The 1,153,433-nt window shown below is 36.8% G+C and overlaps 4 protein-coding genes and 1 long non-coding RNA gene across 8 annotated transcripts; 4 read left to right on the forward strand and 1 right to left on the reverse strand.

The window, feature by feature from the left end:
* Window positions 1-13,501: 13,501 nt before the first annotated feature.
* ERICH3 (glutamate rich 3) lies at window positions 13,502-112,507 on the forward strand. The gene is made up of 14 exons (XM_004431580.3): window positions 13,502-13,559; window positions 40,922-41,015; window positions 43,470-43,595; window positions 47,387-47,458; window positions 49,072-49,200; window positions 53,833-53,991; window positions 58,312-58,530; window positions 68,170-68,350; window positions 75,566-75,752; window positions 81,412-81,713; window positions 86,556-86,792; window positions 96,261-96,710; window positions 106,649-106,774; window positions 110,142-112,507. The coding sequence occupies exons 1-14, from the start codon at window positions 13,537-13,539 to the stop codon at window positions 112,493-112,495; spliced, it is 4,659 nt and encodes a 1,552-aa protein (XP_004431637.2). The 5' UTR covers window positions 13,502-13,536; the 3' UTR covers window positions 112,496-112,507.
* Window positions 112,508-132,914: 20,407 nt separating this feature from the next.
* LOC101397933 (serine/threonine-protein kinase TNNI3K) lies at window positions 132,915-432,984 on the reverse strand. Of its 4 annotated transcripts, XM_087448972.1 has the most exons (27): window positions 432,872-432,984; window positions 431,395-431,562; window positions 429,821-429,913; window positions 403,662-403,770; window positions 393,179-393,264; window positions 392,033-392,130; window positions 374,572-374,682; window positions 326,521-326,619; window positions 322,291-322,429; window positions 316,112-316,256; window positions 315,921-316,025; window positions 312,126-312,220; window positions 311,169-311,318; window positions 298,758-298,844; window positions 298,120-298,176; window positions 297,069-297,161; window positions 296,930-296,987; window positions 296,609-296,803; window positions 295,770-295,874; window positions 230,374-230,426; window positions 229,986-230,038; window positions 226,052-226,184; window positions 211,862-211,971; window positions 185,596-185,655; window positions 181,744-181,913; window positions 136,456-136,535; window positions 132,933-133,158 (listed from the first exon to the last, which is right to left on the reverse strand). In XM_087448972.1, the coding sequence occupies exons 1-27, from the start codon at window positions 432,951-432,953 to the stop codon at window positions 133,082-133,084; spliced, it is 2,811 nt and encodes a 936-aa protein (XP_087305098.1). In that variant the 5' UTR covers window positions 432,954-432,984; the 3' UTR covers window positions 132,933-133,081. The 4 variants fall into 4 exon arrangements, with proteins under 4 accessions (XP_087305105.1, XP_004431561.2, XP_087305098.1 ...); XM_087448979.1 differs by lacking the exons at window positions 429,821-429,913; window positions 431,395-431,562; window positions 432,872-432,984 and adding exons at window positions 142,779-142,847; window positions 404,365-404,404 and having other exon boundaries at window positions 132,915-133,158; XM_004431504.3 differs by lacking the exons at window positions 429,821-429,913; window positions 431,395-431,562; window positions 432,872-432,984 and adding an exon at window positions 404,365-404,404 and having other exon boundaries at window positions 132,915-133,158.
* On the forward strand, window positions 192,406-206,438 carry LRRC53 (leucine rich repeat containing 53). Its single transcript, XM_087420519.1, is given in 4 exon segments — window positions 192,406-192,493; window positions 194,769-195,584; window positions 200,851-201,366; window positions 204,037-206,438. Coding segments are annotated over 4 exon segments (3,822 nt in total).
* Window positions 432,985-433,143: 159 nt separating the features above from the next.
* Window positions 433,144-616,022, forward strand: LRRIQ3 (leucine rich repeats and IQ motif containing 3). Its single transcript, XM_014788273.2, has 8 exons — window positions 433,144-433,271; window positions 454,059-454,307; window positions 460,599-460,922; window positions 483,405-483,538; window positions 529,106-529,256; window positions 558,721-558,850; window positions 604,240-604,969; window positions 613,733-616,022. The coding sequence occupies exons 2-8, from the start codon at window positions 454,059-454,061 to the stop codon at window positions 613,887-613,889; spliced, it is 1,875 nt and encodes a 624-aa protein (XP_014643759.2). The 5' UTR covers window positions 433,144-433,271; the 3' UTR covers window positions 613,890-616,022.
* A 205,204-nt stretch (window positions 616,023-821,226) lies between these two features.
* LOC147918090 (uncharacterized) lies at window positions 821,227-830,887 on the forward strand. Its single transcript, XR_015549166.1, has 3 exons — window positions 821,227-821,356; window positions 825,975-826,052; window positions 830,474-830,887. It is a non-coding gene; the product is annotated as an uncharacterized LOC147918090 (long non-coding RNA).
* Window positions 830,888-1,153,433: the final 322,546 nt, after the last annotated feature.

The raw sequence follows: 1,153,433 nt of genomic DNA on the forward strand, positions 1-1,153,433 counted from the left end.
ATGTTTTTGCACAGAGTAGAATTAATGTTATTCCAGGAGGTAATGATAATGAACTAAATTTCACATCCACGAAGGAGACTGGACAGCAGGGCAGTCTTGCACTTTGGTCTTTATATGTAATCAGATGCTTTATCACCACAAATCCTGTCTGTCAAGCTCCCCCAAATAAGCTGGATTTATTAATACGGGTTGTTACTCCTTGTTCCAATAATGAGCTGCACTACTCGTGGTTGCTCAAAGAACCACGGAAAAGTAAAGTAGACGACGTGTCATTAGAGAGCAGACTGCATAGGCAGTGGGAATTGGATATGGCTTTTAACTCCATGTCATTGATGGTAATTTTTGGTTGCTTGCCTGATTTGCCTGGGGCAACTAAAAACATCACCTTAGTTTTATTCAGGCTAATTGTCAGCCTGTGCAGTGGTGCCAAATTTGAGAAATGATTGACAACTGGATATATATCCTCAGGTGTACAACCCTCCAGTTCATTGTCATTAGCATTCAGTCACTCAGGGCTGGCCTGCCCCAAAGACATTAGTGGAGGCCACCCATCTGACGAGACAAAAGAGCTCTGGGGAGGAGCACAGCACATTCTCACCCAGGTGTTCACGATTCGTGTTGCATCATTGACCATCCCTGCACGGGAAAAGCTGGATGGCTTAGGGCCTATTGACAACCTTGTCTGACACCCATTTGTGTGCAGGGGCGGTTCAGGCTGGACACCATCTGGCCCGACTTGGCCAGCCACTTCATCATGTGGCTGCCTCTCTGTGTTGATGGATTTCTCTGCATAGCTGAGTGTGTCGAGCATTAGCTAAGTAAAAAACAATGTATAAACCCTGATGTTGCTCATCACATTTCTTCTCCATCTAGAAAATCATAAAGACTGCCTCTCTGTGGTTTGTCTATAATATTGGGGAACACACATGATTATAAAATAGATTATTATAATATCTGAGTATTATATCCATCACCTTTACAATCTAACCATATCTCAAGCTCTTTCTCTATTTATTCTTTTTTTAACACATTCCCCTACACAGTGAAACTGAATTATTCTGTGCCCATCACTTTTTTTTGGTGCTTCTAGCATTCTGTTGTTTTACCAAACTTGTATCCAAACTAAAATCCATATGAACAAGCTCTCGGAGCTTACATCTGAAAACAGGACTGCCGTCGGATGTGCTAGTGCTGAAAGGTTATACCTTAGTTGGAGAAAGGCACAAAATTGTACAGTAAATGTGACTTTTCCCCCTGTCTGAGGAAAAAACATCCAAGGAATGAGAGCATTCACAGGGGTCTTCTGGTGGTCATTCTCAGTTTCTATCTTTGCTGAACTTCCTTAGATATCTGCTCCTTCCTAAGAATGTCTTTCTCTTCAGACTTGGCCCTGAGAATTTTCATCTACTGTTTGGGGAAAATCTACTCCCTACCCACTGGGGCTGGCATTGCCTGAGGAGCCAGCGACCTTCCCAAGTCTATTATTCAGTTGAGAAAGGAACACCCAGACGCTCCAGCAGGACGATGCAGGGCAGCCTCTAGCCCTTCAAATCCTGCAGAGCAATCTCAGGTGGGGGGTCATCTTAATCAAGCCTTCTTTAGATTTTCCCACAAGTAGAGTTGTTCATACTTCTCTTTGTCTTCAGTTGCCCAGTAGATACCTGCTGGCTCACATGGAGACATAGATGTGTGCCTGGGCTCCCACTCTCCCTCCTCTGAAGGACAAGCTTTCCTTTCCAGAGACAGTAGAGTTCTAAAGCCGGTAGGCAAAATTCTAACCACAAATAATTTTTGTTTGGCTTACAGAGTGTTCTAAAAATTAGAAAATTTCACCAAAAACATCTGGCTTTTTAGCTTCTTTGGAAAAATAAGATGTGGCAATTCTAGAAGGCATTTCTAGAAGGCAATAAACAGCTGAGCCCGGGAGGAGCTGCCTTTTAGACAGGCCGTGTGGTCTCATCTGCTCCGGGCCTGTCACTCCCTAGTGTCTTCTGTTTTCTTCCTCCTTTGGGTTTATTGATTCCTGGTTTAAGACCATAAGGAGGAAGAAAAACATTCTAGATCAGACTCCTCTCTCACAGTAGAGTTGGCAGAACTCAATATACAAAGCAGTGTTACGTTCTTTATTTCTATTCTCACTCCCTTTTCAAATTGTGAATCTTGGGTTTTCAAGGAATAAAAAATAAAACAGATCCTTACTAAACCACATACTCTCTGTGGTAGTTTTCTTAGCTACATAAGATCCGAAAGATACTTTGCAATTGCCACTTAGAAGAGTTGGATCAAGCACTTTATCTAAGGCCTCAGCTTCCAGGAGAGAGGTGAAGGATTTCCTTCTTCCAGGGCTGGTGGAGGTTCATAGGGGATTGTCACAGTCTCTATACCACCCTATAGTCACAGAGTTTGCTTTTCCTAGAAGAAGCCTTATAATCCATTTAGTTCACTATAACTCCACGTGAGGATCTCCTCTAGAAAATTTGTGATTCCACTTCTTGATCATTTCTGGAGATAATGAGCTCTCTACCATCAAATATTGCCCATTCCATGTTTGGACCTGTACTCTATAACATAGGTGTAAAGTGTGCCCTTACTCATAGGGTTGTTGCAATAGAGTTTCTACTTGTTTGGTTCTGGAAAGTTTTTTCTTTTACTGAGCTACAAATCATCTTATAACTTCTTCTGCTAATTATCTCCCATGAAACTTCTCACTTCTGCATAAAATCCTTTCAAATATTTGATGATGCTGATACTTTCCATAGTCTTATCATGTTTAATTTAGATATCACCAGGTATTTCAATGGTTTCCCCTATGAAATGGTTTCCAGAATATTCACTATTTTAAGAAACTTATACTTTATATTGCATTTGTAAATGCAACTGTTTTATTTTGGAATACTGAATGTAATACCCAGAAGTAAGTGAAACAGGCTTTTTCTAGCTTATTTTCAGCAGAGGTCCCACAGGCAGAGAATAAAACAATAGCTGTCAACAGGGCCGCCAAGTTGCATAACTGGAGGGGGCACCGCTTGCATCACGGTCTATGTGAACCGTATACCATGGAGTTGTGAGTGCCGTGCATAGCCTGTGTGACACGTCATGGGAGTCCCAGACACACCCTAGAGAGAAGTGCTGGACACACATGTGGGATATGTGTTAGCCCTTCACTCACTTCCAGGGCAGCAGAAAGGAGACAATTCATTGTAAGAAGGCAGAAGCTGGTGGTGAGGATTTCACTGGAGAGACCTATAAATGTGTTGCTTTATAGCTCTACCTACCACGGGAGAGAATGCTTTTCTTCTTACCTAAACCAAACGCGGAGGGCTTTCAGAGCACAGCTCAGAGAGCTTTGGCCTAGCCTCTGAATTCGTAGACTGCGGTGACTGATGTGTACCTTCACATGTAACTCTGTCATGTAAGCACAGTGTTCCAGATGCAATCAGATCAATGCAAAATACAGAAGAACTTGTACATCTGAGAATGTAAACCAGTGTCACATTGATCTTTTTAGTTTTAAGATCACACTGATCTCAAATTGCCTTATATTGAGTTTCCAAGCAACCATCCAGGTATTTCTCAGACAAACTGCAATTCGGTCAGATATCTTGATATTTTACATGGGCAAATCATTTTTTTGAGGCTATATCAGAATCAACTTGCTACAGAGGCAGCACCATTAGATGTGGATTTGGAACGCCTTGGTCCGTGTCTCACTTTGCCTGTGTAGTTGGCCAACCCCTTAATCTCTCTCAGCCTCGACTTCCTCGATCTGTGCCATGAGAATAACGACAACTCCCCACCCCACCCCTAGAATTGTGAGCATTTATTGAGGTTGTGTGTGTGTATGGTTAGCACTTTGGAAACACGGGTTCCGCTCTGCTTCTTGATGACACCCTCAGTTTGTGGTTTTGCTCATCCCCAGCCACCCTGCAGGGGACAGTATAACACAGTGGCTGAGAGCCACTGCTAAGGCGGTCTCACTGCTCACAAGCGTGTGACTCCAGGCAAATTGCTTCAATTCCCTACCTCTCAGAACCTTTCTCTATAAAAAGGGGGAAATAATAGCATTTGAGTAGAAGAGGAGACATGACATTTAAAGCATTTAGCACAGAGCCTGGCACACAGCATGTATTCAGTCATTTTTTTTTAATTGTCATTACTGCTGCGACTATAGTAGAGTTTCTTATTTGCTTTGATGACAAGCTTATAACTGTCCTCTAGAAATCTGAACAAAAGGTCTCTTGGAAACATTCTTAACCACTGTGCTTTTTCTGGGGACGACTGAAGAGCCCTTAATTGAGTCAGTCTAAAAATGAGTAGCCAGTTTCCAGCAGGGGAAGGTAGAGGGAGGAATGGTCACAGAATGCCATTTGGACTGTCTCTCATTCCTTGTTTTTTTTTTTTTTTGTGAGGAAGATCAGCCCTGAGCTAACATCCATGCCAATCCTCCTCTTTTTTTTTTTGTTGAGGAAGAGTGGCCCTGAGCTAACATCCGTACTGATCTTCCTCCACTTTACGTGGGATGCCGCCACAGCTTGGCCTGACAGGCTGTGCGACAGCGTGTCCCCAGGATCCGAACCTGGGCCGCCAGCAGCGGAGCGCGCGCACTTAACCACTATGCCACGGGGCCGGCCCCCATCTCATTCATTTTGACCCAGATTTCCTACAAAAGTCTCTTGCCAATTCCTCTGAGATGTATCCTCCCCAAAATTCTAGGTGTCCTGTCTGTGTCCTCCAAAATGACAAGGTTACTTTGATCCTGTCACTCTCATTTCATCCATCAGCACTTCCTTTTATGGAATTAACTAAAGAGGAGTTGCTTCCCTTGTGGGTTCCTCTGAATTCCCTCCCCTGCTGGTCCCTCTGCTAATACCACATTGTTTGCCATCTCTGCTTCCCCCTGTGCTGCTTCCCAGTACCTCTCTGGACTGTAGGGGACAACGAGGGTTATTAGAAGCTAAGTTGCAAAGAGAGAGAAAAAAGTAAATTTAGGCTTGTCCTGGTCAAAATTTGAGATTTGGGATATCATAGTGTTTAACAACATTTTATAACTAAGAGCTCCTTGTACACTTTAAAAAAAAAATCATCCTAAATATACCAAAGTACAGTGTGCATTTTACTGATGTACAAATGTGCCATAATGAGATAACCCATTATAAATTCTGATAAAAAAAGAAAACTGTTATTTTTATTTAGCTTGGGCCATCTTGCCCTCTGTAAATACATTGTTTCTTCTAGACTTGTGGAAATCCTGAGAAGAGCTTGCAAACTCATCTTATTAACTTAATAAACCCTTAGGAATTAGCAACCATAGATTAGGAATTGCTGGGTGTGGCTTTAATCATTAAAACCAAATCACTTACTAAGAAGGATACTATGTATATTGAAGAAAATGATGCTTTAAAATTCTAAATAATTTATTCTATTTTTATTTGTTTCTTTAATAAGATGTTTATCTTGATTACTAATATATTGAAACTTATAAGTTCTCACTTATTTGGAGGTGAATTAGCTACCTTTAGGGGAGGAGGCATGGTGGAAAAAGCAAGAGTTCTGGGGCAGAAAGATCTGGTTCTACTTACAAGCTGATTGACCTTCATTAAGCTAGTCAATCTCTTTGAGGCTTGGTTTCATCATCTATGAAGAGATCAACACCACCTAACATAAGATTGGTGTGAGGATGAGAGACGACGTCTGTAAAGGGAAGATGGTGATTGGCACAGTGTTGGTAATTAGTAAAGTGTAGTTATTATTATGAAGATGAGCAAGTTACCATTTTCTTAAATGCTTACTGTATACCTGGTCCTCTTCATTTAAAACTTGGAGTTTTAATTTGGAAAAGCTGGAGACTGTCATTAGCTATTCCATAGTCCTATAGCTATTATACGGTTGTGTTAATCACTGTAGGCCCGCTTGGCTGTGGTAGCCAATTACCCCCAGATTCAGTGGTTTTAAGCAGCAAAGGTTTGCTCCTCGTTTGTGTTCCTGTCCATCAGTGGTTTGCGGGGGGTGGGGGGTGGGTGCTCTGCTCCATGTTGTCCTCACATGTGAGGATAGGCTGAGGCCAGCACCACCATCTGGAATGTTGTTGATTGCTGGGGCCAGGAAAGAAGATGGAGAATCCTGCAGAAGCTCATAAAAGATTTTACCCAGAAGTGACACATATCCTTTCTCACTCATATTTCATCGGCTAGAACAAGTCCCGCGGCCATGCCTAACTTCAAGGTGATGGAGAGGTGCAAGTCTCTCCTATAACCTGAAGTGGAGAAGAACCAGACCTTGGCGAATGGAACACCTTTCACAGTGACAGAACTCCAGTTCAAACCCAGGTCTCTGACTTACATGTGAACAAAATAGGGGAGCCAGAACCTCTCACCACTTCTTAAACCGGTTCTTTATAACATGGCCTCACTGGTACATCTGAGGAAAATTCTCACAATTTACTGTATCACACATGAGTAACTACTCAAGTCTAAGTGTGAAGGCATGATGCCAAGCAACGTGAAGGGGTTTATGGGTTTCCTGCTTTTTGTGATTATGGATAATTGAGATTAAGTATCTTCCATTTAAGACTTTGTCTCTTTCTTTGTCATTTATTTGCCTTTGAAGTCAGTAAAGCCATATTTTCTCCTCTTGACTTCTTTTCCCTGCTCACTAAATGCTTCTCCACACCACAGCACACCCCAGTGTTAACAACTCTGCTTTTCCCCACTTTGGCTCACAGCTGAGTTGAAATTTTGTGCTTCCGTTTCCAATGTTGCGGAACTTCGGCTCATTGGATTGCTTCCCCCTCGTCCCCCCCTGACTGGCCATTAAGTTCAGGGATGAAAGCTCCCTATGGTGACAGCCTGCACAGGTGCAGACAATAAACCCTATAGCCATGATTCTTCCTCCTCAACCAAAATGTGGAATGTTAAATGTGGCCTTTGTTAAATGAGAGAAAAACTTATTTAAAAAAGAAACTTAGAGGAAGGGAGAAATCCCACAATTCTGATCTTGGGTCAGCTGTGGTGGCCATGTTACAAGACTGTCTGTATCTCAAGGAAACACCAGAATTTCTTTTCAAATGCATTTGTACAGCTCAGGAGCTCATGGTTTTGCTGTTTTAATCTGCCTACCTATTGATTTATTTCTACTGCTTGGGTTTTCCTACAGTTGGCCGGTGGGTAATATCTCTCTCTCCAGCTCCCACTCCAGAATGGTGTTTCCCCTTTGTGTGTTCTTTGACGCTTGGTCCACACTTCCATTTCTTTTATCACAACAGGAAAATCTCATTAATTCAGAGTTTGTGATCACTCCAACAATGATGAAGATTTTTTTAACCTTTGTCTCTTAGAGAGAAAGTGTCAGCTTGAGCAATTATTCGTGAAAGCATACTCAAACTCCTTCAGTCGTGCTTATTTACATGAAACTAATATGTTAATCACCAAAAAAAATCTTTAGTCAATATCTATTTCTCAAGGACCCTATCAGGTAGCACTTCCTTAATCTAGTTTGAGTTACAATATGAATTTGTAAGTAATAAAGCTATAATTTTTATTTAAAAATATATTCTATAGTTCAGATGGTTTATTTTATGAGCTTGACTTTCATCTACTTCCCATGTGAATAATCCCAGTCTTCTGCTTGAAGCCATGAATCTACTTCTTACCTGAGTTTAAGAAATGCAATGTTTTGTCTATACAATCAGATCAAGGGGCTCACGGTTTCCCCTTTCCCCCTAGCTGTAGAGAGGAGGAGAACGAGATAATTCATTGGGCACTTTGTGATGCCCGAATGCTTGAAGACCAGTGCTGTTGTGCCGCTGTGGAAGAGCCAAGTCCAATGTCATTTAAACCAAATGAAGCTGTAAAACTTTTTAGAGATGGTTGCTCTTAAAGGTCAGAGGGTGTGGAATATTCTATTTACTCTATCAGAAAACAGATGCGTGGTAATCAATGAAATTCCCGCTCTTCAGTTTCTTTTTACCAGCCACATTATTGAGCCACGGTGCGTGGGGCAAGTTGGGAGAAGAACGGTTGGTACAACTGAGAACAGCTTTCCTTTGAGATCAGTGACCTTACAGTTCTTACCCTCCACATGTGTGGTTATGCGTCCTTACAGCTGGGAGGTAGGAAGGAATAAAGTATTTAGGAGTGTGGGTTCTGGAATCGTGAAGAATGGCATCTGATCCCAGCTATGCCACTCACCAGCTGGTATTTAACTTATCTGAACCTCAGCTCCCTCATTTGTAAAACAGAGATAAAAATAACACCCACCTTACAGTTGTAAGGATTCAGTGAGTGAAGCACTAAGCACAGTGCCTGATAAATAGTAAAGTTGATGGATATTCTCTGATATTGGGCTAAGTGGAGCCTAAGTGGAGTTCTGTGGGCTCTAAGTGTGCTCTCTAGGTCTCACGGCAACCAGCAGTGGCAGCCATCTGCAGCTGCTTAGGAAGCAGCGGATCAAGTAAGCAAACCTAGTCTCCCACTGCATCAGGCCATTGCGATGGCTCTGCTCAGTTCCTTCCCCAGATTCAATGCCTATGGTTTAGAATGCATTTTTGGCTAATGGTGGACGATCACAGACATGGTGAGCTCCTTAACATCTAACAAACTCACTCATACGTGGGTGGGGCCAGAGCCAGAGAAATAATTATTTATGACTCTTACTATGTCACCTTCTTCATGTCCTTTCCTCCAACTGGAATGTCCAGGAAAATATGGATTATACTTCTTATATCATTTATGCAATAAATACTTATTAAATACTTCCTAAATTCATGGTGATTCGATTGGCACTGAAGGAGAGAGCAGGAACTTAGTCTGGGTTTGGAGGAGTAAGACATGCATGCAAACAACACAGTATATGAATATGTGGCATAAGCCCCACAGACAATACACATCAGAAGAGGAGGTGACCCTGTAGCAGTGTCTTGACACACCCAAGTCCTGTTCAAATCCCATTTTCTTGAAGAAACATCATCTTCCTACCTCTTCTCTTTTTTCTCCTCTTCCTTTTTTCTGTTCCAAATCACAACCCCCATTAATGTTTGGGCTTCAGAAACCAAGACAGGGTCCACAGACACTGGCTGAGTCCACTGTTGGCTTGAGAGGCCTAGACAGGGAAGTCTTGGCTTGGGAAAGACATGCTTCTTCCCCTCAGGCCCCATCTACCTGGCCAACTCCTGCACGTCTTTTGTGGCTCATCTTAAGCACTGCCTCCTCTGTGAGTCCTTCCCTGACTTCTTAGACAAGACAAACTTTTTTAGACCTAGACAAACTTTTTTGGGGTAGGGGTGGAGAATGTATTTATCAGCAATATAATTATTAAAAAACAAAAACAAATATCCTTTATTATCCTGCAGATTTCTTAGTGGTTATGCCTCCCCAACAGCCTCTGTTTCTCTTTTCTCCCGCTCTTCTCCATCATAGCCTATCTCTTCTCTCTCCTGCTATAGAATCCCTCGGAGAGGATGATGAGGGATGATCAGAGCGTCAGGGTAGAGAAAAGAATAATGTGCTTAGTGAAAGTGATTTTCAGCCTCACAAACAGTGGGTACATGGCTGGAAATGGTGGGGGATGGGAACAGGACAGGCACATCACTCAGAAGAGACCTAGGTGTCGCACGTTATACATACTTCCATCACAGCACTTAGCACTTTACTACATGAGTTTATTGACTGCCCCGTTCCAACTGAGTGGTCTTCACATTCAATCCAACTCATAAATAGACGTAGAAAGATCTGGAGACACCTTGCCTATCCAGGTACTCAGAACTCTAAATCAGGGACGTCCCTTTGAGTTGGTCACTTTGTCCAATGTTTTGAAGTTAAATCCTTGTACATTTGCTCTCCATTCTCCAGCTTCTCAATGCTACAGTTTTGAGCAACCCAAGCTACTATTGGGGGGATGTGAGGTATTAGGAAGCTCTCTTGTAAACTTAACCATCTGCACAATCGAGTGGGTCCTGATGAAATGCTTACATTACCCACCTCCCCCTGGGGTTTGATATGTTGTTGACAAAAGAAGATAGCCCCAGGCTTACATCAAATCATCATGCATGTCTGTTATATCTGGGGAGAAAGTCTTGATGACTTGACCTTTATCTGTGGGAGAAAGACAAACACGCGGGAAAACTTATTCCTCCTGTCTGTTCATTTATACCATCAGCTGTTTATTTATTGAGCACTCACGCTGTGAGAAGCACTGTGACAGGTGCTGGGAATAAAAGAGTGAAAGATGTGGTACCTGTTCTCAAAGTCTGTGAGACTAAATTGCCTCTCTGATTGTGGTGACCGTCTAGGCCAGGGGTCAGTAAACTTTTTCTGTAAAGGTCCAGATAGTAAATATTTTAGATTTTGTGGGCCATAAGGTCACTATTGCAACTACCCAACTCTGCGTTGTAGCACGAAAGCAACCACAGGTAATTCATAAACAAATGAGTGTGGCTGTGTTCCAATAAAACTCTATTTATGGATACTGAAATGTGAATTCATGTAATTTCCATGTATCATATAATGTTATTCTTCTTTTGATTTTTTTCCAACCATTCTTAGCCACCATTGTAGCAACCATTCTTAGCTTGCGGACTGTATAAAAACAGGCCGTGGGCTGGATTTGGCTCACAAACCATAGATTGTCCACCCCTGACCTAGGAGGTGCTCACTGACAGTTTAGATCTGTGATCCCTAAGTCTGGCTCCTGTTCAACCAAAGCAGAGATCCCATCAGCATCGCAGGAGGGATTCTTGTCTTTGCTCCCCTCCTACTGCTATCAATCTCCTGCCGCCAAACCCCAACTCCACAGGTCTTTCTACAAAACAGAAATCCTTTTGTGAATTTATGGTACTACTGGGGACATCTGGGGACTTGTTTTCCTGTGAGAAAATGAAAATGACTCTAGTGACTATTTGGTCTCTGAAATAGTTTTAGTTTTTTTCTTTTTTCATTTTCCCTATCTCCATACTAAAAATTAACATAAAAATTCCTTCTGGCTAAATTCCCAATACATTTTCACAGTGAGCATTTTCTGAAGCGAAAATTAGTAGCTTCCTTGCAGTTTTCATCAGGCATGTGAAATTGTGCAGCTCACAGGGGTGGAGAACTCAAACCCCATTTATGAATTAATACATGCTACTGAGGGTGCCTCGCTGTCTGCTGAGTGCCAGGGATTCTTTTCTACAGAATCCTGAGTATCTAAGTAGTGTATTTTAATTTCCTTTCTCATTTCATGAGTGAGAGAATACCATTCTCTATTTGCACAAATGAATTAATATGTAACAACTACAACCTATATTAGATTATATTATTTACACCATTCTTAGGGGTTGGCAGCACTTGGGCAAATTATAATGTCTCTCTCTGGTGCCTCCTCCCTCCCTCCCTCCCAATTTTTATCCAGGTGAAATCTAGTTACAATGAGCATTAGGGACACCCTCAATGGGAACAAGTCAGTGGGGGTAGACAGAAAGGGGGCAGAAATGGCAGGTCCCATTTATGGCTGCACAATGATTAGCTATCTATAGGGCTTCCTCGTTTATGCATAAGATGCCACCTTCACACATCACGTCTTCCTTCTTTGACAACCTCTGCCTCTTTCGGGCTCTAGCCATCTGGTCCCCAAAGCAGCCTTGAGCTCAGTCTCAGGATCTAAGCTATTGAGCTAAAACCCTATTTTTTCCCCCTACTGGGATGGCTCTGGTCTTTCAGGTCAGAAAATTCCGATAGTATATATAATATGACTTCTGCAGCAATTCACAAGAGTTACGGGAAAAGAAACGTTGTAATTGTTAAAAACACTTGTGGGCTTTGGAATCAGACAGACTTGGATTTGAATCCTGGTTTTTCCGCTTAGGAGTTATTATAGACCTCAAGCAAAATAATTACTTCTCTGCGTGTTTGTTTAGATAGCTATGAAATGGAGGAGAAAACTTACCTCATAGAGGAGAGATGAGGATTAAATGAGATAATAAACCATCAGTAAGTGCTCAATAAAAGGCTGAGGAGAGGATTTAGTAAGAACTCAATAAAATGCTACCACTTTTAAAGAAGTTTTTTTTCTTTTTTCCTTCATTTATACTCAAACATTTGTTGAACTGCTGTTTGCTTCTGAGAATAGAGAAAAATTAAATAGATGTACAACATGAAATAGAGGAGTTCACGTTCAAGTAGAAAAGGCAGCCATAGACCAGTAAGTGCAGCACAGGTGGACAGTGTAATACCGAAGTATGTCCAGAGTGGGGGCCCCAGACATGGGAATCATCAACACACCTGGGGCATCAAAGAAGGTAGTATTCAACCTAAATATTGAAGGATGAATAGAAGTTTGTCAGGTAGACAAGGGTGGAAGTATGTTCCCATTAGAGGGACAGAATTCAGTGTAACAGAAGTGGAGAAAGTGGTCACAGGTACCACTGATGAAGGATGCTGGGGACAGATGACGAAGGGCCTTGAATGTCACTCGAAGGAGACTGGCCTCTGACATGGGCCTTCATGGTGTATGGGAAAGCAGAATGCCATAAATGAGGTGAGGCCCTTCCCCCTGTAAGTGTGGCTGAGCTCGAATAGAGATCCATGTAGAGCTCAGTCACCTCGGATGTGTCCAACTCGTCACTTATACGTGAAGAACTTGAGGCCAGAGATCAAGTCACCTGGCAGAAACCCTGACAAAGCAAGAATAGGACTAGGAATAGGTCCTCTGAATCCAGTGCCCTAAACGTCGTCCCCACCAAGGCTTTCTCATTTAAACCTAGGCTTCTTCATCTAAGCCCTGCATTCTACCCACTGGATTCAAACACAAGCACAATTTCAGCATGCTTTACTGGTAGCTCCGTCTTTCCCACCTTCTGAAGGTCAGAACCGTCAGCCCTGCCTGCTGGGGGTCGAGATGTCAGCTAGGAACAAGGTTGGGGTTTTCCAAGGGGCACATGAACCAAGTGCAATGCCTTGAAGATGCAGAAACAAAATCAAAATCCAAAGCAGATTGAAAAAGACATCTTTCTTTCCCTTGAACTGGCAATCTAAGGGCTGTTGTACAACTGGGAACCCATGCGTCACACTGTAGCTGCTCCCTGCTCCTGTTAGCTTACGCTGAGCCGCCATCCAGCCCTTCTTCCCCAGGGCCTAGCAGGAAGCACACAGCTTCAACAGGTGTGTGTGTACGCGTGTTTGTCTGTTTTCATTTTACAGGTGCCTGGGGAACCCGCGCCCCAAGCAACAGAGCAGGGGCCCAGAAAAAAGGCTGGAAGCTTCGCTTCGCTTTCAGCTTCCCCAGGCTCCGTTCCAGCAGCGCCTGGACTTTTCCAGAACCCCTGCGCTTGATTCCCTCCTCTCTTAGCAACCGGGAGGCTGTGGATACCGCCAGCGGGTGGGGGCCCGGAGGCTGCGGGAGCCCGGGAGCTCAGGGGCGGCGGCGGCCCAGCCCAGGTGCCTGGCGCACAGGCGAGCGCAGTGCGGAGCCACCCCGCGAGCGCGACGGTCGTGGCGCCGGCGTGCACGGGGCCCCACGCGCCCACCCTCCGCACCTGCCGCGGGGTCCAAAAGGGATCCTGCAAAAATGAGCTATTCTCACCCCACTGGGTAAGTGACCACTGGGGCCGTTCCACGCCGCGGCAGGTGGCGGCTCCAGCCAGCCCCTCCTCCTCCCTCCTGCTGCGGAGGGAAGGGGCGAGAGGGGGAGCGAGGGGCGGGGTGGGGGTCTGGTGAGAGGAAAGAAATAATACGGATTCTGCGTTGCAGCGAGGATGGCAGAAATCCCAGGCTTCATATCTCCTCCCTCCCCTTCCTCGCTTCTTTCACCGACGTTCGCCACTTGTGAAATTTTCACTCTGGAAGGATTAAAAAACGGATGTGAAAAACGCATACATTAAGCAGGACGTTAGCTGGGATCAAGAGCATCCTGTGGTGTGGAACAAATGTGTTTAAATGCAAAAGCAGAGGTCACGAAAATATGTGTTGGTTTGGAGATTTGGGACTGAAATAAATTCTCATTGTGGCGACTTGCATACAAAGAAGGTGTGAGTTGATTTCAAGTTGAGGGAGGTTTCCTTGTGAGGGGGGTCCCTTATTTCAGGATTGTTAATCTGCCTAATCTCAAAAGGATCATGGGGTCCTTTAAAAATATTTTGACCAGGGAAGGTGGCGTGACACAGCAAAGGAAAGAGAGATGGAAGGAGTTGTGTGCCTGTGTGTTTACACCTGATCTCCCCGTTGCTTTGGGCGGGGTGACACCTCAGAAGACATATTTTGGCAATTATTCAATCTACTGTAGAAAGTTAACATGATCATTATTGGCTCTTGCAAAAAAAAAAGAAAGGTCTTAGTCCTTTCATTGGAAGGGAGAATATCTAATGTCCTTCTGAATTAAACAATGTAATGCATATTAGATGATTTTTTATTATGATACATCTAGTAAGTAGATAATATCCTAGTTGATCTCCCAACTACTTTGAAGATGCTTTCCTTTCAAATTGAATTTATTGCACATTTTCAAGAGCAGCAAATTAGCAGAGGACAACATATTTAAGATCGTTTGGAGTTTGTGATGTCTGAAATACCACATAAGTCGTTGTGCTTCAGATTTATAGTAAAACTTAAAGATTTTATTTTTTAATGAATTCTCTGAGCATAATGACATAAAGGAAAATGTTTGAAAAAACTAAAGGCATATAAGGTATCATGTTGAAAGTGAGTTTCAGAACTTTTTGGAAATTGATGTAGCTATGACTAAACAAGCTTCTTATTTTATCTCAAATTGAATTTAGTTTAGGTACTTCAAGGCTTTGATGCTGAACTCCTGTGCAATTTTAGTTAGCTGGGGGCTGTGTGGGATGTAAATGGCACTATTTTTCTACAGCTGCTGTTTGTAGACTGTCCCCATTCGGGAAAATGAATGTGTCAGTCATGGTTGTCTTCCTATGTTTTTCAAGTTTTTGGCTAAGTTAGAATATGGTTAGACCATTTAATCATCTATTTTAAAATGTGGAAAAACCTCTAGCTGCTTATTAAATTAAGATGTCAGAAACTGAAGTGCAATTGTTCTGAAGCTCCATTAGTTCCAAGCTCATGGAAAAAAGGAAAATTTGTGATCTAGTGCAAGAGGATGCTTCATGGTACTCTTCAAGAAAGATATTAAGATGGCAACAGTAATTTTGCACTAAAATTGTAAGCTCCTGGAGGGTAGGTACCTTATCTCATTCATCTTTGTGCCCCCTGTACCTAGCACAGTGTCCCGCATAAAGTAAAGCTCAACAGATGTTTCTTGAATGAATAGTGATCCAGTCTAGAGGTGGGTGTAGAATTCACATATGAACACCATATTAGAGCTAAACATTTATCTGGTGCTTCCCATGTCTCAGGTTCTAGTCTAATGTTTTACATGGAATACCTCATTTAATCTTCCACCCATTCCATGAGGCAGGTTCTAGTCACCCTTGTTTTCATAGATAAGGAAACTGAGGACTGAGAAGTTTCTAAAGGTCTCACATGTAGGAGGGGTCAGGGCTGGAATGCAAAGAGCCTGTGGGCTTAGCCGCTACACTATATTGCCTCTCGTGCTCAACAGCTGAGATGTGTGGGAGCCCTAAATATATAGAAATTCTTACCCAGATCAGACCAACATCTGACAGGTGATGGCTGTACATAACGATATATATTTTGATATATAATTAGAAAATAATTTTGTAGTAGTGTATATATGTATATATTTTTGTTTTAGTTCATCAAAAATAAATGAAAACAATAAACATAAGTATAACAACTCTAAATGCCTTAAAATTCACTCAAGAACCAAATTATTCAAATTGCTAAAGTTTTCCCTTAATATAAGGAGTGATTATTTTTCTTGCCTACGCTACCATTTGGAAATAATAAAAGTTTCAGTAGCAAATAAAAGGTTTCATTGAAGCTGAGAAAGCTTTTCCATCATTACCGAAGCAGTTTGTACTTATTACATTTTAAGGATAAAGTGGTAATAAAGCGCAGTTGTACAATCAAACAAATTTTAAATCCCTGAAACTCCGCTGATCATAAGGGATGCCCTGATGCTTTCTCTTGCTGCTTGCTTTGGAGTTTGCTGCTTACTTAATTACAGCATGCAACACTTCACGTAAAAATTGCAAAGGGCCTGTGCTGACTTTGTTCGGCTAGAGTTTGGAGTAAATAAAAATGCTCTTAGAAATGTCTGCCAAAGATTATAATAGAGACTTTGAATCGGAGCTGCATTGTAATTTAGGGGAAGTCAACTATACAATACCATTTCTGGCCCCGCCGTCTCGAATGAAATTGTTTTAGAGTGGAAAATTTCAGTTGATAGTCCCTGTGGTTTGCTCCATCTTACCCTGAGTTGCTGTTCATTTGTGTGTGTGTGTGTTTGTGGGTTGTGCACTACTCCTAGAGGAGGATTGGGGATTTTATACCCTCGGTCATGCATGAGGATAAAATGATCGTCTCTTCTGACTCCTTCAAAAGATCACCACTGGATCCGTGTGAAGTCGGCTCCCTGTGTGACATGTGCTGGGCTCTAAGTAGAGATAGTCACACTCGTCTGTAGATTTGCTTTGAGGGCTTGGAGAAATGGGAAGCGTTATAGCTTATGACAAGATAAAAATGCAGAAGATGTTGTATGTTTGGAAACGTTGTTCCAAGGTTTAAAAGCATTTTTTGTTGTTTAGACTTAGCAATTTACACCTTTTAAATGTAAACAAGTATTTCTGTGGTGACAGAGTATACTGCAGTGTGGTATAGAGAGAATTAATGCATCCTTAGTACTCCCGGAAAACTCAGTCCTCCTTCGTCAAAGGCAGAATGGAAGCGGCTGTCAGTAAAATTGTCAATTTTTAGATAGTGGATATGTGTATCCAAAAGTGACAAAAAATTATAAACCCATCATGTCATTTATAATTGGAGTGCCCATTGCGCTTTGTCTCTGCCTCCTTTTTTTGTGATCCAATATGGTGTTTTTAATTTTTTCGAATTGAGATATTATTAACATATAACATTAAATTAGTTTCAGGCGTACAACATAGTGATTTGATATTGTACGTATTGTGAAATGATCACCATAAATATGATCTCACTTATATGTGGAATCTAAACAAACAAACAAGCAAACAAAACTCATTGACGCAGAGAAGAGATTGGTGGTTGCCAGAGTGGGGGGTGGTGAGGGGGTGAGAAAAATGGGGGAAGGTGGTCAAAAGGTACAAACTTCCAGTTAGAAAACAAGCAATTTGTAACTATGGTGGTGTTAGATGTTAACTAGACTTGCTGTGGTGTCTCTGCCTTCTTAGTTAGCAAATAAGTGCAGTACTTTGTATGGCTGTAGTAGCATTCTAGTCTGTTGCTCACCACTTACTTCTACCTTCAAAATTATCTCTGTCACACAGAATTTCAGACTTGAAGTCATTAAATATTTGAATTCAAATTGGGTAGCTTCTATTCACCGTCCTGTTAAATATTAACAACTTAACTTCAAGGAGTAAATTGTTTCTGGTTAAAAGAGGTGAATTGAATGCGCTCATTTGTCTTGACTTCCTCTCTGATAATTTTGTTACCGATTCTGCTCTTTTTTTAGTAGATATGATGTCTTCTCTTATCTTTTTAAAATAAATATGATGTCTTCTCTTATCCCTTCGATTAACAGACCTATTCACATAAGTAGATGAAAATGGAAAGAGATTTGTTATATAACAACACTCATTTCTTTGAATTCCTTCAGAATAATGTGCCAAAAAATCACATAGTGATCTATCACCAAAAAATGTTTTCGATGATCTTTCAAAGGACAGCTCAATTAGGTCCTCCTTCAATCGTGTTGAAAGCAAAGGATTGGAAACTACTTGCAGTCACATTTGTTGCAATCACATGTGTTGTATCAACAACTATACGATTATCCCTTTGTTTCTCAGATGTTTTTATAAGTCCAATGCATCCTAATAAGACACCAGATGGTGAGAGGTGTGCCTTTCTTTTGTAAAAATAGAAAGATGATTATAAAAGGGAGAGTGGGGGGATCAGCATGACTGGAAGTGCATTTCCAGGCAGATGGGTTTTAGAAGAGTACAGAGGACACTTGGTTGTCTAGAAATTGATTCCCCTAAAACTATCCTTGCCTAGGTTCCCCTAGCAGAGTCTTTGGGTATCCCCAGGGTGTGCATATCCCAGTTTATAAACTTCTGGTTTAGAGAACAGGGTGCAGTCAGATGCAGTCTACTGTAGCGTTCCACTTCCTTGCTCCAAGTCTCTGCTGAAGAAAGGCATCTTTAACTGGGAGGAAAAGTGGAGACTTCCCCAACTTATGTTGATTATTAATAAATAAGTAAAAATTTTTCAGGGAGATGAGAAAATAAAACTTCTCTGACCCAATTTCAATTCTAAAATCAGCCTCAAATAAACTGGACCTGGAGTGTTAATGTATTTTTGAGACTTTGAATTTGCAAAGATATCATTTTCAATGAAAACTTCATTTTCTGGAAGATAGTGTTAAAATAATCTTTTAAACTTCAGTTACTAATTTTGGTACAGACCAAGAGAGGCAGTATGCAGATTGAGTTATTGGATCTTTCCCTCCAATGGCTTACTTACTTCCCCACACAAATAGTTGAAAATAGTACATGCTTTGGAATGATTCCATAGATGTCTATCAGTTTAAAATAAACTGTCAAATTAGGTCGGGGTAAAATTTGTAAAAAAGAAAAAAAAAAACTGTAATTCAATGTTCTTAGTGGTTTGCAAGTCTCTGTGTCACTTTTTCCTAAACTTGAAATCCAGAAAGATATGTTATGAGTATGATTTATATTAAAAGAAAAAAGGATAAGGAGGGCCCAGCCCCATGCAAAGGGGTTAAGTCCGGTGCACTCTGCTCTGGCAGCCCAGGTTCACATCCCAGGCGCGGACCTACACCACTCATCAGGCCATGCTGTGGCGGTGACCCATATGCAAAATAGAGGAAGACTGGCAACGCATGTTAGCTCAGAGCAAATCTTCCTCACCAAAAAAAAAAAAACACAAGGAAAGAGGACAATCAATTGAGTCACATTCAAAGTAAGACCCTTGGCACTACAAAAAAAAAAAAAAGTGAACAGGCATATATTTTTATGCTTTCAATTAAAATCAACTATTTAAGGTAAATGTATTTGTATATAGTTACCTCATTAACTTAATTTTTTGTTTAAATGATCAACTACTGGTCCTGATTGCATTGAATAAGACTTGGGCAGTGCCCTCAAAGGAGAATTATTTGAATGTGTAGACACTGCATTTCGATTATTCTTTAGCTTTTTGCTTTGGCCTAGCTCTATGGTTCTCCAACTTCAGCATACAAAGAATTACTGAATAGTTTGGTTTACACAAAACCATCTGTATTGTACTTTATGGATTTGATTAATGATTTTTAAAGATATTTTTGACCATATAGTATATTTGCATCTTGTGCTGACTAAAAAAGTCAACCCAAATATAAGATAGGACTCCATTGTACCTCTGGTTTCCAGTGGAGCAGAAGCCTTTTGGTTCCTTCACTAGCCAGCTAAATCACCCTTTTCCTGCAAGAGGCCCAGTTAGGGAACACATCTTTCATTGACAACCTCATTGCTGCAAATTGTTGTATCAGAAAATATATTTGGAGTAAAGTAATTCACCAAAGAGCTTGCCTTTCTGGATTAATGCTTTTCTGGAGGAAAGAGAAAAAGATGTGACAAATTCAGTAGATGCAGCTTGAAAAACCATGCCTTACTGAGATTCTGTCGGTATTAGGATTAAAAGTTCTTTGAGAATTGTCAGATCCTTGCTTTCAAGGTGAGCCACAAGAAACGTACTTTACATGTGAAGAACATTTCTAAGTGCTGATGTGTGGATCTGGATTCCTTAACAATTCCTTGTTCTCTTGCGCGTCTCCTCTCACGCTCCCTCTTGTTCCTGTCTCCCTATCTCTCTTGTATCGTTAACTCTTTTTTGGTCTGTTGGCAAATTACTGTGAGGTGCAATTTCTTCTTCTGCTCTGGGGACTCTCATTGGAGAGCTTCATTTTCCTCTCGTCATCCATCCCAACTATCTATATGAATGTGGTGGGATCCTGAAGGTATCTGTTCCCTTTTTTGATGAATCAGCAATGATCCCCTTCTGTTTGCCAGCACAGAAAATTCAGAATCAAAGTGTAGCAGTTTGGATTTCTGTGGGCCCAGGAAAAGGTTTCTGTGCAGTCCTTTGTTTCTTCTGTCTGAATCCATGTTACATGCCCAAATTGGTCACCTTTCTGCTTATACCTGTGTTGTGGACTGAATTGGGTTCCCCCACCCCCTAATTCATATGTTGAAGTCCTAACTCCCAGGACCTCAGATGTGATTGTATTTGGAGATAGAGTCTTTAAAGAGGTAAGTAAGGTTGAACGAGGTTGGTGGAGTGGGCCCTAAACCAATGTGACTGGTGTTCACATAAGAAGTGGAGATTAGGACACAGACACGCACACACAGAGAGAAGACCATGTGAAGATACGGGGAGAAGGTAGCCATCTAGAAGCCGAAGAGAGAAGCCTGGAACAGTTCCTTCCCTCATGACCCTCAGAAGAAACCAACCCTGCTGACACCTTGATGTTGGACTTCTAGCCTCCAGAACTGTGAGACTATAAATTTGTATTGTTTAAGCCACCTGGTCTATCATACTTGGTTATGGCAGCTCTAGCAGTGAATACGACCTGTCTGCCCCTGCTGATGCTCTTCATTACTTGCTCCTGCAAAAGCTGAAGATGATCTTTGTGAGAAAGGCAGGGTCACTGAAAATAAGTGATTTAACAATATGAGTGTCATGGGAAGTGGAGATTGGAAGCCGAAAGTTCAAAAGGGAGATAAAAATCAAAGCAAACAGAAAATATGATTCAAGGACTAGTGAAGAGAGTTAGTTAAGATAATAAGTCAATGATCTCCACTGGTAAGTATTAAACTTTTCTTTTGTTAAGTCTGGTTAGTAATCAAATTACTCCCTACGTCTCAATGTCTGACACTAGTTGGGATAGAAAATTGAACATTTTAAGCTGGTGATCCATTTTTCTGTGACTGCTATTATTTTCTTATAATAGTAATAATCATTTATAAATTAATGAAAATTCTTCAGGCAAAATATTGAAGCAAGGGAACAAACAGCAGGGAACTAAACAGACAATATAAATTGCACATAGTAGTTATGAAACAGCATTAAAAACTAAGGATTTTAAATTGAATTGAATCATAGTGTTTTATAGTAGCAGTTAATTTGGCATTCTCTATATGCCATGGATTATAATATTTCATATTTGTGAATATAATGTGGCTCTCATATTAAGAAGTTGTTGCTCTTCATAGCTTGCTCCAAGATATTTACAGTAATATTGTTTCTGTTGTTTAGATTCAAATAAAAATAATCTCCTGTAAATTAAAATAATAGACTTAGAAGGGATCACAAATCTCTTGGTACTAAAGATACAAGTGGTTTTTTAGTTTCTTCTTTGTACTTATCTTGTATTTTGAAAATTTCTACTTTGAGCAAAAAAATACAAAGAGGAAAATAAAACTTTCTTGAAATCCTGCCATCCATAAATAATCAGAGTTAGCATTTTTGTCATTTTCTTTCTTCTCTATTTTCCTGTGGATTATTCCTATTTTTAAGCTATAGTGTTTGAAAAGCCGTTTCTAAGACTACTGTTTTCTTTTTTTTTAATGTTTTTTTTTAGGTGGGACAAGCAGTCAAGGAAGAGGTTTTTTTTTTTTTTTTGAGGAAGATTGGCCCTGCGCTACCGTCTGTCGCCAATCTTCCTCTGTTGTACATAACAACTATGTACTTCCTAGCCCCAGTACATAGTTGTATATCATAGTTGCAGAGTTGTAGCTCTTCTTTATGGGACGCCACCTCACCACAGCCTGATGAGTAGTGAGTAGGTCCGCCCCCAGGATCTGAACAGGCGAACTCTGGGCCGCCGAAGCGGAGCATGCGAACTTAACCACTACACCACCAGGCCAGCCCCTAAGACTACTGTTTTTAAAATCACACCAGCCAGCACCATGCTTCCCTCATGGCATTCCAGTTGTCTTCATATTTCCCTTATAAACTGCAAACTCTTTGAGGGTACAAGCCACACCTCTCTACATATTTTGCTTCTCCATGTACCCCCCGGACTGTGCCCTGACCTTAGCCTAATAATTGCGGACATGTGTCTCCCATCTTAGTGAACGCTTATGATAAGTCCCAAGAGTACATTCGCTCATTCATTCAATTAATATTTGCTGAGTGCCTGCTATGTGCTAGTCGCTAAGCTACCATGTTAAGCACTTACTTTGTTCCAGAAATTCGTTTGAGTTCTTGAAAAAGTCTGAATAGTGAGTTTTTAAAAAAGGTTTCAAAAGTCACTGACCTTCATTGAGCTTTGCTGTCTTTGGGCAGCAGGGTGATTGTATTAGTTGGGAATGTGTTCAACTGCAAGTGATGGAAAACCAAACAAATAGTGGCTTAAGCCATGACAATATTTATTATTTATTTCACAAGTAATCTGGAGGTAGGTGATTCTATTTTTTTGTAATATCAGGACTTGGGTCCTTATCTCTACAATTTGCTTGGTCTTTTCCTTATGGTAGCAAGATGACTACCCTAGATTCAGGCATTCTATCTTTATAAAAGCATCCCAAACAGAAAGGAAAAAGACAGATGAAAAAAGGACTTTTTTGTCAGGGAGAAAAACATTTCCAGAACTTTCCAGCAGACTTTCCTTTATATCTCCTTGACCGGAACTGCATCAGTGGACATACCTAGCTACAAGGGAGAGAGGGAAAGAGTGTATTTGAATTTTTCAACTTCTGTGGGAGATAGGTGAGGGAGAAGGGTTTGGGAATGGCTTCTGGTAGCCAGTCAACAGTGTCCAGCGTAGTGCTCTCTGGTGATTAGCTGTCTGGCTCTGGACTTAGATAGTTTGAGTTCAGATTTGCTGCATAGCTGCTGGGTGACCCTAAGCAAATTCTGTATAATCTCTCTGATTCTTGTGTTTTTCATCTTTGTGGAAGTATGTCTGCTTTGTAGGTTGTTCAGAGGATTAAATGAGATACTTAAAGACATTGAGCACAGGGCATGGCCTGTAATGAGTGTTAATATGCTAACTTGGTGCCTAGTAGCCTAGGTACTAATGGTACATGTGTAAGCCCAGATTTCTGTATGAGAACTTCCATACCTAAGTCCTGAGCTGGATGCAGATTTGGATAAATTGGATGAAGCATCCTGGAGAAATTGATTTTGGGGAAGAGTTTTGAAGGAGAGGAGAAACATAAAATAATGTATCTGAAAACATTTAAAGTAAAATGTACGCTCTCAAAACATAGGATTATAATTACAAACATCATTTCCAGAGCAATAGTGGCCCATTGTGACTTTGAATAAGTGAGAGAAGACAACATTAATTTGTTTACTATTTTGTTTATTATTTGTTTAAACAAATAAACATTGCTTATTTAGTTGGCATGTTCTGAGGAGCAGACAAGGATGCTATAAAACCAAGAGAAAGCTGGCCTGGCCTGAGAAGTCAGTACCTCAAATTCGGTTTTGTCTTTAAGTGGAACTTAAATGTCTTTAAGTGGTACTTAAACAGAAATGTCCCTTGCTCATGTTTTGGAACCTCAGATGCAGAACTAAGTGTACACACTAGGGCTTTTCTTTTTTAACTGAAAGATCTTTGCCTTCAATTCTAAGTCATAAATTAATTTCAGATTTATTTCTGTTCATCTCCTGAACCTTTATAAAAGTGAGTTTGAATATTTCTTCCCCTTGAAATCAGTAGTTTGGAATCTCTCTCTCGAACTGCCAGCAAATGATTATTTCACCACATAGGGATGATGTGGGGTTTATAAATGGTTATAGGGATTTATAAATGGTTATCACTGTTAAATTCTGCTTTCCTACAAATTTTTCTTTTCTCTCAGTCAAACATGAGGTTAGAGCTTTGACCCAGGCTGGAATCTTCTAGAAAAGGAAGTGGGTTTAGGGAGTGGGCAAGGCTGACCTCAGGCTGAAGTCTTTGAAGGGGGTTATTGAGATTCCACTCCTCGGTGAGGAGATTGGCTCAGGGAAGAAAAAAAAGGAAAGTCTGAAGTTTGAGGGCCAAATGCAAGAGTGTGGAGCAGGAACCAGATCCCAAAGTCCCATGACAAGGAGCAAAGAAGCTGGGAGACGGGGCCCGAGGCAATCTAGGAACCGTAGTGGGGAGTGTGCACACAGGGTAGAGCATTTCAGAGGAGGCACAAACACGGGTTTGAAGTGTCTGAAGGATTGAAACTGTCTGAAAATCGTCTTTCTTATTTTGTTGTGTTCTTCTAAATGAAAAAGAATGACATTCCAAAAGGAAAATCGATGTTTCATAAAAAAATTATGAGCTAAGTGTGCTGTAACTAATTTCTCTGTGCCTCACTTTCCTCTTTTGAAAAATGGAGCCAATAAATACCTTTTTTTGCAAGAATATTGGCACGTATTAGGGTCTCAATGAATGGCAGCTGCTGTGTAGTTATTTTGATCTTTGTGCAAAGCATATGTTGCTTGTCTTTTTAAATTTTTTCCCTCATTTTATTTTTCCAGTTTTATTGAGATATAATTGACAAATAACACTAAGTTTAAAGTGTACAATGTGATGATTTTATATGTGTGCATATTATGAAATGATTACTACAATAAGGTTAGTTAACATATCCTAAGTCCTTAGGATTTAATTCTTAAAGTATATCAACCAAAAATACATAAAACATACAACTCAAAATAAGCAGAGATACGCAAAACCAATTGGGAGGGAAGACAAGGAACGTATTTCCAGTCCATAAATCACTTCATTGTTTAGTCAAGCTAATTTATTTTAAATGGTAACCTGTTCTTAAATTCATGAATTTTTACAAAGAAAATTAGCACTCACCCATCTATTCATAATCCAAAAAATAAGGTTGCCCCTTTAAAGAAACCATGATCTGGAGAACTGGGAAGTCTAATAAGAATGGAAACTCTGACCAGAGCATTTGTACTTCTCCAGCATACTTATTCTTCTCTAATTTGAGAATTCAGGACAAACTCAGGAAGCTGCATCATTACTTTGACATTGACAAATGGTAAAAGGATTGGTGAAAATATTATGGGTATTTTTTTTAATGATCGATCATTTAAAATTTAGTCGACCTCTTTAACCTTAGACCAGATGTCCTGACTAGTTTAAATCTCACTCCTGCACATCAGAATTACATTTTACGAGAATGAGAAGATTTTCAAAGAGGTTGATTATGTTACCCTTCCCCACCTAACACACACAGGCAATTTTATTGGTGTTGATCTCTTTGGTGGCTGTGTTTTGTTTAAATTTTAAGTGGGCTCTTTGTATCTATAAGAGATTGTATTCTAAGATCAAGTGTAAATAAGGAGTGATCAGATTTCCAAACCAACACAGCCCTCTAAGCCTATTTGACATATAATGGGTAACTGACTTCATTGACAGTGTAATAACACTATTAGAACTTGACTCCCTTTTGTTGTACTAATTCTGTGGTAAATAACTAACAAGTTTCAACTTGAGTACCAGGAATTTGTGATCTCTCTCTCCAGGACATTTTGTGTATGTTGTTCCGTCCTCTTAGCAGCAGTCTGGACAGAACCTCTGCTCCCATCATCACCCATCCATGTTTTACTCTCTCCCTCAACACTTGACTTGTCATTCGGGACCCAGTTCAGATTTCAGTTCTTCTGGGATACCCTTTCTGTGTGGGCATAGTTCATTTATTTGTGAAATGGGATGAAAACCTGACATATAGGATGTTTTGAAGATTAAATGAGATCATGTGTGCTGGGCACAATAAACGGCAGCTGTTATGATTGTAGCACACCAGACTGTCCTGCCCTTGTTTCCTTGTTGGATGGTAAGTACATTGAGGGCAGGGGCTGTGCTTATACAGCTTTGTAAACTTACAACAGCAGAGGGCCTGTTACCTGGCAAGTACTCTGTATTTTGTTTCACAAAATAATTGTATCAATCTCCTTCATGTCTGGCAGCAGGTGTGCTGACCACCCCCTTCTCAGTTTTATCCTCTGGCCTTTGAAACACAGTGGGTTCCTCCATGCTTCCCATGGGAGCTCTGGAAGTGTGTATGTGTGTGCATGTGTGTGCATGCAATGAGGGTGAAAACAAGAGCTCCACCTATAGCAGAAGGAGAGTCTGGCAGGAGGACAGAGTAAAGATAGAGACCATGGTGCTCTCTCATCCCTGGGCCTTTGTATGTGATAACCCCTCTTCCTAGAACAATCCTGATGTAAGTTCCCTCACCTCCCCCTCACATGGCTTGACACTTACTAGGTTTCCTTCTACTGGCTCAGATTTCACTTCATTCCTGATTTTTTTATTTGTCCCCCTACTCTCAAGTCTCCTTGTTGTACCTCCTCTGTGATCCCAAAGCATGGTGTGTTTACCCTTTTCAGAGCATGAGTAAATGTATATGTGACTGATTTAAGATGAAGCATTGCTAAACACTACAGCAACTAATGGTGCTGCACGCTGTACGAAGTGCTTGATTGCATCTTATTTGATCCTTAACAGAAGCTCTATGGGTGAGGCAATGTTATTTCCCCCCTTTTACAGATGAGGAAACTGACGATAACAGTGATTAAACAACTTGTTGAAACTCATAGAGTAAAAGTGGCAATAAAAGACTTAAATTAGATCTTTCTGATTCCAGAGGGTGGAGGTAAGTGGACAACTCAGTGGTTTACACGGTCTCGAAAAGGATTAGAAACAGCATGACTTTTTTGAAAGAACCAACTGTTGTGCAACTATCTTAAACTTTGGTGAACATAAATGACAGGCATTTAACAGAAATTATTTAGTATAATTTTAATTTTTTTCTCATATGATGTACTCAATGACACATTTGGAAAACACAACACCATTTTTTGCCAAGTGCACAGCTGCTGGTAGGACCTACCCATTAGGAATTTGTTGATTGTTCATTGATAGGTCAGCCTCATGCCTAGAGTTGTCTACATGGTTATCACTGGCCCAGCAGAAGGGCTGAATATTAAACGTGAAGATAAAACTGGTTTTGGGAAATAGGAGCATCTGGAAGCACATAGTATCAAAGGTCAAACTTCTTGTAGTAAATTTGAATTTTGTTCAGAAGTAGTTTGAATGAGAGTTGCCACGGAAATTTTCAGATTGGATTATGAGAAGGGAAAAAAGGGGGCTTCTCAAATGTAAATTGGCTATGACATCAAGGAGTGGCAATACTTGTACTACTTGGTGACATTTTGTATCCTAACTTTAATTATTGTGGTAAAGCAAATAGAATCTTTATGAAATAGAGAAGATAAGTACCTCCATCTTGGATTTCAGAAAGCATTCTCTGCTCCCCAAGTCACCTCTTTGACTTGAGTTTCTGATTCCTGATTCATAATCAGAGCTTATGCCCTAGAATTAAGCGTTTGATTCTGTCAGAATATAAATATCCCTGCAAGAGAGAATGCTTTGCTCTGATTGACACAGAGATGCACCACCCAGATCCCCCTTCTAGGAAGGACTTGCCACCCATGTGTGGAGATGTGGTCTGTAGATCTTCCAGCTGTCAGCACCTTCAAGGTCTGCCTTAGCTCCCGAGTACCACCTTGTCCAAGGTCACGCCCTTCCTGGACAGCCCTCATTGGTGACTGAGCATGGAGGGTTATAAAGGCTCGGCCATTTCAGATGTGCTGGACAACTCTGAGGAGCAATACGTGCTGTCGAGTTCGCTGCCAGGTTGGTCAAGGCTGTGCTTGGTCTGTGTGCAGTTTGACTTCTCCCCTGCTCAATCCTGCTTCCACTTTCTTCCTTTCACAGATGTTGGTCCCTAATGAACATCTTGCACCTAAACTGCATTTCAGCATGTGTACTGAACAATTCTGACAATTGCTTTCTCGAGAGTAGCTGAATATGGAAAAAGAGGCCGAGGAGGCAGGGGCAAGAGGAAGAAGAATCTGATGATGCCAGCTGGTACTATGTGCAGAAGGATTGTCGTTTAGGAGTGAGAAAGGACACAGGAAAGGAAGGTTGGGTGTGTGCAGAGCAATCTTTACGTACTTATTAATTTTGCATAAGCCATCTCTGGATATCAGAATACATAAGTGGAATAACATGGAGGTTTTTCAGATCCTCTCCAAAAGACTGCAATTTTCTGACTTGTTTACTCAAAATGCATCTTGACAACTAGATAAGAATTTGAGTATCTACAAAGGGAACAATATTTGTTTATTTGTACATTCAAAAAATATGTTCTAGGCATTGTTTTGTGTAACTGGAATACTAGGCCCTAGTGAACAGGACAAAGCTAATATTCTCATGGAGTTTATAATATAGAGAAACGATAATTAAGGAACCAGGCTTTCTAACTTCAAAAAGATAGTGCTCACACTTATATGAGCCTCTCCCTAAGAGGATAATGATTAACGAATTTTTGAGGAACAAATAAGGAGTAATAGATTTTAAGCATAACCTCCACAAGGAAGGTTTTTCTGCCGATGGGGGAGATTAAATATGGGAAGAAATGACTCATGCTGAAAATCTTTAAGAAGTAGTTGGTTTTACCAGCATAGTATTATTTCAGTTCAGGTTTAATTGATGATGGGGGCGGGAGGCATACACTCAATGATAACTTCCTACATTCATTGAGCATTGACTATGTGCTAGGTAAATTGCTAAGTGCTTTATACATATTGACTCATTTTTTTCTTTTTGCTGAGAAAGATTAGCCCTGAGCTAACATCTGTGCCAATCTTCCTCCACTTTGTATATGGGATGCCGCCATAGCATGGCTTGATGAGCGGTGTGTAGGTCTGGGCCCAGGATCTGAACCTGCAAACCCCGGGTCGCTGAAGCAGAGCACGCAAACTTAACCACTATGCCACTGGGCCAACCCCCATATGGACTCGTTTAATGCCCTAAATGACTTTCTGAAATAGCACTGTTACTATTCCTGTTTTCAGAGGAAGATATAGGGTGCAGGGACATTAAGTACCTTGCCCCTGGTTGCTAATCTAGTTAAGATTCAAACTCAAAGAATTGGACTTGAGGGATCAAACTCTCAACTGCCATACTCTGCCTCCTCAAGACACAGCCAGCAGATTTTGGTGTTAAAAGGAGTGTTAGAATGATCTAGTCATGCCATTTTCCTCCTTAAAACCATCCACTGCTGTCACAAAACCATCCAGTCCCAGGAGCATTGGGCAGACCATCTTACAGGCCACTCCTTTGATTTTTAAACAATTTTCCTTTTACTGAGCCCAAATCTCCTCCCTGTAATTTCACTCCTCGTTTGTGATGATCCTGCCTTCTTAGCGTCTTTCTTGGGTCACCCATTCACTTATCTGACCCCTACATGTCTTTCCTTTTCCAGGCTGAGCTCTATGGGACCACTGACTGTACCTCATAGAACACAGTCCAGTTTAGTGGTTAAAGCAGAACAGTACCTGATTTGAATCCTGGATCTGCCTTTAACTAGTTGTGAGCTAGTTATCTAACCGCTCTACACGTCAGTTCACTCATCTGTGAAGAGAGAGGATAATAGTACTTTGTAGGGTTGTTTTTTTTTTTTTTTTTGTAAGGAAGATCAGCCCTGAGCTAACATCCATGCTAATCCTCCTCTTTTTGCTGAGGAAGACTGGCCCTGAGCTAACATCTATTGCCAGTCCTCCTCCTCTTTTTCTCCCCAAAGCCCCAGTAGATAGTTGTATGTCATAGTTGCACATCCTTCTAGTTGCTGTGTGTGGAACGCCGCCTCAGCATGGCCGGACAAGTGGTGCGTCAGTGCGCACCCGGGATCCGAACCCGGGCCGCCAGTAGCGGAGAGTGCGCACTTAACCACTAAGCCATGGGGCCGGCCCCTGTAGGGTTGTTTTGAGAATTAAAATATATAGTGCATGTTATATACAGTGTTTACTGTGTGCACTATGAAAAAATTGTGATCAATAAATACTAGTGGTGAAAATTATTGGTTTCTAGAACTTTCTCTCCTGTCACCTTTCCTCCAAACAACCTCATTATCTCCCCTAGTTTGGATACTATTTTTCTAATGATGCACATGTTTTTAAGTGGCCATAATTTTTTTTTTCTGTTCAAAGACGTAAAATTCTTAAGTCTCTAGAGAAGAGCTTAGGAGGCTCAAACTGCATCTGATAGGGAACTGGTCAACCTTAGTGGGTCCCAGGCCTGCTGACACCCCAGGCACTGTTTTCCTATTGCCTCATCTGTGAACACTGCAAAACTCGCTTGCCAGCAGTCAACACAGTTGGAGACTAGTTTTGTTTTTACTAGTCACTTCAAACGATCACATTAGGGCTATAAATAAAATAATATTATGGTTTTCATCTGGCTGCGTCATTAGAATAAGCTGAGAGAAATTGTAAATCAATATTTAGCATAATTGCTGAGATCTGGCGGGTTTGGATGCAAATAGAAAAGAATGAAGAATGTAATATAAAATCATTTGTATAATATCAGTTCAATCACCCTCTATAAAGTGGCAGGCAGCAGAGCCTCATGGTCTGATTTTAGTTGGCAAACAGTTCTCTTATCAAGAGTTGGAAAATAATTGACCTTTATGTCAATTGCTCTTCAGTATTGGTCTTCAAGTTTTCTCAAAAGGTTTTTTTTTTCTTCTTCCCTGGGAACTTTTTCTTCTAAAGCAATGTTGTAGCACCCTGCAAAGGCACTTATTTGACAAAAACAAGACAACAAACTAACATTGTCAGCCACGATCATCCACACTGAGCACTCTGCGTTTTTAAAAAAGCCGGAATAGGTATAGCACGCTTTTGAACCTATTTTGTTATAGACTCTTTTCAGTTATCCTGAAGCAGAAGAAAGTTTATGATCCTTACCCATGGATTTTTTGAAAGAATATGTGTTGAGGAATTTGACCAATATGCTTTGTTTCCATTAACTGATTTATTCATCCATTCAACAAATATTGGCTGGGGGTTTACTGTGGGCATAGTGCCATACTACGGCTTGTAAGAGGGAGACGGAGGAATCTTATATGAATCTAAAGCGAGGGATTAAACATGCTTGAAAGAAATTCTGGTGGAAGGTAGTGAGACAGGGACCCTAGAAAAGGGATAGGTACAATTCTGTGGGAATTCCTGTGACATTCTGGCATCTTCTTTTTAAGCCCTTTGATCTGAGTTTACGATGAACCATGCCTACTTTTAGAGCCTCAGTTTCCTGAATATAAAATGAGGGAGTTGGCTAGACCTCATGTGGTCATTTCCACATATGAATTTCTATAATCCAATGATATAGCAGCTCCAGGTAAAGACATTTCCAGAGCAGTCAACTTAGATCATCCACTTCAGGAAGGAGTCACAGCATTTTGCCTCATGGTGATCATTATAAACGGAAGAAGATTGAAGTCTCCAGGGTCATGCATCTTGTAAGGGGTAGAATTAGAATTTGACCTCAAGCCTTCTGGCTCCAAATCCCATCCTTTTTTTATCTCATCAAATTTATTTTGGGCAGGAAGTGTTTGATATAGATTTATTTGCCTTAAGTAATTACAGGAAAATCATTGCACCTCTCAAGAGTTAAGGTGTCTGGTCACATATTTCCTAAATTTCTCACTCCTAAATAACAGACATACAATTTTTAGTGATGGAAGGCTAAATATTTTAATTTTTAAAAATTTTTCTGGTTATTTTGCTGCTTTCAGATATTTTGAGGGGGAAGTTGTTTCAATTTAGATTTTATTAATTTCTTTGCTAAGAGTCTTGCTGAGATTCAAAGTTTTAGACTTGGTTGGGTGGCTTGAGTGTGATGACTTTCTTCATAGAACTGGAACTCAGTGGATTCTTGCAAATCTTTTCTGATGGACAGTGAGAGAAGCACGTGGTCAGGAGACAGAGCTCCGTTGCTTGTGAGTTATAACGTAATGGCAATCACGCCACAATATCCTATGATTTGTTTAACTTGTCTTCCCAATGCAAGGACTTGATATGTGCGTTGCAGAAACATTTTATCTGTCTGTCATTGCTAGAAGCCTGCCTTTGCAGTGGAGGTTTGATGTAGGCCCTCCTTGAACACTATCAAACTCTCTACAAATTGCAGATTTAGTGACCTCTGAAATGCAAAGCACCTCTCCATTAGGCTTTTCAACGTTAGTAATAAAACTGTGCTCATTCACCTAAGTCTCACTTGATTCTGTTGAGCATGAAATGGTGTAACCAGTTTTTCCAGATTGGTAGGTGAGTTGAACTTTTCCGTTTGTGACAATGTAAAGAGATATCGTGCATAAAATTTTTTGATTGAAATGCTGCTGAAAAATGTCAATGTATTTGCTAGAGTCCTTATGTTCTTTTTGTTAGGGATAGGAAGTAGTTGAACAGGTATATGAGCCCCTTTGGTCAAATATTGCATACAAAAGATGAATTTCTGCATTAAAAGTATGCAAAGCATACTTCTGTATGTTGAATCATAAAATGAATCATTTTATTAATGCCCTATGATATACCTTTCTACTTAACTTTTTAAATTTAGTCAGTGGTGTGCTGGAAAACTGGCTTTTTAAAAAGAAAAAAGAGCCCTGATTTGTAGTGTTTGCCATTTCTATGGTGTAAACACTCCCACGATTGCCAATTTCAAGCTAACAATGGCTGGTATGAGCCAGCTCCAACACACCACTGTTATTGCTTTTTAAATATACTTTTTATATGCTTTCTAATTGTTTTGGGCATAAAATCCTTCTCTCGAATCCCGTTTTGAGGTTCTTAATGGTAGGGACCCTGCCATATTCTTGTGTATGCCTTCTTTTTCCTCTTCCCGGGTGTAGTAGTAAGCACGTGCAGTAGTAAGCATGGATGGTAACCTATTTCATCAATACTAAGATGATTGTTTCACATTTTAACATTACTGATATCATTTGCTGCTTATAATCAATGGCATGTCATAGTGTAATTGGCAAAATTTTCTTCTTTCTTAGTGTTTCATATAATATTTATTTGAATTTAATGAAATATATTAAGTGCTGAATAAATGGTGTTTGACATGAGTACAATTACATCCTGTGGGCTAATCTGTCTTTTCACCTATTAGATTCACCTAAAGCTAGTTACCTCTATACTGCTATCCTTATGGGAAAAAAATGTAAATTGTTTGAAAGTGCTCATATTTGGCACATCAAAATTAGGCCAGCAAGGTAGGCTCCAGCTTGTTGTGTACATCCTGGTGTGGTACCAAGAACTGCCTTTCTCCATCTGGGAAGTATCTTTTCTGAAAGTGAGGATCACTGGCATGATTGATCATTGGACGATATATGTTATAGCCCAATCCTCATGACCTTCAGTGTCCAATGTTTCTGCTCCCTGGCATCTGGCATATAGGAAAAACCTTATGATAGGCAGAATAATGGTCTCTCAAAGATGCCCATGTCTCAGTCCTCAGAACATGTGAATATGTTACTTTACATGGCAAGGGGAAATTAAGGTTGCAGATGGGATTAAGGTTGCTAATCAGCTGACCTTAAAGTTAGAAGATTATTCTGGATTGATCTGGGTGGACCCAATGTAAGTAATCACCGGGGTCCCTATATGAACAAGAGGGATGCAGAAGAGCCAGAACCAGAGAGAAGGCATCATGAGAAAGACTTGATCGGCCATTGCTGACTTGGGCAGTGGAAGGGGGCCAGGAGCCGGGGAATGTGGGCAGCCTCTAGACTGTGGAAAAGAAAAGAAAAAGGATTCTTCCTGAGGGCCTCCACAAGGAATGCAGCCCTGCTGACACTTTGATTTTAGCCCAGTGAGACCCATTTTGAACTTCTGACCTCCAGAACTATAAGATAATGAATTTGTGTTGTTTAAAGTACTAGTGTGTGGTACTTTGGTACAGCAGCAATAGTAAACTAATACAAACTTCATTAATTCAGATGGGCTAAGTCACAATTTGAGCTAAATAAAACTGATTGTGTCAAAATTATTCTTTATATTCTCTCTGAACAAGTTTGCTAAGAAAATTTGTAGTGTAAAGTGGATTGCAGAAATATATATATTTAACAAAATAAGATGATTTAAAGATTTCAGTACATTGTTTTTATGCTAATGATATGGCTAATTATAAATGAAAGTTATGTATTTGTTAATTTTTCTCTATAAGAATGTTCATTTAAAATTTTCCTATCTCTATACTGGGAAATTGTTGAAACTACATTTCCCTGTGAATATTTCGTGATTCATATTCTTCCATCAATATACTTAGCATCCCAGTCCCCACCTTAGCAAGCCCTTGTGAGGAGTGTTTCACTGTGATTTGGTGAATGTTACCAGGAACAAGCTTTAGGTTATACGGTCTTTGGCAATTGACTTAAACTAAGGCTTGTTTTCGTTGTCCACAAAATGGGGACAATTATGCCTTCTGTTATGGACTACAGGTTTGTGTCTCCCTCAAATTCGTGTGTTGAAACCACAGTCCCCAATGAGATAGTATTTGGAGATGGGGCTTTGGGGAAGTAGGTCATGAGAGTGGAGCCCATGATGGGATTAGTGCCCTTATAAGAAGAGACACAAGAGAGAGCTTGCCTCTCTGTCAACACAATGAGAAGATGGCTGTCTGTACACCAGGAAGAGGGCCTTCACCAAGAACCTGGCCATGCTGGCACCCTGATCTTAGACTTCCAGCCTCCAGAACTGTGAGAACTAAATGTTTGTTTTTTATGCCACCCAGTCTATTCTGTTACAGAGCCTGAACTGACTAAGAAATTGGTACCAAGAAGTGGAATGCTGCTATAACAAATACCTACAAATGGGGAAGCAGCTTTGAAACTGGTAATGGGCAAAGACTGGAAAAGTTTTGAGGTGCAATAACTTTTTTTTCCAGCTTTATTGAGATATAATTGACATATAACACTGTATAAGTTTAAGGTGGGCAACATGATGATTTGATACACATATATATATTATGAAATGATTACCACAATAAAGTTAGTTAACACATCCATCGCCTCATGTAATTACCTTTTTTTTTTTTTGCTATGGTGAGAACATTAAAATCTACTCTTTTAGCAGCTTTCAAGTGTATAATATAATATTGTTAACTATAGTTACCATGCTGTACATTAGACCCCCAGAACTTATTCATCTTATAACTGGAAATTTGTACCCTTTCACCAACATCTCTCCATTTCCCCCATTCCCTAGCCCCTGGCAACCACCATTCTACTCTCTATTTCTGTGAGTTTGGCTTTTTTAGATTCCACATATAAGTGAGATCATACAGTATTTTTCTTTATCTGACTTATTTCACTTAGAATAATGCCCTCAAGATCCATCCATGTTATCACCAATGGCAGGATTTCCTTCTTTTATGGCTGAATAATATTCCTGTGTGTGTGTGTGTGTGTGTGTGTGTATCTCTCATCATATCATATATCATATCATCATCATATCATATCACACATATCATATATATATCACATTTTTTTTAATCCATTCATCCATTGATGGACACTTAGGTTGTTTTCACATCTTGGCTATTGTGAATAATTCTACAATGAACATGGGGTGCAGATATCTCTTTGAGATCATGATTACATTTCTTTTGGATATATACCCAGAAGTGGGATTGCTGAATCATATGGGAGTTCTATTTTAATTGTTTGAGAAACTTTCATACTGTTTTCCATAGTAGTTGTACCAGTTTACATTCCCACCAATAGTGCACAAGCGTTCGCTTTTCTCCACATCCTCACCAACACTTATGTCTTGTCTTTTTGATAATAGCCATCCTAACAGGTGTGAGGTGATATCTCATTGTGGTTTTGATTTGCATTTCCCTTATGATTAGTGATGTTGAGCATCTTTTCATGTACCTGTTGGCCATTTGTATGTCTTCTTTGAAAAAATGTCTATTCAGATCCTCTCCCTATTTTTAAATCAGATTATTTGGGGGTTTCTTTTTTTGCTATTGAGTTTATCAGTTGCTTATATATTTTAGATATTATCCCCTTATCAGATATATGGTTCGCAAATATTTTCTTGTGAAAGGACTTTTAAAGGTGATTCTGGTAAGTGTTTGGAAAGAAAAGAGCTAGAGAGAAAGCTTCCTTCTTCTTAGAGAACACATGAATAATCATGCACAAAATGTTGGTAGAAATGTGGATGGTAAAGGCCATTTTGATGAGGTCTCAGACAGAAATTAGGAACATGTTATTGGAAACTGGAGGAAAAGTGATCCTGTTAGAAAATGGCAAAGAACTTGGCTGAATGACATTCATGTTCTAGTGTTTTGTGGAAGTTAGAACAATTGAGGCATAGAAAGGTTAAGTCACTTGCTCCCAGTTATGGAGCCAATAATGCTGGAGCCAGGATTGAACTGGAGCAGGAATCTTAACCACTACCTCCATCTCCCTCCGCACGGGTAGACAGTGTGGGGACCGGCAGGGCTGGGAGAAGAGGTTGGGGTTTGGGAGGGCTGCAGGACAGAAGAAATTCCTCTATCAGTGTGATGCATGAAGAAGTGTTACCTTAGACAGGTTTTCCTAGGACTGACTCACATTAAGCAATAATCTTGTTTTGGAACTTTTCCATTTTAGGAAGACAGAAGAGCTGTAATAGTTAGCTCACATTCCAGGGGCCTAAAAGAAATCGGTGAGATTGTGTGTGTGGAAGTGCTTCGTAATCTGCAGAATGGAGTAGGGATATGATACTCCTTCCCCGGAGTAGGGCACAGTGTCCCACATGAGGACACTCAGACACTCAGGAACTATGCATGAGTGAATTAGCCTACGACACAGGAAGAAGTGAAGTACACACACGCACACACACACCCTGTATGTACGTGTATACCTCCCCACTAGATTGGGAGCTCTGTGATGCAGTGTCTGTGCCATCTCTGTGTCCCCAGTGTCCTACAGAATTCCCTGAAAATAGTCAGTACTCATAAATGTCTGTGATTAGTAATATTATAGTGCCTCTCATTTTAGTGGGGGGTTTTTATGGAATAGACTTTCCCTCTTTGGGGGCAGATGGAGGGATTGATAGGAATCACTGACTTGATTACTTCAGAGCCCCGTTTATATATTCCACACGGTGGGAGGCAGGGGTTCGAGGGTTAGTATTGAAAGGCCACAGCTGGGAGGGCAGCACTCCCAGTGACTCAGCAGCCTCTGTCTAATCCTTAGCACTGCAGGGACAGGGGCGTGTATTGAAGTGGGGGAAACAGGACCCATCATAGAGACAGGGTTGCTTTGATTCCTGGGGGACTGTTTTCCATGGTGCATTGAGCCAGAAAGTGGGATGTTCTCCACCCAGCGACCAGGGGGTGGTAAGTAGTCTTGTCCGTCATATAAAGGGGCCAGCGAGTCAGGCCGGTCTGGGCAGGCAATTGTGGGACTTGGTGTGAACAGCATGGCCTGTGAGCGATATGGTCACAGTGGCCTGGTGGTTGCTGTGACCAATGCAGTTGTTGATCCTGTGCACGGGAGCAGGGGAGGGTCACAGGACTGAGGTGTGTGACCAGGAAGTCTAGCTCTGCCAACAGAGGCAGAGAGTGACTTGCAAATGGAGTGGTGTGCTCCAGATGCAACACAATCACCAACACAGTCACCAGGCCCAGGGGAGGTGACCTCATTTAGCCCAGGGCTGTGCTGAGTGCAAGAAAGAAAAGAAAAGCATGTCTGGGGGAAACAGCGGCAGTGAATGGAATGGAGAAGACAGAGGCAGAAGCATCACAAAAGCTCTGCTAATCTAAGTTTGTGGCTGGTTGGGAAAGCTCTTGCAATTGAGTAAATGCAAAGGGAGGCTACAAGCCCATACCAAGCACCCATGAAGAGGAGCAGAGCAGAAAGGATCAGACAGACCATACGTGTTACTACCATCCCCTTGAGGAGGAGGCTTGATGATCAGAACGAAGTGACATTTTTTTTTTTTAATATTTATTTATTTATTTTTTTAATTTTTTGTTTATTGCAGTAACATTGGTTTATAACATTGTAAAAATTTCAGGTGTACATCAAAAGTGACATTTATATGTATGTTGTAGAAATGTTTACATTGACCCATCTTAGTCTGTGTGGGCTGCTATAACAGAATACCATAGACTGAGTGGCTTACACAACAGAAATTAATTTCTCACAATTCTGGAGGCCAGGAGGTCCAAGATCAAGGTGCCAGCAGATTCAGTGTCTGGTGAGAGCTGCTTCCTGGTTCACAGATGGCCATTTTCTTGCTGTGTCCTCCCATGGTGGAAGGGACGAGGGAGCTCTGTGGGATCTTTTTTTAAGGGCAGTAGTCTCATTTATGAGGGCTCCACCCTCATGGCCTAATCACCTCCTAAACACCCCACCTCCTAACACCATCACATTGGGGGTTAGGATTTCAACATATGAATTTTGGGGGGGGGATAAACATTCAGTCCATAATATCTGTTTTGCTAACTCTATATATCATTTACTCTAGTACAATTTCTTGTTATCGAACTATTCATTAATCTAAAATTTTACTTAAAATAATTCAGGCATTATCTGAAAAAGAAATAACTGAGCCTGGGTGGACTCAGCTAGTTATCGTTCAGCTGTCTTGCCAAGGCCAGTTGTATGATAACAGTCATGGAAGGAGTTGTTTTACAAATGGCATCCCAACCAGGGACTCAATCTTTCCTAGACAGGGAAAGGTGAGAAAGCTGATGTGTGCAAAGGTTTCGGCTCAGCTGGATCCCCTCGACCTTTCAGTCAGACTGGCGGGGCATCAGGCGCACATGCTCGTTTAGTAGGAACCTGAGAGAGTGGAATTAAAATGATGTGGTGCCAAAGCTGGCTAAGCCTTATTATTAGGACCTAAATATCAAGAAAGTCACAAATTCTTAATGAAAAGAGGGGATCTTTCATCAGTCAATAGGGAAGTTGAGGCCCGTGTTATCCTAATTTTTTTGACCCTACTTTCCTTCATTTAATCATGGTTTTAGCACACACAGCTATCCCAGAACTATTGATATTTTAAAAAACTTGAGCCTGAAAAACAGACAAAAGACTATATATGGTATCAGTCTAATGACTTATCTTAAGAATCTGTGAACTGTGGAATCGTGATTGTTAGGACGGAGAGACACCTGCTCGCCTTTCTGAAATGAGTTGCTGAAGAGAGATTCTGAGATTCAGAAAGGGTAAGGGATACAATATTGACCTTTTGGAGACAGGAAACCTTTGATGAACTATAGGACACCAAGACAGTTCATTTAAAAGATGGTTTCAAAGCATTGTCTGGGGCTGGTTTTGTATGAGCATCACTGAAGCCCTTGGCTTGTCTTTTTACATAAACCCAGTGAAATAATGGTTTCCGCAGTTGTTCATATATCTGCAACCTTCATGTGGTACCTTGGCTTCTGGGCTTTGTAACTGCTTTTGAGTCTCTTTTGTGGACAGAATTAAACTTTACTTACCATTTGACAGCATGAAACTTTCCTGAGATGGGAGTTAAGAAGAAAAGAGACAGGAAAAGGTCACCGATACCATCTCTATGTAATTAAGGCAGAGCAAACAGCTAAATAAAATTGTTGCTAATGACATTTACTCAATTCTATAATATGAGTCCCTGCTCTGGTCTTGGAATAAGTTAAGGATCAGCTGCTCATGAAAGGTACACACTGTAAATCTTTGTTTCAGGTAATAGGGTGTGCATTTTGTTTTTTAAGACAGCTTCATGTTAGGGCTGTGTTTAGGCTTGTATGTTTTCTTTCTCTGTCTCTGTGTCTCTGTCTTGCTCTCTCTCCCTCTCTATATATACACTCATATTTATGTATATGTATATATATGGATGCACATATATGCATACATGTAGACATACATGTATATGTACGTGTATGTGCTTTTGTCAAGTAATAATAATCAATAAAGGATAGGTTAAAACTTAGAAAAATAGGTTCAAACTTTGATTTATAGACAGATTGACCATCCACCCAGGTAGAGCATGTAATCAAGGAACTAATTTGTCCTCTTTTAACTCTTAAAATGAAAGACTCTAAAAATCAAAAGTAATCTATGAATTTTTTTTTTGGCTCTGGATGTGGAGTTAATGAAATTGTCTGAATATATATGAGGAATTTAAGGCTTCTAAACTGCTGAGCTTAAATTTAGTTAGAAATTTATACCAGTAAGAATGAGTTCCAAACAAAATTGTGCCTTCATTTATTGAACATATCATTATTTAGGAACATAATAAATTACATCAATAGGGATACCAAGACTAATGCACCATCCTGGCCTTCCAACCTAGCAGAGGAGACTAAGAAATAAATGATAACATATTGTGGACGTGTAATGTGACTCAAGGTCTTAGGGGAGTGGAGTGGAAGGTGACACAGAACACCCAGTTTGTATCAGGGAATGTTTCCTGGGAGAAGAGATGCTTGTGCAGCATCTCTTGACACCAGCTTGCGGTGTCATCCGCTAGCTAACAGGTGAGGGAAAGGCCTTCACAGTAGAGGGACTGTGCATTGTGTCCTGCAGACATGAAAGAATATGTGGAGGGAGTGCAGGTAAGTTTGAGGAACTAGAACTTAGGGTGTGTAATGGGAGGCTGAAGAGTCCTCTGAAGGAGCCCCCACTATTCCATCAGGTTTCCTCTGTGAAGACTTTCGTGACAGTTGGAGCTAGTGGTCTCCTTCTCTGTGCCCCCCTGACTTTTTGCATATTTCTATTATTGGATTTTTTACACCCAATTTAATTGTTCTTGTCTGATTTCCATATTTGTCTGGGGGATAAACAATGTCAGGACTGTCTCCCAGTTCCTATAAAACCTAGAAAACAGGAGATGTTCAATACCTGTTTATTAAGCACACACATGAATGTCTGGCTGGCTGGATGAGTGGATGTTTATGCACAGTTTGGGGATGAGAAGGTCAAGAATTGCCTTGGTTATCAAGCAACACTTCATAAAACCTTAATGGTTTCATCTTTCTGTTTCAGATTACTTGCAGCATATAATAGCCTTACTGATAAACACCTGGCTGGATATTTTAACAACACCAGGATAAGGCGGCATCTCTTAAGATCAGGGCTGGTAAGATTTGGTTCACTTTCTTCTACCTGCCCTCTGGTTTCCTGAAGTCCAATAATTCCCTCCCTTTTCTGGTTTCCTCTTTGAGCTAATCAGTGACATCCTTTCCCTCCCTCTCATTGTAGAAAAATTACTTTCTTTCCAAAGCTCTGATTTATCTTTTTGAGGCTGTGTTTCAAAAATAGGAAGAGAGGTCACAATAACTGCTAACATAAATTATTGAGGGAAAACCCTATGAGTTTCCAACAGCATATTGCACTTGTTTGTTTATTCATTCATTTATTCAATACATATTTATTGAACACCTTGTATGAGCCAGGAACTGTGAGGGATTAAGAATAGAGAAGACTTTACTGTCTTCAGGAAAAAAATATTGTTTTTAATAATCACAGAATATGATGTGGAAGACATGAGCAGTTCAGAATTTCTTGAATTTTTTAAAGCTGTTTCATTTCTTGGGATGGTTTATTGATACATTAGTGTCTTTCGTTAGCTCCAAAATTATCATTTCCACAAAATTTCCATTCCTCTAAATGTATTTAATGTGAAAATCTTGTAAAAATACTATAGTTTTCCATTGAAAGAAATGGGCGTGCTTATAGAAAGTGTGGCTAATGATTTCAGCTGTTTACCTTCCTGAACCACAGTGGGTTTCCTTAACTATTGTTGCCATGGTGTTGAAAGGATATGCATTGCGTTTCTAATTGTTGTTTATGTGCTTGGCGTCTGGCTGGGTAGATCTGAGAGAGCTTGCTTTTTGTCTCCTGGGGCTTTGTTATCAGACAGACCTGGCTGAAACCTGGCTTTGCCATTTACAAGACAGAATCTTGAGCAAATCACTCACTTAACTTTCTCAGCTTCAACTTCCTCAATTGTAAAATGAAGATAATGATACCCGGCCCTCAGGATTGTTGTGGCAATTAGAGATGTGTAATAAATGGGTGTTGTAATTATTGTGGTTACTATTAACATGACTTCTTTGGATAACAATCTGTGAGCTTCACACGTAAATGGAAAGGACTTTGTATTTACTTCTCAACGTCATTAACAAGCACTTACTTAACACTGGTTATGCGCATGGCAACTCAAATAAGGAAGATAACAGCCTTTTCTCTAGAGCAGTCATTCACATATAGTCCCTGAATCAGCAGTGTTCAGCATCACCTGGGAAGTTGCTAGAAAATGCAAATTTTAGAGCCCCACCCCAGACCTATTGAGTCAGAGACTGTGGGGTGAGGCCCATCAATCTGTTTTTCAGCTTGCCTTCCCGGTGATTCTGATGCAGTTTCAAGTTTAAGAACTTCTGCCCTATGGCAGCTTCCAGTCCTGTTGGGGAGATCAGACAACTTCTGGAGGAGAGAGAACAATGACACAAAGTAACTGCAGAGGGAGCGGCAGTGCAGGACATTCTCAACACTTTATCTCAGTTGGACACACGTGACATGATAGCCCATGGACAAGACATGTCAAAGACTGAGTTATTTGTAATTCTAAGCACACTTTCTATAACCACAGGCCTCTCTTCTACTGGAAAATGTATTCATAAAAAAAGATTATCAATAACCAATCACTGGTAGCACAAGTCTAATTGATCTCAACACTCCAATATGTTGCAACAACAGTGTTAAAAAACTACAGTTATCAAAATTAAGAAATATGTGGCCTTGGATTAGACCTGAAAAGAAGAGCAGGATTTAATTAAGTGGAAAGGAGGAAGATGAACAGTCCAGGAATAACACGCTCTGTTTACAGAAGATGCAGAAAAATACAACAGATATGCTCATAGGAAAGATTAAAAGAAAATAAAAACAAGTAAATAAAAACCAGAAACTACCGCTCCTGAGACTTGCAATAATGCCAGTTGAAACCAATCTGGAACACCTTCTATCTGTGGTACTGCAGAATCTGAAAAAAACCTGAATCACAACAAATTAAATTACATTCTGGGCTGGGGAGTGAAAGAAGAAACAGCAGTATGAAAACAAAGTAATGAAGCCAATTATTTTTAAAACAAACTGATGAGAGCCTCTGTAGCTTACATGTTTTGCCCTTCAAAGTATTTCCTGTGAGATCATCCGACCTGTGATCACTGCTCCTATTCATTGTCTCAAGGTAGCACCCCACCCCTTCTTCCCAAGTGTGTTCAAAAAAAAAGAAGTGAAAAGAACACCTGGGTTCCATCAAGGGAAAATTGTTACTCTAATGAAAACCTTGTTTTCAATGTCAAGTGCACCACCTGTGTGTGTTTCACAGTGATGGGTATATGAGACTGCCTTTCTCTTTTTTTTGCCTTATGAAATATTCATTAAAAGTGAAAGTTTATCAACCATAGTGGAATACTCCTTTAGGCTTAGAAGACACTGCCATTCTCTCTGTCTGTCTCTCTCTCCCTTTTTGGTAACTAACAATACATTTTCTGCTTTGTATGTCTATGTATGTGTTATTTATTCATGACAGATCACAAGAAGTGGAAGAATTCTTTCTGAAAAAGAATACAAACTAAATATCATGAAGAGGGATCACCAAAAATATATCCGGGAATGCTTAGCCCAGGCTATTTTCCACAAGGTTCTTGATATGGAGGTACAAGTATTTATTATTTTCTTTATAACTGATATTTTCTAATATGATAGTTAACAATACTTCTCTACCCAGAAGTAGGGGAATTCTTCCTGTATTTCATAAAAAGGAAGAGAACAAGGTGACTGAGAAATACTCTGTATCTCTCTAGGTAGCGAGGAGCCGAGAGACTAAAGTCAGCTTTTCTCCGTTTCAGTTAGGGACAAATATGGACATCATTATATATTTTGTGATATTTAATTTAACAAATGCAGAGTTTTAATCCATAATGGCTACTCTAAAACATACCATCCCTCACCATCTGTACCTCAATTTCCATTTGCTAAAAAAAAAAAGTGACATCTGTTTAAATATCAGTAATTCCACTGCCATGAATTATTTCAGATTTGTTCTACTTTTAAGGCTCTGAAGCTTAGCCGTATGCTAAATTTCAAGGAATAGGCATTGAAACATCTGCTGTCCCTCCTACTTTAGGCCACATTGGTCAGCACAGATTCACAACCCAAGCACCAACACTTTTTTTAAACCTGACATGGCATTTTTAGTTGGCTATCTAGCTAACTTGATAAATTATTTTAGCCTTGCTCCATGGAACTTGTAGTTTCAGGCATCAACGCTGTTTTAGTATGTGTGCAAGAGCATGTCACTTCTTGGCTTGACCCTACAGCGGTAAATCAGGAAACTTGGCTCATAAAACCATTGACTTGTGGGTACAGTAAACATCTATGAACAACTGCGGAATCATTAATAAACCAATACTAAATGTAGGGCCACTGAAAATATTTATTATTATGTTACCATTATATTCAGCAAGTGTTGTGTTCACTTAAGATGTATATGATCTGTTAATTTAGGAATTCATTTTGTGCTTTATATCATATGCATGAATTACATAGAACCATTGTTCACGACCCCCAAATTCACTTGCTTATAAAAGTATTAGTTGGAATTCTACAACTAATGTTAATAAAAAAAGTACAGTGCTGTGGCTGGCCTGGTGGCATAGTGGTTAAGTTCGTATGCTCCGCTTTGGTGGTCCAGGGTTTGCTGGTTCAGATCTTGGTCATGGACCTACGCACTGCTCATCAAGCCATGCTGTGGCAGCGTCCCATATACAAAATAGAGGAAGATGGGCACAGATGTTAGCTCAGGGCCAATCTTCCTCAGCAGAAAGATGAAGATTGGCAATGGATGTTAGCTCATGGCCAATCATCCTCACCAAAAAAAAAAAAGCACAGTATAAAATTAATCTGTATCTAGTTTCAAACGTAATCACTAGGCACCAAGTTCTATATTAGCCCTGATCCTTGAACTTTGGTTTTCCAAAATTTCATATAACCAACACATCATAACTGTTAAATATGCTATTGTTTGAGTCTTTGTGTATTTTTAAAGTTTGGAATAAATATCTTAGATAAATGTTAGTTTGTATGCTATAATATAATTTTATGTAATATATAATTATAACATATATTATATATTAATATAATTAACAAATAGGATATTTCCGTCTAAATTGTCACATTTGTCTAACATTTAATTTATGCTGATGCTGTTTACTAATGTTGTTGTATTAATATTCATGTATTCATTCATGCAACAAACATTAATTGCAGGCTTACCACGTATCAGTATGAGGCTATGTGTTGTAACTGCAAGATACAATCAAAAAAATTCTGTAGAAAGTGATCAAATGCTAGAAGAGAGGAGCAAACAGACTGAGCTCAAAAAAGAAGGGAATGATGACTTGCCTCTGTGAGAGTCAGAGGAAGCTGAACAGAGGTCCTGCTATTTGAACTGGACCTTGAGGACAGAGCAAGACTTTACATGAAAATATGAGAAAGGCATTCCAGAGAGTGAAGGCAGCAGGTGTGAAGTTACAGAGGCGTAAAAGGGCATTGTGGATGGAAAGGAAAGCTCACTGAAGCCAGACTGCCCAGTGGGTTGGTTGAAAGAGTGGCAGGGAGTGACTCTCCAGTAAGTTGGGGCCCAATTTCTCAGGGCCTTCAATTTCCAACTAGGTTTGGAGTGTAGGGGATGAGGTGATGAAACGTGTTTCAGCAGGGGAGTGAAATAAATGAGCAGAGCTACTTTAGAAAGACGATGTTGCTAAAAATGTGGAAGATGGATTAATGAGCTGGAAAAGATTGGAGGTGGGAGGTCAATTAGGAAGCTGTTGCCAAAGGGTGTGGGCTCACAGCAGTAGTGGGAATGCTGGGGAGATGCAGCTGTCCACAGAGACATGGAAGAGAGAGAAAGACCAAAATTGACTGAATGAAGAGGGGTGAAGGGGATGGAGCCCAGAGCAACTCCCAGGTTTCTAGCTTAGTGGGTGGTGCTTGCACTGCAGGAGATCAGGAACAACACGGGCTAGAAAAGAACCTTTAAGTGGTGAAAAACGTGCTGATAGAGTGGTGTCGTGGAAGCCGGGAGGCTCTCATAAGCTGCAGAATTGTTAAATAAGATGAGCACCGAGCAAAAAAAGAAATTAGGTCTGACCCAGAGGACAAAGACGTTGGTGGCCTTGGTGAAAGTAGTTTCAGCGACGGTGAAGAGGAGGGGTGGTGGGAGTGGGTGACTGAGGCGAGTTGGAAGTACATGGAAGATGGACAATGGCTGATAGTGTATTTGATAACGAATGGTTGCGAGAACAGGAAAGAGGGAGAGAAGAAAGGGAAGTGTCAAGAAGAGGATTGATGATACTTAGATAGGGAATGAGTGAGTCTGCAGGGTCCCAAAGGCAGCGGGAGAGGATCAAGAACAGAGACAAAACACTTTTTAAAAGGGCCAAGAAGTAAAACACTTTCAAATGTGTCTAAATGATTTCAGATCGAATTGTAAGCAAATTATTTTCACATGGGGTTTATTTTTACGTTATATAACTAATATATTACAGAAAACACAAGAAAGCATAAAAAAGGAAAATAACCACATATGATCCCTCCTCTCAGAGATAACTGCTGTTAACATGCTCACATTTCCTTTTAGTCTCTATTCATATTTATACATTAATAAAAGCATTCTATGCTGTAAGAGGGACATGGTTTTGCGGGAAAACAAAACAAAACAAAACACCGAACAAACAAAAAGTTAGTGTCAGACCAAGGTTCAAATTACAGTTCCACCACTGACTAGATGTGTGACCTGGGGCAAGCTCATGATCCTCTGCCTCAGTTTCTTCATTTGTAATGTGAGACTGCTTAGCAATTAGAGTTGTTCAAGAAGAGGCAATGTACCTTCCTAGCACAGGGACAGGTACACCATATGAGCTTGATCGATTGAATTGTATTTCTGGGAAATTCTGTGTCCTCCTTTCTTCCTGCATTACATGTATTTTCCATTTTTTTTTAAACAAAATCTTTATGAATCCTGTTTTAATGATTATATTCTATTCCATTATATGAATGTGCCAAAAATTTAAGCATTCACTTTAAGGTTTATATTGCTTCTGAATTTTTGCTTTGAAGAAAACACAGAAAAAGCTTTCAGCTGGCATCTTTGTGCATAACACATTTTTGAAAAAGGTACTCAGATTTTCCCCTAGGTTTGGAAGTGAAATTTATTGGTTAAAGGGTAGGGACACTTTTAACTGCCTCATATATGTTAGGAATTGGCTTTCCAAGAGTTGTACCAATTTATATTCCCACTTGCACACTCATGCAGATGATTTTTCTCCATCTCAATGACGAGAGGGGTAACTGAGAATACAGTTAGCAGGTGGGATTATTTTCCTCTAAAAAATTCCTTGCTGTAATTGATATGATTCTCTTCTCTGTTCTTTCCTGTATGCTTAGCGTTACCATCAGCTTGAAATAAAAAAGAAACTGGAGACCTTAGCTAGGAAGGAGCGAATTCAGAGATTTAAGGTGAGGAGCGACATAACAGTCTTTTATTTCACAAAATTATTGTGTGATTTTTGAAAGCCAATGATGCTATTATTGAACTTCCTTGGGGCGCTTTACTTTTGGGTAACTCACAGTTGAGGTCAAATGATGGTTCCACCAAGCCTAAATCTTGGCCACCATTATTGCAGAAGATCATAACACAGTAGGAGCTGCCTGTGCGAAATAAGTTTTATAAGGCACAAACCTTTCAAAGGAAAACTTGAAGACATTCAAGTTTTAAATTTTGCTCTTGTATTTTCTTGAATGATATGTGATAGAGGCCAAAGGATTTTTGCCTTTTTGTCATAAGAAGATAAAAATAGGTGGTGATGTTCCCAATGTGAGGGAAAACAGGGCATTCTAAGAATTATCCAATGGCACATTTTCATGTGAACGTGACCCTCGAAAATATATGGTAGGAAAGATCTATTTTAGCAAACAAAAGCTAAGATTGAGACATTTTGTACAAGGCATTTAAAAATTCCTTGCTTGTTTTCTATTTTTGTATTTGATATCCCTTCTTCGAAGTGAGCTTATGAAGTATATAAATTTGAGTCAAGAGATGAGAGATTCAATTAGGTGTGTTTGAAAGGTTTTACTTTAGGTTGGCAGTTTTACTCAATTTCTCAAGCCATTCAAACTCACACACTGCTCTTCATTTTCTGTGTCATATTACAAATGTGGGGCTCAAGACACATTTCACAAACTGATGATTATTTGTAAAGCTTCTGTAGAATAACTTGCCATATAAGACAGTAATTTTTCCCTCTTGCCCGATAGACTCAAATCTGTCTATTTTATCACAGTCAAAAGATAATCTTGTTACAAAATGTTGCTAAATACCAGAAGATAGGTCAGTTTTTCAAGATCGGAAAAGTTGGTGCATAGAGATTTGTGGTTAATTCAACTTTGGCAATATTGTCCTACATCAAGGACTGAGTTATAGATTCTAGAATTTACTGCTGAAATTTTGATGGGGAAAAACGGTTACTGGAAATAAAGAGTGACTAGCACTGCCTGAAGCAGATTGTCAGACACACTGTGTACGTGTTACAGCTCAGGCGAAAATTCATGATGGACACTCCAGTTCCTCCTGCATGATTTTTATCTGTAACAGTTTTCACTTGATAGCTGCACTTGGTGAAAGACCTGTGTTTTATGTCTCTTTTATATAATATGCAACCCTTTTGCTGGAGGGCATTATTTAATTATTTTTCAAGGTAGAAAAGTAATGCTTCCTGGTAGTCCCTACTGATCAGGGTGATGAGGAGCGCTGTGCTTCTTGCAGCGATCTGCTTAAAGCAGATTAATAAATATTATTGCAAAATTGAGGATACACTGCTTCCACAGCTATTTCTTTGAGTACAGCTATTTCTTTGAGTAAAGCAGACTCAATTTCCCGCCTTTCACTACCACACCCAACCCCCCAGTATAGCTATGAAAACTTCTTCGGTCATGATAGGTCTCACAAGGAACATTTTTCACAGTAATGAGAAAGGACTTTTTAGGCATATAGTATCTCTTACCTGGCAGGTACTAACCTAACCTAGATTACTAATTATGCATCAATTTGTTAAATCACTTTCTTATTCTAGGGAGAGCCCACAAGATGGTCTATAGAAAGCAACATGCCAATCCTGTCTCCCCGCCCGCCACTTGGCCCAAAGACCAGCCGTGGCCATAGTGTTCTGGTTGATGAAGGACATTGCAGTCCAATAGCACTGGTGAGTTGTATTAAACACTCTGTCCTGCACTATCCCGACTAATTGATTTATAATTTCTTATCACTCTTAGAAAGAATGCTCTCTGGGTACATGTCTGTATAACCCTGCGAATACTACTGAATGAAAACATAGTCTTGCATCTGTTCACCTCTGTCTTTACTGAACATCCCACCTCTAATCAATGTCACCTCTGTCAAATCCATTTTGCTTGTTACTGCGAGGTTTGTTTTCTTGAAGTGCAGATTGCTTATGACACTTACATGCCCAAATACCTTCACAGGCTCTGTCACCTATAGAAAAGCCCAGACTCTCACCTGACATTTAAGACCCTAAACCATATGACCTCAGTTTAGCTATCCCCACGATTACCCTTTTGCACCCTACAATGCAGCAAAAATGAACCACTGGTTGTTCCATACATGTTCTATATTTTCTGATCTCTAGATTTCGTTCTTGCTGTTCCTTCTACTCTCGCCTCATTTGTAAAGCTTTTTTATGCACACAAATTCAGTGGTACTGTGTAGCATTTTGGCCAGATCTTTTATCAAAAGTATGTGTACATACTCTAAGATAAAAATAATTAAATGTACCAAAATTCCATTTAAAGAAATTGCACACCAATGTTTCATTCCAGTTTGCTTCATTTATAACCTAGAGGTGGTATTTGCTTGAAGGTAAGGTAGCTTCAAACAATACAGATACAGGAAAAGATCTGCAAAATATTTGCTGGAGGTTGATGGTTTAAGTTGTAAATGAATTGCTTGATTACGTCTTTATTCTTGCTTTGTGTAGCCTAATATATTTCCTTGTTAGCGTGAACATTTTTTTGGATTGCACAATATTTATAGAAAAATTGCAGTGCTTTCACAGATTGATGAAGTAGGTTTGTCACATATATGTAGTGTTAAGCTTTGACATTTTTCAAAAGGTAAATATGTTTTGACATTTCCCAATGAACAGCACAAGTTAGGAAGAGCAACTCTCTTCCCTTTGTTGTTACCATATTTCCGGGCTTCATTTAAATGGATATGTACACACATAATTCTTTTATTTGCTGGCAAATTCACTAGACTCTGAAAAGCTTAGCCTGGTGAAACAAGAGAAACAATCAGGTGTTATTTTCTATCTTCCCACCTGTTTCAGGGAGGAAAACCCTTGAAAGGCTTTCTTTTCAATTTTCTAGTTGAACACCCTCAATAAGTAGTTTATGATACATCCAGGAGATCTTAATGTGGCAGGAGTGAGAAGGTAATTTAAAAATTACGGGAAACACTGACACCAGCACTTCAGAAGCCTTTCGCTCTGGTAAGCTACGATTCTTCACTTGGTCCCCCTATGGTGCTTCTGCACCGTAAGGGATGCCTATTGTGATTCTGGAATCGTAGTTCCCATTTTACAGAAATTCACGTTCTCCTTTGTGTTTTCCCAACCTGGATACACATCCTTTAAATTTAACTCCTGTCCTCCAAGTGCCATTGAGATGAAGATAATAATCCTTTTGGGATGTTGTGGCCATTTTTCTCTTTTAACTTTCTTAAATGAATAAGGAAAGCATCCCATGAATAGTTATTGTGCTTGGTCACTAATTGCACCTAAACTTTGAAAATAGCATATAGGCTTTTAGCTGCACTGTTCCCATTAAAACTGTGGAAAATCATTCAACTAATTCTGCAGATGCTTGGCAAATTCACCCCCAGAGATCTTCTACTAAGAATTAGAAATGCTCAGCTAAGCTCGGTAATCACCAGGTAGTCAATTTCAATTCACAGCCTTGTACAGTTTTGAAAATGTTAAACTACAATGTCATATTTATTCCAAGAAAATATATTACGAATGATTTAAAATACAGCAAATTTAAGGTGGCCTCTGATGTGAACTACAACAGTTTGTAGCTCATAGCTGTTAGTTGAATGGTCCAGATTTGTTTTGGACCATTTGAATGGTCCAGATAAAGTAATCAGTTAAACATTTGACTGCCATATTCATCTAACTGAATAATATCTGTATGCAAATGTGGCGAAGGGAAATTTCGAGCCCAGCAGACAATAGATCATGTTCTAGTTTGTGGTAACGTGCTTTCTTGAATTCCTACATTAGATTTTCAATGTTTTTGTGTTCAGTTGGATTATTTGACAGGAGAGAGTCTTAGACATATTTGTTTTACAGAGTTCAAAAGAATTCTTTTGGTTGCTCTAATTCCCTTGTTCAGAAACCTCTCGTTTGATTTCTCTTTGTGGGTTTAAAGACATTTCACCTTTTGGCTCCTGTAGTCTTATGTCCTGTTTCTTTAAATCCAGTGCTGCTCTAGTGAATCCACATGGCTTTCTGTATTGGTCATAACATAGGTTTGTGTGCAGAGACCCAAAATAACAATGACTTAAACATAAGGATGCCCTCCCCACCCCAACATGCATATGTGTCTCAGCTTGTGTGGCATCTCTATTATATGAAGTCACGAAAGTTCAGACTCCTATTGTGTGATTGATCTGCCAAACTTAGTGTGTTGCCATCATCTACATAAGCCAAGATGGTGTATCACTATGTGGATATTTCAGCCAGAGGGAAGGGGGTAAAGCGAAAGTGATAGCACAGTTTTTCTAAGGGCATGATCTGGAAGTCTCACGTATCATTTCTGCTCACATCTTATTGGCCGAAACTGAGGCATACATATATACAGATTTGCAAGAGATGCTGGGAAATATAGTCTTTATTTGTGAATTTGTGCCATATTACCTGATAAAAATTCTGTTACTAGGAAGAAAGGAAAACAGACATTGGGGAATATTGTCTTTGCTACTCTTCTCATGTCTGGCTCACAACTGCTCTCTTCTTACTCGGATATTCAAATTTCCCATTCTTCTTCTCTGCTCATCCATTTTCTTCTCTTGCTCATCCATTTGGATAAAATATAACTGCTTCTTTGAAACTTTAATTTTTACTAGTCTCACTGGCTTATTTCAAATAACTTTTAGTTCTAAGTTCTTTTAGTTCTCAGGTATCTTGTTATCGTCTCTTTGGCAGTATTAGCGTAGTTCATTAGGCATTAATTGTCTTATGTCACTATTACATGTTAAAAATTACTTTTTCATCTCCTCATCGTTGGAATCCAACAAATGTTGACTTAACAAAATCAGAGATTTAGCAACATATGACGTGCTTGTCAACATGGCACTAAGACTGATTTTTGGTGGTAGGAGATGCCCCATCATCATTATTTCTGTATTTACACAACACTTTTCCAGAGTTGAATATTTGTCGTTCACCATTCTTTAGAGTCAATGTATTACACCTTATTCACAAATCATTTATATACCATTCTTCTCACATCCTCTTGCCCAAATACTCATGTAATATTAACAGGTTTTCTACTATTTTATTGTAATTGAACAACTGGGCCAAAAGCCTTGTTTTTTTCCACTTTTGAAACATTGCTGATCTTTATACTACAGTTACAGTGTTCTGTCAGTGCCCCAAAAGGCACTTCTAATTCTCCATACTGGCACTTTTGGTATTCTCTGCAGTACAGTCTTGATTAGAAAATGCATCAGTCAGGGTCTCAGCAGGAAACAGATGGCTCACACAAATAGGGTAATTAGGAAGAGTTTAATAAAGAAACTATTTGCAAAGACGCAGGCTGGGTTAAGGAAGACCAACTAGGGATGTTAAGCATGCTGGGGTCAGCAAAATGGGAAAGAACACCATGTCGGCCTAAGAGGGAAAAGGAGGGATTGATACTAGAACCAGCAGGCAGGACTTGTAAGCTGGGAGAGGACTTCCTGGTAGGAGCTTTGGACTTTGGTAGAGGGACCTGGCTGGCCCATCATGACCTTGGTGGGAAGGGTCAGGAGAATTAAGACCCCAGTCTCATTCCCTTCTGTCTTTTGATCTGCCAGTGCCTTTCATTGGCCAAATCCAACTGGAATCCTGAGGTTAGCTGGTGTAGTCCATAAAGAAATGACTCCCAGTGGCCAGAGCAGGGCAGAGAAGGCAGAGAAGAGGGGCAAATGGAAAATATCCAGCCTGGAAAACATCTCCATTTTTACACAGTGTTTCCCAATGTTGCCAGTTACTAGTTTTCGTTTTTGTTCTCCTAATATTTCAAGGAAGAGGTTGAATAAATGGTACTACATTACAGGTAAGCATCCGCCTTTCATCTTTTTGAATCACATTGTCTGCTTTTATTTTTGCACCAATCTTAAGACTTAAAGGACTCACAGTAGAATTTATGTTGAAAACATTTAAACAGAAATGAGTCCATTCCAATCATATCCCTTTAGATCTCTAACATAGGAACATTTTTCAACTTAACATTTAATTGAGCAAAGCTATTCTATGCACAGCATAAATTACTTGTCAGCGAGTTTACAGTATGAATAAAACACAGAGAACATCTCCTTTGTCTAGAATACTCTATAATTGTGGCATTTAGTTATGTAGAGGACTTCCACGCCATATGTTTTAACAAATACTTTGGGTCATAAGGGTATGTATAATGGAAGGACATAATTAAAGTTTAATCTGTTCAGTAAAAAGGCACCATTAATTACTCTAGGCAATTTGTTGGTTATTAATTGGTTCTGGAAACATGTCAAGATACTAATTTAAATGGAATTTTTTTCCCTAATTGTCTAGACAGTCCCTCGACCATACACTGCCCCAGGAAATATGCAGCCTCCAATTCGATTACAGCCTCTTCCCAGTAATCCTGCAGTAGGAACTGTTCCAAAGATAACTTCAGGATCGAGATCAAAAGCCTCATTGCTGGAAAATGAAGCTCCATTTCCCATTGGGGTAAATGTTATTTCTTTAAGAAATATCTTTTTATTCTTGATTACAGTATTAGATTATCACAGTTTTAAGATGCCAGATTCAATTAATCTACTCAGTGAAATTTATATTGTGCATTTATTGAGTACTTACTGTGTATTTCTGTTTAATCATATCTTAGTCTAACTGGAAGGTCTATAATTTCTGTATTATTGGGCAAGAAGAGTAAGGAATAGGTTTGTAAGATATAAGCTGATCTCTCCTGAATTTGAAGGTTTATATGAAAGACAGAGGAACTTTTTAGAGTCAGATATGACTTCTATCAGAAAAGACCCAGTGTTGACTACTTCCAAATTTTAAATGCATGAAACCTAGAAAATGAAACTTTCCAAGAATAGGTTTGCATTTGCATGCCGACTGACTTTACCATCAGTGTATGAAATTGCTGCAAGTCTGACTCTGGAGAAGGTTGGATATGGAAGGAAAAGAATGTCCATCTCTAAAAAATGCTGAATTAATCATACACAGGAGCGTGACTCTGCTTCCTTGTCAAGGTTATGTCTCAGGTAATTTTTACTTATTTTAATAGAGCACAGGAAGAAGGTATGGTAACGATCAAATATGAGTTATTTAAGCAGCGAGGAATAATTAGGACATTCAGTAATTAGGGAGGGTATTGTTTGTATCTCTAACACGAAGACGAAACATTTGCCAGCTTAAGAAAGAACCTGTGTCATGACTGTAATTGTCATTATGTTCAAATGAGTGAATTTAATTCTATTCCTTATTAGGAAACATAAGACATATGAAATTAAGATATTTTTATCTAAGACTGACAGATAACCTTGACACTAAGAAATTAATTCAGACAAATAAATGATTGTGTTTCACAGTAAAAGTATAAATATAACTCTAAAAATGATAACTAATATTTTAGTCCATTTAATATGCTTTTCAGCTTGTGAAGCAATTTTTGCAAACCTTATTTTAGTTAATTTAATAGTAGTTTCTCAGAAAGCAGGAGAAATTAAGCCAAAAGTGTGGCACTTTGTCTAGGGAAGACTACTTAGAGCTGGGCAGGAACTTGTTGGGTCAAAAGTCAATTAGGTTGACACTTTCTAGGATCTGGTCTCTACTTTGAAGGCCCAGAGATTCTAGCTAGTGTCCAGGAATGGTCAGGTCCTGAGAGACTGTCTCAGACTCACTAAAATAACTCACAACAAGCTCATTTTCCCCCTATAGTAAGCCAAAATTTGGAACCAAATCATAATCAGGAGCCATTAATTCACCAGATATTAAGTAATCAAAGCTGGTAGAAGCCGTGCATTTTCCCCTGGAGACAGACCTACATGGGAAGCCAGATCACAATGAGAAGGTTGCCTGGTGAGCATGGAATCAGAATGAGGGGATATGGTGGAATGGAATGTTAATGCATCAGGCTAAGATGGCTTGATGCATCTATCTCATCCTAGGAATGGGCTTGCCAAAGGTACCAGAAAACTCAAAGATCTTTGGCTAAAACCCTGTGTATCCTCTAGGGATAACTTTGCCATTAGGACTAGAAATATTCCAAGTCCAATGGTTAGGATCTCCTGTCTCCTAGATAGTACTCAGATGGGCACTTTCCACACTTGCCAAGGTGATTACATTCTTTTCTAAGATCCTATAAGTATTAACTCCACTTTGATAGACACATTTTCCTGTTAGATATGTGAATACTATCAATCAGGTAATATTCAAATTCTGCTGGCTAGAGAGGGATTTTTTTTTTTCTTCAGGTGATTTTCCAAATCTGCTCTGAGCCACTGGGTGGATTTGTTAATTAAATCTGCACAGGGCCTTTTATTTTCCTGTTTTCAAGTTTTGGCATGTGAGTGACTGAGGGATAAGCACTTAATGGTGGCTTATGTGAGCTGACAGGACTGGGATCAATTCCATGTTTATTTAAACTAGCTAAACTTATGCATTCCATTCAGTAAATATTTATTGGGCACTCACTATGGATTAGGTACTGCTCTAGGCATTGGTGATATATCAATTATCGAGGCAGACAAATGTCTCTAACTTATTGGAGCTTATCCTGCAAGGTACATAGGCAAAATATACTGCCAGAAAAGATATGTAATTTTTTCAATGTCATTGATGACGAAAATGATTTAAAATAAAATCAGACAAGAAATTCCTGAAGAATAGTCATCTGCATGATCACTGAGTATGTAGTGGGCACCCACTAAATTCTTATCGTTTTCTTAAAAAGTAAAGGCTATGCATGTGGGAATTGTTTGAATGTGCAACAGATATAACCAGGTTGACCTTTCTAAGTATCAGGAGTGAGGATCTTTGACTTAGGCAAAAGCAATTTGGTCAAAAAACAGGCTGGTTGAGATGCAGTTGAGTAAAAATAATGACCTGATTGAAAATGATATCCTTAGAATGAGGGTTTCTTGTACACTGTTGATAGGAGTAGAAATTGGCACAACTATTTGTGAGGGCAATATTGGAATGTCCATCAACATTTTAAATGAACATGCTCAAGCATTTTAGCATATAGGAATTTATCCTCGGAATACACACGTATGTGGAAAGAAATAGATTCAAGAGTATTTAGCATTATAATATTTGCAATAGTGAACAACTGAAAGACATCTAAGAATTTAATAGAATATTGTTTAAAAATGTTATAGTATATTAAAGTATGTTAAAAATATAAGGTAGAATTATTTACACTGGGATGGAAAGATGTCCAAGATACTTTGGGCTAAAAAAGCAAGGTAAGGAAGAGCATGTTTTTAAAAAATTTACTAAACCATTCCCAAATAAGGCATGCAATTGACTGATAACTACTTAGAAATTAAAAAAAAAAAAAAACAAAAAAAACTCCAAGTCCCAAAAGTTCTAGATTCATTGATTTTATTGTTCTTATTATTTTCACTTCTTTAATTTATATTTGTTATTACAATATCAATGTATACCATCACGGAAAAATTGGAAAATGTAACAAAAGAAAAACAACATAAATAACACCTGCAATATCAACCATTCTAACAATTCTAAACTCCTTGGTGAATATCTATTTAAATCCCTTTCTGTTCACATAAATGTTGTTTTCAATCCAAGTATGGACTACACATGCCTTTATTTAACTTGTTTTTACTTATTTAGCAATGAGAAATGTTTGGAGAATGACTTCCTTTTCTTAAAAATAACTTTTCGCTTTTTAAGCATCTCAAAATAAAGAATAAGTTGGTTGAAAATTAATTTAAAATCATACCAAATAAATTTGTATAAAATGGATAAAAATGATTAAACATGCCTTAAGGTTTGAAAAACTATCTCAGATACGTAAAAATTACCAATTTGTGAAAATTCAGACTCAAATATACCTGAAAAATGTAATATAATTATTGATTATACCTTTGGTGATTTTTAATCATTAAGGTAACACATGTTGATTAAACTTTCAATTAATACAGAGATATATAAAATGGAAAATGATATACCCCCAATAATCCAAATGTCCAAAGGCAACCCCCTCTTCAAAGTCTTCCAGTCATCCTTGATTTTCCCAAAATCCACATATCAATTATTTAAAAGAAATGTATGATCACACCACATGGACCTTTTTATGTCAGGATGAATAGATTCACATCATTCTTTTTAAAGCCTGGTGAGAATCTATTATAAGAATAAGGCAAAATTTAGTTAAATATTCTCCTATTGGTGGACTTGATGGTTCAACTAAATTTATTATACGTGTGTGTGTGTGTCTGTATCCTTGTACACATTTGCATCAGTATACTTGTGTAATTATCTGGGTAAGATTTATTTCTACAAGTTGAATTGCTAGGAGAAAATAAGCTATGTAGAATCTTTGGGTCAGCATCTAGGTTTGGTTCCTTGATATTATATTATCAAGGAATATTATAATACCTGGATGGGTGAAATCAATGTGAAAAAAGTAGTAACACCCCATTGTTAAGTGGACTATCCAACTCTACGTCAAAGTACAACACTTCAAACTTCTTGATTTTAAATTGTTTAATCATACTGAGTCCCCATAGATTTAATGGGTTGTTGAGAAAAAATGTCAAAAGTATATAAAAATGCCATCACTGTATGTTTGGTTTAAAAATATACTTAAGTAAAGTTGGAAAGTCATGAAAATTTAATTTGCTATGGATACTACAAAATGCCATTTTTCAACAGACTGGAATGTTTTGAGTTTCCCTATTGATATCAGTTGTGTTTTGCAATGTCAATCATACAATCTTGTCTTTAAATTTGGGTTATGTTGGGTCACCACTTCTGTTTCACTGGTTCTTATGTCATAAAATGTGATTACAGGGCAAGAAGGCAGTGATGAAGTTCAGGAACTCCATGGACAATTCACAGGGAATGAATCGATATCAATTTCCGAACATTAACAACTACATGATGCCTATTCCTCCTTCACCTCCTCCCACCAAAGGAAAAATCACAAGGGAAAATAGACCTGAAACATGGAGAAGGAGAAGATTTCGTCCAGTCACTGCTCCAAATGGCTTAGAACCTCTCTTTACCAAGGTGATTATGGAATCAGGTTTCCTTTTGTTGATTTGGCACAGATTACATTGCACTATTAGATTTCTGGACATGCAGTCAAAGGATCTAGGGAAATCAAATGCAAAATGTTCTGCATAAAGAAATATATTAATTTTATAAATGTAATTGTAAGCTTGAATGAATCTGAAACCTAATATTTGAGTAGTTCAGTTGAATAACTAATTTAGCACAATTGATTAAAAATCCAGCAAATCTTATGGTCAAATTGAGTTTGTACTCTACCCATTTCCAAATTATTTATTTCCTTTAATTTGCCCATTCAATCACATGTTGTCAGAAGTATTTTAACATTGAATTTGTGAAAATTCAGGGACTTACATATACCAAAAAAAGAAAATAATATACCATATAAAATACCTTATTAAAGGTTACTTTTAGTGATTTTTGGCAAATTACTGTATAATATTAAGAAAAATTCTTCTTTCAGTGTTCTTCAAAAATATTGTAGTTCGTTGTACTCATTTCCTCAAAATACTGATAAAGAAAAGAGTCCTAAGGGCAGTTAGACTTTATACAGATACAGGCTAGTACAAAGGCAAAAGATCTCTGAATTTTTATTGCATAAATATACAACAAATAGTAGTTAAATGTAACTTTTGTGATTATTAGCAGATAGCTGGGTCAACATTTCATTGATGGAGAATCAGGGAGTGAGGTACCAACATGCACATAGGCTGCATGCTGCCTCTTCAAAACCAACCTCACTCTTAAGTGCTTTATTTACCCCTTGTCCACATCTCACTCCCAGCGTCTATCCTCGCCAATAACCTCAAAAAATGGGGACTATCTTTCTCACGCGTGCTCAGATTTCCTCCTTTCAGTTCTATTTGCACCAATTCTCTTCCTTTATTACAGTCTTTGGCAGAGGACTGTATCCCTCATCTCTGAGGCCCATCCTCTGCCCTGTGTCCTTGATCTTATTCTTTTCCACTGCCTATGGGATACCAACACCATAATTCTTCTCTCTAATTTGGATTTTCAGCCCCCCTCTCATATTCATCTCTGTCTTTCAACACACCCAGGTCTTATATAGAGTAACCAAATCCTTTCCTCACATTCTGTAGCCTTAGACTTCTGTTTTCTTCTTTCCCACTGCAGAGTTCCTGAAGCGTAGTTTACTGTAACTTAGTCTAACACACAACCCCAAGCACCTCAGCTGACAATAACAACGGTTTCTTTCTTGTTCTCATTATTGTCTGTTGTCGGTCAGCTGCAGTTCTGGGACCAGACTGGAAGAGTGGTCCCTGTCTGGGGTATGTTGGCCTCATGGACAGCAGAACCATGGAATGCATTTAAGATTCCACTCAGGAGTGACACATGTCACTTAGACTTGAACTCCATTACCAAAGCCTGCCAGTAATGGAGTAGAAAGTATCATCCTCTCACAGACAGGGACAGTAATATTTGGGGCAATGACAGAATCCACCACATCCACTAACTTACTTTTGAACTCCTTGCCTGCTGGCATTGGTCTTCACCAGGCCAACAAACATGCTCTCCTGAAGGATGTGGCCCCCACTTAGCAAAAGCAGTGATTTCTTCGTCATCCTCACTTGGTGGCAGCATTTGATTTCCTGATGTTAAAATTTATTACTGAGATAAACTCTACCTGGTCATACTTTTTAAAAAAAGTTTAAATATCTCATAAACACTAAGAAATATAAAATCTATATATACAAGTTAAACAACAATAATCAAAAAAACCCCAAACTTCAGAAATAAGCTCAAACCTAGTATTGTAATGAAGGGACAATATTTCCAGAAGAAAATAAGCTGAACAGAGTTTTTGGGTCATAGTCTGGGTTTGGTTTCTTGAGAGTTTTAAAAGCCCCTTCTGGGGAAGTCAGAGACACCAGGTCGTGAGTGTGTCCTAGGAAAATGGGGCTCACCAGAGTCAGGGCATCTAGTGAGGTCCCAGTGTGGGCCAGCCACTGGACATCCGGCAGGAATATGGTCAGGGAAGTGGGCTTCTGTAGATGGGCACAGAGGAACGAGCAGCAACTTCTCCATTCTGTGGTCATGACAAGTGAGGCACAGATAAGCATCTGAGGCAGCTTCCCCTGGGCATTCTGCCTTCCTGGTGTCAGCAGGCATCCTGGCTTTAACAGACCTTAGCAGTCTGTCTCTTGAGTCACAAGGCTTTGGTCTAACTTGGTCGATTTTTTGTTTTTTAAACTTCTGTTCTCTCTTTTTGAAATCTCTTTTTTGGGAATGTTGGAACTACTAGACTGATGCTCTAATATTCTTAGCTTTTCTCTCCTATTTTCTACCTCTGACTTTTTGTTCTATTTGCTGGGAGATTTCTACAATTTTATCTTCCACACATTCTACTGAGTTTTTTCTTCTGCTGCCTTATTTTAATTCTAAGAACTCCTTCTGTGGTCACTGAGTGTTACTTTTAAAAACCATCTTATTCTTGTTCTGTATGATTTTGATTCTTTGGTATTTGTGGAGACTTGCTTTGTGGGCTAATATATGTTCAGTTTTTGTAAAGAATGTGATTCTCTAAATGTTGGGAGAAGAGTTCTATAAATGTCCATTAGATAAGAAATGTAAATTATGTCATTCATATTTTTACACCCTTAGCATTCTTTTTTTTCTGCTTGATCTCTCAGCTCTTGAGCTCTAATGATTATTCACTCTCTGTCATTGTAGATTTGTCAATTTCTTCCTATAATTATGTCAAGTTCTGTTTTGTAAATGTTGAGAATACCTTGTTATATGCCCTTGGATTTAAGATTACTCTATCTTATTGGTGAAGGGATTCTTTATCATTAAAAAATGATCCTCTTTGTCACATTACTTTTTGGCCTTAAAATCTATTCTGTCTAATAGTACTTATTTTCTTTAGATTAGTATTTAACTGGTATATATAGATATTCCTTTTACTTTCAGCCTTTTGATGTCTTTACATTTAAGCTTTAGGTTTTAATTGTTTTTGTATAGCATATGGGTGTTCTGTGTTTAAGCTGACAGTCTCTGTTCCTTTAATAAACAAGTTTAGTCCAATTACATTTATTTTATTTAGTAGTATATTTAGACTTACTTGTGCTATTTTACTGTGTATTTTCTGCCTACCATGATTTTTTTTGATAGTAGCATTTTATGCTATTATTGCCTCTTCCTTGAAACTTTCCTCTCTTGCCTTCCATGGCACACTACTTTCATGGTTCTTTGCTATCTCCTTTTGCCTCTTATCTTGCTCCTTTGTGACTCTTCTTTGTCTTGACTAGCTATCATCATAGGCTTAGACCTTGACATTTGTTTTTCTGTTCAAGATGTAGTCATCTTTGCACATGGCTTCAATAGCTTTCTAGATGTCTCTTGGATTTGTCACTAGCTCCTGGGTCCTGGGGTATAAAATACAATTGGCACAGTGTGGCAAGTTATGCACTTTACTTTAGTACTTGGATTTATTTCATTGTGATCTAGAAAAGATTCATTTAAGGAGAGGTGGCTCTCATGACTAATTTACAGATTAAATTCAGTCTTTCATTTTATGACTACCACCTCCACAGCATCCTTAAAATGCTCTTAAAAGAAAGAGGTAAAAGGCAAAGAAATATGGCTTGCTGGAGGAACCACCTGTTCCTCCATGAATGTGTAGAACATGGTCCCTGGCTTCTGTGATCTCTGTTTCCAAGGGATGATTGGTGGAGCCAAATGACAAAGTGTGGTAGATCTCACAGCCCAGCATGTTGCTTCTGAGCCTGTTGCTTTGTTTCATTTTGTTCCAAGTCCTGAAGAGCTTTATACAGCTTTTACGGAATCTATGAGACTCGTTAGATTTTGCTCTGAGGTTTGCCTCACCCATCTGCAGATTTTTGTGTTCTTACTCAGGATTGCTGGTCACCTACCCTACATAGCAGCCTACTGAAAATGTGGATGGTCCCATAAATAGTGTTTATAAATGTGAAAATACAGGCTTTCAAATAAGAACCTACTTATTAACCATCACACCATACCATGCAAGGCCACATTATGTCTATCAATTAAAAAAACAAAACAAGTTTGTTTTAATTTTGTATATGTTTTGTAAAAGAGAGGACAAAGAGCTTCTCCAGGCGGGAATTAGTCTGGGGCTTTCTCCGTATCTGGTTGAGGCCCCCTACCCACTTCCTAGACTCCAAATGAGCCCTGTGCAATTACAGATGCCTGATTGGTAGGTCCTATTGCCCCTCAAATTTGACATGGTTACAATTTAAGCCAGCTTTCCCATTCAATTGCTTTATTTCTTATAAAGCATGACCTTTTCTCCAGTAATTTGGGCTCAAAATCTAGGATTCCTTCCTTCCTCTTCATAACACATTCAGGTAGTTGCTAAGTCCTCCAGATCAGAGATGTCCAATAGAAAAAAATGCAATTCACATATGCAATTTTAATTTTCTAATAGCTACATTAAAAAAGGTAAAAAGAAACACGTGAAATTAATTTTAATATATTCTATTTAATCAAGTATATCCAAAATATTATCATTTCAAGAGGTAATCAATATGAAAAATTTTAATAAGGTATTGCACATTTTTTTAATACCATGTCTTTAAATTCAGTATTTTATACTTAATGTATTTTATACAACACATCTCATTTGAATGAGCCACCTTTCAAGTGCCCAACGAACAAATGTGGCAAGTAGCTGCTGTCTCAGATGGCACAGCTCTAGCACCTTAACAATGGCTCGTGAATCTGAGGATCCTTTTCCATTCTCACTGCTACATCTCCACTTGAGGGGCTTGCTACCTAACTCTTAACTGGGCTACTGAAATCATCTACGTACTTATGTCCTGCCTCTAAATCCACAAGTAGCTCAATTCAGCTTTTATTAATAATGGTAAGCACTATGCTCGGTGCTGAGGTTACCAAGATGAATAAGACCAAATTCTTGTTCTCAGTAAGATTGCAGTTTAGCAAGGAAGACAGAAATGTCTACAATTATCCATGATGCATTGTGATGAGTACTATCGTACTGGTATAAATAAAGCACAATGAGAACACAGAGGAAGGAAATATTAGTTCTGACTGAGGAGATTGGAGAATGCTTCAGAAAAAAAGTAGCATTTGAAATTGCCTTTGAAAGATGAGTAGCAAGTTAGCAGGTAGAATCAGGGAGCAGAGGGTAAAAGGCAGTAAAGGGAAAAAAGAGTAAGGAAAGTCCATCTCAGTATTGGTAGATTCTACATAATGATGTTAAATTAAACGTTGTAGAATAGCTCCCAACCTGCTCCTCCCCTGCTTAGAACTTTCACTAGCTCCCTCTTTCCTAATGAAAGCAGGTATATTCTTCTGCCTGGCTGTTTTAAAATGTAGGTTTTATTATTATTCAGCTACTTTGAGACCTATAGATCAGGAGACGACTGCCATTGAAAAGGCAATTTGTAACTTACAGTTCCCAAGAGGAGGGGGCACGCCATGTATATTAGTCAGGGTTCCATCCAGAATAACGTATGACCACATATCTAGGCACCATGGCCCAGCTAAGTTGATAGATAAAATTACCCATCACACCACACCACTCAGGGCCACACAGGGAAGCACCAGCGTTGGTCAGGAGGCTGAGGGAGTGGGAGGAAAACATGGGCAAGAACCTTTGTTGTGGTTTCTGAGGGAAGGGATGGGCAAGGCAAGGTAAACAGGTTTAGGATTGGATAGCATGAATAATTTTGGCAGGCTCTGGAGTGTAGGGGCTGTCTTGAGTTGTCTGGTACCTGGTTCAGGGGTGAGTAGGGCAGAGGAACATTGGCCCAGAGTGTAAGATCCCAATAGCAAAATCCAGCTGGAAAATTTCTAGTTCTTAACAGACTTACTGAATTCATTCTGTGGAGGGAGATGAGAAAGGGAAGGCTCATGTGTCAACTCAGCATCCTCAAAATGTAGAGCTCTGATACCTCCAGGACTGACGTGTTTGGGGGCATGTCCGGAATAAGCATGAGATATGGGTTACACAGTAGTAAGAAAAATGGGCAAGAGGAAAGTGAAAAGAGGAAGCATAGTAAAAGCAAAGGAGGAAGGAGGAGAGAACAAGGAAAAGCCAGTGAGAAAGAGAAGAACCAAATGAGTATAGTGAGGAGAGGTTTCCATTACAACCAGCTCCTCCTGGACCTTTAGGATGTGAACATTGAGCACTCGTCCTCTGGCTCCTGTCAGAATTTTCTCTTCCTAACACCTGAATCAGAGTCAACACGGGAACTGCCTGCCACTCTCTATGGTCGGATTTTCATTAATCTTTATCAAGGCTCATTCAGCAAGGGTGCTGTTTGTTGAACAGGACACTGTGAATCAGTTTCATGTTCTGGTGCTTATTGAGTTCCTGTAAATGTAGAAAGCTTCTGATTTAGGGCAGGGTCAACCCTACTCTAGCTTTTGTCTCAGCAAAGGGTGGAATGTGGAATACCTAGTTATTCCATGCCTGTGTCCAGTCAGATCAATGTTTGTGAGGCCCTTACTAGGTGTCAGCATAGGCAAGACGCTGAAGGCTTAAAGATCAGAGAGACACTGTCTTTATCTACTGAGAGAGAGAAAAGGAAGGAAATAGTTTCAATACCATGTGACTCATACAGTTACATAGGCCTGGAGATTTAAAACATGTTGATAGTGTTTGGTCCACTACAATTAGTTCTGTCGCTGGATCTTTAAATGTAACACAAGGAATGGCAATAGTTGAGAGACAGTAGCTTAAAGAATGTAAGACATTTTATGTTGTCTGAGGAATGTTGGGCCTCATCCCATGGATATTGGGAATCATTGGAGGATGTTAAGCAGGAGAGTCATATGATCTATTTAGTGACAACAGATCACTCTGATATCCAGGAGGAGAGAGATTTTGAGGGACATCAGGCTAAGAGTGGGGAGACCAATTAGTAGGGTGACCATACATCCCAGCTTTCCTGGAACAGTCCAGATTTATGCTCTTTTTTCCTAGCATAAGCATAATTATTAGTAACACCTCTTTTACTGTGTGTCCCATTTTGGATGATAAATTCTATGGTCACCGTACTAACTAGAAGTTTATTGCAGCAGTCCAAGTAAGACTTTATGATGTCTGGAGTTCATCAGAGCTTGGACAAGTGGATAGAGAGGAGTTGCTGTCAACAAGAACAGGCACTTTGACACCTAAACAGTCTCTTACATCCACTCATCACACAGTCCTGGGCAAGGATAAAAGAGACCCCAGTGAAAACTTAGTATATCAGTTGAATGCTGAATATTACAAATATATCGTGGCTGACTGGTTAATCACTCAATGGGCTTGCTGTTGATTTGTCAGCTCAGGTTGTACTTGCCTGAGAAATCTGAAAAGAAATGGGAAGGAAAGTCATAAGCAACTGGTGAAGGAAGTAAGAAAGACAACCTTTAGTTGTATAGGGGCATGAGGCCTTGTTCTTGTTCTTGAAATGGAACTGAATTGTCATGGAAGGTTTTCATACTTGCTTGAGGACAGCAGAAAGGGCCGTGAAACTTTGTTAAATTTCCTCAGTCTGGGGTCATTATAACTTGGAAGATGGCACGTATAGAGGCAATTTAGTCAACTGAAAGAAACAATTGTTCCTTTCCTAGTGCACATATTTAATCACGAGCTGTCACTTAGGCCTCCCTTAGAACCCAGAAAACGTTACTTGGTGGCAATAATTGGGGAATATTTTAAAAAGAATGAAGTAACTAGACCCAGGAGAAAAGAGACGTTGCTATCAGGAATACACTTCAGCGGAAAAAAACTATGAATGAGTAAATGAAAACGGTGAAAGCTGTCATTTCCTTTATTTTAAACACTCTTCCTTCCAGTTTCTCATTTTGTACATACGAGGCAGGCCGTTCCTCCACTCTAATCCCACCATTACCTTGTATTTATATAGTGCCTGTCTCCCAGAAGCTCACAGGGCTACCTCTGAATCCATGCCACTTTAGAAAGTATTGCTTAACAAAAGGGGGATGCTCTTATTTAATCCATCCTATCATTAAATGTTCTGGTGGGAGCCCTGAGCTGGGTTTGTCTGGGCCGCTGACTGTGCGTTGGGCGGCACACATTCGTGTCACAGCTCCAAGTGGCCTAGGCAAGAGGAAACATGGGATGATTTTGCAACTAGTAGCTGGGCCTGCCATCATCCCTTTGCTTCAACTGTGACTCAGGGGGATGTTTTTAATCTGCAAAAGATTATCCAGTTTGCTGATTTCCCTTCATGGCTCTTGACGTCCCTGAAATATTTCTGCTAATTATCTCCCTATTTGGGAGCTGTTTGTCCACAGGCAAGACAATTTGCTTAAATTTTAAATCTCAGACTTCCCCTCCATTTACAGTTTTCAGACTGTCATTTGCGGAATTTCATTTATTTCCTCTGGTTTTTGCTTCAGAGAGATAGAATTGAATGAGGAAAAAAATTCTCTGCAGTGGAAGGGAGTGGGTTTGGAGATGGAAATATTTTAGTAGGTCCTTCAGAAATTTTTGTTGGAGGTTTGTTATTCTTAAAAAGAACACATGGTTCCAAGGCATCCATAATTCAATGAAATCAAACTCAAATAATTGCCTTGGATTCACTGAAAGTTATTCTCTGCACATTTTTCATTTAGCTAAAAATTGATGGTTAGAAAAATGAAGTGGGTTAAAAGTCATGCCTGGCCTCTGTGTAATTCTAGAAGCCAACAATGTTCTTACTAGGCCCTCTTAAAGTCTCTCAACATGCCGTTCCTCTTTCTCTGCCTCTTCCTCCTCTTCCTTTTCCTATTTCTTTTCCCTCATCTTCCTCTGGGAGGTTAGGCAGACTCTATGCTCATTCACTATTGTGAAAGGACTTCAGAATATGAACTAGGAGGCAAGGCATAGGACAGTTCTTTTCATTTCTGGCATTTAAGTTTATTGTTTATTTTATAAATAATTTAAATTCGTCAACACCATAGAGTATCAGATAGGTTTATGAGGTGATTTTTTTCTTGTTGGGTATATTGTTTGATATCAACGATAATATTAATAATGTTGGTTTTACATTGAAATGAATGCCTCCTGTGAAACTGGATAATCGCAGCCGTGTAGCGTACGTTGTCCCTAGTCCTCAGAGTGACCACAGAAGGAATCAAACGTGTGCAGTCTCCCTCTCACATAGAATAAGCCCAGGGAAGGATATATTGTCAGCGCTCAAGTGTGAAGATAAAACACTCAATTACAAACACAATTGCTAAATCACAATCAATATGAGTTCAAATTAGAACAAAATTATGTCACCAATATTTAATTAATTAAGTTGATTTGAATTTTTATTTGATAACCAGCTAAAAGAGCGAGGAGCAGTTTCCTCTTAGGGTCATTGATATTTTCATTGTATGTAAAACATACACGTAAAATAAAAAGTGACAAACTTTGCCCAAATCGCCAGCAGTTCCATTAAAAGTACAAAGCCAAACCGTATATGTTATAATCGTTGGAGAGATTTGTTTTGTAGTGAGCTTGACTTTCTGTGCACTGAGTAGATTGACATTTTATAAAGGTTTTGTTGCTAGGTACATAAAAATAGCCTTTTCTATTCTTCATATTACAATGTCATTACACTCTGATTAGAAGGTAATTAGAAGGTAAAAGGAAATAGTTTAAGCTCCCTTTTTTGTTTATTCTAGGATTCAAGAAGGATTCACAAAACACCTCTGCATAGTAATGCAGCCATTACAATGATCTATTTGGGGAAAAATGTGCACTTATCCTATGATCACCCAGACTTCCGGGATGAAATAAAGGTTTATCAACAACACTGTGGTGGGGAAAACCTTTGTGTCTACAAAGGCAAACTACGTGAAAAAGGTACACATAAAACGTGAATTTTTTTAGTTGCCAGTAGTTCACGCTATAGATAAGCTGTTAATGATATCATATCAAAATGACTTCAGTCACTCTGTGATATTATGCATATCCAGGGACTTGTAAACCAGCTGCCTAAAAATAAATCTAGATTTACGGCTCCATGATTGAAACTGAAGCAGCAATGACCCTTGCAGATTGTGGAAGGAAGAATTTGGAGTGATTTAACCCAGTAACAGATTAATTTGGGGGTAGAGATATATGATCATTAAAATGCTGCACGAATGAACTGTCCCCCAAATTACAAGGTAACTATTTGGCTTGCCATAGTGAATTATATCATACATTATTCTAAGAGAAAAATGCCAGATTGGCAATTTGTTCTTTCGAAGTACGTTGAGATAAAATCACAAATCCAATAAACTTAAGGCTGAATCACACCTAAATAACATGGTGCAGAATTTGGCTAAATGGCCTTTAGTACATTCCTGCTTTCATTTGATCGTAAATCCGTGTTTGTTAGCGTAAGAGAATTTTTATATCCAATATAGGGTTTCACGTATTGTATTGAAGTGGTTTTCATCAATATTTAGTTTTGCGGAACAGCAATTAAAAGGAAGAGTTGTTACAGGATTATATTTGTTATTTCCTTGCTTAAGAAACTCGGTTTAGAAAGTAATAGTGTTTTTACTAATTAAAAGAAATATTTATATTTGGGTAATCTTGATATAGACCTAGGGGTTAAGGGAGGAGTTGGGGGCAAACATGGACTTGTTACTTTTGGTTTTCTGATTTATCAATCAAAAACAGTGACTATTAATTTAAAAAAATTCAAGTACTTAAAGAGAAACTATACCTATTTAAGGATTAAATATTTAAAACTTTCCAACATAAAAAAGAGTAAACACTTGAATATTAGTTTTAACTTAAAATAAAATATGTAATATTTTACTTTATAAAAATGTATAAAATTTATTTATTAGAAATAATGCTCAATAATGCTAGAAACTATTTTTCCCCATTTTATATACTTGGCTGAAATGTAATTTACTTTTATCCCATCTTGTTATAGCATTTGCGAGTTCAGGTCTTCCGTTTTGTAGATGAGAAAAATGAGAGGAGTCCAGAGGTGCAGTGGCTTCTCAAGGTCACACGTCCAGCCCTGGGCAGGGGTCAAGAGTGGATCCCGGCCCCTGACTAGTTGCAGGACCCTTGCCCAGCACTATTGAGCCCCAGTCAGTTATTCTCAGCAGCAAAGGGTTTCCCATACTTTCATAATATGAGGGATATGAAACCCCTAATGATAGTGGCATAGATACATACACTCATTTTTTAAAAGTATAACTTTCAACTATTAATTTAGGGAATTGCTGAAATTAACTAGTCTAAAATTGGAATTAACACAATGAAACTTTTCCTGTGTCTTAGATCATACTTTATTCAAAAAAATGCATATATAATGTCTATTTGACTGATGGAAAATGTGATACATACAAGTGAAAAAAAAAAGAACAAGACTTAAAGACTTAGCTGGACGATTTTCTGGGATACCATATGTACTCTGTGATCAGAGTGCAAAACCAAAGGTTATGGGAGAGTGTTACTTGGCTGGGTGCTATTTTGCATACATAGTAATCCTGGGAGTGACTTTTATGTCATTTGGCAGTCTTGAATAATAGGATGGAATGGGGACCTAAATAATTGAATCCTGTCCACAAGATAATTTTGTCTCAGCTTGCCCTTGATTGCCAGGGAAGTAATTGCTCAAAATTGAAAAGTTGGGTGGCTCAGAGTTGACTTGTGGTTCAGCAATCTTAGCAATTTAGCTGGACTGAAAAGAATCTGCCCTTTTTACAAATCAAAGCTGTGCATGATTCAGTGAGATGTGAATAGGTTTTTAGAAGCTTTCTGTTAAAAAAATGGGCATTTCACATTAAGCTTGGAGCAATAAACTCATTAAAAACGTGGCAGTCGTTAATTTGTCTTGCTTTTGGATGAGAAATAACAATAAAATTAATTATTTAGGAATGAGTTAAGTGCATCTTTTATTCCCATGGTAATTCATGGTGTCCTGCAGTTTGACTTTAGACATCAAGCCACATGTTGATTGTTTATTAAGTACACCTATGAAGTCACTGAATATTTCTGCTACTCGTAAAGAGTACAGTTTTTCACAGGCATTTTTATTTATCATGTTCATCCTTTCAAACAAGGCAGACCTTGGCCTCCTGGGTTCATGTGGATACAAAGAACAAAGTAACTTTTTTCTGGTCCTCTTGTAATCCCTTCCTTTTCTGCCTCATTTTCTTGTATTTCTATAACTGATCCTGTTGCCCCTATCTGTACACTCCCCACTACTCCCTCACAAAAAACGGCTGCTTCACTGGCCCAGATCCCCCAATGCTGTTATCTTGTCTTTTCTGTGCTATTTCCTTTGTCTGCAATAGGACAAAGGATTTTAAATTCAAAATAGGATTTTAAATTCAAGTCTTACCCATCTTTTAAGATTCAGGTTAAGGCTGTGAAGCTTTCTCAGCTAACTTCTAGTCTCTTTTATCCCTCTCTCGATGGCAATGGCTCTTAGTCTACATTTAAAACTGAAGCATTTCATTGTACCGTAACTTATATTAATTGTTTTTTATTTTTCTTTTAGTCGTTATCATATATTTGTGTGTGTTTGAAAACAGCTTTATTGTGGTGTAACTTACATTCCATAAAATGGATTCATTGTAAGTGTACAATTCACTGATTTTTAGGAATGGTATAGGATTGTGCAGCCATTATCACAAACCAGTTTTAGAACATCTCCATCACTGCATCAAGTTCCCTTGTGCCCATTGGCAGTTAATCCTCTCTCATAGTCAGTCCCAGGCATCCACTGATCTGCTTTCAGTCTCTACAGATTTGCCTGTTCTGGACATTTCATATAAATGGAAATCATATAATAGGTAGTATTTTGTGTCTTGCTTCTTCCACTTAACATAATGCTTTTGAGAGTCATCCATTTGTAGCATCTATCAATAGTTGCTCTCTTCTTATATCACTGAATATATTCCATTACATAGATATACCATATTTTATTTAACCATCCCAAGTTGATGGACATTTGTATTGTTTCCAGTTTGGGACTATTATAAATCATGCTGTTATGAATTTACAAATACAAATTTTTGTGTAGACATCTGTTGTCATTTCTCTTGAGTAGATTCCTAGGAGTGGGTCTGATGGCTTTTTCTTCCTGAGTGTTGGTCACACTTTCCTGTTTCTTTACATGTCTTTTAATTTTATGTTGAAAACTGGGCATTTTAGATCATGCATTAGAGCAACTATGGATTCTGGATTCTGACTTTTCTCTCTTGAAGGTTATTGTTCTTGCTGTTTTAATTGTTGTTTTTCTGTATACAAACAACAACAAATCTGTGAAATTCCTGCCCCCTCTCCTTGGTATATAGCCAGTAATGTCTCTACTCAGATTTTTTCTTCTAATTCTATTTTTATTTTTTAAGCTAGTCTCTTAGGGTTGTTTCTCTGTTTGCATAGTTTAGTGACGATCCAATGATTTATCAGAGGTTGTAGCCAAACACTTTGAGCCAGTGAAGCCTCCATCTTCTGCCAGTGGATCTGTTTGTGAGTGTATTAGTTTCCTGGGGCTGACGTAACAAAGGTCCCCAAAACTGGTGGCTTAAAACAACAGAAATTTATTCTCTCACAGTTCTGGAAGCCAGAAGTTTAAAATCAAGGTGTTAGCAGGGCTGTGCTCCCTCTAGAAACTCTAGGGGAGACTCTTTCCTTGCCTCTTCCAACTTCTGGTGATTCCCAGAGATCCTTGGCGTCCTTGGCATGTAGCTCCCTCACTCCAATCTATGCTTCTGTCTTCATGTGTCATTCTTCTCTGTGTGTCTCTGTATGTGTTATTTCCTTTTCTTATAAGGACAAAACAAGTCTGGGATGATCTCATCATGATCCGTCACTAATTATATCTACAAAGACCCTATTTCCAAATAAGGTCACATTTGGAGGTTCTGGGTGGTCATGAATTTTTAGAGGGCAATATTCAACCCACTGTAGGGGGTTCGGGAAATGCATTCAAAGTTCACATAGTGTTCAAATCTGTTCCAACTTTTATTTCCCACCAGACTCTCTTACGTTTCCTTTGTGCATAGGTACAAGCTCCCAATAGGCCAGGGATGTATATGAGTAGGTTGGGCCTGCTCCAATCCATGCCTCTTCCAGTTAGCTGGGGATGTGTATAGAGTTTATTGAATGCATGTATGCCTGCCTTGTTGCCTGTATCTTCCTGTTAAATTTCTGGCTAGTCCACTGGCCTGTTTCTGGCCCTAATTAGAACTATAGTCTCAGGCTAGCAGAACCTCTGAACTTCCTTGTGAGCTTGCCTCCGAGACTGCTACTTAGTACTGGTAATGCCACTGGCCAGGGTTTTTATGTGTTCTGCTCCAAATCAGGTGAGCCCCCACTGACAGTGAAGCTGCTGGTTATCTACGGCCCGCCCTACCCTGTTAGAACCACAGTGATGAAATAGTGGCAGGTGAGGGGGATGGGAGCAGCCCCAGGCAAGGATGCCACAGATTCCCACTCTTCTTACCAAAAGTTCAGTAAGTTTTCATGAATAACTGCTGCTTAGTTTGTTTTTGTCTTTGATCCATTTTCAGAGACAAAATTTTAAGGGGAGAGGATTTGGTGACCTCACTCTGAAAGTCTGGTAAATGAATTTTATCTCTCCTGCTAAATTATAACTTCTTGAGGGAGGAGACCATATTTGATGTTTTTTCAGTATTTTTGTTTTTCTGTAGTGCCTAAAACAGTGCTACCCACTGTCAGTCAACAATGAATAACAACATTTTACAAATATTACACAATGCTTTCTAATACTGTACATTATGTAGTCTTTAAGACTGCTCTGTGAAGTGAGTAGACTGGGTTGCCCCCGCCACCCCACTCCCTCACCCACTCCCCCTGCTATCCTCATTTTATAGATGAGAATTTTGAAATGAAGCAAAGTTAAGTGACTGACCAAGAGACACTGAACTAGTAAGTGACGAACTGGGACATGGATCAAAATCTTCTGATTTCTGTTCTGTATTCTTTCCACTACTCCATACAGAAACCATCAAGTCAGGGTTGGGAAGTGTCACTAAATTTTAAAATATAAAATTACAAAATAAATAACAAGGGAACAAAGACAGGGGGTGTCAATTCTTGTTCAATAAGTTTGAAAAAAACAAAAGAAATGGAATAATAGGTGGATGTGCCCTCCAGCCATGTGGGTACCAAATGGAAGGGCACTCACATCTAGAAGTTGGTCTCCTGTGCCCGTTCTCAGCACTTCCTTGGCTGTACTCCCTTCCAGGGCTGGGTTCTTAGGGAGTCATGGGGTGTGATGCTGCAGCAGAATGGATGGTATTACATGAATGTCCCATTCAAATTTCTGTTATGAAAGCAGTGAAACTAGCTTTCTAGTCACCACCTATGGAGTCCATATACCATTAAGACAAGTAGATTTTTTAAAAAAATTTTATTGAGGTCATAATAGTTTATAACATTGTGAAATTTCAGTTGTACATTATTATTTGTCAGTCACCATATAAATGTGCCTCTTTACCCCTTATGCCCACCCCCCAACCTCCTTCCCCTCTGGTAAGCACTAATCTGTTCTCTTTGTCCATGTGTTAGTTTATCTTCATATGAGTGAAATCATATGGTGTTTGTCTTTCTCTGTCTGGCTTATTTCACTTAACAAAATACCCTCAAGGTCCACCCGTGTTGTTGTGAATGGGACAATTTTGTCTTTTTTTATGGCTGAGTAGTATTTCATTGTATATATATACCACATCTTCTTTATCCAATCATCCATTGATGGGCACTTGGGTTGCTTCTACTTCTTGACTATTGTGAATAATGCTGCAATGAATATAGGGGTGCATACGTTTCTTTGAATTGTTGATTTCAAGTTCTTTGGATATACCCAGTAGTGGGATAGCTGGGTTGTATGTTATTTCTATTTTTAATTTTTTGAGAAATCTCCATACTGTTTTCCATAGTGGCTGCACTAGTTTGCATTCTCACCAGCAGTGTATGAGGGTTCCATTTTCTCCACATCCTCTCCAATAAGGCAAGTGGATTTTTAAATCCACTATTGCATCTTAGTTTCTACAGACACTAATTTTTCTGTTTTCTCTTTCCTAGTTTAATTTCACATCATAAATACTAAGGTATAAATGACGGAATTACCTTCTCAATAAGTTTATTCTTTAGTACAAATTGCATCTGATTTAGATTTTTTTTTAAGGGCATAATGTGGTACAAACATAGTATTTCTAGATGACTATAGAAGAAATAGGTTAAAATGATAATTCACTAATTACTTATTGGGGCCTTCCTATGCCATTGTCCTGGGATCTGGGGAAACAAAGATGAGTAAGACCAGTTTCAGCTCTCATGGATTTCATAAACATGCAGGGCAGCAAACATCTAGATCAGGGTTCTCAAAGTGTTATCCCTGGACCAACAGCATAAGTATCACCTGGCAACTTGATAGAAATGCAAATTCTTGGGCTCTACCTAATTAGAAACTCTGGGGTGAGGCCCAGCAATCTGTGTTTTAATAAGCCTTCTAGGTGACTCTGATGCACACTAAAGTGTGAGAACCACTGGTGTAGCCATATTTTAATATGTTGTAATAAGTGCAGCAATAGGAAATATGCACATAGCAGAGAGGCGAAAATTATCAACTCTATTATTGGTAAAAGTAGAAGAGTTCAGGGAGGCTTCTTTTTTAGGAAGTGACATTAGATATGTCATGAGGAGCTGGCTTCTAAGTTTCTGTAGACCCTGTAGAATAGGGTTTCTCAGACTTGGGGTTTGGGACCTCTAGGGTGAGACCTTTTCAAAGAGCATTGTAAAGACTTGGAATGATTAAAAACTATTAATTGCAAGCAGTGACTGTTAATTTATTGGTTGCACTTTTGGGTAGGTGGGGGAACAAGAAGGGGTCTCAAATTCAGGTAGAATTGAGAATGGAGTGGAGATAGAATAATTCTGCCTCATCCATGTATGTATGAGGTTATTTCAAGTTACAACTAAAAATACAAATTTATTTAAAAGCAGTTATTTAAAAGCCTTTAAAAGGAAAATGTGATTTTGTACATGTTAGTCCAAAGTCAGTTGCTTTCACTAATGTATTTCCTTTTTTAATTGCAGAGACCTTTCAGTTTATTTCCAAAAGGCACCACGGTTTTCCCTTCAGTCTCACCTTTTTCCTGAACGGGATGCAGGTGAACAGGTTAAGCTCCTGCTGTGAATATAAGCATCGAAAAGGTTCCAGACTTGGAGGCAAACGAGGCTACTTTGGGTTTGTGCGTGTCGAGAGATCATCTCCTTGCTACAAGTATGGAAACACATGTCCTTTGGTAGAGGGCAAGTGTTGCTGTATTTTTCTTCATATGCTTTTACTGACATATTTCTCAGCACAATTTGTTAAGAAAGATATTGGTGTGGAAGAGCCTAAAATATCCAAGTTAAAGGTTGTTTATTAGAACCCTGTGTGTTGTATTTGAAATTATAAGCTATAAATTAGATTTCCAGATGTATTATGTAATGGGGATAAAAGCTGGTGGTGTTTCACATTCCTCTTTCTATTTCTCCCTTTTCTCACAAAGGGAGTTTTGTTCTGTTTTAGTTCTAAGTTCTGTTTTTTTTAAGTTCTGTTTCTGAAGTTAAGGAGAGAGGGTTTTTCCCCCCCTTATTCCTCTTAATAACCGGTTTTGGGCTGAGCCCCAAAGCACATGCCGAGCATCTGGCTTATATGGTTGGATATTATAGATTATGCATATTATACGTGTGCTTGTGTTATGATGCGGCCCAATTATCATCTCATGCTCCTAGTTTTAATCTCAGGCATAACTAAATGCGTGGTAAAAGGTCAGTTTGGACTATTGGTTATTGGCTTCCATACTGGACATTCTGTTTGAAATCAGGAGACACACTTGCAGGCTTTCTTTAATTGTTTTCTGAAAATACTCATGGAGAATTAACTATATGCCAAGCTAGAACACAGGACTGAACCAACCAAAGTACCTGCCCCATGGAGCCCATTCTAATGGGGAAGGGCAAATAACATAGCAATAAACCAATTAATATATACGTCAGGTGGCAATAAACCTGATGAACACAGCACAAAGTGAGAGAGATATAGGGAGTGAGGGGGGACAAGTGTCAGAGGGCAATGTTATTTTATCTAGGATGGTCAGGAAGGGCCTTTCTGATAAGACATCTTTTGAGTGGAAACCTGAAAAAAAGTCTCCTCCTTCACATAGTTTTTCAGGTAGAGGGAAAGCATATACAAAGAGTGTGATGCAGGAGCATGCTTGGTGTTCCTAAGCTAGTGTGGTCAGAGCAAAAGTACGGAATAGGACGATAGAGGATGAGGTCAGAGAGACAGTGGAGCCAAGTCATGTAGAGTCTTAAAGTCATTGCAAGGACTTTGACTTTTATTCTAAGAGAGATGCAAAGCCTCTAAGGTAGGTTTTGAGCAATGACCTATCACAATCTGACAGTAGCTCCTATGGGAAAAATAAACTAGGAGGGAGAGGGGAAGAGCACAAACTACTTTAATCCAGAGGAGAGAGGATGGTAGAAGGAGCTAGCAGTGATTGGGGTCTAAACGTATTTTGAAAGCAGAATTTACAGGATTTATTGATGGATTGGATGCAGGGCATGAGATAAAGAGCAGAGTCAAAGATAATTGAAAAGTTTTTGGCTTGAACAACTGGAAAAATGTCTAGTTAATGTGTACTAAGATAGAGAAGACTGTGGAAGAAGCAGGGTAGGGAGCAGAATGAAGGGGTTTTGGTTTTGGACACATTAAGTTTGAGACATCTATGAGATATGCAAGTAGAAATGTTGAGTAGGCAGGTGGCATCTGGGGTCTGGTGAGATGTCCAGGCTGGAAATATAAATTTGAGAGTGGTTTGCATATAGATGGCATTTGAAGTCATAGAGGGGATGAGACTCCTTAAGAATTGAATGCAGAAAGAGAAGATATCTGGGTAATGATCTCCAGGTCACTCCAGTTCAAAAATAAGGAAGATAAAGAGGAACCAGCAGGAGGCCTAAGAAGGAAAGCCAGTGATTAGAAAGAGAACCCAGAGAGAGTGATGCCCTGGAAACGAACGAAATGTTTGAAGAAGAGGGCATGATCAACTGGGTTGAACGTGTGGAGAGGTGAAGTAAATGAAGAATGGGGATTGAGCACGATTTGGTAATGTGTTGGTTACTGTGATCTTGGACAAGTTATAGTGGACTGGTAGGAACGCAAGCTTTATTGGAGTGACTTTAAGAAATAATTGGAGAAGAGCTAAAGCCAATGAATATAGATAACTCTTTTTAAAGAGTTTTGCTATAAAGGATGGAAATTGGGTTGTAGCCAGGAGGGGAGATGTAGAGATCAAAGGGGGCTTTTTATTTTTTAAGTTGGGAGATATTATAATATGGTTATGTGCTGATAGATAAGATTGATACCCCAGAGAAGAAAAACTTTGTCAAGCATGACAAAGAGGGAGAAATTGCTGGAGCAAAGTGCTTGAGTGGACTAGAGGACGTGCGATCTGGGGCTCAAGTGGAGGCATTAACCTTAGAGGAGAAGCATTCTTCTGTAGCAGCAGGAGGAGAGATGGCATATAGGGGAGAGAGAGAGGTAAGTTGGTAGATATGTTGGGACCAACTGGAAGTTCTCTGCTGATTGTTCCTATTTTTTCAGTCAAACAAGAATTTAACAGCTGAGGTTAAGGCTGAAGGAGCAGAGTTTGTAGGCTTTAGGAGAGAATAGAGATATTAAAGAGTTATCCAGCAAGTGGGAGAGTGAATGGCCTAGAGCAATATAGTAAGAGCTCCCAGGTGTGCTTGTACCCACCCTAAGCTGCTTTTCTGTTCTGACTCAAATATGCTTTCTCCATTTTTGTGAGCAAGTCATTTAACAAATTTCTGTTTAGCTCCCAGGAAAGCTATGGAGCTTATATACAATCATCCACATACAAACACATTGCATTCTTTAGAAGTTGCTGTGTTAATCCAAGGTGTAAATGTTTGGTCCTAAACACTTTCTATGGAGGCTTAATAATCACTACCAAAATCTGATTGATGACATCTACTCTCCCATTCAACACTTACCAGCCTCTGTACAATTCTCCATATGATTTCACTCGGTCCCCACTAGCTTCTTTCTTTGACCTTTTCAAATAATAATAACAAAATGGTTGTGATATGAAAGAGTAAGGCCTATCACCTTCAACTAAAATGCACAGTTCTTACAGGACATTGGTTTTCAATTTTTTCTTAGCTTCATAACCATTTCTCCAAATGAAATCTGTGAATGTCCAAAGTAGAACAGGGTGGTGTCATTTGATGTCTGCCTGCTGCAGATCAGGTAAAAGTCGAGGCCGACTGATTTAAATGGGGTAGGGATGGGTGGGTGAGTGCTGGAGCCTTGTTTACTTGGTTCTGCCCCAGTCGAGACTACTCTCATTATTCCAGTGAAAGATGGAAGATATAGAACTCCAGTGAAAGATGAGAATTACCCCTAATGAGACTGATATCACTTATAACATTTTTTTGGTTACATCCATAATAATACTTTGAGTCATTTTAAGGGATGTACATTAATTCGTCCAATTTGTTAAAAATGAAATTAATTTTAATTTATTTAAAAAATACTGATTCCTGGAACTTTTATTATGATAAAATAAAACAATAGGGAGTTCTGTTTCTAAAGATGTTTACAAATTACCTGTTTAAAGTCTCAGAAAACAAGAAAAGTTCAGCAGTGGTCACTCCCAGAGTGTGAAGGTTCCACAATTCTACTCATCCCTCAGTCACTGGAACTGGGTGAAGAGATGCGGTAGCTATTTTCCGTTGCTAGAGTGAAACATGGGAAGAATTGCCGGAGCAAGTAGAATGCAGACTGCTTTGAGCTCTAGTAATTAGAATGAACACCTCAGGTCATACTCAGAAGTCAAATAGGCAGTCAGCGACGAGGACACACAGATGTTACTCACTTTGTCTGTCCAATTCCCTTAGGCAGATGGGCACTAAAAAGTCTGTGCCTGCAGTAGGGAGGCATCAAAGGCTCTACATGGTCACAACATAAACGAAAAGTAACAGCATATGAAAGGCTCCAAATCCACGGATTTGATGTTGTCATTGATAAGGGAAGGACCGCTTGAACAGAAGACAATGCTAGTCATCGTACTCTGGGAAGATTCATGACACTTTTATTCCAAGGGTAGCAATGTGCTATGTACATCATCATTACGGTCGAGAAATATTTATCATGCTTAATATGGGTGAGGTAAATGTATTCTTATTATTTCATTTTTTAGAGCCTGTTGGCTACTTTGAGTGCAGATCCTCTTAGCTTTATTTTATGGGGAGATACTGAAAAGATAAGTGATATAACTAAGTTCTCATATTTGCTTGTTGGGGGAATTAATTAAGATCAATCTCTATGCTATTTCTAGACTGAGGATGGCTGAAATTCAGCGAAATTTTCAGTTTAAGAAATTGCCATTGGATTTGATTCACGTTGAGGCAATTTTCAGATCTTACATATTATTTCTGTTCTTCCTGGACTGACAAGTCTTGACTGCATTCTGATCCCTTTTCACCTACTCTCTCTAATTGATCCGTTTCCTGATAGTCGTGTAACATGTAGAGAAGGTGACATGTGGTTCTAGAGGAGGAGGCGTGTGGAGACTGATAACTGCCAGGCAACTTCTTCAGGTCATGGACTGTCTCTGGGCCTTGGTGACAACTTCTCCAGGTTGTGTTAGTTTCTGGTGAGGAGGTGGTAAGCCCAGCAGTGTAACATTTGTCTGTGTAACTAGGCATCTGAGAGGCTCTACCTGCCATCTAACAAAATGGTTGTACTTCAGTGTGAAGTGATGGAATCTAACAGTCTTGGACTGGAATCCAGCTCCATCACTAACTGGGTGAACTTGGGCAAGTCATGGAACCCTTTCAGCCTCAGTTTCCTCATTTTTAAAGTGGTGATGATAGTTCTTAATTTATTGATCTGTAGGGTAATGAATCCTGTAAGATAATGTATAAAGTACCCAGCAGCTAGGCACAGAGGGAGCGCTTAATAATCTTATTATTATCATAATCATCATTTTTATTAATGTATGTGTTACTATCATTATTGGAATTCTTATTTCAATATTAACTTGAGAGATAGGAAAAAAGCTATAAAGAATTTATTCACATTACTTTTATTATAATTGATTTAAAAAATATTTTTTAATGTCTTAATACATTCAGATTATCTTCTTGATTCACCAGATTTGTCTTTGAATGACTTTATGACCTCTACAAATTATTGCTGTCTTCAAAGAACAAAAGCTTATTGCCAGCAAAAATCACCAAAAGATTGGGGTACAGGCTTCAACAGGCCATTCTAAAAGCAGTAGTGACAGTTCTATTAAAATGAGCATGCAGGATCCTGAGGTGTTTATTTAAAGGGCCCAACAACATTTGAGTGTATATGTTTCTTAAAAAATCAATCATATTTTATTTACCATCAACCTTGTATGTAAGTCTTTCGCTGTTGTGTTGTTGGAATAATAAATTGTCAAAGACTGAATGGTGTCTTTCTTCTTCTGATTATTTTTATCTCAGCTTCTCTGTGATTATAAACCTGAATGTTCTTTTATCACATAATTCTCATTTAAGGACCTGAATGATATATATGTATTAGTTTCTGTTATAAGGCCAAAAACATGCTTTAAGGCACAAATTTTATTTTGAGACTATAGTTCTTAATTTTTGTTTTCTTTCCTTGTTTATTATTGTGGGCAAAATTATTAAAAATTAGTAGGTCCATTTACAAGATTTTAGTATTAATAAAGAGAAAATAGTTTATTTTTAACTATGTGTACTATAATAAAAATATTTCTTATAAAATTTCTTACTAGAATAAGAAATAAGTGATTTAAGAAGCTTTGAGGTGCTATATATAAAGGTTAATAAACACATTATGTTAATATTTTTCACAGGTGCATTATTGCAATGGGCCTTGACAAAAAACCAGTGTCACCAAAACCTAGGAAAGAAAAGAGTATTGAGAAAAGAGAAGACCTGAAGAAGGGTGAGGGGAAACTGAGGAAGGATAGAGAGTACCTGATACCAAGAAGGAATGAGATGGAGGGGAGCAAAACTTCTGCTTCAGTCATTTCTTCAGCTCAGGAAGAAAAACCAGGGTTCAGAGAAGTGAGAACTGCTGTAGAAGAAATGGAACTAAGAGGAAAACCAGGACAAGATGTTTGGGAGGATGACCAGGAAAATATATTTAAATATGGTAATGGATAACACTGGTTCTTTTGTTGTTGCTTTTCTTAAGTCTTTAAAATGCATTTATTAAAATTGCAAAAATATCTATTAAATGTTGTTCTCAGTTCTGGTCTTTAGACAACTCTGTTGCTTGTGAGGAATCCCCGACCGCCTTCCCGCACTGTTTTGCATGGAGTCCTGTGTCACCTACCTCAGAGGAGGACAGGCCTAAGTCTAGAGGGGTTGAGGTGCTTGTGGGGGGACGAGGGGAGGGCAGTTTATGTCTGTGTGAGCCAGAGGCCCTGTTCACTTCTGCAGAGAGAGCATTTTGACCAAACAGAATTTTGCCTGTTTCTTTTTTAGTATTTGAATGTACTTGCTGTGGAGAAATCAATGCTTTGGCATCAGGTAGGCACAACCTATATGATTATATGGTGATGGAGTATTCCATAACTAAAGACAGTTGACGCAGGCTTGGGGTCCTGGAGCCTATCTGTCTGCCTTTCGTGCTTTCTTATTCTCCTTTCCCCTCCTCCCCCCTCCCGTCCCCTCCCCTCCCCTCCCCTTTCTCTTCTTCTTCTACCTCCTCTTCTTTATTTCTCTTTCCTTCCCTCTCTCCCTGTCTCTCTCTCTGTCTCTATACACATACACACACACACACATTCATATATACAGTAGTAATTAATAATAATAATAAAAGTACCAGGCACTGGGTACTGGACCAAGCCCTTTCCACACACTATTTCATTTTATCCTCATCATTCCATGTGGTAGATACTATTACCCCCTCCATTTTACAGGTCGGGAAACTGACGCTGAGACATACAAAGGGAAAGTAGCAAACTAGGATTCATACTGTAGGAGAAGAAAAACTGTTCTCCTGCTGCCCATCTGAGGTTCATTGGCTGGGTCCTTGTGAATTAGACTGACAAAAGAGATTCAAAAAGGAAAAGCAAACAGAAGTTGATTAGCATGTACATCACACATACACATGAGAGCACTCAGAGCTGAGTAACTCAAAGAGGTGGTTAGAACTTGGGCTTATTATAGCATCTTAACAAAAGAACAATACATTTTTAGAGAAGTGACAAGACAAAGGAAAAGGACTTTGAGTTTCTAGGGGCAGCAAATTGTGGGGAGGCCAATATATGGGAAGCCAACGGTAGATAAGGGCTAGTTTTGGCGAGGTTTGTAATGTTGATTCCTCTGGTGCCATCTCTGGGCTGATAAGAGTCCAGAGTTGTCTCCTATAATTAACTTCTGTCCTCCTGGGAGAGCAGTGAGGGAGAACACCTCCACAAATTTGTGTCCTGCTTTTAGGCAAATAAAGGGAGGGCAGAGAGCTTTGCTTGTATTTACTACTTCTCAATTGCCTTCAGCTCAAAATAATCCTTATGCCAAAGTGGCATATTTTGGAGTGGCATATACTCTGCTAGTCTTCAGTCTCACGCTTGTCTAATTCCAAAGCCCAGACTTTCAAATACTGTCCAACCTCCTATTCTGTGCAAGTTATCCCTGATGTTACCTGGTTGTGGGTGATATGTCCAAAGAATCAGCAAGGAGGAGCTGCCCGAGTGTCCCCCTTACACCCGAGAGACAAAGCCTGGAGTAGAGGTGCAGTAGCCATGGGCTGGGATGAACTGTGGAGGGGCTGGCACTAGGAAAGGGGCAGATCCCACGTCTCTCCCTCCTCACTGCATCTCGCTGCTGCCCAAGGGGTTCAGAAATCCAGAGAACAACTACAGGGCTGTTATAGCACGGGACTTCCTGTTTATTTATTACTGAAAGAATGTGACTATCTTAAAGATTTCACTCATAACACTTTGACCCAGTTTACCTCTCTCGTGATCCCTTATAGTTTTATTCTTATCTTAGACTGAGAATTAAAAATATCTATGGCAACAGTAGCAGCAGCGAGATTAACAAATGGATTGCATTTTTACTTTCAAGACATGTAGGTTTAGTAAAGCCACGTTCAACAGACACTTTTCATTTTCTTCATTTCTTTCTTAAACTAACATGGCCAGTGCTATGCGTAGCGTACTTTATGCCTGGAATACAGCTTTTCCCAAGATCTTTCTTCAGTGTTGGCTAGTTAATGGACTTTAAATGCCCATTTCTATTTAAAAAAAAAAAAAAAAAAAAAAGAAGAGGAAATAGCTACAGCCAGGCTTGAGCTGTCTGCAGAACAGCCGCTGATGGTCAGGGCAGAGAAGCTTGAGTGGAGGTCAGCGAGGGAGGGTTGCAGCTGGATTGATGTTGACCTCATATTGACTCACTTCCTCATTAGTGAGGACGATAAACAAGCTAATTAAATTCTCTGGAAGAAGGAAGATGAGATGGAGGAAACAGAAGAAATTATGAAAAGGAATCCAGAAAGCACGCCACCAGTTCATTCACATTGAAGACACGAGTAGATGACACAGAGGAGGGGTGCTGTGAGCTACAATGCTAATACAGTGCTCGTAGTTAATAGAAGGCTCCTATTTAGATGTGGTGATGGTGGTAGGTAGAACAAAGCCAGGGCAGCCTTGAATTTCATATTTTGAGAGAAAACACAGAAGCTCCTGCAAAATAGGATGCAGGGACTGTTCTTGTGGTTCACTACATGTTCCTTCAATTTTATGCTCTGCTTCAATAATTGCTGTAATTGTGTTCTAATTGTGGACACTTGTACGTCTCCGATTTTAATCAAGTGTCTCTATTAAAGTTTGTTGCTGTCAACAGAGCACATATTGTGTGTGATTTCTCCTGTTCTATGACTAACTCCCTCCGTGCCCGATCACAATCCACTGTTACTACTAATCCGTAATATTTATTAGGCACCTCCTATCCATGGCACTGGACTAAGCATGTTCCCAAGATTACTGCTTTTAATACTCACCACAGCTTTGTGATGCTGGTACTAACCATGTCACAGATGAAAAAACTGAAGCTTAAAGATGTTAAGCAAATTGCCTAAGGTCACACAGCTAGTTAGTATTTTAACTGGGACTTTGATACCTGACTGCCTGACTCCAAACCCCTCATGTTTCACCACTATGTGATACTATTGATGGAATTGCAGCAATTCACTCATGTTCTGTCTGGCCTCCTGCTTATCCTGTGACAGTCGCAAATATCTGTCAAGTGGTATATGTATCTCTCTGTATTCTGTGGCTCACCTAAACTCCTCCTTTTACGAAGTCTTCCATGATCTCCAAATGACATTCTGCCCTACTATGATTCCATTTCACTCATTTGACATTATTTCACATAATTAATCATGAATCCTTTATAAAAATCCATAGCAATCGAGCCCAGTAGTGTTGAAACTAACATTACTGAGGACCATGTATAAAAACTACTGAGTATAATATCTCTTGTGTACCTACATATTATTTCCTCAACAAAAGTGGAGATTCCTTGATGGCAGGGGTTGTGTTATTGTAATGTCTTTTAGCTTGCAGTTTTATCCTCTTTCACATAGAAGATTCTCAATAAAGGCTTATTGATTGACAGCTGACTGGGACAAGTCAGGAACTATCCTATTACTTGGCCTGAAATATCTGGATCAAAATACATGTTTTTCTTAGTATTTTCCGTTTGTTTCATGCAATATAAACCAAATTCTTCATCTTTTTTCTTATTTTATAATTTTGTTTTACTGATAATAATTCACATTTCTTGTTCCCCATATTAAATCTCTTTCATGAAAACATTCTTGTGATGAATTCTCTGTTTGCCTTTCTTCGTTACAGTTTCTGAGTTCACTTTTCCTCTTACATCTCCCTCATACATGCTCTGCATTTACAGAGGTTTCTTCGTATGCACAGGGCATGTATTTCTAAATTAAGTTTCTTTCATTGCAGCAGGGTGGATAGCTCTCAATTAATTACCCGAGAGGCCCCCACCAGTGGAAAAGAAACCAGAATATCTAATAACTAAAACACACATAATAGGGGAACCTTTATTTTTCCTGTAATTTTTATTTTACAGAGAATTGTTTATTTGCTTAATTGGTTCTGCATGAAATCATTTTGCTGTCTATCCCTGGCATGTTGTCACTTCAAGATTTTTTAGTTTTTGGTGGAAGCAAAAAGGGGAACAATTAAATATGAAAGGTGAAAAATTATAACCGCAAGGGACAGCTGGAGTTTATCTGATGTGACAGTTTTCTTTTTCTGCTACAGATTTGTTGCACCTCTGTAGGGAATGAAGCAAATTAGTGGCTGTGACAAGAATATTCTATTTTATAAGAATTTTTATCCTTGGAATGTAATTATTTTATTGATTGTAGGGATGAATAATGCATATGATTTCAGTTCTGAGCTAGGTATAGAATCCTTCACAATGCCTTTTCTTGATGTCCATTTGGTTCTCAAAGAATGTGCTATTCACAGTGTTACTTCTCAGGTCCTTTGGACTTGATTAATTGAATTTTTCCACTTCACTATTCATTAACTTGATATCCAAATATTTTGAACATTCTTCCTATGAAATATGACCTCACTGGGTCTCCAAATTAACTTTCATTATTATAATCCTGTTCTCTTCATTTTTAATTTATTTCTAATGTATTGTTTTCTATCAAGTTCTTCTCTTGTCCATTTTGGTTATTGTAGATGATGATGTCCATTTGTAAATGAACTTTTATTAGGTTTCAGGCTTGTCATTTGAAGCTTCATTTCTTTTGTGCTCTTGTGTATGTAACTGATTACAATCTTTGATCATCGCTGTTAGTTTTCCATGTTCTCTAATTGTGTGAAAAAGAAGTGAAGAAAGGCTGAGAGAAGAGGGGATAATGGAGTCAAAGTTCTCATTAAAGTGAAGTGGGTTAAGTATCAGGGATTCTATTTTCATTCTCACAGTGGGGATTTGCTTTTCTCAGAATATGAAGAAGATTTTGAAGCAGATGAGGAGAAACAAGATGAGAAAGCTAATGAGGAAGGACGGGCTGATGATCAAATGAATGGAATGTCAAAGTCACCCTGGGATGATGAAAAAGATAACTCAGACCCCGGAAAGGAGAGTGAAACCTTGTGGCAGGAGGCACCAGATGCTGATGACAATGTGAAAGATGAAGGTGCTGGACGCTCTGAGAGTGAATCGGAAGAAGATAAACAAGGCAAGTTGTTCAGCTTATCACGTGACACAGACTGTTTAGCGAGTGTGCTTCCTACTTTTCTTTTCCTCATATTTAATGCGCTAATCCTCTTTTAAGGGAATATTTAGAGCCTAGTTCCGTTCCCTAAACAGGGGATGCTGGTCAATCAATCCGTAGATATCCAAATTCTGGAGTCACTCTTTAATCCTTTCTTTTTCCTTAGTTTGATGGGATTTTTCAGCAGGGTGTTAGGTAAAGCTCGCAGTGACAACATTGTCTGTTTACTTAGAAAGTTACTACTTTTTTAAAAAAAAATCCCAAACTATCCCCTCTTAAACACACACACACACACACACACACACACACACACCATTTTGTGGCTTTGGAAAACTGAAAATTACGTCCTAGTCAGTTAAAGCGAAAGTCAAAGATTCCTGCTGGAGCTCCATTTTTTTTTTCTTCTTAACTTACCTTAACATAGGATGCTGCCATATTAGTTTCATGGAAGGATTCTCTCTCTTGGCAGAGGTGGGCCCCTCACAATCTTTAAGCCTAAAATGACTCTGAGAAAGATGCCCTCATCATCTGAGGCCTATTTTAAATTTTTAAGACCTTTTTGAAGACCTAATTCACTGAAATAATGTCTAGTCAAAGAAGGAACCCATTTCCTGCTTTGTCCCATAAAAGAGTTTGGCCAAGGCTCTGTGGTTCTTAGTCAATCAAAGATCTTCCCCGGTACATTTGGATCATATACCAGTAATAACAATAACCCTCTTTTATATGTAAGTATGTGTATGTCTCTGTAGTTTGCTTTAGACTGGAGGATGAGGTCATATTATAATGATTTTTTGAATTGCTGTCCATTTTCCCCATTCTTTTCACCTCTCAATTTTTTTTCTGTATAAAATCTTAAATTTTTGAATTCAAGAAATATATTAAAATAATATAAAGTAAGAGTAAATTAAGTAATCAAGTAATCACCAGAGCAAATAGTTAGTTTATAGTTACACTTTCTTCAAAAAGGAACCCAGGCAAACATATTCTAAAATTTCATGCACACATATCAACACAATAAAATAGAGAGCACAAATTGTTTAGAGTAAAAGAGAAGATAATTTTACTAGGAACTGTAGACGGGAGCATGACTATACTTGAACTAAAAATTTGACCCTGAGCTTCCTGACAGTCAAAGTAAAGAGTGAAGCACAATGTGAAAAATTAGAATGATGTTAACTTTCAGCAAATTTGAAAGCAAGATTTGCTGCCATTTTTATTATAGCTGAAAGAACTGCTCAATAGTAAGGTCAGACATTGAAATATTTTTTGTAAAGTCTTAAACTAGACCTTTTCTGTAATTTCTCTTAATACTTACATTTTGTGTTTCTAGACATGCCTAATATGTAAGCTCTTTTCTCTACAAATTTCTCTGTAAATTCTCTATAAATTTACCTTTATATTGGATTTAAGTTTGTATTCCTATATGACATAGAGAAAGTTAAAGACTCCAATGGAAAAGTGATGTCACCTGAGTGGGTAATTTTAAAGAAACTATCCAAGTGACTGGAACCTGGAAGAAGTTGAAAATGTGTTTGCATATAAATATAACTGGTTCAAAACACAAAGGACTCAATTTTTTTATTTCTTTAGTAATGGTGGGCAATTATCAAGTGTTGATTTCATGAAGATTCAGTACATTCTTTCAATATGTGGTCATCGGGGGATTATTTTTGTGCTGCATAATCACCTTGCTTTCTTGGGATCAAACGGATGTTTTCTAAAGCAGAGTAATTTTTTTTTGTTCAAACAGAGAAGGATATAGGCAGTACTTAGATCTTCCTTGGAGGGAAAGCTTTAATCATTTAGAGCTGTAATTATTGAATAACTGACAGCGACAGGTGAACACTAACATTGACTACTGCGTGCATATAAATAATTGGAATCCTGCTTTTGGAAAGGTATCTTTTAGGTATTGTTTATTAAGACTATTTTGTGCTAAGCCCTGTGCTAAATATTTTACATAAATTATCTGATTTACCTTAAACAACCTCAAAAAGCAGGTACTTTTTCTTTTTATCTCCATTTTACCAGTCAATAAACTTGGAAATGGTGAGATTAAGTAACTCACACAGCCAGAAAGTGGTGGAGCCACGATGCAGACATTAACCAACTTCAGACCCTGGATTTTGGAGAAACAATGTAACATTTCTGCAAATCAGAAAATATCCACTGATTTAAAATTAAAGCAAATCCCCCCAATACAAGAATTTTGCTTCCTTAAGAATATACATTTTAGAGGCATTTATCTTGAGCTCTTTACCTTATCCTATTCTCTAGCCACTGTTTTTTTGGTTTTGAAACAGAGGAAATAAAAATGGGTTTCTAAATTTACCCAAATTTAACCTTCTCTTCTCTGTATGGACTTCCTTTCCCATTCCCCGGCCTTTTGCTCAGTTCTGGCTCATCATCCTTCTCCTCCATGGCACTCTTCTATTTTGGCAGCCTTCATTGAGCTCTTTATTTTAGAAACTCCATCATTCAGTAGTTCATTTTTCACTTATTGTTCATGTGTGTTAACTTTTGCCCCTCAAGTTAATTACACAAGGTCATAGCACACGAATTAATTACACTATGAAAGCTAAGACAGTATGTTGTCTCTGTTATTCCTCACAGAAGTTATTTCCTAAAAGATAGTTTGTGAATATTAAACAATTAGTTGATTGTTTTAACACCAAGAATACTAAGGTGCTTTTGTTAGTGCCATGATAGCTAGTTACATTTGTGCTGTTCAATTGTCGTTGGAATTTTATTGAAAAAAATTGTATAGAGTTAGCAGCATTATATAGATATAGAACATAGAATATTTTAAATAGGTATGCAATGAAAGCTATCAGAACATATAAAATCTAGTCCACAAATGTTGGGAAATTTTGGAGCCAAAAATTAAATTGGCCAACTATTTTATCTTGTCATTTTGATAATAACGTTATTAAGCTATCCTTTTTAAGAGCTCTTTTGCCTCCTTGGTATTTACATTAAAACTTTGCCATTATTCTGAAATAAAATCTCATTGCTTATTACTGTTTCGTTTTTCCACCTCCAGGCTCTTTTATTTTCCGTCTCTTTATTTTGATAACCTGACCTTGTTTTGTTCAAAAATATGCCTTTTAGCATGTGGAGTATCAGAATTAGAAATTTCATCCAGCAAACAAGAAGCATGTATTAAAAATAATAACGACATGATAGATTCCTTGGAACTCTCTATTGAAAAACCAGACAGCATTTCATCTTCAAAAGTGTAAGAGGCATATTGTGACCACTGAATCCCAGACACCAGTACATCCCTTTTATTGACATGATTAAGAATCTTGCTGTTAGTATTTGGTTGTGTTTCATTTGAACCTGCCTGCACCTGTTCCCAGAGGGCAAACAATTGCCCGGGCTGTCACTCTTGTGACAAGTCGGCCCCATTTAAACAGCCGGCTAACAATTGCATCGGCCGCCTTGATGAATACGCTGTGCTGAGCAGCCCCGGAGAGATGGAGTGCTGTGGACTGAAAGCTGCCTAAGAGAGGACCCTGCTTGAGGAATGATGTGTGAGACTCACCATCGTTTAAAAAGAACGACGGCTTCCTTTTCTCTGCATTTGTGTTGGCAACCCCAGGCGCTAATTCACCAGTTGAAAAGATATTGTCATAGATGAATGTTATAGAGGTTGAGGGGAAAAGTGTCATGTGGCTGAGAAGATACTTTTAGACTTTTCTGGGCAATTTGGATGATAGTGCCTATGAGTGAGAGGTAAAGACCAAGTAGCTCCTCATGAGAAAGAGCTGAGAGAAAACCTGTTCCCACAATATGGAGAAAAGAAAAGAAGACTTAAAGCGAATAGTTTTTTTTCTAGTAAGAAAGATATTTCACTTGTGCTATTTTTCAGTCTATTGAAGAAGTAAATCTTATAGACTTTTAAAATCCCAGAATCACAAAACTATGGTTTACTTGACTCACGCACTTAAGCATCTCACTCATTATTTCTTGGCCTGACCGCGGGCTTGAAGAGAAGCCTGAGGGAAGCTGCTCCTTCTGTGGTGAAATGAAACGCACTGTGAGAACACGCTCTGTGGACTCAGTGTCACTTGTCTGCTCCTCGGGCCACAGACAATTAGGGGAAGATTGTCTGTGGCCTTCTAGTCAGAGTAGCATATGTGTGATTTTTGCATAATTAGTCAAACTTGAATTTTTCTTAATGGTAGGAATTCTTCAATCTATAGTCACTTTTCAATTCTTGAAGTAAAAAGTCATGGCTTTCAGATAAATACCTAAATGCAGCATCATCTTTTCATTCACATAAAATACTTTTCTATGAGGTGTTTCTCTTGAGTTTTGAATCTGCCTTGTACATAGTAAGGCACTACTGAGACACCCAAGAAAGTCTTGTGAAATGCACGGCTGATTGACTAGATTAATGGATATGTGTAAAAAAACTTGGGCAGCACATTGTGACGCCTGATTTGGTTATATTCTCAGTATTTTAGGTATGCATTTTAATGTCTAGAAAGTATAGTTAAAGGTAAATATGGAGGAACTCTTAAGCTTTTTAAATTTTTTCTTCTCCTCCTACTATATCTGCATTTACCTTTAGATATTTATCCTTACAAAGTAATGTATATATTTGTGTCATTGATTAATTGAGTGAATGAATTATCAGCAGGAGGACATATGCTCTCCCTAAGACAAATAACTAGTCACTGTTCATAGCTGGGATTTAATGATTTCTACTTCTATTTTCATTAAGCATACACTTATTCTACAATATTGATTGAGTACAAAGCACTTGTCTAATTAGGCATTATTGTACATGAAAATATTGACTGAACCACACTATCTAATACAAAATATAAACATTTTTTTATGAACTCATGAGTATAATCAAGATAGAACTATTAATACAAGTAATAGTAGGGTATATAAATTCATGTGTCATGGCTAATTTGAAGAACATAGGAGCAGCATTTGTGCAGATTTTGCTGAACCCTTGGACTAAGGAAAGGGAAAGAGAGACACAATTTGTACTATAGTTCAGAAGGGTGTTGGGTCCACTGGGTTGGGATACATGCTATGTCGTTAAAGTGATCTAAATATTTCACTGAGTTTACGTATTTAAATTTGTGCACTTTAATCAAGGTGTCTGTATGGTCTTCAAGCTAGTAAGCCAAAAACAAAGTAGTTAAAATCAGGACACTTATGGAGAAAATGACGAATTTAAACTGTAGTAAAGCCGTGCTCCATGCTAGGGGAGTGTGGAAATGATTGAAAACTGAGGACAGGACTTGTAATTGGTTCAAAAGGGACAGTATGGCTACTGATTGCAGTACGAGAATAACAACCGCTTCTAGGAGAGCTATCTGCAGTCACTTTAGGAGAATGAACAAATACCTTCATGAACATGTGCACTTGAGCTATTGTGCTCATGCCAAGGGAGGCAGTGTCTGTCTAGAGTGTGTGACCTCTGCAGAAGCAGGGACCTGGCCTGCCTTTTTTTCTGTGTCTTCAATACCTAGAACATTGCCTGACACATAGGAGGTGCTCATTTAGTGCATTCAGTGAATGAATGAATCTATGTCAGTGGGTAGGAAGGTGGAGGACAACTCAGAACCTAAGCTATGAGGAGAGAGAGCAGAGCTCATCCTGACTTTGCTGGACTGGTGTTGACTGTGGGTGTGTGTGTGGTCGGTGTCCTTTGTCAGGTGTATATCAAGTTGGCTAGGCAGGCAGTATAAACAGTGGAGATTTAATTTCATTGGTTAAAATCAGTGGAGGTAACTGACATTATATATATATAATTTCCTATATATGTATAGGTAATTTTTGTGAATGCCCACACAGTGTTCAGTAAATATTTGTTAAGTAACAAGTCACTAGATGACGTGAATATTTTCGTACACATAGTATCATGGTCAGTATTATAAATAAACCAAAGATTTTGACAGCTATCTTTTGCTTTGTTTTCATATTGTGTGCCTCAGAGTGTTTTAACTGGACTCCGTCTGGGTGCTAACGTGGTGAACAAAATGAGGAATGACCAATAGAGATATAAAAGGGAGGGCAGACCATGAATTCCATTAGTTCTGATATTTTGGAGAGAACTGTTTTCCATTTGTCATTCTGAGAAACAGAATGGAAAGTTAGCTAAGAGAAGCAATGGTGGGTCCATGACAGTGGGAGCTTTCTGTCTGAAGGCCTTTTGGCAGCTAGAGGGGTCTTGGTTTTACTACAGTGGGTCATTACAAAAGAAGTGTTTTACAAACCTTGCTACTTTATAGCTAGTGGACATTGAGCATTATGTAACTTCTTTGGGCCTGATGTTCTAGATCTAGAAAAAGAAGATAACTATTCTACGGGATTAAATGAGATGTTTGTAAAATGCTTACCTCATTATTTGGTACATAGTAAGTGCATAATCTTGATCAGGTTTTATCTTTTTTCCCTCAATAAATGGTAACTGTGGTTACTGTTCTTAATATAATGTACAGGGTGGAATCATGAGAAAGAAATTTATGAGAATATCCTCCATATATGATTTAATAGAGGGAAAATGACTTAAAATCATAGAGAAAGGATTATTTGATTTGATTGGGTGAAAATTTTTCTCATGTAATTTCTACAATCACTTATGGAAAGCAAGTAGAATTATCTCCATTTTACAGCCAAGAAAACAGAGGCTTAGAGAAGTTAAGTAGCACAGCCAAAGTCAAAGCTAAAAAGTGGCTGAGTCATGATTGGAACGCCTAGGTTTATCTTACAGAAAAACACATAATTTTCTCTTAATTTCATGTTGCATGAAATAGTAATGATGCAAAAGAAGGAATAGTTATCAATGACATGAAAGAGAAGACAGGGAAGGATTTGGGGACTGATTGAATGTGGAGAAAAGTCTGAGATCCTGCGTAGGACATGGAAACATGGCACCAAACTTGCTGGCTTTGGCGAAGGACTCAGGCAACGAGCGCAGATCATTTCTTTACCTTAAAGACCAAGAGCAGATTCTTTCACCATCAGTGCCTGTCCAGAGACAAATGGAATTGGGTAGGAGGGTAGGAGGCTGAGTTGTTTACCGACCTGCCTCCAAGGTAACTTTTTCTCTCCTTATGACAATAAAATTTACATATGTGCCCTCAAAGTTCCTTTATATTAAAACTTGCTTTATTTCTAAGAGAATAAAGTTAGTGTTGAAAATCCCATTCCATGGTCCTAAAACATTTTGAGCTTTTTTGTAGCCGAAGTCTTGCCCCAGTGTCTGTATGAAAATGAGAGTAAGAAATGAGAGTGAAACTAAATCATACAGTGAGGTTAAGAGAGATTTGAAAGCTGAAATGAGTTTATATGGGAGGTCATGTCCCCTCGCCACTTTGAGGCCATTCATTCTCCTGATCTTTCTTCTCTAAAGGACCGACTCAAAATTGAACCAGGACGTGTTTCAGCCTTTTGAAATAAAATAATACAATTAATAAAAGCTACTGAAGAAAGATAGAGGAGCACTCATTTTTTTATTCTGTGAACAACTCTTAGAGCCAAAAGTGAGAGTCAGCATGTCAATATTCAGATGGTAGAGATGACTATTTTTTGAAAGTGCAAAACAAGTATAACGTTGTGTCCTAGTTAATTGTGGAGTTAATGAAAGCCATTGATCAAACCACTAGCAAACAGGCGTTGTTTTTCTTTTTTAAAAAAACAAATGTGAGATGCTTCAGAGAGGAGGAGCTCGTAGTCCCTAAAGTTTCTGAACTGGTACAAATAAGATGGAGAACAACTTTCCTTGATCTGCTTTGTTCCCTACAGAGACAATATATCCAGATTTTATAAATTGGAGATAAAGAATGAGTGGCTAAAGTATGTGATTCCTTTGAGAAACAGCGGTCATCTGGTGCCTGTCAAGGTAGTTGGGAGACAAGGGCAAATGGAATTGTGCTTAAGGGGTTCTGTTACTTAAAGGCTTTTTAGAGTTTGTTTTTTACTGCTGTGGAGCATCTCTTGAATCTTTGTGGAAACACGGATATGTCTCTGTGACTATACTTAAAATGCTAAGCCCTGTCGTGGAGAGCTGTTGGGGCTGGAGGGACTGAGAGGAGAGGATAAAAGCAAAGACAGGTCTTTCTTTCCTTAAACCCTGCACCAGCTGCTACAGCCATCCATGTAGCTGCCACGCAGAAATAAAAGAAACAGAAAGAAGAGTGCGAAGCATACAGAGGAGAAAACAAGAAAGCTAGGCGGCATTTAAGTGTAGGATATTTAATTTGAAATATATTCTATAAAAACAATTATAAACACAGATTTCTTGGTTAAAGAGTCAAAAGCGAGTTTGTATTTCTCTGGCTTGCAATGTGAGCGGTGACTTTTAGGCCATGCATCTTCCTTATAGAGACTCAGTGTGTATGGTACTTTCTTGGAGATTTTTAGAAGTTTTTTGTGTAAACCATTTTTGGCTCTGGTTTAGTTTCTAGACTGGATATCGATAGCATCACATCTGTGTACTGCCTAGATCTCCCAGAATCTTTCAGCGATCCTGTGTGCCCGTCTCCCAGCTGCTGCACCCCCTGCCGTCTTCAGAGGACAGCCCTGGGCTATTAGAGTTGCTTCACCCTCAGGCACAAAGAGCCTGGAAGTGCCAGGGACTTATGTCCCCGTAAGGTGGCCTGTAGCCATGTCTAACTGGGGCAGAGTATGAAAGCCCAACTCTTTCCTCAAGGGAGGGAAATTCTAATGTAATATAGACTTCAGAGGGCCCCATGGGATCAGGCTGAGGTTGAGATGTTGCTTGAAATAGCTCCTTTGATTGATTTCTTCCCTTCTCTGCCCTACTTCCCCTACACTCTTAAGAGTTTCTCCTGGAGCATATCCTTAATACATCACTTCCACAAGAATCCTCATCTCAGTGTCTGCTTCAGGGAAGCCTGAAATAAGACAATATTTCCTTCTACACACACATACACACATACACAAGAGCATCACTTTAAAATATTTCTTAAATGTCTAGGTATTGTGCAAATGCATAGACCTTCTTACTGTACCCAGCTACCAGGGTATACTAGTATGGTGGGTGTTATAATCGATGAAAATTTAAATTTTATGCACAGAGAATACTGTGGCTATCCAAGGTGATAATTAAGTAAGTGCTCTTGCTGAACAAGTAAAAGCTTTTTCAATTTCTTATATAACAAAATAGGTGCTTACAAAGGTATCCCAATAAAATGGCTTTCAAAAAATAATACAGTTGGTTTTCAGTTAAATGTGATTTTCTGTTGAAAACTTCTGTGGACTCAAAGATTACATAGGTTTTTCTTTAACATGACAATTATCTAGACTATATGGGAAAGGGTATCAAATCTACTAAACAATATTAAAAATTTTAATATGATTAATTACTAACATAATTCCCACAATTAAATCAGTTGCTTTACGGAAAAACAGTGATGTCTTCATTTTTATTTTTTGTAGATGTAAAAACTGCTTCATCAGCCTCATCCAGAAGTCAGCCGTATTCTAGTTGCAGTGAAGATGAATCTGCACTGGGGGACAGGGAAGCCCACTCTGAAAACAGTCCAAACGAAAGTGCCAGCAGTTCATCTTCACAGGAGCTGAGTGAAAATGATGAGCCAGGAAAATCCCACCTTCCAATTGTGGATTCCCTAGAAATTGAAACTGAAGACCAAAAAAGGATAAAAGCAGATGTGGAGACCAAGCTTCTGCCAATAGAGGAAGGCTTAGAGAATGTTCTTGAAGAAGAAACAGAGGAAGGAACCCCAGTGATTGCAGAGGGCTTATCTGAGAAATCGAGGGAACATGTTTCCAAGGAAGAAAGGGAAAAGGATAAGAGTGAGCTTTGGGAAGGAAGCACTGTGAAGGTGAAGGACAAAAAGGCAGGTGCCCTTAGGGTGGAGCAAGGTGGTAAGTATGGCCAGTGAGTTGGCTGCCGTTGTCCCCACGCATGGAAGCTGGTTTTGGTCCCTGCATTCTGCCAAAGCTTGAGAAACAGTATTGTGATAATGCCAGAGCGATTCGATTGTTGTCCTATTTCTCTCTTTGTCACATAATCATACACGTATTTTCAGCTTGCTGTTTTCCTTCTATTGCATTTTAAAAATTACTTGAAATTCTTCTATAGCATGTTTCCTATTTTCTGTAAATCCCTTCCTATGGTAATTCTATCTCAAGAATCAAATAAAACACAATACGTGTCTGAAGGCAAGGGTATGTGTGGCTTTTTAGAGGTTATTTAATACTAGCAATGCTATTTGTTCCTAGCTCTATATGCACTTCTATAGACATAGCTAACACTGATAGTGCTTACTGTGTGCTAGTTCTAAACACTTATAGGCATTAACTCCTCTAATTCTCACAACAGCCCAATATCCCCATGAGTTAGGTTCTAATATCATTTCTCTTTTTTACAGATGACGAAATCATGGCTTGGAGAGGTTAAGTCAATTGTCAAGGATTCTACAGCTAATAAGGAGCATTCCTAGGATTTGAATGCAGGCAGAGTGATTTCAGATTTTCTAAAGAGTTCCTATTGTATCTGTGCAAGAGGAATTTATATTTATATAAAAACATAAAAATTTCATAGAAAATTCCAAACTTGACTTTGAGATGCTCTCTGAAACCACATAACTTCCTCGTCCAGGGGGTGTATAGGACAGTTCCATTTGACATGGGAGGAGTGAGAAGTGTCCCAGGATAATGAGGCCCCAGTACCTTAGACACATGGAAGGTCTGATACTTTTCTCAACTTTAGGAGGACAGTTAAAGGACTGAGTTGTGTCTTGTGGACAGTTGAATTGTGCCTGCCAGATACTTGGCGCTCACATAGCTGCCTGTGCCCTGTTAACTCATACCTCCATCCTTTCCCCGCTCTTTCGTCTGTCTCCCTTGCCAACATGGTGAGCATTCTTCTTGATTCCAAGATAAATTTGTTTTCACATTTTAATAGTACTAAAATCCAGCTGTATTTAAAACTTATGAATACTTTAATAAATGTCTGTAATATTTCTTCTAGGACATTAAAAGCTGTTATTAAACCACTGGGGCCTACGTCTAGGAAGTGAGGATGTTGAATAGTTATCTTTCAATTCAACCATTACTATTAACCTTCTACTATGTGCAGGGCACCATGGCCAATAGGAAATGTGTAAGAGAGGGTTCTGCCCATAAGATGTTAAGAGGAAGGCTTGGCACGCCGATAACTGGACAAAGGTCAGTAGTCATAAGTAAAACCAGACAAGGTACAAATGCCGTGGGGTTTCTAGGAGAAGTCTCATTTGGTTTCACCTTGAAAGTTTTCATGAAGGAGGTGTTTGAGGAAGACTTGAAAGTTTAGATAAGACTTTGAAGGCAGAATGGAGAAGGATTACTGCATTCCAGACGGTGAGGTATAGCAAGGGATATGACCTTTGAATAAGTTATCAAAAATAACTCTAGAATGAACAGTTTGACACACTTTAGCCCACGGGCAAAATCGGGCCCACCACATTTTTTTTGTATTGCTGTGAGCTAAGGATGTTTTTAAATTTTTTTTTTTTAAATGACTGGAAAATATCAAAAGAAGAATATGTGTTGACATGTGAAAATTATATTAAATTCAAATTTGTGTCAGAAAATGAAGTTAAATTGGAACAGAGCCATGCTCATTCATTTACATGTTATCAATGGCTGCTTTTGCACTACAAGGGTAGAGTTAAGTAGTTGCAACAGAGATCCTATGGTCCACAAAGCCCTAAGAATTTACTGTGGGCCCTTTACAGAAAAAGTTTGCCAACCTCTGCCCTAGAATTATACTACAAAGACCCCCTACATTTTCAAAAAGATTTTGCCATATATGAGTTAAGATTCTTGTTAAAATATGTTTGAAACTTTTATAAAATAATTCAAGTTGTTGATCTTAGATTTCATTCCTCAATTCTGGTACATGTAATGTATAACCTAGAAAATTTGTACAATTTGGCAAGCTGCTAGTCAAAAAAAGTAGAGATGTTAAAGTTCAATAGTAACATTGAAATTATTATTATTATTTCTTTTCTTTCCACTTCAGAAAACTAGATTGTTTACCTGGATTTGTGTAAGTAGATATCTTTTTGTAAAGTAAGATGCACATAATGGGCTGTCGGCTGTAATTAAGCGATGGATAGAAGCAGAGATGTTGGACTAGGATCATGTCACCTGGAACATAGTGGGATTTTTTCTAGATTTGTGAAATGAAAACTGTGTTGGTTTATTATTTTTCTCAAATATATGGGAAACCTGTATTCTTGACTTGATAACATCTATAATTGTAAAACATTTTATCATCTTTTTATTAAGGCAGGTTCAATACTAGATGGCAAGGCTTGTAACTATCTTTCTTATGCTCTAATATATGTACCAAGTCTCTTTATCAGTGTTTATTTTTCATAAGCAACTTATAAAATAACATGAAATTACATTTAGAAAATAGAGAAAAGTAGTTTTAAAAAATTACCCCATAGATTTATCACACATACAAAAATCACTTTCAATATTGGGTCAGGCTTTTTATTTATAAACTTAGAATTTAGAAAGTTATGTTGTCATAGTTTTCTAAGATGTTGTATTCTGCTTTTTATCCTTAATGTTATACTGTAAGCATTTTTTATGTTATTATGTAATCTTTATGAACATTTTTAATGTCTGTGTGTTATTCCATTCTGTGGTTTTCTCATTATTTAACCATTTCTTTATTGTTGGATATTTTTATATTTTTTCTTACTTTTGCTATTATTAATAGTACATTAGTATCTTATTACCTAAGGTAATTTCAAATTTATGACTATTTTCTTAGGCTAGGCTCCAAGAAGTATAATTTCTGGACCAAAGACTATAGACATTTTAAGGTTTTTGATGTAGTTTTTTCTTACATAAGATTGATTGAAAAGTTTAAACAACACAGAACATATGAGAATAAAATGAAAGCTAAAGTCTTCCTTGAACACTCTCTAATCTTTTTCCTCAAAAGATAGAGAGATAACTGTGGATAACAGTTTTTTGCACATGATTCCAGAAAGTTTTGTATATTATACATATATAAATATATACATACATATATATATGAATATATTATTATTATATACAGATGGAAACATATGCTACATTTGTTTTTCAACTTGTTTTTATCTCACTTGACACTGTATCTTGAACATCTTTTCATATCAGCACACATAGCTGTACTTTATTCTTATTACTGTACATGTTGTTCCATTGTATAGACTTAGTATTTTATAACTTTGCAAATTTTCTTAAAAATATGTTGATTTCTGTGCAACTCCTGTTTTGTTCTATGGCCTGTCGTCAAGAAAAGAACAAAACCTCTGGGTTATGGAGGCCCAGCGGCAAAGAGCATAATGTACACTGGAAAATAAGACATGAATAGGTAAAACAAAACAAAGACCATGTAAAATATTCAAAATGATGTAGAAGCATTAATGCTGTCAAAACCTAAGGATGAGTAGATTGCGACAGTTGGGTGCTGATGTTTTTTATTTATTTATTTTTTTAGCGATAGGTGGCAGGCTGAGCTGACCTTGAGCTTAGATTTATAGAACACTGGGGCTAGAAGAAAAATTTAAGATCATTGAATTCAACTTAAACACAGAAAAGGAAAAAAAAAATGACTGACAACTGGAAGGTGGCAGAATGAGGATTAGAATTCGCACCTGGTTTATAACTCAGTATTCTTCCCACCATACCATGCTCCTTGTGGTTCTCAACTTTTCACTGAAATGTTTATCAATATAAAGCCAAATCAAATTAGAATGAGAAAATGTTTAATTATGAATTTTATATATGCTGATTCATATCAGTTTCTGGGATTGGAGTCGATTTGAGTACAGGAAATTAAGAAATCAGATCCAACTTTTTTCTTTTTTTTACTTTTTTTTGTACTTTATAGTATATACAATTTGGCTTACTCTTCAAAACCTGTGGCCTTTTAAAAGTATACTCAAGGAAATGATGCAATAAATTTGTACGTATTTAAAATAGATTAAAAGTCATAAACAGTTTCAAAGTCTTTTATATGAATAAACAATTTCTAAGAAAATTTCAGATAAAACCAACCAGGTCTTCATTGCATAATTCATAACATTGATATTAATGCCAAGCAAAGAGGTTATGGCTATTTTCTCTTTCTTAACCAAGTCTTCAGTTAGATGGCTCAGGGAAAGAGGGATGGAACCAAAGTTATATGCTTGAAATGAAGGTCATTTAGGTGACTATGCTACAAAACCAGCTTATATAAATTAGACCAGAAGCCTGGTGAAGATTGAAATATGTATATTTTGCTTAGATCTCAGACTAGAACCTTGGGTCAGAATGAAATGTAGGCTGAGAAAATGAGTAAAAGATTTGCTCTCATATTTGTGTGGTGCTGAATTAATCATTTTTCAATTAGACTTGGAAAAAGAAGTGTGATTATGTTAATAGTCTATGGGCTAAAAAATTACATACAATTAATGATTTTTTGTAGTGTCTAAACTAGTACAACTTAATCTGAATTGTTTTCACTTAAGATCATAGCAGTTGTTAAATTAGTAAAGTACTGCATTCAGCGCCTTCGTACCTTTCAGGTTAACGTAAAATGATATTTCCCTTCTAACTATTTTATAATATGTCTCACTTAATTGGGCTTTGCCCAGTCCACCAACAAATCAGGTGAATTGATATAAAAGGTGTGTTGTCCTCAGTTAAGTGGATAAAGTAAAACAATATAATTTCTAGCTACAATGAGATAGTGTCCTTGGGAGTTAACTCAGTATTATAGGGCGTAATGTTATTTTAATGTGTTTATTTTTCTTTATTTTTAGTTTAAGCTGTCTTAATGCATTGCAACAGGATCTTTGCAATATGTTCTAATGGTGGAACAATTCAGGTGCATTGATTTGTGAAGTTAATATAATTTATACATTATGAATGTAAAGAAAATAAATGAAGAATAGAGTATTTTGATGTAAAGTATAATATAAAAAGTATATGGAAGTAGGCATTTTATGCTTTTACAGGTTTACCCTGCTATCCAAAAGTAGAGCATTTTTATAAAACTTTTCGTAAGCCAAAATTGCATAAAGCGAAGAAGCAATTACCATCAATTTATATGGGAAAAATTTGGGGGCGTTCCCAGACCCCCAAAATAACCTACCGAAATAAATCGAGATAAAGCACAGATGCTGACAAACACAGTTCAAGGCTATGATGGCTTGATGCTGAGACGCTGAGTGTAGTTCCTCAGGAAGGAGCTTAGAGCGCCACTGTCGCTCCTGGGGGTACACGGGGTGACCGCTGCCTCTGTAAGGGCTCGCTGCCAAACAAACGCTGAACAGTATTTTCACTTTTTTTGTAAAAGCGAATATCCTCTTTGGATTTCTTTTGATTGGCGAAAACAGGTACTAACGTAGGTCTTTCGTAAAAACGAAGTGACAAAGTGAACGAACTTTCAGATAGTAGGGTAAACCTGTATATGGGAATTAGGAGAAGTCATAGTGCTTGGCCAAGTAATACAAACCTAAATAATGGTATGAGTAAAGCACAATGCAATTTTGTCATCCTGCTGGCAGGATAGAATGGTCCTGATGAAAGAACAAGAAAACTCTGTATTGTGAGCTGCAGTCTAAATACAAGTTCTTAGTGAACAGTGAAAGCATGTCATTATTTGTCCCAATAGATTTCTTCTGTCAGCAAATATTTGTTGGGCACCTGCTTTATGCCACACACGGTTCCTGGTGTGAACATAACCAAGTCCTTGCCTATATGGAGTTTATATTCTAGGGGGAGACATGCCCAGCAAGTACAAGATAACCACGTAATGGTCTATCAGGGCTAAGTGCTAGAAGAAAAATAAATCAGGGTGATGGTTTGGGGAAGGGGTAGTGTTTTAGGGATGGCTTCTCTGATGAGCGGACATTTGAGCAGGGACCTGAATGAAGTGCAGGGATGAGCCACTCTGTCATCTGGAGAAAGAGCACATGAAGCAGAGGAAACAGCAAATGCAAAGACCCTAATTGGGAGCAGAGTTGCTGAATGAAGGATTTGGAAAGGAGGCCAGGGTGAGAGGAGCAGAATGGACAAGCCAGAGAGCGGCAGAGGAGAAGGCCAGAGGGAGAATTTTATTTTGAGATAGGAAGCCATTGGAAACATTTGAGCGTAGAAATGTCATGATCTGAAAGCTTTGAAGAGACTATTCTGGCCGCTGTGTGGAGGACAGACTTCAGCTTGCGGCAACTGCTATCTTCGAACAGCTGTGATCTTGAGTTTGTAATTAATCCTGGGTTTTTGTGGGCCATGTTTCAATGCCAAAGCTAACACAGGAACATCTTTACTGCGTAGGTAGATGATGTTAGTCATGAATTTTGTCTTGGGGAGTTGTTGGGAAGATAATTGATTGGCTACACAAAGAATGATCAAAGCACAGGGCTAGTTTTCAAGGTGACCGGGAACTTAGAATAAACTGAGATATACCTTTACTCTGCTCTTATAGCCTTCTTACGTTCTTAAAATTCAGATGAAAAGTTCTTGGCAAAACTTTCTTCTGATGTTGAATTGCCCAGGATTCTTAGCGTGCTTTAAGGTGGGATCAATTTGTTTTGTTTCAAAATAAGCAGAGGAGATGGAATGAATTTAGAAAGGTTGCTTACTAATATTGAAACCTGTATCCTTGCCACGACTTTTTAATTACTAAGTTATCAAAATGGAAAGAATTGGTGGAACTTGTGACACTGTTAGCTGTAGTGCAGGGACATAAGGCTTTTCATCATTACAGGTGAAATTGTTAATTGATACCTTCTTTTTTGAAGAACATGTAGAAACATATATCAAAAGCTTCTAAAAATATCATGTTCTTTGACCCAGCAGTTCTAATTTCAGGAGTTTATGCTAAGGGAATAGTCAGAAATAAGTACAAAAATGATTGTAAGTGGCACTTAAAATAGCTTTATAATCACACACACACACAAAAAAGGGAAATAACTCAATATCCAACACCAGGAAATTGGTTAACCAAATTTTAGTAAAACCTTATTGGAACATTCTAGGTAGTTATTGAAGAATCTTTTTTATTTAATGATATGTGGAAATAGTCACAATATATCGCTCAATGAATAAAATGGGATACAAAATGGTATCTATAGAAAGAGTAGAGTAAAAAATACTTAGAAATCCACCAAAATGTTAACTAGTAGTTCTCTCTGAGTGGTGAAACTAGAATAATGTTTGTTTTCTTCTTTATGCTTTTTTATCTTTTCAAGCTTAGGTAATGAATATGTGCTATTTTTATATTTAGGGAAAGTACAATATATATTATTTTAAAATATATTTGTTTTCATAATAAAACAGCTAACATTGTAATACAAAAAGATTTTGGTGTTTAAAAAATATAATGTCCTATATCATTTGAGTGGAAAAGGTGCTTTTCTAAGAAATTCTCTGTGTGGGTCTCTTTGATTTTGCTGTTAATACTCTGAGAACTGACAGTTACCTTTGCTTTCAGTGGTCACCTTTATGGAGAGGTAAAGGAGAGGAGCCTTGGGGGATGAAGGGCTAGACAGATAGAGGAAACAAAGGGATGTGTCACCTTGCTGGCATGGGGGTCCAGCATGCATAGTCCTCCCTTACGATAGTAGTTGAAAACAGTCAAGGTTAGACACTGGCCAAGTTCTTGCTTTTAAGTTTCAGTTTCAGAAGAGCATCTGAGAAAAAAATGACCGAGTGAGGCTTTCTCTGGTCTCACACCTAATGAATCCTTGATGCTCAGGCCAGGGTCCCACTCTTGCTGAATCTGAAACTGGCACCACCTAACTGTATAGGCTCTCATCTACTTCCAAAGCCTAACCTCCAAGGGCAAGCAGCAGACGTGGGCAAGTGGTGATCACAGTCCTGAGACAGAGGGACTGCAAGCTTCACTGGCAATTCTGAGTGAGTTGTAATTTTCGGATTATGCTAGTACTGTTTGGCTTCTTAAAACAGTCTTTTGGTAAATAGCTGCTAATTGCTTATTTTACTTATTGCTTATTATTATTATTGTAAACCATATTTCTTTATAGCCTGGGGACTACTTGGACAAAACCCTAGATGTCTTGTTGGCTCCAATGAAAGAAAGCTTCATGTAATTGCTGTGAAATCAGACTTCCTCCCATCCCTGTCCTATCATCCTTGGGAGTTCTGTTATTCAGTTAGCCAAACAGATTTATATGCACAGACCTAAAACACTGCTTATTTAAACTCTCTAGTTATACAGTGTTAACATTATTATAGTGGGTAATATGGTATTTAACTTACATGTACTTTGTTTATAAGGTTCCTAAAACAAAGGTTGACTTGATAACAAACCCAACTATAATGTAGTTGTCATGAGTTGATGTCATCTGTAACCTATGTTATTGTAAAAACTTTTTTATTTAGCATATTGGATGAATGAGGAAAACTGATGTTCAAATTTTTTTTAAACAGAATACATTTTAACTATATGTGTCTCTTTTAATTTTCATGTTTGTCCCCTTAAGATTAATATAATTGTCATTCCATTTTTTCCCCAAAAGCCACATGAAACAGGTATTTCACTGTTTTCAATCAGAGAGAGATCAGTAACTAACTAATTACTCCTTAGCAATTCCCCTTAAACTGAGCAAGAGACTATATTCTAGTTTTTTTCTCTAAGTACAGTCTTTGGGTCAACTGAATCAGAATATCTGAGAGGAAAGGAAGGAAGGAAGGAAAGAAGAAAGGAAAGGAGGGAAGGGGGAGAGAAAGAGGGAGAGAGATATAGAGGGAGGGAGGGAGGAAATGGCATTTTGAAGATACCATCTTCTCACGTAGGAAGGCAGGTCTAGGACCAGTGTTTTTTGAGTGAGCTTTTGTTAACCAGAAAGTGGCATAATGGTAACTGTCAGGGATTTAGGGACATGGATTATCAGATGATAGGCAAGGGGTATAGACAGGAAGGTGTCAGAAACTAAAGACAAACAAATGATGTTACAGTGTTGCCTAAAATCACACCAGATTGGATGATGATACTTATAACAGAAATGTTCATCATCATCATCATCATCATCATCATCGCTATTATTTATTAAGTGCTTAGGAGTTTGCTAATAAGTGGAAGATGAGCATGTTCTATATATATTCCTTCATTTAATCCTCCCAATAACCATTGAGTAGATATCTCTTTTTGGCAAATGAGTAAACCGAGGCTTAGGCTTAGGCCAAAGAACTTGTTAGTATAACTCAGTTAGTATGAAATATGGTTGTTGAACTTAGGTCTTTGTGATCCTGAAGCTCCATGCTAGTAATCAGCTGCAAATAACAGGAATTTCTACAACAGCTTTTACTGTCAAATTTATAGGAACCATGCAGTAGCTTTTTTGCTCTGTCCACATGAAGTATTGAGGTCAAATCACTAAAATCTACTAATGGATGAAATGCTCGTAGTATAGTCAGCTCTGGTAATTTTAGCAATTTAAAAGAGCATTGATGATTAGTGTCATAAAAGCCATGACACATGTTTCTAGAAAGGAAAAGGCAACTAGACTGCTCTTTCAATCATCTCATTGCATGAGCATTTGGCAAATCTGTCACTGCTTCCGGCCGTTGTCTTTTTTTAATGCAAGTATTTCTTTGCATGGATTTCTTTACTTCGTGATCTATTGTGTTGTCTTTTTGAAATCATAGCTTGGAAGCTGTTTAATCTTAACAGATTTTTAAAACAAGGTCACATTTTAATGTGAATGCTTTGAAATTAACCCCACTTGCCGAAATGATGTGAAATAGCTCAGCAATGTTCCTATGACCCGTTTTTATACCTTTTGATATTTTATATGATCTCCAATCAGTTGGACAGATAATAGCTGAAGCCGTGGAACCTGGCTGCCACTGCCACAAGGGCACTGAGTCAGGTGTCAGCAGTGCAGATGAGGGGGAGACGTACTCGAGGAAGCCGGAGAACGACACAGGCGCAGGTAAGGGCACGTCATTACCTAGGAAAGACCTTCCGAATGCTCTGCAAAGACAGCCCATTCCCATCCGTCATCTTCCTGTCCTTGTTTCCTCCTCTACCAACTCTCCTTTCTTTTCAACTAGTGAATGTGATGGCAGGAGATGGTTGAGAGGCCTTAAGGGGAGCTTTAAAGCTGCCATCAGAGAGGAATGTTATTATTCTTTTTTGACTAGATTGGTGCCTAGAATGAAAAAAAAAAGGACTTCAGATAATAAAAAATATTGGTAGGGATTTGCAGATCGGTCTATTTCACAGCCCACCTCCCAATTAGTTGACCAGGTAGGTGGATTTGTCTCGCTGACCTGTTAGAGACGTGGAGAGCCAAGGCAGATTCCACAATGATTTATTTGAACTCCTTATTATTTAAAATTGGGGAAGAATTCATTGCCCAATGAATTCTTGACGTGGCTCTTGGGGATGAGCATTCCAGCTGCAGGAGGGCCAATCAGAGTGACTCAACAGACCATGACTCATGCATATCGGGTCAAACGGCTGTGTCCTTGAAATCAGGTTTCCCCATATCTAGTGGGTAACTTTTTAAAAACATCCTGATTTGAATATATGTGTGTGTGTGTGGGGGGGGGTGTTTTTCATTTTACTCATCATATGGTTGTATTACTCCACCTCCAATTTTCAGTGATAGTCATCAAGCATTTTGAGGTAGTTGAGATTTTACCCTATTTTCAAGCCAAGTTAGCCAGCCACAGTTTCATGGATGCTAGTGGAAGACACAAGACTCCTGGGTCAGAGAAAAAGGACTTTATTACTGACAACAAATAGCAGTAGCCAGAATATTTGCACTTGCACTGGTTCCATGAACTCCAATTCCCCCTGGGCAAGATGGAGAGGGCCAGGTGGCACTTGAACGTGCAGTGGGCTGAGTGATAGAAAAAGGACCCTGAGCTTAGAGAATCCACATCTTTTAGAGTGGGCATTCAACCAGAGGAGTTCTAGTTCACCTCCCCAAACATTCTGCAATGCAGGCACAGTAGTTGTTATCAATTAACTCTCACTCAAGCAAGAAAATCTAATCTACTGTAAGCAGTGGCAAGAAAGTATGGAAGGAAGGTTGGTTAGGGCTTTCTGTGTGTCAGGCACTGTGCTGAGCATTTCACCGTTTACTATCACAAGGATTCTGTGAGTCAAGCATTACTGTTCCCATTTGATGGCTAAGAGAATGAAGGCTTAGAGAGGTGTTACTTCCCAAGTTCATACAGCTAGTAAGTGGCAGAGCGGACATTCTCCCCCAGGTCTGTCTGACTCCTAAGTACACACTCATTCCACTAAATCAGATTGCTCCTGTTTGTGAATATTGCTTGCTCTCATGTTCATTATTATTTTCAAAAGCCCATGAGGCTACCATCGAAAACCGTTGTCATGTTTTTATACTAATATTTCTCAGAAGGGCTCCAATTACTCTTTCTCCCTTGCTTCAAGAATGTCCTGACTCCCCTGGAGTGTGCGTGTTCATCTAATAGCTCAGCTCGATGCCATTAGCACTTTTGCTCCTAGAATTTAGGCATAGTATATTATTATATGATGGCGAGGCAATTTTATTCCCCTGTTTTCCTGAATGTTCTTTAATTAATCTGTAAATTTAGAGGCCAGCTTAGCAAAACAGAGGATTTTATTTAAATGTTTTTTATAACTGATTTTTAAATATACTTTCCTGCAGGAATTTGATTAGCAACAGATATACTATTATAGAGACTTGACACACACTGTTGTTTCTCATTGTTTCAATTTAATTTTGTTTTAAACCAAGTAATAATCTGTAATGAAATAAAATGGACCATATTCTCCCAGGTGAATTGGCTACATGTTCTCTGAGTGCACATTTGGTTCTGCATTTCCCTCTGGGAGCTTCTAGGTACAATTTAGGAAATAATGGCTGTGATATGCTGAGGACCACCGATGAAAGTCAGCACTGAACCTATTGACAGACCTGAAATTTCTATTTTACTCCTTTGAAAGAAGATATAAAAAGTTAGCTTCCAAATACATTTTTTAAGAGAAATGTAATATCAGCCATTATTGCCTTACCTCAAAATGGTTTATTGTAATAGCTGGCAAGAGACGAAGGGAATGCAACAAAGGATAGCCATGTTTTGTATTAGGAGAGGAAATGGAGGGATAAGACAGTCGTTGATGAGGTATCAGAATAGGAAAGAAGTGAGTAAGAGCAGGCCTTTAGGTTTCTGGTAGACTGTGGCTGATGGGATGGGGTGAGATGGCTCACAAGTAAAAAAGGCGAGCAGGTAAAAAAAATGAGCGAGACACTTTTGCCTACTTTATAAATTTACATAATTTGAAGGATGACTTGATATGATAACTTACTTTATAGTATCCAGTACAGTGTCTTTTATAAATGAAAAAGATTAGATTGGTAGAAATTATTAAGATGACCATTTTAGAAGCTCCTATCTCCCTAAGTATTATTTTGCAGTTGGAAAATTTAAATGCTTCGTGTATTTGGCATGCCGTACCTTTATTTGTTTTGCATGAGTCATTTCAACAGAAACACATTGCATTTGTTAAATAATAAGAAATCCATTTGAAGTCTTTGAAGAAACATGTTGACTTATATTTATAGAAGTATGATAGCTAGTATACCCAGGTTTGCCAGGGAATTATGGATGAGAACTTATGAAATACTTCAAGAAGGTTATTTATGTTGAAAATTGTCCCAGGCTACAAAGTCCTGTCTTGCTCTGTGATCCTGTTGTGCCAAAGGCAAATCAGTTTCTGAATGTAGATGGGAGGTATCCTGACCTGTAATACAAATTGGTATCTTTAGTAAAGAGTCTTACCTTGAGCTACAGTGTTATTTGATGGCTAAATCTAAATATAGTAGCTTTAATATATGAGAGTAATGTATGGGATAATGATCAGCTCACACTGTATTATGATTATGTTGCTAAATGCCCACATGAATATGAGAAACATAGGCTGAGGACAGGCATCTGATGGCGCTATAGGGAACAATGATTTTTCTAAGAAGATAAAATACTGTTTTTCTTATTGCATAATTTTTCTGCAAGTCTTAACGTTTCAAATGAATGTAGGAGGTGTGTGTGCATGTGTGTATGTGTGCGCGAGCGTGAGAGATTTTACTATTCTAAGACATGGAGTTTTTGTTTGTTTTCAACATTTCTGATGCTCAATTTTCCTTTAAAATCAATGTGTCCATTAATTTTGATAGCATTTCTTTTCATCATGGAAAACCCCTTGATATTATGTATAAATGTCTCATATAAGATTATGTATAATATCTCCTCCCTTGTGCACTTTGATTAAAGTAACGTTATTTTCTAACCTTATTTTTATAGCCCCAAATTTAATGATGGAGGAAAGTCCAGCACTCTACTCAAACAAGGAATCCAAGCAAGTTGACTCAGAAATGTATACGCTGCAGAAGAAAGAAGCAGTGGAGGAAGATGTAGTTCCCCAACGCAGGGATGCTGATGCAATAGAAGAGGAAGGGGATGCAGCTCTGTGGGAAAAAGCAGGGGTTGATGAGGTTCCCTTGGACCGGTGGAAGCCAACAGCAGAGCAGTCAGCATTGGTAGAACAGTTTACAGAGGAAAGAGAGGTCCCTCAGGGCATAGCAAGTGGGGCAGGGGCAGCAGTCGATGGGGATAGAAGGCTGAATAAAGAGGGGTTAAACTCCATGGGAAAAGAAGCAGCAACAGACTCCGGAGGTCTGCAGGAAGATGAGGCTCCCAAAGAGCAGATGAAAACAGCGCTGGAGACAGAGAAGGCAGCTCCTGAAGAGGAACAGGGTTTGGAGAAGTCACTGCTTCCAAGCAAGGCAGCAGCTCTGAACTTAGAGCATGTTCAGGAGACAGCAGTCTTGAGAGAAGCAGTGATGCCAGAGAAGAGAGAGGCTAAGAGAGGGGAGGCTATGAGTGAGGCAGGGCCCAAAAAGCCAGATGTGGAAGAAAGTGAAGAGGAAGCATTCACAGACCTAGAGGGACCCATGAAAGATGCTGTATCTGAGAGAGAGGATAGGTCAGAAGAGGCAATACTCAGGGGAGAGGAACCAGTCAGAGAGAGGAAGGCAGTTATGGGAGTGGAAACACCTTTGAGCTCCCCAACCTCTGAGAAGGCCCAGGCAACCTGGATGGGGGTTTTGGAGGACAGCCTGGAAGACCTTTCTAAGGAAGATGCAGATGGGAAGGAGGTTGAGACTGTGGCAGAATCTAATAGGGAAGATGATAGGAAAGAAATGTTCCCTGAGGAATTAGATGCAGCAACAGAGAGGAGGAAAGCTGAGAGGCCAGAAACACCTCTGGGGGAAACTGAATCTGAGAGAGAAGAGGTGACAAGGGCAAATACCCTTCAGGATGAAGACACTTTATCAGAAGAGCAAAAGTGTAAAGGGGAAGAGAGGGAAACTGTGAGGGAAGGAAGACCCGAGGAAGAGACACAAGCCCCCCAAAATGAAATGGAATGTGATGCTGAGGATGAGGCACCGGTGGGGGCATCTGAATTGACTGAACACGCAGGGCCTCAAGGAGAAGATTCACTGAGAGAGGGAGGGGTGACCATGTTTGAAGCAGCAGCTGGATTTGAAAAGTCGCTGGAAGACACGGCAGCTCTGAGGAAAGAGGGAGGAGGCGAAAGACTGAGAGAAGCTGGAGACACAGAGCGGGAAGGCAAAGCAGAGCTTCTGGGCAGGGAGAACATGGCTCCTTCAGAGCAGGATGAGGGGCCCGGCCCAGAGGGAGAGGGTGTGTTAGGAGCTCCTGAGAGTGAGCTCGCAGGACAGGCACAGGCCCTTGAGGCCAGGATCACAGGCAAGGCCGGGGAGTGTGCAGCCAAAGATCAAGGTGGCCTTGCAGGATGGGAGGGGAGGGAAAACAAAGAGCCTTTACAAGGGCCAGAGGGAGTAGGGGTCATGACAATGACCAAAGAAGATGTTCCTGAGGGAGATGCCGTGATGGCAGGAAAGTTGGGTGAAGAAGCGATGGATGAGGAGCCAGAGGAGGAGGTGCATAAAGAGTGCACCCTGGGGGTGGGAGTGACGAGGAATGGGGACACAGAGGGGGACAGGAGCTTGCTGGGAGGAGTGGTTGTGGCTGAGGAAGATCTCCACCAAGGAGGAGGAGCCGCAGAGAAGAGGGAGGTGTTGGAAGATTCAAAGACACCTGAAGGGAAAAGAGAGGCAGAGAAAGCCGCCTCTTTTTCAGATGTTGCTGATGAGGAAACTTGGCACCGAGTGGATGAGTTACAAGGAAAAATGGCAGCTGCAGAGAAGGTGGTGGCAGAGGAAACAAAGCTGAGCGGGGAGGAGGTGCCGGTGGTGGAGGAGGTGCCGGTGACTTGGAGACTAGAAGCTGGGGCGGGGACTGTAGGAGCACCCTCAGATCTGGAAGGGAAGACCCCACAGCCAGGGCAGGATCAAGAAGACGGGGCAGCTGAAACCACTCAGAGGGCAGAGTCAGCGGGGGAGGAGCCCAGGGTGGGGAGCCATGCTGGGGGGCAGGAGTGGGGTGCAGCTGAAGAGTTCAGACTAGGATTATCCCAAGACAGAGAGCCAGAGCTGAGGAGAGGGAGTCTACCGGACATGGAAACACTTCCTGTAAAGCACGATTGCACTGGAACCCAAGAGAAGCAAGAGAGGGCAGTGCAAAGAGAAAGTAAGAATGCAGACGTTTCCCCGAACAACACGAGGGCCTAAGAGACGTGGTGGCAGACGGTGAGTTTAAGCCTGATCTGTTTGCAAGATTAAACAGATACCCCACCTGGGGTCCCCTCCCCTTTGGGATGGCTCATCCCTTTATCAGTCCCTGCATACGCATACACACAGGCTTCAGTTCTGTGCTGCTTAGCCCCAAGACCATCAGGACAGGGGCAGATAAGGTGGAGGTGGGCCCAGGGCACACACAGTGAACCACAACCCACAACCCACCTCTATCCCCTTTGCAAATCTAAGTCCCATTCTGTCGTCACAAGCACAGCTCTCTGAAGTAGCGAGATCTGTCCCTCCCCTACAGGGCCCCAGAGATGAACTACAGAGAGAATGTGCCACAGGGAGGCACCACAGAGGAAAGTATCAAACTCTGTTCCAGCATTCACTTCCCTTTCAGTGTTTAAAAGGATGGCTGAGATTGTCTTTAAATGGGCTCTATGCCTTCATTTCTGCAGTTTTGTGAAGTTTGATATATACATATAGATATATAGCATAAATATATAAGGTATATCAAAATATTAAAAATATATAAAAATTATAAAAGTATATGTATATATGTAAAATATTGAAGACTGTAAGTAAAGACCAAAATTATTTTTGGCGTTTCCTTGTTTTCCTGCTATTTCCTTGATACCCTCATATCCTTTGTGCCCAGTTTCTACTATCCTGATTATATTCAGAGTTCTACTATCCTTTTTATTATTTTTCAGGATATTTTAAAGATGTCTTTTGGAAGACATAAAGAGTGGAGAAAGATTCACCCAAGCATCTCGCCGGAATTTTAGATTTTATCTTTTTTTTTTTGTTAATCACTGTGCTGCCTGAGCTGGTTCCCAGTCTGTCACTGCTAGTCAGTGGCTCAGCGAGCACCTCGAGAATGGCTGACTAGATCCGTGGGACCTCCTTAGGGGCAGTGGTTCCTAACGGAGGATTGGGAGGCTGTACGTACTCAATGTAGCTAACGTGTTCAAATCAAATTGATAGTTTTCAAACGTTTCACTTTTACCAAGATCACCTGAACGGCCCAGTCCTGATGTCTGGGGTTTGTTTAAGTTCTTCTTTATTTATAATCAAATATTAGTCCCAGTTTCATACATGAGAGTTTTATTTAAAGTCTGTGACTTGGGGCTTTAATGACTTGGTCTGTGAAAATGAGCTCTAATGGTCCCTCCATGTACATTTAATACTTCAGATGGCTCCAGACCTGTAAGCTCTTCCAGAAAAGGATTCCACGGCATGAATATTCACTTGCACTTAGAAATAGTCATTTTTTTAATTTATGCTAGAAAAGTAATTTAAAGTGGAAATCTTATTTCAAAATGCCCTTTGTTTGTTTTGTGTGTTTCTGTAGTTTTGCTTTCTGAGGTAGACTGGGAAAGTTTGTGGGCATTTCATCCCTGAAGGCCTTATTTACAGGGCCTCTCAACTGTAAATCAAAGTAGTAAATAATTTAGCTGAGTGAAATGAGTAACAATAATTGTAGCACGTAAACGTTGCACATCAGCACAGATACCAACATTCTAGACTCTTTGGTTGATGTCATTCAATGGAAAAAAAACTTGTATTAAATTAGTCTGCGGCTCACCTTCCTGAGTTCTGTTATTTCAAACCTGTGCACTAACCTTGCAGTGCATTGTAAATCAACAGTCACATCACTTTCTAAATTACTCACCGATATTACTAGAGATAGTTGTGCATCAATGTGCCTCCTGGAGATTTTGATTTCCTTGAAGACATCTTTGTTCATACCAGTACTCCAAAGGGCACATATGTTCAGCCATCTTCTCTTTATGTGAGGAGGTGAAAGAGTTTCCCAAAGCAGGGATTCTCCAGCCACACTACACATTAGACTTTCATGGGGCACTTTCATGAATGATTCAACCCCTGGCCCCACCCCAGAGATTCAGATTTAATTAGTTGTAGATGGATGTAGGCGTCAGTATTTGTTGTTGTTTTTTTTTAATTCTTCAATTGATTCTACTATGTAGCCAAAATTGAGAACTGCTGCCCTAAGTCATCATACAATCCATGCTGGCTGCCTTATGTCCCTAGGGCCCAGGCATATTCTCTTAAGAGGTGTGTTTCATTTTAATAAATAAAGGAATCATTCAGTGATCAAAGATATAATGGACCAGTGGTTCTCAAAATATGGTCCCTTGATCAGGATATCAGCATTACCTGGAACTGTTCTAAATACAAATTCCTGCCCTCATCTCATATCTATTGAATTGGAAACTCTGTGGGTGGGGCCTAGCAATTGGTGTTTTAACAAGCCCTCTGGGTAATTCTGATGTACACTGAAGTCTGGAAACCGCTGTCATGATCTATTGATTGTAGTGAGGATTAGTCTCAGTTGGAAAATAGATTGCAGAAGCATTGTGAACTTTCTTTGTTTCTCTACGTCTATCTCTTTCTCTCTTTTTCTCTCTCTCTATTTTTCTTTCTTTCTCTAGGAAATGGTACTCACTATGAAAGTGATGAATTCAACTTTAAACTCATTTTTATTGTGACTATAATGATTTGTATATGGAGTCCTTCAGCCCCACCCGCTATTGAGAATGAGCATCACTTATGTACATCATAGATCTCTACTGTCTGTCTCAGGTTTTATGAGAGGATTTCATCTACCTTGTATCCCAGATTCATTTATCACTGAGCTGCATTCCTGTGGAGCTCTGCAGTATTTTTTCACTGATCCCAATCTCAATGCTACAGAGCACTTTGAATACATAGCACCTTATGGGAAGGATTGTAAACTTGTTAATTCCATTGAAGAATGAGTTTTGTACAATGTGCTAAATGGAAATTGCATTGGATTATTTTTATATTTAACACATTCCGTCAAAACATTCTGTAACATAATTCTACAATCTGCATGTGGGTTTAACTATGAAATTCAGTGTTGTGATATTTTGATGAAGTGAATTCTTTCCCTGCAAATACTATGTCGATAAAATTGTGTGTTCAACTGAACTGATTTTTCCCCTAGTTTCATTATTAAAAGCATAAATAAACCATATGTTTACAGATAAGACATGTGAATTGTTCTTTATAAATAAGACTAGACTTTTAACATCTTCACTGTCCTTTCCTTACAAAATTGAAACTCCATAGAGTAGAGCAGAGAGAATTAGTTTCATTGGGCTGTATTTTTTAGTATATGTGTTTATATTGACTGTCTGCATTCATACATGACTTTCACATACATGGAATAATGTCAGAGAGGAAAATTATCACTACCATTTCATAGATAAGTAAATAGAAGCTCAGTCAAGTTCAGTGGCTTATCTAAAATCATGGTTGATCTCAGGACTTCTTACTCCAAACTCTTTTTTTTTCATCACATACATTTTCTTCTAGGAAGAGGTATATAAAATAGATACTAAGATACTATATGTGAAACTCTGCATATTTCTGTTTACTTGTAGAAGGGAAAAATCAAATCTCATTAATATATCCTGTATCAAGAAAGGAGATATATTTCCAGCCAGTGTCAGTCAAAGGATACAGTAGATTATTTGAATAATTCAAGAGAAAAATAGACAACTGAAGTAAAGGTAGGCAGTATTAGGCTACTTGAATTTCTTGAGTTAAGCCTTTTCTATGGCGTTATAAACTCTTGTGTTGTAAATTTAAAGTACAGTTGAGTTCCTTAACACTTCTAAGATCAATAATTTTGCCACAATGATTGCCCTTGGAAAATGATTGTTTGAGAAAAGAAAAGAAAGCCTTAAAAAAAGATTCATCTAGTGTGTGAAATATTCCAACAGCTTCAAGGACAGCTCAAGACAGGCCACTTCTGACCTTGGGTAATATTTCCTTCCCATCTTCTGTGCCACCTGATTGTGTCATTTAGAAGAAGTTCTCAGTCACCATGACCAGCAGCAAGAGGTACAAGAGAACAGGGAATAAATACAGCTGTAATTCTTTAAAAACTGCTCTCAAACTCACCCTTCTTTTTTAAATTTATTTTTTTCCTTCCCTCTAATATCATGTCCTGTGACAGCAAAACTATGCTCTTCTAAATAACGGGAAATATAAACTCTGTATGGTAAAATGATGGATATTTGAGAATGCACATTTCTTTTGAAATTTCATCCAGAAGTCTCATACTGTTTAATAATCTGTGCAACTTTTACAATATTTTGGAATGATGCAATACCCCCATGTTTTATTAGAGAAAATGAGGTATACAGAAGATTCCTGGCACAGATAATCTGGTACCAAAGTCTATTTAAGAATCAGATCTCTGCCTCCTTTGTCAAATGTTTCCTAGTCTTATTAAATATCTACTTATAGTTAAAGGTTATATTAAGAAAAAAATTATAGGAGAAATCTTGCGGTCATTCAGGAGCTTGGTACTAATGTGACACAGAGTCCTTGAAGCTGCAGTGGGTGTACCCCTGAGGGGAGATGAAGCTTTTCAAGGACTCACTGGCAAGTCTGCTTTGCAGATGTTCAACCTTCTCTGCACTTTTGTCATAAGATGGACTTGTCTGAGAGCTAGCCTGCAGTCAAAGCCTTCCCTTTTGCCAATCCCCCACTCTCTCTTCATAATAGAGGCCAGCCCTTCATTCATTACCAATTTTTCTGTGTTGTCTCTGGGATGTTACAAATGACAAGAGAACAATTTGAAATATGGTGTATGTATGGAAAAAGGGAATGACCTTGATGACTGGCTCACAAATCCTTCTGCAAGCCAAGTGGTTTCTGAGTCTTTGTTTTCAAGAAAACTAAATGAGGACCTACTTGAATTGTCAGCTTATAAGCCATTAAAATAATTTTTGGTATTTTATCAGTCTGTGATTTTTGGTAAATCACTCAGTTTAAGGAAGAGCATTGCTGCACAATACTACACCCAAAATCCTTCCATTCCCATCTACTTATTTACGTGACATGCACAAATTCTATGTTTGCACATCTATACAAATAAAACAGAAAATGGAATAGAACTGATGTTGAACACTCTCAGTCTAGCAGGAAATAATATTTGTTCACAGATACACAAATTAATTAAAAAGAGAAATCACTATCTTAGAGATGCATTTCTACTTTTATTTTTTGTATGTAACATTTATCAAAATTTATCATACCTGTGTCTTGTTTTGATCAAATGTATATTACTAATTATTGCAATGATAGCTCAGTCTAGAATAAATTTACCACATGGAACCTTATGTTCATAAGAAATTTTTTTAATTAAATTTTAATTTATGTAATAATTTAGTTGCAGAGAGTATGACAGGGTGATCAATGAAAGACTACATGTGAGATTTCCTAATGCTAAAGAAGAGCTTAGTTACACGCTTGTGAAAATGGCCATCTTAGGTCAGGTTCCCCAGGAAACACTGAAGAATACAGGTTTGTACGCAGAAGGTATACTGAGGTGGGGATGACACTGGGAATAACACTGTCTGGGAGTGAGGGAAGCAGAAATGGGTGGAGAGAAAACATGGACTGTGATATAGTAGCCCTGAAGTCTGCATCCATCCCAGGGGGAGCTCTGGAGCTCAGATGGCAGAATGAAGATGAAGGGGCCACATCTCTGAGTGCCCACTTTACACCAGTCGCTGGATGTTGGCTGCCTTGCCAGGAGGGAGCAGAACCTTTGATTAGGTAGCTCCCTCCATCAAAAGCACTTCCTGCGGAGAGACTCAGACACGAGCCAGCAGCAGACTCCACTCCGGACAGCTGGGAAGTGAATGTGTCAGCTGTAAAGGGGGTGTCAGAGTGGCACCCCACAGCATCCATTACACGGATAAAGGTGACATCAAACTTAAATGGCATTTCGATTTCTTAGGATACATTCAGGAAAGAGATGTAACCATTTTATCTTAAAACATCCCATTTTATAACACGCTAGAAATTACATCTGTAACTACTTTTTTTTTTTTTTAATAATTTTATTTATTTATTTATTTTTTCCCCCAAAGCCCCAGTAGATAGTTGTATGTCATAGCTGCACGTCCTTCTAGTTGCTGTATGTGGGACGTGGCCTCAGCATGGCCAGAGAAGCAGTGAGTTGGTACGCGCCCGGGATCCGAACCCGGGCCACCAGCAGCGGAGCGCACGCACTTAACCGCTAAGCCATGGGGCCGGCCCTGTAACTACTTTTTAAACTTATGAAAACTTGTAGATGTCAATGAAAAAATGTGAGAGAGTACTGACAGTTTTTTAAAGCTCTCTTAGTGGTATGTGAGCAAAAATATTTGAATAACGCTGGTGTAATGGACAACATGAACATGTTTCTCAAGCTACAAGGGAGGTCGGCCATCACAATTGAGTTGTAAGAACTTTGATTAATGTGTGAGGTTTGTTGCGGCTACATACTATTAAAGTGATGTCTGTCAGAAAAATAAAGGCATGGGTCCTGCAGCTTAGTGTTGCTACAGGGAAGAAGTAATAGTCCTAGCACAGTGTCTAGCTGTTTCTAGGGAAGGAAGTGTGCCCCTCGAGTGTGTCTGAGTACAGTGGGAGCAGTCAAGACTTGTCCTCAAACAGCAACTCCGTGCTGCAGAGCAGCACTTCTTCTATACAACTTTTTCTAATACATGTTTTAGGTTCTGCAGAACATACAGTCGAAACTACTCAATTCTGCCATTGGAGGGTGAAAACAGCCATAGACAATACTTGAAAGCAGCCGTAGACAATACTTAAATGAATGCATGTGCTGTGTTCCAATAAAACTTTATTTATGAAAAAAGACAGAGTGCCAGATTTGGCCTAAGAACTGTAGTTTGCCAACCTGCGCTAAAAAGCAATCAAGTAAATAGTTCTGTAACTATGTAGTCTAACTGCACCCCCCCATATGCCGCATAAATTTTAGTTTTCAAAAATACGCCTTAATCACAAAAGTTTAGAAACAACTAGTGCAGAAAACTAATCGCCCTTTAACCCCTTGTTGGAATGAATGATTTATTATAATCTTTCTCTCGTTTTAAGACTATTATTAAATTTCAGCCAGGTTTTCAATCCCTCCTTCACCATCTTCTCCGGTACATCTGTTAGAATACAAATATGAGATCTTGTGAAGAAGGAAACAGGAACTGTGCAGGAAATTACACTTCATGTAACACAGGCTGACTTGTTCTTCAATAGAATGTCAGCTCCATGAGAGAAGAGACAGGGTCTGTTCTAGTCCACATTCAGTTCCCTGTGCCAAGAACAGTGTCTGGCAGATGACACGTGCTCAATAAATATCTGGTAAATGAATGACAGAATGAACTGAAGTGCAGATTGAGGTAATATTGTTACATGTTGTTCTGAAATTTTTTAAGCCCAAATCTGATTGATGTTGATAATCCTATCTGAATTTGTTGACCGAAGAGAAAACGATAATTATTTTCATGAAATATTAAAGGTAATGGGGACACTAGAGATCAAAGATTCCCCCAGTCCCTCTTTAGCCATCAGATTGAGAATGCAGAGACCCAGGGGCCTGAGGAATGGGCCGTACATTGGAAGGGACAGGACTGCAGCTCCTCTCTTTAGTCTGGAGCTTATTTCACTTGATAGTGCTGCTTCTTATTAGTCAGATTTTCTTTTTAGAGCTACAGAATCTTTTTTTTTTTTTTTTTGTGAGGAAGATCAGCCCTGAGCTAACATCCATGCTAATCCTCCTCTTTTTGCTGAGGAAGACCGGCTCTGAGCTAACATCTATTGCCAATCCTCCTCCTTTTTTTCTTCCCCCCAAAGCCCCAGTAGATAGTTGTATGTCATAACTGCACATCCTAGTTGCTGTATGTGGGACGCGGCCTCAGCATGGCCGGAGAAGTGGTGCGTCGGTGCGCATCCAGGATCCGAACCTGGGCCGTCAGTAGTGGAGCGCGCACACTTAACTGCTAAGCCACGGGGCCGACCCGAGATATGGAATCTTAATTTCTAATCAAATTCACTTTCTAAAACTTGGTTTGTTTTTTTTTAGAACAGCTAATTTTGTTCTTGCTTTGCAAACCCTGAAATTCAAGTTTTCAAAAGCAGTGTAAGAGAAACATTTTGGTTGTCTGGATTATAGATGTCCCTGAGGTTTGTCACTGCCGGTTTGTAATCCCCACTGAGAATGCAAAGGTTTATGGTTAGAGACAGCAGAAATCCCACATAGTGGTTATTTTACGTACACACACGCGTGCATGCACACACACGCACACCTGTCGTTGATTAATTTAAAGAACAGATAATCTCTGAGAATGAACGGAAACTCTCCCCAATGAACTAATCATAACGTTAGTGCTCCCTACTTAGCACAGAACTCCCCAGTAGAATTCAACAGATTACAAACTTCTCTAAGCATATACAAATTGGCTTAACAAATCAAATCTAAATCATTGGTTCTCAACTTTGGCTGCACATTAGAATTCTCCTCAGGAGAGTTTTTAAATCTCTGGGCATGAAAGTCGGGATTAGGACACAAAGAAATCTCCCCAGATGATTACTATGAGTGGCCAAGGTTTTGCCTTACAGATATCAAGTCTGAATAAGTGCTGAGATTAAAAGGCAGACTGTAAATGTGATTCAGAAGCCTAATTTAAATCTGTATAATATAGTTTAAGACATCATGCTTTTACTATTTTACTCATTTTATTCTTTTACTCCTAAGCCTCACAATGCTATGAGGAGGGTACTATTAGCCCCACTTTACAGCTGATGAAACTGAGACACAAAAAGATGAAGTAACATATTCAAGTCACAGAGCTAGGAAGTGTCACAGCTGGGATTTAACCAAGAAAAAATGGCTCCATGTGGAGCAGGAGTTCGCAAAGTTTAGCTTGCATTGGAATCACATGGAGGGCCTATTAAATGGGAATTTGCTAGGTCCCACTCCTAGAGCTTCCGATTCATTAGGGCTGCAAGGCACCTGAGAATCTGCATTTCTAAAAAGTTCCCACATGATGCTGATGTTGCTGAGCCAGGGACCAGACTTTGAGAATCTAGAGTTCAGACTATTTTAAGAAGCCCACCAGGTGATACGGACGCACACATAAGTGTGAAAACCATCGTTCACAAAGCTTCTCAGCCTGGGCCACACTTAGAATCTACTGGAAAGTTTTAAAATTCCTGATGCCCAGGCTGTTCCTCAGACCATTAGAATCTCTGGGGAGTAGCACCAGGCACCAGTTTTTTTTAAAGCTCCTGTGCAGCTAGGGTAGAGAACCACTGCTTTAGAGTCTACTCTCTTAGCCTCAACATTATGTCCTGCCCTCCATGCCATGGAGATGAGGGCTTCCAATGCATAGTACTACAACAATTACAAGAATAATTCTAGGATCATTGTTCTGTCTCCTGAGAGGCAGTATTTCAGTCATACCCTACTAGTCTACTGTAGGGGAGCAGAATTTGCCACCCCAAAATGTGTCTCTTTGGCTCCATCATTTTTAAGAACAAAGACTCAGGAAGAAACTCTGACCTTCCCCCTAACTGGCTAAAAGGACTTAAGATAGAAGGCCTGTTCCAGGAAGGAGCTATCACCATAGACAACTCTAGTATAATATGAACCAGGTGTGGTGGGCAGGGACGAACCTAGCAAGGCCCATTTGATCAAAGTCCTCTCCATGTCCCACTGTCTCTGCAAGGCATGGCAGACATTTGTTTACCAAACATTGGCTTTTCCATCTCCACATGAATTGCCTTCCTCTCCTTGAAGTCCCAAACCACCACCCCCAACATCCTTCTTTGTCTTTTGCTGAAGATGGTGATTAAGGTGGTGGCTTCGGCCATTTTGGAGAGTTACTCAGTTTTCCTGGGTTTCTCCCATGTGTACAGGTTATTAAACTTCAATTTTCTTTTGTTATTCTGTCTCATGTCAGTTTTATTCTCAGACCATCCAGAAGAACTTAAAAGAGCAGAGGAAAATTTCTTCCTCCCCTACACTACTTATAAGATGCTCATAAATATCCTTCCCTTCACCACTGAGGCCTCTTCTAGAGGGGAAATGCTTGTCAACAATTAGATTCTGTTGTTTTCAAATTTTAATCTCCATTTGCGAACTGTGAAGCTGAGTCTTGGTAGATTTGTGGCTGATTTAGCCTCTGGACAGCCATGGAGTGTTCAGTGCTGCTTCTCAGTAGGAGAGCCTGTGCTCATGGCAACTTCCAGCCCATGCGTCTCCTAAGGCTTAGTGTAAAACGGTTGTGAACGTTGAGCCACCCAAGTCAAGGGGTCTTGTCTAACCTGAGCACCTCTAACCAGTATGATAAATAGCTCCACACCTGTCCAGTCCACACCTCAAAGCAAGTGCCTCAGTTGATCCTAAGGGGTTGGGGAAGGGCCACGTCCCCGTGCGTATTCACCTTGCCTCCCAACAGTGAAGTTCAGGGAAAATCACGTTTGAAGAAAACCAATGCAGAGAAAAATAAGTTAGACAAGGGTAGCCTGAGGGAAAGAGATGGAAAGGCACAGAGGTAGTCTCGATTATCCCTTGTTGGTATATGATATTGGTTTCCACTTACAGGTTATTATCACTCATACTTTGCATTGTTCTCATGAAGTAGAATCTAGTAGCAAACAAGAAGATAGGGCAGGAATTTTAATTCCTATTTTACAGATGAGCAAAAAAGCTCTCAGATTTTTCCACCTTTCTGTTCCTAAATGTTGCATTCTGTGTAATTTCAGAGCTATCTGCCAATTCTCTTTTTTATTTATCTGGGTCTAATCTTCTGTTTAACGCATCCACTAAACTTGTGCTTTCAACCATTTTATTTTCATTTCTTAAAGTTGTATTTAGTCTGTAGTGCAAATCTACCTGTTCATTTTTGATGGTCCCATGCTGCTTGCCAATTTTTTCCTACTTCATGTCATTTCATTTTTCAAACTTCTCTAAATCTTTTATATGTAGTTATTTTCTGCTCTGAAACCAATTTTTCTAATATCTGGTATCCGTGGTGGTCTTGATCTGTAGTTTGTTATTTTTGCTGACTTTCATTCATGGTGGTTTGTTTCTCACATGTTTGTGAGTATTGAGTTAACCTTAATTTGTGAATCATCCTCTCAGGGTCCAGTTTAATGTGGCAATCTTTACTCTCCAATTTCAGTACTCATATTCCACTGCCCTCAGGGCAACCTTGCTTTTCCCCTGTGTTTACCCAGATCACTGATGGTTTTAGCTCACTTTTTTTTTTTTTTTTTGAAAGGGTTTCCTTATTCCCTGCAAATTCAGCAATAAAATAAAAAATTAAATTTTATGCAGGATCTACTTGTATTGCAGTGGGAAGGCCCTTCAACGTATTGAGTCCCTATACTACAAAAGGCAGACTTTTGACATAACCTTCAAAATAATTACATCATTTAATTATAAAGTGAGAATATATTTTTTCAAATATTCTTAGGTACAAGTTCCCAAGAATAAAGTTTGGATCGACTATGAAGATACTAGTAATTGAGACTAAATTCTTCCACAACTGAAGCTTCTTAAATGATGGTTTAACACAATTGTCTTAAAATGGTTGTGGAGAGATTTTAAAATCGCAATGCTCTTTTTAGTGGCATTTAAAATTGTAATGCTCTTGTTAGTGGTATTTCTTCCCTTATTTCAACTCCAAGGAAGAGTTCATCCATGGGTCATGGGAACAACTAGGCTGTATGAAACTTTAGAGAAGCAAAGAAGTTAAGTGTTCTATCTTCTGAGTATCTCATTGTTCAGTTTTTTTCACTCTCGGGTAACTTGTCCACTGCAGCTGGTAAAATAAGATGGACTCAGGGCCTCTTTCTATTTAGAGGTAAGCAACAGGCCCCTTTAGAAAGGGGAGTGGACCAATGTCAATTCCTGGGTTTTGATATTGCACTGTAATTATGCAAGATGTTCCATTAGGGGAAACTGGGTGAAGAAAACACAGGACCTCTCTGTACACTATTTTGCAAATTCCTGTGAGTTGATCATTACCTAAAATAAAAAGTTTAAAAAGGGTATTCTTTAAAAAAGAATAGCCAAGTGGAAACTAGGGTAAGGCCTAGAGGCAAGGGGGTGTGAAGAAGGACGTTACGCTTGTCTCTGACCAGGCTTTAAAAGAGTGGGAAAAAGGGACTCTTTGTGGCACACACATCATTTATCGTAGTTCTCCAAAGGCATTGCGGCCCAAAGCCCTAACTAGTGGTAACAAGCATTCACTTGCTTGCTGTGTACTTGGTTCTGAGATCCCTGAGTGACCCAGCAGGGTGACAGGCCACTGTGTGAGGGTAAAGAAAACCAGTGACCTTCTCCTTGGAGACACAATGATTGCTCCCTTTAAATGCATGGTGTTTTTCTGTTAGTTATTAATGCCATGTTTACAAATAAACACCATAAATTAGCACCACAGGAAAAATGAACTCTATGGAGTCTATAAAAACAAGAGAAAACATGACTTTGAAGGCAGATCATTTAAAATTATAAGGGGATAAAAGAGGATCTGTTTTTTAACCAGGCTAAGAACTAAGATCATTTGTAAACATTGGTAAACACTCCTGTTTGTTGTGCAATATGGCTTTGATTAATTGCAATGTATGCTTCTATTAGGAATAATCACTTTCGATACAGTAGTAAGACATCTGACAGAAAAATTGCAAATAAGGAGATGTCTCTCTGTGAGTCTTGAGCTGTTTTGATATTTTAAATCAATTAACAATTTAATGGGTATGGTAGAGGAAAGGAACAAACTAATTTAGCTTCAGCAAGCAACCCGAACAGTTTCCACTACTCACTATTTTACACTTTGCAGAATTTCCATTTGTATTAATAACTTATTACTTCTATTAAACATGCATTTTCCCTAAAGCCTAATGTTTTTTCAGTGGAGACCAATTAACTGGGACAGTCTTTTCTTAGCTAGCCAATTATTTTAATTACTAGCATTTTAAAAAATGTGCTTGCTTCACATAGATTTGACCAGTTGAACCTGCCTCCAAAATGCATAGACTTTGTATTCCAGGAGATGGAAGGTTTTTGGTGGATATGTGGATGCCAAAAAAACTTTTAGCCCTTTGGGATTCTGCAGAGCCATAGGCTAACAATCCTGTGCCGTGACTCCATTGCTTTTCATCCTTTACCTGGGCTTTTCCAACCCAGTAGTCCATTGTTCGTTTTTTATTCAACTTCCCTGCTCTGTTTGTGAAGAACAACAGCTTGAAGGATGGGCCTGCAATTACTGTAACTAAGGAGGAGCTATAACGTGGTAGGCGGGGCTCTACCATAACAAAACTTGAGCGTTTCTTCCTCATTCTTTAGGGACTGGTGCTAAGAAATGGGTGAAGGCCATATATAATCAGCATTGAAGAGTTAAAAGCAAAAGCAATCAAAGAGCATTTCATTCATTAAACCTCCAAGGGAGTGAGGGATGCTTAAGCTGAAAGAACAAGAATGCATCATAGAGACAGAGTTTGTTTAGGGGTTAGTACCCTCCTGGCAATGCCACGAAGCCAGTCATTTTCATGCAAATGACAGAACTTCCTGGAGGGCATGTCAAAAGTCACTTCCAACTTGCAGAGAGACACTGGACATGCAATGAGGGAGGAAAACGAATCCAGTAATAATGAAAAGGCTAAATAGGAATATACTAATAAAGTAGGAAAATGAGTAAGCAGATTGGTAGAATGAGAGAAATAACAAGAATTAAAAAGGGAGAGAGACGGGCCGGCCCCGTGGCTTAGCAGTTAAGGCGTGCGCTCCGCTACTGGCGGCCTGGGTTCGGCTCCCGGGCGCGCACCAACGCACCGCTTCTCCTGCCATGGTGCTTCTCCTGCCATGCTGAGGCCGCGTCCCACATACAGCAACTAGAAGGATGTGCAACCATGACATACAACTGTCTACTGGGACTTTGAGGGGAAAAAAAAAAAAGGAGGAGGATTGGCAATAGATGTTAGCTCAGGGCTGATCTTCCTTACAAAAAAAAAAAAAGGGGGAGAGAAAAATATCAGCTTATAGAAATTTAGAGCAAACGTAACAAATTCCTAGTAACACAGGATGAGTTTTGCTGGTGATGGGAGTGCTTCCAAAGGGCTTGTGCTGGGAACAGCATCCCACACAGCAGACTGTGAAACAGTGAGAACAGTGCAAGTAAACAAGGAGACCCTTAGACTGAGGTGGATCTAATGCCTCAGCAGCCTACGTAATTTCAGCCTAAACATGAAATGTCTCGAAGTTAAGAAATCAAAATCTAAGGACAACCAATCACAAACAGCCAACTAGGCTTTCCCAAATAAGGCAACCCATTAAGCTATAGCCAATTAAATAATTTCCTTGCTTTGCTCTGTCTTCTCTATATAAGTCTTGCCCCTAGCTCCTGTTGGTGGAATGCTCCTACCCACTTCTGGTTTGGTGCTGCCCAATTTGAATAGATTTTTGCTCAAATAAACTCCTGCAACCTCCTGAACCCCTACATCCACTGGTTAATTCATTCTTACTCTCATTTAATTATTCAGTCACTTATTCCTTCATTTCACAAATTTCTCCTTACTAAGTAGGAACTAGAGGTCAACATTCAATTTATTTGCATGCTGTCTATTCCAGTTTGGTCTCACCAGAAAGCAGAGCAAAAGCTCATATGCTACTACGTCTTTAGGGCGTGCAATCCCCTGGAAGCAGGGATGAGAAAAGTGGGAGGAGGAAGGAAAGGAGGGAGAGCCAACCCCACAGTGTGGTATTGAGCTAGATGCTGTTTGCTGTCAAGGGGAACTCATTGTCAGTCTCCTCAGGTCCTCTTCTGCAGCTCTGAGGGTGACAGTGCCTCAGGACACCCTCAGGACAGTGCCTGGGGACATGGTTGAGAAGGGAGAATTTCTTCCCTGGCTCTGGTCTCCCAGTTAAAGGTTTACTCCACAGGTCCACAAGTGTTCGCTGCCAGGTTGAGCTGCAAAGGCCTAGGGAACCTGGGACACCTCTCCACAGGGCAACAGGGGTGCTCTGTGGGAGTGATCTGGGAGTGCAGAGCAATAGGGAGCTGGCCTAACACGACGCAAGGTGTGGTGAGGTTGTGTCCATAGCAAGTTATGGTTATGGTGATGGTGGGGGACTCAATGGCCGACGGCATAGGTGAGGCCAAGAAGATCTGAGGTGACATCTAAGAGGTGTCTAATACATATTCCTTGGAGACATTAGTAATTAACTGTTCATGTTTAACTTAACTGCACTGAAAATCTGGTAATTTTATCCATGTTGTGCTTTTTGTGTTATTCTCTTATTCTCCTTGTTATACAGCCTCGGTTGCAGGACCCTAATTTAGGGCTTGTCTTACAAATACTTAAATTTTCTCAAGCTGTAATCCTTTCATTAGCATCCAGGAAATAAATGACTAGTGCTTGGTGCTTGGTTGATTTCCCTCTCAGTCACGTTATATCCAGCATGGCCATTGTTATGGAACATATACCATGTGCCTGGCACAGTAATATGTGATTTTCATGCCTTATTTTACCTAATCCTCTCTATGAGGTAAAAATCATTTTCTCCACTTTACAGGTGGCTTATCTGAGGATCAGAGAGACGAAGTAAGTTGCCCACGGAAGGTCGCACAATGAGGGAGAGAACTAGATTTTCACCCAAGCCTGACTCTAAAGCTCACGCCCTCAGCCACTATGCCAGTGCTTCTCAAAGTGTGGTCCCAGGACCAGCAGCATCAGCATCTCCTGGGAACTTTCTAGAAATCCAAATGCTTGGGCCCCACTCCAAAGCTTCTTATTCTGAAACCCTAGGGCCGGGGCCCAGCAATCTGCATTTTAATAAACCCTCCAGTGATTCTGACATAAACTGAAGTCTGAGAACCGCTCTATGCTATTCTGCTCCCTATAGTTTCACACCTGGTATAGGATAAACATGTGTCATCTAGTGACCCATTCATTTTTATTCTGATCACCTCAAATTATCCTCAACCTTGACATTGATTCTTTTTCCTCAGACTACTTTGAGTTTTGGGAAAGGAAAAAAAAATCCTGAAAGAAGAGCCTGATATTTTTCACTGTGGATTAATTTTTGAAGTGGTGTTAAGTAGACCATGGATTATTATGAGGAAAAAACTGAAGGATAAACCAACATTCAAATTATTTTTATTGCATTTCATGGTCTTGCTGGAGTCTTACCCTTTCCTGGTTAGCCGTGATAAAAGAAGAGATGGAGGTTAGTGAAATAAGTGAGCTTCAAAGCCTTCTTTAAAGATGGCGGAGGTAGCTTTTTTTTGGCATATGAGCCCATTGCTTAAAAGACAGACACTTGAGATAATACTCTTTTTATCTCACTAATTAAACATAAAGCTGGACTGAGAGTGCTTTGGAGATGGGGCCCCATCAGCAGGGCCTGGCACCTGTGGCAGTGTTTTCATTCAGGCAGCCTAATTTAATTAGCGCCCTGCCACTGGGTCGGCTGCTGTGCTGCCTTGGATCTCTGGCCCGAGGAGGAATGTGCATCCCCTGCTCTTTTTATTTCTAGTTAGCCTCATAAAAGGTAGGATGTCCAAGGAGGGAGAGGAACTTTGCTTCTCCATCATGTTCTGCAGACGGTGCTAACTGAGCCGACAGTCTTGGACCACAGTCTGTTATTGCAGCAGCTGAGCTTTAGCTGATACCCGGGGAAGGCATCGCAAATGTCAAATGGCTCATCTTTGCCCTCGTGGCTCTTGAACTACGGAAGGGAATTGATCAGGGGGAGCTCTTCAGTCTGCATGCTTGAGTAACTGCAAGCAACACAAAACTAGGAAGGAATAAGGTATTCAAATCCTACCGGTAATGGCTACCCCATCGCTCCCTGCTTTCCTCACCCAGTGTGCTAATGAGGAGAACAAAATACGCAACTCCTTGGCTTCCCTAATTGCTGTGCTGTGCCCTCCTAACTTTTTTGTTTCTGCTTATCATGGTGAGAGTCTTGCTTCTGTCAATCATTTCTGGTTCTTTCTGCCTAGAAAATAACAATGTACGCTTTTTGAACCTTGAGATTATTCCAGCCCCTTCTTTTCCATAATTAAAACAGAGAAAATGATGATGATGATTTTGTTGGTTTTACTTTGCAATCATGAGCCATAACAATCAGAAAAGGTTTGTTTTCTGGTCCCTGAGACTTCTCATGGGGTGATTCCCCAGTTGTCCTCAGGACTGCAGAACTGCAGATTTGTTTGGTTTTACCACAATTCTAGATTGTGAACATTTGCTATTTTTACTCCTTTTCCTCCATCATCATGGAGGCAGTACTGTGTATTGAACAAATCATGGATACTAGTGCAAGACAAACCTAGTTTTGAAACCTGGCTCCCTTCTATACTAGTGTGTATTCAATATTTTACCCATTTGAAAAATAAAGAAAAAAATCCTCTCTTTCCAGATATATTTAGAGAACTAAGTGAAATAATACACTTAAAATCATCTAAAAACAGTTTCTGCCACATAGTAGGTGCTCAATAAATGTGTTTTCTTTCTATTTTTATTTAGCATCCCTCTTGTTTGGGAAATTCTTTTTGGTTCTTGTATTTGATTTCTCTTCTGATTCTATTTCACGTGTAAATAAGACATTGCTACCGAAGGTTGCTGGATCTTGGCTCAAACTGCCTCAGAAGTGCCTTGGCAGCTGGCTGTTTGCAAATGTGGGGTTTTTAGAATGTTGGTAGTTATTTCCACATGAGAAAAAATCTCCACTGCTCTCAGGCTCTCCTTTTGTAGTACGGCTGTTTGGCTTCATGGTGATGTAATAGTAACAATAAACGACGACAACAATGTTTACAACAACATCTGCTATGGTGTGCAAGGAACTATACAACGCACTTTATATTGTTTGCAATCCTTACAGTAACTCTACAAGATAAATTCTATTATCACCATCTTACAGATAATAAACTGGAGCTTAGATCCATTAAGTGACTTGCTTAAGGTCACACACTGTAGAAGGTCTGAGTGACTCCAAAGTCAATATTGTTTGAGGGAGAGAAAGAACGAACGAAGGAAGGAAGGAAAGAAATTAAAGAAAGGAAGTCAGAGAGCAAGAGAGAAAGAAAGCAATCAGGCCCTTCATTTCAGATGGATTATCTACTAGCACCCATTTTTTTCTCTTTCCTAGGGAAACGCCAGCTTTGGAAATAATTTAACTCAAATCATCACTCTGTTGGAATAACTCTCTCCTGGTGCTGCTGTAATTTGGTTTACAATTATAGCTAATTGAACATCTTCAAAGTGAGCTCAGTGCTGCATGCATGTGGAAAAAAAATTAATGTGCTAAGCATGCAAAAACATGATCAGAGAAGTTCATTTTTACTAGCAGAAAAGGAAAGCAATTAGTGAGACATTTTTCAGCAAGGAGGAAAAAAAACACAAAAAAACCCCATGGTCTTGAGACAAGCTCTAAGATGATCCCCGGGCCCCATTAAAGACGTAGTAATGAAGTGGTTTTGTGAGCTACAGGTTGGCATCTGTGAAAAGGTCCCCCTTCTCAGGAATCAAGACACATTAGTCTCATTATTTGCAGATACTTGACAAGACAAGAGCCAGAGAGAAGCAGCAACATCAGGAAATACAGTGTGGAGAGAGGAGGTGGCTAATTAAAGGAAACAAAGAAAGGGAGCTTGACAAATTTGTTCTAGAAAATCCTCCTTTAAAAGACGGGTATTTTAGAAGCAAACAGTCATTCCTCTGGATATGACCTCCATTCAGTGGGAACCTGGCAGCACACCTGTTTTACCTCAGCCCTGTCCTTTATGCACACTTCCTGTGAGTCTTTTAGTTAAAGCAGGCACTTATTTATTTATTTTTAATTTTTTAACTTTCTAAGGTACTCCTTTCAACTCATCTCATAAAAGGATTAAGCCCCAAAGTATCCCAGGGTAGGTGCCGGCTCACTCCCTAAAGCAGCCAGAGCAGAGGAATAGAGGGAGAGCCGTGGAGGCAGGTGCTCTTCATCCAGCTCCTTTTTCCCCCATTTCTGTCTTTGCCCGAGGATTTACGCCTGTATGGTCTAAAGCTCCTCGGTGCTGCTTATTCTAAAGCCCTTGACAACTTCCTTGGGGGGATAGCACACCTGTGACTCCAGAATAATTGGGTGGGGAAATGAAAAGACTGGGGGCTAAAAAAATGGATAAATCTAGTTGGAAGTATCGTGGTTTCCACTTCCACCTCTGGACTTGCATTGGGCTATCACCCAGCTATTCAGAGTATGTGGCGACATCCAACTTTGCAACCACAGGTCATAAGAAAAGGCTCAGAGGGAGTTTAGAGGTGGAGTTGCAGTTCTGATAGAAACTGCCCTCAAGAAACATAATTTCTAATTGCTAGAGGGGTTGGGGAGGACGCAGGAGTCTGCCACAGACATGGAAGGAGGCATTAGCTCTTCTCATCTGTTCCTTTTGTATATGAGTCCACATTACTCAGGAGGAGGAGAAGGCAGATTGGCCTAAAGGGAACCAGTCAGAGTCAGCTCTGAATTCCCTTCACTGTTCCTCAGGCCCCTACTTCCAAACCTCCTCCAGGATTCAGAGCAGTGGTTCTCAACCTGGGGCAATTTTGCCCCCAGGGCACATTTAGAAATGTATGGAGGCAGTTTTGATTGTCCTGACTTAGGGGAGCTGTTACTGGCATCTGGGGGGTGGAGGCCAGGAAGCTGTTACACACCCCTAGTGCATACAACAGCCCCCACAAAGGATCATCCCCCCAAAATGTCAGTAGTGCTGAGGTCTAGACCCTTGATTCAGAGGGTACCCAATCTTCGTTTCTAATTTTATTTCTCTTGCAGAGGTTAAAAGCAGTAATTATCACATTGAATTTTCATGCTTTCCTGCCTGTTTTTTCCAAGTTTGTTTTTCAATCACAAAACTATTTTGTTTGGTGGAAGTGTTCCTGTCTTCCTGGTTGGAAGGAGCATGGAGGGCAGAGTTCTCATTTTTTGAAGGCAGCAGTTTCCTCAGATTCCTCCCAGTGCACTGAGCCGGACTCTGCCATGAATGGCGGGTTTGCATTCACAGGCTGGTTTTATAACTGTACCAATAGGAAGTACGGCACCTTGGTGCTGACACCAGCAGGTTGTCCAAGCAGAACATAGAGCCCTTGGTATGATGTAGAAAGGAGGCTAAATAATTAAGTGCTATATTTTTGCAAGCTCCTTGATCTGAAGGTCATGACTTCTTTTTCTCAACACGTCTGAAGGAAGGTATTCTCAGTAGAAGTCTTGTTGGAAGGAAATACACTTCTGAATCAATTTTGTATGCCACCAAAGAACCTTTAATCACAGAGCTCAACACTAGAAGTAACATAATGAGATAAGAAAATGAACAATATCCTAAGAAATCAAACCCAAGCCTCTCAAACACAAGTCCACATAATTCAGTCTAGGAAAACATAATAATTGTTAAGTGCCCATCATGGACTTAGGCCTCATCTCCAAGTAACAATATAAATTTGTTTTTTCATTTACAATATTAAAACCAATTCTTCAAATACATTCTGTCTTGGTTCTTTTGCATTTCATTCCTTAGCCACAAATCCAAAGCCCAACTTGTGGTAGGGAATTAAGAAGGACCAGTATAAACAAGCCAATTTAAGGAGACCTTAGAGGGTAAAATATTATAATTGGAATCAAGCCTGCCATGGTCGGAATTGTTACTGTCAGTTTGGGGGAAAACTCTCCTTAGGTGTACGCGAACGCTGTCAGCTGCTGTCCTCAAAGCTGCCACTATTCCGGCAAGAATGGAAATGCAGCGGGCTCATGGGATCAGACACATAGCCTGCATTAGAAAAGAAGTTCGGCTGTTACTTACTAGCATTCAGTCCATCTCCCCGTTTTTCTTACCCAGCCTTACCCAATGCAACACACAGCTGCCCGGCAGCTTCTCCTGGCTCATGTGAAGACAGAGTCTGGACAAGAGTTGCTGGCAAGCAGTTGTAAAACGAGAGTAAAATGTACAATGAAAACAGAGAACTGAGACCAGAGGAACATGAATGATGGACGGCTGATCTGGACCCACGCTGGCCAGGTGACGTTTTGAGTTTGGAATAGAGAAGGGTACAGTACAGGAAGGTGGTGTATCCTAACAGCTAAAAGCTCGGGCTCTCATGTCAGGCAAATCGGGGTTTAAACCCTGGCTCCACTACGTACTGATTCTGTGACTTTTGTTGACTTAAGCTTTCTATGCCTTAGTGTCTTCATCTGTAAATGGGAGAAATAACAGCACTTACTCATAAGGTTGGCAATACACATAAGACAATTAGTACAGTGTCTGACACATAGTCAGTGCTAAACAAATGATGGCTGAGAAAGGAAGGTGGAGACAGCGAGAGAGAAAAAGGAAAGAGCCATTCTCTATAGCAGGTTGTTTTTTTTCTCCCCGAGAACCCAGTTTTTAAGTGTGCATCAATGCTTAAGTGTAAATGCGAGTGGCATTTGATGCTCATTGAAGCAATAGCCCTGGGTGTGTCTAGAGAACGGAGCCAGTGGCTCAGGGCCGGGCCACTGTCTCAGAGAACACAGGTCACGTGCAGAGAAGCAGTTACTTTCCACCCCAGGTAAGGCAGCCATTCACTGCTTCCGTGAAAATGGGCACATTTGTCAACAGCTATTGCTGCTTTTGCTCCCCTTTCATAGCTGGCTTTCAGAACCAACTCAGCCATCTACATCTTCATCAAGACATCTAGCAATGGGCAGTTGGATGGCATATTTATTTCCATAAGAAAAGTCTCTGTCCAAATCTCATATTTATTTTCATAAGAAAAGTCTCTGTCCAAATCTCTTAGGCAGCACATAAACTCTCCTGAGAGGAAATGCCGCTGCGGCTGCCGCCAGCGCTGCCGTCCTCTTTGGCTCACCTCTAGTGGGGCTGGCCCGGGTCAGATGTGAAGAAGGTTGTCGTGGGGGGAGTCTAAGATAAGGGGATTCCGGGTGCACATCATTGAATCCTAATACTGGGTGGACTAAAACAAAATCTACATCCTAGAGCAAAATATTTCCTTTCATCCAGCCTGGAACTGCCACTTCATTCCAGGCATAGAGAGATGCTTTAATGAGCTCGTAATCCTTTTATCACTATACTCAACCTTTCACTGTACCACATGCGATTTTACTGGCCTGTGACGCTCCATGCCTCCCTCCCCACAGGACTCCAGTGGAAATCTGATGGCGAGCGTAAGTCCCTCTAGCGTGGGCGGGCTCTGCTCCAGGATGGGTAGCAGAACCAGCAGAGCATTGATGCTGGCCTTTATTATTGATGCCATTATTGCCAGAGTTGGGGGACACACGTGTTGCACTTGTGTAGCCACATGGCTTAAGAGGACTCAAGTGAAATATGGCCACAGGCTTTAGGAAAAGTCTGAACCCTGTCTGCATGTTTTGTTACTTTAGGGTGAAAGGTCTCAAGTACAGAGAAAATAGCTATGTACTTAATCTTCATTCTCCAGCCTCGCTCTTTGGGGGAAAAAAAAAGAAACAGTTCATAAAGTTGCTGGTATATCACAAGCGGTTTATGAAATGGGAACAGAGGGCAATTAAAATGTTCCTCCTTGCATGCTGTGATGCTCCAGGTAGGAAATAGTAAATGTATCTTCTTTGTCTATAGGGGCTCTCACTCCCTTCAAACTCCCCAATGTTTTCTTCTACCCTTGGTCCGGATACTCAAAGGAAAACCCGATTTTTGTATCATTGCATCACTTTCGTCTGACTTCTCTGTCTTCAGAAATTCTGCTCAACGTGTTATCCCTTTAAGAAACAGATCGTTAAGTTAAAGAAATGCTTTATCTTGATACTCCACACTGAAAGGAAAGACTTCTGGTCAAACACACATCTCAAAGGGTGCCCTGTATTTTGTGGTTGTGCGGTCACATCTGTGAAGGTTTCACATCTGAGAAAACGATATTATATCTATAAAATAATGTGATGATGTGACACAGAGCACATTCTCCCCTGTTACTGGACTGGCCAATTAGGTCGTAGAGCTGGCGATAAAAAGCACTGGGTTGCATTCTAGACATGTATCGGGAGTCAGAAGCACTAAGTTTTCTTTCTTTAATGTTCCAAGTAGTTTGTCTGCATCTATCCGATTTTTTTTTCTTCGCTTCTTAAGGTCTTCCTAACACTTGAAGTAATGATACTCTGCAGATGAGGTGCATCGGTGAGTATCCCAAAACCGAGGGTCTCCAGGGTCTACTGCCATCTAAATCAGAGAACCGGGAACACATCATCCAATTTATTCTTCTCCAAACCCAGTTCTTGTAATAAATCTGATCGCTTCAGCTGACATACATTTTTTCAGTCCTCCACATTGTCAAAGGAAGTTGCCATGAATAAATGGGCCCATTGTACTAAAATTCCAATTAAATATAGAGCCTCTCAGGCTTAGAGGTTGGAAAAAGGACATCACAGGTCTAACATATTAATATGGCAGCTGATGATAAGGGCAATTGCCCATCCTCTGGCTTCCAGGGCCCGACATAGAAATTTGTGAATTATTTCAAAGAGCTTCATTAATTCTTTCTAAAGTAGTTCTGTGCAAAATGGATCCCATCAGCAGTATCCTCACCTCCTCTCCAGCTTTTTGAGGGAATGGCCAGGTTTACAGTTTCCTCCTGGGTACCTGCTAAAGGGGAAGCACTCCTCCAGCATATGACCTAATTGTGGAAACTCATCCCTTGTTTTTCTCCTCCCTGCCTATGTAACCGTGCTGTGCGGCTTAGAGGCAGCGGACACGATACGGTGGCAACAAGGTGTTTGGAATGTCCTGAGATTCAGGCGATTATTTTCATAAGAAGAGGTGTACTTTTTCCCTTGTGCACACACACACCCATATACTCTCACATACACTCACACACATATGCACACACACACACTCACCCACATTATTAAATTTAAAGGTAAATGTAGAGTTATACAAGACTTATAAGATCAAAGTTTGCACTTTATTATAATATAATATTTTTAAAGCATCCTTCATTGCTGGTTACTACAAAATACAATCTTTTCTCCCTCGTTGTCAAATAGGTATCACCTCTGAGGGGTAGTTTCCTTAATCAGTCTGAATAATCTGTATACTCACCGTATTTGTCAATAGGTGAGAACTGAAGACTTCTCTTCACCTCCTCCAAAGACAGGCCTTGAGAGGAACACTGTCCAGTGCTGGAAAATTCATGAGACACACAGTTTCACATTGTCGTGGCTTGCTAATAGCATTTTCATAAAACAGAATTTATGCACTCAGCAGAGTTCCCAGAGAAATGGCAGAGTGATACAAAGGTGTTTCTATCTTACGAGTGACTAGGTGGGGAAGAATTCAGTGTTGTTTGGAGAAGTCAGATCTAGCTGTGAGTCCTGGCTCTTCCAGGTAGGCTACAGTTCCCAGCTGTTTAACCACGGTCATGTCCCTCTTTCTGAGCCTCAGTCTATTTATCTGTAAAATGAGGAAAGTACGTAAATAATTTCCAGTTTGTTTTGATAGTAAATATAACAAAAAGGAGTGTTGAATCTAAAATCTGGGTTAATAAACTTGCAATCCTTACTTAAAAGGAACTATAACCAGAACATTATTATCTTAGTAATGATCAATATAAATGAAACACATCCCAAGGGGTACCATTATTATATTGCTGTTATCATAATGATGATTATGAGATAGTGATAACAATGTTTATTGCAAGATTCTTAGGTGTTAAGCATTTACATATGTCATCTCATTTAATCCTTGTCACTATCTTATCATTAGTGTATCATTTCTCTCATTTTACAGATAAGAAAACTGAGGCTGAAACAAGTAACTTGTTACATAGGTTTGGTAAATGGCTCATCTAGGATTCAAACCCAAGTCTTTTAGTTTCCAAAGTCTGTGGCCTGCGTGCTTGTTCACTATTCGAACGTGAATTTCTTCCTGATTCCTGGCCTTCGCTAGTTCTTCTCTTCCCCAAACTCCTCCTACTCTTTTACCATTTTGGTTAATGGGGTAGCTTCCTTTCTACCTCATCAGACTCAAAACCTAAGGTAATCAAAACCTTCACCCTAAAATCTAATCACATCTGTTAGTTAATTATACATCAATAATGTCTCTTGCATCCATTTCTCTCATCCATCCTTTAGCTTCCTCAAAGAGGCTAGCCTCGGTACCCCCAGAACTGCCCTTTCTATGTCCATAGCATAATTTCCCCTGTCCGCCAGCCATTTCTCTCCATCTCAACTACTGCCACCACATCATTCAGTGTCTTAAGCCAAAATTCCTGGAGTCATCCTTGATATCTTTCTTTCTCCCACATTTCTCACCCAATTCAAATCTTTTTAGCTCTGCCTCCAAAATGTAACCCTAACCCATCCATTTCTCTTCGTTCGAGGGCGAGGCCATATGATCTCTTTCTTGTCTGGACTTCTGCAATTTGCCTCCTAATTGATTTTCCTGCTTTCACTCCTGTCCCTATATAATCCATATATAATCTCCGTATAATATCCAGAGTGATCTTTTCAGAACATAAAACAGATTAAACCATTCACCTACTTAAAGCCTTCCAATGGCTTCCCAGTTCATTCAGAAAAAATGCAAATGCTTTACCCTCACCTACAAGGCCCTGGCCCTGGCTACCTCTCCAACCTCAACCCGCACCCCTCTCCCTATCTCTTGCTAAGTACTTCTTTTTAGCATTCTTTGTATTCCTTGAACCCTCCAAGCTCTTTCCCAGTCCAGAGCTTTTGCCTTTGTTAACTCTGCTCTGCAGACTCTTCTTAATGAACCAAAATCCCCTTTTGCTGACCCCCTGGCCCTGCCTTCACCCATGACTGGCTCCTCTGTCATTCAGGCCTCAGTTAGAATGTCACCTCCTCAGAGAGGCCTTGACTAACCACCATTCCAAAGTGGCCATTCCCCTGCCCATAGTCACTTTCTATCACATCACATCACCCTAATTCTTTCTTTCAGGAAACTGTCTTGCTTATTTATCCATTTACTTATACGCTGTCCCTATTCTTTCCACACGGTGAAGTTGGAGGCCTTGTCTATCTCATCTCCCTAATTCACTGCTATATCCACAAGAATCAGAACAGTGCCTGGCACAAAGGAGAAGCTCAAAAATTAGTTTTTGAATAATTAATTAATTAATAAATCCCTCAGTAATGTCCTTCCCTCAGTCACTCGATCCCCCCTCCACAAGGTCTTCCTGGGATAAAAATCTTACCTGCTCCCCACTGCAGTTCCTCAGGCTGATGTTCCAAACCTTCTGCAATCTAACCCAACTTGCATCCTGTGTTTATTTTGTATTCTATAATTCCTCAATCCCTTTTTTCCTCAAGTTCAAGCCACACTAATAGATTTGGACTTTCTAAACATTCCTGAATTTTCCCTTCTCCATGGTGGTGGCTGAGCTGCTCCCATTACTTGAATCTGCCTGGTGACATCTCATTTATCCCTGATAGGAAGCAGTATGGTGTTATGGCTAAGAATGAGCATTCTGGAGCCGGACTCCTTGAATTTGAATTCTGACTCCACCACTTACTAGCTCTGTGACTTTTGGAAAATTATTTAACTGCTCTATGCCTCAGTTTATGCAACTCTAAAATGGGAATTATAACAAAACTAAGCTTATAAGGTTCATCATGGGAATTAAAAAAATCAGTAAGTTTAAAGCACTTTGAACAGTGCTGGCATTTAGTAAGCACTCATTAATGTTAACCTACTTTTATTATTCTTCAAGGTCCAACTCAAAAATAGCGTCTTCCTCAAAGCCCTCTTAGTAGCCCCCAGTCAGAATTAACCTTTACCTCTTCAATCCCCTCTAGCACCTTGTACTCCTATCATGGTGCTTATCAGAGTTTGCCTTGGTGTAGAATTATCTGAATTCATATGCTAGTGAACCCCACTAAACAGAGTGCTCCTGGAGATCAGAGATCCTGTCAAACATCTTTGGACCTCCCACAGGGCTTAGCCAGTACTTTGTAAACAGTTAAAATAATAAAAATTGCTAAATGAAATAAATTTAAGTTATCACAAAATGTTCATTTAGAGAAATTAAATTTTTCTAAAAGCTGACATCAGTTCACAGTGATTCATTCCTTTAGCTGCCTTAAAACTGACCACATGTTTGGCCTCAATTTCTTAAGCTATAAAGTGGAAATGTTGTTTCTTAGAGAAAAGCAATGATTAAAAAGAAGAAGAAAAAGTATTGGCTTAAAGTGGGACATAGTGTGATCTCGGTTAACATTAAATGGAAAACCACACTCAGTTCTGGGCAATAGAATGTCATTCAAGATATTTTTCAAATAAAATTTACCTGTAACCTCTTTAGCACTCTAGCTCCTTTTAAGAAATGCACTATATGCAGTAGTCTTGGCAACAACAAGATAACAGGGAATAAATATTTTATCATCAAAAAGGCTATCTGGTTTCCTATGAATAAAAGCCCATCTTATTTATTCAGTTGCTGAATGCAATTCACGCCAGGGGCCTTAACCTTCCTGCCCAAGAGATATCACATAGGCTGGCTCTGGATGCTGTTCTAGGATGACAGGCAGATGGAAGCTAAGCACATCCAAGTCAAACAAAGCAGAGGAAACCAGACTCTGGTTAACGGAACTAGTTGTCCTCAACCCAAGAGTGCCCAGACTTCAGCAGCAGTTTCACAGAAGCCCAGGGTTTAAGAGACACACCAGGACCTCTATTTGCTGAAGTTGTGGTCAGTGAAAATAGGCCTTTCCAGGGATGCAGCTGCCCCACGAATTCACTGAGAGTAAATGTGAACTAATGGCAGGTAAGGAAATCACTCAATTTCGCAGTGTTTCAATATTACTGGTCAACTAGGCTAAAGGATGATATATATCATATATAGGCACATATATGAAAGATATATAATACTATGTGGGTAATTTCATGAATACTTTTATGAGAATGGAATGAAATTTTCTCTTTTAAAGACAATAAGGTAGTCTTTAGGTTAGTTTTTGCAAACTACCACATTATACTGATATATCTTATTTTAGTGCTAAAAATTTTTCAGTCTTTTTATGCTAAACAGTTCGTATTGGCTCTGTAATATATATGTAAAGATAAATATAATCATCAGCATTGTCATTTATGAAGATACACTAAGGAATGAATAATTTATCCAGAACGAAGAGCAGAACCAAAATTCAAAAAATATTTCTTGCTTCTCAATCCATGCTTTATGAGTATAGACTACCTAGTAGACTGTCTGCCAATTAGGCCAGTACACACCCATATCTCCAATAGGTAATTTATATTTTTGTGGGTGCATGCCATTGAGGACCTGGCTTGTCAGCACAAACTAGCATGTCTGCAAATAGTCACATGGTTTGAGAATGGACTCATGCACCCTGAGCAAAGACAACAAGGGTGTTCAAAACTAAAATATGAGGCTATGTTGGCTGAAATAAATGCAGAGATAAAGATGCTTATGACAAGCACATTAAACAAAAAATATTATCTAATGAGAAGTAAATCAATATGTATGTAAGATTACAGAAGAGCTATGAAGAATGGGAAAAGTGCTATAAGATAGAACATACCCAAATATAGCTTCAGTTTTTCAAAGCAGGAGTAGGGCAGACTCTACGAACTAGACTAGGGGATTAACGTACACTGTAGGCAAAGCTCCAGAAAAGAACATTGACATAAAGTTTTTCTGCACATTTTAAAAACGTACTGATTACTAGAAGCTACCATGGGTTCAGTAAGAGAAAAAAATCATTCTAGATTTGCTTTACTTCTTTTTGGTGAGGATAAATTTAAAGGAGAAATATATAGGCTAGAATACACATCTGGATTCCCACAGATACTGGACAGAGTTTCTCCTGATTGCTTTGTAAGTAAGAAGGGGAGATCTGTGGCAGATGACAAATGGTTAGATTGGATTGTCGCTGGTTGAATATCCAGAACTGATACAGATCTCAGGCAGGTGACATTCCCCACAGGGTTAGCTGAGCCTTAGACTTGGGAATAGTCAAAACAAAATACCACATTTCCTAAAGTTATAATTGTCCAAAAATAGACTGACATATTCCAGAAGGGGTCACTGTCCCCTCTCTGAAAGTGTACAATCTGTGGCTAGAGCACCTCGTGGCCCTGGGTGCTGTAGAGGGATCCAGGTGTCAATGATGTGACATCCCAAGTCCCTCCATTTCTTTAGAAGGTGTTTGTGAACCACATAGACTTTGTGAAACTAGCTTTAACATGCTGGAAAGGCAGAGTGAGATTACACAGTTCCCACTTAGGCAGAAGATTTTTATCATCTTTATCTGAAGTGTCTGACATTTGGCCAGGGCTGAATGCCTGACTCCTGCATACATGCCACAGCATATCTGACTACACACTACCACTACTACTCAGGGTGGTGTTTGTAGCTTTTTGTCTATATACACTTCATTTGAAATAGTAACTGAATTGTGCTATTTGCCTGAAGGAACCATCTCCTTTAGTGCTCTGTTTTAAAAGAAGAACCACACTGTCATCTAAGATGAAGCAAAGGAAAGTGTGGAGAAAGCACTTGCACATAAACCATCATTAAGGATTTGAATGACAGGTTGTGTAAGGCTAGTACTGGAAACTCGGGCGCTGCTTCACAAAGGTTTTTATATAAGATAAATTTGTAGAATATTCATGTTGCAGTGCCTGAGGTGGGGGTGGGAGAGATGGGGGGGGGGGGAGGGAGACTAAAGTGCTATGTCATCTCTTAATCTAGAAAGGTATGTTGTTAAGCAAGGCCCAAGAGGAAATAAGGAAAATACTGTTTTGAAGAGACTGCACGGAATTCTGGTGCCATCTCTCCAGAGTGGCGGGGACAGGCAGTGCCACAATGAGTCCAAATGGCCCCATTTAGAGCCTCAAAAGCAGCCAGTATTGTGGCTTCCAAACTATAGCCTGCCAAATGCTTTTGGTATTGGAGCAATGAATCATGGTTTTGGCCGTGGGATTTCATGAATTCTCAGAATATTTGCTAGTCCCATAATTGCTTCTAACTGAATTACATTCCAAAGACTTCAGATGGACATACAGTCCAAAAGAAACCATTTTTATCACATTCTTCCAAGGGTGGCCTTTGCAGAGCTGGAGACTTTTGATTTGGTAAATTACAGCAAACGAAGACTAGGCTTGAAAGCAAGAGTGAAATTAAAACAACCAAATAAAAATAAAGAGACCCAGAACGTTAAGTTCTTCCATAAAGATACAATAATAATTTCTTACATTTGCAGATATAGCTTATAGCTTGCACATACCTTTCTTTATATTTATAGCTTGCACATACTTTTCTATTGATTAGCTTAAAGCATTTTTACAAAACCTCCATGAGGTGTCTGGGAAGGCATTAATTTACCTCCGTTCCATGCAAGTGGAAAGTCAGGCTCAGAAAGTTTGAATAACCTGCATCAACTCACAGAGCTAGCAAGAGGCAGAACCAGAACTTGAACAAAAGGTCTTCAGAAGTCCAGCCCATGCTCTTTCTTCTAATGCACACCACATTTAATAGCAGCACATGTCAAACTCTTGGTTTGTTACCATTTGAGGAGCTCACTGAAGTAGTCACGTGTTACAGAGCTTTGGATCTTTTGCATATAAAGATGAATACTACATTCCTCGTAGAGAAATATCCCTCATCATCATAGAGAATCCAGAATCAGCTTTCTTGTGTCTTGCTCTGTATAAATTAAAAAATTATACTTTCCCCTGTGCAACAATGGCTTGCCTGTCCCCGTGTAGTGACGCCAAAACATGAGACACACACACTAAATTTTCTAAATGAGATGTTCATGATCCCCCGATGCTCTGATCTCGTGTAAGGTTTTCTAAGCTGCATGCATGGATTCATCTTCCTAAACACTGCCTTGGCTATGCTGCGAAAACCATTAGGTTACTAGTGTGATTAAAGACTTCAGGCAAAATTTTCCTCCATTCAAATCGGTCAGATTAGTTTTTATGTAGCTAAAAATGCCCTCGGGCTACCTGTAACCTGGAAGATTTAGGCATTTGGACTTTGCATAAAGCAACACCATCCAAGGCCTCACAGCTTTGCAAATATGCTTTGGGTTTGTTGGATCTTTTTGCCATCTGTCATAATGATGTTACCTATGTAAGAATATTAGCCTGAGCATCAATGCCATATGTGCCCTTATCCCTTTCCTCAAGAGGAATGTATCATTTCTTTCACTCAAAATGAAACACATATAGGTAACATCTGACCAGAATTTCAGTTCTTTGACGCTAGTCTAAGGGACTAACACAAAGCAAAGGTGGAGAAAGAGCCTGCTGAGATCTCTAATAAAAGTGTTTACACAAGGAAAACAAATGCCTTGCCATAGCACAGGCTACTAGAGTCATCTGGCTGTTCCTTTTGGCATTTAGCTGAAAACAAATAGATCTATTTAAAACATCTGTCAGAAGGGATAAATGCCTTTAGACACTTTGCAATGTCTTTCTGTGCAGCCCACCTTTTCTCTGGCCTAAAGAGAAAGACGACATTTCTATTAGAAATGAGGTCACCTTTGCCCTAACTTTGAAATAGTCCAGTCAGGCTCTTACGAATAAGTATTTGTTAATTTATCAGCTAAGTTCAACACAGTTATTTATTCATGATTTCATCCTGGCTGTTTTCAAAACATTATTTTGTCTTTGTCCATATTCCCTATTTGATTATATTGTAAATTAACACAAATTTATCGCTCCCATTACAGTGAATGGGCAATGGCCAAAGTACTTAATGGGGTCAAGAGGTCAGTGCAAAATATCTCTCTCAGGAAAATCAAACCTATCAGCTTTCTTCCAGTGGCAAATGTCCCCAGGCTCTAAAAGGACTGAAAGCCTTGGCAATGGGTCAGGGCTCTATTTGAGCCATTAGGCAAATATCCAAGGTCTCAGTTCCCTCATTTTTAAAGGAAAAAGCAATTAGGCAAAGAATTATGAATAAGGTAAAATTCAGCAAGAACATAAAGTGTGTGTTAATTCCTTGATGGCTCATAAATTATTAATGTGCTCAACAGTAACCCAACAACACTACCACTTCTCAATTTACCTACACGTTAAGCAGGTATAAATGAGTCAATTGTACAATCCAGTAAGAGGTGCCTTGCATGCCTTGATGGCTAAAATTGAGGAACATTCTTTAAATATAGCAAAATCTCTCTTCTCTCTCACCTTCTGTACTCACTATCATCCAAAAAAAGGAAAGGATTTTAAATTTTAGAACTGTGAGATCTTGGTAGCATGATGGTCCTAAAGCCCACTCCTCGCTCCTCCATTTCCCCCTCCCATTTTACCGAAAAGGCAACTGAAAACTTTGACAGTGAAATAACTTACCCACGTTCATACACCAAGGTTATAGTGAAGTCAGGAATATAATCTGGAGCTCTAAACTTCTAGTCTTCTTTGATGGTTTTTATTCTTATTTTTAAGGATTAAAGAGAAACTAAAATTTGTTCCGTACCTGCTAAGTGCCAGGGACTCTACCAGATGCTTCCTAAACCTTATTGTATTTGCTCCCCCTAACAACCCATTTTACATGTGAGGAAACCAAGGCCCAGAGGGTCTAAGTCTTGTCCAGGATCACACAGCTCTAATTCAAACCCGGGCCATGCAGTACCCCAATCCCTGGCTTTCTCAGGGATTAAGCCAACTTAACTCTGTTGGCTCTAGAAATGATTTCCAAATTTATAGCTATAAACTTGTCTCTCTCCCTCTCTCCCTGTTGTTTATTGAGCACAATGCCCAGTGCTGTGCCAAGTTCTAGGGATACAGATTTAAGTATTATGGAGGCGGACTGCACCCTCTGGGTAAATAGAAATGTAGACGTGTACAGGTAAACTTCAACCCCCTGGAAGATGGCACATGCTCTAAAGGGTACCCTCCCTACACAGAGGAAATGAAGGACAAGCAAGGGTTCCCCAGAGAGGGGACATCTTGGGACAGGGCTAGGTGGGGGCATGTGCAAAGACCCAGGAAATCAAATGGCCATAGTAAATATATAATATATAATATTAAATATTATATTGATATTGAATATATACACTTTGTTCATTTTGAAACAATCTCAAAAGTAAAGAAAAGTTGCAACAATGGTACATTTCTTTTTCTGAACCATCTGAGAGTAAGTTGCCCAATCTGATGCCCATCATCTCTCAAATACTTTGGCATATTCCTAAAATAAAGATATTCTCCCACATAACCACAATATAACCATTTGATTCTACCATTTACTCTCAGACCTTGCTCAAGTTTTGCCAATTATCTCAATAATGTTCTTGATAGCAAGAGGATCCAATTCAGAATCACACACTGCATTTCGTTATGTTTCTTTAATCTCCTTCAATCTGGAACGGTTTTGCAGTCTCTACTTGAATTTCACGACCTTGACATTTTTGAAGATGACAAGACAGTCATTTCGCAGAATATCTTTCAATTTGGTTTTTATCTGAGGTTTCCTAATGATGGGATTCAAATTATGCACCTTTGGCAGGAAGTATCACAGAAGTGATGCTGGGTGCTTTTCATCGTGCCCCATCACACTTTGATTTGTCCCGTTATTGTGTTGTTAAATTTGGTCCTTTGATTAAAGTAGTGCCTGATAGTGTTCTCCACTACAAAGTTACTCTTTTCCTCTTTGCAATTAAATATTTTGTGAGGCGGTACTTTGAGACTATCTAAAGATCCCATCTCTCAACCAAATTTCAAAATCTTCATTTATTTATATCCATATGGATTTAAAGTTACTATTTTATTCAATGGATTATAATGTTACTGTCATTACTTATTTTGATGCTCAAATTATGTCATAGTTGCAAGTGGGAGCCCCTTCAAGCTGTCCCTTTGACATATAGCCATTTTTCTTTAGTACCTCTTTACTTTCTCGCATAAGACGTTCCAGGCTTATTTTGTACGTTCCCTGTCCCAGCCTTGAAATCTGCCATTTCTCCAAAGTCCTCTGTTTCCTTTTAGTGGAGAATGGTATTTAGAAATACTAAAAACTTACACTTGGTGTGCTTCTTGCCATTGAAGTGTTGCTGCTCCCAGGCCCTGTCACTGAGCAGGCAAAGCTGGAGAATGCGCATGTATATTACATACATGTGTAAACACATTTGGGCCTCTCCCCCACCCTCAAATCATAAGTTCATCTCCAATTCCAATCTAACATCACAAGGTCCATTCCAGTTTTCTCCCTTTCCATATCTACAACACCCTTCTCTGACAGTGAGAAACCTGGTTCCCATTATCCTTAATATATTAACTTATTTGATCAATGCCTCTGAATGTACAAATCTCCTGCTGCTGTCACACTGCATGTCAACATGCACACAGACGCCCTCCTTTACCCTACTTGGGCTCCAACATCCCATAGCCACTGTTGCTTCCATAAGGATGCCCTCCTTACCCTCTTGTGTTCTGAAACCCTGCTCGGGGCTATTCCCCACATGCCTGCCCTAAGTGGGTGCTCGCCTCACTTACCCTGGGCCTCAGTGCTCAGCGCTGAGCCGTGCCCCATGCCATGCCCTCCTCACCCTGCTCGAGTTTCAATCACTTGCACTGGGCTGCCTGCCCGCATTTATACCCTCTTCCCCATCCTCGTGCTCCAACTCCTCCTGTACAGCCACCCTTCTCAATCAGCATGGAACCACAGTGGCCACCACCTCCCGGCATAACACCCAGCTCACTGTGCTTGGGCTCCAACACTCTAGGCGGGGCCACTGCTTCACCACCCCCTCTCACCGATGCCCTCCTTCCCAGGCTTGGACTCTGACTTCCCGTTCCAGGGAATGCTCTCCCACATGGCGACCTTCTTCATCATCCCTAGGCTCCAGCACCTTGGCGGGGCAGCCCCAAGCCCTCATGGAGACCCTTTCCTCCTCTCACTCTGGTTCTGACATCTCGTGCCAGGCAGCCGCCACTCACCACTCTCCCCACGCATATGGACGTTCTCTGCACCCTCCTTGGACTCAGACACCCTGCTCCACACCCCGTGGGGAAGTCGGCCTTTCTCAGCCCTGTCTAATGGCTCTGGACTAAACCATTCAGGAAAGGAAGAGAGAGAAGAGTAACAAGGATGAACTTTTAAAAATGTTAATCAGATCATATCATGTCCCTCAAAAATCCCTCAGCGACTGTGCAACATGTGTAAAACAACATCCCAATGCCCTGTCCTGGCTGGTAAAGCCTTCGTGGTCTGGCCTTTACTTACCCACCTGGGACTTCATCCTGTACCACTCTCCCCCTGCCTCCTACCCTCTGTCCACCAGGGAGGCCATCTATTTCTTGTCTTTATTCCTGCCCTATGAACTCTGCACTTGTTTTTTTAGCTCTGCTGAATGCTGTCTCCCAGGAGCTTCCTTGTTTTTGCTATTCTAACCATCCCATCTAAACTAGCCTTCCAGTCATTCTGGTTTTTTTTTTTTTTTTTTTTTTTTGGTGAGGAAGATTGGCCCTGATCTAACATCTGTGCCAATTGTCCTCTACTTTGTATGTGGGATGCCGCCATATCATGGCTTGATGAGTGGTGTAGGTCCGCACCTGGGATCCGAACCTGCGAACCCCAGGCCATGGAAACAGAGCGCACGAACTTAACCACTATGCCACCGGGCCGGCCCCGCAGTCACTGTTTATTCCATCAGCCTATTTTGTCTGTAAGGCACTTATCACCATCTCAGTTTTCTTGTATATTTACTCACTGTTCGTCACCTGTACAGGCAGTTCTATACAGTCACCTTCAGAAGTTTCCATACATACTCATAGTTTCCTGTGTCTCTCTGTCCCTAAAGGAGAGGTGGGGAGCTAATGCTCCTTCCCATCCACCCAAATGACCCTCTGTCAATGAGGAACAAGAATTGGTGGACAAATACTCTAGCTCCCTTGCTGTTCACTGGGAAAATTCTGAGGCATATCCTTTACCTCCAGAGGTTACAAGATAAGATAAAGCCTCAGTCACCCACAGCAGTGACTTACTCACTAACATACCCCTTACTTACTTTCTCTCCTTCCCCTCCCTTCATTGTGCTTCTTGAGATCACATCCCAGAAAAGCCATTTACACTTGAATCCTTGTCTCATGGTCTGTTTTTGGACAAACCCAAATTAAGATGGCCTCCCCTTACTAGAATGAAAGTTGCCCAGCAGCAGGGACTTGTCTGTCTGTGTACTACCGTATTTTGATCCCCAGTGCCTTGATCCCCAGGCACCCAATAAATATGTACTAAATGAATGATTGAATGAATGAACGATAATTCCTCCCTCGCAACTTTATTTGTGTTTATCTTTGTTTGTTTTCCTCTGATTCATTGGTCAACCTTCTTCCATTTCTTTAGCCACGGCTCAAGGATAAGCTGAACGCCCTGACCATTACATGCTTAGAGCAGCAGCCCCTGAAGGAGGCTCCCTGCTCCTACTCCCTGTCCGGCCCATTCCCCCCTCCACATCATTGCCAGAGAAAACTGAGAAAGGGTCTCCGCCGTGGCATTCCTCATCCATTCAATGGTTCTCAGCGCAGTCTTACAATGCAAAAGTGAAATGGACCACCACGGTGAGTTTCTGTTCAAACCTCATCTCTTCTGGGATGGCGGTGACGGCCATATGGGAAGGAAGAGGGAACCACAGTGGCCTCAGTGTTGCCCCAGCCATTTGCTCTCCTCACTGGCACAGAACTCATCTCATATTGCACATTTACCCGATCCACAAGTGGACTATGGATTCTTCACGGGGAGGGACCCTGCCTTATGAGTCTTTGTGTCCCATGGGTCCTCACACAGCACCTGGCATTGACTAGATGAAGTAAATGTGTCGACTTCTTGAAGGCAGCCTTTATATTTCTCCCTGGGGAGAACATGAGTTTCCAATGTATGCAGTTTCAGAATTATGTGACTTAGAAAAATTGGATTTTTGTATGTCTCTAGAGCAAGGGTCAGAAAATTTTTCCTGTGAAGGGCCAGAGAGTAAATATTTTAGGCTTTGCAGACCATATGGTCTCTGTTGCAACTATTCTATTTTGTGCTGTTGTAGCACAAAAGCAGACAAAGACAATAGATAAGCAATGGAATGTGGCTGAGTTCCACTAAAGCCTTACAAAAACAGGCAGGGAGCTACATTGTGGGCCACAGTTTATCAACCTCTCCTTCAGAGCAATAGATAAACCCTATATGTTTTGTTCCCCTAAGCTGTCTTCCACCGTTTGGCCAAACAAAGCAATCTTAATGAAAGTAGGATTTCCACTCATCTTTCATTTTGCTAGTTTCTTCTAGAAGAGGAATAATAAAGACTAAAATACATAAGCTAATGGCAAAACAGAAAAAATACATAGTTTACATTTATTCAGTGTTTACCATATATCAGAAATGTACAAATTGTGTTCTCACTTACCCCTCATTGCAATGCTACAAAGAAGGTGATATTCTTATTTTCATCCTGTAGATGAGACATTTGAGGTTTGGAGAGCTCAACTTGCCCAAGGTCACATAGCTTATAAGTGGTAGAACTTGAATTTGAACTCAGGGCCATCTGAGCCTAAGCTTTTAACCACTACTTTATAATAATGTCCACTGGGTGGGTCTATAAATAAAAATCACAAAACCAATTTTGTTGATGGAAGATAAAAGCAACAACGAGATAGGAGCCTACAGAGCAGTGCATATCGGTTCCCCTTTCAGATAGAGGAAAGTTCAAGGGCCATCTGTGTTGATTTGACATCTCTAGGCTGCATTGTGTGAATTCAGATCCCTGCAAGAAATTCCATGTTCCTTTGTTCTTTATGACAGGCCAGCCTGAATGGGAAGATTTTAAAACTCCCTAAACTCTCTGAACATTCGGAACATTGATCTTCACAAACCATTTGAAACACCCTAAGGAGGTTACAAAATTACAAGCAATGTTTTTTTTTTGTTTTGTTTTAAGTGAATGTATACCAAACCTCTGGGACCTTTTGCCTCATCATACAACACCAAAGCTTCCCTTTCCTCCTCTGAGTATTCTTTGCTGTCAGACCCTGCATAACAAAATGGTATTATGTTGCTAGGGTGCCTTGTTCTCACTGAAAAGTTCTTCTCCTGCCAGTAATGTGGGGACTCTTACCCTAGTCTGTGTGATGTGCTGTGATCCTTCTTTGAATCCTGGGGCAACCCAGGGTTGGACGCTTCCTGCTGAGCCGACCACTGCTCCTGCCTTCTGTGTTGGGAGGAACATGACTGCAGATGCTGTAGGAAGTGCTCTGTGGCCTTCGGCACAGCTAGACCTCCATGGTCATTTTTATACTGGTACTTATTAAGCCTTGATATGTGGCATGCCAGACGAGAGCCTTCAGAACAGGAACCATGTTTTGTTATCTATCTCTGTAGCCCTGGCATTTGGGGTCTGCCACAGAGTATGCTCTCGACACATATTCAAAAAATGAATTTGGTGGAACTGAACTCCTGGTCATTTCTTCAGCCTCATCTCTCAGCCCCAGTGCTCTGTGCAGGTTGGCCAAGTGGTTAGGAGCAGAAGGTCTGAGCCAGACAGAGTCGGATTTTCAGTCCTGGCACCTCCACTGCCTGGCTGTGGCCCTTGAGCAAGTTAATTAACCTTCCTGTGCCTCACCTCCCCCTCTGTACCATGCAGGATGATAACAGTACCTATCATGTACACAGGATCTTTGTGTGGCTTATATAATGACACATAAGTAGAGTACGAAGAAGAATCCTTAACACATTATTCCCATTCTGCCTATAGCATTCTTACTTCTCTTCTTCCTTGAGTAATGCTACTCATCTTGCAGGCCTTGGCTTCCTCCTCCCCAACATTTAGTTAGCTGCCGTCTTTAATATGTTTTTGTCCCATCACTCATCATTGCTTTTTTACCTGCTTTCTCTCCCAGTGCCCAGCCTACAGCCCGTGCTAAATAAATATTTATTAAATAACTGAATGAGAGGAAAGTAGGTTTAAAGAGCAAAGTAACTGACCACCACACCTCTCAGTGCCATAAAGTATGTCAGGTAGAGTGATCCTTTTAAAAAGCAGCCCAATCCTGCCACTTCTCTGCTCAGGTCCTGCATGGCATGCCTCTCAATCTCAGCAAACGTCCAAGCCCTCCCCAGGGCCCGCTCCTCCTGCATGATCTGCCCCGTCACTCCTCTACTTCGTCTCCTGTCACTCTTCCCTGTGGTCATTTTGCTCCTTCTGGCCTCCTGGCTGGTCCCTGAATTTACAGCCATGCTCTCACCTCAGGGGCTTTGCACTTACTGTTCCCACAATCTGGAATGCTCTTCCCAGGGGCCTGTGGTTTTCTCCTACACTCAGTTCACATCTTTGCTCAAAGGTTACCTTCTGGGTGAGGCCTTCCCTGACCATCCTGTTTAAAATTGCAAACCACATCTCTTTCTGCTGTCCCTACCCCCCATCCCTGCTTTAATATATTACATAATTTACTTTAAAAAAAAAAAGTCTGTCACTCTGCTCCCCCACTAGAATAAAAACTCCATGAGGGAAGGGATTATTTTGTCGGTCTTATTTGCTGCTGTATCATAGAACCTAGAAGTGTAAGCCCCGGAAAAATATTTGCTAAATGAGTGAATGAATTCAATTAAAGAATGTCCGCAGCCCCCAGAACTGAGAAAACCGGAAAATCGTTTACGAGCTTCTTTCTGGAGAGATTTATGTGGCTTTTTGCTAATGCATTTTTCTGTATAATTTTTGAATAGAAAGGGGCTTGTGGAGGCCCCGCAGTGAGTTAGTTGGCCCTACCCCAGGTCTGGCCACGGCCAGCGGGGCTAGGCCGCAGCCCCGGAGTCCATAGGGCACCAGGTGCAGAGGGCTGCACTCCCCGTGGGAAGGAGCAAACTCGCTCAACTCTGCTGCCCCCCAGAGACGTCCCCTCTGCAGGGCTCCATGAGCAGTGAACGGGGCAGAGCTCAGGCTGTTCAAATACCCAACAGCCTCTTCTGAATGCTTCCAAATACTATCTGGTACCAATTACCACCTAGCTACCGTGCGTTTTAAAGACTTTTCACATAGAAGACTTCACTGGAGCTTTTGCAGACACTGCAGCAAAAATTACTCAACTGTGTTTGTGGCGGGCCACCACTGGGCTGTTGCCAAATGCCAGTTTTGCAAAAACACTTCTCTAGTGAAAGCAGGAGCTCCACCTCCATCCGTGCCTTTGGAACTGTGGCTGGCTGGGGAGAACTGCCTTGGTCTCTTAGACGTGTGACCTAGCGCACGCAGCAAAACGCAAGTATCACACTCACAATTCTATGACACATGTCTTTTCAAAGCTGCAAGTTTCACAGAAGTATCAGTTACGATAATGTCTATAAAAGCACTTTAAGGGGCCGGCCCGGTGGTGCAAGCAGTTAAGTGAGCACCCTCTGCTTCAGTGGCCCGGGGTTCGCAGGTTCAGATCCCGGGCGCCCACTGACACACCGCTTGTCAAAGCCATGCTGTGGCGGCCTCCCATATAAACTGGAGGAAGATGGGCATGGATGTCAGCTCAGGGCCAACCCTCCTCAGCGAAAAAAGAGGAGGATTGGCATTGGATGTTAGTTCAGGGCTGATCTTCCTCACACACGCACACAAAACAACACTTTAAAATCATAAGCGTTAGAACATCTATTTCACATATATATTTAATTTCTCATTTAATTTTCCCAGCAACCACGTGGGATGGGTATTATTATTTTATGAAGAAACGGAAGGGCAGAAAGGCCAGGTAATTTGCCTGAGGTGAGTGACCTGGCCAGTAACAGGGAGGAGAGGGATGGCACACATGCTGCGGCTCATTGTTTCTCTGCTCTACCGTGTAGCTGCATTCCAGAAAGCCTCGTGATCTGCTGGAGTGAAGTGAATGCATGGGGTTCTTCTCTCTCACTAGCAATTTGGATTTTTCCATTTACAGTGGATAAGTGGGCTTGGTGTTAGAAATTCCCGGCTTTTGGTCATGAACCGATTGAAGCTTTGGATCATGCAGTGCTGGTTTTATGTGTTCACAGTCTAATCTCGAATTCTCTCTACAGGCAAAGTTTCCACTCAAGTCAGGGGCTAAAGTAAAAAGACAACAGATTTTGAACCTGAAAAAACACCAATTTTAATCCAGATTTGAATCACACAATCAATATTCCAATCAGAAGATGATTAATGTTATTCTGGGATTGCTTCCTTAGATATCTCACACACACACACACACACACACACACACACACACACTTTAAGGACTTAGAAAAACAACTGGGTACATTTTTGGAATACATAGAAGAATGATAGATTCCCTCTTTTTCATGCTACTTTTTAAATCTATACTATCCTATATACTATACTATACTACACTATCAGGAGTAAGTCTTCCATACTGTGTTGGGAGAATTAGTCATGCAGCTCCCACTACAAATATGCCCCCAGCACCGCTCTGGAAGTGTATCCCTGGGTCTACATTTTAATGTGAGACATGAAGCTGAAAGGAAACTGTGTCTTGGGAGGGAGTAATCCGAGCTGCCTCAGGTTCCCATGGGAACACCAGAAACACGCTTCCTTTATTTATGCGCATTTACAGCAGCTGCCTCCTTTGGATTCTGGCTCTTAGCAAGTGCAACCAGCAGCTCCAAGCACAGAACTGCCCTAAATGTCTCTCTTTGAAGCCCTTAAGTCCACAGTCTTCTATTTGTGTCTGGCCCTGATTCATCATGGGCGTGAATGCTTCACCTGCTATGTTAAGTTTCCAGTAGAGCCCGAGCCAGATTTTAAAAAAAGAACAATCCCCGGCCAGTGAATCTCAGCACAAGAGAGTTGGAGAATTGAGAAGGGTAGAAACTAAGGCAGATCGTCGTTACATCTTCCCATCTATCTTTGTAAGGATATTGATCATTCTCCCTCTGGGTTTTTGCTCTACCTGGATCCCAGCTCCCTGTTTAGAAGATTAACAGCAGCTGGATGCAGACCCACACTCACTCTGGGCTTTGGAGTAGTTGTGATTCACAGCAGAAATGGCATTGTGAACAGACTGGCACAGGCTTTAAAGAAATATTTACTTATTTTCGGAGATCAAAACACTTAATAGTTAAGTAGAAATAGCTAGAAACATTCATTCACCCATTTATTCATTGATGATTCACTTATTAGACCCTGTGTGTGCCCCTCTTATCATAGAATTTATCACGCTTTGCTGAAATGGCTTGTTCACCAACTCTGTGATGGCAGAGATTGGGTCCATCTTGCTGATCACTGTATCCCCTGTGCCTGGAATATAGCGAGTCCTTACCAATCATTTGCTAAACAAAGAAAGGAAAGAAATGAAAAAGGCTTTACAGAAATAGTGGCATTTAATAGAGAACATATATATGTGTGTGTGTATGTATAAGGTAGGAATTTATTGTACTAGAATATATATTTCATATAATGGCTAACATATATTGAGCAGTAACTATGTGCCAGACATTGTTTACGTGACTGACATAGATTGTTTCACTTAGTCCTCACAATAATCATGAAGTAAATGCTATTATTTTCCCCATTTTATAGATGAGGAAGCAAACAGAAAGAGGTTAATGAGATTGACCAACATCACACATGGCATTGCCAGGACGTGAACCTGGCCTGACTGCCTGGGAGGGTCTGCTCTTTATCACTGCTACACACGGCTTCCATACGTACCATCATTTCACCTGTGCTAACTCCTATGGTGATGGAGAGAGGACATTTTGCAAAAATGTCCTGAAGTTGAAGCTGGGGGTTGAGCAGTTGCCCAAAGAGGAAATACGTGTAAGAACACTGTCCACTCAGGGCACCGAGAGCACAGAGACAGTGGATCTGTGCTCTCAGAGATGGGACCCCGACACTGCCTTAGGGACCGCTAGGGACTACTCAAGCTCCTCTTTGCCTCTGCTCCCGTGTCACCACTATTCACAACTGAGCAAATTAAAGCCTCAAGCAAACACCCCGAGATGAATCAGCTCCACATGGAACTTCCAGGTCTAAGTGTAGTGAGGGGCTTACCTGCCTTCTGTCAGCCTGACTTCTAGTTTCCCCAACCCAGCTGCTTAGACATGTTACAATTCAGAGACGACTCCTTTCTTTGTCACCCCCAAGTGGACCCAGATGCACTACCTCTTAGTACGTTCCAGGGCTCCCTGCCTTCTCTCTCTTTTGCTATTAGTATATTAAAAATGGAAGTAGAACAATAGGTTGTTTTTTTAAAGTCATGAGACATGAATTTTGGTGTCAGAGGGCAGAAGGGAGAGAGAAGGTCAAAGGAGATGAGCAGGGACTGAGGGAGAAAGAGCCAGAGGCAGAGGAAGCGATGGGGACATGGGTGGATGGGCAAGGCCTGGGAGAAAGGGAGGGTTGGCCTCAGAAAGGAGAGGCACTATTTCTCTATCTGAGGGTAAACAGGAGATTCATGTTTGAAAGAGGTTTGGAGGGACTGAGGAAGAAAGACGATGGCAATCATGGGAGATGCTCTCAAATTTTTAAAAAAGTAGAAGGCAAGGTCACGTGAATTTCTGTGTGTGTATTTAAATGTCCTGTATTTACATTTTCACACTAAAGATCCTAGTTCAGTCAATTTTTTGAAAAAATGAATTGTCATTCATAATCAAGGCATAGATAACAAACATTTCATAAGAGAATGGTGAGTATTATAAACGTTATCCTCTGGTTCATCTCAGCCATAATGTATCCTCATTACAGATACCTGTCCTCACTTTAGGAAAATTCCATGTATAAAATCTAATTTTCTTTTAAAGATATGTTCTGTGGGATTGTTTTCTAAAACCATTTCCTTTATAAAGAGAGTCTCAGTTGTTTTCTTTCCTATCATTCTAGCTCCCTTACTATTTTAGTTTGGAAAAATCAATTTAAGGACTTATAAAAATTGTACTTTTAAGGTAAGGTAATTTGTTTTAAATTGAAGACTAAATACTCCCTCAAGGTTGCATATTTGTAAATCGTGTTTTAAAAATGCATCCTTTACTTACGGAAAAGAAATTACATAAAAGCAAAATGTGAGACCAAAAAACCAATACAATAATTTTGAACTTAAAAAATAGCTATTATTTTGAACATCATTTATCATGGATTATGAGGCCTCCGTCACTGACAGTATGTTCCTCAGAAGGCTTCAGGTAAAACACAGAAACCATAAACTTAGTTATGATTCGTAGAATCCACTAAAATCCTTGAGCAGAGCGTGAGCTACACTGCCACCCTAAAAAGGGGGAGTTATTGGGGAGAGTGGAGAATCAGAGGTCCTCTGGAGGCAAGAACAGCATCTCAGAAGAGAACAAGAGTCTATAGTTGCCCTTTGGATACATTTGTCCCGAGGATAGAGGAAGAAGGAAATGCTATGGAAGTCTTGTCCACAAAAACAATAAATAAAGGGAGCTAACGGTAGGACACTGTATGGAAACGGAAGATGAAATTCACAAGAAGGTAGATGTCCCTCCTGTCCTCTCAATTTCTACAAATGGCTCAACAATTCTTCTAGCTACTCCAACCAAAAAGTAGAGGGTGGCCTCCGATGATCCCTTTTTCCTCAATCAATCATCAAATCCTCTCCATCTATTACCGTCTCTCTGTTTCTACTTGCCTTAGCTGGGAACCTCCTGGTCTGCCATCTGTCCTCTAGTACCCTATACGCAGCTGCCAGATTAGTCTTTTAAAGCAGAAATCTGACCAGGTCACCACTTGCTCAAAAACTTCGAATGGCTCCTCGCTGTGTGCTGAACAAAGACAAATTGTCCAAGTCAATTGTATTAAGTCTTGCTTAAAGCAGTGGTTCCCAAAGTGTGGTGTCTGGATCATCAGCCTCAGCATGCCCTGGCAACTGGTGAGAAACGCAAATTTTTGACCCTGCATCACACCTACCCAATCAGAAACTCTGGGAGTGGGCCCAGCAATCTGGCCTTTAAGAAGACTTCTGGGTGATCCTGATGCACACTAAAATCTGAGAATCATTGGCTTAGTGATTGAGACCATGAACTCTAGCTTTACAAGGTCTAGTCTCAAGTCTGCTTTCTGCTAACTAGCTGTATTTCTTACACAAGTCCCTCTCTAATTCTCAGTTTCCTCATTTTAAAAATGGGGTCTAATTGAGGTTGCTGCTATGAATTATAAACAGCAGATCAAACAGATAATGCTCAACACGGGGCCTACACCTATGGAGCCCTCCATAAATATCACTAACTACCATTATTAAGAGCTATCCCTGCACTAATCCCAAACTACTTTCCACAGACTGGCTAGTTGACCCACTCACCATTCCTGGCAGGTCTCGTACCACCAGCACAGTCCCTTGCTCATAACTCATATGTGGGCTCAACTGTTTGACATATGAATCAGTGAAGAGCTAACGCCAGAAAATTCTTGATACTAATTAAGTGCCCTAGGGAAGGAGCTTAGTTTGAAATTGAATGGAATGAAAATTCTAATGAATGTTAAGGAGGCACTGATTTACTATCTGACCTGAGAAAATATGATAAACCAATTGCTCTTATTCCCATCTGTAAAATGGGATTAATGTTATTAACCTCCTTTAAAAGAATTACCCCTACAGATACATTGTACATAGAAAGTGCCCACAGGTGCTTAGAATGATTTCTGTGAATACATAATAATGAATCGCATCTGCCGAAATGGGGACAAGCTATGAATAATCTCTGTCAACAGAGCTGGGGACGATGATGTTTCTGTTTTGTTTCGAATTGTTATCAGTGTTTCCTCCTAATTCTGCTCAAGGGAACACACACTGTGAATATTTCTTTTAGACTTCTGTCACATTTGAAGAGAGGCTGCTAGAGAAAATAGTCTATCATGTGGTTAACAATTAATGAGATCATTTGTGTGAATTGTCAATAAGGACATATCGTCCATGTAGAATATTCTAACACAGGAAAATCCCAGAAATAAGCTGCTTTAACCTGTCATAATAAAGGTTAGGGAAAGTGTGGATGTATGAGGGCACATCCATTATTCCTACTGGAGAAACAAAATGTTTGAATTAGTGAGGGGGAATACGTAATGCGACCTTCATCTACGAAGTCGATGCCGTGTTATTTGTAATCTGAATTCCCCCCACAAGACTTGCCATTCCTCTTTTAAACCTCACAAAATTAACTAAAGCCTGATTCTGACAATATTATAACTGATTTCCTCTGCCACTAGGCAGCCCCTTCCCCTCTGCAAATCTGTGGACATGATCTCCCTCTAAAACAAGGCTGACCATGCCACCAACTGCTGAGGCCCCTTGGCCCACAGGAGTGAGGCCCCACGGCCCAGGTCCCTAGCAGCAGACCTGGGTCTACTTCTCCGACCTGATGCTCTCTGCCTCAGATAGGTAGGCCCCACCCCATCAACTCCTTTCTCTCAGTCTCCCTCACATACTAAGCCCCACAGTGGAAGGACTTGCTCTTGATTATAGGCACTTATTGTATTGCATTGTATGGATTTGATAATGTCTTCCTGACTGGACTGTTATCATCTTAAATCAGGAACCATGTCTTATTTTTGCCTTTATTGTCAGCATTTAGCAAAATATCTGGAAGTTAGGAACCCCTCCCATTCCAGCAAACAGTGCTTGAACAAACAAGCGGATGAGTGAGTAGAGAGCAGCATTCGTTGACTAGTCTCAACATTAGCTAATCTTTTTATGGCTAATGGGAACTTTCAGAACAAAAAGAAATGGCCAGATTCGTAAAAATCTTGAAATATCAAAGTTATCATCAATAAAAATTATAGATATGGATGATTTGCACTTGAGAGTCTCATTTTCAGTCCAGTTCCAGCTCAAAAAACCCCAGAGGATGACTTCCTCAGTGAGCGGATGATCTTTCCCTCCTCCCCACTGAGACTCCTACAGACATCAGTACTGTTCTCCATTCACATTCTCTGCCGAAGTCAAGTTCCTTCTTCTCAACTGAGTCAGATATCAACACCTTGGGGGAATAAGGGAGGTAAACTGGCTCACTGGGCATTAGGCTGGTGTGGGTAAGTATAGTCCTTTTAACAACTGAAGATCTCCAGTTTAAAGAAAAGGCCAGTTGAGAAAGGCTAGGTTTCTGAAGATGAAAACCTCAGACTTACCTTAGATTCCATCAAACTTATTGTTTGACCTAGCTCCAATGTCCTTGTCACATCCAGCTTTTAATTATTTCCATCAGCGTTGTCTCCAGCCCTCACCTGTTGTCTCTGCCCGCCTCAAACCTTGATCCCTTAGTTTGCCTACACCGGATGTCAATCACCTGCCCGACCTCAGTTGTGTTTGACCTCAATTACCTGCGATCTCTTCCTGACTCCTGCCCTAATTAGGCCTTCTCTTGTGCCTCTTGTAGGACTGGTTGCCATCAGCAACCATCAGAGAGACACCAGTGAAACCTCAGTTAAAGAGCACATCCTCTCCCAGTGTCCTTGTGACATCTGTGGGCATTATAAAATGTTAGAATTTAACCATAACTTTGGTTTGTCGTATATATTATTTTTCTGAGAAGGCACCAAAAAAAAAAAAAGTCTTTCAAATCTCTTATCGGGTTAGGTGTGGGTTTTCTGTGCAACCACAAATGATGAAGGAAAAATAACAAGAGATTGTTACTCCTCATGCAGAGCACAAGTCTTGGGCTTGTTTTCTTCGGCTCGATAAAGCTCTATTATCCCCTCTGTTCATTTCCTAGGGCTGCTGTAACAAAGTTCCACAAACAGTGAGGCTTAAAACAACGGAAATTTATTCTCTCACAATTCTAGCCTCTTCTGGAGGCTGGAAGTCCAGAATCAAGGTGTCAGCAGGGTGGGTTCCTTCTGAGAGCTGTGAGGGAGAATCTGTTCCATGCCTGACTCTAGCTTCTCAGGCTTAGCGGGTACTTCTTGATGTTCCTGACGTGTAGGTGCATCACCTCTGCCTCCATTGTCTTCAAATGGCATTCTCCTGTCTGTCTTTCTCCTCTTTTTATAAGAACACAAGTCATACTGGATTAAGGGCCCACTCTGTTCCAATATGACCTCATCTTAACTTTCTATATCTGCAAAAACCCTATTCCCAAGTAAGGTCACATTTTGAGGTACTGGGGGTTAAGACTTCAACATATCTTTTTGAGGAACACATTTCGCCCATGACATCCCCTCACATTTTAACTACAGCCTTGACCCTGTTTTTATCATAAGTTCCAAACAGAATTTCTTATTCTGTCCTGGAAAGAACATACATGGGCTCGGGGTTAGTCAGACTGGGGTCAACCCCAGCCTCCCTATTTACTATCTCAGGGCATATTTCCTGTTTTGACCAGTTTTACCATCCTCAAAATGGAGATAGCATTGACCTTGCAGGTGGCTAGGAATATTAAATTAGATAATATATGACAGTACATAGCAAGTCCTCAATGAATCCTATTGAGACTTTCCCTCTTTAATGAATGATTATGAAATAGCAGAGATAAAAAAAGCAATTTCTATTAAAATGAACCTTCACATCAATGTTTCTCTTGGACGTAATAATGAAGATTTCAGTACAAGAACACATATAGTCACAACAATTGCTGAAAGCATCATAAAGCCCTTTCAGTTTGTCAGCTTGTGAACTTCAAACAGAAACAGAATTGTGGGTAAATGCCTTAAAACAATCGCCCCTGACATTTCAGTAAGAATGCATTTATTAGACCGTATCTCATACTTGATTGTGAAAATAAACAAGAGCCTAAACGATCTGGCTTTAAACGCTCTATAAAATCTGCATTTCAGTAGTACTCTGTTCTGTGATTCATAAAGAAAGCTGCTATTTTGGTGTGCCTGGGTAAAGCTGGCTATGTTAACTTGGAAACGCCTTTGAATTAAAAGACATGGTTACAGTTTACCACTTGCCAATCTTTTCAAGGGAGAAGAGGCCGGCACTGCTCCACCTAGATAACTTTATTGAAACTTAATTAGTCACTGGAAGATTATTTACTCCCCTTAGTCTGTAAAAAAACAAAGGTCTGTCAACACCAGATGCATCTGATTTTTGCAGATGTGGTTGTGGCTTCTGCAATCTTTAAAGATTCGTCTTAAATATGCCTTCAGGTCTCCCTTTTGTGAAACTTTGACAGGATAATAGAATTAGATTTGCCAAATTTCAGTAAGCTGTAAAGTAAGGTGTCATCAGCTTCGCTTCTCAAAAAATATTTCTCCCTGGTAATTCTCATCAATCTAGCTTTTCAACCCCTAAACACAAAACTCTGAAACAAAAAGGATGACTCCATCAGTTTTGCAAGTGACAAGATGTTAAACATCCCACACTTCCACATTGTAGCACCAGCTGCCTCTGGATAAGACAGACTTGCTTAGGTTTGGTTTAGAGAAAACGGAGGAGGAGACGAAAGAAGGAAGGACGGAAAGGGAATGACTTTTGCAGTGAGAATGCACAATTCTGTGCAGATGTAGAGGATTCGGAAGAGGGATGTGCCGACTGAACACACCTTTTCTCCTGAGAGGACGCTGCAAGAGAGTCACCATCAGTTCTCAACCCCTGGCACTGCCCTGAGTCTCCACCTCTCCATGGACTCCGTCTGATAGGAGCACTTGTGCTTTGGATTAAAATTAGTCGTTCATTGAGAGAACGGGTGGGTCCTCGGTCAAACATGTTCCCACACCCCACTATAAGTGCTCAATAAATGTCGCCTGAGTGAATGAGCTGGAAAAGCACATGTGGTTCTCTGCGTCATGCCAACTCTCTCTCCATAACCAATTCCTCATCTCAGGCACTTCGGCTGCAATCTCAGGCCAGTCACACAGTATTGACTGAGTAACGTGTATGCTCGGTTGATCTAAACAAAATCCTCTGACGGAGCCTTTGCTAACAATCCAAAACTATCATCAGCTTGAAAGAGCCGAGAGTGTTTTCTTCTTCAAGTGTCTTGTCAAGAGCAGTGCTCGTGAGTTGGTCAAGTTATCTGTGATTTTCCACAGTGAGCCATTTTCCTGGGTGGGAGGCAGAAAAGGCTAACTTTGGGTGCTCGCACAGCCTGCCCAGTCATAAGCCTTGTTAAGAGGGAGGTTTTCCATGTGAAGTGCTGCAGTGAGGGCCCATTTTAAAGAACATACTATGAAGCTCCCGACTGGGAAGACAGAACGGTATAAATAGCACTCTGTCAGTGATAGGTGTTGCTTCTTTTACCCAACAAACTTTTGATGAGGAACTACCATGTGCCGGGTGCTATTCTAGTCACTAAAGGATGAAGGCAGATGGGAGTGGTGTGGGAATGGAGATGCATATAAAGAGGAATAAGGCATATATGGCTGAGACGCTGGGCAGTTAACTCAGTAGGTCTCAGTTTCATCATCCATCTTTCAATGTAGAGATTAGCAAACTACAAGTTGTGAAACCTTTGAGTAAGTTAATATCTTTCTTTTTTTTCAATCATGATGTCTGGATCCTTACATCTTTATTTCCCTTTCCTCACCATTTAAAGAGACAGCCTCACAAATAGATGATCATGTGCATGGTGTCATCAATACAGGATTAGCTGAGTGCCAAGAGCCACTTCTCTTGTGCTGCCTGGTTTGCACAGTTCCAGGGGCCATTCTTGGGTTCAAGATGGAGCTTACTGAGTCTATGTCACTCATGTCTCATCTGTATCACCACATTTTCTCTATCCACCTGAGTCTTTCCAATGATCCGTTCTAAACATAGCTGCAGAAATCATGCTCATTCAGAGTCACTTGAAATTTAGAGTCATGCCCCAGTGCAATTTCAACAAAGACTACTGATTGCTGTATCCAGTTCCATTCAGACCCTTACACGCTCACTGTCTGGATGAACAGTCTGAGGTCTTAGTGACTGAAAAGGAAGTTACATAAAGGAAAGCTGTTCTCTTCCTTCCAATATTCCTTGGATACTGAACTCACCTGTCTCCATGTTATTCTCTTATTTCTACTTCTGCTTTAAATCTCCACGCATCTCTTCTGCTCTAGTCACACCCAACTCTTTGCTGTTCCCAAATATACCATACAGGTTCCCATCTCTCTGCCTTTGCTCCTGCTGCATTTTTTTCTCTAGCACACCTTTCCTTCCCTTCTCTGCTTGGTTAATTCTCCCAGATTCAAATTAAATAGCATTGGCTTCAGGAAGCCTCTTCTGACCCTCCAGAGATTCCCAGGGCATCCTACACCTGGCTCAGTACTTATCTTCCTGTTTGCTTCTCTGACCACCTCACTAGACTGAATTCTCTCAGGGCTAGGGAGATATGTTATCCATCTTGTATTCTCAATATCCACTACAGGATCTGGCACATAGTAGATGCTCAATAAATATTAGGTAAATGCATCTCCAGTAAAACAACCTAAAGAAAGAGCAATAGAATCAGGTAAGCGAAGGGCAAGAGTAACAAGGGAATATGACGCACACATTCGGTTTTCCTCACCCATACGTAAAATAGTGCTAATCCTTTAAACGAAGACCAAAAGGGAAAGACAAAGAGGGAATAAAGAACGAAAGATAATGTATTCAGTTTGCCAAGAGTGTTTATACAAGACTAGCTATCAAAATACTGGGGACTCTCTGGATAGGGCCAGACACAGTTCTGTGTATTTAGTAGGAGCTCGACACGTATTTGTGAGGTAATTGATTAATTCCACGAACTTTCCAATTCTAGCCATATTCAAACTAACCTTTGTGTACTGTTCAAGTTCCTATGTATGTTTCCCTAAGATAAAGAGGAGTTTATTTAAACAAATGTAACACATAGGTCTTTGTACTTTAGGACAGATTATAGTGCAAGGTGCTGGCCTAATTCAATGGGCAGTAATTGAAAAACAAATATAAGAAACTTGATAATATTTCAATTATCTCTTTTTTCTTCTTCCATCCAGATATAAGAAAAAGAATGAGAATTTATTGCCTTTTGTGCTAAAGATCTCAGCAAGTAAAAATCTGGAGAGCAATAATGCAGCTCAACTTTTCTAAGTCTTTAAACTCAGAATTGTTCACAGTTTAAAAAAAAAAAAAGGAAAATAGCCAAAAAATACACAAGCAGTAGAAAACTTGTTTAAAAAAATGAAACTCAGCTCACTGAACAGCAGAAAGTAGTTCATAGGTAACTTTCATGGTCAAATACTCTATTCCTTAACATGTTACATGTCAAAAACAACAGCCACCATCTTAACATGGTATTTTGTTGTCACTTTTTATTTTACTTATTTTATGATTCTATAATTTTTTTCTCCATGGTGATGTAGAAAAGTATTATTGAAGAAAAGAGTATAAGCCTCATCTTGCCCTGAACAATAAAGAATTTTTTTAACAGAATTAAAAATGTTCATTCAAGTAAAAACAGTATATTTAGATTTGTTATTTCCCAAGCATTTTAAGTCTTTTCCATTTTCGTGTAGTACTCTAGCATTTAGCAGGCACATTCACAATTAACTATAGTTTTCTTTTCAGGGATTACGAAGAAAGAAAAATTGAAATCCTCAAAAGTCATTTCCCCTGATTTCTGTCATTTTCATGTAAATAGCTGCTGGATAGAAAACATCCAGAAATCCTGACTTTAATTCAAATGGCATCTTGACTGGGGAATGATCAACAATGTTGAATTGGGCAAACAAGTAGACTAGATAGGTGAGGAAAAGCAATGAGAAATTTATGGGCAAAACTGCTATTTAATGAGAAAAAGGAATGTCCTCTGATCTCAAAGAGAATAAGTGATAAAAAGGAGAAGAGAGTGCCTGAATTGGGATTCTGAATTGCAGGCAGACAGAGGTTTTTTCTTCCCAGCCTCAGAAAGGTGTTTACACATCTCTGGGTAGAACTATGAAATACTGGACAATTATTTGTAGTTTAAAACAAAGCAACACAAACTTCCCAGGGATGACACTGTTTTATATGTATTTTCTCCAATTTTTGCAAAAACCAGGCAAGGTAATATCATGATACCTATTTCAGTAAACCCAGGCCCACATTCACACTGTTCTTAGGAGAGAGAACTGGGATGTGAACACAGGTATCTCTGGCTCCAGGACGCATGCTCCGTTCCAGTGCAGCACACCAACTCCCACTTCTGTTATCAGCAAATCATCTGCTTACTCCTGAGCCTCTCTTCACCAGACCCCTGCCCTAGGCCAGGTTCTGACCATTAACTCACTGTCAGTATTCTCAGAAGGCTTTTGATTTCTGCTAAAAGGATATAGGACAGAAAAACATGCTGGTACACACTAGCCCCCATGCCTGTTTTAAATGAAGACACGATGCCTGGAGCTGTTGTAGTCATTTTGTGACCATGTAGCTACAGACATGAGAAAGACAGACCAACATGCTGAAGATGACGAAGGGGAAAAAAGGAGCCTGGGTCTTCTTTGGGCTTACAAGCAGCAGAACCATTACTCATGACTACCTCCTTCCAGATTTCTTGTGTGAAAAACAAGCTCCCATTTTATTAAACAACTATTATTGAGTTTCCCGTTACTTTCAGTTGAAAGCTTTCCTAGCTGATACATTAGCGTTAGCTGAAAGCTAACTAATTAGGTATTAGGTGACTAATGATGTATTGAGTAGGCAAGGAAGAACATGATCTCTGTCCCTTCCCACTTCCTATTGCTTATCCTGACACCATCTGGAGGAGAGACAAACCTGATATGCCCTGAAGACTTTTCTCTTTCTCCTACAGAAGCACAGGAAAGGGCTGGCTCCCGAGGTCCAAGATACTAGAGGTCAGCTCCAGAGACTGCCCCTGTCTAACGAGGCCATTTTTCAGTCTGGAGGAGAAGTTTCATCATTAAATAGTCATGCAGCTATTCCTTGTTCCATTTTCCTTTTAAATATATAGCGAGTAAAAACATAGGATCCTTCTATATAGTAGACCATTCTGAGGGATAATATGAGCTCAGGGGATTGTGTGCACTGGATACTTCTCTGTTTATAACTTCTTCCCATAAACTTGTTTAAATTTACAACCTGTGCCACTAATGAGTCTGTGCCCCACAGTTTTCCTTATCTTCCATTCTACGTTTTCAGTGTCTCTCCTCTTCAGCAGGGATTTATTGCCTGGCAGTCCATAGCTAGTGTTCTTCTTCCTTTCCAAATTGACTGTCCTTTCCAGAGATGGACAAAAGGGCAAGCTTCTGGACATACCTCAAGGCCAATGGCTCGTCTCTCCCCACTCTCAGTAATACCTCCTTCTGTGTTTACACAACTCAAGAGGCACATGCCCATTATTGCATGTATCACATTGTGTTATAAATACATTTGGGGTCTATTTTCCATCCTAGACTATTTAAAAGGAGGAAAGTCTATACTATGTACTCTTCTTGATATCTCCAATCGTTTGCAAACTCCTGGCACGATGTAGGCACTCTGTAAATGTTTGTTGAATGGATGGATGACTGACTTACTGAGAGAGGGAAAAAACAAACACTGCCTCAAGTTTTAACCTTGGGTGTCCCAAAGGTACTCAAGTACCTAAGTCGCAGGGTCATGTGCCTGGAGGACTAGCTCATGTGACACTAAATTAAAGTGCCCTGTTGGTAGAGAATGCCAACATGGTTGAAAGAAGTAATCTTAAATCTCACCACAGAGCTGTGCTTCTCCATGTTTTGGTGTCAATGAACCCTAATGTGGAGCAAAAGAGAGACTTTGGAATCAAAAGATTTGCATTGATTGAGCTATTCATTCATTCATTCGAGATACATATACCTACCACATACTATGTGCCAAACATTGTGATACACGTTAGGAATGTAAAGATGAAAGACACAATTTCTGACCTCAAGGACTGTAAAATATGTGTGTGTCTGTTTGCAGGGGGGCAGTTGATATAATGATTATCTATGGTTTCCATGCTCTGATGGGATATGCACAAGATAAGCTGGTAATAAACATGACAGGTAGTGAACCAGTTGAGGGTATCCAGGGAGACTTCCTAGAAGAGGAGATTTTGGAGTTGAGCTTAGTCTTAATTGAATCTTTCATGTATTTGTGTGCTAAAAAGGTGAAGTGAGAAAGTTTGAAAACTGCTCTTATGTGTGCTATTTGCTAGCTTCTTTGGACCCATATTCAAAGAACGCTCAGATTGTGCTTGTCTTGAAATATTCATAATAGATAATACAGGGATCTTGCAATCAGAGCACTATATGATACTGTAACTAAATTAAGATAATAATTTATTCAACATTTCTTTCAACATATTTTCTTTAGTGTAACATACTATGACAGTTGGTATTGCAGGTATAAAATTATTTCACATAGGTGGGTCTCCCCCATCAAGGAACTTATACAACATAGGCATGATCTAAGTAGAAAGTGGTAAGTGAATTAAGGTAAATGAAACTTTTCTTAGATGAGAGAAAAATCTTTCCATCAAGTATAAGGAGGGGGTTAGGAATGTGTGTTTGAGGAGGTGATGCAACCTTGGAGGAGGAGTAAGATGTAGAAATATAAGGGTGACAATATTCTAAATACACTAGAGCTAGAAGGTTTCACAGAGATTGGCAAGTCCTGCGCTTCTGAAATTTTAATGTACATTCACAAGTCACTGGTTAAAATCTTGCTAAAATGCAGATTGTGATTCAGTCAGTTCCTATGGGGCCTGGTCATCTGAATTTCTAACAAGCTCCTAGGTGAGGCTAAGCTGCTAGTCCGTGGGCCACACCTTGAGTAACAAAGGTCTGGTTCACATGCCTCGGAATAGACCAGAATCCTGAAACCCAGGGCAGGAAGGGTCTTGCCCACGCCACACAGCTGATTAGCATGAGAGTAGCTCTCTGTCTCACAGCACAGCAGCTCAGCAAGTAGTGCAGAGATCACGGGCTTTGGATTCTGGCTGATCCAGGCTCAATCTTGGCCCTGCTGCTTACTAGCTGCGGAGCCTTGGGCAGGTCATTTATCCTTCCTGTGCTCCAGTTTTCTCATTTGTAGAATAATGATAAATAACTCCCACCTTGTGGAAGACCTGTGGTAAGTCAGTGATAAGATTGGCATACCAAAAATGCACAATAGTGTCTGGAACATAGAAGTCATCAAAACCCATAATGTGCCGTCTCTTTTCCTTTTTTGGCCAGGTTAAAATTGCCATCAGAGTGCATGGTCTTATCTCAATCATATCTCCCCTAGGGCCTGGGCTGTGTTAGCATCCAGTGATGTGTAGGTGGACAGTTAACACTGGCTGGCAAATAGGTGCCTGATTAAGGCCAAAAAAGAGGGTTTCATTCTTTTTGCTGTCTCTTTGGAAGAGGATTCAGGAAGTTAAACATACGTCCACTAGTGAATTTTTTGTACTTCTTTGGAATTGAGGGCTTTAAAACATCTATTCATTAATAGAATACGCTCAGCTAATATCACAAATATTAATGGTGGATGTTTTTCATTCCACTTTGGTTGATATCGGAATTATGTTTTTTCCTGGGTCCACAATTTTTTCAGGCTGTCTTAGCTGCTTACCTAAACACCAAGAAAAACTCAACCTCATAGTTTCCAAGGAGATAATAAGAAACAATGACTTGTGAAATGTCTTCTTTAACAAGAAACTTCCTGTTTCAAATACTAGCAAGCTAAAGGAAGGATGTTGCCATTTTTTGCATTATATGAGGGTTAGATTTAGTCTCAACTGGACTAAATTGGAAGGCGCTAAAGGTGAAAAGAAGAAAAAAAATCTGTGAGGAATTAAACCTGTTAAACAGTGCAGAGCCATTATAAGAGCTGCTTCAGAAATCTATTTAGAAATCATTGCTCTTGTATCTGAATCATTACAGAGACACCAGCCTCACCCACTTCTTATTACTGCAAACATAGCAACAGTTGCCATGCTAGCAAGAGATTCGCAGCACAAACAGTGGAGTCAGGAGAGAGCAGGGCGGGGCAGAGCTGGAGTCACGGTGTTGAAGGCGCACGGCGCTGCCTGTACAGATTTAATTAGGCCAGTTGTTCTCTTTGGTCCCTGTGCTGTGTCCTCTCAGACATTTCAGCAGAGCAAAAGCAGTCTCAAAAGCAGTATTTTGGGACCAAGTCTGACTTTCAGTGGTCCACAAACGTCACTGCCAAAGGCAGCATCTGTGTGCTTTGATGTACCTAAGAGTGGGTCTGGGCCCTCGTTTTGGTTATGAATGGAGAAAGGGCCAGGGCTTCTCTTCATTTCCAGGAATGAAAAACTCATAAAACTCTCATCATTAGAAAGTCAGGCTATTCGTTGTCCCAATATGTCATTTCGTCTAATTGAAAACTGAGAAATCTGTCACCATTTATTTAGCAGTTTGCCACTGGCGAATCTTTGCAGGTTCCCTTCATGTGGCTGGGAATCAGTTAATTAGTATTACAAAACGCTTGAAGAGGGAAATGCACTCTGGCTCGCCCTTTGGGTTACGAGGGAGCCCATTTTCGGTTGCTAACAAGCATGCCGAGGGATAGAGAAGAACACGAAATTACAGCATCAGAATGGCCATGGTGAGAGCCGCATCTCATTCTCTCTCTCAAGTGCATATGCTGTAACCTAAATATGTCACTCGCTCACTCTTTTCATGCAAATCTTTTATGCTTGACAATAAATTCAGGTCCTTACAGCTTATAAAGAAGGTGCCAATTTTACACACGTAGGGCTCTTCTCATATCTCCACTTTTATTAATTTCTCATTTTTCATCACTTCCTCTTCTGAACAGAATATTTTGTTTGATGTTCTTTCTTTTACATTTTTCATGGAGAAGGCTGTTTCAAACGAAGGGTGATTTTAAAAGTCAAGGAACTGAAGGAAAAGATTGACATTTTTCACATGCTCCTAACTCGAAGGCTGACTGCCTTTGTTCTGTGTGAAATCGCTAAGTCTCTCTCCTTGGTACAGCAGTCAGAAAGGCTGGAGGCCCCACCCATGGTTTGTCAGCTGATTGCTAGGTGGCGCTAGAGAGCAAAGCAACTAGAAAAGCATCACTAACACAATTGCTAGGGGTCCACATGAGCTGAGAGAGAGTTCTTACACAGAGCCCTATCGCATTTAAGCAGACTATTTCCAATTCTGATGATTTGTAGGATATCAGTAGCATGAAATACAGAGGGGACTAGCAATCAATTCATAGTTTTCTGTTCACTTTTTGTGTATGAGTGCATATGGGAGTTCTTTGCTTATTTCACTATAGTGCTTTCTGGGTATGGCACCTAGGGCTGTGGCAAAGAGGTTTTATGTAAATATAAATAGATGACTATACCTATTATTTGGACCTTCATGGAAATAGTGTGAACTTCCTGCAAGACCTTTCTCTACTTCCTGTAATTTTCCCTCCTTATTACATGACATTCAGAGACATAATGAGGAGATATACCAAGTTCTTTAACACCCTCACATTCATGTGAATAGATATATATTTTCTCTCTCAACTCCATACTCTATGACATTAGGAAATTTTCTGCTTTTGCTAATTAGAAAAACTTATGGGCACCTCAAGAAGATTTGAGCTTAAAAAGAACGAGATAAAAGGCCACTGACAGGCATCTTGGCAATTGGTTAGATTCTAGCTGCTCTCCTTTGGCTTTTATATTTTTCCAGTGCAGAACCTTAATGAGCTTGATAACTGACCTTCAGCAAGTGTCAGAAAAATTATACATCCCAGAGGTGATACCTATCCTGAGAAAAGAAGTTGTCTTGTCACTAGATTAGGCAAGCAACGTCTTACACTCTCCTCATTATACAAACAGTGTGAGCAAGGCCCACAGAACTTAAATCAAGGAGTGAGTCAGGCCACTCTCTCTATAAGCTCAGAAGACATAGCTGAAGTGCGAGTTAGATAGAGATGCTCTGAAATGCACTGAGATCTTTTGTAAATTCTACAGATGTCATATTTTAAATCAATAGTCTTTAATAAGTAAAGAAATAGTTCAGAAATCCAAAGATGCTATCTTTTTATTGTTTCCTTAAATTTATAAATCTTACAATTATTTCTATGTAGAATCAGCTAAGAGATGCTAGGCCTTAATTGTGTTTATGAGTGAGAAAGGACAGTGTTTCTCTTCATTTCCAGGATTGAAAAACTTATGAAACCCTCGTCATTAGATCATCAGACTATTTGTTGCCCCAAAATGTCAGCAAAAAGATTCTCTCAAAAAAAAATACAGTGAATGCAATGAATACTATAGTGGAGAATATATTTAATGAGGAAATGAAAAAAAAGGCCTAGTTGTAAAACAACGTACTTGATTCAATAAAGAAATCATACTAAAGTAGAGTTATCCTCAAAACTGGTCCCCAAGTGTCTAGAAGGAAAGAGTTTATCCTTTTATATGTTCTGATTGGTTCTTGCTGCTTTAGAAATGTGGCCAGGGAGTCAGGCTGGTTTCCAGAGACATCCATTAAAGAAGATAAGGGGGCAAGGTTAGGCCATGGCATGCTGGTGAATGAGGCAGTAGATGTGGAGTTTGCTGTGTTCATGTTAGTTCTATATTAGTGCAGGCAGCTGATTATAAAGACCTGTTATGAGCAGGCATAAGCTGAGGAGGTAAAGCGGCTAGTATCAGAGGTAGTCAGAGTGAGAAGGGAAAATTTCCCTGCAATCAAAGGCTGTATTAGCCATAGACTGAGAGTGCACTACGTTCCACTGGATCTGGCAGAGCTTCAGAGGGAAGTAGTTCAGCACTATGGCTAGCTCCCTGTTGATTATCCTCAAAGCACAAACAAGAGGTTAGAAGTTTCTGCTCCTTAAAGATGGTTCAAACATGTTGGTCAATCTTAGTCTTCAGAGACAGCATGGTACAATGGAAACACTACCAGACAGACCCAGATTCAACTATTAACCACCATTTTCCCACCACAGAGTTTCATACAAGTTACTTATATCATTTGGGTTACAGTTTGTTTTACCTGAAAAATGGAAACTATGAGGCCTACTTTACAAGATTGTTATGAGGATTAAACGGCATAATGTTTCTGAGGACCTATCATGATCATTCATTCATTCCACAAATAGGTATTTAGCACCTACCATGTGCCAGACATTGTACTAAGTATTGGAGATACAGCATCAAAAAGGAGAGAAGTTCATGCCCTCATGATGTTTACAGTTTAGTGGAGATACTAATAAAAAAGTAAATGATTAGCTAAAACTATAAATCCAGGTGGATATAAGTGCTATGAAGAAGCTCTCATACGGATTCCTGTTGGTCTAAAGCTTGAACTTTATTGGACCACATGGGGGAAACACAGCATGGGCCCAAGCAAGGTGGGAGGTCAGATAAAAAACACCAGTATAAAGCCAAAATCCTCAAAGATAACCCCAGAGTGAACCAGGAAAAAGAAAATCCACTATACATAGGGAGATGCAGAGAATAAGTGCCCTATTTTATCCTTGGCTCCAGGTAAAGTGAGAAAAATAGTGTGGAAGGAACAAAAGATTTTCAAAACTGTCCGGTCAAATTGCAAAAAAAAAAAAAAAAAATATTTACCTTGAGAAGTCCATACACAAGCCCACACAGATACAAGTTTTAAAAACAAAAATATTACTACATATGTTTTATGAAAAACTCCAAGTTGAAGTTTTAAAGTGATCCTGAGGGGTTAGTGTCCCAGATGATCAGCAAGAGCAAAAACAAATCATCTATGAAGTAACCTACACTAAATAAGGGCCAAAGAATTGCCAGAGATAAAGTTCCAAGGAACATGAGCTCACAATAGAAGCAAAAGTCTCTAAATACATGATGAAACCAGGAGCAAGAATCTGCAGAAATAACAAACTACACAATTAGACCTATAAAGACTGCAGAGATTAGAAATATCAGATATTCCGATATAGAATATAAAATAAATGTGTTTGAAGAAAGAAAAGAATTAATTAAAAACATGTGGAAGGAACAAAAGATTTTCAAAACTGTCCGGTCAAATTGCCAAAAAAAAAAAAAAATACAACTTCTAGAAATGGAATAGAAATTAGAAATGAATTGAAATAGAAATGCAATGAACAGAACAACATATTGGATCCAGCTGCTGAGATGATACATGAACTGGAAGATAGGTTTGAAGAAATTACCAGAAAGCAGTATAGAGAAAGTAAAGAGTGGGAAATATTAAAAAAGAGATTGAGAAATGTGAAAAATAGAGTGAAAAGATCAAAAATACTTCTAGAGTTCCAAAAGAGAGAATACAGGAGATGGGGTAAAGAAATAGTAAAAGAGATAGTGGCTGAGAATTATCCAGAATGTATGAGAGATGCCAATGCTCTGATTCTGGACACCCAACAAATTCAAAACAAGATAAATAAATTAAACCCATAACTATACAGGACATACTTAAGTTGTAAGATACCAAAGACAAAGAGAAGCTCTAAAAGCAGTTATAAAAGGCAGATTGAAAATAAAAGAAATGATAATTAGATTCACAGGTGAAATTTTAACAGCAACAAGGAAAGTCAGAAACACGTGGCATGCATCTTGAAGGTGCAGGGGGAAAGTAATAAAGACCTCAAATCCTATATCCACTAAAATTTCTTTCAAGAAAGAGGGGAAATTAAGATGTTTTCAGATGTTTACTTCTCTAACAGAGTCATGTTAAAGGAATTTTTAAAGATGCAGTTGAGGAAAAGGAAAATGATCTAGCAGGAAAATGTGAAATCTAAGCATAATTAACAATGAAACAGTAAATATGGTAAGTCTAAATAAACCACAGCTGTATATGACAATAAAATACTATCTAAGCTGTAGAATTAAAAAAATCATTATAAAACTAAAATAATGGACATAAGTATCATATAATTCAGGAGGGAATGATTTGCAACAAAAATTCTCTAAGATCTCTCTTTTGTTTGGGAGTAGGACAAATATATTAAATATAGAATTTTTTAAGTTAAATAATATGTTAAAGTTTCTAGGATACCCACTAAAGAATAGAAAAACAGAGTGCATATTCAAATAATCCAAAGGAAAACAAAAAAGGATAGGGTGAGGGAGGAAAAAAAACCTAGAGAGAATAAAATAATATGGTAGCAATGAATTCAAATTATTTCAGCAATCACAATGAATGTACAATCAATATGACAAAAGGTGTATAAGAACCTCACAGAGAAAATTATAAAATCTAACTAAAAGATATTCAAGAACATCTAAATAAATGCAAAAATGTACTACGTTCATGAAAATGGAAACTCGATATCATAAAGATGTGACATCTTCCCATGTTGATCTATAGGTTTAAAATATCTATAATCAAAGTCTTATTTTTTGTGTGTGGAAAATGTAAGCTGATTATAAAATTTATATGGAAGAGTAAAAAGCCAAGAATAATCAAGAATAGCCAAAATGATACATGCCCTACTAGATATCGAGACTTTTAATAATGCTACTGTAATTAAAATTGTGTTCTATTGACACAAGGGTAAACAACTATCCCAATGGAACAGAACAGGAAAACTGAAAACACACCTAGCTAAATGTAGATCTTTGATATTTGAAAGAACTACTATTACAGATCAGTCAAGAAAGCGGCGCCTATTCTTTTTAGGAAGGAAGGAAAAGAAAGTTCACAATCATTATTGCATGTTTGTTCATCCTGTCTCTTTATACCTGGACTACATCTCCATCATCTGCCTCTTCAATGAAACATTTCTTAACTACCTCAACTCAAAGCAATCTCTCCTTTTTTAAACACACTGGGAATGAATGCATCAATCACTTCTCTCCTCACACTTTTCAGGTACCTACATTCTATCTTTTTGTTTGTTGAAAAGAAATAGGTGGACATTTAATGCCCTAATGGTGAGGCAATGAGGTGGAAAAAAGTTTGAATTAACATGTGTGATTCATTATTTTTGTACAACAATAGATTTGAACTTGATGGGAATGGAGGGGTCAAAAACTCTAAGTGCCAGAGTTTTACTCACTTAAAATGCAGAAATACAAAGCCTGGCATTCACAGCCCAACTAATGATTCCTCTAATTTGTTATAAATAAAAATATTTAATATTCACCACATACAGTTACATTATAAATGAGATACTGTAGGCACTTGAATAAAAACAAAAGACAGTTTCTGTCCTTAAACTACTTATGAGTTAATGGGGAATAAAAAATAAATAATTATAATATAAGACAAAATAATGCAAGTGCATACAGTAGCACAAAGTACTATGGCTTTTGGTAAGGTATGGGTGGGGATGGGGTAGCCCCAGACAAGGCTCTCTCATTAACATAGTGATTAAGCTGATTGAGATATTACTGAAGGCTGATTAACATTTTAACAAGATTGGGGGAGGGGCATCAAGGTTAAAATATAGTTAGGATATAAGGATAGGTTGACAGTAGGTTAAACATAGGGTGTGTATGGGAACGAGTAGAACTTTTAATTTGTCTATACTGTGTGTCACTGGGGATGCTATCACTGTTTTGCGCAGGATAATTCTTTATTATGTAGGATTGTCCAAAACATTGTAGGCAGTTCAACATTTTGGCCCCAGCCCACTAAACATCAGTAGCACCTCCCTAGTCATTGGGTCTACCAAAAAGCGACTCATACAGTTCCAAAAACCCTAGAATGCATTTGAGAAGAGATAGAGTGAAAATATCACTCTGTCTGGAACCACTGGAACGTGTTCAGTGGGAAGTAAAATTGGAAATGTGTATCATTGATCATTTTGGATTCCAGAATGACATAATTTCACTTATTTTTAGAAGCAGTGGAGAATTATTGGTGGTTTTAAAGTAGGCTAATGATATAATTGGAGTTCTACAGAAGGAAAATTATGCTGGCAGTAGAGGGTTAAGTGGATTAGGGCATGGGAAAGCTGAAATGGGAGAGAAGCTAAGGAATTTATAAAGGAAGCAGAGTGGTCAAGGTTGGACACATGACCTGAGGTTAACTCTGTGTGTGTGAGTGTATGTGTGTGTGTATAATGTGTGTGTGTGTGTGAGAGAGAGAGGGAGAGAGAGAGAGTTGGAGCCATGGATTGTATGAAATCACAAGAAAACTCATGAAGAAGAGAGAAGCAAGGTGGGAGGAGTTTAAGGTGCTCATGAGCACAGTGTTGAAACTGATTGTGGTGAGCTGGCAAGAGAAATAAATTGCAGATGAAGAGAGAATTGGAAGAAAAGAGAACATTTAAGGAGCCTGAGGGAAGTTTTAGTATCAAACAAGCATAGAGGAGTGGTGATAGTTTAAAAAGTATTTGACTTTCTCGGTGGCAAGGAGGAGACACTACTGCTGTTACTTGATAAACAATCCTGCTCCACAACAGCAAATGGACGTGACCCCCTCACCGCTCTCTTTTTTTCATTTCTCCTAGAAAGATCAGTTTCATGGTGCTATCATCTTACACAATTGCTTCATTGCAGAAAAACTATGTGTAAATTAAAATTTTATAACTTATACTCAACTGTTGTAGTTGGATTGCATTCTAAGTATACTAGGCAAGCTTTCTGTTTAAAGGAACCCTTTGATGGGCCCTTTTGAAATGTGAAACATTAATTCCAAACGTATCGGTTTTACAGTTCCGATCTCTGGATCTCTGGTTTTCTTCTGGACAGCTAACTAGGTCACAGCGTTCTATTCTCAGAGCCCAGCCCCACACAAACACTAATTAGTTTTCGCATCTGAAAGGTTGTGCATCACTTTGCCATTTCTAAATTTATATGATGTAATCCATGTACAAGATGGGAGATTTCAAACCCTGTGGGAGGAGCAAGCGCCACATGCTTAGTTTTCCAAATATATCTAGAGACATAAAATATTTTAAAAGAGGCAGAATTTCAAGACAGCCTTCCTCAGTCTCAGATTTCATCAATTTGTGGTTTTAGTAGAAATCAGTGAATTTCTATTACCTGTGGAGAAAATATCTGACACAAGTTCCCACCTTGACATTTATTTTGTGAAGGAAAATAATATTCATTAAAAACAAATATGCGAACAAATAACAACCAAAACTCCCATCAAATCACGCATTACAAAACTATAGGCTGTAAACTCCATAACCAAAAATGGAAAAATAAATGTACCATTTTTAAGACATTGTTGAGGGCTCTGAGGCCCAGAATTGGGAATATTCATTAGTCAGGTCTACAGGCCAGATCTTGTACCCTTTATTTAAAAGCATGATGCCAAGCTAAAAATTATACCTTGTATGATTTCAGTGAGTGAGTTAGAATGCCTCTTAGATCAGAGATTACTAGTACATTACAAGGACTTTTGGGAGAGACCATACAGGTAACCAGCCTTCAAAATGATCTCCTTTGGTCACAGCTGCTGTTTCAGAAACCTCTGTTCTCACTTTTCTGTTTATCCCATCAGTAGCATCCCCTTCCCACAGAGTGACTGGCAGGTTAGCATTGCGGCATTCTCTTCTAGCATGCTTCTTATACTTGGATGTATATTCAAATCACCTGGGAAAATTTAAAAGATTCTGATGTGTGGGTGCCACCCCTATTGATTTTGGTTTAATGGTCCTGGGCATTGGTACTTGTAAAAGCTCCCCAGCTGATTCTAATGTGCAGCCAAAGTTGAGAGCCACTGTATTCCAGGCTGTTAAACTCCTGGCCCTCCTGGAGTCAGTCCATCAGTTCCTGTATCCTCAGGCTCCTTGACTTTAAAAACCTCTTGATCTTTGGTCTCACTTGCTCTGTCTTTCGTATACACAAGCTGAAAAAGCAGGCTTGGGAGGAGTAGCTGAATTCTTTCTCTGACCAACTTCCAGAAGAAACTGGAAGAAGTCCAGCAGATACAAGTATTGGCAAAATATATCAAGCTTCTGAAAAGTGCCACCTCCCATGCCAGAGAAATTCAGAAAGCATAGAGGAGTCCTGGGCGAGAATTCCAGCTCTGCCTCCATAAACCTAGGGAAGTTACTTACCCTTTCTGAGCCTCATCCTCATATAAAAATTGGAATAGCTGCTTCCTAAGGCTCACTTAGATGACTATTCAGTGTCTAAAATAGTGCCCAGCATGCAGGAGATGCTCAATAGTGATAGCTATTTAAATGGAAAGAATAGAGAAAACAGTTGAAGCTTGTTCACTGTTTATGCTCCAAACTAATGATAATTAAGATTTATTGAGTGAATTTATCCAATCCTTTATCTACGAAACAAATAGTTATTGCATATTGACTTTATGCCAATTACACTGCTAGATACTAGGGATACTGCTATAAATAAAACAGACGTGATTCCTATCTTGGTGCATCTTACAGCTTAGCTAAATGCTTTACCTATTTCTGGAGTTGTTTTCAAGCAGTCCAAAGATTGAGCTTGCTAGAGGGATGGTACAACTCACAAACTGACCTTCAGCGCATGCTTACAGCACTCACGGTGTATTAAGTTGTTAAGAGAAATTTGAACCAAGTACACAGACAAACACTTATCAGAGTTCCATAACCCTTGTGAAGGGCCAGGAGGGTATAAAAAGCCTTAGGAGAATATCAAAGGGAGCATCTCAAAAAACTTGATGGGTTTTTCCCACTCCATTTGGGTGGTTTTATGAGTAGTGGTATACCTCTTTGGGTTCTTGAAGGCCAGAGAAGCCATGTTCCCTCCACCCTCAACTCACTCAACTGGGAGGGCTGCTGGGCCTCCCACGCTGTGTGGCTATGTATTGTAAGTTGTGTGACTTACCTACACTATAGGTTCTTGTATCTTTTGCTTGGGTCTGCTGGCATCTTTCAATCAATCACTCACACCTGTGACAATATTGTCTCTCTCAATAACAATCTTAAGAAGTGGTATTATTATCTGTGTTTTACATATAAGACTTAGGTAACTTGCCCAGGGTCATTGAGCTGGTCAATGGCCAAGCTGAGATTGAACATCCAATCTGTCTGACTCCACAACTCATCCTCTTAAACCTCTGCCTCAAGAGGACACCTGCCTCAGGTGCTTTGGAAATATCAAAATCTGACTGTTCAGGGAATTCATTTTAAAATCACAAGTAAAGAATAAGAAGAGCAGATGGAACTAAAAGATGATGCTGTGACCGAACCTAATCTAATCTTGGCCTATGAGCCCCTTATGAAATTAAGTGAGAGACTGGAAGCCAGTAAAGAATTGTGTCCAGTTGGTCTGGTTATCAATCAAACCTGCTGATACTTAATTTCATGACATTCTGTAGATTAAAGTCTTCATGATTCAGATTCCCATCTCTTCATAGCTGCAGCTGCAACTCTTTTGTCAGACCAGGAATATAATAACTATGGCTAAAAAGGCAACAGTGGCAATTTGTAGATGGTATAAGATCCTTTCTAACTCCAGATAATCTTTCTCTACCTTCAACGTAAGAAATTGTACTCAGATGATGGAGTGTGTGAGTGTGTTTACATATGCGCGTGTGTGAGTGCGCATGCGTAACGGCTCAGGTGCAAATGCTTTGGAGATCATGTGGAAGGACAGAGACATTAAGCCAGTCATTTCTGATTTTCCATGGGTTGCAGTATGCACTTTCTAGGGTATCCATCGAGCTCATATAAGTGACTGCCTTTTCTGCTCCCCAGCCAGAACAGGGGCCCCTGGAAGCCATGATCATATTAATGAAATATGACCCCACTTCCATTCCAACTATGTTTGCTTAGACCAGAGGTGTCCATTTGATCCAAAAAGGGCCAATTGTTTTCTCTCTCGTGGCAGACTGCATTTATTCCTAATTTATTATGCTTTTTGTATCTATGCCCTTTGCCACGTGTCTTTGCAGTTCCTCCCACTGGAGCTTGAGTATATTTTCTCTCCCTATTGAAGTTAGACTCGGCCACGTGACTTGCGCATGGAAAGTCACAGGATGCAACTTGAGCAAAAGCTTTAAATGTGCATGTGAAGTTGGGCTTGTCTCATTGAGTTCCTAGCCTTTGCCTGTGAGAAGAACATGCCTTAAGTAGCTGCTGGTCCAAGGAGGGGGAGAGATACATGGAGCAGATCTGGATACAGCCTGCAGCTCAGAGTCAAGCCCACCTAAAACCAGCCCACAGACACATCAGCAAGAAATAAATGCTTATGGTTATATATTCTTAAATTTGGGTGGGGGTTTATATAGAATTCTTATGGCAATAGATGACTGATGTATCTCTCCTTGAAACTTGACAATTAAACTGAGAGACAAACAGACTATCTATTGGGAACTGGGGCATGCAAACAGCAGAGCTCACTATAGAAGAATGCTGAACTTTTTTTTCTCTTTTACTAACTTGCCCCTTTGCTTAAATTTTTTTTTTTTTTTTTTGGCTTTTTTTCATTGAGGTGAAGTTCACATAACACAAAATTAACTGTTTTAAAACGAACAATTCAGTGGCATTTAGTACATTCACAATGTTTTGCAACTACCACCTCTATCTAATTCCAAAATATTTTCATCACCCCAAAATAAAACCTTGTACTCATTAAGCAGTTACTCCCAATTACCCCCTCCCCCCAGCCCCTGGCAACCACCAATCTGCTTTTTGTTTTTATGGTTTTACCTATTGCTATGGATTGAGTTGTGTCCCCCTTCCACCAAATTCATATGTTGAAGCCCTAACCCCTTATTTGACTGTATTGGAGACAGGGCCTTGAAGGAAGTGATTAAGGTTAAATGAGGACAGAAGAGTGAAGCCCTGATCTGACAGAACTTGTGACCTTATAAAAAGATGGAAAGACACCAAAGCTCTCTCTGCCATTTGAGGGCACAGTGAGAAGGTGGCCATCTGTAAGCCAGGAAGATGGCCACCTATATGTCCCACCAGAACCTGACTGTGCTGGCACCCTGATCTTGGACCTTCAGCCTCCACTGTAAGAAAATAAATTTCTGTTGTTTAAACTGTTCAGTATACAGTATTTTGTTACGGCAGCCTGAACTGTGCGATACACCTATTCTGGATATTCATATAAATAGGGTCATGCAGTATGTGACCTTTTTGCCTGGCTTCTTTCATTTAACATGTTTTCAAGGTTCATGCACCTTGTAGTATGTATCATTCCTTTTTATGGCTAAATAATATTCTATTGTATGGATACCACGTTTTGTTTATTCATCTGTTGATGGATATCTGGGTTATTTCCACCTTTTGGCTATTATGAATAGTGCTGCTATAAACATTTGAGTTCAAGTATTTGTTTGAGTCCCTGTTCTCAATTCTTTTAAGTATACACCTAGGAGTGGAATTGCTTGGTCATATGGTAATTCTCAGAATTCTGAACTTTTGGTGCTCAGATCCTCAAAGATGTTTCTTGGTTCCCACACATGGAATTCTTCCTTGAGGTCCATAGATAACCCCAGAATACTTGGAATAAATTCCTTTTGTTGCTATAGCTAGATGATTCTTGTTTTAGCTAGAGTTAATTTCTGTTACTTGAAACTTAAAGAACCTAAACTAACAGACAATAAAATATCTAATTTTTGGTCATAATATTATAAGGAAAATGGGCTCAGAACTCCTGTTTCAAAGTTTGCCACAGGGGTGGTAAATCCCCTGTCGATACTAATCAAGTCAGGTGACTATCTTGCTGAGATTCTGGAATCTGACTTGACTGTAGACTGCTGCTTAGATTACACTTACCTCTGGGACCAGGCAGCATAGGACCTCGCATTTAGAGCATATTCCAACTCAAAACGACTCCGTAAAGCTGCCACATGACTCCGGCCAGGCCCTCCCCGGCCCACCAGGCAATCAGAAGAAGAGGAAGGCGAGAGAGACCCACTGCTGTTACTGGATGCAGGAGACATCAGCTGAATGAAGGAGGGGCAGTGTCAATCCTTTAATAAATTCAAAGGCTTAAAGGCATAGAATAGAATATGCACTTATTTTAACTATCTATTTTAGGATTTCTCATATTTTAATTTCTATTCATCTCAGCTTGCTTCTGGCTTTTCCTTTGGGCCTCTGATAGCAACACCTAGCTAGCTTGATTTACTTGTTTGACCCAGTTCTATGCTGAGAGCTGGCCCATTAAACTTATGCTCATCTTTCAGAAAACACAGTAGGCTCAAATCAGATTTACAAAATAGGTATTTAGAAGGTTATTATTTAATGGTTAAAAGATTCTCTACATTTTCCACTGATTCACGGCAGAGTTCCTTTAAATTGTAGTTTAAAATTATTCCCTTTACATGAGATTATTCCCTCTACATAAAGTGGATTTTGGATTAATGCACACTTTTCCAAGAATACATCCATTTTATAAAATGAAGGATGTTTTACTGTCTGGCAAGTGTGAAGACTAAATAGAGTTGTTGTGAGAGAATTTTTAAAAATAGTTACAAATGGTTAAGTATAGCTAAAAAATGGAGTATGAGAGAAGAAAATGAGAAAGACAAGAGGAAAGATAAAAAAGTAGTTTTCTTGAATTTTTGACAACCTTGCTGTTTATGTACTCTACCTAAACCAGTCGAGAATGTTAATGTTTTCGACATTATAATTTCATTAGACATGTAGACAGTAGACTTGGTTTTAAAAAAATAATTTATGTAAATTCTACGTTCTTCATAGTAGCCAAGACATTTCTATGTAAAGCTCTGAGAATCATGTGATGTCAGTGTTAAAATGAACCTTCAAACTCGTCAACGATTGAATCTCTTCTGTGCATCCTTTTCAAGTCAGCTATGCAGGCTGATGGGGAACCTCCAGTGATGGGGATCTCATTGCCTCCAAATCCGTTCATTTATCATAGGACAGCTCTGACCATTAGAAAGTTCTTCTTCATAATAAACCACATCTATTATTGCACTTCATTCCCATCTGTTGGCCCACAGAGAACAAGGCCAATCCCTTTGCCATACGATAGTTCTTCAGATGTTTAAAAACAGCTGTTGGACTCATTCTAATTTTCCTTTCTCTGGGACAAGCATCCTTGGTTCCTCTAATTGATTCTCACATAATGACTTTACATTCATTCACCTTTCTGATCACTCTTCCCTACAATTTGTGTCCCAGTTTTAATTATCCCTTTAAAAGGACATAACTGGGTACTATTGTGTTTGGCTATCTCAGGACAGAGAGGAATGATTACATCCTTTTTTCTGTAGTAAGACAGCTACTTCATATTCTAACTCCCAAAGAGCTTATTATCCACTAACATTCATGATGCTCCTGAACTACATCGCCACCATTTGATACTTTTACTCTTGTTTCTTTGACTCTGGTGAGTGACATTATATTTATTCTTGTTAAATTTATTCTTGTTAGACATGTCATACTACTTTACGCTACAAGATATTCTAGAATCCTGCTTTCGAATATTTGCTGTTGTGGGAGATCAAAATTGGCCACACTGAAATATATCTCTTTACCTTGATTATTTTCTCTGATGGACATTTGACCTCCCCCAAACTGCCTAAAGAATTTAACATAGAAGACCTGTTCCAAGAAGGAGCCACTATTCGATGATGGCTGTATTATAATGTAAAATAGATGTTACAATAGGAAAGGCACCAAGCCCATTTTATCAAAAATTCTGTCTCTCCCTGGCCACATTCTCTAGGTGGCCCTACAAAGAGTTGCCAGACAAACATTTACATTTATAAGGGAAATCTCCATTTGTAAAGGTATCTCCCTCTCTGTACTGAGAAGAGGAGGGATGACTTCATCTCTAGAAACTTATCAATGTGGAAGGCGAGGCCTTAAATCTGCATACTCTTGTTTACTGTACTTTTCTGGTAATCTCCCATAGCTGTCTCGCCCCCACCCCCAACATCCTCCTTTGTCTACCTGAATATGCTATTTAAGGTGAAAACCTTCGACATTTGTCAAGAAACTCAGTTTCCCTGGCTTCTCCCATATATACATGTTATTAAACTTTGTTTGATTTTCTCCTGCTAACCTGCCTTTTTAATTATTTGGCCAGCCATAAGAATCTTAAGCAAAAGGGCAGAGGAGGATTCTCCCTCTTCCCCAACACTGTCTCTCTCAACTTTGTTATATCTGCAAATGTGATGAGCAGCACCCTCTTGACCTTGGTCTAAGCCAGTGACTAAAAACTTGAAGAATGGAGAGAATAGAGCCTTATGGAACTCTGCAAGTCAAGCCCCTTAAAGCTGATTCTGGTCCATAAATTAATGCAACCAAGTCCAGCAAATTCTCTTTGCACATAGCCCCATAGTTATTCATCTTCTCCTCTAGGGGAGACTGTGTTAAGAGGCTTGGTCAATATAACAAGACAAGCTACTTTAGCAGATCCTACCATTGTCCCTGTTTCTGGAATCCACTCTCTGATCTAACTGGATGTATCCCCAGACTTGGAGCAACCTTGCCCTGTCAAACACAAAGGTTCAAAGTGAGAGGATACTTGGAACTCAAGCCTTAAAGGCATCTCCCAACACCCAAGGCCTCCGGCAGATGCTCTGGTTGGTAAGGGCTGCTGAAGTCCCACCAAATAGACACCTACTTCTCTCCACTTTGTATGTTTCAGGACTGACGAGAGATGAAAGGAAATTTTACATCTAAAGACTGAAACTTCCCTCTACATAAAAGGCTTCCTCTTCAGAAGTTCCAATAAACAGTCATGAGACAGAGCCACTCACTGCAGGATGCAATTGCAGACCCGGAACTCTTTTCCAATAGACTAGGTTCTGGCAACTCTTAGTTGATATTTTTTTAAGAGAACTTGCTTTGAATGGTTCCACTTTGGGATTTAGTTATACAATCTCAGGTTGATGCTCTTTCCCCCTTTTTTGCCCCTTCCCTTCACATGCACATGTATATGAGACTGTGTGCCATGTCCATCCCCCTCTCCTAAGGCACTCATTTGCATTTGGGAATATATTACTATTTTCGAATTAGTGCTCATATTTTAGCTCCCTTGACTATCTTCAAATGCTATCTCCTGACCAGGTGTATAGAAAATTAAGGCGATTATAGAGAAAATTCAAGCAAACAGCTCCTTGATATTAAGGGAAGATGATTCCATTAGCCTGATTACCAACACATCTTACTTTATGCAACATATGTGTGGTATAAAAGCAATGCCTCCCAATTAATTTAGGCAATAATTTTAGTGAAATTTTCTTTTTCTTAAACATAAATGAACAATGCTTAATATTTTAGCTTATATTTCACCGTATGTAGGAACTTTTGTATGTATAGAAAAAACTGATTTAACTAACTACCTTCTAACATTGTTATATTTTCAAATTCTTACGTAACAATTTTTTAAGCGGGGCGTGCCTGTGTCCATTTGCCCACCTGATTATTTGTTAGAAGGGCCCAAATTCACTCTGAATTTGCCTTTGCCCCTATAGATGCAGTCAATTCTGCTCCACGCTAGGAACTGAAAGAACAGAGTAAAAATGTGAACAGAGTTACGGACACTCACGCTTACTTTCTCTCCGTAAGCACCATCTTACCTACGTTCCCCAGCAGCCGTGGACAGTCACAGCTTTTCTATGCACATATTTCAAAAGCTCAAGTTCTTACCTCAATGTTGCAAAGACACTCTTCTAACTTGGTAACAACTTCAGAAAATTCTGGTCTTCCCTGTAAATAAAGAAAAGACTTTTTTCCTAAAGAATAAAAGGGAGGCAACTCTTTGGATTTTAAAATTGGGTATTTGCATTTGTAAAGAATGAGATTAACAATAAAGTATATTTTCATTTAAAATACACTTGTATTGAAGTATTAATTGAATGTTCATTTGCTGCTCAGGGAGGAATGTTGAGTCTTCCTCTGATAAGAGTTTTAAGGCAGAATTTGCAACTACATTCAGATAATGAAAAAGTGGAAAAGCTTTAATTAGCTTTGCATGTTTTTAAATGGCAGGTTTTTCTCTTCAAAATGAAAGAATAAAAGTGAATACTAAAAACTATTAACTATCTCAGTGCCTTATAATATACTGTACAATGTATCTGTAGGAAAAGAACTGCTAAAGCTAATTATAAAATTAGCTTCACTTTGAAAATACCATCTCAGATGCAAAACTAAGATCAACAGAAACCTCATGACTATGCCCTATTTTAGGGGTTAAGATAAGCTTTTTATCTTCAAAAGCTGCCATTAAAGATATTGTTCATTATGAACCTCTGTGTCAGATGAGTTTGGTTAAAAAAACATGTATTCTATTGTATGCTGATTACATTCCAAGCTTTGTTCTAGTTGCTAAGGATATAAAAATGATTATGGATCTATGGAAAAAACTCTTGGAATTTTAGAAAATGTTGGTCTCTTCTGAAGAAATTATATGCCTCCTTTTGTCAGATCCGAAGGACTACATAAACCACCATTTCTCCCTTTATGAAACTTTCACTGCCAGGAGGTGGATAACCCAATTTAACATTCAGGTGCAGGAGCCAACTAATTTAGATTCTTAGTAGAACAATTTCTATCTTAATATCTAGGCCTCCCCTGAGGACACTGCTTTCCCCAGAGCCCTCTCAAATGGAAGCTGTTTTCTCGCCCATATTCCTGGTACCACTAGGTTGGTGGGGATGGCGGTGGTGAGTGGGGGTCTGTGTCTTCCTTACTGTCATTGCAATTTCCAAATGGTTTCTCCTCTAAAAACCACCAGCTTATCAAACTAGTCTGCTGAATCACTCTCCCACATTCTTTGAAGGTTCTAGCTTTTGGCTCACTGTCCTCATGTTCTCTAACATCTCTCAGTGCTTTTATTATCCAAGTAGATAATCATTACAAAGGTCTGACCTCTGGGTTTCTTTGTCTCATCTTCTGCAATAGTCTTACCCTTCACCCTCCCTTAGTCACTTAGCTCTCTGGTCATACCCTAGACCCCGTTATTAACAATGCCTGCAACCCCTCCATGCTCTCCAGCCTCTCAGTTTCTATCAGGGCACTTTCTGGGCTCTATCTCCTTTCTTTCTAGCTCACTTCTTTTAGAACTCTGACTCCAACAATCTTTGACCACACAAACCATCTTACCATTAAAAAAAACCCAACTTTTTATTGTGAACATTTTCAAATATACCCTAAAGTAGAAGAGAATAGTACAATAAACACTCATGTATATATCACTCAGCCTTAAAAACCATGTTTTTCTTAATATTGATCTATCTATCTATCTATCTAGCTATCTAGCTAGCTAGCTAGCTATCTATCATCTATTGTCTAATCTATCCCCCCTATTTTTTTGTTCATATTACCATCTTTTCACTGTCATTCACTCACCTCATTTCTCCCCTTACTTAGTTTAGATTTCATTGGCAATCATATCTCTCCCTTCCACACAGCCTCAACTCCCTTGCCCTACCATGCATTTTGTGCACTATTGGAAAAATCCCAATCTTGATTAAATTCATCCTGACTGGTCTTACTTCAAAATCATGACCCTCTAACCTCAAGTGGACCCTCAGTACTGCCTAGAGAAGCTATTACATATTTCTAGTTTACTTTCTCTCTCACAATCCAGATGGCTATTTTGTACCTTTTCCTCTTTCCTCAAACCTCTAGTTCCCACTACATCAACCACCCACCTATGTCTAAACCCATATAATCTGCCTTCACTCCCATTTCTATAGATGAACTCTGCCTGATTCTATCTGAGGCCAAGTCCTTCAGTGTGTACTAATCTTATCCCTGTTAATCTACTCAAGGACATTGCTCTAACAAAAACTCTCCCTTCTATTTTTTTGCATCATCAATAATCTCTTTGTAGTGTTTAATCCATCAACATACAGACATACTATATTCTCCCATTTTAAACAATAACAAAATAAAACTCTTGACTCCACTTCTTCCTCAAGTTACTACTCCATTTCTTTATTCACCAAAATTGTCTGAAAAGTTGCCTAAATTTGCAGTCTCTTATTCTCCTCCTTCCATTTGTCCTCCACCCCAATCAGGCTTTCTTCTACAACACTGCTGAAACTGCTTTCGTCAAGGATACAAAGACCTACTCCCTTATTGCTAAATTCAATGGTTAAGTCTCAATGCTCATCTTACTTGGCACAGCCTTAAATATAAATAATCATTCCTTTGTCCCTGAAACATTTTTCAATTGAATTTGAGGTCACTATATTCTTATTATTTTTCTCTTCTCTCACTTGCTATTTCTCAGTCTCCTCTTTTAGTTTCACTTCTCCTCTTTATCTTTAAATTTTGGATTGCACCAACTCAGTTTTTGAGTCTCTTCTCTTCTCTATAGAGTTAATGTGTGGAGGATTTAATTCAGTCTCATGACTTTAAAAAACAACTCCCAAATGTCTACATCTAGCCAGTACTCTCCCTTGAACTCTAAACTCATATATGCAATTTCTTGTATTTATAATCTTCCCTTCTTCAACAAATAGCAACTCCATCCTTTCACTTGCAGAGGCCAAAAACATAGGGTAATCTGTGATTTTCTCTTTGTTGTAGTCTTGCTTCTAATCCACCAGCAGATCATATTCATTCTGCCTTTAAAATGCATCCAGAATCTGAATAGGCAAGTAGCATTTATATTGGATCAACCTTCCCCCAGATAACAACTGTAAACTCTGGACTAAATGTAAAAGACAGCTTCCTGAAGGCAGGAGAGAGTGAACAAAAGCAGGCAGATTGTGGAGAGGAGTCACTCAGAAGAAAGGAGGGGCATGGGGTAAGTTTCCTATCTTTTCTTTTCTTTTCTTTCTTTTTTTTTTTTGGCAACATTTACCCTGAGGGCAGGCCCCAGCTCCATTTTAGGAAGCAATTAAAATTCTGATGGAAAGCCTGCAGGGTTGCTTGCTTGAAGAACCAGAGGACAGAATTCAGGACAAACAGAGTGATTAGCTATGGTTTTGTAATGAATTATCACAAATTCAGTGGTTTAAAACAACACCCACTTATTATCCCACAGTTTCCATAGGTCAGGAGTCCAGTACAGATTAACTGGGTCCTTTGTTCAGGGTCTCATCAGACTAAAATCAAGGTGCCAGCTAGCGCTGTCATTCTCACCTGAGGCTCAGGGGCCTCTTCCAAGCTCACTGGTTATCAGAAGAATTCATTTCCTTGTGGTTGTATGACTCGGGTCCCTGTTTTCCTGCCAACCTGCCAACCGTTGTCTAGGGATGACTCTCAGCTCCTAGAGGATGCCCACAGTTCCTGGCCACACGGCCCCTACATGCAGTTCACAACAAGGCTGTTTACTTTCTTCCTGACCAGCAAGGGCGTGCTCTCTAACTTCTTCCTCTGTGACCAACTGGAGAAAAATTCTCTGCTTTTAAAAGGCTCATCTGATTAGGTCAGGCCTACTCTTGATAATCTTCCTTTTGCCATATGAGGAAACATAATTATGGGAGTAATATCTCATCATATTCACAGCTTCTGCCCACACTCAAGGGAAGGGGGTTTTCCTGGGCATGTACACCAGGGGGCAGGAATCTTGGGGGCCATCCTAGAATCCACTTATCACACATAGACACTAGAAAATGAGAGGAGATCCTGGAAGGAGAGAGTCTGAGAGAGGGAGCCACAGAATCTGCATATAAACTCTTTCTAAATCTCTGGCTGACCTCTGAACCACATATGCATGGGGCAGACTCTAAGCAGCCCAGGTGGGCTAAGAAGAAGTGAACTGAAATTAGATCTTTCGCTCAGTGCAGGACATTGTTCTTACTATTTTGTCAGACTGGAATTACCTACCTCTTATTATCTACCTGTGGAGATCCTCTGCCCTCTTCAAGGCCCAACTCACAAGACATATCCTTGTAAAGTTTCTAAGTGATTCCACAAAGTAATTTTTCACTTTTATCCAGATTTACTTTACTCTTCCTTGTGTTTTAACTAGGTATTTACATGTCTATATCACTAGCTAGAAAGTGCTTTGAGGGTAAGCAATGGTTTATTTACTCCTGTATATCAAGCATGTTGCAACGCACAGCATAGCTTAGTTGAGCTCAAATTTGTTACATTAAATTACATCACGATAATAAAAAACTATCTAGAATCTGACTACCTCTCATCCTTGTCTAAATCATCATCATGTCTGGCTTGTATTATTATAATTGCCTTCCCACTACTCTTGCTGCTTCTGTTCTTTGTCTATTAAAAGTATGTTCCCAACAAGGTAGTGAACCCACAGCTAACATCATACTCAATGGTGAGAAGCTGAAAGCTTTTCCTCTAAGATCAAGAATAAGACAAGGATGCCCACTCTCACCACTTCTATTCAACATAGTATTGAAATTCCTAGCCTGAGCAATTAGGCAAGAAAAAGAAATAATAGGCACCCACATTACAAAGGAAGAAGAAAACTGTCACTATTTGCAGATGACATGATATAATATATAGAAACCCTAAAGATTCCACCAAAAAACTGTTAGAACTAAAAAACGAATGCAGTAAAGTTGCAAGATACAAAGTCAATATATAAAAATCTGTTGTGTTTCTATACACTAATAACAAGCTATTGGAAAGAGAAATTAAGAAAACAATCCCATCTACAATTGCATCAAAAAGAATAAAATGCTTAGGAATAAATTTGTCCAAGAAGGTGAAAGACCTGTACCCTGACAACTATAAGTCATTGATGAAAGAAGAAGGCACAAATAAATGGAAAGATATTCTGTGCTCATGGATTGGAAGAATTAATCATGTTAAAATGTTCATGCTACCCAAAGCAATCTACAAAGTCAATGCAATCCCTATTAAAATTCCAATGTCTTTTTTTACAGAAATAGTACAAACAATCCTAAAATCTGTATGGAATCACAAAAGAATAGCTAAAGCAATTTTGAACATGAAGAACAAAGCTGGAGGCATCACGCTCCCTGATTTTAAACTATATTACAAAGCTATGGTAACCAACGCAGCAGCCAAAAGAATCATTTCAAAATGTACTACAGATCAAGTAATGCCAGTTGCAAAAGCCTCCAATTACTCTCATTTTGGATAAACACCAAAGCCCTGGCATTCATCTGTAAGGCATGCACAGCCTGCCCTGCCAGTCCCTGACCTTCTGCCCCTCTGTCTACTTGGCCATGCTGACGTCCTCAGTCCGAGCACACCATGCCTCAGGGACTTTGCATTTGCCATTCTCTCCACCCGCACTGCCCAGCACCTTCATCTTCTCCAGGTCTTTGTTCAAATGTTACTTTATCTGAGTTTTTCCTTATCCATCACATTTAGAGTTCCCAAGCTAATGCTTTCTACTCCTTTCCTGTTTTATTTATTCCGTAGCTTATCATCAGATGACTTAATACATATTTTCAATTTTATCTGTTTATTGTTTACATCCTTTCATAGAATGGCCACCCCATGAGGGCAGGGACTCATGGTTGTCCACTCCCCCACCCCCAGGGCCTTGAGTAGCGCCTGGCCTACCGAAGGTGTCCAAGACATATTTGTTGAGTGCAGGATAGTATTAATGATTTTATGTTTTATTTGTATTTTATTTCATTCTCAAACTATCTTATTGTATGGGTAGAGGGTTTTTATTATAATTTGCTTCAAGTTTTTTTAAAAATTAATACATTATAAATGAATGGGCTTTTTTTTAAAACATTAAATCCAAATGGTGTTAATTTTTCATTGGAAGGCTGAAAAAATATCAAAATAATGGTAAAATTTAACATTTATTAAACAGTTAGAGCATATCATTTAACTCTTACAATATTCTGTAATGTAGGCTGTTATTATTATTTCTATTTTAAATATGAAAAGGCAAAAAAATAAGAAAAATTAAATAATCTAAGATAGTATAGCCAGAAAATGGCAGAACTGAATCAAAGCCAGGTAGATCTTGTGATGTTAGTGCTCCTGCATACTCCCTCTCTAAAAGCGGCATCTAGACCCATGAGGAATAACACAGTTGTAATTATGTAAGAGGCAGCGCCTGAGACTAGCTTCTGCACAGTAGAGAGAACCCCAGCCTGAGAGTTAAAAGACTTGAGGTTAAATACCTAATAGCTGTGTGACTTTGGATGGTTTATTAACCACTCTGGGCTTCAGTTTTCTCAGCCTCAAATTGAGTTGCAGAATTAAATAAGATAATGTATGTGCAAAAGCTCAACACCGTAAAGTGTTTTACAAAGTAACTAAATTTTTTAATAATCGATACTAATGGGTGTGCCCTGGATGGGAGATCTCTGAATTTATGGACAAATACTTTAACAGTTTCGTTTAAATTCTATACAAATTAAGGATTCTAGCCACTTATCTGGCATCTTGTGAGAACCCAAGGTGCTCGATAAAAAGCAGAAATCACCAAAATGCCTCATGAGCTGAGTATACTGAAATCGTGGATGATAAATGCCAGCATTACGACGTGCCTCACCCTCTACCTCCCTTTCAGGTGGATGGCTCATACTCTTTGCCATCATGCTGCGGTGGGTGGCAGCATGTCCTGCGTCATGTGTGGTGTGCGCCAAAGATGTGACCCTCTGTCACCAGCTAACCTATATAGTAGGTAATGAAACCAACAACTCTGAAAAGCAGTGTCTTGTGTACCTGGTAAATTTGTTGCCATGCCTTTCATTGTACTGACTCCTCTCTGGGCTCAGCCTGAAAGAGCTAAACTTTTAAAGAGCAAGCCTTTCACAGTGACTAAAGAATGATAACATTATTTTATTTTCCTGTTCCCTGTGTCTCAACCAAAGCTTGAGAGGTAATTGAGATACTTTACCATTACAAAAGAATACCACCATTTCATGCAGCTATATACTTTTTTATAGAAGAAAAAAATAGATCATTTTAATTATATTTTTGTCCACACTTTGTGCAGATTTGAACCCTACCTCTGGCTGGAAGAAATATCAATGAATCAAAAACCTGAAGTGCCATTGTTCAGCATTAGTAAGATTAAGTGATGTACCAGCAAAACAGATTATTATCAAAGTGCATCTAATTTTGAAAGTCTGGTCTTTTTTTATTGGTGGTAAATGAGCTGTAGAAATGCTGACAAGAAGCACCGCCTGTATTCATTACATATTGCTTGCTTAAGTCGACAATTTAATAAGACACCTTATTAACAAATTTGAGGAGAATGTGATTTACATCACGATATCCAAGAAGAGATAAACACGCTATAAGCTCTGCCAATGGAAAACTTTCAGAAACAAGTCTCAGTTAAGATGGAGTGAGAGAAGATGATTTCTTTTATTTCTAAGTTCCTATGACTCTCTGAGAATTCAGAGGTAGCTGTTATTGTCATCCCTGACAGGAGAGAGACAGCTTCAAGGCTAGCTGGTTGTACACTGTTTCCAATCAGTATTGAAAACAACTTAAACACTAAACTCTCATCCTCTCAAATGGATTTCCTGACTTCACTACGTATTTTTTTCTGATCAGAGATAGCTGGTGTCTGTAAGAAACAAATATTTCTCACCTACATTGCTGCACCTCTGTATCTCCCTTCTCATTTACAGAATAACACATTTGTGAGGTTAAATTTCATAAACACAGAGAATTAAAAGATTTGTGAGTGGAGCCTCTGTCTAGTGCTAGACAAGAAGTAATTGACAGAAACAATAGCCCGCTCCCTCAGAGTCAGTGAATCCCTAGAGGACGGGGGATCCATAAAAACAAAACTCCTTCAACCCATACCAAAAACAATGATGAGAAGAACAAAATGCCAAACTGGCCAGAATTAATAGAATTCAAATAATCAGTAATAAATACTACAAAAAACACCATGATTTAAGCTTGCTTGTGCCGCAGAGATGGGAGCAATTCTTCCAAAGGAAGGCACTCTGAAAATCCTTTGTCTTTTACTTTTTTTTTAAATTTCTTTGTTTCAGCGATGTTGTCTGAATTTCATAAGGGAATTGTGATTTGCTTCCCCCACGGGTGATTGTTCTAATATCACCTGTAGACCTCCCAGGGACAATGGACTCTTCCATCCTTATGACACTGTCATCTGCAGTCAAAACAATTTTAGCATGATAAAGATGTGTTACAATAACTCCTGATTATAATACATCTTTATTGAGTTAAAACGCTTCGATTTCTAATGACAGAGCAGTGATAGCTCTGAGGTGATTATGGTGAAGGGATTTAACAGTTGGAAGCCCTGAGTACCACCTGTCATCTCATGATGGACTTCATTGGAGGGAACAGATATTAGACAGGAAGCCAAGATGGCCGAGACTATAATGAGAACCCCACTGACTGATCCTCGGGTTGTCTGGAGAGAATATAGATCCTCACCAAGTTGCCAACTTTTAGCCTGGAGCTAAAAGGCAGAAACCAATGTTCCTCCTCACTCCCCCCACCCCAACCCGCACCTTTATGTTTGGGAGAAAAGATGATTGACTTCACGGCATAAATATACATTGCAAATGGAGAACTGGTTAGGAAGCCAGACACAGACTCATCTTTGTACTGGGCCAGCAGGGCTGGAGCAGGTCAGCACACAGCCCCACAGAAAGGAAGCCTAAAAAACACCACCTTCAAAAAAACATCAATGATAATAATCCCAAACAATGAATTAACCTTGACATCTAAAGGAACAGATGGATTATGTTTCTCAAATAAACATGTCATAGTAACAAAGAATATAAAAATCCATCATTCTGATAAAGAGCCGGCTTCCCCTTCAACTAAGGAATGGGAGAATCATCTTTATTTTGTTTATTGTGCTTACCCAGGTGATAAGCTTGCTTGGAGGGTATAGATTATCTTTGCTCCTCACTGTACTCACCCGTGTGTATCTTGCTTCTAGTTTGTGCTTTTCTTCCCCACAGCAGCCCCTGTGACCACGAGGGTTTTAATCGTCACTGATGGATACCTCTCCTCTATAGAGAGCACAAATCTGTCTCTCCTGTTTAATCTCGCCCTGCTCTCCTTGAGCAGAAATGGCATCGAGGATGTTCGGGAAGATGCCCTATGTGGCCTCTCCAAGTTGCGGACGTTGTTGCTGGAGCACAACCACATATCCAGCTCCTCGCTCACCGATCACACCTTCAGCGAGCTTCGCAGCCTTCGGGTGCTGGTGCTCAGCAATAATGCCCTCCACACCCTGCGGGGGTCCTGGTTCCGAAACACCAGGGGCCTGACCCGGCTCCAGCTGGATGGCAATCAGATCACGAATCTGACAGACGCTTCTTTCGCAGGCACACATCTCCACAGCCTCAGGCATCTGGATTTATCTAACAATTTTATTTCCTACATTGGGAAAGATGCCTTCCGGCCGTTGCCTCAATTGCAGGAAGTGGACCTTTCGCGAAATAGGTTGGCCCACATGCCGGATGTTTTTACTCCACTGACGCAGTTAATCCTTCTGAGCTTGGATAAGAACCAGTGGAGCTGCACTTGTGATCTCCGCCCCCTTGCCCGGTTTTTAAGAAGCTACATTAAGTCCTCTGCTCACAAGCTCAGGAATGCCAAGGACCTAAACTGTCAGCCGGCCACCACAGCTGTGGCCACTGCAAAGAGTGTGCTAAGGCTGTCTGAGACCAACTGTGACACCAAGGCTCCCAACCTCACTCTGGTTCTAAAGGACAGAAGCGCCCTCCTCCCAGGGCAGGATGTGGCCCTGCTGACTGTCTTTGGCCTTGCAGGTATGCCAGGGAGAAGCGTGTCCTCCTCTTCTCACTCCTCTTGTCCATATGCCTGACGTACACTAAATGACGCCTTGCTCAGGCACCTGGGGAAATGAGCCAGGGCTGGTGGAAGAGAGAGGTTGTCAGTAGAAGCGGGAAGATGTTAGCTGATTTGGCACAGGTTGCAAGAATTTCCTGTTGCAGAGAAGCTGACTAACATAGAGGAAAGAGCCTTGCAGAACTCAAGAGCTCTATCCTGGTACAATTAGCACTGTGATCCTGAGTAAGTTCACTTGCTATTTAGACTTCAGTTTTCCTGTCTGTAACGTGGGAATAGTATCTGTGTTTCATCAATTATCCATTCGCCAAGGAGTACCGGTACATCCATTAAGACACCAGGAGACAGGGATTAAAGAAGTTATGAGACCCAGCCCCTTTCCTCAAGGCACTCACACCTGTGTGCCTCTCCACGGTGCAGTAAGAATCAATGGGCCTTACCAAGTGCATTAGGAGATGCTATTACGCCAAGCACAGGCATCCTACACTATAGTGGTTGTACAGCAGTGATTGAGTGCATGAGCTCTGCAGTTGGACTATCCAGGTTGGAATCTTGGCTCTGCTCTTACTTGCTGTGTGACTTTGGGCAAGTCATTTGACCTCTCTGTGTCTTGGTTTCCTCCTGTTTGGGAGTTTTGAATTCTTCTAAGATTTCTGTTTGTCCAACTCGTTCAAATACTTGGCCCATATCTCCCCAGGCTGACTAAGGAGAGATTAATATTCAACCCTTTAAATTTTCTATGGTAGTTTAAAAAAATTTAAACTACGCAGCAGCTATCAGGACATCTCACTGGATGAACGATATAAAGTGATGCTTGGTGTCATTAGTTGAAGACCAGATATGCATGAGATTTCTTGAGTTATCAACCTCCATGTGTATTTTTCCCCTCCGCCTGCAGTGCATGGTGAAACTCTCTGCACCTGTGGGTCACCATGGTGATGAGAAAAGTGTGTGTGTGGGGGGGGTCCCCAAAACTGAAAAACCAGAGGCTCACAAATAGCATCCAGGAATGAACTGATGTATTTTGAACATGTGCTACAAATAATTATTCTATAGCGGCTTTCCAGAGAATTAATTGAACACCAGATTTTTAACTCCTGACAGTTAACACCTTTTTTTTGTGTGTGTGAGGAAGATTAGCCCTGAGCTAACATCGTTGCCAATCCTCCTCTTTTTGCGGAATGAGATTGGCCCTGAGCTAACATGTGTGCCCACTTTCCTTTATTTTATATGTGGGATGCTGCCACAGCGTGGCTTGATGGGCAGTGTGCAGGTGCGTGCCTGGATCCGAACCTGTGAACTCTGGGTGGCTGAAATGGAGCACGTGAACTTAACCACTACACCACCGGGCCAGCCCCCGGACGGTTACATTTTTAATCATGATAGATGGAGACCAACGTCAGGTTTAGATGATGGAACTACCACTAGCAGTAATCAAACTCACTTGGAAGTGAATTCAAATCTTCTCAGAAAGATAAATTATTTAAAAAACTGTGTAAATACGTCAGTAATTGTATGTGTTAAGAAATAACTTACCATAAAAGATAAAAGCAATAGGGCAGCAGAGAGTTTTTCCTTAAATGTGCTTCTTAGAATACTAGTTTGAGAGGACAATTAATAGACACGCCAACAAAAACACACGGAGACGCACCTATAAGCAATGAGTTGTGGCGTTCAAATAGATTTAGGCAATGCTGGATTAAACAAAGTGAAATAGGCTTCGTTACTGCGCCATTTCTCATTGTCTTTCATTTTCTAATGAGCATTATGAATATCTAAGAAAAAGATAGAAGATGGAGCATTTCTCCATCTTATTTGACCATAAACTCTTTTTTTCACAGAGGATTTCACTGAATTAAGTGTTTTGCAAGACATTATTTTGGAAATATTACAGTAGGATAATTTTCAGTATCTTCTAGGTATCTTTTAAACCTATTTTCAGAAAAGATTTTACTAACTTATCAACTCTGCATTAATGTAGAGATAGATACAAATTTTGGAAGACTCCTAATGTTTTGTCAAAATGATAGGAAGCTTAATATGCATGGATAAATTCTGATCAATTATAAATATGATTACATATATGTTAGGTTATAGGGTGTGAAATTATCATAATAATGTATCCTTCACTGAATAATTGTTAAAGATACTATTTTTAAAAGAGATTCTTTTTAAAAAAAACTCTGACTTTTGATATCAATTTATTCCATTAAGATTCTACTCCTGAAGTAAAAGTGTGGTCAATAATCTACACCTCTAGATTGTCGGAAAAAGACTTAGAACTATAATCTGGCCTCTGATTCCATTTTCTTCTTCAGCTATAGATAAATCATCACAATTCAAAGGAATATAAATAATCATATTCAGTGAATTTAAAACTAAAAAGTGGTTATTTGGCACCAAACACTGACATCTTGACACTTCCCATTCTGTGACCTGGTGGATAAAAAGAGAAAGCCTTCATGAAGCTGCATCTTGCTTTTGATACTTCAACGAGAGCTTATCATTAATTTTGTGTTTTGCTTTGTTTTGTTTCTCCAACTCAGAAAGATAGTCAGAACACTTTTTAAAAATAGCAACAATGCCCACGGCAATGAAAATTCAGCCATCTTAAGCACGTTCAGCCTGCCTACAAGCCTCATCTGCTGCTTTTGCTCTCTGCACTAATGGAAGGCGACCACACCTGAGTGGTAATGCGATCCAGACACTGCTCTAGCATCAGCAGCAGGAGATGAGTGGTTCCTTGCCCATTAGACACAATCAGAAGAGAAATTTTATCCTATAATCAGATTATGCCTACTCTCATTTCAATGGTTGATGCATGTATTTAAGGAAATTTAGGTCTTGCTTTCCTTTATTATTTGGTTTAGTAGCTGTATTAGCCATACAAAGTATTCTCTTAATGATGTGTTTTTTGGATTTTTTTTTCCTAATAGCTGAGTCTTCTAGGACGTAATAGGGTAACACAAAACCTAAACAGCAGCAGCAGCAGCAATCATAACCATAAGTCACAATGACCACTCATAGAACCTTACTATATCAAAGCACTGTATTAAACATGTTACATATATTACGTCATTCAATCTTTGAGTGGTGTTAATTATCCCCTTATTTTTCTAAGGAAAAATAAGGCTCAGAGAGGTTAGAAAACTTACCTAAGAAAAGTGTCAGAAGAGAGCTTTGGATCCTGAGTTTTCTTATTGCATGTAAGAGATAGAGTATTTCTAAAATTGTATTATTTTCATATATTTTTAACATTTTTAAACCAACACCCTTGTTTGGAATAACTCAAATTTTAAGATCTGGCAATAAAAATATCTGATCTAACTTTTGCTATTACTCTTAAAAAATGTGTGTCTTTAATAGAAATTAAATGATTTCAATATGTTGTAGCCCTCTCCAACAGTGTATTGTTGCCAAGTAAACTAAAATGGGGCTTATAAGACCTCAAGATCTGGTAAAACACACAAATGTTGGAGGATTTTACCAGAAACTGCTATTCTCTTTGGTTAATCTTCATCTTTAACAGAAACAAATGAAACAACCATGCCTGACACCTTCCCTTTTTTTTTCAAGTTTAAAAATTATCATCACTTTTCCACTCAAGTTGTCTACAATGGAGAGAATCAGGCATGATGCAGTCAATCAATGAGCCTAGAATGCTGGCATCGTCTCATTCACATCTCATTCATCTAGAAATGCCTTCACTGCCGGAGTCAGGGAACAGAGTTCTCTGGGGGAACCGACCTGCCCAAGGTCACACAGCAAGTTGTAGGCAGAGCTGGACTTAGAACACAGAGCCCCTAACTTGACTGTTATTGACACCATGTATCATCATCACCACCATTATCACTATGATGTCTTTCTGATCATCATTTTGGGGATCTGTAAGATTAGACCGCTAGGAATTTCATTACTAGAATTCATAAACAGAATTCTTTCTGTTTATTTAAGAATATTCAGCAAACATTTCTGGAGTGCTTCCTCTATGCCCGAGTAGTGGGCACTGGAGATATAATGTTGAACAAGACCGAAGAGGTCCTCTTCCTCACAGTGCTTGATTCTAGCAGGGGAGGACAGATGGTGAACAAGAAAATGAATAAGCAAACATAATAATTTTATACTGGTATAAGTGCCAAGGGAAAAAGGAAATCCTTGTGGAAGACAGGGAGATGGGGCATAACTCAGAGACTTTGGTTTGAACATCTAGGTGGTTGAGGATGCCACTGGTTGAGATGGGAAACAGCGGGGGAGAAGCAGGTTAGACTCTCTGCTTGAGCCTGAGAAACACTGCCCATTATAGTTTTATTCAGAGGAGAAGCTGTACCTACATAGAAAATGAAACAACAGGGCCAGGCCGTCTGGGATTAGATGTCAATCATTTTACTGTGGGAGTTCATAGAAGGGAGTGATCTTTGCAAAATAGGAAAAACAGCAAAGGTATAGAGAAATGTGGAGGTATTGATTTAGATTTTAAAGAATAAATAAAATTCAAATAAGCAGAGATAGGAGAAAGTATTACAAGCATCACTAAGAGCATACACAAAGGCTTAGAAGGACATTTTAAGACTAATGAATTGAAGAGTCTGAAACATAGTGTTTGAATGTGGGAAATAATGAAAGATAAGGCTAGGAAGGGAGGTTATAGCCAGATTGCACTGAGTCTTGAATGTCAAGGAGTTTGGCCTTTATGCTAATAGGAATACAATGATGTATTCTGAGCTAGGGGTGAATCTTTAGGAATGATTAAAATATAGCAATAGCTTGTAGAATCAATTTTTCTTTTTGAAGAGGTTATGGTATATGAGAATTTCAGGGTATATACTAAATGAGGTCTATTTTGTGGATTAACTATGGGATTAAGAAATTGGAAATTTGGAATTAAACTGGTTTCCCATAGGCAGAAAAAGAATTTTAATGCAGGAATTATTTTATCTTGAATGAATTTTAGTCCATGAAAAAAACCTTTTTTCTACCAAAGACATTGCAGATGGTATTGTTTCTTATAATTTTTAACAGATACAAAGAAAGATTCAAATCAGAAAACAGAACAATGTCGATTAAATAGCCTCTCTCTGGACTGATATTTTTCCACATGGTGATTGACTTCCCATGCATTCCAATGCCCTTTAAGCCATTAACCTTGATATTTGTGGATTTCACATCTGGCGATTTATATGTTTCTCCTATGATGTTATCTTTTAATGGTCTCTCTATTTGTCACAGGAGCTGTTGGTCTCATTTGCCTAGGTTTAGTTGTATTTAACTGGAAACTCCAACAAGGCAAAGCAAATGAACACACATCAGAAAACTTTTGTTGCAGAACCTTTGATGAATCCCTGTGTGCTCATGAGGCAAGAAATTACCACGCTAAGGGATACTGTCACTGCCACTTAACTCACGAAAACGAGATAAAGGTTATGTCCATTGTGGGATCCAGAAAGGAAATGCCACTTTTACAGGAAAGCAGCCATCAAGCAGCACTGGCCTCTAAGTCCACAGCCCTTGACAGATCGTTTAGAAACCTGAAAGGGAAGGACCATGGGGCAAACAGCACGTTCTTCTGCCTCGGTGGCAGATTGCTACAGTCAGGATGTTCAGAGCCTCCTGGGAATATGGCAGCTCTTAATGAAGCAGGCTTATTTACACGATATTGTCCAAGAAGAGTTGAAAAGCTAAGGAATCTTGAGCATGGGGAAGGCCAGCCTCAAACTCTGCCACAGCACGTAACAAGGACAATAGGTGAGTTGTATTGTTTTAGAAAATCCAACTCTGTTTAAATCCCTCTGAAGGAGGTGGCTTCCTTTAATTTCCTTGACAGAGGAATTCCATAAAAATCATTGTAGCACCAATCTATTCCTCTTCTAAGATACTGAGGCTGTGTGTGTGTGGGTGGGTGTGGGTGTGTGGGTGTGTTTGGGGTGAGGTGTAGATGGAGACTCCCCACCCTCAGGAGGAGAGAGTACATTTTGCACCTATTGGAAAGTAAATTTTTTGACCCAACACCTAACAATGTTAAAAAAAAAAAAAAAAAAAAAGAAGCCTCTTAAATAGCAATAGCGCTGTTAAGATTTATGGGACGCTGAGTATCGGCTTCCAATCCAACATCCTTCGAGCAATTCTGCAGTAAGCAACCTTCTTAGAGCATGACATGTTAGAGGAATGGGCCTTCTAATGCTAGTGATTCATTTCAGGAATGATGTCAAGACACACACTTTGCTTGCTGAGCTGTCAGAGATGATAACTTCCCAGTCCAGGGAAAGTCAGGACTTAATTCATGGTCCCATGTTGGGAGCCAAGTGAATCTGGCCATGACATCTACCCACTGTACATGGGCGACGTCAATATTTAGGTGGAGGCAATGAATTAAATGTCTTCCTTTTTCTTCCTAAATAGTAAGGCAATGCTTTCAGGCTCAGCAGTGAAAACTTTGACAGCTGCTCTGTAAAGAAGTTCCTGTCATTTATTTGAATTGGTTTACAACAAGCAGAGCTTTCTCTCAGAACATGAATGACAGAGGTGCTGCAATAAGAAATTCTTACCATGGGGATCCAGCCCTCAGGAGGGATTTGGGGACAATTGGAAAAGAATGAAACTGTATGTTATTTCACGTGTGGCATAAGGCAGGATGTGAATTTATCCCACTGTATCCCCAGACTCCAGTTCTTAACAGTTTCTGGGGACTGATGATTTGACTCAAGAGAGCAATGGCCAAGGAAAGAAACATCTGCCATAGAAACCAGATCAGATGGGTTTTATTTTATAAAGAAATAAGCACTTAGTCTTTCAATAGAATCGTACCTTAGGCAGACGTTTCTTTTTGGCTTTGTCCAACGCCTTAACCTCTCTATGGGAAACTCCTATACTGGAGGGAATGTGGTCTCTTAACCATTTAAAATCCAGTCCCTTGTTTCACACAGAGAACACTGGTTTGTCAAATTAATACAATTACTTTTAAGAAAGACTTGAAATTTTGCCACATGCCAGGCATTGTACTGAATCCGGATTGGACAGGTATTTGAGAAGAAAGCAACCAAGGCCACACCTGCTCCAGAACAGAAGTCAGTAAGAAGCAATCTTACTCTGATTATGCCTTCTCACTTGGGAACACAGAATCACAGTATTTCAGGGGTAGAGGAGACTTCAGAGGTGTTCTAGTCCAAAGGTCTTAATACTTATCTTTGAGTCACAGAACTCTTTTAGAATCTGATAAAGGCTACAAATTCTTTCCCCAAAATAATTTTGTACCCACATGAAGTTCCCATCTAGTCTAATCTCCTGATGCCCAGTGAGTAAGTGGCTTCTCCAAGATCACTCAAAAAGTTGAAAGCAGATCTTAGATTAGAGTTAGATGCTAGCCTGGAGCTTAGTTCACCTCTGTCTTTCTATCACTGGACAGAAATACTTCTTTCTTCTTCTGGATAAAACAAAATTTCACAAAATAAGAGAAAGTACAGCTATAAGATGTAATTTTAAACTTAATATGCATTGTGGTTAAGAGGATGGGGTTTAGTGTCAGACAGACCTGAGTCAAGTTCTGCCCGTGTCATTTAGCTGACATGTGACTAGGGGAGACCACTCAGCCTCTCTAAGCTTGTTTCTTCATCTGTACAAGTGATAGGATAACAGGGCTTGTCCACTGGATCAGGTCTCTTGTGACTACTAAATGAGATAATGAATGTATAATATTTAGCACAATGCCTGGCTCTTAGTATATACTCAATTAATGGTAAATATTACTATTATTTTGTTTGATTAATATTATTTAACATGTATAATTAATATTATATTAACATGCCCAACTTAAAAGTCCCAGAGAGAGATTTCTGCAACACAGACTAGTCCATATGCCAAAGTACTTATTCATTTAAGAGATATTTAATGAATAGTGTATTAAGTGATGAGAAATAAGACAGATGTGGTCTCTGCTTTGATGAAGCCAACAGTATCACAAATATTTCTCTTTTGTTGTTGAGGTTATTCTCTGTTTGAAACCTGAACACTACTCAATACTGAATCATGTTCTTCCTTATATTTAGTTCCAAGTGGGAAATGAATGCAGAAAAACATTACTATGGCCATTTGAAAAGAATTTAGATATTATTCATATTTAAAGCTAATCTAACTAACAACTAATCCAAAGAGGTATAACTATGAACATTTTTATTTCTAATTCCACGGCTTTTAAGTCAGCATTACAACTGATTAAAATGTGGCCATAAAGAGTGTCATTGCACACACACCAAAATGCCAAACGTCCTTTGTGGCTTTGGTTAAAAATTAGGAAATATTCAAGAATTGCCATAATCAGAAGAGCCATTTTTGCACCTTTCATAAGATTTCTAAGCATCTGTTTGGTTGGGGTAATAAAACTCTGCTCAGTGCTAAATTCCTGCATTTATTGTTCAGCAGATATCAGCAGTGACACATTTAGTAGAAGGTATGCAACATCCGCTTCAGCCTTGGCAAGAGAAAGTCTTGAAAAGCATTTAACAAATGAATCATGGCAGCCTCCAATAGAAAAAGAAGACAATGGCTTACAACCTCACAGGCAGAGACATTTTATTACAAGCTCATCATCCAAGCCTTGTGAGCCTGAGGAACACTATGTACAAAAGATCTTACAAAAACATAGATCGAAACATGATGATCCATGTGGACTGTTAAAACGGAGCAAGCCTAGGTATTTTCAGCCAAACAATTCTCTTATCTGTAAATATGTGCCCTGTGATCAATTTCAAGATTACATGAAAAAAAAGAAGCCAAATCGTCGAGAACATTCAAAGCCCAAGAAGGAGCAAATCCAAATTAACAGTGCAATAGAAAGATTTCTTATGAGTGAGAACAACATGGAATTATCGGGGTTATCAACAAAAATCAAGGAAACATATTCCCCTAAGAGTGTCAGCTTCCATGATCCTGATTTAGTAGAAAAAGATAAGTTAGTGATGTCATCCAAAACACCAACCCATTGGAAACAGCAGAAAAGTCAAAGTAACCACCTGACCACCTTGGATGTCAAAAATTGTAGCAATCTTCAGGAGAAAAACAAAGGAGGAAAATGGCTTACGGATCCACAGATTCTGAAAAAGAAGAAAACCAATCAATCTGACCTCAAAGGGAAAATTAAAGGACAAAATTTAAGGATAAAATTAAATTTACACCCTTTTAGAAAAGTCAGAGTCCATCCAGAAAAATCTTTGCCAGAACTACCAAAGAAACGCAAACAAGCATTGTTACCTCCTAATAAACTATCCAAAGCTTCTGAGAAAGAAGCGAAAACAAATCTTGTGTCCTCTGCCAATTTCTTCCAACAGCCAGAGAGTAACAACTATTTTAGACTCACTTCAAAGAGGCTGCCTCTCAAACATGTCCCAAAGCAGACCCCGTACTACAAAAAAACCACTAAAAAGGCTCCTGTGCTCAGTGATAACAACTCATCTGTAGCGAACCAGAGCTCTGTGGAAGGCAACAGTCAGCCTGATGATCACATTCCTGGTAGAAACCCATCAACATTGCTTCAGCACCCACCCACTGTAGCTGAACACTGGTGCTCACACTCTCAATCCTCAAGTGAGCAAGCGGAAGGTGCAACTCATCTTGCATTGGAAGTTCCTGGTTATTTACCAACTACTTGGGAAAATACAGGAAGTGATATTTTACCATCCAGCTATTCCAGGGAAGCAACTGATCAAAGGGCATCAGAGCCCACTGAGCCCATGGAGCAGGACAAATTGAGGACCAGTGAGCTGAACAAGTTTGCTTTGTCTCTGGGGAATCAAACACAACTTGTAGGTGTCCACAAGACTGATGCCTATAAGGAACATACTTTAGATCAAAACCAAGCTTTACAACACGTAGAGTGACACTCAAGTCATGAACAGCTTGGAAATGAAGAAAAAGTATTAATGACAAAACCCAAAATGTCACATCAAATTGTGGAAAGTTGTATTATGGATGAGGGAAATAATGAAGAAGGAAAACTTCCTAAAACAGAAACTTATGATTTCTCTCCCATTCCCCGGACACAATCCAAGGGCAAGCTAACATTTATGAAGACAAATTCTACTCCATGCGAAGATAGACTAGAGCTTCCTAAGGATACCAGTGTTTCTCTCAGAACTCAAGCCATGTGGCATCTCACCAACAGTGGCGAAAAAGGAATTGTCAGCGTAAATGCATTGCCCAGAGATGACAGCACTGAAACACTAGAGATAAAAATAGTAGGAAAAGAAAAGAAAAAAATGCTCCATGAAAGCAAGGCAAATTCCAGTATGTTAATTAGGACCACACAGATGACCTTAAGAGGCACTACAAAAGAAAAACAGCAAACCGGGGAAAATGGAGAAAGTGTAAAACATATATTATATGATTCAAGCTCTGCTGAGGCGACTATGACAGCTAAGGATTTGAGCATCACGAATGCCCGTGAAACCAAAAATAGACTACCTCGTAGTGAGACAGATCTTAAAGTTAACAGTAACATGCATACTTTGAGAGAAGCTCAAAATATTCAGCCAGATAAAGATAACAGTGCACATAAAGAAGAAGGAAGGACAGCAGAGACGCAGGAAGCACTTTCTCTCTTACCCGAGTTAAAAGACGTTAGTTTTGAGGCAGAAAATGAGGTGCCTCTAATTCCTCGAAGAACAAATGAAGCTGAAAACTCTGCTCCAAAACCTACACTGTATCCACCATCTGCTGATTATGCTAATACACCACCCTTAGAGGCAGAACAAAGTGAACAAAATAAGTCAAATAATAATCATTTTCTATTTCAGCTTTCTTCAAAAGGACACACAAACACCCCCTAGCCTTTGCATGCATTTCAAATGCATTATTTTGGAGGAAAAATCCCCAGTAACCCTTTGTTATCAATGAAATAAAAATACACAGTTGAATATAATGCAAAAATCATAGATGGAGCCAGAAGATATGTTTGACACCATTAATTGGGTTTGCTTCTCTAAGGAATGGGAAAATGGGAGAGAAAAGTTTTACCTAGTTCTGGAAAAGAAAGCAAACATTAAAAAAAAGAAGCCTTAAGCAAATGAAAGATTAAATAAGAAAAAACTACTTGAGCAGATTTACACTTGATGTTTATTTTATGGAAATTAGTATACACATCTCAATTAGTGGTATTACAATATTGCTTTCTACACAGACGATTATATATTCATATTTGTGCCTGATCTGTTTTCCTAATTATGTTATGAAAATAAAAATTGAGCTTTGTTTGTTAACTGTAGTCTAGCTGATATACATATTGGTATATTTCAACCATTTGCAACTGTTCTGTTGACAATTATCTTAGATCATAAGTAGAAGTTTTTAAAACCTATTATTTCTCTAAGAGAAAAAAATTACGGATTTCCAGGGGTAGTAGACCATTTCTGTAAAGTCTGTAAAATCCTATAAATCCACTAGGTGGAGATCTCAGCTTCAATCATTTTAGAACAAAAGGGGCTTCAAGAACAACACAATGGATCCTGAACAAAAGGAATTTTAATGAGCTTTATTGCCAATTGTTATTAACTTTAGATTTTGAAGACTAAATTCCCCATTAGCATGTAAGCTTTCAAGGTTTGATCTCTTGAGTTTAGTGTGCCACTGTTGTTTGGTGTGAGTACTCCTCCTTGTGCACAGGAATTAAACGTCCTTATGAATATTAGATTTAAAAGCAATAGTAGAATAAGCCTCTCTCATTCAAAGCTACACTTATTTGAAAGACAGAGGTATACTCAAACAATTTTATTATTGATATGCCAGTAAAATGTTGAAAACAAACCTTCATGGTATAGAATATTACAATATTTCACCTACTGGGAAAAGAAGTTGCAAAGACAACTAGCTTTCTCCGCCCCTAACTCCACATCTAAGTCTCTGCATCTTTATATCCACATTCAGCAACATTATAAAGCCTAAAAGACTCTTAGAACAACGTAAATATTACTTACATGCCCCATCTACCTTCTGTTTTCTTTCCTATTTAGAATTGCCAGCAAAAGACATAAGTTTCTCATTTTGAAAGTCCCTAACATTATTCTCTCTCTTTTTTCTCTTTTCTCCCTGGATTCAAAATTTCCTTGCTTTTAACTCCAACTCCTCTCCTCTCTATGTTTGTTCAGCCTCTCTGCTTGAGCTTCACTCCTATGCCATCTGTCTGCCTCCCCTGATCCCACCTCATTTGGTTAAGCACCTTTAAGGTGAGAAGAGCATCGATGCCGACTTCTTGCACAATAACTTTCCTGGATTCTAGTTGACAGCTCCCTCAGTTTTGTAGACCAGGTTACTTTTTTTCTCGGTAGCTATCTTTCTTTTTCCTTCCTTTTTTTTTTAAGCACCTTCACCTTACTGCAGAGCCTTTAGCCTTGTTTCCCTCTCACTGGCAACAAGCTCCCTGATATCTGAGGGTCTAACGAGTACTCTGGTCACTAGCTGATTCTCAGAAGGCAGCGACGATGGTTTTCCTGAACTCTTTCCTCTCTTCCATTTCCCAAATCCAGTCTTTCACCTCCTTATGATGTTCTGTTTCCTCTGAAGTAGTTCTCTTGCTCCTGAATCCCCATGGTAACCACTGTAGTCTTTGAGTACTGATTGACTGGATTCCTGCAATAACAGCTCAGCTGGAGGCTCTGACTTCAGTGTCTTTTGTTTCCATTTCAGCCCACCAGTTCTCTGTCTTTATTGGGCACAAATCACCTGTTGCTTGTTAAAATGCAAAGTGCCAGGCTCCATCCCAGAAACTTGGATTCAGTAGATTTAGAATAGGGCCCCAGAATCTTCATTTTAACAAACATTCCAGGGTAACCTGAAGCGTCATATGCAGCCCACACGTTAAGAAACAATGCTTAGCCATTCCAATGCCCACCAGAAGATAATTCAGGGCCTGCCTCACTACAGGAACTACACACAGTTCTTTGAGTAAGTGAATAAATCCTTTCATACCAAACTCAGACGAATTTTCCCAAAAAATTACCTTTATCATATCTCTTCACTACTTTAGGGACAAAAACATAATTGCCTAGAATTTTATGTCCAAATTCCCTACTCTGTTTTCCAAAGCTTTTTCCAAAATCTGATCCCATCTAACTATCAGGACTTTTTTCCACCTCTCACTGTTTTCCAATAAGCATTTCCCATCCCCATCGGCTGGTGTTCTCACTGTCCTCTTCCATCTCTGTGGGTCTTGCCTAAGAAGGCATACATAGGAGACAATAACGTGCTTCGGATTCAAGGAGTGAGGCAAAGACAGATATGAAAGAAAGAACGAGTAGTGAAGTTGATAACCTAGAAAGCAATGACCAGGAGAGCATGATGTTCGTGTCTAAAGATGAACTTGCTTCAAATAATGCCTATTACAGAGATTTAACCCCTCAGTGGCTACAATGTTCCAATGACTAGTAAGACTCTCCCTCACGTCATTTCTCTCAATGAATTTGCACATGTTCTCTGTGCTTGGACTGTTTTTCTTTCTCACCAACCCCTTTCATTCAGCAAACTCCTATTTATGCTTGTGATCTCAGCTTGTGTCACTTCTTCCAGGAAGACTTTCCTGACCTACACTGTCTCTTTGTCCCCCACATTCTCGTGTCCTTTACTATGCATTCTCATCCACTCTTGTTTTCCTTCATTTTGGCTTGTAACTATAAAATCATTAATGTGTTCATTCAGTTAATCTCCATATGACCACTAGGCTGCAAGCTCCATTGAGAGCACATCTCCATTGAATCCCCAGCTCCTGTTCCTGGGGCTGTATATAGTAGATACTCAATAAATAATTGTTGAAGGAAACAATGAAAACTAGCCCATTGTTTCCTTTTTCTTCACCACTCAGCCTACTGACATGGTGAAGACCTTACAGGGCAACGCTATGACGACTCAGGCATGTCACATACGGAAGCAGCTCAACCTCTCAATGCTGGGGTGGGTACCATAGCCAAGCCAGGGCCCACCTGACCGACAACCCAGATATTGACCACCACTCAGAGACTTTGCTTTCCCGCTATGCTCCTCCCCATCCTCCTCCCTGATCCTCATCCCTAGGATGTGCTGACAGGCTTCACTGCTCAGCAGTAAAACTTTTCCACTTAAGCACTTGATTTTGGGCCTCTTAGAAATTTATTTTTTAATCTTAAATATACTCTCCTTTGGCCCTATTCTGTTTCTTTTTCATTTTCCAGCCTGTTACTTGTGGCATCCATTCTACCCAAAAAATGCTTTTAGAAGCTGCCAATGACTTGCTTCTATCTCCAAATTAAAACTCCTATATGTCCCTTATCTACAATCATGAAGAGTCAGTTAATAAAAGCAAAAGGGATTCCCTTGATTGTTACTTTATGTCATTCTTTGGAACAGCTCACACCCCACCAAGAGAAGGAAATTCTAGATTAGGTGCTTGACACACATATTCCTAGAAAATATGCCTGCAGCTTATTTTAAAAGACAAGGAAAGCTTTACACAAACTATTTTTTTTTTTTTTTGTGAGGAAGATCAGCCCTGAGCTAACATCCGAAGCCAATCCTCCTCTTTTTGCCAAGGAAGACTGGCCCTGGGCTAACATCCATGCCCATCTTCCTCTACTTTATATGGGACGCCACCACAGCATGGCTTGACAAGTGGTGCATTGGTGCGCACCTGGGATCCGAACCTGCGAACCCTCTGGCCGCCGCAGCGGAGCGCGCGCACTTAACCACTGCACCACCGGGCCGGCCCCTTTTGCAAACTATTTTAAGTCACATAATTTTCAAAACAAAATTTTCTGGACATTGCAATTCAGATGAGAGATTGGAGGCATTGATAAGCAATAGTGGTATTCATTCATTTACTCAACAAATACTTTTGAGCATCTACTATGTACAGGTCTAGGTGCTGGGGTTACAGCAGCAAACAAAACAAACAAACATAAATACCTGCTTTTATGGAGCTAACATTCTGGTACTGAGAGAAGACTCTACACAAATAAATATATAGAGTGTCAGATTGAATGGTCAGGAGAAGAGGTTATTTCTTTGGAGATACTCAATCCTTTTCCCATAATCTTCACTTTTCTTCATAGGAGTTTCCGTCTACACTTGTGGGATTGGGTAATGACTTGGTCTGGGTTTTCTCTTTAGAAAAAGAATGGGAAACTTGCTTTCTCCTTCCAAACATCTGGACTGGGGCTTATTCTGTTTCCCCTTTGGTGAGAGCCTTCTTGAGATGACAAAAGCCCCACTTTATCTGCTCCCTTGTTGAAGAGAGATAAAGAGCCTGGGAAGGATCTGAAACAAGATCGAATAAGAAAAGGACAGCAACAGCTAGGATGGTCTGGCCTGGACAAATAAGGGCCATTAGGCCTTTATGTATGAGGATCTCCAGTGTGAAGAACGTGAACTAATTCCCTCCACTCAGAGCAGAAAAATCAATGTGGACTGATGTCAAAATACAAGGATTTCAATAGACAACAAAACATCCTGGCAGCGAGATTCTTCGACACTGTACTAAACTGTGTTATCAGGAGAGAGTAGCAGAATCTCCTCCTTTGTCAACCTCTGAGAACAAAGCAGATATCAATCTGTCTGGTATAGTTAAGAGGAAGCTTTCCTCAGACAGATGGTCTGGGATTTCATTCTGGGATTATATGACTGTTCCCCTCTACTCTCTTAGATCTATGATTGTATTTAAAAATATTTTTTCACTGTTTACATATCCTACTGTACTTATTCCTTCCCTAACATCAATCCCTCCACTTGGACCCTAAATCTATGTTCTTAACCACTTTGTCACACAGCCACTCAGAGAGTAGGGAAGGACCAGGACCAGGGCTCTTGCCTCCTGCTGAAGCCAGTGCTACTAAAGACCACTTGTCATGGGGCCCCTGCCTGAGGCCTGCCTCACGGTGGAAAGCCTACATAAATCCATCTTATGCCGAACTCCTTTCTCCAGAAAATGACTAAGTGTTGCTCAAGTGTAGTTAATAAAATTGCAGCTGAGATGAGACTGTGAGTCATCTGTCATACCCTGGTCTCTCTTTTACTAATCAGTGCGAGAAACGTTTCAAAATCAGAGATCAGCAGCAAAGAAATATGCGATCCTTGGACCTTGAGGCAATTAGAGACTAAAGAGCAGAAGGCAAATCAGTCTTCCTGCCCTGACAGTCTTAAAATACACACTAGAAGTAGACTTCGGAGTTACACTATTGGTGACAGATTTTGACCATAACACATTTTCTAAGAGGAAATAAAAATTACTCACTTCGGGACATGCATTCCACCCTCGCATCAGCAGAGCCGATATGGGCTTGGGAATGGAATAGCCAATGGGAGGTCTGATGTGGTGGTAAGCCATGTCTGCTGCGGCAGCAGCTGCAAAACAAATGGTCGTGTCAGTTTTGAAGTTCACGTGTTCATTTCAAGAAACATATGAACAGACAACAAAAAGTGATCAGCAATCAATCTGTGCAACACCAGTAGAGATTCCTAGAGAGCTCAATGCTGTTTTTTTAAATGCTTAAACAAAATATTGGATAATTTGATGCTATAAGTTTATCTTTATAACTGTGCATTCATTCAGTTGTTAATGCAACAAATACTGAGCAAAGGGAATTTATACAGGAGCAAAAGAACACAAAAAGGAGCTTTCAAATGGCAAGTAGTTTAGCGTGTGTGTCTGAAGTGCAGGGTGTGTACATGATGTTATAGGAGGCAGAGACTGAACGGTAGATTGGACCAGACTGTCCAGTGTCAAACCCCAGGCTAAAGAGCTTATACCTGACACAGCAAGACATGGGGTGCCACTGAACTTTGCACTTCTGAAAACAGCTCTGTCACTTGGGCAAAACAGATTATTTTTTAAGCTTAAATTCCACTGTTGTTTACAAGAATGTTGAGATTTTAATTTTTAATATTTATAAAGGAGTTATTATTTGCTAAACTTTGTTATGTACTTCAAATCCATCATTTTAGCTAATACTACTCATTAATTAAACTCCTTAGTGTTGCTTGTCTGCTTGGATTTCTGAATATTGCTCCTCTCAAACTCCCTATGACTGTATTGTGGTTCTTGGGACTTCACTGTAGAGTCTCAATTGCTGACTATTTTTCTGTTCTGCAATCAGTGATTTCTACGCTCCCTTGGAAACCAAGCTTATAGCCACTTTTATGAACGTGTTTTGTATCAGGCATCATGGTAGATACACACATAAGCTCTTTCAATCCTCCTAACAACCACACAGGGTAGGTAGTACTGTTGTGTGTGTGTGTGTGTACGTATGTAACTAGTTTTTAATTTATACAACATTTAAATATAACTGGTAGTTGGAGCAGCCTCCTATTCTAGATTCCATGCTCTCTTCAGCCACTTCACATTGAAAATACTTTGTAAACAACATATGAAGCTCTTTTTATTCCTCAGAAAAATTGCTCTGCACCAGCGAGAGCCTAAAGCTCCAAGACACTCCTGCCTCCTGTCTTCTAGATGGTGATGTCATAAGCATCTGTCTATACCTTGACGACTTTTGAGATATAACCCACAACCACTACTTCTCCTCCACCAAAGTTTACTCCAGTTAAACTCTGTTTATAGATCTACTTCCAGTAGATCTAGTGAAATTGTATGTAATATAACTTGATCAACATTTGCTTTACGAATCATTCAGAATTACCATCTAATTTTGCCAAATGTAAAATGTATACTTGTTCTTTGTAGAATTTTAGAAAATAAAAAGAATTAGCAAGAATAAAATCTTATTCAGAAAGAACAATTGTTAAAATATTTTGAGTATTTCTTATATATTCTTTATGTCACTGAGCTCATCAATCCAATATATGATTATGTAATACTTTTTTCCCATAAATTAAATATAAGCATTTTCCCATGTTATTAAAACTCCACGTTAACATATTTTTAATGACTCCGCACTTAGTGTGATTTATTTAATCATTCCTCAATTTTGGGTTGTTCAAATTTGGGTATAAACACTTTAACGAATAACTTTCTCAATATGACTTTTCTGATTTCACAGGCTATTTACTTATGATATTTTGAGGGGTGAGATTAATATGTCGAAGGGCATAACTATGTTAAAGACTTTGGATACATACTGATAAACTATTTTCCTGAACAGCTATACTACTTTAAACTCTCATTAGCAAATGTGTGAGAGGGCTTTCATTACACCTGAAACAAAATTAGGTTTTCTCATATTATAAAATATTTTGCTAATATGAGAGGTAAATACATCAGCTCATTTGTTGTTGTTTAAATTTTGTTCTTTGATAAGTAGTGATGCTTAATATTTTCCCAAATATTTATTAGCTATCAGTATTTAAAATCTTAAATTCATGTCCTTTGCCTGCCTGGCATTTTAATATTTCCTTGCAACAGCCGTTCTAATTGTCTAGTGGTTCCAGGTTGAAGACAGAGTCAGGAATTTCACTTCTGCTTTTGTCTTCAATGCCCTTTTTCGAATATTTGCCAGCCATTTCTTGCCACTATCTGGTAGAGTTATAGTTGCTGACACAATGAAAAAAATAAACAGAAGACTGGTCAAAACAAACTTAGCAAACTTAACATGTCTTATAAAATGTGTCTTCTGTGTCACAAAAAACTAGCCATGTTAGGTTCCTTCCATTGGCTACTCTTGACTATTTTTAATTCTTTTTGGAATGAGGTAAATAAATAAGGAAACAAACTGATGCTTAATGATCACTGATTTGCTGAGTCTAATTTTTCACGTTATGACCATTTGGATATTGTTGAGCTGGTGCAGCTCTAAGCACCAGTGTAGTGAACACATTTAAACCAATTATACATATCCTAATGGGTGGGGAGGGACTATTCATAAAGTGAGTTAAACTCAGATGCAGGTGCCAAACGTCTCCTTTGAAACTCTTTTAGACTGTGATATCAAGAATATAAAGTTACTTGTTAGCTTCTTGGCACTGTGTCTGGAAAATCAGTTTAAGATGAACGGTATTTAATTCTTCATTATTCAAAGTAGATTCTGCAAGGCCTTGGCATCTCCTTCTCCCTTTGCTTTATGCACTCTTGGCAGTGATACTACTCATCAGCACCTCTGCCAGAAAGCGGAAGGTGCAGGCTGAGGGGTCATGGGATTGAAATTTGTCACCTTTGAGATCGTTTTGTCAGTCTTGCCTAAGTGGCCATGCCACACTAGCAGCTGGGAAATTTTCGAGTATTCTAGATTCAAGAAAAAGACTGTCAGCTCATTAATCTAATTTTTACCTTAACTGCTACATAAAATATGTTAAATGATTTACGTAAATATTGGTTTCTGCTTTCACAACTGACATTTCGCTATTAAAAGAGAATAAGGCTAAATTAAAAAATGTCCATAACTATTTATTGAACATCTGTTATTTCTTTAGCACTACCTGTGATAACTATCAATAGTTTAGTAAAGCTTATAATCTAGATTCTAGAGTAGGACTCTCCAATAGAACTTTCTGCAATGATGAAAATGTTTTTCTGCGCTGTTCAATATGGTAGCATATGGCTATTAAGCACTTAAAATGTGGCTAGTGTACTGAGAAACTGAATTTTTAATTTTATTTAATTTCAAATAATATAAATATAAATTTAAGTAGCCATGTGTGTCTAGTAGCTTCCAATTCTAAAGCACAATTCTAAAGCATAGCTGTCTCCCACTCCCATTATCCTGAATGAGACTTGAATTAAACACAATTTTGTGAGTCAGCCTCAAGGGTGTACATAACATGGTGTCAATTTGTGGATTTAAGTCCTTCATTGTTTATCAACAGTTTATCAAGAAAAGAAAAGACATGGATGGAGATTGTCAGTGTTGTCTCTCAAAAGAGACAGGCCAGCGAACTACAGAAAAGGCATTCAATGCAACATTTGATAACCTTTATTCATTTATTCATGTGACAAAATGTATTAAACATTATACATGAGCGATAATAGGCTAAGAAAAAAATGAAGTGTTATGCTTTTCAATAAAACTTGGTAGATCAATGAATAATTAATAAAGAAATGAATTACTGGATTTTTCACTGTTTTTTTATGGTTCAATCACAAATTCTGAAATGTAATACCTTTTTCCTGGAATGCTCTTCCCTACCATCTTTTCCTGTATTACATCTATAGACATTTAGGTCTTAGCTTAGGTGAACTGTCTCCGGGTGCCCTTCCTATGTACTCCCATAGCACCCTGTACTATAATAGCATGTATTATATTACACTTAGTTGCCCATTTACTTGCTTGCCTTTGCAAATAGATCATAAGTCCCTTGAGGTCACGGACCGTGTCTTTTCACCATTATATCTCCTGTGCCTAGCACAGTGACTAGCAATTTGTAGGCATTCAATTGATACGAACTGAAAGAATCAAAAAATGAGATAGTTTAAAGTACAATTTCACTGGAAGTAATATAGATCATGGTATATAGCACTCAGTAAACATTTATTTTACAAACAAATGAAGATGATGGATCATTGTCAATATCTTGCTCATTATTATGTTTTTAGGCCAGAGCATAATGTCTAGTCATCAAGAAACATTGTAGAATGAGTATTATGTTTAGTTTAATATTAATTTACAACATGATTAGGTAAATTATTGACATCTGGTAGCATATTTAGTCCATAATACTACCTTTTTTTTTTTTTTGGTGAGGAAGATTAGCCCTGAGGTAACATTTGTTGCCAATCCTCCTCTTTTTGCTGAGGAAGATTGGCCCTGCGTTAACCTCCGTGCCCATCTTCATCTACTTTATATGTGGGACACCTGCCACAGTATGGCTTGATAAGCTGTAGGTCCATGCCCAGGATCCGAACCTGCAAACCCTGGGCCGCTGAAGCGGAGCACGGGGCCTTAACTGCTACAACACTGGGTCGGCCCCCATAATACTATCTTTTGTTCAAAACATTTGGGCAGAGGCTTCAATAAACTGAAGCAGTATGACTATTAAGAAATGCCCTTAATGAGGAAATCTGGAGGCCTAATTTCCAGTCTGGCTTTGCTTTTAACTCTCTGGGAGATCCTAATTAAGCCAATTTGCCTCTGTGAGTATTAATTTCTCTAAATGTAAGATGAAGCAGTGAGGACACAGTGTAATGGTGACAAGCATGGGCTTTAGGGACGAGGAGCCATGCACTGAAGTCTTCACTATCCCTCTTACTAGCGTGTGATGTTGAACATATATCTTATCCTAATAGAACCTAAACCGCAGGTTATTGTTAGAATTCACAGAGATAGTGTGCATAGAGCATCTGGCACATTGTTGGCTTTCAATAAGTGTTAGCTGTTGTTGCTATAAGTGTTTTCATCTACAGATCTAAGAGTCTTACTGATTCCTTTTAGTCTGAACCTAGAAAACTAGATATCAAAAAGATTGTTGTATAATTTCTGATCTGTTTAGACCAGAAATCTTAGTTCCTTTTGAGGTTTTCTTCGGGTATGAATACCAAGTAAAGTATTGCACTGAGTCACTCCAGATTACAAGGCTGCAAACCATCTCATCTGTCATCAGCCCCCACTCATAAAGGAATATGGCCATTGTGGAGAGGATGACTATGCAGCTCTCCATGATGAACTTAATGAGCTATACATTGCTTATGGATAGATTCTGAATTCCTAAAGTAACCCATCACTTACTCTCTTATGTTTTATAAAAGTAAATCTAGGCATTCATATAAAAAAAAGCAATAAAGTATAATATTTTGTTTCTAAGTTTTTACTAAGATAAAATTGCCAGAATTTTTTTTCAATTTTGATTGTGTGTATGTGTGTTCTAAAAAACAGAATTGATTCTACTTCATTGTTTTTAATGTGCAGGGCTGTGGTGAAACAAAGCAAACGTGTTCTACCATCCGAGCAAGAGCTAAGACACATTCTTTGTTAAACTGACACTTTTCGATGATGTATCACCAGAGCATATAGCATCTGAGAGAGACCATGAGATTGCAATCTTGAGATTGTACTAAGGATGGCTTAATTTTTTAAACCGCATCCCATTCCCATTATAGACTGTCAGAAGAATAGATTAACTTGCACCACTGTCTGTTTTCATTGCAATCTTTGTCAGAGTAATGAAGTATCGAAATGTTAATATCAGCTATATTCATAGAAATATCACCATCCATTGGACTGATTTGATCTTTCCAGTGATCTGTGTAGTTATTGGCTGGCTCTGCTCTTCTCAGTGATAAACTGATAAAGATTAGCACAGCAAACATAGGGTTTCAGAACTTTAGCTCACTCCTATTTTCCTGTCGCATGTCAAAGCACAGTCCACGTCATCAATGTGCTTATGCCCTTTGAGGTTATTATCTTTAGGATCTTAATCATAAATGGAGAAAAACATAATCATCAAATATTTAAGCAGAGGTAGCAAACACAAATGGCTACAAATATGAGACCTGTGACATAACTGTGTCTCTAAATATACTTTAATTCACATTTTTAAGACCATATGTAAGACAAAAAAAGTCTGCAAGCCATATTTGGCTCCTGGAATACAGTTTGCAACTATGAGTTAAAGCCTCAATATAAAGTCTTACAAAAATCTGGCTAGAATAAATGGGCAGAGGTTCTTAATTTACTGCCACATCCCAGACTTAGTTAGAGCCTGGCGTTAAGGAATCCCAGGACACAGAGTTGAGTCTCCTGGTGAACCAGCTGGCATCACACAAGCAAACGAATGTAAAACAAGAGGCTCTCTTCTTGGCCATAAACTATCATCTAAAAGTGATCTGCAAAATTTGGTAGCTGGTTATAGGGGAATGGCACTGGCTAAAACACGTATTGATGGATTCATTCATGCCAGATTTCTTCTTTAGTTTTTCATGATATATCAGAGGAGACAGACCCAGGAGAGAAATCAAATCTGGGAAGCAGGTTTGGGTTTCTTCCTCTGAAACGTATCCAGGACAGGTCTTGTTTACCAGGTCACACTAGCTCCTTTTTTCATCTTGCCTGGTTCTTCTCTCTCTGCCTGGCTTCACACTTTAGCTCCTTTTCTTCCTAATCTCATCATTTCTCTCCAAAATCTGTTCTCTTCCTGTCTCCATCATTCTCCTGCTGGCTAAGCCAGAAGGCTGGAAGTCATCCTTGATTCCTCCTTCTCCCTTATGCTCCCACCTCACTCCATCGGCAAGTCCTAGTAAAATCTCCCCAAACCCACCTCTCCTTTCTCTTTCAAAGCCACCATGCTAGTTAAAGTTTTATACATTCTCTTCTAGACTACCTGGTCTCCTTGCCTCTGGTTTTGAACCTCTCCAATCTAGCCTTTGCTTTGTAGCAAGATGGAGCATTCTGAAACAATAGTAGAGTTGTACTATTGCCCTGCTTAAAATCCTGCAGTGACTTCCATCATGGAGACACAAGGCCCTTCACCATCTGGCTCTAGTTTTACATTTACAGCACGAGTCTTGCGACTGATTCCCATGCATTCTCTGATTCATCCCAACTGAGTTATTTGTGGCTCTCTCTTGTCTCAGCACCTTGCCCATATTGCTTTCTACTGGGACACCTTCTCCATCTCCCCACAATTTACCTATTTAATTAGCACGCATCTTTTTTTTTCTCTTTTTTTTTTAATTAAAGTAACATTGGCTTATAACATTATAAGTTTCAGGTGTACAACATTATAATTCTACACGTGTATACACTACAGTGTGCTCACCACCAAAAATCTAGTTTCCATCTGCCACCATACAATTGACTCCTTTTACCCATTTTGTCCATCCCCCAATCCTCTTCCTCTCTGGTAACCACCAATCTGTTGTCTGTATCCATGAGTTTGTTTTTGTTTTGTTTGTTCATTTTTTTAATATTCTACATATGAGTGAAACCATACGGTATTTGTCTTTCTCCATCTGACTTATTTCACTTAGCATAATACCCTCAATTTCCCACCATGTTGTCGCAAATGGCAAGATTTCATCTTTTTTGCTGAGAAGTATTCTACTATACATATATATATATGCCACATCTTCTTTATCCATTCATCCATTGATGGACACTTAGCTTGTTTTCATATCTCGGCTATTATAAATAATGCTGCAGTGAACATAGGGGTGTATATATCTTTTTGAGTTAGTGTTTTCATATTCTTTGGATAAATACCAAGAAGTGGAATAGCTGGATCATAAGGTACTTCTATTCTTAATTTTTTGAGGAATCTCCATACTGTTTCCCATAGTGGCTGCACCAATTTACATTCCCACCAACAGTGCACAAGGGTTCCAGTTTCTCCACTTCCTCTCCAGTGCTTGTTATTTCTTGTCTTTTTGATAACAGCCATTCTAACAGGTGTGAGGTGATATCTCATTATGGTATTGATTTGCATTTCCCTGATGATTAGTGATGTTGAACATCTCTTTATGTGCCTGTTGGCCATGCGTATGCAGTTCAGTATCATCTGCTCTAAGAAGCCTTCTCTGATATCATTTTCCCATCAGTCTATACAGGAGACCCCTCCAGGGAGCAACCTTAGCACTCTGTGCTTCTCTCTAGTTGGGACTCCTCCCCTTATGTCCTATGAGGGCCTGAGCAATACCTTATTTCTCTTTGTTTTCCTCCTCCTCTAGCACAGCTCCTGGCCAAAGGAGCACTCAATGACAGCACAAAGATAATAATAGTAGCTAATATTTATTGAGTGCTTACTATTGCCAGTCACCATTCCAACCTTTTGAGATAGCTCCTATTATTTTCCCCATTTAAAAAAAAAAGAAGTGAACTGTGGCTAGGTTAAGTAGCTCACATAAGGTCGCAAGACTCCTGCTCTTACAAGTTATGCCAATTCTCTTTAGCCCATACACTGTTAGCTGAAAAATGTTTTCTTAAAAATTGAACTAATTGCCAACATTTAAAAATCTTTACATCTCTAAACAAACACATAGAAATTAGTTGACATGGTAACAGTGAGCAGGCATCCCTACATCCCTGCATGGCATGTTTGGCTGGAGAGGAGTAGCAGCTGTCCCCTTGAGTCAGAGTATGTGATTTTATGTCTATCACATTGTCCTGTGTCCAGCATTTGTTTGTTTCCCCTGGCTCTGTGAGTATTTGATCTGGTGACTCTTGGGATGCTGGATGCCATGGCTTTTTTGGTTCCCTCTAAACTTGAGATTATAAGGTTAATTTGAACGTGTACTATGCAGAAGAAATCCCTAACTTCAAGTTCTTCTGAATGCATATCTATCACTTGCATAGGAGTCAATACTAATATTTGCATTCTACTTTTATACTTCTCTCAGGAGATAGGATTCTGCTAAATCGAGGAGGAAGAGCCGTGTGTAATGTTGCTACTACCATAACTGATAATGCTGTCAACATTGTAGTCATGGATTTGTTCTTTATTGTAAATGGCTAATATGTAGCTCATATTGAATCTGATGCTTTACATAATTTATTGCTGAGCATATGCTAGATTGCCTAACCACTGCAATGATATTAACAGTTTGTTTCTTGATGCATGGTCACTGTCCTACTTTAAAAAATTTACCATCTATCATAAACAAAGTCTCTTTCCAATAAAGTGCTATAAATTCTAATATCTGGGATATTGGAAACAAGTTATTCTTAGGCAAGACTTTTAACTGTTTTATTACATAATATTCTTCCTCTAAAACAAGTAAATATTTCTAGAGATCTATAAGAGAGGGCATCTTTACCTCTTTGAAATGTTCATTTTATAATTAGCAAAGGATAACGGAGCAGAGAAAATTGCAAAACTGTATGAGTAAAGTATGATAAATACTATGATAAATGATGACTTGGGGCATGGAAGAGACTGCACTTAACTCAATATTGAAGAATTAAGGAAGATGTTTTTGAAAGAAGTAATATTTAAGCAAAGATCTAAAAGTAAATTGGAGTTAGTACAATGAAATGGGGAAGAATGTCTCTGATAAGGAGACGAACATGTGCAAAGACGTGGAAGAGAAAGGAAACACATCACTTTGGGGAAATGAAGTAGGTCTCTGTGGTTGGAACACAGATGAGAGGCTCCAAGTGGCAAGAGGCAGACTTGGGGAGGAAGGCAGGAACATAATTATTTTTTGTAGATTATTTTAAGCTATTTTGTTTTTATCTTAAGAGCAAAGGAAAAAGATTGGAGATTTTAAGTAAGGGAAGCCAGATGATCAAAGTTGAGTTTTTAGAAAGCTAAATCTAGCTATAGTATGCCAATTGGTGAAAATAAGATGGTAAGCAAAACTGGAGATAAGGATGCCATTTAAGATACCATGCATATTCTCTACGCGAAACAAGGAAGTAGCAGGGGAGAAGGAGATAGTGGATAGATTTGAGAGATATTTAGAAAGTAGGATTGAAAAAAAGAAAACAAGTGAAAAAAGAAAGAAAGGAAGGGAGGGAGGGAGGAAAGAAGGAAGAAAAGAAGAAAGAGGAAAGAAAAGAAGGAAAGAGAAGCGTCAAGGATGACTTTGGAGTTTTTATATGGGCTTTCTAGAGAATGAGTGTCACTCCAGGACAGAATGGTAGGAAGACTAGACCTTGTGGTAGACTTTGCCCTCATCTTTCATCTTACAGTTGCAGAGAGTTTTCAATTTACAAAGTTCAGTCACAAACATCATCTCACTTGATCCTCACAGTAATTTTTGTGGAGTCATCATTAACTGCATTTACTGAGGAAACTGAGCTTATGAAAGGGCCTGGAGGCCAGAAGAAATGCTACACATTGAAGGAAGCAAAAGAAGGTTAGAGTGGCTGGAGCACAGAAAGTGAAATGATAAGAGCAAAGTCAGAGATAGAATCATGTAGAGTCTTGCAGGACATATTAAGAATTCTGAGATTTAATCCTAAGAACATGGGAAACCATAGGATGATTTTAGGCGATGGTGACATAATCAGGTTTATGATTTTAAAATACCATTCTAGTGGATGTGTATAAATTGGAGAGCGAGGAGAGACAAGAATAAAGAGAGAACAGTCAAACAGCTATTGCAGTAGTTAAAGTGGTAAAGACGGCAGTTTGAACTAGGGTGGTGGTGGATGAAACTTTGAGAAGTAGAGATATTTGAGGTATTTATCTCACTGCTTCTATTTGGTGTTGTACTGGAGGTCCTTGGCTGTGCAAGAAGGTAAGAAAAAGATATCAGTGACATACAGATTGGAAAGAAAGAAAGAAGGTTTTCTTTATTCACAGGTGACATAATCATCTATATGGAAAATCCCAAAGAGTACAAAAAAGATACTTGAACTGATATGTTAATTTAGCAAATTTGTTGGGTACTAGGTTGTTATTTAAAAATTAATTATATCTCTATTCTAGCAAAGAACCATTGAATATTGAATTTTAAAAAGTAACATTTACAATAGCATCAGGAAACACAAAGGACATACAGATAACTCTAAAAAAACATATGTAAGGTTTGTATGCTGAAAACTACAAACACTTTGATGACAGAAATTCAAGAAGACCTAAATGAAGGGAGAGACAAACCATGCTTATCGATTGGAAGATCCAATATGATTAAGATGTCAATTCTTCCCAAACTGATCTACAGATTTAACACAATCTGAGCAAAATTCTAGCAAGCATTTTTTTTCTTTTCAGTAGAAATAGACAAGCTGATTCTAAAATTTACGTGGAAAAGCAAAAACTCTAGAACAGACAAAGCAATTGTAAAGAAGAGCAAAGTTGGAGGATTCATATTACTTGATTTCAAGACTTACTATAACCTATCAATATAGTGTGGTATTGATGTAAGGATAGACTTCTATCAATGGAACAGAATAGAGTCTAGAAATAAATACACACGTATACGTTAATTAATTTTTGACAACAATAGCAAAATAATTTAATGGAGAAAGAAGAGATTTTTCAACAAATCATACTGAAAAAAAATTGGACATCGATGTTAAAAAACAAATTAACAAAAAGACAACAAACTCAACCCATACCTTGTACTGTTTAAAAAAAACTTCAAATAGATCTTATAAACACAAAACCTAAACCTATAAGACTTCAATAAGAAAACATAGGAGGAAATCTTTGTGGCCTTGGGTGAGGCAAGAATATTTTAGATAGGATACAAAAACAATTTGATTTAGAAGTTTGATAAGGTAAACTTCATTGAAATTAAAAACTTCTGCTCCTTGAAAGACATTGCTAAGAATATGAAAAGGCAAGACACAGACTAGAGAAAAATACTTGCAAAACAAATAGCAGATGAAAGACTTCTCTCTAGAATCTAAGAACTCTTACAAGTAAATCAGAAGACAATTTGAATACACTTAAAACCAAAGAAAGGGATATGAACAGCAAATAAACACAAGACTATAAACATCATTAGTTATTACACAAGTATGAAATAATACCACAATGATATACCATTATACATCTACTCAAATGGCTAATATTTTATTTTAAATAGATAACGAAAAAGTGTTGACAAGAATATGGAGCAACTGAAATTCTCATTCACTGCTGGTGGGAATCTATAATGGTACAAACACTTTGGAAAAACTTACCATAAGAACTAGTAATCATCTCTTATGTATTTATCCAAAAGTAATGAAAACATCCACACAAAGACTTGAATGGTTTTAGCAATTTTATTCATAATAGCCCCAAAGTGAGAATGACTCAAATGATCATCAACTTGTGAATGCATAAATAAATTGAGGTACAGAGACACAATGGAATATTACACAGGAATGAAAAAGAATGAACTACTGATAAATGCAACAACATGATTCCAGTTATATGACATTCTGGAAAAGGCAGACCTATAGGAACAGAAATCAGATCAGTGGTTGCCAGGGGCTAGAGGCGGGAAAAGTGGATTGACTCCCAAGAGGCACCAGGAAACTTTTTGGAGCAACAGAAATGCTCTATCTAGTGATTGTAGCTGTGGTTATACAACTCTATATATTTGTTAACACTCACTGAACTGTTAACCTAAAATGGTAAATTTTACTGTATATAAGTTATACTTTAATAAACCTGATTTTACGAAAGACTTGCAATAGTTTAAATGATAAAGATCGTGGCTTCAGCTAGGATGGTGGTGGATGATGGTGAGTAATAGATAAATACAAGATGTACTTAGGAAGTGAAATCCACGGGAACAAGTGAATGCGTTGACACAGGAGGTGAGGGGAAGGGTGACGTATCTCTCTTACGAAAAATACCACAGTATGTCTAGAATTATAACATATTTTTTTATATACTCATCTGTCTTATCAGAATGAACATTCTAAAAGGTAGAGAGACAGCAGCACGTCAGAGCAAGATGTGACAAACAGCAATTTTGGTCCAGTTCAAAATAGAGTCCTCACAGCCACACTATAATAAGGGCTAAATCTCCTCATTCAAAACTATGAAAGTATAGGGAGAAAGATTAGGACAATTAAATAATCATTTTACTCAATAACTATGTACAGAGCATATAATTTGTGAAAAGCACTCTGTTAGACACTATGCAGAGTGTAATTAAAGACCGTATGGTATTAGGGGGAAAAATACTTTGAAAAGACAGTATGAGATGTGCCTTTTGCTCGGCACATGAGTACTAACAAATACTGTGATCCTGGTTCAGACTTTTAACTTGTGAGCACCCATGTTTGTAAGATTTGTCTTTCCCTAACGTCACTTTTGACTTTATCCTTCTGATATATTACGATAGGGTGGCCACTAGGAGCTTACAATTCACTTAAAATTTATTTATGATTTAATTTGAAAATTACTTTTCAAGCATGCTAGGATCTGGGGATGAAAAGTCCTTACGGAGCTTCTAGTCTAATGGTGGATACAAGTAAGTAAGCAGTGTGACAAGACCCGAGAGCAACCCAAATAAAATGGGGGGACAGACACAAATAAAATGTACCTTAAACCTCAAATACATGTACATTTTTCCTGTGATTAGACTCCCCACCTCTACCTTCCATGGGTACACAGAGTTTAATGTACATTATCAACAAAAATTAGACAATCACAAAGCCCCGTTTTTGGAATGTACCCATATATGTAATACAAAATTATTAGGAAAAGCAAGTCTCTTTTGTACGATGTGAGACAAGTAGAAAGCAGTCCTGATAGCTTATTTTTCTGTGTTGCTACTTTCAGTTCACCCTATATACACTCTAAAAAGGCACTTCTAAAATCTAATCTCAAAAAATAAATATCACATTGTCCACATTATTTGCACCCACATGCCACATGGCCATAAGTCATTTGCTGGTTTTATTAACAACAGATAAATCAAAGCCTGAGACTTTAATAAAATTTACCTTTACTTCTGTGTGTCTGCGTCTGAAATCACAGTGAGGTCATTAAATTTTCTGGATTGGGCACACACCTTAAAACAATCTGAGATTGTTTACTTACCTCTCACCTTACCAGTAACCATTTTGAGGAAGAAAATGTTTCTTGAAGTTGTGGAAATGCACGGAACTCTGGAAAACAGAGACACTCGACGCGTGGCACGGCTTACCTGGCTTGAGATGAGCGAACGGGATTTCGCCGGTGAGCAGCTCCCACAGACACAGCGCGTAGCTGAAGACGTCGGCCTTGATGGTGTAGCGCGTGCACTGCGTGAAGACCTCGGGAGCCATCCAGCGGAGGTTCTGCGTGTCCAGAAACATCCACGAGTCATTTACCAAGTTGTTAGTCCTTCCACCGGAGAACAGTGTTCTTCCTGGTGGGGATTTGTTAGGGATTCTCCCGAAGGTCTCAACAGATATAAACGTAAGATAACATGGATACCGCCCTCAATGTGTGCAATAAAGTGGCGTGTTTATACAAATAGCATGCTGACTGTAGCTGTTCAGTTTTTCAAAGGGCATTTTTTTAATCATTGGAAGATCATGAAATCCATAATTCTTCCAAAATATCCCAACAATATTAATCATCAAGTAACCCTGCCTCTTATAAAGTGATGATCACAGCGGCAGCACTTTTGTTTGTCTCTCAGCATTTTCCCCCCAGAAGCCCTACGAGCTTCTGAACAGCCAAGCACGGATTCAGTCAAAGAACTCTACGCCTCCCTAGGGTGAAGCACGCGCTGTGGGAGGCACCTTCCCTCTTTAAATCTTCAGGTAGTAATTTAGGAAGTCACTAAACGAGTCTCATAAATAGTACCCTCATGACCGAGGAGAGAAGGGGCCTTAGGGGAGTGCTCAGAACATTCCTGTGAAGCAGATATCTTCCTGGCATGATCAGGTCTGTCATACCTTCTTTGTTTGCCCGGTCGGGTTATTTCTAAATGCTGTCAGTGCAATACATTCCAGAAAGAAAGCCATAAGATGTTACAAGTTTCCCTGTACAAAGTTCTATCCTCATGTTTCCATTGCATTATTTACATTTTTTTCACTTGCAATTATATATTTTTCAGTTTTAAATATGTTTCCATTCTGGGATGCAAATACATAAATTTGGTTTATTAGTGGTTTAGGAAACAGAGCACTAGATTTTGAGTTAGGAGATGAAAATTCTAGTTCTGGCTCTACCCCTGACTATTTGGGCCGCTCTAAGCAAGTCTCTTATGCTTCCTGGAACTCAGATTCCTCAAGGGCATGAGAGGGGAAGCAGCCCTTCCAGCTCTAAGATCCCATGGCTCCATAATCACATCAATGAACTTTGCCAAACACCTTCCTTCTTTGTATTTCCACTGAAGGAAACCAGTATTCTTTCATTACTCTTACTGAAATTCTGTGTGTGGTGCTGGCTGCTGATAATTCTCGTGAAGTGTCTACCTTATTTTGAAATCATGCATAATTACAGCTTTCCAAGAATATCTTTATTCCGATTATGGTGCTTATGTGCAATTCTTCCACATGAGCTTTCACATTCCAAATAGCCTCCATTTGTATAGCAGATTAAGCATTGTGTCACAACATTGCATAAGTGGGAGTCGGCATACAGTATGCCCATTTTTTCACAGGGGCGTAATAGCGTAATTAGCAATCTTACATAAGGCCACATAACAAGTAAGAAACAAAATAGCCTTCAAAATAAATCTAGAGGAGCGCTGTGCTTAAAGACTATACTGCTAGGACAAGGGAATATTACTTGATGTTGGTGAAATTCAATTCAATTCTATTCAACAGAAGTTTACTTAGAGAGCCTCAACTGGCTGCATTTTAGAATCACCTGGGGGAACTTTTAAAAGATACAGGTACTAAAGATCAACCCCAGGCCAACGGAATCAGAATTTCTGGCCGTTGAATTCAGGCAGTATGTTTTTAAAAAGTTTCCAGAGTGATTTCAATGTGTAGCTCGAGTTAAGAACCACTGATTAGCTATCTCTTTGTCTCAGGACTAGATGCAATCGGTGTATCCTATCAAAAGAGGGCTCATTCTTCCCACCTCCCTTACCTCATATCCTACCATTCTCCTCCTTGCTCTCTCCACTCCAGTCACACTGCCCTCAAGCACACCAAGAACTCTCCTGCCTGAAGGCGTTTGCACTTACTGTTCCCCCTGTCTATACAGCTCTTCCCCCCACATGGATGACTCCCACATCAGGGCTCTTATCAAATGTTATCTTCCCCTCTCACCCTATCTAAATGGCACCCCTATCACTCTCCATTCATATATTCTGCTTTGTTTTTTCTTTATAACACTTATTATCACTTGATATATATTTTGTTAATTTGTTCAGTGTCTATCTCCTTCTAGTGAATATTAGCTCCACAGGAACAAGAACTTTATTTTATTCACTGCAATATGCCCGGTTCCTAGGAGTACGTCTGGCACCTAGTTGGTGTTCCATAAATACATGTTAAATGAAGAGTGAAATCTAACTGGGGAAACCAGCATACATAATCCTACCTACAATACGACATGGCCCATGATGTGGTTCCTGCTTCCTCTCTAAGTCATCTCTCACTTTTCCTCCTCACACGGTGCATGCCAACAATGCTAAGCTATCCGACCTTCCCCCAGGAAGTCTGGTGTTTCTCATCCTCCTCTGTGCCTTTGCTTAGTGTTCTTCACTCCGCCGGGCACCCCTGCCATTCTCCCTGCAGTCGGTTTATTCCTACTTATCCCCCCTGAGTTCCCATGATGCTTTGTCACATTGAACCTCCACTCTGCTTTAAATCTATCTGCTTATTCCTATGTTTTCCCCACTAGAAAATGAGCTCCTTGAGATCAAGGACTAAGCCTTTATTCACATTTTGTATTCCTGGCCCTTTACAACGTGCCTGACCCATGGTAGGCCCTCAATAAATGTTTGTTGAGTGAACAAGAGTACAAACAAACTGCTAAAAAAGCACAGAGATAAAAGTGTATGGTGGGGTGGGGGCAGGTCATGGAAGGGAAGGAACTTAAAATGGATAAAATTTCCTGGGACTTGCAAGATGAGTAGACTTCTCCAGGTGGGGTGCAGTGAGGGGCTTTCCAGGCAGAGACTACCACAGTGGCAGAGTCGCAGGGATGTTTGTGACAGTGAACGGCATGTTTGGGGAATGGCCAGGTGGCTTGTGTCTGGGGCACAGGGGACTTGAGAGAACCTGTGGTGGAAGAGGAGTTCACAAAGGGGCTCGGGAGCCAGACTGGGGACGGCGGGAGGCGGCCCGCATCGCTGATGGTTTACAGGAAGAGGTGAGTGGTCAGAACACAATACTTGGCTGACGTTTCAAAGAATGAACCGGAAGAGAGGACTATAGTTAGAAGCCTATTGCAACAGTCCGGGAAAGAGATGAGAGGGACATGAGCTGAGGCAGCGAAATACGAGAGGTTGGGAGGAACTTAAAAACAGAAATAGAAACAAACAGAAAAATTGATTGAGTAACGTGTAGGCAGAAGCAGGAAAAGGAAGGAATAAAAAATTACCCCCTGCTTGGGTAATTAAATAACACAGGTAGTCCAGAAAGAGAAGTGTACTTTCTTTTTGGGAGGGGGATTGAAGGAAAGGGCGGGTAATGAATTTAATTGCAGACGTTCTGAGTACAATTATGCTTGCTTCAGTTGTTATAATTTATATTTTACTTAAACATTAATGCTGGGCTATGCCCCTATTGCCTTATCATGCTGAAGTGGAAAAGCATGAGTTGTTAGTAGATGCGGGTAAACTGTGAATTTTGTAGTTACCTATTGGATGTTAACTCTACTACTTAATACGGAGATCTAAACAGGAAAGCCAATTATCCACGCCCGCCCTGTACTTTTCAATTATATTTGAAACGAATTCTGTATTATTTTACCCATAACATTTCCCGCATATATATCTAATCTATTTCTCTGGTAGAGCCTTGAAATAGCTCTTTTGAGGGCTTACTGAACATAAAAACATAAAACATTATCCTGCCCCTGGGACAGTGACATTGCCTCCAGTTACAGCTGCTCTCGTCTCACTTCCTCCCCCGCTGAGTTTACACATTTTAATTGTTTTGTAATTATAGGGAACACAAGCAGCGGCCAACCCCAGGTTGTTTTGTCATGTTGTCTTCATCCAGAGATTGTAGGAATCTTGATTCTGAGGGAAACAGAAAATGAGTTCACGTCAAAGGAAATGTCTTAAACCCAGGCCAAAGATCACAGCTAAAATTCTGAACCCCCCCCCTCCACCCCGAGCCTCTATCTTATTTAAATTCTCACTTCTTTTCTTTTTAGTTGAAGATATCAAAGAGGAAAAAACTGAAAATAAATGATATACTTTTAAAATTCAGGGTTACTGAAATCTGAATGACTTAGAGAAGTAAAGCTGTCAGCGTGACATCCATTTTCAGAGGCATCGTACAATATCAGGGACCAACCAGGAAAGAAGAAAGAAACTGATGTCATTTGGGGTAGTATTCATGGAAATCTCACCTCCAAAATCTGCCACCACAGCATGCCCGTCCTCATAGAGAAGAATATTGTGACTGTAAAAAAAAGTAGACCTAGTAAACTTTACTGTTTCCTAATCCGAATGGCCCCTTGAGGAAGAAGACAGTAGCCGTCATTTGTTTACCCCAGAGGCTAAGCGAGCCCCCAAAGGCTAACAGAGATCTCAGGTTAATGGCTCTGATTTTCTTAGTTTTGCAAATTCAAAAGCTATGTTTACAAAATATGATCATCTTATATCTAACTTGGAAAGTATACAAAGGACCCTACTTTAGATGACCACTCTAAACTTTTCACAAAGCCCCATTAGCCGAAGATCAGTTTTTCAGCTCATTGAGACTCATTTGCTAATACATTTGTGATTACAGACAAAGAGTAAACGTCGTCTGTAAGCATATTGGAATCAGAGCACGGGAACCAGCTTGCTGGAACCCTGGGCACAAGGACCCTTCAAGGCAGGGCCTGACATGAATATAGTGAGAGGACTCTGGAAAATGTCTTGGCCAATACATTCTAGACACAATCCCAAGACAAAGGACTGTTTTCAAGGCCTGTGAAATGAGGCCAGCTGAACCATTTTTTAAGGTCTTAGGGATGAAAAGGTATGAAGGTCACCAAAGTCTCCTTTCCAACTCAGAATTAAGCTAGAGCAAGGGTGTCCTTCTTTTTCAAGAAGTGAATCAAGGCTGGGACAGTTCAAAGAAAGGCCATTCCTCCCACATCTTGGTGAACTGAGCTGTGGGGTATCCCACGGACAAGCATATTGTCATCCGAGGTTGTCTTCCTAGTGAATGCCTTTCCCTATGCTCCTTTCACATTTGACTTGTAAATGAGTTATTCAGTATTAGGAGATCCCCCACTGGTTTTCCTTTAGTTCACATAGGCTATACTATAGTTATTTTATCTACTCTATCCTTAACTGTTTTGCTTCATGATCAAAATACAGAAAATACTATTATTCTCTAGTCTTGAATAAGTCCAGTAAGATATTGAATCATTTACGTAAATGATTTTTTGTGCTGATTTGAGCTGTATAAGAAAGTTACTTTTGAACTTCTCTTGTATCCTTAATCAATTTTATTCTTGTGGTATAGATTTAATCCTCTCTTCAACTACCAAAAATCTAGACTGTCTTCAATGTCACTTTGCTTGGAAGAACTCAATAATTGAGGATGTCAAAACAAAAACTCAAGTGTAAAGATACATGCACCCCTATGTTCATTGCAGCATTATTCACAATAGCCAAGGCTTGGAAGCAACATAGGTGCCCATCAAGGGATGAATGGATAAAGAAGATGTGGTATATATACACGGTGGAATACTACTCAGCCATAAAAAAGGATGAAATCTGGGCATTTGTGACAATATGGATGGACCTTGAGGGTATTATACTAAGTGAAATAAGTCAGAGGGAGAAAGTCAAATACTCTATGATCTCACTCATATGTAGAAGATAAAAACAACAACAAACAATTACATAGAGACAGATTGGACTGGTGGTTACCAGAGGGGAAGGGGGGAATGAGGATGGCCAAAGGGATGATTAGGCACATGTGTGTGGTGACAGATTGTAATTAGTCTTTGGGTGGTGAACATGATGTAATCTATACAGAAATTGAAATATAATGATGCACACCTGAAGTTTATATAATGTTATAAACCAATGTTACCACAAGAAAAATAAATAAATTGTAAAAAAAAAAACAAAACCAAGCTGCTCTCTTTATGAATTATCAGTTAATACATGTGATGAGAGCAACACTGTCATGATAAAGAACTCTACAGCATCAGGAGCTTTCTGGAAGTTCAAATGCAACAAGAAAAATGCATCTAATGCTGTACCACTAGATTCCTTGAAGGATTTAGGGGAGTTTCAATACCACAATCCCTTGGCCTATCAAAGGATCATAGGTGTTACATTTCATAGTTATTGTTAAAACATGTACTGAGCACAGATTCACCAATCATAATGAATTTATACCTATAGCATCCTGTCCATTATTTTATTTTTAATTCCAATTAGTTATCTAGAACAATGGTTATCAAAAAACATTTTTAGCAGAATAAATTCAATACATAAAACAAATTGGTAAATGGAGCTGTTCTAGTTAATACAGGAAAAGGCTCACAGAGCCGCTACTTAACCTTCACCTTTCCCACAACAGCAGTCATTGAGGCAATAGCTCAAAACCATGGCTCTAGAGACGCCCACAAATAAGTTACTCTTCTAGGGAACATTTGTTTGTTGAAATTTTTTCCAAAGTGAACATTTTATGTTACTAAGAATGATTATACCAGCTAGCTGAATTTGGGGTGGAGTGTTTAGAAAAATTTTACTCTTGTATCAAAGAAATTTAAGTGAATTTGGTCACTGGGCTGCCCAGTGTATTTGGTATGAGAGGCAGGATGTCTCAGGAGGCAGGGATTATGCTCATTGCTGTACCCCTAGGATTTTTAGCACACTGATCATTACATACGAGTATTCAACAAACATTTGCTGAATAAATTAATTAAAAGAAACTGAAAATAGATAGTCATGAGTTTGGAAGGGTAAAGATTATATTAGTTAATCAGCAGGTACTTATCAAATACCACTCAATCAATCTATAAACAAATATTTAGAATTCAGAGAATCCTAGAATTGGAAGAGACATTAGAAGTAACCTAATGTAACCCTCTTAGTTTCTAAAGGAGGAGTCTAAAGTTCAGAGAATTTAAGTGTATCAACAGCTAGTGGTAGTGAAGCTAAAGAATCCAGTTCATCTAGGCCACCATCTCAGATTTTAGAACAGCGACTGGCCAACAGTAGGTGATCAATGAATTTTATGAATCATCCTTGTCTCATATTTTGGACCTTTCCCCAAAGCATGATATTTACTTTCCTCACATTATCAAGACACCCTGAGAGATGCAAAGTGATGTAAGTTAAGGATTCCATCTTCAAGGACCTTATAATTGGCTGATGAAAATGAAGATTAATGTGGGTAATATAAGAATTCAAAGAAAACAATGTAGGTTAAAAAGGGGATAAGTTTTGAAGTGGGCCTTGAGGGACAGTCAATAAGCCTACAAATATTGGCTGAAAGCTGATCATGTGCCAGGAAATTTTCTACATACTGGAATATAGTGGTGCACAAGACAGGCAAAGAGCTTGTGAGCTTCTGTTGCAGTGGGACGGAAATGAGGCAGAGACAAACGGGAAAAGTCCAGGCTGGGGGAAAGCTTAGTAGAGGCCAAGAGTTGAGAGTGTGTGTAGTCTACAATAGGAATTATAAGAAGAATATACTTATTAAATTGTAGAGAACATGCTGGAGAATAATGGGGAGAAGTTGAGGGGAGGTGGTGTTGCATTATGAGGCAATTTGAAGGCCAGGAAGGGAATTCTAGACTTGATACAAGGAACTAGCAAGTTTTTATGCATAGGGTGCAATGCTCTGAAAGCAGAGAGACAAATGTTCAAGAGTAATTTTCGGCCCTAGGTACCAAATGACTAAAGTAAGAAAGCAGAGTGGAAAATAAAGAAAAAGATTGGGTGAATCCATCGAAACATCTGAAATAAGTGTCAAGATCTTGGGACAGCTTAGATATAGAGGACAAAAGGGAACAAAAAACCAAGAATCACCTTCAAGTTTTCTAGTTTGGAGTTCTTAAGCACGAAGCAGTAACATATCCAATTAGAAAGGGTTGTCTTACTAAAAATCCTATGAATTTTTATGAAAAGGATCGTGGCTGAGTTGGGAGGCTGAGAAACTTGACTGAAGTCAATGTTGTGCTTGGAAAGACTGGACTCACCAGACAAATAACTATTATTTTTATCAAATTGAAGTAACATTCAAAATGAACTCTTGTGTTCTTAACAAACAATAGCAAGCTAAACAAAACAAAGGATGCAGTGACAATCTAGGAGCACAGGACAATGTGAGTTCATAGCAGCAAACGGGCCAAATGTCAAAAAAGATGCTATGAAAATGACACTGCAGAATGAGAACACTTTGGGATGTGGTGGAATAAAATGAAATTCTCTATTCTCTTCAAGGTAGTCTTCCGGATTTTTTCGCTTCTTCTTTAACCACTCAATAATAACAAAAACTAATTTTTAGAACTACCTCTAAGATTATCCATTCATTTTTTCAGTTAGAGCTAAGTCCTACTTCCTATGAAGGGGGACAGGCAGGGCTGAAGGGGACAGAATCTGTGCTAATCAGTGACAGCATCAAGCCCTCATGGTGGGTGTCAACTCAGAGAACCATCTGAAGAGTCATGAGCATTGGGGTTGAGTGTACCTAGGGAAGGGGATGAGCTTGGAGTTTAAGCCAGATAGGACAACAGAAGTAGTACAATTATTATTAGTGATGAGTCTGAGCATTTATTACTGAGATATGTCATGAACTGCAAGTTTTGAGAAGAGTGAGAATAGCGAAAATTGTGGGACTAGTGGGGCAGGAACAGCGAGGGTGGCAGTAAAGACAGAAGGGAGTAAACATTGCCTGAGAACTTCCTGTGTGCAGGCACTAGTGTTTTCAAGATTTCTCCATTCCTCATGGAGCCACTGTGTGGTTGGTATCAGCATATCTATTCCATGGATGGATAATTGAGGCTCAGAGTGGTTACATGAGGTCGCCAGGATCACAGATGATAAGAGGTGGAGCATTCAAATTTCAGTCTCCAAAGTCTGCCCTTTTTAGGAGAAGCTGACTCCCATCACCCAGACAGGCTCTGGGGATCCAGGACTGCTCCAAATAGACGTCTAGACAGAAATTCCAGAAAGTTCACTTGGGTGAAGGGAGGCCTACCTGCTAGGGCCAAAATGCCTGTGTTCAACGTCTGAGTGTGAGGGAGTGAGACTGGAGTCAACAAGCTCCGTGGAGACAAATCTAACATACCTCCATACCACCAAGACACAGCAGGCAAAGACTAACCCCCTTCCTTCCAGAGCGCGGTTAATGTGTCATATGTGGGTGAATGAAGCACAGTCACTGCGAACAGGGAACTTGCAATTTGACCTGGGAAGTAAGGCAGGCACCGGAGAGTATCAGTGCCATTAGGATCAGAAGACAGAAACAAAAGAAAGGTGATGGGAATTCCAAAACCTGTCAGTAGTTGGTTGAGCTAGCACCTTAGTCCAAGTCTTACCACTGGGTAAGACTTGAAGAGAAGTGAGGAGCAGACGAGAAAAGATAGGTTACACTGAAGGAAAGGAGGAAAATGGTGAGCAGATGCTGTAATACGCAAACGTGCACATAAACAGTGCACACACACACATGCCCACACACTTGCCTTCTAAATTCTCCAGAAACATCTTTAAGGGTAAAATGCCACTGAGGAATGCTCTCCAGAAAACAGTGAGTTTGGTAAAACCAGTAAAGGAAGAAGATAAAGGTCAACTAGTCTTTAATTCTTACAGTAATTTTTGGCATTTCTGGATTTAACATTTTAATTTCTCCTAAAGGAGTGTGATTCTAAGAGTCTGTGCTGTTTGCTAACTTGTAATTTTGTTGTGTCATGTGAGGCTTAAGCTCAGAAGCAAGCTGCTTAGCTGATGAGTGTGCCCAGTCAGCCTCGTAGCAGCACCAGCAGCTCGGAGGGCTTTATGGCTGCCTTTGGTCATCCTGCGTCATACGAGAAATATTGTGCCAGAATGGTGTTTACCAACATGGGGGTTTGCACAGGTTTACTCTTCCTGCTGTGATGGAAACTGCAGTGGCTGCCTTCAAAGAGACTACAGTCTCATTGGGAATGAAATGCAAACTAACAGGAAGAAACATCATACATAAGCTGGAATTTAACATGGTTGTCACTGTGAGAGACATAGAAAAGAATATAGTGAATGTGAGAATTAATTCTGAAAGAGATCATTAACATAGTGGAAGAAAGGGTCTTAAGGAACAGGAGGAAGTATGTAGGACAAGGACCTAGAGTCAGAATACCAGGTTTTTGCTGTTACTAGTCCTGTGATTTTGGGCAAATTATAATACTTTAACTTTTTGAGGTTTCCTTTCTCATCTTTAAAAATTGTGAGACGAATGAAGGAAATTAAAAGAGATAATACACGGAATTTTGTAAATTCTGAACTGCTAAATAGGTGCTGTTTATTATCATTACATGGAAGACCTAACTTACAGAGTGTTTATACAATTTAAATGTAGATGTCCTTGGTAAACTATAAAGCCGTGTACATGTTAGGTATTAAGTGATGAATCTTGGAAGCAAAGTAACTACCAGAATCAAAACCCACAATAGAAACTGACTTTACTATGGAATATTTCAACTCATTTTTAACCCTAGAGAGTCTCTTCTCCTTCCATTCCCATTGTCTAATTCTGCAAAACTATTGCTGCTTTGATTGAATGACTGCACTTCACCTAAAGGAATCTTTGTCCCCCAACTGCGTTGATCGCGCGGTATTTGGACAAGGCTCCAGCTTTGTCTTTTATCATGAAGCAAATGATTTGGGTCAATTGTTTATGTAACCGTACTGAGTATTTATCTCTTTGAAGTGTCTGTCCTGTACAGATCATTCCATTATAAAGTTCTTTTAACCTTAACAATGCATGCACTTAGCAGAATACAAAATATAACTGAGGGCAAGATTTTCTTCATCCAAATAAATGATGCGAATACAATCCATGCTCTGACCTTCAGTTCCTTCTTCCACAATAACACAGTTCACTTTCAGAAAAGAATAAGCAGTTTTCAATGTGGTGTGTGCGTGAGTGTGTTTGTATATTTTAAGCGTTTTCTCCAGTTTTCTTTTAAACAAAAGTGAATGGAAGTTAAATTCTGCTGGTTCCTTGTGACAAAAAATTTTCTCCAACCTCAGAACCGAATTAATTTAATGAAGTCATTATGTAAGCATTATGAGTCTTTTCATTTTAATTGCCTGTATTGAAAATTTACCTAAAGTGCTCAAATGATTCATAATCAGTTGGTTATGCACTATAGTCCAATACTAATTGTCACTATTAATCAGACCGGCCTGCTTATGAGACCATTTTCCCATTCTGACTTTCTTCCAGAGCCAGACTGAAGTTCACCGTGGCCTTAGACGGATCAAGGTGACTTCTACTCTCACTCCACTACCATTAAGAGGTTGTTTTTTGTTACTTAAAAAAAGTGCATAAACATTAATTCATTTTTTTCTGAATTATAGAGCCATGTGATTGCCTGTGTCAGTCGCTACTAACAAACACTAGTTTAAGGGCACCATGACCAACCTCTCAGTATCCTTATTTGAAGAGATGACAGCCTCAGAAGTGTAAATCTAATAGCACAACAGCCCTGCTTCCCAGACTTCCTATAAGCCACTGTTTTCTGTTATGCGCCGGAAGGTGATTAACTTACATGATTAAAGACACATGGCTATCGGCTTGCCTGGAAGCATTCCAAGGGTTAAATCAGTGGAAGCAATTAAGCTTCATTTTCAATCTCATCACACTGTGAAAGTCATTAGTTTACAAACACATCTGCCTGACAAGCAATCATTCAGACCTGATGCTGAGGAGACCCGGATCTGCCTGCTGCTGCCTTTTGCTGTGGTGCTTGCTACGTGATGGCCCAGGATGCTCTTCCTGCTACAGACCTCTCTCTGGGGAGTACCACCTCCTTGACCTTCAGCACAGGCACCTACATTGTTCTCTCCTCTCGAGCCACCCTTGAAAACCTCTCCTGAACCTTTGCCACTGCCAAACTCAATGTGGCTTCTTTATCTCTGAGTATGTGACCGCCATACCCTGAACTGCTTCCAGTTTGTTTCAAGTATAATGTAAGGTGCTAACCAGACCCTTGAAATGCAGTACAAACTCACATCTACTCACTTTGGGGCTTTGTGCCCTTTCCTAAAATATACTTTCAGGTCATCTAGATCAGCTCCTTGGAGTCAGATATATTCTCATAGTCTCTCTTTTTTGGTATCTTTCTGCCTCTGATTTTATCTTTTTATCTCTGCTTATTACATCATTAGGTAACAAAAACTAATTAAAAGCTCATTATCTTCATGAGATTAACTGCCAGAGGTCCCGAGTTTGAGCCCCAGATAATGGAGACAGCACATTTAGATGTTGAGACCTTATTTATATCTCCTTATTTTGTATGTTATATGGTGATTGGACCCTCAGCAACCACTTGAGGGTCCTCACGATTTGGGCTGCACATAGAAACCTGGTAACAATTATACAGTAACATCAGAAATCATGTACTTTGCTTTACAGCCTAATAAAGCCTCTACCTATACTCTTGATGCCTCCTTTGTACCTCGTGGCTCAACATAAACCATTCCAGAACTCCTACCACGACCAGAAGATTTTGTTGTTGTTCTTCTTCTGCAAGAAAAGTGAAGCCTCTGGAACTCTATTTTTTAGATTTTATTTCATCAGGGCACCTCTCCTTGCCAAAGGCCAGAGAAGCCCAAGCCTAGGTTTCCCTATTAATCCCTTTGAAGGTAGTTCTTTACTAAAAATAAGAACTAATTTTATTTTTTCATCATACCATAAAGCGACCCAAGTTTGGCTTCATACAGACTGACTTGAGATGTCTTGAATCTACCCTTAATTCTTTAGAAAAGGCATGCAGGCGAAGAGCTATGTTGATGGTACAACAGCCCCCAAACTCACTCAGGGAGAGAAATATACAGATCTTGAGCGTAATCTAGGCAAGAGAGAGGAATTTACCAAAGCCCCCTATCATGAACTTCTAACCGCTGAAAGCCTAATTTCAGTGAACTCTTGGAAACCATGGAAACAGAAAACTCCAATAAATGCAAAGGATTGCAGAACCTTGACTTTTCCTAAAACAAACTCCAGTCTGTCAGGAGAAGTATATTTGAAGGCTTACCTCTAAAGCTACTGGATTTGTCCCATTGCCAGTGGGACTGCAGAGCTGGATTATAAGATTTGTACTGTGGTTAAACCCACTTATTGAGGGTAATGTGAAAAAACTCCATAGTCTTCACTTACTATTTGCTCAGCACCAAGAAATGCAAGCCGAAGAGGGATAATGACTGAATAAATCTAACCACACACACACATGCTATTGATTGTGAGGTGTCTGCGAGTTAGTGCCCTAGAATCAACAAGCAAGAGTAATTTCCCTTTCTATGTATGGCTACAGGTATTGCTTATCCTTTTTTTCTCTTTATTCTTGTTTCCTATTGTTTTTTGTTTTTGTTTTTGGTGAGGAAGATTGGCCCTGAGCTAACATCTGTTGCCAATCTTCCTCTTTTTGCTTGAGGAAGATTGTCCCTGAGCTAACATCTGTGCCAATCTTCCTCTATTTTGTACGTGGGACGCTGCCACAGCATGGCTTGGTGAGTGGTGTGTAGCTCCACGCCTGGGATCCAAATCCGTGAATCCCGGGCCGCCAAAGCAGAGCATGTGAACTTAACCACTATGCCACTGGGCCAGCCCCCGCTTATCCTTCTTAACAGGGTACAATCTTATGAGGAATCTTAGGTATGCAAACTATAAAATGGAACATTTTCGAATGCTGAAGCAACAATCAAGATAATATCACAGGAGGGGCCGGCCCCGTGGCTTAGCGGTTGGGTGCGTGCGCTCCGCTGCCGGCGGCCCGGGTTCGGATCCCGGGTGCGCACCGAAGCACCACTCCTCCAGCCATGCTGAGGCGGCGTCCCACATACAGCAACTAGAAGGATGTGCAGCTATGACAGACAACTATGTACTGGGGCTTTGGGGGAAAAATAAATAAATAAAATCTTTAAAAAAAAAAAAAAAGATAATATCACAGGAGATGACAGCTATGCATTTATTACATATCATTTGTTTTATTTTAATTTAAAATTGAGAAAGGGAGGAAGAATACTGGAAAATATCATATTGACTATATTTTCTTTACAGGGTCTAACATTTTCTAATGCAGTGGGACCGGGGTGAGCAGAGGCTTTTGACTTCAGACAGTTAGTTGTGAAACTTATATTTGGGGATCACATGATGACAGTGTGAAAAAATTTTCTCCCACAAAGCACATAGTCAAAACTTTGAGAAATGAAGAAAATGGCAAGGATATGTGACATCCAAGTGTGGAAAGGTAATAATTAACTAGTGTGATTAGTAAAACAGAGTCACAAAACCAAAAGCATCATCGAAGAAGTCTCCAACTTATGCTCTTTCACTATCACCTAAATACTGCTTCCTAGTCACTTTTCTGAACAGATTTTTAAAAATACTAAAAACTCTAAGGTTTCTATGCAAACCCCACTCTGTATGCAAGCCCTGAAATGCACTGGACATTTACATGTGATGAAAGAACATGAGTCTTCCCAAACAAAATGCAGACAGGAAAATAATATGAGAGTCTATGAAGCATAAACTTGAGGGACTTAGACAAACAGGAGATAGAGTGAGCAATATTTTAGAGTTGGAAGGGGTATTAGAGATTATTAAACAATCTCTCTATAAAGGAAGAATTTGAAGAGCTTTGTTTTTTGTCAAGGTCCTCTAATAGATCTCTCGACTAATAACTGTTCATTTTCCTGCATCACCTTCTTCCTTTTCCCTGATCTCTGAGGATCCAAGCTGTCTCCAGCCCATGTGATGTGTCGAGATACACATGCTAAGGGCATCAACTACATGGCACCCATTTGTACTGAAAAGTGTCACAGAACTCTTCTCACCCATATTTAAGAAACCGGATCCAATACTAACTCTTTGGGAATGTGCCATGGGCCTTCTGAGCATCCACTTAACACTCAGACACAAAAGGTCTGTAATAAACCCTCTACATCTGCGTGTTAAAATTAAATCCTAGACACTAATGGGGAAAAAGAAATAAGGCCGGAGAGAGGAGAGAAGAGCAGAAATACATGAAAAACAAGTAAGAGAAGAAAAATCTGTGAATTCAGCATGGCAGACACCATTGATGTTTTGTGAGCCAAGTTTCCTCTTAAAAGCCCTGAGGGAGGTGTACATGTGTCGAGCAGGGGAGGGCTGAGCTTAAAAATAACAGCTGAGAGGAGAGCTGGGCTTTATCAACAAATAAGGTTTTCTGTATTAAATAGTATGGCCTTGGACTTGGGCAACTCCATGAGAGCAGGGAGGCAGCGGCTCTATCTCTGACAAACAGAGGCTGTGCTCCTACAGAGCTTGGCCTCCAAGGAATGTCTGCCTCTAACCTCTCAGGATATGCCACAAACGAGTGTTGAAAAAAGTATGGCTTCAGGGGAATATGTTTGCAGTCCTTTGCGAAGCAGGGATTCGTAGGTGACTCAGGAAAGGCAGCTGCTTGCCTCCTGGACTAATCTGAAACTGTGGCTTTTACTACAGAATCTGTACCCCCCTTAGCGAGCACACGGAGACTAAATGCCCATGTCTCTGCAAAAGGGCAGGTAAAAAATGTACTTAGTTCCACATGCCTTCCGTCAAGGACACTTTGAAAATTCGAAAGAAATGAACAGGTCTATTTTTAAAAAACTCACTGAACCATTCAGCATCTCTTCAGTTGCTGAGAAGAGAAGCTGTTGGTTTTTTTCAAGACACTGGATAGTCTATCCCTGTGGGATAGAAGTATTAGTCACAGAAATGTAAGTTATCAACCATGACGGTTTAGGGCTATTTTTGTTCTATCCTTTGTCAATGCTGTGTGACTGTCCCCACCATACCCCCTGGCCCCTTCCTCCTTCTCGCCTTCACTTTGTTCATCTTGTCTCCTCCAAGTCTGAATTCACTTCCAACTTTTCCTCTAAATAAATATCCCCATTTTCAACACCCTGTCCAGTGATTTCTACTTATCCTGGCATTCACAGCGCTTGTCTTCAATAAGATTATAAACACCACAGGAGCAAGACCCACGAGCCAGGGAAATTATTGTTGACCAACAAACTCTTATTGAATTAAAATTTCTTCTTGATACTGGAGGAGTAAAGGGCAAGAAAGAATGGTAACGATGGGAAATTTTATGGGGTGGTTATATTCAGCAGTAACTTCTCCTAAATTCCATAGAATTGAATTCTGCAGTTACTCAGACCAAATTGTGGTTTCATAATTTCTATAAAGATCCACATTTGCGACTCAGAATAAATTCTCTGAGACTTAAGACTTTAATTTTCCCTTTTCAGTCTTACCCCAGGCAAATTCTTATCTGTCAGCTTCCTATACAATCAGCATTTACCCAACAAATATTTGGTTAACATTTATTTGGCATCCACTATACTGCTGGATTTTGTGCAGAACACAGAAAAAGCTTTAGAACAAACCCACCTTTCCAGTAAAGATAAGGAAATGAGCTGAATAAACACTTCTCCTTAGACCTCTAATCACTGACTGCCATGAATAAGCCAGGCCCCTCTGCCTGAGGCTTTGTTCACCCCATGGACCCCTCCCCACCATGCCCTTCCTGACCACCTAAGTCCTAGGCCTGCTTTAAGGACAAGCTTAAGTCTTGTGTCTTTTCTGAAACCTCACCCAAATTTTCTAGCCCACACCAATGACTCTGAGATTGAATGCCTATAACAGTATTTTCAGTTCCATACATTTGGTACTTTGTACATGCTGTCATTTCTTATTTTTTTCTTTTTCTATGTATCTCCTTTTTCCCCAGATAGATTAAAACCATTCTTAAACCACTTTTTGTCCTTTGCCACCTAGGACTTTGCAAATTAAAGCAGCTCAAGAAACATTATGGTTGTGAATAAGCAATACAGCTACTGATACAACATTCTGCTTTTTTCCAAGTAGCCCTCTGAACACCATTCTATGTCCCTCCTCCTCTTTATAGTCAATATTCTTGAAGAGTTTTCTTACACTTACTATTTTTGCTTCTTTACTAACCACCTGGTCTTCAATCCACTAATCTCACTTTTTCCCTACCTCCAATCAACCTTTCCAAGGTGAGCTTCTGTGTTGCTAAATGCCATGGACTCTTTAGTCCTTGTACCATATAATATCCTGAGCCCTCCTCCTTCTTGACCAAAGCTGGCTTCTCTTCTCTGAGTGCAAGCTATCACCATGAATTGAGTTACCCAAGTAAAAACTAGGGAGCCATCCTTGATTCCTCCCTGTCCTTCAACCCCCTAATAAAATCAGTCACCGTGTCCTATCCATTCTACTTTTCTAATATGTTCTACACCTGTCCGGTTATGCTTTCTATACATTGAGCACTTATCTCCTTTTGACAAGTCAATAATCTAAGAATATGTTTATTAATATCCCATTTGTAGAAAAAAACTACCTAAAGGAGATCTCTTTTCAATGCTAGGCATGGTGTTAGATAGTAGACAATAATAATAAGTAACACTTATATATTACTATGTGCTAGGTATAGTTCTAAGCAATATATGTTAACCAATTTAATGGTCACACAACCCAATGAGGTAGATACAATTATTATACCATTTTAAACATGAAGAAATTGAATTGCAGAAAGGTGAAGTAACTTCCCTAAGATAACACAGCTAGTTACTTCAAATTCCTCATCTCATTTAGTCTCCGCAGTAGCCTTATATGGCAGTATTAATATTTCATCTTACAGCTGAGGAATTGAGGCTGAGAAGCTTAAAATAATTTTCCTAAGGCCACTCATTTGGTAAGAGTGTCAGAATTATGATTAGAATCCACATCTAGTTGGCTTCAAAATTCATTTACTTTCCTCTACACATGCTTTGACAGAGTCATACAGAATGGTTTAAGGAAAGTTAAATTAGAAAGTACAGCTGGAATTTCTAACCTGTTGCATTAATTTGGGAACTTTTGTTTTGAATGTTGTTTTTAATGGAAGCAAAGGGGATGAGTGTTAAAATGGAGTCTATAAGTTAAAGAAAGTAAGTGCAACAAAGGACAAAACATGATGACTAAGGTGAAAAGACTGGACACAGAGGGGGAAGAACAAAGGACCAAATGAAGGAGAGGGGTGAGATGTGGGAGCGGCAGTGTGCAGGAGCGGGGGTGGGGTGGTGGTGGAGGGGACCTATGGGGCCTGGAGGAGGAGTTAAGCTGGAGCATGAAAGGATGAACTGCCTTGATAGTGTTTAGGAAATCTAATGAGAATGTGTTAATAGAAATGTGGTCTGTGACTAAATAGTTCAACAACATGCATATGTCACGATATTGGTTATATGTGACAGGGTTACTCATGAATCTACTAGCTGAAACGGAGCCAAAAGATACTCAGTGGTTTTATTCAAGTTTACCAACAGCTACCCAGACTTTGCATGCAGCATGGAAGTGAGAAATGATTAGTATTCTGAAGACGTCTACAAGCTATCCGGCATGTTATGGATACTCTGTATTCTGCACTTACCCAGCACTTAGAACATTTTGTTCCTAAAGAATTTATGTAGTGTTTTTGTGTGTTTTTGGTTTTGGTTTTGATTTGTGTATAGCTCTTCTATTTAACTCTGTGATGGAAACAACAATCATGTAAATGTTATTCCTACACCTTGTATGGTCAAGGAAACAAATGCAAACATCAATTTGAGCATCTGTCTCCAGGGGATGATAATCCGGAGTGGCCCCAAACTCAGGCCCTTGCAGTTTGGTTAGAGCGTGTTTGCGGAACATGGAACAAGGAAGGGACGAGAACCAGAGCACTTGGGTTCAAATATCAGCTCTGCCATTTAGCCAACTGAAGGACTTTTGGGGAAGAAATTAATTCACTGAACTTCAAATTTCTCTCGTTTAGCATTGTGAGTTTTTTTTTTAATAAAGATTAAATGAAATAATACTTGAGAAAAAAAATCATGTAGCATAAGCCTGACGCATAGTGTTTTCTCAATAAAGAAAGAAATAAGGGAAATGAAATGCTAGCGTCAGAAAATTAATTAGTTGGTTTCTGATAAGAAAGACCAAAGATGACAACTCAAAAAAATGATACATTCCTCACAGAATGATAAAAAATACACATACATCTTCACTTTATGACATGTCAATGGAGATGTGTGAACAACCTTAAATAGTGAGCAAAAGAACAAATAACCTTAGGTAGAAATTACTGTAAGGCACTAGATCTTCTAGAAGATGTGCTAACATTTTATGGTGCCAAAGATTACAAGTGATTACACATCTCAAAAGAGTTCATTTAGCCCCCCAATAAAAAGCCTTTTCTTAGGAGGAGTAGGTTCCTAAGAGGAAGCTATTGCACTGAATAAACTAAAAAGCAAAGTAATCCAGGGCTCTTGTTTTTTTCCCTAACTTGCACATTACTCTTGATTTTTCCCATTTTGCCCGACTGGGAAAGAAGCTTTCAGAAGGTTGCTAAACAGAGTTTGGTGATCAGGAGGACATTCCACGTAAGAGTGCTGATGGTGGTCATCTACACAGTGGGCCTGAGAAGGCCCCACAGATGCCCACCTCTAGGACACGTCAGTCCTCTTAGGCCTCTTATCCTTAGCAATTGGAACAAGTTACCTCTCCTTACGGAGTCTCCACCAATTTGCTCATTTTACAATCATCTTTCTTTCTAGTTTAAACTGTTACGGCTATATTGTAGTAGAAAGAACAGTCGATTCAGAGAAACGAGACTTAGACTCTAGACCGGCTCTGTCAATAAAAAGTCTTTTTTCAAAAATTTCTCAAATTATTTATGTTGCCTGAAATTCTCTTATCTTTAAGAGCTATCTTCTCAGGTTATTGTAAGGATTAAACAATAAGTCTGCACAACCTTACTAATTTGCAAAACACTATATAAATGTAACCATTCATCATTTCTGTGTACTTCTGCACCCCCACTCAGCTGTAAGCACCTTAAAAGCATTGCCCTCCTTTTCATGTCTTTGATTCTTCAGGGATTAGAAGTTGGTCACGTTTTTGTTTTTCTTACACACTGGATATTCAGGAGATATTATCCGTGCTGGCAGTGTTGCAGGGGTTGTCAAATAGGAAGGGCCTTTAAACTTCACAGGAACTCTTAAGAAAATCTCAGCAATTTCTCTCCCATCTAGAAGCTAGTAGGTAACTGATGATGACTATAGATGGAGGTAAAATATGTTCAAGATAAGAAAAAGAGCAACACTAATTAAAATTCCGGACAGTACAAGTAAGAACAAACCATTTTCCCCCTATTTTAAGGTGGCATGTAAAATTGAAGTCAAACAATTATTTCCAAAGATTAATAAAAGTCACATTCCCAACTTGAAAGAGCTGCCATGTGATAACGTTTCCTCTGACACTTATTACAGCTATTGCTAAAACTGGCATCTGCGGAACATTACATCTCATGACGACATTGCCTTGTTATAGCTTGAGTGGAGGCAGGGCAGTTTGACTGCAGCTGCTTTATGACATGATCAAGAATTTTGAAAGTTGCGATGCTGTTTGCAGTGTCCTTTCCTGATAAAGTAATAGTGTGGGAGATGTATGTTGGTCTTTGATAATTTTGAAAGCTTTGAGAAAGCGACGACAGCTTGGCAAAACATAGCTGGCCAAAAACCTCTTTAAAGTATTTCTCAAGCCCCGTGCCTATCCTCAAAGGCACAGTGAAAGTCAAGAAGACACTCCATGGAAGCAAATCCCTGCGCCTGCGTCTGGCGGTCTTGCCAGAATCTTTCAGTGTTCTTTCTCTCCTTTTGTTTGAGCAATTAGATCATAGCGTGGATCATGTGAAATCTAAAATGTTTAATTTCAAACAGCAGTTTTTAAATGTATAAATTTAAACATAGAAAATGTCTAGCAAATGTTTATTTGCAGTTTTACTCCTCCAAATATATTAAGATTTCTTCCACATAATGTCTGGCTTATATTTACATGGATTTCTACTCCTCAGTAGTTTCACATGTCTAAAAATGAATGCAAATCTATTTATTCAACCATTTCATACATATGTGGTAAAGGATCAAAATGCACATCTCAACACCTAATACTGATGAGGTTGTGGAGCAACAGGAACTTTCATTCATTGCTGGTGGGAATGCAAAATGGTACAGCCATTTTGGAAGACAGTTTGGCAGTTTCTTACAAAATGAAACATGTGGTCTTATCAAAAGATCCAGCCATGGCACCCCTTAGTACTTACCGAAAGGAGTTGAAAACTTATGTCCACACAAAAACCTGCACATGGATGTTTACAGAAGCTTTATTCACAATTTACAAAACCTGGGAGCAAACAAGATGCCCTTCAGTAGATACCTGGATAAATAAACTGGTACATGAAGACAATGGAATAATTTCAGTGCTACAAAAGAAATAAACTATCGAGCCATAAAAAGACACGGAGGGAAGTTAAGTGCGTATTACTAAGTGAAAGAAGCCAATCAGAAAAGACTGTATATCGTATGATTCCAACTATATGACATTCTGAAAAAGGCAAAACTATGGAGACAAGAAAAAGATCAGGGGTGGCCAGGGTTAGTGGGGAGGGAGGGATGAATAGGTAGAGCACAGAGAAGTTTTAGGGCAATGAAACTACTTTGTGTGTTACTCTGGTAATATCTTATACACGTTATCAAAATTTTCTAGCTGATAGCCAAAAACTGGGGTGAAACTTTTGCCTGAAAAACAATCAATTATATTAGATTTAATATATGTTCTGAATGTCTAAGTTGTAGACACAGGTCATTGGGTACTCCTGACTTCCTTTTAAAATATCAAAAAAAAAAAAAAAACAAAACGCACACACAGACATATGTGCACACACAGATCACAAATACATATATACACAAATTCACAATAGCATTGTGATATACACACAATATACAATAGCACAAATCAGTGATTTGCTTCTCTTTTGAAGGAAACACCCTTAATTGCAGCATGGATAGTATAATTGGTTGAATAGTGGCCTCAAAAAAGATATGTCCATCTCCTAATCTCCATACCTTGTGAATAATATCTTATTTGGATAAAGGGTCTTTGTAGATGTAATTAAGTTAAGGCCCTCAAGAAGAGATTTGGGTGGGCCCTAAATCCAATGGCAAGTGTCTTTATAAGAGACAGAAGAGGAGGAGATACAGACACATAGACGGGAAGGTGATACGAAGACAGAGGCAGAGATTAGAATGATGTGGCTGAGAACCACCAGAAGCTAGAAGACACAAGGCAGAGATGTTCCCCTAGAGCCTCTGGAGAGAATGAAACCTTTTTGGCACCTTGATTTTGGACTTCTAGCCTCCAGAACTGTGAGGGAATAAATTTCTGTTCTGTGAAGCCACCAAGTTTGTGATAATTTGTTATGGCAGCCATAGGAAACTAACATAGATGGACTGGACAGAAAAATAATTCTCTGCTAACTCAAACACAGAACTTTAAAACAGAGAAACACTAGAAACAATGGAGGAACTAGGAGAAGGCATCCAAATTCTCCTTAATGATTATCACCTACCTATTATGTGGGACCATTCAGCCACATCTAAACATATCCTGGTAAATTATAAAAAATTTCGATGATTGAAGATATTCTATAAGCATCCAAGAAAGAAACTAAGTTAAACAAAATGGATAAAAACCATGTCTACTCTAGGTTTTTCTTTGGCAATCTTGCATGCCAGAAGACAATAGAATAATGTTCTGAAGCATTTTGGGGAATAGGATTTTAACCAAACCATTCTATTTCCATTCATTTATTAAACAATTATTTATTGAGAGGCCACTATGTGCTAAGCACTGTTAGAGTCACTGAGGATGCAGCAGTAAGCAAAACAACACAAAATATTTGTTCCTCTCATGAGACTTATATTCATGGGGGAGAAGATAACAAACAAATACCTATATATCATATAGTGATAAGTATCATGTAAAGGAACAAAATAAAATACAGTCATGCACCACATAAAGACATTTCAGTCAATGATTACCCACATATACGACAGTGGTCCCATGAGATTAGTACCATACAGCCTAGGTGTGCAGTAGGCTGTACTATCCAGGTTTGTGTAGGTACACTGTATGATGTTGGCACAATGATAAAATCACCTACTGACACATTTCTCAGAACATATTCCCATAGTTAAGTGACAGCATGACTGTAAGATGAACGGGGAATATGAAGATGAGGGTTCTGGTTGGTATAGGTGGCTTGGGAGGCCCTCTCCCAAAAGGTGATTTTGAGCATAGGCTTGAAGAAAGTCAAAGAGAGAGCCAGAATAATATCTGATGCAGAGTGTTCCAGACAGAAGGAGTTGCAAGTTGCAGGGCTCTGAGACAGGAACGTGCTTGTGGGCGTTACACAACTGCCCAAATGCCAGCTGGAGGGGACGGAGCAAAGGGAAGTGTGGAAAGAGCTGAAGTTAAGAAGGGGTGGGGGGCAGAGCAAGAACCACCTTGTAGCTCACTGTAAAGACTTTGGATCTTACTTTTAGTGAAATGGGGAACATTGGAGGGTTTTGAACTAGGAGTGCCATAATCTAACCCATTTTTTTAAAAGATTACTCCAGCAAATACGTAATCAGGACAAAGGCAGAAGCATGGAGAATATTTAGTAGGCTATTGCAATAATCCAAGCTAGAAATGATGGAGGGGCTATGGTGATAGAAGTGAAGGGAATTCAAAGCGGTCAGATTGTGAATACATTTTGAAGATAGAGCTGATAGGATTTGTTGATGGACTGGATGTGGGATGTGAGAGAAAGAGAGGAGTCAAGAATGTATGGGAAGCAGAATCTCGTCCCCTGTGTTTCCACTCCTGTTACCACACCAGGTCCGTTTTTGCTCACCGCCCAGAAAGGCAATCACCGAGATGACGAGATTGCAGAGAGAGAGGGTTTAATCACAAGGCAGCCAAGTGAGGAAAATGGGAGAACAAGTCTCAAATCCACCTCCCCGAAAATAGAGACTCAGGGGTGTTTATGGGGAAGGGGCAAGGTGGTCTGAAATGATTGGAGGTGAGGAGAGATGAGGTAATTGATGATCTGCGCAAGCATAGTCAGCCTTTGCGCCTCTTTGTAGGACACATGTTCACAGAATGGCAGCATTAGCATGCCCTGAGGGTGGACTTCCAACCTCTTGCCATCAAAAGGGCCCAGTTGATGGGTTGGTGGTCTCAATCCGGCATGAAGTGGACAAGGGGTTCAGTTCCTGAAAAAAATAGCTCAAACACCCATTACCATGGTGACCCCGGCTCCAGGGGGATGTTACCTATAGGAAACTGGTGGGAGTCAGATAGCATATTACCTAAACAGCACAGTTAACAATGAGTAAGTTTATCACGCAGATTTAAGTCTTCATTTTCCATTCTGATAAGTTTCTAGGTAAGGCCATCCCCCTCCTCTTCCTGGTACAGGGAAGAAGATACCTTTACAAATGGAGATTTTCACGGACCAACTCAGACACCGGAGATGTCTATGGTGATGGCCTGTTCTAGGGGCACGCCTCTCATCCCAAACTCCTTTGGTTAGTTAGTGGGGGTGGGGGCCTATTCTGATCACTCATAGTTACTAGCTGTTTAATCATCAATGGCTAACTCTTTGCTGGTTTCACTCCCTGGTGTTACTCCCATGGTTATGTTATGATATTGACAACAGGGACTTTGCAGACGATATTAAGATTACTAATCAGTTGACTTTAAGAGAGGGAGATTATTCTGGATTATCTGAGTGGGCCCAATATAGAAACATGAATTTAAAAGCAAAAGAGGAAGATGGTGAGTGATTCAAAGCTTTAGAAGGCCTGGGCCCATCCTTGCTGGTAGGCTTCATGGAATGCATGAGAAGGAATATGCAAGCCTGTAGGAACAAAGTCCTTCCCCTGACTGATAGCCAGCAGGAAAACAGGACCTCAGTTCTATAACTGTAAGCAATTGTAATTGGCCCACAACCTGAATGAGCCTGGAAGTGGACTCTCCCCTAGAGTTTCCAGGAAGGAATTTAGCCCTGCTGATCCCTTGATTTCAGCCCTGAGATGCTCAGCAGAGGACCAGTTAAGTCACGTCTAGAGTACCCACAGAATTGTTGAGATAATCAATGGGTGTTATTTTAAGATGTTCAATTTGTGATATTTGTTATTACAACAATAGAAAACAAATACAGATTTTTGTAAGGTTCTTCTCCTAAGCATCCAGAAGAATGGACTGGGGAGAATGTTGTTTTTGGAGTGGGGATGAGAATCGAGTCTTCAGTTTTGGGTGCTATATTAGCTTAAGATTAAATTAGCTGTCTAAATAACAACAACAAATAATGATATCTTTAACTAGATAGAAGTTTGTTTCTTTCTCATGTTAAAGAATCCTGAAGGTAGAAGGTCTAGGGCTCACATACTAACTCCAGACATCAGGAATACAGACTCCTTCTTTCTTACTGCTTTACTCTCTCCGATGTGTTGTCTCATGGTCTAAGATGACTGCTTGAGCTCCAGTCATTATATCCACAGTTCAGGAAGCCCTGAAGGAGGGCGAGAAATAGGGCATACCTCACTCCTTTTAGGAAGACTACCCACAAGTCCCACATAACACATATGCTTATATTTCAATGGCTAGAACTTAAAGATTAGATGATGCTTTAATTGAAACGAAGTTTTGAGCTGGATGTATTGGGCCCCAGATAAAATCAGGGATCTTTTACTGAGGAGAATGGAGAAAGTACATATTAAAACAGGCAAACACCCGTCTCGTCAACAGACGTGCTGAATTTAAGATATCTTTTTTGGTAGTTTTTTATTTTATTTTTTACCAAATTTTTACTTAAAATTTCAAATCTTCAAAAGTATAGTACCATGAACACCCACTTAATATTCTCCTAGACTTTCCAGTCGTTAACATGCTGAGAGATTTGCTCTCCCTCTCCTTCGCCCCCTCCCTCTCTCCCTTTCTTTTTCTCTCCCTCCCTCTCTCTCTCCCCCACTCTCTCTCTTCATATATATATGACAGCTTTGAGGGATAAAAGTGGAGGGAGCAAGAAGCAAAGAAGGCAGGGGGAGACTTGAGACTCCTGTGAAGGAGAGGGAGAAGGAAGGAGGATTGGAGAGGAAGTCTCAGAAGGCAGCACCTTTCTCAGACAGTTTTGGCCAGGCCAACGGGAAGTCCTTATTGAGCCAAAGCTGCCTGTTAAAGGAGTCACCCCTTGCAGGAATGGCTTGTATTAATACCTTGACTCTGCACAGCCACTGGCTGGGAGTAGCCTACAGGAAGTATGTTCTCGGTTTGAACATGGCGGGGGTCAAGAAGAGCAGCACCTGGGACAGTCACTTATGCTCCCCCAACAGGAGATCTAAGTGACATCTTCATGGTTGCCACAACATCTAATACTTCACTATGTATCTCTTAAGAACATGAATATTCTCTTAGCCACAATCTCAATATTATGCCCCTGAAATTGCATGCTGACACAATTACATTATCTGATATATTCTGAGATATCTTTTAAACATTCAAGTGGAGATAACCAGTAGGCAGTGAGCTAAAAGCTTCTGGAGTTCAGTGGAGAGTAAAAAAGTAGAGAAAACCTAGCCAAAACTTTATTCATATCTCAAAGTAATGGGAGGAAATTGTCAGATATTCAAAGGCTCAGATTACACACACATCATGAGGTCTTACACCAAGATATACTCTAGAAGAAATGCAGAGAAAATAAAAAGACAGAAATGGAGAAATTGTAGTACAATAGAACTCCAGAAAACATTATTACCAGCAAAATAAGTAGGTTTTTTCAAATGAAAGTGATGAATACAACGAAATTAAATTGCAAGAGTGAAAATTATCCTTGAAAGACAAGATATTTAATAAGAATCAGAAAAATGCATTAATAAAAACCCATGTATCTAATTTCAGATCGTATTAGAAAATATTAAGGAGTAAGATAGCAGAAAATGTTAAGGGGTGGGAAATAAAAGCTTATTTAAGTCATTGCTTTTAATCAGAGGAGTTCAAAATTATAATATGGTTCTTCCATTTAACTATTTAAGCTATCTTTCCACAACTGCACCTACTAATGTAAAGCCTCTGTCTCCTGGAAAAGTGTACTCTAATAATTTCTAGGATGCTCAGAACTATGACACTTGTGTTCACAAATACTTCTTTTCAGTTGTTCTAGGCCAGTTCAACAATCTCTGCTTCAGCTCTGCTCATTACTCTCTGGCATTAGTGCAGCCCTTCAAGGGCACCACCCCACTGTCACTTCTGGAAGAACACACCATGACATCAAGGTGATTATCACCAGAGGTCGCTGCACATCCATGAATTGAAAAACTGACTTGGCTCTTTGAATTCCTCTGGTCTTTGAATTCCAGTGCTGTGCTATGCTTCATGCCAAAGCAAGAAAACTCCCTTTCCTCAGTTATGTGCCATATTTGGACATTTGAGGACCAGACATGCTGTTGTGAAAAGAGTACCTGTGATTCTCATGTACAGCTCCTTCCCCCAAAGATTTCAGAACTGAGACTTTGAGGAAGTGCCTGGGACCAGACTGAGCCTAGGCTATACCAGAATTTCTCCCTTTTCCACAGTGAAGGTTCTTTGTGCTCCTTCTGTCTACAGAACTCCTCATGCCAACCATCTAAAGCATTGCCTCTCCTGAAAGGAAAACCAGAAATGGCTGCACATGAGTAGTAGTCACAGCTCGGCCAAAAGCTAGGACTCTCTCCTTCCTCATTATAAACAGAGAAAAAACGTTCAATAATGGTTTACAAAAACGTAAAGATGACTACAACCTAGAACCAAGAACAGGGTGCATATTGTTCAAATCACTGGGGAAAATAAAAATAAAGAAAGCTTAGTCTATATACAAAAGGCATAAGGAAACGTAAAAAAAAAATCAGTAAAGTAGAAAAAGAATAGAAACCAGAAAGTAGTAAAACCTCATAATAATTATGACAATAAATCTAATTGTATTTAAAATCAGTATTAAAAACCAAATATTTTTACAGAAAGATTTTTTTAAAAAGTAAGGAAAGATTTACCGGATAAATATAACAAACAAAAACAATGAAAGAAAGGATGGTAGAAGTTAAAAAAAATAGACACCGTATCAAGCAATAACTAGCAGTGAACAAAACAGGTAAGTCCCTACACTCACGAATTTGCATACAGTGGGATAAGACAATTAACATTTAACAAACCATTTAAATAAATGTCAGAGAGTGAGAAGGAAGTGTAGAAAAATACGGCAGAGTGAGGACAGCAGGAAAAGCTGAGCGGCAGGAGTTGCTGTCTGATCCAGGGCGGTCAGGGAAGGCCTCCCTGATGAGACATTTGAGTGGAAGGAAGTGAGGACAATAGCCATGTAGATTGATGGGGGAAGAAGGTTCCAGGCAGATGGAACAGCAAGTGCAAAGGTCTGAAGCTGAGCATGCTTGGAGTGTTCAAGGAACAGCAAGGAGGTAATGTGACTGGAGTGGAGTAAACCAGGAGGAAAGTGGTAAGAGTTCATGTCAGAGCCCTAGCAGGGATCAGATGACACAGGGCCTGTAGGGGATTGTATTTTGACTTTATTGCAAGTGATCTGGGGATTTTGAGAATAGGAGTGATGTGATCTGGCTTTTTTAAAAAAATGACTTTTACTGCTATGTTGAAAATAGAATGAAGGATTGAGGGGAGCAAGAATGGAAAGAGGAAGATGAATTAGAGATTCATCACCTGTGACAGTCCAGGTGAGAGATAAGGGTGTTGGGATCCGGACAGCAGTGGTACACCTGGAGAGAAATGGTCCAGTTTCAGACATACATTCAAGAGAGAGCTGACAGAATCTCCTGAATGGTTAGATGCCTTTTGTAACTGTTGATTTGCTTGTTTGTCTTCCTTATAAGACTTTAAGTTCCATGACGACAGGACAAATGTATTATTCAGCTCAGATCCTTTGCACTAATATAGCATGTGCCCTATAACAAGCAACCAATTATTTTTAAACTAAATTTAATTTCTATATAAAGATATTTAAAATGGGCATTGTGGAATGGTAACAAAAGAACAATGTAAAATGCACTCAACGTCACTCAAAAATTATCAGCCCATTACTTGACCTAAGTTCATGAGCAGAATAACAATCTATAGTGCAGCTGAAGAAAGGCTGATATCAGTATGCTAGACCAAATGGGCATACACTTCTTCCATTGTTATAATTTTTCATACAAAACTCCATGCATATCTTATTCTTTAAAATGAACTGCCATTAGAGTCTTACATCATAACATCAAAATACAAATTTTAGAGAAAAGGCACAATACATTTGGTACTATATAATCAAAGTTGTTGTAAAATAGCCAGCATAGATTGTTATATATCATTAGAACATTTTCAAGTAAAAATTTCAAAGGATTTTTAATATGTGGTCGATTCAGATGCTACAAGTACAATAATAATAAACACAGCAGCTCAAGTATAAAATCATTATTTTCAATGCACTGAATGATTCATTAATTCAAAATTTTTACAGTAGGTTTTGATGAGGCTAAAACTTGCAGAATACTCCTATTCTACTATCATACAGCAAATAATCACTGAAAAGGACGTGCTCATTGTTACGAAATCCAATACAGAATATGTAACAAAGCATTCTAAGTGAAAAATAAATATACCAACCTTAAATCTCCTACCATCATGAAGCTGAAAGAACTGAATGCAACTGATTTCACTGAAATCTCTATATTGTTCTAACTTTACACATTCTTTTCTGTTCTCTTTGAAAGGCATCTTGAGCATTTTTAGGAAATAACACTAAAAAGTAAAATAACTTGGATGCACACTAAAACACTAAGTGCAATGTAGTACCCTACTTATAACACATTTTTTGGCACTTTCCTGCATTCAAATTAGGCAGAACTCTCAACGTTTTCATACAGAACTTAGACTTCAATTAACTTCCATGAAAGTTGAACTTATTTTAGTATGTAATGTAATGTAACGTACAGTTTGCATTAAAGACATTTCATCAGAGAAGATCAGTGAATTTCTTGAACAATAACAAATCAAACTTTAGAATACTCTTGAAATTTAGAAAGAATATGCGGTTCTTCTGTGACCACTCCTTTATAACTGATTACCACTCTTTTAGGAACTACAGCTTTCTTAATATAGCTCGGAATTGTTTAAGATGAGGTATGAAATATACTTTATATAGTGAAATGTATTGTGTTACTATATCAGGAAGAGGCTAGAAAGGTTAAATAAATCACTTCTTCTAGTGATTGTTTTATACTAAGATCTAGGTCTTTCCTCTGTGTCCAACACAATTATGAATGTACCCAATATATCTATCTACTTGTTATTTATACGCTTTTTAGAAGAGCCTGTCTTATTCCTTTCTCTGCTCTTACAATGCCTGACACATGGCAAATGTTTAATAAATGTTTAAATAAATGGTTACAACATGAATGAAAGAATAAACAGGTGAATCAATGAATGAGGTAACCAACCAATAGATTAATAAAGGTGGACTAGTTAATCTGACACCACTGTTACAACACTTGTATTGAATTGTTTTTCTAGCCATAACTGTCTTTTCCTGAATTACCTACATTTTCCTTATCTGGCCCATTCAGAACTCATGGCTTATATTTGAGGAACAGGGAATTAAGATTGAGCGTGACCAAGAAATAGTACAAAATTATGTGGCCTATTGTTATTGAGTCCGGGTGAGACAATATTTAGTAGGGATTTTGAATATCTCAAATATTCAACAACCTCCTACACTGCATCTACCTCCTTTTCCCTACTCCTAGCTTGGGCTTCTTCGAATAGTAATGGCAATGTTCCAGAGGGCAAGTCTTAATGAACAAGTACTTATCACACCTCTGCTTGTGTCATGTTTGTTGATTTCCCTTTGGCCAGTTACATCACTTGTCCGAGACTGGAATTGGGATAAGAGCAGATTACATAGGGATATGGATCCCCAGGAGGCATGATTCATTAGGGTGGGGTGTGATTAATATAACAATATACCAAAGAGTAACATAATTGATTATATACTCCGGAACAGTCACCCTAGATGCAAAGTAGAGAACTGATTAGATGTGAGGAAGACAAAATTTGAGGAGGCCTGTTCAGAGCCTATTTCAGCCACTAAGGGACAGATGGTAGTAGCTTGAACTAAGAAGGTGACAATGGGATAGAGAGTAGTGGGTAAATCTGAAAGCTATTTATCAGTTAAAATCAAAGAACTTGGTATGATTGGATAGGTGAATGAGAGAGAAGGAATTAGGTAGGATGACTCTAAAATTTCTGATATGTGCACCTGGGCAAATGGTGGTACCATTTATGAGAAGGGAAGCATTGGATGAGAACAATACTGTGATCACAAGTTTGGTGCTGGATATTTTGAGTTGGAGACTCCTTTTAGTTATTCAAGTGAGAATGCCAAATAGATAGTTGGATATTCAGGTCTAGAGCACAGAGGAGAGGTCTGTGCCAAAGATAAAAACTTGAGATCATAATTAAAGTCATGAGGTCACCTTAAAAAACCACTGCAATGGGATAATCAAGATAGAAATTCAGTTTGACGAGTACAGCATAGGCAATGAGAGAAGAGACAGAGATGGCTCAGTGTCTCAAACTTTTGCCAGAAGCTTGCCCCTGATGGTGGGAGACCTATTGGAATACCTGGAAGGAAAATGGAATCAATGAATTTATTTTTCTTTTGTTTGTTAATTCTCTAAAGACAGGAAAAATTTAAACATTTAAAAAATTCTCTGACAGGCAGAAACTTGAAGAGGGAAAGGTGTTGAAGACACCAGTCCTCCTTGACTCATCTACCTGTCTTATTTTGAATCTAGTAAATTAGTCTTATCACTTGCCATCAATTGATAGGACTATTCAAGAGGTATTTGAACATTAATAGGAAACAGCTCTTTAATTTACCTAATTTCCTCAGCCTGGAATGCCCTTTTTCCATGTTTCTATGTGTCCAGATCCTGTCTGCCCTGCTTCTATTAACACACACCTTTTCTATTTCTTCTGTCCCCATGCCCACTCCTCCAACAGTTGGATGTTAATAGCTCCGTACTTTATCTGTATCCCTTATGTTCTTCTCTTCTTTTTGAATGTCCTTTCTTTACCTACTCTATTATCTTCTTGAGAGCAGTGACTGTTTCTTACTCGTTTTTCTACCTTCTCAATGCAAGATTCATAATAGGTAATCAAGAAAGGTTTAGTGAATAGATGTGTTGGCAGAATTTGAGGCAGCAGTCACAGGTCTTTAAGGCCATTATTTCTGGACAAGAGGAGCGTTTGTTTGTATGGAAGATGAAGGAGGTCCTTCTTCAATGCACACCATAGAGTTTGTTACCTATTTGACCTACTCATTAGATCCCTTTTTGCTGCATTTGAACTAAAAGAATTACTAATTGAGGGTTGTCTCGGGTTGACACTTACAAGAGCCAAGAAGTTTTACCCAAAAAGATTTTATCTCAGAATATCCACACTTAGTTGCATCCCAAATGGTTTATAATGATGATAATTAGCATTTAAATAGAACCTTACCTGTTCAGGGGTCTTACAGCCATGGTTATTATTTAATGGAACGGTCACACTATTATCCTTCATTGAGAAATCTTCAAACATAAAAACCTACGATATATAGATATCGTAAAAGCCTAGGAGCTGATAGAGTTAGTGATGCTATGCATTTTGCCAGCAACTTCAATTTTATGGTATTAAATTGAAACGTGGAAGACCATTAGTACTCTTCCAGCCCTGAAACTTAGCATGCAATGTACGCTCTAAGGTACAACTGCATATAGACAAAAAAAATTCCTTCCACAATAACCCACCATTTGTCAAGGAGAGAAACCTTTTCTTTTCAACAATCTCTTAATCGCCACAGGACATGAGTGAGCACTGAAAGAAATCAGTCTGTTTGAAACTCTTGGTGAGACTGTTCAAAGCCAGTATCAGGCTGTGATCACTCATAAGACACTACTGATTTTGAGAGCACCATAAGAGCATAGTTAGGCCTTCAAAGAATAAATCTCAATTCAAAATCCCTATTGGTTTCTGACAGTTATCTCATCATCTTGGCTATTATCTTACTGTATCTGGGAAGCAATGCAAGCCTTTTTGTTTTTTTTCATTCTTGTCTTATGTGTCAAGTTTATTTCTGGTCTTTCATGGCTTAATTTTGCAGCTGGTGAGCTCTTAAGAAAAATACAGGACAAGGTCTGAAACCAGGTTGTTGAAAGAACTATAGCATAACTTGTGAAATGGTGAAAGGCAAATAAAAACAAATTTCTTATTATGTTAGAAACTAAATATAGTTTTCTATTTCTTAAGAGACCCAACATTTACTGCTTATGAAATTTGGGAGATTCAAACATTGAGGGAGCTTGGAGTACTGGAAAGAGCACTGGATTAAGAGTCAGAGAGAGGAGCGTTTTAATCTCCATTTACCATTAATTAGCTGTGTGATTTTGGGGAAATTAATATAACCTCCCTGGGAAGCGTTAAGTTCTACATTTTTAAAATAAAGATTTGGGAGTTAATAGTTACTTTAACTTCATATTTTGAGGTGAGATTCTATAAATGGAAACATACAATTAAAAAGTAGAAACAGCCTCTATTGATGTCATTAGGAGCCTGGGTCCTCTAATACATTTTATCAGAATTAATTCATCATCATGTGGCATCCCATTACTATATTCATCAATCAAGAATTATTTTAAAACAAAATTGTTCTTTCCTCTATGCTTTAAATTACTCCTACTCAATTACCTTTTTGCCTAGTCAACTGACTTTTAGCAGAAGTCAAGGCTTGAGGTCTTTCCGTAGAACCTGTTTCTTAGATATCTAGGAATAATCACTGAATTAGTTGGAATGTTGTTACAACTTCACTCACTGGCTTTCCCAGCAAAGTCACTAAACTATCCAAGTGCCAATAATAAAAGATAATAAAAAAATTATTGGGAAAATCTCTACATAAAAATTTGCCTTCAAATTTGAGATATACACAAATGCAATCAGAAATACGAAATAAAATAGTTTACATATTGCAGAATACATAGTTCAAAGCATTATGCATGGAAGCTCAAGTAAAACCAAAGCAAGAAAGAACTCTTCTTCACATTTAAAAATAATGACAAAGAAAACCGGCAACACAGATTAGAGCAAAGAGCACTGCATTCTGAGTAAGGAGATTTGGGTGGCTCCTTGCTGTAATGGTGAGGAGCTTGCCCTCTATCCTTAGCCAGACTTGGGTTTGAACACTGGTTCCTGACTTCCTAGTTACATGACCTTGGGCAAGCAACATAACCTCTCTCAGCCTCAATTCCTGCATGTGCAAATTGGTGATAAATGTGTCTTTCCTGACTATCTTACAGGCTGTTGAGAAGATCAGATGAGTAATGGATGGAAAAGTATTTATAAATTGCAAAGTGCTGTGCCAATGTAATTTTATTTGATGGAGTACCTAATTCCGGTACTAAGAAGACCCTTTGTTCTCCTGTCTATGTGGAGGCATTAGATGAGTGTCATCTTTCTTGAAGTCTTCTACATTTATATATAATGAACAGAGAGATTTTTCTAATTAAGGGGTATGTGTGATGAGTTGAAATAGGTTTTCTACAAAAAGTACAATACCACAAAATGTCTTACACAGACTTGGATTATGAAACTGTCAAGTTGAATGTCGAACTATAATCTTAGCTTGAAGGACTTCAAAAATGCAACATCATGTTGCATTTGGATTTGAAGCAGGGATTTTTGATTTGTTTACCAAGACACACTAAATAAGGAAGGATTTAACATTCTAGGCCTATGATTTGTGACTAACTTGACTTCACTTGATTAATAGGCACACAAAATTAGGGTGTCTATTTTTTCTGAACTTGATTTGTGGGAGGATAAAATGTGTCACATAGAGGTAGATTGCCTAGAGAGAATGAATAACCAGGAGAATAAGAATGCACACTCGACAAAAGCAAGAAAGAGAATTGAGGAAAGGAAAGTAGTATTTGTTACATACCTGCTGCATACCTGGCAGTAAGGAAGGTGTTTTAGAAACATACCCTCATTTATTCTTCGTAAGAATGTTGAGCAGATGGAAATATTAATTTCAGTTTTTATAGAAGAAGAAAGCAAGAGTGTATAAAATGGGATACTTGATCTAGTCCCTGAGCTACTAAGAGGCAGAGGTAAATGAATTTCAGTGTTTGTGAAGGTCTTTTCCAAAGCCAAGACTTCCTAAGAAAGGCTGGCCATACTTGAAAATTCTCATCAGCTTTGCATTCAGAACCCTACCCAGACACCTATGGAACTTTGTGGTAGGAAGCAAGGTTGACTGGTTGTTATGAGCTATGAGGCTCTCATACCTAACCATTATATATGGTGAGGTTGAGAGGAAAACCTGTTGTTCTTCAAGTGATTGAGGAGGGTTTTCTAAGAATCTGGGAATTTCTTGGAGAAAGATGGTTATTGTATTGGCCATGGGGTTGGTAGTGGTCAAGCAGTGACTGAAGCGGGGAGTAAAGCAGTTATAATTCATGAGTGAGATCTACGAGGATTAGTGTGATCATGGAACTGAGAGAGAAAAACTTGGTAATAACCATGGGCATGTACCTGAAGAGCCTGCAAAAGGAGTACATGGCTCGAGCCAGCCCTGATGGCCTAGTGATTAAAGTTCAGTGCTCACTGCTTTGGTAGCCCGGGTTTGTTTTCTGGCTGCGGAACCATACCACCCATCTGTCAGTTGCCATGCTGTGGCAGCGGCTCACACAGAAGAATGAGGACAACTTACAACTAGGATATACAACCATATACTGGGGCTTTGGGGAGGAAAAAAAAAAAGAGGAAGAATGGCAACAGATGTTAGCTCAGGGCAAATCTTTCCCTGCAAAAAAAAAAAAAAGGAGTAGGTGGCTGCTATAATACTAAGGTTCTACCTTTATTCTAATTTAGGCATCATAAATAGTGTCTCTTTACATTAACATATAGCAGATCTAGAAAAGCTAAAAGCCCCAACGTCATCTCTGGCCAGGACCTAGGAAGAGGATTTTATTTTGTACCATCCTGTGCCATTCATAATACAGAAGGGGATGGAAGTCAGAGACCAGAGAGCTGTCATGTATCAGAAGGCATCATCTCCACTTGAATTATAACATTCTCCATATTTAGAGCACAATTCTTTTTATTTGGGGCATGGCACTTTTCATCCCCATGGCATCTTAAATATTTTTTTCAGTCTCTGACACCACAGGGTTTAGGCTTACAGAAAATGGATTTCTTCTTCTTTTCCAAAAATTAAAACAAAAAGAACTAAAAAAAGGCCAATAAAGATAGAAGAAATACTCTGATAATCATTTGCCTTGCTGAATTATTCCGTCACCAAGGATTGTGGTTTCTGCTCCCATCTTCTCTATAACGCCAGAAGACAAAACCATGTGACAATCCAAGTATTTCAAAATGAAGGGCCGGCCCCGTGGCTTAGCGGTTAAGTGCACGCACTCCGCTGTTGGCGGCCCGGGTTCGGATCCCGGGCGTGCACCGACGCACCGCCTCTCCGGCCATGCTGAGGTCGCATCCCACATACAGCAACTAGAAGGATGTGCAGCTATGACATACAACTATCTACTGGGGCTTTGGGGGAAAAATAAATAAATAAATAAAATTATACAAAATGAAGAAAGTGGATAAGTCTGGAGGAGAAGACACAAGGATCCAAGCCTAAAATCTACTCCAATATGTATTTTTAGAAAAACAAAACAACAACAAAACCTGTGATTATGCCAAAGGCAAAAATGCAGATCTTTAATCATAAGACCTAAAAAAATACTTTTAGTAAAACTTAATACTAACTTAATTAATTTAATTTTCTGTTGATACCTGCCATCACATTTCCTTTTCACATTAGGTGCCAGAATCACATTTCTGTGTATCTGATATGGCAGAAATCCCAGCTGGAAGGCAAAACAGTATAATAACTGCAATAAAGAATATTATACAATTACATCTTTCAAGGAGTTCTGAGTTAAAAGCCTATTTAGAATCCCTTGGTAGACTTTCTAGTGTATATTAACCACATCATCAATAGTTGAGTTTTTTTCACGTAATATTGATTTTCAGTGGGGAGGGGATGGCAAAAATGTGAGCAAAATAATCTTCACTGATTTTCCCATTTACTTTGGCTTTCCTTGAACATCATGCCTTCAAATAAAGGTGCTAATCCTGTGTGTTCATTAGCTTAAAAAGAACTCAAATCAACAACTGATTTATTTTTGGACAGCTTTGACAGAAATGCATTTTCACTGATACTAAAGACCCTACTTTGACAAATGGAGTGATGGAGGAGGAAGACAAAGAAAGAAGCAAAGAGCAAATCATTAAGCAGTTAGCCTGATGAGGGCTATTTATGGAGGTTCTTCATGCTCCCTCAGCAGAAGCAGAGAAATTCTGCAATGGCAATGGTAAATGTCACAGGCCATTTACACTGGACTATGATTTCTGTTTATCCTAGTAAACAGAAAGCCTTAATATGGATTGTGGTAGGCAGCATGGCCACCCAAAGATGTCCACACTGCAATCCCCAGAACCTATAACTATGTTAACTATACAGGGCAAAAGGGACTTTTTAAATGTAATTAAGGTTACAGACCTTAAAATAGGGAGATTACCCTGGACTACCCAGGAGGGCTCAATTTAATCACCCGAGCCCTTAAAAGCATAGAACTCTCTCAGGCTGGTGGCAGAAGAAGTCAGAGAGATTCCAGGCATGAGAAGGATTCAGTGTACTTGCTGGCTCTGAAATGTAGTGGCCAAAATGCAAGGACTGGAGAGAGGTCTCTAGGGGCTAACGGATGACCCCAGCTGACGGCAGGCAAATAAACAGGGACTTCAGTCCTACAAGCACAGGAACTGGATCTGCCAACAACCTGAATGACTTTGGAAGTGGGATCTTCCCAGAGCCTCCCAATAACAGCCTGGCTGACTAACGTCTCACTTCTTTGGTTTCTTAGCCAAAAAACCCAGCAGAGCCAACCCAGATTTTTTTTACCAATAGAACTGTGAAACAATAAGTTTACATTGTTTCAAGCTGCTAAATTTGTGGTAATTTGATACAGTAGCAACTAATTAGCAGAAATTAATACATGAATATAACTAAATGTGAAGATGCTCATATAAGCAAAAGTTCAATATTCAGATATAAAAATTTCAGATTAGTGCTTAATGGCTTTTTGAAAATCATAAGGGAATAATACTACCTCAGTGGCTTATTCTAACATTACTCAAAAATGTTTACAGGGAATCCAGTAGTTGATCATAGGAAATCATATTTCTTTTTTTCTACTCCTACAAAATTTCTTCTTTAACTCTCATTCTTTTGTCTAACTAGTCTCTTCAATCTTTCCTTCTGGTGTGCCAATTGGTTCTGGCATAAAGATAGTGAGATAGTCCTTGATGCTTTTCTCTTCTATGACATGAAGTCATATAAGTGCTATTTCATAAACAGTTTTTAAAAATCTCTTTAGTTTTCTGCATATCAGTTTTCACTATTTTGGTTTACTTTCTCATTATCATTCATTTAGTTCATCGCTTATTTCCCTAAGACACTTTCCAATCCTAAAGATGTAAAGAGGATTAGATCATTTACCTGCTTAAAATCCTTCAATGACTCCCTGTAGCTCCATACGCATTTGCTTGGCCTAAACAACCCTGTATATTTTGGTCCTTGCTTAATTCTTCACCCTCATGTTCTTTTTAGACTTGTATCTATTACCCTTTGATCAACCAAACTGAGATTCTTAAGTTCTTCAGAGCTATTTATATATGCTTCACCCTGTCTGAGTGCCTTGTCTTGATTCATCAACTGGATAACTTCAACTGGCATCTCAGGGCTAAACTTACGACCTTGTCTTTCTAGAGCTTTCTCTGCTCCAACATAGTCAGGGTTAGATCTCTCACCTCTGTGTTTCTGTAGAACCCAATGCTTAACACTATCATAAAACTTATCGTATTGTATTGATATCATCAGCTTACTCAACGATATCTTCTTAAATGATAAGCTTCTTAATAATAAAAAATATATTTTTCTCATTTTGTATAGACAGTGACTGTCATATACTAGGCATTAAATAATATGTGATGAATGATGGAATGAATAAATGAACAAACCAATCATTCAGTCAATCAATCAAATTAGTTAACAGAGCTCTGGTTTCTCTTCAGGGTCTGGGAAAACCAGAGTCAGAACCAGGAGTTTAGTTAGCAGAGGAACTAAATATAGTGGGTTATAAATATGTACAGATAAGAATTAGAGCCCAAAACATATGAGATTCATACAGAGGATGAACCATAGGAAGTTGAACTTAGGTAGAATGAGCCCAAAGTCTAGGGGATCAGCATAGGCCAGTGATTCTCAAAGTGTGGTTCCCAAAACAGCAGCATCAGTCTCACCCAGGAGCTTGTTAAAAAGGCAAAGTTTAGGCTCTAGCCCAAATTTACTTCATTGGAAACTCTGGGAATGGAGTCCAGAAATCAGTACTTTAATAAGTACTGATGGTACTCTGAGAAGTACCTCCAGATGGTAGTCTGAGAACCACTGATACAGGCCAAGAGAATTAGATGAGGGACTTGGATTTTAGCAAATAAGTGTCAAATATCTAAAAGATCAAGTTGCTGAGAAGAAGAGGCAAAGTTAAGAAACACTGTATATGAAAAGTTAAGCTATCAATCCTGATGGAATTGAACAGGCATAAAAGAGATAGAGCAATAGTTACAGGGAAACAAAAGCAAATAAGCTGCAATATTGAGCCAATATTTCCTAAGGTGGTAGGTCTCAACAGGCTAGGGGGTAATGTGAGGTGTGGATTCTGATACATCCTTGGGGGTGATAAAAGAGAGGGGAGTAAGAATTCATATTTAATAAAATCTTTCCAGGTGATTCAGATATTCATTACCTCTTGTTCCTAGGTGAGATGCATTATCTCATTATAATCCTTATTCAAATATCCTGACTTAGCACCAGACTGAGGTTTAAGCAGAGGTAGGAAGTAGCCAATCTAGCTCAAATAGTAGGAGTTTGGGGTGGAGGCCAGGTTCTTAACTAACACACATTCCTGAGTAGATAACACATAAGGAAGACTGAAGAAGTTTCAGTTCCTTACTCCAATGATGGTAATGAGAACAGGATGTAGGCAAAATAAAGCACAAGAAGTAGAACTTTAAAAACAAATACTTAGTTTACACTTCATTATCTATGGAAATATGATTAGCATGGACCTTAGCCAAGTATTTCAACTATGTTCCTCATTAACTATGTACAAGAATTCTTAACAAGAAACACAATTTCTGTGTGGTTGTGTACATGATGCCAAGGATTCATATAAGAATGAAAACCCAGTAGATTATCTAGGAACTTCCCCAAATCTAAATATTTGGCATTGTATAAACAAAGCCACTGATTTATTTTCAGTTTTCATGTAGAAGCTTTGGTAGCTATAGCCAGTACAGTGTTCATTTTCCCTTCTGGTAAGTTGCTATTGTTTTGAATCTATTGATCAAGTATCTATTGAAGCCCACTATATGTTCAGCAATGTCTAATTAAATTAGCAACGTGATGCCCAAAGTTTGTCAGTAATACAGAAGAGGAGAGAAACAAATGTTACTTCAGGACCAAGAAAATTCAGAATGAAATATAATCCTATTTGCTATATGGAATTGAACCTGAAACTTGATGTTGACATGTTAAAGTCAGTTAAAAGATGATGGCCCTTGAGAGTTCCACTTTTGGCAATAGCAGATTGAACCTTGTTCTGAGAGGAACTATACAAAATATACTTTTTAAATCTATTTGAAGGCACAACACAGCTGAAAAACTGTGAAGAATTAAGGGGCTAAGATCAGGAGGAGAAGGAAACCTAGAGATGTAAGCCTAGAATTGGAGGTCAATTTCCCCATTTGGAAATCTTCCTCTCCACTCTTAAATAAATAACCTACAGAAGTGCATGTACATGACCACCAAAAGACATGTGAAAACTGTGCAGAGCAGCATATTCTTGCTATGGAAATAGCCCAAATATCCATCAACAGAACGGAAAAATAAGTATATTTGTAGAATGGAATACTAGAGAGTGCTTTAAATGGATTAATTCACAAAAAGAATATTGAACAAAAGAAGCCAGAGATAAAAGTATGTCTATGAGTCTACATATACAAAGCTAAAAAACAGGCAAGACTAATCCATGGTGTTAGACCTCAGGAGCAGGGAAGGGGTAATGCTTAGAGATTCGAGTTTGGATCTGACCTGCTGTGGTTCAACGCTCCAATGTATCTCTAGAATAGGGGGGGAAAATGAGTTTTCCCTATGGTCCAAACCAGAAACAAGTTTTTCAGTGGGTTTTGGGGCTAAATTCTGAGCTAATAATTCTTTACTATTCTTTTCTTTGTCATAGTTCTCTGTACCTAAATTTTCCTCAGCGACTTCTAAAGGAAGATCAAGGCAGGCTTTAGCTTCTTGGGTTGCCTACTGAAATATCATCTTAATACTATCCCATTCCATCACTCAAGAGTCACATAATTACTGTCAAGAGATGAAATAAGAAGTCAGGTCATTTGACCCAGTGCTATTGTCATTTATCTACATTAGGGTAACTCTTTATGATGGAACAAAAGTTAGCTATTAAAAAACAAAGAAATAAACTAAAAAATATGAAGAATGAGAACACTCAGATTATCTCAACTTCAGTTTATCATTCAGTGTTCAATATATACAAATCTAAACTTTGTATCATTTCTCTGAATATCATTTATGTTGGCAGTAATAAGCATAGATCTGAAATCGCATTCTTTCCTCTTAAAATAATGAGTTCCCCTCTAGAAGTAAATACTATGGGTGATCCAAAGCCCAGATGTAACGGCAGACCCTTACTTGAAGAACTTAATATTGAAAAATAAAATGAGCATAGTTTTGAAATAATTACAGAGCAATTTTACTGTTTGAATTTATATGGTAAAGACAGATCTGATCATATTTGACATCTTATTTCTTTTGTTATTTCCTTCTGTGTTAAGCTGTTATTATCTCTCTTAACCTCCTAATGGGAGAATTATATTTGAGCAATTGCCTCTCTAGCAACATTTATGAAAATGAATGTAGTACACTCAAAATACTTCCTTCTGTAGCTCATTAAATGCTCTTTTCCAACTTGTTCACATAGAGTATGGATTATTTAGCTTCCCCATAACTGAACAGTAGAATTTACCAAACAATGGCAAGCTATTTATATATTTTCCTTTTTGTTACAAAATGCAGACAGGTACATGCCTTTCCATTGATAGTGTTATTAAAGATTCAATACTGCTTGTGAATAACAAAGGGCTGAATTATATAGCTAAGTATTAAAACCGATAAATAAAAAGTTTTTAAAAAATCTTTCTTCCCACTGTGAATGCATTAAAAAATTTTTTTTCTTTACCTCATCACAAAGAAATGTACAAAGTACTAGAATTGCTATGACCTGGAAAATTAACCAGATATGGCATTCAGTGTGTCATATGTATGTATGCATATGGATTTGAATGAGTTATAGAAAGAAATGTATCTATGTCTCTATCAAAGCTATATCGATATAGAAGAAAGAAAAAACCCCATAGAGGCTATGTTCACTCAATCCCTTTGCCAGTAAAGAATAGCTACTTAAAAACTGCCTTTTAGTATAAGGCTCATTGTCAACTTTGAAAAGTAAGAAAGTGAATCTTGAATTTAAAACTAAAACTTTTCAATATTCTTGACATCCTGTTTCTAAGTGCCGATTGCTCTTAGAGGTCAGCTCTCTTTTAGATTATAAAAATCACACAAAAGTTTTCTGATATTTTCTTTTCTTCCTTCCTTACAAGCAGAGAGATTGAAATGGTTCAGTTCTCTGCTCCCAATGACATCAGGGCAATAATCTGAATTTCTTCTCATTCCTCTCTCTCTCACCAAAAGGCATGGGTGGATCCCTTTTTTTCTCCCCTTTTTAATTGGCTTCTCTGCTACTAAATAGCTCTTGAGAAAAGTTGCACTCTCAAACGGTGGTCTGCAATGCTGTATAGGATTTTTCTCTAAATCTCCATAATGCTTTAAACTGCTTCCGACCCTCCTCATCCCGTTGGTGTTTGTGTCTGTGCTATGTGTGAGCACTCAGTTTTCCCTAGTGACCCTCATGCACCTTCCTCTCTCAACTCATACAGCGGTAATAGCTTGGGTATCCCTATTAAGCCCCAATTTACTCTAGCTTATTTTAGTCACTGCTGTTTTATTTTATTTTTTGTTCTGGCTGAAAATTCCTGTTCTTCAGGTCCCAGCTCAAGTATCACTGTGCTTGTGAGCCCTTCACATTCTCTGTACCGAGCTGCTTACATTTTCCTCCGTACTTTCATAATACTTGGGTTATCACTTAGGAATTTTGTCTTCCCACTGGATTTAGAGCTCCTTGAGATCAGAAACTAAGTCTTAGTCAAATTTGAATCCCCTACCACAAAACAAAATACACAACAGACTCAATTAATTCTTGCCGAATAAATGAATAAGCCAATTAGCTGTAAGAACAAGGCAAGGATACACATCCTTCATTGTGTGTGTAGTCTTTACAGCAGTGATGTCCAACTCATGTACCAGGGTCCCTAGGGTGGCAATGGAGTTATTTCATGGGGGTAACACAGTTGGTAAACGGTTATTTTTGCTTGTTCAGCATACACTCATCCTTCTTTATTTTCCTTGGGAAGTCCCCTTCCTCACTTTTAGCTCGTGAGGTTCATGTAGATCTAGGATTCTAGGAGTGGTTTATGAATTATCTGGCCAATCAAAACATCACATTCTCCTATCTATGGTGATTGGCTCAGGAATAAGTATGAGGCCAAAGCTAGGCCAATCAGAGCCAATGATATACAATTGTAGGCCATGTGTTGATAATGAGGAACCGGAAGACCTCTTTACACGGCAACAGTGGCCACCAGGTGGAGGTGATGATATCGTTTGAAATCCTAGATCTAGCCATACTTAAAACACATCTACTCCTGGATTTTTCAAGTATGTAAGCAAAAATCATTTTCTATTTTGCTTAAGCCAGGTAAGTGGATTTTCTGCCATTTGCAACTTAAAAAGGCCTAATCCAGTCTAATAAACCCAATTTGCACTAAGCTTTGTCTAGATTAGAAATTAAATATATCTGTACTACACACACATATATATGTATATATATATACTGTTTTATATATATATGTATAGTGTTATTTTTCAAATATATGCAACACTACTGAAATAAATAATAAGCAGAAAAATTGTTTATAAGTGTTATTGACCTTATGCCAGCTTGCTTATGCATTCTCTTACACGATGGATTCTAAAAATACAATAGCATCCCTTGAGGTCTGCCTAACTTATAATACTAAAAGGGATTGTCATACTCAAAATCTTTATTACCACTGATTTGGAACATCTGGTGCAGTCCTGAATCTATAATCCATGTTCAGAAAATATATATTGATTGATTTCAGTCATAAGAGAAATTTTCTCCATTAACTTAAAGATAGTATTACCTTGAATTATATGATATTGTTTTTTTTATAAGATATTATTGATTTGCAACCATTTTGACCAAAAAAAGAACAATTTCATATGGCTCAACCTAATAGAAGCCCAGTAAATATTTATTGAATGAATGAATCAATAAATCAATATATTTTTACTGTTTTTATTCTGTAGCTATACAATACTATTCCAAAAGAAGTAGAAATAGCAATTTTGTGAGTATTTGTTACTAGACGCGCCTTGTTTTTTTTGTTCAAACTGGCTTGTGTGTTTAGATGTAGCCTAAGAGATAGAAATTGCCTGGGAAATTAATTTCCAGGTCTGAAACAGCCATTTCAGATGCCTGAACACCAGTAGCTCTTTCTCCACCAGCTAAAGTAAACTAATTTTCCTTTCCTCTTCCATCTTGATGAATGTATCATGTCCATGTCAGTTTTTTTTATACATTTATAATTACGTGGTGTGCTGATCCAGAGAAATGCTTGCAAATAATTTGCTTTTTTTTTCTTAAGGCTTCAAATCCTTTCTGTGCTTACTTTTTCCACAGAAACCTTTACCATTCTATCTGTATCCACTTCTAATTCATTATTCCTTTCTCTCCTTGCTGTTTTAATTATCTGAGATATCATCTAGAATGAAATTGAAGAAAACTGCCCTGTAATTCTGAGAATAAAAGAAATATAAGACCAGTGCCCACCCCCTTTCACCTCCACCTCTACCCATTCCCAGCGCATTGTTTTCTGCTAATTGTCACCATAACAGCCATACTGATTATTTATTTGCCACCTCTGGGAGGACTGCATGTTCTGTTTCTTCACAGTGCCTAGAGTGCTTGTGGAACAAAAGAAAACAGCTAGGAGAGGTTTGTGTTTAAGCAGAAGATATTCCCAAAATTCTAGATGCAAAATACAATTTATTTTGTATTCCTGAAGACACTTATGTACTGCCTGAACCTTAATTATGCTTCCCAACATTCGCAAAATTGAAACCTCCAACTAAACAACTCATTAATGTAGCTCCTTTGCAATTCATCCATTTGTTTCAAAAATGATAAAGGGGGAAAATTATGAATTTCAGGAGGTACTTGGTCACAACACCAACTCACATTTATTTGAATGTCTCAGAAAATAGAAACGGCAAAGCCTGCTGTGGGAAGAGTGTGGCATACAGGAAGTCAGCCAAGTGAGTAAACATGAAATGGTGGATTATCCTTGTTTGTGAAGAAGCCATTCCAGCAAGAAATTGAGTTGGGGGCTTCTGCATCTAAAACAGTGGGGCTACAGACAGCACCAGAGGGAGATTACTTTTGGGATGAGAGGTAGACTAGACTAAGGACTATGAGCCAGCACTGTCTAGTGGCCTGAGATTTGGACCAGGAGTCAGAGATTGGGGTTGAATCCCAGGGCTGTTACTTGCCAGGTTTAAGTAAATTATTGTCAGTCAGCAGACTCGTACTGAGTCCCTACCTCTGCCAGGCCCCGAGTCAAGTGCAAGGACTTTGTTCACACAATTAGATGCTTCTATCCCGCAACATCAATTTTTGCTCTTACAGATCCTTCCATCAGCACACACGCATGCTCTACTAGCTCCTGTCTTTAAAACCCTCCCCGACCCACAGACCCCTCCAGTTACAATCCAATTTCTCAGTTTCCTACTTCAAAATTCTTGAAAATTTTGTTTCTTATCGCCACGGCCCTGCCTTCCATTATCACCCTCAAGCCACTTTGATCAGGTTTTAGAGAAACAGTACAGCAAGACTCAGATGCTGAAGTCAGGCTGCCTCGGTTCAAATCCCAGCACTGTCGCTTAGTAACTATGACCCTGGTTATTTCATGTCTGTATGCCTCAGTTTCCTTAACAGTAAAATGGAATAAAAACTGCATCTCATTCACAGAGTGTTAGTATGATTAAGTGTAAAGTATGTAAAGCACTTAGATGGAGGCTGAGGCATAGTCAACACTGTGTGAGTGGTAACATTTATTATTATAGGTCCCCACCACTCAAGAAAAACTGTTCTAGTCGTGGTGTCCAGTGACTCCCATCCTGACAAATCCAGTGGTCACTCTTTTGTCCTCATCTTACTTAAATTCTCTGTTGCATTCAACACAGCTGATAACCCCTTACTAATTGAAACATGTTCTTCTCTTGGCTCCCATGACACTATGTTCTCCCAGTTTTCCTTCCACTTTTTGGCAGACCTTCTCAGGCTCCTCCGACAGCACCTACTCTTCTCTCTTAGATCCGCTTCTCTTTTCTTTGTTTTCTCTCTCCTTAGATGATCTCATCAACTCATGTGGCTTTAAAAAACCACCTATTTGCTGAGACTCTTATATGTGTGTCTCAAGTACTGATCTCTTCCTGAGCTTGAGATATGCATTCACAACTGCCTTCTTAAGGTCCTTTCTTATATAGGCACCTCAAATTTAAAATAGCCACAAAAGACCTCTTGGTCTCTGTTTTCCCAAAGCTATTACCCAACTTTGTTGTTGTTAGTGCCCCCAAGTGTTGTTAGTGCCTCCAGCTTCTGTGGGCAGCAGAGCGGAACCCTGTCCTGTCTTTTTGTGCCATTGTCTCACCTTCTGGCGCTCTATCAGACAATGCTGCTATTCATAGGGTTTTCATGGCCAATTTTATCAGATGTCGGCGGCCAGATCCTTCTTCCTAGCTCGTCTTAGTCTGGAAGCTCTGCTGAAACCTGTCCACCATGGGTGACCCTGCTGGTATTTGAAATACTGACAGTGTAGCTTTCAGCATCACACTAACACTCAGCCACCACAGTATGACAGCCAAAGTATGGTGGTGTGGTTGCCTGACCAGGAAACAAACCCAGGCCGCCATGGTGAGAGCACTGGATCTTAACCACTAGACCATGCTGGCTCTATTTCCCAACTAACATCTCAAAAAAATGGCCTCTATGGCTACCAAGTTTTTCTCTTTCTCTCTTCTCCCGTATGTATCCATCGGCGACGTAATTGCTGCAAAAAAATAACAAATCTATTGACTTCTCTCCACCTCCGCTGTTAACATTCTAGCCCAATTCACTTTCATTTCTTACCTGGAACACCACTATATAGACTCTTAACTTGCTCTCCTTGCTTCCACTCTTGCTCCATATTAATCCATTCTCTCCACAATACATTGAGAATATTCTATGTTAAAAGCATTAGTCTACGAAAATCTAACCTTCCTAAAGGCAGGATCTGTTTTGGTAACTGCAGTATTATACTCAGTAAATATTTGTTGAATGAAAAAGTCAGACCACGTTTCTCTCCTGCTTGAATATCTCAGTGGCTTACTATCACATTCAAAATAAGATTTCAACTCTGAAGTGGCCCATAAGGCCATATATGACCTGGCTCTTGCTAAACTCAGGTTTTATCTTCTATCACTCCTTCACTATATAGGATGCTTCAGTCACCCTGGTCTTCTTCCTGAAGATATGTTTTATGTCTATATCTATATCTATCTCTATATATCGCTATATAACTTTATATGTAATACATATAACATATATAACATATGCATAACTTTTTTTTTCATTCCTGCTTTGGGATTTTCACTTGCTAATTTGTTTCTCTGGAATCATATCCCATTCATATCTTCACCAGGCTGTCTCCTTTGCATTAATCAGATCTCAGCTCAATATATAATCTCACAGAGATCTTTGATGACCAACAATCAAAATTAGCCCCTCCCTCCCCAACAACTTTCTATCATATCTATACATTTTATAGCACTTATCATTATCTGAAATTATCTTGCTTATTTATTTTATTGTCTGTCTCCTCCCACCTACCCACCCCCCACCCACCTCTGATCTGTATGCTTCATGGGACAAGGAACCTTTGTCATCTTGTTTAATCCTGTATCTTCAGCACTGAGCACAGTGCCTGGTACATAGTAGGTGTACATTAAATGTTGGTTGAATAAAGGAATGTCAATGTACAATGTTATCACTACTACAAGATGCACTTCAATGGAATTCAAATAATACATCACTTTCAGAAATAGAGTCATCTGAACTAGGAAGATTTCTACCTTAAACATTGACAGTACATACTATTATACCTTTTAAAATTAGAGCATATAAACCTGTTTGCAGTCACTCAATCAAAGAAGCATATCTCAAAATGCATTCCAGGGAATATAATTTCCTCTGGAATGTTAATAGGTAAGTTATCAAAGAAGTTAGTGAAACGTTTTGTTGAAATTGAACAATTACTACAGAACTTTTTTTTGTTATTGTGGTAACATTGGTTTATAACATTATATAAATTTCAGATGTACATCATTTAATATTTCAATTTTTGTGTAGATTACATGTTCACCACTCAAAGACTAATTACCATCCATCACCATACACATGTGCCCAGTCACCCCTTTTGCCCTCCTCCCTCCCCTCTTCCCCTTTGGTAACCACTAATCCAATCTCCGTCTCTATGTGATTGTTTGCTGTTGTTTTTATCTTCTATTTATGAGTGAGATCATACAGTATTTGACTTTCTCTCTCTGACTTATTTCGCTTAGCATAATACCTCCAAGATCCATCCATGTCGTCACAAATAGCCAGATTTCATCATTTTTGTGGCTGATTAGTATTTCTTTCTGTATATACCACATCTTCTCTATACATTCATCCCTTGGTGGGCATATAGGTTGCTTCCAAGTCTTAGCTATTGTGAAGAATGCTACAATGAACATAGGGGTGCATACATCTTTACGCATTCGTGTTTTCATGTTCTTTGGATAAAAACCTGGCAGTGGAATAGCTGGATGGTATGACAGTTCTAGTCTTAATTTTTTGAGAAATTTCCATACTGTTTTCCGTAGTGGCTGCGTCAGTTTGCATTCCCACCAACAGTGTATGAGAGTTCCCTTCTCTCCACATCTGCTCCAATACTTGTTATTTTCTGTCTTGTTAATTATAGCCTTTCTGACGGGTGTGAGATGATATCTCATTGTAGTTTTGATTTGCATTTTCCTGATAGTTAATGATGTTGAACATCTTTTCATGTGCCTGTTGGCCATCTGTATATCTTCTTTGGAGAAATGTCTGTTCAGATCTTTTGCCCATTTTTTAATTGGGTTGTTAGTTTTTTTGTTGTTGAGATGTATGAGTTCTTTATATATTTTGGAGATTAACCCCTTATCAGATATATGGTTTGCAAATATCTTCTCCCAATTGTTAGGTTGTTTTTTCATTTTGTTGATGGTTTCCTTTGCTGTGCAGAAGCTTTTTAGTTTGATGATATCCCATTTGTTTATTTTTTCTATTGTTTCCCTTGCCTGGTCAGACATGGTACTTGAAAACATGCTGCTAAGACCAATGTCAAAGAGTGTACTGCCTATGTTTTCTTCTAGAAGTTTCATGGTTTCAGCTCTTACATTCAAGTCTTTAATCCATTTTGAGTTAATTTTTGTGTATGGTGTAAGATAATGGTCTACTTTCATTCTTTTGCATATGGCTGTCCAATTTTCCCAACACCATTTATTGAAGAGACTTTCCTTTCTCCATTGTATGTTCTTGGCTACCTTGTCAAAAATTAGCTGTCCACAGATGTGTAGGTTTATTTCTGGGCTCTTGATTCTGTTCCATTGATCTGTGTGTCTGTTTTTGTGCCTGTACCATGCTGTTTTGGTTACTATAGCTTTGTAGTATATTTTGAAATCAGGGAGTGTGATACCTCCAGCTTTGTTCTTGTTTGTCAGGAATTCTTTGGCTATTTGGGGTCTTTTGTTGTTCCGTATAAATTTTAGGATTCTTTGTTCTATTTCCATGAAAAATGCTACTGGAACTTTGATAGGGATTGCATTGAATCTGTAGATTGCGTTAAGAAGTATGGACATTTTAGCTATGTTAATTCTTCCAATCCAAGAGCATGGAATATCTTTCCATTTCTTTGTGTCTTCTTCAATTTCTTTCAACACTGTTTTATAGTTTTAAGTGTACAGATCTTTCACCTCTTTGGTTAAGTTTATTCCTAGGTATTTTATTCTTTTTGTTGCAATTGTAAATGGGATTGTATTCTTGATTTCTCTTTCTGCTACTTCATTGTTAGTGTATAGAAATGCAACTGATTTTTGTATGTTGATTTTGTATCCTGCAACTTTACCATATTCATTTATTACTTCTAAAAGTTTTCTGGTGGATTCTTTAGGGTTTTCTCTATATAAAATCATGTCATCTGCAAATATAGCGACAGTTTCACTTCTTCCTTTCCAATTTGGATCTCTTTTATTTCTTTTTCTTGCCTCATTCCTCTGGCTAGGACTTCCAATACTATGTTAAATAGGAGTGGTGAAAGTGGGCATTCTATTGAGATGATCATGTGATTTTTATTCTTCATTTTGTTAATGTGATGTTGAATGATTTGCAGATGTTGAACCATCTCTGCATCCCTGGAATAAATCCCACCTGATCACGGTGTATGATCTTTTTAACGTATTGTTGTATTCCATTTGCTAGTATTTTGTTGAGGATCTTTGCATCGATGTTCATCAGTGCTATTGGCCTGTAATTTTCTTTTTTTGTGTCGTCCTTGTCTGGTTTTGGTATCAGGGTAGTGTTGGCTTCGTAGAATGAGTTAGGGAGCTTCCCCCCTCCTCAATTTTTTGGAAGAGTTTGAGAAGGATAGTATTAAGTCTTCTTTGAATGTCTGGTAGAATCCACAAAGGAAGCCGTCTGGTCCTGGACTCTTATTTTTTGGGAGCTTTTTGATTACTGTTTTGATCTCCTTACTGGTGATTGGTCTACTCAAATTCTCTATTTCTTCTTGATTCAGTTTTGGAAGATTGTAAGATTGTAAGAACTTATCCATTTCTTCTAGATTATCCCATTTGTTGGCACATAGCTTTTCATAGTATTCTCTTATGTATTTTCTGCCTCTCTAAAAGTAGGAGGTAATAATTAACCTCACTCAAACTTCTTTTAACAAAGAGCCTTTTTCCATGGCATATCTCACTTGACTAGAATTCTGAAGAACATCCTTTAGGAAAACACTGAATTAAAGAATCCAGTAACTGTAGGGGTCATTACGAGGCCCTCTTCATTCTTCTTAAGCTCATTCTTTTAGTTTTGAAATAATAATGGATTTTTTTTTTAAAAAATCCTTTATTTTTGCTCTCCCAATGCTTTCCACTGTATACTACCTTTCAAAGTTCTCCAGTATCATTGTCCTATCCCCTGATATTCTGGACTTTTTGAGGTACCTGACATCTTCTTCTTTTAAAGTTCCTCCCTTTTCCCTTTATTCCTGTGATTATTTCTCTTTTCTTTCTTTAGTAGCTTCTCATCCTATATCAGCTCTTACCCCAACTGCTATTTCTACTTGGACTTTCTACATAAAGTCAGTTAATCCCACAGCCCTAGCTATAACCTCTTTGAAATGTATAATTATCCCTTTACGACTTCCAAAGATTCCAAGGCACTATTAATCATTCAACAAACAGTCTTTGAGCATTTATTATATTATATTATTATAAGTATATTATATATATATATTATAAATATATATTATATATATATTTATATATTATATATAATTATATATATATTATTTATATATATATTTTTTATTTATATATAATATATATAATTTATATATAATATATAATATATATAATTATTTATATATATATATAATTATATATAAATATAAATATATATTATAATATATATTATATTATAGTATTTATTAGGCTTTATGCTTGGTATAATGGTACTAAGGTGAACATAATGGTCATGGTCCTTGCCCTCACCAAGTCTATGTTCTAATTGAGGTGACAGAATGAAAAAGGCAATTCCAGTAAAGGGAAGTAAGTGCTAAGATAAGGAAGGAAACAAGTGCCATTGGAGCACAGAAAGGAAGCACCTAACCCAATCTAAGAGGAGAGGTAGATCAGAGAAGGCATCCAAAGGAAAGTAACATTCAGGCAATTTCCAAACGCCCTATACCATATTCCTTGCAATTTTCTATAAAATAATGATGATTACTTCACTGGCATTTCAAACACACTGTTGAAAGCAGTTTCAATTTCTTTGCATCTTATTGTGCAAATCACCAGCCACCCATGCTGAAATCTTGATCTCCTTCAATCCTTTCTTCTCCTCACTCTCACTTCAGTTCAGTTACTGGATCCAGTCAATTTCATCTCTACTATAGATCCTTATATTCCTTTTCTTTTCCATTGCTACTGTCTCAGTTCAGACCCTTATTACTGCTGGCCTGGGCTATTTTAACTTTCTCCTAACATGTGGCAAACACTCCTCCACTAAGCCACTCTCTATAACGTTGCCAGATGTCCTGATTCTGTGGGCCATCCCTTGCCTGTTGGCTAACAGTGAAGTAGGACATGCTCTCTCTACTCAACAATGTACTCACAGTAGTATGGGGGTTTAGAGGATGATTAAAGTTTTGAATTAGCTGCCTGTTGCAGGCAGCATGCAAATGTCATAGATGAGGGACAAGAATTCCTAGAATGGTAGCTCCTGTACTGTCCTGGACTTCCCAGCTGTTGTTCCATTGAAACCTGGAGGTGGGGAGACATTCCAAGAGATGATTTTTGGGGCAGTGTGGAAGTTTAGAATGGGATTCTGTGCCTGTGATTTGATGGTAGATTTTCTAAGAGTCAAAATAAAATAATAAAATACTCTGAAAATGTCCAAGTATGAGAACCATGTCCCTTGTTCTTTTTCTCCAGATAAGCCAGAAGATCTAAGCTATGATTAAAAAAAATTAACAAAAGTAGGATAGTGTCAATTCTCGATTATCCATCTATGAATTATTTATGGTGATCCAATATTACCTTCTTTACTTAACCAGATCTCAGGTGGCTGAGTTAAGGCAAGGTCTGACATTGCAGAAGAGGAGAGGACAAGGAGACTGATTATTGATGGTTTGACTGTTAGAAGGTATATTTTTAATAATGCCCTTTGGGCTATTCCCCTCTTTGCATTGCCATTGTCTCTGTCTGTTTTCTTCTTCGTTGTAGTCCTCTTCCTCCTCTTTTTCTCTCTCTCCCTGCGCTCTCTTTCTCAGGATTATTAGTGGATTAAAGTGGACATGTTATGACCATCAGGAGGAGGAATTTTTGTTGAGTGGGAGAGTGGGAAAACAGAGAAATAATTACTACATATTTTTCTTTAGAGATATTCTTTGCAACTTATTTGTAGCAAAGATATGAGTTGGAACTTTGATAAACATATACGCAAATAAATTACTTCTGGAAAAATTTTAGATGAAAGGATCAAGAACTAACATCCATTGAATATCTACCACATGCCAGACACTGCTATGAGGTAGATAACCTTCCCTATTTTATAAATGAAGAAATTGGTGTTTAGAAATAACTTATCAACCATTACAGCATCAGGAAGTAACAGAGCTTGGATTAAGCCTTGATATTTCTGACACGCAAGTACAGAGTCTCTCTGCCTAGTATGTGGGTTCTCTTTGATACCACTATTGCTCTTAAAACTGCCATCTCAATTCTTAGTCTCTGTATTGTTAGCCAAAACCTATAGGAACTTCTTTTATAAGAAATGATACTGAAAGCTAGTGTGGGCAAGCCAAGCTCAACATTCGGGAGAAGAGCTTCAGTTTGAGAAGTCTGAAAGGATCTCTTTTTGTAACAAATCCCAGTTCTGAATGTTGGCCTCCAAGGCAGAAACTTTTTGTGCATAAAGTTGTGTAGGGGCCGGCCCCGTGGCTTAGCGGTTAAGTGTGCGGGCTCTGCTACTGGCCGCCCGGGTTCAGATCTCGGGCGCACACCCGACCCACCGCTTGTCAGGCCATGCTGAGGCGGCATCCCACATACAGCAACTAGCAGGATCTGCAACTATAACATACAACTATCTACTGGGGCTTTGGTGAGAAAAAGGAAAAAAAAAAAAAGAGGAAAAAGGAGGAGGATTGGCACTAGATGTTAGCTCAGGGCTGGTCTTCCTCAGCAAAAAGAGGGGGATTGGCATGGATGTTAGCTCAGGGCTGATCTTCCTCACAAAAAAAAAAAAAAAAGTTACGTAAGCCTGCTGGTTATACAAGCATTTGACCTTGCTATGACTTTAATAGCACTTATTGACCAAATGCTCAAAATAAAATTTTTAATCTAATTAATTTATTTGCTTTTTTGAGAGTTTCTTTCGCCTAGAGTATATTCTCCTTAGTTCTCACTACTGTAGGTTTTGTTGACCAAAAAAACTATACTTTTCCTTAAAATAGTCTGAAAAATATGAAGCAAAATAGAAAAAATATATAAAATAAGGTACTGGTAATCTCCAGTTGTGGAGACATTTGAACAAAGGGGGTAAGATTTTGAAGCCAGACAATTCCAGCTTCTTTTAGTGCTTATTTGTTTTTGTAGCAAAAACTATTTTTTGTTAAATGTATTTGCTAAATTAGAGGAATATATATAGATGATATATGCTGTGTAGTTTATCTATAGATATTTTAACGTTTACAAGTAAACAAATGGCTCTCTGAAATGGCTAAACCAATGTCTTCCCCTGACAATGAGTAGAGAAGCTTAGTATCCGGCTAAGTTTAGCAAAATAAATAAACTAATGCTCCAGTGAGAACCGTCTCAGCTACATCTTTCTGAGTCATGTATAGTCATCAAGAGAAGATTCAGTCTACCACAGACACCTTCATTGTGTTTACTGTTGAAGCTTGAACATTCACATTGCTCATTTCCTTGTCCCAATTAATTTTGAATTGTCCAATCTAATTTTCTGAATTCGGGCTAAACTGACCTTAGATCAAAGGGCAAATGGGAACATTTTTCACAGACCAGTTGCTGTTTGATATGTACTTTTTCACTTGTTGGAACTTACATGGAAGTGCTCTACAATTATAATTTTGAAGAAGTCTGATTTTATATTCTTACACACGAGTTATGCTGTTTATGCAATCTCATTTCCATGATCTTGATTGTAAATTAATTAATTTATTGTATCTTTTCTCTGTCATAGCATCAATTTTCATTAGGTTCCATAGATGTCTTCTCTAGTAAGTGACATTTTGAAAATGGAAAAAGTCATTCTGGCCGCACCCCATGATCCACAGTTCCACGCTGCATGTCTAGGAGTATATGGCTTTTAATGAAATTAGTGATATTAGGGGAGTTTTTTTCTTCAGGTATTGTATCTGCCAGCTTGCAATTTCTGAGATCTAATGTCTTCAACCCACCAGGTTTTGATGATATATAAACACTCCGGGTCTTTTCTTTGTCATTCGATGTATGCACTCTCACATTTGGCTGAGGAGTAAATTCTGGTACTGAATACTGTTTGCATCAGACCAGAACTGGCAAGTGTGAGTAGAGGGTAAGTGCGTCGTCTCTCATCTCCCTTCCTGTCAGTGTCTGCGGTCCTTCGACTGAACGCTAACATTGGCAGACAGCTAACTCGACCTTCGTGCGATACAGATTTGTATTCAGTGATGGCATCTGAGTAAACTCTTTCTTTCAATTCAGTTATGTTGATTCTTCTCCTTTAGCCAGAATTGGTTTTGATATCCTCAGTGAGATTATTTGGCAAATGATTATTTGGCAAATGATTATTTCTCCTTTTTAAGGTTTTAAAAAGGACAAATATCCTTTGTTCATGATTAGAAAGGTGCCAATTCATATATATCTCTTTTTAAGGATTTGACTTTTTATATTTACTACTTATATTACACAATTTACTTGTATCCACATTAGAAATAAAAACTCATTGGGCTGGCCCTGTGGCTTAGCGGTTAAGTGCGCGCGCTCCGCAGCTGGCGGCCCGGGTTCGGATCCCGGGCGCGCACCGATGCACCGCTTGTCCGGCCATGCTGAGGCCACGTCCCACATACAGCAACTAGAAGGATGTGCAACTATGACATACAACTATCTACTGGGGCTTTGGGGGAAAATATAAATAAATAAAATTAAAAAAAAAAGAAAGAAGAACTCATCTATTTCAAGACTACAACTCAATGAATTTTAACAGACATATACTCCTGTGAAACCACTGCGTTAATCAAGATACAGAACATTTCTGTCACCTCAACAGGATTCCTCACTCTCTTTGTAGTTCATTCTTCTTAGCCCAGCCTTAGGAAACCACTAATTAGCTTTTTGACAGGAGAGATTAGTTTGCATTTTCTAAAATTGTGTATAAATGAAACCTTATGGTATGTCCTCTTTTATTGTGCCTTCTTTCACAGGGCGTAAGTTGGATGTAGACAGAGAATGCTGACCATATTTGAATCCATTTTCGATCAGTTAGGAGTGAACAATAACCGAGAATGGAAGAGGATGACTTAGGTATATGTGTTAAAGAACCAAAGGAAAAAAATTTAATATAAATAGAAAGCATAATACATTTGTGTCGTTGAAACCAAAAGGAATATTCAAAAAAGGAACACAGATCCTTGCCAGAGAATAACTTCTGGGTCAGTTAAAAATGAAAACTTCTCCAATAAGGCATCCAATCATCACTGTATTCAAGAAGCCAAGCCTCAACATAAAACAAAATTGTGAAATGATTAATTTAGACATAAAAATATAACAAGTTCAGGAAATGTCACCCCTGGTTTTTCAGGTTCACATGAATCTGATTTTAGTTCCTACATACTCTTTTCAGAGGATATTTAAATAATTTGACTGTGACAAGCCAAACTGTTATGAGACCTCATTGAAAGTCAAATGAAAACATTAATCAAATGCAAAAATATTCCAATCAGGTACAGAAATGCTGCAGGTTAGAAAATAAAAATGTTGCCTATGAGAAGGAAAATCAATCAATTCAGAAAAAGCAGGTATTGGTTCACATCTACATGGTCAGTAGTGACTAGAAATCACTAGAATTTCAGGGGATTATATTTTTCTTAAGAATCATCAGATAGTCTTGGGCTATGTCTACATTGCAAAACTAGTTTGCTTGGCTAACTTTTCACCTGAGTAAATTAGAAAATCAGAGCAGTCAAACAACTGATTATATTTTCTTTTTCACTGTCTTCACTGTTTTTTTGGACAGGCTTTAGTGACTAGCATGCAAACAATTATCTATAGCACAAAACAGCCAGATAAATGACTTGTAGAAGAGCAGTCTTAATTGAGCAAAAGAATGACTTTCATATTTTTAAATGACACTGAATTGTTCCATATTAAGTGAAGACTACCTTCTCATTTCTGCTATGAACTCTATAAACCATGCCTCCCTTGGTAGGGCACTCTGATAAATATTGCTTTGTTATTCAGCCAGAGCTGCTCCCGGTTTGTGGGACTAAATGACTATATTTCCCTATGCTTTTGACTATACGACTATATAGCATGGGTAGTAACCTTAATCTGTCCCCTACCAGCTGTATCACCTTGATAATGCTTTGTCTCTTTAAGCCATTCTGTCTTTATCTGCTTAAAAAAGCCAACACATAGTGTTATGAGTGTTTAACAAGCTAATGCCTATGAAACATTGAACTCAATGCCTGGCACAAAGAAACATTAATATATGATACTCTTACATCCTTGAAATGTTATTAATTTGTTCATGCATTTGACAAATATTAATTGAATTTTTATTAGGACCCAGTCACTGTGCTAAGCATTTGGGAATAAAATGGTGCAAAATCCACAGCACCTGTCCTGATTAAGCTTAGTGTATAGTAGGGAATATATTCAAATATATGAGCAGTTTTAACAGAGTGCTAACCTGAGATAGCAAAAGCATGATGAGCTGTGGGAACATTAGGAGGGCTTCCTGGAGGAAGGAATAGGAATCAGCTGGGAGAGAAGTGATATTGGACGAGGGGAGTGAAGGGGCACTGAGGGGAAGACAGGGAGGAGGGACCGCAGTGGTGGATATTTCCTTCAGAGCGAGAAGCATATGTTAAGGCCAATATTAAATTCACCTTTTCAGATAGAGACCATAGATGCAATTCAACTGAGAAAGCCAAAAAACAAAACAAAACAAAAGAAAAAAACCAAAACAACTCTTATTTTCTCTCTACTGCTTACAGTGCTGGGGAACAAGCTTGGCAAATAAGAGCTCTTTAGCCTCATATTTAGGAAGCAAAAAAGAAAAAACTTTGTCAAACCCAGAAGAGGTTAATAAAAGTGCAGTGCTAAAATGTCTGCCCTTAAGGCCAACCATATCTCAATAGAAGGAGACTCAGAATATCTTTCTCATTCTTTGTATGAAATGGGAAAAAAGAAATTAAAGAAAAGGAAAGAATTAGAAGAAGCATGTAATCAATCCTTTCCTTTACAAATCCTAGCAATTCAGGAGGACTGCCAGTGGCTAAAGCTTTCAGGGACCACAGACAGGAAAAAGCCTATTAAAATGTGCTCCATTCCCAAAGAAAGGGGTCACTCCAGATCCTCAGACCCTTAACTCTGAATAGATTTTAATGAAAGCCAACTTCTATTTTAAGAATTTAGACGGGGATTTCCCTCCCCAAAGAAAAGAAGCCAGACATCATCAATGCTGTAATGCTATTTCATCTATGGCACCGGGCATGCTTTTCACTAACTTTCTGTGGGTTGTTAAAGCCATTAAATGAGGGTTTAGTGACTGAGAATACAGTTCTTCACATACAAGGCTTAAAACATAATTGATATAAAGACCATCCCTCCAGGATTAAAGAGTTCTAATCATTCTGTGAGGCTTGCATGCTCTGTTCTCCATGCTGGTCGAGGTAATATTAAGCCTTTCAGAAAAGGAGTATGTTGTTCCCCACACCATTTAGTAACCACCACACCTTTCACCCTCAGTGGGAGGAAGATAATCCAGACTACTCTACAAATAGTACAGATCCAGCAGCTGGATACAAAATGAATCTTAATCAGAGACTTTCTGGCAACTCAGTTTCATGCAATTAACATAAACGATACACAGATTTCTCTTATAGAATCTTTCTCTAAAGTGCTCCGTGTACTGTTGTCCTAACACTGGTGTCCTAACACCCTATTAATTGTAAGGTTATCTCTGTGAACAGGTAAACATAGACATCATTGTCTCCATTTGCAAAGGAGGAACCTGAGGCAGAAAGAAGTCAAGTGACATAACAACAGTGACACAATAAGAGCAGGAATAGAAATGAGAAAAATGATTGTCACTTGGGAATCAAGAAGGTGTAATGGGAAGAATTCTTCCTTTTCCCTGACTATTAAAGGAAGGGCAGGGAGCAACCTTCTCAATGATAATTTTGAAAACGTCCTCACCTGCTCTTTATAGTGAGGACAATTGCTGAGTTGAGTTCCTGGTGAGCCAACTGGGCATAGGGAAGGAAAGCTGCCTAACTATGTGGATGCTCCATACATCCTCTGCGAAACTAGGGCTTCTCCTACTTGACTTTTTTGCCTGGCATGATCTCTAGGATGTACCTCTGATGATGCATCCCATTTTCTGCCATTATATTCACCAACAAATGATTGTTGAATGTTGAAATTGTATGCTTAAGTTTTGTGAATGTGCCTAGGAAGAAGAATCACCGAGAAGGATCTTGTATAATCAAGTAACCCTGTCAACTCTCAGCTGTTTTTATCCAAATTCTGTTCCAGATCTGCATCTACCTAATGAGAGTGTCAGCCTGAATCCCTGCTACAAGTTTGAACCATGAAGGGATAGAGAGGTCTCAGTGAAGGCATTAATATAGAGTTAGAATTCCTGGCCCTTTCATATATATATAGAGAGAGAGATCTACAGTCAAACAATCAAGTTATCTCCTAGATCTTTAAGATAAGAAGTTAGCCATCCGAGATATTATAAGCAAAGTTTGTGGTAATATAATCCAAGGGAGAGACAGACCATTAGAAACATTTAATTCAATAAAGAAACTTGAACATCCAAGAATATTAAATAGTGAAAATATTCTTTCAGAAAAATAAATAAGAAAAATAATAACAATAATGACAATGTATTTTCTCATTTAAACCCAATAAGGTAGGTATTATTATTACCATCTTACAAATTAGAAAACTGTTTTTTAAACAAATTGCCCAAGGACACAGGTAAGATGTGACAGAGCTGGTATTTGAACCTGTATGGGCTGGTTCCATAGCCTGTGCTCTCAGTTGGTTCATCCTCTGGCCTTCTAGTAGGGTGGCAGCCCACACCAACACAGATTCCCAGAGAAGACTAACACTTGGAAGGTTGCTTCCTCCCAAGGCTGATAGGGAGGATTTTGAAATAGAAAATACTAAACAAGGCAAGAAAGTATACGATTATCTGTAGCTCTTTTTCTAGGCCAAATTCAAGGTATAACTATTGAAAATTCAATCAATGGGAAAAGAAATATCTACCTATTAAGCTTGTTCCTCGTTTATTAGCTAGAAATTCTGGCTCTGGGTCCCTAGTCAGTTGCACGCAATTAAACTCCAGGATCTTAAGTATACAACAACATAAACGAGTCTCAGCCAGCAAGGGTGAAAATGATCAACTGAGAAATGCACAGATAACCACAAGTCTGCATTAATATCATTATTGAAAGGTTATCTGCTCAGGAAATCGACAAGGTGCCAAGAGGGGCACTCAGGGTGCCTCCCAAGAAATGAGAGGCCAGTACTTCACCACCAGTCTCTGGGAAGCATTTGAAAGGTTTTAGAGGATCAAGAGGAGCATCACTTCTACTCCTCCAAGCTTAGCTCTCGGAGGAGAGAAGGTAACACTGTTAGAGGGAAAGCACTCCTGTCGCCCAGGCTTTGGGAATGCTCAAGGTATTGGTGTGCTATATTAAGGAAAGAGGCAGCAGAGTGAACCGCTTCACCACAAAAAGCACTGGAATAAGAAATCTCGAGGCCAGGTTCCAGTGTAGAGTAGTAGCATTTTTATGTCAAATCAAAAGTGAATTTTGGTATCCCAGAATTCCTGTTTTTGGCCAAACCTCGACTTTGTATGCTCCATTATACAGAGATACATTTATTTTGCACACACACATAATCTTCTGTAGTGTTTAAAATGGCACATCGTGGCTTAGAACCCACCTCCAAAATGTGAGATTCAGGGATTTGTCTGTGTGGGATGATTGAGGCAAAGATGTTGATGGAAGTTACAGCAAGAGATGGAATGTCTGACCAGGTTTGTGTGAACAGTATGATAGTGTGGGCAGAATGAACGAATTTTCCTCTGATTTAAATATACCTTTTTTAATTTAAAGGGAGTATGTGTCTAAGGGAATTTACTTATTGGGGTGTTAAGTAAGAGCACTATTTTTAGAATTAGTGGATGCAGCCAAAATTAAATGGGACATTCTAATTGAGGCAGCTGAGAGAGGAAGAACATTTTAACTGGGCCTGGAAGGAAACTTTAGCTATTTCCATTGGAGTACAAAGAGGACAACTCTGGACTAAAGGACATTCTAGCAGTGGAGTGGGGAGTGGGATGGACCTGCTATTTGGGTTCAGGATGAGGAATCTGAACCAAAATGAAATGTGATGAGAATGTGTGGGCCAGAGCTGGCCTTCTGGAAACTGTGAGAATTAGGTGAGGAGGTAGGGATGGACCTACACACAGTCAGAGAAGATGAGGACGGGTGGAATGGTGAATTTCTATTTAAATAACAGGTAGGAACTTGAGAGTCAGAGGGAACTCTCTGTTTCATCTGGGGGTTCAGGGACTGAGGACAGACTGACTTTAAATGGAGACTGAGCATGTCAGAAATGGGAATGGAAATTGTGACTAAACATCAACACCTGAGTGAAGCTCATAAACAGGATTAAAGTAATTTGTAGAATTAAATGGTTAAGGAACTCCCTTCTGTTAGTTGTGGTACAACAAGATTTTCTGAATAGAGTGATCATAGTCTTTCTGTGTTTTAATTTTCATTCTTAAAGAAAAACGTGTGTGTGCTTTCGTTGACATAGAGCACATGGAACTGTGACTTATGTTTTTGAATTTATGTAGCCTATTTCATACTATTATATCTCATTACAATACATGTTTCTACTCTTAAACCATGTTTTGGTCCAGGGACATATGTCCCCACACTCCCAAATCTATTCTCCTGTCATTAATGTACCTAACAAAAGTGAATGAGAAGAATTATTTCAATATTAATTTATATATAATATGTTTTATTAAGTAGCTTTCACTACATTTCCCAATTAGTGGTATTAGTTTATAAACTTTGAAAATGTGTTTATAAACTAAAAATATTTAGTATGCAATTAACATTATATTTGTACAACTGATTCATGCAAATTCTAGACCAGCCTTCTCAAATTTTATGTTTGCCCAACGCTAGTACCTCTTATCACTAGTGTAAATACAGGGAATGTAGCAAGACTGCGGGCTGCCCACCGAAACTCATTTCGTCTTCTGGGCACACAGCTAGACTACATTTCCCAGGACCCTGTGAAGTTAGGCATGGTCATATGATTGAGCTCTAGCCAATGAGATGTAACTGAAAGTGATGCATGCCACTCTAATGCCTGGCTCATAAATCATTTCGTGCACATCTCACATATTCTTGTCCCATTTACGCTCACTTGAATAGAGATGATTCCCATGGAGACCCTGGAAGCCACATGTTGAAAATGGGTCCTGAGTGACTTCGTAGATAGGGAGCACCCCAAGAAACTGTTCATTCACACAATCAAGATATAAACTTCTAGGGCCGGCTCTGTGGCTTGGCGGTTAAGTGCTCGCGCTCTGATGCTGGCGACCCGGGTTCGGATCCCGGGAGCGCCCCGAGGCACCACTTCTCCCTCCAACACGAGGCCGGGTCCCACGTACAGCAACTAGAAGGATGTGAACCTATGACATACAACTGTCTACTGGGGCTTTGGGGGGAAAAAACTGAATAAATAAAACTTTAAAAAAAAAAAAAAAGATATAAACTTCTATTGTTTTGAACCATTATACATTTTAGTGTCTATCACTGCAGCAGATAACTTACCCTAACCAATACAGATTTCATCTTGGAAAATTGTACAGCTCAGGTTTTTTTTCCATTACTTGTAGTAATGAAATCGACAGAGATTGCAACTGATTGCTTTTAAAAAAATTTTTTTAATTTGGAAATCTGAAGTCACGTTACAATTTTGGACATAAACATTTCAGAACTACGGGTACCCCTTAAGCCCTGAGGCCCTATGCTCTAAGACATCCATTGTATATAATGAATTAACTTCTCTTCTATGCGTCCCAAATGATAATAGCTATGTCTCATCCTTGGGAGAATTGAGAAAATCATCCCCTCAAAACATTTTCATTAGGGCTTAATTCCCTGAGAACTCCAGTTGAGAAAGGCTGAAAGCATCATAAAAACAGAAGTGGGTAAGCTTATATGTACATTGATATATAATATACACATACACATTTATATGTCTTTCTCTCTATATATGTGTGTTGATTTATTATATATAGTTCTGTATTCTTCAAGGGTTTTACAGCCTTGAATACCCATATGAACTGCGTGCACTGCAAGTGTCCAATATTGAAACTTTTACTTTTGTTTTGGCTGCCTATGAAGATTGTACCCTCCTGGGAACTTTCTGGTATCAACCATGAATCATAAATTAGATGCTCCAGAATGCCTTAGTATACATAGCACAAATCCTACAGAAACTGCTGGATCTTGGGACCTACTCTGTGCCTGTGTACCATGGGCCTGTGGATCCCTGTCTTCTGCATTCATTACTGAATGAATGAATGATTATACTGTACAGAATGATTATACTGTAATCATTAAGGCAATGATTCTCAAAACGTGGAGTTACGTTGTATCCTGATTCCTCAGTGTTCCCACTCCACTCTGGCAGCAAGACATGAGATTGTCTGGCAAATGGTTAAGAGGAGTAATTGGCATTAGACTAGAAGGTGGTTCTCCACACTGCCTGCAGATTAGAACCTAAAAATACGACACCTGGGCCCCACCTCTGGAGATCCTGATTTAGGTAGCGTTAGGACTTTTTAAAAGTTCTCCCACAGATTGTAATGTGCAAGCAGAGTTGAGAGCCGCTGCACTAGAACAATGTTTCCTCTCCTTGCTTGATCGTAAGAATTAGCTGGCAATCTTGTTTAAAAGTTTAGATTCTCGGGGCCAATTTAGGACATTCTCAATCCATGCCTTCGAGGGAGAGGTCTTTGAATTTTTCTTTTTTTAATGTTGGCCCCCAGATGATTCTTATGATTGGGAAATTTGGGGAAATACTTTATTAGGCTCTAAGCTCTGCTAGAAAAAGTGCTATGGCCTGTCATTCTCAGTTGTATCCCCAGGCAAAGCCTAGACTCTGGCTCATATCAAACATTCAAATATTTTATATTAATTAATTAACTCACTTACTTTTAAAGTGGAAATCAATGAAAAAAAAATTTTGACAAAATTTAAAATGCCATTCGTGACTAGTGTTATACTAGAGATTTACAAGAGTAGAGTTGTGCAAGATTTCACAAGTTTCAATTGGTTCTCTTTCAAGACTTTCTATAAGTATTGTAATGTAATCAATTAATTGGTCTGCATTCAGGCTCTGCAAGATGGTGTTTGCCAATGGATGCTAAATTCTTTCAGTCTAATAGCTTATTAGAAAAGTCACAAGTGAAAGGCATATCTCAGAGTGGACTCTATAATCTAATGTGAACCAAGAAATACAATTTACCTAATAGTTAGGTAATTAGAAAAACAATTAATAACTTGTTTATTTGTACTTGATTGTTGCTTTTTTAAAAATGCAGGACTTTTATATTTTGTGTTCAATTGAAAGGCAAATGCAACCTCAACGTAAAAATAATTATTAAAATTTTTTATCAATTTTTCTGAAATCTTCACTAATTTAATTAAATGTCATCTTAAAAATTAAAATTCTTCTAGCCCTTACCAGCTTTGTCATCTTAAATTATCTGTCATCACTAAGTTGGCTGTTTTTAAATTATCACTAATTATTTTCCTTTATAATCACCCAGATAAGCTGACACTCAAAAACTAACAGTGAATCCTTCTCAGGTCTAGACTTAGACCTTCAATTAATTAGTTGTGTTTTACAAAAAGAAATACCTGTATGTACGAGAATATTGTGGAGTGTTTTTTCAGCCTCAATATCTAAGGGAACAAATGAGGAATTAATAGCAATAACAAACGGCATTTGTAGAGTGCTTCACAGTTTACAAAATGCTTTCATATGCTAATCTCACAGGAGTGCCATGGCCACTCTATGATGGAATTATCACTATTTCATTGCTTACAGTGTTGTTATACTATGCACTTATGCAAGGAAAAGACCATTCATTTGATCCATATATGTTTGCAATGATGTTTTAGTTTCAATGTCAAACAATTTGGAAAATGTACTTTTCTAAGAAAACACAGACAGCTGCTAGTATTAAGTAAAAATCTTTAAAGTCTTTAGTTGTAAACCATGCTTTGCAAACTCCAATGACACAAAATGAATGCATAAATTGAGCTAGGTGTAGGTTGGTAAGTTGGTAGGTGGTGGGGTCTATGACAAATTGGAAAGTGCATTCCTGCCTAAAGCTATATACATTTAAAAATATATTCAAACAGTGTGGGCCAACGAAAACATATCTGCGTGCCTCATACGCAAACTCTGCTCCACACTAGCAGAACATGGGGTGTAGAAGAAGAAATAAAGCAGGAACACAGAAGCATAAGGAGACGATATGAGAAATGGCTTGGGTCACAGCAGTTGAGCTTGATAGGGACTGAAGTAGAAAGAGGAAAGTTGATAAATATGGCTGATGCTCATCCAATATCATCGGTCTTCTTCTGTCTCTCTGTTCTGACTTGGTGTTGTTGTTGTTGTTGTTGTTGGGACAGTATAATATAGTGTTAAGAACATTGTAAGGATGTGCCCATGGACTTAAATCTCTTTAGTCAGTTTTCTTACTGTAAAATGGGGATAATAATAACTATATATGTATTATAGAATTGTTGTGAGATTAAATGAGAGCATACATGACAAGAGTCTAGCAGAGCTCCTTTCACATTGTAAGTGCTAAATCAATTATCATCATCATCACTGGAAAGAACCATTTCCTTACTCATTCCTTGAACTTCTCCTTAGTATATACGAAAAATTGAAATTAACTTTCAGACTTGTATGGTAAGAAGCTTGCCAGGGGAAAGGCAGAGTTTTTTCTTTCACTCAAATAAATCAACAAGCACATAACCAAAGATAGAAGTGTCCCCTCTCTCTGGGCTGATCTATAAGCTCAAACAGCCTTTTTTCCTTTAGAAGTATAAAAGTTATTGGGCAAGTTAGTCAGATTCTGTCTACAAGTAGCCATACTTGTAGCAACTAGGCCATTGCTTCCTGAAATAACATTCATAGAAATGCCTTGAGAATTTGGTTCAATTAAAATGCACTGATTGAATATCTTCTCTGTGTGAGATACTACATTCAGTTCTGGAAATCTGAGATGAAGAGACCAGGATCTCTGCCCTTGAAGCCCTGAGATGCCCAGTCTAGAAGGGGAGAGAACAATGTAAGCAGGTCATTTCAATACAAATGCAAACACGTGTCTGAGTTTCTCACTCTCTGACATGCATCTTTCCCCTTAGTGTCTCCTTCAGTGGGATTTTCTAAGCATTGTAGAAATGTGAGGATTAGTATGCTGTGAAAACACTGAGAAAAGATACTTGTCTGTTCTTCAAAGTCTAGTTTTAGCTCTACATCCTCTAGGAGGCTTTCTACTCTACTTTGATCTTTGATTTACTTGAAATCCTTTGAAAATTGCTGCTTAATCATTTTGGTCCTTAATCATTTTCTACCTTAAATGGCAATTAAATTGCTTCCTGGGCATATGTTCTATGTCCCAACCAGATCCTAGTGAGTGAGTCCTATGAGGGGAAGGACTGTACTCTTTTGGGCAATATGCAATACCATATCTGCATTAATCTGAAAAACTGTTATATTGTTGCCAGATTAGCAGAAAATAGTCCACAAATAATAAACACGATAGTTTGGGACTATATTATATTGAAGGCACCTATGAAACAGTGTTTCATAAAATTTGAAGACTTTTTCATACAATTTAAGCATTTAGATCATATTAAACACAGAAAAAATGGTAAATACAAATTTATATCTGTTATATAGTAAGTGTTCTATTTTCACTTTTAATCAACATTTACATTTTTGGTCCTGCTGTATAACTTGCACTTACTCACAGGGCAACAGAACACATATTCAATTCCCCCACAAATGAAGAGTTACAGCTAGAGAAAACTTTCAGTGATCCTTCATTTGTTTTAATACCACATGCAAATATGGTTAGGATGACAAGATAATGCTCTTAAAACTCATAAATTACAGGTTTGCATTATGCTAATTTATCACATAAATTTATTTCCTAAATATTTTCCTGAAAGTCAAAGAAAAAGTATGTTCATTAACACAAATGTTTTTAAAAGAGAGATAAAGAAAAGAACTAATAACTAACAGTAAAGAAATGACTTTTATTTGAAAACTAGTAAATATAAATAGATTGAGTCCTACATATGTTTACTTCCAATATCTAAGATTCAATCACTCTCAAATCTAATTTATTTTCTCTCCCCTGTCTTTCATACCTGTCTCTTCCTTTCATTTCCACTGCCACTAGTGAAATTCCGCTTTTCCTCACTTCTCATCTAGATGACTGTACCAACTCCTTCACCAGTTCTTGACCCCCTTCAAGTTGATCTTTCACAAAGGTGCTGGATTAATCTTTCCATAAAACAGTTCCAAATGTGCGATTCCTAGCTCAGACATCCTCAGTGCCGCCTCCTTGCTTATAGAACAACGTCTAAACTACCTTCCTCTAGCATTCACTCATTTCTGTGCTCGTTTCAACTTATTTTTTTAAATTTCTTCCCAATAGTCTGCTTCCTAAATTACATACACTACATACATTTATACACTTCTCTAAAGTTAAACTACTCCTTGTTCCTATCTATGCCTTTAACTTTCTACTCTCTATTTTCTTCATGTCTTCTCTAAGCCTAGGACACTCTCCCAAATACTGTTATTCTTCAGGGCCAAGCTCGAATGTCAACTCTTCCACGAAGTTGTTTCTAAATTCTCAGAAGGAATTAATATTCTTCTTTCTGAAATTTTTTCACTGTCTCTTTTATAGAACTTGTAATTTTATATCTAAAATCTGTTTAGGTAAGTATTTTTCTCCTCTACTAGAGTATGAAAGCTTTCACTTTGCAAGCTCTATTGTACCAAGTATAAAGACTCTAAACATAGTAGATACTCGAATAGTTGTGCAATAAATGAGTGAATGGTATAATTAATTAATATTTAATAGTTTCAAAACCATGGACTTTGTGCAAAGTACTATATATGGGATCCATAGGAACCTTATTGATAATCATGAAATGAACGTTACTGATTTTGAAATCTGACTTGTTTCATAAACTAGATCAGTGGTTCTCCAGCTATTTTCCACAGCACCTTTGGGATTCCACAGAGGTGGCCCAGGAATCTCCCCCCTTGGCAGTGGGAAATGGCAAGTGAAGAGAATTCTCTACCCTACACTCTGCCTTCAACTAAAGCTGCTCCATTTTGTATAATGTCCTTCCTGTAAGACTTTGCTTAGAGAAAGCTCTCACCGTTTAAAAAAATTTTTGAAATCCCTTGGGGTTCCACCCCTGGAACACTCTAATTCTGTATTTGTTTCAAGTTTCTATTCTACATGAAAATATCTTTACATGAAAACTAGGTAAATGAACTGCTGTGTTTTAGCTGAATTTACTACTACAAAAATACCAAAGTGGTAGCACAAAAGTAGTGTTTCAGATAATTTTATATCAAGTCCTCCTATAATACCTGGCTTTGTATGAGACATGACATTCTATAATACTCATTGATCTCAATCCTTGATCTGACTTTACTGACCTGAGAACTAGCTAGCCGGTGAATCTTACAGACACCACTATCTTTCTGGACATTTTTCACAGATCTGAAAGATCCCTGAGAGGCAGTAATACAGTTTTCAATTTCTGTAAAAGACAAAACAAAACTTTATATTGCCTAGGCTTATAGTAGCCTGTCCCCTTACCCACAGAGTAGAAAACCCTGATCTGCAATAAATCTAAAATGTAGCTTCACTGAAATCTGTTTTAGCCTCTTCATCTGTTACACAATTCTAAGTTCATTATTCAGAGGAAAAGAAATACCTGTTTAAGTCCCGGTGTATAATTGGCTGTGTCAGGTTGTGAAGGTACTCCATACCTTTGGCAACATCTACTGCAATAATTAATTTAGACTGCAAATCAAGAATCCTAGAATTTAAAAATAGATTTAATGAGGATGAAATGGTCAAAGCCAATACCATATCTTTCTAAAAGAAATCAATGGTGTGTGTCATTTGTTATTCTGTATAATTTCAGCCTTTTTTGCTTTATTGAAGGTTAAGCTAAAAATTCAACAAATCTGGAAACACAGCTTTTCTGCATCAGATAATGCTTAATTATAGATCAATTCAGATACCAACCCCTCTTATTTAAAATATTCTACTTGATTTTATAACATTTTAATATTATACTTAATTTCTTTGTAATAACATAAAAATGGAAGCTACTTTAATCACTGAGTGAAACCACATTCTAATTATTGTATGCATGGATCTAGGAGGTAAATTCAAATTAGACTTGTGCAAGACCATTCTTTTTTAAAACTTTTTAAAATAAATACTGTGACTCCTGGTAATTATTTTATCTGAGCTTATGCATATGTCTGCTTTATTGATAGGTCAAATTTAGCCTAATTATTATAAGCTTCAGTTACTAATTTAAATTCCTTGAATTTGTTATCTTCAGTTGAATTTCTGTTAAAAAGGCACAGAAATATTTCTATTCACTAAAGCACAATTATTGGGCATTAATTACTAGCCAGCTTTAAAAAATGCCACATTTCCTGGTACTTAGAGACTTCATCCAAGCAGAAAGTCTCTGAGGTGCTACAAGGATAATTTCAATGACATGTCAAATGATAAGCCAGAACAAGAGACCCATACCTCTTCTGTTCATGAAGGAGGGAGAATAGAGAACCCCCTGATATGTACTGAGTGACGATGGCAAACTGGCTGGGGTCATTCAAGCAAGCACCCACGAACTGAATTACACACGGATGATTGAGCCGGCAGAGAATGGACACCTCTCGGCAAAACATATCCACATCTGACTTGGAGCAGTAGGTGTTGGCTCGATAACTGGAAATGGCAGCAACAGGAAATCCTCAGTCAACAGATGGATCAAAACAAGTGGTTCTCCACACATATGCTTCTCAAAGTTCACAACTCTACTTAGATGCTAAATTTTCTCATTTTCTTGCTTACCGTTTTATAGCCACAATTTTATTTCTGCATCGTCCTTTATACACTTTCCCAAAAGAACCTAAAATTGTTTAAGAGAAATAAATGAACACATTATCTTGAGCTCATTAAACTAAAGCAGCCTAGTATTTTGTGAGGTTACCTGAGCCAATAATCTCATGGAACTCAATTTCTGAGAGCTGAAGATGGAAATGTGAAGGCAATCCAGCCCTTAGGAGGAGAACATCTGCCTTCTCTGCAAACAGGAATTATTTTATTTTTAAAGATAAAAAGCAAACACATAAATGTGTACTCACACATACACATATATACTTTACTTATCCAAAAATATCATTCCCTAGTAACATTTAAGTTTTCAACTGTCATTGACTACTTGGAGATACTGAAACCATATCACGAATGGTCCCTATCCCGCTGCATTAAAAGCATGGTAGTTCTCAGTCTCTATTACCTGACCTTTGTTATCAGGGCTGAGAGTTTATTCCTGATCTGATCAACAACTAGCTTGTCTGCATGACATGGCAACCCTGGAGTACAGTCCATATTACATCATGATAAAGAGTCTTCTCCTGTCAATCCCTGAAACTGATCACAATAGGCTTAGCCAAATATCCATAAATTAAACCTCAAAGGGATGCCAATTAGATGTCCGGAAATAAGCACATGAATCATCAGATGAAACATCTCAAAGCAAAAATAATTTTAAAAAGCTTCAAATTCTAAGTAGTTAAATATAAATTTACAGTTGATTCATATTTTTTGCTTTCCTGATTCAATGGTATTAATTTCTGTGTGCAGCATACATTCAAAGAAGTCCTCAAAGTATTACTTTTTTGAGATCTTTTGAAAAATAATTTTTTTCAAATGTTTTTTCCCCATGGAAAACCTATTCCCAATTCTCCTTAAAGATATTAATATTTGTAATTTACATTTTGTTAAAAATACAAATGTCTATGAGAATTTGATCCTTAACACTCACGTGAAATTTTCACTGTCATACCTTCATGAACTGAGAAGGCATATGCAAAATGGTAGAGCAGTGAGATTAATCATGGAATGAATAGTCTGCTAATAATATTGTTTATGCTTGTAAAATAGCATTTGTAATAGTCAAACAAAATAAAGAATTATCATATTTGAGGCAATAGTTATCCTCGGTAATAAAATATAACAATTGTCCTATATTAAAATACCTTTTGTCATGCTTTTAATCTTCCCCAAGGGCGATGGAACAGACACGTAGGAGCCATCTGGAAATCAAATTATATCATACAGTTAGAAGTAGAAATCATTTTTTTCCATATAAAAGTTAAACACCATAAAAAGAAGCAGGTGACAAAAAAAATTTTGCTAAGAAAACCAAGTGAAACTATAGCTTAAGCCCAGGTCTTTCTCTGGGTACTGAAACTGTACAGCCAGTGTATCTTTAGAGTGTACAAAAAAAGATTAAAAATAAAAATCTAAGGTCTGGCAGACTCCAGCAGATTTAGTTTGTGTCTGGGTAAGAGTATTCTCCATCCTGCCTTAATAGATTACTGAAATGGAAAACGACTGCTCTCAGCTTACCCAAGCCTTCCTAGTTATGCACGAGCCTCATGAACATCCTGGCCAGGGAGTGTTCAACTCAAAGGAACTGCAGATTGGTGAGTTAGAAAATAGCCTAAGTGAGATTTCTTTACTTTCAGCCTCACTCACATAAATTTTCTTAAAATAAAGGTAATCTAACATGCCCTCCTCCCTACCCCTGGAATGACAGTACTAATAGAAACACAGGTTTACTTTTAGGCACAAAATTGCATTAACAATGAAAACTGAATAAGAATGGGGGTACCTCCTCCAGGCTGAGAATATTCATTACAGAGCAATTCATCCTGCGGTCTCTTATAATGCTTCAGGAGTGTGACAATCGCATCATGTCCTTTGTGAAAAGACGAAAAGGGCAAAGAGCCTTAATTTTTGTTTGATTTTTTTCAGCTCCACCTAACCCAGAAGTGAATAGAGGTAGCTTGAAACATAGGATGTATCTTAAGAGATAATATATTGCAATAGGAATTTAGTACTTTCATTCATTCATTCATTCAAAATAATTCATTAAAACTCTACTATATGTGAGGCACTATGTTAAGTGCTATGTTGGGTACTGGGGATACAATGAACAAGGTGACTATGGTCCTACCCTTAAGAAGTTTAGTGTAGCTGAAGGAGTAATAAGAATGATGAGAATTTCTAAAAGAGGAAATACCAAGTGCTATGGGAGTCTATAATAAAGGCACCACTAAAAGGGTGATAAGCACATATGGTAACCAGGAAGGAGAGATGTGTCCGCTGTGATCGAGCATTACATTTGGTTGGCATCTGTAGTATAACATGGCACTAAGACAATTTACATAGGTTTTTGTGGCAGGAGACAGCTGGCTGTCCACCAGTGTTTGTGCTCCCCATTCAGTTTGTCAGTTTGTCACTGGGAATGTCCACCCAAGGACAATGGTTCCCTATCTCCTTTGCATCCAATTGTGGCCTTGTGACAAATTCTCACCAAGGAAACGTGAGCAAAAGTGATGTCACTTCCAAGTTTAGGCTTTAAGAAACAGGTGAGCCTTCTCTACTCTCTCCATCTGCTGGCTGGAGGCAGAGGGTTCTCAGGCCCTAGGGGATGGTAGAAGGCCATCCACTGACCAGAAATGCCCACCCTGGACTGTTACACAACTGAGAAATAAATTCCAATTATATAACACCACCAAAATTTGGGGGTTTATTAAGTGCAATAGGGACTTATTGTGAAGGATAAAAAATGCTAAATGCTCCTCTGAGTAGACTAATGATTTTCAATAGAACTAAACTTTGATACTATTTTATGTTTTAACTATAAAAATAATCTATTGAAGCTAATTTATACAAGAGGAAAACAAAGTCAACCTTAAAGACCCTGACAAGAGATTTCTGAAATAAAACAGAATTTATTGTAAAACTGGCTAACTTTAGGAATTGAAAAAGCATAAGGTCTTATACATCACGAAGGGTTCATAGTTAATATTGGTTCAGAATACACCTAGCTAAAATATAGAGTATATGCTGAGAGTTGTTCCTGCTTATCAAATCCTCCCTTCAAAAAAGTAATTAAAATTAATAGAGCATGCAAGATCATGAGATGGAATAATTAAGATATTTACTAGCACTAAAAGCTTTTCCAAATGTAACATCTCAAGACCAGCGTCTTCAAGGAAAAAAATAATTGTGATTATGATTACTAAAACTTGTAGCAAAACTTAAATCTATAGAGTTAACTACTAGTGTCCATTTTCTTATCATCCATAGATTTCTATTCGTGACTGGTGGATCTGTGATTTTCTCAACTCATAGGCACAGGTTATGATGAAATAATAGGGAGCCAGTCCTATTAGCACTCTTTCTTTGGACTCTCATGTGCTCACAAACAGGGAAACCTCAAGACCCAAATGACATTAGCCAACATGCAAATTTCTAAAGGAAAAGCCTAATAAGCAGAAGGAACAGATAGTGCAAATGTCCCAAGATGGGAGCAAATGTGCCACGTTCAGAAAATGAAAGAAGGCCAGCAGGGCTGGAGCATCACAAGCGAGGATGAGAGTGGTACCAGAGCGGGCTGGAGAAGTGGGTAAGCACACACCACGTGGAGTAGTGCTTCCCAAACTTTTTAGTGTGTAAAGAATCACCTGGAGTGCATGTTAAACCACGGATTCCTGAGCCCTACCTCCAGAGATTCTGATTGGAAAGGTCTAGCGGGACCTGAGAGTTGCTTTTCTAACTTTTCCCAGGTGATGCTGATCAGGAGTCCACACTTGGATCCTATTGATGTGGAACTTTATAGGTTAGGATAAGGAGTTTGGATTTTAATGTAGGGAAGATGGGGGACCACTGAAGGATTTTAATTAGTTGAAGGGCATGATGTTTTACTTTTTAAAAAGATCCTTATTTACAGATTAGAGCTGTTGATACATCCTCACAAGGCTGTTGTAAAGATTAAGCGAGATAATGTATGTAACATGCCTAACAATTCTAACATACAAGTATGCCTTTTGGAGCCTTTCACTGCTTTCTTGCCTTACTGTTTTGCCTCGAGAATTGTAAATGAACTTGGAAACTCCTTTATGGAACTTCAGATAAATTTTCTAAATACCAATATATTCCATTTCTATTGCTGTTGTTGTTCATTACCACAAACTTAGTGGCTTAAAGAATATAACTTTATTATCCTATAGTTCTGGAGGTCAGAAGTCCAAAATGGTTCTCACTGGGCTAAAACCAAGGTATTGGCAGGGCTGCGCTCCTTTCTAGAGGCCCTAGAGGAACATCAGTTTCCTTGCCTTTTCCAACCTCTACAGAACTGACATGCCTTGGACTGAGGCCCCCTTTATATCGCCAAAGCTCTTACTTTGTATCACCCTGAGCTCTGTTTCTGCCTCCCTCTTCCACGTTTAAGGAGCCCAGTGATTACATCGGGCCCCCTGGGATAATCCAGGACAATCTTTCTCTTCAAGTCAGCTAATTAGCAGCCTTAACTCCATCTGCAACCTTAATTCCCCTTTCCCAAGGAAGGCCGCACACTCACAAGTTGCAGGAATAGGGCTGGACGTCTTTTGCAGCGTGTTTTGTGTGTGTGTTGGTGCTGCCTCCTGTTGAGCACCGCCCTTTCTTCCCCACTGCTGCCGGCCATTTTAGCCTGAGGGGAAAAGCAGCACCACCAACAATTTCTGTGGAATTAAAATACCTCTTCATCTGTCCTGTTGCGAGATCCATAGGTTCTGAGGTTTTGTCTGCTGCTCTCCACACTGTCTCCACACTTTAATAGGACCTCTGGTGCTTTTGAAAATGTTTTTTCACTTAATTTTATCTTTAAGTGTTTGGGACCAGGAAAAAAAACAGAACAAAAAAAAATTTCTTTTTTCTTATTTCTGTTTTTCCTAGGAGAGGCTCCTTTGGGGAAAAAACCGACCCAAACCCCAAGCATTTACCCAAGCACAAACACGCTGAATTGAGAGAGCCCGCTCCCCGCCCGTCTCAGCCCCTCTGTTGGACTGTGTGTGGCTGACAGCGGAGAGGGCCTCCTGCGTTCCCTCGTGAAGCAGAAGTGGCGGCGTGAATCCTGAACGCCTGCGTGAGGCAGTGATCACACCCTCGATGTTACCTTTCATTTCAACAGCTCTCTTGGCTCCACTTGCTCTGAGCAGTTTTAATTTCCTGCCAGCGCAGTGGCACAATTTGCTGGCATTTTCTTGGGGATGCTTTTCATCAAGAGCCTAATGAGTGCCTGGGTTCTGGCTGATGATAAGCATGAGGCTGCCAGGGAAATGCCAGGAGGCCCCCTTGGCTCTGGAAGGCATCTCCGCCAGATTTCCCACCTCCGACTAACTGGGCTGAGGCACACACGTATGGGAAATTATCCACTGCTCTCACTACTCTGACAAACTACCAAAGTGTGTGCAAAAAAACCTGAAAACACTGGGGTCCAACTCCTGTCCTGATACTCGGCCACAAGGAGTTAAGCAGAAAAATGGCATGATGGAACTCACTAAATGGACTTGTGAAGCCAAACTCCTGATAACGGATACACCCAGATAACAAGGCACACTAATGGAACACATCCAGAGATAATCAAACTTCCACTAATTAAATAAAATGTTTTTCCATATCTAAGAATTTTTTGTCTACATCCAAGTATTTTCTCCAAATAGGAGGTTGCTATGTTATCAGTCCAATACAGTTAGAATAACGATTTGCACTTTTAAAGTATTATTCACTGGAGCCCCTGAAGGTTTTGGCAAATGGGACTCTCCTGTTGGCTTGACGTCTGTTTCCTGCTCCCCACTCTTCCGGTGCTGTCTGTATCCCCCAAATTCCATGCTTCCCCTGTAATTCATCTGCTTATCATGTTCCTTTACTCCTTACATTTGGAATGATTTTCCCCCCTCAAACCTCTTTGCTTTCAACTTTCTAAATAGCTCTTTATTTTAAAAGCTAAGTTATTGTTTAAGGCTACAAGTCCATCCAAAGGGCTGTTACATAGACAGTTTAGTATCTACATCATGGTCATGTACAAAACAGAGGATTCATAATTGTTCAAGAAGGAAAAGTACAAATTTTACTATTTCCCTATAAGGTTGTCTCTCCGTCCCAACCATTTCATCTTAGGAACAATGAATGCTGTTCATTGCTATAAGAAATTATTTTAAGAACATAGAAGAAACCTTGCTATGAAAATTATTTTAAGAACTAGGTCTGAAGACTAATGGCAAGTGACACCAGTACTAAGATCTTCTCCCTGACTTTGTGACTCTGAGGACCCCTGGGTCCAAGGTTAAGTAAAGAACATGGAGACTTGGTCTCCGTTACAGAAACCAAGGAATTCCTATCGACCTCATATGTCCCACATGCCCAGGTCATCAAAAGAGGAGTCTGGGCCTTTCTTTACACCTGCCTCAAAGAATAAAACCTTCACAGCAATGATATAGATGAGATTTTCCTTAATATTTTGCTATCTCCCCTTCCCATAATGTTAATAGCTCATTTTCCAGGAGCATTGAATAGTGGGATCAGAGGATCGCTCCTGATGTTTGCCCTTCTGTGGCTGATGTTCCTCCTGACAGTTCTGATCCCACACACTGTCAACTAAGTCAGAGGCAACAAAAATTGCAGACTTGCTACATCTTCTCATGACTTAAATCTGAAAGATGCTTTAATTTTATATTACAAGAAAGGGAACACACAGCCTCTTTCCCCCATCATTCTTGTCCCATAATCATCAGGCCCAAACAAGAACACCACCAGTCCTTCTTCACCTTGAGATAAGAATCCACAATCATGAGTGCTTTTGCCAAAAGAACATTATATACAAACCAAGTCATTCAGCATTCCCCTTTCCTCTTTTTCTCTCCTTCCCATTTGGTCTTTCTTCTCCTTCCCTTTCCTTCTACAAATCTTTATTGAGCACCCATTAGAGACCAGTTCAAATAACATTTTCCCAGGGAAGCCCTCCATCACTTCTCAATTTTAAATAGTGTCCTTGAACTTTTTACTCACCCATTCCTTTTTATTTTATTCATAGCACTTATTATTATCTGATAGTTTCTATTTGTTTGTTTGCTTATGACCTGTCTCTTCTGCTAGAAATGCAAACTTCCTAAGAGCAGGGGAATATTGTCTGTCTAACTCACTGTTTTACTTTAGTTCCTAGTACAGTCTCTGTCACATATTAGGTTTATAATAATTTCTTTTTCCAGGAATGAATGGTACAAGTTACGAGAGATATACTGTTAAAATAAAAATGCTCTTTACTCTTGTGATGAATGCTGTCTAGTAGAAAAGAGGAAAATAATTATATAAATGTTCACTCATATTTAATTTAGCCGGGCTCTAGGAAGGAAAGGTAGAAGATGCTGTGAACATGCATAATGGTGCTATTTTACAACAGGCTGGAGGGGTCAGGAAAGAGTTTTTTGAAAAACTATCATTCAAGCTGAACTTGAAAGATGAGTATGAGCTGATTAAGTAAAAAGGGAGGAGAAAAGCATTCCAGCCAGAGGGAAAATTTTCACAGTTCCAATGCATAGAAAGAGGAGCTTTATTTAGAGCATTCTTTAAAATTTTCTGTCTATTAATTTGAGTATTAAGACTGTGTAGTTAATACAAAACCTATGATATTTAAAGAAATACCTACAGAGACAACTGAATAGTGGTAATTAGTATTCTTGAGAACATCAACTGTATTATGACCTACCAGATGCCATTTAGTGAGACATGGAATAGAATGTTATGGCTGAAATATCTGCTCATTCTCTATTTCACTTCAACAAACATGTATTGAGCATCCATTAGGAACCAGCCATTGAATTAAGTTTTTGGAAGATGAAGATTAATAGCCCAAATGTTTGCCCTCCAGAAGTTTACAATGTGGTAGGGGAGAGAGTGTTTCAATATGAAGTGGTAAATTCAGAGATAGAGATGTTCATATGGTACAATAAAACATAAAGAAACGACACATATGCTAGGCTGAATGTCAGGGAAGACTTTCTGGAAGAGAGGATCCATAAACTGACTCTTGAAGGCCAATAAGGAATCAGAAATTTAAAGAGTGGAGTGGGGTGGGGAGGATGGGAGGGTGTAGAGACAGAGAGGACTGCATGAGAAAAGGCATGGAAACAGAATAACATGATATGTATAGGGAGGAACGAGTAGTTTTATATTATATCATGTAAATAGACACTGTCTCACACGGTTATTGTGCAGATTTGATGACTTAATGCATGTGAAGTATTTAGAATGTGCCTGGCACAGAATGAACCCCCAGTGAATGTCAGTAATCTAGTGAATGCGGTTATGATTGTGGCATGTGGGTCACTCATGTGGCAGGAGTGACTGGATATGAGGGTTGAGAGGTAGGAAGGGCTTAGGGCATGCCATGACAATAAACTGGGACTTTTTCCTATGGGGGATAGTGTGTCAGTGAAGGATTTTAAGCTGGGGAATTATATGCCCTATTTACACTGTGAATACATCTTTCAGACTACAGCTGGCAAATGGAATCACAAGATGCTGATGACAAAAAAAGAGTAGTTACGAGGCTATTAAAATGGATCAGGAGAAGGATGATAAGACCATGAACTAAAACAGTGATAGTAAAAATAAAGAAGAAAAGATGGATTCAAAATGTACCTCTGAGGTAAAATAACAAGACTTTTTGATTGAATGGATATGGGGAAAGGGAGGTTGAGGGAGAAAAAGCATTCAAGTGTCAATCTAGATTTCTAACTTAGGTGACCAAATGGATGGTAATGCCATTAAATGACAGAATTAAAAAGGGATATGGAAGAGAAACTGATTGAGGAGGACAAAAAAGATATTAAGTTCAGTTCTGGATTCTTTGAGTTTTACATCCTCCTCAGATATCCCAGTAAAGGGATCTAGCACATCAGTCGGTGTGGTGTTTTGAAAACATGGCCCAAATTCTTTGACACTTCTCTGTGACTGAGGGTGAAAACCCTGCTGTAGTAAAGAGACTTGCAAATTTGTGCTAAAGTTGTAAAATATTGTTTAATATATTTGCATGCAACTATACATATTAGAATAATGTTTTTAAATTATTTTCATAATATTTTGATTAGTGATTTTCAAAACCTCCTTGATCTTGCTTCAGTCCCAAGGTTTTAAAATGAATGGTATTACTTGAGTCATAAATAAGAAATATAAATACAACAAAAAAACACATGCTGTTATATATTCCAGATTTGTCCAGTGGTGTTTGGCAAGGATATAAACCCTTCATTAGAGGGTTTACAGAAGATGCCCATCATCCTAATATGTCAATATGTCGTGTTTCTTACTGGACACTAAAGCATGTTGTAAATTAGGAAAGACCATGAGATTTGGGAGTTATGTGGAGCTTGATTGAATCTCTGCTATGCACATAATAATAACAACAGATACCACTATTTTTATTGGGAATCTGTTATGTTCCAGACATTTACATCTTATCCCTAACCCTCAGCAGAATTCTGTAAAGTGGTTATTAATTTACTCATTTTAAATTTGAAGATTAAGGCTTAGAGAAGTTAAACAATTGTCCAAGGTCATTAAGTAATATGGATGGAATTTGGACTTGGATCCTCTGAGTCTCGAGTGAGGTGCTAAGAGCTTGAACTCTGCAATAAGACAGACCTCTGTTTGGTACCAGCTCTCCATTTGGGAGCTGTGTGGCTTGGGCAAGTGTGACTAAACAGCTCTAAGTCTCAAACTTTTTATCTGTAATAGAAAGGTAATACCAGTTTAAAGGGTTATTTTGACAATTAAATTATATATACATTTATATGCATATGTAACATGTGTTTAATGAATGTAAGTTCTCTTCTACTGTCCATTTTAATGTATGTGGCTTCTTACATAGTTACGTTATCCCCCTGCAAGAATGAGAGTTCTTCTCATTCTAATGAAAGTTGGTATTATTTTATTTTTAAAAGAGAGAATAACTAAACGTATACACAAAATCCCATATAGATTTTGAAATACTATCCAAATCTTTTGTTTATTCCTTCCTCTACCCCACCTCTAACTCACTCTAGCATACTAAACTAGGTTCACTAAACTAAGTTACTAAACTCCAAGTAGGTAAGAATTCAATACAGAAGAAGCTTGGGAATTTATAATCCATGATGAAGATTTACCAAAAAATGTAATGAATCCACCTCTTCTTTCCTGCTCCTCTTCCCCTACCCTTATCTCTTAGTTATTTTTTACTGGCTGAAAACTGTAGAAACTCACAACTGTAAGACTTCATTACTTTTAGAGAATACACTATAGTATGTTTACTATAAAGAATTCACACCATACTACACTTGTCAAAAGGAATGAACAAAGTATATATCATGGTACAGGAGCCTTGATTTTTATTGTTTTTGCTCACTTACTCACTAATTCTCCAACTGCAGCTCCCTGTCACTGTGAATTAGAGTGGTTCTGCTGTATACCAATATTGTATTCTGGGTAATTAGTTATTGGGATGGGAGCCTCTGTAAATTACTTTAACTGGTGTCAGTACTGAAGCAACTAAGAAGTTTTTAGTTCTGTTTCTAGTTTGGGTTGTTTTCTGACCCTAAACAGCCTGACATAAAGGAGTGCTTTTCTTTGTCAAAGGCAGCCTTTTTAAATCTAACTGCCAGACGCAGTATTGAGCTATGTGTTCAATTCTAATTGGCTGAGATCTTTTCAATTCGGTAGTTTCATCTTTAATGCAATGGATGTAAGATTATGTGTAAGTCTTTTCAATGAGTTTTCCATACTGGTGATTAGGGCAGAGGATTTGAACATAAGCAGGCTGCTGGCTGTTTCTTCTGGCCAATTTAAATTGATTCATACAAGTCCTTTGTACCCCAGGGAAAGGGCAGAACAAATCCAAGTGAGACAGCTATTGCTACTCTCAGATGGAAAAGTAGAAAAGAAGAGGTTGGGGGAGATTTTGGGAGGGGAAACACTCTAAATATTGTAAAATTGGACATCTGAGCAGTCTAGCAGAGAAATATTGAAACTAAACCAGTAGGCTTCTGTGTATAATCAAGGTCACCAGGAAAATTATTTCCAGGATTGATTTTGATATCTTTAGGTTAAAAGGGCTACGTAAATGGGAAGTATGCTTCATATCTGATCCCACAAGGATTCATAGTGAGCAAACTCTTTTCTGAAAGTATTCTAAAAGAGAGTAGATAGCTCTTCCAGAACTACAAAGCACCCTTGGATGTGCCATATTGGAACAGCAGAGAGGGTCAGCTAAAAAATTTGTTTGGGTGAAAAATTTATCTTAGAACCATTCAACCAGAGATGTGTGCTATTGAGAAAGACTCCCACTTTCCTGTTAAGATGGTAGAACAGAATGAGCTATTCAAATTGGGTGTGTGCCAAAGCACTCCTTTTCAAATAGACAGACCCTGGTTATGAAGCTCCCTCCTGGTTTATCTCTCCTGGGATAGGATAGGGTACAGGGTAAACCATGCTGGGGCCATTTCTACATCATCTCTATTCTACAAAGAAGGAACGCCAAGTGAAGTTTCAGTCCTTCCTCAGCTACATCTCCAAGTTGCTCAGGAAAATCCTTAGTATGCCACATCAATTAATTTGGTGACTCCCTCTCTGAGGGAGAAAGGAAAGCATTTCTTTATCCAGAGAAAACAGGGACAGTGCACTGTTGACAATATTTTAACAAGGCCATTTCAATCCCCCTGAACACATGGAAACAATGCAAAATTTCTCTAGCACAGGAAAATAGCAACAATTTCATTTTGTTGGTTTGACTTGCTTTGCCCTAGAACATATGCAAAACATCCATCTGTCTCCTGAGTACTAACATTCAATTTGTTACAATTCTTAGTAATAATGAAATGCAACACTGATGCCTGGAACATTAGTCGAACAAATAAGAGTGACAAGTATGGCATATGTTGCAGAGACCAATGGGTAAGTCCTCTAAGCTAAAGGATTTTTGTTGTTGTCATTTGGTAGGATATCTTAGGAGCTTACACAATGATTCATTGTTTTCTAAAGTGTGGAATTCCGTAAAAAACAAAAGTAAAACCAGTTTTCAACCATCACTCTCAATCAACTAAAAACAAACAAACCCAGCCCCTGTGAAGAGCTAGCTGTAGCAGCTATTTCTGAGCTGTCTCTTCCAGAAGACTAATGCCTTGTAAACAGTCTTTCTCTGAAACTCAAATTTCTTGAGAGACACTGTCTGAGAATCACTTGAATAAATGCAACGTGTTGAGTAAAAGAACTTAGTGAAGCCTCCTGAGGCTTCAGAATATGTAAGATTTTCCAACCGATACTCACATATAAAACTATCTGGAATTTCTTTTATACAAAGTAGAAGGCTGTTATACCTAACAGAAATGCATCCAGCTATCAAAAGACATGTACGTAAATGTTCATAGTAAGAGTATTCTTAACAGTCCCCTATTAAAAATTATCCAAATGCCCATAAACAGTAGAATGGATAAATAAATTGTGATATAGTTACAAAACACTACACCATACAACAAGATTGAATGATGGACAGCTACCTGCAACAATATGGACGAATCTCACAAACTGTTGGTCAAAAGAAGCCAGACACTAGACGTATATACATAACATTCCATTCATATACAAAAAGAGGCAAAGCTAATCTATGGCCCAAGAAGGCAGTGGTACGCTCTTTGGGGAGTGACTGGAAGGAAATGTAAGGGGAGCTTTTGGGTGCTGGTCATGTTCAGTTTCTTCATCTGGATGCTGAGTGAGTTCAGTTTGTGAAAATTCATTGAGTTATAATGTGCAAACATGGGTGTGTGTATGTGTATTTATGCAATACTCAGAAAGTGAAAAAAAAAAAAAAAAAGCAGGCCTTTCTTTAACTCATTCCTTACTATTCCATGTCTGTTCACTTGTCTCTATTAAAGTAACTCCTATATCATTTTTTCACTAGCAGTCTTCAGACCTATATGTTTTTCTTTCTCCTCATCTATGTGCTTACAATAGCTCCCCATTTCTATCCATCAAACTCCATCTCTCCTTTCATTAATGGACTTTCATGTCCTACTTCTGGCAGAAAACCTTTTAGATCAAATTGTAGCCCGAGAAACCTTCCAGTTTAGTAAGCGTTCTTTTTTAGTATGGTATTCTAAGATTCTAGCATTGAAAAAGATAAGAGAATTTCTTTACATATGTTAAACATCCTAACAAGACAATGCAGGCAACAAAGTCTGATATATTTTACAGTATTTAGTTGTAACTGATTTCAATGACAATGTATACTGTTCTATGTCACCTAGAAATTTAAACTCCTTAGGAGCTTATGTGTATATGTAGAGCCCGCTTAGAGGTAAATATATATCTTAAGAACAATGACAAAGATGCTATTTCACTTTCTGATTGTCTCTAGTTTCCTCTCCCTTAAAATTGAAGAATTTATTATAAATCATCCTTGTTTCTGAACTACTACTATTACCACTGTTATCATCACTGAAATACCAATTACTAGGTACTTATTTTGTGCCAGCCAGTGTTGTAAGCAATTTGCCCATATTATCTCATTTAATCTTGACAATCTTGTGAAGCAGGAGTTGTTATTATTCTCCTTTTTCAGATGAAGAAACTGAAGTTCAGCAAGAATAAAGAATTTGCCCAAGATCAAAGAATATGGCTTGATTTAAACCCAGGTGTTCTTACATCAGAGCCCAAGTTTTCACCACTTTGAGCTCAAGTAATTTTATACTTAAGCACTAATCATTGGCTCCCTTACTTTTTCTAGTGTGGGCATATTGTCATTAGGTTTAGATCTGACAAATATTCCCTTTGTTTCCTTGTATTTATTTCATTTTAGAAAATTTGCATCCACATCAAAAGTCTCCTGTATAAGAGATAAAGTCCAGCTCTATGTCGACTCCAAAAAAGTAGCTATCATTACCTATCACAATTTTGTTTCTCTAGTACCTAGGAATGTGATAGCTCATTCTCTTTTCAAAGTGCCAATACCAAGAATGCCTTCAGCTCATCTACAGCCCAGGAGTTGCCTTCCCTAGTGATGGTCTATTGGACTCTTTGATCCAAGTCCCCAAAGATCAAATGCAATCTACAGAGAAAAAAGGAGTGTACAAGTCATGCAAACAAAAGAATTATTGATGCATTGACATAATCTATGTACACAGTTCAATGTGTCACTACAGAGATGCAATGATGAAAAATATACCTTTTTCATAAGCCCACATCAAACATGTCTGCTCATCTTTTTCACCACTAGACCTGCTGGGATCACAAGCTACCAGATTCATATCAGCTCCATTATCTAGTAAGAACTGAACCAGGCGAATGTGACCATGGTAGCAAGCAGAATGCAATCCTGTAACAGAATAGAATAAAAGTGCAAAAGGAGAAAAGAGGAAAACTGAACACTGATCTTCAAAAGACAGTCATAACCATATAACAGCAATGTGGCCAGAGATATAAAGCAAGGATTGATTTCTTTGATAAAGATTGAGCAAACAACGCATACTTTAAGCAAAAGAAGTATCCTATTCTAGTCGATCTTCTGTATAGACTGCCGTTTTGCTTAGCACAATTTCTAGTCTTTCTACATCCACTGTAATTACCAAGAACAAATGTTAACATCTTTGTACAAATCAAAGAACAAAGATCTCAAACAAGTACTTTTCTTGAGTAGCAAACCAAGGGCAAGGCGGTGTAGTTGATCTGTGCCTGGTGCAGGCCATAATGGATGCATCGACTGTAGATAATATTTATTCATTTTTTTCCCCCCAAAGCCCCAGTAGACAGTTGTATGTCATAGGTTCACATCCTTCTAGTTGCTGTACGTGGGACTCGGCCTCGCGTTGGACGGAGAAGTGGTGCCTTGGGGCGTGCCCGGGATCCGAACCCGGGCCGCCAGCATCAGAGCGCACGCACTTAACCGCTAAGCCACGGAGCCGGCCCTCGACTGTAGATAATATACCACAATAATGAAAATGACCAAAAGTCAGTCTGTTTCTTATTATCACCGTGCACCATCAATTACAAATGATGTCACTGATAAAATATCTCTCCTCATTGGGGTTGACCACTCCCACTGCTCCCTTCCCTCTTGGGCACAACACTGTTCTTGAGCATTGATGTGCATCAGAAATTGGTGATGTTCTTACCACAGTCTTACCTGTGTGCCCATCCCTTCCTTGGTGGTTGATGCTTACGACATTCTGATCAAGAAGAAATTTAACCAGGTCAATGCTCTTGCCATAGGTACAAGCACTGCAAAATCCAACATAAGGAAAACAGAAGGCCCCTGTTATGGGCTGAATTGTGTGGCCCCCAAATTAATACATTTAAGCTCTAACTCCCATAACCCTAAAATGTGACTGTATTTAAAGAGGTACAATTTCAAGAGGCAATTAAGTTAAAATGGAATCAATAGTGTGGGCCCTAACCCAGTATGACTGGTGTCCTTATAAGAAAGAAAGATTAGTACACGGATGACACAGACAGAGGGACAACCATCTAAAGACACAAGCAGAAGGTGGCCATCTGCAAGCCATAGAGAGAGGCCTCAGATGAAATGAAACCTACTAACACCTTGATCTTGGACTTCCAGCCTCCAGAACTGTGAGAAAATAAATTTCCCCTGAGCCACCAAGTCTGTGATATTTTGTTATGGTAGCCCTAGAAAACTAATACAGCCCTGATTCACCCAGGCTATTCTAGTTGCTGATGTGTATATAACAGATCCAAAGAGACAGAGAAAAGGAGGGAAGAGAGAAGGGAAAGAAGTGATAAAAAACAAGCACATAGAGGGGCCGGCCCAGTGGCGTAGTGGTTAAATTTGCGCACTCTGCTTTGGCGGCCCGGGGTTTGCAGGTTCCGATCCTGGGCACAAACCTACGCACTGCTTATTAAGCCATGCTGTGGCAGGCATCCCACATATAAAATAGAGGAAGATGGGCATGGATATTAGCCCAGGGCCAGTCTTCCTGAGCAAAAGGAGGAGGATTGGCAACAGATGTTAGCTCAGGGCTAATCTTCCTCAACAACAAAAAAAAAAAACAAACACACAGAGCAATAAAATCCTGAAGATTGTCAAATCTGGGCCTTCAAGAAAGGAGTTGTATAAAATTTCTAATATTTTATTATTAAGTATTTCCTATTATATCAACTCTTTTCGTAAAAGGAGGGAAAATATTGCAAGAGTTCCATGCATTTTTAACCACAGGACCTAAGCATTCAGCAGGACAATCAAATGGGGGAGCCCAGGAGGGTCCTGAGAGATTTAGGTGATAAGCTGGACTTGTGATCGGCATCTGAAGTGTGGGGTAGTCCTGTGGGATTGGCCCCTTAACCTGTGAGATCTGACAGTAACTCCAGGTAGATAGTGTCAGAATTGAATTGAACTGAACAGTAGGACATCCACTTGGTGTCTGCAGAGAATTGGAGAATTGCTCTGTGTGGGACAAACTCACACAGAGCTGGTGTCATGTATTCTGGAAGTGAAGTGTTGAGTGTAGTAGGAGAGTAAAGAAAAGTGTTTTTTCCTTCCAGACTTTGTTTTAGAAGAGGTAGTTCACTGGGTCTTACTATTTCATCCTGGGATGGCTTTGCCCAAATCCTTTTTCTTTAATGAAATATAATTATTTTCTTTAAAGAAATACCATTATTCATCAAGTTGAACTGTTGCTTCCTCTATGAAGTCTTCTCATGAGCCAAAGGCTGAGTTCATTACTATCTCCTCTGCTTCTCTGTCCATTCAGTCTTAGGACACTTATCACATTGTGTTATGGTAATGGAGACACCTCTATTTACCTTACAATAGAATTCCTTTAAGGAGGGAAGGGATCATGTCATGTTAATGTTCCTACCAGCACCAATACAAGGCAGGTCCTTAATAAATCTTTTTTTGAATAATTGGGTAAATAAAAAGCCACCATCTAAGTTCAATAGATTATATCAACATTAATTATTTGCACTATAAATAGGACCCATATCACTACACTTTTAATGTTCCATTATCTGAGTTGCCTCATTGTTCCTTTTCAAAGCAACTATACCGGAAATGATGAGTTCTGAATATACACATATTTGTGTATACATATTTGTGTACATGTGTGAATATATATGTGTGTGTATATATATATACATATGAAAACAACAGACATGTGTTGAGTGCTTACTATGTGCAAAGCACTGTAATTTATACATAGAAAAATTCATAATCAAATGGAATTCCTCATGTAAAAGAAAAGTTTATTTTATAGATATGTGCTTAAAATGAATAGAATAAAATTATTAATGTGTTATTCCTAGTAGCCACAGGTTTGCACAAAATTAAACAACTGGATACATACTTTTAACTTACTTCACTAATCTTGTCATATAGATAATCTTCTGGAGGTGACAATCACCCTCTGATTTTAGTTGGTTCCAATTTGTATGCACAGAGTGGCAAAATGTTTTGAAAACTAGCCTGAGATGTGAGCCTTAACAAGTGTGACCTAATGGGGAAAGAGGACACCAGTAACCCGCACATATCGGTTCTGCCCGTTGTCCCCTTGAGGGACAAATTCCACAGATCCATTTTGACTGAAGGCATGATCTGAAGAGTTCTTGCATCTGTTCTGTTACAGAGTGTGTAGAAAACAGACAAAATATTTTGGTACTAGAATATGAAGATACATAAAAAGCACAGTATTTAGAATTAGTCAGGCATTTAATACGGGCTTTTCTAGGCATAAGAATCTTTGGCAAGTTACTTAGCTTCCTTGAGCCTCAATTTTCTCATCTGCAGAAGAGGGACAATAAATCCAACTTCATAAAATGGCCATGAGGATTAAATGAGAAAATGAATGCAAATCATCCAGTATATAATCAATGCTCCATAAGTGGAAATTTTCTTCACCTCCCTTTTGGCTGACCTCTTTGGTTGATAAGAAAAATCTGGAAATCCAAGTGAAATTTGACAGGTTGATGCCTGATGCAGAAGCACAAGCTTAGTTTTAGTTCAGTATGAAAAAAAGAGTCTCTTCATTTCTATTATTCAACAGTGCAATACAGATACTAAGTAAATAACATATTAGTCTCAAATACATTTTTTAGAGGTTACAAACTAGCCAAGAAATTTGTAATGTGTAGCTACATGATCTTATATTCAAGGTTTACTAAATTCAAATTACTATGTTATTTTTATAGCAAAACAGTAACTCATTGTTAAAAATGAGGGTTTTAAATTTTACAAAATATCTGCCTTTCTTTTGGACATTTTAGAGAGTTATGGTTCTGAGTTTCTAGCAACCCCTTCCCTCTCTCCTTCCTTCCTTTCCTCCCTCCCTCCCTCTCTCCTTCTGTCTCTCTTTCTTATTTGTTGCAACTTTTGCAAACCCAGTGGCTCCTTCAGTGTGCTTTTCTAGAGCACTCTGTGAAGGGCTCTCACAGATTCCTAGCAAGGAGCTAATGCCTTCTTAGGTATCTCGGTAGCCACCCTGACTAAGCTCTTACAGGCTGACAGATGGATGCCTTAGATAGGTAGATACATTTGCACATAAGGTTTAAGTGGTAAGAAAAAAAGTGTCACATTTAATGCTGATGAATTCTGGTAATGAGATTCTTGTGGGAGGAGGATTATGGGCACTACCCCTCTTGGCAGCTTTCTGCAGAGTGAAGTGGAAGAGAAGCAATATGCTTACAGATGTTGATAGGCCTGTTGCCTTGGCAACATCAGTCCCTGTCTTTGTGGCTGCTGCCGGAATGCAGCATCTGGCTCCGGCCCCATCTGTTGTACTGACTGCAGCATCTGCCTCTACCTTTTCTTCTGTACGTCTAGCTTGGGCTCCTTGTCCTCTGCCCACCCTCTGCTCTTGCTCTCTGATGGCAACATCTGCCGCTATTCGTTCTTTATGTACACAACTCCAGGTGCTGCAAGGTGTCAGCTAAGTTTAGTGGCTATTGCACTTCAATATTCTTTTACCTGTGAAAAGCTGTTTCACTGAAGATGTTTTCCTTGGTCAGACTCTCTATTCCTGATATTTGGATGATTTCTTTGGCAACTTCAAATTTGCCATTGTAACATGCCCTAGAGTTAAAGAAAATATTTTGATAACAGTAAGAAGGTACACACAGTATACCCGGAGGAACTATAGATCTATACATAATACTCACAGGTGCAAAGGGGTGTCTCCATAGATATTAACAACATGTGGCTGAGCTTCCAGATTGCTCTGGAGCAGGTACTTCACTATATCGTGGTGTCCAAAGCGAGAACAGAAATGGAGTGGGACGTGGTCTTCATTGTCCTGAGCATTCACTGTCATCAACAAGAAAGAAAAAGGATGTTATCTGGAATCCTCTGTTTCTCACCCTTCTCATGTGTGGTGTCAGGGACTTTTCTAAGTGCCTGAGAGACTCTTGGAAATTGCCAATTAATGATAATAATAAAGGAAATTAAGTGCAACCAATTAAAAAAGTTATAATTCTATTCTATTGCCTATTACCACATTAAACAGGCTTTCTTCTAGCTCCCATAAATTCTATGGAATGCATCTAATCAAATCTACCTTGCACAATAAAATAGTTCAGGAAACTAGTAAGCATCCAAAAGGTACTCATGGTCTCATTTCCACAAGAATCTCCCTTCAAATTGATTTTTTTTTCCTGTGTAAGATGTTAAAAATTACAGATCCTGGCCAGAGCACCACTCCCAGAGATTTTGGTTCAATAGGTTAGGGTGGGGCCCAGCACTCTGTACACTTGCAACACTAATTAGGAGGTTCCGATGTTCTCTTAACTGAGAATTGTCATACTACAGTATACAAGGCATGGAATAATGAAAAGACAATGAGCTCTAGAGTGGGGCAGGGCTCATTAACTGTATTTCCTTAGACAGTTATTTCACATTCAATTGTTCACTCAGTAGTGGGCATTTGTTCTTCTCTTAGGCCTGCTCAGCCTCATAACCTCCTCCGACATTTGGGGAATTCCCTGTGCTGAAAGTACTGACTGGAGGCCAAGACTAGGTTCTATCACAGAAGCTGAAAATGTGCTTTCCAAGCCTCCTTTGCAGCTAGTGCACAGGATTCATGGAGGGTGACTGTATGTCTCAGTTTAGGCTTGTCATCCTGGCATAATTTTTAATAGTGATCCTTTCACTCTCAACAGCGCCCCGGTTTGGACATTATCTATGGGCTCCTCCAATCAACACATTATATCTGACATCAGAGCTGAAGACACTAAAAAGCAGAGCCTCCTCTATCTTGGCGATGTAGCAGATGGTGGAGGAGCCCCATGTAGTTTCCAGTGGTATTGATTCCAGCCACAGGCTCAGTGCTCTGCATCTTTGGTGCCAGAAGCACAAGTGTTGGTGTGTGTGCCTAGCAGGGTGGCAGTGTGCCTTCAAAGGACTAGGTTGGGGCGTGATTTTGGACATTGTTCCTCACTGTGAGAATTCCAAACTTGGCTTTCCCCTCTGTCCTGGAGAAGATTCTATATGCTAATTGATATCCTTCAATATATTCCTTCTATACTTGAATTGGCGAGAGTTAGTTTCCAATGCTCGCCAAAAAGAATACCTGACTGATGTATACTCATTCCTCAACAAGTATTCAATGGTCACTATGCACCAGGCACTGTGCTATGTGTTGGAGATATTGATTTCTTATCAGTAACCGTGGATATAATAACACTATTGTTCCCGGGATGCTGAAAGGATTAAAGGAGAGCATGATGGGAAAGCATCTAGCACAATGTCTGTCACATATTGGACACTTAATAAGAATGTCTACTCTCCCTTTCTACGAATTTTCCTCCTAGAAATTTGCTAAGTGCTAAGACCAATAAGATTTAAAAGCATTCAAATAACTAACAATCTAGTTGACTTGTCAATAATTATAGGCCTGAAGTAGTAATAACTGAACACTAAGCTGCTAAATTCTGGATCTGCTTTAGCACAATTTTTAAAACTAAAATAACTGAACCAACTGCTCTATAGCCATTTGTTTTGTTATTTGATTACTTGGTCCATCTGTACAGAATGCTTTATTCAAAACAGAAAATAATAGCCCTTAACAAATCCCATTCCTTCTCATTCTTACATATATCTATGATAAAAATTATCCATAGAACCAAAAGAATTGAAGGAAAGAAGATTAAAAAAAAATGATGAAGGGTAGGAAGAGACTGCATGGGAAGATAATAGTTAATTTAAAAAATGTGCAAGTAGTTTATTACCACTGTTGTTATAATCATCATTTAACATTTAATAAACACTGATTTAGGCCTTGTAGCTGCTATATTTATAGACCATGATTCTCATTTTATTGTTCTGCAAGATCTTAAGCCAAAGGGAAATCTTTAACAAAGGCACTGCACTCCTCCTCCCGAGGCTGTTATTGAAAAATACGTCTTTGAATCTTTTCTATTAATGAGTGGCTCAGAAGGACACCCTTCCTTCAGAATAATGTTCCTGGTTGTTTTGATTATCTTCCTTTCATGATACTTTTCCTTTGTTCACATTCTGTTGGAAGCCAGGGAGAGTCAATACCATGAGTCGATGCTTGAGAACAGTAGGAGGTCCAGGGCTTCTGGAGGTCACATCAGAGTTCTTGAGGTTCAGAAGGGACATTGTAAGGCAGAATGCAGCACAATCTTCCATTAATTCATAATTTGCCTTTGGCCATCCCTGGCCCCATCCAACATTATTCTTTTCTAGTTGAATCAATAAACTTCAAAGTAGATTATGTATTTGGTGAATTACCTGCAGTGGCCTAGACATTCTTCCCATCAAAGAAGATAGAAATACCAACAGAAGGGACAAGCCAGGAGAAATCTGGATCAGAGGCAGAGTTTATACATATATATCTGTACTTCTGCTTCAGTCATTGTGACCTGCTTAGTTTTGGACCAGTTTACAAAAACAAAAAAAAATATGTATATTATTACATCTTATCTGAGGAAAATTGAATGTATGAACAATATTCTATTTGCTCTAACTTAACATCTTATTGAGAGACTTAAATAAAGGAGAATTTCAAGCAAAGGAACACATGTAAATCATTATTAGGAAAATATTTAGTACCTAGTCCTCTACTTTGAAGAGAGCATGTGTTCAGTAATGTCTTGTGAAAGAATGATTGGATGAATGGGTGAGTGGATGGATGCTACTTCTTGCTTATTTCTGCTTATTGATCTTAAAGATAAATTAAAAATTTCTGTATTAACCCAGTAACATCAGTGCATCCCATTAGCTCTGTAAAACAACTCCCAAGTGTGTCTTAAATAAATTTTCAATAACAAATCCAACAAATTCAATAACAAATTTTCAATAACAAATTCAATAATAGCTCCAACAAGGTATATATTTAAAAATAAAATACTTCCTCTTACTAACCATGTCCTAGAAATATTTGTGACTTTCTATCATATCCAGTTCCATGTTAAAAGAACTATAGCATTTAACATTCAAATGATAAAAAATTAATAAGTTCTGAATTTTAAATTTTCCATTGTTAACTTTATTAAAATGATAAATTGTAAGGACTGTATCACTATTTTATTCTTATGGAGTCCAGCAATATTTTGACCTTTCCAATCTCATTCAATAAGAATTACATTTCTCCTTTTTCATTGCCCTGAGAGGTACAGGGAAGACTAGAGACTTAAAACATACATGACTGAATAGGTCAGCCTCTCAAACATGCTGAACTGAAGAGATTGCTTTCAGAATTACATTTTGGCTAATTTTGTAACCTGAATTTATTTTCATTTGTGACATTCTGTTATCATGGAAACATACTGTAAATATCAGATTTCAAATGGTGTTCCTTTTTGAGTCATTCATTTACTCTTCTTCGAATGTCCATTCACCACAGGCAAGGTCCAGATCTAAGATAAATCATCTGGAGGCTTAGCTACATTTTGGAACAAGTGAACTAGCTGGTAATAAATCCTGTGCAGTGACCACCAGCACAATAGATCTTCTGGTTTATTCTTTGCAATTGGTTGAAGTGCAAAAGGGACTTAAATATCAATTGTGCATTAGAAGGAAATAAAAATACTTAAACATTTGAGTCACACTGTCTCTTGATTTTTTAAATGATTGAGGAGGAAGCACGTAGTGCTCGTGTGAGTCAGAAAGAAAATTTTAAAAATTATATCATATGATGCTGGTATGTAGGGGAATACGGGCGCAGTACACATTTCAATGTCTTTTGTTGAAGAGTCCTTTGATCCTGGAGACATGCTGATCATAAATGACACTCATTTTGACACCACCGAGCTTTGGAGTGGCACAGAGGAATAAAAAGCTAAGGTTGGCATCAGTAATAAAAGTAAAAAAATGAGCGGTTCCTGAACCCTTGGAAGAGTGAAGCAGTTTCAAAAACACAATTATGTGTTCAGTAGTTCACACAGGTGTACCTCTGCCTATTCTCAACCAACAGAATCAAAGAGACTGCTTAAACAAGGTCCAAAGAACAGTGTTCCTTGCCTCTTGACAGCACGGGTTGCTTATGATAATGCTACAGAGAAGATACCTGAGTTATTGCACTGGCTCACAGAAAATGACACACACTATGTTTCTCAAACTTTACAAAATAAAATGGCCCTGTTTCCAACATGGAAACTGGAACCTGCCCTAGCCTCTTGCTGCAGTTGTCTCTGGGAGCCTTTGTGTTTTCCTTATGAGTAGATGGAAACGTTGATTAGCTTTTTAAACTGCATATCGGTCTCAATGTTGGACCAAGGAACGGGCAGTTGTAGGGCTTTGACGACCTTGTCCCTTTGGAATCGGGCATCGTTTCTGCTGCAAAGGCCTGCAGCTCGCACATGGGCTCTTAGTTAGGTCTCTTGAGGCCAATGGAAGGATGTTGGATGTGCCTGAGAGAATTCAATGACAAGATGTAACTCTGAGTGAATCTGTGGCAAAAAGTGAAGTTTGTGAGGAAGAGAAAAAGAAAGAACTTTTTTCAATACTTGTAATCGATTTTCCAAAATTCATTTCATAATTTGAAAAATAAAAAGTTGCAGGAAATTCTACTCTGTTAACTGCGTCTAAAATCTTTCTGTGTATTCTAAAGCTTTTTTTCCATCCTGAGCATATTCTAACTCTATTCCCATTAAAAATAATAATAATATCAAATATTGGGGAGAATGTGGGGAGACACCGAAACTCTCATATATTGCCGTGGGAGTGAGAAACAGTACAAACACTTTGGGAAACTGTCTGAAATTGCCTAAAAAGTTAAACATATGCATACCCTTTAATCCAGCAATTCCACTCATATATATATATATATATATACCCAAGAGAGAGGGAATACATACATCCACCAAAAGAATTAAATAAGAATATTTCTGGAAGCTATATTCATAAAAGCCAAACACTAGAAACATTCGAATGTCCATTAGGAGGAGAATGAATAAACAAATTGTGGAATATTCATATAATCTTCAACAATAAAAAAGAGCAAGCTATCATTCATGCAATAACATGGATTACAGTCAAAATCATCTTGTTGATCAAACGAAGGCAGTCACAAAATCATATGAACTTTTAGAACAGAAAAAACTAACCTATGGCAATAGAAACCAGAATATTGCTTTCCTTTGGTGGTGAAAGCTATTTACTGAGAAGGGGACATTAGGGAACTTTCCAGAATTCAACTTTCCAGATGGAATTAGTCTGTGTCTGTATCTTGATCTGGGTGGTTTTTATGTGGGTGTATGCATAAGTAAATATTCATTTTAGGTCAATATTCGTTTAAGATTTGAGAATTTTGCTATATGTAAATTTTATCTCAATTAAAAAAAGATTAGTGAATAACAACAAATAGGAATAATTTACCTAGGAAAATCTCATTTACTGGAGCACTGGATATATTAAGAATTGAGCTAAAACATGTAAATAAAAATTAACATACAGAGGGCCGGCCCCGTGGCACAAGCGGTTAAGTGCTCGCGCTCCCCTGCGGCACCCAGGGTTTGCCGGTTCAGATCCCAGGCGCACACCGACATACCGCTTGTCAAGCCATGCTGTGGCGGAGTCCCATATAAAGTAGAGGAAGATGGGCATGGATGTTAGCCCAGGGCCAGTCTTTCTCAGCAAAAAAAAGAGGAGGATTGGCAGATGTTAGCTCAGGGCCAATCTTCCTCATGAAAAAAAAAAAATTAACATACAGGTTTAATTAATATATTAAAAACAATAAATTATGACTTGTGGAACAAATTAGTTTATGAGTACAGGATTAATCAGCTTCAAGATTATTTCCTAGAAAATAAGGAAAGTACAAATAAAAAGTATCTATAAAGTAAAAGATAGCAAAGGTCTGCTAAACATATAATCTTACCATCTGCTTTGCTGCCTTCTTCCACCAAGAGTTTTGCAATATTAAAGAATCCTTTTGCAGATGCCAGGTGGAGGGGCCTATCTCCAACTTCACCACTCACATTTACATCAGCACCAAATTTCAAAAGGAGGCGTGTTACCTAAAGGATATATTCATTTGGAATTAATATCAAAAATCAAACAGTAATGTAAAGCTTTCAGCAATATGGAAGAAGACATACCATTACAGCCTTTTAGATTATTTTTACCTGAAAATAACAGAAAATCCTAACTCAACGTGCTAAGCAATAGGGAATTTATTATTATATAACCTAACAAAAGCCCAAAACTGCAGCAATTTCAGGGTTGGGTCTTCATTGTACATCAAGAATCCTCTCTAAAGTCACCCGTGATCTTCTCTGACAATCTGTTCCAAAGTCTCCTTCTGGCCAGAGCCAACAGTGTTTATTTGATTCTTGATTTTCACAGCAGCTCCAGGCATAGGTCCCCAATGGTCATCTTGTTATTGGAGTTCTGATTTCGTTTCTGGATTTGTGAGTAAATGGGAGATAGCCACACTAGCCCTCACATCTTCCCCCGTTAGCCGAGATCCACATCCAAAGGAACAGAGAAAGATACAGTATTAAACAACTTAGGAGTCTTCCAGGGGCTGTTTCACGTAATTTATGGGATTCTTTCAAATTATTTACACATCTACTTGGGAACTTTCTAAATAATTCCTCTAAACCTGACATTGCCTCCCCTGGGAATTTCAGAAATCATCACAGTGATCCGAAGAGATAAGTTAGGATGCATGTGTCCTTAAAACAACAGTTACGGGAGGACCCCTTCAATTGTCCTGACCACTGAGGTGTCAGCATAAAAGTGAATTCAAGCTCTAAAACCATTTTGACTATCTATGTGGCAGCAAATCAAAATGTCAGAAAACCTGCCCTTGAGAGGGCAGAAACCTCTCAAGAATATGGTACATATTCGAAAGAAATTCTAGGCAAAAAATTAGCCAGGTAGGATGTGGGGAAACTTCCTATTGAGTTTAATGGGTAAAGAACAAGCACTCTAAAATCAGTCTTCTACTTATTAGCTACATCACCTTGCATAAATTATCTGACCTTTAGAAATTGCAGTTTCTTCATTGCTAAGATGGGGATGATAATAGTTCCACCTCATAGAGTTGTTGTGAGGATTAAATAAGTTATTACATGTATAGCATTTAGAAAAGTGCCTGGTACTCGATAAATGCTAGCAGAAGTGGTAGCACCAATGCAGAACACGTGTATTTTATCCCTTTGTTGGCTAATGGGTAAACAATCTTAATTCAGGGGCAATCAGAACAGTAGAAGTTTAGTCTCGAGAACCTTGCACTCCTAAGCAGATATTTCCACTTACACAGACTCCATAAATTCTGATTATGTGACTTGATAATGGACAGATTTAAACTATCTTTGAAATCAATTCTTTATTAAGCACTATTATTATATACTTAGGAAATATTGGTCTTGGTACGAAACATCTACTCTTCCACTTAAAAATAAATAAATAAACAAATAGCTAGGAACATGGCACATTAGGCACATTTATATAGCGAATGTACCATTTTCCTGTCAGCATATTTTAGCAAATGACAATGGCATCCATAAATTACTTATGTGCTCTCTTCGCACACAGAAAGTGAGTCCCTTATCATAAAAGGGCCATCCATGTTTTAGCATAATTTTATAAGACTGTGACTAGATATTCAGGGAAAGTAAACAAATTTAGCTGTCCACCTAACATGCACAGAGGCTCTTTATGTTTCTGCTGGGTGATGAGGTTAATCGCCAAAAGAATGACTCTACAAACAACACACATTGTATATATCCTGTCTGTGCCTGAAGTCGGAAAAGTATGGAATTTTTTCATCACCTGGGCTTTTGGATCCTGTACTTTCAAAAGCACTTTCAGTGCCCAGCTCTCCAGTGCACTCCAGTGCGCTCTGAGCAGCACATCAATGAAATGAGCAATCTTCCCTAGCTATAGGTCACACTTCACAGGTCTGAGTGTGTCCAAGCATATGCCAGGTAGCAAAGAAATAAAGGCACAATGACTAGAACAGCACAGAGACACAAGTAAGTTTGATTTTCAATGTGAGATCCTCAGGCAGTGCAATGGCATGACCTCTATGAAAGTAAAAAGGTATAATTCTACCCCATAGTTGAGCAAGACTAGAGATCTAGAGACATAAAATGAGGAAGAGTAAAAACAGAATGTCAAAAGAACAGTTAAGTTTTGTTATCCAATTACGTTTGTATTTCTGTTTTATTTGGTTCTGTTTAGTTCTTTGAGTATAGCTAAAGGGCAGCCGTTGAAAGTAGCATATAAAAATTTCGTCTTTCAATACGTTCAGGTTGAAAATCAACGGATTTTGGATTTAGAGCACCTGGCCTTGAATTCCAGCTCTACCACTGAAGCAAGTTGCCTGGCCTTGATCATTTGTCTCACTTATAGAAGAGGGGTAAGAAGAGGATCTTTGGTACTACAGGATGAATATGGGCTTTGGGATCAGACAGACCTGAATACACATTCCAGCTCTTCTACTTACTAGCTGCGTGACTCTGTCATGCTCCCTGACCTGAGTGAGCAACATGTGTATCATTGGCAAGAAGGGGCAAATAACAGCTAATTTTAGGGTTGTGGCAAAATTAGGAAAAAAAAAAAAATCCACATAAAGGTCTTAACACAATGCCTGTCCCATAGTATGAGCTTGCTCACATGGTAACTGTGCTTAAGTTCATAAAGTGGTTGTGAAGGTCAAATGAAATTATTTATTGAATCAAGGCACATTGTAAACTTCAACACATTCTATACATGTTATTAATTTATTACAGAATATCAAATTTTATAAATATGTACATGTTATGTAACTATATATTTAAAGCAAATTATATATTTAAAGCACATTTAGTGATTGTTCTTTAGTTATCGAGGTTATTCCACGTATTAGTTTCTCATTGCCACTGTAGCAAATTACCACAAATTTATTGGATTAGAACAGCACAGATTTATTCTCTTACAGTTCTGGAGGTCAGAAGTCTAAAATCAAGGTGCTGGCAGGTTGCATTCCCTCCAGAGGCTTTCATTTCCTGGCTTTTCCAGCTTCTACAGGCTGCCTGCATTCCTTAGCTTGTGGGCCCTTCTTGCATTACTTTAACCTCTAGCTTCCACTGTCACATCTTCTGTTACTCATTTTGATTTCCTGATCCCTATGATAAGGACCCTTGTGATTACATCAGGCCCACCTAGATAATGCAGGATAATCTCCTTATCTCAAGATCCTTAACTTGATCACATCTGCAAAGTCCCTTTTTTTTTTTTTTTTTTTTTTTTTGTGAGGAGGATCAGCCCTGAGCTAACATCTGCCAATCCTCCTCTTTTTGCTGAGGAAGACTGGCCCTGGGCTAACATCCGTGCCCATCTTCCTCCACTTTATATGGGATGCCGCCACAGCATGGCTTGCCAAGTGGTGCATCAGTGAGCGCCCGGGATCCGAACCGGCGAACCCCGGGCCGCCGCAGCGGAGTGCGCACTTAACCGCTTGTGCCACCGGGCCGGCCCCTGCAAAGTCCCTTTTAGAGTAACATTCACAGGTTCAGGAAATTAGAACATGAACCTATCTCGGGAGACATTTTTCAGCCTACCATATCCCAGGACAGTAGAAAAGAGGGAACCAAGTTTCTGAAAGACATCTTTTTTCAGAGAACTGTTGGAAAGGCCTTTATGATTTATTTTATTGTTATTGTCATTAGCATCATCACAGTGACATTTATTGACCATTTGCCAAACATTTTAAATTAATATCTCATCATAACAGCAACCCTATGAAGTAGGTAGTATTAATATTTTCTCCATTTTATAGACGAAGAAACTGAAGATCAGGGAGATTATATAACGCACACATGGTCACACAGCTAGGAATTTTTCAACTTCAAGCTAACTGATTCCCATGGCTGCACTCTTACCCAGGTACCCTACTGCCTCCCTTGTGCACTAAAGTAGTCAGCAGAAATGAATAACCCAGCAGCTGGAATGTTTCTATGGATCTACAAGCTCCTCAAGGGTGGAGCTGATAAGAATATAGCAAAAGTAATTCAAAGGATATCTTAAATATCCTTTCATTGAAGCTAGGGCAGTTTAACAAAAGCCTGGAGCACTTAAGTGGTCTTCCAGCCTTTGAAAATTCTACTGTCAGACTCACCTGCTCATGCCCATAGTATGCTGCAATGTGCAATGGAGTGAAAAACACAGCATCTTGAACGTTGACATTAGCTCCATGTTGCAGCAGCACATCAGCAGCCTGGACAAGAAAGAGAGCTCAGTTAGGAGCTTCCTTTGGGGCATTCGCCCATCAAAACTCATTTTACAACCACCAAGCCCAACTCTTCTTCAGAGGTCACCAACTTGAAACAGTTTTCTTCTACCTCCCTTCTCTGAAACCTCCAGAGGCATTCAAGGTCCTCTCAATCTGATAGCATCCTTTTTTTTTTGCTGAGGAAGATTAGCCCTGAGCTAATATCCATTGCCAATCCTCCTCTTTTTTTGCTTGAGGAAGATTAGCCCTGAGCTAACATCTGTGCTAATCTTCCTCCACTTTATATGTGGGTGGCCACCACAGCATTCCTGATGAGTGGTGTAGGTCCATGCAAGGGATCTGAACCCGCGAACCTGGGCCACCGAAGCAGAGTGCACTGGACTTAAACTACACCACAGGGCCTGCCCCTGATGATATCGTTTTTAACACATTTCCCATTACTCTCTTTCATAAACCCAATTGTATAGTCAAACTGCGTTCTATTTGAGTCTTCTTTGAGTCTTTGAGTCTTCGTTCACATTATTTCTTCAGTCAGGAATTCTCTTCTGCCCAATCTACAGATGGTTAAACCCAAGCTAAATGCCATCTTCTCCAAGATTTCTTTGATTTCCCTCCCTTCATTGCCAACTGACGTGCTGAAATTGTCTTCCTTTCTCTGAAATCTCATATAACTTTCTTTCATGCTGGTTAAAACATTTAAAAAGTTTATGTACATGCCTTACCAGCTCTAGTAAAGAGCAAATTCCTTAAGGAAAAATTCATCTTTATAATCCTACCTTAGCATGTTGCTATGCAAATAGTAATCAATCAATAAGCATTCACTGAATGAATGAATGAATGAATGAGCAAGTGAAAAACAGCACCAGGAGCTATTGACCAACTGTCTTCAGGGAAAGCCACAAATTGCCAAGAAATCTACTGACCTTTCAGATTCCTTCTCCTCCCAAAGACCCATCTCTAAGTCCTTCTTCTCTGGAAAACTGATTGAAATCATTTCCTTCAGATGTGCTCATTTTCATTGTGGATTTTTCTAATGCACTGTCTATTCTTCAGTTGGTGAAATAATATGCATTTTGGGAAATTTTCAAAAGTCTGTTAGACTTCGAAGAGAAAACAGGAAGATTTAAAGAGACTTATGCTCCAACAGCTCTTCTGTTCCTATAAACAAACTGCCTCCTGAGTCAAGGTTCCTTGCCTGTTTCAATCATAGCCCTTCAGAACTGGAGCGGGACCATGGACATTACATATCAAATCCCTATGTTTTAAAGAGGAAGAAATTAAGAATCAGAGGAATTGGGAACTTTCTCGAAGTCATGGAGCAAGTCAATGTTAGCAGGGAAGTGAATCTTCAGTCTCTTGCCTCCAGCTTTGTTTCTGAGTGCTGCATAGTTGTAAATAGTTCATTTATTCAATCATCCATTTGTTCATGCATCAACACACAATTTATTGAGCACATATGAGCTAAAACTGTGCGATTTTACATGCTTATTCTCAGAATTTTTTCAATCATTGGCATAACATTACAACTGATTGTAATTGTCATACAAAGAGATAAGGAAATCTTGTTGGAGCATTTGGAATTTCTGGCAGGGCCAAAAATATGAGCAGGTGTATAGGTTTCTACACATTCCCAGAACAATGTTTTTGCTGATATTTGGATATTGCTGACTAATGGTCAATACAATACACAATGTATACAGTGAGTTGTTTTTCTAATAAAAAATTAGAACCACAATTAACATTTGTTAAGGGCATATTATGTATCACACCCTGAACTAAGTGCGTAAACGGTAACTGAAGCGTCCTTTAATTGTTTTACTCCAAAACACAGAAAGGTAGATGCTACTGTCTCATTTTAAAGGTGAAGAAATGGAGCCTCTGGGAAGCTAGGTAACTTATTTGAGGGCATACACCTAGTAAGGAGCAGAACTAGAATTCAAATCTAGGTCTGTTTGACTTTAAAGTTTCTTCCCATCAGGCCCCTCCTGTGACCTTGATCCCATTAATACCAACCTTTAAGTAAATGAACTAACTAACTCAATCTCAGATAAAAAGCTTTCTGTCAGTTGAAGCTCTGCAGATTCAGCTTGGAAAAGAATGCCAGAGCCATTTATATCAAGCTCCTGGTATCTTAGACTTCACATGCCTGCAAGTTCAATCTTAGGAACCTTTAAAGGAGGTCACAAACGATCAAGGTAAACGAAGCTTTTTACAATTTCTCTGATTTTAAATATAGCATAAAATAAAGCAGACAGCATGAATTTTTATTGTAAAAAGGGCTCTCCAATGTTAACTCATAGAGCCAATTTCTTAGGCATGGTTCCAGAACTTACTTTCATTCTAAAATATAACGGCTTTTAGGCTTCAATAAATAGTCCAAAGCAAATTTTTTTCCTCCTAAGTTTGCATTTATTCAGTCGTTCAGAAGGTCAATCTTTTGGCTGAACTTTCATTAATTATGAAGTGTTGGCCTTCTGAGAAACTGTCAAAATGTAAGTTTTAATGAAACCACACAGAGTCATTATTCATTATTCAACTGTAGGCTTTATTTAGTTTGTTTTAAAATTCAAGGAAATATTTAACCATTGAGAGCAAAGCACATTGGAATTATCTGAATAATTTCACATTATTTATATGAGTAGAATGTATTTATTGATTTTTATGATTTTTGGAGTCATGATCGGGAGAGTATCTCCTAGCAATCTTGTGGGGGGAATATAATATATTGTAATATACAAATATGCCTGTCATATGGCTAAGACAAATACACTCGTGTTAACATTTAGGCTGGAACATATATCTATCAAATCATTTCATTCATGCTTCTCCTACTCCAGAACCTGAAAAAGTTAGTAAAACAACTTCACATTCTTTGCACTACATGAAGTCACAGACAGAATCTATTTTATTCACCACTATGCTAAGTATATAATAAGCATCCAAATAATTGTATTTCTAGTAAAAAAAAATTGGAATATTTACCTACCATGAGTCATAAGGCAATTTAAACGTTAACAATTTGGACCCAAATGCATGACAGAAATTTTAAATAATTCAATTCAACAAACCTTTAGTGATTATTTATTTCAAATTAACCTCTGGCAAACCCCAAGTGCCTGCTTCATGCCAGGAAATGTGATTGGAGTTTAACATACATTGTCTCATTAAGATTTTTGTAGGGCATAAAACTCTGTTGTTTTAAAATTTTTTGAGAAAATGCATAGTTTTGATTTTTTTCCCTCAAAAACAAAACACAACCATTAGTGAAATTGTAAGCAAGAAACAAGTCTTATCACAGAAAGGATATCTTAAAAAATCTTTAAACTCTTTAAAGAAATGAACTGTATCATACTTAGATTTGTATAACTGACATATATATCAGTATTATTATTAAAGAACCAATTCAAACACGGGCTAGTAACTTGGTACCTTTTACTGATGGAAGGATAAGCACCACAAAGTGCCTCCCATTAAGTAGTTGTTTTATGAGCACAGAAAATGGATCAGATCTCTTTATTTTGCTAGTAGGGAATTACTATATACATAACCCTTTACAGATATTTTTATTTACCAGTTGACTCCCCAAAAAATCCAAGTGGAGTCCCTTCAGTTCCCAAGTTGTAATGTAAACGTTTATTTGCACATTCTGCTCTTTCTTCCCAGAAAGCTTCCCTTCCCTTTCTCTGCCTGCCGCGCACGTGGTCTCAAGGCCAAAGCTCAGTTCCCATGTTTTCCGTGAGAACCTTCCACAAATATTTTACCGTATTGATCCTTTCCTTCTCAGAGTTCGTACACTACTTACCGTGCAACTTCATCTTTCCATTAATTATCACTGTGGGTGAACCCCTATGACATAAAATTTTAAACTTTTGTTTCATGTTCTAAACTTGTCTCAGTAAAATGTAGCAGTTCTGACTCCGGATAAAAGGATTTTTTCACCTGAGGCACTGGAATTTGATGTTTCTCATTAAAATAACTGGATCTTATCATTTAAAATCCCAGAGATTCTAAAAGTAATGCCTATAAGAGCAAAGACCCAATTGTTCTTGCTGAATGTTTCTCCTACTGTATGACTTTAACTTATTTGACTTGGTCCCATTTAGCTCCCCCTCTATGCTGCATCTCATGAAAGTGATTGACAGCAATGCAGAAGGAAGAAATGACCATATCAAGAGGAACTAAATGTCCCATAGAAGAGAAAGTAAAATAAGGTAACGTCTAGAGGGAATGAAATGGCAATCAATCTTGGTTGAAATTGCCAAAATTAAATATAGTGTCTTATACATAGTAGACCTTCAATAAATATCTACACTTTGAAATTAAATTTTTCTTTGCTTTAAGTGATACCTCATTTCCTATGGCTTCTTTGGAGTCTTCCTCAATTTATGCTTATACCAATGTTTTCCTTAGGATTTATAGTTTGTTTAAAGCCACAATTTTCTCTTCTGTATGCCTTTATCTAACCTTTAATACTGAAACTTATAGAGAGTGGAACCATGATGCTATACTGGATTAATACCCTTTTCCGTTTAGTGGAAAAATCTGTATTAGCAAAGCTTTAGAGGAAAATATTTTCTAAATCTATGCCTCATGAATTCAAAATGATTCCAAAGACATTGATATACAAGTTGATTTGGATTTCATATTTTCTGTTGCATTGATATGCAAGTTTATTTAGATTTGATATTTCCAGTTCTACATTTGATATTTCCAGATTTGATATTTTTCAACAACCAGTTCTCAGTCACGTCCTTTGAACTATTGCCCTCTCTCCTAAATTTTACAAACAATCTTCTTTTAAGACTAGTCTCCACCTTTGTCCACATTTCCTCACCTCCTGTTCACTCCTCAGCCCACTAAAATATGTCTTCAGACCTCACTACTTCAGGGAAATTTCTCTGGAAAATGACATCAAAGGCCTCCTAACCGCCCGCTCCAATGGACACTTTTTGGTCTTTTCCTTATTTTAATATTTCTCCAGCATTTGCTCCTATTTGTCTGATCCTTAAGATACTATTCTCCCCTAGATTGATCGACATTACAATCTTTGAGTTTGCTCGTATCTCTCTGACAACTTATTATTATTCCTCTACAGAGATGACTCTCGCTGTTCATCTCTTAAGTGTTTCTTTTTCCTCACTGACACTTGTGTTTCCTTTTGATCTCCTTTGTCTGCATTAATTCTCTTGTATTAATTAAGTTAACACATGCAAAGCATTTAGCACAATGCTTGGTACATGAGAGAAAGTATTCAATAAGTAATAGCTATTAGCTATCTTGCTGTACACATTCCCTGGTTGATTCCATCTATTACTACTACTATTACTATTACTACTACTGCTGCTTAAACTGCAGCTACAAATACTTCTACAACACACATACGCACACACACACACATTTCTCTCTCCAGTTGCACGTGTCTTCCTAGACTTCCTCCAACACAGGGCCTCCCTTCTTTGTCAACTGGCAGTCCTGTTAGGCATTTCCACTCTATTTTCCAACCACTTTTACCCTGGGTTGATACAGTCCCCTGCACTGATCTCATCTGTATCACTTGCTCTTTGATTCTTGTTAATGTGAATGAAGCATTAGAAGGCAAAGGGAACTAATATTTCTTGAACGTGCTTTGAGAATATCTATAAGCTAAATGAGAATATCTATCTCATTTAATGCTCACAATCTCTCAATAGCCCCATTTTAAAAGTAAGAATGATGAAGTTCAGAATTACATAGCTTGTAAAGAAAAGCACCAAAGTTTAAACTCAGGTCTACAGAAGTCCAAAGCACCATACTACTCCATGCTGTTTTTCTTTTTATGTGTGTTACTATTCGAGGCCAGGTAGCCATCCCTTGCCATCACAAATAGTCCTGTAAAGGATATAGCTCTTGGTTCATGTTATTATTCAAGGATTTTCATGGATGGCCATAAAGGCAGTATATCAGCAAGAATGATCCTGACTGTGTAACCATTTGCAGTTGACTGAAAAAAATGAAGTTAAAACTTATTCTAAGTAGGAGTTGTGTGCTGGGATCTTGAAGAGTCTTATATAGTATGACAAGAAGTTCAGGATTTTTCGTAAACTTTTTCCTTGCAGGGACTCACCAGGAGATTTTAAGTAGGAGTAAAGTATGTTTTGATTTGCATCTTTAAAAAAATCCTTCTAGTAGTATAACAAATGGATTGAAGAGGGTGCAAGACAGGAAGCAGGGTGATCAGCTAGCATGGTCCTGCAATAAGGTAAAAAAAAAGAGAGATAAGGATAAAATGAGCTGAAGTAGTAGTAGTGGCCTGGGGATGGAGAATGGATTATAGAGATACTAAGATGGTAGAATCACGTGACTCAGCATGTGAGAGGACTGGGGATGGAGAGAGATGATGAGAAGTTGTCAACAAATGATAGCAGTAAAGGAGGAAGCCTATAATGGGAGATGAGCGTGAAGATTAAACTTTGTCTACTTCACTAATTTAGGAAGTAGGAGCATCACTTACAGTTTCTGTCTCTCAGATTAATCACTTGTAATTGCTGGTTTCTTCCAATTCCCCTTGGCAGTTCATTGTGCTTTATCCGATACCACAAGCTGTTTCCATTGAGGCCAATCCTCGAATCAAGATGTGAACACAATTCTCAAGTTTTCAAACAACTACCAAAATCTATGCCAATCAAAGATACAATAATTGCTTATCCATTGGTATTGAAGACTTAGAAAGCATTTTAGATGGTAGCATTTGCTTTAGATTTAATAAGCACTTCTTTTGACTTTATGTTCTAGTTTCCGTAGAAATTTCTATTTTTAAATATATATACTCTACTTTTTGATACCCATTACGAATGTTAGGTAAGAACTCTCTATCATGTAGTTACAGAGTTTTTCACTTACAGCTTTGACTGAATATTTTTGTAATGACTTTTTTTTTTTACTTGACATAGCTCTAATTAAATATTTGAGTACAAAAACTTATTGGAAAATAGTTTCTTCAGGTTGTCACAGAAATGAGGTTCTCTTATTTGATATTTCTCTTATTATCTCGGGTTAAAATTAAATTTGGTCTGAAAATTACTCAGAAAATGATTCCACAAGATAATATTATCAAAGAAATTAAGGGGAAGCTCCATATTCTTAAGTTGCAGAAATAGAGCTTAAAGATATATTAACTTATATACAAATAATAAAAGAATTCCATTGATCATATAAATTTATCACTTCTCAGGAAATGATGAGAATGTAAGTAGAAAAGCCAATGGATGAAGAAAAGTGATGTGAAGCAGTGAGGCCAAGGCTGGAGATACAAGTGGTAACATTTTATAGAAGTAATAATTGAAGCCAGGAGATAACACCACTTCTGTAAGGTTAGAGGAAATATTTGTGGGACATTTATGGGTAAAAAGTGGGAAAGAAGGGAGCTGGCAAAGAAAAGGCAAGAGTCATCTAAGAAGGAAAAAGAGAACAAAGGAATGCCTGTTAAGGAAGCCCATGGAAGAGATATTTTTAAGAAAAGACGGGCCAAATTTTTGGAGGCTTCCAGCTAATCTTGCTGTGCTATTTTCTTCCTTATCTAGATATACTTTTTCGCAGCATTTCCTTATGTGAGGGTCTTATTTTAAAATCTCTGGCTGAGAAAACAGGTTTCAATGTTCACTATGTTATGAATACATCATGTTCTATGCATTTCCAAAGTCACAATTTTTTTCATATGAAATTTATTTATATAGCTTGCCAAAGGCCCAATATTTTTCACTATCTTGCAATTGCAGAGACTTGAAAATTGGAGTCCAAGTCAGGCTCCCTCTCACTGGTGTTCCTCCCCACACTGCATACACCCTGGACATCATAGTCACAGACGAGTGCAAGAACCACCTGACAACCAGTTTTCTCACGACTTCTGTTCTCCAGCCCAGGTCACCTGTGCCTCCATTTTTTCACAAGAAGCTCTTCTGCCAAAGCATTTTGAAAACAAGTGATTTGCCTTCACTTGAAAGACCAACTTTTTTATTTTTATTTTTTTTAATTTTTTTTTATTTTGGTCTTTGTGAGGAAGATCAGCCCTGAGCTAACAGCCATGCTAATCCTCCTCTTTTTGCTGAGGAAGACCGGCTCTGAGCTAACATCTATTGCCAATCCTCCTCCTTTTTTTCCCCAAAGCCCCAAGAGATAGTTGTATGTCATAGTTACACATCCTTCCAGTTTCTGTATGTGGGACGCGGCCTCAGCATGGTCGGAGAAGTGGTGTGTTGGACGCCCGGGTTCTGAACCGGGGCCGCCAGTAGCAGAGTGCGTGCACTTAACCGCTAAGCCATGGGGCCGGCCCTAAAGACCAACTTCTAAACTATACTTTGAAGATGAGTTGGAGTCAACTCATAGAACAGAATAAGAAACACATAAAGATTTGGCTCTAAGACAAGACTAAGTGATAAGAATCCTCCTAAAAGATTATATCAAAAATTATATCAATTAATTTCCAGTAGCTGAAATTTAAAAACAAAAGAGACAACATCAACAGTTAAGTCTCAGGCTCAAGGGTTAGCTCTGTTACAAACACACTATATGGCATGTTTAGTGCTACCCTTTTGAGCTTCCTCATTCATTAAGCCAGAAAACTCACTATTTGATGAACTGCAAGATACTACCAAAATTTATTTTAGAATGCAGATGTGGTAATCAGTTGTGTCCTACAGGCTCTTTATTTAACAATATAATTGAAAATTTTGGTCTGCAAAAACTTAAAATAAGTGACACAATGATACTGGTAAATCCACAGTTGTAAAAATGTTTTAACTGATATGAAACACTATGCATTGACAAGTATAAAAATCAATGATAGAAAATTTTGTTTCTAGAGAAGGAGTTTATTAAGATGCAGAACACACATCATTTAGTCAGAGACCTATTATCAGGACAGAAAACAGTAGGCAAAATTGTGGTAAATGTATAACTATTCCATTGGTCATGTTAAACTAAGATAAATACGGGGTGGCTAAGAATAGAAGCCTACAATGAAAATAGAAAGAGGAACAGATTCAAATCTGTCCAAGTAGTTTTGGCTTCAGAAACAGAAAGGGCCAAGAAATAACTGTGGATGGGACTCAACCCCAGACTTCTAAATCCCATCACATGGCTAGCAAATGGCAGAACGTGGATACAAAGAAACCCAGGGAGTCAGGTTTCAGAGCCCACATGCTTAACCACTGTGCCATACTATACTGCTACAGCCAAAAAACATTGCTCTAGGATCCCAGCTTTTTAAACATTTCAAGCTGGCTTTTTTTCAAACTTTTATTTAATGAACTCAGAACTCAACATAAGTACTATGATATAATTGGGCTGGGTGGTACCTGCTGGTAGGGGGCATATGCCTAGTACTCCCTCCTTTCTCCCTGAATGACCTCTGAGGTACCACTGGAACCCTAGACATCCAGAGAATGCATACTGAAATCATCGGTCCACAAAAGAGAGTTGCCAGCTTTTGGAGAATAGAATTGCCACCACATCTTCTTGCTAGGTCCTCTGTGCTCCTAGGAGAAGACTGGGCCAAAGAATATGAATATAGCATCATGCCAAGTTTCCCGAGTTAATAGAGCCAATACCTTCCAGACATAACACATAATCCCTCTATGAATCCACGTCTAAATATATTTGTTATCGTCTTTGATAAAATATGAGTGGTAATGGATACACATGAGGCTAAGCAGTTCCCTTGAGTGTGGGCTTGACATAATGACTCATTTCTCATGAATAGAATAAAGCAAAAGTTACAGACTATCACTTCCAAGATTAGGTTACAAAAAGACTGTGACTTCATCTGACTTGCCTTCTCTTGATCTCTCCATCACTTTCTCTGATGGAAGCCAGATGTCTTATTGTGAGCTTTCCTATGGACAGAATCACATGGCAAGGCATTGATGTCCTTGGATAATAGCCAGAGAGGACAAGCCTGCCAACATCTATGTGAGTGAACATGAAAGTGGATTCTCTCCCTTTAAGTCCTTGAGATGACTACAGCTCCACCTGACACTTCGTGAGAGACCCTAAGTCAGGGGACCCAGCTAAGGCACTCTGAGATTCCTGAACTACAGAAACTGCAAGATAATAAATGTTTGTTGTTTTAAGCCACAAAGTTTTGGAGTCTTTTTAATGTGGCAATAGTTAGCTAACATACTACTGTGTCCCTTGATTCATTACTGAAAACATCCAGATCAGAACTGACTTCTACATTAAAATAGTTACCTACTGCCCACTTGTAAATATTAAAAGAGGAGTAACAGTTCAGATCAGCAAATATTTTTGAGCACCTGGGTATTTGAAGCATTGTGCTAAATTCTGGGTGTCAAAGGTAAATTAATTGTTCAAAAGCAATATACAAGTTACTGGAAGGAACAAAACAAAATATGTTATAAGGTAAATATGGATTTGATGGAGATGATACATGGGCTATCATAACAAAAACATAAATTTGCTCTGGGGAAGATAGAGAAAGCTTATAGAGGGGAAATATAAACTTGGGACTTAAAGTAGGAGTTTGCTAAGAAGAAAAGAGAAGATCAATCAATTCATTCATCTCTCAAACATATTTGATCATCCAATAGTACCCAGCACAGAACATTAGCTTGCCAAATTCTACTATTTCTTAAAATCTAGTTCAAAGTCTACTCACTTCATGAAATCTCTTTAGACCTCTAGGCTTATTGAACTAATTATCAAGATAAGTCGTTAAATATCCTGATAGCTTTAGAGTCACATTGAGGCTTGTAAAAAGAATTTATTAGATACCCTCCCCAGAATTACTAAATCAGAATCTCTAGATACTACAAATCTGCATTTTAAAAAAGCTCCTTAGAGACTTCCTCTTGCATCCCACATGTAGTAACAAGGACTATTCTAGAGAAGCCAAGGTGGCTAGAGTTCATAAGAGAGTATCAGAGACAACAGAGCTACATGAAGAGAGAACTACAAAGATCTGTAGAGGGTCCCCTAGAGGATTAAGCTGAGCATTGATCATGCGTACATGTTAGGAAGCTACCGTTGACTAAGAAAAGAATCAACAAAGGAGATTAATGGTAATAATGCCCAGTGCTCACACAAGTCCAGGGATAATGCCTATTCCCATCACCCAGACTGGAAAACCTTGTGATTCATGGGCATTGGGTAAAATACTCCCAAGCAACTTCCATCAGTAGTTGGTTATTAGCCCTGCAATGAGCACTGCTCCAGTCCCACTAAACAAATCTTAAAAGCTAGACGTAAAAGGACTGAATTGTTTCCAAGTAAGTTAACTGTATCCCAGTAGGGATGGATGGATTGTCTTAAGAATATTTACAGGAATTCAAAAATATCTAGCACCTACCAACACAAAACTTGTAATGTCTGGAATCCAATCAGAAATTAACAGGAATGCAAAGAGGCAGGAAAATATGACTTATAAAGAAGAGAAAAGGTAATCAATAAAAATTGACCCCAAATTGAAACAGATGTTGAAGAAATATTAATTGTGTGTCTACTATGTGCCAGGCAGGCCCTGTGCTAGGAACTGAGAATAATGGAGAGAAAACAACAACAAAGTCTGCATCTTTGTTAAGCTTATATTTCAGCATAGGAGACAGACAGTCAAGCAAAGTAAATAAATGATAGGCTGTTATATAGTGACCAGCACTGGAGAAAAATAAAGGAAGAAAGAGACTAGAAACTACCCGAGATGTGACATTTCAATTTAAAATAGAAGACCTTATAGAAAAAATTACATTTGAACCAGGATCTTAAGAGGCAAGGGAGTAAGATATTCAGTTACTAAGAAAGAGCAGTCTAGACAAAGAGAAGAGCAGTGCAAAGGCCCTGAAGCAGAAGCATCCCTGGAATGTTTGAGGAACTTAAGGTTGAAAAAGAATGAATAAGAAAAGAGTAGAAATTATAGTTCGAGAGGAAATGAGTACTTTTGCTTTGAATGCTATATATACATGGGAAGCCTTTGGAGCAGAGGAGCAACATGATCTGATATACACTTTAAAAGGTTCAGTCAGGTTGCCTTGTCAGAATAGGCTGAGGGGGCAAGGGCGGAAGAAGGAAGAACAAATTACCCTCTTTTAGGCAGAGCACCATGATAACTTTCATAGCTGTTACCACAGTGGAATTTTATGTTTGTTTGTGTGATTATTTGAGTGCCTGTCTTTTCCACCAGACCATAAGCTCCGTAATGCTAAGCCAGGTATCTGAGGGGTACTGTAGATATTAAACCAATTTGCTGTTTTTTCGTTTTTAACTTTAGGGGTGACTCAGGGGTCTGTGAGCTTGTTTTGCAGGAGAAAGAGAATGCCTTTGGGGAGGTTGCAATCACCAGGTGGGTCACTAGAGGGCCGGCCCTCATCAGCTGTTGAAGCCCAGAAGTTGGATTGCCCAGAGGCTTATCAGTAGTGACCCCTTTGTTTCCCTGAAGCCCCTCCTGCCAAGTCCCTTAGCTTATAAAATTCCCCTGCTTTCTGTTCTAGAGGAGGTGGATTTGAGCGAACTCAGGCTCCCATCTACTCGTTTTGACCAATTGGAATAAACCTTTCTCATCTCCAGGCGCTGATGTCTCAGTGTTTGGCTTGCTGGGCATCGGGCACACGAACTTGAGATTAAGAGGTTTGGTAACAAACCTAAGAATTGTATATAATTTTACTCACCATTAAATTACCAGTGTCAAACACAGATCTTAGAACCTATTTGTTCCTCAATATATATTTGTCGAATAACTGAATGAAGGAAAAAATGAATGAATATTATTATATTCCAATTTTTGATTCCTTTAACAGATTGCAAATTCCTAGAAAACATTTAAAGCCATATTTTATACTTTCCATTTCTTGTGTATAAATGCTCAATAAACATTTACTGACTTGATTTGCTCTTCCCCAATTTTTACATCTTCTACACTATAAATATCCTCGAGGAAAAATTTGTAAAATAACAAAAGAAAACTTCTAAAAGCCAAAATAAGCTTTAAAAAGTCTAAACAGGGAACATGAACTCTTAAGGTTTACATATTCCCAGAAACTATGAAACTCACACATGGGAGAACCAATAATGGATTTTTTTTCCTTGTCTTTTGGGAAATAAGACTTGATAATAGAAGTTTATTTATAATCATAGCTGCAAAATTGCCTCCAGGAAAGCAATAATAATGGGGCAAGCTATCTTGTTTTCTTATAGATCCAATTAAAAAATAAACCCTAAAACTTGGTCATATTTGTCAAAAAATATACTGACAGAACCAAAGCTACAGTATTTACCAATCAAGTCTCAGTCCAATTTACTAATATTGTAATACACAAACATAGGCATTAATCGGTTGACTAAAATATGCAGTAACGATACATTTTTCTACTTGAGAATACTTAATAAATTTTAAATACACAATAAATATATTATTCATTGTCTAGTGGTTCTTTGTTGGGCTGAAAATAAATAATGTTTTTAAATACCAAGTTAGAAATAGTATTTAAAGTAGGCTAATAATGGAAACTTCACTGTCTCTGATTTTTTCTCTTTTTTCTCTCTAAAGACACCTATATTTGTAAAATTGCTGTTATGAGCTCTCTTTCACTATGTGACTAATTCTCATTACTAAGTTAAAACAAAACCTAATTTCTTTCCATGAACAACCTGTATGCAAATCATGGAGTATATGCAGCATTCATATAACAGAGAAGTTCCAATGAATTGTGCCTCCTTTCCAGAAATATCCTTCAATATGACCTCACAATTAGTGGAGGTTTAGTAGAAGGCATCTTATGATTCTTTCATGATGGGACAAGCAATGAGGTAGAGACCTAAAACACAAATCTCAAACTGCTTTCATATACTCTGACCTATTTCCTAAGTATAAATCCTGAATGACTCAAATAATTTCCCCAAGCTCTAACAAAATATAAATGGTTTAAGAGGCTATGGAGTATCGTTACTATTATTTAACTAAATATGCTTTTTCCACCTCTAGTATAATCAAATTAGGGAGAACAGAAACATATATATATAATTTTCCACTCTCAATCTTTCATTTAATTATGATTTTGATAATTTTCCTGCTAAGAACACTTTCAGCAATATTTATAAAATTGTACAAGAAGTAGGGTAACATCATAGTGTGCAATCTATGCAGTCACACGGGATCCCAAACTTAGAACGGCCCCACGCTAGTTTTAATGCTCTGCTGTTACTATCTTGAAATTATCCCTATTTTTTTTAACAAGGGGCTCCAAAATTTTTTTTCATTGAGACTTGAAAATTATGTAGCCAGTAAAGATATGAAGTAAATGAACTAGTCCAATCTTAAGCAGACCAATAACATAAAAGTTTCTGAACAAAGAAGAAAGCAGTAGGTGGAACCATAAATCTTTAGGTACCAAGACAGCAGCCAAAGCAAATGACATAGCAGCAAATGACATAGCAGCAAATGAGATAGAGACAATGACAAAGAAAGTGACACTTTCTTTGTTGCAAATATTTTTAACAAAATTTTCTTCATTACTGAGTTAAGAAATATTTTGAGTATTATAGAAAATGAATCCTAATCAGAATCAATCAAGAAAACATTTATCTTGAAAAGTTTTGAAAAACAAGTTTTTCTTGCTTTTCTAGTTCCTTTAGAATACACTCTTAACACTCTAGCCTTTCACCAAAGACAGATGGATAAAGATAACAGGAAGCATAATTTTCAAAAAAGACTTATCTCATTGATGAGGAATCTTGGGAATAATCTTTAAGAAAAAAAAAAGCCAAATTTAAAAGTGGAAAAACTGAAAAATATACATAAGTAATGGACTTTCTCTTGTTAGCTTTCCTGAGGAAAGCTTTCCAAATGTCTTCTCTCTTTGGTTATACACAAAATTGATTAAGAGCTCAGTCTTTGGAGACAGACAGCCTGGGTTAGAATTTAGACTCTGATAGGCAATAGCTGTGTGATTTGGTGCAAATTAATTCATCTGTTTAGGCCTCACTTTCGCATCAATAAAGTGATGTGATGATTAAATTAGATGGTGTAATGATACAATAAGCAAAAGACCTAACTAAAGGAAATACTTCACAAACGTTCATTTTCTCAGCTCTCAGGTTAGAACATGGACCCTACCGACAGGGTAGAGAGAGCAGCTTCTCACCAGGACAGAGCAGGCAGTGAGGTGGCAAGGAATCCAAGTTTTGCCTGTTGCCACGTCTAAAGGCAAGTCTAGCTGCAGTGGGGCAGCTCTGAGGCTGAGTCTGTGGAGGAAGCCCAGTAGTTGGGAGTCCTGAGTGCACTAATACAGTCCAGCAGGCAGGTGATTATCTTCTGGGCAATCTGTCAACCTCAATGAGGCTCCAGAAGCCAGGACTCCAGGCTTAGGAAGAAGACCGACAAGACGAAAATAGGAAAAGAGGACCCTAAACAGGTGGCCAGATCTGGGAATTGGTGTGAGGAAATTGTGACTCCATGGCAACTTCAGACTGAGTCAGCCAGTCATTTATTCACAAGCACCTAATGCCTACTCTGTGCCAAGCATAGGAGACGAAAAGATGCCTGGCCCTGGATATTGTGAGTTGATTGTCTAGGGTGAGAGATAGATAAACATGTGATCTCAGCATAGGGAGAGAAGTATGCTAGAGATAAACCTGGTGTTATGGGGCAAAGATGAGGCACTGGATGGAGGAGTGACTTCCCGAAAGAGATTAAGCCTGTATTAAGTCTTGCTTGGAAGGCTGCATAGGAGCTATCCAAGAGAAAGGTGAAAGAAGTTCCAAACATATAAAGACTAGGGGAATCTCAGGCTGTAGCGTCCAGGACAATGAAACATTCTTAATTTCATAGGAAGGGACTGGGTAAAGTGTGGCTGAGACTGTTTGAATACTGTCTGCTTAGGTCCAGATTGGTCCTAAAAAAAACAGTCTTCTTAGGAGAGCTCAGTTGGCTCAACAGGATGAACTAGGAAGGCAGAAGCTAAGAAATTGGGGCAAGGCAAACAGGAACAACAATAGAGAAGATAGTAGAAGGATTGGGAAATACACAAGGAACCCCTGATTCTCATTTTAATTAAGATTTCCCCCTTCTCCTACACGGAACCTTTACTCAGTGACTAGTAAAAAGGCCAGATGTCATGGTCTTTTCTTTTCCTAATGCTCCCATCAAGGTAATGATGAAGAACGAAATGGCCCAAAAGACCATTTGGTAAGGGTTTGCTCGGACACTTTGCCAATTAGAAAATAGTCCAGAATAATCAGGATTGACCTGTTGTTCTAATCCTTCCTCATTGCATAATTTAAATTCCTTGTGTTTATTTGGATTGAAAATGTACAAGACCTCATCACCATCTCTCAGTAAGCCTGCAAAGGCAAGAAGATCAGTCACAAATAACCGCAGTAGAAAATATCTTGTTTCTTTTTCCTTACATTTTGTTTGTCCTTCACTTATCTCTGCTGCAATTCCATGAACACATTCTGTGATAAGCCCTGCATCTCATACAAATGTGTCACCCTGGTCGCAAACCAGCCAATGCCACACACTGTAGGATGTGCACGTCTTGGGATGGAGGACCAAGGGAAGCCAGAAGGACCTCCAGCCGATGGCCTCTTAGGCAGGTGACTGCTTATTCCAAGTGATATTGCTGGTGACTTAGCCTACTTTTAGTAATCTATCAAGGAGAGATCCACAATTTTTCTGACTTTCTTTTTATGGCCATATGCTTCATAAATTAAAAAATAAATAAACAAATGTATAAACATATGTAAATCTCTACACAAGAAGTATAATAATCAGATATCCCCATAAAAGCTGTTCATCTTTTAAAAGAGCAAAGAAACAGGAAGGCCACAGAATCTTAGTACATACAATATAAATGGAAATCACAGAGGCTATCAAAGGCTGCTAATTTTATAAAGTTAGAGAGGTCTAATCCAAAGATTCATAGCTTATATTTTAATTACTCATGATTAAGCCAGAATGCTGTGAAGTTTGTAAATTCCTTCACAACACACACCTACACCAAATATATTGTGTTTGTCATTTAGCAAAGGCCTTTATGTAAGAAGCAGGGGATTTTCCGTGCACAAAATTCCAGTATTCAGAAGAGAAGTTAGAACAAAGAGATCAAAATTCATTTTCAGACCCATGGCAAGATTCACTCCCATTTACATAATAAAATGTCCCAGGAACAAAGAAACCTCAAATTTGGTCCAGAAAACAGAAATTTCCTAATTATACTAAAAACAATTTACTACTCTTGATACCTTCATAAAATGTGCCCTGGGAATTTATTGTGGAAAGAAGAGTTTGCATCTACTTTTGTCATGTTTCAGGTACTATATTCTACTGTGTTAATATATTTTTAGCTATTTTCTTAGAAAAAATAGGGAGTGTAACATATCCAATCCTAGCTCATTGGAACCAAGGCGACTTATAATTGGACTAATCTCTTTTTTTACTGAGGGAAACTAATTAAGTAATAATTTTAAAAAACACTCCATTGTATATGACAGATTTTTTTTTCCTGACAGCTAGAAGCCTACCAGTTCTGAATTAATTTGTCTGGTTATGGGAACTGAAAACTTATTAGTATAACTCATTTTAACTCCTAAATTGCTCCACATTTGTGAAAGAAGAATAATGATTAAAAGTTATGTTTTCAAATATCAAACAGCTCTAAATTTACTGGATAGCATAGTTCAAAGGCAACAAATCTTGTACCTCAAGATTAACTGTGAAAAACAAAATCAAAAATGAATTTATATAACAATGAGCTTGTTATATGAGCTCACAATTTGAAATTTCTGTCCTGAAAAGAAATAATATTTAACTGAGAACCAAGTGACTTAGATTTGTCTAAAGGTTAGCCCTGTTTTGTTTGTAAGTACCAAGAGGAAAGTATGGGTGGTAGAGATTACTGCACTTGGCTATCCTCTATCCTCTTGGCTAGAAGGAGGTGCCCCATCACTGAAACTAAGTGAACGTGAGGTGTCATGTGACAAAATTCAAATAGGAAGCAGGGCAGATACTTGTGGGCTAGACAGGAATGAACTGATTTCCCATGATGCTACATATAGTCAGCTATCTCCTTAGAAGCAAGTCAGAATCAGCATAGTAAAGGAGTGTCTGGGAGTGATATCAGCAAGATGGTAGAGTAGGAGATACCAGCCTTTGTTCCCTCCCACCCCAAAAAACAACAACTAGACTGAAGGAAAAGAGCCCGGGGAGGGCCCAAGAGTCCAGTTAAGAACCTGCGGCAACACAATGGAGAAAAAAACAGAAAATAACCACACACAAAGGATTGCTGGGGAGATCACCATAGCTGAGATGTCTGGAGATGGCTAGGAGAAAAAAAGGGTAAGAGCTATCAGTAACAGCCATGCAGCACATGCCACCACGGTCCCCAGTGACCTGCACTGCAGAGGACACCAGCAGCCTTTGTTCTGAGGACCGCAACAACACCTGCAACACATGGCAGCCACAGACTCCCCATAGCTTTCACAGTGGAGGACCCCATAGTGTTTGCTGGTGTGGACCCAGTGGCTTGCTTCATAGAGAAGACCAGCAGCTTCTGCTACTGAGGTAACCAACGGCCATTGTCACTGAAGACTACAGGAGAAGCAGATGTCACTATGCAGCCCCCAAGAAGGAGTTGCTGTTGCACCACGCTGGGACTGGGGCTGCCTCTCTCATTAATCTCACACATTCCCTGGACTCCAGAGCTTCAGCTGTTCTACACACACCTGCACTCTAGACCTACAGCAGCACCACACAACCCTGTGCCTCAGGCTCCAGAGCTACAGCCACGGTGGGCATATCTGCACCCTGAACCCCAGAGCCATAGTTGATAGACCAAGCTCCCTGGCCACTCCATGAGCACCCTTGCCTAGGACAGTAGAGCCACTGCCACAGTGAGAATGCCCATGCCCCAGATCCTAGAGATTCTATAGCTTCATGTGTGTCTGAGCTCTGGACTCCAGCTCCATCACCTCTCCGTGGGCTTCTGGGCTACAGACCCTGGCCCTGTAGCTGCCCTATATGTGCCTATGCATCAGGCACTGGTGCAACTGCAACCATCAGTACATTCATGAGCCAGACCCAATGCCAAGAGTGAGCCCCTTGGCCACAAATACTTCCATGGGAGAAAAATAGATCAAGAGAACCCCAGCAGCCTTTGCCATCAAAGACCTCAACAGCCCCTGCTGCCACCATGGACACCTGCAATCTTGGCTGTGGAAAATCCCTACAATCTTCATCCATGCTGACCTCAGCTGACAGAGCTGCAAGAATACACCACCAAGCCCTCCTCAGAGGTGGAACTGCCACACTACACCCAGGTGGCACCCTCACACTCACTCATGGGTGAAAGTTTTTCTCCACTAAAAGCAGTCCATAAATTCTGGAAGTGACTGCTCCATCAAATGTATACACATCAATGTAAGGATACAAGAAACATGAAAAATCAAGAAAACAGGACACTATCAAAGGAACACAATAATTTTCCTGTAGCTGACTCCAAAGAAATGGAGATCTATGAAGTGCCAGACAAAGAATTCAAAAAAATTGTTTTAAGGAAGCTCAGCAAACTACAAGGGAACACAGACAGACAACTCAACAAAATCAAGAAAACAAAACATGAACAAAATGAGAAGATTAACAAAAAGATAGAAATTATAAAAAAGAACCAAACAGAAAATTTGGAGATGAAGAACACAACAAATAAAATGAAAAATGCAATATAGAGTCTTGCATCAAGTAGAAGAAAGAATCTGTGAATATGAGAAAAGATCATTTTAAATTACCCAGTTAGAGATACAAAAAGTAAAAATAATGAAAGAGTGAAGAAAGCCTACAGGATTTATGGGACACCATCAGAAAAACAATGTACACATTATGGGGGTCCCAGAAGGAGAAGAGAGAGAGAAAGGGGCAGAAAGCTTATTTAAATAAATAATGGCTGAAAACTTCCCAAATCTGGGAAGAGATATTGACTTCTAGGTACATGAAGCTCAGAGGCCCCCAAACAGATTGAACACAAAGAGGACTTCACCAAACATATTATAATATAACTGTCAAAAATCAAACACAAAGAGAGAATTCTGAAAGCAGCAAGAGAAAAGAAACTGTCTCATATAAGGGAAACCCCATAAGACCATCAGAGGGTCTCTCAGCAGGAATCTTGCAGACTAGGAAAGAGTAGCATGATATATTCAAAGTGCTAAAAGAAAAAACACTGCCAACAAAGAATACTTTACCCAGCAAAGCTGCCCTTCAGAAATAAAAGAGATATAAAGATTTTCCGAGACAAAAAAGCTGAGAGAGTTCATCACCAAGAGACTTGCCTTAAAAGAATTGCTAAAAGGAATTCTTAAAACAGAAATGAAAGGACAATAATTAGTAACATGAAAACATACGAAAGTAAAAAACTCACTGGTAAAGGTAAGTATATAATCAAATTAAGAATACTCTATTACTCTAATGGTGGTATGTTATTTCATTTTAACTCTAGTATAAAGGTTAAAAGACAGAAGTATTAAAAATAACTAGAGCTATAAATATTTGTTAATGGATACACAATATATTAAAAAAGTACCTTATGCCATCAAAAAACATAAAATATGAGGGGAAGGGGAGTAAAAATGTAGAAGTTTAGTATGCAACCAGTTAAGTTGCTATCACCTTAAATAGAATGGTATAACTATAAGATGTTTTATGTAAGCCTCATGATAACCACCAAGCAAAAACCTATAGTGGATACATACAAGATAAAGAGAAAGGAATTAAAGCATACTACTACAGAAAATAATTAAATCACAAAGGAAGACAGTAAGAGAGGAAGAAGGGAACAAAGGAAGTATAAAATAGCCAGAAAAGGAGTGAAATAGCAATAGTAAGTCCTTACCTATCAATAATTACTTTAAATGTAAATGGATTAAATTCTCCAATCAAAAGATGTAGAATGGCTGAATGGACTAAACAAACAAGACTCTACCTTAGGAAACTAGAAAAAGAAGAGCAAATTAAATCCAAAGTAAGCAGAAGAAAATAAATAAGAATTACGGCAGAAATCAATAAAATTGAAAACAGGAAATCAATAGAGAAAATACATGAAACCAAAAGCTAGTTCTTTGAAAAGATCAATAAACTCTAGCTAGGCTAACCAAGGAAAAAAGAGAGAGGACACAAATTACTAACATCAGAAATGAAAGAGAGGACATCACTACAGGTCTCATGGACATTAAAAGAATAAAAAGGAATACTATGAACAACTCTATGCCCACAAATTTGATAACCTAGATGAAATGGATCAATTGCTTGAAAGACACAATCTTCCAAAACTCAAACAAGAAGAAATAGATGATCTGAATAGGCTTACATATATAAAATAAATTGAATCAATAATTAACAACCTTCCAAAACAGAAAGCATCAGACTCAAATGGGTTCAGTGGTGAATTCTACCAAAAATTTAGGGAAGAAATTATACCAATTCTCTATAATCACTTTCACAGATTAGAAGCAAAGGGAATACTTCCTAACTCATTCTATGAGGCCAGCATTACCCCAATAACAAAACCAAAGACATTACAAGAAAAGAAAAGTACAGACCAATATCTCTCATGACCATAGATACAAAAATCTTCAATAAAATATTAGTAAAATGAATCCAAAAAAGGCATAAAAATAATTATACACCACAAACAAGTAGGATTTATTCCAGACATGCAATGCTGGTTCAAAATTTGAAAAGCAATTATTGTATTTTATCACATGGATTACACTAAAAAAGAAGAATCACTTGATCATATCAATAGATGTAGAAAAAGCATTTGACAAAATCCAATACCCATTCATGACAAAAACTCTTAGAAAACTAGGAATAGAGGGGAACTTCCTCAACTTGATAAAGACTGTCCACAAAAAACCTACCGCTAACATATTCATGGTGAAAAAATCGAAGCTTTCCCACTGAGATCAGTTACAAGGCAACAATTTCCCCTCTCACCATTCCTTTCAACATTGTACTGGAAGTCCTTGTTAGTGCAATAAGGCAATAAAAGGAATAAAAGTGTCCAGGCTAGGAAGGAACACATAAAGCTGTCTTTGTTCTCAGATGACATGATCATCTAAATAGAAGTTCTGAAAGAATCAACCAAAAATTCCTGGGACTAATAAGCATTTATGAAAGGTTGAAGGATAGGGGTTAACATACAAAAGTCAATTGTTTCCTACATACCAACAATGAATAAGTGAAATTTGAAATTAAAAACACAATATCATTTACATCAACATCAGAAAAATGAAATACTCAAGTATAAATCTAATGAAAACATACAAGATCTATATAAGACAAACTAAAAAACTCTGATGAACAAAATAAAAGAATTAAACAAGTGGAGAGATATTCCATGTTCATGGATAGAAAGACAAATATGTCGACATCGGTTCTTCCCAACTTGACCTATAGATTCAATGCAGTCCCAGTCAAAATCCCAGCAAATTATTTTATGGATATCAATAGACTGATTTTAAAGCTTATATAGAGAGGCAAAAGACCCCAAATAGCCAAGATAATATTGAAGAAGAACAAAATTGGAGGACTGATGCTACTCAACTTCAAGCCTTTCTATAAAGCTACAGTAATCAAGACAGTGTGATATTGGCAATAGAATAGACAAATAGATCAACAGAACAGAATAGAGAGCCTGGAAATAGATAGACACAAATATAGTCAATTGATCTTTGACACAGAGCAAAGACAATACCATGGAGCAAAGATAGTTTTTTCAACAAATGGTTCTGGGTCAACCTGATATACACATGTGAAAAAAAAAAAAAAGGAGGGTCTAGACATAGACCTTATACTCTTCACAAAATTAACTCAAAATGGATTTTTGACCTAAATGTGTAAAAACTATAAAATTCTTAGAGGATAACCCAGAAACAAAACTAGATGACCTTGAATATAGTGATTCCCTTTTAAATAAAGCATCAAAGACACAATCCATGAAAGAGATAATTGATAAGCTGGACTTCATTAAAACAAAAAACTTCTGTTCTGTGAAAGGCAATATCAAGAGAATTAGAAGACAGCCTATCGACTGGGAGAAAATATTTGCAAATGACAAATCTGATAATGGTTTTTTCTCCCAAATATAGAAAGAACTCTTAAAACCCAACAATAAAAAAATGAACAACTGATTAAAAAATGGGCCAAAGACCTTAACAGGTACCTCACCAAAGAAGATATACAGGAACTCTCATACATTGTTGGTGGGGACACAGAACCGAACAGCCACTTTGGAAGACAGCTGGTTTCTTACAAAACTAAGCATATGCTTGCCGTACGATCCATCAATTGTGCTCCTTGTTATTTACCCAAAGGTAAATTGAAAACTTAGGTCCATACAAAACCTGCACACCAATGTTTGTAGTAGCTTTATTCATAATTGCCAAAACTTGGCAGCAACCAAGGTATCCTTCCGTAGGTGAATGGATAAATAAACTAGTACATCCAGACAATGGAATATCATTCAGTGCTAAAAAGAAATGATCTATCAAGCCATGAAAAGAATGAAGAACCCTTAATGCATTTTACTAAGCAAAAGAAGCCATCCTGAAAAGGCTACGTTATTCCTACTATATGACATTCTGGAAAAGGGACAACTATAGACAAAATAAAAGATCAGTGATAGTCAGGGGTGGGAAGTGGAGGAAGAAAAAATAATCAGAATTCAGTGGATTTTTAGGTCAGGGAAGATACTCTGTATGATATAAGGATGGATATATGTCATCATACATTTGTCCAAACCCATAGAATGTACATCACCATAAGTGAATTCTAAAGCAAACCATGGACTTTGGGTGATTATGACGTGTCAAGGTAGGTTCATCCTTGGTAAAAAATGTACCATACTGGTGAGTTATGTTGATAATGTGGGAGGCTATGCATCTGTGGGGGCAGGGAGTGTATGGAAAAATCTCTATACCTTTCTCTCAATTTTGTTGTAAACGTAAAACTGCTCTTTTTAGATTTTTAAATTAAATCTTTTAAAATTAAATCTTTAATTAAAAAAAAACAAACAAGACCCAACTATATGCTGCCTACAATAGACTCATCTCAGCTTTAACGACACACATAGGCTGTAAGTGAAGGGATGGAGAAATATATTCCACGCAAATGGAAACCAGAAGGGAGCAGGGGTAGCTATACTTATATCAGACAAAATAGACTTCATGTCAAACCTGTAACAAGAGACAAAGGAGGTCATTATATAATGATAAAGGTAGCAATTCATCAAGAGGATAAAACAATTGCTTTCCAAAAATCATTCATATTTCATTCCAAATATGATAATGCTTGTTTTATCCTTATTTTATGTACATAATTTGTATTAATGGAAACTAACAAAATATAAAGAGAAAAGTAGTAATAAAAATTTATCAAGATTCTATACTCAGATTACTTTGTATCTTTAAATTCTTAATTCACTCAAAAGAAACTAAAACAGTAAATTGTAGCTGATCCATTACAATTGTTGTTTAAGCAAGAAAGAGGATTCTGAACACCAACCTGGTGACTTGCATTTAAAGAAAAGGCTTTGGCCTCATATCAAAAGTGTGATGAATAAATGTGTATTTATATATTAAATTAAAACAAAATATTCAACAATGATATGTATTTTTAATATAAGTTGTCTCTTTTACCAGTGATTTTTTAATTAGCCAGTTAAATCTGGGTCCTGATCTCTGAGATAAGAGGGCTTTGTAATGTCTGAAGAATGTATTACCTAAGCTGCTGGGAATACTGCTGGGTCAATAGCTCAGCCCTCTGCTGGTGCCCTCTGGAGATTTCCCTTGGCTAAAGGGAGCTGCCTTGACACCAGAATCTAACAGCTGGTTATCTCACCAGCATAAAAGCTCAGCCCCCCAATTCCAGCTTGGAAAACTCTCAAAGGCCATCCCAGCTTCAGAGCTCTCCCTGGGATTGACTGAGTTTTTGTTGGCATGGTAGCCCTCTTCCACACAGTCATTTAGAAGTTTCAGCTATTTTCACCAAATAGTTTCCAAGGTTCCTCTGAGAGCTGGCTTCATTCCAGACAACAAAAAGGGGAAAAGCATACGGAAGACCCGCTGTGAAGGTTTTTGGAGGCCACATCTGGAAACAGTGCACCTCACTTTCACTGAGTGCTCTGTAATGAGACCACATTAAACTATGAATGAGACAGGGAAACGCAGTCTTTCTGAATGTCCAGGAAGAAGAAAATCACATAGAGTTTGGAGAGCAGTTCTGCCACACTAGGGTCATCCAAAGGCTTCACCTCTCAGGACACAGTAGGTCAATTATCTGCACTCAAGTCTTATTTTGGGACTTGTGACTAATCTATGAATTTGAATCCTTCTTCTGTTAGACCCTCTCTCTTTCTGAGCATTTAATGCGACCAATACTGTTGATCTCTTTTCTGTTCTTACCTTTTCTAGAATTATCTAGGTTACTTCCAATTTCCTATATCACTCCTTGTTACTAACCCAGATAAGAGAGAAATGTGTACATATTTTATTTTTTAAGCAGTTTTATTGAGGCATAACATATACAAAGAACTGTACATATTTAATGTATACAATTTGATGAGTTCCGACATATGCAAACACCCATGATATCATCACCACAATCAAAGTAACAGACATATTCAACACCTCCCAGAGTCCCTGAATATGACACCAAAAGCACAGGCAATGAAAGCAAAAATAGACAAGTGAGACTACATCAAACTGAAAAGCCTCTACACAGCAAAGGAAACAACAGAATGAAAACGCAACCTATGGAATGGGAGAAAATATTTGCAAACCATATATCTGATAAGGGACTAATTTCCAAAATATTTGAGGAACTCCTACAACTCAATAGCAAAAAAGAAAACTCTGATTAAAAAATGGGCAAAGGACTTGAATAGATATTTCTCCAAAGGAGATATACAAACAGCCAACATGAATATAAAGATATGCTCACTATCATTAATTATCAGGGAAATGCAAATCAAAACCACAATGAGATGTCACTTCACACCGGCTAGAGTGGCTATTATTAAAAAAAAAAAAGATAAGTCTTGATGAGGTTGTGGAAAAATAGGAATTCTTGTGTACTGTTGGCAGGAATACAAAATGATGCAACAGCTATGGAAAACAGTATGGAGAGTCCCCAAAAAACTAAAAGTTGAACTACCATATGACCCAGAATTTCTGGATACATATACAAAAGAATTGAAATCAGGATCCTGAGGAGATATTAGCACTCCCGTGTTCATTGTAGCACTATGCACAAGAACCAATATATGGAAACAATCCAAGTGTCCATCAAGAGATGAACGGATAAAGAAAATGTGGTATATACATACAGTTGAATATTATTTAGCCTTAAAACAGAAATAAATTCTACCATTTGCCACAACATGCATGAACCGGAGGATGTTATGCTAAGTGAAATAAGCCACTCACAGAAGGACAAATACTGCATGATTCCTCTTATGTGAAATATCTAAAATAGTTAAAGGCTTACAAGCAGAGAATATGATAGTGGTTGCCAGAGGCTAGTGGGTAGGGGAAATGGGGAGTTGTTGTTCAAGGGGTATAAAGTTTCAGTTATGCTGGATGAATAAATACTAGAAATCTGCTGTACAATATAGTTTCTATAGTTAACCATACGGTATTGCACACTTCAAAACTAAAGAGAGTCGGGCAGGTCCTGTGGCATAGTGGTTAAGTTTGCGTGCTCCACTTAGGTGGCCCGGGGTTTGTAGGTTCGGATCCTGGGCATGGACCTATGTACCACTTATCAAGCCATGCTATGGCAGGCATCCCACATATAAAGTAGAGGAAGATGGGCACAGATGTTAGCCCAGGGCCAATCTTCCTCAGCAAAAACAGGAGGATTGGCAACAGATGTTAGCTCAGGGCTAATCTTCCTCACCAAAAAAAAAAAAAAATTTAAGAGAGTAAATCTCACGTTAAGTATTCTTACCACAAACAAAACAAAGAGAATGTGTATGTATTTCATAGATAGTCTTATCTTTAACAGAATTCCAGTATACATCTCCATAGAAATGCACAATCACATTTTATCAGCATGTTTATGCTGAACAAAGGAAACAGAACCTACATATATCAATACCAGCCATGGCACCAGGCTCTTGAGCTACATTTATTCCTCAAAACAACATAAGAAGTAAATCTTGTTATTATGATTATGTTAGAGAGAAAGAAATTTAGGGTTCAAGATGAAGCAATCACCCCACCCCCACCCCAAAGCCAACCAGGTAGAAAATAGCAAAATTAAGATTTAAAACTAAATTTGTTCACCTCCAGAGCATACCTTTACATTTAACCAATAGGTACACCGCTTCATGACTGGTGTCGGCTAGGAACTGGGATAGGAATTAAGAAAATCATGCTCAATTCTACCCTAATGTCTTAGTAGTAGTATGGTCTCACTAAACTTGGGGCACCAAAGCTGTGGGCTTAAGATGTTAGGGCTCAATTTTCCTCCCCAAGCATTCTCCTGACTTTCACTTTGCCCTCTGACAAATCATTTATGTGCTTCAATCTTCAGCTCTAATACTGGAATGATAATTTTGTAATTCCGCTCAAGGAGTTTCTATCAGGCACAGTAACTAACATTGGCTGGAGGTCAGGTACGACTCGTGTTTGAAGAAAACCTTTAGAAACCTGAGATACTGATATAGCTATTTACATACGCTGTGAAATATATGATTGTGAATGTGCTAGGTCTTTTAAAAGTTGCTTTTTCACACAAAAATAAATCTTGTGGACCACAGGCGGGATTGAATGCATCCCTGGCCAGGTAAGTCTTTTCAGAAATGTTGTCGTTGTCTTCTTACTGTGTCTCTAGATGTTCACGAGTTGCTGAGGTTTCCGTTTCTTGGAAATTATGACAGATTCCACTTAAACCTGTCCGCAAAATTGATAAGGCAAAGAAGATAGTTCTACATGCAAAACCAGAGCAAATATATAGAATTCTAAGTTATAAAATTAGCTAGAAAGTTTGGAAAACTTTTTGAACGTGAAGAATAAGAATGAAATATTTCTTTATATCATTTGGTACTTCTTCAACTCAATATATTCATTTATATGTCAGTATCAGCAAATAATTCAATTTAATAAAATATAACGAATATTAGCTTCCCACTCCATTAGATGACATACAAGTCTAACCATAAGAGAGCTGCTGTCTGACTCTCCAGCATCATCTTTCCAAATCCCCTCATTCTAAACTGCAAAGTCAGACATAGAATTGCTTGTATTTCTCCACATACACCATGACGTTTCTTGCCTTTGTGACTTTGTTTACACTGTTGCCTTCACCTTGAATGTTCCGACATCCAATAGGATGATTTTGTTTCCTCATCTATAAAATGAAGATAATAATATCACCTATCTTGTGGAGTCATTATGAGAATATAAAGAGATAATCAGTGTAAAGTGCTTAGAAAACAATCGGCATATTGAAAACGCTCAATAAAAGTTGTTTTCATAGATAAGTGGCTTAATCTGTGTTATATTTTACTTCCCAATAGGTTAGCCAATAACCAACTGTTAGTATGGAAATCTACCGTATCAAAAAATGTTTTTCAAAATTGCAAGTCTACTTATGTGATATGTAACTTTGTAAAATATTGGGCTCACACTAGCAACATGATAAAATAGCAAGATAAACAGGATTACACAAATATACATTGATAAATTATCTAAATGAAAAATAAACTTCAGTGTTGTCACAAAGCCGGTAACCATAAGCATCCAAACACATAAAGTCATCACTAGTCAGCACATCTCAGGTTAGAGGCTGCTACGTTTATGGTGGCAGATAATTTGACATGTTTCACAAAATCAATAATTTAAGAGGTTCTTTATTTCTGTTTCTCCCCCTCTGAAGAACAGGACCTCTCTCTGTCTCTTTCCACCTCTGATATAATTCAGAAAGAATAATATCAAGTCTTAATTTAAAATGAGTGATGAAGTACAGAGTTTCAGACCATATATCTCTTCAAAGCTGTCAGTTTCCTTTCACCACTTTTCCTATATTCTAAAAACAAGTTTAAATTAAACATAGATCAACACTAAATCTGCCAGTTGCTGTCTTATTTATGGCACTGTTAGAAGAGATACTGATGTTCCCTTATAAGCCAAGATAGACACTTTCTCATTCCTTCAGAATTAAAATTAACAAAACTAAAATATTTTATGGAATAGCCATGAGCTGTCTACTATTTTGATGATCTTAGGTGTTATTCCCTCATGTGTCTCCCACATAAGGTACAGGGAAGCATGCTTTATGTAGTACACGGGAAAAGAGCCTCAGTTTTCATGGCCCAATCTTGATAAGTATAAAATTATGATACGATTTGAGGATTTAAAAGGAGAGAAAGATACAGTAAAAGATGATTTAGTGAAATATCTAGGATCTGATCTATTCCAAATTTATGAAACCTCTAAAAATTTAGATGATTTAACATTTAAAGTTGAATGATCAAAAAAATTAGCATACTGTATAACATGATAAAAATTGTAATCATCAATTTGCAGTTGTGCATTTGTATTTTAATGCAGCCTACACACATGACAATTTACTACTTTGAAATGCTTACCTTCAAAATTGTATAAATGGGGGGCCAGCCCCATGGCTTAGTGGTTAAGTGCGTGCGCTCTGCTACTGGCAGCCCGGGTTCGGATCCCGGGCAAGCACCAATGCACTGCTTCTCTGGCCGTGCTGAGGTGTCCCACATAACAGCAACTAGAAGGATGTGCAACTATGACATACAACCATCTACTGGGGCTTTGGGGAAAAAAAGGAGGAGGATTGGCAATAGATGTTAGCTCAGAGCCGGTCTTCCTCAGCAAAAAGAGGAGGATTGGCATGGATGTTAGCTCAGGGCTGATCTTCCTCACACACACACACACAAAAATTGTATAAATGACCAAGAGCCTTCACAACTCACTAACAATCATTCATTACTATTTGCACCACCTGACTATAGTGTGGTGGTTGAGTCTTTGTGACAGTAATATCAGGTTATCTGCTATGTGCCTCCATTTTCTACCTTTTGAACAGGTATGTCTATTATGATTATTTATGCCTACTTCACCACTGTATGTTGGCTGTTTGAGAGGCAGGTAACTTGCCTCCTCGGCTCACAGGAATTTGGATTGAGATAAACCATAGTAGAGGATCAAGGATCCTCATCCACACTTGGACCTGATTTATTTGATGATATCCTGGAATCTGAGCATGATGTGGTAATGGAATGTGGCTTTAGAGGGAAATTGAAGGGGGTGAGTGTATTTTGAATATGAGATTAAAGTAGATAAATAGAAAAAACCCCACATTTGTAACATCACAGAAATTGAAAATCTGATTTTAAAATTTATAATGGATGTCAAAGGCAAAAAACAGTAATGAAAATCTTAAATAAGAACAAGATAAGCACATTTATTCTCCGGAATATCAAAACTCATTATAAAGCTTCAGCAATGAAGACAGAGTGGTTTTGACATACAACAAAGAAATAGAACAGTAGGACAGAATAGAGAGTCAAGAAACAGACCATCACATATACAGACACAATTTTTGGCGTAAAACAAGACAAAACAGATGGAAGTACAAAATATGTTGGTAGATTTAACTTTAAATTTATAAGTAATAACACTCAATACAAATGGATTAATCTCTAAATTAAAAGAATGAATATCTGGGTAGGATAAAATACAATTCAATTCTATGCTATTTATAAGAGACACCTCTAAAGTATAATATTTATAAAGGCTTAAAGTAAAAGAATAGAAAAAGATATGCCAATAAATTCTAAGCAAGAAAGCTTGATATTGCTATATTGATCTAAGAAAATTAGACTTCATGGGTAAAGTAAAGCATTGCTGGAGACAAAGAAGGTCAATTCATTGTAATAAAAGGATCAATTCCCTCAGGAAACTATGATCATGTTAAATTTCTGCATACTTAATAACATATAACATCAAAATATATTAGGCAAAACCTTATAGAATTAAAACAAGAAACATATCCACAATCATACTGGGAGATTTTAACACATAGTTGATAGAATAAGCCAAAAAAAAAAAAAAAGCTTATAAAAGATATGAAGGACACAAACACTTGACCTAATTGGCACATAAAAAGCATGTAAAAAGCAACTACAGAATGTATACTGTTTTCAAGAACACAAGGAACATTCACAAAACTGACCATACACTGACCCAAACAGCAACACTCAATACATTTCAAATAATGGGAAATCTAATGATGAAGTTCTCTAACCACAGTGCAAATTAACTTAACAATCAATAACAAAATGGTAAATAAAAAATACTAAGTTTGTAAAGTTGGAAACCTACTTATAAATAACTTTTGGCTCAAAAAAGAATTCAGAGCAGAAGTAAGAAAATATTTTGAGCTGTATAATAACAAAAATATGATATATCAAAACTTAAACAATATAGGCAAGGTAGAACTTTGAAATGTATAGCCTTAAAAGCTACACATTAGGAAAAAGGCTAAAAATCAATGAGCTAAGCTATGTATCAAGCTTAAGAAATTAGAAAAAAAATAGCAAAACTAACTAAAATAAATTTGAAAGTAAGATAAGAAAAAATGGTAAGAGCAGAAATTGATGAAAAAGAAAACAAACATATAATAGAGAAAATCAAAAAAGCCAGAAGTTGATTCTTTGTAAAGACTTATAAAATTGCGAAACTTCTGATAAGAGTAACAAGTAAAAACAGAGACCAAAATAACTAGTATCAGGAATGAAAAAGAACATAACACCTTTGATGCTGTGAAAAATTAAAAATATTAAGAGGATATTGTTAACAACTTGATGTGATTAGTCTGAATATCTAGATAGAATGTCTAAAACTTTTCTATAGCTAGTAATTAATGTGATAATGTTCCATGAATAGACAAACAGACCAGCTGAACAGAATAAAGATCTAGAAACAGATTCACAATTTAATGGATACTTGATATATGACAGAGTTGGTATTGTAGATCATCAGTAAGGAAAATATAGTCTTTTCAATAAAAGTTGTTAAGACAATCGAACATGGAAAAAAATTAAGTTGGACGCATACCTCATACCATAAACTGGAATCAATTTTAGGTGGGCAAAACAATATTAAAGACAAATCATCAAACTTTAAGAAGATAATATAAGAAAATAGCTTCATGAAATTGGGTATGGGGCATTCTTAAACACCATACGAAAGCATTAACCATACATTAGGAGAAGATATTTGTAGCACATATAATCATAAAGGAGAAAGGAGAGGCAGTTTAGAACAGTGGTGAAGATCACGGACTATGAAGTTAGACAACCCAGGATAGAATATCACCTACATCACTTACTAGCTGTGTGACCTACGTTAAATTATTTAACCTTTGCGTATCTCGATTTTCTAACTTCTAAAACAAGACTAATAATGATGTCTATCCCTAGATAAAACAAGATAATTTGTGTGATATGCTTAGAACATTTCTTGGCACATAATAAGCCCTGTATAAGTCTATAATTGCTATTATTATTATTTCTCATAATACATTGAAAATAATTCCTGTGAATCAATTAAAATAGACTAACAATTCAATAGAAAAATATACAAAGGGACTTCACAAAAAGAGGAAGCTCCAACAGCCACAAACGTATGAGAAATGTTTAATCTCATAAGTAATCAGATAAATGCAAATTAAAACAAAAATGTAACACTATTTTATACCCACCAGCTTGGAGGGAAAAACAATTGTACTATACAAATGTTGGTGTGGTATGAAGCAAGAGAACAATCATACATGCAATCATACGTTCAATTATACACTGGGTGGGACTGTCAACTAGTCCAATCCCTTGAACATTCACATACTCTGTAACTTCGCAATTCTAATCTTAGATTTATATCCTAGAGGAGATCTTGTGATAATACTCCAGGAAATACATACAAAAATTATCATACAACGTTGTCTACAATAGCAAAATATTTATAGCAACTCATATGTCCATCAAAAGTAAATTCGATAAATAAATTGTGGGAAAATAAATGAATCACAGCTACACAAATTGACATGGATCTTACAAATTTAATGTCGAAAAAAATAAACGTCACAAAAAATTTATGGGTGTGATTCCATTTACATAATGTTCAAAACATAAAAAAGTTAGAAACAATATAATTCGTGATGTTATATACACACACACATACATATACATAATATCTAGGAAAACAAGAGAATAATTATAATAAGTCGAGAGAGAAAGAGAGAGTGATTACTCTAGGGGAAGGAGATGGATATGAAATCAGGTCACATGAAGCTCTTATGAGGAAGCTATTATATGTTTATATATCCGTATACGTCCTTTTGTAGGCATGATATTTTCTCAATAAAAATAGCTTAAAAAAAGAATAAAGGAATGTATTGCACAGTTGGAAAGCTGTCCAAAGTACTTTTTAAATAAGAAAAAGATGTTTGAGAAGCATTTAGCATGATTCCATTTTTGAAAAAAATATATATTTTTTATCTGGATATATATCTGGAATAATATCCATCAAAATGTTAACAGTAGTGACCTTTGGGTAGCAACGAGTGGGGAGAGGTGTATAGCCATTAATTGTGTACCCATTTCTGTAAAGTTGTATTTTTAAGAAAATGTATCCACTCTAGTAATAAGATAAATTAAAATGAAAAAAATAACCTTAAATGTAATAATTAAGATTAAACAACATTATATGTTTCACAAGTCCCTGTGAGCCTCTTTCCATGTCAATATATAATCTTGTAAAATGTTATATTTAATGACTGCACAGTATTAGACTGTATCCATCTACCATTTTGATTTAATCAATATTTATTGCTGGGCACTTAGATTGTTATACTTATTTATTTTGCATGATCACCCTTGCAATTCAATCTCTTATTATTTTCACAAAAAAAAATTTCTAGAAGTGGATTTGCTGGATCATAATGTGTACAAAATTTTAAGACCTAAAATGCAGAAGTTTTCATCATAATTTTGACAACAGTACTTCAAAGGTAAATTTATTATTCACATATCAGTACTGGGTTTTGTTCAGTTACAAATGTTATGTAAGCTCAGAGAGATTGAAAAGGCTTAGTTACTTAAATTACACACAACTTCAACAATTCCAGAAGCCCCAGAGAGGGCTCAGACTTGATCTCTTGCAAAAAGAAAGAAATGTAGAAGTGCAAAATATGTTAAGCCAAAAATGCATCCCATACATCCCTGTCACCCCATACCTAGTATATTACCCCATATGTGAGAGTGCTCAAAGAGTGCTTGTGTAGCTGGAAATTACTTAGTTTGCCTGATTCACAGGAGATTTTTACTTTCCTGTGGAATACCCAGAAAAGATAGAGGCAATTTTCTCATAGACACAATAAGACATCAAGCTAAAAAACCCAGAGGCTTTTACTATAAAATATTATAACAATTCTAGAGCTTGTTGACTGGATTTTCAAGGATTTATGTATTACACTTGCTCATAGGAGTGCCACTATCTAAACCAAGTGACTGTCCCTCATTGGAACAACAAATTTCAACCCTTAGCATCATCAGTGTGAAAGTTGTATATTCAATTTGGCAACCAATTAGGCTAAAAGATATAAAATCAAGTTGGAGAGGAACTAGACATATAGTAATTCTCTAAATACAAGGTTACTAGGGGAAAAAAGCAGATATAAATAATCCGAAGATCTTTATTTATCTTGACAGTTCATAAATGGATCACAAGCTATCAATGGTGAGGCTGTGTGATACTACAGAACTGCGAGTCAGTAACTGATTTTATGCCAGAGAGCACAATTCTCATGTTAGATTGGAGACATTATTGATTAGAATGGAGATGAGGAAAGTTCAGCCAAGACATAGAGAGAGACAAGGAGATCTAAAAGACTAATGATGCTCCCTTATGGGTATGTTGGAATTCATTTTTGTGGAGTAGAATAAATTTAAACTCTGTTACTCTCTTTTGTTAGGGTCAAACTTCATCATTAGATTAAGTCCAAATTCCTCCTTTATATTTTAAATAGGTTAAAAGATATATTGAATGGGTAGAGAAAATATTTTAAGACAAAACTTGATCGTTATTTTTGTTTGTATAGGCTATATACTAACTTCATTTTATAGGTTTTATAAGAGTAATTTATATGATGCTACTCATGAAAATTGCTTGAAATTTTGTAAGCTACTTTCCTCATGAAAGGTATCATTATAATATCTTCTGCATTTATTGAGAGGAGAAATAATTTTCCTCATTCTAATTTCTAAAACACTTGAATAATCATTAATTTAGTCATTCAACAAGCATTTATTAAAAACCTACTATATGCAAAAGCACAATACTGGAACCTGTGACGGCTATAAAGATTTTAGTATGCAGTTCCCATGCTCAAGAAAAAATATATAATAAAATAATCAAGTAAAACCATATTTATCAAACAGGCAGTGTTAAATGCTAGGAGAAAAGTATAGATACAGTGCTATGGTTGTTGAGAGCGTGGAAACACCTCAAGCTAGAGGGATCCAGTGGTTTCACGAACGTTGGCATTTCAGGTGAACTTTGAGGGTGGGTGGAAGAGGCAAACTATAAAGAGACAATAGTGTGCTAAAAAGCACAGGGCATTTAACTGGAACCCATTAAATTAATTTCAGGCGTGGGCTCGAAATGAAGAGCATGAGGACCCATGGCTGAAAAGGTAGGAGAGCTGGATCACCACCACTTAATCCCTTGCTGGGTGTATTCTGGAGTCAGCAAGGTTCTTGGTCAGAGGAATGACTTTACTAAAGTCATGCTTTATAGAACCTGGTAAATTTTCAGGAGTGTATAGGATGAAGTGGACCGTAAAAGATTGGGAGACAGGCCTTATAAGTCAGAGTACTATTGCAGGAAGTCCAGGAGGATAATGACAGTATGACTGTAGAGAAGATTGAAGCAACATATTGATGACTACTAGGAATATCTTTGATAGTTCTAGACAACAGATTTGCATCCATTGCCCGTTGTCTTATTTAATTTGGAATTTTCCCAAAGTCTCCTGGATAGCTCAATGTATACCTTTTTAGGAGGGAATTATGAGAATGATTCTTTAACTCCTGGCAGGATCTGCCCAGATGTGGAGATCTGCAGTAATTATGAGACAGTTCAGCCCACAGCTAAGGGATTTAGTTAGTAGCCTACTTCTGGGCACATAAAAAAGTAAAATGGCAGCAAGGTTAAAGATGCTTCAAGGAGTTATGCTTGAACTGCTTCTCAGAGTAACTCTAGAAGGCTTTGTAATGCTTCATAATAGCTCTATTGGCCTGTTATTCAGTTGTGCAAGAACAAGTGATAAGAGGCAGAGGTGCTGAGTGCCTTTGAGGGACACCTCAGAAGAGAGATGCTGTGAGAGAGGGTAGCAGCTAAGAGCCAGGCATGCAGGCTCTAGCCTCTCGTTCCCACTACCCCAACCTCAGCAAGTTTCTAAAGGTTCTTTGGAGATCCACCAAAGGGAACCATCAAGGAGAATAACTCACACAATGCTCAGAGGAGAAGATTAAAATACTTAAAGGGCTCTACTCCCTAAAGACCATCCCAGAATGAATCATCCCTGAGAGAAATAGGTAGCACTCGCTGTCTACTTTAATACTGTATAGCAGAAAGTCGGGTAGAAAATATTGGTCTTCCAATGTATTCCTAATTGAGAGGAAGAAGAGTAATAATATCCTGCCCTACTGAGACATGGGGAGCTTGGAGGCTCTGAAACTCTGGGGATGTGACTTGAGCAAGCTGTAGAAACCTTGATTCATAACTCAGCCTTCAAATTCCAGGTAAGGAGTATGGTATAGGAAAAGAAGGTTAAGTTCAGATGCATCAAAATATATAGCTGTTTCTTATTAACTGTCACAAATATCTAACACAGAAATTATTTCTGCCTAGCTGATACATTGCATAATATGCTTTATATATAAAGGATATCTATGTCTATCTATATATCTATCTATCTGTATCTTCTTTTTAATGTATGGAGGACCTGGGATGTTGGAATCAAATTCAGTGCATAGAAGGGTTGGCATAGAGAGGCAAATTCACACAAAACATTGAATGGTTACAAAGGGATTTCTCATTCAGGTTGATTTGATTAGCAATAATCTTTGAATCTAATTTCTCAGGTAATGTTTCTTTCATCATTTCCCAGGGTAGCAAGCTGATGAACATCTCATTTACATTTTTATTAGCTTATAAAGCTTTTCCTGTTTATGTTCTTCTGACTCACTCCAAAAGCATTACTTAATGTTTAATAATAGCTAAAAGAATCTATGGCAAAGACTTGAGTGCCAGAAACAACAAAAAAAAAAGTGACCCTCCAGCTAGTGTCCTCTTACATCACTCTTACAACTGATAGGTGCTTCAGGCATTTCTTCTGAGACCCTGTAATTACTGATTATGATGCATGGTCTATGATCTTGTCTCAATCTCTAGACCAAAAGCCTAGACAGTAGGAGATTGCCTTCTTGTCTTTAACAAACAGTATTCTGTAACACAGGGCACATTTAGTAATTGACGCATAGAGTTTCTAGTTTTCGCTTCTGAGAAAACCACTTTTGAATGCCACAGAAGATGTAGTGTTCCTAAATCAGGTCTCAGTTATTTAAGACCTATGTGTACAATAAAGGTTTAGTTTCAGACTTAACCATTTGTCATGAAGGTACATCAAACTTTGGCATCATGGAACTGCAAATGACTATTCAGACCAAATTTAAAGTTAATGTCAATAAATGGTGATTAGAATACCTATCAATCATTAATGGCATTCACTAGAGTAATACTTAAACAATAATTTATCACGATGTGCATTGACTGGTATATTTGGCCCTTGCTAGCCTTTTTGTACCTGAATTGTCGTAGCCCAAGATGTTCATATAGGATTTGTCTCACTGCCTGCAAAATTTTGGAAGACATCAAAGATAAGGTAAGAGTGCTGCGTACTGTGAAGTGACATAGAGTTACACACCAGAATCTCAGGGAGACAGAGAGAGAGAGAGAGATAGAGAGAGAGAGAGAGGTTTTTAAACTCTTTCTACAAATCTTTCTACAGCATTTATTCCAAAAGCTGGCAAAGATAATTGTTATGGACTGAATTATGTCCCGTCCCCCTGCACCCCCTGCCAAATTCATATGTTGAAGCCCTAAACCCAGTACCTCAGAATATGGCTGTATTTGGAGACGGGGCCTTTAAAGACGTGATTAAATTAGGGTGGTCCCTAATCCAATATGACTGGCGTCCTTGTAAGAAGAGGAGATGAGGACAGAGAGAGAGAGAGAGAGACACCAGATATGTGCATGCACAGAGATACAACCATGTGAACACACAGCAAGAAGGCAGCCATCTGCAAGCCAAGGAGAGAAGCTTCAGAAGAAACCAAACCTGCCTGCGCCTTGATCTACAACTTTTAGCTTCTAATCTGTGATAAAATAAATTTCTGTTGTTTAAACCACTTAGTCTGTGGTATTTTATCATGGAAACCCTAGCAAACTAATGTAATAATGCAAAGAAGGGAACCAAAGACCAACCTTATTTATGAATATTAGCAAAACAAATCCAGTAGCAAGCTGAGAGGATAAAGTGCCATAACCAACTGTGTCATTCCAGGAGTGCAAGATGATTCAACCGAAGAATGACGGCTGTCTGGGAGTATCAGCCAGTGCAATTAGGAAAGAGGAAAGCAAAATGTTTAAATGTTTGAAAGGAAGCAAAATTATTACCACATCTAGGAAATTTAATTGTAAACCAGTAATATTCAAAAGACTCGTCTAAGAACTCTATTAGAAGCAATAAGATAATCAGTAAGTTCAATGGTTATAAAATTAAAAATCATTAATCAATGTTTCTTACATACAAACTATAACAAATTAGAAAACATAATGTCATTCACATTAGCAACATAAAGAAAATATCCAGGAATAAATTTTAACAATCATATGAGGAGAATAATCTGCTGAAAGATCTAAAAATAAACTTAAATAAATGGAAAGAAAGATATTGTTCTTGAATAGGAAGACCTGATATGATGGAGATATTAATTTTTTCTAAATTGATTTATAAATTGGGATTTATTCTAGTTAGTATACCCACTGTTTTTTAGAAAAAACAAGTAATAAAATCAGAAACAAAATGGAGCAAATAAAAAAATGATAGCTATCGTTCTTAGCACTTGAGTTCTAGGCAGCGTCTAAACTTAACATATATTAAGTCATTTAATACACACATGCACACACATACAACCAATAAGGTGGGTAATAATATAATCCACTTTCTAAAATTAGAACCGAAACCCAGAAAGGATGAGTGACTTTCCCAATGGCATACAGCTAGGAGGTGATAGATATTTGCTGGGACCTAAATGCAGAGACTCTGCCTTTGAGTCCATGCTTTTTACTACTGTCTTCTAGTGCCTTTCCATGGACTAAAGTTCATGCAGAAAAATAAAAATGGAAGAATAGTCAGGAAAGTTCTCAAAAAAGAAGTGCCAGGAGAGAGTACTTGCACTTTTAGATATTAAAACATAACCTAAATCCACACTAAATAAAAGAGGTGTGTTTGGTATTAGCATAGGAATACACAAATTGACCTAAATAGAAGACAGAGGGGAAAATATGGAATATTCAATAAACACTATTTGAACACTTTTTAGGGAGGAAAATAAAACCTGGATTCCTACTTCATACCTTATAGTGAAGGACATTCCAGATACAATCTATAAATAGTAGGGAAAACAAAATTAAAAGTACTTGAAGTAAATACTCGTGATTTCTTTTTTGCACAATCTTGAAAGGAACCAAGTCTTTTTAAGCAGAGGCCACAAAGCAAAAAACTGACAAATCTGGCCATATAAATTTAAACACATTTATAAAAAATACTAAGAAAAAGAGGAAACTAATAAAATAAGCTGCAATAGCTATGACAAAGCCTAACTCCTCAATATACAAAGATCTTTTACAAGTCAGTAAGAAAAAATATTAAAACAAAAATAGGCAAAAAAAGGCAGTCTATAGGATAAAAATTATAAAAGATCAATAATATATCAAATAAAAAATCTGCCTTACATTTAACAAGATTTTATTATTTCTTTAAATTGGCAAAGATAATAGAGATTGGTAATTTAAGCAAAGTGAAGCAGGTATTCATATCATAAAGGAGTAAATATATATACTTTTTGAAAGACTTTTTGGCAATAATTATCAAAATGTAAAATTCACATATCCTTTTGCCCAGCTACACATAAAAGCCTGAACAATCATGGACATTTGCAGACAGAGAACTCTCCCGCGCCCCTGCTCCCACAGCAGCATCCACAGGTCAGCGGCATTGTCGGGGTTCATCTGTGTGGTAGCACATACCAGTACTTCCTTCCCGTTTATTGCTCAATAACATCCCATAGTATGGATATACCAAAGTTTGTTTATTCACTCATCAGCTGATGTACATTTGTTTCCACTTTTTGGTTATTATGAATATTAATACTATGAACATTCATGTACAAGTTTTTGTATGTCTTGGGTACATACCTAAGAGTAGAATTACTGGGTCCTATAGTAACTCTATGTTTCACTTCTTGGGGAAATGCCAAGCTATTTTCCAAAGCAGCTACACCATTTTGTATTCCCACCAGCAATGTATGAGGGTTCCAATTTCTCCAGATCCTCACCATCCTTTGTTATTATCTTTTTTATTATATTCATCATACTGGATGTGAAGTGGTATCTCTCTGTGGTTTTGATTTGTTTTTCCCTAATGACTAATGATGAACATCTTTTCACGTACCTATTGGTCATTTGTATATCTTCTTTGGAAAAACGTCAATTCAAATCCTTAGCCCATTTTTTAACTGGGTTATTTACATTATAAATATTGTGTTGTATCTCCATTACATTTTAAACTTTCGTCTTATATTAAATACTATGCCTATAAGATTTTATATCTCAGGAGGGACAAGAGAGGTAACGTGCATGGAGTGCCTACTGTGTGTCACAGTACTAGGCATCTATTATGCATAGTGAGTGATTATAATACTGGGCTCTAGAGTAAGCTCTGAATGCTGCTTCAAGAATTACTAAAACATTCTAATCAGAGTCAGTCAAAAGCAAAATTATAAAGCAAATGAAGAGTATGTCTTTCTATTCATTCATTCCTTGTTTCAAGCTATCTTTCTCTCAGATATCTCTTTTGAATCTAATTTCTCCTAATACTATGTAGGGCAGTGCTACTTAAATCTGAATATGTATATAAATCACCTGGGAATTTTGTTAAAATGCTGACTTTAGGTAGGTCTGAAGTAGGACCTGAGAGTCTATTTTCTAACTAGCTCCCTGATGATCCGACATTGCTGGTCAATGGATCATATTTTGATTAGCAAGGCTTTAGGGTATGAACTGATTACTAAGATTTTAACTATAAGAGCTAACCTCAAGCATTAGGGAATTATGCATTTTTACAGAGTTATAACTGCTTCAAAATCTAAAGAGTGAGCCTATGGTAGGCAGGGGGATTGATCATTTTGAGTGGGGGCCTTGTCTAGTCCCCATGTAAGAAGTGGTACGCCCATTCAGGAACAGGCCCTACTTGGCCACTTTTTTTAATGGGGATGTTCCTAACCTTATAATTTGAGCACATGCTTGTGACTACAAAATACAGTTTGAGGACCTGAAGTTTTAGTTGAAAATTTTCTTCCAGCATCCATTTATACGGAAAATAGAGGAATAGATTGAAAGAACTGCAGTTATACTGTTGGTTCATCTATACACATTTTGCTGTTTTGCTAAATACAATTACATACAATTACAACATAATTCTGATATAAACCAACCCTGTTGAAATAGATGAACCTTGAAAATACTATGCTAAGTAAAAGAAGCCTATTACAAAATATCACGTATTATATGATTCCATTTATGTGAAATGTCCAGAATAGCCAAATCGATAGAGACACACAGTGGATTAGTGGTTAGAGGTCTGGGTAGTAGAGGGTGGATGGGACTGATGGCTATTGGATATTGGATTTCCTTTCAGGGTGACAAAACTGTTCTAAAATTATGGTGATGATTACGAAACTCTGTAAATATGCTAAAAGACATTGAATTGTACATTTTAAATGGGTAAATTATGTGGTATATGAATTTTATCTCAAGAGACCTGTTTAAAAATGTAATGCAGAAATATCAGAGCTAAGTAATAGAGCTTAGAAGAACGGGGTCCATATAAAGAGGCACCAGATTATCTTGATGTACTTGGTCTTGGAGATGATTCCGATCTGAGTATAGAGCACGTTTCCCTGACACTTATGTTCAAAGCTTCTACCTACCATTTCCAAAGCTTACTTTCTGGTCGGGTGAGCTGAGGGGTTGCTGTTTGGATTAGGAGAAGGGCAGGGTAGCATGGTGACTGAGAGCTGGCTCTGGCATTAGATAGCATGTGAACACCTGCTGTACCGATTATTAGCTCTGTCACCTTGGAAAAGTTACTTAACTTCTCTGTGCCTCAGTTTTCTCATTTGGAAAATGAGGATAAAATCTCAAATGAGGATTAAGACAATTGATATGACTGGCACAACATTATCACTTCAAAGTTGTTAACTATTATTATTTTTTACTATTTGTTCTGATTACAAATGAAGTTTATAAGAGACTACTGCCTATTCATAAGATTCATAGCTATAAATTCATGAGTACATTATGTCTTAAAAAAAAAGAGAGAGAGAAATCACATTTTATAATTCCAAGCATTTGCTTGTTTGTGCCTTTGGGGAGAAAACTAAAGCTATTTTAAAAGAAATAACTTAGAAGTTTCTTGGTAAACAAAACTCTCTCCCGAAACATTCAGATGATTTAGTTAAGAATGAACTGGAACAACATCAATTGCATTTCCTTGAAATCAAAAATAAATTCCAAAATAACTGGGAAGCATTTCTGAAGCAGTGCTCAGATAAGTGTTTACAACCCGAAAATGGGATAGGGTAGGATAGAATAAACTCAGCTCTGAAAATAATACACTCACCTGCACAAAGTGCATGTGAAACCATGCCTTTCTGCGAAAAATAAAACACTCCACAACCCCCGTGCGTTATGTATCGCACCATCTCAGACATGTTTTCTGTTTGCTATTCAAACGGTTTTCTATAGCTACAGATAATCAATTTGTCTCCTGATAACTGCAGAAACTACTGCATGAAACACCAGTGTAACAGATTTTTAAAGAGTTCTTTGACTAAGCACAAAGTGTTTTACTCTTGGGGTGTGTGTGTGCATGTGTGTGGTGTGTATGTGTGTGTTGTGTGCTCACACACATGCATTATATCTCCATAGGTTCTGTTGCCCATATACTAAGTGTATAAAGTTATTCTTGAATCCATTAATGTTGCTTTAATTGTATATGTAGCAACATCTGGGCTTTAGATAGTAACATATTCAGCTTATGTTTTGTTTTCTGAATCCTTTTTTTGTGTCTTACGGGTGTAAGCCCTGTTTTAGCAGTACACACAAGAGTCAAAAAGGAGTAATTGTACTTTTATTTACAAGACTGCAGATTTGAAGTCAGATAACCAGGCTTGAGTCCTACCCATCTCATTTATTTATTGTCCGAATGGCCCTGTGGAAGTCATTTAGCTTCTCTAACCCTCAGTTTCCTCAAACTGAGTCTAATGGTGGCTTTCTCACAGGAGAACCAAATGACAAATGTATGTGAGTGATAAAGCACTACCAAATGTTAGCTAATATTTTTCATTTTCCACGCTTGAGAGAGCATATGACTCATGTGCCCCCTGGACTCAAAGGGGAGAAGAGGGTTTAATGGTTGTTCATTGATTGCTGACAGGATCCTAGGCTTTGTATAAAGCAGCATATGCACATGTATTGATAGATGGATAAATCAGTCAGGGAGAAGTAAGGATAGCCAGGACAACCAATATTTGCCTGCTTTTCAAAGCACAGTAAATCTAAACCTGAGTCTCAAATTGCAGTCAGCATTTATAGGAATCTGCAGCACAGGCTCTCTTCTATTACTGAAGGAGACAGCTGCCGAGTCAATGTAAATATTATTGTAAAATTGTTTAACAGAATTCACAGTTATGGGAGGACAAACACACGAGACACTAATGGAGGGTCTGAACTTGATATGTGTAGACAAAGAGGTCTGTCATACTTATCATCAGTTATTGTTTCACAGAGAAATGTGGGCAATAAAGGAAAGTAACTAATGAAAAGGAATGCCCACTGATCCATGGCCACCATCCCTGCTAACCAAGAGTGAAAAATAGGAGTGGAATAAGCATCTAAATTTTTGGTACAGTAAGTTAATACTACATGTATGTTCTATCCCACTGTACTCAACCTTTCTGCACCATTTGATACCTCAGATCCTTTACTATTGAAACTTTCTATACCGCTAATTATTGTGATACTATAATATCATTGTTTTCCTCATACTAGTCTGACCAATCCTTCTTTGTCTCCTCAGTGGCTCTTCAGTAATTCCTCAAGTCTCTGTGGATAGTCTCTTAGGCTCAGGCCTTGACCATCTATTAGACCCAATTTACAACTTTCAGCTATTGTTAAGGTTTCACATATCACCTCTACACATAGAATTTCCAAAAACCTGCATTAAGCCCCAACTTCTCCATAGAATGCCAATTGTACATTTCTAAATGAATGAACATTTCCACTTGAAAATTTAAATGTCATCAGCACAATCAACATACCTAGAGCTAACTGATTTTTACTCTAAATTGAATCCTCTACTCAATCCTTTACCTCTGTCTGTTTAATCATCATATCATCACTTGGATCCACACTAAATACTGCGGTCAAAGAAATCCTCTTCAACACATTATCAAATCTCCAATTATTCGCTAGCTCAAAAAGCCTCAATGGCTCCCCATTTCCTAAAAAAATCCAATTAGCTGTAAGTGTCTTTAAGGGGCCGAAACTTCTGTGTTCTATTAATCTAGTTATCTACCATACCATCTAGTCTTGTGTGTGGTACTTTGTAAACTACAACAATTGCTTATTGAATTGAATTAAACTCCTTGGACTTCTATTCTCAGTTTCCTTAGTATGGTCCATTCCTACAGGGACTCTTCACAATCTGCTTCACGCTGTCATTCTATTCACTCTCCCCTAAAGGTGCTCAGCTTATTCTTTCTCCCTATTTTTGAACATGATTCCTCTTCTTTTCTCTGTCCAGTTCTCACCACTCTTCAAAGTTCAGTTCAATTTCAACCCCCGCCTCATAAATTGTTCCCTAACTCCTCTAGTCTACATTGCTCTCTATTCGCAGTGAACTCTTAACACTTCTAATTTTGTGTTCTTTGCCATCTCTTGCTATGCAATTATCACATTTCTAATTATCAAACCCACTCTGATCTTTGACTCTTTTCTCTTCTGTACTTATGACTATACTGCTATTTTACTTTTGAATTGCTTATATAATTTTTCCTATGTATTCATTTTGTGTGTCCAGCTACACTATAAAGTTTTTAGGGGGAAAAACTATGTCATATTTTCTTGTATCATTCCCATATTCTAGCACTATGCTATGGAAAAAGGAGAGGCTCAAAAATATTTGTTAAATGAATGAATGAGTCTGGGGGAAAGAAAATATATTCAAAGTGGGTATTTATTGCAATTAGTAGCTTTGAAAGAAATAATTCAAAGAAAAAGTTTCTGCATTTTGAATATGGCAGTTTTAGGGTTTCTGGATACCATTTTCCTTTATTATCTGACTTGTAACTAGAATAAAGCCTAATGTAAATACACCTGGTTTACGTATCATCAGTGATTGACTATAAAAGTTATTAAATGTTATACAACAGCTAATGAAGGAAGTTGAAGAACCCACGAGGAGCTGCAAGACAAGAGTAGAGATCTGTTTGGAATTATTTTGGTAAAGTTTGTCCTAAGGCTGGTACAATCAATATGATATTTCCTTCCATACTATTAAGGCAAGCAAGAAAACAGCTACTCAGATAGGAGATGAAGAGACCAAGCTCTTAACCACCTTGCTTTTGATCTGTTATAATTCTATCACTTACAATGTAATCATCTCAGCACTAGACAAAAAGGATATTGTTTTGCAAAACCTATTCTGTCATTTTCCTGGCAATAAGAGGTTGTATGTGCTTCACTGGGACTTAATATCCACCTCATCAATTCTTCCACCCAGACTTCTCAATATTTATCTTCCATTTACTTTATCACTGGCTTTGGTTTCTTTTTTGGAAAAAAAAAATATTTAAGTGATTCTAATGGGATTTCCCCTCTCCTCACAAGTAACACAAATTCACTTATACTTACAATGAATCTCACCAAAAAGATTTATTTTCTGAGAAAGAAGATAATATAGTAATGGGTGGAAATGCCAACATGAAGGAAATTATTTTGCTCTCAATGAGATATGTTAATATTTATTGAAGGTAAGAGCCTTTAGAAGTGACACTGTTAAAGAGAGATGGATCACATCTATTTTATGTTTTATGTATGATTTTATATGCAGCTCTGTTTGTTCACAGTTGCTGTGTGTGTGTGTGTGTGTTAGTGAAGAAAGTACAATTGAACTGGCAACATGACTAAAAGAGAGAAATAGACAACTATTTAGTAGTGAAGATGTAAGACTTCTCATGTATTACATTGCTGAGTTTACATGTGGTTACCACAACTGACAGAGGGTGAAAACCATGGGATTTTCAGGCTTCCAGACATGGCTCTTTTACTCAATGGCGTTGTAATTTGTAAAGACAATTACTATACAACAGTACAGCAAGTACAACCAAGTACATCCTTGGTTTTATGTCTATCAAATGGAGGTGATAATAAAAACTATTTCATGAGGATTTGTAAAGCAACAAATAAATAATGCAAATGAAAGTTCTTTGCATATATGAAATTAATATTTCAACAATTAAATTTAAGACAACATCCCAAGTCCCTCCCATGGCCTTTATAACACTTTGTGATCTGGTTTGTAACCCTCCACTTGACCTCATCTCCATCACTCTACCTCTAGCTCATACCACACTAATAACTTTGGCTCACTCATGTTCCTCAAACACACCTATCTCTTTTCTTTCTCAGGGCTTTTGCATGTGCTATTATATATATTACATGTAGCTTCACTATATAGCTTATTCATAATGGTGCCTACTACTACTCCATTCTGTTTTCATTTTACCTCATTTTATTATTTTTCTAGTACTGACTACTAACTGACATTATATAATATTTTTATTTCTTTTGTCTGTCTCGATCTCTACAACTTAACTCCAAGAAAAATGGAGATTTTGCCTGTCTTTCTTGCTACTGTCGCCTCAGCAACTAGAACAGAATTTGGCGCACAACAGGTGCTTAACAAATAAAATAATGCATGAGTGAATGAATGAATGAATGAATGATCTTTTGTTGAGTCTTTACTCTGTATGAAGCAATCTGCAAAGCACTTTATATGGATTATCTAATTTAATTATTACAATAGGTCTATTACTATTCCTATTTTATAAATGAAGAAAACAGAGATGTCATGAGGTACAGTAACTTGCTTGAGGTAAACATAGCAAGTGGTGGAAACTGAGTTGCCTGACTCCAAAACCTATGCTCTTAATCACTGCTATGGAGCCTCTGTGTATCCAGCCATCCTATATTAACTGATGTTTGATTACACTGTTACAAAATAGATGGAATTGACTATCAAAAAAATTTATACAGCTTAATTTGATCCCCCAAATAAATGTATGTGTTCAGTAGCTAAAAAATAAACCAGCTTCTTGAATCTCAAAAGCCAGCATTTGAAAACAGTTGAGAACAAGAATCCAAAGAGGCAGGTTTGTTTCTACAGGTAACCAAGGCGTGACTTACCTCCAGGTGACCAGCTATGGCAGCAACATGCAGGGCAGTGAGGCCGCCGTACCCAACCTGCTGTATGTCAGCTCCACTGTGAAGCAGGGAAGTGATCAATTCTGCACTATCCTGTAAGGAAACACATTTTTAAGGTTACTTTTCTACTAATAGGAGGCTTGAAGGCTGTGCAACAGGATTTATTGATTCCCTGACTGTCAGCCAGTTTAGGTGCTCAAAGGAAACCTAAGTGTGATTTCTGGCGTAAGAGCACATGAGATAGCAGAGAGCAGCTCTCAGATGGTTGAAATGCAGGAACAGATGACAGGGCCATTCAGTTACAATCAATCCTCCACCACTTGACCATGAAAGACAGAAAGGACATTTACCTATGGTGAGGCTCTTGCAAAGTCAACTCAAACTTACATGTAGGTCATTCCAATAAATATGCTTTCTCTAGCAACTGCAGTATTGAACTGACTGCAGTGGACTATTTCACGGTACTTCAGTAATTGTTTCTTCTCTAATACATATATGTCATGGGCCCTATACATATTTAATCTTATTTAATCTTATCTGGACTCATTTTAACAGTGAAAATGTTTGAAGCTTTATTTGAGCCTTTAAATTAGAATAATTTATGCAATGACCAAAGTGACTCTTACTTTTTTCATACCATTATTTGTATTGTATTTCTGTCTTTGGAGAGACAATGGAACTTTTTAATAATGGTAACAGAAATTAACATGCAGCGAATTTTTATTATGTAATTAACCTCTATGTGTATTAATTTATTTAAACCTAGCGGATGGTAGGACTTCAAAAATGTTGTTAAAAAAATTAAAAACTTAAACACTTCTTTAAACAACCCTATGAAAAATTACTCTTATAAACCTCATTTTATAAGTCAGAACACTCAAAAGAGTAATGTGGAAGGTCACATAGTCAAAACCCCAGATCTGGTAGGGAACGCAAAGAAAAGTTTCATGTTGAATCCTCTCCCTCAAAGGAAGAATTCAAACCCAATTTCTATAATACTTGGCCCATCGACATCTCAAACACACCCAGTGGCAAGGAAATCAGATCTTCACAGGATAGGCCATGGCATTTATGCATATACATATAACTTCAAACACTGTAGGTTAAGAAAATCCTCTCATTAAAAAACAAGGCTCGATTTCTTAATGCTGTCACACATAAGTGAGGGTGTAGGAGAAGTTATAAAAAAGTGAAAAACTTTGGTAAAGAACTTCAAATAGCAAAATTAATGTTATAGTTTCCAAATCTTCCACTCTGTTTACTTGCTCTACCAAGAAAGTTAAATAAAGATTTTTTTTCTGTTCCATTGGCTCTTTCTGCTCAGTCTATATGTTTTATGTTTTCTCCATTCTAAAAAAAAGCCACCATTTTTTCCACTGAAGCTAAGCTAATTTTATCCCTATCCTGCCTTCATTTTCCAAGGTTCTGGAAAGTTATTGACACTGCTGACAGCTCTGATCTCATTTATTTAGTAATGTCTAGCTATTTACACCCAAATCTTGCATAAATCCCAATTGAGTTCATCATACTCCTTACACATTGAAGCTTGCTTATTCTCATACTATCCCTTCTCACTAAGGCAAATTTATTCTCCCTTTTTCCTTGTCTTGTATTATTAAGAGAAAACACCATGCCTGTTTCTTCCATCTGAGACATAAGGACCTCACCACTGTCCTGAAATCACCTCCTCAGTTTCAGAAGGTAACCTTCTGTTTACCAAATCCAATGCCAATCATCTTCCTCCTCTCTACAGTCAGAACATCTCTTTCTTCTTGAAATCCTTATCTCTTTTGCTTTCCTAAAACCATATTTTTCTTGTTTGTTTCTGTCTGTCTCCAAAAAGTGAGTGGTTTAGGAGTTTAGCTCTAAGCCACTTTCTCATTCTCAATGCCAACTTTGGTAATTCTTACACAATCTGATAACTTCATCTTTGGTCCTGACTTCTCTGCTAAGTACAAATCCCATATATCCTGCCTACCAATGGCACCTCAAATTAAAAATTCAAAACCGCTCTTGTAAATACCATTCATAATTTTCCCAGTGTGATCTGTAATCTCCTAGCATTCCTTATTTATATTAATGGCACTATCTTATTCCAAATGACCTTGAAACTCAACTCAATCAGTTTCAGAATTCTTCTGGTTTTAACTCACTAGTACGTCTCACATTTCTTTGACCTTGAAACTCAACTCAATCAGTTTCAGAATTCTGCTGGTTTTAACTCACTAGTACTTCTCACATTTCTTCTCCTCATTTCTAACATCACTCTCCATTCTACACAGCCTCTTAACTAGTCTCCTTGACTAAGCCTTTTCCAATTACAATTCATCCTCCACACTGCTACCAGAGAAATTCTCTTACACACAATTATTTGATCACAACATTCTCCTTTTCAATAAGCCTTTCATACACTCGACAAATATTTATTGAGCATATATTGTGTGTGAAGCATTGTTCTGAGCAGTGGGGACACTGCAGTGAGTAAGACAGTTAAATCCCTGCTTTCATGGAGCTTACATTTCTACTGTGTAAATGTGAGAGGAAAGAGAAATCACACAAATAAGAAAATATTATATAAAGTATCATAAAGTACCAATGGCTATGAGATAAAACAGGCAAATCATAAAGTGGCGACTTTAAATTGAGTGGTCAGGGAAAGCTTCACTGAGGAGGTGACCTTTGAAATAAATGGTAAATATCAGAAAGGAGAAATCCAAGCCACCATTTCAAGGATGGACATTCAAGGACAGGGAGTAGCTGGTGCAAAATTCCTGAGATGGAAATAAGCTTAGTGCATTTGAAGGTCAGTGTTGAGTAGAAGGTTAAAAAAAAAGAAGGGAAAGGTAATGTTGAAGGTGAGATCAAAGCCAGCCGATCTTGTAGGGCCTTGCAGGCCATGGTATCGGGTGTTCAGATTTTTCCCAAGTGCAACAGATAGCAGGGGAATGACATGATACTGAGATAGGGAAGAATCAGGAAGAAGTAGTATTTGAGATAGAAATAAAATGTTTTGTTTTTCACATGTTGAGTTTGAGATATTTATAATGCAGGGCTAAGATTGTGGGTACTAGAATTAGCCTCCCTAGTTAGAATCCCAGCTCTGTTATTGACTATGTGAACTGGGGCAAGGGGTTACATAACTCTTTACATTAATTTCCTTGATTATAAACAAAAGGAGACGATAACTGTACCCACCTGATGTGATAACACACATAAAGCACTTTACAAGGTACCTGGCAAAACAAGGCTCAATAAGCTCATTACCATTGGACATGGATATCTGGGGCTCAGTATAGTCCTCAGTGGAAGCTTCCAGATAAGATCGTGATTTGACTCCATCATCTAGCTCCCCTTTCTCTTTTCCCTTGACCTCCTCCCCACAACTTCACTTCCTCCGCTTTACTAGATACCCATTGAAATAATCAAAGGAGTAAAACAAAGGAAAACTCAGGAACCAGTACTGGAAATTAGGAAATTTCTACTAGCTCTGCCCCCTCCAGAGAAAACAATTCACAGGAGTTAGTGCTAACCTCACAAATAACCTTTGATTTTGAATGGTGAGGGCTGAAAACATGGGTAGCCTCTGAGATAAATGGGAAAGACATCACCTTAAAGCATTTTTCCCGGCAAACGGGCAGGCATTTAAACACAGGGAAGCAGAGAAAGTCTTTTTAAGCATAAAACCACTTTTAAAAATAGAGGGAAAATATGACACATTTGAGCAAATGAAAGTATTAAAAAACAATATTATAAGGTAAATGACAAATTGGAGAAATATTCACAACACGTAAAACTGACAAGTGGTTTCTATATTTAACATATGAAGAACTCGTACAAATCGGTAGAAAGATGAATACTCTTTAATTTGATGAATATTTATTAAAAAATGTCTACCTTATGACAAGCACTGTACTAGGCTAAATTAAAATAAATTATATGGAAATCATGAACCGTATGAAGTATTTATCTATCAGGCAGATTCTAGTAAACACACATTCATCCTTTCCTCAACTATCTTTGTATTTTCTCTTATTTAACCAAAATTTGTGTAATTTAAGAGAGAGCATGTTATGATTCCTTCAGAATAGTGAAGTCTTCAGAATGGTGAAGTTTAAAGTTAGAAGTACTGGGTTATCCTTTCATATCTTGGTTGGATTTCTCAAGTTGACCTCTGACTGATCTAAATATTTTTTAACTAAATACTATAAAAATAGAACTTTTATCTTACCAAGCTATGCTAAAGAGAATGTAATAAAACAATCATTGCTACTTATAAATTGCTTACTATGGGCTAAGTACCATGTAAAATGTTTTATCTAAATTATCTCTTTCAAGCTTCACAACTTACCTGTGAGGAAAACATTATTATCACTATTTTAGAGCTGATGACAGTCAGGCTCAAAGAATTTAAAGTACTTCTAGAACCTAAAATAGTTTGTAAGTGTTGGAGCTACTTACAAACTCAGGTCTGTTTGATTCCAAAATGCATGCTTCACTTTTGACTTTCCATAGTGCATTAACTGATCTTTTCTTGGTTCCCATCTCAAGAAAAAACTCAAGAGGATGTACTTTTGTTTTATTTAACTGACAAGTTCCGAAAGTTTCTCCCCTACTATACAGGAATATTGTGTCCTAATGGAATAATTTTAAAAGTCAGCAATATGGTACATACCTTTTGGAAAGGACATTCATAGAAAATGAAAACATGAGGCAAATTTTAAATATTATAAAGCTGATTACATTTATTGCTTGCACTGTAGTACACAACAAGTATCTAAGGGCAAATTTTTTAAAAGAAAGACTCTTAGGACTTGCATAGGGAATAGTCTTCTGAGGGAACTGACAGATTTTCCCTCATGCAGTCTTAGCCAAATTTACATCATTATTATTCAATGGACACAGAGAAGAATTCTAAAGCGTGGGGTAAATAAGCCTTTGTAAGGCATTCATGCGTACAATATTTATTATTATTATTATTGTTTTTGTGTGTGTGTGAGGAAGATTGGCCCTGAGCTAACATTTGTTGCCAATCTTCCCCTTTTGCTTGAGGAAGATTGTCCCTGAGCTAACATTTGTGCCTATCTTCCTCTATTTTGTACGTGGGACGCTGCCACAGCATGGCTTGATGAGCAGTGTGTAGGTCCGTGTCTGGGATCTGAACCCACAAACCCCGGCTCGCTGAAGTGGAGTGCATGAACTTAACCACTATGCCACTGGGCTGGCCTCAATATTTATTATTTTTAAACAAAAGAAAATCCATATTTGGAAAATCTATGTGAGGCTTGGACAAAAAATCAGTACAACTATATCTTTGAAAAAATAGGATTTGGGGTGCAATACACCTCCGTGGATTTATGTAAATGGATGGAAACTTTGGTAATGGTAGCAATTCCAACTTTGTACTATGCATAAAATTCTAACACAGCATCTAACACTGTTAGCTCTGTGATTGTTACTATGGATAAAGCCAATATAAGTAGCCATTAGTGTCAGAGAGATCAGATTCTCTCCCACCAATTACATTAACTAAAAAAAAAACCATATTAACAAGGGTTTTGCCAATTCTATTCCACAGTAAAAATTAAACTGGGACTTTTTAATGTGTAAAATTTACTTTCTTTTGATTATGGAAATGTGTCCTCTGGAAGTTTTAAAACATGGCAAGCATTCACTTACAATCTTCCCATTTATATGTGAAATCTGTGTCCCTTCCCCTTGAATCTGGGTAGGTTGTGACCCAAAGAGTGTGGCAGAAGGGAACTATGTTTTTTCCAAGGCTAGGTCATAGAAAGCCACATAGCTTCCTCCTTGTTTTCTGGAAAACTGGTTCTTGAAGCTCTGAGCTACCATCTAAGAAGTCCGACTAACTTGAGGCAGCCATGCTGTAAGGAAGCCCAGGCCACATGGAGAGCCTACATATCACATAAAGGCTCTCCAATCAAATGACCCAGCCAAGGCCAGCCTTACGGTCATCGCAGCACAGGCACCAGACGTGAAGCCTCCAGAGGATTCCAGTTCCCCAGCCGATGGAGTAACCCCCAGTCATTCATGTCTTCTCAGCTGAGGCCCTGAACATGGTGGAGAATCACACCATCCTCACTGTGTCTTGTCTGAATTTCTGAACTGATAATCCATGAGAATAATAAAACGATTGTTGTATTAGAGGACTAATTTTGTTATGTCTCAACAGATAACCAGAACATCTCGTAGTACAAAATGTAGAAAATAAAGGAATAAATAACAATTTAATAACCTTTAGTACTATCATATAATCACTGTTATCATTTCTCTGTGTGTTTACTTTCTTCCATTCTTTTTCCTAGAAATGTACCTTCATGAAAATAGATACAGCACAGACTAATATAGCAAAGCAAATCTGTGTTTGCATACTGATGGCCCCTCCCTACATTTGGGACATGTTTTTTAACCTCTTGAGCTGTGGGGTATTTTTTTTTTTTTTGTAAAGTGGAGATAATAATAGTATCAATCAATCGAGGATCAAATGGCATAATGTATGTGCAAATGTTTGTAAACTCAAGATCTTTACAAATGTTAAGTTTTATATTTATATTAAATGTATCACCCACAAGATTGGCCTAAGTCTATTAGAATATTCACCTTGCATCTCAGTCTTCTCTGTCCCCAAAGATGTTTAATCATGAAATACTTCAATTTCATCACCTGTAAGATCTCAGAGTTGGGCAAATTGTTTTCTGTGATATCTTATCCACCTCTAATATTCTAATGCTCCCTGAAGTGTCCCATCAAGAACCAAGGCAGAGCTGAACTTGGTTTGGAAAGAAGACTGAGTTTCTGGATGTGAAAATAGAGACATATAAATAAATGTTTTAACAATGTGTTTGTCTAAGTAGTTTTTTTCTTCATCAGCCCAATTTACCCAGCACAGTAATTGTTATAGCCTGATTGTGTTTGTAAGGAAAAAAAGTAATAAAAGCAGTTTTGTAGTCTTCGAAGAATATTAAAGTTTCTTCTAGGACAAGGGACGATGCAGGCGTTCAGTATAAAATGTATTTAGTTCCAGGCATTAAAATTTAATGGACTAGAGCTGCCTCATGCATCATAGACACCTTCAGTGAAAGGATCCATTAATCAATATAAAAATAAGTGCTCACGAAGGTTCACACCTACATGCCTCTTGTTGAAATAATTCTGAATTTATCTTCACAAAAGATATCAATTATTAAAGTTTTCAGTGTGATGGAGATATTTGATTTTGCTTGAAATTTTGAAAAAAAGAAAGAAAAAAGAGAAGGAACACACTTTTAGACTGATAACCTGTACTCTTGCCTGGATAATGCCTCCAAATTTGCTTTTGACCTATTTTTTCTCATCACCTCTGTTGACTCTTCTTATACTTACGGGTTTCCCACAATAACTTTCTACCTCTGAGCATTTCCAACTGGCCTTTGACTATACTTGTCCTCTTATTCAATAATATAGTGATGATTTAACAGGGAGAGGCTCATCAGAATCTCTGGGGTTTGGGGGAATGCAAATACATGCTGTTTAAAAAACAAATTGAATATTATAATTCCTTTAATGTGTTTGCACTTACATTTTATTTACTTTAAAATTAAAAAAAAAAATTTAAACAGACTGTGAATTTTTATGTTTATCCAAAGAGGCGAGACTTTAAAAAGATTGAAAAACACTGTTGTAGAAATCTTCCTGTGATCCTGCCACTCCTCAAGATACTGCCCAAGCTTTTGCCTTTTGAAGGAGCAGTCAATATTCATTTCCCCATTTTCCTAACTCTATTTATTTTCAGCCCATTTTTATATTTTCTACTCCTACATATTCACTAAAATATCCCTTAAAGAGATATCTGACAATTTACTAATTTCCAATTCTAATGGCCAAAATTGGACAATATTTTATCCCATTTCAACATGATTCTTTCTCCTTTGAAGTACTTTTCTCCTTCCTAGTCACCCTAGAATGATAACTTCATTGATTTATTTATGTAACATATATTTATTGATGAGTATACACCAGGAATTGTTCTAAGTGCTCAGAATAAGCAGTTTAGGTCTGGTCCCTTCCGTGGTGATGCTTATAATTCCTATTAGAGATTACAAAACAGCTACAAGGGAAAAATGTGTATATGGCTTGGCCAGCACAGTATTTACAATTAAAATTTTAAATTAATGGCCAACATTTAAATATCAGGAAACTTCACATAATATCTGATTCTCTGAAATTTTGGGCAATACTGGGCTTACATTCCTACATGGCAATGATTAGCTGAACAGTGACTGCTCCCTTTATGTGGGGCATAAGTTCTCTAATTTACCACAGTCCCCACCACTTCTTGTATCTCAAAAATATTGAGTCTGTGTGTGAGTTCCCATTTAATGTTGCCATATTATCTAACAGCTTATGTTATCTGCCTCATTCCTGAAGGCATGTGAGATCTGTGACCCCCAATTTAGAGGAAGGTATAGAAAAGTAACCAAGTAATGAAATATAGACTCATTCACAGCATGATAAGTTAAGTATAGGGTACCAAGAGAGTACATTGGAGGGGCACCTAATCTAGCCTTGGGAGGGGTCAGGGAAGGTTCTCCAGGGAATGTTGCGGTCTAATATAAGAATTGAGGGATAAGTTAACATCTTCAGATAGCATCCTATTAACTTTTTATTGAGAACATGGTAATTTAGAAAGAGATTATGAAATATTTAGTTACTAACAAGAAATGTGAGTATAAAAAAATCCATCTTAATGATTGCTCTAATTTGTGGGTATACATGTTCTCTAGTTCCTAAAAAGTGAGGATCAAGTATTAAACAGTGTTTAAAAGCTGCAATTAACTGAAGGATTTACTTAAGTAGGCAAACAGTGAGATTATTTTTTTGAGAATTTTTTTTCTGCAAAAAATTTATTTGAAGATAAAGATAAAATATCTTGACAAATTCTCATTTGGGGAAAATGCAATCATTAATCAGGAAACTTTAATTCTTCAGATAAAAAGGCAACTTGGATTTAAGAAAATATTTTGCTTTGCCCTCTAAATTAGTGGTTCTCAACTGGGAGTGATTTTGTCCCCCAGGGGCAACATATGGAGATATTTTTAGTGTCACAACTGGGGATGGGAGAGGTGGCTACTGGCATCTAGAGAACAGAGACCAGGAATGCTGCTAAGATCTAGCAATGCACAGGACAGCCCCCCACCACGAGGAATTATCCAACCCAAAATGCAGTAGTGACAAGCCAGAGAAATCTTGATCTAAATAGAAAGGATTCAGAAACTATGAAACACATGCTCTGGGTCCTGGATTTTAGGATAGTTGAAAAAAAATCTCAACTTTGCAATCACATACGTGTGCTAAGGAAGAAAAAAAAAATCAGGAAAAAGGATACAACACTTTCCAGGCTATAAATCACCATGAATAGAAAACACAGAGTTTCCCAATAGGAATAGTTGTGTAGCAATACGAACCTAGGTCTAGGGAGCCAGACAGACATAGGCGTGAATGAAATTTTTCCACCCTTCTATGCCCTTCCTCTGTGTAATAAATATATAAAATGATTTCTTCTGAATGATTGTAATGAGATCTTGCTAGAAATCTGTAGAATGGAATAAATAACCATTCAACATCTGCTTTTGTCAGATGAAATGCTAAGAAAAAAAAGTTGCCACATCAAAATGCTACTTTTCATTCCCTTAAGAAATTTCATCAAGTGGTTTGTCTGTGTATTGAAAGAGAGGTCTGTGTGAGGTTAGATTAGATGTTCTAATAAGCTTTATTTTTTGCTAAGGAATTTTCGCCCTGAGCTAACATCTGCTGCCAATCTTCCTCTTTTTGTATGTGAGTCGCCGCCACAGCATGGCCACTGACAGACGAGTGGTATAGGTCCACACTTAGGAACCGAACCTGGGCCACCAAAGTGGAGCATGCCAAACTTAACCACTAGGCCACCAGGGCTGGCCCAATAAGCTTCTGTTCATTAACATTTATATTTAAGACCTTGGAAACTATATATATCTCAATTTTTTCCCCAAAGTCTTGTGTTTCATTTTAGGGGTACAACTTAGAAAGCATACAAAGAAATATGCCCCAAAGTGGAATGCAAATATGAAATATGACAGGAATCTTGTAATAAAATTCATTAGGGTGCAAAAATAAAATATTAGAAATCTATTTATATTTACTTATATATAAAGATGATAAAATTTTACTAATATTTAACATAAAAATTTGCACTGGTGGTCTCAGTCCATATATCAGTTGGTCATGTGTCACATACAGTACCCAGAGTATAATAAATAAATACTTGGAATTCCAAACGGAGAGGTATTGAGAGTTGCCCCTCACTCTATTTTTAGTGTTAAGTACATGAGTTCGCATTATAGTTTATGAGTCAAATTAAGTAGATTTATCAATTTTAATATCTAATTTTAACTGAATCAACCCTTTAAAAAAATGACAGATTATCTTTAAAAGATTCCTGTGAAGAAACCACAGATCAAATATATATTACTTATGTAAGAAGAAGAAAAGAAAAATGGCAGAACTGGCATTTTTCTTTCTACTAATCTGAGCTTTTTGTAAGCCAAATTTCTAGGTAAAATTAATCTAATCATATTTGAAGTTAAATTTGTCAAAATATTTTGGTATTATCAAAAAGAATATTTGAAATACGATTTATAGCCACAAATTTTAACAGTGTTTGCCAAACAGTGTATTTTGCCTTGAGCTGGTGAGTTTTGTTCACAATTATAATTTATGAACAAATATATACATTTTGAGGTGCTAATTTTTATATGGCATATGATACAAAAATGTTTGGAGTCCATTGATCTAAGTATAGATCCCATTGCTTTGATGTTGTTAGGTTACATATTCTCTTCTCTTTAGAAAGTAATAGTCCAGAAGACATGGTCCATTTCTTTTTGTTTTTCTGTATAAAATGGTTGACACATTAAATCTCCAATAAATATTTGTTGAAATGAAAGTTGAAAAATAATACTTACTTGAGTACTTACCTATGTGCTAGGTATTTTGCTAAGTACTGCAAATATTTTGTCCTTTTTAAAACTCTAAATCACCCAATGAAATAGATAATTCTACTTGCTCTATTTTCAAGAGACAGAGGGAGAGAGTAATTTGCCAAAAGATGCACAGCTAGTAAATCTCAGAATTGAGAGACGAACACGAGTGGTCTAATTCCTAAGCTGACAGTCTTTATTAAGCTATATTATACCAATACATATCAAGTATTGTTTGTGCTAATGTTTAGATACTCTCAAGAGTATTTATCAAAGATCTTGTACCGGTCCTATACACTGAGGAATCAAATAAAAAGACTCAATGCTCAAAGTTCACAGAGCAACATGTGAAATATACAAATAAACAATCAAATGTTGTAATAAAAAAGAATGTGAATTTGTAATTGAAGCCCAAAAAAAGTACAATACTGCTTGGAAGTTCAGGAAAGCTCAAAAAGGCTAAATTTATCTTAGTTTTAAATAAGTAATGTTTAATTATTTATCTATTTATTATTTAATTTAAATAAGTAACGATTTTTTTATCAGGAAAAGAAATTAAAAAATATTTAAGCAGAGGAAATAGCAAGAATAAAAACACTGAAGTGTGAAAGTGCTTGACCTAAAGAATGGAGTAATCTAAAACAGTGCTTTTCAAATTTTAGCCTGCAAACATGTCAGCTGGGATTTAAAAAAAAAAGCACCTCCTGGTTGAGTAGGGTGGGGGTAGAGAGTGAGGTTCTGCATTCCTAAAAATCTCTTATTTGAGACAGATGCTATTGATCTTCTGACACAATTTGAGTTGTAAGACTTGAACAGTGATCTTCAACATGTAGCCTCAGATTGCTTGCTTCAAAATTGCTTGGGCTGTTTGTTAAAAATTTAGATTCCCAGACTATCCTAGATGCACCAAATTAGATTGGGGTGAGATGGAGAGAGAAATATCCATTTTAAACATGTAGGTACCACATGATTCTCATGCACATTAAATTTGAAAACCATTAGGGTTGGGAAGGCAGAGACTGCACAAAAAGAGTTTGGAACGTGATTCCAGCAAAATTCTGAATTAAGGGATCTTGAATATCTTATTTAGGAATTTGAATTTTATTACATAGGAAATGGGCGACAATAGAAAGTTTTAAACAGAACATTGACATCATATATTTGTGTCTTATGCAGACCATTTTGGAAGCAATGAAAAAATAGACGTGGGCATGACAGAATAACTTGTATGAATTTTCCCCACTGACAAGTAAAATCTATAAAATGGAACAAAATATATGACACAACTGTTCTCAGGCACTGAAGAACATGAACAAAGAAGTGTGATCTTTGGGAGAAAGGAAAGATACAAAGTGAGCCCCCACAATATTCCACGACTGCCCTGGCTTTCTGCCTGAGATACTTTTCTGCCACAGAAGAGAAGGTGGGAGGGCCATTTTACTGAGTTGAGAATGAAGACCAGATTTCTGGGATTATAAAATGGCTATAATTTGTGGAGCAGGGTAGCTGAGCCGAGAAGAAGCTGCACAGAGATAGGATTGCAAAAGTCTACATGGACATTCACTATAGGTTCTTGAGTTGGGCTACATAAGCACAGAAAAAGACTGTAGGATGCAGAAGAGATCACCTGATTTATGGCAGAAAGGTGAATGGCAATGATACCAGATGTCAAGCAATGCTAGGAGATTTTAGAGTTTACTTTAGACTTTACTGAATAGCTTGGGCATTCAGGTGAGATATCAAAAATCCATGCCTTAGGAGTAAGAAACATGTTCAGGAGTGAAGACCACATCCTAGAGTAAGAGGTATGCCATTAGGGTAAATTCAAAACTGAAATAGACCCATTCTAACAAAAATCAAATCAAGACTGATTAAATTACATGAATCCAGCAAAAATGTAAGTGCTTGCCAAAACAAAACAAAACTAACAAAAAACACAAGATCCTTTAAAGGAAAATGACATTGAAGATTTTCTATAAAAAATTATGTATAATGTATGACATGCACTAAAAACTCAATATGTGAAGAAACCAGAAATTGTGATATGTAATCAAGAGAAAAAGCATTCAATAGAAACAAACACTGAGAGAATCCAGATGTTAGAAACAATAGATAAAGCATTTAAAGGAGTCATTAATGATAGATACAAAAATTTAAAGGAAAATATGGAAAAATAAAGGAACAGATGAGTAAACATAGCAGAGAAATTGAAATTATGGTTTAATGCCAAGTGGAAATCCTAGAACTGAAAAGTACAACATCTGAAATGAATAATTCTTAGTAGATTAGCATCACATGGGAGATGGCAGAGAAAACATCTTTTGAATTTTAATTCAAATAAATAGAAATAATCAAATTTTGAGAAGAGAGAGAAAGAAGATAGAGGAAAATGAATAGAAATTTGGTAATCTGTGGGAGATTATCAAACAATCTAACATAAATACTTCAAAAACTAATGGTCAAAATTTCTGAATTTGATGAAAACATAAACTTTCAGATTTAAGCAGTTCATTGAACTACAAAAAGTATTATACAGGGAAAATCATACATAGGACTATTATAACTAACTTGCTGAAAACCAAAGATATTTTCTTTAAAAGACATGAGTGTTTAACACAAAAATTCTAACAATATATTGGAGTTTATAACATGTATAGATATAACGTATATGGCAACAATAGGAAAAAGAATGAAGATAAAACAGAACTATACTATTGGAAGGTTCTTACATTTAAAATGAAGTAGGCCAATATTAATAGGCAGTGTCTGTGATATACTGAGATCCATAGGATAATCAGTAGAGCCATCAGTCAGAAAAACAATGCATAAAAACTTTTGCTCTTTAAATGACACCATTAAGAAAATGAAAGGCATGCTACAGACTGGGGGAAATTCTTACAAAACGTATATCCAACAAAGGACCTGTATTGAGAATATATAAAGATACCTTACAATTCAAGATAACAAACCAAATTTAAAAATTGGAAAAAGATTTGAACAGATCCTAAACCAAAAAATATTTGGTGACAAATAAACAAAGCAAATCTATTCAACTTCATTATTCATTGGGGAAATGCAAATTAGTCATAATGAGATACTAATATACATTCAATAGAATGGCTAAAATAAAAAAATACTAACCATATCAAGTGTTGACAAGGATGCAGAACAACTAGAATTCTCATACATTGCTGATGGGAATGTAAAATGATATAGCCAGTTTGGCAATTTCTTATAAAATTAAACATGCACTTATGATGTGACCCAGCAATTCTACTCCTAGGTATTACCCAAGAGAAATAAGAACACATGTTCAAACAAAGATTTGTACATGAATGTTAATAGCAGCTTTATTTATAATAGTCAAAATCTGGAAACAACCAACAATCAAGAGATGAATGGTTAAACAAATTGTGGTGTCATATATAAGGGAATACAACTCTGCAATAAAAGAAATGAATTACTGAACACACAACAACATGGATGAATTTCAGTAATTCATTATGATAAGTGGCAGAAACCATATATAAAAGAAAACATACTGAATGGATTGCATTTATACAAAAGTCTAGAAAAGGGAAAACGGTAGTGATAGAAAACACATCAATGGTTTAGAGGCCAGGTAGGATGGAGGAGGGAAATGACTGCAAATGGTATGAAGGAACTTTTGTATATGACAGAAAAGTACTATATCCTGACTGTGATGATGGCACGTGACTATATACATTTTCAAAAGTCGTCAAATCGCACAACTAAAATCGTGAATTTTATTGTGTATAAATTTTACTGCAATAAATCTAACTTCGGGGAAAAAAAAAAACAAAGCAAAAAAAATGTATGATGGCTCACCAGCCGCATGGCATTAAAAACTAAACATCTGCTCCACTCTTACTAATGAAAGCAGAGATGCCCCCGCTGGTAAAAAATACCCAGCCCTGAGGCAGGCCCAGCATGCCAGGGTGTGGAATTGCAAGAGCTGCTGATGTGGCCAATAGAAAGATGGGAAAATTACAGTATTCGTTCTGTGAGTGTTAAGAACACAATAAAGTTCAATTGCAATATTTTTTTAAAAATCCAAAGCAATATATATAAATAACTCTTCTGTATGCATCAAAAATATTAAGATCAAGACAGGCAAGGGAAGGGAACTCCCTCAGATTAAAGGAGACTGCAGAAACAAGAAAACTAAAAACATATAATTCTGGATTGAATCCTAAACCAGAAAAACATAAACATCTATAAATGACACTATTGGGATAACTGACCAAATTTGAATTTGGGCTATAGATTATAGTATCATATCAGTATTAAATTTTCTGATTTTGATAATTGTATTGTGATTATGTAAGTGAATTTGCATTTCCTTAGGAAATAAAGACTGAAGTATTTAGTAGCAATGGGGCATGTTATCTTCCATTTACTTTCAAATGATTCAGAAAAAAAATAGAATGATAACGGAGATGGGACAAATGTAAACAATTAGTAAATCTAAATAAAGTGTGTATAGGAGTTTCTTGTAATATTCTGGTAAGTTTTTTTGTTTGAAATAGTATTAAAATATATGGGAGAAGGAAATTGGAGCCCAAAATGAATTAGATACTGCAGTGGTTCAGGGAAGCAATAATTAGAACTAGTTTTAATGTGACGGTAGTGTGAACGGCTACTTTATACCGTTTCCGTGTTTAAACCAGAAAGGTAAATTTAATTTGTTTTCACCTTTGTTAAAGAATAAGTAGAGTAATCATGCATTCTATTATAGCCTTTTAAGAATTTCTGCTTATCTTGTGTCCTAAGATTCTAAATTTATTTAAACTTGCTATGAAAAAGTTATAGTCCATATATCCTTCTGTAAAATATAAGAAAACAGAAGAAATAGAGCAAAGAAAACTCTAAAAGTGGAAATTTAGTTTTGATAAACAGAGGTGGAAGAAATATATTCTCTAAAGATTGCAGCACTAAATCATTCAGAACCCGTTTGTGTGGTTGTGTCATGCTAAGTCTTAGGAAAATGAACTAACATAGAAAGAATCTCCAAGACCTGTCAAAGTCAGAATTCATGGTTTCCCATTCGGCCTTGACTATCCGTCACCCGCTTCCTATTCCTTGGAGCTCTTCTACTTTCCCCTCCTGCCATCTAGCAGAAAAGCCAGCCTTAGACACTGTTTCCTACACACTGAACTCAGCCTCCACTCAAGCTTCGCAGGATGATTGGTAGGTATTAAAGATAAATTAGTGCCTAACTGATGCCTTCTCCCAGAAGGAATCAGAATTGACTAGGCATTGACTGGGCGTGAAAAAGGGTGAGCATTAGAGCATTTGCACTGTGAATCACAGGAATATGTGAATCTGAATCATGAGGATATACAGCTCTCTTCCTCTACAGTGATAAACTCTCTAAAGGTGGGGGGAGGGATGCAGGACAAAGTGATCCTGATATGAGCAAACAGCTGACCCCCACACACACATCTGCACACGCAAAACTGAAATAAAATCCTGTCATAGATTTACACAAAATTGAGAAAGAACAAAATATGCAATATGACAATGAGAATCTTGGAGTATGAGCCAACTGTATTTGATTCTAATCATTATTCTAACATTTACTAAATAACTAACTTTATTCTTCAGTTTCCTTTTCTGTAAAATAAACACTAATATGCATCTCAGTAAGTTATTTCAATGGTTAAAGAAATAATGTACATAAAACCTAGTGTGATATTTAGCTCATAATAAGTACAGAGTAAGTAGAAACATGATAATTAGAGAATGAACAATTTCAATTTAATTTATATATTATATAAATTTATATTTGTGACAATCTTAAGGATGTATCCCAAGTCTGAGTATCCCAGTTTTTCCAATACACTTTTGTATTTACTTTCTGATCAGGTACTGAGAATAGGTTGGAACCAGGGACTGACATAAGGAAACAAACAACTGAAGCAAGTGTAGGAGAAATAAAAGAAGGAAACTAACAGAAACTCTAGAGATATTTTTTTATTAAGGAAAACATGCAGAAAAAGAATGCAGCTCCAATGTGCTTCTCACATCCTCAAATGCAACCTCATCTCCTGCACAGAGGCGGCTTGGTCTCCTGGTAAGGAGCCCTGGCCAGGGAACCTGACTGGCAGGTCTCACATCCTGGCTAATCACTGGCTAACCATGTAACCTTGGGGATAATAATAGTATTCACTTGCAGGTTCTTGTGAGAATTAAATGTTAAACAGGGCAAGCATTAGAAAAGTATGTATCTGGTATATAGATGATACCTGCTCAATAAAGAGAAAGAAGTCCATCCAATAATGTAACGTTCTGGTCACCCTGAATGTTTTCCATGATTACTAATTTGCCAAAAAAAAAGAAGAAGAAGCCTAAAGACACACATCATCCTTGGGTCTAATACAGTCTCTATGGGAACAAAAATGCTGTACCTTGTAAACCGCCAAGTGCAAGGCTGTAAATCCATTTTTTGTCAGTCGAGATGGGCGGAGCCCTTTTAACATAAGGGTTCGAATATGTGACTTGTTGCCTTAAAGAGAAAAGAGAAAAACAGTTAAATTGTTGTGGGGGTGGACTAAGTGACTTTAAAATCGCTCTTTAACTTAATGATAAATGTCACACTGATGTATGAAAATGGCAGACTGCTGTTCTGCAGGCCATTCGTAAAGTTTTCTATTAATTGACAGCCTTACTTAGTGAACATTTCTATTACACTTATACAACTTTGTATCAATGTTGTGTATTTTCATGCATTTGTCTTACACGTTTTATTTAATATTCTCATCATCAGATGGTTTTAAAACATAAAAACATGAAAAAAGATCTTAATAAACCATTAGTGAAATTGTAGATAAAAATCTAATTGTACAGGATTTCCCAGGGCATCATTAGCAGTAGAGCTTATTTAGATCAGAGCAATCTGGAGGACACGACTAAGGTTGGGAAAGCATGTTTAAATTTGGGAGGAAGATGTGTTAAGTAGAGTCTGCTAGTTTGTTTGGGAGGAATGGTTAAGGGATATGGTTAGAGTTGATACTTATACTTTAGTATTCTATTTAAAAAGCTAAGTTCAGTGAATACTAGTTTGGATTAACAAAATAAATATTAACAATTCACTGGTTCAATAAATTTACTGAGTACCTATTATATGCCAGGCACCATCCTGGGTGCTTGGGACATACAAGTGAACAAAACAGAACAAAATATGAGCCCAATTAAATTCTTAATCTTCACTTTGAGATTTTATCTTTGGCTTTTATTACCTCCCACATATCTGACTACAGATTGTGAAGGAATTGCTTGATGATATTTTGGGGAAAAATGCTTTTTTGATTTCCAAGCAAACTAAGTGCCTTGGTTCAGGATAGGACACAATGAAACTTAAATTCAGAACTAAATCAATTGGAATATCTGCCTGGTAGTTACTACTTCAACTATAGGTTATCAGGGTTGTAGGAGCAAAGCAAAAGAGAAAATTGAGTATGAATAGAATTCTCTTGTAGACTATTAAGCAGCTCAAATCACTGACCATGTATACATATAACTAGTTTATAAAGTATTGAGTTTCAAGCACTCACCTCCACAAATGCAACATAAATGAAGTAGAGACAGCCCATTTTCTGTGCGGTAATTTAAATTGACTTTACTGAAGGCATCATCAGAGCTGAAAAAAATATTTTACAGATGATCACAAATTTCATCTTTTAGTTTATACTATTTTTCCTTTGAAAAATTACAAACTGGAATCTTGTTACACAAATTCAGAAATATATGTTTTCTAGGATTCTTTTGTACCTAGAAAGAAAATGTTAAATATACCTCTATTTAAAGAATAGTTAAAATAAAGAGAAAATCGTATTGAAAATTTGATATATCAAGTTTAAATTAAAGACTCATGCACAGTTCTGTGTTCTATGTATAATTTGAACTTTTCAGGGCAACTTGAGGAATTAAAATTTATGTATAAATAGAAAACAGAGACATTTGAAAGTAAACTCATTTCTCTCACACTCAAAATTTCACATCACATTTATGGAGAAATTCAAGAAATTCCCTCTCTCTCAAAGAAAAGGGGGGTATCATTTGACAAGAGATTGGAGAAAAGAATACAGTCCCAATGTATTACAAATTCTGCCTGAAGCAAAGTTTCCTTGTACTCTGACTGGGTCAGATTTCACAGATAAAGAGGGTCTAAACTCTGATAGGGTTCTATGATACCATCCCAGGTGAGGAGTGGTGTTAGTGATTCAATTAAAGAAATCCCTGCCTTTGTCTGAACAAATACCATCATCCCAGGAGGGCCCTAGAGATCCATAGGTAGCCTTTGAAAAGGAACGTAAAGCTAAAATTCGTGACCTCTTGAGGTCTTTGGTACTCCCAGGACATTTTTCAGTAGAAATGAGATCATATCCTTGGCCTCCCGGGTCAATTTCAAGCTGCCTCCTGCCTATTTAAGCCTCCAGCTGCTTTAGTGAGAGAGCATAGTCTGCTGAGTGAGCCTTCCATATCATTTGTAAAGTACTTACACTTGAAAGGTACTATAAATTCAGAACATTATCATCAAGGCACCCAGTTAAGAACTTCAAAAGCTATTGGAATTTTAAAATAGAAAAAGAAAAGGTGCTATTCTCCAGGGTGCTGCTAAAAAGACAAAACCTTTAAATCTAGTGACATTGAAAGATCTCAGTGAAATGTTTTAATTAGCAATGGCAAGCCCAGTGGTTTGTTTTCATAGACATGGGAATATTCTGGAACTTTCCCACCCTCCTAACTTTCTTGTTTTCCATGTTTAACTTCCGAGCGGCAAAGTTCACAGACATGCTTACTTACATTGAGAAATATAACTCAACTTGCTTTGGAATGCCATACACAGAAGTACAATAAACTCCAACGAGTTATTAGTACAAATGTTAATAATACAATATAGGAAGGGCCCCAGGATTTCATGAAAAATAGTTAGAAATTTAACTCACTTCTATTTGCCTTTTCCCCGATCTCAATGAAGGATACAAAAAAGAAATTATTTGTGATGAAAATACCACTGTTTTAAATGTCTGCCTAAAATGAGCCTAATTTGAAATAGTATAGCTATTTTATGGTATGTGCAGTAACTTCACAAAATAACATGGTTCCTGGAGATGTGTGGCCTTTGCCTGAGCCCGGCTTCTAAACTCTCACAGCCAATGGTAGCAGGGATGTCTTAGAGAAATCAAGGTGTACACAGCCTCCCAGACCTGGAAATGCATCCACAGAGGTCTCCCCTGTGGTTACGATATCAAATAGGACAGGTTTCCTGAAGAGCTGAACTCTGCTTTAACAGCTAGGTAGACTGGATTTTTCTCTTAAAGTTTCTAGGAAATCTGTGTCCATAAATAAAAAGGGAAAGAAAAGCGTGACTAAAAATTGAGGATGTTGACTGACAACGATTTGGAAGCTCTGAGCTGCTCTGGCTTTTCTTCTTTGGTCCTTCCATTATCCAGCATATGAAACACACAATAAGATCAGGAGACAGAAATCAAAGTGTTGGGGTGGGGAGGAGAGAGAAGCCTTCTGTTAAATGTAAAGAACTATATAACCGTTGGCCTGAGAGAAAAGCAGGGAAAGTTCTTTCTTTTGGGCTAACTATAATGAACTTGACGGCAAACACTGAAAGAAGAAAAAGCCTGGGAGGTCTCCTGTAGCAGTAAACCCTTGAGAAAATTAGTGTTTCAATGTGTATCTCTAATATTTCATAGCAATACCTGCCATGTTTTGATGTTTTAAAAGTGGAAAAAATCATTTCAGCACTGTAGATAATCCTTAAAAGCTTGGTCCTTATATTTACACCATGATTGAAATCCTATCCTGCTTCTGCCTTTTAAGTAGATTTTTTTCCCTCCAATTTGGGCAAGTTATTTAAGCTCTTCAAGCCTCAGTTTCTTCAATTATAAAATGATTAAAGTAATACATATGACATTGTGCTGTTGTGAAGAACAAATGCAGTTAAGTGCTTATTACAGTACCTGGCACATGATGATATGTTATCAGTAAATGGTTATTTTATAGTTATCACTACCAACAGTATCAAGTTCACTGGGAATGTACAACTTTCCTTTTGTAGTCTAAGTCTTGGGAGAATTTTAGCACAATTTTCAAATCAAGTTTGACCTTCTTCGACCTCTTACATTTGACAACCTGTAAAATTCCTGATTTTGACCATCATCTCTACAGATATAAGTATGCTATGCTCACAGGGACTCTCAGGCTCCTAGAAAATGTCTGACCTTGCCTGCACATGTTTTTAAAAATGGCCACCAAGTTCCCTATTGTGACACCTCGCACCCATCAGTGATTCAGAGCAACTACTAGAATCACAGTGCTGTAACACAAATCAAGCAGCATCATTACAATAAGGAAGCTATTTTCAACACTAGAGATATTAAAAGAACAGCAAATCCAGAGGGGAATAATGGTTATGCTGAAAATCATTTTATTGACAAGGTAGCCTCAAATGCTTTCTTATTCCAGGATCTAACTTTGATGAAGCATTCAGTCAGTCTGGCACAACACCTACTGAAGACCTACTGTGTGCTCCACCTCTGTTCTTAACGCTCACTTCAGGTTGTTTTCAACAGTCAGCTTGATATAAACTACTCACTAGTTCCTGGATCCTTCAAGTGCATCAGTCCCAGGAATATGCATGCTAGATAGGCTCCCGCAACTGACTGTAGCATTAGTCCTGATCTCTAAGGCCCCGATCAGCTTTGCAAAGAAAGTAAACCCTGAATAAACCAAAAATATAAGATGCTAATACCCATTGCTTTATTTAAAAAAAGAATAACACTAAATGGATGTGTATTGTTTACCTAAGTAAAATTGAAAGCATGAATTATATTAGTGACTTTTTATTCAACAATTCTTCCTTAGCTCACTGAATCTTAAACTAGATTTGACCATTCGTAAGTGATTCAGTATACAGTCTTCAAGTTCCCTTGCTCAAAACTGGGCTGCTGCCTGTTGCTTTTGTTCTCTTGAATTCTATCCTCCTAGAACTCATGCAACTTCTATTAATGCCAACAAAATGAATCAACAGAGAATAGACTCCCACAATATTTGGCAGTCAAGTGCTATTTTAATAGTACTATTTTTATCTTAACTTTAATAACTGGAATGTAATTTTTTTTAATGAGAGTTACTTTGGGGGCTTTATTTGAATCCTAATTCTGACTTCCCATTAACTTCTAGTCAAACGTTTCTGTTTTGATACATGCAATTAAAATATTCAAGATTTAAAAGCAATCATTCCTAGGAGAGATATTTCATTTTCTCTTCTTTTGCCTCTTCTAAAGGAACTGTGTATGTCAAATTCACTGCCAATTGAGCATCACTTATGTATTCTAATACCCTAAGCTCAATTTATTTTTTAATTTCCCCTTACATTTTTCATCACCTGCCATGCCATACTGTAACTTAACATACCCTAATGAGTTCATAGTGCTTGCTGGGGCATGGATGAAGTTCCTAATTAAAATGAAGTCACTATTATGAATATATTTCTAATAGTAAATTCTGTCCTTAATCATTAAAAATGGTAGTTCTGTAACCAAAGGTTTCTTTCTTTCTTGTAGCATAGTGAACTCTTTTCTTAGCCTTTACCTTTTCTTCAGAAAAGTATGCAGTTTTGTGATCCAATTAAACTTCTTTCTCATGACCTCATCCTTTCAAGAAGATATCTGACATGACTACAGTGGAAACTTATTACAATGTAACATTTGAACAGTTCACAAAAAATAACACACTACTGTCCAAAATATTCAGATAGGTAGATATATATTTTTTTAAATTAATTCATTGGCTGAAATGTATGGAAAGGCCAAGAAGGTAGAAAGAGGTAAGGATTTGTTATGGATCATCTAGTTTCCCAAATTGATAATTTAGGTTTCAAATGGCTGGTTGTAACTTCTTGTGTAGTTCTTTGTGGCTTCTGCTGATTTTCCCTCCAAACACCAGAAACACAAAAATCATCAATAAGATTGTTCCCAAGATATATCCCCAAGAAATATCCAGATGTATTTGTCTAATATCTCCCAGATCAAATCTGCAAACTAACAATATGAAGTATATTCATTCATTCATACAATAAAGAATTATTGAGATATGGTGGCAGATAGAGCAAGAATAACTAAGGATGACAAAACTGAGACAATAATTCTTATCTCATAGGGTTATTGTGAGGTTTAAATGGGTTAGACTTTATAAGACTTTGTAAATATTAGCTGCTAAAATAATTTTTACTAAAGCATCAATATTGATTATTTTCATTTTTTTTATTGTTTTCTTTGCATTTGAGAAGGGGGATAGGGAAGGAAAAAGGGAAGATGCAGGCAGTATGAGATGGGAGGGAAGAAGAGAGGGAGGCTAAAAGGGGGGAGACAGTGAGAGCGAGTGAGGTAGCAAGCTAGAGTGGGAGAGAGAGACTGAGACAGACGGACAGAGAGAAAGAGATTGAGATTAAGCTGCTTCATAAGGTTTTTACAAGATATTCATGTAAAATTATTACTCCTAAGTATTTTTACCTAGAAGAGCAAGAAAAGAAGTAGAGTGGGAGACAGCCTTGGGGCAACGTAATTCTCTGCTTTTTGGTTTGATGTCTTTTTGCTGTTGTTGCCATTCGTTTTTTGTTTTGTTGCTAATTAGCACAATGCACTAGCCAAACATGCCAAATAATACTTTCATTCTATTTTAATTTTATAACAGACCCCCCCCCCACCCCCATACTCTACTTAGCACCTTGATAGAGAATTTCACTCTTCTTTGATAAGGTCAGCCTCCAATGCTTCTGGAGCTGTTCCTTTTCAATAGTTAAATTTCATAATTTATTGTTCTGAAAAAGTTAATTTGGGGAAGATGTTTCATTTGGAGGGTAAGTGTGGTGGACTGTAGCTGGGCCCAGAGGAACTTTTCAGGGAGAAAATAATAGGAAGGTACATCTCAGAAAACCTCCTTCATTTTTTTTCCCTTTTCTTTCTTTTTTTTTTTTTTATTTCCTCTAAATATTACAACTGCTTTCCCATGGAAAAGAGCATTCTTTAGACTTATTTTTGTTCGTTTATTAAACCTAATCAATTTCAAAGTGAAGTGTTATGTAATATTGACCAAGGCATATCTACTCAATGTCAAAACAGATTAAAAATGAGAAAAAATAGGATTCTTTTGATTATGTTGAAAAGCCATGACATTGGAAAATTATAACTTCTCTGGAATCTCCTCACAGAGGTTCAAATTTCATATTAAAAATTAAGCAGATAAAAAGTAACCTTGACAATGAAATTAGCAAAACATAGTTCTAAAATTTCTAATGACTCCAAAACATATTGAAACGAAATAATTTAATTCGAGGCTTTTAAAAGTTGCATGTGGAGAGCCATAAGGTAACTGTTTTTCAAAGATCATGTATCACCGGAGGTGGGAGTAGGGGCATAAAATATACGCTTCCACTCCCATACCTAGAGGTAGTTTTAATACAACCGATATAGCAAAATTGTGGAGAGGCATGGGGAAAATGAACATTTTTCAGGGATAATTCTGATCTGTACCTCTTTCCTCTGCCCAGGTTGAGAAGCAAGATCACGAAGATCATAGATTTTGAAATTAAATACACTTGGGTGCAATCACAGCACAACCATACAAGTTGTGTAACCTAGTTCAAGACAGTTTAATTTGATTAACCTCATTTTCTTCAGGTATAAAATGGCAATTGCATTACCTACCTCAGAGGATAGTTAGCATAACCAATGATTAATTTTCAGCTAACGTTTTTGAGGGTTTACTATGTGTCGGTCACTGTGCTAAAGCACTTTGCATGTATACATTTAGGATTATCTGAGCTGACACAGATTAAAATACCTAGTAGCAAGCTGGCATATGGTAGGCATTAAGTTGTTAGTTTGTTTTTCTTTTAAGTGCTATACAAATAGGTATTACAAATAAATACAAACATAAATAAAGGCAAATAAGACAAAAAGGCTGCCTTAAGTGAACACATATACTAGTGGTTAGACAGATCTGTAAATAGACAACACCATGTAGTAAGTGCTGTTATATGGATAAACATAAAGATCAGAGACAGCACAGAGGCGGAAATAATCAGACAATGATAAGCCAGTGTACCACCTCTGTCTTTTCTTCTTCTCCCTTCTCTTCTTGTCTCCAAAGTTATGAGTGAGTGGAACTTGATTGTGGAAGATGAAGGAACATTCCATTCCACTCCCTTCTTTCCCATATCGAGCTCTCATTCCAAAGCTGCTTTGAATTGGCATAAGCAAGATAATGGTTTAGGTCTTTTTTAAGTTCAGTACTATATTGCTCTGTACTATAGTGTGGGTGAAAGCTATATCAGGAGATTGTGTATTTGAGCTGATGGAAGCCTTGGTGCGTTATGGTGTGGAAAATCTCTTTTAATGAATGGCTTTAGTATCTACCATGAATGCCATAAAGAAACTTGTCAGCAAATGAAAACAACAAAAAAACTCCAAAAGTCCCCCAAACAAACCTGTATTTACATCAGTGATCGTCCACCTGTGACTCTAGTGTTAAATGCTTCTTTTCGGGCATGTTATATAGTTTTCCCGCTATCTACATGTTTAAAGACAGCTTGATGTCAGGCAGCATAATACAGTTGTTCATCACAGAAGAACTCCTTACATTATATAAGGCATGAATAAAGATGAGAAAGGAAAAGTTTCTAACATCTATTTAACACCTAAAATGTCCTAGATACTCAATTAAATGTGTCTCATACAATATTATGTTTAATCTTCCCAACCACCCTTAAAATTTTGGTGTGAGTGCCAATGAGTAAGACAATTTATATTCGTAGCACTCCATTCTTTTCTTTCCTTGTCATCCATCATTTTATTCTAGAGAAAAGAAAATCCTCAGACCTTTGCCCTAGGCACAATTGACTTTCCCAATGATGCTATCTGCCTTGATGGACTCAGACAAAGCAGAGAGCTCTGTATTTGTTTGTTTGCTTGCTCCCTTGACTCTCTCTAGATCATACCAGTTGCCTGCTTTCTGTTCTCATGTTCCTCATTCCTTCACTGATATCACCTCAGGCAGAGTTCTCAGTGCAACTTGGATATCTTTCTAGAAGCATAGTTTTCAAAGTGTAGCAGAAGTATCATTTTCAGAATGCAAAAGTATTACCTAGGGAGGTTGTTAAAAAATCAGGTTTCTGGAAGTCATCCTCAGAGATTCTGATTCATTTGATATGGGGTAGAATCACGGAATCTAAAATTTTAGCCAGCACTGCCAGCTACTCTACCGTAGGAGTCTTTAGCCCTTGGAGAAATATAATTCTAGGCTGTGGGTAATCCTAACCTTGGCTTCCTTGTTACCACTTCTGGCTAATGGGATATCTCCGTAGCCTCCTTAATGGCTTCAGCACCAGGCTACCCGTCTTCCTCTCCACAAAATGCCCTAGTGTTATTCTTAGGGAATTTGACATCCATTTTGATGAGCCCTCTAATACTCGAGTCTGAAAATTCTTCAAATTCCTCTTGATCACAATCTTTAAAAGTTATATTTCAGGTTTTGGCACTGTCTTTAATTGTTGTAACATTTTACATTTTTACTTTTGAAAACATCCTCTTAACATAAAAACATTTTATCCTAAATTTCTCATTTCCTAACTTTTAATAAACTATTTGTTACTCCCACTTAATAATAAAGTCTGTAGTTTTTCAAATTGTCCTAATTTATCCAATCAATCATGATAATAGAAACCTTCCATTATTCTATGCCTGTGTGTTACGCCCTGTACTCAGCATTTAATGGACATCATTTTGCAAATATCCTATTATTAACCTCATGTTACAGATGCAAATGAGGTTCAAGAAGATTAAGTAATATATCCAAGGACACACAGTTTGTAAATAGAAGAAACTGGATTTAAATCTGCTTGTGTGACTACAAAACCCTTACACTGATTGGCATAGCTTTCTTACTCAAGTTTGATGAAATGGTCAAGACATTAGTTTTTCTTGCCTCCCCTGGACTTTCCTTGGTATTCATCCACTCTTGCCTATATATCTCCACTGCATCATGCCTTTTATCTGCAATGCTTTTCAAAATCGATGAATAAATCAAGACTCCAAATCCTTTTTTGTGTTTGAAAACCATCTTATTTTTCCTTCCACTTAGCACTTGTCATGGACTGTCTTCTGAGACTTATTTATATATATTTTCCCTCCACCAGAGTGTGAACTCCTGGAGCAAGAAGCAGGGTGTAGTAGGAAAGCTCTCCCTATGGAGTCAGGCAGACCTTGCTACAAATCACAGTTCCAGCACTTGCTGACCATACGATCTTGACAAAATACAATGTCTCTAGTCCTTAGTTTATTATCCACCAGAATTAATATTATCTACTACACAGGATCATGGTGAGGATTAAATAACGTCTTGTGTTTGATGTGTCTGGAATAACACCTAGAGTAGAGCTGGCACATCAACTCTGAACTATACTCTCCCTGACACTGATTCTTGCCTCTCACCCATTACTAATCAGCAAAGAGGTCACATTTATTACATATAGTGGAAATGTGGGAAAAGTCAGCTATAGAAGGAGCTGTAGAAACAGCTGCTGGTTGTTGCTGTGGAATAAGAATAAACTTACATCTCATGCCTATTGTTAAGCTTAATCCTTTAAAGGATATGTTTTGTTTGTTTAAATTAGTCTTGACATATTTGCATAATACTTCTTAAATTAAAAAAAAATAATAAATGAGGTTTCATTTTATAAAGTTGAGGAAAATCTCTTCAATTTAATCACATTTAATTCAGCATATTTATCTGAATCAATAAGAGCTAGAGGGCTTAAGATTAAGTTCTACATTCATCTCTCTTCTTGAACAAAATAAACACGTATGTATAAATCTATCATACCAAAGTGCCAGTCACATCTCTACAGGCATTTCAAATGTTTTCTCATAACTGAGCATGTGGTACCACTTGTAAAAGCCAGCTCAGGGTAGCTCATCATGAGTGTCAATGCTGAGTTAATCATTTTGGGCCAAATAACACAGAGAATCAACTACTTCCCAAATCATAAATTGAGCACTTGTGAAGATCTCATCAACCCACTAATAAATTTCGTGTAAACTATATTGTACATGGAAAATTTTAGTTGTCAGTTATGCAAGCTTTGTATGTTTACTATATTTGAAATTTCTTTTGAAAAATACAGTGTCATTTGGTCATTGCTTTACATGTTTTCAAGTAAAATAGAGGAAATCTTTTGTTATGAGTGCATTACATGAGTAACATAGCGGTAAGAGAACATGGCTAATGGACCGACATGGAAATTTTCCTCAGTCAGGTAGCTAACTTAAACTGACCCTCCAAAATGCATCTAGTTTCTCAACGCCAGATTCAATTTCTCTAGAAGGTTGCTTTTGTATATAAGGGTCCTGCCCCTCTTTTCTGAACATTTTGTGTCTTCCAAGGTTGTGACAGTGCACCAGATTATTTTTCTCTTGTTATCATGGAACAAAACCCACTGAAAGCCTGAAGCCAATATTACACCTTGTTATATGATTGTTCAGGGGCAGAATGATACTCAGTTCCATTAAGTGACAGCCTTTCAATGTCAAGAGATCAGAGGGTTTGTTCAAATTGGACTTACCCTAGTAGTCCAAAGAGAACAATGTGGCCAATATTCCACCACCATTTGGGAGGAGAAGTCTTGCTGTTTGTTGCTGGCATGGTTTACAAGAATGATCTAACTCCAGAGAACATTAGTCAGATCAGCAACAGCTTCTATTCAAAGGCTAGCCCTAAGGTTCCTCTCATTTTAAACTTTAGCGATGGAAGCATGCAAGTCATATTTTATAAAGATGAGATATTTGCCTTTTAGGAGCTACAGGAATGGTCAAGAAGGGATAATCTTACATTCTAAGGCTTAGAACATAACCGGTTACATCTGAGATTATATGGGTTGTGTTTTTAAATATAGATAGATCTAAAAACAAGATAAATAATAAAGTCACTTATACAAAGAAATAATAACTCTGACAACTTTACCCAAATATATTCCTTAGTTCTGTAAGTTCTTTTTCTTTGATCTGCAGGTCATCTTCTAATCTTTCTATTATAATAACATAAGATTCACTGACTTTCTTCTTCCATTCATCTAGTAAAGAAAAACAAATGGGATTGATTCATAGCTGAGCTTTGCAAAAGTAGACAAAGATCATAACATACAAGTAATTAAAACTCTAGTTTTTATTTTGAATTCTACAATACATAATTTAAGTTACTGATTGTGAGTTTAAAATGCAGATGTTTATATTTAAAATGCAATCATATTGAATTGTAGTAATAAAGAACCCATTTGATATTGGATAATATATTTACATAGAAGAATATATTTGACTTATTTCATTTGATTTTATTGCATTTTAATTATAGCAATCTCTAGTTTCTAGACAAGAGTTTTTGGGTTTTAAATACTAGATATTTAAGATATAATTCTAAAATTCCTATATTCAGCAGCATGCCAAAATCTTTTCCATAACATTACAGAAACTAATATACTTTTGTAAGAAATTTTCTGTTTTCTCTAAAGATCTTTCAAAGAAAAATAATTTGAGTTCAAATAATCTTCTCCTTAGTTTTGTAGAATATGTTATCCTCTGTGTAAAAATTAACAGATATTCCAATGAAATGTTAATTATCTATAACTACTATTAAACCATGTTATATATAAAGATATAAGAATAATTACCAGTGCAAGTTTGGGTTGGTCTAGATTTATAATTTCCCATTTGTTAGAAGTTTCTTCTTTTCCCCAGTGCCGTTCCTCAGTTACAAGATTCCAAGTTCAAGTGCAGTGACAGTCCAGTTGAAAAATACGTTGATAGTCTGGCTAAAAATAAGCCGACTGCCAAATGGAATGTCATGCAACAATGACAAAGGACAAAATAGTTTGTGCTTTCAAGGATGAAATCATAAAGGGAACTAATCAGTCTGTTTAAAAGAGTTGTATCGAGAATAAATAGTAAATGTTTCAATAGGATTATTTGCCTCCATCAATTGATTATATACCCATACATACCTTCAGGGGTCATTTCTTTCTTTTGTGTGAGGGAGATCAGCCCTGAGCTAACATCGGATGCTGATCCTCCTCTTTTTTGCAGAGGAAGATTGGCCCTGAGCTAACACCTGTGCCCATCTTTATATGGGACATCGCCACAGCATGGCGTGACAAGTGGTGCATCGGTGCATGCCCGGGATCCGAACCTGCCGACCTCGGGCCCCCAAAGCAGAGCGCGCGCACACTTAACCGCTTGCACCACCAGGCCAGCCCCAGGGCCACTTCTTTAATAGGTAAATCTAGAAAGTGGTTCAGTAACATCTGTGCTTCACAAAGAGCTGTTAAAACTACCTAGATCTTCTTTCAGGATCATTTTCTCCTGAGCCAAAGTAATGGCAGTTGGAAAAGAGTGACTAGTGATAGAATTTATCTCTCTCTATAAATAATGGAAACCCACATCCTATGGCATACTACTAATAGAAATGAATGTGAGTTTTGCCTGTATCAGAGCTAAAAATTAAATTTGTAAGAAGAAATTCTTAACATAGACCATGATTAATTTATACCACTTGATTATGTTGACTGTAAGAATCATATATACGAATCTAAGACAGTTCTACAGACAGCAATTCATAAAGTAACAATGACAAGAACAATAAGATTACAAATAATAAGATTGAGTGCTTTCTGTGTGACAGACACTAGTTTAAGTGCTTTATGTACATTTTGTCATTTCTACCTCATGCAGTCCTGCAAGGTATATAATAATCCCATAATATGGATGAGAAAATCCAGATTCATTAGTAGGTGGAGGAGTCTGAAGTCAATTCCAGGCTAGATAATTCTAAAGCTAGATATTATTATTGATACGTCTTCCATAATTCCTCTTTCTTCCATCTTTCATTTACTTCATGGAGGCATTTCTCTTAGTATATGCATATTTCTATTGATATAAATGAATTCAGGGTATGATGTAGAATAAATGGAAAATCCAGAAAGAAAAGCTATCTGATTTTTTTTTTTTAATTTTTTATTTATCTATTTTTTCCCCCAAAGCCCCACTAGATAGTTGTATGTCATAGCTGCACATCCTTCTAGTTGCTGTATGTGGGATGCAGCCTCAGCATGGTGGGACAAACGGTGCACTGGTGGGCTCCCGGGATCTGAACCCGGGCCGCCAACAGGGGAGCGCACGCACTTAACCGCTAAGCCACAGGGCCGGCCGAAAAGCTATCTGATTTTAACTATATATTTCTTTTGGATAATGTAACTACACCTAGAAGATATAAATTTCAATCTTGAAACTCTCCTCCAGAGGCTATAGTTTTAACATAACAGGTATGAATTTCATATTTATTATAGTTGACTGTTCAAACTGTTTCTTTTTGAAGCAAGTGCTTAGACAAATTTAGAATTCTCCACACCTTTTTCTCAGCAAAGGTAATCTAAGTTCCAGAGGGAAGGCTCCATACTGATCAGATATAGTTGGAGAAGTAGGTATTTGATCTCATAACATCTATGTCCTCCCCTGGTTGTAACTCTCCTTATCTCTCTTCATCAGTATATGCCACCATGTCTGCTGATGTTTGCTATACTGTGGGGGCCTCTGATTACTTGGCCCATGCATTCTGCATTTTCCCTTTTGAAGGCCATACATGTTCAGCTGCACCAGCTTTCTCTCGGCACTTGCGTGACCCCTATCCCCCCAGGTTGGAAAGTCTTTGATTTCCTTAGACACGCTGCCGTCAAGTAGGCACCTGACTTCCTCAGTGCTTGGCATTGAAGACCAAGCATTTAGTACAGTTCCGAAGACCATACTGGATAGTCTTCTTTAAGAGGCTTGCAATCTCCCAGGGATACACTTTGGGAAGTGATGTACAAGCTCCTCCTTCTCTCAGATTTCCCTAAAATAATCCAGGGTTTCCATACCTTGAATCCAGAGGGACAGGGATGGGAGGTAGGGCTGTAGGCCCTCTTGAGGACATCTAAATCTATTTTTCCTGATCTTCTTTCTTATTTCTCTCTCCACTATCTCAAACATTAGACCAGTGAGGGCATGTGTGTGTGTGTGTGTGTGTGTGTGTGTGTGTGTGTGTGTGTGTATTTCTTCTACCAGTGAAGGAAAAGCTAGTTTTTATATCATCTTGCATTGTCTTTCCAATTTCCCATTTGAGACATAAATTTGATACACTGATTTTTGAGATTTTTCCTTTTGATTTTCAAAAATTGTTTTATTCTCTCAAAAAGGGTGGCTTTCACAAATATGAGCTTTGGCTTTCAAAGCTACAATTTCTGCCATAAGTTTGAAAATCCGATCAGCAACTCAATTGAATTTTTCTACACTCTGAAGCAATAAATTTTGCTCAAAAAAAAAAGGGAGGATAGCAGCATAAAAATGCAGGAAATGATAGTCTCAATACCTAAAATATTAAATGTTGTTGAACTATAACAATTTCCTATTTCCAAAGGAACAATATCTACAAGCCTCTTTTATGAATGTGACTCTAGGTCATGGGTGGAGTAATCCTCTTGAGTGCCTTCAGGGAGGTGAAGACAAGGCTGGAATAAGTAAATGATCCAAGATAACACTCCTGCTTTTCTTTCCTAAAGAATGCTGGAGGAATCCACATGGAAGCAGGAAATATTTTCCCCACTACTCACTACATTTCTGTAAAAATTACCTCTTTCCACCTTGAGTTGGCCACATGCTCTAGATTGAACCCTACTCTTTTCAGTTCTGAGACTTCCAGAAGACCAGAAAGAATGTTATCTCATATGTTATCAAAAACCAAACCTAAATACGCATGTGGTCACCTTCTCAAACTTTAGTGAGACTAGATGCCACCTGTGGAGCTTTATAAAAATTTAGAAACCAGGGATCCATCCCTAGAAAGTCTGATTCAGTAGATCAGGAGTAGGGCCCAGGAATCTGAATTTTAACAGGCACACCCTAGTGATTCTAATGTAGATACTACTTGAGGCACATACCTCAAGGAGCACTTTTCCAAGGTTGCTTAAAGTGAGATGACTACTTACCTGAAGGTTTTTGAGACTGAATTCCACATAAGAGAAAAGAGAAGAAGATAACTGGAGGAAAGAGAAAAAGAAGATTGTTTCAGATTCTCAAAGAGTTCTTTCCTGTGGTAAGCACTGGGGCAGGAGATGACTTGGCTGTGCATGTATAGGCTCATATTGTAAAAATGAATCACAAAAATGAAAGCATCCAAGATGCCTTTTCATAGGTGAATGGATAAACAAACAAATTGTATGTACAGCCATACAATGGAAATTCATCCAGCAATAAATGACATGAGCTACCAATACAAGAAAAGTCATGGAAGAACCTTAAATGAATATCACCAAGTGAAAGAAGACAGTCAGATAAGGCTACATACTATGATTCTAATATATGACATTTTGGAAAAGGCAAAACTATATGGACAGTAAAAGATCAGTGATTGCCAGAGGGAGTGGGAAGAGGGGGAGGGATGAATAGGTGGAGCACAGGATATTTTTAGGGTAGTGAAACTTTTCTGTATAATACTGTAATGGTGGATACATGACATTATGCATTTGGAAAAACCCATAGAACTGTAAAACACTGATGTAAACTATGGACTTCAGTTAACAATACTATATGAATATTGGTTCATCAATGGTAACAAATATACCAGACCAATTTAAGATGCTAGTAGTAGTGGAAACTTGTTTTTCCTATTACTAACATTAAAGTGGCAGAGGGCGGGGAGGGGCGGAAGGAGTATATGGGACCCCTCTGTACTTTCTCCTCAATTTTTCTGTAAATCTAGAACTGTTTTAATGAAAGAGTCAATTAACTTGTAAAAATTAAGGAAAAAATATAAAACAATAAATAAATAAGACCAAAAAATGGTAATTTCTAATAAGACCATTTGAGCTTTCCAAGAAATATTTATAACATATAAGGAAAAAACTTCTCTGAGGAATACATAACTAATAAGTATTTTTTTTCATTCAAAATATCAGGGTAGATTTAGTAAATACTTCATGTCTTCAAATATTCCTTTTTGACCAATCTTTGTGTTCTATTGAATTGCCTAAATCTAATGTTAACACCTCCATCTTTTCAACTGATTTATCAGACTGCTTTAGCACATACATAGATATGTTCTAATACTCCTTCAATAAGGCTATTTACATTCTTTCTGAATTCCTTTATTTTGAGTTTTTATGATTTATTTATCTCAATCTACACTTGTGCATCTGCTATTTATATTTTATGCTCGTCATTTTATAAATATTTAAAAGGATGCTTTCAAGATAAAAAATACAAAAATTCACCTTGACACTTTTCTACCTTTAGGATTCCAATAAAGAAATTATAAAGAACACATATCCCATGAAATCAAACTGATGCACAAACAATTCATATCACAACACAGATCATTCTTTCATTGTATATAAGCTCTTATTAATATGTTCCCAAGCTTTAAGGAAGTTTATATTTTTGATGTATTGCATGTGGTTGACAAGCAATTAAGAGAATCATTGCTTTAAATAAGAATTACTGATTGGTATATATTTAGATTTTCTCTTTCTAATAAACATTAAATTATTTATATTGAAACAAAGTTATCTAAAAGAAAAATTTAGCATTGTCTAAGATGTCTACAATTATTCAATTAAAAAATTTCTTTGATTAATTTCTTTTTAAACAAGCATAATTTGTAATATTCTTATTTATTAAACTTTTCCTTTATTTTACACTAGAATATCTAAACTTATAGTATGTTGGATGGAAATATAAACCCATCATTATGAATCTGAACATTGTTGAGATAATATTCAGATTAATCCTCAAAAATGAATGGGACTTGAGAATATATAATAATGAAAGTAAATGTGAAAAAAATTAATATCACAGTAATTTAAAAAGGTGTTCTCAGTATCTCTGTGAGACTATATTATAGAAATAAAAAAGAAACAAACCAATATTGCTACTTTTGTTTCCAGTATACTACAACTGCAAATGCAAAGATCTTAATCTTTCCTGTGACTTCCTTTGTTGCTGGTGAACATAAAGTTTTATTAAAGAATCTAAATTAAACAGTGACGAGTCATATCTATGTCATTGGCTAAAGCTTTCTTTTCCAAATTGATAAGACTCTCAACTGTCAGTTCAGCTCTTCATTGGTTAATTGAGTCATCTATTCATTCAATAAGCATGGACTGTACCACGCACTCCAAAAAGCTCATGGGAACCAGGGATAGACAAACACAGATGCAATTGCGATAAAGCATTTGTCCTACGACAGAGAAATACATGATGGTAATGAGAAGGTGAATCTAATAAAGCCTACATTCCATCCAGAAAAAATTTCTTTGAGGCATTAAAACCATCAGAATAATCTAAAGTTTATGACTCAGGTCACTTCCATTTCTCCTTCATCATTTTTCCCCTCCCCTAAGATTCAGCTGGCTGGTAAGGAAAGAACATTGTGTTATAATTTTAGTTAAACTAATAACTAAGTATTGTCTTTGGGAAAATAACATTTCCATGCTTGAAGTTTGTCCTTGAAAAAACAAACAAACGAACAAAAGGTGGAGGAAAGAAACAAAAATAGTTCTACTTACACTGAGTTAATTTCTTTTCACTTGTCAATTATCCACTTGTGGCTTTCATCAAAGTAAAAAGAAAACTAATTTGATGTAGGTAGGAAAAATTCCTTAAAGGTTCAAAAAGTGGATCTATATAACATGTGGTTGTTAGAGAGCCTGCTAAGTGAGTCCATATGACCAGTTCTTTGTTTAGTCCCTCCAAGCAGAAGCAATCTCAGTAAGGAATCTGTCCAAGCACAGTTATCATTATTTTTGTTACATCTTCTCCTATATCTTAGTAGAAGAATGGTGACAATGGTTATCATACTATACACTTTTATGCCCCCCTCCTGCCATCTTATGTCAGTGTCAGAAATGGCATCAGCCTTTGGCATGTACTCAAAGGTTCATGATCTCCCTTTTGTTCACATTGTGCAGCTCAGCACTCCACCAATCAGAACTGACATTGACTTGATTGTTTAACATTTTCTATCCATTTTATACAATAGTTGTGGAACTAGCCTGGCTCCCTTCACAGCTGAAATTTCATATACAGATAATCTTGAATGCCCTGTATATAGATTAAAAGGAGTGCTATGGTTAAATTAGTGTAAAGTTGTTGGGGGTACAAAAAAGTCAACTTTTGCCCACAGCTCCATTAATGGGTCACTACATTTGGTTGGGTGAATCACAGAAAGTCACAGTTTGTGGGGCCACACAGCTTTCTGATTTCTTGTTGCAGGAAATCCTGCCTCTGAAGCCAATTATTAGAGAACTTGATATAGCAAGTAACGTCTGAGTGTATCCTTAATGCCAGGCAGACTTTTTATAATAAACCCAAGTTAAGTGCCTCCAATTTTATATAGTCAACATATGTTCTAATAGATTTATATCTTATTTTATTGGCATCCAAATAACATACCGTTCCCACTCAGTATTCAAGTTTAATAATCTAAGTGTATATAAAAAATTTATGTTTTCAACCAGAATTTGTGAACAAGTTACATATGTTTTCTTTACAGTTTAACTCCCCTTCCTTAATATGGATTATCAAGAGTAGACTGTAATTGTTGTGAATTTCAAGATGATTTGTTTTCATGTAAAGCCATTTTCAGAAGTTACCACTGCATTTGAATTAAGTGTGTAGTGTATTGTGCTTTCCCAGTCTGGTAATATGGAGAGAGAGAGCCTCTACTATTCTTGCCCATATCTCCCACGAAAAGTCATATTCCTACTTCAGGACGCAATTTAGGTGTCAGCACCTCTGAGGAGTCTTTACAACTCCATAAACTATTTAGACCACCTTCTTCTTGCTGTTCTCATTGTATCTAGTAATCTGCTTTGTCTCTTGAATCCATAATTGTGGTCGCTTGAGCTTTATACTAATGGGGAAATAAAGATGTGAATTAGTAGATTTAGCTCAGTCTGAAAAACTTACCTTACCATTTAAGATTAACTCTTCTTTGAATGTTTGGTAGAATTCACCAGGGAAGCCGTCTGGTCCTGGACTTTTATTTTTGGGGAGGTTTGTGATTACTGTTTCGATCTCCTTACTGGTGATTGGTCTATTCAAATTCTCTACTTCTTCTTGATCCAGTTTTGGAAGGTTGTATGATTCTAAGAATTTATCCATTTCTTCCAGATTGTCGAATTGGATGGCATATAGCCTTTCATAGTATTCTCTTTTTTTTTTTTTAACTTTTATTTTTTTTTTCCCCAAAGCCCCAGTAGATAGTTGTATGTCATAGTTGCACATCCTTCTAGTAGCTGTATTTGGGACTCGGCCTCAGCATGGCCGGAGAAGCGGTGCGTCGGTGCATGCCCGGGATCCGAACCCAGGCTGCCAGCATTGGAGCGCACACACTCAACCGCTAAGCCACGGGACTGGCCCCATAGTATTCTCTTACAATCTTTTGTATTTCTGAGGTGTCTGTTGTAATTTCCCTTTTTTCATTTCTGATTTTACTTACTTGTCCCTTCTTTCTTTTTTTCTTGGTGAGTCTAGCTAAAGGTTTGTCAATTTTGTTGATCTTTTCAAAGAACTGGCTCTTGGTTTTATTAATTTTTTCTATTTTTTTTGGTCTCTATTTCATTTATTTCTGCTCTGATTTTTATTATTTCCCTTCTTCTACCGATTTTGGGCTTGGTTTGTTCTTTTTTTTCCAGTTCCTTCAGGTGCATTGTTAGATTGTTTATTTGAGATTTTTCTTGTTTGTTGAGATAGGCTTGTATTGCTATAAACTTCCCTCTTAGAACCGCTTCTGCTGTATCTCATAAATTCTGGCATGTCATATTTTCATTTTCATTTGTCTCCAGGTATTTTTTGATTTCTTCTTTGATTTCTTCGTTGACCCAGTCGTTGTTAAGTAGCATTTTGTTTAATCTCCACATATTTGTGGCTTTTCTGATTTTCTTCCTATAGTTGATTTCTAGTTTCATACCACTGTGTTCAGAAAAGATGCTTGGTATTATTTCAATCTTCTTAAATTTATGGAGACTTGTTTTGTGGCCTAATATATGATGAATCCTAGAGAATGTTCCATGTGCATTTGAAAAGAATGTGTATTCTTCAGTTTTTGGATGGAATGCTCTGTATATATCTACTAGGCCCATCTGTTCTAGTGTATCATTTAAGGCCAATGTTTACTTATTGATCTTCTGTTTGGATGATCTATCCGTTGGTGTAAGTGGAAAGTTAAAGTCCCCTACTATTATTGTGTTACTGTTTATTTCTGTTTTTATGTCTATTAATAAATGCTTTATATATTTAGGTGCACCTACATTGGGTGTGTAGATATTTACAAGTGTTATATCCTCTTGTTGGATTGTTCCCTTGATCATTATGTAATGCCCTTTTTTGTCTCTTTTTACAGTTTTTGTTTTAAAGTCTATTTTGTCTGATATGAGGACTGCTACCCCAGATTTCTTTTCATTGCCATTTGCATGGAGTATCTTTTTCCATCCCTTCACTTTCAGTTTGTGAGTGTCTTTTAGGTCTGAAGTGTGTCTCTTGTATGCTGCATATATATGGGTCTGGTTTTGTAATCCAATCAGCCACCCTATGCCTTTTAATTGGAGTATTTAGTCCATTGACATTTAAAGTAGCTATTGATAAGTATGTACTTACTGCCATTTTTTAACTTTTTTTTTCTCAGTGTTTTAGTAGTCCTTCTCTGTTCCTTACTTCTTCTATATAGAATTGATGGTCTCTTTAGTTTGACCTCTGTCTGAAAGCTCTACTCTTTAACTACCCTCCTCCCTCCTTTTATGTTTTTGATATCATATCTAACCTCTTTTTTGTGCATTCGTATGCATTACCCTCTTATCATGGAAATAGATAATTTTTCCCATTTGTGGTCTTCTCTTTTCCCCTTAAATCAGTCCCTTTAACATTTCTTGTAGCACTGGTTTCTTGGTGACAAACTCCTTTAATTTTTGCTTGTCTGGGAAATTTTTGATCTCTCCTTCCATTTTGAATGATAACGTTGCTGGGTAGAGTATTCTTGGCTGTAAGTTTTTTCCTTTTAGCACTTTAAGTATATCGTGCCATTCTCTTCTAGCCTGTAAGGTTTCTGCTGAGAAGTCAGCTGATAGCCTTATGGGGTTTCCTTTGTATGTAACTTGACATTCTCTTGTGGCTTTTAGGATTCTCTCTTTATCTTTAATTCTGGACATTTTGATTATGATGTGTCTTGTTGTGGGCCTCTTTGAGTTTATCTTGTTTGGGGCTCTCTGTGATTCCTGTACCTGGATGTCTGTTTCCTTCCTTAGGTTAGGGACTAAGCACTGTGCACCTTTCTTTCTGGTGATTTTAGGTTGCTTTCTGAAACGGGTGAGTTTGTGCGTGGGCCCTTTAAGAGCCGGTTTTAATTTCTTTGTGAACCAGCTTTTCTGGGGGTACTCCCCAATGTTTTAGTAGCAGGCAAAGTCAGATATTATGCCACTCATCTCAATTGTGCTGGGTCCACAAAATGCCCACAGCGGGGGCGCTCCCCGGCTCAAGGCCCCGCTTCTCCGGGGAGGGCTGCACACCTGTGGGCTGCTCCTGGGCGGCTGTGAGTTGCTGCAGCTTGTGAACGTGGCGTTTTTTCTCTCCAGAAGGGAGTTTCTGCCTCTTCCACCTCAGTTAGGATTGTCCGTTGTTGCAGGAGTTCCTCTTATCCAGTTTTCAGTTCTGTCTCAGGGGTAATTTTTCCACAAGTAGTTGGAAATTGGGTGTGTCAGCGGGAGGAGGTGAGTTCAGAGTCTGCCTATGCCGCCATCTTGACTTCTCCCCTTACACAAGCCATTTTAGGAAAACTTGAACCCAGACATATAAGTGGAATATGGAATAAATTTTTGCCTTGAGGAATTTGCCAAAAATACACATTTGGTCTTAGGCTCCAAAGAATCAGAGAGCGGCCCAGGGCTGCCACAGGTTGGGGATTCTTAGAGGGAATCTTTGACACATTAAGCTGGAACTCCCTCTAAAATCTGACTTCAGATTAGGGATCAACTAGAAGGAAATCTGTCATCCTTTACTCCAGACCAAAGGAATTGTGGGGCAGGCTGCTTTGGCATTCAGTGAAGTAGGAGAAATTAAAAAGAAAGTAAAATAAGGTCCCTGAGAAATTATGGTCATAAATATGCTCACTGTGGATTTGCCCCCTGGATATGCAGAGCCTGGTAGGCTAGGGAACTTCAGTTGAACTTAGTCCAAGGTTGTTCCCAATTGGTAATGCCTCTCCAGTCTTCTGACAAAAACAAATGCAAAGCCCCTGGAGGAGGGTCCATTCATCTTAGGCCATGGGGAACCTTTATAGATACTAAGGACAATGACCAGCAAACAATCAAAGTTAATCACACTTGCAAGAAAGCATGGCAACATGAGCTGAAAAACAACCATCAGAAGCAGATCCCCTCTGACTTTAGCTAGTGGAATTATCAAACACAGTTTACACAACAGCCATACTTGCTTACCATATTTAAAAGAAAAAAGAGACTCGGTTTTCCCATCCAGAAAATAGGGATAATAATAGGGAAAACTGAGTCCCAGCATGGTTAATTGGCTTGCTTGAAATCATGCAGGTAGTGACAGCTCCCATCACACAGCATTTTCTTTTGTGGCAGATTATTAAAGAAAAAAAAAAGAGCTAGAATTCTTGAGTCACATCACCCTTTTCCCTCTATTGCATCCCTTCTTTCTCCTCTCCTTCATGCTCATTATCTTTGCAGATATTCAGGGCATCAAATATTTTCCTCATTTAAACATTTTAAAACAAATATGTAATGTCAATCCATTGTAATCTGTAGAAATAGGCATTTATATCAATCTGAATATAAAAGAGCAGTCCTAAATTATATATGTTCCTTTAAGCCGACATGGTGACTGAGGTAGGAGAAGAATGGCTGTGCAAATCAAAGGTGGATCTAGCTCCCTCAACCCCATCTTGATTTGGGAGAACTTTATCCTATTCATCAAAACTCTGAGTCTGCCTCTGCACTGGTGCAGGATTCTGATAATCAGAAAATTTATTGATAGTCATGTTTGTTGGCCTGCTTTTTACAAAGGAAAGAGTGTGGGAGACCAAATTATAGCTGAATATCTCAGATATAGGAAAAAGAAATATTTCACATCATTCAACTTGCAGAAGCAAAAGTATGGTTAAGCTTAGAACTTAAAGTAGAACTAAAGAACCAAGAGAAAACTTAAAAGGCTTTCATTAAAAAACAAAAAGCCAAAAAAAAATATGATAGTCTTAAGGCAGCATTCCAAGTTGGCTTCATCCCGTGTCTGGCACTTTGGCTGAGACGGCTGGACAAGCTGGGGACTGGCCACATGGTCTCTCTAGGAAGGTAATTGGACTTCTTGACATGGTGGCTCAAGACTCTAATAAAGCAAAGGCTGCCAATTCTTAAAATCTAGCCTAGATTAGGCTAGACTAGCATCACTTCTGCCACATTATATGGAACAAAGCAATTCACAATGCCAGCCCAGATTCAAGGGGAGGGGAAATAAACTCCATGTCTTGATGGAAAGAAAGTTAAATAAATAAATAAATAAACAGATAAATAAATAAAACAAAAACAATGAATTATATCAGGAAAAAAAGAGAGATGACAATGATTAATATATCTCCAGAGAACCGGAAACTCTAAAAAGGGAAAAGCACATTTCAATGAAAAGAAAACTCAGTGAATTAAAAAACAAGAAAAAATCAGAAATTTATCATTTCATCTTTTCTAAAATATTTTCAAGAAATAATGATTAAATTATGTTTTCCATTTTTTTTTTTTAAATTCACATCTGGAATTTCAACCTGAAAAGAAAAAAATATATACACCCTCCCAAAATATTTATCAACTTAATAAAAAATGGTTAAAAATTTTACTAAGTGTTATATATTTGAATTTTTAGAGACCTAAGCAAATTTTTAAAAAACACCTTTGCAAAATTTAACTCTCTTCTTTATCAAATGCTAGCCATTATTGCTGAAACCTCCCTATTTCAGATTCCTGATATTTCAGGCCTCTGGAAGTAACTATACTTATTTTGATCTTAGTAATTCTCAAATACACGTGGACTTAAAGCTCAAAACAAAATATTGTTAGCATTGGACACCTGTTATTCCTTGATTCCTTTCTGAAACAAAATTATTAGAAGTCCTTGCTATGATGATGGTGTATTTTGTGTACTTCTTGGAATAAATAATGTGCAGGAATCATTCAAATGCATATTCAGAGGGAAGCCATCTGGCTCCATGTGAATTTATGAATATTTTAGCTTGCTCAGCTAGTCAAAAGTAAAATCTGGCACTTGGGATTATTATGTAGATTTGTGACATATATTATAAAAAAATTTGCTTCTATAAATCAAGAATTGACACATCTAAACCATAGTTTCTTTTATCATGGATTGAATCCACTTAAACTATATACAATATTGTATGATTACTTTGGAAGTCAACATAATTCAACCCGAATTTGAACATGCAATGTTTTATTAAAGTAGTTGCATAGAGAAAGAATCTTGGCATTGGGTTGAACTTGATAGGTTAGTGTAGTAGACACTGATGTGGCACCCACATCTTCTTCAATGAAGGGCTTATTACCTCAGCTACTGGGAGTACCATCAGAAGACAGCTTTCAGCTGTCAGCCCCGTTGACGGGTTGCCTCAGCCACAGAGAGCTGTCTTCCCCAAGATACTCCTTCCCAAGGTGCCCATATCCAATGATGGTTGATGTGCAGCATAAACCATGGCCACTCAGGTCCAACTCAGGATAGCACTAAAGTGTCATTCTAGCACCAGAACTCCTACTGGGATCAGGCAATTAAGACCATCATTGGGCCTGCATCACAGCGTGACTTCATCCTTCTGCTCAATCCTGCTTCTGTCTCCTTTCTTGCATAATTATTAGTCCCAAGGGCACTCCTTAAGAAATATACTGCATTCTAAACTCCATCTGAGATCCTGTTTTCCAGAAAACTCAACCAGTAGCCATTATTTAATCCTATCTCTTACATAAAACAAGAACTTCTTGGGAAAACTTTTGGTAATTGTCTTCCAGTCACTTTGTTCAAACACTTCTCGTACTGGAAAGCTTATTATCTCATAAGGCAACCCACTCTACTACTGGACAAAGTTATTTCTAATATTGTATAAACATTTTCTTCCTTGGAACATCCAGAACAATATAAAACCAATTCCATCATCCTACTAATTTAATCATTAATGAATTAAATGACATTTTGATGCATGTTCACAATTTATAGAACTATATTTTTAACAGTTTTGAGAGTTATACTTTAATAATTAGAAATATAGCTTTGAGAGTTGATAGCACATAGATGATATGAGAATAGATGATATCCCAAAGGACTCAATGTGGATAGAGAAACCTAAACACCAAAGACTTGTGACCTTCCAGTGATCTGAGGTAAGAAGGATGATATGGAACAACTTAAGGAGACTTGAAAAGAGTCACAAGTGAGTTAGGAAAAGAACCAGCAGTGTGGGGTTCCTTGAAGCCAAATGAAGAAGGCATGTTAAAGAAGAGTGATCAACTGAGACAAACACTGCTGAAAGAGAGTGAAGATGAGAACTAGAAAGAGTACTGGATTTATCAAAATAGAGAGGACTGGGAATCCTCAGAAGAACAAGTTCAGTGGAGTGAGGGTAGAGGGTAAAGACTGATTGAACTGGGTTGAAGAGTGAATGGGAGAAAAGGGATTGGAGGATGGAAGTGCAGATAATTTATTCCAGGAATTTTAGTGTAAAGGAAGGAGAGAAATTAAGTAATAGCTGAAGGAGGTGGAGTCAGGAAAGAATTCTTTTTTTTCAATTAGAAAAATAACAGCATATTTGTCTACTGCCGAGCGTGATTCAGTAGAGAGAGAAAACTGTTGATACAAACGAGGGAAGAGAGAATTGCTGGAATGGTGTCCTTGTTCATACAAATGTAAAGTTACAAAGAAATCATCACATTTCAATGGCCTTATTGCTAAATGATGGTATTTTAGAAAACTCAAAATATATGCTCATTTGAGGGGGCAACCTCAGGAATAATACAGTGTATTCCTAGGACCCATTTCAGAAGTTGTAGCTTCTCTGGAGTCACTAGAATACTGCAGCAAAGACAGAGACAAGATTACAGAGCCTTATGGAACATTCTGATATCAGGAGAGCAGGCAATAAGATGCCTCAAGCTCAGTTGATAAAAGTAAGCTATCTTAGTTGTTATGGATGAAAACTCTTATTCATAGCACCCTTTAAGTTCAGCCTTCTCCCATAAATCACAAGAATTGTCATCCAATAATACGCAGCAGAGGCTATCCCTTAGAAAAGGGTTGTGGTAACGATATGTGGCCAGTCAGTCACTAATAACACAGACACTTTTTGGTTGTATTAGTTTCCCTTATGCCCAACTTTCAAAGAAAGCATCTGTAGAACAAAGAGAAATGTCTTTTTGTATCTGTAAAGCCTTCTAATGGAAGTGGATCTTGGTAATGAAAGGCCCTTAGGTTCTGTTAAGTAGCCTGATGTGTCTGGGTATGGGAAGATCAGCCTAGTGTTTGGAATATGGTCTGGAGGGAGCAATGATGGGCAACCTATTAGAATGAGAAGGATTCAAGTGCCTAGAGATAATCTAGAGGACTTGTGTATATATATAATGAGGGAGAAGAGATTGGTTGGGGAAGAGACAGAGAGTTGTCAAAGAGATAATTTTAAATTCAATAGAACAGCTAGTGAAGAAATTCTTGGTGATAAAGATGCCAAACCACTTCGAAGAACAAGAATAGGTATTATTCAATTTGGTGTTTTCATTGGTCTGATATACATCCTTCTCATTCCTCCTACCACCTCCCTCCATAGCTGCAATTATTCAGAGGAGTTTGCTAAACACACACAACTTGTGTGAGAACAGCTTTTTTTTCCAGAGGGCACGGGGTGAAGCGGTAAGTATGGGAAAGAGGAAAAGTCTGAGACTCACAATGAATCACATAGTGAAAAATAGGCAATCAACTCATAGAATTGTGAGAAAATCATATGCAAGCCCAAACAGAACTAAATCACCAGAAATGGAAGCTTAAAACCTAAGGCAATTGTGAAAATATATGCTCTCCAGGAATTCACAGATATTTGGGAGAAGTTCTGGACATCTATGGGGCTTAGAATGGAGGCTGGGCTAATGTTGCCTATATCTAAAGGGGAGGCAAAATTCCAGCTGACATCTGATTACATATAAATCTGGAAAAGATAGAAAACAATGTAATATTTGATGTTTACAGAAATAATGTGATATTCTGAGATTGCAGAATATCACCAAGCAAAACTTCACAGAAAAAGAAGTGTTAGAATGTTAGAAAGTAGTATGAATTGTCATCCTAAAAGGCAGTCTTCAGGGGAGCAAAATGAGATATAAACACAGATCAAATAAGTGAAGCAAGGCTGACATGGCCACAGTATTCCTTTTCCTCTCAATGCCCAATACAACTCAACGTCAATCTTATAAAATATCTTTCTTTTGCAGTCTCCCAGCAACTTTGCCTTCATGCACAACTATGAAAATCAGATGACAGTTTATTACTGCACATAAAAGGGTGTTATATTGCATTAGCCTAGTTAACAGTGGCTGGTAGCTTGAATAAGGGTTGAGAGAAGTGGATGGATTTTGGTTATGTTTCCAATGTGTAGACTGCACTTACTGACGAATTGGACGACAAGGATGAGGGAAAGTGTGTGAGGAGTCATGGATGACTTCTAGGTTTTTGCTTTGATCTATTTGGTGGATAACTGGGATATTTATCTAGACGGAAAAGATCATCAGGATTGATAGAGGGAAGATAAGAACTCTCTAAATAGAGGATGCTTACTGGATCTTTTTTTCAGTGAGGGAGAGATATGAAGCAGGAAGGTACATATACAAATCTAGAATTCAGTGTTGAGTATATTATAGAGACAAATTCAAAACCATTGTAAATAAAACATAAAGTAGACTGTATGATGATGAAATAATATGGCTAAAAGTTTTGTTTTTGTTGTTGCTTATTTCTTTATTTTTATGTTTTAGGAAATTATAGCTTGTTTGTAGTCCAGAGATATGTAGATAGATTACAGATACATGAAACATGGATAATTTTGTGACTTGCTCCTTCTCTACTGAACTCTTAGCAAACATTTCTTTTGTATCTAAACATCAGCAGTTGTAACAACTAAAACAGAATTTCTGTAAAACTCTAACCTCCTCTCTTCCTTCTCACAGGCTACCTTCCATGGACAGCTTTTGATTTGACTGGATAATGGTTAATTAGAAACTCTACTAACTTTTAACCGATTATAATGAGTGATGATCTTTCTTATTAAATTTCATTAAAAATTGATCACAGTGATATATAAGTAGTGAATTTTATAAGTTAATTTATGACCTTGTCAGTGTGCCTGTACATTTAAAATCTGCACTTGAACCACTTGTATGATCATAATTATTTGTGTAGTAAAAGTTTTCTAATTATCGATTTTATTAAAAATGTTTGAAACTTCTCTGAAGAACAGCATATTGGTGGATATAATTTACTTTCTCAAACCCCAAGGCTAAAAATAATAGGAAAGAAACCAATCATGTAAAACTTCATTGAGTAGTGCCACATTTCTCAACCTGCAAATGAAATGAACACTTACTTGATTTCCAGACTTGTGTTTTAAAAGATTTTTGCCTCAAGATGTAAATGCTTTAATTCTTTTCTGGGCAAAGCGATACTCTCCTACAATGAAGCGGTAAATGAAAACTAACTTGAACCATCTAAATGTTCTGCAGAGAGAAAAGAGTGGATACTAGTAAAGAAAAGAAATTAAAGAAATCATTCACATTACTTAACCACAAAGTGTTGGTTGCAGCAAAGATTTTAAGAGCCTTTAAGGAGGTTGGAGATTCAACAAGCAGATCGGTAACACACCATAAAACAATGCCCAAAGAATATAGACATTAGAGTTTAGATTGTTTCAGTGATGCATTGAAGTACAATTGAAGGAATATAATTCTGCACAGAGAAGTAGGAAACGACAGTGGCAGACGGATTACACCAGTCTGCAGCAATCAGAGATGAATTGCTCTGTTTCAATGTTGAATTTTATACTTTGGAAGGCTACTAGATTCCTGCAGCCAGAGGCTTCAAAAGATAGACTATTTGTCCAACCAGCCCAGAAGGAAACATTAAGTCTGTTAGTTTCAATCATTTACTTGCATGGGCAATAATGCCTTTGGGATGAACATCTTTAGACACAAAAGTCAATAATCAAGCCACTTTAAAGGCAGATGATACTAGTGACTAATTCACAGCCATCTTCTTCCTTCACCTCCTGTTCTTGCAAATGTTAATCCAGTAGGGAATTGGCGACTTTCATTATCCCTTTATTCCAATTTTTAACTTGACCCAAAATTGTGGTCTCCTAGACTACAGCCAAACTGGCAAGTTTGAATGATGTGGTAAGTTTGGTTTGTTGTGGCTCATGTAGATAGCAGAGATTGGCGTAATTTGCCCCTCATAAAAACAAAAAACAACAACAAAAGAAACTAATCAGAAATTTCTGTGAATATAGACAAAAGGGAGCATGAGAACACTAGGATGTTATATGGAGCTTAGCACACTGGTATTGGAGGGAAGGAGAATGTGCAGTAACCTCTGACGAAGTTCATACAAGGAATATTAATAGTACAATTCCACTAAGTATAAACAAAAGTTGTGTTCCTCAACCTCAATAGAAATTGGCTTTGTCTAAACAAAATTTTAGAGGCACAAAAGATTTAAGTTAAACTAAGCAGCTAATGGTTGTTTCAATTATTTCTCCTGCACTAAGTGAATTAAAGAAGGTACGTTTCAAGTAAATTTAAAAAGGTCTTGGGGCAAGTCCGGTGGCACAGCGGTTAAGTGCTTGCGTTCCATTGCAGCAGCCGCCTGGGCTTTGCAGGTTCGGATCCCGGGGGCGCACCGATGCACCGCTTGTCAAGCCATGCTGTGGCAGTGTCCCATATAAAGTAGAGGAAGATGGGCATGGACGTTAGCCCAGGGCTAGTCTTCCTCAGCAACAAGAAGAGGATTGGCACTGAATGTTAGCTCAAGGCTAGTTTTCCTCACCTAAATAAATAAATAAATAAAAAGGTCTTTTTTTCCTTTAATAATTTAGTTCTTGACATAAAGACTTGTATTTTGTTTAGCTAAACAAGAACAAAAAGAGCATCTGAAAATCCTTTGGACAGTTTTTTTTTTTTGTGAGGAAGATCAGCCCTGAGCTAACATCTGCCAATCCTCCTCTTTTTGCTGAGGAAGACTGGCCGTGGGCTAACATCCATGCCCATCTTCCTCCACTTTATATGGGATGCCGCCACAGCATGGCTTGCCAGGCAGTGCGTCAGTGCGCCCCCGGGATCCGAACAGGCGAACCCTGGGGCGTCGCAGCAGAGCGTGCACACCTAACCGCTTGCGCCACCGGGCTGGCCTCAGACTTTTTTTTTTTTGGTGAGATCAGCCTTGTGCTAACATCTGCCAATCCTCCTCTTTTTTTTTTTGCTGAGGAAGACTGGCCGTGGGCTAACATCCATGCCCATCTTCCTCCACTTTATATGGGACGCCGCCACAGCATGGCTTGCCAAGCAGTGTGTCAGTGCGTGCCCGGGATCCGAACCGGCAAACCCCGGGCCGCCGCAGCGGAGCACGCGCACTTAACCGCTTGCACAACCGGGCTGGCCCCAGACAGTTTTGAACAAATCAATAATTTTTTTTTTTTAGCTTTTTCTTTCCATCTTAATTCTGCGAGACTACATCAAGGTGCCTAAATTCTGGGCCTCTAAGTTGCTCAAGTTCAGAGGACATCATGGTGTATGTGAACGGCATCCCTGATTTTGTGTAATACACCAGTTACCAGCTGTATGTGACAGCCATATGTACATTTTGCAGCAAAGTTTTGATTTTGGCTCTATGCTGAATTTGGTAATCTTTATATAACACGGGAAGTATTGCTTAGCCTCAGAAAATTAATGGATTACCACAGGTCATAGGAATTAATTCTGGATTCATACCATCAAGTTTTTGTGACTTTCAGCAAATTACTTGAATTTTGGAAGTTCTATTTCAACTTAGTATACATTGATACACACTCCTTATTTCTGTTTTGCTTAGTATGGAGAATAAATGCCTAAAGTAGGAGATTAATACCAAATGTTGGAATTTTTCCCATGCTCTGCTTGGTCACTTAATTATTAACTCATCAATAAATTTATGGAATACACTTAATTGCAAATAATAGCAGACCTTTACAAACTTTGAGAGTATATGATTTAAGGGCTGTGATTTTATAAAATAAAAATGATATGTCAAGAGGAAATTTTCAATTTCTTACTTACACATGCATGTGATTATCACTTCGGCTGAGTTAGGTACACTGCTGGTGGGACATGTGTGGTACTACGCACCAAGCAATGCATCTCAAGGCAAGAGACACTGTCAAATTCTTTGGTACAGATAACGTTTCAAAGCAGCCAGAATCCATAATTGAGCAAGAGTATGATTAAAATGGTGGCTGCCAATTTGTCAAAAACTTCCTACCGACTTTGAATAGAAGCCACCTATCTTCTAGAGACTTGTGATTGAGCTGAGGCAAAAATGAAACCGAATTTTGTCAAAAGCAAAGCATTAGCATCAAAACTTGCAGAACAGGTATCTGGTGTCGACAGGTTGGAGGAAAATCCAGACAGTGGTGCAGTGACGGCACTCTTAGGAAATGCAGATACCAATACAACAGATAGCACATAAGATGGTACTGGATGGAAATACATGGATATCAACAACTTTTGAGTTGAAAAGTGCTTCAGAAGAGTTTGGTTCTGAATGTGAAGTTTTCATTATACATAAGGTATAGTCTTAACTATACCTCAATATTTCACTTTTTTGTTCCTTTATATGTATATGCAAGAGGGTTAAACAATAAAAATCTATATTTAACTGCATTTAAAAGAGATCTCCAATAAATAAATATAAAAACTTCAAGTAACAAAGAAAGCATTGCAGCATATTTTATTGGTAGTGTTTTCTCTTTTTCAGTGGAACATAAAATAATGGTGATTCTTAATAATTGATGGCACTTTAGATTATATGAAATACAGTATTGAACATTTAATGAACAACAAACACATATCCTCTGAAAGGTCTGCAAGTAAATCAGTAAATGCTAAACAATAGCTACCATATATCTCTATTTTCTCCTTGGGAAGAACCTTGAAAAAAAGAACACACACACACAAATATTATAATTGAGGGTTGCAGACAAGTTACTTCTGGTTTTCCAATTACTTTCATATTGATATGTTAATACATAAATAAAAGTGGCAAAGACCAGTTCTTATTTCTATTTATTCATGTTAAACCACAAAACGGATATACCTTTTCTGTTATTAGACTTCGATATGAAGACATTTCACATGCTTTTACCAAAATAGGAACATATAACTTGGGATTCCAGCCAATTTTTATTTTCTTGAAGCTGTTTATCATCTGTGTATTTTCTCAGTCCTTCTATTCTTCTGGCTCCTTCCTGCTGTGTACCTTTTGGCCATTTATTGCTTCTCAGCATCATCACCAGTGCATGGACAGAAGATAGGAAATGGAAAGTAAAATCAGTCCATCTGGTAATTTAACAGTTCTATTAATGGGATTAATAAGAGAGGATGAGAGTAATGTCCAAAGTGAACTTATATGATTATAGTGAATCCCAATTATTCCTAACATCTTCCTCACACAGATACTTGAGTTTTGTGTGTGTGTGTGTGTTTTCCTGTGGATGGAACTTTAGGGAAAAGATTTAAAATATACAAACATGTTTAAGTTTATAAGGACAAAATAACATATACACCCTTTTTGTTTCATTTTGATGAGATCAATAAATAAGATAAATTTTTATCATCAATTTCAGAGCCGTTTGTTATCTAGTTATTTATCAATTAAGATAATCACGGTATTTTAAGCATTGATTTAATCTGAATTTGTCAGCTATGGATCTGTCTCCAAAAAAGTATTTCTACAGTATTCGTACAGTGCTCTGAAGACCCTATAGTATGCCATTTTTATTAATTCATCAGACTAGGACTATGACGTTTGAGGAGAGACCTGCCAATAATTTAGAGCTTTATTGGAACCAAAGCCCAAAAGAAGATGGAAAAACTCTAAAGGTATGTTTAAAAGATTACCTTTAAAACTACTATAGTATTATGTGAAGAAAACAATGCTCCATAAATCCACCTTTATTAAAAGAAAAATTAAAAATAGTGATAAACATCCATTTCTTTTTCTGAACTTAGACTTGAAATATTAATTTTCATCAAAAAATATCTTATGTGTATTTGTGTTATTTATGTAGTGCTACAGCAATTATGTTAATATATTTTTCTTAATTCATTTCAATGAAACAAACAAATGTCTACAGAAAACTTCTATATCTGCAATCTTGCTCAATCAAGAAAGGCAAAGTAGCGGGGCCGGCCCAGCGGCGCAAGTGGTTAAGTGTGCACGCTCCACTGCGGCAGCCCGGGGTTCGCCGGTTCAGATCCCGGGCGCGCACCGATGCACGGCTTGCTAAGCCATGCTGTGGCGGCGTCCCATGTAAAGTGGAGGAAGATGGGCATGGGTGTTAGCCCAGGGCAAGTCTTCCTCAGCAAAAAAAAAAGAGGAGGATTGGCATCGGATGTTAGCTCAGGGCTAGTCTTACTCACACACACACAAAAAAAACAGAAAGGCAAAGTATACAACATTTAAGATGTCTCTAAACCAGACTGTTTTCTATTCGCAGTAATTTCTAGAAAAATTTGCTCCCTGTAAGTTATCATGTCTTCTACATCTTTGTAGACAAGCATTTCTTCAATGGACAATAGCTTATAGTTATTCAGGCTGAATGTTGACTTGTTCTGCACAGCATTTAACATCTTTAGGGATGTTGTAACCGAATCACTCAAAGAAGAACAAACTGGGAAAATACGAGCATTCCACAAACTCAAACATGTTTTGTTTCCTGAGAACAGTTCCTCTGTAACTTTCAGATTCCAAATATCTAAGCATGACAGAAAACAGACCCCAAAGAATTGAAGTAATTTTATATCTGACAATGTTTTAACATTCTTTTTCAAGTTGTCTTGCACTCCAAATGCCATAGTTGAATACTCTAAGTGTCCATTCATCTTCAAGCTTAAGGAACACACAAAAGAATATGCAGGCAGGACAGCTGTTGCTATGATATAAGAACCACTAACAATGCAGTTTTCCCCGACTGAAACATCAGGCCCCAATCTGGAATACTCCACAACTGAGCCAGGCGCCACAGAACATCTTGAATCCAGGATACTTTGAATGATACAGGATGTGTTACCAGAGCATTCTGGTACTGCTAGAAAGATGCTAAAGGCTATGGACTGTAAGCCAAGCTCTGACTTCAAACTGCTATCTGAAGCAAAATGAAACAAATATTCTTCAGTTGTTCCAATGTGATAAAATTTGGAGTTATTAAGAACAACAACATTTAGTGATGTTCCTTTAAGAAGATGAAATATTCTCTGCCTCATATCTACCAGCTCTGACTCTTCTTTAGTGACATTTGATGTGTTTCTGGTGTACTCCACAGTTGCTCCAGGTCCCAAAGCCTGCAGAAAGTCTCCATAGGCATCTATTTCACAGTTCAGCGTGCCTATTCTTTCATAAAAACCCAGTAACTTTTTCGCTGATTTATGATCCATGTAAAATAGGCTGTCTGTGTAGACATACTCAGGGTCTAATTTAAGAGAGGGAGTATCACCCCTCACAAAGTCCTGTTGAGAAAAATTTCCAGGTCTACACACAGCATCAAATTGATGCATCTTTTCTATACTGGGCTTATGAAGGAAACGATGGCAACGTCTGTATTCAAGGTCTCTATATTCTACACCATTACAAGGTTCTAAAACAAAAACTCCATGTGTAGTACCTACAGTTAAACTAGAAGGATGAGCTAAAGCAGTAAAGCCAGGTTTGTCAAACCTAATAAACTCAGATTCTCCAATACTATAAAGTTCAATATCATCTGCACAGGTAACCAGAATCCCAGGATTCATATGTGAGGGGAAATCAATGTACATGGCGAGTTTTAATTCTAACATCTGATAGACGGGGTTACCAAAAGGTAAGGCAGTGAAAATTTTCCCCAGAGCACTTGCATTTGGAAGGCGTTGACTGTAGCCACCTACGAAATTAAACAAAATAACTGTTTTAAAATGTTTGTAAGATTGTTTACAAGATTTTAAAAACCCAGGGGCATCAGTTACAACTCAAAATGTCTCTAAAGATATTTAATACATACAATGCATTACTGTAACTCAGGAAAGATTAATAAATTCCAGAGTACAAATTCACAGAGCAATTCTCCTGTAGCCATTTCACATAATGCAGTTTTAAAGATTCTAGTTGGAAAAGAATTCTAATATACTTTAGGGCCTGTGAATTGTTTTGAATCAACTACAAAACTAGTAAAAAGGACCACGGGCTAAAACATGATCTCATATCTACATATGAAACAATAAATTTCAACCGTGTTTAAACCCCTCCATTAAGAATCCACTTCACAGGGGAAAAAAAAGTCACAAATAACTAATATACCAATTCCAAAATTATCTATTAAACAGTAATTTCCAGATGTAGTATCTTTCCCTCAAATTATTACATACACTAAAAGGAAGTAAAGATGCATTTATTTAAAAGTATTTAAAAATTTATACTTGTTTAAACAGGCTTTTTCCCTCTAAGATGAGCCTTGTGTCTTCTTAATTCCTTGAAAAGTGTGTTCTCTTAAACACGTTAAACAGCTAACATCATTTTTATATTAACTAATTATAGTGAGAGGCAGCATTACATAGTAGAGCCAGACAAAAATGGGTTCAAACTCTGGTTCACCACTTCGTAGTTGTTTACCTTTGGATTTACTCCAAATCAGCAAATGTAGACTAATACTTTGCTTTATCATGTTTTATGAGATCAATTATACCTGTAAAGCATTTGGCACATAGTACATTGTCCAACAAATGAAAGCTAATGGTTACTTTCTACTTTTTCCTTTTCCAAAGACTAGCTAATAGTGAAGTTTAACATTATAAGAATTACCTATTTCTAACTATGTATCTTCTGGTGTCTAATTTAATTTTCACTAAATTGGTAATACTACTACTTGTTCTGGAATAAAACTATAAATTTGAATTTTTTTACTTTTTTAGTTAGTCTTAAAATCAGAACTTGGATGTTTTACTTGATATCATCTCTACAAGGAATCATTGTTCTGTATAAGAATCAGAAGAAATGGAAAGCGCCTTGGAAGCCACATAGATGAGTCGTTCTCAAATAACCTGTCCTGGCCTGGTACCAGTTCGTGACAAAGTTTTCATCAGCCCCCAGTATACAGAGAAAAATAGCAGAAGTTTTCATACAACCAAAATTTTCATACAATACGTTTATCCAATTTAAAAAACTATCCTTTATTCTAAGATTATTTCTTTACTTTTCTGCTTTAAAATGTTTTACACACTTGCTTGTCAACTCTATGTTTTGTCACCACCTTTTTTTTTGTTTTTAAATTCTTTTAAAGATTGTAGACTTTGATCACCAATAATCAGATAAAAATGCACGATACAAGGTTTTGGCAAAAGGCTGGTAATCAGAGCGCTAAACGAGCCTCTCCCCTTTAGAAGGGAAATAAGAATCCCTTCTAAAGCACTACCGAGAAATGTTCATATTTTGATGAGCTCTGTCTTAGGAAAATAACTTCCTATATTTATACCAAAAACAATATCCATGAAAAGATGATGATGTATGTGATCTACAATTTTAAGGATAAATTTTGTGAAAAACATTATGCTGCTTACAACCTAAAATATCAAGAGAAGCATGAAATATTTGTTTTCAAAGCAGAATAACTTCAAAGATTAAAAAAAAGAGAGAGGAAAGTATTTGCAAGGGAAAAAAAAGTCCCTAAGATATCAAAGGTAAAATACTGAAAAGAAAATGTAAATTAGTAAAGTGTAACTTTACCAGAGTGAATTAACAAGATGGTAAAAGAATTCCATTTATCTCCATATAGCTTTTCCAAACTTTGAAGGGCACAAAGTGTTGATCCTCCATTTCCTTAAAAATAAAGTTAAAAAATAAAATTTATTTCATAGAAACCTACTAAAACTTTGTAATTACGGTAAATTTAGGTCTTATAACTTTGAGGATATGGCTTTTTGCTACAATTAACTAGGCAGAGAGCAAAGGTATGGGCAAAAGAATCAAATTAAATACACATTTCATAGCAATTAAATAAATAAACAAACAACTAGTAATGAAACCTAGAGATCAGCCCTCAGTAATAAACAATGAGCTAATCTATCTGAAATAGTACTTATAAAACAGAAGAAATGATAAATTAGGCAACCTGCAACACTAGAAGACTGTAAGTAAAGACATTCACTTGAGTTACAAATTGCAAAAACCATTTAAATATTTCTCCCATTACCTAATCAAATACGCAAATTAGATTTCCTTTCTAATAAGTTTTTAAAACCTGGTTTCCTAAAAAACATCTTCAGTGTAACACTAGTTACCATGGGCAAGTTAACTTTCTGTGCCTCAGATTCTCTTCTATATATTAAAGAGGATAATTAAAATAGTGACTGCATAATTCTGAGGATTAAAACAACATTGGCTAATTAGAACAATGCCAGTGTCAGATATATACACCCTATCTCTGGTATCAAGGGGCTTCACCTTTAAGTATCACATGGAAAATGGCCCTGAGAAAAACAGCATGTATTTGTATTTGTTACGGAGGGTCAAAAGGCAAAGCTGACCTAAACAAAAATTTTAAAGTTAATATCTGTGATACTTAAGTCATTAGACTGTGCTCTTTTGCATTCTGAATTGCGGTCCCAAAAGGCCAATTATATATCTTTTTCTTGATTTGCATTCTTCATGTAAATTTCTGAAGAAACTGTGGTGTGAGGAGGGATCTTAAGAGGCCTACAGATAAGGTCCAAAGGAATATTCACCATCTGAGTAAATTTTATTAAAACTAATAAAATCCTCTTTTAAATAACAACATTTTTCATGGTAAGTCACAATGTGTAAGAACAGTTACTACGCCTTTTATCTTTTTTTTTTTGTGAGGAAGATCAGCCCTGAGCTAACATCCATGCTAATCCTCTTTTTGCTGAGGAAGACTGGCTCTGAGCTAACATCTATTGCCAATTCTCCCCCTTTTTTTCCCCCCCAAAGCCCCAGTAGATAGTTGTATGTCATAGTTGCACATCCTTCCAATTGCTGTATGTGGGACGCGGCCTCAGCACGGCCAGAGAAGCGGTGGAGAAGCGGTGCGTTGGTGCGCGCCCGGGGATCCTAACCCAGGCTGCCAGTAGCAGAGCGAGAGCACTTAACTGCTAAGCCATGGGGCCAGCCCACGCCTTTTATCTTTCTGAAAAAACAGTGAATTTACATTAAAATTCTAAAGTTTGTAAAGACTATGGGTGAAAAGATATACAGCTTATAAACTCTAAGCCATAGTAAATTTTTCTTCAGTGATTATTCTGTCCAGAACCTAGGATATAAATCTAACCATAAATGCATACCAATTTTTGCTCCAGCAGGATCAACAAAAACATGATATTGAACTCCAAGGGGTAACTCCTTTTTTTTCAGCTTTTTTGACAGTTGTTGCTTATAAGCAAGTTCCTGTTTTTCATCAGCTGCTGTTATTGCAACAATGTCCCAGAATTCTCCAGCTGCCACAGGTTTGCCTATGTGGAAAAAGCAAGGAAATGATAAATATTATAATTATCTAGCTGTTACAGGTTTACCTATTTGGAAAGAAAAGAAAAGAGGTAATATTATCATCTTCATAAATGTATCTTCTGCTTTTGAGAATTAGAGAATGAATAGTGGCCAATTAGTATGATTCAAAATAGTTCTAATGAGGATTGTTCACAAAGTCTACTTTTTTTTTCTCTTTTAGATTACTTGCTTCATTTGTGGTGTACAGTCTCATTTATTTAGATATTGTGAAAGATATAACTTTTTTTAAGAGCAGTACTTTTGACTTGCCAAAGATTATTACCTTAATTCTTAAATAAGGAGACAAAGGAACAAATAAATGAATCTTCAGCTTTGAAAATCAATTTTCATATATCAGGACCACTTAGTGTTTCTTGGCTAAAAGATTCAAACCAAGGATCCATTCCTACAATGTTGCTGTTTATAAATGTACTTTATTTTTTATTACCTTAAGATGAGCCCTGAAAGTTTACAAAGGCTATGGGAGTATGACATAAAATTCTGGACAACAGAAAAGTTCCCAACTCACTGACGAACTCATGAAAAGACAGACTGAACTTATGGCGGACAGCTGGAAGCTCTTTATTCATAAACAAGATGAATACGGGCTTTTATTGGTTAACAAACAGGACGTGTCACCTAGAATTTAATAGTCTTAAACATTTTACTGTCCTTCATGTATTATTTTCTGTCCTTTTAAAGCAGTAACTTGATCAAAAATATAACTAATTTTATTAGACAATTCTATAGGAAATGACAAGTGGCATAGACTTTTCTTAAAAAAACATTTTGAAACAAACTTCCCCCTTTTAATTTTCAATCCCTAATTCTTCCATGTTTTGTTTTTACTCAGTAAGCGTTCACATTATGGAACAAACTGGTGAAGTAGGCAAGGGGGTGGGAGAAGGCTAAAATCAGATTTGTAAGGGCCAAAACACTATGCTTTAGATCTTTCAGATTTATTTAAAATAACTTTTGTTAATGAGCTCACCAAATATATAATGTTTTATAGCTTCGCTAGTCAGCTTAATAATTTTTTTCTTCTTCCTTATTTTATTATGATATATATTCTACTAGGAACAAAGTGAAAGAAAGTAACAAGCATAATGTAAAGAAAGGTAGGGACGGAGAATAAGAAACTCAAGAGGAATTATTAGCTAGCGTCCGGGGCGGGCAGGTGAGAAGCAAACAGGAAGTGAGTCCAGCAAATTTCCCGGCCCGTAAAGCACCCGCCCTGCCCACTGCCGGAGAGAGCTGGGGTTCCTCCTCTGATACCTCTCAGCTCTGAAAACCTCTGCAACTTTCGCTGGGTGGCTTCCCGCAGGCATACGCCGGCAGCTGCACTTCCAGCAGCCATAGCGCCACCTTTCCCGAGGCTGGCTGAAGACTTCCAGGTATCCCGCCGCCCAGCGCAGCGCGCATGCGCCCTGGAACGTAGCTCGTCCCTTGGTCCGGTTTCGCCTTGTCCCGCCCCCTGCGTGCGTCACGCGCGTAGCCACGCCCCCGGAGCTCTTGGGCCTGCCCAAGGAAAGCCATGATGGGGTGAGCTCGGCGCCGTGTCCCGTTACTCTAGCAACGGTCTCCGGAGCCCATGGCTACCTAGCGACTTTTCGGACTGTGCCGAGTCTGGGCCGCTTGTCCCCAACTCATAGGGCCTTGCAGCCCGGTTGACCCGGTGAGTGGTTCAGGTTAGGCGACAAAATTGCTAGAACTGACCCGCCCAGGAGAAGACGCAACTACAAGCTAACTTCCAGCTTTCTCTCCGAAGGCGATGCGTCCTTTCCGACTCGGGGTTTGTTTCATCCAGGTCCAGTTCCCAAGGACCCCTTGACAGTTATCTCCTCCCCCGGCGTCGTCATCTGGAGCCGTCTGCCCCCACCAGATCCAGATCCGCAGTCTGAACACTTCAAAACCTGTGTTCTCTTCAGGAACTTTGTGTTTGTGGCTTCTTGGCCCTTGCAGTTCCTAGGGAGTGAGTCTCTCCACCTCTCTCAGTTGTCAGTTCCGAGTCTTTTTGGAAGTTGTATAAAATTCAGTCTGCAACCAGGCCCTTAACACTTGTGATATTTTCGTTGGTTCTCTGGCGTCCTTTTGTATATACAGATTAATCTAGAACTTTCAATAACATTCCTGGCAATAAGTCAGCCTTATTAGATGTGTTTTTGGTAGGTATCTACAGGTATTTCTCTTGTAACGCACCGAGTGTATAGTGCGTTTTACAGATTCATATGTTCATCTTTACTCATAAGAGAGCTATGAATCCGAGAGAATAGTGACTTGGTCAAGGTCTCACGATTAGTAAGTAGTAGAGAGAAGATTTAAGCAAGATATTTCAATCTCAAACCCAGAAATCATTCTACCACACCGTACAGTGTGATTTCTTTGAGAAGCCTGGCTTCCTTGAAGGCTTCATCAGGAACATAGGCATTTAAGGCCCTAACGCTCTAACCGTGAACTTAACTTAGTTTTTTTCTTCTGAAGACTTGATCTGGTTATTTTATTCTGTACTTAGAGAGAAAGCGTTTGAGTAAAAAGAGAGATTGCTCTTTCATAGTTCTGTCGTTTAAAAGTTTCCTGTTAGTAGAAACAAAACATTCTTGTTAAGAACATTTAGAAAATACGAAAGACTTGAGTGAGGTGAGGGTGAGCAAACAGGAAAGTAGCAAGAGAGAAGGTCAGAGAGGTGACAAAGGCCCAAAGAAAGAACTTTGTTTTTTACTGAGGGAAACAAAGCCATTGCAGGGTTTTGATGTGACTTGCCATACATGTAAAAGGATCACTCAGAAATGTGAAAAGAGATTGTAGTGGAGGATGGGGCAAGGGTAGAAGAAGCAGGGAGACTTGTTTGGAGGTTACTGCAGTAATACAGGTGAGGGTTGGGGAAGGCTTGGCCAGGGTTGTAACAGTGGGGATGATGAGAAGCTGATTAGATTCTGGATATATTTTTTTGAAGGCACAATCAATATGATTTGCTAATGGAATGGCTGTGGAATGTGATAGAAGGAGGAGTCGAGGATGACTGCATAAAGGTTAGAGAGGCCATCAGTTGAGATGGGAAAGGCTCTGGATGGGGAGTGTTGGTGGGGTAGTAGGGAAGAGTCCAGAATTTGGTTTTGGACATGAAGGATAAACAGATGTATATGCATGTAGTGCTGTAATGGAAGTTTGTGTATGTGTCTGTGTGCATTGTACATAGGACCCTGGAGTTCATGAGAGAGGTCTGAGCTAGAGATATAATTTGGGGAGTTGTCAGCATACAGATGGAATTAATTTTTTAAACTTTGGAACTACATGAGGTCTCAAGGGAAGAAAGGTCAATAGAGCCTGTAAGCTCAGGTCAATAGAGCCTGTACGTACTAATGAGGTAATGCAAACAATGAAAAAGTAACAAAATAATAAGCTCAGGTCAATAGAGCCTGTACGTACTAATGAGGTAATGCAAACAATGAAAAAGTAACAAAATAATAAGCTCAGGTCAATAGAGCCTGTACGTACTAATGAGGTAATGCAAACAATGAAAAAGTAACAAAATAATAAGAAAATTGTGATAGTGATAAGAACTGTGAGGGGACTAAAACAGGGTGATGTAATAGAATATTAAATATAGCATTTTTTGGACCTGGGAAGGATGGCCATGGACATGGATGTTATTTTTTCCTGATATGATTACATTACTCACATAAAGTGTACTGAAAGTAAATATACCACATTATCAGCTATGGTTTTTCTTCTTCTTCCCTCTTTTCTGTTTTTCTCAAATTTTCACTAATAATAATTTTAAGTAAAAAGTGAAAAAATATTGTATACTATGTGAGTGGGAGTAAATTTCCTTGGCGGTTGATTGTAGGGGGTAAAAAAGTATAGGGATTTTATTTATGTTTAATATAATCAAACAGTGTGATATGGTTGTTTAAACAGTCATAAGCTACAGTAACCAGAATAAAATATGCCAATACAGTTAAGTAGTAAACCCATTAATTCTGTCCAAGTAAAACACAATGGAAATGTGTGTTTAATCTTGGATTCCACATTTTAAAAGGGATGTCAGAGGAATTGAACTATAATAAGTTGAAAAATGATATTCTGTGGAGGTATATGGCCTTTTTTTTCTGTGGGAGGAGAGTAGAGAGTATCTGAAGAAGTGCCATAAAGAAGAGTGAGAGAGATTTTTTTAATAGAACTTTATTGAGGTTTACTTTATATACCATTAACTTCACCTGTTCTAAGTGAACAATTTGATGATTTTTAGTAAATTTACTAAGTTGTGCAACCATCACCACAATCCAGGTTTATAACATTTCTGTCACCCCAATAACATGCCTTATGCCCATTTACAGTTAATGCCAGTTAGGTTGTTTTGATTACTATAGGCAGAACTATGACTGTTGTGTGAAAATTATAGAGAAGCACTTTAAAAAATTTTTTTGTTCACATTCGAGTCTTTTTCCTTCTTCATAAAAAGAAGCTGAAGCCAAATGAAGAGGATCCTGGATCACGGACCGTGGAGCTCGTGGTGCGTGGGTTGGTCAGTTCATGCGAGGGCTCTGATCTTTTCCATTCCTTGTGCTTCATCTCTCTGTTTAACCGCTGTTCCTCCCCCTACTCTTCCTGACAAGCGGTGTAGAGCAAAAATCTTTTTACTGTTCCCTTTATTTCAATTTATTTACTCAGGAAGCCTGTGCTCAACTTGTTTATTCACTATTTTCTTTCCCGCTGTACCCTATTGAAGGAACTCTCACCCTCTCTCACCTTTCTGGAGGACCAAGGAAAATTTTTATCCCCTTGAACTTCCATTTTACTTTCGTCTTTAGTTTTGTTTTTTTAAAAGACTTTATTTTTTAGAGCAGTTTAAGGTTCACAGCAAAATTGAGAAGAAGGTACAGAGATTTCCAATATACCACCGTTTATATACCCACACATGCATAACCTTCCCTCTTATCAACATTGCCCCACCAGAGAGGTACATTTGTTACAATTGGTAAACCTAAATTGATGCATCGTAAGCAAAGTCCATGGTTTACCTTAGGGTTCACTCTTGGTGTTGTATACTCTATGGGTGTGGACAAAGTATAACAACATGTGTACATCATTATAGTATTATTCAGGATAGTTTCACTGCCCTAAAAATCCTCTGTGCTCTGCCTGTTTATCTCTTTGCTCTAAAGCCTGCAACTGCTGATCTTTTTACTATCTCCATAGTTTTACTTTTTCCAGAATGTCATGTAGTTGGAGTCATACAGTATGTAGCCTTTTCAGATTGATTTCTTTCACTTAGTAATATGCATTTAAGGTTACACCATGTCTTTCCATGGCTTGATAGCTAATTTTTTTTTTTTAGTGCTGAGTAATATTCCATTGTCTGGATGTGCCACAGTTTATTCATTCACCTGCTGAAGGACATCTGGGTTGCTTCCTAGCTTTGGCGATTATGAATAAAGCTGCTATAAATGTCCATGTGTAGGTGTTTTTTTGGAAATAAGTATTCAACTCCTTTGGGTAAATACCAAAGAGTGCAATTATTGGATCTTATGGTAAGAGTATGTTTAGTTTTATAAGAAATTTCAAAATTGTCTTCCAAAGTGGCTGTGCCATTTTGCATTCCTACCAGCAATAAATGAGAGTTCCTGTTGCTCCACATCCTCACCAGCAGTTGGTGTTGTCAGTGTTCAAGATTTTGGCCATTCTAATAGGTGCGTAGTGGTATCTCATTGTTTTCATTTGTATTTCCCTGATGACATATGATGAGGAGCAACTTTTATGTGCTTCTTTGCCATCTGTATATCTTCTTTGGAGAAGTGTCCATTAAAGTTTTTGGCCCATTTTTAAATCTGATCATTCATTTTCTTGTTGAATTTTAAGAGTTCTTTGTATAATAGTCCTTTATCAAATGTTTCTTTTGTGAATATTTTCTCTTAGTCTGTGACTTTTCCTCTCATTTGTTTGATGTTACCTTTTGCAGAGCGTGTGTCTTTAATTTTACTGAAGTCCAGGTTGTAAAATATTCTTTTCTTGGATTATGCTTTTGGTGTTCTATCTAAAAAAGTCATCATCATACCTAAGGTCATCTAGGTTTTCTCCTAGGTTATCTTCTAGGATTTTTATAGTTTTGTGTTTTACATTTAGGTCATAGATCCATTTTGAATTATTTTCCTGAAGGTGTAAAGTCTGTATCTAGATTGATTTTTTTTTTTGCATATGGACCTCCAGTTGTTCAGCACCATTTTTTGAAAGTCTGTCTTTGCTCCATTGTATTGCCTTTGTTCCTTTGTCAAAGATCAGTTAACTATATTCGTGTATGTTTATTTCTGTGCTCTATATTCTGTTCCACTGATCTATCTTTCCGTTCTTTTGATAATACTACACTGTCTTGACTACTGTAGCTTAATAGTAAGTATTGAAGTTGGGTAGTGTCATTCCTCCAACTTTGTTCTTCTCCTTCAATATTGAATTAGATATTGTGGATCTTTTGCCTCTGCATATAAACTTTAGAATCTGTTTGTCAATATCATTTAAATAATTTGCTGAGATTTTGATTGAGATTACATTGAATCTATAGATCCAATTGGGAAGAACTGACATCTTGACAATATTGAGTCTTCCTTTCCATGAACCTTAAGTATCTCTCCATTTATTTAGTTCTTTGATTTTGCTCATCTGTATTTTGTTGTTTTCCTCCTTTAGTTCTTGGACGTATTTATTACATTTATACCTAAATATTTCATTTTCGGAGGTGCTAATGTAAATAATATTGTGTTTTTAACTTGTTCATTGCTTGTATATAGGAAAGTGATTGATTTTTATGTATTAACCTTGTATCTGCAACCTTGCTGTAATCACTTATTAGTTCTAGCAGTTTTTTTGTCAATTCTTTTGGATTTTCTACATAGACAATCCTGTCATCTGTGAATAAAGATGGTTTTATTTCTTCTTTCCCAATCTGTACATTTTTATTTCCATTTGTTGTCTTATTGCGTTAGCTAGGACTTCTGGTATAATGTTGAAAAGCAGTGTTGAGAGGGGACATCCTTGCCGTGGACCTCATGTTAGTGGGAAACCTAGTTGTTTCTTACCATTAGGTATGATGTTAGCTGTAAATTTTTGTAGATATTCTTTATCAAGTTGAAGAAGTTGTCCTCTATTCCTAGTTTACTGAGTGTTTTTGTCATGAATGGATGTTGGATTTTGTCAGATGCTTTTTCTGCGTGTATTGATATGATCATGTGATTTTTCTTTTTTAGCTTGTTGATGTGATGGATTACATTAATTGGTTTTGGATGTTGAAACAGTCTTGTGTACCGGGGATAAACCCCACTTGGTGGTAGGTATGATTCTTTATATGCGTTGTTGGATTCAATTTACTAAAATTTTTTGAGGATTTTTGCTTCTGTTTTCATGAGAACTATTGGTCTGTAGTTTTCCTTTCTTGTGTTGTGTTTTTCTGGCCTTAGTATTATGATAATCCTGTCCTCATAGAATGAGTTAGGACGTATTCCCTTTGCTTCTATCCTCTGAGAGAGATTTTAGAGAATTGGTATAATTTCTTCCTTAAATTTCCTTCCTTGATTTCTGCTGTAATTCTTATTATATCTTTTCTTCTGCTTACTTTGGATTTAATTTACTCTTCTTTTTTTAGTTTCCTGAGGTTGAAGTTTGAGTATTGCTTTTAGATCTTTCTTCTTTTGTAATATATGCATTCAGTGCTATAAATTTCCTTCTAAGCATCACTTTTGCTGCATCCCACAAGTTTTGATAAGTTGTATTTTTATTTTCATTTAGTTTAAAATAGTTTTTAATTTCTCTTGAGATCTTCTTTGGCTCATGTGTTATTTATAAATGTGTTGTTGGGGCCGACCCAGTGGTATAGTGGTTAAGTTTGCACATTCTGCTTCCGTGGCCCAGGGTTCGCCGGTTCGGATCCTGGGAGTGGACCTACTCACCGCTCATCAAGCCATGCTTAGGCGGCATCCCACATAGAAGAGCTACAACTCCACAACTATGATATACAACTATATACCGGGCCTTAGGGGAGAAAAAAGAAAGAGAGGAAGATCGGCAACAGATGTTAGCACAGGGCCAATCTTCCTCAAAAAAAGAAAGAAAGAAAGAAAGAAAAAGCAATGTGTTGTTTAATCTCTAAATATTTTGGGGTTGTTCAGCTGTCTTTCTGTTATTAATGTCTAGTTTAATTCCATTGTGATCTGGAGAAGGCATTGTATGAGTTCTCGTCCTTTATGTTTGTTAAGGTATGTTTTATGGCCCAGAATGTAGTCTATGTTGGTGGCTTATTTCATGTGAGCTTTTGATGAATGTATCTTCTGCTGCTGTTGGATGAAGTAGTCTATAGATGTCAATTATATCCAGTTGATTGATGGTGTTGTTGAGTTCAACTACATCCTTACTGATTTTCTGTCTGCTAGATCTGTCCATTTCTGATAGAGAGATGTTGAAGCCTCCAACTCTGATAATGGATTCATCTGTTTCTACTTATAGTTCTATCAGTTTTACTTTACATAGTTTCACCCTCTGTTATTAGATGCATAAACTTTATTGATTGGTACGTCTTCTTCGAGAAATGACTCCATTATGATTATGTAATGCCATTTTTATCCCTGATAACTTTCCTTGCATTGAGGTCGGCTCTGTCTGAAGTTAATATAGCTACTCCTTTCTTTTGATTAGTGTTGGCATGGTATATCTCTCTCCATCACTTTACTTTAATTTATATTTATCTGTATTTAAAGTGGGTTTCTTTAAGAAAATATAGAGTTGGGTATTTTTTTAATCTCCTCTGACAGTATCTTTCAATTTGTGCATTTGGACCATTGACATTCATAATGATTATTCATATAGTTGCATTAATATCTGTTATATTAATTACTGTTTTCTATTTATTGCCATTATTCTTTGTTCCTCTTTTTGTCTTCTACTCTTTTTTCTGACTTTTGTGGTTTTAATTGAGCATTGTATATGATTCTGTTTTCTCTCTTTTTTTTTTTTTTTTTTTTTGTGAGGAGATCAGCCCTGTGCTAACATCCGCCAATCCTCCTCTTTTTTTGCTGAGGAAGACGGCCCTGGGCTAACATCTGTGCCCATCTTCCTCCACTTTATATGGGACGCCGCCACAGCATGGCTTGCCAAGCAGTGCGTCGGTGCGCGCCCGGGATCCGAAGCAGCGAACCCCGGGCCGCCGCAGCGGAGCGCGCGCACTTAACCGCTTGCGCCACCGGGCCGGCCCCTGTTTTCTCTCTTTCTTAACATACTGGTTATAGTTATTTTACTTTTTTAGTGATTGTCCTAAAGTATGCAATATACGTTTACAGCTAATTCAATTCTATTTTCAAATAGCACTGTACCCCTTCCCACGTAGTGTAAATAACATATAATAAGAAAATAATCCTAATTTCTTCCTTCTGTCCCTAATATAATTGCTGTGTTTAACTTTACTTATATGTAAATGTTCATATATATGGTATATACATAAGCATAGATAATTGCATACACTGTTTGCTATTAGCATCTTGAAAACTGTTATCTGTTAGATCAATTAAGAATAAGAAAAATAAAAGATTTTTATTTTACCTACACTTATTTCTTTCTCATTGGTCTTCCTTGTTTTATGTAGATCTGCACTTTGAACTATATTATATTCCTATTCTCTAAAGAACTTCTTTTAACATTTCTTACAAGGCAGACTGACTGGCAACAAATTCCCTCAGTATTTGTTTGCCCTGAGAAAGTCTTTATTTCTTCTTCACTCTGAAGGATAATTTCACAGGGTACAGAATTCTAGGTTGATGGGTTTTTTTTCTCTCAACACTTTAGATATTTTACTCCACTCGCTTCTTACTTGCATGATTTCTGAGGAGAAGTCAGATGTAATTCTTGTCTTTCTTCTTCTGTAGGAAAGGTATTTTTTTCTTTTGGCTTCTTTCAGGAATTTTTCTTTATCTTTGATTTTCTGTAACTCCCTTAGTTTTTTGTAGATTATTTTAAATGGACTGTCCAGGTAGCAAAATCATACTATACCTGTCCCAATAGTAGCATGAGTTTTTTTGGGGGTTGGGGGGGAGAGAGGTCAAGTGGTGAAGAATATAAATTGAGAGTCAATAACTAAATTTTAATCAGTAAGTCTACTTAATAGAAGTATATTGATGACCCAACTTTAGAATATTCAAAATCTGTTTGCCAAACAAGGTTGTTTAGGTTAGAATAAACAAATATTGACTATGCTAAATTTTTCTTATTAAGAAGTTGTGATTTCTGTGCAGATGTTTTTCTGGATGTTTTGATTGTTTTATATCCATCTTCCGGCTCAGCACCCTTTAATTTTTTCAAATTTATGATTTTACACTCTACAAGTGTAGAATAAAAATAAAAGTTGAAAACTGTTGTTTTCACAAAAGCTTTTTTTTTTTGCAAAAATATACAGTCTTCTAAGTTTTAGAAATCAAATACATTTAAAGGGGGAAAAAATAAGATGTCTTGATTAAACGTGAATGTTGATTCCTTGTTCCAAATGACTTATGTCATTTGAAAATGTGGAATATACCACAAAAATATAATATTTCAAAAATCAAGGTTATTTTTATTAACTTATAAACCAACTAGATTCTGTTTTCATTTGCCAGGAGATATATAATGTTCTGACTGTTCTACTAGAACATCTCTCTTTAAGTTTTAAAGTACATCTTCTCTGCGATGTAAAATCATGGCAAGTCTTCATCAAGACAGGATTGACTCAATAAATCTATTGGCCAAATAAAAAAATATTTTAAAAATATAATTGCTATATTTTTGATGGGCTTAAATATATTATAGACATTCTAAACTAAAAATAGGTTGCAACAACAGTAGATGTAATATATTACTAACAATAAATCTTGCAGTTAGATTTTTGTAAAAATAAAGCTTAATTTTTCTCCTTTTTTAATCATTTTATTTTATATGCAGAATCTTAGTAGCTTTTGTGATAATTCTGGAGTCCACTGTCCAGACTTCCATTTATTTAATAATGTTATAACTAATGCTTACAAAATAACTTACTGTAACAGAGACCATCAAACCCAATATTTTATATAACATCTTTTATTTTTTGGTGAAGATTAGCCCTGAGCTAACATCTGTTGCCAATCCTCCTCTTTTGCTGAGGAAGATTGGCCGTGGGCTAACATCTGTGCCCATCTTCCTCCACTTTACATGTGGGATGCCTGCCACAGCACAGCTTGATAAGTGGTGCACAGGTCCGCACCTGGGATGTGAACTTCGGGCCACTGAAGCAGAGCACACAAACTTAACCGCTATGCCACCAGACTGGCCCCCCAATATTATATTTTAATACACTTTTTACTTAAAATAATAATATATGTATATTCCTAATATCTAAAATTCTGGTGAATGAATATGATGTCTAGAGGTCATTGACACAGTTAGCAAAACATTTCCTTGAAAATTTCTTTTAAATATTTATTATGGGCCGGCCCTGTGGCTTGGTGGTTAAGTGCGCGCGCTGCGATGCTGGTGCCCCGGGTTCGGATCCCGGGTGCGCATCGAGGCACCACTTCTCCGTCCATCCTGAGGCCGAGTCCCACATACAGCAACTAGAAGGATGTGCAGCTATGACATACAACTATCTACTGGGGCTTTGGGGGGAAAAAATAAAAAATAAATAAAATCTAAAAAAAATAAATAAATAAATAAATAAATATTTATTATATATCCATTTGAAATAGAAGTAAACAGAATAAAAATTTTTCACTTTTCAATGTTTAATTTAGATATTTGTTAATTATAACCTCATGTGATTCCCCTTCAAGTATTTGCCACCAATTGTTTTTAAATGGAAAAAGTTGTGAACAAAGATGAGACTTCTAATTGATGTGCATTGTATTTTATAAAAACATGGTTTTTACACTGTGATTAAAAATGTATGGTAATTTTAAAATTGGTACTTCAGTAGACAGAAACTAATGAAAGGTTTACTGACAATGATACTGATTTCTTTTTACTGCAGAACTTCTTTGTAATTGAAGCGCTGATGCTTTCTCGAATGTGTTGCTGTACTTCAACTAAATTTACCTTTTGAATATTATATTATTTGAACTTGATAATATACAATTTGTATGCACTTATCACAAAGTAGTGGTAAAATTATCGAAGTCTAAAAGGAACAAGAGTGCTTGGATTCCTCTTTAATGGTCATATTTAAAATTGGTAGCATTTGGTAAGCAAGCTTTTAAGTAGGTAGAGGAGGAGATATCAGTTGCAGTGGTTTCCAGCTTCCCTTGGTGGGCATTATGATCATCTGGGCACATAGCTGCAGAGAGAAGCTCTGTATGCCGTGGGGCCTAGGAATTTGTGTTATTCTACTTATTCTGATGTGCAAGAAAGAATGAGAAACAAAATTAAATGTTGCATGAGGTAGCGTAAAACAAAATATGAAAAATCCCCACTTATCCAAAATGGTATATGTGACAGACTATTTAAATGAATAGTCTAGATAACTGAAATATACTTTATATACTGAATGTAAATACTAGTTCTTAAAGAAATGGAAAAAGAATGTACTACATTTATTCCTATACCTTACTAATCATATGTTAATCTTTCCTCTGGATAGCAATAAGTTGGTATCATATAATAATGTTCTATTCTGATTTTTTTTAATATTAAGGTCATTTATATACTAGCAAATAAACACTGTTGGTGGAAGTGAATATTAATGCAATAGACAGTATGAATACAAATTAATCTAGTATATGAGAAAGACTGATTTTAAGATTATTTTAGAATTTATATCATACCAACTAAAGTAATCAATTGAGAATGACTTAAAAATTAAAATACAGTCATGCATTGCTTAATGATAGGGATACGTTCTGAGAAGTGTGTTGTTAGGTAATTTCATTAGTGTGTAAACATCATACAGTGTGCTTACACAAACCTAGATGGTATAGCCTACTACACACCTAGGCTATCTGATACTAATCTTATGGGACTATGATCGTATATGTGGTCCATCGTTGACTGAAACATCTTTATGCAGTGCATGACTGTGTATAATATGCAGTGCATGACTGTATATACAACAAAAATCAGTTAAGAGGAACCAGAAAGTATCCTTGCAGGCACCTGGGATGAGATTCAGTATTTAAGCATTAAATTAACTCTGAATAACTTGACAGAGAGGGAAGAGATATGCTTAGGAGTAAGATTTATTATTGTATGATAAAAGGAACCACAGAGAGTATTTGAAGACACTTTTTTACCCCCCTCAATAAAGATCTGAAAGATAAGTAAAAGTTGATTGCTTTTGTTTTTTTTAATTTTTATTTATTTATTTTTCCTCCAAAGCCCCAGCAGATAGTTGTTATGTCATAGCTGCACATCCTTCTAGTTGCTGTATGTGGGACGCGGCCTCAGCATGGCCGGAGAAGCAGTGCGTCGGTGCATGCCCGGGATCTGAACCCCGGGCCGCCAGCAGCGGAGCGCGTGCACTTAACCACTAAGCCACGGGGCCGGCCCAAAAGTTGATTGCTTTTTATCATAAAAGATCCTTCATGTGATCTGGTTAAAGTGTTTAAAATTTATAGAACCTATGGATATTTATAGAGACTTCTGGGATGAGATAATGACAAAATATGTCCCAACCCCCAAATATTTGGGAATATAAGCTAAGATTATAGTATTTTGCAAATTTATTTATTAAAAATATATTTATAACTGATGTACTTTTCTTCTGCTTACTTTTGATTTAATTTGCTCTTATCTAGTTTCCTAACATGGAAATTTAGATTATTGATTTTAGATCTTCTTTCTAATATATGAATTGAATGCTATAAATTTCTTTCTAAGCACTGCTTTCACTGTATCCCATAAATTTTGATAAGGCATATTTTCATTTAGTTCAAAATATATTTTAATTTATCTTATTATTTCTTCTTTGACCCATATATTATTTAGAAGTATGTTGTTTAATCTCATGTATTTTGGGCTTTTCCAGCTGTCTTTCTATTATTGATATCTAGTTTAATTCCATTGTGGTCTGAGACAGACAGTGTATGCTTTCTATTCTTTTAAATTTGTTAAGGTATGTTTTTGGCACAGATTGTGGTCTACCTTGGTGAATATTCCATGTGAGCTTGAGAAGTATGTGTAATCTGTTGTTGGCAGTAGTAGCAGATAGATGTCAATTATCCAGTTGACTGGTGGTGCTGTGGATTTCAACTGTCTTTACTGATTTTTTGCCTGCTGGATCTATCCATTTCTGATAGAGGGTGTTGAAGACTCCAACTGTGATAGTGAATTTATCTGTTTCTTTTTTCTAGTTCTCTCAGTTTTGCCTCAAGTGTTTGATGCTGTGTTTAGGCACACGTACATTAAGGAGTGTTGTGTCTTCTTGTAGAATTGTCCCTTCATCGTTATGTAATGCTCCTCTTTATCCCTGATAATTTTCCTTGCTCTGAAGTCTACTCTGAAATATTATAGATTCTCAAGCTTTCTTTTTCTTTTTGTTTTTTCTGAGGAAGACTAGCCCTGAGCTAACATCTGTATCAATCTTCCTCCACTTTATATGTTGGTCACTGCCACAGCATGGCTGATGAGTGGTGTAGGTCTATGTCCGGGATCCAAACCCATAAACCAGGCCTCCAAAGCAGAGTGTGCAGAGCTTAACCACTACGGCATGGGGCTGGCCCTCTCCAACTTTCTTTTGATTAGTGTTCGCATGGTATGTCTTTCTCCATCAGTTTACTTTTTTGTTTTGTTACTTCTTTTTTTTAATGTGTACTACCGAATAATGAATATTTTTAATCAAAGACTAATTCACCTACCAGAAGTCATCCTTTTAAAGTATACAGTTCAGGGGCCGGCCCCGTGGCTTAGCGGTTAAGTGCGTGCGCTCCGCTGCCGGCGGCCCGGGTTCGGATCCCGGGTGCGCACCGAGGCACCACTCCTCCAGCCATGCTGAGGCCGCGTCCCACATACAGCAACTAGAAGGATGTGCAGCTATGACAAACAACTATGTACTGGGGCTTTGGGGGAAAAATAAATAAATAAAATCTTTAAAAAAAAAAAAAATAAAGTATACAGTTCAGTAAAAATATTTTTAAACAAAAACAATAACTTGGTTGTTTTTCAACACCTTTTCATGTGGCTAACTGTATTCTACAACATCAGTTTTAATGCTTTCGTAGTATTCCATTGACTGTAATGTGATACTTTATTTAATTCCACTTTTTAAGACATTTAGGATGTTTCATGTTTTTGCTAGTATACATCATACTTAAATGAATATCTGTGTAGCCTTGTTTTTTTTCATATCTATCGTTATTTTTTTTATTATGCATTCTTGTTTTTTATTGAGGTATAATTGACATATAACATTATATTAGTATCAGGGGTAAAGTGTAATGTTCAGCATTTGTATATATTGCAACATAATCACCACAATAAGCCTAATTAAAATCCATCAACACATATAGTTAACAAATTTTTTTTTCTTGTCATGTGAACTTTTAAGATCTACTCTCAGGAACTTTCAAATATGCAATACAGTATTATTAACTATAGTCACCATGCTGTACATTACCTCCCCATGACCAATTTATTTTATAAGTAGAAATTTGTACCTTTTTACCTTCTTCACCCATTTTGCCAACCCTCTACCCCCTGCCTCTGGTAACCACCAATCTGTTCTCTGTATCTATTAGTTTGTTTTTTTGTTTTGTTTGAAGATTCTACATATAAATGAGATCATACAGTATTTGTCTTTCTCTGTCTGACTTATTTCACTTAGCATAGTGCCCTCAAGCTCCATCCATGTTGTTGCAAATGGCAAGATTTCTTCTTTTTTATGGCTGTATAATATTCCATTGTATATATATACCACATCTTCATTATCCAGTCATCCGTTGATGGACACTTAGGTTGCTTCCATGTCTTGGCTGTTGTGAATAATGCTGCAGTGATCATGGGGTGCAGATATCTCTTCAAGATAACTGTTTCTTTCTTTTGGATATATACCCAGAAGTGGGATTCCTAGATCATATGGTAGTTCCACTTTTAACTTTTTGAGGAACCTCCATACTGTTTTCCATAGTGACTGCACCAGTTTATATTCCCACCAACAGTGCACAAATGTTCACTCTTGTCTATATCTTTGCCAACACTTACTTCTCTTTTTGATAAATGCCATTCTGACAGGTGTGAGGTGATATCTCGTGGTTTTGATTTGCATTTCTCTGATGGCTTAGTGATGTTGAGCACCTTTTCATATACATATTGGTCATTTGTATGTCTTTTTTGGAAAAATGTCTATTCAGGTCCTTTGCCTATTTTTTTTTTTTTTTTTTTGGTGAGGAAGATTAGTCCTGAGCTAACATCCAATGCCAATCCTCCTCTTTTTGCTGAGGAATATTGGCCCTGGGCTAGCAACCGTACCCATCTTCCTCTACTTTATATGGGACGCCGCCACAGCATGGCTTGACAAGAGGTTCATCAGTGCGCGCCCAGGATCTGAACCTGCGAACCCCAGGCCGCTGAAGTGGAGCATGCACACTTAACTGCTATGCCACCTGGGCTGGTCCCCCTTTGCCTATTTTTTAATCAGATTATTATTATTATTTTTTGCTACTGATTTGTGTTAGTTGCTTTTATATTTTGGATATTAACTCCTTAGATATATGATTTGCAAATATTTTCTTCCATTCCATAGGTTGCCTTTTCATTCTGTTGATTGTTTCTTTTGCTGTGCAGAAGTCTTTTTAGATTGATGTAGTCCCACTTGTTGATTTTTGCTATTGTTGCATGTGCTTTTGGTGTCATATCCAAAATATCATTGCCAAGACCAATGTCAAGGAGCTTTTTCCCTAAGAGTTTTCTTCTAGTTTTATTGTTTCTGGTCTTATGTTTAAGGCTTTAATCCATTTAGAGTTAATTTTTGTGAGTGGTGTAGATAGGGGTGCAATTTCATTCTTTTGCCTCTGAATATCCAGTTTTCTCAATACCATTTATTGAAGATACTATTCTTGTTGAGTATTTGTTCCCTTGTCAAATATTAGTTGACCGTATATGGATGGGTTTATATCTGGGCTGTCAGTTCTTTTGTGTTGGTCTTTGTACCTGTTTTTATGCCAGTATCATACTGTTTCAATTTGTATAGCTTGGTAATTATTTTTTATTTATTTTTTTGCTGAGGAAGATTAGCGCTGAGCTAACATCTGTTGCCACTCTTCCCCTTTTTATTGCTTGAGGAAGATTAGCCCTGAGCTAACATCTGTGCCAGTCTTCCTCTACTTTATATGTGGGTCACTGCCACAGCATGGCTGGTGAATGGTGTAGGTCCATACCCAGGATCCAAACCCGCAAACCTAGGCTGCCGAAGCACAGTGCACTGAATTTAACCACTGCGCCACAGGGCCAGCCCCTGGTAATATGTTTTGAAATCAGGAAGTGATTTCAAAACCTCCAGTTTTGTTCTTTCTCAAGATTGCTTTGTCTATTTGGATTTTTTTGTGGTTGCATATGAATTTTAAGATTGTTTTTCCTATTTCTGTGAAAAATGCCATTGGGATTTTGATAGGGATTGCGTTCAATCTGTGGATGGCTTTGGGCTTTGGGTAGTATGGACATTTTAAGAATGTTAACTATTCCAATCTATGAACACAAGATATCTTTCCATTTATTTGTCTGTTCTTCAGTTTCTTTCATTAATGGTCTTATTGTTTTCAGTGTACAGATCTTGCACCTCCTTGGTTAAATTTATTCCTAAGTAGTTTATTCTTTTTAATGCTAGTGTAATGGGATTGTTTTCTTTATTTCTTTTTCAGATAGTTCATTGTTAGTATATATAAAATGCAACTGACTTTTGTATGTTGATTTTGTATCCTGCACATTTGCTGAATTTATTACTTTTAATCGTTTTTTTGATAGAGTCTTTAGGGTTTTCTATATGTAAGATCATGTCATCTCTAAACAAAGACAATACTATTTCTTCTTTTCTTATTTGGGTGTCTTTTATATCTTTTTCTTGCCTAATTGCTCTAGCTAGGACTTCCAGTATTATGTTGAATAGGATTGGTGAGAGTGGGTACCTTTGTCTTTTTCCTGATTTTAGAGGAAAATCTTTCAACCTTTCACCATTGAGATGATGTTAGTTGTAAGCTTGTCATATATGGCCTTTGTTATGTTGAATTACATTCCTTTTATTCCCCCTTTGATTAGAGTTTTTATCATGTAAGGATATTGAATTTTGTCAGATGTCTTTTCTGCATCTATTGAGATGATCATATAATTTTTATTTTTCATTCCATTAATGTGGTGTATCACATTCATTGATCTGTGTTGTTGAACCATCCTTGCATCCCAGGGATAAATCCCACTTGATTATGGTGTATGATTCTTTTAATGTCCTGTTGAATTTGATTTGCTAGAATTTCATTGAGAAGTTTTTCATGTATATTCATCACGGATATTGACCTGTAATTTTTTTTCTTTAGTGTCCTTATCTGGCTTTGGTATCAGGGTGATGCTGGCTTTGTAAAATGAGTTTGGATGTGTTCCCTCCTTTTCAGATTTTTGGAATAGTTTGAGAAGGGTTGGTATTTCTTCTTTAAATGTTGGGTAGAATTTGCCAGTGAAGCCATCTGATCCTGGCCTTGTCTTTGTTGGGAGGTTTTTGATTACTGATTCAGTCTCCTTACTAGTAATTGGTCTGTTCAGATTTTCTATTTCTTCATGATTAAGTCTTAGTAAATTGTATGTTTCTAGGAATTTATCCATTTCTTCTAGGTTGTCCAGTTTGTTGGGGTATAATTGTTCATAGTATTCTCTATGATCCTTTGTATTTGAGTGGAATCAGTTGTAATGTCTATTCTTTCCTTTCTAATTTTATTTGAGTCCTCTCTCTTTTTTCTCTCTTTTTTCTCTCTTTTTTTTCTTAAGTCTAGCTAGAAGTTTGCCAATTCTGTTTATCCTTTCAAAAACCAACCCTTAGTTTTGTTGATCTTTTCTTCTTTTCTATTCTTTATTTCATTTGTTTCTCGTCTTGTCTTTGTTATTTACTTCCTTCTGCTAACTTTAGTTTAGTTTGTTCTTTCTCTTGTTCCTGGAGTGTAAAGTTAGTTTGTTTTTTTGAGATTTTTTTTTAATGTAGGCATTTATCTTTGTAAACTTCCCTCTTTGAACTGTTTCTACTGCATCCCATAAGTTTTGGTATGTTGTGTTTCCATTTTCATTTGTTTCAAGTTATTTTTTTGATTTCCCTTTTAATTTCTTCTTTGACCTATTAGTTATCCAAGAGTCGAAGTCTTAAACTTTTCTTCCCCAAAGTTTACTATTTTTCTGAGGAAAGGAAATGATAGCCAGCTACATGTATGAAAAAATATATTGATTGAAATCTGATTCAATTCTGGGTCTCATGCTAGCTATGAAAAATATATAGCTAACTACAAAATAAGTGTCCTGTCCTCAGGGTGCATGTAATTTAGTTGAAAAGAGAATAATTAAATTATATAACATATAAATATATAATTACTAAATTGGAGATGTAAGCATAAAACTGGAATCTAAATAATGACTAAGAGTCAGCTAGGCAATGATTTGCTGAAGAGGGTTACACCGAGAAAGAAGTATGACATCCTTAGATAGCAGAGTTCAGCATATTTCATTAACTAAGAAGCAACTGTTATTAATTGTTTGGAATGTTAATTATTGAATTAATTAAAAATTATTCCAACACTCCCATTTTTCTTTACCACATGTTAATTTAATTGTTTTCATGGAATTTGCTTTTAAACATAAAACGATTGGGCAACCTACATTTTTTAAAATTCTGAAGCCATAAAACTTTAGAGTTCTATCATCACTCGAGTATTTAATTCTTAAAGAGGATTTTTCCCCCATAATTGGCATCTTTTTGATTAAAGCTAGGAAGTAATTGTCCCAAATAAATAAAAAGGCATTCATTAAGTAGTATTTTGAAGATTATCTCAGATTTGGATTTGTGTGACCTAATAATTTTTTTCTTCCTCAGACTGTATGTCTTATTTGTAAGCAAAGTTTTCAAGTGAAGCAATAATGCCTATCACACCAACTCCCTCACTAGGAGTTATAAAGAAAAAAATTAAACATATTTAAGCATTTTGGAGAAAGGAATAGTGTTATCTTATGAAAACGCTTAAAACACTATCAGTTAACTTCACAAAGCTAGTAACAAGATTGTTCAACTAATAGCTCAAGTTAGAATGCTTCGCTAAGTGCAAAATCTTTCATTTAGTCAAATTATCTTGTATGTCTGATATCAGTAAAGGAAATAGAAAAAAATTTACTTTTGAATAATTCGAGTAGTAGATCATTGACATCAGGGTCAAATGACACATGGATAGTGTTAGTCCATAAAATTTTAAAATAAAAATCTTTCATTGCTTGTTGCTGAGTTTATACATATTAATAACTATACTTAGTTCAAAGAAGATTACATCTTCTACAGAAAATATCAAAATAAACTATTAGAGATGGAATTATCAGTGTGAGAAATGAGTGCTTGAAGTAAAAGATTTTATAAATATATCTTCTTTTGATATATATATGTATATGTAAAAAATATTGTGTGTATATATATATATATACACACTTATGTACCAATGCAGTAATGAAAGATATCAAGTCAGCTTCAGCTTTAAGTGAAGAAATAGGATCTTTGCTACGATGTTGATGTATGTTGGTCATCCAAAGATTTTGTTATCAGTTTCTGAGCTAAAAAACTTTTACTTTAGTTAATAATAATGCATTAAGATAGGCTCATCAGTTGTGACAAATATATTACAGTAATGCAAGATGTTAATGGGAAAACTATGTATGGAGGAGGGTGTGAGGGAGTTTATTGGAACTCTGTGTACTCCCTCAATTTTTATGTAAACCTAAAATAGCTCCAAAAAATAAAGTCTATTAATTAAAAAAAAATTGTTTGGCTATAAAAAAAAGAAAGGAAGAAAACCTTTGTTTGGTATATGACTCTCACCTTGCAGATTTCTTGCAGAATTGTTACTGACTTCAAAAATGGGATTCAATAGCTGAAACTTCTGAACACCCCATTGTTTGTCTTGAAACATCATGATTTATGCCTTAGATAACGTCTCTCATAAGCCCTTAGCGTTAGAGTATATTAGACCAAAATTGAAAAGTAGGTCTTTGAAAGGAGATCTTGAGGAAAGACTTCTTAAGGTCTTTTCTAAATAAGGAGTCTTAATGATGGGATGCATTCTGGACATGACCCTTCATTTCAGAACCTGGAGAGCTTATTCAGTTTGTAAGGGTTTATTCATATCTATTTGTTCCTTTTCTGGCTGTTTATGTTTTGAAGAGTGTTTTACGTGTAGTTTAGGCTTGTCTTTCTCAAGATGTCCATCAGTTACCTAGGTGCATGCTAAATTACAGATTCCTTGGCCCTCAGCCCAGAGACTGTGATAATGTAGTTATGATATGGGGCCCAGGAATCTGCCTTTTAACTAATTTCTTTGGTGATACTTAGAGTTTGAGGATTATAGTTTTAGGCCTTGGTCAAGATATAAAAAGTAACCATTATCTTGAAAGAGTACAAGGATTTATCTGGATTTTCACATTTATTCTTGTTTGGATTATGCTGATCTACCTCCACATGGTAGAAATAGAGTCTTCCAATGAGGAAAGTGGTTAATGTTTCCAAACACCCTCAGGCCACTTGAGCTCATATATTCTCATCTAAACTATGCCTGGGTGACTCCCTTTTATGAAGCTGAAATTACCCACAGTAAGGGAAATTTCATATATATGAGAAATACTATATAATTTTATGTAAAAAAGCTTTCATTCAGAAGTTTTAGATAAACTTAGTCAGATTTTGAAACTATTAGAATTCTCAATCTTAATTGCCTAATTGAATTGAACATAAAAATAAATAATGTAATTGCAAATTATCTTTTTAAGAAATAAATATTTATAATAGTTGAAGCCCTTTTTGCACCTTAATTTCATTTAGCTGCATTTTTAAGCCTCTCCCACAAATGTTATCACTTTCCTGACTTGGGAGTTCATCTTTCAGTGCATTTCTTTCTTTAACAGTATCTTTTAACCAAAATTATTGTACCAGGTATGCTAAGGTATAGTTTTGTTTGTTTTAGTTGACTTCTCTAGAGGTGATGTTTTTATCTCAATTATTTCACTGAATTCCATGTTCTATAAGTATTCTAGGAAAAAGGAAGTTTTTCTTTCTCTTACTGATATTAGTTCATTGGTGAGGGGAAGGGTACATTTTTGAGTTGTAGTTATATAAATGTTAGACATGTAAGATGTTTTGGGATGGAAGGTTTTATGGGAATTAGATTTTTTTAATTGTAACTTTTCTACCCATTTTTATTCTCACTATCTATTAGTAAATATTTTTTTGAAGTTGAAAAATCTTTTGAAAGCAATTTCCCATTTTTCCTAGATGTTTCATGGAACAGTTGTAAAAGAGCTAACCAATCATGAAGAATGGAGTCACTATAATGATAACATGATAGAAGATCAGAAAGATTTTGTTTTTGTGAGGTTCAGTGGCCTTCATTTAAGATCTATGGAAAATTTGCAATCTTGTATCTCTCTTAGAGTATGCATCATTTCAAACAACTTTATTACAGATATTTGTCCACTTAAAAGTTGTATAAAATTAGTCAAACTTGATCTCCATGGCAATCAGGTAAGCAATAGCCATTTCACATATTTGCATATAAATGAAATTGATATTTAATAAACACTTAAGTTACTATTCACAATATTTCTTTCAGATGGTCTTTTATATAAAACATACACAAAATTAAAAATAAATAAAAAATATAAAATGTATATAAACACAAAATTTAAAATATAAGCAAAAAATTTTAATTAAAAATATATAAACAGACATTGTGTGATTTGCTTTATTTTACTTCTTAAATCCATAATCTAGATTAAGAATACTTTTTGACTCCTTAATTCTCTTTTTAATGACGTATAATGGACATGCAAAATCATTTTAAATTTGGGTGTACAATATAACGATTCGATATTTGTGTATATTGCAAAATGATCACCACAAGTCCAGTTAATTTCCGTCACCACACAGTTACAAATTTTTTTTAACTTTTGAGGATAACTTATAAGATCTACTCTATTAGCAGCTTTCAAATATATAATTCATTATTATTAACTATAGTTACCATGCTGTATATTACATCCCCTGGACTTATTTATCTTATAACTGGAAATTTGTATCTTTTGACCCCCTTCACCCATTTCTCTCACCCCCTGCCTCTGGCAGCCACCAATCTGTTCCCTGTATCTATAAGTTGGGTATTTTTTTTTTTTTCCAGATTGCACAAGTTCCATCCATGTTGTCGCAAACGACAAGATTTCATTCTTTTTTATGACTGAATAGTATTCCATTATATATATGTGACACTTTTTCTTTATCCTTTTATCCACTGGTGGACTACTTAGGTTGTTTCTGTGTCTTGATGATTGTAAATAATGGTGTAGTGAACATGGGAGTACATATATTTTTTTGAGTTATTGTTTTGTTTCCTTTGGATAAATACCCGGGAGTAGAATTGCTAGATGATGTGGTAGTTCTATTTTTAATTTTTTGAGGAATCTCTGTACTGTTTTCCATAGTGGCTGCACCAATTTACTTTCCCACCAACAGTGCACAAAGGTTCCCTTTTGTCCACATCCTTTCCAACACTTGTTATTTCTTGTCTTTTTGATAACAGCCATTCTAACAGGTGTGAGGTTATATCTGATTATAGTTTTGATTTGTATTTCCCTGATGATTAGGAATTTTGAGCATCTTTTCATGTGTGTGTTGGCCTTCTGTATATCCTCTTTGGAAAAATGTCTCCTTGGATCCTCTGCCCATTTTTTAATTGCATTGTTATTTTTTTTTTTTGCTATTGAGTTGTGTAAGTTCTTTATATATTTTGGATGTTAGCCCCTTATTCAGATATATGATTTGCAAATATTTTCTCCCATTTGGTTGGTTGCCTTTTCATTTTGTTGGTGGTCTCCTTTGCTGTTGTCAGACACTGGGCAATTCCGCCTTTCTGTCTTTCTGTGGCTGGACTAATAATAAAATTGACAGGAGCAGATTAACAGGAGAAAAATCCATTTTAATATGTACATATTGGAGAACATAGAGAAATGATATTAAGAGAATGGACAAAGCAGGCTGTATATATATATATACATATATATATATATCTTTTCCACAAAGAAACCATAAATTTGTGAGGTATGACAGGACAAAGAAACTTAGATTTGGGATATGTAATAAGAGAGAAATTTAAACAGAGTTTAGGCTTGAGGTCGTAAATTATTAAGGTTTATTTATACAGGTTTCTTGGCCCTGAATTCCCTAGCTCTGGTGATAAGGAGGCAGGGAGAGGACCTTTCACATGGGAGATTTATTTCCTGGTTTCAGGATGAACAGAGAAAGGAGGGTAAAAATGCCTTTTTTCCATATGCCATTGTGGAATATTTTGGGGTGGCCTCCCCTGGGCCCCAACACTGTGCAGAAGCTTTTTATTTTTATGTAGTCTCACTTGTTTATTTTTCTTCTTGTTGCCTTTGCTTTTGGTGTGAAATCCAAAAAATCAGCACCAAACCTGATGTCAAGGAGCTTACTGCCTATGTTTTCTTCTGGGAATTTTACACTTTCAGGTCTTACATTCAAGTCTTTAATCCATTTTGAGTTAATTTTTGTGTATGGTGTAAGATAGTGGTCCGGTTTTTTCTTTTGCATGTTGTTGTCCAGTTTTCCCAACACCATTTATTGAAGAGACTGTCCTTTCCCCACTGTATATTCTGGGCTTATTGGTTGTAAATCAGTTGACCATATGTGCATGGGTTCAGTTCTGGGCTCTCTATTCTGTTGCATTGATGTATGTGTCTGTTTTTATGCCAGTATCATACTGTTTGATTACTATACCTTTGTAATATAGTTTAAAATCAGGGAGCATGATGCCTCCAGTTTTGTTCTTCTTTCTCAAGATTGCTTTGGCTATTTGGAATCTTTTATCGTTTCATATAAATTTTGAGGTTGTTTTTCTGTTTCTGTGAAAAATGCCATTGGAATTTTGATAGGGATTGCATTGAATCTGTAGATTGCTTTGGGTAATATGGACACTTTAACAATTAATTCTCCCAGTCTCTGAGCACATAATATCTTTCCATTTATTTGTGTCTTCCTCAGTTTCTTTCATCAGTGTCTCGCAGTTTTCAGTGTACATCTTTTGCCACCTTGGTTAAGTTTATTCCTAGGTATTTTATTTTTTTTTTATACACTTGTAAATGGGATTGTTTTCTTAATTTATCTTTCTGATAGTCTGTTAATAGTGTATTAAAATGCAACAGATTTTTGTATATTGATTTTGTATCCTGCAAATTTACTGAATTCGTTTATTACTTCTAGTCTTGAGGGTTTTCTGTATATAATATCATGTCATCTGGAAATGGTGACAGTTTTACTTCTTCTTTTCCAATTTGGATGCCTTTTATTTCTTTTTCTTGACTAATTGCTTTGAGTAGGACTTCTAATACTATGTTGAGTAAAAGTGGTGAGAATGGGCATCTTTGTCTTCTTCCTGACCTTAGGGGAAAAGCTTTCAGCTTTTAACTAAGTATGATGTTACCTGTGGGCTTGTTATATATGGCCTTTAGTGAGGTGCATTCCTTCTATACCCATTTTTTGAGAGTTTTTATCATAAATGGGTATTGAATCTTATAAAATGCTTTTTCTGCATCTATTGATGATCATATGGTTTTTCTCATTCATTTTGTTAAGGTGGTATATCACATTGATTGACTTGTCTCCTTAATTCTCCATGTCAGGAAAGTACTTTCGAAAAGTTTAAAGATGTATGGTTTGCAAATATCTTCTCCCAATTGTTAGGTTGTCTTTTCGTTTTGTTGATGGTTTCCTTTGCTGTGCAGAAGCTTTTTAGTTTGATGTAGTCCCATTTGTTTATTTTTTCTATTGTTTCTCTTGCCCGGTCAGATGTGGTGTTTGAAAAGATGTTGCTAAGACTGATGTCGAAGAGCGTACTGCCTATGTTTTCTTCTAGAACTTTCACAGTTTCAGGTCTTACATTCAAGTCTTTAATCCATTTGGAGTTAATTTTTGTGTATGGTGTAAGGTAAGAGTCTACTTTCATTTTTTTGCATATGGCTATCCAGTTTTCCCAACACCATTTGTTGAAGAGACTTTCTTTTCCCCATTGTATGTTCTTGGCTCCTTTGTCAAAGATTAGCTGTCCATAGATGTGTGGGTTTATTTCTGGGCTTTCGATTCTATTCCATTGATCTGTGTGTCTGTTTTTGTGCCAGTACCATGCTGTTTTGGTTACTATAGCTTTGTAGTATATTTTGAAATCAGGGAGTGTGATACCTCCAGCTTTGTTCTTTTTCTCAGGATTCCTTTAGCTATTCGGGGTCTTTTGTTGTTCCATATAAATTTTAGGATTCTTTGTTCTATTTCTGTGAAAAATGTTGTTGGAACTTTGATAGGGATTGCATTGAATCTATAGATGGCTTTAGGAAGTATGGACATCTTAACTATGTTAATTCTTCCAATCCAAGAGCACGGAATATCTTTCCATTTCTTTGTGTCTTCTTCAATTTCTTTCAGAAATGTTTTATAGTTTTCGTGTACAGATCTTTCACCTCTTTGGTTAAGTTTATTCCTAGGTATTTTATTCTTTTGTTGCAATTGTAAATGGGATGGTATTCTTAATTTCTCTTTCTGCTACTTCGTTGTTAGTGTACAGAAATGCAACTGATTTTTGTATGTTGATTTTGTATCCTGCAACTTTCCCATATTCGTTTATTACTTCTAAAAGTTTTCTGGTGGATTCTTTAGGGTTTTCTATATATAAAATCATGTCATCTGCAAATAGTGACAGTTTCACTTCTTCCTTTCCAATTTGGATCCCTTTTATTTCTTTCTCTTGCCTGATTGCTCTGGCTAGGACTTCCAATACTATGTTAAATAGGAGTGGTGAGAGTGGGCATCCTTGTCTGGTTCCTGTTCTTAGAGGGATAGCTTTCAGTTTTTCACCATTGAGGATGATATTAGCTGTGGGTTTCTCATATATGGTCTTTATTATGTTGAGGTACTTTCCTTCTATACCCATTTTATTCAGAGTTTTTATCATAAATGGATGCTGGATCTTGTCAAATGCTTTCTCTGCATCTATTGAGATGATCATGTGATTTTTGTTCTTCATTTTATTAATGTGGTGTATTACGTTGATTGATTTGCGAATATTAAACCATCCCTGCATACCTGGAATAAATCCCACTTGATCATGGTGTATAATCTTTTAACGTATTGTTGTATGTGATTTGCTAGTATTTTGTTGAGGATTTTCGCATCGATGTTCATCAGTGATATTGGCCTGTAATTTTCTTTTTTTGTGTTGTCCTTGTCTGGTTTTGGTATCAGGGTAATGTCAGCTTCGTAGAATGAGTTAGGGAGCTTCCCCCCCTCCTCAATTTTTTGGAAGAGTTTGAGAAGGATAGGTATTAAGTCTTCTTTGAATGTTTGGTAGAATTCACCAGGGAAGCCATCTGGTCCTGGACTTTTATTTTTGGGGAGGTTTTTGATTACTGTTTCGATCTCCTTACTGGTGATTGGTCTATTCAAATTCTCTACTTCTTCTTGATCCAGTTTTGGAAGATTGTATGATTCTAAGAATTTATCAAACCATACATCTGATAAGGGCTTAATCTCCAAAATATATAAAGAACTCATGCATCTCAACAACAAAAAAACTACCAACCCAATTAAAAAATGGGCAAAAGACCTGAACAGACATTTCTCCAAAGAAGATATACAGATGGCCAACAGACACATGAAAAGATGTTCAAAATCACTAACTATCAGGGAAATGCAAATCAAAACTACAATGAGATATCACCTCACGCCCGTCAGAATGGCTATAATTAACAAGACAGGAAACAACATGTGTTGGAGAGGTTGTGGAGAGAAGGGAACTCTCATACACTGCTGGTGGGAGTGCAAACTGGTGCAGCCACTATGGAAAACAGTATGGAGATTCCTCAAAAAATCAAGGATAGAACTACCATATGATCCAGCTATTCCACTGTTGGGTATTTATCCAAAGAACTTGAAAACACCAATTTGCAAAGGTACATGCACCCCTGTGTTCATTGCAGCCTTATTCACAATAGCCAAGACTTGGAAGCAACCTAAGTGCCCATCAAGGGACGAATGGATAAAAAAGCTGTGGTATATATACACAATGGAATACTACTCAGCCATAAGAAACGATGAAATCCAGCCATTTGTGACAAAATGGATGGACATTGAGGGCATGATGCAAAGTGAAATAAGTCAGAGGGAGAAGGTCAAATACCGTATGATTTCCTTCAGTAAGTAGTAGATAATAACAACAATAAACAAACACATAGGGACAGAGATTGGATTGGTGGTTACCAGAGGGGAAGGGGGAAGGGAGGAGGGTGAAAGGGATAATTGGGTACATGTGTGTGGTGATGGGTTGTAATTAGTATTTTGGTGGTGAACATGATGTAATCTATGCAGAAATAGAGGTACAATGATGTACACCTGAAATTTTTACAATGTTATAAACCAATGTTACTGCAATAAACAAAAAATTAAAAAAAAAAAAAAAAAAAAAAAAAGAAAAGTTTAAAGAGTCAGCATATTACAAAGTAATTTTTACTGAATGAAGTATGTTTGTTTATTCATTTAATTACACTAATAATCATAGCTTATTTCAGATGCCCAGTGTGTTATGTTTTTACCTCAGTCATCAATTGGATAACTAGAAATTCTGTTTTTGCTTATTATTGGGAAATTTGCCATTTGGGAAAATATTGAATTTTAGATATTTAATGTTTTTTCATTTTCCATGCAATTTATAGAAAATTAGTATTTGTACTTAAATTATTATTATTAATAATATTTCAGATAAAAAGTCTACCAGATACCAAATTTTGGAGTGAATTGAAGAACCTAAAACTCCTCTATCTTCATGACAATGGTTTTGCGAAGTTAAAGAATATATATATGTTATCTGCCTGTCCAAGCCTCATTGCCCTCACCATGTTTGATTGTCCAATAAGCCTTAAAAAAGAATATAGACATTTTCTTGTCAACAGTATATGGCCTCTCAAAGCACTGGATCATCATGTGATTTCTGATGAAGAAATAATTCAGAACTGGCATCTTCCTGAACGATTCAAAACATATAACTGTCGCCTTTTCTTTGAATTCTGCACTGCTTTGAAAAAGGTAATTGGCTTCATTAGGGTTTCATTTTAAATAAATTTATAGAAGTAATATTTTAACTTCTAAGTTCTATACCAAAATTATATAAATTAATATTTTGTATCATTTATATAAAATAAACTAGTGAATATATTAGTAATGTCTTATATCTCAAAATTTAGAAAAGCTTGTATGTCTACTGCATAAAAATTATTAAGCATAAAAGTATTAAATTGTAGAGAAACAAATATGTGGGTTTTTTTTTTTTTGGTCTTCATTGTTTTAATTGCTTCAAGGAGGTATAGCTTACCTACTATAAAATTCACCCATTTTACATGTATTATTCAATGATTTTAGTAAGTTAACTGTTCTGTATAACCATGTCCACAATCCAATGTTAGAAATTTCCACCACTTTAAAAGTTTTCCTTGTTCCCACTTGCAGTTAATTTTCACTTCCACCCCCAGTCCTAGGTACCATTGATTTGTTTTCTGTCTCTATAAATTTGCTTTCCTAAACATTTTATGTAAATGAAATCATACAATATGAAGTCTTTTGCATCTGCCTTCTTTCACTTAGTGTGATGTTATTGATGCTCTTTCCTGTTCTGGTGTGTATCAGTAGTTTGTTCCTTTCAATTGCTGAGTAATATTCCATTAAATGTATATACTACATTTTCTTTGTCCATTTACCAATTGATGGACATTTGGATTATTTCCACTTTTTGTTATTATGAATAATGCTGCTATGAACAGATACTTACATATCTTTGTGTAGACATATGTTTTCATTTTTCTTGGCTAGATTCTTAGGAATGCAATTGCTGGGATGTTGATAAGTTTATGTTTAACGTTTTAGAAAACTGAATTGCTTTCTAAAAAGTGGAAACCATTGATTCATGAGGGATCCAGTTTCTGTGTATCCTTGTAAACACTTAGTATCTTTAGTCTTTTGCACTATAGACATTCTACTAGGTGTGAAGTGGTATTTCATTGTGGTTTTAATTTTTATTTCCCTAATGAGTAATGGTGATAAGCTTCTTTTCATCTGCTTATTAACTCTGCATATATCTTCTTTGGTCAAAGGTCTATACAAATCTTTTGCCCATTTTAAAAGTGGGCTGTTTGACTTATTGAGTTGTAAGAGTAGTTATCTGGATTTAAGTCCTTTATCAGATATATGAATTGCAAATATTTTCTTCCAGCCTATAGCTTGTCTTTTCCTTTTCTTAATGTTTTCTTAAAGCAGAAAAGTTTTGAGTTTTATGAAGTCAAATTTGTGCATTATTTTCTTATATGAATCATGCTTTTGGTGTTGTATCTAAAAACTCTACCTAATTCCAGGTCACAAAATTTTTCTTCTATGTTTTCTTATAGAAGTTTAATAATTTTAGCTCTGATATTTAGATCTGTGTTTCATTTTGAATGCATTTTTATGCATGGTGTGAAGTAAGGGTCTAAGTTCATTTTTTGCATGTGGATATTCAGTTATACCAGCCCCATTTGTTGAAAAGATTATTCTTTTTCCAGTGAATTGTCTTGATATCTTTGTCAAAAGTCAATTGGCCATAAATGTAAGGGTTTATTTCTGGACTCTCAATTATGTTCCAAAGGTCTGTATATCTATCCTTATGCCAGTACTACACAGTCTTGATAACTATAGCTTTGTAGTTGAGTTTTGAAATAGGGAAATGTGAGTCCTCCAACTTTGCTCTTCTTTTTCAATATTTCTTTGGCTATTGAGAATCCCTTGCATTTACAAATGAATTTTAGGATTAGCTTGTCAGTTTCTACAGTGATTCCTTCTGGGATAGTGATAAGTATTCTATTGAACTTATAGATCAATTTGTGGAGAATTGCCATATTTACAATAGTGAGTATTCTTGTTTTTAATTGTGAACTCTCTCTCAATTTATTTAGATATTCTTTAATTCTCTCAGTAGTGTTTTGTAGTTTTCAGTGTACAAGTCTTGCACTTATTTTGTTAAAAGGTATTTCTGTGTATTATATTCATTTTGATGATATTATGAATGGAATCATTTTCTGAATTTCATTTTTGGATTGTTGTTGTTAGTATATAGAAATACATTGATGTTTTTATTTAATCTTATAGTCTGCCACCTTGCTATTCTCATTTCCTAGTTCTAGAAGTTTTTTGTTGAGTCAAAATATTTGTTTTTTTAAATTGAAAGTGGATCTCTAATTTTTTCAAGTTTTCCATATTTGAATGACTCCATTGAGAAATAGTTTGTTTTTTTCAATGCCTTAAAAGACAATTTGGATTATTAATGGAAGGGAATAAAAATATTCAATTCCTAAACAATTAATTTGGTGATATTGGCATGTTCAAATCATCATTATACGTTGATCTTTTAAAATGTTGAAAGAAGTGATTGGGACACTTGATATCTAGTTGGAGGTTACAAAACACTTAAATGGATAGATAAAAATATAAGAAAACATGCAAGAAAACATGCTTCATATCTTATGAATGTTAGAGCAAATAAATCATAAAAGAGTTCAAAAGAGGGTTTAACTTTGCAGGTGTAAGGAAAAATCACGTACAAGATATAGGAAGTAAAAAAGTATGTTGGAGAACAATGTTTATAATGTGTTCTAAGTATATATAATCTATATATATATGTTGAAAACTGATGAAGAATAGAAAATTATTTGACCAGTGATCACATCTGAAATGGTATATAAACAATGAACAGTAATTATGCATGGAAAGGCTAGAGGTTAGGAGTTTGAAAGACTTTTTACAACTATATACAGTTTTTATTCAAAATTAAAGATAAGTATATTAATCTTTTGTAATAGTAGTTTAAAAAATTTAGGGAAATAAAAAATGAGGTGGTATTTGAGTCCAGGTGCCTTGACCTGGGCCCTAAAGGAAGAATTTCATTTAAGAATTCTAGTTGTGTGGTATGGTGTAATCAAAGGTAGGAACATACATGACCCTCTTAAGGACAATCAGAATGACTAAGGTTCATTTAAGGAATTAATGGGAAGTTAGGGAGGTATTGAAAAGAACGTTGGATGACATACCAAGGAGTTGAGCCTTCTTAATGAATGTAGTGAAGATCTATTGAAGTTGTTTGAATAGGAAAATTAGAGTGGTTCTCTCATAGTTGGTGGTCTATGAATAAATGGTATGGACAAAGTTTTTAAAGGAGATTAATCGAATATTTTTCTAGCAGATTAATGGGAGTTAGGAGACAGATGTAGGCCAGAAATGATGTGATTAGGGTTAATATAGACAGACAGCAGTGGCAAAGAAGAAAGAAGTCAGTGTAAAGTAGAAGTCAGATGCTCAGTAAAAGCCGTTGTGGTAGGCACTTTATATATTTTATTCCTTCACCAAGTATGTATTAAGCACCTAGTAAGTGAGAGGGATTATTCTGGATTCTGTGGTAAATAATAATGACCGAGGTCCTGCTCTCAATGAAGTCCAGTAGAAAGGGTCAGGAAATAAAAATGTAAGCAAAAAAAAAAACCAAATTAAAACAACCATCGAATGCAGATAGTGTTAATTTCTAAATAAAAGAAAATAAAGTGGTAACATAGGACCAAAGAGGTAGCGATTTGGGCTACTTTAGCTAGGGTGGATGGGGAAGGACTTTCTGAAAATATCTTATTTAGTCTTCATCATATCCTTTGATGTGGAAAGGTATTACTCTTATTTCAAAGAAGAGAAAGAAATATAGGGAGGTTTAGAAACTTATTCAATATCAGACGTATTCAGTCATGAAGCTGGGATTTCAAGTCTCTCTTGGTTTTGCAGTCCTACAATCAGCATTGCATCACAAAGGACAGACAGTGCAAAGATTTGACAGGATTTTTTTAAAAAACTAATTGAATGTGGGAGGAGAAGAATAATAAGTGAGCAAATACTCCTCTAGTATTTTGAATTTGGGTAACTGGGACAAAAAATAACATAGTTAACAGAAATGGTGGCATTTAAAGGGTTTTGGTAGAAAGTTAAGTTTGGTCATCTTTATTTGAGGCAGGGTATTGATGTAGAGATATCAACCAGGCGTCGGAAATGAAGAACCAAAATTCATAAATAGTGTTCTGGGTCTAAGATGTAAATCCAGTAGTAATTTGCTTGAGGTCATAGTTGAAGCCAAGCTATTACAGGAAAATGTAGGGATCCATAAAGGCTGAGAGCTAAGGACAAAGCTTTAGGGCACAGTCTCATTTTGTGGGTAGAAAGCCGTGGAACTAATGAGGATAATGGAGAACTGATCCCAGGAGGAAAAACAGAGACATGGCTTATTATAATTTAGCTTACAGGAAAAGAGTGATTAAAAAATGAAGAATGTTTTTCAAGGGTCAAGGAAAATTAGCACTGATCCAAAACTATTTTGAAAGGCTTATTGATGGTGGAGAGGTTATTGCATCTTTGGAATTTCAATAACAAAGAGAAAATTTTGGACAAAGGAAAGATAATACTTTAACTGTAGGAAGTAGGATTAACGGAAAATTTTTTTCTTTAGGCAAGATGATACTAACTTCAACATATTTTTAAACTGAGGGAAATAAGTTTTTTTTTGATATTCATTTTTTTTTTTTTTGAGGAAGATTGGCCTGAGCTAACATCTGTTGCCAATCTTCCTCCTTTTTTCCTTTTTTCTCCCCAAAGTCCTAGTAGATAGTTGTGTGTCGTAGTTGTACATCCTTTGAGTTACTCTATGTGGGATGCCACCTCAGCATGGCTTGATGAGTGGCACATAGGTCTGTGCCCAGGATCCGAACTGGTGAACCCCAGGCTGCTGAAGCGGAGCGTGCAAACATAACCACTACGCCACCGGGCTAGCCCTGGGAAATAAGTGTTAATTTAAAAGAAGAGATTGAAAATGTTAGAGATAGAGAGAATAATTGAAGAAAAAGTTGTGGAGAAACCATGAATGGAAGGCATCACAAATAGAGTAAGCCTTAAAGAGATATAGGTACACCAAATTTGGGCAGAATTTTTGTGAGTTGTAGAAATTTAAAGAAATCTATTTGAATAACAGGTTTTCAGTTTGCCAATAAATTTTTATCATTATTTTTGCTATAAGCATATTCTTTTTGTTATTCTTTTATTATTGAAAGATTTAATTTATAAGAATATATAGAAATGCTTGAGATGGAATAAATGACAATCTATGGGGATATATATTTATTTAGTAATGTTTGAAATATGTATTTCAAACCATTTCATTGTACTTATTGAGTATAAGAATATTATGAAAACTAAAAATAATAACCTTATAAGAGTTGAAAACTAAAAATAATAACCTTATAAGAGTTGAAAACTAAAAATAATAACCTTATAAGAGTTCACACGATGTTTTTAATAGGTATTATTCTTTTATCAAGAGGGCATGGATGCAGAAATTAAAGAAGTCTGTATTCTAAAATAAACAAATTAGTAATGTGATTAAAACTTGTGTCCTATAATGCAATAAAACTAGAAGGATCCTGTTTATTCTTAACTGACATATAATTTATAGATCTTTGTTTTTTTGGGTCTATTTGGAAAAATACTTATATTTTGAAGAAAGGGGACAACACAGGTTCTTCACTCTTTGAAATCAAAGTAACTAGAAATTTGAAGTGCTTAGTTATCTAAAAGCATATGATGGAGGGATATATATTTATATTTTTATCGTTATATATACCTAAAAAATTTTAAGATGAGAATGATCTGGGCAAGAAGCCAGTGTTATGAATCGGCATTGTATTTTGTCTGCATGTATAGAAACCCAACTAAACAGGGATTTTATTTTTATCATGTAACAAAAGATTCAGAGGAAGGTAGGCCTTTTGTGTAGTTTCTCAAGGAAATTGTGAAGGACCAAAATTTATTCTGGCTTCCTACTCTGCTCTCTTTAGCAAATGGGACATTTTCCCTCATAAGCAATTAGCTTCTTCATATCCAGGCATGTGTTTAGGTCAGGAAGAGAATTGGTAGGAACAAAAAGCACATGCCAGCTAAGTCTGCCCCATCTTATATTAGGAAAATCATAGCTTTTCCAGGTGTCCCACCTGAAAGACTTCTACCACCAGAACTAGATTACATGGCTACCATTAGATAGAAGGGAACCTAGTGTGATGAGTATTTTTAACTGGGCACATTTACTTATTAAACAAAACGAATATTCTATTAATAAGGAAGAAAGAAAGACAGATTCTTGGAAATCAGTTAATATTTTTGTCACACAGTGAAAAATAAATTGAAAAGGCAATACAGGATTGATATTTCAAGGTAGAGATCTTTAGCTCAAACATTTAGCATCTATTTGTTCTTAATTCTAATGTAAATTGCAAAATAAAAATAAAAATGCATATATATAATTAACAAATAAATATTTAAAAATGAATTAATGCTTGACTTAATAGAGTAATATAGATTAAATAATGTTTGTAAAATTTAAAATGTTTTTACTTTCCAAAAAATAAAGAAGATAAAAAAGAAAAACATATGAAATACAAAAATTCATAAGACAAAGTGTCAAAAGTAAGATTGCATTTATAAAAATTACTATATATTTACATTTATGAATGTGATGTGATTTATAAATTAATTATAAATTTATTGTAAATAAATATAAAAACCAAAATCAAGATATTTATTAGCAAGATCAAATCTAAAAACCAAAGTGACACAGAAAAAGTAAAAGTAAAATGCTAAGCAAATATATATTAAGTAGAATAAAGCAAAGGACTTGACATTAAACAATGTAGTTTTAGCACACAAAGCAATAAATGGCATAAATAGGATCTCTTTCAACTTATGTAAAAAATAACATCTACAGTAAAGATATTTTTGTTTGAGCGTTAATGTACAAAATGGTATCATACAAAAACATATAACATAAATATTTTTAGGAATATAAGACTAAATGGTTAGAAAATACTACAGTAGAGGGGAGAATATAACATTTATTTCAATAAATTATTTGTTAAAAAATAAGCATACAGGATTCTAGTGGGAAGATGGAGTAGATGTTCCTCTTGCAAAGTACAACTCAATTCCTTGGACATTATATACATTATATAATTATTATTTATTATATAATTTTGTGTATTATTCATTATATAAATTCCTTGGACGTTATATACAAAAGAAACATAAAAAGACTGTGAATGGTGAAGAGCAGAGGCTGATTGGCTAGGACAATCAGAACTTGAGGAATGAAACAGTGGTGAAATGAGTTCCCTGTTTTGCTGTCTTTTTCTTTTTATTTATATATCCAAAAATTGAAGCTGAAAAAGCCAGTAACCCTGAAAGGCCAAAGGGCGCAAACAAACAAACAAAAACCAAAAATACTAACAGAAGCCTGCTCTCTCTGTCCAAATGATCAAGAAAGTTTCAGTCTAGTAAGCCAGTTAACTTTTAGATAATAACTACTCTACTGCAGTCAAAATCACGGGAAAAAAAGTGTGGTCCTGTCTCTCTCCATGCCAGCAAAGATTGGGTGGGGAGTCTAGACTTTCATACTTGTGAGGCTCTGTTACCCAGTGGGGTGGTGTCAGAAGAGACCTAATGGAGATCAGGTCTTTGACTACTGCCCAGCTATAACAAGGCCATACCCATAGCAATGTCAATGAAGACCGCATGGAATTTGAAACTCCCATACGTACCTAGAAGTAATGAGGAGCCCATCCCTCAATTGGGAGTTAATAAAGGCTGAATGGTGGTGAAGCTAGACTTCTACCTCCCCCTGGGGTAACAAGATAATGACCTCCATTTTCCCTGCTGGAGCAATGTCAGAGAAAGCCAGCTAAAACAGAAGGTTTAAATAAGATTAAAAGTTTTCAAACATAATACAAAAATGTCTAGGTTTCAATCAAAAGTCAAAAAACATACAAAGGAATAGGATGATCTTAAACTGAATGAAAAGAGACAATCAATAGATACTAACACTGAGATGATAGAATTGTTAAAATTATCTGATAAAGATTTTAAAGCAGCCATGATGGAAATGTTTCAATGAGCAGTTAAAAGCAGCCTTGAAACATGTACAAATAGAAAGCCTCAGCATAGTGATAGTAGATATAAAGAACCAAATCATAATTTGAGAACTCAAAAGTACACTAACCAAAATAAAAAGCTCAGTGGATGGACTTAGCAGAAAGGAGGGGAAAGATGAAAGAATGAGGGAAAAGGAAGATAGAAAAATAGAAATTACCCAAAATGAACAACAGAGAGAAAATAGACTTAAGAATAAAAAGAACAGATATTCTTAGCAAATCGAAGCCAAAAGAAAGCAGGGGTAGCTATACTTATATGAAATAAACTTTAAGAGAGAGACTGAAATAAGAGACAAGGTTGTTATATAATGATAAAGGGGTCAATCCAACAAGAAGATATAACATTTGTAAATATTTATGCACCCAACATAGGAGCACTGAAATATATAAAGCAAATATTAACAGGCTTGATGGGAGAAATAGCAATACAATAGTAGTAGGGGACTTTAATACCCCACTTTCAACAATGGATAGATTATCCAGACAGAAAATCAAAGGAAACATTGGACTTAAACTAAATGTTAGACCAGATGGACTTAACAGACGTTTACAGAACACTGCATCCAATAGCAGCAGAATACACATTCTTCTCAAGCACACACGGAACCTTCTCCAGGATAGATCATATGTTAGGCCATGAAGCAAGTCTTATTAAACTTAAAAAGATTGAAATTGTATCAAGCATCTTTTCCGACCACAATGGTATGAAAGTAGAAATCAATTACAAGAAGAAAACTGGAAAATTCACAATTAAGTGGAGATAAAACAACATGCTACTAAACAGCCAATGGGTCAAAGAAGAAATCAAAAAATATCTCAAGAAAAATGAAATGGAATTACAACATAACTTACGGGATGCAGGAAAAGCAGTTCTAAGAGGGAAGTTCATAGCAGTAAATGCCTGCATGAAGAAAAAGAAAACTGAAATGAACAATCTAACTTTATACCTCAAGGAACTGGAAAAAAGAACAAACTAAGCCCGAATTAGTAGAAGGAAGGAAATTTAAAAGATCAGAGTGGAAATAAATAGAGACTGAAAAAACAATAGAAAAATCAATGAAACTAAGAGCTGGTTTTTTGAAAAGATAAACAAATTAGACAAACCTATAGTTAGACTTACCAAGAAAAAAATAGAGGACTCAAATAAAATTAGAAATGAAAGAGGAGATATTAAAATTGATACCAAACAAATACAAAAGATCATAAGAGACTGCTATGAACAATTATACACCAACGGATTAGACAACCTAGAAGAAATGGATAAATTCTTAGAAACATACAACCTACCTAGACTGAATCAAGAAGAAATAGAAAATTTGGACAGATTAATTACTAGTAAGGAGATTGAATCTGTAATCAAAAACCTCCCAATGAAGAAAAGTTCAGGACCAGATAACTTCACTGGTGATTTCTACCAAAGATTTAAAGAATTAGTACCAATTCTTCTCAAACTCTTCCAAAAAATAGAGGAGAGGAGAACACTTCCAAACTCATTTCAGGAAGCCAGCATTACCCTGATACCAAAACCAGACAAAGACACTATAAGAAAAGAAAATTACAGGCCAATATCCGTGAGGAACATAGATACAAAAATCTGCAAGGAAATATTAGCAAACCAAATTCAACAATATGTTAAAAATCATACACCATGATGAAGTGGGATTTATTCCTGAGATAAAAGGATAGTTAACCATCTACAAATCAATACAGGTGATGTACCACATTAACAAAATGAAGACTAAAATTATATGATCTTCTCAATAGATGAAGAAAAAGCATATGACAAAATTCAACATCCATTCATGATAGAAACTTTCAACAAATTGGGTATAGAGGGAACGTGCCTCAACATAATAAAGGCCATATCTGACAAGCCCACAGCTAACATCATACTCAGTGGTGAAAAGCTAAAAAGCTTTTCCTCTAAGATCAGGAACAAGACAAGGATGCCCACTCTCACCTCTTTTATTCAACGTAGTATTGGAAATCCTAGCCAGAGCAATTAGGCAAGAAAAAGAGATAAAAAGCATCAAAATCAGAAAGGAAATAGTAAAACTGTCAGCATTTGCAGATTACATATACAGAAAACCCCAAAGACTCCACCCCTAAATTATTAGAACGAATTCAGTAAAGTTGCAGGATACAAAATCAATATACAAAAATCATTTGTATTTCTGTATAGTAACAATGAACTATCAGAAAGAGAAATTAAGAAAACAATACCATTTACAATTCCATCAAAAAGAATAAAATACCTAGAATGAATTTAACCAAGGAAGTGAAAGATCTATACACTGAAAACCATAAGCAGTGGATGGAAGAAATTGGAGAAGACAAATAAATAGAAAGATACTCTGTGCTCATGGATTGGGAAAATTAATATTATTAAAATGTCCATATTACTCAAAGCAGTCTAGAGGTTTTTACCCAAAACTAGTTTTACCAAAAACAGATTAAATGCAATCTCTATCAAAATTCCAATGGCATTTTTTCACAAAAATAGAAAAAATTGTCTTAAAATTTGTATGGGACCATACAAGAACCCAACTAGCCAAAGCAATCTTGAGAAAAGGATGTAAAGGTAGGTAAGGTATATATATATATATATATATATATATATATACACACACACGACCACTAAGAAAGCTCTACAAAAGGGATACACAAAAAACACTATAGATAAATCTAAATGGAATTCTAAAGGTCTCTAAGTAGTAGGAAATTAAGAATAAGAAAACAAAGAAGTAAATATCAGAGAAAACAGAAAACAAAAAGTAAAATAAAATGACAGATTTAAGCCCTAACCTATCAGTAATTACACTAAAATTTACCAAATTTAATTGAAGGAAAACAAGAGTGAGTGGCTATCTTATCAGATAGAACTTCAGAGCGAAGAAAATTATGAGAGGTTGGGAGGAACATTATATATATATAATGATAAAAGGTTCAAACCACCAAGAAGACATAGTAATCTTAAATAAAAATACACCAAACAACAGAGCTACAAAACATGTGAAGCAAAACTTGATAAAACTGAAATGAGAAATAAACATGATTATAGAGACATCAAAACCCTTCCCTCAGCAATTAGAACAACTAGACAGAAAATCAGGAAACGTAAAGAAAAACTCAGCAACCCCATCAACTAACAAAATCTAATTGATATTTATTGAGCACTCTACCCAACAACAGCAGAATACACATTCTTTTCAAGTGTCCATGGAACCATATATAGGCCATATCCTGTTCTTAAAACAAACTTCAACAAATTTAAAAGAATTTGAATCATACAGGGTGTGTTCTCTGACCACAGAGAGAGAAGAGGAAAATCTCCAAACACTTGAAAACTAAACAGCACTTCTAATGAATCCATAGGTTAAAGATGTAGTCTGAGGGGAAATTAAAAAAAAAAAAAAATACATTAACTGTTTTAAAATAAAAATACAAAATTCCAAAATTTGTGGGACATAGCTAAAGCAATGCTGAGAGGGAAATTAATAGCACAACATGCATATATTGGAAAAGAGAAGAAGCCTCAAATCAATGGTCTAAGATCACTTCTCAAGAACGTAGAAAAATAAGAGCAAAATAAACCCAAAGTAAGCAGAAGAAGGTAATGATAAAGATAAGAGCAGATATCAGTGAAATCAAAAACAAAAAAAAATTGAGAAAATTATTAAAACAAAGATCTGGTTCTTTGAAAAGATCAATAAAATTGACAAACTTCTAGCAAGACTGACAAAGAAGAAAGGAGAGCAGACTCAAATTACCAATATCAGGAATAAAACAAGGGATATCACTGCAGATCTTGAACACATGAAAAGGATAAGAGAATACTACGAAAATGATGCACACACAAACTTGACAGTTCAGATGAATGGACCACTTTCACAAAGAAATGCAAACTACCAAAATTCACCCAATATGAAATAGATAATTTGAATAGTCTTATAGCTATTAAGGAAATTGAGTTCATAATTTTAGAACTCGTAAAAAGAAATCTCAGGCCCAGATAGCTTCACTGGAAAATTCCTCCAAATGTTTAAAAAAGAATTAACACCAATTCTATACAGTTTCTTCTGGAAAATAAGAGGGAACACTTCCCAATTAATTTTATGAAGCTAATATTCCCTTGATACCAAAACCAAACAAAGACAGTACAAAGAAAGAAAACTACAGACTAATATCCCTCATGAATATAAGCACAAAAATCCTTAACAAAATATTAGCAAATAGAATTCAGCAATAAAATTCAGATCTTCCTTAACTTACAATGGGGTTATGTTCCAATAAATCCATCGTTAAGTAGAAAACATTGTAAGTTGAAAATGCATTTAATACACCTAACTTACCAAACATCATAGCTTAGCCTAGCCTACCTTAAACATGCTCAGAACACTTCCATTAGCCTATAGTTGGGCAAAATCATCTAACACAAAGCCTATTTTATAACATGTGTTGAATATCTCATGTAATTTATTGACTACTGTACTGAAATTGAAAAGTGGAATGGTTGGATGGGTTCAGAATGGTTGTAAGTGTATTGGTTGTTTACCCTTGTGATCGCATGGCTGACTGGGAGCTGCTGCTCACTGCCTCTGCCCAGCATCACCAGAGAGTATTGTATCATATATCACTAGCCTGGGAAAAGATCAAAATTCAAAATTAAAAGTATGGTTTCTACTAAATTCATATTGCTTTCCCACCATCATAAAGTTGAAAAATCCTAAGTTGAACAATTGTAAGTCAAGGACCGTCTGTATATAAAAAGAATTACATACCATGATCAAGTGGAGCTTATTCCAGGGATGCAAGGCTCGTTCAATATTTGAAAATTAATTAATGTAACTCACCATATCAAAAGATTAAAGAAAAAGGATATCAAATATCATATCAATTAATGGAGAAAAAGCATTTGACAAAATTCAACTTCCATTCATGATAAAAAAAAAAACCTCTCAGAAAAAATAGGTGTAAAGGGGAACTTCCTCTTTATAAAGAACATCAGCATAAAACCTACAGCTAACATTATGCTTGATGGTGAAAGACTGAATGCTTTCTCCACGATTGGGAACAAAGCAAGGATGCTTGTTATCACTTCTCTTGTCAACATAGTGCTGGTAAGTCTAGCTAGTGCAAAAAAGGCAAGAAGAGAAAATAAAAAACATACAGATGAGAAAAGAAGAAATAAAAGACTCTGTTTGCAGATGACATGATCTCCTATGTAGAAAATCCCGAAGAATCTACCAAAACAACTCTTAGAACTAAAAAGTTAGCTTAGCAAAGCCACAGGATGCCAGGTAATCATACAAAAATCAATCATGTCTCTATATACTAGCAATGAACACATGGACACCAAAATTAAAAATATAATATCATTTATAATCGCTCAAAAATATGAAATACTTAGGTGTAAATCTAACAAAACATTCATAGAACTTGTATGCTGAATATTATAAAACACTGATGAAAAACTCAAAGAAGATCTAAATAAATGGAAAGATATAGCAAATTCATGGGTTAGAAAGCTCAGCATAATAAAGACTCAATTCTCAATTCTCCTGATGTACAGGTTTAATGCAATTCCTATCAAAATCCTGCACGATTTTCTGTAGTTATAGATAAGACTATTCTAAACATTTTATGGAAAGCTAAAGGAACTAGGATGGCTAAAACAACTTTGAAAAACAAAGTGAAAGAAATCAGTTACCTGATTTTGAGACTTATATATAGCTTCAGTAGTCAAGACTGTGTGGGATTGGTGAGGCATAGACGCAGAGATCAATGGAACAGAACAGAAAATGTAAAACTAGGTTCACACAATATGTCCATCTGAATTTTGACAAAGATGTAAAAGTAATTTGATGGAGAAAATATAACCTTTTCAATAAATATTGCTGAAGCAGTTGGGCATCCATCCACACACACACACACACACACACACACACACACACACACACACACACATATGAGCTTTAAGTTTCACACTTCATACAAAAATTAACTCAAAATAGATCACGGAATTAAGTGTAAAATTTTAAACTTTAAAAAGTTTATAAAATATATTGAAGGAAATTTTTGGAATCTAGGACTAGGCAAAGAATTCTTAGATCTGACACCAAAAGCACAGTCTTTAGGACAAAAAAATGATAAAGTTGATTTTGTCAAAATTGTTTAAAAAATTTGCTCTGTAAAAGACTCTGTTAAGCAAATGAAAAGATAAGCTACAAAAAGAGTTGGCGAAGGTATTTGGAAATGAATATTTTAAAAATGATAATAGTTCTTTTGAGTGGTGGAAATTTGAGTAGGGTTTTTGTTCTTGTATTTTCTTTTCTAAAATGTCTATACTGTTATATTATTATAACTCTAAATTTTATTTTAAATTATTTAATGGTACTTGATTCAGCTGAATTATTTTTAAACTTGAGAATTGATTACAGTGTGTTCCTAAAGTGTTTACCAAGTGATTCTTAGAAATACTGACTTTATTAAATAATACAAAATCTTCCTTGCCAGTGTGGGGAGTTTCATGCAGATTTTTACCATTTCATGTGACTATTAAAGTGAATATATTATGGATATAATATGCTTTCTGATGGAATAAAAAGGTAAAAACGGTATGGATTTACTTTATCTGAAATAAATACTTATGGGAATAGTGTGATTTACATTTTTCAAATATGCTGAGAAAATGTGTGCCAAATTAGGAAATTTTTATGGAAAAAATCACAAATGGAATAGAAAAAGATAGACCTTAGGGATTAGATACATATAGAAGAAATAAAAACATGGGAATAGGAAAGGAAGACAAAAATAAGTATAAATGTTTTTAGAATATCAATTAATGGACAATCTCTGTGTAGTTGAATATAGTTTTAGAATTTGTTTTTTAAAATACTCTTCCTTTTAGAACACAAAGTACTCTCTTTGGTATAAGTCTTATTGCAAAAGTCCTTACTATTCTTTTGAAATGCCTCATTATGCTTTATACCAGGGTGAGCAATAGCCCCATTTTCATTCCAGGGTTTCAATAGCAAGTGGTAGAATATAGATATTGCATTATTCTACTACGTATTTTGTTGATTGTTGACAGTTTTTTGCCTAAGCGTATGTTGTTCTTTGCCAAGCTTTTACTATCATCCTTTAATTGCTTTTATTGTATTGAAAACATTAGCACTAATTGTCTTTTATAGTTAATTTATTGATTTCATAATTTTACATTATGTTAGTTTGGATAAATTGCTTAGTAAATTGCTTTATACTAATTTTTTTAGTATAAAATAAGGTATATAGAAGTCCTTTGTAAACTCTAAAGTGCTATATTATTTTAAGTATTACTATAAAACTGTTGACAGATAACGTTGTTTGGATACTTGAAACATTTTAGCCACTGTTCTGAGTGCTTTGCAAATATTCTGTCACAACAACCCAGTGAGGTAGTACCATTATCATCTCTATTTTACAGATGGTGAACACAGGACAGATAGGTTACTTACCCTAGATCGCATAGCTAGCAAGGGGTAGAACTGGAATTTAAACCCAGGCAGTTTTAAAACTCCTCCAGTGGAGGAGATGCATTACTTTCCCTTAGAAAGAGAATGCGTCCACTTGTCCTCAGATAGCAAATAGTTTATGGCATTTGTACAAGTTTGCAGTGATATCTTTATTGGCATTTACAAGGTAATTGTTTTAGGATATCAGAAAGCTTGAGTATTGTCTAGAGGTTATTTGTTCTCTGACGGGGACACTAACCCTGCCCACAACTGATGATGATTCTGTTTCTCTCTTTAAGAAGAAGGAATTATTCATGTCTTGGTGGGAAGCAGGACTCTCTGTTGGTGAGAACTGCAGCCTCTGACCAGGAGCACTACAGCATAGTCATCTCAGTTCCCTCCTGTGTTCTGCTCCCTCACTTCTTACTTATGCACTCAACCTCCCTGACTCCAAGCTACTGTAGGGGAGGAAAAATAACTTTCCTTCTACACTTCTAGTTCTTGGCTGAGACCCCAGTAACAAAAGACAGATTAACAAGAGAAAAAAACGAGTTTATTAACATGTATATCTCATGTACACGTGGGAGGTACCCAGGGAAAAATGAGTAACTCCTTCAGGTGGCTTAGAATTCATGCTTAAATACCATCTTGATGTGGAATGGGGAGGGAGAGTGTAGGCCTCTAAGTAGAGAGTAAATGATTTTTAGGAAAAATGAATGGGTTCTTAGAAGAATAGATGGGAGTTAGTGAGAAAGTTCATCTGGGTGTGGTGTCCTCTCCTAATCTCCTCCTCTTCTAATTTCTTTCTGATCTCCTCTCCTGTGATAAAAGTCCATCTTCCCTTGTTGATGAAACCCCTGGGGAAGGGATTTATAGTTGAATGCCTTTTGGAAGATCTGTCTTTAGGCAGATAAGAGAAGTTCAGAGAAATCCTCTCCCTGCATTTGCTGTTTTTCAAGTTGCCTCCCACTCAAAATAATCAATATACCAAAGGGGCATATTCTAGTGTGGCATGTCTTGAACTCCATCAGTCATATTTTGGGGTGGCGTATTTTGCTGCGCTCAACTCACACACACACACACACACACACACACACACACCATGAGCCCAGATGCAATGAACAAAGAAACATAAAGATTAGAGGAAATCACATCTATACTACAAACCAGTAAAAGATAACATTTAAATAAAAGATTATTTCATAGAATTTCTTCTAGATGTAGTGAAGATTTTTTTTAGATATAACGAAGATGAGGTTGAACCAAAGGTAGAAGCTAGGTCAGCCTGACTTTAAGCTATTCTTCCTAATAGATAACAAAATGACAGGAACGAGAGGAAATTCTGAAAATCCCCCTATTTGTCGAGGATAATAGTGGACCAACTGACAGATAGGACCCATTGCTACAGAATACAGGATAAATTTCATGGAGAAGCCCTAGTCCAGGCAGGATTATAATAAATAGCAAACTGGTATGTGGCAGAACTCATCTGTGATGGGGCTGTCAGGAGCTTCAGAAAGGAGCTTAGTCTCAGCCACATTACTAAACTGGAGTAGTTGACAAGCTAATAGAAAACTCAGTATGAGAAAGCTGGCCTTTGACAGAATGGCTTCACCAGATTGAGAAGAAATACTTGAAAATGATGAGGAAAAAAAAAAGACATAGAGGTGAGTTCCAGGATATTTATTATACATGAACAGGAATTATAGTAGAAAAAATAAAACAAATTAAGAAGCAATAATCAAAGAAATAATGAAAAAAAAATACCATGGATCTGAGTATGGGGCAAGATCTGTGAGAGAACTACATATATTTTCTTTAGAAATCTTTGAAGTTCAGCCCTCTCATCATGGAAAAAAGAAAAAACAAAAGTATACCTTAGATGAGTTTTTCGAATGTAAGAAATCATTAGGCAAGTACAGGTGTTGGCAAGTGTAGTGCATGTGAGGCAGAGTGAAAGCATTTGCAAAGGCACAGAGGTCATGCTAGAGCTTGGTACAATCAAGTGATAACAAGTAATTTAGTGTTCTTGGAGTTTTTGTTTTTTGTTTTTTTTGTGAGGAAGATCAGCCCTGAGCTAACATCTATGCTAATCCTCCTCTTTTTGCTGAGGAAGACCGGCCCTGAGCTAACATCTATTGCCAACCCTCCTCCTTTTTTTTTTTTTTCCCCCAAAGCCCCAGTAGATAGTTGTATGTCATAGTTGCACATCCTTCTAGTTGCTGTATGTGGGACGTGGCCTCAGCATGGCCGGAGAAGCGGTGTGTCGGTGTGCACCTGGGATCCGAACCCGGGCCGCCAGTAGCGGAGCATGCGGACTTAACTGCCAAGCCACGGGGCCGGCCCTAGTGTTCTTGGAGTTTAGAGGACATGTTTGGGCATGTCAAATGATGCTGGAGAAAAAAACAGGATTAATATAGCAAAGGGTTTAATAATACTAAGGAGATAGGACATATTTGGGGAAATATTTAAGGATTTTACATGACTTGATTTTTATTCTAGAAAAATCATCCCATATTCTGTAATTTTGGAGTGGAGGGAAATTGAATGTAGGGAAATTAGTGAGGAGTCTATTGCAATTGTTTGGGCCCTAGTTTTAAGAGCTGATTTAATAAATTGGTAGAGAATATAGATGATATGGAATAGATTGAAGAGAGATTTTTTGATAGAATTTAGTGATGTATTGGGTGGAAAGAGGAAGAGAGAAATAGGAATGTGAGTTTATTGCTTGGTTGGCAAAGTGGAGAATGGTTTTAATGACTATATGTAATGCAGTGTGAGATGCGGATTGGGGATGTTTCCTTATGGGGGAGATAATTATTTCAGGTTTTGACACATAAGTAGAGAAATGAAATTGTAAGTCACTTTATAGGTTTGTAATTTAAGAGATAATTCCTGACAGGAGATACAGCTATGTGGATAATCAGCATATGTGAGATAGTAAGATGTAGCAAGGAAAGTGATCATTCGAGGAGAGTTAGCAAAGAGAAGTGAAAAAAGAAGAAAGCCTAAATTATACAAATATTTAAGTGGTTTGCAGAAAAAGAGGAACCAGCAAACAGACTGAGAAATAAAAAGTGAAAAGGTAGAAAAATTAGGAGTATGCTATTACTGCAACCAAGTAAGAGTTGAGTAATGAAAACAAATTGACATTGCCAAATCAAGCTTGGAGACCAAATATGACATGTATAAGTGACTATTACTTAGTGATTTAATAGTCAGCTGATAATTGAATGCCAGTTGCAGATCAGATAGCTTAGTTAGTCCTAGAGATATAGGATAAAGAGAGAGTTGTTAAACTTGGTGAATTTATGTTGCAGTGGGGAAAATAGAACAATAATTGCATTATAGCATAAGCTTGTTAAATGAAAAAACAAATAAAGATTTAGTAAGGAGAAACTTTATTCAAAAGGATTTTTGCAAGAGTGGGAAAGGGGCTATTGCAATAGGCAAAGGGGGCCTATTGCAATAGGGAGAAGGCTCTGACATTAAGATCTGCAGACATATTAAAAGTTAGGCAAAAAGGGTTTTTCTTTCAGAGGGAGTAGTAAACAAGGCCAGAAAGAACTGTGGGTAAATAGGATGAAGGTGAGTGGCATGGTCTGGCAGTATATCAGAGAAGACTGTACCCTGACAGTAGCCTATTCTCAGGAGGGGCTGTTAAGGATGGGTTGTACGCTGTCTCAGGCTGAAGGTGGGCCAAAGTTCAGGGGCCTAGGGGAAGGAGAGAATCTTAACCAACTTTGGTTAACAAGCATTTTGTTCTAATTGGTCAGTGGGGACAAAGCAGTTCAACTAATTATTGACAGGCAAAGAATGGGGATTTAGAGGGTCTGTGTCAGGACCTTGTCATAGGTAAACAAGAGGGGCATTCATGGATATTATCTAAGTAATATGGGGGAAGGGTTCTTCTTTGCAGTAAGCCATTTCCTGAGACAAAAGGATGAGGAGATTTCTTAACCTTCACTGTTTTCCAGGATCACAGGGCTAGGGTAAAATTTAACATTGTCAGGTGTGACAAATGAGTTATTGCACAGGATAAATTGTAGAAGGATATTGAACTCAGATCAATATTAAGAAAGGCTTCTTGGAGGAAAGAACTGAGTCTAGGATAGTGAGAAAAGTAATTGAGAAGGACAGTCAAGAAACTGGAATGGTATCTGTAAAAAGCATTGAGGTTTATCAGGTAATTTTCAGGGGGGTAAGTATTGGATATTGTCAGAGTGGAAGGTGTTATATGTAGGGTGAAGGGAGATGAAATTGAGGAGGTAAGGAGGGACTAGATCAAGGATTTTGTGTGCCAATTCAAGAAATTTGTAATTTATCTTTCAGTGATGTGCCAGTGAAATATATTAAGCAAGGATGCCATATGATCAGATTTGCATTTAGGAAAGTTCACTTTAGCAATAGTGCATTTTATGGTTTGGAGAGAGTGGGGGAATGGGGATTATTTCAGATATTAGTTAGGACATTTTTAGTAAGTTAGGGAAGAAGTGATAAAGACATGCAATAAAGCAGTGACAGAGAATAGAAGAAAAGGGAGAGGTCAGACAGATATTTGAGATGTTGAATAAACTGGGCCTGGCAACATTTGGATACGAAGAAGCATGAGAGAAAAGAGAGCCTAGGATGGTTCCAGGATTTCTGGGTTAGGTAACTAAGGGCACTAGTGCCATTCACTAAGAGCATATGAGAAAGCAGGTTAGGGAGGAAGATTCATGTTTGGGAAAGTTGAGTTTAATTGGATATCAGTTTGACCATATGGTTCTGTAGCTCACGAGAGAGTTCAGGCTTAAAGCTAGAAATCTGTGAGTCATAAGCACATAGGTGAGTGTTGAAGCTATGAATTTGAATGCAATCATCTGCAAAGTGTGTTCGGATTGAAAAGAGACAAATGGGGAAAATCCTTTCAATATGACTTTAAGCAGAGTATGGATAGGTCTTTAAAAAGTCCATAAGTAAACAAGATTTATATAAGGAAAACTAGGAGAAGTGGTATATAGAAGCCAAGGGAAATGTTTCAAGGAGGAATGTCCATTGATAATTTTGTAAGAAAAGCATCAGATAGGATGGTAGGGATAGAAGCCAGTGGAATGAGATACAGGAAGGGAGAAGGTGGGCACAGCAAATGTGGAATTCTGTTTCAAGAATTTGGGCTTTTAATGAAAGTTAGATACAAAGGATGGAGGGTCGGAACATGTGTGATTATTTGTGTGCATTTTAAAGATGGATGAGGCTAAATCATATTTACAGGTAAAGGGATAGTGACAGTAGAGGACAAGTAATTAAAAACAGAGGGAGGGGCCAGTCTGGTGGCGTAGCAGTTAAGTTCACATGCTCCTCTTTGGCAGCCTAGGGTTGGCAGGTTTGGGTCCGGCCTGGCCACTTGTCAAGCCATGCTGTAGCAGCCTCCCATATAAAGTAGAGGAAGAAGGGGCACGGATATTAGCCCAGGGCCAAACTTCCTCATAAAAAGAGGAGGAGTGGCAACAGATGTTAGCTCAGGGCTAATCTTCCTCACACACACACACACCAAAAAAAAAAAAAAAAAAAACGAATAGAAAAACTGAGGGATATGGGACTTAGCCAATCTTGGACAGGAAGAGAGATACTTCTTGTTTTATCATTGAGTAGAAGGCACTTCTACTCAGTATATATAGGAATATAGTTAAATGGTAATATAATTAAATTTGTAGGGAAGGGAGGAGAGTTAGTTGATGGAGTTCAGACTTGATAGCCCTAATTTTTCTGTGAAAAGGAAGCAAGATGTTTAGGGAGCTCTAGGGAGAAGTCTTGAAGAGTATTGAGAATAGTACTGAAGGTTTGCAGTAGCTCCTGTTGGAAATAGAACCAAGTCAGGGCCAAGTAAAGAACTTGCTTGAGCCAGCCCTGATGGCCTAGTGGTTGAAATTCCACGCATTCTGCTTCAGCGGCCCTGGCTGGGTTCCTGGGTGCAGAACCACCCCACTTGTCTGTCTGTAGTCATGCTGCGGCGGCAGCTCACGTGGAAGAGCCGGAACTTACAACTGTACACAGCTATGTACTGGGGCTGTGCAGGGGGCGAGGCAGAGGAAGGGAAAAGGAGGAATATTGGCAATAGGTGTTAGCTTAGGGCGAAGCTTCCCATGCAAAAAAAAAAAAAGTAATTTGCTAATTAGCAATGAATGTTTGCAAGTATAAACCTGAAGTAGCCTTAAACCGCAAGGCTTTGTGATTTCTTGTTTCTAGCAGTATGTAGCTGATTGAGTGTACAGGAGGAAAAGGTGTGTGTTTTTAATGTGTTGGGGTTGGTAATTTTCAGGGTGGGTGCCTTACAAACAATATGAATTTTAGGTTTTTAATGCATAATCCTTACATTGAAAACATAAGTAAAGTGGCTTTATTTCTAACCAGTCAAATGATCAATAGGCTATAGAGAATCTATGATCTCAAATCTAAAAATTTGCAGACAACAAGATCTTAGAGATAATTTCTTTAAAGATAATATAGAATATTTTTCCCCCGGGGGAATGTGCTGTGTTCCAGTAAAAGTGTCCAACATTCTAGTTAAGCTGCAACAAAATTTTGAACTACTGTAAATTGTTTTATAAATCCAACATATGTCAGTTTTCTCTAAGGGGATCCACAGAATACCTTTAGAGTTTCGTTGGATACCTATTCATGGACTACCTTTCAGAGATCAACAAGATTGTGGTCAAAATTTTATACCTGTTATATCAGATTGAGAGAAGAAGATAGAATGGAGAAAATTATCATCATGGATCTTGCATTTTGTGTAGAGAATTGAAATTATTTGATGCTACTAATTCTTGATCTTCTGATCTTGATTTAATGAAATAGATATGAAAATGTGTTTATTTTTTAATTGTTATGCCTATAAGACACCTGTGAACATTTTAGTAGTTTATACAATTAGACTAGCAAGTTTAAAATGTCTTTTGGAAATACCTTCATGAAATATAAATATTAAATATATTTTCTTTTTATAGGGATCAACCTATGAGGATGAAATTAGTAATATTAAATATATTATTTCAAAAATTAATGAAATTCTGGCTCATAATTCACCAGTTTTGATTATTCAAAGATGGATACGTGGTTTCTTAGTTAGAAAAAATTTGAGGTATGTTTTATTTTTTTACTATTTGAATATTAGAATCAGATGAGTAAATCAGTGATAAAAAGGCAATTCTCCAATAATATACATTTTTGTATTCCCTATCAAAATGGTATTTTATAGACTGAACTAGTTTTAAGGAAAACACCACATACTCTATAGTAATATATTGTGATATTTAGCATAATCAAAATTTGATACTTTTATTTTTTCTTTTAAATTGACCATATAAATAACTAATCAATACAATTATTAATCATTGAGTAATTCTGACAGTTTTTTAATTAAACTTAAAAACATCAAAAACATATAAGAAATTTATCTCATGTAATGAGATGTAATAGAAATATAAGCCATGTACTAATATAATGGGATAAAATAGAAATATAAACCAGGAAACACATGTACAAAGATTTTATATTTCGTTTGGATGTGAAGATAATTTTGCTGAAACATCTGCTACCACATCATTCTGCATCATCCTTCAGTTTATTGTCTTTGCCTCTCTCTTTTTTCCTTGCATTCCTTCCCAGTAGCTGACATTTGCAAATAGAGGACAACTTTTCTTGCTGGAATCCCTCAACATAGGATATTCAGTCATCAATTTGTTTATACTAGTCATGCCAAACATCAAACAAATGAAAAAATATCATTCTTATATAGGATATTCTCAGATGCTAAATTAGAGTTCAGAAGATAGAAATGAAATTTGACCCTGAAATATAGGCAGCATTAAATAGATCTGGAGTTCGGCAGTGGACATTCCCTGAGAAAGCCAGATTAGGAGGTTTCACTGAAATGATATTCGTCATTCTGTGGTAAGGCAGAGAGAATGTTCTCCTGCATTAGTCTACATGTGCTAATCATAGATGGCAATAGCCCTGATAAAGAGAGAGAAGTATGCGGGACAAGTAGCGAAACTGACCATAATACAGTGCCTGCAACTTCTGAGGAGGAGGTTCCACATACTTTCCAAACGAAGGTCAAAGTGTGAGAGCAAGTGGCCTCACAAGTGGGAACAAGTAAAATGATTTGGAATAAAGGATGTGGAAAAGGATGAGGCAGTTGCTGACAGGTACGTGTTTATTTAAAATGTTATTTCTGTCTCATATGTTCCACTTAAATTTAGTATGCATTTTATATGAAATAAACATCTACTTAAAGTCATTTGTTTTTGGCTTATGCCCCTGGGATTGATTAGTGTTAGCATGGTATATATTTCTCCATCACTCTGCCTTTAATCTATATCTGTCTTTATATTTTAAATGGGTTTCTTGTAGACAAAATCTAGTTGGGTCTTGTTTTTGATCTACTCTGATAATCTCTGTCTTTTAATTGGTGCATTTAGACCATTGATATTTATAGTGCTTATTGATATAAGTTGGATTAATATCTCTCAGATTCATTACTATTTGCTTTGTTGCCATTGTTCTTTTTTCATATTTTTGTCTTCCATTCTTTTTCTGCCTTTTTTGGTCTTAATTGAACATCTTATATGATTATATTTTCTTAGCATATCAGATATATACATTTTTTTCTATTTTTTTAATGTTTTTTAATGTTTTCCATAGAGTTTGCAATATACATTTATAGCTAATCCAAGTCCACTTTCAAATAGTACTTTACCACTTCATAGGTAGTGTTAGTACCTTATAAGAACAAAACAATCCTAATTCTTCCCTCCTGTCCCTTTTATCATTGCTTTCATCATTTCACTTATATATAAGCATACCTTCATATATATATCATATATATATATATACATAATTATATATATGGTTGGCATTATTATTTTGAACAAACTGTTATCTGTTAGGTCAATTAACAATAAGAAAAATAAGTTTTATTTTACCTTCACTTATTCCTTCTTGGATACTCGTCGTTACTTTTTGTAGGTCCAAGATAATGATCTATAATATTTTCCTTCTCTCTAAAGAACTTCTTTTAACATTTTTTTGCAAGGCAGGTACTGGCAACAAATTCTCTCAGTTTTTATTTGTCTAAGAAAGTCTATCTCTCCTTCACTTTTGAAGGATAATTTCTAAAGGAACAGAATTCTAAGTTGGTAGTTTTTGTTTCTCTCAACACTTGAAACATTTCAACCTACTTTCTTCTTGGTTGCATGATCTCTGTGAAGTCATATATAATTCTTATTTTTATTCCTCTGCAGGTAGAAATTTTTTTCCCCCTCTGGCTTCTTTCAAGATTTTTTTTTATTTATCTGTGAATTTCCGTAGCTTGAAAATGATAAGCATAGTTGTAGGTTTTGGCATTTTTCCTGCTTCATGGTCTATGAGCTTCTTGGATCTGTCATTTGTTGTCTGATATTAATTTTGGGAAATTCTCCATCATTATTGTTTCAAATATTTCTTCTCTTCCTTTATCTCTTTCTTCTCCTTCTAGTATTTCCATCACATATATGTTACACCTTTGTAGTTGTCCCACAGTCCTTGGATATTATTTTCTCGTTTTTTTAATCTGTATTTTCTTTTCTTTTTCATTTTCAAGGGTTCTCTTGACAGATCCTCTAGCTCAGAAATTCTTTCCTCAGCCATGTGCAGTCTTCTAATAAGCCCATCATAAACATTCTTCATTTCTGTTACAGTGTTTTTGATCTCTGGCATTTCTTTTTGCTTGTTTCTTAGGATTTCCACGTCTCTGCTTACATTGCCCATCTGTTCTTGCATGCTGTGTACTTTATCCATTAGAGCCCTTGGCATATTATTCATAGTTGTTTTAAAGTTCTGGTCTGAAAATTCCAACATCCCTGCCATGTCTGTTTCTGATGATTGCTCTGTCTCTTCAAATTGTGTTTTTTTCCTTTTGGTATGCCTTGTAATTTTTCCTTGATAGCTGAACATGATGTACTGGGTAAAAGGAACTGCTGTAATTAGGTCTTAGTAATGTGGTACTAAGGTTGGGGGAGGGGTAGCATTCTATAGTCCTGTGAGTAAGTCTCAGTCTTTAGTGAGTTTGTGCCTCTGGACTATAAACTTTATAAGAGTGTCTCAGTTCTGCCCCCGGCCCCCCCCCCCCCCCCCCCCCCCCACTTAGATGTGACTGGATTGCTAAACTGGGCTGGAGTTTGGTATCTCCCTTCTCCCATGTGGAGGGCTCAGGCAACTCAAGCTGGAGTTGATTTTTCCCTTCCCTCAGGTCAGTTAGGCTCAGATAACACCCCAGCAGGTTAGACTATGGTTAACTAGTTTCCCCTGAAGGCAGTTCTTGTTGAGAAGAACAGAGTGCTCTGGTGCATGTTAAAATGGCTCCTTTTCCCCTCCCCCTGCTGGAAGCCTGAGGGGATTTTTCTCTGATGTTTGCTATGGGAACCTGGTTGAGCTCCTGGAGGTAAATCTCACAATATTGTGGCAGCCTCCTTATGACTAGGTCCTCCTGGAGTTTTTGCCTCTCAGTGTTGTCCACACTGAGCCTCTAGCAGTTCTTCAGTAACAGTTCAGATTTTCCTTCCCCAGCACTGGTTTTGCCAGCGTTTTTCTCTTGTGACTCTTTGCTCAGGTAAGCCATGATGACTTATATTCACTTGCTTGTCTCTCAAATCTTGGAGGCAGCAGTTTGCCCTGAGTCCTCGCCTTTCTTAGGGATCCAAAAGAGTCATTGGTTTTTCAATCTGTTCAGCTTTTTACCTTTTGTTAGGACAGGATGGCAGTTTCCAAACTCCTTATATGCAGAACTGGACTTAAGTTTATTTTGAAATAATAGGTTATAATTTTCATCTTTTTTGTAGTCTTCATTGTCTGGCTTGCTTTTATAGTCTATAGTGATGTTATTTTGCTTCTTATTCTCTTTTTGCTATACGAGATTAGACTGTGATCCATTTGTATTGCCCTTTTTATGAGAAATCAGTTTTTCTGAGATTTAAGAAGCTTTTCTTCATGTTCTAAAGTTCCTTCTCCTGTTTTTGTTTGTTTGTTTTGTGTGTGTGTGTAGTTTCTGAAAATATCATGGCTTACTTTCTGAGTTTTCTGACTCTGGTCCCCAGCACTCCCTTTTTAATGTGGACTTTTATTTCTCTTTTTCTCTGTTGTCTCTGTGCTGCTCAATTTTGTTTCTATATTCAGGAGTTTCTTCTCAGTTTGGGGCTTTGACCTTGATGGGAGCATTGGCTAGTTAGTTTTGGGGGTTCATAGGCCCAGAATACTCCAGACCCTTCAAGACGACCCCTTGTATTCACACACTATTGGAATACGCAAAACCCTTCCAGGATTTGGCTTCTGTTCTTGCTTCTGCATGCTTTCTAGGGAGTGTCTTTAACTTTTTTTATTCCTATCCATCAGATGCCTCATTGCTTTTGTGGGAGATCAAGATTTGGCCACCCTGAAATCTATCTCTTTACCTTGGTTGTTTTCTCTAGGGACATTTGACCTCCCCCACTAACTGCCTAAAGAATTTGACATGGTAGCTCCTTCCTGGAACAGATCTATCATGATGGCTGTAAAGATAACATAGGGTAAATGTTACAATAGGAAAGGCACCAACAAGCCCCTCTTATCAGAAGTTCTGTCTCTCTGGCCACATTCTCTGGATGACCCTGCGAAGAGTTGCCAGACAATCATTTACATTTATAAGGGAAATCTCCATTTGTAAAGGTATCTCCCTCTCTGTTTTGAGAAGAGAGGGGGATGAGCTCATTTCTAGTGACTTATCAATGTGGAAGGTGAGGCCTTGAGCTGCATAATAACCTTATTCTTATTTACTGTGCTTTAGTGGTAATCTCCTGTAACTGACTCCCCCCACCCCCAAAATCCTCCTTTGTCATTGGCTGAAAATGATATTTAAGACGAGAATTTCTGCTATTGTGTTGAGAAACGCAGTGTCCCTGCTTTCTCACATGTATACATGTTATTAAACTTGGTATTATTTTCTCCTGCTAACCTGTCTTGTTGATTGTTTGGCCAGCCAGAAGAACCTTAAGGGAAAGGGCAGAGAGAGATCCTCCCTCTTCCCCCGACACTTTCATGTTTTTCCTCCTGCATAATTGCTAATACCACAGTGGTCTTATGGGTTTCAGTGGTTTTTCTCCATTCACATTTTGGATTTTCTTGTCACATAGTATTGTTATAGATTATTAAAAATTTTTGTTATCTAGTTGTTATATCTGTCTTCTGGGAATGGGAATCTAGGTAGATTCAAAAACTATGTTACTGCCACTACGATTATCCCAGGGTACCCTCACAAAAGAGGAGTTTACAAGCATCATATACCAACTATTTCTAACAAACCAACTTTCTGTGACTTCCATATTTTAGGTGACATATATTAGCTGAATTTATTTCTTAAAAAATATAAGGGGGGTCCAGAAATGAAATATCCTATAATCAAATCATGAGAGAAATGGTTAGAGGAACTTAGATATTTGAGTATTGAAAGAGTTATTTAAGGGTACTTCAAATAGTTCAATAGTATATGATAATAGCATATGAAAATCATATATGTTAAGTATACATATTAGTAGAGTATACTATTAGTACATGTATACTATATACAAATAATATATGAAATAGATAAAAAGATCAAGCGTAGTGGATGGAAGTTTCAGAAAGACAGATTTCAGATTTCATATTTTTCTAAGAAAAATCTCTAACTATTATGATCATCTGAATTATATGGCTATAAATTTCTTTTGACATGTAGTATTAAAGTGGAAGCTGTCTGAATGCCAAGGTTGTAATAAAATGGGTTTTAGCAGAGATCAGAGTTTGTTATGTATCAAATCTAAGCTACCTGGACTCTATTTCCCAGTAAATATAATTAAAATATATTTATATAAATAAGAAGACAATAATAGGAAATAATATGTGATCCTGTTCAGACCAGGAACAAGATAAGAAGGCTCATAATCATCACTATTATATTACAATTTCCTGGAGCTGGTCCAGTGGCGTAGTGATTAAGTTCATGTGCTCCACTTCAGCAGCCCGGGGTCCGCGGGTTCAGATCCTGGGCATGGACCTGTGCACCACATATCAGGCCATGCTGTGGCAGGCGTCCCGCATATGAAGTAGAGGAAGATGGGCATGGATGTTAGCCCAGGACCAATCTTCCTCAGCAAAAAGAGGAGGATTGGCAATAGATGTTAGCTCAGGGCTAATCTTCCTTACACACACAAAAAAAAACCCCACGGTTTGGTGATTTATCTTCAAGAGGCAGACACAAAAACAAGAACTTTATTGGGAGAAATACCTTTGAAAAACAAAAGGGGAAGGAGTAGGAATAAATAGGAAAAGGCTTTACACTCTGAAGCAAATCTCACACCTGTGAAAGGAGAGAGAGAAGGTTAGGAAGAAACTCAGCAACATAACTGAAAAAATCTAGGCCAGTCCAGTGGGGAATCCCTGGGCTAAAGTTGAGCATTAGAAGAATCCTACATCAGGCAGAAATAGGCCAGCACTATTACAATACTCAGTCATGGACTGGGAACAGCCTTGGTGAAAATGTAGTGATGGATCCGTCTGCTGGGGCTGTCAGTCAGCTATGCTCCCCATAGTGGGTTCTGTTCGAGGAGATCTGAGCAGCGCACTCCCGTGACTGTCATATACCACATACTGATCAGAGTTTGTTATGTATCAAATCTAAGCTACCTGGACTCTATTTCCCAGTAAATATAATTAAAATATATTTATATAAATAAGAAGACAATAATAGGAAAATTATATGTGATCCTATTCAGACCAGGAACAAGATAAGAAGGCTCATAATCATCACTATTATATTACAATTACCTAAGGGAAGATACAGATTACCTCTAAAAAAAAACTACCAAACATTAGCAATACCACAACACCAAAACAAATAAAAGGATATATCATTTTTGTCATATTGGGTGAATCAATGCAGTAAAGATGTCAGTTCTTCCCAAGTTGATCTATATCTACAGGGTATTCCTAATCAAAATTCTAGGAGTTTTCTTCAATAACACATACTTCGAAAAGTAATATTATGTTGGTGCTTCAGTTTGTCTCTACTCATTCTCAAAATCCCACTAAACTGTTAGTAAGAAGATTTAGAAAGGCAGAGGACAAGAGAAGGGCAAAGAGAAAAAGAGCAACAAAATTTTGGAAATTGGAAAGCAGATGGGTGTGTACAACTGACTTTGCAGACCTTAGAAACCCATAGCCTAGAGATCAGCAAACTATGGCCTGCAGGGTAGCTACCTGTTTCTGTAAATAAATTTTATTGGAACAAAGTCGCACTCATTCTTTTATGCATTGTCTATCATTGTGATTTTAAGCTACAATGCCAGAGCTGAGTAGTTGGGACAGAGATTACTATCTGGTCTTTTAAGAAAAAGTTTGCCAACCTCTGCTGTAGCCTATCCTGATAGTATAAGAAGCCCGAGTAAGGCTGATTCATACTGCAGAACCCAGGAATGGTTATGAATTAAAGATCCTAGGAACTTCTCTAAGTGGGGGTACAAGTGCTGCTGCAAATAGGAGCATTTATTGAATCTCTGTTTAGGATCAGTTCAACTCTCCTACCCTATCCTGAACTACTGGGCAGCTGACTCCCTCTTCTCCATTCAGTCCCCCTTCTCCACTCTGTTTTCTTAGAGAAGTTAAATCAAATTCTTTCCACTCAGGAACCAGAGATAGTTTATGGTGGGACTATATTCTAATGAAAAAGGGGGAACTTGTTAAAGTTTCATGAGGTTCCTAGTTACCTTCTCTGCCAAGTGGCAATAAGGCTTTTACCTTCCAGTCCGATTAGATACTTCCTGTCTGGAGATACTGCCATCTCAAGAGGAAAGCCTGACAATTGAGAATCTCCCAGTGAAACAGCAGTCAGATCACCCTACATAAAAGCTTAGTTGATAATCGTCATTCAAATACATAGATATTTAGTGTTTTATTTTAGAGATGGAAGGACAGACCAGAATCACTAGATGCCTCTAAAGTTATGGACTAAGACAAAATAAAGGAATGCAGATTAAAGAAACAGGTTAAGGGGGCTTTCTTTTTTCCCTTTCTCATACTGGAAATATACTTTTGTTGGGCCTGTAATTTTAGGCTGATAAATATTTTCTCTTAGGTCATTGAATATATTTTTCACTGTTTTTTGGCTTCTATTGTTGCTATTGAAAAGTAAACTATTTCTTTTCCCTCTTACCACTTTTAAATCTAAGATCTTTCTGTGTGTTTTCTGAAGATGTTTACTTTGACAATTCTAAGAATCAATTTCTTTTTATTATCCAGTTTGAGATTTGCTAGGCTTAACGTGTCTAGGGATTTGTTTCTCCTTTATTAATTCTGGATGATTTCCTGTCATCATCTTATTGATAATCTTTCCAAAACATTTTCACTATATTCCCTATTTTTCTTATCGTGGGAAATTACCTCTTTGCAGTGATGGTCCCTAAGTATATTAACAGGTAGATGATAGCAGAGGTCATGCTCAAAGACCAATATATCTATATTTGGTAACACCATTGGCTTGGGGGTTCTTTCTGTTGATTCCAAGCTCTTATTGGGGAGGGTAATCAAGCCTCTCTTGACTTTTGTTCTGAATTTATTTTGCAATATCTTGCTTAGTTTCTTCTCTACCCTATATTATGGATAAGTTTTTAGTTGTTCACTGGGATTGGGGGCTCTTAAATATTGCTTGAATTTTAAAGATCATTTATGAAGCATTATCTTATTTCTCTTATAATTTACTTAGGATACCTTTTAATTGCATCCCATTCTGTCACCAGCTGTAGTGGTGGGAAATTACCTAGGTGCTGATTGGTGGGAAATTACCTATGTTAGCCTCCAAGTAAGGTACCAGGCAGGCTATTTCAGAGGTCACAGAATAGAAAGCCTCACGGATCAAATTAAGATTCTTGAATCATACTTTATTTAATCTACTTAAAACATACAGCAAGAAGCAAGGGAGAAAGATGGAGTAGATGTGGATACAAGTGGGGTGAAATGACTGCGCTATCTGAATCCTGTGTTACATAATGCTTATACGTCCTGTCTCTCACTCTGTTGTATCAGGCCTCCCTACTGATGGTTGGGTTGTGAGGACCAGAGTTGAGGATGCGCAATGGTCTTCAACAGCCAGAAAGTGACTGGAGCCAATATACTCTTGATTTATTGGAGACATGCAGGAGCAAGTGTGCCTCACCATAGCTGTAAACTAACTGATAACCTCCTAAACAGATATGAAATGTTTACTTGTATGTTTTCAGCAGAGCATGCATGGGGTCATGTTAGGTTACTAATGGTTGATTGATTTGGTGGGAGACACAGCTGTCCATCTGGAAGTTATGTGATAATGCTTTATGAATTTTTTAAGATGTCATTTGGTCCTTCCATACCTTTCTATCTATAAGGAATAGTCTTATTTTGTCCTTTATATCAGTGTTATGCACACCCTATATTTCATCTATTCTATATAATGAGTTTCTCAGGTTACTAGCTTACTTTGCTATCTATACTTAACACATCTTATGAATTTTGCCTATATCTCACACTTGCTTATTCAGTATCTATACTTGGTATCTTATGAGCTTTGTCTACTTGTTTGTTTCTCTTTTCCTTTAAAGCATATTTGAATGCCCTCAAATAAGACAGAAAATACAAATTACAATGTCTCTTAACCTTTCTTTCATAATTGTTCCTGTTCTGCATTCTATAAGGAAGATCTTTAGATTGCTCTCCCAGTTGAATAATTCTCTCCTCAGTGATATATAATCTGTTATTTAATCTAGCTATTGAATTTTGAATTTTAATTATATTTTTTAATTTATAGAAGTATTATTTGGTTCTTTTTCAAATTTTCTTATTGTTTTGTTAATAGCTTTTCTCCTTTCCTCATATTTTTAATACACTTTTATTTTTTAAGACATATTAACCATACTCTTTCATTCAGTAACTCATAATTCCAATACTTGCTATCTTTAGAGGTTTGCTTCTGCTGTCTGCTTTTACTGTAGATTTCACATACTGCATGTCATTTCCTTGTGTATTCTGTGATTTTGAATGTGAACTCCTATTCCTTGGAACTTTTGCTAAATTCTTTGACACTCTTTTATCAAGGTTGGTTTCCCCAAGAGGATGTTTTGTTTACTTTTAAGTGCCTGTTGAAACTTTCCAGGACATCTTAAAATTATCATCTCCAGTTTTTTCAGATCACTTAGGTAGTCTGAATTTGGGATGAAAACCTATATGAGAACTAGATTGCTCTTAAAAATTTTCAAGGAAGATTGTTTTTGCTTTCTTTCATTTAGGGACAAGGTAGGTCCAAGATGGTAATTTTCTTCTTCTGGCAATTTGTAGAATGAGGAGAAGAGTGATGTTGGTGGTTATTATAATTCTTCTTTACACTGGAGGTGCATTCCATTGGATCCTAGGTTTTTGTAAAGGTTTCTTATTATAATCTCCATCCTGATCAGACCTTAGGCTCTCCTCTGCTTATGTACTGAAGGTGATATATAATACCCAAGGTCAAGATTATCTGAGTGAAGTAAGTGTCCCGAGGTTGAAGGCTGGGGTCAGAGCCCCTGCTTAGCTCTTTGAACTGCTGCTTTAATTTGGATTTAGGGTCTAAAGAATATATACATATATGTTTTTTTGTCACTCATCAATGCATTATATTTTATCCATTATGTTTTATTTAATTAGGGAATTGAATTTTACCTTGAGGTTTCATGAAGTGGGAAATGATTAGAGTTGATTAAAGAAATTGATCTAGGTTTCTGTATTAAAGTATGTTTATGAGAAAGATAATTGCCACATTTTTTACCTCTGTATGTTCTGATTAAAATAAAAAGGCCCTTATCAAGCATCCGTTCTCATATATTCTATATTCTTAAATTCTAATAAAATGTTTCTTAATAATATTAAAAATAAATTCACACAAATAATAAGCAATTATTGATAATTCCAGCACTGTTAACTACCTAATGTGAAACGTTTCATAGTTGACAAAATTTGAGGAATAGAGAATTATATTCGTAAAACCAGTGGTCTTATGTATGATCAACATTTTGCTTGCCTCCTCTGCCTTTAACTGCTCCCCATTATGTGCAATGTGATTTGGGCTGGTTGACCACACACTTCACACCCAGATGAGTAATTTCTGATATAAGGCAGAGTGTTTTATTAGGATTATTTTGATCATCTTAGTAAAAGAAGTAAAAGAAATCAAAGAATATCCAAAACAAACTAGTGTGAACAATAAAAGGGATATATTGGTTTACATGACTGAAAAGTCCTAAAGAAATTGATTTGGAACCCTGAATAAACCCTGAATCCTACCCTACACCTGGACTTACCCTTTTGAATATTTAAACCAGTTTGAGCCTGTTGTTGTTAAAGAAGTGGATATTTTAAGGAATAAACTTCAAAATGTGAAATTGATTAAACTGAGGTAGAGAAGAGAGTGAGGAGGAGAAATCTTTTATCCTGGGCTGGGAAGTTTGTCATCATTTTTATAAAGTTAAGAAATAGTTGGTTAAACTGTTTTATTTATATTATACGCTGACTTTTGCCTACAGAGGGTATGAAGTTAGGGAGATTAGTAGGAAAAATGCCAGATGTTGGGGTATTTTGATTACTTCCTATAGTCTACAGTAGATTATTCTAGGAGAGACACATAATTAGCTTGAAATGGGTATAAATGAAAGCAGTGAGGGAAGAAAATATGACTTTGCTATGAAGGGTCTTTTTTCCCATGATCTAAGTCAATTTGATGAAATGTTAATTTGTGAGTCTGTCAAGTAGGAAAGATGGAAAGTTAGGGCTTGGGAAGATGGAAAGGAAAGATACTAGAAGAAATTAGTAAGCATTAAGCATTCTCTGCCTGACTTAAGGGATAGGAAACATCACTAGGAAGATATAGCTTTTAATTAAGTGATAGGACCATATAGAAATATTAATGGAATCCCAGGCAGAGCCCAGATGAAGATACAAATCATTAAACTGAGTGCCACAGGGAGGGCAGAGCATAATGACTTCATCTACATTCAAAAGTTTTGTTTGTTTTAAGGGGTGGGCAGCAAAAATACAGATTGCTTAAGTATTTAGGGGAGTTGAGTGGCCAGATAAATCTAAAGCTTCTCTAAAAACATTCATTTTTCTGAAGCCCTTTGGAACATCCAGTATTCCAAATTCTCAGGACGCAGTCTTCTGCTACAGTAACATCTCCCACACAGACATCCTTGTAATTGTTCATCTCAAGGAGAGGACAGTATACAAGGGAGTGCCTCCAAGAAAGCCCAACATAATGCTCTCAGGTTCACTGACCAGGCAACTCACTTTACTGCCTGGGCAGAAAGTCTTACCAATTCTTGTTTGGCAAGATATCATATGTGTTATGGTCCAGTGACCACTTTGTATTCCTCTGTAGTCATTCTTCTTTTTATCTACATTTATGTATTGGGTTGGTCAGTTGGGGATGGATAATTCATTATTTATTCAGATTTCTTGGACCATGAATTACCAAGAATACTGAACTTGGACATAGATTCAGTGTTAGATGTGTTTTTGGATTCTCTCCTTTGGACGGAGGGGTGCATATGCTTCATCTAGACATTGCCAATTTTGCAAGTATATGTATGAGAAGGAAAGTGATAGCGATGTTGATATCCAAAGAGGTAGATTTTAAGGGACATTCTTGTTGTATCCCTAACATCCATTTCACTCTCATCATTGTGAAGAGTAGAATAAATCAAACAGTCAGATACAGAGATGGGACCAGATAGTTCTGAGCCACTCAGAATAAATTTATGTCTCTTGCCATAGGGATTGTTAGGCTTCCATTAGCCAATCCATACTAGTTCCCTGGTCATAGGGATTAATTTGAGTTTGGCCCAAATGAGTGTGAGGTACAGGGCTTTGTTTTTTTTTTTTTCTTTTTTTGGTAATCATGTATCATCTCTTTCTCCTGGATTATTGCTATGCCCATTTTTAGAATGTAAGAGACACCTGCTTGAGGGAAGTATTGACACTTGGAAGAAGGGTAAGCCAAGAGAACTCCAGAGGAATGAGGCTGAGCCCCACTCAAACCAAGCCTGGAAACTACCTCTGGATTGTTTAGTTTTGGGAGCCAATAACTTCTCATTTGTGTTTAAGCCACCTTAACTTTGGGGTTTTCTGTTTCTTACAACCTTATGCTACTAGTTAATAAGTACGTTTATTAGAAATATGTTTGAAGTATTGAGTAATATACAAATTACCTGCAGGGACTTAATTCAATCATAACTACAGTAAAATAAACAAAATATTTCAAGTATAGCTCTCTTATAGAAAATTTCATTCTTTTTTTAACTTTATTTTTAAGGATTGTGAAATGGAATAAATTGTTGCTGCTTGTACAGTACTTTAGTGATTATAGCCATTGTCACATATTTTCAATGTTGAAATTACTGAAACACTAAAAATAAAATGAAGTTAATTGCTGTTGCCCAATTTTGAGTGAGTTTTTCTTGAGAAAGGCATTTTTGTTATTTTAATTCACTTGAAAGGAGAATACTTATTTTGTTAAAGCTGTATGACATATATTTCATTTTTGTATCAATCGTCAATGCAGTTTTGATGAAATTTTTAAGATTCCTAATACTTTTACTTTATTTTCTGGACGTTGTGTTGGATATTGGAAAGGTCTCCTGAAATGATTAGCATTTGACATAAAATCTTTGTTTCTACTATTATAGTCATGTAGCAGCTTATGTTATTATCAAATATCAAATTATCTGGGTTTAAGTAATTCCTTAAAACTCTTATTTGTCATCAGTGATTTTAGAATCTTTCATGTTCAATCAAAGAAAATGAATGTTCTCGAAGGAGAAAAAAAGTCTTATAGAGCATTTTTAAAAATTTTCTTCTTATTTATATAATGAGCAACACAGAAAGCTTTAGAGACTAATTGTACCGAATAAAATTTGGTTTTTAATTTTTATTGGTCATAGGCAATTCTTACAAAAGACTCCCTCCTATTCTCTTTTTCAGTTTAGAAAATAATATAAAACTGACTGGGTGTGACCAAATATCCTTAACTATTGTGAATTTTTTGGTGTTATCCAAAGTTGGCAGTGGATTAGAGTCAGTAGGCATGTATTCAAGTTCTGGTTTGGCCTTATGTGCCAGACATTTTATGTAATCTACCTCATTTAATCCTATAAATAATCCTATAAACAACTTGCTGAAGTTATAAAGCTACTAAGTTACAGATACAAGACTCAAGTCCACATCTTATGGATCAGAGCTAAATAAAGCATTTTTATTATTCTACTACCACTTGCTAGGATCCAGGGAAAATATATTCCTTTATGAAATTTTCATGTACAAATTAGAAAATTATACAAATGTACCTTCCCTGTCTCATAGGTGTGATATAAGTTAGAACATAAGATTATTGATTGGTTCATTCTAAAAAAATTTATTGAGTGCCTACTGTGGGCTAGGCACTTTCTAGATCCTGAAGATACAACAGGGAACAAAACATCCAAAGTCACTGCCCTTGTGGAGATTAATTTCTAATAGAATTCTTATTTTCACATAAATAATAGTATATGATGGAGTGTGTTATATAATAGTACACTAACTTTATATTACTTTACAAAAATAACTTTTAATGACTTTATTGTTTACTGAAATATACTTTTTCTATGTTTAAAGTTTTAAATCTGCTTTTATATTTATTAGCTCAATCAATTCTCACAACACAGTTATGTGAGATAGGTATAATTACTTCATAGATATAATGGAGACAAATTAAGGATTCATAAAAAAAGTAGATAAAAGAGAAAGTACTACATTTAGATATTTAATACAAATATAATAATAATAAAACTAATGTAGTATATTTTAGTAGTGGAATATCTCACAAACTCTTTTCAGATTTATAAAATAGGTCTAGTAGAGAGCGTCACTCTCAGAGGGAGTATAATGTGCTCATGGTGGTTTTCTTTGTGTTGATGAATAGCTCATTAATTGTTACTTCTTTCATAAAAATTCTTAAAGCAAGTGCTTTTCTTATCTTTCTTGCATAAAAATTTGTTCAATAATGTAGCACCTAGAGTTCTTACCTGCAAACAACAGAAGCTAACTCTAAATGACTTATAGTCATGACTTAGCCAATGATATAATTTGTTGGAAGTTTATCCAGGCAGCTCACAAAATATTCAGGAATCCACAATAACTGGGCTTGAGAAATGAGTAGCAATGAGAGGCAAGGCAGAGCCAAGACTTTACCAGAGAAACAGTTTGCTTAGGGTGCTTCCATTTTTCTGTTATTAAGAGCTACTTGTCACCTCATCATTCTCCTGCAGCTGCCATCAACTCTTTCATTGTCCTTGTGCTTTTGGGTCATTCTCTAAAAAGTAAAAATCCAGGTAGAGAGCATTAAATTGGCTGAAGCTAGGTCCTATGACTATGTCTTAGCACTTAGGAAAATGAAACAGGGAATATCTGCTTCCTTAAGCCATTCATGCAGAGGTGCACAGGCAGCTTGAATGGGAGGGTCTTCAGGTGCTGTGCAGCTTTACTAAACGTACATTCAATTCATTTTCATTTGCATAGCCATGTTACCATAATAGGCAAGACTGACATGGGATCCCTAGAACATTTCTGTAGGTAAAAAATTTCTTATTTTAAATCTAATTTACAATAAATTTGTATATGTATATATGTATCCATCTGTATCCAAATATGTATATATGCACTTGTTTTCCTTTCTCCTCCAAAAGTTTCTAAGGCAGAATGGGAGAGAAATGTGTGTGTGTGTGTGTGAGAATGAATGTATATGTATGTTTTAGAATATGATATAGATCAGGGGTTGGCAAAGCCTGTGGGCAAAATCCAATATGGCTTGTGAGCCAAGAAGAATGGTTTTTACATTTTTAAAGAATTGTAAAAAAAAAATAAAAAATAAAAATATGCGACAAACCAAATGTGTACTGCAAAGCCTGAAATGTTTACTCTCTAGATCTTTACAGAAAATATTTTTTGACACCTGCTATAGAAGGCTGTGATGAAGACAATGAGGAAATTTCTAATTTAATTGAATTTATGATGTGATGGATAATTTTGTTGCTGGTTTTTATTATGTATGTTACCGGTGTTTAAGTTGCATTTGGGGCTTGCTTGAATCTGTGTTCAAGAAAGCAAATTACTTTTTTCTTAATTTTTAAGTTGTTAGAAAAATATCAATTTCATTTTCCTGAACTATAAAGTTTATATAAAGTAAAGTAGTACATCATGTTAAACAGGACTACAGAAATTTGTTCTAGGTAGATTCTGATCTGATAACTAACTTAGAAATCTATATTGTTGATTACTTGGTGAGTATTTGATGTATGGACATCCTGGAATCATGCGAAATATGTTTGCAAATAAGACTCCCTGTGAAAGGAAGAGATGCTAATTACAATCTAGGGAATTAGACCATAGGTCAGGACTGAGTAGCCAATTAGTCCATCAAACTTAAGGGCACCTTCTTAGGGGTAAAAGAGAACAAATAAGATTTACTAACTGGAAGGCCCCAAACAGGGTAAAGAATAAATAGGTCATAGTTGATTTTGAGGCAAAAACCTTAAAATCTATTAATGCATTCCTTTTATGTACATTATTAATCCTTCATTAGTTTTTAAAGGGGTAAGAATTATCAAATAATACCATAGTAATATCACAATATATATGAATCTGGAAATGATTAGTCTTATTTCAAATTATCACATAAAAGATTTACTTTAAACATAAAGAATTTATAATATATTTAACATGATTTCATAATATAAATGCATTATAGGCAACTTTTAAATAATGCATCTGTTAGTCAGTTGGTAGTTACCTCTGCTACTTGCAGAGTACATTTTGAGACCTCATTTTGGAATTATGACCTGAAAAGTTATAATAGTCTGTTATTTTGTTCTAGTAAGTTACATAATTCTGAATCTGATTTTGTTCAACAATGACTACATTACTTATGTATAATGAAGATTAAGTTAATTCCTACCTTAAAATCTAGGTATATTGAAGATAGTACTAACACAAGTTTTTTTCAAAGTAAATCCTATTTTAAATGATAAATTTAGGTCAACATTCTTATGAAAAATTTTTGGTAAGGTGAATTTGCCCGATATAGATGATTTAAAATAATATCTAGCTTTGCATATCGTGGAGATCATTAATCATAATCTGTAAAGACAAGGTACATATTCAAGCCAACGTTATCTAAAATTTGCAGCTTTAAAATTAACTTTACTTAGTGTAATGCTATCTGGGAACACAGATGTGCTTTCTTCTACTATTTGCTAACTATAAATCATCTTTGCTAAAATATTACTACAAGATCAAGAACATTTTATGATTGGGTAAACAATTTTAATAATTTAATATCAATAAAATATTGTGTCTAATCATGTTCATTTTACTGAGTTGAATAATGGCTCTACTTAAGTTGTTAGAATTAGACTGAATCGTTTCCTCTTTTTATTTCAAGTTTATGCAGACTAATTTTAATTGTACTATTACTTTACAAGATGTTTTGATTTTGTTGAAACTCAGAATAAAAAAATAGACTTCTATATTAATCTTTTTAGAAATTAGTTTTCCATTTTCAGAAGTGGTGCTAGAAGCAGAATATTTTGTGTGTTTGTTTTCTTTCAAAATGAGTGGGCTTCTACATAGACACACAAGCAAGCTTTATTGCCATCTTCTTGTCCTCATTAGACTCAGTAGCAGACAATGCATAGGGAGGTGGATAGACTCATTCCAACACTGTGTGGGTCTTCTTGTACTTGGGCAGGAATGGCATATCCATCAGCAGGATTCAGGAGGTATAATAATAGCAGCATGGCCTCAGTGCATGCCCTGATGAGTCAATCTATCATAGCAGGATAACTTTTGTCTGCCTCCTCTTATGGATTCAGATGAGTACAGTTCTAACTCTCTTATGCAAGCATTTGTGGTCATTCCAGAAACAAGTATCCTTTAAAAATATATAATTCAAACCAAATCACATGCAACACCTGGCTCTTAAATTTAAGCTACTCTTAACAGCCAGGTTTGTATCTGTGACCTACAGGCTTTGACCATCTACTTCAGATGACAGTCTATTAAACAAAGCCAGAAAGTCTCATTAAAATAAAGCATTTTCTTGGGGCCAACTGGGTGTAAATGTGATTAACTTTGCTTGCAGAAGGTCGGAGAATACTTTCAGGAATAAATCATTCCTAAACTGAAGCCTTAATAATTCCTAAGGAATATGTGGGTCTCATTATCTCATTTAATGGGGTAACTAAGAACTTGATAAGCAGTATTTTTTAGTAGAGTAGAATGAGAATGCTTTAGAGGAAGAAATAATAATTCTGTTTACTCTCTCCAGGATTAAATGATAAAACTGCTATTGAGTTTATATGCTGCTTATCTTTGATAGCGAAAGCCAGTAGTGGACTAGGCAAATTTTTTACAAAGCAACAAAACGTGCCCAACATTTTGCCAAAATAATTTAGTTTTATTTAGGAATAGACATGACCAGGAAAGAATCTCCGCGCCTAAGGGTATCTCATTAGAAACCTCCAAAACTCAAAAGCAAATTAAGACTGAAAAAATGTACAACAGAATATACAAGAACTGTGTGATGACTACAAAAGGTGTAACGTATGTGTAGTAGGAATCCCAGAAGGAGAAGAAAGAAGGAAAAGCACAGAAGAAATATTTGAAACAAGAACTGTGGAGAATTTCTCCCCATTAATGTCAGACACCAAACCACAGACCCAGGAAGACTGGAGAACACCAAGCAGGATAGATGCCAAAAATACCTACACCTAAGCATATCATATTCAAACTACAGAAAAATTGAAAGAAAAAATCCAGAGGATAAAAACACCTTATTATAGAGAAGCAAAGATAAGAATTACATCTGACTTCTCCTAAGAAACCATGTAAGCAAGAAGAGAGTGGAATGAAATATATAAAATGTTGAGAGAAAAAACTACCAAACTAGAATTCTGTATATTGCAAAATTATCCTTCAAAAGTGAAGAAAAATAAAGACTTAGATAAACAAAAACTGAGGGAATTTGTTGCCAGTAGACTTGACTTGCAAGAAATGTTAAAATAAATTTTTTGAGAGAAGGAAAATGATATAGGTCAGAAACATACCTGCGTAAAGAAAGGAAATTATTGGGAAGGAATCAGTGAAGGTAATATAACTTTTATTTTTCTTACTTTTAATTGATCTATCAGATAATAGTTTATTCAAAATAAGAGTAGCAACAACATATTCTATTATGTGTGTGTACACACACACACTTATGTATAAGTCAAATGAATGACAGCAATGATACAAGGTACAAGAGGAAGGAATTAGGATTGTTTTGTTATTATAAAGTACTAACACTACCCATGAAGCAGGATAATATTATTTGAAACTAAGATTAATTATAAATATATATTGCAAACTCGAGGGTAACTGCTACAATAAGTAAGATTTAAAAAAAGTATAACCAATATGCTAAGAAAGGAGAGAAAATGGAATTATATGAAATGTTCAATTAAAACCAAAGAAGGAGGAAAAAGAATGAAAGACAAAAATAGGAACAAGGACAACAAATAGAATACAGTAAGAAATACAGTAAATATTAATTCAAATATATCAGTAATCACTTTGATCATCAGTGATCTAAATGTACCAGTTAAAAGACAGAGATTGTCAGAGACCCCAACTATATGTTGACTACAAAACCCCACTATAAATATGAAGTGACATATAGATTAAAAGTCAATAGATGGAGAAAGATCCGCCATGCTAACACTAATCAAAGGAAAGCTGGAGTAGCTATATTAATTTTGGACAGAGACAACTTCATAGTAAGTAAAATTATCAAAGATAAAGAGGGACATTACATAACAATAAAGAGTTCAATTCTCCCAGAAGACATAATCCTTAACGTGTATGCACCTAACAACAGAGAGTCAAAATACATGAGGCAAAAACTGATAGAACTGCAAGGAAAAATAGATGAATGCATTATTATAGTTGGAGACATCAACATCTGTCTATCAGAAATGGACAGATCCAGCAGGCAGAAAATCAGTAAGGACATAGCTGAACTTGGTCACCACCACCATCAATAAACTGGATATAATGGACATTTATAGACTACTTCATGCAACAACAGCAGAATTCACATTCATCTTAAACTCACGTGGAACATTCACCAAAATAGACCACATTCTGGTAGACCATAAAACACAACATTAACAAATTTAAAATAATAGAAATCATACCATGTCTACTCTCAGATCACAATGAACTGAAACTAGACATCAATAACAAAAATATAGCTGGAAAATCCCAAATTACTCAGAGATTAAACCACTTCTAACACTTCCAAATAATACATGAGTTGAAGAAATCTCAAGAGAAAATATTTTGAACTAAATGAAAATGAAAACTTATCAAAAATTGTGAAATGCAGTGAAACCAGTGCTGAGAGGAACATTTATAGCAATAAATGCATATATTAGAAAAAAAGAAACATGTAAAAACAATCATCTAAGCTTCCACTTTAGAAACTAAAAAACGGAGAGCAAAATAAATCCAAAGCAGAAATAATAAAAATTAGAGCAGAAATCAATGAAATTCAAAACCAACATACTTTTGCCATATGATCCAGCAATCATGCTCCTTGGTATTTACCCAAAGCAGTTGTGAACTTAGTTCTACACAAAAGCCTGTCACACGGATGTTTATCACAGCTTTATTTATAGTTGCAAAATATTAGAAGCAACCAAGATGTCCTTTAGTAGGTGTATGGATGAATAAATAATATAGTATATTCAGACAATGGAATAATTTCAGCAATAAAGAGAAATGAGCCATCAAGCCATGAAAAGACGTGGAGGAAACTTAAATGTATATTACTAAGTGAAAGAATTGAAAAGGCTACATACTGTATGATTCCAACTATATGACATTCTGGAAAAGGCAAAACTATGGAGACAGTAAAAAGATCAGTGGTTGTCAAAGTTGGGGGGAGAGATGGATGAACAGGCAGAGCACAGAGGATTTTTAGGGCAGTGAAATACTCAATATCTTACACAATGACGGATACATGTCATTGTATTTGTCCAAAACCATAGAATGTACAACACCAAGAATGAACCCTCATATAAACTGTTCCCTTGGGTGATGATGATGTGTCAATGTAGGTTCATCAGTTGTAACAGATATACCATTCTGGTGGGAGATGTTGACAATGAGGGAGGCTATACATGTGTGGGAGCAGGGAGTATATGGGAAATCTCTGTACTTTCTCTAATTTTGCTGTGAACCTAATATTGCTCTAAACTATAAAGTCTATTAAAAATAATTTAATTAATTAAAAAAAGTATCACATAGTGGGTGTCACTAAAGATTTTGGTTTAAGGGATTACATGAATAGTGGCCAAACCTTACTCATTCCCTCTCTCCTCCTTCCTTTTTCTCTCCCTCCCATCCTCCCTTGACAGGTTGAAGTCAAGTTCTGTCTTTTTACAAGCAATCACAATTCCATACTTGTTAAGATTTTACATATATATTTTTATATTTCATACAAAGTTGCTGATTATATGAAATCTACAGTAACAAATAGTATGCAAACTATTGTGTTTTGTTGGTTAATTTAAAAAAAGTGTTGCATATCAGATAAGAGTGAATAAAAAAATTTAGAGTGTTTTTGAATTTGTGATCACTTTTTCCTATAATTATGCTAGATATATGGTCTATTAAATATATGTCATTTTTATGCAGGTAATTAGAAAGGCCTCCTGGCCCTTGGCAGCTAAAAGTTGAAAACAAAAGTAATCATAAATGCAAGAAACAGACATAAATTTCACAACAATTTAAAAATACTTAAGATATTTTTAACAATGACAGGGAAACAATAAACTTAATTTAGTACTTGAAGATTAGGTAAATAAGGATCCAGAGTGAGAACTGGAAAAGAAGACTCTAAAGGTTTCCTATTCCAACTATTTATAGTTTGGGCTGCAGTATGAAAATGAACTAAAATAGTTTCCTTCTTCAGCCTGAATTTGTGCTGAATGGTAGTGAAGAGAGGATAAAGAATGAAAAAGAATACGGGAATTTTGCATTTACGATTAAGAAAAATAATGACTAAGAACAGGCTTCCCAACATGCCTTTTAGAAAATGATTAGAATAACCAAAGAAAAAGCAAAAATTGTGAATGGTAAGTGAGAAGGTAGATAGAACTCATTAGTGAGTGCTCAAAATAACGAATAGTGCCAACCATATAACCAAAAATCCTGAGGAATTTTTGCCATTTCTAATATGTATTGAATTAGATCTATTTATTTTTCCTGGATGCCTGTGGGGTTCTTTATTCTTGAAATTGCTGATAAGCTGCTCACCAGGGTGCCAGCGAGCTCCGCTGGAAAGATGCCCACTGGTGTGCTAATGAATCTCTCTACAGAGTGAGAAGCACCTTGACCCAGGAGTCTGGAGACCTGGTGCACCCATGCTCCAGCTCTTGGCCCTTGAGTGAGTTGAGTCTTCTCTGAGGCTGACCAAGTAGGGACAGTAATGTGTGTGAGGACGGACTGAGATAATATCTGTTAAGTACTCAGGAGTGACTGGCACACGGCACTTTAAGAATGTTAGTTATTTTACATATTATAATTCCTGTGATTCCACAATTTGTTACTATTTTATATCAAAATCACTATCTTTCTGATAACAGAATTAGCAAAGGAGTTAGATCCTGTAATTTTAAAAAGTAATCTTTCTTCCTGCTTCTGAAATAATCCTACTAAAGCAAATGCCTTTATAGTGGAAACCTTCATATTACAAAGATTTTCCATTCCTTTAAAAAAAGAGGAGAAGCTACCATCTGGCATGCTGGAAAAATTCCTGGAATCATAAAATGTATTGGAAAGTGTCCCTTCCTCTATTTTTTGGAAGAGTTTATGAAGGATTAGTATTATTTCTTTCCTAAATGTTTGGTAAAATTCACCAATGAAGCCATTTTGGCCTGGGCTTTACTTTATGGGAAAATTTTAAATTACTAATTCAGTTTTCTTGCTTGTTATAGGTCTATTTAGATTTTCTATTTCTTCTCAAGTTAGTTTTGGTAATTTGTATCTGTTGGGGAATTTTTCCATTTCATCTAAATTGTCTAATTTTTTGGCGTGATGCTGTTCCTAACAGTCTCTTATGATACTTTTTATTTCTGTAAGGTCAATAGTAATGTGGTCTTTTTTATTTTTGATTTTAGTAATTTATGACTTCTATTTTTTTCTTGGTCAGCCTAGCCAAGGTTTGCCTTTTTTTTCTTTTTGATATTTGCAAGGAATCAAGTATTAGTTTCATTGATTTTTCTATTGTTTTTCTGTTTTTCTATTTCACTGATTTCCTCTCTAATTTTTATTTCCTTTCATTCTGCTTGCTATGAGTTTGCGCTACTCTTTTTTTCCCCCAGTTTCTTCAAGTGGAAGCTTCCTTGCTTTAATATAGCTCCATGTTCTTCCCTCTCCTTTGTGATGTTTTAATATATGTATATGAACATCTTTAAGAAGAAAAGAGAAGAAAATGCATTCTTACTTTTTTTTTTTTATAATTACCTATGTAATTGCCGTTACTGGTGCTCTTTATTTCTTCATGTGAATTTGAGTTATTGTTTGGTATCACTTTTAGAATTTCTTATAAAGCAGATCTGCTAGCAACAAATCGCTCAGTCTTTGTTTATCTGGAGATAAAGGAGGTATCACCACAGTTACAAATAAAGTTAAAAATATATAAATGACTAATATGTGAAACTATGAAATTTTAAAATCTAGAGTAAAACTTCTCCACTGGTGTACTGTGACATTGATATTCTCAGGAGGGGTACAGGTGAGCATTCAGGGCAACAATAATCCCCTGCACCTCTTGACAGTTCCCTTCCAGACGCAAGTAGCTTTGTTTTCACCTTTAAATAAGCAATATCATTTTCTTTGTGTGCCATGACATGAAAAAGGTTAGATGGCACTTATCTACCAGAATAAAAGGATATCTAAGCAAATACAAACTCTGAAAATTGACACAAGAACAATGTAATATCTATGTAAACCAATAAACAAACAATAGAATAAAGAAATACTATTTTAAAAAGACACTATGGCCAGATGGTTTTATTGCTGAGTTCTGCCTAATTTTTAACAAAAATGATGACAGTGTTGTTTAAACTATTCTTTCCTATAGGAAAAGGTTTTAAAACACCACTTCATTTTATAAAGTTTATGTAATTTTAATTCTAACACGTGATAAAATAATGAAAATGAAAGTTATCACTCAATATCTGGAATATGTGTAGATACAAAAATTAAACATTAATTGTAAGGTCCAAAAATATATGAGAAGTTTAATAAATTATGACCAAATAGGGTTTATGTCAGGTATTGAGGGGGATAATAAGCAGGGAACTTATCACAATTAAATTATAGGAAAAAATGGAATCATATTAGTAGTGCCTAAATAGTAATTTAATAAAATTCTGCAGCAATTTCTAATAAAAATAATAATAATATAGTACTGGGATATTTATTCAATGCCATCATACTAAAGTTTGAAATGTTACTGCAATAAAAACACTAGATTTTAACATTGTTTTGGAATTTCAAGTTAATGCCGTACAATAATATCAATAGGGCCATATTGTAGAAACTAAGAAAGCAATTTTATTTTTACATGATGTATTTATATACATGGTAAACCAAAGTGACTAATCGAATTAATAAATGTATTTGACTGCTGCATACAAAATACTCATATATAAAAATGGATGTTTTTTTCCTATACTAATAAAACCCCAAGTGCATAGAAATGGAAGAACATATTCATATGTAACATACTATCAAAACTGGAACATATTTAAGAAACAACATATGAAAAGGAAAAGACCTATGTAAAGAAAATAACTTCTTGTTAAATTTTAAGAGCCAAACAAATATAAATAATTACTATGTTTTGGGGTAGGAATTCACTACACTACACATAACCTCCTTTCCAAGTTCACTTTTTTTTTTTTTTTTTTTTTGGTGAGGAAGAGTGGCCCTGAGCTAACATCTGTTGCCAGTCTTCCTCTTTTTGCTTGAGGAAGAGTGGCCTTGAGCTAACGTGCCAGTCTTCCTCCACTTTTTATATATGGGACACTACCACATCATGGCTTAAAGAGTGATGTGTAGGTCCGCGCCTGGGATCTGAACCCATGAACCCCAGGCCACTGAAGCAGAGTGTGTGAACTTAACTACTACACCATCAGGCCGGCCCCCCAAGTTCGTATTTTTAACTTAAAGTGATTTTAATTAGAATCCTAGTTTTGTAGAGACACTGAAGAATATGCTTTTAGAGTTCCTGAGGAAAAAATAAGTGCCTTAGTATAGCCAAGAAACAACTGAAAAAGAACAACTTCCCAAATATTAAAAATTACTATCAGGCCATTATAATTAATATTTGGTCATATTGGAACAGGGATAGAGAAAGCAGATAAACAGAAAAAAGGGCCTTAAAAAGATCTGTGTATACAAGAGATCTTTAAGTATTATAGAAGTAATATTTTAATTTGATGGGAAAAGGATGGTTTTTTTAATAATTGGTGATAGCAAAATTGGTGATCTTTCTGAACAAAATCATAATTGTTTCCCTATTGCATACATATTAAAAATATATTTTTTAGATGGGTTAAAACACTAAATATACAACTTTAAAAGATAATTTAGTTGAATATTTTTGTAACCTTGATGTGGGGGAAGAGTAAGCTGTAAACGCAGAGTATTTATTTACATTAAAAAGAATATGTCAGTAAAAAATCAAAGTTAACATATAAAGCACTCATATAAAGTAGTAGGGCAAAGAAAAACAACTCCAATCAAAAAAAATGGACAAAGGATGTGAATAGACAACTCATAGAAGAAATACAAATTGTCAACATACATAAGAAAAGATTGTTAAACTCATTAATAGTCAAATGTATGCAAATTAAGCTGCAATGAGATACCATTTTTTTTCCTAACAGATTGACAATGATTAAAAATTGTGATGATAGTTCTTATGAGGATTTAAGGGAAGGGGAATTATGTTACTGGTGAGAATTACTACAGCCATTTAAAAAAGTGAAATGGCAATTTTCATTACAATTAATGAAAAATGTTATACTATTTTTGATGGTTAATTTTTTTTACTAAGACTATTTTTGTAGAGGAGTTTTAGGATTACAGTAAAATTGAGGAGAAGGTACAGAAATTTCCCATATACTTCCTGTCCCCAAACATGCATAGCCTCCTCCATTATCAACATCTACCACCAGAGTGGCACATTTGTTGCAATTGATGAACCTACGTTGACACATCATAATCACCCAAAGTCCATATGGTTCACACTTGGTGTCGTACATTATATGGGTTTAGACAAATGTTTAATGACCTATCAATCATTATAGCATCTTACAAATTATTTTGACTGCCCTAAAAATTGTCTGTGTTCTGCCTATTCATCTGCCGCTCACCATGATGGTTAATTTTATTTGTCAACTTGGCTAGGCTATGGTGCCCAGTTGTTTGGTCAAACACCAATCTAGGTGTTGCTGTGAAGGTATTTTTTAGATGTGATTAGCGTTAAATTTAAAGTAGACATTGAGTAAAGAGTACCCATCATAATGTGGATGGGCCTCATCCAGTCAGTTGAATGCCTTAAGGGCAAAGGCTGAGATTTCCATATGAAGCATTTCTGCTTCAAGACTGTAGCATAGAAACCCTGCCTGAGTTTCCAGCCTGCAGATTTTGGACTCAAGACTGCAGCATCAACTCATCCCTGAATTTCCAGCCTGCCAGCCTGCTTTACATATTTTAGACTTGCCAGCTCCCACAATTGTGTGAGCCAATTCCTTAAAATAAATCTCTGTCTATATATATCTTATTCATTCTGTTTCTCTGTTGAATCCTAATACATTCTCACACCAGCAATAACATTTCTTAAAATTTCTACTAGAAAAATAAAGTGTGTGCAAGAGAAAGAGAGAGAGAGGAGTTGGCAGGAAGAAGTAGAGGAAAGACAGAGGAGAGAGAAGTGAGAGGGGAGAGATTGTGTTACTTGTAATGAAGAAAACCTGGGAAAACATGTATCCTTTGCTGAAAATTTATGATTCAGAGATAGTATAAAATACTATGCAATTGTTAAAAATGTTAGTTCTAAAATCTATTTAATGAGAGATTTCAGTGATGTGTTATGTGAGAAAAGCAAGTGACAAAAAAATGCCTTTAGCAAACTCCCATGTTTATAAATGGATAATGTCTACTCTCTGTTGACATTAACATTGTTTATCTTTTCTTCAAATTATAAAAATTTTGGGGATAAAAACCCATAAAAATATATTTGTGCATATTCATTATTAGGTTTTTAGCAACAGTTTCTGGAATTTGAATTGGCACATCAATGGGTATTTAAATTTCTATTTTTTATTATTTTATTAATAATAATAGTAATTACCAATTATATTGTATATTATTAATATTATGAATACAATATCTATTACTCTATTAATTATGCTAGTAATGGTACTATTGCTAATAAGTGTAATAAAACAAGGTATTATGAAAATCTGCTTATCTCTCCTGTATACTTTCTAGTTGCAAACTTGATCAGTAAATCTTTAATATAATGAGCCACATGGGTAAATGTGGTTGGAGGAAGAATTTAAAGGCTGTGTCAAATGCTAATATTTCTAATTGTATTAAAGTATTTATACATTTGACATTTATCTATATTTTTTCTTTCAACCACTGTCAAAGTTACCTGGAAAATTATAAACATTTATCATTGCTTCTGTATTAACTTCTACTTAAAATCTTTTGAGTTACAAGTGTTCTAAAGATGATGATTATTTTTATTTTACTGATTGTAATGATTAATTTTTAAAAATAATTTGATATGCCTTTCTTTGTTTTACAATGGAAAAGGACTGAAAGGTGGAACTACATTGTAACTAATCATTTTCTCCTGGGAGCAAATAGAGCCAAAGACTAAGTTCATGACAGGACAACTGCACTCTTTTAAATTAAAGACTATTTAAATTATGGGTCTTTATAAGATTCGCTCTTCATGCTTATGCATTTTATAATTTATTAATGGTACATTACATATTACCATAAAACCTTAATATTATACAATTGCTTAAAATTTTTCATTAATATATAGATTTAAAGCCCTTTGAAGATAATGTTTTGCAGATATTTTGAAAGCATTCTAAAAGTATGTATGTTCTTCCTCATTGAATGTTTACTGTGATCAACACTTCCGTTGAAGTTTGATGTTTACTTCCCAATATTTTTGTGTTGAATCCAGGTAATTAACAGCAAACTTTGAGAAGTCAAACTTAACTTTTAAACTGTCATCCTATAATTTGATTAATAATACTTGTGTTGAAGTATAAATTAATTAATCAAATAATTTATGTTGTCATTTAAACCCACAGAGAGAAATCTCAATTTTTTTTCTGAAATTGCTAAAGTTATTACCTGGCCCTTTGTTCAGTGGGGAGGAGCATTGGATCTGGTGAATCTATGTCTTCATTTTAGAAACTATTTATAGTCCCTTATATTAGCTTTCTAGTCTTCAAATTTCAAGTCATTATAGTATTCCTTAATGTATGATCCCACTTTTCCAAAGTTATAAAAGGACAGTGAATCATGTAAGTGGAATGATGAAGTATTTGTCTTTCTGTAACTGGCTTGTTCACTTACCATAATGTCCTCAAGTTCATCCATATTATTGTGTTTTGCAGAATTTGCTTTTTTTTTTGTGAAGAAGGTTAGCCCTGAGCTAACATCCATGCCAATCCCCCTCTTTTTGGTGAGGAAGACTGGCCCTGAGCTAACATCCGTGCCCGTCTTCCTCCACTCTATGTGGGAAGCCACCACAGCATGGCCTGACAAGCAGTGCAACGGTGCATGCCCAGGATCAGAACCCGGGCTGCTAAGAGCACGTGCACTTAACCGCTAGGCCACAGGGCCAGCCCCAGAATTTGGTTTCTTTTAAGGCTGAATAATATTCTATTGTAGGTATATACTGCATTTTATTTATCCATTCATCTGTCGATGGACATTTAAGTTTTTCTACACCTTGGCTATTCTGAATAGTGCTGCAATGAGTATAGGAGTGCTAATATCTCTTCAAAATCTTGATTTCAGTTCTTTTCGATAAATACCCAGAAGTGGGATTCCTGGATCATATAGTAGTTCTATTTCTAATTTTTTTTTAATTTTATTTATTTATTTTTTTTCCCCAAAGCCCCAGTAGATACTTGTATGTCATAGCTGCACATCCTTCCAGTTGCTGCATGTGAGACGCGGCCTCAGCATGGCCGGAGAAGCAGTGCATCGGTGCGTGCCCGGTATCCGAACCCGGGCCGCCAGCAGCGGTTCACGCACACTTAACGCCTAAGCCACAGGGCCGGCCCTATTTCTAATTTTTTGAGGAACTCTTTTACTTAGTCGCTGCGCCAGGTTGCATTCCCACCAACAGTGTGCAAGAGTTTCAATTATTCCACATTTTCGCCAATATTTGTTGTCTTCTGTTTTTTTGATAATAGCCATCCTGACAGATGTGAGGTGATATTTCATTGTGGTTTTGATTTGCATTTCCCTGATTCTTAGTGATGTTGAAAATTTTTTCATATACCTATTGGCCATTTGTATATCTTATTTGGAAAAATGTCCGTTCAGGTCCTTAGCCCATTTAAAAAATATGGTTATTTGTTTTTTTGCTATTGCATTGTGTGGGTTCCCTATATGTTTTGGATATCATCCCCTTATCAGAAATATGGTTTGCAAATATTTTTTCCCATTCTGTAGGTTGCCTTTTCACTCACTTGGTTGTTTTCTCTGTTGTGCAGAAGCTTTTTACTTTGATGTAGTCCCACCTGTCTATTTTTGCTTTAGTTCCCTGAGCTTTTGATCTCATATCTATGAAATCATTGCCAAGACCAGTGCCATAAGGTTTTACCCTTTATTTTCTTCTAGGAATTTTACAGTTTCAGGTCTTACACTTAAGTCTTTAATCCATTTTAAGTTGATATTTTGTCTGTAGTGTGATATAAGGTTCTAATTCTTTTGCAAGTAAAGATCCAGTTTTCTTAACACCCTTTGTGGAAGAGACTATCCTTTCCCTATTATGTGTTCTTGACATCCTTGTTGAAAATCAAGTCACCGTATGTGTGGATTTATTTCTAGGCTCTCTATTCTGTTCCATTGGCTTTTTGGTTTATTGTATGCCAGTACCATATTGTTTTGACTGCTGTAGCTTTGTAATATATTTTGAAATCATGAAGTATGATGCCTCCAGCTTTGTTCTTCTTTCTCAAGATTGATCTGGCTGCTTGTGGTCTTTTATGGTTCCATGTGAATCGTAGAATTATTTTTTCTATTTTTGTAAAAAATCCATTAGTATTTTGATAAAGATTGAATTGAATCTGTAGATCACTTTGGATAGTATGAACATTTTAACAATATTAATTCTTCCAGTCCATAAACATGAGATGCCTTTCCATTTGTTTGTCTTCTTAAATTTCTTGTATCAATGTTTTGTAATTTTCACTATACAAGTCTTTCACCCCCTCAGTTAAGTTTATTCCTATGTATTTTATTCCTTTTGCTGCTATTGTCAACGAAGTTGTTTCTAATTTCATTTTCAGATAGTTTGTGCTTTGTGTATAGAAACACCATTAATTTTTGTCTGTTGATTTTGCATCCTGCCACTTTACTGAATTGATTAGTTCTAACAGTTTTTTTTTTCCCCAATAGAGTCTTTAGGATATTCTCTATGTAAGATCACATCATCTGCAAACAGGGACAGTTTTACTTCTTCCTTTCCAATATGGCTTCTTGGATTTGGATATCCATTTTCTTCCTCAGATTTAGGAAGTGTTTAGGCATATGTCTTGGAATAAGCTTTCTGGTCTTTTTCTCTCTCTCCTTCTGGGACCTCTGGAATACATACATTGGTCTGCTGGTATCCTATAAGTCCTTTAAGCTTTCTTCACTCTTTTTCATTCTTTTTCTTTTTGTTCCTCTTACTGAATTATTTCTAATGATTTGTCGAGTTCACTGATCCTTTCTTCTGCTTGATTTAGTCTTATATTGAACCACTCTTATGAATTTTTTCAGTCAGGTTTTGTGTTCTTCAGCTCCATGATTTCTACTGGGTGCTTTTTAAAATATTTTCTATCTCTTTGTTGAAATTCTCACTTTGCTCAAGCTCTTTTTTTCTTGACCTCAGTGAACATTTCTATGACATTTATTTTGAATTCAGCATCAGGTAACTCATATAACTCTTTTCTTAGGGTCAGTTTCTGTAAATTTATCTTATTTCTTTGTCTGAAACATCTTTGCCTGATTCTTCCTTTTCCTTGACTCTGCATTGCTGTCTTCACATTTGACAAAGCAGCCATGTCTCCCGGTCTCCATGGACTGGCTTCATACAGGAGAATACCCCCACCAATCAGCCCGGCAGAGATTCTGGGGCCTCTCAAACATTCATGATACTCCAACTTTTTTCTTGGTATTTCCCAGGTGTCTAGGGTATGCCAAGTCCCATTAGTGCACCAGGACAAGTGCAACTGAATGCAGTTCTTCAGATGACCTCCAGAAAAGTTGGATCATTGGATATCCAACTCTTTCCCTCCCCAGGGAGAAGCTGAGAGCTAGGGAATTTGTCCATTTGCTCTGTGCTGAACTGGGAATGGGTGTGCGTGGGGTGGGGGGGGTCTGGTGACTTCCAGCCCAAATCTCTGTTTCTGTTCTCACTAGTCCCCAGGCAGCTAGGTTATGCCAAGTCTTGTCAGCACTCTGATATAGGCAAGTCAGAAGCCAGTCCTTTGGGCAACCCCAAGAAAAGTTGTGGCACTGTGGGCCACTGTGGTTTCTTTCTGCTTACTCTGTACTGAGAAGGGAGAGAAAGTCATGGCATCTACCAGCCCAAGCCACTGTCTCCATTCTCCTCCAGATGGCTAGACTGTGTTGGACCTGTCAGAGCTCCAAGACTGGCAAGACAAAAGCCAGTCCTTTGGAGAGTCCCCTCAGAAAAGTTGGGGCACTGGACATATGAACCAGCTCTTTTCCTCCCTTGGGAGAAGCTGGGAGGCTAGGAGATCTCTTCCTGATCATATCATGCTATGTCAGGGATAGGGATTCTGGAGAGGGGATGTCCTGAATCTCCCTACCAGTTTTGATGAGTCTGGTTTCTTGTTCACCCAGGATACATGAGCCTTTCAATTAGTTTGTGGATTTCTCACAATAGGAGTTTGTTTGTAAATTGTTGATGAATTGGTGTATTTGTGCGGGGCAAGGGAAGGCCCAGGGCTTCCTCGTCTGCTGTCTTGCTGACTCATTATACATTTTAACTCTTTGAGACTGTTACTTTTTCTTGTTATTTATTTTGATTTCTCTACTCTTTTAGAACATTCTTGTTTATTTTAATGTCTGTTCCAAGGTTTAAGTTTGGTGGGGCACAGATTCATTTGCAAATCTGATGAAAGTTACAGGCATTATTTACAGTGTAATCTAGACATGCATATTCAAATAAAATTTGCTTAGTTTCACTGGGTTCATGACCCCCAGGTTAAACTCTACTGTATGCCATAACGTTTTTATTTTCGTGTTTTAGCCTTTATTCTTAGAAAATTAGAGTCAATGTGAATACTTCCGTGGAATTTTCAAGACTGCCCTCCACCTGAAGTTTTTTTGATTTCTTGAGACCTAGACTGTCTCACACTGTCCAACAAGGATCTTAATGGATTAATGAATCCATATGTCAGAGGCAAACCTAATTTTTACAACCACCTCATTTTTTTTAACTCATAAGCTATTTAATATTTTCTAATGAGAGTTTTGATTTTTTAAGGAGACAGGGTAATTCAGGTCCTCTGGCCAGTAGTTCAATAAGAAGCCAATTCCTAATTAGAATATTACTTAGGGATTCTCAAGTAAAAATAAGATGAGACGAAAATATTAAGCAAATATTTTTGAAATTAAATAAGTGATCTCTTTATTCTATACATGCATATTCATATAAAATTTGCTTACAATTTCACTGGGTTCATGACCCCCAAATTAAAATCTGGTGTATGTCGTAACTTTAAAAAAAAACCAGCAACTTAATTTTTTCATTCAAGTTTTTTCACATAACTTAATTTTTTTAGTTTATTTTTCCTTATAATTCGTATTATTGAGAGAAAAGACTCTCCTTCCAAAAAGCCTCTCCAATGTAAGTTCCATAAGACCAGAAACTTTGGATTTTTACTACCTATCTCAAGTCTAGAATAATCCATTTTGAATAAATGAATGTTTGAGCAATAAATGAAAGCGTAAATAAATAAATAATTTTGATAAGAAGGAAATTAAGTTTTAATATCAACAGGTTGTGCAAATGACTTGCACCTCATCTGACTCTCTGGATTTACCTCCTATCAGTCATTATAAAAACAAATCATTAAATATCAGTTTCTTTTAAAAAAGAAAATTTGTTGAAAAATTAAAATTATGTTTAAAATAGCCATGTAAATGTAATAATATAAAATATTAAGAACATAAGATAATTAAAAATAAACCTAAATATTAACATTATTCACAGATATATCTCATATTGTTTTGTTCCTTTCCTCCTCCTTTGCTACTTTTGTTGCATTGAGTACTTTATAGTATAAAATTTACATTCCTTTAATGATGTTTAATTGTATATTTTTAGTTATTTTCCTGGTGTTCTTTTTAGGGCTTATAACATACATCTTAACTTATCACATCTACTTCAGATTTGTAGTAACAAGTCTAGTGAGATATAAAAATGTTACTTCGATGTATCTTTATCCCCTCTTTCTCTTTTTTGTGCTATTAATTTTATGCATATCACATCTATATATGTTACAAACCCAACAGTGCATTATTATAATTATCACTTTATAAAATATTATGTCCTTTAAAGGAGTTAAGAGAAGAAAGAAGAGCAAGTATATATTCATTGAGTTTGTTATATTAACAGTTCTATTTATCACATTTCTAGATCTCTTCATTTTTTTCTATGGATTCAAGTTACCATGTGGTATCATTTCATTACTCCAAAACAGCTTTGCTCTCACCTGCCATCTTTTACTGTTACTGTCAAACATATTATGTTTATATATGTTTTAGGCTCAACAATACAATTATACAGTGATGCACCACATAATGATGTTTAGTTGAAGACGAACCATATATACAATGGTGGTCCCATAAGATTAGTACCATATAGCCTAGGTGTATAGTAGGCTATACCATGTAGGTTTGTGTAAGTACACTCTATGAAATTTGCATAATGATGAAATCACCTAATGACACATTTCTCAGAACATACCCCCATCGTTAGGCAATGCATGACTGTATTCATATTGTATTATATAATTGATTTTTAAATTAGTTAAGAGAAAAAGGAGTAGAAATATGAATTAATATTTTTTTATAATTACATAATTTCCTTTACCAACACTCTTTGTTTTTTCTGTGGATTCAAAATACTGTTTGAGTCTCTTGGTTTCAACCTGAAGAATTTCCTTTAGTATTTCTTATAAGATATGTCTGTTAGCGATGAATTCCCTTAGTTTTTGTTTATTTGGGAAAATTTTTATTTCACCTTCAGTTTTTTTCCAGTTTTATTGAGATATAATCGACACACATCACTGTATAAGTTTAAGGTGTACAGCATAATGGTTTGACTTACATATGTTGTGCAGTGACTACTGCAGTAAGTTTCTTTAGCATCCATCATCTCATACAGATACAACAAAAAGAAAAAAGAAAAAAGAAAAAAAAACTTTTCCTTGTGATGAGAACTCTTAGAATTTACCCTTAACAACTTTCCTGTCATCATCTTATAACTGGAAGTTTGTACCTTTTGACCACCTTCCTATTCCCCCTCCCCACACCCCCACCTCTGGTAACCACAAATCTGGTCACTTTTTCTATGAGTTTTTTTTTTTTAGATTCTACATATAAGTGAGACCATACATTATTTGTCTTTCTCTGTCTGAATTATTTCGCTTAGCATAATGCCCTCAAGGGCCATCCATGTGGTTGCAAATGGCAGAATTTCCTCATTTTTTATGGCTGAATAATATTCTAGTGTGTGTATATATACATATACGACAACTTATTTATCCATTCATCTATTGATGAACACTTAGGTTGTTTCTATGTCTTATTTATTCTAAATAATGCTGCTGTGGACATGGAGGTGCAGATATTTTTTCAAGTTAGAGTTATCATTTCCTTTGGATATGTTTTTATAAGTGAAATTACTGGATCACATGGAGGTTCTATTTTTAATTTTTTGAGGATCCTCCATACTGTTTTCCGTAGTGGCTGTATCAGTTTACAATCCCACCAACAGTGAACAAAAGTTCTCTTTTCTCCACATCCTCACCAGCATTTGTTATCTTTTGTCTTTTAATGATAGCCATTCTAACAAGTGTGAGGTCATATCTCATTGTGGTTTTGATTTGCATTTCCCTAATGACTAGTGATGTTGAGCATCTTTCAACATACCTGTTGGCCATTCATATATCTTCTTTAGAAAAATATCTATTCAGGTCTTTTGCCCATTTTTAAATTGGATTATTTGGTTTTTTGCTATTGAGTTGCATGTGTTCTTTATATATTTTGAATGTTAACCTCTTATCAGACATATGTTTTGCAAATATTTTCTCCCATTCTGTAGGTTGTCTTTTCACTTTGTCGATTATTTCTTTTGCTATGCAGAAGCTTTTTAGTTTGATGTAGTCCCACTTGTTTGTGTTTTATATTGTTGCCTATGGTTTAGATATCATATCCAAAAAATCATTGCCAAGACCCATGTCAGGGAGCTTTTGTCCTATTTCCTTCTAGAAATTTCATGGTTTCAAGTTTTACATTTACATCTTTAACCTATTTCTAATTAATTTTTGAGAGTTGTGTAGATAGTTGTCTAGTTTATTTCTTTTAAGTGCGAATATCCAGTTTTCCAAGTACTATTTATTGAAGAGACTATCTTTTCTCCATTGAGTATTTCTGGCATCCTTGTCAAATATTAGTTGACTGTATATGCTTGGATTTATTTCTGGGCTCTCGATTCTGTTCCATTGGTCTATTCATCTGTTTTTATGCTAGGACCATACTGTTTCGATTGCTATAGCTTTATAGTACAGCTTGAAATCAGGAAGTATGATGCCTCCTGCTTTGTTATTCTTTCTCAGGATTTCTTTGGCTGTTCAGGGTCTTTGTTGCTCCATGTAAATTTTAGGAATGTTTTTTTCTACTTATGTAAAAAATTGCTGTTGAAATCTTGATAGAGATTTCATTGAACCTATAGAAGGCTTTTGATAGTCTTGACATTTTAACAATATTAATTCTTCCAATTCATGTATGTGGGCTACCTTTCCATTTATGTGTGTCGTATTTGATTTCTTTCATCGATGTCTTATAGTTTTCGGTGTATAGATCTTTTACCTCTATGGTAAAGTTTATTCCTAAGTGTTTTATTGTTTTTGATGCCATTATAAATGGGATTGTTGTCTTTATTACTTTTTCAGATAATTCATTGTTACTGTATAGAAATGCTACTGATTTTTGTGTATTAATTTTGTTAACAGGATACAACTTATTCAATCTCCTTACTAGTAAGTGGTCTATTCAGACTTTCTATTTCTTCCTTATTCAGTCTTGGTACTCTGAATGTTCCTAAGAAGTTTTCTATTTCTTCTACGTTGTCCAGTTTGTTGGCATTCATGGTGGCCTCTTATGATCCTTTTTATTTCTGTGGTATTAGTTGTAATGTCTCCTTTTTCATTTATAATTTTGTTGATTTGGGTCCTCTCTCTTTTTTCCTTGATTGGCTTAGCTAAAGATTTGTCAATTTTGTTTATCTTTTCGAAGAACCAACTCTTAGTTGGTTATCTTTTCTATTGTTTTCCTGTTCTCTATTTCATTTATTTTTGCTCTAATCTTTATTTCCTTTTTCTTCTAACTTTGTGCTCAGTTTGTTCTTCTTTTCCTAATTTCTTACGTTTTGGAGTTAGGTTATTTATTGGGATCTTTCTTGTTTCTTTTTTTTGTGTGTCTGAGGAAGATCGGCCCTGAGCTAATGTCTGCCAATCCTCCTCTTTTTGCTAAGGATGACTGGCCCTGGGCTAACATCCATGCCCATCTTCTTCCACTTTATATGGGATGCTGCCACAGCATGGCTTGCCAAGTGATGTGTCAGTGGGGACCCAGGATCCGAACCGGCAAACCCCGGGCTGCCGCAGTGGAGCATGCGTGCTTAACCGCTTGTGCCACCAGGCCAGCCCCTCTTGTTTCTTAATGTAGGCATTTATTGCTATGAATTTGCCCCTTAGAACTGCTTTTGCTGTATCCCATATGTTTTGGTATGTTGTGTTTCCATTTACATTTGTCTCGATCCTTTTTATTTCACCGTTAATTTTTTTCTTTGATCCATTGGTTGTTCAGGAGAGCCTTGTTTAATTTCCATGTATTTGTAAATTTTACAGTTTTCCTCTTGTTATTGATTTTTAGTTTTGTACCATTGTGTCAGAGAAGATACTTTGTATGATTTCAGTCTCCTTGAAAATTCTGAGACTTGTTTTGTGGCCTAACATATGATCTATCCTACACAATATTCCATGTGCACTTGAGAAGAATTTGTTTTCTGCTGTTGTTGGGTAAAATATTCTGTATATGTTTATTAGGTCCATTTGGTCTCTAGTGTTGTTTAAATCTGTTGTTTAAATACTTACTGACTCTCCGGATGAATGATCTATCCATTGTTGAGATTGGGGTATTAAAATCCTCAACTATTATGGCATTTCTGTTTATTTTTCCTTTTAGTGCTGTATTTAGGTGTTCCGATGTTGAGCACATAAATATTTATAGTTGTTATATCTTCTTGATATATTGACCCCTTTATCATTATATAATGATTTTCTTTTTCCCATTTTTAGTTTAAATTATATTTTGTCTGATATAAGTATAGCTGCCCCTCCTTTTTTTTTGGTTACCATTTGCTTGAAATATCTTTTTCCATCTTTTCACTCTCAGTCTATGTGTGCTTTAAGGCTAAAGAGAGTCCCTTTTAGGCAGCATATTGTTGGATCTTGTTTTTTACTCATTCAACCATTCTATGACTTCTGATAGGAGAATTTAATCCATTTATGTTTAAAATAATTATTGATAAGTGAGGACTTACTATTACCATTTTGTTAATTGTTTTCTGGTTGTTTTGTAGATCCATTGTTCCTTGTTTTGTTTTTTATCCTGCTGTCTGTTTTTGTGTTTTTATATCAGTATGCTTTTGTCTTTCGGTATCAATAAGCTTTGACTTCTTTATTATGTTCTTTTGTGTAGTGCCTACAGGTTTTTCCTTTGTGGTTACCATGAGGCTTACATAAAATATCTTGAGATTATACCACCCTATTTTAAACTGACAACTTAACTTCAATAGAATTGCTAATCTTTACACTTTTACTTCTCCTCTCCCTTATATTTTAGGTTATTGATGTTACAATTTACATATTTTTTATAGTGTATAACTAATAACAGATTATTGTAGTTATGGTTATTTTTAATATGTTTGTTTTTTAACTTTTAAACAAGAGTTGTGAGTTATGCACCACCATTACTATATTACAGAATTTAACTTTGACTATATATTTATCATTACTGAGTTTTATACTACCTTGTTATGTTTTTATGATGTTAATTAGTGTCCTTATAGTTCCACTCAAAGAACTCTCGTTAGCATCTCTTGTAAGGTGGGTCTAGTGGTAACAAATTCCCTCAGCTTTTGTTTGTCTGGGAACATCTTTATCCCTCCTTCACTTTTAAAGGACAGCTTCCCTGGGTATAATATTATTGGTTGACAGTTTTTTTCCCCCCCAATATTTTGAATATGTCATCCTATTCTCTCTTGGTCTGAAAAGTTTCTGTTGAGAAATTCATTGATAGTTTTATAAGGGTTCCCTTGTATGTAACTTTCCTCATTTCTCTTGCTGCTTTCAAAATTCTTTCTTTCTCTTTGAATTTTGACAATTTAGTTATATGTTTCAGTATAGCTCTATTCAGGTTCAACCCATTAGGGGTAATTTGAGCCTCTTGGATCTGAATATCTATTTCTTGCTCCAGGTTTGGGAAGTTTTCAGCCATTATTGCTTTAAATATACTGCCTGTCCCTTTCTCTTTTTCTTCTCTTTCTGGAATTTCCATAATGTGAATATTGTTTCTTTTCATTGTGTCCCATAAATCCCATAGGTTTTCTTCAATCTTTTTCTTTTTCTTTTTGTTCCTCTGACTGGACAATTTCAAATGTCCTATCTTCCAGGTTGCTGATTCTTTCTTCTGCATGGTCAAGTCTACTTTTGAATGTCTCTATTGAATTCTTCAGTTTCCTTATTGTATTTTTCAGTTCTAGGGTTTCTGTTTGTGTGTGTGTGTGTGTGTGTGTTTTTTGATGGTTTCTATTTCTTTGTTGAACTTCTCTTTTTGTTCATGCTTTGTTTTCCTAATTTCATTTTGCTGTATGTCTGTGTGTTGTTGTAATTCACTAAACTTCTTTAAGAGGATTATTCTGAATTCTTTGTCTGATAGTTCCTAGATCTCCATTTCTTTAGGGTCAGTTATTGGAGCTTTATTCGTTTCCTTTGGTGGTGTCACATTTACCTGATTTTTCATGATCTTTGATTCTTTACGTTGGTATCTGTTCATTTGAGTAAGTAGTCCCATCTTCCAGACTTTACAGATTTGTTTGCTTTGGCAGAGACAATTCTTCACCAGTCCACTAAGTTTGGGTTTCTGGACATGTCTGCTGGTAGCACCCTTGGGCAGGTGGGGCCTGCTATTAGGATTTATTTTGGGGTGAGGCAACTGTTTAAGGTCTGAGGTTGGGGGCTGTGGAGGTGTATCACTGCCTGAGAAGTGCTGGATAGGACTATTAGCTTGGTTCTCTGCCCAAGTGATGCTGTAGGATGAGCTCAGAATTGCCTGGATCAGGCTCTAGTCAGGCTTACTAGATGGTCAAGACTGGGTACTATATTCAGCAGTAGGTGGGGCTATGAATTAGCTTCTCTGCCCTTGTGGGGCAGCTGGATGGGATCCAGGGCCTGCATGGCTTTTTGGGGGGACTGGAATCAGGCAAGAGTGTAACTGAATGTCCTGGTCAAGTGAAGCTACTGGTTTTGCTTTTCAGACAGGGAAAGCCAGCGGCAGGGCTCTCTGTTCAAGTGCCACTGTAAGTAGGACTGATGGATGGGCTACACAGCTTCCTGTGTGCTCTGGTAAGGTTTCCTGGTTGACAGACTGAAAGCTGTATTCAGTGGGGCTGCAAATTAGTTTCATTTCCAGAGTTCATCAGGAGAAGCAGTTCCAAGGCCAGTGAAGCTCTTTGTGGTCTTGACTCAAACCAACTCATGCCCCAAGTTCCCCGGCCACTGACTTTGCTCAGCTCTGCCTGCCCATTTCTCAGTTCAAACTTTGCTGGGTTATACAGAGGCTTCCAAGTGTTTGTACCAGCTTTTCCTGTCATATGGGGCTAGGAGCCATGCTCCACAGTGGATGGGGCTATGACTCAGCTCTTCTGCCTAGCCAGAACTGAGAGGACCCACTTCAGACAACTCCCAAATTTTCCTGAATAGGCTTTTTGTTTGGGAGGGGCCAGGAAATACACTCAGCAGCAGGTAAGGCTGTGAATGAACTCCCCAGCTGGGGTGTGGAAGGGAAACTCTTTGTGCTGGTACTGGCTTTGCTCTGGAAGCAATCAGCTGTGTCTGCCTGCCTCTTGGCTCAAGAGTTACTGGGTTATGCAGCTTCCATGTGTTCTTGCCAGCATTTCCTGTCAGATGATGCCAGGAGCCATGCTCCAAAATGAGTGTGACTATGACTCAGCTCCTCTGCCTGGGCATGGATAGACCAGGCTCCAGGACCAGCAAAACCCCTCATGTAAGGACCCAAATCAGGTAGACCTGTGCCCTGCTGAGTTCCCTGATCATACCGTGCTACCAGCTTGGTTCTGCAGATAAGCAAAGGTGCTGGTTTGGGCCACTACTTGGGCTCTGCAGGTAGGAACTCAGTCTGCCCAAATCCAAGTGCTGGTTGTTGGGAGCCCCTCTCTTCTTTTCTGTCGCAATAAGATTCCCAGTAGTTGAGCTCTGCAGATTTCTCTGTGGTCCCCATGAGTGAGACTAGAGTAGGGGCTCCCATGAAGTGACTCACAATGCTGGGGATGTCACCCCTGTGTTTTCCTTTCCCACTAGAGAAACCATAGGCTCAGGGGGTACTTTTCAGCGTGGTGCCTCACTGGCCTGGGGGAGGAGCAATGTGGTCAATGTGTAGCCGTTCCTCACCCTTCTAACGTAGTCTGTCTTGATCTCTGTGGTGCAGGGAGGTGCTTCAGTCTCACCCCTCTGTTCTAGGATTCTCTCAGTGGTGTCTTGTCCATGTTAGTTGTTTTGGCGAGCAAAGTCAGGAACAACCTATGTTTCCATCTTGGTGATGTCACCTCTTCTCATCTTTTTTGGAAGATAGTTTTACTGAATATAAAATTCTTGGTTCAAAGTTTTTTCTTTCAGCGCTTTGACTATGTCAAAAGTCACTTCTGACCTCCACTGTTTCTTATGAGAAGTCAGTAGTTAATCTTACTGGGATTGCTTTGTACATGACTAGTCATTTTTCTCCTGCTGTTTTCAAGATTTTCCCTTTGTTTTTGGATTTCAACACTTTTACTATGATTTGTCTGGATGTGGATCTCTTTGTGTTTATTCTATTTGTTATTTGTTGAGCTCTGGGATGTATAGATTAATGTTTTCATTATAGTTTAGAATGTTTTACCATTACTTCTTCTAATATTTTTTTTGCCTCTTTTCTCTGTCCTCTGCTCTGGTACTTCCATTATTCGTATGTTGGTGGACTTAATGGTACCCTACATTTCTTTGTAGGTCTGCTCACTTGTCTTCATTATTTTTTCTTTCTGGTTGTCAGCATAATCTTTATCAGTCTCTTCAAGTTTTCTGATTCTTTCTTCTTCATATTAAAATCTACTGTTGAACTACTCTAGCAAAATTTTCATTTCAGTTATTGTACTTTTCAACTGCAGAATTTCCATTTGGTTCTTTTTTTTATAATTTATACATCTTTATTAGTAATCACTATTTGAAAAGATGTTGTCATTATACCTTTATTTACTTATTTGAGGTTTATTTCCTTTAAACATGTTTATAATAGTTGCTTTGAAGTCTTTAGCTGTATGTCTGTCATCTGTGCCCTTTCAAAGGCAGTTTCAAAGGTATGTTCTTTTTCTCTGTATAGGTTACACTTTTATGTTTCCTTGCCTGTGTCATCATTTTTTGTTGAAAATGACATTTCAGATAATATATTATGACAACCCTGGATACTGATCTCTTCTCCCAGGACTTGTTTGCTTGTTTATTCATTTAATGACTTTGCTGGACTATTTTAGTGAAGTCTATTTCCCCTACATTGGGCAGACTCTGATATTTCTCCTTAGAGGGCACACTATTGGCCAGGTGTAGTTACCCTTGAGGGAACAGTTATTTTTGCAGGGGTCTCTTTGATTGTCTCTTTTTCTGATTTCTCTGCTAAGTTGTCTGAGCTCCTTTGATATTACAACTATTATTAGCCTTCATTAATTGCCAACTGATTACTCTATTGTTTTCAACAATGCTCTGGGAAATAAATTGCTTCATAATCTGATGCTTTTAAAATTGGGTCCTTCACAAAAGTAATCTTTGAGGCCAGTTTTCAGTTTGTTCTAATCCCAGAAGTGCTCTTCTTATCTGTCTCTTCTCCTGGTTGTCTCTGGTAAACTTCAAGATGTCTAACAGTTTAGCTTTCTACTCTCATGGAGCTACCAGCCTCCTCTTGCTGGAGGCAAGGGCAATCAGGGCTCCAGTATTTTCTACTTGTTGCACCTGGGTTAGAGCTTCTGTGTTACAAGTGAGGGCTGAGGGGAAGAAGAGAGCCCAAGACCTCTCAGCCATTCTTGCCTGGAATATATTCTCTAAAACATGGACCTTGGGGCCAGCCCCGTGGCTTGGCGGTTGAGTGCGCGCACTCCGCTACTGGCGGCCTGGGTTCGGATCCTGGGCACGAACCGACGCACTGCTTCTCCGGCCATGCTGAGGCCACATCCCGCATACAGCAACTAGAAGGATGTGCAGCTATGACATACAACTATCTACTAGGGCTTTGGGGGGGAAAAAATAAATAAATAAAATCTTTAAAAAAAAAAAAACAAAAAAACATGGACCTGGGATAGGGTAAGTCTTGTGGAGTTACTGTAGCCCTCAACTGGAAAGTTCTTGGCTGGGTCTACTTAGAGTGGAACTTCTGTCAGTCTGAACTTGGGTGGGAAGAGGAAGAAAGCAAGGAGAGACCAAGTTGTTTAAATGTCATAGTTTCTCACTGTTCTTACTGAGGCTTAATAAATTTTCTTGAATAAATGTGTGTTTGTTTATTTGCTGTATGCCCCTAGGACAATTTCCAGAGATTTTAAATGGTTGTTTTAAAAATAATTTTCACCAGTTGTGGTTGTTTCACTGGGGAAAGGATCCATAGAACTCCACACAACTGTGTTGCAGAAGTTGTCTCCCCAGTGTGATCTTTTTTGAAGCCACTCATCTGCTCAAAACTCTGCAGTGACTGTTCATCCCAATGACCTTCTTCCTGTTCTTCTAACATGCCAAGTGTGTTCTTGCCTTCCTAAGCATACTTCTGCCTCACCTTTTGTATTACTGTTTGCCATGCTAGAATGTTTTTCTGAGATTTCCACTATATCTTCTTTCTTCTAAGCAATACTATCCTAGATTAGCCTATGTGAAAAGTAATTCACTTATTATATATTTAGTGTTTTATTTCTATATTATCTATCCCCACTTGTTAGAGAATGTAAACTTCATGGTATTAGGGACTTTCTTCTCTTCACAGAGCATATATTGGTCATTTTCAGAATACTAATTTTTCCTTGAAAATCTGTTATTTTCTTTTTTTTTTTGTCAGTTGGGGTACCACTAGAGATTTCATGAACTAGTTTTTCTTGCAGTTAAGTGTGTTCATCTGATTACATTTTTGTTACATTTGTAAGTGAGCAGAAGTAATGAATACAATTACTGCTTCAAGTCTTAAATGGTAATTATATCCCCTTTGTTTTCATGTCTGTCCGTTCCCGTGGGCTGTAATGTATCAGTTTCGTGGGTTGATGACAATTCCTTTGAGTATGATGAGGCAAGATTGAATGACTTGATAGAGCACAGCTGCCCTACCAGCTTAGACTGGTCAGCATGAGAGAAAAGTAAATTTCTGTCTTATTTAAGCCATTATAAATTTTATTCTTTTACAATATTTTATCCTAACTAATTTGTAGATCATCAGTGAAAATATTATGAATGAAGAAATGCATAGATGGAGACCACTTAAAAACTCTGAGAAATGGGAAGATTGCTTTTCTTGGTTAATTTTGTTTTACTTTTGCTACTTAATAGTAATGGTAACAGTAAACTTCCTATCTGGTTTATCATTTTAATTCAAATGTTTTTGCTATTTCATCATATAGAATAAATATTATTGAGTTTTTGTAAATTGTCTCCATGATATTGAAGTAGTTTACTTTGATATCCTCTCTTATAAACATTTTTAAATAAAGATTGGATACTGAATTTTATCTAATGCCTTTTCTGCATCTATTTATATAATCATACATTTTTCCTTCATTGATTTATGTAATGAGCTTTGTAATACTTTATCATAGTGTTATTATTCTTTACTTACATTGCTGGATTCTTTTCATTAATATTTAGAATTTTTGCATCTGTATTGAAAGGTGAGATTGGTCTATGGTTTTCTTCTTATTGCTTTGTTGGACTGAGTAGGACTCAGTATAATGTTGAATAGGTTGGGTGAGAGAGGACACTCTTCCCTAATTTTTGATCTTAGAGGGGAAATATTTAGTATTTCACTATTCAGTATGATTTTAGTTTGTTGATGCCATTTATCAGGTAATATTTTGGATATATTGGGTTAATAAAACATAATATTAAAACTAATCTCACCTATTTCTTTTTACCTTTTTTTAGTGTGGCTAATAGAAAATTTAAAATTATTTTGTGATATACATTATATTCTTTTGGATAGTAGTACTCCAGAGTAATTTTTCCAGATGGAAATTAAAAGTTACTTCTTCACTGAAAAGGAAAAATAACAAAGAGTTCGTACTGGTTACTTTATATTTCTATAGATAGTTTAGACATGTTCTCCTTGCCATTATATTATAAAATGCATATCCAGATGTAAGTACAGAATTGTCTGTGGATTCATATCACCAGAGATTTCTCAGCACTCATTCATTCTTTGATGAATATTGATGAGCAAACCTTAGTGCCTAAGTAGTTTTATATAGTAATGATATGAAAATAAATATTACATTAAATTTACCACCATGTTTTCTAAGATGTAAGTGAACTCATGAGTAGTTTTCTTATTTATTTTTCTTTTGGCAAAAAAACTAAATGACAATTTCCCCCCTTATATTCAGACCCTTGTTTTTGTGTAGAAAACATCACGAAGAATTTATTAGTGAAACAAAATGGATTTACATACACAAAAGATATGAAGATAAGATCTTTAAGGATCTCTTTTTTCAGCCTGAAACTAATAAAACAGGAAAGCTTGCACATTGGAAATATGTAAGTATAATTAGTTTGTTACTTTTCTTTGGAATATTTTTATTTAAGTTCCTATAGTGACAATTTATGTAGCATTGGTAAGAATTTCTTCAATATCTTAAATATCTGCCATTATATTGTTAATATTCTGCTTGAGATTTTCTTGATGTGAGAAAAGTCATATAATAACATAGTACAAATATAATTTTTGTAGTGCATTACTTTTACCATTTTATAATTTATGCTTTGTATATACATTTTTTCTCTTAAATATTGTAAGTAGTTATTAATAGTAATGTAGAATCTCTTCTTAGTTGAAAACATAAAGAAATATTTACTTTATTAAAGGCTGATAATTTTACATATAACATAATATTCTTTCAGTGGTTTATGCTAAATTGTGTACTGCTTTGAGGACACATGGAAATAGAAAGAAACATATTTATTGAGTGCCTACCATGTACCAGGCACTGTGCTAGATATTTTGCATATGGTATGTAATTTATTCTCCACAACACTGTAAGATAGATATTTTTTTATCTCATTTTTATAAATAGGGAGACTCAGAGGGGTTAATTAACCTACCAAAGGCCACATAGTAAGGGTCACTGCGAGGACTTAACTCCAGGTCTTCTGACTCCAGAGTTTGTGCTTTTTTAATCTTGAAAATTTTATTTTGGTTTGGACATTAGGTAATGGTAGAAATGAAGACTCGGTGTTGTAGTATAATTAACTAGAATGAACTTTTTATAATCTGTAAAGCACTGAGTTCGTGATAAATAAATTCCTTCATATGTGGACCTGTTCCTGAGGAGCCTGAGCTACAAATGTTCCATTACATAACATGATTAGAAGGAACTACGAAAGGTCCAGCCTGTCACTAGTCTGATTTCAATGTAATAGAGGACATGTGTTCTTGATATAGCACAAGAATGTTCTCAAGCCCTTAAACCCCACAAAAGTTATCTGTTGAATAAAAACATAGGTTTAAATGGCAAATGTATCCTACTCAAAATTTTTTGCTCAATAGCACTCAGTGCCGACTGTATTAATTTGCTCCAAATGATAGTATGTCCTATAAAAGTATAAAGTTCACGTGAAGTGTCTTTTGACCCTCTGTGTAGAATATAAACTCACTGATTTCAAACCTGTCACCTGCTTTTTTATATACATAGGAGATTTCCACTGAATGTTGGATCCTCATAACGAATTTGGATATGGATATGTTGTATACTGATAAGCAATTTGGATACACACACACACACACACACACACATTACAGATATAGGTATATATATGTATATTTGGATATATGTATATATGTTGCGTGATGGCAAGTAACTATTATATGTGCATAAATAGGAATAAAATATTCATATTACAAAGGTTATTTAATATCTGTGAAGTTACATAGCATATACCGTTGTCAGGGCTTTGGAAGTATTTTGAATGTTATGAAACTTTTGGTAAAATATATTCATTATAAGGAGTTTTCTAAAGCTCTTTAAGGTTATTGATAATTCTGCTAACCGTATCACTATTAATGTCATTTATTAAGATTATTCTTTCACATTCTATAAATATGTACATTGTGCTATGCTTTTTCATTGTTTATAGCTACCATTCATGAAACATTATAGAAATTGTCTTTAGCTCAATTTCTTAAAGTAATTGAAATGGTTTTAATTATAAGATTCATCTTTGAATCTTTACCACTTCTATATAAAATTGTTGTTCCATCTTCTGCTGGCTTCATTTGTAGTCTCCTCTTTAGCTCACTTAGGTGATATACTATTCTTTTATTATTTTTAATACTCACATCTCTAGTCTTTAGTGACTTGGAGCTTAGTTTATTAGAAACTATCAGGAGAACAATTGATACCACAGAATGCCTCAGAGAGCCTAGGATCTAAGAAATATTGAAAGAGTTAGGGAGTAGGGAAAAAGAACAGGGTGAGAAAATATCAGCATTTATTGCTGGGAGTTCATTAGAAAAAGATGCTGTGAGCAAAGTAATCTTGGAATGGATTAGTCAAGAATGGAATTTAAGTTTCAGTGATCAGATAAAGTAATCAATGTTTAAATCTGCTCCTATTTTGGGATGAAATGTGCTTGGTCTAAAGGGCTTAAAACTTCCCATATTCATTAACCTAAAATGGAAAGAGCCAGAGGAGTGAGTTCAACTTAAATTCATTTAGGAAATGCCATGCTACAAAGCCAGAAGCCCATATAAACATCCAGAGATTATGGTGCAAGAATAAACTGTAGATGAGACACAGCACCAAAAGTCTGGAGCCATGAGAAAGGAATCTGATAACAACTGGGTCAGAATAGAAGAAATTAAGGATCTGGAACAATTGCTAGGGACATCATTTATCCATGGCTTACAGATATTAGTCACAATGTGGTTGCTCCTCTTGCAGAATAGGCTGACATAAATACAGAATTATGGTGATCAATTAGACCTAGTTTTAGGGAAACTTGTAGATTGTTACAATAGATTCCAGGGAAATCTAGATACTATTATAATGGATTATGCTGGGATACCCAAGAATATTTGAAACCTGCTATGACATAGTCAACTCTTTTCCTCACAGGTTATCAAGTTAAATATATGTACAGGGAGTAATAGCAAACAAAACAGTTCCTAACTGGGGCTTTGAATAATTCCATTGCAAAATTTTTGTAACCTGGGCTAGACTGTGAGATATTCTTCATTTCCTATGTTTTGTTGGCTTGAATAGTTTTCTTTCACTTATTTCCTACACTGCAAACATGAATTTTAGAAGAGATATAGAATGAGAGAAAGTCATAGCATTGGCGCCAAAAGGAAAGAGATTCAGAGTAGGGGAAAGCAATTTGTCATAAATATTTATTTCAGAGGCAGCTTAATTGCCCTCTTTCCTCCTACCCCCACACCCCCACGTCTGAAGCTTCCTTAAGTTGGTTTAGTCATATATTGTTAGGAAGGAAAGAAATCATCTAAGACATAAGAAAGAGGAATGGCCAAGAACCTTTACTGTTTCAACCTCATGGAAAGAAAGGACAAGTCTGTATGTTGTGGATCTCTATCTTCTTTGATAGCTCACCTCCTAGAATCACGGTCTAATTTTTTTCTTTTAACTTGAACAACACCCTCCCTCCTTGAGGCGTGAAGATTAAAATTTCATACTTTTGTCTTGACTCATCTTCTGGAGAGGGTGCATATGTTCTCCTTGATTATCAATAACATGAGGAAAAGGATCGATAGGGCACTCCAATCCAATTTTTCTGTGAGGGACTCTTAATTGGAACCACTTCTAACACATTGAATGTTCACATCTTGTACTCTATGGCATTGCCCAGGTCCTGGAAACACTGGACATAGTCTAATAGGCAGTCATCTATACTAAAGGAAGATTTACTTTAGAACTGCTGATTTGGTTGACTTCTAGATTATTTTTTTATTATTTTTCCTCTTGCTCCCAAAGATTAATTTTTCTCATAACTAATACTGATAGAACTATATACATAGTTGAACGCCATTCAACTATGTTGAACGCCATTTTTGTAAAACAAAGTAGAACAAAATATTCTCAACTGCAATCTGCCTGTGAACCCCTTCCATTAATCTGGTAGTGGTAAAATGGCAGAATTTTAGGTCATTATTGCTTTCTTTCTGACAGTTTTATATATTCTTTTTTTCCTAATCAGAAATCATGTTTTATTTACATAATAAAAACAAAAAAAGTTTTTGCATTGTGGGTAAAAAGATTTTACCTGCATTTTTATAATATAAATATAGAAACATTGCTTTCAAAAACCTCTATTTCATATCATATTCCACATTTATCAGTGCCCTTTTTAGTTAATAAACAATTTTTTTAAAGCACTCTTAGGGCCGGCCCCGTGGCTTAGCGGTTAAGTGCGTGCGCTCTGATGCTGGCGGCCCGGGTTCGGATCCCGGGCGTGTACAGACCCAGCGCTTCTCCCGCCATGCTGAGGCCGAGTCCCACATACAGCAACTAGAAGGATGTGCAACTATGACATACAACTATCTACTGGGGCTTTGGGGGAAAAAAATAAATAAATAAAAATTAAAAAAAAAAAAAAAATAAAGCACTCTTAGATTCACAGCAAAATTAGTAGAAAGTGTAAAGAGTTCCCATATATTCCCTGTCCCCACACATGCACAACCTCCCCCACTATTGACATTCCATGCCACAGTTGTACATTTGTTACAACTGATGAACCTACATTGACACATCTTTATCACTCAAAGTCTATAGTTTACATTAGGGTTCACTCTCAGTGTTGTACCTTCTGTGGGTTTTGGCAAATATATAATGACATGTATCCATTATTAGAGTATTATACAGAATAGTTTCATTGCCCTAAAAGTTCTCTGTACTCTGCCTGTTTGTCCCTCTCTCCCTCTAACCCTTGGCAACCAAAGATCTTTTTACTGTCTCCATAGTTTTTCTTTCTCTGGAATGTCATATAGTTGGAATCATATAGTACGTAACCTTTGCAGATTGGCTTCTTTCACTTAGTAATATGCATTTAGGTTTTCTTCATGTCTTTTCATGGCTTAATAACTCATTTCTTTTTAGCACTAAATAATATATCATTGTCTGAATGTGCTACAGTTTATTTATCCATTTGTCTATTGAAGGACATCTTGGTTGCTTGCATGTTTTGGCATTTATAAACAAAGTTGCTTTAAACATCCATGTGCAGGTTTTTGTGTGGACCTAAATTTTCAGTTTGTTTGGGTAAATACCAGGGACCATGACTGCTGGGTCACGTGGTCAGAGTACGTTTAGTTTTGTAAAAAAACTGTCAAAATATCTTCCAAAGTGGCTATACCATTGTGCATTTCCACCGGCAATGAATGAGAATTCCTGTTGCTCCATATACATACCAGCATTTGGTGTTGTCAGTGTTCTGGATTTTGGCCCTTGTAATAGGTATGTAATAGTATCACATTGTTGCTTTAATTTGCGGTTCCCTAATGACATACGATATCGAGTGTCTTTTCATAAATTCTTTGTTGAGGTGTAGTTCTCTTTTTACCATTAGAAAAATGAGATGATTTATCACATGGCCTATGTGAGTAAGAGAGGAAAGAGAAGGATTCACCTTTCTCAGGGCTGCTGCATTGCACAACGCACAAGTGCATTTACATCACAGTCTATGTGGATGACGTTTCCTGGAGTGGTGCAGAGCACAGCTTGCACGGCAGGGTGACATTGCCCTAATTTTAGAAATTCAAGTAACTAATCATATTTGAGTTTTTGTTTTGTTACACCTACTTTTAAACTCAGGTAAATATGTTGAGCAGGGGAGAGAATAATCAGCTCCATAATATTATAAGCCAAGAAATATTGTATCTATTTTTGCCCTCTTCTTTATCTAGTTTAACAGTAAGTGATACTAAGGAAATATTGAGAAGGTTCATCTTAGATTCAGGAGATGTGGAATGGGTCGCCTCATTTATTTATGTATTTATTTATTTTTTGCTGAGGAAGATTTGCCCTGAGCTAACATCTGTTGCCAGTCTTCCTCTATTTTTTGTATGTGGGCTGCCGCCACCGCCTGGCCACTGACAAGTGGTGTAGGTATGCTGCTGGGAACTGAACTCGGGCCACCCGAGTGGAGTGCGCTGAACTCAATTACCAGGCCACTGGGGCTGGCCCTCACCTCATTTATATGTGGGGTTTAAAAAGAAACTAATGGATAGATATATTTTTTAATTTCATTGTTTTGTGAAGTAAGAGTGTTTCCTTATACTGGAAACTGACCTTTATTATCAATGAGCTTCTGGGATGTTATTCTAGCTTATATAATTCTAAGAAAGAAGCTTTATAATGACATTCTTATGTCTTCTCTAAAAATTGCCCTTTGTTATTGTCTAACACTTTTTCCTGTGCTTTGGAACAATTTAAGGAATACAGAAATTAGGTATTTTTTGAATATTTACTAATAAACCTTGCCCATATAATTGTCAAAGTCCTGTGGTTTTTTTAGTGTGTAAATCTTTGACAACAATTTTTTGGTCATTTCTCATCATTCTATGATTCAAATTAAAAAATTCTTGAGTTGATTCAAACAAACTTTGAATATAACTAAAATTGTCTCTTTCTACTAGGTTTTTTTTTAAGGTTATTTCTTGTGTCATGCTTATTTTATCTTTATTTTCCCTTTCTGGCTTTCCAGCATATTTTTAGATATACTTTAAAAATATTTTTCATACTTATTTATTTGAATTCATAGTTCTCTCAAATTTATCTGATTCTTAATGAACACATTCAACATTATACCTTTATTTACCTCTTGGTGCAGATAATATTGTGTCTAATAGTTTTGAGAGTAGTAGTCTCATTATTATTATTTTCTAAATATTCCTGTTTTTTTTCTTTCTTTTGACCCAAGAGAAATTGTGGAGAACATTTATTCTTAGAATTTACTTTATCACCTTGATATAATCTCCAAACTCTATTCCTTTACAATTTTGAGTATTTTCATATATTTTGATTGGCCTTCTTATCAACAGTCCAATTTTGTGACATTTTTCTCTGTGGCTCTTCTGTACAATAACGATTCTCAAAGTGTAATCCAGGGACCACTGTGGGTTTTTAAAATCCTTTTAGGGGATCCAGAATGCCAAAATAGTTTTAATAATAATACTAAGACATTATTTTTCTTTTTTTACTCTCATTCTCTCATATCTTGGAGCTTTTTTAGAGGCTACATGACTTGTAAAGGATTGAATGTATAAGCAAATGTGAAAACTGTCTTCTATTAAGCCAGACGTTAAAAGATTTGCAAAAGTGTAGAATAATCTCACTCTTCTCACTAAATTTTTTTGGACATATAGTTCTGTTTTATAAAATTACATAATTTCTGAACATGGAACAGGTTTATTATTATTATTTTAAAATAATTAATATATTAAACACTTTACACTTTTAATGTTCAATATGGTAAATATTGAAAGATATGAAACATATAAACAGAAGTTCTTTAGGGGCCTCATAATTTTTTAGAGTATGAAGGAGTCCTGTGACCCAAAAGTTTGAGAGCCTTTGCTAAATATCTAATTTATCAGATACAATTTTATCATTTCTTTTTAAATAAAACTATTTAATGGTAAAGTAACACTTAGGTTTATATAGAGCATTCCTAATTTATCAGTTAGTAGTAATGACCTAAGTGTATTTCTACATTTTTTATATGCTATGTCTCATGTGGCCATAGTGTAGTTATACATGGTTATAATTTTAGAGTGCAAAAGTACCCAATATTGTAAATATTGTCTACATAAAGAAGCATTCTTACCAATTACCTGGGATTTCTGTGTCTAATGTCAGTTGCTTCTTCCTAGGCTAGTTCTTTCTGGAGGCTATAGGGGAGAATTCATTTCCTTGCCTTTTCTAGTTTTTGCCAATTACCTGCATTCCGTGGCTGTGGCTTGGGACCTTTACCTCACATAACTCCAACCTCTTGCTTCCATTGTCACAGCTCCTACTTCTCTTATTTCCTGACTCCCTCTTTAAGAACCCTTGTGGTTAAACAATAAACTCTTCTCCCTCCAGATAATTAACCTCTCAAGGTCCTTAATCACATCTGCAAACTCCTTTTGCCGTATAAAGTGTTGTGGACTGAATATTTATGTTACCCCCAATAAATACATGTTAAAGCCCTAATCCCCAATGTGGCTACATTTTGGGGAGATGGGGCCCCTAAGGAAATAATTAAAGTTAAATGAGGTGATAAAGATGAGGCCCTGATCTGATAGGATTAGTGTCCTTATAAGGAGAGACACCAGAGTGCCTGTTCTCTCTACCCTCACCCATGTATGCACCAAGGAAAGGCCACGTGATGACAGAAAGAAAAAAAGCTTGTCTGCAAACCAGGAAGAGAACCCTTACCAGAAATTGAATCAGCTATAATCTTGATCTTAGGCTTCCAGCTTTCAGAACTATGAGAAAATAACTTTTTGTTGTTTAAGCCACCCAGTCTATGGTATTTTGTTATGGCAGCTTGAGAATAATAACTTATAATGTGACACTCACAGGGGTTTGGGGATTAAGGTGTAGACTTCTTGGCAGGCCATTTTTCAGTTTACCATACCCTGTCATGAGTTGAAGTATTGTGTGGCAGATTCTGGAAAATTTCCCCAAAAGACAATTGGTAATGCCTTTTTGTCTTTTTTCTGCCTTCCTCCAATCTTGTTTTTGGAACATATATATCATGAGTGGAATTCCATGTAGGCCATGAGAATGAAGCCACAATCAGGGTGGTAGAACGGAAAGCTGGAGGCAGCCTAGATTATAGAACGTTGTGTCATATCAGTACTGGACTTCCTACAATTGGGTATTCATGAAGATGAAAATAAATTTCTATCTTGAATAAGTCACTACTTGTTCTAGTTTGTGGTCCAGCTTGAAAGAAGTTTAGAAGAAGTTTGGAAGTTGCCACTCCACCCTAATAACAAGTAAAAATCTGAACCAAAAAATCAACTCTTCTAAGATCTGTGAGAGAAGTAAGGTCCCAAAGCAAAACACTGCCACCGAAAATGGAGAGACTGACAGGCAAATACAGAGAACCACGCTTACCAGAGCAGAAACCCATTAGCTGAAACCCTTGTGTGAACCAGTGCCATAGTAGGGAAAGCTGAGTTATAATTGAGGAATTGCAGGAGGCTCAGTGTGGGTAAGTCTGAGGAATAAAAACTCATGGTGACCCAGTCATTGGGGTCCCCCACACTTTTGTGAGTTTTACTTCATGGAGCTCTAACAGGTTCCCACAGAGAATATCTGAAAAAATCTCCTTTTGCTTCCAGCAGGGGAAGGGGAAAAGGAAGCATTTTGAAATAGACCAGAACATTCTGTTCTTCTTAACAAAGTCTATCCTCAGGAGAAAATAGTTAACCACAGCCTAACCTGTGGGGGTTTTATCAGAGACTAACTGACGTAGGGGAAGAGAAATATCCAACTCCAGTCCACTCTAGTCATCTAGTCCCACCTAAGGGAGGGAGGGATTGAGAGGTGTGTGTGAGATTTACAGTCTTGAGGAACAGGATCACTAAAAAACAGACCTAATCATAGAACTATACAATTCTTCCCTTTTACCCCTACCTTGTCACTACATTATTAAAGGCCTATTTACAGCAGTTTACAGCTATTTTATCCAGTACATCATACCTGCTATCAAGAAAAAATTACATGACATACTGAAAGGCAAAAAACACAGCTTGAAGAGACAGGTCAAGCATCAGAATCAGACTCAGGTATGGCAGGGATGTTGTAATTATAAGACCAGGGATTTAAAACCACTATGATTAATATGTAAGGGCTCTAATGGATAAAGGAGACAGCATGCAAGAACAGATGGCTAATGTAAGCAGAGAGGTGGAAATTCCATGAAAGAATCAAAAACAAATACTAGAGATAAAAAACACTGTGACAGAAATGAAGAATGCCTTTGATGGGCTTATTAGCGAACTGGGCACAGCTGAGGAAAGAATCTCTGAGTCTGATTATATCTAAATAGAAACCTTCAAAATTAAAAACCAAGGAAAAAAAGACTACAACAAAAAAAGAACTAGAACAGAATACCCAAGAACTGTGGGACAACTACAAAAAGTAGAACATGTGCGTGATTGGAATATCAGAAGGAGAAGAAAGAGAAGAGACAGAAGAAATACTCGAAACATGAATGACACAGAATTTCTCCAAATTTATGTCAGAAACCAAACCACAGATCCAGGAAGCTCAGAGAACACCGAGCAGTGTAAATGAGGAAAAAAGCTATACTTAGGCATATTATTTTCCAACTACAGAAAATCACAGATAAAGAATAAAACCCTGAAAGAAGTCAAAGGGGAAAAACACCTTACCTATAGAGTAGCAAAGACAAGAATTACATCAGCCTTCTCCTACGAAACCATGTAAGCAACAACATAATACAATGGAATATTTAAAGCATTGAGAGAAGAAACCCATCAACCTAGAATTCTGTTCCCTGTGCAATTATTCTTCAACAGTGAAGGAGAGATAAAGAGTTTCTCAGACAAACAAAAGCTGAGAGAATTTGTTGCCAGTAGGTCTATTTTACGAAATATTAAAAGAAGTTCTTTAGAGAGAAGGAAAATAATATAGATCAAAAACTTATATTTACATAACGAAAGGAAGAGCATTAGAGAAGGAATAAGTGGAGGTAAATTAAAAATTTTAGTTTTTCATATTTTTAATCTAATAAATAACAGTTTGTCCAAAATAATGATAGCAACAATATATTTTATTATGTAACCCTTGTACATATATATTTTCTTATGTATGCTTGTGTATAAGTCTAACTAATGACAATAATGGTACAAAGGATAAGAGAGAGGAATTAGGATTATTTTGTTATTATAAGGTGCTCACACTACTTGTGAAACTGTATAGCATTATTTAAAAGGAGATTGGATTAGTTGGAAATTTATATTGCAAAATTTAGGACAACCATTAAAAAGGTTAAAAAAGTAAAAAGTATAACCTATATGCTAAGAAAGGAGAGAAAATGGAATCATATAACATGTTCTATTAAAAACTACAATAGGCAGAAACAGTGTAGAAGACAAAAATAAGAACAAAGAACAGGAAAACAAATGGAAAACAGAAACAAATATGATATATATTAATCCAACTATATCAATAATCACTTTGAATGTCAATAATCTGTATGCCCCAAATAAAAGAGATTGTCACAGTGGATCAAAAAATAAGATCCAACTATATGTTGTATACTAGAAAGTCATTTTAAATATTAAAGACATATAGGGGCTGTCCTGGTGGCGCAAGCGGTTAAGTGCGTGCGCTCCACTGCGGCGGCCCGGCGTTTGCTAGTTCGGATCCCGGTCATGCACTGACTCACTGCTGGGCAAGCCATGCTGTTGCGGCATCCCATATAAAGTGTAGGAAGATGGACACCGATGTTAGCCCAAGGCCAGTCTTCCTCAGCAAAAAAAGAGGAGGATTGGCAGATGTTAGCACAGGGCTGATCTCTTGACAAAAAAAATAAAAAATAAAAACATATATATATATATAAATATATTAAAAGTAAGTGGTTGGAGAAGGATATATGACGCTAACACTAATCAGAAGAGAATGGGAGTAGCTATATTAATTTCAGACAGAGCAGATTTCAGAGCAAGGAAAGTCAGTTATAAAAAGGTGCATTACACAACAGTAAAGGGGTTAATTCTACAGGAAGTTATAACAATCCTTAATATGTATGCAACTAACAACAGAGTACCACAATATGTGAGGCAAAAATTAATATAACTACAAGGAGAAATAGATGAATCTACTATTATAGTTGGAGACTTCAACGACCATTTGTCAGAAATGAACAGATCCAGCAGGCAGAAAATCAGTAAGGATGTAGTCGAACTCAACACCACCATCAATCAACTGAATATAGTGGACATTTATAGACTACTTGATGTAACAGCAGCAGAATCCACATTCATCTCAAGCTCACATGGATCATTCACCAAAATAGACCACATTCTGAGCCATAAAACATACCTTAACTATATTATAAGAAGAGAAATCATACAATATCTGCTCTCAGACCGCAATGGAATGAAAGTAGACATCAATAACATAAATATAGCTGGGAAATCCCAAATTACTTAGAGATTAAACAATTTCCAACACTTCCAAATAACACTTGGGTCAAAGAGGAAATCTCAAGAGAAATGTAAAATATTTTGAACTAATTGAGAATGAAAACATGACCTACCAAAATTTGTGGGATGCAGCAAAAGCAGTGCTTTGAGGGAAATTTATAGCATTGAATGCATATATTAGAGAATAAGAAAGATCTGAAAGCAATATTCTAAGCTTCCATTTTAGAAAGCTAGAAAAAGAAGAACAAATTAAATCCAAAGCAGAAGAAAAGAAATAGTAAAAATTAGAGCAGAAATCAGTGAAATTGAATATGTCACTATTCTCAGCCAAAGTTAATTCCAATTGGCATACTGGTGGAAATCCAGTATTCTTCACTTAAACAAGATGTAACACTTAATGGTATCGTACACTATAACTTAAAATATACAGTATGCCCTCTACATGCCCAGTATAGAAGGTGACATAGAAATAGATTAACCGTAATAAAAACTTCCCATTTGGAAAAGGGGAGTGGGAAACAGTTTTCACTACACCCATAGCAATCACCAAATCTATCTGATAGAAACAGTGAACACGTCCTTCTTTCACAGTCAAGGTAGCACATTGGGAGAATCTTCTGGATCTTCCATGTGGCAAGATTTTATCTGTCCATTATCATTTATGGCCACATCTAAAGTGTACTTTAGAGTATTTGTCCTTCTTGAGTGTTGCAGTTTCATAGCCTTAATAGATTTCAGGGGTTCAAGAACCACAGGCATTTTTAGGCCAGACTTTAATTTCCTTCAAAAACTTGGTAGGCTTCTGAATTATCTGATTTCAGAAGGTTCTATGGTTAGGTAACTACAAAGATCTTGTCTAGATATCATTTATAATCCCAAAGACTCTGTTTTTTTACATACTGGCTTGTGTTCTCTACCCATTTTCCTCTCTTTCAAATTACCATGGGTGGACTCTCTGAAACAATGGGTTTTGGAGGGAAGGCAGAATCCTTTATCTTCTCTTCCCCTACAGACATTTGCACCTTAGGATATCAGTATTATTTCCACTTTGAAGTCCCCTATTGAAACTGCTTCAATTTGAGGAGGAGAGCTATTGATTATTTTTGTCCATCCAAGGCTCCAAGGACTAGATTCTCAGTAAACTTAAATTGCAGATTCCAGATAAGAGTACTTGCCTTATCAAAGTTGTATTCTATTTCCACCTCTGATTTCATGCTGGTTAACTATAGTCAGATTTATTTTTCTCATAAGACTTAAAGCAACAGGTAACATATAACACGTAAATTCAGAATTTGTTATACAATTTCCTCTAACACCATAGTCTCAGTAAGCATGTAGTCTACCTTTCAAAGTGAAAATGTTTTCAGGCCATAATAACAAGGGTCACCTGTTCTTCAGCCTGTAATATCTTGAGTCCTTGTCACCTGTCACTCAATATCCTATAATAAGGCAGTGCCATATATTATACATTCTTTTTTTATTTGGAACATCCCACTTCCAGGCATCATATTGGTGTCAGTTTAAATTAGATTCAGCTCTGAGTAATAGAGATTAAGAATGATACTAACTTAAAGAAGGTAGAAGTTTGTTCTCTCATGTAAAGTTCTGGAAGTATACAGTCTAGGACTGATATGACCCCACTATTCCATGAAGTTCTTAGTGACTCAGAATCCTTTTATCTTATGCTCCTCTGTGCATGGCCTCCATTCAAAGACCACTTCAGGAACCAAAATGGCTCCCCTTGCTCAGCCATCACATGTACTCTATAGCCATCAAGGAAGAGGAAGGAAATGATGACATGTGTAGATATCTTTAAGTAAAGTTCCTAAATGATGCCTCACAATATATCACTGGGCAGAATTCAGTCACATTGTCACATTCAGTTGCAATAAAGGCTGAAATATGTAGGTTTTATTTTGTGCAGAAATGTACCCAGACAAAAATCAAGGATTTTATTATGAAAGTGAAGGAGAACTAGTACTTGAGAACAAATAGCAGTCTTTGCTACTGAGCAGATATAGAAAGCAAATGGAAAAGAAGATAAAAAATAATTGAGAAGTGAAGACAGGAAGTATTTAATAAAGGTAGAATATTATGATACAATATTATGAAATAAAATTGATAATTACTATCAGATGACATGCAGCTTTTCATCTGAATTATAATAAATTCACCTGATACAAAGCTAAATTGCATTGATGCCAAAAATCTTGCGATAGGATATTTGTTATTTATTACTAATGAACTTGCAGTCTCTATGTTCCTTCTTCTTTCTTCTATATATTTCATTTTTTAGTTTCTCCTTGATGCTTTCTGAAATTTTTATTCAGCTACTCTTCCAGTTCACTAATTCTCTTTTCATCTGCGTCTAATCTGCCATCAGATCATCCATTTCAGTTCTTAATTGCTATTGATTTGTTCTTCAGTTTTATAAGGATTTTTTTGGTTCTTTTTCAAACTTTCCTTTTTACTTTTTAAATTTTCTTTTTTTTCCCCTCTAGATGTCAAAGTTGTCTTTTCTTTCTTCAAACACAGAAAGCAGAGTAACTCTATGGTCTTTATCAATTAATTTCAATAACTTGGATCTTGTGTACTGCTCACTGTATTTGAAATATTATTTGTGGGAATTTTGGACTCTAGAATGAAGATACTTTCCTCCAGATAGTATTTTCATTTGCTGTCACCAGGCACTAGGGATCACCACCAATATTAGGCCACCTGAAAGTTCAAAACTTGAGATTTTATGGATTATTCAGGTTCATTTTAGTGAGGGCTGTTCACTTATATCTTGTGGTGTAGCCCTTTGGGTTCCCAGTTGAATGTAGGCAGGATCCTCTCCTTGGGTGGACACAGGCTTTGATTTTTGACTTCTGACCTCCTGAGCCACCAAAGATATCGTTTGGTTTATAAGTTGTTTCTTCCTGGTCTACCAATATTCTCAGAACAAAAGCAACTTTGACTGCTGGGCTTACCTCTCTGGGATCTTGCCACCTTTTACATTTTGACCTAATATATCCTATATTTCTTGATAAATCTGTACTGTTTTTCAAATTATCTTGGTACCCTTGTCAGAACTAAGTTGACCTATGAGTAAGGTCAACTGGATTTCTGGATAAGTTCTTTTTTATTTCTGGATAAGTTCTTTTCCATTGATCTATATGTCTCCTCCACAATCATTTTGGCACTGCAGAATTTTTGTTGTTTAAATAATATGTTACTGAAGAAAAAGCCCAATATCTTAACAATCTTCAATAGTATAGTTTTATTATTAGGGTATGCTTAAAATTTAAATCTATTATCCTAAAATTTGTATTTTATACCATTATATTCAAATTTTAAAATTAATCAACATGTAAACAAACCCCTCCCATGTGTACAAATGATATATTATTTACATCCACATTTTGGAAAAGTTCATGATTTTAAGATTCATGGGTGGTTAGAAAATCTGGTATGGAGGGAAAGTTTCTGAAAGCTGACAAATGGAAAGCATATTCAAAGCCTTTAGAGATAATTGATGATTTTTCCATCCATAGAGCACTGATTTTTCCCACTGATAGATCACATGGTATAGTGCAAATTTCATGACCTTTATCACAAAATCAGCTTTGCCTGCATACTTTAAAGGCAATAGATATATATTCACATAAGTTTGTACATACAAATAAGTATCAATATAGGTATTTTTATCTGAGTATTAAAACTTGGTTTTAAATTTCAAGTTCTATGCTCTAAATTCACTGCTTTTTTTCACCTCAACCTACTATAGGAAAATCAAGAAGAGTGAAATTTTTTGTTCTTTAGGGATTTGTTGTTTAGATGACGTAATAGAATAATGACAAATATATCTGTATAATTAAGCACCAAATGTGTGGTGGAACATGTAAAATATTGAATGTCAAAAAAGTAAAAATCAAGGGTAAATTTAAGAAACAAAAAACTACATGAACAAAGCTGTAGGGGTGAGAATTAGCTTGGCAAATGTGTGAATGGACAGGAAACTATCCTAATTATACAAAGAGATTTATGAGCAGAATTGTGGAAACTGAAGTTGTATAGGGCTGTTAATGAACATTTTACTTTTCACTTGAGTGCTTAAAATGATTATTTGGCAAGAAAGTCACTCTATACATTGTAATACCATATGTACAGATATACCTATCAAATTACTTAGAATTAACAAGTTACATTTGTTATTCAAACTTTTATATAGAATAGTGGGCAACCAAATGTTCGGACAATTAGCTAGTTGTTTAATTTATTATATAAAGGAGAGAGGAAGAGTGAAATCTTATACCCATCAGCCTTAAGTTTTCTAGGTACTGAAATGTCACAGACAGATGACAAGAGATTGTAGAAAGATTTCCAGAGTTTAGATGAAAGAGCACAATAGAGGCTGTAGATTTCAGTAGTTCATGGGCCACTTATAATTTTTTTTCAGTTTACCTTTTTGATGTTTTGGCTCATTAGTCTATTATAAACAGTACACTTCAACTGGTTTAGTCTCTTCACCTTTCTCTTCAGTCTCCTTGTTCATTCTTACCCTTTCGCTTCATGTTTTCCTTATGTAAATTAAGCATTATTGACTTTTTAACATCTGCCTAACTCATGTTCCCAGTTTCTTCAAGATGCTTTCCAATGAGCTCGACCTTCTGATAATGCTTACAGTTTTTAAAATATCACTCAAATTGGAGATTTAATATACATTTTATCTTGAGATTTATAGAAAATGTTGTATTAATTAAAGCAAAATTGTTTTGGCTAAGAAAGAATTTGGACTTGGCTGCTAGAGCAGTACAGGAGACAGAACTGTTATAGTGCTAGGACTAGCAAAGGAGGGTCAGTCTGGTAAGTAGCTTCATAGCCAATGAGAACTGTAAGCTCTATTCACTGTCCACATGGCTAGCAACAACTGACCAACTGGTGTGAAAAGTTTAGTAACACTGAAATTGAGTCAGGTTGAGCTAGAAAGCTGGTACTGATGAGATCTGTCATCAGGTTTCAAAGCCTAGACCCTCTGCTAAAGGACTGCCTTAAGAAGCAAACTGGTGTTAAAGACTGGGTTGCTAGAACAGAGGCTTGGGAAATGGCCCAAGGGTGATGTCAAATTAGAACTGGGAAACATTGCAAAGGCAGAACAGAGTGATGAAGGCTCAAGAATAACATAAAAACCTAATTACCAGAATTATGTGTTAGGCTATGAGCAAAGTTAAAATTAATAGGGAACTCTGAGTATTGGCCTGGAGAGACCAATCGTCTCTCCTTAGGTCCTGGAATTAGAAGGAGAGTGGAGTCTGTATGTTGGAGATTTAGTAGCTCCAAAGGAGGGAAAGGATGATTGCAGAAATAGAGCGTTATATCTTACCAGCAGCTTTTCCTTCAGAAGAGAACCATAGCTGCATATTTGGAGAGATTCCAATTATCGAGAACTAAGCTCAGTAGATTTAACTAATTTGATCTTGGCTGCAGTGAATCGGTCAACCAATTGTTGAAAGCAAAGTCTCTTCTTTTTCATGGATAGAGCTAATATATAAAAGCATTGCTATGTGTCCACCCTCCAATTCACCTCTATTCCGGCACATTGCCTTCTTTCTACAATTCTGCCATCAAAGAGTCTTCATCACAAAGTAGGCACTAAAATGCCTTTGTTCATTCACCTTAAATTAAGTTCTCAGTGCCAAGGCCAAAACCTCCCTCCTGGAATCTCATCTTTACTTCCTTTTGTTTAAGAATGAGATTATTCTCAGAATTGTACCTCTTTGTCTGTTTCCCTCTTCACTTTAGTGTGCAGCATTAAATAAAAGGATAAAACCCTAATGCAACCCACAACAAAGATTTATTCTCTTTCAATATTAGGGGAAATTAGTCTGTCTGATTTAATTGGAATATTGTTACCAATATTTTTCTTGGTATTCTAAATATTTCTATGTAAATTTACTTATACCCTACTTCCTTCGAAGGTGACTGTTTTATGTGAATGTCTTTAGGAATATAAGCCACTTTTTGGAAGGTTGTATTTTATTTGTTTTTGCCACCCCTTACCTAGCACAGCGATATGCACATAGGAGGCACTCAATAAATATTTATTGATTTAAAATACTATTTGTTGTATTTAAAAGAAGTATAATACAAAATATACTTATATTATTTTGGGTTATAATGCATAACTCACGGAGTAATTTTAGAATATTTTCTGAAAATATTAATCCATTGTGCTACTATGAAAAGAGTAGCTAACAAAATTCTGCTGTCATTAAGATCTTTGCATATGGGCAGGAAGAATTAAGGTTATCATTGAAAGAAGACAGATTAAAATAAGATGCAAGTCAAAGATAAAGCGTACAGTGCAAAAGGATCTTGCAAAGTTATGAACTATGTAAATAAAACAGATTTTCTTGCCAGTCCTCTTATACTAGAACTTAGAACACCCTTCAAAGATGGAGAAGGTAAAGCGCTTAGTATATACTGTGATCGTTATAATAAAACTCATTATTCCAGAAATGCTGTAGGCTGATGATATAAGCAGATTAAAAATAAATTAGATAAATTAATGAATAGTAGATTCTTAAAGGGTTATTAAAGAAAATGAAAATGTTTTCCTGGATAGCTTTAATTTTTCACAGCATGTTACTTTTTGCTACTATTAGAGGTAGGATATTTGTTATAGGGGCAATTGATCTGACTCACTATGCCCAGTAATTTTTTTCCCCAAATCTCAGGAATGCTGATATAATCTTGAAAATACTAGGTCAGAGACACCATTAGAGTTTTATACAAGATACACACTTTTTGAAACTGGTGCATAGTCTTTATGTGGGAAATAGTGCATATCCTCAAGTACTAAATATTTATAGGGAATGAAAGCACTCATTTCATAAGAAACATCTTAGTGGAGAGTAGAGGTTTAAGAAAGTATATAAAAAGCATGCCTTTCCTTTTTAGTTTTAATTTTTGAGTTCATTGAAATGTGAAAAACCTATCCTTCAGGTTTTTAGGTTTCTTGCTATTATATAGAGGGCCATGATTTTAGAATTCATGAGCACCTACAAGCAAATCTGGAGCTCACTGTCCTCAAGGCAAAATGTCATGTTTGCTCACTATCGTTAACTAATGGTATACCTCAAGAGTTTAACTGTATTTTTTTCCACTTTTAAACTTTATTACTGTATTTTTCTTCAGGGAAAAAAAAAATTATGGGTCAATTTTCACTGAAGTGGGCTGGATTTATGTATTTACCTCTCATCAGTGTCAAAAGGAATTGTGCACATCATTCTCTGGACAATAGGATGAAACTCTGTCTCTGGACATTAGGGATATCAGCTGTACACATAAGATAAGTGTAAAGTTGAAAAGAGAAATACACTTGGTAATTCATCCAAGACAGCATGTTTTAACAATATAAAACTTGCACAAAAATGTTCATGAGATTATTTACTTCCTCAAAGGAGAAAGCTAATATTACCATTTTTAAATCCAGTGAAACATATCATAAAAGATTACTTTGCAAAGACTTCTAATGCAAAACTGTTCAAGCTGTCCATCTTTTTCTAATAAAAAAGATAACAAAATCAATAAAATGACCATTCTTTACCACTTACTTAGAATGAATTTTTGTTTTTTCAAGGTAAGAGAGAGTGGCTATTTCAATGTATTTCAATATTGGTCTAAGCTTTGAATGACAAATATTTATGTTTTATGACTCATCTAGAAATTGACAAGACTGAATTTTCTCAAAACAAATTTAGGCATCATGACTTGGGAAATATTAACTATTGAATCACACTGCTGCTCTCTGTTCTATGTAAGATAGCTTTAGAGATACTCCATTTAAGCATGCATTTCTGCTGACAATATTCACCTAGAAAGCCTGGAGAGACTCATAATAAGTTGTAGGCATTTCTTTACATTAAGTCTTTGTTTAATAAAATATAAGGATTTTGACAATATCTACTTTAATAGTTTAAGAACCTAAAATAAGCCCGTTTGTATCTTTGAAAGTTTTGGTAACTTCGGTTTTGAGTGATTTTATCCAGCCTCAGGAATATTGGACTTCATGTAAATAATAAGCATTTGGACCATGGCTGAAATATTTCCAGTAAGAGCAGCAGGACTGAGGTTGTTAAGAAAGCTGTGCTGAATACGCTGTGAAGTCAGAGAGGCTGAGACTGGTACTGAGACTGCGGAACTTGCAGCCCGGCTACCCAGGGTCAGTGATAGTGCTACACTGAGCATGTATATATACATATATATGTAGCAATTGGAGGAAAGGAGCATAATTATACTGCATTTGAAACAGTTATTTCAGTCCCTAATATTGTAATAAAAGCTTACATTAAGCAACATTTATAAATATTCTGAACTCCCAAAATGAGTATATCACTCTCGGTTGTAGGAGACTAAAACTTCAATTTTATAAAATATTATCCAAATACTTGTTATTGAGTCAAATTGATAGTTTATCAATATGTATTTGTAAAGCATATTTAAGTTGGTTATAATATGCTTTACTTTAGAAACATAATTATGTATGTAGATACTATGTTAATTTATTGAGATGTTTTCTTTATGGTAAATATAAACTCCTCCTCAGATTCTAAACCCCAGTTTAAAACATATAAACCCTCTAAAATGCTGAGCTTGCGTAACCTGTTTTGAGTAAAGAAGAGCAACCCAAACATCAGTAAAATGTTGGCCAGTCCCTATTCATTGTGCTTTTCTTTTCATAAATATAGGCATTGTTCAAATATACCTAGAAATATAGACTCTTGAGCTATATATTTTACTGTTCAGAAAAAAGATTTTTTTCCTCTAGAAAATTCTGTTTCATTGCCCGTCATTAGATTTTACACTACCATATGAATTTGTCTCATTTGAGGATTTCTTAAGCAGTATTAACTTATATTACTCATATATATACTATGTCTCTTTCATTCCAAAATGATTAGATTTACTAATTGAAAAATATTATTTTAACCAATTGAGTTAATACACGAGGTTTAATAAAATGCAGATTTTTATCAGGAGTGTGTTTTAGCATTCAGTCTATGCTTTTCTGCTATGTTTTCTTCACTTTCAATGTCTTTATCTTGCTTCTTATATTTTCCACATAGAGGATTTATCATTAAATTATGAAATATTTTGAGCAGGATAGCATTTACATATCACAAAGTAGGGCCGGCCCAATGGCTTAGGGGTTAAGTGCGCGTGCTCCGCCACTGGCGGCCCGGGTTCGGATCCCGGGCGCGCACCGACGTACCGCTCCTCCGGCCATGCTGAGGCTGCGTCCCACATACAGCAGCTAGAAGCATGTGCAACTATGACATACAACTATCTACTGGGGCTTTGGGGAGAAAAAGGGGGAAAAAAAAGGAGGAGGATTGGCAATAGATGTTAGCTCAGGGCCGGTCTTACAATAAATAAATAAATAAATAAATAATAAATATTCACAAAATAATAAGTTGGTACCTATGTGTAGCATGGTGCCACGGATATAGTTGGCACTCAATACGTATTTGTTGAATAATCAAATTTCTCAATCTTTTTGTGTTATTTGTGAGTTGATACTGCAACAGCAGTGAAGAATCCAATCACAGTGTGGTGCAGGGATATCAAGATAAATGAACCACAGCCCCAGTCCTCAGAGAGAATAATTTCTTCTAGGGGTGAGAAATGTACTTAACTATGGTATAAGGTAGAATGCAGTGAGTGCTTTGAAAGTTATAAACAAAATGATATTGATTATGTAGAGTTATGCTCTTTTTAAAATGTGATCTTTAGGTAAATCAGATACAGAATTATTCTCAATTATTACCATATAAGATATTGGCTGTTAGACAATATAATCAATGTATTAGGGAAAAAATAGCATTGTGAATAGAATTGCATTGTCATATAAATAATAATCAAATACATTTCTGGAGAGATTTTCAGAGAAACATAAACCTGTACATGCTGAAATTTCCTCACACATTTTACCTACTCTACCTAGTATCAGTTATTATTATTCAAACTAGCATTGTGTTCTCTCAACTTGAAATTATAACCTACTCTAAAATCTCATGGAAGTTTGCAGCATTTCTTTTTACTGGGTTCGACAACTTCTGCTACCAAGTATCCACTGTAATATAGCAGGCAAAGAGTGAGCCTCTAACCTTGATAAGGATGGACCTTACACCTCAACCATTCTTGAAATGAGGGAGCATATCTTTCTATGATGCTTTTTTCCCATGGACATTTCCCATGGGAAAAAATGTCCCACTGGACATTTGCAACAAAATACAATATTCAGCCACCTTTGTTTCCCTTGACTCCTTTCTGTATAGAAGAGAAATGTCAAATTTCTTTCTATGTCTACTATGTGTCTCCTGTATTTGTTTATCCAGGTCATCCCTTGTGAATTCTCTTCCCTCTGTATCAAGAGTATTATCACTTCTAGTCTTCTTTGTTAAGATAAAGTAAGATTGGGATCAAATACAAGGTAGTACCAATGTTTCAAATAGCGGTTAATAAGCCAGTTGCTTATAGGGGAATATCTTAAAAAGTAACTTTTTCTCATAAAACTTTATTTTAGATCATGCCCCTTTCTTCTTGGTGTTTCCTGTTAACCAGCACTTATTCTTGAAAGCAGAGTTCAGGGGGCACTTGCCATATACATGGATCACTGTACATTAGCCTCCTCTATGTTGAAGGCATTGCTTTTGAAGTTAATGAAACGCTGTGTAACCAGACACTAGAGCTAACAGTTTTCATTCAGACAAAAAAAAGGACAACTCTTTTAGTTTGGGTTTTAGCATATTCTTAAAGTCATCTCTTTGAGTATTACATGGAAAACCTAAGATCTAGATTAGCACTTTTAAAGATGATGTCTTGGCTGAGAAGAGGAAAGGGAACAAAAACACAAGAACAATAAATGGGGAAGGGTACCAAGGGACTGGTGACTGGGCTGTAATTCTAAAGAGGTTTTGGGGATCATCCTTGAAATAGAACATACTTACAATGAACAATATACAATATAGACAAAAGCAAATGCTTTTTCAGGTATAGAATAGTATAGATAACACTGAATAGGAATAGATAGATAATATAACGAGTCTCTTTTTTTTTTTTTTTGGCCATATGGTTATTTTTTTTTTTTTTAATTTTTTTGTTTATTGCAGTAACATTGGTTTATAACATTGTAAAAATTTCAGGTGTACATCATTGTACTTCTGGTTCTGCATAGATTACATCATGTTCACCACCAAAATACTAATTACAACCCATCACCACACACATGTACTGAATTATCCCTTTCACCCTCCTCCCTCCCCCCTTCCCCTCTGGTAACCACCAATCCAATCTCTGTCCCTATGTGTTTGTTTATTGTTGTTATTATCTACTACTTAATGAAGGAAATCATACGGTATTTGACCTTCTCCCTCTGACTTATTTCACTTTGCATTATACCCTCAATGTCCATCCATGTTGTCACAAATGGGTGGATTTCATCATTTCTTATGGCTGAGTAGTATTCCATTGTGTATATATACCACATCTTCTTTATCCATTCGTCCCTTGATGGGCACTTAGGTTGCTTCCAAGTCTTGGCTATTGTGAATAACGCTGCAATGAACACAGGGTGCGTGTACCTTTGCAAATTGGTGTTTTCAAGTTCTTTGGATAAATACCCAACAGTGGAATAGCTGGATCATATGGTAGTTCTATCCTTGATTTCTTGAGGAATCTCCATACTGTTTTCCATAGTGGCTGCACCAGTTTGCACTCCCACCAGCAGTGTATGAGAGTTCCCTTCTCTCCACATCCTCTCCAACATATGTTGTTTCCTGTCTTGTTAATTATAGCCATTCTGACGGGCGTGAGGTGATATCTCATTGTAGTTTTGATTTGCATTTCCCTGATAGTTAGTGATTTTGAACATCTTTTCATGTGTCTGTTGGCCATCTGTATATCTTCTTTGGAGAAATGTCTGTTCAGGTCTTTTGCCCATTTTTTAATTGGGTTGTTAGTTTTTTTGGTGTTGAGATGCATGAGTTCTTTATATATTTTGGAGATTAAGCCCTTATCAGATGTATGGTTTGCAAATATCTTCTCCCAATTGTTAGGTTGTCTTTTCGTTTTGTTGATGGTTTCCTTTGCTGAGTCTCTTTTAGCAATCTGCTTTGATCAAAGACTTATAATATCTTTAAAGTTGAAGGGCTCTGATTTGCTTAATACATAATGTGAAAACAAAACCACAGTCTTCAGAACACTACCTAGGCTAAGCTGGGAAACTCAAACCATGAAGGGGTGAAAATGAATCTTGATTTTCAGAGACAGGAGAGTTTAGTATAAAATATTTACCCTTGGTCTAGAAAGAAGATAGAGGAAATTGTTATCTCTGTCACCAATCCTCAATTTTTAAATGGTAAATTATCCTCTCTTTTGGGGGAAATGAGTATCTACTACAATCATTCATGTGATATTTTACAACCAGGTACTTATTAAGTTTTTCAGTTACAGGGAACTCCATAGCTCCTCAGCTAATCTATTCCAATTTTCAGTAACACTCTGAGAATTTTTTTCTTATTATGATTGGACGAGATGTATTAATATACAGATGTCTCTTCCCACTTCCATATGTATTATAGATTATTTTTCTTAGATTCTCCATTCAGTACCATCAAAGGAGAGCTCTTTCATTGCCCTTTTGGTTCTCTGGCTTATTGTGATATAGATTGAACAGAATAGATAGGTAGATATGCCTGAGTAAAGATATAATTATTCCTACCAGATGGTTATGTTTATGTTTTTTTTGTGTGTAGCATATTGAGGAATGGTAAAGTAGAAAAGACTAGAAAATTTAGAGTCTAAGTCGATGTACATGATAAAGAGCTTAGAAGAAGGGGATGAGTTGTAAAGAGAGTTGTAAAGAGTTGCTGAGTGAAAAGCTTTGGAATAACGATAGAGTATAGAAAATTTCAGAAATAAAAGAAGGGAATGTTGAAAAGTGTTACTTGGGATAGAGTCCTTTAAAAAATACAAGCTAGGAATTTCTTTTAAGTTATGTCTGGTTTTTGGACTCTTTCCAAAAAATGGAGTTTTATTTTATATTATATTAAACCAAAGTTCCTAAACCTCCACTTATTCCTTCTAGTACTTCTCTTTGGTGCTATTCATTCAACACTTAACAAATAATTTTTGAGTATCTGCTGAGGGCCAGGGGCAGCTCTTGGCGCTGAGTAAACAAGACAAGCAAAGTCCTTGCCCTTGTGGACTAGATTCTAGGGAAAAAAAAGTTGTAACCCAAGTAAACAAACAAATAAAATTGTGATGAATTTTATTAATGAAATAAATACGGTGCTGAGAGAGAATAAGAGGAGGAAGCCTACTTCTCATATGATTGTCACAGAATGTTTTCCTGAGGAAATAACATTTAAAGTTAAGATTTGAAGGATAAGAAGCTAGTCATGCAAAGAGCAGGAAGGAGAGTGTTCTAGCAGAGGGAAGTGCTTGCACAGGATCCTGAGGCACGCAGTAGCTTGTTTTTTTTGAGTTGGGTTTAAGGGACTGAATGAAATCCAGTGTGGCAGGAGTATAGTGAACAAAGTCAAGAGTAGCATGAAATGAGTTTGGCTATGTGGTCAAGGGTCATGTTTTTTTGGGTTTTTGTAGCTCGTAGCAAGGACTGAACACCTTGGATAGCCATTAGGATATTTAAAGCCAAAGAGAAACATGATCAGATTTACCTTTTGACAAATGAAAATGTATCTTGTAGGAGACAGGGTGAAGATGGTGACCAATAGGAGGCTATTTGTGGTTGGAAGGGATGATTATAGCTTAGACTATAGAAGTAAAGCGAAATACAGAGAAGTGAACAGATGTGAAATACATTTAGGAGGTTGAATTGCCAAGGTTTGTTGATGGCTTAGATATAGGGTTTCAGAAAAAGGATAAAATAGAGAAAAAAATTCTAATTTTTTTATGATTTAAGCAAGAGAATGGTATCATTTTACAAGATGAGGAAGATGGAAGTTGGAGGAGGTGAGAAGCCTGAATCTCCCTTTGTTGCCTCTTCTCTACTCTGGATTTAAACACAGCTTATTTTTGTAGGGTTTACTTTAAAAATAATTCAGTTGGTAGGCTGCTGTCTTTTTATGTTCCAGATTATCTATAATCATCTGAATATAACCTGACCTGACATAGTGTTTCAGCTTTGGTTCTGATCAGAAATGAATATGGTAAGACTGTCATTTCCCTCATTCTAGATGAAATGCTTAATATAGCATAAGTTCATCACACAATGGACTTTTAATTTAATTTACTCAACTAAAATATTTTATTCTTTTATCACTCGTGTTTTTAAATCACATTATGTATTGCAGTGATTACATGCATTTTGCTCAACTAGGGATATTTATTCCTATTAAACTTCATCTATTTAGTTTGACCTGTTGCTCCAGTCTATTGATAATATTTTAAATTCCTGTTTGATGTTAACTGATTTTGTTCTTTTACCACCTCATCTGAATATTTGATAAGCATTTCCTTTATATTTTATTCAAGTTATTCATATAAATATTGATCAGGATGGAGATAGATATGTGAACAGGTCCACATATCATGACATTAGAGATCTCCTTTCAGGTTGGCACCATTTTATTAATCCTTACTCTTTTTCATGTGATGACTGAGAATCTCTGATCTCCACCTAATCATATTGTCTTTCCATAAGTGCTTAAAGCATTTATCAATCATATTGCTGAAATGCAGGTTTATAATGTCAAGGATATTTGAATCTGAATTAATTTTGACCCTGTTAAAAATAAAATTATATCTGATATAATTAGTTTGTTGCCAATTTATACTGCTTCTTGGTGATTATTCCTTTACTAAATGCTACCAAATATCCTTAAGATATTTTCTGAAAGTATTGAGGACCAGTGTTAGCTTTAAGGTACTTTAGTTAATAGAATATACTTTCTGTTATTGAAAACAAGATATTCATAGGATTATCCCCAGTCTTCTGATAACTTTTCCTTCTCCGTGATTTTGAAGATCAATCAACAAGTAGGCACATCCTTTCTTTTCCTTCTTGCAGTACATGTAACAGAAAAGCTCATTTTCCTTACCTTGGCAGCTTGTGTAAGCCTCAGTTCATTTAGGGTTTTAGACTCTCTGATTATCTTCCTTTAGATTTGTTTCACTGTCACATATGCAACCTTTGTCATGGATTCTTCTTTTATAAAAGCCAAGGAAAGGAAAATTATTTTAAGTGATGACAATGACATGTGGACACAAGGATAAGTGTAAAGAAAATATTTTTCTGAAAGGATCTAACTACCTGTCTATTTAATTTTGGGGCTTTTAAATTTCATGATTCTATAAATTAACCTTATCTGTGATAGAGATTAGATACTCAGCTTTGACAGATAGATATATATCTTTTAAAAAATTTCTTTATTCTTTCATGGGAAGGTAAAAGAATAAATACTAGTAGAAACAGAATTGCCGAACATATTCTTACATTCCACTTTCATTATTTTCTCATGGGTAGAATATAAGTGTGAGATCTAGAAGAAAGAAAGGGCCCTTCTCTGATTGAAATAGAATTTGAGGTGATTTTTAACATATGATGAATTGCATTGTTAGAAGGGAGAGACAGAGAGAAGTTACCAAAATAGAGCAAAATTCATAAAAGTAAAAATATACAAGAATGATCATGTAACTTGGTCAACGAATTTGAGGTTTAAAAAGCGTTTGGAATTGATCGTTACAGATTTGATTGCAAAACAGTGGTCTACATTTTTTTGTCATACTTTGTTTAATAGAAACAATTGAGCCCAAATGAAAATAGAAGCAACATTACTTAAAATAATGTCATATTTTGATAAGTGTTGATATTGTGTGTTATTGTATTATAATTATTCTTGACAACTTTAAGAAAAATTTCTAAATATAAAGAGAATATATGAGCTTAAAAGTACCTACTTATTTGTCTTTATAGCAAAAAGTATTTTTGTCATATAAAGACTGAAAAGAATTTGTGTAAGAGTTAATTAGTGAAGGATTTTTTAGTGAAGAATAAAACAGGAGATTCATTCCAGGACCAGATAATACCTAGTACCTGTCATGAGCATTAAAAAATCCTTGCACAATGAGTCACTACATAGAGACAAATTGTTTTCAATAAATAGGTTAGAGAATATCACATATAAAATGTAAAAGATAGAAAGAAACTCAAGGATATTTTGTTAAATATATCTGTACTGTGTGGTATAGGAATTTGGGCAGAAAATTGTAAGTACAGGGGACCAGGACACATATCTAAGTGTCTCTTCTAAATTGTGGAATAAAGGATGCTTGGACAAGTGGACAGGTCAAGGTAGGGGAAATATGACCAGTTCTCTATTTCAAAATTCCATCAGCTGTTACATATTAGAGAGTTTATGTGACTTTCCTCTCATTGGATAAAGGTGGTGCCATTCACCAAAACTAGAAATGAGTATTAATAGGTTTGGAGGAAAGATATGACTTCAATTGTCTTGAGTATGAGATGTTTTTGAGATTTTCCAGAGTGAAAGAGCACAGCTCATGGTTGTTAAGAGTGTAACATAAATGAATATCTGTAAAGAGCTTAAAACAATGGCAAATAAGCACTATACAAGTATACAAAAACAAACATCTCAGAAAGGAGATCTATCTGAAGGTATATATTTGTGAGTCTTCAAAAGTTAGACCAGTGGTTCTCATCAAGAAAGCCATATATCTGGGAAGGTTTTTCAAAATACAAACGTACATCCCCTCCCAAGACTCTGATTTTTCCTTTGTAGCAGACTGTTGGGTGCCTACCAATATCTGTCCTTTTCTTCTTTCTTGGTAACAGATCCCCAGTTTTACTCCAGGCAGAAAAGTACCTAGCAAAAAGCCTGCATTTCTTACCTTCTCCTTTGTAGCTATAGGTGGCCAATGAGAAATAAACATAAGTTACTGGAAGGACTTCTGGGAAAAGTTCCTTAAGACATAGCCAGTGCCCTTTTATTGTTTTACCCTTTCCTCCATCCTGCTGACTGAAATGTAAACATGCTGTTTGAAACTCAAGCAGCAGTTTTGACTCATGAGTAAACCCAGAGGGTAGAGGCCATGTAGATGCAGGAAGATAGAGATGACAAGTTTTGAAAGAGGCTGGGTTTCTGATGAACTGGTGGAGCTTCAGTACTGGTTCTGGATTGACTGTGAAGAGAAAGGGAGATAACACCGTACTAATTATTAAAACTTCCCGACCCGTTTATAGACATTGTGTAGTTTACATCTGTCTGTGCTCCCACTCTCCGTGAAGCTCCTTTTCCGTGTTCTACTGGTTATTCTTTCCACACGTATCTGATCCATTTGTACTTTTAGGACTTGTAATAATTCTGGTCCCATTTCTCTTTCTTCTGTGTTGCTACCATTTAGTGTTCCATGAAGTAATTTTGGCCCTCCTTTCTCATTCAGAATCTTCCTTCAGGCTTTCTGGGCAACACTATCTTGCTTCTCTTTGTTTATTCCTTATTTCTCTCCCCCCCTGGTTCCTTTTGTCATGGCACCCCCTTGACAGGTCCCCTTTTCCCTCATCTCCTTTAGAGCATTGTCCAAAGTATATCATCAACTCTTAATACAAAGACAACTTATCAAAATCATACAAAGTGGAGCTCTTTTCATCTTTTCTCAACTCTGCTTATCTCATAGGTTTTCTTATTTTATAAATGAAAGTCAACATGATAATGTGTAATACATGTGAGAGTTCTTTGAGAACTCTAAAACATATATGACATATTATCATTGTTGTCATTTATTTTGTTTCCACAGAGTATATATTCTCCTATTGGTTTAAAAACTTCTAGTGAACAGAGAAAACATGTTTCTTCTATTTTATATGAATTAAAAACGAAAGATATTGGCATAAAATCAAAAAAATCAAGACATCTCATTCAAAAAGGTGAGTTATATGAATTTTTAAATTATATTTAATGAACATTTTTGATGAAGAGTAATTAAATTCATTAGAAATTGGTCATGTTAATTTTGAACTATAAATATAAGACTATATGAAATATGTTGAGATGTCTAGATAAAATATCCATATCTAATTCAATATTTTATAAATATTCAGAAAGCAGTTTCATGGATATCAAGGACCTGATTTTGAGTAGAAGTTGAAAATTAGGAGAAATAGGTATTACCAAGAAATAAATTGAATTGATAGCTTTACTATATGGCTATGTCAGCATAGTATCTCCTTCAGGAAATCTGTCAAGTATCAGAGTAATATAAATTATTTCGTTTAAATAATGATATTAAATTTCCTTCAGGATTTAAACATTATTTTTTGTTATATAAAAATATATTTTATCTTGTTATTAATAAAATTTTGCCTATCAAATATGTACTTTTGTATGTATTTTTCTTTGTTTTTACAGAAATTTTTCTGATCGGATGACATTCTTTACTTCTATCACAGAAGAATCATAAAATCATATTTGTAAAATTATTTGAAAGTCTTACCAATTTTCTCAAGAGTTTCTCTTAAATCTCTTTTTTAATTATTGTGATTAGAATACTTAACGTAAGACCTACCCTCTTAACAGATTTTTAAGTGCATAATACAGTGTTGTTAACTATAGGCACAATGTTGTACAACAGATCTTTAGAACTTTTCCATCTTGTACAACTGAAACTTTATACCCATTGAACAGCAGCTCCCCATTTCTCCCTCTTTCCAGCATTTTAATTCTTAAATATTCAAATCTTTCTCTTTTTAAAAGCTCACGGTGATATCTTTATCCTTGTTGATTTTCTCTTCTTTGTATGTGAACTGGTCTAACTCGGCCAGATCCTCCTTTGTCAGTGGCTCTATTTGCTATTTCATCAGATCTCCATTAGTTTCATGTACTTTATATATTTCATAAGGCTCTGCATCTTTTATTTAAAAGTAATTTTATTTTTATCCAATTATTTAACTTCTAAACTTATAAACCAAAATGAAATGAAGAAAAAATAGGAATCCCATGCTCCATACCTTCCTACTCACTCTTCCTGCTACGCCAAGGCAGTATGATTTAATCATTTTAACTGACTTATGTGTTATTTACTTTTGTATTTCCGAATAACATGCTTATTCTGCTAATATTTCTTTTTCAATTTTAGATATTGTCTACAAATTTTCACTGTGAAAGATGGAGATTTAATTCACTCATAAACCTTCCCTAATACACACACTTACATATCCCCTCCTCTATTCTCCCAACAGAATTATATCATCACTATTTGAAGGTTAATTAATATTTAATGTTTTAATTTATATGACTATGTAAATACTACTCACAGCGGAGCCACTCAATATATTAGGATATGTTTGCTTTCTTATACTTTTTTTTTTTTGAAAACTTATTTGCAAGTCTCATACCATTCAAACCACCCCTATCCTCAAGCACACCCATATATATAATTTTTTTTGTCCAAGATATTTCTGCTTGAGCCCTTCATTTTGCTGATTCAGTTAGGACTGCTTGCTCTCTAAACCTGCTCTTACAGCTATTATTCTTGGTACATCTCTTCAACTGTGATCTTGAGAATTCACTTGTCTCTATGCTGTATTGGGACTCTTCTTTCCAGGATTCTATATCTTGTTCTTTCTCGATTTATTTTGTTATTTTAATGCAGTGCCTTCCCCATTAGTTTACTGAGAAATTATACATAGGAGGTAAATTTTTTAAAACCTTGAAAGCCTAAACACATCTTTATGCTACACTTATATTTGGCTGATGATTTGTGTAGAACTTCTTTCAGATTTTTTTCAGAATTGTTTTACTGTCTTCTAGCTTCCAGTGTTATCTTTGAGAAGTCCATTGCCATTTAATTCTCAGTCTGATGTACATGAGCTTCTGTTTATTGTTTTTCCCTTCTGACTGGAAACTTAGCATTTTTTCTTTCTACAGTGTTCTACAGTTTAACAGTGATTTGTTTCATAGATATTTGTTTGTTTGCTTGGATGGATTTTCTTTCTACTCAATTTATTCTGGCTTTTCAGTCTGAAAATTTATATTCCTCAGTTCTGGGTATTTTGCTTGTATTATTTTTTTTGTGGTAAAATATATATAACATAAAACATAACCATATTTACTCCTTTTACTTGTGCATTAAGTACATTTACATCATTGTGCAATCATTATCATTCATCTGCAGAACATTTTCCTCTTCTTCAGCTGAGACTCTGTACTCATTAAACACTAACTCCCAATTCTCCCTTCCCCTCAGCCCCTGGAAACCAACCATTCTACCTTCTGTCTCTAGGATTTGATTACTCTAGGTATTTTAGATATATTTTATATATAGGTATTTGTCCTTTTGTGACTAGCTTATTTCACTTAGCATAATGTCTTTAAAGTTCATCCATGTTGTAGCATGTCAGAATTTTTTTCCTTTTTAAGGTTGAATAATATTCCATTCTATGTAGATACCACATTTTGCTTATCCATTTATCTGCCGATTGATGCTTGGGTTGCCTCCACATTTTAGCTATCATGAATAATGCTATGAACATGGTTGTATGGATATCTGAGACTCTGATTTCAAATGTTTTGGGTATATACCCAGAGATGGAATTGCTGGATCATATGATAATTTTATTTTTAATTTTTTGAGGGACCACCATACTTTTTTCCACAGTGGCTGTACTATTCTATATTCCCAACAACAGTGCATAAGGGTTCCAATTTCTCTACATCCTGGCTAACACTTGTTATTTTCTCTCTTTTTTTAATAGTAGCCATTTTAATGGGTGTGAGGTCATATATCATTGGGGTTTTGATTTGCATTTCTCTAATGGTTAGTGATGTTGAGCATCTTTTAATGTACTTATTGGCCATTTATACATCTTCTTTGCAGAAATGTCTATTTAAGTCCTTTACCCATTTTCTAAAATTGGATTGTTTGCTTCTTTTTATTGTTGAGTGATAGGATTTTTATGTATTCTGGATATTAATCCCTTATCAGATATATGATTTGCAAATATTTTCTCCCATTCTGTGGGTTGCATTTTTATTTTGTTCATAGAGTCCTTTGATGCACAAAAGTTTTTAACTTTGATGAATTCTAGGTTATTTTTTCTTGTGTTGCATGTGCTTCTGGTGTCATATCCAAGAAATCATTGCAAGATCCAATGTCATGAAGTTTTTGCCCTGCATTTTCTTTTAAGAGTTTTATAGTTTTAGCTTTTATGTTTAGGCCTTTGATTGATTTGGTGGTTTTTTTGTTTTGTGAGGAAGATCAGCCTTGAGCTAACATCCATGCCAATCCTCCTCTTTTTGTGCTGAAGAAGGCTGGCCCTGGGCTAACATCTGTGCCTATGTTCCTCCACTTTATATGGGATGCTGCCACAGCATGGCCTGACAAGAGGTGCTTCGGTGTGCATCAGGGATCCGAACCCATGTCACCAGCAGCAGAGAGTGCGCACTTCACCGCTACGCCATGGGGCCGGACCCTGGGGTTAATTTTTGTATATGGTATAAAGTAAGGGTCTAACTTCACTTTTTTGCATGTGGAATCCAGTTTCCAAGCACCATTTGTTGAAAAGACTGTCTTTTCCCATTGAATGGCCTTAATACCTATGTTGAAAATCATTTGACCATATATGCAAGAATTAGCTTCTGTGCTCTTGTTCTATTCTATTGTTCTATGTCTGTCTTTATATCAGAACCACACTGTTTTCATTACCATAGCTTTGTAGTAAGTTTTGAAATGAGGTGGTGTGAGAACTACAATTATCTTCTTTTTCAAGATTGTTTTGGCTCTTTGGGGTCCCTTGAAATTCTGTATGAATTTTAGGATGGATTTGGATATGGATTGCATTGAATTTGTAGATTACTTTGAGTAGTAGCTTAACAATATTAAGTCTTCTACTCTATGAACACAGAATGTCTTTCCATTTATTTGTGTCATCTTTAAATTTTTTCAGCAACATATTGGAGGTTTCAGTGTACAGGTCTTTCACCTCCTTGGTTAAGTTTATTCTATGTATTTTATTCTTCTTGATACTATTATAAATGGAATTGTTTTCTTAATTTCCTTTTTAGGTTCCTCATTGTTAATGTATAAAAACACAAATGATGTTTGTGTGTGTTGGTTTAGTATCCTATAACTTTGTTGAATTTGTCTATTAATTCTAACAGAGTTTTTTGTGTATGTGTGTTAAGGGGAAATCTTTAGGATTTTCTACATATAAGATCGTGTTCTCTATGAACAGAGATAATTTTACTTCTTCCTTTCCAATTTGCATGTCTTTTAGTGCCTTTTTTTCTTTCCCTAAGTGCTCTTGGTAGCATTTCTGGTACTATATTAAATACAAGTGGCAAAAGCAAGCATTCTTGTCTTATTCCTGACGTTAGAGGAAAAATTTTCTGTGTTTTACCATTGAATATGATATTAGCTGTGATTTTTTTCTTATATGACTTTTATTATATTGAGGTAGTTTCCTTCTATTTCTTGTTCATTGAGAGTTTTTATCATCAAAGGTGTTGAATTTTGTCAATTTTTTTCCCCTCTATTGATTGAGATGATCATGTGGCTTTTTTCTTAATTCTGTTAACGTGTATCACACTGATTGATTTTCATATGTTGCACCATCCTTGCATTGGAAGAATAAATCCCAATTTCATCCTGGTGTATAATCTTTTTCTTACGCTATTTAATTGAGTTTTCCAGTATTTTATTGAGGATTTTTGCATCAATATTTGTAAGGGATATTGGTTTTCTTTTCTTGTAGTTTTTTTTTCTGGCTTTGGTGTCAGGATAAGGTAGCCTTACTGGATTTAGGAGGTATTCCATTCTCTTCAATTTTTTGGAAGAATTTGGGAAGGATTGTTGTTAATTCTTCTTTACTAGTGAAGCCATCTGGGCTTTGACTTTCTTTGTTGAGAAGTTTTTGATTACTGATTCAATTTCCTTATGCATTATAGATCTATTCAAATTTTCTATTTCTTCATGATTCCGTGTTGGTAGGTTGTGTGTTTCTAGAAATTTGTCCATTTCATCTAAGTTATCCAATTTATTTGCATACAATTTGTATAGCACTCTTTTATAATCCTTTTTATTTTTGTAAAATCATAGTAACGTCCTCTCTTTCATTTCTGATTTTAGTTATTTGAGCCTTATCTCATTTTTAATTAGTCTTTCTAGCTAAAGATTTGTCAATTTTTTTATCTTTTCAAAGAATCAAATCGTGTTTTCATTGATTTTCTCTGTTGTTTTGATAACTCTATTTTGTTTATCTCTGCTCTAATATTTATTTTCTTCCTTCTGCTAGCTTTGACGTTAGTTTGTTGTTCTTTTTCTAGTTCCATAAAGTGTAAAGTTATATTGATTATTTGAGACTTTTCTTCTTTTATGATGTAATTATTTATAGCCATACACTTGCCTGTTGGCACTGATTTTGCTGCATCCCATACGTTTTAGTATATTGTGTTTTTGTTTTCATTTGTCTCAAGATATTTTATAATTTCCATTGTGATTCCTTCTTTGACTCATTGGCTGTTTAAGAGTGTGTTATTTAATTTTCACATATTTGTGAATTTTCTAGTTTTCCTTATGCTGTTGATTTCTACTTTTATTCCCTTATGATTGGAAAACATACTTGGTGTGATTTTAATATTTTTAAATTTATTAATTTGTTTTATGACTTAATATTGCATATCCTGGATAACGTGCACTTGAGAAAATGTATATTCTGCTGTTGTTGGTAGAGTGTTTTGTATATGTCTGTTAGGTCCAGTTGGTCTATAGTGTTGTTGAAGTCCTCTGTTTACTTACTGATCTTCTCTCTGGTTGTTCTATCCTATATTTAAAGGGAGGCATTGATGTCTCCTACTATTATTGTGGAGAGGTTTATTTCTGTTTCAATTATGTAAATATTTGCATCCTATATATATTTTGTACCTCTGATGTTTGGTGCATGTGTGTTTATAGTTATTATATCTTCTTAGTGAATTGACCTTTTTATTATATAATGTCCTTATTTGTCTTTTTACCCATGGTCTAGTGGTTTAAGTGTTAATCTCATCTAAAATATGCCTTCACAGAAACATCTAGAATAATATTTGACCAAATATCTGGGTAGCATGGCGTAACCAAGTTGCCACATGTAATTAACTATCACAGACAGTTTTACTAGATATAGAATTCTCAGTTGAAAAAAGTTAAAATAATTTCAGCACTTTAAATATATAATCCCACTGCCTTTTGGCCTGCAAAATTTCTGCTGATATATCTGCTGATTGTCTCATTGAAAAAATCCCTTATATGTGATGAGCCACTTTTCTCTTGTGGCTTTCAAGATTCTTTCTTTGTCTTTGTCTTTTGACAGTTTTTTTAAATAACATCTCACAATGTGGGTCTTATTTTGTTTATCCTACTTGGAATTCATAGAGCTTCTTTGATTTGTAAATCCATGTGTTTCCTCAAATTTGGAAAGTTCAGCCATTATTCCTTCAGAGGTTTCTCTGCTTCTTTCTCTCTTTTTCTTGTGCAATTCCCACAATGCATATATTGGTCCATTTGATAGTATTTCATAAGATCTCGAGTCTCTGTTCACTTTTCTTCATTTTCTTTTCTTTTTGTTTCTCAGACTCAATTATTTCAAATGATGTGTCTTTAATTTTGCTGATTCATTTTTTTTTGTTCAAGACTACTATTGAACCCCTCTAGTGAATTTTTCAATTCAGTTCTCTTATTTTTCTGCTGCAAAATTTGTTTGATTCTTCTCTATAATTTCTATCTCTTTGTTGATATTCCTATTTGTTCATATATTATTTTCCTTATTTCCTTTAGTTCTTTGTCCATGTTTTCCTTTGCCTCTTTGAGCATATTTAAAGCATTGTTTTAAAGTCTTTGTCTAGTAAGTCTGATATGTGTGTTTTTTTTCAGGGATGGTTTCTGGGGATTTATTTTGTTCCTTTAAACGGGCCTTATTTTCCTGGTTCTTTGTATGACTTGGAATCATTTGCTGAAAATTGGGCTTTTATAAAATAGCCACCTTTTCCAATCTTTGCAGACACACGTGGAAGAATTTCACTATTTAGCAAATCCTTGAGCCTTGAGAGTAGCTCAGAGTGAAGGCTTAAGGTCTTCTTAGGTCTTTTCTGGGCATACATCCTGTCTGGGCCAGTATATGTGTGGTTTTTCTTTTCTTTCAGTTTTCTCCAGGTGCTTATAAATGTCTTAATTTCCCAAAGAGTTTCTCCTCAGTTTCATTTTGAGGCTTTAGATTTTTCAATTGTATTTCTCTGCCCACAATCATTTTCCCCCAGGAGTCTGTGGATCTGCAATTCCCCTGTAGTTTTAATGCACCATGGTGCCCACCACTGGCTTCTATGGTTTCCAGACTGAGATCTAAACTATATTGCCATTCCTCTTCTGTGCTTTGTGTCAGGCAAGACCCAAACCAGTCACTCAGGCAGCCCAGAGATGGGCTAGAACTTTCCAAACAAGTTCTACTCTGCTCCTTCCACCCTAAGGGAGAGAAACTAAAAATGTGCTATTTCTTCCCAACTGTGCTATATCACACTGAGGAGGAAGTGGGGTGGGGCAGTAAAATGCCATGAAATATCTGTTTTGAATATGGCTTTTTTTTTATTGTGGCTTTTTTTTGATTGGGTATTTGCTTAGTTGCTGTAAACTTGGACTCATTTCCAGAGCTCCTATAAAATTATTTTAGTCATTCTGTAGTTATTTATTTGATATCTCTGTGGGAGAATGAGGTTGTACGGCTTCCTAGTCTGCCATCTTGCTGACCCATTATTCTTTTATTTATTTCATCATTTTCTCCATTCTGTTTTCTCTTTCTAGAACTCCTGTTATTCAGATGGACCTCTTGGACTGATCCTTTAAGTATTCTACTATTTATCACTTATTTCCCCATCTCTTTTTGTATTTATTCTCTTTTCTGCAATATTTAATCAATTTTATCTTCTATTTTTATTTTTTTAAACTATGTAATCAAATTTCTAAAATGTACACTCACTGCTGTTCTTGGTTCATAGATGCAGTATCTTCTGTTCATCTCTGAGGATATTAATACCATATAGATTTGTTTGGTTTTTTGTGGGTGGTTCTTCTGCATGCTGTATACTTCTATTCCCCCAGGTTACTTTACTCTTGGAGCTTTTCTGAAAAATACTGCCAGTCCTTGTTTGTTTGCTTATATTTAAGAATAAGGTTCTGAAACACTACTTGAAAACTCTTGTTCTTATATGTGGTTGAGTTTAATTGACTTGTGTGCTTTAATGTGGTATGATTAAGTGGGGTCCAGACTTTTCATGCATGGACCTGTATTATGAGGTTTCCTCAGAAGAAGACTGTTCCAGTATTTTGCCTGTGATATATGAGTAACTGCCATTGTTCTCAGCAAAACTTGATATGAGGAGTTTCATTTCATCTCCCAATTTTCTGTCAGTTACCTCATCCCCCATCCTTAGCTGTACCTGATGTCCCTGAATCCAGAATCTCTCTGGTTTAATTTTTTCAGAGGGTGAACCTTTAGTTTCCTGTCATCGCACAGGGATGGAAGAGTCACCTGGTTATGCGTGGTTGCCAAAGCATCAGTTAATCTCATTATATCCTTCAAACAAATCTTTAAACCATGTCTCCAATTCCCTGTCTTGTTGTGTTCTGCATTGTGAATTAGCTTTCTTCCTCTTTGCTTCCTCGCATCAAACCTTAAATTTCAACTTTACAGTGTCTATTGTCAGTTATCTTTCATCCATCTGCTTTCCAGCTTCTAAATGTTTTTTGGTGTCACTGCTATTTTCTGCCTTGCTCTCTCATTGTCTTTGCACATTTTTTTCCTTTAAGATCATGGTACTGGGGTGCAAGGAGGGAACAACAACAACAACAAAATATATATGTATATATATATGTTTAAACTGTTTAATCCAGTCTATTTCACCTGAAGTCTATATTGATATTTTAAGTTGAGCTAACTAGTTTCCACATTTTATATTAAATATGTAGGAGGAAGGAAAAGTAGGAGGGAGAGGGGGTAGTAGAGAGTTTTGGGATGCCTATCCTGTTCCGGGCAAGATATCTGAACCCTTGGAAAACATCACTCATAAATCATGCTGAGTCCTGATTGACTTTCCTTTCAAATGAATGCTTTGTGCAGCCACAACCAATGGATTATGAAAATTAAAATGTGTTAGCCATCCCAGTGGTGGATAATGTCACATTGTAACATTTAATTTAATTTATTATTTCTGTTTTACAGATGAGGAAGTGAGTTTAAAGAGCTAAGATAGTTTATCCAAGGTCACATAATCAAAAAGTGCCAGAGCTGGTACTATTTCCAGGCTCTGTTTCCTGATTCAGTCTAGTGCACTTTCTATTTCATGATGATGCTTCCTGAGGACTGTAAATATATCACTATGTAATAATTAAATCATATGCATGGGAATATGGTTGTATTAGATTAAGATCTCTGAATCTATGAAATCTAATAAAATCTGTTGTTCTCTCTGTCATTCCAGATATTGTGGAACTCATTTTATATAAAATTCTATTAATAATTTCCCATTTATTTTTAATATTTATGATGTTAAAAAAGCCATGGGAGTTGAATATTATCTTACTTATCTAAAATCATTATAATTAGAAGAATTAGAGTATAAATAACATTTCCCCAATATTTCTTGTATTTAAATCACAGCCAATTACCTTATACTTGTTTTAACAGAGCAACTATTTTTAAAAGCAGCCAGAAATTGTACTGATGTTGCTTGAACAGATTATTATTTTTTAGCATGAGTTTTTATCAATTCAGTATTAAAAACTAATTTTATTTTCTTTCACTCAGTAATATTTTCTGTTGCTTTCCAATTATTGAATTTTTCTATTTGGGATTGTTTTAATCCATTTTACCAATTTTTACAGAATAGCATATATTTAAAGTCATATATGTTGAGAAATATCTTTTCCTCTTAGCAGTGTCTCTCTTTCCTACAATATAAAGTTTTTCCTTTCCAAACGATTAGTGTAATTTCTTTCTCTGACCATACTCAAACATGGGCTCAACAAACCTTAGTTTGGAAGATTAGGAATTTTGGCAGTCTCCTCCTTCTATCATTTGGTTAATATTAAGTAATAGCATTGTGTTTGAGATGCAAACCCTTTCTGGACTACTTATTCCTTTTCCCTAAATTGAAAGATGAGCCATGCCGGGAGTACTGAGTGGGAAGTGTGCTGTGACAGTCCCATAAGAAGCAGCATCTTTTAATTTTCATGATTTTCATAAGGAGAATCCTTTTCAATCTTGGCTTCTATCTATTCTTCGGTAGTGTTAAAACCTAGTTATGATAAATGCATAAGTCCGGTAGATCAAACTTTTCATTGTTATTCAAATTTCTTTGCTGATTTTTCTTTTGTTCGCTTAACCAAGAAATGAGAGAGAGATATTGAAATCTTTCACTATAATTGTAGATTTGTTTGCTTCTCCCTAATTCTATCAATTTTTTTTCTACATTTTGAGTTTATTTTATTAAGGACCTGCATGATTATGATTGTTACATAATCTTGGTGAATTGAACCTTTAATCATTATGTATTTACCTTCTTTATCCCTAATAATGTTTTTTCCTCATACTCTGTTTTGTCTGATATTAGTATAGCTGCACTAACTGTATTTCAGTTAAAATTTTCCTAATATGTTTTTCCGTCCTTTTACTTTATACTTTTGCTTTATATGTGTATTATAAAAATACCAAATAGCTGGACCAGCCTATTTAGTCCATTTATATGTATTATATTTGTTGAGATAATTGGGCCTATTTCTATCTTCCTTTGTCTTTCCATTTTGTTCTACTCTTTCTGTTTTTGTTTTCTTTTTTCTTGTTTTTTTTTATAATTGATATCTATATTTTACTCTTCCCTTTGACTTTTTATTTTCAAATGACAAATTATTGCTGAATATTTTTCATCCATTCTCCAAATGTTATTGTCTTATACAATCATAGTACAACTCTTAAAACCAGGAAGTTAACATTGCTATAATACTATTAACTCATCTATGAACCATATTTATATTTTGCCAACTGTCTGACTAATGTTCTTTTTCTTGTCTGGGATCCAATCCTACTACGGTCTAGGTTTTAACTCTATCATCATGTATATACTGTTTCTGTTCTGTTTGGTTTTAGCTTTAAGAAAAATTTTCTTAAGAAACAGCAAATCTTATCAAGTTAGTTGATCAGCCTTGCTTTCCGTATCATTTGCAGCATCTCCTAGATTTATTTCTCCTCTTATTTCATCTCTCTTTCCTTCAAAAATGTTTATAATGTGAGGCCCTGGTAGAAAACCTTCTATCACCTGTTATCCCAGAGACTATTTTTTCTACCTTCACATTTGAACAATAAGTTGGCTAAATTTTAAAGTCTATGTTCAAAATTATTTTCTTTTAATATTTTAAAAATATCACTCCATTGTTTTCTTGCATTCAGTATTGCTGTTGAGAAATCTGATGTCATTTGATTCTTGTTCCTTTAGAAATTTTTAAAGTTGTCTCTATGTGTTTGGTATCCTTAAATTTCATATATATAGGTGAAGTATTTTTCCTCTTGCTTTCTTCTAATTTGCATGCCTTCCATATTTCTTCAAATTTTCTCCTCTCCACTTTTATTTTTCTCTCCTTCTGGGACCAGTTGCCTAAGTACTTTTACTTCCTCCATATCTCTCAAAACATTATTTAATTTTATATCTCTTCATCCTTCTAAGACTTCTTTTGGGAGAATTCCTCAATCTGATATTTAAACTCATGAATTATTCTTCAGCTGCATTCATTTTACTATTTACATCATCTTCCTTCCTAAGATTTTCACTTATATAGTTTTATTACTATTTTTTCTTATGCTGTTTCATGTTGCTTCTTCTTCCTTTTTCTTTTTTGATACAGTCAATATAATTATTTAAAATTTTTGTTCTGGCTCATTTTGCTTCCAATAGCATCTGTTGTTCAGCTTATTATCTTTCTCTTGATGTGGTTTTATTTTAGCCTGTGAGGTCATATTCCCACAGGTATTGGATTCTCTGTTTGATAATGTGTATTGGGAAATTGCCAATTCCTGACCCTAGTCAATGCCAATCCAGATAAGTCCAAGGAGAGGAGAAGGGATGAGCTCTCTGACAGAGACCACTCCACAAATAACACACTCACATTTGGTGTTATCTTACCAATTTTTCAGATCAGTTACTCTTCAAAACTTTAGAGAGAATCTACCTAGATTGTGGTTCACCATCCATAGGCCATATCTTTACATGAATTTTTTTGTTGCCCAAATTATTCCAATAAACTCCCAACTGATCATTTTGCTACCAATATATCATTTCAAAAACATATATTTGATTGTATGATTTCCTTGCTCTAAACTTAAAAAAAAAAAATCATTGCCTCTAGAATAAACTTTTTGGTGTGACTTTCAAGTCCTTACATAATCTGTTCTGGGGTTATTTTCTAGCCTCGTATCTCAGTATTTATCCTTCTTTACAAAAGCTATGTTCTAGTTATACACTTGTACTTATAATTCCAAGAATATAACACTGTGCCTGTGCTTGTGTCTTTTCCTCCACCTAGAAGTGCATTCATTTTTACCTGTTGAAACCCACTTATTCTGCAATACCGTAACTATTTTAGTTTTCTCCACTACGTTTTATCTCCAATAATCACAATTAATGCCTTGGTCTTATGCATCCCATAATACTCTATCTGTACCTTTTGTTATGGTTGTTTTGAAAACTTCTCCTTGCCCATATATGAATTCCTGGAAAACACCGACTGAGTTTTATTTCTCTATAACTTTCATAACATCTGGCAGTGTTTTGTGCCCACACAAAGTACTCTTAAGTGATCTTGAACCAATGCATAAATGAAGTCTATCTACCTTTATCCGAGAGAGGTAAATTGCATGGCCACAAGTAAGCAAATAGATAGTGGTAATTCCTTGTTGCCCTCTCTTAGACACAACTTTCATGCTTTGCTGCAGAGTCAACAAGGATTCAATGAAATCCCCCTGTACCCTATACATCTAATTATGTGTTTTATCCTTTTATTCATTAATTTTTTCAACAAGTTTATAGAGTAACTATGTGCACTTGAGAAACCGTAGAGAACAGCTGTTCTGCAAGCTTATAGAGCAGTATTTCTCAACCTTTCTCAAATCCTGGAACATGTTAAAAATGATAAAATTTGTATGGCACACTGAAGTAAACTGGATGGTTTGGAGGAGAATGTAATAGGGCTTGGTTAAAAATTTTATTATGTTTTCTTTATATTATATAATTATGATAAGGAAAATAAAGTATAGTGTATTAGGGAGTATATATGTATGTATATAATATATATTATATTTTGTATATATATTATATATATATGAAAATAAATTATACATATATAAAATATAATATATATTATATACATATGAAACTTCCAAATAAGATATTTCTGATATTTTTAGTAATAAACTAGAGCTTCTTCATGTAAATGTAAATTTCTATATCATTTTATGCTTAAAGTAACTATATACCATTTCTGATCAATACTTAGTATTGGTCTCTTATTTTTGTACCATTATTAATGAGAAATTTTTAAAAATTTTATCTTTTATAATGTTGCTTGACTTTTAAAAATATACACATATACTAATTTGATAAAAATAATTTAATTAAAAAGAATAGACTGTTCAACTGTATTGGCTACTACCTCAAAAGTCTTGGAACAGGAGAACAAGACTGTGTTTATTGAATTTGGAACATGGAAAGTCAATGGTGACCTTGACAAAGAGCAAGTTCAGCAAAGTGGCAGAGACAGGAACCATGATGGTGAAAGTGAAGAGTGAATGAAAGTAAAGAAGTGAAGATATTGCCTAATTTAATTCTTTTGAGGAGCCTTACAATCTATAATCTTTATGTTCATAATAACCTCAAGGCACTGAAAGAAAGAAATCAACTTTCTGAATAACAGAATTCTTAAATTATGATCCAAAGACATTTTTACTGTTATGAATATCTTATTATATTTATAATTTGGAAATTGATCATTGATGTATCAAGTATAAAAGAACGTTAGGATCTGAATATTTGAATAATCAAAATGTTATACTCAAAGTTTACCCTGGATATCAGAAAGTTTACAATATACAGGTTGTTAAGTAGATGAGGGAGAGTTTGGTAAAGGCATTTAGATAATTACTCTTCTCTTCTTTTGAGGTACAGGGAATTTGAATGAATGGCTACGGGTTAATATTTTCAAAGTGGTCCTAATTAGTACCTAACTCCTACTAGGCCAGAAACCCCTTCATTAAACAGAGCATGAATGTGAACTGTTATTGTCTCACAATATGAGTCATTGCTAAGAGGACTTATCCCCTAGATACTATTCCTCTTAAGCACTGATTCCTAATCTTTTTTTCTCTTCTTTGGTCACAAATCCAAGTCTGATGAAATTTAAGAATATGATTAAAAAAATTAACCTCTCTCGGGGCAGACCTGGTGGTGCTGGTGGTTAAGTGTGCACGCTCCACTGCAGTGGCCCGGGGTTCGCAGGTTCGGATCCCGGGCACGCACCGTCGCACCGCTTGGCAAGCCATGCTGTGCCGGCGTCCCATATAAAGTAGAGGAAGATGGGCATGGATGTTAGCCCAGGGCCCATCTTCCTCAGCAAAAAGACGAGGATTGGCAGATATTAGCTCAGGGCCGATCCTCCTCACAAAAAAGAAGAAGAAAAATTAACCTCTCTCTGTCCTGGAAAAGGACATATGAGCACACATTCGTTTTATTTATAATTTCAAGGAGTTCTTGAGTCAAATGAAGCCTTATTCATGTTCCTCTAATTAGTTGATAAAAACAGGAATCACAGAATTTAGATTACACATAAGTTTTCATGCTGCCTCTAAAATCTCCAGAAAAAGTCTACCCCAGCAGGCAATGGTTCTGATATCATAATTACATGTTTTGTGTGTTTTTATGTCTTCATACCTTGAACAACTCCTAAGCATTAGGCATTGTGTAAGATTCCCTTGAGACACATGAAATGCTCAGTGATTCTAGAAGTATAAGTTAATGAGTGCTATTCGTATCACCTGTTAGCATAATTCTAACTTTAAGATATTCTGAAATACTAGTATTTATGTGGATAAATACATGAATAAGCAAACTATCCACCAGAGATATATATGATTTTTTAATGTTTAATTAGAAATGACACATAAGTATGTCATACTATGTTTTTCTCTGATCCTTATATTGTTACTATAAGGTCAGCCAAAATAATTCCTAATTCGTATATTGCTAACTATTGCAACTCCTACGTGGGACCATATTTTCCCATTCACTTTCTCACCAGGACATTTCAAGTTGGCAAAACTTTTAAAGTTTTTATCAGATAAACAAATAAACTATTGAATGAAGGAGCCATGGCTATTTGTACCATGACTATGTTTCAGTTTTGCCCAGATAAATCTCAATTAGTGCCTGTTGTCTTGGTGGAATTATTAATAACAGTGCCTCTCAGTCTTGGACATGTCCCAATTTGAATTATATATTATATGAATACACAATTTGTGTGCCATTCTCATTTTCTCTCATTCATAGGCCAATTTAACATGAATAGATTGTCAAATTAGACTCACACAAATCAAAAATCTTACCCCAGTATCAAACTTGGCTACAGGCATACCTCGGAGAGATTGTGGCTTTGGTTCCAGACCACCACAACATAATGAATATCACAATGAAGTGAGTCACACAAATTTTTTGGTTTCCAGGGCATATAAAAGTTGTGTTTATGCTGTACTGTAGTCTATTAAGTGTACAAAGCATTATGTCTAAGAAAACAGTGAACATTCCTTAATTAAAATATATTTTATTGCTAAAAAGTGCTAACCATCATCTGAGCCTTCAGCGAGTCATAATCGTTTTGCTGGTGGAGGGTCCTGTTAAGCACAATAAAATGAGATATGCCTGTAATAATTTCAAGGATACAAGTAACCAAGAGGCTCAAATGAAGCAGGGAGAGATCTGGGACATCAAGGGTGGCTCTACAGGTTCTTTCTTCCCTTGAAGGACAGGCAGCTATGGCCCAGCAAAATAGATGAAATCTCTAGTAAGGTTTATGGGCTCACCTCATACAGAGGTAAGTGTTTATGTTATGAATATTTCTGTTTTATATTTTGGAGAGTTGCATGGTTTATACACTCCCAGAGAGTGTAACCTCATGGATTCTGGGTTTATTTCGTATAAGCAGTCCTTTCGCCAGCCACCATTCTGCTAACAGCATTCTATAGATAAGGTCTCTTCCTCCTGGAAAATATCATTTGTCCATTTTTTCTGGGGTCCAAGTTGACATGGGGGTTAGACTAGATCACCTGCCTTCTCTCCTTTCCCCATGGGCATCCAACTTATAAACAAAATGAATGACTGTCCACATGCTTTAACTCCTTCCTCCCACCGCTCTGACAGGCTTTGAAATTTAGAGAGTATTTTATTATACTTCAATTTTTTTTTTACTACATTATAGGTTATTATTACATATATAATTTTAGCAGCTCTAGGCATTCAAAATCCAACAGTAAGCAAGGCATATAAAACCCTACCCTTATGGAGCTAGCATATTAGTTGTAAGGATGATAGTACGTGTTTCAGTGGAACTTCTGTAAGATTATGAAGTTAAAAAGCCCTACCTGTAACTTGGTAGGATAGAATAAGGATAGGTATTATATTTTCTCATTTGTATTATCAAATGAATCAATTAATCAAATTATACATGACAACATAACTGCTGATTGCTTTTATGGTAAATATTATCTCAAATTCCTGTTTTACTAATTATTAGCTTGTAATAGATACTTTTAACTTCAACTTAAGTTAAACCTATTATTCTTTTGAGTTTTTATTTTATATTGCCTAACCAAATATTTTTTCTTTATGAAAATGATATATCACTGCGGGTCAAATGTTTTAAAGAGACACGATGCTTCATGAAAGCCTATTCTAGCATATATTTTAAGAGATTTTTTTCAAAATGTTAGAAATTAAACATATCAATTTCTTGATTTATACTGAAAGGATATGGCATACCAGACAGATGCTGTAACCCTAAAAGTGTGTGTTATGTTAGTGTTTTTTTAACCCTTTTTAGAATGTATAGCTGGAAGATGGGCCAATTCTCTACAGTTATTTCAGAACAGCATTTAGATTTCAGATACAGTTATGAAGAAGTAAATTCAAATCCTTTATAACAAGTGCCAGCTGTTATATAAAAGACATTTCTGAGAACAAAACTGCTATTTCCTATTCAGAATGTAAGGTCAAGGGTTAATTATTTGAGGGTCATTATATCCAAGTGCCTGTGATCAGATTTATACAATCTTGAGTTATTTTACCTCCATTACATACTTTGTCTTGCTCTAAATCCACATATGAGTCTGAAATGAAGACTCTAAAGGAGATTTTATGGTTTCCATTGAAACACATTACATTTTCTGCCTCCAAGATATTTCTTCCAAATTCGTCCAATTTATCATATCTTGCTGATTTCAATCCACTTGTGCTTTAGACAAATTTAGCAGAGCTGTTTTTTTTCTGTTCTCCTAAATTGTTTGCTGGAATTACTGAATTTTGGTCCAGGATGTAAAATAATATCAACTAAATTACTTCAGGTGAGCAATTAGAGCATACTTATGCATATAAAAATAGAAATCTTTGTTGCCAGATGTAAAATTAAAAGCAAACAAAAATACACTTTTTATATCAGCATAATAGTTCAAATTGCTTTTTAAATATTTTTAATATCGTTATGACCAAGAACAGAGAGGGAGAAAGTTAAATTCAAATAAAAGTAAGTATAACTTGATGGAAAGAAAACAGGTGTTTGAGTCAGATATATTTGGATTTATTTTCTGATTCAAAGTAACAACGCCATATATTTTATATAGTCCCTGCATTTCCCAGCTTCCCATACAGTTAGGTAGGAATTGTGTTATCATTTCTGTCTACTTGACTGTGAGCAAAAGTGAAACATCGCTTCAGAGTGAAAGCAATTAAAAGCATCATTCTTTTCCCCTGCTAAGTAGATCTTGGAGGCCATGTGTTCCGTTAGCATATCTGCAAGGTCCTACTGACACACATTGGTTCTCATATAAGAAACAGATAAATCTTTACTGTGCTAAGCTACTGAGATTTCAGGGTTTACATGTGATAGAAGTTAAGATTAACTATGCTGATAAATACAGAAATTGGTACCATAACGAATACCTTAAATATGGTCTCATCTTAGTTATCAGATGAAAAAACTGATGTCAGAGACTAGAAAAATGGCAATCCTAGTATTGTAGCAAAGCATTTTCCTGTGATAACTTGAAAGACAAACTACGTGTCTACTAACTTATGGCTCTAGGGGAAAAAGTTGAAAAACAGAGTATTGATTCTGTGCGTTGGTTGTACTGGACTGTGTTTGGCAAGTTACCCTATAGAAAAAAGAAGAACTCAGCAAAGTAGCTGGTTTTCAAGGCAAAATAAAAGAGAATGGAAAGTTCAGAAATTTAGGGCCTTTACCTTTGGAGAAGCTGTCTGCTTCTATAGTCCCAAATAATAAAACATGAAATTTCATACGTCTTTGAGACAAGGCCCAAACCTCTTAGTTGAAAATGATGACTCAGGATGGTTTAGATTAAGTGTGTGGGCTTCCACCTATTGTTCCAGATAGCTTCATAGTAACTTCCATTAAATTGTTAGAGCGAGAGAGATTGGAAGAAGTAAGAAAAAAAAGCAGAATTGTGCACTACATATGACTCCAAAAGAATTTTCAGTGTGATTACTGGCACATGGAACTGACAGAAGAAAAAGGGTAAACATCTGAAGTTTTAATGTAAGGGAATTACCAGAGAGACTTAGTCTGAGATACCATTGACCAATCAAGACTTAAATATACACTCAAGTCCCCAGTATTTAGCAAGTAGGAAGCGCACTGAGAAAGACTTTGTAGCCTCCAACGTAGGCAATTCTCCCACCTGAGATGTGGTCAAGGAGGATAATGAAAAAGGAAGAACCTCCAGAAGACAGAACTCCTCACAAAAAGCAGAATCAGGGACTAATCTAGGAACCACCCATACCTGCAGGTAGGAGAACTTCACAGAGTGAACCAGTGACTAGTATGTGCCTCCTGTTCTTCCCATTTGTAGTTGGTCTTTCCCTATTCCAACTTTATGTATTCAATATGTGTATGGATGGGTGAGGTAGGAGGCAGGTGACTTGTCTTTTTAATTCACTAGTCTTTAGACTAAAACCTTATCCAGACCTGATTAAGAGACTATTGCACACATCTGGAGATTCTGGACTTGATAGGACTTTCAGTGGTCTCCCTTCAGGAATGTGTTCAATGTGTAGGTAAAATGGATCAAAGGATCTTTGGTGACCTGTGGCAATGATTTTGTGCTTACAATATATTCCACTTGTTTCTCTGCATTTCTCAGCTTCCCTCAAAGTTTGGTTGGGGCCACATATTTTAGTTCTGGTCAATAGATTGTGACTTGAAGTAAGTGTGTCACTTCTGGGCTAAGGTAATTAAGCAAATCATTCCGTCACCTTTTTGCTTCAGAGTCCTTGGAGAGCTCATGTTTCATGTGGTCTAGCTACACACGGGAGGAGGGATGACCTGACCGCTTTAGATTTACATGAGTAAGAAATCAACCGTTGTCCTGTTAACCATTATGATGTTAAGTTTTGTCTGTTGTGACAGCTAGTGTTAGTTATACTAACCATAGTGATTACATTTTCTTTAATCAAAAGGGTATAATAAAAGAGAATACTAAAAGGGTATTCCTCAAGTGTGTTGTAAAAATTAAATGAGAAAATACATGTGTAGAACTTGGCATAAGGCTTAGCACATGGCATATACTCAGTCATGCAGTAAAAGTCTAATGCATAGTAACTGTTCAGTAAATGTTTGCTGCTGTTATTTTTGTTGTTCTTAGACCTCATATACCCGTAGGCCTAAAATTTATTTATGAAAATTTGCTCTGTGGCTTTACCAAGAAATTTTTCCATTGCATGATATTTTTAGAGAATTTACAAAGAGAAGTAGTAAGCAATAGAAGCCCATAGGGGATTACCAAGTACAAATTATGTCAAACAAATCTAATTTCCATTATTATTGGTGTTAAAAATAATTTAGATAGATAATGTCTATACAGTCTATCTTGATTTCAGGAATATCTTTTAATTTAAGAGATTCTCATAATAACTTTTTGGATAAAATGAGAAATATTTAGATATGGATATAGTTTTTTTCTAACACAACAACAGTTATAAATGAATCAATGTTAACCTGGAGTTTGGTTTTTAATGGAATATCTTGATGGAAGAAGAATAGACCTAGAAAGACCTAGAATAAAGTACAAACAATGTGATTTTATGTTTCATGAGGCTGGGAAAGTTAGCTAATATTCAGTGAAAGAATAGGATCATAAGCACAGTCATGTGCCACCTGATGACATTTTAGTCAAAGATGGCCTGCATAGACAAAGGTGGCCCCATAAGATTTGTATCATATAACCTAGGTGTGTGGTAGGCTATATCACCTAGGTTTGTGTAAGCACACTATATGATGTTCACACTATGACAAAATAGCCTAATGATGCATTTCTCAGAAGGTATCCCATTGTTAAGTGATGCATGACTGTGTTGAGACTGAAACAATGAACTCAATCCAAGAAGATAATATTTTATAAAAATAAGTGTGTCTGTCACTTAAAAAAAACTATTTAAACACAGACTAAAGGATTCATGACTTAAAGCAAATTCATGTGAAATAGACTTAGACTTTCAGTTGATCTCAAACTTATTATGAATGAACAGCATATTTTGTACTTGTTCAATAGCTGGTGGATCTTTGGTTTTAAGATTTATGGTATCTAGAATGAAATAAAAGCTTATTGTTTTACTCTAATGGTAGGCCTCTTGTTACTTGGTGTTTAGATTATGATTCACCCTTTAAAAGCGTCGTAACCAACTGAAGCTCACTCAGGGAAGTATAATTATGTTGCTAAAGGGGCTTGGACTCAAGCAAGGGGAGACTATTTCTTAATATAAAAAGTTTCTTAAAATTAGGGAAGTCAAAATCAAATGGCTACTTCAAGAATTAGTGAGATTCTTCACTGAACAGAATGCAGACAGAAGTGGGGATAAGCATTTGCTCAGATTATTATATGAAGAAGACAATAAAATTAATTGGCTAGGTTGTACCAAAAATCCTCTGTAGTACTATCTTGTAATAGTCTGTAATTCTTTGAGTATAAATACATTGTCTTTAGGTTTTTACTATTATATCAGAAACTGTAGGTCAACAGTTCTTTCAGGAGGTATGCAAAGTTTAAGTTATTTTCATGATCATAGTAAGACATTATTTGTCTTTTACTCTTCCGTTCTCTCATAGCTATAAGATAGTTTTCCAGAGGCTACATAATATATGATGATGGCATCACTGATTTTAACATGTAATGAGTTTATTATTTTCTTCTTAAATGAATAAATATTTTTAAAAATTCTCAGTTTTAATTTATAATATAGTAGAAATAAATAGATATAATTTGCCCCCCTCCAAAAAAAAAAGCTCTTTGAGGTTCTCAATAATTTTTTTTGTGTGTGGGGAAGATCGGCCCTGAGCTAACATCTGCCAATCTTCCTCGTTTTGCTGAGGAAGACTGGCCCTGGGCTAACATCCATGCCCATCTTCCTCCACTTCATATGGGATGCCGCTGCAGCCTGGTTTGCCAAGCGATGCGTTGGTGCGCGCCCGGGATCCAGGCAGGTGAACCCAGGGTGCCGCAGCGGAGTGTGCACTCAACCGCTTGCGCCCCCGGCCGGCCCCTGAGGTTCTCAATAATTTTTAAAGGTATAAAGGACTCCCTATGAACAAAAAGTTGATCTAAGTACCTTGAGTACAGCATCAAACTCCCTGATTTCGTGGGGTTTACATCCCAAAGCAGGAATATAGACAACAAACAAACGAATAAACAAAGTTATGTTAAATGGTGGTGAGTACCATGAATAAAACATATAAATGTGATAGCAAGTGTAGGGAAGAGTGATGGGGTACGTTAGGTAACACAGATTTCTTTATGTAAAGGAGTCTACTTTAGATAGGTTAGGTCATTTCTGAAGGGATAGCATTTGTTCTGTGATGAAAAGGAATGATCCATGTGTCAACCTACAAAAACAGAAACCAGTTTAAGAGGCAAAGTATTTGTTTGGGATCAAAGAATTGCAATTTGAGGAGCACAGATTCAAGCAGAAACCCAAATAGTGTCCCAAGAGGGGCTCAGGGTTTTAATGGGAAAAAGGGAGGAAGATGAGGTAAGTTGTGTTAGAGAGTTCCTTGGTGCTAGATAAGGAAAGGTTAGGTTTGTATTCCATAGATTGGCTTGAGATCCAGTAATCAGGTGAAAAGCCAGACTTATACTTCATTGATTGATTAGTGATTCGGTCATCAACATAGTCCAATTTCATCAGTTCTTACAAACAGTATATTCTTGTCCTTACTGACTTTTTGGAATGTTGGTGGTTTGGTCCAGTTTGAAAGATAAAGAAAACAAGACACGCAAGGCAATTCCTCTGAACTGGCAGCTCTGGCTCTATTTTAATATGGCTCCACTCATGTCATCTTTCACACATGTGAAGATTGTAGGTAAGAACGTGACAAGCAAAGGCAACAACAAAAGCCATAAACTAGAAACAAGCTTCACATGTTTGAGGATCAAAATTAAGTCCTCTGAACCTAATGTATAGTGAGTGAAGAATGATAAGATTGGATAAAAGGGGAAGAGGCTTGTAAGCCAAAGTAACCCGAGTATCAGAACTCAGGCCTACCCTGTGGTACTCCTCTCCATACTTACCTTTAAGTTTAACCTTTATCAGCCGTATTCGTATAAGAAAAAATTATATTCATAAAGCTCCAAATTAATATATTTTAAATTTTAATGCATATTATAAAGTGTAAGAAGCCAATCTGAAAAGGCTACATATTATATGATTCCAACTATATCACATTCTAGAAAAGGCAAAGCAATGGAGACAATAAAAAGATCAGTAGTTGCCAGGAGGTAGCGAAGGGGGAAAAGGGAGATGAGCAGGTGGAGCACAGAGGATTTTTGGGGAGAGTGAAACTATTCTGTATGATACTCTAATGATTGACACATGCCATTATGTATTTGCCCAAACACAAAGAATGTACAACACTGAGAATAAACTCAAATGTCAACTATGGACTTTGAGTGATAATATTTTGCCAGTGTGTAGGTTCATCGATTGTAACAAATGTACCTCTCTGGTGGTGATGTTGATAATGGGGGAGCCTGTGCATGTGTGGGACAGGGGATATATGGGAACTCTCTGGACTTTCCACTCAGTTTTGCTGTGAACCTAAAACTGCTCTAAAAAAATGAAGTTTATTAATTAAAAAAAAAAAAAAAGTTTGAAATTCAGTGCTTTTTATTCACTTTTAATCACAGGGCAATGCAACCACCTGGACTACCTAATTCAAGATTATTTTCATCACGGCTAAAAGAAAGCTGGTATCCACTAGAAGTCACTTGTTGCCTCCTCTTCCCAGCCCTTGATAGCCACAAACCTCTATGACTTTGCCTATTCTGAACATTTCATATAAATATAACCAAAAAATATGAGGCATTTTGTGTCTGGCTTCTTTCATTAGCATAGTGTTTGCAAGGATCTGCATGTTGTAGCATGTTTCAGTATTTCATTCCTCTTTATGGATGAATAAAAGTAATTATATGGATGTAACACATTTTGTTTATCCCTTAGTTGATGGACATTTTATTTTTTCAATTTTTGGCCTATTATAATTAATACCTTTTTCATATATAAGTTTTTATGTGGACATACATTTTCAATTCCCTTGGGTATAAGCTAGGAGTGGAATTGGGGAGTCATATGGTAACTCTATGTTTAACATTTTGATGAATTACCAAATTGTTTTCAAAAGTGGCTGTACCATTTTACTACCACCAATGTATGGGAATCCATCAGCAATGTATGAGGGTTCCAATTTCTTCTAATTCTCACCAACGCTTGGTATTGTCTGTCTTTTTGATTATAGCCATACTAATGGATGAGAAATGCAATCTCATTGAATTTTTGTTTGTATTCCTTTGATGACCCTTTGGATGAGCATTTTTTAAATATGCTTATTAGCCATTTGTATATCTTCTTTGGATTAATTTACATTCAAATACTTTGCCCATTTATAACTGAGATATATTTCCTTTTATTATTGACTTTTAAGAGATCTTTATATATTCTGGAAAGTAGTCTCAGCAGATATGTGATTTGCATGTATTTTCTCTCATTCTGTTAGTTATCTTTTCACTTTCTTGATGGTATCCTTTGAAGCACAAAGGTCGTTTTGTTTTTTTTTTAATTTTGATGTAGTGCGGTCTCTCCCTTTTCTCTCTCTCCCCCTTCCTTTTTCCTCCCCTCCGCCCCATCCCACCTGCTTATTTTTAGTATTATTGCCTTGTGCTGTTGGTGTCATATCTAAGAAATCATTGCCTAAGCCAAAGTTATGAAGAATTACTCCTATGTTTTCTACTAAGAGATTTATAGCTTTAATTCTTGTTTTTATTTGTTTGTTTGTTTGTTTTGTTTTGCAGGGAAAGATTTTCCCTGAACTAACATCAGTTGCCAATCTTCCTCTTTTATTTTTCCTCCCCAAAGCCCCAGTACATAGTTGTATATCCTAGTTGTAAGTCGTTCTACTTCTTCTCTGTGAGCTGCTGCCACAGCATAGCAACTGACAGACGAGTGGTGTGGTTCCATGACCTGGAAGCAAACCTGGGCTGCTTAAGTGGTGAGCACCAAACTTGAACCACTAGGCCATCACGGCTGGCTCTAGCTTTAATTCTTACATTTAGGTCTTTGATCCATTTGAGTTAATTAACTATTCTTTACTCATTGAATTGTCTTGGCATTCTTGTCAAAAATCAAATGACCATAAATGGGCTTATTTCTGGACTCTCAATTTTATTACATTGACGTAACTATCTATCTTTATGCCAGAATCACTGTACCTTAATTACTGTAGCTTTGTGGAAAGTTTTCAAATGAGGAAGTGGGAGTCCTCCAACTTTTCCTTTTTCAAGATTGTTTTTGCTAGTTAGAATCTCTTGCAATTGCATATGGAATTTAGGATCACCTTTTCCATTTCTTCAAAAAAGATCATTGGAATTTTAATAAGGATTATTCAAATCTCTAGACTTTTTTTAGATGGTGTTGCCATTTTAACAATTTTAAGTTTCCCAATCCGTGAACATGGAGTACTTTGCATTTATTTAGATCTTCTTTAATTTATTTCAACAATGTTGTTGTTGTTGTTTAGTTTCATTATACAAGTCTGGTTCTTCTTTTACTAAATTTATTCCTAAATATGTTATTCTTTCTGATGCTATTATAAGTTAAATTGTGTTATTTTTTTGAATTATTCATTGATAATGTATACAAATACAATTGATTTTTGAATATTGATCTTGTACCATCCAATCTTGCTGAACTTATTAGTACTAATAGTTTTTTAGTGTATTCCTTAGGTTTTCTATGGAGAACATCATCTCATCTACAAATGGAGAGAATTTTACTTCTTCCTTATCAGTTGTGATGCCTTTTCTTTTTCTTGCTGAAGTGCATTGACGAGAACCTCCAGCACAATAGAAGTGGCAAGAACAGACAGCCTTGTCTTGTTCCTAATCTTAGGGAGAAAGCATTCACTATTAAGTATGATATTAGGTGTGGGACTTTTGTAGATACTCTTTATCAAGTTGAAGCAATTTCTTCTATTCTGAATTTGTTTAATGATGAAAGCATGTAGGAATTTATCAACTACTTTTTCTCCATCTATTGAGATGATCATATAGTTTTTGTTCTTTATTCAATTGATTTGGTGTACTATATTAATTTTTGGATGTTCAATTAACCTTGCATTCCTGGGATAAATTCAAGTTGGTCGTGATGTGTAATACTTTATTTTATGGCTAGATTCAGGTCACTAGTATTTTGTTAAGAATTTTTATGTTTATATTCATAAGGGATGTTGGTCTATAGATTTCTTTTGTTATTTTTTTTGGTGGGATCAGGGTAATACTAGCCTCAAAGAATGAGTTGGAAAGTGCTTCCTCCTCTTCTATTTTTATTGTTTTTTGGAAGAGTTTGTGAAGAACTGCCGTCAGTTCTTCAAATGTTTGGTATAATTCACCAGTGAAGCCATTTGTAGTTGGTTGAATGGTGTTCCCAAAAATATCAGGATCTAATCACTGGAATTTGTAAATTTTACCTTATTTGGAAAAAGAATCTTTGCAGACGGGATTAAGTTAAGGATCTTGAGATAATTCTGGATAATCTATAGGATCCCTAAATGCCATCACAAGTGTCCTTATAAAGGAGAGGTAGAGAGAGATTCCACATACACACACAGAAGAAGGGAAGGCAATGTGAAGATGGAGGCAGACAGAAATGATGTGGCCTCAAGAAAAGGAATGCTGGCATTATCAGAAGCTACTGAAGGACATCTTGGATACTTTCAAGTTTTGACAATTATGATTAAAGGAGCTATAAATGTCTGTGTGCAGGTTTTTGTGTAGATATAAGTTTTCAATTCATTTGGTTAAATATCAAGAAGCACAATTGCTGGATCATATGGTAAGACTATGTTTAGTTTTGTAAGAAACTGTCCTCCAAAGTAGCTGTACCATTTTGTATTTCCACCATCAGTGAATGCGAGTTCCTGTTGCTCCACATCCTTGTCAGCACTTGGTGTTGTCAGTATTTTCAATTTTCACCATTCTAATAGTTATGTAGTTGTATCTCTTTGCTGCTTTATTTTGCAATTCCTTAATGACATATAATGTTGAATATCTTTTCATATGTTTACTTGCCGTTGTATATCTTCTCTGGTGAGGTCGCTGGGTTTTTTTTTTTTTGGCCCATTTTATTAATAGGATTGTTTGTTTTCTTATTGTTGAGCTTTAAGAGTCCTTTGTATATTTTGGGTAATAGCCCTTTATCTGGAATGTGTTTTGCAAATATTTTCTCCAAGTCCATGGCTTGTCTTCTTCTTCTCTTGATGTTGTCTTTCTCAGAGAAGAAGTTTTTAATTTTAATGAATCCAGTATATCAATTCTTTTTTTCATTGATCATGCCTTTGATGCTTCATCTAAAGTCATTGCTATACCCAAGGTCATCTAGGTTTTCTCCTGTTTTCTTCTAGGAGTTTTATAGTTTCGCATTTTACATTTAGGACTATGATTCATTTTGTGTTGATTTTTGTGAAGAGTTTAAAATCTGTGTCTAGATTTTTTTGCATGTGGATATCCAGTTGTTCTAGTATCTTTTGCTGAAAAGACTATCTTTGTTCCATTGTGTTACCTTTGCTCTCTTGTCAAAGATCAGTTGACTATATTTATGTGAGTCTATTTCTAGGCTATTTATTCTGTTCCATTGATCTATTTGTCCATTCTTTCAACAATCCATACTGTCTTGATTACTGTAGTTGTACACTTTTAACAAGCTATGCTCTTTGTTATGTGAATTATATCTGAAACATATCATTTTAAAAAATCAGAAATAATATTGAACAAATAAATTGCTAAACAATGACCTTTAAACCAAAAATTGATTGCAAGCCTGAATTAATATCAGATTTAAGATTTATACAATATGGAATTTTGTTTTGTTTTAGAATAGTTGGGTGTGGCAGATCTTTGAGACTAAAAAGGAGTACAGTTCAAGTTGTATTAAACACAGAGAAAAGCTCAAGAAGGGATTTGTAATTATTGTTTAATAAAAGGTTAAGCAAAGTTTATTATCTCAGATAAAAATAGTAAATGTGTATTGGTTCATAGTCTACTCTGATTAATTTCTGGCATAGTGAAATTGTTTTAAACCTAGATTGTGGTGATGGTTGCACAACTCTGAATATATTAGAATCATTGCATTGTAGACTTTAATGGTTTAATGGTTAATTTTTGTGGTATGTTAAATATATCTCAATATAGATCTTGAAAAAAATCACATGTAGACGTTTTTAAAATGTGCTGGATGTCAACAGTGAGTATGTTTATCTGAGATGTTGCTGTCACTAACAGGAACCATATCATTGCAGTTGATACAACTATTTGTAAGCAACCTCGTTAGTTGATGATCAAGTAACAATATGTTAAATATTTTACATGTTAATATGAAAGGTACTTATAAATATGTGTTTTATTGCTTTCGTGTTTGCTATTTTTTTTTTATTTTTGGAGATTATAAGGTTTTGTGGTTAACATGTAATGCATTACAATTTTTCCTATGTAGAATATAGACAAATAGGATCCTGGATAGCATTTCCACCCAGAATGTCTAATTTTCAGAAATGTATTAATGGTATTAAGTGGAAAGATGATTTTTCTGCATCTCTGTAACTTTCTATCCTATTGCAATCGGTCCCCAAAGTGGCTCTGTTACATATGAGATGTCTGATATTTTGTAAACTTTATTCTTTATTATGACAATCCTGGATCATATCTTAGGCCATTCACACCACATTATGTGTGTATATATAAGAAGGAGGGATGAGAGAAGATCTCAGATCCTTTTGTATTGTTACTAAGAAAATGAATTCCGAAAGAAGAAAATGGCGACTGTATCACCATAATTTCAATGACATTTATGTGCCTAACAAATCAGAGAAAACTCAGTGCATGGCGGAAGCTGACATCGCTACTTTTTTCTTTATATTTACTTTCTTTTCTCTTTCCTTCCTGTTCCTCTTTGCTTTGCCTGAACTCAAAGCTGCCCCAAAGCCTATTTATCACACAAGGCCATCTGCTTATGCTAAGATGTCAAGCAGTTTTGCTGAAGAGAGCAACTACTTCAGACCCATTTGTGAGCATTCAGATCATAGCTGCACTGATTTTAAATAGTCTTAGACCATTTGTTTCTTCACAGATGGCTCGTAAATCTGTAATACATTTAGAAGAACCAAACAAGCTATGTTGACCACAAGTGGTACTGGTTTCTGTGGTCCTGTGAGTTCTAAAAGTTCCATGTGACAGTTAAAACTGTCTGTGGAGACAATTGAAAATAAATTGACTAAAATATGGTCCAGTTGTTTTGCTCTTAAATAGAGAAGTTCATATAAAGTACAAATATAAGGATAATTTCTTTTTAGCAAACACTTCTTTTTTCATAGGGTAAACTATATCTGAAAAAAATAATTATCTTGCCCTCTGTTGAAGAATTCAGTTTGTGGAAATTATTACTGCACCTCAAAATTATCTGGTATTATTAATAAAAAGTATACAAAGGTGTCATTTTCCTCAATTTTTACCTATTATTAGTAATCATGTAAATGGAGACAAATAGTATTAGTTCAAAATGATTTTCTTATTTTTAGGTATTCTTATTTTCTTACTTAAAATATTTAAAAAATATTTTAAAATGACATTGTATTAATAAAAATTAAATGATTTTTTAAAGGTAAAGAATTAAAATAGGACGTATTAGTGAAATGTTAGCTTGTGTTTGAATGTGAAAACTATGAACTTCAAAATCAGTAATACATATAAAAATATTTAATCTAGTTGACAAAATCTGATTTTCCTCCAGTATTTCCTCTCTCTCCAAATGGCATCACCATCATTCTGGTTCCTCAAGACAAAATGCTAGCATTCATCCTTGATTGCTTTTCCCCTCTCCTCTGTAATCTAGTTTATCAGCAAGCCCTATTGGCTTTGCCTTCAAAACATATCCCAAATCTTTTTTCTATGCCACTTCATTGCTCTCACTCTAGCCCCACCTACCATCAAATCTTGCCTGGGCCTCTCTAGTAGCCTTTGGACAAGTTTCCCTCTTTACATTCTTGTGGTCCACATTCAAATCCATTTTCTTTATGGTAAAATCATATGTCATATCACTCCCCTGCTTAAATGGTTCTAAATCTCAGAATAAAATCCAAACTTTTTTCCTGTGGCTTACAATGCCCCATATAATCCGGCCTCTGCCTTCCCCTGACCACATCTCGCCCCACCCTCCTTTTGTTCCCTGGGTTCCAGCAGAAAGGCCTTTTTCTCTGTATCCCTAACAGGCCAAATGTGCTCCTGCCTAGTGTCCTTACAGTAGCGTCTCATTTCTCCTGGAATATTCTTTCCCCCAAATGTGCCTACTGCTTATTCTGTCTTGTCTTTCAGATTTGAGATTAAATTGAATTTTCTTTAAGAAATCTTTCTGGTCTACCCAATATAATTACTAGACTTACTGTCATTTTACTCTGATTTTCATCAGAGCACTTGTTCCTGTTTGATATTTCTTGTTTATGAATTTTTTATCTGTTTTCTCCCACTAGATTAGGAGTTGCATGCGACCTAGGATCATGTCTTTCACAGTGCCTCATCTCCCTTGTCTACAAAAGTGCCTTACACATAATAAATGATCAATGCACTTTTCACGTGTATTATATTTGTTATCTGATTGGCCTGTTTAGCAAAGAAAACATTTTCTTATTAAAGAGAGATTGATAATATCCCTAGAAACCAAATAATTCTCAAAGAATTAAAAAAAAAGAAATTTAGAGGAAAAAGTTAAGAACTGGAGGAAGTTTGAATAAGAAATTTCATAGTTGTGATTCGTGAATTTCAATTGAATTTACAAGCTACTAAAATAAAAATGGATGGATGGAGGGATGAATAGATAGATGAATTAATAGATGAATAAATCAAGATAATTTTAGGAAGCTAGAAGCTATTAAGTTCTTCCTTTAGACCATATGTAATTTTAAGTAGCCAGCACTGGGGGAAATTGGTGTCTATTACATTAATAAAACGCTGAAATTGAGATTTGAGATCTGAGACTAGTTAAATGCTCACAGAGTCTTAGACATACTAGGTACATTATCCAAAAAAAAATTAAAATAGAAGAATCATTAACATATCAGGATGAATTACAATTGAAATGAAATAGAAATTAATAATTTAGGAATGAGAAAAAGAGAAAAATGAACTCTTATATGATCACAAGTAGCAATGAAAAGTCCTAAATATCTGTTTTATAGTAGACTGTATATAGTCTCTGAAGGTTCTGTGAGGCTTCTGGCATTTCCATTTGTTGATGTCTCCTCTGAAGTTTGTAGTCCTTAAAGGTTGGGTCCTTAAAGGTTGATATTGTAAGAATTATTTCAAGGGACTTATTTAGATAAAATTTGGAGTTTAGCTATTCTGGCTACTCTAATGGCTGAACTGAAACTTGACAATGTCTTTTGGTCTCTGCATATTTCTTTTTTTTTTTCTTGAGGAAGATCAGCCCTGAGGTAACATCCAGGCTAATCCTCCTCTTTTTTTTTTTTTTTTTTTTGCTGAGGAAGACCGGCTCTGAGCTAACATCCACTGCCAATCCTCTTCCTTTTTTCCCCCAAAGCCCCAGTAGATAGTTGTATGTCACAGTTGCACATCCTTCTAGTTGCTGTATGTGGGACGCGGCCTCAGCATACCCAGAGAAGCGGTGCGTCGGCGCACTCCCAGGGTCCGAACCTGGGCTGCCAGTAGCGGAGCGCACGCATTTAACCGCTAAGCCACGTGGCTGGCCCCTGATCTCTGCATATTGCAACCGAAGAGAAAATATAAATGAACGTTTGGGTGAAAGCAGAGAGTGAGGAAATGTATTTCTCATCATTGTTTGTATTATTGGCTCTTGCTAGACTCAAGGGGCGGGGGATACATTTTGTGCGTTAGGCCTGTGTACTATTTTTTTTTCATGGTAAGAACACTTAACATGAGATCTACCTTCAACAAATTTTAAGTATAAAATACAGTATTGTTGTCTACAGGTAAAATGTTGTACAGCAGATCTCTAGAGCTCATTCACCTTGCTGAATTGAAACTTTATGCCAATTGATTAGTGTCTCCTCATTTCCACCTCCCCCAGCCCTTGGTAACAACATTCCACTCTGATTCTATGAACTTGACTATTTTAGATACCTCATATAAATTGAATCATACAGTATTTGTCTTTCTGTGACTGGCTTATTTCACTTAGCAAAATGTCCTCAAGGCTCATTTATGTTGTTCCAGATTGCAAAATTTCCCTCTTTTTTAAGGCTTCCATTGTATGTATATGCCACATTTTCTTTATCCATTCATCTGTTGATGGACATTTAGGTTGTTTCCACACCTTGGCTATTGTGAATTGTGCTGCAATGAACATAGGAGTGCTAATATCTCTTCCAGATCCTGATTTCAATTCTTTTTGATAAGTACCCAGAAGTGGGATTTCTGGATCATATGGTAGTTCTATTTTTAATTTTTTCAGGAACCTCTATACTGTTTTCCATACTAGCTGCACCATTTTGCATTCCCACCAACAGTGTGCAAGGGGTTCAGTTTCTCTACATCCTCTCCAATATTTGTTGTCTTTTGTTTTTTGATAATAGCCACCCTGACAGGTATGAGGTAATATCTCATTGTGGTTTTGATTTACATATTTCCCTGAAGATTAGTGACATTGAACATTTTTTCATATATTTGTTGGCCATTTGTAGGTCTTCTTTGGAGACACCTCTATTCAAGTCTTTGGTCCATTTCTTAAATTGGAATATTAGTTTTTTTACTATTGAACTGTAGGAGTTCCTTATACATTTTGGAGCTTAACCCCTTATCAGACATTTGGTTTGCAAATATTTTCTCCCATTCTGTAGGTTTCCTTTTTCCTCTGTTGATTGTTTGCTTTGCTGTGCAGAATTTTAGTTTGATGTAGTCCCACTTGTCTTCTTTTGATTTGGTTGCCTGTGCTTTTGGTGTCATATCCATGAAATCATTGTAAACCAATATCATGAAGCTTTTCTACAAGATTTTATTCTAGGAGTTTTACAGTTTCGGGTCTTACATTTATGTCTTTAATCCATTTTGAGTGATTTTTTTGTATAATGTAAGATAAGATTACAATTTCATTCTTTTGCATCTGGAAATCCAGTTTTCCCAGCACCATTTGAAGAGACTATCCTTTCCTCATTGTGTATTCTTGGAACCCTTGTCAAAGATCAGTTAACTGTATATGTATGGATTTATTTCTGGGTTCTCTATTCTGTTCCATTGGTCTATATGTCTGTCTTTCTACCAGTACCTTACTATTTTGACTACTGTATCTTTGTAATATATTTTGAAATCAAGGAGTGTGATGCCTGTAGCTTTGTTCTTTCTCAATATTGATTTAGCTATTTGTGGTCTTTTGTGGTTCCATATGAATTGTAGAATTATTTTTTCTATTTCTGTAAAGAATGCCATTGGGATTTTTATAGGTATTGCATTGAATTTGTAGATTGTTTTGGTTAGTATGGATATTTTAACAATATCAATTCTTCCAATTCACGAATATGAGATATCTTTCTATTTATTTGTGTCTTCATTTTCTTTTATCAATGTCTTAGTGTTTTCAGAGTACAGATCTCTCACCTGCTTGTAAAATTTAAGTATTATTTAAGTATTTCATTGTTTTGATGCTATTGTAAATGGGATTGTTTTCTTTTCCAGGTAGCTTGTTGTTAGTGTATAGAAATGCAACTGATTTTTGTTTGTTGATTTTGTATCCTACAAGTTTACCGAATTTATTATTTCTAACCATTTTTTGGGAGGAGGGCATCTTTAGAGTTTTCCAGATATAAGATCATGTCTTCTGCAAACAGGGACAATTTTACTTCTTCTTTTCTGATTTGGATGCTTTTTATATCTTTTTCTTGTATAAATACTCTGCCTGGGACTTCCAGTACTCTGTTGACCAGAAGTGGCATTCTTGTTTTGTTCCTGATATTAGAAGAAAAGTTTTCAGTTTTTCACCATTGAGTATGATATTAGCTGTGAGAGTTCATCACTACTAGACCTGCCTTACAAGAAATGCTAAAGAGAGTTCTTTAAGCTGAAAGAAAGGAAAGGTAAATAGCAACATGATAGACTATGTACTTCTAAAAAAGTACTAAGTTAGACATTTTAAGACATTGATAGAGACCTATCAAAAGGTTATTTGATAGCCCTTTATTATCTACCAAAACAGTATTAAAGAGCCTTTCATCATTTTGTGTTTTTGTACACTCCTTTCAGCTCTCTGCTTAAGAAACAGAAAAAAGAAAAAGAAACAGAGAAACTTTTGAGCGTTTTTGGACCCTGAGTTTTTAGGGAGAGGAGGGTGTGTTAGATACAAAAGAATTCCTTGCAACTGAGCTTCTGTTTCCAAATGTGGAGGTCTTTAGGCCGTTTTAAACAACATATGTTGGAATCGACATCATTGGTAGGCATGACATCCAATCATGGCTCCATTATTTCACTCAAGGATTGTTTATGGGCAGATCCCTGTCTATTTTTTGGTAACAACGTTTTTAAAAAAGCTAGCATGAATTTTGAATGGGAAGTAGTTTAGATTTTCATGTTATTTGCTTCATAGTTACAATTTGTTAAACATCTTTTTTTATAGTTAGGAGGCAGAAAGAATCACTAATTTTATGATGAGTGTTAAAGGGCTTCTGATCTATTAAGAATTCAACCAAGGGGTTTCTGAGAATACCCAGTTTTTGATCATGATTCTGATACCCTGCTCTGGCCTTTCAGACTAAATGTGCAACTAGAAGCTACTTTAATACCTTACTTTCTACAATGTTATGACTACTCTTTAAATCAATGGCCAGGTAATTGTTATTTCTAAGCCCATAATTCAAGAGGTCATTTCTAAGTTTTTTCCTGAAAATTAAAAAAAAAATGCTATGCAAAAGAAGAGTGTTAAATAGAATTATATAAATTATTTTCTTATATGACTCAGTAATTTGGATAACGGACTAATTCCATAGCAGTGTCAAGCAATGTTTGGAAAATAAGCATCCTTCTATCTCTAGGCATTTTCCTATAGTAACCTTGGGTCAGAGATACAGTACAAAAACTACCTCCTGTCTATTTTTCCTTTTCTATTTGAACTGTGATTTGACAGTTTATTTGCATTATTTTATGTCAATGCCCTTCATATCCGAAGATAATGCCCCTTATAGTATTGCTTGCCTTGTATACATAGATAGGTAACCTTCAGCCCTTTTCATTTGGATTATATTTATTGTCGATTCCCTAATTCACAGATGTGAATACCATTTTGGGGTCTATGTTACTGAAAAGTTTTTACTGGATAGCGAGCCACTCCAGATCATATAGAAGTGGCTTATATATCAGATTGCCAATCTACCTCACAGATTTGAACTTGTATATATGTGGCTTTGTGATTCTTCTTCTTGTCTTGTAATAATGTAAAAGAAGCAAGAAAAATGCCACTGATTCAAAGCTGTTATGCGTGTAGACCTTATACTTGCTTGTATAGAAAGTGCACTGTGCAACCTCCTAGCTTATTACAGTCACTGTTTTGGCCCTTGATGCTGTCAGCTGGATCTAATAAAGACTCTTGATGCCGTTGTCAGCTAAGACAAAGGAAAGGCGAAGCAAAAAGGCTATAGGAAAAATAAGCAGATGAAAAGTGTCAGAAAAAGAGAAAGGGAAAAGAAAGAATAAGCTAATGAGATGAGGAGAAAAGTACATATCAGCTATTTCAAATTGTTCATCCATCTGCTATACCTAAATCTTGTAGTGGGATTCTTGACTTTCTTGTAAAAAGACAAACTGTCTGAGAAAAGTAATATATTTAAAAGTATAACATCTATTTTTAAAATTCTAGTTTTGAGTATAAATATTCATATTCAATAAATAGTTGAATTTTTAAAATTGAGTACCAAAAATGCAGAACACTGTGCTAGCTGTAATAGAGGATACAAAGATATGACAGATTTCTTATCCTCCAAAAACTAAAATTTACCCAAGGAGTTAAGATGGGCAACCACAGCACAAGCAGACTTCTCTACAAACTATGAGTGGGTTTTATTCCACTGCTATAAGATAGTGCTTCCAAATATTTCCAGTCATGGCAAAAATCAATAATAATATTTGTAAAGTGTGCTGGGTTAAAATAGGAAAGAGTTGGTCATTAGTAGAAAATATATATATATATTTATATTCCATTTGTATTATTTAATTATAGTAATAAAAATAGAATATAAAATATTATATAAATTATCCAATATTGAATTTATATGAGGCTTCTAAATAAAGTCATTACAACTATTTCACTGATGAACTTGAGCTTGATTTCCATGAACATAAAATTTTTATATCAGGTGTAGATGTTTTAAAATATGTCCGCAAATCATTTGATACTCTTTCTTTCAAACACTGGAGGCTAATTCTCCTCCTCTTGTGGGGTGGACTTAGTGATTTACATATAATGAATAGAATATGGGAAAAGACATGGTATGGGACTCACAAGACATAAAAGATATTGTATCCTGCTCTGGGTTCTCTCTTTTAGATCACCTGACCTGGGGGAAGTCAGCTGCCATGTCAGAAGACACTTATAGCAGTTCTTTTTATATAATATATATATATATATATATTTTTTTTTTTTGCTGAAGAAGATTAGCTGTGAGCTAACATCTATTGCCCATCTTCCTCTTTTTTTGCTTAAGGAAGATTAGCCCTGAGCTAACATCTGTGCCAGTATTCCTCCACTTTATGGGTGGGTCGCCTCCACAGCATGGCTGATGAGGAGTGGTGTAGGTCCTTGCCTGGGATCTGAACCCGTGAACCTGGGCTGCTGAAGCGGAGTGTGCTCAACCACTACACCATGGGACTGGCCCCCCAAGCAGTTCTTTTAAAAAGCCCACAGGGCAAGGAACTGAGGGCTCTGCCAATAGCCAGTAAGGAACTTAGACCTCTGTCAATAGTCATGTGAATGAACCATCTTGGAATGGGATCCTCCAACTCCAGTCAAGCCTTTGGATGACTGCAACCTTGGCTGACATCTTGACTGTAACGTCATTGGGAAACTCTGAGCCACAACCACCCAGCTAATCTACTCTTGAATTTTTAACCCAAAGAAACTATGAAATAATAAATGTTTATTGTTTTAAAGCCTTTATGTTGTAGTTTGTTAAGTAGCAATAGGTAACTAATATACCAGATTTTAATGATAATCTTTTTTAAGTCTTCATAGTCTCCAAGAACAAATAACTTAGGCTGAGTAACTGATAAAAATATAAAATAGTTTTTATAGTCATTCAGACATTTTCAATAGTTGAAAGATTTTGTGCTAGAATTTTTCTCCCATTTCTTTCATTGACAAATGTAACATTTGCATGGGTGTGTGTGTGAAAATGTGAATGGACTTCAAATCTAATTGAGTTTTTATATCATCCTATATTTCAAAATAATGAGGAAACTCTAATTTACAGAAATGCAGCCACTCTGTTGCTAGGCAGAATATCATTAAAAATGTATAACAACCGAAAATGAATTGAAGTACCTGATATGCGTAGTCTGGATTTGAGAGCCCCCACCCCAGATCCGCTGCACCTTGGGGTATGTGCTGTGCCTTTTAAGCACCTACTTCATGAGTCTCTGGTCAATACTAAACAGCACCACACGCAATAACTGTTGGTTAAGTATATTTTCAAGTGATGGAATTCCTCCTGAGCCTCCCTCTGTTGCCCTGAATGTGGAATAGCGTGTAAGACCCCACTTGAACTCCAAAGGCTCTAGACGAAATTTATGGCAAAGGGGAGCCTAGAGGCTGTAGCAAGTCCACCCCTCACCAGGGTGATCAATGTCTCTGGGCACTCCCATTATTCATTAATAGCACACTAGTGTGTCACATCATACCTGTCAGAGAACTGTGCTTAGAAATTCAGAAAAGAGGGTATACCTTTTGTCTTAGTCTGCTCAGGCTTATGCAACAAAATACCAAAACTGGGTGGCTTAAAAAACAGAAATTTATTTTCTCACAGTTCTGGAGGCTGGAAGTCAAGTTCAGGGTGCCAGTATGGTCAGTTCTGGTGAGGCATCTCTCTCTGGCTTGTAGATGGCAACCATCTTGCTGTGTGCCATCATGGCCTTTTTTCAGTGTGTATGCATGGATAGATTGAGAAAGCAAGCTCTCTGGTGTCTCTTATTTTAAGGATACTAATCCTATTATCAGGATAATTTTATTATTCATTTTCTGCTCTATGTCCTCAGTTTTTTGTTTTTTTAATTGAGGGAATATTGGCTTATAACATTATATAAATTTCAGGTGTACATTATTATATTTTGACTTCTGTATAGACTGCATTGTGTCCAACACCAAAAGTCAAATTTCCATCTGTCACCATCCAAATGTTCCCCTTTACTGCTTTTGCCATCCCCCCATCCTTCCCGTCTGGTAACCAGCAATCTATTCTCCATATCTATGTGTATGTTTTCTTATCTTTTCTTATCTTCTTACGTGTGAAATCATATGGTAATTGTCTTTCTCCATCTGACTTATTTCGCTTAGCATAATACCCTCAACGTCCATCCATGTTGTTGCAAATGGCAAGATTTCATCTTTTTTATGGCTAAATAGTATTCCGTTGTGTATATATACCACATCTTCTTTATCCATTCATCTATTGATGGGCATTCAGGTTGCTTCCAAGTCTTAGCTATTGTGAATAATGCTGCAATGAACACAAGAGTGCATATATGTTTTTCAATTAGTGTTTTCTGTGTTCTTCCAATAAATACTCAGCAGTGGAATAGCTGGATCATATTGTATTTCCATTCCTAGTTTTTTGAGGAATCCTCATACTGTTTTCGACAGTGACTGCACTATCCACTTAACATTCCAACAGCAGTGTACGAGATTTCATCCTCTCCAACACTTGTTGTTTCTTGTCTTTTTAATAATATCTATTCTGACAGGGATGAGGTGATATCTTATTGTGGTTTTGATTTGCATTTCCCTAATAATTAGTGATGTTGAACATCTTTTCATATGCCTATTGGCCATCTGTATATCTTCTTTGGAAAAATGTCTGTTCATATCCTCTGCCCATTTATTGATCGAGTTTGTTTTTTGTTGTTGAGTTATATGAGTTCTTTATGTATTTTTGATATTAACACCTTATTGGATATATGATTTGCAAATATCTTCTCTCAATTGGTAGGTTGTCTTTTCATTTTGTTGATGGTTTTCTTTGCCATGCAGAAGCTTTTTAGTTTGATGTAGTCCCATTTGTTTATTTTCTCTTTTGTTTTCCTTGCCTGAAGAGACATGATATTAAAAAAGGTACTGCTAAGACTGATGTCAAAGAGCATACTGCCTAGGTTTTCTACTAGGAGTTTTATAGTTTCAGGTCTTACCTTCAAGTCTTTAATCCATTTTGAGTTAATTTTTGTGTATGGTGTAAGATAATGGTATACTTTCATAATTTGCATGTGGCTGTCCAGTTTTCCCAGTGTCATTTATTGAAGAGACTTTTTTTCCTCCACTGTATGGTCTTGGCTCCATTGTCGAAGATTAGCTGTTTGTAGATGTGTAGTTTTATTTCTGGGCTTTCAATTCTGTTCCATTGATCTGTGTGCCTGTTTTTCTGCCAGTATCAAGCTGTTCTGATTACTATACCTTTGTAGTATATTTTGAAATCAGGGAGTGTGATACCTCCAACTTCCTTCTTTTTTCTCAGTATTGCTTTGGCTATTCAGGGTATTTTGTTATTCCATATAATTTTTAGGATCATTTGTTCTAATTCTGTGAAAAACATCTTTGGAATTCTGATTGGGATTGCATTGAATCTGTAGATTGCATTAGATAAAATGAGCATTTTAGCTCTGTTAATTCTTCCAATTTATGTGCAGAGAATATCTTTCCTTTTCCTTGTTGTCTTTAATTTTTTTCAACAATGTCTTACAGTTTTCAGTGTACAGGTCTTTTAATTGTTGATTAAATTTATTCCTAGGTATTTTATTCTTTTTGCTGAGATTGTAAATGGGATTGTATCCTTGGTTTCTCTTTCTGCTATTCAGTTCATTTTTGCTATTCAGTTCAGTTCATTGTTAGTGTATAGAAACACAATTGATGTTTGTATATTGATTTTGTACTCTGCAATGTTACTGTATTTGTTAATTATTTATAAAAGTTTTTGGTGGATTCTTTAGGGTTTTCTATATATAAAATCATGTCATCTGCAAATAGTGACACTTTCACTTCTTCCCTTCCAATTTGGATCCTTTTTATTTCTTTTTCTTGTCTGATTGCTCTGGCTAGGATTTCCAATACTATGTTAAATAGGAGTGGTGAGAGTGGGCATCCTTGTCTGGTTCTCATTCTTAGAGGGATAGCTTTCAATTTTTCACCACTGAGGATGATATTAGCTGTGGGTTTGTCATATATGGCCTTTATTATGTTGAGGTACTTTCCTTCTATACCCATTTTATTCAGAGTTTTTATCATAAATGGGTGCTGTATCTTAAATGCTTTCTCTGCATGTGTTGAGATGATCATGTGATTTTTATTCTTCATTATGTTAATGTGGTATATCACATTCATTTGTGGATGTGGAACCATCCCTGTGTCCCTGGAATAAATCCCACCCGATCATGGTGTATGGACCTTTTCATGTATTGTTGTATTTGACTTGCTCTTATTTTATTGAGGATTTTTGCATCTATGTTCATCAGTGATATTGGCCTGTAAATTCCCTTTTATCAGAGTAATGTTGGCCTCATAAAATGAGTTAGGAAGCATCCCATCCTCTTCAATTTTGTGGCAGAGTTTGAGAAGGATAGGTATTAAGTCTTTGGAAGTTTGGTAGAATTCACCAGAGAAGACTGGACTTTTGGTTTGGGAGAGGTTTTTGATTATTGTTTCAATCTCTTTACTAGTAATTGGTCTATTCAGATTCTCTATTTCTTCCTGATTCAATTTTGGGAGACTATATGATTCTAAGAATTTATCCATTTCTGCTAGGTTATCCAATTTGTTGTCATATAGCTTTTCATAGTGTTCTCTTATAATCTTTTGTATTTCTGCAATATCTGTTATAATTTCTTCTCTTTCATTTCTGATTTTATTTATTTGAGCCTTCTCCCATTTTTCTTAGTGAGTCTAACTAAGGATTTGTCAATTTTGTTTATCTTTTCAAAGAACCAGCTCTTAATTTCATTGATCCTTTCTTGTCTTTTAAGTCTCTATTTCATTTATTTTTACTCTAATTTTTATTATTTCCCTCCTCCTATTGACTTTGGGCTTCATTTGTTCTTCTTTTTCTAGTTCTTTTAAGTGTAGTGTTAGATTGTTTATTTGAGATTTTTCTTGTTTCTTATTTAGGCCTGTATTGCTATAAACTTCCCTCTTAGTACTGCTTTTGCTGCATCCCATAGAGTTTAGTATGTTGTGTTTTCATTTTAATTTGTCTCCAGGTACTTTTTGATTTCTTCATTGATCCAATAGTTGTTTATTAGTGTTATTATTTAGTTTCCACATAGTTATGACTTTTCCAGGCTTCTTGTAGTTGATTTCTAGCTCCATACTATTGTAGTTGGAAAAGATGCTTGATATGACTTAAATTTCTTAAATTTATTGGGACTTGTTTTGTTTCCCAACATATGGTCTATCTTTGAGAATGTTCCATGTGCACTTCAGAAGAATATGTATTCTGCTGTTTTGGGATGCAATGTTGTATACATATCTGTTAATTCCATCTGGTCTAGTGTTTCATTTAAGGTCAATGTTTCCTTGTTGACTGTCTGGATGACCTATCCATTGATGTAAGTGGGGTGTTAAAATCCACTACTATTGTGTTGCTGTCAGTTTCTCCCCTTAGGTATGTTAATAGTTGCTTTATATACTTTGGTGCTTCTATGTTAGGTGCGTATATATAAATAAATGTTTTGTCTTCTTGGTAGATTGTCCCCTCTTGCTGTCTTTTTGGGCTTGATGTCTAATTTGTCTGAGATAAATATGGCTATGTCCACTTTCTTTTGGTTGCCATTTGCTTGGTGTATCATCTTCCAGCCTTTATTTTGAGTCTGTGTTTGGCTTTAGATCTGAGATGGGTCTCCTGGAGGCAGCATACTGTTGGATCTTGTTTTTTAATCCATCCTGCCATTCTTTGTCTTTTGATTGGTGAATTCATTCCATTTCCATTTAGGGTGATTATTGAAATATGAGGGCTTAATACTGACATTTTATCTTTTGTTTTCTGCTTGTTCTGTATTTCCATTGTTTCTTTTTCCTTGTATTTCTGTCTGCCATTTCAGTTTGGTGGTTTTCTGTGATGTGTTTCTCAGTTTCTTCTTCTTTCGTTTCTTGTGACTCTCCTCTAAATTTTTGTTTTTTGGTTACCTTTAGGTTTGTATGAACAAGGTCATAGATGAGATAGTCCTTTTTCTGCTGATAGCATCTTATCTCCATTTGCCTATGCAGGTTCTGTCTTTTTCATATTTCCCTTCTATGTTTTTGTTGTCACTAATTATCCCTTTTTGTATTGTGAGTTTGTTACCAAATTGAAATGGTTATAGTTATTTTTAATGCCTCCTTTCCCTTTAACCTTTATTTTATAATGAAGTGTTTATTATCCTATTCTGATATAGAGTTGCAGTTTTCTGATTCTATTGGTCTATTTATCACTTTGCCTAAATCTTTGTATACCTTTGCCTTTTTGTCTCAGGTAGGAGAGCTCTTTTCAAGATTTCTTGTAAGGTAGGTCTAGTGGCGATGAACTCCCTCAGCTTTTGTTTATCTGGGAAAGCCTTTATTTCTCCTTCATATCTGAAAGATACGTTTGCTGGATAGAATATTATTGGATCAAAGGTTTTATCTTTCAATATTTTGAATATATCATTCCACTCTCTCCTGGCCTGTTGAGTTTTTGCTGAGAAATCCACTGATAGCCTAAAAAGGGGGTTCCTTAGTAGGTTATTATTTTCTTCTCTCTGGCTGTTATTAATATTCCTTCTTTGTCAGTGACTTTTGACAGTTTTCATATAATATACCTTGAAGAAGATCTTTCTGCAATGAGATAATTAGGTGTCCTATTAGCTTCATGTACTTATATATTGTGTTCCTTTCCTGGATTTGGGAAGTTCTCAGCTATTATTTCTTTAAATAGGCTCTTTGCTCCCTTTTCCCCCTCTTTTCCTTCTGGGATACCCTTTATCCTTACGTTGCTTTTCCTAATTGAATCAGATATTTCTCATAGGATTTCTCCATTTTTTAAAAAATCTTAGTTCTCTATCCTTTTTCACCTGAATCATTTAGAGATTTCTGTCTCTAAATTCACTAATTCTCTCTTTCATATGGTTTAGTCTATTTTCAATGTTTTCTACTTTATTCTTTATCTCACGTATTGTGTTCTTCAGCTCCAGAATTTGTTTGGTTCTTTTTTAGAGTTTCAATGTCTTTGAGGAAGTACTCCTTCTGTTCATTAATTTTATTCCTGAGATCATTGAACTGTTTTTCTGAGTTTTCTTGTAACTTGAGTTTCTCTATAACAGCTATTTTGAATTTTCTGTCAGTTAGATGACAATCTTCCATGACTTCAAGTTTGGTTTCTGGAAAATTGTCATTTTCTTTTTGTGATACAGTGTTACTGTATTTTTTCATGGTGCTTGATGAATTGTTCCTCTGCCAGTGCATTTGCAATAGCAAACATATTTATTATTTGGGTAAAGCTTTGTTTACTTTGATTCTGAGCTGCTTTTGGTTGTGTTTGAGAGCCTGTGCTTCCCATCCTCCATTGCCTCTGTGAGAGGCATTGTCAGTGCTCTCCTTGTGCTGCTTGTGCCTCCAAGGTTGCTGGTGTCTTGCTGATTACAATATTGCTGCAGTCATGGGTGTTGCCACCATGGTCACTGGGCTGGTGAGCACCTCTGCTGCTTCTGGGGCTGCCTGGGTCACTCGTTTCCCCACTGTGAGGTGAGGAGGGGGAAAGTGGGGCAGGAGTTGGGTTCACGGGCACCTCCATCACATCTGAGTTTGTTGGGCCTGCAGTTCCTGCTGCTACAGGTGGTGGGACCAAAGTTGTGGGCACAACTGCACCTGAGGGGAGTACTGGAGTCATGGTCTCCACTGCTGCTGCTACCTGGTTCTCTGTAGGCTCTCCACAGGCTCGGGCACTGCTGCTCCTGGGTTTTCTGGGCATGCTGGCATCACCAGTATGGGAAGTACTGGCTTTGCAGATGTCATTTTCACTTCTGGATCGGCTGGAGTTGTGGGCAACACCGCCATGTGAGGAGGGGTATCTGGGTACCAGTGCTACTGGAGTTCCTGAAGCCTCTGGTCTCAGATGCTGGCACAATTCCTGGAACCTCAGGTCACGAGCACCACCACTGCTGCCAGGGGCCCAGGGTCTTATATGCTGCCCCTGCTGCTGGAAGGGTGGTGTCAGAGGTGCTGCCACTGGGGAATAAAAAGGGGAACAGGTCGTGGGCACTGCAGCAGTTCCTGAAGCCTCAGATTGCAGGCACCACCCGCCATGCTAGGGGAAAGACAGGGGCATGATCCACAAGTGCCACTTTGGTTTCTGCATTCTCCAGTCTCAGGTGCCAGCACGATTCCTAGAGCCTCAAGTCACCGGCACCACCACCACTGCCAGGGGTGTTGGGAACTTTGTTGCAGCCCTTGCTTCTAGGAGGGGCAGGGTCAAAGGCACCACTGCCACTGGAGGAGGGGGAAGAGGGTTGGTCACAGGTATCATAGTGGTTCCCAGACCCTCCGGTCGCAAGTGCATCAGCAGTTCCTGGTGCCTCCAGGAAAGTGGGCTGCCTGGGTTCTTGGAGCCTCTGTTTGTGGGCATTACCATAGTTCCTGGGGCCTCTGGTCACAGGTGTGGCCACAGTTCATGGAACCTCTGGTCTCAGAAGCTGCCACTGCTGCTCCCCTGTTTCTACTGCCTCCAAGAGGTCCAGTCCGTTCACCCTCAGATGTAGAGATGTATGGATCTCTCAGGCATTCTGGTGTGCTATGCAGAGTCCTTTGGTCTATGGATGTCCTACTGGTTGTAACTTAGAAGGGAGAGACAAAGGGAACAACTCACTCTGCCATGATGCTGACGTCACTTCTCATGTTTTGTTCCTTTTACCCCATCTTCAATTATTCAAATAATTTTTATAATCTATTTTAATTTATCTGTTGGGCATTATATATTTATTTTATCTAGGGATTATAATATAAATCCTTAACTTTGCACAATTTACTTAATATTGTACCACTTCACGTAGAATACAGAAAGGAGGCTAAGTGTCCCTCTAGGAAAAATGTTTCTTAATCAAGTAAATAAGAGGTTCTTGTCAACTTTATTAATGTAGCTTTCAAAATAATTGGGACAGAAAATAAACTGTGCTTAGCACTTGTATAATGTATTATATTTGTCTGCTCTGTGATGTAGGTCAGAAGGAGTTTAAAGATGAAACTGAGGATGAAGAATTGGATGCCAGTTTTAGGATATCAGTGTTCAATCTACCCATACATACTTCAGATTCACTGAAATATCCTTCAGTATTAAAAGAGAAGGAACAAGATACTTTTCCTATATATGCCCAGCCATTTTCTACCACTCATCCAAAACCAGTAATTAAAAAAAAAGATACACTGTTGGAAAGGAATGCAAGAAGAGAGTTTTTTACAACACACAGAGCTGGTATAAAACTCCAGACACTTTGTGATATTGATGAATATTACTCAGAAGAAAAGAAGCAGGAAAGCCATAAAAAAAACGTAACAGCTGTAACCAGGGCACAAGTTGCCCAGGAAAGAGTTAGCTTAACTGTTCAAGAAAACTTAAATAAGAAAAAATATGCTGCACAAAAACTAACTGCAAAAGATAATGAGACAATTCGGGACAGTTTACAACAACTTTTGCAGGACAGATTCAACTACCTTGAAAAAGTTAGAGAGAGGAGAGCCCTATTTCTAGAACAAAAAAAACAAAAGGCTGAAGAACGTTTATTAATTCAAAATTTAAATAATGAACTCACTCTTTTGACCAAAGGAATGATTAAAATGGACAGACTGAGAAAGAATCAGGCTGCTTTAAAAGAGAAACGTCTGATTGTTCAGCAAAAACTGGAAACGGAAAAATATCGAAAGGATTTACTGAAACAAATGAAGGAAATTAAGTAAGTACAGTTTTGATATAATACAAGCTTTTACATCAATTACCTGTGAATATTGCATACTAAATGTTGAGGTCTCATAAACAGTACTTTGTTTATAACATGATATATTCTACTTTGAAAAATAGAAATAACAACAAAAGGACAAATATGTGCTAATATATTACCAAAGATGAGACAACAAAACAACTCTATCTTCCCCACCTCCCCCATCCAACAAAACCTGCTTCTTAATTGATGTTTGTTCTTATCATGAAGGGCATCATTAGCCTCTTGACCAGTGCTAGAAACCTCAGTCTTTTACAACTCAGTCTCCCTCATTGCCAACATGTTTCCCTATTCATTTTACTTCTAAAAGGAGTCTCAGACTGATCCCTCCTTTTCAATCCCACTTCTATTCTAATTCAGACTCTCATAATCCCTCTAAAAATTTACATTATTCTTCCAATTGAGAGCTCCATCTCCATTCTCCATCTTTTCTTCAACCCATATCTGTTTTCCAGACTACAAACATCAACTGTCTATTAAAATTAAGTTCTGATCATGTCATTTTCTACTAAAGTCTGTTGATACCTTGCAATTGCCTGTAGAATAGAATCTAATCTCTTCTGAGCGGCATTCCTGACATCATGCCCTGTCCAGTCTATCTAGACCTATCTCACTAAAGTTTCTGCTATAGCCTCCTCCCTCTTTCCGTAATAGCACTCTTTGCTCCAAACAGACTAAATTATTCACCACTCCCTACCCAACTTTGGACTTATCCTTATAACATTACCGATAACTATCAAATATATACCCCACAAGGACACAACAAGCCTACAATGTTACTGTTGTCTACATATTATGCAGCACAAGCCTCTATGTTATTGTGCAAATTAGAATACTTTGGAGTATCAAATTGGTGAGCGGGTAGTGCCTGTGTGTGAAGGAAAAGGCACTCTCTTCTCCAGGGAGACACATCACTGGTGGCTGATGCTTGGCTAAGTGTGACCATATTTCACCCTTATTTGCCCCCATCCTTCAGTGCATGAACTGTAGAACCACTGACAGAATTCATCCTTTTATTATCCATCCTTTTACTAACCAACTGAAATGGAACATTCACTTTTAACCTCTCCCCAACGGCTCTGCCAGTCTAAATTAGTCTTTTTCATTTGGTGGTGCTCCCCTAGCACTTTCTTTAGATCTGAATTGTAGCAGTTATCACAAGAGGGCCCATATCAGCTTAGCTTGTGAAGTCCTGTATAAGATAATTTGGTCTATATTTCCATTTCAGTGGCTAGTACAGTACTTAGTTTCCAAAATCTATTCAATAATCATTTATTGAGGAAAATAGGTAAAAATCCCAGGTTTTAAATTAGCAATTAGTAAGCCCAATTAAGTCGTTTAATAGCCTCTGGGACGAGTGACTGTTTTTTATATATTTGTGTTCAATACTTAAGCCATTGGAATGAGAAACAATGCATTTTTTTTCTGAATGCTGTATAGTGAAGATCTATAATCAGAATTATTAAATGTATAGTAAAAATATAATTAACCAAGCTATGAAAGTAGCTTCACTAGTCATTAGAATAGGTATCTACCTTAGGACAAGTGCTTATTTCATGGCAATAAATTTGTCCTGCATATTTTTTTTTCTGTCCCTCTGTGATCATTGGCATTTCTAACTAAGGAGTATTTACTTCGATTCAAATCATTCAAATAGTAATTCACTTCAGCTCTTGAAGATGCCAGGTGATATGGGGACATAAAGATAATTTGGCTCCAAGAAACCGAAAATCTAGGTGGGAGATAAGTCATCAGGCAATAAGACTGCAAAAGTTAAATGATAATACAAGCAATAATATAAAAAACTATCAAGGGACAGAATGGAAATTTTCAGTTAAATGATACGTAATAAATAGGTGAGAGTAATATAGGAAACTTTCAAAGAGAAGGCTTAACTAAACATCAAAGTGTTAATTCATTTCAATTTTCCTCTATACTCTCGATCCTCTAAGAACTCACAGACCAGTGGCAAATATAAGCATGTGTTTGGATTATTACAAAAAGTAGAAGTAGGGAAATTGCAATTGTCAATTAGAATTTGGAAAAGCAGAGAGATGAGAGGAAAACATTATCAACAGAGGATGAGCAAAATTAGAAAGTTCAGAATAGGTAACGTGGGCATGAGGAAGGAGGTAGTGAATGTTGCCTACATATAGCAGAAGGTTTATGAAAGGGAGTAATTGAGGTGCGATTGCTCAGGAGACATTAAACAGGATTAGAAAGGTCCTCTAAATCTCAGACAGTGGCATGGTAAAGAATCCTACCAGAAAAAACAATGCATTTTAAACATACATTTTACTGCAGAATCTTCTTATCAAGAAATATCTCAGAACACTAATCCTCAAAATACACTTTGGACAAAGCTGTCTCAAACAAATCCAAAAAATTTTAAATTGTTCCATGATGAAGATTTTTTAATTTCCAATTAAATTTAGTGAGGAGGCTCTGAAGATTAGTATTGATTCAAAACAGTTTAACCTACATTTAGTAAATTTAAATTTCGTTAGTTGTCAAAGAATATTTTTTTATTGAGGTATACTTGTCATACTTGTCACTACATTAGTTTCAGGTGTACAATATAATCTTTTGATATTTGTATATATTGTGAAATGATCACTATAATAAGTCTAGTTAACATCTATCATCATATGTAGTTACAAAATATTTTTCTTGTGATGAGAACTTTTAAGATGTATTCTATCAGTAACTTGCAAATATGCAATACAGTACTATTAACTCTAGTCATCATACTTCACATCACATCCCCACGACTTATTTATTTTATAACTGGAAGTTTGTACCTTTTGACCCCCTTCACCCATTTCACCCACTCCCCACCTCTTGCCTCTGGCAACCACCTATCTGTTCTTTGTACCTATGAGCTCAGGTTTTTTGTTTGTTTGTTTTAGATTCTACATGTAAGTGAGATCATATAGTATTTGTCTTTCTCTGTCTGACTTATTTCACTTAGCGTAATGCCCTCAGGCTCCATCCATGTTTTTGCAAATGGCAAGATTTCCTTCTTTTTTATGGCTGAATAATATCCATTGTATATATACCACATATTCTTTATGAAGGATATTTTTTAAGAACATAAATCCATGACTCATACAAATATAAAATCAACATGTCGAAGATTTTATTTAACTCATTAATTAATGGAGGAATCAATAAGATATTATAACAGGTTTAAATAAGTATTCTAAGAGCATGCATATGTATAGGCAATCAGGAATGTCAAAATAAATTGCCATTATCCACTAAAATCAACTGCAACTCCATTAGACAAAATTCATTTACATTTCTACAGACAAGAATCATTTGCATTACTCACAGTTTTCCTCAATTTATAAAGTTGTAAAATAGTTCAAAGAGATTGAAAGACACAGATAACTCTGAAGGGTACACCAGACAGGACCCTCAGTCATTTTTTTTTATCCTTTCAAAGTCTTCAACACAATGTTTTCTGATATTAGATTGAAACTTATCAGCTACAGTTTTATCCTGGTGATATTTTAAGTGGCCAAACTATGTAAATATATCTAAGGCTTGTCTGAAAATACTTAGAGATCATTATAGCTGCTTATTTCATTTACATTTTTAAATGCTATCATTTAAAAAAATAGTTTGTACTGGAAAGGAGTGTAAATAAGAAGAAGAATGTATTTGCCTTTTCCCACTTATAAGCAATTTTTAAACTATTTACTGAGGTACTTTACGTAATATCTTTTTAAGTATGAAAAATATTTTATATTTATGTCCTCCAAAATTTAAAAACATTTTCCTTAATGTATACTTTATGTGTGTGTAAGAGATTTTTGGAAATAATTTTTCTAGAATTTAATAAAACAAATTTTGGAAAAGAGAATGAAAACTAGTTTGGTATATCAAAATACAAATTTAGTGCAAATCAATGTTGGAGAAATTTAATCAGCTTAGTTTTATTACAGCAAATTGAATGTCTGGCCATCATTAATTTGTAGAGGATCCAGAGTCAAGAGAGCTTCCTAATGTATCTTAACTGAATTATCTTCTCTTGAAAGCTGCTGCAAAGATATTATCCTTGAAAGCACACAGGAATGAGGCAATGTTCTAGTTATGTCGGTAATGTGTCCTAAAAGGCATTATTGAGTTTTATTATAAATGTTTTCAAATAAAGATTGAGTATCAACATGCTGAAAAGTGCTGTGACTCAAAAAAGTCAAGTCTGTCTAGAGATTTTCAATTCTTTTTCTGCTGGTTGATTCTTTATTAACGTATCAAATACTTGACCTAAAAGCATTCTGATGAATCTTAATAACTAGTGGAGTCATTACTGAGAAGGTAGCTCCCTGATAGGCCGTGGAATGAGGAAGAATGAAAGAAGAAAGGGGAACTACAAAACTCTAGGAAGTTGATAAAATACCAAGCAGGGGTATTTAAGAATGAATTAAAAACAGACTTTGAAATGAAAGAATTTATATATCAGGTAAAAGCTGGCCATGCATTTCCCAAAATATTCTTGTCCATACTCTGAAAAAGTGATGACACTGCTCAGGGCAGAACAGAAGGGTGTCCATTTTGAAGTAGAGTATCAGTTAGCTTCGAAGATCTGGCACATTAGGCGGTTATCCAATTACATCGTCTTCTACTTGTCCTTATTTTGGTCATCAATTGACCTTCTAGACTATCCTCTTCATTCACTGTGGTCTTTGTATCCTGATTTATAAAGCTTTTCTCCATCCAACTTCTGCCATAATCACAATTAACTTCTAAATTTATAAGAACAACCTTCCCAATTGCCTAACCTAAACATTTTTGGATCCCAACAACCTTTAAACTCATTTTCATAGACATATAAAAGTGCCATCTTGCAACTGCCTCACTTGGAACTGTCCCACCTCTTAAATTTTAAACTCTTGTATACTTATTTATGGCTAAAATCTCCTATCTTTTCAACTCTTTTCTTCCTTTGCTTTCCCCACATTTATTCTTCAAATATATTGTGACACTCATCTCTCAAATAACATTCCTTATAGACTTCTTTTCATTTATAGTGGGGCCTCCAATGTTCTTCAATTCAATTATTCTTTTATCCACTCCATCTAGTGTCTCTGAAGTCCTTTCTTTTCATTGCCTCCACCATAGTAACCACCCCAACCCCTACCTTGGAATAATCCAACTATCTATCTTTACTTCTTGTATTCAGGTAAAAATGGCTAGAATTGATCATTGACTTGTAGATTTATGCTGATGTTAATTGCATGGTCTCTGACTTTAGCTGTTCCCTCAGGTGCTTGCTCTTTCTCTTATTATCTACAAAAGTGATGTCAACCTTCATCAACTATAGAGCTTCCTATCCAAACATCACCTCTGACCTCTCCTTTTCAGCAAGCCAATTTATCTGTTTCCCAAAGAAATTTTAGCCCTTCAAGCTTGACTTTATTCAATTTTCTATATCCGTATTTATAAAATTCTACATATCCTATATTTATCCTCACTTCTTTTTCTACTATCTCAGGATTAGTTTCCCATTTTCCTATTAAAAGCTCATAATCCTTCTGCTTATGCTCTTAGAATGCTTGAAATTGGGTAATGCAAGGCCTCTGCACTAGGCAGAATTATGGACCCCAAGATGATATCATGCCCTGATCCCTAGGACTATAAATATGATAAGATACCACGCTCATGAATATACTATTTTACATGGCAAAATGGACTCTGCACATGTAATTCAGGGTACTAATTTGTTGACCTTAAAATAAGGAGATTATCCTGGATTATTCAGGTTGGCCCAATGTGTATAACATGAGCCTTTAAATGCAGAGGCAGAAGAGAAAGTCAGACGCAAAGTAGGAGGATTTGATGTGACATTGCTAACTTGAAGATGAAGGGGGTTATGTGGAAAGAGTGAGAAGAAAATGAATTCTAACAACAACCAACAATCTTGGAAAGAGGACCTCAAGATCTGGATGAGAACCACAGCCCTGGCTGACTCTTTGATTTCAGCCTTGTGAGAACCTAAGCAGAAAACCGGACTGAGCCATATTGTGCCTGGACTTCTTACCCATGGAAATTATGAGATAATAAATGATTATTGTTGTAAACCACTACATTTATGATAATTTGTTACATGGCAATAGGAAATACGTACTCTAACTTTGTTCTTCCGTTTCCAAGATTGCTTTGGTTATTCCAGGACCTTTGCATTTCCATATAAATTTAAGTTTTGATAAATTCAAAATACCTAAATTTAATACATTTAAAATATTAATCTAAATTTAATCTTATATGTTTAAAACAAATTTAAATGTTAATTTCTATCCAAAAGGCTCTTGGCATATTAATTTGGATTATATTGAACCTCTAGATAAATTTGGGGAGAATTGACATCTTAATAGAATTGTCTTCCAATTGTTGAACATAGTATAACTCTCCATTAATTTAGGTCTTCTTTAATTGTTTTGACAATATTTTAGCATTTTCAGGTGTGGGCCTTGTGTATCTTTTGTTAAACTTATGTCCAAGTATTTTATGTTTTTTTTGATAGTATTGTAACTGGAATTTCTTTTTTAATTTCATTCTCCAACTGTTTGATCCTGGCAAATATAAATACAATAGATTATTGTGTTTCTCAATCTTCAATTCTTTTAAACAGTTGGGTTTTGTTTTACATTTTGTTCACAGTTTATAATTGTTATCTGTAGGGGGGCTATTTCAGTACATTTGTTAGACTCTGCTACGCGTCCAGAGATGACTACTCTCCAGAGCTCAACTCAAAATAGTTTTAGCTAATTTTCATTGAGTGAGTATTAAGTGCCAGGCATTCCTCAAAAGATTTTAAATGTATTAGCTCATTTACTCCTTACTAAACCCTATGATTTGGATTGTCCCTTCTGAAAGATGAAGAAAATGTTGCATACAAAGCTTAAATAACTTGTCCAAAATCACACAATCAACAAGTTGCAGATCTGGGTTTCAAACCCTAGCACAAAGGCTTTACTCCCTGTACTCTTAACCGTAAGCCATTGCCTCTCCATATTCAACTCCCTAGGCATCACCACATGGATAGGCAGGCTCTTTAAACTCAATATTACCAAAGCAGAACTCCAATCTTTCTCCCCATCTGGATGCTCTTCCTACATTTCTTATCCTGATGAATGACACTATAATCTGTCCAGTAAAGGAAGTATTAAATGTCAGACACTCCTCTAAGGATTTTAAATGTATTGACTTAGTTAGTCATTTACTAAACCCTGTGAGTTGGATTACCCCTTTTTAAAGATGAAGAAAATGAGGTAGAGAGAACCTGAATAACTTGTCCAAAATCACATATTCAATAAGTTGCAGACTTTCTAGGCTTAGGCCTCTTTTCCACTCCCCAAGTTCCGATTTCTGAGTATACCTAAATACAAATAGAGGGCTCCATGATCAGGTCTAAGTCTGTTTCTCCAGGCTTATCCGCTCAACTGGTCCCCTTACCAGAACTGTATGACCTGGACAATTATACTGTTGACACTTCTTGGAGCATGCCAAGCTGTGCTACTTTCTCCACCTTTATTTTAGCTGTTCATGCTATATAAACAAACATGCATGAACAAAATATTCTTCCCCTCCACTTTCTGCCTGGAAAATACACATCTGTCAAGACTAAGTTCAAAGATTATTTCAACTCTGAAGCCTTTCCTGTCTTTCTTCTCTCTGTTCTCCAGGTTATATTTGCTAATTTTTTCATCATACATCACTCTGTCTTATTACACAGTGCTTTCATTATGATACTATAATATTTTATTTATGTGTTCATAAACCTTTATTTCTCTTTACTTTCTATTAGCTCTTCATAGTCATATCATGTCATATTTTTCTTTATGTTTTCAGCATCTAGGGATAGTGCCAAGCATTATAATACATAACTATTGAATGAATGAAGATGAATGAATGAATTTGCCTAAGGCCCATAACATTTCTCAGGTTTGACAGAGTAACCTGGTTCACCTTTCTCTTAGTTAGAGTCTGTCTTAGTCTGCTAGGGCTGCCATAACAAAATACCACAGACTGGGTGGCTTAAACAACAGAAATTTATTTTCTCACAGCTTTGGAGGCTGAAAGTCCACGATCAAGGTGTTGCCAGGTTTGGTTTCTCCTGAGGCCCTTTTCCTTGGCTTAAAGGTGGCTGCCTTTTAACTGTGTCCTCACATGGAGTTTGTTCTCTGTGTGCACATCCTTGGTGTCTCTTCATCTTCTTATAAGGACACTACTCACATTGGGTTAGGGCCTACCCATATGATCTCATTTAAATTTCATTATCTCTTCCAGGCTCTATTTCCAAATATAGTCACTTTCTAAGGTACTGGGGGTTAGAACTTCAACATATGAATTTGGGGGGTGTGGGAGGGGACACAGTTTAGTCCATAACAGAGTCCTAGAAAAGCTAAGATTAGTGAAGCTTAAGTATAAGTTCAGCAAATCATGGCATAGTCTGGTTTAGATGCCTCTCTAGGAGTCTAAACCAGAGTTCGGGAGAATTGTGTTACAGCCAATAGAAATCTTAGTAATATTAGCCCAACATAAATATTATTGAATGAAATAATAAAATTCTATGCAATAAGTGGAGTTCTATCTTTTTTCCATTTGTATATATCTATTTTGAAAACATCTAATTATCATTAATGATCTGATTGATATGGTTTTAGTCATTTAAAAGTATCTCATTCTATTACCTTTCTTTTTACCTCTTAGGGCTCAAGAAACATATAAAAGACACCGTGAAGAAAAATTTGTTATGGATATGATTGCCTTTCAAAAAGCTTGTGAAAGATTCCAAGATGCTAAAACACAAGTTGCAATTGTGAAAACGAATTTAGTCTTTAAAGTTCCGAAAGGAATGACAAGATGAACCAATGTCAGATCACATCCTGTGGTCATTTCGAATTATGACCACTATTTTTAGTTAAAAGACTTTGAAATAATACTATGAAAGAGGAAATACTCCATGTCACAAGATGGATTTGTATATAAATCTTATAAAAAGTGTAAAGAATAATTAAATGTTTCTCTTGTTGATCATAATTTAACTGAAATCAAATTGACTTGGCACCCCCAAAAGGTTCCTTATATATCCAGATGTCCAAGGAACAATTAAAACTGATTTTATTTATTGCAGGTAGGAAATATTGCAAAGGCATTGCTTATCCTGAGTATAGCAATTCATAACATATTTTCAGTTTTTCTGGCAACCTTAGCTTAGTAATTTCTGCCCCAGCTGCTGACTTTATTATTAAGACACTGTATACTTTGATTAGTTTCATTACCTGCTTTCAGATATTTAATTATATTTCCTGTTTATTTGTTAAAACAATTTCTCAATTTATTTTTTCAAAATAAGTGTTTCACTGTTATATCAGGGATTCATGCTCTTATAAAAATTCAGAAAGTATAAAATATAAAAGGAAAACTAAACCTTCCTATTAACTTCTTTGGAGATTGTAATATTTTTGTATATTGACATTCCATGTGTTTGCTGTTTGTATATATGTGGGGGCAGAGAGGAGAGAGAGAGAAGGTACATGTAATTATATAATTATGACCATAAAGTCATAACATAAGGTACACAGAAAGGGTATATGCTAATTTTAAGTCTATTTAATACAGATTCGTGGTGTAAAATTTATTAAAGAACAATGTAAAAAAAGATATAAAAATGTTTTGAAAATTTAAGTCAATTTTCAATAGTGTTTTCATATATCTAGAAAGATAAATGTCTCACTATGATTACGACATTGCTCACAATACAATGTAGCTAATGCAGTTCAAAATTTCTCTTTAATACTTACCAGTTATAAGTGCAAGTTTTTAAAAGTGTTTCTTTTTAAAATTCTCTAATTTTATCAGTCTATGGTAAATTTCCAAAAATGAAGTATTTTACAACAGCAGTTATTCAGTTGTGCTTCTATGATGGACCACTAGAAAATGCTGGTAGTATTTTCCTAATTTCCTGTTTAAATCCTTGGCACCAGGTCTTACTTTCCTGTTAATACACATACAACTAATGAGCAAATCATTAGTTTTGGTATTGGTATGTGGTATTTCTAATTATTCTTCAAAAAGAATAAAAGGAGATACTGTGTGGTGGTGAAAAGCATGACAGATGTAGGTTCTCATAACAAGTTAGATAATTTCTCTATTACCCTAGTTTTCAGTTCTGTATTTGGAAATAATACATACCTTTTTTGGAATTTAATGAAAATAATAATCCATGTCATATAGTTTTGTTATGAGACTTAAATGATAAAAACACATAAAGCAACACAATGCATTCTGCAGAGTAAGCAGTTAATAAGGGTAAGTGTGTAGAAGTGGAGGCAGAAGACTTCTCTGTGTAGTTATAGGAGAATTTGCCAACTATCTATGTAAGATTTTAGTGATACTGTCAAGGAACAGCAGAATTTTTTGTGTGATATATTTGAATATAATTAATTTATTTAATCAATACATTTATTGAATGTTTCTTGCCCTTTCTCTTTGCACCTATTCCATACTACAGACTTTTATAGTCTTTATCACATGACAGGTAATCAGTAATTTCTTTTATTATTTTCACCCAACTATAAACTTCTTGAAGGCAAAGACTATTTTACTCATCTCTGTGTTTCTATTACTTTGTACTAAGGCAGATATATTACACACAATACTTTTTCTGTTTATAGCTCTCTTTTCCCATTTATGTGCTGTCTCAGGTCAATCTCATGACCTTTACTGCCACTTACTGTTTATGTTTTGAAGAATTAAAAATATGTATCTCTAGGTCATACATTTAGTCTTAATATGTCTCCTATATTTCCAAATGCATGCTAGACATCTCTACGTAGAAGGCTTAAGGTTTTTTAAAAATCATACATTAAAATGGAATTCATTATTATTTTTTTTACTATTTTCCCCCTCCTCAATCTTGCTTCTCCTTCTGTGTTCCCAAACTCCCATAGATTCATAACCATCTAAATGGTCTCTCATATTAAAAATTTAGAAGACATTCTTGACTCCTTTCTTTTACCCCACCACATCTTATGAAGTATGAAGCCTTGTAAATTCTATCTGCAGAAGGTCTCTGTGACAGAGACTGGCTAGCTTTTCATCAAACCTATCTTTTATTTCTTTAGGACACAATTAGTCTATATTTCCCAGCTTCCCTTGCACAGTTAGTTGAGGCACAGGACTGAATTCTGGCAGATGGAATCTGGCTAAAAGTGATTGGCAGCCCTTCCAGATACATACCATGTCTTTCCTCTTCTTTAGCCACCTTGGAAAACACATGTTAAAAAGGGCTGAGTCACAAGATGAAAAGAGCCCGGGTTCCTGAATCACTGCTTATGGTGTGATCAAGAACACCTATTTTGTTCCTTACACTATCCAAAAAATATTCAATTATATTAAGGGCTTTGTAACTTCATCAATTATATTAGGCCAGCAGCTAATAGTGATTTAACCATTAGAGAACTTGGTACCAAAAGTAAGAGTGCTGACATCACAAAATCTCCACATATGTGCTGATGGCTTTCCTGGGAAGTGAGGAAACTAATATTGAGGACAAAAATATGGAGACTCAGGTCTACCGATGGTGTAGCCCAGGGGTTGGCAAACTTTTCACTAAGCAACAGATAGTAAATATTTTAGGCTTTGTGGGCTATACAGTGTCTATTGCAACTACTCAATTCCATTGCTGTAGCACAAAAACAGCCGTAGATAAGATGTAAACAAATGACTGTGACTGCATTGCAATAAAACTTTATTTACAAAAACAAGAGACTGGCTAGATTTGGCCTATGGGCCATAGTTTTCCAACCCTTGACATAGATATTTAGACTTGTAATTTTTTAGAACTTATACATGCAAGGGTGCTAGGTCCTCTCTTCTAAGCTAATACAAATCTTAAACACAGCAAATTTCTCAAATAAATAACTGCTTATAACCTTATACTAATAAAGACACCCTAAAGTGTTGTTGCAGCCAGCCCTTGTGGTCTAGTAGTTAAGATTCCGTACTTTCACTGCCATCTCCTGGGTTTGTTTCTTGGTCAGGGAACCACACCACCCATCTGTCAGTTGTCATACTGTGGTGGCTACGTATTGCTGTTATGCTGAAAGCTATGCCACCAGTATTTCAAATACCAGCAGGGTCACCCATGGTGGACAGGTTTCAGTGCGGCTTGCAGACTAGACAGATGAGGAAGAAGGACCTGGCCACCCACTTCCAAAACAATTGTCCATGAAAACCCTATGAATAGCAGCAGAGCATTGTCTGCGATAGCACCAGAAGCTGAGATGGCTCATAAAGACTGGGCAGGGTTCTGCTCTGCTGTCCTCAGGGTTCCTAGGAATCAGAATCAACTTGAGGGTACTAACAACAAAAGTGTTGTTGCAGATTAAAATAAATTTGTTTCACATGCTAGTAATACTGAAGTGTTTCAAAATAAATCACCATTAAAAACTATACATAAATGCCAAGACAGAATTTGCTTAAAAAGGGAAGTCCCACACTGAAGCCAAGGTTAACAGGAAAAAACAGCAACAGGTTACACTAAAATATGGGGTGATCGGAAAAGAGGGGATTATAGCCAAGGGAATGACATACTGTGAGCCCTTTCTTTGAATAGTGAGATAGTGATAAAAGAAAAGCTCTCCTTTCACCTCTTCCTAGAGTTTCCTTAGGAGAAGCAGAGGCCGCTACAGGCGCTATTCAGGGATTGCAGCAGCAGCATCTCATCTCAGAAGAAAACTAAAAGAGGTTAACTATTAACTTGTTCTTCTCTTTGTTTCTTTGAACCAAGAGTAAATTTGTATTTTGTATCCAATGATCAATCTCCTAGTTCAAATTGTGTGATAATAGAGTACAATGGTTAAGAGCACAGGCTTTGGAACCAGAAAGACCTAGGTTTAAATTCTTTATCATTTTATTAATTATGTGACCTAGAGAAAGTTATTGAAGCTCAATTAAAATTTCAGTTTCTTCATTTATAAATGAGATAATGTATGTAAAGCATTTGGGACATTTCTATATCATGATAAGTTCATGGTAGTGATTCTTATGTACAAAGGTAGTAGAGATTTCATGAACTCATGAGAAGTGAGTCAATCTCTTGAAATTCACCTGGAGGCTTTCTGATACCTTTGTATTTATTTTGAAGAAAATGTCTCCAATTCCCTGGAATTGCAGAAGCTAACAAGGCCTATCAAAAGTCATTTAATGAAGAGAGATGAGGGGGATGGACAAGACAACAGCAAGAGAAAGGAGGCTGTTATGCAAATATATGTTCATTTACATAATCACACAAAGGCAAGCTTAGAAAGAGACTCTAAAAAGGTTCCAAGATAAAAGTTTTCTGCCTACTATTTGACTATTCTACCTGTTATTTTGACTATTTATTATTAACTACAATAATTTGTTATTGGATAGACAGTATAAAAAAGTTGTAAATTATAATGTCAATAACCTAAATTGTGAGTAGAGGGAGAAGTAAAAGTACAGAGTTTCTATTTGCTATTGAAGTTAAGTTGTTATCAGCTTAAAATAGGATGGTATAGGTGTAAGATATTTTATGTAAACCACATGGTAACCACAAAGGAAAAACCTGTAGTAAATACACAAAAGATTAAGATAAATAAATCAAAGCATACCACCACAAGAAGTCATGAAAACAAAAAGGAAGAGAGAAAGAGAGGAAAAAAGGAAGAAAGGAACTGCAAAACAGTCAGCAAAACAATCCACAAGATGGCAATAGTAAGTCCTTATCTATCAATAATTACTTTAAATGTAAATGGATTAAATTCTCCAATCAAGAAATAGAATGACTGAATGGATTGAAAAACAAGATCCAATGATACTGCTACCTGCCAAGAGACTGACTCTCGCTGTAAGAAAACACATAGACTCAAAGTGAAGGGATGGGAAAAGATATTTCAAGTAAATGGTAACCATAAGAGAGCAAGAGTAGCTATACTTATATCAGACAAAATACAATTTAGACTAAAAATGGTTACAAGAGACAAGAATGTCAATATATAATGACAAAGGAGTCAGTTTATCAAGAAAGATATAATGATTGTAAATATTTATGCTCCTAACATCAGAGCACCTAAATATATATAGTGTACTAACAGAACTAAAAGAAGAAAGAAACAACAATACAATAATAATAGAAAACTTTAATACCTAATTCATAACAATAGAAAAATCATCAGATGGGAAATCAAGAAACAGCAAATTTGAACAATGTTATAGAAAAACTGGACCTAGCAGACATATATAGAACATTCCATCTAACAGCAGCAGAATACACATTCTTTTCTAGCACACACAGAACATTCTCCAGGATAGATCATATGTTAGGCCACAAAACATGTCTCAACAAATTCAAGAAGGTAGAAATCATATCAAGTGTCTTTTCCAAACATAATGCCATGAAACTAGAAATCATAACAGGAGTAAAATTGGAAAATTTGCAAATACATGGAAATTAAACAACACTCTCTTGAAGAATCAATGGGTTTTAAAAAAAATAAAAAGGGAAATAAAAAAATATCCTTAGGGCCAGCCCCACGGCCTAGTGGTTAAGTTCAGTGCTCTCCACTTCGATGGCCCAGGTTCGGTTCCTGGGCAGGGACATACACCATTTGTTGGCAGCCATGCTGTGACAGTGACTCACATACAAAATAGAGGAAGATTGGCACAGATGTTAGCTCAGGTTGAATCTTCCTTAGCAAACAAACAAACAAACAAACAAAAAATATATATATATATCTTGAGACAAATGAAAATGAAAACAAACCAAAACTTATAACAGAGCAAAAGTAGTTCTAAGAGGAAAGTTTATAGCTATAAATGCCAACATTAAGGGAAAAAAAACGGTCTCGGGGCCGGCCTGGTGGCACAAGCAGTTAAGTGCGCATGCTCCACTGCAGCAGCCCAGGGTCCACTGATTCGGATCCTGGGTACGCACCGATGCACTGCTTGTGGAGTCATGCTGTGGCGGCCTCCCATATAAAGTAGAGGAAGATGGTCACGGGTGTTAGCTCAGGGCCAGTCTTCCTCAGAAAAAAGAGGAGGATTGGCATCAGATGTTAGCTCAGGGCTGATCTTCCTCACAAAAAAAAAAAAAAAAAGAAAAACAAGGTCTCAAATAAACAACATAAAATTATATACCTCAAGGAATTAGAAAACTAAAAACAAACTGAGCCCAAAGTTAGTAAAATAAAGGAAATAATGAAGATTAGAGCAAAGTAAATGGAATAGAGAATAGGCAAATAGAAAAGATTAATGAAACTAAGAGTTGGTATTTGAACAGATAAACAAAATTCATGAAACTTTAGCTAGACATACTAAGAAAAAAAGGGAAAAGACAAATAAATAAAATTGTAAATAAAATAGGTGACATTACAACTGACAGGACAGAAATACAAAGGATAGTAAGAGACTGCTATAAACAATAATATACCAACAAGTTGGACAACCTAGAAGAAATAGATAAAGTCCTAGAAACGTACAAATTACCAATGCTGAATCATGAAGAAGTAGAAAATCTGAACAGACCAATAATGAGTAATGAGATTGAATCAGTTATCAAATCTTCCAAACAAAGAAAAGCCCGGGACCAGATGGTTTTGCTGGTGAATTCTACCAGACATTTAAATGAGAAGGAACACCAATCCTTCTCACATTCTTCCAAAAAATTGAAGAGGAAGGAACACTCGCAAATTCATTTTATGAGGCCAAATTCATTTACCCTGACTCCAAAGCCAGATAAGGACACTACAAGAAAATAAAATTACAGGCCTATATCTCTGATGAATATACGTACAATATTCTCAATAAAATACTAGCAAACCAAATTTAACAGTACATTAAAAGGACCATACACCACAATCAAGTGGGATTTATATATGAGATGCAAGGATGGTTCAAAATACACAAACCAATAAATGTGATACACCACATTAATAGAATAAAGATAAAAATCATATGATCATTTCAATAAAGGCAGAAAGGGCATTTGACAAAATTCATCATCCTTTTATGATAAAAATTCTCAACAAATTTGATATAGAAGGACTATACCTCAACATAATAAAGATCATATATGACAAGCCCATACATAACATCATATTCAATAGTGAACAGTTGAAAGCTTTTCCTCTAAGATCAGGAACAAGATAAGGGGGCCCACACTCACTAGCCCTATTCAACATAGTACTAGATGTCCAAGTCAGAGCAATTAGGCAATGAGAAAAGTAAAAATTGGAAAGGAAGAAATTGAAATTGTCTCTGATATGATGGGATACAATCTTATATAGAGAAAATCCTAATTAATCCACCCAAAAAAACCTGTTAGAAGTATAAATTGAATTCAATAGAGTTGCAGTACACAAAATCAGCATACAAAAATCCGTTGTGTGCCGGCCCCATGGCTCAGCGGTTAAGTGCCCGCGCTCCGCTGCTGGCGGCCCGGGTTCGTTCGAGGCGCGCACCAACACACCGCCTCTCCAGCCATGCTGAGGCCGCGTCCCACATACAGCAACTAGAAGGATGTGCAGCTATGACCTACAACTATCTGCTGGGGCTTTGGGGGAAAAAATAAATAAATAAAAAATCCGTTGTGTTTCTATACACTAACAATGAATTATCTGAAAAAGAAATAAAGAAAACAATCTCATTTACAATAGCATCAAAAAAGAATAAAATACTTAGGAATAAATTTAACCAATGAGATGAAAGATCTGTACACTGAAAACATTAAGGTATTGATGAAAGAAATTAATGAAGACATGAATAAATAGAAACATAGCCCATGTTCATAGATCAGAAGAATTAATATTATTAAATTGTCCATACTACCCAAAGCCATCTATAGATTCAATGCCATCCCTATCAAAATTTCAATGGCATTTTTTACAGAAATAGAACAGTCTTGAGAAGGAAGAACAAAGCTGGAACCATGACACTTCCTGATTTTGAACTATATTATGAAGCTATAGTAATCAAAATACTATGGCACTGGCATAAAAACAGACATATAGCTCAATGGAACAGAATAGAGAGCCCAGAAATAAACCCATGCATATATGGTCACCTAATATTTGACAAGGGAGCCAAGAATAATCAATGGGGAAAAGATGGTTTCTTCAATAACTGCTATTGGGAGATCTCAATATTCACATGTAAAAGAACATAATTTGACCCCTATCTTACATCATTCACAAAAATTAACTTGAAGTGGATTAAAGAGTTATATGTAAGAACTGAAGCCATAAAACTCCTAGAAGAAAACATGGGGAAAAATCTTCTTGACATTGGTCTTGGGAATGATTTTTTTTGGATATGACACCAAAGGCACAGACGACAAAAGCAAAAATGAACAAGTGGGACTACATCAAACTATAAAGCTTTCACACAACAAAGAAAACACAAAATGAAAAGACAACCTACAGAATGGGAGACAATATTTGCAAACCATATATCTGATTAAGGATCAATATCCAAAATATATAAGGAACTCATACAACTCAATGGCAAAAAACCGATCTGATTAAATGATGGGCAAAGGACCTGAATAGACATTTTTCCATAAAAGACATACAAAAGACCAACAGGCACATGAAAAGGTGCTCAATGCCACTAATCAGCAGGGAAATGCAAATCAAAACTACAATGAGACATCACCTCACACCTGTTAGAATGGCTGTTATCAAAAATACAAGAGATAACGGATGCTGATGAAGATGTAGAGAAAAGAAACCCATTGTGCACTGTTGGTGGGAATGTAAATTGGTGTAGCCACCAGGGAAAGCAGTATGGAGGATCCTCAACAAACTAAAAATAGAACCATACTTGATCCAGAAATCTCACTTCTGGGTATATATCCAAAGAAAATGAAATCATTATCTTGAAGAGATATCTGCACATCCATGTTCTTTGCAGCATTATTCACGATAGTCAAGACATGGAAAAAAACCTAAGTGTCTTTCAACGGATAAATGGATAAAGAAAATGTGGGAGATATATGTAATGAGATCTTATTCAGCCGCAGAACAGAAAGAAATCCTTCCATTTGTGACAACATGGATGAAACTGGAGGACATTATGTTAAGCGAAATAAGTTGGAGAGAGATAGACAAATGCTGTATAATCTCACTGGGACATGGAATCTAAAAATGCAAACTCATAGAAGCACTGACTTTGGTGTTTGGTAGAGTATGGTGTTTGGCAGGGGCTATGGGGTGGGGAGATGTTGGTCAGAGATTACGAACTTCCAGTTACAAGATGAATAAATTCTGGGGATGTAATGTAAAGCATGATGACTATAGTTATCGATGGTGCATTGTGCACTTGAAAGTTGCTGAGAGAAGAGATCTTAAATGTTCTCAATACACACACAAAAATGGTAACTAAGTGGGGCCCAGCCTGGTGGCACAGCAGTTCAGTGCACGCGCTGTGCTGTGGCAGGGCGGTTACAATCCCAGGCGTGCGCCCACGCACCACTTGCTGGGCCATGCTGTGGTGGCATCCCATATCAAGTGGGGGAAGATGGGCACGGGTGTTAGCCCAGGGTCAATCTTCCTCAGCAAAAAGAGGAGGATTGGCGACAGGTGTTAGCTTAGGGCTGATCTTCCTCACAAAAAAAAAAAATGGTAACTATGTGAAGTGATGAGTGTATTAACTACAACTAATCTTATTGTGGTATTCACTTCACAATACATATGTATATCAAATCATCACATTGTACACCTCAATCTTACACAATGTTATATGTCAATTATGTCTCAATAAAGCCTGAAAAAATAAAATAAATAAGTCATTTGGTTGGAGGGATGAGGTGAATAGGACTAGAGCAAGAGAAAGGAGACTATAATGCAAATATATGGTCATTCATGCTGTCATGCAGGGACAAGCTTAGGCAGAGAGTCTAAACAGTTTCCCAGATAAAAGTTTTCTGGCTATTACTTAACCATTTAGAATTTATATAAGATCTCAAGGTTTATAATTTCTCCACAGAATGCATCACTCCAGGCCTAAACCTCCCCTCGAGGTAAATTTTATTTTCTCCGTAGATTTTTTTGTATCAGCCTTAGAACTCTACCTTCCATTGCTTTCAGAAACATTGAAGTCAGTCCCACTTTCAGTTAGAAAGTAGAAATCACATTTTCCCCATAAAACTAACCAAAATGGGTAAGTGCTCTTACTCTCTCTTTTTCTTTTTTCTCTCCTTCCCACACCATTTGTCTATCTATCTATCTATCTATCTATCTATCTATCTATCTATCTATCTATCTATCTATCTATCTGTCTGTGTCTGTCTGTCTGTCTATCTACCTACCTACCTACCTATTTATCTGTAGCTGCAGATGCAAAGACAATATTTCATAATTTATAAATTTACAAAGATTTTTGGGCTGGCATGATGGATTGGAATCTGTTAACTCCAGTTGCAGAGCTAGTTCTGCTTGCTGAATTTTTCCAGTGGAACTTCTGCTGAGTTTTTAGTAATTCAAGAACCTGGAGGGCTCTGCTGGAAAGCAGAGAGAGAGAAAGTGGAGGGAGTGAGGGAGGGAGAGAGTGAGAGAGAGATTTATTGATTTGTAATCCTTCATGCTTAGATTCCAAAGACCTGCTAGAACAAACGGTTGATAATACACATACGGTCGATTTCACCCTCAAAACCGCAGAACGGAAATCTGTTGAAGCTGCAACAGATCCCCAATCCAACTCGCTCCTTGATTGGATAGAAGTGATCAGTCCATTACTCCAGCAGACCCAAAAGTCTTGCCTTCTCTAAGGGAAAACAAAATTTACTCTACTCTGTCTTGTTATTTTAAACACAATGTCTTACACAGAATAAAGTAAGCTATGAGACACATAAGTAAGTAGGAAAATATGACTCATCAAGAGAAAATACAGTAGGGTTCATTCCCACAGATGCCCCAGATGTTGGAGTCAGTGAACAGGAACTGTAAAATAATTTTCATAAGTATTTAAAGACATTAGATGAAAAATTCACCAAATGGATTAAAAGATGGAGAATGTCAACAGGGAAAATGAAATCTCTAAAAGAGAACCAAATCAATGTCCTAGAAGTTAAAAATTCCATATCATAAATTAAGAATTTATTGGGTGGGCTTGATAGCAGACTGGTAGCAAAAGAATCAGTAAACTTGAAAATAGTCAAGAGAAATTAGAAATTATCCGAACTAGAGCACATAAAGGGAAAAAATATAGGTATAAAGGAAATATTTGAGGCTCTCTCATCTAGAGATAATTCAAGGTGAAAGAAGGATATTGAGAAATGGAGATTTCATAGCAAATGGCTATTTCACATTTATCTTATAAATAATTACTGAAAGCCATGTAAAGTTTTAATTGTTACTGGTGTTAGGTGTTAGTCCCCGCCCCGCGCCTTGAACTTCACTATTTTCAGATTGCTTAAATCTAAAATCAACAGAAAGTTTTTTTCAATTAAATTGAAATTGTTATTTATATATATATAATATTTATATGTATATAAAGCTATGCATGTTATATAAAACATATATATTATATATGTAAATATATTTGGTCCATTTGTTTCCCTACTCCACTCTTTCAGCCAGTTCATTTTTAAAGGTACTTAGAATTCTGTTGCACTCTTTCATGGAATAACTCTTGCTTTCGATACAAATTCTAGACTTAAGCGGGATGATTTTTTATTTCTCCACCCACAGGCACAGATAACATGTATGTGCAGACAAATACACAATAAAAAATGCTTAAAGAACAATAATCTCTGCCCAGAATTCTCTCTTTAGAAGTGCTTCTGTATTCCTTAATTTGTTCCTAGTATTTATCCTCTACTAATATTCTGTGTTATTTATGACCCAAGAATGCCAATGATTCTTGAAGATGTCATGATTTTCTGCCTTCCTCCTTGACTCCAGTGTTTCCCCCTCCCAATTGGAATGTTCCATATTACAAATACCACCCGAATAAGTTCTCAAGATACCTAATAACCCAACAATGTAGTCTATGAAAAATTTGACTAATTCTTCCAATTACACACATTCTACACCTTCTTCTGAACCACTATAGTACTTAAAAAATATTGTATTTCAATTATAAAAGCAACATCATTTTTTAAAAGTAGAAAGTAAATTAAAGTTATAAAATAAAATTAACAATATTTAAAAGCCTGAAACCTATAGATAATCGCTGTGAACATTTTGGAGTCTTTCTTTTTAGATTTAGGTGTATATGTCTGTCCTTTTCACTTATGTCTCTTCCCTGCTTCCCACCCAACCTCTCCATCCCACCCCATCACTTTCTGAGTCACTGACGCAAGATTGTTAGCTGAGCTTTTCTTGTCTTTGGCCCCACCCATACCCTTATGGTAACTCTAACATATAAGCAAAGTGGACTAATATCAGCACCACCCAACACAATCCAAACATATATGCTCTCTGACCAATTGTTTATTGTAATTAATGTATCATAATGGATGAACATACACCGAGTTATTCAGCAGAATCAAGCATAAATAGCAGCACTTGCACATCTTGAGAAAGAGTTATCCCATTTTTATGCTGATATAGATACTGGGTTTGAACCAGGACGCAGAACTGGGAGGAGAGTAATCTATCTTCCCACCTTATTTTAGACAAGTGGAGTTTTTCCATTTCATGAGGAAAAGTACTGGTAGACTAGAGAATGTTTTTGTCCGTTTGGTGGGCATTTATCTTTTTTTTTTTTTAATATCTGTATCTCAACACTTTTCTTATTTTTGCACAACTCCCTCCCACTTTGTGGGTTTTTAAGGAATAAACAAGCCTGTCTTCCACAGTGGGGGCTAAAGAGGTCAGATATTCCCTCTCCCTACTCTGCCAGCTGCTGTGAGGATACTTGACCAATTATCTGTTCTTGTCTAGGACTCCGGACCTTGAGGAAGTGTTGCTGAGACAGAGATAGTTGATATCTCTGTTGCAGCATCAACATTCCAGAAGCAGCAGCTACTCGTTTCCTCTGGCAGCAGTACCGGAAGTTCTTCCTGTGGTGTGACTTCACTTTGTTTCATGCTGCCTAGATTCTCCAGCTTCCTGCCCATGCTTTCAACTGAGAATCTCCAGGCTTCCTTTTCCTAATAAGTTTCTGACTATGGAGAGGAAATGGAGTAGTTGATACACAATGGGGAGCATGAAAGAGTATGGATAGACCTCCAGCCATCCCTTGGAACATCTCCACATACTTCTATGTCTAGAGCTAAAGTTAATGGAAGACTACCATAACACTTTACACGCAAGAGCTTGTGTTATTTGGGAATAAATGTCTAGGTAAACCTACCAAGTAAAGCCTCCTGTTCTAGTGAAGTGTTGGCTGAAGGCCAATGGTACATTGAACAGGTAGGGCAGGAGGGAGTCGTATATTCTAACTATGACTTCATAAATACACACAGAAAGATCACAACTTCTGCTCATATTGTTTTCATTATTGTGTTATGAATATATGTGCATAGTTTAATTAATATCTCTTTTCCTTTCTCTCCTTTTGCCCTAGTCCTTATATGCATAATATTAACATAATATCATAATAGAACTACAGAGTAATGGACACTGTATACTGATCCTGGGCTCCAAGTAGGATGTAGTAACCAATGAGACTTTGAATTATTTCCCGTAGGGAAGTAGATGTACCCTTTTTTTGTTGTATAAAGAATACTTATGTTAGAATTGAGCCACTTTTGGGGGGAATGAGAAGTGTTAGTATCAGAAGAAGGGTGTAGATGGGTATTTGTCAAGTTCTTTTGTTTGTTTTTATGTCGAAATCACCTGAATGCTCTTTTTTGGGGAAATATCCTTTGGACAATTCATGCTTTGAGATATGGACTCATGTCCCAACACAAAACTTAGAGAGAACAAATAACTTTCACTCCAATTTCTGACGTATAGAGTCATCCATTTGATGCTCATCCTAGCACTTTTAATCCTGAACGAGTGGTACATAACCAAAGACCATTAAAAAGTCATTCACGGTGGCATTAAGAGTCCAATAGTGACAGCAACAAATTTCCAGTGTTTTTAATCCAAAAGATGGTTATTTCTGTGGCATTCTCCAGCCTGGACTCCTGCAACCTAGTCTCCTTTGGTTTCTGCCCATTTTCTGAGCTTGGTCCCCAGATTTCTCCTGTTGATTCATGAGTTACCTAATATCCTTCCAGTGAGTACCTTTATTGCTCTCACTAGCAACGTTCTCAGTTGCATACAAGAATAAGAAGAATTCTAATATACTTAGTTCATCTCAATAAACCTTAATTTTCAAATGTAAATGATTTTTTTTTAAAGTGACATAGTAGGCTTTTTGTCAATCATTTGAAGTGTAGTGAATGTAAAACACCTAGAATGGTGTCAGGGCTATAAAAAGTGCTAGATTATTGTAATAATGATCATCTTAATTGTTATATTAATATATGTTTATATTAGTAAATTATTATTACTAATCATTTTCAGCGCTGTGACTTTTTAACATTTGTGAAGATTGGAAGGGGATGCATCAGAGGCTGATAATCAGAAGGCACAAATTGAAAGTCAGTCGTGTACTTTGAGTGTACAGCCCTGTGACACTCATCTTGTCTTATATTCTGGTCATCTCTCTACTGGCTTAACTGGCTCAGTTCAGTAATCCTTGGGGTCAGATATATGTGTTACTATCCCTCTGTTCCCAGCCCTCTCTGGCGGAGTCCTATACACCAGAGGGGGTCCTCAATGATCATTCACTGACCTCTTCCTCAGCTGTGATTTAGTGAGTCTTCCCTGGGGTAACTAAGCTGAAAGATCTTTCTTAAAGTGTACATCCAAGAAAGAACAGAAAAACCGGCTTATCTATTTTTACATTTTTGTTATAAATGTGCATATTGAAATGAGTGAGTAATTATTCCCTCTTTGCTGTAGTTTTCTACACGTCCCTTTTGTTACCTTTATTGATTCCTTGTCTTCTAAATATACACTCAGGCAATTCAAATCTGATTTAAAGGCGCAAATATTTTGTGATCTGTTTTACATATCAATCCTGTAAAATGAGACCTTCACTCCCTCCTGTGACACTCCAGTGAAAACACCTTCAACAAAATCACTACTAATCTCCTATTGGTTAAACCAAATCAACGTCTTTTAGCACTTATTTTTTTGGAACTTGTAGAAGAATTGGACACTGTTCATTTCTCTCTCTTTGACACATCTTTTGCCACCTCAACTTGCATGACACCACATGCTGCTCTTCATATTCTTCTGTTTTGGGCTATTATCCCTTTTTCCTTAAATGTTGGTGTTACTCACGCTTCCACCTACAATCTTCTTCTTAGCCTATGTACGTTCCCAGTTGACAGTATGCAAGGACATGGTTTATTATGTTATCTGTATTCTAACAGATATGAACAGCATGTCTCCTGAGCTCCAGGTATATTTCTAACCATCCACTGCACATGTTTACTTGGACGTCCCCACAGCACTCAAACTCAACATGCTACAAACTAAAATCACTACCTTTCCTTTCAGAACCTTTCCTGTGGGTCATCCCTAACTTCCCTCTTTACTTCACAGCTTATATAATCCGATCTTTTCCATCTTTTTATCTCTGCACTCAAAACTGTCCTTCTCTGAATCTCCAATGGCAATGTTCAGTTTAGTTCTTACTACTTCTTTCCTCAAATCTATCTTGCGTATCCTTCTAAAATGCAAATCTACTCTTTAGTTCTGTCCCCATTTCTATAGGTAAAGTCAAAATCCCTTTTACGAGCAGAAAAAAAATCCTTAATGACCTTGTCAGTCCCTACCTTTCCAGCTCTCCCCTCCATCAGAACTCTCAATTCCAATATTCAGCTATTGAACTATTCACAGTTCTCAAATTCTTCTGCCTGGAGTGCCCTTGTCCTCTTGCCTGCTCGGAGAATTTCTGATTGATCTTCTAAAGTCAAGATGCATGTTCTGTAAGAGTTTTCTCACAGTGCTTCTGTGTCTGCCTGCATTACAACACTTATTATATGGCATTAGCACAAATTGATTACACACTATTCCACCCATTTGACTGTGAATTCCCTGTATTTTATTTATTTTTGTGTCCCCAGGGCTAAAAAAGTTAAGAAAGAAGGATATTCTTAATTTTCTGTGTATATTATTAAGTCCTTGGAATAGTTTTGAGAACAAAGGATAGCCCTTTAATATATTTGTTTGTATTAAAATTTTCTGACCAGTGTAGGGACAACAGCTTGATGAACATAGTTTACAGACTGAAAAAACTGAGATACAGGCGTTCAGCACCACTAAAAGTTCAAGAAGAAAACTCTCTTCTGCCATATTGTTTGAATTAACTGTCTCAACTGTTCTGCTGAGGAATCAACTTTTAGGTTAAAAGCCCCATTTATATAGTAATTTATAGTAATTTCAAAAACCTCCTACTCTCCCTTATTTCCCTTAGAGGGAAAAAAAAAACAAACTTGAAAGCTGACTTTTTTTAGAACTTTGCTTCTTCTAAAAATGTGGTTCTTTAGATAAAGAAGAAGAGTGATTATGAGAGTTTAAATAAAGAATGAGGTACTTTATCATAGCTTTGGAAAGAATTCTTAACACACTACCTGCATGCATAATTGTTAACTATACTTTTACTGGCCTCCTCTCTCTCTTCCTGCTGCCATTCTGCAAGCCAAAAAACAGATTGCATTCAGAATCCCTATGAAAATATCAGCCACTATCATGCGACAACCGTGATGATTCACAAAGTAAAGTCCTTTGGAAAAGAGGAAAGCCACCCGATCATCATACAGACATTGGTTTTCTTCTATTTGAAGGTCTAGCACCAAAAAACCATTAGCACAGGTTTTTAATTGTTCAGCTAATTTACCTTAGAATAACAACATGTGGCCCTTGAGATGAGCTGGACCTCATGAAAACGGCTGACTTATGTGTCAGAAATCTGTAGACACCAGCCTAGTTCACCTGATACTGACATGTGGTAAAGGTCTCTATTACAAAGTCATCTTAATATCTGGAAAAAAACACAGCACGTCATAAACTGTACTTCCTGTGTGTGCTTATATGTCTGTGGGTGTGCACATGTGTTTCCATATTCATGGTGCCAGTCTGTCTGTGCAAATGAGAGCTACTGAAAATACTGAAGCTAGGAAAAGCAGTGCCTCAAACACTCAGCCAAAGGAAACATCCCTTGGGTTTAATTGCCTAAAGGGGAAAAATATACATGATAATTTCCCAGGCCATGAGGAGAGAGGGATTTTTTATCTACTTTACTCTTGGAACATGAGATAATTAACTGGTGAAAATAGAGAGATAATGCTTAGTGCCATGTAAGAGGTAGTAATATAAAAGACCACGTAGGACCAGATCCAGGTTTTTGTGGCACCTGAAGCTTATTCAACTTGGGAGAATCCTCTTTTAGAAAAATTATCTGGAAATTACAAATATGAAGTTAGGCAGAAGATCTTGGAAGGGGCCTATAAAACAAGGGTACTGAAACTTAAGCCACATTATCTTCACTATGAATCTTCCTCTATAGCCTAGAAATCTGGAAATCTCTTGAAGAGGAAAGAAAGAATCCATGAGAAAATGTGACTGTCAGAACTGCAGAATCGTCTTTCATCTTCTCATGGATACAGGTGGTCACCAACCAGGCAAGAACTGAATGTTATATCTGTATAATATGCAATACTTTGAATTGGTACGCATGGTTTCTGGAAGTTGAGAAATGTTTGAATTGATACCTCATAACTTCTATATTTCATATCATCATTTCCTCTATTGTTTCAGGATAATCTCTTCATGCTTAACAGCCTGAAATAGTCAGGCTTGGGTAACAGATTCTCAAATCTTAGTGGCTTAGCCCAACTTTTGTTCATTCTCACTGATACTACATGTCCAATGGGACTGAGGAAGGTGTCACCATTTTATAGTTTCAGCGTCTGTTACATATGTCCTCCAAGGCTGCTGTGGCAACGAAAGAGAGCATGGTGTAAAGAAGATAGTCTAACAGCCCATACATGCCTTGTATGTATATCCAAAATGATATATGTCACATCTACTTACGGCCCTTTGTCCAGAGCTTTTCATGTGGACTTGTTTAACACAAGGGCTTTGGGAAACGCTGGGGAGCAGATAAAGTGTTTTGCGTACACACACAGCTGTACTCACCTACAGTATGGAGAATATTTGGGCTTTCTCTTTAACCAATCATCACAAAGAGACTTCATTTCTAATCTTTATACATATATGGAAACTTAAGATCTATGCCATATATATTTAATAATTAGCATGATGATTGGTATATAGCGAGCTCTTAAAAATGTTTGTTGAGGGCCAGCCCTGTGGCCTAGTGGTTAAGTTCAATGCGCTCTGCTTTGGCAGCCCAGGTTCTGTTCCTGGGCGTGGACTTACAACATTCATTGGCAGCCATGCTGTGGCAGCAACCCACATACAAAACAGAGGAAGATTGGCACAGATGTTAGCTCAGGGCGAATCTTACTCAAGCAAAAGAAGGAAGATTGGCAACAGATGTTAGCTCAGGGTGAATCTTCCTCAGCAAAAAAAAAAAATGTTTGTTCAATAAATGAGCGTATGAAGGACTAAATGAATGAATATAGACCATTCATAATGACCCTAATTCCTGTAAGAAGCAAAAAGCAAACACATATCCTAAAATATCCAGAAAGAAATCCCTAATACTATAACTTAACTCTGTGCCTTTTTTTTTCCCCCTATATCTCTTTTCGGGTCTGGCCTGATTGTGGCTTTTACTAAATAAAATTATTTGCATTTCAAAAATCTTATATTCTGTCAAGTAAGCTGGGTTTAGCAAAGAATTTGAACTCATATTTTTTACTAAAATTGATATATTTTTAAATAAAAGCAAAAAATTGACCTTGAGAAATTAAATGTAAAATTAAAAGTAAAGTTAGGTCCAGGGAGAATTTGACTGCCGACTATAGATCCACATGTCACTGGCCTCAGAAGGAGCTGATAAGGAAATCTGAGCAAATAGGAGTTTTCTTTGGAGAGGGGGAATGATCTAATTCTAATGAATAAGTTTTCATGATTACTTTATTAATGGTATTTGTTTTGGGTGATGTATAGACTCTTCATTTCTTTTGATTGTTTAAACATATTTTCTCATTTCATATTTTTTCATTTGTACTATTACCAATATTATTTCTCCATCATGGAATTTTATGTTACCACCATCTAAAATGAATTTATTTCTACTAGAATATATTTTGTATGGTGAGTTGTATAATATAGCTTATTGCATTATAGCACTGTTTGAGGGACATTTTATCTTTTACCTTCCACTGGCTGAGGAGGTCTCGTACTGTCCTAAAACTTTGTATGTGGCTTTTCCCGCTCCATTTTCACTACTGCTTTCCAAAGAATTGCAAGATCCAGCAGAGTTCACCTCATTTTGCCTTTCTTTTCCTTCTGTAAATTATAGACGATACTCCTGTTCTGAAGTACTGACTTTTCTTTGAAAAGACTAGCTTGCACCCTTATTTCATGGTGTCTGAGTCCATCACCAACTAAGAGCCTTGGGGAACCATTTCCACTAATGGACTCTGCACTCCCCAGTGTAGTTAATTTCACCCTTGTGGTCAGAAAGAGTTAATGTCCTTTGCTACTAGGATGTAACATAGACACTGGGGAGAAGATGATACCCTGTGTTTTTCCAAAATGGACATCTTTACAAGTCATTAACAATTTTATCTCTCAGAAGTTTTCTCTTAGTTTTTTTTTTTTCCTCCAGAAACTTTCAACTTGTACAGTATGTAACCATCACTCTTTATAAAGGGCATTTCAACAGATTTGATTTTCATATATATTTTTGCCTTTCAAACAACTTGATGAGTTGTTTCATTAATCTCTTGGTCTCCATGCCTCTCCTCCATCTGGCGTCATTAGCAGATGGTGGCAGAATTGCTCAGATATAAAAGGACAGACTCCAATACAAATATATCACAAAGATAGCAAACACAGATACTTTGTGATTATTGGAGGGTAAAAATTATGTAAATTCCATCTATTATTTAATGTAACTTTTATTAAATATAGGCTTTCACAATTTCTAATTGTGTTATATAAACTACATACACAACTGTTGACATAAACTGTGACCTAGTGATTGTAGTACGTAATTTAGTATATAAACTGACCTAGCCATTGTGGTTTATACACTTATTCAACAAAAATTTTTTGAATACTACTATGTGCCATGAAAGTAGCTGGGGATAAAATCGAGTGCAAAATAAGACAATCTTTGTTCTCAAAAATATATAAATAATAGCTTCTAGGATATCAAGTATTTAGGATACACATAAAAATTATGTAGGGCAGAAAATTCTCATAAATGTACAATGCTGCTGCTCTTTTAACCTTCCCACATAAAACCTTTATAAAGACTTCCCAGGCAAATGTTATCCAACTTTACTCAGTATGTATGAGTCAACCCAACAGGCGTCAATCAATCGATCCATTTGTCAAGAAACAAATCTTTACTGAGCTCCTGCTATAAGCAATATGTTTGGCTTGGCCTGTGATGAATGCAAAGAATTATAAGGCAATGCCTCTTCTTCACTCAAGGAATTTGAAAAAATAGTTGGTGAGATTAAAAATGCACATGAAATGGAAAATTATAGTAAAAGATACATCCCATCTGATTCATACGGAAAGGTCTACTGGGCTTCCCCATTTGAAAGTTTGGTAGACACCTCAAGCCATAACCAAAGGCACCCTCGTCTCCTCCTCCATCTCACCAAGGCTGCTCTCCCCCAGGGCAGAGACCAAGGCATCATCCTGGATCCCACTGCTCCACTGTCCCCTTTTTCCCCTTTACCTAGAAATCTATAGACCATTTCCATTTAACGATCTTTAAAATCTATTTCTTAAACCAAAGTACTTTTTGCCATCAGTAGTTCAGACCCTCATCATCTTTCACCTGGATGTATTATAATGAAGCCACTTAACTCCTCTACTTCCAGCTTTTCTGTTTCCATGCCTCAGGCACATTGATCTTTCTAAAATATAGATCTATACTTGCTTAGATACAAAATAAACCCTTAATGCCCCTCCATTGCCTTCAGGTTAAAATCTAAGCAAGTTAGCATAGCACAGAAAGCCCTTTACGATTTAGTTCCTCCTGCTGCCTCCAGCCTCATCTCCACCTGGCATTTCTACACTGTGTTCCAGTTGCACACAGTCACTCTGAAGATGGTGCCCCTTTTGCCTGGAGTGTTCTGCCCCAGCACTGACTTGTTTTGGCTTATCTATATTCATAATCGAGAGACTGCTTACAGAGACTTCCCTTGGAAAATTTTCTCTCTCACTCCACCATTCCTAGTCCCATTCTAAGTCTGGTGTCCCTCCCATATGTGCATATGCCCTATATACAGCTGTCATTTTTTAATCACATAGTGATATATTTGCCCATTGACTTTCTTCCTGTAGGCTGTAAGGTTCTCGAGGGTAGAGACCTGTCTTCTTATCATTTTCTTATCAGCAACACACCCAGTGCCTGAAATGTAATGAGTGCTTGGTAAACATTTGTTGAACTGAGTCAATAAATACTATAGACTTGCAGCAGAGTGAACAATTACCTTAGGTATAAAAACTGACTTACTGGAAATAAAACCAAGTAAGATGCAGAAGGCCCAGCAAATATTGGCTGTCAGGCATAGAAGCTGCTCAGTTAATGCCAGTTCCCTTTCCCTTGAATCGTATCTTAAAAATTGATTGCAATTACATGAATGAAGATGAGAAAGAGGAGCTTATAGATTGTGGAGTGTATCAGTCTCAGCTTCGAAAGGTAGTGTGGAAGTAAAGGGAGTTTAGGGTTTAAAGAACGTGGGAGGAATTGAGAAAAGGAAGGCCTGAAAGGCGCAGCTGGAGGGTTGGACAACCAGTCACTGACTACTGCAGCCAGAAGCTGGCGGAGAGGCCGATGCACACGCAGAAGTTCAGGGAGCTGAGTATCTGGTGGTGGTGGTGACGACATGGTCCAGTTAGTTGATAACACACAGTTCAGCACAAGAAAGGGACAAAGGAAAGGGGAGGAGATAATAATAATCAGTTGAGGTCAGAGGGTGGCTGTGGGCAACACAGCGGGGAGAAGTAGTTCAGAAAATTAGATTGGCCAGTGAAGAAGCTTGAGAGACTGTGTGGGGAAATGGGAAAAGTTTGGGCTTTGGAGTTAGAATAACTTGTTTTCAATCCCAGTTCTGCCATTATTAGCTATATGACCTGACTAAATACTTAATTTCTCTCAGCCTCAGTGTCCTTATGTGGAAAATAGGGATAAACCCTGCAGTCAGGGCTGTCGTGAGCATTAAGTGAAATAATGTGTGGAAAGCTCCAGGGCTTGGCACTATTGGGCATTCTGTAAAATTTAACTACCACGTTATCATTACAGATGCTGGGGTCTTTCACGGCCCTTTTGATACCTATTGTTCTTAATATTATTAGCAATGGAATCATAATGAACGTTTTTTGAATGAAAGAAATAGAGATATTTCTCTATGACACTCAATCTGGCACTTGAGCATACTGCTCTTTAAATATTGGTAATGTATTTCTCTAGTGTATCTTATGTTTCCAGAGTATGTTATATGAATTTCATTAGATTACACCTTCGTTGAGGGCAGAAGCAAAGTATCCCTCTCCTTATAACTTTCCACAGTACCTAATGAAATCTGATGCTGTGCACACAGGTGACAATTGATGAAAGTTGTCAACAGCAGCAATGGCATCATTTTCTGTCTCATACCACTTATAAGTTTCCCAAACTGGAAATGAGGAAAGCAAATGGAGAGAGGAAAGCATTTTCCGTATTTGAAATGAATTGACCAGCTATGAAAAATAGCTAAAACAAGTGAACAATATGAAGTAAATTGTATCATTCAAGTGTGAAAAGGCAGCACTTGAATAAACATAAAAATAACTTGTATTGTTCGCTTTTAACCTTAGCTGAATGGCTAGGCTAGAAATTATCACAAGAACATTTTTCAGATGACCTTGTCCTACTTGAAATTGTAAAAGTATCTACAGAAATTTTCATTTTGAGGTCACAGTAGTACATTTTTCATACAATTAAAAAAATCAACAATCTTATTGTTAAAAGTAAATCTGCAAGACTTATATAATTATCTGTTTTCTGATCAATTTTTTTCTCTGCATTGTGTGCAAAACTAGATCCTTCAGAGGGGTCTCATTTGTCTTGCGCTTTTGGGATAATTGGCCAAATATCCACAGAGGCTTTAGCTCAGAATTCTAACTGATTTCCAAATGAAAATGTGTACGCATATTTAAAATGGAAACCAGTAGCACAATGATATATAAGTTTAAGATTTTTCTCAATTTTAATGATGTGAAAAAAGTTTTCTATGAATAAAGAATTGATTTGTTTGAACAGCATGCAAAAATAGAGAAGGGAAAAGATGGGACTCTGGAGCTATTCATCATGAGAGCAACTAAAAATCAGATTAGTCACTACTACAATTTACTGCATCATCCGTGTACTATCTTTTTGTTCCTTCATTAAGTGAGTAAATATGGACATATACCAATGATTCTGCGTTGTTCATTTCTAGTATCTTGAGTCATAGTCAACTTACTTTAACCCTGGCATGTCATCATTGAACCAGTAGACTAGTAGCTCTTACAGATTTAATTTACCATTAATATCAGAAGCAAGGAAATAATGAAGGAATAGAATTACTTCCCAGAAAAGCAGCAAAGAGGAGATATAACATGAGAATATCAATAAATGTCCACTGAATCAGATGAATGGGGAAAAAAATCTTAAAAAATGCTTCTTAATCTGACTATTAATATTTAGCCACTTAAAAATCCTTTTTCAATTAAAATAAAACCACTCATGCAGATCATAGCTTGCATGGGATCTGCTCTGCACAGCAGGTGATGGAGGCCCAGGTGTTGGAGGCCCAGTGCAGCAGGCGATGGAGGCCCAGGTGATGGAGGCAGGTGTAGCAGGTGAGGTTCTCTGTAGCTGTAAGGAATGTGATTTGAGGAGGAACAAACATGTTTCTCCTCAACAGACCTCTTTCCTCCCTTTATCTCGGAACTTTGCAACTCAGAGTTGAATTAAAAGTAAAATTTCATTTAAGCTTTGAAGATTAACCACCATTTACGGTGGAAAAATAAAAGCATGGTAGATAAGATTATGGGTTCAAATACTGGGTCCACTATGTGAGGAGTGGAGCCTCCAGCACTTTACAAAAACCTCTCTGATTTGTATTTCCAGAGTATGGAAAATATGCTGGTATAAAATATATTTTTTGAATAACAATAAGTGAACAAAATTCCTCATTTGTATGACGACTACAGCATTCCTTATAGATTTATTGGGAGACTTGAGTGAGATGATGTATATTAAATGCTTTACTTGGGGTCTGCCACATGGTGAACACTTAATAAATGGGAGTTATTTTTGTCATGATGAGGGTGGTGATCTTTATCATCATCTATCTAGGAAGACACTCAGATTTCTTCTTAAAAGAAGGAGGAAACAGTACTGTTCATTGAGATTCACTTGACCAATTACCAATATTACTTTGCATGGATGCTCGTTACCAGTTGGCCCATTCACTGAAGTACCATGCATATATGTAACATCGTTGGATTTACGGAGCTCAGGATTTCTACTGATAATAAAGGCTAATGAAAAGCCTGGCAGGTTTCTGCCATCTTTCCTAAATAAAAGCCCATGTCCTAAGAGTGGTATTAATTCAGCCTATTTAATAAGGAGCCGTGAAATGGAAGCTTTTGAAACCGGTAGAACTTGAGCTTCTTGTCCCCAAATTAACAGCCCTATAACCACCCGTGGTTCACTAGAAAGCCCAGCTCTAGAGGGTCCTTGTGACCATTGTTTTCATGACATTATAGGATCTGGTCCTAGAAGATGTATCTAGAAGCAGGGCATTAATGTGTGCAAAATGCAAGCCTTCCAATCAGCCCTTGTTATCCTTTCCTGGTCCTGAGAAGCTTTTTAGAGGTGTGCCTTTTCCATTGCTATTCAGATAGTCTGTTGTCTGTCTTCAATTTCCTTTAACTAATCTTATCAAGAAAATGAAGCAGTAGCAATTTCTCCTTCTGGGATCTTCCTAAAACTTGTCAGCACTTCTCTTAGATGGCAACACTTTCTCTTCCTAGTATAGTTGTGTATGAATGACTTAACATTCCTTCATTGTATGACCACATTTTATTATCAAAAGATGTAGTACTATACACACACAAAAGTATATACAAAGTGTGGTACCTTACATGTAGCATATGCTCATAAAGTTTTGTTAAATTACCCCCTCATGACCTGAAATTTCACTTCCTCAGAAGATACTTCCCTCTCACACTCAGGTCCTTGTTTTGTGTTTTCATAGCTTTCTTTACAGACTTTTCACAATGTTAACTAATTAATTATTAATTAATTGTACCATTTACTTAATATCAGTTTTCCTAATAGATTCATGAAGACAGTTAGTGTACCTGTCTTACTAAGACCACTATTCCTGCACCTGGCATAGTACCTATAGGCACTCAGGGGATATTTTATAAATGGGTGACAAATGCTTAACCAATTACTGCCTCCTTCCACAGTTACAGAAACCCAAATTTTATTCCACTGCTCTATAAGGCATGTTCGTTTATTCTGTTTATATCTCATGTTATGTTATACCTCTGTATATGTATTACTGACACCCAGCAGGACAAACCTTGGCCTGCATTTTATTCAATGGAATAATCCTCTTTTTTCTCCCCTCTGCCTCATAAAGGAGTATTTTGAGAGTTAATCATGCAGTTAATATATTTTCCAGAGTCCTTGTTTCTGTTTCTTTTCTCTTTCACTGCTCACCTTTTGGTCATTTTCCTGATCATTAATACTTAAACTTGAAGTGCAGTTGCTTTGTGAAATTTGTTAGTAGAGGTTTAGGCAAGGGAGTGATGTGTAGACTTAGTTAACTTTGCTATTTCCTACACTCTGCTATCTTAGATAATCAAGAATTGAGTATACCTCTGGGAGAATGATTCCAAATAAATCTGATGAGTTTTGCTAATGGCAAACTCAGATTAAATTAAAAAGCTGGTAAGTGCAACCATAAGAGATATTTGATTCATTTAGTTGGATCAATATTTTTCTGGCTGTTATTGTCACATCTATAAATTGGAAACCAAAATCTAAGAAACTTTATTTTTTAAGGGACAAATATTTAATGTTAGTAGTATATAAAGCTGAGATATTAGATAATAAATTATTCAGAATTCTATGGAAATTTTCACATAGTATATTCATAGAATAAAAATGTGTAATATTAATTATAAGACACCTTAAATGAAATCTGCTCCCCTCCATCCCATCTAAAATAGAATAGGATTTCTTTCTCTCTGTTTACTGTGGAGAGTCAAAAGGAGAAATGTATCCTCTTAAAAAACTGAGTTACTCCAAGTGGGAATTTCTTTATCTTTTTTGTCTTTCGACATGAAGCAAACAATTGGCTTGTCCCTAAGCAATCATGTTGTAATTAGTCAATAATGACAGTAAACAAGGGTCCCACTCTCTCTACAATATTTCACTCCTCCAACAAAATGATTTGCAGAGTGAATTTAATGGAGTGCTGTCACCAGATTAATGGCCTCGCTTTGAAACTATGTCAATGCCTTGACTGGACATGTTTTTGATAGGTGTCCTGGCATTTAGTTACAAGGAAGAACTTATTAGCTTGTAGCAGTGTTGCATTTCTCTGAAACATTCAAAACACGTACTTTGGTTGCCATAACACACCAAATTATCATATTTGTCCTTCTTTATTTTACAAAAAATGTGCTAGCTTTTTGTTTCGTTTTATTTTCATTCTTGCAAGGTGACATAAAGTGTTATGGAGAGCTATGCAGTTTCAAGATTCTTGTTTGGCAAGGTAGGGCAATAAGATCCTTTAAAGTACAGCATTTTTTCTCCTTTTTAAAAATTTTCACACTTTTCTTTCCAGCGAGTGGAAGATATTTGTATGTGTGTGAATTAAACTTGATTTGTAAAACACAAGAGCTCCATTTTATGAACAAAATCTTCACTTCTATGCTTTTTTTAATATCTTAAAATACCTGATGTCTTTCACACATTTCCTTGCGTGTCGAGCACTTGTGTGTTCTGAAGCAAAGCACAGAGGCCTATCTTGTGTTGGGATGGCTCACCCCCTGAGAGAGACATCTGTTTTAATCATACATTTTGGTGTCTAAGGCTTTCAAGTCTGGCCACCTTATAATGAAGTGCCTTAGGGACGTCAGCAACTATATCTGGATGGAGTCCAACGTGAGTTTATCTTACATAAGATGTTACTTCTTCGTATCTGATAACTTTAGAGCAATATTCCAGTGTATTAAAGTTAGTGAAACTTATTCTCTAAAAATCAGTTTGGTGACAGTTCTATTCACAGAAAAAAATATTGACAGCAACCAAACAAGTATCTTTCTGAATAATTTGGTTATTTTACTAATTCACTCATTCAGAAAAACTTTACTGAATACTTACTGTGTGAAGAGGGCACTGATAGGTGTTAAGAGTAGAACAATGAACAAGATAAGATACGATGCTGGCCCTCAAGGAATTTGGAGAGTGGCTGGGAAAACAGAGGGGACACGGGTAATTATAATAGAGAGATAAGTGCTATAGTAAGAGTATGCGAAGAATTGAAATTCATTTAATGGGGCCTGAAAGGTATTATCAGAACTTGAGGCCTTACCCTAAAAGCAGTTGCAAGCTAATACAGGGTTTTGAGGAGAGGGGTGGCATAATTAAATGGGTGATTTAGAAAGATCATTCTGGGTCTAAAGTGGAGAATGGGTTTGAGGGGAACAAGATTGGAGGCAGGAAGCCCACTAGGAGGTTGTTAAAATAATCCAGGCGGAAGACTGTGAGGCTTGAATTTAGGTAACGGAACTGAGATGAGGGAGGTGGACAGCTGAGGAGGCGTTCCCATTACAGTTTCTCTTGCTCCCCCTCTCTTCTGTATTATGGATTAACTAGAGGTTTTGCTTATATCTATACTGTGGCAGAAGGCCTAGACTTCCAGATGCCTTAGAACTCTTGATAGTGGAAAATGACACTTTGCTAGTATTTTTATGAGCAATTTCTGAAACCACTGCTAGAGGAGAATGGACAGGAGAGTCATTTGTGGCTATGAATAGTGTCATCTACATCCTGCCACAAAAGGCCACTCAAAAGGAATCCTAGGAAGGAGGCTGTGGTCTTTGACAATTAAAAGTTCAACTGACACCAAAGGCACAGGCAACAAAAGCAAAAATCAACAAGTGGGACTACATCAAACTAAAAAGCTTCTGCACAGCAAAGAAAACCATCAACAAAATGAAAAGGCAATCTACTGAATGGGAGAAAATATTTGCAAACCACATATCTGATAAGGGGTTAATGTCCAAGATAAATAAAAAACTCACACAACCCAGGAGCAAAAAAACCCAAACAATTCGATTAAAAAATGGACAGAGGATCTGAGTAGACATTTTTCCAAAAAAGACACACAGATGGCCAACAGGTATATGAAAAAGTGCTCAACATCACTAATCACCGGGGAAATGCAAATAAAAACCACAATGAGATGTCACCTCACACCTGTTCGAATGCCTATCACCAAAAATACAAGAGATAACAAGTGCTGGAGAGGATATGGAGAAAAGGAAACCCTTGTACACCGTCAGTGGGAATGTAAATTGGTGCAGCCATGATGGAAAACAGTATGGAGGTTCCTCAAAAAATTAAAAATAGTACTACCGTATGATACAGCAATTCCATTTCTGGGTATTTATCCAAAGAAAACAAAAACACTGACTCAACAAGATGTATGCACCTCATTGTTCACTGCAGCTTTATTTACAATAACTTAGATATGGAAACAACCTACGTGTCCACTGATGGATAAATAGATAAAGAAGATGTGGTATATACATACAAAAGAATATTATTCAACCATAAAAAGGAAGGAAGTCTTGCCATTTGTGACAACATGGATCAATCTTGAGATCATTAAGCTAAGTGAAGTGTCAGACAGAGAAAGGCAAATACTGTATGTCTCATTTATATGTAGAATCTAAAACAACAACAACAACAACAAGAAAATAGGGAACAGACTGGTGGTTTCTAGAGGTAGAGAAAAAGGGTGGGGGGTAAAATGAGTTAAAGACATCAAAGGCACAAACTTCCAGCTTATAAAATAAATAAGTCATGGGGATGTAATGTATAGCATGGTGACTGTAGTTAATAATACTGTATTGTATATTTGAAAGTTGCTAAGAGAGTAGATCTTAAAAGTCCTAATCACAAGAAAAAACCTTGTAACCATGTATGATGACTGATGTTAACTAAACTTGTTGTGGTGATCGTTTTGCAATATATACAAATATCAAATCATCACACATGTACCCTTGAAACTAATATAATGTTATATGTCAATTATATCTCAATTAAAAAATAAATAATAGTTGAAGAACATTGCAGTATCAGAAGGACATTGGAGACTAGAGTTATGGGTTGAATTGTATTCCTCAAAAAGATGTTGAAATCCTAACCTCCAGTACCTATGACTGTGACCTTATTTGGAAATAGGGTCTTTGCAGATGATCAAGTTAAGATGAGAGCATTAGGGTGAGGCCTAATCCAAAATGACTGTATCCTTATAAAAAGCAGAAATTTGCACATAGAGGCAATGCACACAGGGAACGCCATGTGACTATTACAGTTATGCTGCCTCAAGACAAGGAACTACCAGAAACTAGTAGGAGAAAGATCTGGAGCAGATCCTTCCCTAGCAGCTTTAGAGGGAGCATAGCCCTGATGACACCTTAATTTTGGATTTCCAGCCTCCACAACTAGGAGACAAAACATTTTTGTTATTTAAGCCACCTCATTTATAGTACTTTGTTACAGTACCTCAGGTATGGCAGCTTGAGAAAGCTCATACAACTAGAAAAAGAAAGACTCCAACCGGACACGGAAGGGAATTTGCTAGATGTTGGTGCAGTTCAGAAGAGGAAAGGCATACTGGTCCTCCTCAGGCAACTGTTTCCTGGTAACCGGGCCATTCTGCCACATGAAATAAGTCCAAAGTTTCAGCATTGTGTCTGTCAGCGTTTAGTGTGTCTTTCTCACATTGCTTCATTGACTTATGGGAATAAAACTGTGTTAAATAACTAGCTAAGCCTTGATTGTGAAGCAGAGCCTTGATTTGACAGCTCTCCCAGCTCTCTTTCTCAGGACTCCTGCATTCAATATTGCCTCCTCCTCTTATGCTTTACCCCTTTGCTTATCCCCTTTTCTCAAACTAAGCACTGGGATGTCTTTGTTCACCTATATTAACTTAGGTTGGTAATATCAATATCCTTCCTTTTGTTTTGGGCTCATTTTCTCCCCACCAAATGCCTTGTCTAGTAGTTCTACTTCTGTCAGTGACTTGAAACCAGCTGAAAGCTAATTGATAGGTGAAATTGGAAGGTGAGGCTGCCCTGGAAACAAATATCTTTCTACATCCTTAAGGTGTAGTTATTATTATTTTTATTTTATTGAGATATGACTTATATACAAAAGAGGCACATATCTTAGGTGTACAGCTTAACAGTTTTTGTATGTATACTCACATATATACTCCCACGTAACCACAGCTCAGATCAAGATGAAGAACATTTCTAGAAACCCAGAGGGCTTCCTCATGCCTCTTCCTATTCAGTACTTCCTTTAAGAATAATCACTATTTTTACTTCTATCACCATAGATTTATTTTGCCTTTTGTTGAATTTTTTATTAATTTGAATTATACAAGTTTTACTCTTTTGTGTCTGACTTTATTTCTTCAGAATTATTTTATAAGATTCATCCATGTTGTTGTATTATTAACTTGTCATTTCTTATTACTGTAAAATACCCATTTAGACTCTTTATGGACATGGGTTATTCCCATTTTTTTGCTAATATAAATAAAGCCGCTGTGAACATTCTTGTACATGTCTTTTGTTAAACATTTCTGTTGGACATATACCCAGAAGCAGAATTTTTTGGACGTAAGGTATACATATACCTAGATTATATATTGCCAGACATTTTTCCAAATTAGTTGACCAGTTTCTTCTCCCACCAGCAATGAGGGAGAGTTCCATTGTGCCATCAACAAACCCTGTAGGTATTATCAGTCTTTTTAATTTTGCCCATTCTGGTGGTTGTGTCTCATTAGAGTTTGAATTTGTACTTATCTGATGATATGCCCATATGATTTAGGTTTATCTCTGATAAATAGCAAATACCTGAATTATTTTATTCTAATATGACAAATTTTGTTTACTATTGAGTTTCATCCATTTACCTTTATTGTGATTATTGAAATACTTGGATATTTCTACCAGTTTATTTTATGCTTTATGGGTAAATTATAACCAAAAGAAAGTTAGGGTAACAATATTAGAATCTGTGTAGTGAAGAGTTAACTTCACCCAAAGAGAAGTCTGGTCTTTGTCCTGGCTCCTGGGAGGTAGCCTCCAAACCCTTGGAAATTCCCAAGTGACTGGAGCGTCTTTGATATTCATGATGGGCCCTTTAGACTGTACCATGGTTTACCACACCACACCATAGTTTATGCTAATGAGGTACCTCAGGATGCTGCAGGCTATGCTGGAAAAGCTCAACCATGTGACTAAAAGATTGAGGCTTTGAGCTACATGATATCACCCTGAACCCCAGGGAGGAGAGGAGTGGCTGGAGATTGCGCCTTGTGGACAACGATTCAATCAACCATTCCTACAAGGTTAAGCACCACTAAAAACACTGTACACTGAAGCTCAGTGAGCTTCTCTGGTTGGAAATACTCTGAGTATTGTCACATTTTGATGCTGAAAGGATGACAGAAGCTTTTGAGTTTGGAACCTTCCTAGATTTCATCCTATGCGTCTCTTCTAATTGGTAGCCTATTGCTGTAATAAAACTATGATTGAAACTATAGCATTTTCAATGAGTCCTGTGAGTCTATCAAATTATGGAACCTGAGGCTGGTGTGGGAACACTCGAAATTATAGCCAGCTGGTCAGAAGTGGGGGTGGCCCTCAAGATCCCTAAACTTGAGGCTAGTGTTTGAAGTGGTCTTGTGGAAAGTTGTGCCCTTACCCTGGGAAGTTTAGCCTACTTTAGGTAATATTAAATCATATAGAATTTAAGATGAAAAGTATTATTAAGAATAAAGAGGGTCTCAATATAATTATAAAATAATACATTTCTCAGGAAAATATAAACAGTCTAGTAAAATAACCTTAAAATATAGGAAGGAAAAACTTCTAGAACAAGATAAAAAGTTTTTAGTTCATCATCATAGTAGGAGATATTAATGTACATATTAATGAGTCAAGAAGAGAAAAAAATAGTAATGATTTAGAAAATATGGACAACATAATTAACAATGAACAATTTTGGTTTATCTATCTACTTACCACCCAATAACTAGAAAATGCACATTTTTAAGCATACATGAAACATTAAAAAACTGACTGTGTGCTAGATCATAAAGAAAGTCTCAACAAATTTCAAAGAAAATGGTATTATATATAACTTATGAAAAACTGAGGCTATGCCCTTTATTCAGTGGAATGTACACTTTTATCTGTGTTCCTTTTTCAAGTAAGAGGCATCTGGTACACAAATGAAATAGCTTCAGGCAACGGCACCCCCTTCGAATACACGTAATTGCCGGATGAGTGGAGAGCCAGGGAGCAGGTAGAGTTTGGCTCCTGTGGCCTGTCAGCTGGATATCGGGGGCTCATCCTCAGTGTGTGTGTGTGTGTGTGTGCGCGTGCGCGCGCGCGTGTGTGCACGTGATTGACTACCCAAATTGACCTTACTCTCAACTCCATCTCCTTAGTTTGTACCTTTGCCTTCACTATCTATCTCTTGACCTTCTTGGGAGGCTGCCGGCAGAGCTGTCTCAGTAATTAATCTTATGGAAAGTCTCATCAATGATGCTGAACAGAATAATGAATCTCAATATGCACAAACGTATAATACTAGCGTATAGCTTGAGGGTATTGTTCTTTAATTGTCTTTCTTTAACAGAGCCATAATTTGTTTCAAGACTGCTTCAGTTGATCTTACAGTGATTCAAAAATTTTAATTGCAAGATGAAATCCGTTTGAAGATTGAAAAATGAAAAATGATTCTGGGACCACGACAAAAATCTTGATAGCTGCCCTTTTTTTAGAAAATGTCTTCTGACTAGTGTTTTTTTCTTTTCTTTTTTAAACCTATACAAGGCTATATAGAACTTTGTACCAATGCTTCTCTAACTTTAACGTGCATGCATATAACCTAATGATCTTGTCAAAATGCAGATTCTGTGTAAGTGGGTCTGGGGACGCCCTAGGATTCTACATTTCTGATGAGTTCCCAGGTGATGCTGGTATTCCCGGTCAGCACATCATACTTTGTGCATCGAAGCTCTGTGTTATACTGAACTGTGTTCTCTTATTCAACTTATCCAGTGATTAGATTTGTTCAGACATTTAACTCTTAATCATTTGAAAATATTTTAGCAAATAAAAAATGTTTTTGAGAAAATCTGAAACAAAAGAGTATTTAAACATGGTGGTTCAATAAATAATGCATATAGAACATAAATATTTGCTGTTAGGTCTGTTATGTATTTGAGAAGATTATCCTTTCAACAAATATGTTCACATACTTCTGTAGAAGAAAGCAGTGGTTTGTTTTAACTTGATTTTGCAGTACTTACCAGTAGATGGCAGTACATATTCAATCTTATGGAAAGAGAGTTTGTGTAATAAAAAGAGTAGCCCCTAACATTCAGGTAGTCTTTCCCTAAGTGCTCCCCAAACCCCAAGACAGAATCCAGAACTCTTATTTGCAAAATTACTTTTATTTGATATTGTTTCTAAATATTTGTCTTTATTCAACTTGAATGTTAATAAATATTTTCGTATCAGGGAATCAGAAAACCACACCCTATGAGATTAGATGAAAAAAAAATCAAGTTAGGAGTCTAGGAGATATTTAGTTCACATTTGTGTATTGGGTATGTAGGGGGGAGTTGTTCTCTTTTAAAGTAAGTATAAAATAAAAAACAAATCTGGAAGTAGGTAAGAAGAGACTTTTTGGAAAAGATTATTGCAAGGGGGAAAAGGGTCTATTATAGTAAAGGGAGGGGGCCTATTGCAAGGAACCATGAGATCTGTAAGCATTTAAAGATTAGACAAAAAGCATTTTTCTTTTACAGGGAGGTGTAATCAATGCTAGAAAGAGCAGAATGTGGGCAAGTGGGATGAAAGGGTGGGCTTGGAGAGTAGATCAGAGATTGTTGTCCTGAGGCCACCTATTCTCAGGAGGGAAGGTTGAGGAGGAGTTCTATGCTGGCTCTGGTTAAGGATGGGTCAAAGTTCAGGGGTCTGGGGGAAGGAGAGGGTCTTAACCCAACTTTGATTAGTAAGGATTCTGTTCTGATTGATCAGTGGGGACAAACAGTTCAGCTAATCATTAATAAGACAAAGAGTGAGAATTTGACTGGTTTTTGTCTGGGCTTGTCATAGGTAAATAAGGGGAGCATCCATGGGTCTTATCTAACGCACATGAGGAAGGCTGTTTCTTTGCAGTGAACCACTGCCTGGAACACAAAAAGATGGTTTTTGTTTGCTTGTTTTTAAACATTACTGTTTTCCAGGATCACTGGATTCTGGTCAAGTTCAACATTGTCATAGTACAAAGTCTTGACGAGGGACTGAAAAAAACCAGAAAGAAGATTTATTTTGGTAGTAATTTATCCTATAAATATTTATTGGGAGTTCAAGCAATGGGTAGATGTGGGCTCTTGTTCTTAAAGAGCCACAAGTAATAATTAAAAATACTCCCCAAGGACCTTGCTGCGTATCCAGTGCTGGGCATTCTATGATTATCCAGGTAATTTGAAAAAATGGTTTGATTTTTTCCTAAATAATCTACACTAGTAAGTCAAAGTAGGCGCTTAATAAATGTTTGTTGAATAAACAAATGGCATCTGCACTAAACATATCATTACGTATTTACATATTTGATGTGGAGGAAATAAGACTTGACCCAAGAGTAAATTTTCCCAAAATGTTTCATTGTTGCTTATGGACAAAATCTTCTCAGGTATTTTCTATAAAGTCTAAATGTTGTTTTTTGGAGTGTAACTTTCTTTTTTTTAAATTTACACAGTATAATTATTCTATTTTTCTAGAAGTACTATGATGACTTACACCTTTTCCCCTTAAAAATCCAAGGTTTGTGGACATAAATTGAAAGAACAGAGGAATATTTCAAGCCCTGTCCCTAAAATCAGGATATCAAAAATAACTGGTCCCTCCATCTACTTATGAAGGGCTGTGGAGAATGAAGATCTGGGAATCATCCTTTATATCTAGACACTTAATAAATGTTTTTTCATATAGTACCCTCAACAACTTTGCAGGATCGCTGGGTTGTGATAAAGTTCTATAACAAAATTCTTATCGATTTAAGATATTTTCCCAAGTACACATAACTGCAAAAAAACACAAAGGTGGCAGAGAGGGTTTTGAGTAAATTTATTTAGTCAATATTTGTTATTGAATAGTTGCTCTGTTCTAGAAATAGGAACATGTGTTGGGAAGCACAAGGCTGAATAAAAAGTGGTCCCTTTACATGGTCCCTTGAATACTGACCATGTAAAGGAACCAAATGATGTAGGCACCATGACAGCATTGTGTCTGAGTACAGGGGGAGCAACAGAGAGAAGTGGTTTATTCTTCAAAGGAGGGAGGTGGCTGTCAAGAAAGACAGTGTGGCAGAGAGGGCTAGATGTTCTCCAAAAACTTGAATCCCTCCTTCCACAGTATGAAGTTGGTGCTGGGGGGGTCTGCAGCCAGGGACTGTATTTTCCAGTCTCCACTGCACCCAGATGAGGCCATGTGTTCTCACCAATGACAACTTGGCCCAACAGAAGGGAGCAGAAGTGATGTGTGCCACCTCTGGACTGGGCTTCTCCACTCTTTCCTGCTTTTTCTGACTAAAAGCAGAGAACTCTGAGGCCCCATAGGATGATGGAGCACTAGATGGAAGAAATCTGGGTCCCTGAATCACTGTGTGGAAAAAAGCCACCTGCCAGAGAGGAATATTGTTATGTGGGTGAAAAATAAAATGATTTTTTTTAAGCCACTGAAATTTTGGAGTGTACTTGCTACAGCAGTTACTATTACCCTAACTACTACAGTAGATTACTCCTAAATTGATTTATGACAAGGTGATTTACATGGGTCAAATAATTTTAAATTGCAAGGAAACTTATATATCTCTTCTAGTTTTCATTTTATATAGCAAGATATATGCCTACAGAAGGCCCGGGGACACATAGCTAGTTAGTGATGAACTTAGGTCTAGAATCTGGCTTTGCTACCACAATGTCCCCTTTTTGTATGTCATGACATTTTTATATAACTCTTCTGAAAATCACCCAATTTAACATTTTTGAATTGACTTTAAGCCTATTTCTCTATATTGAATGATCTGAAAACTAGTCATGGTTTTTCCTATAATCACCTTCTCTGTGATTGAAGACAGCTGTTTTTCTTCCGACTATCTTGGTTTTATGCCAAGATGTATAATTCCTTGAACAATTTCACATTTATTTTGCTTGAGTGAATCATCTTAAAATATATCCTACATCTATTGTATCTTTTCTGACATAAGGAGATCCCAGAATTTCTTAGTAGAAAGAATCTTAGGTTAGAAATAAGAATTATACTCAACTTAAACATCTGTGGTATACTTATTATGTCTAAGTCTCTGTAATAGTACTAACCAACTTGTATTTTTATGAAAAATGATTGCTAGAGTATCTCCAGTTCTTTCCCCTTCAAGGAACATGGGAGAATTGTACTTCATGGTCTCTTTATTGGTGAGTGGGGACTATGTGAATATGTTTTATTCAGTGAGTTGTGAGTGGAAGCAACATGTGTTACTTCCAGGACATAGCTATCATTGTTCTGGGACACTCTTTTTTCTCTGGCACAGAGATAAGCAATGTTCAAGACTATGGCTGCTCTCATCAGCTTTTATATTTGAGTGAAGTTGTCAATTCCCCCTGCTAATTCTTGGTGGACCTGTAGCAGGAGAAATAAACCTCTGTTGTTTTAGGCCTTTGGAATTTTGAGGTTATTACTGCAGTATAACCTAGTCTATCCTGACTGAAATACAGTCATGCGCAGGATAACATTTCCATCGATGGACTGCATATACAGTGGTGGTCCCATAAGATTAGTACCATATAGCCTAGGTGTGTAGTAGGCTGTACCATCTAGGTTTGTGTAGGTGCACTCCGTGATGTTTGCACGAAGACAAAATCACCTAACAATGCATTTCTTAGAATGTATCCTGGTGGTTAAGCGATGCATGACTGTAATGGCACTTCTGACATTATCATTGTGACCTTGAAAAATTTATTAAATCTCTAAGATTTCAAGCCTGCAATTTGGAAATTAACTGTTACTTGGAGACTAAATTAGATAATGATTGTGGAAAATATTAGACTAGAGTCGGACAGTCTGAATTTTACACCACTTTACTCTGCTATCTACTCCTCCACTAACTTGCACAACTTTGGGAATTTATTCCATCTCTCATTTATTCACAAAACATTCATTAAACACCTACTGTGACTAAGTACTAGAAGACAAAGATGAATAAAACATAATTCTTGTCCTCACAGGAGCTCACAGGCTACATGGGACGGACATATGTACATAAATATAGAAATGTGTTAAGAGCTATAGTGGAGGTAAGTGCAGGTTATTATGAGAAGCCCAGGGAGACTATTGGCTAACTCTACAGGGGAGGAAGGGAGGGCATCACAGAGAAGACATTTCAACTTAAATCTTTTCATTGGAAGAAGTGGCATTTTTAGCAGGAGAAATAATGTGTGAAAAGACATGGAAATATTTTAAATAAAAAGGCAATCCTTTTTCTTTCTTCTCTTTCTACATCTGGTTTTTTTTCTAGATGTGAGCATGCAGTGGATGGTTCCAATGTTTGTCAAGGTATCCTAATGGCCCACTTTTAAAAAATCCAATAATCCTTTGGGCATTATTTGGGACTTAGAAAAAGAATGTAAAAAGAAAGCAAATTTGCTCGTTATTAAAATATTCAGCTCGACATACATTGTGGCCAGGGAAAATAGAGCAGCCTTTTGCATATAAAAAAATTTGCCTTAAGGTGATTTTAGATTATTATTTCTAATGTTCTTATAAAGGGCTTCTAGGTGTATGTGTGCGTTTCAATAGTTACCCATCCCAAAACTACAGGAAGAATCAGGAGGTATATTGGTAACCCACACCATGATGGAGATCTTAAAGAAGAATATACATGATGTGTCAACTCATTCCTTGGAGTTTTCTAATGCACTTCCTGGACTCTACTGCTGAAGCCTCTTGGTTCTAGAGCTAGAGCAACTTCAATGGTTAGGGATGGATTAGAGTCTCCTGGGGAGGAGGGGAGGGTGCGGTGAATACTCATCATGAACTGCATTGAAAAATGGATTTCCTTCAGAGTGAGAGAGGAGAAAAGTCTTTCAGGATGGGAAAGCAAGGCTAGGAAAAAAAGCATTGAAGATTCTTTTTCCTTGAACACTAGGAACAATTGCACACAGCATCTAGATTTGTTTTACCTTCGTTTTAATTTTTCTAGTTATCAACACTGCAATAAAGGCTGTTACATGCGTAGGGCTTTTTGTAGTGATTCTTATAGAGAATTAAGATATGCGTCCAAAGAGAAAGGAGTTGCTGTCCCCTGTCACTTTCCTCTGTAGCTAGCACTGTAGTGACAGAACTAGTAGAGGAACAGAGCAACTTGGAATATCAGCTGTGCTCAGGCATAAAGAGAATGATGACCAGAACTGGAGCTGAGAGCAGCAGGGAAAACCATATCTCACATGGCAACAACAGCCAGGGGATGGCTCAGGATCAGACACGAGACATACTCACTTTCCCCTAAATGCACTAGAGAAAGGGAGGCTACCATTCTGTGTTTACAATATGAAAATGCCTGTCATATTTGGGTAAAAGTTAATATTTCTGTATGGCTATAGCACAGGACCTCTGGTATGGTAGACCAAAAACATATACACAAGCAGGAAAGAAGGCTGAAACGTAAGTATCACATTGATAGAAGCTTGTGAGTTTGATGTTAATCTCACAGGGTAGTGGAAAGCTACTGAGAATTTTAAGCCAGGGAAATCACAATGAGATTTGTGTTTTGTAAAACAATATCCAGTAAATGTATTGAAGATGGAGCAAAATAAGGAGTAAGTGGACACCTAATGCAGACACAAACAGAATTTTCCTGTTGTATTGGCAGCATCTGGTGCAGTGTGTGTCTGGCAGAAGTTGCGCAGAAATATCTGTGGTGTGAAAGAATGGAAGCAATGATGAGGATCTGAAATGCCTCCGTGGCTGTGAGTTAGTAAGATGTTTAGGGTGCAAAAAAAAAAATAGCTCCTGGATCACTGACTGGATATGGGATGAAAAGAAGAATAGGAATTTTAAGATGACCCAGATTTCTGACTTGGATGAATTCTGATGTCTTTAACTGAAAGAGAGAAATCATAGTGAAAATCATTTCACCTAACTGGAGCTTAACTTCCTTATTTTTTTATTAAGGAAGACAAACTAGGAAGTCTCTAAGTTGTCAAGTAGATCCAACAGTTTACGATTTGATGATTCTAAAACATTTAGTACAAGAAAGTAAACTACTATGAAAGAAGATATTATTGGTAGAAATGTTGGCTTCCATCAATGCAGTATTATTACAAGGGCCCAGTTAGTGCTGGATAAAGAATGATGATTACTGCCAGGCCCTCGCTTGACCTTTGCTTTTTTAACACAGTCTAGTGTTTTGCCCAGGGTTTGTTTTCAGAGAGCATTATACACCTTATGTTTCTGCTTAACTTATGAACTACTATGATCTCAGTCTGTTTTGTCTTCTTTTGTTTTATCTCACAATGTCTTTTCTCATACTCCTCTTTTTTCTTTTTTTTTTTTTCCTGGTGAGGAAGATTGGCCGTGAGCTAACATGTGTTGCAAATCTTCCTCTTTTTGCTTGAGGAAGATTGTCCCTAAACTAACATCTGTGCCAATCTTCCTCTATTTTGTATATGGGATACCAACACAGCATGGCTTGATGAGCGGTATGCACGTCTGCGCCCGGGATCTGAACCCACGAACCCTGGGCCTCCGAAGCAGAGCACATGAAATTAACCACTATGCCACTGGGCCAGCCCATCACACTCCTCTTTTTAAAAAATCATTATATGCACACCTGTGTTTTCATCTTTATTTTCTTTCCATATACTTTTTGTTAACTTTGAATTGTTTACCTATTCTTTTTTTTCATAAATCAAAACCAAAATTCTTTAATTTTCAAGGATTTCCATAATTTTTCATAACACCAACATTTTAATTCCATCATCGGATTTTTCTTTTTTTTAGTTGGGGTAACATTGGTTTATAACATTATATAAACTTTAGACATATGTCATTGTATTTCAATTTCTGTGTAGACTACATCGTATTCACCACTCAAAGACTAAGTAACGTCCATCACTGTACACAGGTACCCTATTATCCCTTTCTCCTTTCTCCCTCCCCACTTCCCTTCTGGTAACCACCAATCTAATCTCTGTATCTATGTGTTTGTTGTTGTTGTTGTTTTTATCTTCTGCTTATGAGTGAAATTATATAGTATTTGACTTTTTCTGTCTGACTTATTTTGCTTAGCATAATAGCTTCAAGGTCCATCCATGTTGTCGCAAATGGCAAGATTTCACCTGTTTTTATGGCTGATTAGTATTTCATTGTGCGTATATACCATATCTTCTTTATCCATTCATCCATTGGTGGGCACTTAGGTTGTTTTCAAGTCTTGGCTATTATGAATAATGCTGCAATGAACATAGGGGTCCAAACATCTTTTCATCTTGGTGTTTTCATGTTCTTTGGATGAATACTCAGAAGTGGAATAGCTGGATTATATGGTAGTTCTATTCTTAATTTTTTGAGGAATCTCCATACTGTTTTCCATAGTGGCTGCACCAGTTTATATTCCCACCAGCAGTGTACGGGGGTTCCCTTTCCTCCACATCCTCTCCAACACTTGCTATTTCTTGTCTTGTTAATTATAGCCATTCTGATGGGCATGAGGTGATATCTCATTGAGTTTTGATTTACATTTCCCTAATAATTAGTGATGTTAAACATTTTTTCATGTGCCTGTTGGCCATCTGTATATCTTCTTCAGAAAAATGTCTGTTTAGATCTTTTGCCCATTTTTTAATTTTTGTTGTTGTCATTGAATTGTGTGAGTTCTTTATATATCTTGGATATTAACCCCTTATCAGATATATGATTTGCAAATATCTTCTCCCAGTTGTTCGGTTGTATTTCCATTTTTCTTGGTGGTTTCCTTTGCCGTGCAGAAGCTTTTCAGTTTGATATAGTTCCATCTGTTTATTTTTTCTTTTGTTTCTCTTGCTTTGGGAGACATAGTGTTCAAAAAGATACTGCTAAGGCCAATGTTGAAGAGCATACTGCCTATGTTTTCTTGCAGGAGTTTTATGGTTTCAGGTCTTACATTCAAGTCTTTAATCCATTTTGAGTTAATTTTTGTATATGGTGGAAGATAATGGCCTACTTTCATTCCTTTGCATGTAGCTGACCAATTTTCCAAGCACCATTTATTGAAGAGACTTTCCTTTCTCCGTTGTATGTTCTTGGTTCCTTTGTCGAAAATTAGTTGTCCATAGATGTGTGAGTTTATTTCTGGGCTCTTGATTCTTTCCATTGATCTGTGTGTCTGTTTTGGTGCCAGTACCAGGCTGTTTTGGTTACTATAGCTTTGTAGTATATTTTGAAATCAGGGAGTGTCATATCTCCAGCTTTGTTCTTTTTTCTCAGAATTCCTTTCACTATTCAGGGTCTTTGGATGTTCCATGTAAATTTTAGGATTCTTTGTTTTATCTCTGTGAAAATGTTCTTGGGATTTTGATAGGGATTGCATTGAATCTGTAGACTGCTTTAGGAAGTATGGACATTTTATCTACATTAATTATTCCAATCCATGAGCACAGAATATCTTTCCGTATCTTTGTGTCTTCTTCAATTTCTTTCAACAATGTATTACAGTTTTCAGTGTATAAGTCTTCTACCTCTTTGGTTAAATTTATTCCTAGGTATTTTATTCTTTTTGTTGCAATTGTAAATGGAATTTATTCTTAATTTCTCTTTCTGCTATTTCGTTGTTAGTGTATAGAAACACAACTGATTTTTGTATGGTGATTTTGTACCTTGCAACTTTTCTGTATTTGTTTACTATTTCTGAAAGTTTTTTGGTGGATTCTTTTGGGTTTTCTATATATAAAATCATATCATCTGCAAATAGTGACAGTTTTACTTCTTTCTTTCCAATTCGTATCTCTTTTATTTCTTTTTCTTGCTTAATTACTATGGCTAGGACTTCCAATACTATGTTAAATAAGAGTGGCAAAAGTGGGCATCCTTATCTACTTCCTGTTCTTAAAGATATAACTTTCAGTTTTTCTCTGTTGAGTATGACGTTAGCTGTGGGTTTGTCATATATGGCTTTTATTATGTTGAGGTACTTTCTGTGTATACCCATTTTATTGAGAGTTTTTGTCATAAATGGATGTTGTATCTTGTCAAATGCTCTCTCTGCATCTATTGAGATGATCATGTATTTTTTATTCTTCATTTTGTTAAAGTGGCATATCGCATTGATTGATTTGCAGATTTTGAACCATCCCTGTGTCCCTGGAATAAATCCCACTTGATCATGATCTATGATCTTTTTAATGTATTGTTGTATTTGAATTGCTAGTATTTTGTTGAGAATTTTTGCATCAGTGTTCGTCAGTGATATTGGTCTGTAATTTTCTTTTTTTGTATTGTCCTTATCTGGTTTTGGTATCAAGGTAATGTCAGCGTTGTAGAATGAGTTAGGAAGCATCCTTTCCTCTTTAATTTTTTGGAGGAGTTCAAGAATGATAGGTACTAAGTCTTCTTTGAATGTTTGGTAGAATTCACTAGGGAAGCCACCTGGTCCTGGACTTTTGTTTTTTGGAAAGTTTCTCCTTACTGGTGATCAATCTATCCAGATTCTCTGTTTCTTGTTTCAGTTTTGGAAGGTTGAATTTATCCATTTCTTTATCCATTTCTTTTAGATTATCCAATTTGTTGGCATATAGCTTTTCTTTACCTATTCTTAAGATGTTAGCAATTCTACTTGGCTTGGCATCATCTGAAAAAGCAAGTGGTGTTACTCTTAAATATATCCTTGAAACCACTTAAAAAGATAAGTGCTTATCACTCCCATAGTAACAATAAACAGAAAGTAAAATAATAATAATTTAAAAATTCCATTCACTGTAACAACCTACATAAAATATAGGAATAACTTTGATAAGACATGTGTGTGATATTTTACTGAGAGGCATGAAAGAATGCTTGAATAAGTGAAGCAATATGCTATATTTCTGGATGATAAGTATGAATATTGTTAAAATGTCAGCTTGTCTAAACTTACATTGTAGGTATAATGTAATTAAAGTCAAGTTCCAATTAGAATTTTTTTTACCTTGGCAAAATTATTTTAAGATTTTTGCGATTGGGAGTCAAGATGGCGGCGTAGGCAGACTCTGAACTCACCTCCTCCCGTGGACACAGCCAATTTACAACTACTCGTGGAAAAATTACCCCTGAGACAGAACTGAAAACTGGATAAGAGGAACTCCTGCAACAACGGACAACCCTAACTGAGGTGGAAGAGGCAGAGACTCCCTTCTGGAGAGGAAAAACGCCGCCTTCACAAGCCGCCAGCTTCACGGCCGCCGGGAGCAGCTCACAGGTACGCAGCCTCCCTGGAGGCGCGGGGCCCTGAGCCGGGGAGCGCCCCCGCTGTGGGCATTTTGTGGACCCAGCACAATTGAGACCAGCGGCATAATATCTGACTTTGCCTGCCACTAAAGCATTGGGTAGCACCCCCAGAAAACCCGGTTCACAAAGAAACTAAAGCTGGCTCTTAAAGGGCCCGCGCACAAACTCACCCGTTCCAGAAAGCATCCTAAAATCACCAGAAAGAAAGGTGCACAGTGCTTCGGTGACAAGAGACTCACCTAATAGGCCCTGAGTGCATCTCGGTGAGGGGTGAGACCTCTCCAGGGACTGGGACATTGGCGGCGGCCATTGTTGTGGCCTGGTGTGAGTGTGCTGACACAGACGCCATTGGAGTTCTCCCTGAGACCTGCTAGCCCAGGGTCTGCTCCACCCGCTAGAGCACCGATTTAATCCAGCTCAGCCAGGGCAGGCAGCCCACCCTAGAGACTAGCCCCACCCAACAACAAGCCCTCAGGCAACGTGTGGGCCTGCATAGATTGGTGACTGGATTCTCTGCAACCTGGCAACTGAGCTGACTTGAGCGGGGCAGGGTGTGCACAAGGAGCGGGTGGAGAGTGTGGGGCAGTGGCAGAGTGTGTGGGGCTCCTGCCGTGGAGAGACTGGGTCCACTTGGGGAGGTCGGGGCGCTCACACGGGGCAGGACTGTGTTGACTGTGTGTGTGGACCTGTGGGCGGCAGGGCTTCTCAGCCGCAGAAGACTTGTACTTCTCAAAGACCCACATAGGAGGTTTGCCCCACCTTCCAAAGCCTGAAACAATTGGGTGCTCCTGTACCTGAGGCCAGCCCCACCCAGCTGCAATCCTCAGAGAGCTGACAAGAGACCTAATAGGCTAGAGGCTTACAGCAATTGTAAGGCCCTGAGCCTAACAACCTGCCAGGGTGGGGGCCTACTCACTTAAAAGAAATACTGCAACACAAATGTGGTATTAGAACTTGCAGCCAACTGTGCTGGGGCTCCCCACAGCTGATAAAGAGACTGAAGGGCCCACAACAACTACAAGCAGCTGAGCATTACAACAGCTGGCCAGGAGCATAACTCAGCCTCCCTGGGTGCCTACAGGGAGAGCAAACAGGCCACAGCAGAAGGATACACGTAGCCCACATAGGGGTCACCCCTGGAACATTGAGAACTGAGGGAAGCACACTGGAAGCCTCCTAAGCCATCACTTACATAAGGTCACCTATCCAAGAGCAGGAGACGTAGCTGACCTACCTAATACGTAGACACAAGCACAGGGAAAGAGGCAAAATGAAGAGGCAAAAGAATACATTCCAAGTAAGGGAACAGGACAAAACCCCAGAAAAGTAACTTAGTGAAACAGAAATGAGCAACCTACCCGACAGAGAGTTCAAACTAAGAGTGTTAAGGATTCTCACTGATCTGGGGAGAAGAATAGATGGACTCAGTGAGAATGTCAACAAAGAAATGGAAGATATAAAAAAGAACCAATCAGAAATGAAGAATACAATACTGGAAATGAAAAACTCATTAGAGGGACTCAAAAGCAGAGTAGAGGATACAGAAGAACGGATCTGTGAGCTGGAAGAAAGACTAGAAGAAATTACCCAAGGTGAACAGGTAAAAGAGAAAAGAATTAAAAAGAGTGAGGACAGTCTAAGGGACCTCTGGGACAACATCAAGCGCACTAACATCCGTGTTATAGGTGTCCCGGAAGGAGAAGAGCGAGACAAGGGGGCAGAGAATCTATTTCAAGAAATAATAGATGAAAACTTCCCTAACCTAAGGAAGGAAACAGACATCCAGGTGCAGGAGGCACAGAGAGCCCCAAACAAGATAAACCCAAAGAGGCCCACACCAAGACACATCATAATCAAAATGTCCAGAATTAAAGATAAAGAGAGAATCCTAAAAGCCGCAAGAGAATGTCAAGTTACATACAAAGGAAACCCCATAAGGCTATCAGCTGACTTCTCAGCAGAAACCTTACAGGCTAGAAGAGAATGGCATGATATATTTAAAGTGCTAAAAGGAAAAAACTTACAGCCAAGAATACTCTACCCAGCAAGGTTATCGTTCAAAATGGAAGGAGAGATCAAAATTTTCCCAGATAAGCAAAAATTAAAGGAGTTTGTCACCAAGAAACCAGTGTTACAAGAAATGTTAAAGGGACTGATTTAAGGGGAAAAGAGAAGACCACAAATAGGAAAAATTATCTATTTCCACGATTAGAACGTAATGGATACAAATGCACAAAAAGAGGTTGGATATGATATCAAAAACATAAAAGGAGGGAGGAGGGTAGTTAAAGAGTACAGCTTTCAGACAGAGGTCAAACTAAAGTGACCATCAATTCTGTATAGAAGAAGTAAGGAACAGAGAACGACTACTAAAACACTGAGGAAAAAAAAAAGTTAAAAATGGCAGTAAGTACATACTTATCAATAGCTACTTTAAACGTCAATGGACTAAATGCTCCAATTAAAAGGCATAGGTGGCTGACTGGATAAAAAAACAAGACCCATATATATGCTGCATACAAGAGACACACTTCAGACCTAAAGACACTCACAAACTGAAAGTGAAGGGATGGAAAAAGATACTCCACGCAAATGGCAATGAAAAGAAAGCTGGGGTAGCAGTACTCATATCAGACAAAATAGACTTTAAAACAAAAACTGTAAAACGAGACAAAGAAGGGCATTACATAATGAAAAAGGGAACAATCCAACAAGAGGATATAACACTTGTAAATATCTACGCACCCAATGTAGGTGCACCTAAATATATAAAGCAATTATTAACAGACATAAAAACAGAAATAGACAGTAACACAATAATAGTAGAGGACTTTAACACTCCACTTACACCAACGGATAGATCATCCAAACAGAAGATCAATAAGGAAACATTGGCCTTAAACGACACACTAGAACAGATGGACCTAGTAGATATATACAGAGCATTCCATCCAAAAACCGAGGAATACACGTTCTTTTCAAATGCACATGGAACGTTCTCCAGGATTGATCACATATTAGGCCATAAAACAAGTCTCCATAAATTTAAGAAGATTGAAATAATACCAAGCATCTTTTCTGACCACAAAGGTATGAAACTAGAAATCAACTATAGGAAGAAAATCAGAAAAGCCACAAATACATGGAGATTAAACAAAATGCTACTGAACAACGACTGGGTTAATGAAGAAATCAAAGAAGAAATCAAAAAATACCTGGAGACAAACGAAAATGAAAATACGACATGCCAGAATTTATGGGATACAGCAAAAGCGGTTCTAAGAGGGAAGTTTATACCAATACAGGCCTATCTCAACAAACAAGAAAAATCTCAAATAAACAATCTAACAATGCACCTAAAGGAACTGGAAAAAGAAGAACAAACAAAGCCCAAAATCAGTAGAAGAAGGGAACTCATAAAAATCAGAGCAGAAATAAATGAAATAGAGACCAAAAAAACAATAGAAAAAATTAATAAAACGAAGAGCTGGTTCTTTGAAAAGATCAACAAAATAGACAAACCTTTAGCTAGACTCACCAAGAAAAAAAGAGAGAAGGCACAAATAAGTAAAATCAGAAATGAAAGAGGAGAGGTTACAACAGACACCTCAGAAATACAAAAGATTATAAGAGAATACTATGAAAAACTATATGCCAACCAATTCGACAATCTGGAAGAAATGGATAAATTCTTAGAATCATACAGCCTTCCAAAACTGGATCAAGAAGAAGTAGAGAATTTGAATAGACCAATCACCAGTAAGGAGATCGAAACAGTAATCACAAACCTCCCCAAAAATAAAAGTCCAGGACCAGACGGCTTCCCTGGTGAATTCTACCAAACATTCAAAGAAGACTTAATACCTATCCTTCTCAAACTCTTCCAAAAATTGAGGAGGGAAGCTCCTAACTCATTCTACTGAAGCTGACATTACCCTGATACCAAAACCAGACAAGGACAACACAAAAAAGAAAATTACAGGCCAATATCACTGATGAACATCGATGCGAAAATCCTCAACAAAATACTAGCAAATCGCATACAACAATACGTTAAAAGATTATACACCATGATCAAGTGGGATTTATTCCAGGTATGCAGGGATGGTTTAACATTCGCAAATCAATCAACGTAATACACCACATTAATAAAATGAAGAACAAAAATCACATGATCATCTCAATAGATGCAGAGAAAGCATTTGACAAGATCCAGCATCCATTTATGATAAAAACTCTGAATAAAATGGGTATAGAAGGAAAGTACCTCAACATAATAAAGACCATATATGAGAAACCCACAGCTAATATCATCCTCAATGGTGAAAAACTGAAAGCCATCCCTCTAAGAACAGGAACCAGACAAGGATGCCCACTGTCACCACTCCTATTTAACATAGTATTGGAAGTCCTAGCCAGAGCAATCAGGCAAGAGAAAGAAATAAAAGGGATCCAAATTGGAAAGGAACAAGTGAAACTGTCACTATTTGCAGATGACATGATTTTATATATAGAAAACCCTAAAGAATCCACCAGAAAACTTTTAGAAGTAATAAACGAATATGGGAAAGTTGCAGGATACAAAATCAACATACAAAAATCAGTTGCATTTCTGTACACTAACAACGAAGTAGCAGAAAGAGAAATTAAGAATACCATCCCATTTACAATTGCAACAAAAGAATTAAATACCTAGGAATAAACTTAACCAAAGAGGTGAAAGATCTGTACACGAAAACTATAAAACATTTCTGAAAGAAATTGAAGAAGACACAAAGAAATGGAAAGATATTCCGTGCTCTTGGATTGGAAGAATTAACATAGTTAAGATGTCCATACTTCCTAAAGCCATCTATAGATTCAATGCAATCCCTATCAAAGTTCCAACAACATTTTTCACAGAAATAGAACAAAGAATCCTAAAACTTATATGGAACAACAAAAGACCCCGAATAGCTAAAGGAATCCTGAGAAAAAAGAACAAAGCTGGTGGTATCACACTCCCTGATTTCAAAATATACTACAAAGCTATAGTAACCAAAACAGCATGGTACTGGCACAAAAACAGACACACAGATCAATGGAATAGAATCGAAAGCCCAGAAATAAACCCACACATCTATGGACAGCTAATCTTTGACAAAGGAGCCAAGAACATACAATGGGGAAAAGAAAGTCTCTTCAACAAATGGTGTTGGGAAAACTGGATAGCCATATGCAAAAAAATGAAAGTAGACCCTTACCTTACACCATACACAAAAATTAACTCGAAATGGATTAAAGACTTGAATGTAAGACCTGAAACTGTGAAAGTTCTAGAAGAAAACATAGGCAGTACGCTCTTCGACATCAGTCTTAGCAACATCTTTTCAAACACCACATCTGACCGGGCAAGAGAAACAATAGAAAAAATAACCAAATGGGACTACATCAAACTAAAAAGCTTCTGCACAGCAAAGGAAACCATCAACAAAACGAAAAGACAACCTAACAATTGGGAGAAGATATTTGCAAACCATACATCTGATAAGGGCTTAATCTCCAAAATATATAAAGAACTCATGCATCTCAACAACAAAAAAACTACCAACCCAATTAAAAAATGGGCAAAAGACCTGAACAGACATTTCTCCAAAGAAGATATACAGATGGCCAACAGACACATGAAAAGATGTTCAAAATCACTAACTATCAGGGAAATGCAAATCAAAACTACAATGAGATATCACCTCACGCCCGTCAGAATGGCTATAATTAACAAGACAGGAAACAACATGTGTTGGAGAGGTTGTGGAGAGAAGGGAACTCTCATACACTGCTGGTGGGAGTGCAAACTGGTGCAGCCACTATGGAAAACAGTATGGAGATTCCTCAAAAATCAACGATAGAACTACCATATGATCCAGCTATTCCACTGTTGGGTATTTATCCAAAGAACTTGAAAACACCAATTTGCAAAGGTACATGCACCCCTGTGTTCATTGCAGCCTTATTCACGATAGCCAAGACTTGGAAGCAACCTAAGTGCCCATCAAGGGACGAATGGATAAAGAAGCTGTGGTATATATACACAATGGAATACTACTCAGCCATAAGAAACGATGAAATCCAGCCATTTGTGACAACATGGATGGACATTGAGGGTATGATGCAAAGTGAAATAAGTCAGAGGGAGAAGGTCAAATACCGTATGATTTCCTTCATTAAGTAGTAGATAATAACAACAATAAACAAACACATAGGGACAGAGATTGGATTGGTGGTTACCAGAGGGGAAGGGGGGAGGGAGGAGGGTGAAAGGGATAATTGGGTACATGTGTGTGGTGATGGGTTGTAATTAGTATTTTGGTGGTGAACATTATGTAATCTATGCAGAAATAGAAGTACAATGATGTACACCTGAAATTTTTACAATGTTATAAACCAATGTTACTGCAATAAACAAAAAATTAAAAAAAAAAAAAAAAAAAAAGTATTTTTGCAGAACAATGCTCAGAAATAAAGAACAAGACAAAAGAAAAATTGGAACTTAGCTTGCAATGATTAAAAAGTATATAACTAGACAAGAATGTAAGGTGTCTTAGTTTGTGGTCTCTAGAGACAGAGCCTGTGATGAGTATGCACGTACAAGTCATTTATAAAGGAAATGCTTTCAGGGGAAACCCATAAGGGAGGAGGGAAGCAAGATAGGGAAAGAAATTATGCTAAGAGGTAGTTTAGATTATATATTTTCCGGGGGAACAATATCACCCAAAAAGGAGTGAAAATTGGTTGTTTGGTGTGGGTGAAAGATATTACGATAGTTTGTGGGTCTCCAAAGGACCACGGTACATCAACAGATAGAGGATAGATGGTCTGTCTGTAGTATCAAATTTTCCTGAGGGTAGAACATTAGGAAAAAAGCTGTCATAACAGCTCTTTAGAGGGACAATAACAACAAAAAAAGAGCTGACAAACACTGTTTTAGATGAAGTTTACTCTCAAACCAATCCTGAGAAGAGCTCTGAAGTGTAAATTTCACCAAAGTTTATTCTGTCTTAAGGCAAGGGAGCATCATACCATCAGTCATTGGATATGGGTCACCCTTGGAGGGAAGGGGCATAATTCTCAGGGACCTCCTGGTGAGGCAGCTCAGCAGTGAACCATCCAATGAAGGACGTGACCTGTGTGATTCTTTAGCAGTAATATCCATAGCAGCTGGGGAGGGGCACACTGAACAGAGCCTACTACAGAAGGAAGAGATTAAGTAGTCATTATTTTCACATAATATAGTACTTTGCATAGAAAACCATAAAAATTCAAAAAACTACTAGAACTAAGATGAGAGTCCACAAGGATGATGATATAAGATTAACATACAGAAATAAATGTTCCTCTATAGAGGCAGAAATAACTAGAAAAACTAATGGAAAGTAAGATTCTATTTTCAACATCTAACAATAATTCTGATGTACCTACAAATATATCTAGCAAATTATGCACACCATTTGGGCGAAAACTTTAAACTCTATTAAAAGACATAAAAGAAGACCTAGATAAAAGATATTCATCAGTGGTATTGTCCCCAAATAAATCAATACATTTAATGTGATTCTAATCAAAATCCTGTTAGAGTTTTTGGGAAAATAACTTAAAATTGATTTTTTAAATCTATATACATAAATACTTGTACAGGTACTCAAAGAGTTTCCAAATGTCAACTGTAGCACTATTTAGAAGAATAGAAAGCTAAAACACCTAAGTGCCCATCAGTGAGGACTTATAAATAAGTGAGGACACAGCCACATAATGGAATAGATTGTACAGATATGAAGAATAATTAAGTGGATCTATATTACTGCTATAATGAGATGTCTATTATATATATAGTGAAAAACCTCAGTTGTAGATTACACTTGTGTGTGGAAGTGGTTTTGGAATTGAGTAATGGATAGAGAGAGAGGTTGGAAGAATTTTGAGGAGCAAGACAGAAAAGGCTTTGATTGCCTTGGACAGACTGTTAGCAGAAATATGGATGTTGAAGACTCTACTAGTGAGAGCTCAGAAGAAAGCGAGCACAGTGAGAAAATCTATAACATCTTAAAGAATACTTAAATCATCTTACACAGCCTGGTGGTAGAAATACGGATGTTAAAAGCTCTGCTGTTGAGGGCTCAGAGGGACATGAAGAACATATATAACATAGGTTTTTCTTTTTTTCTCTCTTCACTCAGTTTTGAGGCCCTGGCTAGAAGCTAGTCAGTTCCCCTACTATAGCAGCTGATTAAGTCCACACCCCAACCACTTCCGTTATCAGACACTTACTACTGGGTCACTATACACCAGCAGTAATCACCCCAGGGCAATGTACCAGACAAATAGGGACAGCCCTTATGCCCCAGAGGCTGAGAAATTATTCAAATTAGCCAATCCACAGGAACTGTGCGAAACCTAGCAAGCCTCACCCAACTTATTATACATAAACATCCCCCTAGAACTCCAGCTTGCTGTCACTGTGTCCCTGGTTGCAACAATCTGTGTGGCTGTCTGGCAGCCTTCTCTCATTTAGAGCTGTAAGTAGCAAACTGTTTGTCTATCCAAGTGGCAGTGTATTGTGTCTTGCCATCAAAAGAACTTTCAAGTCTTATAAAACATATTACTGGAAACTGGAAGGAAGGGGATCCTTTTTGTATATGGCAGAAAGCTTACCTGAATTGTGTCCTATACTTGTAAGTGATAAACTTGGACATTTAGCTGAGATTTCTAAGCAAAGTGTTGAAAGTGAGGTTTGGTTTCTTCTTCTTGTTTCTGGTAAAATGTGAGAGGAAGAGATAAATTGAAGGAACAATTATTAAGCAAAAATGAATCAGAACTTGATGGTTTTGAAAATATCCAGCCTATCCAGATTATAAAAAATGCTAAAATGAGGAGATTCACTGTCAGGAAAGTGTGCTCTGAAGAAAAACCAAGGATCCAGCTGGACAATCTTTTGCTAGTACCTTGCAAGGAACAAAAAGTCACAGTAGTCAGTCACACATAGGGCTCTTGGAGAAGATTAGATGTGTGATTCATGGATTCCCTCTGCCATCTCAGGAGAAATCAAAAATAAAGATGGAATAGTCTAGAAAAGACCTGTGAAGAAGCTTCTTGTTTAATGGAATGAATTCCTATGACACACACAGAAGACCCACAAGGTTTTTGAGAAGATTATACCAGCAGAAGTACTGCCAGCTTTGCCCTAGAGGGACAGAGAGGAGATGAAATGAAAGAAGGTTGTTGAACTCCCCCAAATCTATAAGCAGGAAAGAGACTGATAAAACTACTCAGCTGCAAACACATGCTACCCTTCATGAAAAAAAAGGGATGACTCAGAGGGGAGCTGCTGGCCCAGAGGGATGAGCCTCAATTCACGGGAGATTATTCCTAAGCCTTAAAATGTAAGGAGTTGGATTTTGAAATTACTAGAGAGTAGAGACTCCTTTTTTTTTTCATTTCCTCCCATTTGGAATGGGGTTGTTTATAACTTGTATGCTATGCCTATCCTACCATTATATTTTGGAAGCAGCTAACCTGTTTTTTAGGAATTTGTAAGAGATGAACTGGGATATTTAGCTAAGTATCTTTCCAAGAAAAGTGTTGAAGGTGTGCACTAGTTCCTTCTTGCTGCTTAAAGTACAGCGCAAGAGGAGAAGGAGATATGATGATAGAAAAGAGACTTGAAGATGCTACACTTTGATGATTGAGGAAGTGGCCACAAGCCAAGGAATAAGGAAAGCATCTAGAAGCTGAGAAAGGCACGGAAACAGATTTTCTCCTCAGAACCTCCAGAAGGAACCAGTCCTGCCAACACCTTGCCTTTAGTCCAGTCAGACTGAGTTTGGACTTCTGACCTCCAGAACTGAAAGAGAACTAATTTGTGTTGTTTAAGCCAATAAGTTTGTGGTAATTTGTTATAGCAGCAATAGGAAATATATAAATACATATATACAGAATAACAGTATTTATGTGAAAATACATTTGGATGATGCTTAATATATCCCAGGCACTATACTAAATATTTTGTATGAATATTCTCACTTGTTCCAACGAGAACCTTATTTAGGCTGTCTGTCTGTCTTTTTCTTCCTTTCTTGCTTTCTTTCTGCATATTTCGTAAATAATAAATCTAAAACTTATGTTAAATAACTGGGCAAAGGTCAAATAGCAGAATTTGACTCAGGTGAAATCCTTCTCAGAAGACTGTACTTTTAACCATAAGGTAAATATGTGATCTGGAATTTTTTTTTTTTTGGTGTGTGTGTGTGTGTGTGTGTGAGGGAAATCAGCCCTGAGCTAACATCTGTTGCCAATTTTCCTCTTTTGCTTGAGGAAAATTGTCCTTGAGCTAACATCTGTGCCCACCTTCCTCTATTTTGTATGTGGGATTCCGCCACAGCATGGCTTGATGAGCAGTGTATAGGTCTGCACCCAGGATCTGAACCTGCGAACCCCGGGCCACTGAAGAGGAGTACATGAACTCAACCACTATGCCACTGGGCTGGCCCCTGATCTGGAAAACTTTTTAAAATATAGAAGAAAATAGAAGTTTGGAAATAAGTATAACAAAATATTAAGCAGTGTTATTTTGAGGATTGGAATTGATGGACCTTTTTTTTTTCTTTTTATCTTTTTGTATCTCCTTCTATATCAGGCAAATCTTACTTTCATCATGCGAAAATCAAATGACCATTCAACAAAAAATTTTAGTTCTGTGTAGGATTAGATTTTATAGGTGTTAATAATTTGTAGTTGTTCTTCACATGGTAGCTTTATAGTAGTCCTTTAAAGTCATTTTTAATGCAAATAAAGGATCTGGCTAGTGATATTTTTTCAGAATGGCAAAGGATTAGAAGCTGATATCTAAGATTCTTTGAATCAGATGGTGAAGGATGATACACCTAGCAGGATATGGCAACGCCTGGGTCCGCAGAGAGATTTTGGTGGAGAAAAAATATTATTTCTTCCTAATTCTGAGAATCAGATTATTTTGCTTTAAATTGAGTTAACAGAGGTAGGCAGAATTCTGTGATGGCCCCCAAGATTACTGTCAACTGGTATAAATCCCCTATATAGTCCTCGTCACTTGAGTGTGGATAGGACCTGAGAATACGATGGAGCAGTTCTTCCTTTGGTTAGGTTGTGTTATATTAGACTCTGCTTGCTTTGAAGAAGTAAGGAACAATGTTGTGGCAGCTTGACTAGGACCCGACAGTGGCCTCTAATAGCTCAGAGTGACCCACAGCCAACAGCCATCAAGAAATGGAGGTCTCAGTTGTAAAACTACAGGAAACTGAATTCTTCCAACAACCTGGAAGAGGACCACAAACTATAGATGAGAACACAGCCCCAGCTGACACCTTTATTATAGCCTGGTGAGACCTGGAACAGTTCTTTAAGAAAGAGGACTATTACCTGGAGTAGCTTGGCTGGGGTACTGGTCCTATCTACTCTCTGCAGTTTCAGGTAGTAGAGGCTGGTAATGACCTTATACCCAGGGAATATCCCACTCTCTAAATCTTTTCCTTTCCAGAGTCTCCCCTATGAAGTCTGGAGGGAGTAAGAGGTAACCATGATTGGGTGCAAATTAGGTTTCAAGAACTATGAATATATAGTTTTCTACATTTTCCTCATTTTATCCTTGAAAATCTGGAGATGTAGGTACTAGCATCCGCATGTCTTAGGTGAGGAAACAGACTCGGAAATATTTAGTAACTTTTGCGAAAGGCAACGTAGGTAGCAAAAGGCCCATCTCCCAGGGCCCTGCTGACTTTGTCTCCTCTTTGATTGTTACTGTTACTTCCTCCTTCCCTAGGCATCCTCCTTTAATTCCTCAGCCACCACCAGAACCAGTGACAAATATCTATCTGTGCCTGGTAAACTGGCAACCCAATTTATCCATAATCATTTTATGTTTTTTGAAAATAGAGTAAAAAAATAGCACCTTTATTACTATATAGGAATAAATTGTGTAATTATATAGTTGAATACCTGAGAAAATTTTTTACAAGGTGGGGATTATACTATGTCATCCTGTTGATTGGTTCAAAAGTGTTTCCAAGTGTCAAGGTGAAACTATTCAGCATGATATAAGGCAATTTCCCAGCCAACATCTGCATTCCCAGTTGCCTCGGGGTATTGTACTCTTCATGTTGTCTTAGATTATACTCTTACATGTTTTTCTGATGATTAATTTTTTAAAAATATAAATAATGCCTAAAAGTCATCAGTAAGATTTCAGGGAGGCTTAGAGCTGTAGAAGCCATTGGAGTCAAGAGGAAAGTTACCAGCCAGAATGAAAAGGGCTGAGAGATCACAGACATTGGCTGCACTCTCTCCTCAGGGGGGGCTTCGTAGAACAATACCGGCGCTGCTGCCAAGATTAATGAAATTGCTAAATCTGGAACATGAAAAAGACTTTGAATGCTGTTTAATGAAGAAGATGGAGAAAAACATAGCTATTGGATATAGACAAATGCTATCTATTTCTTGATTGAACATTGTCAGTAACTTTTTATTTTATGAATGCATACTTTTAGATACTCACTTTTTTCTATAAATTATTTGGTTTCTTTCCATATTGATGTTGCATGTAAAATGGACATGCCTGACATTTTTTAAATTAGAATATGACCTTTGCTTTTTCTGTATGATGATTCATTTTATCTTGGGCTCGAATTATCCACCACTTTTCAGGAATTTGTGTAAATAGTAAAACTCATGTTTTACCCCCAGACTCCTTATAAAGAGACTTGAGGTGTTACACAAGCCAGCCTCACCCAACTGAGTCCCTCACCCTAATTGTTATCAGCACTTATCGTGCCTTTTCAAACTCCAACCAGGCCCACCATCTCTTCCCAATCTCAGAACTTTTGGAGAACACAGAGGAGGATAACAGACTAGAGACTAGATGATGTTAGAGCTAATAAGTGGGGAGGAAGCTGAGACAAGCTCCATGATTAGTGGCAGGGTTCAGAACTGAACACATATGTGAATAAGGAGAGGTAATATGGCAATAAAAAGTCCTGGACTGGGAATCAAGGGGCCTGGATTTGAATCTTGATTCTGCAACACCATTAGCAAGCTAAACTTCCATAAAAAAGAAACCATAAAATACAGTGGCTTAAAAAAAATAGAATTACTTCCTTTTTTACTTAATAGGTCATAGATGAATGGTTCAGTGATGACAAGACGGCTTTGCCATTTTCAAGATATGACTTAGATTGCTCATGTTATTGCCTTTTTCAAGTTAGCAGAAAGGGAGAAGGAAAAAGAACAGGGCAAGAGACTTTGTGTTTAAAATAATGTGAAGTTATTCACATTATTTCCATTTACATCCCACTGGCTAAAACTTAGTTATATGGTACACTTGTCCCGTGTTGTACACCTCCACAGGGCATCATTTGTATTGTATTTTGTGTGCATGATGCCCCCTGGCATTGTGCAGAGTGGTGGCCCTAACATGGTGTCTTCTACTGCAAGAGAGGTGTAGAAGACAGAATTTTTCCACCCATGACCTTTGTTCCCTAATGTTACTTCAATGAACATGTTTCATTATATGCCAAAAGGGATGTAATTAAGATAGGTAGATTATCTGGTTGGGCCTAATATAACCACAGGAGCCCTTCAAAGCAGAGATGTTTTTCTGGTGGTAGCAGAAGACAAGTCAGAGACTCAAGGCATGAAAACAATTCAGTGTGCCATTGTTGACTTGAAGATGAAGAGCTATGTATTAAGAAAACAGAAGCCTCAATTTGAAAAATGGCAAGGAACTGAATTCTGCCAACAATCTGAGATTAGAACCAGATTCTTCCTCAGAGTCTCCAGGTAAGAGCCTAGCCCAGCCACCATCTTGGTTTTGGCCTTGTGTGGCTCTGAGTTGATGATTCAGCTGAATTCACTGGGGCTTCTTGTCTACAGAACTGTGAGATAATAAACAAAGTTCATTTTAAGCTGATAAATTTTGATAATTTCTTATGGCACTAATAGAAAACTAATTCAGGAAGTTTTGAAATATAGTCCCTAGCTATGAAGCCAAATACCAATCTAAAATTCAATGCTAAAAGGAAGGAGGAGAGAATGTGTATTGGAGGTGATCAATGGACCCTACAACAGCCACTCTTTGCAAGGTTGCGGCCCCAGGTTACTCATCTGTGGAGGTTTGACATAACCAAAGGCTTTCTGTCGTTCTTTTGCTGTGCTATGACGTGATGGCTACACTGAGGATATAGTGAGGATATATAAGGTCTATCTTCCTATGCAGACTGCCCTGCACAGAATACCTGAGCAGTCATATCACCTTCTGTTTGTCCATCAAGAAGCCTGCTCACTCTGACAAGCTTGATTCTCCTCCTCCCTTTGCTTCAACACTCTACAAATCTGTTTACATGAAAAGGAAAAAAAATTAAACAAAGATAAAAATCATAACATCAACATCAACAATAATAATTAAAACAATAGGATACCTTTCCTGAGCTGAGTGAGTTTGGCTAAGTTTTTACCGACGTAAGGGTGTTTCATTTCCAAAGATGAAGGTAGAATTCAGGGTAATATTTTAAATATGGAGGTGATTTCAATAAGCATTTCCTTTATTGCTGATCACTAGCTCTTGTGGCAAGGTCACTAGGTACAGTGTGGAAGAGGAAGGCAAAACAAGAGGGGGAGGCAGGAGAGGAACTAGACAGAGAAGAAGCTGCTTTAGGCTTTCAGCCAATTGTTCTTTCACAAATAGAAGGGGAAACCAAATATGTTTTGCACACATAGAAGTGAAGGGTAGAATTACAGTTACCAAGAGGAAAAATGAAATTTGGATTAATCTCATTCCTTTTTTCCACTCCTCCCCTCGAGCCTAGACTACCATGTTCATCATTATCAAAGCACATTCTCACACACACACACACACACATACACACACACACACACACGAGTAGATTAAATGAAGAGTGACAGAGTATAGCAAATTTCTCATTAGATCTGATCTGGATTAATATTTGATTCCAAGGCATAAGGGTCATTGCTTATTTTCAGACCGAGGTAAGTATGCTCTCTAAAGCTGCAAGGTGAAGTATAATGGAATTCCAGCATATGGTAACAAATGATTAAGTGATTATTTCTAAGGTTATGACCTTCCCTACCACTAGCTTTTGATTTAGCATTTGTTCCATTTAAGATCTTGTAAGATCTTAATTTCCTCCAATAAATGTTTACTTAAGAAATAAAACTCATTAGACTCTGAAAACACTCATAAAAATTCAAGTCTACCTTCCCTCTGAAATGCTAACTAAATTTCAAGTAAGGCAATAAAGTAAAATAAAGCTTTTTTATTTTCAAGTATCTTGGTGGTTCACAGGTTTCCAGTTTTGTTTGTTTGTTTGATTTTCCTCCCCAGGAATCTGATGAGTCAGAAATTTCTTTAAGAAAACATGGAACTCTATAGTTTTAAGCTGAACTCATCATTTAAGAATTGTGAAGAGTCTCAGGCCTAGGAAAGTTTAGCTTTTTATTATTTTTAATGTCTTTCCTTAAAAAAATCGCATGGGACATAGTCATAAGAAAGTAGAGCTTAGAAAAGATTAAAAAATATCACTCTATTTTTATTAGAGTTGGGACTGAATGTCTGTGTAAAAACCACTAAAGAGGCCAGCTGTGGGTTGAATGGTGTCCCCCCAAAAGATGTTGAAGTCCTCACCCCCAGTACCAGTGAATGTGACCTTAGTGGGAAATAGGGTCTTTGCAGATGATCAAGTTAAGATGAGGTCTAGGATGGGCCCTATCCAATATGGCCATGTCCTTATAAAAAGGGGAAATTTGGACTCAGAGACAGAAACACAAACAGGAAAGATGATGTAAAGATTCAAGGAGAATGCCATCTATAAACCAAGGGGTACCTGAGCCTACCAGAAGCTGAGAGAAAGGCATGGAACAGATTTACCCTCACAGTACTCAGAAGACACCAACCCGGCTGTCACATTGATTTTTGACTTCTAACCTCCAGAATTGTGAGACAATAAATGTCCATTTTTTATGCCACCCAGTTTGTGGTACTTTGTTATGGCAGCCCTGGGAGACTACTACAAGACCCAAGCTTAACTGTTTCCTGGGAAGAAATCTATGCTAAATAATAGGGAATCCAACTTACCTCAATGGATACTCTTCTGTTCAATACAAGTAGACATAATAAATGGAAAGAATTAATACTTTTTTGACATAGAAATGCTTAAAATAAAATGTCAATTGTCCCTAAGTTAATTAAAAAATATACCATAGGTTTTATTTTTCTGGAGCTATAAAAACTCTTCTAAAAAGTTTATATGAAAAAAAATTAAGCAAGTAAGAATAACCAGGGAAACTCTGATAAAGAGGTGACGTGTAACAAATTATCACAAACTTAAAGGCTTAAAACACAAAAATTTACTATCTCACAGTTTCTGTAGGTCAGTAGTCCAGCCGTGGCATAACTGGGTTCTCTGCTCAGGGTGTCACACGTTGAAATCAAGGTGTTTGCTTGGCTGCGTTATCATCTGGAGCTTGGAGTCCTCTCCCCAGTTCCTTCAAGTTGTTGACAGAACTCAGTTTCTTGCAGTTGTAACACTGAGGTCTCCATTTTCTTGCTGGCTGTGGGTTGGCGGTTGTTCTCAGCAATTAAAAGTTACCCACATTCCTTGTCATGTCTCTCCTTCCATCTTCAAAACCAGCCACGGAGAATTTTCTCTTGCTTTGAATCCCTTTCTTCAGGAAGTGCCCTGTCCCTTGTAAGAGTTTACCTGATTAGATCCGGCCCACCTAGGATAATCTCTTTCTTAAGGTCAACTGTGCCATATAATGTAACCTAATCACAGGAGTGATATTCCATCATATACACAGGACCCTTCCACCCTCAAGGCCTGGGGGATTATACAAGGGCTGGGGGATTATACAAGGGTATGGGTCATCAGTGCTCATCTTAGAATTCTGCCTTCCACAAAGCACAAGGTTATTAATTGCAATACAGTTTAGGACAGCAGAAATACAGCCACACAATGAAATACTATGCAAGTACAACAAAAAGTATATATGTGTTCTGATATAGAAAGACACATTATTAAATTAGAAAAGAAATGTCAGAAGCAAAACAGGATAGGGCTATGTTTATCTTTGTATAAGAATTGAAGAAAATAAGGATTTAAGGTTATTTATTTAGATTTGCATACATTTACGTAAGGAAACATTGAAAGAATATCCAAGAAAGTGGTTAACTGTTGGCATAGTAGGGGGTGGGCAATGGGTGGATGCAGACAGGGGTGGGAGTAAGAGCTCTCAATGAATACTCTTTATACCATTTTGATTGTTGAACAATTCAAATATATTATATATTAAAGCTAGAATTTAAGACTAAATGAAGCAAACGTTTATTTACACCTTCTGAGTGTAGGCCCTTCCTGGGTGAGGGGTGAAACAATGAGGAAAGCACAGTGCCTGTTCTAAAGTAGCAGACAGTGTGGTTGTGGTCAAAAGTCAAATCCGGAATTGACTATAATTAAAACAAGGGAAATGTCATAACAGAAAGATAAGCAAACTATTTTGTGGGTTTTAAAGGAGAAAGTGATTTCACCAAGTGCCTGCATAGCCTAGATTTTTAGCTGGATATACTCTTCTGCCTGCCCAAAAGGGCAGTTTAGATCACTGTCTATTGATCCATGTAATTCAAACTTCCACATTTAAAGAAGCAGAAGAAGCATCACATCCCTGAAATCTCATTAGGTATCATTGGATCATTGATTTCCACCTATTGATTGGAAGACAATATACAGTTTACATGATTTAAAAAATAACTTCTTGTAAAGCGTTAGTGTGTGTGAAAGTGAGAAAATTGGATGTGTTTCTTTCATTTTTATTAAGATAGCTACACAAAGAAGGGTTGTTGGTAAAATATATACAAGACTTGCTTATCAGATAGACTATCCAAACTCTCATTTTCTACTTTAGACCATCGTTACTATAACCTGAATTTCTTCTTTAGTTAGTTTAAAGTCCTTTGTGTTCATTCCTATTTCGAGAAATAGCAAAATTAAGTCCACTGGATTTTCATGTGGCTCGCTTCCACTTTTCTCTCAAAGCTCTGCTCAAATATCAGCTCCACAATGAGGGCTTCTCTAAAATAACCCACCTCCACCCCAACTCCCTGTAACCTTACCCAGCTCTTTTTTCTTTACAGCTCGTACCTTTGAAACTGTTATATATGTGTGCTTCCTTCTTTACTGGCTCTCTCCTCCATCACAATGTCTGCTCCATGAACAGAGCAGAGACTTTGTTCTGTTTGTAGTTGTGTCCAGCACAACTAGAACAGTGTTTGGCTTAATGGCACCCAAAAATATACATGTGGAATGAATAAATAATCAATTTATTGAAGAATAAACTCTATTCAGTGCCCTCAAATGAGCTGTGTTAATTCTCACTTTGCCATCCCTTAAGGAAGTCTCTGGCAAATATTAAAAGAACAAAAGCTCAGTGCATCCTCTCTGCTTTGCCAGGAGCTGCCTCTTTCTGGAAGTGGCGTGAGGATAGTTATCAGGACATTGCCTAGCAAACGTCCAAGGAAGATAAGGTGCCAGGTTGTCTTTCTTGCAGTGTAATATAATAAAAAAGATTTGGTCTTTGTCCCCAGTTCCTGGCACAGAGCTCCTAAAACTCTTGCAATTTTCTGTATTCGTTTGCCAATGAGGTAACTGTTGGTGGGCTTTTAGACAGCTGCAGGATGGGGTTTGGTCCCCAGAAAAATCAACCACAGGATTAGAGGGTTAGAACTTTCAACTCCACTCTCCGACTTCTGGGGATCAGAAAGGGGCTGGAGATTGAGTTCAATCATCAATTGCCTGTGGTTTAATTAACCATACCTACATAACGAAACCTCCATTTACTTTTACTAACAGGGTTCAGGGAGCTTTCTAGGTTAGTGAACACATCACTGTGCTGGGAGAGTAGTGTGCCCAGAGAGGGCATGGAAGTTCTGCACCTCCTCTCCCCAGACCTTGCCCTATGCATCTCTTGATTTGGTTGTTCCTGAGTCATATCCTTTTACACTAAACTGGTAATTGTAAGTAAAATGCTTTCCAGAGTTCTATGAGTCATTTTACTGAAGTATTGCACTGGAGGATGGATTTGTGAGAACCCTTAAATTTGTAGTCAGCTGGGCAGAGGTGTGGGTAGGCTGAGAACCCCATTTTTAGCTGGCATCTGAAGTGAGGGCAGTCTTGTGGGAGTAAGCCCTTAACCTGGGGAGTCTGTGCTAACTCTGGGTGGTTAGGGTCAGAATTGAATTGAGTCATTGAACACCCAGCTGGATTGGGAAAGACACACTCTTTGGTGTTGGAAGAATCCACACATGCAGGCAACCCTGGTCTCTGTGAGAGGTTTCTCTTGGAGCATCTCCTCAATGGGCTGTGGAAGCACGTCCTTCCCACTGCATTCTTTCTCTTAGTGGGTAACTACTACTTGGAGAAATTCTTCAAACTCTCTCGAGGCTTCTACTTGAATAGGCAGACAGAGGCTTGTGTAGAGACAGTGATTGGGGAGGTCCTGGGGCATGTTTTTGGTGACTTTCTTTTGAGGTCTTAGCTGCAATTTCAAGGCAACATAAAAAGTCCCAATCTCCATCCTGAAATGAAAAAAATTAATATTTTAATTTCTTCTTATATATGTTTGGTTGACTTTAACTTTGTGAAGACTTTGTGAAGGACTTGTACTCAAGAGAAGGTCAAAATCCGTGCTAGGATCAACTAGAGTTCTGACTGATATCTGAAAGATTGGCTCTTAGATTCTCTATTATCTTTGGAATTTTTGGAACTGACAATAAATTATAATTAACTCACAACAAAAGACAAATATACACTATTTTGTTTTTAAAAATAATTACAAAAATAAAATCTATTGACAAGGTAGAGATATAACCAAAATTTGGAATTATATAGTAATTCTAACTAAATATTAAATTGAGCTTTTATCATTTTGGAGTCAAATATAAAATAGATATCCTACTATGTTACTTAAGTCTTTTTTGTCTGAATGATACAAGATCTGCCCTACTCACCAAAATTAACAAGTACCTTAATGGAATTTTTAGCTTGATTCCTTTTATAAGAGATACTGAAGACCAGAAGGAAAAGACTCTTTAATGCGTTTTCACAGAAGGTAAAGTGGAAAATAATAATAACAACAATTACCTACCGTAAAAGAGTTCTGAATACAATCCAGGCATTACACAAGGCACTGGACATATGTGATCAAATTTGATATGTATGGAACCTCTGTGAAGTAGTGGTTATTATTGGGTTGTACAGATGAGATATTTCATTTTGCAGAGGTTCACGAAAATTATGCAATTTTCCCAAGATCACATGATTGATTGTAGTCAGCAACGGGATTTGGGATCAGGTCTTTTTTACTCTATGTCCGTGCTGTACACCACTGATTGCCAAACACTGGTCAGTGATGCTGTGCTGGTCTGTGAACAAATTTCCACTCATCAGTAATAAAACAAGAATATAGCAACAACATGGTGAGTTTTCCAGAACTAATTTAATTTAATTTGAAGGGCTATCTTCTATTTCAGGTTGTGTCCTTCCCATACTTTGGTCTGTATTTTGAGGTATGAAATGATGATGATAATAATGGAGATTTTTGTTTATTTCTTCAAGTGCCTTTACTTAGAAAAAGACAGAACATTGTACATCTCTAACACACCAAAAAAAGGTCTGTAAAATCCAAATGTCTGCAATTAAAGCTCTACATCCTCCCTTGTTAATGGACATTCTTTATATCTTATATTGACCCTTCAAAAATGACACTGCCTTACTAACAGCTTGAATGTTCCTAGTTGGCCTGCTCACACTGCCCCAGCAAAAACCCAGTCCTGATCAAATCATCTCTCTACTGGTGCCTGATCCAGAGGAGATGAACTTTGTTGAAAAACGAAAAAGAAAAGACAAGCATTTGACTTAATATTTTAAATTTGTTTTTTGACATAAGCTGTATATAATTAATGTATACAACTTGATGAGTTTGGAGATAAGTATACACCGTGAAACAGTCACCGCAATCTGTGCCATAAACCTATCCATCATCTCCAAAAGTTTCCTCTCACCCTCTTATTTATTATTATTAATTCTAATTACTTTGTGATAACATTTAACATAAGATCTACCCTCTGAGCATATTTTTAAGTATGCAATACAGTATTGTTAACTATAGGCACTATGCTATATAACAGATCTCTAGAACTAAGCTTGTATAACTGAAATTTGTACTCTTTGGGTAATAGCTCCCCATTTCCTCCTCCACTTCAGCTATTGGCAACCACCATTCCACTCTGCTTTTTTAAGTTTGACTATTTTAGATTAATCATACAAGTGTTATCATCTAGTATTTGTCCTTCTGTGTCTGGCTTATTTCACTTAGCATATGTCCCCAGGTTCATCCTTGTTGTCACAAATGGCAGGATTTCCTTCTTTTCTACAGCTGAATAATATTTCATTGTATCTTTATAAACCACCTTTTCTTTAACAATTCATTCGTAGATGGACATTTCGGTTGCTTCCATGTCTTGGCTATCGTGAATAATTCTGCGGTGAACAGGAGAGTGCAGGTATCTCTTGGAGATCCTGATTTCAATCCCTTTGGAAACATACCCTGAGGTGGAGTTGCTGGATCATATGGCAGTTCTGATTTTAATTTTTTGAGGAACATCCATACTGTTTTCCATAGTAGTTGCACCAATTTACGTTCCCACCAAGAGAGCTCAAGGGTTCCCTTACTCTACTCTACATCCTTGCCAACATTTGTTATCTTTTGTTGTTTTTTTTGCTAAACGCCATTTTAACACGTATGAGGTGATATCTCATTGTGGTCTTGATTTGTATTTCTCTGATGATTAGTGATGTTGAACACGTTTTTATATATCTGCTGAGATTTGTATCTCTTCTTTGGAGAAATAGCTTTTCAGTTTCTTTGCCCATTTTTAAATTGAGTTACTTGGGTTTTTTTGCTATTGTTTTGTAGGAATTCCTTATCTGCTGTGCATATTAACTCTTTATCAGATATGTGGTTTACAAATATTTCTCCCGTTCTGTATGTTGCCTTTCATTTTGATTGTTCTCTTTACTGTGCATAAAATTTGTTTGACAAAATCCTAGTTTTTTAATTTTATTTTTATTTTTGCTTTTATTCTCTGTGCTTTTAGCATAGTATGCAGAAATCACTGCAACTTTACTGAATTCATTAATTAGTTCTAACAGTTTTTAGTGCAGTCTTTAGGGCTTTCGACATATAAGATGATGTTTTCTGTAGAGGTAATTTTACTTCTTTCTTTCTTTCAAATACTTCTTATTTGAATGATTTTTATTTCCTTTTCTTGCATAATTGCTCTGGGCAGGACTTCCAATATTATGTTGAACAGAAGTGGCAAACGCAGGCATCATTGTCTTGTTCCAGATCTTAGAGGAAAAGCTTTCAGTTTTTCACCATTGAGTATGGTATTAGCTCTGGACTTTTCATATCTGGCCTTTATCATATTGAGGTAAGTTCTTTCTATACCTAATTTTTTAAGCATTTTTTTTTTGTGTGTGAGGAAGATCAGCCCTGAGCTAACATCCGTGCTAATCCTCCTGTTTTTTTTTGCTGAGGAAGACTGGCTCTGAGCTAACTTCTATTGCCAATCCTTCTCTTTTTTTTTTTCCCCAAAGCCCCAGTAGATAGTTGTACATTATAGGTGCACATCCTTCTAGTTGCTGTATGTGGGACGCCACCTCAGCATGGCGGGAGAAGCGGTGAGTTGGTGCATGCCCGGGATCTGAACCCGGGCCGCCAGTAGCAGAGTGCACGCACTTAACCGCTAAGCCACAGGGTCGGCCCTTTTAAATATTTTTATAATGAAAGTGTGTTTAATTTAGTCAATGTGTTTTCTGCATCTATTGAGAGAATCATTTGATTTTTATCCTTCATTCTATTAATGTAGTGTAGTACATTGATTGATTTATGTATGTTGAACCATCCTTGCATCCCAGGAATAAATCCCACTTGGTCATGAGGCAGGACCCCTTTAATGTGCCATTGAATTTGGTTTGCTAGAATTTTGTTGAATTTTTGCATCTGTGCTCATCAGGGTTATTATCCTGTAGTTTCTTTTCTCGTGGTGTCTTTGTCTAGCTTTGGCAGCAAGTTAATGCTGGCCTCGTAAACTGAGTTTGGTAGTGTTCTCTCTTCTTCTGTTTTTTCGAAGAGTGAGAATGATTGATGTTCTTTAAATGTTTGGTAGAATTCACCTGTGATGTCATCTGATCCTGGTTTTGTGGGTTTTTTGGGAAGGTGTTTAATTATTGATTCAACTCCTTGTTTGTCATTGATCTGTTCAGGCTTTCTAATTTTTCTTGATAGAGTCTTGATAGGTTGCATGTTTCTAGGAATTTACTCATTTATTCTAGGTTTTCCAATTTGTTGGCATATAATTGTTCATAATAGTCCCTTATGATCTTTTTTATTTCTGTGGCCCTTGTAAGCATTTCACTTCAAATTCATGTTCACAAAAATCAAATAGACTCCCAATATTGCTTGGCAGCTGTAATGCATTCCCTTTTTGTTTCTCCTGGTGACCATTTTATAGCTTCCTCTCTTTCCTCAAACATCCCACATCCTTCTTCCACTCTCAGTCTTAAGGAAGGACTCTACCTCAATATTTCATGACAAAAACAATGGAGGCCCTCAGGAGGGAACTCTTTCTTAGTCTTAGTACCGATCTTACCAACTTATCTGTGTCTCCTTTATTATCTTCGCTTTCCTTCTGTTAAAATGGATGAAGTGTCCCTGCTCCAATCATAGGCTATCTCTTACACATGTGCTCTGGATAGCTTCTCACCTTGTCAAGAATTCTAATTTTTAAATTAATCTCTTTCTCCTGCATTGTCAATACCCATCTCTAACTGGAGCATTACCACTGGCATTCAAATATGCCTGAATGTCACCAATTTTAAAACAACCCTCTTTTGAGGTCATGTCCCACTTCAACTATACCCTCATTTTGTTGCTCATTTTCCTATAGCGAAATTTCTTGAGCTATCCATTTATACACTCTGTATTCCTCTGCTTTCACCCATCCCCCAGCTTGCGTTAATTAGACTTCCTTGGCCACCACTCTACTTAAAATGTTCATTGTATTGTATTTAATAACCAATATTTTGTCAAAGCCAATGGTCCACTTTTCTATCTTTATTTTACTAGATTTCAACAACAGTTGACATGACAGAGGACTCCCTCCTTCTTGAAACTTTTTCTTTTCTGGCTTCTATGGTACTAAATTTCGTTGGCTTTCCTTTTCCCCGACTAATTACTTCTGATTCTCTTTTTCTGTCTTCAATGTCTTTGCGCAACCTTTAAATGTTGGTGTTGGTGTGCCATATATCTTGTTTGTAGGAACCTTTCTTTTTCTTTCTTTCTTTTTTTTTTTTTTTTTAGTTTCTACTCTTTTGTTAGGTAATCTCACCCAGTTTCATGGCTTTAAATTCAATCTCTCTGCTGGTGAATCCTAAATCTACTATTTTTACCTCAATCTTTTCTCTGGACTCCAGGCTTATGGAACAACTCTCTGTGACATATCCATTTGGATACTTAATAAGTATCTCAATTATTAAGTGTTCAAAACAGAGGTCTTGATTCTCCATTTCAACTTATTTGTACCCCAGTCTTTCCCAACTGAATGAATGTCATTACCATTTAGTAGCTCAACCCAAAAACATAGGAGTCAATCTTTGTTCCTCTCTTTCCCTCACCTCTGACGAACATCTCCAAGTTCTATAGGCTATTTCTTCAAAATATTCTAAAATTGTCCACTCTTTTCTATCTCCAATACTACCATTTAGTCTCGTGTTGACAACTGAAATGTCTTCTTAACTGATTTCAGTGTTTCCATTCTGTTCCCCTCCTCCCAACCTGTGCCTCTGCTAAACTACTCGCTGTATAGTATATGTAAGATCTTTGGAATCATGTTCCATCTCTCATCTCCTTAAAAATCTCTAATGACACACAATTACCCTCACAATAAAATCCAAAATCTTTGCTTACAAAGCCCTACATGATCCAATCCCTGCTAATCTCTCTGACCTTATTTCATTTTATGCTCCCCTGTTACACACTACCCAGGACCTTGGGCTACCTATTTTCTCTACCTGGAATACCTTTCCTAGATTGTTGAATGGCTGGCTCCTCCTTACTATGCAGCCTTGGTTTAAATATCTCCTCCTTAGAAAACTGTTTTTTGGTTATTCAATTTCAAATAACTCTGTGACATCATGCTCTTTTTATTTTCATCACAGAGAACTTGTCACTTCTTCATTTTGCCCCATTTATTTATTTTCTGTGTCACCAGCAGAATATAAGCTCCATGAGAAGATGGATCATATCTGTTTGTCCTTTGCTATATTCACAGTGCTTAGAAAGGGGCTTGGAATATAGTAGACTCAATAAGTGCTCACTGAATGAATAAATGAATGACTAGATAAATGTTTATCCTTTATGCATATCGTAGAAAAAAGATTGAGGACTGCTTGACATAGATAGAAGGATAGTTTGAATTAATTAAAAGTTAAAATTATACTTTTTAAAGTGAACTTCATTACTTTCAGGTAACCTAATCTAGGTTAAAAAAGAATTGCATAGAAAACCTGCTGAGGAATTTGCTTTAAAGAATAGAAGACAATGAATTGCAATTATACTATTGATTATTTTTATGCAGATAAATGCTTCTAATGAGCTTTAATTCTTTTAAATCAGGTAAGTATTTCCCCTGCAATCCTTTTCCATACTCTTCTTTGGCTTTGAACATTTGATATTTTTATCCTTGAAATTTACAAGGTAAATTTAACTCTAGTCTATGCATAATTATACGTTTTTAATTAGTAGAGTCTGAAACAATGTGATTCGTGTAGTGAAACTAAATTTTAAAATATTTAGTATATAAAAGCTGTTCTCCAAGTGTCTTAGCTCATTTTTCAGCATGTTTCTTTTAAAATTTTAAATGTATTAATCATGGAATGTTAAAAATAGATATTAAAAAGGTGAATATCAATTGATCTTGAAAGATAGCAAGACTTTAAGATGAGGTCATGGATATCTAGCACTATGTTTTGCTACCAGCATGGCATTCTTATAGCTCTCAATCTGTTGGTGACACTATAATTCTCCTATCTTTTAAAAAGATTAATTAAAATCCTCTCAGAGTTGCTTGCTTCCTGATTTCCTTCCACAAATATGTATTGATCACCAATTATGTGCCAGGTACTAAGTTTAGTGCTACATATACAATGATGAGCTATACAGAGAACTTGAGTTTGAAGAATGCATGCTCTTGTTGGGACAGGAAGATAAGTAAGGCAATAACTAGTATGATGAAATGTATAAAAGGCTTAAATAAAGGTGCTACATAAAAAAGGGCTTCTAATCCTGAGTGAGAGGAAAGTCATAGACATCATCCTAGAAGAAATAACACCAATTTTGAGACTTTAAGGCTGTTGAATAAATGTTTGCCAGGCGATATGGATAGGCAAGAATATTTTTGACAGAGAGTTTAAAGTTCAAAGGCTTAGAAGTCAGAGAGAATGATAGAACATAGGGCACTTGGGAAATTCAAGGGAGATTATCACAGCTACAGTTTAGAATATGAGCGGGGTGCTGGCAATAGGTGAGGCTGCAGATTTGAGCAGAGGTCAAATCATGAAGACCTTGAGATGTATCTTAGAGCTGGATATAGACTGAGTAAAAGTGGGAACTAGGGTTCCAATCCTGGCTCTGTCATCTCTTGCCTGTGATTTTTTTTTTTTTTTTTGCCACATGTGTAACAAGCTGATTCATTTTTATCATCTCTGTAATGTTAATAATACAGTAGAGGCTGTCTAATAAAGTTAAAGTGATTAATCATAAAAAGGGATGTATATACAAATCTTAAGCATTTGATTATGTTAAACACATACTCATTTGCCCATAGTTTGATGAAGAGTAAAAAAGATATCTTTTAGTATAAGTCTGCTCATTGGACTTCCATGCAGTCTTGCATAAACCACACCTATTATGTATCTTCTATTATTTTCAGTCTTAATTTCTCTAAAATGGGGGAGAAATTAGACACTTGTGAAGCAATCTGTCTGCACAGTCTTTCTTGATTTTCATTATTCCCAGCACTTTACAGTGGCTGCACAAACATATAATTCAATGGCCATTCTTTTTATTGACCCATCTTTACTCAGCTCCCAAAATATTCTACCTAATGTTTATAGAAAACAACTTTCTTTTTTTAGGAACTTGTATCTTTTTGATTTACAAATTATTTAAATAACATAATTTCAAAATAATGACAACTGATCTTAAAAGGTTCAGGATTCAATTCAACCAATTCTTGGTAGCATAAAACTCAAACTTTGGATGGAGAAATGAACACTCTTCAGTACTCAGTATTAAAGAGTAGCCTAGTGGCTACAAGTGTTCAGTGTGTGATGAACATTGCTCAGGATATTTCATCAAGGGAGTGGAGAATGTCAATTGATCTAGGGAGTCTTTTACCTAAAAGATGTTTAAAAGGGGTTCTTTGTAATAGCATCTACCTTATAAAGTTTATGGGAGAGTTTAATGAAATTCCATGAAAACAACTAACAGAAGGCCAGATGCATAGTAAATTTTAAAACATTATATTATTTCGACTTCATATTTAGTGTCATTTAGCCCTTAATAGGAGATTACTTTACTTTGGTGTTTGTTTCTAAGTAATACTATCCCATATCACGCCTTTCTGGGAATTAGGAAAAGCACTACCTCAAAGCAGGTGAGGTCCTTCAGGCACATGGTTTATGAGAGGAGAATTCTTTTGTGTGAATTAGAAAAACATGTTACTTATTTCAGAAGCATGTCCTGGCACGTGGCCTGTGGGCTGGATATCACTCTCCTCTTGTCCTCTTAGCTGGAGGCTTTTGTGTGGTTAACAATGACAAAATCTTACATTGCAGGTCTGAATCACAGCCCCAGTCTTGCTGAAATGAAGACATTCACGTTCCAGAGTTATGTCAGGGTTTGTGAACTGATCTACTGTGGTCAGGGTGATCCGGCCTCCCCTAGTGGCAAAAACAAAAATCCTTGCTCTCTTCAGGTGACCAAGGCTATTCTTCTCTTTTCATATCTGTACAACTAGTTTATATATTTCCATCAGTATATTCATTGGAAGTTCATATTGGTGAGGGAGGCTTTTTTGTATTTCTGCCTGAGAAGGAAAGGATAGGGATTGAGTGTTGATGAGGGAAGACTCTCGCACTAACAAAAACATGCATGATGTTTCTCCTTCAAACAGGATGACAGAAGAAAAGAAAAATGACTAGATATCAGTTTCCCATATTTCTCTTACTTGCATAGAGAATGGAATGGCTTTATCCTACACTGTCTGTTGCACGAGTTTACGTATAAACCAAGGCAGAATTTGCTTCAACTTGGAGGGAACTACCTATCCTTTTGGTTCCTCAAATGTTGCAGATTTTATGAGGCAAAAGACATTTAATTTTACATAACTTAAACTTAGGGATTCTGCCATCCTCCTTCTTGGATTTCCTGCTAGCATTCAATTCAGACCTATGAAATACCAAGTGGGATATTTTTATCCCTTGGAAACAACATATACATGAAATGACAGGTTAGTTTAAGTGGACTTGAACATAAATGATTTCTCCCCCCAGTACTTTGGGTATAAACAGATGTCCTTCGATGGAAGACATACCTTTCTTCCTTGAGCCCTTCCTTTGGTGAATACATTTTGATTCATAATGGGGTTCTATTCACTGGAGTTTTTTCATGACCAAGACATACGAAAGACAGGCAGCTGTTTCTTTGCAAAATTTTCAAGGAATTGGAAGGTTTCACAACAGATTCTACAAACCCTGGTAAAGAGATGAGATATGTTGACTCTGAAGAGGCTGCCTTATCTTACGACTATGGGAAGACTTGTGATTACATTAGGGAAGGCTATGAGCAGAGGTGACAACATGGAATTTGCTGATAAATGTAGGATTACTAAAAGAACTGAAGCAATCAGTAAAAACAAAAGGAATATATATTTAAACTGTATTTAAAAGAAATATTTAATTGTAAAAATGCCAAGAAAATAAATACTTTGTACACCATTTTTCAGTTTTTACCTTTATCTTCTTTCCAATATTTTCTCAATTTCTCATATTTCCAATTTTATTCTTTCACAAAATATTTTCTAGCCTGCTTATCCAGAAGGAATACTATGTTGGTCTCTGAATGCTCTCTCTTAAGCTACTTATGTTTTATAGCTTAATTAGATTAATTTGTGTATATAACTTAGCTTTTCTACTAACTTATAAGACTTTGAGGGCAGGACCAGTGCCTCAAAAAGACATTGCCTTTGGAGAATGTTCCACAAAGTTTGGAATATAAATGAATGAATGAATATCTCTGTTGTGGAACATGATCATAGCATTTTAGATGCCAGCTCCTAGGAGCTAGGAAGATAAAATGCTCTAGAGCAAGTGTGTCATATCTGACAAAAAATTTTAGGAAACCTTAAAAATGTCATTAAAGAAAAAAACAATGATAAATAGAAGGTAAGGTTTGTATTTTAAGAAAACATGATGACAACTGAAATTCATTAAGCTCAGTGTCAGTGTGAAATGACAGAACATGGGATGGAACTATTGGAGCAGTCCTTTGGTAAGATTTTTAAGGTATTCCAGCCTCTGGCAAGAGATAGAAACAAGTTGGTAGGCTGTAGGAAAGAACACAGAAATATATTACAGGCACATAGGAATCAATTTTACTTGCAGGGTACTAAAATGAAGGGTTGACCCTAAATTTATTAATGCTGTTTCACAAGTAGTGTATATTTCATTAAAAACGGATAGGAGACAAAGTACCCATGTCAGTTTGATCATTTATGGTCAGGAATAATCTTATTTCCCACATGATTAAAATACTGCAGTTCAGTCATTTATGTATCACCATTGCTGGTCAGATAACCTTTTTTTTTCTTTTGGTGAGGAAGAGTAGCCCTGAGCTAACATCTGTTGCCAATCCTCCTCTTTTGCTGAGGAAGAGTGGCCGTGAGCTAACATTTGCGCCCATCCTCCTGTATTTTATGTGGGATATTGCCACAACGTGGCTTGATAAGCAGCACGTAGGTCCACACCCAGGATCCGAACCCGCGAACCCTAGGCCACCGAAGTGGAGCACAGGAACCCAACCACTACGCCGCCACTGGGTTAGCCCCTTAGATTACTTTTATAGGAGGTTAAAGATATTCTCTCCTGCCAGCCTCATGTTAGTAGCTCAACTGTCTTGTCGAGGAGACAAACAAATGGTGGAAAGGTCTGAGTGTCATTTAAATGAAGGCTACTTAGTTGCGAAAGCAGAAATAAATCAAACTAGTGTTAAAAAAGGATGAAGAAATACTTGTTATCTGGACACAGGTGTGTCCCATGGAACACCATGGCAGAAAGTGCATTTGAGACTCCAATAGGATGGAATATGAATTGGCGGGCTCCATGGTAGCCACTATCTTGATTGTGGTATTCATGGTCTCTCCACTTGGCTTCTCCTTTCAAGTTAGTGTGATTTTTGTCTCTCTGTTTCTCGACATACAATGGAAGATCATTTCCTTACAGCTGCCAAATTTAGCTGTTCTCAATTCAATTAACCAGAAAAACCCAGCAACTATCTGACATTAAAACAAACTTCTGGGAGAAATAATATTAATTGTCCATCTTAGTGCATGCCTTGTCCAATCAAATATGGTCAGGGAGTGTCAGGGACTGCAAATTTAGCTGCTGAGGCTCGTCTCTTGGAGAGAAGTAGAATTCTTAGTGAAGGGGCGAGGTCACGTTTTCGAGAGAGACTGTAATAAATATTTTCCACTCCTATTCACCTTCTGATGAGGGCACCACCAAGTAGGGAAACAGTTCTCAAGTGCGACAATGGAGCAGAATGTTAGCTGTCACTGTCAACAATTCTTGAATGCATAATACTTGAGTGTATAGGGGATGTCTAATGCCTCCTGACTGCCTATATGCAAACATCTCAGAACTTTGATAGAATATTCCACAGCTTGTAAAAGCCATCAGTCTCTCTGGCCTGCCTTCACTCAGGTAAAAACTATTCCAAAGGAAAGCTATCACAGATGCAGAGACATACATTACATGTGGGGAGAATGCCACTTGATGATGGAGGCAGAGATTGATGAGCTGAAGCTGAAAGCCAAGGAATGACAGGGATTTCTGGCAAATCACCAGAAACTAGAAAGATGCAAGGAAGGATTCTCCTCTACAGGTTTCAGAGGGAGCCTGGCCCTGCCAACACCTTGATTTTGGAGTTCTAGCCTCCAGAACTGTAGGACAATAATTTGCATTGTTCTAAGCCGCCCCAATTTGTTGTACTTTGTTATGGCTGCTCTAGGAAACTAATACAATATGTTATAGGAAAGACTATAATCTCAGAGTCATTGCTGGCTATGTGCACTCATTTGTTAGGTGTGTATCTTGAAGGATGGCTTTGGACATACTACTTTTCACAGTAGAATGACAAGAATTTAGATCAGAAGTGGTAATCTGGGAGAATTGGATGAGAAATGAAGATGGGAAATTGAAGGGAGTGAAATGAACCAGCAAGATGCTAAGAGGTTGAAGCAATTTGGGATGGGGTTTAGGAAGAAAGCCAGCAAGAGAGTGCTGGTGGCAATTTTAGTAAAGGAGTATCTAATACACTTGATATTCATCATTTGTGGATTTTATATTTGTCTACTTGATAAAATTTATTTGTAATCCGAAAATCAATACTCGCAGTGTTTTCCGGTGGTTCCCAGACATGCCAGAGTAGAAAAAAATTTGAATCATTGGACAAAGCTCATTCCCTGCTGAGGTCAATGAACAAGGACGTACTCTGCTGCCTTGTTGCAGCTCTCATACTGTAAACAAGTGTTCTTTTTACAGTATATTTAGCGTCACATTCTTTGCACTTATGTTTTTATTTCACTGTTTAAAAATGGGCCCCAAACACAGTGCTGAAGTTCTGTCTGGTGTTCCATGGTGCAAAAAGGCTGTGATATGCCTTACGGAGAAAATTCATGTGCTAGATAAGCTTCATTCAGGCAGGAGTTACAGTGCTGTGGGCTATGAGTTCAACATTAATGAATCAACACCATATTTTAATGAGGTACCTTTAAACAAAAGCACATATAAAATAACAGTAAGTATTAATTGGTTGATGAAAATATTGTAACCAGAAACCAACAGGACCCTAACCCTTTTTTCCCCTAGGAGCAATGGTTCAGTACTTGCTAATTCAGTGTTTGTGGAGACTTTATAGAACACAACTACTGCAAATAATGAGAATCAACTGTAGGTGATTTAAATTTGCTTGCTCTGTTATGTGATGGCGTAACCTGTTCACCATGATTCACAAAACTTCAGTAAAAATTCTGCTTTCGACTTGTATCCATGGTTTATTTTGTGCTGATGGGTGGAAGAGGAAGGTGGGGACAAGGCAAAGAGTCCCAGGTTTTGGCATGTGTCAGAGATAATATAAGGGAATAGACTCAGGAAAGAAGGCAGAGAATTAAAAGGAGCAGGAATTCTGAGCTGGAGATTGATCACCTAAGGCCCCCAGAAGTTCACAGATATTTTGAAGAGCATATGCTCTTCTATGAGATGTCAAATGGGGATTGTCATTAGATGTTTTATGGCTGGCATTTGGAATAACTCAGATCTCTTATTCCCTGTGGCTTGGCTCTTAACCCCTGTGAAAGTGATCCAAGTTTTAAGATACATTCACTTTGAAAACATAGCACAGACATTAATTATGCCAAAAAACTTTTTCATCTGGATTGCTGTAATTTGGGTTGTGGGCATCTCACCACTATCATGCCGTGTACCACACTATAAAATACTCCTTGTGCGTAAGTCTGATTATTTATTTAAACTATGAATAACTTGAGTCAAGAACCGTGACAATTCATCTTTTTATCTCCACTACCTAGCCCACTGGTGGATATAAAGAAGGAACTCAACTAAATAAAACCTTCTACTTTTCGTTTTTGCATCAAGTTCTTATTCAAATGATCCTTTAAGAATCAATTTGTTGCTGTGAAATGAATGAGTGTAGCAATTAAGAGCTCAGGTTCTAGAGTCAGGAAGACCTGGATTTGTGTCCTAAGTTACATGGCCTCAGAAGATTGCTTAAGTCTCAGAGTCTCAGTTTCCTCATCTGTAAAATATGGACAACATTATTACAGGCATACCTCAGAGATACTGCCGGTTTGGTTCCAGACCACTGCAATAAAGAGAAGATCACAATAAAGCAAGTCATACAAATTTTTTGGTTTCCCGGTGCCTGTAAAAGTTAAGTTTACACTAAACTGTAGTCTATTAACTGTGCAACAGCTTTGTGTCTAAATAAAACAATGTACATACCTCAATTGAAAAATACTTTATTGCTAAAAAATGCTAACCATCATCTGAGCCGTCAGCGAGTCATAATCTTTTTGCTGCTGGAGGGTCTTGCCTAGATGTTGATGGCTGCTGACTGATCAGGCTGGTGGTTGCTGAAGGTTGGGGTAGTTGTGGAAATTTCCCCAAATAAGACAACAATGAAGTTTGCTGCATCGATTGACTCTTCTTTTCGTGAATGATTTCTCTGCAGCATGCGATGCTGTTTGATAGCATTTTACCCACAGTAGAAGTTCTTTCAACATTGGAGTCAGTCCTCTCAAACCCTGCCGCTGCTTCATCAACTTAGTTTATGTAATATTCTGAATCCTTTGTTGGCACTTCAACAATCTTCACAGCATCTTCACCGGTAGATTCCATTTCAAGAAACTACTTTCTTCGCTTCAATTTGTAAAAAATGCAATATCTGGGAAGCACAGTAAAGTGGAGCACAATGAAATGAGGCATGCCTGTACCTATGTTATAGGGTTGTGAGTATTAAATACAACTTGTACATGATGCCTTTTGCATAGTGCCCAGCACATAATATCGTATTACTCACTAATTGACATGGAAGTAGTGCTCTTTGTACAAAAATGTAGGGAGAGAGGATTTGTTGAGGTTGTAATGAATTATGCCACCTGCAGAGTAGAGAGTGGAACAGCATGAAGCACAATAGAGCAGGCCTTATAGAGACTATAAATCCATATATAACCTAAAGTACACTTGGGAGCCCTTCTGTGACTGACTTCAGTAACTACTCCTTTGTCCCCAGAAACAGCCCCTTCACTTTGATCCCCAAGACCACATTATTGGCTTGCAAGCTTCCATGGAGTCTTCAATGCTGCTGAGCACCCTGTCAGTCATGTACAAGGAGGCAACAAGCAGAGAGACTGCAACAATAGTTCTATTAGAAGGTCATGGCTAGTTTGGGATTCCTGTTGTTGCAAGATTTGACCAAGGTGAGCTTCTGCCCAAGTGGCATTGTTTCATTCATTCATTTATCTAAGGAACATTTTTAGGTGCCTACCTTGTGTCATTCACTCTTGTAGACACTGAATACATCAGTGAAAAGCTGACAAGGTTCCTGCACTCGTGGAGCTTACATTCCAATTGAATAGTCTGACGATAAACATATAAACAAGATAAATAAGGCCAGAGTGATGGATAGGAAGGGGTGTGGTGATAATCAGAGAAAGCGTCTCTGAGGAAATGAGTTTTGAATTTGCACCTGAAAGGTGAGAAAAAGCAGTCAGAAGGAGATACACACACAAGAGCAATCCAGATGGAGGGATCAACAAGGGCAAATGACTTGGAGGAGAATCAGCTTGGTGTACTCCAGGGACAAGGTGAAGGCCAGTGCGGCTTGAGTGTAGTGAACAGGGGGACAGTGTAGGAGTTTAATTCAGAAAATAGGAGAAGCTAGGATATTCTAGGCTATGAAAATGAGTTTTTATACTCTAATTGCAATAGAAAGCCAGTGAAAGAAAGTGAAGAGACAGCATTTGATATAAAGACCCCATTTGCTTTGTTTTGTGGAGAATGGTGTTGGAGGAGGTCATCAAGAGGATATGACCACTGGTTGACCTGGGAGCTGGACCTGGGCAATCAGAGGCTCTTTACCCCTCCTCTGCCCTTGCAATGTACACTCTGCCCACCGTTCCCAGAGCCAGAGTCATTTTCAAGGATGCAGCCTTGAATGAGCAATGTGTTATTGAGAGTATCTGGACAGTATCTGTGACGGAACCCAGTGAAAGCCTCTATATAATCTTTTAAGATTCTGGCAGGTAGGTTCGGAAATCTACTCATCTTGCGGCTGCCCGAGACAAGCCTCATAAGCAAGCTCCCTTGGTTATTAACCCTGCTACTTCCCAATCTGGAGCGGCCTGCCTCTTTCCTCGGTCTCTCCCTGCCCTCCATGTGGGAGCCCATTTGTGACCCAACAAATGCATTCTGGGGATAAGAGTGGTGAGAAAACAGAGAATGAGAGAAATCACTGGAAGTTATTGCAGATGTCCAGGAGACAGATGATGGTGACTTGGATTAGACTTACAGAAGTAGGGATGGTAGGAGGCAGTTAAATGCATAGTATATTTTGAAGATAAAGCTAATAGAAATTGCTGATGGATTGGATCAGGAATTGAGAGGAGTTATGGATACGCTAAAGGGTATGGTTATGAAAAAGACGTTTTTGTAGGAGCTGTCAGAGTGAGCACACAGGAATCTAACCCCGAAGGGCCTGTGTCTGGGGAACTCCTACAGAATCAGCCTAAGCACCTAAAGTCAAGGCCCAGGGCCCTGAGTGAAAGGAACACAATGAAGTCACAAAGGAAATCATTTCTCAGATTGTATGCTCCAAAAAATATCCTTTTTCACCAATGACCACATAGAACATGGGCAGTGGGAGTGGGCAGGATTCTAGTTGGCTCTAAGCAATATAGAATAGTTGTGTAATGTTTTGGTGTTACTCAGTTGTATATGGGACATGTAACTCTGTAGATGGGCTGTGCACAAAAGTCTGCACAGAATTTATGAGAAATGTATGACTCTGACTAAAATCCTTCTTCAGGCTATCCTTCTCAGTCTGATCCCTCCTGTAAATTAACCTCCTTACTGGATAATTATCACTACAGTTTGGAAGCGCTTCCTTCAGCCTCAGTAGTGTTCCAAAGCCTCAATAGTGTTAATGAACTTCAGGACTGAGCTCTCCCAGGGTGAAGGAACCCATAACTCTCTCAATCCTGGGGAACAAAAGCTGTCTCTCATTCTCTCTTTTTCTAATGTCCCAAACGCTCAATTGCTAAATCATCTACCCTTCTAAGTTCAAACTGACAAAAGTGTTCTCAGTGGGCTTCTTTGGAATGATCTTTCTCTTTTCATCTCAACTTCTTTTTTATCTCCTCATTCCTCTTCTCTCTTTCTTCCTCCTCTCTCTCCTTCTCTTTGTTCTTTTTCTAAATTGCTCTCTGCTAATGTGCTAATGAGCCCCAGCTGTGGGCCCCAGTTGTGGGGTACGGTACTTAAATTGATCACACGTCCTGTTGGTTTATTTTACTTTCCCAAGGAGCAAATCGTACATTTCTCTCCTCAAATGGAGTTGCTGGCTCCTTGTACTTTCTACGCCTCTCAGGCTCTGAGACATGCTGTTGAAACTGTTTAGCTTCACTTGTAACCACACCTGGTCAATTGAGATTTTGCAAATCTCTAAACCATGATGTGCTAGCAGGCCTGGTGGAGTGCGGGCAGAGGGAGTCATATTCAAGACATTAGCTCTAAAAGGTAACTCACTGATTATCAGACACTCAATGTCTTCAAGAGCGAGCACAACCTATACGGTCTCCAGTAGGCCCTCCCAGTCCTCCACAGTGGCATTTTCCAAAGTGTACAACCTGTTCCTCAGGATATGTTCTATAAGAAACAACTCCATGTTCAATGCCTTTGGAAAATGCTAGCTTAAGAGGAATTTCTTTACTGTATGAATTATCAAGGCTTTTAATAGCTAAAGCACTTCAATCTCCAAGTTTTTAGAATTTTCATATTATAAAGAAGATGATCATAAAACCCCTTTAAGAAATATCTCAGGGGGAAAGTATTCTATTCCCTGCTTTCCAGAATTATCGAGTCACCTATGCTTTTTTGGGAGAGCTAACTTTGAGGACACTCAAAAGAGCAGTAATGAGGACAATGGAAGCAACTTAACCAATTGATTACTGTCTTCCCTGTGGGTAGGTACCATGGGTTCAAAATGAAAAAGTCTCTCCCTAGAGGTACATTATTTTACTTAAGTCAATTTTTGAAAGTAGTTTAACAAGAAGGGGTTCTCCAAGTGGAAAAATTTGACCTTGAGTGAGAACAAGGTGTATGCGCGGTAGGTAATTGCCCAAGCTTTGAGCTCTGACTATGGCTTCCTTTAATTTTGGCACTGTTATTCTCTTATAGCAGGGAAAATGGCTTAATTTCTTTAGCCTCTTTGTATCCCTAGCAAATTTTCTGTAAGGATAATAAGAATTGTTCTCTCTTTAGGATATGTTAAGAATTAAACTGTGGCATTGCAGGAGGTGGTCCAGAAGCAAAAAGTCAATGTTTGTTAAGTTTGTACTGGTTGTGCCCTATAGCCCCTGACTTATTCTGGTCACTATCTATTGTATTATGCTACAAAAGTTCTTGTGCCCTAGGGCCAGCGGCAGATAAAGTGCAGGAATAAAGCCAAATATGTACTACAGCCATGTACAGGAAGTGAATAGAACTAATAATCTTATTGGATTTTCAAAAAGAATGCTTCTAGAATAAAGCCCTAGGCAGTGGGAAACATAATAATAAGGGATAAAACTGTCATGCAATTGACTTTACAATGATTTCTTGCTCTACAGAGAAGTATCTTAGCCTAGGACTCAGGGGTTCTATTGGATCTTGGAAGATTGAAAGATATTCTGACTTCCTCTTACTTGATATGCTTTCTCATCCAGGAACACTTAGACGCCTGTAGACAACCATGAGCTTTATTTGATTTGGTACCAGCCATTGTAAGATTGTCTTGAGGCAGTTGTATTCACTTCCTATAATGTCCAGTCAAAAGACTGTTGTATTCTAGAAATCTCTGGAAGTTGTAATTTACCAGAGAAAGCATTTCTTCATTTTTTAATGTTATCCAACAAAAATTAAGTGCCTCTGTGTACAAGCACGGTTCTAGGTACTTGGAATCCATAAACACCAAGTATCTCTCAATGCCATTTTCTGACCTCATAATGCTACTGCACAAATGCTTTAAACTTATGCCATAGACTAGCTTTATTTAGAGAGTCATTAAAGCAAATACTGACCGTGAAAGGGCAGAGGGATAAGGGAAACCTACTGATGTAACTTCTGTCATTTGTGAGGTTCTGTCCTCACAATAGTTACAATAGTTACTTCATTTGTTTGGTTTTGAGCTGGGATGTGGCTTCTTTCTGCAACAAAATGTTACTTTCACGTCTGTGTTCAATCACTAACTATGAGAAAATATAGTAACCACCTCTTGGGGTGATTTAGCCCACTCTGATTTTCCTTCTGGATTACGTGACTTTGACCTACTGGCCATAGTTTATTGATCCAAAACAAGACGCTTGACCCGTGGAGCTGTGTCAAGGTAATGGTATTGCTCTAGACTCTAGAATAAAGGTCCGTGAATCCTTGCTATCTGGGTATCTGGACCTGCCTGCTGCCTCTTTATACTGAATCTTGGTTATTCAGCTCTTCCTTTGATGGTAATATTACTACAATGTTATGTTATTAATATAGCTACTTTAGTATTCTTTTAACAAATTCTATTTTTTGTTTGCTCTATATACCAGAGATAATTTTTTTTCTCAAAACAAGAAGAATCTTTACTAGATCAATAAAGTTTACAGAAAGTTGTCCAACCAAGTTCTCTAAGCGTAACCAGTTCAATACACACTAACAATAAGCACAATGGTGATGACATTTCAGTTCCATTTAAGACAGTCCAGAACACTCCTTGCATTGCTTCTTACCTCTCCTATTTCTCATTACAACTGGCAACTTGCTATTCTCTTCGTGTACTGTTTTTGACTCTGAGCCTGTCTTTTGGACTTGTTAACTGATATTTTCTGGCTTTGCCTCCATGCTTTGTGTGCACTTCAGACTCTCTCTTACGACTCTCTTCACTCTTGGCCACCTCCTACAGGATCAGTTCCTTTAGCTTTAACCCTTTAGAATCGAAACTCTGCCTTTGGTTTGTTTGGCCAGTGCAATGAATGGATGCACTTTGGTTCTCCACAGGTAGGATCTGGGGGAATATTTTAGCTGGTAGCAAAGGATCAATAATTAAATATTATGGCCTGTGGGTTGAAATCTTGATATCACTTTTCCAGTTTCTTCCAATATACTCAAATCAGTTTAAATTATGAATCAATATGTTCAAACTTATAAGTGTGTCTTTTGAACACAACAAAGTAATTGGACTTGAAATGTGGGACAGTGAACTATTCAAGAACAGAGATCTTTATTAAATTCCATTTTAATTATACAAGCCAAATGTACACAATTAACTTTATGGAACAGGACAATTAGTAGTTAGTCTTATTTCTCCAAGAGTCCAGAGTTTTCAAAGTATGAACACCTATTCATCTTTTAAGACTGTTTTTGTATTGCCTTTCTATGAAGCTTTTTCTGACTGCTCAGGTAGAATTCACCATTCCCTTTCCGGCCCCACTGTAGCTGGAGCATTCTTTCACCTCATCATCTCTGATACTCTCTGAGTGTGTTTATTAACATGCCTGCCACTCATCCCACTTCAGGGAATACATTCCTTGAAGCAGTGGCCACCTCTGATGGTTTTCTCTATCCCAAGGGTATGACACAAAAGAAGGCACTTAATAAATTTTGAAAGATACATTTTTGAGCATGTTGGAAGACCAGTCAGAAAAATATTTTCAGATTAAATTGACCTTTTACTACCTATCAGTCTCACCTAAGTTGACCTTAACTCAGCTCACAATTATGAAATTTCTGATTTTACTATTGTTCTTCCATTTCTATCTGTTCTATTTATGTTCCTTTTGATCTGATAAGATGTAGAATCTATATTAAATCTTTTAGTTACATAAATTTAATCTATGAAGAAAAATTCAATTTTTAGATGTATATACTTAGTATTTTTTGAAAATCTTGGCATTTTGAGACTCATCGTGAGGAAGATGGCTCTGCAGCTTAGAACTGAGGTTAAGAGTGGTTGAAGTATTGACTTTGAAGCTTTGAAGAATTTCAATAGATTTGATTCAGAAGAATCATTTCTTTTCTAGCAAGTTTTAAGAAATGTAATCCTTGTATACAAGTGAACACACTTAAGGACACGGCCTAAAGCTGGAAATATTAGTTCATGTGATAGATGACATGTTTGTTAGGGTAAAACCACTGGTGCAAAAAGAGCAAGAAAAGGCTTTTCAAAAATAAATATATTCATAGTTTTTACAGGTACAGTTTGGGGAAGAAATGATGTAATATCAGTCTATTAAAAAAATCTGAAAATTTTTATCAATATAAAATGGTAACAATACCAATAAAATATCTGAATATGACCCTAAGCTGGACTGTGATAAGTGGTTTCAATTCAGGACCAAGCATTTAATTGCCAAGAGAGAGTCTCCATATCTCTCTTTCTGTCTTCTAGAATGACCCGTCATGTTCCAAATAGTGGATGCTGTGTTAGCCTGTCCCAGAGTGAGAACAAGGTGTACATGTAGTGTTAGGGTTTGTGTGTTACTGCAGATAGTCTATCCTGATTGATACTGCAAGAATGTGGTAGAGGCAGGTTTTGGGGTGGAGATGAGGAGTTTTGTTTTGAATAAGTTAAGTCCAAATTATTTATGTATGGAGGTCTGGTCAAATCGTAATTCTTTAGTAGAAGTGACACCAATTGTAAATGTAATGAAATTAAATAATTTTTAGTTTTAGAGACTTGGACTAAATCAGGTTTGCTAGGAAGGATCTGAAGTTGCTTGTCCATGTAAATGTAAGGTGGAAAGACTTTCAGAAACTATTTGATGTTGACAATGAGCCTCTCAATTTTACATTTCAGCTGCATGTCTCTATTGCATAATTTCAGCATGCACATGAATTCAATCACGTGTTTATAGACATACTGCCTGCTCAGAAAATTTCCAAGGAATCCTTCAAAGCTTTTAGGCAGTAGGCTTTTGGAAATTGTTTTCAAGTTCAGTTCTTTTAATATTCTCTTCACAAGTAATTTTTTGGTTGATACTTATTTGTTTTGTTGGATGACAGAGCATGAAGGGAACCTTATATTGAGCTCAGTGGCAGTTTGATCAAAGTAATATCAAATTTGAATGCATTGACTTTGAACATTTTCTAGGAAGTGGAGAGGTGCCAGACATCCGCAGAGCTGCTCAGATGTAAAGTTTGATCAACAGGATCTGATGTGGAGACTGGACCCTAGAATTTGAATATCTGGACCAAAATATTGGTATTTTGCTGGGCTGATTAGCAAGTGCACACAGCAAAGTACTTGAAAACTAATCTCACCCCAATGTGCTGAATTTAACACTGCATTTCCTCCTCGCATCCAAGGTCTCAGCATGTCTCCTCTTTATACTTCCAATGTACTATACACTCACATCTCTATCCCTATGCATATGCTGTCACTTTACCTAGTATGACTGTTTCCTTTGTTCTTTTTCCACTTCTCAAACTCATTCATCCTTTGGACTGTACTCAAAATTTCCCCTCCTCCATGCTTGTGCTAATGTCTCAGAATTCACTTGCACATTTCCAGTTCCACAGTGTCTCTTTCATTTGGTTTTTAAGCTTCTTTGAATACAAGGGGTCCACCTAGTCACGTTTTCATTCTCTGTTCCTTGTAGGAGCCATCAGAATGTTCTACATATACATACATATAGGTGCTCAGTAAATGTTCATTAAATTTAAATGGAGTCACAACAAAACTTTAAATCCCTTCTCCCTCAAAAAATCTTTTATCTAAAGAACCAAGAGAGCAGCTACTTTTGTACATCCTTTGTCCTCAATGTCATTCAATAGTTCATGTGGGGGGATAGAAGCAGAAAGTTATGTTTTTCATATCTGTATAGTATTTTACACTTTTCAACATGCTCTCGTGTATGTGGTTGCTTTTAAGGCTCAGAGCAGTCCTTGAGATGGGAAGGGCAAGTGTTATTACTCGTAGGTATGAGATGAGAAAACTGAGGAATGTTTTCACCACTGATCAACAGCCACGTCAGGACTTAAATTCTGGTCTCCTGACTGGTGGAGTACTGTCTTTTGCTCTTTCCTTTATCACATTTCATTCCCCTACAAGAATTCTTTGCAGTTCTAGCATGTTCCCAGTCTAGGAATGGCCTCTTGAGCCCACATGGATTTAGTGGACAGAGTGAATTGTCTGGTATCTGATCTGTGGCTGCAGAGGGAGGCTCTTCTGACTGCTTTGCTTGGGGGTCATGTTTCTTCTTTTAAAAAATATGAATGTGTTGCTTGGTTTTGCATGCCAATGCACAGGGCGTCCAGGTAGATGGTTTAACTTGATCAACAGCTCACTTCAGTGCAACTACTTCCTTTCATCCCAAAGTCACTTGAATCTTTTCAAGTAAATGACCACTTGTTTGATTGAGTCCACATGCCCAAATGAATGAAGAATTTGTTGAAGAACCTGCTAAGCTTGGAGTACTATGTGTAGTAGTAGCTGGTGAAGAACAGCATAGCTAACTGATCACTTAGTAAATTCAAATATGAATGCTATATTTTTAAAAGAGAAAGTTGGTAGAAATAGGTTAAAGGCAGAAATTTAGCTAACAAAATACCAAGCTGCTGGAGTACCCTGAGAAAAGTACACATTAGTAAAATCTACAGTAACTTTATACTTATAGAAATAAATGAGGGCCGGCCCCGTGGCTTACTGTTTAAGTGCGCGCGCTCCGCTACTGGCGGCCCAGGTTCGGATCCCGGGCGCGCACCGACACACCGCTTCTCTGGCCATGCTGAGGCCGCGTCCCACATACAGCAACTAGAAGGATGTGCAACTATGACATACAACTATCTACTGGAGCTTTGGGGAAAATAAAGGAGGAGGATTGGCAATAGATGTTAGCTCAAAGCCAGTCTTCCTCAGCAAAAAAAAAGAGCAGGATTAGTACGGATGTTAGCTCAGGATTGATCTTCCTCACAAAAAAAAAAATAAAAAAATAAGAAACCCAAATCTAAAAATACATAAATAAATAAATGAGAAGATCTTTAACCCTAAAAGTTAAAATTATCTTCAGCATAGTTTATAAACTACTACGTTATATTTACTCCATTATCTATATTAAACAAATGCAGATTAGAAAGAACCATAACAGGATCCCATCCATTCTGTCAACATTTTTGTTAATTACATATATATGATGGTATTGCAGAATCTTTAATGAGAGCTAGCTAGGCCAGGATAACTTCTTTGACGAAGATTTCAATTTTACTTCTAGAAAACAGAAGTGCTCAATTATCCAAATTTTGTTCTAGCCTTTGGAATATTTTTTAGGCAGCCAGGCCATTCCTATCAATTGGTCTGGAATGGGTGAGGTAAGGGGAGTCATAGATTTACTGTATAAATTAAATTATTGTGCATGATAGAATATCAGCTTTGATGTGGGATAAATTATGTATGCATCAGTGTATTTATGTGTGGATTATCTTCAGCATGTGACTAATCTATTGAACACCTAAAGAAGCAGTAAGAGCTGAGGAAAGGATTGACATAGGATTGCACCACAAACTGCAGAAATAAACACACAACCAGATGGGGGATAAACTACTCCACTGTTAAAAAAGAAAGCATCAACGGCATACCCAAGAATCATTTAAAAATATCATTAACTTATGAAATCCACAATGCACTTACACATACATTGCTTCATTCGATTCTCAGAACTAAGTAGCATAATTAATATATTTTTCCCATTTACAAATGTAGAAATTCAAGTTTTAAAAGGTTGACTAATACCTAAACTCATATATCTAGTGAATCTGAGCTCAGAATATAGGTTTTATAGTTCCCTCTCCAAGGCTCTTTGTACCATATTATACGCTCTTAAGTAGGGGACCATTATTTAATGTTTACTGGGGATACCAAGATTATTATTGTTTATATGACTGAAGAATTTATAATCTAATTAGATTGACAGGAAAAGGAAGAGCAAACACATATATTTACAAAATCTTTGACACATAGGAGACACTCCGTAAATGTGCGACCAAAGGAAAGAGCTAAGTGCCCAATTAACAAAAGGTAATAAGTACTATATGAATTCAGGGAAAATAATAATCACTAAGGCAAAGCTATCAGAAAAATCTTGAAGGACAGGAATGAGAAAGCAGGATATAAACAATTTGAGTGTGTGTGAAGAGAAGGGAAGGAGGTTCCTCCAAGCAGAGTCTGACATGAACTTAAAGCACAGGGACCTTCTTTTGATCCAGAGGATGGCTAGTGGAATAGACTGGCTATAGTAGAAAGTTTGTGTAGGAGGGTAATGGGGGTAGAAATAGGGAGTGGAGATGGATGGATGGGTTAGGGTTAGTTTGAAAAAGTAATATGGGACTGGGTGTGAAGAACATTTAAGTTTAAATATAATGCTGTAGAAAATGCAGAACTTTGAAAGTGTTTTTAAATTTTGTTTCATTTTTGGTAAAGTCCATAATAGGATAGATTTTAATCCAAACTCCTGCAGATTAAGGTTAAAAACTATAGATCTGTTTTTGAAAATCAAATTTATTGAAGTGTAATTTACATCCGACAGAGTGCATCCATTTAAAGTGTACAATTTGATGAGTTTTGACAGATCTATACACTTGTGAAACTACCACACCAATAAAGATATAGGACATTTCCATCGCACCGTCCTGCCCATAAAATAAGCTATGGATTCTTATCTGACTCCATCATTACTTAGCAATTTGATCCTCCGTTTGTCACTTAACTTTTCTAAACTTTTACTAAACTGTTTATTATCTCTGACTATCTCAGGATTGTTATCTGGGAAAATTTAGACAGTGAAAGTATAAATTGTTTGAAAATTGTGAAGTGCAAGGAAAATGTAAGGCCTGATTATTCTAAGTTACATAGAGTGACTGGAAGACTAAATGGATTGTGGAATGTAGGATGGGCTCAAAGAGCAAATGGGACTAGGAAAAACATCAGCAAAGTATTGCATTATTAGAGGTGTGATGCGATTTGAGCAGGTACCGAGACTGGGGCATAGATCCTCGATGTGAGGATGCACAGTAGCACCAGATTTGCTTATGAGCTCAGTCTTTCTCCCTGGTTACTTCCATTTCGGCCTCCTATGGGGTTGGATTTCAGTTCATGCCTCAGCAAAATCTCAAGTTATTTTAGGTCAGGAATCACTGAGCCTGCTCAAGATTAGACAACAGCAAGCATCTAATCCACGAATGCAGAGTCAGCACGCACCAGCTCCAGTACATCATCCTACTCCTGCAGGGTTTTCCTAAAACATAACCTGATCCCTTTACTCCCCAGATGAAAGCCTTTTAAGGGCTCCACGTTCCATTTAGATTAAACCAAAACTCCTTAGTATGATGGATAAGATAACTGAAAATCTGATGCTTGCCTATTTCTTCACACTCCTCTCTCGTCATGCTCTACTTAGTCTATGTATCATAGCTCTTGTTCTTCCTGCATCATGCCTGGCAAACTTTGATAATATGCAATACCACTCCCTGTGGAGCCTAAACACAGGATGGTTCTCAGATCATCAGTATTTACCATCAGACTGATCAAAGATACATGGGCTTTGGAAATGGAGAAATATGACCTTGAATCCTTCTCCAGCGTTCACTAATTCTGGGGCCTGTTAATGAATTTCAATAAGCCTCAGTTTCCTTTTTGTAAAATGAAAACAAGGATGATAGTACTAACCTCCTGGGTTTCCTGTGAGGATTAAGTGAGGTAGCAGAATATCTAAGAGCAAGGAATCTGGACTAAGTCTGCCTTGGTCTTATTCTAGCTCCGCCACTCATGAGCTGTGTGATCTTGGGAAAGTCACTTAACTTGGCTATGCCTCAGTTTCTTCATATGTAGAAGGGGATAGAACCTACCTCACAGAATTCTTGTTAAGATTGAAGTAATTAACAGAGACAAAACACTGAGAAGTGTGCCCAGCACATAGCATTCAATAGGTGGTAGATGTAATCTATCATTATCAGTATTATAGTTTATTACAGTACAACTAAAAATATTAACGTCCAAAAAATCACAGCCCCTCTCTCCTGACCCTACCCTGACTCCACCTTCAGAGGAATAAGTCTTCTGCATATTGTATAAACTCCAGAGCTCATTCTTGCTGTGCAGGATCTGGGTAATGGACTGATTCCCCTCAGAAGATCAGAGAGATAAAACCTCACTTCCCAGGGCTCATCTTGTTTTCTCAGCAAGAAGAAAGCATCCTCCACAAGGACTGTGGAATCATGAGGTCCTGCAGTGCTCTTGGAGTCAGGATCAGCAGACGGGGGAGGGCAGGGGTCCAAGTGGCTACCTTCAGCCTGTGTCTAGAATGACACATGGACACAGGAGAGGGAGGGAGGGACAGAATGCTAGTGAGACAGCAGCAGAGAGAGAATGAGGAGAATTTTAGTAGCTTCCTAGATTGGGGAACTTTGTTGAGCAAGAGAACCATCTAAAAAGAGTTCATAGGTCTATGTAAAACTCTCATGCATCTCCCTTTTTTTTTTTTTTGCAGGGAAGGATTCACCCTGAGCTAACATCTGTTGCCAATCTTCCTCCTTTTTTTGTTTCTCCCCAAATCCCCAGTATCTGGTTGTATATCCTAGTTTTAAGTCCTTCTAGTTCTTCTATGTGAGCCACTGCCACAGCACGGCAACTGACAGATGGGTGGTGTGGTTCCGTGACTGGGAAATGAACCTGGGCTGCTGAAGCAGTCACAGTGTTGAACTTTAACCACTAGACCATCAGGACTGGCTCTCATGCCTCTTCTTTAAAGAAACCTTCAAGAAAAATCTGTATCATTCTTCAAAACTTCTGGAGCTAGACTACTATTTCTTAGAAGGGGATGTGGTATAGAGTCTGGACCATGTTGAATTGTTGAAAAAAGTTTAATACAATTCCTGGCATAAATTAGGCACTTGATAAATGATAATAATCACTGTTGTTGATAGACACATTGAACTATGTGCAGTTTCCTTAAATTTGATGGTGTTACCTATACACCTTTGCAGATTTTATCCCTTCTGCCTACAGTGCCCTCCTCCACTTGTCTACTTCATATATTCATACATTTTCGATGTGTGCTTCAAGAGCTATCTAAAGCACTTTCACCTCATTGGAATTGATCAGTTCCCCCTTTGCCCACACACTATAATTTACTGCAGCCACGAATACTAGTCTTGCTCATCTACATGCAATGCTTGTGCCCATTATGGGAAAAACAGCTCCTAATTGGTTGACTCTTTTTAATGACTCATGTTCCTTTCCACACTGGGTAACAAGACTCTCACAAGCTGTTTTTCCTATATGTACAGATATCTTTCCACTGGTAGCCTTGGATCCATAAGAGCTGAGCCCTGGGAGCAATTACCCTAGCATGTCAACGTTTTCTAGGGCTCCCTCCCAGGACCCATGGCCAATCTCTAGCCTGCAGAAGGTATATAGGAGTAACAGAACTTCACAACATTGTTTGTGGATAATTCTTGGGTAGAGGGTAACTAAGTCAATGACAATCTATTCTAGAGAATCTATAGAATATAGAATCTATCTATGCCTGGCCAAATAACCAAAGAGACCTGAGTCTTAGAGGCAACAGATTAGCCTTGACTCCTTGGCCGGCATAATTTTAGACAATTAAATTTCTTTTTTATTTTTTTGTTGGCCAGTCAAGGAGTGTTTTGCTCCTTGACCAGACATGTATATGGGCAGAGTGACAATACATTCTTGTTTGCTTGGAACAGTCTGGTTTACACCTGTTGAACAGGAGTGTAGTTTTGAATGAGCACCTTCTTTGACTCTTAAATGTGACATGGTTTGGGCAATAAATTATATAGTCACCCTATATATAGATCAATACCAGTGATATGGAAGATCAATTGATCTTGATATGGTGGAATGATTGTCTAGGTGCCCCAATAAGCACCTGGGATCTCTTCTATTGTCTTGGTCTTGGCTCCCTTGGCTTCTGGATTAGTAGAGTCACAGGTGTTATTCACATCTTTCTTTTTCCTATGCATTGGCTTGACTGTCCTTCAGGGTCTTCTAAGCATGGTCAGTGACTAGCACCGCAGGCCTAATAGAAAACAATCTTATCAATGGCTGAAAGAGTGGGGTATAATGCAGTCATGCACCACTTAATGATGGGGATATATTTGGAGAAATGCATCATTAGGTGATTTCATCATTGTACAAACATCATAGAGTGTACTTATACAAACCTAGATGGGATAGCCTACTACACACCTCGGCTATATGGTACTAATCTTATGGGACCACTGTCATATATGTGGTCCATTGTTGACCAAAACATCCTTATGCAGCACATGACTGTACACGAGTGTAGCCGGAGAGGTAAGGATAATTATGTACAAGATTGATCCTCCTTAATCTGGCCTTCCATAGAGGAAGATGGTCTTCTGCAAGACCAAAGGTAAAGTAATCAATCTCCTCTTCGTTTGGAGGTGGCTGAGTAGAGCTGGAAGCCACTGGTATGCCATTCAGTTTCTCTGTTGCTGAAGGGGAATCCTTTCAAATCCCTTGGTAATGTTAGGGGAAGGGCTGATACTCACCCAACAGTTAATGTAGGTAACAGAGTAGAGTGGAAAGTCAAGATTCTGCCCTGTCATATACTGCTGTAACTATAAGGCTTAGATCTGAGCTCCTGATCATGAGAAAAGAGAACTTGTTTATCCCCAATTATGAAGCTCAAAAGCCCCACAGCCCAAAGGCCAGAGTCTGTTGCTTGGACAGTTGGATCCCTGTTCTTCAAGAAGACATTTGATATACATCCAATTTCGATGGCCTTTTTATTTCAGTTAGCACAAGAAGGTCAAGTCTATCATCCTCCATCTTCCTCTAGATCCCAATCTCCAAAAGACTGTACATTGCCATTTCTGACATCACTCTTTTCCAGCTCTTGAAACCTTCATGATTTGCCTTCTGCATCTCACAGTGATCTTCAGAGAAATCTCTTCTGTCCTCACCCTCTTGCTCTATCAGAAATCTACCTCTAACCTGAGGTCACTATTTCCCTGGAAACCATTTCAAGTGGTGGCTGTTTTCTTTTCCATTCTCCTTGTACTGTTTGGGCTGGAGGAAGGCAAAGGGTATGGTTGTCCTTCATTTTCTCTTAGCTGCTTTTAGTTTATTCTCTCTCCCTCTTACCTAAGCCTTCCAGCTTTGAATCTCATGCCATAAGACTATGCCAACCAAAACAACTTCTTGTTGTAGTCATCTTCTAATTGTCTTCCTTGAAGACATTATCTACAGGCTCACAGTTGCTTTCTTTAACAGCACCATTATCATAATTTTGGAGAATATCATCATCCATGTAGATTATCCTTTCAGTACTTTGGACTTTCATTTCTTTGAACTTTTCTCCTCTAATTATCTTAATTTCCACCTACCTTAGCTACTCATTCCCATGGGCAGAACCTAGACCTTGTAACATGACCTCAATTTCAAGCATTCAATTCTCTGTTCATCACCTCTTATTCTTTCAACTAATTCTTTCTAGTACCCCAACTCCAGCAATAATTTTGTATCACAAGGACATACAATTCATTGATTTTATCATCTTTTCTCTGCCCCTTATCCCCTTATGTCTTGACTACCTTCTGTTTTGAGTTTAAATACCATGAACAATTACTATAATCATTCTCTTATATATACACACCTAAATTTCTTGCCCCTTTCTTCCTTCATTATATTCTTGTATCAAAATTATAACCTTCTTTAATTTCAAATTGCTATCTTATAACTGAATGTTGCTGGAGAAAGACACATAACCATGCTGAACGGTTTCATTTTAAATTCAGGATCACTAACCTAAAGTGAACTCTTAATGCTGTCTAACAATTATACTGGATTTTTCTTGTTCATTCACCCTTCAGCTCTCTTATACAATTATTTAGTATAATTTCCTCTTTTCTTGAACTGTTAACACACACTCCTTCACCCTCAATCTCAGTTTAGGACCTTGCGTCCTATTTCATTAAGAAAATTTAATCAATCAGAAGAGAATTTCAACAAACTCCTACCACCACATCTAGCCATCTATCTGTATCAACTTTCTATTACTGTGGTTGAAGAGCCTGTGCTCTGAAAAAAGCCCAGCCCTTCCACCTATAGGGTAGATTTCCTCTTATCCTTGTTGGTCTAATTAAGGATCTGCTCTAGCATTTTTCCTCTCTCCTGTATATTCATACCTCCTCACCTCCCCGACCCCCAACTTCACCAGATCTTTCTTATATGCACAAATAGTCTATTATCTCTCCAAACTTTCTTTTTTAACTCATTTTACTGTCCTGGTACTTCTCCATTTTTCTCTCTCCCTTTGTAGCAGAATTGTTCCTAAGAGTTGTGTGTACTCATTCTCTCCAATTACTTTTTCCAGCCATTATCACTTGAACTCACTTCAATAAGGCTTTGACTTCTGTCCCTGCATTGAAATTACTCTTGTTAAGGTCACCACTGGCATCCACATTGCTAAAGCCAGTGGTCAGTTGCTGGTCTTTATTCAACTTAACTCACTAGCAGTATTTGGCACAGCTGACCACCCCCTCTTATATTAAATGCTATATTCACTTGGCTTCTAGGATCACTTATGCTACTGGTTTTCTTTCTACTGCGTTGTTTGTTTCTTCTTAGTCTTCTTTGCCATCTAGTTTTCATCTCTTTGTTTTCTTTATGTTAGAATGCTAGGTCCTTGAATATTGTTTCTATCTATATTTGATCTTGAGTGATATCATGGTCTAAGTGTCAATTACTTGTTGATGATATACCCTATTGGCATTATAGAGCCTTATAATTATAGGGCATTATAAGTTCTTGTCCCAGTTCGTCATATTCAGAGCAGCCACGGAAGTCCTATTGAACTGTGAGGTTGTGCTGTGTCTCTACTCAAAACATGGCAGTTGGCTTCTCACTCAGAATAAACGTCCTTACAGAGGCCTGTGCACTCTCATTACCTATCTAATCCTCATCTCCTCCTCCTCTACCCCTCTTTCATTCTTGTTTGCATTTGCTCTTCCTCTGCCTGGAAAGCCGTTCTACCAGGTACCCAAATGATTCCCAATTTACCTCCTCCAGATCTTTACTCAAATGTTACTTATGCACTGAGGGAACTTCCTCAATACTTCTTATTCCTCTTCCTATATAACACATTACATATTTTAGAAATTTATATTATTTATTGTAATTTTTTTTCCTGCTAGAACAGAAGGATCAGGAGGGCAGAGGTATTTGCTTTCTCACAGATGTATTCCCAGTACCTCTATAAATGTTTAATGATCAAATGAACAGATGGGCTATAGTGGTGCCTAAATAGGATTACTCTTGAGGTTCCTTTTCTTCTTAACTGTGTTGATTCAAGGTAGACTGGAGAATATTTACAGCTTTTCCATATGGAGATAAACTTGTTTTAGGTTTAGAGAGTAGCTTGTGATTCTTCGGGGTGATGGAAATTGTACAACTGTTAAGACATTGACATTACTAAATATTGTTGGTTGTATTACCTGGGGAGTTCAGTTGGAAGGATCTGAGAAAAAAGTTGGAAGTTTCTGTGGAAGTCAATAGGGCAAAAAAAAAAATGTAAAGACTCTTTATAACTGGAAGCATGAATGACTGTAGGACATATTTCGAAGAATTCCTGAGTCTGTTCTCATCACAACTTTCCAAGACTGTCCTGAGAAACTTTGGCATGTAGTTTAATTTTGATTTGTGTATATATGATCTATGGTTATAAAACATATAAAACGTAAAATACACTGTAATCACACAAGTTTACATTTTAGTTAAAAATTAGTATAATTAGTTTTAACTTTAATGTCTTATTCTAGTGCATGTATATATATGTATGGGTGTGGCAAGGATGAAAAGGAGGGGAGTTATTTGCTGTAAATGTGTGCTTTTTTAGAAGTAAGAGTGATAGTTGAAGGCTATATTTCAGGTGTCTGAATAGTGGTTTCTAATAGAAAGTATACTAGTCAGACTGGATCCAAATGACTAGTAAGAAAATGGATGCATTTTGTAAAACAAAAGATGAATTTCGTCAACATTAAGCTACTATAAAACTTGAATCAAGAATAAATAACTAATAATAAAGAGTTGTCACTGATGGAAAGAAGAGAGACAAAGCACAGTTAGACATGACAGCAAAATTAATACATTACAAAACCACCCAAAAGTTCAGCTAAAAGATAAATGGGGTACTGGAACCAAGGAGTTAAGGGTAGATTAAAGTAAAGCCTCTTAGCAGGACAATGGGCACCACAGAGACTTCATGGTGATAAGTTATATTTAGGACACTATGAATGTTTAAGGATATTTTCTGCAAGCTAATAGTATTGTTAGTAAATTTGTATTTTATCATTATTGTATTATGCAAGGATAATAAAATAGCTACTCCTTCACCCATCTGATACTCTTTAAGGTGAGTGAGGAAATTTGGATCAGAAATTTTGGATCCAAGCCTGGTAAGGCTTGGAACGGAAGCACAAAACTGTAACTTGTATGGTTTCCAAGGAATTCTTGTGCTTGGTTCAGGAGGGAAGGCAAGGTCTGCCCCTCTTCTTGAAGGGAGAGGTGTGCGGTGGTAACTGCTAATGCCTAGGCCCAGGCTCAGCAGGGCCTTTTGAGTAAACAGGGATCATTGGGACACACGAGTCCTTTTCTCTCTTTTACTGTTAACAACGTTCTTCCTTTAAAGAGTCTAACCAAATCCTCCCCACATTTCAGGCATCTACTTAGATCTTCTGTCACCTCCTCTTCTCCTTTTCTGGACTGGACTTTGCCCCCTTGTCTGTGCTCCCACAGCAACCTGCATGTTCCCCATCACTTTTCATGCTCATTAATTATATGTTTTGTTGTCTGTATCTCACCAGACTGTGAACTTTTTGGACTCCTCTTACTGTGTGTCTGGCACCGGGCTAAGTATTTTACATACATTGTTTCATTTGATTCTCAAAATAAACTTGGGAAGAAATTACTATCATCATGTCCATTTTAAAGATAAGAAAACTGAGGCTTAAAGATTTTGAGTGATTTGCCCAATATCACAACTATAAAGAGTGATATACAAGCACTAGATTTCATGTCTTCCGGAGTCTTAGGATATTCTCAACTACTTTGCTATAATCAATTATTGAATGAATGATTCAACTCTAAGGGTCAGAGAGAGCTGGGACCCATAGACTATAGATCTCATTCCCATGTATCGCTAAACCTAAGAATGTAGATACACGCTTCCAAAGAGTATATTAAAGTTGTGCATTTAATTGGGAATGTTGGGAGGGTTCTTAGTAATGAGAGTCTCTTCTCACTCTATAACCTGAGGCCTAAAGTGGAGTAGAAGGGACTCCTAGTAAAGTTACCTAATCCAAAGTATTCAGAAGAAAAATCTGTATTCTCTTTTGGAATGAAGTTATCAGTTCCAAAGCAAGAAGGAACAAGAAATTGTATCTACAAGAGTTTGAACTTCAGCTTCCAAACTCTACTTTCTTGATGGATAAAAAAGAATGAAAGATAAAGCTGTATCTCATGTTTTCAAGTCTTATGTTTAATAAAAATCAAATGAGACTCTGCCAAATGGGTGAGTGGGAGTCAGATGTATAATTAAACCTCCTTCTGGAATATGTGCCACTCAGAGATCAAATGGCTAGCATCAAATTGTTCTTTCCAAATGTGATCTACTGCCTCGTGGAAAGCTGTCAATAGTTTTTCACCATGAAAATTTAAAAGGAATATATTTTTTTGAATAAATGTTCTAACTCATTTAAGAATCTAAGCACAAATTTAGAGAAAGAGAAAAATGAATAACGCATTGTAAATTATGCTTAGTATAAGTCGTGGCTCTGCCTTTATGCAGATTGCATATTGGGTTTCTTTTAGACTTAATGTCACATATGAGTTATTCCCAAGGTTTTTCTTGGCAAAATTTGGTTTACAATACATGGATGGGTATAGCCATGTGATGAATGACATTTTATATGAAAACACTGGATATTTGAGTTTGCCCTTTCATGACATCTAAGAAAAAGAAGAGGGAGGCATCAGGAGATATTCACAGCCAGAGCAGATGAAAATCCAGCATTACCTTTAAATACCATTCCACATAGATAGCTCACTCTGTTAGGAAGAGGTAAATAACATTTCAATTACAGGAAAAAAAAAATGTTTGTACAAACACTCTCTTTAACTCCAAAGCCAAAAACAGATGCTATTTTATAAGATTATATCTATAGTAATGATTACAATTCATTAGATATCATTAAGTAGCTATTCTCAAAATCAATGTACTAAAAATACAGTATTTTAAATGTCATAAATGTTTGTGGCATTTTCTGTTCAGAATTTTTAGAAAAGAAGACTAGGTTGAGTGCATCAAACAGCTATTTCTTCTATCAAAGCGACAGGTTGCAATTGATCTTTTCCAGAGTTGTTAATAAGCAAAAACAGTTCTCGTGGGCACCATGAGGCAAGAAGCAGTTCTATTGTTTGAAATCATATTAGGATGCTTGGAATTTTCAGTTTTTCTTCATAGTTAACAAAGCTCATAGACACTATTTTATTCTGAATTGAGTGTTGTTCACCCTTTTTCTAGGTGAAATCGAACTGTGTTCTTAAACCCTGGGCAAATATAGCCTGCCTCAATAGGTGATACTAATCTAAAGAAATGGTAAATGAATCCCCCTCTGCTAAAGGGAACAACTCTTAAGTTTATTGTTTCTTAGGGGTGAGATGAACCTCGTTCTATGTTTCTGGAAAACCTTCTCCCCCGTTTTTCAGTGAGCAGTGCTACCCCATAGTAGCGCTCTCACTCTACTAATGTAACAAGAACTTGCCTCCCAGTTTTCAACCACGAAAACAGTGATTTCTTCTGCTTCAGGACCAGTGCAGGATTACTGCATGCTGGGCACATTTGCTCTAGTTCTCTCCCTTGAGGTCAATAGTGGTTGCAGGGCTCTTAGGGCAGAACTTAAAGCTCATTTGGGTGTGGGAGTCTTTGGATGTCTTCAGGTTGATGGGTTTTGTATAAGGGAAAAATTGTTCCCTCTACAAACAACGGTTATTAGTGGCATCATGTAGCTCTGCTCCCTGCATAAAGGTTAAACAAAGATACAAAGGGCAGTTAAGTGGTTGGAATGTGGGCTTGGGAATTCATATACTTCATTTCTATCATTAACATGCTTCGGCCAGCCACTGAACTTTGCTTAATTAGACTGTAAATATTCAGAGTTTCTTAAGAAAGAAAGTATGTATTGTTTAAAACAATTTTTAGTGATTATGTCTGTATAGTCATATCCTTCATATTTTCCTCTGTAATGTTAATATTCATATGGAGATAGTGTAAGATAGCATTAAAGATGTTATTCTTGCAATACTAGTTTTATGCAAAGCAGTAAGATTAATTTTGAGGTGTAGATTATCTTATGTAGTCAAAGGGGCATATGTTTGGTTCATATTTAATAATAAGAAGAATAAAACAACAGCAATCATAAAGACAACTGCAATGATTAGTTGGGAGTTCAGTACAAGTAATAACTACAAATGATGGTCCTATCCAGTCAATTTTGAAAAACTAGGATGTTTGGCGAGTGTTTGCAGTTGTGACACAGTTGCAAAAAAGTTAATTGCTTTTGACTTCTGCCAGTTAGTATTAAACTTATGAGGCATGAAATCATCTAATTCTTGATAATAGGTTTTCTATAGAGTTCCCAGTAGAAAACATTTATGCTTGAAACATATGTGCCTAGATCTCACAAACCACAGGAACATTTATTTACAAAAATGCAGACAGTCTCCCCTTTCAGTGCTCAGAAACAAAATAAATTTTTAGAAAGATGAGGGAAAATGGGCCATAAATTTGCCCATATCTTTTGTGAAGGCTCAACAAATCAACTGAGTTAAAGCCTGGGATGGATTACATTTGCATAGTTATATATCCAAACTTTTGGCAATTGCTACTTTTCCCTCATCTCCATTTTATTCCAGTTTTCTTCATTATTTTTTCTATTGGAGTGGTGTGTTTTATTTTTGTCATCAAGTGGGGAGGTACAGGATGCCTGATAAGATCAAACTGAGATGAAAAATTATCCCATTTCATAGTATGAAAAGATCAATTTTAACATATCAAGTTTCTTGAAAGGCAGGAGAGATAAATGCGTATTGGACACTGAACTGTCACTAACTTATTCTCAATCTTATTTTCACCTGATATTTCAGAGTATAGTCAGACCCTTATGACAAAACTCTGGGTTGAAATCTTTTAGATTGCAAAGAAAGTATATCACTACATTTAGCCTACCTCAGGATATTTCAGACCATGCTGATCACTTGTAGAAAATAGTTGGTTCTCAGTTTCTTCTTTTTCTTCAGGTTTTCAAAATACATCATTTTTACCTTCTTTCCAGAAGACTATTCTTTGTTTTCATGAATCTCTAATATATTGTAGTTTCCACTCTGTGCCTCTACTTTAGTATGAATTTCTGTTTAGTAATGTTTATTTATTGTCTCAGATTTTAGAAATAGTACATTTCACTGCCAAAAATACAAAAAAGTACAAAGAGTAAAATAAAAAGCATTTACAATCTGCAAATCCAGAGATGACCATGGTCTTTGTGTCTTTCTCCATTTCTGTGCATACACACAGACACGCACACACACACACAGACTACCAAAGACACATGCATACACATAAAATTGGAACTGTATTGTAAAGTGATATTGGAGTCATTCACATTTTTCTTTAACATCCCCTACAAAGTGGGGAATGTTTACTGTAAACCCTTTTTGTTCATTAGAATCACCTAAGAAGCTGTAAAAGAGTAAAAAATGTCTGTATTTCAGCCTCAGAAATTTTGATTTAATTGATCTGACGTCATACATAGATATTTCTAAGAACCTCCCAGACATTTCTATTTCTCCACAAAATAAAGAATCAATGCTATAGGAATTCTTATTTTCTCCTAATCTTTATGCTTGGAAATGAGTCCACGGTACGCATTACCATAAACTCTTCTCAGTCTGACGCTTCTACTTGATCTCTGACAGTTAATCACATGCTTCAGTCGTAAATTGGATTGGATTATACTTTTCAATTCTTTGCTTTGTTCATTTTGTGAACTTGCCTTAGACCACTCAGCCATCCTGACACTCTAAATTTGTTCATACTGATTTGTTAGAGCCATCGAGTCAATTCCGACTTCTAGAGAACCTGTGTAGAGCAGAGCAAAACTCTGCCCGGTCTTTTTGTGCCATCCTCTCACCTTCTGACACTCTGTCAGACAATGCTCCACTGCTTTTCATAGCCAATTTTTTCAGAAGTGGGTGGCCAAGTCCTTCTTCCTAGTCTGGGAGCTCCATCGAAACCTGTCCACCATGGGCGACCCTGCTGGTATTTGAAATACCGGTGGCATAGCTTTCAGCATCTCAGCAACATGCAGCCACTGCAGTATGACAACCGACAGATGGGTGGTGTGGTTCCCTGACCAGGAAACGAACCTGGGCCGTGGCAGTGAGGGCACCAAATCTTAACCACTAGACTGGCTTCGTTCATACCATAGAGTTATAAATCCATCATGCCCTTTTCTAGAGGACTTTGCAAAACTTCTATTGCTAGAGTAGGTGGAGCATGTATCTCTGATTCTTTGATATGTGTCTTGCTAGGGCCAATAGAATGTTCTCTAGTGGACATGAGATGAGCAAGTTCTTTAAATATGCTTGGCTTCTCACGGTTTTTCCATATGCTGCGAGAAGAACATGGCCACTTAGTGGTGGCCTGCTCAGCATAATGTACCACTTAGGTCAGATGGAGGGGGCACCTGAACTCAACCTGTAGCTGGAGCCAGCCAAGCTTACTCAAAGCATGAAACAGAACTGCTCCTGCTGACCTATAGTAAGTAAGCTGGAAAAACAGACATTTTATTGGAGGCGTTAACATTTTGTGAGTTTTGTTATACAGCATCAATGCAGAAAATAATCTGACTGATTCACCCTTCTGATTTATTATTTGTTTGTTTCTATGACACTATATTCTGCTTCTATTTATACTTCTGCAATTCCTACTTAAGATACTTTGCTGGCCTCTTTCCTCATCTCTTAAATATAAATGTTGCCCCAGAACTCCATTCTCAGCCCTTATCTATTCTTACTCAAAGATTTTTCCTGGCCAGCATTTTTTATTCCCATTATTTCAACTATATTAATTGTGTCTTGATCAAAAGCTCCAGAATTTGAACAGAAAGTTCTTAGTTTTATACATGCAAGTTCCATCAAGCCTCAAATTCAGTCATGTAGAAATTGAACTCATTACTTTCTCTCCCCAATCTGCTACTCCTCATGAATTACCAATACTGGTTAAGGCTACCATCTACATTGTCAATTCAATAAAAAAGGAAGGAAGGAAGGAAGAAAAGAAAGAAAGAAGAAAGGAAAAAAACAAGGAAAGAACATTCTAGGCTTCTATTTTCTTGAACTCCTATAGCCAATTGGTCACCTGTTAAACTTCTTGAAACACATCTTCATGACCCATTTTATGAAGAGTTTCCTGGCTGCAATCTCCAGAAAATTTGGTTATTCTGGACTGCGTGTTATCACTTTACTTTAAAACTTGCATTTATAATATTTTTTTCCCATTTCTTTCTCTAAATGCATGTCAGGGCTTATGTTCTCTTCACGTTTGATTTTATAGTAGTCAATACAGTGCTGACACACGGTAGGTATCCAGTAAATATTTGTTGAATGAATTGTGTCAGAAAATATCAGAGGCTGAATTAATAACGTGGCCTTCTTAGAAATTGGCAGTATGACCAGGGATAAATTACTTTACGTTTATTTTCAGTTTCCATGTCTATCAATTGGGAATGTGCTGTATTATTTATCTTCAGCAGAGAGATGTTGAATGATTAACAAATAGAGTCATTTAAAACAAAAATGAAGTGCTGGAGAAATAATAATGAATTATGTGAGATTATGGAACTTGGCTCATTGTGTTATTAGTATTCTGTCTGTCTATTGAAATCACATTGCCAAATGATGACCTAATTATATCCCATTTGCCAGATGGTTAATTGTGGCAAGCAAAGAAGATTTGCAGTTATTGTAAATATTGTCTTTTGATAGTAAAACATTTTCCAGAATTACTAATTTATCTTTTAAAATGATAATTTTCACCTTGCAACTTTGGAAACCTGACTATTTCTGACTTTAATAAAGTTACTCTAAAAATACGGAGAGAAGATAATCGATTCAAAACGGCCTAGGCTCTAATAAAATAAGCAGTGCAAGGTAATTTTAAACAACTTGTATTTTTTACAATGTTGGGCCAAATTTTGTTTCAAGGAGCATGATGATAATGTCACCCATCAGACATCTTCCAACTATGTGTCCTGTTCTCTACTCCTAAGAAAGCCTCAGGCTCTGTGATGGAGGCAGTGTGGGTCCAAATCCCAGCAATCACATCCATCAACCTTGTGAAATTAGAATTCATGTTCAGAATATGTAATTCAGGGGCCATTTCATTCTTCTGATCTGTGAGGTTTTATCTTATTCTTCAGAGTCCCAGACGGCTCTTTATCTTTACCAAAACAATGGGCCTCATTGAGACTTGTAAAGCACCAAATACATTATGTTACCTCCCAGCCCCCACAGTCTGGTGTAATTCAAAACAAAGACAATACAAATTATCAAATAAGTTTAAGATAGTCTAATACAGTTTTGATATTTCTTGCCATAACTAATTCTATGACTTCTATAAAAACAAAATCTTTCCAAAAATGATTTTGGTGCTCTGCTTTGCTCATCCCCTTAGATTTCTGGTCTGCCTATTGGGCGATGCAGTTGTTAAGCCGAAGGTTCTCTGATTTGTCATTATTCATTTACTTCAGTCTGATATCTGCATTAATTGTCACTATGCCACTCTTGGGTCAAACGTAAAACAAAAAAAAAAGCAGAACTTAGACTAAAATATCTGACAAAATTTATTTTAATTTATTAAAATATTTGACAAAATTTATTTTATTCATCTATCAAACTATTGCTACAAAGAAAGTCAAGAACAAACAAACAAACAAAAGAACAAACAAAAACAACTTAATAAAGTTAACATATATTCACTGAATCCATACAGTGTGCAGTGTACTGGGCCTTATACAATATAACTTTCTGGAAAGTTTGGCTATACCTCATGTTGTTATTTATTGGCTGGTCTCAGGCAAATATATTGGCAATCAAGTCACAGCTTACAAATACTAATGCTCCATGACATTCATTTCTTATTCCTATCATAGTTCAATAAATTAAAAAAAGTAAAACATGTTTAGTATGTTGCGTTCATTAAAGTCCAACAACGATCTCGTCTGTACCGTATCACAGTGTTTGCTACCAATCACCTTAATTGTAAAATGAATTGCTCAGCCACATATTTAATAATGAGTTGAATTGGCCTTCATAACCACTTCTCTATTGTTATCAATCAGCTATTTACATAGTCACAGGGGAAACCATACCATTATTTACTATGGGAGAGAGTAACAAACATCAAATTTAATTGCCCTACTAGGCACTGGAGTCATAATCTTTACACAACACTTAATGTTTTCATTACTTATCAATTCACTTATAATTATGCTACACTCACAGAAGTTAAGCAGCTAGCAAACAGTAGATCTTTCACTGCTGTTTGTGCAGAGATAAACAGAGAGATGTGAAATGTATTAGAGTGAATACATTCACTAACATGATTCCATAGAACATCAGCTGTTCCAGCTCCGCTTTACTAACATCACGAAGGCAGATCGTGTCAGATGTGCTTATCTTTTATGGGTAAAGGTTTTATATCCTTTTATTGACTTTAATTTTTTTTAAAATAGGTTTTCCTGAGACTTTTCCAGTGTTTGGTGTTGCTGCCCACTAATGTCTTTTTTCTGAAGAAGTTACTCTGAGAGACATGAGAGGACTATAATATATAATATCATTCATGAGTTCGTTCATTCATTTCTTACACTTTTTTTTTTTTCAAACTGTGCTAGGCTCTGGGAATATAAAGATGATTAAGAGCAAAAGTTATGCCATCCCAATGCCTCAGATATTGTAGAGACGTACAAGTAAACTCAGGAATAAAGTGCACACAGTGCTTCTGAAACACCTCTAGTGGAGACAGAATGGGGATCTGAGAACATAGCCTGAATGCTTTTGCATTTATATATATATATATTTTTTTTTTTTTTAAGAAGAATGCATAGTTTGCATTCTATTCCAGTAGCTTTCAGACTCCTTTTACACACTAAGCCCTTTTTTCAAAAGAAAATTCTATCTAAAGTCAATAGGTAAAACATATAACATGCATGAGACTGTGCACCTCCACTCCCTCCAGAGAAGACTCTGCTACAGACTGAGGCTTCCTAAGACCATCCTGATTCTACTCCACCTGTGTTTGTTATACATAAAAATGTTTCAAATTACTTAGCTGAATTGTTTAACTTTACTTTTTCCATATCTACCCAAATGCTTCTATAAGTTGAGCCACACTTATTTCATGGCTTTGCTTACGCATGTGGTATAACTGAATGCACCCACAGATGTGTACCTTGATTAGGAAGCACTGTGGTTTCAATGTAGTAAGGAGTACAATGTATTTAATGACAGAATACTGAGAGGCACAGAGGAGAAATATTGGAATCAGAGTAGGAAGGATTAAGGAAGGGCCTACCAAGAAGTCTTCCCAGAAGAATGGTTGATATATCAACACATTTATCAAACACTTTGGGTCTTATAATATAATCATGACTAAAAGAACATGCATAGATTCTGCTCTCGTGAAGTGTATAATTTATTAGGGGAAATAAGAGATAATGGCTAAGAATTTTCTTAAATTAATGAAAGACATGAAGTCATTCATTCAAGAAGCTCTATGAACTCCAAGGAGGAGTAATAAAATTAAATCCTCAATTGGATAAATCATAGTAAATCAGCTCAAAACAAAAACAAAAACAAAAAATTTTAAAACAGCCAGAGGGAAAAAAAGACATTTTCATAGAAGCAACATTTAGACTAAGAATTGATTTAGCAATAGGAATAGTGGAAAGTAGAAAACAAAGATATATCACCTATCAAGTTCTGAAGGATAACGGCTGCTAAGCAAAACTTCTGAACCTGATAGATATATCCTCCAAGAATGAGAATGAAAAAAAGACACTTACAGAAAAACAGAAGCTGAGAAAAGTTATTATAAGCAAACTCACATTTAAGGAAATAGTACAGAATATGCTTCAGACAGGAAATCAGTCCAGATGTGTATTAGTCAGCTTTGGCTGCCATAACAAAATACCATAGACAGGGTGGCTTAAACAACAGAAATTTATTTCTCACTGTTCTGCAGCCTAGGAAGTTTAAGGTCAAGGGGGGCTGGGCAATTCAGTCCCAGTGAGAGATTTCTTCCTGGCTTGTAGAAGGCACATTCTCACTGTGTGCTCACATGGCTTTTTGTCAGTGCATTCACATGGAGAGAGGGCGAGCTCTCTGGTGTCTCTTCTTGTAAGGACATAAATCCTATCTTGAGGACCCCACCCTCAAGACCTTATCTAACTCTAACTACCTCCCAAGGCCCCAACTCCAAATACCATCATAGTGGGGGTTAGGGCTTCAACATATGAATTTTGGGAAGATATAAACATTCAGTCAATAAGATAGAAGATCAGAAATGTAGGGAAAAAGAAAGAATTATGAAAATTTTCAAATATAGGTATTGACCCTATAAAGCAATAATAATAATGGCTTGACTGTTTTAAAATATATGTAGAATTAAAACACGTGATATCAATGGCATAAAAGTCAGGTAAGAAATAAGTAAAATTAAAATGTTTATGGGTCTTAGTATTGTCTGGAAAAAAAGTAAGAATGTCAATTAATATTAGGGTTTGATAAATCAAAAATTTATGTTCTATTCTCTAGAGTAACCATTAAGATAATAGTAAAGGAATAGCAAAGGAAGTTATACAACTTCCAAGAAATAGAAGGAGGAAATCCAATAAGAATGCTGAATGAAGAAAAAAGACAAGAAAGAAGAGACAAAAGAATATAGAACACATAAGGCAAATAGAAAGCACTTAGTAAGATGGCAGACAAACACAAATATATTAGTAATTATATTAAATAAAGTGATTAAGTAAAGTGATTAATTCCACTGAAAATACAAAGATGACAGACCAAATTAAAAAAAGAAAACAAAACCAACCATAAGCTGTTTTCAGGAGGTTCATCTAAGACATAATGATGCAGAAAAGTAAAAGTAAAATATGGAAAATTTCTATCATTCAACATCCAAACGTTACTGAGTGAAAATTGGTGTAGCTATATTAGTATCAGACCAAATAGACTTTGAGGCAAGCAAAATTCCTTACTAGAGGCAAAGAGGAAAACTTAATAATGAAAAAGGTCCAATTCACCTAAAAATATCTAGATTTCTATGTATCCTGTAACATAGCTTTAAAATATGTAACACAAAGATTCAGGGAAACACAAGGAAAATAAGGTAACTCCATAGTTTTAGGGGGATATTTTAACGTTCTCTATTTGTAACCAATAGAATAAACAATGAGGATGTAGGAGATTTTCACAACACAGTTAATAAACCTGACCTAAGATATATATCGTAGAGTACCTAAGAACTGCAGAATATACATTCTTTTCAAATGTATATGTAACCTTTACAAAAATTAACCATTAAGTATCCATTAATTTCAAAGGATCAAAATTATTCTGAATATATTCTCTGTTCAAAATTCAATTGAGCTAGAAATCAATTAAAAATTAAGACTAGAAATATCCCTATGGTCAAAGATGTAATAATAAAAATAAGAAAATATTTTTAGCTGAATGATAAAATTAACATACATCAAAACTTATAATATTAGACTAATTGAGAATGTTCAAAATCAGTGATCTAGCAATTGTGGGGGATCAGATTTGGCACTCCAAAATGTGTCTCTTTGGCTTGATTATTTTTAAGAACAAAAGACTCTGAAATAAACTTTGACCTTCCCCCTAAGTGCCTAAAAGAATTTAAAATAGAATGGCCTGTTCCAGGAAGGAGCTAATACCATAACTATAGTGTAATGTTAAGATGAGTCTCTCCTGTTGGCCCAGCAAACACTTGTTTAACAAGCATTTCCATTTCCATCACCATGTAAATTGCCTTCCCCTCAACAATTTGAAGCCCCAAACCATTACCCCCAACATCTTCCTTTTTCTTTAGCTGAAGATGATACTTAAAGGTAGGGGGTTTGGCCATTCTGGTGAGTTACTCAGTTTTCCTGGGTTGCTCCCATGTACACATGTTATAAAGCTTTGTTTGATTTTCTCCTGTTATTCTGTCTCATGTCCATTTAATTCTTAGACCAGCCAGAAGGACTAGAGGGTAGAGGAATTGTCTTCCTCTGCTACATATATTTTAGAGAAAGAACAGAGAAAAATATTGAAAGAATATAGGAAGAAGGAAGTAATAAAGCTGAGCAAAGAAATTAACAACATAGAAAATAAACATCCAGTAGAGGAATCAACAACTCTCAGAGCTTTTTCTAAAAGACTAATAACACTGACAAACTGGTGAGGCTAATGAAAGAAAAGAATACACACACACAACACACATACATACAAATAATATAAGGATTGAAAAGTGGAATATTATTGCAGATCTTAATGATATTAAACTGATAAATAAATAATATAAAAAATTTATGACGTGTTTGAAATTTTAGATAAAATTGAAAAATTCTCATAAAAAGACAACTTATGACAACTGACACAGTAAGAAATAGAAAATTTAAGAAATTGAATTTGTAACTAAAATATTAAAATTTTATTACAAAGAAAACTCAAGGCCCAGATTGTTCCACTGGTAAATAAAGCTAAGTACTTTCAAAAAATAAAAATAGAAAAAAAGATTCCCAACTGTTTTTAAGAGGTTAGAATAACCACAGTATTGTCACCGGCACTGGTCAGCTCAGTGTGGTGGGGTCTCAGGTTCTTGGTCCACAGACACAAAACAATTTGACACACAGCGGAAGTTTTAACAGAGAAAGATTTATTAGCAAAGCAAAAGTACACCCCCAAGGGGAGTGGCAGGCAGGCTGGAGAGAGCAACAGCACCAAATTTGTGGTGGTCAGTGGTTTTGGAATGTCGCTGTTCCAGGGGTGGGTGAGGGTCTTGGAACATGCACCAATGGGAGCATTGTCTCCACCCTCACGTGGGGAGGGGGAGATTATTCCCTTACATAGGTGTCTCTGGAACTATCATGGCGGTGATCCCCCGTGGGGCGTGGGGGTGGGGGTGGGGGTGGGGGTGGGGGTGGGTGGGTAAAAACCACAATGCAAATGAGGGTGTAATGAGGCTTGGGGCTACTCTCCGTCAGGGTTGGGGGGAGTCCTGCAAGTCAGAAGAGCCACTGCCTGGCAATTAGAACGCTGAACCTGGTGGAGTAACCTTGCTCTCAGCTCATATCTAGCTTCCTGCCTATCTCAGTACCAAAGTTTAACAATGACAATACAACAAAGAAAAATTTAGGACAAAATTACTAATAAACATGGAATTTTAAAAATCCTAAGCAAATTAGTGGCAAACTAAATGTGATGCTGGAAAGGATAAAAAGGATAACATAGCACAGCCAAGTGAAGAAAAGAAATACAAATTGACTTAACATATGAATGTCAATCAATGTAATAAGCAATATTAAAAAAAAATGGATAAAATTAATAAAATCAGCTAAATAGTTGAAGAAAAGTATTTTAAAAATTTAATACCTGACTACAAGTAACATACTAGATATAGAAGGAAACTTTGTTGATTAGATAAAGGGTATGACTAAAACCCTACAGTAAACATTATACCTTATTTTGAATTGTTGAAAGCTTTCATTTTGAGATTGGAACAAAACGTAGATGTTATTATTTTCTTATTTATGCAACATTGTATTGGATGTCCTAGATTTAAGTCTTGAAAGGAAGAAATAACTCTGCCATTATCTACAGGCAATATTACTGTGTATATAGAAAATCCAAAAGATTCTACAGAAAAACTATTAAAATCAATAACTGAATTTATTAAAGATTCTGGATACAAGTAAATGCATAAAATTAATTGTATTTCTATGTTCTAGCAACAAATGAATAGAAAATGAAATTTTAAAACAGATACAATTTACAAAGGCATAAAAAAACCCACCTAGGAATAAATCTAGCAAAAAAAAAAAAAATTGTTCAAGTCCTCTATATTGATAACTACAAGACATCAATGAGATAAATTAAAGAAGCGCTAAATAAATGAATATATCACATACATGGTTTGGAAAACTCAATATTGTCAAGATACCAATTGTCCCCAAATTGATCAATAGGTTTAATGAAATTCCAATGAAGTGTTTTGAGTTTTGGGGTTTTTGGGGAGGAATATTGAAAATCTGATTCAAAATTTATATTGAAATGCAAACAACCAAAAATTGTGAAGGCAATTTGAGTAAGAATAGTGAAGCTGAAAGATCTACATTATCAGCTATCAAGACACAAAGAATAATTACTTCATAATTCCATTTCTAGAATGCTCAAAAAACAGGCAAATTTATGCTTTGTATTTAGGGATGTGTGCTTAGATAGTAAAACTCTTCTGAGCTTTACAGGGAGTGTACAAAACTCTTCACAGTTTTCATTAAATCTTATCAGCACTTTCCTTTGGAGGAGTGGTAAGGGTATGCTGTAATTGGATAGGGGCGTGAGTTTCTGCCTGCAAAATTCTACCTTCTGATTTTGTGGTGCGGACGTGAATGATCCCTTTGTGATACGTCATTAAGCTGCCCATTTTTGCTTTGTGTGCTTTTCTGTGCTTTATATTTCAAGATAAAATCATTTTAAAAAGATATACTCAAACTAAAGCACACATAAATACACTCTGAGATTGGTGCTTTGGAAGAAACTATTACCACTGTGACTGAATTTAACAACTAGAGGAAGTAAAGCTTGAACGGAGCTTTAAAGGGAGAGCACAAAATAAGTAAGGCAATGGAGAGTGGAGGCGTGGAAAGAGCCTTCCAGACTGAGGAAGGGTTTATGTAAGGGGCCGGTCTTGGGCAAGAGCATGGACATTCAAGGAACTGAATAACGCCCAGGGCGCCTGGAGCGTGGAGAAGTGCGAGAGTTACACAAGTTGAGGTTTGCATGGTTGACCAGGCTGTAGAGAGGTTTCTAGGCCAGGTTATTTTATGAGCAATGGATGGCTATTGAAAGATTTAGCATAGGATTTGTTGGAGGTGCCACAATCAGATTTACATTTGAAAAACTTAACTCTGGTTGCCGTGTGCAGAATGGATCAAAAGGCCGTAGAGCACATCCCAGGGGCCCAGTTAGTAGGCTATTGAAAAAGTCTAGGTGAGCGTTGACCGGATATCGGCCTGTGGTGGCGGCAGTGGAGATGATGAGAAATGGACAGATATGAGTTACAAGTTTGAAGGCAAATAACCTATGGAAACTTGATTGTCTTCTTGACAAAATAATGCCTGTTGTAATACTAACTGCTAAATCCATTTCTTTCAGAAGATCACAAGCTTCAGTAAAGAAAACGATAACAATCCTGCTAATAGCCAGTTGCATTTCTATCATTCAGAAAAACCAAAATTGTATGCACATGTTTCTTCTGCCTGGTGCAGATTAGAACACAGAAGCTTTATTTCTCAGCCTATGTCAAGCAAACCAGCTTCCTGTTGGTAGATGCAGCGCGGTCCTTGCTTCCCCAGGATGATTGTACTTAGACAATTTTTCGCTACATGACTTACAACAGTTAAAAATGCATAAAACCTTATGCATTGTGCTTGTCTGACTTTTACCTCCTTTTGCATTTCCTTCCTAAGTCACTAACATCTAGCTTCCCACTGCTTTATACCAAAGGGCCTGCTTAATCAATTGCTGTTTATATTGCACAATGAATGATCCCACCTACTTCTTAGCTAGTGAAATTTCGTTTGAAAAATTCTTACCTTTGAGTCAGAGTTGGCTCAGCAGTTGGCTGGGAATCAAATTTTTTGTATTCTCCTTTTAGCGCCTCTTCAGTAGATCTGGGGAGATTCATTTCGCTCCCTTTTGACTTAGTTTTTACTCCTTTCATCATTTACATTGTACAGTGATCAACATCTCAGAAAGGATTTTTAAAAATGAGATTTATATTATGCTATGGAAATGCTCCCCGATCCTAATATTTGATTACTGTAAATCCCAGCTATCTGGGGCAGCGTGCCATCCTGGCGAAAGTGGAGAAAATGGCTCACGGCAATTTCAACGGATTCATCAGGCAGGTAAAATCAAGTCAGTAAAGGTTTTATTAGATTCTAACTCCTAATTGCAGACTTTTCATCACAGCTTTGTCCATCTGGTGATTTGCATAAAAAGGCTTTTGTTTGTTGCCCAGTGGTAAAAGGAATCAGATTAAAGTTGTTAGAGTAATCTACTACTGCAAATACGGTCCTCAAATGAGAACAAAATCCTGCTGGTGTGATCTTCACATCTTACACCCTTACACCACTTTTTGAACTGAAGTTAGCTATTTGTTCATAAGCTGTACATTAATATATGAAGGACTGAACAATTTATTGCACTTTAACTCTTCCTTTTAAGTTATTGCTTAATCATTATTTGCTATATGAACACATAATGAAAAGTTAAATAATTCATAAGTAATGCTTTGAGAGAGGCATTGTTCAAAAAGAGCAGAACTACTTATTTCATGTACGGGATTTCTGAAGTATATTCTTTAAAGAAAATAAAATATTAACAAGAAATAGAGTGGGTTACTGAATACTTTTATTCTAAGTCCTCTGATATTTCTCTCCAGAGCTATTTAAAGGTTACTATTACCACCTTGACACCTTTGTTCTTCTAGTTTTCTTAACTGTTCTCTCTGGGCAATAGTTTTTCTGGCCAAATTGAAAAATGTCCTCCTCACCTTCTATTTCTCCAAGTACAGCTAGTGCATATAGACTCTTGGATTTTTTCCTCTATATTTGAGTTGTCATAAATGCATTTTGAGAAATATTTTGCTGCCTTGGTTGACCACATACAATATGCCTGATCAAGGCAAAAACTCGCTTCCAGTCATGGAGCTTAGCTCATTTTTTCCTTTCTCACACTGCATGCTATCGCAGAAATACCTGTCGATAAATTGTCGAGTAGTGGCTGCACAGGGCTATACGATCTGCTGTGATCTGGGCACTTCTTCCCACAAGACAGTGTGAAATTCACAGTGCATTATGAAGATGATTCAAATCTCTATTTCAGTTCAAGATTTTTTACTATTTTTGTTGCATATTTACTGTATTCTTTTATCAAAAGCATTCAAAGCTGAATACTACACGTGTGTTTGTTTAAACTCTATTTGTTTAGACTCTAATATATCTCCATATTTTTAATACAGAGTATAACATCAATTGTCTGTATACTTTTGATGCTATAATCCTATAACAAATTATCAACCTCATTTACTTTGTGGTATTGTTTGTTTTGTAATATACAATAATAATAGAGGGTGGCTTGTGGGTAACCTATTTCCATCCTGGGAATTTTAAGTACCATTCACTTAAAATCTAAAATTCAGTCATTCATAAAAAATGTGAAATGTGGTTTTATCTTTTGTTTAAACTCTATTGGGTGTGAAAATTGTTACATTGCTATGTTTTCTTTTTCTTCTCTTCCTTAGGCTATAACTGACGTAATTTTTAAAATATAAAAATTTATATCAAGCATTTAACTCCCCCTACTCTCATGTTTGTGCTTCTTGATTTAAAGGCTGACTATTTAGTTTTATAAATGTAGCTGAAGATCACATGATTTGTAAACGACCATGCACAGTGTGTTGAATTGAATTGCATGAAATGCTATAAAGAAGCTTGTGATTTTCCCCCAATTTTTTTTTCTTTAAAATTTAAGCCTTGAATTTCGATGGACTTGGGGCTATTAGGTTCACACTTTAGTTAAAAAGAGCAAGGGCAGGGGCCAGCCCGGTGGTGTAGTGGTTGAGTTCATGTACTCTGCTTTGGCAGCCCCAGGGTTGCAGGTTTGGATCCTGGGTGTGGACTTATGCACCGCTCATCAAGCCATGCTGTGGCGGTGTCCCACGTACAAACTAGAGGAAGACGGGCACAGCTATTAGCTCAGGGGCCGATCTTCCTCACCAAAAAAACAAAAAAGAGCAAGTAAGTACAAGATGAAAAGTCATCATTATTATTACAGCTATAGTAACTGTGATTTAAACAGTTCATTTTCCAATAAGAGTAATACTGAATATTTTGTGTCTTAAAACTCCAATTCCAAAGGTAGACTCTTGGGCTTCTGTTTCAGTGGGACAAACACAATACTCAATAATTATTTTGTTCATTTATTTAAAACCTCTTTTCTTATTCAACATTTGCATGCAAACAGCAAGAACAATGACTCCTCTCCTTTTCCCGACCAGCCCCAGACGTGATAACAATAAGGGGCAGGAGGAAGGAAGAATTTCAGTTGGGAGTTAGACTGTGCCTGTGTGCTCCAATTTCCGCCTCTCTACTGCAGTCAGTGACAGCCTCGTGCTCTCAGTGCTGCTTCCATTTTTGCCTTCTTTAAATGGAAAGTTCATGGAAAAAGACAGTATATATGGGTGATTTATTATGGCCTGGAAAAGGTCACTTTGGGAATAAATTACTAATTTTTTTTATTCCTGAGCATGCACCGTTTAAGCAGTTTCAACTAACATTCAGATAACCATTTAAGAATCTGATTTTGGCAGCCTTTCAAGGAGTACTTATTTCAAAAAGAACATGCTTTAATTTCTACTTATTTGCATACAAAGTTTTGGTATTCAAGAATTCTGATTTTGTTTCTAGATTTGAATTCCGTTTTTGTTCTTTCAGTTTGCCAACACTCTTTTTTTTTATGGTTAACTGGACTTGAACTTTTTACAAGCAAGGTACTTGCCTCTTCCAGCCCTTCTGGTTTTATTTTATATCTTCCGTCATTTTATTCTGTCAGAGCCATATGGATCCGGTCATGGTCATTCATAGAATTTCCCTGTTAGACTAGTTCCCATTCTTCTTGGAGAGGGGATCCTAATTTAAATAAACGCTTTTGTTTATTGCTGTCCCCATTTGAGAGAATATCACTTGAATGAATAATGTGCAGGGAGGTACAATTCCCTCCCAATTCACAGTTATCACTTCCACAGCTAATGCAATTGTACTATCCCCTTCAAATTGACTAGATTCATTCCCTTTATTAACTATCCTTTTACCTTCCTGTTGCAATGATATCATGACCATCGCACAAATTAAATTTTGCATCAAACTCCTTGTTTTAAATCTTATTTTGACTAAACATGCATCAATATAAATTACACAAGGCACAAACACAGAATTAGTAAGATAATTTTAAGGCAAAATGTGAATGTAAATAGTAATTCAATACTTCCTTTGCCTTTGTATTGTAAAGGATCTACGCGTGAACTCAAAAGTGTCAGAGAGAGGAGTTTTATGATCTTGAAATAGCATCTTCCAGAGCTGGGATTATTTTAAGGGCTTATAAAACATCACACATTCCAGATGTTGAGTGCCTTTGAGCCCCGTGTATTCGGCAGTTGTTCTAATGGTTTGCCTTCCTCCCAGATCTGGACCTCAGAGCCAGGGATAGCAGAGGTCATCTCTCACTCATATTAGACTCACCCAACTGTTACTTTTTTGGTTTTGATCACAAATCATCGTCTTGGTACTGTGTGTTCTGTGCTTGCATAAGTCTGACCTAATAAGAGAAAAGGCTTCCAATGTGTCCCCAATAATATATCTTAAACTTGATTTCAGGTGACTGGAGAAACACTGAACACATTTCCTCCACGTCTCAAATAACAATTTGTGGCTACTGTGCTCTAATGTGTTGGAGGAGAGAGCCCTTTATCCAGACCTAAACCACAGACAAGATGATCTTGCGACCCTGCAGTCAAGGAAAAGTGGAATCTCTGTCAACGTGAATCAGACTCACTTCTCAGCACTACAGCAGCCTGGCATCCTTGCTAACAGTTCCTTCTAAGCTGCACAGGGGCACCCATGCGGAAAAAGCAAAATCCCACCTTCAGCCAGGGAGTTTGTGAATGTAACACAGCCAGTGTCTGTGCATTCATATGGATGAAATAAACCAGGAGACGGTGCTTGCTGTTGATGGGCATTCTCATTTAGGGGCCGCACTTTTCCTGTGCTGATAATTTTTGCAGAGCATGAAGCCAGGCATCCTTTGGATGCAAATGATTTATGAAGGTTAATTCTTTGGAGGAGGGCTGACTCCACGGTGTGTTTTGTGTGAGGTCACCCACCATCCTTTGAATTCTATGTGTGTGTTAATTGCAGCAATTTGAATTATTTTATTTAAATTGCCAGTGAAATTGTAGCAATTATAACAGCATGAACTGTTTCTGTTTGCTTTTTTACTCCGCTGCGTATGCCGTTTTGGACTCTACCAGGTTAACTTTATTAGTGCTATAATTTACTCCTCAACTGTTATATCTGCAGGTTTTGCAGAGGATTGGTGTCAGCAACATGAGATGGGCCTTTTTTGCCCGTAACTTAGAAGGTGCAACATAAAGCTGCCGCTATCTTCAAATGGCACAGACAGTTTTCTTTCAGTGATCGTGTGTTAAAATTCCTGTGCTTCATGTTTTAAATGTTAATGCCTGGCATGAGATGTAAGTGGTAAATCCGTAGATTCCAAGTCTGAGTCTTCATCATGGACAGCTACTCTTGTCCTAAGTGCTGTGTACAAAGATACATAGAAAAGCTCTTTAGGAGTTTTTCATTCTTGATAGAAAAATATTACAGACAATTCTGACCTATGGGCTTCTTCCTAATGGCACACATTTGCAAATACAAGTTAATACAACTCCATTCCTCCCTCACCCTTCCCACACATGTTACACCCCTTTTCCTAAGCATTCACTTGAAAGTAAACTCCGTGGGCCCATAGCTGGGTGTATTTGTTTGAGGAAAGAGGAGGTAAGAAGGACCTCCTTCAAGTGTTTCTTTTTCATGACTTGAAGGACTCCTTTTTTTCTTCCTGAAATGTAAAAGTTCTCTTTCCATCATGCTGAACCAAAGCTGATGGTTAAAAGAAAACCCAACACAAGTTCTTCTCCAATAGCTTGTTCTTCATACTAGCAGAGTCAAATCTAAATACGCTTCTAACAAGTTACAGGAAGACTATGAATACTCAGTCAGGCGCACAAACCATGAACGTTCTTAAGAGATGTAGGGGGATTTGTAATGCCACTTACCTTGGTTCATCTGTGTATCTTTCATGGCAGCTTAAATCTTCTTCCAAATTCTTCCTCACAATCTTCTTTTATCTATAACACTTTTTGGTAAACACTATCCTTAGAAAATATGATTCATGTTTTAAGGTTAAGAACATTTTAAGAATATTCAGAGTATCTGATATTTAAATCTAATAGGCCAAAATCTTTTTCTTAGATTGTGACCTTTCAAATACTACTCTAAACTGTAAATGTGATTAACTCACAAACATGCAAATATCAATTAACCTGTTAGGCAAAGTCAGTCTCCTGCCTCTCACACACCTGTCGGTCCCATCTATTATAATCTATTTAATTATATGAGGTTGTTCAGAAGCATTCAGCTATTCTAGTTGCGAAATCTTGGTCAAATCTTGTTTTGTAAGGAGATACATATTTAATTTTTATGCCAGTTTTCCTAACGTCAAGATTATTGTCACCAAGATCCCTACCGCACTTTCTATAGCAACACGGTAGGCATAGCTCCGAGGACCCAGTCTGTAAAATGTGTCACTGTCACTAATCACAGTCTGACACTCTAAAGATTAGTTTACTATGAAAATGAATCTCAGGAGACTAGACCAGACAGATAATGATTCATGGTTGCAAAATGAAATGCCATATTGTTTCAGGGATTGTAATTAACTTTTTCATGGTGCCAACTAGCTACAGCATTTGAGGTCCTGTGCTCCATGGCTACATCCTTGATCTAGGTGATTATAGTTGGAGGATCAGGGTCACAGTGGTTTCTCCTAGACCACACATGTAATTAATCTAGGGGACTCTGAGGAAAATTTCCTGTGAACATGAAAGTCTGGAACTAGTTTTCTAAAAGAATAGTCTTTCCGGATGCAAGGCTTTGGGCCATAGAAGTGTGACTACCTTTGTTGCTTGTTAGTAACTTTTGTTTACAGCTCTGCTCATTTATTTTCTAAGGAAAACCTGGTTGCACACTCAATTATGGAGTAGAAATAAAATGGGCTCATGTGAGGTACTCTTGCTGCTACAGATCTCCAAGTAATTAGGGAAGGTAATTAAGTAGGCTGTGGCCATTTTTCACATGGTGCTCATGCTAGACGTGGTCCAGCATGAGCACAGGAGACCAGCAGAGATTGTTTTTTGTTTTTCTTAATTCTAATAAAGGAAACTGGTGGTTTCTGTACTTCAATTTATGACTTCCTACTTATTTCAACTGTCAGCCCAATGATATTCTCTTGTTTTGAATTTTTTCCCTGCTGAAAATTTTGCTTTCCTGAAAATGAGAAATTCTAGTGCACCCTAGAAAAGTATAACTTTTCATAGTACACGCATTCAAACTACCAAATCTAAGAGATGTTCCTCTCCCTTACCTTTATACTGGTAAAGTTCATTCCTTAATCTCTCCTCTAAATTCCTAAAGGTTTTATAATTCATACACACATTTCAGTCCTTGATTATACACTACATGTTTTAGTCATTTATGTGGTGATACTTACAACAAGGACTGGCCCAGAGGATGCTTTCCAGTGACCCACAGCTGCTGGACGTCTTCCTGGGCCCTCAGTGTGCGCGTGGGTAATACTTGATGATTTGCAACCCCAACTCCGTTTATTATTTCTCTAATTGAAACTCTAGTTGAAACTAGTTGAATAAATCTAGAAAATGATAATACTTATTATTACAGGAACACTTAGAGGGATAGCTTAAAGAAAAAAAGATGCATAGGAACATTTTTATTTTGTATAAGTATTTATATAATAATACATATAAATACCTGTTAACTATATATCAGTATATAAATTACATGGCCTATTAAAAGAGGAAGAGAAAGAAGGATGCCATTTTTCATTTGGAAGAGGCTTCTGATAGCAGAGTTCTGGTGTCTGCCATGTAGAAGTGCTGTTTTCACTTGAAAAGTCAGTCAACCAAAGGCAAATCCTTAAGTAATAGGTTTTGAAGTTAGGCAGGACTGGGTTTAAGTCCCTGTTCAATTGCTTACTATCTTTGTGACCTTGTAAAAGTTGTTTATTTATTCTTTGGTTGAACTTCACTGTCTTTTTGTGTAAAGAGAAGAAAATGCTCCTTCTCAGGGTTGCTAAGCAGATTGAGTGCATAAATATATGCAAAAATACCTTGCATGGTACCTGGCATCTGACAGGGGCTCAGTTAGCTTCCTTACTGCCTAGAGAAATCTCAGGGACATAGAGAAAGATGATATTGTCTAATATATTTTATCGTTTTATACACTATGGGGATATTTCACAATTCTGACATTGTCAGACTTTTTATTTGCTCTGTGATATTCTATTTATTTATTAATTTCCTCAATGCATGTAGGCTGTAGAAAGCTGAGACTACATATGACACTTTGCATAAAAGAATCCCCAAGACAATTTTCAACTAAATAGGAGACAGCAATTTTGAATAGTGGCCTTTAAAAAAAAAAAGAGAAATGAAAAAGAAAGAAAAGTGACATGAATTACTCCCTTACACCATATTTTAATTTTAGACTTACTCATATGAATTTAATATATTAAAGTTTCCATGTTTAATTATTTTAAAAACTGTATAAATTAATGGCATTTCAATGAATAAATATTTGTAGTGTTTAGTCACAAGAGTACGTACTCCGTAATCTACTGAATTTTTTTAACACAATAACTGTACTTTCTCATAAAATAAATTAGAAAATTATTTCCCACAAGAAGTCCCCTGACCTCATTCTTGTCTCAATGTTTATATTTGTTTCCCTTTCTGCTGAGAGACCATGGAGGGATGCCACAGCTGTGTCCATGGCCATATGTTTTGTAGGGAGATATGTCAAACAAAGGATTTAACAACAGTCACTCCCTAGACTCAGAAAATGTAGAAAAGAACAATATGGTAGAGTTCTAGTTTAGTTACATAAGTTGTTGCACTAAAAATATCTTAAGGAGGCCAGCCCTGTGGTGTAGTGGTTAAGTGCGTGCACTCTGCTGCTGGTGGCCCGGGTTCGGATCCTGGGCGTGCACTGACACGTCACTTGTCAGGCCATGCTGTGGCGACCTCCCACATAAAGTGGAGGAAGATGGGCACGGATGTTAGCTCAGGGCCAGGCTTCCTCAGCAAAAAAAGAGGAGGATTGGCATGGATGTTAGCTCAGGGCTGATCCTCCTCACAAAAAAAAAAAAAAAAAAAAGATCTTAAGTAAGTACCTTTCTCTTCTTTATTTTTCCTAGAAATTCTCAGTACTATCATCTCTGAAATAGTCTAGTCTCATGACAGACCCAGGAGAACTACAAGGAAGTTGTATATTGATGTAAAAAAGTGGCCTAATAAATATATAATTTCTATATGTATACAGGAAGATATAAACACAGATTTAAATAAATGCATTTTATTGTTTAATTTACTTTTACATCTTATCAATATGTTTTTAGTTGTTTTGTTGAACTAGTGGTTGATATCTGCTAAAATTGAGGTCATCCTGATTGTCTGGCTGTGGAAGAGGTTCCAAATGGTATGATAAACTGTTCCTTCACTAAAATATGGTTGGTTTTGAAGAGAAAAAACAAACTTGCAAACAATTAGACTCTGGTAAGGAAATTTCAGTAAATGGAGTTGAACAATTTGTTTCTTTAGTTTTGAATTTTGTATATACTTTATTCTGCATGATTCATATTCTCTAAGCGAATAGATTAACAGTTACCAAAAGTTATTTTTGGTTAATCTGCACCTTTTCCCCATTAATTGATTTAGCATTAAGTTGTTTATGTAAGAAATGTAATAATAATTAAAATACTTTTGTATATTTTCCAATACCTCTACATAAGTGAATAAATAATAAATAAAGAGAAGAAGAAAAGGAAAAGAGAAATTTCAAAAACTTCATATTCCAGGAACCAGCAATGGTGTTTGTTGAATTCCATAAGAATATATTTACATCCCTGAAAATTTTCAACTTTAAATTTTGAAAACTCAAAACAGTGTCAAATATATTGTTGCTGCTATATGGGTCTTTCAACAACATCAAGTTTCTGTGTGTATATGTCTACATATATTTCCCTAATCATTCATTTAAAAACACTTATTGAATGCTGGACCTGATATTAATATAGATTAATACATTTCTAATGAAATATAGAAAGCTTATTAAGACACAATCCCTGACTTGGAAGAGTTCGCAGTCCAGAAGGAGAAACAGATAGGAAAACAAAGACATTAAAGAGGAGTCTTTCGATGTCAAGTGACCACAGCCCAACTCAAATAGGCTTAAACATCAAATGAAATGTGTTGGCTCAAATAACAAATAGTCCAGGTCCATTTTAAGTGAGGACAGATGCGTCAATTACATAGTCGGAAACCTGTCTTTCTCCAAATCTTGGCTTCAACTGCCTCTGATCTATCTTGCTTATGTAATTCAGGCAGATTCCGACTTCATAAAGGCAAGATGGCCACCAGAAGCTACAGCCTTAACAGGAAAGAGAGAGCTCCCGTTTCCACATAGCTCTAAGAAAGTACTACCCCAGAAAATACTTCACTGTCCTGGAGTATGAATGCTGCCAGTAGGAAGCCTTGAGCCACATTCTCATGCCTAGAGCTTGAGAGATTAACATCCCCAAAACATACGAGCGAAGAGAGGCAGAGGAGGATTCTTCAGAGGAAAGTCAGGGTGCTGGCCTCACAGGAGGGAATCCTGAGCACCAGGCAGGGCAGACAGAATCATAGTATCAAATACTTAGTAGCAACAATGTAGATGGAGTGTCACTGTGTTTGTAACCAGGAAAATTGTCCTGATTCTCAATCAAAAAATATTAATATCCTGTCTTAGCTACAGATAAACGACAGCCATGTATTTTTTCCCCCACGTGCCCTGCTCTGACTCACACTCACTTGCCAGGCAAACTGATGTTGAAATTTCAAGCAGCCAAGCCCAGGGTTGTCCTGCTGTCTGAAGACCAGCCAGTCTCCTGCAGGCAAGTCGTAAAATGATCATAGCACATGTGTGAATAGATATCCAGGGATTATTAAGAGTCAAAGTCAGAGCGTTTCCCTTCTCATCAACCTGGCTAACTCGTATTCATCGGTATAAAGATGTCTCAAAGGATTTCTGCAACAGGATTCAGTTCCTGACCCTCCTCAGGCAGGAAGAACAGACTCTTTCTTTCCCTGGGAGTTTGTGTGGAGAGAGAGGAGGGGGGTTGAGATCACTTGCTCTTTTGTTCTAGAGGTGTCGAAAAAGAATTATGGTGATGGCGGTACTCTATAGAGGTAGGGAGAGCAGTGAATAGGGGAAGATATGAACAAAATCAAGGATGGCTTTTTGAAATATTGTGCTATCGTTTCACAGCAGCATTAACATTCTTTCTATATAGCTTTTTAATTTTATTTTATACTGTGTTGTCATAAGATAGGATTAATACATGTAAGGGGGTTGTCACAAATATGTGTGTAAGTAACATAAGATTATTTGATTGCTTGCTATGGAACTACTGCAGAGGGAGTCTCTCTATAAACTGAATAAAATAAGCACTGACAGAAGTACCAAACCAAAAAAAATCAAGGCAATCAGGCATTTTATGTCATCGAGCTCATCTGAATAAATAGGTTTCTCTTTTCCTGATATTAGTAGTAGAATTATTTTATTTTTAATCACTTTAAGCACCATACATTTTTTTAATGGAAACTTTTCTAAATCAGTGTTATAATACTTTCTACCTTCTTAAATAAATACATGGATCTTTTATAAAACTTTTATCTTTTCTCTGGCATCATCTATATCTTGCTGTGATTAAACAAAACCAATCAAGGTACACAACAGCTCATTTCTCAGCCCTCTGGACTTTTTGAATTCTTGTGGCTGATGATTACAGCATGTTTCCTCCTTTGCTGTTAGGCTGTCAGCTCCCCTTTGCGATCACGGCCCCGTGCTTATGTAAAATAATGCTGCATTCGAAGTACACAGTAAGTACAGAATAAACGTCCGTTATTGTGACTGTTATGGAAAATCAAGTGGCTCTTCCTTTTTCCAATTTTCTACTTGTAAACTGCTAAAGTCATAAAAATCAGATCAGCAAGTTTGTTATAGTTGCTTATAAATTAAAATTCATAGTCTTTGCATAAGACCCTCAGAGTCCTGAGGAAGGGATTGTCTCAGGGGAATGGTGCATAGGCTTTAAAAATGGGTTATGTTTGTGTATCATGTGACACTTTACCAAGGACTTCTGTGTATGTTAAGCTATTTTGATACCCAAAATATCTGTGAATTAGCCAGGACTGGAATATTATCACCATTTTACGGGAGGGAAAACTGAGGCTTAGTTCAATGTGTTGCCCAAAGTGAGTCAGATAGGTGGTCATCGGCAGAGCTGAAAGTGAAACTTGGTCTTATTCCACATCTGGTGTTACCTCCATGATTAGCTGCTCTGGTCAGTATTCAGGGGATCTGAAGTACCACATTGTTTGAATTCTAGCTAAATCAACTGCTTTTTATCGTAATATGGAAATGCCAAACGATAATCAGCCAGCCAATCTGAACACAGTTTCACTTAACTTTTGCCTCTATTTCTATTCTGTTTCTTAAGACATTTATGGAAATCTCACTGAGGGCCAGAATGTGTTTGCTGTAGTTATTGACTCTTTTTAGCCCACTCTTTGAAAATAAAGGAGAAACTGAGGCAATAGTTTCCTGGAGGAAACTACCTATAATTGACAACAAGGCTTCAAACTTCTCCTAATCCTGTGGAGTAATCTGGGCCCTATTCCAACCCCCTCTTCCTCTTTAGTCTAGATGTGTCTAGGACAAGACAGGACTTAGCTTTGGAAAATACGGAACTGAGAGACTAGCTATAAGTTATGGCTGTCAATCACTGTATTAAAATTAATATAATTCTCTTGATAATTTTTAATGTAGTGGTCACTGTGTGGGGTTGGGATGGACCCTCCACCCAATATTTGGTTTGGGTGTTCAGACTGATGATGCCACACATTCAACAGGGTATAAAAAGGTTTACTACTCAAATAATGAGGCTTTCTGGGCTGAGCTGGAAAGGCTCCTAAGTAGGTCCAAAAATGGCTTCAGAGAGCAGAAAGTAGCAACCAGCTTGGAGTTTTGTGGTAGATAGGGGCTGGGCCTGGGATGAGGGTTCCCACACATGGGCTGGGGCCTACATGGTTTCAACTTCCCACCAGTGCCAAAGGAAGGAAGACCTGACTTCTTATTAGCTTGCCCAGATGTGGGGCAGAAGGGGAAGAGAGTTGCAGGCTTGGAAGCTGTCGGTAATCAAATATAGAAAAGGGAGTCCGTCTCTTTATTACACCTAATAAATATTTAAGCACTTGATTGAAAGAAACACTTGCTCTAGTTATCAAGCTTTATTTGCAAATCTGTCTTTACATTAGGCCCACTCCTTTAACGGTGAGTGATTCAGGCTTCTGGGGTGCTGGTGGTCTTCAAGTAGGGATAATTGCTTTCCCCAAATTCCTTTATGGATAAAATAAAGCTAACCAACAAACAAAACAAATGGTTGGGCGAAGATGAACCTACGTCCCGGGAAGTGCTCCTCCATCACATATCTTTCTTATATATCTGCTCTTCGCAAAGGCTCTGACTGCTCAGGGAACCCTGCATAGAACACTACGTGCTGTCAGCGCTCCACGAAAATTAAACAATCCTGGTAAATTGGCAATCTATGGGGAAGGCACACAGCAGAGGATTCTGGCCGTTTCTGAATGACTGTCAACAGGATTTGCTTCCTTTCATCTCATTCAGCTGTGTAACAGAGTGCTTGAAGTGCCCCAGGAAGTTCCTTTATCCTTAGCAGAATGGGTTTGTGAGTCTTGATTTCAACGTCCTTTTATACTACTCACTGTCAATGGGGATGCTGTGCAAAGAGTGACTCTGTAACAGAAATGGCTGCCATGACAGCCTTATAGAGCCAGCGTCAAAAATATTAGAGAACAATTTAGTAGGCCATCAAGTGCATGAATAGACTGGGCCTTCTGCCATGTACCATCCAACTAGGTGCGAAAATACTGTAGCAGGATCAGAGGACGGAGGTATGGGACAATGGCATACTCCCTGATGTCGGAGGGACCTTTATCTTTGCTCAAAAGACTGATCATCACCACTTCTGACACAAGGTCATTTTTCTCTATCTTAGAACCTGCTAGGGGCTCCATTGCGAGTGCAGAGGGATTATTTTTCTGGGCCCTATTGCAGCTTTCACAGTTCTGAAGCCTCCTCAGTTAAATGTATCATCTCATTTTAGATGCGTTATCTCAGCCCATTTTAATTCTGAGTCCATTCCAATCTCCTTTTTTAACAGAAGGCTTATCTATTTAGAATGATAATTGATCATAATTTTTTATTGTTGTTCTAGTGGGGCAATACTTGCAAAATATTTTCTATTATAAAAGTTCAGTTATGTTTTCTAGCTTCAGCATCTCTTTCAAAGTTAAATCACTTTTTTTTGTTTTTTTTTTCTGACTAAAAGCATGTTCTTGCTTTGCTTTCCAGCTTAGGTCCTTGAAAGAGCATGAGCCATATAGCATATTAATGTCACCACTCTCAACATGTTTCTGTGTGTGCACACACACTGTATTATTTTCCCTCGTTCAACTCTCGCAATTATCTACTTTTGGATGATGGAAGGATTAGTTTGCTGGAAGCATTACACCAAGTGCCTGGCTGGATGATACATAGCTCCATGACAGCAAGAGCTGCTTCTGTTCTGCTCACCAGCCTCAGTGCTTAGCATAGTACTAAGTTTAGCAGAGTGCTCAGTAAATGTTTGTTGAATGAATAAATAAATGAAGGCTATAGAACTGTTCTTCTTTGTAATCGCTTACCAGAACTGTCTGTGTCCCCTGCTATTCTTTTGTTTTTTAACCCTTTCTTTTACTATTGTATTTACTATTGCCTTTATTTTTTGTACCTACAAATCATGGGCATTGTAGATGTGTTTGAGGAAGACATGGTATGTCCTGATATTTCTGCAGATGCTAAACTTCTCTCTAATCCTGCTCTTTTGTGTGACATGTTTATGTCACAAGCATTGATTAATATTCACATCTGGTCTGGTAAGTTATTAATGTCAACTTAGTGTCCCTTTCTGTTTTTTCTAGGAATGTCTATGCACCATGATGCTTTTCCCCAACCTTCTTAGTATATAATGTGTCCTGGGACTAATAGTTGCAGGTTATTTTACACAGGAAAGCCGTACCTCTGCCTTTTAAGCTAGAAGTCCTGTATTTAACTGTACCATTATTTAGCTTATTCCTTGTTTAGCTTCTGATTGACTCCCAATTTAGAGATTCCATACCAATCAATACCAAATTTGACTTAAACTCAGAGTGTTATTTGACCTTAGTTTTACTTCTCACTAACGTAGTTAGAAGTCACTGCCCATCCTACCACTAGGCTCAAGCTTTGTTGGTCACTGAAGACCATACGTGGAACTTTCTGGAGCATGGAGAATGAATGCAAGCAGAAGAATTTCCCCTTTCTTCTTCTTGAAGGAAAAACAAAAGAATCTAGAGCAGATGTTGAATACTCAGATGCCTATGGGGAGAAGCATGTAATGTGCATATGGGAATTAATAAGAATTAATCAGCTGTAAGAAAATAGGGAGTGGTCAGTCCTGTGGCAAAACAAAAAGTGTGTGCTCTGACTAAAGATTATCAAAGTCTATTTTTGTAAAAATTGTACAAACAAAATGAAATGCATTTTTGAACAATATCGGGACTATGAGCTATTGGTTCTCTTCCACTGATTTCAACACTCTTTGGGGCTTATTTACCCCTTGCATAGAGTCAGTAAGTTGTGTTTGACTTGGGCACAGAGAAAGATGGATGGGATGGACACTCTGGTTTCTTAGTCTTTTCACCTAAGGGTTAGAGGTTTAGTTGTCTGCCCTTTCCTTTGTTAATGGTCAGTTTAGACGATGACTTCTCCATATCCTGAAGCCCACGGCATTGGGATCTTCCACAATCTACCTAGCTGCTTCACTGTCACGTATTGATTACTTGATTATTCCTCTGCATTCTTGGAAGACTTTGACACCCAGTTCATATGTTTACTCCCTGCTCCAAAGTCCCGTGGACTTTGGGTGACTTTAACAAACATGTTGAGAAGCCAGCCTTTGAAGACTGTTCTCTCAGGCCCCTGACGTCCTCATCTTTAGGCATCGTTACTTCTATGTCATTTTATCCACTCATTCACGTGATCACACTCTGAACCTTCTCATCATCTGGAAATATTGCCCTTTTAAAATCCTAAATTCAAACAACCCATTCTCTGACTTAATTTCCTAACTTTCAAGTAGTCTAAATAATTACTGCTAATCTTCCTCCTCATTTAGTTATTCAATCCTGTGGTCCATCTCCTTTTTCTCTATCAGCCTCCTCACCTCACCTCTACTTTATTTCACTTCTTATTCATACTGGACTTCAAATTAGCATTACTTTAGTGACTCAGCCAAATTTTCAACTCTGTTACTTGTTCTGCTTTTGAACTTGCACAGAAAAAATATCTTGCTTAATCTAATAACCTTGCCTTTGCATGTGAGGTGCCTAACACATCTGAAGAATTCACAGAAGGGTGCAGTTTGGTTCAATGTAAATTCATGTCTTCAGCTTTCACTTTGTGTTTAAAACTGCTTCTCAGTCTTTCCACGTTTTTCTAGCAGCATCTCTCTCTTATTTTATACCTCTCAGAAGACCTGATTTACTAATTTTTTCTCTCTCACATAGCCTCACCCCTGCTTCCCTGCTGGTTCCTTTCCATAAGCAGTTGAACATGTTTTTATCACTACACAAATAAACAAAACACACACACCAAAAAAAAAACAAAAGCGAAACAAAAAAAGCAAAACTACTTCTCCATATCGTGGTCTCTCTAGATGCTGTAGTTTCTCCTTTCATTCACAAAGTTCTTGATATAAACGAATGTACTTTTTCTGCTTCTTTGTCATTCATTCTTCTCCCAGCACTTTACTGCCGTTGCCAAGGTTATCATTGTTGATAAATATCAAAGAGTTTCGGTCCATAACTTTTTGAACTTTTTAGCCACATTTGGCACTATGGACCTTCCGGTTCTTGAAGAATATTTCTTTTGCTCTTTTGACACCAATTCTCTTGGGTTTTCTCTTACAATTGTGACTGCTGCTTCTCCATTTCATTCCTTTTCCTATATCTATCCTTTAAACGCTAGTTTTAGTGTTATACTCTATACTGTCCTATCTTATTTCTCTACACAGTCACTTCCATGCTTCATTTTTATCATCAATATGGTGAAAACTCCCAAATCTGTATTGAATCTGTATCTTACACATTTGCTCTATACCTTATGTGCCATTGTGAGCTAGACATCTCCATTTGGAGGTCTTTGAGACAGTTAAATCTAGACATGTTCAAAATTGAATTCATTACCTCCCATCTCCTTAATCCTGTTCTCATCCTACTCTTCCCTTTCCCTGTGAATGGCACCATCCTTCATCCAGTTGCCCAATCTATAAACTTGGACATCATGCTCTCCCTCCATTATTTTTCACACAGAGTGAACTATTAATCCTACCAATTTTACTACTAAACATTCATCCATTAAATTAGTCCACAGTTTTGTAAAAAGTTTACAAAAGATATAGGGTGCAATAAGAATGTATTATAGTGAAATCTTCTTTACATTCTAGAGTTCAAAGAGAGAAATGACATTTAAATAGATAACTAAAGTGTGACTTAGAGTTATCCAGATATGGAGATTGAGAGTGGCGTTGAGATGGAGAGCCTTTTAGGAGGAAGGAACAGCGTATAAAAAGAACTTGGAGTCTAGAAGGATCAAGGCAAAAAGAACAGAAAAATAAGTATACAGAAAGTATCCGGATAAAGGAGAGACTGGGGGAAGATGAAGCTGATATAGAAAGGCACGGCTATTTCATGTGGAACTTTGTGTCCTCTTCAAGAATTTTAAACTCTAAGAACAGAGGAAAGCTATTGAGTTCCAAGCAGGAAGGTGACATGACGTGGTAATATTTAATTTTGTATCTATACAATGGGGAGTGGTTGATTTCATAGTATGATTTTCATACACACACACATAATTATATAAGTTGAATTTCCTTTCACTTCGCTCTTATAGTCTTCCTATATGTCCCACTATGTTACCCTAAATAGCTTGTCTGCTTCACCAAAGAGCAGACCCTTGATGAAAGGAATGTTTCTAATAACCTAATCAGTTCATTCTTGGAAAGATGATTTGGATTTATGCTATAAGACACATTATTCTGACAGTTATTTTCTACCTCTATATATTTCACATAGATTTGGTAGATTTCTTTCCACATGACGAATTTTTTTTCCAACAGTATGTGGTTCAAATAGGTGGCTATTTTAAGGTCCGTTCACCTCTAATTAAAAGGTTATAAGAAAAATACTGTTAATAGTTTGGGGATTTTATTCTGATTTGACAAATATTGAATAGTTTTCTTTGATAGCACTTTTTTAGATGCAGCTGGGTGAAAAATCAACCACAAAGGGCGCTTGATTTTATTTATCATTAATTTTGACATGTTTCCACAGATGTTTTCTGGGAACCGTTGTAACCTGCTTAATTTGTCTCTGTACAATAGGAAGCAGATAGCCTCAATTAACGTACTGATTAGTAAGTTCTTTAATGAGTTTCAGTAGTTTTACTCATTACTGCTGATACAGTACACTGAATCCTGGAAGCTGGGATTTGAGCATTATTAGAAGATAAAACCTGAACCATTGCAGAATTGCTTTTCTATGGCGTATTTGTTGTTTACTGGTTACTTCTCTCTTGTGTGTAAGTGCAAGCAGGGAAGACATTGAAACCACATGGGAATGAATCCATAGACTTGTGGAGTTTGGAAATTTGTTGACGAGTCCATATAAACCACATATAATGGAGAACTGGCTGTGGCAACCCCTTAGTGACTACAGAATTGTAATTCATTCTGAAGACATGGCGGATCCTAAGAACTAAAGCAGAGTGCAGCCTCACTTCCTGGTTTTGATGAATACATGAATATTTTGTAACAGAGAGTTCATTGGGAACTCCTTCCTATAAGCAAGAAATAAAATACGTCATCCTTGGCAACTGGATTAACTCTTTCAGGAGACAGTTTAAGCATAGCAGCAGGGTTTAGGGAAAGACATAAGAAAGTTACTTTTGCCCTGAACAGGGAGTAGTAAACATCCACCCTTTATACATTACTAACAAAATAGATAAACTCTCTTCTCTGGCTTAGTATCTTAGCCTTTAGAACAAGAGGATTGAAGACCTGTGGGATCTTCTAACTAGCATAGGTACTTGGATAGTAATGGCCTTTTTTATTGGAACAGGAATATAGAAACTGTGGTCAAAGCATGAGTTTTTCTCCTATGAAAGTTTATAGCCAATTGTTCTTCTTTTTCTATTAAGGGCATTTATTGTTATAGCTGCGATGTGCCAGATCAAGCAAAGACCAGAATAACTTTCAAATGCCTGTTAGAGAACTTTCCTTCCACAGAAAGGTGCTTCCTTGTTGCCACATTTTACGGTAACATAAAGTTTGATGACATTTATGGAAGTGTGTGTCATGAAGCAGATGGCTTGTTAGCCTGGTTTAGTAAGCTCATTCATATCCATACAATACTAAAACTTTTCCAAGTTCATGAATTATAAAAGAATGCTAGATGCTGTGTAGTCCTTTAATTATTAAAATTAGATATGCCAAAAGATTCAAACCTGAGTGGAAATTAAAGATGGGCTTTGAATCAAGATAAGGATGCTGAATTTGATTAGTGCAAAATTACTTCTCTTCAGGAGGTACTGCATTTCTACTAGTATTACAAGTACTAATTCAGCTTTATCTCTTATTACTTCCTGACATAAAGCCTTTGTGAGAGCTAAACTTGTATTACGAGGACTGTTCACTTCCCTAGGAGCATGAAATATACTCTCTTCACTCGGTGATTTGGCACACTCTGTGCTTATGTCTATAAAACATTTCCTTAGGTTTCTTACTCCCAACTTTGAAAAACCTACCTAAACGTCAAGGCCCATCTCAAATAAAACTCTCTTTAAGAACACTTCCGTGCTCCCTGCAATCATGTGTGGTTCCTTCCTCCTCTGAATCGTGCCATATTGCTCTATGGTATGTTACATCTTGTACTATATTATGCTCATGTATCTGTTCTGTGTCATCCGTTAGATAACTCTTTTAAGTCTGATGACTCTCTTTTCTTTATCTCTGGATCGCCCCACGTTACTTAATGGAGTGTCTTAAAAATGGTAGGTGTTTAATAGATATTTGTTGAATTTTATTTTTTAAAGTTTCTTATGATAAGAATATTCTAAAATATTCTTTTAATAGATGTTATTTCTCTCTTTGTTTAAATGTTGAGACCATATGATCTATTTGAGTTTCTCTTTTTACTTTGGCTCTCAGGAAGTTCTGAGCTGTTCTCTGCTCATTTGCAATACTTCCTCTTACCCTCTGCTTCTGATGAAAGGTTTCTCTTCCCCTCCCATAGCCCCTGGCTTTATCTTTTTACTTTTATTTCTGTGGTTATGGATTTTATTATAACTGCTAGCTACACCAGATTCTCACTCATTCCCTTATGAGACATAGTAGGCATTAGGCTGGACGCTAAAGACATAAAGATTAATAAGATACAGCCGACACCCTCAAGAAGCTCACAACCTAATAAAAGTATAAATTCAAGTACTTAAACAATTACAGCAAAGTAAATAAAAACAAAATCATAGCTTTCAGGTCTTTACTCTTTCCTCGAGGTTGTGAAAGGAAATCATTTTTGCCCCAGGACAAGCTAGTACTTTTCCTGCTTGTTCTTCAGATTTCTGTGATACACTGGAAAGCTCCTTTTTTCTCCCTTCCTCAATCATCTCTTTTTGAAGCAAATGTTCATAGTTACAGACCCCTCCTCATCCAGAGAGGATGCCAAAGGAAAATCCCAGATCATTGAAAACCTACTAACCTCTTTGGTATTGCAAATGTTTTACTTCCTTTGGTAGAAATGAAAAATTTATTTTAACCTATTTCTAAGGTAATCTTGAATCAGATTGCCAGAAAATGTTGCTTTAGTATCAAACTCAAAGCACAGCCATTACGTTAGCAACGAGCATCCTGATCTTGACTTTCTCGTCCTTGAAGTTTATCTTCAGTAGATTCACAGGATGTGGTTTACAGGTAAAGGACAGAGATTGGACATAATATAAAAACGGTATTTTTCACCATATCTAACTACAGGTTCTTGTTTTTCAAATTGAGATAGGTTTAAGACATGTTTCTGAGATAGATAGTTTAACAAATGGTTTTGTTTCCATTATTAGTGTTTGGAAGGAAAATTAACTGAACAAATAGGGCACCTGAATTCAAATTCTGACTCAGAGTATTTAGCACCACCAAAATGGTGATGGCCTGGCACCTCTCTCAGCCTCGGTTGTCTCATCTACAAAATGAAAAGATTGGACTAGTGTAACAGTAAAAGCCTTTTCAGCTCTAAAATTGTATATTGCTGCAGGTTTAATTTAAGGGCTCCTGAAAATAAAAAGTAATTAATTAGTTAATTAATATAAAGATGATTTTATTTATTTAGATAATTTCTTTTGTGTTCTTTCCCTCATCGCAGTTAAAATGAGATCTTAACTTCTTTAAGTTTGCTGCATTAACAAAAAAAAAGTATTCCGAGTATAAATGTTCTGTTCCTACAAACCTTAGGACTATAAAAAAGAGAAAACTCCGTTTGATCTCTGCATCTTGGCAGACAGTAATTGGACTGATCACTTTGAAAATTCACTGTTGGCCAATTAGCTGTAGCCAGTGCATTTAAAATATGCATTCTGAGTGACTAATTTTACGTAAAATTATGTACAAAAAGTCACATAATTATAATCAGATCCCCATTTGTTTGTAAAAGGATGATTTTTTTTCCAATTAGGATGGTTTTTTCCCAATTAAAAGCAAGCAAAGTGAAGCATGAGTTTTTTCCCTCTCACTTAAGCCATTTCTGAAACCAGTATCTGATTCCACAGCAGCAATGTGGGTAGTTTAAAGGAAGACAGACAACAAAAGCGGTGCTATACGTGCCTGTATAGTACTTGGAGTCTGTCCTGAATCCCTCTCATTTCCATCACTACCAAACCCCCATCTTCACCTGTCAACAGTGTAGCCAACTCCTAGGTGATCTTTCTTAATTAGCAATCATGAAGATTGTCATGGCACATTTATGAAATTTTTAAAAAATGTCCTTCTGAAACATGACGGGGACAACTACATTGTTCTTTACTATAAAATCAAAAGGTTGTACAGTCCCCTTCACGTCCTGACCTCTCTGAGTCAAAGCAATTACCAGGCAATTTTAGATAATGAGCAATCATATAGTCATAAGATTGGAAGAGACCTTGAGAGGGCGTATAATTCACCCTCCCATCCCAGTTTGGGCTGAACTGAAATCGTTTTGGAAAGTAATTCTCTACCCTTTTCTTTGACATTTTTAAAGCAAAGGATCCACTGTCTCTGAGCTCCAGTCACCCACAGTAGTAATTTGCTTGATCATGCACCTTTTATTGGCTTTCTTCTCTTCCCTGGCTCATTCCCCACTCCCTTATTGATGTTTCCTGGGATTAGCTCCCAAATAAACTGCTTGCACTCAAACCCTCATCTCAGGGTCCACTTTAGGGGAACTCAAGACACCCTGATTATAGCTTTTAATGAGGGTAGAAGTCATCAATCAAATAAAGAAAACATTAGATTGATTACATAAGTGTTAACCCAAACAGAATCTTCTGATTTGTGTATTGTTAGTAAAAACTAGATGCCAAAACGTCCTTTAGGTAAAATAGCTTTTTTGCATTACTTACACTTCTTCTAAATCCTGACCTGTTAATTTTTAACTTTCATACTGATAACAGAGGTATCTAAATCAATAATTACATTTTAATTATCATCCACGATGCAGCCATTTCATCCAGGAGTAGCTAGAATCCAAGCCTTATAATATTTCTGGGATGTTGGAAAGCTTTTAAGGGAACCTTTTAGTATATCTCTCAAAAAAAAGTTGGGAGTCTCACCCTACTCTTATTTTTCACAGATGTAGATAAATATGGGTTGGAAAAAAATCGTCTCAGCTAAATCTGTTAGAGACACATTTTAAGTACAGAATACAGAGGTCTAAAAAGTCAGGTTTTTACCTTAGCTGATTAGAATTAACATAGATGGAGTGCTGTCCAAAGCTCAAAATGTCCCCTACAAATAGAACACGTTGAATAGATAGCATAGCTGGGGGCCACACCTACTCAGCTTCCACCCACTCTCCACCCTGTACTTGAAGGGTTATATAGAAAATGTTAAAGGGTAAATGGAGGCCATCCAGTGGGTCACCATAAATAATATTCTGTCACTAACTTCCTGAGAACAAGAGGGTGAGTCTTTGGGACAGGCATATAAAAAACAATAAAACTCTAATTTTGTCCCCTTTAATCTCTTTTTTCTTTTCATCTTTTTATGGGAATAGTGAATGGGTAACAAAAATGAATTTTCCTCTCCTTTTTTTCCCTCTTTTTGGGTGATAAGATGTACCTAGATATACCACTGGCTTGAGAGGAGCCCTTAGCTCTCATAACCCCATTTTGTTTGGGTTTGGTAAGGACAAAGTAAGGCCCTGAAGGCTATTCTCTCTAGTCCATTTCTAGGCTTTTGGTGTCCAGAGAACTGGGTCTGACATTCTCCTTCTCGTCCTTGCGGTCTTAAACTTACCATATAATGCAGCCTTCCTTTCAAACCCTCACTGTGAATTATGAGTAAATTGGACTTCGTTTTCTGATAATGTTCTCCTCCAGCAGGAAAGGAAACCTGTTCTTTATTCAATCTGCCTGACTATGGTAGATATTTTATCTACCTCTTCTCCACCCCATTGGTGAAGGGGGGGATTCTCATCTTGAGATTATGGGGATGGCCAAACATACAACATCTAATCCTGGAAACATGAGATTGGCAGAAGTTTACTAGTCACAAATACAACCCGAGGGAGGAGAACACTGAATGCAATGTGGGGGCACACAGGGCTTGTACTTGGGAGCAGAGTGAACAAGCAGGGGCTGTGGGAGACAGGCTTTGTAGTAACAAGAAGGTGTGATGACCCCTGGTTCCTGTGGGAGGGTAATATTGGTTTGCTGGAATAATTTCATAGGCTGGCAGGGAAGTGAAACCCATTGGGTTGAAGACCAGGAAAATAACTGGTCTATCTGATAGGGGAACTAGCCAGGTGGGAGCATTTCCCACTCTCTGAGGGCATGTCTGGTGAGAGCAGGGGAACTCACACTGAACTTTTGGGGTTCTGAAGATGAGTTCACACTGAGCTTTTGAGGTTCAAATATGTCAAGGCAGCACATGAAATATTTAGCCTTACAATACAGTAGGTTAGTTTTCTATCTGGGGATTAGAGATCAGTTAGTCGTTGTGCCTGGTCACTGTCTGGGGTTCTGAATAGGATTATCCTTGTTCCCTGGAGAGCTTTCTATCTATTTCAAGTCCACTTAGTTTGGACTAAACTTGGAATATTAGTTTAGTCTAGTTGATGATGATGATGATTACCAGTTTGGACTAAACTTGGATGCACCACATTTCTTGTAACACTGTGGATTTCATAATCCTTTTCCAGGCAGGTTGAGCCTCCAAATCTAATTTTCTCTACCTTATCCCTGCATGTTTCTGTCCTTCTGAAGCCTCACCATACATTATGACCGGTTTTGAAATCTCCTCTGCCAGGTATATCAACGATCTCTAAGAATGATCTCAGAAGTGAGGAACGTTAGGCTCAGTGATCTTGAGTGACTTTTCCATAACCAGACACCTAGTTAATGGCAAAGTCAGCATTTAAATCTGAGTCTATCTTGACTCCAAGGATTTGCTACACCTATTATAAAACTCATAAAAATTTAAGCGATGTGATTAAGCATTTCAGACTTTCCAAATGAGGACTATCAGTTCATGCACATTTGGGAAACCTAGGTGCTTATATAGAAATCCTTGGGCCTGACCAGGACAGGTGCCTAGTACCCTGGTCCTGGATATCTTGCCAGTGTTAGGCCTGTGTTGCCAGCCATTATCTCACCACATAACACCTATGATGCAAGGTAAAGGGCGGAGATGCTTGGGGAGACAGATTTTAGTGTGGGAAGGAAGCTTTTAATGCAAGAGTCACATCTTTGTGTAGGCAGGGCAACAGACCTTAAAATGAAGCCATTAGAGTAGCACATTATGGCGAACAATGCCATGGGTTGGAGAGTAGAAGGGGATATGCTGATAGTGGCTATGGAATCTTTCAAGTCTTTTGGGAGATTATACCAATGACTTATAAAGTTCAGTGACAGGATCTCCTTCCCTCCCAGTTATTTTTGAGGCTAGTACAGTTAAATAAAGAGCACTTTGAGACTCCTAATAACTATAATTGGTATCTCACCTTCCTGCTGCGTGTCGACTTCAAGGGAAGAAAAAGAAGATAGGCTGATTTTCTGAAGGATTTATAGCTTTGGCGTCACCGTCTGGGAGGGACCTTGGTACCCCATAGGAACAGAGTAATGGAAATTTTCCGGGCTCAGGGTTGATTTGAGTTTGCCTATCTGGTCAGTGCCAACTTATTCTGTGGGCAGCATGTGTGAATCCCAAGATATTTTAGTTTTGTTAATCTGATCAGTGCCAGTCCATTTCTGGCTTTCCTGTCCACCTGCTGACTCCCTGGTGTTGGCTTCCTGCTGCTCTGTCCATCTGTTAAGAATTTATTTACAAAATACACTAAAATGCAAACTGCACCAGGGTGGGACTTAGCATCCCCCTGCCTAGGAAATGGCATCATGCCAGATCACAGTTTCCAATTGTTACTAAGCTTGAGTACAAGAAATTGTAAGATTCAAGGGACTCTTACTTTCAATTGAAATTCTTCAGGCAAAATGGCAATGAAGATAATCTTTATTTCCATCCTGGCGAGGTAATACTTACACTACATGGAGATGTAGAGTTTAATTTCAGAGTGCTTCGTAGAAAGAGCATCGGATTGGTAAACAGAAACCCATGATTATAATTCTGGATCTCTCATTACCTGTTCATATGACTTTAGCCAGAGCTTTCCTTTTGGAAAAAGTTGTATGAGTTAATGTCTGAAGTTCACTCCAGTACAGAATTAGGGTTTTCCTCATTTTCATGTAGATATACACGTGCATGCACACGAAACACATGGATGTAACATATATGGAAGTAGATATAAAACAACTGGAAGTTATTCTGGCTTGACTGATGTCACACACTGAGGGTAGGATGTTCTTATGAGATACAGGTTGCCATGGAGGCAGGGGAGGGGCTCGCTCTTGATTGATGAGGTAGAAAGTCCTCCAAAAGGACAAAAACCAGAAGTAAAACAAGTCCAAATAATTCAAAAACTATTAAAAGAAAAAGAAATTCATGGAAGTGAAAATAAAGTAACAGAAGGACAAAGAATCCACAGTTTTTTAATTTTTCTTTGTCTAGGCTAAGTGTTTGTGAATGCAAGAATTGGGATATTATTCGTAACTGAGCACAGAGCTGATGATTGGATCAAGATGGTATGAAACAAAGATTTAAAGGACATTTTCATAGTTAGAGTTCTGGTCAGTGAGAGAATCATATTAGAAGGCTCTTACCAGAGCCCAGTAGGGAAGCTGGATTAAGAAGGCTCCCCATCTCTTCAGTCATCAAAAATAAGATGAACAAAATTGGAGCTTAGTAATTAATGAAATTTTCTCTTTCCATATGCCATACACTGACTTGATGGTCATTACATATAATTTTTGTTAAACGTTTTTACTGATTATCTTGAAGTTAGTTTCTTAGTAAGTGATTATCTTAGCAAGTAGTTTGGTAAGGTTATCTTTCTGTGTATCAGATATTCCCAAGAGGACTCAAAAATGGTAAGGGTGACCATCTCAATGGTGGTAAGACTTTATGAACTCTTACTTGGGGTTTTCTGGATAGGATAAATGATATTAATGTTAGATTTGTATTTTTATTAATTTATTCAGCAGATATTTATTAGCAACTACTGACCTCTGATCCTTATGGAATTTACAGTCTAGAAAAGAATAGAGACATTAAATAAATTTTAAAATATATATTTAACATAATTTTTAAACAGCTTTTAATTTTTGGAGTAGTTTTAGGTTTACAGAAAAATTGTGCAGAAAGTACAGAGTTCTTGTATACCCCCTTCCTCCCCACCAGAGTTTTCGCTATTATTAACATCTTGGATTAATGTGGTACATTTGTCACAATAGTGAACCAATATTGATACATTATCATTAACTAAAGTTCAGAGTTCACTCGGTGTTATACAGTTCCATGGGTCTTGACAAATTTATGTGATGTTCCCAACATTATAGTATCATATAGAAAAATTTCACTGCTCTAAAAATACCCTATGCTTCACCTATTTATCACTTCCCACCCATCCCCCAACCCCAGCAACCACCAATCGTATTATTTTCTCTATAGTTTTTCCTTTTCCAGAACGTCATATAGTTGGAATCATACTGTATGTAGCCTTTTCAGACGAGGCTTTCACTTAGCAATATGGATTTAAGGATCCTCTATATCATTTTGTGACTTGATACCTCATTTCTTTTTATCACCTAATAATATTCCATTATATACATGTACCACAATTTATCCATTCACCTATTGAAGGACATCTTGGTTGCTTCCAATTTTTGGAAATTATGAATAAAGCTAATATAAATGTTCATGTGCAGATTTTCATGTGGTCATCAATTTTCAGCTTATTTAGATATATATCAGGGGGACTACTGCTAGATCTTATACTAAGCATACGTTAGCTTTGTAAGAAATTTCCAAACTGGCTGTTTTATTTTGCATTCTCACCAACAATGAATTAGAGTTCCTGTTGCTCTACATCCTCGTCAGCATTTGATGTTGTCAGTTTTCTGGATTTTGGCCATTCTAATAGGTATTTAGTGGTATTTCATTGTTGTTTTAATTTGCAATTTCCTAATGATATATGAGGTTGAGCATCTTTCATGTCTTTATTTGTCATGTATATAACTGCTTTTGTGAAATATTTGTTCATATCTTTTGTCTGTTTTTTATTGGGTTCTTTGCTACCTCATTGAGTTTTAAGAGTACTTTGTATAATTTGGATACAAGTCTTTTATTGGATATCTTTTTGAAAAGTGAGTTTCTTATAGACAATATATACTTGGATAATTTTCTTTAATCCACTTTGACAGTCTCTGCCTTTTATTGGTCTATTTCAACCATTCACATTTAAATTGATTATTGATATAGTTGATTTAATACCTATCAAATTTGTAACAATTTTTAATTTGTTGTCCTTTTTCTTTTTTTTGTCTTCCACTTTTTTCTGCTTTCTCTGGCTTTAATTGAGCTTTTTCTATGATTCCATTTTCTCTCCTCTCTTAGCATATCCATTATACTTCTTTTAAAAATATTTTTAATGGTTTCTTTAAAATTTGCTATATACATTTACAACTAATCTAAGCCCACTTTAAAATAACACTATACTGTTTCATGGGTAGTTCAGGTGCCTTATATTTAATTATGGTTTTGATAAGTGGCAAGTTAGAACACATTTTATACTTGGGCTCTAAAATTAGTATAGCATAGAATCTCTCATACAGTTTTATATTATGGCTTAACTATACTGATTTAAACCTAATAGAAATGTTAGGCAGAGTGTAGAATATTGAATTATAGGTCCCAATTCTTTACTCTCCTGTAATAGTATTATTATACTGCATGACTTCATGGTGGATGGTGTTGAGAGACAATTCCCCATGGATTTCTCATGTTTCTTCACATTCTGGGCTTTCTGATCTGTTTGGATATCAAGCAACCCTGGAAGCTAGAGATACTATCTCCCTCCAGAGATATTTAGGGACATATCTCCCCAGAGATATCCCAGGGTAGTAAACATAAAGCCTTGATGCAGCAGGCATGAATGACCTAGAGTTAATAATTTTTAATACATCAGCATTTTAAAGAATATATATTAAACCAAATGAATCTAGTTGGTGGAATTTTAGGCTATACGGAAAAGAAATAAAAAACATTCAGGCAGAACAGTGTTCAAGGCCTCTGCTAGCACATAAAGCACCTTTGGACATCAAAAACGCCCATTCCACAAGACATGTTACTTCCATCTGTTGGAAAATTGTCGTGATATACTGATTTTGCTGGAACAAAACACTGCCATCTGCCAGTAAATTGCTGTCAGAAATAAACAAATGGTTGAAGTCTATCATGTGAGTGGTTCCCTTTGAGATGTGGTATTTTTTGCAGGGCACAAACTGTACATCCACTTGGGGCAGCCCTGAGTGGAAGAAAACTTTTCTCAGAAAATTCACCTTGTAGAAAAGGATCCCAACCTGGAAGTCTGCACCAAGCTTCAGGTCTCTTAGAACTTTCCAGCTTTGTACAGACTGCTAAAATCTCAAGTAATTTTCAGGAGAGGTAGATGAAGGAAGGAAAAGGAACTCACATTTATTGAATATCTCCCTATCACCTACTAAATATAGCACTAGACATTTTATAATATCTCCTTTAATCCTCCCACTGACACTTTGAGTTAGAGTAAATTATATGTGTTACAAGGATGAGGAAGCTAAGGCTTGAGAGTACAAACGAGGTTCCCAGCTAGTAAGTGGTAGACGCAGGGTATAAGCACAACGTTGTCCATTCTAAGGCTAGAGACTTTCAATGACAAAATTCTGCCACCACACTTGCATTCTTATCACAGTGTTGGTGCAAGAACAGCTCTGCACAAGTGTGAATCGTATGCCCATGCTTCACCACTTAGAAAGATCATCACATTTTTAGTGTTATCCAAACGTTGCATTAACTAGTAGGCCAATCTTTTCCTGCCATTACTCACCACCACTCCCATCCCTAGGGACCTCTTGTGGGGAAGTGTCCTTAACGAGGACTCACAAAGTGGTGGGGCCTACAGAGCATTCCAGTTACATAGGCCAGCAATTTGGAGGATGTAGAAAATTGTCTGGAATTGTCATAGAAATCAAAACTGTAGCTTCTTTTACTGTGTTGGATGTGTGGTCTTAATGTTGTTTCCTATTTTCTTGTTTGTTTATTTCTTTAAGAAGTAGAAGTCTATAGGCTGCCTTCCAGGAGTTAGGATACCTGATGTTAAGCCATGGCTCTACTGTGGGATCTTCAGAAAGATATCCTGTCCATGATTTTCTCAAGTAAAATAAAGGTAGTAAACATGGCTTCGTCCTTGTCTCTATTGTCCTAAAGGCAGTGGCAGCAAAGCCTCTGTCTTTAACATGTCTGTGTTATGCTGAACTGACTTACTAGAGTTTATTTCTAAACCTCATATGATGACTTCACTGACCAGTCAGTCCTTGCCTTCTCCCAGCCATCCTTTGCTGGTGCCACCAATGTCTTCCACCTGTACATTGAGCTTCACTCAGTTTCTGTCTAAAATTGATCATCAGCAGCACCTCAACCAGTGGTACAGGGAACTTATCTTGCTGCGTTTGATCTGATTTTTATCCCAGGTACCTGTGGGCTCTACAAATTGCAGCCTGCCCTTTTTCCCTTTCTGCACCTGGGAAAAGTCCAATTTGCCAAAGTTATTTAACCTCACACCTGTTTGCTTACTGATTAATTTGCTTAATAAGAACCTTATTTAAAATCTAACCCACTTTGCCAATTCTCTCTTGCTCTTTCCTGTCTTGTGCCTCTTCTTCATCAAGGCATCATCATTGAGCTTCTAACTTGGTTCTGGATTCTACCTAAGTTTTCCACTGGTACTGAAGCCCCTTTCTCACCCTCAGTTCACTTTCTGGGGATGGACACTATCTACAGCATTTTCTAACTCCATCCTCTCTGCTGTGATACCTCCAGTTCTTGGCTGCTATTCTGCTCTGAATGGACTGAGAGCTTTAAATCTGGCCAGGGCTGCACATCTGTGTAAATATTACTGGCTAATATTATCCACTACTTGGACTTTTCCTGACCCAGCTCCTGTACAGCAATGAATCTTCTGAATTAGACATTTCCAAACTAAGACTGCATTCACCACCTTTCCTATGACTATACCCAGTACGCTAGGCTTCTTGTTACCCTGCAGGTACAGGCTTGTAGGCAAATCTTCAGAATGTGCCCCTTCTTCCTCAGATACTGAAGTTCTAATATGTCTCTTGAGCACACACCCATTGCTCATACTGTGAGTTTCGTCCCAGGAAACCCTGTTTTCCGATATTTGCTCATACTTTCTGCCCATTTCTGTTTTTGGTCTCAAAACAAAAAAAGTTGAGTAGAGACTCTTTAAAATCAGGTTTGAGTAGGGAGCCAAGAGCCTATGACTCCTGGAGGCCAGCTTTCCTCTCTCAGCACAGACTGAGTAGTGTTGGGCAGTCATGCATTTCTACTAGAGTTCAACAAAACAATTTTTCAGAAATCCCTGTCAGTAAAGAGGTGAACAAGCACACAAATAGGCATGGACTTAAGGCAAAGCCGTGCAACTGTGAAGAGAAAGTGGTAAATTTAACTACGGGCCTTTCCACTCCTCAATATATGTGGCTATATCTACAAACAAGAAAAGCGTCTAAGCGTGTTCCACTGAAGTATTATTAAACATTATATTTGGAATTAGCTCCAACTAAATCACACTTTAAGTGTTTGTTCAATGTGATCTGCGGAGACACATTATTCAAGTGTCCTGTTCCAGAATTAAAAGTCAGATCCTCATTAGCTGGGACAAAGAATGTTAGCATCCAAGCTCAAGAACGGAAGGAAAATCCCTATCTCCAAGTGACAGATGTGGGTGTTAGTAGCATTGTCGCATAACCCTGGGAATTCATTAAAAGTGTCAGGTTGTGTCACAGGGGCACTTTGCATTGACAGCCCCAGTGGAAAAAGCTGCGATAATTACTTTCATTCCTTGCTTACCTTTCACCTTAGCAAGGAAATACGATTGTAAATAAATAACCCGATGCTGACACATCACAAGCTTTGTGCAGAAAACTGCTCTGTGAAATGTGCATCTCAAGGACTGCAGGGCACTTTTCATAAGAGAACTAATAGAATTTATCCTGCTGGTTTTACTCATGTGAACACTGAATTCTTGATTTTTAACTAAAACCAGGCTGTTTGGTAACTCTTGACTTTTTGAGACAGAAGACAGTGTAACAAATGATAAAGAGAAAAATAAAGTAGAAGGAAAAAAGCAAAGGAAGAAGTTAGAAAGAAGAGAGAGAGAAAGAGAGAGAGAGAGAGAAAGGATCATGTTTTAGAGGCAGACATGCATGGACTGAAAATCTCCTACTAATACTCTTGCTGGTGGAAGGGAGTAATGGTACTATTTACTATTAAACACTCTTATGTTTAGCTGGCAAAGCACACACAAGGAATCCAGAAGAACGAACAGAATAGTCCTTTTTCTGGTTTGGAGTGCATCTTTCTTTTCATAAGGAGTCCTTAGGGAACTTCTGAAGCGGCTTTTCTATTGTATTCAATTTTTCATCTCAGCTCCTCATGAGTCCCTCAGTCTCCATGCTCAGTACCACCCGTTACCCGAGAGCAGCTCAATCCGCGTGACCTCTCACTCTTTCCTTTAACTACTCTGCTCTGATCCTCTAGATTCCCTCTGTTACTTGCCTCGAACCTCTAGCTCCAGTTCATTTCCAGCTACTTTCAGTCTGTTTGGGCCCTAAATTGAGGATAAAGATGAAACTATTTAGAACGCTTTCAGTTTTTATGGATAGCTCATTTGCAAGATAATTTGCCGAGATGCATCTTCCTTTAGCCTGTTGCCTGTGCACTATTATGCTAAAAAGTCTTTGGTTATTACCCTAAAAAAGACTTGGTCTCTTCTCCCACCTTGAGTCTTAGTGCCAGCTGCCTCCTTGTTAATCTTGGCTCTGTTATAAACGAGAACTTAGTAAGAAGGAATGTGCTCATATCAGGCTCTGAGAAGAGTGGGAACAGGAAAAAATTCTTAGTTCTTTCAATTTTATAAAAAGTACATATTCATGCCTATTTTTTAAAAATGAAGATAAAGTAGAAAATGCTCAAAAAATGTTTTGAATTTAGTGGACATTTAATAAATGGTGGCTAACAGGCATACTTTGCACTTTGCAGATAATGCGTTTTTTACGAATTGAAGGTTTGTGGCAACCCTGCATCGAGCAAGTCTATTGGCTCCATTTTTCCAACAACATTTGTTCATTTCATGTCTCTGTGTCACATTTTGGTAATTCTTGCAATATTTCAAAGTTTTTCATTATTATTATACTTGTCACAGTGATCAATAATCTTTGATGTTACTATTGTAATTGTTTTTGGGTGCCACAAACCACACCCATATAAGAGAACTTAATTGATAAATCTTATGTGTGTTCTGACTGCTCCACCAACTGGCCGTTCACCCCTCTCTCTCCCTCTTCTCTGGGCTCCCTATTCCGATACACAACAATATTGAAATTAGGCCAATGAATAATCCTATAGTGGCCTCTAAGTGTTCAAGTGAAAGGAAGTGTTGCATGTTTCTCACTTTAAATCAAAAGCTAGAAATGATTAAGCTTAATGAGGAAGGCATGTTGAAAGTTGACACAGTCCAAAAGCTAGGCGTTTTGTGCCAGTTAGCCAAGTTGTGAATTCAAAAGCAAAGTTCTTAAAGGAAATTAGAAGTGCTACTCCGGTGAACACATGAATGACACGAAAGCGAAACAGCCTTATTGCGGGTATGGAGAAAGTTTTAGGTGTCTGACTAGAAGATCAACCCAGTCACAATACTCCCATAAGTCAAAACCCAATCTAGAGTAAGGCCCTAAATCTCTTTCATTCTATGGAAGAAGGCTGAGAGAGGTGAGGAAGCTGCAAAGAAAAGTTTGAAACTAGCAGAGGTTGGTTCGTAAGGTTAAAGGAAAGAAGCCATCTCCACAACATAAAAGTGCAAGATGAAGCAGCAAGTGCTGATTTAGAAGCAGCAGCAAATTATCCAGAATATCTAGCTAAGATAATTAATGAAGGTGGCTACACTAAACAACAGATTTTTAATGTAGACAAAACAGCTTTATATTTGAAGAAGATGCCATCTAGGACTTTCATAGCTAGAGAGGAGAAGTCAATGTCTGGCTTCAAAGCTTCAAGTGACAGGCTGACTCTCTTGTTAGGAGCTAATGCAGCTGATGACTTTAAGTTGAAGCCAATGTTCATTTGCCATTCTGGAAATTCTAGATCCCTTAAAAATTATGCTAAATCTACTCTGCCTATGCTCTATAAATGGAAAAACAAAGCCTGGATGACAGCACATCTGTCTACAACATGGTTTACTGAATATTTTAAGCCCACTGTTAAGACCTACTGCTCAGAAAAAAAGATTCTTTTCAAAATATTACTGTTCATTGACAATGCGCCTCGTCACCCAAGAACTCTGATGAAGATATACAGTGAGATTAATGTTGTTTTTAAGCCTGCTAACACGACATCCATTCTGTAGCCCATGGATCAAGGAGTAATTTTGACCTTCAAGTCTTATTATTTAAGAAACACATTTTTTAAGGCTATAGGTGCCACAGATAGTGATTCCTCTGATGGATCTGGGTAAAGTAAGTTGAAAACCTTCTGGAAAGGATTAATCATTCTAGATGCTATTAAGAACATTTGTGATTCATGGGAAGAGGTCAAAATATTAACATTAACAAGAGTTTGGAAGAAGTTGATTCCAACTCTCATGGATGACTTTGAGGGGTTCAAGACTTTACTAGAAGAAGTAACTGAAGATGTGGTGGGAATAGCAAGAGAACGACAATTAGGAGTGAAGCATAAAGATGTTGACTGAATTGCTTCAATTTCATGATGAAACTATAATGGATGAGGAGTTGCTTCTTATGGATAAGCATGGAAAGTGGTTTTTTGAGATGGAATCTACTCCTCTAAAGATATTTTGAGGATTGTTGAAATGACAACAAAGAATTCAGAATATTACATAAGTGTAGCTGATAAAGCAGCAGCAGAGTTTGAGAGGATTGACTCCAATTTTGAAAGAAGTTCTACTGTGGATAAAATGCTATCAGATAACATCATATGCTACAGAGAAATCATTTGTGAAAGGAAGAGTCGACGCAGCGAACTTCATTGTTGTCTTATTTTAAGAAATTGTCCCAGCCACCCCAGCCTTCAGCAACCACCACCCCGATCAGTCAGCAGCCATCAACATCAAGGCAAGCCTCACAAAAAGACCAACAAAAAGATCATGACTTGCCGAAAGTTCAGATGACAGTTAGCATCTTTTAGCAATAAAGTATTTTTTAGTTAAGGTATATATATTGTTATTTTAGACATAATGCTATTGCACAGTTAATAGACTACAGTTTAGTGTAAACATAGCTTTTCCATGCACTGGGAAATCAAAAAATTCGTGTGGATCTCTTTATGGCAATATTCACTTTATTGCAGTGGTGTGGAACTGAACCCACAATATCTCCGAGGTATGCCTGTACTAGTATTAAGGGCTAAACTACTGAAGAGGATATGATAATTGGCAGGGGTCACTGGATAAATGGACACTCCTTTGTTGTTATTATCAAATGTTATACTTGAAAAAGAGAACATTTTCATGGTGGAATTATACGGCAAATGAGTTCCAGAATAAAACAATTCATTTGAGGCGACATTTTTGTGTCTGGTACCTGATGCAAGCTCAGGGTCATGTTAACAGCATATAGAACTACGTTTTTACTTTGGCCTTCTGACCATAAATTATACACTATGAACTGGAAACGTAAGGAGATGATTTCATTCAGGCTGCCGCAATAGGGATAATGTTCATTAATAAGGAACATCTCAAAGAAAAGAAAGGGGGACTGAGGATTTATAGAGGCAAATAAACAAAGGAATCTTTAGGAAAAATGGGGACAGGTCTTCTCTGAATTATTGAGGAAGGGTGGAGGTGGATCTTATCTGGGAATATTCTAGGGCAGGCTAATCTTTAGCTGGTTAGTTGGTGAGTCTGTTAGCATTTCCTAGAGCACAAAAATATGCGTGGGGGGATAAGGGGTGGGAAGAGTTCTCAACAGTCCTTGCTTTCTTGGAGTAGCGGGCTCTGATAAAGTTCAAATATTCAGTCTCTTCTTTTATTCAAGGCAAATATCATTGGTTGCTCTACAATTCAGAGGTGATCAGAAACCTCCTGAGGGCTCAAAACAGATGCTAAAAAATAGTGTCTGGAGGACTCTTGCTGACGCTTTTGTAGAACCGGTTGAACCATTTGTCGAGAGGTGGGGGCAAAGATCAGCTGTTTTAAGGAGTTCAGACATCTTAGAAGAGGGATGCCTAAAGTGAAAAAGAGAAACATTAGCATTAAATATTGTATTAAAGTAAAGAGCCGGGAATTGAATCCTGAGGGTAACCAGTATAGTGAACTCCAAGACATTGGTAGAGGAAAATCTTTCAGTGATGCCGCATGGATTATTGAGTTTCTTCAAGATCTCAAGCTGGGATGCCAATCCAATGGTTTTGTTGAAGTTGTCCACAGTCTTTGTTGCCTCTTATATAAGAACATACATGATCTGAGTGTTTCACGGAACTTTCTTCGTGTTCTAGATAGTGATTGGTCCAGGAAGAACTCCAGTCCGTATCCAGTCTGCTGCATTAGATAAACACATGAAGACCATAACAACAAAGAGAAGTAGATCAAATCTTAAAAAATAAGATACAGCCACATGTTAAATCCTCCAGACCACTATTTAGTTCATAATGGGTGAGAATGGCATTTAGGTAATTTTCAGAATAAAAAACAGCAGTGGGGAATTTCCTATAAAATAAATATTAAAAGATATGGTATCATTTTCAATTCTTATATTAAAAATGGATACAAATCATTTTTTGAACCTTACTTTTTATTTTAAAAATAATCCTCTTTCTGATTTATTGGTAAATTGCCACAGACTGATACTGACTTCTGATTTGCTGAAATCAATCATATTTTTTACTCTTTGGATTAAATTCAGGTCTCTATACTCTTTTAAGGATGAGCATATGAAAAAGAAGTTATTTGAAATTACCTTTATCATATCAGTAAATCTTATGTTCTTATAAAGCTAAATTTATCAGGAGAGAATAAACCTCTTGAAATAAAAGGAGACTAATGGAAATTCTCTAGAATTGGAAATAAACTATTCCCAGAAAACAACATAGTAACTAATAGACTATATCTTTAATATTGAAATGTCAGGGAGAAACAAAATTAGATTAAGTATGTAATGAAAATTACCTTAAATAATGATCAGAAACTTTTAAAGGGACTGTAACTATGGCATACGACAAAATATTTGGCTTAGAATTGAAAAGCGTATTCAAATGAATTATTTGGCACTGGGGAGGGCTTTTGAGTGAAAATTCAAACAATACAGTTCTGTCTTTGGAGTTGGGTCCAAAAGGTAAATCCAACTCAATATATGGACTGCTATGTTACTTTGAAAATCACAATAGTAAAAATGTAATATGGTTAGAAGGATGAGAATCGGTGGCAAGGGAATACTGCTGGGCTGTCTCACCCAAGATCCTGGGGGCTTTCTCTGTCTCACCCTGCCTTGCCTGTGGTTCTCAATTTTCCCACCCTCCGTTTTGGGGTACTTAGGGATGTTTTGGACCATGCTGGGAAGTATTTGCTTGGGGTTCAGTTCTTCAGTTGTGGCATAGCAATCTTGGGCACTGTCACTGTCATCTGTTCTGGATGAGCCATAGACAACACCAGACAGTGCTCTCCCAGATAAGAGCAAGGAAAGCCCTTGAACTAAACACAAGAGTGGTATGAGAATTTGAAATCTGTAAAATTTAGGTGTGAAATTTAGTTTGATTCCCAATCTAATCTATCATTTTGCTATGACATAAACTTCATTTTTGACCTCCCGTTAGGCCATCCGTATTGGTTCTCTATAGCCTCATTTGGAAGCTAAAAAATATATATATATTGACCTTTTTTTTAATGCCTTCTATAACATTCCTAGTTCTTCTCTAAGTAATGTGAATGGATTTCTGACTAGAAGAAGTGTCACAGTTAAGAAAGGGCAAAAAAGTTAAAAATTTGTGTTTTAGGAGATTATTAAGATTAAGGGACTAGTCCTACCATAGATTCTTAACAAGGATCTCTGGTCCTCAGAGAACATCCTCTTCACCAAACAACAGTGGCAAGATACAATCATGACTCTCAAATATGAAACCCTAAAATATATTTTCTCCTCTGTTCTCCCAATAGATCCTTTTTTATCTTCAACCTACTCCATGCTTTCAAATGGTTTCTTCAAGTTAGTAAAGATCACCAACTCCAGATTTTGTCTGTGTTTTTCCTTTCAGTGCAAGTCAATTTACCAGAATCCTCTGAAAAATATATGTAAGGCCAGATAAGCGACTATATTATTATATAGGTTATCTATATATCTATCTATCCTTCTATCTATCTATTATCTATCTATCTATCTATCTATCTATCTATCTATCTATCTATCTATCTATCTATTTCCACTCTCTTTTACTGCAGAAAACATGGTGTCTTTGATAACCTCAATGAAAATAATAAGGTACTTTCAGGACTTCTTCCAATGACAAAGAAAAAATCTACTCTCATACCCATGACAAGAGCTTATATCTTATACAAAATTGAGGTAGAATGGTGTAAAAAACTATCAGTGACCTTAGTTGACATCTGAATATATTTCAAAATATTTCTACAGTATCACTGATAACAAGTCATCCTGATTTTACTTAAACAGATTCAAACGCAAATCTTCCACCCTAGTCATATAGACTTGGGTTCAAATAAAAATGTTCAGTTCTGAGTATTGTCAATTACTAAATACGTATAAGAATTTGCAGCATTATTGAACCCTCTGAGCTTCCGTTTCTTCAGAAAAAAGAACCTAATAGTTTCCTTGTAGAATTATTATTAAGATTAAATGAATTAAAGAAGAAAGTAAATTTTAAACATTTTAACTGTGTTCTACTTTGCAGATAGCATATGTAAAAGTGTGCAGTATATAAAGATGCTATGAAAGGTTGGGTTCTTTTAAAAGATTTGAGTATAAGTAGTTTATTTGTGAAGCCATTCAGGAAATACTGGTGGGGGAATAAGAAACTAAGATATGAAAGGGAAGAAATTCAATAAAGTGTGTTATCAAGCAGGTCACTACTATGGACAACTGATGCTTGATTGTGCTGGCGAACTCTGGGGCACCGTAGAGAATAGTCTTCAGTGATGTCACTTTCAATGGGTAGAGGAAGTTGATGCCCATCTTCAGTTGCCTTAGTCCTGCTCCCAGAGACTTGAACTCCATGGCACTCCCAGCATGCCCTGTGCATGAGTAAGAGTAACAGTTGCTGTAACCGGATGCTGTTGATGTGTACCCACAACATTTACTGCTGATGGTTAACAAAAGTAAGTAGAAACACATTTGATGGTGGATTTTCAAAGCCAAAAGCACACAAAAATTATCATTAATAATAATTTAAATATCAAGGGTATGATATTTCCAAATCTATCTGAATCATATGCAAAGGAAACAGTATGGCTTGGCCTTCCCATATTCTTCTTTTATTTTTTTAATGCACAAATACCACTTTTGCTAGTGTGTTGATTCCTGCCTCTATGGAATTGAAATCTACATGATTGCTTGGGCTTGGGTTATTGCTTCTTTTTGCTCCCAAATAAATTATTTACTAGTTGATATTACTCTTGATGATTAACCTGAGGATACCTAAAAGAGAAATATAAAAATACAAACTACGTTTCATACATTATGTTATTTAAAAATGTATAGAAATTATAGAAAAATGTATAAGTGATATCTTATGAGATGCAGCATTACATCTCTTTTTGTTAATGAGTGTACCACTTTATGTGTTTACATTAGGTGAAAACTTGCCACTTCAGTTTGGTTGTCAATGAAGTAATGAAAACACAATCTCAGGTGTGTAGCCTTCCTCCCACTTGAATTATACCATTTTCTCAGAATTATATAAACTTTTAACTAATACTATGCATTACTGTTTTTTCTAAAACATCTTGATCATTTCGACAAGATAGTATTAGAATGATCTTATAAATAAGGTTCAGTAGATTGTTTTCACATGGATAGTTATACTATATGATGGAGAAGAGTTACTTTCTCTTCTGTAATTGGAGAAATGTTGCTTATAGTTTCTTTTAAGAGGTCAGACACTTATATTTCTGTGTTGTTTTCATACTTTCTCTTTCAAAATGGAGTTGAGACTGGTCTCATATTTATTTGGAGCACAGTGATAATGATATAATAGGAGGTGTTTAAAATAACTGTTGATTGACAGTTCATAGATATTGTAATAGGATATTAAAATTAAAATATTTTTGTCTCATATTTTGGCTGAGATCTTAAAAATTTAAGAACCAAAAAAATTGTGGCAAATATTTTTACATTCTTCAGTGATATGCAAGACTATCTTTTCAGAACTTGCATTAGGAAATGGTCAAAACCCCTAAGGTGCCACAGATTGTACTTGAATGGGAGTAGGGTTAGGAATATGCCTTCTCTGGTGACATCTTACAAGTCTCACTCAGTCTGCCTTGCAATTACAGTATGAAATCTCCTCTCATTAGTTGCATGTTATTATTTTCATTTGACAGATATGGAAACTAAGGGTTTAAAAGGTTAAATAATTTGCAAATTTCCAAAATGATAATCATACACATGATAGCAATAAGGTTCCTCTGTACATATTACTATTCAAAGAAGACATGCCATTTTTATAATCTTATGCTTTTTTCTTTCTTATAGTGCATTTGTTAAAAAAAGATAAATGTTTTTAATAATGTTTAGTAACTGAATGGTGCTACTGTAACCTGAGAGCTAAGGCTAAATGGATTATTTTGTGATATACCCACTGAACCTGAACATGAGTGCCCTCAGACTTAGATAAAAAGAGGTTTATATTTCATCTAATAGATAACATATATAGGACACATGTACTGCTTATGATAAATTGGTGGAATTTATCAGAGGGACACCCAAGCCTGTTAAGACCTACTAAATTTAAAGTAATGCTAATTTGGGGGATGGGGGGGTAAGTATGCATCATCTGTCGACAATTTGATAGCCTGTGATATGTGTAACCAATTGTTCTTATTTACATTAATTTGCATTGTGAAAAGCAATTTTACAGTTTCAGTCAGACTTAATAGGCAATTTGCAGCTGAGTGCCTAATGGCATAGTTACTTAAGCCTGCCCCAGGGGGCTTTCTAGAACTGATATGAGACTCAACCTTTTAAATGTTCAATTGAACATCTCAAAAAGTCAAAAAGTCTTTAGCTATTAGACCCAGTTTGCATTTACTTTGTCATATTGAATGCTGCTGCTGCAGACTACCTTGCATTCAAAGACTATTTCTCTCTGTAGGCAAGAGATTAGATTCTACACAATAATGCAGCACACACCAGATGGCTTTTTCTTCAAGACAATGTTTAAAACAATACAGACTCCAGGTAGGTCACAAGTGTGGAAACATGCTTTTGGTTCATGACTTGAAACTTTTTTTTCCTTATAATAAGGTATGTGTTAATATGCCTAACATTATATTTCCTTTCAGGTTTAAGAAAATAAAACTTCTGCAAAAATAACTTATGTTTTCACATCTTTCTCTTTTACAAAGTTTTCAATATGCTATTTCATTTAGTTATTTTTATGTTTTCTTTTATGGTGTTATTGCCTCCTTTGTTCTTAATAAGCCTAGCAAATTTCCTGACACATAGTAGGCATTCGATAGATATTTATTGGAGTTTTGAATTACTGAGAGTTAGAGCAGGTATAATGCCAAGGTAATGGCTTGAAGAGTAGAAAATTCAGTTAAGTATTGACTGTGTAGGGGAGGAAGAAATTTTCCTCTACGTTTCTAGGTTCTTTGGCCTGGTCTAAGAATTAAATTGACATAAGACAGAATAATAGGAGAAAATCAAAGTTTAATAACATATATACATGGGAGAAACCCAGGAAAACTGAGTAACTCACCAAAATGGCTGAGGCCATGATCTTAGGTACCATCTTCAGCTAAAGACAAAAGAGGATGTTGTGGGTAGTGGTTTGGGACTTCGAAGCAGAAGAAGGCAATTCACATGGAGGTGGAAAGCCAATGTTTGGTAAACAAATGTTTGCCATGCCTTGCAGAGACAATGTGACATGCAGAGGACTTTGATCAAATAGGCCTTGCTAGGTTCCTCCCTGTCTACTGCAGCTAGTTCATATTAAACTATAGTTGTCTATGGTGATAGCTCCTTCCTGGAGCAGGCTTTCTATCTCAAATTCTTTTAGGCTGGTAGGAGGAAGGTCAAAGTTTCTTCTTGAATCTTTTGTTCTTAAAAATAATCAAGCCCAAGAGACACATGTTGGGGTGGCAAATTCTGCTCCCACTACAGCTGTGTTTGCACTCCATGATATTAAGTCAACTTAATTGGTGCTTTATACTCAATGGAGAAAGTCATCTTTATCTGAAGAGAGCACATTCCACCCTCTTTCCAGCTTACTGTGCCAGGATAATGCAAATAGTTAAGGTCACTGGGTTCTGTGCTCAGCTCTTCTGTGGAAAGCAAAAGGGAAAGAACTTGATAGTTAAAGCTAGCACCATATTTTTAAAGCTGTACAAGTTATCTCTCTGGAAATCTACATAATCTACATTTTCAGGAAATTCTCATAAATGGATGAGGCACTTGTGTTGGTTTGCTCTACTCTACTGTTTAGTACAGAACGCTCATGGGAGAGAAGAGAGAATCACAGGCTTGAGGAAATTCACTAGCAAAGGTATTGCTACGCTCCAAAGAGTAGATGCTGTCTCATCTGAAAAGTATTCCTATGTGTTTCATGCAGACTAGAGAGAATGCAAAGTCCATGGAGGCTTCTTCACACTGTTAATAGCACATGCTGCTTGGGGTTCTCAGACACTTTCCTGTGTACCTCTAGAAGTAACAGAAAAAGTGTGTTTGCAAAAGTTGTCACGGATGCCATAATTCTCCCAGGAGACTGAGTGTATGAAGTAGAAAGAATATGGGGTTTAAGGATAAAGGTCTAGTTTAGAAGATATAGGTAAGAGTTCACATTCTGTCACTAGGGAGAACTTGATCTTCAGAAAACCACGTTCTTTGACTAACCTGTATCTCATCTGCCAAATAAGGATATTAACATCCGTTACGTGAGGACATTATGAGGATTAAATGAGATTTATGTCACAGCACTTGGTGAACAATGAAAAGCAAGACACATACCTTTTTCTAGTACCTAACACATTGCCTGATGTATAATCAGTGCTTGTTAAGTATTTGTTAAATGAATGAATAATTGAAAGGACAGAAAAAGGAGGAGTTTTCTCCTGTACTTTACACAAATACACACAGGTCACTTGGCCTCAGAAGGTTCGAGAGGTGTCAGGTTAGGGAGTAAGGCTGAGAGCAATAGAGATAGCAGGTGGGAGTTACTTCAGGAACACTGCTGGAATAGTGCAGGAAGAGTTCTGGGGTTCTGGGTAGGATAGCAGTTTCACTATTGTGGTGAGGAAGAAATTTTCCTCTACCATTCTATGTTCTTCTGGCTGGTCTAAGAATTAATTAATTAATTAATCTGACCTGATACAGATTAATAGGAGAAAATCAAATTTAATTAATTTCATACATATGGGAATCCCACATATGTGAGAGAATCAGAAACTCTATATACATGAGAAGTTCAGAGAAAAAGGTAAAATGAGGTATATGTGCCATCTTGAGCTAAGGAATGGGATAGGGGCCCAAGGCTTCAGAGGGGAGGGTGGAAATTCACCGAATGCTAAGAGCAGATGTTCAGTAATTAGAGGTTTGCCCTGCCGTACAGATAGGTCATAAAAAGTTATTTCTGGTAATAATTCTTATTACTGGCAAGGCCCCCAATTTAAATTCTGTAAGGGAGAGGTAAAAGTTTCTCTTGAGCCCACAGGGTCTCGATGGCCCTTCGCTCAAAATATTTCACATGTCAAAGTGGCACATCTTGGCCTGTTCTAAACCCCTGCACTATTGAAACAAACTTTTATAAATAATCCATTACTTGCTTTTGTGGTTGTACCTCATAGCTAAAAGGAACTTAGGAATCCTTATACATATAAAGAATTTTAAATTGGAGTCTGTTGATTCATCCTGAGAACTATGAATAAATAGTTCATTTTTTTTTCCAAATAATATTTATGGAAATAAGTTCTTGTTGGCATATAGAAGAAGCAGTCTTGTGGTCACTTAAAATGGGTCAGAGATAAACATGTAGGTGAAATGGAGACTTGGCCTTGAATCTGCCCCTAGAATCCCCTCTAGAATATCTTCTAGTGCTCACAAGAGTCTGGAATGTGCCTGGGTGGGCCTGCGCCTTTAATTACCAGCATTACTCCTGAGAGGGCATTTCTTCTAAGTTCTAAGTATCCATAGCCCACCAGAGCATTTCCGCCTCCCTGTGTTTTCCTCTGGATGTGTTTTTAAACCCTTTGTTTCTGAATAAGATGGCTATTCTTGTTCTTCAGGACATAGCAATGACACAACTGGAGATTGGATGAAAGCAGAGTTGTTGGAGTTGCCTCTTTTGGGCAGAGATCCTAAGAGATATCGCTGTTAGAAGACTTGGGTTGGAATCCAACTTTGTCATGTGACTGCTCTGATAACAGTTTCATCATTCATAGAATATACCAGAAGTAAACACATGGTGTATGATGTTCAATACACATAACTTTTATTCTTTCTTGAGAGCAAAGGAGTTTTAGAGGGAGGAATAGTTTAAAACTAAGTTCAATTAAATATCTCAAGAAACACAAAATATGAAAAAGTGAATGTCAATAGTTATATTGGAAGAAGCTCTCATTTATTTACATAAGTCATCTTTAAATTAGATGGTCTAATGAAACCAAAGAATTTTTGTGATTCTCTCCCTAACTCTTCAAATGTAGTTCCCAGATCAGCAACATCAGCATCACCTCAGAAGATTGCTAGAAATGCAGAATCTTGGACCTCTTCCCAGATCAATTGAATTAGAAACTGCATTTTAAATAAGATCTCTGAGAGATTTGTGTACCTCAAAGTTTGCTGACCATTACTGTAGACCAACCCCTCTTACTTTACAGTTAAGGAAATTGAGACCTAGAGAAGTTAAATGACAGCATGAAGGTCATGGCCAGTTAGTGCTGGAAGTGGAACCAGCTAGGGCCCGGATATTCTTTGCTTTACACCCATTAACACTCTCGTGGCTGTGCCTTTTACCCGTTATTGTGTGCCATGGGCCTGTGTCAGAAGTCTTTGTACAGGGCAGTGACTGGGATGACAATATAGAGACAAAGTAATTTTTTGAAACAGAAGAGAGGATTTTGCTATTCTAATCAGCCAAGATGCATTGCTCCAGAGGGTATAAGTAGCAAATGCAAACTGTATGCAACAGAAAGATTTAAGGCAAGCAAGAGTTGTAGCCAGGTAAAGCCACCACGGATATGGAGTTCAATACAGAGCTCCCTTCATTGCACGAAGAAATAGCAAATCTCTCAGAGGTTTGCAGTGGTTGGCAATGCGTGGCCTGTCCAGGATTTCTCTTTGGAGTGCCATTCAGTGAGAAAAACAAGGGATTTCAGTCTGCCCCAGCACAGCTAAACCCTCTTCTCCGCTGAGTGATCAGAGAGCAATGTGGGACTGCTTACTTTAACTGTGTTAATAGAATGAAATCAGGGATGTCATTCCTCTTTTAAAAAGTGCTCATATCCATAGAGAGATGTAAATCTGATATTTTGACATATTGGAATTAACAGCTACAATAGTTATTCACTGGTTATTTGCATATGACTATTTTATGTCCTGGGACCATTTTAAAAGCTCAAAATATTTTCTGAGGAAAACTGGAAACCCGAGGAAATGGAATTTGGGAAATAGATGAGTTTGCACCTGTGCTTTAGTGTTTTTTACTACAGAATGGGAGAATTTACTTGCAGGAAATCATTTTGCATTTACTATTAATTAATTAATTAATCCTTATTTCACAATTTTTCTTCAAATGATTTTAGGTAGTTTCCATGGCTAAATTCATTTTTAGAAGATAATAAATAAAATAATTAGGTAATTGAGGTCATGAAGAAAAATGAAAGTGGCAAAGTATTCAGGGATGGAGCAATCCCCAAAATGTTTACTATAAAGTATTGTACATTTAATAACATTGAGATGTAAATGTGTTTTTCATCACCTTGTAACCATGAAAAAGATAATATACGATCAGCAGAAGGATTTGCTTTTGCAAGAGACTCTAAACTCAAAACAACTTTGCCTGATCCTGTGGCTAGAATGTTCTGTGATTTTTTTCTCTGTGAAGGAAGGACTTTGAGATGAACTGTTTTGTCCCATGTCATACAACTCTCTGAATAGGCATCTTTCACACAATTAATCTTTGTTTTAAAATTCACTATAAAATAAAATTTAGACATGAAATTGAGGTACAGAATTTTGTATATGGGACACTTAGGTTGCTTCCACTTCTTGGCTATGGTGAATAATGCTGCAATGAACATAGGGGTGCATAAGCCTCTTTGGATTGTTGATTTCAGGTGCGTTGGATAGATTCCCAGTAGTGGGATGGCTGGATCATAGGGCATCTCTATTTTTAATTCTTTGAGGAATCTCCACACCGTTTTCCATAGAGGCTGCACCAATTTGCATTCCCACCAGCTGTGTATGAGGGTTCCTGTTTCTCCACATCCTCTCCAACATTTGTTGTTTTTTGTCTTGGTGATTATAGCCATTCTAACAGGCATGAGGTGGTATCTTAGTGTTGTTTTGATTTGCATTTCCCTGATGATTAGTGATGTTGAGCATCTTTTCATGTGCCTATTGGCCATCTGTATATCTTCCTTGGAGAAGTGTCTGTTTATTTCCTCTGCCCATTTTTTGATCGGGTTGTTTGTTTTTTTGTTGTTCAATTGTGTGAGTTCTTTATATATTATGGAGATCAACCCCTTGTCAGATGTATGTTTTGCAAATATTCTCTCCCAGCTGGTTGGTTGTCTGTTCATCTTGATTCTGGTTTCATTTGTCTTATAAAAGCTCTTTAATCTGATAAAGTCCCACTTGTTTATTTTTTCTTTAGTTTCCCTAGTCTGGGTAGGCATGTCATCCGAAAAGATTCCTTTAAAACCAATGTCAAATAGTGTGTTGCCTATATTTTCTTCTATGAGTTTTATAGTTTCAGGTCTCACCTTCAGGTCTCTGATCCATTTTGAGTTAATTTTTGTGAATGGCGATAGCACATGGTCCACTTTCACTCTTTTGCATGTGGCTGTCCAGTTTTCCCAACACCATTTATTGAAGAGACTTTCCTTTCTCCATTGCATGTTCTTAGCACCTTTGTTGAAAATTAGCTGTCCGTATATGTGTGGTTTTATTTCTGGGCTTTCAATTCTGTTCCATTGATCTGTGTGTCTGTTTTTGTACCAGTACCATGCTGTTTTGATTACTATTGCTTTGTAGTATGTTTTGAAGACAGGGATTGTGATGCCTCCTGCTTTGTTCTTTTTCTTTAGGATTTCTTTAGCTATTCGGGGTCTTTTGTTGCCCCATATAAATTTTAGTATTCTTTTTTCTATTTCTGTGAAGAATATCATTGGGATTCTGATTGGGATTGCATTGAATCTGTAGATTGCTTTAGGTAATATAGACATTTTAACTATGTTTATTCTTCCAATCCACGTGCATGGGATATCTTTCCATTTCTTTATGTCATCTTGGATTTCTTTCAATAATGTCTTGTAGTTCTCATTGTATAGGTCCTTCACCTCCTTGGTAAGATTTATTCCTAGGTATTTTATTCTTTTGGATGCAATTGTAAATGGTATTATCTTTTTGAGCTCTCTTTCTGTTAGTTCATTATTAGCATATAGAAATGCAACTGATTTTTGTAGATTGATTTTGTACCCTGCAACTTTGCTATAGTTGTTGATTGTTTCTAATAGTTTTCCAACAGATTCTCTAGGGTTTTCTATATATACAATCATGTCATCTACAAATAGTGAGAGTTTCACTTCTTCGTTACCTATTTGGATTCCTTTTATTCCTTTTTCTTGCCTAATTGCTCTGGCCAAAACCTCCAGTACTATGTTGAACAGGAGTGGTGAGAGTGGGCAGCCCTGCCTCGTTCCTGTTCTCAGAGGAATGGCTTTCAGTCTTTCCCCGTTGAGTATGATGTTGGCTGTGGGTTTGTCATATATGGCCTTTATTATGTTGAGGTACTTTCCTTCTATTCCCATTTTATTGAGAGTTTTTATCATAAATGGATGTTGTATCTTGTCAAATGCCTTCTCTGCGTCTATTGAGATGATCATGTGGTTTTTATTCTTTGTTTTGTTGATGTGATGTATCACGTTGATTGATTTGCAGATGTTGAACCATCCCTGCGTCCCTGGTATAAATCCCACTTGATCATGGTGTATGATCTTTTTAATGTATTGTTGTATTCGGTTTGCCAATATTTTGTTGAGGATTTTTGCATCAATGTTCATCAGCGATATTGGCCTGTAATTTTCTTTCTTTGTATTGTCTTTCTCTGGTTTTGGTATCAGGGTGATGTTGGCCTCATAGAATGATTTAGGAAGTGTTCCATCTTCTTCTATTTTTTGGAATAGTTTGAGAAGGATGGGTATTAAATCTTCTTTGAATGTTTGGTAAAATTCACTGGAGAAGCCATCTGGTCCTGGACTTTTATTTTTTGGGAGGTTTTTGATTACTATTTCAATCTCTTTACTTGTTATTTGTCTATTCAGATTCTCCATTTCTTCTTGGTTCAATTTTGGGAGGTTGTATAAGTCTAAGAATTTATCCATTTCTTCTAGATTGTCCAATTGGTTGACATATAGTTTCTCATAGTATTCTCTTATAATCCTCTGTATTTCCATGGTATCCATTGTAATTTCTCCTCTTTCATTTCTAATTTTATTTACTTGAGGCTTTTCTCTTTTTTGCTTAGTAAGCCTGGCTAAGGGTTTGTCTATTTTGTTTATCTTCTCGAAGAAACAACTCTTTGTTTCATTAATCCTTTCTACTGTTTTTTGGTCTCAATTTCATTTATTTCTGCTCTGATTTTTATTATTTCTCTCCTTTTGCTGGCTTTGGGCTTTGTTTGTTCTTCTTTTTCTAGTTCTGTTAGGTGTAATTTAAGGTTGCCTATTAGGGTTTTTTCTTGTTTGTTCAGGTGGGCTTGTATCTCTATGAGTTTCCCTCTCAGGAACACTTTTGCTGCATCCCATATGGTTTGATATGGCATGTTATCATTTTTGTTTGTTTCCAGATAGTTTTTGATTTCTCCTTTAATTTCATCAATGATCCATTGGTTGTTAGGTAGCATGTTGTCTAATCTCCACATTTTTGTCACTTTCCCAGTTTTTTTTTCATGGTTCATTTCCAGTTTCATAGCCTTATGGTCTGAAAAGATGCTTGTTATGATTTCAATCTTCTTAAATTTATTGAGGCTTGCTTTGTTTCCCAACATATGGTCTATCCTAGAGAATGTTCCATGCACGCTTGAGAAGAATGTGTAGTCAGCTCGTTTTGGATGGAGTGCTCTGTACATGTCTACTAGGTCCATCTCATCCAGTTTTTCATTTAAGTCTAATATTTCTTTATTAACTTTTTGTCTGGATGATCTATCCATTGCTGTAAGTGGGGTGTTAAGATCCCCTACTATTATTGTGTTGTTGTTGATTTCTCCTTTTAGGTTTGTTAATAGTTGCTTTATGTACATTGGTGCTCCTATGTTGGGTGCATATATATTTATAAGTGATATGTCTTCTTGATGTAGTGTCCCTTTTATCATTATATATTTCCCTTCTTTGTCTTTCTTAACCTGTTTTATCTTGAAGTCTACTTTGTCTGATATGAGTATGGCAATACCTGCTTTTTTTTGTTTGCCATTAGCTTGGAGTATTGTCTTCCATCCTTTCACTCTGAGCCTGTGCTTGTCTTTAGTGCTAAGATGTGTTTCCTGAAGGCAGCATATTGTTGGGTCTTGCTTTTTAATCCATTGTGCCACTCTGTATCTTTTGATTGGAGAGTTCAATCCATTTACATTTAGGGTAATTACTGATATATGAGGGCTTAATGTTGCTGTTTTGTCACTTATTTTCTGGTTCTTTTGCATTTCCTTTGTTTCTTGTCCCATTTGTTTTGGACTGCCAATTCAGTTTGGTTGTTCTGTCTTATGATTCTTCTAGTTTTCTCTTTGTTTATCATATGTGGTTTTGCTTTGATTATTTGTTTAGTGGTTACCTTGAGGTTTGGGCAAAAAATCTTGTGTATGAGATAGTCCATTATCTGATGGCCTCCTATTTCCTTATACTAAGTCAATTCAGTCACTTTCCTCTTCCCCTTCTAAGTTGTTCTTGTTATACCTTATTCTATCTTGTGTTGTGGCTGTGTGTTTACAGTGATGAGGTTAAATTTATTTTTGGTGAATTTCTTCCTTTGATCTTTGAGTTTAGTATTTAAGTGGTTGCTAACCTATTCCGGTAAAGATCTGCTATTTCTCTGATTTTGTCTACCTACTTTTCTCCTTCCTCCAAGCTTTGTGTTCCCTTTCTCTTCTTTTTTTCAGGCCTGAGGGCCTTCTTGAGTATTTCTTGTAGTGGGGGTCTCGTGGCCATGAACGCCCTTAGCTTTTGTTTATCTGGGAGAGTTACTATTTCTCCATCATATTTGAAGGATATTTTTGCTGGATAGAGTATTCTTGGCTGAAAGTTTTTGTCTTTCAGTATTTTGAATATATCATTCCAGTCTCTTCTAGCCTGAAAAGTTTTTGTTGAGAAATCCGCTGAGAGCCTGATGGGAGTTCCTTTGTACGTTATTTTTTGTTTTTGTCTAGCTGCCCTTAATATTGTTTCTTTGTCGTTGACCCTGGCTAGCCTTACCACTAGGTGTCGTGGTGAAGGCCTTTGTCTGTTAATATATATAGGTGTCCTGTTGGCTTCGCTTACTGGTATTTCCTGCTCCTTCCCCAGATTTGGGAAATTCTCAGCTATTATTTCCTTGAATAGGCTCTCTGTTCCTCTTTCCCTCTCCTCTCCCTCAGGAATACCTATAATTCTTATGTTACATTTTCTAATAGAGTCAGATATTTCTCGGAGTCTTTCTTCATTTCTTTTTAGTCTTAGTTCTCTCTCCTCTTCCATCTGGAGTATATCTGTATTCCTATCCTCTAAAGTACTAATTCTTTCCTCCATATTTTCAGCTCTGTTCTTTAAAGATTCCAGATTCTCCTTTATCTCCTCCATTGTGTTCTTCATCTCCATCAGCACTGATTGGTTTTTCTTTATGATTTCAATCTCTTTTGTGAAGAAACTCCTAATCTCATTGAATTGTTTGTCTGTGTTGCCTCGTATTTCGTTGAGTGTTTTTATGATAGCTATTTTGAAATCTCTGTCATTTAGTTTATGGATTTCTGTGTCTTCAGGGTTGATTTCTAGGTGCTTGTCATTTTGTTTCTGGTCTGGTGATTTCATATATTTTTGCATTGTGGTTCCTGTGTTGGTTTTGTTTTTCCTCATCCTGGAAGTCTCTGGTTGCAATTTCCACCTGCCGCCACTGTCTGGTGGTAAAGGGCTGTGTAGTCTAAGCCCCCTGTGCTCTGCCTCAGTTTTTCTGCTGTGATCCACAGTTTTTTTTTTTTTTTTTTCCCCTGCTGCGATCCACAGGTCCAGTCTTTTGAGCAGGTCTGCCTGGGATCGCTAGGTCTGGTCTGGTCGGTTGAGCTGCAGAGTCCGGGTTGCGGGGAGGGGGGAGCTCTCTCTTTTACCCTCTGGGTCCCTGACGTGGGAGGCTTCTCGATTGCCCCTCTTTATCCGCTCTCTGGGGTGCTCAGATGTTGATGGTAGCCCTGTGGCTCCTCTGAGTCCTCTGTGCAGGAGTTTCCCACTGGCTGAGAGAGTCCGAAGAGCCCCGGTTTCCCCGCCGAGGGCCACCCCTCCCCCCCTCTGGGAGCCACGCGGACCGGGATCGCTGATCTGTTGGGGAGGGAGAGGAGTTCTCCTTACCTCTCCCCACTTCCTCCGGGGACCCAGCACGTTCCGCTCTCAGATGTGCGGCAGTGTGGATCCCTCCGCTCTAGGTTTTCACTGTCTGGGATTCCATTGTTGGTCTGTGACTGTTGCTTTTGTTGTATCTTGTCAGCGGAAGAGTTCACGGGAAAGCTCACTCCGCCATGATGCTGACGTCACTTGAGTTGCTAGAAACTTTGATTGGTGTAGATAGGAGTTTCATTACTAAAACATAAAAAATAAATATTAATCTACAAATTAGCTATGAAAAGGTACTGACATGTGGATAGTAGTCTATACAAGAGGAAAAGATATGCAGAAGATAGACACGTCAATGAGCAAAACAAGTAAAACTAATGCATCAGACCTGACCACCTGAGCCTTGTGAACATAGATTCTTCAGGGCACTTAGGTGACAGGCAGCCATTAATTGGCTAGTTGGCTTTCACATGCTGTCAATTAATCTTTAAAACCATTAAGGCCTAGCATGGCACTGGAGGAAAGCAATCACAGTAAACTTTCAAACTGGGAAACGAAGATTATTCTACTAATTAGTGTCTTTTCTTTGCTGAAAGCGATTGAAATCTATGCTGGCATAAGCATGCAACTTTTAGCAATTCTCCAAGGGTCTCCTTTCAATTTTTAAAAATTTCCCTTTCTCCTTTACATTTGCCTATTCTTTGATCTTTTCTTGAAACCCGCTTTTTTTTGTTGTTTGTTTCTAATGCAAAGCATGGTATTTTTTTTCAACTGAAAAGGAATTTCATGATCATAAGAGATTCTTATTAAAAAATATAGGGCGGAGTCAAGATGGTGGCGTAGGCAGACTCTGAACTCACCTCCTCCCGTGGACACAGCCAATTTACAACTATTCGTGGAAAAATTACCCCTGAGACAGAACTGAAAACTGGATAAGAGGAACTCCTGCAACAACGGACAATCCTAACTGGGGTAGAAGAGGCAGAGACTCCCTTCCGGAGAGGAAAAATGCCGCCTTCACAAGCCGCCAGCTTCACGGCCGCTGGGAGCAGCTCACAGGTACGCAGCCTCCCTGGAGGCGCGGGGCCCTGAGCCGGGGAGCCCCCGCTGTGGGCATTTTGTGGACCCAGCACAATCGACACCAGTGGCATAATATCTGACTTTGCTTGCTACTAAAGCATTGGGGAGCACCCCCAGAAAACCCGGTTCACAAAGAAACTAAAACTGGCTCTTAAAGGGCCCACGCACAAACTCACCCGTTCCAGAAAGCATCCTAAAATCACCAGAAAGAAAGGTGCACACTGCTTTGGTGACAAGAGACTCACCTAATAGGCCCTGAGTGTATCTCGGTGAGGGGTGAGACCTCTCCAGGGACTGGGACATTGGCGGCGGCCATTGTTGTGGCCTGGTGTGAGCGTGCTGACACAGACGCCATTGGAGTTTTCCCTGAGACCTGCTAGCCCAGGGTCTGCTCCACCCGCTAGAGCACCGATTTAATCCAGCTCAGCCAGGGCAGGCAGCCCACCCTAGAGACTGGCCCCACCTAACAACAAGCCCTCAGGCAACGTGTGGGCCTGCATGGATTGGTGACTGGATTTTCTGCAGCCTGGCAACTGAGCTGACTTGAGCGGGGCAGGGTGTGCACAAGGAGCGGGTGGAGAGTGTGGGGTGGTGGCGGAGTGTGTGGGGCTCCCGCCGTGGAGAGACTGAGTCCGCTTGGGGAGGTCGGGGCACTCACACGGGGCAGGACTGTGTTGACTGTGTGTGTGGACCTCTGGGCGGCAGGGCTTGTCAGCTGCAGAAGACTTGTGCTTCTCAAAGACCCACATAGGAGGTTTGCCCCACCTTCCAAAGCCTGAAACAATTGGGTGCTCCTGTGCCTGAGGCCAGCCCCACCCAGCTGCAATCCTCAGAGAGCTGACAAGAGACCTAATAGGCTAGAGGTTTACAGCAATTGTAAGTCCCTGAGCCTAACAACCTGCCACACTGGGGGCCTACTCACTTAAAAGAAATACTGCAACACAAATGTGGTATTAGAACTTACAGCCAACTGTGCTGGGGCTCCCCACACCTGAGAAAGAGACTGAAGGGCCCACAACAACTACAAGCAGCTGAGCATTACAACAGCTGGCCAGGAGCATAACTTAGCCTCCCTGGGTGCCTATAGGGAGAGCTAACAGGCCACAATAGAAGGACACACGTAGCCCACATAGGGGCCACCCCTGGAACATTGAGAACCGAGGGAAGCACACTGGAAGCCTCCTAAGGCATCACTTACATAAGGTCACCTATCCAAGAGCAGGAGACGTAGCTGACCTACCTAATACGTAGACACAAGCACAGGGAAAGAGGCAAAATGAGGAGGCAAAAGAATACATTCCAAGTAAGGGAACAGGACAAAACCCCAGAAAAGGAACTAAGTGAAACAGAAATGAGCAACCTACCTGACAGAGAGTTCAAACTAAGAGTGTTAAGGATGCTCACTGATCTGGGGAGAAGAATAGATGAACTCAGTGAGAATGTCAACAAAGAAATGGAAGATATAAAAAAGAACCAATCAGAAATGAAGAATGCAATACTGGAAATGAAAAACTCATTAGAGGGACTCAAAATCAGAGTAGAGGATACAGAAGAACGGATCAGTGAGCTGGAAGAAAGACTAGAAGAAATTACCCAAGGTGAACAGGTAAAAGAGAAAAGAATTAAAAAGAGTGAGGACAGTCTAAGGGACCTCTGGGACAACATCAAGCGCACTAACATCCGTGTTATAGGTGTCCCGGAAGGAGAAGAGAGAGACAAGGGGGCAGAGAATCTATTTCAAGAAATAATAGATGAAAACTTCCCTAACCTAAGGAAGGAAACAGACATCCAGGTACAGGAGGCACAGAGAGCCCCAAACAGGATAAACCCAAAGAGGCCCACACCAAGACACATCATAATCAAAATGTCCAGAATTAAAGATAAAGAGAGAATCCTAAAAGCTGCAAGAGAATGTCAAGTTACATACAAAGGAAACCCCATAAGGCTATCAGCTGACTTCTCAGCAGAAACCTTACAGGCTAGAAGAGAATGGCACGATATATTTAAAGTGCTAAAAGGAAAAAACTTACAGCCAAGAATACTCTACCCGGCAAGGTTATCGTTCAAAATGGAAGGAGAGATCAAAATTTTCCCAGATAAGCAAAAATTAAAGGAGTTTGTCACCAAGAAACCAGTGTTACAAGAAATGTTAAAGGGACTGATTTAAGGGGAAAAGAGAAGACCACAAATAGGAAAAATTATCTATTTCCACGATTAGAACGTAATGGATACAAATGCACAAAAAAGAGGTTAGATATGATATCAAAAACATAAAAGGAGGGAGGAGGGTAGTTAAAAAGTACAGCTTTCAGACAGAGGTCAAACTAAAGTGACCATCAATTCTGTATAGAAGAAGAAAGGAACAGAGAAGGACTACTTAAACACTGAGGAAAAAAAAAAAAAAAGTTAAAAAATGGCAGTAAGTACATACTTATCAATAGCTACTTTAAACGTCAATGGACTAAATGCCCCAATTAAAAGGCATAGGGTGGCTGACTGGATAAAAAAACAAGACCCATATATATGCTGCATACAAGAGACACACTTCAGACCTAAAGACACTCACAAACTGAAAGTGAAGGGATGGAAAAAGATACTCCACGCAAATGGCAATGAAAAGAAAGCTGGGGTAGCAGTACTCATATCAGACAAAATAGACTTTAAAACAAAAACTGTAAAAAGAGACAAAGAAGGGCATTACATAACGATCAAGGGAACAATCCAACAAGAGGATATAACACTTGTAAATATCTACGCACCCAATGTAGGTGCACCTAAATATATAAAGCAATTATTAACAGACATAAAAACAGTAATAGACAGTAACACAATAATAGTAGGGGACTTTAACACTCCACTTACACCAACAGATAGATCATCCAAACAGAAGATCAATAAGGAAACATTGGCCTTAAACGACACCTTAGAACAGATGGACCTAGTAGATATATACAGAGCATTCCATCCAAAAACCGAAGAATACACGTTCTTTTCAAATGCACATGGAACATTCTCCAAGATTGATCACATATTAGGCCACAAAACAAGTCTCCATAAATTTAAGAAGATTGAAATAATACCAAGCATCTTTTCTGACCACAACGGTATGAAACTAGAAATCAACTATAGGAAGAAAATCAGAAAAGCCACAAATACATGGAGATTAAACAAAATGCTACTGAACAACGACTGGGTTAACGAAGAAATCAAAGAAGAAATCAAAAAATACCTGGAGACAAATGAAAATGAAAATACGACATGCCAGAATTTATGGGATACAGCAAAAGCGGTTCTGAGAGGGAAGTTTCTAGCGATACAGGCCTATCTCAACAAACAAGAAAAATCTCAAATAAACAATCTAAAAATGCACCTAAAGGAACTGGAAAAAGAAGAACAAACAAAGCCCAAAATCAGTAGAAGAAGGGAAATAATAAAAATCAGAGCAGAAATAAATGAAATAGAGACCAAAAAACAATAGAAAAATTAATAAAACCAAGAGCTGGTTCTTTGAAAAGATCAACAAAATAGACAAACCTTTAGCTAGACTCACCAAGAAAAAAAGAGAGAAGGCACAAATAAGTAAAATCAGAAATGAAAGAGTAGAGGTTACAACAGACACCTCAGAAATACAAAAGATTATAAGAGAATACTATGAAAAACTATATGCCAACCAATTCGACAATCTGGAAGAAATGGATAAATTCTTAGAATCATACAACCTTCCAAAACTGGATCAAGAAGAAGTGGAGAATTTGAATAGACCAATCACCAGTAAGGAGATCGAAACAGTAATCACAAACCTCCCCCAAAATAAAAGTCCAGGACCAGACGGCTTCCCTGGTGAATTCTACCAAACATTCAAAGAAGACTTAATACCTATCCTTCTCAACTCTTCCAAAAAATTGAGGAGGGGGGGAAGCTCCCTAACTCATTCTACGAAGCTGACATTACCCTGATACCAAAACCAGACAAGGACAACACAAAAAAAGAAAATTACAGGCCAATATCACTGATGAACATCGATGCAAAAATCCTCAACAAAATACTAGCAAATCGCATACAACAATACGTTAAAAAGATTATACACCATGATCAAGTGGGATTTATTCCAGGGATGCAGGGATGGTTTAACATTCGCAAATCAATCAACGTAATACACCACATTAATAAAATGAAGAACAAAAATCACATGACCATCTCAATAGATGCAGAGAAAGCATTTGACAAGATCCAGCATCCATTTATGATAAAAACTCTGAATAAAATGGGTATAGAAGGAAAGTACCTCAACATAATAAAGACCATATATGAGAAACCCACAGCTAATATCATCCTCAATGGTGAAAAACTGAAAGCTATCCCTCTAAGAACAGGAACCAGACAAGGATGCCCACTGTCACCACTCCTATTTAACATAGTATTGGAAGTCCTAGCCAGAGCAATCAGGCAAGAGAAAGAAATAAAAGGGATCCAAATTGGAAAGGAAGAAGTGAAACTGTCACTATTTGCAGATGACATGATTTTATATATAGAAAACCCTAAAGAATCCACCAGAAAACTTTTAGAAGTAATAAATGAATATGGGAAAGTTGCAGGATACAAAATCAACATACAAAAATCAGTTGCATTTCTGTACACTAACAACGAAGTAGCAGAAAGAGAAATTAAGAATACCATCCCATTTACAATTGCAACAAAAAGAATAAAATACCTAGGAATAAATTTAACCAAAGAGGTGAAAGATCTGTACACCGAAAACTATAAAACATTTCTGAAAGAAATTGAAGAAGACACAAAGAAATGGAAAGATATTCCGTGCTCTTGGATTGGAAGAATTAACATAGTTAAGATGTCCATACTTCCTAAAGCCATCTATAGATTCAATGCAATCCCTATCAAAGTTCCAACAACATTTTTCACAGAAATAGAACAAAGAATCCTAAAATTCATATGGAACAACAAAAGACCCGAATAGCTAAAGGAATCCTGAGAAAAAGAACAAAGCTGGAGGTATCACACTCCCTGATATCAAAATATACTACAAAGCTATAGTAACCAAAACAGCATGGTACTGGCACAAAAACAGACACACAGATCAATGGAATAGAATCGAAAGCCCAGAAATAAACCCACACATCTATGGACACCTAATCTTTGACAAAGGAGCCAAGAACATACAATGGGGAAAAGAAAGTCTCTTCAACAAATGGTGTTGGGAAAACTGGATAGCCATATGCAAAAAAATGAAAGTAGATCCTTACCTTACACCATACACAAAAATTAACTCCAAATGGATTAAAGACTTGAATGTAAGACCTGAAACTGTGAAAGTTCTAGAAGAAAACATAGGCAGTACGCTCTTCGACATCGGTCTTAGCAACATCTTTTCAAACACCACATCTGACCGGGCAAGAGAAACAATAGAAAAAATAAACAAATGGGACTACATCAAACTAAAAAGCTTCTGCACAGCAAAGGAAACCATCAACAAAACGAAAAGACAACCTAACAATTGGGAGAAGATATTTGCAAACCATACATCTGATAAGGGCTTAATCTCCAAAATATATAAAGAACTCATGCATCTCCACAACAAAAAAACTACCAACCCAATTAAAATTGGGCAAAAGACCTGAACAGACATTTCTCCAAAGAAGATATACAGATGGCCAACAGACACATGAAAAGATGTTCAAAATCACTAACTATCAGGGAAATGCAAATCAAAACTACAATGAGATATCACCTCACGCCCGTCAGAATGGCTATAATTAACAAGACAGGAAACAACATGTGTTGGAGAGGATGTGGAGAGAAGGGAACTCTCATACACTGCTGGTGGGAGTGCAAACTGGTGCAGCCACTATGGAAAACAGTATGGAGATTCCTCAAAAAATCAACGATAGAACTACCATATGATCCAGCTATTCCACTGTTGGGTATTTATCCAAAGAACTTGAAAACACCAATTTGCAAAGGTACATGCACCCCTGTGTTCATTGCAGCCTTATTCACAATAGCCAAGACTTGGAAGCAACCTAAGTGCCCATCAAGGGACGAATGGATAAAGAAGCTGTGGTATATATACACAATGGAATACTACTCAGCCATAAGAAACGACGAAATCCAGCCATTTGTGACAACATGGATGGACATTGAGGGTATAATGCAAAGTGAAATAAGTCAGAGGGAGAAGGCCAAATACCGTATGATTTCCTTCATTAAGTAGTAGATAATAACAACAATAAACAAACACATAGGGACAGAGATTGGATTGGTGGTTACCAGAGGGGAAGGGGGGAGGGTGGAGGGTGAAAGGGATAATTCAGTACATGTGTGTGGTGATGGGTTGTAATTAGTATTTTGGTGCTGAACATGATGTAGTCCATGCAGAAATAGAAGTACAATGATGTACACCTGAAATTTTTGCAATGTTATAAACCAATGTTACTGCAATAAACAAATAAGCTAATAAAAAAAAATAAATAAAAATAAGGTATATGGGAGGATGCGCATAGGTTATGTGCAAACACGGCGCCATTTTATATAAGGGACTTCAGCATCGTGGATTTTGGTATCCACAGGGGGTCCTGGAACCCAATCTCCCACAGGGATGGGAGATGACTGTACAAAGAACTCTTAAAACTCAACAATAAGAAAGTGAACAACCTGATTAAAAAATGGGCAAAAGGCCTGAAAAAAAACAACTCCCCTAAGAAGACACACAGATGGCAAATAAGCATAGGAAAAGATGCTCCACATTGTATGTCACCAGTGAAATGCAAATTAAAACAACAATAAGAGACCACTACACCCCTATTAGAACAGTCAAAATCCAGAACACTGACAACACCAAGTGTTGGTGAGGATGTGGAGCAAAAGGAACTCTCATTCATTGCCAGTGGGAATGCAAAATGGTACAGCCACTTCGGAAGACAGTTTGGCAGTTTCTTATAAAACTAAACATACTCTTACCATACTATCCAGCAATCATGCTCCTTGGTATTTACCCAAAGGAGCTGAAGACTTTTGTCCACCCAAAAGCCTGCACGTGGATGTTTATAGCAGCTTTATTCTTAATTGCCAAAACATGGAAGCAACTAAGATGTTCTTCAGGAGGTGAATGGATAAATAAACTGTGGTCCATCCAGACAACAAAATATTATTCAGCACTAAAAAGCTATGTGATATCAAGCCATGAAAAGACATGGAGGAAACTTAAATGCACATGACTAAGTGAAAGAAGCCACTCTGAGAAGGCCACCTACTGTATGATTCCAACTATATGACATTCTGGAAAAGGAACAGCTATAGAGACAGGAAAAAGATTGGTAGTTTCCAGAGGTTGTGGGGAGGGAAGGATGAATAGGCAGAGCACAGAGGATGTTTAGGACAGTGAATCTACTCTGTATGACACTGTAATGATGGATACATGTCACTATACGTTTGTCAAAACCAGTGGGATGTATATAACACCGAGTGAATCCTAATATAAACTGTGGACTTAGGGTGATAATGTTGTGTCAATGTAAGTTCATTGATTGTAACAAAGGGATCACTGTGGTGCAGAATGTTGATAGTGGGAAAGGCTGTGCGTGCGTGGGGACAAGGGATACATGGGAACTCTCTGTACTTTCTTCACAATTTTACTATGAACCTAAAACTGCTCTAAAAAATAAAGTCTATTAAAAAAAATATATAAAGATACTAAAAATTCTGTAAACATTCTGAAATTTTATATAAAATTCTTTAGTGTATGTACGTATATTACTTCATTCTGTAAACATTTATTGCATGAATATTATGTGCAAAGCACGAAAGTAAATATAGGTAGATGTAGCCACTGCCCTCAGCTTAATTTCTAGCGGAGAAGGTCAACATGAAACAAGCAATTATTTAACTACAAGCGTAATAAGTGTAATGAAGGTGAAGGGTAAGCTCTATGGGGTCACGGAGCTAAGGGCGAGTAGGGAAATCTTTCCTTAGGAAGTGGTTTTGAACTAAGTTCTGATGGATGAGTAGGGATAACTATGGGAAGGGCTGTGTCAGAGAACTAGGGGAAAGAAGGGTTTAGGGAGAACATCAGTTAGATGAAGCAGTATCTCTGAAGGCTCTGAGGTGGGAAGGAGCATTTCATGGTCGAGGATCTGAAGGTAGACAAATTAGGCTCTAGGTACAGTGTCTCTTAAAAAAAAAAACAGAAAGAAATCATCCCACTGAACCCAACTATATTCATTGCAGATTTCCCGTTAAAGAAAGCGAGACCCAGTGATGAGTGCCTTCCTGGAACTCGCACAGCTAGACGCTGCCTGACACAGCCACAGCTTGAGATTTTCAACTCCAGGCTGTGTACTTGCCCTATTCTATATGGTCTACCCACAGCTGTTCCTTGAATTTCCCCAAACCTCTCTTCCTCCCTCCTCCCTCTCACTATACACAAAATGTCATTAGTTAGTATAAAATTATAATTAGAAAAATAGTACCTGCCTCAAGGAACAAGAAACACACTTGGCTCAGTAAGAAGTAGTAAAGAGGGAAGTGTCCTACTTCCTGCAGCATATTCTGTTTCTGTAAATATGGTAATTTGGGGGAAGGAAAAAGGGACTAAGAGCTAAAGGCTCTGTCCTGCTTTCAATAATGAGAGCCAACATAATAGCCTGTAAAATATCAATTAACAAGATGAGGCATAGAGAAATGCTAATCAATTTTATCAAAGGGCCTGGTGGGACCTTGTTTTATATCCAAGATTAGCAAGATTAGCTCCCCAATCATAGAGAGCTGGGATCCTGTGTATTCAGGTCACTAAGTCACATTGCCCACTGGCCCATAAAATAGTCTGGAACTCGTCCTGAACTGGCAGAAGGTTAGTGCAGATCTTTAATGCCAGTCATTTCAGAAACAGCAGCTCATAGTTGTATACTCATAAATGCAGTGCCTACAAACTAGAAGGCTTCCAGGGAGTGGGATCCACTCAAAAGAAGAAAAAAATGATCCAGCTATTTAAGCCAGAAGCCACATTTCAGAAAGTAGAGATAGCAAAAGTAACCTCTTTTTTTTCTAACAAAAGACAAACTAATAAAAATATCACTAAATAGCTTAAAAATTGATTTGTTTTCCCTCTTCTTGCTGTTTGATGTTTTCATGAAAGGTAGACACAAAGAACAATCCTCTTTCTACCTGAGCTTTTGTGGCAATATTTTTGTGGAGAGTGAATAAGTCAGTCTTGCCCACGTAATTATTGAGAAAGTCAGATAATACTTGGTTGAAAGACCTTATTCCAAGATGTGTTTCACATTGAAATATTGACATTACCAAGGGTGATTTACAATATTAATGATAATTTGAGGGGTAACATGTCAAAAAACAAATATAAAAGTGAAATGAAGTCACATACTAGAATATTATACAGCAGTCGAAATGAATGCGTTACAGTGATATGCAACTCTAAGGATGAATATTAGCAACATCATAGTAAATGAAAAAAGTTATGAAAGATTAAATACTAAATGATAAAACTTAAAAAATTTAAAACAACAAAAAGGTAACTTTTAAATATGCAATAAAAATATATAAAAATAGATGCCAGGGAATGATGAACTGGGATTCAGGATGACGGTTACTTTGGGTTGGGGAGAAGGGCAGTGGGATGATGGGGATACCATATAGCCAGACATAGTCTTTTGCCAAAGTCCTAGTTGTTCTTTTGGGTGGTAGATTCTCAAGTATTTATTTAATTTTTTAAAATAATCAAATAACTATAATAGATTGATTGCAAAAATGACTTTAATTTTCTCTCTGTATATTCATGCCCCTTGCAGTGTAACCCTGAACCTCCACTCATTAGGAGATGGAGTCTATTTACTCACCCCTTGAATCTGGGCTGAGCTTGAGACTTGTTTTGGACAATAGGATGCAGGGGAAGTGATGATATGCCAGTTCTGATACCAGGCCATAAAAAGACTTGTGTGATTCTACTTGCTTTTGTAATCCTTGTAAATCCATGAGAACATGCCCAGGCTGGCTCAAACATTTAAGAGAGCCTGGCTACCATAGTAGAGCCACCTATCTACTCTCAGCCGATTCATGAGTGAGCTTATCCTAAGATCAGAAGAATTGGCAAGCCAATCAATCCACAGGCTCTTGAGTAGACATCAATGGTTATGGCTTTAAGCCACTGAGTGTGAGTTGGTTTGTTATACAGCAATAGGTAACTGACATAATAACTAACAAATAAATCAAGAGCATTGTATGTGGGCATATCATACACAACAACAACAAAAAGAGAAAAGGAGGAAGGAAGAAAGGAAGGAAGGAAAGAAGGAAGGAAGGAAGGATGGAAGGAAGGAAGGGAGGAAGGAAAGAAGGAAGGATAAAGATACCAGGAAAGATCAATTTCTAGGTAGAGACATGAGAGCTCATCAACAATAGCCTAAATGTAAATTAATAATGTTCAATAAAACTCAGTGAAAGTTGACATCCAAAGGGTTGATTCGTCTAACAGCTAAATTTTCTTCTCAAAGCCAACCATCGGTCCTTGACCCATCTCATTGCACTTCCTCTGGCTTCAGCTCTCCAAAATATACCCTGAAAAGATACAACATACGTATGACATAGCTAGAGATTCAGTTGAATTTTGGAACCAAAATACTTTGGGAGTTAATATAGTTGTTTGAAATCATTACTTCCATTACTCTTACTGATATGAAAACTGAGTTTTAGAAAATTAAGTAATTTATTCATAGTCAGTCCATTTGTTAGCTCCTAAATTCAAGGAAGCATCCTTCTCAGATTTCTGAAGGTTCTTTCTCAGGAAGATGAACGGGTAGCCTGGAAATTTAAAAGTGGATACATCCCACTAGAAGGCCCCTCTACACCATTATGATGTCCTACCCCCTTACCTATTTAAAGAATTCTGGAGAGGAGAGGAAGGAAGAGAGTTGAAGAGAAGAATTTGTGGGTAAGACAATCTTTACTCTCCGTCCTCTTGCTTGGGTGATTCTCAGGTAAAGAGGAGAAAAAGAAGACCCTCCTATGAGTTTGGAGTAAGTCTGAATCTTAGTGGTGGCATTCATCACCTGGAGGGTGCCCACCAGCAGCATGCTTATTAGACTTCTACTCTGCAGGGGCAAGGGGGAAAAATCCCGGAGAGATAACAGACAGACATTCCTGACCCTGACAAGTCATTTTATTTATTTTTAATTTAATTTAATTAATTTATTTTTATTGTAGTAACATTGGTTTATAACATTGTATAAGTTTCAGATGTACATCATTTTACTTCTGTTTCTGTATAGATTACATCGTGTTCACCACCCAAATACTAATTACAAATCCATCACCACACACAAGTGCCTAATCATCCCTTTCGCCCTCCTCCCTCCCCCCTTCGCCTCTGGTAACAATCAATCCAATCTCTGTCTCTATGTATTTGTTTGTTGTTGTTTTTATCTTCTACTTATGAGTGAGATCATATGGTATTTGACCTTCTCTCTCTGACTTATTTTGCTTAGCATAATACCCTCAATGTCCATCCATGTTGTCACAAATGGCTGGGTTTCATCATTTCTTATGGCTGAGTAATATTCCATTGTGTATATATACCACATCTTCTTTATCCATTCGTCCCTTGCTGAGCACCTGGGTTGCTTCCAAGTCTTGGCTATTGTGAATAATGCTTCAACGAAACGCAGGGCTGTATGTATCTTTACTCATTGGTGTTTTCACATTCTTTGGATAAATACCCAGCAGTGGAATAGCTGGATCATATGGTAGTTTTGCTCTTAATTTTTTGAGGAATCTTCATACTGTTTTCCATAGTGGCTGCACCAGTTTGCACTCCCACCAGCAGTGTATGAGAGTTCTCTTCTCTCCACATCCTCTCCAACACTTGTTCTTTCTTGTCTTGTTAATTATAGCCATTCTGATGGGCGTGATATCTCATTGTAGTTTTGATTTGCATTTCCCTGATAGTTGATGATGTTGAACATCTTTTCGTGTGCCTATTGGCCATCTGTATATCTTCTTTGGAGAAATGTCTGTTCAGGTCTTTTGCCCTTTTTTAATTGGGTTGTTAGTTTTTTTGTTGTTGAGATGTATGAGTTCTTTACATATTTTGGAGATTAACCCCTTATCAGATGTATGGTTTGCAAATATCTTCTCCCCAATTGTTAGGTTGTCTTTTTGTTTTGTTGATGGTGTCCTTTGCTGTGCAGAAGCTTTTTAGTTTGATGTACTCCCATTTGTTTATTTTTTCTATTGTTTCTCTTGCCCGGCTGACCAGTCATTTTAATTGTGCCTTTGAAGAGAGAGAAACAAGCATGGTCTGTCTGCCATATTGAATTGCAAGGGCAACATGTAGCACTTTGGGAGAGCTACAGGGTGTCAGACTACCTGGTAACTTCCAGTTGAGAAAAGTTACTGTAGGAATAAAGAAAGAATAAGCATTCCCAAATTATGAAGTTTTCTCAGATTATTTGCTTTACTTTCCAAAGCTGTGTGGCACTTTGAAAGTTAAGATTTATCAGGTGAAAGTGATATAGGGCTATGATAGAGAAAGTGAACCAGAGTTGCATGGTTAGAAGAGGCCTTTTAAAAAGGCATGATTTTAATTTATGTGTATGTGTGCTATATCCCAGGTCTTCTATCAGTTGATCCTGATCTACCAGCTGATATTGAAATTTTTTTTCACAATATCTATCCCTGAATATATAGTTAAATTAATGGAGAACTTTCATGAAAAAAAGAAAAAAGATATCTAGCCCATATAAGAATCTACCAAGGTAGAATACAAGATGCAATGATGCTTGGTTATTTGTATTTTTTGAAAGCTCTCTGCTCCCCATATGTTTTCAATTACAGCTAGTTCAGTATCCTTCCACTGTACCATTCAGTGCTTTTACCATCAGTACCTTCTTTCTTCAGCAATGATCAACAATTTTGAGGCTTGAGGACTCCTGTCTTAAAGTGTTATCCTTCCCAGGCATATATGTATTTTACTAAGAAACCTTTGAACAATGACCCCAGTCAATATACCTTTCAATAATGAAATGTCAGAGATATTGGTGGTATGAGAGGAGATAGTCTACCCGTGTATAGATGTATGAATCTGCTGTTTATGTCTGAGGTCAGCCTATAAACTGGTTTGGGAGGTAATATTCCAGCTGGGGTGCTTAAACTCATATTGTTGCTATTTGTATTAAAATACTATTAGGAGTGTCACTTCTGAACTGAAGTATGGAATTTTTATTTCATTATCCAAACCAGCCTCATAACGGCACTGTTCAATAGGAAGGCAGGGAATCAGTGCATTGTTTTGGCAAGGATCTAGACAGAAAGATAATAATTCATTCTGTTAGATCCCTACTGCTGGTTCAACCAAACATGAAGTCAGCTCAATTATCTATCCTGATGGAGAGGAAGAGTGACCTAAAATTAGAAAAAAAAAAATAATGGATTTCCTTGATAATACAATCTTTTTGAAAGAAAATTAGAAAATTACCTCTTTCCTGAAGTTCCATTAAAAGGACAATAATAACTATATATATATACGTGCTTGTATGTATACATAACAATAACATACACACATATGTATATCCTTGTAGATGTATTCTATCTACGGTATTTAAACAGGCATCCTGGACTGTTTTGTTTCACTGCAGTATCTAATTTTTACAAAACTGACTTTTACAAAGTTGCTAGCTTCTGTTTAAGAGAAGTCACCGTGGTGTGGGAATAAAGGGAACATAAGCATTCCCAAATTATGACGTTTCCTCAGACTGTTGTATCTTCCAAAACTGTGTGGCACTTTAAAAATTAGGATTTATCAGGTGGAAGTGATTTATGGCTGTGACAGAGGGAAAGAACTATTGTAATAATTGTAGTTACTATGGTTATTCCCACTTTATAGAGGAAGCAATGAGGTGCATAGAAGTGAAGCAAATTTCTCAAGGTCAAGCAGCCAATTAGTGGTGGAGCTAGGATTTGAATCTAGATAGTCTCACCAAAGAGCCCATATGTTTTCCATTGTAATATGTTATTCCCATTCCCGTACCATAGTTTTGTTAGATAACAAGCTTTGGTCATCCAGGTTCAAAGGTAGGTTTGTTAATGTATATAGAGACATTTTAGGGGTGTCTGAACACCGAATACTTCCATGATCATATTTTATTTATGGAAAATCATACTTTCTGAGAAACTTGGCGTCTTTTCTGTATTGTTATGTAACAAATTAACCCCAAATATTAGTGGCTTACAGCAATAATAGTCACTTATTATCTCTTATGGTGTCTGTAGGTCAGAAATTCAGGCAGGTCTCAGTACGGATAGCTTCTCTCTCATCTATGATATCTAGAGTATCAGCTGGAAGAATCAAAGGCTGGCTGCTGGAATCATCTGAAGGGACATACTCTCGCAGGTCTGCTAGTTGATGTTGGCTGTTGGCTGGAGGCTTGGATGAAAGCATTGCTCAGCACACTCCATGGGGCTTTCTATGTGGCCTGGTTTCCTCATAATAGGTGGTTCGTTTCCAGGGCAAGCATCCCAAGAGAGTGAGATGGAAGCCATATTGCCATTTTTTACCTACCCTTTGAAGTTGCATAGCATTATTTCTGCCACATTTTATTGGGCAAGGCAGTTACAAAATTCCACCCATATTTAACGTTTAAGAGGAGAAAAACATATCTTACCTCTTGATGGAGATATGTCAACATTGCATGATAAGAAGAGCAGTTTGGATGGGATCTCTCTCTCTCTCTCTACCTACCTACCTATAATCTATCTAATTATCGTCTATCTTTGTATGGCTGTCTTAGGAAAACGCATTCTGCCACAAATCCTCAAATGAAAACAATTGGAAAGCGGATAACATCTAATTTGTGCTTGCTGGAGAGTACAATGTAAATTTCTTAATATACTCATCAATTTTAGTAACATTTTATAAATACTCTAGAAGTATTACTGCTTTAAAATAGAGAAGATGTCAAGGAAAAGTAATCTTCTCTTAAGACTTGTCTACTAAGGGGAAATTTCTCTTGATTTGTTGCTTTATTTTGTCTCGCAAGATGCCATCTCTATAGACTATGGTATAATGGCTAAAGAGCATAAGTTTTGGAGCCACACACAATGAGTTTTAAAGGTCAAATAGTCACATTGACTACCTTTTACCTTGGGCAAGTTATTTAACTTCTCTAAACCTCAGTTCTTTCCTCTGTAAAATAGATAATAATAATACCAAGCTTATAGAAAGATTATATGGCTTAAATGACATAATATATACAAAATACATGATACAGAATAAATTACAGTTATGTTTCCCTGCATGTCGAAACAGATCTTTGGAAGAACACTCCTGTTTGGATCAGTCCATAGAGTCAGAAAATCTCTTTAAGCTATGATTCTCTTGTCACATATATTCCAAATAAGTTGTGCTCAAAAATCTCATTTGAAAGACATAAAAATATATTGGCTTGAATTGTATTTATATAACAAGGTATAAAAATTTGAGAACAGCCCAGAAATAATGCCCAGAAGTCTGGATTGTGGAACACTCACTCATTCTTTAAAAAAATCTTTGAGTACCCATTATATACCAGGCATCAGTCTAGGGGCTGGGCAAAAATCAGTGAAGACGACAGACGTGCTCTTATAAACACATAACAAAACCACGCTTACCATATATTTTTGTTGTATTAGATGTTGTTCTTCTGCCCCTAGACCCAACATCTTGAGGATACTTTCTCTATTCTCCACGCTTCTTCCCTTAATAGCTTTGTTCCTTCACATGTTCATTCTACGTGGCGATCATCTAGGCCTTTCTTTTCTCTTAATTTATTTTAGAACTTCTGAAGGAGTCAGAGAACAGCTGTCTCACTGGAAGCCACAGAAAGTTTGAGTCATAGATTGAACAGTATATAACAGCTTCCTGTTTAGCCTCTATTACTTTTGAAATACATTGAGTTCTAAGGGATTTCTGGAATAAGGTTGAAGCAGAAGTAGACATATTGCTTCCATCAAAATTCAGATAATTTCACTTCACTTTTTAACTAGCCTCCTGCTTTTTTGCATCAAGAGGTATTCAATAATCTCAGGTGAAGACTCGGAGAACAATTTTGTTTCTGGTGTCTAAGCTGTGCCTGAAGGATGCTTACTACTATGTTCTTAAATCCTGGTGCTTGGACGGGGAGGGAGTATGTTGGTATCAGAGATTTTTTTGAGCCCTAACTGTGCATCACTTGCTCCAAAATAATGCATTTTTCCCCAAATGACAACATTTTACATGGCTTTATCTATGTACATGTTCTTTACACTTCCTTTATCTCAAGGTTGTCTTTTATCAATATTCTGTAATCATCAAATGAGCATATAATGTTCTTCCATGCAATAAATATTTCTGAAGGAACTATAGAGAGGAATTGCTAGAAACCATACCACTTAGAAAAGAAAATGGACTAAGTGCTCTCTTTTTTCTGTTATTGTTGCAGTACATGTACAGCACCATTTAGATATTTTTTAGAACACAGAAGATACATGTGCATTTTATATTTCAGGGTATAACACAGCTCTAAGTGTACTTTCTACTGGCTTTTTCATGCTGGTAAATTAGGTTATGTTCAGTGTCTTATTACTTCCTCTTTGTGCTTTACTTCGGTAAAACTTATTTTAATTAGGATAACAAAAGAAGAGATATTCATGGGCTAACATTAGGTAAATCAACAACGGCTCGAGCAAAAATATTTGCTTTCCACATCCGTATATTTCCCATTTATAAGTGTATTTTGTCAAACGCAATAGACTTGAAAATGATGGCTCCACTTTAATTAAAACAAAACAGAGATTTGAAGTGGAGAATCTTCAACAATGTTCACTAATTTTTATCTTTTGGAGAGATTCCCAGATGATCTGATAATTTTCTCTATTTCATTTTGGTTCAAGTATCCACATCAACGTTTTTGAAGGCAGGCCTTGTGTTGAAGGAGGAGGAGGAGACCAAAAAAAAAAAAACCATAGGCTTTGAGCCACACAGACCTGGTTGTCATCTTCTGCCTTATCTACTTACTAGCTATGTGATTTTGGCAGGTCACTTAACCTCTATTTTATCTTACATATGTTTTTTTATCTGTAAAACACGGGTTATTCAGAGTAAAATGTAGAATAATATGCCTGGCATACTGTAGTTGCTCAAATAAGCTTAGTTCTCCGTTATTCTTCCTCATCTCTCATCATTATGGTAGTTACACATTGATCGGATTCAACCTGTACTAAAAGGTCAAATGATGGTATAGTATTAAATTAATTGATTTTGCTACAGCTCATTTTCATTAAGTTGACTGATAGGTTTGATGTACTTGTCAAAAACAAGTCACTCCAGAGAGAAAATTCAGCTTATTTATTTAAAAATATTTATTGAGTAATACAGAATTCAAAGCACCATGGAGGTTGCCTGGAGGTTGCAGGAATAAATAAAACACAAAGAAATAAGGTCGGGTAGAGAGAGACCACAGGGGAACAAATAGTCATAATGTAAGTCAGGATAGATTAAGTGCTACCAGAGAGATGTACAGTGCTATAGGGCGTTCAGTGAAAGGAGAGTGTATGTTACATCAGGACATAAAATTTGAAGTTACATTTTATTCAGACATTAAAAATTTAAATTGATGGAAGTAGAGTAGTATTCAAGGCAGAGAGGACAGCATGAGCAATGCACAGAAAGAAGCTAGTAGTCGTGGGGCAGATTTAGGCAGCAGCCGATAGTTTTATACATGAGACTTGAGCAACATAAAATCTTACAAACGAGTGTTGCACCCAATTTGCTTACCTTAAATTCCAAGTAAACCATAGGCTGTGGGGAGATAGTGAGAATTTCTGAGCAGAGGAGACTGGGAACCTCTTGAAGGCAAAAACTATGATTCTTTCATCTTCGACTCTCTAGTAGCATGGATAGCACTAGAGCTTCAATGGATATTATTGAATGAAGTTTCAAAATTTTGCATGAATTCACTTAAGACTGTAAACTACTTGAAAACAGGGACTATTGTTTAATTGCTCTTCTTTGTATTATCAAAATAGCTAACACTTTTTAAACGCCTCATATGTGCAAAGTACTGATCTAAGAACTTTATAGGTATGACCCTGTGAGACAGGAACTATTATGTCTTGGAATTTTTTTTTTTTTTTTTGTGAGGAGGGTCGGCCCTGAGCTAACATCTGCCAATCCTCCTCTTTCTTTTGCTGAGGAAGACTGGCCCTGGGCTAACATCCATGCCCATCTTCCTCCACTTTATATGGGACGCACCACAGCATGGCTCGACAAGCGGTGCATCGGTGCGTGCCCAGGATCCGAACCGGCGGACCCCAGGCCGCTCCAGTGGAGTGTGCACACTTAACCACTTGTGCCACCAGGCCGGCCCCCTATTATGTCTTGGACTTTTAATGACCGAAATTTAATGTTTCAAAATGATTAGGATATCTTAATAAAATGATTAAAGTTTTTTGTTGTTATTGAAGTTGCTGTTTCTGTTTGAAACTGAGAGAAGAGGGTGAAGGAGTAAGAGAAGCAAAATGCCTGCCATACATATCATTCTATTCTTCATTCCTTCATGCATTTAGTGCCTACTGCCTGCCAGGCATGGTGCTGCTTGCAAATTGGCTAATATCTGGTGGCTACGCTAGAAAATGACATGTGAATACATACTTAGAGCGTAATGTGATAATTGCCTAGGGCTTAGTAGGTGCTTTTAAGGATTTGTTAAATGAATGAATAATACAGAGTTATAATAATGTGGGAAAAGAGGGGGAAAAAAGCCCTCGTTGTTAACATGATTTTAGTGCTGTAACTGTAGAGATAGAGAAGGCCATGAGAGACACTCAGAATCATGTGTATGCTATTTAAATATCTATAAATACCTAAAAAGAGTTCTGGCTTTTCCAGACAAGAAGTTTTTGAAAATAACTCAGACATGGATCTAGCAGCAAGTAGATTAGTTGAATCCAATTAAGGAATGGAAACTGCAGTGGGTTAAGAACATAATCATGCTTGAGAATTGGATAACGTGTACATTTTGTTCCAGGAACGCGAATTGTGAGACTACTCCATTTAAAGGGCATGATGGTTTAGTGAGACTAGAAGAGAGACCTACTTGTCTTTTACTGAGGTAAAAAAAATAGCCCTGCATGTCTGCACCAATACATTCAATCCAAATCTATGGTTGACATGTAGCCTCAGCTAGTTGAGAAGCACACCCCAAGTTTGGGGAAGGAAACCCCAACTTGCATTGGATGATAAACTTAAACACTTGAAAACACATAGTAGTGACTTTTGTGAATGATCCTACTTAATCTTGGGAAGATTTAACACTAAATTTTAAGAAAATGATGAAATAAATCAAATCCATAATAGTCATAGTTTTGTGTTATATTTGGAAATAATCTGTGCATGTTTGGTGTTTTGAGCACTTGTAAAATTTAAAGAGAATTTTGCATTTTAAGAGTATAATCTGGCAATTTAAAGTTCCTAACAGATTAGACTTGTGATTCCAATTAAAAATTTGTCATTGAGTAATTGTGAATTTTTTATAAAGGATTTTCCTAAATTTGTAAAAAGTATTTGTATTTTAATGAGAAATTACGATTGACAGCATTATAAGTTTAAATTTTTATAGGAACTATGTAAGTACTTGGGAAGGTTTGTTTATTAGACAATCAATGTACTTAAAAGTAAAATACAACATGCTAAATTTATAAATGCAGAATAAAATGTTTAAGGACATTGAAATAAATAAAATCCCCCTTAAAAGTAATTGTTAAAATTTGCTAGATTTAAAAATAGAATAAGATTCATATATTTAAATTAAAAGCATAGGGAAGGATTAGGATTTTAAAATTGTAAACTTAATAAAACATTAATTATTTAAAAATTGAATAACATTTACTTTATACAATAGCCACGTTCAAAGACACCAAACAAAAAACTCATTTTGATACTTTTTTTCTTTAAGAGTTAGCTAAATTACACAAGGAGGTATGAGGAAAAAGAACAATTATTTCCAAGTGGTTTTAGTTGTTTGAAAGGGAGGTTGTTTAATCTGAATATATTTTTTATGTAATTAAAATAAATATATATTTTTTAATAAAGAGCTTTTCTTACATACATTTAAAAAATTGTCAACTGTCAACTATGTTTTATTATTTTTTATTTCTCAATATGTTTTTGTTACATTCACAAAAAATAAACTCTTTCCAATGGTTAATTAAATAAATTAGTTTACACTCAGAAACTATACTTCCGAGTAAACAATTTCTCAATAGTTTATGAATTCTATTTAGGTTCTGTTTCTCTTAAAAATTTTACATATCTCTTTTTCTCTCAAAACACTGTTCGACTAATTTTATGAATACATTTTCTGCTAGGGCAATCAGTAGGTAAACGAAAGGTAATTCAATAACTATAAAACATTATATGAAAGAACATCCATGGAAGCTCCTGGAGGTAATCTCCCAGACCTCTAGCCAATAACTAGTAATGAAGATAAGCTCAAAAGCAAAAGCACTCTACTCATAAAGTGTTTTGGAATTCAAACATTGATTCTTAGACTTTTTGTCAAATTTTTATTACAAATTTCAAACAGACCAAATTGCTATTGGAAAAATCTCCTGTAGTGATACTGTTTTGCACACCTTGAAAACAATGTCAAATCCCAAGTTCTAAGGCTCTTCCTCAATAATCTCAGCTATTTCTGTAGTTTTGACTGTTGAGGTGCTGAAAGATAATTTTGCTATTGCATATATGTCCATGAGAAAAGATTAAAAAAATATGTAACAGCTTTATTAAGACATAATTCACATACTCCACAACTCACCCATTTAAAGTGTACAATTCAACGGTGTTTAGTAAATATTCACATATTGTGCAACCATCACCACAATCAAATTTAGGATGTTTTCATCACCCCCAAAAGAAACCCAGTATCCCTTAGCAGTCGCTCACCATTTTCTCCAATTCCTTACTTCCATCCTTAAGCAAACACTAATCTACTTTCTGTCTAGGTAGATTTGCCTATTCTGGACATTTCACATAAATATAATCATATAATATTGTTGGAAGAGGTAATTGAGAGGATGTGACTCATGAGGTGGACCCAGGCAATCAGAGGCTCTTCATCTCCTCCCCTGTTCTTAGAGTGTATGTTCTGCTCACCGTCCCTACAGTGGAGCTGTTCCAAGGACATAGACTTTAGAGAGGAAGGCTATCGATGTTGAGAACTTTTGGATGGTATACGGGACTGAACTTAGTTAAGGCCTCTATGTAAACCTTTAAGATTCTGGCAGGAGGTATAGATATCTACTCATGTTGCTGCCACTCAAAACAAGCCTGTAAGTAAGTTCCTTTGTTTATTAAACCTGCCACCTACCAATCTGGAGTAGGCTGCCTCTTTCTTTACTCTTTCCTTGCACTCTGTGCATGGGGACCAATTTGCAAACCAACAAATACGTGGAGCCTTTGTAACTGGATTCTTTTACTTTGCATAGTGCTTTCAAGGTTCATTCATTTTGTAGCATATATCAGTATTTCATTCCTTTTTATTACTGAATAATGTTTCATTGTATAGGTAACATTTCTCCATTCTTCAGTTAATGGACATGTGGGTTATTTCCACTTTTTGGCTATTATGAATAATGCTGCTATGAATATTAGTGTAAAAGTTTTTGTGCAGATAAATGTTTTATTTCTCTTGAGTAGATACCCAGGAGTGGAATGGGGTCATATGATAAATCTACGTTTAAATTTTTGAGGAACTACCAGACTTTTCCAAAGAAGCTTCATCATTTTACATTCTCATTGACAAAATATGAGAATTCCAATTTCTCCACATCCTCATGGACACCTTTTATTGTATGTCTTTTTTATTATAGCCATCCTAGTGGATGTAAAGTGGCATTTTATTGTAGTTTGATTTGCATTTCTCTGATGTCTAATTATGTATAGGATCTTTTTGTGTGTTTATTGGCCATTTGTTTATCGTCCTTGGAGAAACGTCTTTTCAAATTCAGATTCGTGAATTTTTTAATTGAGTTATTTTTCTTTTTATTGTTGACTTGTAACAGTTTTTTATATATTCTATGTACAGTCCCTTATCATATATTTATAATTTGCAAATAGTTTTCCCATTGTGTGGATTGTCTTTAGCTTTTTTGTTTTTTTTTTAGTGAGGAAGATCAGCCCTGTGCTAACATCTGCCAATCCTCCTCTTTTTTTTTTTTTTTTTTTTTTTTTTGCTGAGGAAGACTGGCCCTGGGCTAACATCCATGCCCATCTTCCTCCACTTTATATAGGATGCCGCCACAGCCTGGCCTGCCAAGCGGTGCATCAGTGCGCGCCCGGGATCTGAACAGACGAACCCCAGGCCTCCGCAGCGGAGCGTGAGCACCCAGCTGCTTGTGCCACCGGGCCGGCCCCTATTTTAGCTTTCCTAATAGTATCCATTGATGCGAAAAAATTAATTTTGATGAAGTCCAATTTACCTATATTTTTCTTTGCTGATTTGTTTTTTTGGCAACATAACTAAGAACCATGCCTTATCCAGGATACCAAGTTTCACATTTATGTTTTCTTCTACGAGTTTTACAGTGTTATCTCTTACATTTAGGTCTTTGATAAATTTTGAGTGAGGATCAAAGCAATGGTTTATATCTGGATTTTCAATTCTATTCCTTTGCTGTTTACGTTTGTTCTTATTCCACTTCCAAACTGTCTTGATTACTATAGCTTTGTAGTAAGTTTTAAAATCAGGAAGTGTGAGGTGAGTAGAAGTGTGGTAGGAGTGGATATTCTTGTCTTGTCCCTAACAGTGGGAATACATTCAGTCGTTTTTCACTAAGCATGAAATTAGCTGTGGGATTTCTACAGATGCTCTTTCTCAGGTTGAGGAAGTTTTCTTTTATTCCTAGTTTGTTGAATGTTTTTTTCAAGATGAGATATTGGAATTTGTCAAAAGCTTTTTCTGTATTATTGAAATTATTTTTTTTTATTGATATGGTGTACCATATTAATTGAATTTTGGATGTTAGATCAACATTATATTCTTGGGATAAATCACACTTGGCCATGATGTATAATCATTTTTACATATTGCTAGATTCTATTTGCTAGTATTTTGTTGAGGATTTCTGTTACTTTATTCATGATAGGTATTGCTCTGTGGTTTTCTTTTCTTGTGATGCCTATGTCTGGTTTTGGTATCAGGGTAATACTGGCCTCACAAAATGAGTTGGAAAATCTATCTTCCTCTTTTGTTTTTTTTAAAGATTTCTGAAGAATTAGTGTTAATTATTCTTTTAATGTTTAGTAGAATTTACCAGTGAAGCTATCTGGGCCTGAGATTTTTTTGCGAGGAGTTTTAAAATCACTAATTCAATCTCTTTACGTGTGATAGATCTATTCAGGTTTTCTTTTTTTCTTGTTTTGTACTTCACGTCTTTCTATCAATTTGTCCATTTCATTTAAGTTATCAAATTTGTTGCCATACAACTGTCATTGGTGATACTTCCACTTTCATTTCTGATTTTAATAATTTGAGTCTTTTCTCTCTCTCTCTTTTTTAGCCTAAGTTATCAATTTTGTTGATCTTTTTAAAGACCTAACATTTAGATTTGTTTATTTTCTCTATTGTTTTTATAATTTCTTTTTCATTTATTTCTTCTATAATTTTATTATTTCTTTCCTTCTGCTTGCTATGAGTTAGTCTACTCTTTTCTCCCCCAGTGTTTTAAGATAGAAGGCTATGTTTGACTTGACATTTTTCTCATTTTTTTCATTTATGCATTTATAGCTATAATTTTCTCTTCCATGCATAATTTTTTCTGCATCCTATAGTTTTTGGAATGTTGTGTCTTAATTTTTGTTCTTCTCAAAGTATTTTATGATTTCTCTTGTGATTGCTTCACTGGCCCATTGGTTATTTAGAAGTGTGTTGCTTAATTTCCACATATTTGTCAATTTCCAAAATTTCTTTCTGTTACTGATTTCTAATTTCATTCCATGGTAGTCAGAGATCATATTTTGTATGATTTTAAGCCTTTAAATTGTATTGGGATTTCTTTTATGGCCAGCATATAGCCTTTACTGGGGAATATGTGTACTTGAGAATAACTTGTATTCGTTGTTTTTGGTTGTGTTCTATAAGTATTGGTCAGATCTAGATGGTTTATAATATTTTTCAAGTCTTTTATTTTGTTTTTGGTCTTCCACTTAGTTCTATCCTTTACTGAAATTGGCCATGGTAGTCTTCAATTATTCTTATAAATGGTCTATTTTCCTTTCATCCTGTCAGTTTTTCTTCATGAATTTTGAGGCTATGTTGTTAGGTGCATACATATTTATATTCATCCTGTTGGATTATGACATTATCATTGTAATATGTCCCTCTATCTCTAGTAACATTTTAAGTCTATTTTGTCTGCTACTAGTATAGCCACATCAACTTTCTTATGGTTACTGTTTGCATGCTATATCTTTTTCCATTTCTTTACTGTCAACCTATTTCCATCTTTGAATCTAAAGTGTGTCTCATGTGGACAGCATGTAGGTGCATCTTGGTTTTTATCCAATCTGACAATTTCCGTCTTTTGATTGGATTTTAATCCAATTGCATTTAATACTATTATTGATATAGTTGGATTTTTGTGACTTACTTTTGCTTTCAACAAATCTCGTGTCTGTTTTATTCTTCTATTCTTCCTTTTATTAAGTGAATATTTTCTAGTGTGTAACATTTTAATTTCTTTGATATGTTTTTCTCTATACTTTTTGAGTTATTTTCTCAGGAATTGCTCTAGGACTTACCATATGCAGCTTCATTATGAGAACATACTTTTGATTTGTACTAATTCTGATGAGCCAGAGAAAATTGCTTCGCTATTGCTCTATTCTTTCTTCCCCATTTTTGTGTTATTATCATGGTACATTTTACATCTATACCCAAGCCAACAATCTTTTGTTATATAATTACTTTGTATACTTTAATGTTTTTAAAGAAGTTGGGAGAAAAAGGAGAACAAGTATGTATTTATAGAGTTTGTTATATTAACATTTTTACTCACCATTTCTGATTCTTTATTTGTTCCTTTAGATTCAAGTTATCTGATATCATTTTCTTACTCCAGTACAGCTGTGCTCTCTTCTAACTCCTTTGTGCTATTATCAAATATATTTCTATATGCTATAATCCCAACAATATAATTATATTCATATTGTTTTACAAAATTACTTTTCAAATTACTTAAGAGAAGAATGGTGAAGAAATATGTACTTATACTGTATTTAATAATTCCATGATTATCTTTACCTATGCCTTTGTGTGTGTGTGTGTGTGTGTGTGTGTGTGTGTGTATTCTAATTACTATCTGGGATACTGTCTTTCAGCCTTAAAAATTTCCTTAGTGTTTATTGTAAGGCATGTCTGCTAGAGATGAATACTCTCAGTTTTTGTTTATTTCAGAAAGTCTTTATTTTGCCTTTATCCTGAAACATACCTTTGCTGGATATAAGATTCTTGGGTTTTTTTTTTTCAGCATTTTGAATATGCTATCCCACTGCATTCTGGCTTCCATTATTTCTGATGAAAAATTAGCTCTTAATCTTATTGGAGTTCTCTTGGCCATGACCAGTGCTTTTTCTCTTGCTGCTTTCAAGAATTTCTCCTTGTCTTTGGCTCTCTATGTTTTTAATAAGATGTATCTATTTGTGAATTACTTTGTAGTTACTCTCTTTGGAGTTCATTTAGCTTCTTAGATGTGTATATTCAAGATTTTTCTCAAATTTGGGAAGCTTTCATTCATTACTTCTTTGCATACTTTCTGCTCATTTCTTGTTCTTCTTTCCTTCTGGTACTCTCAGTATACATATATTGGTGCACTTATTGGTGTCCTGCATTTCTCTATGGGTCTGTTCATTTTTCTTCATTCTTTTTTGTCTCTGTTCTTTGGATTGCAAAACCTCTATTGATCTGTCTTTAAGTTTACTGATTTTTTTCTATTGTGAGCTTAAACTTAATGTTGAGCCCCTAAGTGAAATTTTTATTTTAGTGACTGTACTTTTCAACTTCAAAATTTCCATTTGGTTCTTTTTTATAATTTTATAATTTGACTTCTGTTAATTTTATAATTTCTATTTATTTGTATTCTTTTTTTAGTGAGACATTGTTATGATACCTTTGTTTACTTTGTTAAGCATGGTTTCCCTTAGTTGTTTGAATATGTTTTAATGGCTGATTTGGTGTCTTTGTTATGTCCAAGATCTGGGCCCTTTCACAGGAATTTCTTTTGCCTGCTGTTTTTCTCCTATATATGGGTCATGTTTTCCTGTTTCTTTACCTTGCTCATAATTTTTAATTGAATACAGGATAATAAATTGTATGAATTTTCTTCTTCCCTCCAGAGCTTGTTGTTGTTGTTTGCTTATTTATTTGTTTAGAGACTTTGCTTGACTATTTTCATAAAGTCTATTTCCCCCGGAGTGTGAAGCCTCTGACATCACTCTTCAGGGGGGAATCTTGCCCATGCAGTCACAGTGGGGTGATGGTTCTTTAGTAGGGTTCTCTTTGATTGTCTCTTGTCCTGATCACTCTTTTAAGCCAGCTGCCTCTATTGGTATCATACTCACTGGTTAGGCTCTACTAATTGCTGTCTGATTGCAGTATTATTTTGACAATACCCTGGGGCACAAATTGCTCCACAGTCTGATCCAATTAAATTCAGGTTTCTTTGCAGGTTTAGTTTTTAAGGCCAGTCTCTGAGATTGGTTATGACTCGAGAAGGACTCTTCTTAGCTGTCTCTTTCTCTGGTTCTCTCTGGTAAACTGGCTGGCCTATGGTATAGCAAGGTCTACCAGCCTCCTTTGGTTTGCTCACCACCAAACTCTCCATTGTTCTGAGAGTACTCTTAGGCTTTAATTTTCCCACACTCTGTTCTAAATAAAATCAGTTCCTTTGGGGAGAGCTTCAGAGCTCTCTGTTCTTATGGCCCACTTCCCCGCCCCGGGCAAAATCTCTGAGCCACTCCAGAGCTTGGTGTGGGACTGAGTCCTACTTTTCCTAGGGTGACATTCCTTTTATGAGCAGCACACTGGGAAGAGGTGGTACCCTCAGATCTTCTTGGCTTACCTTTCCTGGCACTGAACCTGTTGTACTAGTGAGCTGGGGTGAGGATGATTAAGGCCTCTGTATTCTCTGTCTGTAACACATGAGGTATAGACTTTGCCCTATGAGTAGTAAGTGAGTGGAGACAGGGATCCCCAAACTCCTTGACTGCACTTTTCTGGAATTTAGCCTCAGTAACATGGAGCTTGTGTTTAAAAGAAATTTTGGTGACCTGCCCGTTCCATGAAGATAATGTAGCCTTTCACCATGAGCTTAGAGAGAGGGAGCACCATATTCTTGATTACACCTGCCAAGATTGGATGTTTCATCATGCTGGCAGGGGCCCGGGAAGGAGGGAGCAGGTAATGGTCAAGTGAAATAGATTCTTACTGTCCTGACTAGATTCGGTATATTTTCTTGAATACATATTTCTTAATTTGCTGTGTACCCTTGGGATAATTTTTGGAGACCTTAATTTTTTTTCAATATAATTTTTACCAATTATGGTTGTTTCACCAGAAAGCTGGTCCATGGAGCACCACATACTACCAATATGGACATCACCAATAACAGTGATTTTAAATTTTCCTGAAGAATTTATACTCAACCAGACAGCCATAGAAAACAGAAAGGCCAGAAAGTTCTTTCTTTAGTACATGTGCTTCTATAATTTTAGCGTGTGTCAAATTGCCTATCTATTATGGCTCTATCAGTGACCGTGCCAGGGTGATTTGTCTCTGGTCAATATCAGATGACAACATTTATTAACAGATAATGACAATTATTAACAGATACAAGGAAAAATCATTTAATCCACTAGGTTGTCTAAGACACCATAAGACTGATGGATCATAGAACATATCCAAATTTTCCTTTTGAATGGGAGCATTTTTTCATTTATTCATTCTGCAACCGAAGTTGAGTGTTGCTGGGTGAGTAGGAACTATTCAGAGAAAGTCTGGGGTTGTGTGGGGGAGATGAGGAGGAACAAGAGATCATGACTATCCAAAGAGAAAGCAGAAGGAGTAACAGTATGCCTAAGAGAGCAAATGGACTTGAGGAATTGCAAGAAGCTTAGTGTGGCTGGAGCATAAGCTAGGAGATGAAATGTAGCAAGATATTTCATTGTAGATTTAGGAAGGGCTAGAGCGTGAAGACAATTTATGTAAGGCTTAGCCGTCTCAAACGGAAAAGTAGCATTATGCCTCAGTTATGAGAAGAGTTGGATTGTAGTACATTTTTAAAAACGTTTCTCCTCTGAGTCACCCTTTGGTTTTATTTGAATTGAACTTTCTCTATTCTTTAAGAAATATTTTTAGTCAGGACTTGTATGAAGTGGAATATAGTATTTCTGAGAGTGATAAAAAGTATATAAAACAGAGCTGGAGGGCATGAACAGACCACAAGGTATCCTTTATTCCCCTGGCATCATAGAAACAGGTGAATTATTACTAAACCATGGAAAACTCAGTATCTAAATCATAGACGGAACTGCATAACTGGAACCTATCAGAGAAATGACATTGTCCAAACAGCTACAGCTCTATTGTGCTGTCCACTTTAGCCAGGTCACACACACAATTGGATTAGTAACAGCTCTAGGCTAGCCCAGTTACAATGGGACAGAACCAAAACAGATTCATAAGGCTTTGGGTCTTTTGGTCATGACAGAAAACTACCCAGGTTCAAGATGGTATCCAAAGTTTATATTCCACTGGGCTGTCCATTGTCAGACTAAAGGGGACTCGGAAAATTGTTTATTCATGTTTAATGTTGTGAATTGTTCCCTCAGCCCTTTACTCTCACAGTTGCATTTGCATAATTATAATTACAACATAGTTATTTCTGATAATTTTAAGTAAGTGAAAGATGTTCTCCTCCTGTGCCCATGTCAGGCACATAATTGGGGCTCAGTAGATATACCTTGACTTGGTTAGAACTGAAGGATGTAAGTACCTTACAGTCCTTCTCATGGTCCCTCTTTTAAATAGGGCCTGGCACAGGTCCTGTCACACAAAAAGACTCAGCAATTATTATTTTTTAATCATACTGAAACTAGTTGACTTTTTGTCCCTGTTCTGTAGCTGACGTATTTCTTGAAAGAGGAAACTTCTCATGAATATAGAATTTTCCAGTCCTTTCTTCTCTCTCTCATCTCTTTAGGGTTGGTAGTTCACTCCTCAAGACCACGGTGACATCCTTAATCCCACACTGCCCATGAGGTAATATATTTTTCTTAATTAATAGAAAGGTGAATGATTCTTTTAGAAAGAATTGGGAAACATAGGAAATCTGGAATTCCTTTCCATAGAGAAGGACGTCTAAGAAATAGTATGGATATACCTAAATTAGAGAAGATTTAGATAAAATAGTGCCTCTGTATGGGAAAAAAGCAATTTCTATGGGGATTCTTTTAGACTTATGAAGATTTCAAAACTTTTAAAATGTACTTTTTATTATGAAAATAATTTTAGAGTATTTGGAAGGTATGGAAGCTACAAAGAACAAAATTAAAATGACGTATATTCTCATTTTTCAATCATAATTTCTGTTAATTTGAGGTAGATCTTAACAATCTTTCTTCTATATGATTTTTTAAAGAATTATATCATTTTTTCCTCTTAACATTATTATTTGCATATTTTCAAATTATTAAATAATCTTGAAGTATTTTTATTTGTTCTCAATTTTTTAGACATTTAGATTGTTTCTATTTTTCTCTACACTGAACAATGACATAATAATCCTTATATCTACATTTATTTGCCCTTTTATCATTTCCTGTGACATTACTAGAAAACAATCACTCAATCACAAGATCTGAAGTAAACTGAGGATGTCAAATACCCAGTACCTTTATTACCTTATATTATTAATTGATCATGACCATTTTTCCTACTAAACTTAGTCAAGACCTCAAAATACTTCATTTTTCCAAAATGTTTATATATTTGTGTTCAAGACATTTTTATAGTTTGAAACTTGTTTTCCTCTGAAAACTTATCTCTGATTTTAGCCAGTTTGATTGTACTTTTCAAATCCTTGCCTGCTGCAGTTACCAGACAATCTAATTTATTAGTATGATTTTTGTGCTAGGTTTTTACTCAGTCTTACTCCCTCCAGGTTTTCTCTATTCCATGGATGACTTGCTCTACTTCCAGACTAGCCTTCTTTTTTCACATCAATCCTATCTTGTTCATGAACTTTCAATATTCTTCTTTATTAGTAGAATTAAATACCATGTCTTAGTTCTAGTATTTGAGGCATTGGTAGAGAAAGTAGTTTTTTTTTTTTTTTTTAAATTGTAATGTTTTTAGGAAAGTTGGACACCGATAAGTACAGATCGAGTGTAGAGTGTAGTGAAGTATTTTGGGCATTTATGCATTAGCTTCCTTTCCCTGACACAAAGTAAACAATACTTTCCGTTCAAAAAAATATTTAAATATCTTTGACCGGCCGAGGAAAGAAAAAATCTAACAGCAACAAATCCAATGACATGTCAGAGGTTTGGATTCTATACCATGATAGAGACTGCGTGCTTACCCTCAATGATCTGCATTAAAATCAGTGCTTCAGTTTCAAAGTTTCATTTCCTGGACGGTATTGTCCAGTGTCTCAACTTCATCAATATTGCTATATAGTGCTTTAATATCTAAATTTAATAGCATCTTTAAAAGGAAAGTTAACTACAATGCTATTTTATTTTGCTTCATTTCTAGCATTGACATTTGATGGCACTGCACATACTTGCTACCTGTATTTTCATGCAGAGCAGTGCTATAACTAAAAGTAGACTTTTAATGGTAGTGTTTCCGGTATAAATTGGGAAATGCTCGTGTAATTAGGTTTACTAGAGTGTGATAGGAGTAGAGACATTTCTGTAGTAATCAAAGGTGCAGTATCAGGAAATTAAGCAAATCTGTATTTCCACAGGAAAACGGAACGGAATCCTTTGAGTCCGTGGTACATTATTATAAAAAGCTTGAAGGCAAAGTTCCTTTATGTTAGACCTTTATCTACATCAAAAGGCAAGTTGTTGTCATTTGCAATGCTGTATGGGTTTCAAACTATACTGCAAAGATCAATACATTCTTTTAATACCATCATTATTAGCTCATGTACTCTTGGCATCTTCTGTTTAAAGTTCTCCAGTAGTCTTAGCTGTTCAATTAGTCAGTGCCATACTCTAATGTTCACATGGTGCTGTATATATGCAGGATAATTAGATCAGCTTTCTGTGGTTGCTTTTAGTCTTTTCAAAGGAGTTGAGAATGCAATAAATTTGCTCCATGCTGTTCTTTGTGGGGAAAATGACTTGTATTTGATCATAGTTTACTCTGATGGTATTTGGAGAAAATTGGCAAAGTTTTGACTTTTTTTTGTTTTTTTTTTTTTCTATCAATGGGCTTCTGTTTCTGGCACTTTGCTTTTAAAAAGCGCCATGCCTGCTGCTGTACATAATAAATTCATCACACCATGATCCAGCGCCAAGTCAACTTGGGAAAAAATAGCTTGGGCTCTGTGTCTGGGCTATGCATTCTGGAAATGATGGACTTCTGAATCTTAAACCTGAAGTCTCATTATAGGAATCGTGAGAGCCATATGGCCTAAAAAGCCTAAGGAAAATGGATAGAGAAGTACATCTGGCCCTTTTGGCATCTACCACCACATTCTGGTTTGAGTCACCGTAGAAACGTGAGTAGATCCTCTGGAGTGAGACAGTGATTTGGTGTTTCAAGCTAGGTTAATAGGCTGTCATTTTAGTTTTGGATGATGTTTGCTATTAGAAAGTAGAATTGATTCTGTATATTTCAAGCTTCAAATAGTGGGTGCCTAGTAGATATCAGAAACTGTACGTAGGTGCTCTGGAATGTAATTCCCTACCCTGTAGAAATTTGTAGTGTAGTGGGCAAAGCAGATATATAAATGAATAAGTGCCACATCATGTGGTAAATGCTGTCTGTGACATAGACAGCGAGTGTGAGCTGGAAGCAGTGTGTGTTTGAGTATCAAAGGAGCACTTACGGTAGGCTCTGTGCTACTTTTATGGCAGGAATGAGGCCTGGAGCTCTGTACTGCTAACCAGAACACCGCCCCTCAGCAGGCTTGCAGGGGCTCTCAATCTCATCAAGGGCATCCAGGGTCTCTTCCTAAGGATCGTTTATCAAGGAAATGGAAGTGCCTACTCCCGATATTACCTACCTGTCCCTACTCACTCAAAACAAGTGTGCCTTTTTAAAGAAGTTATTGTTATGTGCCAGTATATATTTGATTTTACCTTGGCATCTTAATGGTTAAACAATTGATTCTTGAGGATGAATCACTAAGATTAATGCACAGAAAAAATTATGTTTAATATGCAAGATACATTGTGCATTATGTCACATTTTGTGTGTGCTCTTTGGTTTGTCTGTCAAACTCTCATTTAAACGCCAATGACACTTGCTCAGGTGTCACCGTTTTTGTTTTTGAAGCTTTCCCTACCCTTGCTTGAAATAAGAGATAAACAGACACAACTCTATTGTTACTATCTTGACATATATCACATTATATTCAGGCTTTATAGCATATCAGCTGTGTGATCGTGGACAACTTCTCCTTCCTCAGTTTCCTTATTTGTAAAAGGGAAATAATGACCCCTACCTTGTAACTCTGCTCTGAGGGTTAATTGAACTTTGCATGTCAAGTGTTTGGCATAGATACTACCATTGGCACCTTGCATATGGTAGTATCTCTACAAATCTTGGCTTAACTTAATTATGTCTCAGTCCTTCTAGATCTCAATATCTTTTAGATAAAAATGGTGGTAAAATGTTTTATTGCTTAAACTAATCTGTCAGGGGAAGAATCTCCCTTTAACTCATGGAAATTCCTTAACTTGGAAGATCCTTAAGGAGTGGTATTAAAGTAGGAGGTGCTATGATCCTTTTTCAGAGCAATGGAGGTCTTGTTTTCAACTACACATCTACTTATAATTCTGAAAGCAGAGGTATTACCGGAATGGATAGAAGGCATTGTGTAATGCCCTTTGCAGAGAAAATATCCAAAAAAAGTGTTTCATAAATTATGTAGCCTATACAAGGATAGAAAGACAGCACAGAAAACAGTAGGCATTATAGGCCACATTAAATGAGAAAAAGTTCAGTTTTGAGTAAGGAGTCAGTTTGAATCCCATCTCTAGCTGATCTGGGCAAGTCATTTACTTTATGGTTCAAGGTTACCATCAGTAAAATAAGGTTAATACTTTCTACTCTAGGGATTAGCAAGAAAATTAAACATATATATAAAAGTACATTACACATTGCTTTCTTGAAGTTGGAGATTGTGAACACTGCCAGAAAGTTTTCTCAGAAGCAGTTGTTCTCAACCATGGCTGCACATTAGAATCTCCTGGGGAGATTTAAAAACCCCAACGCCCTCCTGTGGCTTTGACTGGTGTTTAGTGCTGTAAGTTTTCATGCATAACTTTGGGGATATACATGAAAGGCTGTGTTCTGCTTATTCTACACAGGAACCAGGAGAACTGAATTCAGACTCTGGATCTGCCTGACTATGATGCACTGCTCTGTTTGCTTATATATACCCTCTTCCAGGCTTGGGTAAAGGCACTGTCCTCCTAGAATTCCCAATACAAAACACCGCCAAAGTCCTCCCTCAGCATTTCCACAAAAACCTCTCAAACACTTAGGTTGGGACAATGGCCTGGCAATCTCCTTCCCTTTCTCTGTCTTCTTTATCTATCTTCAGTTATTCAGTTTCATGTGGATGATGAAATCACCCTTAAGTAAAATTCTATCATCAATTGGGTATGCACCTTAGCATACTAAAAGGGGAGGCAAAGCTATAGACTAAATATTCATGTCCCCCCTAAAATTCCTTTGTTGAAACCTATTCCCCTAATATGATGGTATTTGGGGATGGAGCCTTTGGAAAGTGATTAAGTCATGAGGGCAGAGCCTTCATGAATGGGAGTAGTGCCTTTATAAAAGAGACCCCAGAGACCTCCCTTGCCTCTCCCACCATGTGATGACACAGTGAAAAGATGGCAGGTGGCGGTTTATGAACCAGGAAACAGGCTTTCATCAGACAGGGAATCTGCTAGCATCTTGATCTTGGACTTTTTGGTCTCTGGAACTGTGAGAAATAAATTTCTGATATTTATAAGCCACGCAGTCTATAGTATTTTGTTATAGCAGCCCAAACAGACTAAGACACAGAGTAATTTAGAAAATCCTTTCTTTTTCAACAAAGATTGGTTTTTAAGCCTATTGTTAAATCTTATTTTGGAGTCAGATAACAAGCCTCAACTCTCTCTTTTACATTTCTACTTTGACAACCAGCCATTGTTCCATGTGTTTTAAAATACTGGTGCTGGGCTGGGCAACAGAGCTCCCATTTCCACATGGATATTCCCACATCCGAGATAGGAGAAGACAGACTACTTCCTAGCTATTTCTTTTTTCCTTTGCCACAATGTGAAAAATGACATTCAAAAACTTATGAGAGGGAAATATACACCTATTCTAGCCCAATTAAGAATACTCTTTCTTGTTATTATTGTTCTCCTTTTGTCTTTATTTTACAACCTCATTTTAAACCAAAATATTTTTGATAAAAAATGTATATTAAATGATACGTTCTAGAAGTTTTATTCCTAGTCCTTTATTACTAGTATAGTGCCTGAATATTATACTAATAGCAGTATTACTAGTATAGTGCCAGTGTCTATTCACTGTGAAAGACTTTTGTAATGCTGGTACCTAAGGAAGAGAACATCCAAGCTCTATCTTTCTTTACAATGTGAGTGGTACTTTACAGGTCACTGTGTATGCTGAAGATGGTCTGTGATCTGTAACATAATCATTATCTGTCCTTAAAGTTAAAGAAACTTTATAGAAAAGTCTTTTTACTACATTTCTGTGTTGCTTGTAATTTGCAAATCCAAAACATTAACAACTTTATGGTAGATGATTCTCTTGAAGGTAAAATCAGTAGAAGTCATCATATAGCTGGACATTTTCTCTAATTTCCATCCTAGTCTTAGCACAGAAGGACTTGGATATAGGAGGGGAAATTCCGGCTCTCCTGACAGCCCCTTTATCAGACCTCTGGGTCATATTCCACTTGGTCATTGTGGTGAAGCCTCTCCATGCTCAGTGATAGCTGTGTTCTCTTCTTCCTGGATTTGTAACTGGGCTCTATCTTCCTATCTGCTTGTAGCGGATGTGGCCGCATAACTGAGGCGTGGCCAATTAGATAGGAAACATTTCCAGGCACGAATCATAATGCATCACTCCTATCTTTTTTCCTGTGTTGATGGAATGGAGAGGATTCTGAGGACCAGAAGGGAGCAAACCACAGAGTGGAAGGAGACTTTAGGAGAAATATTCCTTTGCTTCAATTTCCTAGCGAAGGGAATTGGGTGGGAAGGGGGAAAAGAACTGTGAAAATATTCTTCCTGGATATCGGAAATTCACAAACTTTTTGGCATATTGACTCCACTATTACATGACCCTATGCGGGCAGAGAGATATTGCCTGTTTTTTCATTTATGTTCTTCCTCAAGTTTCCTAGAATTCATCTCTAGATACTGAATATGTTTCCTTTTTTAGTTTTTTAATAGATTTTAAAAGAGGAATCAGTTGATTTGGTAAAGTTTTAAGAGTCTCCACATCACAAATCATTTAGTCATTTTTTTTTATTCCCACTTTAAAGTTCTTAGGAGTGTTTGTGCTTGTCATTGTCGCTGCCCTTATCAGGTGTTTCAAATTGCATTCTCCTTTCTCCCTTCCATATATGAAGGATAATTTTCTTTCATTTGATTATTAAAGCTCGTGTAAAAATTCTGTATAAAATATCCCAATTGTATTGTAAAAAGTGTGTTTAAACAATGCAAGACATATATATTAAAAGTGTATTATAGTATAAATTTTAAAAGTTTATTAATAAAGTGAAAATATAGCCACCATCTAGCCCTTTTCCACTCTTATTCTTCCAGAGTAGCTACTGCTAATGTTGGGCATTTATTCCTCCCAACTGTTTTCTGTTCAGAGACACACAAGTGCTAAATTTTAAGAGGAGGTTTAAATTCCCACCATATAAAATGCAATTTAAAAAGCCTACAACTATAATATTAGCCAAATGTTGTTTTAAATGAGCCCTAATTTTCTTGATATTCTTGAAATTAAAATATTAATTATAAATTTGCAAAAAAAGTTAATTTTTTTTTTTTTTTTTTTGTTTATTGCGGTAACGTTGGTTTATAACATTGTAAAAATTTCAGGTGTACATCATTGTACTTCTATTTCTGCATGGACTACATCATGTTCACCACCAAAATACTAATTACAACCCATCACCACACACATGTACCGAATTATCCCTTTCACCCTCCTCCCTCCCCCCTTCCCCTCTGGTAACCACCAATCCAATCTCTGTCCCTATGTGTTTGTTTATTGTTGTTATTATCTACTACTTAATGAAGGAAATCATACGGTATTTGACCTTCTCCCTCTGACTTATTTCACTTTGCATTATACCCTCAATGTCCATCCATGTTGTCACAAATGGCTGGATTTCGTCGTTTCTTATGGCTGAGTAGTATTCCATTGTGTATATATACCACAGCTTCTTTATCCATTCGTCCCTTTATGGGCACTTAGGTTGCTTCCAAGTCTTGGCTATCGTGAATAAGGCTGCAATGAACACAGGGGTGCATGTACCTTTACAAATTGGTGTTTTCAAGTTCTTTGGATAAATACCCAACAGTGGAATAGCTGGATCATATGGTAGTTCTATCGTTGATTTTTTGAGGAATCTCCATACTGTTTTCCATAGTGGCTGCACCAGTTTGCACTCCCACCAGCAGTGTATGAGAGTTCCCTTCTCTCCACATCCTCTCCAACACATGTTGTTTCCTGTCTTGTTAATTATAGCCATTCTGACGGGCGTGAGGTGATATCTCATTGTAGTTTTGATTTGCATTTCCCTGATAGTTAGTGATTTTGAACATCTTTTCATGTGTCTGTTGGCCATCTGTATATCTTCTTTGGAGAAATGTCTGTTCAGGTCTTTTGCCCAATTTTAATTGGGTTGGTAGTTTTTTTGTTGTGGAGATGCATGAGTTCTTTATGTATTTTGGAGATTAAGCCCTTATCAGATGTATGGTTTGCAAATATCTTCTCCCAATTGTTAGGTTGTCTTTTCGTTTTGTTGATGGTTTCCTTTGCTGTGCAGAAGGTTTTTGGTTTGATGTAGTCCCATTTGTTTATTTTTTCTATTGTTTCTCTTGCCCGGTCAGATGTGGTGTTTGAAAAGATGTTGCTAAGACCGATGTCGAAGAGCGTACTGCCTATGTTTTCTTCTAGAACTTTCACAGTTTCAGGTCTTACATTCAAGTCTTTAATCCATTTGGAGTTAATTTTTGTGTATGGTGTAAGGTAAGGGTCTACTTTCATTTTTTTGCATATGGCTATCCAGTTTTCCCAACACCATTTGTTGAAGAGACTTTCTTTTCCCCAATCTATGTTCTTGGCTCCTTTGTCAAAGATTAGCTGTCCATAGATGTGTGGGTTTATTTCTGGGCTTTCGATTCTATTCCATTGATCTGTGTGTCTGTTTTTGTGCCAGTACCATGCTGTTTTGGTTACTATAGCTTTGTAGTATATTTTGATATCAGGGAGTGTGATACCTCCAGCTTTGTTCTTTTTTCTCAGGATTCCTTTAGCTATTCGGGGTCTTTTGCTGTTCCATATAAATTTTAGGATTCTTTGTTCTATTTCTGTGAAAAATGTTGTTGGAACTTTGATAGGGATTGCATTGAATCTATAGATGGCTTTAGGAAGTATGGACATCTTAACTATGTTAATTCTTCCAATCCAAGAGCACGGAATATCTTTCCATTTCTTTGTGTCTTCTTCAATTTCTTTCAGAAATGTTTTATAGTTTTCGGTGTACAGATCTTTCACCTCTTTGGTTAAGTTTATTCCTAGGTATTTTATTCTTTTTGTTGCAATTGTAAATGGGATGGTATTCTTAATTTCTCTTTCTGCTACTTCGTTGTTGGTGTACAGAAATGCGACTGATTTTTGTATGTTGATTTTGTATCCTGCAACTTGACCATATTCGTTTATTACTTCTAAAAGTTTTCTGGTGGATTCTTTAGGGTTTTCTATATATAAAATCATGTCATCTGCAAATAGTGACAGTTTCACTTCTTCCTTTCCAATTTGGATCCCTTTTATTTCTTTCTCTTGCCTGATTGCTCTGGCTAGGACTTCCAATACTATGTTAAATAGGAGTGGTGACAGTGGGCATCCTTGTCTGGTTCCTGTTCTTAGAGGGATAGCTTTCAGTTTTTCACCATTGAGGATGATATTAGCTGTGGGTTTCTCATATATGGTCTTTATTATGTTGAGATACTTTCCTTCTATACCCATTTTATTCAGAGTTTTTATCATAAATGGATGCTGGATCTTCTCTGCATCTATTGAGATGGTCATGTGATTTTTGTTCTTCATTTTATTAATGTGGTGTATTACGTTGATTGATTTGCGAATGTTAAACCATCCCTGCATCCCTGGAATAAATCCCACTTGATCATGGTGTATAATCTTTTTAACGTATTGTTGTATGCGATTTGCTAGTATTTTGTTGAGGATTTTCGCATCAATGTTCATCAGTGATATCGGCCTGTAATTTTCTTTTTTTGTGTTGTCCTTGTCTGGTTTTGGTATCAGGGTAATATCAGCTTCGTAGAATGAGTTAGGGAGCTTCCCCCCCTCCTCCATTTGTTGGAAGAGTTTGAGAAGGATAGGTATTAAGTCTTCTTTGAATGTTTGGTAGAATTCACCAGGGAAGCCGTCTGGTCCTGGACTTTTATTTTTGGGGAGGTTTTTGATTACTGTTTCGATCTCCTTACTGGTGATTGGTCTATTCAAATTCTCTACTTCTTCTTGATCCAGTTTTGGAAGGTTGTATGATTCTAAGAATTTATCCATTTCTTCCAGATTGTCGAATTTGTTGGCATATAGCTTTTCATAGTATTCTCTTATAATCTTTTGTATTTCTGAGGTGTCTGTTGTAACCTCTCCTCTTTCATTTCTGATTTTACTTATTTGTGCCTTCTCTCTTTTTTTCTTGGTGAGTCTAGCTAAAGGTTTGTCTATTTTGTTGATCTTTTCAAAGAACCAGCTCTTGGTTTTATTAATTTTTTCTATTGTTTTTTGGTCTCTATTTCATTTATTTCTGCTCTGATTTTTATTATTTCCCTTCTTCTACTGATTTTGGGCTTTGTTTGTTCTTCTTTTTCCAGTTCCTTTAGGTGCATTGTTAGATTGTTTATTTGAGATTTTTCTTGTTTGTTGAGATAGGCCTGTATCGCTAGAAACTTCCCTCTCAGAACCGCTTTTGCTGTATCCCATAAATTCTGGCATGACGTATTTTCATTTTCATTTGTCTCCAGGTATTTTTTTGATTTCTTCTTTGATTTCTTTGTTAACCCAGTCGTTGTTCAGTAGCATTTTGTTTAATCTCCATGTATTTGTGGCTTTTCTGATTTTCTTCCTATAGTTGATTTCTAGTTTCATACCGTTGTGGTCAGAAAAGATGCTTGGTATTATTTCAATCTTCTTAAATTTATGGAGACCTGTTTTGTGGCCTAATATGTGATCAATCCTGGAGAATGTTCCATGTGCATTTGAAAAGAACGTGTATTCTTCGGTTTTTGGATGGAATGCTCTGTATATATCTACTAGGTCCATCTGTTCTAGTGTGTCGTTTAAGGCCAATGTTTCCTTATTGATCTTCTGTTTGGATGATCTATCCATTGGTGTAAGTGGAGTGTTAAAGTCCCCTACTATTATTGTGTTACAGTCTATTTCTGTTTTTATGTCTGTTAATAATTGCTTTATATATTTAGGTGCACCTACATTGGGTGCGTAGATATTTACAAGTGTTATATCCTCTTGTTGGATTGTTCCCTTGATCGTTATGTAATGCCCTTCTTTGTCTCTTTTTACAGTTTTTGTTTTAAAGTCTATTTTGTCTGATATGAGTACTGCTACCCCAGCTTTCTTTTCATTGCCATTTGCGTGGAGTATCTTTTTCCATCCCTTCACTTTCAGTTTGTGAGTGTCTTTAGGTCTGAAGTGTGTCTCTTGTATGCAGCATATATATGGGTCTTGTTTTTATCCAGTCAGCCACCCTATGCCTTTTAATTGGAGCATTTAGTCCATTGACGTTTAAAGTAGCTATTGATAAGTATGTACTTACTGCCATTTTTAACTTTTTTTTTTTCCCTCAGTGTTTTAGTAGTCCTTCTCTTTTCCTTACTTCTTCTATACAGAATTGATGGTCACTTTAGTTTGACCTCTGTCTGAAAGCTGTACTCTTTAACTACCCTCCTCCCTCCTTTTATGTTTTTGATATCATATCTAACCTCTTTTTGTGCATTTGTGTCCATTACGTTCTAATCGTGGAAATAGATAATTTTTCCTATTTGTGGTCTTCTCTTTTCCCCTTAAATCAGTCCCTTTAACATTTCTTGTAACACTGGTTTCTTGGTGACAAACTCCTTTAATTTTTGCTTATCTGGGAAAATTTTGATCTCTCCTTCCATTTTGAATGATAACCTTGCTGGGTAGAGTATTCTTGGCTGTAAGTTTTTTCCTTTTAGCACTTTAAATATATCGTGCCATTCTCTTCTAGCCTGTAAGGTTTCTGCTGAGAAGTCAGCTGATAGCCTTATGGGGTTTCCTTTGTATGTAACTTGACATTCTCTTGTGGCTTTTAGGATTCTCTCTTTATCTTTAATTCTGGACATTTTGATTATGATGTGTCTTGGTGTGGGCCTCTTTGGGTTTATCTTGTTTGGGGCTCTCTGTGCCTCCTGTACCTGGATGTCTGTTTCCTTCCTTAGGTTAGGGAAGTTTTCATCTATTATTTCTTGAAATAAATTCTCTGCCCCCTTGTCTCGCTCTTCTCCTTCCGGGACACCTATAACACGGATGTTAGTGCGCTTGATGTTGTCCCAGAGGTCCCTTAGACTGTCCTCACTCTTTTGAGTTCTTTTCTCTTTTACCTGTTCACCTTGGGTAATTTCTTCTAGTCTTTCTTCTAGCTCACAGATCCGTTCTTCTGTATCCTCTACTCTGCTTTTGAGTCCCTCTAATGAATTTTTCATTTCCAGTATTGTATTCTTCATTTCTGATTGGTTCTTTTTTATATCTTCCATTTCTTTGTTGACATTCTCACTGAGTTCATCTATTCTTCTCCCCAGATCAGTGAGCATCCTTAACACTCTTAGTTTGAACTCTCTGTCAGGTAGGTTGCTCATTTCTGTTTCACTTAGTTCCTTTTCTGGGGTTTTGTCCTGTTCCCTTACTTGGAATGTATTCTTTTGCCTCCTCATTTTGCCTCTTTCCCTGTGCTTGTGTCTACGTATTAGGTAGGTCAGCTACGTCTCCTGCTCTTGGATAGGTGACCTTATGTAAGTGATGCCTTAGGAGGCTTCCAGTATGCTTCCCTCAGTTCTCAATGTTCCAGGGGTGACCCCTATGTGGGCTACGTGTGTCCTTCTATTGTGGCCTGTTAGCTCTCCCTATAGGCGCCCAGGGAGGCTGAGTTATGCTCCTGGCCAGCTGTTGTAATGCTCAGCTGCTTGTAGTTGTTGTGGGCCCTTCAGTCTCTTTCTCAGGTGTGGGGAGCCCCAGCACAGTTGGCTGTAAGTTCTAATACCACATTTGTGTTGCAGTATTTCTTTTAAGTGAGTAGGCCCCCAGTGTGGCAGGTTGTTAGGCTCAGGGCCTTAGAATTGCTGTAAACCTCTAGCCTATTAGGTCTCTTGTCAGCTCTCTGAGGATTGCAGCTGGGTGGGGCTGGCCTCAGGCACAGGAGCACCCAATTGTTTCAGGCTTTGGAAGGTGGGGCAAACCTCCTATGTGGGTCTTTGAGAAGCACAAGTCTTCTGCAGCTGACAAGCCCTGTTGCCCACAGGTCCACACACACAGTCAACACAGTCCTGCCCCGTGTGAGCGCCCCGACCTCCCCAAGTGGACCCAGTCTCTCCACGGCGGGAACCCCACACACTCCGCCACCACCCCACACTCTCCACCCGCTCCTTGTGCACACCCTGCCCTGCTCAAGTCAGCTCAGTTGCCAGGCTGCAGAGCATCCAGTCACCAATCTATGCAGGCCCACACGTTGCCTGAGGGCTTGTTGTTGGGTGGGGCCAGTCTCTAGGGTGGGCTGCCTGCCCTGGCTGAGCTGGATTAAATCGGTGCTCTAGCGGGTGGAGCAGACCCTGGGCTAGCAGGTCTCAGGGAGAACTCCAATGGCGTCTGTGTCAGCACGCTCACACCAGGCCACAGCAATGGCCGCCGCCAATGTCCCAGTCCCTGGAGAGGTCTCACCCCTCACCGAGATGCACTCAGGGCCTATTAGGTGAGTCTCTTGTCACCGAAGCACTGTGCACCTTTCTTTCTGGTGATTTTAGGATGCTTTCTGGAACGGGTGAGTTTGTGCGCGGGCCCTTTAAGAGCCAGTTTTAGTTTCTTTGTGAACCGGGTTTTCTGGGGGTGCTACCCAATGCTTTAGTAGCAGCAAAGTCAGATATTATGCCACTGGTGTCGATTGTGCTGGGTCCACAAAATGCCCACAGCGGGGGCTCCCCGGCTCAGGACCCCGCGCCTCCAGGGAGGCTGCGTACCTGTGAGCTCCTCCCGGCGGCCGTGACGCTGGCGGCTTGTGAAGGCGGCGTTTTTCCTCTCCGGAAGGGAGTCTCTGCCTCTTCTACCCCAGTTAGGATTGTCCGTTGTTGCAGGAGTTCCTCTCATCCAGTTTTCAGTTCTGTCTCAGGGGTAATTTTTCCACGAGTAGTTGTAAATTGGCTGTGTCCACGGGAGGAGGTGAGTTCAGAGTCTGCCTACGCCGCCATCTTGACTCCCTCTCAAAAAAAAAGTTAATTTTTTGAACAGAGGTTATGAAAACTTTACATGCCTCCATGTATAATTTCTAATGGCCCAAGGTGATTCAGAGGAATCGACGGAACCTGGATTAGATTCAAAGATTCAACCTTGTCATGATACTGAAAAAAAAAATGATGCCTAACTGTATAGTTAGATTGCTACTATTTCAATTAGTGAAATATTTTTTTAACTCTAATGTGATATTTTCTTTGTTTTTGGGGTGTTTTTTTGCTTCTCTTCTCAATTATTATTAAATCAACAATGCTTCTTGAAATTCGTCCCTTCAGGAAGTTGAGAAATATTATGCACGTAAAATTTAAAGTTATTTTTAATTGAATTACATTATTACAGAATACAATCTATTCTGCATATTATCAATTTTGTGTCTTGCTTCTTTAAACTCAGAATATCATGGTCATCCTTTTCTCTCATGCACATCTTTCTTAACATATTTTTTCTTTTTCTTTTAAAGTTTTTCTTTTTTTCTTTTTCTTGGTGAGGAAAATTAACCCTGAGCTAACATCCGTTGTCAATCCTCCTCTTTTTTGCTGAGGAAGATTGGCCCTGGGCTAACATCTATGCCCATCTTCCTCTACTTTATATGTGGAACACCTCCCACAGCATGGCTTGATAAGCAGTGCAATCCGAATCTGCGAACCCCAGGCCTCCAAAGCAAAGCGCACGCTACTGGGCTGGCCCCTCTTCACACATTTTTAATTGCAGACATTTCCTTTTCCTTTTCCTTTTCTTTCTTTCTTTCTTTTTTTTTTTTGCTATTACTAATAATGTTTCTGGGAACATTTTTGTAGAGATATACTTGTGAATATGTGTGTGTACATCAGCTGGATACATTTTAAAGGTAGAATTATTAGACAAAATTGACCTCAAAAGCCATTGTGCAATCTTATACTCCACCACCTTGTGTGATTCAATGACTACTCTGGTAGTTATTTCATTGGCTGCTCACTGAGCTCTATGTTGAAGGCAGATATAGGTGTTAGCCACACTGAAATCTTGAGACCAACACCACCCTTCAGCAATTGACTAAATGTTTCTGTCCTCCCAGATTCATATTTTTAAGCCCTAATCCCCAGTGTGATGATATTTGGAAATGGAGCCTTTGAGAGATAATTAGGGTTGGTTGAGATCAAGAGGGTGCAGCCCCCACAGTGAGATTAGTGCCCTCAGAAGAACAGGAAGACACCAGACACCTCTCTAGCTCTACTATGTGAGAATATAGCAAGAAGACAGCCATCTGCAAACCAGGCAGATGGTTCTCACCAGACGTCAAACCTGCCAGCATCTTGGTCTTGGACTTCCCACCCTCCAGAACTGTGAGAAATAAATGTTGTTTAAGCCATCCAGTCTATGGTGTTTGGTTATAGCAGTCTGAACTGACTATGACGCATCCCATTGTTCTTTAGTTTTGTTTTTTTTTTTTCATTGAACCCACTATATCCCATTCCCTCTTTCAGTTCCATTTACCTGCAATTTGGGGTTATTTCAGCAACATCCTGGGGAACTCAGTTCTTGGTGCAATGTCTTTTTATCTATATTATATCAAGTGTTTATCATCTCTGTGGGGATTTCTCACTATTTTATATGTAACAAACCACCCCAAAACTGGGTGGCTTAAAACAACCATTTATTATTTATTTCAGCTCTAGAGTCAGGGGGACACAGTTCTCATGATCTACAGCAGGCGTGGCTGATCTTGGCTGGACTGACTCAGGTGTCTGGAGTCAGCTGCTCCATCAGTTGGGGGCTGGCTGGCCTAACACAGCTCAATTGAGACCTTCTCTGCCCCTGTCCTCTCTCTTTTGAAGCTTGTCCTAACAAGCTTAAAACAAAAATAAAAAATGAAACCACTTTCTTGTGCCCCTCAACCCCAATTCTCTCAGATTCTCTCATTCTTTCCACATTGTCCTAATCTGTTTGTATCTCAGTTTTTGTTAAGTGCCATAGTCAGTGGTTCACTACAATTACACACATGTTGTTCACCACTGAGTCAAGGTGTATGCTCTGATTATATTTTGTTTTAGCATAAAATTTTGTTTTCAAGGTTTAATAATTGCTTCTCTTTTTTTTTTTAATTTGCTTAGATTTCGTAGAACATCTGATCAACACTTCCCATACTCATTCACAGTTCCAAGAAATATCTCCCAATGTATAGTCAAAATAGTTACATAATTTATCAGTTTACTTTTTTCCCATGGAGACATTCCTCCTGGAGTCTTTGGTCTGTTGCTCTCATGAGAAAAGTTTTTTCTTTGGCCGTACTATTTTCTGAGACTTCCCTCTGCTATAGTGCTGGGAATTCTCATCTCTCATCTGTGGATTTTTCTATTAAGTTGATCCCATTTCTTCTTTCCTGGTTTGCTTCCTCATCTTCTAGTTGATGATGAAGTTTCCTGATAAAGGTTACATGGAAAATACATTTTTAAACCTTAATGGTCTAAAATTATCTTTATTCTAAACTCTCATTTCATTGATCTTCTGCATAGTTATATAATGCTATTTTGAAAGTAAATTTTCTAGTTTTCAACATTTCTGTTGGGAATTTGGAAGTCATTGTGATTCTCTATCCTTTACACATAACTTTTTTTTCCCTCTTAGAAAGTTATAGATTCTTCTCTTTTCTTTCGTGTTGTGAAATTCATGATAGTTTGCCTTCTTTTAGGTCTTTTAAAATTTATCGTTTTGGGCATTGATGGGCCCTTTCAATGTGGAGTCTCATATCTTAACATTCTAGGAAATATTCTTGTATTCTTTCTTGGAAATTTCCTCTCCATTGTATTTCATGATATCTCACACTGAAGCTCATGTTAGTCAGATGTTGAATCTCCTGGATTGACCTTTTCTCTATTTTTTTTTTTCCTCTCCGTTGTCCATCTTTTTGTCTTCTGTTGTATTCAGTTTTCTAGTTATATTTTCAGTCAAAAATTGGCTATTATGTTTTTAATTTTCAAAAGCTTTCTTTTCTGTTTCTTCTTTATAGCATTCTCTTGTTATGGATATATTATCTTCAATATATGAGAATAAATAATAATTTAATAATGTTTTACATTTTTTGTTTCCTTTGAGTCCTTTTGTCATATTTTGGCCTCTTTCTTTTATGTTGCCTAGACTTCTTCAAACATAAACATAAGATACGTTGTAACCTTTGGTTTCATTCTTTCACACTTAAGAATGACACAGTAAAATGCTCATTGGAATCTCTGTATATGGTGAGGGTGGTGGCTCGGTAGAAGTCACTATATCTAAGATAGCGACTTGGATTTTGAATAGAAATCCTTAAATGTGTACAGTCATGCGTCGCTTAACAATGAGGATACATTCTGAGAAATGCATCATTAGACGATTTCATCATCGTGCAAACATCATAGAGTGTACTTACACAAATCTAGGTGGTATAGCCTACCACACATCTAGGTTGTATGGTACTAATCTTATGTTACCACCTTCGTATATGTGGTCCATCATTGACTGATATATATTATATATATAAACACATACACACACACATTTAAGGATATATATATATAATGTCTTTGCTCTGGGAATTCAGTTTTTCTAGAGAAAAACCCTAATATTCTACCTGAGGGTTATATACCAATAGTCTACCTGGAGATTATAGAAGACCTGGTGGATAGCATACTGCAGATGGTGGGAAGGGGAGCTGATGCTTTAGATGCTGGGGTCTAGAGAGTCCCTGGTTTAATGTCTCTGGTATGCTTTAGGGTTAAGTAGTCTCCTAATTTCTAGAGGATAAGGTGGAGACCAAGGGGTTTAATTTTCCTAAAACAAATTTCCAAATTTTCTTCCTGTTTCCTATCCTCATCTTATCCCCCTTTCTGTGATCCTGTTTCTTCCAATTCCCAAAGCCTTTCATGATCTTGATGCTTCTTGTTGAAGCCAATCCTTTCCACACCACCTGCACTACAAGGCCAATTCTACATAGGCTTGACTTTCCTTTCATTTGTTAGCTATGAAATAATCCTCTTTTTCAGCCTTTATATATAGTTTTTCAGATTTATAAATGCATCTTTTTAAAATTAAAATAGAGTTTTTGCTTCTGTTTGTCTTTCTCTTAGGTGGAGAAAGTGAAGAGAATCATCTTCATTATCTTGACATCAAAAGTGGGTAGCAAGTTCTTAATACCACTGGAAAAAGTAAGTCCTTGCCCCATCTTTTTACTGCACCTGTTTTCAACGTTGTTTAAGGTCAGATCAAGGCTTTCCTTGAGAGAGTAGATAAATTTAAACTCTCCAATCCCTTTGTGCCCATTATCATCTTTCCATATAATAGTGAGAAACTGTGTCCAAAACAAGCTGGCTGAAACCACAATTCTATGTTATAGCTTGCATTGTTTTTCAGTCTCTGACTATTTTAGAAGAGAAAATGAAGGAATACTTTATTGCATGTCACAGTTAGTGTAAGTTTAGGCTGCTATAACAAAGAGCTCTCCAGATAATAAATATTTATTTCATTCCTGTAATAGTCTCAGTAGAGTACCATTCAAAGTCACAGGTTCCTACTGTCTTATATCTTTGTGTTCTCAAAGGGCATTATTCTTATTTGATGGTTTAAGTTGGGTCACAGCACTGTCCATGGGTATGTAGCAGCTTATTGCAGGATGCTGTGGGACAGACCTAGAAGTGCACACATCATTTCTGTTCATATTTCATTGTCTAGAACATAATCCCACAAGCCCATTAAGTTGCAAGGGAGGCTGTGAAATGTAGAGCCTAACTGAATAACCATGTCCCAGCTGTAACTTTCTTACTCCGGAAGGAAGAATATTCCAGTTATTATTGCTTCACAATAAATCACTCCAAACTTTGTGGCGTAAAACATCATTTTATTATGCTCACAGAATCTATATGTCTTTAAAGTAAAAAAGTTACAGCAGGAAAATTTGTCCTCTGTTCCACAATGTCTGGGACTTCAGCAGGGTAGACACAAATGTCTGGGGGTGACTTGAGATGGAGGCTGATGTTTGCTCTGGGTGAGGCTAGAGGATCTATTTCTAACATGGCTTTTTCAGTCGCTTGTCTGGTATCTGGGCTAGGATGACTCAGGCTGGGATCACAGGACACTGTCAACTGGAGTACCTACGTGTGGCCTGCCCATATCACTTGGGCTTCTGACAGCATATCTGCTGGGTTCTGGGAGGGAGTATTCTGAGAGTGATTGTTCTAAGAGAACCAGGTAGAAGCTACATGGCCTTTTCTGACATAGCGTTAGAAGCCATGTGGCATCACTTCTACCACTTTCTGTTGGTTACAAGCCATTCCTGGGGACAGCACAGAGTCAGTGGGAAGGAATAAGACTCTACCACTTGTTTGAGATGTGGCAATGTCACATTGTAGAAGAGAATGTGGAATGGAATATATTGTGACCATCGTTAGAAAAAAAAATTGCCACGAGAGGGTAGATTTTTGGCAAATGACAAGTAAACTCAACCACAATCTACATTTAAAGACAAGTAAGCAGAATATATAACACAAAATCCATTGCAAGTAACCAACCAGCACATCAGAAGCTCAAACAAATTGATGCATATTATCTTTCCTCGTAACCTATATTCTGTTTGGAAAACTTACTCCTCTCAGTTTTCCAAAAATAACATGCACTTTCCAAGATTTTTTGACTTTGCTCATGCAATTTCTCAGTTTGAAATTATCATCCCTATATTATTTATTGAAATCTTTCAAAAGAGACTTAAATATTATCTCGTTAGAAAGTCATTGATGCTGATCTCTCCAGTTGCAATTAATCATTCCCTCTCTGATTGCTACAGACAGTATTTCAACTTCAACTTAGCACTTACTCTATTCTACTTTTATTATGATCAGATATTTATAGGTGCAATTTCTCCACTAGTCTGTATGGTCCTCCAGAGATGCATACCTTATCTGTGTTCACTTTTGTTTCCTCACAAGGCTTTGATTACAGTGGACTGCTTTAGTAATCACCATATAATTAATTGAGATGCAAATGGTTCTCTGTTAAATAAACATATATATTTTATGCATTAATCCATTAGTGGTCTACCTCTAATTTATGTGTGATCTACTCTATGACTGGAGAAGGTTAGAAGTGGACAGAATGGAGCAAACTGAGGGAGATTTTGGAAAAGGGAGGGGATTCAGGTCCAGATATTTTAATATATTCTAAAGAGAGGAAATGTCTATTTTCCCTGTGGTCCAATCAATCCCAATAGGAGTAAGAACAGTATTCTATAAAAGCTTCCTTATTAGTCCTATTCAGTCCTGGCTTCTTAGTGATTAGAAAGTTAATAGCTTCTTAGCTACATCTGGAAATTCAGAAAGAATTAAATCTTCATCTTCATTAGGTTCTTATGCTCCCAGATGCTATAGTTTCCTGATAGTTTGCTTCTGGCTTTAGATACAATAATCCACATCAAAGGTCGAGGCCTCTGCTAACGTTCCTTCCCTCTGGAACCCCCACTGAGGTTTTACTTTGCTTTGTGACTCACAGCCCAAATGTTCACTCTTTGCTTCAGGTTGATTTAATATATCTTCCCCCATTGCTGTCTGTCAGACTGTGGCTACAACTGGCTACAGTGGAGCTGTAACAACTTCTGGTTAATGTCACCCTGGAGTCAGAATGAACCAAACTCCGATAGAAGCCACAAGCTTCTTTGTTAATTTTATCTCTGCCATTCTCTATCTGTGGTCCCCTGAAAATAGCTAATTATTGAATCTTTTCTTCCTGTATAAGCTAGGGATAACTGCATTGATTCATCTCTCAGGGGTGTTGAATGGTTTAACTAGGCCAATAAAGGGTATAAAAAATGTAATTCGATGCTATATTCGGTGTCGTTAGCAACATATTACTAATTCCGTGAGTCATCGCATTCCTCCACACATCTTAGATATTCTTTGTCTTGATAATGATATTTTTTTTTCTACACCCACCTTAGGTTCAATTTTAGAATCTTCATTCCTGTTCACTACTCCAGAGCAAATAGTGATCATATGTCGTGTTTCCTTTTCTTTAGTTTATAACGACATGGATGATTCCCTTAAAATAAAATGTTTTAACAATTATTCATCCCAGCTATGCTGTAAAATATAGTTTTTCAACCAGACTTTTGACAAAAATGAATGGCTGAGTTTAGGGAAAAAAACCTATAAAATTTATGCTTATAATTTTTTTTAAACAAGAAGAGACATTATATTTCTCTGGCGAGGTATAAATTAAACATCCAAAAGTTAGTTAAATATTGAAAATATATTCTGGGTTTTGATAAACTCTTAAATAGATACTATTATCTTCTATGTATTAAAAATTGACTTTTCCTATGGTAAATTCTGTACTTGACTGCTTTTCTTAAATTTCTGTCCTTTTCACTTCCCTGTAATTTGACTTGGGACCGGAAAAAACATGATCATGTTTTACAGACTCTGAGAATCACGTTTGAAGTTGGAATGCATCTTACAATCTCTGTTATTTTACAACTGCTGTTAACCAGACAACAGCTGTGACATGGTGTGTTAACTTGATCATATTTGTTCATACACTCATTACATAAGTTGAGTTTGTACATTTTTAACAACAACTTGTTGGAGTTTAGTTGACATTTCAAATAACTTTGAGAAGTTTACGCTATGACTCAGTATTTTTAACATAAAGTTATTTCATGTACTGAAAGCTCCAGGAAGAGTGCAATGTGACATTAATTTGATATGATCAAAAAAAATACGTGACTTTAGAGAAATAAACACAATTCTAGATGTTCTTGTAAAGCAACACACAAATGCTTTACAATACTCAAGAAAGAAGAATCTTTTTTGTCCCAAGGCACCTCCTTTTATTTTTTCTTTTCTTTTCTTTTTTTATTGAGTTATAATTGACATATAACATTGTATTACTTTTAGTTGTACAGCATAATGATTTGATAGATGTAAGTATTGCCATATGATTACCACAAGTTTAGTCAGCATTCATCACCACACATAGTTACAATTTTTTTTTCTTGTGATGAGAGCTTTTAAGATCTACTCTCTTAACAAATTTTAAATATACAATACAATATTGTTAACTATAGTACTATGCTGTGCATTACAGCTACAGGACTTATTTATCTTATAACTGGAAGTTTGTATCTTTTGACCCCCTTCATCCATTTTGCCTACTCCCCAACCCCTGCCTTTGGCAATCACCAATCTATTCTCTGTATCTATAAGTGCACTTTTTGTTGTTGTTGTTGTTTGGTTTTGTTTTAGATTCCACATGTAAACGAGATCATACAGTATTTGTCTTTCTCTGTCTGACTAGTTTCACTTAGCATAATGCCCTCAAGGTCTATCCATGTTATCACAAATGGCAGGATATCATTTTTTATGGCTGAATAGTATTGCACTGTGTGTGTGTGTGTGTATATGTACATATGTGTGTGTGTATATATATATACATATGTATATATATAAAATCACATTTTCTTTATCCATTAATGGAAACTTAGGTTGTTTCACTGTCTTGGCTATTGTAACTAATGCAGTAATGCTGCCATGAACATGGGGTTACAGATATCTTTTCAAGATAACGATTTTGTTTCTTACAGATAAATACCCAGAAGTTGAATTCCTGGATCATATGGTAATTCTGTTTTTTAATTTTTTGAGGAGCCTCCATACTGTTTTCCATAGCGGCTGCACCAATTTAAATTCCCACCAACTATGCACACGGGTTCTCTTTTCGCCACATCCTCACCAACACTTGTAATTTCCTCTCTTTTTGATAATAGGTGTGAGATGATATCTCACTGTGATTTTGATTTTCATTTCCCTAATGATTAATGATGTTGAACACCTTTTTATGTACCTGTTGGCCATTTGTATGTCTTTCTTGGAAAAATCTCTATTCAGTGCCTCTGCCCATTTTTTAATCAGATTTCTTTTCCTATTAAGTTTATATATTTTGGATTTTAACCCTTTATCATATATATGATTTGAAAATATTTTCTCCCATTCCATAGGTTGCCTTTTCATTTTGTTGATGGTTTTCTTTGCTGTGCAGAAGCTTTTTAGTTAGCTTTTTAGTTTTATTTGATTTGTAAATAGATGAGGCTGTGTTACATTTTGTTAGTGACATACATGCAAAATGATTGTTTACCATATATTAAGCAAAGCAATTGAAGGCAGGGGAAATTGACAAGCCCATGGAACAGATGAATTTCAAAGCAGCAAGAGGGTCCATTCATGCACTGTACAGGATTATGTTGATATGGCATCATATATCACTGTGTCAGAAACTTCCTGCTGACTTTAAATAGAGGCTGCTTAACCTCTAGTCACATGCAATTCAGTGAGAAAGAATAATGAAATATTGTGTCATAGTTAAGTGTTTTTCTTTTTTAGAGGTACATGAAATAATGATATATCTTACATTAGATGGCATCTAGATTTAATGAATTATGGTAATAAAATTATACTGTTAAATATAGAAAAAAGAGATTAAAGCAAGATGTTTATAAAGCTATTTTTAAGCTACCATTTTTGTTATTTTTTCCAATATCCAATATTATAAGCCACCAGTATTTTGTGATATTAGTCGAGGCATTGTGATAATCTGTTTTATTCATTATCTCTTTTTTATTTGTGCCTGTTCCGTAAGGCAAATATTACTATCCACATTTTAGAGATTAAAAATTTAAGTCTTGGAGAAGGCCTATAGTTTGGAAGTAGCAGAGCCAGAGTGGAAACCTAAAACGTGTGCTGTTGTTATATTATCTCTCCATCCATTCATTGATGGTTTTAAGGAAGTATTCCTTGTTCCCTTCTAGCCAGAAACCTACCACTAGTAGGTATATATAATTAGAGCAAGCTAGCTTTCAAACTTGCCCGCACGTGTTGCTTTAGATCTTAATCATTAGAGTCTAATTAGACTACTATGCTGGTCAGCTCCCCGTTTGCTCTCAGAGCCGTGCTCCACTCTTCTGCTGCTTTCCTTTAGATTACAAAACCCGACATTTACCAGTCTCATTTCCCTTTTGTTTCCAGGGAAGCAGTGGCAGAAGACTAGGGGGTGTGATGAGGGGAGAAACCAGATACTGATTTCCTCCACTCTCTGCTTATTTAGGCAGCAGCCTTGTCTCCTGCATGCCTCTAACACTGGCTAGACAGCCTGGCTCTGGGCTCTCATAATACCATCTCTTTCCATTGCTTTTTGGACCCTAAGACTGGTAGCTATTTCCTGATATTGCTAATCTGTGTGTTGTCTTGCTGTCTTTGATCTGCTTCTCAGTTTTTCTAACACTTGTGTAACCAATTTCTTGTATTAGATTCTGCACTTGAAAGACCTTGAGTTATTTTCCTGGATGGACTCTGACTGTCACAACAATGAAGTAAACCTATCAATTGACTTAATAAATTTACTTAAGAACTGTCTTTAAAAGACAGCACGTCCTCTTATTACTGGATCTACTTGGTCTGGATTACTATTGGACATATACTCAAAGACAAAAAGAGGGCAGCTTTAGCTTCCTGTAACTGTCATGATCTTGCTCAGTCATGGGGTTCTTAGCACTTTTCTTTCTTCCTTCCTTTCTTTTTTTCTCTCTCTATTTACATAAAGAAAAGTACCCATCTATATATATAGATATATAATGAATAAATATATGAATATTCATGTTTTTTGGATTTCTTATTTCAGTTGTATGAGTTGTGTTTTTTAAGGAATGTGTCCATTTTATTCACATATTTTATTATTATTATTCACAAGTATAAAACTGTGTATAATATCCTATTCTGTTTTTAAATCTCTAGGGTCTATAGTGATATACTTTTTAATTATTAAATTAATAACTTGTTTCTTCTCTCTTCTCTTGATTTGCCTTTCTGTGCATCTGTGATTTATTTTTCTTCGGTCAACCAACTTTTGACTGATCTCTTTTATAATTTATTTATTTTATTAATTTCTAATGTTTTTCTTTTATTTCCTTTATTCTATTTTATTTGGCTTCAATTTACTGTTTTTTTCTAGATTCTTAAGATGGCTACTTAGATAACTGATTTTAAGCTTTCTTTTCAAATATGTGTATTTTAGGCTATAAATATTCTTATAAACAAAGCTTACCTCAAACTTTTGTATATCATATTTTATTATTATATTTTAATCAAAATATTTTTAGATTTCCTTATGACTTCTTTGACTCATATTATGTAGAATTGTATTGTTTAATTTGAAAATAGTTAAGGACTTTCTAGTTACCTTTTTGTTATGGACTTGTGGTTTAGCACCACATAATCAGAGAATCTTTTGAACTTTATTAAGGCTTTCTTAATTACCTTGCATATGGTAAATTTTGTTAATCTTTCACATATACTTGAAATAATATACATATTCTTTCATTTTCAGTGTGTTTTTCTTTATATATCAATTGGAGCAAGTTTTATAGTTGCTTTTTCAGATTTTCTGTATGCTCCTAATTTTTTCATCTGCTTATGAGAGAGGTATACGCGAGTCTCCTATTATGTTTACAGATTGTCTATTTCTCATTTTTATTCCAATAATTTTATTTAATTTTTGTTTCATAGGTATGTTTTTTGACATATACTGATTTAGACCTGTTGGGTCCTCCTCTTTTAGTGCTACTTCCCATATCTGTTCTCCATATTTAATGTATTATAATCCTAATCTGATCAAGGCACCTCTTTGTATATCTTCCTTTCATTATTAAAATATTATTGCACACTACCCCGAGGGCCTCAGGAGCTTGCATGCCGTTTCCTCTGCTGACCACTACAGTTTTACGTTGCATCAATTTCCGTTTTGTTTCTGCAACTGGTCATATGACTTTCCTTTTGCCCTGCACAGTCACCAGTTGCTACTGCTCTCACGGCCCAAGGTCGGATCTACTGTTTTCTCTTACTAGCAGCTCTCCTTTGACCCACCTGCCTCCTTCATGTGGGTACCTCCTTCTCATCCTTTTTAAAATTTCAGAAGCTAAGAAAAGCCCCACTTGCCTACCTCCTGCAGGTCTTGAACTAGGTCAGGTATCCCTTTTTTGAAATCTCATAGCTCTCTGTAGCTTTCCTATCGAAGTTGTAACTCTATAAGTGTATTTGACTGGAACTTTTTAAGTGTTTTTGATTGTAGGTCCAGGAAAATAAGTGTTTTCTGCTTACCAGCAACCATCACAGTACTTGATACATAATAAAATAACAATATTAACAATAGTTTACTTATCATATATTTCAGAAAATATAATATGTATTTTATGTGTGTTACTTTAATTTATCTTCACAATAACCTTATAGGGTAAGATATTATCAGCATCTTAATTTATAGATCAGAAAACAAAGCTTAGAGGGATTAACTAATACTTCCAATAGTACAGAATAGGATGTGGCAGAGCTAGGATATGACCTAGTGTTTTTGACACCAGCGTATGAGATTTTAATTACCACACAATGCCCCTTGAATAGGAGATCAGTAAATAAATGAAGCTTTCAACAGTTTTGCTGACGTATATAACTTAATATCTCCTCAGTCAACATATTCACTAATTTTAACCTACAGTACGCTGGGAAGATACTCAATCAGAATTATTATTTATATCATACTTTTCTACTTACTGTGCCTTTGTATTATCATTGTTTCATTTGATTCTCAAAATATACTCATATTACAGATGAGGCTTGTATGGGCACAGTGCCATCCCTATACAAATGTAAGCAGCAGATAACAGAATGAAGGCTCATTTCCCATGTCAACTTATTTTGAATTTCATCCTTTTTCAACTACCCTATAAATCCTTCATGCGGGTCAGTAGATCTCTTATACCAAAGTACTTGGAGTTCTTGTTAAAATAGGTTCCCAGATCCCATCCCAGAACTATTAGACCAAAATCTCCTGGATGAATACTGGGAACTGTATTTCTTCTAACAGTCCCCAAGAGAGTCTTCCCCAATTTGGTAATCACAGCTTAACCTGTATGCCCTAAGGGTCATAAAAGCACAATAGGGCAGACAACTGGTATTCTTAGCATCTCAAATCATTGTGTACCTTAGGCTAGTATTCTATAAAAGAGTAATATCTTGCTCCTTTTTAAAAAAAATAGATTAACAAAATGAAAAAATTAATTGACAAAAGTTTTTTTGGAACTTCTAGGAGCTTAGTTGTTTTGTACCTCAGTTCTCATGCAATTTCATAAAGTTGTATTATTTAGACAAAAACATACGACCACTTTCTTTAGACACATCTTTATCATGGTAATAGATTATCTCTTATAAATTTCTGATACAGTCATGAAGAAATGTTGTTTGCAGACATAGAAGTTATCTTAAATCTTCTTCATTAAGACTAGAAGATGTTTGCCAGTTGACTCTCCCCCGCCCTCAGAATCTATGTAGTTTTATTTTGCAGTTTTCACAAGGAAGAACTTTTGGAATATAACACTTTAAAAATGATATCAAGTGGCTCTCTTTGAATCATTGTCTTTTTTGTCGTTGCATATATTTTGTGGCATTAAAATTTGCTCATAGTTTCAATATTTCAAGTGTATCTATTGGGAGTATAATTCTAAGGCATTTAAAGACATAAATATATGCATTTGTTTAGAAAATAGAAGCAAGTCTATTCAGAGTAATTATTTGGTGAGGACAAACACATTTTTTCTGTATTGAAGACAAAATAGCCAGTAAGTACTTCAGTCTAAGTGATTTTTGCCTTCTTGACAGAAAAGAGTGATGACACAAGTGAAGAAATAATGCAGACAAGGGAGAATATAATTTTCTATGTAAAAAATTTACGGTATATATGCATTACAGTAATATCTCCCCATGTATCACAGCAAAATTACATATAAATTTAAATTTTAAGATATCGATTATCAAAAAGACATGTTCAAGATTCAACACACAGTCTACATGCTAATATTAGCACTTGGGTATAGTATAAGATATACATTTATAGACTTCAGGAAAGAAAGTTAGGAACACCATAATGAATTCATTACTCTAGTCAATATTGCATGTCCTATAGCAGGAAAGAACATTTTAACAAAGGCTTTTAAGATTTAAAATTGCATATAAATGATAATTATTTTCGTGGTCATGCTAATCAAGACTAGATTAGCACGGTCATTAGAGTAAAATGTGTCCGGAACAGAAAATTATTCTAAAAGTCATCATTTGAACCTAGGTGCTTTTTTCTTTTCTCTTAGTTCTTGCCATCTCCCAGGTGAAGGATTGTGCTAATTGCATCCTGGAGATCATTTATTCCTGAAGTCTGAGCATTACTAGTGGGCATTTTTTTTATTCTTGACCCCAAGTACCTCATTTTTAGCAGGGCTTGAAGGATAATAGGAAGGCTTTCCCAAAGTTAAAATCAATAAGAGATATCATAAGACAACTGATTTCTGGAGAGATGGCTGTATCATATGTTACGACCATTTTGTCACTCTTCCGAAAGTTCTCTAGTCTTTTAAAAGAACTCTGTAAATAAAATATACATTATGCGTTGGCCTGGAGATGAACAGCCCTTCCCTGATCTGTGATGTTGGCAAAAGATGTATGGTTTTGAAGCTTCCTCCTGGCTCTGGAAAACTGTGATTCTCCAAGTGCACAAGAAACACCACCAGTACATTTCTCAGAGGGAAACTTGGAGAGCAGGACTGTTCTGTAAGATGCTCTAAACGTGACCGGGGTGGGGGCCGGCCCCGTGGTGTAGTGGTTAAAAGTGATTGGGATGTTGAAACAGAATGAATAGCCTCTTGGGCCCATATTGACTTTTATAAACTAGGAGCCTCCCTTTGTGGTTGCACATCTGCTTCATGGGACGTGAAGCTTATTCCACTAGCTAGGATAGTGATAGAATAGTCAATGTTCCTTCTCTCCTTCCTCCATTGCTCTTCTCTCCTTCCCTCCCTCCTTCCTTCCATCCTTCTTCTCTTTCTTTAATTCCAATCAGCAGCTGTCATTCTGTTTTTTTCTTTTTTGTATTAATATATTTTTAGAATATATCTTGGGATTTCACAGTATATTTTTAAAGTTAATTCTTCACTACAAAACAGCATGAATTCTTTTTTAGATGCAGATATAATTTAAATCCTTCCTGGGGCCGGCCCGGTGGTGCAAGTGGTTAAGTGTATGCGCTCCGCTTCGGTGGCCCGGGGTTTGCAGGTTCAGATCCCGACCGCGCACCTACGCACCACTTGGTAAGCCATGCTGTGGCAGCGTCGCATATAAAGTGGAGGAAGATGGGCACGGTTGTTAGCTCAGTGCCACTCTTCCTCAAGAAAAAAGGGGAAGATTGGCATCGGATGTTAGCTCAGGGCTAGTCTTCCTCACAAAAAATAAATAAATAAATAAAATAAATAAAATAAAATAAATCCTTCCTGCCTCCAGATCCTTAGGTTGTTGCTCCTAGTACATGGTCAGTTACTAACATATAACATTCAAATGAGAAGGCACAAAGCACTTGCCGATAGGACACAATGTCATCTGTTGTTAGGCTGGAAATCAAAGTGAAACTGCCTAATTTCACCTGGATATACTGTGCCTCCTGCTTTGGCCATGATAAGCTCTTCTTGGTCCCAATACCTCATTTCTGGCAAATGCCGGACCTACTGGCTTATATTTCCCTGGCATTTGGTCTATTTTTCTTTTCTTCAAAATTGTAGATTTTCTAATCATACTAGGCCAGTGAGAGCTTTGAAAAACTTCTTGGCAGCCCTGCCTGTCTCATATTTTGACTTTTTTCATGTTACTAGATATTTTTGATCCACGCTTGGGATTTATCAGTTTAATTAGTCTAATCTTGACAGTAGCATCCATGCTAACTGAAATGATTTCTAACAATGTTTTGTTGATCCCTGTAATCACTGAATGAGAATAAAGATGCTGTAGCATATGGCAGCGTTCCTTATCTATGAGGCTTACATTTTGACTTTGAGATCACTCCTCCAACAGCCCCTCCCCGGTTCCATTTTAATTGGAGCTGTATTTCACCTCTCTGATAAGGTCAGTTTTGCATTTTCACTCCTTGACAAAACTATGTTTAAGAGATTCAGAAAAAAATCATTCTTTGTTCTTATGGGCTGCTGCAGCATAAAGCTTTGCCTTTTAAAACAGATGATGAGGCTCATAATACTTGAAACTGACAGGGTGTGGCTGAACTTGATCCAAGGGAACGGCCCCTGGAAGCTCAGGTGAGATTGTAGTTAAGTTGGAGAAGCTCACAGCTTAAAATGTCGGTGATGACAGATGCATTTTTCCACGTAGTGCTATGCTAATATGATGTGATAGAGCACTGAAGCTCAGGAAACAAGCATAATTGTCCCCTTAAAAGCTTCATGCCTGTTGTTTTCTATACAAGACTTCCAATTATCTAGACAAGAAAATGAATTTCTCCATGGTGTTTTCCCCCTTTTGAATAAAAAAGTGACCTTCCTTTTGTGTGACCTGCTTGATGATACTTTAGTGCTTGAAAATATCACTACTTCCTTTCCAGAGAAAAGGTCAATTACTGAAAACATCCCCTTTTCTTTAAAATGTCTTTCAGACTACGTTTACACAGCAAAAAGTCAAGTGGAGATTCAGTTTATCTGGTTTGTTCAATTGATATTCAGACAGCCAAAAAAGATGATTCATAACCTAACTTTACATATTTTCATAAACTTCTCTTGTTTGTTAACTATCCTATACTTAGTTGCTTACTGTTTATTCATGCATCCTTTTACCATTTATGTGAATTTGGGGAATTCTGGTCACAAACCATCTTTCAGTCCTTCTTGTCCTTTTCCACTGCACTTATCAAATGTCCATATGTGTGCGGGTCTGTCTCTGAGTTTGCTCTTTTGATCTAGCGGTGTATTTGATATCACTGTGCTGACACCACAGTCTATAATAGCTTTATAATAAATCTTCATACCTTACACGGAAAGACCCTCCACACTGTCCTTTGTTAGCAGTGCCTTGGTGATTCTTGATCTTTTTCTCTTCAATATAAATATATATATATATATTTTGCTTAGGAAGATTCGCCCTGAGCTAACATCTGTTGCCAATCGTCTTCTTTTTTATATGTGGGTCTCCACAACAGCATGGTTGATGAGTGGTGTAGGTCTGTGCCTGGGATCTGCACCCGTGAACCTGAGCCACCGGAAAGGGGTGTGCCTAACTTAACCACTACGCCACAGGGCTGTCCCCTAATATAAATATTAAAACCAACATACCAACTTCCTCAAACCTGCTATTGGGATAATGATTGGTATTATATTTAGTTTGGTTCGTATCATATTTTGGAATAATTGAGATATCTATGATGTTGAGTGTTTTTATCAATGAGGATGTTATAGTTATTCATCTATTTAGATCTACTTTTAAAACTGTCATCTAATTTAAAATTTTTTCTCTATAATTGCCTTATATATTTTATATTACATTTATTCCTCAGTGATTTATTATAACTGTTATAAATGACATCTTTATAGGGTTGTATTTTATATTTTTTCTATTGTTGTATATTATAATATTTTATTTAAGAATTGGTATCTATATTCATAAGTAAAATTGGTTTGTAGTTTTTCCTTTTTGTACTTATTCTTGGTATGGTAATAAGATTATGTTAACCCTATTAAATGAAGATGTGATTTTTTTTTTTTTCTATTCTTTGGAACAATTTGTATACATCAGAATTGTCAGTCCTTGAATGTTTGGTCAAGATTGCATGTAAAACTGCTTGTATATGATAAATTTTTAATGACTACATCAAGTTTATTAATGGTTATCAATCTTTTCGATTTCTTCTTGCGTTAGTTTTGGTAAGTTATAATCTAGCTTATATCTATTTCCTTAAAGTTTCAAATTTACGCTCTTAAATTTGTTTATATTTGTCATAGGCCATGGCCACACTCATTGTAAACTTGAAATGAAGTAAAAGTATAATACAGATGTTGATAGGCAGGGCACAGCAGTCGGTCCCTTATGTGGTGGTAGGGCAGTCCTGAAGCATTGACTGGCTGTTCTTCCAACCTCATGATATAAAAGGCAGCTGATTTCTGCATTGGGCTTCCCACACTTGATGTGTTTCTTACTCATTGAAGGTGCATTGGTCATATTCCAGAGAAATTAGCATAGGTGAGCTGCATCTACTTGTATCTTTATCTCTCTTTGGCACTCTGTGTTTGTTAATTTGATAATAAAATAAAGGCAATTTGATATAGCTATGAGTTGTCATTCTCATCAGTGTTCAGACCAGGAAATAAAACATGTAATTTGGCTAAAGTCAATATTATTCTCTTATTACCATGTATGTTTTCTTAATCTGTTGATATTTGTTTCTATCTTTCTCTTTTTGTCCCCCCTCTATCAATCTTCCCAGGTATTTGACTGTTTTACAAAACTTTAAGAAACTATGTTCTGGCCTTGTTGATTCTCTTTTGTGTACCTTTACTTCCAATTTCATTATTTTCTGTTTATTTATTTATTATTTTTGTTCTTCTACTCCTTTGGAATTAGTTTTCCTTTATTTTCTAACTTCTTAAATTAAAATCTTACCTCATTATTTTCATCCTTTTTTCCCTAATATAAACACTTCATATTTTAAATTTTCCTCTAAAGAATACATTCTGTAGCCAAGTTTTAATGTTTTATAATTATTAGATTCTAAGTACTTTTTATTTCTATTATTATTTCTTCTGTGATTTAAAGGTAACTAAAATTTATTTCCTAAATTTCCCAAGGTTTTATTTTATCTACTTATTATTAATTTTTAAGGTAATTGCATGTGGTCAGAGGAAATGTTCTGTATAAAAAATTTATTTCAACTTTTTTTGAGGTTTAATACGTGTGTGTGTGTGTGTGTGTGTGTGTCTGTTTGTGTGTGTGTAGTAGTAGTATTTCAGGCATTCTGTACCAGGAGGAATTTATTATACTTTTAGATTGTAATATTTCTGAAAGCTCCTCTCCAAATTTAACTGATAACACAAGGACATCAAAATTCTTTCAGTGGAGCAGTTAATTTTTATTCTCTAAAAATTATTTAGGGATACATGGTCTTTTCATGATAGAAAAAATGAAAGAAAATTAAAAATTAAATCTGGACATTAACTCAGTAATTTTGAACTGAGAGTTAGTAATTCTTTTTTAAGATTGCTAATTCAGTCCTATACTTTACCTTTAAACATTAAAATAGATATTAGAAGAAGAAAATTTTCCAGAGAAGGGTAATATCTGTAGGTAAGTGACTGAGAACAGAACATTCACCAATATTAAACAGCAAGAGATGTTTATGGAGGGTGAAGAATATGTTTCCAGGTCTAACTTCCAAGGCAAATAACATAACTTGAAAGAAAAGTTAAAAATTTCAAACCTTTAAAAAACATGTACAATAAACAAAAATGTTGAATTCTAATTATACATTTTGTCAATGAGTTTTAATCAAAAGTAGAAAGAAGTGAAAAGTATGCTGAGGATGGTCCAAGAGGTAGATTTACTCATCAATTTGCAGCTCTTCCGTCTTTCTCTCTTGTGGGTTAACTCATATCATGCAGTCCTATAAGATTAAACAAATGATTCTTTTTTTCCTCACTGAATATTTTTATCTGCAGTGGTACACACAGGTTCCTCCACGACCCTGAGGCAAGCAGTGCATTGGAAACAGCAGAGCCCCACCTTCTACTTGAAATGATGCCATCGTCTCCATTTGCAGTCAGACCCTCACTGAGAGCTCAATGCTAAGTAGCCTGGGACTTTTCCCAACAACCTTATACTCTGACTGATTCCTAATTATTCCATTTTCAGCATTCTTTAGCCAATCAAAGAAAATATGAACCAAGTCATCAATTCCCAAGTAAACAATACCAAAAAAAAAAAAAATGCAAAAACCGCACTTGGGCACAAAAACATGAGATATAAGCTGGGTACCAGTACCAGAATGTTTCAGCTCTCCTGATTTGAGAAATATTTATTTTGGGCTTCCAGGAGAGGCAATGTCTTGTAAGGCTCCCAAGAGAAGACAGACCAAAGAGAATTCCATTCATAAATTCTTAACAATGGAGACTTGAACCTACTGAAAGAATTAAGGGAAAAAGTCAAAGGAGCCTAGTTGAATAATTATTGTTGATATATGTAATATGTCAGGTGGTAAGTACTTTACAGTTATTATCTCATTAATCTTTACAGCATCCATGACAAAACTGAGGCATAGCAAAGAAAGGGGTTTGTTCAAAGTCACTCAGCTAATATGTGATGGGGCCAAGATTCTGACATAGACAATATGGCTCCAGGGTCCTCCTGGTCTTGGGTTACACAATAAGAACCATTCATACCATGGCTGATAAAGATACATTTCTCTTCTGAAATTCACAGATTACCCAGTTAGGTTTAGCTTCCCCAAAAAAACAAATTCTACTTAAGACTCCAAATCTCTCAATGATAACTATCAGTCACAACCGTATAGTCACAACTATAACTCAGCAATGTAGGGGAGGAAAAAATTTCCTCAACTCTCTTAGCGTCCCTGGGTGGGAAAAATTTCCCTAACTCTCTTAGTGTCCCCAGATGGGTCTGAAAATTCAACTGGGAGAGACAAGTTACCAGGAAAGAAGCATACGTATTTACTTAATATAAGTTTTACATGACACAGGAGTTCAAAGGAAATGAAGACCCAAAGAAATGGTTAAACCTGAGTATTTTTATGCTACGTTTGATGAAAAGCAGACAGTCGTGGAAGAATAATAGATCAAGGAGTGTGAGGTAACTGTAGTAAACTGAGGGAGACTTATGAGGGCTTATTTGTTCAGATTCTTTTCCATGTCCCTTTGTCTTCAGAGATAGGGATGATCCTTTCCTCTGGGGAGAAGGAGGGCACCTCTCACATGATGGTTTTATGACCTGTTTCAGGGAAGAAGGGCTAGGGGAAGGTGACTCTGAGTGACTTTCCTGCTTCTGCTGTTTTCTCAAACTCCTTCAGTTTAAAATATTCAATATGCTAAGTACCATTTTTTGAGACAGCATGTCCTGAACCCCATCAGGGACATATAATAAGATGAAAATAAAATCACTTATTTTGTCCTGAAAATATAAAAATTTACAAAGAGGAAAAAATGTATATACATTTGATTTTAAATGAGATAAACCTAATTTATAGTGAGATGTATGGTTGGTTGAATGTTGATTAAGTCCTCAATCTTTTCCTTAAAACCTTCCACAAGACTCATTCACTGACACAGCCATGACTGATCTGTTCTCTGAAATTCACCCTTTCTTTGCAAATTAGTGTTAAAAGCAACTAGTGTGTAAATTTTCAATAACTGTCCTTGGAAATGAAGGCCATTCAACCTAGAACAACTGCATCTGGAGAGAAGAACCATAGCTAGAGCTCATAGATTATAAGTTGGCTGTCAGAACTGATCTTCTATATATCCACATCGAGGCTCTATAAGGTTTGATAGAAAACCACAGGCACAGCCACCCACTCACTTGGTGTCAGATATGAAATATCTGCTATTTTTAAAAAGAGACAGTTTTCACTTATTTGGTGAATAGTTAATTTGTTAACATAATGTATTTGTAAGGGCTTTTTTTTTTTTTTTTGTGAGGAGATCAGCCCTGTGCTAACATCCGCCAATCCTCCTCTTTTTTTGCTGAGGAAGATGGCCCTGGGCTAACATCTGTGCCCATCTTCCTCCACTTTATATGGGACGCCGCCACAGCATGGCTTGCCAAGCAGTGCATCGGTGCGCGCCCGGGATCCGAACCAGCGAACCCCGGGCCGCCGCAGCGGAGCGCGCGCACTTAACCGCTTGTGCCACCGGGCCGGCCCCTGTAAGGGCTTTTTTAAAAAGGGATATATATGGACCCAAGCCAGCCCTGGTGGTCTAGTGGTTAAGAGTCCATGCTCTCACCTAGGCACCCTGGGTTCGTTTCCCAGTCAGGGAACTACCCTTCCATGTCTGTCAGTTGTCATATGGCAGAGGCTGCATGTTGCTGTGATGCTGAAAACTCTGCCACCAGTATTTCAACTACCAGCAGGGTCGCGCATGGTAGACAGGCTCCAGTGGAACTTCCAGGCTAAGACAGATTGGGAAGAAGGACTCGGCCACCCACTTCCAAAAAATTGGCCATGAAAACCCTAGAACAGCAGTGGAGCATTGCCTGATAGAGCACCGGAAGGTGAGAGGATGGCGCAAAAAGACCAGGCGGGGTTCCGCTCTGCTGGCCACAGGGGACAGAACTGACTAATAACAACAACAATAAAATATATGGACACAACATCTCAAAAGGAGTTCAGCTCTTTTTAGTGGTTTCTGACTTCCCAGTGCTCTCCTTCAAAATATACATAACTCTACCTGTCTGTCACACATTTATTTTTCTAAACTTTGAAAAGTTAAAGAAAAAAGGCCACTCAGTTTAAGTACACATGGCACAGGCACTTGTAGAAAATCTGTGGTTGCTTGGCAACCAGAGGGTGCCTATTTGGAGAGCTCAGAGAAGTACACAATGTGACTTCAGGATGGATGAAGGGCAGCAGGAGGCACTGAGTTGACTGAAATGATTCAGAACATGGAAACAATATTCAAATAATATATATCTCTGTATGTGATTATTCCCAAATGATAACAACGTTGCTGCTCAGCTCCTCTCTGGAGGTATAATAAGAACCAGAAGCCTTCAGAGGCAATAGAATCTTAGATGTTGAATTTTATTTCTGTGAATATGCCTCAAGCAATCAGGGTTTTGTGGTAATGATACTGAAATAGCATACTAATGACCAGAGTAGTTACCACTGCCTCCTTGGTCAATTGACATGTCAGTTAAAGAGATCTGATTTTTGAAAAGTCTCACCATCCTTAATAAAGATCAGCAATCATTAAAATTAACCACATGCTGATTTAATCAACATATAGCTTTGTTAATTACTAGTTCTTTCTTCATGTCCATCTGTTTTTAAGATTTTAGTGAACCTGCGCCAGATGTTCATGTAAATATAATAAGCTGGTTGCCATGTAAATATAACATTTTCAAGCGTGTTGTGTAATAGCCTTTCAATTTATGCATATCGTTGTCTGTGTCTTGTCTTTAGTGGCTTAAATACAAAACTGATAACTTTGTTAAAAGCCGCATTAGTCACAGTTTCCACTTGAAGCTGTGTGTGTGTGTATGTTTGCATTGGTTGCTATTTAATTATTGTATATTGTGCTAGGTGTTCAGATCCTTAAGATGTAGCAAAGCATTTGTCAGGGTGTTATGGGAATGGCAGCAGAAAAGTGACATAAAACTATTCCATTTTCACTCAATTCAATAGTGTAATAAAATTACTACCAAATTCACAGTACATATGATCCATTGCTCTTGAATGGTAGAAGTAGCAAGTGATTCACATATGTAGATGTTTCAGCTTTGTGACTCTCAAGACCATGCCAGCCTCCAGTCTATTCAGAGAACTCACTTAGTGAATCGGAGGGCAGACTCATGGTATTTTTACGTTTTTACATAAGAGATTGCTGGAGTTGATCAAACTGAAGGATGATGGACTTGGTCAGTATAAAGATTGTAAGAATTATATTAGAGCAAATTTGGGCTTTTTGAAGAAGAAAGTGCATTTTAAAATACTGCCCTGTACAATAGGCTTGAAAGAGTGTTTCAGTAACAGTTTTACAGCAACTAAAGTGTTTGAACCCAGGTGGTTATGGATATAGCTATCAAAAAGAATCTAAATCATAATGTAACATTGAAAAGGAAATCAATTTAAAGAGGCTCGGATCAAAGGCAAATTGTAAGATGAGTATTAATTCCTAAGACTGTGCACATTTTACCTGAATTTAAGAGGTCAATGAATTAAATTCACTAACAAAGTTTAGTGATAGAATATTTTCTCAATAACCAAAGAAAACAGACCTGTGGAATTTTTTAAAAAGAAAATCAGTTTGAATAAAACAAAAAACCAAGTTAGAAGAAAAATATGATGTATTATGTAATAAGAGTAGGCTGTCCCTTTGTGACATCACAGGAGTGAACAATGCAGATCACAGTGAGATTCTTGCCAGTATCTCTGAAGCAAACTATAAATCAGAATGTTTGGCATCGTGGGCCGGGAATGAGAATTTGATTACAGAAGCTTAGGAAGATAGGTTGAAAACTCTTTAATAAATGTATGTTTACTTAGTTTTCACCAATTTATTACACCTTCATTTACTTTTTCTTTCTTTAATTTTTAAATAAGTAATATAGTCACATGGTTCTAAAGATATGTGAAAAGATATGTAGACAAATTCTCCCATGACTTTTCTCTTTTTATTCCATTTGGCCTGTTCCCAACAGCTCCTCACATGTTGCCACAGTTCTTAGTCTCCTCAGTATCTTTCCATAGTTTTATTGTGCTTATAACAAACAAATTTTAATACATATTTTCTATGGTCCCCAAAGATGCCCACATCCTAAGTCCTGGGACCCTATGAGAATGTTATCTTATACAGCCACGCCAAAGGGACTTTGAAGGTAGAATTAAGGCTACAAACTTTAAAATAGAGCGAGTATCCTGAATTATTCTGGTGGGTCCCCTATAATTTCATAGGCTCTTAGAAACAGAAGAGGAAGGCAGAAGAGCTGTCAGAGAGATACAACCAGGGAAGAAGAGATAACAGAGATTCTAACCATGACAGGGACTTGACCTGCCATTGCTGGCTTTGATTATGGAGAAAGTGGGCTACGAGCCAAAGAACCCAGCAGCCTCTAGAATCTAGGAACGGCTCTCAGATGACAGCCTGCAAAGAAACAGTCCCATAAACGCAAGGAACTGAATTCTACCAACAACCTGAATGAGCAAAAAAAACAGACTCTCCTCTAGAGAAGAACAGAGCCTGCTGACACCTTGATTTTAGCCTAGTGAGACTTGTGTCAGATTTGACCTACAACGTCGTAAGATAATAAATTTGTGTTGCATTAAACTGCTACATTTGTGTTAATTTATTGTGGCAACAATAGAAAACTTGTGTATCTCCCTTTCTTGTACAAATATAACATACTATAAATATTGATCTGTATCTTGCTTTTTTCACTTAAAATTTTTATATCTTGGAGATTTCATATCAGTACATAGATGGCATCTTCATTCTATGTATATATTTTTTCTTATTTAAAGTCCTTCATAGGATTTCATTTTTAGTATCTAACTTACTTTATTTAACTAGCTATCTATTGATAGATATTGATATAGTTTCCAAATTTTGGCTTTACAAATAATGCTGCCATAAATAACATGATATATGTGTAGGATATCCATAAGGTAAATTCCTAGAGGTGGAATTACTGAGTCAGAGAGTACATATATTTATAGTTTTGATAGATATTCAAATATTATACTCTATAAAGGTTGTGCCAGTTTGAACTTTTACCAATAAAGTATGAAAATGCTAGTTATCAAATTTAAATAATTTTGCTAATATGGAAAATAAATAATAGTCTCTCATTCACTTTAAATATGAATTTCTCACAATAAGTGAAATTATGCCAAATTTTTTCTTGTTTGGGTGGTAAATTATATGGTCATCCTAATTATTTCTTCAATCTCTACATTCCCTACCATTTTCTTCACTTCTCCTTTCTACTTCCTTGTAGTTTTTGGAAGATCACCACTGATTTTGGTAGCCCTTATGATTTCTTTGTAATATATGGATTATTATTTCCTTATTTCATGGAAAATGGAAGTTACAGTGTTGTTTGGTTCCATTTTATTTGTGATCTCCTTATTGGTTTTATAACATTTTCAGAAGAAAGAGAAGGATGCTACTTGTCAACTATGGTAAGCAGCTTCTAAGATCGTCCCTAATGATCTCTTCCTCCTGGTATTCATGCCCTTGTGTAATGCCCTCAATGTGAGTGTGGGCTGGACTTACAGACTGGCTTCTAATAAAGAGAAAACTGCAGAAATGGCCTGTCATTTCCGAGATGATGTTGTAAAATGTTATGGCTCTCTCTTGAGCTTTCTCTCGCTCACTCTTACTCTCTCTTTGATCACTTGCATTTGGGAAGCCAGCTGCCTTCTTGAGAAGCAGCACTGTGAAGATTCCCACATGAGTGGGCTTGGAAATGGATCTTCTGAGTCCTGCCAATAGCCACGCGAGTGAGCTTGGAAGTAGATCCTTCCCCAGCCAAGCCTTAAGATAGAATGCAGCCTTGTTTGAATACTTGATTACAGCCTCATGGGAGACTCTGAGCCAGAACTATCTAGCTGCACTGTTACTGAATCGCTGACTTACAGAAACTACAAGATAGTAGAGCCAGCCCTGATGGCCTAGTAGTTAAAGTTAGGCGCTTTCACCGCTTTGATGACTGGGGTTCACTTCCCAGTTGTGGAACCACACCACCTCTCTGTCAGTTGCCATGCTGTGATGGTGGCTTACATAGAAGAACCAGAAGGACTTACAACTAGGATATACAGGCATGCACTGGGGCTTTGGTGAGGGAAAAAAAAAGATGATTGGCAACACATGTTAGCTCAGGGAAAAATCTGACCAGCAAAAAAAAGATAAATGTTTCTTGATTTAAGTTGCTAAATTTTAATTTGTTAGATGGCAATAAATAACATAAATCAATGCATTTCATATAGCTAAAATCCAATTTACCTTTATAGAGACCAAGAGTAAATTCCAGTATGGCTTACAACTAAAAATGAAAAAGAAAACATGCAAATTATTAGAGAAAAAGATGTTGCAGTAACTTACATGTAAAGAATAAGATTGCAGCATCATTTGCAAGTTACCCAAACTTCAGTAAAAGCCTTTTTTAATTGTAGAAATCTCCTATTTCTTTTACAAGAAACATTATGTAAGTGAATTTGTTGATACTTAAATCCAATTTAGGAAAATGAATGGAGAGGAGAATGATAGGTTTCCAAATGCAAAGGACGTTCTTTGTTTATGACAGCTCAAGTGAATGGGTATAGATGGAAAGTTATTTTTTTCAGTGTTCATGACCAGCACATCCCAAGAGCAAACTTAAAGATATGATGTAACCACTCAAAATAAATTATGGTATATCAAGTTTCCATTCTCTTAATTGAGATCATATCTTGTAAAGAGGAGGAGTTATAATTAATCTTTTAAACATTTATTCTTGAATAAATGACATAAGAACAATTCAGAATTTAAATCAATGTCTACCGCTAGGGACAAGCAGAGGCCTGACGTGGTACCAAGTCAGATGAGCAGCTTTGTTAGGTCTTCAAATATCTTACTGGCTGCACTGTTATATTATGTCCTTCATAATTATAACCATGGTGAAACTAGTTTTCTGGATAACGAAGAAACATTTCTTTCCAAAGTCTCCATTCCTTACCATTAGCTACTTGGAAACAAAGATCATGTATTTTTTTTAAATAAAGTTTTTTACTTTAGAATAATTTTAGATTTGCAGAAAAATTGTGAGATAATACAGAGTTCCCATATAGCCCACGCTAGTTTACCTTAGTATTAACATCTAACATTAGTATGGTACATTTGTAACAATTGATGAGCAAATATTGACACACGATTATTGACCAAAGCTGTCACAAGTGTGACAGTTCCTCAGACTTTTGTCATTTTTGATGACTTGGACAGATTTGAGGAGTGGGGGTCAGATATGCTGTAAGATGTCCCTCACTGCAATTTGTCTTATGTTTTTCCCTTGATTAGACAGATGTTGTATATTTTTGGGAAGAAGACCACAGAGGTAAAGTACCATTTTCACCAAAAAATATCAAGAGCTTATGCTATCAACACTACTTTTCACCACTGATGTTGACCTTGATCAACAGGCTGAGACAGTGCTTGTCACGTTTCTCCACGGTACATTTACTCTTTTTTGAGGAGTTATGTTCCACTTCCTTGAGGGCGGAGGATCTGCATATATAATTTGGAATTTTAGGAGATTTTTCTCCCATCTCTCATTTATTTATTTATTCAGTCATTTATGTATGGATTCCTGGATGCTTATTTCATGTACTTTTCAATATCTACGCCCAGTGCAGAATCTAGGAACTCAGTAAAGTTATATGTAGTTGAAATACGCTGCAGTCCTACTTTCCATCTTGTTTCTTCAGCCACCTCTACTTGATCCATTCAAGAAGCCGTTAGGACATAATCTCCAGGATAGAGTTTAGAAATATATGTTTTTTACTTTTGTTTTTATATAAAAATGGCTTAAAGTTTTGGTTTATGAGAGCATACTTTCCTTTCCAAAATTCTTAATAAAATTTCAGTAGAAATCAGAAGCTGTATTAGTTCTTACATTACTGTGTAGCCATGGATAGTGTTTTTCACCTAGTGGCCAATTAAAAATTATTTCTGAATAATGTATGAGGTTATTAATTATCAGGCCTTTTTTGAGAAGTGTTGTAAATAAAAATGGAGCATTGTCCAAGTTATACTCTTGGACTACAGATACCTAGATTGTTGAGGGCCAGGGTGGAAGTATAGCATCTTAGGTATTTGAATTAACTCATTGTTACTCTTAAGGGGTTTTAGAGATGAAGCCCACAGGGCACTATACAGAGGCCTGTGAGCAAGGTTTGGAATGGAGACTGGGGAGACGAGTTAAAGTAGATCATCTTCAGGTTGTCAGTGTCAAAACGTAGAATTTTGATGGCATTCTACAACGTGTGTAAAGTGCATCACCCCTGACTCAGTTCAACTCTAGACAAACTTTAAATGGCTTTCCTTTTCAATTTGATTACTTCCTTCAAAATCCTTTTCATTTATTCCTGACAACCACCCACTAAATAATTGGATATCCTAATTATAAAAAATAAGAATATTAACAATGATAACAAAAAGAACTATAATAAAGGTAAAAATAACACAAAAGAGTTCCTTAGAAAGAAACCAGGGTTAAGAAACAAGAAACTTCAATACAATAGGATAAAGGAGGTCATCCTGGTTTATTTTTCCCAAGTTTATTATAAAACTGTTAGAATATATAATTACACAAATATATTTTTACTGAAGAATTAGCTTAATAAACCATGCCAATTATTTTGGTGGTAGAGCCAACATAGTAGAGAGACATGAGGTGGTAGTGATGGGCTTTACTTTCAATAAAAACAAAGAGGTTTATTTTATGGAAGCAAGTGAAAGGGAAATAGCTCTGTGGAACTTAGAGTCATCTTATATCATCTTTGGTGAAAAGGGACAGAGCACTAAAAATCGAAACACTTTGCTGACCTCATCTGTTTTTACTCACACCACTTCTGACACCAAATGAGTGGTTTTATTTTTCCTCTTGACACCAAATACATGTGTCTTTTCCAGCACCACTTCTCCAACTCTCTGACACCAACTGGGTGTCAAACAATTCAATTCAGTTCTGATAATCTCTACCTGGAGTTAGCATCAGACCCCATAAAAATGGAGAGCTCAGTGCTACAAGATTGCCCCCACTTCAAATGCCAATTACAAGTCCTGTACTTCTGATTGATAGAAGTACAGCGGGTACTTCTATCAATAGATTGGGGGTCCCCACAACCCCCAGGTTCAATAATTCACTAGCATGACTTACAGAACTCAGGAAAACACTTTACTTACATTTTTTTGGTTTATTATAAAGGCCGCAACTCATGAAAAATCAAACGGAAAAGATACTTAGGCAAGGTGTGTGGGGATGTCAACACACAGAGCTTCCATGCCCCTGTCGGGAGAACCACCCTCCCAGCACCTTGATGGGTGCACCCTTCAGCCCCACCCCACCAACCTCCAGGGGTAGAAGTTCCAAACTTCTAATCAAGGCTTGGTCTTTCTGGTGAACAGGCTTCATCCTGAAGCTATCTAGAGATCTTGCTAAAAGTCACCTCACTTGAACAGAAGAGAAAAAGGCACTCCTGTCACCTTTGTCACTCATGAAATTCCAAGAGTTTTGGAACTCTGTGCCAGGAACCAGGGACAAAGATCAAATGTCTTCCTATGATGCCACAGATGGCTTTAGGCAATTTTAATTGAATCATTGGGATAATACCAAAAGTCTATTTCTCTTTCTTGTTTTCATTTTTAGTATATAATGTTTTCTTGATGTTTTTCTCCTTTTAGGGAGAAAGGTTTGCATCATTAATTCTTATTTAAACTCCTAGAGCATACATTTTTTCAAAAAAATTGATTCTGTTCCACTTCATTTTATGTTGAATTGAGATGGCCAAAAATGAAGAAGCAATCCAGTAAACACATGGGTGTTTATTTCTGGTCATGTTCATAATAAACACAGAGATTGGTTTTTGTTTTTTATTTCCAAAGTTTATGCTTTAAGAAAGGAGTGTTTGGGGTGGGATTTGCCCATCTGTAGAGCTATGAAGCAATCCCAAATTAGTCAAAACTCTGTGTGCCAAAATTGAGCATGACAAGCTCTTATGGGTGAAGCAGGCATCTGTTTACATGGTAAGAAAACACAGAGAGTTGAAATCAAATCCTAAACAAAAATTGTTCTTTTAAAACTTAACTTATCCTATTGGAATCCTTGAGAATAAATTACTTCTTTAATTTTACCTAACCAGTTATGAGAATATAACTTTCTGTGCCAAGATGTGTAGCCTCTTCCCAGCTGTTTGATAATTTATGAACAAGCACAATAAGGAAACTTGCACAAATTAATGAACAAGTTAGGCAGATTTCAACCTCCTGGAAAAGAACTTGGAAGTATATGAGTTGACTTATACTATGAGATCACTTTTAAATGATGAAAGTCATGAATTTTACTTGCTGCTAGAAACGTTAAAGCAGATCTGCCTCAACTACTGTGTAAGCAAATTTTCATATTTGAATGCCCATGTGTGGTATATAGTGTTTATCCAAAATGAGTTAAGCCAGGATTTGTTTAGTAGTTCTGGAGGATTCTCAGGTATTCCTGGAGCACCCACCTTACTGAAGCTATAAACTCCAGAAACTCCCAAGGCCACAGAAGTATTACTTTGCTGCAACTCTGCTGCAGCTCAGTGATAATCAGGAAAATATGACTGCCACCCCTATTATACAGAGGCTGGTGTGAGAATGCCATCGTTCTATTTAAGTACCTTATGTCTTGACTGATCTGTGTTTTCATTACCATTTGTCAACTCTGCCTTCGCTTATGTATCTTAAAGCTTAGACAACCCTAAGAAATGACCAGTAGAAAATCCCAACAGCTATTGTTGGCCTTTCATGCTCTTTGCCAGTTATAATTGCTCCTGAATTCCACTGCCTGTAATTTCATGGCAGAGAATAAAACTAGAATAATGTAGACCAGAGGTCAAAAACTGGTGACTAAAGGAGATTTATCTACTGGAATGTTTAATATGTTTTATAATTTGAATACTTTTCAAAGGTCATGCCCTCTTCTTTTCCTAACAGTGCCCATTGTTCTGAATCCTAAATTCACATTTTCTGTCTGGCACCTGAAGTTATTTGAGTTTGTTACCCCAGCAGTAGACAAATGGAAACCAAAGCTTATATGTGATGTTTATAAAATCATCAATTAAAATAATAAATGCACAGCTTTCAGTGTCTCTCCACCCTGATACAGCAAAGATTATTTTGGGGACATACCCACACTTAACAGTTGAATACACAGGCACGTCCTTAAAAGGTCTGACAGATGCCAAAGGAAGTGAAATGTGGGTTTTAGTTCTTGTACATTTCCTCCTTGACTTCTTCAACTTTGTTTTATTTTCATTTGTCCATGTACACAATGTTTACTTGTTTGGGCTACAGGGATAAGATGTATCAATGAAAGCTGAATTCAAATTAGTATTCCAAATTTCCTTCGTAGTTCCTAGCCTTCACTCCCTTATTTACCAGTAGAGTGCAAACTGGATGTGCTAAATTTAAAAAAGATAGTATCACTCACTGCCATTTAACCATTAACTATCAACTTCTATCAATAAGATGATAAATATCTGGTATTTTCAATTATATATTTGTGTGCACTCTTCGTGAAGTAAGAGGGACACCGAGGTCAGCTTCAATCACAGCCATTTTAGTGATGGTAAATTATCTGGAATTGGAAAATTAAATACTAATCATAGATAATATAGGATTTTATCTGAAGGAGCCTTCTTTGATTATCTATATATAGCCGTATCTTAACATTATCTAGCAATCTGGGCTTGCATTTTATTAACATTTATTCTGAATGAATTCTTCCCTCAAGAGTGAATTCATTGAGCACCAGCAAAGGTTCCATTTTTGCTGTCATGTTGAGATGAAACCTACTGTGATGAATTATTAGAACAATGAAAATTAAGCAAGAGTGAAGGCTGTAATTCGAGAAGGAAATAAATCTGCAACATGCAGAAAGAATAGCAGCTTGGAAGATTTATTCTCTCTTTTAAAGTTGCCTGTCACAATATGGTAACACTAGGCATCAGGATTTGAAAGATGGTTTCAAAATCTCCTCATTGACAACATTTCTAAGGGCCAACTTTTCAAGTGTCACTGTGGGGGGCCTTTGTGCCTATTTTTTATCTTTGCCATGATTTGAAGGAGCCATTCATAGTAATTACTAACGGGGAAGGTAGGAATAGGCTGCTTTGCAAATGATATGACTGTAGAGTTAAGTAAGAACAGTGAAATAAACATTGCTGTAAACTGGTGCTGGCATTTGGAGCAATGACAGGCAGTGATGAGAAGAAATTCCAGGCTCCCCATAATAGGGTACTTGGTGCACTATTCCTGACCTATCTTGTCCTGTAAAATTAACTATTTTACAGTTTATGCTCATCTCTCAGTTTGGGGTTAAAATAGTAATTCCCAATAAAATTTAAAATGCAATGAAGTGAACACAAATATGCATGTTTTAGTCATTGTTTTTCTGTTTATTTTTTGTTTTCTGATGCACAGTGTGTCGTTGTGGAATTTCTGCCATACGTTTTACTCCATAGGAAATATAAAGCAGTATGAAATTAAGATTCAACCTCTATGTAACGGAAGAAGAAGACACTAATATTTATGGGGTACCTACTAAATGCTCAGTAATGTCCTAACAATTATTTGTAACTTGGGTATTATTACCCCCATTTTACAGAGGAGAAAATGTAGACCTTAAGAACTTAGATAATATGGCAAAGGTTTGGCAACTAGTAAATCAGTATCGTAATAATTAGAACCTAAGATTGTCTAATTTTTCTTCTAATGCTATGTATCATTCTGCCATCCAAGCAAATCAACATCTATTTTGGGAATTTATGAGCATCAGAATGCCTAAATTCAAATGCTAGCCCCTTCACATGGACAAGTTCCTATGCCTTTCCGAGTCTAATTTTTCTCGTGTTATAGGCCATAGGTAGGGGTGCAAACAGTTAAGCCAGTGTAACAGAGGGGCATGCAGAGGGTAAGATTAAAGATGAAGGTTATTTGGTAAATTTCAGCGGAGTAAGTGCAAAATATCAGTGAAATATGAAGCCAGCTCATCCATTGAGAATAATAGAGCAGAATGGCTCAGTGTGGCTCTATGGCTCCACTAGCAATTCATCCTAACAAATGGTTTAAAATAAAGGAGTTCAGCACAGAGGAGTGTTTTTCTGCAGCTACATTCACCTGCTCAGAGGCAGGGTATAGAATATGAGAAGAGTTGGGTTTAATTAAGGTTGAGATTTAGCCTGGCTTGTAAGATGGAGTGAGTTGAGGATGTATGGAAGGGAGAAATATAACGATGAATCATAGCATCTAAGCTGAGTGAGGAGGAAAATGAGAGCATGGAGGTGTGGAGGGAAAGGACAGTGAACAAATGGTATGTCAGTGAATTGAAGATTACCTTGGGTCTAAGAAGTGTTGGAGTAGGGGTGTAGAGGGAATTAGCTAGAAGAACAACGACGAGCTGGGCATCGTTCTAAGTCTTGGGCATACAGCAGCAGACAAATCAATGATGTGGAGATTCTTGATATTTTTGGTATTGAAAAGAGATCCCAATTTGCCAAAAAGTTGCTAACCACTGGTCTAGATAGGGTTATAAAAACCTTAATCTAATTAACAATTTAATTGAGGGGTAGCAAAGGAAACAATTTGCTGTGATTTTATATGTGGACTCCAGGAAGAAAACAAAAAAAAAATTTGTTTCAGAGTTTTTGTGTCCCTTGTAGGCAATCTCAAATTAAAGGAAAGCTCATCCCAAAATATTTATTAGCACTCATGTTCGTGAACAGTACCTCAGAGTTCATTGACTGCGGGGAATAATTGTGAAGTTGGGAGGAATATATTTTAATAATAAAAGCCCAACAAGTATTTTAATTTTTTTCTGTGCATTTCATGCAGAACATTAGGAATTAAATTAAATTCAGCCAATGTTTACTATGGTGCTATCCTTGACCTAAATGATTTTACAATCTAGTGGGGAAGAAAAATATGTTCCAAAATTACCATAACAAAATGCATGAAGTGACAGGTGTCAAAAGTTAAGTATAAACACAATGCTAGGGAGCCCCAAGGAAGGTGTGATTAATTCCTGCTTATGGTGACTGAGGACTTCAGAGGGGAAATATCATTTTTGCTATATTTGGAAGAATGAGCCGCATTTATGAAGGCCAGATAGAGATGCAGGAAAAACGGCTATTTTAAAATTATTCTAGGCTGAGGAAAGGCAGTGATGAAAGCCAGAAGCAGACAGGTATAGGTTATGCTGAAGGAATGTGATAATGTTCTTTTCTTAATGAACATGCACTCTGGGCATTTTGAGTCTCTGACAATAGAAATCCTTGTTTTGACATAAACAGGGGTATAACTCAGTAGCAGAATGTCTTTTTTTGGTATTTTTTGGTATAAACCTCTCACTACATCCTAGTCTTGATTGATACTTTTGGAGAATGTTGTGAGACACGTTTAAGAGAAATCCAAGATGCCTGCTAAAAATATAGATAGCTTTAAGAAAGCATTATCAATTGTTTTCCAATAGTCATTGAAGTCCTCATGAATTTGCTGTGATGAAATGAAGTAGGCTTTGAATTTTTTTGTGTAAACATGATCGATATAAGTTAACTTAATTATATATGTCTATATATTAATTTCGGAAATCTTCAGCATCTGTCAAAAGTAGCTAATACTTGAATATCTTTAATATTTTTCTAAGCTATAAAAGATGAATGAAATTCCTGATTTTGTTCTAAAGATCTTCATGTGTATAGTGATATTTATTGTGCTTATAAAATCCATTCTTACAATTTTTTCTTTGTTGGGTTATTACAGTTTTAATTATGAAGTACATTGAAATGTGTGGCTCTGTCATTTATAACTATGCAAGTAGAGCTGGAAATGTAAACTTCAGGTTTATCCAATAAATAAATATACCAGTGACTCCATTAATATATATCTTGAATTCCTCATTCTCACTAATCTCATTAACTTTCAGAACAGTTGCAAAATAAGTTTCATTGAAAATATACAAAGCATTTGACCCTCAATAAGTCTATAAGAAGAGCCAAGAATATTTTCATTGTTTTCATAGTGGGATTGAGGCCTTAAGGATTCGGAATGTTAATATTTGCATCGGAATTAGTTTATGAACAATTCTTTGTAGCCCAACAATATTTTCACTTTTTGATGTAAAACTAAATATATCTTTTGAGTTCTCTCTGGTTATCCCAGCTGCCATATAGCTTTCAGAATTACCAAGAATCCACAAAGGGAATAGTGCATAGAGCTCATAACTTCTTTTGCCCCCAGAGACTGTTTCTCTTGGTGAAAGTGTTCAGCGTGTATTTAGAGGAGAAAACTAGTGAGATAGAAATAGAAGATTCTGTCCTCTAGTAATATGCTGTGGTGCGTTATTGTATGTTATCAATCCAAACAAATCAAATATCTATATATATATATAGATATATTTATATATAAAACATTGGCTGAAATTACAGTATATTAAACTCCTACTTCCGTTCTTTTATTGTGGGTATTAAAAAATGATTTTTTCCCCTCTGAGTCAGAACTTTGATATTTGTACCACCCTGCCTTTTGTACTGTACAATTCCGGCTGATGAAGTATTGTGATTTTATTAGTCCTACATGAAGAAATTTTCTCCAGGGAATAGCCTGTTCTTTATGACATTTATTATCGTAGAGTAATCCTCTTTTTATTTTTACCAAAAATGAGTGCCCACTCTAGCGGTTAAAACCCAGCTACTCCTGAACTAAACCACATGGAAACATATACAAAGAACTAAAAAAAAGATAAAAACAGTAAAATCAATGTATTTGTATGGCCTTACATTCTTTTGATTAAAGTTCCCCAGAAACCTACTAATATGGGAGAGACTAAATTACTTATAATTAGTGCTGAGATCTGCTAAGTGATTTTACCTGTCTAAACTAAAAACTTTAAGCCTTTAAGTGATTATAATTTTTTCATACTGTGTAAAAAGATATTTACTGGCTACTCAATTTCTTTTTTCTCTATGTGACCAGTTATTTTGTGGGTTAGCACAGGATGTGATTAAACACAGAATATATGTTTGAATCTTTGCAGTCTACAAAGACTTGCTCTGTTCTGTGGCCCAAATCTTACTTCCCAAATCAAGCTGCCTCCTGCCCATGTACTCAGTAAAATCACTGGCCTGGGTGAGAGAATGACGACAGTGGGTCTCAGGATTCGCCATCAGGTCTAGAAGGACAAAGACATCCTCTTTGAAATTAAATCTGTGGACTAAGATATGGTCTGGCTCTCACAGCCCAAAGCAACAAGCCAAGTTTCCACTACTTCTTGAGTTACTATGTCTTGAATGCCTATGATGTGTCATGCATCTTATATTTATTATTTCTAATCTTCACACCAACCTGCAAGGTAGTTATTGTCATTGCCATTTTTATACATGAGAAAACTGAGGCTCAGCAAGATTAAGAAACTTGCCCCAAATTGAATAGTTAATACTGATGGTCCTAGGCTTTTATTTTGGGAGTATCTGGCTCTATCTTCTCACTTTAGGGAATATTAATGAGAATTACTAGGTTAAGCTGCAATAGACCAGAGTTGCATTAGTTTTCTATTGCTGTGTAACAAATTACCACAAAATTAGTAGCTTAAAACAACACAGAATTATTATTTCACTGTTTCCCTGGTACAACTAATAAATGTTTATAATTTATAACATAATTTTTATATAATTCATATGATATTTATTTTTATAATTTTATATTTATACATGTTATATATACATATTTATATATATAAGCATAATGTAATGATGGGAGTGACATCGCTTTTGCCATATTTTATTGGTTAGAAATGAGTCCCAGTCCCATCTACAATCAAAGGGAGGGGATTATCTAAAGACATGGGCCATTGGGGGGGTCACCCTAGGGCTGTCTGGTCTACCACATGTGCCTATAAGAGTAAAGCATGGCTATTAGGATATTTTTCTATATTTTCATTCTTTTCTCTTTTTTCAGTTATTTTTTTGACTATTTATTATTCCTATTTTATCTGGTTTATTGATAAGACAATCATCCCTGAGACAGGGTCAGCAATGTACAAAATGACTAATATTCTGTGAATGCTCACTATGTTTCAGACCCTGTGCTAAGCATTTTATAAGCATAAAATATTTTATCACACACATCCCCCTATTGTTCCCATATTAGAGAAGATGAAACTGAGGCTTAGTGAAATCAAGTGGTATGCTCAGAGTCACAGTGAGTATGAATGTGCAGAGCTGGGTTGTAAGCCCTTTCATCTGAACACAGAGATCACGCTCTCCTGAACACTGTTTCCTGTTGGTCAGTAAGCCAGGCCCTTGTGACTCAAACCAACACTTTTGGTGAATCTGTGCCCCATATTAATTTTAAAGTATGGTCTTCATAAGAAAAATCCCAACAAACCCTTTGACGGTAAGAAGCTTGACATTTCTTTTAACAGTAATACAAGCCCCTTGTGAGTTCTAACATTTAGAGCTACGTGCTCAATTGGGAACAATGTGCTATTTCCTTGTACCCCCTTGGCTCCTGGCCAGTGTTCTCTTGTTAGTGTGAAGATGGAAATAGGGTTCAGCACTGAGAGTACTCTGCTAGGAGCAGATTGTTGGTCTCTGGGAATGGTAAGAACTATAGTGTTGCTTAAGATAATCAAAAATCTTGAAATTTTAAATATAAGAGGGAAAATAGTGTGTTTTCTAAAAAACTGAAATTAGCCTTATACTTGAAAAACAATTTAATATGATCAACCTACTCTCCCAACAATACTCTCTAAGACCTAATGTCTTCTTTGATGGCCTCACAAACTGGACAATTAACATATAGTTAACAGAATGTTGTTGCTAGGATTCAAATAGCGGCTGTGCTGGGGCTCCCCTTTGGGTTTCTTACTCTGTTTGTCAAGTACATCCTCTACTTACTTCTTGCCTGTGCTAGTGGAAATTGCCAGTGGAATTCTTCCATTGGTGTTTATTCTGTGGCTCTTTCTACCACCCGAGTGACAGACGAGGCGTTTTTCTTTCAGTGGAACAATTAGACTTGGAAACAGAAAACCTAAGGGTTCACGCCCTAGTTCTGCCCATAGTTGTTGAGTAATGGGAGCACTTTTTCATCTTTCTTTAGGTCACAGGACTGCAGTGATCACAGTTGAATGAACCACAGAAAGCCCAGCCAGGCAGAAAGAAGTCAAGACAGAGAAAGATGTTATAAGTGATCTTATTTATCTGGTTTATCAGTGTTGGGTATCAGAATTTTTATTGCAGTAATCAGTGAGTATTGGTATATACCAAGTCCAGAAATATAAACATGCCTGGAGAAGATCCTTTACTATCTGCTTTTATGAAGTTAATAAGAATTGTTTGAGAACGAATTTCTAATTTGTTCTCTCTAAGGAATTAGTGAAGTTATTTTCCCCCCTCTCTCTTGGCCAAGAGAATTATTCTGCTCCAGTTCAGACCAGATTTCTTAAATTATCCAAGTTTTGTTTATTTTTTTCTGCCTGTCTCAATTTGTGCAGAAGACTGTTGTGGACATTTTTTGGTTTGCATTTTCAGCATCTATCCTCTTCCTACTGATAAGAGAACAGGGATTTTGCTTTGGGGGACTTATCCCGTTGGGTATGACTCAGTGGGACTATTAATCAAGGGGCCTGCCCTTCTCCAGGCAAAGGGCCCATGATCCAAGCCAGCTAGGTTCTCTCTCCTTAGAATTTGACTCTTAAACTGAGAACCAAAAAAATAAACATAGTTGGAGCTGATTGATCCTGTTGGTGGTGCCCCAAAGACACTTCCCATTTGTTCTTGATCGTAGATTCTTGTAGGTGCTTTTCCTGAGCTATTTGAGCTGGTTTTAAAAGATCATTCCTTTAATTCTATTCTCTACACCATATCCATCCTCTAAACACCTTAACCAGCACTGGTTTCAGTTACCTGTCAAAGCTTCTATCTGATATAAGAATATGACCTAATTTTTCACCCACATTTTACCTACAATTGTATAGGCCACAAATGTACCTAACAGAGTTCTCTTTCCATTTTTATGTTTATCTGTCCCTGTCTCTGTGTTCTGTTTTTGTTCTGTCCCTGCTGCTATTTTTGGAAGGAAGAGTATATCAAATTGTTGTTGGGTCTGTGTTGAAACTAACTCTTACACTGGACGGAAAGAATAGATATAATTTATTTTCTATTAATTATCTTGCCATGCAACTCATCCAGGCTGATTGTCTATTTGTTTCTCTCCTGTAGCTGTGTAGGCTGAAAAGCGCTTAGCAGAGAACTAGTCGAGCCATCTTAAATGTTCATTTACTCTCAATCACTTTGAAGGTTCTGATAAATTAGTAGAGTGTTTAAGCCAAGCCTAAAGACAATAAGGAGTTCTCTAAAGAGGTGGCAGAGCTGACTGTGACCTTAGACTGTTAGACGCTTTGATTACCTTTGAGGCCATTTTATCCTTGTTGCTGTTGGACAAACAGTATTAGATGAAAAGATGGGCTCGCAATGATAGCAGGGCTCTGCACAGAGTGTCCAAACATGGTACACTGAAGTGAGGAGATGCTACTCACAAAACAGGAGATGTTGGTGCACTGAGGGGCATCTTTAAATAATTTGAAAAATAGCAGATCTTTTTTTAAAAATAAGTCAGCATATATCATTACATCAGAGATCAAAAGAGAGCTTCCAATTGCAAACAGAATGCTAGAACATAAGTGGAAAGGGTAGAGAAGTGACTATTGTTAAAACACTTTCCTTTTAGCCGTAGTCACTCGCCCAGAGAGCCTCAGTAGTCTTGGCTTCACACTTGAGCATGAATACCATGGATTTAAGCGACCATATGTATGCAGGATTTCCATGAGCATACTTGAATAGTTATTATTTAAACAGTCTAAAGTTAACACTCTAAGTTTCAGGAATTGCCTTCTCTTCTCCACTAACTCCAAAATTCACTTATTATTGGCAAATCAGGGTAATAAAGGTAATGACACTACTTACTTTTATTCGTTTCTTGACATTCCTCACTCACTCCTTAGGTGGCTTAGCGCACAAAACCATGTTTTAGAAACACACATTTCTTTAATACAGAACAGCCCATTGTTCTTATATGAGATGCATAGGCTTTCTTTATGTTTTCCTCTTTTAAATCATTACTGTATTCTCTGGAAAGGGGAATCCTAGATAATCTCTAGATGGCTGACTTTCTGAATCCCTCTAGCATCTTGCAGGAAAATCCTCTTTGTTCAGAATTAAATGTAGCAAGTTGTCAGGGAGCTAAAGTCAGGACAATAACCAGAATTTTTAGCATAATACATATATATATGAGGTCCTTGTTATATAAGGAAACAGCGTAAAATAGTAGACAAAAGTGAATCTCCTAAAAATAAGGCCAAAATTTCATAGTAATGTTGGGGGGCAGGGTGTGATTGAGGATTTATCCTGAAAAATAAAACTAACGGTCTAGGTAATTTTATTCTACATTTAGCAAAAATCTGGGCTATAATTAAAATTAATTAATTCTTAAATATAGAGTTGCTCAAGTATTTTTTTTTTTTTTTACATTTAGGTAAAACATTAGTATTATAGCACCACATCATATTTTAAATTCAACTTTGACTTTTGCAGCAACATCATAAAAAGAATCAATTTTACAAAATATACTAGAGTGTCTTCATTTTTTCCAAGAGCCACCTTTTATGATTTAAAACTGAAAGCATTATCATTTGAAGCACCTTGTTGATTTTCTCTTCTTCGGTTGTTTCCTGGTTTAACTCAGCCTGATCTTCATATGTCAGTGGCTTTGCCTCTGATTTCAGCATTTGCTCCAAGATCACTTATACCATTGTTATAAAAGTTTGTTCTTTTTGCAGTATTTGAAATTTTGCATATATGTGTGTTTTGTACTTAGGTGTTTTTCATTTTTTACAATGAACCAGGAGATGATGTTACACTGAAGAACAAGGCTTGTGCTGATGTTAAGAAGGATAGAGGCTTGAATGTTTGTCCTTTGGAACTGGAAACCATAGAGACTGAGGTAATAAATAGACAGTACTCCACTTAACGCACTGGAAAGGCACTCAGGACTTAATTTGGAGTTAGCTTGAATTATCAATTGATGCTTGAAATTTGTCAAAAGAATAACAGATCATGAACTGAAGCTTCTAGTCATTCTTTGCCATCGCTGATACATCTGAGTACTAGTAAAAGCACAGATATCTAGAGCAGACTTATCACACCATAGAACTCATAATGAAATAGCCAAATCCTTCCTAATTTTTGCTTCCAACTTCAGCAGTGTCTCTACTTTATGATTTTTCTTCGAGTGCTTCAGCTGTCACTGATGACTTCTGGCTAAAGAAACTCATGATCTGGCTTCTCCTCCTGTGGACTTTTATGGCATGAATTGATTTCTAACCACTACTTGAGTAGGATGAAAGGATAAAATAAATGAGCAATCCTTCAAAATGTGTGAAACAGCTCAGAAACCATAGCTCTCCTTTATATTGATTGTTGGCAAATCTTGTGTTTAGTAATTACCATTAAATAGTCCACTTGACTGCTGAGGAAAGGAATGATTTATCTTATACTTTGAGTATTAATGGTCAGTTACACAGTTAATTATATTATGCCTTTAGTTCAATAACTGTACTGAATTTTGGCTTAATTAGAGAACTTTGTATCTAAAATGCTAGAAATTTGTAGCTAAAATGCTATAATCTGCCTATATAAATTCTAATGGAAAGGACTGGAGAATGGGATGAATGTGATATGTCATTGATGTTAGCATCACTTTTTTCTTTCCTAGAAAGGACATTATCTTTTTTCTCTGTTTTCCTTACTTCGCCCACTTAAACATAAAGTCCACCTTCTTTATTTTCCCTTCTCCTTTCTGCATTTTCTACCCTTCCACCATCTGCTCTCCTTTTCTTTGTTTCCTTTACATTTGAATTTCCACTTCTTCAATTATTATTGTTATTTTAATGATCATCAATACTCTCTCCAGCGTGGGGCCCTGTATGAGTTTGTCATTTGTAGTAAGCTCTAACACTGCTAGGCACTATGAGAGGAATATTGACATTTACTCCTTCCAACAAACACAGGACATGGCTACTATGATTAGCATTCCTTTTTTTTCTTTCTTTTTCTTTTTTTGGTGAGAAAGATTAGCCCTGAGCTAACATCTGTTGTTGATCTTTCTCTTTTTTGCTTGAGGAAGACTGGCTCTGAGCTAACATCCATAGCATCCCCATTTTATAGATGAGAAATTGAGGCACAGAGAACTAGATCATAAGCTAGTAAATGGCAGTACCATAATTTGAACCCAAGCAATCTGGCTACAGAGTCTATGGTATTAACAACTATGCCATGGAGTCTTTCACGGAGTAAGGAAAAAAAAAATATGGTTATTTGGGGTGGGCCCAGTGGCGTAGCGGTTAAGTGCGCACGCTCTGCTGTTGGCGGCCTGGGTTCGGATCCCGGGCGCGCACCAGACGCACCGTTTGTCAGGCCATGCTGTGGTGGCATCCCATATAAAGTGGAGGAAGATGGGCACGGATGTATGCCCAGGGCCAATCTTCCTCAGCAAAAAGAGGAGGATTGGCATTGGATGTTAGCTCAGGGACGATCTTCCTCACAAAAAAAAAAAAAAAATATATATATATATATATATATATATATATATATATATATATATATATATATATGGTTATTCTTCCCAAAGATCTTGCAATTTAACAAATTATAATGATCAGATGTGAGCACAGTCTTGGAAAATGTCACTTCCTGTAAATTTTAGCAGAGTAGAAAAGACTGTTGATTGGCTTTCTTGGCTTCCTTTTCTCATTGAGAACAGCAGCAAAGGTGTTTATATTTTATTTATTTATTTAATATTAAGAGTCTATATAAACTCTTTGGGAATCTTCAAATCATCATTTCATTTATACAGACAAAAAGTGCAGCTGAGAAATCTAAATATGTATTTAAATGTAGTGAAAATTATCATTTTTTTCCCTAAGTAAGCCTTCCATTATTCCTCTGGAATTTTTCTTTTCCATGTAAGGGCTCTTTTGTTGGTGAGACTTTCCTGAGTTATTCATTGACAGCTGCAAAACTGCTTTGCCAAGTTAAAAATAAAATCTGTATTTTGAAAGATGCTTATTTGTTAAACATGAGATGATTTATTTAGTTGCCTGTTTATAACAGTTCTAGAGAGATGCAACTTTAGGAATATATTTTTATCTGAAATCACTATTAAGAGTTTATTATATTCTTCCATGTTTAGAATTTTATTTTCTCATTTTTGTAATGTCCTCTGTAATTAAAATGCTGACAAAATAGACTCACTTTTTACTTTTTTTGTTTTGTACTCCTCATATCCTTATGAATGTCCTCCCATAATTCTCCACTGTTATCTAGGTGATAATCAAATGACTATTACCTATTAAACACTAGTTAAGAGCTCAAAACAGCGGTTAAGCTCTTCAACCTAGCATTCACCGAGCTCTGTAGCACTGCTGTATCTTTCTGACTCACCCTGTTTCATATTTCTTTTCAAAATACGTCATCTTACTATGGTAGTCATCATTACCTTCTCAGGGCTTACCCTAGCATGAGAGAGCAAGAGGAAATTTATAAGTAGTTATTTAATGGTTATTTAATATAGGATGAAAAAAATTATGAATGAAGAAATTAATGAATGAAACGTTCGACTGTTGGCCTCACTGCTTTCTGCAAAGGCATTTATCCCTTGAAAAGGTATCTTTGTTTGTTTAAGCCATCCTAGTTTTCTTTCCTATTCTCTGTTACTCTCTCATCCTTCAGGTTGTAGCTTGAATGATCTTTACACAGTATAATATATGCAAATTGAGCATATTTAGTAGGTATCACTAAAATATTAGCACATTTTGTTCATTTTCTATATTTCCTTTTAAATTTCAGATATAACTCTGAATGAATATAATGACATTCTTGAGAGAGCAGCATATATTTGATGTGGATAAAAAGAGATTAGAGAATGTCTAAGAAGATTTGGTCCAAGATCTGGCCCTGTGGCAGGCTCAGAGGTATACACAACACTAGATAGTGTGTAAAATCTCAAAAATAGTTACAACTCTCTTACCACATGTCCATGTCAAGGACTTAGAGTAGTTTTAAAAGAAGAATTTGTTTGTAGAAAAACCACACCAAACTGAAATTTAGGGAAAGGTTGGCCCTGAACTAAGATCTCTGAATAATCCTAGCCTTCTCTGGGCTCCAGTGACCCACAAGGGAGCCACGGCAGTATGAGCAGATGGTTTCCTGGGTGCTAGAGGAAGGAAGCAGGGCTCAGCAGGTCAAGATGGTACAACACAGTTTACTTTATCAGTCTGTCTTGGGTCACTGATCTTAGATGGCAGGGTATCTGGCATCTCTAAACCATCCATGAGTAAGCATTAAGATTTGTTGAGCTGGTCTGTGTTCTGGAAGATCCTGAGTATCTAGGCCATCATTGTAACCAGAATGGTTGATCTCTTTGGGGCCTAAATAAGTCTGAGATTATCAGTGTGTCCTTGCCAAGCTGTGTGTCTGGACACACAGTGTGAGTCGATTTGCTGAGTCTGTCTGTAAAGATTGTTATCCTGGTCAGTCTTCCTGGACTGATGAAAGTATTGACCATACCAAAGTTTCTTTTTACATTCTTCTTGATATCTGGCTGAAACCCTGCTCTTACGGTTAGAATGAAACTTTAGGATAATCATGGCCTGGGTAGAGGTGTTTGTGTAAGAGAAGAGACCCAGACAGGGTTAGAGTTAGATCAAGGCTTCTGGGTCTCCAGATCTTCTGGATCTACCTTCCTGTAGGGCCATTTGACCCTTTCAATTAACCCTTCCAGCAATACAGTAGGAGGAAATCTGTATTCCTATCCCCTCTCATCTAACCCCTCCACCTAATGTTGGGGATAGGAAACAGGTCCAGGCAAAGGCGAAACCACAGCGATGTCTCAGGTTATCTGTGTGGTAGGACCTCCCTTCACCCTTCTCAAATCTTCCTCCTCTATCTCTGACCCTATGGCAACAATTTCTACAGATGTGATCCTCTTTGACAAAAGATCACAAAAGATCCCAACATCTACCTTCTTCCACTTTCTTGTCCTTGATACTGACACTTGTATGAGTCAATAGAAACTGTTAAACACAAGTTGCTTAGAAGCTGGAGCCAGCTAGCTTTGGTTCTAGTCTCTGCTCTGCATTTTACTGCCTAATTGACTTAGTGGAAAGAATATAAAATATCTGAAGCTGAGTTTTCTCTTCTGTCAAGTAGGAGGAGTAGAAATTTTGGGTAAATGGTGGTTTAGATGCCTTATAGATACACTATATTCCTGGGTACCTTTATGTTGTTAAGCAGCTGGCGGTGAGGATTACGGGCAGGTCGTGCTAGTGAGGCCAATCGCTGTCTCATTGCTGATAGAAAGATCTAGCTCAGGAATTTATTTTCCCATGGAAGAGGAGACTGGGAGGATAGCATCCATGATCCCTGGGAGTGAGCATCAGTACATGGGAGATTCTGCAGATAGCCTGGTCTATAGAGATCTCAAATTATCTGGGATAGTGATGAGGGGTTGACATTAATATGTCTGTGGTTCTAGTCCTTTGGTTCATGAAGAATTAAGGGAGGCTGAAAAGATGGGCTAAGTTCAATTTTCCTCTGAGGCAGGGGGCCTGAGAGGAACTGGGAGCCTTCTTCTTGGTGATAGCTGGATACTGGCATCTTGATGCCTTATACCTGCCAGTTCACAAGGGTAGAAACATTTGCACTTCCGTAATTCATTGGAGACCTCTTACTTAAGGTACCCCAGATCCTGGACTTGAGCTCCAATAAGCAGATAAATGAAAATAACATATATTCTTACAGGAATCCAGTAGCCAGAGAGAGAAAGAATAAGCAGAACACCCAAAACAGGTGGCCTCTGATGAATCTGAGATGCTATAGAAGAAATATGAAAATGTGAACCAAATTAAAAAAATGATGGTTATAAGTGCACATAGGGAAACTGAGGCAGAACTCACTAAATATTCAGCTACTCTACTATTCAAATAGTTCTGGCCAATGGATTATAAACAGGAATATTCATCATTTCTACGCTAAGCCAATGAAGACCTGGTGAGCCACTTGCATTTTGCTCTTTTCCTGACACTGTGACCTTGGAGACCGCTTACTCCAGATGGCAACGCTATCAAGTGGAGAAAGATCACCAGACATATTGAGTTGCAATGTGTGAGCAAAAACAAAAATCCAAAAACAAAACTGCTGTTATTAGTAAAACATTGAGATTTCTGATTTTGTCTATTACTATGACATTGTCTAGTGCTACCCTGGCAAATGCTTACATTCTCTCTTTGCATTGTGCAGTGTTACTATGTAGTCTATTCTCTTACTCCAAGTCACTTGAGCACCAGGCAATCAAATCCCCAGATTATTGCGGGACTTTAATATTTAGGATGATATGAAGCTTCTCTCACTCTGGAAGGCAGATTTTAGGGCATTGCTTCTCAAACTTTAATGTGCATATGAATTAACCAGAGATCTTGTTAATATTCAGATTCTAATTCAATACATGTGGAGTACTTTTAGAGATTCTGAATTTCTAGCAATCTCCCAGCAATGCTAATGCTCCTGATCAATGGGCAACACTTAGAGCAGCAAAGTTTTAGGAGGTATGTAGAAAGGTGCTCTCACCTGGACTCTCAAAAGCTTGAAAAGTAGTTAAGACTTTGAACTGTTATGAAAAGATTTCAGGTGGCAAGGCATGGGCTGTTTCCATTGAAATTGATCTATGGGTGTATGATTGGCCTCATTGTGGAGGCAATCAATCACTTCTTCCTCTCCTCTTCTTCTTCCTCCGTCTTTTTTTTTAAATAGTTTTAGTAGTTGGGAGAAGTCAGGAGCAAGACGGAGTGTAGTCTGACTGAGCTGAGAGCAGAGCATGGCATTCAACTTGCCCTGCCCACCTATTGATCTTAACGAACCAGAGGTACATACTTCTTGAGTCTGAAGTTCTCCAGGGCAACACCATTGAATCAAATATTTGACTTGAAATATAACTGAGCTACCTGTTAGCAATTCCAGGAGCCTATTCCAATATACTCAGCTGTTCAGCCAGAGTCAGTGAAGTATTGTTAGTTCTGTGAGTATGAATGGCCACAAAGTCTGGGAAAATTAGACATTCTATCAGTTGTCACCATTTCCTAGCCCCAGGTAGTCACCATTGCTGCAGCAATGCCATTGTATTAATATTTAGTTTGCTCTTCTTCTATGGCAGTGATTTTATTCCTAAAATACATCCTTATTTTTAGGTAATTAGTGATTTTTTTGATACGCAAAACAACTTTCCCTACCACCTATCCAAAACTTGGTGTCTAGTCCAGAATTAGGGAAACAAGGGTGATCTTTTCATTAAAATGAGTCAAGACTAAGTATTGCGTGCTCCTCTATTAAAGCTATGGGAAGATTCAAGTTGTTTAGATCCATAGTCTGAAGCAGGAGGGCAAAAGATCACTTTTAAGGTCCTTGCTTTATAGAGAATTGCACAGAAATTAATATTGTCAAAAAACTCTAACAAGGAACCATTCACGCTCTTTTCCTTTTTGAAATATTTTTTCTGTTGTCATCCTGTGTCCTCTCGAGGATTTTAAAGCATTTTCACATTCATTGTTGTCAATTTTGTTGTTAGTGCCATAGAATTAATTCTGACTCCTAGTGACCCTTTGTATGGCAGAGCAGAATCCTGCCCAGATCTTTTGCGCCATCCTCTCACCTTCTGGCACTATGTCAGACAGTGCTCCACCGCTATTCATAGGGTTTTCATGGCCAACTTTTTTCAGAAATGGGTAGCTAGGTCCTTCTTCCTAGTCTGTCTTAGTCTGGAAGCTCCACTGAAACCCGTGCACCATTAGTGACCCTGCTGGTATTTGAAACAAGTGGCATAGCTTTCAGCATCTCAGCAACACTCAGCTGCCACAGTATGACAACCAACAGATGGGTGATATGGTTCCCTAACTGGAAACGAACTGGGTCCACTGCAGTAAGATTGCTGAACATTAACCACTAGATGACGAGGGTTGGTTACAGTCTACTTATATTCACCAAATCACTAGTGACTTTTCAGAGTTCAACTAACCTCTACGCAGTAGATCTCAGATCATGGCTGTTGTTTTAAATCAGTTAGTTCCAATTCTAGGGTTCTTATTCTGTCTGAGATATCATTATGTGGTACATGAAAACGTTCAACAACCCTGGAAATTGTTCCATATACGTACCAGGTATAAATTTTCAGTCACCACATCTGAGTTCAAGAAATGTCACGTTTGTTTAATTTTTTTCTAAATCAGATTAAATCTGACTGTGAAATTCTACCTGTTAGGGAGGTGAGAATTTCAAACGTGGATTTGGAGTGGTCCCTCCTCCTAGTTGGGATTGCGTAAGAATCCAGAAAACTTAGAAGGTGATGAGAAAATGGGAGAAAATCCACTAATTTTCAGTTCCTCATTGTTGTTTCTGAGATGCTTATTTTCTAAGACCATACAATACCTTTGCAAGAGAAAAACTCAACATGTACATGCCAATCTTGAATATGGATATTCTTGAGTAATTTGGAGCCTTGGTACAACCACTATGCAGACACTTCTCTCTGAAGTTATGTTACCTCTTCAAAGTTCTCTAAGGAATAATGCTGGTAAACGTTACATAGGAATTCTAACCCTCAAAAATATATTTTCTTTCTAGTCTTGGGGAATTTTTCTTTTCTAAGGATCAGCAACCTCTGCTTCTGTCTTACTAATTAGTTCCCTTTTTCTGTCTTCTTTCTCATTAAGGTAGGAAAGAAGTTAAGAGAGATGAAAGATGATGGGATATGGTGCGAAAATTAAGGGAATCTCTTCATAGGAGTCTGGTCCGATTTGTGGTCTCAGGTGAGGGGGCAGAGTAAATGGGTGAGAATACTGGTAGATGAGTGATGTGCTAGTGTGCATCTGAAGAACTTCTTTTCTTATTGCTCAAATTTCTTAGTGAAATTGGAAGCAAAATCCTTGTCTGAGAGTGAAAATGGGAGAGGAAATGTTGGAGAGGAGGAAAGAAGGCTGTAAATAATCATTTAAAAGAATGATAGAGTAAATGGACTAGCAATATATAGAATGTTTTCCTGGCAGCACTGTGGTTTGTGGTCATGTATTCAAAGTGGGACCGATCATTGTGGTGATATCTTTTTCTCTTCTATGTTTAACTTCAGAGAAAGGATGCTAAGAAGACAGAGAGCTGGATACGGCGTTCGTAGTATAATGGAGAGAGGAACAAGGGACTCAACGAAGTAATTATGATCACTGATTGACCATGAAATATAAGATGGTGAACAAGTGTTAGGATTAGTAGATTCAAGTGGATAAAGGATAATTGGAGTCATGGTACTAGAAAGAATGACCTGGGGAAACAGAGATGATGGTCAGAATATGATATATAACATTGATGTACAGAGAGCTGCAGTTAGTCGTAATGATAGGATTTGGGAATGATAATAGTTTTTAACTAAGGAAAACTGTGGAAAGAATTAATGATTTAGCACTACGTTGTCTAATATGGTAGCCATTAGTGACATGTGGCTATTTCAAATAAAATTTTGTTTATTACAATTAGATAAAACTATACCTACTGCTCAGATCTTGTCCCTAAATACAAATCTCTAGTAAAAGGAACTAGGGATCCTTAAAGAAAAGGCTGATTCTAGGGCTAAGGCAGGAAAATAAAACAAAACAAGATGAGCCCAGAGCATATTGTGGTGCCAGAAAGTAAGAAAGTGTCCCCCCCACCCCGTGTCTCTGTCTCCGTCTCTCTCACTCACCTACATACACACGCACAAACATACACACACAAAGACAAGGCATATCAAAAGGACATAGGAGCTAATCTGTAAAAGCTCCTAATGGCCAAAGCTAGAAAAATTTAAACAACAAAATAAATAATGACATAGTAGAAAAAGAAAAATAAATATCCGTGAGTTCATTCTGTTACAGATAGATCACTGAATGAATGAATGAATAAATAAATGAATGAACACATATGGGTGAAGGGACAAATCTTTCTTACAGAAGAATTTCAGTTAATAAATGTAGAAGGAAGAAGGAAATTTGAAAGTCGCCGTTAGCACACCATAGTAATAATTGCAGCAGACAAGAACCACTGATGAACACTCAACTTAGTGGGTGAAACTTAAAAGACAAACAGACCCTCAATGTATCTGCCCCCTCCTCAAATGTCTTAATTATTGTGGTGGTTTTAACAAATGTCCATAAATTCTTTGATACTCCTCCCTCCAAGGGGTGGGACTCAATTCTTTTCCCCTTGCATTTGGGCTGGGTACTAACACATAGACTATGGTAAGGTAAATGTAGTAACTTTGTTGTGGAGAAACCTGGCAGATACTGTCTTAGCTATGTGATCAGTAATGACATGCACTCCTTGGTATGATGAGATGAGGAGGGCACACCTCCACTGCAATATTTTTCCCAAAAACCCATACACACAGTCCAATTATGAAAAACATCATACAAGTCAAAATTGAGGAACATTTCATAAGATACCTCACCAGTTCTCTTTAAAAGTGTCATGGTCATGAAAGACAGAGAAATGCAAGAAACTCACAGATTGGAGACAGTATGACTAAATGCAACAGGTATCCTGGATGAATCCTGGAACAGAAAAAGGACATTAGTGGAAAAACTGGTGAAATCCAAGTAAAGACTGCAGTTTAGTTGATAGTATTTTACCACTATTTAATCTCTTAGTGTTGATAAATGTATCATGGTTAACATTAGAGGAAGCTGGCTCAAAGGTCCATAGCAGTTTTCTGTATTTTCTTTGCAACTCTTCTGTAAATCTAAAATTATTTCAAAATAAAAACTTTATAAAATTATATACAGTACAAAATTCAGTTCTTCTGTTGCACTAGCAACACTTTAAGTGCTCCATAGCCATATGTGTTTAGCAGCTACTGTATCAGACAATGTAAATACAGAACATTTCAATCAGTGCAGACAGTTCTATTGGACTAAGCTGACCAAAAGGATAGATTGGGGGGAGAAAAAAAACTATCTAAATGAACCACAGACACAGATAAATATGGAATATACAAAAGAGAAGATCTCATACCAAAATCTAGCATAAGTTTGATTGAAGTTTTAGCTGAGAAGAAAGGAAAAATAAAGAAACAATAATCGAGGATACAATGGCTAAGAAATTTCCAGAATTGATTATAGAATTAAGAAGCCCAAGGAATTCCCAGCAGAGAAAGTACAATGAAATCCACATCCATCCATATAATAGGGAAAGTTTAGAATACCAAAGACAAAGAGAAAAATCTAAAATGCAGTGAGAAAAAAAAGAGCAACTGAGTGATTATTCAACATCAACAAGGAAACCAGAAGCGAGTGGAAAATTATCGTTTACACATGGAAAGAAAATAAATATAAACTTAAAAGCCCGCAGATAGCAGAGATAAAGACATTTTTAGAAATAACAAAACCAAGAGTTTACCACCAGCAGACCCTCAATACAGGAAACTCTAAAATGTGTTTTCAGTCAGAAGGAAAATTGCCTACCCCAGATGAAAAGTCTAAGAAATGAGAAAGAAAGGAAAAAAGAAAGCAATAAAAGTGGTAAAGATGTGGGTTAAACTGAATAAATGTTGACTGTGCACAGCAATAGCCACAGTGTATTGCAGGGTTTAACGCATATAGAGAAATAAAACACGTAACACAAAAGCGTAGGGTGGAAAGGAACTAAGTGGAGTTAGAGATGTGTGCTCCTCGAATAATCCTAGAGGAGGAAAAATACCAATCAACTCTAAATTTTTATAAGAAAAGGATATATGTTTTAACTTCTGTAGCAATCATGAAAAGACCTAATAGAAGGAAAGAAAAAGATTCTAATCTTCAATAAATTTGAAAAAAGAAAGGAAAGGAAAAGGCATACAAACAGATGAGATAAAGACTAAATGCGTGGCCAGATATTTATTGAAACTCAAATATGCCATTGTTATAGTCCACGTAGGTGGGCAAGCTTTTCCAGTTAAAATAAACATTGTTAGACCTCTTAAAAAATGCAATTTTTTTTATAGGAGATACATTAAAAACATAAGGATTCTGTAATGTTGAAAGTAAAGGATTAAGAAATATACACCATGCGAAAACTAACCAAGAGAAAGCTGGTTATTACATTAAATGAAAAAGACTTGAAGACAAAAAGCATCATTTAATAACAATCAGATCCTATAATAATAATAATAGGTTTGATTCACCAGGAAGGTATAATTATTCTAAATTTCAAAGTACATAGACAAAATCTGACAAGTCCAAAAGGAGAAGTAGAAAAATCCACGATCATAGTATGAGATTTTTAAAAATATCTCTTTCAGTAGTTTATTGAACAGCAGATCAAAAATAATATAGAAAATTTGAACAACATAATTAACACACTTGATCTAGTGGATATTTACAGAACACCCATTCAACATCTGTGGAATACACAACCTATTAAAGCACATGGAAAAGTTTTTTTTAATGACCAAGTGAAAGGCCATTAAGCAAATCTCAACACATTTCAAAAGATTAAATTCAAACAGAATAGGTTCTATGCCAGAAATCAATAAAAAAAAAGATATAGAAAACTCCTGTGTGTTTGATAATTAAGAACTATACTTCAGATATTAAAAATAACATTTTGACTTGGATGATAACTACTTTTATTTGTTTCAACTATTTTATTGAGATCATAATCATTTATGACATTATGTAATTTGGGGTGTACATTATTTATCAATTTCTGTATAGACTTCATCGTGCTCATCACCAGTAGTCTAATTTTTTTCCATCACCATACGTATGTGCCACTTTACCCCTTTCATCCACTCCCCAGCCCACTTCCCTCTGGTAATGCCTAATCTATTCTCTTTGTCCATGTGTTTATCTTCCACATATAAGTGAAATCATGCAGTATTTGTCCTCTATCTGGCTTATTTCACTTAACATTATACCCTCAAGGTCCATCCAGGTTGTTGCAAATGGGATGATTTTGTTTTTTTTTATGGCTGATTAGTATGCCATTGTATATATATACCACATCTTCTTTACCCATTCACCCGTAGAAGGACACTTGGGTTGCTTCCACATCTTGGATATTGTTAATAACGCTGCAATGAACACAGGGGTGCATAAATCTCTTTGGATTGTTGATTTCAAGTTCTTTGGATAAATACCCAGTAGTGGGATAGCTGGATTGTATGGTATTTCTATTTTTAACTTTTTGAGAAATCTCCATACTGTTTTCCACAGTGGCTGTGCTGGTTTGCATTCCCATCAGCAGCGTATGAGGGTTCCCTTTCCTCCACGTCCTCTCCAAAATTTGTTACTTTTTGTCTTGGTGGTTATAGCCATTCTGACCTGTATAAGGTGATAGCTCATACTTTTGATTTGCATTTCCCTAATGATTAGTGATGTTGAACATCTTTTCATATGTCTGTTGACCTTGTGTATATCTTCTTTGGAAAAATGTCTGTTCATATCCTCTGCCCATTTTTTGACTGAGTTGTTTGGTTTTTTTCTTCTTGAGTTGTATGAGTTCTTTATATATTCTGGAATTTAACCCCTTGTCAGAGAAATGATTTGCAAATGTTTTCTCTCAGTTGGTGGGTTGTCTCTTCATTTTGTTCATGGTTTCCTTTGACTTGCAGAAGCTTTTTAGTCTGATTTAATCCCATTTATTAATTTTTTCTTTTGTTTCCCTTGCCTGAGTAGACATGGTATTCAAAAAGATGTTGCTAAGACCTATGTCAAAGAGTGTACTGTCTATTTTCTTCTAGGAGTTTTATGGTTTCAGGTCTTACATTCGAGTCTTTAATCCATTTTGAGTTAATTTTTGTGTATGGTGTAAGATAATGGTCTACTTTCATTCTTTTGCATGTGGCTGTCCAGTTTTCCCAGCACCATTTATTGAAGAGACTTTTCTTTCTCCATTGTATGTTCTTGGCTCCTTTGTCAAAGATTAACAACCCATAGATGTATGGTTTTATTTCTGGGCTTTCAATTCTGTTCCATTGATCTCTGTGTCTGTTTTTGTGCCAGTACCATGCTGTTTCGATTATTATAGCTTTGTAGTATATTTTGAAGTCAGGGATTGTGGTGCCTCCGCTTTGTTCTTTTTTCAGGATTGCTTTGGCTATTTGAGGTCTTCTGCTTTTCCATTTAAATTTTAGGATTCTCTGTTCTATTTCTGTGAAGAATGTCATTGGGATTCTGATTGGGATGGATTGAATCTGTAGATTGCTTTAGGTAATATGGACATCTTAACTATGTTTATTCTTCCAATACATGAGCTTGGAATATCTTTCCATTTCTTTATATCTTCTTCAATTTCTTTCAATGATGTCTTATAGTTTTCAGTGTATATGTTTTTCACCTCTTTGGTTAAATTTATTCCTAGATATTTTATTCTTTTTGTTGTGATTGTAAATGGGATTGTTTTCTCAACTTCTCTTTCTGCTAGTTTGTTATTAGTGTATAGAAATGAAGCTACTTTTTGTAAGCTGATTTGGTACCTTGCAACTTTGCTGTAGTTGTTGATTTACTTCTAATAGTCTTCTGATGGATTATTTAGGGTTTTCTATATATAGAATCATGGCATCTGCAAACAGGAAGGGTTTCATTTCTTCCTTTCCAATTTGGATTCCTTTTATTTATTTTTCTTGCTTAATTGCTCCAGCCAAAACCTCCAGTAGTATGTTGAATAAGAGTGGCAAGAGTGGGCACACTTGCCTTGTTCCTGTTCTCAGAGAGATGGCTTTTAGTTTTTCACAGTTAAGTATGATGTTGGCTGTGGGTCTGTCATATATAGCCTTTACTATGTTGAAGTACTGTCCTTCTATGCCCATTTTATTGAAATTTTTTATCATAAATGGATGCTGGATCTTGTCAAATGTTGTCTTTGCATCTATTGAGATAATCATGTGATTTTTCTTCCCCGTTATGTTAATGTGGTGTATCACATTGATTGATTTGTGGATGTTGAACCATCCCTGTGTCCCTGGTATAAATCCCAATTAATCATGGTGTATGATCCTTTTAACATATTGCTGTATTCAGCTTGCCAATATTTCATTGAGGATTTTTGCATCTGTGTTCATCGGCGATATTGGGCTGTAATTTTCCTTCTCTTTGTTGTCCTTGCCTGATTTTGGTATCAGGGTAATGTTGGCCTCATAGAATGAGTAAGGAAACATTCTGTCTTCTTCAATTTTTTGGAATAGTTTTAGAAGGATAGGTATTAAATCTTCTTCAAATGTTTGGTAGAATTCTCCAGAGAAGACTTCTGGTCCTGGACTTTTTTGGGGGGGAGGTTTTTGATTACTGTCTCAATCTCTTTACTTATGATTGGTCTATTCAGATTCTCTATTTCTTCTTCATTCAGATTTGAGAGGCTGTATGAGTCTAAGAATTCATCCATTTCTTCTAAGTTATCTAATTTGTGGGCATATAGTTTCTCATGGTATTCTCTTATAATCCTTTGTATTTCTGTGTTATCTGTTGTAATTTCTCCTCTTTCATTTCTAATTTTATTTATTTGAGCCTTCTCTCTTTTTTTCTTTGTGAGTCTGGGTAAGAGTTTGTCAATTTTATTTATCTTCTCAAAGAACCAGCTCTTAGTTTCATTGATCCTTTCTGCTGTGTTTTTAGTCTCTGTTTCATTTATTTCTGCTCTAATTTTATTATTTCCTTCCTTCTGCTGACTTTGAGCCTTGTTTGTTCTTTTTTAGTTCTGTTAGGTGTAGTTTAAGATTACTTATTTGAGATTTTTCTTGTTTGTTGAGGTGGGCCTGTATTGCTATGAACTTTCCTCTTATAACTGCTTTGCTACATCTCATAAATTGGTATGCTGTATTTTCATTTTCATTTCTCTCTGGGTATTTTTTGATTTCTCCTTCTATTTCTTCGTTGATCCAATGGTTGTTCAGTAGCATGTTGTTTAGTCTCCACATATTTGTGAATTTCCCAGCTTTTTCTTGTAGTTGATTTCTAGTTTCATAGCATTGTGGTCAGAAAAGATGCTTGATATGATTTCAATCTTCTTAAATTTATTGAGGCTTGCCTTGTTTCCCAACATATGGTCTATCTTTGAGAATGTTCCATGTACACTTGAGAAGAATGTGTATTCTGCTGTTTTTGGATGAAATGCTCTATTTATATCTATTAAGTCCATCTGATCAAGTGTTTCATTTATATCACTATTTCCTTGTTGACTTTCTGTCTGGATGATCTATCCATTGATGTAAGTGGGGTGTTGATGTCCCCTACTGTTATTGTGCTGCTGTTAATTTCTCCCTTTAGATCTGTTAATAGTTCCTTTATGTACTTTGGTGCTCCTGTGTTAGGTGCTTATATATTTATAAGTGTTATGTTCTCTTAGTGGAAAGTCCCTTTTATCTTTATATACTTCCTTTCTTTGTCTCTCATTGTCTTTTTTATCTTGAAATCTGCTTTGTCTGATATAAGTATGGCAACATCTGCTTTCTTTTGTTTGCCATTTGCTTGGAGTATCTTCTTCCATTTCTTCACTCTGAGCCTATGTTTGTCTTTAGAGCTGAGATGTGTTTCCTGGAGGCAGCATATTGTTGCATCTTGTTTTCTAATCCATCCAGCTACTCTATGTATTTTGATTGGATAATTCAATCTATTTACATTTAGAATGATTATTGATATATGAGGGCTTAATATTGCCATTTTCTCTCTCAGTTTCTGGTTGTTCTATATTTCCATTTTTTCTCTTCCTTTGTACTTCTGACTGCCATTTCATTTCGGTGGTTTTCTGAGGAGGTTTTCTCAGTTTTCTCTTTTTTCATGAATTGTGGCTCTGTTCTGATTTTTTTTTTTTTTAGTGGTTACCATGGGTTTATATAAAAGATCTAGTAGATAAGATAGTCCATTTTGTGATAGCATCTTATCTCCACTAGCCTAAGCAGATTCCAACCCTCTCCTCTTCCACTTCTGAGTTATTATTGTCACAAATTATTCTGTTTCATATTGTGAGTTTGTGACTAAGTTGAAGTGTTTATAGTTACTTTTGATGCTTTCTTTCCCTTTATCTTTTAAGTTATGATTAAGTATTTGCTACCCTGTTCTGAAAGAGAGCTGCAGTTTTCTGAGTTTGTCTGTCTATTTATCTCCTTGCTCAAAGCTTTGTAGACCTTTGCCTTTTTGTTTCAGGTATGAGGGCATCCTCAATCATTTCTTGTAGGGAAGGTCTAGTGGCAATGAACACTCTCAGCTTTTTTTAATCTGGGAAAGCTTTTATTTCTCCATTGTATCTGAAGAATAGTTTCACTGGATAGAGTATTCTTGGCTGAAAGTTTTTGTCTTTCAGTATTTTGAATATATCATTCCATTCTCTCCTAGCCTGTAGGGTTTCTGCCAAGAAATCCACTGAAAGCCTGATACGGATTCCTTTGTAGGTGATTTTCTTTTGTTTGCTATCCTTAATACTTTTTCTTTGTTGTTAACTTTTACCAGTTTTACTATTATATGCCTTGGAGAAAGTCTTTTAGCGTTGATGTAATTAGGAGTTTTACTGGCTTCAAGTATTTGTAAGTCTGGTTCTTTCCCCAGGTTTGGGAAGTTCTCAGCTATTATTTCTTTGAACAAGTTCTCTGCTCCTTTCCCCCTCTCTTCTCCCTCCTAATTGAGTCAGATATTTATCAAAGAATTCCTTCATTTTTAAAAAATCTTAGGTCTCTCTCCTCCTCTACCTGAAGCATTTCTACCCTCTAAACCACTAATTCTTTCCTCCATAACATCAGCTCTATTTTTTAAGGATTTTAGATTATTTTTTATTTCATTAATTGTGTTTTTCATATCCAGAATTTCTGCTTGTTTTTTTTTTTTTAAATAATTTCAATCTCTGGTGAAGTATTCATTCTTCTCATTAATTTTATTCCTTAGCTCATTGACCCATCTTTCTGAGTTTTCTTGTAACTCTCTGAGTTTCTTTATTACAGCTATTTTGAATTCTCTGTCACTTAGATTGTAAATTTCTGTGACTTCAGGGTTGGTTTCTGGATAATTGTCATTTTCCTTCTGCTCTGAACTGTTGCTGTAGTTTCTCGTGGTGTGTGATGAACCAATCTTTTGTTAGCACATTTGTGGAAGATCACGATTCCACTTGCTACCGCTGGGGGGAAGCAGGCGCTGTGTTTCTGATCCCTCCCTGTCTGCTGGAAGTTGTGGGAGTACTATAGGCACTCAAGCCAGCTGGTAAATCATTCACTGGGCATGTAGATCTGCCGCTGCCTCTTCTTACAGTCCCTCTGGCCACTGTGCTTGGTGAGCGGGGCTTCCTTGGGGGGCTCTGAGCCTGGGACACTCCTTGGGACCTCAGCAGCACAGTGGGCTCTCCCGCCAGCTGGGAAAGCATTCACATACAGGCTCAGGACTGCCACCATCTCTTCCCACAGTCACTCTGAGGAGCCTTCCCACTTGGGGGCCACAGCTGTACTATGGGTGCTCTTGCCAGCTAAGAAAGTGTTCAGTACATGTGCACCAGGCTGCCAAGGAAGGGCAGGGGAATGCTCACCTATCTCCATCACTTCCCAGGGGGCCAATCCATTCATCCACCTTCAGATGTATAGCTGTGTGGGTCTCTCAAGCATCCTGTTGTGCTGTGTGGACATCTCCATTGGTCAATGAATGTCCATTTAGTTGTAGTTCAAAGGGAGAGAGATAAAGGGAACGGCTCACTCCACCATGTTGCTGATGTCATCTGGATAATAACTACTTTTAATTATATTTTTTGAGTCAGATGAAGGAAAGATTGTTTAGATATTTTAAAAAGCCAAATAATTCAATAAATATTACCTATTGTAATTTAGTTGAAATTATTTAATTGCATAATCACTTCTCATTCTAGTGGTAGAAGTATATTTTAAGGAAGATTTTGCTTAATCAGCTAGAATCTGTCTTTTTAGAATTATTATTAAATTTATATTTAATAGTCATTAGCAAGTTCTGGGGCATACTGGGTTGTCATGGTCTTTACTCTGATTAGAGAACACTGAACTGGCATCTCTAAGTGGATATAGCATAATGAGGTTTTAAGAGAAAAAAAATTTCAACACCGTGCACACACACATTTATATGTGTGTGTGTTTAAGGAAGACCTTAGAATTCCTAGATTTATATTATTATATTATTATATATTCTTATTATTATATATTCTTATTTATTTATACTACCAGAATTTTGTAATAAAAAGTTCTAATAAACTTCTAAAACACATTTAAGTCTTTCCATTCTTCAAAATTTGAGATTCATAGCTTAATCTGTAATTTTATTACACTAAATATTCACATCATTTTTTGGGCCAATAACTTTTTCTTTAATTGCCCTGTTATGATTCTGTAGCACTTTAATCATTCTATTTTGGCATAGTCCTAGGTTGAAGCGTACAAATTTACAGTATTTGTAGGTAAAACTGTATATAGATCTTCCTCAACTTATGATGGGATCCCAATAAACCCATCATAAGTTGAAAATATTGTAAGTCAAAAATGAATTTAATATGCCCAAGCTACCAAACATCATAGCTTAGCCTAGCCCACCTTAAATGTGCTCAGAATACTTATGTTAGCCTACAGTTGGGCAACATAATCTAACAAAAAGCCTATTTTATAATAAAGTGTTGAATATCTCATGTAATTTATGAAATACTGTACTGAAAGTGAAAAACAGAGTGGCTTATGGGGACAGAGTCGTTGTAAGTGTATCGGTTGTTTACCCTCGTGATCGCAGGGCTAACTGGGAGTGCTGCCGCCAGCTCCTGCCCAGCATCATGAGAGAGTATTGTACCGCATATCACTAGCCCTAGAGATGATCGAAATCCAAAATTCGAAGTATGATTTCTACTGAGTGCATATTGCTTTCGCACCATTGTAAAGTAGAAAAATCATAAGTCAAAGCATTGTAAGGTGGGACTGCCTGTACTGGGAATTTTATATGGTTCAATGTAAATGACAGTGACTTGTAATTAATTTTGAATCTCAAGTTCTTTTGTTAGTCTATAATCTCTTCAGGGCAGGTACCTTATCCTCACATTTGAAATCATAGCTTTAAGCCCCATAACTAATGAGAATCAGCTCTAAAAAATTAAAAATTGAAATTCAATGGTTATATTTTTTCTTTTGTAGGGAAAAAGTTAGACCATAAAATAATGGAGAAATAGGAAAGCAGAATGGATACTTTCTAAATTAAACCCTTTAGAGCCTATTCCTAGTTCTGTGTGATTCTCCTAGCGTGCAGTCGTTATCGTCTCTGGCCCACATTTATTACTCCTTTGAGAGGATTTCTTTTTTATTTGATATAATTTTCATTTGAAATAGCAACCTTTAAAGTGCGTATATCTCTTAGCAGGTAAAACAAACAACTAAAATATTATTTTTTTAATCTCTTAAATATTTAATTTTTGTATTGCATATTGAGCTAATTTAGAATGGCATTGTAATGACAGAATCCACTTATTTTCTCTAATTTAAGAACTTTTTCTCTGCTACTTCTCAGAAAACTTTCCTAACAAGATAAGCTTAAAAGGCCTGCACAAATTTCCAGGCCATTTCAGAGGTCGTGACAAAAATCAAGCTGAAAAAAGTGTATACGCCAACTAAAGTGTCCTTTACTACATCAAATGAAAAATACCAACTTTTCCTTATAACCCATTCAGAAAAACATAAATTAGTTTTTTTCTAAGAAAAACTAATATTAATATTATTTTTATAATTTTAGATTGCACCTAAATGGTCTAAGTTATTTATATCCTTGTCAAAATAATTTAATTTTGTTATTTCTAGAAAATTAAAGCAGAAATGTTAATCATCTCAACTTCATCTTGTCATTCTTTCTAATTTACTAACTTCATAAATTTTAATCTGTATTTCACTGTAAATGATCAGTTTGAATATTATTAGATAATAACCAAAACCACTTTTAATTTCATATTTAATGATGACAGAATAAATGCTTTGAAGATTTAAAATGCCTGACCTAGAAATGGATGCAGAATTTTGAAAGAGGCTGGAGATATGAGTGTATTAAAATGGAGAGAATATTCAATTTATAAGACAAAAGGTGATTTTTTTTTTTTTTTGGCAAGGAAGATCGGCCCTGAGCTAACATCTGCCAATCCTCCTCTTTTTCCTGAGGAAGACTGGCCCCGGGCTAACATCCACGCCCATCTTCCTCTACTTTATATGCTACACCGCCACAGCATGGCTTGATAAGTGGTGCATCAGTGCGCACCCGGGATCCAAACCGGTGAACCCTGGGCCGCGTAGCAGAGCGCACGCACCTAACCGCTTGTGCCACCGGGCCGGCCACAAAAGGTGATTTTTAAAGAGGTGATTAAATCATATTCTGCTTGAAAAACTAATGTGTATTTCATATTCTTATAATGTATGCATTTAAAATATCATGTCTCTAATTCTCAAAGTCCCTCTTTTTCTTACTTATATGACTTTAGATCTAGAAAACATTGTTATGTTAGAAAATAAATACAACTTGCCAATAAGCTTATTTATTCATCTTGATCTAACAGATAATGTAAATTAAAATATGCTAGCATTCCCATACATGATATAAGGTATATATAATTTTGCTACTCTTTTCACAGCATAAATTAATTTATGTAAAACAGCAAGCATATTATTTGATACATCATTGCCAGTTAACATTTCTTAGTTTCCTTTCATTTTGGGTTCAGTAGATCTGAGCTCCGTTAACTTTGCACAGAAAGTGCAATTGTATGAGCACAGACGTTACCTATAAAGTCTTTCACATATGAATAATTCTGCCTCAGATTATAAGATATGGAAATGTTGTCGCTATGGTCAGTCATGCTAAATAAACTATAGCATATTTTATTTTCTATGTTAGACTGTTTGGGCATTATTGTTTTGTTAGACCTGAGAAAGTGTGAAAAATGGAAATGTGGAAATGGAAAACTTGTGTTCTACATCATTTTAGGAGCTCAGTGTCCGACTGATAACTTGGTTTTGGTAAGTGAAATATGAGATGTTCTAATGCCCCTGCCTCTGTATTGTTAACTATTCCAGAGGCAGCAGCTCTTGCATGTGTTGCCACCCCCATGGGTCATAGGATTTAATATGACTCAGAACCAGACTGGCTAGCGTTCAGGGATTTATGATCGCCTTTCCATTTGAACCATCAGTTGATGGAGGAAGTAGGTGCACGTAACCTAGCTTGCACATACCTGGGGAAATATTTAACTTGTTCAAGCCAGGCAGAACAGAAGCAGAAATAGCAGAATCTGAACACCTAATTCCCCCACATCTAGTATACTTTCTGATGCACTCCGGCATCACTGTGTGGTCTAGTTTAAGTAGACTTAACATGTCTATTTTTGGCCATCCTTGGGTTCTTGTTTTTACATTTTGGTACTATCCAACATCTCTTATTCCAAGGCTCTGGCTCTTCTCCTTGGTACTCTGTATGTAATTCCTATTGAACTTTTGTCTTCTGCTGAGGATCTCTCATTCTTTGACAGCCCTTTTCAATAGCACAAGTGTTTCCTGCCATCCTGTGGATTTCTTACACAGTCAGGGGGTGGATTAGAGGCACCTTTAATATTGGCAGGGGGAAATAAGGTGGTGTAGGGATTTGGAAGGGGCTAGGAATCTGATTATAATCAATTTGCGACTTTATCCTCTCTAGACAAAGGCCAAGTTCTGGTCCTATCAATTCCTTTTCTTTGTGAATTTGGATTCCTATTCTAAATATGAACACCATAGCTTGGACTCAGATATCACTTTTCCTTCTGCTGACCATATGATTTTCTACACAATTTTCCTGTCCTGATTTCTATATCCTCACCCTGTTGTCCTGTAGGGAAATCTGCTTTGGAATAACTACTTTCCCATGTCACTACGTGCTATATGTCAACATTCACTTTTGATGAAATGTTCTGCTTTCACATTGAGCTTTCCCAGCTGCTGGCTTGCTCTATTCCCCAGGATCTGTCTCCTGGAGGGTTCTAATTCAGCCTACCAAGTGAGAAAGTTATTGAAACCTTCTCTGATTCTGTATTAAAATAAGACACTACTTCTAGAAGAATGCAGTATTTTGTAATTAGTGGTTTGACAAATTACTGCCTAAGTCAAAACAATGCCAAATTGAGTAAAACACAGCAACCTAATCTTTAATGCTCTGCAAAATGCTGGAAACTAATCTATCTTTAGTTTCCATTATTTTTTAAAAGTTCTTTTTTATTAAGATTTTATTTTTTTAGAGCAGTTTAAGGTTCACAACAAAATTGAGGGGAAAGTACAGAGATTACCTATATGCCCCCTGCCCACACATATGCATGGCCTCCCCCATTATAAACATCCCACACCACGGTAGTACATTTGTTAAAACTGATAAACCTTCATAGATACATCATTATCACCAAAAGTCCATAATTTATATTAGGGTTCACTCTTGGTCTTGTACATTTTGTGAGTTTGGACAAATGTAAAATTACATGTATCCACCATTATGGTATCATACAGAGTATCTTCCTAGCCCTAAAAATTCTCTGTGCTCCTGCTATTAATGCCCCCTTCCTACCCTCTGGCAATCACTGATTTTTTACTTTCTCCACTGTTATGCCTTTCCAGAATGTCCTATAGTTGAAATCATACAGCATGTAGCCTTTTCAGATTGGCTTCTTTCACTTAGTAATATGTACTTAAGTTTCCTTCATGTCCTTTGTAGCTTGATAGCTTATTTCTTTTTAGTACTGAATAATATTCCATTGCCTGGACATACCATGGTTTATCCATTCACCTACCAAAGTATATATCAACTGTTTCCAATTATTGGCAATAATAAATAAAGCTGCTATAAATATCCACATTCATTCTATAGTCCTATGAATAGGTTTCAGTCTTTAAATCAGCCTATGCCTCTGGAATGTGAACTTTACAAGAGTTTTTTCAGTTTTTTTCTCCACTCTTAGGTAGGACAGGATGGCTAGAGTGGGCTGGAGTTGAGTTTTTCCTTTGCCCTATGTGGAAGGTTAGAGCTGACTAGAGTTTGGTATTTCCCTTCCTCTAAGTAAATTAGGCTCTGATAACCCAGCAAGTTAGGCTCTGGTTAAGTAATTTTCCCTGAGAGCAGGCTTTGTTAAGTAGAAAGTAGTTAGCTCTGGCACATCTCAAAATGATTCCTTCCCCTCCTCTCCTCTCCCACCTCTGCCTGAAGCAGGAGGAGATTTTTCTCAGATATCTACCATGGGGGTTGAGCTCCTGGAGGTAAATCTCCCAATATTGTGGGACTCCTTTATGACTGGATCTCCCTGGATTTTTGATTCTCAGAGTTGTCTGCACTGAGCCTCAAGCAACTCGTTAATCACAGTTCAGGTTTTCCTAGCACTGGTTTCCAAGGTGGTTTCTGCTCGTGAGTCTCTGCTGTGGTGAAGTATGACTCTCTTTATTCAATTGTCTGTCTCTCTCTATGCTTGGGGTCAGTATTTCCCACTGAGTCCTCCCTTCTCTTATGAATCCACGAAGACTTGTTGATCTTTCTGTCTGTTCAGCTCTTCACTCGTTAGAAGGGAGAGGCAACTTCCAAACTCCTTACATGCAGAACTGGAAACTACCACATTTATGTCCCCTAAGCTCTGTATGATACCATAGTAACTTTATGTAGTGTATTATTTCTTTATGTCCTTTCCCTGATCAGTACATGTCCAAAGACAAGTGATCACTCAAGGTCCAATTCAAATGACACTTCCGTCCTAAAACTTTCCTGGATCCTTTATTGAAGAAGATACTTTCTCATCTATAATTCTAGTAAGAATGGCAAACATAACTCTGAATCATAATTATTTGTGTACATATTTGTAGCTCCTGCTAATGAGTGATCTATGTATATCTAATTCATGAATCTATCCTCCAGCTCACGGTACAGAGTAGGTACTCAATAAATATTTGTGGTCTGTACACATTTTCTCAGTTCATTTTCAGACTGAGTTTAAAAAGAGGACTGAGAAAACTAGCCAGAGTGCTTTCAGTATCAGCCTGATGAAATCTGTGTCAGACTTCACCTTGCACCTTGTCCTGAACTACTTCAATTAAAAGAGCGTTGGCATCAGAAGATTTGTCACTTTTTAAAAGTAAACTTTAAATTTTACAGTGATGTTTAATTCACAGAAAAGTTGCAAAGGTTATACAGAGAATTTCTGTACACCCTGAGCCCAGCTTCCATTTACACTACTGGGGTGTGTTTGTCAAAACTAAGAACCCAATGTTGGTATGTTACTATGAACTTAGCTTGAGACTTTATTTGGATTTCACCAATTCTTCCATTAGTGTCCTTTTTCTGTTCCAGAGTTGGATCCAGGATAATTTTGAATTTCCATTTAAACAGGAGGCAACATAGCAAGCTCGTCAGGAATATTGTGGCCAAGGCTGGGAAACATGTGAAGAGAGGTTGGGTTAGCAGTATATCATCGTATTTAGTCTCCTTGGTTTCTAAAGTTAGCTTGCTTGTAGAACAGAGTGTTGAAACCCTAACAGTAAAGAGATTTACATTTATTTATTTGGAGTGTGACTCTTCCACATTCTCCTGTATATGAAACTTGAGAACTTCGGGTTTTCCTGTCAGAGTACTATAGCTCCTTTTATTTATTTTTTAATTTTGACCGAAAACAATAATAATAAGCTAATATTTATTATGCACTTACTAAATGCACTAGACACTTAGTGCAAGTTTAAATCTCTGTTCACAGTGTCAGGTGTGCAAGAAACATGGTTATGTTTTCAGTTCCTGCAAATCAGCTGCATGCTGCTTCTGAGACTCCATTCAGTTGAATTGGCATGGAATTCTAAAACCGTCATTTACATATACTTGCCCCTCCTCCTTCTAGAATTATGTCACAGTCCTAGGAGCTTACAGGTTGTCAGGCCTTTGTCCATCAGTCATCTGTCTCACAGGTTACTGCTGAGGCATCCATCGTCTCTGATTACACGGCCCTTTCAGACCCAGGGCCTCTCTACCACGTCTCTGCAATGATTCAGACAGAGAAATCTTCTGTAATGCTGGATACCCATGAGATGTGGGGGTTTGTCCCCTAAGAAATGCCACATAGCCTTTTTTCTCAGGATATTGCAACCCCAAGTTCATCCAGTACTCGCAGGTCTCTCTCTCCACCTGCAGCCCAGGGAAACCATTTTATTGTTTAGTTGGGAGAAAGTTTTCCCCTCGCTTATAGTTTTCCTAGGTCCCTCTTTTCTCTCTTCTCTGTTCTCCAAGTCCTACTTCTTCAAAATCCTAATGAACTATTTACTACTTCTTCCTCCATCCTCCACATCACATACCTCCCTGAGACAATGAAGCAACAATCCTGTTGCCTGCTTGAACAGGGAGCTGTTGATACATATACTCAAACAATACAATGAAGTCGGTCACTTTTCTCATTTTACAAACGACAAAACTGATGAAAAACCTAATATACTTACCCATTAAATAAATGACAGTGTGAAAGTGAGTAGTCCCAGAACGTTGAGTCACAAAGGGTCAACGTAAAAAACTATTCGATAAATTGAATTAGGCTATGTTTGAAATAATGGATGATATCACATGCAACATACACACTTTAACACTTAAATTTTAGAGAAAAATTAGTTTCCAAAGCATGGGGTTGCAGACTACACTTGATTTTGGAATTCTGTGCAGAACACATGCCTTCACTTGAACAGAATGTGGTAACAGATGCCTTTACTTACTTCTAGTGGGAATTGACAACTTTGATTCATAAATATAAGGCTACTTGCCAGTATACCTAATGAGATTTTATATTCTCCCACTCTGACACTTTTAGTGATAAGACTGTATCAGCTTGTTTTATTACCTTGCACACCATGAACTACACTATCTGCTAAACTAGAAATGAGGATATAACTGAGTGGGTCAGTGGTCATTCCCTTTATAAAACATAAGAGAAAAGGGCAAAAAAATATAAGTTATAGTTTTATTAATAAATGAGACACAGACAAAACAGGTACAGTTAAGAACTGTACTTAGACTCATGTCACAGGAAAGTAAATCAATTTGTAAGCTCATTTATTGATATCTGTAAATGCCATAATTGTTACCTCTGATAATATTTTAGATCCAAAGCCGTCTGCCTCCATTTCAATTATAAGTATTTATGAAGGAATTGGGATTAGTTTGACTTCTTTCAAAAGCATTAAACTGTATTAGTTAAACATTTTTATTTTTGAATTTGTGCACATTTACTCAAATTTTGGGCAGACGTTTACCTTTGTAAGGCAAAAAACAATGTGTTAAAAAATGATAACGGTAGGAGAAATATTTTGCTGTGGAAGGTTGCATTCTGTTTTTATGCTTTAGAAATTTTCATGTATTTATAAGATAAGCATTAAAGTTCTGTTTATACAAAGTAAAAATTATTCTTATCTAATTCCTTTCAATGTATTTTTTTAGAGATGATTTTTAGAGCAGTTTTAGGTTCACAGCAAAACTGAGAGGAAGGTACAGAAATATCCATGTATCCCCTGTCCCCATATATACATAGCCTTCCTCATTATCAACATCCTCCATCAGAGTGGTATATATATTACAACTGATGACCTTACATTGACAGATCATTATCATATAAAGTCCATAGTTTACATTATGGTTCACTCTTGTTATCGTACATTCTGAGTTAGAATAAATGTGTAATGACATGTATCCACCATTATAATATCAGACAGAATAGTTTCTATTTCTTTTAAAAATTTTCTGTTGGCCTAACTTCAACTATTCTATGTATCTGCACTTCATAATATTAAATTATTTTTAAATCAAATCAAGACAGTTATGATCCATATGCTATTTCAAAAACAATTTTATTAATTTTTGTGGACCCTTAATTTCATTGTGTGAATTTACTCTAAATTATGCTACAGTAGGTCTTCCACATTTGTTTTTATTTATTTTAGTTGATTCCTTAGAAAAGATATGAAATTACTAAAATAATATAGATTATAGTGAGAATATGAATGTAGAAGTTTAAACTTTAAGTCTAGTTGTGGAATGAAGCAAATTAAAGTTGGGTTTAGGGTTAATATTAGGACTAGAGTTAGGGATTTTTAAGTTATTTTAGTTTTAGTATGCTTCGATTTTAGCTCTGACCTTCCTATCATCCAAAGCAATAAACTAAAAATTCTTATATGAAGAAAAGAAGCGTACCTTTTCTGTTGCATGGTGCAAGATATTTAATTAGGGAGTAAAAATATTTTCTTATGGTAGAAAATTCTAAAACAGAGACTTTCTCCTGGGCCCATTGGATGAGACGTGGAATAGAAAATGTTTTCTACAGTAACTACACAAAGAATCTAAAGCACGCCTCATGTGATAATGTTTACCATTAACGAGAAATGAAGATAGATCTTACAAAGTCCAAGGAAACGTGAAGCCCACTGGAGTGGCATGGCTGGGGTAAAGTTGGACTGTTCTAAGTTTTACACTTAGGATTTACAGTTAAGCATGTGCAGTTCTTTCAGTTTTGCTACAGTGCTTTAAGTGAAGTAAACCCAGAAAAAAAAACAGTGGTGCGAGAACTTGAATTAGTTCAAAACAGTGAATTGCAGCTATTTAGTAGTCAAGTAGAAAGAAGAATGACAGTTACAGACAGGACAGGGGGCCATAGGAAGGAAATTATATTAATATTATTTTTGACTGTGCAACTACAGAAGTGTAGCAAGATGCAGAGTATGGTAACGGCCACTGAGGAGTGATTCCATTCCCAGCATTAAAGGAGTAAAAAAATGTAAATTGGACCATATGACATTGCCAATATTAATCATTTTTTACCTAGTGAAGCAGAAATTTCATATGATTCGAATTAATAATTCAGTACATGTGGTTGAGAGAAAGTTATCAGGATCATATTGGGGAAAGTGTAAAGAACAAAGCTGGTGGCGATGCCAGAGTGAAGAGGGAGGCTGAAGGAAGACATGTCTAGAAAATAGAACAAATGAAGGATAGTAGCTGAATTCCTTGGGGTTCCTTCAGCGGTGACTCTGAGTTAGTCAGACTGGGTGTCCAGTTTCTTTGTTTAGTTTAATTTAATTTTTTTTTCTTCTTTTGCTGAGGAAGATTGGCCCTGAGCTAACATCTGTGCCCATCTTCCCTATTTTATGTGGGACACCTGCCACAGCATGGCTTGACAAGTGGTGCATAGGTCCGTGCTTGGGATCCAAACCTGGGAACCCCAGGCCGCTGAAGCAGAGCATGAGAACTTAACCACTATGCTGGGCTGGCCCTTTGTTTAATTTTAGACCAAATGTTAAACAGTTTTGTGAGACACAGTTCATGATCTCTAATATGTGTGTGTATATATATATATATGTTGTTTCTGGAACAGAGAGAAAATGCACCCCCCACCCCAGGAGTACAGTGATGTGTAATGTGTATTGGAACAAGTGAGCAAAGAAGCATATATATGGTATGTGTATGGCAATCTTGTTTGTAAATGCAAAAATTGGAACTCAACTACTTAACATGGAAAAGTCTCCCAAGAAATAAACGAAAAAGATGTAGAACATGATATATAACATTGTGTCATTCGTCCAAGAAAGAGATAAACACGTGCATGTATGCAGAGAAGATTTATTTTTGGAAGTCTACGTAAGAATTCAGAGAATGAATCAGAGATGAGGTTGAGAAATAAAGTCTTTTTACTTTTCATCTTACATTCTACTTTTACACTTAATTTTTTGCCATACACAGGTTTACTTTTGAAGTGGAATATTAATTTAAATTTTTAGAAAACATAATAATGTGTTGCATTTAAAATTATAAATACACACAAAAAACACATGGCAACACATATGCACATATTGGAGAAAGAAACTAGATTATATGTTCATATATATTCTGAAGCATTATTGTGAATATTGATGCAGTTACAGCAAGATCACTTCTTAGAGTCTTTCTATCTCAGATAATAAGTATTTCTTCTAAATATAAATGTGAATATTAGGAAGACAGTGATCTTGGCTGGGCAGCCAAGCCCCACGGAAACAAAGTAATAGCAATACAGCTGGGACTTTCAGAGACTGGAAGGAGGTTTAGCTGTGGAAATGTTGATCCAGATCCAAAGCAACTCTAGCATAGGGTGATCTGCATTGTCTGCTCAGCAGCTGAAATGCAATAATTTCTCTTGGCCATTATTGAGATTTGTCTACTTTCTCCATTACAGATTAGTTATGATTGATTTGGGTAATCCTGCTGTCAGTGACCACCTCACAGGCCTCTGTATGACAAGTAATTTGACAGCTTCCCCTCTTCCTCCCTCTCCTGTGGTCCAGAGTTGTGCCAGAGTGGTCAGATCACATGACAACAGACCAGCCTGGAGGCACATACTAAAGGAACTTCATAGAAAGGGTTTGTGAGCTTGGCAAGTTCTATGACTTGATTGTCCATGGAGTATAATCAGAGAATAATAAAATTTTTCTAATCTTTGAAGCCCTTCAATGAGTGCAAACCTATCAATTCTTAATATCTCATAAGTTGATTATTTGTTCTGTGAATTTTGAATGATGGATTAATTTTTTCCCATGTTCAGAACACACATGAGCAATCCACTTGCTAAAGCAAGATACCATATTCCTTTTTTTAAAAACAATAAAAGATTATTATGTAATATTTGATGTGTATACATATATATATAAATAGGTATAAAAATTTGATATATATGCATATGGCTGTAAAATAAATGGTTATATAGTAATTTGTGTGTATATGAACTTTATATATATTTTATGAAATCTAGTAATGAAAACAAACAGACATGGTTCTAAGTTTCTGCTTAAGGAATAGATCAAACCAATATTGTTTATCTCCCTATACACGCCTCCCTCAATGCATCTCCCTCCTTCACAGAGATAACTCTTGTTCTGAATTTTTAGTTTATCATATATTTGCTTATAGATTTTAATCTCTTATGTAGGATATCACTAGTTTTCAGTATTGACAGTTTTTGAACTTCATCAAAATCATAACACAATAAATCACAATAAGTGTAGCTTTTGTGATATGCTGTGTATGAACTCAGCTCATTGCCCTCCAAAATTCATCCACGTTGATGCATAAAACCATAGTTCAGCAGCCAGCCCGGTGGTGTAGTGGTTAAGCGCACGCACTCCTTTGGAGGCCCAGGGTTCGCAGGTTCGGATCCTGGGCGCGGATGGATGCACCACTAGTCAAGCCATACTGTGGCAGCGTCCCATGTAAAGTAGAGGAAGATGGGCACGGATGTTAGCCCAGGGCCGGTCTTCCTCAGCAAAAAGAGGAGGATTGGAAATGGATGTTAGCTCTGGGCTAATCTTCCTTACACACACATGCAAAAACTATAGCTCATTAATCTTTCATTTGCGTGGACTGTTTTGTTGTATGAACCTATCCCAACTTATCCACCCAATTTCCTTTTGATAGATATTTGAATTGATTCTAAGATTTTGCTATTTTGAGTAATACTATTAAAAACATTCCAGTGATTGCCTACTAATTCAAAATCCAAAAATTTCTTTAGAGTATATGTATAGAAGAGGAATCACTGTGCATAGCATATGTGATAGTAACAAATTATGCCAAATGTTTTCAATAGTTGTTTAAACAAATCATACTCTTACAGCAGTGTTCTCCTTCCTCCAGTCTTATAGATACTTGATTTTTGTCAAAATAGTTTACCAATCTACTAGGTGTAACAGGTATCTCATTGAGTCTTAATTTCCATTTCCATGCTCAAGGTCGAGTCATTTTTAAGATTTTTGTTGTCTATTAATGTTTCCTTTTATATTAAATACCTATTTAGGTATTTTCTCTAATTGTATTATTTATCATTTTCTTATGAATTTTTTACATATAATAGATACTAATATTTTATTAAGTTTTACATGTTGCAAATATCTCTTTCCAATCTTTGGCTTATCTTTTTAGAAACAATTATTAATAGAGTGCTGTTAAAAAATAACGCTGTTCCAATGAAACATACCAACCTCTCTGAAGTTGCAATACACCTCTCCATTTGATGTGTGCCATTGCATTTTGCCTTTTTAATTCTAATTATTGTGCTATCTAAATGGAGTCACTTGTTTGTGATAACACAAGAGTAACATGTAAGTTACTTGTAAGTAACAAAAGTAATTTTTGTTGTAATGTAGCAAATCTAAGTAGCAAAAGTAAAAAATATTCAGCAAAGTGGATCTAGTTTTTGTGTGTTTGTTTTTACTTGGGTGTGATGGATAAATATTTTGGGTTATTGTAGTCTGGAAGGAAGATGTTCTTATTTATGGATGCTTTAATGTAGCATTAGAAAATAAATGCTTACTGTTATCTTGTTTAGATGTCCTTTATCACATCTATCAAACCATTTTCACATATTATTTGTAAAAATAAAAATGGTGTCTGTTATCTGTGGGAATCAACATGTCTGCCATTGCTATTTAGTGACCAAAAAAGCAACAACAGTAGTGTATCAGTTCATCATCTTATGTGATTAAAGTAAAAATAGTAACCCTGAAAATATCCCATAAATTGACCAAAATATATGTTTACAAAAAGGTATAAAAGACAATTTCTCATCATTGCATAAAATAGGGCAGTAAGATGATTTTTTAGAGGACGTTTTCGAAGATAATGTCAAGAGTAAATTTGTGTCTCTCTTTATGGAGAGGACAGTAAAGTGTGGTGGGAAAGAGTAGAAAAGTGCTTTAAAAATCAATTCTCATTATTTCCCCTGAATTGGAGGGCTAGGAACCAGCAAGAATAGGACAGTTGAAAGATGGTGAATACACTCTTTGAAGCTATGTTCATTCCTTCCACTATTGAAAAATAGCACTCCCAAGGCTAAGGCTGGAAGACATGTGCAGCAATGCCATTGTTTTCTTAAGCCCAGAGAAGGTGGGAGAGGCAGGAATAATCTCCTCTGAGCAATCACGTTGGACAAAAATGAATGGCAAACCAAGGCAGCTCGATGGCAAAACAAAAACACAGGACCTTAGCATAACAATAAAACCTAAGAACCACGAGAACATGTCACTAAAATTGCAAGTTGCTTCCAAATAGTACAATAAACCAACACCGCAAGATTGTACTTTTGCGGGTAAAAATACTCCTTTTCTTCCATAACTCAGGAGACTTGGGTGCTGATCAAGTTTCTCAACAATGTCTATAGGAAGAGAACATAAACTTAAGCCTTCTCTGTTACCCTCAGGTGGTTGATGGCCAGGAATTGTCTCATTAGAATGGATAAGACTAATCAGCAGCAAGGTGAAAATGGTGAGCAGGAGAGTGGTCGGGGGTACTGTACAGAGCTGTGTTTTAATGTTTTCTCTGCTGATTTTTCCAGGAAGCCTGTTCTAATTCTAGGTCCTTTAAGGACACCCCATGCTCTTGTGAGTGCTGTTCTTTATGAACTTGATCTATTCTGTATATTCCCAGCCACTGAGTAAAATCCATATTGAAACTGGATTCATTCATTCACTTGCAATCATAGATACCAATTCACAAACTGAGATTTGTGAGAAACCTGCCTTATTATCAGGCATTAATGCCTTCTAGAATTTTTACTAGGTGGATTCTTACCTGGTGGGTTCTTACCAGGACACTAATGCCTTCTAGAATCCATGGGTTTTCCAACCGTCTTTAGAAAATGTTTGTTTTCTAAACCTTACTCAACAACTTCAAGAGCCAGTTTGTTTTCTAACCTTACTGGCCCTAATGTCTACCTCTTTATGAAGAAATAATAATTGTAGCTAACACTTAAAGTGCTTACTAATTTCTAGATACTGTCCTAAACACTGTACATATATGAACTCATTCAATCCTACCAAAAGAAAACCTATTGATGCAGTCTTCTCTGGTGGTTATTTCAAAGTAATCTATGTTCATTCCTTCACTTATTTATTAATCCTCCCTTCACTCATTCATTTAATAAGAATTGACTGAGAACCTTTTTTTTTGCCAAATGTGTGTGATACTGAGATAGATCGGCAACCAAAAAGGAGCTGATAATTGCCTTTGGGGAGTTTTACTCTAACTAAGATCCTGGTATGTCTCAATTGGGTGTGCCCATGTTTCATCAAGTCATTTATGATACTTGGTGTTGTTGTACCTATTTGAGTCATAAATGGCAAAGAATTGTGTATATATAAGTTTGGGGAAAATGCTGGGCCAAACAGAACTCAAACAGTTTCCCAAGTTCAAGACTTTCTGAAGTCTTCGATTTTCTGAGTATATTGAATATACCTGGACTACCTTGAGTACTACTCCCACACTAATGATAACCTCAACATTCTTGGTTAAACCAAAACTAAACAAAAGCTGATTCATTTAAACATCTCACTCTCTGCCCCATCTCTCTTTCTATTTTTTAATCAAAATACAACCCTTTTCTGCTCCCCTTCTATTTGCTGTTATGCTCATTGCACTTGGGTTTCTTTCATTTGCATCTTGCTGTTTTTTCTAATCGGGCTTTTTCTCCAAGTGCAGAATCATTGAGTTTCTCAGTTAATAGTTCCATTGCATACTATTTTAGAACTTTTCTTCATATCCCTGTTCTTCTGTTTAACCATAGGTCTCAAAAGGTTTTATGTGCATTTGGTTCAAGTTCCTTTCTTCGGGGGGAACCATTTGACCTAACAGCTTTGTCCTTTCCTATTCCACTCTGTTTATAAGCCCATTGTAAAAGTGTTAGAGTTTTAACTTGATCCTAACTTTTAAATTCCAAATTCAGTGATCTTGCACAAGGCATAGTGGTTCCTCCTTATCATAAATTTATAGTACAACTGAACTGAACTGGACATTTATCATGGCAACATAACATATACATGTAAAATACAAATTAAGATATCTAACGAAAGCTTAAAGCTCATGCCTAGACATCAATGAAATGGAGAAAAACAGGGAAACCTGCAAAGTCTTGGAGATTTCTTGTGTATAAAAAGAATAATTACTGGGGGCCAGCCCGGTGGCGTAGTGGTTAAGTGCACGCACTCGGCTTCAGTGGCCTGGGGTTCACAGGTTCAGATCCCACGTGCGCACCAGCGCAACTCTTGTCAAGCCATGCTGTGGCGGCGTCCCATATAAAGTAGAGGATGATGGGCATGGATGTTAGCCCAGGGCCAATCTTCCTCAGCAAAAAGAAGAGGATTGGCATCGGATGTTAACGCAGGGCTAACATTCCTCACACACAAAAAAAATAAAAACAAACAAACAAACAAAAAGGAATAACTACTATACTTTTCTCTCTCCAGATAAGAGTTAATAAGAAGTAAACTTAGACATTTTTTAGGAAAAGCAGTTTGCTTTTCTTTTATCTTTAAGCGCATTGTTACTATCTGGGATTTTCACAAACTTTCCCAGAGTGCAAAAAACTATAGATTAAATTGCAACATAATAAATCACAATCGACTCCCATGGCCTCCTTGCTCCTCAGCACTGTGTGCTTCTGAGGGAATGTGCCCTCTGCCAGGATGAAAATAGGTCTGGGACTGCAGCTGTGCAGCTGTGCACTGAACTGCTCTATTTACAAGATCTTTGGGTTTCACCATCCCTTATGCATCATCTCGTGCTGATTTAAATGTAAGTGAACTGGCAATCTGTGTCTTAAATTCCTCTTTAAAAAAACGAACAAATTTAAAAAGTGAGCACAATAGGAGTATGGAAGGTTTCATTTGAAAAGTAAAGTGCGTGTATGTGACAAAATGAGTCAAGGAGCTTTTGCACCAACTCATAATAATTATGATACCTGAAACTCATAGAATGCTTTTGTCTGGTGAACTCAGAGTGCCCTACTTCCATTCATTCGTTTCTCTATTCATTCATTCATTCATATTCCGAACAAATACTTCTGTTTCATTTATTTGGTGGTGTTATCCTAGGGATAGGGCAAGGAAATAATAGAGTATATTGAAAGTAATTGGTTGGAACGTGAGATTATTAAATAAAGAGGCTTTGACTTATCTCTCTCTTCACAACACCTAGTTAAATATCTAGCATTAGTAAGTGCTTAAAAATATTTTCGTTAAAGAGACATTTTGGAAAAAGTTACTAGAAAACTTAATGTGATTGGGTAGAAGGAGTATAATTTTGATGCTAGACAGAACTGGGTTTGAACCTTAATCTGGCTACTTATTGTTCTTAGTTGTCTTATTTAAACTCTCTGAGCTCCAATTTACTTATTTGTACAGTGAGGAAGTAGGCTCTTAAGATGTTTGTGAAAATTATATTAAATAATACATGGAAAGATCCCAGCTCATTTCCTAGCGAAGGAAAGTCACTATTATTTATTATTGTAAAAATACGCCACTGATTTGAAGATAATAGTCAACTTCTTTTGCTTTGCTTGTTTCTATTCCATTTTCTCTTCCAGAGTATTGAACCAACTGAGAATTAAGACAAAGCGTGAGGCATGTAGGACAAATTATCAACCTTATTACTAACATAGAGTAAGCTGGAGTACATAGGCTACTGTGAGAAATTAGTGAATGACACCAGTCACAGACCTTTAGTGTGGTGTGTGTGCGCGCATGTGTGTGTGTGTAGGGGTGGTGGTGAAACTGCTAACAGTCTTGCACCCAAGAAGTTAAAGGGAAGTGCTGAGCGGAGCATTCTTATTACATAGTCCACCCAATCAGATAAGCTACTCTGGAGCTTACTTATATTATTGTGTGTGTTTTGATGTATTGTCCTTCTTTGTATACTCATCTGCTTTCCTTTTGAGATCCTTGAGGTCAGGGACTTTATTTTACATTTCGTCTCTCTAGGACTTAGCAACAACTGATAGAAATTGGCAACTCAGCATTTTTCAGGGAAACGAATAAGTGAATGTTGAGAATTCTAACTGAAAATCAACAGTCATTTCTCCTGTGAATTCAGGTAGCTTATGTAATATTTACTTCTTGTCTTATTGTTAACAATGGTTTGCATTGGTTTAGTAGTTTTAAATACATTTATTCTTGTTTCTTAACTAGAGTGGCTGCTCTTAAAGACAGAAAACATGTCAAACTTTGCTTACTCCCACCATTTGGCACAGTTCTGTGTACAGGATGGAACTCAGCATATTCAACATTTTGAGTGATAATATGCATTCATCTTTTTAAAAATGAGAAAAGCTTTGTAATTGTTTGATTTCAAAAGTAGTTTTCCCATCTAGAGATAACTTGGTGTTATCATTTCTTCCAGCCTTTTATTCTGTGTGCGTGCACACACACACACACACACGTGTGTGTCTGAATGCATGCATGCATAGCTATTACAAAATATGTAATTATGCAACACATGCTTTGCTGAAATCCATGTTTTCTATTCATAATGGATCATTGACATATTTCCATGTCAACCTGTATAGTTAAGCAATGTAATTTTTAATGGCTGGAGTACAACAGCATGGATATTAACAATTTTTAATTATGAAGTTTTATAGATTAAAAAATCTGTAAGACTTCATAATTAAAAATTTTCATTGGTATGTAAAATTTCATTTTTACATTTACTGGACATTTGTAATTATTTTTTGTGAATTGATTGTTTATATCTTTAGCTCATTTTTCAATTGATGTTTTCATGTCTTTTTAATAACTTTATAAGAACTTTTTATATAATGAGTTTATTAAACCTGTGTCTTTAACATATATTCCAAATACTTCCCCAGGTCTCATCATTTGTCTTTACAAAATGTACATCTGATTATGCCAATCCTCCCAACATAAAATTTTCAATAGCTTTTCATTGCTCTGGGGACACAGATTGATATTCTTAAAGCACAACCAGCTCCTTGGCCCTAGTTCCCATTGCACATATTTCAGGCTTCAATATTCCAGCTGTAGCGTCTCTGACTTTGCCTAATCAGTCATTGCTCTTCTGTTGGATTTCCGTCTGCTTTTGTCTTCTTTGCCATTCTCTTTGTTGCTCTGGATTTATATTTTTATTGTTCCTTTAGATCATCTTAAAAATTGTCATGAATCAGAGAGGAGATCATTCTGTTCTTTCGAGTCAGAAGCCTATAATATATTTTGAAAAGTGTTTTAACAGAGATACGATAAGGGACTTGTGACTCACGACTACGTGAGATCTTATAACATCTCTCTTTTTTTTTTTTTTTAAGTGCAGGTAAGGATAAAATCATCTATCATACCTATAGTCTTTGATTATCTACTTTATGACAAAGAATTTAAAGGTAAAAAGACATGATCACGGTTCTCAAAAGTTCAATGTCAAGAGAGGAAGGACATTACCTCCATTTAGGTAAAAGAGGAAAAGTTTAATGGAGGAGGTAGCATTTGGTTTATCTTCAAGTATGTCTTAGATTTCAATGGTGGAAATAGAAGGGAAGGACATTCCAAGTTGAAGCAGTATCGGCAACAGCAAAAAAGAAGGGCAATCAAGGAGTCTGTTGCCACATACAAAGGAATATAATCATCTATCTATCTATCTATCATCTATCTACTATCTATATTTTTCCTTAAGTAGCAGTGATGGATTTGGAACAAGTGATATGGTACACAATTTAATTCTTTATAGGAGCAATCACAATCTGCATGGCCTCAAGTGAATGCAGTTATAAGTATATACACTCTCCAAGGTGTAGAATACAGTCTACTTGCTGGTTTAGATGTGGCCAACACTTAGTGCCATGGCCAGTGACTGGGGTCTCATTAGCCCCATCAGCTGCAATAAGAAGGTTGCATTACCTACAAAGTTCTTAAAGTGAACAGATTTTATAAATGCTGTCTTTGTTATTTATTATATACACGAAAGAAATAAAAAACATCTGCTACTTAAAAAAAAAAACCTTTGAATACTTCAAAATGATTTCCACCAGGGTATTGTTCGAAAAAGGAGACGTGAAGGCTGCGATCCCCTGTAGACTCTAAGATAGCATTGTACGAAAGATATGTTTAAACTACCATTTTTGCCCACCTGTGAATTTCCTGATCAGTTATTTCATTTCGCTAATATAATTGCATGACAGAACAAACACAAATTAATGCTACTGGGTCCCAATGGAATCCATTTTGAAATGTTTATATGCACTACTGAGCTGAAAAAAACAAAAGGTAGCAGATGCCTCTATCAAAGAAGTAGTGGCTATGTATTGTTCTGTTTCTGTGAGCACACACATAGTGAAAGTGCTTGTCAGTCATGAAAAGGCTTAGACTTCAATGAGATGGCTATAAGCCGCTTCTGAAACTACAGATCCAAATAGTACAGCTGGAGAACAAGTGTTTGACGCTTAAAAATATTGTGCCTCTAGGACTAATTACGCTTTTGCAAACTTAGTGAAACATTGCTGTTTATTTAAACTTCGGCTGTACAAGATCTCCCTCAAATGAATGGTAGCTATTCTGAAGCCTACACATAAACATCTATTTTGTGGAGAAACTGGCAATTAAGGACTTGTAATGAATTCTAGTCTTTTTCAATCTCTTTAAAAGAACCCTATCAAATCAAGGAAAACAAGATATGAAGGATTCTTTAAAAATCTGCCTTGTCTTTTTCTGATGACTTAAGACATCTGAAAAATAACTTATTTTTCTATGTGTTTTACATTTATATATTCGTTTTATGGTACAAATCCAAAATAAGTTATAATTCGTGATTCCCCAGAAGGGCTCCACATATAAGTAAAAGATTTTACATCTCTTTAAGACTATTCTGGGTAGGTGCAATTCTAGAGATATTTCTTTGTTTTGATACTCTAGCTACATGATAGAGATTTGTTTTATACGTTCATTGGTTTTAAGATTACTTCAAACTCTTTAAAATATGCAAAGAATATCATAAGAGTGTGTGAAGATATTCCATAAATATAGGATTTATTTTATTATATACAAATATATACTCATAAGAATAAAATTCTATATATCTAGAGCTTTTTAGGAGCATAATAGATGTAAAAACTTGTTGAGATTATAGGTATGCTATTTCCCTGTGATAAACTGGGCCAAAGTCAAAGAATATTTAATTACTTGAATTTTAAGGTCTATATTTTATAAGTAACAAAAATTCTAGCCTAATACAAAGTGAAAAGAGAAATATTTTAGATCGATGGATACTTGATAAATACATCAAAAGTTTTACCTTGAGAGGGCCAGATATTTCAGATATGAGGACCTTTGTGATGATACTGAAACCATTCCTATGAAATCCTTACTTCCTACATGGAGTGAATGTGCTGGGAAAGGTCAGACCGCTCCCTTGGTCTCCAATGGCGTTCTCCCCACGGATTGCACATGGTGGAGGATCTTTTATCTACTGCAACTGTTGGTGCATTTTTGATATCCTGAGTCATAAAGAATTCATGGAGCAAAGAAAAGCAAACAATTACAAAACTAGAAAAGGCTACAGCCTAGTATTGCCTCATGCTAGATTCTCCTGCTTTGAATTTCATGAGCATTTAAAGTTGAATTGGAATGCCATGAAAGTTTCAAGGCAATTATTTGGGCTTCATCAGCATCAACCTATGCCCACAGTGCTGCTGTTTCTATAAAAACAAAACAAACAAATGAACAAAAGCAACAATAAAACGAAAATATCGTCTCTCTTAGAAAGCAACACTAACAACAACAAACACATGCTGTCGGTATAGAATCAACAATGGAACCATGCTACATGGACAATGTGTTATTATTAGTGAATACGTATGACTTTCTATATTTGGCTTAGGTAGCAATGAATTAATGACATTGTGTTCTGTCCTTCTTACATAAATAGAACACTGGTATTTGTGTTAGTTTTCCTGGTTGTCATGGTCAAGATCTTAGGAGCTACAGGCTTAATTTATAAGATAACTTTGTTCTCTCACCCGTAAAATAGGAGGTTGTAGGAAGGATTAAATGTCATTTTGAAAATCTCTATCCTAGTACCTGTCACATAGTAAATGCTCCATAAATGTTTGTTGAATCCAAATATGATTCCTTTTGGGATATTTTCAACACAGATAGGGTCTCTTATTCCAGCTCTGCTTTTAGCACTTGGAAATAATACCAGTAAAGCATTAACAAGAGAAATACAAAGGCTAAAAAATAGCACTTGTTTTTTTCAAATTTCAGATGGGAGAATTTAGGTTCTGTCATATTTTAGTGGGTGTTAAGATGGTTCCTAAGTAGAAGCAGGCTAGGTGGGTATATATGCTTGTGAGATTTGAAAATCAGCACAACTCAAATTTACCCATTCGCCTTTCAAAACAATTTCCTTTACTGTACACTATTGCAATTATCTCCCCAGTCTTTGCATTTCCAGAAAGTATCGTCTAAGTCAAAGAGTATTTTCCAGTTATATTTATCCCTGTATTGCTAGCGTGTATCTCAGTGCCTGGCATATGAGTTATTGCATAAATTTCCCTTGAAAAGGATTACTACTGGTTATAATACAGGCACAAGCAATTGTCTGTGGAGGGCAAAGAAACAATCGATTGATACAGAGACAATGACGAGAGGAGAAAGTTTCATGGAATATGTTCATGCGCACTACTCATAGGGATGGGTGGTCCAGGCTGAAGAAATTCAACAGGAAAGAGGATACAGCTCAACTGAGACTACATACAGGGAGAGTAATGAAAAAGGGATACAGACGTGTCAAAAGTAAGTCTCACCTCCTCCACAGCTGTGCCAGGAGTAAGACCTGACTGGGAACGCTGTTCTTCAGTGGGCTGCCAGGCTGTTAGTGCCAGTCCTCAGAGTTGAGGAATTCCATGTTCTAAGTTCCTTTTGCCAATGCCCTCTCAAAGGCATTGACATAACCATTTTCTGTTAAGGCGTCTGTGAAAGCTGGTAACTGAGGGAAGGAACTGTGGTAGAAACGGCAAAGACAAAGCCAGGGAACACATTGAACTGAGCTGAGAGCCAGTTAAGAGGCAGGTGGCTGACAGGGTCAAAAGCTGAAGAGGCAAACTTGTAGGCTCACCATGGAAGTGAGAACTAGGTCATGAGGTGACACCACACAAGTTAAAGATATATATACGCCAGAAGATTATAGTGAAAATAAGTGCTGGGTTCTGAGCAGTAAATTACCAGGGACATAAGAGGCAGAGAGAAATACGCCCAAGAAGTCTGAGTTAAACTTGAGTAGGACATGCTTTAACAGGGAATTTTTTCCTTGAACATCTGAGGCAGCTCTGTAGCCATATTTCTTTGAATGTCCTCCTTAAGAAACTCTATTGCACCTACATATGGGTCTTTAGTAGTAGACTGACCTTAAACAAGTAACTAACCTAGTGGTAAGCTGGAAACTAGTACTAGTTTGCAAGAGCTGATTGTTTAATTTTCAGGAATTTTGTGAGCCAGTTGTCAAACATTATTAAAAATTAAATGACGTAACTTAAAATTAAGTACTTTATATTAAAAGCAAAGGTAACTGTTATTTCTTGAATTATGTGCTACAGACACTTTATTTCAGAAATATTTATAATAAAATTATATATTTTTTTCAGAGAGCTTGACGTCGGTAGTTAAATATTTACCAGCGTGCTACTGAACTAACCCCTAAAAACTTTAGTCTCTCATCTGATACCTTTAGAAAGTAATGCTTCATACTTCTTAGTGTTATTGAAAAAAATAAATGGGGTAATACGATACTTAGTAAATGGTAGAAGTTATCACGATAAATTATTATAATTTTGCCAAAAAATATCTCTTATTTCGACAAAGATATGTAGCTAATTCTTAAAAGTGTAATAAAATCTTTTAAAGATTTGAACTACATGATTAGTTTTCTAATCAGAAATAATGTTTTTGCATATTTATTACGAAGAGCTATTGGTTCCATTAGGAAGCCTATCTGAAGATTCTCTCCAGAAATGATAGGCTTTTCGAGTTGCAGCCGATTAGAGTTGCTAAGGCAACCATTGCTTGCTAATAATGTAGCGATAAAAAAGAAAAGGTAATTTGCGGAACAATGCTTCTCAAAATTCAGAGTAGAAATATAGCTGAACAAACCCCACTTGGAAAAAACAACAGGCCATGGGCAGTTTCTTTCTTGAATCAGCAGAGGGAGAGATCAGATGGTATTCAGCAAGATGGAGAGCCACAGAGGCCAGAACATGTTTTTACCCTCTTTTCAATCCCATTAGCTTTATTTCTCATCATTAGGTTCTTGTGATTTTAAAAGTGATAGAATTAGAGATGCACCATAATTATCTTAAAGCTAGATTCTGGCATTTTGATAATGATAGTAAAGTACCTGGTATTGTCATATGGTTGCAGTATACTTCAATAATCAGTTTATTTCTTTTAAGTTAATAAATGTCTTAGAGGTTGGATGTGAAAATCTAAATTGGTAACCTGACAGTAGTAAATATCACATGCTCACATGATATGGCACTCTCAAAGGGTATATTCAGTTCACTGCCTTTTGCATTTTCTCAGTATAACAGGATGATGAATTAATTTGAATGCTCAATTGAAGGCTATAGTAAAAAAAAGGTATTAAATACACTAACATTTACTTTTCACATATAATTACTTTAAATCCTTAATTAATCTGGTGAGTTAGGTAATATTGCCCGTTTTAATGATATGACTGAAGTGTCTAGAGATTAAATCCTACAAATTGGTAAATGCCAAAGCCTGGATTTTATTCTAAGCCAATCATAATTTTAAACTAAGATTTTGTTTTCTCATTGTGCTTAATACTAATGATTATTCATAGACACATATTTAGAACAATTTGGTTTACCCTTTTACGGCCAGTTCTATGTTATTTTGCTAGATTTTTCGGCTTTTTAGATCTCTCTCTCTCTATGTATATCATTTTCCTGATAGAAAAAAATCTCATTATCCAAGTTGGATCTGGTTAAAAGAGCCTTTGCTTTTCCTTAAACACGGTTATTTTAATTTTGGCTGTTGACCTGCTGCAAATCACTTTGCAAACAAGTAGGAAACACAAAATCATATGTAGATACTAAGATTTAGATCAAACAGATATGCTTCATATGAATTCCTTAATTGGCAGGGTTGCATCTGGATATCCTGGACACAAAAATGAGCAGGAGAAAAGGCTTCTGTTTATGAATTCAACAGTATCGCATTATGATTTGACATGGACACAGATTGAGGTTGCAAACAGCATTGAAGTAGCAGCTGCAAAGAATGCTTAAAACAGCTTTAAATCAAACCTAGAAAACAAGCATTCCAGAGAAAGAAACTTAAAATATTTAAGTAACAGATTGGCAATTTAAGGCTTCATTTTATCCAGCCCTCTTATTTTCTATCTTGTTGGCTATTTATTCTACATTTGAAACTCTCTGAGTCATAATCTTATATTTACAAGTTTATAATAGCCAAGATATACATCTTTTTATAATAATTAATATGTTTAAAAATGTACACATACACACATAGATGGTCAATGTGAAAAAATCCATGCTTCTTTGCCATTTCATCAAAAACAAGTAGGAATTAATGGGTACAATGATATCAGTGTTCTTTGGGACTGTTTAAATTAGAAAGATGCTGAAAGGGCAAAGGGAAAAAATTGATTAAAAAAAAAATCCTAATTCTCTGAGACTTCACTGAATAATGAGCTCTAACTAGGCATGGAAATTTGCTCACATATTATGCAGCTAATTTAGGAGAGAATGAAGAATGGACTGTTGTAAAAGACACACATTATTTCCTCTGGAAAAGCTTTAAACAGTTTGCAAAGTCAAATTTAAAATGTTTTTAATTGCAGTCCTTTATTGTTGCCATATAAGAATGTGGTTGAAGTCTGTTGAGCAGATTGAATCAGAGAGGAGATTAACGCCAGTTAATATAAAAAGGGACTTTGAACTTACATTTTTAATGCTTACATTTCATCAGTAAATTCTTTGTCTATGGTCGTAAGACAACCTCCTGTAAATGAGTTTGTGCTTCTTCTGTTCCTTTCTTATTACACATCAAATAGACATAGACAAATAGGTCCCAATGGGAAGTCACCCATCATAGCATTGCTGCCTATTTTTTTTGATTTCTGAATATTTATTACTATCTCTCAAAATTACCATCCTATTCACTCATGTAAAACATTAATAGTCACATTTTCTCTGTAAGTTTCACATAATAATAATTAAATTTCATGTTTCTTCATGAAACATGCTTTTTCAACATTTTCACTGTCAGCATTTTATTTGTATTCAATTTATTTGAAAAGAGGAAGAAGGATGGATCTGTTTTTTAACCTGGCTCCTCAGTTTACATAGCGCAATTTAGAAGCTCTGAACTCTTTCATTTGGAGGGTACAGGTCTCTCCATCTATGTCGGATCCCTGCAAACTGTCTCTACATTTCTTAAGGATAATTTCTTTTTGAGAAGTAAAACATACAAACCTAATCCATATCACTCAAGAATACACGTACATACACCATAGCGTAGAATATTGCTTTATATCATCTAAATTTGCTAAATTTTGGAGCAGCAATTTAAAAGTTCTTTGGCATTTTATTAGTTTTTGCAATTTACCTTTAGAGATTTAAACAATTTAAACAGTCATGACATCAAACCTGACACTTAAAATTTGTGTTTTATGCTCATATAAATTTGTCAAGGTGATACTTTATGTATTTGTTTGTTTATGTAACCATGTGATCTATTTTACCAAAATGTGACACAAACACAGTCATATATATTTCCCCCCAGGAAACTTGCCAGCACAGGCCTTTATTATCAAAAAGTCTAATGTCTTCCTTTTGAAGTCCCCTCCACTCCTCTGTTACAGTTTATAGATTCAAATCTAGATCTTTTTACTTCAGGTCTTGTTTTCTTTCTATTACATAAGTTTCAATTTGTTGGAAACTAGAATGAAGATCTTTGATTCAAAGAACATCAAGTTTGACAGGAAGGCATATGCTTACTCATACAACCCTAGGACTTTAAACAGTTCTTCTTTCTGGAGTTCCTACTTACTTTCTGAGCTCATTTCTACACCTTAGTTGTCTACTGGACATATCTACTAGAATATTCCACAAGAGCTTCCAAGTCAGTATATGCATCTCAAACCATACTTAAAATCTTCACACCTAACCAGTCTTTTGTCTCAAATTCCCTACCTAGTTAAATTGCTATCACCATTTAAACACTCAAATAACACATCTTACTAATCCTTTGGAGTATTCTATGTCCCTGAGTTCATCCGTCTAATGACTGTAAGTTTAACTAAAGGGTTGTCACTAATAGCCATCCATCCCTCTCCCTTTTCCTAGTGCCATAGTTCAAGCCCTCACCATCTCTTTTTTGTGTGTGTGAGGAAGATCAGCCCTGTGCTAACATCTGCCAATCCTCCTCTTTTTTTGCTGTGGTGACCGGCCCTGGGCTAATATCCGTGCCCATCTTTCTCCACTTTATATGGGAGGTCACCACAGCATGTCTTGCCAAGCGGTGACGTCGGAGCACACCGGGGATCCCAACCGGCAAACCCTGGGCCGCCGCAGTGGAGCGCCCGCACTTAACGGATTGCGCCACCAGGCTGGCCCCAAGCCCTCACCATCTTTCACCTGAACTTCCACCATCACGCTTCACTCTCCATGTAATTCAGTTTAACCTCCATGCTGTTGTCAGTATTTTACAAAAGACACCCGTGATCATGCAATTTCCTTTATTAAAAAAAAAACCCTGCTTAGTCCCTATAACCTATAGAACGAAGTTCCAACTCTTGAGCATAGTATTCATCTGATGTATCAGATGCTGTAAGTCCTTTGCCATATCCATCAGACCTTAACCATTTCAGGGTACTCTGCCTGCTAATATCGGTTTCTCTTCTGCTGAGATTTTGTTGGCTGATACCATGGAAGGCAGCTTCACTGGTGCACACAGTGGGTTGGTACAGCCGGAGAATTAACACTCTCAAAAACAGCCCTCAGATGATGCCACTTGGGAGCCAGTGAATTAATACTGCATATCTCACTCACACTTTGGATGGGATAATTCTGAGATGAGTGTTATACGCCATTTCCCATAGTTTCCCCCATGACATTAAACTCCAGGAATCCAGTTACTGCACGTGGTAGCTAGCTGAATAATGCAAATTCATTGACTGCATTCTCTTCCTTGAGTCACTTCCCCACTCTTCTACTGGTGCCCCCTCCAAGAAAGCTACTTGCATTCAAATCCTGTCTCAGGATCTGCTTCTGGAGAACAGATACCAAGAAAAAGCTCTTTCACAGTGAGTATTAACTTCATTGTTGGCCACTTTCGTCCACATTCCTACACTCTAGTTCAATCAGAACTCGGCATCTTTTCCCAAGTGAACCTTACACCTCCAATCTGTGCACATTTATTTATACATTCCGTTCCTTCTCCAATGTCTTACTTGTCTCCTTGTTTTTTTGAAAATATTTTAATCTTTTAAGGCCTATTAATAATGTATCCTTTCTTTGAAGTCTTTTCTAAATTCCCACTCAATACCATAGTTTCTTCTCTGCTTCTGTAGTAAATTATTAGAACTTCATTATTCATCACATTATACCACAGTTAATTTGTGTCTACATGTTGCTCCTTCTGGATGCTTTATGGGCTCCTTGATGGAAGTGTTAAATTAAAATGATGAACTTATTTTCCCACAAAATATTATGACAAATGATATTTATATTCTAAAGCAGGAATTTAAAAGAAAATGTGATGCACTTATTATCACATTTTACCTTCTCTAGCCCATGTGTATTAGTCTGCTTGAGCTGCCATAACAAAATATCATAGACTGGTTGGATTAAACAATAGAAATGTATTTTTTCACAGTTCTGGAGGCTAGAAGTCTGAGATCAGCATGCCAGCATGGTCAGGTTCTGTTGAGTGCTCTCTTCCTGGCTTGCAGATTGTCCTCTTCTTGCTGTGTCTTCATGTGGTAGAGAAAGAACAAACAAGCTCTCTGATATCTCTATTTATAAGGGCACTAATCCCATCATGAGGGCCCCACCCTCATGACCTCATCTAACCCTAATTACCTTCCAAAGGTCTCATCTCCAAATACCATCACATTGGGGGTTATGGCTTCAACATATAAATTTTGAGAAGACAAACAATCAGTCCATAACACCACAGCAGACTGTTGGAAGACCTAGGCAACTTTTCTTGTTGAACCCAGATGGACATGAGTTTGATAATTTTTCTAAAAACAGAACTTCTGTCAATGCATATCAGAGCTTTCACATACAACTGTGCAAACTGTGCCGTTTACAACTACAGTGGTGCTATTTACATTCTCTCGGGATATGAATGAAGGCCTCTGGAGATGAGTGGGCCTTGGGCTTTCCCATTCATTCTCCTACTCCTCTGTCTCTGTCTTCACAGGCAGTCTATACTCTCCTTAACACATATTCTTCAGAACTCTATAATAGTATATGAGCCTATATGCTCAAATATACAAATTTGATTTTTGAAATTAGGGTTCATTTACCCAATTAGAATCTTATTATTTACACATTTCAAATTTTGGGTTTTTTCCGCCTTCAAAACTACCTAATGGAAATACGTCTTAGTCATCTTGCATAGCTCTAATCCATTCTTTTTTAATAGCCCCATAATAGTGCATGATGTGACTGTGTGATATTTTATTTAGCACTTCATAGTTACTCTTTGATTTCTAGTTTTTGTCCCCACAATCCATGTTTCAATAAATATATTTCTTACAACAAATATGTATCCTTACATGGTTTTTTTTTCTTTAGGGTATATTCCCAGAAATGGAATTGCTAGGTTGAATGGTATGTCTAGTTTTAACTTGATGAAAGTTGAAAGACTACTTCCCCAAAAGGCTAAACAATTCATTTTCCCACCCTCATTGCATGAGAGAATCCCTTTCACCACATTCCTGCCAGCAATAAGTCTTAAAGCTCTTTTCAAATTTTTTGCCAGCCTAATGAGAATAAAATCATTTCTCACTGTTAATTTAATTTTCATTTCCATGACTACTAGTGAATTTGAACATATTTTCTTATTTCTGTTTACCATTTGGATTTACTCTGATATGAAACATCTATTCATGTCTTTTGCCCATTGTTTTCTCTTGGATTATTTTTCTTTATTTCTGCTCGTTTAGAGTCATAAAGATATTAACTTCTTTGTTTATCATCTGAATTACAAATATTCTTCTAGACTCATTTTATTTCTATTTTGGCATCTTTCATCAGGTAAAATTTTAAAATCTTTATATTATCATATGTCTGTATTTTATGGATTCTGTTTTCATCTTGCCTAAGTGATGCACCATACCCTTTATACATACAGCTTTTTAGAGTTTTTTTTGTTTTGGGAAGATGTTCATTTTTTTCATTTGTCTTTAATTCAATTGGAATTGTTTCTATATAATTTCATCTAGAATGGCCTCAGATAGGACAACTGGATTTTTTCCCATGTGGTCTCTCACCCTCCAGCAGGCTGGCCTGAACTTTCTCATGATGGTGGCAGAGTTCCAAGAGGTATGTCAGAAACAGGCAAGATTGGCACGCTGTCACTTCTGTCAAAATCAATTGGTCAAAGCAAGCCTTCAGAGCAGCTGGATTCAAAAGGTGAGATAATAGAGTCCACCTCTTGGTGGGAAGAGCTGCAAAATTACGTGGCAGAGAACATGAACATAGCAAGTTTAGAGGACTGGAGCCATTTTTGCAGTAATCTGTCATTAAATCTTACATTTATCAGTTTGTTTTTTAAGTGTTTTACTATAAACAGCATTTATCTTTGTTTTAGTTTTTAATCCAGTTTGATAGCCTTTGTATTTTTAAACTAATTTTACATTCTTGATCCCTTTTTTGGCGATTCCCCATTTTTGGTGGTTTGATCAAATTGGTATTAGTTTCATTTTTTCTCTCTTGCTTATTTAAAAGGTCTGCTACAATTTTTCTTTTTGTTAATGACTGCTTTTGCTTTCTTTACACTTTGAATTGAAAACATGGTACTCTACTATAATTTGTAAACATGGCATCAATCATTTCCTCTTCTGAGATGCATAGTTTTTCCCACCACAATGTTATATCTCCAATTAAGAGAAGATAATGAGAATAATTTTATTTCTTCCTTTCTTCCTCTTCTTTCCTCCCTTATCCAGTGAGATGTTTGAATCGTTTTGTCCTTCCGTGGTTTAGCATTTGTTAGAATTTTTCTTATAGCAGTGCTTCTGTTTTTTTTTCACATTTGACTCACATAAAAAAATGATTGCATCAGATTGGCATAGTTCAGGCTGCTACTTGTGGTTGTACAAATTGTGCATTGCACAACTCCTAGAAGTACATTTACCTTACATTCGTCCTAGATCTGTATAGTTATTTCAACGATTTTCTGGCATATACTAGTGAAGTGTGTTGAAAATGCAACAGCACTTTGCACCACATTGCCAAATAAACCAGGGTCAGCATCGAGCATGATGAGGTCAAGTACAGTAGTCCCTCCTTGTCTATGGGGAATAGTTCAAGACCCCCCGTGGATGCCTGAAAGTTCGGCTAGTACCTAACCCTATATATACTATGTGTTTTTCCTATACATACATACGATAAAGTGTAATGTATAAATTAGGCAGAGTAAGGGATTAACAACAACTGATAGTAAAATAGAACAATTACAACAATATACTGTAATAAAAGTTACCACTGATCATACTAACCTCAGCATATGATTTTTTTTTCTTTCCTTATGAAGTTGAGAACTCTCACCATATCACTTAAAGGTAGCACTTTACATTTCTCTTTGGCATATCTGAACTGCCAGCATCACTACTCTTGCACTTTGGGGCCATTATTAAGTAAAATAAGGGTTACCTGAACACAAGCACTACAATACTGCCATAGTCGATTTGATAACCGAGAGGCTACTAAGTGATTAAGGGGCAGGTAGCAGATACAGTATGGATACACTGGAGAAAGAGATGATTCTTGTCCCAGGGTAGTCAGAGCAGGACCGTGGGAGATTTCATCATGCTACTCAGAATGGCGCTCAATTTAAAACTTATGAATTGTGTATTTCTGGAATTTTCCATTTAATATTTTTGAACCTTGGTTAACTGCAGGTAACTGAAACCACAGAAAGTGAACTGTGGATAAGGGGGGCCTACTGTAATCAGTGCAACCAGCCTCAGGTGGTGTGGTGGCAGCAAGACTCGGCCACTCCAAGTACTGCGATGTGTTGGAAGTATGAGGAGAGAGAACATGTGAAATCATTCTCTAGGGTAGTGGAAAAGTGAATGGATGGTGTGCAGAAGAGATAGCTCAATTGGAATTCGAGTTGTGAATTTAAAATAAGACCAGTCCGCAGAGTCATGGTTTTTCTTTCTTTTTTTCCTTCAGCTTTTGTTTTAGATGCACAAGAGCAGGCCAGGAGTGAGAAGAGAGTTAGTTTAATCAGAGCTGGGATTTTCTAGGTGAGAACAAAGAAGGAAAGATAGGCCAGGGACTTGAAGGTATATGCAAACCAGTGACTATAAAGAAGGGACATGCCCAAGTTATATTAAAATGGACATGGGTAAAATTGATAGTAGAAGGCGAAGATGTGGCATAAATATTTAAATAAAATAGGAAGTCTGGGAAAAAGTTATGCTTGTTGAAATTGCTTAGCTTATAGTGCCAAACCAACAAGGATACATGTTTACTTTAATGAGATGAAAGGTCCTTGTGGGAAAGTTTGAGAAACATTGTATGAGGAAGCATTTTTTAAATTACAACTATTGATAAAAATTTAAGATATTATTCTTACTGTATGTGACCTTAATAATAATTCAGATTGTATGATTTCAACTCTGATCAATTTTAGTAGATGTGTGTGAAAATATTTTGACTTGGTGAAACTCATGGAATATATTTATAGCTATGAATTTTCATTACAGAGCATATATTAGTCAAGGCGTTTAGCTGTTACTAATAAAAAAGTAAGAGGCTAATAAAAAATGACAACTCAGATAGGTATACACTTTAAAACAATGATTAGAAAGACAAGAAAAAAAGAAGTTAAATACAGCTATCAATTTTTTCAGCCCATAAGTTGAAAACATACAAAGTTTTTCCCTTAGAAGATTTTATAGATTTTTACATAGATTTATTTTTAAATTTGGAAATGCTTTTATAAAGCAAAATTTAGAGTATTACATGCATAACTCTTATATAGTAAATAGATACAATTTTCAATATATTCTGAATTTGTTTCAATTAAATGGAGTTTTACAGTACAGACTTATTCAATGACTATTTGTCTTCAGCTTATATTCTCTTTCATCACCCGATGTTTACAAGGAAAGATGTTGCCTGAAAAAAAGAAGCCGATCCTTATTGTCCTAGAAAAATTTTTCCTTTTTTAAGTTTTCTCCAACAGTTAGTGTATTCACCAGAATTAATTGCTACAAATGATTTATCAACTTAACATACTGACAGAAATTTAGAAAAATGATTATGAGTCTTGGAGAAATGATTAGCAAACACTACCATTTTATGGTCGTTCATCAATTTGTCTAATTAACCCATCACTATTATTTAAATAGGACCATATAAGTAATTTGATCCTGGATCACACTAGTGAATTAATAAATTACACATTGATCCTTTGTGTAGGACCACAATTTATTCCTATAAAAAGTGCCGAAAATGAGATAAGTAGGTAAACGATGTAATGGATCCCTTTTGATGTTGAAAAGTTGTCTTTTTGCCATTTAGGAACTTCATACAATAGCCAGATTTTTTCCTTTCTTTTATAAAGATGATTTTTAAATTCCAAAGAAGATAAGATTATTAAGTAGCATTTCAGGATTTAATAAATGTTTTCTAAAACATATCCATTTACAAAGATGTATTCACTATATTCTATAAATAATCACATTCTTAGAATAAGATTCTTCCTACACGCTAAAATTCCCAGTTATCTTTCTTATAACTTTGAAAAAAAAATAGCTGTGTATAATTCTGGCAAACTTTACTTTTTAAATTATATTTTACTGTGCCCTGTGCCATTCATTCAGAAGGAAAGATAAAGAAGGTAAAATGGAGTCAGAACAGAAGTACAGTTGATGCTTAAAATCCATCCATCCATACATGCATGCATGCATACATGTGTATCCTTGGTAGCGGTGTAATTCTCAACACATCTAGAATGATAAATTAGTAAAAGGCTTATAGAAGATGATAAAACATACTTTCTCACTAATGCTGTTCATGATTAACTCTACTGAGCATACTGACAATAGAGCCAGAGAACACCAATGGCCCCTTTTGATAGTCATTACTCCTTCGGAATCTCAACTCTTAGCCACCCTAAGAGGTCATGACGCCCAGCCTAACTCTGAACACTCATTACTCCTGGAATATGCATCTGACCCAACTTAGCTACTCTATTATAACAAAAACAACGGTAGCAACAACAACAATAGTAGTCAACAGATTCAAAATTTGTCCAGGATCTCATTTGATCCTCACAGCATTCTCGTGACAAAATCTTATTATGCCCATTTTACAGATAAAGAAATTTGGATTAGATAGTTTCAATAACTTACCCAAGGTGCTCAGCAGTTATACAGTGGAATGGAAATTTGTACTAAAATCTGTTTCATCAGAGCTGATGCACATGTTTTAGCATATACATCTCCCCTCCCCAGCATATCCACTGGCATGTGTGGTGAATGTGCCCAGTGTGGCGAATGGTGAATAGGGAATACCTGGGCCAGATTCTCATTCTTGGGAATTTTAACAGGAAATAAAGAGTGAACAGAGCTGTTAGTGAGCATCAGCTGGAAGATCATGAGATTGAAAGTCCAGCGGGACCAGGATGACTGTGAATCAGCAGAAGAAACCAAGAGGTAGTCGAATCTAAGGATTGGAAAGAAAAAGACTTCAATAAAGGGTGAAAATGCAGAATTATGGCTGTAAAGTGGAAAGATTATGTAAAGAGTAACCGAAGTTCAGAGAATGCTAGAGAACTTAGTAAAGAATTTTATTTTCAAAGTGATAGAGAAGTCTCCGGTTGTTTCTAGTGGACCCGAAAGAAGGATAATATTGAGAAAAATTGACCCCAGGGCAAGCTTAGTTCAACTTCTGTTATATGATGGGTGAGGGCCACACTTGGTGCAATGTCCAATGGGTTTCTGGAGGAAGTAAATATGGCCAGTTCTCCTGGTATCATTCAAACTTCGGGAATGACAATTAAATGCAAATGCCAATAAAACTAGGCTACTCTTATAGAAAATGTTGCATTGCTGCTATATTGCTTTTTCTCTTTATTAATGCTCTGACCTAATATTGTATTTTCTTTATTTTGAATTGTATTAAATTTGTAAAAAGTGTATAAACATATATTTACAATCTAAATAATAATAATAATAAATAATTATCTGCATGGCGTTTGGCAAATTAGTCTCATCTTTTAAATGTTTCTGTATCAATAATTATTTCCCCTATAATTTATTATTTTATATATTTGTGTTTTCTAATTAAAATAGCAATGGTTTGTCTATTTTGTTGATTTTTTTTAAGAACTAGGATTTTGATTTATTAATGTGACCAGGGTTTTTTCCGACTTTATTTTCTGCATTTATCTTTATTATATCCTCTTATGTACTGTTGATTTACTATATTGTTTAGTTTTAAGCTTCTTGAATTGGAAATTTTAACATTTATTTGTCATTCTTTAATTTTTATTTATACAGATGTGAAGGCTATGAATTTTTCTCTATTCACTGTTTAAATGCTTTTGATAAATTCTCATATGTAGTGTTTCATTCATTACTATTTTCAGATGCTCTGTAATTTCCATTTGCATTTCTCCTTTCACCAAAGGCTTGTTCAATGGAAAATTACTACATTTGCAGATGGAAGGCTCTTTTTTGTAGGGGGTAGAATTAGGAGTAGGTATTTTTCTTTTTTTCTTTTTTCCTTTTTTTTTGGTGAGGAACATTGGCCCTGAACTAACATCTGTTGCCAATCTTCCTATTTTTGCTTGAGGAAGATTGTCCCTGAGCTAACATCTGTGCCAGTCTTCTTCTATTTTATATATGGGCCACCGCCACAGCATAGCTTGATGAGCAGTACATAGGTCCACGCCCAGGATCCGAAACTGCAAACCCTGGGCTGCAGAAGTGGAATATGCAAACTTAAACACTACTCCACCGGGCCGGCCTCTGAGAGTAGGTATTTTTAATTTTCACTTTTATTGAGTTGTAATCACAAAGATTGTTTATAATATTTCTGCTTAATGGTTGGTCATTTTTTGTGGATGCCCCTTGTGTACTCGAGAAGAAGGTATATTCTTTATTATCTGGGTGTAGTGTGTTTGGATCTATCTACTTATTTTTTGTCCACTTGAATTCATTCATACTGAAAATGGTGTGTTAAAACCTTCTTGTATTTCTATCTATTTTCCTTGCTATTTCTTCTAAGTTTTGTTTTATATAGGTCATTGTTGTGTCATAGACATTCATAACTGCTATATTTTCACTGTAGGATGTGGCTTTTAATGTTGTAAAGTGTCCTTTGGCTCATTCAATGCTTTTTGGATAGATTCTATTTTGTTAGATATCAGGATTCCAACCCTCGCTTTCTTAGTTATTTCCAAGCTTGGTAAATCTCTGTCTTTCCTTTTATTTTTAGCTTTTTTGAATCACTGCATTTTAAATGGGTCTCATATAGAGCATAGAATTGGGTTTTGCTTTTGCAGCAATTTGAAATTATACTTGGTCTTAATTCTGTCATGTTATCTTATTTCATATACACTGTATTATATTCATGTATTTATTTCTCTATTCTGAGTGTCTTCTTTGCTTTTTAAATTTACTGTACTATCTAGGAAAGTTGTATTTTCACACTTAGTGGTTACTTTTGAATTAAAGCTTTTGTATTAATACTATCTCTAGTACTCTTCATTTCCTCTTTATTTATTGAATTTGAGCATCAGATGTGTCAGTTGTAAATGGCATTCTTGGACTCCACCCATTTCCTATTCAAGAATCTATGATCTTATTCAACTTTCTCCTTCTTCTCTTTCCTTTCTCGTTTAAAAATTTTGAACCCTTTCTACTTTATCAGAGCATGTGGTGTTTGCATATTATATCTCAATCCGTAGCCCTAACATTGTTTTATTCTTAGCCTTCCAACTAAATATTTGAAGTACTCACCATCAGTGTTTTTGAAAAAGCTTTTCCAGTCACCATGTGGTTGGATAAAACTCATCCTTTAGTATAGGAGGACAAGCGAAGGCTCACAGGCCACATCTGGCCTGCTTCTTGTTTTTGTAAATCGAGTTTAATCAGTCATGATGATTTCTTTATATGTTGTCTATGACTGTTTTTTTTTTTTTTTTTTTTTGTGAGGAGATCAGCCCTGTGCTAACATCCGCCAATCCTCCTCTTTTTTTGCTGAGGAAGACGGCCCTGGGCTAACATCTGTGCCCATCTTCCTCTACTTTATATGGGACGCCGCCACAGCATGGCTTGCCAAAGCAGTGCATCTGTGCGCGCCCGGGATCCGAACCAGCGAACCCCGGGCCGCCGCAGCGGAGCGCGCGCACTTAACCGCTTGCGCCACCGGGCCGGCCCCTCTATGACTGTTTTTATACAGCATCACTGACAGAGTTGAATACTTGTGATAGAGAGTAAATGGACCTCAAAACCTAAAATAGTTACCATCTAGCATTTCATAGAAAAAATTTTTCTAATCTGTGCTCTAATAGATTTTTCAGGAAGGACACGTGTCTATAGTATTCCCTGAGTTCTGGCACCCTCCAATACTGTTTTTCCTATTGCCTTGATACTTGAAGAAGGACTTAGCTGGTTTGCACCGGTTTACTTAAGTCTTTTAAAATTGCTTCTCCATCGTTGCCTTGTATATTGCTTTTGAAAATCTAGTGCCAGTGTAATTATTTTGCCTTTGGATGTTTCATCTTTTTGTTTGTAGACCTTTTTCTTTATCTTTAAAGTTCAATATGTATTGAAGGATATGTATTACAGTTGATTATTCTGGGTCAATTTCGGCCATTAACCAGTGGGACCTTTCCATGTGTAACTTCAAGTCTTCTGTTTCTTGAAAGTTTTCTTAAAATGTAGTTTTAATGATTATTTCTGTTACATTGCTTTGATTTCATTCTTTAAGGATATCAATTATACATATGATTTACCCTCTTTGCCTGTCTGCCATTTCAGCCATTTTCTAATGCTTCTTATTACTTCCTTATCTTATTTTGTTTCTTATTTATTTTTTAAACCACTTAATTGTGATATAACTGACATAGAAAAAGCTGTACATATCTAATGTATACTACTTAATGAGTTTGGAGGTAGGCATACATCCAAGAAATATCACCACAATCTATGTTGTAAACACATCCATCCCCTCCAAAAATTTCCTCCCACCCTCTTTATTTGGTTATTATTATTTTTGTGATAAGAATACTTAACATAAAATCTACCCTCTCAGCAAATTTTTAAGCATATAATACAGTATTGTTTATCATAGGCATTGTGCTGTACAGTAGAGTTCTAGGACTTATTCATCTTATATAACTGAAACTTTGTATCCTTTGACTACTACCTCCCTGTTTTTCCCTTATCTACTTATTATGTTAATTATTTATTTGATTTATTATAATTCCCTTGGTTCTTTTCTTGCTTTTTCTCACTGGCCTTTGTTTTTTGTTTAATACTATTCTCCCTTCAGTGCCTTATGATTTAGTTTGCATTTCTAACATAAGTTCATCTTTTTCTTCTATTGCTTTACTGAATTTGACTCGTGTTTCATTTTTTCCAGCTTTCATTGTTCATTTCTTTGTTTTTGAGTTTTCAGATTCAAAATGTCTCTTTTTACTTCTAAATGCTTGTATGAGAACAAGTGATTGAGCTTGGGGTTTTGTTTTCCAGTTTTCTTCAACTTTGTAGGGTTTTAGGAGAAAAACTTTTTACTAGCAAGAATATTTTACAAGTGTTTTCTGATTTTTTGCATTTGTTTTGTATGGATGTGGTCTATTTTTTTTTTTCTATTTTTTTCCTGTAATGGGTTTTTGGTTTGACAGCCCACACTCAGTGTAGTTTCCTTTATGGATGATGATGTTGCTGGGGGTGTGGTTGAGGTGAAGGGTTGATAAGTCTTGTTCCTCTTTCATTTCTGTATAATCTCTTAGTTACTTTGTTTCCTTCATTGATAGGCCTTTACATATCTGCCTTTCTTCCTGGAAGCAATGCTTCTTCCATGTTATCATTTCTGGTTCTGCACACTTACAACTTCTTTTCCTATAACCAGGTTTTGACTTGTGTTCATTCATTGCAATTTCTCTTTGAGGAGGTGATTTAACCTGTGCTTTGTTTAATTTTCCATTCCCTTCTGCTCTTCTTCGTGGAATCTCTTAAGCACCCCTCCTCACCTATCCCCCAATTCCACAGGGTGTGGAAGTTATATTTACAGATAATTTGAAAGTTGACATGCAACCTGCAAGTAATCTTAAAAAATATAGACCTGTGTAGTTCAATTTGCTTTCATTGTTGATTTCATGTTTTTATTTTGTCTTATTTTTGAGGGAGTCAAGGTGATTAGAAATCAGTTGATTTTCATTTTTTTCCACACTCCAAAGTCTTATTCTCAAGTAAGGGTTTTTATTATGGATGAATTTTGAATTTTAAGGCTTTTTTCTCCTCTTGCATTTAATGGAACAATCATATGGCTTTATTTTTTTAATTTTTTGTTGAGGAGGATTAGCCCTGAGCTAACGTCTGTGCCCAATCCTCCTCTTTTTGCCTAGGAAGATTCGCCCTGGGCTGACATCCATGTCCATCTTCCTCTACTTTACACATGGGACTCCTGCCACAGCAAGGCTTGATAAGCGGTGTGTAGGTCTGCATCCGAACCTGCGAACCCCAGGCCACCAAAGTGGAGTGCACGAACTTAACCACTATGCCACTGGGCTGGCCCCCATATGGCTTTATATTTAATTTAATTTACTGTTGAACTCTTTAATTGTGTTTTACAATTAAACACAAAAATTAAACGTAAAAATTAAAATCTTTTAATTTTATAACATACCAAACATACTTGTTTTATATTCTGTGTCTGATAATTTCAATACTTCACTGAAACTGATTGTGCTGTGTGTTCTTTTTCCTGGTGCTATGCTTCTGAGTGTGTCTGTGTATTTTTTGGATAATTTTCCCTGTAACAAATTTTTATTTGTGGGAATTCTTTTACACTTGATATGAATAGAGTTTCTTCCAGAGAACATATTTCTTTGTTTCTCTCATGTTTCTGGGGAAACTACCAATCTTGGATGAATTTAAATTAGATTTTCACCTTTAGGTCTTTTTTATCACTTACGTAAAGAATACTCCTGAAAAAATTATAATGAACATATGAATTTGGAGAGAAAAGTATAACAATGAAGCTGTCTTTTGCCCTGAAGATATTTGCTACAGGATGAACTTGATCTTTAGTTTACACTGTATTACAGGACTAGGAGTAAGAAGACAAAGCCTGGAAAAAATCCCAAGGACAGGAATTTAATATAAGACATCCATGTAAAGATATAATCCTTGGTGTAAGGGTGAACGAGAAACAACTCCCACACAGGGGACTACAAGGACACGTGGCTATATCATTGCCTGATGCTGAACACAAATGGGCAAAAACTCTTTCCACTGTTACTTGAAATCTGAAATCCATTGCTCACATCACCAAAATTCCCATTCCTTGGGAAACACCTGGGTGTTTGTTAAAAAAGCAGATCTACTGAATCAGATAAGATCCAAGATTATGAATTTTAACAAGCTCTTCTAGAAATTACATTGAAATTTGAGAATCATTTCTATTTGGATTATTTTATATCAAAATACTATGGCATACTCTGTGCAGCAATGGGTTGATCTATGTAGATGACTATGTATTAATCATAAATTTTAGAAAACAAAATTTTCCTAGTTGATGCTATACATTGCCTATCATATATCTGAGATACAAAATATACACATCCATTTCAAATCAAGAGCACAAATGGTTTTCACTTTAGTTACTACTTAAACCAAGGCAATTTAAAGAGTCTAAATAGCAGGACTAAATTAGCAATACCTTCAAAACACTACCATTGACTGTAATCATTTTTCCTCCTTATGTTACTTTGCTCCAGATTCAGATCTACCAAAAAGAGGACCTAACTGGTTTATCCTGGTTTGTGTGTCTCTCCTTGAAACAGAGAAGGCAGTGGGGAGTATGTGAATACAGTTTGATTGACAATCCCAATACAACAACATGAAAATGAAGGCATAGTTCTCCAGTGAAAAAGCAATGTTACCACTGAAAAGGGAGAAGAGATGCTGGTCAGGCATAAATAACATATGTTCACTATGATGATTTACCATTTAGTATAATCAGTATTTCAGGAATATACGACTTCGCATTGAGCAAACCTGGCACTTAACGAATATATGTCAGATTATACTCTATCTTGAACTAAGCCAAGGATTGAATTCTCAAATCAGATTCACAAAAATCAGAGATGTTACTGAGTAGCAAACTCTAATAATAATTTCAAGGACACTGGCAATCAAGAAGTTAGAAGAATCATGGAGTTATTCTAGAGATTGAAGGCTACTCAATGAGAGATTGAAACATTGAGGTTTTTTGATACACGTTCTCTGGCTCAGAGTTGGTAAGTTCTCCAAGTGAAGTACTCATGTTATTACCTCACACAGCAGGCAATGTTTAGTCTTAATAACACGACCTAGATGACATTTTGCAGGGAGCCACACATTATGAATATATAGATTCCAGGTTTATTTACTATAAGCAGTAGACATCCAGGGATTTCCTGATAAGAACATTCCTTACGTAAATACCCTCTTCCTAGTAAATATAATTAGTCTATTTACCCAGATGTCCAGTATTATGTTAACAAGAAGATAAATCCAGTCACCTACTGTTATGAACTGAATATTTGTGTCCTCCCAAAATTCATGTATTGAAACCCTAAACCCCAACGTGATAGTATTTGGAGACGAGGCCTTTGGGAGGTGAATAGGTTTAGCTGAGGTCATGTGGTTTCGGCTCCTATGATAGGATTAGTGTCCTTATAAGAAGAGGAAGAGAAACCTGAGTTCTCTCTCTCTTCCCCACGTAAGGACACAGTCAGAAAGCAACCATCTGCAAGCCAGCAAGAGGGTCTCACCAGGAACTGAATCTGCCAGTTGAACTTGGACTTCCCAGCCTCCAGAATTATGAAAAATAGATGTCTGTTGTTTAAGCCGCCCAGTCCATGGTATTTTGTTATAGCTGTTTGAGCTGACTAAAATACTTGATTTCTTTTCTTTATCTTGGAGGTGTTCCTCTGGTAAAAGGGAAGAAATAGCCTACAAGTCAGATCCTTAAAGTCCTTCTTCCCTGTCTGAAATAGCTTTTGAAAATAGACAAGTTAGAAATGTAGAAATCTGGGGCTGGCCCCATGGCGTAGCGGTTAAGTGCGCACACTCCGCTGCTGGTGGCCTGGTTTCGGATCCTGGGTGCTCACCGAGGCGCCGCTTGTCAGGCCATGCTGTGGCGGCGTCCCACATAAAGTGGAGGAAGATGGGCATGGATGTTAGCCCAGGGCCAGTCTTCCTCAGCAAAAAAGAGTAGGATTGGCATAGAGGTTAGCTCAGGGCTGATCTTCCTCATTAAAAAAAAAAAGTAGAAATCTACGTTTCTATAGTAATGTTTAAAACTCTTAAAAGATTTCTCTGCTTGGACTGCCCTTCTTTTAAATGGCCACGTGACACCTTGATTCATTTACTCCAATTATTCAAACGTTACCTTCATAGTGAGGTCTTCATATACTACTCTATTTAAAATTTTAAACCCTTAGTCTTTCCATATCCCCCTTTCTTTTTTTATTTTTTCAAAAGTACTCATATCATCATTAACTTACTATATATTTTACTAATTTTTTTCTTCCTTATCATCCCTAACTCGACTATTAGACTCTGAGTTCAATGAGAATAGATTTTTTTAAATACTACTATAAATCTAGTGCCCGGGCCACAGCTGGGACTCAAAAAATATTTGTTGAGTTTAACGAATTGAATAAATCTCTTTAAAATCTATTTACTCTTCAATCATTTTGAAAGTAGGTATAAGATAAGCATCCAATTATTCTTTAATTTTTAATGTTTGACAGCATTCTAGAAGAATTTATTTCTAGCTACTATATTATAACAAGTAGAACATAGTCCATTTTAAAATAAACACTTTCTATTACAAAGGAAACTAAAACTTTGAAGACTCAGTTTATATATTTGGAATATGTAGTTTTATATCAGCCAAGACATCAGGAGCCTTTCCCCTTCCTTTGCACCAACAACAAATACATGAAATCACACGTTTAAACTGCCAAGCCCAGGATCTCGGTAACAGTGGAACAAAAAATGTTTAGTTCTTTTCAACCATTTCCAGGTCCTTATTCACTATCTGCACCACTTTCCATCCAGAATAAGAAATACTTATTAAATTTATAAATAATTATTAAATACTTATTAAATGGATTAAATTCGTGTGATGGTTCATTTTATGTCAACTTGGCTGGGCTAAGGGATGCCCAGATAGCTACGAAAACATTATTTCTGGGTGTTTCTGTGAGGGTGTTTCTGGGAGAGATCAGCATTTGAATCAGTAGACCGAGTAAAGGAGATCACCCTCCCCAATGTGGGTGGGCATTATCATCGAATCCCTTCAGGGCTCCTGAACAGAAGGAAAAGGTGGGTGGGCATTATCATCTAATTCCTTCCGGGCTCCTGAACAGAAGGAAAAGGTGATGTGTGAATTCCCTTTCTCTCTTTTTGAACTGGAACATTCATCTTTTCCTGCCCTCAGACATCGGAGATCCTGGTTCTTGGGCCTTTGGACTCTGGGAATTACAGCAGCGTTCCCCCAAGCCCTTCTCAGGCCTTTGTACTCAGATTGAATTATATGACGGGCTTTCCTGGTTCTCCGGCTTGCAGACGGCAGATCGTGGTACTTCTTGACTTCTGTAACTGTGTAAGTCAATCCCTGTAATAAATCTCCTCTTATACATATATATCTATATATCCTATTGGTTCTGTTTTTCTGGAGAACCCTGACAAATACAATTCATAAACATTTCTAGGTCTTATACTGAGGTCTATAGTGCAGTTTTTCAAACTGTGGTTTAATAGACTCTGAACTCTATTCACTGGGAAGGAAGGAAACCAATATAAAAAATGGAATATGCTAGAATAGAATAAAAAATAAAAGATCGCACATTTTAAGAATGACCAAAGTCTTGTGAAATGTTTGTTTCAGATGTGCGTGCGTGTGTGTGTGAGTGAGTGTGAGTGTGTGGTGTGCATAGTGGGTCACCATGTAAAATGCATTCTGTCCAATGCGTTGCAGTTTAAAAGGTTTGAAGAACACTGGTTTTATACTGATTAATCAACACCTAGACTGTGTTTAAATCTTTCTGTTTTAGCTGTGGTTACTATTATTGGAGACTACTCTTTGGCTTTTTACTGCTCAGCCCCAGGCTGCATTCTAAGGTTCAAACAAGCGTCCAAGGAGCTTTTACTTCCTTGATGCAGAACATAAGAACACAGACTGCATTCTTTGTCTTAATAAAATTTCCATCACTTACTCAGATCCAAAGTTGTTTTTCAAACTTGATTACCAGTAAATCACAAAACTGCCAGTTCTCTTCTTTCTCTGAAACCAGTCATAAGTGCTAGTAGTGCTAATTATGAACAATAAACAAAATTATCAAAGTCATGGTAAAATGTGTACAATGCTTTCAAAGCCACAATCTCTGTTCCTAATTTCCTTTGCAACAATAGACAGCAGCTGTTTTGGAATCTGCCTTGAGATTCCACATTATCCACCCTTCCTCACGACTGAAGGCCTGGTGATGGAAAGAGAATAGAACATATAGATACTATCCTGTGTCAAGCCGGCAATTAGGGTTTCTAAGGACATTCAGAAGGAAAGATGTTGAATTTCCACAATTTTTAGCTATGTCTACCGTTGGGCATTTTCTCATAGTGATATTTATATCTGAAGCAAACTAGGCCTCTTGATGTTAGTCTAACAGTTGACAATAAAATGAATAGACTTGTGCAAGAACCCAACATTCTTCTAATTTTGTAAACTCAGATATGGGAAAAATTATAGTGCATGTGGTTTCTTGGAAGGCCAGAGACTTCTGTGAAAAACACTAAGTACATACTTGATTTTCATCTCAAGCTCATCCTTTGTAAAGCCATCCGAGACCTGCAGTTTAGATTCTATAGTACTTTGAGTCATCATTTAGTGGCTACTGGATATCAAAGTGATTGTATATTGTGAGAAACAGGCTTATGATATATTTAGATAAATGGAAGAAGAGAAAATTATTCGGATGTCCAAAATGCTCTGTGAATGTGATTAACTAATGTTGGAAACTGTTTGGCTTTTTAAAAAAAAATCAACTTTATTAAGATTAATTTACAATAAAAGGTTTTATTGTAAGGGTACCATTGATGAATTTAGTTAAATGCACACACCCTGAAAGCTCTACCACAATCAGGATATAATATATTTCCATCACCCCTGAGAGTTCCCTCATGTCTCTTACAGTTTATCACCCTCACCTCGGGCTCAAGGCCATCACTCATCCGCTTTCTATCACTATAGATGAGTTTTGCCTCTTCTATAATTTCATACAGCTAGAATCATACAGGAGGACTCTTTTGTGTCGGGTTTCTTTTGTTTTGTATGTTTTTGAGATTCATCTACATTGCTGAATGTAGCCAGTAGTTTGTTCCTCCTTTTTACTGTTGAACGGTATTCAGTTGTATGTATAAACTACGATTAATTTATTCTTTCATCTGTTGAGAGGCAGTTTCATTGTTTCAAATTTGGGACTTTTATGAACATTTACCTAGAAATTTTTGTGTGGACATATATTTTTATTTCTCTCAGGTAAGTACTTGGCAGTTATATTTCTCGACGATATTAAACATGTACTTAAATTTATAAAAAATTGCCAAAATATATTCCAAAGTGTTTGTACTATTTTGCATTTTGCCAACACTCCAGTTGTTCCATATGATCACCAATACTTTATATTGCTGGTTGTTTTAAATTTTGTCATTCTAGCGGGTGTATATTGCTATCTCATTATGGATTTAATTTGCGTTTTCCCGAATATTAGTGAAGTTAAGCATTTACTTACATCCTCATTCATCATTTATATATCTTCTTTTGTAAAGTGTTCATATTACTATCCCATTTTTAAATTATTATTTATATTATTATTGAGAGTTCTTTATACATGCTGTACAAATATTGTCATTTAAGTTGTCAGAAGTTTTTAATTTTGATGAAGTCCAATTTATCATTTGTTTTTGTGATTTGTGATTTTGATGACTTACCAAAAAGAGTTTTCCCTAGCCCAGAGTTGTAAAGATTTCCTTCTGTGTTGCCTCTAGAAGTATTGTAGTTTTATCCTCTGCATTTAGATCTACAACCACTTTGAGTCAATTTTTGTGAGGAGTGAGATTACAATAAAGACTTATTTTTTTTTCCAAAAGGAGGTCTAGTTTTTCCAGCACTTTTTAAATTACCTTAGCATCTTTGTCAAAAATCAATTGACAATAAATGTGTAGGTCTATTTCTGTGTTCTAGACTTTTCCACTGATCTATGACCATCCTATGCCAACACTTCACTGTCTTAATTACTGTGGGCTTAAATTGTGAAATTAAGTTGTTATGTTACCACACAAAGGGTACGATCTGCTCGCACTGAGACAAAAGCCAATCGTCAAGAGGCAAGATGGTGGAAAAGAAAGGGCAGTTTATTACAGCTTGCTAGCAAGGGGGAAGATGGCCGACTAATGTCTCAAAGAACCATCTTACAGAACAAAGAATACAGGCCAGTTACATAGAGGGCTGGTCTCCGACTAGGGGAGGCATCTGGCCCCAGGGTGGGGGCATCCATCTGGTTACTGGGTGGAGGCATCTGGTCTCAGGGCGGGGGCATCCGTCTGGTCTTAGTTCCTGGCAGTCCTTTGTTTTACTTGATATGCATCAGAGACTGGAGCAATGCCCTCTACCCTGATCTTTCAGTTGTCATTGATGATGGCTAACAGCATAGACTCTCTGCCTGGGTGTCATCACATTCCTAAGGAACTCAAAAGAACAAAGTTGTCAACTTATAGCAGCTGGGAGGGGCCATAAAGTCCAGAGTTAGTCAGAGGTCATTCCAAGTCACAACATGGTTTCCCCTCTACGATATGGCTTCCCTTATGTCAACCTTGTCTTGAGCCAGTATCAGTTATTCTTCCATCTTTTTCTTCTTTTTCAAAATTGTTTCATCTATCCTATATGTCCTTTTTATTCCAAATAAATTGTAGAATAAATTCCTCAATTTCCATCTAAAAAGTCTGCTGAGATCTTGATTAGAATTACATTAAATATATGTATCAATTTAGGAAAGACTACAGTATTAAAAATATTGAATCTTCCAAATCATAAACATGGTCTATCTCTTCATTTATTCAGATTGTCTTTAATTTCTCTTATCAATATTTTGTAGTTTTCATTGTATATATCTTATATGCATTTTGTTAATTTGCCACTATTTCATTTTTGAAATTTTTGAACTTTAAATGGCATTTCTAAAATTTTATTTCTGAATTATTTCTAGTATATACACATATAATTGATGCTTATATATTGACCTTACATCCTAATAAGTAGCTAAATTCACTTAGTTTTAGCAAATTTGTTCTGTAAATTCAAATAGGGTAGCAGAAAATGCCATCCCAAAGTATGTCACTTTGGTGTAAGAATTATTTTAAGCTGAAGACAATTAAGAGAAGCAGATACAAGAAAAGATCTCTGCTCTCCCCCTATTTGCCTAAAAGTAGGACATAAATTTGCAACAGTGTCCTATCTCTCCTCTCTATCAGGAAGGATAAAAGTTAATCACCAGAGAGAACTTTAGACTCCTATCAGCCTGGAAAGGCACCAGAGGACACTGCTTAACAAACTTGACTGACCCTTATCTTCCACTAGTTCCCCCATATATTTGCCTTCCTACAGTTTACCACCCTAGAAACTCAAAGTCCTTTTCCTTTGTCTTGTCACTTCTCTAAACATTTATTGTTCTTTTATTAAGATGATATGTAAGCTGGACTTCTAACCACTCCTTTGAGTTACTGTGAGTGAGTGCTCCCACATGTAAGTGTGACGCACATGCTAACAAGTTTCTATTGTCATGTTAATCTGTCTTCTCTCAGGACAATTTACAGGGTCCCAGCTGGGGAAGCTTTTTTTTTTTCCTTCTCTATAGTTTCCTAGTATTTTCTATGTATATACGATCATGTCATTTGAGGTGAAACATGGTTTTACTTCCTGTTTTGCAATCTATATGATTCTTATTTCTTTGTTAACTTTATTACTCTGGCTAGAGATTTTAGTACAATATTGAATAGAAGTGGCGAGAGTGGAAGTCCTTGCCTGGTTACTGACTTTAGGAGATTGGAAAAATGCTATTAAGCTATTTGAAATAATAGGTATTTATAGAATACTACATCCAATAATGGAAGAATTCATATTATTTTCAATAGCACTTGAAAATATCTGGGCCAAAATACAAGTCTTAATATATTTAAAAATATTGTAATCACACAGAATACATTTTCTCACCGTAATGTATTTCAAACTATAAATAAAAATCTAACAAATTAGGAAATCACCAAATATTTGGTTATTTTAATACATGCAAAATATGACTTGGCAAAATTCAAACCCATTCATAATAAAATTCTCAGCAAAATAAAAACAAGTCCAAAGATCCTGTTAAGGTGAAAACACAAGCTACAGGTTGGGAGAAAATATTTGCAATACACATATCTGAAAAGGGACTAATATCAGAATATATAAAGAAGACCTACAAATCAACAATTAAAATCAAACATTCCAAGCAAAATGGGGGAAAAAAAATCACAAAAAGTACACTTTGTAAAGAAGAAATGTTAATGCTAACTATATGAAAAGATGCTTGGCATCATTAGTCATTAAGCAAACGGCTAAAATTGAGAAGATTGACAGTATTGAGTACAGGTGAGGATATGGAGCAACTGGAACTTTCATACACTATTTTGGGAGTGTAAAATGATACAAACCCTCTGAATAATTTCCAATGTAGTTAAATATGCACCTACCCTGTGACCCAGAAATTTCAGCCCTGAGTGTTTACCCAACAGAAAGACATGCATGGAGTACTTGTGAACTAGAATGCTGGAAGCCCCAAATTAGAAATAACCCAAATGTTTATCAATAAACAAACCATGCTATTTTTATATAATGAAATACTACTCAGCAATAAATGGAAATAAACTAATGATATAATTATACTTATCTTTCACATTTTATGTTGAGCTAAAGAAACCAGACAGCAGAAAGAACATGCTGGATGATTATGTTTATGTAATGTTCAAGAATATACAAAACTAGTCTATAATGATAGAAATCAGAATGTTGGTTGCCGTTTGTGGGGAAATTGAATGGAAAGAGGCCTGGGAAATGTTCTGGAGTGAGGGGCAAGTTTTTATCTTGATCTGGTTGATAGTTACACAGGACTATTCACTTGTCAATATTCATTGAGCTGTATACTTAAGGTTTGTGTAATTTGTTGTATGTAAAAAAGCCAAAGTTTTTCAATAATTTGCATGGCCCTACACAATACAGCCTCACTTTATGCCACTATACCTCACCTCCTAATATTTACCTGCGCTTTCATTACATCCCAGACACACATACCTTCATGCTTTTATTGAGTGTTCAAGCATGCTCTGACCTCAGGGCTTTTTCCTTGAATACTTTTACTTTCGCTTTTTTTTTTTTTTTTTTAAGCTATCCACTTGGATTTCTCTCATGTCTCCTTCAAGTCTTTGAACAAATACCACCTTCTCAGTGGTGACTTCTGTGACAATGCCATTTAAAATTCCAATCTCTCTCTTCCTTCCCTCCTTCCTTCTTTTCTTCTTTATTTTCCTCCAAATCACTTATTAAATTCTGACATTTCATAAGTTTTCTATATTTGTCTATATCTCCCACCAGGTTTCATGACAGCAGGGATTTTTGTCTGTTTTCAGATCACCATATTCTCCGGAGTCTAGAATAGTGCCTGGCATATATTAGGATTTGATGGCAACTTTGGAATAAATGAATTTACTTTGCAGGCTTTCCTCAAATGCCTGGGTAAACTCCCATCCCTTAAAATGTGGCAATCAAACCCCACTATTGTTCTGCACATCTGTGAACTGAGTTGTGGACCTGAAGCTTGGCCTTGTCGGTGGGCGGGGCACTGGCCGCCTTGCCCTGCAGCCCTGAGGAGCCAGCATCTGCTAGGCTTTGCTCTGATGTGCTTATTCTCAGAGTTTTCTATGTGTTGCTCTCTTTAGAGAAGAAAACTCTATTTCTTTTGCTGGGGGATAAATGCCTATGGCTCTATACTATGTAGTCAGCAGTTGACAAGGGTTCGAGGGGATTACTCTTCTATCTTCTTCCATCCATCCTCCACCTTCTTTTCTCTTTCTCTGAAATACTTGAAGTGTCTGGTTTCCGAGCCTCTTTAGAGTGCTGCAGGGCGCATAGATTTATTTCTTGGCGACAGCTTCCTTCTTATATATTCTTACATATAGTGTTTTTCTCAAGTTTCTCAATTTAGAAATTCTTCTTTGTGTTCTATTTTCTAAGAATTAATTGAAACAGGACCACTCTTCTTTTATTTGTTGTTGTAAAAGCTCTTTTCCCCTTTATCGTGATTTCACTGCTGTCTGAGATGGAACATATGACAACCACTTGTGCTCAATCCATCAGCTTAAACTAGAAGTCATTGTATTTTTTAATCAGTCAGAAACTAGTCCTAGGCTAATCCTTCATAACTACGAAGTCTAGCCAATACCTGATATCATTTCCCTTTCTTCTACTGTTATCAGTTAGAAGAATGATTGTGTCATATGCTCATACTAAAAAGTATAGGAGGGAAAGTTGTTATTTTGAGAGACAGCTCAATGTTTTGCAAACACTGGACAAATGCATTTTAGAATAATCTAATCAGTGCACTAAACTCCTCATGTTCTCAAACCAGCAACATATCGATCTCTGATTTCTTACCTGACCAGCCTGCAGAGAATCAGCAATCTGGACTTGGGTTAAATGTATAGCTGTGTATGATTAAGGAATTTTTGGAGATACCAAGAAATCTGATGAGAGACCTGACTACAACTACAATTGAATATCCACATTTTGGTCATATGCTGTTCTGATAAACCAAATGAAATCTTGTTTTGTTTAGTGGCAAGAATTGATTTGTTTTTGTTTTGAGCAAACTCATAAAGGAGGGGTAAATCAACCCATGAGATCCAAGAGAAGAGAATATGTCTTGAAACAGAAATCTTTCAAGTGGGCCGTAGACTGGCATAGATGTTGGTTAGGCAATGGATCAGATTACTTTTACAGGAAATTCTTCTTAGGAATCATTTTTATTAGGTATCCTACTTTGGAGGAGAAGAAGAGTTATTTATCTATCTCCCAATTTTTCTTCCAGGTCATGGCTAAAGAAAATTCATATTCAATCTCTTCAAAGGAACACACCAATTTCAAGTAGGTTATAACTCTAGGGATGTATCTATTTTTCTATACGTTGTGATTTCTTTTCCTTTACTTTTCAAATATCTTAGGAAGCAAAAATCATGTTCATATTTCTAGTATGAGTGAGTCGGCAGGAACAAAGCATTTAGCAAAATAGCATAAAAGGCAAGTTAGCAGCAGCCGAGAAGGAGAAAGAGATCAATGTCCCAAAGCATCCTGTAATATTTTCTGAATGATTGACAAAGTACTCCTTTTCTGCCTGCCCTGAGAAATCTTGGCACACATGTGACATCAGCTATACAATGGCAAACGAGTAAGGAATCGCCAAGTATGTTTGTACTCTGGGCTGTTCCCATTCACACACTGCAGTGGCCATCTCATGAGTCACTTTTCAGAGCATCAGGGAACAAACGTGGGTAGACCACCCCTAAGCCATACACCAAACTGTGGAAGTAAAGTAATCCTCTTTTACATAGAATAAAGAAGTGGATTGATTAAAAGAAAGTTGCAGTATCCTAGTCACCAATATTGAATCCCTGCTTTTACAGAATAGGTCCCTCTGAAGGCCTAGTGCTCAAATACTGAATTAAATCTTCAACCACTCAGACTTAAGAACAAGAGCAAGACACAAAAAACAGTCTTCAACAAGTGCAAAGTAGTGCTAACAGAGTATATTTCTTTTAGTTCTACTAAAGAAGACTATTATTTTATAACTTTAAAAAACCATCCCAGAAACACAAAAGCCTAAACTTAAAAATGTAAAGCCTTTTTTTTAATTGATTTACTTTTGAGTAGTTTTATGTTTACAGAATAACTGAGCAGTCGGTTAAGTTCCCATGTAGTCCCTCACTTCCCCCACTCCCAGTTTCTCCTATTATTAACATCTTGCATTAGCGTAACAAATTTGTTACAATTAATGAGCCAACATTGATATGTTATTATCAACAAAAATCTATGGTTTACATTAGGGTTCACTCTGTGTTGTGCAGTCTATGGATTTTGAAAAATGTATAATGACATGTGTCTTAGTTCATTCAGGCTGCTATAACAAAATACTATAGACTGGGTGGCTTACAAACAATAGGAATTTGTTTCTCAAGTTCTGGAGGCTGGCAAGTCCAAGATGAGGTGCTAGTAGATTTGGTGTCTGGTGAAGGCCTTCTTCCTGATCATAGATGGGGGCGGGGGGGAGCTCTTTGGGATTTTTTTTCTAAGTGTTGTCTTTATAAGGGCACTAATTCCATTCATGGCCCTCTTGACCTAATCACCTTCCAAATGCCCACCACCAAATATCATCACATTGGAGATTAACTTTCAATATACGAATTTTGGGGGAACAGAAACATTCAGTGTATAACAACATGTACTCACAATTATGGTATCATACAAAATAGTTTCTCTGCCCTAAAATTTCCTGTGTTCTACCTATTATTCTCTTCCCCTTTCGTCCCCATTGACCTGAACCTCCCTGGAACCACTAATCTTTTTATTATCTCCATAGTTTTGCCTTTTCCAGAATGTCATCTAGCAGGAATTATATGGTATGTAGCCTTTTCAGATTGGCTTCTTTCACTTAGCGTTATGCATTTAAGGTACCTCTATGTCTTGTCATTGTTTAAGAGCTCATTTCTTTTTATTTCTAAATAATATTTCATCATATGGATGTACCACAGTTTGTTTATCCATTCACTTATTGAAGGACATGTTAATTGATTCCAAGTTTTGGTAATTATGAATAAAGTTTATATAAATATTCATGTACAGATTTTTGTGTGGAAATCAGCTTGCAACTCATTTGGGTGAATACCAAGGAGCACAAATTACTGGATCGTGTGGTAAGAGTATGTTTAGTTTTACAAGAAACTGCCAAACTGTCTTCCAAAGTGCCTGTACCATTTTGCATTCCCACCAGCAACAAATGAGAGTTTCTGTTGCTCTGTATCCTCTCTAGCATTTGGCGTTGCCTGTGTTTTGGATTTTGACCATTCTAATAGGTGTATAATAATATCTCATTGTAGTTTTAGTTTGCTGTTCCTAATAACATATAATGTTAATCATTTTTTCACATGCTTATTTCCCATCCGCAGATCCCTCTTGTTGAGGTGTCTGTTCAGATCTTTTGCCCTTTTTCATTGAGTTTTTTGCTTTCTTATCTTGAGCCGTAAGAGTTCTTCATATATTTTGAATACTAGGTTTTTTTTTTTAATCAGATAAATGTGTTTTGTGAATATATTCTCCCAGTCCATGGCTTGTCTTTTCATTCTCTTAACAATATCCTTCACAGAAAAGAAGTTTTTAATTTTAATGATGTGTAACCTATCAATTTTTTTTCCATGGATTGTACTTGTGCTATTGTATCTAAAAAGTAATTACCAAACCCAAGGTCACCTAGATTGTCTCCTTGTTATTTTCTAGGAGTTTTGTACTTTCCTGTTTTATATTTAAGTGTATGATACATTTGAGTTAATTTTTCTGAAAGACGTAATGTCTATGCCCAGAGTCATTTTTTTTTCATGTGGATCACCAGTTTTTCCAGCACCATTTGTTGCAAAGACTCTCCTTCCTCCAGTGAATTGCCTTTGGTCCTTTGTCAAAGATCAGTTGACTGACTATATTTGTGTGGGTCACTTTCTGGGCTCCTTCTTCTGTTTTGTTGGTCTATTTGTCTATTCTTTCACCAATACTACACTCTCTTGATTACTGTAGCTTAATTGAAAGTCTTTACTTCGTTCTTCTCTTTCAATATTGTGTTGATTATTGTGGCTCTTTTGTATAGATCAAGTTAGGAAGAACGGACATCTTGAAAATATTGAGTCTTGCTATCCATGTACATGGAATATTTCTCTGTTTACTCAGTTCTTCGATTTTCTTTCTTCAGAGTTTTGTACTTTTCTTTATCTAGATCTTGTACATATACCTAAATATTTAATTCTTTGGTGCTAATTTAAATGGTATTGTGTTTTTAATTTTAAAATCCACTTGTTCAAGTCCAAAGCAGTTGACTTTTGCATATTAATCTTGTATCCTGCAACTCTACTATAATTGTTTATCTGCTACCAATTTGTTGTTGTTGTTGACTCTTTGTGATTTTCTACATAGATAATCATGTCATCTGTGAACAAAGATAGTTTTATTTCTCCCTTTCCAATCTATCTTTTATTTACTTTTTTTGGCTTATTATATTAGTTAAAGATTTCAGTACAATTTTGAATAAGAATAGTGAAAGGAGACATCTTTGCTTTGTTCCTAATCTTAGTGAGAAAGCATCTAATTTCTAACCATTATGTATGACGTTAGCTGTAGGTTTTTTGTAGGTGTGAGTTTTAGTAGATTGTGTCTTTCAAGAAATTGGTCCATTAATTTAGGTTATCAAATATGAGAGCATAGAGTTGTTCATAATATTTCTTTATTATCTTTTTAATGTCCATTTATTATCCTTTTAATGTCTTTTTAATACAGACATAATACAAATCTTAATTAAAATGGAATTTCTAGCCTCTTCATTCTCTGAGTGGATGAAGAACTTGACTTTTAAAAAATTCATATATTGTGAACTGCACAGAGTCTAGGTTATTATTTAAACTGATGTCATGCGAAGAGGGAGTTGGTACAGACATAGCCTTTGATTTTCGAAGCATGTCAATATTTTATATATTCCAAAATAAAATTACATAAAGAATATTATAGAAGTAAACTCTAAAATACAAAGGCACACAAAATAACATAATTCTACATAAAATTGATTAACATAATCAAACAGAACATAATTTTTTCAAGGAAATTTTGAACACATTTCTTTGATTGTGTATAATTATTGGTATACATCTAAAATCAAAAGAACTTCAAAGTCATCTTGAACTTTACTTAGTAAGTTTTCTTTCAGATGTAGTAAGCTTCCTGGGTATACATTTGCTATTTGTCATCAATTTGGGGAAGTTTTAGCCATTAGAGTTTCAAATATTTTTCTGCCCTATTTTCTCTCATCTCCTCCTGCTACTCCTAATGCATATATTTAGATCACTTGGTAATGCCCCCAAATACTATGAGATTCTATCCATTTTTTTTCAACTTTATTCTCTTTGTTTTTTTTCAGTTTGGATAATTTCTATTAATCTACCTTCAAATTCACAGATTTTCTTCTGCCATTTCTAATCTGCTGAGACCCATCAAATGAATTTTTTATTTCAGTGATTATTATTTTCAGCTGTAGAATTTCCATTTGTTTCTTATTTATACCATCTACTTCTCTACTGAGATTCCTCATCTTTTTTTCATTATGCATATATTTTATATCTTTTGAAATATCTATAATGACTTTTTAAAAGTGTATTTTCTGCTAATTCCAAAACCTAGTTCATTTCAGTGTCAGTTTCTATCCACCGATTCTTTTTTTCTCTTTTTCCCCAGCTTCACTGAGGTATAACTGACAAATACAAATTGCATATATTTAAGGTGTACAACATGATGATTTGATATATGTACACATTTTGAAATGATTACCACAATCAAGCTAATTAACACACCCATCACCTCACATACTTACCGTTTTTGGCGATGAGAACACTTAAGATCTACTGTCAGCAAATTTCAAGTACACAATATATACTATATAAAATATATAATAATATTAGTTAGTCACCACACTGTACATTAGATCCCCAGAACTTATTCATCTCACAACTGAAAGTTTGTGCTCTTTGACCATCATCTCTCCGTTTCCCCTTCCCCCAGCCCCTGACAACCACCATTCTACCCTCTACTTCTATGAGTTTAACTTTTTTAGGTTCCACATGTAAGTAAGAACATACAGTGTTTGTCTTTCCACGTCTGGCTTATTTCACTTAGCATAATGTCTTCCAGGTTCATCTATGTTGTTGTAAATGGCAATATTTCCTTCTTTCTCATGGCTGAGTAAAATTTTATTATATATATCGCATTTTCTTTATCCATTTATCTACTGATAGACACTTAGGTTGTTTCCATATCTTAGCTGTTGTGAATAATGCTGCAGTGAAGATGGGAGTGCAGATATCTGTTCAAGATGCTGATTTCATTTCCTTTGGATATATACTCAGAAGTGGGATTGCTGGATCACATGGTAGTTCTATTTAAACTTTTTGAGGGACTTCTATAGTGTTGTCTGTAATGGCTATACCAATTTACATACTCATCAACAACGTACAAGGGTTTCCTTTCCTCCACACCCTTGCCAACACTTGCTATCTCTTGTCTTATTAGTAATAGCCGTTCTAACAGATGTGAGATGATATCTCATTGTGGTTTTGATTTGCATTTCCCTGATGATTTTTTTCCCTTGAGTTTGGATTATATTTTTCCATTTCATTACATGTCTATTTAATGGGATTGGATGTGTAAATTATAAAGATAATTTGCAAAGTTTATGGATGTGTTATGATCTCCTAAAGAGTGATTTTTGTTCTAACCAGCTTGGCTGCACGCAAATTCCAAACTCTGACTCCCCTTCTGTTATCCGCAGCTAAATCCTCCTAGTTCTTTGATATTTCAACTCCCGCTTTTTACCAGGCCCCCGGTGTCTCCCTCAAAGAAGAATATTTGAGGTACTAGTTAATGAAGGTGTAGTACTAGTTAATTCAGATATTGGTTAATCTTTCATGACCAGAAGCAAAAATCTCAGCCTGGTTAAATTTTTTCCAACCTGTTTGCTTGTATTCTTGCCACAAGGCTGAATTACTTTTCTCAGCCTCACTTGTATTTTGGTATTGCTATATGATTGATTCATAGCTAATGGACTATGAGTAGAAATGATGTGTGTTATTTCCATCAGGCCCTATAACAACCTCCATTTTTAAAGATCTTCTGATTGTTTTCTCAGTTTATGGCTGAATGCATGGAACTCTGAGAACCTAGAGTTGAATAGAGCTACAGGGGTGGAGGGATCCTGGGGAGACTCAAGTAGAAGGCTTTTCACCAAGATGAAGCACCTATATTGGATTATTATGTGAATGAAAATCAAACTCTTATTGAGTTAAGCCATAGAAATTATGGGATTTATTTCTTTTAGCAGCTAGCATTACTGTGATACTAAAATTCATATACATATAAATTCTGGAGAAAATATGTCAAAGTGAGTGAGAAGGGCAAGATAGAGAAAGAAAGAAGAACCATAAAGTAGGGGTTCTTTGTGAGTCAGACAATAAAGGAAAGCAAAGTTGAGGATAAGAGTTAAATGCATACACGGTTCTTGTTTTCTTCAAAATATTAATAACAATTAGAAATAGTTTTATATATTTTTCTCCATTTGACCATGGAGAAATCTCCAGGGATTCACAAAGTTATTTTCACAAAGTGAATACTCAATAACACTTTATTAAATAAATCAATAAATGCTGTTTTACTAAGTCATATTTATCTCTTTAATATTGAAACTAAATCCTTCTCTTTATATGTGTTGTCATATTTTTTTTTAAATTTAATCTCCCAATACTTCTATCCTGGAATTCTGAATAGGGCTTGCACTGTCAGCTTTTCCTCCTCTTCTCTAGTGTCCATCTGTTTCTAGAGAAATATTGCTAAAACTCAGTATTCATATAGTTACTCTCCAGCTTAACCTTCAGTGAGTCAGCATTATCTACAACCTCACGTCCGAGTTCCACAGCAGGTCCTGAAATGTCCTTTTTCTTCCTCACCCATTCTTACTTCTCTATGGACACTCATGTCCTAACGCTGTATGCTCTAGGCATAGTAAACCATTTTCAGATATCTGAATATATCTTATTCCCTCACCACTGAAGCGCACTTCCCATGTTTCTTTACTTTACCCTTAAAGCATCTCTTCATACCTCACTTTTAGTTGGAGGCACCCCTGACAAACACAGCTCACAGAGCCTGGAAATGCAAGTTCCACCTATAAATAAAGGAATAAAGATCAAAAGGTGATGTTTGCCCAAATCATGTAGCTCATAAGGGAAAGGTCTATGAGTAACCTAGATCTTCTGATTACAAGTCTTATTCTCATTCTAGAATAGAAAAGAAAAACAAGCTTTAATATAAAATCTTTGGTTCTATATAGTTGATTGTTGTGACTTTGTACAAATATTTCTAAATTAACCTAAATTTCAAATTCCTATAAAATAGAATGCACACAATGTCTAGTTACAAGTTGTTGTAAAGGTTAGATGAAATCCTTATTATATAAAAATTTTGTTCTAGCTCCAAGGGGCTAGAAATATAAGATAGCAGAAATATCTTTCACAAATCTCTATAAATTTCAAAAGGTTTCAAAACTCTTATTTGATTTTTTAAGAAGGAAGAATTTAAAAGTTATTTACTGAGCCCATGCCATATGCTCTGAAATAGGTTGATTAAATCTAATTATCACAACAGCACTTTAGAAAACTATCGTTATTTCCACTGTTGTGGGAGATGTGATACAGCACCCAGAAACTCCCCATCTGCTTGGACTGCTTTCCAGACATAAACCCCACAGCTGTCAGCCTCCTTGGGGCACTGCCTCAGCTGAAGACAGTTGCCTCGCCCAAGGTCACAAGCCCTTCACTACTCACATCAAATGACATATCAGTTTGGATTATAAACACCCATATCTCTCAACCCAGCTCCATATAACTCTAAAGCATCACCCTATCTTCAGAACCCACTGTAGGGTCAACTGGGGTGTCTGTTGCTATTACATCAGAGCTTAATTTCTCTTTCTGCCTGCTCCTGCTTCGTTCCCTTCCCTTTGACACATATTGACGCCAAGAACTCTCACTAATAAACCTCCTTCATGTTTGTGAAAACCTCCGCAACAGCCATGACTCAGATGAGAAAAGAGAAAACATCCCAGGGGCTGCAGAAGGTTTCACATATCCTCAAAAACAAACTTCCTCCTGGTGTCCTTTTCTTCTGTCCTTTCTGATGGTAGAGCCCCAGAGGGGTTCCCATCCCATCCCATTTGTTAGTTACCGTAAAGTAACTAACAAATGAAGGCTGAGCACATAATGTGATTCACCACTCAGGGAACTGTAATTCTTAGAATTTAAACCTGTGCACATGCTCTGTAATTTTTGACACAGGCTCACTCCTCTTCTTTACAATATTATTCACCAGTTTAAGGTTTGATGCTATTCTGAACTCCAATGTAGGACACAATCCATCAAGAACAGTATTTTTTTCTTATTCTCTTAGGACTAAGACAGAGTCCATCCATAGAGACAGGACTGGAAGACTATCAGCTATATTCAAAGGTATCCTCATCCAACACCTGTTTTGTTCTTAGACATCATTTTCTCTCCTTTTTTTCTTTTTGATCACTTTTTCTTTGGCCCTCCCTGTTTCCACCTCTATGACTATCTAAACAGAGCATTTGGTTGACTTTTTTAGTGGATCTATATCTCCTTTTGTTATAAAATCCCTTTGGTCATTTGTTGCATATTCCCATCCCCACTGTCTAATACTTAGGTATACATCATCAATGCAAGGCCAATAAATACAAATTGATGTGTGTTTGAACAAGTCTGTGGTGATAGAACATTACTCAAAAAAGCTATTCAAAGGATCAGATTAAGTTAAATGCAGATAAGAGTGTATCATTAGGGGCACAAAGCCAGTTTGCCCTGCTAGTATAATATAATAAATGATAGAAAAATCATCCAGCCAGAGGTCCTCTTTATTCCCCATAAAAGCATTCCTAAATTGTCCTTCAACCAGAACTAATGTATATAATAAAAAATGCAGTGGCAATGAAGTTGGCAACTGTATCTTAATGAATATGTACTGGGGAAAAAAATATGCTTAATTGACAGCCCTGGAAACACAAGCACCATTGCTCCAGGAACAGATACAGCGTAAAATGTTCCTGTAGAAGCTTCTCTTACTGCGTCCCTCTGGACGGGCTGGTTTTGACATATGAAAAGGCAATTAAATCTGTTTAGCTTGTGCATGGCTGAGAACAAGGCATGTGCTGGGCGCCCATAAAGACAGGCATTAGGTTTTTTTGTTTTTATTTTTTAAAGCATTTTTTTTTAAATTCTTTCTCAGCAATGGAATCTCTGAACTGAGATATTGGTTTTCCTAAAGGTGTCACTCAACCAGAGAGTGTTTCTCAGTCCTGCAAGAAAATTTAAAGTTCTCTTATTGATGGAATAAATAAGAATGCAGGGCCAGTGGTCTCACCCATTTAAATTGGCATGATAGTCTTAGCCTCAAAAATCACAACCACTCCATTCCTCCCCAAAGATTCTTGTGACAAGTCATCTGGTTTATAATGCAGACAGGCAAACGGCAGCTAGAGTTCAAGATGAATCTTCATTTCTCCAGGAGACGGAAATCAAGTCAAAGGAGTAGGTGCTAAATGGAAGAATTATTCAGCACACTGAGCAGGAAGAGGGTTTGGGAAGTTATTATGAAGGAATCATTGAAACTATCAGTTCAGTGCACAGCAGTAGAAAAGGAAAGTAAACAAGATAACAGGTGATGTTAGTAGCAAGAGAGAAAGAAATGATCAGATATCATTCCTTTATACTGCAGCTTTTTATCCTTTCCATAGTAATCTCATAAATCTGTGGTTTCTTTGTTGCAGAAGAAAAATTATTACCACAGAGCAGACAGGTAACATGATGTCTACCACCAAAATAATGATACTTTATAAGGTTTTGAGAGGTACAAGGTAGGTTTTCCTGACAGATGGAGGTCATTTAGAAAAAGAGAATAATAATAATAAGATTATTTATTGTGTCCACACATTAGAAAATACCCTGGCACATGGAATGGTAAAATACATTGATAAGTTTAACTATCATATCTAAAAAAAATCAACATTATATGCCCATTTTGGAGATGAGAAAACAGACTCAAAGAGATTAAGTAACTTTACAAGGCCACAGAACTAGTAATTTTCATCAGCATATTTTGAGATTCTTTTTTTAAGTAAACAATGACATAAATCTTATACATCATATGCATTTTATAGATGGGGAAAATTGAATCAATATAGGTATAGATCTGACAGGACTGTGATACAAATACCAAACCATATTTTAGCTGCGATAAGAACTTATGCTCTCTTATCCTTGGAAAAATGGCTGAGCCATTAGCAAGAAACAAGACAAATACTGCGTGATCTCGCTTATATGTGAAATCTAAAAAAAACGGAAAAAAAAGAAAATTTTCAAAGACTCTTCAGTCATGTCAAAATGATTCAGAGTCAATTTGAAGAGCTCCTACTGGAAAAAACACAGGAAAATATAAGTATTATTAAAAAAAAACCCTAACAACTACAGTGGATTAAAATGCATCAAATATGTTTAAATCTATGATTTCGTAAAGATAACAATATGAAAAAAGAAAACTAATCTGTCACTATTGGAGGATTCTAGTGAACTTGGTTATTACTTTGAAAACTAGACAATAAAGTGAAAGAATTGATCATTTATCCTGTCTTTTCTATGCAATGTCCACCCCTGAGTAGTCTAATAGCAGATGAGAGAAGTTTCTATTTATAGAAGTTTTCCAGCTAATAAATTGATGGAGGAATAGTAGAATTGGAATATCACCATTTTGCAGCCCTTAATGAACTACAGGATCTGGGCATTGAGCACCAATAACTCCTAACATTCCACAAAGAGAGACACCCAGGCGTCATGTACTTTATATTGGAGGGATGCAAAACACTGTGACAGTCATCTTATCAAAAAATTTTGAACTTGAATTTGATCACACCTCTGCCTTCAACTACCAGGAAATACCAAGGGCAACAGAATCACCTACACTGTGGGGACACAATTAGCAAAGTCAGTGTTTGGGGATTTCTACAGGAAAAATGAGGCAATTTCTTCAATACATAATTTACAAGGAAAAACAGGAGAATGATGAAGCTTAAATCTGAAGATTTAAAAAATCTTAAAATTAATTATAATATGTTACCTTATTTGTACTGTAATTGAAACTATCCATACCCACTCATACCCACACCCATGCCTACACACAGATATACATGTGTGTATGTGCATGTACTATATATATATATATATACATTCTCTCTCCATATATTATGTGTGTATGTATAGTATAGAGATATATCTCTATATCTATCTATCTATCTATCTGTCTATCTATCTTTCTATCATCTCTCTATCTAGAGGTTGAGAAAGAGAGAGAGGAAACAGAGAAGACACAAAGAAAGAACACACAAAGAGAAATGCGGCATTTATAAGATAATTGGATTTGAAAACGGGGCTGGCTATATAATGATACTGAGGAACTGTAGATTTTTAGGTGTGGTAATGGTGTTTCCATTATGTTTAAAATTCACTATCAGATAGATAGATAGATAGACGGGAGAATTTATGGATTAAATAATATGATATCTGGGGAATAGGGGAGTGGGTGGGCTTTGCAGTAGTTCTTATCTGGGGTCGATTTTGTCCCCCAGTGGACAGATGGCAAGGTCTGGAGATATTTCTGATTGTCATGCCTGGGGGGCAGGGAGCACTGGCATCTAGAGGTAGAGACCAGGGATTGTAGTAAACATGCTAAAATGCACAGGATCGTCTTCCCCCTCCCACACACACATAAAAGAATTATTTGGTCTAAAATGTGAATACCTGGGGCCAGCCTGGTGGCGCAAGTGGTTAAGTGCGCACGCTCTGCTGTGGCGGCCCTGGGTTTGCCGGTTCGGATCCCAGGTGCGCACCAACCCACCACTTGGCAAGCCATGCTGTGGTGGCGTCCCATATAAAGTGGAGGAAGATGGGCAGTGATGTTAGCCCAGGGCCTGTCTTCCTCAGCAAAAAATAAATAAATAAATAAAAAAGAGGAGGATTGGCAGATGTTAGCACAGGGCTGATCGTCCTCACAAAAAAAAAAATAAAATAAAATGTCAATACCACCTAGTTGATAAATCACAAATTATAGATAAAAACTTTTATTTACCTTTCTATATGCTTAAACTTGAACATAGGAAATATAAAAATAAAAAGGAGGTGATTTTGAGAGGTTCAATTACATCAGATAACGGTGATTGAGAAGATGTTCAAATATGATAAGTAGGATTACCCCTCAGGAGAACTCAGTCACAGAAATGTGCCAGTTATGGAGTTAATTTAAGATGATGTACTAATCAAACTGTAAAACAAGTTTTAATTCCTAAGAGAAGATTCATGCCAAAAAAATATTTTTTAGGCTAGAGAAGTTTGGCTACAATAGGAGAAACAGGGGACCCTATGATAAGTAAACCTAATAAATGAAAATATGGAATTTAAAATGGTATGTTTTAGAGAGCGATGATTCACTTAATAAAATAAAATAAAATAAAATCCTTTAAAAAGGATTCACTGTACAATTTCTTTAAATAAAACTCTCTACTGCATTAATTTGAATTGATTTACACATATTTGACTAAAATGCAAAATTTCTGGAACTTTCATGGCGTGTGAATAAAGTGTGACAAAAACACTAGGTTAAAATGTGCTTAGTGATGTGCTTAAAATGTTCAGTTAAGAAAACACTTGGACACTTTTAAGAAAATTCTCTAGCTAGAAGTTGCTTTATAGTTGATCCTGTAGTCACATAATACTTTAAAAATGCAAAATTTAATTAATTAAATTTCTTCTATGTTAATCAAAGGCCATAGAAAAGAGAAGTAACCTAGAAAATTCAGACAGAAGTAGTAAGAAAAAAATTCAATGTTTACTTATTTGCCAACGTCTTACGGAAGAGGCAGGTGGCATGAGTCACATTTCTCTATTCTGTTCTGATACAGGGTAATATGGATGAGAAAAAGAGGGATTTCTAACTTTTTCCCAAAAGGAAATTTGACATACTACTGTTTTTTAAGAGATTTAATGGGTAGAGGGAGATCACCATGCTAACAATGATTATCAGAATTTCTTTGGTGAGACTTTGCTCTGATAAAACACATAACTCAGCAAAAGTGACCACAGGGAAGTTCTTACAACGGTGTCTTAGGATGCCATAGTATCAGTGAACTCAGCAAATGGAAATTATTCATCCATATAACAAATATTTACCAAGCACTTTTATGTGTCAGGAACGGTTTGTCTTTTCACAAGTTATGGTGAAGGAGAGAGAACATAAACCATTAAAAAATACTAAATGTCAAGCAGTGATAATTTTTCTTAAGAATATTAAGCCATTAAGACAAATAAGCAGTAAAAGGAAATAGAAAGTGACTAAGGATGTTATTTATGATAGGGTGTTGAGGGAATGCCTCTCTGAGGAATTGATATTTCAATTATGAGAGGAAATAGCTATGTCGGGAAAGCCCTGAGGTAGGAGTTTCCTTGGTGTGCACAGAGAGAGTGAAGAGGCCAGTGTGGCCAGCGCATTGTGAGAGGAAAACAGAAAGAAATGAGTTGAGAAGTAGCCAGGGGTTTGGATTTATTCTAAGTGTTATGGGAGCTGTTAAAGGGTTGGGAGTAGGAGCACAGCAGAATCTGATTCAGATTTAAAAGGATCATTGATTGCTGTGTAGAAGATGTACTTTAATGAGGCAAGTTTAGGAGCTCCGTGTAGTAGTCCCAGGAAGATAACACAGTGCCCTGGATCGGTATAGTGGTAATGGTGGTATCAAGAAATGGTGATTCAGGATATATTTTGGAGGCTAATACGTTAGTATTGGCTTACAGATTGAATAATACGTTTGGAAGAAACAGAAGAATTAAGGAGGACTCTAAGATTTTTGGCCTGACTACCTGAGGGAATAGTGGAATTTATTGAGGAAAACTGAGGATGGAAGTCTTTAGATGGAGAAGAAGAATTCTATTTTGGGACAAAGTGTGAGATGCCTTTTGAATATGAAGTAGAAATGTGAGCAGGCAATTGGATATATGAGCATGCAGTTCAAGATAAACATCCAGACTAGAGATATAAACTTAGGAAATCTTTAGACTATGAATAGCATCCTTTTAAATGGAATTGGTTGAGTTTACCTAGGTATATGAGTGTAGACAGAAAAGAGAAGAGCTCACAAAACCGAATCACTATTAGAAGGTTGTCAGAGGAGCAGGAGCTCTCAATGATATTGAGAGCAGGTGATCTTGAAGTAAAACTATAACCAAGAGTGTGTTGTGTCCTAGAAATCAAGTGAAGAAAATATTTTAAAAAGAAAGAAAGCATCAATTCCATCACCCACATCCAATATTTCCAGGTAAGATGAGGTGGAAGCATCAGATTGAGGATTGTGGAAGACACTGGTCATCACTGCAATGGCACTTCTAATGGATTTATGGAATGACCTCCATTTGGATTGAATTGAGTTGGTTTCAAGAAAGAGTGCAATAAAAAGAGAGAGAAAGAATGGGTACTTCTTTTTCTAGCAATTTTGTATGGCATACTACGTATGCTGAAAAAATAGAACAACTAAACCAATGCATAAAATACAAAAGTATAAAAAAATAAAACATTATAAAAAAGGAATTCCTAAAAAAATTGAAGTCAGAAATCTTAGGAAATAGGTGAATATCAAAATTGCTTTTTATTTCCTTGATGATGCTATCATTCAGAAAGATAAGTGTTTTCATGAACACAGTATAATTGTTATTGGGCCTGGTGTCAAGTTTTCCTATAACTTTGGAAGAATTCTGTAGGGAAACTAACAAAGATTACTTCAGTCAGTGCCATTCTATTTAGAGTATTTGACATTGGAGTGCCTATCATAGATATCTGCTATCATTTATTTTACTTTTGCCAGGATATGATAAAGTACAAATTAAAATATACCTCATCTTTAGAGCTTACTCATGAAAACAGTACTAATTTTTTTGGTTACACTGTATTCCAGTTCAAAATTGGCCAAAAATACATGCAGATGTTAAAATGAATGATTCTAGGAGGGCAGCCTGCCTTGGGAAAAAGGATTTCGAAAGGAAAGTTGTAAGGTTGTGATCCCAAATGGCTTTAAGATGTCGGTATCTTCCTCCAACACTTTAAAGGATTGGACTTACACCTCCCCTTCAAGGAAGAAGGGAAAACATTTTATCAGTTCTTTTATTTTACTATAGAGCCAGACACCATGGAGTATGTGTGTGGATTTGAGTGGCCCAATGTATGATGTTCCCCCAATTCACTTTGTTCCACAGTTAATTAAGTAGCTAATCTCCGGGCCCTGACCACTTGCTCAATGGGAAGTCATGTTATGTCACCTCCTAACACTGCCACCTGTCCCTCACCCACAGGATGAAGGTCAATTTCTGGCTTGGCTTCCCTTGGCCTCAACACAATGAGACCTTCAGCAGTGAAAGAGCCCAGGCCAAACAAAAACAGACCCACAGAGGCTCTGGCTTCTCCCACCGCTCTGGACTTAGATAAAGGATCATACTGTAGGACATGGCACCTGACTTCCCCAGCGGCTTTCTGGACTGTCTAGCTGACACAACCGGGCAGTTTGGCAGAGTTAATATGCCTGTGGTCAATCGTGGGCCACTGAGAAGGGGACAAAACCAAGAAGGCTGAAGATAAATTGTCCTTTCTTTCTCCAAACAACTGTTGCAAGGCCTCATGGTTCTGAACAACCTCTCCCACATGTTCCATATGACTGCATCACTGCAACGTTTTCTAGCGGAGCTTTGGATAGCTTGGAAGTGCATACCCTCTATTTGATTTATCTTCTGCCCTCTCTTGCCCTTGCTGCTCTGGGACTGAACCTCCCAATAAAATCTCAGCATATAATCTTTATCTCAGATTCTATTTTGTAAGAAATTTGTATTAATACAGAGACCTTGATAGAGAGGTGAAAAGTGATTTGGCCATACTTGAACAAATGCAAAGATATTTTATTAGAGTAAAGTCTTCTCATCATCAAAAATGAAAAAAAAATGGAGTGAGGACATTGCATAGTCATTTTTATTTAAAAAAATATTTATTGACCTCCTACTGAGATAAAAGTTTAACATGCAAAAATACATCCTAATATGAATACTTCCCTCATGGAAATTTCAGTCTCATGATGAGAGGTTCAAGTTAGGTCTATTGAGAGGGTAATCCCTCTCCTCGAGGAAATCACATATTGATGGGACCATACAATACAGTGAGGAGTTATAGCTGCAGTAACAAAAATTCTACATGATGGGAAGAGGCAATGAAACCACACATCTTCTCCAACTCTAAAAAGCTGTGTAAAAAGTAGAAAGCAGTGGTGGGTGGTGGTAGGGGGCATTTGAAATTACATGGGTGGGAGCTGTCAACCTTAGAAGATATACAGTGATTGCTTCTAATATAGGGCAGAGTCATTGGCTTCAGTAAAAGGACCTGGGGCTGGGTCAATGACAACTTAGCCTGAGCTCTTTATGATCTTTTCCTATGTATTTAAAATTTACTTAACAGTAGTGGGTTGGAGCCTCAAGTGAAAACTGGATTGTGTTGGTGAACTTCTGCTTGGCCTTCCAGATGTACTCTTTAGCCTTCTCTGACCTGCTCTGTGCCGCAAGAGGCAGATCTGTAAGAACTACCTCGATGTCCTTCCTTGTTCTCTCTCTGGATTGTAGTTATACTTGGCAGCTCAGGAGCGCTGGCTGGATACTGGGGGAAGAGAGGGGAGGGAGTAAACCCACTCCTTGTGGACATGCTTGTGAGTAGGCTGAATCCTTTGGTTAAGGTCACACAGACCTCTCCTCACCTCTCTCTCTGGCTGCAGGTTCTGGTAATCTTTCCCTCTTGGTGCCCCAATGTTATATCACCAGGGTACCGCACTAGCCCTACTTTGTGATTATGAACACACCCTTGTAAACATTTCCTTTACTAAGGTTCTCAAATTACTCAATTTGAGTGTACCATCTCTCTCCTTCTGTGACTCTGACTGATGCACAGAATTATAAGAGAAAAGATAGCAGCCTCTTCTTTACCATCTGTTTTTCCTCTCTCCCTCTATTATTTTTGCAAAAATTACACCAAAAGAGAAGAGTTGCTTTTTCCAATAAAACATTTAGCAAACCCTATTGGCTTATTCCTATATATAAATGAATTATTCATCACAATAAGCCAGCAGAGAGACATTGTTCCTCCCGTCAAGAATGTTGGAAGTTACGGAAGATGATGCAAAAACGCCAAAAAAAAAAAAAAAAAAAAGCTAATAACTAATTATAATTCTCAAAAGAAGTAAATAAGTGCTCTATATTTATTAAATTTGAGTATTCTAAGTGCATTAAAGGAGAAATTAGCTAAAACTAGAAGCAAATTATGTTTTTTTTTTGAGGAAGATTGGCCCTGAGCTAACATCTGCCAATCCTCCTCTTTTTGCTGAGGAAGACTGGCCCTGGGCTAACATCCATGTCCATCTTCCTCCACTTTATATGGGACATCTCCACAGCATGGCTTGCCAAGCAGTGCGTCAGTGCGCACCCGGGATCTGAACCAGAGGACACCTGGCCGCTGCAGCGGAGCACACGCACTTAACCACTTGCGCCCAGGGCCGGCCCCCAAATTATGTATTTTAAAATGCATTATAAAGTGGAAGTACATTCATTGGGAGCAATAATGCGGGCTTGCCTGGATTTGCCAAGTTGTTGTTCCTACTACTGTCTCGCTCAGAGGGGGCACTTGTCTATGTCAAGGATCACCCTCAGAGGAGAAAGATATGACAAGATGAGTGTGGAGACCCTATAAAATAATGTTGAAGGATATAAATACCCTGAGAACCATTGTTAAGTATGTAACATCGCTAAGTTAGGTTAGCACGGTTTAGGTTAGTGAAAGGAATTGACATCTACTGATATAACTGACTTAACTCATATCTACTTCTCACCTGTCCTCATCAGTCAGAAGGTGAAAGGAGTAATTCAATATTCAAAACTTTAAAAAAAGAAATTTACTGTATGGGCCTGGTACTGTGCTAAGTGCTAATCAAATTAAGGTGAATAAGACATTGTACTTGTTCTCAAAGAGTTTATAGTATAATGGAGATTACAGAGCCGTAGTCAGTCAATTTCAATACCAAAATGTCTGTACTAGATGGAAGAAGTAGAGGATACTATGGAAATATGCAGGAAAGTCATCTTTTGATTTGGAGGCTTAAGGAAGATGTCCCAAAAGAAATAATGTTAAGCTGAAGTTCAAGGATGCAGAGTCATTAACTAAACAATAAAGTTGCGCAAGTGCCCTGGACACGAGCAGGAACTTAGCAAACAGTTGGAACTGACTGGAGCACAGAGTGTGGTTTGAGGGTGAAGTGGCGTATGACTAGAGTCAGGTAATAAGCTGCAGAAATAGCCAGGACTTGATCGTGAAGGGCTATATTTCCCATAGCAAGGACGTTACATTTGATACAATGGGAAGCCATGGCAAGATTTTAATCAGGGGACAAACCTTGCCTTGCTTCTTAAACTAGGCCAGATCCAATTCCTGGGAATCCACAATGAAGGATCACAGAATACATACATATATTTGTTTGTTATTTTCTCGTTTTTTAATAAATTACCACAAATTGATTTTATTTTATTATTATTATTTTTCTTTTTTTGTGAGGAAGATTGTGCCTGGGCTAATATCTGTGTTAATCTTCATTTATGTTTTTGTGCGTGGGACGCCACCACAGCATGGCTTGATGAGTGGCGTGTAGGTCTGTACCGAGGATACTAACCCATGCATCCGGGGAGTCAAAGCAAAGCGCACTAACTTAACCACTACGCCACTAGGACAGCCCGTCGTTTGTTTTTTCGTCAGCTGATCTTCATTTTCCACATCAAATCTGCATGTGTATAGGCAACGATCAGAAAATTTTAGAAATTGATTAAAAAAAATGCAACAACACCTTATCTGTTAACCAAAAAGTCAGGTAAGAAATAAAGTGTTTTTTTTTTGGTCAAAACAATAAAAGACGTCACATGCAAAATCTGCATGAATTTTGAAAATAAAAGATAAGACTTGAAAGACATGTCTCCCATATTCAAGGAGTAACAATTTGTATCTCAGCTTAGCAGTTGAGCACAAAGGCTCTGGAGCCATACTTTCTGGATTCAAACTCGGCTCTGCCGCTTACTCTGTGTGTTTTTGTGGGCCAGTTGTTTATTCTCTCTGGGTCTTAGTCTTCGCATCACATAAGAAAGGATAATAATGCCACCTATATCAGAATAGGTGAGAATAAAGTCAGTTAACACACATAAAATACTCGGCACAGTGCCTGAAACATTGTGGTGATTCAATAAATATTAGTGAAGACTTTTGAGCAGAGCTTCCCTCCTTTGACCAGGTCACGTGTTCTTTGTCTTCTGTCTTCATAGACACTCATTTACAGAGGGTGAAAATCAGAAGAACTTGAGGAGATGTGAAGAACTTACCCTCAGGCACATACATATTCCAAGGTCGTTATTGTTAACCTCTTTCTTTCACGAGATTAAGAGGATTCAGCAGCACCTTTGGTTTGGAAAATTTAAAATCTTGCAGAGCTATAAAGACCTCATGACTTAGGTCAGCTCTAGAACTAATGGAGGACAAGTACCTCCAGGTTTCCATCCCAGGTTCCTAGAAGAGTTTCCGGGATAGAAATGTACAGAAATAATATTGGGTATTTTTATGGAGCACGCCTTGTGCTGTGTTTCTTGGAAACCTAACTGTGGCATAAGTGTTAAAATGAAGGCACGGAATCACAGTGCAAACCATTAGTTCTTTGTGAGGAAACTCATCATTCCCAGGAGGTTGCTGGTGGCCTTCTCTTCATATCCCTTCCCTCCCTTATTAGAGAAGCTGAGATTTCTAAGGACCTGGGACCTTTTCCTGAAGGTCCTGAAACTTCTAACATTTACTTTAGGAAAGGGCAGGTTCTCTCAGCACGCCACCTTCGGAACACCAACATGCACAGCAATAGAGAGAAAAGCTTATTATTTTATCTTCTGGGCAGAGAGAATGAATAATGAGCAGGTGACTGTGTGGTGAAATGTGCTGGTCTATGAAGAGACCAAAATGTTTCTCTCCAGAGCTTCAAGAGCTTCACTTTGCATTCTCCCACCTGAAGGGGAAAATGCCAATAATTTACATCATCATTAAAATACATAAGATTATTGTGATGATCTCATTTGTTCAGTGCAGATAGGACAAAAAATAATTCTGGGAGGAGTGATATCTTTAGTTGTACTGAAAGGTGAGCTGTGTCATTGAATATCAATAGACACAGCTGAGAAGATAAAAATAGACTTACCTTTACATTAGCAGAGCAGGGACTAAAAAACACTAATGAAAGAGAGCTGCCTGCTCCAACCATTCACAGCACAAAGCCACACAAGGGGCCGAGCCAGACGAGCTATCTGCAAAATCATTGACACTGTTAGACTTGCCAGCGAAGCCTTTACATGTAACCTTAACAATATGAAAGCATTTACATTTCCTCCTAAGTTACCATCTCCACAATGTCTCCTCACAATGTGAGCTGTCTCCTTTAGTTTTCTTTCATTTAATTTAGGATATGTATATGAACACTGCCAAGGGAGATATTTGCAGGTTCTTACCATCCTCTTGACCAAAGAGGGATTCCCGGGGTCAAGGAAAAAAGTTTTCTACAGCCCACCAGGTAGAGGTCATGCCTCATGTTTTCTCAGATGTCAACTTTCCAGGAACCTTTCATTCTCAGCCATCGTCCCTCCCTCATAGGTTTTTCTTTCCCCTCCTTGATCTCCCGCTCTCACTTTTCCTTCCTTACCTCCCTCCCCAAAGACAGAGACCCAGGCTTCATAGTCCCTGTGACTCTGAAGGCAGTGTGAGGCACATGTCACATATTACGTACGTGTCAACAGTTGGGCAAGTGGACAGAGCGTATTGACCCATGATTTGCTGAGAGAAAAGACAAAGTTAAAATCATGGGATTGGAGTACAGGATGTTGGCTTTGTCTATGAAAATAAATATTTATTATAATAGCACAGAAAATCTTTAATTAAATACCAGAGGTTTTAAAACATTGCTGAACTCTTTGTGTAGTATTCTTGCTGTAATTTAGACAGTATACATGTCTGTGCATTCAACTAAGTACAGCTGCCTATCTTAGAAAAAAGAAAAGAGCATGGAATTTTGGTGAGGTGCTAGATGGGGAGAAAAAGAGATGACTTGATGTTCCATTTATCCACGTAAGCCTGAGAAGAATGTACAGAATAGAAACCCTTCTCCATTCCACCCCCAAACTAGAAAGGTTGAATAATTTAGAGATTGTAGACAGATGTACTTAGATTAGAGCAATGTTTTGGGCGTCAGATGTCCCCATCTGTGGCTATTATCTTAGCTCCAGTTACTTAGAAAAAGGGTCTATGCCAGAAATCCTTGTGCAAATAATTCGTTGAAGGAGGGCTTTCAATAGAAACCTGAGTGACAGGACAGGGGAAGAAGCTTTGCAAAGATGTAGTTTCAGGAGAAATGTAACCCAGGCCTGATCCTACCGGGAGCTCGGGCACAAGAATTACACCACAGAGACAAAGGTGCTGGGCTGTTATGGGCTTCATCAGTCAGTCGTTGGCTACTGGCAGCCTTAGGAAGAGAGTGGGGCATAATCTCCCAGACATCGCCCTGCAAGATAGTTCCCATTAGCCAAGGGCAAGCCTCCAGAGAAGAGTGCAGATGTGAACCGTTAACAGCCAACACTGCAACAGCTGAACCCTGGGTAAACCACGCCTGCAAAAGTGATCTGGGTGGGCATCAACTGCATTTGCTATAGGAACATTTTCCAATTCACTTTAACTCAACAATTATTGGGCATTTAATTTGTAAGAAATAGGCTTAGGTAACGCAGCAATTAATAAATAATATATGCTTTCTAGCTTCAAGGAGTTCCTAGTCTAGTAAATGAGACAAATATGTATTTAACTACTCAACTATGATCTGGTTTTCTCCAGGTCTTATTTGTCAGTAGGTGAAAAAAGTCAAGCTAACATTAACAGTCAAAATTACACTGGTTTATGTGGTATCTGTATAGTCTGATCTAGGTTTATTCTGAGAGGTGTCAAGGGCTGAGTCACAAAGAAGTCAGATCCACTTTTCTTGTCTACCTTCACAAGGATATTTCATCAAATCGCATGGCTTTAAAACTCATCTGATGACTCCCAAATCTGTGTCTCTAGATTGAACATCTCTCTTCAACTCTAGAGTCGTACAACTGATTGCCTATTACACATCTTCTTGGATGTCTAATAGGCACCTAAAACTTAAGTCCAAAGTGGAAGTCCATTTTTGCCTGCTACAGCTGCTTTTTCTGCAGATTTCCCTATCTCAGTAAATGACGACTCCACATTTCTAGATACTTAGGCCAAAAACATTAGATTCATCCTTAGTTATTCTCTTTTTGTAATACAGATCTTCCTCGACTTACAATGGGGTTACAACCCAATAAAGCCATCATAAGTTGAAAGTGTCATAAGTTGAAAATGCATTAAATACATTTAGCCCACTGAACATCATAGCTTAGCCTAACCTACATTATACGTGCTCACAGCACTTACTTTAGCCTATAGTTGGGCAAAATCATCTAACACAAAGCCTATTTTATAATAAAGTGTTGAATATCTCATGTAACTTATTGAATACTGGACTGAAAGTGAAAAACAGAACGCCTGTATGGGGACAGAGTGGTTGTAAGTGTATCGGTTGTTTACCTTTGTGATCATGTGGCTGACTAGAAGCTGCTGCTGCCCAACATCATGAGGGAGTATGATACTGCATTTATCTAGTGATAAATGGAAAAAAGCAAAATTGGCCTTGGAAAAGAGCAAAATTCATAGTACAGTTTTTACTGAATGCATATCACTTTCGCACCATTGTAAAGTTGAGAAATCATAAGTCAAATCATCATAAGTTGGAGACGATCTGTACTCACATCAGCAAACCACGTTCATTCCGCCTCTGACATTTAGAATCAGAGCACTTCTTTCATCTCCACTGCTGTCGCCTTGGTCTCAGAGACATCAGCTATCAGCTCTTTCCTGGATTATGGCCAGACTACTTGACCTCCTCTCTTACTGCCCCCCACACACATATAGAGACTCTTCTCACAAAGCAGCCAAAATGAGTGGTTTAAAACATCATTCATATCATGTCAAACCTCTGCTTTCACCATTTCACTTGAAGGAAGAATCACAGTCCTACGATAGCCTGCACGCTACTCTACGACTTGGTGCAACTAGAATGTCTGTCAGAATGGGCCATGAGAATTCTTTGGAAAGTAGTCTTTGGAAAACTTTTTTTAAGTTAGTCCCTAAGTCATTCTGCAAGTTGGAGCTCAGAAAATAAAGCAGTGCTAGAGCTAGAAACCTGGCAGTTAAGGACACACAGCCTTGTACTTAAATTTGTGGGGGTGACTATGTAGACTACCTTTGTAGGGTGACTACATTTGTAGAAAAATAAGTCAGAAGAGAATGGGCTTGGCACAGAACTCTGAGCAATTTCAACTATTGATGATCATGTGAAGATTGGAAGGACTAGCTCAGGAGATGGAGAAGTAGATGCCAGGGACCAAGAAAAATAATTAAGAAAGTGTAGTGTCGTGAAAGCTATGGGTTTTATAGAAAAATGAGACATATTCTCTAATCTTAAGAAGCTAGTAGTAGACTCCTATATCTGTGAACTAATTCAATAACTGAATTTCTTATTTTTTATGGGATGTATTACATAGTCATTGAAGTTTTTGAATATAGTTATATAAGCTAGACTATTACTACTCTGTGTGTTCCAGGTAATTACAAGTTCACATATTGGTAATAATAATAGTAATTTTATACTTATTGAATGCTTTATCGCATTGGGCATCTATCTCAGCAGTTTCTATTTCCAAGCTTCATGGTCTTTTTTTTGAGAAATGCTTTGAACATGCCTAATTATTTTCTGTTGATGTTTATTTCCTAATAATTTTGATTACCTTAGCATTCTTACATTTCCTGTTTAGGGAGAAAAAAATGATCATGATATTTGGTCTGCACAACTTCTGATTTCTTGACCATTGAATTACAGATTTTAACAGTTTTCACTACATAAGAAATCTTAGGAAATTTTCTATATACTTTGAGGAATAAATGAATGAACTTTGGAATTCGAGTAAGATCTTTAAAATAGAATTAATTATGTATCTCTTACACAGTTGTCATGAGGATTAAAAGAGTTGATATATTACAATATATTTGGTAAAGGATAAAACATTGTAAAATGTAAATTACGTATTCATCAAATAGATATTATAATGCATATTATATAGAGCACATTCTGATGAGCAAAGGGGTATTGGAGAATAAATGTGACTATGTCTCTTTCCTCAAGATGTTTTCATTCTCGTATTGGAATGCCAGTGTAGTTTTAGCATAAGTTGGAATATGCTAATTGCCAAACTTAGCCGGTAAACTCCTTCCTAAAGATAAACTTCCTGTCCTAAAAACAGAGACTCCTTCATGTTCGCTATGACTTCTTCAGTGCTCAGAAATGGTTCTTGCTATATAGAATGCACTCAATTAATGCTTATTGGGTAAATTAATAAATATCAAATAAATGATAGAGGAATCAAGAGAAATAAGTAGATGAAAACAAGTTTTAAATAGAAACCGTTAAGCCCCATGGAGAAATGGCATTTGACTGGACTTTATAGGCTGGGTATATTTTAACAAGTAGAGACTAAGATTTTTTTTTTAGGATGGAGGAGTGATGGAAGAAAAGGTGAAAAAAGGTTCACATACATAAATATTCCAATGTTTTGCAAGTGTTAATAGTATATAATTGGATGGATTTAGACGACAAGGTTGTTTAAACATAGGTTTAAATCAGAACATGATAATCAATAAGTAGGCTAAATTCACAATCTAATGGAAAGCTGTTTTTGAACAGTTGCATACACTGAGAAATATGAAACTACACATTTGAAAAAATAGTCATGCTGTGGTGAAAAGATAATTTGATTAAAAGTTAAGGCACTTTAAATTAGTCATATTGGATAATTAGAAAAATAACATTGACTAAATGTTGACTAAATAGGAGCTCTTACTCCCACAGGAAAACCTATTAAGAAAAAGGCTATAAACTATGAAGAAATGTTTGCTATTTGTCACTGTTTAAATAACTACTGCATTGACTGAAATGTTTAAAGAACTAAATATTTTTCCACAGTTGGAGCCACCTGGTGAGTTGCTAACAGTTAGACAAAGGCAACCTTAAGGAAACATATTTATCACAACACCCCATGCAGTTCCAGCCATAAAGAGTTCAACTCCAAAACTGATATTTCCCTTGGGCTGTAAAATTTGATTTCATAAAAAACTCTCTAGGGGAATTAAACTTCCTTTTTTTTTTAATTGATTTGAGTTTTATAGTTATTCAATTATTCTGGTGTTCAATAAAGTTTTGTTAAACCCACATGTGCCTAACACAAGCTCAGGCACTGTGGGGTAAACGAGGTGAGTTTTTACACTATTATAATAGAACTTAAAGTATAAACATTACATCTGCCCTTGATGGCAGAAAAGCTCAGAAGGATACTTTCTAATTATTTATACAGAAGACGTAAAAATTTTCTTCATTACATCCATTTTGATTCCGGTGCCAGAAACATGTATAAGTAGCAATTAAACACAAAGTTATGACCTGCATCACAATCCATTTGCTTTAAAGATGAATGAGGTAGGAGATAGAATCATACTGTATTCAGAACTTCATTGCTTTCCCAGGTTTTACCAAGAAAGCTTCATATATAACTTTTATTTAATGTACTATAAGCTGATTGTAGGAAAAGTGAAAAATACAGATGAATATGAATCATAAGATAAATTGCCTTCAATCCAATTTCACAAAAGTAACACTGTTAATATTTTGTTAGATTTCCTCTTCATAAATTTAGCATTTAAAGTATTTGAAAAATAGAAATAAGGAAATTAAAGAACCTACCTTTGTTTCTAACATTTCTTCTTTGTGTGATATAAAGAAAGAAGCGAATGCCTTCCCCACCAGCTCCAGTTCATCTCCAGAAATTACCCCCATGAGAGGTGGTTGTGGCATTCCTGCCTTTTCCCTGGATTTACCCATCTCTCCTATCTCGCTCTCCTTCTTGTCCTCTGTCTCCATCTCTTTACCTAACTATCTTCAAGTGTGCATTTTGTTTTTTAATAATAATGAAATCATACTATACATAATAATCTGTAACTCAATCTTTTCTTTTAATATATTGATAATACATTATTTCAATATATAGAGATCCAAATTATTCTTTGCAGTGGCTACTGTGTTCTATGACAAGGATGCCTCACAATTTGTAACATCTCCCGCTGTTAAACACCTAATCACTCATGTTTGTTATTACAAACAATGGTGTAATAAATATACAAATGCATATAAAACTTTATGGACATTTCCGGAATTAGTGAAACTGCTGAGACATAGCTTCTCCCCTTTGAAAATTTTAATAAAAATTTTGAAATTTTGTTCAAACATTTTATTTTTTTCTATACTTGTTTATTCTATCCATTTATTTTACACATATTTATTGAGATTCAATTATGTCTAAGGTCTTACATTAAATGCTGCAGATACACTATTGAGTAAGATACAATCTAATTTGGTACAGACTGGAGTGGGGAACTTCGGGATCTATGTAGGTAATTTACATATTGTGGCAAACACTTCATGGAAAAAAATAGAAAACCACCTCTGGTCCAGAGGAATGAAAGAACTTCTGGTGGAGATACTTATAATTTGAAACAGTGGGAGTTAGCCAAGTGAGGTTAGGTTGGAAGAAAATAACCTAATAAGAATAAAGAGCTTTTATTAAGGTGGTGAAAATTCAAGATTCCACTCTGACCATTCCTGGGCAAGATTTGACTTTTTTTTTTTTTTTGCTTTAATGGGAACCCTAGGCCAGCCTGCTCATGCATGCTCCAGGTGGGAGCCCATCAAAAGGGGAAGGGGATTCAAAATTAATTCTGGTTGAATTTTATAAAAATTATCTTGCACCTAACTCTTCTGAACGAAATTTCTCGGTGCGAGTAGGGAACTGTTGGAAAAACAGTGAAGTTGTAGCTACTGGAAAGAAGCACCCTGATTTTGTGGTGGTGGACAGAGAGTAACCTCGGCATCTGCGGAGGGAATGTCTTAGATTCTGGGAGGTATGGCAGACAGAGAAACATTAATGCTTATTTGACTATCAGTAGCTCCTTCACCTTCAACCTTTCTAAGGAAGGAAAATTCCTGTGTGGCTTTTCCAAACTACTGAAAGCAGCTTAAATTTAACCAACTGCTGGGTTGACCATCCTCCACCAGATGACTCTGACTTGACGATGATCTGATTGCCACTCCCCTTAAACTTACTAAGAAGTATATACTTAATTACTTGGGGGAACTTCTTCAAGAGATAACTAGCTGATTATTTCTGAATACCTTATAGTCAGTTATCCACACAATGGGGGTCCTCCAGTTAGAAAAAATGTTACGAAATTTGTCCCTGACTTTAGCTGAGATGATCAATTTACATCACCTCAGCCCTACATGACATTCGAGTCAGCATCAAATCACTAGCTAGGGTTATTATGGATCATGAACTTGCCCTAGATGTCTTCCTTGCTGGCCAGTGTAGAGTGTGCAATTGCTAACACATCCCGTTGTACCTGGATTGATGCCTTGGGCCAAGTGAAGAGGTTAATACACAAACCTTAGAAAGGTCAACACACAAACTTAAGGAAAAATCCACTTGGATTTCTAAGTTAAACCCTGATGGTTTATAGAATTTGTTAAGCTGGTGGGATGTGGGAACTTGGGAAGCATGTTCGAGGTCAGTACTACAGGTTGGCCTCATCCTGATGCCTGGAGCACTGTTGTTAGCACCCTTAATTAAATAGTCTTTGAGACAAATTGTACAGGTTTGGTTTCACCCTCTGTTGGTCAGATTAATCCAAGTGGCCCATGGGCTACTGTACTTATGGAAAAATCACCAGATGCCAAGACATTGGCCACTCTTGGCTAAAGAATCACATTGTTAGACTATCTGGCATGATCCAAAGCTTCTAAGCATACAAAAACACTCTTATCAGGCGTGACATTCCAAAGGTTTAGAGATTATCTCCCAGAAGCCGAGGTTAAATTCTATTATGCAATATCCCACTCACTATGTGATTGATTCTTCTCTCCCATATGTCACAAGCCCCAAAATTAGTCATCTATGATTGTGAAAATTGGTCATCTAGCCCATGTGTGACACTTATGGTGATGGGAAACCAATTACCTAACGTAGATCCATTTCACCTTTGGGAAAATTTATTATTATTTATATTGAGACTTCATATAAAATACAATACAAATCCTTTTATATCTAACACAATTTGCTAATTAAAATTACGCTAAATGAATGAGAATACACATTGTATTTTCGCTGTACCATGAACCAAAGTCAAATTTCACATATGACTTCAATTAGACATGTGTAACAACAGGAAAGTGAGTTAAAAAGGGATGCCCTCTCAAATAAGCAAAAGAGAAACGGAAGAGCTTCTCTTATTAAGGAGAGAGAGAGAAACCTTAACAGAAGTAGGATATTTTCCCGGTAGATGTATATCACAGCTCATGTGAACAGCATGTCATAAACTGTGTTCCACTGATATAGCTAGGGAAGCAGTAAATCAGGAGCAAGTCAAGTAAAATAAGATTGTATGATTTCACGCTGCCTTCAAGGAAGAAAAGGATATGAGATAGATACCTGACCTTTCAAATATGAGGTAAAGAGAATGCATTTCTTTTTATTGGTACTTTGGTTTATGATTAAGTTTACCGAAAAAAATATTTTTTCTCTGTGAGCCCAATTCATAGAAAATAAAATTGAGATTATAAAAAGGGTCTTTAGCTTAACTAATACATTCACCTCTATCCACAGGCCAGTTGAAAAGCTATAAAGAATTTTGAGCATTGAGATGATAAACTTGTAACCAGGCTGCCAGTAACTGACACAATGCACTTCGTTTTCCCACTTCAGTTCACTTAGCAGATTCAGTACTGAAGCTAAGTAGTATATTTACAAAGTACTTGCAGAAAGTTTCCAACATTACACTGATTATTTGTTTTTGAGTTTTCCTCATTGTTGTTATCTTTCAGAAGTTAATTTTATTCCAGATTTTTAATGTCCTGGAATCTTAGTCTTCTTAAAATTTTCCTAGTTATTTGAGTGGGAGGGTGAAATTTGTAGCTCATTCGAAACCAAATCTAAGTTATGACCATGTAGATGCTACATGTAAATCACCTCTTTACACAGCTAAAGAATTATAGACCCACGTGTCCCATGTAAGAGACATATGAATTAGATGGATTATAATTAAGGCAAATTTCATGTAAATTAGACATGTATGGCTGTATTTATATGTTTTAATAAACTATGATTTTTAATCATTAATCATTTTAATAGACTACAATTTTATTTTATAATTTGTTTGTGTCCTCTGTGCACAGCTTTAGAGATTAGGTATGATTAAGTAAGTGGATCAGATTTTATACTACCAACTGACTAAACTAGTTTGTTGGTGCTCTGGATCTCAAAGTAAAGCAGGGGTTTAAATTATTTAGCTTGATACATGTGTATTGACTAAACACAGCTTATGGTCATGACAGGAAAAAGTAGTTCACAAAATAATGAATTGTGTTTAAAAATGTTTATTCATTTGTTTACAAAAATTGAAGATATTTATGTACACAGTTGCTTAAAAAAATTATTATGGTAAAGCATACATAATAAGATATACCATCTTAACTATTTTTTATTTATACAGTTCAGTAGTATTAAGTACATTCATGTTGTTATGCAGCTATCACCACCACACATCTCCAGAACTTTTTTCATTTTGCAAAACTAAAACTCTATACCCATTAAACAATAACTCCCCATTTCTCTCTCCCCTCAACCCCTAGAAACCACCGTTCTACTTTCTGTCCTTATGATTTTGACTTCTAGCTACTTCATGTAAGTGCAATTATACAGTAGTTGTCTTTTTATGTCTGGCTTATTTCGCTTAGCATAATGTTCCTCAAGGTTCATCCATGTTGTAGCATATGTTAGAAGTTCCTTCATTTTTAAGGCTGCATAATATTCCATTGCATATATATACCACATTGTACTTATCCATACACACACACACACACAATCCTTTTACCCTTTTTCCTATTAAGTTTATATCACCAATTTTGTTTATAGCAAGGTGCAAAGTTTATATTAATACTATGTAAATATTTTCACATAGTATAGTCAGATAGTAGACTAGGATTTTATTTTGTTTTCCATGCAAACTTTTGGTTTCCTTGGAATTAATAACTGGAACATTTTTTCCTTGGTTTAATTTCATAAGAATTTTTTCTAATTCACTCTCAAATGCTCACAGAAACGTAAATCTCTAAGAAACATTATCTGAGTGCCTGCTAGATTGCTAGGTACTGCTCTGAGAATCTGGGATGTAACAGCATCCCATAAAACCTCCTTCACCATTTGGAGCTCACATTCTGGCTGGTAAGACAGGTAATCAACAATATAATAAATAAATTTACTAGCAATAATGTTAGAAGGGCTAGAAGCTATGGGGAAAAAAGGTAAGGTAGAGAATAATGGGTAGAAGGCAGATTTCATTATTAATTAGGGAGTTGGGCAGGTCCCCTTAGAAAGGTAACATTGAGAAGACATTAAAGGAGGTAAGGACTTGGAAGTCATCAGTGCAAAGTACCCAGTATGGAAGTGTGCCCAGCATGTTGGAGAAGCATGTGCGGCAAGAACCGAGGGAGTGAGGAGGTGAGGGGAATGAGATGAAGTTAGAGAGGAAATGGGGCCCATTTAAGACTTTGACTTTTATTCTGAGGGAAAAAAGTTTTTAGAGCTTGAGCAGAGAAGTGATAAGATCTAACCTCTGTTTTATAAGGATCTTCTTGGCCGCTGTGTTGAGAGTAGTGGGTACCATTTTGGGGTGGGGGACAGAGGAGGGCAGGGTAGAACAAGAAGTAGAGTTAAGAGGCAGTTACAGGGAGTCAGGGGAGATATTTGGTGGCTCTGTTGTTCACATGCATCAGGAACCCTAGGGGTTTTGTGTTTTCCTTTAATCATTATTCCCGGGCTCCCTGCCTTCACTCAGCAGTCTGAATGGATTGCTTAATATATGCGTTCATACTGGAATCTCTCTTCACCATCTTCTACAGGACGCTCTTTGCCTACACTGGGCATCATGCTTACTATCCAAAGTCTTCCTCTTTCTTGATGACTCCTTCATTTTGGTGGAGCAAATATTTTAATAGTTTCTTGAAAAAGGGGTCATGGAAAGTAATTTTTTTGAGCACTTGAAAGTCTGAAAATGTTTTTATTGTTGTCTCACATTTGACGAATGCCTTGAAAGAGCAAACAATTCTAAATTGAGAATTAACTCCCTTTAGAATTTTGAAGAAATTGTTCCTTTGCTCTCTGGCTTCCAGTGTTGAATTTTCATATTATAGTGATGGGACCTTGATATGACTCTTTTATCCCACCTCTTCTTCCCTATTGTGCTTTTCAAGTGTGGAAACAAATTTCTTCATCTCTGGAAAATGTTCTTGTGTTATTTATTCTTTAATAATTCCCTTCTCTATGTTTTTACATTTCTTTCTGTATGGAACTTCTATTATTTAGATATTAAACCTCCTCTATATTTGTAATATTTTTCTTCCTATATTATAACTTTATTTATTTGTTTCATATTTTGGGAACTTTCCTCGACTTTCTTTCTAGCCCTTCAGTTGACTTTTTCCTATTTGGTATTATATCGTTAATTTCTAAGAATTTCTTTTTGTTCTGTGAATATTCATTTTCTAATATATCCTATTTAATACCAGGTCCTTAATGTTGCCCTGAGATCAAACTAGATATATCCTAATCTATTCACTTTTTCTCATAGATGATGAATTAATTCCTCAATCCCTGTATGCAAATTTCCAAGACTCCCTCTCCCATACTCATGCCCAATTGAAGACATTGTTTCCTGTTTCACTGAGGAAAATAGAAAAATAAAAAAGGAATTTTTACAAACTCTTACTTAGCACCACATTTACTTAGATACTACCATCTGGACCCATCTGTTTTGTCTCCCATCTGTACTATAGATGAATTACCCATGCTTCTATCAAAGACTCCACATCCTCTCAGAGTCATAGACACCACTCCAGCAATTCTCAATCTTTTGCCAATGTCAATTTTTCATTCTCTACAGGATCATTCTTATCAATGTATTATCACACTATAATTTATCCCATCTTAAAAACTCTGGCTTGACCCTACTTTCTTCTCTAGCTGACCGCTCATTTTCTCTGCCTTTACAGAAAAACATCTGGGGAAAATTATCTATACCTGTTGCTCCATTTTCTCTCATCTCATTCTCCCCTAGACCCATGCAAATTAGGCCTTTGTTGCTAATAGTTCATTTTGTGCACTTGTTAAAACTGCTCTTGTCAAGTTATCAATGGTCTACTTTTCACTAATCCCAATGGTGTTCTTAGTCCTCATCTTAATTGATCTATCAGCATTTGACAGAATGCTTATTCCCTTTCCCTTGATTGACTTGTTTTACTTGGCTTCTAGACTGTCACATATTCTAGTATTTCCTCCTATGTCACTGGTACACTCTTACTAACATTCTCTAATGGCTTTGTCTCATTTTCGTAAGGCTCTTAATGTTGTAGAGTCTGAGAGCTCAATTTTTGTTTTCTCTATTTGTACTCACTCCATGGGTGATCTCATTCAGTTTTGTGGCTTTAAATATCCCCTACATTTTGTTGCTTTCTCATCATATACCTCTAACCTGGACCTCTCACTTGAATTCCAAACATTTTATATGTGGCTGCCTTCTTTATATCTGCACTAGAATGTCTATTAGATATCTCAAAGATTAGATATCTAATAAGACCAAAATTTAAATTCCTGCTCTTTCTCCAACCCCCAAACATGTTTTACTCATAGCCTTTCTCATTCTAGTTAGTGGCACTGCTATTCTTCCAGATGATCAGACCACAAACCTTGCAGTCACTCTTTACTCTGTCTTTCTTTTACAACTCACATATCACAAAGTATATTTCACCTTATTTTCAAAGTATATACAGATCACTACTTCTTACAAATCAAATGCTATCACTCCGGTCCCAGCCATTCTATTTTCTATCCTAGATTATTGCAATATTCCCCAACGTGGTCCCTTGCTTCTAACCTTTACTCTCATCTAGTCTATTTTTAATACATCAATTAAAATGATCTTTTAAAAATTAAGTTAAGTCATACCACTCCTCAACTAATACCCCTCTAATGATTACCCATCTTCTTCAGGGTAAAAACCAAAGTCCTTACAATGGCCTACAAGACCATACTTGATTTGGCCTTCCATTACTTATCTATCCTCCTCTCCTACTGCATTTCCCCCTTGCTCATTTCACTCTATGCAAACAAGTCTACTTGGTCTTATTTAAACACACTGGGTAAACTCTTACCTAATGGTGTTTTTACTTTTTGTTCATTCTGCCTAGAGCTCTCATCCCTGAATATCTCCAAGTCTTCTTCCGTCATTTCCTTTAGTCTTTGCTCAAATGTCATTTTCAGTAAAATCTTCTCTAATTACCCTATTTAAAATTTCAATATTATCTCAGCTTCTTGCTTTATTGTATCCATAGTAATTAGTTTCTTTTAATATGTAATATAATTTATTAATTATCTTGTTTATGGTCTGACTTCCCCACTAGAATATAAACTCCATGAGGGAAAAATATTGGTCTGTTTTGTTCACTGACTTAGAACAGTGTTATTATTATCTTTCAGTTAACATTTGTTAAAATGATTGGATACAGTACCTTCTCTAATATCTCTGTGGATATTAATTATACATTTTGGAAATTTTCTTATCCCTTTCTTGTTTCAGTTTTTTTGAGTTGTTTACATTTTATTTTATTTTATTCATTCATTCATTCATTCATTCATTCATTTATCCATTTGTTTCATGCTTTTCATATGAAATGATTTCTTTAAAAATTTCATGATCCTTGGCTCTCAATTAGATGCAATTAACAGGCAAATTACTAAAAATCTTTTTGGCCTAGAAATGTCCAGATGTGACCAAGTAGCTCTGTTTAGACCATTCCTCCCACAGCAAAATCAGGGAGAAACTGGAAGGATGTTCACATTTGCCAGAAAAGAAAGACTTTGAGTGAAGCAGTTCCCATGTTTTTACTGTTTTTATTCTGCCTGAGCTCTAATCTGTGCATGCATAAGAAAGACTCCAAGCAGCCCACCAAAGGTTAAAACAGCCCAATAGAGACCAAGTTTGTAATATGAGTCCTTCCAAGTTAATTGCCTGCTAAAACAAAGCAAAACAAAATCAACATTACTCAGAGGAATAGAAAAGAATCCCAAGCCTTTTCAACACAATACTCACCATGTCCAGGATATAATCACAAATTACTAAATTTATTAATAAATAATAAAATGCAACCCATCCTCCAACCAAAAGATAATCAACAGATGTCAAATTTAAGAGAAATTTAAGAGAAAAGCACTTTACAGCAGCTGTTATTACTATATTCAATGATATAAAGCAAACCATACTTGAAATAAATGAACAAATATGAAATCTCAGCAGAGGAATAGAAACTATAAAGAAGAATTAATTTGAAATTCTACAACTGAAAAATAAATGAAATAAAAATATCTGGATAGCCTTAATAAAGGAAATATAGATGACAGTATCTAATCTGAAGAACACAGAGAAAAAAATATTGACCCCATAACTGAACAGAGCATAAAGTACCTATAATACCAAAATTTCTAACACACAAGCAATTGGAATCTCAGAACCAGAAGAAGAAAAAAGGAAATAGAAAAAATTATTTGAAAAAACAATTGCCAAAAATTTCCCAGATTAAGTAAAAGTCATAAATTTACAGATTCAAAAAGTCACTGGGCCCAAATTAAAATAAATACAAAGTAAATTACATTATAGTCAAACTAAGATAATCAAAGATAAGGAAATAATCTTGAAAGCAGTCAGATAAAAAGTATACATTAAAACAGAGAAGAACAATTTCAAACTCATGTATTTCTCCTGAGAAACAATGGAAGTCAGAAGACAGTAGAACTACCCTTGACAGTGGAATATCTTTAAGCTAAAAGAAAAAGAAAAACTATCTAGATTGGAGATAATATCCTTTAAGCGTAAAAGTATAATAAGGCATATTTAAATAAACAAATTTTAAGAAAATTAATTGTCAATTGATCTGCATTGAAAGGGAATTCTTCTATCTAAAGGGATATGATTCCAGATAGAAGCACAGATCTTCAGAAAGAAATGAAGTGCACCAGAAATTGTAATTATGTGGATTAATACAAAATCATTTTTCTTCTTCTTTAAAATATATAAGACTGTTTAAATAAAATATATGACTTGTATTACACAGCTTAAGACGTATATAGATGTGATACAATGAAAATTATAGCACAAGTGATGTGGGGAATAGTAAATGGACCTGTTTGTGAAATTCTTGCAATTTATGTTAAGTAGTACAATATCAACTCTAAGTAGACTATGAAAAGTTGTATGTTGTAACCGTAGAGCAAATACTAAAGAAAAAATAATGCAAATAGTTATCACAAAAAAGCCAGTAGATAAATTGTAATAGAATTCTTAGAAAATAGTCATTTAACTTGAAGACAGGAAAAGAGGGAAAAAATTACAGAGGGAAAACAGAAAACAAATGACAAACCTAAATGCAATCATATCAAATTATATTAAATATAAATAGAATAAAAGACAGGTATTTTCAGAATAAATCAAAATCTGATGAAAAGCTGTTTATTTGGGCTGGACTTCTTGATTTGTAGGATTCATCAGAGTTAAATGGCTGGATCTCTTGGGTGGTTACCCAAGAATAGTTTACTCTGGGGTCTTCACTTTCCTAGGCAGGAACTATCCTTCTCCTGTGGTAGAGGTAGAAGCCTAGTTCACTGTATGTTGAATGAGGTTAAAGTACCAGAGGTCTCATCATTCAGCAGGTAGTCTTTTACTTAATCCTGCTGTTTTGTATATGACATCTCTGTTTCAGCTGAGTCTGGTGCCCTTGCTTCCACATTCTCTCTGACTGAATCTTTTCAAATGGTCAACCTCTGATCTCTGCAAGAACAGGTGTGGGTATAATGTTCAGTCTGCCCATTTAGGAAAATGACACTTTATCTTGGAAAGGCTTGTCTTTATTAGTGGTGGTCACATAAGGACGTATTTGGGTAATACAAATAATAGTCTCATAAATAATGCTATTAAATGAAGAAGAGCCCTTTTAGGAAATGGCCAGTGGAAGAAATTTCTCTGGCTTCGTCTAGCCATGTGGTGAGACTTCATATACGTTAACATTCTTAGTATTCCTGGGCACTTTCTCTGCCCATTCCTCTCTCCACTTCTCAGGAGTGATCTAATTGTCAATCTTAGAAGAAGGAAAGAACATGTTCACTCCATTCTTTATATATATATATGTATATATATGTGTATTTTCTCTTTTCAAGCATGCTGAATCTGCAGTGAGGGTGTATTTGATCTGCTTTCTTTCATGCAGGCAACATAGGAGCACAGACTCTGTGTATTAAGGTGATCATTAATTGTCTGTGCAGTGGGTGAAACTATCTAATTAAGGTGGGGGCAGTGGTTGCAGATCTAGAGCCATAGACTCCAAACAGCTTTAGCAACATAGGAAAGATGGGAATTTCTTCTCCATCTGTCTGTATTTGGGTCTTGTTTCTCAAGAAGTTTTGATGAAGAAGGGAAAAGGAGTACCATTTATTGTCTTTTTAAAATCCCAACAAGAAACATTTTGTTTTTGCATCTGAATTGTAAATAACATGTATAGTTTATTAATTTGCTGCTCATTCTTATTGGGCTATTTTTGAAACAGTCATTGTATTATCAAAACATAAATTGTCATTTTTTCAGAGGTTTATTTCATTTGCTTACTTTGTATAAAAATACCTGTTAATGAGATTCCACTACACACATAGCAGAATGACTAAAATTAAAAAGACTGATAATGTTAAGAAATGACAGGAGGGTGATGTAAGCGGAACTTATATATTGGTAGTAATTGGCAAAATGCTTTGGAAAATTGTTTTGTAATACCACAAACAATTAATCGTATGCTTATCCTATGACCCAGAAATTGCACTGCCAGATATATTTCCAAGAGAAATAAGTGTATATGTCCACCAAAAACATGTTTAAGAATATTCATGACTATTTTTTCATAACAGCTAAAAACAAATTGCAAATAACAAATGTGCAATACCAGGAATATTGACAAATAAAATGTAGTATATTAATAAAATAGAACACTACAGAGCACTAAAATGAATAAATTACCACCACAAGTAACAACAAAGTGGATTTCATAGACATTATATTGAACAAAAGAAGCCAGATATAAAAGAGTGCATACCATATAGTTCCATTTGTGGGAGGTTCAAGAATAAGCAAAAGCAATCTATCACAAAAGAAGTCAGTGTAGTAGCTACCATTGCAGGCGATTAAGTAGTAAGTAGGCTATCAGGGGACACTGGGAAACATTTTGAGATACTGGAAATACTATAAATCTTGATTTAGATAATCATTACCTGAATGCGTGCTAAACTCAAAAATTGTCAACTTTCTATCTTCATTTTTCTACATTAAAATTATCTTTAAAAACTTGATTCCTAAAAGACAATCGAATATAGTGAACCCCTATCCTATTTTAAGATATCGGCAGATAAAAATTCCTATTCTCATAACACATATAGCAGATACTCAAATATTTAATGAGTTAATGGATAAAATTGACTCTCAAAAGATTTTTATTTATATTCTACCAATAGTAGTAATAATTTATCAAATCTAAAATCTGATGAGTCAATATTTAATTAGGATGTTAAATTGTAATTGTCCCTTTCTAAGGACCAAGAAGCATTTTTCCTACATAATTGCTTAACTATCAAAGTTAGTGTAAAAATAGTGGAATAATAAAATTCTTTAGTCATTTCTCTTTTAGTTTTTGTTTAAGTCAGAACACATATGCACTTCTTGGTACTACAATATAGGTATTAAAATAATCCTTATATATAAAAAGAAAATTAATTTATTGTTTTAATAATTATATAACAATATCTATTATAACATATTTAGTCAGAATTATCATCTTGTGGATGATGAGTTTGCCACATCGCACCTTAATTCAAAACGATCTCATTATAGCCCTTATGAGAAAGAGAGAAAATGTATGGCTGTTTCCACATATAACAAAACATGACCAATCCCATAATATTGTCAGTTTGTACAACTTCATTACAATCTACCGTCATCAATTATTTTTAATCAGTGTTTTTGTCTTTGTCTCAAATTCTTATATAGAACTTTTAGCCATGTCTTATAAATTAATAATATGGAAACTGATGCTGTCTTTCTCATTTATATGTTGTTTGTTTTTGTTTGATGGACAGGACAGTAAAAACAAGAAACTGTGACCGAATGAGTCAAAGTCGTCAACTTTGAAAAGACATGGCTAGATTCATTCTTGATTCTCTTATTCATTTCTGGTGTTACAAAAAAAATTGGTCAATTGAATTATCTGGTTAGCTTATCAGGCTCCTGTACTTTAGAAAGAATGCAGCAGGTGTTCCATTTCATGTGAATTATTTCATAAACATGGCTAAATTTTCATTCACTGTGAAGAAAATGACAACAGTACATGTATAAATGGATGAACAAGATGTCTTTAAATGAAACTATAGCAAGTTCTATGTTTCAATAGAATTGATTGAAATATTTATATTTTTTCCATTATATGACGACATAGTGACTTGAAACAAGTGTAAGCTGGTTTCTTTTTTTTTTTTACTCATAACTTGTATTAAAACCAGTCATTCTAAAGCTCCAACTTTCATACTTCATCTGAAAAGTAGGCAACAGTGAACAAAGCGCACACCTTGCCTTCAACGGGCTTCTAGTCTAGTGGTGAAAACAAAGTAGCTACAGTGCAGTGTGATAGTGTGTAAGCAAACCACAGGGCGAAAGTGAAGCATTTCTCTTCCACAATCACACAAAACAGAATCCATTGGGGCCACCCAGTGGTGTAGTGGTTGGGTTCCCACACTCTGCTTCGGTGGCCTGGGGTTTGCCAGTTCAGATCCTGGGTGCAGACCTACACACTGCTCATCAAGCCATGCTATGGTGGCGTCCCAGGTACAAAATAGAGGAAAATTGCCACAGATGTTAGCTCAGGGACAATCTTCCTCACCAAAAAAAAGAAAAGAAAAACCACTACCCATAATAGAGGGTCGTGGACCCAATTAATCTTTGGTTAAGTTTTCAAAGTCCTTACACTGATCAAGGGTGACATTTGATTTAATATGCTATGCAGTTGGTTTCAAAATGATAGAGTCCTTAAAGGTCAAGAAATGTTGTTAGAATAGACTAATTGCCATTTGATCAAACTTTATCTCACCCTGTACTTTCCTTTAGCTTCTAACATTTTCCAATCTATCTTCTGAAATTCCTGTCCTGTTTACAAGAGTTTCTCCTACATTTCATTCTTTTCCTAGAACACCTCATCTAATCTATGACCTTAAACAAATCCGTATCTGTGACCCCTCTTCACTTTTATTTAACTTTCTCAAGTAGAAGTTGATCATCTCCTCTCCCTTTCAGTCTGCACTCTCTTCTCCCAAAAATATTTCCGGATCCAACCAAAAAGTCAGTTGTTTTTTGACACACCACTGATAATTCAAGGTCAGTACTTAATTTTTTTTCTAAAATAACTAGTCCACTGTAAATGTATTTCATAAGACTATCCTCTCTCCTACATTCCATCATCTTAGCTCATCTTACACAGGTGTCTAAGGTATTCACTTTCCTTTGATGAGGACATTGGCACATATTTGTACATATTTCAAAAAGCTCTGTCTCTCCCAATTCTTGTAATCATCTTGGACTATTTTTTTTTTTTTTTTTTGTGAGGAGGATCAGCCCTGAGCTAACATCCAATACATCCAATGCCAATTCTCCTCTTTTTTGCTGAGGAAGACTGGCCCTGGGCTGACATCTACGCCCATCTTCCTCTACTTTATATGGGACGCGGCCACAGCATGGCTTGACAAGCGGTGCGTCGGTGCGCACCTAGGATCCGACCCGGCGAACCCCGGGCCCCTGCAGCGGAGTGCAGCACTTAACCGCTTGCACCACCAGCCGGCCCCATCTTGGACTATTTTTAAATCTAGTTGTGTGACTCATCAAATCCATTTTTAAACCAAGATTCATTATTTATGTACGGAGCATTGCGTATTTCATTAGGAATACACAGTTGATTATTTCAGAGCCTCTAGCACGAAGGAGCTCATATTGTGAGGGAGACAAGTGAGCCAAATATAATCTTCCATAAAATATAAAGGCAACTTGTTTAAAGGCCTGTGGAGAGAAATTCTTTAGTAAGACATATGCGATTTTACAACCTTGACTCCAATCTAGCCCGTTAATCTGATACTGATATCTTCACTCTCCATCTCTCAATGTCCCCCCTCACCACCCACCAGAACTCCAGACTTTATCCTTATTGAACTTCTCTTGATTCTTTAAACATGCCATGCCTTTTTAATTCTGTTCTGTTTTTCATATGGCTCCATCTGTCTGAAATATCTACCACCCCTCTTGGCCATCTGTCAAACTCCTGTTCATAATTTTTGGCTTAAAAATTAACTACCAGATGAAAACTTCCTGATACTGTGAAGAAGGTTGAAATATCAAATCTTCTGCTGTTTCATACACTTTGTGTGTACTTCTATTACCTGTCATCATATTTTATGATAATTTAAAGTGCCATTTCTTTAACATGTCTCTGAGCTCCTAGAAGGTAGACTGAATATATCTCTATATATTTAGTACCTGACATATAATAAGCGATCAAAAGTTTTTTATGAAATAAAGATTGATACACAAAAGAAGGAAGATGCTAGAGGAATTCACATCAAAGGAAACATCTTTTCTTCTTATGATGTTCCTTTGGCACAACTTTCCTGTTAATAATTGATTAATTTTTAAGTGTAATGAAAATTGCCTCTAAAGTCTCGGAATAGTCTAGACATCTTTATTAGTCTAGTAGGCTAACTTCTTTCAGAAGCAAGCCTCAAGTTAGAGTGGCTTAACACAATAAATTTTATTTTTTATCCATATAAATTCCAATGTGGATGTTCCTATGAAGCAGTTCTTCAAGGTGGCCCTATTCCATGTGGCGTCTCTCACAAATTCAGGCTCCACCCAGCTTAGGAATTTGCCATCTGTAAAACAAGGTTTCTAAATTTGTTGAGAATGGAAGAAGACTTTGTATATTTAATCTCTCAGCCAGGAATTGACACTTATCAATTCTGCTCATATTTCATTGGCTAGAGTTAGTCACTTGGCACCATCTAGATACAAGAGGGCTGGGAGACATTCCTAGGTACAACTTTACACTATAGAGACCGTGAAAATTGGTGTTCCATTAGCGCTCTGTGTCGCACAAGTGATCTGGCTTAAATAACTGTAAATAGTCATTATTATCCTGAAGCTAGGATCTGATCAATGAAGAGAATTTGAACCCACCAAAATATGCATCAGTAGATGACTAGAGGAGAGGCTTAGTTAACTACAGATTGAATAAAATATTCCTTCTGAAAGTATTCTTTTTAATTTGGATCAGCCTTTAAAATTACAATTTGATAGATCTAGAAAATGCACGGCTTTGTCTGGTTCCTTGCATTTTATTGTTGCTTTAGAGGAAATATGTTTTAATTCATGAACCAGTATAAAAAATACAGGTTTTATTTAAAGTTCAGGAAATTGGTGCAAGGTATTGGGATTTTGTTTTGCCCTTGATCTGAGTGATCTAAGTCTCCATGAAAAGGGGATTTCATGTGCAGTTGCTCCTGACGTCTGATTTCTTTCTTCTGTGACAAATGGGCTCACAATTCTGGCTCAGTTATAATCAAATACGAGTTTTGTTATTGAACCCAAACATGCAGCTACACAGTGTCTGGAGTCTACGAGAACTAGCTGGTGATTGATGTCCACACGCCAAGAAATTACAGGGCCCTAGACCTTTGCAAAATCTTGGTTAGATGATATTATGTAAGATTATTTCCTGTAGGATAGACCAAAAAAACCTTTTATATGCTAATATTAATCTTTCTTACTACCACTACTCCTGCCTGCCACTGCAACTTGAATATACAATAATAATTTTTGTCTGTTCATTTGTGATACTTGATATTTGTTGTGTGTCTGTTTCATGTGCTATCTTAGTACTGGGTATGAAGAACACAAAGATTAATAAACTAACTGTAAAACTCCAAGGTGCAGTGTTTCCCAAAATTAGTTGACACAGATCGCTTTTTTGAGAAACATGTTTTAATCTACCAGCACTCCAAGGAGCACTAGTATTACTTGGAACACACTTTAGAAATTATTATCTTTATACATAATGCAACAGAGACAATTGAAGGAAGAATGATATAGTAGAGTAAGAATGGGTTTCAGAATGTGACACAACTGAGTTTGGATTCTTCCTTTGCCATGTTATATCTGTCTAATTTAAAGTGAATTTCCTAATCTCTCTGAACCTCACATTCCTCAACTGTAAAATAAAATTGTTTTGACGATTAAATTAGAGAACATAGGGGAAATAATTGTGCAGAATATAAAGTATAGTAGTTCCTCAAATGTTAATTTAACTATTTTCACTTCAACTTCCCTCTTTTCAAATCAAAATAAGAAAACTTTAAAGACTCTAGACCTTGGTGTCAGTCACTAGATTACAGACAGCCTCTCCACTTCCCATGTACAGAAAAATATAACTGTGTCCATTCAGTAAGAACAGTAGGTCATCTGGAAGATATGAACACGTACATTTGAAGCTTCACAACATGAAATATAAGGAAGGGCCTTTCCTATATTGCCAAAAACATTTCCATCACTTTCATATATTATCCCAAATGCTTAATAATGCAAAGGAACATTGAAAGTTACTTTTGGAGAAAATTGCCTCTACCTTCCAACAGTGAAACAGTCATCCTCAGAGACTACATAGACTATTCTGTCTGCTTACCCAACAACAGAACAATTTACTGAGAAGAAAGCTGTTGGTCGAATGTTCAATTTTCCATTTTCAAAATGTAACAGCTGGTGAGGTGATGGTCACATTTTGTCTCTTATCCATCTATCCGATCTTTCATCCTTTTATTCATATATTCATCCACTTATTCACCAAATATTTGTTGAGTATCTACTGTTTTATGACAATTGTACTAGGCAATGGGAGTCAGTAGTAAACAAAAATACATACGATTCTTACCCATGTGGAACCTAACCTGATTCTACAAGAATTAACTGATAGTAGTATCTAATGTCATTGATCTTATTTAATTCTTAGAGCAATTCTATAGGATAGGCACTATTGTTGTCTCAATTTTATGAGTCTACTAAAGTTCAGAGAGGTTATGCCAAGGTCACAGAGTTGCCAAGAACGAGACTGTTACCAGGCAGTCTGATTCAAGTCTGCATGCTTAACCACCATACGTTGTTACTACTGTGGTGGCTTTTATCTGTACAAACTTATGTCACTGAGTGCTTCATGAAAGCAACCCAGAGACTTTTAGTCTCATCTGGTAGATACATACTAATTATTTATTGATGGTGATATATATTTGAGTGTACAGATTTTTTAATTCATCTGTAAGGAAAGATTCCTATTTCCAAAGAGCCATTAGTTCAAATAAGAAAGTGAACTTTTATAGGGTACTGAGTTTTAGGCTTTATGGGCTTTGCTTCAAAGGTAAGAGTATGAATTTCAGAAAATAAACTCATATAAAATAGTTTTAGTTACACCACATTAGACATGTTGGGTCACTCTGTTCCACTTGGCTCCGACTGGGACATTATATTTTCAAAACCATTGCTTTGCCATCATTTTTTACTATCCCCTCCAAAGTTCCTTGTAACTCGATATGTTTCCAATATGACAGATGCAACAAAATGGCTAACTATTTTAGGAGAGAACTATTCTAAATACACAGAAAGATGAACAATTCATTCTGTATTTTATTTGCTACTTTGTACAGGTTACAACACTATTGTATACGACACAATTGGTTATTTTCAAGGACAGAGAAAATATTCTCTATTTAATGGGTTTCATTATTTACTTCTTCCAATTTCACTGTTTTAACAAAGAACCAATTATATATCTTAAACAAATATACTTCAAGAAATAACTCTAGCTTTAAGAAAAGGAATGTATTATTTACTTTGAGAGTCAAGTAATAATAATATCAATCATTACTCTATTGCAGGCATGGAAAATGCTAAAGTCTGATTTACATTTATTTTCATAAAGATATTTCCCGCCTCGTTTATTTGTTTTCAATAACTACTTGTGGAACTCTCAGGTGTAATCAAAGGAATTAAAGATAACATTGAAATATTGCTTGATATACAAAGAAAATTCACTATTCTGAAATTGATATTTTAACCTTTCCTAATAAATACTCTAATTTTACCATAGATTTTACCAAATATTTTTTTATGTCAAGTAGAATATAAATGTAATAAATTTTCTGGAATCTTTACTAATTATAGCAAAAAATAAGAATACAATCAATAAAACCCAAACATGCTCTATACCTAGTGTATAATTCTTATAAGATTTTTTCTCCCTTCTTGACTAAATATTCCAGGGTACTAGGTAAAGGAAGAGCTGGTGTTTCACAGTCAATATTTTATCTTCCATGTAGATAAAGTCTAAATATTAAGTTGACTCCATAACTTAAACATTTATTTGGACTTTTGGTATTATTTTAATAAATGTAGAATGTTTTTCTTCAATTTGTTTCGCATAGCCTAAGTATATTTTATTTAACTTATATGGAGCCTTTACAAGTCTCTTAGCCTCTTTTTGTCTTGGTTTTCTCAGCTTGAAAGGAGAAGGTAATGCCTAACTTTGTATATGTTAATGATTAGAAATAGTTTGAGGAAAATGCCTGGAATATAGTAGGTGCTCAATAAATGGTAGCTAAATTTAAAATGCTAAAAAATTCTTCGACACAGATTTTTGTGAACAATTATATATATCATAACTGATTCTTAGAATGCATATGGCAATAATTTTAATCTACTGTATATCCATAGTCATATAGTTATTGTGTCATAAGTGCTTTCCCAAGTACATCTTCACTTCTCTTTACCTTTAGCTGATTTATCTACAAGTATTTGGTCACCACTAGGTGGTGTTCTTATATGTTAGTAGCTTTTAACTCAGTCTTTAAGCAGTTAAGAGATTTCTTCTTCCTGCCTTCATTCTTTCTTTCATTTACTCATTTTCTTATTCTTTCATTCATTCATCTTATCCATCCACCCATTCACTCATGCTACCTTCACTTAATAAAACTTTATTGAAAATCCGCTATATGCAAAAAAAAAAAAAAGAATGTTTACCTCGCCCCTGGCCTTGAATAACTTATAGACTACTTAAAGTAGTTTTGACTTTTATTTAACATACATTTATTGGGTGCAAATCTTGTGTCAGGCTCCGTTCTGGGTGTTATGAACATAGGTGAGGAGGAAGCAAATAAGTACCCTGCCCTCTTGAAGCTTGTATTGTCATAGGAAACAAAAACCAGAAAACAATTGCGTAGAATAAAAAGAAGACAATTTTACACAAGCGATAATACGGTGTATAAAATGTAACCAGGGGAGCATAGTTTCCCTGACTGAACAGAACCTTTCCTCATGGTTAGCGATATACAACTTACAGAATCCATTTTTGTAAGTTGGATTTTTTCAGTGTCTCTGTTTTCGTGCCACTGTTTGCCACTGTCCTGCTGTGCTTTAGTTTGTCCTGAAGCTAAATTGTCCAGGAATCATAATTGATTTTTATTTTCAGCTAATTAATACTCCTTTAATGTAGTGTATGTTCCCAGTTCGGGGAATGAGAGCAAGTGTCTCTCTGGCCCCTTGTCTTCCTTCATTCTATTTGGCTAAAGTGGAAATAGAGGCCTTTCTTCTGCTTCCTCTCTGTCCACTTCAGTGCGTCTCTGGTGAAGAGAACTTCTCCGTCAGAATCAGAGACTTGTGTAGTAAAGGAGCTGCCGAATGCCTGAGGCATGTCTGAGCCAGCTCTGCTGCCCTGTTTATAAGACAACAGGGTGCTGTGCTTAGAAAGCCCATCTCCTTCTGGGAGTCCACAGGCAAGTCGGTTTCCAAGCAACGACTGATTTCTTATGAAAACCAAATACAAAAGCCTATATCATTAATTAAACAGATAAGGATACTGTCTTTCCATAGTTACTAACCTGCAAGCAATGAGGTTCTGCATCTATGTATAAATTGCTATTTTAGTTTTACAAAGATGCACTTGTTTGAGGCATATACAGTAGGTAACTGCTGTGTGGATAAGGAAAGGAGTGGCCTGCATTAAAAGTTCATTTATTGCTTAGGGCAGGTGAATAATTTTTATCTATTAGAAATGAGATTAGAGCAGGAGGTTTATATGTAAGCTTCAGGAAAGGTGCACATGTTGACGTTATTAATTTAGCATAAGCAGTGCCATTTCAGTCTTAAGCTGATTGGAAGAAGACAGAGAACAAGCATGTTATAATAGGCCCCAAGGAAGCCAAAAGAGAAGAAAAAAAATATGTTATAGGACCCAAAGTCCTATTACGCAGACCATTGTCAGTATTTAGATCCTACAAATTAAACAGGAAGGGGATGTCATACAACTGACAAGAGGTTTTTTTTTTGAAATTTTATTGAGGTCATAATAGTTTATAACATTGTAAAATTTCAGTTATACAATATTATTTGTCAGTCACCATATATATGTGCCCCTTTACCCTTTATGCCCACCCCCAACCCCCTTCCCCTCTGGTAACCACTAATCTGTTCTCTTTGTCCATGTGTTTATCTTCCACATATGAGTGAAATTGTCTTTCTCTGTCTGGCTTATTTCACTTAACATAATACACTCAAGGTCCATCCATGTTGTTGCAAATGGGATGATTTTGTCTTTTTTTAAGGCTGAGTAGTATTCCATTGTATATGTATATACCACATCTTCTTTACCCATTCATCATTTGTTGGGCACTTGGATTGCTTCCACGTCTTGGCTGTAGTGAATAATGCTGCAGCGAACACAGGAGTGCATAAGTCTCTTTGAATTGTTGATTTCAAGTTCTTTGTATAAATACCCAGTAGTGGGATAGCTGGGTTGTATGGTATTTCTATTTTTAATTTTTTGAGAAATCTCCATACTGTTTTCCATAGTGGCTGCACCAGTTTGCATTCCTACCAGCAGTGTATGAGGGTTCCTTTTTCCCCACATCCTCTCCAACATTTGTTGTTTTTTGTCTTGGTGGTTGTAGCCATTCTAACAAGTGTAAGGTGATATCTCATTGTAGTTTTGATTTGTGTTTCCTGTGATGTTGAACATCTTTTCATGTGCCTGTTGGCCATCTGTATATCATCCTTGGAAATATGTCTGTTATATCCTCTGCCCATTTTTTGATCGGGTTGTTCATTTTTTGTTGTTGAGTTGTATGAGTTCTTTATATATATCGGAGATTAACCCCTTGTAGGATATATGATTTGCAAATATTTTCTGCCAGTTGATGGGTTGTCTTTTCATTTTGTTCCTGGTTTCCTTTGCCTTGCAGAAGTTCTTTAGTCTGATGAAGTCCCATTTGTTTATTTATTATTTTGTTTCCCTTGCCCAAATAGACATGGTATTCGAAAAGATCCCTCTAAGACCAATGTCAACGAGTGTACTGCTTGTATTTTCTTCTAGGATTTTTATGGTTTCATGTCTTACCTTCAAGTCATTAATCTATTTTGAGTTAAATTTTGTGTATAGCAAAAGAAGATGGTCTACTTTCATTCTTTTGCATGTGGCTTCCCAGTTTTCCCAACACCATTTATTGAAGAGACTTTCCTTTCTCCATTGTATGTTCTTAGCTCCTTTGTTGAAGATTAGCTGTCCATAGAAGTGTGGTTTTATTTCTGGGCTTTCAATTCTGTTCCATTGATCTATGTGCCTGTTTTTGTACCAGTACCATGCTGTTTTAATTACTACAGGTTTGTAGTATATTTGGAAATCAGGGATTGTGCTGCCTCCAGCTTTGTTCTTTGTTCACAACTGAGCAGTTTTTTGCCAGAGCTATAATATATTTACTGCTGTAAATGTTAGTCAGTGGCTAGCTGCAGTCTTAAGCTCTAGGGGGCCATGAAAAATAAGTGGGACAGAGATAAAAAGGAAGAAACACCCGGGACCTAGCATCATTTCTACTAAGAGCTGGGTGATAGATAGGCACAGAGAGGGAGGGAGAGTCAAAGCTAACATTCCTCCTGGGAGATGAGAATAAGCTGTTTGTAGGGAGGTGTTATTCTAACCATCTCAGAAAATATAAGCTGGCTTGAATATTATCTCAGAGCATTTTGGTGGGAACTGATTATCTACACTCATCACTAATTCCTATAATTTGTGAAATACTGATGTCAGTGGGATTTGTAATCCTCTGATAGGTAGGCAAGTGTCCAATAAATGCCTAAGAGTGTTGATTTGGAAAAATCTCTTATATTTTTGAAATAATTTTCACAATATTCTCCTTTCAAGTGGATAAGACTATGACATACTTGAAGGGGAGAATATAGTTGATCACTGCTTGTGAGTTTTTGTTTTGTTTTGTTTTTTAGTTTACATGATTGAATGTTGTGTTACTAATGAATTTGACGGCTAGATTGAGTCTTGTGAATTCTTCATATATGCAACTTTTCATTCCCAGACATGTTGACTGAAATGTTTGTCTCTGAAGCAATTATTAATGAGAAAATGGTTATGAATATATGCCTATATTTTAGAGACAACTAGATTCCCATTTCCTAGTTTGGGTTTTCCAGGTCGAGGAAAATGCCTACTTTAAGTCACATACCTTGAGTATTACAAGCAACTGCTACCCTGCCTCCTTGAGTAATTTTTCCAGACCCCAGTCATAATCTACATCCAGCAGGATGCTAAATGCTTGCCTATCAGGGCAAGAGAAAAGTTTGATTCCCCTCTGGACCATGTCTCTGGTGATAAAACTGGAAAATAGGTTGATAAGAGTTGAATTGATGTTGCTATACATTTCTTTAAAAAGACAAATTTCTTGGTGTTTTCTCATGATTAGATTCAAGTTATGCTTCTCTAGTAAAAATTCTACAAAAGCTTCGATGTGTCCTTTTCAGAGTACCACATTCACAGGTACCTTATGTCTGTCTGGTGACGTCAAGTTTGATTATCTACTCAATGAGTTGTCTACAAGTTTCTCTTGACCCTTTTCCCATGTAATTACCAAATATCCCCATAGATTTATTATCTAATTGTGATTTTTGTCTAAACGAGTTTTTACTATTATAGTTGCAAAATGGTGATTTTCCAACTCTACAATTTTCCCACATTACCTTTTTCCTTATTTGTTTATTAATTGATTGCTTGATTTAGTTAGTTATGTGTTTATCCAGCTGTTATTTCACGATTCATAGGTACTCACATGATTCAATTAATGGAAAATTTCTTTAAGGCAATTATTGAGACAATTGAAAAAATCGGATCATGGGTTATAGATAAGATAAACATATCAATGTTGAATTTCCCAAGTTTGATATGTAAGAGAGTATCTTTCTTTCCTCAAAATACATACTAAAGAATTATTGAGTAAAGTTAAATGATGTTTGTAATCTGCTCTCAAATGGTTCAGAAAAATTAATAATAAAATTTTTAAAAATATATGCATAAAATTGTCATATATATAGCTCTATGTAGATATATATGTGTATGTGATATGTATTGTGTGTGTGTGTGTGTGTGTGTATAAAACAAATGTGGCAAAATAAAAATTGGTGAATCTGAGTATATGATACATGGAATTTCTCTATTTTTTCAACTTTTCAGTTAGTTTAATATTATTTCAAAATAAAAAGTTAAAAAAGAAAAAAAGAATAATGATAATTGGCATTTTTTTACATATTACACAGTAAATTCCCAATAGTATTCATGGTCTTATTAGAGAATCTTAAAAACTATTTTTGAGGCTATTGAAGCTAGTGAGGTGGTTTTTGTTGTTGTTGCTGTTACTTTGCTTTGTTTTTCTTTGTGTCTCCATGTTGTCTTAAACATACCCATGCAGATGATTAATTTTGATTATATTAACTGTAAATATTCAATATTAATGTCTGCATTATTGACAAGTTCTAATTCTGAACCATGTTTTTGTAATGTTTTGTTTTAATTTACAGGATAAAGGAAGTAGATATTTAATAATTGTTTATTAGGTCCAGATTTTTGCTAAATGTTTTCACTCATGTTATCTAATTTAATCCTTCTAATAATCCAATGAGTTATGTGATGTTATCACCACATTTTAAATGAAGAAAATGACTTTCAGTATATATTTTTTAAAGGTCATATAATTCTAATAAAGGAGTCAGCACTGGACATAGAGTATACATATTAACAACTGCAAATAAGAAATTTAATTATGAGAAGAAACTGATGCATTGGAAAGATCGCTAGCCATAAATTAAGCACAGTAAGAGATTAACAACAATAACTAATATTAAAATAGAACAATTATAACAATATACTGTAATAAAAGTTACTGTAGATCTTAGTAACCTCAGCACACAATTTTTTCTTTCCTATTTAAGTTCAGAACTTTCACCTTTTCACTTAAAGGAAGCACTTTATGGCTTCTCTTTGGCATGTCCGAATTGCCAGCATCACTCGTCTTACACTTTGGGGTCTTTATTAAGTAAAATAAGGGTTCCTTGACACAAGCACTGTGATCCAGGAGACAGTCAACTGATAACCGAGAGGGCTTCTAAGTGACTAAGGGGCAGGTAGCATGCAAGGCGCAGATACGCTGAAGAGAGGGATGACTCATACCCGGCAGGCCAGAGTGAGACTGTGGGAGATTGCATAGTGCTACTCAAAACTCAATTTAAAACTTATGAATTGTTTATTTCTGGAATTTTCCATGTAATAATTTTGGACTGAGGTTCACCTCAGGTAACTGAAACCACAGACATTGAAACTGCAGATAAGGGGGGACTACTGTATTCAGAGTACCAATTAATCAGCTAATTCGTAATCAGATCTTTCTATATTCACCTTATGTTTTTAATTCAGAAACTGGCTAGATCATTAAAACACACATTCAAACCTGTACTTGGCATGATGAATACACGTCCTTTATGTTTTGTTTAGTACAGTTCTGGCACAGTGATCCCCAACAGGAATGAGAAGGAGAAACACAGACAAACATCACCACTCATTGCCCTCCACCCGCCCAGGATATAACAGAATCTGGGCGTGATTTAGAAACTGAGTGTGTATTTTGAAAAATCTTCTCATGTAATTCTTGAAAAATCCCTATCAAAATTTTCCCATAATCCTATTTTGTAGGTTAGAAATAAAGTTATATTCTGAGAATATCATATCACAATCCAAGAGGGCAAATCAGTTATGCTTTTGTGATGTTGCTAATTACTCTTGGCTTTTATCTAGTCTATATAAATAGTCAAATATTTGAGAGGTTTAAAACTTCTCAAAAGAAACTATCTTGTGTCATTAACATACTTGATTTTAATATTTAATTTCATAACAACAAATTCCAGTCAGGCAAATTAGGATCTCCAGATTCATCTTGTTTCCCCCCCTAATATCTATATCTATTCTATCACCAATCATTTTCACTTCTACTTTGATATTTAAAAAAATATTCTGTTTGTTCCAATTCTCATGACTATGCTTTAGTTCAGGATTAAATTACTATATACTTGGATTATTGCAATAGAATGATTACCATCTCCAATTACAAATTTGTGTGTATACATGTATGTGTGTCTGAAACTTGCAGAATCCCTCTGTTTCATTTAAGGTCATATTTAACTCCCTGACCCCCATGTTTTTTTCTAGCCTCATGTCCATTTATTGCTTCCCCTGGTGCACTCATATTTGCTATATTTTTGGCTCCTGGACACAAAACCTCTCCTCCAAAAAGTTTTTCTTGTCATATTTCCCCAGGCAAATATACTCTTCCATATTTCCAGATTTAGTTTTTGAAAACCATTTTCAGCTGTAAAGTGTTTAGCACAATGCCTGGTATTTAATAAGAGCTCACAACAATCGCCATATATTATTTTATTTTTAATGAGTTATTATCCCAATATTGGAAGATTATTTCTAAATCATCATTTCTCGTTATCTCTCCTTTTTTTTTTTTGCTGATGAAGATTCTGCCTGAGTTAACATCTATGCCAATCCTCCTCTATTTTTTTGTATGTGGGCTGCCTCCACAGCGTGGCTGATAAGTGGAGTAAGTCCTCACCGAGGATCCAAGCCACCGGACCCATGAACCTGGGCCACCGAAGCAGGGCATATAGAACTTTAACCACTTAGCCAGGGGACTGGCCCTTCATTATCTGTTTTTTTTAAGCTATCTTATCATTTCCTCTTGCTTAAGAGGAATGGGGGAGATTTTCTGGATAAAAAAATGAAATGTATTTTATTTAGAAATAATTAATTAGAATGCACTCGAATTATTTAGTATTGACCATGTAGCATAGTACAAAAAGGAATGATTTCTATCTGGGGTTTTGAGTAAAAATTTTAAATCCATTACTTGTCTTTCCATAAGTAACAAATTATAAAATACATCATTTTATATTAATTTATGAAAAAGCTTGTATTGTCAAAACTCAAACACGCAGTAGTTAACTTTGTTCACTCTTTTTTCCTTTTCTTTTTTCTTTTTCTCACAATATTCAAGCCACTAAATAAAATAACGCACCTAGTATAAACAACCCATGGCTTAAAATCATCAAAGGTATGAATAGCAAATGAAGATAAAGGAAAGAGTACCAAAGCCATCACTTTATGCATACACTTCTTATTAAATCATATTACCCAAAAAACTGTACAAAAACCCATAAATAGACATACAAACACCACTGCTTCAAAAACACCTCCTTTCAATACAGGCAATAGTTTCAGAGTTAAATTCTCCAGGGCAGAATAGCCTATTTCAAATGTTACCAAAACTTATCATATGCATTTTACTTTCTTAAGAAAGCAGATGTTTAAAATGACAGTAGAAGCAGAAAGCCCCCACTCTGTTTTAAGATGCCGGTTCTTGCCATCTCTCATATAATTGGTAGAATTTGGGACGTTTAGGAACAGAGTTTAGTATTGATTAAGAAGCTGGATCATCTCGCCAGAGAATAGAGGATTCAGGAATACTACTAAGAATCGAATTACTTGTGTATACAAAACAATTACTTGTGTACACCTTCCTTATATCCAAGGGATGCAATTTCACATGCGAGTATCTATTTCAAGGCTGGAAGAAAAATGGCCTATTTTATGGAAGATAGCATTGTTACAGACCTTGAGAATATAGAGAGAAACTTTGCTTTTGGGTGAGCTGAGTGAATAGGTAAGTGGCTTCTCTGAGATCAAACAGCTGATTACATAAGAAATGGCAGGGCTGGACCTAAGCCTTCTAAATGGAAGCGCAGGACTCTCTTTAATCCAGTTTACTTACCATAGCTAACTTCAAACAAACAGAATTACAATGTAAGCATAATCACGTCTATTAGCATTGAAGGCTACAATCCATATTCCCGTCAATTACTTTACTTTGCCTCAACATTGATTAGATTCTAAGCCTAGTGAGCCAACTGCCTCAAAAATAAGGTAGAAGGCTATTAGCTGAGAGAAAACATGACAGCTGTTTTACTGTTATTGACAAAATGGTCACAAAATTTTAACTTCCGTACCCCATTGATGATGAGTCTGGAGTATTGTCTTTTCTATGAAGGAAAGCCCACTGTTAAGGCAAAGACTATTACCTGCTTCAATTCACTTAAACAAAATGTTTGTTTTGTGGGGAGGCAAAAAATCCAGCATATCCAACACAATATTGAAGGAGAAGGACAAAGACACTGTTACCAAACCAAGTGGGCTTGCCTCCTGGTGAGTTAAATAAGACTCTACACCAGTGGAAGTTGTCTCACAAAGTAAAGTGTATTTGCAGCAAGTAGGATGTCATGAGGAATCATTTCCAAAGTCATGTCGTCCCCAAACAAAGGAAGCAGGAAATTTTATTTCAGTTGGGGAATGAATATTCAAAAGGGAGAGGTGGGCACTCACTCGCACAGGCCCAGATGGAGAACATGCTTCCACATAATGAGGCCCTGGCTCCTCCTGGAGAGATCTTTGCATTAAAAATAAGGCAAAGGTCATGGGTGTAGCTCTTGTGGTGAGGGCTGGTCAGTTTCAAGATGGTTGGTGGTTACATGTTCTTAACACACAGAAGGAAAAGAAACAACTTGGAAAACCCTCAATTGCTTCCAAACCCACCTTTGAGTTTCTTGAGGTGTCTAGTTGGTGACAACACTACCCAACTTCAAGACTTAATACAGAGGTATAGTAGTCAAGACAGTGTGGTAGTGGTGAAAAAATAGACAAATAGATCAATGGAACAGAATAGAAAGCCCAGAAACAGACCCACATAAACATAGAAAACTGATATTTGAAAAGGAAAAAAGGCAATACAATGGGAGAAAGATAGTGTTTTCAACAAATGGTGCTGGAAAAACTAAACATCCACATTCAAAAAAGTGAATCTATACACAGATCTTATACCCTTCACAAAAATTAACTCAAAATGGATCATAGACTTAAATGTAAAAGGCAAAAGTACAAAACTGGCAGAAGATAACATGGGAAAAAATCCAGATGATCTTGGATATGGCGATAACATTTTAGAGACAACACCAATGACACAATTCATGAAAAAAATAATTGATAAGCTGGACTTAATTAAATTAAAAACTTGTGTTCTATGAAAAAGAATGAGAAGATAAACCACAGACTGGGAGAAAATATTTGCAAAAGATATCTGATCAAGGACTGTAACCCAAAATATATGAAGAACTCTTGAAACTCAACAATAAGAAAACAAACAAACCAATTAAAAAATGGGCCTAATACCTTAACAGACACTTCACCAAAGAATATATAGAGATGACAAATAAGCATGTGAAAAAATTCTCCACATCCTATGTTATCAGGGAGTTGCGAATTAAAACGATGAGATACCACTATATACCTGCTAGAATGGCCAAAATCCCAAACACTGACATCAGCAATTTCTTATAAAACGAAATATTCTCTTGCCATATGATCCAGCAATTACCCTCCTTAGTATTCACCCAAATAAATTGAAAAGGTATGTCCACTCAAGAACCTGCACATGTTGTTTATGGGAGCTTTACTCATAATTGCCAAAACTTGGAAGTAACCAAGATGGCCTTTAGTAGATGAATGGATAAATAAACTGTAATACATCCAGACAATGAAATATTATTTTGCACTGAAAAGAAATGAGTTATCAAGCTATGAAAAGACGTGGAGGAAACTTAAATATACATTAATAAGTGAAAGAAGCCAATCTGAAAGGCTATATACTGTATGATCCCAACCATGTGACATTCTGGAAAAGGTAAAACTATAGAGACAGGAAAAAGATCAGTGGTTGCCAGGGGTTGGGGAGAGAAGAGAAAGATGAATCAGCAGAGCACAGAAGATTTTTCGGGCAGTGAAAATACTCCATTATGATACCATAACGATAGATACATATCATTATACATTTGTCAAAACCCACAGAATGTTCAACACCAAGAATGAACTCTAATGTAAACTATGAAATTTGGCTGATAATGATGTGTTGATGTAGGTTCATTGATTGGAACAAATATACCACTCTGGTTCAGGCAGTTGATAGTCGGGGAGTGCGAGAGCAAGGGGTATTTGGGAACACTCCGTACTTTCTGCTCGATTTTGCTGTGAACCTAAAACTGCTCTAAAAAATAAAATCTATTTAATAAAATAATATTAAATTTCTGCTATGTGCCAGGCATTGTTATCAGCCTTGGGAGTGTAAAGATGCACATGATGGTGATAAAGGAAGATAGTTAAACAGGTAGTTTCAATATAACTGTTTAAGTGATAAGATAGTGGTATACACAGAGCACAGAAAAGAGAAGACAGCTAAGCAAGAGAAAGCTGCTTGGAGGAGAATTTGTTTTCTGCTTGAGCAAAGTCTTAGAAGAATTGTGTGATATGGCACAATAGTATAGAATCGTCACTAATACGAGAAAAAAATGAAAAATCACTTCAATTTAGCACATCAGCAGAAATACTATTTCAATATTTCAAGTTTGTATAAGGTACACTAGGAGTGTCATTGCTGAAAATATTTTTTCTAACCCATGAAAAAATTTCCACAATACTGCATATTTGGAATAAGTGCTCAGAGGGGAAAAGCTTGGTATTGCTCTATTATATTTTAGAGTCATCATCTATAAAAAATTATCAACAAATTAATTCTTTTTTCACTATGTACTTCCTTGTATTGCTTTGCATCAATTAAGTCACAAAGAGAATGTATTGTCTTACATAGCTGAAAAGTCTAGAGATAAATATGAGTTTAAATGGGGCTGGATACAGGGCTCGTGGAAGGTAGTCAAGATCTTGTCTATCTCCATTCTTTGATTTGGCTTTGCTCTGTATTGGCTTCATTCTCAGGCTCCATGAGGTACTTAAATGGTTTCCAATAGCTCCAAGAGAATTGTGCCTTGTGTTCACATCAAATGGAAAAGAGAGTGCCGTTCTTTCCCGGTACCAAGGATTATTTATTTGTACCTACATAGGTTTAACACCTATTCCAGGACCAATCAATAGTCCAGCAAGATCAAGTTATTCTATTCATCTGACCTGGGTAAAATGCCCCACCCCTGGAGTCAGAGAAGAGAAACCAAACTAAATTTTAAAGAGATAATGTGGAAGAGGCATGATTCCCCACAGGAAATTCATGATGACTGGCAGCCGAAAACCTTCAAATGTCCATGAGATATAAACTGTGCCTCAGTATCTGATATCCCTTCTGTCCTTTGGTAACAGAATGTTTGAATATCAGCCATATGTACATCCCCTAGGTACAGACTATGTCTCCTAGTCTCTCTTGAAGCTGTATAAGTTATTTATCTAAGTTTAAGCTAAGGGGGTGTGAGCAGGGGTATGATTGAAACTTCTGGGTGGGGGATAAAATTAGCCACCCCAAAATATGTCTTTTTGGCATAACGATTATTTTGGGCTGATTATTTTTAAGACACAGCAGACTCAGGAAGTTTTTCTTGACCTCTCTCTCAACTGCTTAAAATAATTTAGACAGAGGACCTGTGGCAGGAAGAGAGCTATTACTATAGATAACTACAAAGAATATGAGCTAGGTGTGGGAGGGACTTAGCAAGGCCTATTTGTTCACACTCTTCTCTGTGTCCCTTTGTGTCTGCATAGCATGGCAAACATTTCTTTACCAAACATTTGCTCTTCCCATCTCCCTGTGAATTATCTTCCTCCCCTTTGAAGTCTCCAACCCCTACCCTCTTCTCCTTAGCTCAGAATAGCATATAATCCTCAATTTCCTGACTGTCCAAAGACAGTTTCATATTCTTATGGGACTCGCATACGTATGTAATTAAATTTGTTTTTCTCTTGTTAATCTAGCTTATGTGAATTTGATTACTAGGCCAGCCGAAGAACTGGCTGGGTAGAGAAAAAATTTTTTCTCCATGACAAAGGGTAGAGAAAAAATTTTTTCTCCATGACAAAGGCAAGTCTAGAACCAACTACTCCTTCAGTACTATAAGAAAAATCCCTAATGTTTTAAAGGTAAATATCAGTATGTGTGGGTTTCCAAATAACTAGTTTATTCTTTATCTACCACCCTCATTTGCATACAATTATTATTATAATTGCTTAGAGATATCCTGGGATCAGCAATGTGGTTTGCCTAGGGAAAGAAAGACATGTTCAATTCCTATGTGCAATATTCTGAAACTACTCAAAATATTTCTAAAATCTTAACGGGTAAAATTTAATTTTAATAGGTAAAATCTACCCTTAATAGGAAAAAGAAAACGGTTCCAAATTGGACACTTGCCCAAAGCAAATAATGAATTCTACCTTCAACCTTTTTTTAGGATTAGGTCTATTTTATGGATGGCATAAATGACATAGATCAACCCTTTTTGGCCAAGTAGAATTGTCTTTAGGCCTGTCCCTGAAGAGAAAGTTATTAGTCTTCATCAAGCGCACCTTCAAAATTATCACAAAATAAGCAGATGTAATCTTCTACTTCAGGAGGGATTGTTTTAAACACAAAGCATGATTAATTTTGACACAAACCATGTTATGGCTCTAATTAAGTGTCCTAGTGGGTTAGTCTATGTTGAGAAGATTCCCTGACCCTTAATGACAAGTATAAATGAGAAGAGTTGCTCATTCAGACAAGAGATGTGAAGGCTTACATGGCAGCCCATTTTTTAATAGAAAAGCCTCGCATTTAAAGCTGCAAATATTAAATGGAGTTGCAAAACATCATTTTCTTAATAAGTGTAGATTGTCAATATACTCAAATTACTACTGATTTTGAGTTACAGTTGAGTTTGAGTTTGAGTTCCTAAATAATACTTCTCCCAAATACTTGACTTTTCACACACCTCTCTTTAAGCTGTGAGTTTGTGCTAAAATAAGTATGCACAATCTAGGACTGAGAAATCCCGTAAGAGCCAGGGCCTCAGAACTTTTGTCAAAGTCTCTTCTCTTAGGGAAAAAAAAAGACTCTGATTATCATTATTTAACAGGTAAAAACCATCATACACTTTTAATGATTGCCATTTTACCCTGTTCTGAGTTTCTGAGGGAAAAATACCTGTCCATTTGACAAGATTAAGTTTCTGAATACAAAGGCCTATCTCAGTTGACTGAGACTAACAGGTAACTAGGTATAAAGATTCAGTTGCATGCCTTTCGTCCAAGGCTCCGGTATTTAAACCACAGGTTAAATGTCATCCCAGTCACGCTTCCTTTGAACACAATACCTGCTGTTCTGGAGTTTGATTAGACTTTTGTTTAGATTCATGTTGTTGATTTTTAAGACAAGTTGTTAGAAAATGTATTGTCCTAATGTATTTTTTGTGAGCATATGCTATATAAAATAATAAAAATGTCACTTTGTATATCAATATAGATTAAAAAATTAAAGAACATAAAATAGTGCATTTTTATAACAATCTTTAAAGATAAAGTCACAGACTTTCCAAAGCTAGTTGATTTTCTGACAGCTTGTTAGCTGACAATTATTTATAATTTAATATACTTCAGACATATTTCTGAGAGTTTTAAATGTGTTAACTTCATAAATTCTCCCAACGGCTCCAAAAAGATGCTATTATTATTATCACCATTTTACAGATAAAGAAACTGAAGCCTATGAAGTTTATACAACTTGTTCAAAGTCATGAAACTAATAAGTGAAAGGGGGAGCATTCATACCTGAGCAGTCTCATTCCGTACTTTACAAACTCTACTGCCGTTTCAGGAGATAAACTCTATTATAAGGAAAACATCCATGTTTGAAAGAAAGGGTATTGCTGAAATTTAAAATATATATACATTCAAAGATATATACAGTGGCTGCCTTACTTCCAAAACTGCTTATTTACTCTTTGAGGAGCCCAAATCCTATTTATTACGGTACTTTTTCCAGATGGTTACTAGGTGTGAGCCTGAGCTTGCAGACTTTGAAGTGCCATGTACTAAGTTTTGAGACATTTAATGTACTGTGGGAAAGGGAGATGATTGAGATAAAAAGGGGCTGGATGCCTAGGAAGTGTAGGTGCCTGCAGCCAGTCTATAGCAAGAAGACAGCAGGAGCCTCAGGTTTGCTCCGGGAATGGGAGCCTTACTGTGGCAGAACGCTATGGGCAGTGGGGTGGTGTTAGAGGCTACTCTCCATGTACTCCTCTCATGTGTAAGCTGGTTTTTAAAAGAGAGATTGTCTATATCTATTTAGTATGTTGTTGCTCACTGGATGTGATCTATTACCCATACTTTATAAATTAATAAGAAATAACTTGAAGACTTTCTTGCTTTCTGCTCATGTTGTTTCACTCTTCTGTTCTCCCCAACTATTTACATAACCTATATCCAAGTTGCTTGCAAGTATTTTACATCCATACATTGCTCTTTTACTTAGGCTCCTGAGAAAGACAAGCAGCTTTAACTCAGTTAATGAAAGTGAGTCTAGGGTGTGCCATATTCATTTTCCAGCTTCAAATATCTTTCACCGTACAGGGAAGGTGCTTTAATCTTTCACCCTGAGGCTGTATCTGCATGAAGCAAGGCAACAGTAAATCAATACTATTAAAGACTGGTTAATTGAGGAAAGACAATACCTGCCATATAATTTTAGACCCAGGTTGCTTAAGTTTTTTCCACTTGATGTCAGTGGGCAGACCCTGTAGCTTTATAAATACAGAAATATTTAGGAGAACATTTATTTATCTACATATTAATTTAAAAATAATTATTGGTGGTTTGCAATTTATCAGATACCGTATTATGCTGAGATATATCGAAGAAAACATACAGTATCTGCCCTTAAGGAGGTCCCAGGATAATGGGAAATACAGGTCATGTTAGCTGGGATTTATTTAGAGCATATGTGCCAGGCAAAGTTCTGGGGACTTTACATACATTATCCCATTTAATCCTCACAAAAATTCTAGAATTTAAGCATTATTAGTATTATTATTCTCATTTTACAAATGAGAAAAACAAATTTATGGAAGTGAAGTAAATTTTACAAGTATAGTTGTTTAGCTTATTTACAAAGCTGCCTACAAAGATGGCTGCCATCAATCCTGTGCCTCCCTGTACCCACAGGTAACTCTCCGAATGACAGATGGAGTCTATTCTTCCCTTGAATTCGTTCTGGCTTGTGACTGCCGTGTCAGTTCCAAATCTAGCCTCTAAGAGCCCCTGCGGTTTTTGCTACCTGCCTCTGGGAGACCCGAACATCGTGTAAGAAGTCCAGGCTACTCCACTGGAGACAGAGGCCACAGGAGGAGTGGGTGGAACCACACATAAATGGGAAGAGGTCAACCTGGAGTCCTGCTCAGTCTAGCCTTCAGATGATTCCAGTCTAGCCCAACCATTATCCAACTGCAATCTCATAAGAGAACCCGAACAAGAGCCACCCTACTGAGCCAGTCAGTTTACAGTGAGAGAGAAATTATTTTAAGCCACCAAGTTTTGGGTTGGTGTGCTACTTCACAATAGATAACTGAGACCCACAATTACTGACACATTCTCTTTCAAGTGTTCTAAACCAAAGAACTTCAAAGTAATTAAACTGTTGCACACCTTCATTAAGAGTTCTATGTGTTTCTCCTATTTATATCATTTTATTATAAATAATATTTACATTTTACTTTTAATGAATTATAATAGTTATTCACATTTTCTAACATATTTACATTAGAAATGTATACTAATAAGAAACAACTTAAAATGAATTGGAAGTAATAATTAGACACACAATTTCTACTAGTTTATCTTCACTTTAAATTCTACTCTCCTATGCACAGTCTTAGATGTGCAGACCCTGGTTTGGAGATCATACTCAATACTGCTCAATAATTATAAGATGATTTTAATGATAAAAACACTGAATGAATATAATGAGAATATGGAGTAAAAATTGCTTTTAAGTACCTGAGGATTCAGAGAACTTCACTGAAAAGATACATGATAAATATCTCCCAAATTACAGAAAATGCCAATGTTAAATGATGGCAAAAAAACACAGAGTGCAGAGGTGCCCGGTTTATATAATCATGTGTCTTGGAATATTGTGCTGTGAATCAGGTCACTAGAAGGCAAAGCCAAACTCTCATGGAACCAATGTTATAAAATTAAGGAAGGAGTTGCTTCCTGACTAGTTATTATAAAATAAACCAGAAGCATGGCCAAAATATGTGATAAAAAACAAATATACAATATTCATAATCTTCAATTACTGAAAAATAATATTTCAAGTACCATAAAACAGACGTAAATGTTTAGCTAACATTGTATTTCAGATTGGGGGCTTCATTATATTTTATGACGAATATACACAAAATAAAATACAATATTATTAAACATTTGATCCTGAACTATTTGGCTGGCCACCATAAAGTTTAATTAAATATTCAACTGATTCTAGCATCAGTTCTTATATTTGAAGAGCATTGGGTAGATTATTTGATTTGGTTAGGAGAAATTTAAAGCTGATGACATCTTTCCATTAGGTGATTTTTTTTTATTATTTATTTTAAGTAGTACTTTAAATCATTCAAACTTTCCCATAAAATATTCATTTAACTCTTCATTTGACAGATATAATGTAGTACATCCTATGAGCCAAGAATCTTCAAAGTACTTAGGATAGAAGAAGGATCAAAAATACCCCTGTCCTCATGGTAGTAATATTCTAGCAGAGAGGAAAAAACAAATATATGATACATAAATGCATCATTACATGTAGCCGGTTACAATGTGATCATTGCTTTGACACAAAGAAAATGTAGAGCGGCGTAAAGCCTGTGCCAGAGAGGTGCGGGTGGCGTGTAATACACTGACAGGGTTGACCTCATTGAAGGAAGCGAGGGAGAAAGCCATGACGACAGGCAGGAAAAGCTTTCCTGGGCAAGGAGCAGTCAGTCAGAGGCTCTAAGCTCGGAGCCTGGTGTGATCAAGGAAGAGCAAGGCCACTGTGGCTGAAGTGGGTGATGACAGAGAAGAGCAATGTGTGAGAACAAGAGGAAAAGTGTGGTAAAGACTTTGACTTTCATTTTGAGTCAAATAGGAAACAGTTGCAGGGTTTTCAACGGAAAGTTATGTTTTACAAATGTTCCTCTACTACTTCACTGAAAATAAACTCTAGGGGTCAAAGAAAGCACACAGAGGGCTCTTACAGTTATCCCACAAAACACTATTTACGACTCAAATTAGATTGAACTTTCTCTGTCTCTGTCTTTCTCCATGTCTCTGTGTGTCTCTCTGTTTCTCTGAAAGAGAAGTACACTTCCATATACATATACATTACGAAAAAATTTCAAAGACAGTAAAAAGTAGAGTGAATGGATCCCCTGTCACTTAGCTCACTGACCAACTCACAGACAAACTTGTTTATCTATACCCCACCAACTTGCCACCTCCTCCCCAATTTCTGGGTTATTGAAGCAACTTTATATATTTTAAAGGTATAAACTATAAAGTTTACTTATGGATTGGATGTAAGGTATGAGAGAAAAGAGAATAGTCTTGAGTGAACCCCAGGTTTTTGGCCAGAGCAACTGGGAGGATGGAATGACCATCAGCTAAAATGGAGGAGAGCCATGGATGGAGCAAGTTCGAGGGCGTGGGTCATCAGGAGTTTTTGGATATATTGATTTTGATATATCTCTTTTGCAACTAAGTGTATCTATTCAGAGATTCTTGCAGCATCTAAATTCCTGAAGTCCTCATTACAAAGCCTAGCTGTGGGTTTTTGGTAAGTGGTGTTTATGAAACTATTCCTCTTATTCCCTATCTCTTTGCTCTTTTCCTTAACTCCTAAGGAAAAAGGGGCTCAGAAATGGTCATGTTGCCCAGTATAAAGAATTATTCAAGAAAGGGCGCTAGGTTGATTGATAAGGTGGAGGTTATTTATGAAATGTTTGGATTTGAAACAACCCATGGAAGGTCACTTCCTTTTCCTTTCTTCTGTGTGCGTTGAAGAAGCTATAGGAGGCTCTGCTGGAGGAACCCTCAGCAGGATCACCAAGGAAAACACTGATGATTTACAGAGATTGAAATACAAAAATGATGCGCTGCCTATGTTTAATTACCTCCATGATTTCCCTAATGTCTGATCATTAATTCAGCAATGTTACAATGAATTATAAAATTTCAAAGAAAGATCTGTAGATTTGGCCCCGGTTGAATGGAAACTCCAAACTGAGGCAGATGTTTATTATTTTGCTGAAAATAAATCAGTTTACTAGACTGTTACTAACATAGGCCTCTGGAATCAATAAGGCCTGTGTCCGAATTTCAGCTCTGACACTTTCCAGGAGTATGATCTTGAGGAAGTTATTTCTCTTTAAACTTCTCCTTTCTTGGTTCTAAGATGGAAAGACAAATACCAACTTTTTAGGTTTGTTGTGAGGATTAAATATGTTATAAATATTAATTAATCACAAAATACCTTGCATAGAGTAATTGCTCAACATATGTTAGCTGTTATTATATCAGAAGTAAAAATGGACTTCTCCTAATAACTAAGGTAGTTCCTCATCATTCCAAAATGCAGAGAATGGTAACTTTAGATGTGATAACGAAACACCAGATGTCTTTGTTCAAATACATATAGTCTAATAACTTCAGACAGCACAAGCATATTAAATCACAAACCAAGGAGACTCAAATGAGAACCATTTCCTTTGTGCATGCATGAGCATTTTTTTCACCTTTCTGAAGTTTAGGAATGAGAGACAACTTCAGAGATTTGTGGAAAAATGGCAGGAATTAGGCCAGATCACAGACTGATCACAAACTTCTAGAAAACACAGTGTCAGGAACGGCCTTCTCTTGCTCAGGGGACAGATTAAACGACCCAGTAATTGTGTAGACCTTTCCTTCCATAACTTCTGTGAATACAAATGAAGTATTCAGGTGGAATTTACATAATAGGTAACTGCAGCAATCTTATCATGAACTAAACTTTTTTGCGTAGCTACAATTTACAAGTTCCATCAGTGCATAATATATATATAAACTGGTAGATTTTATAGTTTAGATTTTGAAACAGCTTTTGCCTAATTTCATCTAAAAACCCTGAAAGTGAGTTGTTCCATTTTCTTTTGTTGGATGCTGCAGAACAGATAAATATTTTTTAAAAGATGGATAATGCCGGGGCCGGCCCCGTGGCATAGCGATAAGTGCGTGTGCTCCACTGCTGGCAGCTCGGGTTCAGATCCCAGCAGGCACCAACGCACCGCTTGTCCGGCCATGCTGTAGCGACGTCCCACATAAAGAGGAGGAAGATCCGCATGGATGTTAGCTCAGGGCCAGTCTTCCTCAGCAAAAAGAGGAGGAATGGCAGATGTTAGCTCAGGGCTGATCTTCCCGAAAAAAAAGAAAAAAAAAAGATGGAAAATGCCCTCTGCTTTTAAATTTCATATGCATAAAACTAATTTTGTGTCCAAAGGCAGTATTGCTATGAGTTGGGGTCACAAATATATTTTTAGAGAAGTATGGACAATGTGTTCTAAATACTTGCTTTACCCCAACTCCCATCATGTATTGGAGTTTCATGTACAGGAAAAGACTACTCAACTTAGTCAGAGTAAAGGTGAAAGAAAATTTGCTCCGTTAACTTCTTTAATTCCAAGAGGAAAATACTGGAAAACCAATCTACCATGTTAATCACTTGCATTTTGGACACAACATTCTATTTGCCTGTTGAATTACAGTATTCCCTCTTGTTAATGTTTGTCTATTCATTGTGTTGATAGCCAAGACGAGGGCCCATGACCTGCGGCTGGGACGATCTGAAAGTCCCAAGCAGGAGTTTGGGTCTGCAGTGACTGACATAGGTGTGAGAGAGCGGTTGGGCTTCACGTGTGGGAGTGCGTGGTGGAGGCACACTGATGCCGCGTGTGCTGCAGCGGATTGTGGTGTGCAGTAGCAGATTGTGGTGTGCAGTAGCAGATTGTGGTGTGCAGTAGCAGGTTGTGGTGTGCAGTAGCAGTGGTGGTGACGTTGGAACTTGGCTGTATTGTTCCTGCTGCCTTACCTCCAGGAAGTAAATTAGAATAAAAGTAAATAAGCAAAATAATTTTACATAAGAGTAAGTGCTATACACAAAGCATTAAATGATAAAAAAGCCAATATGAGTGTGTGATGCAAATGTGATTTAAATAGAGTGGTCAAAGAATGATTCTCTGAGAAGGTGTCTTTTGAGGTAAGATTTAAATGACAAGATGATGCAAGCAGTGAGAATAACTTGAGGTCAAATAGCTCAAATGGAAGATATGGCAAGTGCGAGGAGTCTAAGGAAATGAGGTCGGTGTGATCTAGAGAAGGAAAAAAAGACCGCTGCATAGTAAAAGGGAAGCAGAATGGCATGAGATAAAGTTTATTTGTTGTGTAGTGTGAGGAAAATTACTGTATTAGGAACAGTCATCAGAACAATTCCTAAAGAAAGTTCTCCTGATGTGGTCAAATATCCATTAATCTTCTTAGAAAGGTAAGGTGAGAAGTTGAGAGTGTATATTGGACGAAGACAAAGAAGAAAGAGCCAAACACCTCTGCATGAGAAATAAAGGTGAATTTGGGAGAAAAGGGAAGGAGAGCAGAGGAGAGGAGGAAGTGGGGGCCGAGAAGCACTCTCCAGTGCGGGAGCCCAAGACGATGTGAGTAAATCCGGGATCTTTAAAAACTGAGATATTTAATGTTTCATTTTCGACTTTCTGTTCTGTTTGCTGCCATGTAACCATTACATCTTAGCTTCTATTAAAATTCTATTACATACAGCTGTGCGCGTTGAATGCTATTTTGATAGGGTGTGGGCATGGAGAGAAGGGAAACAGGGAAACAGCTGTAGGATATAAAATGAAGACTAAGAATTCCACTGAAGCCAGAAATGGAAGTGAGGTAAAGTAGGGAAGCGTCAAGAATTCATAGAAGCCTTAGTTCCAGACCATCTTGCGGATACCTTCAGAAGCAGGATGAAAACACTCTGCTGCTACATCCCACCCTCCAACGCCCCAAAACAACTCCTTTTGTCCTAGAAATAACAACAATTAAAATTTTTAAAAACAGACCCTATCTACACATTCGTTGATGATAAATGCTATTGATATAGTTCACATCAGGCAATCTAAAAAGGAAAATGTTCCAAATCAAATAGAAAAATGTACTTAAAGTAATAATCTTGAGAGATACTAAAGTTCTATGAAATGACATGAGAATCAAAATTACTGAGAACTCTGCATTCAGTTGACTGCTAAAAATAAAATCAACTCTATGGTTGTAGAAAATAATACCGTTGCAGTGCGTCGGCCTCGGTATAAACAACAAAAATACAGAGTCCAGACTTGGCTGGAATTTTTCATGAAAATGAACATACTGGTTCCTTGTTTTAAAATCAATTTGCTTGTTCTTAGGTGTCAGGAGCAAATAAAAACAAAGCTGTCAACTTCACACTATTTTGCAAGTGACATCTATAAATGCAGGTTTCGTTTTTCCAGTGTCTGAGTCAGTTTAATCACTCATATTCGAAGCTGTCTGAAAGGACCCTTCATTCGCATCCTTTTCCTGGGGGCAGAGAAATGGAACTGGCTATTCATTTAGTCCACTTAGAAAAAACCCAAACCATGTATTCTGAGATACTGAGCCTATCTTTTTGGAGTTGCAGCTGTTTTCCCTCACCAGTCCTTTTCTCCTTCAGAGAAGGAAAAAGAAATGGCTCTATTTATCGCTTAGAAAAATATGTATCTCCTTGAATTTGCTGCAATTAGATTTCTGAAATTGAATGCTTTGAACTTGTATCACTCTGGGTTTAAGAAATAATAAGGCACATGCTTGATTACTGGAAAGGCTTGTTCTTGTCCATATCTCATAATTTTTAAATTTATTTGAGTCATCACTGCTATTTTCATCAATTTCTCTTCCCCTTTGGTATTCCAGACACTGTAAGGTCAGGACAATGATCATGGAGAGAATATCCTGTGCTCCCTGGGAGCTGGCTATATTGTCTGGATTTCTTTGCTTTTAGTATGGAGCAAGATGTGGATAGAAGTATCCAATAAATGTAAAGGTAATATCAAACTGCAAAAAACAAACAAAACTGTCATATAGATATTGTAGACAGATTTTTGACTTAATAGAGAGAACAGCTATATAACTGATTACAGAGTCATCATGAGGTCACAGGCATTAGACAAAGCATAATTCTATCTATATGCATAGTAGGGGAACCAATGACAGATTATCTTTCAGACACATTGGCTTCAAGAACTTTATATGACAAAGTGTTACATTTTATTTCTTGTGCCCTTGAAATCCTTAGGACACAGGATTGAAAGTGTACACATAGGGACAGTATGAAAGGGGTTCAAAGAAATATTGTTGGGTGTAGGCAGCATGATAGCATCCTTTTATCAGCTCCTAAAAAAAGGTGACTTACAATTTACTAGACAATCATGAACATTTCTTTGTAATCTTATATTCCGTTACTATCAATTAACTAATTAATTAATTCACTCATTTCAGATGTTTACTACTGGCAGAACATCTAAGACAGACAGCATATATTACCAAAGGAAGCAATCATAAGGAAAAGCACCATGACAGTGAAATCAAGAATCTGAAACAGATTATTATTTTTCAGAAGCAACATTACAGATTGAATATAGTGTAGTATAATTGAAGCAACATTACTCTTCAACTATAATGTTAGAAGAATGAGATATTAAAAATGGTTACTTAAAAATTTTGTTGAGTAATTACTAAATGCCATTCTAACCAGTTTACTGAATAGACTGAATTCAGTGAAGACATGTGTGAAATGGTTTTATTTTTTGACAATTACTGCTTTCAGCCATGCTCTGTCAAACCTGCCTTTCCAGGCCATTAATGATATCTCAGGCAAATCTCATAGCTTCCAGTCATTTTCAGTCCTGTCTACTTCACTCTGGTTGGAAACTTCAATCTTATATTCAGGTTAGTGGTTACCTCATCCCATTTTCCAGCCGTGCGCTGGCTTACGCTTGAGGGACTTGATTTGCGAAGTTAGTGGAAAGGCCTCTATGAAGAAAATTTTCAGGAATCTCAGCAAAGGTGAACTTGTATTGCTATGCAAAACACTTGAGATGAGGTCCCCTTGTGGACCATTGAACCCCAGTAATTAGAAGGAGCTTCTTCACCTCCCTTCGTTATGATGAGAAGTGGGCTGTGATTTTATTCTTTCTTGCCTCCCTCTGGATTCTTTTACTTGCTGGTACTTTGAGATTTGCTTAATTGGAGGAGTTTTTGTCCCCAGTTGATTCTGCTGCTGTTCTGACTAATATCCTCCAGCCCTCTCTATAACAGGCGTTCAAATCGTATGGGGTGCCTATGTGAGATCTTTAGAATGTATTTCCAGGGTCTCTTCATTGTACAAGTCCCTGTACAATGTCTTAACTCAATCTCTTTGATATCCCACCTCTGGCAGTCTACCTCACATCCTCTTGCTTCCAGGGTCTTCTTTTTCAGGGGTGGGGTATTGACAAGATAGCTAAAGTCTGGCTACCTTGCATGGTGTCTAGTTGGCTTATGTGAAACTCACATATCTGCTGGCTGTCAAACTGTGGGAGTGCACGCTGCTCCACTGTGGGCTCCCTCGATCTACCTCCAAATTATCAGAATCCTCTTCTACCATTGTTTATATTAGCACAAAAGGTAGATCAGAGAAGTTGCTCATAATCACATCTCTACTGAGGGAATGAGACACCAGTCTAGCCATCTTGCAGTCAACAAGCTCTGTAAGGAATTCATTCTCTGGGAGCTCCCTTTACTTGGCTTGGTACTCTTGAGTAGACTGAAAACTAATGGCTCTGAATATTTCCCCTGATCTCCTTGTTCTTGATGCACTTATATAGCCTAGGGACTAGTTAGGGTCTGGGATGATAGTTGGGATAACAAAGCCTCACAAGACTTAAGACAATTTTCTCCCCAGCTTTGAGTTCAAATAGCCATTTCTAGAGCAGCAGAAAAAGTGCCACGCCACTTGGATGAAGGGTTTCAAAAAATAATTTGATTATTTCTAAAATTAAGGCAAACATAAGATAAGTAAGAAGCTATTTGGCTTCATGGAGAGGTAAAGTGTTAATCATATGGATGCTGTGACAGAAACTTCTGCTGAAAGAATTCCTTTACATTCACAAAACTTTCCTCCTAAACTCTTGACCCAACATGTACCCACTCTCATAGGACTTTGCCTAAAATGACATTATAGGAGATCACAGAGATTCTGATGGTATGTGGATTAGAGAAAAAAAATGATAAATTTAGAAAGGCCAAGTGTAGACAAACAAAGGTTTTCCTTGGTGGACATCAAAGCTAAACATGAGGAAATTCATATGGAATAAGTGGCAAAATTTGCCTTGGAAGAAGACGGTATAGCACCTTGATATCTACCACTATTTCTTCATTTACCAAATGTTTACTGAGCACTTAACTTGTATCATACCCTGAGACACCGCGTTTAATTTGAGATAGACTTTTCTGCCCTTATGGAATAACACGAAACATATAAGTAGTCATATTATAAGGTTTTAAGTGCATTAGTAAAAATATATTCCAATGAATTCCACATTATAAAACTACTATAAAAGCACAGAGAAGAGCTTGAAGGTGAGGGAAGAAGCATAGAAGCATTTGTGATTTTGAGCGAGGGAGCAATATGATCATGTTTATGCTCTGTTACCTGTAATTTGGATAGCAATCTGGAGGATGGACAAGATGAGGGTTCAGAGTGGAAGAAGAAATAACAATTGGGAGGTTACTGCAAAGATTTGTTTCTTGAACACTTATCATACCCCAAGGTAGTATCTTATTAACATATGGTTTTGGAGACATCAAGGTGAATAAGATATGTTTCCTAACATTAGGGAACTTATACTCCATTATAGGAATTACAACATCCACGCGTGTGTGTGCACGTGCATGCAAAGGAAATGGGTGTCAGATGAAAAGATTGGCAGTTGCTGGCTAGTTTGCTGCGTGGTCTATAAGTTCTTGGTGTCATAGCGAGCTACGAGGAACAGTAGTTCTGGAGTGTTTTTTACCTGTTTTCATTTACTCAGCAATGAATTACATTTTTCCATCTATTATATTACAGAAACAGTATAGGGTAACGCAATGTGGTAAACTACCATTAAAAATTCAATGCAGTATCCAAAATAGATTAATATAAATTAAAATATCCTAATTTGGGACTTAAATATTGCCTCACCCTGTTGTCCTGAGCAAGCAAACCACTTAACTTCAACCTTGATTTCCTTAAACCAGGAGCTAACAATTATTTACCTACCTCACAAGAGTGTAAGGATTAATTAGTTAATGTTTATAATGTTTCAAAGAGGAAAGGAGCTGAATAAGTAGTGCTATTAATAGTACAGCCGCTTAATTTGATTTTAGTGTTTGAGAGCAATGCAAGTCTAACTCAGCCGTTGCCTGACAGCCATGGTTGCTATGTTTTCAGAATGAATTCATAGTACATTCTTGGTTTCTGAAAGAATAGTGCCTTTTAAAGCCACTACTACAATACTAAAATAATGTATCGACTACTCTTTTCAGAAGACTGCACATAACATGGACCTAGAGCCAGGTAACTTAAGCCCAGAGAGCCTTCATCAAACAAAAATTGAATAGAAGCTGGAGAGAATGGTGCCTGACTTCTATATAAAATGATAGCTAGCGTTTGTTCAGCTCTTACCACTTTGCAGGCACGGTTCTAACTGCCTTATGTGGATTATCTCATTTAATCCTGACAAAAACCCTATGAGGTAGGTACTCTATTTGTTCTGTTTCACATGTGGGATATTGAGGTTCAGAAAAGTTAAGTAACTATGGATTGATAGAGACAGGATTTAATCAAAGTCCGGTGTCTTGTGGTTAACTATGGAGGTTTATTGCCTTCTAAGAATGAACAAGGAAATTGAAAGAACTTTTGTCCTTAGTCACATTTCCCCAGCCCCCATAACAGGAATCTCGTGGTGACTTCATGTCTGTTCAAGCATGGACTTCATCTCTGTCTTTTAAGATAACTATAAGCAGGGTATAGAGCCTCAGGTACTTTGATGATGTAGGGTTAGCCTACATGTCAGGATCATAGGAAAGAGACTCCCCACGATATAGCCAGATTTTTAATGTTTCTGTACCATCTCCTACCTGCTGATCATCTGCCTCTCATGCTCTAGCTTGGGTTAGTGTGTGGATTTAAAAAAATCAGTTTTCACTAACTTCAAGACCCTTCCAGTCTAACTTTCTGAGCCCTTTAATTCAATGTTCTTGCTCTATGGTAATCCTGCATTTATTGTTTATCACTTCTCCTACATCCAAAGTTTTGACTTCCTAATTTCCCAACCCTACACTTTCTGATATATTAAAAGTAATCAACAATTATTTTCAGAACTGAACAAAATCTGTCTAGGGAAGTGGGCAATAATTCGCAACTACTGTCTTGGAGGAGTCACCTTCATGATCTCCACTAAGAAGTTCAAAATCTCTTTCCCTAAGCCATCCAAAGGGACTTAAAATCCTTACTAATCCGTGCTTATGAGGACATGGTCACTCTACTAGGTGAAAGAAACTCATTTAATTTGTAAAAGAATACTTTCAGGGCAGTATTTAGGACTTTGAGGAGAGAATTTCAGACATCTCCATCTTTGGGATCCATGAAGTTGGCATGTGGCCATAGCCAACTGCAGAAACCAAGAGAATATATCCTGAATATGTATACCAGATAAAGTGATGATTTATTAGAAATAGGCAAAGAATATTTATATAATATATATAATTAAGCTAGATGACATCTATTCCCTTCTAGTTTTAAAATTCTATGATTCTAATGATTTCTCGTGGTTATAGGAATTTTAAGATTATACGCATTCTGAGATTACTTAATGGTGTAGAATTATTGAGCTATGTGCCATGCCATCATTTAGATCTACTGTAAAACATTCATGTGGTAGTTACGTGTTCCTCATTAACAACTGGTGGTGGGCAAATGATGTGTGAACCGGGGTGTTGAAAACCTGTGATCTAGAGCACTGTCATACTTTACAGTTGAGGAAATCAAGGGCTACAGAGTTTAAAACACTTATTTAGAGCCTTACAGTTATGACAACAGTGAATCACAATTCGCATGGAATTCACCTGCCATCATAATCACACATTTCTTTCCCTATGTGCCTTTATCCTTTTTACACCACATCCTCTTGATAAAACAGCTCCCATGATTTATATGCAGATTTGCCACGTAACAGTACGAGATGCTAGAATTGGAGGAAACTAAGGGAACTTTAACTTTATAGATGAGAAAATTGAAGATGCAATTTACACAAAGATACAAAACTCTTGCTAAGATATAGCCAATTTGAGCCCCAGATGTCAGAGTCTGAATCCAGTGATCTTTCACGATACCATCAGAGTAGTATTCTGGAGGAGAAAACTCAATATTTGAAAAAAATTTGATTTTATTAATGCTAAAACATATGGTTGGTGTCTCAGTTTGCCACAAAAAAGTGTGCTTTTTAGGAACTGTTGATCACTCTGCCCCACTGGGCTATGTGATAACAAAACAGACAATTATAAAATGGGAAGCCAGAAAATATCTCAGAGTAGAGCATGCCATGCCTTTGCACACTCTACATAAAGAAGCCCGATGGGTAAACTATCCTAAAACAAATACAGGCCAGAAGACTCAAAGCTAAAATCCACCTTTCTTCATTCTCACAATTAAATGTTTCTGGTGAGATAAGAAGGAGTACACTCTCATCTTTAGATGATATGCATTCCATTAAAAAGCTCATAATCACAGAAATACTTGAAACAATGAATTAGACATGCATTTTAGAGGAAAAATGCATAAGCTTTTTTCACTTACTTTCACAGATATGGAGTCATTAAAAATTCCAGCATCAGCCTCGATGGTTGATATTGCAATTTCTTGATTTTGTAATACTCTTTGTAACTCATTAATGAATCTTTTGCATGTTCTATATGTCACCTTCTCTTTCGAATGCCAATATAAATGATTCCATTACGTTGTTATCATTACCCTGCATTACGGGGGAATTTGCCTTGTAGACTGTTGTTTCATGTCCGTTTTAATGGAGGTCTGTCAATGAACTGGGTGTCAAGTGTTTCTGCCTATCAGCTCACTATTAAAGAGAGAACGCTAGAGGAAACGCAGAAGCCCTGGCAGCAGAAGTTTGGCTAGGGTCACTTAGATTTGTGTGCTACAAGCAGCTTGCAACACACCCTATGATTTCCTCTGTGAATATGCTTGCTTAGAGTATCTCGCCTTCAAATTTGCTCCTTATTTTCTGAAGATTTATACTTAAGCACCTTTCTTGCTTCTTTTGTTTTGTAGAAGTCACTCTGTGAATTATGATACGACTGATGAATCCTTCATCGCTGACCCTCTTAGTCCTGCTGTGAGCACTTCTCTATTGCTCCTTTCTTCTGACTGTTCCACTCTTTTCAAAGGTGCTGTCATTTCTAATCATCTAATCACATCTGGAGTGGTATTATACAAAAGTTACATTGGTTGAAATAACGCAGGTGGGCTGTCAATTGGGGAAGATTACCAGAATGCTAGCTTTATTTACAGATTATATTATCACTAGGATTTATTGGTTGCTTATGTGAAGATTGAAAGACATACACTGGACAGAAAGATGGCTTTCCCAGGGGCTATACAGTTTATAACAAATAAGAGGGCAAGGTGCTTACTATTTGATGTCTGCATTTTTATTTTTCCTAGCTTTTGTTGGATGCCATCCCCAGACAATTTCTTCTAATGGTAGTCGTTAGAGATGGGGAAAGGAAAGGGAAAGACTATGCCTTCTATTACTGATGCTGACTGAATATCAAGAATCAGGAATCAAGAGGTTTAAATAAATAATGTTAACAGTTTGACAACTGATGAATATTCTCAGTGGGCACAGCCGCCCCAGTAATGAACAAACAATAAAATGCCAGGTACAAGAAAGGAGAAAAGAGAAAGTTACGTTAAGATGGGTGCTCTGTGCCATTGTCTTGATCTTAAGGAAGATTAAACCAAAATAAATCCCAAATGAAAATAATTTTCAAATGAAAAGCCTTGCCTCATTAGTCAAATCAGACATCTAAATTGGGAAAGGATGAATCCTGTCACATTTTGGACTTGTTAAATGTCTGGAAATATTTTCAAATGAAAGATCTTTCTAAAATTCAATGCAACAAAATGTCAGTCACTTTTATCCTTAATTTTAAAATATCTGAGTAATATAAACTTAAAACTTATTCCTATGCTTTCAGATTATTTTAGAATCATCTGATTAAAATTTTGCTTTTTGGGACATTTTCAAGAAGACAGCTTTAAAAGGTTTCAAATTCAATTAAATAAACTGGGTGAATTTAGCTGTTCTATTTTGAAAAATTCCTATCCAAGGCTACACTGGTCATCATGGATCCACCTGTTTCTTTTCTCTTTTTACTTATGAATATTTATCTAAGTATACCAATGACACACGATGCAAACATTTTAACAAGTCACAAAGTCAAATGAAGGGTGTTATAGGACATACTTTTTTGGAATAAGAAAAATTAAACAACCTAGAAAATGATATTGATCTTGCTAAAATATCAAATATCTTATTTTTAATAATCTCCCTTGATGTAGTCTAATTGGGAAGGCATTTCTTGATTTTATCCATAGGAATATGTGTCAAGGGAGACGTGTTTTCAGATAGCAGGGAAATTGATTGAGCACCTATTATATGTTTACAATGTTCTCTATTCATCCAGCATATAATAGCCCTCTGTTTTCTTTATTGAATGAAGCTTTATGATCCCTATTTGTTCTTCTGGTGTATCGTGTTTTAATTTTTATAATGCTTAAAATAGCTTTTAATGCTTACAGGTAGGCTCTCTTGGGCCGTAAATTAAAATCTAGGTCTGCCTTTCAATCCAGTTCCACTTTTCTTATAATTACTGGATATTCTTCTAAGGTTCTGGCATGTTTTCATTCTGTCTTAGTTCTATAGTTTGTTTTTATCAATTTATAATTTTTTTTGGTTGTTTTGTTTTGTTTTTTGGTACATAGTGGGAATTTGATAGTGCTTCACTAGGAGTTGCTGGCTAACACCATGTTGTACCATCGGTGTTGGAATATCCTTCTGGGACTTACTCGGACACATATGCAAGAGCATGCAGAACTGAGAGCTAATGTTGGGGAGTGTCACATGGTTTAGTAGGATTAGAACAACTGGTCTGTACTCTGTAGAGAGCTTATTTTTTATTTCAATATTGATTTATGTTTTTAAATAGGAAAATCCACACAGTTGAACGATTAAAATTTACACAAACAATTGAGTTAAGCAGTGAAGAATTCCCCTTCTGCCCTTACCCCATCAGCTCATTTCATCACCTGATCATACAGGTAGTTCTTGTTTTTGATATCCTGAATATTCTTCCAAACATTTTAAAATATGTATATACAAGAAAGTACAAGGATGCCTTCTTTTCTCTACTTTCTTATCACAAAAAATTGTATATGATGACCTCTATTTTACAACTGGCTTCTCTACTTGGAAATTTTTGCATATTATGTATAAAGACCTTTCTTAGTCTTCATTTTCTTTAATGTAACTTATTTAACCCAGTTTCCTATTAATGCCCATTTAAAAATTTGTCAATATTTTCCTATTATAGACAATTCTTTAATGAGTATATTTTACACTTGAATATACATAATTTTGTGCAGGTACTAGAATATCTGAAGTATATAATCCTAGAAATGGAACTGCTGAGACAAAGGGCATATGGGTTTATAATTTTGATACATCTTGCTAAATTTTCCTCCATAGGGATTGTACTGATATTTATTCTTGCCAGCATTTAATGTGATTGCCTATTACCCCACACCCTTGATAATAAAATTGTTATCAAACTGTCAGGTCTTTACTGAAACCCTATATATTTGGATCTTGTGGTTCGCTTATTGAGCATCTTTTCACATTTAAAAGCCCTTTGTGTCTCCTTTACAATGAATTGTTTCCTCATATACCTTACCCATAATTTCTATTGGGGTGGTCATTTTCATATCCATTTATAGATACAAATATTAGGGAGATTAGTCATTTTTTCTACTCCATTAATTGTGAATATTTTTTCACTTTGTTGTCTGCCTTTTGAGTTCATTTATCATGGTTTTTTCCCTATGGTTAGAGTTTAGATTTTGTGGTATAATTTATAAATCTTTTCTTGTATGGCTCTTGGAATTTGTGTCATAGTTAAAAAAGCTTCCTCCCTCTGAAGTTATGAAAAAATATCCCTAAATTTTCTTCTGGTATTGTATGGTTTTTGTTCCACATTTATATCTTTGACTCTGGAAATTTTCCCATACTTTGCATAAGGTGCAAAGTATGGATACAATTTTATTTTTCTGAAATGGCTATGGTGCTGTACCAATACCATTTATTGGGCAGGCCATTAGAATCCTCTGTGTTTTGAGATGCCACCTTTCGTGTATTAGCTGAATACATTCAACAAACAGTTATCAAGCTATGTTTCAGGCATTGCTCTGGGCACTGTAATCCAGCACGACATAAAACATGCAAACTTCTGTCCTCTGAGACCTTATATTCTAATGGAGGAGACAGGTAACACATAATACGAATACTCTTAAATGCTAAGGAGAAAATAAGGCAATAAAAGAAGATAGATTTCTGAGGGAGAAGTGCTGCTGCTATTTTATATAGAGTGGGATGCTTCTTGGAAAAGGTGGCATTTGAGAAAAAAACCTGAAGGAGTGAGGATGTGAGGCTTCGAGGTATAAGGGATAAGAGAACTCCAGGAGGGGGAAGCAGTCAGCACAAAGCTCTGAACCTGCAGCTTCTCTCTCACATTGTCTTTATTTATTTATTTATTTATTTATTTTGTGAGGAAGATCAGCCTTGAGCTAACATCCACGCTAATCCTCCTCTTTTTGCTTGGGAAGACCGGCTCTGAGCTAACATCTATTGCCAATCCTCCTCCTTTTTTTATTTTTTCCCCAAAGCCCCAGTAGATAGTTGTATGTCATAGTTGCACATCCTTCTAGTTGCTGTATGTGGGACGCGGCCTCAGCATGGCTGGACAAGCAGTGCGTCGGTGTGTGCCTGGGATCCAAACCCAGGCCGCCAGTAGCGGAGCGCGCGCACTTAACCGCTAAGCCACAGGGCCGGCCCTCGCACATTGTCTGTAAAATAAGGAGTCCTATGTGACTGGAGCAGAATGAACCAGGGGAGAAGAGTAGGAAATAGGGTCAGACACTTGAGTAGACGCCAGGTTGTGAGAGATCTACATAGGAATTTTGCATTTTACTCTGAGTAAGAGGGGAAGTCAGAGAGGGTTTTGAGCAAAAAAATGAGATGATCTGACATGTTTTTAAAAGATCACGCTGGTTGCTGAATGGAGAATAGATTGTAAGAAAGCAAAGGCAAAGCGGCGAGACCAATTTAGGAAGCTATTGGAATAATCTTGGTGAGAAACACATTGGAATAGAGTTGTAGTTATCTCTGAATGCAGTGGTGAGAAGTAACATAGAGGATTCCAGGACTGAATTTTATTGTCTGTACTGCTTTCAAAGGTTCTTGTTGTAAGTACTTCCACTTAAACTTGACCATATGTCTGTTGACTTGATATAGAGGTTGTTATAAAATTCCTGAGAGTAAGATGTGCTGTCACCAGTACCCAAAGTGACTAATTGGGTGTTGGACCTCCTGCGTAGTTGTCAACAGTTTGCCTTTAATGTTCTTGGGTTGTAGTTTAGATAGCTCCCAAGGTGAACACTGTGTGGTGGAGTCTTAGATTATGTTCTCCATCAAAGTCCATTCATCTTTAGTCAGTTGTGTTTAGATAGCATTCAATGCAATGTAAGCTGTTTTCTCAGCAGAGGCCATTATCAAAAAGTCATCTTGGTATGGATTATACATCCACCAACAGTTCACATTTGTACTAGAGTTTTATCTAACTCATTGATATCCTGTAAGAAAGATAAATTGATTTTGTTTTTCTTTCCATAGGCATATGGAAAATAAAAGTCCAAGCCTCAGTACTAAGTGCCAGTAGTGGTAGCACATTCAGTCACTGTTAAGAAGTCAGGTAAGAGGCAACAGCAGGGTTACTTTCTTATCTAAGCCTCTGGTCCACAGTAAGGCTCCATGCACCAATGACTTCCACTAGCCAGTCAGGGACATTAAATTTAGAAATGACACTGGGTACACAACTGTCCCAACTAGCTATCCTCTGAGAAGTCCAAGTATTTTTTTCTCCTAGTCCAAGTTATTGTTTCAATTGTACAATCTGGGCAAAATGCACATCAACTTGGCCACACATTCCATCAAACTTGTTGAATTCAAAGAATAACTGTGTCTAATCAACTTATTCATGCATATCGTTGACAGAATTCTAAGATGGTGCCCAAGACTCCCAAACTCTGGGTACCAGCATCTTCTCTCAGTTATTCAGTCAAACACTAATCTAGGTACCTCCCTGGAGGGATTTTGAAGATGTAATTAAGGTGCCAAATCAGTTGACCTTAAGATAGAGAGATTTTCTGGGTGGGACTGACCTAACCACATAAACCTTTTAAAAGCAAAGAGTTTGTTGCTATCTGGTGGTAGATGAGGGAGTCAGAGGTTTAAAGCATGAGGGGAATTCTAAGTGAGGGAGATTCTTCTTGCTCACTTGGAAGTTGGAGGTGGCCATGTGGACAGAAACTGAGAGTGCCCTATAGGTGCTGAGAGCAGTCCTTGCCTGACAGTAAGCAAGAAAACAGGGACTTTGATCCTACACCTGCAAAAAACTGAATTCTGTCAACAGCCTGAATCAGCTTGGAAGAGGGCTCAGAACTCCAGACGAGAACGTAACTTGCAGACAGCTTGATTTCAGTCTCGTGAGACAATGAGCAGAGAACCCAGCCAGGCTGTGCCTGGACTTCTGACTTATAGAACTTGGAGCTAATAAATGAGTGTTGTTTTAAGCTTCCGTGTTTGTAGTGCTTTTTATGCAGCAATAGAAAATTAATATAACACTCAAGGGCTCAAAGCATCCTTACCAAGACAAAAGAACAGGATGGCAAAATCTGGCAAGTATATTTCAGACAGAATAAAACAAAATACTAGCCATGTAAACTCCAGTATCCAGCAAGTTCAAGAATGTTTGGAATGTTCACCTGGGAAAGGAGTACAAGAGCAGGTCCCCAACCTAGTCCTTGTCCCTATTTTTCCCATCTTCTCAATGTTCTGCAGTCCAATAGGAGTTTTGATATTGGCCCATCTACTCCATTGCTTTTAAGAGCAGCCACTGCATCTCTGCTAGTCCCACTGGTCTTTGTAATTCCATCAGTTTCCTAGCCTTCAGAAATACTGCATATATGTTTTAGCATCTCCTCAAAGAACCTAGCCTCCTATTTTCTGGCACCAGAAGTGTCACCATCTGGGGTTTTCCTTTTGTGGCATATCCTCACGTGTCTTAGATAATCTGCTTGTTTGAGGGTTTTAGTCTCTTAGAGTCTCCAGCTATTGTTCCATCCTCTCTCTGGCCTGAAGAAGGTACGTCCAACACCTTGTTGCATCCTGGAGTAGAGGACCCTCATGGCTGCTCAGCCCCCTTCTAGGATCTAAACTAATGATGCCTCAGTAGCCACTTTAGAGGACACTGTGCTAATGGGCTTTATGGCCACACTGTCCACTCTTGGATTACTGACCTCTGTTCATTAGGCTTACTGGTGACCTCTTGTCCCTACGTGGAAAAGCTTTCAAACCCCGGGGTGGTCCAGTTAAACTCTATAACTCCGTAAACGTGAAATGTCACATTGTGGGCGAACTTGCATGCAGATATAATGAAGGTCTTATCAGGGAAAAGACATAAGTAGCAAAGTAGCAGAGCATACAATGTTCCTGAACTCTTGTATTGCACACCATGAATGTTCTGCGTGCACCATGGCCAACTTAACTACAGAGAAACGTCTGCCTCTGCTACCAGGAGGGACTGGAATCAGAAACACCACACGAGCAAGAACAAGCCCCACATGCATGCCGTGATTCCTATACACGGGTGAGCACAAGAGGGGCCAGGGAACACCATCCTCATCATCCTCGTCTAAGAAATAAGAAATATATCAAGAGATCTCTGCATCCAGGGACATCATTAGAAAGAATGCTAACCAAGGGTCAAGAGCCTGCAGACAGAGGGCCCTGAGAGCTGCCTTGTCTGTCAGGAATGATGACATCACACAAAGATGATGGTGCCTCTCTGCAGATAGACCCACTTCAGCGGTGCCAGCTCTCTGCTAAGCTGTCCTGAAAACAGAAGTGAGAAATGAGATTCCCGGACTATCCAAATTTGTCTTTCATCACATAGATGCTTATATGAAGTATATCTATTCATACTATTTTCTAGATATTCTGTAACTTGTGCTTGGTTTCACTCTTTTAAAAAAGAGATGCTTAAGAAAGTTTTAAATTTCTATTTATTAGAAACATTGTTTTATGGTTTAATCATTAATTTCTAGCTTTATTCCATTTTGTTTAGAGAATGTGTGTGTGTGTGTGTGTGTGCGCGCGCTATTTCTACTTTAGAAGGCTTTCTTTGGTACCTACTAAATGAAAAAATTCAGTAACTGCTATGTAGACAATTGAAAAGAAGGACGATTCTTTATTTCGGTATATACTAGATTTCCTTTACTTGATTTTTCAGTTGAAAATGATGTTTTAATGCCTAGTTTTATTAAGGAATGTAGCCAATTATCTCACTCTCTCTCACACCTCTCTTCTCTTGTTTTCTTCATTTTTACTTGGTATATAATTTTGACATTATTTCTACATTATTAGAGCATACAACATTTTCATTCTATTAATCTGAAACCTTTGTTTTACCCTTGAATTCAGTGGTTAAATATAATCAGTGTTTACCATTAGTCTTTTGTCTTTCTGTTCCTTATTTTAGGTATTATATTTGTGTTTGATTCTTCTTTTTTTAATAATGTTTTATTTATTTGTTTTTTTCCCCCAAAGCCCCAGTAGATAGCTGTATGTCATAGATGCAAATCCTTCTAGTTGCTGTACGTGGGACGCGGTCTCAGCATGGCCGGAGAAGCGGTGCGACGGTGGGAGCCTGGGATCCAAACCCGGGCTGTCGGTAGCGGAGCGCGCGCACTTAACCGCTAAGCCACGGGGCCGGCCCTGATTCTTCTTTATTAATAATCATTGAATGAATTGGGTTTTCATGACAGGAAATGAATTGGCAGGAAATTTATGGTGGGGTAGGGGGAGAGATGATGGAATGGGAAGGAGCTGGAATAGTATTCCAGGCCAGCTGGCTCTTCTAGCTCAAAGGTCCCTTCTACTCTGCTGCCAGGGAAGCAGACTGCCTCTTGCAAATACGGTTTGTGTGATTCTGAATTCACCTCCTCTGCTTCATTGAACTGGCAAACCCAAGAAGACATATGAGGCAAGCTGGTTCTGCGAATTCCTAAAGATGCCATGAAAAGATTTAAAGGTTTACTTTGGCTCTTCAAGTGTGGTCCTCATCTTTAGGGATGCTGAACCCTGTAATTAGGTCTTTGTTGTTAAATAATATTATTTAGAACTACTTCCTAAGGTCCCTATATCCTAATTATTGTTTGCCTGTGTAATATGTACTAGATTAAGAGAAATTAGGTGTGAATTAACCATCTCCTATTTTAAGTATGTTTTATTTCTCCTTTAATTTTCTGTTTTCAGCTTTGCAAATGTTGCTATATTATATAAATTCATATACATTGATAACTCCTATGTCCTCATTTTGAGTTATATCTTTTAGCATTTTAAGGTTCTCTATTTTTTCCAACTAATGCTCTTCAGCACTAAATTCCACCATGTCCAATATTAACAATTGCCCTTGCTTTCTCTGTGTTTGTGTATACTTTTGCCCATCTGTTTATTTTTAAAACTTCTTAATCGTTTTTATTTTGATATGACTTTTATATATCACAAAGCTATGTTTTCCTTTGTGATATAATTTAATATGCTTTTTTAAATGGGAGCTAAACTCATTTATATTTATTGACTTAATCAATATATCAATTGATTCCCTCACGTTCATGAAATGTGTCATGTCATGGCTGGTACCCTCTGCAATCTGCTGCCTTTGCCCCTTGTGAAACCTCTCACAAGGGTGTGTCCATCCTCTTCCTCTCACTTTGCTCCCGCCCCGTTGGCAACCCTTACAATGTACAGAGAGCACGCTTAGCTCCTAGCTTAATCAAGATGGGGTTTGTGTTCTGTTTTGACAGTTTTGAAACTATTTTTGTTTTATTTTTAAATAAGTAATGCATGCCCATGGTGCAAAATTCAAAAGTTGTCAAAGTGAAAATTTTCACATTGTCCCTCTAGCATCCAAAGTTCGTGCCTAAGGGGAAGTCCTCTCACCAGTTTTGGAGATAACCTTCCAGATAACTGAGACTTTAAAATACATAGAGTGAAATGTACAGATTTTGACTGCTGTTAGTTTTGACAAATGCATAAATCCATGTAAATTATGATTCTATCAAGATAAAAAATATTTCCATAACCCCAAAGCATTCCCTTATTTACCTCCCAAAATAATCTCTGCCCTCACTCCAATAGATAATTGCAGTTTGGGTTTCTATTACCAACTGATTAGTCTTTTCTGTTCTTGAACTTCATGCTGAAGAGTACAATATATATTCTTTCTTTTTTCTTTCACTGAGCATAATGTTTTTAAGATTCATCCATGTTGTTTCATGTATCAGTAGTTTTGTTTTTGTTGCTAAGTGGTATTACACTCTTCAAATATATCACTATTTATATTATTGTTTATATTGTTGATTATTGTTATCAGCTTTGGACTATAATAATCAAATTGGATTAAATATTCCTGTAGAAGTTTTTGTAGGCATATGTTTTCATTTCTTTTAGATGAATAGCTAGCAGTAGAATTTCTTAATCATAGGATACATGTATGTTTGATGTTATATGAAATTTACAAAGTTTTCCAAAGCGATTGCACTATTTTATTCTACTACCAATGCATGGAAGTTCTGGTTGCTCTATATCCTCACCAATGTTTAGTGCTGTCAGGCTTTTAATTTTAGTTACTCTAGTAGATGTAAAGTAGTACACTATTGTGGTTTAAATTGGCATCTCTTTGATGACTAGTGATGTTAAACACTTATTCTAGTGCTCTTGGTTACTTCTAGCTCTGCATTATATTAGTTTTGTAGGGATGCCATAACAAAGTACCACAGTCTGGGTGGCTAAAACAGAAGAAATTTATTTTCCATCACTTCTTGGGGCTAGAAGTCCAAGATGAAGGTGTCAGCACATTTGCTTTCTTCTGAGTCTTCTCTCCTTGGCTTGCAGAATGCCTCCTTCTCACATGGTGTTTTCTCTGTGCGAGAGCATCCCTGACGTCTCTTTCTGTGTCCACGTTTCCTCTGATTATAAGGACACCAGTCAGAGTGGATCAGAGCCCACTCCAGTGGCCTCATTTTAACTGGATCACCTTTTTAAAGATTCTGTATCCAAATACACTCACGTTCTGAGATACTGGGGGTTAGGACTTCAACATACAATTTTTAAGGGGACACAGTTTAGCCCATAATATGCACTGTGAAGTTTCTATACAAATCTAAAAATTTTATTTGTTTATTATTTAGTTATAGATATATTTGTATATTCTGAAAACAAGTCTTTTGTGAGATGTTCGTATAGGGAATATTGTTTCTCCATCTGTGACATATCTTTTCATTTCCTTAATGTTTCTTTCAGAAAATAGGAGTTTATTTTCAAATTTTGCTAAAGTCAAATTTACCACTTTTTTTTTTCCTTTTATTGTTAGTATTTTGGGTACTGCCTAAAAAATCGTGGCATAACCCAATATCTCAAAAATATTCTCTTATGTTTTCTACTAGAAGTGTAATACTTTTACGTTTAGGGTTATGAGCATTCTCAAATTATTTTTTGTCTATAGTATAAGGTAAGGTTGAAGTTTATTTTTTGTAGTTGTTTCAGCACTGTGTGTTAAAAATACTTTCCTTCTTCCACTGAATTTCTTTGGTACCTTTGTTGAAAATCAATGGAAAGTAAACGTATGGGTTATTTCTGGACTCTATTCTGCTCCATTGATCTAGTTATCTATGATCAAATTATATATCCTTATGAATATTACACTGAGTTACTATAGCTACATAGTAAATCTTGAAATCAGGTAGTAGAAATTCTCCAACATTGTTCTTTCGATGTCTGTGTGGCTATTTTAGATCCTTAGAATCCTACATTTTAGAATCAGTTTGTCAATTGCTTCAAAAAAACTTGCTGGGATTTCAAGTGGAATGGCATTAATTCTATAGATCAGTTTGAGGAGAATTGAAAGCTTAATAGGGGTTTTCCAATCCATAAATATGCCATATTTCTCCATTTATTTAGGACTGCTTTAATTGAAATTAACTTTTTATGTCAGTTTTCATTATAGATGTTCCTCTCATCCTTTGTTAAATTTATGCCTCAATATTTCACATTTTTATGTATTCTAAATGGTATATATTTTAAAGTATTCTCCAAATTTTTGTTAGTATAAAAAGTGCAATTGATTTTTTATTGACCTTATGTCCAATGACCTTGCTAAAAATATTATAGTAATTTGTGGGGTTTGTATGTGTAAATTTTTTGTTGAGATTTTCTGCATATATAATCGCGCCATTTGTTTTATTTGTATCTTTCCAAAATTTAGTTTTTTTCTTTTTTGCCTCATTGTACTGGTTAAGACCTCTCATATATTATAGAACACAAGTGATGAGAATGGTTACACTTGCTTTATTCCTGATCTTAAGAGAAATTTGTGTAGTATTTGTCAATTAAGTATGTTATCAGCTGTGGCTGTGTGTGCACACACACACATACACACACACAAACATAAATTTAGATATACTCTGCCACATTGAAGAAAATTTTCATTTCTTTCTAGTTTGCTGAAAGTTTCTTCTATGAAAACTTTTTAAAAAATCAGTTTTGTCGAATGAATTTTCTGCATCTACTGGGATAATTATATAATCTTTTATTTTAATAATGTAGCGACTGGTTTTAATTAATTTTGGAAAGTGAAACTAACCTTACATTTATGAGCTAGATCCCACTTTGATGATGTTGATCTATCCTTTACATATACTGCTGGATTTTATTTACTAACATTTTGTTAAGAGTTATTTTGTCTATGTAGACAGATTATGCTGTTGTGACATGTTTTCTTATAATACTCTTGTCTGGCTTGGTATCAGAGTGTACTGACATAAAATGGACTGGGAAATCTTTTCTTTCCCTCTATATCTTTTGTAAAATTGGTTGTGTATTTTTCTCATATTTGGAAAGAAAATGCCCATGAAGTCATCTGGACCTGGAGTTTCCTTTGTAGGAATATGTAAATTATAAATTCATTTTATTTAGCCAATTCAGAGCTAATTGGAATTTCTATTTTTTCTTGTTTCTGTTTGACTAGTTTTTAGCTTTCAAATAATGTTTCCATTTCATGTAAGTTATGTTTATTTTCTTAAACTCTTTGTCTGCAGGATGTGTACAAATGCCATATCTTTATTTCCTGATATTCATAATTTGTATTTTCTCTAAAACTTGTTTTTATGTAATCAGTTCAGCTAGGTGGTTATTGATTGTAATGATTTTTCCAAAGAAGTAACTGTTAGTTTTATTGATTTTACTCTATTTTTGGTATGTTTTATTTAATTCTTTTCATCTGTTTATAATTTTCTCCTTTCTACTTACTTTGGATTTAATTAGTCGTCTTCTTTTTAGCTTCTTACATTATATACTAAGACAAGTAATATTAAATATTTTTCTTTTCTAATATAAGCATTTAAAGTATAAATTTACCTTAAAAATGCTTTAGTAGCATGTTATGAATTTTGATGTTTTGTTATTTTATCAAGTTCAAAATATTTATTAATTTTCCTTGTATTTTCTTTCCTAGACCAATGGGAAATTTAGAAATATTTTGCTTAATTTTTCATGTTATTTCTATAAATGCAATGAACAATTCACCTTTTTTTTTTCTTCCATTGAATGCTCAATTATCCTTTTTATCTATCTATATACTTTATTCAATTAAACTTTTTATTTTGAGATAAATATAGATTCACTTCCAGTTCTCATAGTACTGAGAGATTCCGTGTACTTTTTATCCATTTTCCCTCAATGATAACATTTTCCAAAACTATAGTACAATATCACAACCAGGATATTGACATGCATACAGTTTGTATACAGTGTCTTCATTAATACATGTAGTCCTCATTTTTCCCTTTTATAGTTACAACTACTTCCCTCCCACCCCATCCCTGCTTTACTCCTGGGAATCACTAATCTGCTTTCCATTTCTATAATTTTGTCATTTCAAGAAAGTTATTTAAATGGAATTATATAGGAATTTATCTTTTGGGATTGGCTTTTTTTCACTCAGTCAGTTCTTAAAGTGTATACTTCTGTGGAAATCCATCCAGGGTGTTGCCTATATCAATATTTTGTTGCTTTTTATTGCTGAGAAGTATTCCATAGTATGGATGTACCAAAGTTTCATGCTTTGAAGGAAATCTGAGCTGTTTCCAGGTTGGAGCTATCACAAATAAAGCTGCTATAAACATTTGTGTACAGCGTTTTGTCTGAATGTAAGTATTTCTTTGGAATAAATGCCCAGGAATGCAATTATTGGGTCATATGGTAGTTGCTTAGTTAGTTCTTTACGAAGTTTTTCAAACTGTTTTCTAGATGACTGTACCATTTTACATTCTCCCCAGTATTTTATGATTCAGTTTGTCTGCATCCTCCATCATGTGGTTGCCACATTTTTTATTTTAGTCATTCTGATAGGAGTATAGTGATATCTTAAGTCTTCACTTACCCTTCGGTGGGGAGGAGTTTGTTGCTGGTTGACGAGAAAGAAAATTCTGGCTTCCTACTTGGAGTTCTCTGACACCATCCCACTGGGGATGTCCAACCACCTTGTTACAGCCTCACAAAAGTGGAAATCCAGGCTTTCCGCTTGTCCTTTGCTAACAAGGGGTGGGCAGAACCCCAATTTTATCTGTGTTGTTGGCTGGACTAGACTGATTATCGTCTAAAACATCTCTTTCTTGCGAGGCTGCCCCTTAACCAGTTCTTTGGCTACAGAGAATAGTTTTTGTTGGGACTTTTCTCTTCTGCTCCTATTTGTCTTTCCAGGTTGCCAGCTTATTCAGCTCCTACTCTTAGATCTATGAGGTAAAAAGAAAACCCAGGAAAACCACCATCATGTCATTCCACAAGTCCCAAGATCCATAACCTGTCTATCTCCTCGCCACATTTCAGAGAGCTTTTACGTTTGTTTTATAAATTTATTCAATGTTTTTAGCTGTTCTTAGTAGGAGGAATAGGGAAAAGTATGTCTAGTCCATCTTCCTGGAAGCATAAATGTCAATTGTCTTTTAACAAAATTAAAAAACAAGGGAGGGCCGGCCCCATGGTTTAGTAGTTAAGTGCACGCGCTCCACTATTGGCGGCCTGGATTCGGATCCTGGGCGCACACCGACGCACCGCTTCTCCGGCCATGCGGAGGCGGCGTCCCACATACAGCAACTAGAAGGATGTGCAACTATGACATACAACTATCTACTGGGGCTTTGGGGGAAAAGAAAAAAAGGAGGAGGACTGGCAATAGATGTTAGCTCAGAGCCGGTCTTCCTCAGCAAAAAGAGGAGGATTGGCATGGATGTTAGCTCAGGGCTGATCTTCCTCACAACAAAAAAAAAAAAACAAGGGAAAATCAGTCTTAGTCTTTCATATTTATTATTTCTGAAATGAAGATTTCTATATGTAGGTCTGAATTTTCTGACTATCTATCTGATATCATTTCCCTGAGGAACTTTGTTACACATTTCTTGTTGTGCTGTTTTGATAGTAATAAGTTCTCTCACCTTTTATGTACCTGAGAATTTATTTATTTTACCTTTATTTTTCCTTACTTGAAAAGTATTTTTACTGGATAGGGAATATTAGGTTAACTTTGTTTTCCCCTCACCCGCAATGCAAAGGCCTCATTTCATTTTGCTAGGGGTTGCGTTGTTTCTGATCGGAAGTTTATGGTCATTCTTATCACTTTCCTCTATTTGCAATGTGTCATTTTATTCTCTGTCTCTTTGTAAAATTTTCTTTTTATATTTGATTTCAGCAATTGACTAGGATATGCCTATGTGTGGTGTTCTTTGTGTTGACCCTGTTTTAGGATCATTCAGGTTCTTGTGTATGTAGATTTATAGCTTCCATCAAATTTGTAACATTTTGGGCTATTTGTTTAAATACTTGTGTTTTGCTAAAATCTCTCTCTCATTCCTATCTTTCTAGGACTCCAATTATGTGTTTGTTAGGCTCTTTTGTTTTATCTCCCAGATTGCTGTAATTCTTTACAATTTATTTTCAGCCTTTATTTCTCTTTATACTTCAGTTTGGATATTTTCTTTTGCCTTGTCTTTAGGTAATTTATCTTTCATTCTTGTTGCTTATTCTGCTGTAAGTCCTTCCAGTAATTTTTATTAAATATTGGGTATTGTATTTTTCAGATGTAGAATTTCTATTTGGTTACCACTTTTGTATTGTTTTTCTATCTCTCTTTTGAGATTACCTATCTCTTCACTCATTACGTCTATTTGCCATACTTGAACATATTTACAGCCCATGTTTTAGTGACTTTGGTTGATAATTCCAACATTTGTGTTCTCTAGGTATGTTTCTATTTTCTGAAGGAAAGGAAAAGATATAACCAGAAGAAAGAAGCAAGCCTCATGGAATCTCAGCATATGTACATGAAGATTGGTATTGGACTAAAGAGTTAATTGAAGCTAAACATATTTCTAGGTCTCCTTTTCTAAATATCTCCCTCTTTTGTGTACCCCTGCCCTGAAAAATCTTGCTTTCTCAACAGCATTGACATATAATCTTTGCTTTTTCCAAATAACAAGATCCACAAACCTTGAGCTCCATTTCTCTGTGCACAGCTTGGAAAGTGCTTCTAGGCAGAAAGCCATCACACTGGTGGGGCTAAACTCACGTGTTTCCCTTCTTTCAAGGTTTACAAGGTAACAGCTGTGCATCGTCTGTTGTCAATTTCCTTAACACAATAGCCTCATATATTTTGTCCTGTTGTTTATTGTTTATAAAAGGAGATAAATCAGATATCTATTAATTCACTATGACCAGAAAGAAAAGGTGACCCCACTCTGGAGGATGTCATGTAATTTTTTATCCATTTTGTTGTTTTATTATGATTTCTTGGAAAGTAATGAGGAAAATACAGATCCTTGCAAAAATATTCACACCAGAAGTCTTAGTGATTTCTTAATTCATTCGTTTAAAGATATTTATTGGCCATCTGGCATGACCTGGCATGTTTCATTGTGATAGAGATACAATGAAGAATAAAATGGGTTATGTTCATCTCTCCACTGAATTTTGGAAAATATCAAGAGATGCTGCTAGACATTTAGGCAAAAGTGAAATAATTTGTATGCTTTCCAAAGACTATACCTAATCTTAAAGTGATAGAGAGGCAATGAAGATATTTGATACCATATTTACCTGGGAGGATGGAGAGTTGCCTGGAAAGTTCTGTGGTTGGTGGAAGATTGTGTGTTGACACACATAAGTGGCAGTTATCATGTGTTTTGCCTCCTTTTACCATTTATTGGAGAAATGGTTGGGTCTTGGGGCAAGCCCAACGGAACAGAAGGTAATTGGATAGTGCCAAGGGGCTCCAGGTTCTCTGTACTGGCATGGGATAGAGCTGAGAGTATCTGTGCTATTTGTAAGTTAAGGAATACAAATTAAGGTCAGCTAGATTTAGGATGGAGACCTAGACACTGGTCAACATGTGATCCTAGTATGGAGTGGTAGATGCCAAGAAACCCCCTGGGATATGGGTATGCCATTCAGGAATGAGTTGGTAGGGGATTACACAAACCCAATTTAGTCGTCACTCACTTATGACATTTTTTCCCATCTCTCTGCTCCTTACTCTTCTGTGAGGGTGGGGGCAAGGTGCAGCATACTCATGTCAAGAGTGAGCATGCTGTGGAATGGCCTTTGGCAATGGGAATCTGAGCTGAAGCCCCAGGGGTGGGGCCATGGGAATTACAGGAGGGCTATATAAGTGGCAGTGAAAGCATGCTTATCTTGTCCTCCTTACTCTTTCTTGCTAGACGCCCAGGGATTATGTTCAAATCCAGAGAGGAGTACCTGGGCAGGAAACCCTTGGTAGCAGGACAGATAAAAGATGTGCAGAGGAAGGTAGTCATTTCAAACTGGAGCAGAAGTCCAATCACACTATGGTGAAGGCCAGAGTAGGAATGGGGCAGGAAGCAAGAATGGCTTAGACTGTAAACTGAGGAGATTTGTTGAGTAATTGAATTTGCAGAGTGATAAAAGGAGTAGACACTCAAGCTTGAAATCTGACTGGTGTCATTTACTAAAATTAATGTGTATAGGCGAGAGTCAAAATTTGATATTAATGTATTGAATTCCACTTAGAACTTATTGAGTTTAACGTGATTGTGGGACAGTTAAATGAAATTGTTCAGAGAATGGCATTGAGGAAAATGACTTGATTTAGTAATAAAGATTTGAATATTATCAAAATGCATGTTTTTCTCAAAATCATAGACTTTAAGAAGAGGACCATGAACAAAATCCTGTAGGATACTAACTTTAAAAAGTTAGGCAGAGGGAGATAACACTACATAGGAGACATTGGATAAGGCAATGAAGTGAGGCATAAGCTGTAAGAACAAGAAAACGGGTAGCAGTGTCAACACCGTAGAGGAATCAAAAATGATAAGAACTTAAAAGTGTCTGTTGTCATTTATAATTAGTGTGTCACTTTTAACCCCAGCCACAGCAGTTTCAGTGATGAGTGGGAAAAAGCATCCAGATTAAAGTGAATTCGAGACTAAATGAATGGTGATAGAGGGGGTAACAATGACTGTCGACTCCTTTCTCGCCTCACTTCACTATTAACTAGATAATGATTATTTGTTGCTTTTTTTTATTGTTGTTAATTTTAAGATCAAAGCTACTTAAGAGTGTTCATAGCTCAAGAATCAGTTGAAAGGAAGAGTTTAAGGAAATAGGAAGAGGTATATCCAGAGCAAAGAATAACACCTCCTTTACTAAAATAGGAAGAAAAATAAAATAGTACAGTTTTGGATGTAGATCTACATGTGTGGGTGGCAGAAGAAAAAGTTGATGGGATTCTTCTCATCCCAGAAAAAGTTACTTTTTTCTTTGAAGTAAAAGTTAAAGGCGTCTGCTAAAAGTGAAAGTGAGGTGCGAGTGTCTTAATAAGACTACAGAAAGTTTGGAAAAGCTTTGGCTGGAATTGAAGAAGGAAGCAGAACAGAGGCATGGAACAGGATTGACGGTCATAGCCAGGGTCCCCACTGAAGTTGGGGACTACAATCCCATAGCAGTATTAATCTGCTCAGTTGGTTTTTATTTAAGGAATTTTTTTAAGGAATAAGCATATTCCTTATGCTAGGTGGAGAAGGAGAGAAGGTAGGTAGTTGGGATGATAAAGGGTTTCAATTTTTGTAGGGGAAATTGGGGAAGGGATTAAAATGTGAAAAGATAATTTATGGAAATCGTTAGTTGTGTCAGATGCTACAGACACATCATGACACATGAGGTTTGCAACAGCCTTTCTACTGACCCAAACCATGAGATTTTAAAATGTTCCATGTTCTCCAAAATGGCAGCAGGATCTTTATTACAGCACGCTGATTACATCCTGTCTTCCCAACAACAATACCAAAATATCTTTTTCATATATCTTTTTATTGGTATTCACACAGAAAAGAGGGAAATTTCTTTCATTTAGACATTTTAGTCTGAAAATAAAAGGGGTAAAATATTTTGTGTAATGTTATTAATCTTGTCTTAGCTGTGGTTCTTATAATTTAAATTTAATCTTCATTTTCTCTTTATGTTCATAAATAACACATTATTATCTTGCTATACCCACATCAGCTCACATGACTGTCTTAGAAAGTGCAGGATTTATGTATGGATGTTCCACACACTGTATTGAAAGCTTCACGTATACTTAGTATGCTCATTACAACAGCTCTTAGAGATATTTATTATTTTGTGGATGAATAAGCAATCTTACAGGTTTAATAACTTGCCTAGGATTGCAGCATCCTTAAGTAATAATGGCAGTAATCAGACCCAATCTCTTTGGATCTGAAGTCAATGCTCTTTCAACTGTATCCTACCGTCTTTCATTTTGCTTTATCATCAGATATTATCTTTTAATAATAAAAAATGGTTCGGAAAAACCCTACCCCATGTTCCATGCCAAGATTCTTCTCAACACTTGATTTCTACGTTGAGTGCTCCAGCTCTCAGTGTATGAACCATCACCTTCCTAAGCTCTGTTCCCCAATTCCTGGCAGCAGGAGCTGAGGCAACACCATTGAAACTCACTGCTCTGTAAATAAATGTTTTAAAATACTCTTTTATAGTAAAAAGGCTAAATTTTCACAAACATGTCAAAACTGGGACATATAAACATTTATGACCTTCTTCACCTTAAGAATCCAATACATTTGATTTTTTTTTTTTTTGTAAGGAAGATCAGCCCTGAGCTAACATCTGATTCCAATCCTCCTCTTTTTTTGCTGAGGAAGACTGGCCCTGAGCTAACATCCATGCCCATCTTCCTCTACTTTATGTAGGATGCCGCCACAGCATGGCCTGACAAGCGGGTGCGTCGGTGCGCACCCGGGATCCGAACCTGAGAACCCGGGCTGCCAAAAAGGAACATGTGCACTTAACCCCTTGCACCACTGGGCCGGCCCTAATACGTTTGAATTTTAAAGATTAAGTCACTTCTAAAAACAATTTTGGATCTCCTTGCTTGGAATTCTCTTCCAATCCTCCAAGACATAGTTTTAATTTTCTTCCATGGTGACATAGCAGTATTGTCCTTTCAGCATAGGATTTACTTTTGAAAGGGTCATTCTTTCATATACAATAGCTTGTATTTACTGAGGTCTTACTATGTGTCAAACAATATGTTCCACATTTGACATTTTTGGACTTCATTTTAAAAATCAACAACTGAGGTACAGAGAGATTAAGTAATTTTTCACAAAGCTGGTCACACAATGAAGCCAGGACTTAAATTCAGGTCTGTCCAATTAAAAACCCCAGACCTTTTGTTTATTCTGCACGCCATCTTTCAGAAAGGAAATCTTTAATTTAAAAGCAGTCTCAAATGTTTTCAGATTGATAACATTATGAGATAATTGCAGATTCTGAAGGTAACTACTCCAGAGAAGGATATACTTGCGTGAGTAAATGTTTTGGTGAATTTGTTAAAATATTGATTTGGATCCTTGACAAAGATATTCATTTTTCTTTTAATATTTGAAAGCTATAAGAAGGCTTATAATTTCAAAGTTAGTAAATCAAGAGTTAAGGAAATAAGTTGGAATCTGGTGGGTTTGGGGACTGTGAGGAAAGCATTCATTTCTCCTCTTGTTTATTAGGTTTTAGCTGTGATCGTTTTATAACTGCAGTACAATAGAAAAATACTTTATGAGAAATAATGCCATTATTGAGGGATTAATCTATTTAAAGAGATAAATTATTTTCCAGAAAGGTGTGCCTTCTTTTGCTAAAGGGTTGAAAGGACAGCAAACATTTAGAAAATATCCATGTTTGCTAATAATGTATTTGCTAAGTTTCACTCTTAAACCAAAGAAAGAAAAAAATGTATCTGATGTAAGTTAAATAAGAATGTTCTATAACAGATAATTATTTATGTTCCCTAATCATTAAAGTCAGGGGAACAATAAAATTTAGATAGGAAGGCTATTAAGTAAAGTGCTTATAGTTAATCGACACAGCTGTCAAGAGAAATCATTCTAGTCTCATGAGATTTTCAAAAGGTAGCTAGTAATGAGTGTATATTTGTTTATTTTGGAATAATACTACAAAGCTTGATGTAATGTAAAAGCATATTGGCAAAGGGACTCCATTAAAATTCTCTTCTGATTGGAGACTTCTTAATTGGACATTGCCTTTGTCTAAAATCCATTTTTATGATAATTTTAAACACAAGATTTTGTTACGATTATTTTTATTCTAAAAATGCTTGAAAGTGGAGTGGGTTGCTGATGTGGAAACAGCTATCAAATGACAATGGATAGACACTTTTTATAAGATTGTGTGGGGGAGCAGACAAACTTTGAACAGAGGAGTAAGTTACTGAATACGTCAACAAAAATCATTCTACAGTGGGCTCCACGGATGCCTTTAGCCATGCAGAAACTAACTTGGTACCAAACTCACCTTTTGTTTGCAGTGTGCAATTGTCTGGATTTTCCGTTCCTGTCTTCACTGGAATTGACTGTGTGTATAAAATAAATTACAGATTACGGTGACTTGATTTTGTTTTAAAATTTTATTTGAATAAATATTGTGTACTTTAGCTAATACAGGGTCATTTAAACTCTTTGAGGCATATAATACACATATCTGCAATGATACAAAGAATGCAATTATAGGGCAACATTTTCTTAAACATTTATAAATGTTGTTTAAATAAAAATAACAAGTTGGTCTACTGTCGAGCTGTAGTTTGCGTCTCTACCTTTTGAACCATGAACAGTCATTGTTAGTGGTATCTGAAAGTGAGAGAAAAAGTTCTTATTTGTTTCTTCTGAGTTTCTTTGTTTAATGAGTTGGTAATGTCTGCAGTACCCACTGCTGATGTAAATCTGACAGAATTCTCAACTCATTTAGCTGCTGTCTCAATAGGCAAACAATGCCTGGTGGGAGTGATGATTAAAAAGTAACAACAGAGGTGAAACAGACGTGGAAAAAACAAATCCATAATGGGAAATTTACTGACACTGAGCTCTTCTGTCACTTCAGAGAACATAGTGCTTTAATTATCCAGTATCTTGGTTGAGTGATAGCCATCCTAGAGAGGCAGGAAAGGAGAAGGAATGGTGAACAGACCTCCTTCTCATCGTGTGCCCACAGCATCAGCTGTAGGAGACACAGTCCTGAGAATGAATAGTATGGACTGTGCCTCACAAGCTGTCAGGTGTTATTTGTAAAGAAAACATGAGGTAATTATTTCATACACACTGATAGGAAGTGGGACAGTAAAAGAAGAGTGTCATCACTATTATACACAATTATTTCAAGACTTTCTGATTCCTAATTCCATGGATTTTGTAATCAAAGAGAAAAATAAATCTAGGGTTGCTCTTGAAATAGACTCTGCATTTTGGAATTCATCTCAGAAATGAAGAAATTACTGATTTCATTTATTATTTCCCAGCCTACAATGACATTAGAGCCACAATTTTAAAAAATATATTATATTGAAGACAGAAAAAGAAGTTTTCAATTTGAGGCTGATTCCCTTATTCCAGGGAGGTGAACAATCTGGAGTAACTAGCATTTTTGTTGAAAGTCATTGAAAAATGTACAGGGTTTTTGCCCAAGGAGAAAAAGAAAAATGAAGTTTTAGGATCAAAACAGTCTGAGTTGCAAAGTGATCCTCACATTGCACAATATATAGAAGACAGATAATAACTTTTGACTAAATGCACTTGAGGTGTGTGAATGTCAACATCTTTTCCTGAACATGGAGAAAGACAAATTATGAACATTTTTTAGAGCACTTTTCTTCTTTCTGTGAAGCCTAGAATAACTATCTCTTTATTAAGACACTTTATCAATAAACTTGAACACAGTGATGTTATTGTATTTACCTTCTTGACCTCAATAGATTCCTAATGACTTATATTAATAAAAGTTTAAACTGCTTATAATATCAAAGGTTGTCTTCAATTTCTTCAGTTCAAATTCAAACCCTCTCCCCAAGTAAAAGATAAACACAGAGAAAATATATAAAATAATGTCATTTCAACATTATTGAATCAGGATTTATAATTATAATCTGAGGATCAAAAAGCAAAATAAAACACACACACACACACACACTTTTTCATATGACAGAAACGAGTCTGTTCTTGCACAAACAAGACAAAAATGGTTTCCGTAGGAACAAGGCATCATTTGAAAGCTCTCAAAACCGCTTCCCCCTCCATTTGAGAGTTTCTTTCTGAGCCTCTGCTTGCAGATGAGTTTGCATGGAAAATCAGCTCTTGCCTCTTTCACAGTTGACAGGTACACTCAAGCAGGTAGAGAGAGATGCCAACAGGTAACAGCGTATGCATCACTCGGGGATGCTTGCACATCAGAAATGATTTGTATCAATCTGTTCCCAAACTGAACAGCCCTTTAAGTACGATTGTATTACAAAAGGAAAAAAAAAGATAAAAAGAAGATATCTTTGAGCTTTGTTTTCAGCGACACATGTAAGACATGGGGGAGGGGATTCTGAGGCAAATGCTTCTGAGTTCTTGTCTGAAAGGCTTTCTCTACAACAAAAGTGGGAAGGCTCTGCATGGCGGCTGACGACCATTGGGGGTGGCAGGAGTCTTTTGAGTGAAATAAAATCCAGCTGGTGGGATAAATGGGGATTTTATAGTGCCTTAACTGTAGGGAAGTTAGTGGACATTCGTCAAGCTAGGTTAATGGGGGGTGAATGGAAAATGGTTTAAGGTAATTTCCTAAATGGCGAGCTATAGTAGGTATAGATTTGCATAAATTGCAAAATGCATTAAAAGGCTCTTTTTTTGGCCACATACATATTTTCTCATGACTTCTTTTGAATTCGTTAGAAAATTAGTAGCTGCAAAATTATATCCATTCAGTGCGGACCCTGGGAACTACTTGGGAAGAGCAATAGAATTAAAAGGACTTCTGCACTTACGCCAGATTGGCCAGTGCCGTTGTTTTCTCATGTTTAATTTGCCTATTTGCCGTAAGGTCAAAAGCACAATACATATGGGAAAAAAACTATCAGAAATGCCAGGAGAAAAGGAATATTTTAGAGTAAAATATAATGTGGTATGGATTTAGAGTAGAGATGCGCATCCTATTTTATACTTGATATTAACTGATCTAAGAGAGCTGCAAGGGGGAGAAGAGGGTAGAATGCTGGGTGTGAGGAGTAGAGAGCTGGGTTGACATGCAGTCCCTCATACATACACACTGCTGGGATTAACACCAACAGTGCCACAAAAGGGTTTCAAATTAGAAATAGCTATTATTTTACTATCTACTGGCGGAAAATGATGACATTTACACTAGCTAGGAGATATAATAATCGTCAGTATCCAGTGTTAAATATTTTTATATCAATAGATCTGAAGAGTGAATAATAGCTATTTATAAAATCATACATTCTTTTATCTTTCCATATATGCCTGGAAATATACAAAATCAATAGCAAATGTCTTCTATTTCTATATCAATTAGACTTTTAGTGATTCTACTGATAAAGGTAATTCAGCAAAGACCATTGGGGCTTTGTCAAATGTAAGCTCCATTAGGATAAGAATTTTTTTTTTTCTCTTTTTCCTTTACTAGCAATTTCCTGAGCACCCAAAAATGGCCTGGTACAGGATGTTTCACTGAGGGTTACTTTAATTAATTAAATAGATGTATACCATGACTCTATACATATCTGAGATAAATACCACCATGATTGGCATCTTGTGTTTAGTCTTCTGTTTCCTTACCCTTTCTACCAAGGCTAGGATTTGTGATTTGTACCACACGTGGTCCTGTAAGTACAGACAACCTTCTGTGACTGGGTTTCGTTGTGGCTACTGTTGCCAAATTCCCAAAGGCAGAGACATTGGTTTACTTTTCTTTGGATCCCCAGTTTCTAGTAGAATGTATCATATAGTCAGCACTTAGTTCATAGTCATTGAATGAATACCTTGAGAGTTACGATTATGCTATGCTGGTTCCACAGTAGAATATAATCTTTTAGAATTTAGATGTTGTATCTGAAGAATAGTGGCTAAGAACATGGGCTTTGAGGTCAAAATGACAGTTTTCACACCCAGGTTTTTGCCACTTAGTAGATGGCAACATTGAGCAAGTTGATTAAACTCTTTAGACATCTCCATTTTTAACTACATAATTGGAACGTAATAATATCTATCTAAAAATCTTGTTATGGAGGAATAAACAAGATAATATATGCAACATGCTTAGGCCAATGCCCGGCAAGTAGTAAGCGCTCAATTCCTGTTAGCTACCGCTACTTCTCTTATCCTCTATGACTCCTGAAAGAATCCTGGACACATAATACCTGTGCTCAGATGAATCCAGCATCAAATCTTTGACTTTGCTTCTTACTAGTTGCATTACTTTAGAGAGATTACTAGTCTCCTCTGAGCCTATTATATTTTAGGCACACAACGAATTGTAGCTATCATGGTAAGTGCCTGTATCGTCTTTTCTTTTCATTTTGGTCATGCCTCATGCCAGTGTTTTTGCCTGTTTGCTCTCCCTGTCTTCTTAGGATGGGATAACCTCAGGAGAGCATTTCAGATTCTCAAGTCAAAGGCGACCTTTGTGTTAGAGGTGTAACATTTGTTATTCAAGCTTCTACCACTTTGTTGAATGCTGGGTTTGTTTTGTGTTTTTTCCCTCTTTTTCTTCCTCTTTTATTAAAGTCGAGAGTGTTGAGCATGTTTAGGAACAAATCAGGAAGGCCAACTGAGGGATACTAATTCAGTATATCACTGAACTGAACCTCAAGCTACCATCACTGTCAAAAACAAGAAAAAACAGAACAGTGTCGGTATTGCTGAACTACACCAATTGTTAACAAATATACTGTATATCAGAATATTTATCTAAATGTATACGGATTGATTAGTTCATTTGTTTGCATACTCTATAGGCCTAGAATATGCTAAAGGGACAAAATACTCTCATAAATTTATTTGCTTAATTAATTGATAGATGGATAAAGTGGTAGATAGATAAGAATCTGTTCCTTATAGATATCATATTTTCTTTTAAAGCCAAAGTTACTATGCACTAGGATCACGATAGGACTCATTTCTCCAGGACATTGATGCCTGATGTATTTTCATTGTGAACCGAGAATTTCAGAAACTCTGGTCCAGGAGTCAAGATGTTGACTGCTTGAAAAGATCGTGGAGGATGCTCCTCCTCCCTTCCCCCCAGTTATGTATGGTCCCAGTGAGCATTCAAAGATCTATATCATTATTTTCATGGAGGTAATTATTGGACACAGCTATACGAGCTTTCCAAAATCTCAAGTCACTCTTCCATACAAAGATTTCTATACTGGTGAATCTTTCAGAACCTTAATATATCAAAGAAGCCTCTTAAATAATACAGAAATGGATGCTCAAAAGCAGACAAAGGAAAAAAGGTAGCAATGAGGACACAGGTAGGAATGAGACAGAATGGAGCATAAGCAATATTAGACATTGGTGACTAAAAGTGGAAGCATTAAGTCTCAAGTGTGAAAATAAGTAAAGCAATTAAAATGAGCTTTAGCACAGACATGAAGAGCACTATTATTAGAAATATAATTGAAACTTGTAAGCATCTGACTTCCCCAATTTGTAGATCAAGCAACAGAGTCTCACTTCATGGCCTTGTCTAAGGTTGCAGGCCTACTTGACTAGTGAGAATTTAACTAGATTTCAGTTCTTTTATTACCTATTCTTAGTGAATTAGGAGAAGGGAAGGAAATGGACAAGAGATTAACAGAATTATCACCATGGCCTGACTCTCCAAGATGCCCTTCAATAGGCTCTGTTGCTTCCTTAAATGTGTCAATTCTTCTGACCTTGGTCACCTTACAGTAATCCAATTCACAGCCATCTTCTTTGAAACAATTGATTCAACCTTGGAGTGAGGGCACTGGACTGTCTTTCTTTAAGCAAAGTTTCTTGATATTACTTGTAATTGAGTGCCCTATTGCTTTAACAGCTTTGAAGCTAAAGACATAAAGAGACAACAGCTCCAGATTACTTTTTTAAGGACTCCTATCCAAATTTCTAGTTTATTCTTTGGCTCCCTTAGCCCTTCTAGTGGATGACCACCATTCTATATAGTCTTTTAGGGAAGAATCATTTGATGCTATTTCGTGGGAAAATTGCTTGGCTGCCTTGCTTTGTGTTTCTCGATGTTATTTCCGGTAAGAAGCAGCGCAGCTTTGCGATAACCAAACCCCTCAAACAGTTCTTCAACGTGAATACGCCAGGCTTGGCTTTAATATTATCTTTTAACATTCCAGAAAAGGAAAAAAAATCACGCTCTCACATGCTTGCTTAAAAAATCATGATATTGCTTTAATTTTCTATTTTATTCAGCGTTATTCGTTTTCCAGGAAGACCGATAATAGTGCATTATGTTTGTATTCTGCTCTACATCTTATAAAGTTCCCTCATATATTATCTGACTTGAGTCTTACACTGGCCTGCCAAGGTAAACAGATCAGTCACCATCGTCTACACTGTAGCTGAAGATAACACTTAGCTGGCCTTTCCAAAAGTCACATAGCCAATGGAGGCTAGAGTGCTAAAACTTAGGTCTTTTGACTTTGTGCTTTATTATTACTATTCTTTTTATCATTCTATAAAACAAAGGAGATGTCTCGTGTTGTTTTTCTTTTTGATGAGGAAGCTTGGCCCTGAGCTCACATCTATTGCCAAGCTTCCTCTGCCAATCTTCCTTTGAAGGTTGGCCCCGAGCTAACCTAACATCTCTGCCCATCTTCCTCTATTTTGTACATGGGGTGCTGCCACAGCATGGCTTGATGTGCGGTGCCTATGTCCGCGCCCAGGATCTGGGCACGTGGACCCCAGGACGCTGAAGCAGAGCACACGAATTTACCCATTACACCACCGCGACAGCCCTCTGCAGATGCCTTGTTTTTAATCTTCCTGTGGTTTATTTTTTAACCTTGTAGTTACCATCTTGAGCAAAGTGGCATCATTCCTGGTTATGTATCTTTATTGAAGCTTGTTTTTGATTTTATGTGTTTTTTTCCCTCAAGGCGAAGAGAGACTCATATAACATGGTTAATGCTCACTGTGGTTGAAAGGCAAAATTATGAATCAAATAACAATAGGGTGCAAAATCATCTCACATTGAGAATAATGAGGGATGAGCTTAATTATTGCAGAATTACCAACTTCAGCAATAAATTGGAAAGATTATAGGAAGAACTAATTTTCTGTTCTCATGAATATATGGCTGCTTTAAATAGCTTCTTTGGTGCCCAGAAAGGAGAATGGAAGCATCCAGCTAGTTTGGTGATGTGTAATATTGTTGTCGATGATAGTTTTCACCGTGGTTACGAAAGGATAAGTTTGTTTGCACAGTGGAGTGCGGTTCTCTTAGAGATGTGGATGAGTCATTTTCTTATAACCAGTGATGAACAACACACTTAAAGATGAGACTGTTTGCACTTAGAGAAATAGTTAACAACAGTATGAAGGACAGCTGAAGCAACTTTGAAAAATAGAATCAGCCTCAGGCTATTTAACAACAGTGGATTAGAGGTGCAGATGGTTTATACGCTATATTTATTAATGATTTGGAAGAGGAAGTAGATGTTAAGTTGGTAAAGTTTGCCCATTACACTAAGCTGTCTCTGAAAGTAAATACATTAGATGATTGTGAGAAACTCCACATGGAGTATTAGATACTATGCTCCTAGAAAATATTAGGTGAGCCTAAAATAGTGTGTGTGCTTAAAAAATAGCCTCAGCTATGTATGTAGACATTTTTAACGTTGTGACAGTTCAGTCAGTCACTGTGGGGGCTAGAGTCAAATGGGTGTTTATAGTGTGACAATAATGGAAAATAAAAGTACTTTGTAAGAAATTCATAATCAAGGTGACAGCTGCCATGGTTCTACGATCTCACTTCTCAAAAGGAGTGCCCTTGTTTTCGTGTGAGTATTTCATCTGAGAAAAATCAGAAAGAGTAGATGTTTCAAGATAAGAGGAATACATAATGCTAAAAGACAGTTGTAAGCCAAATATAAAACAAATATAAATAACATATTTATTTGATGATGGCAAGCATCCTTGATTGAGATACTGTGGTCAAAACTATGAAAAACAATGTGAGGAAGCAAATTCTTTTTTTTTACCCTATTGTCCTTAATGTTTGATCAAAGGAATACTTAATTCAAACTAAAATTAAATTATTAGATTAAAAAATTTTATGGATCCTCTACAATGAAATAAAAATTTGGGAGGGATTCAGCACCCCACAATGATAAGCTACATTGATTGTTTTTAAACATATTTGATCAGATGACCACCTGTCTGAAAATATCAGTCAAATGTGGGTTTAAGAAAGATCTTTCTCATACACACAGAATTACAATTAGTACATTGACTCATTATATTTTTGTTACTGAACACATACCCAGGTTCTTTACCCACCACACAAGAGGGGCCAAATAAAAACTGGAATGCCAGGCTTATGGCAAGGAAAGAGTTTTTATTTCAGGTGATGTCAGCCGGGAGACGAGAGCTCTCAAATTTGTCCTGTTTCCCCAAAAGACGGGAGGCAAGGGGTTTTAAATGTTGTGAGAAATGTAGCTGCTTGTAGGGCGGGGGAGCCTGTGGGCTTTCTGGTCAGTGCTTTCCCATCAGCCTGCGTTTGGCCTTGTGAGGCTGCTGGCAGGGAGGAGGATGGCGAGATAAGGGAATCGCAGGTGGGAGTCCTTCAACTGTCTCCATGGTGGAAGGTGGATTCTGATGCCAGGAAGCCAAGGAGTTGAGGTCTGAGAAGCTTTAGCTTCTTGATATCAGTTTCCCTGTAACAAACCTCAAGAACTGGTAATTAGCCAAAACTTCAGTGTGAGCCCACCTTGAGGCCACCTGGGCTTTTGACAATTTGTAGCCTCCATCTGCCTTGTGAAGTTCAAGGATACAACGGTTTAAAAAAACAATATTTATATATGAATGTCAGTTAGAGAAACAGGGATAGAGGATGAGTGCTTTTGGTTTTAACCCCGTATATTTTGGGTTTAATGTAGGTGAACTGATATCAGGGCCAGTATCATTTTCACTTGCCTGTCCTCTGTTAGACAATCTTGTCTGAATAGGTTACTATTTAACTGTGTACATAGCCTCAGGTAAGGATGAGTGCCACAAGCAGTATTGGGAATGTAGTGTGTGTCAGACCCTGTGCTTAGCTCTGGGAATACCAGACTAGATCCTTGCCCTTTGAGAAATCTTCACCATGAGATGCTTAATCATATTTCAGTGTAATACAATAAGGGTTTCAAGAGACATAGATGTTTTAGGACACTTTGGGAACGCAGAGAAAGTACCACTTAACCCATTCTGAGGTAAGGTAAGGGAAGATTTTTGGAGAGGGTAATAGTGAAGTTAAAATTTGAAATATGAGTAGGATATTTCAAGTTAAAGTGGATAAATATATTCTCTGTGAACCCCATGAGGTGAAGAACAATACTGTGTGTGTTATATAACTCCAAATGGAATTTATATTCCATTTATATATTTCATTTAATATATATATGAGTATAAAATGTACGTGTGTGCATGTGTGTGTATGTGTAGATTTGTAGAGGCATGTGTTTGTGTGTGTGTATGTGTGTGTTGTGAACTAGGGTAGGAATAGAGGAAGGCTTCTAACATATAGTTTTGTCATTTATAGAAGGGAAAAACTTAAAACAGTTTGGACCCTCCGTGATAACTGTTCTCTCCTCTCAACACACTCTGTAAATTTGAATCCAGGGAGCCTTAATAGGCTTGTTCTATCTGATCTCAACTGCTGTGAAATGGTCTCAGGCCTGAGATGTGGAAAATATCAAAAAGCTTCTTTGGCTTATTTCAGGATGAAGGTCACATCCATATTAATTGCCCTTATAGTGAAGCCTTCCTGAAAGCCACCTGTCAGAACATCTGGAGCTCCTGTTGCTGCTGCTCCCAACACGGCACCATTTCCATCCCTACTCTGACTTCAAAGACCCATCAAGGTTGATAGTAAGGATCTGGGAAGGGGCACAGCAGAAATTTACCGGCCCAGGCTCAGTTCTCTCCTAGAATACTAAAATTCCCTTTATTCGGTTTCAGGACCTAGCAAAAGAGAGATCATTTAAATTTGATACTTTCCAAAACGTCTTTTGTACGGACACTTCTTGGAAAAAATGTTAGTTGATTTCCCAGGTTTCCCTGAGGTTTTAGATTGAAGACGATTCCAAATGATCTGTTTTACATATCAGTGAAATAAACACCATCACTTCAGGGACCCCACTGTACATTTGAGCTCAGTTTGAATACTGCGACCTTAGTCTTTTTTTGAATCACACAGAAGAAAAGAAATAATACATATGAGGGTGTCATTGGGTCTTGTAGGCCCTCATCCAGAACCCAAACTCAGACCCAGCGAGCGGAAGTATCAAATGAAGTCTCTGAGAGAACTGAATCTCTCAGGGTAGGGTCACATCTCCCTAGCCTGAGTTTGTGGGGTCCAACAGCTTAAGTTACCTACAAAAAAATAGGGCTACAAAGTCACTATTGACATGTTTGTCATTGGAGTTCCTTAAGGAGTTTAATTCCTTCCCTACGTGTGGCGATGGAGAATGCGTGTGAGGTAGGGAAGAAGAAACAGTCCTTGATGAAATGTGTGAGAAACAAGGGGTTTTCAAGAGGGGAGGTTTCTTTGCTCCAAGATTTCTCATAGTTTTTAGTATGTTAATGCCCAATGCAAACCGCAAAGAAAGACTGTGGTTTGGAGAAATAGTTCCTGATCTTACTTTCCTACCTTATGTGGTTTTTTTTTTTTTTTTTTTTTCCTTTTTTCAAAACATTTCATAGAACACACTTTAGGAAATGCTGGCTAGGCTATGATATTCAAGTAGATTCTTTTCAGGTGGCTCTCAGTAACTATTAGCATCCTGCTGGAGACAACTACATCAGTAAGTCTATCACTGCCAAAGACCAGGTCTGACCCCTCAATGTTCGACCCTATCTTGGCCTATATTGTATTTTTTATAACTTTGCCTAAACTCTGCACCAACAGTCTGCTTGTGGTCTAAGTGGCCCACTGAACCAGGTCATCTACTTATATTTTATTGGGTAAGGAGACAGACAACAAATGAGTACAAAAGAGTAGTATGCTGAATGGTGATCAATACTATGGAGAAAAATAAAGAAGGATAAGCAGTAAAAGGAAAGAGGGGTGAGTTATTACTTCATGTAAGAAGGCTAGAAATAGCTTCTCTAATTAGGTGGTATTTGGACAGAGACCTACCAGAGGTGCATAAATAAATTGATGATAACAGATGGCAGTAGATTAGGTGGGCCTCATGGTAACTTTGAGTAAAGTATTTTTCTTTTTCAGGACCATCATTAGGCTCTATTTGAGAATCCCTAGCAGGACAAGTACACTGTTATTTTCATAGTTCAAGTTTACTTATCTGTAAAGGTATAAATACCTTTTTCCCTCTTTAAAAATATACTAAGCCGTTAACAAAATGCTAGTTGGTACCATTCTGATTTTCTTTCAATGGAACTCTAAATCTAAACTTAAGCTATTCATAAAAAGAAGAATTTCTCAACTCTGTGTATGCTTTTCTAAGCACTCATCACTCTAAGAATAGTTGCAGCCTAATTGCATGATTTCTATTAGATGACAGGTTTCTTGTCTGAATCAGAATCACCTTTCTACCTTGTTGAAATGACATATGCATTCTTGAAGGACATTTTATCTTCTTTTATTTTTCTTCCTAAGAAAACCAGAGTCCACCTCTCTATTATTACTAATTTCTCTTATTTTGAGCATTCTCATATTATAAAGCCATGATAATGATAATTATAATAACAGTAATAATAAGATCTCGCTTTAGCTTGTAGGTCCCATTACTATTTTATGTATATATTTCATCAAAGTAACTTCTATAACAAACTCACAATCAATGTATTTTTGAATAATTACTGTGTGCTGGTGCTGTCCAAGGTTCTGAGGCTACAAAGTAATACAGTAGATAGTCTAGGACCCTTCTTTCAAGGAGTTTACGTCCTGGAGTAAACAGACAGTAACCAAACCACATGAGGTACTATGGGTTTTTTTGTTCTATAGGGGAAGAGATTGAGGCAAATTAAACTTAGGTTTGCCTCACTTTAAAGCCTGTGCTTTTCATAGTTATGTCATTTCTATATCTTATAAGGGGAAAAGGGAAACTCATCAATAATCTGCGAGTTCAATAAAGTATTTGTTTATATTTTGTGGCTGAAGGCATGATGCCAAGTTCTGGAATAAAGATTTCTCGTGTTGTACGCCAGTGTTCTCCAGCTTTAGCTTGGAAAAAAATCACTTGGGGTACTGGTTTAAAAGAAAGATGTCTCAACTCCATCCTCAGACAGTAGGTTTGTGGCAATCTGCATTTTTAACAAGTGTCTCAGGTGATTCTGATGCGGATGACTTGTGAGTCAAACTTTGTGAAATGAATTTGATAGTAGTAAGGTCTGCAAAATGCTAAGGCAGACAGTCAGTAATTAAGCTAATGGGTCCATCAGACAAGACAGACAGGAACAGGGCCATGCAAGTGCAGCATCAAAGAGAGCTCCTGATGAGTTAGAAACATTGAAAAGGTAAAGATGCAACCTTGACCTTGGCCTTTTCTTTTTTTTTCTTTTTTTAATCTGACACAGTGCTAGTTGATTTGTGTCTGTCGGTCTACATCTGATGTCCAGGCGCTGGGCTCAGGCCCTGTGGACTCCACTGGATTTCAGCACTCAGGGGAGTCTCAGTTCCCCGCTCATTAGAGACACCCTCATCAGAAGCCTTGAACAAGCCTCTTCCTGAAACTGGAGAAGAGGTCATGACCACACTACGTTTAATATCAATGACCACAGATTAATTTTAAATGAAGTATAAAGCACCCTGCTTTTGTTATTCAACTCTAAGAGTAGAGATTTTAAAGCATTGCGGGCTTCGAAGAAGACGGCATACACAAAAATAACAGAAACATTCAGGATTTTCAGAAAAAGCATTATAATGATCTTTTTGAACTCGTTTGAGATATAGTCCATAAGCCTAAGTATATTATTTAGTATATTACATTGAGCACAAATATGGTTTTTTGCTTATAAAACATTCTTTGTTGACTTCATTTTAAATGGAAAAAGTCGGAGAAAAATATTGAAAACAACTTGAAAGACTTGTGCTGCTCTCAATTCTCTTTCACGGGTAAATACTAACTTATTCATAACTTCAAGGTTTTATGATATCAGGCCAGCAGATTCTTTGTATAAAATTTGAAATGACATTTAATTACCCTGTTTTTAGGAGGCAAGTGGATTTTTTTAATTCAGGCAGTTTATTTTATCGGTCTTTTGTCTTTGTATAGTTTGAGGAAAAAGATATGCATGTTATTTTTTCCTGTCTCTTGAGAAGGCATAAGTTCTAGAAACTATTCATTTCAAAGATCCTTTGTCATGCTTCTATTGCAGCTAACTCTCCAGAAATCTTTTTAAAGACACCAGGGAAGAGTATTGAAGATGAATCTACTGACAATTGAAAAGCTCACTGATGTCACCTTTTTCATCACCAATGTCTAAAGGGTCTGATCTATCAACAAGTTAATCTAAATAAATGAATCCTGCTGGTGAATTAATGTGATTTTAACTGGGATTCACTCTTTTTAAATAATGTTGCTGCTTTTGTGGTCTAATAACGTAACGACTTAAATTATGAGAATTTCACACTTTGGCAGACCAGCAGGTATTTGGGGGGATCTCCCAAATTTCGTCACGTAGTTGACATCTCATGTCACTTACATCAAGATCTGGAAGTAATTCTGAGTATGTCAGTGTCCAGCACCTGGTATTTCATAAGGGCTTAAGAAAACTTCAAGCAGTATATTTTCAGTGACTTAAAGGGAAGGAATAAGTGTTAATCGTTCAATTTTATCTATAATTCTCTTGTTCTTTAAAAAAATTCAAATATTTTCCTTACTGTCTTGTGATTTTATGTTTAATATCTTTCTCTCCTACTCTGTCTCTCAATATGAACTTCTTGAGGATTTTGTCACAGCACTTAGCTCTTAGATGCTTAATAGGTATTTGTGGAATGAATAAATGGAGGAATTAATAGGAAATTTAGCTTATGATTGCACAGAATACATTTCTCCATGGCAGGAAGGAAGCAAGGAGGGGAAAAACACAGTGAAGGCAGACTTCTTAGGACACACCATTGGGAGACAGGTGACAGTGTGCCTAATCCCCCTGCCTGCTTTCATTATACATGGAGTGGTGTGGTAGAAAAATCCACGGCATGTGCCATCACGGGGCTAGACTTGCAGATCTTCCACTTTATAACTGTTTGACCTGGGACAAGGCACTTTAACTACTTTAATTCCAATTCCTCGTTTTGCAAATAGGTTTTTGTGTGCAGCTGCCTCCACAGGCTCAGATGATCATGAGAGGTGCATACTGTTCTGTTTGAACCTTTTAGCCCTTCTTCCCAAATAGCCAGCTGCCCTGTGTCCTGTGCCCTGGAAGGAGGGTAATGATTTCATTTTAAAACTTTGTCGATGTATTTCCTGAGTGTCTAGAAGCCCTGAGATTTACTCAGGCTTAACTTACAAAGTGGCAGATCTCTTCCTTCAGGGCAAACACATCAGCTGCTGTGTTTACAAAACCAGTGAAGGCATATTCCTCTTTCTCTTTTAAAGTTTATTCATGCCTCCATGTGCTCAGGGAGGCATGACTAAGCTGCATGGCATGAGGAAGTCTCAGGAAGTGGGAGTCTTTTAATAGCTATAGAGCCTAGTTCTAGCAATACAGATTGATTAAAGTGGCAGAGCTCTTATAATTTATTTTGTGCATATAAAGGTAATTTTTACATATAAAAATGGAACCTTCCCTCTATCAGGCGGCCTCCAGGCACATTTTCACATAATTTAGCTGCATAAAGTACTGCACTGAGAATCCGCAGCTGTGGGTTTGGTTTATGTCTCTGACATTTTTTGACCTTGACTTAGCCCATGACCGACTATGAGGGAAAAAAGCATAGCAAAAACTCTACATGCTTAATAATTATCAAGTGTGTACCATTTCTACTTCCATCAAAAAAGAAACAGAAGAAAAAAACCCACAGTCTCTGAACTCATTTTATTTCTGTAGCAGCTTTTACTCTGATTTAAACTTCAAAAGTCAAAAGAGTAATATTTTTAAAACATAAATTTGATCATGCTTAGAAGTCTCCGACAATTCTAACATGGCAACGCCTATGGGAATAACTCCTAACTCCACAGCATGGCCTTCAAAGCCCTTCACAAATCCTACCTCAGAGCTCACCAAACATGGACGGAGCAGGATCCCTGTCCTTCCCATTTCACTTCTCACCCGCTCTGTTCCTCTCGCCTGTACTCTCTGCACTTGCTATAGTCGACTACTCCTCCAGGAAACACCCCAAGCACTTCCTCCATCCTCTCTTTGCTGGTGCTGTTCCTTCAACTTAGCCTGTCTTTACTTTTTTACCCGCTTTGCTACAGGATAACCCAGAAAAACTCTTCCCTACAGCTTTCTCTAACATTTCTCTCCTTGCCCAGAAGTACACGCTCCCTCACCCATACATATGCTGCCATAATAGTATGTATATAACTACACCATAGTGCCATAATAGTGTGCACATAACTACACTGTTGTATGTAACTCACGGTAGAGTAATTTTTACCTGCTTTTTTCTGACTTTCAGATCTCTGAGATCAGGGACTATTTCTTGTTTATTTTTAATTTTCTCGTGCCTTCCACAGTTCTTTTTTGTACTAAGTGACCACTCAATATTTGATGGATGGTATTGAATTTCTAGTAAAAAATGTTATATGTTGTTTTGTTTGTTTTTAACAGAATTGAGACAAGAGAACTCATTTGAGACAATCATGATTCCAGCAAAAATTGCAATTTAACAGGTGCTTTTCAGTATGAAGTAAACATAGTATTAATACTAACATCTACCTTTATTGAATGTTTACTGTGTACTTGGCACTATGTTAATGATTTTAGTATTATTTAACTCAATTCATTATATCTGAAAGTGGGTATTGTCTCAATTTGCAGATGAGGAAAATGGAGCTACTAGAGGACAAATTGCTTGATCAAGATATTAGAACTCATTCATGGCTTAGCCTAGATTTGAATTCAAGCTAATTTGGCTCCAGTCTACATGACTAAGCATCCTCCTAAATTCCTCTCTATTCTTTACTCCCCACATCCAACCCCTTGGCAAGTCTTGTTGATATCACCTCCCCAACAGAGTTTTAAATCCATGTGTTTTTCCCCTGTCCCCATTTTAATCCTAGTTACCATCATTTCTTATCCGGACTATGGTAGTAACCTCCTCACTGGTCTACCTGTGCTTACTCCTGCCCCTTAGCTCACAATTCAGTCTTCACCCATTTCCAGAAATGCTTTTTTAAAAAACACATATTACCATGTCACCTTCTGCTTAAAGCTTTCCAGTGGCTTCCTATTGAGTTTAAGATAAAATTCAAGGCCCTTGCTACAGCCTGCGTAATCTGGCCCCAGCCTTGCTCTCAGACTTCATGTCAGATTAGCGTGTTCTTACACAGAATTCTCCAGTTGCACAGGGCTCCTACTTGTTTCTCAGATCTTCCAACCTTGCTCTTATCTCAGGGCATTTGCACTTGCTGTGACCTCTGCTTGCAAAGTTCTTCCTCCAGGTAACTTCATGGCTAGATCTTGGTAATCATTTGGGTGTCAGAGAGGCTTCTTAGGTCTAACATAGCCTCCATTGCTTCTGTCATATTATTATTTTTTCATCTCCCTGACACTTACTGCTTTTTGAAATCATCTTGTTTACTATTTCCCCCTTAAGAATAAAATCTCAGGATGCTAGAGACTTTGTCAGTACTCTTTACTGCTGTAACCCCAAACCTAATTAAAGACATATTTCAAATTATTTCATGACATTGATAGGTAGAGTTATAGGAAAATCCATGATTGATTTCCATTTGCAATTTTCAAGCTGATTATCACTCCTCTCCTTTGGACTTCTGAAACATTTTCCTCAAGTCAATGGTATGCTATATTGGAAAATGAAGTCAAACAGGCCTGGTCTAAAATTCTGGTTCCACCACTTACTGGGCTTGTGACCGTGGGCTCACTGATTCACTCTCTTCATCAGCGGACTTCCTAAAACGTAGTAATGCTACCTGCCAGATGACTGGCACAGTGTCCGGTACTCAATATTTCAAAGTTGTTTTTATGTTTAAATATCACAGAAGAGATTTAAAGAAGAAATACCAAAGACTAGTCTTGGAAAGATAGCCAAGGAAGGCTCAGTGGTGAAGTAGTTGTTGCAAGCTGGGTTGAAAGGATTTCTATATGGATGGTAATGAGAAATTTTAAGTGGTGAGAACTGCTAATTAGAACATACATGTGAAAAACAAAAGATTCCTTTCGTGTATTAAGGGTTGAAAAGTTTTTCCAGACTAGAAGGGTTTATTTAGAGTAGTAACAAAAAAACAAAAAAGAAGTAATGTGAAATCAGGGAGACTCTTAATTCTCGTGCCTAAACTATCTACAACTTGGAATTTGCTAATGTGCTTTATCTATAAAGTAGATAATAATAACTTGAATTTTGAATTTTACTATATGCACATTATATTAATTTTCTTTCTGCATTCACATCAATATACTATGTTGTATTATCATAAATAGCTAATTTTGTTATAAGTACTGTTAGTGAATTATAAACCATAAAAAGATATCATATGTATGATATGTATTATGCAGTTGTGTGTATACCTATATATGTACACCATCCACATGTAAGAGATGAATTATAGTTGTTAAGGGAACATAAGTTATAGATATGAAAATCCAAGACTGGATCTCTTGCATACATATTCAGATTCAATTGCAGTTAATTCTTTGTTATCTTGTATATTGGTTCATACCCTGTCCATGGCTACTATTTCACTTTTTGACTCAGATCAGTTATTGTTAAACACATCTTATTTTTATTATTATTTATTTTTTTATTGAGGTCACATTGGTTTATAACATTATATAAAATTCAGGTGTATATCATTATATTTCGCCTTCTCTGTAGACTGCATCGTGTTCACCACCAAAAGTTTAGTTTTTATCCCTCACCACACACATGTGCCCCTTTACCCCTTTTGCCTTCCCTCCAGCCCACTTCCCCTCTGGTAACCACCAATTTGTTCTCCACATCAATGTGTTTGTTTGTTTATCTTCCACATACGAGCGAAGTCATATGTCATACGGTAATTGTCTTTCTCCGTCTGACTTATTTCACTTAACATAGTACCCTCAAGGTCCATCCATGTTGTCTGTTAAACGCGTCTTATGACTTGTTTGCATTTTAAGGAAAGATTATTAATTATAAAAGTCTGTTGTTTTATATCTTTCTTCCTCTTTTTGCCTCCTTAAGAAATAGAATAGATATAATGCTTTTAGTTGCAATTTTTTGTTATGAAAGTAGAGGATTGCAGCTGATACATACTGCACTATTTTTCTTTGATAATGCCAATACATCTTAGATAGTGCCCCAGGCAGGTATCTTATTCTGGCTCTGCCTGCTCTATCAGACCTGGGATAGAGTTTCTTGTTCTGTGCTTATTTCAATCTTGGCACTTAAAACAATATATATTTCTCTGTCTCTTCTAGTGGGCAATATGCTCCTTGATAGAATAAATGAGTATCTCTTCAGTGTATACATAGCATCTAGCAAAATTTATTAAATGATTTCTCTACCAAATGTCTTCAAGAAGATAAATAGCAAATTATTCCAGGACAAATAGATGTCTACCATTTAATGAAAAGTCCTGAAATGGAGAATTTATTTTTTTCAAATCTATGTTTTCAAGAACTGGAAAATATTCTGTTCTCTTAATTTTCAAATTGCATAACTTACATCTGTTTAAGTAGCACAGCATATACTTACCTATCTTTGCTTCTAAAGGCTTATCTGCAAATCATGCTGTTACGAATGGGAAGTGTGGTTAATGTCTGCTTCTTATAGGGATAAACTAATCCTAGTCAGAAGAAACAGGATAAAAATAAACAGATTTAACAGATACTGTTTCTGGTAGGAAAATTAAAAGTAAACTCTACTAAAATCAACTCGTTAAAATTGGAAAAGAATTATTGTGTATGAAGAAGAGTAGCAAAGCTATAAAAAGGGATAAAAAGCATGGAATGTTCGGGGATGTATTTACTCATCTCAGTCTAATTTGCCAAGGAAGGGGAGGACATAAGAGTTTTAGAATTGCAAGCTTCAACTTGGCAATTTTCAATGTGAATTTTGACTAAACATGTTCTGAAAGTAGAACAAATTTATTTTGTCAAGTGTATTTGATTTTTGTCTATGTAACACAGATCCCAGCCTTGCCCAGCTCCAGATGATCCAAGACAAATAAAGCTCTTAGAAAGCCTTACCTAAAGTCTATAGCATCAGTATAAGGTTCAATAAATTGTATAAAGCAAGTAATGTTCTAAACACAATTTTGACCTAACTGCAGCATTTATACTAAATAATACTAAAAGAGTTTATGGTTTCTTCCACCCCTATCACCAGTCTCAACCAGTATTTAGTACATTTTGTTTGATAATGACAATGATACTGAACATGAAGGAGAGTCAGTTTTTCAGAGGCTAATTGATCACTTTCAAATCTATAAATACTGCAACCACTTTATTCTGCCACAAAGTAAGTAAATCAGCCAGATGTAGCTTTAGTTGTTGAATTAATGCTTTGATTTTGTTTGAATGAAATAATGCTGAAGTTTTCAGGGAAAAGAAAAAAATATAAATGAATGTGATATCTAGCCTGCAGTAGCAATGTATATTAATGGAGATGATTATACAATTCACACTTTCCCTTTCAGATCAACGATCCCTTTACAAAGCCCATCCAAAATGCTGATTGAACATGTCAAGTTGCAGATTTATGTATTTGCTATATTCTTCTATTGCTACCACGAGTTTTGTTTTCTTTATTTTGCCCTCTCCATTCATATTTGCAAGTGATAAATTTTCCATGTTTCACATTCTATATTTGGTTTATCTATTTATTTTGTATTCATTTTGCATGTAGAATGGGATAAATCTATAGAACAATGCAGCTGATATTGAATTTTATATTGCTATTGGGCATATACTGCATAAGAAGGTTATCTGATCTCTAACTTAATCACAGGGAACTATTGCTAAAGGGAAAACTTGCTTCATAACAATGAGAGACCTGTGCCTTTATGAAATTTATTTAACTATAAACCCATTGTGTAGCATTAATGTATAATTTTCTTATTTTCTGCCATAGTAAGATGAGATTTATTGTATATTGAGTTTGAGCAAAAGTGAATATGTAAGTAAAGAAGTTTTTATATGATGTGATTTAAGCATATCTAGATAAGTTATCAACGTCTTGATAATGCTGGGGATACACAGCAAATAAAGCAAACATATGTTTCAGAAGAACACTTTAATACTATTTAAAAGTTAAGCTATAGAAATGGAATAGTATATTATGTGATCGTTCACCACCTGAAGTAGTAGTTAGTTGACGGCAGATGAAAAACTGTATGCTAAAAACTTACAAAAAAGCTCGCTGCAACCTTCCGTATATCTATGGCTATATTCATCTTCTTTTGTGCTTCATCTAGGCCTATAAAACAAGACATACCACCTTCTCATTATAGTGCCATATTTGAAGTACTCTATTTATATTTTTAATGTCTTTCATATCTATTTCCTTATGTAGTTTAATAGCATACTTGGGCTTTGTAGGCCCAGAAAAAGAAATAACTAAAAACAATAGAGTGCACGGCAGCTGACTGAGTATCTGTACTTGAAATAGGCCAGTTAGCATAAAACAATAGGACTTTAGGAAATGACCTGTAAGTGTAATATATTTCTTTCCTTATTATTTCAACTGTGCTTAGGATGATATTTGCTCCTAGTAACTGAGTTAAATAGATCTACCCCAAACCAACTTCAAAGTAAGTGATTAACTTTATTTTCCTTTCTGGGATTGCTTCTCACCCATCTTTTACATAAACAGTTGCCACGGTGCACTTTAATAGTGCGTGCTTTAAATAGCCAGAAAATCTGGGATCTTGTCTCACTCGTCCCTCTACATTTTCACAACTTAGCTGAAGCTCCAGCATAGCAATACGTCCAAAAATGCTGTGCATTCACCTTTGACATAATTTTTTTCCCCAGGAGACAATTAAGATACTTCTGGTTGCAACAGTTTTACCGCATATTTTACATTCACTGAAATAATAACCAAGAAGCAATTTATTGAAAAGAAAAAAATATCAAAGCAACACTTTGTAATTCGAGTGAGGAAAATGCCCCAAATCCATATCTTTATCTTGATGAGGTAATGTGGACTATTGTCTAATAAGAGATCCATACTCCAGGCGCTATTTCCTAAAGAAGAGTCTGCAGAACGCTGGTGGTCTCAGGTGATCTATTAAGTGGCTGGTAGGCATTTTAGTGGTTTCAGAGAAAACTAAATTTGCATGGATACATATGATATGTAAATTTAATTATAATTTTACACCCATTCCCATTATGTTATTAATAATCATAAAATCCATACAGGTTGGTGTTATTTTACAAGACCCTTTTAGCTAACATTCAGCTGATATTCTCAACGAACACAATTTCACATGATTTGTGTTATGGCATTTTCATTTATTTAATTTCCGTTTTGTGAAGATACGATTTGTATATTACATCACTATGGCAGACAGACTCTAGGTGGTTCCCAATGTCCCTACCTCTTGGTGTTCATGCCTTTGTGTAATCACCTCCCCTTGAGTGTAGATGGGACCTCTGACTTGGGTCTAACCAATAGAATATGGAAAAGGTGGTAGGATGTCACCCTGGTGATTAAATTACCTTTTTTAAGACTCTATCTTGGATAAACTGGAAAAAGAAACTCGCTTTGCAAGCCTGATGAAGGAAGCAACCATGTTGGAGAAACAGATGTGCCAAGGTGCTGTGGGAAGCCTCTGGGAAGTGAAGGCAAGTTCCAACTTAGAGTAAGCTAGAACCCTCAGACATACAGTAATAAGAAAATAAATTGTGTCAACAACGTAAGAGAGTTTGTGGGCTTGGATATGGATTCTTCTCTAGTCAAACCTCTAGATGAGAGTGTAACCCAGCTAATATCTTGATTGAAGCTTTGTAGGATCTTAAACAGAAGACTTGGTCAAGTTGTAACCAGACTCCTGACCTGTGGAAACTGTGAAATAATGAATGCATCTTTTTTAAAACCCCTCAGGTAGGTGTTATTTGTTGAACAGCAATAGAAAACTAATAAAATTGCCAATTTACAATGATGTATCTATGGCTTAAAAATGGCTCACTGAAGAAGTGAAAGTAACAATGTAATACTGTAACTCAGAATCAAGTTGTAATCATAGTGAACAGGGCTGTACTATGGGTATATAATATAAATCTGTGCTATGTAAGTGAATCTGAAAATTTAATGCACGTGTACAAATAACAGAAACAGAAATTTCTGTGTATTATTTTATTGGAGCAGTGAATAGTTTGCTCCAATCCAAAGTTTATTGTCTCTTATGAAACTTTTCCAAAAATGCTAATACATCATCACAGATTTTCAGATATTTTCAAATTAATCATAGTAATTTCATGATAAGCCAATCAAATTCTTTTATTTTTCCAAAGAAACGACAAATGAATATTTTCTAGTTAAAAAAAGGAGTTTTGTCAGTAAATACAGAAGACCAAGTGTAGAAGAATCATTCAAAGTTTGCACTCCACATACAGCATTGACAGACATGACATATACTACTGCCAAGAGTCTTAGAAAACCAGACAAATAATACGCTCAGAGAGAAAACAGAATTAGCAGTTGGCAGAATTCCTCTATCAAATGGCACTCTTTGTCATCACATACTATCAGTGGCATACAGTATAGGAGAAAAATTAATAGCCCATATGTGTCTTAATAGAAATACCAATTTAGAGTTGTCTAAAACAACTAATAATGAAAGTTTAAATCAGCCCTAGGCCTAAGTTTGGAACCTATATAAGGCTCTGTGACTTATTTTTTAACTTTTTATTTTGAAATGATTTTAGATTTATAGAAGGTTTGCATAGATTGTACTGAGAGCTCCTATATACCACAACTTCCATCTTGCATCACTGTGATAAATTTATCAAAACTAGGAAAATACTCTTGGGAAAATGATATTAACTAAATTACGTACTTTATTCAGATTTCAATAGTTTTTTTTTCACTAATGTCCTTTTTACTTCCCAGCATACAATCCAGTTTACCATGTTGCATTTAAATATCATTTCCCTTAGTTTCCTACAATCTGTGAAATTTTCTCAGTCTTTACTTGTCCTTCATAACATCTATACTTTTGAAGAGTACTGGTCAAGTATTTTGTAGAATGTCCCTCAGTTTGTGTGTGTTTGATGTTTTCTCGTAATTAAACTGGGAATAAGAATTTTGGGGAAGATTACTATAGAGGGGAAAAGTCTTCATTGCTTAAGTATATGAGAATGATTTATTGGTGGTCATTTTAACCTTGGTGACATGGTCAAAGCGATGTCTACCAGGTTTCTCCACTGCTAAGTTACTATGTTTTCCTTTCCATGTTCTACTTGTGACAAACAAGGCACTCATTCTATTCCACATTTAAGAAGGGAGAAATATCAAAGATTTTATGGACATAAGTTAAACAACCATAGTAATTAAGAAATGTTTTTGGAAGAGAAACTTTGAGGTTATGAAACTATTCTGTTTCCTTAAAGTTTGCCTGCTAATTATATCATTCATCAGTGGATCATTCCTGCAGCAATTATTACTGTGGTGCTTTAATGGTAATTTTCTATTTCCCTCATTTCTTCTATATTTATCATGTAAGCATACATAATTGAATACATTGTTGCTATTATTATTTTGAGTAAACTGGTATCCATTAGATCAATTAAGAATAAGAATGATGAAAGTTTTTATTTTACCTTCTCTCCTTCCTTCCTTAATGCTTTTCCTTTCTTTATGTAGATCCAAGTTTCTGACCTATATTATTTTCCTTCCCTCCAAAGAACTTCTTTTAACATTTCTTCCAAGACAAGTCTATTGGCAACAAATTCCCTCAATTTTTGTTTGTTTGAAAGTTTTTATTTCTGTTCACTTTTGAAGAATAATTTCTTAGGGAAAAGATTTCTAGGTTGGTGTCTTTTTTCTCTCAACACTTAAAATATTTCACTCCATTCTTTTCTTACTTGCATGTTTCTTAGAGAAGTCGGATCATAATTCTTATATTTGTTCCTCTATAAGGTATTTTGCCACTCTGGCTTCTTTTAGGATTTTTTCTTTATCATTGATTTTCTATAATTTGAAAATATGTCTGTACAGTCATGCACCATTTAGCGATGGGATACCTTCTGAAAAATGCATCACTAGGCAATTTTATCATTGTGTGAACATCATAGAGTGTACTTACACAAACCTAGATGGTATAGCTACTACACACCTAGGCTGTGTGGTACTAATCTTATAGGACCATTGTCCTATATGCAGTCCATCATTGACCAAAACATCATTATGCAGTGCGTGACTGTATGCAGGTTTTTTGGCATTTATCCTGCTTGGTATTCTCTGAGCTTCCTGGATCTGTGGTTTGAGTGTCTGACACTAATTTGGGGAAGTTATCAGTCATTATTTTTTCAAATATTTCTCTGTTCCTTTCTTTCTTATCCTTCCAGTATTCACGTTATAGTATGTTACATATTTTGTAGTTTTCCTGCAGTGCTTAGATATCCTGTCCTGTTTTTTTCAATCTTTATTCTTTTTACTTTTCAGTTTTCAAAGATTCTATTGACTTATCTTCAAGCTCAGAAATTCTTTCTTTCTTTCTTTTTTTTTTTACTTAAATATTCTCTTTATTCCCCACTGTTAGGCCCCAGAAGTAATTAAAATATAAAAGTAAGCATTTTTTTCTTTTTAATTACAAAATAAGGAAGTTCTGTGCTTTTTCTAGTAACATGAAGATAGAAAACTGAAGAGATTTTCTTTCTAATCCCTTACTCTTTCTTTTTGCTGTTTTTTTATTTCCTTTTTCTTTTTTTTTTTAATTTTTTGTTTATTGCAGTAACATTGGTTTATAACATTGTATAAATTTCAGGTGTACATCATTATACTTCTGTTTCTGCATAGATTACATCATGTTCACCACCCAAATACTAATTACAACCCATCACCACACACATGTGCCGAATTATCCCTTTTGTCCTCCTCCCTCCCCCCTTCCCCTCTGGTAGCCACCAATCCAATCTCTGTATCTATGTGTTTGTTTGTTGTTGTTATTATCTATTACTTAATGAGGGAGATCATACGGTATTTGACCTTATCCTTCTGACTTATTTCACTTTGCATAATACCCTAATGTCCATCCATGTTGTCACAAATGGCTGGATTTCATCGTTTCTTATAGAGAAGGGAACTCTCATATACTGCTGGTGGTAGTGCAAACTGGTGCAGCCACTATGGAAAACAGTATGGAGATTCCTCAAAAAATCAAGGATAGAACTACCATATGCTCCAGCTATTCCACTGCTGGGTATTTATCCAAAGAACTTGAAAACACCAATGTGTAAAGATACATGCACCCCTGTGTTCATTGCAGCGTTATTCACAATAGCCAAGACTTGGAAGCAACCTAAGTGCCCATCAAGGGACGAATGGATAAAGAAGATGTGGTATATATACACAAGAAATTTTTTCTTTAGGTGTGTCCAGTCTACTAATAAGCCCATCAAAGGCATTCTTCCTTTCTGTTAGTGTTTTTTATCTCTAGCATTTCTTTTTGGTTCTTTCTTAGGATTTCCATCTCTCTACTTAGATTGCCCATCTGCTCTTGCAGTTTTACCACATATTTTACACTCACTGAAATAATAACCAAGAAGAAATTTATTGAAAAGAAAAAAAAAATCAAAGCAACACTTTCTAATTAGAGTGAGGAAAATGCCCCAAATCCATATCTTTATCTTGATGTACTCCCACTTGTTTCATTTTGCTTTTGTTGCCTTAGCATTTGGTGTCAAATCCAAAAAATTATCACCCAGATCAATGTCAAGGAGCTTACCACCTATGTTTCCTTCCAGGAGTTTTATGGTTTTAAGCCTTACATTCAAGTCTTTGATCTGTTTTGAGTTGATTTTTGTGTATGGATTTTATTCTTTTGCATATAGCTGTTCAGTTTTCCCAACACTATTTATTGAAGAGACTATCATTTCCCCATTGTGTATTCTTGGCTCCTATGTTGTAAATTAATTGGCCATGTATGCCAATAAGTATGGGTTTATTTTTTGGCTCTATATTCTGCTCCCTTGATCTGTGTGTGTGTTTTCATGCCAATACTATACTGTTTTGACTAGTATAGCTTTGAAATATAGTTTGAAATCAGCATACATGGTGCCTCAAGCTTTGTTCTTTCTCAAGATTGTTTTGGTTATATGGGGTATTTTGTAGTTCTATTTTCAATTCAGTATTGTCTTACAACTCTTGGATATTCTGTTCTATTTTTGTTTCCACTCTTTTTGCATTTCAGTTGGCTAATTTTAATTGACCTATCTTCAGATTCACTGATTCTTTCCTTGTCTGTGTCAACTCCACTGATAAGCCTGTCGAAGACATTCTTTGTCTCTGTTACTGTGTTTTAGATTTCTAACATTTCCAGTCGATTTTTCTTATAATTTTCTTCTCTCTGCTGAAAATACCTATCTACTCTATTGTATTATCTACTTTGTCCATTAAAGCCTTTAACATACCTGCCATTGTTATTTTATTTCTTTTTCTGAAAGTTCCAACATTTGTATCATATTTGAATGATAGTTTTGATGATTGCTTTGTCTCCTCAGATGTGCTTTTTGTATGTCTTAGATTTTTATTTGTTGTTGAAAGCTGTACATGTTATGTAAGACAGTAGATACTGAGGGAAATATTTTTGTGCTCAGAGATAACTACATCTTTCTACTAGGGCTTTAGTGTAGTGCTGTGTTTTCATCTAGTCGGGAGATAGGTTTGTTTGAAGTTTGTTATTGCTGTAGTTACCCTCAGCACACCAGAGACCTCAAATTTCTTTGATAAATTTGCTGCTCACTTAGGTTGGGTTCTGCCCTTGGTGCTGCTTCCCAGAGAGAATTCTCTTGTGGCTATCTCTGTATTCCACTTTAGCTTTTATGTGATATTTTTTATTGTGTTGGTGGTAGGTTGTGATGGAATAACATTCTTTGATTAGGCCACAGTTTTAGCCAGGCACTGTAAACCTGAGTCTAGGGTCATGGACTTCAAAAACGTTACTGTCTTCTTCAGACGTAATGCTGGCATATATTCCTGCCACTCTCCTAAATGTAGAACTTTTTCTTTTTCCTGGTTGCCATCCCCAGCCTGTAGTAGGTTTCTGCCGGAGCACCCAGGCTGCAGATTTCAGTTTTTTGTTTTGGGATTTTGGGCTCTGCTGCATATTAAAGCTCTTATTCCTTGTAAAAGACAGGATGATGGTCATAGGTGAGGTTTCAACAGAGTCTGTGTTGAAAGAAAGCTTTCTCTGAATTCTCCTCTTTCTTCCCTGTGAGCCTATGAGCTCTTAGAGGATTTCCTGAAGGAAAAGCCTGAAAGAGGGTATAAATTTCCTGTCTGAAATGTTCAAAGTCTTCACACTTCCATACTAGCCCACTGAAACTTAACTATTTCTTAAGATTCCTAGCTGAAACTTCTTACTAGTTTCTGTGATGTTCTGTATCTTCTGCCCTAGGTAAGCAAATGTTCCAGTCTTGTTTCTTTCTGAGTTTCTGTCTTTCTCCATATTTTGGGTTCCTCATTTGCTCTGTAGCCTCAGTTATCTAATAGAATCAGGAAGAATGTTAAAATGCAGTTTGTTCCTCTACCTTCTTGTTTTAAGTGTGGAAGCCATGCTCTTTTCAGCTCTTTACATCTCAAAGCTGAAACTGAGGTTCAATGACTTTTTCTCAGTTTAATGCTGAAAATCCGTGTTATAAGAGAAGAGATTTCCATTTACTTGGTGATGGTCTTGTGAGTAGAATACAAAAAAATGCTTAGGCATTAGTACTTATGGAATACTGTTTATACAGTAGCAATTAGGATAACTGATATATGAGTTAAAGTTAATCGTTGAAAACAAATGATGGTCAAAACCATATCTCCTGATCTTGATTCAGTTTTAATTGAATTACTGGTAATTGTAAAATATAAACTGTGACCACTAAGGTTACTTCTCAGTGTGCTATGTGAGAAAATCGGCAACAAGTCTGAAACAATACTTTTCCAATATGATATAAGCTGTGTTGAAGGGAAAGAAACTACCACAAATTTTTAAATCAAAGAATAAAATGAGGGGCCAGCCCCATGGCTTAGCGGTTAAGTGCGTGCGCTCTGCTACTGGTGGCCCGGGTTCGGATCCTGGGCACGCACCGATGCACTGCTTCTCCGGCCATGCTGAGGCTGCGTCCCACATACAGCAACTAGAAGGATGTGCAACTAGGACGTACAACTATCTACTGGCGCTTTGGGGAAAAAAATGGAGGAGGATTGGCAATAGATGTTAGCTCAGAGCCGGTCTTCCTCAGCAAAAAAAAGAGGAGGATTAGCATGGATGTTAGCTCAGGGCTGATCTTCCTCACACACACACACAAAAAGAATAGAATTAAAAGCCAAGTTTTCATGATATTGAAAATTCTAACAAGATTCTTGTTTATGATTTCAAATTATTTTCTTTAGTAGTGCACAACTGTGATGCATTCCATATTTTATTGTATTACTGAAATATAACTGACATATAATATTGTGTGTGTTCAAGGTGTACAATGTGTTGATTTGATACATTTATTTATTACAATATGGTTACCATCATAGCATTAATTAACACCTCTACCATGTCACATAAGTATCATTTCTTTTTTGTAGTGGGAATAATTAAGATAGTTTCTTTGCAGTTTTGAAGTTTATAATACAGTATTGTTGACTATAATCACTATGTTGTGTATTAGCTCTCCAGGACTCATTTATTTACTAGTTCCAAGTTTGTACCCTTAAACAACATAACCTCAATTTCCCTAACCCCAGCCTATGGTAGCAATCATTCTACTCTCCGTTTTTATGAGTTTGACCTTTTAAAACTCCAAATTTAAGTGATATTATTTGTTATTGTCTTTCCTTGTCTGACCTATCTCACTTAGCATAGTTCCCTCAAGGTCCATCCATGTTGTCACAAATGGCAGAATTTCCTTCTTTCTCATGGTTGAATAATATTTAAATACGAATGTGTTATTCAGCCATGATACATCCATATTTTGAAGAACATAAGCCTTTCACTTCAAGTCCAAAATATCATTACGTGTAATGTTGAGAATGTCTGTGTTTCTAAAGAACACTAGTTATAATGCAAATGGCAATTGGCAAGAGTTTAACCCTTTCCTAAAAATTGGTACTTTCTTTAATCCTTGATTTAATGAGGTATATTAAGAATACTAAAACGTATATATATTCAGATGCTCTAAAAGAATTTGAAAAATACTTCTAGAAATAAATACATGTCAACAAAAGTTGAATTACGAATATGATACTGATATATTAATCCACATATAATAGAAACCAGGTTTTATTCTTGACTCCCTCTGGCAATAGTTAATCATCTCTCAAATCCATCTGCACCACTCTATCTCCAGTACCACCACTCCAGTCCACGTCATCACCATCTTCCCCTCATCTAACCCCAATAGATTCCTGGCTCCTTTCCTGACACCTACTCTTATTCTCCTCAAATTCATTATCTGAAGTTTTCTGATAATGTTCTCAAACTACTCATCATCAATGGGTTTTTTTCTTTATTGCCTTTGGGATTCAGTTCAATACCTTTTACCTGGCTTATAAGGCCTGAAGTGTCTAACTCTCAAGCTGAGTACTGTGCAACTACATATCCTCCCCCACCTCATCCCCATGTCACTCTCTTCCAACTACACTTTTTTTTGGGTCCTTAAATACCCTGTCCTCTTTCCTTGGGAAATTCATACATGTTCCTCCTCATGTATTCTGCATCTAGATAATTTCTGCTCATCCTGCTCTAGGATTCTACTTAAATGTACTTTGTCAGAGTGGCCTTCTGTGACTCTCCAAGCTGGAATGTATTATTCTCCTAGGACATCTTGACAGAATATCAAGCAGAATATCAGTCAAGGAGGCTAAGATTCAAGAAAGAAGTAAAGTTTGAAGGAAGAATTGATCGTCAGTGGATGAAGTTAAGATATAAATCATTGGGGAAGGTGGTGGTAGGTGGAGGTCACCAACAAGGAATGAGTTTGTAGGAAAGTGAGTGCCCAGTGCCCATGGAAGGGAAATCATATTTCAGGTCCATACAATAGGATTTATTACAGGTCACACCTCTTATGTCTCTGTCCTTGGTACGATTGGTTTTGAAATTGCATTGGGTTGAATTGACATGTAGAAATTAATAGCATCAGCTGATAGGAATTGAGTATAGGAAGCTGCTGTATGCTGTCTATACCAGTGGTTTTCAAATTTTAGCATACATAAGTATTACATACAGGGTTTGTTGAAACACAGATTTGGGAGTTTATGATTTTGCCAGGCTTGGGGTGAGGCTGAGAATTGGCATTTTAAGCAATCTTCTAGGTCATGCAGTTGCTGCTTGTTCAGAGGCCACATTTTGGCAAACACTGCTCTTAACTGGACATTCACTTTCAGTAGAATGGTATACATTCTGGAATCTTGCCTCATTCCCTGCCTTTCTCTTCCAACATTTTAAACAAGCAAATAAGCAAATGCAGTAAGGTTTAAGACACTAATGGGTTGTTTTACTATGTGGTTATAGTAGTAACACCAACAGTGAATCATACGGTCCACAGCTAAGAGAGATTAGAATAGGAGGGTATTTCTGGTCTCATTTTCTCTTTCCCTTCTCATTTCTGTGGGAGAGAATTTGTAGCCTCAAAGCATTAGTGTAGCTTATCTCACCTTGAATATCTAAAGCGATGATAAATCTGTAGCTATTTTTTTTTTGCAAGATACTGCATTGTCTAATTTGTCCTGGAGTAGTGATTATTTTCCTACTTTTCAAATCAGTTTTTTACTCTAAGCATATGGCCATTATTTTTTGTTCTATTGTAAGTATTTTAAATAATTCAGTTTATTGTCCTGTAACCATATTTTCTATGGGTTGGATATAGAGAGCTAATTTAATCTCACTGTGTAGGATGTGGATTGTATATTCATACTTCTCTTTGAATGAATTCAAAAGACTCTAGATGATTTTGTTCATGTGGTTCCAAAGACTGTAAGTATATACTTAACATGGTATAATTTAAAGAGGTCAGTTGAAAATTTTGTGATATTGCAGATTCAGAAAAGATCACTCCCTGGAGGCATATTGCCTGAACAGAGTTACAACCCCTGTCCACATACTGACTTCTTTGAAAGCTGAGACTTATCTCTCTTTTCTTGAGTGTTTTCATCTATTAAATGGCATGTTAATATTATCTGCCTCATAAGATGATATTCAGAATTAAACATAAAACAATTATAAAGACTGGAACATAATTTGTAGTCAAAAAAGCTAAGGATCGTTATTGTTGGTTGAATATTAATTTCCTTTTAATGTTATTCTTGACATTAGTTTTTGCTTTATTCCCTCTTCCAGTTTTTTCTGCTGAAATCTTTTGAAGGTGCGGTTCCTATTTAGAGAGCTACAGTTTACTGAATACTCATTAAACTCCAGGCACTGTGCCAAAATCTTTACTTAATGCACGTGATTTACTATTCACAGTAATCAAGCTATAAATATTATTAACCCAATTTTACAAATGTAGGTAATGAGGTTTAGGGAATTCTTATGTTATCATACATTCAGCAAGACCTTGATGCACATAAATTCACTGAGAGGTAGGATAAAAGGCAGGTTAAAAACATGGACACTGGACTTTTGAAAAAATAGAGTAGACTACTTTTCCCTGTTCCTCTTCTTAAATATGGCTAAAAACTCTGGATAATCTGTATAAAACAAACATAAATAAGACTCAGAAAGGTGGAGAGAAGAAGGAAGACTTGGCTAGGGACCTCAAGACATAAGAACAAAGTGGTAATAAGTTCCCTGAGTTTTCTTTTTGCCTCACATATCCAGACTGGGTGCTGGAAAAGCAGGCAATCTGGAAATGCCAAAGAGTCCAGACAATAAAAAGCCACAAGAAAAACCTACTGTGCTAACCAGAGGACCAGTAAAGATGCTGCCTAGCAAGACAGAAAAGTTTTAGAAAATAACCACTGTACTCCAACCAATTACCCTAGTGAAAATTGTGGCCCTATACACAGGCAGCTCAGCAAAGGTCAAATGAGAAATCTAACCTTCAAACTTGTCATACTCTAAGGAGGCACATCAAGCCCCAGCCAGTGTGGTGTCAAAGAAGGCTGAGTGGGGAATCAGAATTTTCATCCCCGCCAAGTGATAACAAGGCCCCCACCTTGTATGGTATCTATGGAAACCACCTGGGGAGACCGGATTTCCACCACCATTTGGCAATAATGAGTAGGTAAGGAGACTTCTCCCCCTACAGTGTCAATGGAGGGCAAATTGGGAACATGGGCTCCTAGCAGTAAGGAGGCATTAACATTTTCCCTGTCAGAGTTTTCAGAGGAGTTCTGCTAAAACAAGATTCAAATAAGATCCAGTGGCTCATAACATAATATCCCAAATTTTCTCTTTTCAATAAAAAATCATGCATCATACCAAAACCAGGAAAATCTCAACATGAGTGAGAAAATATGATCAACAGATGCCAACACCAAGATTACACCTTCTCTGAATGACACAGAGAAAAGAAACTGAAAGAAATAAACCAAGTTAGGGACATGTGGGTCTATAGAAAAAGATTTACACTCCTGTCATCAAAGTCTCAGAAAGAGAGGATGGGTAGGGGTAGGTGTTGTTTAAAAAATATTTAAAGAAATAGCGGTTACACACAGCATCCATGGAGAGAGAAAAAAATAATGGTTGACAATTTCCCAAATTTGGCAAAAAACATAACTTACAGATTCTAGAAGCTGACCAAGTCTCAAAAAGGAAAACCCAGAAGAAATAACATGCCAAGGCACATCATTATCAAACTTCTAAAATCCACAAAGAAAAGTCTTGAAAGCAGCCAGAGACAAATGAAGAATTACCTACAGGGGAAAATCAATTCAAATGACAGCTGACTTCTCATCAGAAGCCATAGAGGTCAGAAGGAAGTACAGAATATCATTCGAGTACTAAAAGAAAAGAAATGTCCATCCAGAATTCTATGTCTACTAAAATATCCTCCAGGAAAGAAAGGGGAAATCAATACATACTCAGGTGAAAGAAAAGTAAGAGTATGAATACACATTCTTTTCAAATGCACATGGAACATTCTCCAGGATAGAACACATATTAGGCCGCAAACAAGTCTCAGTAAATTTAAGAAGATTAAAACAATATCAGGCATCTTTTCCAACCACAAGGGTATGAAACTAGAAATCTACTACAAGAAGAAAACTGGAAAAGTCACAAATATGTGGAAAGTAAACAAAATGCTAGTGAACAACTACTGGGTCAACAAAGATTTCAAAGGAGAAATCAAAAAATATCTGTAGACAAATGAAAATGAAAATAAAACATACCAAAATCTATAGGATAAAGCAAAGGCAGTACTAAGAGAGCAGTTTATAGCAATACAGGCCTACTTCAAGAAATAAGAAAAATCTCAATCTAGCATGACACCTAAGGAACTAGAAAAGAAAGAACAAACAAGCCCCAAAATCAGTAGATGGAAGAAAATAATAAAATCAGAGTAAAAATAGATGAAATAGAGACTAAGAAGACAAGGAAAAAGATCAACGAAACTAAGAGCTAGTTCTTTGAAATGATAAACAAAATTGACACACATTTAGCTAGACTCATAAGAAAAAAAGAGAGAAGTCTCATATAAAATCAGAAACAAAGGAGGAAAAATTACAATGGATACCACATAAATAAAAAGAATTATAAGAGAATACTATGAAAAGCTATATGCCAACAAATTGGCCAACCTAGAAGAAATGGATAGTCTTAGAATTATACAACCTTTCAAAACTGAATCAAGAAGCAATAGAGAATCCAAGTAGACCAATCACTACTAAGGAGATTGAAGCAGTAATCAAAAACCTCCCAAAAAGCAAAAGTCCAGGACCAGATCACTTCCCTGGTGAATGCTACCAAACATTCAAAGATTTAATATCTATCCTTCTCAAACTCTTCCAAAAAATTGAAGAGGAGGGGATGCTTCCTAACTTATTCTACAAGGCCAACATTACCCTGATACCAAAACCAGACAAGGACAACACACATAAAAGAAAATTACAGGACAATATTGCTGATAAACATAAATGCAAAAATTCTCAACAAAATATTAGCAAATCAAATACAACAATACACTAAAAGGATCATACAACAAGAACATGTGAGATTTATCCCAGGGATGCAAGGGTAGTTCAGCATCCACAAATCAATAAATGTGATATACCACATTGACAAAAAGAAGAATAAAAATCACATGATCATCTCAATAGATGCAGCGAGAGCATTTGACAAGATTCAGCATTCATTTATAATAAAAACTTTGAAACAAATGGTTATAGAAGGAAATCATCTCAACAATAATAAAGGCCATATATGGCAAACCCACAGCTAACATCATTCTCAACATGAAAAACTGAAAGTTATCTCTCTAAGAACAAGAGCAAGACAAGGATGCCCACTTTCACCACTTATTCAACATAGTACTGGAAGTGCTAGTCAGAGCAATTAGGCAAGAAAAAGAAATAAAAGGGATCCAAACTGGAAAGGAAGAAGTAAAATTAGTCACTCTTTGCAAATGTCATGATTTTATGTATAGAAAACCCTAAAGAATCCACCAAAAAACTATTAGAAATAATAAACAAATACAGTAAAGTTGCAGGATATAAAATCAACATATAAAAGCCAGTTGCGGGGCTGGCCCCATGGCGTGCAGTTAAGTGTGTGCACTTCACTGCTGCCAGCCCAGGTTCAGATCCCAGGTGCGTACCAATGCACTGCTTGTCAGGCCATGCTGTGGCAGCGTCCCATATAAAGTGGAAGAAGATAGGCACGGATATTAGCCCAGGGCCGGTCTTCCCCAGCAAAAAGAGGAGGATTGGCATGGATGTTAGCTCAGGGCTGATCTTCCTCACAAAAAAAACAAAAACCAGTTGCATTTCTATACACTAACAAGAAAATAGCAGAAAGAGAAATCGAAAATACAATCCCATTTATAATCACAACAAAAAGAATAAAATACCTAGGAATAAATTTAACCAAAGAGATGAAAGGCCTGTACACTAAAAACTATAAAACATTGTTTAAAGAAATCAAAGAAGACACAAAGAAATGGAAAGATATTCTATGTTTATGGATTGGAAGAATTAACATAGTTAAAATGTCCATACCACCTAAAGCAATCTACAGATTCAGTGCAATTTACATGGAACAACAAAAGACCCTGAATAGCTAAAGCAACTATGAGAACAAAGAACAAAGCTAGAGTATTGTGCTAAGTGAAATAAGTCAGACAGAGAAAGCCAAATACCATATAATTTCACTCATATGTGGAAGATGAAACAACAACAGCAAACACATATATAGGTACAGAGAATAGATTGGTGGTCATCAGAGGGAAAGGGCGGGGTGAAAGGGGTAAAGAGGCACGTTTGTACAGTGACAGATGGCAACTAGACTTTTGCTGGTGAATACGATGTGATCTATATAGAAGTTGAAATATAATGAGGTACACTTGAAATTTATATAATGTTACAAACCAATGCTACCTCAATAAAAAAAGAAAAGAAAGAGGATTTGTTGCCAGCAGACCTAACCTAAAAGAATGGCCAAAATAATTTCTCTAAACAGAAAGAAAACAATAAATGAAGAAATCTTGACACATCAGGAAGGGAGACCAATGCAAAGAGCAGATACGTGTAAATATGATAGACTGTCCTTCTCTGCTCAAGTTTACTATACAGTATGTAGCAATTGAAACAAAAATTATAAGACTATCTAATACGGTTCTCCAAGTATGCAGAAAAAATATGTAAGACAATTATATTATAAATGAGAGAGGGTGATGGGACATAAAGGGAAGTGAAATCCCACTTCCACACTTAACTTGAACTGAGAAGATGTTGACATCAGTAGACTGTGATAACATATGTATATACAATGTGGTATCTAGAACAACCATTAAATAATCTACACAAGGAGATACACTCAAACACTGTATAGATAAATAAAAATGGAATTCTACAATATGTTTAAGTAACCAAAAGGAAGATAGAAAAAACAAAAATGAGAAACAAATCTCAAAGAGATGTTGGTTTACACCTGTTACAAAGGTTTTCAAAATTTCAAGAGTCGTTTGATGACAAAATAACAAGTGTTGGTGAGGAAGTGGAGAAAAGGGAACCCTGTGCACCACTGGTGGTAATGTAGATTGGTGCAGCCACTATGGAGATTCCTCAAAAAGTTAAAATGGAGCTACTATATGATCCAGAAATCCTACTTCTGGGGTATAGATCCAAAAGAATTCAAATCAGGATCTTAAAGAGATATCTGCACTCCCATGTTCACTATGGCATTATTCAATAGCCAATATATGGAAACAACCCAAATGTCCATCAACAGATGAATGGATAAAGAAAATGTGCTATATACATATAATGGAATGTCACTTTGCCTTAAAAAATAAAGAAATCCTACCATTGGCAACAACATGGATGTACCTGAAGGACATTACACTAAGTGAGATAAGTCAGTCACAAAAGAACATATACTGCAGGATTCCATTTATATGAGTATTGTAAAATGGTCTAACTTACAGAAGAAGAAAATAGAATAGTAGTTTCCAGGGGATGGAGGAAGGGGAAATGTGGAGTCATTTGTCAATGGGTATAAAGTTCCTGTTATACAGGGTGAGTAAGTTTTAGAGATCTGCAGACAACACACTGCCTACAGTTAATAATACGGTATTGTGCACTTAAAATTTTATGAAGAATTTGGCTCACATTAAGTGTTCTTACCACACACACACACAAAAGGACACAAGGAAACATTTGGAGATGATGGCTACATTTATTACTTTGTGGTGATGGTATCCTAGGTATATATACATGTCCAAACTCTTCAAATTATACGCGTTGAATATGTGCAGTTTTCATATATCAATTATACCTCATTAAAGCTGTAAAAAAATAGATGGGAAACCACCCAGAAAATTATAAGTGGGACAAAAAAGAAAGAAGATAGTAGATATAACTCAAATACATAATTAATTATAAAAAATGCGAATAGATTAACTGCTCTAGTTAAAATGACAAAGACATAAAATGAAAAAATTATTAAAGTGATTAAAAGAAAAATGATGACAAAGGTTGTATCAAGCCAATTCCAACAAAAATAAATTGATTTTGTGCTTTTAACATTAGAGAAAAATAAAAATAGGGCCATAAGTATTACTACAGATGCTTAGTATGTTTTTCTAAAGTAAAAATTACATTAACCTCAAGGATATAATAATTTTACTTTCGTATGCAAGTAATGAGATATCCTCCTTGAAAGAGAGTAAATGAAAATACATTTTAAAAATTAGTATCATAAAAGGAAGAAAAATATTGCATTTATTTGAATATAGTATAATTATATAAAGAAAAAAACAAAAGGAATAGTCAGAAAAAATATTAAAATTTATGTGATAAACCACAAGTTTGCCAGCTACAAGATCAGTAAAGAAATATCTGTTTTTCTGTACACCATTAAAAAGAGTTGGAAAATAAAATTTTATAAAAGATATTACAATACCATCAAAATATGAATTCAATAAGAAAAATTCTAACATGATATGTGCAAGACCTTTATAGAGAAAACAGCAAAGCTTTTGGAAAACACTAAAGAAAAATTTAAATCAATGGTAATGTGTCCCATGTTCATAAATTGGATGACTGATGTTCTAAAGATATCAATACTCTCCAAATGGATACACAGGTGCAATGCAATCTTAATCAAAAGCTAATGTTATGTGCAAAATTGACAAACTAATTACAATATATATTTAAGATGTCAAGGGCCAAAATAGACACAACATCTATAAAACAAGGTAGATTTACATGCCTATTAGAAATCAAAATTCATTTTAAAACTAATTATCTCAGTGTAGTATTGCTTCCAGGCTGATTAAGCACTCTAAACATGAAAGGCAAAACTAGAAAGCATTAACAATATAATACAGGATAATATCTCCTTAAGTGAGAGGGCTCAAGCATAACCCAAAAAGAATATGTTAGTAATAATGGTATATGAAAAATAAGAACTTCTATTTATTAATAGATGGCATAAAAGTGAAAAAAATACACTGTGTGAGAGAAGTTATTTGCACCACAAATAAATGACAAAGGAGCAGTACATATATGGCATTTGCAAAGCTTCTGTGACTCACAAAAGCTAATGGAATAATGAGAAAAATCCACTAATAGATATTTCACAAAAGAGACAATATAAATGGGCCCTAAATATATCCTCTATCAATTAATAATCAAGGAATTTGAAATTAAAAAGAAAAAATTTTTAAAGATTGTATTTCACAATTCTCAGATTGACAAACATTAAAAATTCCAACCATTCCATGTGTTAATATGAACGTGCAGCAAGGAGACCTCCCATACATCACCAGTGACAGTACAAACTGGAGCAACTACTTTGAAAGATGGTATGATATTATCTAATAAAGGTGAACATGTCAAACTTTGTTGCCCCAGCAATTTTACTCTTAGGTTTTTGCACTAGAAAAACACTTGCATTTATGCCCCAGGAAAAAAATACCTTTATGTTCATATTAGTGAAAAACTTTTAACAATCCAAATGCCCATTAATTGTAGATTGGATAAACGAATTGTAGGATATTCATAGAGTGTAATACAACACAGCAATGAAAACAAGTGAACTACAGCCACATGTGGCAATATTATGAATCTCATACTCATAATATTAAGCAAAAGGAACAAGACAGAACAATTGATATGGTATTATTTTATTTGGGTAAATTTCAAAAACAGTATACACTAAACAATATACTAAGTGACCTGCAAAAATGGCAATTTTATATGATTCAACCTAATACAAAATGCAATAAATCTCTAAAGAAACCAAAGGAATGATTATTATAATTGTTAGGATTGTGGTATGTCTAGGGTGGAGAAAGGGGGATGTAGGGCCAGCTGAGTGTGCAACCTGTACAGTTTCATAGGAACCTGCATTCAGAAGAGCCCCACATTTGGTTTAACGATCTGCTGTTGCTGTCTTGAAATTCACAGCAAGTTTGAACAAGGGACCTCAAATTTTCGTTGTGCACTGGGCCCCACAAATTATGTAGCCATTCCCGGGGAGACACAATTATGGAAAAGTATGGCAGAGGTTTCTGACGTATTGACAATATTTTATTTTCTTCCCTAAATAATGGATTCTCAAGTGTTTATCATTTATTTACATATATATACATCTTATAATTCTCATGAGTGTATTATTAATTTTAAAATAAAAAGAGACAAGGATGGTTTGCATTCTATTGTACACTGTTTCACTATTTATTTACAGGGAAGCTCCACAAACATCACATACAAGGTTTGTTTGGCTACTTCACTAAAAGTAAGATACTGTCATTATGAACCAATTTCTACCAGGAATAAGAAATCATTTTCTTTTCCTCTTTGAAGTTTAATTTATCTTTTAGCCATTCATTAAATATTTGTTACATAATTACTATACAGAAAGCATTAATTACAGCTTGACAAATATTTATTTGCTCATTGTTTTTCTCTCTCACTCCCAACTGAAATATAAGCTTCATGAGATCAGAGATTTAATCTGTTTGGTTTACTTCTGCACTCCCAGAGCATAGATTAGTCATTGCCATATACCACGAACACAATCAATATTTGCTGAAAATGTAAAACATAAATCAAGAAAGAATGGGGGCTAAGAAAGTAGAAAAGCCTATATATAGGCAACTATTCAGGGGGTTCTGACACAAAGAGAAGCAGAGAATGGAGACAGTGCCTGGAAGGGAATGTGGTCTGAGGGAGTGTGATGAGAAATTGGCATAAAAGAGCATTTTGCTTGCCAATGTATGATTCTGTAGAGGGGGAGAATTTGAGAAGGAAGAGAAGACTAGATAATTGCAGAAACAAAGTCTTTGAGTAGACAAGAAGAGATGGCATTGATTATGGTGGTGGGGGTGGGGAAGTCTTGGCCTTAGATATGTGCAGAAAAATGTCTCCATTGAAACAGGAAGCAAGTTAGATACGGATACCCATCAACTCAAGCTAACTTCATTTTGTGGATAAATGAACGTATGGGTGCCACGTCCAAAATACTACTATCCCGTGCTCATCCTCCGGCAGAGCCCTGTTTTCCTGTCCAACTTAGGTACCATGAAACTAAATAAAATGCTCACCATTGCCCCTAGCTCTACTAACACCTTATCCTTCCATTTTTACCTACTCTGTGGAACTCTTACTCTGGCTCAGTCCAACTATTTGACTTTTCACCTACATCCAGGCTGCTGAAGATTGTTAAAGAAAATTCATTCCTGAGGATGATTTCCAGCTGTAGTTGAATTTGGGACCCTTCCTAATGCTACTATTAGCTTCTTTGCTTTTATTTTTTATTTTATTTTATTTTTTTGAGGAAGATTGACCCTGAGCTAACATCTGTTGCCAATCTTCCTCTCTATTTTTCTTTTTTCTCCCCAAAGCCCCAGTACATAGTTGTGTATAGTAGTTGTAGGTCTTTTCAGTTCTTCTATGTAGGACGCCGCCTCAGCATGGCTTGATGAGCAGTGAGTAGGTCCGTGCCCCAGATCCCAAACAGCAAACCCTGGGCTGCCAAAGTGGAACGCGTAAACTCAACCACTATGCCGCCAGGCTGACCCCAATTTCTTTGCTTTTAACTTGTTATCAATTCATGACATCCATCTCTCTCCTCAAACACCTGATCTACAATCTATTCTCTTGATGTCCCTAGAAAACTTTGCCCCTTATTTCTCTAGATAATCAAAGATTTCAATGAAGAAGTTACATGGCTTCCTTTCACAATACCCACCCCTACATTTCCCTTTGTATTTATGCTTTTTTCTCCTTTAGCATCAGAGGTACCAATTCCTCCAACTATGCTTTGGATTCCAATAATGATGTTTCCAAGCCCAGCTGCTCCTGTTAAATATTCAGGGATTTTAAGACGTTGTTAAACTGTTGGTAGCTTGAAAACATTCATAGTGGGAATATTTACATTACCAAAACCAGCAAAGGATAAAGATTGGGGTCTTTATTTTTTTTTTTTAAGAGCCACTTGACAAGCACACCAGTGGCTATTTCTCTTTAGTATGTAAACATGCTAAAATATATATCACGTTTAAAAAATAATTCTTTCTTAAACTCCATATCTCTTTTCAGCTACAAATCTCTTTTCTTCCCTTCATAGCCAAATTTCTTGCAACTAGTCTCCACTGACTTTTTCCAATTTTCGTTCATTCTTTAATCATTGAAAACTAATACAGCTGATTATTAACTATATCATTCCATGATATTGCACTTGGTAAGGTAACAAATGATCTCTATAGTCCAAATCATATGCAAAGATAAAACAGATGGGACTTATTAATAAAATGTAGAGAGTTAAGGTACTCTCCACTAGATGCATTCACTGTAAAGTTACTCTTTTCCATTTGTAATTAAGAAGTAATTTGTGGAATAAACTTTGTGATTATTTAAATATATGATCCTCATATATCTTTCACTGTCTAGATTTGGAATTTCCTAATGATTCTTGCCTGAATGTATTATAATTTTGAGGTTTGAAAAATGGTAATGTTCTGACTCTAACATTTGTTCCAAATTTACCGGTTGGACTTCCACTTCAGGGAGGAGTTTTCTCTTACCTCCCCATGGTGTACATTGTTTCTAGACCTTTTAAGGGACAGAGCTTGTTATTTGGAATTCATGACTTTCTACTGATAATTCCTGTTTCTATACTCACCAACAAATTTCTTTTTTGACTTTCAACTTTCCATCTTGTATCTGTTTTCTTCCATAATAAGCACCCTGGCTTCCAACAACATCAAGCCATATATTTCCTTTTATAATCTTACAACATACATAATATAGTTTCAGAATTGCTATACTAATAATGTTATAAAAAATCACCCATCAGTGAAGTTGAAGATTTTTAGCATTTTTTTCCTTTAAACTGCATGTAAGAAGTCAAAGTCTCTCTTCAAAAGTTATGTGAATTAGTATTATATTTTTTCTTTCCATGTGATTATATTCTTCATTTGAAATATAATTGTATTCATATGTTTCTGTCCATATTCCACTTTCTAGTCCATCTTTTAAAGTTTACTTCTATATTTTGAACATGTAGGACATTAACATGATTCCAAAGTCAAATCTATACAAAAAATATCTTCAGAGAGGTGTAGTTTCTTTTCTACCCCTTCCATCCCATTCTCCTACCCCCACTCCATGTAGACAAACATGTTTGATTAGCTTCAAGGTTATCCTGTGTTTCTCTTTGCAAAATTAAACAGACATATGGACAGATACATTTTCTGGTTTATATATATGTACTTTGCTTCTCCACACACACACACTTAATATCAGGAAATCATTTCTTTTCAGTTCATAAAGATTTTTAATATCTTTTGGTTTTAAGAAAGGCTTGTATTTTTGTCACCTTGCTTACCTTTATATTTGTATAAGTTTAATGCCCTTAACCTTTCTTTCTTAACATTTCACTATCTGATTTTTTTTTCACTTTTAAATGTATCCTTTAATTCTCACTTGTTTCTTACATGTCAATCAATGAATTTATTATACTTTGCCCTTTGTCTCCCCTTTTTCTTATTTTCATTCTTTTTGTTTTATCATTCTATTTACATATTACTCTTCTAATCCTGTTGCAAACATTATTTTAATCTACAATTAATCTATAGTTCAGTATATTAAATGCTCGCCCACAATCATTTTGACAAAGTCTTCCTCAGAGATCTCTTAGTTGGATGAAGTTCATTCTCCAACATATTTTTCAGGAAAGATTCTTCGATATAGTATATCTTGGGTTTTTGCATGTTTAAACTGTTTTTCTATAGACTTGAAATATACTAGATACATAAAATGCTTTGTCTTACACTTTCTTTCTTTAAGTTTCTTGAAAATGCTGGTTTCAGTTTAATTTTTTGAATTGTTGTTTTTAAGAATTATTATTCTAGTGTTATTTATGTACTATTATAAAAACATTTATCTTGTCTTCATAGAGTCTCTGAAGAATTTTTTCTCAGTCTTTAAAGTCTAAATTTATTATAGGATAGTTCTTGTAGTTGATTGTTCTGGGTCAATTATCTTAGATACATGATAAACCCTTTCAATATGTAGATTTGATTTTTCTCTTATTTATGAGAAATCTTTTAAAATTGTAGCTTGAATATTATTTCCGTTTTTTTTGTTTGTTTTCTCTTTCCTCTTTAGTGGCTCCAATTATATGTCTGTTTGATCTTCTTTACCTGACTTCTTATTCAATGATTTTCTCTCTAATTCTTTTAACTTATTTCTTTATTTTACTTTTTTCTCTTGGATATTGACTATCCTTTCTTCAACGACTTTTAGTAAATTTTTATTCAAATATGTTCTTGTTTGGACATCTTGTATTTTATTCTTTAGTATTGAGATGGTTTTTTCTTTTTTTTTTAATTGCCTACTTTAGTGTGAAAAAAATCACATTTCACTTACCTCTATTTTTATTCATTTCTGTTCTTACTTTTAGAACATCTAATTCAAGTTTTTTGCCTCATGTTTATAATTTTTTAAATTATATTCAATTTTGTTTGGAGTGCTGTTACAGTTTTCTTCCTTTCATAGCTGGTTTTGTTGAATGAACTTTTTATCAGCTGAAAAAGATACCTTCTTTTCTGTTTTTTTCTACCCCCAAAATGATGCCTCTCTGAGATTGCTGCTTAATTTTTCACATTTTTTATTACTTTTCTTGTAGTCAGTGTTATGTATTACCACGTCCCAGACCTGTGTTCGGTATTTAAGCACTTAATGATAAACTGTGTCTTTCTGGAGGTGATTTTGTCTCTTATCTTTAGCCACGCCTTCAGTTCTATTACCTCTTTCCACAGCACAGTCTTTCATATGCCCTCTCTCTCCATTCCATGCAGTATGTTCATGTAGTGACTGCACAAGCTCTATTGATAGATATGTTGGGGGTTTGTGTTTATTTCTCTACTTATAAGTCTTTTGAGCTTCATGCATTCTTCCTCCTTGGAATATGGAAAGTATGGATTATGCGTGATTTTATTTGCACACCTCATTGATATGTATAGATTGGAGGAAATTGTGAAAAAATAAAAGATTTACATTTAGACAACTACCATTATCCTAAGGCCAAGTGGAAGCCCCTACATGAACATTTTCAATCAATTGTGTGGAAAAATTGTTATTAAAAGAAAGAAAAACTGGCTCTACTATACCAAGATTTGCTCCATGAGATATGTAAATTCCTCATGTGTTTAATATTTATCAGTAACCATGTGTCAGTCGCTGCATTAGACCCAGGAGATAAAATTATAAATTATTAATCCAGTTTGGTTGGAATATAGGCAATAAGTATAGAAGTAGGAAAATGAAAATGAAATGGAAGTTTGAGGTAAGTAAATACACGGCCTTGAATTTTCAAGTCAAGCCCTATCTACTTAAATGCAATAGGCAAGGCAGAGCCTTTCATGACATCCTAAGTTTTGGGGACCAAATAAGTTAGGATAGATAGATAATTTTATATAAATGATGAGGGTGGGATACTTTAAAACTAGTTTGGCCTCTCCTGATATTCTTTATTCTTTTATAAGCATTTCCTGATTTTTATACACATAGTTTGCTCCAAATTCCTGGATGAATTAAAGTAACATGAACTGCATGTACTTTACGATAATTAATGAAGTCAGACTGTTATAAAGACATATAGACAAAAAAATAAAAGAAATTTCTTAAAAAATAAAATGGATTTGTTATAAGGAAAGGAAAGAACAAGTAGTGATTACTTAGCTCTCAAACTTACCACAGAATTATCTAGAATTAGACTAGACCAGCTAAATATGGAGCATATTTTACTGGTGACCAAATGAGAGCTGTAGAAACAGCTAAGGCACAGAAAATTTAGCTTATTTTTGGACTGTTAGTATAATCCAAATTCATTCCCCCATGCTTCCGCTCCTTAGAAGCGAGAGTACAAGAGTTTCTTACAATTTTTTTTGACAATCTATTCAAGGGATTTGTTTTCTCCGACTCCCTCCTCCTCCATCAAAAACCTAAAAGACAAAATAAATAAAGAAAACCACCAAAGCCTTTTCCTCTCAAATGAAAATCAAAGCAAAAAATAAAAACATTTGATTCTAGCCAGTATCATTCTTGGGGTTGAACATTTCTAGTGCTTTTGGTCAAGTAAATCATAAACAAATTCAGCAACACACAGTGCACTTAAATTTATACATTCATAAATTCTATCTCAGTAACTACATGTCAGTTTTTAAAAAGAAAATCTACATAATGCTGAAAGAATATCTTATTCACATGCTGATGGATCTTACTGGCTTCGTTGTCATGGATACACACATTTTGTTTGTTTGAGAGATCAATAAAATGTGTGCATTTGAATCCTTGTTTGCCATATCTGCAGTGATGTTAAAGATATTTTTCAGTAGAAAGTAAAATTAAGCAACTATGCAATTTATGAAGAAAGAATAAACACATTTACCTGCACGCATTTTAATAAATCAGTCCTTACTGACGCTTAAAATACAAGAAACTAAGTACTATATTATTCAAGGAGGAATGTAGTTTACAAGGCTCTGACTTTGCCTTTGCAAGATTATATTATATAGAGTATAGAAAATCATCAAACGTTGAGAAAAAAATAAAATAGGACACCATACCTATTTAAAAATAATATTCATTCCTCTCAAGAGAGAGTGTTTTTATTGTAAAAATTCAACAGTGTTGGTATTTTACCCTCAAGATATTCAATGTCCTATCCTCACACTCATTCTCTTTCTGTTTCTCATGTCATAATAACATCATCTTTATGTGTTAGTAGGTGTCATGAAAAAATATATATTACAATCTGCAAGTGTTAAAAGAGCAAAGCTTAAAGCTAGAGCTATATTTTTCCCATCTAAAAGTCACTGACACCAAAGAAGGAGATGAACAAAGAGCTATGAATGTATGCACTGGATGGGAGCTTCTGGAAGTTATATGTTCTTTTGTTCAAAAGCACAAACCACAAAAAATTTTTAATGTCACCCCTATTGAGAGGTCAGTGCTGGTTTGACAGTCACTCAGCCTTGATTTAAACACGTATATGTACAGAGCAAAAGTTCAAGCTAGAGTAAGTCGGCATTGATGTGCAGTATTTCCGAAATAGAAGAAAGAATCTTTTGAGAATATTATCTTATTCTGCCATAATCTGTTGCTCAGTTTGCACAAGCTACCAGGTTTAATAACTTAAGCTAAGTGAACTAAATTATGGACCCTGTAGAGGGGTGCGATAATATGCATTTATTGATTGCATTCAATTAACACTTCTACTATCTAACATATGGCAAGGCATCATTCAGCATGTCTTGCTGCAAATAATAATGAAATGGTGTGAAATGCCTTTAATCCATGGTTTAGTTATCATTCTGTTTCCAAACATCAACCCTGAATTTCTTTATATTAAAAGCAGAACTATTAAGAGGAGCTATGTAAAAAAATAAATAAGCATGATAAAGAAATATTTGTTAAGGTTTAACTTACAAATTAATGGACATGGAAATTTATATTTTCTAATAAAAAATAAATAAAATTAACTGTGGAAATATCAAACTGGTTTGAAGAGTTTATTGCTGTTTTGATAATGAGGATGAAGTTTCATGTTCTTTGATGAGTCTTGCTGATTATAAGAAAACTTAGCAACCTCCTCATTAATGAAAACTATTTAGGGACAAGTTTTCACCCTCCATGAATGTGATCGTATTCAATGAATAGCTTGTCCATTTGGAGAATTAAGAAACCCATTTAGAAAGACAGTATTTACTGCAGTCCCATGGATATGTTTAAATCACTAGATATTGGGTCTCTGAATATATTTTAGGTAAAAGCTTTTACTTTATATTTTTCAGAAACCATATGATTATGTGGAATATGGGGTGATGTGGGAACATGGCAGGTTGTTCCCTCAAGCCTTCTCATTCTATATGAAACAGTAATGCTTCAGGGCTCTATGATATTTATAGCTTATGAAAGGTGTTTTCTAACATTACCTGATACAATGAAATTCTTCATTTAGAGAGAAGAGGAAAAGAAAAATGGTGTTTCTGAAAATTCCATCTTCAGTTCAGCTAGTAATTAAAGTTGGAACCCACACTACTGTCCATTTTTTCTGTTTCTCATTAGAAAACGTGACAAATTTCCATGCATATTTTATAACCTAGCTTAATCGAAACTAAAACTTTAACTGAAAAATAGATTTAGTTAAAACCTATGCTCATGTACTTCTCATTAATAGATTTTTTAAAACCTACAAAAATCTCAGCAACACAAGTGTATAAAAACTTAACATATAACTTTCTGAGAGTATAGTACTTAGACCTGGATGATATGTGGCTGTGGGAAGGTGGAAGAAAACCTACCAAAGAATAAATCAAGTCTTAAGTAGATACATTCAAGGATTCTATCATATTTAAAACAAATATCAAATTGTTTTTATTAAAGTACACCTCAAATTTTAACTAATGAAATTTAGCCCAAAGAAATCAAAGCTAGGGGCCAGCCTGGTGGTGTAGTGATTAAGTTTGCACATTCTGCTTTGGTGGGCTGGGGTTTGCCAGTTAGGATCCTAGGCGCGGACCTGCTAACTACTTATCAAGCCGCGCTGGGGTGGCATCCCGCATAGAAGAGCTACAACTCTACAACTATGATACACAACTATGTGCTGGGGCATTGAGGAGAAAAAAGAAAGAGGAAGGTTGGCAACAGATGTTAGCGCAGGGCCAATCATCCTCACAAAAGAAAAAAAAATGAGAGAGCAAACCTAGAAGCTATCATAATCTTACCTACTTGCACCATTTATTTCAAGGACAACCGATTCACTGAATGCACTTAAATGCAAATAAGTAAAATTCTTTTGAAAGCAGATTTTAGAGGTCTCCTGTAGAATCTCTATATTGGATAACCCTTTGGAATATGAGAGTAGTAAAAGAATGAAAAAGAAGATAGATATCCTCAAGATATTCATTAAGATAACTTTTAACTGTCGAAGAAACAATAGGTCAAACAATAGGTCAAAATCAGTTCTTACAAGGCTGGCCTGTAGACCGTGGTGTAGTGGTTAAGTTTGGCATGTTCCGCTTTGGTGGCCCGAGTTTGCGGGTTCGGATCCCAGGCACAGACTGACACCACTCATCAGCTATGCTGTGGCAGGAATCCACATAGAAAATGGAGGAAGATTGGCACAGATGTTAGCTTAGGGCTAATCTACCTCAAGCAAAAACAAAAAAAAAAAATAGAGGAAGATTGGCAATGGATATTAGCTCAGGGTTAATCTTCCTCAGCAAAAAAAAAAAAAAAATCAGTTCTTACAAAACTTAATGTAAAATCTCTCATAGCTCTTCTAGAGTCAAGATGGCGGCGTAGGCAGACTCTGAACTCACCTCCTCCCGTGGACACAGCCAATTTACAACTCCTCGTGGAAAAATTACCCCTGAGACAGAACTGAAAACTGGATGAGAGGAACTCCTGCAACAACGGACAATCCTAACTGGGGTAGAAGAGGCAGAGAGACTCCCTTCTGGAGAGGAAAAACGCCGCCGTCACAAGCCGCCAGCTTCACGGCCGCCGGGAGCAGCTCACAGGTACGCAGCCTCCCTGGAGGCGCGGGGTCCTGAGCCGGGGAGCGCCCCCGCTGTGGGCATTTTGTGGACCCAGCACAATTGACACCAGCGGCATAATATCTGACTGTGCCTGCTACTAAAGCATTGGGGAGCACCCCCAGAAAACCCGGTTCACAAAGAAACTAAAACTGGCTCTTAAAGGGCCCGCGCGCAAACTCACCCATTTCAGAAAGCATCCTAAAATCACGAGAAAGAAAGGTGCACAGTGCTTCGGTGACAAGAGACTCACCTAATAGGCCCTGAGTGCATCTCGGTGAGGGGTGAGACCTCTCCAGGGACTGGGACATTGGCGGCGGCCACTGTTGTGGCCTGGTGTGGGCGTGCTGACACAGATGCCATTGGAGTTCTCCCTGAGACGTGCTAGCCCGGGGTCTGCTCCACCCGCTAGAGCACCGATTTAATCCAGCTCAGCCAGGGCAGGCAGCCCACCCTAGAGACTGGCCCCACCCAACAACAAGCCCTCAGGCAACGTGTGGGCCTGCATAGATTGGTGACTGGATTCTCTGCAGCCTGGCAACTGAGCTGACTTGAGCGGGGCAGGGTGTGCACAAGGAGCGGGTGGAGAGTGTGGGGTGGTGGCGGAGTGTGTGGGGCTCCCGCCGTGGAGAGACTGGGTCCGCTTGGGGAGGTCGGGGCGCTCACACGGGGCAGGACTGTGTTGACTGTGTGTGTGGACCTGTGGGCAACAGGGCTTGTCAGCTGCAGAAGACTTGTGCTTCTCAAAGACCCACATAGGAGGTTTGCCCCACCTTCCAAAGCCTGAAACAATTGGGTGCTCCTGTGCCTAAGGGCAGCCCCACCCAGCTGCAATCCTCAGAGAGCTGACAAGAGAACTAATAGGCTAGAGGTTTACAGCAATTGTAAGGCCCTGAGCCTAACAACCTGCCACACTGGGGGCCTACTCACTTAAAAGAAATACTGCAACACAAATGTGGTATTAGAACTTGCAGCCAACTGTGCTGGGGCTCCCCACACCTGATAAAGAGACTGAAGGGCTCACAACAACTACAAGCAGCTGAGCATTACAACAGCTGGCCAAGAGCATAACTCAGCCTCCCTGGGCGCCTATAGGGAGAGCTAACAGGCCACAATAGAAGGACACACGTAGCCCACATAGGGGCCACCCCTGGAACATTGAGAACTGAGGGAAGCACACTGGAAGCCTCCTAAGGCATCACTTACATAAGGTCACCTATCCAAGAGCAGGAGACGTAGCTGACCTACCTAATACGTAGACACAAGCACAGGGAAAGAGGCAAAATGAGGAGGCAAAAGAATACATTCCAAGTAAGGGAACAGGACAAAACTCCAGAAAAGGAACTAAGTGAAACAGAAATGAGCAACCTACCCGACAGAGAGTTCAAACTAAGAGTGTTAAGGATGCTCACTGATCTGGGGAGAAGAATAGATGAACTCAGTGAGAATGTCAACAAAGAAATGGAAGATATAAAAAAGAACCAATCAGAAATGAAGAATACAATACTGGAAATGAAAAATTCATTAGAGGGACTCAAAATCAGAGTAGAGGATACAGAAGAACGGATCAGTGAGCTGGAAGAAAGACTAGAAGAAATTACCCAAGGTGAACAGGTAAAAGAGAAAAGAATTCAAAAGAGTGAGGACAGTCTAAGGGACCTCTGGGACAACATCAAGCGCACTAGCATCCGTGTTATAGGTGTCCCGGAAGGAGAAGAGCGAGACAAGGGGGCAGAGAATCTATTTCAAGAAATAATAGATGAAAACTTCCTTAACCTAAGGAAGGAAACAGACATCCAAATACAGGAATCACAGAGAGCCCCAAACAAGATAAACCCAAAGAGGCCCACACCAAGACACATCCTAATCAAAATGTCCAGAATTAAAGATAAAGAGAGAATCCTAAAAGCCGCAAGAGAATGTCAAGTTACATACAAAGGAAACCCCATAAGGCTATCAGCTGACTTCTCAGCAGAAACCTTACAGGCTAGAAGAGAATGGCACGATATATTTAAAGTGTTAAAAGGAAAAAACTTACAGCCAAGAATACTCTACCCAGCAAGGTTATCATTCAAAATGGAAGGAGAGATCAAAATTTTCCCAGATAAGCAAAAATTAAAGGAGTTTGTCACCAAGAAACCAGTGTTACAAGAAATGTTAAAGGGACTGATTTAAGGGGAAAAGAGAAGACCACAAATAGGAAAAATTATCTATTTCCACGATTAGAACATAATGGATACAAATGCACAAAAAAGAGGTTAGATATGATATCAAAAACATAAAAGGAGGGAGGAGGGTAGTTAAAGAGTACAGCTTTCAGACAGAGGTCAAACTAAAGTGACCATCAATTCTGTATAGAAGAAGTAAGGAACAGAGAAGGACTACTAAAACACTGAGAAAAAAAAAGTTAAAAATGGCAGTAAGTACATACTTATCAATAGCTACTTTAAACGTCAATGGACTAAATGCTCCAATTAAAAGGCATAGGGTGGCTGACTGGATAAAAAAACAAGGCCCATATATATGCTGCATACAAGAGACACACTTCAGACCTAAAGACACTCACAAACTGAAAGTGAAGGGATGGAAAAAGATACTCCACGCAAATGGCAATGAAAAGAAAGCTGGGGTAGCAGTACTCATATCAGACAAAATAGACTTTAAAACAAAAACTGTAAAAAGAGACAAAGAAGGGCATTACATAATGATCAAGGGAACAATCCAACAAGAGGATATAACACTTGTAAATATTTACGCACCCAATGTAGGTGCACCTAAATATATAAAGCAATTATTAACAGACATAAAAAGAGAAATAGATAGTAACACAATAACAGTAGGGGACTTGAACACTCCACTTACACCAACGGATAGATCATCCAAACAGAAGATCAATAAGGAAACATTGGCCTTAAACGACACACTACAACAGATGGACCTAGTAGATACATACAGAGCATTCCATCCAAAAACCGAAGAATACACGTTCTTTTCAAATGCACATGGAACATTCTCCAGGATTGATCACATATTAGGCCACAAAACAAGTCTCCATAAATTCAAGAAGATTGAAATAATACCAAGCATCTTTTCTGACCACAACGGTATGAAATTAGAAATCAACTATAGGAAGAAAATCAGAAAAGCCACAAATACATGGAGATTAAACAAAATGCTACTGAACAACGACTGGGTTAACGAAGAAATCAAAGAAGAAATCAAAAAATACCTGGAGACAAATGAAAATGAAAATACGACATGCCAGAATTTATGGGATACAGCAAAAGCGGTTCTAAGAGGGAAGTTTATAGCGATACAGGCTTATCTCAACAAACAAGAAAAATCTCAAGTAAACAATCTAACAATGCACCTAAAGGAACTGGAAAAAGAGGAACAAACAAAGCCCAAAATCAGTAGAAGAAGGGAAATAATAAAAATCAGAGCAGAAATAAATGAAATAGTGACCAAAAAAACAATAGAAAAAAGTAATAAAACCAAAAGCTGGTTCTTTGAAAAGATCAACAAAATAGACAAACCTTTAGCTAGACTCACCAAGAAAAAAAGAGAGAAGGCACAAATAAGTAAAATCAGAAATGAAAGAGGAGAGGTTACAACAGACACCTCAGAAATACAAAAGATTATAAGAGAATACTATGAAAAACTATATGCCAACCAATTCGACAATCTGGAAGAAATGGATAAATTCTTAGAATCATAAAACCTTCCAAAACTGGATCAAGAAGAAGTAGAGAATTTGAATAGACCAATCACCAGTAAGGAGATCGAAACAGTAATCACAAACCTCCCCAAAAATAAAAGTCCAGGACCAGGTGGCTTCCCTGGTGAATTCTACCAAACATTCAAAGAAGACTTAATACCTATCCTTCTCAAACTCTTCCAACAAATTGAGGAGGGGGGGAAGCTCCCTAACTCATTCTACGAAGCCAACATTACCCTGATACCAAAACCAGACAAGGACAACACAAAAAAAGAAAATTACAGGCCAATATCACTGATGAACATCGATGCAAAAATCCTCAACAAAATACTAGCAAATCGCATACAACAATACGTTAAAAAGATTATACACCATGATCAAGTGGGATTTATTCCAGGTATGCAGGGATGGTTTAACATTCGCAAATCAATCAACGTAATACACCACATTAATAAAATGAAGAACAAAAATCACATGATCATCTCAATAGATGCAGAGAAAGCATTTGACAAGATCTAGCATCCATTTATGATAAAAACTCTGAATAAAATGGGTATAGAAGGAAAGTACCTCAACATAATAAAGACCATATATGACAAACCCACAGCTAATATCATCCTCAATGGTGAAAAACTGAAAGCTATCCCTCTAAGAACAGGAACCAGACAAGGATGCCCACTGTCACCACTCCTATTTAACATAGTACTGGAAGTCCTAGCCAGAGCAATCAGGCAAGAGAAAGAAATAAAAGGGATCCAAATTGGAAAGGAAGAAGTGAAACTGTCACTATTTGCAGATGACATGATTTTATATATAGAAAACCCTAAAGAATCCACCAGAAAACTTTTAGAAGTAATAAACGAATATGGTAAAGTTGCAGGATACAAAATCAACATACAAAAATCAGTTGCATTTCTGTACACTAACAACGAAGTAGCAGAAAGAGAAATTAAGAATACCATCCCATTTACAATTGCAACAAAAGAATAAAATACCTAGGAATAAACTTAACCAAAGAGGTGAAAGATCTGTACACGAAAACTATAAAACATTTCTGAAAGAAATTGAAGAAGACACAAAGAAATGGAAAGATATTCCGTGCTCTTGGATTGGAAGAATTAACATAGTTAAGATGTCCATACTTCCTAAAGCCATCTATAGATTCAATGCAATCCCTATCAAAGTTCCAACAACATTTTTCACAGAAATAGAACAAAGAATCCTAAAATTTATATGGAACAACAAAAGACCCCGAATAGCTAAAGGAATCCTGAGAAAAAAAAACAAAGCTGGAGGTATCACACTCCCTGATTTCAAAATATACTACAAAGCTGTAGTAACCAAAACAGCATGGTACTGGCACAAAAACAGACACACAGATCAATGGAATAGAATCGAAAGCCCAGAAATAAACCCACACATCTATGGACAGCTAATCTTTGACAAAGGAGCCAAGAACATACAATGGGGAAAAGAAAGTCTCTTCAGCAAATGGTGTTGGGAAAACTGGATAGCCATATGCAAAAAAATGAAAGTAGACCCTTACCTTACACCATACACGAAAATTAACTCCAAATGGATTAAAGACTTGAATGTAAGACCTGAAACTGTGAAATTTCTAGAAGAAAACATAGGCAGTACGCTCTTCGACATCGGTCTTAGCAACATCTTTTCGAACACCATGTTTGACCGGGCAAGAGAAACAATAGAAAAAATAAACAAATGGGACTACATCAAACTAAAAAGCTTCTGCACAGCAAAGGAAACCATCAACAAAACGAAAAGACAACCTAACAATTGGGAGAAGATATTTGCAAACCATACATCTGATAAGGGCTTAATCTCCAAAATATATAAAGAACTCATGCATCTCAACAACAAAAAAACTACCAACCCAATTAAAAAATGGGCAAAAGACCTGAACAGACATTTCTCCAAAGAAGATATACAGATGGCCAACAGACACATGAAAAGATGTTCAAAATCACTAACTATCAGGGAAATGCAAATCAAAACTACAATGAGATATCACCTCACGCCCGTCAGAATGGCTATAATTAACAAGACAGGAAACAACATGTGTTGGAGAGGATGTGGAGAGAAGGGAACTCTCATACACTGCTGGTGGGAGTGCAAACTGGTGCAGCCACTATGGAAAACAGTATGGAGATTCCTCAAAAAATCAACGATAGAACTACCATATGATCCAGCTATTCCACTGTTGGGTATTTATCCAAAGAACTTGAAAACACCAATTTGCAAAGGTACATGCACCCCTGTGTTCATTGCAGCCTTATTCACGATAGCCAAGACTTGGAAGCAACCTAAGTGCCCATCAAGGGACGAATGGATAAAGAAGCTGTGGTATATATACACAATGGAATACTACTCAGCCATAAGAAAAGACGAAATCCAGCCATTTGTGACAACATGGATGGACATTGAGGGTATAATGCAAAGTGAAATAAGTCAGAGGGAGAAGGTCAAATACCATATGATTTCCTTCATTAAGTAGTAGATAATAACAACAATAAACAAACACATAGGGACAGAGATTGGATTGGTGGTTACCAGAGGGGAAGGGGGGAGGGAGGAGCGTGAAAGGGATAATTCGGTACATGTGTGTGGTGATGGGTTGTAATTAGTATTTTGGTGGTGAACATGATGTAGTCCACGCAGAAATAGAAGTACAATGATGTACACCTGAAATTTTTACAATGTTATAAACCAATGTTACTGCAATAAACAAAAAATTTAAAAAAAAAAAAAAGAAAAAAAAAAGCCTTTATGTTGTTCCACTTTTCACACTGCGAGGAAACAGACTGGAAACTGCCAAAGACGAATCAAAAAAATAAAAAAGTGGTAGACAATATATTAAAATTATCTTTGTAAAAATGTCGTTGATCTTGCACAATATAAGAGAATATTTTAAACCTCAAAATCATGTGAAAGCAAGGGCTTTGGGACATTAGTGGGTTTCAAAACTTGCCTGCAGCTTGAAAGCCCAGGTTACCAGAGGTTTCACACTGACAGCTTCGCAGGCTGTGCAGAACTGAGGATAAAGTCATAGGCCAGTCTAAAGAGAAGAATCTAAAAGTAGAATCCCCACAAAAAGCCGAAACCTAAACGTGGTGCACCTATATTACAAAATTAAATGAGAAATAAGACCCACCATTTAGAAAATGACAGGAAGCTGGCTGGTTTTAACTCTGACACAGAATGAAGAGGAAAATATATCCTTTGACATTTGAAACCACAGATCCAAACTGGTAGCTGGAGCTTGAATTCATACTTCCTTTGTGGTACAAACAAATAAACAAAAATCAAGCAGGGGGATTTATCTGAAAAATTTTCAGGTTTGCCTGCATGCCAGAAAAGTAGCAGAAAAAATTTCACAAATCCTTTCTGGAGGAACTCAACTTCAAATCCAGATCTGAAAGAGTTATCACACTAAGTTTGAGAAAAATGAGTAGTTCTCAATCAAAAATCACAAAAGACACAAGAAAAAAAAATGAGCCGTAAGTAAGAACCAAAAGCAACAACAGACAAAGAAATAGACATATGAAGACTTCATCTGTTGGAAATCCCCATACAGACTCCTTGTACTGATAGTGTAGAATACCAAAGACAAATATATTTTATTTATTTATTTATTTATTTATTTTTAAATTTTTTGTTTATTGCAGTAACATTGGTTTATGACATTGTAAAAATTTCAGGTGTACATCATTGTACTTCTATTTCTGTGTAGATTACATCATGTTCGCCACCAAAATACTAATTACAACCCATCACCACACACATGTACCGAATTATCCCTTTCACCCTCCTCCCTCCCCTCTTCCCCTCTGGTAACCACCAATCCAATCTCTGTCCCTATGTGTTTGTTTATTGTTGTTATTATCTACTCAAAGAAAAAAGACAAGTCACATTTTAAAGGAAGAGTAACTTAACTGAAAGCTGAATTCTCACTGTAATAAAGAAAATCTGGAAGACACTGAAATAAAAGATTAAAATGTTTAAGAGGAAAAAAAATGATCAAACCAAAATTCTACATCTAGATACTCCATCTTTCAAGAATGAAGAAAAAACATTTTCAAATAAAAAAACTAAGATGTTTTACCACCAAAGAAAATTAGAAAAATTAAGTTCAGACAGAAAAAATGCAGATAGCAAAAATTTGAGAGCCCCTGAAGAAAAATTAACAAATTCATCATCATAACTATTTTATCATATATCTCTTATCAATGTATATATAAAGCAGACCAATAAAAAAAGCAATAAGAACATAGAAATTTTCACCTGAACAAATAACACTAATTGCTTGATGCACAATTTTATAAATGTATCTAAAATTGCATGCAATGGTTAGAGAATACACATTCTTTTCAAAACATATAAAATATTTATAAAAATAGACCACATAGTAGGCCTTAAATCCATCCCCAAAATATTAAGACTTAGTTTATACAGACCACATTCAATTAAGTCAGAAATAATAACACAAGTAATTAGAAAAAAATCATATGTTTAAATTAAAAATGTCTAAATAACTTATCCAACAAAGAATATACCATAATACAAATTGGAAAAAAATTAAAATTTGAGAAATATGAAAACAACAAATCTAATTGTAGGATGCAAATATATTAACATAGAGAGGAATAGTTTAAAATGTCTATCCTTAGATTAGAAAAGAATAAAAGCTCAAAATTAGTCAAGCCACCACTTTAAGACATAGTGGAAAGAAGTACGTAATAAATCTAAAAATTTTAAATATTAAAGAATTATAAAGTTAGAAATTAAGGAAATAGAAAACATACAAAATAAAGAGGGTCAACGAAACCAAAAATTGACATTTAGAAGGGCTTACAAAGTACAAAAAAATGGCAAATGTAATCAATATTAAAAGGCATTAATAAACAATATTAAGAGTGAGGAGACATAATTATAGATATTTCAAGGATTAAACAGAAAATAAGAAAATATTATAATGACAATGCCAATACATTTGAAATTTCAGAATAAATGAACTCATTTTTAACAAATTACAATTTATTAAAACTAACTCTGAAATAAATCACCTTAATTTCCATAGTGCTATTAGAAATCATACCAGTAATTAAACTTCCCACAAATGATGACTGGGCCCAGTTAGTATAAGGGCAAGTTCTGTGAGACATTCCAGGATATGATATGTCTCTCTCTCTCTTTTTTTTTTTTTTTGAGGAAGATCAGCCCTGAGCTAACATCCATGCTAATCCTCCTCTTTTTGCTGAGGAAGACCGGCTCTGAGCTAACATCTATTGCCAATCCTCCTCCTCCTTTTTTTTTTTTTGCTCCGAAAGCCCCAGTAGATAGTTGTGTGTCATACTTGCACATCCTTCTAGTTGCTGTATGTGGGATGCGGCCTGAGCATGGCCAGAGAAGAGGTGCGTCGGTGCGCGCCCAGGATGGAACTTGGGCCGCCAGTAGCGGAGCGCACGCACTTAACCGCTAAGCCATGGTGCCGGCCCAATGATACGTCTCATTTTTCACAAATAATTCCAAAGTCGAAAAATAGACATTCTCCTTTCATTTTATGACCACAGAACACATCTCAAACCAGACACAGTCATACCAGAGAGGGAAACTAAAGGTCAGTTTCATTCACAAACATTGATGCAACAATCTAAAATAAACTATTGACAAATCAAATCCAGCAAAGTAAATGACTTTCTGTCATTTGTGCAGGAATACAAGGTTGGTTTATTATAAAAAATGGATTAACATTATTGACAATAATACATTAAAGGAGAAAACCATTTGATTACCTCAGCAAATGCAGTAAGAGCATTTGATAAAATACAAATCTTGCTCATTAAAAGAAAAGTTAGGGGGCTGGCCCCGTGGCTTAGTGGTTAAGTGCGCTGGCGGCCGGGGTTCGGATCCCGGGCGCGCACTGTTGCACCACTTCTCCGGCCATGCTGAGGCGGCGTCCCACATGCACCAACTAGAAGGATGTGCAGCTATGACAGACAACTATCTACTGGGGCTTTGGGGAGAAAAAGGAGGAGGATTGGCAATAGATGTTAGCTCAGAGCCAGTCTTCCTCAGCAAAAAGAGGAGGATTAGCATGGATGTTAGTTCAGGGCTGATCTTCCTCACACACAAAAAAAGACACACCCAGGGGCTGCACACGGAGCCATAGATGGACACCATTAATAAATTATTAAAAAAAAAAAAGGTTAGAAGATGTTTAAGAGCAGCTGCAACAAGAACAAGAGCAAAAACAACAAAAAAAGCAAAAATCATCTCAGCAGATATACTGTTAGTGGTGAAATATTGAAGCAATCCCCTTGAACATCATGAATCCAAATGTTTGCTGGTTATTATTCTTCCATTTGAAAAATGTTATGATTGTCAATGTCAGCGCACGAGTAGGACAACACAGGCCTGCAATGGCCTGCAGTGCGGTCCTGGAATGCACTAGTAGGACATTGTAAAGAAATGAAATATATAAGAATTAGAGAAAATTATTGCAGATTATGTAAGTTTCCATGTTGATAAGCCCCTAATAAACTACAGAAAATTTTTAGAACCAATAAGAAATTTTTGCAAGTTTGCTAAGTACATAGTCAATGTATAAAACTCAATGCCGGAGAGAAGATGGGGCTTATTTTTTGTAGACAATTACAACAAAACAAAACAAAAATATTACTTCAGTCTCCATGGTCCTTTTTACACAATATCTAGATTATCTTAAAAAGCATAAGAAATTCAAGGAAGCAGGAAAACTTGACCCATGATCAACAGACAACACCATCAACAGAAGGAAAAATTACAAATAAACAAGTTATTGGAATAAGCAGAAAAGTGCTTCAAAACAATTATAAATAGCTTAAAGCAAATTCAGAAAAGGATGAATCTAATGGGTGAAGAGATTGGGAATTTTAGAGAGAAATTGATACTCTAATCAAGAACCAAATGGAATTTCTAGAACTGAAAATTAGAATGTCTTGGAAATAACAAGTTTTCACTGGGTGGATTTCACAGTTGATTGGACTCTAAGGTTCATTACACTTGAAGACAGATCAATAGAAATCATCAAAATTGAAGCAAAAAAGGAGAAAAAAGATTGAAAAAACAAAATTAACCTAGCAGTAGTAGTATCCATTGGAATGCTCTCAATAGTTAAAATCAAAGATAAATTGAATTAATTTTGTGAAAAATGAGGAAAAACTTAAATCTTTTTCACCTATAAAAATATCTCCATAATGGACAAATTATAACAGGACCAGTACAGAAAATAAAAACACAATATGAATGAGAGATTGGTGTGTTGGACATTTGAGGTTTGAGGCTGGGAAGCATCTAATGACACTTTTCTCAGTGACAGTATCCCAACTTCCCCTGTGGTACCCTTTTTGCTTAATTCATTTGTTTTCTATTCCAGGAAGAGCACAGAAACCAGTGTTAGTTAATAATACAAAGAGCAAACATCTATTGAGTTCTTAGAATGTTCCAGGTAATATTCTAAGATTTAGATTATTCAGAGCATCACTTTCTTTTAGTCATCTCTGAATGAGCATGAGTAGCTATGTCCAATCAAGCCTGACAGGGTAAACTCAAGGAGAGGGTTTTCCCTTCTGATTTACTCGATCTTGGCAGGAAAACAAAACAAAAACAAAAAAACACTCTTTCTGGCTGATGAGAAGCCCCAACACGGATCCTGAAGATGAGGCGAACATAATAGGATACAAAGCCTAGGGATGAAAAACAGGTCCTGATGATATTATCTGAGCTTCTAAATTAGACGGTTAACTAGCATTTGCCGTTACACAAGCCAATGTATTAGTTTTTTATTTAAACCAGCTGGAGTTGAATTTTCACTTCTGCAAAGAAGTGAGTCCTAAGAGGTAAGGACAGAAAAGATAAAACTTACTTGTTGTAAACAACTTCAAGTCTTTTGGTTAGTTGAGTTTTACTTCAGAACACAAGGAGAGTTTGTGGAATTTCTGGATATTGGCAAATATAGTTGTTTTTAATTAGGAAAAAGATTCATTTGAGAGGTGAGCCCTGAATTTATTATAAACAAAAAGTGATATATTTATGGTCATAATTTTATATGAAATACTTTTTTCAGATCTATATGGTTTTAAAAGTGAGAACTAAGGCAAGTGAGTTCAGTGGAATGGAACTTTTTTTTTTGTTTTTGATGAGCAAGATTTGCCCTTAGCTAACATCTATGCCAATCTTCCTTTATTTTGTATGTGGCTTGCGGCCACAGTATGGCTCACAAATGATGTAAGTCCGCCCGGGGATTCGAACTTGCGAAACTGGGCGTGCCAAACTCAACCACTAGGCCACGAGGCTGGCCCAATGGAACCTTTTAAATAGCCAGAAAGGTATGAAGGGAGGAAGTATTGCCTTTATTGAGGCATTAAATTAAAGACTAAGGAGCCATTTCACAGAGATATTGCTCAGATGATGCAAGTATAAGTTGGATAGTCGGAATCTACATTCTTTAAGTTCCTCTGTCCCTGGAATTTTAAGAATTTACTGAAAAATTTGTTTTATTAAAGTTCTAAAGAACATTTGGGTAAATCACATTTTATTCGAAGTTAGTATTTTCTACCATTTAAAAGAAGTTAATATATAATAGCAGTTATGAACGTATGTCAATATGCAGTTATGTGAAAGGACAAAAATATTAACTGAAAAAATCAGGCAAATGTTCTCCTATGATATTTTGAAAGAATCTATTAATGGAGGAGATGTAAGCAATGTAAAAAGCCCACATTATAAACAGAAAGCAACCAGTAACTCAATAGTGGCACCTCTACAAACGTTACCATGCAGAGCATCTGATTACTCTAGAAAAACAGTGTGTTACAACACAGTTCTCTGACAAGAGGTTGTTCAGGTGTAGTACAATTGAGAGTGTAAATAGCTGATATTTTAAACCAAGGATATCATGTCTGGTAGGAGGTAACTAAGAAATCTAGCTACTTAGGACCTGTGTAGCCACAGAATCATGATAGTTACACGTATTGATTGATATTATGGTATCATACATCATCTAGAATGTCAGCAAATCTATTTAAACCTTAAGTGAATGTTTATCAATAATCTTATACTTTTGTTTGTATATTGCTGTATAAGAATTAAATGCAATGGGTAAGTGTACATATATATTTTATATGTTCTGTTTTGAAAACTCCGAGATTAAAGACAAAACTACTACATGTTACTCTGTTATATCTGAGCCACTAAATATTCTAATGAAAATGTGTTGGAGTGAATAGGTACATATCATGAAATGTACATATCATGAAATGAGGGCAGTGGTATGTGGTGGAAAATTTCAGTTTAGGAGTCAAATTTGGATAGTCTTTTACTTTGGGGGACATTGAAGAATTTATTCCCTGCTTAGAACATCAGGCAGAATACAGTAGTGATTAAGATTGCAACCGAGACAGCATGGCTTAACCCACACTGGATGGGTGATTGGAGGCAAGTTACTTAACATAGTTCTGTGTTTTGGTTTCCTCATCCGTAAAGTGTGAATAGAGTCTACTTCATAGTCATTGTCAATAGATCCTAAACGTGCTCTCAGGGACCTCTTGTTTCTGTAGGCACTAAAGGAGTTAAATCATGCAAAGTAACAGAGCTTTTAATAAATGTCAGCTATTAGTTTTATTGGCGAAATGGAAGTTATGGGGTATACCTTATAGGGATGTTATAAGAATGAAAGGATATAATATGTAGTAACTCTGGGACATAATAGGTTCCCAGTAAATAGTAGCTACTATCATTATTGAAGCTAATCTTTCCTTAGGCAACTTATACATAAGACCATTAAAGTAAGAATTTCTCAGTGACTTTGCTTAAAATAAACATTATAAGTAAAATCACACAATAATTTAAATACAAGTCTACATTTTTGGGAAGGCCACCTGGACTAACACATTTTAAGGAAAGATCAAAACCTCAGTAAACTCCAAATATTTAAAAGAGATCTACATAATCTCACCTCTCAGTACATAAAGAATGCTGAATGCAATTCTCTTTCAATTGTGGGTGCGTGGAAAAACTAATTTCATAAGTAATTTTACAGTATTATAATCATTAATACTTGATTAGGTTTTTAAAAAAAATCTAGGCTAGTGTCAAGATTACAACCAACATGACCTGATTTTGGCAATTCCTGTTTCAGCAATTTCAGGTTCCCAATAATATATGTGCAAAACTTGAATAAAAAAGCATACAACTTATAAGCTTTGTGACATTACAAGTTTTATGATGCAGTAGTTTTGACCTTTGGAGAATATAAAAAATTCAGAGATAACATGATCTTTATCTTCTCAGCATGGCACATTGATATATACTCTCATTTCAACTTATAGTCACCGATAATGAGATATGTTTGATCTTTATGCTTGTTTTTTTAGTGTATCATAATTAGAAAATTATTTAATTTTTAAATTATTTTTAATTAAATTTTTTTAAAGATTTCATTTAAATTTTTAAAATTATTTAATTATATAATCATTTTGACATTGGCACATTTATTTTTCACGCAAAATAACTGCACTTCCGTATGTGAAAAGTCTCTTCTTTCTTTACTAAATATAACATACTATTATTTAGCTTTGTCTGGTTTTGGGAAAGTCATTAGTTCTATGTGTTATTAATAGTGGTATGTGTTAGCTTATTCTATGGAGAAGTCATCTTTCACTGACTTTTACCAATGTTTGCTTAACAATGTTGAATTTTGTTCCTTAAAACATTTTTAAAAATCTCAAAATTAGGTCTTAAAGCAGCCCTAGACTTTTGCCTTTTTCAGATTGTCATATAAATGGAATCATATAGTATTTAGCCTTTTGTGTATGGTTTCTTTCACTTAGGGTAATGCTTTTGCAATTCATCCATCTTGTTGAATGTATCAACAGGTACATTATTTTTATTGTTGAGTAGTATCCCATTATGTGGATATACCACAATTTATTTGCCCATTTACAGCTAATGAACATGTGAGTAGTTTCCAGTTTGGGACAGTAATGAATAGAAATGCTATAAACATCATGCTTAGATTTTTGTGTAGATATATATCTTTTTTTTTTCTCTCTGACAAATAGTAGGTATGAGATTGCTGGGTCATATGTTAAGATATTTTTTATTTTAAATATCTAAAGCAGAATTTTCATTAGAGTCAAGATTTGCAATAATAATACTTGCAGATTTTTTAACTTTCTTCTGGAATTTTGGAATTGTACCAAAACTTGGAAAAATACCCCCTATTCTCCCAAGGAGTCTTACTTTCTCTATTCTACAAAACAAGGAGATAATTTATTTTTCCAAAGATCCACTGTTACATTTGTTTGCATATAGCTCTGAGACAGTTCATTAAACTATCCTGGCATTTTACAAACATGTATAGATTTTCAATGTTATTCTTGATTATGCAGAAAATCTGTATTGTCATGCTGCTCTGTAAGACAGCCAGGATCTTTAGTTGGAATACTATGTCTGAAAGATCTGATAGGATGGCATCATTTCCCTTCTTTTATGGATATCTATCAACTTCAGTAGCCAAAAAAAAAAACTTTTCTCTTCAATGTGGAACATTGATCTTCACTTTGTAGTCATCCTTTATCTTTTTAGTCAAAGAATTGAACTCTAGCCCTAAACTAATCATTGTAATGAGTCATTTCTTGTAGAAGCCGCACGTTGAATGGAATTTTAAAATGTATTTAAGTCCCAAATGGTTTTAACCTAATACTTACTTGTAGACTTAACGTATCGTGAAAAAGTACTGAGGTATGATGAAATCAGTCTCTTCGAGATAGTATGTTAGCTAGCTTCGGTTATTTCTTTGATAGATTTTATATTATTTTTCTCTGATTACCTTATGGCTAATGTATATTTTCCACCAGTATTGCAAAGAATTTTCCTTTTCTTGGTTCCTTCAGGAGTTGATTACTGGCTATGAAGCTAATTTCTCTGATTATGGAAGTGAGGCGTATTCTTTCCGGAAAGCCTGAGAGGCGTTATGTGCTGTCTGCATAGTGACAGTTGGTGATGGCGGTGGTGATTGTGGTGGTGGGGGTGATGGTGATGGTGGTGCTGATGGTGACGGTGATGCGGGTGCTGGTGGTGAGGGCGATGGTGGTGCTGATGGTGACGGTGATGCGGGTGCTGGTGGTGAGGGCGATGGTGGTGCTGATGGTGACGGTGATGCGGGTGCTGGTGGTNAGGGCGATGGTGGTGCTGATGGTGACGGTGATGCGGGTGCTGGTGGTGATGGTGATGGTGATGGTGGTGCTGATGGTGACGGTGATGCGGGTGCTGGTGGTGAGGGCGATGGTGGTGCTGATGGTGACGGTGATGCGGGTGCTGGTGGTGAGGGCGATGGTGGTGCTGGTGGTGACGGTGATGCGGGTGCTGGTGGTGAGGGCGATGGTGGTGCTGGTGGTGAGCGTGACGGTGCTGGTAAAGGCAATGACTGCGGGTAGAGGAGCTTAGCCCAGTGTTTCTATATAGCTATTGCTGTAATGTTGGAAACTCTTACTGGTTAAAGCCAAGAGAATGCAGCAGAGTCTCAATAGCTTTAATTTCTTTACTTACATTCCAGAAGTCTGAGGGAAGAGTTCACTGACTACCTAATAACAATGTACATGGCCTCTTGCTGAACATTATAAACAGTGTAACTCTCAAAAAAATGTTTCAGACTCTGGCAGGACGTGTTATTCAAAGACAGCATAGTTACCTGTAGAATACACACTGAAGTGAAAGTGTATTAAAGGTTATGTCAACATGGAGGAAAAACATATATTCACTAGAGGGAATTTAGAGAAATATAAACATCATTAAAAGGTGAATGATGACTTAAAAAGGAAAGGTTAACATAACCAAATTTTGCTCATTAAAGTCTGTAGAGGAAAAAGAAGAGAAAGACAGCTTTGGTCTTTTAAATGCCCTTTTTGTGTCCATTGATGATGTTGAAATTGTCTTCAATCCTTCATAACAAGCTGCTTTAAAATATATGATCTAGAAACATATCGGCTCTTGTCCCCAGCAAAACATGTTGCCAAAAGGCATTTACGTTGTTTTCCAGATCTCAAGGAATATATGTGAACTTGATTTGCTCGTGCCAAAACTTGTTACAACTACCAAGGAACCACAATATAAAGATAAACATTTCAAACACTTTTAACCAACAGGTTAAACTTGGTTTTTAGTAGTAAGTGTCCTTTTCGCTGGTCAATTATTGTCCACAAATGATAATCAAACACTCATAAAAATTTGGACAGATGCCACTGGTGTATAAGCCACTTCCTGATTGTACATCAGGAGAATCTAAGTTCTGATTTCCATTTGCCACGAATGTCATCAAATACACTCTTATAGTCCTCATGTCAGACAAGCATTTGACTCTGAATGTAGCAGAAGGATATGCCTACTGACACATGCTGCTTGAAACTAATATTTAGCTTTAAGTCCTTAGTTTGGCATTAGAGGAAAAGCTATAACCCTAGGATTAAAAATAAATAAATAAATAAAGTCTTAGGCAGAGTTCATTGGCAAGAAACAAACAGTGAGACTGTATATTTGATCTCTTTCTGTTACCAAGACTGCTGTCTAAGAACTAATATTCATGTGTTCAAGCACTGAAAATTCAACCAACAATTGAATAAGTATATAAATGATTTGGTTCTAGTTCAAAACTTCAAGAATTTTATCACCCAAATACCCAGTAAAAGTGATTCTTCCACTTTTTCCAAGTCTCCCACCAATAAAAGTGCCATGAAATAGAAATAATTGGGTATAATTATTTGTCAGGCTATGCAATATTAAAGTTGTTCAACAAAATTTATAATAAACTTAATTTAAGTTTTATTTCCTCCTCCTTAATGTTTCTCTCAATTAATGAACAGTTTACCAGTTTATGAGAGTATATGTTCTATTTCAGAATAGGTGAAATCTTATTTCTCATATGACTGTAGTTTTCAATGAAGATAAATCCACAAGTGACTATGACAAAGTAGCAGAACATGCAAAATTCTGGAAAATATATTTACAGCATGGCTTTAACATGGCCCACTTCAATTATGTTCTGGTCTTCAGCACATAGACTAGCAATTCATTTTATTTTATAAATGAAAGGGAAAACTTATGAAAAAAAGAATAGAAAAGGTCATCTGTTTTTAATCATAGATTTAAGAAAAACTAACTTAGAATATGAGTGTTATTGTACCTCATAGTTTAATTTTGTCTACCACTTGAAAATCACTTTTGTTAGAGTTCACCAGGCTTATCAAGAATAAATGACAATATACTCTGCAGTTTTGTGAAATTGGTCTCATGTTTTCTGACTTTCAAGGTTCTCTGTCACCTCTTCCTTTCTCTTTCTCCTATTTTTTTTTTTTTTTTTGGTGAAGAGTGGCCTTGAACTAACACCTGTTGACAATCTTCCTCTTTTTGCTTGAGGAAGATTGTTGCTGAGCTAACATCTGTGCCAATATTCCTCTGTTTTATGTATTTAGGAGGCCACCACGGCATGGCTTGATAAGCAGTGTGTAGGTCCACACCTGGGATCTGAACCTGTGAACCCCGTGCTGCTGAAGTGGACCGTGCAAACTTAACCACTACGCCATTGGGCTGGCCCCTCTTTCTCCTATTTTTTTCAAAGTCATTTCTTATTGTTTCTTAATGCCAACCATTTTTCTTCCATAAACTGCAAGATTTTCCCATTCCCTTTCCTTTGCTTAGTTGCAGACACCATTCTCTCTTCTTCCTATTCCACGTCTCTAATGTTTAAGAACTTAAGAGGTGGGCAAACTTCTGTAAACGGATGGATAGTAAATATTCTAGGCTTTGTGGTCAGTGCAGCCTCTGTTATAACTGCTCAATTCTGCTATAGACAAGTTAGGGTCTTTCAAAATATTTTAATATTTTTATATATAATTTTTGGGTTTGTTACAGCAGGTAGCATTAGCCCACTTACTATAAAATAGACACTTAACTCAGTTTTGCAGGCTTCTTGGAGAAGATCAAGTCTCTGATGAATTCTCATGAAAAAACAGTTGTTAAGTAGACGGTGACATGAGGGTAAATATCTCTTGCATGGGTTCTGGCTGGAACCTGAAGATCAAAATCAGGACCCGCCCAGTGAAGGCCGGTTTAAGCTACAGCTCCTTGGGCTCCTCGCGCCAAGCCTAGCTTCATAACTCACGCCTTTCTTCTAATAGAGCATCAGCTCTAACATGGGATGGGGGGCTGAATAGGAAAGCAGCCATAGACAATATGTAAACTAAAGAACGTGGCTGTGTTAAAACTTAATTTCTAAAAACAGGTGGTGGGCTGGATTTAGCCTGTAGACCACAGTTTGCTGATCTCTGACTTAGATCTAAACTCATATTTTTAAAAGCCTTTTTGATTGCTCCCATCAAATCACTATCAGTCTTTATCTGTTTGTGCCCCAAGAGGAAGTTTACAGAAGATAAGTGTATGCTGTGTTTTCTTTTGTTTATTTATTTTTTTGTGAGGAAGATTAGCCCTGAGCTAACATCCATGCCAATCCTCCTCTTTTTTTGCTAAGGAAAATTGGCCCCAGGCTAACTGTTGTGCCCATCTTCCTCTACTTTATACGGGACGCCGCCACAGCTTGGCTTGACAAGCGGTGCCTCGGTGTGCGCCTGGGATCCGAACCCAGGCTGCCGGCAGTGGAGAGCGGCGCGCGCACTTAAGCACTATGCCACGAGGCTGGCCCCTGTATGCTGTGTTTTGAATGCTTGTTTTCCTTTCCTCTTTTCCTCCTTTTTCCTTATACTCTTCTTTCCAAATCAGGTTTTGAAGACTCCTACAACATGCATTCAAGGTATATATGCCTTCTCTCTTCAGCTGAATTGTAAGCAATTCCATACAGGAATCTAGCTTCTCTCTTTATTGCCTAGAACCAGCAATTATCTTCCATTTAGACTCCATAAGCTTTCCTTGACACTTAATTGACCTTTCGCACTACACAAATCAAAACGAGGTATGTGGTATTTGGTGTGATTGAGCAAAGTGGATCTCTTCTGGGTCTTGACTTTTCATGCCAGGTGAGTTTCATCTAGTTCACCAACTCTCAGATATCAGGGTACAAGACAATTCCAAATCACATTAAAGTATTAAGAAAGAGACTTTATTGGGAATTTACGGAGGTCAAAGATCAGCAAGAGAAGACATGGATAGTCCTGATTTGCTCATTGTCTCGCAGAGAGTTTTGTCGGGGGGTGAGGGACCAGCAGAGCCTCTGTCCAGGGGAAGGACTTCTGTGCTTGGGGTTCTCTAATCTATTTCAATTTGTAAATCAGTGTTTTTCATCAAATTTAAAAAATTTTTGTCTCATACAGCCTCATTTTTCTTTTTGGCCCTAATCTCACTCTCATGTTCCTGGACTCCTGTTACAGACAGTTAGACTGATATTCTTCCCCAAGTCTTTGAATCTTTGTTCATTTTCTATAATCTCTTTTTTTTTTGTTATTCAGATTAGATTGTTACTAATGACTTGCCTTCAAAGGTTGACTGACTTTCTTTTCTGTTATCTACAATCTGCTGGTAAACCTATTTAATCAAATTTTATTTCAATTATTTTAGATTTCTATTCTAGAATTCCATTTTGTCTTTTATATAGCTTCCATTTATCTGCTGAGATTCTCTTATCTGTTAACTCATTAAGGCAATATTTTCATTTAGTTTATTGTTATTAGTTATTGTTTATTGTTTCATTTGTTTATTGTTATTGAATATGTCTTTACTAGTTTTTTAAAAGTCTTTAGCTGCTCAGTCCAACATCTGGGGCATCTAGAGATTCATTGCTACTAAAAACTTTACTCTTATTGTGTGGGGATATTTTCCTGTTCTGTTTTGTTATTTAATATTTTTATGTCTACTAAATTTTTGTTGCATATGGCTATTGTTGATATGCTGTAAAGAATTTTGATTCTGTTATTTTCTTTTAAAGATTATTGATTTTTATTCTCATAGGCAGATCAATTGTTGTTTAATCACTTTGTACTTATATAGACTTCATTTTATGCTTTGTTAGGGCAGATCTTTGGAATATCTAAGGTGTTTCCCATGTTTCTATAACTTAACCATGCCCAAAGATGAAATTCTTTTTCCCCTCAGGATCTTGTCAGGGGTTGGTTTTAGATTTTGTCAGGGTGACCTTAGGGTAGACTTTCCTCCAAGTTGTGGTTCTTACTCTCACATTGGAGCTCTCACATCTCAGATGGATGCAATGGGGTGTTTGTAACAAGGAGTTAGGGAAGTGCGTCTACGCTGGTTGGGTTGTCCCTCTAGCATCCTCCAGCCCTGCTTGACCTCTAGGATCTCTGTTTCTCTCTTAACCAGGTAGCAGCTGTTTTATAGCTGTTTCTAGTAAGCCTTTTGGTAAGCATAGTCCAGATCTCAGCCAAGGACTCACAGGAAACCCCCACCTCCATTTCTGCCCTCTTTTCTGTGAAGCTCCCTTTTCTCTAGTGTCTTGCCCACATCTTTCAGCAATTTGAACTTCCCTCAACTGTTGTCTCTGTCTCCTAAGCTCAGCAAAACAGCTGTGTTGTAAGTAAATTCCGCACCAAAGTTTGCAGTTGTCTCCAGGCAGAGAGTGGGGCCATTGTGGGGCTCACCTCATGACTTCCCCTTCTCTCTGGGATAAGAGTCTAAGCTGCTTGCCACCCAATGCATGAAATCAATAACCTCATCTGTCTGTCTATTTTGTGGTTGTTTACTGTGGGAGGGCTAATCTAGTTTACATGATACAAATGATCATGTGGGGGCTGTGGAGGTGGACATTTTGCATTTTAAAAATTTATGTAAATGTAATTATTAAATATATATTGTGTGTTAGTTTTTAAGGTTCACTCATGTTGGTTTAAGTAGCTATAGTTAACATATTTTTATGGCTGTATTATATGACTGTATCTGTTGTATGAGTCAGCAGACTTTATTATACTGTTGTTACATTTTGGGACTTTTTTTAATTTTAGACTTTTTAATTTAATTTAATTTTAACAATCCTGATCTGAAAAATTTTGTGCATGTCTCCTGGTGCTTGTATGCACACATTGCTGTATGGCATATGTGTATGAGTGGAATTTCTAGGTTGTAATGTCTGTGTGTCTTCAATTTTACGTGATCGCAATAAACTGATACTGGCTCAAGACAGGGTTGACAAAAGGGAAGCCATATTGTAGAAAAGAAAAACCCTATTGTAACTTTGAATGACCACTGACAAACTAACCCAGCTGGATATGCACCCTCCAGGAGATCTAACTGCTCTGTAGATTTTACAACCCCTGCTTGTGCATGTATCTCCCAGCTGCGATAAGATGATAACTTTGTTCTTTTGAGTTCCTTAGGAATGCGATGACCTCCAAACAGAGAGTCTATGCTGTCAGCCATTATCAATGAAAACTGCAAGATCTGGTGTGGCACTCCCAGTCTGTAACACCAGAAGGTCAACATTTCTAACCCCCACCCCTATAACCCAATGGCCTAAATAACTGCTGTAAGATTTTGTGCCACCTTAAGATGGTTCTTTGAGACATTAGTCAACCATCTTCCCCTTTGCTAGAAAGCTGTAATAAACTGTCTTTTCTTTTCCACCATCTTGCCCCTTGACGATTGGCATTTGTCTCGCCGCAAGAAGATTATGTCCTTTGTGCGATAACAAAACCATTGTCCTAAGTGGCTGTAATAATTTCTCTCTCCAAAAGCAGAGTATTAGAGGTCTTATCTCTTAATGTCCTTGCCAATGCTTGGTATTTTCTGCAGTACTTTCAGTTTAGATTCATTTGATGGACATTATTTTATTTTTAAAACCAATCTTTTAATAATTTTGTAGATCTAAATTAAATCCATAGTAACCTGAGAAGAAAGAAAACAACAGGCACTAAGAAAATGCATGAGAACTTATGACACTTTAGAAACCTTTATATGGTTATATATTTAAATTAAAGATGTTCTTAATCATTGATGCAATGTGATGCAGATTTTCAGGAGAGGAACCTTCATTCCTCTTTGTTATTTGAAAGTTGGCAGTTGTCCTCAGAACCATCACAACAGATTATCTGCATGTTTTTCCACTCCTATTAAGAGTTTGATTTGTGTTAACTAAAGCAACAGCATACAGTATGCCCTCCTTCTTGATCAGCTCTTTTCACATCTGTTTGTCACCTCTGAGAAAAACACATTAACAAATTGCCCTGAGCAGCAGATTTTGCCAGTGACTTGCTGCCAATTGGATATTAAAGGGAATTGGGAACACATGCTTTGTTTTAAAAATCCCTAACAATTTGGACTGGTTGCCTTTGGACTCGACTAATTGATACTCCATCATTGTCCTGCTGCCTAGCCCGTGTGCAATAATCATTTGAGGGACAATGGTGTGCAAGTTGCACTTCATGACTTTGGGTCTTGAATGGCAGTATGGAGTAAGCGCTGCCTTCTGACCCATTTCACAGTGGAGTAGGAAACGCAGCTCCTGTTGAAAATCTCCTAACTGTACTAATTTATATTCATCTGGTAACCCATTGAGGGGAAAATGGGAACGAGCTGGCAGGTGGCCTTTCAGATGTAAAGGGCACATGGCAAACTGGTTGTTTGTTGCTTACTTATACTGAAATACTAACTGTATCACAGAATATGGATATTTCTGGAATTTGGGGTTTTTTATTCTGATCAGCACTCTATTCATAATCTAAAAATTATAATTTAGAACACTTCTTACATAAGTGAGACTCATTTGTGTGTATTTAATACATTTATGAACATAACATATGGTTTGTTCTTAACAGCTCATGTCAGAATTAGAGCAAGGATTACTGTATTATCATTTATGCAGTTTTAATGCATACAAATTTTCGGGGTATTTTTTTTTTTTCCAGCTTAATGAATGAAAACTAAGCCACTCATTTTTCTTTAGGCACTGGTTCTAATGTTTGCTCATAATTCTGGCACAAAATGACTGGAAAACTTCTTTTTGAAATCTGAATTTAAATACATATTCCTGAGAACACATTTAGATCAAAGTGAGAAAATATTATTTAAATTCTGAACATCAGAACTACCAAATGTCTTTCTTTTATTATATGTGTATAAAGATGCACACACACACACATCTAAGTTCAAACAAAAATATTGCTCTATTTTATTAGGCCCTTAATCTTTAGAGATTATTGTTTGATTACAGCCAAAGCTTGGGATATTTTCTTTGTTTTTATTTTTAGAATTATACTTGTCTATAAAATAGAAATAACCCTTATTGACTTTTGAAAGTATATTTTCTTCAATTTCTACAAATCAGGCTGAGAAGTACTCTGTTTCATTCAATGAGTTGTTTTCCTAAATGATTTAACCCAATTCTATATTTAAAGCAATGGTTAAAAATGTCAGCATCTTAATCTTTTAAAATGCAAATTTATTCATCTACTTCTAATACATACCTAATAATTTGATTGATCTTTTAAAAAATAATATGAAATTCAGTGGGCCAATATGGATATATTTCTCATAGCCTTAGTGAAATTGCCAATTTTATTCTTAAATATTAAAAAAGTAAATGTTAATAATTAATGCATAAATATGAAAAGAATAAAAACAAAAACAACTTTTACCTCTCACTAAATAAAGTATAATATGTTCTAGTAGTACTGGAGAAATGACATTAAATGGGAGGAAGTATGTAAAGTAACAAATTAAATGAGGAGACTTTGAAAATGAGGTACAGCAATAATTGCAACTGTTTAAATTTTACTCTATCCCTGGAACCCTGCTAATCACCTGACATGCTTATTCCATTCAATCTTTGCAACAACTCCATGAAATATTTTTTTATTATCTATGTTTCACAATTATTTGTATAGCAGTACATTCCTCAGATAGATAGAAATAGCTCTATACATCAATATTTGTAATTTACAGATACAGTTGTGGGCAACTTACTTGCCCAGGGGCACGCAGTCAATGAATTGCAGAACTGGGGTTTGAGTTTGGTTTGTCTGACTTCAAAGCCCAGGTTCCATTTTGCTTCACTGTCAGTGAACTGACCACTACTGAGGGGCTATCGGCTATGAATATGATTATGAAGACCGGAAGATCTTAGGATAGCTGGAGGAATGAGAACTTCTGGATTGCCCAGAACTGTGCTAGACAACCAAAAGTGTGTTTAGAGAGAAACTGACTAAATTTTACTCTTATTTTCTTGATATAAAAATCCTAGAGTAAGACATAATATAAGCTTATTTTTTTGTAATAATATAAGGCTATTCTAAGAAACAGTAGGAAATGAGCATTTCATAATATTATAGTCATTTTGAACTTACTAAGAAGGAAGTTCATTATGTTTTAACCTTACTACTTTGGTCAGTTTACCAAATTGTATTGCTTATGTTCTGTAAAGAAAGGCAGTATATGAACCATAAAGATGTCAGGTAGTAGGTATTCAACTCATATTTGTTGAAAATTGTATGAATGAATGCAGATATGATGATACGGCTTGCTATAATCATATCGGTTATTTAATAATGCCTTTTACAAAACAATCATAAAGTTAGTCATGATCCACTTTGCTTCTATTACCTGACCCTAATATTATCTTTGCCAATTATTTTAATTACTATGGCTATTCATGTTTCGTGCATATAAAATATTTGAATTTCCATACTTTTGTGCTGCAAGAAAATTTTGCACTGGGAACAGATTTTTAAATTATAAAAAATAGAAGTACATTTCACACAGTATCATTTGGATACTGTGATTACTGAATACAAATTTACTGAAGAAGAAAGCAGGATAACAACTGATTAAACAGAGAATTACTTACATTTTTAGTATATTTTTATGAATACATACAAAAATTTATGTATGTATTTATAATAAACAGTATTTTTGCAGTTATTCAAATGAAATTTTTAATTTGTTTATTCTGAAAACTTTGGAGACACCTCAAATATTACTTACACCCTATTTTTTAAATGACTTCTGTGTTAGTAATGGATATATATTTTGCACGGAAAAAGCAATGTATCCAATAGAAAGAATACTGGACTTGAAGAATCTCAACTACAAAACCTATTATCTGTACCACCTTGGGCAAATCTTTAATTTTATTGTGGTTTGATTCCTTTGTCTTTAAAAAAAAACCTATGATATATACAGAGTAGCTGATGTGAGCGTTAAATGGAATCATATGCTGTATATTTCAAGTACATTAGAGCAATATATCACTCTAACAGAATTTTGATTATATAGAATATTAGATATGAAACTAATAAAAAAGCAAGTCTTGCAGATGACTTTTAGTAGCACAATGCTTTATTGTTCATCAACCATCTGATATGTAGTAAAGTCTATCAATATACGCAGCACTAGGACAAACACTGTAAGAGACATAAATATTTGTCAAACCTATTTTATCTTTAAGGTGACTGTGGTGAAGCTGTCAAGATATGGCATTTTTAAAAGTAGATATAAAAAAGAAAGTATGAGATGTTCTGACAGGATTCCATACAGATTGACAGGAAAAAGTTAATTTCAACTCTGAAATTTTCAATGTAGTGATTCCACTGAGAATTAAGGATAGTTCTGGCTGGGATACAGATTGGGAAAAGACATGTGAGCACAATAAACTAAAGCTTGGTGCTGAAGAAAAGCATGGGGAATGTAGTAGAAAATGAGAAAATGAGATATGGCCTTTAACCTAGCTGTCTTTCCGAAGTTATTTTAAGGCAACCATTTGGTACAAGGGATATTTTAATATTCATATTTATTTTCTCCCCCTTAAAAGAAACTGAACTGTAAAACTGATTACCAAATAAAATATGCGGCTGACATCCTTATATCATGCTTCTCATCTCTTCCCTTACCCTTTCGCCATCCTTGAACCTTGCTTTTTCCTCAGAATTCTCAAATATTCTCCGTGAATTAAAATACCGTAAGAAACCAGCCAAGACAAATATTCCTATAATTGAAAGGGCCATGTTAAACTAACTATTTTGGCAGTAATTGGTCTGGCTAAAGTAAAAGTTGTAGTTAGAAGAGGATTGAAAAAATAAAATTCAATAGACTTTACCAGTATAAGTATTGGAACAGTAATATGATTAAAGCCAAGTCTCAGGGCAAGGACAATGGCAGTAATAGTAGAATGAATTTGGAATGAAGTCCATTGCTGAAGATATTGAGATCTGTTTGGAGGTTCTGATAGAATTCACAAATAATCAAACCCGGACAGAGTGGTAGATGTTAAAATTGACAAGGGACACATGTGAAAGACATTTCATGGGGATAATAGGAAAGGGTGATGCCTGATTGAATATTGAAAACAAAGAAGATAGTCCTAGATTCTTAAAGCAATATTGCAGATATTAATAAAAAGAGGGAAGTTAAGAAAAAGTTATTTTTTAATTAAGATAATGATTTTAGTTTTAGAAGTTTGGAGTTTATGATAGTAGGAGAGCCAACTATTGATTATATATGTGTATTGTTATTCTTAAAATTTGTAACACCTATTCTTCAAAAAAAAAAAACAGGAAGATTTTATTTTATTCGGAAGACCTAAAAGTAAATCAGTTAAAATATTATCAACTAAAAAAAGTAAAAAGAGATAAGAAAACACTTGAATTGATTAACTATTTAGGAGGAGAAAGAATTACAGCTAGAATATATTTTTTTTAATCATTAACGATTGACTAAATTTGGTGCTAATATAGAATATTCTATTAATCAATATAATACCTAAAATATACTCTGAGTTAAAAAGTTTGTCTTAAAATACTGTTTTCTAAGAATTTTCTTAGAGAAGAATTGACCGTATGACCATTATGTAAGTTGTGTGATGCATGCCTTTTCCAGCTATGATTTTTTGATAGATAAGCAAACATTTTATGAATTAGTATATTATCCTCTATAAATATAATATAAATTGCCCCTCTATTAAAGAAAATATAAGGTTGAAGCCATAATGTCAAATTATAATTCAGTGATGGCATTTCTGCAGAGAAAGTAAGCTAATGTACACCAAGTCCACTGCATGTGTGATTTAACTTAATACAAAGATAGAGTTTACCGAACATGTCCCTCTCCCTCAGCTGTTAGATTCTCAGCTGAGCTTTTGGCAAGTGCTGGGTCAATTTAGTTGCAAATGCTTTGACAAGAGACTGGAGAGATTGTATTCTGTGTTGCTGATTACAGAGTTACCCATATGTTTTAGATTCTAGGCATGCAAGCAGAAAAGCTGACTTTGTATTATGACATTTATATTCTCATCTTGATGATGGCCTTCTCCTTAAGCAAGTTGGTGGTACAGAAATAAAATGTGGGTGAGAGTTCAGAACCAAGGAAACAGACTTGGGAGTGGGGTGGTTAAAAAACACAGAGGAAATAAGTGACATGATTATTTTTATGTGTCAGAAAAATTGTGTAAGTGATGGATGAGAGTGACACCACTGGAGACAGACAAAAGGCTATTGAATTGTGATAACAGAAGATGATGAGGGAATGAATGAGTAAAGTGAGAGGGAAAACTATTTGAGAAATTTTCAGAGATAGACTCCAGAGATTTAATGATTGTCTAAATGTATGTGATGGAGAGGGAATGATTTAAGATAACTCCAAATTTCCCAGCTTGGCAAGACACTATCAGTTTATTAATGAGCAGAGAATTTGAAAAACAGACACATCAAAGTTATAGAAGATTCCCTTAATAAGGAATCAGCAAGAATCAGTGGATGCGCAAATGAGTCCAAAAAAAAATATATATATATATATATTACCTAGATAGCAAGATACGTCTATCAAATAACTTTAAATAACATATAATGATTGAGGAATATATAAAGTATTGTACAGCCACAAAAGAAGGAATAGTCATTTTATCATAGACAATTGGACTGGGTTAGCCGTGGCATTTGAGGCGAGTGTGGTGAGGGTAAGGAAAGTTTTTATACAGGAAGTTGGCCTCAAGCTAAGCAATGAAAGATAATAAAAAAACCAATGTGGTTGATTTTAAACTGCAATTTAGCAGCTAGTAGATATAATCTAAGTAATATTTACTAGATTGGAAACATTATCCTGGGGAACGATTTAGTTTCCCAGATGTAGCTGTGATCAATTACTCCATACCAGAAGTACGTAGCGCCTCCTGTAAATCAAGAACCAGCCTCAGCAAGGCATATTACACTAGTTCAGTTTCAACCATTACGCTTAAAATGCAAAAAAAGAGATGTCTGTACAGAAAGTCTGTAATTATATATCCCATTTAAAAAATTTTTATTTTATCTAGTTATAGACTTACAGGAAGTTTAGGAAATAGTTCATAGTCCCCTGTACTCTTTACCCAGGTTCTTCCAATGATGATATCTTATATTGCTATAGTGCAATATCAAAACCAGGAAATTGACTTTGGTACATTACTCTTAACTAAACTACAGATCTTATTTATTTTTCATCTTTTTTAAAATCTAGCATTCATTTACTTTTGTGTTTGTGTTCGTGTGTGTGCAGTTCTGTGCAATTTTATGCCCTGTATAAATTTGTGTAACTATCATCATAATCAAGATACAGAACTGTTCATCACCACAAAACAACTCCCTTGAGTTATCTCTTTGTATCTGCATCCATCCCCCCACCCAATCTCTCTCCCTATCCTCTGGCAACCACTAATTTTTTCTTCATTTCTGTAGTTTCATTATATCAAGAATGTTACATAAATGGAATCATCCAATATGTGAACTTTTGAGACTGACTTTTTTTTCCAAACCATAATGCTCTTGAGGTCCACTCCGGCTGTTGCATGTATCAACAATTCATTCCTTTACACTGCCAAGTAGTATTCCATTGTCTGAACATTGTAGACTTGATTCAACTGTGCATCCATTGAAGGACATAATGGTTCTTTCTAGTACTGTGTTTTTACAAATAAAGTGGCTATGAACATTGGTGTACAGGTTTTTCTGTAAGTATAAGTATTTATTTATATAGGAAAAATACTCAAGAGTGTGATTGCTAAGTCACATGGTAAACACATGCTTAGTTTTGTGAGAAATTGCCACCATGTTTTTTTTTTTTTTTTTATTATGACAGTTTTATACTCCACACCCTTGAAAAATTTCAACAATTATGTCCTCAGGTTTGAAATATCTTTTGCAATGTCAGTTCTAGAAGAACTTCTTTGTTTTTCTATCAATGCCTACCTTATGTAGAGCACATTTGTAGAAAAAAGAAAGAACAGTTAAGAGCAGCCCAGGTGTACATATCATTGTCCTTGTCCATTTGGACTTCTATAACAGAATACCATAGACTGGGTGGCTTTTAAACAACAGAAATTTATTTCTCAAAGTTCTGGAGGCTGAGAAGTCCAAGCTCAAGATGCTAGCAGATTCTGTGGGGGGTGAGGGCCTGCTTCCTAGTTCATGGATGGCCTCTTTTCTCTGTGTTCTCACATGGTGAAAGGAGACCAGGGAGGACTCTGGACCTCTTTTATAAGGCCATAAATCCCAGTAATCAGGGCTCTTCCTTAATTACATAATCACCTCCTGAAGGTCCAGTCTCCAAATACTATCACATTGGGGATTAGGTTTTAGTATATGAATTTTTTTTTTATTTTTGTGAAGAAGATTAGCCCTGAGCTAACATCCAATGCCGATCCTCCACTTTTTTCTGAGGAAGATTGTGATAACAATCTTCTGTGCTAACATCCGTGCCCATCTTCCTCTACTTTATATGGGATGCTGCCACAGCATGGCTTGACAAGCGGTGAGTGGTGTGTGCCCAGGATCTGAACCTGCGAACCCTGGGCCGCTGAAGCGGAGCTTGCGCACTTAACCACTGCACCACCAGGCCGGCCCCTCAGTATATGCATTTTTGGGAGACACAAACATTGTCTATAACAATTTAATTACATATTCACGTTAATTTCAATAATCCTTGCTGTATCTTAAAGTTGTATGTCTGAAAATTTTGGCAAAATAGTGCTTAAAAATATTATTATTACATGTGTTGTTTTCTTATTATCAAAGAGAAAGTAGAATCACTTGAAAAATTGTTTAAATTGATATTCCCCAAGCTAAGCTTAAGTAAACCTAACTGTAAGTTTCAGTAGGCTAGAGATAAAACTTACTAAAGCAAAGATGTTTTCCATTTTACAAATGAATACAACATAAATAACAACAAAAATTGAGCCTTTTTGAATTCTCCTTGACATTATCTCAAGTTAAAGTATAATATAAAATGTGTTTTGGAAAATTTTAATAGATTTTTAAAAAAATAACAGCTGTGTGAGGTATAATTGACATACAACAGACTGCACATGTTTAATTCATATGGTTCAGTAAGTTTGGGCATATTATGCGGGTGTGACTCCATCACCCTAATCAAGTTAAAGAACATCAATCACCCTCAAATTTGCTTCATGACCCCTTGGAATTCCCCCTTCTCACCCTTCCCACACCTTCCACTGTCGCAGGTAACCACTTACCTGATTTCCGTCGTCATCCATGATGTTGCACACATCATTTCTTTAGGTATGTATTTAACTTGTTAGGAAACTTCCAAACTCTTTTCCAAAGTGATCTTACTACTTTACATTTTTACCAGCAGTGTATTAGAGTTCAAGTTGTTCCATGTCTCCAGCCCTTGGTATGTACAGTATTTTTTATTTTAGAGATGGTAATATGTGTGTAGTGATATCTTTTTGTGGTTTTAATTTGCATCCACTATTTACTTTGTGTACTTTGAAAATGCCTTGTTAGGTCCATAAATATTTAGAATTGTTTATTTCCTCCTGACGAATTGACCCCTGTATCATGATGAAATAACTCTCATTATGTCTGGTGATACTTTTTGCTCTGAAATCTGCTTTTACTGATGGTAATATAGCTACTCCAGTTTTCTTTTGATTATTGTTAGCATGGTATACATTTTTCCACCTTTTTACTTTTATCCTATATGTTTCTTTAGATCTAAGAGAGGCTTTTACAGGCAGCATGTAGTTGGGTCTTGTTTCTTTATCCAGTTTGACAATCATTGTATTTTAATTGGGGTGTTTAGGTGTTTTTCATAGAGTCACACTTGGTAGTTATTGACATGTGTCTATGAATTGTGTCCATCATCTTGCTATTTTTTCCCTATTTCTCGCATCTATTGTTTTCATAACTTCTCTTTCTGATACTTCATTATTAGCGTATAGAAACACAACAGATTTTTCACATTGATTTTGTATCCCGCAACTTTACTGAATTTATTTATTAGTTCTAACAGGTTTTTGGTGGAGTCTTTAGTGTTTTCTATATATAATATCATATCATCTGCAAATAGTGATAGCTTTACTTCTTCCTTTCCATTTTGGATGTCTTTTATATCTTTTTCTAGCCTAATTGCTCCTGCTGAGACTTGCAATACTATGTTGAATAAAATTGGTGAGAATTCACTATTCTTTTCTTCTGATATGTCTTTAATTCCATGGAGTGTATATTTCAAGTCACCCATTGTACTTATCTCTGGAAGTTAGATTTGAGTCTTTTTCATATTTTCCATGTTATTTCTTCTATTTTCTTGAACATAAGAATATAGACCTAACAATTGATTTAATTATTAATTATAATATATTTAATATTTGATATCTTTGTCTACTAATACTATAATCTGTGAAATTTCTGAATCAGTCGACTCATTTTTTTCTTTTCATTGTGAGTTGTATTTTCTTGCTTCTTTCAATTCTGGTTATTTTTATTAGTTGTCAGATGTTATGAATTTTATCTGGTTGGGTGTTTGGTGTTTTTGTATGCCTATAAATACCCTTGAGCTTTGGTCATAGACATGGTAAAATTATTTGGAAACAGTTTGATCCTTTTGGGTCTTAATTTCACACTGACTTAGTGTACTAATTTTCTACTGCTACATAACAAATGACCACAAAGTTGGTGATATAAAATAACATCCTTTTATTACCTCGTAGTTTCTATGGGTTAGGTGACCAGTCACTGCTTAACTGGGTCCTCTTTTCAAAGTCTCACAAGGCTACAATCCTGGTTGGGCTGCATTCTTTTCTGAAGCTCAAGGTCTGCGTACAAGCTCATATGGTTATTGGCACAGTTCAACTCCTTGCAGCTGTAGGACCGAGGTCCTAATTTTCTGACTGGCTGTCAGCCAGGTTCCTCTCAACTCCTAGAGGCCTCTGCGTTTCCTTAATGTGTGTCCCTTTCATAGGCCCTCTCACAGCATGACAGCTGATTTTTCCAAAAACAGCAGGAAAATCACTCTATTCAGGAAGGGTCCAGGCCCTCCCTTTAAGGGCTTCCACCTGATTAAATCAGGCCCACTCCAGATGAACTCTTTTTTCATTAACTCAAAAATCAGCTAATTTGGGACCTTAATTATATCTGCAAAAATCTTTTCACCTTTGCCATATAGCATATCCTAAATATGAATGTGGTATCCTACCATATTCACAGAGCATGCTCATACTCAAAGAGATGGGATATTACACAGGGCATATACATCAGGGGCAAGAATCTCGGGGGTCATTTTAGAAATCTGCCTGCCACACTTCAATAGGCTAAGAGTACCATGGAGTGTAGGGTTAATTTTCCCCAGTATGGGGAGAATATCCTTCTTAGTACTCTAACCAATGCCTCTTTTATTATGAAGTTTCCACTCTGGGTATTAGGAACAGTAGCTGATAATCAGTATTCAACTAAATACTTGATGGGAATTCTGTGCAGATCTCAGAAGCTTTTACTCTGTGTAGCTCTCTTTCCTCTCCGGTATTCTGCTTCAGCAAACTCTTTCCACCTTGCTTTCTCTGGACTCAATTCCATCTCCACAACGCAAGGGAACCTAGAAACTTTTCCTAGGCAATAAGCTGGTCCATCGTGGGGTTTACCTCTCTTACCATCGTGGGGTTTACCTCTCTTACCATCACTCAGGGACCACTGATCTTTGTTGTCTGATTTTCAGTGCCGTTGGTGCTATTTTTTTAAATATATTTTGTCTGATTTTTTAGTTGCTCCATGTGGGAGAACAGATCTAGTCCCTGTTACTCCATCATGACCAGAAGAGGAAGTCCTTCAGTTGTCTCTTGGCTGCTGTTATGACTTCCTTTCTCTTCCCTAATTCACAATTCTGACAGAATTATCTTACCACTACCCATTCAAAAACTTTTCATTGTCTACAAAGCCTACAGAAAATATTCTTAATTCTGGGGTGCAAAAATTGAGACTCATCATTATCTTTCACTAACCCAATTTCTGAATTAATCTCAAAAATGGTTTTCCTTCACCCATCAAAACAGACTCCATAGTTTTCCCCACATTCTATACTTTCTGTGTTCTAGTGTTGCTCATATTATTAAAAATGCATTAAATATTCTTCCCTCACCACCCCACTCCGCACTTGTTGAAAGACTTTCAAGACTTTGTTTTTCACTTCTAAGCTTCAGGAAGTCTTTCTTGATTTTATCAGGCAATTTTTTTTCCATGCATTTCTTATTCTAAAGCTCTTAGAATCTCTTAATGACATATCACACACTCTACTTTGTGTTGCACTTATAGTTTACATGTTAGATTTATCCTCTTAGAGTGAAAAGCTTTTAAGGTCAGTGAACAAATACTTCTAATTTTTTCTATCCCTATTGTGTCCCCTGTCCCCTACATAATATACTCACAAACACTGATTGATTTCTTTACCATTGTTACGTACAATAATATGAAAACATATAGAGCTGGGGAATTACCTCAGATCAGACATGTTCTCAACTATAGGGTGAGTAGACATACGACCATATAGTTCTGAATATTTATGTTATTTTTCAGTTTATTATACGGCTATGATGAAAGAGTAGGGGTGAATTATAAAAATAATTACTTTTATAATTCTGCCAAATGGCTTAGAAGAAATATAGCAAAAGGTATAGCACTTGGAGGGAGTAACTCTACTGTACAGACTGTTGCCAAGACATGGCAAGAGCACTATGACTGCTTTTGCTAATTTATCTTTAAAAATATGTTGGCAAGAAATAAGTCAATTTTTGCAATGAGCAAAGATATGCTGTTTTGCCAATAAATGCTCATGTGAGCAGAGAAGGTGGTAGGTTGCACACACGCAACAAAATCAAGTCTAGATATTAATTTTAGGTATATTAAATTGTAAACCAATTATGGAAGGAGACATCCTATGGAAGAAAGAAATAAGAGAGCATAAAGGGCTATGATAAGATGTGAACTAATGACTAAGCCAAAGTGTAATTTAAAGACAAGATGAGCTAAAAGTGCAAGCAGGTGTGTGTGTGAATGTGACATATTACAAAGGCTAAGTGCTACAACATATATGAGTAGGATATTCATTACATATAAGAATCCTTGAAATTTAAACATCACCTCTAAAAATATTTTTTCTTAAAATTACATTACATTTTCCTTCTGTCTCATGAATATATTCTCGTTATGGTTCCAAGTGCTGAATCAGGTACTATCATGGCTCACAAGAAGCTGAACTTACAATTGTGCTCAAGAAACTAGACCAATGCTAAATGAGAATAATAGTAATTAAAAAAATAGTTGAGAAGGGGTTGGCCCCGTGGTGTAGTGGTTAGGTTTGCTCCTTCTGCTTCGGTGGCCTAAGGTTTGCAGGTTCGGATCCCGGGTGCAGACATAAGCACCACTCACCAGGCCATGCTGTGGTGGCATCCCATATACAAAATAGAGGAAGATGGGCACAAATGTTAGCTCAGGGCTGATCTTCCTCAGCAAAAAGAGGAAGATTAGGAACAGATGTTAGCCAAGGGCTGATCCTCCTCACCAAAAAACAAACAAACAAAAAACTAGTTGAGTATAGTGAAACCTTGCTGTTCCAAGGATAAGAGAGATAGAGTGAGCATGTACCACATTTGTAATTAAATAAAAATTAGTTAGAATAAGGTACTTAGACCAGATGTTCATTTTAGCTTCTATTTTTTTCTAATCCTATTTTAAAATGTTTATAGTCTAGGAATTAATTAATTAATTGAAGACTTCTGTGTAGAGAAATAGGTAAGGCCCTAAACTGGCCTTTACAGCATATGGTAAAAGACAGAAAATCCCAAGTTCAGCAGCAAATGCTTCTTTCCAGATGGTGCTAGAAACTTAAAGACTGTGCTTTCTGTCAACCCACACTCTATCTCCACCCCACCTCGCATGGAGGATTCCATTCATCAAACAAATTATCTATTAAAAGATGATCTGATTTAACTCTTAAGGAGGAGATGATTCTATGAAAGTACACCCATCCATTGAGATTAGAATTTACTTTTTTTATTGCACAGTGTAATCTAGGACATCCTGGATCAATATATTCCAGGGTTCTTATTAAAATGGAAATCCCTGGGTCTACCTCAGTTCTACTGACTTAGACTCTGATGGGGGAACTCTAGGATCTGTTTTTACAAACTACCCAGGTGACTCTTATACACATCAGTGTTTTAGAGTCACTGTTCCATGGGTAGAGAAATGTGGCTGCTTTCCTTTTTATCACATGTAGGAAACTCCTTTTAATAAATGACAAATTATTTCAAGGTGGGAATTGTTATGAAACAATCAATCCAATTCAATTCAATCCCATTTATTAATTAGAGATGTGCAAGGTACTTGAACTGCCATGGAGGGCACAGAGATGAATAAAATGTGTACCACTTCAAGCACTTTATGAGTTCAGGGATGGGAGTGATTAATATCGCTTGGAGGGGATGGAGGTGAATTTCTCAGAGAGTGCCTTTGAAGTAAGAATTGAAATCCAAGGCAGAATTTATAAATGGAGAAAAGGAGAGGAATTCTGAAAGAATGGCTCAAGGGAAAACCAGAGAAATATGAATGACACATAATTTGTTCTGGAAACTGAAATAGGTGTATGGTGGGACAGGAACTTAGCAGAAGTAGAAAGGGATTTCTTTGTTAGTCCTTTACAGCTTTGTCCTAGTATATGACTCTCATTCCTCTTTTACTGAATACTTGATGAATAGAACTGAATGTAAGCCTAAATGTTTAATGCTAGGTTCATCTTTTACACAGCTGTGACCTATTAGCATAATTGACTTCTGTGGCATCCACAAGTTCAAGAGTATGCACTCATGCCTCATTTCAGCCCGTGAGCCAGGTTCTGTGCACGGCCGGAGATCGTTCCTGCTAAAAAGGAGGACCTGCTGAGGAGTTGTAGTTGACACACGTGTCTACCTGATTCTACAAGTTAAGGGGGTTTTAAAGTCTGTATGTCATTCACAATAGTTTGGCAGCATCATTTTCATATCCAAAGGACACCTACAGGTATTTTATGTACATCATAGGTATGTTGAGTTCTTTTCAATTTTTCTTTTTGTATTTTCTTTACCTCCTGTCTTTTCTCATGTCCTTGAAACTGAATTCCTCCCTTCTCTGTAGAGATGTACATACGTTAAACTATTAACATATAATTTGTGGTAGATAGAGTAGTTGTCTGCCCCCCACACCCCACCAAAGAGGTCCACATCCTAATTATGGAACCTGTGAATATGTCCCCTTATGACAAAAGTGACTTAAGGATCTTGAGATGGAAAGATTATTCTGAATGATCTAGGTGGGCCCAATGTAATCAGAAGGAACCTTATAAGAGAAGGCAGGAGGGTCGCAGTCAGAGATGTGACGGTGGAAGGACAGGTTGGAGTGATGCATTCTGAAGATGGAGGAAGGGACCATGAGGCAAAGACTGCAGGTGCTCTCGAGCAGCTAGAGGCAAGAAAATACATTCAGAAGGAACATAGCTCTGCTGGCACCTTGAATTTAGCACATAAAACCCCTTTCAGATTTCTGACCTCCAGAACTGTAAGGTAATAAATGTGTGTTGTTTTAAGCCACTACATTTGTGATAATTTTTTACATTAGCAGTAGAAAACTAATACATATTTCAAGGAAAGTAAGCACTTTGGGAGGGAGGGAGCTCAAAGTAGCATTAATCTCATCCAGAACATGCCTATCTTGGGACCAGCCCTGTGGTGCTGGGGCCGGCCCTGTGGCGCAAGCGGTTAAGTGCATGCACTCTGCTGCAGCAGCCTGGGGTTCGCCGGTTCGGATCCCGGGCATTCACTGACGCACTGCTTGGTAAGCCATGCTGTGGCGGCGTCCCATATAAAGTAGAGGAAGATGGGCACAGATGTTAGCCCAGGGCTAGTCTTCCTCAGCAAAAAAAGAGGAGGATTGGCAGATGTTAGCACAGGGCTGATCTTCCTCACCAAAAAAAAAAAAAAAAAAAAAAAAACAGAGAATATGCCTATCTTCTTCCCTTCAGTGAAGTTAGTTGGAGGCAGTCCTGCCCAAGAGCACACAGGCACTTAGAGCTAACTGATTGAGATCCAGTTAGCTTGCTCGCTATGGCTGCCAGACTGGCCTGGATGCTGTCTCACCCAAGATGGCCTAGAAGACTACGGAGGGGCCGAGATCCTGGATCTTTTTTGCAATGTCAATTGCATATTTTCTTGTTTCTTGGCAAGATCAGTGTAGTACAGATGGCCTATCCACGCAGAAGTTGTTCTCTTTGTCCCACAGCATCTAATTCATATCGGTGAGGATAGCTTGCCCTTAGGGTTTTCAGCAATTAAAACCGCCTTTCTCCCATTTAAATACTCTCTTCCATCTGGATTGTTACAACAGCTGTTTTCCAACTCTTGACTGGACAGCAATGTTTATAAGTGGTGTATGTGTGTGTGTGTCTTTCTTTGATTCTAGGTGTATTTTAAAAAGGCAACTAAATGATAGGGCTCTCATACTACGTACATCCTAGATGATTAATATTCCTGCATCTCTCCCAGTACCCTACAGAAATGCTTTCTCATGTCTAACCGTGCATTCACTAGGCACTGTTTGGATTTGTTTCTACCACTTCTCCACTGACAACCTCTAACCTTTTATATGCTCCTGTTGGCACACACGTGAGGGTCACCAACTACAGGGAAAGACCTGATTGTGGTTTTGTAGTTCACGGTTCTCCTCATTAAGCTAATGCCATCTCTCCTCACAACAGTGACAATTAGAACCAGGAGAGTGCCAAAATTTCCCCTAACTTCACCCAGCCTGCAAACCCAGACTGGCTTAATTGCAAGTCAATGTCAACTTTCAAATTGAGAAGCAGAAATTGCAGCAACACGGAATTAACAGTGAGATGAAATTTGAAAGCCGTCCATAAGAAGTCAGGGGGTCTCGCTGCCTGTAGAGAGGTCTTTGTTTTGTAGAATTTACTTATTGTCATATGTCATATATAGTTGTTCTACAAAAAACTTGATAACTGATTAATTGAATAGATTATTTCTATTAGAAATAATAATTTCTATTAGAAATTAGAGGGTTAAAGAACTAACCGTCTGTCAGGTTAGAGACAGTCCCATCCTGCAGGTTTTCTAATTATAGAGGAGCAATAGTTGCACATGGAGCTCTTGTTTTAGACTGTAGGATGGATATTTGATTTGCTCTAATATTATTTGCGTAGCAGGATGGGGTATTATATCCACTTCACCATTTTTTTTTCTTCTGCTTCTCACTCCTGTTTGAAAGGGTTAATGGGGATGATCTTTGGTGAAGCAAAAAGTAAAGATTTTGTTAGCCAGTGGCTCTCGGGTGTGTATATTTTGTAGTAACGATTAGTGGAGGTTGGGAGATGGGGCAGGTGCTGGCTTTGTTAGGCTTGTAGATTATGTTCCGAAGAATCTGAAAGATGCTTCCTTTGAAAATGGACAGTGAAGACTAACTATTGCCCTTTCAGTAAATAGGACTTGAAGAAAGCCGGGAAGGACCACAGGAATAGGTGAGAGGTCTAGGAAAACAAAGGAGAGTGAGAGGAAAAAGACGCCCATCCAAGGCTGGCTGTAGGTGACTGCAAGACGACCGTGATGAGAAAGCTAAAATATTTTGCACCAGCTTCCTGTATATTTGTGACAGGTTGAGAGAAAGTGAACACTAACACTCTTAGCAGTCTGCACCGGAAAAGCCTTCCAGGTGTTGAGCAAGAGTGAGGGATCACAAATATAGCATTGTAAGACCCTTTCCTCATTCAGTACTTGCTCTCTCAAATAAACAAAACACCAAGAAGTCCAAAAGAAACAAAATATTCTTCTTCTAAAATGAACTATCACTGAGTGATCTACATGATACAGGCTTTGCTCTGCTGCTACAAGATTGGTGGTTCTGATCAACTTGGTAAACTGTGATCCATCCCATTCACTCAAACTCCCATGGAAAAGACCTCTGTGTAGCTTCAGATATGGACTCACTGTAGAAAGGGAATAATAAATACAGCTGTTTTTTAAGAGGAGAGGAGAACAGGTATATTATAATTAGCTGAAGAACTTTCTCCAGTTTCACTCTTCCTTCTCCACATTTTCCTTTTCTGATATACCCTATGGACACGCATGAGGAGATGCATGAGCAGTGTGTTTGAGAACGCTGCAGGAGTGAACGGTATTTCCCTGAGTTTCTCCTCTCTTGAGAACCCCTACAACTGAAACTATAAATGATTATAAAGCAGCCGGGGAATATCTTGCTATGGGTTTAATGTTGGTCTCGTCATCCTTGCTCTCTCCCTCGAATACAAGATATATGATGACAAAGAAGTAAAAATTATAAAGAAGGCTGTAAATTCTAATTTTTAGTATCCAGTAGCTAGTTTAAGAGCTAACAGCTGTACATATATTATCTTAAGGGAATGCATTTACTAATCTTAGAATTAGTTTACTAAAATTAATTTATTTATTGACAATGTGTTATACAGTAAATTCTTCACTACATTATTTATGTATACTATTTTATTTAACTCTTATTAAGAGCCATTTGCATTAGGTAGTGTTACTATTTAAAATTATGTTCACTTTATTCTTAACATAAAAGTAATTCATAGTCATTGTAAAATTTTGGAAAAATAAAGAAGAGTATAACAAAGAATGTAAAAATAATCCATAATGTTAACACCCAGTAATAACTACTGATAACATTTGGCTTATTTTTATGTGTGTGCATATATGTATATTTTAACACATAGAAAAGTGCAAATACAGTATAAGTACAACAGTTATGACCTATAAATGTAATATAAAGCACTTAACCAAATACTGCCAAATGTTGCCGTATGTGAAGACAGCAGATTGTTGTAGAAGTATCACATTTCTGCTGGAGATCTCCTTTAATGACTATAGAAACTGGACCCAAGTTGGAACGTTTGCCTCTACAGTCACTCCCTCTCCTTTCCATTCCTTTCCTAACATTTTCATTTCTGCAAACAGGATGCTACAAAACTGGACACAGTGCAGTTTGCCCTAATTTTTACTGGCTGTTTTCAAAGAATTTGACTTCATATTAATCTGGGGAAATTTAAATATGATTAAATATTCATGAAGTATGTTTTTTAGTATTTGCATGGTATCTCATTTTCAAAACATCTGATTATTTACTTACCTACTCCTATATTGTTAGTTAAGTCTGTTTCCAATTTTTCATTATTGTGAATAATACTGCAATACATATATTTTGCATAAATCTTGGTCTGCATATCAGATTTTATCTTGGGATAGATTTCTAAACGAAAAAACACTGGATCAAAGTGTTTTCATTATTCTGTGGCTCTTAATATGGATTGGATAATTGTTTATAGGAGTGTATCCATATATACACCCACCAACAATTAATGACACTGTTTATTTTATTGCATTAGTTAACACAAAACATCATTAAAAAGTACTCATTTTCCAATTAGATAGTCAAAAAAGAGTAACTGCTTATAAAAGGTTTAGTATAGTGGTTATTGCTGGGCTGTGAAAGTAACCAGATTTGAAGTTAGGAAGACTTGGAAAATTCTTTAAAATAAGGAAATATACTTACCTCATAAGATTGATGCAAGGAATTAGTTGATTGTTTTATTTAAATCATCTCATTTAGTATCTAGAAGGTAGTAAGTGCTCCATAAATGATAACTATTTAATGACCTCATTATTTTATTGAATTACGTAAGTTTTGCATTACATGAATTACCAGTAATTTTTAATTCCATTTATTAGCAATGAGGTTGAACATTTCCATATAAGCTTATCAGACATGATATGTCATTTGCCTTTTTGTCTTACAATCTTGTTTTTTAAATATCTTGTGTTTCTAAATATTTTTTTAAATCTTGTATTTTTAAATATTTATTTGAATATTAAATAAAAATTTTAAAAATATTTAATGAAATCTTTATATATCAAGATTGTAAACACATTGTTAGTCTGGAAATAGTTTACCATTTTTTATTTGCCTTTTTATGTTATTGATACACAGAGTTTTGAATTTTATATAATCAAATGTTCTAATTTTTACTTTGAAGTTTCTTTGACTGCTTTTACACTAAACGTAACTTCTCTTTTACAAGATTAGATGAACCTGCACTTTTTTATTGCTGCTTCTTTTTCATTTTCTTGGCTGAAAACATAAGAAGAAGAGCAGCTAAAGACTTTGCTCGTGTTCATGTTGCATCCTTAAAATATAGGAAGGGATTTGTGTGTATTTGTGTGTTTGAGGGGGTCTTGTGCACATTTGGGACAAAATGTGAGGTAGTGGAACATTTATTGGAAAAAGAACAAGAAATTTAGTGCTCTCTGTCTCTTCTGCGTGGAGTTGTTTTGTTTTTTAGTTTACGTCTCTGAATTTATTCTGTAGAATGTCTTCTATAGTAGGGAGGATCCAGTGAGGCAGAACTTGATATTTATTTCTTACCTCCTTCCCATCTTTCGTTCTGAGAGTAGCTACCACTGAAAATTTGCTACACATTTCTCTATCTAGAGATGGAGATATCAAATCATTTGGGAACATATCTTCATTTTTTGAAAGAATCACTTAATGACTCTTCTTAGTGTTATAAATGGAAGGCAGGTGAACACCAATTGCCCTTGGAGAAGAAAGTAACAGGATAGTTTTTTGATTGAATGATGGAATGTATAAGCAAATTTACATAGAATTTTTGAGGTGCAATATTTTTAGAGCCTCTGTAAAGGAATCAAATAGTACTGTCGAGACGAAATAACAGGAAAGGATATGAAGTTTTCACCTAAGGAAATTCAGCTGAGGAATAGAGGTCTCTAAAGGTGACCAGGGCTCAGTGCCAGCGCCTAGTGCCCGGGAGGGAGGGGTTGGTCATTTCAGGTTCAGAATGTGCTGAGGCTGTAATCAGCTCTTGGGCAAGCTGCCTTAGCATTATGTGTGTACATTGGGAATAATAACTGTGTGTATATGAGTAAAAAAAAAAAAAAAAACTTGGGAAACAGAATTATCAATAAAGAGCTATAGTTTGTGTAAAACCAAGCACACACAAAGTTTCAGATGTTGGAATTACCATTCTCAGATAATAAAATATGTATGTTTGGTATATTTAAAGAAATAAAATAGGATCTACAAAATATGAGCAGAGAATGAGATACTCTAAAAAAAATTACCAAACTATGACAAAATTAAACTTAAAAATGGAATTTCTAGAATGAATATATATATGTAACTTTTAAATGACTTATGGAGCAAGAAATAATCATAAAAATTAATAAATACCTATAACAGAATAATATTAAAATATTTCATAGCAAAACTTTTGGATTACTGTGCAGGCAGTACTTATACCAATTTGACATTCTAATTATTACTGCTTCATAACATATTTTTATTATTGTGAAGTAAATTTCATTTTACAAACCCTCCCTTTTTAAGTTGGCTATGCTTGCATATTTTATTTTTCTTGAAAAAATTTACCGTTTTATTCTTAAAAAATTGAGAAATCAAACACAAAACCGTCAGATATAAAAATGTGAGCAAGAGAAGAGAAAAACAAGCAAAGCAACAGAAATAAAAACTAAAAATAAAATTCCCACTGTAGATGAGTATGGAGACTAAAATTCTATAGCACATAAGGAAAGCTACCTTGGTGAATTCTAGCCATCATACATGTGTGAACATATAAATATATTGTTCAGAAAATTTATTTTAAAGAAAATGGAAATGATATCTTCAAAAGAGAAAATAAACTATAAGCTCCTTTATCCTTCTTCTTTTATTTCAAAATACTTTTGGTTGAAGCCAAACAGTATGCTGGCAAGTCCAAAGATAGTTGTGTTGAGCCGAGGAAAGGGCCTACATGCCCAAGAGAATAACAGTATACAGGAAGATTAAACAAATAAGTAAATATATTGAAGACAAGGGAGAGCAGGTTTCTTAATACTGGAAATTATAAGTAAGAAAAAGATGAAGGCTAGAATCAAATTTACGGTGTTGAATTGGGATTGGAAATATTAATGTGAATGCAAGGTTTTTAATATATTTAGATAGATGTCTATAGAAACAGACGTGGGTATATCTGCCTCTGTGTGTGTGTGTGTGTGTGTGTGTGTGTGTATGCGAGAGAGAGAGATAGACGTACATATATTTCCTTGCTCTCTCTGCTAAGAGGTTCTAGAAACAATCATACCTTTCTATCAATAAGTAGATTTAGCATCATATTTTGCTTTTGAAATACAGTTTCGTCTCAAATCAACCAGCACCTCTTGGAGAAATAACTTAGTGCAGGGCTGACAGGGAAATTAAAAATAAGATGAGCATGGAACATCTTGCTCCCAAAATAAGTAAGTGTGCAAAGAATAATGGAGGGAAATTAACAGAACATAATATCTAGCTTGAATGATTTTCCACTAGCGAAGTCTGGAACAATCTTAAGATCCAAATAAATAATATTAATAAGTGCTATTAACTTTAAATAAAATAGAAATCCATCAATCTTCATTGATATAAATGAGTTGAATGAATGAATGAATGAATAAATCAAGGAGAAGTAAAAACTCTGCATTATAGCAGAATACCATCTCATAAATGTAGAGGAAATGACAGAATTAAGTTAAATACTATTTAGCAACCATCAAAAGAATGATTGATTCAAGCTTGAATCATTGATGGATGTCAAAACTGGAGAGTGAATGTTTGATGGGGACAGAATATTTAAAAAGTATCTCCCTATAAAATACTTATCAGTTGTATAAATTAAAATATACTTCTTAATAAGCTGTATTATCATTTCATTAATAAATGAAAATATTTATTAAATTTCAGTGGAAAACCATGACAGACACCATTTTAAGCAATTGCTAAAAGTCAACATCATTGGTGGTGGGACCAATCAACGCTATATGTTTCCTGATAGAATTCACTAAGAATAACTCCTCATAACTTTTTGATACTACTGCCAAAAATGGAAAAGTTGTGAAGAAACATCAGATAAACTTGAAATTTATAAACAATCTACAAAATAACTTCCTCTTTTTCCCAAAAAAATGTGAATGCCGAGGAATAACTTCAGAATAAAGGGGGGTAAGGAGACATAATAACTAAATATGTGTGGTCTTGGATTGGATCTTAGACCTATAAAGGAAATTAATGGGACAGTATAAAATCTGAATATGCACCTGGATTGGAGATAATGTATCAATGTTAATTTCCTGTTTTTGATGTTTTATTCTGCCACTGTAGGGGAATGTTTTTGTTTTAAAGACATATGCCCTAAGGACTGGGACATCATATTTGCAATTTATTCTCAAATGATTCAAACAATTGAGAGAGAAAGAGAGGGAACATGTGGTAAAATGTTATAATTGGAAAATATAATTGAAAGGTATATAATAGTTCTTTGTGTTTATTTGTGAAAATTTTCTTTAAATTTGAATTGATTTCAAAACAAAATACTTTAAAAAGCACACTCCAGTATCACTATACATCTACTTGAACTGCTAATATTAAAAAGACTAGGAGCCAGCCCGGTGGCACAGTGGTTAACTTCGGCATGCTCCGCTTCAGTAGCCTGGGGTTCACAGGTTTGGATCCCAGGCATGGACATACACCACTCATCAAGCCATGCTGTGGCAGTGTCCCACATACAAAATAGAGGAAGATGGGCACAGATGTTAGCTCAGGCCACCCTTCCTCAAAGAAAAAGAGGAAAGTTGGCGACAGACGTTAACTCAGGGCCAATCTGCCTCACCAAAAAAAAAAAAAAAAAAAAGACTGAAAACACCAAATGTGGTTAGGATTAGGAACAAAAAGAACCTTCATAGTTTGTTCATGAAAGTATAAAATTGTGTAACTGCTCTGGGAGTTGTTTGATAGTTTTTAAATAAAGTTAAACAAAGATGTTTACCTGAGAGAAATGAAAGCATATTCATAAAAAGATGTGTGCAAGAATGTTTGTACCAGATTTATTCATAAAAGTCAATGCTAAATTGTCAAGTCAAGAACTATGAAGTGTTTTGGATTTCACCCTACCTATAAGGTAAATAGTCTTCCATAGTTCGTGGATACTGGAAAGACATGAGGCCCTTTGATTAGAGACAAAAGATAGTTTATTACTCATAGGAATAGCATTACCCAGAGTAACATCTTGGCAAATGTTCTTGGAGCACCACCTCCTACAGGCTGACATGATGGACCAGATGCTGCCTACACATGCATTGGGGGTGTATTACAGGAGAAAATTCTTGTGATTAGGAGTCCTTGATCTTACGTAGAGGCTGCTAGCAAGCCTGTCCATCTTTGGTGAGAGACATTATCTCTTATCCTGCAATATAAGCAAATCTGCTCCAAGGAAGAGAGATATCTCTATATTTGTTACCCTGGAAGGTAAATAAATGTGTTCCAGAGGGAGTCAATGTCTCTATTTTTCCATGGCTGTTTGTGTTTTTTACAAAATGCGAATTTTATGAAAACAAAAACATTTTTGAAAGACAGTTCAAAGTCAATTGACCATTAATGACTAGATATGTGGATAGGAGAGTGATTTGTGGATAATTGGATTCTAATATCTCAACCTTGAAAAAAGTCAAATGTCCATCAACAAGAGAATAGATTAAAAACATATTCATACCATGTGTGATATTAACATATTAGACTGCTACTTAGCAATAAAAAAGAATAAATTTATGAAACATGCAATTTTTGCATGAATCTCAAATACATTATTTTAAGTGAAAGATGATAAACAAAACTGGTTCCATTTATATAAAGTTCTAGAACAGGAAAATTCAGTGACAAAAATTAGAAAATGGTTAACTCTGGCTTCAGACATGAGAGAACTTTCTGGGATGATGGAAATAGTCTGTATTATGTTAGCAGTGTATATGAATTTTAGTGTATGTATTTGTCAAAACACTTCAAATGGTAGCTCTCAAGCTCTGTGCATTTCACTCTATGAAAATGAAGTCAATAAGAATAAAGGAGTGTTTTACTCAATGAATTAATTATAGCATTCATATAAAATAGGCTCTTATGAAACAAAAATAATCAATTATAAATCTTGGAAATGTAAATTATGGTCACAAATTAACAAATCTAATCACCAGGATAAATGCTGACATGAACACAGTAGAGGAGAGAATTAGTGAACTGGAAGATGGTGCTATAGAAATCTCCTTGAATAGAGCATAGAGAGAGAGAGACAAAGTATTTTAAAGATAAGTGATGAAACATGAAGAATTGGTTGAAAATTCCAACTTTAATCTCAGACGTTTCCAAATTAGTAAACTTAGAGAAGGGAATAGAAGAAATAATTAATGAAATAATGGTTGAGAATTTCCCATAATTGAAGAAAGACACAGTGCTTAAATTGAATGCAAACAGCAAATAACAACAGAATATATGAAAAGAAAGAGAGAGAGAAAGAAGGAGAGAAATTTTTGCTTCTGTACATTGAAATACAGCTTCAGAATAATGAGTTTACAAAAAAAACCTTAAGTTTCACTTAAAAGGAACAAAATTTGACTTCTAAATATTTTCTATTCAGCAGTAATAAAAGCCGAAAGATAATGAAATCCTATCTTCAAAGTGCTATGGGGAAATACTGTCAACAATAATTCTCCATACAGATGAATTACTACTTAAGAGCGAGAATAAAATTAATATATTTTTAAGCACACAAAAACTAAGAAAATTACCACCCACACTTTTGCAAATAATTTAAAAAGCATGTACTTTACAAGTTGGGAAAATAAACTCACAGGTAAGAAGAGTGTAACAAAAGAACGATGAACAGGGCATGTAGGAAAATGATTCAGATAAGTTAGTAGAGTTAATTAACAAAACTATAAAAATAATAAAAACAGTTGTTGTATATATATATTTTTAAAACCGGAACTAAAAATTTAGATTGTAATATAGGAAGTGGGAGAGGTATTTTGGAGATGGTAGTGTATTTAAAGGTTATTATTTTGTTCATAAAAGATAAGAGATGGTGAATAACTTTAGAATGTGTTAGAAAGTATGAAAAAACTGCATATGCAAAATAACTTTAAGAGTAACAACTAAAAAACTAATACCAGAATGTAAAACTTTTAAATCATCAGGAAACTTTTCAATCCAATGTAAAATAACACGGGGGGAAACAGTATAAAGGGTACATGGGACCTACTTGCACATGTATTTTTTTTTTTTACAATTTCTCATGAATCTATAATTATATCAAAAAAGTTAATCTAATTTGTATGTGAGTAACCACATACCTAGTGTTCTTATCCAATACAAGAGAAAAAATAAAAAAATTGGAGAGTTAATATAGAAAGGGAGAAATAAAATTGTATTATTTACCACATGGGAATTTCCGCTATGTCGACCACTAGAAACATCTTATTAAAACTACTGTACACCAAAAAACAAAGAAAAGATATAAAAATCAGCAACAAAAAACAGACTACTTGTGTGGGGATAATAATTAGACTAATTGCATGCCTAGGCATGGTAATTAAAACTGAAAGATGATTTCAATAGCCACAATGGAAGCCAGAAGTGAATAGAATAATCTCTTCACTTTGATGAGAGAAAATACCTGTTAATGAAGAATTCTGCACCTAGTAAAAATATCTAAGTGGAAAGGAGGAATAAAGACAATTTAAGATAAACAAAACTGAAAGCATTTACCAAAAGCAGAATCTCACACACACCAAAAAACTTCCAAGGAATATATTTCAGAGAGAAGGAAAATAAGAAAATGAACCAAGATGAGAGAACTGAAATGCAATGAGAAACAGCAAGCCCAAAGATTGGCAAAAAATATTGGTAAAATAAAACAAATATTGGTGGCATAAAATAATAATGACAATGTTTTTATAAAGGGAACTAAAAATGTGTAGAACTGTACTGTAAAATAGTACATAATTTGGGTAGATCTCTGTGGGTCCAATTATTTTCTTTTTCTTTTTTTTTTTTTTTGTGAGGAAGATCAACTGATCAGCTCTGAGTTAACATCCGTGCTAATCCTCCTCTTTTTGCTGAGGAAGACCGGCTCTGAGCTAACATCTATTGCCAATCCTCCTCCTTTTTTTCCCCAAAGCCCCAGTAGATAGTTGTATGTCATAGTTGCACATCCTTGTAGTTGCTGTATGTGGGATGGGGCCTCAGCATGGCCGGAGAAGCGGTGCGTTGGTGCGCGCCGGGGATCCGCACCTGGACGCCAGTAGCGGAGCGTGCGCACTTAACCGCTACGCCACGGGGCCGGCCCCCGATTATTTCCTAACGTGAATAGAATACAGAGTGAGAAAAAGAAGTATTTCTACGGTCTTCCTCCACAAAGATAACTTTGTTCCATCGCTGCCTACAAAGTAGGAATGGGTCTCTTATTACGTTACCCTCTACAGTTTCATTAGTTTTCCGTTTATTGGAATGAGTACATACATAGGCACGCCACACACACACACGCGTGCACACACACATCAGAGAGACTGAGGCAAGAACTGTTCACCATTTAAAAATGCACACCAATCCCTCATCCGCTGAATTACAGTCTCTTTTCAGTACATTTCTTTCTTATTAATCTCACCTTTAACATAGAGCTACTTATTACAGATCGACACACATTTCTTTAAAAAAACATAAAAAAATGACATAGTTCTATTCAAAAATACACCTTAAGAAATCAAGCGTAGCCAAAGTAGACATTAACGACATATTTTTGTAACTTGTTTTCATTGTTAGTAAGAATATTTCTGTAAACAAATGCATTGGTATGTCTCAGTTGCTACATTTTTATTAGTATTTGGAGTCTTAAATTTTCGAAAGATTCAAACTGCATTTACTTTCATTATCACAGTTGGGCCTAATAATAAGACATGTGATAGCCCAAAGTGTTATCAGTCCCATTGTTGAGGGCAGTGAGTTAGAAAGTCTTAGACATTCGCCTAAAGTCACAGAACAAGAATGCAGCCAATCTTCTTCTAGAACCAGACTGTCCAAGTATTGACTAATGAATAGACTGCGCTGTCGTTCCCTTGATACCAGTACGCTTTCCTTTACACATTGCTGCTTTGACAATCCTGCTTCAAGTAGTCTGTAAAATGGGCATGATAGTATACCTCCCAGAGATACTACAAAGAAGCCACTTAATTACAGAATGACATATGTAATTTTTTTCCTTCACTGTCTATACCGTTTACAGACTACCCATTAGAAAAAAGATACTGGCCCTAAAATTAAGATATTTATCTTTTCTGATAATATGCTGTTTACTCTTGTTTGAGTCTTTCAGAAGGAAAAAAATTATCAGTTTTTGGAGTAAGTCACAAGGAAAGTTATTTAGAAGTAGTTGGTGAAAATAAATGTGAAATCTCTACTTTGAGACCCTAAATATGTCTGTGTATAATGAAGCAAATATATTTTGCAGCTTCTTATGAAGATATCCTAAAAAATTTCTGTGCCTCACCACATGGTTGTAGCAATCACAATTAATTGACTATCCAATAACGTTTATGGAGAACTGTGATGTTCCAATGCTTGTCAAGTGTTGAGATACAGAGACACATATGGCATGACTGTTCTCTAGGAGCTTGCATATCAACAGGGAATACAGGAACAGGGACTAATACAGATTGAGTTCTTATTAAACGCCTTATTATATGCCACGTTCTCTGAAAAATTAACGCATCAAATTAGTGATTGCATGATTATTAATCTCACTTTTCAGATGAAGAAATGGAGGCTGAGAAGTTATATAATTTGCTCAAAAACTCACATCTAGTACCTAATGGAACTATGTTTCATAACTAAGTCTGTTTTTCTCCAAAATCCACCACAGTACACTGCCTCTTCAGGGAAGTCTACCAACAATTAAGGTAAAATGTGATCATTTCAGTGCAATAGTTTCAGTGTGCTATTGGAATCACTGAGGGGAAGGCTAGCTCAAGTGTTGGGTGAGGGTGGAGGTAGCGTTCTTATTAGTGCAGGAATATATAAGAGATGTATAACACATATTACAAGAAAAAAATTCTAGGATTTCAGGAAATGAGAACATATGTGAAAGTCTCAAAGGTGTGAATGGATGGTTTATGTCAAATAACACAAGCAGTTTACCAGGCCTAGAACATAAGATGCGTGTTGGGAGGAGCAGTGGATTAAACTGAGAAAGAAGAAAACAGCCAAACCAAGAAAAGCCTTGGGGGGCATGGTAAATCAATCCTGGTGAATCAGTGAAGTGTTTTAGGCAGTGGAGGGTGGAATTCAATTCGTTGCTTTGATTCAATTTATATTTTAGAAGAGTAATTCTGGGTTTATGGAGTGAAAAGTAAGACCGAAGTTAGGCAACCATCTGAGAAGTTATTATAATTGTCTAGGTATGAAAATCAACTGTTCCTTTGCTTTACCTTCTAAAAAATCAGCTCTCCTCCCATCCCATTGCATCTATGTTTTTGATATAACACTTGATCATGGTATAGGTGATTTATATATAGGATATGTACATATACACACTGTATATATCGTATATATAATATATAAAACTCATCTTTTTTAACTACCCCTTTTCAATGCTTAGCACCATTAACGAAATAGAATGAGAGATCAGTAAAAGTTTCTTGAACAAATCTTGGGGTGGTTTTGTGGTCTTTAAGAAATACAGTTTAGCTATAGCAAAGTCAAGAGGCTGTAGAGAATGTTCTGATGTGAGACGTACAGAAAGTCAACGGAGGAAATATGCCTACATCTTTTAGCTCTTGTAAATTGGAGAAATAATTTTCTTTGGAGTTCCTGTGGTATTGCCTTGGTCCCACGTGCCTCATGCCGAATGACGTATATTAGTGCGAGTGAAGGATTCTGAAATTGTCTTCCTTATTGACCTCATTTTCAAGCACTGGTTTTTCTCGAGTTCTTTTCCTCCCAAGAATAGTATATTTCAAAAATGCAATTGTTGTCTTGAAATTGTTACCACAGGGCTTGAAAAATTATCATCTTAAAGCAAGTATGAGTAGCTTATATGAAATAGAAAGTGTAGGTTACTGTAGAGAATAGTGGTGTGTTTTAAATCTTCCAAGGATTTTATTCTGTCAATTTTCCTTTCTCTCTTTTATATATTCAACCTGTCCTCATATATATAGACTGCTTCCCAACAGCGCTGAAAATGCTCAAATCTCTCCTACTTTACAAAAGAACAAACCAACAAAAGTCCTTCCATTTAATCCACAACCTTCTCAAGCATTACCCTCATTCATTGATTCATTCATTCATTCTTTCAAAAAAAATCATAAACCCCAGCACTCAGCAAGGTACTAGGACTACAGCAGGGAACAAAACAAAGCTTCTGCCCTCCTGGAACTTCATTCTGGAGCGGGGGGCGAGGGCGGGGAGGACTAACAATAAAGAAGATAATTAGGATAGTGAAGAAAAGCTCTCAGAAAAATAAACAGGGTAGCATTTGAGGAGGTGTCATTTGAGCTGAGACCTGAGTGACCAAGAAGAAGTTAGAAAGAAACAGTAAATTCAAAGACAAAAACAGAAACCAGTTTGGGCTATTTTAGGAACTGAGAGAAAGCCACTGTGGCTGGAGTGGAGTAAACAAGAGGAAGTGTGGTCCCAGGTGAGGAGGGAGAGACAGGGAGGGGCTGATTATCAGGACCTTTGCCCATAGCAAGACTTTTCTTCCAACTATGGTGGAAACCCATTGGGAGGTTTTAATCTGACTTTTTTACAGTCTCATTTGTATATTTAAAAGACAATATTTTATCCTTAGCAAATGAGTTTTTCTGGATTGGCAGGATATGTTGTTTCTCATTTTTCTATTGGTGGCTGAAAAGTTTCAGAATGTTTTTCCATTTTAAAAATATAACGTAGACACTGGGAAAATACTTTGAGCATCTATTACTGACATATAATTAAGATATATTAGATATAAAGAGCCGTTTAAAATCAATAACGAGGTAAACTCTCTAAAATAAAAGTGTGGAAACCTTTTCTTTCAAAGAGAGGAAAAAGCAATTTCAATGACCTTAACACAGTAAAGTTTCTTCTTTTATAGGGATGTAAAGAGATCAGTGAGAGGCGTTTTCAGTACAAGGCAGTGCTTTAGGATGAGGAGGTTTGGGGAGACTGTCATAAAGAGATATTTTATTTCATATGTAATGGAAAGCTACAACATTTTTTAAGCAAGAGAATGATTAATATTATGTGTCTTAAAAAGATCAGTCTGGTTTCTTATAACATACTCTGCAATCTACAGCAATCCTACTTCTGCCTTCAACACTTGACTAAAATAACTTCCCCCCAATGTCAGCAATGTGTTCCCTGTTAGCAATTCTAATGGACACAACTACTCTCTACCTCATTTTCCAATTGGTGACATTTGACTAGAGCGACCAATCTCCTCTTCCTAGAACACACTATTTGCTGGACTTCTAGGACTCCAGTCTCTCTTAGAGCATCTTCATATCTCCTGTGAAGCCTTCTATTCCTCTGCCTTAAGTTTGTGCACTCAGGAATTTTGCCTTCTTTTGAGAGTATCTCATTCTGTACACTCTTCTTGAGTCATGTCATCCACTCTCATGGTTTCGGTTTCCATGATGGTGACTCCAACATTCTATCTGTAGTCCAGAATCTCTGCTGTACTTCAGGCCTGGATATACAAATATCTTCTCATTATCTCATTTCTGAATACCCACCTCAGACACACCTCAGGCATCTCGGGCAAGCAAGTACAAATATAAATTTGTAATACTTGTCAATGCATTTGCTCCTCTGTTTGTGTGATCCATATTTTCTCCCTCTCTCTCTCCCTCTTGCTCTGTGCGCATTCTAAAAATGTCCATTCAAGTTTTGTCAGTTCTATTTCCTAATTATTCTCAAACCTCTCCTCTGTCTACTCCTCTCTAACTTCATTGCTGCTACTACCTTGGTCTAGGAAAATATCATATCTTGTCTCCCTTTAGCCCTACACCCCGTTATATTCTCCCATGATATCCTGTAGGTATACCTCATATTCCTCATCATAATTTTAATAACTTCATAAATATCTGAATTTATTACTAGTTTTTTTTTTTTTTGGAGGAAGACTGGCCTTGAGCTAACGTCTGTTGCCAATCTTCCTCTTTTTTTCTTTTTTCTCGCCAAAGCCCCCAGTACATAATTGTATATCTTAGTTGTAGGTCATTCTAGTTCTTCTCTGTGAGATGGCTTCTCAGCATGTCTTGATGAGCGGTGAGTAGGTCCACACCCAGGATCTGAACTGGCGAACCCTGGGCCCAAAGTGGAACGCACGAACTTAACCGCTGTGCCACCTGGCCAGCCCCTATCACTAGATTTTAAGCTTCATAAGGCTACAATCATATCTGTTTGGTTTATACCATATCTTCAGGGCCTATTACAGGGTTTGGCACATACTGTGGACATAATAAATATTTGTTGAATAAATTAATGGATGAATAGATGAGGAATTAGGATTGTGAATTATTTCTAGACCAGGGTGAAAACTGACAAAGAACCTGGAAGGAGATTTTAATTTAGGTGATAATTTCTAAAACTGTAATGAATCCAGCCTATGTACCCATGCTACATATTTATTTTACCTGTGCAGTCTCACTTCTTAAGATAAGGGATTATTATTAAAACTGAATATTTAGACTGATAACTCAGAGTATGGAGGGATAGAGAAGAGAGAGAGTATTATCCTCAAAGTTATTATTAACATGAAATTATTGCTAGTAACAGCAAGAAATCAGTGATCAGTAAGGGACATGACAAAATAGTTCTCTCTAGAAGCTTTATTGTAGCGTTCTTTGCATGAACTTCTTCTTAATCACATACTTGTTATAATAACATTCTTTTATATTAGTTGCTTTTCTATCTTCATAATTAAAGATATATTTTAGGCATATTTTATTAAAAGTATATTTTAAATTGCAATGAAACAAATAAAAAAGCAAAAGCTTTGGTAATATTGGCTTAGAAACATGTCCTTCTGATACTAAAATTGAAAAATAATTTGTAGGTGCTAAGAATATAATTCATGCTTAGAGAGTGAGTGCTCTCTCTGCACCATCTTGCAAGAAGTAGGTAATTGAAATGCCTGGATCCATTCAGTAACTCACTCAGGATTTAAGGATTCATTATAACTATCAAAGCTTTATTACTTTCTTAGTAGCTAAGGTGGGTTTTTATTTGCAAGTACTGAGTGATATACAGTGTACTTGTATAATATGACACCCTTAGTCAGAAAATATAGAGCTTTGCTATGGCACCATTATGTTCAGATTATATCTTGCCTGGTCTTCCTATTTAAAAAAAAAAAAAAAAAAAAAAAACCTGTTTTTGACTGTAATTTTCACCTAAGGGCCGCCTACTTGAGATTTTTATCCTTAAAAAAAGTTTGAATCTGTAATTTAGAATGAACTGTGCACAATTACTAAACAGTTTACACATATATTAAATTTTTTAAGAAACCAGTAAGAATACACAATAGTGGTTCTAGTACAAAGGCTAGCTAGTTCAATAGCAGCAACAATAAACATTTGTTTCTGTTATCATTTTTTATTACTTGACTTTGCGTCAAAAAATGTGTAAGTTCTTAAAAATAAGTTTTATTTAAGTTCACTATAACACTTTAAAAAACTTCCTCAACTATGACTCAGAGAAAGTGACTCTCCAGTCCTTTCTAAATCTTTTTTCATTTTGGTTCTTAGTTGCTAACAGTCGTCTTTTGTGTACTTGATAGTTTAAGTCTTTAGCTGGTCTGAATACAGATAGAAAAAAACCCTTATAATTGTGCTAGTGTATTAATTTCAAAGAATTCTGAGGCTCTTTGCAATTGTCAAATGTCCAGACTTAAAATATAGAATCATCAACTACGGAAGTATTTTCTAACTGGTTTGTTTCTACCAGCTATTCCACAAATGTAGGAATACCCATATTTCTGTACCAGAATTTTAAGTGGTTTTCCCATGGCCATTGTACCTGTTGTTAACTTCTAAATGCATTGCCAGCTACCCTGGAAAGTCTCCTTCCCATCTGTACTCTTTCCCCTCACTGTGGTTCAATTGCTCTGTTGTCTCTATTTTTTATTTTTATGGTTTTACTGAGATAGATTTCACATAAGATTCATCCATGTAAAGGGTGCAGTTCATTGTTTTTTATTATATTCACAGAGTTGTGAAGCCACCCCCACAATCTAAGTTTAGAATATTTTCAACAGCCAAAAAAGAAACCATGAGCTCATAAGCAGTCACCTTCCGCTCCTCCTAATCCCCCAAAATGTGAACACTATTCTACTGTCTGTCTCTATAGATTTGCCTATTCTAGACATTTTGTATATATGGAATTATACAGTATTGTGGTGTGTCCTGTCTGGTTTCTTTCAACAAGCATCGTGTTTTCAAAGTTCACCCATATTGTAGTATGTATTAGCGCTTCATTTATTTTTTATTGCCAAATAATATTCCATTGCATGGATATACCACATTTTGTTTATCTATCATCAATTGGTAGATATTTGGATTGTTTCCACTTTTGGCTATTATGAATAATGCTGTTATGAACATTGGTGTACAAGTTCTTTATTTGGACATGTTTTCATTTCTCTTGGCTATATACTGAGAAGCAAATTTGTTCGGTCATATAGTAACCTTGTGTTGAGCATTTTGAGAAACTGCGGAAGTTTTTACAAAATGATTACACATTTTACATTCTCACTGGCAATATATGGGTTCCAACTTCTCCACATCTAGCCCACACTTCTTATTGTCTTTTTGGTTTTAGCCATTCTAATAAGTGTGAAGTCATCAAATGCTTTTCCTGAGTCAATTGAAATTATAAATTATTTTTTTATCCTTTATTCTATTAATATGGTGTATTTCATTGATTGATTTTTGTGTGTTGAACCAACCATGCATTCCTGGGATAAATCCCACTTGGTCATGGTATATAATCCTTTTTATATGTTGCAGAATTTAATTTTCTGGTATTTTGTTGAGGATTTTTACACCAATATTCATGAGAGATATTAATATGTAGTTTTCTTCTCTTGTAATGTCTTTGTTGTTTGTTTTTGTTTAAATAAGAGTAATATTGGGTTCATAGAATAGGTTGGGAAGAGTTACCTCTTCTATTTTTGGCAGAGTTGTGAAGGACTGATATTAATTTTTTTAAATATTTGGTAGAAATCATCAGTGAGGCCATCTAGAACTAGAATTTCCTTGTTGAAAGTTTTAAAATTAGTAATCAATGCCTTTGTTTGTTAGAGATCTAATCAGATTATCTGTTTATTCTTAGTTTCAGAAATTTTTGTCTTTCCAGGAATTTGTCTGTTTCAACTAAGTTATCTACTTTAAGCAGATAGTTTTCCATGGCATTCTCTTATAATTCTTTTTATATTTGTAATAATAGCTCCTATTTCCTTCCTGATTTTACTAATATGAGTCTACTTTTCGGGAAGAGGAGGTAGACTAGCTAAAGGTTTCTAAATTTTGTTGGTCTTTTACAAGAATCAACTTTTGGTTTCATTGATTTTTCCCTGTTGTTTTAATATTCTTTTTCATTTATTTCTACTCTATTCTTGATTATTTCCTTCCTTCTGCTTGTTTTGGAATTGGTTTATTCTTCTTTTCCTTGTTTATTAAGATAGAATATTAACTTATTGGTTTCTGTCTTCTTTTTTAATATAGGAAATTATATATTCTAAATTTATCCTTAAACTTCAGCTACATTCTACAAATTTTTGTGTCTTTGTTTTCATTCCTCTTAAAGCATTTTCTAATTTGTCGTATCTTTTTTGACCCTTTGGTTATTTAGGAGTGCATTAATTTCTACGTATTTGTGAATCTGTATATTTGTGAATTTCCCACATTTTCTTGTGGGACTAGTTTTTGACTTGTAATTAAATTCCATTCTGGGCAAAGAACACACTTTTAACACACTATGTATGATCTCAACTTTTTTTTTAAGACTTCTTTTTAAGAGCAGTTTTAGGTTCCTAGCAAATTGAGAGGAAGGAACAGAGATTTACCATATATCTTTTGCCCACCCATCCCTCCATATTCATAGCCTCCTCTATTATCAACATCCCCCACCAGAGGGATACATTTGTTACCTTGATAAACCTACATTGACATATCATAAACGCCCAAAGCAGTAGTTTACCTAAGGGTTCACTCTTGGTGTTTCACATTCCATGGGCTTGGACAAATGCATAATGACATGTGTCCATCATTATAATATCTTACAGAGTATTTTCACTGCCCTAAAAATCTTTTGTGTAATTTCCAGTTTCTAATTGCACATGTAAGGAGCTTGGAAGTTGTTACTTCATCATAACAACAAGTAAAAAGCTAAACAGACTGAAAATCAACAACTCTTCTAGGATCCATAAGTGAAATGAGGATACAGGGCAAACCACTGACCCAAATATTGGAGAGACTGACAGGAGAACACAGAGACTAACACCTCACCAGAGCAGAGACTTGAGAGCAAAAACCGCCTGGGGAACTGGTGCTGGGCTAGGAAACCCAGAACTGTGACTGATGAATTGCTGGAGACTCAGTATGGACAACTCTGAGAGTTAAAAACTCCAAGGGTGCTCAGTCATAGGAGGACCTCACAAGTTTTGAGATTTACCTCCCCGAGTTCAACCAAGTTCCCACAAGAAATGTGAGAGAGACATTCCCTCTTGCTTCTGTCAGGGAGAGGGTAAAAGAACTGTTTAGAAATACACTATATATCTCTGCTTCTTAACAAGGCCTGCCTTCAGGGAAACTAATTAACTAGAGCCTAACCTGCTGGGGTATTATCAGAGCCTAACCAACTTAGGGGAAGGGAAATACCAAATTCCAGCCCATTCTAGCCATCCTCTCCCATATAGGAGGTGATAAAAAAATTAAAACATGTGAAATTTATTGTCCAGAGGCAAAGGCTCACTAGAAGACTTAGACGTAATCATAGGACTATAGAAGTCTTCCCTTCCTCTAGACCTCACCACCACATTACTAAAGGCCTATTTACAGAAGTTCTTTTTACCTGGTAAATCACGTCTGGCTATCAATAAAAAATTACAAAAAGGCAGAAAACCTGATATGAAGAGACAGAGGAAGCATCAGAACCAGACCTGGCAGGGATTTTGGAATTATCAGACCAGGAATTTAATACAACTCTAATTGACATGCTAAAGGCTCTGATGAGTAAAGTAGACAGCAAGCAAGAACAGATGGGAAACCTAAACAGAGAGATGGAGATCCTAAGAAAGAACCAAAAAGAAAAGCTAGAGATAAAAACCACATAAAAGAAATGAAGAAGGCCTTTGATGAGCTTACTAGTAGACTGGACAGAGCTGAGGAAAGAATCTCTGAGTTTGAGGGTATCTCAATAGAAAAATCCTCCAAAACTGAAAAGCAAAGTGAACCAAGACTGAAAAAAAAAGGTCAAAATATCCAAGAACTAGGGGACAACTACAAAAGATATAACATATATGTAATGGGAATAACAGAAGAAGAAAGAGAGAAAGAAACAGAAAAAATATTTGAAGCAATAATGACTGAGATTTCCTCAAATTAATGTCAGGCACCAAGCCACAGATCCAGGAAGCTCAGAGAACGCCAAGCAGGATAAATGCCCCAAAAAACTATACCTTGGCATATCATTTTCAAACTACAGAAAATCACATATAAAGAAAAAAATCCTGAAAAAAGCCAGAGGGGAGAAAAAGAAAACACCTCACCTACAGAGGAACAAAGGTAAAAATTACATCTGACTTCTCCTCAGAAACTAGTGCTAAGGTCGAGAGTGTCCATTGATCATTAAGAAACACAAAGAGGGTCAAGGCAAATATGAGAAGGGATCCAGATTACTCCCTTTTGTGAAATCCTGAAATTTTAATTGAAGTAGACTTTTGCTTGGTGGCCGACGATCCATATGAATCCATCTGATGCAGCACACTGGGACTAGTATCCCTTTCTTTCCTCGCGGGCCAGGTGTGTTAGTCAAAGTATAGTTTCCATATCAAGTCAGAAGTTTACACGATAATTTATATTTGCATGAGCAAGTCCACATTTCCCTCTGCCTTTTCCTAAGGACTAACTATAAAGTGACTGAAAAGGGTGCAGTTTTTTACAATATTCCAACAAAATACACTGCATACTGACTTCAAAAAATCATGCTAAATCCTGCTCGGCAAGCGCTGAAACAAAACACACGTGTGCTTTGTCCACGCCACGCTATTCTTAAGGTGCTAGATCCATTGTCACCAATCTCCTGATAAGAATGAAGACCTTGGAAAGTAAGGCATTTATTAATTTCTTTCTGAAGCGTTGATCGCATGTCATCAGCCTGAGTGAGTTTGGTGAAAGGAAAGATGCAAAAATGCAGCATGTTCTGGGCAAGTTGCTGACAGGAGCTGAAGTGGATGCTTTAGGGAAGGCTGCTCAGTGAGCTGTGACTTGTGAGCTCAAGCATTTGTCCACATGCTTTTTGTTATGTGACTGTTTATCCTCTGTCTCAGAGGTTGATTTATGAAGTTTGACATGGCACTATATAAACGCAACACTATGCTACTTGGAAAACAAGCAAAAATGATATATTAAGGCACAGTGGCCCAATTGTTTTGAGATCTTAAGTCCCATGCCAGAGCAGGACAAATGAAAACTCATTAGAAGTGAATATTGCTGTCCTTCATACTTGAAAATGGCCTTTTGAACAACTGCCAGGAATATCTCTGTAGACTCTAAGAAGTTTTGATATCCTGTGCATAAGTATTCTCTACTTATGTTGACAGGCCCTCTATCACTATGTTCTATTTTATTTTCTGATAATTCAATCAATCAATCTCAAAAAAAACAAAAATCCAGATTGAAACAATATGGATTTTCATAAAGTTACATAGGGAAGCAATTGAGAGTGTTCAATTTAGTACATTCCCAGTTATATCCACAAGTTAATTTATCTAACAATGAGACTGACTCTTTAAACTGATTTCGTGGTAGGCTGTGATAATGGTTCATATCTGATATCAGAACTATGACTTGCTCTGTTAAAAAAAAATGTGAGAAAACATTTGTAATTACATTTTGGGGGGATATATGTGTACCTTATACAAATCTAAGCAAGAAATTTAGATAGAAAAAAATGTTATTTTCTCCATAATTGAGTAAAAATTATTTCTTGAAATCTCATTCCAGTGAGGGAAAGAATTGTAATCTCCATCAATTTAGTATCTTACTTTACCACTCTATTTCCTAGGATTGTATCTTTGGTTCTGCGGAGCTCAAGGAGTGGAGTGGGATGGGTAGAGGAGGGCCTCCAGCCTCCAGTCACGTAACCATGTTGTCATTTGCTAAAATACCCTCCTTCGGGTCTGATCAGTGTTACAATCCCTGAGCCTAAATGCAAGACCACTCCTGGTCATTACTTTCAGCTACTTTCTTACCTCTCTCTGGCACGTGGGAAACATTTGGTGTTTCCAAATCAGTCCGAGATCATGAGGTAACTGTTAAAACTTAAGTATCTTTGGCCCAGGTGCACCATAGCTAGGGGCCAGAAAAATTGGGCATCTTCCGTTTTTTCAGGATCTAGTTGGGAATATAGCATAGATTTCCCTATATATCCCCAAGGTTATCTGAGATTTCCTGGTCCACCCCACACTTTGAAACTTTGCCTTAGGGAAAGGTAGGAAGGGCATAAATTTATTGAAATTTCCTTGCACTGACTGCAATAAAATCACCCCTTGTAGAATGGAGCCTTGAAATAGAAATCAAATCTCATTATAGAGAAAATAAAGCTGTATTTCCTGTTCCCTAGGTTTATAGTCTAACATTTATATTAGTTACATTAAATTGTTCTCTGGATATAATAGAAGTAGCTACCATATATTTAACAACTTAGGACCCTTTAGCTCTCATACTAAGCATATTCAATGCCCTATATTATTTAATCCTCACAACCAACAGAAAAGTAGCTGATTCTTAACCACTTATTATTACTGTATTTTACTAACAAGTATATCGAAGCTCTGTAACATTATCCATTACTATGTCAAAGTTACACAGCTAGTAATTGGTAGTCAGGATTTTAACACAGGTCAAATTAACATTGAAATCTATGCTCTTACCCTCTATTTTAGACATAAGGAGTTTTCAGTAGGGGGATAGATAGACATGCAAACAGATAATTTACTTTAGATTCCTATAAACGTGTCACATAGTCAGAGTGCTCTAGGAGTATAGGATAAAAAGATAAATAATTCTGCTATAGTGAATCACTAATTGTTTTTCTATTTTATATTTACCAATCACAATTTGGTGTAACTGGAGCAGATACTATTACATAAAAATAATTTGATGCAGTGGCTTTATAGTCAGTGTGGTAGCTAGTCTGTAAGATTTCCCCCCAATAACCCCAGTTTCCAAGTATTCATACCCTCGTGTAATTTTCCTCTGCACTAAATCTGGGCTGGTCCTCGGTAACCATAAAATACAGTGGAAGAGACACTGCCTGACTTACAAGGCTGGATCATAAAAGGCCTTGTACCTTCCTAGTTGGTGTTTTGCAAGCTTTTGGGAATCTTCCTCTTGGAAATCAACAAGGAAGTTACGAGAAGCCCAAGCCATATGAAGAAACAATGTATAGACATTCTGTTTCACAGCCTAAGCTGAATGACCAGTCAACAGACAGCAACAGCTCTGCCGTATAGTAGAGCCATCTTTGATATTCCAGCCCAAACACCCACCAGATGATTCCAGCATTAGTTGACACTGCCTGGAACAGCTGATGCCAGTCAATGCATCAAATCATGAGAGACAACAAAACAGTTGTACTTTTAAGCCGTTGAATTCCAGGGTAGGGGTGGGGAGGCGAAGTTATTATGTAGAAATAAATAACTGGAATAGTTGGAAACCCTGACTCTGTCTCCAACTTCCTATGTGGCCTTAGAGAAATCACTAAGCCTATATAAACTTAATTTTTAAAATTTATAAAATAGAGAAAATAATAGTACTTGAACAGGAGTAGTGTGGATTAAGATATTATGTGAGTGAATTTTTTTAAACTCTGAAGCAATCTCTAAGTACATGTAACTACTTTTTGGTTTTGGTTTTGTTTTTCGGATAAGATGCCATAGACAGAAAGATGAAATGATTTGCCCAAGACCAGCAGCTAGTAAGTAAGTGAACTGGAGCTTAAGTCCAATGGCTTCTATGACCAATACTCTTTCTACTTCTTTATGTGTCCAATAACATCTTCTATTTGTAAATAAATTAAAAAAAAATTTTTATGATGCCCTTCACATACAATGTACTTCCTCATAGATAATGGAAAGTCATTTTCTTTGTCAAAGAACAGATAAGTATTTCATTTTGAAATGCATGCCTTTTGGCACATTATGTTGATGGTCATTGAATATAATTTTGTCTAAAACAAGAGCAAGATATCTCCTTGTCAGAGCAAAGCAATAATATTGATCACAACATTTTCAGTCAGAACTTTACACCAGTATTGAATATTTATACTATGCTCTCACAACAAAGCTCACATTCTGTTTTATTCATTTAGTGTATATGTGGGAGTAAAGATTTATTTCTTGGTTGAGAATTACATGGCCAAATTATCATAGATAGCCATTAGAAAAAAAATTCATAAATTTAAAGGGGTGTTGAAGAATATATTTATATTGTATATTTAAAAACATAAAATGAAGCAATTACGTTAAAGTATGATTTTTCATATATCACATATGGAACTCCACTTTGTTTCTCTTTTTGGTGAATTTCCCTTTGTGGTAGTTTAAGGAGCAATGTGATCTTTTTGTATATATAGAGTTGATCGTTAGGCTTGATGCTTTTGTTGTTTTTATGACTAAAATCAACTGTAACCATTGTGTTTGAAATACAAGATTCTATAGATATCAATATTCAAAAATATTGAAAGCATTTTTCATTTAAAATCTAAATCTGTGGAGTTACTCTTCTTTGCATCTTGGGTGAAATCTCAGTCTGCTATAATTTTTTGCTCATTCTTATGTCTCAAAACTTATTCTGATCGCTTTAGCTAAATGAACAGTCACAGTTTAGCTGTTACAATACCCAACAGAGTTTAATAAAGAAGCTCTGAACATCTTTTAAAGTTGTATCTTCTCACCTCCCCCAGCTTAGAGGAGGGGAGCCTGCAACGTGGAGGGCTAGTCAACCTCACCTCAATTTTTTTAGTTGATATCCCTTTCTCTTGTACCTCTGCCCCATTCTCTAGCTGTTGTTTCCAACTCTCTAGTTTTATAGCTGTGAGCAGGACAGAAAAGATTATATAAGGAACTACAAAAAGTCTTATTTTACTGGTCCATTTGTGATATGGTATTTGTGCATACTGCAAATGATGGGTTTGAAAGGTGACTTTTTCTCTAATGAATGCTTCTGTGCATTTCTCAGAGATTTTCTCACTGGGAATGTCCAACTGAAATTTCTGTCATGAGCTGGGTTTTCTCTGGTTTACTTTTTATTCTAGCCCTCAGTTCTTGGCGTCCTATAATCTATTCAGCATAACCCTTTCTATTGGAGCCCTGCCATACCTCCAAGTGACTCTCTTGGGCAAAGTCTCTTTGAAGATGATTCCTGGCTGGCTCCTTACAAAGTGGCCCATATCTGGTTCATGGGTCTTATTTATGTCTGCCGTGCAGAGCTTCTTCTCAATGTAGTCACCTTTCCTCCCTCTGCCACTAAACAGGCAGTTCCAGCCCCAGGTTGTTAACTTAATCTTCTGGATGTGGGCCAATTACCATTATTTTCAGCTTTTCTGCCCCATCACCTTCCCCCAAAAAAGACTCCAGGCAATAAAGATAAAATTTCCCAGGTGGACTCTGAAAGTTCCTTTCACTAGACTTGAAGTGAATGGAAAGACTCCCCTCACACTACCTGAACTCCCTCATGTTCTTCATGGCAGCAAGGAGGCTCACAGGGAAAATTTATCTAAAAAAATTATTTTGGACGGGCCTCTTCAACTTGTGTTGAAGTGTCACATAATCACTTTTGATTACATTCTTAGTAGGTCCAGCCACAGTGATCTAGCACCTCTCTTTGAATTGAGAGAATGCTTGCCACTTATTATTTAGTTCTCTAGCTACTGTGCCTTGGCCAAAGCTGATGCAAAATATTCACAGTGACATCCTGTTACACAAACATTTGTAAAACAGAACATAAATAGTTCTTCCAATTCCTTTTCACAAATGCTTATCAAAAGAATAAGACACATGACAAGTAGGGGTCCTACGGCCTGAAAAATATAGGAAGATCAACATTGCAAAGTATTCAGAGATATTAATAAATATTTATAAGATTCTTCATCAGAGTATTAAGATTGAAAAGGTAAGAACCAACTAAATATATGACAATATGGGAGTAGTTTAACATGTTGTGGTACATACGTGCAATTAAATAGTGTACTGCTTCTATGAGAGTTCAGGGGGTAAAAATGGATCCATTATACATATTATGGCAATAATGGATTTATTACAGAAGTTAGACATAACAAATATGGGAAAACTGGGGCAGTGAATATCTGGAAATTGGGAGTGGGAGAATCAGAGAAACAGTCAATAATCAATATGTCTAAAGGAAGTTGAAGCTTACAGGAAATCAAAGGAGCCAAGTACTTTTGAACACCAGAGACGGACTATGAAGAGGGACCTCCAGCAAAAGTCTATTGAAGCTGCCACCTCTGGGGAAGCTGTTCCTTCTGTGTAGCCGTCACTGCTTCAGGTCCACAACCAAGCCCTTAATGGCAGGCTTGCATCCACTGTTGGTTAGCATGGCCAGCAGTCAGGAAGATAAACTGAATGTGAAACAGAGAAGAGAAGAATAGTTGGGCACCTCTGTCTGTCACTTTGGGAGACTGTGACAAGCTTTTGAGAGTAATGGTTTGTACTTCACTTCTGCTGAATCTCACGCACTTTCCTCTTTTGGCTAGCTCTTACCCAGAAGTGCACGGGGAAAATGATTCTGGAAAACAGTGTCCAGACTTAGCCAACTTGACATAACACAGTCTACTACACTCTCTTTAAACAACCTGACATCAAACTCAACAATTTAAGAACAAGATCATGACTACTAATCAGTTGAGCATGTCTGATATTAATTGACTGCCTACTATGTGCCAATCACTGTATGTGCATGGTGCAAGTATGTGCAAAAATGGATCCTACCTTCACAGGACATTTAATCTAGAAGAAGACAGGAGTGCAAGTAAAGATGAAATTTCTATATGAAAAGTACAGTGATAGGGGAAATATAAGGAGATCTCAAAGTACATAAAAACTGCATCTAATCCAGACATGGGAATCAGAGAACACTTCCCAGATGCAGTGACTTTTCAACTTGGAATTGAGACTTTAATAGAGTTTATCAGAAGCACTTGTGCGAGTGTATGTGTGTATATCAGAGGGCTATTGCAGGGGCAGGGTATGGAGCAAATGACAGAGTGAGTGTTTCACAAAGAACAAATAATTTAACACTTGCAAATGCTCTGTAGCAGATGCTGTTATGTCTTACTTTTTGCATCCGTGACTGTCTGCCTGAATGCTTTCTGAACTCAAGAGTATATTTATCCTAGGGCAATAATATGACTTCTGTAGACCCTAGGCTAATTGGTCTTTGTGGGGCTCCTCCTCCATAAAAGAGTATTAAATATTATATTTTACAGCTGTTTTGCTATAAAGACAAGTATAAACTGTACTGTGTTATATTCATTTTTTATTATGAATTTAAAAGAAATTAAAACTTTTTGAAGGCCTCTAAAAGTATCGTGGGCTGCAGACACAGCTTATAAGTCGGCCCTGATCTGGCCCACACTCAGGACAGGCCAGAGTTGCCACAAAAATGAGGATGAGAGATGGTGGATAAATACCCCTGCTCCTCCCCAGTCAGGTGCGAATACTTAGAGTGTGTACTACACAGTCGCCCAGAGGCCCCGGGTGAGGTGCTCATGGCAGTAACCTGCTCATTAGCTCACCTGCATTGGCTTCCCGGGGTCACCTCCCAAATAAACCATTTACATGCAAATTATTTTCTCAAGGTCTTTTTTTTTTTTTTTTTTTTTTCAAATTCTGGAAGAAACCAAATAAGAAAAATAATGGCATGTTTGGCGGAATGAGAGATGCCCTGTGTGTTTGGGATGTAAAGTACAAATGAGAATATTGAGCAAAATTATGCTGGAGAAAGCAGGACAAGATCTCTAAGGTTTTACAACCACTTCAAAATGTTTGGATTTTATCCTAAGGACGAGAGAAAACCGCGTGAAGTTTTTATAAAAGAGATCAGTCTGATCAGAATTGTTTGAAGAAGATAATTCCTACTGTAATGTGGGTAATATAATTGAGAACACTCAAACCAGAAGGAAGGACTTGAGTTTGGAAGCTGTTGAAGTAATCCAGGCAGAAAAGGTGATCTGGAGTCAGTTTGTGACAATACACTTGAAAAGAATTAAATAAAGGTTGGGGGATGTTGTAGGAGTTAGAGAGGACAAGATTTGGTAACCAGCAGGGAGAAGAGAGTAAGAAGGACACACAAGGCTAGCACTAAAGTCTCCAACTTATTAGTCGGAAAGCAGGGGTGGGGGCAAAGAATAAAACATCGCAATAGTATAATTCTAGGCTTTCATATAGACGTATTTTGTATATTTTATATGTATTAGAGATACCTCATTATTTACTTGCATTTTTCCTTATTTCTCCAGTTTTATACAGGTTCATACCTATAAAATTTTTTAATTAGAGACTTTTTCTTAGATAAACATGCATGGAATTGTAAAGAAAGTCTAACATTAATGGAAAAGAGGTCATTTAAAGTGGAGAGTTTTGTTTGAGAAAAATTAACAATCCAATCTCAGAAGGGACTCATTTATATTGGCCTTCTATACAGATCAAAAGTACCATGTGATTTCTAATATCCACTTCACTTTTTTTGTTGTTTAATCATACTCTAAAATTTGATTTCAAATTAGTCACTGAGGCCTAAATATTTTCTTTGAGCATTCATCTTTAGTCATAGAGCCACTTTTCAAATAAGACCATGGAAGTGTATGTAATGGAGACTAGGAATCATTTAGCTAATTTGATCACTGCTGATGACTAATTTAAGTGATTCCTGTGGCCAAAACAGAGAAATTTATGGTACTTCAACCTTATATTTAGTCTATCCACAGTGAACTAGTGAACAAATAAATATTCACTACTTGAATTATTCCTTAGGCATTTGCCATTTCATTTATCCAGTTAAAATTCAATATTTTAAAGTATATCTTGAGAAAATGATAAACTAAGATTAAATATTTGTAACAAATTAATCAAATAGTTAATGTCCTTAATAGATAAGACCTTACAGATCAATACCACATACACAACAATAACAACTATCTTGACTGAAAAATGGGTAAGGGTAAGTCACTGAAACCGGCAAACAGCTATTGATGATTAAGCAGCTAGTAACAGTGGGGAATTGGAATTTGCCACCTCAAAATATCTATCTGCCTGAATGACATTTTGACCACCACTCCCACTAACTCACCAAAGGAGTTTGGGATGGGAGGCCTGCCCTCAGAAAAGTCCATTACCGTAGACATTTCCGGGTACTTGGGTGGTCCCTGCTAAGTCCATTCTTAGTTTTGGTTACCCTTTATAAGAGATGTTTACATTTGTAAAGAAAATCTCCATTTGTAAAGGTATCTTCTTCCCTGTACCTAGAAGAAGGAGGGGATGCCCTTACTTAGAAACTTATCAGAAGGGAAGATGAAGACTTAAATCTGCATGATAAACTTACCCATTGTTAACTGTGCTATTTAGGTAATATGCTAGCTGACTCCCACTAGGTTCCTATAGGTAACATCCCCCTGGAGCCTGGGTCACCATGTTAATGGGTGTTTGAGCTGTTTTTTTCAGGAACTGAACCCTTTATCCACTTCAGGGCAGATTGAGACCCACCAACCCATCAACCAGGCCCAGGCAGACATGTGTCCCATAAACGACCTCTTGACGGCAAGAGGTTGGAACTCCACCCTCAGGGCATGTCAGTACCGCCATTCTGTGAACATGGGTCCTACGAAGAGGCATGAAGCCTGACTACGCCTGTGCAGATCATCAATTACCTCATCTCTCCTCACCTCCAATCATTTCAGACCGCCTTGTCCCCTACCCCATAAATATCCCTAAGTATCTATTTTTGGGGAAGCGGATTTCAGATTCATTCTCCCATTTCCACACTTGGCTGCCTTGTGATTAATAAACCCTCTTTCTCTCTGCAATCTCATCATCTCTGTGATTGGCTTTCTGGGTGGCGGACAAAAACAGACCTGGTGTTGTAACATCATTTGTAAAAGATTAGGAATAAATTGCAAGTAAACATGTCACAATATAAATCTCAGCACTAAAAATATACTGTACAATAAAATAAAAGTGAAAATCTATTTTTCTTCAATCAGGCAAAAACCGTTTTTTTAGAAACGTTCTGTCCAAGGAAGATACTCATGTAGTTTAAAGGATATTCTCCCATTCTACTGTTTTTAGTATATACTCTCTGAAAACAGTTTGGCAGCGCACATCAATAGACTTGCATGTATACACTCTTTGAGACTCTAGGCTCTCTAAGTAAATAATTAGAAATTTGTGAAATGTTTTATATAAAAGAATAGTTAGAATTATTTTTATAGTAAAAAATTAGAAACAACCTAATATCCAACAATATTTGGTTGGTTAATATATGTATATACCAATATATGTGTACCGATAAGTATATAACATAATATCATATATTATGTAATATTTGGCTGCAATTAAATATTTTCAAAGAATATTTGACAATATAAAAGATTCTGATAAAAAAGTTATGTATTTTAGCTACATTACTTTGATTTGTGTAATACTAAAGTAATTATGATCTAAATTATCTATCTAAATTATGGGAGTGGAAAGTTAACCTGGACTCCTGTGACATATAGATGAATTATACTTATTAAAACCTCCTGAAGATAATCACCTGCCCAGATGCCCATATCTAGTTACCAGTTTTAGTGTGACCCTGTGCTTTCCTTTCTAAGGTACAGGTTGACTACTCCATAGAAAGGGCCAGCTTGTAGAGTACTTTTTTTCTTTCTTTTTTGGTGAGGAAGATCAGCCCTGAGCTAACATCCATGCCAATCCTCCTCTTTTTGCTGAGGAAGACTGGCACTGGGCTAACATCCATGCCCATCTTCCTCTACTTTATATGGGACGCCACCACAGCATGGATTGACAAGCAGTGCATCGGTGTGTACCCAGGATTGGAACCCAGGCCACCAGCAGCGGAGCACGTGCACTTAACTGCTACGCCACAGCCCCTAGAGTGCTTTTTGATCCTTACCCACAGAACTCATCCATAATAAGGGTGTCAAACAAGTCTGACATTTTTAATATTGTTGCACATTTTCCAAGGGAATCTCAGCCAAAGGTATTGTAAATTTCTCTTTCCACCCACCCAAAGCAACTAGAACATTTCTACTCATAAATTCTAAAGTTAGTCAATAGAAATGATCAGTGAGTAATTTACATGCCCTAATCTTTTACAGCCACTTGATGATACTCCAGATAACATACCTGACATTACGTGAAAGGGGGAGGAGTTCATTTAGAAGGACAGATACACAAGTAATTTTTGCCATCTGTTTTATGTAACTATAATTCTCTATGGAGTTCTTAACCTCTTGGAGGTAAACTTTATTTCATCCTGTTTTGGGTTTTTTGGGTTTTTTTTTTTTTTTGCTTATGTTTAAGAAATAGAATCGATTTCCATGAAAATGTATCATTATTATGAAAACAAAAACACATCCTCCTTACAAAGATACTCAAAGCTCTGAAATAGTTTTATTAACTGGGATTTCTCTTAATCACTTTTAAATCTCAATGATCACCTTCCTTTCCAAGTTCTCCAAAGTCTTTTACATGCTAAATCAACTTCCCAATGCTCAAGGGAGGAAAAAATGGCAGACTTTGTTTGCCCCTTCACTCATTCATTCATCCAACAAACAATTATGGATTACTTTCTATGATCTACTTCAGTGATAAAGAGTATTTGCCCTCATGTAATAGAATGACTATAAGGAAAGCTAGACATTTCAATAATTATTAAATTATAAATTAATTACAATTAATACATAATTGCTATTAACACATGGTAATTATATTGATATCAGATATGTATCAATAACAATTCATAATTAACCAATGTGTTAATATGGTGTCTGAGTTTCATTTCTGTGGCTGTACAAACAAATGCACTCTTCACTTTATCTTTTGATTTAAGAAAGAGAGAAAATTAGTTGTGTTAGTGCTTTTTAAAAGGGTCCTTAATAGGACAAAATCATTCCAACTTTTCAGGTTCTATATAGTCAAGTCCTGACCACTCTTTAAGGATGGCCCATGACAAATACTACACGCCTCATGATGCCATACCAGACTTTCCAACTCGAAGAGTTTTCTCTTTCTCAAAACAGCAATAACATTTAGTTTAGAATTTTCTTCTGAAATGTACAGCTATTTTTTTTTTAAGGTATAGTTGTATGCACATATTCCACTTACTAGAGGGTAAGATTTTTTGAAATTTTGGACCATGATATTTAAGTTTTAATGTGCAGTCTTTCACTGTAATACATACCTAGTAAATGTTGTTGAATTAACAGATGCATAAAATTAAAATGAGTATTTCTGTGTGTGTGACAGCAACAGAGAGAGGTAAGAATTTTGTACTAATCCAGAAACAACTGTTTCTAACAAGTCTTTAACTCAACATATCCCCTAACAGAGTAGAAGAATTGAAATAAGACTCTCCTCTGACTGTGATACTTGTAGCTCTGAATGTAAACTCTCTGTAGCCCTGTTTTCATAGGTCTTCAGGGGTTTTTATCTAATAATCCAGTCTCCTACCCTGGAGACAAGGGACTTATTAGCAACCTGAACTCTGGAATATCTCTTTCAGAGACTGCAGTATTATTAGGGCCTCAGGGCAAGCACATTGAGAGCATCACAGATGAAAAGTCCTAAGATTTTTTCTAATCTAAGATCATCATGGAATAATTCAAAGACCTTGAAGTTCAGCATTGATCTGGGAAAGGTAGAGAAGGTGATATTGAAGCCACTCTTGAGGATGTATAAGATTTAGCAAGGTGAAAAAAAGTAAGAAATATGTTCCAGGCAGAGTCAATATTGCACGCAAAAATATAGAAATGAGGAAAACTCTGGTGTTTACAAGAAAACTACAACTAGTTCAGTATTGCTCGAATTTAAAATGCAAAGCAGCTATTGGTGGAAGTTGAATTTGGCAAGGGATATATGGATCGATTCACAAATGGCCATCGATAGCGCATTAAGAAATTTGGAATTTATTATGTTAATGACATGGATGTACTGAAGATTTGGTAACATGAAATATTACTCTGACTATATAGTGATATAGTGGTGAGATCAACTGAGAGGCTGGAGCAATAGATAAGGCAACTATATGAATGTAGAAGTTACCCAAGATCATCAGGTATTGTGGTAGAAAGATACTGTGGTTATATGTCAAAGTAACAAATAATGAAAGTGACTGTATGGTCAGAGGATATTGGCAACAGAAAAGGGGGAATGGATGGTTTCAAAAGATGTGGTAAGCCTTAAAGAATGAGGTTATTTGCTTATTTGTGTGTTTGTTGTGAAGAATGTGGGTCTGTAATAGTCTGACAGCATCCATGAAGAATAAGAAGTTCAACAAATATCAGTCACACTCTTGACAGATGGAATTTTCTGGTCAAAGATAATGAGATCCTGAAACAGAACAGTGGTTGAAGATCTGGCAGAAGGGAAAGTAGAGTTTGTACTTATTTAGAAGTTAAAATCAGCAGCTTTAGGTTTAATTTGGTTGTGGGAAACATGGCAGAGGGAGAAGTCCACAGCACCTCCCCAGTTTTGGACGGAGTTCTGGACGACTAGTTGAACCATAAAGAAACGGCAATGTTAAGAGGATGACTGACCTGGTTTTGAGTCCTGGTCTCATTTCCAGTTAACTGCATTCCCTAAGATACATTACTTAGCCTGTTTGAAACTTAACTCTTGACTACAGAATGAAGATAATATTACCTATTTAATATTGTTGTGTATTAAATAACAGGATATCCATACAGTGCCTACCACAGATCCTAGTAGACAGCATCAGACACTAATAAACATTAGTTCTTACCCATTTTCTACCCTTAATTTCCTTCAGTCCATATATAGAGAGACAGTTTGGTTCAGTGGATAAGAGTCTGGACTTTTAGCTAGACGAAATGAGCTCAAATCCTGGCTCTACCAAGCACTATTTAATAATGATGAGTTACTTAATCTTTCTAAGCTTCTGTATCCTAATCTGCAATATGAGGATAGAAATACCAACATTTTAATGTTATCCTAGGGATTAAATGGGATAATATATTTCAATTACATTGCCAAGTGCATGGCATATTGTACTTACACCCAATAAAAAATAATTGTTTTTAAAGTGCTCTGAGAGGACAGTTTAAGAGAATCTCCATAATGGATCCAACACTTCTCTCTTCCATGCCTGCATGATTTGGTGTGCTTACCTACTGAGTAGATATATTTAGTTACCAAGAGGAACAAATTTCCAGTATCAATGACAAGGACCATGCATATCCCCACTTATGATGCATAATGCAATGGAAATGTTATTCCATTGGAATTATTGTTATTATTATTTGGCCTAAACCACAGAATGGAGAGCAATTAGTCTTGAACTATGCTCCCACCTGTGTTTAAAGCATGATATGCCAATCTGAAGCATGTGCACAGTCCACGTGACCACTGGCTCACATGCCATTTGTACTATAAAAAAAAATTCTGTTTGCTTCAATTTCTGAGTAACACTCTTAAGTTTTTGGAAAGCTTCATTAGCTAAAACAAGCCTGGCTGAAAAGGAATATGGCAGGGTTCCACAAATTCTGTCAGGATATATTTTTTTAAAGATTGTGGGAAAAACCTGCCAAATCAGGTCCATCTGTTCACATATGAGTTCTTCAATACTAATAGGCTGGGCAATCAGGAGATTTATTTAATTAATCTTCATGGCTAGTGCATCAGGTAACGACAATTATCTTTACCCTTATTACAGCTGTGCTGCTGTTTAAAATGAGCTCAATTTGTGTTCAGAATATGGTAATAACTGATATTAGTACCCTGGCAAAAAAATAGTATCATAATGTTACCACTCACAGTGAAGCAAGCAGATCAGCAAAAGAGAAAATCAGAAATAGTTTGAGTGAGAACTGACTGGACCAGCAAACATTTCTGACAACCTCTGTCCTGGAGTCATTTCTCTAGGATTGGATTTATGCAGATTGGTTTAATACTACCGGAAGTTACAAGGTGGGAAAAGTGAGGCCATGGACAGCACAGAGTCATGGGTTCTTACCATCTTTACTATTTTCCACTTGTCTGATATGGATAAAATATTTATCTTTTTTTGTTAAATAAGGATAAAATCTATCTACTACAAAAGGCTGTTGAACATGGACACATACTGTTTCTGACACATAGTATATACTCAATAAATATTTGTTGAATTGTCAAATAAAATGCTATGTGTAATGTATGCCTTTCCACCACAGTGCTTCATATATGAACTCAGTTCTATATGAATGTAGGTTTTTAGTAGACAAAAAAAGACAGATACATAGATAAATGGGGAGAAAGGACCGAAAAAGCAGATCCCTTTTTCTCTAAAGTATCTCCTCCAGTTACTGTCAATAAAAATTCCATCAACAGAAATTGTTTCCTTTGAGTTTTGAAATAATTTTGGTAATTGTATGTGCTGCAAGGGAAAGATAACTGGTATTTACTGGACACCTATTTGTATGACACTACTGAATTGGGCAAATTACCTGATTTTTTTCACTTAAATTTAAAAGCTTTCATGTGAGGTAGTTGTTATTATACTATTTTATTGAAAAAATCTGAGACTAAGAATTGCTATCTTACTCAGGGTATACAGCCATGTCACTAGTATATGGAGAACCTAGAGTAGAAATCGGGACTGATTCCAAATCCTTGTGTGCTTTCTTATTCTGCTATCCCATGATGAAAACAAAATCATTTTGAAATGGTGGGCCTTCATCTATTTTTAATGGACACATTGGTATCATTAACCCAAGAAGAGAAGATAAAAATAAGAGACTTCTAGAAGAATGGATTGCGGAAAGGGATAAAATCCACTTTGCAAATACTTCACAAATTTTCCTTTGGGGTAAATAGTTTTTCTTGTTGCCATTTTTTCACTAATCTTCTCAATGGGAGCCTTTTTTAAAGCTTTAATGAACACTGTTTGGGTTTATATCCTAACTCTGCTACTTAGATGTAATGGTTAATTTTGTGTGTCAGGTTGGCTGGGCCGCAGTACTTAGATGTCACTGAAAAGTTATTTTTTTAGATGAGTTTAATATTCAAATTGGTAGACTTTGAGTAAAGCAAATTACTCTCCATAATGTGGGTGGGCTTCATCCAATCAGTTGAAGGCCTTAAAAGAAAAAGACTGAGGTCCCCCAAGGAAGAGTGAATTCTGCCTCCAGACGGCATTTGGACACATCCTGCAACATCGACTCCTCCCTGGGTCTCCAGTCTCTCAGCCTGCCTTGCAGATTTCAAACTTGCCAGTCCCCACAATTGTGTGAGCCAATTCCTTAAAATAAATCTCTCCCTACATATATGCACACATCCTATTGGTTCTGTTTCTCTAGAGAAATCTGATTAACACACTAGCTACGTGACCTTGGGCAAGTTATTAAATCATTCTTAGCCTCAGTTCACTCTTCTGTTAAATGAGGTAATCATATGGACTTCATTGGTATTAAATAAGTTTATATCTTTAGCATATCTAGAATAGAAGAAAGCACGTAGTTAAGTGCTATATATATATATGTTGCTATTATTTCAAAGCATTTTGGGACACGCTTCCTGTTCCAAACTGCCTGCTCAGAAATTTCCTCCAGAGAAATCCTACCACAGTAGAACAGGAGTCACTTTTTACTGAGGATATGGCTCTTAAAATCAGAGGTCTTGGATGCTAAATAGGGACCCCTATACTGCATTCATTTTTTACGTATCCCAATCCCCCTAAGCATTTTCTTATCTCTCCTCCTGCCTGAGATCTTCCAACATAAATTTATAGATGCCCAACCCAAACAGGCTACCTGATTCTTGAAAACCTGAAATTTTTTACTCTTCCTTAGCTGTGCACAGGGCCTTAGATGGGATAATCAGCATATTAAAATTAGATGCACACACTGGTTTTATTTCCAGATTTAAAAGTATGACACAGTTTGAAGCACTTGAAATGACTAAAAGTTCACTAGCGCACTTAGGGAAGAGTATATGATCCCTGAGTTAGTTTTCTGACAAACATTTGAGTTGCTTTTCTCTTAGTTTTTCCCTGAGTTAGTTTTCTAACTAATACTTTCAAAAAGTCAAGAAGTGAAACAAAGTCTTGGGTTGCATTTAACCCTAACCATTATATTATCTACTTCTTTTAAAATAGGAAAATTGATTTTATCATGTTTAACAGTTCTTTATTGCTGTCTTTCAAATCATCTGTTGTTTATATCATCTATAGGCATGATTCTTTAGTGCCT

The sequence above is a fragment of the Ceratotherium simum genome, chromosome 2 (genome assembly GCF_057802395.1).
Source record: "Ceratotherium simum simum isolate JZ-2026a chromosome 2, ASM5780239v1, whole genome shotgun sequence".
NCBI lineage: Eukaryota > Metazoa > Chordata > Mammalia > Perissodactyla > Rhinocerotidae > Ceratotherium > Ceratotherium simum.

Excerpts from the sequence above, each read along its gene's own strand:
- ERICH3 (XM_004431580.3), top strand. The coding sequence starts at position 13,537 with ATGAGCTATTCTCACCCCACTGG. Across the intron at positions 47,459-49,071 it reads AGCGAATTCAGAGATTTAAG|GGAGAGCCCACAAGATGGTC; the intron begins GTGAGGAGCGAC and ends TTCTTATTCTAG. Across the intron at positions 86,793-96,260 it reads ATCGGAAGAAGATAAACAAG|ATGTAAAAACTGCTTCATCA; the intron begins GCAAGTTGTTCA and ends TATTTTTTGTAG.
- LOC101397933 (XM_087448972.1), bottom strand. The coding sequence starts at position 432,953 with ATGGCTGCTGGAAGTGCAGCTGCCGGCGTATGCCTGCGGGAAGCCACC. Across the intron at positions 298,845-311,168 it reads GATGTGGGCTTATGAAAAAG|GACATGATGCGATTGTCACA; the intron begins GTATATTTTTCA and ends CTTTTCACAAAG. Across the intron at positions 226,185-229,985 it reads ACATGACAAAACAACCTGGG|AACCTCCGCTGGATGGCTCC; the intron begins GTTGGCCGCTGC and ends CTGGACACGCAG.
- LRRIQ3 (XM_014788273.2), top strand. The coding sequence starts at position 454,059 with ATGTTTCATGGAACAGTTGTAAAAGAGCTAACCAATCATGAAGAATGG. Across the intron at positions 454,308-460,598 it reads TTGATCTCCATGGCAATCAG|ATAAAAAGTCTACCAGATAC; the intron begins GTAAGCAATAGC and ends ATAATATTTCAG. Across the intron at positions 558,851-604,239 it reads AAGACATCTCATTCAAAAAG|GTCAGAAGGAGTTTAAAGAT; the intron begins GTGAGTTATATG and ends TCTGTGATGTAG.